Raw genomic sequence first — 977825 nt, 5'->3', positions numbered from 1 at the left:
TATAGTAGACAACATGTTCGGTAAACTTTTTAAGTAACTCGTTTATTAAACACTCGCTCCGCTCGTGTCAAATACACTCGTGATTCACTTGTACTTGTATAATATACTATTTCTACAAGTGACCGCAGAGACTAGATACTTCTTGCACAATTTTTAATGTGGAGTCATGCTATTCCACACATTGTGATTTTTCTTATGTTTTATACTATTTTTTTGGTATTGTATATTGTATTAGAGAGAGGTAGAGCAAATCAGGGAAACGTGAAATAATATTTTCGCCTATTTAAAAAAAAAAAGCTTACCTGAACTGCCGTACCCGTCGAACAGGGAAACAACTTTGAGCAAAAGAAAACTATTTTTTCAAATTTATTATAAAATAATAGCATTTATTTACAAAGCTTTCTTAATTGGTTTCGGTGCAACGCTAACTTTTACAGGTTTACAAAGATCTAATAACGTAGGGTTAGCGTCGATACTCGACTTTCTTCTTCCTATATCAGCCTCTGGAACGCAAATGGCTACATTTATATCCACGTTACAAGCTTCCGACCACACCTGGTGCGAAATTAGCACAGATGTTAGTAGACGAATATTATGACCAATGCCAGATTCTAAAAATGTAGTGTTATTAGGAAAGACCCTGGTTCTAACTTTGTATTAAGTTACCTGAATTGCTGGTGTCATAATAGAGTGGTTTTAAATGAGCGGGTCTAGGTAAAATAATTTGTGTCCGCTGATCAGGGTATTTAATCTTTAATCTGATCCTATTGGGATCAATCAGGTACCTCAACTCAGCTTCAAAAGGAACTGACATGATCAACCCAGCAGTAAACTTTAAAGAAGTATCTGTTTGTCCGCTTGGTTCAAGTATGGTTACAGAACTCATTCGAATCTAGAAAAATCAAGTAATATAGCAACTGCTCCAATAAGCCAATTATTATTTGGTACATTAATGTTGGGTCTAGGTATTTTCCCTAATTTGGACTCCTGAAGAATTGGCGTTAAAATCCTAGCTACAGCACCAGGTTTTGGCTCCTCTAATTGTGACAGTTCTTTGAACACCATTGATGTGAAAGCATCAGGCTGCAAGTTTGCCTGGTTTAAATCTTTCTGCATCTCCTCCACTGCGATTAAAAAATGGTGGCAAGGAGCCAAAGCAGAGGCATTACTCCCTAAAAAATAAATACGAATTACGCTTAGTTCGCAATTACTCAGACAGCTAAGCTAACAAATCAAAATTTTAGAAATCTTCCAGTTGCTTAGTGAAGGGATTTTAGAGACCGGCAATAGCTACATTGTATGCAATTTCTTTCATATAACAAGCAATAATAACTACCCATATTTAATTTTTTTAATATTAATTAAAATTATTTGTTATAGGAATAATTTTTAATTACTTTTCCCTATCTTTTTAGGTGCTTTTGAAACCATATTGTAAATAATATAGCAATAATGCCAAACTATTAGGATTTCTTAAAACTTTTTGGCATATTGTAACTATTCTTGAATTCAACAGACCCCATTGATCTAACTGTTTCCGATATTTCCATGTTATTCGCCCTTTGCAAATATTCAATCGCTACTGAAATATGACACAATCTTTTGGGGTAAAAGCACTGATATAACTGTGCAATTTTGTACCATGCTTGGCCACTGAAAAAGACAGCCTTACCGGGAAAATTTCAGATAATTGAAGTCCTATTGCACTAGCGGGGAGTATATTATTTCTTTTCAAAAATATTGACACGTTGAGTATCCAGATCAATGCTTTTTGCATATTATAAATAAAGCAGTTAAATCTCTTGGCTTTTTTTGTCTAGTACAATTAAGTTCAGATGAGATCCATACTCGAATAAACCCCATAAATTTGGATCCACTAAGAGCCATACATATTGATCAAATTGAAAAAGCCCTATTAAAAAAGGGAAAAAACAAGCTATTATAGAATAAACAGTATAAAATATGTAAAAATTCAAAATAATCAAAAATTATATAGTACTGATTAGGTGCCTCCATCAGGTGCTTAGTGAGGTTCAGGTAGACCTTTTTAGCGTTAACAGTTAAAGGTTCTGCGTACTTTTTGACTTTGCATGTAATTACTTTTTTTTGTTTTGTAACATTTTTCTAAAGAATTAAAGAAGAAATACCCAATAATAAAATACAAAGAAACAGACCAGGAAACTAAATCTGCAGATGAAATAGAAAGATTTTTTTTAATTCAGACAGCTATAGTTACTTACCCTTAACTATAAACACCAAATTCAAAGCCAATACCCTGAGTCTAAACTGTTTAACAGCACACTGCTCCATATGACTTAGCCCAACAAAGAAGAACTGCAATTTTAGACAATACTCCAAGAGATTCTGTATGTTTGTTTTTAGGGTATTAAGCTGTTGTGTCGCCAGGGTTGCGGGGTTCACCCAGAATCCCCGGTCAAGTATCTGGGATATTTGTAGCTGTGCGCCGATATATAGGGCGGTAAACTGCGCGGTTCCGGAAACGCTTGAGTCCATGTCGCTCAAACGATTTAAATGTTCCATAGCGTTCTGGAGTAATGAGGAATGAACCCTGAAAGAATTTTGTCATACATAAGGAATGCCGAATATATCCCAATATATATATATATATATATATATATATATATATATATATATATATATATATATATATATATATATATATATATATATATATATATATATATATATATATATATATATATATATATATATATATATATATATATATATATATATATATATATATATATATATATATATATATATATATATATATATATATATAGGGCGTTTCATTAGTAATTCAGTCGCTCCTTACTCAGGTACAGTGTCTACATTGTTACAGCGTTTTGTTTTAAATAAAAATAACATGATTTTGATATCAAAATCCAAATAAACATAGAAAATAGATGTGCTAGGGATATATGTGTTTGTAGTTGTTTAAAAATATTTTACGTATATTCATTTTAATGGTTTGACTACTGAGTGATTAGCAATTTAGATTCATTGACAACGTCGAAACTAGGTTAAAAAACTGACCAAAACTCTGCAACTTTACATTTATTCAAATAAAATAAACTTTGGCCATCACAAAATTAAACACGCATCAAGTTTCACTATATAAATTGCTTAATAAAATCATTGATTATTGGATATATCTACAAAAATATACTCCCTGTAGTCTTTACTAACCCCAATGATTATTGCAATTTCAAAAAGCACAGGCCTTCAATTGCAAGTGTATAGAGATGAGGAATTTATTCAACAAATTATAATTCAAAGTGCCATTAAGTATAACCCCAATTTTGTGAAATATCAATTTAAAAGGAATGTTATTCAATTCACAACAATGAAAGGATGAAACATATGAAAAGTTTTTGAAATTCGTTATGGTCAAAATATTTTAAAGCCCACAACATTTTTTGAACATTTTTAACGTTTCTATATCTGAAGTTTCAAAAATTGCAATGGCCATTTTGCACACACTGCATATTGGATACTTTTTATCTAGTGGTTTTATTTGCATTCAGCTAATTAATACCACTAATTTGAAAGCTCTTACATATCTAATTGCAACTGCACTCATATTTAGCAATCAATTTTTTACGCCATACCTGGAGATATTTTCAGCCATGTCCAAATTGCTAATAATATTATTTAAAAAAGCAAGACTTTCAGGCACAGACAGCTGCTTAGCAATAACAGTGCCACTTGAGTCTGGCAAACTCAACTGTGGAACAAATTGAGGCATTGTATCCCTTAGATATGCGTAATGTCTTAGTGTGTGTGGCTCCAACAATGGAATTATTGTTAGAGAATGTTTTGCGGCATTGAGAATCAAAATAAGTAAACAAATATCTAAAAAAAAATATCACGCAATTTGAATCACTCAAAGAAAAGAATATTAGAAACTCACAGTGTGGATTTTCAACGTCGGGTTCTGCCATATCAAAAAACGGATGGATGTTTAAAAACTGTGGGACAAGTGGCAACACAAGGGCGGGATGTTTGGCTCCAATGCATTGTAAACATTTGTATGTAGATTTTCTGTCTTGGGGATACTTTTTGAGGTTATCTAATAATTTTTCGACACACATTTTCAAACCAGCTGTAGTTGACATTCGACACGCTGCCAACATTCTGTGCAGACCCTCCCGAACATCCTGAGAAAAGTCTTCCAAAGCCCCTAGAAGAAAATAGTTTCAATAGCTTTGGATTAAATTATTATTTGAAAATTTTACCCAAAATAGTCTCGAGCTGATCATCTCTCAAAATAATATGCTCAGAAATCATTCTTAAGCTATCGATAGCCTTCAACCTAACATCTTCTATTTCATCATTAAACATATCCACCATAAAATCGAGTGAGAGGTTTGCAAACTGGGGATTTACAATTGAAAGCTGACATAATGATTCTACTGCTGCGGATCTCACCTCTAAAATTCTAAATAAAGCAGTCAAAGTAACATAAGCTAGAATAAATAAGAACCTAAAAATTCATCTTCAAGTCCATGCACAAAAGCTCCACAAGATCCACTTGTAATTAAACTGATGCTCTCGGCATCTAGAACTTCTTTAGGAGCATCATCCGCCCATTTTTTTCCGCTTGCCCACTCACCACTTGTTACATTTTCCCAAGCTAATTCGTGTGCTGTTCTCTGAAACATTTTATTTAAAATATTTTAAGATTTTACACAAAAATACAGCAAATAAAAATTTCCATTTTCCAACATTTTCCCTTAAGGGAAGGGAGTTGACTGACTTAGACTATATTTATGCTTTACTTACTACACAGACTGCAATAATTAACATATTATAAAATCTATTGTTTTTGTTATTTCATTATTGATAGTAATAACTGACAATATTTATTAGTAGTTACTTGATAAATAAATGATCAAATGGTTAGTTCACATACAATTAGTTATAAAATACTCTATTCATAAAACTCACCTTCCTCCTCATATTAGACATTAATTTTTTGTCAAGGGTTTGCACCAAGAACTTGTCACTGACGAGTTTCATTGAACCAAGGAGTTTGGCTGCTAAAATTCGGACATGTATTGATAAATCAGTAACACCGTTACAAATTTTTCCAAACGCATCATCAATTAGTCTAATTTCATGATCGCTACCTTCTACCAAAATTTCACTAAAAAATAAAAAACAAAATTACTCTGCTACTTTTACATGGTTGGCTATTTACTTTTCCGGATAAATATTGCCCAAAATCCAAATTAGCTTGATCGCCATGCGCCTGACAATTTCATAATCATCTTTAAGAGCATCAGACACAAAACCATAAATTATTGGATTAATTTTGAAACCTCTATCATGTAGACATATTACTGTTCCAAAAGCTTGACTTCTGACCCGCGCATCATCATTATCGAAGTAAGAACTAATGAGATGCAACAAACCCTCAGAGTCTGACAATGAACATAAAGGAGTATGAACTCCTATTATTTCTAAACATCTGCACTTCACTGCATGATTTGCATCCTGCAAACAAAAATAAGTCAACTGTGTCGAAAGACTAAAATGTCAATTCTGTACCTTTAAATAATTTTTGGCAATATCAACCAGTTTCTGATGAAACACTATTGCTTGATCTGATACTAATTTACCCAGTTTTAATATTGCCGTCATCCCTTGAGCAATTACTTTATGTGAGTGATCATTTTTCAACAATAAAATTATTTCATCAATAATGGTTACACTTTCTGAAGGATTTTCATGTCCAATGTCACATAACAACATCAATATCTTTACCCTTACTACAGATTCCGGTTCATTCTTAAAGTATTCACTTAGTTTTTTAGTAATTTCAGGTATATCAGTCACTTCAAATTGATAGCCGTCACTAGCGCTGAGTAATAGCTTTAAAGCATCAATACTTTCTTTACATTCTTCCAAATGGCTTATAAGAGATAAAAGTGAATTTCCAAAACCCTGCAATGGTTTCTTAACAAGTTTTAGTTTCTTGATCGGTACAGGGGTTGACGAGTCCTACAAAATTAGCACCTACAAGTTACGGCCTTAGATAATATTTGAAAAAAGATACCTGGATGATAGTCTGACTGTATTCGGCTAGTGCTCTTTTTTTAAGAACGGCTGCCATTTTGGAAATATGCTGTTATTTCAACCATCAACTTTTCTGTTTAATAATACAGCAGTTTATTCAAGCTAATATTTTCGTCTAGGGTGTTCGTTTATTCATTTAGAATGTGGAGTATTGGTCAAGTGTTCTTCTTCTTGTGATTGTTTAGAGCCCTGTTCTCCTTCTCTATTTCTAGAAATCAACATCGCTGGGATGATTCGGCCAAGTTCCCTGGATACGTCTTCTCTAATGAGTCGATCTTTAACTTTGTGTTAATGGTTGTCTACAAAAAACCATTACAATATTGACAATGATTTATAAATAAACTATAACTTATGGGAACGAATGGGCAAGGTAGCGTCATTTACACCAAGATTTTTTCAAATAAACTAAAAGTTTAAAAAATATTATTTGTTAAAAAAAATGGAATTATTATCCGAAAGAATATGAAAAGCTACATTCTATGACCACATTGATTTAAAATCAATTGAAAGCATAAATAACGCGTTCATAATATCTTGACAGCAGCTGGTCATTTCACTTTTGATATCCTGTAATACCATGATTGAGATTTATCAAAAATTGTAAAATGACAGTACGTGCCATTTCTGTAGTTTGATTTTTTTTCTGCCTTGTTTTTTTGTCATCTAGGCAATCAGTTTTTAACTTTCTTTTATGGTAAACACGATAAATTAAATGTTACCGTTCGAAAAAAAGAATTTTTAGGTATTTTTTCATTTAAATTTTTAATGTTATTTTTTGATCACCCTATATTTATTTATGTTTAAAATATCAACATAGATCAATAAATTTCATTTACTTTGATGAATAAATCAAACCCGAATATATAGCAAATGCTTTCATTCGGAGAAATCGTTAAATACAGAGTGTTATTTTACTAACATAATGTAACGTAACTAGTGAATCCAGACCCCACCCTTATGTCGAAACGATATTTCGTTTGGTCCAAATCAGATAAAAAAAGGCTATTTGTCCCAACTTTATTCGGCCCAACAAGAAGACTGTGATCGCAAGCGGACATTTGACTGTCAGATGATCGGAACCTATTTTATAATACCACTGACCAACACTAACGGTTATGTATGTTGTTATTTTCCTTGGGTTATGTATCCATCTCAAACATCGCCAACATCGACGTCAGTAGTTTTTCATTCTACCCTTATTAACACATTACACCATACACAATGTAATGGTGTAAACTGTGTAAACTACCACTATAACAAAAGAACTATTAAGTAAGAGTGGGGAACATACTAAATTACAAGAATAATAGTATATTATGCAACAAGTCCGGTAAACGGCATTTGATAACCGAGTGAGTTAAAAAGTTTACCGAACGTATTGCATACTATTTCTACGACCGTTAGTTTTTGGGTACATTTTCGCAAAACCACACGAATACAATTATTTGCATGACCGTCAGAATTGACAAACGTCAAGATTCAAGGCGTGGGAAATATCTCCGAAAACATCCGATTGCTTCCAAATCCGTCCCGGAAATGTCCGAAGTGGCTCAGATTCGTGGGAAACGAAACTGACGTGTAAAGTGACGATTGCCGTACGCTAGGTCGGTGTGTAATTAGGTATTTTACAGACGGGAGTAGAAAATTAGTATATTAAGAAATACACCTGACCTAAGCTTCTGTTTAAAACTATTGTTAGGTAGCTAGTGGAGAAGTATAGTTTAATTTTATTTCTTGGAACGATAATTTAGCGCCATCTATCTCCAAAAGGGCGAATCATCGGGTTAAGGGAAAACAGTGACCTGCAGCAAGACAGCGCCATCTGACAGCATTAAGTTTAGTCCATGGTTTAAATTATGGTTTGTGGCCGTAGGTCTGTAAAAGACACGAACCAGGGATAGATAGACATTCTGTGCTCGACGTTAAGAACATGGACGTTGTAATATTGGTTATTAACAATTAAAAAATAATAACATGATAGTTGCCTGTTGTGTTATATCTGAATACACCCAATATTCTGATTCCAATCGAAATTTCAGACAATGTAATGTAATTAGTGCAATATAAAATCATGAACTGGAAGTTTTCGTAGCTGGTAAATTACGATTACATGTTGAACTGGAGTGCGGAATGATTAACTAATGAAACTGTGACTTACTGAAAGAGTTTATAGAAGATGTATCCTTTTTTGAAAAAAGTGAATTCTCATTAGTTAGTGAGGAAGTAAGGACCTTTTGCGCTGTTGAAAAAAATGGTTGCACAGATGAGCCACTTTCTTTTGTAATTTCTATTGATGAAGCTATTGGCGAATAATTGGACCGTTGATTGGTTTCATATTTCAAGGGTTAATACGACTTTGAGATACATTCATAAATTATATGATGCTATTTCAATAAAATCTTGTATATTTCAACCGGCAAACATAATTATTGACATAAAATTGAAAACATCTTAGAAACGGTAAGAGCAATATGTGAAATTACTAAAAAGTTCGATGTTCTGTTTCAAATAAGTAAGTTGTCGCTTATCGACGAAAACATTGTACATATATAACAACATATTAATTTTAATTTTGAGGAATTGAATTCACCTTTTGAGTTTGCACTTTTCACATTACAAAATTAATTTCCAAGTTGCAGCTACAAATTTTAGTGAACGAATGTGCGATATTTTTAAAAACTTTATTGGTCACAAAACATAATAGGTATAATAAAAAATGTTATAAAATGTAAATATTATATGAATCTAGTATAAAGATATTCGGATAAAATCAATAATACAATAATAAAGAAAATTATAAAATCTGATAAAACTATACATAACGCAAAAAGTTGACAATCTATGGCGGTATATGGAGTACAATACGGAAGGTGTAAAGTCGTTTGTTGTAATTGCGTACACGTATTATTCAGAGGATGTAATAAGATGTATACGTGTAATAGCAACAATAGCAACACACATCTATCGAAGAACACATTTAGAAAACTTGGCAGTTACCGCAGTCACATGCGAGACGAATCAAATATTTGAATGAGATCCAGAGATAAAATAAAAAATCCCTATACCATGGCAATTTGTCATTACTATAATCCGTTACAGAAGTAAACAAATGCTGCTTTTAATCTAGTGGTATTAGTAAAAAGTAGTATTTTAAATGTATCGGGGAAACAACAACTTGTGAAGAGCTAGGTCCTTATAAATATTTATAAAAATAAACAACAAATCGGCATGCGGTATAAAAGTACAAAAATACAAAATTTCAACAAGCTCGCAACTCAACAACAAGGTTTTATATATATAGCATAATACACAGTTTTATAAATATAAATATAAATTTACATGTAGTGAGTATTCGAAGGTAAAAAGGTCATTTAATGCCTATAATATTATGGTAAACTGAAACTACACTAATTTAAGAAGAAATTAAAATATCCATTTAATTATAAATAAGAGTTAAAGATTAGGTACTTAAATTTAATGTAAAAGACGGTACGGTACTAAATACATTAATTGTAATATCATCCGAATTCGTTGTCTCTTCTCTGCTTCCTATACAAAAAACTTATTCATAAATCCAGGGTAGAATAATACTTTTAATATTAGGAAATAAACTTAAAATACATTAACATTACTGTTAGTCCACCCTGTTTGCATAACAAAACTACGAAAAACCTTTTAAATCGCTACAAAAAAATAAATAAACTTACTAATATTACGATGTAAATAATAATACAGAAATGGCAAGAAAAAAATTTAGGCAGATTTTCAACTTACTTATCCTTTTATCATAATTTCATATTCAAAAATCACAGCACATTATTATACAAAAAAAAAACTACGAAATAAGAGAAAACATTTGAGTAGGAACAAAACATCGTTTTGATTACATTTGAGTATTGTTTATCTCTTATTGCTCGAACTATGTATATCAATTTTTCTAATAAGATTTGCTGGAATGTTAGGTGTTTTTGTCATATAGAGAATATCACGTTATAAGAAATTCACAACCGTTTAAATGTAGCTAAATCTGCAGCATTCGAGAGCGTCCCACATATTATTTTCACAAAAGAACCACATTTCCCAATTGCAAGTTCAAAGTTATAATTAGATGTCTTTTTAGTGAAATAAATGTTTACAGAATTTCTACGGCAATATTTTCTCATTCGCAGATACAAATAGTGTTAAAAAACAGCCCTCGTTTCGAAGTAAACATTATGAAATTAACTTTTTTTGTCATTGAGTACCATTGTGCTAATTAGAAGTTAAAGACTACAAATTTAGGTTTGCATAAGGATGAAAACTATCTGACATAGCGAAATTTTACCATTTATATCGTCATTGGGAAAAGTGTTTTCTAAAATTCGTACTATTTAAAAAACACATACATAGAAATGCTTGATAAAGCGGTTGACATAAGACGTATTGGTCTCACATTTATTAACATACATTAGTGTACCGCAAAATGAACCTTGTTAATGGTCTATGACAACTTTGTTCTGTTCATTTCTTTCTAACTTAAAGTTAAACGATATAAACAAATACCCATTAAGTTTCCTTTAGAAATTCGAATTTAAGGCAAAGTGCAATCGTGTTGATTGTGAATTTCTGATTTTGGTTAGTAATGTATTCTTCGAATAAAGACTGCAATTTTTGATGTACGTTAATCATTTGCTACACGTTTACTAATTATCACAGATTCCTCTTCTTCCTTTAAAACACATTTCTGTTTGTAATTTTGAGCAGAAGACGTATTTCTACATGGTTCACAAAATGCCTGACCGTAAAAAATTACCTTTTGTTCTTGTCTAGCACTAAATACTGCTAAAACGTTCCTAAATTTCGTGTATTATTATCCTTGTCCATAGGACAAAACAAACCTCTAATACCTATACAGATAGGTACACTTCATTTTTGAAAAAAATTTTGACCACGCGCCAAAATAAACCCAAAACATGGTCCCTAACATTCCACCAACAGCCCGAAAACGAGCTACCTCGATTTTGTCTTTGATGTGGAAACATTACCAGCTGCAGCAGCGTTCTTTTGCGCGATATGCGTCTGATAATGCTTAGCTAAATGCGCTTTCTGCCTAAATGTTTTCCCACATAAGCTGCACGCAAATGGTTTTTCTCCCGTGTGCGTTCGTATGTGTACATTCACTGAGTACTTGTCTTTAAACCCTTTCGAACATATGCTACAGTAGTGCAGTGATCTCTCCTTCCTCACTCCGTTGCTGGTTGAAGTGGCGTTTTGGATCGTAGTTTGGGACTTGTTTCCGCTGTTCGATCTTTTGTACTTTTTGGTAGGCTTCGTACTAGTCACGACCGGCGTTGTTATTTGGATCGGCGATGCTATATTGTACAGAATACCGATCTGTTCTGTATTTATGCTGGCCTGGACCGTACTCTCCGTCGAGCTGGTGTCTAAACAATATTGATTTACGGATTCCGCTACTTCGTTGGCTATCCGTTTTAATTTTTCGAAGTCTTCTGGGAACGGATGATCCAGCTGACTCAGAATAATGTCGTCCATGTTATGCGTGCTCGACGGGTTTTCTGGTGTCGACTCTATCGTTCTACCGCTGATTTGTTCCTCGAACACGACTTTCCCATTGGCATCGATACCCGCCACAATCGTAGGTATGTGCTCCGGTTCATCCTTGTTAATGTACACGGCTTCAGTTTTGGTAGGCGATGACAAAACTCTGCGCAACTCGACATTCGTTTCGACGACTTTGTTGGTTTTGGCGCCGCCATTGTAACGCACGAACGCTTTACCCTGTAAAGCGCTGCGTAGTAGAGAATCGGCGGAACCGTTTTGAGTGTTATTATTAGTCAGCTTCCAGTCGTTATTGTTGTTGTTGAAACTATCGTGCGCTTCTAAAAGCGGTGTATCGATGATGAGCGAATTCGCCAGTTCTTCTTTGTTGTCGGCAAATCCACTGTCCTCGTAGGTGTAAGTTTCCGATTTTATCAGGCCGTCAGTATTCGGACTCATCGTTGCATCACTATAGTTTCCGCTAAAGTTGCTAATCTGTCCCGGAATTATATTCAGTATCGAATCTATGTCTAGACCTCCTTGCAAATGTTCCATTGAACTCGGACTCGATATCGATACCTCTTCTTCCTTAATAGAAAGAGGCTGCCGATACCACGTGGCGCTTTGGTCCAAACCGTTCAGCACCGTGAGCGTATATATTTGACCATCAGTGTTGTTATTGTTGTTATTGCTACTGCTTTGCTGTTTAATCTGCACCACACCGTTTATTTCATCGTTGGACCAACAGTATTTGTTCAAGTCTTCTAAAATGGCAGTTTCCAATCGAACGGTGTCCTTTTCGCTCCAAAGGTTGGCGTCGAAGTTCGTGATGGTATTGTCTGAGGTAGTGGTGGGTATTTCAGAGATCAACATGCTGTTGTTATTGGTCTCTTTGTTCTCCTCCGAGGTGCCGTTTCCTAGGAACGCGTTGACGTTTCGCATTTGCTTCGAGTACTGTTGTATCGATTGGACGTCGTCGGAGTCGGGAGTTACGACGAAATCGAAGAAATCCGTTTTGGAAATGTCTTGCTCGTTGCTAGCAAATGATTCTGTTACATCCATTATCACAGGTTCTTTAAGCTCCATAAATTTGATTTATTGCTTTTGGATCGTACGGTTCTATTCCATCCCAATTTCTTTGTTGCATTAATCTGAAAGAAAAAGGCATGTATTAGTTCATTGTTCTAATGAATGAAGAAAAATATAGTTATGATCTTACTTTTCCGTAAGACGTGATATCAAATATAATGTAAGATTCAGAATACAGTGATCCTAAAGCGGAAATTCTATTTACCAGTGTTCAAGCAGTCACACTGAACACTCGACCTTACCAAACAAAACAAAAATATGTATCGTTCTTAAATTAATTAGTTCATAGTTCACAAGAACGAAATTAGGATCCGAAAACCGAAGCAGCTTTTCAAACTACTACGTATGCCTATTATGCTAACAAAATTGGAAATTATTTTCTAGCAACACAAGAAAGACTTTTTGACAATGAATTTTATTTTAGGGATTTTCCTTTGTTTTGTTTGTCCCTGTTGTTTTCTTTGTAACAGGTTAGTAGATCTAGTGTCTGTGAGCTGGTCTGGACTTATTCCAGTCTATACGTTTGCAGTACTCTGGACCTCTCCGTATATTATAAAATTAAATGAAAAAAACATTGTCTACAATATATGTTATATGTTGCGTATTGTCTGTTTTCCCTACCTGGTGCTATTTTTATTTTAATTGATTGAATCGTCACTAGTTATCTATTATTTGATAAGCGCCGTCAATCATTTTCAATGCCTACTTATTTAGAGAAGCTGGTCTCGTGATAATATTGATCCAATTGACGATTTTTACGATATGTTAAACGTTTTTTTTTTCGTTTTTTTTTTAATTTGGCAACGTCATTTGTAATGATAATTTTGCTTCAGCTAGATTTAGATTGTGAAGTTCAGTGCCGTGCCTAATGAATATTTTGCAGTTTTTGTTATTCGTTTGAATGAGCCGATAAAAGTTTTTTTTTTTTTTTGAGTTGTTTTCATTGTTGTTTTCGAACAAAAAATATAAAAATATAAATGATGATACCCTAAAAATGTATTGAAATGAAAATGAAAATGTATTGATAATGTAAGTAATATATATATATATAAGTTTTCTGCTAATTTATTATATGGTCGCTTATTAATTTGTTAGGTTCTTATTCCGTTATTCGTCAAACATGGAGTTGATAATTTTAAAAGAAAAAAAAACTTTCGAATAAATTTTATGTCTTCAAAAATTACTATCTATATCAAATAAATATACTAGACTATTAAATAAGAATCATTTGCCCTATCATAAAAGAATAGATTATTGATAACCAGTAAAATAATAGTGTTAAAAATATAAATTGAAACCATTAAACTCTGCATAAAATATTGCTTGGCAAATGTTTCCATATCAACAAAGTTTTCCATAACATAAATTTTTTAAAAAAATGCACATTTTCGGCAACAGGTTTTAACCCCCAAAAAGTTGCAAGAATACATTGTTTATTAACATCTCGATTAAGATTTTGAAACATATTTAATACATATTTCTTATATTTGATATTATTATTTTTTTTATTCCAAAAAAATATAAAACTGCAGCATCCCAAGATTTACAATTTAAGAAATATTATTTGTTAGTGACTAGAAAGAAATTAATTCAAATGGAACTTTCAAAACCCCGTACAATTAATATGTAAATGGTTCATCTAAAATTCGGATCAAACGCATTGCGAAAAATGTATTAAAATGCCGTTCTATATATTCAAGCGCGTATTTTTAAAAAATTAAATTAACATTCCTTGTCCAATTAAATTGTTTTCTGGGTCATATCAACTAAAAAAAAACTAATTCATCTTCTTAAATCAAACAACGGGCGAGCGATACATGATGATGGAGTAAATCGATTCGAGGCACTTAACTAAAACAGAAAACTCTCTTCTAAATTGAAAGTTAATAATGTTATTTCTGTAAAATAACATCGGCCGGTCAAAAAAGTGACATACATTCCTGTTAGAACTGATCGCTTAATGGATGTTAGCCAGTGGCGGCGGCTAATTTGATAACCTGACTATGGATGGCAATTTTCATTTCAATTCTTTTTCTCAATAGTTTTGTGCTCTTCGTACAAAAATAAAAACCAATAAAATAGTGTTAGCAGATTGGAAGTAAAAAATTAAATAAGCAAATAATAACAAAGTATAATTTCGAACACGAATTTTTGTGAGTAAACTTTTAAGAAAACTGGAAATGAAAGGTCAAGACCAAAAATTCTTGAAGCCAATTATTATCAGTGTTATGTCGTTATCTCAATCTCAAACTACGCACTAGATTGCTTAGGGGTTTCGACTTTCCTATACTTCTGCATCGCGTAGAGGCGTTGAGTCTTTGACTGAGGCTGCACTGAAAGATTTAGGAGCATCTGACATTTGCTCATATACAGAGATCCGTAGAATATATAAAAGAAAAGAATTGGTTAAGACTAAAAAATAATATGCGACATCTAGAAAAGTGTGCGATTCTACATCTCATAATAGAGGGAAAGTTTTAAGGAGCGACTGGATAGTATTTTTACGTTCGTTAGTCTGGCGGTCACCTTTCACGCATTTAAATTTTTTTTCGATGTTGTTTTGTTAACAATTTAACATTAGACGTTTTGCATATAAGATTTGGCAAACGGAAGTACAGAAAATTGTATAACGTCTTGATTAATTGCGATGTAAAATCTCCCTACATAATATGTACAAAATTAGTGTTTTATATAATGTACGGTCTTAGAGCTATAGAGAGAACTTTAAATATTGTTAGTCTACAAGATCTAGTTTATTACAAGCTTGGAGTATCACAAATATCAAGATTAATGCTAACCATCTGGATTGTAAAATAAGGATCTAACGACTACGGCACTGATTCTGGTGCATGTCAGAGAGTATGTTCTGTTATGTTCTCCGTACTTTACATCTCACAACTTAACATAGCGGACCACGCACAACTTGTACTATACAAAGGAAAAGTGAAATCACTATTAATCATGATCTGGAGATAATAATTAGCTTGCGTAACTCTGATCTTGATAAATCAGTAATTACGAATTATTTTTTTCTCTATCGGATACGGCGGCCTCATTTTTTAACTAACAGATTTTGTGTTTCAATTACTTACGCCTGAACGATACGAATTCCACCCAGTATGTAATTATGTCGCGTACTTACAGGGTTGAAACCCTTTTAAAATTCAATATAGTATTTGTTTACTGTGGTATCATGTGAAATTTGTTGTTGTTTTTAAAAAATAGAAAAGAAAATGTTGGGGATTCATCTTTGCCACTGACTTTTGCAGTTTATAAACTAGTCAAGTAAGAGGGGGCACAATAACCGTAATCGTGTTAAGGAAAACATGTCGGTATTTAAAGGGGGTTGTTGAGTTATTCTTGAGGCCATTTTAGATAAGATTTAAGTTGATCCAGAAACGCTTCCTTGTAATATTATTAATTTTCTAGTGTTCTGGTAGTTTTTAATATATCGATTTAAAATTTGTTTGTCTTATAGCAAAGTTTTATATCTATGAGAAATTCGGGGTTTTTAAAAAATAGATATGAAAAACTAATCAACATGTAACATAAAAATATAGGGCAAAGCAAGCGACAGAATTGGTAGAATTCTTTAGGAAAAATGAAGGCAATAACAAAACAAACACCCTGTATTGTTTAAACAACGCAACACTTCAGATTCCATATCTATACACACTTTTTTTTCTTAGAATATCGTCAACAATCACCCTCTTTCAATTATGACTTGTTTTTTTTTTAAACATCCCGTATAATATCTCCAATATTCCATCGCTTAGAACATGCCTATTATTGTTGTTCATGGAATAATTGAAATTTAAACATTCCACGTTAGATTTTCTGTTATGAAACCATTAAATTATCAATTTTTACGAATAAGTCAAAACACGCCGCTTCCATATAAGTTAATTTGTCTAATCGGCGCAGTTGCATTTATTTCAATTTTAATTGCTCGATACTTATCGCCATACATGATAAGAATCTCGATCGGGTTACATCTATTTATCCGTAAATCGTCTATCTAATTCGCTTTAATTAGGTGTGTGGCTCGTAAGTATTGCGAACAGCACGACTCTTCACAAATATCAGTCGGACATTTTTGTTGCGCCGTGTAATCGACATTCTTTTCTGTGTCAACAATGTATTTGCTTTAAATATTTAAATAGGCATCAGTGACGGCAGATGCTTTTGACTTCTTCGGTAGGACAAACACTACGACAAGTTAAATTTGTACAGTGAATCGAAGCAAACATAATATTGGGAGATATTATTTTGTTTATCTTTCTTGCAATATTTTTTGTCTCGCAATACGCATGTTACCATATTTTTTGGGCAACATGACAGCATGAAGGCCTCTTAAATCGCCTTTGGAAAGAGTAAAAGTATTTACACCTCTTCCCGAAAATACTCTATCTGCCATAGAAATTGCCGGGTATTTGCTTGGTTATATATTTACATTTTGTCGTTGGATTGCCTGCATCAAGTGTAGTAAATGATAACATTTTTGACCCAGTTTACAATTATCCAATTTTTATTTAATATTTCAAAAAAATCTCTCTCTCTCTCTCTCTCTCTCTCTCTCTATATATATATATATATATATATATATATATATATATATATATATATATATATATATATATATATTCTCACGTATTGATTCACGGATGGAAAAATGATGATGACACTATATTCCGGGATATCATCCGTTCGCTCGTTGAACTCCGACTGGAATCCTGCATCCGACTGGAATCCTGCAAATCTTGCATCCGACTGGAATCCTGCAGACGTTTCGCCAAAATCTCACTTGGCATCTTCAATGCTCGCGCTCCGAAAACACTTCGAACACTGTGTGTGTTCGAAGTGTTTTCGGAGCGCGAGCATTGAAGATGCCAAGTGAGATTTTGGCGAAACGTCTGCAGGATTCCAGTCGGATGCAAGATTTGCAGGATTCCAGTCGGATGCAGGATTCCAGTCGGAGTTCAACGAGCGAACGGATGATATCCCGGAATATAGTGTCATCATATATATATATATATATATATATATATATATATATATATATATATATATATATTCACAAATAAATTCACTAAAGACAAAACACCAAAATTTAATGCCCCTAAACCCGTGACTAAAGTACCTAAAACACACTTGTGTGTGAAAGGTAAATTTAAGAATATTAGTGGCAAGAAGAATTTCTAACAGTGACTTCTTTTTAGCCCTCTATGTGCGTGACTGATATTGTTGATTTATATGGATCGTGGGTAATAGACGCCGCTGTGTATTCTTAAGACGTAATCAGAATTTTTTAGGCTTCACCTAAATATGGAGGGAAACTTAATTGACGTAAAACGCCCACCTTGGGCTTGTTCATATTGCAACTTAGCAACAAGTCGAATCGAGTCAGCCTCGGACCCTGTTTTAAAAACATCTGAGTATTGATTAGACATTAAAATTGCACCTTGCATTTTCGTTTGTAAATGTTGTTTAACTTCCGATGTTTTTACTTGTGTTTACTTGGAGTTTCAGTTAAATTATTTAAAGAAAATTAATAAATAAATCGAGCCAGTTATATTTAGATAGTGCTGCTGTTAGTGTAACTGTGGCACTATTTCGTTGCAAAAATAAAACCAAAAAGTGACTACCTCTGGCCATACTGAAGGATTCGGAACAGTTCACATTGTAGAACTGAAATATAATTTATGAGCTGGGTTTGTCAGTTTATTTTTTTTTTTGTAAATCAAACTTACTGTTTACATAAAACATTACATTACATTTCAATAAATCTAGTTATCTCAAAATGCACGTTTTTCAACCTCATTTACAAATACATTTAAATTTTCACTTAAGTGGTCAAGCTTATTTTTCTTTAGTTAAAGCCAATATTAGACACTAACAAGAGTTAAATTTTTGATTATTTGAGTAAAGCAACATTTTATGTAAATCGTAATTAATATATTCTTACAGGCTTGATTAATATGGTCAATATTAAATACATTGTAGTGTGTATCATTTGAACCCCCTCTACCAGGAATTCAATCACCGAACTATCAAAATTTAGCTTCACAAACCTCAAATTACTTAGAGGGAAAGGAAACGAAAATTCTAACCTACAAAAGCCCATAAAAATATATCGTCTACTCTTCAAATAACTCACACATATCTTTGATACATAAGAAGGTCCTGTTTTCAACGTTGTAGTTGGATCGCACTATTTTAAATATTATAACGCGCTGATTGGTTCTGTTTTTATGATGAGGAGCGGCTGTCTATGCTGGAGGTAATTAAATGTTCTATCTAGCTAGGGTCAATTTCATTACACTTTCTTTTTTTTTTCGATTCAGCTTTAGCACAATGATAAATTAACTGTGAAATTTTAAGAAGATCCTTCCAAATTACTTTTGCGATAACCATCTTGAATTCGGGTGAGAATTGCCGCTATTGTTTCCCATTTTTTTCGTGGTACATTGCGTTGATAAGTAAGGAAAAAATATTGGCTTTTGAAATTGTAGAGGCGATTGTGTTCCGGCACACGAAATGTAAGTAACGTTAGATTCGATTAATTTTTTATATCCACACATTGCAACTTAGTAGAACATGTACCTGTGAAAGATTTAATTAGTAATTAAGTCAGTAAAAAAAGATGCATATTTAATTTTTATTCACCGCGATAGAAGGAATCCATGATATATCACTATTGTACGTGGTATTATTAAACCTGTAGTCTAACTTGGGGACTGATTCGGGCGCTGCACAATGAAATAAATTTCAATAAAGCCATCCAATGCTAAGTTTAACCGCAACTACCTATTAATAGATGATCTTGTAGTGATACTAACTTAATGATACTAATTGTGGTGTAGTTGTGGTTGTTTATTATTCTCTCAAAGTTAAAAATACTATTCAATCTCTCTCGCGATCTTCGATCACATGTTGCAGTTTTCCGATGCAATAACACCGGAAAAAACGGAGGCGGAATCTACATTACTTGTCCTTTAGTTACCTAAATTTAATTACTTGTAAGTCCTTCCGAGTTATTGCTCCTAACAAGTAACTATATATCTTGCGTTACAAATTTTTAAAAGCTTTTAACTGGTGGAAAATATAAATTGAGGGAGTGTTAAGTAAATAACACTATAACCGCGGGGAATGTAATTTTAATTAACAAGTTAATTTCGTTATTTTGGTTAGTTATTTTAGTTAATACAACCTATTTTCACTGACCATATCAGATAATCATATTGTTAGCGTTGTCATTAATTTGAGGATATTTATCTGCTGTTGTAATTAAGTTATGATAAACATGGATAAAAAACACAACAAACATAGCCTTAAATATAGTTTATTGACCTTTTAAACCACAAACATTAATGTTTGTTTGAATTTATAACAAATATTAATATAATTTTAATAATACTATCAATAAATAAAATTCGGATAACCGGGTTATTCATAATGTATTCAACTACAGGAGACTTGAATGGGCGTAAAGTTCACAAATGTTTCCGTTTCCGCAACTTCTTGTAAAGGAACTGTATCAAGGTAGCATGTAGAAATGTACACAGAAAAAAAAACGAAGAAAACGGGTTTACTTAACGAGGAGGTTAGTCGGGAAGGTGAAATTGGATATTGCCCTGCTATTGAAGAAAGTTAAATTAGAAGTTACAAGCGAAAAATACGAAATAGCATTTTACCAATAAAAAAATAACTGTTCTACGCAGTTTCACAGATCATTAAAAGCACAGGAGACATAAGACAATATTGCTATTTTTCTCTATATAAAAAAATAAAATATTTTCCTATTTTTTCCTAGTTTATATCTGCCATGCACGCCATCTTAAAAATCAGGCATTTAAGGGTTAACAACATACAGTAAATGAAGCAAAACAAGTCAATGACTATATTTTACTATATAAAACGTTTGAAATATCTATATCTATTTTGTTTTCTATTTTCTGGTGGTTGGTTAAACGACATGTCAATTATTAATGGTAAGCTGACCTAGCTAAAGGGTCAGTAGGTCAGGTAAAAAAGCATGGAAATTCCAATTGACAATTTTGAGAGATCATTTTCACAGTGATATTGATGAGGAGTCATGGCCGTTTTGAAACTTGCAAACCGCACTTCAAATCAATTGTTGTAGTATCTATTTGTTCAGTTTCGATTCAAGGAGTTTCTCACGATTTTGTACTTGAAAGCAAATTACATGTAGCATTAAGTAGATTTAGGTGTGTGTATAAGTAAACAATTTTTACTTTTGAAACATACGATTTGCGTATTTTACTGTAACAATTAAAATTTCAAAATGCGTCGTGATCCAGTAAACATTATGTTTCCGACGCAATTATGTCCGTTTTTGTAATTTTTCTTTTTTACTAGGAAATATGCGTTGCGTTCATACTAATTGAAACGGTATTTAAATTGTAATAAGTTCTTTGAAAAATTTTGATTATACCGTGTAAAGTTTTTGTTAACTTGCGTTTGTTATTGACATTGCATTTATTATCCGTAGGATTAGTTACCTTGAATAAAACCATTTTCTAATTAGTCGTGCTTTGGTGGAATTTATAATATCATGATCAAGGTCGGTTGACTCGCACACTGTTTTATAATTTATTGGGTAAAAATATTGCATTATCGTTCCGGTCTATTGTAATAAAAGGAAATATAATAAATCTCTTGCGCCATCCAATTATTATTGAACTCGTGCTTATGTAAACAAAAATTGCCACAAATGATCAATATTTAAAACTGTAAATCACAAATTTTCTTTTTTTTATTATGTATTTGCATATTGCCTTGTGCAGCTTACTTCAGGTTGATTACCTCGGATACTATTCAATTATTTCAGTTCTCAGCATTTTTTTATATAATTTTTAGCTGTCATATACATAGTCTATAGCATAATTAATGGTTGCTTTTTCTTAAAAATGCGTTATTATTAGAGCTCGAATTTTTTTAAGTTAGCGATTTGCTGTGTTTGTAACTTAAACAGTTTTTAATTGATAATCAGAAGAATATCTAACAGGCACTATAGCAAAAATTAAATAAGGAAATTATCTATTAATATTTTATTTATATTTGTTCGGGTTGATTTTGATGAAGTTCCTTATAGTTGAATAATACACAGTAAGTTATTAGATAAGTTATTAATCATAATCAAACCGTCCAAAGCAGAAAGATACTTGCCGGTAATATTATTTCTAATGGCATTCGTCAAAAACTGGTGGTATTTCTTAAATGCCCGGATTATTACTTTTAAATCACCGGACCACAACCGGCTGCACTAGTTTCGGTCCTATTTTTAGGCAAGCTATTCCTAACGGTTTTAAACACCAATTAACATTTCATTTTCGTTACGTTTGGTCAGTTTTCGGTCGTCATGGAAAAACCGGTTTCTACAAATTCGGCATTTTCGTCATGATGGAAGTTGGGGCGCGTCGCTTCAAAACAACTTATGAATGCAGCAAATTTTCAATTTGAATAATTCATGTAGTCATTTACATTTGATCGTTATCGTTCTGTCCTTAAAATTAGATTTTTGTAATTCTCCATGGGCGAACGTCACAAATCAAATTAATTGGGAATTCAAGTCAACTCTGCGGCATTGTGGAGCGTTAAATGATTGGTATACGATTGACGGTGGGTTGTTTCACAGTTTGCTCGCAGACCAATTCGGTTTGATTACGTTAACGGTTAAAACTTCTTAAAAATCATTATTAGTAACTTTTTGTCCCATTTGTCTCATGCGTAAAATAAAATGGATAAAAATCGTAAAGATAACGCTGCATCTTTTATTACATATTGAGATCCTATGCAAAATTGTAATTAACTTTGGTACATATCTTTTTAAAAAATGTTATGCCAGAAAATCAGAACGTAAATTAAATTTAATACTGTCGGCCTAGATCATTTCTGACTATCTCAAAAATATGCATTTTTAATGATAGTTAACAACGAAAAATTAAAAAAATTGAAAACTGTAATTAAATAAAAAAAGTGAAACAATAAAGTTATTTCCGCCCAAGTTTCTGGCTCACTTGCCTACATAAGTATTAATAAAAATAAAAAAGGAAAGGACACGAGCTAAAAGACCACAACTGGTTATTTAGAAAGATTTTTAATAGTTTTCAAGATTAGTGGATATATTACCTGGAATTCAATTTTTAAACAAATGAGGTTTTCGCCAGATTTTTATAGAAGTTTTATAGAATACTTCGGATATCAAAATTTAATTGGAAAGAAACTTAAAAACAGAAAAAGTAAAATAATTAATTGAACAAAAACCGTTTAAGATTGGTAGATTTAGAGGGATGTATTATTCAAAAATAACAAGAGAATAATAGCGGATCGAAAAATGTATTCAAAACGTCGAAGATAATGCCATATGTTTGAACAATCATTGCTAAAATTTTTGTTTTGTCAATTTGCTTAATAAGTGTTGAAAGGTTTCTAAAGCAATTGAATTAATTTCAAAGTGATGTACACTGTTTAAATTTGATCTCAAAATCCCCAACTTTTTACAGCGTTAAACGATTTAAGCGATTTTTTTAGTATTAAATTTTCTTATAGAAACAAGGAATTTAATTTTGGTTTATGAAATGAATCGCAAGTTCAAGGCAAGTTAAAAAATGAAAATATCAGATATGTAGTGTAGCTTTTGAACTTCGAGTGATTTTTTTAAAAGTTTTCAACTTAGGGGTTTCTAACCTTTTTATGTGAGAATATTGTTATCGCGTACAAAGCTACCAGATAGATATTTTTTGAAGATTTGTTCGTAGAGATAGTTTTTCTTAATTTCGAGATTTCGCTCAAAGTTGCCTTTTGACATGACCTTCAGAATCGACAAGCGTCAAAATTCAAGCCGTGGGTGGAAAATGTCCGAACTGGTTCAGATCCGTGGGAAACTGACGTGGTAAAATGACACTTTCCGCACGCTAGATCAGTGTATAAATGGGCATTTTAGACAAAGGGGTAGACAAATATTATTATTCTCCATCTATTATCTATTAAAATTCCTAACCTGGCCGATTGAGAAAGCGATATCCTCGATTGAGTTCGTTCTTCAACTAAATTGTTCGGTTAATCACACCTAACTAATCTTTTTATTAACAATATTATTGTAGATTATCATTTACCTATACAGTTACACGGAGGAACAACAACTCATGCATATAAGACTAAAAAGTATCTACCTATACGAAGACGCGTTGTATGGTGCAGTGTTCATTTATCTTCGATCATTTATAATATATATCATCAATAGAAATTAATCGCGAAATCTTCTTATTTAATCTTTTCTAAACGCACATACTATGAAATTGTCAGTCACTGAAAGATACTGTTCCAATTTCTTAAAACAATACGTAATTCGCAAGATGAAAATGAATCGATAGCATACGGCGAAGCTGAACTGTTATTACTTCGCACAGCAACAAAGAAGTGTTTATATATATAAAAATATTTAAACTGTAGCAATAGACTCAAATAACAGGTTGACCTTTTTATGTTGGGAGAAAGTTAAATTGGTTGTATTAAATCAAATATGATCGAGTTTTAGTGAATATCTGATCTAAAAAGTACTTTTTCTACTCTCGTCTGTAAGATACCCAATTACACACCGATCTAGAGTGCGAGAGGCGTCACTTTACCACGTCAGTTTCGTTTTTCACGGATCCGAGCGACTTCGGATATTTCCTGGATTTTACACAGGTTTGGGAGCAATCGGATGTTTTCCGAGATATTTCCCACGCTTTGAATTTTGAAGTTTGTCAATTCTGACGGTCATGTCAGTGAATGTATTTTTGTTGTTTTGCGAAAGCTTACCCAAAAACTAACGGTCGTTTGCCTTTGCACTTAAAGGGATCCTTTGATAGAGTCAGCATAATGAATATGTTTTTGCAAATCGGTTTCAGGTTAATTCGGTCTCCACCAGAATTTCTTATTAAATTAGGTTTCTTTACAAGAAATCAGTGCAACAAATTAAAACAAATAATTTGAATATTAATGAACAGTAATTAACTAACCAAAAATGAACAAGGTCAATATTTAAAATAAATAAATAGAACTTTAACGTGTTATTATTATTATTACTTTTTTTCAATAAGTCGCAACTTGCTTCGGTACGTTCCGTATAAAACGGGAGTAAGCTAACTGTGGTAGACGTTGATAGAATGACAGTTTTTTCAGTCAGTTTCTATTCAGGAAAATCTTCATATGTCAGGAATTTATTGAATTATTTGTCCTTCGCTGTCTATTATAGATCCTTACATTTTCGTTTTCTATTATAGCGCTAGGTGAGTAGTTATATTACGGTTTTGTAGTGTTGATTATGTACATATTTTCAGATTTTTCTCGTGAAATATTCCAGCACACGACAGGGACTGAATAGATTTCTATGTTGTTCCGCACATCTGACACTTTTTTGTAATATATGTTACACAATTTTCTGCTGCCATTACTCGATTCTGGCTTGCCTTATCCATGAAGCGACCATCCGACAGCGTCTGATCTCCATGTAAGGAAGCAGAAAAACCTCTGACAGCAACGGGAAAATACCGAGGCTACTAAAACCTTCCCCAGGACATCATAATGGCTGAGAATCAAATATCTACGGTCCTCAGTCCCGGGGCACCCCTTCAGTTTGGAGTGGGTGCTAAGAATACCCCTGTCAGCCACTGTCCTAAATATAAAACAACATAAGAGAATCGGTACTTGGAACGTACGAAGTATGTATATATAATCAACAGCTAATAGATATCCAAAATATGAAAGACCCCAACAGCGAGGAAGCGAAAACGGAAGGAGAGCAGGGCATTGAGGAAAGCTGGGAGCTGTAAAACCTGCCGCGAAAAATATTTAACTACAACAGAAGGAAAGAACAGCAAAGAATCGATCACTAACGACATACTGAAATTAATGGAAGAACGCCAAAAATTAAAAAACAAAAACCAACAGGAGTTTAAACAAATACATAAAATTATATTGGAAAAGATGAAGCAGGCAAAGGAAGCATCGCTAACAGAAAAATAGAGGAGCAACATACATGTCGCAACGCAAAAAATCAAATATCATCACTGCTCAAAACGGCAAAGCAATTTGGGAAACGGATGAAAAAATTAAAAGTTGAGAAGAATATATGTCTGAGCTGTTTCATGGAGAAAATTATGAGGATCATAACACATAGAAGTCAAAGTCACAACTACTACTACAAACCAATAAAGCGCCAGGAGCTGATTAAATCAGAGCTGGACTTCTTAAAGAACTGGAAGAAGGCCACATAGACACCCTAACAAAGTTAATCAATAAAATATATAAAACAGGCAACATACTAAGAGAATTTCTTCTATCAATCTTCACCGCAATTGCTAAGTCCAGCAACGCCAAAAAACCTTAAGAACACGACTCATCAAGCTAATCGCGTGACGTTCTTCGCATTATTTGGCGTTGCTGGACTTAGCAATTGCGGTGAAGGTTGATAGAAGAAATTCTCTTAGTATGTTGCCTGTTTTATATATTTTATTGATTAACTTTGTTAGGGTGTCTATGTGGCCTTCTTCCAGTTCTTTAAGAAGTCCAGCTCTGATTTAATCAGCTCCTGGCGCTTTATTGGTTTGTAGTAGTAGTTGTGACTTTGACTTCTATGTGTTATGATCCTCATAATTTTCTCCATGAAACAGCTCAGACATATATTCTTCTCAACTTTTAATTTTTTCATCCGTTTCCCAAATTGCTTTGCCGTTTTGAGCAGTGATGATATTTGATTTTTTGCTTTGCGACATGTATGTTGCTGCTCTATTTTTCTGTTAGCGATGCTTCCTTTGCCTGCTTCATCTTTTCCAATATAATTTTATGTATTTGTTTAAACTCCTGTTGGTTTTTGTTTTTTAATTTTTGGCGTTCTTCCATTAATTTCAGTATGTCGTTAGTGATCGATTCTTTGCTGTTCTTTCCTTCTGTTGTAGTTAAATATTTTTCGCGGCAGGTTTTACAGCTCCCAGCTTTCCTCAATGCCCTGCTCTCCTTCCGTTTTCGCTTCCTCGCTGTTGGGGTCTTTCATATTTTGGATATCTATTAGCTGTTGATTATATATACATACTTCGTACGTTCCAAGTACCGATTCTCTTATGTTGTTTTATATTGAGGACAGTGGCTGACAGGGGTATTCTTAGCACCCACTCCAAACTGAAGGGGTGCCCCGGGACTGAGGACCGTAGATATTTGATTCTCAGCTGGGGAAGGTTTTAGTAGCCTCGGTATTTTCCCGTTGCTGTCCGAGGTTTTTCTGCTTCCTTACATGGAGATCAGACGCTGTCGGATGGTCGCTTCATGGATAAGGCAAGCCAGAATCGAGTAATGGCAGCAGAAAATTGTGTAACATATATTACAAAAAAGTGTCAGATGTGCGGAACAACATAGAAATCTATTCAGTCCCTGTCGTTTGCTGGAATATTTCACGAGAAAAATCTGATAATATGTACATAATCAACACTACAATACCGTAATATAACTACTCACCTAGCGCTATAATAGAAAACGAAAATGTAAGGATCTATAATAGACAGCGAAGGACAAATAATTCAATAAATTCCTGACATATGAAGATTTTCCTGAATAGAAACTGACTGAAAAAACTGTCATTCTATCAACGTCTACCACAGTTAGCTTACTCCCGTTTTATACGGAACGTACCGAAGCAAGTTGCGACTTATTAAAAAAAAGTAATAATAATAATAACAAGTTAAAGTTCTATTTATTTATTTTAAATATTGACCTTGTTCATTTTTGGTTAGTTAATTACTGTTCATTAATATTCAAATTATTTGTTTTAATTTGTTGCACTGATTTCTTGTAAAGAAACCTAATTTAATAAGAAATTCTGGTGGAGACTGAATTAACCTGAAACCGATTTGCAAAAACATATTCATTATGCTGACTCCATCAAAGGATCCCTTTAAGTGCAAAGGTAAAGGTACTAAGAGAATTTCTTCTATCAACCTTCACCGCAATTGCTAAGTCCAGCAACGCCAAAAAATGCGAAGAACATCACGCGATTAGCTTGATGATTCGTGTTCTTAAGGTTTTTTGTATCAACTGGAAAAATATATCGGAGAAACACAAATGGGGTTCAGAAATGGCCTAGGTACCAAAGAAGCATTATTTGGAATTCAAGTTTTTATCCAAAGAGCTCGCGCCAATATCTACGACGTGCTTCTTGCTTCAATGATTTTGAATAGGCGTTTGATAAAGTTCGACATAAAAAGCTCCTCGAAATACTACAGTCATCAGGAATAAAAGATGCAGATATACGTATACGATATACGTATTCAACAAAAAGCCATACTCCGAGTAGCAGTCTACTGAAATAAATATGCATCTCTTCAATGAAGCTTTGACTGAATGTAAAGATGGAATACTGGTCAACGGAGAGAGGCTAAATAATCTCAGATATGCGGGTGATACAGTCCTAATATCCAACAGCGCAGAAATATATGCGAAGAATATGGCATGAGCTTAAACCCAAAGAAGACCTATATTATGATTATAAGCAAAAATCCAAACACCAAAGCTAATTTGCAAGTGAAAAACACTAATACTTTTTATAAAACTTCTGGATCCCTCCTGCGTCGGTTTTTGTTGACTCGAAATAGCTAACGTTTCGCCAATCATCATGTTGGCCTCTTCAGAGCTTGACTGAAACTGGCTCGCATTTTATTGTGTACCTACTTTTATATTGTTTGAGAGGGGCGGAGCGAAATGAGGGGCATAAACACCGTCTCGGATGACTGATTCCCATATTGGTGACAGGTAGAGACCTGAGTCACGGTTAAGATTATTAGGTTGCCTATAGATTTCTATAGACTCTCGGATTTTCTGTTGGTAGAAGAATTGATCACATGCAAGAATTTTAGTTTTATCGAATAAAATTTCTTAGAAAATTCTTAGATATTCTTATCAATAGAAAATAAGACCTAACATTGGATCATTGTGTTTACAGAAAACCTACAGAAAACCTGCTCTTCTCTCTAATAATTTCTACATTTCCATCACAAAATATACTTCATCACAACCTTCCAATAGCATCTTCGATCCGTCAAGGATAAAATTCGATTTGAGATGCCAGGAGTTTACAACATTCCATGCATATGCGGCAAAGAATACATTGGAGAGACCGGCCTAAAATATCAACTAGGATCAAAGAACCTGAAAGAGCCATAAGACTAAGACAAATAAACTCATCAGCAGTTGCACAATACAATCACGAAACATAAAACATATAATTTTATTCGATAAAACTAAAATTCTTGCACGTAATCAATTCTTCTACCAACGGAAAATCCGGGGGTCTATAGAAATCTATAATCTTAATAGTAATAATATTATAATATTATTAATAATAATCTTATTATTAATAATAATCTTAACCGTGACTCAAATCTCTACCCGTCACCAATATGGGAATCAGTCATTCGAGACGGTGTTTATGTAGCTCCGCCCCTCTCAAACAATATAGAAGCAGGTACAGAGTTAAGTGCGAGCCAGTTTCAGTCAAGCTCTGAAGAAGCCAACAGGATGATAGGCGAAACGTTAACTAGTTCGAGTCAACAAAAACCGACGCAGGAGGAATCAGAATTTTTATAAAAGGTATCACAGTAGTCTGTTGAAGTTTCTTTGAAAAAAAAAGAAAAACACTAAGCTCAAAAAAGTAGAAACATTTCCGTAACTTGATTGCACCTTGAACGAAGGATGGGATCATACTTGGGAAATTATTACTCAAATAGAAAAAGCGCGCTTAGCATTTAACCGCTTCAGAAATATTCTCTGTATGCTAAACCTTAATCTCCAAATACTACTGCGATTGTTCAAATGTTACATGTTTTCTGTAATCCTCTCTGGTCTGCAGACCTGGACTGTTACAGCAACTGCAGAAAAGCGAGGGGGGGCATTTGAGATGCGGTACTATCGTAGAATGATGCACGTCTCATGGACACACCATATAACTAACGACAGTATCTTGCAAAAAATGAATAAAAAATAAAGAATTCTTATAGACAATCAAGGAGATGAAACTTGCATACTTCGGGCACATTGTGACTAATGAAAAGTATAGAATACTCCAACTTATAATTATAAGGCAAAAGAGGTCCTGGTTCAGAGCGGCAGTAGACAAAGTTAGATGGGCCAATGTAGTCGCCAAGATGATAAGGTACTAGAAGAAGAAGAAGAAGAAAGATAGATATACGGTGGACCAATTCACCATCAGTCTTATTGGTGTATAGCGTACCTGCATATCTTCCGTGTAGTCTGCTTATTATTTTTATTATTAACAACAAAAAAGTGGTAGAAAATCATCAAATGGTAGAATGTGCATTTTACGACCCCCCGATAGGAAAACGAACTGCTGAAAAAGTAGGCAAGAGATGAAACGCTCAGATCGGCAACGTATGCGATAAATTAACTAAAGAGTGATTCGAAAAAGACAACAATAATGGCGGGAAAAACATGCGGCAAATGTCGGTTACGCCCGTCACGACTGCATGTTTTTTTTGCGCTTTCGAATCCTGCCGCGTCCAAGAAAAGCACGAGACACACTAGCGAATTTTTTCGGTGGCGGTTCTAAACTTTGACGCACGCTTTAGGCGTGCTTAAAAACAGAAAGCCATAATTGTAATTCAATTGTGCGCACGACCGCAACCTATATTTTTGCGACGGTTCCAAGAAGGCACGGATATTTTTTCACTTTACGCTGGATGAATGCGCGTATTATATTGCAATTAACGGATTCGAAGAATCGAAGGAATTCGATTAGATAGTTGAAACTTAAAGTTTCATTATGCCCTTTTTTTGGAAAAAAAAATGAACGTAAATTCCTTCGTATCTGGATTCAATTATTTATGAATGGTGCTTCGTGTGGTGGCCCTGAGGAATATTCAATTATTTTTATATGCTAGGACAGTGGACCAAAACGAGGAGCCTCAAATTATCATCATGGCTGCAAATATAAACATCGCGTTTTAGAATGAAATGAAACGGAACATAGGAAGTTCAAATAAAAAGTTAATATGTGGCTAAAATGGTGTTTATCCAACTTTTTGCATAATAGACTATTTTCATATCAGCCCAAGTAGTAGGCACATCGGATGATATTAGGGTTGTTCAGCGTTAATTTAGAAATATAAATTTTTCAATATAAATCAAAATTTCGGATCGAACACCCAATATTTTTTGGTGGGAACAAGTAGATAATAAAAAGCTATAAAGGAAGATATTCTGAAGAATTGATTAAGTCAAAATGACTACATTGCCATTTATTAACCAATGCCAACCTACAAAATAATTACAAACAAAAATAATAAATCATATGGCCAACGTTGGTAGACATTAAACGGAGGGATAATTTTGTACAATATTTTCATATTAGAATTTACCCCTTTCATTTTGCGGACGATTATTTTAAATCATTTTCCAGTCGTGGTTAAATGGATACTGTTCATTATCTAGCAAATATTAGTTAGTTCAAATTATTAGACACAATTCTGATGGAAAGTTTTATTCATGTTAGTCGTAAATGCATTTAGAAAAAATTGAGAAAAAATCCCGGCAATCTTCATAATATTAATGTTTTAAAGAGAAATCCAGATTTGTTGCAATTACATGTAGTTCGTTTAAGTGATTCATTGCTAAAGAATTCTTACCATTTTCAGTTGTAGTAAGATTTTTACCAGTACTTTACCTATTGTTCGTTAAAGGTAAAGGTTACGTTAAACGTAAACAGACACAAGTTTCTCAAGAGAGACACAAATTAAAAGTTTATAGTTCAAGGTCACACAGATTACAAGACACGGTAAATGCCAAGATCGATTAATTATTTTGAAGATACGCCGGCCTCGAAAATATGTGCGCGGGCATGAAACAAAGTCAACTAAATTTTACAATAAATAAATATGATATAAAAAATATATCAAATCTCAAGTCATGCTGGTGTGACCGATGCAGTTCTGGGTAACTTTTTTCCTCTCTCTTTTAATATTAACTATCTTTTCAAATATAAAGTTATATGTATATGGAGTCGCCAAAATAATGTTTTTCTTACAATATCTGAAATTCCTGCATAAATTTGGATTCAAAACAGGTTCGACTATCGGGTACTGCTATATTTACGACGGTATTTCGTAGGTAGACTATTAATTTGAGTAATTTGCATAAAAAATAGAAAGTTGAAATGAAAACAAACACCAAATGACACCAGTTAAACTTCAATTAATCTTATCGAGTTAAATAAAATTATATTCGCCGTCGATTTACTTTAAGGGGGTAGTTGTAATCTAAAATGTCAACATACAAGACAATAACGGCTTGAAGAGATAAAAAGTTCTGAAAAGTCAATTTTATTTTACTTAAAAATGCTGTCAAATTTATTATTCGTTTTTAACTTGTTGACCTTAAAACAAATACAATTTGCATATCTGCAGTACTTGTACATGTGGGGCATATAATCTATTTTTTAAAATATTCTCGAAGGTCAACAGTAACTCTCTCGCGAAATTATTTAAAAAACAAAACAAGGTCTATCAAATTCACGTAGAATAAATATTTGCAAAATATTTATCTTCCTGACGTCTCGGTTAAATTTTGATTCTAAAACTACCAAACCGTACTCTTTCAAAAGCCTAGGCTTCATTAAAATAATAACTGACAAAAATGGAAGGTATAGATATTAATATATTGGTACGTCCTTGCTTGTGAGGGCAAGGAAACCAATGCAAAAGATGATGGATATTGGTCAAACAATTCAATATAGTCATTTAGTTTGTAAACAGGGTCTATGTCATCCCAAAATGTTTGGAGAGTTGAAGGCAATAATTCGGACAGAGATACTTTTAATTCAGATAGAAATTTTGCAGTATTCCCACATTTACTCCAAAATTTATATCTTTTTAGTTTTAGTATCGATGTGTTTGTGCCAAAAGCGCATTTTGTAAAACTAGCACAAATTGTAATTTAAAAGAATTATTTATTTAAAAAAAAATGTACGATTATTTTTTGAAAGTGATTGAGGTCACTGGAACGAGTGTGCTTTATCTTCAACTCCGGTTTTTACAATATATCACTAAGCAAAATTTTTATACAAACAAAGTAAACTTTACAAATAAAAATAACGTTTATACATCTGACATGCATCCTCGATTTAAGAGTAACTGAATGAGTTGAATTAACTAGCCATATCATAAAAAATTGTCCCCTGAATTAGTTGGGCATGGGCTTCATTGGATTTAAGCAGATTTTTCCATTAAATGTGTAGTTTGACAATAACAGAGAACTCCAGGAATTTGGAGTAAATCTGTTACCTACTTTATTAAATTGAACACCTTGTATTTATTGTTAATTAATAATATTATATAAAGAATTTTCCTAAAGATTAGCGATTATATCATAAACATTCAATTATATTTCATTCATATATTTTTAAATAGTTGGCTTTGGAAATAACGTACTAACTTACAGATTTTATTTTGACTAGTAACAGCTTTATAAAAGGACAACAAGATGTTATTACACTTTACATATTAAATTATTTTTTTATTGAGCTGGAAATCCACTTTGCAAAATAACATCAGAAATAACCAGTGCCAATTCAGCACAGGGACATTTTCGCCCATCAGACAATAACTCAAACCACTCCAGAGCAATATAATAAATTAAAACTTATTAAATCTTGTTCAAACAGTTAATTAACATTTATTATTTACTTTCAACTCTTGGTTCCTAGCACAAGATTATGTAAAATTTTATGCATTTTTAATCCTTTGCTGTTTTGCTGTTTTTATATTACAAATATGTTTAGCAAAATCAAATAGCTCTTTGGCTTCTTCGCCAAACTGATGAGACCCAAAATGGTCGCAAGCTACCGTTACGTAATGGGGAATCACAAAACAACACTAGGTATTGGTGAATCCTTAGTTAGAACCCAGTCTCACTAGCGCAAAATCGAATGCAAAGGCTAAAAGCAAAAGACATAGCCAAAAGCAAAAGGCACCTCATAAAGTGAAACGTTTCCATGACTAGAAAATAGTCAAGTTTGGATGGCTTTCAACTTCAATTAGTCTCTTCAATCAGGGAGAGAACACTGAGACAAGGCATTGAGTTTCTAGTTAAATTAATCAAATTTGAATTAAAAAATCAGAAATTTTCCACGAAATTTGTTGTTTGAACGAGATTTCTCTAATGAGACTCTGCAAATGCTCGAACCCGGTACAACTGCCCTGGAATTGGCTACTTTGTCAAACCGATGGGACTCAGCAAAGTTGAAAGCTACCGTTTTGCAATGGTTTAGGTTTAAGTTTAACCTTTAGGAATTCGGTTCATCGCTCGGCTTGGCACTCCAAATATGTTATTTTAGGCGTTAGTTGAAGATGAGCACTTGAGTTCTCGAAACATGTACTGACGTCTTAATGCGATTTCTATAAAAAAAATTGGCTTTGAGAAGGACAAGGTGGTTTCTTTTCACTTTTGAGTTTACTACTACTTTCAACCCAGTATAAACTGCCTTCACTGCTTTCAAATATAAATCCTTACCATTCCTAACGATATCCTTAATATCCTCCTAGCCTCGACTCTCAGATGTTATATACTATTCCTAAAACTCAAACGAAAATGAAAAACAAATATATATTTCACTATTAGTATGCAGTTGGGATCCATTACTTAAATAATATTGTCAAGGTGTTTATAAAATTACATATGAAAGCACTGATTTTTTAAATTCTTTATACAATTCCGTAAAAAAAGATATAGTTCAAGAAACACAAAAAATATAATCAATAACTCTGAGCTCTGACCCTAATTTTTATCATGAATGCAGCACTAACCCTACAACCGGGCTGTACGTAAACGCGTCTAAATCAATATTACTACCTCCTATGCCAGCTACATTTAAGACCAAAAATACCCAATATACTCTCGCATAATAATAATAAAATCTATAACGTAGCAGTGATTTCATTTCGTTTGTTTTGAATAATAACGCAAGATCAATCAAATTTTTACCTCCAAACGTCGTATACAGTTAACGTTGGAGTACTTCAAGGTTTTAAGAATAGCTCTGGGCATGGTCGAAATAGATATATATTGTGTCTTGGGCAAGGTTTTCGCCTACTTTTGGGGCCACGTAAAAATCAATTTTATAATCATAATTTGTTTTCAATTTTTGGTGTTACGATACAACTACCTGCCAAGCAATAGCTATGGCTTACAAGGAAAATATCGGAATATAAATATAACACAAAGATAAACAGATAAAGTTGGTGTTATCTAAAAATTTTAAGTATAAAATTTGTTTGTTTGCATCTCTCTGTTTGTCTTTCAGCTTTGAATATGTAATTGGTCGGTAAATTTTGAACACATCAGCGATAAATAATTTTTCTCTGCATTTATCATACAGGTGATTTGTAAGTGGTTATAAAAGCGATTGAAATCGCAAGAAACCGGATAGTACGATGTTAGCCATTTTCTATTGTTCTCGTGATGATATGTAAGTATTCTGCATGCTGAATTAATTATTTCGTTGTATATAACAAAGACGATCGTCAAATGAATATTAAAAAAATATTAAAGGTGCTGGTTATTTGGCAAACTGCCCTGGAATTGTCAATCCTCAAAACTATTCTCGAAACTGACGGAACAATAACTTTAACTGAGTGGTAAAAAAACAATTATTTTCTTGTAAGTACTTGTAACAATATTTTTGTGTTGTTGAGTGAGTTCATAAGCGGACTTTAAAGTTATTAGACTAAATACACAATTTTAAACGATTTATCTTTTGTTGGCAATAAGCAATTTCCTGAATTGTAAACCGTTTGACATTGAGTGGTTTTATTTTCTTTCTAAATATCCCATAACAAGGAAGAAATAAAATAATAGAGACGAGTTGTTGAAGTACTAAATGCCAGTACATACATTTAACTCGAGTTAAAGCAGTAATTATTAAGATCTACTCGATTCTAAAATAGAAATATCTGCCTTACCTTTCGGGAAATTTGTTGACGGGCGACACGGATGGGGTAACGACGGGTCTGAAAAGAACAAATTTTGGTTATTCAATTGTGAGCATCATACGTTCTCTTAGGTGTTGATTATTTTTTTGATACAATTTTCAAAAGCAATTGGATGAGCCTTATATCGTAAATTTCTAATAATTCCTCAGGGAACTGCAGTATATAATGTATTCTAACGGTTATCTAAACGCAGCGCTAAAATCAAATTAACGACGTGATTTTAAGCAGCAAGCAAACATATCACTTGCATGTCAACTAAAACGATCGAAACAGGTATTAAAACAAAAATAGTTAAACGGCGGTTGGCTATGTCTATAATTTCATTTCCCCGCCTCATACGCCGGTTGGTAATTTAGGAAATTAAACCGACTTCAAAACTTAAATCAAAATAACAAGCTCGAGTGGTTCTAATATGGAGACAGATGTCTGAATTTTCTACAACGAACGGCGATTTATGTTTCGATGTGTAATTTGTTACAATTTATATGTCGTTTGTCATGTTTTAGACAAAAACGCGCATACCAGCCGAAGTCAGGTTACGGAAACTTGATCCATATCCTATCCTGATCGTCATAAAATTTTATTTTGAAAATTAAATTGAATTGAAAATTGAATCTTTTAGGGATCACATATGGGATTCACTATTTTCTTTTCTGAAATTTTAACAGTTTATTTGACAATGAGAAGAAACTGTGTTTTTATTTACTACGTACGTACGTAGTACGTACATCATTCGGTTTTTAATCTGACTCTCATAAATGAATGATTTTTCGAAACTCCCGGAAAAGTAAAATTTGCCATGATACATGAGCCAGTAGAAAAGCTAAATTAAAATCTGTTGTTTATAGTAGTAGATGACGTTAGTAATACGACTAAATGAATTATACGCAGTTATAATAAAATGTTTGCTTGAAATGATCTTCAAACATTAAGTTAGTTTGTGTTAAAAAAATAAATGAATAAGAACTAAAAGTTCAGATTTTCACGAAATTATATATTTTCACATGACAATTGTTTCGACAACACCGTTTCTTTATCAAATGTTTGTTTGTGTTACAAACTTATATATTTCCTGTATTGTTATTTTGTCCAATCGCGGTAAAGAATAACATACATAAATAATAATAAAATGATCACCCAATGCTTGTTCCTAGGTTTAAAATTACTCATTTATTAATTTTGAAAAAAGAAAAATTATCTTGAATTTTTTAATTGCTTCCGAAACATCACCAATTACTCCAAGATCAGTTTTGAAATGTAGCTATTTATAGTTCATTTTTCTATTTTTAGGATGCTCGTTTTATTTGTGACAATCTAGTTGTAGTTGTAAATGATCTAAGAATAATGCTAACAGAAAAATAGAAATTGAAATTTGGCAATTGGCAAATGATGTTGAAAATGGTGAATTATCAGACCAGTTTAAGCCATTGAGACGACAAGCAACGATCGAAACAGAATCTTGATTGTCAAACAATGACAAAAAATATTTAGTCTAATATTGCAAAATTTCCTTTTAATTTAAAAATAAACATAGAGGCTATTTCTTAACTGATGGAAGGAAGATTTAATAAGCAATTAGGTACTCCGTCTTCATCTCGCAATTTTTAGTTAATAGGCAAATTGTACAGGTGTTGCGAATTGCGGGGCACATGCGAAGGAAATTTTTTAAAGATGTCCTGCTTTTACTAGGCGCGAATTGGTTCGCTGTGAAGTTTTAAAATCATTTTATGTATTACTTAAATTACCTACAATAAAAATTCAAACGAATTCAATATAAAATAAACATTATAGCAAACAAAAATCGCATAACACGACCACATCAAAAGGTTTTTATCGCAGCGGAGCCCTTTTGCAATTAGATGGCAGCATCTCCGGGGATGAAAGAAAATCATTTTATTTTATAAGCAACGGAAGCAAATGTAATAAGATCTTTTAAACTGTTCCTTTCGGTGCCGCAACGTAAGCAGCACCTTATGTGTGTCGGATAGTTTGCTATATAGATATCTTTTCTTAAAGATTCAGATGCCCAGTGTAACTCAGATCTGCCGTTGAAACACTCCCCATAAATTCACCTTCTTATCTAGTGAGTCGAAGTCAAAGACAGCACAGCAATGATTTGACAGAGATAATGCTCAGGAGTTCCAGAGGACATCTAAATACTGGTGCAATCTGTTACACCAATGGGAAAATTGCAATGGCAACTCATTAATTACGAATCATCGCAAGGTTGCTCGCGGTTTAATCTCTGGTTTAATTGCCCTGATCGAAAAGTTATCAAGTTATTACTAAATTAATAATTAATTAAAATAATTATTCAAATTGCTAATGACCATTTTTCGTCTCCAAACCAAATGACTAGGTGCAATTTGATGAGCGATGATCGCGATCGGCCATTCGTAGTCATTTATCCACAGCACGCTACGATCACACGCGCTATTAAGTAATTCTTAATATTAATAATGAGGAACGTATTGCATGTTCCAGTCGAGCTCTGTGACTGGCGTGATAATGGTCACGAACACGACAATGTCATTACGTCGATTTTTGCAAACGCAAGCGCTTAGCTTTGTTTGTTTATTCTACGCAGCCTGTTATTGTCGGAACGGAATTCCGCCATTTTGTGATTGCGCTGTTTATTCTACTAAGAAGTACCGGTTACCAATTAGAAGATTTTTTTTTATTGTCTATGCCAAAGTTAAGTTTTGCACTATAGGCTGAAGTGCACTGGCCAGATGTTTTTCCAGCTTGCATAATGGTGAGTTAAAGGCGCTTACGATTGGACGCAGGGGAACCCCGTCCTTATGGATCTTTGCAGCAATAGAGAAGGCAAATCTGAAGCCAAAACTATGGACAAGATACGTTGATGACGTATTTGTTGTATGGCCTTTTGGCAAGGAGGAGCTTTTGAAATTCCTAGATCATCTGAATTCCATTCACCCAAGGATTCAATTTACAATAGAACTTGAAGAGGATAACAGTCTGCCCTTTTTAGATGTGCACATCACAAGGACCGAAGATGGACACTTGGAACACACTGTCTATAGAAAACCAACACACACTAATAGATATCTGAACGCTAAATCTCATCACCACCCATCACAGATACAGGCAGTGGCAAATACATTAATTGCTCGGTCCTTCAGGCTCACAAACGAGAGGAACAGAGATAAAGAACTGAAGAAAATTAGTACCTGTCTTCAACAAAACGGATACCAAAGGCGCACCATCAGCAAGGCAATCGGTAAACAACAACAGCCGCAGCAGAGAGTGCAGGACGAGACCCAACGAAGATCGATCGCTGTCCTGCCATACATCAAGGGGGTTACTGACAAAATCGGCCGAATATTACGGAAACACGACATATCAACGGCATACAAACCTGACCATACCATCGGAGCAATACTAAGAAACCCAAAACAAAAAATTACTCTGGAAAACCAAGGAGTATACAGTGTAGCATGCGGATCGTGCAGCCTGACGTATGTGGGACAGACCAACAGAAGGATTTCAGCCAGGCTCGAGGAACATCGTTTAGCCATAAGAAACAAACAAACAACATCTGCTTTGTTTCAGCACCAACATCAGACAGGCCATAAAATTGATTTCGGCACTTGCAAACAAATAGCTAATATTCCTGATTTTAGGACTAGGATTATACGAGAGGCCATCGAAATAGAAAAGTCCGGACACCTCAATACGAGAGACGACGCTCTGCATTTATCCAACACGTGGAGAACGATAATCAAACAGCAGAGTGATGCGCAGCAGCCAACGGGAACATCGCAACTACGATCGGGCGAAATTAACAACGCGACAATTCAGGGGGCGGAGCCACCTCCCCCCACGCACAAGCAGCACCGTTACCATCTCCGGCGCAGAGTATAAATACCGCACGCACCGCCGATAACCTCCCAGTGTTCGAAGTGTTTTCGGAGCGCGAGCATTGAAGATGCCAAGTGAGATTTTGGCGAAACGTCTGCAGGATTCCAGTCGGATGCAAGATTTGCAGGATTCCAGTCGGATGCAAGATTTGCAGGATTCCAGTCGGATGCAGGATTCCAGTCGGAGTTCAACGAGCGAACCGATGATATCCCGGAATATAGTGTCATCACATTTTTCCATCCGTGAATCAATACGTGAGAATATATATATATATATATATATATATATATATATATATATATATATATATATATATATATATATATATATATATATATATATATATATATATATATATATATATATATATATATATATATAGAGGGAGCAATAAAAGATGTAAATGCTCATTGAATAGTGGCTTTTTATTGTTAAGTCAAGCTTTCACCCAAGTGTTCAGGATTCCTCAGGACACTGAAATGTAAAAGGGAAACACTCTAAAACAAAAACAAGAAAAACACACGTCAATACATACAACAATTTGCCATCAATTAAACTCTAACAAATAGAGAACCACGTGTTAGCCATTAGTAAAGGCTGCACAGATTAAAATAGTAAAACAAAGGAAACTTATGCCTAGGCAACTAACAAATTAATATGTAAAATAACCGGAAATGACAAAGACACAACAATAATGCAACTCAATTGGATTCTGCCGGAGATAATCCGCTCAACGGCATTTAAAAAGAAAAAAAAGACATCTTGACAGTTGGGAAAATGGTCACACACATATAAAGAAAACTTGACAGACCAAAGAATCACCACTTTACAAAACCAAGGCAAAAAAAACCCACCAGCGACTATTAACATCGAACTTACGTGAAAAACCACCACGGTGCAAAAAGTATTCGACTAGATCACAGACCCACAAAATTTCACACCTAAACCAACACTACAGGACTTTTCTTCAATAGCAGTCTGGGAGTTTCAGTTTTTTTAATAAATGTTTGATGTAATAAATAAGGATAAATACTGCTCAATACATCTCTTTTATGGTTAATACAGTTGGTACACTGATGAATATAGCACATTTCTAGGAACCTACGTTTATAGGCATTTTTTTCCGTATCTAGGAATTGTTGTATGTCACTTGGTGGTCATGGTCATTCACATGACAACTGAGGCTAGTAATCTTGGGCTTATGTTTACAGTCACTTTTATGTGCTGTAATTCTTTTTTTTAAATTTGAGATGTTTGCCCTATGTAAAGAATAGAATGATCTGAGCGTCCTAACATTATAATTTGCGATCTTAATATTTGAAGCTTGAAAGAGCCGGATCAGTGATGGCGTCAATTTGTTAATATACATGAGTTTGCCAAATTTAACTTCTAAATTGGTCGGCCGATACTCCTGCACATGACGTGGGGGGCGAGGGTCCTTTAGTGTAGGCCTCACAGAATAAAAGTTTATTAATTAACCTGATAGGATATTTATTGTCTACAAGAAGATTTCTCAATAATAGTAAGTTAGGGTTGTATTCTCTGACAGTAGGAACTACCTAGCTTGCCAATTTCAGAGACTGATTTTGCATTCTTATAAAAATTAGTCAATTTTTTCAGAAAAATTACGGCAATGTGGCAACTCAGTCAGTTGGAGGGTGACGCATGCGCAAAAGGTCCACACCTCAACGAAAAATATCACCTGCGGCGCATCACTTTTTACCGTAGTAGGGCCACTATCTTATCGTTTAGCTACATGGGTTTTTTACCAATTTGAAACCTGTGCAAACTGCAAATTAATAGGTGGAGACATGTCATATTACTCGTCTGTTAGCTTTTTTTGTTAATTCGGATTCGCGTTCATTTTGTTCATATGTGAATGAGAAATATCGTTTACTTTGAAGAATCGAATAGTAAAGAATTCATTTTATTGAACATCAAGTACTAAGTTCTTTTATTTAGAATAGTGTTTTTTAATTGGTCGTTATTTGAGGGGGACAAAGGAATTCAATTGCTTTTAAATGTTTATGGTGAAAACTGACCCCAATTCAGCAAATTTCGTTCATCAAAATATTGCTATAGAAATCAAGTTTTCCAGAAACGAATGACTGAGAGCCACAAATCAAATCTTCCTTTCACTAACATTTTATGCTACTATTAGTTATTTGGCGGAGTATAAAGTAAGTGAAATGTAAAACTACAAGGTAGGGTTTTGGTTAATTTGAAGTTTAACTTTATATTGAAGAGTAACTCCAATTAAATCCTTGAATGAGAGTTCCGGGTTCGAAATGAAAAGCTACTTGTGTAATGTTTATTACTTGATAATTGGATCTTTGAATAACTGATGTTTTTTGTATTTTTTGTAATTTTATTGTATGTTAATTACTTTAATATTTTTTTTAAATAAATAAAACATATCAATGATTCACTGGGCTTATTTATTAAAGCTAATATTTACTTACGAACTCGCAGTATGTTTAGAACGAATTGCCTAACCATGAAATCGAACGCAATAATTATACAAATTTTTACTAAATAGAAATAATAATCCGAAATTACAGTAAATTAAGCGATTACGAAATGTTTTCCAATAAACGGTAAAACGAGGAGTGATATAAAGTCGTCACGTTGCGGCAGTTAATAAATTAAATCGGTTTAGTTTTTATTGTGGCAGCCCATTATACAGTAGATACATTCAATTTAAATGTACTCTGATACTCGGTACCTGTTTCAAATGCACAACTCCGAATCGTTTTCTATTTTCTCGCGCGAACAGCCTTCTAAATGTACCCTAGCACGTTTCTAGCATAACATCATTTTTAATGCGTGAATCCGGTACTTGTGTACAGTGGCGTGTCGATTATCTTTTGTGATTTCCGCAATAACTAAAAACTTTGATTCAATTCAATTTTTTGGGTTTTATCACGTGCAAAACATTTTTCATTTGGTTGTTTCTAGTAAACGTAAAATCTACAGTAAGGATTAACTCGAGGATAATAAAAAATCTAGAGCAGTGTTATATTAATCTTCCCGGATTTATTAAAATATTGGCACATTGCAAATTCTAAATTATATACAAAAAATACGATGTGTATATTGCCACTAACTTGTGGAAATATTCAATCAAAAATTGGTAAAAAAAATTGCAGTAATTGAAAGTAAAAAACTAACAATTACGTTGCACAGATTTGTTTGAATCTCAAAAATTGGAAATTTCTGACATTCTCTGTTGAAAACTTGAGTCTGATAGACCAATAGAACCAAAATACAGTATTCATCGAATCGAATTTAAGAAACTGCAAATCAATATACACAGAGAGCGCTCAAAAAAAGTAAATGATATAGGCTGATATGAGCACAATAATTCACTATAAAATGATCCAATACAGACAGTAATCGGTGGAAGAGGCAATGCTAAATTATTATTTTATTAGACCACTACTTATTATTAATTATACTAAAAAAAATAGAATATAACAATTAATAATGTAAAATGTTAAAACTACGATGTGATACCAGTATACCCTGTTCGGTCACGCAAATGAGTAAACAAAAATTATTGTATAATCGGTTGTAATGAATTCTAATATTAATTAACAATATGTAGAGAGAAACATTTGAACGTTTGTCGGAACCCCTGATAGAGTCAGAAATTCGTTTTCTTACTAGAGATTTCTAAAATTACCACTATAGGCGCCGTCTTCTAGCTGAAGCTCACATAATTTCGACTGGCACCGCATCTAGATCGAGGATAGTGGTATAGTTGTAATGCATTCCCCTGAGGTGTACTTCAAATAACCAAAATACGGTGCCAGTAGAAAAATAGTTATTTACTCAAGAATGTCTTATAAAGTCATTAAAAACAAAAAGTAAAAACCAGATTAGGGAACCTCCCGTTTCCGTAACCGAGTATACATTAACAAAGAATCTGTAATTGGAATGAATTGCATACCCTAAAAGCCCACCGATAACTATAATGTGGTTCTCACATAGTAAGTAAAACCTTTAATTTTCTATAATTTGTCAATATTTGGAGACAACCGTTTATGACGTACTTTCCTATCGGACAACACCCCACTGTAGATTAACGCAGCCGAAGTTTTCCTTAAATTTTCAATTCCTTTCCCTTCACCCAAACCATACGGTAAAATTTTCACACGTCAAATGGCTATGAGAGTTTTTCACAGGCTGGAATGATAATCTGCCCATTCGCATAACATTCACACACATTCCTTCTGAAACGTAATGCGCGTACTTTGAAAATGTGCAGAAAAAATGCGACAGCAAAAGTGAAAACGGTTAGATGAACTGACAACCAGTGTTGTTGGCATTCATATTAAACGGCAAAAAGACTTTTTGATATTTATTACGAAAGTACTTCAATGGTCAGGTATAAATTAGAATTCAGGCTCAATCATAATTACGTAGTTTGCGACGCATTTGTTTAGCCATGGTCATTCTCGTATCACCTCTCGACGAGGCTGTATAAATTAGGTGCTAATTGCACCTTTGATAAACAAACGTATCACAGGGGCAACGCCACTGTGTATCAGTCTCGACGGTGACTGATACGACTTAGATAAAGCTAAAAGCGGGAATTGGAGCATATTTTATTGACGGCTTACACCTGTATCGCTTGATGGGTCGCAGTCGATTGAATTACCCTTGCGTAATTTAAGAAGTTAAGTAGTAGCACCTGATTGTGGTACGGTGCCGCTTTTCGTGTAGGATTGCTGATGAAATAAAGTCCTAACGAGTCCTTTGTTGCATGTTCTACTTAAGCGAAATCGAGAGATCCTATCGTAGCCCGCTTGTTTAGCCTATATGCTTTTAGGCATATACATATTGTTAGTGGATACTTTAAAAGGTTAAGTCATGTGGCTTCGATATTGACCGATGAATTCAGTGAGGTTTCAGAATAGAATGCGCGATGAATCATTTGGATTGAAAGAATAATATATAATGAAAAGAACGATTTGGCTTCACAATTAGATATGGCATACTTTGATCACCGAAAGTTAAGATCATTAACATACGTCGTGTTTCACGATGGGTTTATTGCATACGTACCAACAACTGAATAGCTTTGAATTAAAAAAACAAGTTGTCTGACCTTTATCTATAAAGTGACCCCATACGTCGCACGAAAATGTCTTCTCTATGACTGACGATCAACGGACAGAATTACAAATAAGTTCATTGTGTAAGTGACGACTGAGTATGTGAAATCTTTTTAATACTGCTGTACTTGTTTTTCAGTTGCCAAGCTGACCAAAGATTGCAAATTACAAGGAAAAACCCGGTTATTCCTTAATTTGGCTATACCAAGTTGAAAAATATCAATATTTGATTTTGTTGAAATTTTCTCCACCCAAAAACTTCACAAATTGCGAAAAAAACAGTCATTTATACTTGTTGTTTTTTTTTTTGGAAAAATGGGAAAAACATGAAGACTCTTAAATTTTAAATGATTAATAATCTAGTTCGGGCTAGTTACGCGACAACTGTAGATTTTACATCAAAAAGAACACATTTGGGTTTGGCTTCCATTCAAATGTTACCAGGGCAGTGGGTAGCACTTTTTACACGGTTACTTAATGTACTGTTTTTCAGAATTGTTAAAACATCCTATTTTCCATTAAAAATTAAAGATTATGATAGACATTTAGAATAGAGTTTTCATGATGCAATTATTGCACGTTAGGTGTTGGAGACGTTTACTAAGCCTGTGATAGGAAACAGTGTTCTGACTTCATTGTTGCAAACGTTCCCCGTTTTCTAGACCGTAGATCGGCATATTCACCCGGAATGTATACTGTGAGCATTTTATTTTCGAGAAAATCGTATTACAACCTACATACAACCCTATTATTACACAAGCCCAGATCATTTGACTAAAGCACAAATAACCACGCAAAATGTTCAAATTTATGACAAAAAAGTATGACTTCACTTATCCTAACAGACTTTCTCAGATGAAAGACTTTTTCTTTAATTGTTTGGTATAATGCTTATCAAAAAGAATTTTGCACCAGATGCTGTAATGCTCGTTTCGCGACCATTTGACAACAAATAATTAACGGCAATTGCGGCTTCAACGTTTATTTCACTGTTGTTTCTTGACTATCCGGCTTTGAAATATAGTTCTTGAAAAACGATTTAATTTCGAATCCGGTGCAATGCAGAACTGAGATTTGTGCGCGTAGCACTCCCACTCGGTCAGATTTTTTTCTAAATATAGCTCAACCGGTGACTATGAAAAGGCAACGTTATACGCGGATTGGATTTGCAAAATAACCTTCAGGTTCGTTGTAAATTTGCATAACTGTTTCGATGATGTAAAATCCATCGATCCTGTTTAGCCGTCGAGAAAATTGTCCGCCATGAATATGCATTTACGAATGGCAGACCTTTTGAAATATGGACATTATGCCTTGTAATGGTAAGATTTAGAAATGAATCCGCAGTTAAGACGATTATCTGTAGCAACCTTATTTACCGGAAAGAAAAATAACAGCAAGTCACGCAACAACACTTTTCCTCGATTTTCCGCTCCAAGTTAAAACTTTGATAGAGTTAGAGATATTATATTCTATAAATTTTTACATTATTACAGTGATTTGGACACGATAGACTGCTATCTATCAAGAATCCCATATTTGTCAATATGCGATTGGATTAAGTATTCCATACCCAATAAATTACTTATCCCGTAGATTATTACGTGTAGGAGTGTGCGTCTGTCCGCAGAATTATGCAATTACCAGTAACGAGGCATTTCACTTAATTAAACACGTATCTACGTTTCCGCGTATGTATCCAATATTTTAATTAACCACAAAAAACCGTTTTATTAAATTCTATGTTCTGAGCTACACCAGATCGCTTTGAAATATTCCTTATTAAAATTCCATCTAAAAAGTTAAAGTTCAAGAAACATTACAGTCATAGGCGAAACTTTTGCTTTAAACTTTACGACTAAAATGCAATCACATATACTTATAATCTGTTCAACTAAAATAACCATTTCGATTTTCCGGCCACAGGTCAAGTATGTAATAAATTTCAACGTTCTGTCTTTCATAAGCTCGGGGTTCAAGTTTATCGCCACTCGTTTTATAATGAGCCGAAGCTCTAGCCAAATAGAAGCTACGTATCACGATTATCTAAGTGAAATGACACAAAAAATTGACTTAATAGGTCCAAGGAACACCTGCACCATCTAATTGTTATTCCAGTCGCCAGAATGCACACGGGAACTCTTCTCAATAGGATATTCGAACGTTTACTTATGTTCCGAAATCAATTAATATTCATAAGGCGAATCGCACGACAACTCACTTGCCTCCGTTGTCTACTGTCATAGGAAGTTAAAATACGTTTACAACGGAAAACGTTACAAGAAACTGTCAGCCGAGGCGGCTATTTGAAAGTAGCCCGACTTTATCTTGATTGGCTATCGAGGAATACAGAATATTCGTTGCGAGAGAGCTTACCAAAAAGCTTTGCGTTTTTAATTACAATGACCTTACAAATAATTGACTATTACCATACATTATTTGTCTCAAAGTCGTGTCCATAATCCACCCGCAATAATATTAGTATAATAAGTGGACTTTCATACATAAATCTGTAGAATTATTTATAATTTTATTGCGTCATTTTATTGTTGGTTGTTATTGTTGGTATTGAAACATTTGTTACAACGAACTTTTCTTAAATCTCTAGTTAAAAAGTGGACATTTCAGATGGTATTGGTCAAAACTGATAATGTATATGTATGAAATACAACGCGAGGAAATGATAGTAACTGCTGTTTAAGTACATTAAATTTTAAGTACATTGAGGAAATAATTCCAAAATGTGGGCGTCGAGTTTTTCGGTTATATTGTTGTTTGCATGATAAAAACATTTTAAAAATTATGGAATAATTAAACTGTTACGTCCCAACTTAACTGCAATATAACTTTGTAAGTGCGCAAAAATATATATATAATGTTAAAACAGGACCTCAAATTAGATTATTACGACACTATTATTGCTTTTTACAAAACTTCTGGATTCCTCCTGCCTTGGTTTTTGCTTAGTCGAAATTGCTGACGATGTTAGGGTGTATCGAGTTTAAATGTCTAAGAAAATCTACTAGGGTTTCTCGACCATGAGGCCAAATAACAAATGTATGGCCCCATGGTCAAGAAACCCTAGTAGATTTTCTTAGATATTTAAACTCGATACACCCTAACATACGTTTTGAGTTGGAAGCTAATAATAACTTGCCATTCTTAGATATTCTTATCAATAGAAAATCAGACCTAACATTGGGTCATTGTGCTTACAGAAAACATGGTCACATCACCATCCGGCCCAAAAATCATCGGTTATCAATTGTCTTGTTTACAGAACCGCAAAACTATCTCAGTCCGAGTCACTGAAAACAGGTTTAAAACAACGTTCCATGAAAAAATACACTTCACCACAACCTTCCAATAGCAATGAGACCGAAAGCAATCCTACACTTGCCACTGTGGTCCTTCCTTACATTCAAAACATCACTATATATATATATATATATATATATATATATATATATATATATATATATATATATATATATATATATATATATATATATATATATATATATATACATATATATATATATATATATATATATATATATATATATATATATATATATATATATATATCAAAAGTTCTAAAGAAGTATAACGTCAAAACCAGATTTACCACTTGTCCAAAAATCTCTCAACATCTCTGTCAAAGACAAAATTCCATTTGAGACGCCAGGAGTTTACAGCATTCCTCCATGCCATGCATATGCGGCAAAGAATACATTGGAGAGACCGGACGAAAAATATCAACTAGGCTCAAAGAACACGAAAGAGCCTTACGACTAAGACATCATCAGTTGTTGCCGAACACACTCATGAAACCGGGCATAAAATTTTATTTGATAAAACTAAAATTCTTGCATGTAATTAGTTCTTCTACCAACGAAAAATTCTAGAGTCTATAGAAATCTATAAACAACCTAACAATCTTAATCGCGACTCAGGTCTCTACCTGTCAACAATTTGGGATTCAGTCAGGATGATTGGCGAAACGTCAGCAATTTCGACTAAGCAAAAACCGACGCAGGTGGAATCCAGAAGTTTTGTAAAAAGCATTACAGTAGCCTGTGGAAGTTTCTTTGACAAATTGACATTATTATTGTTTCAAATTGGTTAAAAATATCTGAATATGGTAAGCTGCTGCTTCCTCCTATTCGATTAACAGTGAAAGCTGAAGGCCTGACACGACACTGACTTGTAAGAAGACACCTCTATATTATGAGAACTGACGACGACAGCGCATGTAGGTTTTGCTTAGAAGAGAAGGAACTTATTCAAACATCACATAAAAAAGGAAAGACATGCACAATTAAATTAACAAATAAGTTAATTACCTTAAGTTTCGCATTGTCTTTCATCTGGGTCTTTGGTGCTGTATTTCCTTGCGCAGGACGCATATTATATAGGATTCACTACGCGAGAACATTGACGGTTGGATATAGTTATATACTGGGAGCCTTTAATTTTCTTTGATCGGTGACGTTAATTACAGAGTATTACTCCCTGGGGGATGATATAAGAGTAACGGCTATATTAAGTATTTTGCGGGAATTTTGCCGTTTAATTGCAAGGTCAGAATAAATCTCAAAACTAACATTATTAGGGAATTGAAAAAAGCGTATTTTATGTATTAAAATAGGTATTCGTATATTTTGATATCTCCCTTATTTGAATCATTCCTTGTGATGTTTATATTGTGGTGTTTAATGTGAACGGTTCAAACTTATATTGACGCAAATTTGAGAGCTTTAAAAAAGTTTGCAGAGGAAACAGACAGAACAGAGAAAAACGTGGATTAGACTCTAAGGAAACTTTGTGTTGCAGACTTTTACAAAGTTGTCAGTTAAGATTATTTAAGTTATGTGAGGGAGCTGACCATTTACCATTTAAATGACGATATTTTAAGTCCGACAGAATTCGTATATTATACTATGTTTCATAGTTTATAGTTTCATAGAATATTATTCTAAGTAGATATGTAATATTAAATTAAATTATATGTCTACTGCAATTTTTGAAATAGTACAAATATTTCTTGATCTGAAAATCCTTGTTTAATTGCTTTAAATTATGGAACTCGATTAGGCAAGTTGTGGATATTTTGATTTTGTTATAATTTAATTTATAGTATTTAATTTAATATAATAATTTATAATATGTTTATATTACAAAAATTCAGCCTCACGGCTCTTGTATTTTTCTGGATGATTTGGTTAGTAGTTTTAAACTTCATTTTTTCATTCAACGTCTTTCATTCGTTAAATTTCTTTTTCTATAAACCTTCTATAAACACCTGTGCTCCTATCTTACCATATTAGGTATTTGGTAGTTATTTTCTGTAACAAAATCTTTGCGTTGCTATTTAGTAATATTCACTATTTTATGGTAATCTTAAAGTTACTTTCTGGTTTTTTCATCCAATTTTTACTGTTTTAAAAAAAACTTTTAAACGTACAATCATAATCGACTGTTCTGCTTCCAGATGCCTTTTTTAGCACTTAAAACTGCAGTCTGCCATAGTTTGTTGCGAAAAAATTCTTGCCATAAACCACTTAGTCACAGGCAATAAATTAACGCCTGCAAAAAGTAAATAAATTGAGTAAAACGACGGAAAAACATGAGAATAATAAAATCAATTTTATCGGTTTAAAGGTATTTTACACCGTTTAATTTGGAACGTGTACTTTCTAGTATTCCTGAGACTTTTTTGTCAGATCTTCTGAGAAATATTAGCTGCACTACCACGAAATTTATAATGGATTCTTGTTGTATAGCAAAACGATATAATACGATTATATTGGTAAAAAAGTATTCTTAGATTTCATGTGTTTCCCATGGTACAAGAAATTTATATATACTTGTATATATGTGTTCAAGTAATTGCAAACGAGTTGTGACAATTTTTCGTTTGCCTCGAAAGCAAATACATTCTATTTCTGTTTAATCAGTTTGTTTATAACTGTAGGCACATTAAACCGGATACGATCGACATTTCACTAATACTTTTTGGTAATTATATCTAATCCGTCACCCGATGACATAAAAAAGTATGTCAGAATATTAAGATACAAAGAAAGATAAGTACGCTCGCTTAATTTATCGAATGACGTCGTATACATGATGACCCCTAATAGTGTGAGATGCGGACTGGTAAAATTTTCAGGAATAACTTTTTTTTATTATCTAAGAAACGACTCCACATATTTTTGAGAAAATTGTCAACTGCGTTCTGCATTTTTTGTGGTTTTTTCGATTTTTCGAAAAAATACGTCACATTTTGTCGGCCGAAAGCATATAGCTACAAGATACTATAGTTTTTCGCACATTGGCTAATATTGTTCAGTGTACAAGAATTACAGGAAATATAAAAAGACAATTAAGATGCAAGTTGAATTTTTACTAGAATAAGCACAGAAATACCCCAAACTACCAACTACAAATCCTAGTAAAAATCAGTATGGGGACGTTTTCGTTTGTCATCACGCTTAGCGAAAACGATATTGCATTTTTATTGGTCAAAAAGTTACAAAAATTATTACCTCAAAAAGTGGAAAATTATCATAATCAAGTTGAGTCGCAACTAGTGTTGGGACTAATAATTGACCGTGGCCAATTGACCGATCAATCGTCCGTCAATTGACAACTTCTTAATTGGCTAGTTAAAAAATGTTTTGAATAAGATCTTGCAATTTTAGAGTGTCATTTGTCATTATTTAATAATATTCTAGGCCTTCTAGGAAATTTGGGGTATTTCATTATCATTCATTCATCTACCTCCTCAGGGAAGTAACTAAATACACACACAATTTATTGTGTGTATATTTAGTTACATTCCTCATCAAAAATGGAGCTACAGGAGCGGTAGCAAACGCTTAAAAAATAGGCAGTGCAGAGTCTTAGGTAGATATTGTTATCAATTGTATTGGACCGTCGATATTTTCAGTGTCAAAAATTTTTTTTGGGTGATTTAACTGTTTCATTTCTATTGTATATATAGCCAGACTGATAGAAATTTATCAAATAATTTCACATGCCTAACGTCTCAAATATATTATTTTTTTTGGTAATAATTGATTTTTTGTGGAACATTTTCGTAGTTTTAAAAATTCTACACTTAATTTGTGAATGTGAAGATTTTCATTTCATTTCATTTCATAATAAGGATTTGTTTTCTAGGTAAAACTGGATCAGACACCAGCAAATTTTTAATTTTCTGTGGCAGTCAAAACCAGATGACAAGTTAGAGAGAGGCCCCGCGCAAAAAACCATCAGACATCAGTGCACACACAGTCACATAACATAACAGTAACATATCGTCAATAAGCAAAGTGCAGCTGATTTAAATCTTGTAAATATCGTAAAATATTTTAATGCTATTAAATGTATGTATGTGGTAATTGGGACATAAACCACAATCATGTGTACAAAACCGCAGTCCTGAGTGTGCACCTGGAAAAAATATTTTCAGGGCATCTTCCTATTAGAATGCTCCATGTGAGTTAACACTTTCAAAACATTTGCTCTTAAAAATGTTTTTTAACAGGCAATTTTTTATGGTAGACACCATGCAGTTTTTTCGAGCAAAATGCTCTTGCTTATTTTGATGGAATTTTGTTTATAAAAATTGTTTTTTTTTTAAATTTTGATACAGTAAACAATACTTTTTAGCGTAAGTGTTAAATATATGTTTTGTGGGTGTATAAAGAAAATCCATAATTCCATTACTAAGAACGAGACCTGACTTGCGATGAGGAATGAGCGTTCTGTCTGCTTGTTGAATATTTTTTCTACGTATACGTTTCCTGTTGCGATATCTAGTATCTCGAAGTTATATTTAGACTTTTAAGAACCACCTTTTACATTTTACATTTTCAAGTTCATGAAAACTAACGTTTTTTACCGATTTACATACAAGAATGCATGTAGACATGAATCGTATCTACAGGACTTAAAGAACAAAAACGTCAAATTCCTAGTAGTATTAATTACTGATGCGGATGCGGGTGCTGTAGTTCCGCATACTATAAACCCCGCACTTGTCGCTATTTTTTTAAACAACTTATTTAGTAGGATTTCGACATATTTGTTGAAAATATTGCCGTAAAAACGCCGTATCCAAACATTGACGATCTATCAGGGGCCATATTGTTTGTTGAAAGCCGCAAGGTCTTATCGATCAAAAGTCAGAATTTGCAATTAGAGCTGCCATTGAATGGACGTTTTAAAAAAATGACATAGTTGTTTTATGAGTTCCTGTACTGTCAGCATAGACAGAGCCTCGTAGCAATATAGGTGAAAGCCTAGTCAGTTCATCATAAAAGTCGCCGCTTAGGTTTTTTTATTAGCTGCGCCGTCTTTTATTACAATAATTAAATTGAAAGCGCTAAATGTCGCAGCGCTGTCAGTGGCATGCCGTTTTTTTTTTCTTAAAAAATTGGCCATACAAATTGCTGACGGGTGCCACTGGTAGAAAAAAAAACAAATTACATGGGTTCGTAGCGTCGAAGTATTAAAACTGTTTAGCTACTCTTTCTAAAAATCTAAAAATTATGTTGAATTGAAAAACCAAATGTACAGTGCACAGTGTACTCAAAGCAGTGAACTAATATGAAAACGCAATTTATTCCCAGAGAGCGTCGGATTTTGATATTTTCCTTAGGAAACCACTTTTTAATAAAACTCTCTGCATATTATTTTTTCATGCTGAAATTGAAGCAATTTAGAAAATAAGAACAAAATAAATATCGTATTTTCTTTTCCATAGTTTATGACAAAATTCATGATTTCCTTAATCATTATAACAATGTTTTCTATTGAACTGAAGTGGCTTTTACTTAATATATATAATTAACAAAATAAATAAGAATTGAAAGTTCAGATTTTCACGAAATTATATATTTTCACATGACAATTGTTTCGACATCACCGTATCTTTGTCGAATGATAGATCTTATTTATTTATTGTTTTACAATGTCTTCTTCTGTTTGTAACGTTTAAATTGTTTTCAGTATTGGTAGGTACTTAATGATCAAGTGCAACATAGGCAAGAAGTTCACAAATATCTAGCGTATCTTCACAAAGCAAGTTCTTACTAAATTTTAGTGTCACCATTACACTGGAACAAAATACATGTAACGGTGAGGAGATGGAAACAGCATTTTAATATGAAATTTCGTAGTAGCGAACCAAAATGTTCTGCTGATTTGATCTTTAACTAGGTAAAGCAAAATTTTTGCGGAATCCATAGTCGTTACGACATTAATATTAATTTTTTATTTTAATTTGACACCGAATGTTTACCTACTTAATCGGTAATTCCGTATATGGTTTTCACTTCGTAGCAGAACCGCCATTTAACACTGAACGGATAAACGTTTACTGAGATTCTTACCTACAAAACAAATATTAAAGTTAACGGAGTTAATTTTGACACGAAAGACATTGACTGATGCTAATGATCTCGAAGTGAGTACCCGCGACGATCAAAATAAATAAAATTTTCTAATGATAGTTAGAACCTATGGATGGCTGCATATAGCTAGCAAATCAGCGGTCGCGCGCGTGTTTTAACGTTTTTCTATGGATTTTATTTTCAAACAAAATGCATTAGGAGGGCATCAATTAAAATGCGTTTATGATGCGATATTAACGGAATTTGCTTGCTTTTACCTACTTCGAGAAACCGTCATGGGACGATTAATAAAAAGCACAGCTAGGAATAACGACTAGCAATTAAACAAATTTTAATCGAATAAGTATATACATAATGTATTTGTTATATCCTTTTAAATTGAAGCGAACTTCAAATAGAAAGCAGCGGTTTTGTGACTTTAGAATCCGTTGAGGTCACATATTTTACCATTTTAAGGAAGAAAACATTATTACTAACACATTTAAAAGTTAGGAATTTGTGTTAATTATTTTACTACTGGCTTTTTTGTTAATTGATAAAAGGAAACACAAACAAGATACTTGTAAATATAAGGGTCATCAAAGTTGATATGTCTGCGTAAGCTTCAAAATGGTGGTATTTGCAGGTAACTGCTACCCCGAAAAAATTAATTTACACACAAAAATTTGTTAGTTGTTATTGTTGGTTACGTATTTTCCGTATTATATTATATTTTTATATGATTTGTATTATAATTTGTTTTTATGTCGCTTGCGCCTGTTTTCTATAGACGTCTTAAATTATGATACTGTCTTCACGCGGAAACAAAACTAAACATTTATTTCTTAAATCTCGTAATAAAGGGATCGAAAACAATCTGAGCAATATTAAAAATAGTAAAGTACTAACGCAGATTGTGAAGGGAAATAGCTAGACAAGAAACCTCTATCCAAAAAGTTATTAAAAATGTGCTTAATTGTAACACAGTGACAAAAAATTCTATAAACAGAAAAAGATACAAATGGCGCTTATTTCCTTTTATCGTGACATAGTCCATGTTATTTGTTACCATAGAATCTCCAGCTTTATTTACTACTTACTATATGTTGAGCAAACTCATGATCAATGTTGTCATGCAAAAGATAACAAAAACTTCAATGAAATTTGGAATACATTTTATTTATAATATTAATGTTAGAGCAAATTTTGCATCAAAAGAAGTTAATTAAGTAATCTAACTAAACAAAACTATTTTGGCAAGCAAATTTGTGAAAATTATGCAATATATCTATTTGGACATTAAGATATGTGTTTAGGAAATAGAGATTTCGTATCATGGTGTTCTTAAAGTGAAACCTTAACTGTGCGGATCTTTGTGCTTGCCGATTATAACATCTATCGTAGATATTAGTTACGTCTACTAATTTAAGACACCAGCATCAATATTAAAAAACAACGCCAACACAACTTCTTCAAATCTTCGAGAAACCTACTTACGAATTGTGCGAATGAATAACTGATGTTTCCTCGATTAATAGCTACTAACCGGTTCAAAATTTCGACAGGTCGCTGCAATGTTAAGTGCCGATTTGCTAAATGTCAATTAAATTACAAAGGATATAAGCTGCAGACAACCTTACTTTATTCGATTAACGTTGATTGGATTTGCCTACACTTTAGATTAAAATCCTGTAACATTGTATCCGGTAGACAAATTAGCAAGCTTATAAAATTGGCTTCATCCTGCATTTTACCAAACGGGTATCAACGTGGTAATGATTTTTAAGCTATTAATCGACCCAAACGATGTGCGTTTTATGTCGAAATACGCGCATATTATTTTGCAAAGGAAAGAAACGATTGCATTCCTTGTAGCTTAACCTACTTTAATTCATCTTAGCTGATTAATCTGCGAATTCCCTTAGTCACATCTCATTTAATTTTCATAAAGGCAACCTTGCGGACATCTTCTAACTACTGCACGTATTTCGCTTCGGCTTAGAACTTTGTACAGAAAACTTTTAATGCAGGTGTCTGCCTCGGGCGTTGAGAGGTTTCACTAATATTGCAAACTCACTTAATGACCTATTTAGTAGCCTGCCCCTATAATTATTTCTATTAACTATTGTAGTTAATGATAACTTTGGACCAGTAAGAAAATCAGATGAAAAAATCAGTTCAATACCAACGATTTAAGAAATTGCTATGCCCCAGGGAATGATAAAATAATAAATAAAGGTCTACTGAGAATTAATAATATAGGAACTGGCATACGTGCTGCAAAAGGGAGAGTTTCCCCAGAAGCTGAACGTAGCAAGAATTACCCCTGTAGGTATACAGATAAGTAGAACATATGATAAAATGGATAATATAGACCTAGCTCGTTGCTAAGTATATTTGCCAAAATGTTAATATTAATAAATTTTGTTAAGAATACGTTCAAGTGCGACTTTCATTAACAATTAATGAAAAAATTGGTACAAAAGGAGCAACAGTTTGGATTGGATTTGGATCATGTTCCAAGTAAATTTTTATGGATCTTCAAAAGCATTCATTATTTTGGAAGAGTGTCTCTGTAATCTACTCAGATCATGTTCTACCACAAAAAAAAAACATGGTGCAAAAATAATCAAACTAGTGAATAAGATGTTGCAGCACCAAGGATTGGTGTTGGTTTCAAGTTACACATTACGTACTTTTATTGAAAATGACTATGAACTCTAAAACAAAAAATTGTTAATTGGGAAAAGACTTCTTAATTTCTTTAAAAAAAGTAGTAATACAAAACGAACCTTACTTTGAAACTTTATTTTACTTGTTGGGTTAATATAAATATTGAACAAATAAACCGATTTCAAAGAAAACAACATTGAAAATAAAGTGCTATATGCGCAACAAGGAAAACAAAATTTTTCTAAGAATACAAGGCATCATAATCTTGAAACAAGAAAAATTAATATACGAGGTGTGTTCAAAAAGTAAGGTGGGCTACGTACATATCTTCGATTTTTTTTATGTTCGTACACATGTTCCTAACATATGTTCAGCCAGTTTGCAGATTTACTTTTTTTGTCAGACAGAAGCGTTAGACGTGTTCTGTGGGCTCGGCGATTTTCTGCTGTAAAAAAAACTAGAACAAAGCACGTCATTGATGATCCTGAAATGCTCAAAAAGATTGTAATTATAGGTCTATGGTTATGATGTCGACACCAGTCGTCCCAATTGAAGAACCCAGAATCACCAAGACCGAAAATAGCACGTCAAATTCGATCAAATATTAAGGTTTTGCTTACTGTTTTCTTTGATTATCATGGCGTAGTACATCAAGAGTTCTTACCACAAGATCGTAGGGTTGATAAAGTTCAATTTATGCGCCGTTTGGGAGAAGCAATACGAAGAAAACGTCCGGAATTGTGGGAAAACAATTCATGGATTTTGCATCACGATAATGCACCTGCTCACTCACCGTTGCTTGTGTCTAACTTTTTGGCCAAAAACAAAACCACAATCATGCCTCAGTTACCACATTCACTGGATATGGCCCACTGCGACTTTTTTCTGTTCCCAAAACTCAAGAAACCCATGAAAGGAAGGAAGTTTGGAACGATTGCGGAAAGAAAGAAAAAAATCACAGGAAGGACTCAAGGCTATACCAAAAAGTGTTTACCAGAAGTGCTACATTAAGTTTGAAAAATAAATAAATACATTTTCATAAAACTTAAAATTCAGCGTACTTTTAGAACATACATCTTATAATATACAACATAACAATAAAGTGGGCGAAATCAAATGAAAAAAGAATTTTGGTAGTTCTATAAAGATAGTTGGAAAAACGTATCAGGGGAAGCAAAAGACTAATCTAAGCGAGAGAACTGAAGATCATCTGACTGTAAAAGCGATCCATTTTGTTTCTTCGCGAATTTGTATCTTGTTCTGTGATTAAAACGAAAATATTCGCAGGAACTAACTTTAAACTTTTTAACTGTTTTCACAATATTTATTTTTATATGTATCACACAAATCGCTGAAACTTTAAAACAAACAAGAACTCTTGGACAGAATGTTGGTACAAAGACAATTTATTTTAATTTGAAAACTCTACAGGAATAACAAAATTCCATAGTGTTGTATACGCTAAATAGTATGTCAAAACAACTGTTTCTTAAAATTGCATCTCGACCTATGTGGATCAAAAATCAATCCTAAAAATATTTATTAGTTTTTTAATGTTTTTCATTTAAGCTACACTGCGAGTAATGTGGCTTCATTTTTAGTTATGACTGCGAGAAACAAAATCAATAAATTGAGGGTTTTGCTGGCAGCGATACTTTGGTACGGAAGTATTAAATTTTCATTAGCAGTGCAATTCTCCAAATTGTCCTCTAAATGGAATTTAGCATCAGCCGTAAAATCCCCCGTTGAGTATGTATTAACGACGACTGATAGAGTCGTTAATGTCATAGCTGCCTATTTATTCATTGTTGATTTTCCACTTAGCTACATTTTAACGTATCAAGTCATCTATAAAAATGAGCTCCGCCCTCTTGTGGTTTATGTGTCATTTAGCGTATTTAGATGAGCCAGAAATATTTTCTTGCAAAGTCCTGTCGAGAGGATATTTTGTTTTTTATTTCTACGATATGTTTGAGAATTTAATTTTTAAATTTGTAGTATCTATAATAAAAATTAGCGTTTATCAAACTGGTTGCCTAATATAATATTATACTACCAAATTACATTTGGAAAATTGGGTGTTCGTCAACTATGCCTGATATGCATGACAATGAAACATAGGTGAAATAGTTCTTCAAACAACATTTGTTTGCAAAATTTTCTGTTGTTTTTATTTAAATTTTCTGCTTAGCATAAGTTATAACTTTCGAAAAAACTATTCTGTACACTTTTCTTCTTTTGAAGTAAGAGAATGTCTTTTCGTAACCCCTTTCTTTATTTTAATTCAATTTTCCTAATAGATAAAATCACTATCCTCAGAAATTATATTCTATGACAAGCATTTGTGACACTGTTTTTATTTAGATTCAACTTCAATATTCTCGTAAAGTGAATAAAATTACAGTCCACGTAGGTAGTTCAAATGTGTTAAAATCGTGACGTTGCCTGATAATTTATGCGATAAAAAGTACAACAAATTTGATCTCGCTGAACAACTGAAATTTCCTTAAGTCAAGAAGATGAAATAATAAGAAAGTGACAAAGTTGGCATATTTGGAGGAGGACAACCTTATTTTGTATAGGAGATGTGATTGAAATGATTCCGGGCACACAAAATTCAGAGAGAGAGGAGATTGTACAGAACATATATTTTTATTTGTCTCTTTGTCTACTGCACACGCAAGATATCTCTCTCGCAGTTCTTTGTGACTTCGGAGAGGAAGATTTTGACCTCGTGAGGTGGCTCCTTTGAAAATTGTTCGAACTCAAAGGCGGTGAAGGTCTTTAATAACTTTAGTTTAATTTAAGCGCCTGTTCTGAACTAAGTTTGGAGATCTGTACACCTGGGTTCTTACGATTTTGTGAAGTGGTGATAAGATGAGAAACTGAGATATTGTTGCCGTATGCTGAAGTCAGAAGGCCTTTGTGGACTAAACTATCCAGGAAACAGGAAGATAATATATGAAAAAAAGAATCAAAATTATGCGAGTTTGTTAACTAATAAAATAATTACCCTCTGATTGGTAGTTCTAGACGCCTATCGACCAGTTTGCAGACATTCTCGGAGGAGTAACACTATCAAATGAATATATATCTTAAACTGACAAACCGTACAAACACAATTGCGCTTTATGAGGGCAATCTAATAAAAAACACCAGTTTAGATCCAGGCAGTTCACAAAAGCCTAGCCATTTGTGCTCCACTATTAAATTATTTCCCTCGCTATACGGTTTTCTATTATTACCACTTATTAATTCCGATCTGCTCTTTGTAAAAAGCGTATTATTAAGAAACACACGGAATGGCTACCATAAAAAGAACTCGAATAGTTTTCCTGCCAGCTTAAATGTCAGCAATAACTACGACTGGCAATCAATAACAGTCAAAATGCATTACCGTGTCCATCACCTAAAACCCACATAGCTAGTATTAAATCGGCAGAAAAAAATACATTAATTTACTTACAAGATGCTCGCACCGTATAAAAAGACCGCATCTATAAATCTCGGATTTTCTATGATTAATGGCGGTTTCGTTTTTTAATTGACATGAATATTCTCATTTGCGTTGTTTGGTTAATGGCCCGTGTTTATTTGTTTATCCAGGTCAATATGCAAGCAAATTAATTATTTTTGTAAAATCGTTTCGATAACTGAAACCCTGTCGACTAGCTTACATGTTTTTTATATTCGGAATTTTGGTTTCCTTGAGTGTTAGGCAACCATGCTAATAGCTATTGAGAAGTGGAACAAGAACAATTATCCAAAAATCTTGTTGATGTTAACATTTTAAAACAAATCAATTTAAGAAAAAATTTATTGTAATTGATTATACCGCATATACCATTTGTAAAAAAGCACTAATAACGAGTTAAAAGATTATTATTATTTAAAAAATATCTTATAACTATTTACACTGTTTCCTCAAAAAACATTTTAAAAGCTATAACATTAAAAATTAACTTATCTTCAGTAGCGTACTAATAGTGCGCGACCTTAAGATTTTTCCAACAAAATGCAAAAATCGATCATAAGGCTAAAAAGTTTGTAGAAAAGTACGGCACAATAAAATCTTTTAAAAGAATCTAAAAGAAAAGCTTAATATAAGGAAATTAAAACAACCCGAGACTGTCTTATACAGCAACTTAAAGAATATTTTAAACTTAAAAACTAAGTCATAAATCGAAAAACTGTAACACGAAACCCTTAATTTTTGATATAACATAACAAGGAAGAAGAAAGTCTTCATAATGTGCCCAGATTGAAACCATGTGTCAGTGTTTCGTTTATACAGATAACTAGTGAAACTATGATTTTTTAGGTTTAGTTTTTAGGTTACTTGGAGCAACTTCAGTGACGCATTTTTGTGAAAAACTGTTTTTCTTATTAGGAATAGCCGCCATCCCTGCATCATTCTTTATCCAGCTATATTTACGAGAACACCTAGAGGTTTTATTAAGTTACGGTTATAAGTGAAATAGAATTTTGTAATAACCACTTCCAATTCTGTTTCAGTTAGGCCAATAAGTTTTGAAAGTTTTTCAGTTACATCTGTTTGCTTCATGTACCCAAATTATTGTCTAAATGTCCGTCCATATACACAAAATACTTTTGAAATATATTTTATAATTCTGTAAATAGTTAAATATTGTTAAATTTAATAAACGTACACTTTTAATTTAAAGCTTAAGTTATAAGTAAATTTCAGTTGTTTGAATCAAAACATTTATCAAGAAAACGTGCCAAATAGGCTAGTAACCAACCCATAAGATAAAAAATTCCTGAAATAAAATTCCTTAAGGTATATGAATCTCGAAACTTTGGATTTTCAACCACTGTAGGCACCGTTAAACGCAAATTTTATTGTTGTTATGCCTACAGTTATAGAAATTGAAAATTCCAAAGCCATTAATAAAATGAATTTTGCTTCGATTAATTTACAGGGTGAAACAAAATGAATGCGCAAAAAATAACCCTAGATTTATCTCTTGAAAATATTACATTTCTCTCATAGCGTGTTAAAGTTTAGTTTCCGGTATTGTTTTTTCTGTAGAGCTCCAACTGGTTTTGAAATATCGATACCAAAGTGCGGCATCAGATATTACGGAATTCTAATGTATTTTATTTTTTGTTACTTAATATATAACATAATCTGTCAGGTATAATGACAAAAATCATATTTACTTGATAGCATTATTTTAACTAGTTTCATTTAGAGTTTGCCTTTGATGCATTCATTGCGGACCACCCTGTGTATAATATTAATTGTTGCGTCAACAGCAGGGTGTGGATAGGACATTTTGTTATTCTGGACGGTGCATAAAATTTAAATTAGATTACGGCACCTGGTGGACAACGTAGAGAAAATATTAAAGTTCAAGTTCAATTTCACTACTGTGATTTTTGAATCCCTTATTTTAGTATTCCTCAAAAAGGTAGAAATAATTATACTTTTCATCTTAAATTCCTATAATAATAATAATTGTTATTTCATTTCATATCGATTGTACAAAATACAAATGAATAGTTAATAAGGATGCGACGCTTGTTCAAATAAACATTTAGTCAGCAGATATTCGGCTAGGACGGCGACTTCAAAAGGTAGGCAGATCATTGGCTCTCGACATTCCTTTGCTTTACAAATCCGGTTGCGGGACGACCTCTGGTGCTGACTTGACTGATGATTTATCTTAGGACTGCCGCTTGCTAGTGCTAAAGATTACTGCCGTCTCGTCACTTGACCGACTGGATCTACTTGGTCGATTTGCTATTCTGATATTCGGTTCCCCCTTTGCCCTCTTTTAAGTGACAGTCATGTGGGCAAAGTTGACATGTCTAAGTGTCATTGTGGAATGTCGTGTCGATAAAATTGAACCTTTTTATTAGTGTGTTAATCGAGAACCTTCTTTAAATAAGTAAAATACCTTAATTTCAAAACACTTTTTAGCACAGTTGAGCGAATTACTAACAAACAACAAAAGAAGTTAGGAATTATGATTTTAAACCACGACCGTTGGTTGGTTAAATAGAATTTTTCTCCAAAAGCAAAATATGTGTATGGTACGAAGGAATGGCTTGTTATACTTCTTACAAAGCTTCTGAGTCGAACTGAAGAAGCCAACAGGATGATTGGCGAAATGTTAGCAAGTTAGACTCAGTAAAAACCGACGCAGGAGGAATCCAAAAGTTTTGTAAAAAGTATCCTGTGGAAGTTTCTTTGAAGATTTAACGGCTTACACACTAGTGCTGCTGTAAATTGTTAAGTTCAGTTAGTTAAGTTAGATGGATTGAATGATTTAATTTGCTGAATTGAGTTGAATCAAATTTATCAACAAGCAAATTATAACTCCAATATTTCTTGGCCGAAATTCAGTTAGAAAAACATCGACCGCAATCTAAAAGTTTATACGTAATTTTCAATCATTTACATTATCCAAAGTAATTTGTGGCATAGTTTTTCAAATCGCTTCGATTATATTGGATAGATTTGAATTTCTGATAAAATTCACCTGCGATTTGAGTTATAGAGGATTCTTTTTTAATTTAATAATATTGAAAATTATGCACTGATTACGCGTGTGCAAAGTGTCACATCAACACGTCAGTTTTGGTTAGTTGGACGCTAGTTGCCAGCTTTTAAATTATTTCGATGTTTTAAGCTGGTTCTAGAAATTATAACTACGAAAGATATTACTTGCTGCTACTACATCATTAATTTTTTAAATCTACTTTCCGTCATCAGTGGTGTTAGTTACATGGACTTAAAGAAGCTGGTCAAGGTCAATTCTATTTTAATACCATTTCTGGGATGGCTGCCATCCAGTACATCAATCGCAAATGAAATTTCTTATGCTAACTTGTATTCATTGCTACAATAAATTAATTTTTCAAGACGTTAATACAATAATCACAAACAACTTTAAAATAAAAATTCCTGTCAATTTCTTACAAACTTGTGGTTTTAAATAAATTTATAGAAAACTCACTTAAAATTGTCATTTAAATACACTAAAAGTTATGAATAAATAAAAAAAATAAATTACCTTTACTTGTTTTATTAAAAAAAAAAAAATTTTTGTAGGTCCAGAAATGCTTAATTCCCAATATAGGTATTAGATAATTAAAAAAATAGTTAAAAAATGATTTTATTGAAATTTGGCAAGGCCGTTTATAATGATGAAGGGTTAATTATGCAATAACGATATTGAAATTGTGAAGTCGAGTGCCGTCCCAGCAACTGTCTTAAGAAATAGAATTGTCAAAAAGATTTTTGCCCATTACTTATTTTAAAAATTATAACTCCAATATTTCTTGGCCGAAATTCAATTAGAAAAACATCAACCGCAATCTATATTTATGTTCTCCAAAGTAATTTGTGGCATAGGTTTTCAAATCGCTTGAATTATATTGGATAGGTTTGAATTTCTGATAAAGTTCACGTGCGATTTGAGTTATAGAGGATTCTTTTTTAATTCGATAATCTATAATATTGAAAATTATGCACCTCATTATACGTGTGCAAAGTGTCACTTCAGCACGTCAGTTTTTCTGGTGGATTAGTTAGCACCTCTGGCATTCATACGTCACTCACAAATGCGTCAAAATGCCTCCAAAACTAAAAGTCGTAAGGAAAGTGTGACATGGACAGTGACTCAAGTATCGTTTGTATTTCGACCTTTTTTTACACACATTTGAAGTTTGAGAAATAGGAAAAATTCATTAAAAACTTGCAACGATGGGTGCGGGACACGAACTCGGCAAGCGCTTTCGTTTCTTTCAGTGCGCATTTAAAATATTCTTGTTTTATTAAAACAACAACTTAATTTGTCTAGTTAACTAGTAAGGTATAGACGGGACAGGAAGTGCCGCTCGTATATTTCCATCATCAAACGAATCGGTAGACATTCTAAACAATTAAATATTCATCAAATCATTCCGATGACAGCTCGATCACAATGAAATACCATCGGATAGTATATCTTGACCCATATCCGCGTTCTGCTCCACACTTAACGGAATAGCGGTCCGTGGTCGTCAACAAGAGCGGAGACATTAGTAAAAGCAACAACAAAAAGAAAACGCATTAAGTTAAAACGCGCAATGCCGAGGAAGCAAAAAACGTTAATTCATTCGTTATAGAAAACTTTCAATGAACATGAACACGAGCTGCCCACGCACGACGTCGGTAATCTTATGGGAAAGGCTATTAAAAATATATATATGGGATTGGAAAAAGTTATTTTGGCCTATTTACAAGTCCGTGACTGTATTCGCCGCGAGAATTTGAGGAATTTGTTCAGCGCGGGCGTATACAACAGATTTAATTTGTTCTGTCCTTATGGCGCTAATGCTACGTAAATCATGATTTGCGAACCGGTAATCCAAATAAATTGGTCAATTTTCTGTTTTCAGCATGGATCAAACGAATATATTTCGCAGGCAGTTAGGCGACCTAGAAGATTTGTCAATAAAAAATGCCTACAACTCTTTGCAACAATTTAGGGAATTAATTAATGACAATGACAATTGAAAACAACTTTCTATATATAATCAACGTGTTTTTATGGCTTTTTCCGAGTTTACAGATTTGCCCTACTCATTCCTATTAGAGTGTCGCTTAATATTTCATCGTGAATCAATGTCGAATGAGCCTATTCCTAGTTAGGATATGCGCCATTTCGTAGCGTTACCTAATGTCGGCTTCTTAGGACCTCTTCGCAACCCATTGCATTCTTAGAGGTACACCCAATTTTCTTCAAAAGTTTCTCGATATTTTTGCTGTAATTACCCATCTTTTTGAATAACAGTAAGTTTTGTAATAAAAATAGGGGAACAATACAATTTTTAAGTAATCAACGAGGTTATCACTAAGACTTTTTACAGGATGTGGATAGCGGACATCTAAAAAGTCCGTTAAACTGCAATAAGCTCCCATAATTTCCAAAATTTCGGGTTTCAGTAAATTTAAAGGTTTAAGGTTTAAATTTAATTACGAGTTACAATCAATATGTGTTATAAATGTATTCCAATAGGCGGCACTACTTGTTCAGTGAAATGTTCTTAATCAGTCTACGCCTCTTCTGCACTTTGTGTGCTTATTATTATAATAATAAATTACTCAAGTTTAATACTAGGAACTGTTATTGCTGTTATTGTTGATATAGTTATAAGTTTAAGAAGAAAAGTGAAAAAAATATCTGCTTCCATTATGTCACGATCTCTGTCTATTTTATACAAGTTATACAAGTGTAGCAACAACCTAGAAATACCGTTATCTTAGCTCCTGATTCTCTTGGCTAGAGTAAGTACGCTAGTTGGCAGCTTTTAAATACTTGCTGCTGCTAGATCATTATTTTTTTTAAATCCACCTTCCGTCATCAGTGGTATTAGTTACATAGACTTAAAGAAGCTGGTCAAGGTCAATTCTATTTTAATACCATTTCTGGAATGGCGTCGTTGATTTAACCGATAGTCGACATTAAGCTGCCATTCAGTAGATCAATCGCAAATGAAATTTCTTGTGCTAACTTAAGAATCTATTTACTGTTTTCATTTCTACAATAAATTAATTTTTCAAGACATTAATACAATAATCACAAACAACTTTACTCACTTAAAATTGTCATTTAAATACACTAAAAGTTATGAATAAATAATAAAAAAAGATAAATTACCTTTACTTGTTTTATTTAAAAAAAATTAAGTGTAGATCCAGAAATGCTTAATTCCCAATATAGGTATTAGATAACTAAAAAACGACTACTTGCAATCAGTTAAAAAATGTTTACACGATTTTGTTGAAATTTGGCAAGGCCGTTTATAATGATAAAGGGTTAATTATGCATTGAAATTGTGAAGTCCTGTGCCGTCACAGCAAGTGTCTTAACAAATAAAATTGTCAAAAAGGTTTTCCCCCATTACTTATTTTAAAAATTTTCATTTTAAACTCCAGAAGTACAATTTTTTAACTCCTTGTTTTTTACCGAAAACATAAAGATTGTGAAAATTGACAATTAACAGTTTTATGAATATTAATTTTTTGCACCCTTAGGCACAATAAATTTAGTTCTTGAAACTTAACACCACACCAAATAAAATGATGAAAATATCCATCAGCTTTATTGCAGGCATGTAGCCCAGTGATGTATGACTTTAATGAAAAACGAAAAGCGGAAAAAAAATGGCAACTATATAGGCCAAGCTATTAACGCGCATAGATTTTTAAATTGGAAGCTTCCTTTTGCTAGACATTCGCTTTGTTAGGTATTGCGATATTTCAAAATTTCTGCTTCAAGTGTTGTGGAAAAAATGTGTTTTTCTCATTTTTATTTATTCCGCTGCACTTGAAAAGAGGATTGTCCATATCAAAGGTGAATGTCAAACATAATATAAGGAAACGAAAACCAACCGTACTTTATTATTAATTTATTTCTCCTTGTTTGTTAAGAGTAATAAGAAACATACATATTTATACCCATAAACTGTAAAAGAAGACTATAACAAGCCGCCGGATTTGTTCATGTGGCACAATGTTTTCCCTGGAGTATTTACAAATATGTAGGTATGCTAAGCGCTAAAAAAACTTTACATTTACCATAATTTCTATCTAAAAGCGGTGAATTTATAATGTTCCTATTCGTGTTTAATCTTCATAAATCGCTTGATGCACATAACATATCGGACATGCGTACGGCAATAAAACGTATGCAAGTACGGTACTTTCACGCGGCTATAATGGATTTCTGGAAATAAACAAAAACACTTATAAGGGATGTATAAATATACAGGGTGATGGCGACACGTTTATAGGAGACAAGGCCCAAGGTCGTTCTGAAAATGATATAGTTAACATAAGCGATGGTCTATCGATATAAAATATTTTCAGTCGCGTAACATTGCCGTTATTTTTAAAACTTTGATGTTTTAAATAAAACGCCCGGTATATCACTGCATTTTTAGTGGTCCGTAATTTAAAAAAATATATATATCACGTTAAAATCACAAACTATGAACCCTACTCGGAACCCGACGTTATAACGCTAGACCTCTCTCTTATGCATAGACTAGGTCGAAATTTTAGTTTTCCATGATTTCAAAAATGACAGTAATATACATTTTATTGGAGCTAAAGGAAAACAACTTATTTTTCAAAGAACGCTGACGATATATATATAGGGATATATTATAAATTAATGATCACAACGTCCAATTTCAAAGACCGTTTATTTTTAAACAATATCTTTCACAAAAAAGTGCCTTTTGGTGCTTACCGTGATCGTGTTCAGGGTTTAAGTAATATAAAAATATGTTAAAAAAAACATATTTATAACGGTTTCATGATAGTTTCCTATGAACTATTTGGATTTGAAATAAACGTGATATTACTATCAATCGAGGCGCATTATCTTCTCTACAAAACGTCACGTCGAACCTAGCGAATTAATGAAGTTAATTTCTGAAAATAATTAACTCGAAACCATGGGTACGTTTGGTGAAACACATTTAATGAACTCAACATCGGATCTCTTGTGAAATCTCGTAAATTATACTACAACGTTTAATTGATAATAATTGTTGAGAGCATTAAGTTGATTCACCAATGTGGTTTTGTTAGCAAAATATATTCCGCCAAACAATTAATCTATTCATTCGCGGGAGAAATTGATATGAGAGAGAAATCGTCTGGCTTTCGATATTTGGCTAAACGATTATATTTTATGAATGAAATAATCGTCCGGAGATTATTTTTGTTTGGTGTTCATTTCCAGGATTAGGTTTATATTGATTGATTGATGACTCAAATACACCCAATATTAATGAAAAAGCAAAAACATTTTATTTATCGTTACTTTTTTTTATGTGAACTAAAACGCTTGTAATTATAGAGTTTTTGGCAGTAATAGTTTCTGGATATCCATCCTAAAATCATTCGGCAGTATTACACAGAAAAGGTTCAACTTTACGGTATTATAAAACTTGTAAGCCTGTGGAGACTTCGATTAGCAATCAGATGACGCACCTTGACCAAGTTCAATATGAAATGTTAAAGTGATATATAATAACGTATGAAAATACTATATTTACACTATAATTTACAAGGGTCAGGGGACAATATTATATTTACACTATACTTTACACCAGATAGGTGACGGATTTAGAGGGCCTTCTAATTACCACGTAACTGCGCGTACTTAATTCCTGCTTAATCAGCTTATTATATTAGAAATGTTTCTATAACCAATAATTATGAATTATGATACAGGGTTCTACTACCCGGTATCATAAAACTAGTAAACTTGGGGAGACTTCGATTAACAATCAGGCGACGAACCCGGCTAGATTTAAAATGACATTAAAAATTCAATAAGAAAATAGAATTGTTGAAGTGGACCACAATCCGTTCACCACATTCTTACAAAGTTCTAATAAAAATCGGCCATCCTTTCGTTTTGATTAGGCCCCTTTCTATAACGAATCACATAACATTAATTACACACCCAGAATCGTATAAGCTCGAACTACCTGTCGTTATACCGTCTCGTCTTTCTGTAGCACAGTTGCCGCGGAATTAATGATTTTGCACGAAGAAAATTAGGTTAGCTTTTGTCTCGCAAAGCGATCGGTATATTTTTAACAACGTCAAGTTTTAAATATGCAAACGCCCTGAGCGTAGGGACTTTCAATCCTCCCGATGAATGTAGGCCGATCGAGACGGATGTGTAATTTAAGATTCGTATTTTTGCCTTTAAATATATCGGAATCCGATTACAGTAAGGCAGTAAACGTGGTAATCTGCGCATACACTGTGTGAATATTTAAAATTTGAAAATAGTCGTTTTATACGAGAAGTGGAACGAATTTGTTGCGAAATAAATCTAGTAGTGTCCAATGACTTGCTCATTTCCTACGAAAATATTCTTAAATTGTATTTTCACATTGGGAAATATTTGGAAGACAACAATGGTGGATTAAAATTCATTCATTCATTCATTTGTTGTCTAGCAAGGCTAGAAAACTTTTGCGCCAAATTTTTGCCAAAAATAAATTACAGGGAGTTTTCAATTCTTAGGACAGGTTAGCAACATTACATTTTTGTATCAAACTGTTTTTTCTTTTTGGACAAGCACTTTCCAAAAAGACAACATAACATTGTCTTTAGTCTTCAGTGTTCGCAGCATAATTATCATCATATCATTTTCCTTTTGCCTAATTTGAAAATGTTCTTCATTTTTTGACTGCACGGATGTTTCATCTTTAGAATATTTGATACAAAACTAAACCAAAATATACCCAAAGAATGCACTTAGTGTTTTAATGATAAAGCAAAACCAGATCTCCCTCAGATATATAGTTTATTGTGGGACAACTTGAAAACCATAACCAAACCTCATCTTTACCAAAAACTATTACTCCACGCAGTGTTTGGACCAAATGGGTTAGAGCCAGATTTGAAAAATAAAAAGAACGCTTACTTAATTATTTTCAAGTATTTTTACAAAGTTTTCCAATGGTAGGACTTACTTAGTTGTAACCAATCTACACACGTTTCTGCGGATAAAGGAAATATGGGTTAATTAGTATGTTAAGACAATTCATGAATTTAAAAACGAAGAATATCGCCTACTCAAAAATTAGTGAGTTGTTTCAAAAAATAATAATAACTTATTAATTGAACCATTCAATAATTTTGAGCTTCAAAGGAAATTTCATAAAAATAGCAAAGGCAAGCATACAGAAATTATTTGGTAGGCTACCTAACTAGTGTCAAAAAAGAGCAAAAACTTGTTGGAAAATAGTCTGATACACCAGATTTGTGTCCTCTCGAGCAGGCAAATACTACTTTGCCCTTTAATGCAACAAAAACATGAACCAGGTCAAAGCGATTTTGTTAATTAAGCAGGAACACGGTCCCGGATTTCTCCTTAACCAGATAAATATTTTTATTATTTCGTTAAAAAAACCTGTACTGTTATTGTAATTTAATAGAGGATGAGCAATTTTAAAGTAAAGCTTGGCCGAATTACTGTACTAATTGCTATATTTTTGGCGTTTTTTCACACCGCAATAGGCTCAATTAAGTGTTGTTGACTTTGTTTCGCAGACGTTTCCACTGAATTGTTTCTTTATTTTTAATTAACTACTTTCGGGAAGTAGCGTTAATGAAAACCGAACAGACGAAAAAACTTCCGTTACGTTCTTAATGGCTTCGTTTTTGAATGTCGCGGAGCATGTCTTTATCTCTTGTTGACAATCAATAAAGAAATGGTTTAAATACTAAGTATATTTTGTTGTGATATTATTACAAAAATTAACACTAGACTGATAAAACAGACACCAAATAAAGAAAAGTAGAGTATTATTATTTATTATTAAATTTAAAAAAATATGTATTTATATTTCAGTCTCAATAATTTCATCAATTCGGGGCACTGGCATTTTTTTCTGACGATTTTTCTTTAGATCTTTTACTGGTCTATTTATTGATATTGTTGTTTACTGGCGACAAGTTGATACTTAACGCAGCTAATACCTTCCAAAAATATTCCGAAAATTGTTCGCTCTTCATTGACAAAATATAAAACTAACAATTTTTTGCGGTTTAGTCAATAACAGAACTAACAGATTTAGAAACTTACTCCCAAGAAGTCTATTTTCTGTAATCTTTAATTACTGTTTAAATAATACAATGTAGGTAATTGAAATTTGTAATGCAATCTAGTATAATAATAATGGTAATAATAATAATAATAATAATAATAATAATAATAATAATAATAATGGTAATAATAATAATAAAGAGTCTTTATTTGTTCATACTTCAAAGAAAAGATTACATTTAAGTAAATGAAGAAAGGGCGATATCCAACCCAGTTGGTTAAAGACAATCTCAAATTATTTTCCTTTTTGAAAGCTGTTTTTTTGTGTTTATATGTTAAAATGTGAAATAAAGTTGATTATTAGTATTATTATTTATGAAGCCCATTATCTCGCAAAAAAATGAGATACTAATTAATAGTATGTTTCTCATGTATAAAGGAATACCCCTTTGTAAATCGTTGCCTTTTTACAGGAGGGCAAAGATACTGTCGAAAATGTTAGTACCTACACTGATTCCAAAATTAATAATCTTTACTCATTTTAAAATGCTTGTAATTCAACGCCATTTATCTTTTTAACGAACAACATTTGCATTCATATTTACCGACCAAATCCAATTTTCATTAATAAGTTATGGCGACACCCAGTATATAAACTTTATATAACCGGTAGACAATTCGAGCTTGTTGTTAAATGTTTTACATTTTTACGTTAAAGAGAATAAATAAAAACGCGGAATGAAAAAAATAAAGTTAGACTACGAAGCACAAAAATAATATTACGCTAATAAAAGAGCAAAAATAACTTCGATGTTCCTGTGGATCCAACCTCTCGATTGGTTACAGTTCTCGCAACGCTAACGGATTTTGATATTAAAATGGTTATTTTAAAAAGTCGGATTTCACCTCTGTCAGTCACCGAATAAAAATAGTCATGCTTTCTTCTTATGAATGTTAAAGCTTATCAGCCTTCATGCTTTAATTATTCACGTTTAATTACGGTAATATGAAAGAATATAGATTTCATTTCGCAAAACTGCTCAAACCAGTTTTTATAAAAATTAGGCGATTAAAACTTACTTATTATGTGAGTGTTTTTCCATAGCGCGGCGCCAACTGGTCCTCTTAATAGCTGTATTAAATGTTGAGAATGTCCCTGACATAGCGGTGATCAAATTTTGTTATAACTAATAGCCCTAAGTGCATTTGACAGTCTGTAAAGCAATGCTGTACAATTTCACCAAAAAAGGTAAAATATTCAATATGCGATTTTAGCTGACTTGCCTCAAGCAAAGTCTACTATGCTCCGCTAAATTAGATTCTCCTTGTGAGTTGACACTGAAATATATTCTTGTACTAAGTAGTTTTCGCTCGCTTCAGAAAAAATATTTTGCTTTAACCAAATCGAAATTACCCATTTTATAGTTCGAAGAGAGACAATCATTAATTGTAGGATAGACGCTCAACAAAAACAAAAAATTTTATTATTATCGTCCAATTTCGTTTTATTTCCGGAAAACTTCGGAGTAAAAGGGATTTAAATTAAGTTTGCCGCCGTATCTCTTCAAACATATGGGACATTGCAGGGTTCCCATATGTTATCGTTCCCATTGTTATGTTATATATGTTATTGAACTATTTTTGATATGAAAATTACTTCTTACAAATTATCTATCGTGAAAATAATTAACTATTTTTCAACTGTTATCGCATACAGGGTGTTTACAAAATTATGATGAATATGATGTAAAATATGAGAACTTAAATTACGCGCGAATGTTGCTTGATCTAAAAATGTTATAACAACATACCCTATCTAGTTTGAAGAATTTGGGAGTCAAAAGCTGAAAACCAGAATATTGAATGCGCTACGAGGAAATATAACTGATTTAGTAGTAAGCTATGGAAATATATTTCGACAGTTCAATTATTCAAAAAATTGTCGGTGGGCATCAAGGTAAACGTTCAAACTAAAATAGTAACCCACCCGGTAGAGATATAAAGTTTACAGCATGGTTTATGAGCAACTGACAATGGAACTAACAATGTTAAGTCATAAATTCGGGATCAGGAAACCCTTCGTTGTCACGAAAATAAAAATATGATTTTTATAAGTTTGTTTTGAAAAATTTTTTTTCTTAAATTTGTTAATGACATTTGATTGACATTACATCGTACTCCTGTAAGAGAGTTGATATTTATATCTCACGTCGGAAACAGATAGAAAATAATGATTAAAACTTTAATAACCAACCTTATTTTCTAAATTCGGTATTCCTTTCCAAGTGCATTCCTAAAAAGGCACAGACACTTAACACATAACACTTAAACACCAGCAATCTAGTGGTAACGAATGTAACCGAAACTAGTGCTACATGCTCGAGAGGGTCTCGGCAAATATTACGTTACCATTTTTCGTTGAAACTTAACCCATGCAGCGAACCGACGGCCCGAGTACTCAAGCAAAATTTTGTGGTACACCTCAGAGGAACTACGAAAGACTGACTAAGTAGTTAGTAGCCGAATAGTACCGCTAAAGTGGGGAGACACCTGTGTAGGTATCTAAATCTCCGCAGCCGAACCAACGAATTTTCAAATGAGTGTCTGGGTTCTTAACACGAGTACCACCGTTCGCGGCGGGTTCCTGGTACCAGTATTTCCTTGGTCGTACTTCAAGGTTGGCGTTTGTCTTACGTTTCAGTTACGATGAAGGAAGTCTGTTACGGTTTACTAATTTCGTTGTTACAATGTGCGTAAAATTATTAGTATATTACTTTGGTCGGTTTTGTCCTTTTGTTTTTAATTTAACGGTTTACTTTCTTCGTGAGCGTCGCCGGTTTCGATTTTTATATTAGGTTGCGTGTTCCGAGATTATAATTCGTTCTTGGAAAAAGGATGCAATTTGTCACACTAAAATGATAAAATTAATGACTATTCCGACATAAATCGTAAAAAGCTAAATCATAAAAATGTAGCGGCGAAATATTTCCAAGCAATGCTCTTGGAACGGATGATGAGTTACAAAAAATATTTAGAAGCGAAATTTTTGCCAAAATGCCAACCTAATGTGTAAATTTGTTCGTGAACAGTTTTTTATTTTATTTATTTTTTTTTAAATAATTATTTATATTTAATAAATTAATATAAATCTTATACACTACTGATTAGGGGTTAAATGTGTTTTACTGTTGTCAAACTGGTTACAAACCTTATTATTAACTCCCGTCCTCAACCACACTTTCCTCCTTAATGATATAGATACACATATACAGGATGTCGCATAGCTTAACCGCCTAGCGATGATATAAACCAAAATAAGAAAATTTGTCCAATTTATTAAACGTTGTTAAGTTTTAATATTTCTGAAAAACCATCGACCAAGGAGATGCATCCATTTGGGTTAGTTTTTGAGCAGTATATGTATTTTCGAGGGTATTCAAAACAAAGCGATAGTCAAAGTTCAAAAACAATTATTCGCGAACAAATGGTAATTTTTCATTTTTTACTTAACTTTTTGGGTGTTTCTTAAGTTGCAACACCAAAAAAAAAAGATGCCAATTATTTTGTTTGATGATAAAAAAAACGAAGTTAAATGATACCAATTCTCAAGTAACGTGGTATTTTATGCAAATGCTTCTTGTATTAAACGGAAAACTTGTAGAAAAGTTTAAAAATGAACTTTTATGGGAATATGAAACAGTCAGCTTCAATTAAAAAAAAGTCTGCTGAATGTTCCACTGTTATTCTCGAAGCTATTACTGCTTCCGTATGGTCGAAGCACTTTTTACAGTCTGTTAAGTACCTGGTATTAGAATCATGTTTAAAAGTGGTTTAGGCGACGCAAATTTAGGTTTTAATAATTTTTTGATCGATAGGTTTTTTTCCCGAACGCGGAACTGATCAAAGTTGATTGATAACTTTTTTCAACTTTTGTCTCCACGGGGACCTGCGTACCGCTCCAAGGTTAGCCCATATAAAATTAAGATTCTTGAAAATGCTAAAACGACAATTTTATAAATCTTGATTAGGAGCGTGGTTGAATGTTTATCGGGAAAACGTATAAAAACTTTGAACACTTCGAACGGACTTGTTATTTTTTGGGTTGCGACATACTGAATGCATTAATATCACATTGTGTCGTTAATTGATTAAATTGTAGGCAGTCACGTTACTTTAATTATCTTACTTTATGCAAAAACAAATTCAATAAAAATTTATATAGCGTATGTTTCATGTTTTTCTACATTAGCGAACTGAATACATATTCAACATAAAGATGAATACGGACATGAAAAAGGTATTTCGAACACACAGTCTATCGTCCAAATACATAATGAAGATTGTCAAACAAAAATATGGTGGGTTTTAAACTCACTGCACAAAACCACAAGTTGTGAACGTAAATAAAAAAATCCATTAGCAACAGTGTTGAAAGATTAAATTTATTATCTCACGTTAATGTGTGCACGTAATAGTAGAAAACGTATTAGGTATTAAATAGCTGATTTTTATGCAAAATTCTATGCTAATAAACAAGTGTATATTTGCTGAAAATGTCATTTGACCACTTAAATCTAGTGATATTTCCTTTATTAATTAAAAGGTTATACACACGAAGTTATAATTTTAATAACAATATCAGGAAATGTCAGGCCTACTAGTATAGTATTTTTTACGAGGGATCGTAAAAACAACTCAAGGCAATAATGCGCTACTTGTGATCAACTTCGCAAATAAATATTGAATTTCAGGAACTATTCGTCATCCAGACTTGCGGTAAAAAATTTATCACTTAAGTGGTCAATGTGAGAAAGTGGAAAATATTTTCTGATTTCCAAGGTGGACGTCAGGGAGTACAACCGTCATCTTGAACTTTTAAAGTGATTTTTATGTGAAACCCATCTACTAGATAAACTACAAATATCTATGCTTTTTAAAACTAAGCTCTATTCTAGGGTTTTTAATTCAGCAGTTTGTCACCCATCTATAGTGGAGGATGATTCAATGTTTCTTAAATAAACTGCCATAACTCCGAACGATTGAACTAATTTATTTCTTTTTTTCAATTTTGAATTTCCAATTCCCGACTGTCTTTTGTGGATCCATTAATGTTAATTTTTTTAGGCTTCTTCGGCACCTTCCCTTAGAAGCAAACTGCTTAAGGGGTCATTATTCCTTTCGAGTAATATTGTATTTGCTCTAGCATGTAAGGGGTGTTTGTTTTCGATGTATAGAACTTTAAGTTGCAATAAAACAGCGATGGATTATTCGATTGACATGAATTTTATTTATCCGAACGATAATCTTGTGGCATTACATTTTAAATATGATTTCTGGCATATGACCGCCACAGCTGGCGCGGATGTAGTCCAATCTGGACGTCCAATTTTCGATGACTTTTCCCAACATTTGTGGCCGTATACCGGCAATAACACGGCGAATGTTGTTTCCAAATGGTCAAGCCTTTGTGGCTTATCCGCATAGACCAATGACTTTACATAGCCACACAGAAAGTAGTCTAGCGGTGTTAAATCACAAGATCTTGGAGGCCAATTCACAGGTCCAAAACGTGAAATTAGGCGGTCACCAAACGTGTCTTTCAATAAATCGATTGTGGCACGAGCTGTGTGACATGTTGCGCCGTCTTGTTGAAACCACGTCTCCTGGATATCATCATTCGCTTATGAAAATCGGGAACAACGGCAATCTCGTTTAGGGCCCATTCGACGAATCTACGCCTTACTTGATGATCGTTTGGCTTCAATTCTTGCACGAGTTGGATTTTGTAAGCACGTAAACCAAGATCCTTCCGCAAAATCTTCCATAAAGTGGATGAACACAGATCCAATTCCTGTGCTCGATGGCGGATGGACTCATTCGGGTCTTCCTCAATGCTACGCTCTACAGCAGCAATAGCTTCTTCTGTACGCACCGTACGGCGTCTCTGGGGATGCGAGTTATCAATAAGAGTAAATGTGGTGCGAAAACGTTCCATGGTTAATCATCGAATTAACTGCTCTGATGGACGATTTTGTCGACGATAAAATGGAAGTAGTGCGCGATACGTATTCCGCACAGAACCATTATTTTCGAAATAAAATTGCACTGGTTGCAAGCGTTGCTCAGGCGTGAGTCTATTGATGATGAATTGCCAAACCAAACTGAGAATAAATCACTTGGCAGCTGTTAAATCGGTCGCCATCTTGAACAGTAATGCCAACTTAAAGTTCTATACATAAAAAAAAGACCCCGTATAATTTTTAGTTTGGAATAAGAAACTCTATATTTATTTATATATTTTAAATATATTTTTAATTTATTAATAAATTAATCCAGCTGTAATAGCGTCCTTCTTGCGTGTTCATATTGTTCGATTAAACTCTTTAGTTTTTTTTAATAGATTGTTGTAAATTTTTGTTATTATATCAGTTCCAGCAATAAATGTTTTTTTCCAACAAGACCAAATTTGTTCAATCGGTTAGGAGCTACGGCTGTTTATTTAAACAAACAACCAATCTTAATAGTAGCCAAAAACAAAAAATACTACAATAAAGCTTAATTTTAATAAACATGTTATATTTATAGTATATTTACTAGGCGGATTTCAGAAATAAATCAATATAAGAATTTAAGCTGGCGGTTACGCCATCTGGCTTCCACCTTGGAACTCTGAAGATATTTCTCACTATCTTCTTTTGACCACTTTGGTATGAAATTTTTTAACGCGATAACAAATAGTGCTTTAGCTTAGTTGGCCACCCTGCCAGTGTAGGAAGAGAGAACTTATATTCGTTTATTTATGTTGCCGAACAAAAAAATTATTGTAAGGCTTAAGATTTTCCCATTGTGTGTTTGAAATCACTTACTATTATTAATAATGTGCAGAAGGATGAGTTTTATAAAATTACTGTTAAAATAAAATGACAGAACTTCATTAGTTTCCAAAATGTTCAACTTTTTATAAAATATAAAATACATGCATGTTACTTTGAACTACATGAAAAGCTGTCGAATGGATGGATAACCATTTCAACTTCAAACTTATTTTTTCCTAGAACTATATTTTGCAGCTGCAGCTTGTGAGCATCTGTTATCTAAAGCACTAAGTTTCATAATATCAGATAAAATGGGAGAAGCCTTTATTAAAAATGTTTGTACTAAATGAAAATTTCGTTGTGGTAAATCCCAAAGGATAGATAAAATACCCGCCAGGTTTAATGCCAAAGAGATTTCGGTCAGTTAGGAACTGTACCGCGTTTGTCAGTTTTTGTCCGTGTCTGTTACGTGAGGCAACAGCGCGCTTAAAAAGAATCGAAATAGACCAGTTGAAGTCACGATCCACGAATTGTATCAAAATATAAAATCGAAAAATTATAATTTGGTCGTCACGCTCGGTAAAATCATATACAGGATCGGAATCGGTAATTATTTCGTACAACTCTAATATAAAAAATGCATAATCCTCATATCAAATTCGATTTCTCAACTAGGATCTACCACGAAGCTGTACAAGTAACTAAAAACCAATTTGTATGCACCGCAGAAACCAGAACAAAAAAAGGGTGCCAGCGGTACCGCCACACTAATAGTTATGCAATTTACTAAAGTCATATTGTTGGTACCTCCGCACTAAATTATCAATAAAATGGCACAAAAGATTTATGTTGTTTGGATAATAAATTGGTCAACACAAATATCGTGCGCCAGGTCTTGTTTTGCCACCAGCGGCGGGTGCCTGTGTCGTAAATTAGGTTTGAAATTAACACTTAAATTTTTTTTGTAAATACGAGCTGTGCGCTTTGTCTAACAAAAACGGACATTACTTTCAGGTACAGATTCTTTTCAAAATGCTAATTACACTATTAGAGTGGAAATGACAAAATATGTAGATAGACTGATAATGAAAGGTAATTATAAAAGTAGTAAATAATAAAATATTTGCAGCCCAATGCCGTAAGGCTTGAATTTATGGTACTGTAAAAAAGGAGAACAAGTCATTTTTGTTACGGAGCACTATAATATGAAAACATAAATAGTTTCTTTATTATAATAAACAGGAAGATTTCCGAAGCATTGGGGATAAGACATTAACAACATTTATACAATGACATTTTAAATACCCGAAAGGGTAGCGCGCTAATTTTTTTGCATCGTGGTGGAACTAATAAGAAATAACGCAAGAATTTGCAGTTTTATGAGTTGAACAATTTTACCATTAGCTGCAAACTATTAAAGAGGAATGCAAACCAAACAAAATGATTACTTTTACTTATTATTCTGAAATTACTTTTTTCATATCTATCAGGAATTTATATTGACTGTATTTTTATTAATCCACCAATATTTTTTCGAACTTTTAGTCGAAATAAACACAAGCACAATCTACCTGCTGCTGGGTTCATGAAGGTTGGGATATGGCTATTTTGTTACACCAATGCTTCCTAAATAGGGCAAGGTTTTCTATTTTTATGTGCCCCGGTCGTCATTTTCTTTCGTTTGGAATATCAAATAAGTTTTTTTCATATTTATCCATCTAACCCCACTTTCAGGTCGAAATTCGGAACTTGCCGCTTTAACATTGGTTATGTGACTGATGTCAAAATGTACTTTTAGATAATCGGACATGCATCCCATTCCTTACAAACAATTTTTTTCCATCTGTGGGGAATATTATGGGGAACATTGTATATTGCAAAAGTATCCGAGTTCGTTAAAAAACTGTTTTCTTCCCGTAGGAAATACTGTATTTCCTGAAAATTGAACTTTTATCCCTGATTTGACAAAAATTTCGGCACCTACTTTGTTTTTTTTTAAAAAATCGTATATGTAAATGACGATTTTTTCTCGTTGAAAACCAGAAAAAATCCAAAAATATTTACTTTCCCTTTTTCTTTTGATTTATTCTCTACAATTTATATGAACTGTCCATTGTTCAGGTTATTGATGGTATTTTGACGTTAGTTCTGATGATCACGTCACACGTCACATAGTGAATGTATTATTTGTACTGTTTTGCAAAAAATGTACCCAATAATAGTAGAATAACTAAAAAGTAAAGAAAAAGTATATTACGCAACATGTTCATCAACTTGTTCAGACAAGCCAAAGCACAACAAACTCGTGACTAAAGTGGGGTTTATCAAGTTGTTGCATAATATACTATTTAAAACCCTTTTTTTTTGTAAAACTTTGAATTGTCAAGGAATTTTCCCATGAGTCATCTGAAAACTCTGTGATATGTTGCTTGAGGAGAAAATTTACTTAGAAATTTTGAGGGTATTTTCAGCTGAATGTTTATGTGAAAATTACATACTGGCTAAATAACGCCTCGGAAGTCAAGTTTCTGGACTCATCCAATGGCAAAATTCTCATCGGAAACTGGTGCCGATTTCGTTTTTGATACATTTCAAAAGGACGTCAAAATAGAATCAACTATTCTGATTTAATAATATTTGAACTTTCGCTTTGGTCTGGTTGTTTCTTTACTAACGAGATAAAACAAATAGAATTTATAAAATAAAAAATTAAATTATATGTTACTTATATTTTGGCGTAGCATCAAATTAGTCCTAAAGGACCAGAAATCTAAATCGAGAATAATTTAAATACCCAGTTGATTTGATCATTTTACCGGAATTTAGTGGGATGCAGGCGGACGGACACAAATCCTCGTTACGGTTCTGTCCATCATGGCGTGGTCATAGGTGGAAAATTTTCGAGTTTCAAATGTTGGTTTTTGAATATTTACTTAACATTATTATGAAGTAAATATATATATGGAGAAAGGAGAAAGTTTAAAGCTTTAATCTCGTAGTTATTAGTGTACTTTTTACGTGGGGCTACTGCGCTAGAAATATTTCCTTCTTATTTATTATTTTAGTGTAGTGGCTCGCATATAACCATAACGTTCATATTGCTTATTTTCCATTCAACCATGATAAATAAAGATAGTCGATAATCCTTTTAATTAGTTCGATTAGGAAATGTCTTTAATTTCGCCGACAACGAAACTATAGTTAGTTGCCTTGATCCGATTTTGGTACAAAAGCAACAAATTAAGACTAACCTATCAAAATAATTTTTCTGGCGGCGTATGTATATTCTAGTGCGGGCACTTAAAAATCCATTAAGGTAGCACCAACGGTCTATATTTATACATTAATATTGCGAAAGTTACTGTAATAACATACCGATAAATGGTAGTTGCGATTTATATTTGATTTTTTCCCCTCTGGTTGAAATTATAATTCGCGGTGTCGAGTTCGGAGCATACTCTGTTTTGTACTTTTATTTGGCTACTTAATTTGCAATTAGATTTAAGTTTTGTTACAGTTGAGAGTAACTAATAATAATGGGAGTACGTTTTGTAATTTAGCGCACAGCGAATTAATACAGCCGAATTACAGGTGTATAGAGACATACTAACTGTATATAATCGGATAAGTGATTAATTAGGAAGTAGTAAGCGTACAAATAATTATCGGAGGTTCGAAGCATTTAAATGAAATACGACGTAACTTAATTTTTACGGTGGGTACGGAGACCACGCTTGGGAGTTTGAGATAAAATTTAAACATTTAAATTGTTCTCACGGTATGCTGAGTGTTTCGAATGAAATAACACTCTAAGTACATAATGGCTGTATGAGGCTTTGAAACAAACTGCGATATTAAGGAACTGCTCTGCAAAAACCAATTGTAATTTGAGTTAAAATATTATCAAATATTATTAAACAAATAGGTAATATTTATTTAACGTAAAAATAATTAATGCTTAAATTATTTTTACGTTTCACACTTTAGGTCGAGAATTACATCCCTAGATTAATAAATTAATTTTGTTTCAACAAGGAGAGGTAAAGATTATTCCACAACATCCAAGTTTTTTTCCAATACTAAGGTAAGGTGGGCTAAGAGCATTTTTGGGACAAGTGCAGCATTTTCAATTTTTTTCAAGTTTCGTAACGAATAGTGCTGCCATCTATGAAGACTGTCTCTAAATAATTCGCCCCACGTAACCCAATCACTACTGGCCATTTGTGTCTTGCGTTGTGTTAGTGACACATTGCTCAATTTGATTGCCCATTTGAAATTTATACTCGAGTTGGGAATTTTTTTGAAATTTATAAACATTAGTTCGTAATTTTTGGTGAGTATGTATGTTAATTAAGTGGTTTGTCTAGTGTAAGAGATATTTTCGCAGTTTAAGCTTCATAAGTCAGTTGCCTCCTGAACGTCCAGTATTAGTTATATATGATGGGCACGCCACACATTTAAGTGTTTGTTTAGGGGCAGAAGTAATAACAAACAAAGATGTTTTAGAATTCCGAGAGAAAACAGATATCAAAACTAAGGGCAGATCCAGTTAAAAAAAATACAAAGCCGCCGATAAAAGTGACTCGGAAGAAAGCAATCTTAAAAATTTATTAAGTTACTTACCCATGTTTTGTTACACTTTCGTATGTTGATTTTCCCAAGATTTTCTTAAGGTGGTGAGTTTTGAAACATTTTTCTGTTAATTTCTTGAGTTCGATTGTTTTCTAATAAAATTTAAAAAGTATATAGCTCCAGTATTTTTTGGGTCAGTTTTGTGTTAATTTTATTTGAAAGAAGAAGATGATTGCTCTTGCCTCGTTTATAGTTCGGCACTTTTACGCTCAAATATAGAAGAAAACGCACTCGCCCCGAAATCATGGGGCAAATGCGTACTTGGCACAAAAAAATTAAAAATTTTGGTATTTAGAAAATGCTTAACTTTTTCAAATTTTTATTGAGATTGGTCAACAAACTATACTATAGCTGCTTTACTTTCATAAGCAGACAATCCTATGACAATGATATCAAACACTTAATGAATTTACAAATTCACCTATTCATTTTTTGGTGCGCTCTAACACCCACCTTACCTTATGGACTGTTCAGGTTATTGGTGGTATTTTGACGTTAGTTCTGATGATCACGTGACACGTCACATGATGAATGTATTATTTGTACTGTTTTGCAAAAAATTTACCCAAACATTAATAATAGTAGAAAAAGTAAAAAGTAAAGAAAAAAAATATTACGCAATAAGTTCATTAACTTGTTGCATAATATACTATTTAAATTTTTTTTTTAAATAATAATCAATTAATCACTATAAGGTTAAAAAGGTTTAAACTTTAAATTGTCAAGGAATTTTCTCATGAGTCATCCGAAAACTCTGTGCATGTTGCTTGTGGAGAAAACGTAATTTACTTACAAATTGTGGAGGTTTTTGCAGCAGAATATAATTTTTTTTTATGTGAAAATTACGAACTGCCTAAATAACGCATCGAGCGCTCTACATACATATTATCTCATACTCTCCCTATTAAAACAAAATGAGGAATCGATTGAATGCTTTAAAACTGAAATGAAGCCGAGCAAACCGGATTTGATGTTTTGTTCGAAGTCTATTAGCACAATGATCAATGAATCGGGCTCTCGGAGTGCCCGACTGTGTTGGAAAAGTACATATTGTGTAGTTTTCAAAAAACATATGAAAATATATCGACAAAATTAAAGACTGTCTAAAGAGATTGACTGCCAAAATGACTGATGCATTGATTAATTGTATTTCTGATTCTTTGATAACTATGAATATATTTCTAGCTTGTTGCATTATTTGTCTAGAACAATCGTGTTTTTGTAAACATTTTTTTTGTCATTAGGCGCAGACTAAATAGAGGGTATAGTTATAACTTCTTCCAAAGTTACCTTGCTATTTTCGTTGCTCGCTGTTTTTCCGCATATCAACTATAAATAAGTTATTTTCTGTAGGTGGTAGATATTTATTATGTTACACAGTAGCAAATTCTATACAAACCGCGGCATACAACACACACCATTAAGAGAATTATTTATATTTATTACGTAACTCAACGCTTTTGATACGTTTGATTTCACCGGATATCATCTATTTAGTCGCCGTGCTACGTTGCCATTTTAAACAGAAAGCTGATAAATTTTATCTTTCGATCAAATGGCGCGTAAGTATTCTTAACCGTTCGCTTCCTGTATAAATTAAGCAAAATTTACAAATATGATTAGGTTAATAACACGGTATAGGACACGAACCACAACTATTTTCACTAAAATTACAAGGGCGCTCAGAAAATATCGACACAAAAACTGATTTATCGCCAGAAAAGACCGCGAAGATAATTCGAAAATTAGCTGCGTACCGGCCACACTCGCGGCCTACCGTTCTCAAGCTTTTCTGTAAATGTGTAATTAAATTCGGCTCAATCTCTAAGACTAGCAAAAATTTATTTCGACATGGCCCTAATTGCTTTTTTTATCGGTGGCAATTGTATCTTTACTATTCTGTAACAATGTTTTTGGATTAGATCCAAATAGTTAAGCACTTTCTGTCCAAAATCATAAAAAGCGTGTACCTATGACATATATTTCTGCATTCTGTATTTATTTATGCTATAGATTGACCAAACTTCCAATATCAAAACCATTAAACCGAGGCAAACGAGTTATTACCTTTTTTCTTTCTATCTTTAGTCGCACTAGGATGAAACCGGAAATTGTTGTCCAGCCGGGAGGTTAGTGAGCCGCGTAAAAGAAACAAGAGCCAAAAATACAAATAATCAGGAACCAGTTATGCCCATACGCACATCAAAGTACATACACAAAGTCAGGTAACAACAGGTACAATTTAGGTGGAACAAACAATAAAGGTTTTTCTACACACTAATCTACGTGCTTCTTATGGGCAACCTGTACTCTCCACAATAGCCAATACTACCCATTCTTACAGAAACGTCGGAATTATTGTGCAAGAATGTCACGCGAATGGTGGCATCACCTAATAATATTAAAAACAAAATACGTTGATACTGAAGTACATAGCTGCTAGAGAACAGTTTAGTTCTGGTACTACTAGTCGATGAGGCTTGCAATTTTTTAATTACAACACACAAACAGAAATCTTTTAAATTACTTTAAAAACTGCTCAGCATCAGATATAATACTGTTTAGTGCAAGGCTCTTCAAAAACAGAAAATGGACTAAATACCAAATATTGGAAATTAAGCTGTTACAACACAATATAATATCTACATTCGCTCAGAACTTTATCCTTTTTATTTTATTATCCACCACAACGAGTTGCAAAAAAAAATCACTTTCGTAGTGATAAACTGTTGGGGGCATAAACTTTCTTAAATTATATCAAATCCCACTGGGGTAACCCTAGGTAACCCTAGATAGCACCTATTGTCGCTAAGTGAACTTCTAAATTAGGGCTGTTAAATTCCATTCTAATTTATTCATTCTTGGCGACTTAATTCGTCATTCGTTCATGAACTGACAATCATATCAATCTAACCAAAACTGGCACCGTTGTCGCATTTGACTATTTGAATTCTTCCATTTTTGTTATTGCTGATGTATTATTTTATTTAGTTTTATAAAGAATATGTATTTGAAAAATAAGTTACAATTTGATTTAAGTTTCCGTTTTTGTTTCATGAAAAAATTTCCAGGAACTGACATTTGAGCCCCTTCAGTGTACATTATACAGACATGAACCTCAAGATAGTGCGCATTTGGTTGTAAACTTAAAATTGACTAGTATTAACAGAAGTTGATAGTACATAAAATATTCCGTTTATCCCGTAAATTCATCTTTAGGGCCGCGCGTATTATTATAGAAATTCCCTGTTAGAGTTGTGATAAGTTTGAAGATTTGAAGGTTCGAGAAGACCTGAAATTTTGAAAATGTAAGCTGTTAGATTTTGACAGAAGTAAATGTCAAATTTGTGCTGCATAATGTGTAGGCGATCCAAAAATGACTGTTTGCTTATAGCAAAATGGTAACTTAAATGGCTACTAATTTCCTTTCTCCTGATGCTTCTAATAGGCCATCGAGTTTGAATAACTCTGTAAATTAAATTGCTGTATACAGTAAGCTGTTACAATAATTCTATAAATTATAATATATTTCGGCATTTATTGGATCATTTAAATACTTATTTGGCCAAACTAATTAATAAATACCTCCACTAAATTGAGTCTTGTTACAGTATTATACAATATTTAACAACAAATGATGGCTAACTTTTTTCTAGTTTTACATTTTCATTTGTTTTACCTTTACGTAATCTTCAAATTTCTTAAAAAAATTCTTTTAATCCAATTTTGTAGACTTTCAATGGCAGTTTATTTCTGTCCGCAGCGGCCGTTGTAACACAACCTGTAAATAAGTATCAAAAATTCTTTAAGACAAAAGTTGTTTGTGTATCAACTTTTTTATTTTAAATAGAACGTCATCATATGTGTTTAAGAAAAGTATGACTTTGTGGAAGATTTCCTATTTTTTAAGTACTCGAAATATTAGTAATATAACGTTTTTCAATTATAGAAATGCTATTAATTGACGAAGAAGATAGCGAAACATGACAGGAAAAACAATGGAGCATTACAGAAATGGCATCATACTATATACTGTGGTTTGACAGATTTTTATACTCCTTAAAAATTATGATAGGTAATTAACACAAACAATATTTAAATCTAATATACACTATTTAAAAAAAAAAGGCAGCTGTTACTCGTGCAGGACAAAAACGCCCTGGATTTATAACATTATTTTATTTGCCCTACTTTCATTTTTAATGCATTTAATACAACTCTTAGTATAGCAGTCAGGAAAAAAAAAACATTTAATACAACCTTAACTCAAAAGCATTTAAAAACAAAAACAATATTATTTTTATTTTCGATAAAGACTAATTACGCCTACTGACAGGCAGTACTGACTCTTACCATAGGTAAGTACTAATATGTTTTGAATACCCTAATAATAGCACCCACGAATTTAGGTTTAATTTAATCAAAAATTTACTAGGAATAAATACTTTTAACTAGAATTTGGTAAGAGTTGGCAAAGTATCCAGCATCGTATCTGTAACGATTGATAAATTTTTGGTAGCGTAGTTTGTTTTGTAACTACAAACAATTTCAAAATACCACCCGGCGTTGCAATCGCTTCGTATAATACGAAGTTCTCTAGTTAATTTTAATAACTGCTGAGTATTACTTAATTAATTTTTTATGCCAAATAATGTTGCCCGCATGTTATTTCAGCGGGAAATGATTTTTCAAATGTTTCGTCTGATTAAATTGCTTTCTTTTCAACGATATTGACCTACAGATTTGTAGGTTAACATTTTAGGGAGTGTATGGCTTTGGAGAATGTTTTGTTGTTGTTATTTGTGGGATTTCCCGTCAAATGTGCCTTAGATTAGAAGGTACCATCAATCTTGCGCATTTCACTTTTCCGTGATATATTTCAAACGAGCTTTTCAGCTATCTTTAAATAGACTGAATATTGATGAGGTTTTTTATATTTTATAGTCATGATATAAAAATACTTAGCGATAAATTCAATGTTTGAAAATTGTTTTGGAGACGTTTGTATAGCTCAATATCTCAACACGAAAGTCCAAAATGTTTTACTGTTTGAGCAAATTTCTGGATATGTGAAACCTGATAAATAAGTTTCAACAACAAACCGGTGACTGAACCATAAAAAAACCGGATCTAACACCTAACGATCATTTCTTTTAACGTAGCGGTCAGGTATTTTTATTTGAGCGCCAATTAGCCAAAAGTAGTTGTTTGTTTATATTTTATGAATGTTAATTTGACACTAAAAGATTTTGGCATACCCTAAGAACAGATAATTTTTAACTATTTATTTTGAACGAAAACTTTTACCGGTTCTTGGACAGTATTTTGTGTTGACTAGGTCAGTGTGCTTCGAATACAATGGCCACTTTTCGAGTATCTAATAAAAGTCGTAACCGCCAATTTGTGTTAATTTTTAGTCGAAGAAGATTTATAATTAATTTTTCCTGAAATTGAATATAGTTTTGTGAATTATAGAGAAAATGTTTTATTGCTCTTTTCCGGGGAACTGTATAATTGATGTCCCACCATTTCGTTTATTAAAATTTTATTTGAAAATTTATTAAAATGGCAAAATGGAATCCTTATTTTTTTGTTACATGTTGGGTTTATTGTGTCCCTCTTGCCTTCCGCTGCGACACATTTCCATGCAGTATAAAACTCGTCAGATTTTCAAGTTCCAGGATACTGTGAAAAGAGAATCCGATATAGATTTTTTATGTAGAATTCAGTGGCGTAGTCAGTTTGATGACCTCACAAAAATGATATTTTTTTAATTTTCATCATTTTCATTTCATCTAAAATAATTAACTTATTTATTCTCGACAATACGTACACGACAACTTTTATAATTTGCATGAAGCCAACTTAGTTTAATATTAACATTTATAATTTAACAAAGATAAACCAAAACGAGAAACTGTGTCAGTCGATATACATTTTTGAGAAGCTCATATCAAGCGGAATCACATTGACATATAAGATATAGGGTATTCCATTCAAAAAAACCAAACTTTATTGTTTTTCAAAAAGACGAAACCATTTAGGAAAAAACTGACTACGCCACTGAATTCTACGTAAAATCCTATAACGGATGCGCTTTTCAGCTTTTCTACATTTCATAGGATATCCGCGATACGAAGGATGTCCCAAAACTTCAAATGTTCAAAATCACCCTGTATTTTAAAAACTAAGCAAGTAATAAAAAAATTGTTTACGCCATCTTTTGTTTCACAAGAAAGTAACAAAGGTTTGGGAAAACGCAAGGTTCTATCTTCACTAACACGGGACATACCCCTCAGTCGCGACCAAAATGGGACACAGTGTATATCCTTATCAGACTTTTCAGGTTTGCCCTGTTCATGTCTAACAAGGTGCCAGTTTTGTGTTTCTTCGTGGGATATTCTTCATTATCCACGAGCAAGTGTCCTTGCCTTAGTTTATACCAGTACAACATTACAACAGGGGTACAGCCTTTAGTAAGCTTGTTACAGTTTTTAAAGGAGCGTGCTGTATAACTATCCTTAAGTATATTGACGTTTCTTTATTTCTGCGGTATATGTATCAAAGCAGATCTTTATCTGTTGATGTTCCTCATAAAAGCAACGTTTCTAAGTTTTTTTTTCAAATTCATAAAAAAATGGATGATGCGATGTCTGGTTAAAAAAAAAGAGCATCATTTTTTTTGTCAGAATTTCCAATTTTTCTGACAGTGAACGGGATTTCTAAATAAATAATAATTGTAGTAACATGTTATTGGAAACTGTCAAAAACAATTTCACATTTTGGAAACTCCCAACTCCAACTAATTAATAATAGTTAATAATTGTTGTATGTCATTTTATTGCATGTGGGAATCGCGATGAAAACTATGATTGCTAATTGGGCCGCGAATACTGAAAGGTTGAGAAACGCCTAGCCGTAAATAACATGATATTATATTAAAATTTAATAACAACTGCGTATACATGAAGCTGTGTTAACACAATGTGTCAGAATCCCTGGAGATTTCCCCGCTAGGTAGCGCTACATGCTGTGAATCGACCGCCACTATTGCAGCAGTAAAAATAACTGTGCGTCAGCGTATTCGCAGCAAGATTAGTTTGACATAATTAAAGTAATAAATTACCTGGGATATCTTGAAAACCCATTTGACTTTTATTAATAATTATGTCGGGCCTTTATGTAAAGAAATATTCTAGAAAAACAAATAAACAAAAATGTGCTGTATATAATTAATTCCAAAAAAATAAACTTTTATGATATAAGAGAAATTTTTATGAATCAAAAATGGTAATTTTTAAAATTCCTAGATTTCAGATAATAGGAAAACGTGTTATATTACAGCCGGGAAGTAAAATATTTTGAGGCAAATGTGAATAACAAAATGCCAACGGAGACTTTCCAAATATGCAGCGTTCAATTTGTCTTTTTTATTTGACGTTCGTAATGAGATCATTTGGTTTTTTTAATGCTGGATTTTTTTAACGTAGTTTTTTTAAGTCAATACGATTTTAAAATAGATTCAGGCAGATTGTATATCAAAATGAGATATTAAGGACTATAAGAGAGGCATGCGGCTCAGCACAAATGAAGCGTAAATCATAAAGGTTATGAAGAAAAGACAAGTTGTACAGGTTACAGAAAGGCATTGACCATGATCGTGTGTTTGAACTAAACATAAAACTAGACCTACCACCAAAGTGACAAAAGAAATATTTGCTAATACTATCCTATTTGGCAAATGCCGAGTGGTTTTGCGCATCCAAAAATATTATAATTAATTGCAAACTAGCTATAATCAGCATGCAAACTGAGTATTTTTTCAACTATTAAATTGTTAAAAATGTCAACAAAATGGCGTAAACAAAAATAGAATATCAAATAGTATTTTAAAAGTTTTGGTGGTTAGTTAACTTAACTCCGAACCCTCTTTTGGGTCATTTTAAATGCAATTTGAAGATTTCTTTTTGAGTGTGTGAAAATCGTCTTCATAATTATATTATCTATATTTTTTTTTCATAGCTTTGGTTAGTATTTTAGAGATCGATTTTCGTATGTTTGCAAATAGAGTTGAGAATGTCCTCCGTAGATAAATAGTAGAAGCAATAGTCCTAAGTCCTAAGCAAAGTTGTCCTAAGATCGATTGTTTCAGGTAGTGCCGAAAATGATTATACATCTCGGAGCTATCACTAATCACTATTTATTAGACAAAAAAAATGCAATTTCTAAATCAGAGCATCACAATTATCGTTTCAAATATATCAGATACCGATCGAGGATTGCTTGACTTGGCACTCGTTGCAGATTGGGAGAGAGCAAATGGATACAGTTTTAGTAAAATCGGTGGCAAATAACCGCAGTGGAGACGCAGTGAGACTTAATGGAACCAGCCCAATTATCAAAATCGACGATGTAACGGTGCTTTGCGAAGTTGCTCTATATTAACCGTACTTTGTTCAGAGTAATTTGCCTGAAATTCCAGATCGAAATTTAAACCTATAATTAGAAATTTTTTCTCTCCGACCATCAAAGACTTAGGTAGGTAATAAAAGTGCCGGTTAGTTATTTCCATCGATTATATTATATTAGAAGGTTTGGTTAGTGGAATCATTAGGATGAGACCTAATTCAGTATAAATTTTTGTGATTTTAAAGCCGATAAAGTTTGAAAATAAATAATATTCCAAAAAAATGTCTATCATAAAATGTATGGTTTGGATTTGGACGAAACTGACAAAAAGTTATATCAAACCGCTAACTCATTGATTTACGATTAACCGCCAAGTGTAAATATTAAAATTGTTAAGTAGCTAATATCTGCGAGGTTATAACCGGAATTCTACAAATCTAATGGAGGAAAAACAAACACTTATAATATTGTTAAAAATTGCTTTTGAAATGTATGTACAAAAACTGCAACCAATGTGCCTCTGCAAATAACTTTAATATATCGCTTTTTACAAAACTTCTGGATTCCTCCTGCGTCAGTTTTTACTTGCTGACGTTTCGCTAATCATCCTGTTGGCTTCTTCAGAGCTTGACTGAAACTGGCTCGTATTTTACTTTGTACCTGCTTATATATTGCTTGAGGGGCGAGGGGGCGCTAATGAGTGGTGTAAACACCGTTTCGGATGACTGATTCCCCGATTGGGGACAGATAGAGACCTGAGTCGCGATTAAGATTGTTAGGTTGTTTATAGATTTCTCAGGTCTCTACCTATCCCCAATCTGGGAATCAGTCATCCGAGACGGTGTTTACACCACTCATTAGCGCCCCCTCCCCCCTCAAGCAATATATAGGCAGGTACAGAGCAAAATTCGAGCCAGTTTCAGTCAAGCTCTGAAGAAGCCAACAGGATGATTGGCGAAACGTCAGCAATTTCGACCAAGCAAAAACCGACGCAGAAGATATCCAGAAGTTTTTTTTACTTCTTTTTCATAATTTTTAGAAATCTGTTCCATCATTTTCCTGTATGTAAAATGATTTTATGAAGTTTGGAAATTACAGTGTTAAAAATAACTGCCACTACTGGTTTTAAAAAACACAACAAATGAATACATTCCTAGAGTGACATATTAATGCAAATTCGAGAATATAAAATTTATTTCATGTTAGTAATGGCTTAATCTATGCCCAACCCTCGGACCAAATTAGTTAATCAGAAGTGGCGCAGTCAGTTTGACGAAAACGTACAGGAACGATGGAACTCATGTAAATTAACCCGGTATTCTAATAAGACAAGGACGATGGGAGTTAATGTCAATGTAATCTTTGTTGTAATGTTCCTAAACGGCAATCAGAAACTGCCAGTACGTTTACATCCATTTACACCGTATTTATATTCCGGTTTGTTAATAATTTTATAGCAGCGTTGTCGTAGGATGATTATTCTTCTTACCTTAAGTGAGCTTAAATGTAAGGTGAACGAATCTCAACTGAAGTAGAAAATTATTGACTCGCAGCTAATTGAATTGAGAATGATCTTGTTTTCGACGTTTACTTTCACAGCTTCATTTTAGACACTCCGAACAGGATAACGAGATCTTTTACATCTCTTTCCCTCTTTTTGTTACCCATAACAACATGGATTAAAAATGTATATTTGATTTCCTAGTTAGTCGAGACCTTATCAAATTTTTCAAAATGACCAAGATATCTTAAAAAATTATTGGAAATAAGCATAGAAAATGCAGAAGGCACCTACCGTCACAATAATATAATAATAAACCAGAAAATAAAGTAATATACTGGGTATTCCACCTAAAATATCAGGGATGTGAGGGATTTATAAGATACTCTATAATGGTAACTTCTTGGACAAGCAATTTATGTATTTAAATTTTTTCAATGAAACAAACACTTGTGGAGATATAAATGCGTAAAGAAACCGTTTTTTGAACACCAGGCGTCACATTCCGATTTACGGTGCATATCAAATTCGTTCCTCAATTTTCTCAAGCAAACAGTTTAGGCATTATAAGAAACCGAATCTTAATACGATATTGCAAGCTTGACGGGTGCGATAATAACATACGTTTCAGAATATATATTAATAAAACCATAATAAAGTGGAAGTTCTATTGTGTGAAATATAAACGAGACGGCATCGTATATTCCTCATCTTTCCGAAGTTATCAACGATCGAACCAGTTTACCTTGGCTTATGACTTTTTTTATTTTATGCATCACCAAGCGAATCAGAATTTACTATGTTTCAGTGATTGTCAGTGGCGTATCGCCGAGAGTTCGAGAGGAACCGAATTTGAAGTTTATATCCAAGAATTGGACAATCTATGGTACTATTTATTAGAAAAAAGTACAATACCGTCATCGCTTTCTGGTCAAAAACATTGTTTATATCTTTTAAACCCCATTTTGTTCAAACATTTACTTTTACGTGAACATACTAGTTCAATATTCGCTACTGTATACAATCGATCTAAGAAAGAGAAATAAATAAGGGGGGAGAGAAGACAATAAAATTTAGAAATAGTGTAAAACATGATCCTTACTGTTTCAAATAAGCGAAGGAACATTTAACCTATGCTTTAAAGTGGGACTTAAAATAGAGTACTAGTAATAGTATAGTACTAGTAATAGTATATTATGCAACAAGTGCGGTAAACGACATTTGGCCCACGAGTTTATTTGACACGAGCGGAGCGAGTGTTTAATAAACGAGTTACCGTTTACCGAATGTGTTGCATACTATTACGACCGTTAGTTTTTAGTACATTTTCTCAAAACAACACGAATACATTCACTGACATGACCGTCAGAATTGACAAACGTCAAAATTCCAAGCGTGGGAAATATCTCCGAAAACATCCGATGTAGTGAAATCCCGGAAATGTACGAAGGGGCTCGGATCCGTGGGAAACGAAACTGACGCGGTAAAGTGACGCTTTCCTTACGCCAGATCGGTGTGTAATTAGGTATTTTACTGACAGGAGTAGAAAAATGCTATTATTTATTTATCTAAAAACGGTGTAATCTTTAAATACACCATGAGAATATGTGGCGTCTAAGCCAAACTCCTAGTATCTTACAAAATTATCGTAATTTCTATAATATGCTACAATATGAGTGGCATGTTACACACACAACAGAAATGTACGGAAAAACGAAGTTGATGCTATAGAAATATTCTTATATCTTTCAAATAGTTAACTACAAAAAAAATGTTGAAGAAAGGCAATTGGTAAAACGCAGTTCTGAAACTGGAGCTTGAAAACTGGAACCTGTGGAGGTACATGAGTTTTCAGCCAAACCTAAATACGATCTTATGGACGTAGGTTTGTCTAACCATCTGGATTTACTTGGCTGCTTTTGTTAGCCTTGTAGTCCTCATCCATTAGAGCCCTGAGCTCTTTTCTTCATTAGAAAAGTACATTTTTAAAGACATACTAATTTATTATTTCAGATTGTTTAACTTACTTGTAATAAATTATTGAAGCGGCTACTTGAAACTAAAATTCAATTATTCGGATTCATTCATATCTAATTAATTAACATAAACTACTAAGGAAGATCAGTTTATTTGTTATTCATTATTGTGCAATATTTTCTCAATTAAACTTCTATTAAATTTGCTGCTGATGAGTGAGTTTTCATTTTATATCTTGTGAAAAACAAAACTTTGATTCAGTGTTTTTAGGGATGGATTGATGTTTGCCAATCTATAATTAAGAGAGTCTATGAAACAATATTGGACAATTGTCTAGGTCAAAGGTAATAACTCATCTTTTTCCCGCAATTCGCATGCTGAGGAATGAAGCGCGTCGACACTGACTTGCTTGCGAGTAATAGCTAATTAAACTCTAAGCTAATTAAAACGTAATGTGGGATTATGTAACCTTAAGACGTTGTCGCACTCTTTGCGGATAATTATTACTACAACCAATACGTAATTACTCGGAAATCGGCGTAATCATTGGGTGGCTGTCGTATAAATACAAATTAGATGGAAAAAATAAGACATTCTCTGGAAAATTATTCAAAGGCTTTGAAGATTTTATAGTACAAAAAAATCGACGGGAGATTTCCATTCCTCAAAAGTTTATATTCTATGATAATTTAATGTCATTCAAATTATTGAAATTTAAACTTTACAATGTTCAGAGAAATCTGAAATTGAAGTCTAAATAAGGGAACGTTTTCTTGTAACCGTTTAACTGTAATCAAATAAAAGATTTAGGTACAAATTGTGTGGATCAAATAAAACGATTTTTTACATTGGCCCGCAACTGTACATGTTATGTTAATATTTTTGAGATGTAATAAAGCCAACCTTTAATAAATAGCCAACAAATGATGCAATCAGGGCTTAATTGATGATTGGTGAGGAGGTGCCATTATTTTTAACATCTAAATTTCCTCTTATATACAACTCATTTCCTTGAATATCATAAATGATTATTACATCCTGGAAACGCAGCCTACACTGTCAATCTCCTTATCGATGATTTATAGAAGCTCTATAGACTAGTAACAATTTAATAAATCTTACTTTTAAAAGTGGAATGTATTAAACTTACACCGATGTCTTAATTTTTAAGGTAATCTTACACCTTATTCTATTAATATGTTATTGATCAATATAAATCGTAAACTATCAATATATATACGGTGTATGTCTACTGTGATTCTTGGATGACTGAATGGGGAGCAAGGACTTTTCTAATGTTGTGCTTTACATAAGGGGTAATGTTCTCTCTAAAATATTTGAGCATATTTTTTTCCGCTATTGCTTAATTACCTTTTTTGTATAATATGATCCTTCATTTTGGTCGATTTTTAAAAATGGAAGAAGTTTAAAAAAAAATAAAACCGTTTAAAATATTAGAATGGTTTTTGGTTCCAGTTCTAAAGCGACAACAGATTGCTTTATCGATTTGAATTATGATGTACGGTTCCCACTGATTTTTATAAATTCTAGTGATAAAGGCGACACACCTGTGTTTTAAATATATGTTTTTCGCAGTATTAAATGGCAATTTTCCGAAGGTATGGATCGTTAGGATTGCAAAAAAAATATTATTTATTTTTTTTAATGGTCTCCATGGTCTTCCGATATCCTATCTCTGATTTTTTTCATATATAGAGCTGTACAAAGTTCTCCTGAGTGTTGAAAAATATTTGAACAAATATAACACGAAGGGCCATCGTCCAGATAATTAAAATTTTTAAAATCGTTACAATTATTTTACCTTTGATACTTTTTAGTGGATTTTTTTCATTTAAAACAAATGTAATTTACTCGTCTGCAAAATATATAGTTTGTGTTCTAGCCTGTGCAAATCAACTATGACTTAACCCCGCCAATATATAGAAATAGTGTAGTAGTAGATAATTTAGAGTTAACCACTGCAAGAAACTAGAAAGAAGAGTGTGAAGAGTAACTATTGTTTCGGAGACAGGAAATATGGGAAAAAATTGCAATGAAAAACATAAACAAAGGAAAAGATCACTTTTATGTTATATTGCACTGAACTAAAGCAAAAAGAAGTTTCTAACGCGATAGGTTTCTGAAGAAGGTCAAGGAGAATTACCCCTAAATTAAAGACAATCAGACATGCAAGTGCACACCACCAAAATGTTTCCAATACTAAAATAATTTACTTTCTACGACAAACTACAAACGGTTAACGTATATGTATAGTCAACTTAGATTTATGAATTACATGTCTTAATGTCCAGCTTGTCGCTAAAGCTTTCCAAGTACTACTCAAGTAACCGAGAAAAAGCGCCAATCGCTTGCATTCTAGATGCCTGCCCGTCAATTAAAAAATACCAGCTACATGTAATTTATACTTCGCGTCGAGTAATTGACAATGCTTTTCGATTTCAGAGTTTGATCTATTAAGTTGTTAAGTACATTTTCCAAATAGTAATTCGAGAATCTTAAAAGCGTTGCAAAAAAATGATATCCCGCAACGATTCATCTTATGCACAACAATAAATAAATCCATTCGTTCCTATCTACCGACACTTATATAGTTAAACAAACATCACTTTTAATTCCAAACATAACAAATGAATTATTATCTGTAAGAGAAACACTGAGCCAACTACTGGGCCATAAGTCAAAATTCGTTAACAATATGACAGGCTATCGGGAGTAAAAATATTTGTTCCTAACTGTTCAGTTTGTACTTTTTATTTGTCCAAGATTAAAATCTCTGAAGTGTTGCCTACTTTTTACAATGTTCAAGTTGTAACACATTGAAGTAAATTTTTAAGTATTTTCGTATTATAATTGATAGCTTTGAGGCGTTTCGATTTAGTATTCTTATTTTGTTTGTTTTGTGTGATTGCTGGATATGTTTTCCATTATGGCTTTGAAGGTTTAGCGTTGTCGCAATTAAGTATAATGTTGCTATTATTTTATTAACGATGTATGCGTGAGAAAATTTATCCCGATGAACGAATCATTATTGAAACCATGATACTTTTTTAGTCCTTTTTATTTGAAACACTCCTTAGCGTATTTTTTAATGTAATGTCTATATCCGCGTCGTACGTAATTAAATCCATTGTACCCAAGGTATAGTTTTAGTTCCTGTTATCATTTATTTGCTCTGATGAGGTGTGAAACCGTACTTTACGGAACAATGTGTTGTCCTCGAGAAACGGTAGTAAAATGACGCATTTATGGGTGTGTCATATTGCTAAATACCTGTTTTTGCTGGTGTCATTTCTGTGATGGTTGGATCTATTTCAACGTGTTGCTTAAATTCAATAAAAGAAATACGTTTTTGTTTCGATTAGTAATTTTTATACAATGACGTGTGTGATTTTTTAAGTCACCACTACAATATAAAATTAGCACAATTAAAGGCATCCATATTAATTAATATTATTATTGTTCATTGAACACCAAAACATGAGTTTTGCCGTCATTGTCGGAACACTATTAAACAGTGGCTCTACAAAACACAAACTAGTGTAATTTTCTTATTTAGTTAAACTTTAGATAATTTACATAAGACAAGAATAATAGTAATCCCATTTTTATAACCCAGATGTAATAAACTTTCTTACTGAAATGGGTTGATAGTGACAAATGTATAAAACCTGTTACTTTAGTCCGCAGTCTGATTTTAGTGTAATAATTGATTATTTGCATTTACAATTTCCACATTGTAAGCAGCGATATTTAGATCATTTTTTAGATTGGTAATAGAATCCGAAATCGGTAGGTATATATAGCCTTCAGCTAAAAAAAACTGCTTTGATGGTTTGTCGACAGTCGACATAACCTGCACCCAATCAAAATAATCTATTTTAGAAATTTGGGGAATATTTTATAAATAAAATTTTCCATGCGGAAAACGGAATAAAAAAATTCGATAATAATGGAAAAGAATTTAATTATTATAGTACATATCATAAGCAAATCGACTCGCATTTGTTTACTAGCTTTAATTTTGAATTTTCCATAAAATTATTTTATTTTAGTGGTTAACTATTAAATGCTATTAATAAGAAATTTGTTTGATGTAGATTACTCACAGAGTCAGTTTGCCTTTGGCGGAATAAGGAGTTATACGAAGAAGGTTAATTGGTAGTGCGATTTATGTCAAGTCGAAAATTTGAATCGCGGCGCATCTACCAACCGGTGATTAAAATTAATATGTTGAAGCTTAAGAAGTTCTACAAATTACCAATTTTCTATCTGCGTATTCTGATGATATCAATCCATCAATTAACCTGTTTGTTATTTTTTTAAAGAACGAAAAATGCTTGCAAGGTTTTCGTTGATATGTAAATACGAGATGAACAAACAAACACTAAACCCATAAAATGAAGTTATGGCATTAAGTGTAAAAAGAACAATTAACAATAATCAATTACTTTTTGGGGCAGACCGAAAAGAGATGGAAGAAATCTATGTCCTACATCATCAAAGTTAATCTCCAATATATGCAGATTCGATCACTTTAATTTTTATATCGTAATATTTATCCTACATTTTAAACACTATATAAACCTTCCTAGTGTTTGAAAAGTTTCCGAAAACATATCATAAGGTTTCAAATGTGTAAATAATGTCAGTTTAGGACATTTGTGTATAACATTTTGAAAATACTCCTTTAGTAAGTGTGTAGATAGTTTCGTAGAATACGGTCGTCATACATTCTTTAATCAGTCAAATCAATCACCGTTGCGAGTAAGCGAAAGAGACACGCAAAACTGCTTTCCACGAACTTGTGGAATTTTTTTAAAAACAAAATCTCGCAACGGCATTTTTCTGGCGGTAAACTTTAAAGACATCGTCCTTGCATGCTAAAATGTCGGGTCTAAAAAACGACTCGGCCATTAAAAATCCATCGGAATTCTTGTTCCGAATACGAAAAAACAATAACTTTACAGGTTTGTGATTAAAAGCATGACTAAAACAAATCATTTGGAGTTTTTATTCGTAGCTACCGTTGACTTCTAGTATAACAGTTCTTTGATAAATGATTTCGAGATTAAACGTAACACACATTTTATTATAAGCTTCAGTTTGCGAACGCCTAAGCGATTCGATATTGGACCGCAGGCCCACCGATGGCGATATTAAGTTTAGTTTTGGTTATTATTGATTTACGAAAAGTTGTCGTTTCAAATTTAGAATGTATTGTTAATCTTAAGCAGTTTGAAATAGGTTTTTGAGGTTAGCAATACATTTAAAAAAATATGTATAAATTTTATTTTAATAATTACGCTTGTTTGTGCTTAATTTTTCCTCAAGGAAAAACCAAGAAGACCTCTTCTATTTATCCTTTTCTGACTCATCACTCCAACCATTTATGTCTTCCACCAAAATCACCTGGGACCGTACATCGCACCGGCAAGTCCATTGACTGATAGTTCACGCTGAATTACGCGTACGCAGACCTTGTAGAATACAATATATGACCAGCATAATAAGTTTAAATAATATTCTTCAAAATTTTAGGTCCATCTTTGGCAATTATGAGGAATTACTATGTTTTACAACTACCACTGTTAGCGATTATAAGGATGTCTCAAAAAAGTTTAAAACTTTCATATCGGTCGCTTACCCATTTGTTGGTTTTGAGAAATGAAGTTTTAGTGTATTGGAAGCAAAATGCATTCAAATACATATAAGGATTGCTAATATGATTGGATAGAGGATTAAATTTTCTGTTGTGGTTTCTTAAAAAACTCCTTTATTAATATTAAAATCATGAATGGTTGACTCTATTTTTAAGACACCCATTCTTATCAGCTTCTATGGTAGATCTGCAAATATATATATATATATATATATATATATATATATATATATATATATATATATATATATTTCGCAATACTGCGTGTCGAATATATATGGGCAAATGAAAACTAATAGTGAGATATTTTCTAATAAAGTACTTAATCATTTAGTACCACACTGTATGCAGGCTAGTATAATACGCTTACGTTGGGACCACTAATTTAAAAATCTATTCCGGGCATTTTGTCCTTTGATTTCAAACTGACACCTATTCTGCGCATCAGCCTTTGTTCAAAATCGATTATGTTCGGTTTTTAAAAGACCAATTTTTATTTTGAAAAAAACACAAAAGAAATTATATTACATTATATGGACTTCACAGGTTGCACATATAATCGAGACAACCGACTCTTCGGGACACCTTTGATACACTTCTCTTGAAAAGCTTTTTAATCGCTTTTTGTCGGTCAGATTACAATGAGACTCACATTAATTCCTCTTGTATTCAATTATCTATTGAAGTCGCAACACAAAAGAAATAATAGACAAATAAGACTATGTGCGTTCAATTCTTGCCTTCGAATCGCAGAAGAAGGTAACATACTGCAAAAACTGTCTGTCCGTTCTTTGCCGGGTTTAAGATTGACGCTCGTCGTAAATTACTCTGTGTAATAAATTTAAATTGAACCAGAAAAACGTTTATAATAAAAACAACTTTCGTCGTACTGTACAATTTATACCAGTGGGTTATTGCAATTTGGCACGTGCCTGGAAGTGATGTTAGTGGAGTGGTATCTAAAGTGTTTAGATTTGCCAATTTGTATGCATTTCTGAAAAAAGTGGCAAAGCAAAGTGCAATAGCTTCACTTATACAAAATATTATTTTTTGAAAACGTGTAAGATGTGGCCGAGCAATATTTGTTTTGTTTCTATACTTCAATAGAGTTTCTTCAGTGTAATTATTTGCATATATATACGTATACTTTGGTAAAAAAACGCATTCAGACCTAACAGAGCCACCTCTGACTCTCTGATTTGATTTTTATCCTTAGAGAACGCCAGTCAAAGAACAACAGAGCCAATTCTACATAACTTTCATAGATTCGTTTAAGGCCTTTGACTTAATCGCTTTGGCATACCTACTAAATTCTTGAAAGTATGTAAAAGTCTTTATGAAGGAAACTGCGCAAGAGTCCTGATCAACGGAGAGCTCATTGATCCCATTGATTCAAATAGGGGTACGACAAGGTTGCGTGTCCAATCTTGTTCAACATATTTGCCACCGTTTGAGCCAGAAGTTCACACTAGACTAGAGCAGCGAGTTATAGCGCGATTAAACATCGCTTTGACGGAGGGCTGTTCAACCTCTAAAGACTCAGAGTTAAGATCAGAAGAAGATACATCTGTAATCCACTGCTACTGCTATTACTCCTGAATCTCCAGCTCGTATGCTTCGGGCTACGAAACGCTTGGCCTCAAGATTAATATCGGCAAAACAAAAATAATGTCAAAAACTGCTTCACAAAATATAGTTCTATCTATTCAGGACTGAACTTTCGAGGACGTTGAACACCACCCTTCGACAACCTTTCAGCAACTACTAAAACCGTTCCTTACAGAGCAAAAGTTACGCCAGCATTCACATACAGCTATGATTCCTGAGTGCCATATAGACGTTACATTAAAATTCTAAAACGCTTCCCACAAATACAGCAACGTAAAATTTTGCAGATCAAATGGTTTCATAAAATATCAAGCTTAAAAGTGCTTCAGAGTATTTTAGATGTCATCACATTCAGATGGGCAACCCACGTGGCGAAAGAAAATCGCTTTCCAAAGTCCGTGCTCTATGGCTCTATGAACAGACCGGAAAGCACAGGGCGGAATGTAGAAAGAGGAGAGTACGAATGCCCGGAATGTGGCAGAGTTATCTCCTCTAGAACTGACTTGGTTAGTCACACAATAATACACAAAAGGTAACCAATTTATTGTCAAAGAATAAAAACTGTGATAATATAGAAAATTTACTACCTTTTTGTTTTTAATAAATCCGGTAATTGAATAACAGCTATATATAATTTGCAACTAAAGTAAAACCATGGCTGAACAATATTTGCTTACTTAAAAAAGGTATGTCACCAATACTCAAAATTACCAGTTCTATTCTACGGAGACTCTAATATTTGACAAATATAAAAATAAATTCAAAAAGTTAAGTTCTAGTTCAGTATTTTTTTTTTCATTTTTAACGAATTCGAAATTTGTTTCAACATCTATAACCCCTATATTGGGGAAACAAGGAAAATTGCTGTTTCAGCAGCACCTGTACTGGAGACATCAATTATGGATTAGACAATGAACCTATGTAGTTCAACTCCAAATTGGAGCAATCAATGGCGGATGAGGCAACGAACCTCTTTACTGCATTTAATTTCTCATACTTTACTGTGTTCCGACAGAATTTTACATTTTGTTTTGCTTTGCGACACTCTTACTTCTTAGTTATCGTTTCATAGTGCTCGTTTACTACAACAATTTGAAGTTTTAACTGCGCAGGTGTAAATTAAGCAACTAACTTAATCCCTTGCTTAATTTCAACAATAACAAATATATTTGGATGCAAATTTGTATTTGATATGACTCTTAACTTAAAGAGCGCACCTTACATTGTGTCTCTCTATTCCGTTGAAGTCATGACTTTTTGTAGGCACTAGTATAAGAATTGCATTTTGAACATATTTTTGTTGCAATTTTCCGCTTATTTTTGACTTACTCAAGATTTTGAATCCAATTACATATATAATTATTATTATGTATTATTTTCAAAAAATAAAATTTAAATAATCTCTATCTAAATTTCGAGAAGATATGGACGTGAGAGTCAAAAATAATGGGGTCTAATGTTGACGGTACACTCTTATTTATTTCTAGCATTTATTTAACATGCAATAAGTTTTATAAAGTTCTATAAACAATACTTTAGTTACGAGTTCGTTAGGGCACGGACTGGGTAGCACGAATACAACTGACAAAAATAGTGCCAGTGTTTAAAACACCTTTCAAAAACCTGTAACTAAAGTACTGGAAACGCTTGAATAGACCCTACCGTATTTAGGATCTTTAAAGTGGCAATATATGATTCATTTGTGTCACACTTAGTAAAAAGAAAATTGAATTTAATTGCTTTTAGGTGGCCATTGAATCCTCCACGGGAAGCACCATGCCAAACTCCAATTAAAAAATGCGAAAATAAACTATCGAAAAATTCCGGTTCGAGTTACACGAAATCGAAGTCCTCGTTAAAGAAATCAACACCGCCAGAGTAACATTACTCGCGGTAACTTTATGGTTAAACTTTTGAACCTGAAATGCAATTTTAAGGACAATGCCACTTGAAATTCAATCTTGCACGGAAAAAATCTTGTTATTTTGCCAGTACCGTTACCAAAATGATCCCGATTTATCTCGCACTAGTCAGATGCGTCCACAGGGGGCAACAATTCTATTTTCTCTGAATCTGATCCAATCACGCCAAAGTTGTTATGGTGCAAAGATATACGGAAATATTAGCGGCGGCGATTGAAATAATAAACGTGTTTGGCTTATTTTGATTACAAACACTTCGCGCAATAAAACGTTCGGATTTAATTTGACGAATCGTGATTGTTGGTAGTTGGCGTTAATAAATAATTGCCGATGAGCAAATGAGATTATTAGAATAAAGTTAAGCAGCGGATAAAGAGGGTAATTCAAATTCAACGTCTGTGATAAATTTTCATTTTCACATTGAAACATAATATTCCAAATTTTAAATAAATTAGTCGATATCATATTCAGAATATTACGTGTGTTAAAAACTACGAACCCAGTTGTAATGTTTTGCACTTACGGTAAAGATAACTATAAGAATTTAATAATTATTTGTGTTGTTTAATAATTTAAAGGAATTTCCAAAGCGTGCCTAGAGCATAAAAATGTGTGTTTGTATTAAGTAGTGTCGACTAAATATGTTGGATAGATGCACCGAAACTTAGCTGAGTTTGCCGAATTCTCTAAGGCACTTCAACTTCAATAATGTCTATTACATCCATTACATTGTCGAAAGAAATAATGATTCTGATTCCGCATGAACAGTTTATTTCTCACATTCAAACTTTCACCGGTACTATAATTATATTCTTCTGGTTTCGATTAGTTGATTTTGATCGTTCCGGCTATGAACTTGAATTATTTTTTCCCCATTTAGGCATTTACATAATTACACTTATAGGATTCCAGTAAATTATTTTAGAATATTTATAGCATATAATACAACAAGAGTATCGGTAGAAACGTTAATTTATAACCAGAGACAATTTTTAACCTTATAACAAAAAAAAACAAATAATAAAATAAATGCACTATAAAATTAAGCAGACTTACTTGTTAAGTATGGTCCTTTTCGTCTTGGATTTCAGGTACCGTTGGCAAATATGTTTCTGAAAAAAAAAAGGTATTGCAAAGTTAGCACATTTTTTGCACCTATCTAAACACTGCTTATTTCAAAAGACACATAAAATAATAGAAAGCGAAGAAAAACAATTCCAATTAAATTTTATAAACGACCATTAGTTACGAGTTTGAATAGGAACGAGCGGAGCTAGTATTTAATAATCGAGTGACGGAAGAAGTCTAACAAATTATAGAATACTAGACTTTTTGTACAACCATTGATTTTTGGATACATTTTTGAAAAATAACACGCATACATTCACTGAGTGACGTGTGACTTGACAATTACAATACCGTTCGTGTCTAAAATTTACCGAACATATCCGATGATTCCCAAACCCACTCATGTACGTGCTTGATCGGCGCAAAATTAAGTATTTTAGAGAAAGCGTTAGAAAAATATTAATAACAGTAATCGCTTAGTAACATAACTTTTAAAATGATAAACTTTAACTACTTCTTTTTTGGTTTCGTTAGTTGGAGCGTTGAGTTTGGTTCAAATTTGTTTTGGTCGTTTCTTCTTTTGTGCAGAGTGGTTTCCCGTATTTCGTACAACCCCGACGGCATTATATTTTACGAGTCCATAAAAACTTAAAATATTCATAGGTTTCGTCAACATTCCCACGATTCCGCGCACTCGCGACAATAAATGACGTTGTTTTTATAAAGCCGGCAACATAGCCGACCCCATTCGCGAGAGACCACGAGAAGTTTTGCAAGAAACTATTATGGTTAATACACTTTGTCTAGTAAAGACCCTCTTTGTTGTAAGTGTGTCTAATTATTGTCTGCGTGATTCTTTTCAGTACCACGGCGAATGATTAATATTTCGTAGGGTGTAACGAGGTCAAACGTATATCAAAATGGCAACCATTATACACATTAAAGGTCGTTGCCGGTTTGTTATTAAGTGTCGTTTTTAGTTCCCGCAAATTTCGCCTTAGATTTTGTTAACTATTTAAAAGCTTACGGTGTGGAATCTTAAAAGTTAAAAGTTCAACCTAAGAAGGTTGATTGATTAATTAAATAAATTGATTAAATCCCAAGTTTAAACCGATTTATCACACGACAACAGAACCCGAATTCGCGAGGTTTATAAACCTATTCAAAACAAATTCAGAATGCTTGAAAAAGGGTAGGTCCTACAACTTGGAATATTGGAAGATATTGGAAGACAAGAGAAGCCAACGTTAAGTTTTTTGTCAATGTCATATAAACTGAACTCAAGATATTTGAAGAACATCGCCATATATCCGTTTTCATATCTTTACCACGAATTAAGGAAAAATCAGTGTCCCAAGCTATTACTCGTTATGGAAATAGTAGAAGGTAGCTCGTAGATTTTTGGACTTCACGGAGAAATTTAAGGACAGAGATTTAGAACAAACCAAAATGCAACCCAACTTCCAAACCTTAAGGCATAGCTCGTGGCAAAATGTAAAACCACATTCATAAATGCACGTTATGCCTTTTAAGAATATTATAGGCTTTCTCTTTCCGGAATTATTTTTACAACGAAGATAGGGTCTGTAAATTTTTTAAATAGAGCATTGAAGTTGGGTAATAATTTTTGGTAAGCAATGATAATACATAATACAATTTTTATTAAAAACATGTTTTTTGTAAATCACATTTATATGATTTTTATTATCTTTTTCAGTTTTTTTAATTTTCCGATAATAAGAAGCAGTGTTTAAAAAAATATATATTTTTTTAAGATTTTTATTACCTGACATCAATGCATGTTCAATTTTTTTCAACTCGAAAGGACGGTGAAAGTAATTCTGCTTTTGCGAACGGTTTTGTAGCTGAAAACTGTGTCAAAACAATATTTAAAAACCGTTTTTACATCGCGTCCACTTATTAGAAACTCGGGAATCCCTCTATTGTTGGTGCGAAAATAATGATGACTCCTAATATTTTAAATATAAATAAGTTATTAGTATGTTGAATACACTGCGCCATAGAGTGCGAATACAACAAAAAAAGTTCTATTTCTCTCTTTATTTTATAGTCATTATTTTAAAATTAAAATTTATCCCGGATAACATTTTGACGAATCTTATAGCGCTACTGACCAAGTTAAAAATATACGTAGTCGCTAACGGAAAACAAACAAAAAACTGGGAAATCAACGTCGTTAGGTGTGCGTTATTTTGCACGAATTTATACTGCGGCTCATTAGAATTATCTGTGTTAACTTTCTTCGCATTTCTCGTTAATGAATTGCTTCAATTGTTACATAACTAGTTTAACGGCCAACCCGATAATTAGCGTGGACGTGTTTCAAACAACGAATTGTTTTTTAACCGTATTTGGTGGTATCGGTCAACTTTAATTTATTGCCTATTTATTGCAGTTTAGTGTTTGTTGACAGCGACGGAGCAAAAAACATACTCCTGCAATTTAGAACACGTCTTTCGTTAGCGGCATAGGTGCGCCTTCGTCTTGAATACCAATCGATGCGTTTGATTCTTTCTTAAACTCACAAAATTTTCGGTCCCATCTCTGGCGCTGGCTATAAATAACAGCGGAAAACCTAATAATTTCTGGAAGACTTAAGACGCCTTAAGAGAAGTGTCTCAGACACTAACTTCTCATGAGACTTTTGTATCATAAGAAATTTATTTCAGAAGTGTTTCTATAGCATATGGATATATTCCTGTGAAACACAGAAGTCACGGAATTTTTTTCTCTATTGACAAGGCGTCTCTCAATGCAACGAATATGCTCCACAGATATTGAAAATAGATGGGATTAAAGGAGAGAAAAAGAGATACAAAGTTCTTATGGTTATCTTTTGGTGTTATGGTATTTCAGAACTTCGTCATATCACTGATTCTATTCCGAGAGTTTGGTGCTCCGAATTTTGGTCAGAAAACATTTCCGTGTCTTACGTGATTTAAACAACAGAGGTGAGTTCTACCTTAAATATATTTCTACCATTCCCATTTCGATCCGGCAGTAATATATAGTCATCTTTTTATCTTTAGGCATTTTTTTTGTCTCTCTCTTTAGGAGAGTACTCCGACTGATATTGTTGCGGCTTAAGAAGCATCTTGCTTTGTTCACTGTGATTCCCAACGTCATACTGTATCCGGTTAGCGACGATTCGCCACAAATTCCCTCAGCGAGCCTGTAGTTTCAGTTTGCAGAGTTTGCAGAGCCAGTTTGCGAATCCTTCTTGTACTTACTATGCACTCAGTGTATTTATTACCTACGTATATTCCATTTTGTTTGATCGAAGATTATATATATAGTAAATTCTATAAACATCATACTTATATTGTCCCTGTAGGTTCCTGTGTGGTTCATCCGGATACAATTTCAATTTCAACAGTTAAGGTGTGATCCAGGTTTAGTTGAATATTATTGGCCAATCGTGGCTCTTGTTCATTTCATTTTGTTCAACAGGTTCATTTTATTGCGCAATTTTTCGGAAACTCTGTAGGGTGTCACATTGTAAAGTGTTGTAATTTCGTCCCGATTGTATAATATTATCTACATTATTGTACTAAACTTTAACTGAACCTCATCCACAGTTTTATTGCCCACTGCATAGCATAATTTTCTAGTTTTGGCCGAGATTTTTAGTGTTTTTTATAATCTCAGCATCTTATTTAAAGAGAAGTGTGTGTGAGTGATAAAACACTTGGCGTCCAATTAAAAACTGTACCGAAATATAAACAGATGACCCACCCCGAGTCCACTGGCTAGGTCGGGGCATACGTAACAAAATGCCTTCTTCTTTTCGTTTTTAGAACCCATTTTTGGGTAAATCACAAATGCTTATCTAACGACGCAAATAACCGAACTCCCGTGCGGCGCGTGAAATAAATGTTTCACTAGTAACTAAACGTGTTGGCAAAATGAAAAACTAGTGACACACTTTTTCGCGTAAAGTGTAAAGTCTAAAGTGTGAATTCACGCCATGCTACGAACTTCGTAATTCTGGAATTATTTGCAAACCGTCTTCGAATTCAATTCGAATTCAAAGGAGTAACTGGTATTTTCCACTGGAATGTTATTTTCGATCTTCCCTTTTTACATCACAGCCGACATTTAAATGCAAAAACTGGAAGTTTTCAACATCGGTATTAAACCAGCTATGCAAATACCGGGAAGTTTACTATAACTGGATATAAGATATTCAACATTGCACAATTTAATCATGTACACAGTAAACAGTAACAGTAGAAATAGGTGAAATTTTGATGAAATTTTGTTTGTCAGGTTCAGAATTAAAATTATTATTATTATTGTGTGTCAAATCCCAGCATTAACTAATTTTACAAATCTACAATAATTCAATCTTAATTAAAATCAGAAAAGTTATTTTGTTTTATTTTTCCTCACACGCATAGGAAGTAGATTATAAAATTTTGACCCTTAATAAATTATTGTCTGCTGATTAATAGCTCGATTACTTTTAAGGACGATAACATTTCTGGGAATATTTGCTCTAGTTTCACAATCATGATTGATTAGTGCCTGCCTGGAAGAATGTTTATGAATGTATATACATACTAAAGATAAAAAAGTGTCGTAAACGGCATTTGAGTCACTAGTTTATTTGGCACGAGCGAAACGCAGCGGATCGAATGTTTAACACGCGAGTGATTTAAAAAGTTTAAAACATCCGATCGCTCCCAAACCCGTACGGTAATATCCCGCAAATGTCCGAAATGGCTCGGATCCGTGGGACAAGAAACTCACGTGGTAAGGTGACGCTTTCCGCACGCTAGATAGGTGTATATTAAGGCATTTTTTCTACTCTCGTCTGTAAAATTACCCACCGATCTAGTGTGCGGGAAGCGTCACTTTACCACGTCAGTTTCGTTTCCCACGAATCCGAGCCACTTTGGGCATTTCCGGGATTTTACCGCACGGATCTGGGAGCAATCAGATGTTTTCGGAGATATTTCCCACGCTTTGAATTTTGACGTTTGTCAATTCTGACAGTCATGTCAGTTGATTTATTCGTGTTGTTTTGCGAAAATGTACTCAAAAACTAACGGTCGTAGAAAAACTATAGTATGCAACACGTTCGGTAAACTTTTTAACTCACCCGTTTATTAAACACTCGCTCCGCTCGTGTCAAATAAACTCGTAAGTCAAATGCCGTTTACCGCACTTGTTACATAATATACTATTTTCTACTCCCGTCTGTAAAATAACTAATTACACACCGATCTAGCGTGCGGGAAGCGTCACTTTGCTACGTCAGTTTCGTTTCCCACGGATCCGAGCCACTTCGGACATTTCCGGGATTTTACCGCAAGGATTTGGGAGCACTCGGATGTTTTCGGAGATATTTCCTACGCTTTGAATTTTGACGTTTGTCAATTCTAACAGTACAATTCCTTGCGGTATACCTTGACAAAGTCACTCAAAAGGTGTCCTATTTTTATAAATTGAGGCCTATCTCTTGAAAAATTTCTAAACAAATGGCCGCGGATTCCACACTTTTCAAGTATGTCAACTAATAGCGCATGTGACACTGCATCAAACGCCTTTTATCGGTCGAGAAATATGGTCCAGATGCTCCAGATGATCAATATTTTTTTAAATAATGACATTTGGGTAGTTTTGCAAGAAACTTCATTATTTAGTTACAGTTAATAATAATCATTATAAGAATAAGATTTAATACATTTAATCCATTTTATGTTTAGGTTCCCTTTTCGAGTATCCGGCGGTTAAGTTACATGATCGTGTTGAAATAAACGGTACCGATTCATTGTCTTTCGAATTACGTTTCGCCGTTAAATTTTATCGTTTCATAATTTTCAGTTTTCAGCGATAGCCTTCGATCCGTGATGCCAATTTTGACTTTGATTTATTAGCTCGTTAGAACCGTTTGAAAAATCGTATTGTTGTGGGCAAAATTTCTACATTACCACATCTCGCTGAGTTTAGCCACTCTTAAACAATAAGACACGAACCATGATTTATATTTTCCATTACGTTTTTTGTTTGTTTTAAACGCGAATCCAATGCAGTGAAGGTGTAAGCATTTCAAGTCGTGCATGATATTTACGCAACATTTGCCAATAAAAACTATCGGTTTCTATTATTTGAAGTCTGAGTATGATGAATACGTTACGATAGCTATGAAATTACTTTTTTTTATCAGGTAGCTGATCGCTGCTGTTACTCGTGAGTTACTTTTTTGTTCGTGAGCTCAAGAACGGTCTAGAAGAGTCCGCAAGGAGCGTAACAGAGTAACTATTGTTTTGGCGTGCCATAACAATAGTATGGCAGCAATAATTTTGTCGACGGAAACATGACCACTATATCCAACATTAATAACATGTTTCAACCTATTGCGTTGCTCTTCATCAACTGCACAGTTCAATTTTTCGTTATACAATATACGTCGGAAATCTACCACCAGCAGATATCGATCAGCATATCAATATCAAATATCAATACTTCCGTGGAGTCGCAACTCACTATTGAATTGTTAAGAAATCCTTTCAATAAATTTTATTTTATCAACTGTTCATTTTTATCAGACCTGTGTCTAAATTTTCGTTCTGTATTTGGGGTTTTGATGGGCAACCTTACCGTCCACATTGTAAAACCTATTCTATCGCCACGAGAGTGGATTTTTATTCCTAAGGTGCATTCTACGCATTGACTTAATTGATTTATATTACTGAAAAATTTCGCAGAATTCTATCACAACTGATTTTCCTGTAACTTGGAAGTACTTTTGAAATTTTTGAAAGTATCTATTAGTATATTACCATATTACCATACCGGAAAAGGTTTTAAAACAATGACTTTTTCGGTTTCCCATTTTAGGTAAGGCGACTTTTTAAAAAAAAAGCGGTATAGCAAATATAAATACAAAATAAAATAAAATTACAAACATACTGAAAGCAAAAAAATTCTTAACTTAGTTTTAATAAATTACCCAGAAATGCAAAAATGGAACACACGGCAGGCAAACCCAAATTGATATACCTTTTTTTGGTATCTATATATTCAACTTCCAAAATAGAAAGCAATTATGAAAAAACTAATTGGACTTAAAATTGAATCAATAATTTTCAGTACCAATATTTCTAATTCTAATTTTAAGCAGGTACGTATGTGAAGCGAGTTTTGCAGGAACAATTTTTGAAGTATTTATTGCTCAATGTCATAAATTATTGACCAAGACGCTGGTAAAAGTTACCAACAAATTCATATTTTTTAGTTTTGCATTTGGTACTGGTGATGACACCTACGACTTGTTATTGTTGTTATATTTGTACGAAAAGGCTTTCTTCCCCCTACCGGAGTACTGGTTTGGAAAGATTCTAGGAACCGATACTAAGTGGTTGTCAGTTCTGGTTATCGTTCGATACATCATACATCACAAATTTTTGCAAAACTGTATCCAGAATGATAATAGAAAAAAGTATACAAAACGTTAGTAACACGTTTATAAACTTCTTCAGTCAGTCAACACTACCTCCGGTCGTACCAAATCAACCTCGTGATTGTAGTGGTGTTCCTCAAACTTGTTGCACAAACTAAACCACATAACTTCTAAAGTCCGGTATCGCAGAAAGACAATAAAATTATACTAAATATAACTAAATTGAAACGATAAAATTTTTGTAAAGAATTAGAAGAACTTAGAATTTATTGTACAGGAAAATCAAGAACATTTTTGCTTTGCGCTGGGGTAGAGGGGCTTTACAATAATTGTACAACTTTGTGCGATTGTTATCCATATTTATCAGAACTAAGTCTAAATTTTAGTTCAAAAATTGCCTTTTTGTGTAAAAATTTCAATCCTTAATTGGAATTCTGATGGCGCAATTTACTTGACGCACAATTCCCAATAACATTTAAACTTCAACGACCTATGAATGAAAAAAAATATATTGCGTTAATTTAAATGAAAATATTTTTGGGATTTAAAGAATGATATGAAGTGATTTGGCTAGCTTAATGAAAATGAAGGTCACAATCCGAAAACACGAACTTTGTAGAAAAATAGCGCTGCTGAGATACCGAAAAAGAAGTAACGATTTTGTTAAAAATACTAGTCAATTTAAATTCTTGCGACCATAGTCGGCAAAGGTAAAACTCATCGCATTTCGACATCGCAAAGACCGCTACTACTTTTATGCAATGAAATGCCATATATTGGAAGATATATTGATTAGGTGAAAACACATTTTTTTTAAATATCACGTAAACTACGTTTTTCTGCATATATTTCTACGACGACAATGTCCAAAATAAAAATAATAAATAAGATATACTTAAGAAAATACTGAATATTAACATAACATTATAAAAGCACGTTTTATTGTTTCACTTAATACGATTGCCGAATTCCAGGGCTCGCCTTACGGGAACTCGTCTACTGGTTCCGGAATTGTTACGTAAATAACCATTCCTGAGGAGCATCTAAAACATTTTGAAAGATCATCAATTACTGGCACATAAACAGACACGGTTTATTTCTAGAAACTACTGGACATTCAATATCTCTGAGATATCGCTAATATAATTTGATTTTAGTGCCAGCAATAAAATACCGCAAAAATATCGTAATATATACTGCCTGATATCAAGTTACCCAACAGTGAAAGCTATAACTGCGTTATTTTTATGTAATGACAATTATTATTATAGAACTATATGGTTCGCTCTTTATCCTTCAAGCGTAGGCGTACGATGAATGTTATGTTATCGAGCATCCTGGTGCATTCCGAAAATATTTCATACCCTTAAGATCCTTTCCTGGGCCGCGATAAATCAATAATACTAAGTTATAGTTAGTTTTGAAGATAACCAGTAAGATAAATGTGTTTTTCCATCATTCACAATTTAAACAACCCGTCCTTTCTTCCCATAGAGAGACCGTTGATCATCAGGTTATATGAAAACATTACACTCATATTACTGCAAACATCGATCTGATATAAATAAATGTGTTAGATATACGCAAAGGAGATGCGACCGAGGAAATAAATCAGGCGTTTTGTAATAATAGTTATCTAATTCGAATATCGCAGTGACTTAAAAATCTGCACACCTCTGCCATCAATGTTCTTACAAGCGCTGCCCTTTTTTCATTAATACTAGATACTTGTGTTAAGATTAAAAAAACCTTGCGATGTGATGTGATGAGCATATTATTAATGACACCAGGTTCCCGATTATGGAAGAAGAAAACGACACTCTGTGGGTGACAAATACATAATAATATTATTTCTTGGCCATTTTTGTCTTTCGTCTTTTCTTACGCAAAAAATTCTCTTCTTTTCTCTTTTCTGAACATCGTGGTCTATAGATCGTCTAACGTGTCGGTTTCGGTAGCCATAAAGTTCTTGCGCAAATTAATTCGAACGTAAATTTCAGTCAAACGAAGTTGTCGTTTTCTTAGTGGGCTATTTATTATTCGTGAAATGGTGTTTGATACTGTCTAGACTGTCTACAGAGAACCTCCTATATTAATAAAAACGTTGCATCTTTACACATTTTAGCTGCTCTTGATGTGTTAAGATAAACTAGAAGTGAATTGAGAAGATTTTATTTATTTTCAATGATAATTGCGAATCTCATAATACACCAAAAATTATTGCAAAAAGTGGGTGTTATCTCTCCGCGCAGTTCACCAAGAGTATTTCTTGTTAAGTTGAATAATAAAATGGCTCATCCCCACCGTATGACAGGAAGGCACTCTTGAAAAGAAAGGTTGATGAATAATTATAATTTTTGCCATGGGTTTTGACTAATTAATAAAACTTTATGAACTGCAGTATTAATATTTTGGTTGAGGAAAATAAAGAAAGCTTGCGCAATAAATATTAACATAGGCCAAGCACAATGAAATGTGTTTTCGATTATTCATGTACATTTAATCTATTTCCTCGCAAATGTTTTAAGAAACTTGCCCCATTTTAAAATTTGAAAATAATATTTTATGTCTTAATAATATTTATTATACAGAGGGATCTTTCGTGAATAAGAAAGATGTTCTAAAAATATGTTCTTAAAATTACATACACATACAACGTAAGGAAAACATAATTTTTGTTAAGCGATTTAGGAGACGCAAAACTGAATAATGGTTTTAAATGTATCATGTACCGAGTAAACCGTTTATTATGGAATAATAACTTATCTCAGAATCTGCAAAAACTATAGGCAAAGGTAAAAATGAAATTGATAAGCTTTTTAAGTATTCTATTGTTATGAATGTGTGTGTTATCTTGGACAATTAACAATTTAGGCACTTTATAATTCCAGAAACTTTAGACATATTTCGAAGATTTTTTGTATATATTTGGGGTTGGTTTCGTTATAGAAGGGGATCTAGTTTATATATCTGTTTTGTTAGAATAAACAAATATAATAGGGTTGTCAAAAACTAACATTAAAATTTAAAATGAAATAACTGTTAAAAGTCTCCAAAACACTTGATAATTTTATCGCATTTATTAAAAAAAAAGGTTTTTTTATTTCAAATAGTTACATAGAATTGGCAATCAATATTTTTCTAGGTAAAGATACTAAACCGCTGTAAATTACCAAATAAGATGACGAAGAAACATCGCCCAAAAGAAAACTAAATCTAGGACTACAGAAATGGTAAGTATAAGTTCTAAAAATGGATCAAATTTTATCAAAACATCTTGACATTTGCTGAAAAATATCCAGATGGACAAAGACCTACAAGAAACAGTGTAAAACGATTAGTACAACGTTTTAAAAATTTTGGGCTCGCTACGTTTATGCAATGTTATATATGTTTTTATATTTTTATATATTCTGTACCATCTTTTTCATTTGTTTTTTTTACAGGTTTTAATTTTCTTAGGTGCATAATGCTATCAAAAATTGATTTCCAAACTTATACCAAGGAGATCAAAATAATGGCGTTTGTGCAGTGCTCGATTGTTTGTGTCGCTGTTATCGTCGTAGTCAACTAATAACAAGCATTTTTACAATGAAAAAACCTTCTGTTACTTATATTTAGAAATACTAAAATAGGCAACTTTACAAAAAATAACCGTATTTTTGAAAATAACTTAATAGTTTTTTCATTTGAGCTTCGCAAATGCTTTCATATCCAGGATGTTCTATTTGAAATAAGAAAGTTGTAAGAGCACAAATAACAACAACTATTTCCGGTTCTTTATTCATTATCCAATGGTCCACTATCTGAAAAACTCAAACAGTTGTGAACGCGTATCAAAATAAGGATACTAGTTCATTCTCCAGTTTCTGCAAAAGAAAGTGATCTCGCTTTTAAACGACTTTGGCCATACGGTACATCTAGATAACGCGGACTGTCTAGCAACTTAGCCAGACGTAAAGGCGAGGTGAGAAAACGCAATTATTATTAATGCTCGTGGTAAGTTTCAGATCCTTGGGCAAATCACGATTTCGAGAATGACCTTCTGAACAATTAGATAATAATGCGAAAATATGTATCGTTACTACTTTACATGAATTAAACTTGTGCAAGTCGTATCCTATTACTTACTTACCTCAGCCCAGTGTACGAAACTATCACGACGGTCATTATTTTAAGTGTAATTGTGTTTCTGTCACCGCGTAGGCGGTTTGAATATTTTGATTAAATATTACAATTCTGTTGGGTTATTAACAGAGCAAACAAAAATTGAAAACACAGGCATTAGTGTCATTTAAAATCTAACACCCAAACAAAGAGAAGATCGGAAAATATTGTACAAACGTTTGAAAATTGCAAAAGAGAAACAATAGGGTAAACTTGCCTAAATCGTACCACCTAAATTACTCAGAATTTATAAAACATACAGCGGCATCTCTCGGTAATTACTTGAGTTAGTGCTAAGCTAACCAGCTGTGATGCTCCGAAGCAGTGATTCCTGTGCGAGATGTAATTTTACTGATAAAAGTAAGTTTTTTTCAGTTTTCTTGTAAAATTTTAGCGTTTTTTGTAAGCGTTTTTTAAGAATTCTATAAACATAAAATTATGAATTATACGGTTTTCAAAAATTGCATTTCTTTACAATTCATTTGGTGGTAGAATTAGCGCGCAGCGTTTTCTCATAACCTAAAAGCGTTAAGTGTATTTTGAAGAGGACTTTGAGCGTAAATCGTACTTTATTATACATCCTAATTCGTACCGGTACAAATTAGGAATACGAAATAAAATTGTTTTCATTTTGGTTTTAACCAATCAATTTCTGTTTACACATATTTGTTAAGTTTTTAATTTTATCATTTTATGAGAGGAAAAAATAAAAATAATTTTTTTTAGCACACAATGGCAAAACGACAATATAATAAATGGTCTATGCAATATATGAATGCAGCAATACAAGATTTTAAGAATGGGAAATTACGATTCAATGAAGTATGCAGGACATATGGTATTCCAAAACCGACCTTTCGACGTCATTTAAAAGGTCTAAATTCTCAGAAAAAAATAGGAAGACCAAGCGATTTGACGGAGCAAATGGAGACCGAATTCATCACATTCTGGATTTGGAGTCTAGATTCTTTGGGTTAACTATCACAGATTTAAGACATCTAGCATTTCAGTTGGCAGAAAAATACAAACTTCCGCACCGATTTAATAAGGTGCAAGAGTTAGCCGGTTGGAAATGGTATTACAAATTTATGAAAAACCACCCAGAAATTGCCTTAAGAATGCCTGAACCAACATCAATGGCACGATGTAAAGGATTTAACAAAAACATTGTATCAGAATTTTTCGACAAATACGAAAAGATTCTAGATGATTTCCAATTTGGACCTAACGAAATTTTTAACATGGATGAGACAGGTCTTAATACCGTTCATAAGCCTGCTAAAATATTAGCGTTAAAAGGAAAACATCAAGTCGGAGCAGTCACTAGCGGAGAACGCGGAATTAACACTGGATGCGTTTGTTCCATGAATGCTAGTGGAGACTTTATTCCTCCAATGTTGATCTTCAAACGCAAAAGAATGACGGACATCTTTAAACGTGGTGGCCCGCCTAAAACGCTGTACACTTGTTCTGAGAGTGGGTGGATTGTCGCTTCAATCTTTGTCGAATGGTTACAACATTTCATAAATCATTTAAAATTGGAAAAACAATTGAATCATAAAATTCTATTAATATTGGATGGACATACCACACATACTAAGAATCTAGAAGCCATAAACCTTGCTAGAGAATAAGGTATCGTAATGTTTGCTTTGCCGGCGCACACAACACACAAACTACAGCCTTTGGATAGATCATTCTTTAAGTCATTAAAAACTAATTTTAACAAAGAATGTGCAGTTTGGATGAGAAATCACCCTGGTGAAACAATCAAACATATCTGAAATTTTGGGAGTGGCATATCCTAGATCGGTTTGTATGGACATCGCTATGAAAGGTTTTGAAACTTGTGGATTGTGGCCTTGCAACAGGCATCGAATACCAGATGAAGAATATGTCGTGCTCTATGAAAATGAAATGACCCAAACTGATATGCAACTTTCGGATCCTGGTCCTTCCACAGCGAATGTTACTACAAATGCACACGATCAAACTGACGCATCCATCCGCACGGTTATTGAGAATTTGTCACCAATATATCGACTTCCACCGCAAACATCTAAGAAAACAAGCAAGGCCGTAGTCCTTACTGCGAGTCCATATAAAAATATGTTGGAAAATAAATTAAATGGACCAACAAAACCAAAGAAACGCTCTTTAATAGAAAAGACTTCTAATACTTGGTATTGCATTTTATGCCGCAAAGATGAAGAAAAATCAATGATTCAATGCATCAAATGCAACTGTGCAGGTGTAGGAAAAGCCACATATTCTTACACTTGCCAACATTGCAGCAGAAGTACGATTTAGGAATAGTGCGGTACGAGTTAAGACATATGGTCTTAAATCGTATTTTTTTCATTATTTTTTAAATATTTTATTTAGAGTAGTAAAACAGGGTTTCTTTAAGTATTAACACATGTCTAATGTTTCTTCTATTAATAAAGTTTTAACAACCAAAACTTCATAGTGTTTGATGCATTTTTGAGAAATCTACAACAAGTTGTTCAAAACTGGTACGATTTGGGCAAGTTTACCCTATTTGCATAAAATTTATAAAAACGAATTAATAGTGAATGGTGAACACTTCAGCGTGGATACCTTAAGAAGTTCCGATGAATCTGAATTTCCAGAGTTTCCATAAGTAGACAAACAACAACTGTAAACAAAAAAATTCAAGCCAACGACGCCTACGAACATATAGAAACCAAGACAGAGAAAGAAACCAAACAATCGACATCATCCTCTATCAGCCAAGGTGAAACTTTTAAACATACGCCTAGAGCTAGAAGCACATGATAAGGCACTAGATATAATCAAAATTTAAGAAAAAATAATTAAGGAGCATGTTAGAAAGCAATGATTACTAAAAAACAGTAAATTTCATTATAGTTTTCATTATTATTACCCAAAAAAGCAAATTTTAAACAAGACCACTTTATAATAACTAAAAACGAGACTACATTAAAAATAGTTCCTTTAAATATTTCAGGTTTAAATAAAAATTTTGATAATTTCAGTCTTTTTTTTTTGGGAGAATAACTATAGAGTTTGATATAATTGTCCTTACAAAGGCCGGTTTAAACAAAATACCATTTTGCATTTTAACCTTGACTGGTCTTACCAAGGTCGCTGAAAATTATAACTATTGCATTACCTGTTATATTATGTTATGATGTGTGCGTGTCACAATTTTGTTATTACGTTTTACGAAATAATCGATTATTATTATTATATTATCATATTATCTCGCAACATACATCAGCTTAAAAAAATATTTTAAATTGAAAAGTCAAGATTTAGAAGAACTTTTATATAAGCTTTAAATAAATATTACATTTAACTTAAAAGTTTGTTAAGTTATTTTATATTACTTGTGGCAGAACGTAGATATGTTCTTGCAGTTAAAGACCTATTCGCATTTTTCTACTTCCATTAGAATCCTGTAAAAGTATATTACTTTTATAAGTGTACTGTAAAATAGAATTTAAGTTTTTATTTATTACAACATAATATACCACTGCAGCAACAACTGCTGTAGTAAATTTCTAAATAAAAAATTTATGCCATGGAGTGCATATAAGGCCGTCTTTTAATATTTTTATTATATTAAGCAAAATTTTTTTTTCAAGACTTTTTTGAATTTTCTGATGTTTTCTCATTTTTTTGAATTCTCGATTCATTATCGGTATTGACAGACGATCAGTAAAGGAACCAAGTAAAATTTGATGGGCCGAACGGATCGCATCGTATTCTGAAGCAACTTTTTCCCATCCAACCAGTTTGTAAGCATCATTCAGCAGACTAAAAACACCATTAAGTTGAAAGTAATGCAAGTGTATTTTTAAATTTCCAGTTATTTGTTTACTGCAAATTAATTTATAAGTAACAATTTTTTGAAAAAAAAAAAAAACTATTTTTTGACAGATATATCCTATACGTAGCTTTCTAACTACTCATTTAACTCATTCCATTTGATTTGACTACTTCAAGTCATTTGAAACATCTCGTGTTCTAAGCGGTATGTTTTAGGAATCTGTTCAATTACATTTTGCATAGTTTTTTAATTTTCCTGCGAAAGATAATTAACAAAATCTTATCGAAATGTACGCATTCTTATTGGAGGTTCTTGAAGTTCTGGATGAAACTTCTCAAATTTATGTTATTAACGCAACTGCATCTCTATGAAATGTCTCAATAATTATCTTAGTAACATCCATTAAAAAATTAAGAAATTAGCTCGCTAAGCGCGTTTTATCGCTAAGCTTAATTATGATGAAATTATTGATTCACTTCATGAATTAAACAAATCTGGGAAATACATTTTTTCTTAAGTAATCAGAAGCAGAGAGCGGTGTCGGTTTCTAATGCGCATTACATTACTATGCACATTATAAATTTGAAACACTACTCTAAGCAATTATAACTTCTATCAATTTTAAGTAATTATCGAATTAAATCATTAAAACCGTCTTACTTGGTTGTTTTATATTCTAATTTATTTTTAAACAAAATAAGTGATGTTTGATTTGATTGAGAGAATAAGACTTCACGGTTCTGCAAAGTAAAACAGGGCAATAAATATATTTTTTTAATTTTCACCCTTGGTTCTCAATTGAGCAATCCTGAATAAAACGAAAAAAGAAGAAGAAGAGAAACTATTAAATTAAATTGGTTTCGAAGTTCCAATTCAATTTCTCATCATTTTCGAGTATGAAAATAAAAATTATTTTATACATTAAAAAAGTGTGTGCTCTGAAATTACAATGTGACATGGAGCCTCTGAAAATGGCAGATTAAACTCTGGCGAAACGTTGCAAAAAGGTTGGAGTATTCGGCAACGAAACAGTGGTCCGAATCGCGTTGATTGTGGAATAAACGTACGTCAAAATACCTAAATATCCGGAAAGCGAATATAGACATAAATCAATATTCATATAAATACATGCGTGGGAAATTATTTGTTGCTGTTGTTGGAATTTTGATTAAATGTATCGAGGTGCACGATCACCGAATTGAGTTTGATTGTTCTAATTCTGTCATTCTGTCTTTTTTATATTAATTATACTACGTAACTAGAACACACATAATTGTGACTTGCACCGAAGCATTCCTAAACGAAATTTGTTCAATGTTCAATGTTCAATTTTTACTCGGACAAATAGCACATCACGGACTAAAAAACAATTTGAGGAAATGTAAACTATCTTGGCTAAAACTAGTCTCGCCAAAACCGTCTCGCAATGCAATGCTAAATTACCCGTAACAAATTACTTTTCAGTAATTTTAAGTGCACGTAACAGAGCATATCAGAGAAACAGGTGGTACCGATTTTTGACTAAAATTAAGCTGTTTTGCTATACATTTCCTTTTTCTCTGCTTGTTCGTGATTAATTTTTAGCCCAATCCAATTTTAAGATAATACAGACAACCATCCTAATTCTAACTTTGGGATTCTGAAAAATAACTTTAACTGCCACCAATAAGAATAGGATATTTTATGATTTAAAAATTTAAAATGGAGTATTAATATCAAAAATGCTGTTGATTAAACTAAGGATATATTTTTGACATTTTTATTAAATAATTTTTTATAGTACAATTGCTACAGCATACCTGATTGATTGCTGAAAACATTTAACTTCTTTGTTTGGCCCTGCAATTGCAGTAGCGAGATATGGAATTTTGAATTAAGCTCTCGAAAACGATCACTGCCAATAAAACGATAAGTCATCAAATCATTAGAATGAAATATATTCAAAAACAAAGTATTTTTTTATAAAAAATACTAGTGCACTAATCGTAAAATTGGATGAGTTTCCCACCAAAGGTTAGAAAGGGAGAACATTGGCTATAAATCCAATTCGGAGACAGCAAATTTCGTAAAACTCGATAACAAGCAAGTCAATCAGTGAAAACTGACCGGGAAGTGAATTTTTCTAAAAGTCTGGTGATAATCATTCCAAATAACTTCCTCCTGATTTCCAAGCATTCAAGTCAAACTTGAGCAAACGAACTCCAGTTCATTACTCAAATTTTTCAATACTTGCATGCACCGACTGAGTTGCCTCTTTCTTCGATTTTCTTGCTCTATTTGTTATAACATGAAAGGTTTCAATTAGGCAAGGTCACGTTAAGCTTGCATTTAATACAAAAAATTCTATAGTTCCAATAGTTAGTATTATCTATCTATATTTCTCGAATGCGTAGGGGATAAATAGTTATCTCCATATTAACAAAATTTTTCGATTTGTATCTGTATTTCGTGTATACAATAATATCGCGATTTCCTTGCAAATAGGCCCAATGATTATAATTAGAACAAATACGTGCAACCGCGCTGCGTGTACTACCACCATGACCGAAACCGGTATTACAATTCTGATAATAACTTACGATATAATTTCACCTGTTGACTTTTACGGAAATTGCTATTGTCTGTAATTAATACCGGGTACCTATATAGCACGGTCAACGATATAAGGTGTAGCGCAAATATCGTGGGGTCACCGTTTTTAACAAGATAAAATTATAATTCATATTTTTTCGATTCGCCAGCTGGTTTTGTAGTTTATGGAAGGTAGATCAGACAATGACCAGGAGGTATATCGAACCGGAGAATTTATGTGATTTGCCAATCACTTTGCTTAGAGATATTCGTTGTCTGCTGCACCGAATTTTGCGCGGGTATACCTGGGATGACTTGTTCCCATTTCGAAAAGTTAAATGCACACACACATGGTTGGTTACCCCAAGGAAACTAACCAAAGCTGGGGTGTGTCTGTGTTATTTGTTGTAAATGAATAGTTAGCAAAAGATTTTTTTTAATATTTCGTTTCTGTTAATATACTACCTTAGAATTTGAAGGAAAAGAAAGTATAGCAAAAAATCGGACTGAAGACGTTATCTTATAAAGGAAATATTGAAATTTTGCGAGATTTTTGAAAAATGAATAGTACAGTGTTCTGCATCTACTTAAGCATTTTACCGCACTTATTATTAATTAAGTACTTTTCTATATAATTTATTATTAAATAAGAAGCCTAAGAATTCATTCACTGTTTTTAATTCTGGTATCGTTTTTTTTTCATGAAAGATTCGAGGGGTAGCTTTCTACATGTCAAACTAGAGCCACGAAAACGAATCGTCGTTTCCCAGTTTTAGCTCCTTTTTCATTTTCATTTCGTGTGTATGTGTATGAGCATTTTAAACATCTGTTGTTTATAAAATTTTTCAACTTAATTAGCCAAGTGCTTTGATTGATTGGTATAAATTTTTATCTCCTTTTAACTTCATTAACACATCATTAGCTCACATGCTCCATCACATATAGTAATTATACTTAAATTGGTGAGTCAATCGTCATATTGATAGCTCTAAGGTATTTTACAGTACATCCCAAATAAAGAACCTGCCCCATTTTTACTATTTACCAATAGCGCATTTAAATCAGTCTATTCACACACAAGTTTTGAAAATCGATCATAAGCGTAATCGATTAAATAAAAACGAAAACTCGATCCAATAAGCAAGCAAACTGTAGGCACGTTTTTCGCGAAATAGTTGCTTTGAAGAGAAAAGTCAAATGCGCGAACGGTGCCCTCATAATATTCATCACTCCTTCTGACAGATTCATTTTACGAGATTTCCATTGTTCAAAGTCGATCAATCAATTGGCGATGGTAATTTATCTTAAAGCGATTTGAAAATGTAATGCAGCAAGTGGGAAGCAGGAAAAGAAAGTCAATTATTCTCTATTTGTTCGCTGGACTTACTGTGTAGTCTTTCGGTAACGATACTACGTAGAGAACATATGTTTAGTTTGTAATCTTTAACACCATTTCTAGTTCGGTTGGAATCTAGTTTGCTTAAAGTTGAAATAATTAGCGAAGAACTAAATTTTAGATACCAACGTCTCGTAGTTTGGAGAGATCTCAGCTCCAGTATGGTACGGTATTTTCGAAATTTTCTTGAGAGGCAAAAGAACATCGCGAATCGAATAATCTTAATGATGATATACCAGATTTTAGTCTGTGGACTATTCTCAGATTGCCGCCAGAAAAATTGTTGAATTGAATTGTTGTTTTTGAATTGTTGAAACTTGGGAGTTAACACAATAAAAACAGAACATTTGGAATATTGAAATTAAAATGTGTTTTGTCGTTTGCACAATTTATTATCTTTTGCTTAAAGGTTTTATATATGTATAAATTAAATAAAAGAAGCGAATAAATTTGCCTCAGTTGTTAGCTGTAGGCCCGGTCTTTCCATTTTTTAGCGATTTACATTCTTAAAATATATATCGCTCATCCGAATGATACTAAGCAATTTTCATTATCGAGTTACGAATCATGGAAAGAAATTGCTACATTCAGGTTCATTTTTAATATATAATGAGAATGGATATCCTTTGTGCAGTACTTCTTCGACACTCATAAAATTCTAAAAGTTCCTCAACAGAATCAACATGGCAAAATTCAAACAAGATCATGGGTGTTTATATTATAATAAATCAATGTTCTATGATTTTCTATTTACATTCCCTCGATCCCAAATGATCATTTACTGAGTATTTAATATAATAGCAAAGAAAAGTTTCCTCTAGTATAAGTTTAGGTGTCACGTAGCATTAGATGGCCCTCAAAAATGTTGGTAGAAACGTCCGTATAGATAGTGTATGCCGTGATTGAAAATAACGCCGTACTGCCCATTACTCTTTGAAATTGAACGAAATATTAACGTGCCGTAATGGTTTTTGCATTTCAAATGAATTTTCTAACGATGCGAAGAGGATGCATAACTCTGTGAGAAATAATCACCAACAGTACCCATTTTTCGCGATTCAGAGAAGGAAGTGCGAGACGCCACTGGCATTTCCTGTGAACTATAAAAGACGATAATTACCTGATTTCGAGACAATGTTATTCGTTCGACGAACAAAAGAGGCTAAGAAACATTCAATCAAACAGCAACGGACTGGCACATCACTTACGAAGAAAATGTTTAATGTTACTAGGGAAACTTTAATTTTCTTGAGGTGTGACATCCTCCTGGGACACTGTCGTTGTCATTTGACATATGGGACAGATCACGTGAGGTTATGTGCAAGCAGCTGGGCTCACGTGAGGTTCAATAAATGTGGGTCAATATTTTATCATAACATAATAAAATCCGCCGGACTCTCGCACTACATCAATGCTTTTCTGAGGTATTTGAAACATATAATTGAATCAGAATAAATAAGAACTAAAAGTTCAGATTGTCACGGAATTATATGTTTTTGCATGGCAATTGTTTCGACAACACCGTGTCTTTATCACATTATATCACATATTCACACTCTTAGTTCTGATTTATTTTGATAAATGGATTTTCATCAAGTAAAAGCCACCGCAGTTCAATATAATTGAATATTGAACTTCATCTTTTAAACATTAATTGAATTCATGTGGCGTCAGATGTCGGCTTAAAAAGGCGTGACTCAACATTATTACGTACTTTTTTATATATGACATAATATTGAACTATATCTTTTGAGCATCACCTAAGTCCATGTGATAGCATTTGAGCTCAAGTGACGCGACAATAATGTGGAATTTGCACTTGACAGACAAAGAAAAATATTTTGAACTCGGATCTTGGAATGATTTTGCAACACATTTAATGGCATGTGGGCAGTCTTTTATCGTGTCAAGCGATTATTAGAACATTTCTTGTAGATAACCGAGACATGTATTATTTCCTGGGATGTAAATTCTCAATCTTGTAATAGCATATTAGGGGTGTTAAGTAAATTGCTCGGGGGTAAAATAAACGATAGGAGCATATCTAAAAAATCAGTAATTTGTTGGATCTTTATTGCATCGTATAAAAATATTTGTGCTACATGAGCAAAAATATATTTTTAAAATGAATAATACTTGGGACGACCCAGTCCGGACCTGCGGTTAAGTGAACAAGGCGCTAAAGATACTTCGAAGTTAGCCGCAAGCTGAAGGTGGAAATACACGATCTGATTTTTACTTGTCATGATGCAAAGCCCTGACATAAATTCTAACCTATATGATGATTACCAAACAACGATCAATGTTGCCAATTCAGAGTCAGCTCTTTAATTTTCATGGAAATTTCGCGTTACATGCAAAATTGAAAAACGTATTAGCAAAATCAATTATTTAGACTGGGAACCATCAATAAAAAGAACATATCCTGATTAGATTCCTTTTTTAAATCGAAAGAAAATATGATTGTAATCTTTAGCAAACCATGGCGAAAAAATGGAAATTGTCAAAGCATTATCCTGCAGACACAAAGAAGTGGCAAACAGTTCAAGATAACGAAATTTGGCAGGTACCGTAAAAACTAAAGTTGCAATTTGTTTTTTAATTTTATTTAATTTCGAAAATTGGACGCAGGCGGGCTTGACCTGCATAAACATTTTCCATAAGACCTTGTGGATTTAAAAAAAAGCGCTTTACTTATCTGACATATGCCTAGATGAAATTTTTAAAATAGAAGCCGTTTAGAAGTTGTAGAGTGTGATCATTTTTATAGAGGAAATGGACTTTCCACAAAGGGAGGTCACAAACATATTATGTCATATGAAAAAAATAAAATCAATTCAAAAAATATTCACTGGATTTTTTTAAAGCATATTTCGGAATATAGAGTGTTTCCAGGATAAACATCTACATTGATATGGGAAATGCGTTAGCTGTTAGCTTAGTTCAAGTTATATTTTCTTATATAATATACAGTTAAGTTTTTTCAAATTGGTTTACTTGATACTTGATATTTACGTCGCAACTTGACGAAATAAGAAAATGAAAAGGAAACGCTGACATAATAATTTATTAAACAACAGTTTTACTTTCTATATCGGGATTAATACCTATATTAGTGGGCTATATCGGCCAGTGAAAACACGGTCAGGATGTATACAATGTATACGCTTGCGAATTTTTTCTCTCTTTGCTCACTTGTATATAGAATGTTATAAAATTTGGTTAATGATTGTACCTTTCTTTTAATGAATATTGTAAGTTTATTCTAAAATATAAAAAAATAATATAATAATAGAAATATAATATTTTGTCAGTGGGTAATGCTGGGGAAAAAGTGCTGGAGAAAAGTGCAGTGCACCAACAAAGTTAGGAAAAAATTAAACGGTTTCAAAATTTAGTTTTTCTTTAATTACGTGATTTCTTTTTGGTAACTATCGTTTAGCTAAATGTATGCATTCTTATCTAGGACTCAATGTCGCAGATTATTATTTCTATTCGCCTGGCGTAGTAAGTTAGTAACCTTCAGAAAAGCTTTAGTAAATATTTAGCAGCATTATCAATGGATTACCATTTTCAAAGGAAGCATGGCATCGTTGGGCATTACTTGCTAAATGTCCAAGTACTGTTCGCTTTATCTTTCCCGATTAAAAGAGTACAAATCGTATAATCAATTGAAATAACAGCGGTATTGCTTTCTTTGCGATCGAACTTGTTATTGTCGGTTCGTTTTTCTTAATGAGAGTGCAAATTGGATTAACTAGGAGTCACCGTTATTTCCTGATTATGCCATTGTAATATTATTGAACTCGGACTAAAAAAAATGCTGTTTAATTCTGTTCCCGAATTCGTCAACTAGTTACGGGAAATGTGAAACACTACGTAAGATTTTCTTGCGACATCAAAATTATTATACGCACCATTACCCTAAGTTAACATCAGCAGAACATAAAATCTCATATGCGTTTATGTGTATGTATTACTTCATAAACAATGCGGTCTTATTCGTAAATTGTAGGTAAAAAGTCCGCAACTGCGCATTGAAATCGGTCGCATTCAGTCCTAGGCAGCGATTTACCGAGTTGTATAATCCCGGATAGTTGCGTAACTTTTTCTGCATTTCCAACAGCAGTTTTACGAGGAAAATAGAAAATAAATTTTAGCGGAGCGTGTATGCCTGTCTGCTGCACTAAATGTAAATTGGAACCTAGATCTACTTACGAGATTGTCGCGGCTTGGAAGACATCCATTATTTGTCGGAGAGTTTTTAAGGATTCACAAATATCATCCAGCTTTAAATAAGGAAACGCCGAACCATTACATATTCATAAAAAACCTAAACCTCTGTTGAAGTAGTAACGTTACCGTTACCCTACTAAAATTACTTCCTTTGTCTGAAATTATCGTCCCCCTTTCAATATTTTGGCTTCAAAAAACGGCCAGCAACCATGAAAATAGTAAAATTCAAATCGACAGACTTTCTAGGAATTCAAACCGCACTTTTCTTTTTTATTATAGATACGTGCTAATGTGATTTCTACCCACTATAATCAATCCAACGGCGTGAAAATCATAATGATATTATCCGAGCCTTGTAATATGAAAGTGATGAAGTCGTCTAATTAAACAGAGACTTAATTTTAAGCTGAAAAACATAAATATAAATTTAAATATTAAACAATTCGATAGGGATGAAATTTTCAGCGGATCCGCCCCCGACCTTCGGAGGCGGAGTTACTGCCCCCGAAAGACGTTTTTTCCAGAAAATGGGAAAACTAATATCGGATGCGGGTAAAGGGGGTGGAAAACCATCCCTTTTGGGACAAAAATCGGCTCGGTTTTTTGAAAAAACGAGCCGTTGTGGAGACACGGCGATTTCACCATCCAAAAATGATTTTCGAAAAAGGACCGTATAAGCGAATTTTCGTACCGGTCTTATTAATAATAATATACGGACCGGCACCCTTTGCGTGGGGAATCGATTGTGAAAGTTTGAACCCCCTACTCCCTCCAAATTTTACCCCATCCTTTGATAACTTTCCTTTCAAAAAATGCGGAAAAAAGGCTTTTAAGGGTAATCGGGAGTGAAAAGCGACCCCTTTGGAGTGAAAATTTTGTGACATTTAGGTAAAGGCCGTTTCCAAACATTTGATTTTCTGCCCTAAGCATGCAGATGGGCTGACAAGATGACCGATATTTCGTAATCGACGTGGAACCACATATGCATTAATTGTTTAAGTAATGGAAAAAATAAATCGAGTCTTGCAGTTACAAACAGATCATACGACCACGCATTGAGTCAAAATTATGCTTTGATATAATACCTACTTCCGCGGGCACGGTGAAAACAAAATACGGTATCGAATAAGTGTTTCGAAATAGGCGGATAATTGCATATCTCCTATACGACAGTCTAATTTAGACTTTGGCTATTAAATCAAAGCGAAGAAAATGTCAAAATGCAACATTTCCGAGTTATCAGTTTCGATCTTTGTTTGAATTCTACGCAAAATTAATACAGGTTGATTATTTGTGCATTTTGCCTATACCATTTTATATTTTCACCCTCTACCTATCCTCGTTGCACTTCCTCTTTCAATGCTTCTTTGCTATGTTAATAATAGAAATATTACATTTGTTGAGAAAGACGATATGGTCGTAATTTAAATGCAGAATGAGCCCGATCTAAGCTGAAACAATATAATAAAACTGCAAATCTTGATTATGAAATATTCAATCTACTTTTGTCAAAACTGATCTTCAGTATTGTATTTCGATATATACGTAGAATATATGTTCGTTTAGAGTAATCCGAGCTGTCCTTTACTTCACTATGTTGATTGCAATATCCGTACCCATACTGGTCTTCGCTGAGATCTGGAAGTATTCTGGCATGTATTATACATATAGGTTGCACCTGCTTGAAATATCTTGACCTTTTGCAACTCATAAGCATAAGGGTTTATTTTTCATAATTCATTTTATTTTTTATATGATATTCAATATTACAATATCTTTAAATATGGAGCTTTAACATAGCAAGGTTAACTCAAACAAACAAACTCTTGACAAAAGTGTCGTTTATAAAGCTTGTAGCGGTGCCACTTTGATATATTGCATATTTTTAAACTTTTTGAGGAGGTAAATTTGACGCGAAAGCTCGAAGTTTAAAGCTTCCATAATCTTTTATTGCTTACTCTAACATTTGATTATAGGTACTCTGGCACTGTACGTTTTCGTTATGTTTTTTTTACAGGATTTGTTAAATGTTATGTAATCAATTTGTTTTTCTCTTGATGTTTTTTTAATCTGCTTTACATATTCTACCACAATCACTTATCTAGTCAAGCTATGCTCTGGTGCTTTTTGAGTAAGTAGCACACATTCGCATTTATATTATAACAATTTCGGAATTTCTAGAACGGGGCCCCGCAACTTTTATGTAAAATCCTTAACACTTAGTTTCGTTGTTACTTCTGGCAACGTGAGTCGCGTGCCTTACTAGCGAAGGCTAAATTGCAGGGATTCGAGACGTGAGCTCAGAGGCGCAAACGAAAAAAGGGTGTAACAATTCCCGAGAACCATGTTTAGCCGATTGTAAACTTTATACGGCAATATATTAAATCCAACGACAACAAAACGTATCGGATAGCGCGGTCAGTTACGGCTTAAAGAAGCTATATATTTCGATTTCGAACACCCGATAGTTCCTGTTTCCTTGATGATAAATCGGTTAGGCGTGGTGTAGATGTTCGCAAACAGTATGAATTATCTATTGACAGGAGTAGGTCGAATACTACTAGTGGGTAAAATTGTGCGCGCACCTGCCATTCGACGGAGTTTTAAAGGAACTTGTCCGGCCGATTCCACGCATGACTGAACCGCGCGCGATATCGTTCGAAGTCACTTTTATTATTCGGTTTGGTTGCGTACGCCGCTTCTAATCGCTTTATTCTAACGAAACTGGCATTAGAATGCTAGTGCCGTCGATAAGTAAGTTCGCGATGTAGCTGTTTGTTCTTTCAGGTCGTAAATACTGTTCCATTTATTCCGTTAGTGTTAGTGACGTTGCAAATACATTTTTTTTTCTTTTGGTTGGGTCTTTTCCTCAAGAGCCGTCATGAAAATTGAATTTTGTGAAACTGTTTGATTACATATATAATCCCACGTTAATACTAATAAAATGTGTGCACGTTTTTGGTTTAACGCATTTTATTGCAGGACGTTATAAGATTGCAAGAAAAGTTTCCCCATTTAACAATTAAATTACATATAAACTCTCCTCGTTTAGCAAACTACATCTCACGTAACAGAATTTGAACCACAGCTCATCCTAAACATCTTTGTTAAAAGATAACGTCCGATTCGGAATTGTCAGCAAATTCCAAAAACTAGATAATTTAATAGCACTACCAATGATATTAATAAAAAAATAAAATGTATGTGGCCGCGGTACAAAACCAGGAATACCAGAACAAACTTCTATTTTATTGGACCTCAAATTATTTATTCTGATAACCTGATATTGATATTTAAATAAGAGTTTATTACTACGCTTCAATGAAAGCACAATCCAACAGAAAAGTGTTTGTAAAATTCCTCGTTCCAAGTTTATGTAGACTCGACACTCTCCTGGTTCGAACAGGTGGATCACATTCTCAAAAAACTTTCTGTCTCTTACAAAAAATAGTCCTTTTGTTTTGACTTTAAAAATTTATAATAAATTGGCTATCGAACTGAAGGAGAGAGCTGGTCAAACAAAATTCAAATGCACCCTTAAAAACAAATTGCTAGGCCTCGCCTATTACAATATTAAGAATTTTCTTTCTTGTGATACCTTTTAATACGTATTCCGTTGTTTGTTATTGTTTATATATTTGTTATTTGTTTAATATTATTAAGTAGTATTATTAATTAATTAAGATTAATTAAGCTAATTTTATATTTTTATATTCGTATTATACGGACAATATCCAAGTCAAGTCGTAGCCGGTGTCAAAGATTACGACCAAAATTTTTACTCCATTAAGCAATGTTTAAATTGGCTTTGATATATGAATCATTATTTTTGTTGCAGGATTGACTTTTAAATTGTGATTGAAGGCATAAACGTGTATTTTATTTAAATATGAATTAAAATTATTTTGTTACACATGTAATGCATTCACCCATATCTGCGATGTAAATTGAAAATAATAAGGGGCCTGGAATAGAACCTTGACGTACACCCGCCCACACTCTAACGTAATTTGACGTCTCAATTTTATTAGCCGTGTTAATTGTGACGCAATACATTCTATTGTTCAAATAATTCTCAAAAGTTACCCTAGATGTAAATCCAAACTAGCAGTAAAGGATGGCTAATAATATCAAAGTGTATTGTCATTTTTATCGCTGTTATGCCTGGTTTTATTTAAAATGTCTTCAATCACTGTAGATGTGCTATGACCTCGACGAAAGCCAGATTGATTTTTGTTTTTCAACAATTTTGGAATGGATAAGGAAAATACTAATTGATCTGATATCCTTGAGCTCTTTTCGATATGAAAGGTTGGCCAGTAGCTTAATTATAGACTTTTTCCTAATATTGGGGAACGTATTCTCCAAAAGGCCGCTATGTACTATATTTAACAAAAGATCTATACAAAATGGCAAGCATAACCTCAAATCCCGTATAGAAAGAATTTCTTTAACAAGCTTTATTAACTTCTTTTAACTGGTTACTAATATTGTTTAAACAATTTTTATAGTGAAATATTTGAAATATGTGTCTGTACTTTATATTCGTTTTTTTAAAACTAATTAGCAACCATTTTCATACGATTGTTATTTGACTTGGTATGGGACACAAGTTGTGGTAGTAGGATGAGATATCTTCACCAGAAGAAAGTACGACTTTAAGACCGGTTTTACAAAAGATAGGTAGTAAAAATAAGAGTTTATCTTGAAACAGCCGAATCTAAAAACTTCTTTGTTTCATTTCTTTACTCTACACAAGCAAATTTACTAAAATTTAAATATTGGTTAGCAAATTTCAATGAAAGTATATTTGAAGTCTTGTATGTGATATGGAATAACTAATAGGAAAACGATCACAAGGATGTATAAAAAAATAACTATTTTGAAATATAAATAACAAATAGTTTTATATACGAAAAAACCTTTATCTTAAAGATTACGCCTAATAAAGTTTATCAAGCTGACCCACGAAGCACACTAAATTTTTTGCTCTCACTAATATCTAACTGCATAAACCGATGGAGGAAAAATACAAGCCGCCATGTACGGATTCCGCTTCTTAACTGTAGCAACAGTGGTTAGGCGAGGGAGGTAGGGATCGCACGCGTGGCATCGAATGAGGCAACATATATAATTTTTTTTGATATCGCTATCTCTACCGAACTGGGCGGTAGCTTCGCAATATTTTTCAAATTAAAAACATTCAAAGCATAGTTATCTACGTATGACAAAATAAAATCAAACACGCGCTTGCTTTCAATCAGAGAACAGTAAATTGCTTGATTGGAGATTTCCACCAAAACTTTCCCGTTTGGTTGCACGTAATATGTAAATTTGCACTTGGCGTCGATTTTTAAGCGTTAACACATCGTGTTATTGTGGCTATTGATAATTACGCAATTGAATTGTGACATTTGTTATTAAAATTTAGGCCAAACGTAATCCGAACGCAATAGCTACACCGAAAACGATTAATCTGACCGCAACTATAATTACAGCCTCCGTTTGTTTCAAACAAAACTTTGTTTTAATTAAATAATAACCAATTCATAGCGTATGCGATATTAACTATCACCCAGAAAATCACTTTCGAACAATAAATTGCCCGTTATACTTTTGTGATATTATTCCGTTGCGGGTGAAGTAATTAGCAAAAAGCTAAAAGAGTTGAAAAATTTCGGCGTATGTTACACTAATAACACAGTGAATAAATAGCTGATTTCCGTGCCAGTAATCGATTTTGATTTTTTTAAATTCGGTGCCAGGTGTTGCTCGTATTAGCAATTACCCAGTAATTTTTGGTTTTGAAACCAAAAAACGGTCAAACAATTAAAGCTTGAGGGAAGTAAAACTGCAAAACGAATATTTCTCAACAATTACTTTCATCCTCCTTTAAAATTTTAAAAGGAATATGAGGCTGAATGGCACTTCATTTTCGGCACTCCATCAATGTTTCGGGATTGCTTCAGCACAACCAGCGCAATCGGATGAAGAATTAGAATTTTTGGTTAGTTTTGGTTAGTAGTGATGTGATGTCTAGGAATGAGGCGTTTTCAGTGATAAGTCATGTTTTTTATTGTGATCCAAAGACGTTCAAAAACTCGTCATGAGAGTTGAAACCAGGACATCACTAGTTTTTCCGGAGAGAAACATGAACTGTTAATACTACATCAATAACTTGTTAAATCTTGTCAAGTTGCCCTACATTCGGCAGCTGCAAGAACCATTTTTAAGTCGATGCCTGACCACATACTGGTCTCTGACTCTGACAAGTAACCCTTCCTCCATGGCTCACAAGCTCACCAGGCCTAGCGAACATGTAGGCGGTTCAATAATGTTCTATCCGACTTTCGTCATTCCAAACACGTTCAATGTCGATAAATATGTGCTTTGGAGAACAAAATAATAAAAATTATAATGGTCGTGTTTAAATGTCAGGCAATACTAAGATTGCAGCTGTGCGTGATGATTTTTGGTGGCGTTACTAAATGCAAGACATCATACAATAAGAGTGTATGACAAATGTGTTCAGGAAACCGGTGGTCACATACAGCAGTATTTAGAATGGTTAAAGAATTTTTTATTTTAATATGTATTGTCAATATAAAATGTTACATCATTGTAATCGGGATAAGATATTTTATTAAACACATATATAATATACAGGGTGTTCAATTTAAAAATATATTATGTAGGCTTATATGTCAGAAAATGTATAGTGCTTTGTTTTATACGTCACAAAAATTTGGCTCCTAACCCTACATTTTGTTTTTTTTTGTTTACCTTGATATCTCTAAAACCAAAAATGTTAGAGCCAATTAAAATATTATCAAGATAAATTGAACACACGAAGTTTATGTGCGTCCCGTGAGGGATATGGATAAATTCATCCAATTAATTCAGGAACGGCCAAGATGGTGGGATAAGAGGGTGGACGAATATAGAACGAGGAAAAAAGTGCTGGTGAAAAATTATTGGGATGATGGAACAAGAAAATTGGGAACCTTGGATCAACAAGGAAAATACAAGATGCGGCTACGTTACTAAACCTATTGAAGTTTACTTCAAGTTTTAAAAATACTTTCTATATGGTGACGTTTTATATTTACGATGGCAGTGAACAATATGGTCTAAAACTGACATAAGTAAAACCAAGTTCTTGATAATACGTAAACAGTTCTTCCGAAATAGTCAGCTGTTTATCACAGGGAATCTAGTAGAGAGAGTGTCCTGATTCACTTATTTGTGAGACATAATTAATGAGCAAATCCTTCGATGTTACGTTACGGAGTAGAGTCATTGACATTGGCACAGGCAACTAAAAAAAGAATTCAAGCATTCGAGACAGGAGAATTTTGGGGATCTTGAGGACGTCTAATGAATCAGTACTGGAAAGAATGAGCGAACGAAGGGACTATAAAAAAAATGATTATCCAGACTATAAATGCGAAATGAAAACAAATACACCCTCTTATAGATATTCCTCCAGGGATAAATCTGTGAGAAGGGAAACCCAGGAGTCGTAGGATATCATGATTGAGGAACCTAAGAACATGGTTTTCCAAAACAAACACTGCATTATTCAGAGCAGCCGTGAACAAGTTTATAGACATGGCAATCGCCAATATTTGCATAAGTAATATACTGGTATTTGTTTCTTAGGGAGGAGGGAAACTGACAAAAGCGGAAACGTAATAGGATTTATTCGTAATTTTAACAGTCTTTATACGGCATGCGGCATGAGGTATTGCAATTCTGGTATTCTGGGATCTCCTTATAAAATCCGAGGTCCCAATAATGGGGGTCGAATTTAAATTATCCCGTATGTGTGATTATATAACTTTGCACATAATTTCCAAACATTTTTACTTAAATTAAATGCCACTTTCAATATTCGTTTCGTCAATTTTCAACGCATTCTGCAGTGGTTGAAGCGGTAGTGAGTTTGGCATGCCTAATGTCTGTACCTACTGGCGCACGAAGATATTTATTTGCGGATTATCAACGCTTATGAGAAAATTGTTTTAAAGTACCTACCGAAATAAACGGCGATTTGAAAGTTGGCAATTTGCATTTTATATGCCAGGCATAATCTATAATTTTCAATTTTAAAGGAAACCAATGTTAATAAATTTGCCGCGCTCACAATTTGCATTTGCCTCAAACACGAATCGCTCCGGATGTTATTGCTCAACTTCACAATTTCATTTTCATTAACAAGATAACAAAGAGAAACCCTGTCTTATTGCTGAATAATTAAGCGCCATAAATCGCGACAAAGTCTAATAAATTGCACGTACCAGTGGCAAGGCAGGTTTTAAAAATTGCGCATTTCGTACCACTTGGAATAAACATTTTTTTCCCTTTCCGACATATGTCTAACTATTTATTATCTTGATTATGAGTGTGTTAGAACATATTGAAATAATAGCGATTAAAAATAAGCACTGACGCACCAGCTGTCTGTCAACCTTTGGCTCTTAAAGCCAGTTGTGGTTGGTGTTTTGATTCATCTATACCATACCAAAAAAGAAAAAAAATGAAATAGTCCCAAATAAAAACGACAATTGCTTGTTGTTTTCGAAAAATCGACGAAATCGAATTTTTCGAAAATATACGGGATCCTGGCCAAATTCGAGATCTCGGTAACGATAGGTCCTAGAGGACCGCCATTGCTACAGAAATGATTAGCGTCAAAAAAATGTTTTTTTTGTGTGCCCGTTCTCCGTTTTCCGATCTGTTCTAGGGTTTTTCGACGATGACTTCCGAACGGTTTATGCTACACGCTCCAAATTTTGCTTTTTTTTTTCAATTTTCGACTGTTTTTTGGACATTCCTATGAAATAAGATAAGTGACCGAAATTTGAAGCTATCGACTTCAAATTTAGCAGAGAGGTAAAACAGTTGAACATTACAAATTGGAGGCAATCAAATTTTTGAATTTTTTTTAGGTTATTTTTGGCTTCCAGAAAAATATGCTTTTCTTCATAACCGATCACTCGATCCATAAAATTCTTTAACCAGCAGTCGCAGAAGATCAAGTGCTATAACACTTATTTCAAGCATTTTTTCTATTATATATACATGGTTTTCCAATAATAGACAAAAATCTAAAATACCCAGAAAATTGTTCTTTTCCAGAGTAAATTATTAACTGCAAATCAAAAATCGTAAAAAATATGACTTAGCGGTTCAAATAGTGTCATATGCCGCAACAAGAGCTACGCTATTGGCGGTTTTCGTCTGCCATACAAGCTGCTCGAGATATTTGAAAAAATCCACATCGGGTTCAGGCAAGACGCGATGGCGTCATTGATTATTATTTATTAAAACTTATTTTCTCGAAAACCCTTTACTATTCTCAAAAAATTCTTGGACCAGGAAACGTGGAAGATCCAGGGCTATAACCTCCACTTCCGAATTTTTTTCAATTATGTACAGGGTGTGTCGATAATGGGTAAAAATATCTAAAACACCATGAAAATTGCCGTTTTCGTGGATAAATTGGGATAATTTGGTTTAAACGGTGTTGTAAGCTGTATCGAGAGAGTTTTAGGTTTCGTCTATCATACAGGGTGCGCGAGATACTTGGAATAATATCATTGGAAATCGTTATTCCTTTTACAATGTGTGTCGTGTTTTTGAAATTCGGCGATACGTGAAGGACGCTTGATACAGGGTGTATGCACATATAATTACATCCATTTGCGAAAGTTCCATAGTGATCCGCAGGAGCACGATAGAAAATCAATGCGCCCCTCTAGCACAAGAAACCGCGAAGCGGCTTTTTTTAAAAATAGCTGCTTCGCGCTACGCGCTACGAACTTGCCCCGCCTAGTAACGATTTCTCGAAAGCAATCTTGTTAATATTTATGTAATATATAATATGAATGTTCAAGATAAGGATGTTTATCATGGGAATATTGAAACCCTAAGGTATATGAAGATGGTGAATAACGTGCTGTGGAGAAAAATAAAAAAAATCCAAAAAAAAAACGAAATTGGTCGATTTCATTTTTGTTTTTGTTCTGGTGGTATTTAAAGAGATATAACAAAATAAAGGTCACTTTTTGGTCGCCACTTTTTCAAAAATTACAAGATAAAGTTGAGAGATTTTAAGTACAATGTTTCGTTTTGGAGAAATCATCATCAAGTTTTTGTTTTCATATTATCCTAGAAAAAACTACAACATGTATTAAATACCATTTTTTTATACGAATACAACGATGTACTACAATGTTTATATCACAGAAAAGGGATAAATAAAAAAATAGAGATTATAGATGACGACATATATCAATTTATTAAAAAAATTACGTAATCAGAATTTACTACAAAAAAAATTGTGAAGAATGTTCAAACAAGTGACCGTTATTTAATTATAAAATTTTAATATAATACTTTTATTTACAGGAATTTATAGGAAACTCTCATTGCATTTATCTGAACTTCACGACAAAACCTTTAAGTTGTACAACCTGTTTAATGATGCCTGTCATTGCAGATTTATATTTTATTATTCTTACGCATTAAGGAACAATATATATTAGTAATAGTTTTCTCTACATTCTCTCTACATTCAGAAAGCACTGGTTTTAGAAAACAAAGCACAAAAATTTGTATGTATGAAGATTAAATATGGAACGCATTAGCAAAATATCTTTGACGACTCGAATTCTTGTATCTAAGTGATGATCTGCTATAAGTTATAGCCTGCGAGTAATTATATACTACTTCAAATAATACTTGAATTCGATAATCAATCAATGTGTCAGTAAAATAGCTTGCCACAGTTACTCACGCCAAATATAAATAACGGATTGTCGAGATTTATATTTTTGCAGTATATTTGAGATCTGTATAGCCCTAAAAATCGAAGCCAAAAGCGTTATATATCATATTTCCAATCCCGCCAATTAAGTTGTCGGTGTACAGGGATTAACTGTTACTTCCATTTCATCGACTAAGCGAACCGCTCCTCATTCTGTTTGTTATTGTGTCGAAGGAATTCCAACTTCTAACAAATATTTCATCGCTGGTACACGCTACTCCTGCTCGATCAATCACCAGAGTCTATTGACAAGTAAAGACCTATATTAGGATTAAACTAACAGCGTTACGTTCACTGCTCACGTATTGTCGGCAATGTAAAAATGATGTTCGAATTATATTTGGAACGCTGATTTATCAGATCCCGATTAATTGTGGATATTATTCCTTGTCATGCCTTGAACTCAACCGAAATTGGAATGGCACTGGAGTGAAAGAAAAGTGAGAAAAATGCTGCAATATAAAAAGACGGCTAGTAATGAGGATTCTTGTCCTTGTCTTGCTCATGTATATAAATGGGAGAATGTGGTTTTCTCATCTTTCACTTGCCTTATTTATCGATATAATGCTTAGCTCCAAAAAATTTGTAATACCTTTTTAAAAATTATTGGTAAGTATGATTTCAAATAAGACCAGATATACAAACGTATACGATACGATACGATACGATTCGATACGTCCCTTGCTAAAGAAGTCGACGAGAACTACCGTGGGGGTTTGTGTTTCTATAAAAACATTTACACAGAAGAATTTAATGGCAACACAAAAGTAGATCTGTAATATGGGTTATCTGTATATTTGTGTTTTATTGAAATTAAAATAAATGTATCTTTTCATAAATATAGCATATTTTATTTTATGTACGAAATATTTTTTTTAAAATTTAATTAATTTTTTGAACACTGCCACGTTATAAATAATAAATAAATAAATAAATAAACGAGAGATTTTAGTTTAAACCTTTCAAATAAATTTGAAAGAATCAACAGGTAGAGCCTATTTACATTTTTCTATGAACTACGACGGACACCATTGCCCTTTTCGGACACTATGTATGTAGCTTAAACCTTCACGTGGAAGGTATAAAATTATTCTTAACCGCTGCTAAAACCATTATGTTTTATAACTCATCAGAGTTGACGTAAAGTTTTTTGGCTACTTTTCCTTAAACTGACTACTTTTAATTAAGTTGTCTCTCAATTTTCCGAAAATGTCTTTAAGAGGGTGTTTCGTCTCATATTGGAAGTAACACAACTTGCTTACTGTCTCTGCATTGTTCTCTTCTTTCATTATTATTCCATTTCTTTGGCGACTAATCCAAATTACCATTAGGCAGTTTTTTTCCGGTATTATGGCCGCTCCGTCTAAAGCCTACTATATATATATATATATATATATATATATATATATATATATATATATATATATATATATATATATATATATATATATATATATATATATATATATATATATATATATATATATATATATATATATATATATATGTGTGTAATTCATTGATTTAGAAATAAGATTTCCCATTCAAATTTTTTTGGTTAATAAATAATTAAGTAATACTTCTAAAAATATTATATTGAAATCTTTTCATTAAAGGAAAGTTAGAGACATTTTTAAAAATGCACATTTTCCAAATACTCTCCATCACCCTGAAACGATACTTGATACCCATACCCATACCCATGTGCGGCTTTTATCATTAAGTGTTCTATGGAAATTGAGCTCCAGATGCTAACATTAGTTTTCGTCTATCTACTATACAAAGAGAAGTTTACCTCTAAAAGCGTCCAATTTCCAAAAGACATGTTTCAAATTGTCCTATTAAATTTCTGTAACAGGAATTTTCGTTATTGCATGAACATATTTTGTTTATATAATCATATTTATACATTCCGCTTATATCATAACTCGATGTATTTACAAAAAATTAAATCAGATAATAAACCAACATTATATTATTGTAGGTATTCTACGTAAACAAAATTATTACCGTTAAAATATACCACAAACACATCATTCATATTAAAATGATTTCACAAACAAGTAGAAAAAATATATGTAGAATACGTTTCTTGAATTGTTTTTACTACTAATATATACTATAATAATAGTCTGTCTTCCTCTAAAAAAAATTATGTTCACAAACTCCATATCGGCTGCTTTACCGGACAATCCCTATTTTAGATAAAGTTCACTGTGTGAACGTGCATCGATTGACACTTTAATTGCCTATTTTGCGTCGCCTTTCGCATTTTTCGATTTTTCATGGTTGGTCAACTAGACACACATCAATAATCATAGAAGAGAGCCCCATGCTGTTCTAGGTCGTGACTTAGAAAGCACCGTGCCACACGTCTAATATGTGTTTAAAGAAGAAACAGATATTCTTTCACCGAGTCATGCAAAGAAGCATCGCTTTAGGGGAATTAAATGCAGAGGTCGTTCCGTATCATAAATATCGTTTTCTTATGGATTAATTTATGCGCCTGAAATGTAGTGTAAAATTAATTGCCGCACACGCTATAATTAGCGGGATAATAAATTAATCTGGGTTGAAAGTATTTGCTTCTCCTTAGCCGTTTCTTTCTAATGGAAGTCAGATTTGTCTGACTACTTTATAGTGTGAACGAGCTGTACTATTTTTTCAAAAAATTGGAGCGTTTTAAAATGGCATGCCCGGAAGAAAATAAATGTATAGAAAAATGTTAGAAACTTATAAAATGTCAAATATTGCATTACTGCAAAAAAAAAAATGCAATCGCTCCCTTAAAATGGCGTTTTCCGCAGATGATCCATGCATAGTTGGATGTTTTAGAGCAGGGAGTAGAAAATTATTATTATAATTCTGTCATCGATCTAATCTTAGGAATATATTATATCGGTTTCCATCAATCAGATTGGCACTTGCAGCTCTATATACAACATTATTTTCGACGCTTTACTGAACTAATACTTACCATTGAAGAATCTAGTTATGTTAATCAAATTAAATCATCCATCGTAATGTGTGTATCTAATCAGGAACTCTAAGCCCGAGGCCAACTTCGTAGTTGTTATTCACCATTCTTAATCGCAACTCTAAATGTTAATGTAAAAGCAATTTTAAAACACCTTTATCCTTATTTCTTTGTCAACCAATTAATAATCAGTTGTTGAGTCTAGCTCAATCTCATTTGTTGGCCTTACGGGAAATGCAGGAAAAAGAATAACCCAGAAATTCCTCAAAACGGGTTATTTTTAACATTCTTGAAATATCGAAACATGCTGCAATTATCGAGTACAGTACTGGTCTGTATCTACTACCCAATTCAGTAAGCAGAGCATAGTGCAGCATTTTACTAGCTTCAGAGCGGATATGTTTCGATTCTTTTATTATCAATAAATCAATAATCTCAAAAGTTCTGAACATTTTGAATCCAAAATCAATTGACACCAACTAGCTACTAGACGTATAGTTATGCTTTTAAATCTCATCCAGTCTAATATGCGCATTAGTATATAAGATCATTCCAAAAACGCTTTGCACACCCACTGCCATTCGTAACTTCGATTGTTTTCAGTTGGGCTGTGGCGTTTTCTCAAAAAGTGCCCAAATCCAATTAAATGTTTAGATGAATAACGAGTTAAGTGTGTGAAGAAAGAAAATTTCCTTTCTGCACGGAATTGTGGCCGTCCAAGTTGTATCATTTTTACCGCATTTATGGAATTAACAGATATTTTTGTATTATAATTTTGATGTTTCCAATTTCATTGTCTCCCAATTTCAGCATTATTTAATATGATTATAAAGTAATATTAATAGTTATTATATAATTATAATTGAAACAAATTTGGTTCAGTGTTAAACAATACATATTATTTGAAAAGACAAAACACAAATAATAGTATATATAGTAAAATCGATATCATTTTGTAATAATGGTATAAGTTTGATGATAGCATTGCTAAATACGTCACTATAATTTACCCTAGCAACATTTTAAAAACGTTAGTTTAGGTTTGCGATTATAAATTATATACATATTATTTTGGTCTTTTTTAAATACCACGGCTTGCACTTCAGTAGCTCTGTATCGTTAACAAAATCAAATTGGATTTGGAATTTTATTAGATAGAAGCTGGCTACTACTCAATACAACCTCTCTATTCCGCAGAAGACGTTCACACATCTCAATTGAAATCTTGACGCTTCACAGATTCCATAATACAATATCGTCAAGCTTCATATAATCCGAAACATATGGGCATGATAAACGTAATCGGCGTTATCTCAACCATCGTGGAACAAACTGTAACACAGTTAAGACAAAGATCTGCACTTATTACCAGCAACCCGACCCTACCTTCTTGATTTATTATTTGTGCATGCTTATGGCTAGCTCACGTACTCGTATAATGCGCTTAACAAATTCGACCCCTTTAATGTATAGCAAATACCATAATAGACAGTTGCAGTCGCTTGACCATGATCGGTGATTGATAAAACCGAAAGGGGCGGAGCCACATCGAACACAGATCCTTTTATCTGGTTTAAATGGTCGGTTGCACCCGGAGAATAACTTTGTTGAATGGCTCCGGCTCGGTATCCTTGCGTACCGTTTCGGATTCTAGTTGCTCTTTTCAAGAACAATTAATCACTACATATTTTCCCTTCTGCCTTGTAAACCCAAAAAGTGACAGGATATCTATGAGCCGTTATTACCATTGGTTCATAACCTACTCATAGATTTTCACATTTCGCAACAGTATTAGACAATTTACTGAGTGAAATATGCACTATTATCCTTATCACACTAATGCATAATCTGGAAGTAGTGATATTGGCTACAACCCGATGACATAAAACCCATTCTATCGCCACAAGCAACTGATTCCCATTTACACATTTATATTGCTCGTATTTTATAGGTGGTAAAATTAAATGAAAAAGTTCCAAATGTTGTCCTCATTAATATTTTAAACATGATCGCTCCATAACACACCGAACACGTGTCTATTTTCTTTTCTTGCAGAGTAAAGACCAAGGACTTTTATCTCTATCACTATATTGGTCACGAATCAAAACCAAGAGATACATCATACCGTAATTCGACCAGTTTCAAATTCTAATATGTTAAAAAAAATATTCGACGTAGATTAAAACTAAAAAGAAGAAAATTAAAATTGAAAAATAAGAAAAAAAAAACAACACTTCCTTGGATATTCGTTTGTTTTCTTGTCGCTTTCCTGGGAAATTGATTTATTAGAAATTTGCCAATAAAGCCACCCGTTTGAAGACAAATGCCAAGTTGTGATATCCGGTCACCTATATGGGCATCTTTTTCAGCCATACACTCAAATACCCAAAAAAACCTATTGGCTTATCTAAGTGACTTATTGCATGATCTCGTTAACACCTGGTAAGAATAGAGCAAACACTGGAAAGTGGGTTCATATTCATAAGTCCCACCGACTTTTTCAGGCAAAATAAGTTTTTTAACTGCTTTTAAACTACTTCTAAAACGGTCTAGGATAATAATATCTACTACTTAAAAAGCAGCTTGTTCCAAGTTAATCATGGCACATGTAAATTATGAAGTCGCGACGTGTTATTACTTAAATACTAATTTTAATCATGTATAGTGGCGTCTCATTAGTAAGGTAGGAGTTTTTAAACAATAAATTCACACCCATCTGAGTACAGCGAGATTAATCATCGGCAATATATTTTTACACCGTATCTGGGATTTGGCGTTTAACAATTCCACTTAATAGCAATATAAACAATTCAACAGCAAGACGATTTGCACACACCGGCATCTATTAATAAGGTGGTTTAATCGTTTGCGATAAATCTTTGCTTGCAAATTCAGTGGTACCCGGCGAACTTTGACCTATAGTCGAAGCGCATCAGGAACCTATTCATCATACATGTTAATGAGGTATACTGTCGAACTGCTGGTACTGTTTTCAACCACAGCAACGCGACGAAGCAGACAATCTCCAAAATCTAGTCAAGAGTCTGACAAATCTATATGTTTCTCCTTGTACCTGTGATTATTACCTATGCATGTTGGCTATTATTGTCCAAAACTATTTTGTTCGCTGTGGTGGTTCTGATCATTCCAATCCATTGTTCTTCGTTATTAAATTAATTCCACGTTCCGAGTCTTATTTCTTGTCTCTCACATGGCGATAGTACTTCGTTTTCTAATTATAACAATATATCAATTTTGTCTACATGATATCTACCATCGTAGTGTTTGTAGCATTGCATCAGTTTAATAATAAATCTTTATTCCGAACAGGAACAAAATTAAATTATATGTACAGGACGCTTAAAATACAAAAAGAAGTATAAAGGCGAAAACTAAAACTAATGTTACCAAAACCAAAATGAAAACTAAAACTAAAGTAATAGGGGTTAAACTAACCGAGATGGAAGACTGCCACAAAATATATTGAAGAGATGCAAGATGCCATTGCAATTGGAGAAAATTTTGTGGATGAAACTCTGAAGAAAAAGTTGGACAACGCAAATGCGAAGGAGAATAAGGTTGACGTCTAGCACCTGTATGGGCAACGTGAAACGATAGTTGCTGCAGAAGAAATGGCCGGTCAATGTTAGATGTGTTGATGAGTGGAGAAACCATAGTGATTGTAAATCACTAAGAAATTGCCTTTGGACGGACTCAGGTATAAATCGCGGACCATATGATTGCAATTGAATTGAAATCCATCTTAGACCTCACATAGAAGGAATACAACATTTTAATATAGATATTAAGAAAATATTTACAATTTCGCGAAACAAAACCCAAAGTCCCGAAGCGCTGGAAACCAACTGATCAACGTGAGGGATAAACGTGAACTTCTCATCGAAGAAAACTCCATGACCCCTTGGTATAGTAAGTCTGTTCAAGGTGGAACCATAATTGAAATAAAGTGGATCAATGCCGTATTAGAAGGATTTACAATCAGGGACGGTGGTTAAATATTTTTATATATATCCTGACTTAATTTTATTTTTATATTATTTATTTAATTTTAGTATGATCAATTTGCCGATAAAACATCAATTATCAATGCTGTTAAAATTGGATATTGGAATTTCTGTTATCCTCTTTTCACAATGATGAGATACGAATTTAAAACATCTGGCCAAATTGTAAACCGTTAAACCAGAATCTACCTTAGTTCATAATTCAGTTTCATTGTTTTAATCTGTTTGCTTGTACCTGTGCAGAATTAGAAATTGTTTAAACAAATGTAATGGGAAAAAGTTACGATATTAATTTCAAAATTTGACTTATTTAATTTTTTTTGCAACTGAACTCTGAACTGAACTGAAGTTTTGATTTTTTTAATATTTAAAGTGTTTGAAATATTACCTCTCTACGGATGATATCGTATAAATTGTGGATAAACTATAGCTTCTATACTAAGCAGTTCTTTTGATAGTTGCATATGGCGATATATAATAATAATGTATATTGATAGAAACAAAATAAATACTGCCATATTTATGAATGAATAATAATAAATGTTTATTTTCCTAGCAATTTTGAAAACAATTCAAATGACCGATCGATGTACTTCCATCCGTAGAATTCAAAAACTTCATCAGATATTAATAAAATAAAACAAAAAACTTTCAAAAATTAACATTTTGAGTATTTGCGCGTTTTCTGACAGTATCTTCCTATTCAATGATTGCTGTAACTAAAGTTAAAAGTTGTCGATAAGTTTCCTCGTTCATCTGCAGCTGCGAAAATCTTCGGGTTCATTCCTTGATACCTGTATTAAATTAGTATAGCCCAATAACAGCCAGGATTTCGTTGCTCTTTTTTTTATTTCTGTAACATACATTTTTTCTTAAGAACACAAACAGCAATAATTCTAAGCAGTTTTGTTGTCTGGCTCTTTGTCTAATTTGTATTGAAATTTTTGATCATTAAAAGAAAAGGCGTCAACTCCAACAAGTTTGGACTTACAGTTTGAACAAACTAGCATAATTATTTTACTTTTTTTTTTGTTTGTTAATAAAGATTAAATACGGAATCACGTTTCATTTGCGTAATAGATACAGCCCTATGACGTACAAATTCGGATATAGTAAGTACCTACCCATATTTTAAACAATAATTAGGAAGAACGAATATGTTATTTAACTATAAAACGTTAGAGAATCAAAATTTTGTAGCACAATGAAAATAGCGTAAAATTTGGGCAGTCAATCAGTCACTCGCCAAGTATCACAAGGATACATCAAACAATTTTTAAGTAACCTACAATACGTCAGTGAAAAGGCACATTATCTAAGTCTTAACATTGTAAAATATTCTCAGTTATTAATAAAGCATCTTGTAAAACTATCAAATTGGAACAAACAGAAATTTTCCATAAAATTTGACTTATCATATATTATTAAGTACGAAAATTGAAACGAAATTTCCCGAGGCAGTTTAACGATATTTCTATTTTCGATGCAAATAATTTTCTACGCATGGTGCAGACCACCCACCAAAGTAGCTCGGCAAAGATGATCGTTAGCAAACGATTTGCATATTATTCGCAGCGGCGTTACCAAAAAAATCTAACAAAGGAATACTAAAGCGTTTACACCCACAACCAAATTAAGCCAACTAACAATTCCGAAATGGAAAATAAAAAATTATGAATCCATAAAGATGTCTATGGGATATTAGAAAGCGAAATTATTTGTCACAAAAGATATTTACAGCGGGTTATTTAAATAGAAAGTTTTATTTCATTTTTCACGGGTATTAACAAATGTCAATTAGGGCCACGGAGTCGGTAAACCCCGAACATTAAAAAAATCTTACATTGCAATTGCTTTTAGTTCTATTTGCAAACTTCTTAAATACCTATGACAATACAAGAAATTGCCATCCATAATATTCTTTTATTTGAAGGAAGTTTTAAATAAAAATTCCATAATTCCATAATTTGTCTCAGAAAGTGGACGCCACAAGGCACATTTACGCAATTCTTTGGTAACGTGCGAAGTTACGATCAAAAGGACCAAGTTGTGAACATGTCTGCCTTGTATCTGCGTGCCATAGAAAAATGTAGGATTCCAATTTTTTTCATTCATTTTTCAACACTTATCATTGGATATCGAATATATACTTTGGCAATATTTATAAATCCAATAACCATTTTACACAATTCAAGAAAATATATGGAAAATAGATTCAGAGAGAACAGATATCAATTTGATAGATTTGCTAGTGTCTGAATTTTATATAATTCTTGGCTAGACTCGCCTTTTAAGTGATCGATGCCTAAACGTTTGTTTGTGGTGTTGTGAACGATATCTGCTTCCTATTCATAGATAATCTAGTTTATAACTGGCCTGGACAATGATTAACATCCGCGAGTATTATTAACAAAGTTGTTCTTCTTTCTTTAAAATCCTCATCATCTAAAATTTGTCTAGTACAGTCAGAGGTGGAAGGAAACTACTTCACTTGGTCAATATAATTCTTCTCCTATTTCTTTTCATAGCTAGGACAATTGCATCCCCTGGTTGTTTTACTCACTGTTTTGGAGGTCCCGTATGTGAAACACAAAAGAATCGACGTTGCAAGGTAAAGAAAGAAAGATATTGTCAGACTATTATATTGTAATATTTATACAGAATGAACAAACGTAAATTGTCTCTGTGTCTCTAACTTGATGATACTCCATGCAATGTTACCAAAGCATATCCAGAAATAATGAAGATTCCAAAACAAATGCACCTAATGTAGCTCCTCAGCTTGGTCTGCTCGAACATACCGCAAATGGGTTAACAAATTAAGGAAACACTATTACACTCTCTCTTTATGGAAAATTTGGCTCATTTCTCATGAATATAGATTTTGAAAATTGACATCGTAATTGTTGATTTAAATTAGAAATTTTAATATCTAATAATGCAATACCATTTTTCTAGAAAATTGTTTCCAAAATTTAGCAAAAAAGTGGTACCACTCACACTTGTTTCACTGTTCCATGTAAAATTACTCAAATTTCACAAATCTAATAGGCTAATGATATACGTCTATGCTATTTTTCTAACCATCAACTATCATAATCAAAAAATATATTTTCAAATCTTTTTCATATCTCTTACGCTCTTTACAATATTTTAAAATTTTAGATATTTCAGATCATTTTAATTAAATTAGTATTTTGTAAAAAATAGCGGGAAAGTGGTACAACCCATTGACCATCCATTGACGCATCTCTTCATAAGTATTAATTAAAAAAATAACGTTAGAAGCCTATCCTATAAATTGGGCTTACATAAATTATTTACTGAATAAATTATACCAATATTAGCCAAAATATTGGTATAACTCAAAATACAAATTGCTTCAAATATATATTATAAATCAAACTGTATAAGTAAAAATTTACGAGACATATTTTGCTAATTTTAGTAAAATTAAGATAGAAAAATACGTTTCCACCATATTGGATTCAAAGAGAAGATTCGACCTATCCCAAACTCGTCGAGATAAAGTCGTTACACATATGCACACAATAACATGTTGTACATGAATATGTAGATAGCACGAGGAAATCGCCTGCAATAGTAGTTATTTATTGCAATCCGCCGAAAAAAAAAGTCTAAGGACTCTCAACCGAGGCAATTTAAAAATCACCGATTGCTTTCTACAGGTGCAGCATGGTATTCAAAATCGGACTCTCTTATCTTCACGACATGAAGTTATCGTCGTATTCCATATTAAGACCTGGAAACTTATCTTTGCGCAATCGCCTTTGAAACCTGGCGAAATTAATAGTCTCTTAGGTGCAGCTTGTCTTATTCAAAACATCCGACACAATCTTTGTGATATGTAAACTTTTATTTGTAATTCAAAGAAATATTGAAATATTTTTCTAATAGGTACCAACGTTTCTTATTTTAGTGTATTTGTTAATACAAAATAAAAACCTAATTCCGTTAAGCTGCTTGAAGCGATAGAAGTATAATAGCTATATGAAAACTATAATCTTCGATGGTCTTCGATGGCATTAAATGTCCAATTCAATAAAATTTTAAATTACATTTTTGTCTCTCTTTAGTTATTAATCAATTTGATTATTACTTTAAACATCATTGAATACTTTACTTTAATCACAGGTTGTGTTGTCCGACTTTTACGGTAGACATTTAAAACACTGATGCTATTTTGACGTTTGTTAGTTCTCATGGTTCTCCTTGTGTTTTGCGATCCTCACTTCACTCAATGAATGTATGTGATGTAATTTTGCTGTGATGTAACACTTGCTCCGTTTGTGACTAAAGTATCAAGTGTCAAATTGACCAAAACTTATTGTATTACGTGCTATTTCTGGCTTCTCCTAGGTGTGCCCACTTTCATAAGCACACAAAACCAAAAAGCAGATACTAATTGTAAGACGCATATATTTTTTAAGCTTCCCTCTAAAATTTTAGTACGTACGACGCAATTAGATGCGAGCCAGATGTTTTCTTCAAAAACCGCATTCTCGCCCCTCGCTCTGGCAGAATATCGATTAGTAGAAGGGCTTCATTTAAAATAAACATAGTTTTGGGTTGCAGTAACATTTAAAACAATATCTTTTCGGTATTTCTCGGTTAACCGTGCATTCGACTGTTGCGGGTTGTGTTTGCGTTACGTGAAATTGCGAAGAAGATGTTTTCATCTTATCGACCAAAATACCAAAGTGCCAAATGATTTATTTATTGATCGGTTTCATTTTTAATGTATAAAATATACCCAAGGAATTTGGTTAAATATTAGAGTGTTCTCTCTTTGAACTAGTTCAAACGTTGTTCCTTTGCTTGTTGAAAGTCGGTGCTACTGTCGAGTGTCTCGGCCCTTCAGAATATTGTTGTTTATTGCACTGTCGCGTGTCTTTGCCCTTCAGTGCCGGTGTGATTATTTGCGACAGGATACTTCGCGTATCTCTGCCCTTAGTATCCATTGCACGATCGGAATAATCAGCACTAGTGATTGAAAAAGATACTATGCGTGTCTCTGCCCTTAGTACCAATATACTGATGCGTGTCTCTGCCCTTCAGTATATTATGACCTGTTGTTTATTGCACTGTCGCATGTCTCCGCCCTTCAGTGCCGGTGTGATTATTTGCGACCGGATACTTCGCGTGTCTCTGCCCTTAGTACCAATATACTGATGCGTGTCTCTGCCCTTCAGTATATTATGACCTGTTGTTTATTGCACTGTCGCGTGTCTCCGCCATTCAGTGCCGGTGTGATTATTTGCGACAGGATACTTCGCGTGTCTCTGCCCTTAGTACCAATATACTGATGCGTGTCTCTGCCCTTCAGTATATTATGACCTGTTGTTTATTGCACTGTCGCATGTCTCCGCCCTTCAGTGCCGGTGTGATTATTTGCGACCGGATACTTCGCGTGTCTCTGCCCTTAGTACCAATATACTGATGCGTGTCTCTGCCCTTCAGTATATTATGACCTGTTGTTTATTGCACTGTCGCATGTCTCCGCCCGTCAGTGCCGGTGTGATTATTTGCGACAGGATACTTCGCGTGTCTCTGCCCTTAGTATTCATTGCACGATCGGAATAATCAGCACTAGTGATTGAAAAAGATACTATGCGTGTCTCTGCCCTTAGTACCAATATACTGATGCGTGTCTCTGCCCTTCAGTATATTATGACCTGTTGTTTATTGCACTGTCGCATGTCTCCGCCCTTCAGTGCCGGTGTGATTATTTGCGACAGGATACTTCGCGTGTCTCTGCCCTTAGTATTCATTGCACGATCGGAATAATCAGCACTAGTGATTGAAAAAGATACTATGCGTGTCTCTGCCCTTAGTACCAATATACTGATGCGTGTCTCTGCCCTTCAGTATATTATGACCTGTTGTTTATTGCACTGTCGCATGTCTCCGCCCTTCAGTACCGGTGTGATTATTTGCGACCGGATACTTCGCGTGTCTCTGCCCTTAGTACCAATATACTGATGCGTGTCTCTGCCCTTCAGTATATTATGACCTGTTGTTTATTGCACTGTCGCATGTCTCCGCCCTTCAGTGCCGGTGTGATTATTTGCGACCGGATACTTCGCGTGTCTCTGCCCTTAGTACCAATATACTGATGCGTGTCTCTGCCCTTCAGTATATTATGACCTGTTGTTTATTGCACTGTCGCATGTCTCCGCCCGTCAGTGCCGGTGTGATTATTTGCGACAGGATACTTCGCGTGTCTCTGCCCTTAGTATTCATTGCACGATCGGAATAATCAGCACTAGTGATTGAAAAAGATACTATGCGTGTCTCTGCCCTTAGTACCAATATACTGATGCGTGTCTCTGCCCTTCAGTATATTATGACCTGTTGTTTATTGCACTGTCGCATGTCTCCGCCCTTCAGTGCCGGTGTGATTATTTGCGACAGGATACTTCGCGTGTCTCTGCCCTTAGTATTCATTGCACGATCGGAATAATCAGCACTAGTGATTGAAAAAGATACTATGCGTGTCTCTGCCCTTAGTACCAATATACTGATGCGTGTCTCTGCCCTTCAGTATATTATGACCTGTTGTTTATTGCACTGTCGCATGTCTCCGCCCTTCAGTACCGGTGTGATTATTTGCGACCGGATACTTCGCGTGTCTCTGCCCTTAGTACCAATATACTGATGCGTGTCTCTGCCCTTCAGTATATTATGACCTGTTGTTTATTGCACTGTCGCATGTCTCCGCCCTTCAGTGCCGGTGTGATTATTTGCGACAGGATACTTCGCGTGTCTCTGCCCTTAGTATCCATTGCATGATCGGAATAATCAGCACTAGTGATTGAAAAAGATACTATGCGTGTCTCTGCCCTTAATACCAATATACTGATGCGTGTCTCTGCCCTTCAGTATATTATGACCTGTTGTTTATTGCACTGTCGCATGTCTCCGCCCTTCAGTGCCGGTGTGATTATTTGCGACAGGATACTTCGCGTGTCTCTGCCCTTAGTATCCATTGCATGATCGGAATAATCAGCACTAGTGATTGAAAAAGGCACTATGCGTGTCTCTGCCCTTAGTACCAATATACTGTCGCGAGTCTCTGTCCTTCAATGCCGGTGTGGCAATTTGCGACAGGATACTTCGCGTGTCTCTGCCCTTAGTATACATTGCACGATCGGAATAACCAGCACTAGTGGTTGAAATAGGTACTATGTGTGTCCTGCCCTTAGTACCAATCTAAACTCAGTTCCAGATTTTATGCAAGATATATCTGCTATCTGTGATGTTTGGTGATGTTAAGTAATATTAAGTTTGCTTCATGAATCTTAATAATCTTTGGTACTCAGGATATTTTTTTAGTTTCAGATGCGAACCATGTCACCTCGCTGATGGCCTGATCACCGTTCGTTTAGACCAAAAAAAAAACTTAGAAATTACTTATTAAAATAAATAAATATATGTATTATACATTTTCAACTTCAAATTTTATTATTATTTATTACCTCATCCTACATAATAGATTTAGGTATGAATACAAGGTGTTAAATTATGCACTAAACTGAAGCTCGTGCTCCCAGAGCAGTTTTAAGGAGAAAAGTAAATATTTGAAAAAAGTTTACCTACAGGCATATTAGAAGGGTGTAGTCCAGTGGCTTTCTCACCAAACGCAAACAAAATTGTGCCCGTAGATTTTTTTGAGACTGGAGTGGGTTCACACTGTATATCAAAACTTCAAAACAACCACCTCCGAAAAAATTGCATCTTTTTTTATAAACCTAACGGGCTGTATAGCTTAGTAGCTATGTACACCATAGTTAGATAAGATATAGAGATAAGGGTAAGGGCAATTTCTCTCAAGATGCCGAAATATTTTTTACCTAATAAAAGCAAAATGGTTAAAACTGAATTATTATATCACACCGTAAAGCCCGTAATGTGTTTTTCACATTCTAATTAAATTGTCTAAACCAGCACATTGTAATATGGCCATAAAATTTAAATCGGGCGATAGATACAAAGGCGGCAAAATTAAAGTTGTTTTTTCTTTGTAGCTCATGACAATAAAGCTAAAGGTTAAACGCGGTAAACAATCTTGTTGCGGCTTTATTCTCGGATAGAAACGGCATGACAACAATTATTTAAGTAATGCCTTACGTGAAATTGTGTCAAGAATTATATAAGCACATTTTGCAACGTTTTGGAAGTAAGTTATAAAATTTTAATATATTAAAAACCGCCCAAAGTATGACGCCGTACATATAACAATTTGTTATGGGCAAATGCGGTCATCTAATAGCCTACAGCCAATAATTTTAGGGTAATAGTTACGGGTAGTAATAGCAACATGCAAATAAAATAGTATAAACAGAACTTGCACATAGCATATGGAAAATTTTATGAATTTTCGAAAATGGTTTCGGAAAGGCCGACCATGTTTCTATGAATACAACTTGATTTTCTAAAATTCATTGGAAAATTTTCCATCCAGATAAGCTTCAGCGTAATATTCAAATGTTTAAAATGGCGCAATATATTAAACATTAACTTTTTTTTGAATTTATTATAAAAAAAATTCGTCAAAAAGTAGCACAGAACTGCGCAAACGCTAATGCTAAGCATGTTTCGAAAAATATATTGTAAAATCCGCAGATTCCGTTGAATGTTCCTGTCAGTATTTTATGTTTTGCTGCTATTTTTTAACAATGTTTTTTTTTAATAACTGCGCTTGCAACTTCAGTAATAACTTCCAGTTGCTGTTGTCTCTAAACAAAATCTTTAATTTATTGTTAAACACAATTTTTATTGGAAGGATTATAAAAACAGTAATTTTTTTTATTAATGTTTGTCTCAAATAACTCAAAATTATATTAGTGCTAAATAAAATACTGACAAGTATCAAAAAATATCAAATATATAATATTTTTTGTATCTAGTTGGCGTATTTCTTGTTATTCTTCTTAGATTATAAAATATATGCAATATTACAATTAGATGTGAGTAGCTTTTAAACGTCTTTCCTCACTTCATGGTAGTTCTGGGGCGATCCTAAGTTATTATGCTGAAAGATTGGGTGACACAAGAAAGCGGGAACACTACAACCTTTAAAACGGCTTAAGATTGTGATTGTTAAGAAGTGATTTGAAATTTGGAAGGGTTAATATAGGCGGAATGTCCATTTTTTTGACAATATGTAGTCAATGGTTGCACTTCCGGTTTGAGCGGAAACGACAGTTCTTTCGAATTTTAAATGGCATGGATTAAGGAGGTAGGACGGGTTTTCTCTTTTTTTTCTTTTTTTAATTTTTTATTTATTTTTTGAAAATTGTGTCTCGGAGGCTGTGACCATCATAAATACTATTTACCGGGGCACCCGATCATGGGAAAAATTATAAATGAAACTTTTTTACTTGTCTAAAGGCAAATAGCATTTAATGTAATGAATTATTAATTTTTTAGGGTAACTCAATTTTCTCAAATAGCACCCAAGTGGGAATGAAAACTTTTTAAAACCGGTACTTTTTGTGCAACAGTTGGACACAAAAATAAGCTCACAGGAAGGAAAAAACAGATAAGAAAATAAATTTTTATAAAAACACGATATTACTTAGGTGGCTTGGCTTCCGCCTTCTCCGTATATCAGAAATATATCAACTTTTTCACCATTTGTAAATTGATTGTTTTCCATGCTTATCCAAATCGATAACACGGCAAAATCGATAACCATGCCGACTTGAAGATGAAAGCCACCAAGTAATATTTTGGACTTTGAAAATTTTGGTATCAAAATGTATCAAAATGTTCCAAAAAAAGTACTAGTTTAAAAAAAAATTGTTCCCACTAGGGTGCTATTTGAAAAAACATTATGATGATGACGACGGTCACAGCCTCCTAGACACAATTTTCACAAATTAAATAAAAAAATATATAAAAACCGTCCTATCCTACATAGAATGATCTCCTGAATCCAAAAATGCAAAAAAATTAGGTTGTGTAATTTAAAATTCGAAAGTTACTGTCGTTTCCGCAAAACTACATATTGTCAAAAAATTGGACGTTCAGCCTACATTAACCCTCCCAAATTTCAAATCGCTATCTCAAGCCGTTTTAAAGTTATAGTGTTTTCACTTTCTTGTGTCACCCGGTATATTATAAATATACACTATGTGGTTCCACTTCATGAACTCTACAACGGGAACTTGAAATTAAAAGTAACCACAAATTTTTATGACAAATACAACTTATATTTGCTTTAAAATGTGACCCAAATCGTGAAAAAATAGCTGACCCAGCAGAACAGCCGCACTTTACTCGACATAATAAATTCCTTGCAACTAACCAAAGCTATTTATGTTTGCGTGGATAGAGATATTATTTAAAAAAGCCAGACTTCAAGTTAATAAACTTAAAGATATTATTTGGATCTTTGTACTAATTAAGGGATTTTTCAAAATTTCGACATTTTAAATTTAATATTGCAATATATACGTACATATACTTACAATGTATGATATTAACTGCTACATGTAAACCCATTTTATTACTAAAGCGAAATAGATAAATTCAGGAATTTAACACGCAGATGCAGGAGAAACCTTACGGGCGCAAAAATTATTTAGGCCATCTAAGTACATTTGAAATATATTCTAACGGAAGCCTTCTAAGGTGAAATATCTTCCGCAGTTAAAACCATGATGATTACGAGATCCAAAACAAACCGCTTCGAGTATAAATCATAAAACATATGCATTTTTGCAACGCTCCACTTACAGAATGTAAATAAAATAACGCGCGTATCGCAACCAAGCAACAATTAAACAAATTAGGAGGCTTCGTGTAATTCATTTGTTACGAACTTTTCTCTTTTGCGGTGAAATAAATCATTCTATAGTGATGGTTTTAATAATTATTATCATTAGAAGCAGCGGCGTACCATAATTTTTATGGGCACTTGCTTTACCTGATTCTTGGGTTGTTATATACTTATGCATAATATTTTATATTTTTGTCCAGCCAGTTGTCAAGATTTATAAATTTAAAATAAATGTAACTGATTAATCTTTTGATTTAAAAAAATTGTCTTTAAATCAAAACATTTGCGCTTTATATTTTATGGAAAACTACTGCAGGAGAAATATCAATTTAAAAAGGGAGACGCCTCTCATCATAGAACTTGGAGACAGGCATTATTAAGCGTAAACTAAGAGCAAGCAGTTAATCCGATTTTATTTAGAAAAAAAATCTTCTAGGAACTAAAAGAAAATATAATGAAAACCCACATTTAATAAGTTTACAGTCGCAGCTTATACCAAGTTAGCATTATGTCATGAGTGGACAATATTGACAAGTCTGAATATGTTTCAAGCTCCACCATAGCAAATTTTAAATACAATAAATTTTGAATTACTAGAAACAGTTAGCAACAATAGTAATCATTTTACTACATCTTTCGTGCGAATTCTGAAGCACCTGAAGAATCTACATATTCTAAATAAGTGTTATTTTAATTTATTATTATTATTATTATTATTATTAATTTAAAATAACTACCACACTAAGTAATTGCACATAAATTAAAGCTATGCGCTTCACAGTGGGTCAGGATAACCCAAAAAGTATGACAAATTATTTAAAGGTTATTTTTTGTCGGAAATCATGTGATACAGCAAGTATCACATGCTACTAAATTTGTAAAATTAGAGGACTTGCGATATAAGGATTTTTGGAGTTTGCCAAAAGGAGAAATACCTTAATGTTTCATTGTATTTATGAGGCATTTATTTAGAGAATAGAAGATGCGGCACCTAAAATTCGTTCTGTGATAAATATTTGCACAAGAAATTAGAGTATCTGCCATTGAATGAGTTAATAATGCAGACAAATATCACCTTGTATTCTTTATTCTGAGATAATGACGCAAATTTGCGATGTTTCGATCCGAATAACAAATTATGAAATACATCCAAATTTGGTGCATTTTCTCGCATTATGTTCCCTGTATCTTCGGTACTCTTTACTGCGGGCCTCTTGGGCCTCTTCGGAAAGTTGTCCTATTGCCACTGGACTGGACTTCACTCACTTATTTTATGGATAGATACTGGCATCAATGATACAGGGAAACATAATCGAATAGTTTCTGTCAAATAGATTTTAAAATCATCATGTCTGATAAAATAATATGAAAACTGAAAATGAGTTTTTTATCTAATTTGGTAATTTCGGCGGAAACTGTATAATTTTTGAAAAATGAGCCTGCGCCTTGCTTTGTCTGGTCTGCAATCTCCTAACGACATCGAAATTCATTCTGAATTCTTTTTTTTTCTTCTTGAACAAGTAACTTGTCCGTTCCACGTGCTTGCCATTTTCTCAATTGTAAGCGATAACTAATTTTTGGAAAACATTCTAAGCACCTAATCCACGCATGAAGTGGCCTCATCAAAATATTTTAATAAACGTATTTTCAAATTTCGCTTGAGGACAATGCCTAAATATATATTTTTTTAACATATCTTTTTTTATAAATTTTGCAATATGGGGAAATCTGTAAATCCAAAACTCGCTATGAAACTGAGAGCAGACGAATAAAAAACCTATAATGTTGCTATTATATAGGTACCTTAATATATTTTTATAAAATAGCGAGGCAGCGATGCGCAGAATTTTATTTTTTAGGGAGGTTTATGACACAATGAGCAATCATATAAAAAAAACTGCGATATCGTTTTGCTCGATTCTTGAGAATTTACTTTAGGTGACAGAAGAAGAACACATATTCAACTAAATAACAGTCACGTGGAAACCAAAAAATTAAATTAATATAATCTTATTGATATAAGTAGCCTAAACTTAAATCTATGAAGTTCATCCATTGAAAAATAGTATATTATGCAAGAAGTGCGGTGAACGGCATTTGACTCACGAGTTTATTTGACACTAGCAGAGCGCAGCGGAGCAAGTATTTAATAAAACTATTATTAAAAATTTGAATGCAAAAATCGTTTTTTTTTCAAATCGAAACACTCTCTTTTTATAATTTCATCATGTTTGGTAACAAAAAGGTGATTGTGTAAAGGGTATATTATTTCAAAAGGTTGTAGATTCTCAATGATCACAAACCTACAAAAGGCACTGTTTAAATGATTAATTTAATGGTAATAAAATACTAATAAAAATCTCATGTATCCATCTTTTTTTTGAAAGCTGTAAATAATATATTTTACCATTAGTATTTTCTCCATTATTTTTTTGAAAAATGTAGATTTGAGTTTTTTTGTATTAAAATGAACATAACATTACAAAATGGCTAAGTTAGGGGCATAAAACTGTCAAACATTGATTTCCAAACCCACAGCTAACCAAAATAGTGACGTTTCTGTATTATTAGACTGTTTTTTTCGCCATATTTCGTCGTCACCGCATTTTCACAATGAAAATAGTATATTATGCAACAAATGTGGTAAACGGAATTTAAGTCATGAGTTTATTTGACACGAGCGGAGCGCAGCAGAGCGAGTTTTTAATAAACGAGTGAGTTAAAAAATTTACCGAACGTGTTGCATACTATACTTTTTCTACGACCGTTAGTTTTTGGGTCCATTTTCGCAAAACAACACGAATACATTCACTGACATGACCGTCATAATTGACAAACGTCAAAATTCAAAGCGTGGGAAATATCTTCGAAAACATCCGATTGCTCCCAAATCCGTGCGGTAAAATCCCGGAAATGTCCGAAGTGGCTCGGATTCATGGGAAAGGAAACTGACGTGGTAAAGTGACGCTTCCTGCACGCTAGATCGGTGGGTAATTAGGTATTTTACAGACGGGAGTAGAAAAAGGTATTTACTTATCGTGGTCACAAAACAGGAAGCAGAACTCGGACAGTTTTTTCAATACTTCGGCAAGAAAGCGGAGGCGTAACTCATAATATTCGGACGCTATTATAGTGCATAATTTAGTTTTTTAGACTATGGAGTATAGAGTACATTAATACGTCATAATTCAAAGTAAGAATAATCAACTTTTTAGTAATTTTTATAACGAACGCTACATAGAGTGTTATTAGCCAGCAATAGCTTGTACCTGCGGTTCATTTCGTAGGCGTACGCGCGGGTACAATCAAAATAACGTCCAGCAAACGTGTTACTAGAAAGTTTTTTTCATCAAACGTCGGTTGGTTGTTACAAGGTGCATCGGGAATTGAATTCGCAGCTGGGCGTCAGAAATTACGAACAATTGTTCACAGAAAACAATATAAAAAAGCAACGCGCTTCTCGCGGTTTAGTAGATAATTTTAATTAAAAAGCAGTAAGTCTCTCATTATTGTAGCCGTGTAATGGTAATCATGTTTGCCGAATGCCTACGGATAAATAATGGTTTTGGGTTTGCTACATCCAGTGACCGCAACTGAATTGAAGAAAATGCCCACTGTTAACATTTTTCGGGTCAAATGTTATCAAATTATATAGAAAGTCGGAGTATTAGAGTCCAGCATCATTCTTCTAGTTTTAAAAGTTAAATAAATTTGATTAATTAATCAAATTAAATTCGATCAATAATTCCCAAAATTTAATATATTCGGATTCTCCATATGTCTCAAAATGTTTCAAAGTTTTGAAAAATTTAAGCAGATTGATGACATAGGTGTCCCATTTAGTTGCAAAAATACCGTTCATGCTTACAAAGAATTCGCCTGCGAAGAAGACTAGAGAGAGAGATTCCTAAACCGGAATACTTTCTTTTTTCTTTCTTGCGTTGACGGATGAATGGATGAACTAGTGGTCAGTTACGCTCTTCACTTTTCTAATTAGCAATGTCATGCATTGCGCAATATTCGGCTAATTGTAGGTCTCTTAAGTTTACCGCTCGCAGAAACAACTGTTATCAAAAAATAGCTTTTGTCAGAACAAAAGAGTGAATAGAATGTACATATGAGTGAAAGTACCTCAATTCGTAGGCGTAGGTTTTAATGGCATTTAGATTTTTTCTTTCAGATCAGTAAACTGGGATTGGAACAGTATTTATCTCAAATTTGACAAATTATGCTAGGAAAAATATACAAGCTTATACTTTGTTACACATAGTCGAAATTATACCCATTTGTAAGAACGTCATGCTGGTTGCCAAAAACGCATTTTCGTATAAATATTAGAAATTACAGGTGGCTTATTGGTGACATTTTCATTATATGGCGTTGGGCAAAAATATCACGTTTCCTTGATAAAATTAAGGCATCAGTGTTCTTTATACATGTTGAATTTTCTTTTTGGCCTTACCTAAAAATTTAGAGGCAACTTTCGACAAGTTAATAAACTGTTTGACCGACAGTATAAAAATGAATAAATATCTGACAGCCATGTTTTTCTTTATTGTCACCGCTGTTTGGAATATATATTAAATAAAGATAAACAAATGGTTGTAATTCCAACTTTACTTTACTTTAAGTACCGTGTTTTCACTGATTCGTAGGGTCCAAATGGTAATGGTTAAACCGTTGCTTTATGCTATTTTGCAAAAAGCACATAGGAGAAAAAGTATGTTTCAAAACCCAGCAACCTAAAGAAACGCACAACACGTGACTCGGCCTGTCGTTATGTTTGTATGGTGTGCCGCTCTTTAGAAGCTTAAAGTATTTCATTCATTTATATTATTAAACTCACAAAACTATACAGTGTTCTTTAAAGAACATGCGGCGAAGTTCAACTAGAGATTCGTTATCTAAACGAGAAGAAAAAAGTCCATATAAAGGTTTAGTTTCCATGATATTGGCTGTCGAATATAAAAAGGTCTGTTTTCAATATTTATTTATTTTAATTAATTTTAATTTCACGGACAGAGTCCATTTCTACATAAAACTTAGAAAAAATGTTCAATTAAATTACAGGTTGATACAAAAGAAAAAACTAAAAGTAAAAGGCTAGGCTACAATCTCACAAGCTGAAAAGAGAAAAATAAATAACTAATGTGTATCTTATGTTATGCTTGCTTGAATCGGATTCCCCAACCTACCCTCAGTAGTGAAAAAGTCCAAATGCTCTTTCTCATTGGCCAGCCGGTCCGCCCTTGCGATGAATGTATTACGTCCATAGGTGGTACGGTACAAAAAATGTGCTATTTAGATGAGTTATTCGTATTGGTACCAAAAACCCAATTTTTGACAGAATGGAGGGACAATAAATTTGAACAGCAACATCAGGTCGGTTTCGTCGTGACAGGTAGCTATATCATTGATAAATATGAGACAGAATAGCGACCCTAAGTGAGAGCCTTGAAGCACCCCCGAAGTAACTGGAAAAGGTTCCGATAAGCAATTTCCAAGTCTAACAACCTGACGCCGACCTTTTATACTTTAGCTACACATTTTACCAAGGACCATGATTCACCCTATCAAACGTTTTGCAAAAATCCGTGTAAACAGCGTCAACCTGGTTTCTTGCCGCCAAAGCACCAGCGATTGAATATGATAAATATTTTCTCGACTTTGTTGAAAGTTTGCTATAAGAGATTAACATTGTCCAGTACCGCCACCCGAGATTTCTTTGAATATGCCACTAAAAACATTTTCCATAAAATTAGCAGCAAAGAAAATTATGAAAATGATTACAGCTTCATTGCACGCACGTAGCCTACGATTTTCTAACACTGTTACAAACTAAGTGTCACCTGACTTACGTTTCTTTAAAGTTTTTTTGTGAAACTCTATATGCAGTTTACAATTAAAAGAATAAGGATGGTACTCACAGTTTCTGACTTATGTTAGGTCACCGGGTCACCCTGTAGAATGCTATTTTTTATCAAAAAAGGGAGAAACTTAATCTCCGACAAATATAACAATTATCCAGCTATATCTCTGCAAAATTACTCTCTTAAGTTAAAATACTTGTATAAATTGTATCTGCTTAGGATTATTCAAAATTCAACAACGAACATTGTGGACCAAAATTAAAATTTTGGGTTTTTGGTATTAGCTTTTCGAGTCATATTGATGTGTTTTTTAGTAATTATTCATTTGGGTTTTTGATACCTTAATACCTTCTGAACTAATCAATCGGCAAATACCGACGACTATAATTGCAGCTTAACAATTAATAATATCGTTAAACATATTATAACAAAAATTCTAATTTTCGCTTCTTGTAATAAACTTAATAGTTTTTTTTTTAATTTTTAATTTAAAGCGCATCATGAAAAAAAAAAGAATTCTGCCAATATCATCAACAAAAAAGCAACGGACAACTTTTTCCCAGAAAAATTATTTTTTATTACACACACTTAAAGCCTGGAATAATGTAATGACGTTTATTTTATAAAAATACTTCACAACTTTTGTAATCTGTAATGAGCGTGATATAGGTATGGTATGGTAGAGACCAGAATGACTTATTACGAGGCCTTAAAACCTTAATTTTTGTAATGTATTTCTTCCAAATGTTTAATAATCTCATCATAATATTTTTGCTGTATACCATTATTTTATACTCGTATAAGTTTATTTTAGTAAATCACCGCTACGTATTATTAAGCAGGAAAGGGCAATTCACTCGAAAATGGCAAAATAACGCCAAAGGTGTTCCGAGAATTAACAACACACTTGTTTAAATAAATTAAGCCTGCGATGAAAAAGACAACCAGGCACCGTATTATTTGGTGCGTAAATAATTAAGTTATTACTTTATTTCAGACTTTATTGCTCTGTTAGTTTTTATGACAAAATTATTACAACGGGATATTGTTTTTGCGATAACCACATTATGAATGGGAAAACGACAATTAAAATTAATTACTTATTTTGTTGTGTAACACCGATTTATGCATTTTTGAGTTTGCCACAAAGGAAGTGAAATATAAAATGGATTTTGCGTTATGACGGCTTACTTACGTTTACGGGGAGAGATTTTCAGCCAGTCAGCCCATCGCGGAACCTGGAATAATAAAATAAATATAAGATTTTATCAAAAACACAGATTTGATTTAGAACGTTGCAAAATGGTCCATAATACAGGTGCATTAAGTAATTTAAAATTTAATTTAATTTTAGCTTATTTATCAAAGTTTACAGAATACTGCTATCGCAGCTTTATCGGCTATTAAAATCTTGGCGCCGAAACATTAATAAAAATAATATATGTTATACACAGTATTCCAAAAAACTTTCTAGGACAAATACAATATTGTAAAAGTACGTTCATAAATATGTAGCCTTCAGGTTAAACGGTTCAAAATACCAAACCTTATTTTTCCATAAAAACGGTATTCTTGTTTAAAGTAATAAAATACTTTTGGATTTATTTGAGCTTAATAAATTATTTTAAGTAATTTTTATATCTGAGAACAAACAACCTATATAATAATGATTGTTTCCGAAACAGTCATAAAGTACGAATACTTTAAATTACTTGGAACTTATCAACATTTTATCGTTCAGCTTTTTAAACAGTACTCTGTGAAAAAATGACCGAATTCCAATCCTCTGGTGTTATTTGCACATCTGTTAAATGTTGTCGGTATCAATGAGTTGAAATGGTTGCTAAAATTTCCAGATTGGAATAACTTAAAACTTGGGAAAAGAGCTAATAAAATAGAATGTTTTTCGACAATACAGCCACAAACAGCTTCAAATCGCTAAGAAAATATATTAGTGCATCTATCTTGAGAGGACGAAAATCAGGCTGGAGCGACGGAAAGTCAATCTACGGTAAATTCTAGATCACGATGCTATCATTCCAATAGAACCAAACATAGAAAATATAAAAATGTGCGTACCAAATGCAACAAATAAGTATCTCCAGAAGACTTTTTTATTCAAATTTGCCAAAATGATAGAAGTTTTTTGGGAAATAAATGTAAATAAATGTAAGATTACTTAATTTAACAAAAAAAAATACGATTAAAAACAGGGATGTCAGTCCTATGTGATATTTTTAAAGTCTGTCTATTAAACGGTATGTAAATTAACGTTATTTCTTAATATTCTACTTATGTTAGCAATTAACGGAGCGTTTTTTGAAACATCCGTTAAGAATTTTCATTTATGTGTTTATGGTTCCAGCTCTTAGTGACGTCAATTGTTAATTTGGATGAAATAAATGTTTAGTTTAGTATAACTTTGACCCTGTGTTCCCTGATCAAAGAAACCAATTATGTCCTATCTCTTTTACGAAAGCCGTTTGGTACTGGTTGACGGGGCTTATACCTCATACTTTAATTTGCAAATTATTGCGTATTTTGTAATTCTTAAAATGACACATCTGCAGATACATTTTGAATAATTTGCGCTTTTTGGATTTAGTTTTAATTTAATTACTTTTAGACATTTACTTTTAAACCCCATATATCATATTTTCAATGCACCTGTGTTCGCGGTGCTTTTACTTCCAGTACGCGTTGACTTTCACATAAACATAAATTATTTAGCTATCTATATGAGTTTGTCATATTGTCAGGAACGTATAAACTGCGAAATTAAAGTCAGCGTAAACTCGCGAATTTATTCGGATGAAACATCTGCGCGGTGCACTATGGAGAACGATTCTTCTTTCTTCCGCATTTGATATGGTTCAATTCGCTTGGAAAAAATTATTAGTCATAATCTTTGCCTTTCTCAAATTTTTCGTAGCTAAAATCAGTTATATTTAGGCAGTTTAAGCTGAATATCTCTGGTGCTATATGTTCAAGTCCAGGTACCCCAATTATTAAAAACATTTGGCCGCGTCAATAGTCAAAACTGTTAAGCGATGGTTGTCTGACCACAAGGTCAAACATTAAAAAATAATCACAATAATAATAATTCACAGTACTTTTCTTAATTGTTTGATCTTATGGCTGTGTTTTAATTAATTAATTAATTAATTAATTTATTGATTCGTTATTTTTTTACAAGAAAACTTACACAAAAGCTGTTCCATGCCAATACGATTTAACAAGAAATAAAAAAGAATTTTGAATTTTGTGTTCCCTCTTGCAAAAAGATAAATAGGAAAAAATTATCCGTTTAACAAAAGAAGATTAAAAATTAGGTAACAAAAAAAAAATAATAAAGTTCCTAAATCCTAAATATTCGCTTGGTATTGGAATATTCTAGTTGCTCATTGCGATTCATCAGTCAGCCGCCCCTGAAATGCCAAATTTTGATGGTGTCATAGAAGAATAGAGCACTTTTTTGTCTAAAGTACCAATCACCATTATTTATCTCATGTTATTTGTTAAATTTACGTTTTGATATATTTGGTTAGTCTTGGGGTTAGTGTGACTGACATTTTTTCTGTTCTGTTCTCCCGTTGCAGACATCTTCCAGTCTTCGTTAGGTGTAAAACACACCTGAATTTCTCGTATTTAGTTGTACTGAATTTCGGTTTTTGTGAGTTTATGAAACAAGAATTGCTTTTTGTGAATAATGCAGGTACTTTTGGCGCCAATATCGAAAAATATTGGAAAAGGACATTCAATCTGCGTATAATAATAATAAGACCCATTCGCAAAATTTGACAGTTTTCAATTTGCATTTGATTTTTTTTCTAGCAGAATATTGTCCAAATATGCTCAGATCCAAAGTCTAGGTGAATTTGTGAAATAATCGCAACTGTTATTGTTTTTATAATAGATACTTTTTTTATTAATTTGAATGGTATAACTATAATATTGAGTACTGAAGATAGTTTACTAACTCAATAAACCATTCGATTGCAATATTTATTTCGATATCTACTTCCCACTATTTTGATGATGAAATGTTCCACTGGCGGACAGCTTAGCCAGTCAAGATTTGGGTATTTCGTGCCAGATTATTCTGTCAAAATTCGTAACTGTCAAAGAGAAGGCAAGAATAACAATAGTAGTGTACTCCACACATTAAGCAGTGTAGAACCTTTCTAGCGTTTCAAGTATTTGTTTATTTAATAATTTAGAACACAAATCAGTTCTGAGAAAAATCACAAACATCCTAAAATGCCACTATAAATTGAGAAAACTTCGAAAATAAAAGCTACATTGACAGATTAATATTGGTCTGATTATTAAGAATATAAGAGTGTTAGGACATTAACCAAGCAGTAAGATAATGATTCATATTTTTTGTTTACCCGTTTCTGTTTCTAGGCGTAATTAATTGTGTGATTTGACAAAAAAAATTGTCAATAGTATGTAAGTTTAGATATCACTACTTCTGTAGTTAACTAAGAACGTTTGTTGGATTCTTACTTGAGAGCTTTCCATGTCCCAAAGTGACTATCGCAGAGGTCCGTTAGTAGGCAAAACTGTGTTTGCTAAGCATATAACTGAATATTTCGTCACTAAATATTTATTAAATTGTTTAAAGTGTCAGCATTAATTTAAATTGATATATGGCTACCTAAAGCAGTTAAATATGGGTAAAGTAATAACTTACAATGTCTAGTAACGAATCGCGCCTTCGCAAAAATACCGATAAGAGATGCCAATTTGAATAATGTTTCCACTAAGTGAGAACGTCTTGCGATGCACTTCCCAATGATATACGCGTCGGGCTTTATGTATTGCGATTTTTTGCGCAGTTATACGTTACTGGAAAAAAATGCCTACGGAATATTAATAACGGTACCGGTGAAAATAAGGTTTCATTTCTTTTAAACCACTATCCAAAATGTAGCGAACAGCTGAAATAGGCACACTTTTCGAAAATTTCAAAGATCAGTAAACACTGACAGACAGACATGACAAGTAAAGGCGCATTTTATGCCAGCGCAAAACTTGAAGCTTTTATATCTTTTTTTCATGTTCCCTCTGCTTTTCGGCTATTGAAGGTGACTTCAGTTATTGATTAGTATAGCATAGCATATATAATAAAAAATATTAAATTCAAGAAACGGGGCGACAGCCTTTACTTGGCCTGAAAACAGGCTACAATTCATGCTTCATATGTCTATAAGTAAAATATAGGGTGAGAATTTGAAAAATCATCATCTATAACAAAGATCTAAGTAAAACCCACAAAACTGTTTTGACTGACGCTGCTTGCGAAACGATTCGGCGACATTAAAGGAACAATAATCAGAGGTGAGCACAACCTTTGTAGATATGTCAAATACCGGGCATTGTATGCTAAACACGAATCAGAAAAGTTAATAATCTATTATATGGCACGTTAAATTGCACAACAGAAAAAGCGTTGGTATAAGTAAGTGGAAGTAAACATTTCTCTGTGTCTTAGTAACAACAGAACAATTACACAATTAATAACAACGGAGAATTCGCTACTCTTGGTTAGTTACACCAAATTGATACTCCTTCAAATTATTTTCTAAATTAAATGAAAATCACGAAGAAATGTGTTACCTTTGTTTGCAATAAATATGACGAATAGACACACACGAACGTAGTTGTTTTCCTAAAAACGAACTTTATTCATGTGACAAAGCACACTAGGCTCACACTGACATTTAGAACTAGGTGTACATGTTATTGTAATTAATCTTTTTGATGATCATTTGGGCAATTTGACATTTTTTTAGTTAAGCAGACTGCTTTGAGCTGTTACATAAGCGGCATAATAATAATTTTATATGTTCTCTCTCCAATTATTTAGCTATTGCAACAAAATAAGTGAATGAAGTTATAAAAATAATTCAGATTTCATCCAATGGACTGGCAATTCATAAGTGAAACTATGAATCATATTAAATAAATTAATACAAGAGTTAAATGCTTTTTTCTATTCCCGTCTGTAGAATAGTAGAAAAAGTATGGTATGCAACATGTTCGATAATAGTATATTATGCAGCAAGTGCGGTACACGGCATTTAAGTCACGAGCCGAGCGCAGCGTTGCGAGTGTTTAATAAATGAGTGACTTAAAAAGTTTACCGAACGTATTGCATACTATACTTTTTCAACGACCGTTAGTTTTTGGGTCTATTTGCGCAAAACAACAAAAATACATTCACTGACATGCCCGTCAGAATTGACAAACGTCAAAATTCAAATCGTGGGAAATATCTCCGAAAACACTCGATTGCTCCCAAATCGGTTGCGGTAAAATCCCGGAAATGGCCGAAGCGGCTCAGATTCATGGGAAACGAAACTGACGTGGTAAAGTGATGCTTCCCACCTGCTAGATCGGTGTGTAATTAGGTATTTTACAGACGAGAGTAGAAAAACTTTTTGGGTCACTCGTTTATTATACCCTTGCTCCGCTGCACTTCGCTTGTGTCAAATAAACTCGTGAGTCAAATGCAGTTTACCGCACTTGTTCCATAATATACTATTTTATACCCTCTGTAAAATACCTAATTTTACACCAATCCAGAGTGCGAGAAGCGTCACTTTACCACTTTCTTTATTCCAAGGATCCGAGTCACTTCGGTTAGTTCTGGGGGTTTGGCAGCAATCGGATGATTTCAGAGATGTATCTCGCGGCTATAATTTTGACGTTTGTCATTTCTGACGGACATTTTAGTGAATGTATTCATGTTGTTTTGCATAAATATACTCTAAAACTAATGGTCGTAGAAAAAGTATAGTATGCAACACGTTTGGTAATAGTATCTTATGAAACAAGTGTGTTAAACAGCATTTGAGTCATGAATTTATATGTCACGAGCGGAGCGAGTTTTTAAATAACGAGTGATTTGAACATTTGTTGCACAATATACGATTAAAAATATAAAAATAGTTTTGGTTAGGTTGCACTCTTAGAATGTGCATTTCGATGTTCGCTTAATTGGTAGTAATACTTTTGGAGTCACCTTTGGGTCTAATTAAAATCATTGATTTTATCCATGTCTTGTATTTTGCGTTTATCATTACACTATCAAAATTGTAACCATAATTGACGAATTAAACAAAATTTGCATGCTATGTATCTATGTTTTGCAAGAAGCGAGTCCAAAGCGGAAACAACATAATTAATTTGACTACTTTTCTCCATTAATCAGACATTGTAAATCCCTTTTATAGACATAACGTGAGTTATTGACGATCCATTATAATTTTCTTAAAAAAAAAACTTGATTTGTCCGTTGAACGTTTTGCACATAAAGCAAACCTTGTAAGAAGTCCTTATAAGGAACTTAAGTTTTTGATGATCCATTATAGTTTTTCTTTAATAAAATGGGATTTATGAATTGAACGTTTTGCCGAGCAAACACACTACCATTAATTTACACGACACTGTGGCGCATAAATCAATGTGATTTAAATGAAGTCATTAAAACAAGACACCCAACAAACAACGTGCGTGGTGTAACTTAGTTTCCGGCCGCTACTAGACAGTACATTAGAAAAACTAAGTGAAATCCTACGTGAAAACCCGCAGGTCCACTATTAATTGGATTGTTTCAGTAGTATTATAAACATTAAGAAAGACGAGTACCTCTTTTAATTAAGTCTCAAATGCACTGCCCATTCCACAATAATAAAATAAATAAATAAATAAAAATCCTTTAATTGGGGGACCATTCAATTGTTTGGTGAATACTATTAGTTCCACTGGAAATTGAAAAGCCAATATGTGCTTCTTGTTAGTAAAATGTCAATACACCCAATATATTATTATTATTAACATTATTTATTTCTTAAATATTTTGTTTTAAAATTATGAAATAGCTACTTCGAAATTTTTCGTTTCTGGGGCTCAAATGTTATGAGAAACTCACTACGTGGCTCCAACGAACATTGACCACCTGCAACCCTTTGGCGGCCTGAGGGTGTTTGCAAACCCGTTGCAATTTAAATTGTATTGAATTTTTTATTTTTAAAAATAAGTTAAATTTGAAAAAATATATTTTCCAAGAAACTTTTCATACGAAATAGGAACATTTCAAAAGTTTTTAAGCAGAGTTTATCGTTTACGAGTTACTGATATTAATTTTTTTTATGAAGCCCAGTGTTTAAATTTAAATTCTTAAAAAAACGGTTTATTCTCAATTTTTAAAATGGCTTAATTTTTCTAGGTTAGCTTGCAGAAGCAGAGGATGAGTCGATTGGCAATTAATTGCAACAAACGAGGCTTGCTGGAGGTCGTGGGATCGTTTCCCACATTGGGTCTTGTGACGTCACGAAAAAGTGATACCAAAGTGAATTACAGTAGCCAAATAAAAAGTATAGGAAAAAGCAAAATATTTCTTTGACATTTCTGATTTAGTGCAGCGCTCCCTACCGTATGAAAGCTGCGTACAAACTGCCAGTTTTTCGAATTGTCTGTGCGGTCCCCATACATAATTTCCATGACTTTTATCAATTCTGACGGTCGGGTCATACGTCAGTTTGTTGTATAATATATTAACGCGAGTAGGGTTTTACAGTTTAATGAGGACGTATTACTCTCTTGTATCAATCTTAAGAGTTTAGGAATAGTATATTACGCAAAAGTATGGTAATAGTATATTGTGCAGCAAGTGCGGTAAACGGCATTTGACTCACGAGTTTATTTGACACGTGTTGCATACGACCGTTAGTTTTTGGGCACATTTTCGCAAAACAACACGAATACATTCACTAACATGACCTTCAGAATTGGCAAACGTCAAAATTCAAGGCGTGGAAAAGTCCGAAGTGGCTCGGATAGGTCGGAAACACAACTCAAGTGGTAAAGTGACGCTTCCCGCACTCTAGATCGGTGTATAATTTGGTATTTTACAGAGGGGAGTAGAAAATAGTAAATTATTCAACAAGTGCGGTAAACGCCATTTGGCCCACGAGTTTATTTGACACGAGTGGAGCGAGTGTTTAATAAGCTAGTGACTTAAAAAGTTTACCGAGGATATTGCATACTATACTTTTTGGGTCCATTTTTGCAAAATAACACAAATATATTAACTGACATGACCGTCAGAATTGACAAACGTCAAAATTCAAGCCGTGCGGTAATATCTCTGAAAATATCAGATTGCTCCCAAACCCGTGCGGTAATATCCCGGAAATGTACGAAGTGGCTCGGATCCGTGAGAAACGAAACTGACATGCTAAAATGACACTTTGCGCACGCTAGATCGGTATGTAATTGTGCATTTTAGAGAAGGGAGTAGATAAATGGTGGATATGAAACTGTTGATAATTTATTTATTTAAATTGTAATCAACACAATTAAAAAACACAAATTTCTTGCCGAAAGTCAAAAATTACTTCACACGGTATAATTAAAGAAACATCGGTACATAAATTTTAAACCTATATTTATACAGCATCGACGACTCCTAAAAATGTAACGGCCGGTATAATTCGCAGTTTACCATATTATGCTCGCACTAATTAAATTTTTATTAGCCCTCGATTGCCATCTATGCACACTTGAGAAGAAATCCTGCCTCTGTCAGGCATAATGATAGTAACTAAGTGTTCTGTGAAGCCACTAATAGAGAAATTTAATATGGTAAGTTTTTGTAAGTCGAGTATTTTCCTTTACCTCTAATAAACGCATAAATTAAATTGAAAAGTACCAATATGTTATTTAAAGTAGATTAGCCGAACGATTTCCGCGGTCTGAGTGTATTTTTCTAATGAACGCTTAGTTAAACCTGAAAATTGCGCTGTAATTTTTCAAGGCGATTTATGTTATCTAATTGCTTGGAATCCGAATATAATTTATATTCTACTTGAGCAGAAAACACCCTGAAAATTATTCTTGGTGACAAGTGAGTGACGCGCAGTGTTTTGCAGCTTATAAATTACAAAATCAAAACGTTAGCTGACCAACTTTTCGTCACCATTTTCTATGTTACCACGGAAACCTGAGCAAGTTTTTTATACTGTGGTGTACTTTTGTTTCCAACCTCAAGATGTTAATTGGCTCAAACTTTATTTTCAAAAGCATTTAATTTTCAAAGATAAACGGAATCAAGCATTTTACTTAAATGTTATTAAAGATAAAGATACATACTATTCATGACCTTCTCAAACAAATTTATTGACAACAACTCTTAAAAATTCAATATTGAGTTCCACTTCTACATAAGTTGCCTGTGGTAAGATTTCCCAGTATAATCTCACCTTATAACGTATCTGTTGTACACCCAGATGTAGCAACCCGTTCAGCCTTCTGCCTATCATTTTCCATACAAGTTAAATGGCGACAGTCTGATGACTTAAGGGCCACGCAAAAAGAGTTACACTAGCTTGCTCTCCTAAATCATAACGTTCCTAGTAAGCCAGTCCACTCTCATGCTTGATGCAGAATTAAAGTTGGCATCTTTTTACACTATGGCGCAGTCTCCTAAGGCCATCATTAGCCTACAAACAAAACCAATCACTGGAAACGACCCTATGCAGTTCTTAATTTCTGAGAACCCGTTCTTAACACCGTGTTAGCGGTAGCTGTCCATGTCTATTGGATAATGACGGTAGGATCCAGGATGATATGACTGTAACCCATAAGCGTTAATTCGTGAATATCCGTAGCTACTTACCATTAATATCGGTGGTGCTGAAACGATCTCTAAAGGCACTAATCAATGCTAGTTGAATTTAAATTCATCGCGAAAAGATACATTTACCATTTGCATATAAAAATCACTATAATTTCAGCAATCCGTTAATCATTATCCCACTGCATGGAGTGTTGAAGTCTGGTTCTGATTTTTTGAATTACGCGCTGTATAATAGACTGCTATATTGCATGTGTTATTTTAAATTGAGATTCCTATGAGATGCTAGAGTGTATCTTCTACAAAAATAGTCAATACAGTTGTTTCTATTGATTTGTATTGTATTATATTATATTCTAGACTTTTTCAAATTGCCAGTGCTTTCACGACGTTGTCCAACATCTGGTAATATACGTGAATGTATTTTGGGAAAATCTTTTTATCACCTGTCTCTGTAATACTTCCCAAATTCTGAACAAACCATCTATGTGGCGCAACTGATGGCACCTAATTTCTATTTGTATTAGACGAATCTATTCTGGTATTCCAAGATAACAAGAAACAATGACATTTGGTGCAACTATTTTGGTGTCTAAGGAGAAAGTTTGAAGCCCACACAAACCATGCGTTTTTCTGGAAGACAACAGCTATGGTGTTATATTCTTCTTTTGGTTAGTCACCTTATGGTACGTAGTTGCTAAAAATACTCCATTTTAAATACATAACTTTAACATTGTTTAAGTGCTAAAATCTTCGGTAGAAATTAAATAGTTTTTTTTGTCACCCTGTTTATACATTCTAATACATTTTAAATTCATAACTTTAATATTGTTTAAGTGCTAAAATCTTCGGTTTAAATTAAATAATTTTTGTTGACACCCTGTTCATACATTCGTGTATATTAATTAGGAATCTATAACGCGCAATTTACTTCGACTCGTTATTTTACACCTGCAAAATTAACTCGCCGAAAAAAAGCACTTCGGTTTAATTTGAAATAGTCTGCGGCAGTTAACCTAGAAATATTTTGGGATTTCCAAACAAGAAACGTCCGCGGGTATCAATAACACCGAAAACAACTCGTCCGATTTGGTGCTATCTCGTTTCTTTTTCTCGGCTATTGTCACGCTCCAATTATCATGTACAATGTGTAACAGACTTTTCGGCTCGCATCAGCGATTTTTAGACAAAACGCGATTTATATCGCCCAACTTATCTGCATATTCATATCTTCCGCATTTTTATGGTTCACAAGAGCCTATATTATAGCCTATTCTATCCCTAAAAAAGATAATTATATAAGATTGCATTTCATTTTGTCGTTTCAAATTATATCATTGTATTTTCTTTCTAAGCCGATTCTACGCCATTAAAATATCGAGCAATATTCCGACTGACCCACACATCGGCGACTTTTTCACATTAGTTTTATTAAAATTAGATTATATGTAATTGTAGTAGTTATTCTGGTATTATTTAGAACTACCGCTATGTTCTTGTATTTGTATAGTTTTGCATAAAAAAGGAAACATTGAATTACGATTTCACCAATTTGACTAAGCGGTTTACAAATTTGTGATATTTAATATTCATTTTCGGTCAAGTTACTGAGAATTATTAATATTGTCTGTATAGGAGAGTGTATTGCTGAAAACTTTTTAGATTTTTTTTTAACTGCATTAGTTAAAATAAAAATATGTACTCTTGTTTGCTTTTTCTAGAGAAAAAGTACATTTCTTCGCATTTTAGTCCATGCTGAAATCAATTTAATTTTTTTGTTTAATATTCGTTCACAAGGTCGAACTTTTGTGAAACATAATTATTGAGATTTTAAATTTTAGAAATGGTTTCCTTAGAGAATCGTATCTCTATAATTATGTGATATTTTCACATTGGTATAAAATCACTCCATTTTTAATATAAGCAGCTAAGTATCCTTTAAGTATGGTACGAAGCTCAACTGGTTAGTTATAAATAAAAATTATGGATAGTTGTTGTTCCGTAATAATTTAAAAAAACACGTTTTTTATTGAAACGTACAAATTGAAAAAAGGAATTATTTATTTAATGATATCTTAAGCAAGTGTCCCTTTTTTCAATTAAAGGCTCAACAACCGCAAAAATATTTTTGTTTGTTTTTTATCATACAGGATGTTCAAAAATAATGGGTTTAGGTGCCAACTTAGTCCACCCCTGATAAACTAAACGAACTGTATATGTTTCAATTTTATGTCAAGCTGTACAAAATTTGTCATGGTACTTTTTCTCGTTGCTTCAAAAACCTATAGAATGCAAATACTATTATGAATATATTATTTTAAGAAAGAAAATAAAAATCACATTTTAAAACCCTCTATGCATTATAACGCATTTACAATCAAAACACAAACAAAATTTCTAGACTTGATGAACCATTTTGTCTGTATAAGGAAATGTACTTGCAAACTTGCATATGTTGAATGAATGAATTAATATTGTGTAAATAAAGTAAAAAAAGGACTTCATATAAACGTACAGTGCGGTAAACAGTATTTGACTTTTCAAGTCACTCGTTTGTTAAACACTCGCTCTCCTCGTGTCAAATAAACTCATAAGTCAAATGCCGTTTAACACACTTGTCTCGCAACATACTATTACCAAACGTATTGCATACTATGCTTTATCTACCACCATTAGTTTTATGCAAAACAACACGAATACATTCACTAATATGTCCGTCAGATATGACAAACGTCAAAATTCAAGCCGTGGGATATATCTTCGAAATCATCCGATTGCTCCCAAACCCATGTGGTAATAACCCCAAAATGTCCGAAGTGACTCGGATCCATGGGATAAGAAACTCACGTGGCAAAGTGACACTTCCCGGACTCTAGATCGGTGTATAATTAGGTATTTTACAGAGCGGAGTAGAAAATAGTATATTATGCAACAAGTGCGGTAAACGACATTTGACTCACGAGTTTATTTGACACGAGCGAAGCGCAGCAGAGCCAGGGTTTAACAAACGAGTGACTTAAAAAGTTTACCGAAGGTGTTGCATACTATAATTTTTTACGAAGGTCGTTTTTCGGTATATTCACATACATTCACTGGCATGACCGTCAGAATTGACAAACGTCAAAATTCAAGGCGAAAATCGAAAACATCCGATTGCTCCCAAACCCATGCGGTAAAATGTCGGAAATGTCCGAAGTGGCTTGGATCCGTGGGAAAACGAAACTGAAGTGGTAATGTGGCGCTCCCGCACGTAGATCGGTGTGTGACGGGAATAGAAAAAATATTTTTTTAGAAGATTTTTTTATAATATGGTGTTTGCTCGATTTTGTTGAAATTTGGCAAACTCATTTGCTTTGCTTTAACTAGGTTAAAATTTTCAAGTCCAGAGCCGAATACCTTAAATATTTTGCTAAAAGTACGCCTTTTATAAGACTTGATTGGTTTTCGTATCTTGACTAATTTTCGTTCTCATTTCGAAAAATAAAATCTTGAAGTGGCAAAACATAATTTTAAAAACACAATAAACTTGGTTCTAAAAAAGAAGAAAGTTATGAAAATGACAACCATCATCTTCACTATAGTCAGCCCTGTTTATATGAACTTTTTCTCTTTTTCTGAAACATTTTTCAATTTTAATCAATTATCAATCTATTTCTATGAAAACATCGACAAACATCAAATTATTATCAAGTATTAAAGAATATATCAGACATTATTGTTAAAATGATATCATCAAACTGAATATCTTGAAACGCCAGAGCTACGCCCATGTCCTCGAAGAAATAAAAAGTCACTTTGCAGTGATTTATAATGCAGATGTTGGATGTGGAAGCTACAAGAAATGAACTTTTCACTCGTGACAGGTTCAATAAAGCAATATTAAGTAGTCCTTCTGTCGGACGCAAGCTGGTTAAGAAGGAACCGTGATTTTAAACTTCCTTTTTTATTTTGTTTCCCTTATAAATGGAATACAAATTGTTTAATTTTATTATAATTGTTATTACGTGGCTCATTAGGTTTTTTACCGTCTTCTGGGATCCGATGTGAGAAGCCATCGCTTTTTTTCGGCCGAAAACTTTCCAAATACTTTGTTTATATAAAATTTTTAGTTGTATTAGTAAGTATATTTGTTTTCCTGTGTTACTATAATATCTGCGCATATTGTAAATCTACGACTCAGAAAACAAACTCTCAAATGTGAAAAATACTTTATTGTTGGATGCGTTATTATTATTGTATAATAGACCTTACTCGTATGAGGTAAAATTTTTCTCCACAGTAGACCTTTCCTGAAACGAAAGATTAATTAAAAGTTCCCTATATTAGGAAGCGGAAATGTGGAGAATCTCAGAAAACAAAAAGAGGCTAAATAAATGAATACATTCAGATAACGATTGGAAATATCCCAGAATCGAAAACATACGTATCAATTCAGAGCGAGAAGATCACTAATATTAGATAAGAAGATTATCAGATGGAATGTGAATCAAATCTCAAAAAGCGTGAAGGACCCAGAAACCGTTGGAAAGAAAGGGTTGTGAGAAAAATGCGCTCAGGAGACTTGAGAGAAGGATAATTGAACGATTGTCGTGGAATATTTTACTATGACAAAAATATTTATATGAAAATAACAAAAAACAACAAGGTATTTTAAAATATTTGATTTGATTTATTGATTTGAAGACTTGCTAAATCGACTTAAAAGTTAATTCTGAAATGAAAATATTGATACAAGTAATAAAGCTGGTCATCAAATTTTTTTGTTAAGATATAAACAAATATTTTCTACTACTAACATCATAATTTAATAATAATAAATTTATTGAATGATTTGTAAATTGCTTTTTCAACTGTACTTTTTCTAGTGGTTGGTAGTTCTGTGCAAGTGAACAAATTAAAATTTTTCAACATCGTTAAGTGAAATCCGAGCAAGTTTTAATGTGGAGTTTCCCACGAAATCAAAATAAGATAATAAATTTCGTGATTAAAAACAAGCCTGTAGTAAAAAAATCTTTAATCCATTTTTAATACAGGGGAACGCCAATAATCGCAAACGATATGATCTTAAACAGGATCTTGTGCCGAAATTTCGTTTTGGGTTCCGATATATTTCATTAATTCAAGAAAAATATCGTCCTTATCAATTTTGAATTTCAGACACGCTACGTTAAAGTAACTTTGCTTGTCTCGCGTCTAAAGAAATATTTTATGGTAATACAATGGGACTAAGGCAGTGGTAGCGTATGATAGATATTTTCGGTGAAACAAGCACCGGTCCAAGGTTGAGGTATACGTCTAGCTATACAACTAAGCATAGTTGGTTTGTAGTCGACAAAATTATGAATAAAATATGTCTATATAATATGTCTACTATAACAAAAGTACACCAAAATAGAGATTTGTTTTTTTTATTTATTAATAAAGATACAGTATAGTATAGTATAGTATAGTAGTATAGAGAAAACCGTTTTGGTAGAAATTATCAACGGCAACAAATTGGTTTTATTATGTGCTCATTTACGCAGTTTAGGGCTCCAATATTATTCCCAATTTTCCTCTCCAAACTACAATTTTTTTTTACATTTCTGTGTTTATTGCTTAGGAACATTAGATTAGAAAATTTTTTAGATAATATATATTAGAAGTCACTAGCCGCCGACAGTTGTGTGGAGTAGATTTATATTTCAAACAATGTTGGAATTTCGAATTGGGTTTACAAGGGCTGTGTCTACAGTAAAACCGATATCAGTGAGAAGCAAATTCAATTTAAATCGTTTGATCTCGCAGACGGGATAGTAATGTTTGCGAACTAAACACGATTATGAAATGAAGTGCTAAAAAAGATTATTTTGTAGAGCAGTTGTTTAATAGGGTAGAATAATGCCAACTGTTCTTATCTAATTAATATGGAGTTATTTTTTATAGGTTAAACGAACGGGTATGTTGCAGAATTTGTAAAATATTTACGTTTGAATTATTGTCTAAAATTTAATTTTGAAACTTTTTTTAACCAATAGAAACAAGTTTTATAAAATTATCAGTCGAATTTGCTCTTCCGAGGTTAGGCGCAGCAAATAAAACTTTCGCATTTTTAATTTTTTTTTTTATTTAAATTTGACTGATTTTAATTTCGCTGGATATTATAATGTGTCATTCAATAGAGCAAATATTTTCGATGATATTAAAAATGCTGTTAATATTTTTTCTAAACTAAAATGTTATAAACCAATAACGCTTAATTCGGATGTATATACATCATGCAAATGCTAAGTACTTTTAAGACAGAAAGTTCGATTCTGTTGTTATAACTCAACTTCAACATTTATGTTTTTACGAAATACTTATACAACAGTAATTGTTATTATTCCGCCGTCGCTGCAGTGTAAGTTACGAGCATAAAATTAAGCCTTTCTTTGTGTTGCAAATTCACCGACTGCACTGACTGCGCTACCGAGCAGATAAATAAACAATAGGTGGCGATTTAACCCGGAACGATTATTTTCAACGCTATCAAAATGATTTATACGAAATGGTGTTCAATTTATTTACATAATTTTATAACAAGTTGATTAATAGTATGCAAAGAAATCGAAAAAGCCGTGGGAGTGTTCAATAAATTTTAATAAATCGTCTTCGTTCGCCTCTTATTGAAATAACAGTGGTGTTAACAGTTGGGTATCGATTATGAGGAAATAAAATGCATAATGCAAATCCTACTTTCTTCTTCAAATCACCGATATTAGGTTAACGATCATGATCCAAACATCATCGTTCGTAACTCCAAAATCATAGTATGAAAAGCCACAAGTTGTGCAGGTGTTTTCTTAAAGTTAATCTTTACTCGATTAGATTTTGTCTTGACGTATATAAATAAAGGGGAGATTCGATTATTATTTTTACTTAACTATTGAATGGACTTTTACCAAACTTGCTCCAATTTGTTGCTGCATTTTACCTGCGAAATACTTATTTCTTAGTGATGTTTTTTGTAATAACAAAAAATTGCTAAATTCTTTAGACAAAAATGAAAAAAATGCTATTATATCGGTATTTTTTCTTTTTTCGAGATACAGTGATAGAATTTCGATTAAATATAATTTGTAAATCATAAGTATTCTTTGTTCAAACAATCAAGGAAAAAACATACATGTATGCATGCATGCCATGGAGAAAACAAGATATGGGTAAAATCAACTTGTCAATCATGATTAAAATAATGATTATTCAAGCACTGTAATTTGTGTTTGTTGCACACGCAAGTGAGGTGTTAAAACTATTAAAAGGTCTTTTTCAAAGCGGATAAAACTGTTGATATGATTGCGAATTATTCTTGAAAATGCGTAACTAGCTTTTCAGCTTTTAGCGAGAAATTTGCGTTATAGTGACTCGACTAGAACGGAAGGCAATTTCAGTCGAATGTTTTTGCAACAAAGGTCTAAAGTAGCAAATTTCTCACTGGCTGTCGAGCTTTCTTGAACCAATGCCGCATTTTAAAGATATTCCAAATATACCGCAATGATATAGTTTTAAAATTTTACTTGTTCGGAATAATTATAAATTACAGTGCCTGTTCAATTTTTTTGTTGATAGGTTGATATAAAGTTTTCCCTTCATGTTGCACCAACATATTATTTGTATTGATTATTATGTTTCTTCATGTTTTTCGAATGAAGAATATTTACAAATTGTACAATTATGAAATGTTCGTCATTAATTCTTGATTACACTTTCTTCGATGTTTTAGGCTATAGGAATAAGATATCGAGATATGGTTTGCACTGAACTCTTTAGGTATTATGTCACAACATTCTTAGGAGAAAAAGTCATATTATTTTATTTTTTTAGGTAATTTTGCAATTTTCTTCTATTATATCAATTAGCGCGCTCTAGCGGCCTCCTTTCAAAATTATAGGTGGCTACCACAGATAAAATGAGTTTCATAGTACAATTGAAAAAATATACAATTCGTTCAAAAACGTTTACGAAAAGTGCATTAAATTAAACTTTTACTTTTATCTTTTTTTATTATTAATACAATACAACAGGTATTTTACTTTTATACCTGACTAAATAATTTATTTTATTTATTATTATTTAATATTATTTGTTTTCTCTGTAATTTACTAACTACGCGTAGACTGGGACTAACCTCAAATCTATATCTAACTGGATGTGTTTTATATAGTCACTTGTGGAAATATTTTCTCCCAGTGGCTCCAGATTGCACCGCATCTCCTAGATCCTACTTGCCTTAGATAAGGCCGTATCAGTATAGATAAAAATCTATAAGCAAGGCAAAAAGTACTCTGTCGGCGAGTCAAACATTGCCGATCTTCATCCCCACTCTTCCATTGTCCTCGCTGATTCCCGGCGTTTGGATTTATGTCGTCTCGAACTGTTATTCTAGTCGCAGCAATGGGAAAACGAATGGTGTTTTTTTGTTTTATGTTCTGATTTTTTTATCGTCAATAACTGTAGCACCCCGTCGTAGTGTTTTAGCACCCGTTGGTCGTGAGTAGCAGTAGGTTCTTAACGGTTTCAAGAGTCGATTCATAAGAAGATTATGAACACGATCTTTACTTTAATAAATAATTAAAGTAAAATATTTTGAAAAAATTAGTTGCATAGTGGGCCCCATAGATATTGCTGCGATGAACCTCCGCGACTCACTAAAGCCTATGGGCCTGGAGGGGTTTAGAATATTACCGACTTTGAAAGCTTAATTTCGTTGTGGGTCGTTTGTGCAATTAAATTATTTTTGATCGCTTTTGCAAATCCGATACTAATAAATCGATTTTGTTATCATTTCTTACCACTTACCATCTTACCTGACATATTTCCCCTCATTCTAAATCCTATGGGACGGAAAAGCAGTACAGCATGTCGTTAAATAATAGGAAACAATGAGGGATCTTGACTGATTGATTGATCGGACCGTCGATTTGTTACTCTTGTCAACAACAGAACATGACAGTTCTTCTGATGACAAAGAATATTATGATATTTTATAATTTAATAATGCGCATTAAGAAAAGGTTCCTATATACATAATGCGTAAGTTTTAGTCCATTGAAATAGAATTGTTTTCACTAATTTACCCAAAACTCGATTTGCATAACCCGCGCTCGATGAAAACAATTGCAAACACAATGAAAGTGGTTTAAATATTCCTTGGTTCACTCTATAGACCGGTTGAGATTTTATTACTCTACACCACACAGACTTTTATATAGACCACCCATCGTGGTCTATATAAAAAAATGTTAGTCGTGTAATCTTCACTCTGTTCTAAATAAATCAGTGCTTAATAAACCATTGACAGCTTTATGAGACACGCTGTCCAAAGTACAATTATCAGATTTGTGCAGAATAATGCAATTGTTTACGATAAATCAGGTATTACATCACACTGTGACTAATCCGAACATCTCAGAGGCAATCGCAGGACTAATTAATGAAGGTATTAAAAAGAGTCCGAGTTTATCAAATTAATCGTAAAGATCTGGTTTATATTAACTCTAACTGCAATTTATCTCGTTTACTGGTTAGAATAATTTGCCCCCTGGAGCTTATAAAACAATTTGTTCTGCTTGTGGATCAATTTAATGATTGTTTTGAGATGAAGGTGGTCATTGAAAATGCTTTCGTTTTGTTTACGAATAACAATCGGTTTGGCGAAATGAAATGAACTGAATAATTTTAATTTCACATCAGTTTTAGAAGAATAGGAAAATTAAACTTTGATTTTTTTTGTTTAATTGTATAATTTAATGGCAAGAACAATATAGTGAAGACATGGTTGAAAATGTTCAGGTTCGAGTTTAAGAAAGGGGACAAAGTCCAAAATAATAGTAATGAAAAATTTTTCGTCTAGTATTTTGTCAACCCTCTCCTTTAGTAACAACTATTTTCACGAGGGTTGGTACGTATGTATATTTTTGACAAAAATAAAAAATATTCTAGTTTTAAAAAAACTGTTCGACGACAAAAAAAAAGCTGTTGGATGTGAGCCACATTTTGAATAAGACTAGGGTTTATAAGAACATAATATTGTTGCAGTTCCAAATGAACTGTATCATGTCATGGAAATAGCAAACCATTATGCAAACCAAAATTGGATTAAAACGCTTCGGTTAGTTTTGATTAATACCCATAAAACTGATTTCTTATAAATTATTGACCTTTACTCTCCAAATCTGAATTGGGTCTTCATTTTTTTTTTTAAATGAACATATTTTTTAAGTAAAGAATAATATTACTTATAATTTTCTAAAGTAAACGTGAACCAATACGGTAGATTTTATCACGAAGCATCTGCCTTCGGCATATTAGTTTCAAACTTATTAAGTTGACTTCAAATACATCGGTACGTGTGATACTGATACAACACACGCCGCCATTGATTCGCATTGTAACATTTCTAAGATTCATCCAATTGGACAACGATCGCTTCAACTATATAATAATTGCGAGATATCGTCATACCTGAAACATTTATCGACTAAAGGTTGGGTCGCGTATTCATCAAACTATTGCAACCTAAATATCTAGAAATTTCTTTAGATAGTTCAAGAATGCTTTCTTACAATTTGAATGCTAAGGCCGACGTTCCTACGGCTGTACGGTGTGAAGTTGTTAATAAATACCATTATCGATTTTGTTCGCCTTTTTAATCTTAGAGGTGTGAACTTATTCGTCACGAACGCATTGATGTACTAATTAGAATTGTAAGTGCTGCTTGCCATTGAATTCTTGACTGAATGAAATAACGGCGTACCAGACATCTTTCGCATCCCCAATAAAATTTTTTAATATCACGAAAGGGGTCACGAAAATATAGATTCAGCTGAAACTGTGTCAGATTTTATAGAATGATGGAACAATCAACATTTACGACCACCATATTTGAATTGCCCTTGAACTAACACATGCATTTGGAAAAACAGGCGAGCAGTATCAATCTTCAAATATTTTAAACATTATTGCACAAAATTTTACATATTTCTTATTGTAGAAAGCTGTAGGAAATACGCACAGCTCCTTTTAGAATTTTTAATGTATTTGTCGGCATACAGGAACGATTGCAGAAAAGGTTTCATAAATCTTGGGATGGCTTATATTTTCATCTTTATATTTTATGTAATTATTATGTTATATAATGACACCTAATAAGCTACCACAGGCTTGAAAAGACTGGTCCAAAACTTTCAAAATCTACAGTTTTAACAATCAGAACTCTGGTTGATACAAAATAATTGTATATTATGCAACAAGTGCGGTAAACGGCATTTGACACACGAGTTTAACAATCGACTGACTTAAAAAGTTTACCGAACATGTTGCATACTATACTTTTTCTACGACCGTTAGTTTTTGGGTCCATTTTCTTAAAACAACACGAATACATGACCGTTAGAATTGACAAACGTCAAAATTCAAAGCGTGGGCAATATCTCCGAAAAGATCCGATTGCTCCCAAACCCGTGCGGTAAAATCCCGGAAGTGCCCGAAGTGGCTCGAATCCGTGGGAATACGAAACTGACGTGGTAAAGTGACGCTTTCCGCACTCTAGATCGGTATGTAATTAGGCATTTTACAGAGACAGGTAGAACAAGTGATTTTACAGCTTATTGCTAATTTTTAGTGTTCCAGTGTGCAATCTGGTTTAAAAAATTTTGAAAGATCATTACAATAGAGGCTCCACTCTGGAATAAATTGAGAAAATTAAATAAATAAAATTAGTAGATATGAACGGATATAATATAACAATTTCTTTTTGTTGTTTTGCAAAAATGTACCCAAAAACTGATGGAAAAAACATAGTATGCAATACATTTGATAAACTTTTGAATTCACTAGTTTATTAAGCACACGCTCCTCTGCGCACGTGCCAGAAAAAACTAACTAAAACTAACTGTTGCATAATATACTAATAAAGAGCAAAACAAGGTACACTTTCTTGCTATATTTTTATTACTCATTCCTCATCTAGAGTGTTCACAAATAGAATTGAAATATCGAAACCTGGAGAATTGCATAATTTATTCCTTTCCTTCCTATTCCTAAAAATTTCACTTTTTTGTTTGTTTGTGGCTGTTTAATTTAGAAATCATGTAATTTTTTTTTAGAATTAAAAACTGGTGATGCTGAACAAAATACGTCAATTGTTACCAGAATCGAATTCTCCGTAACGAAGGGGAAAATGTCTTATTTGAAAATTTTGTCGAAAATGGATTTTGAAAAGAACTTATAACTTATAACCAATAAACCCGATTTAAACTGGCATATAGAAAAAGACGGCTCTCTCTAATTTATCAATATATTTTTAGTGAAATTATTTTTACAAATTATTTGTTACACAAATGATAAATTAATCATTTTCCTTATTACGTGGAAATACTGTATTTATATAATAGTATTACCCAAAAAACGAAACTTTCTTTTGCCGCTATAATAGTGAAAATAGGTTCAAAGCAGCGTAGAGGAGAGAATTAAATAAAACCAGACATTTAGAAAAATTTAGAAATAATAATATTAACAACCTCTTATTATAGTGTGTAATATGATGTAAACGTGTATGACAAAAAGAAAATAATCTCCATTACAGCAGCAAGATGGGTATTGCTCTAAAATAAAATAGAAATTTGCCTCACAAAGTCGATATTGACTGAATCATTCCTATTCGATTCATTGCCTATAACTCTAATGGTAGCCGAAATATCCGGCAATGGTATAGAAAAGTGGACAGTCCGTAGATAGTTAAACTTCAGCCTAGAATTTTCGCGGTCGAATTGATTGCCGCCGTCGCTTTGGGTGTCTATGAAACATGGACGACCTTCGCACGGCAACGTTAGTCATCGAATTTATTGTTTTTGTTTGTCAAAAAGTAAATCTATTCCGGAAATTCTCGAGAATATCAGATCAAGCGGAACCATTTACAAAATAAGGTTAGGCTCCCGGCTTTTTCTTTATTAACCATTGTGCTCGCCGCCTTTGCGCAATATTTTAGCCTCATGTACTTAACCTTGCGGTACGCTAATTAAAAATTTAATTACATAAGATCTGTTATATGAAGCGCGTTTTATCAGCTTAATTTGGTAATTAGCTTTGTTGCAATCAAAACTGCCCAAGATACTTATACTTAATAGGATGACTACTTCCTGCGCAGAAGCGAAGTTTATTGTTTTGCGAACTTCGGTAGGAGCATCCATTATTATTCGTTTTTTTTTTCAACGAAACTTCCAGAGGCCACTGTAATCCTTTTTATAAAACTTCTGGATTGCTCCTGCGTCGGCTTTTGTTGAGTCGAACCAACTCGACTCAACAAAAATTATTATTCGTCTGTGAATGCATATAAATATTTTGCTATTTACTATTGTGATGTAAAGGGAACAAGGCTGAAAAACGAGTTTAGAAAAGGGATAATTGAAAAATATTTATAAACATATTTTCAATTTTTGGATCATCAATTACGCATATTCAAAAACTAGGATTGTCCATTTTTCTTGCAGTATCTACTGAATTTTATTGGTTATTTTTCGGTTTATTTCCAAGCATTTGAGTAACAATCTTGAATGGATTTTCTGTTTTGAGTTTTGGGCAAAAGTATTTTAGACAAATGTTCAATTTTTTCTTCCGTTCGAGTTATTGCTGTTTAAAACTATTTTTGATAAATTTCTAGGATGAGTAGGATAGTTTTTCGACACATATTTGAAAACTGACGTCGATAATTTTGGAAAAACTTATTTAGTTTTTTCTAATGAACGCTATAGAATATTTAAAAATGTATGTCTATTTAAAAAAAAAAGAAGTTGACCAGATAGTTTTGATTAGAAGAGGTAAAAACTTTAATGTATATTATTTTATGAGGTTTACGAAGTCAGGAATAAACGGAGTACGTCGTTAGCGGTTCTGGACTAAAAACTGATACACCCTATATATGTGATTCAGAGTGTATGACTAAAATATGGTTCTTTAATAATAGAGAAACTCGCGATCAAACAGTTACTATCAGATGTAGAGTTTGGAGATATTTTTCCGAGTATTGACTCTAGTAAAATTTTTGCCTGTTTTATTTGCTGATTATGTTATGCTTTCCGTCTTGAATCATATTTATTGCAATATCATCAACATCAAAATCAGTTACACATTCAAATTAGAAAATTATGATCTGCCTACAGAAATCTTTCATACGTATAAATACTTATCAGTTTTAGGGCATTACTTCATTTCCTATTGCGAACCATTTCCAGTACCAAGACATCATAAGCTCACTGTGGTGAATATATTGAAGAAACAAGTCGAAAAATATTAATACGAAACCAATTTTATTTTCACAAAACTAATAAATCCTTATATAAAAGACAAATGAAGCACATCCATTAATATAAATTGCAATACGGGCACACATTTGGAATTCGCTCTTCTATAAAATTAGTAAGTTAATAAATAAGTATTTAAGATTGGTCTCTCAATTTCCGATACCGCCCCGAAGAAGCCAGTAGCATGTTTGGTGAAACATCACATCCAGTCAAAACTCGAAGCATGTGAAATTCAGAAGATGTGTATCTAGAGTATTTGCATTTTTCTGCACACTAATTCAGTAATGTCAACACTTCGAGATCACTATTTTATTATACCGGTATGAATACGGTTTAAAGTTCTTACCGCCACTAAATCTGCGCAAATATATATATTCTAGGTGCTATGCAGCACACACTGAAAAGGAAATTTTCGATAAGATCTTCGGGTAATGAGAGTTTTTCAGTCGCTCGTGGCTGGTTAAACCAGGAAATCCGCCGCTCAGTCGATCCACGCTCAAAATGTCATTAAAAGGCGATATTACATACTCCACATATAATTGAACGACCAAAAAAAACCTTAATACACATTTTATTACCCCGATCCTAATGCAATTCTGCGGAAATATAAGGAATTTTATGTTTGAATTTAACGGCCGCCGGTAGATGGACGTTTTTGTTTGTATCTCGTTAAAGGCTTGTTAAATTCAACTATAAAAATTTATTCAACGGCGGACGGCAAGTTTAAAGGTAACCTGGCATGATTAACCGGCATGCCTACAGACCTATTTCTACTTCGGTCAATTTTGATTAACTCCTCTAAATTACTTAAATCGTAGCAAAGATAGCGCCGGGGTCATACAATTTTAGTTGCAGTTATCCCCTTTCCTCTTTTTTTGCTTGACACCCAGAGATGATTGAGGCTGAATAGAAGAAATACTTCATAGCAATTGTTCGTGTTTGGGTTAGACCGTTTTTGTTCTTATCACATACTACGCTTTCATCTGTAATTTACTGTAATTCTTTTTGTCACTCTTATTGGTTATGATGTCATGATAATTTAGACAATATGGAAAAAGTTTATCAATCACACTTAACCACATTTTGCAAAGTTAGATAATATACTGCATTTTGAGCATTTCCCTCTTCTGCCAAGTGATATTTCACTTACTCAATCATCTTTGAAACTCCCAACCACCTTCCCAATTTTGGTAAGGACACACCAAATCGTCCTTTAAAACTTACTCTCAATCCACCTGGTCCGACATCTACCAACACCTGAGGCCTTCCGCTTTTTGGCAAGTTCAAGCAGGGTACTGTTTCTCATATCCACTTGTCGTTCGGTGAATAACGAAACAAGTTTTTTCGAACTTTCATTTTGAACGCAATAGCGTAAAACTTTTTGAATATAAATCGCAAGGATTTATATTGACAAAGCTCAGAATGCTTTCCAAACTATGAAAATTAAATTTAAAATTTAAGTCAAAACTTTTGTGACATAAGTTATGTGCAGGCTAAGTACTTATTTTAATAGAAATGAACTTCATATATTATAGAAATAGGTAAACGGGACTCATTTGTATTATACAAAATGTAACACCGCGCACATAGCAAAATCTATATTTATTCAACTTATTGATGGTAATAAATTACTCCCGAGTAAGAAGTATATGCACCTAAGGCTGCACAAAAGTTTACTTATTGGTTGGACGATAATAGACTCAATATACACGTCACGCCCAAGAATATAAATAAATTATTCTGAGGTAGTGCCGTTATATATCTGACACGACAATATAACGTTAATACCAATTAATTAACAAGCTTTCTGGTAAAAGTGGAAGATTTAAATTATTATTCGGCGCCAGCCTATTCAGGATTTTATTTAATTTTAGCGATTCATTCTACTGACGGACATTTACTGTTAGATCTATTAGAGCTGATTTTGATAAAATATCTTGCGAGACACTAATCATAAAATGCAAATAAATAACCATATAAAGCCCTGCGCTCCAGTTAACCTAAGGTCCGCATATTAATAATAATATTGCGATACTAGTAAACACTTGCAAAAGTAACAAAATTCTGTATATAGAGTGGTTCTTTCATGTACAAGAGAAAAAAAAGCAATCATTTAATTGATTAATTAATTAATTGTTAAGGCGTATAGTCTGTCTCAATCTTCATCGTGGTGGCTTTCGATTGATCCTGCTCAATGAAGCTTTAACGCTGTTTTTTAAGCTGTTGTTAACCAGGTACATTTCTTTATTTCTGGTATATTTCCTGAGTGTTGACCATTTGTGGCAGTGCTGAATAATCGTTTTTACTGTGCGTTTCGAAAAAGTTATTTTACGAGAATATAACAATGTCCTGTCGAAATCATTTCTCGCTTGATGCCAAATAGGTTGTGAAAAATGTGTATCAAACTTTAATCGGTAGAGGACTTATTCAACAAGAAGCTTTAAAAGAAACCTGTCTACTTACAAAAACGCCAATATTGCCGATAAGGGATATTATTAATAGTGTAGAATCGAAGAAAAAAAATAAACGTAGTGATTTAAAAACTCACATTATAGACAATAGTGATCAGAATCTAATATGAAGGAAAATATATTGTCTTTAACAAAGCGAAGTAGTTCCTGCCTTGGATAAACTGAGAAAGAAGCTAGAAAACGACAAATCAATATAAGTGCCACCCTCCAAAGAGTTGTTTGTAAAATTGGATTTAAGTACCGCAAAACAGACAAAAGCAATGGAATCACACAGATTACGTACTTGGGAGACTCAATTACCTGCAAAAAATTAAAAGATATAGATTAGACAACAGATACATAATTTGCCTTGATGAAACATGGTTCGATACACACGACACTGTATCCAAAGGATGGGCTCATTCCACCCAAAACTGAACTCAGACGAAAGCACCTCCATATAAAGGAAAGCGCATCACTATAATACACGCTGGATCAGAAGACGGATCTGTCCCAAACTGCTTGGTGTTATTTGCAAAGAATATTAAGGATTCCATTTGGAATTATCATGAGGATACAAGTGCCGAACTTTTTGAAAATTGGTTTCAAAACAATCTTTTAAAAAATATTCCCAATAACAGCCGTCGGCTACGCAAAGCACCAGCCTCATCAAAAACCGAAAGCTAGAAAGATCACAGTCAGTCACAAAAAAGGGCAACTTTTGGAAGTCGTAAATTCATATGCAATTACAACGATATGTATGCGATATTTTTTCCAAACAGGCTGGACATACTGTTTTACGTATTCGTCTATATCATTGCATGTTTAACTCAATAGATCATGTCTGTGGAACCAAGTAAAATCAAAGGTCGGAACAGAAAATGTTACTCCTACTTTAAATCCCAATGTTAAAAAATTTGATACCAATTGAGAGCTGGAAACTTTCACTATAGCGCATTATAAACATTGAGGACTCTTACATTTCTATACAAAACAACATAAATCCTATTATAATTAATCTCCATGACGACTCTGATAGTGAAACAGAATTAGATTTAGTCATTTAGAATAAAAATGTAATCTTGTATAGATATTCCGAGCTATGAATTCATTGTACATATTTAATGCTATTGTTTTTTCTTAGTTTCATTTAATAGGATTATACACACCTCAATAAACAACAAAATTATATAATTATCAATACCTTTGGGAGTCCGTTCCTAATACATACCGGACCCCAGTTGTATTGCCGTCGGCAGATAACTTCCATAATTGCTGGAAAAAGTCAGCAGGATGAAGATTGAGATGGACTATACCAAATTTCAGTTCATTATTATCGAAATTGTGATAGGAAACTAGGAGAAACACAAAAAGTACTCCCATATCTTAGGACTAACCAGTGGAAAATTCCGTATTTTAGAGTCGTGAGTAGGAAAAGGAGGTTTGAATGTATCAGAATTGTATATTATTCAAGAATTTCGGTAAACGGCATTTGAGTCACTAGCTTATTTGGAACGAGCGGAGCGAGTGTTTAATAAGCCAACCAACCGTGTTGGATACTATACCTTTTCTACGACCGTTAGTTTTTGGGTACATTTTTGCAAAACAACACCTATACATTCACTAACATGACCGTCAGAAGTGACAAACGTCAAAATTCACGCCGTGCAGTAAAATCTCCGAAAACATTCGGTTGCTCCCAAACCCGTGCGGTAAAATCCTGGAAATGTCCGAATTGCTCGGATCCGTGGGAAATAAAACTGACGTGGTAAAGTGACGCTTCCCGTACGCTGGATCGGTGTGTAATTAGGAATTTTACAGACGGGAGTAGAAAAACTTATATTATTTTTTTATTATTATAATTAATTTTTTAAATTATTGTTGGCCTTTTGATATTTCAATTTCACATGCTAGAAAAGTCCTTATTAATTTTAATGTTTCATTAAATTTAAATGTGAAATTAATGTTCAGGGGGTTTAAAGGTAATGCAATGTGGTAAGCGATTTCTAAATTTGGCGCTAAACTATGTTAAATTTTTAAATAAATTCGTTAACAAATAAAACCAAAAAAAAAAATTTACAAATCATTGTCATAAATTTTGTAAAATGCATTCCAGTAACCCGTGGTAGTTTCTTTGAAAGATTATGAAAATTTTATTTTATTTCCAGACCTCAGTGCTGAGAGTCGAATTTCAAACACCTGGTCAAGTTTTGGAGGCGATTGTTATATTTTAGTATTAACCACCTACCGAGTTTAAAAAAATTATTGACCTTTAAGCTGAAAGAAACATTAAGTATTTCCATCTATTTAGGGAGGATTAATATCCTACGCCATGGGATTACATCTGTTACCTCGATGTCAAGCCATGTGTATATAAAACTTAGGATTCCAAGGCCGTATTTGGACTCGTCCGTGTTAATTTTCCGTATATTAACTTGGTTGTTTTTAAAATAAGTAGTGAAAAGAAAGTGAAACAAATGTCGCCTTTTTTCGTCTTTAAATGGCTTAAATTTTCAAATCGATGGAATTATTTTATGTCCTTAAATAAGTTTAAACCTATATTTTTAAAGCGCAAAGGAACAAGGGGTTTTAAAACGCACGCATCAAGAACGGACCTTATAACCACTAACACACATTAGAAGTATTTGATCGGGTCGATAAAAGAGAAAACAACAATAACACTAAATATGGAAAACGAAAAGTATATGGTTGTCGCTGAAAAGGCTCGCGTTATATTTAAGATGTCAAAAGATATGCAAAATATGCGTGGCAGTCTCGTGCTTGACCGCGAGACATTCCGCCGTGAAATCTTGGTCCCATCGTTTGCAGTATGTTTGACATTCGGTCGGCGTTAAATTTTCCTTTATTTAGCCATTTTCGAAACACCGACGAATATCTTAGAGTTTCGACGCAAATGGCGTTTCTGATGCAAATACACATTTTTAACAGGGAGCTTACTAAGAACCCTTGCCATTCGGGTAATGTTGTTTCACGCCGCAAGTTCTATTTCCCTTATTTCTAAAACGCTTACTTGCATCCAATTAAGACACAAAATACTGTATTTGAATGTTTTTTTTTTTTGATAAGTCAAATAAGTCACTTTCTGTGAAACTACTATTTATACCCGCTGGCCACTAGAACCAAGTAAACAAAATTGTGGAATTTTTCTATATCTGTTAGTTTATCTACAAACAACAATTTCGTGTGACTTTTGATATATTTACAATTTTTTCTTTTTTTTTCAAATTAAATTTACCCACCTATTAACTACATTTATTCATGATTGGATAAAAATTGGATTCAAATAATGAAAATAATTTTCTATTGAATAGGATGGTCTACAGTGATTTTAATGTTTGAAAGCTGTTATTTATATATTCTTGAATGCCCTTTTTTCAAAAAAACGCCATACTTTTGTTAAATCACATCAATTTTTTTATAGCGCTCTACATCTTAAAAATATTATTTTTATTTATTTATTAATATATATATATACCTATGACATGAATATGTTTGTTCCGCGTGAGACATGATTTTTAAATGAATTGATTTTTATGAAATTAAATGTGATTTGGCAACACCAGATAAAATTAGATTTCTCTGCAAAGCAACAGAGTTGGAGCAAAAGCCTCAATACAACGTTTTAACCTGCTTATGCGCAGTTTGGCTGTATTGATTGTCGTGCTACTGTGTTCGCGGCTCCTGTCTCCGTTGTTGCGTATTTCTAATGTTCTAGAACGTATAAATATGGGAAGAAGATATTGTGTGGATAATCCAAATAACTTTTGTTATATCTGTGGTAGTTATTTCGTAGTCAAGCAAAGGTAAACTATAATTTCTTTCGTGAAAAATTTATTGTTATGTAAAAAATTGGCGACCAAGATCGGGGTCCTAGTTCTATTTGTTTCGTTTGCGTTGAAGCATTAAGAAAGGCAAAAAGGCAGAAAGAAATGTTTAAGCTTTGGTGTTCCTGTGGTATGGCGAGAGCTTAGGAATCACAGTGATGATCGTTATTTTTGATCATGTAATGTTCAAGGATTCAACATATTTACTCTGCTGTTCGACCAGTTCCTCATGGGTCAGATGTACCGATACCTACCCGTCAGAATCAGAAAAATCTAATTCCGACCCAGATGACTCAAATTTCACACTATAATTTCAGAGAGAGCTCGAAGTGTTTAACCAGAGCGAATTAAATGATTGTTAGCGTCCACACTTCTTGACAAGCATTTACTGGCACCTGGTGTCACATCAAGCTTTTACCGGGGGACTGCTAGTGTATTGCAACAATATTACTGACTTAGTTTCAAAATCAGGAAATGTCCGTATAAAAAAGAAGAATGGCGCCTGCTTATTGACTCAAGTAAGCGTAGCTTAAAAGGCGTTTTATTCGGTACATTTAAACTTGATGCTTTGTGATGACATTCAAGTGCTGAAGTGCAATAGGGGGTTATACAAAATTTCCATGGTTTATTTGTGAGTAGGACAGTAGGGTAAAAGATAGACATTAGAGTAAAATAGAATGTTCCTCAAGAGCCTTACACCTGGTAACAAAAATGTATTAAGAGATAGCTTAGTTCACCCCAAAAAAGTTTTACTGCCTCCTCTGAATATCAAACTTGGTTTGATGAAGCAGTTTTTTAAAGCCCTAGAAAGAAATGGACAGTGCTTCAAATATTTGTGCGAGAATTTTCCAGCCATATCTAATGTCAAGATAAAAGAAGGGATTTTTGTTGGGTCGCAGATAAGAACATTATGCAAAGGCAAGGATTTTCAAAACACAATGACCAATGTCAAGAAAAACGCCTGGGATTCATTTAAAGAAGTAACTGATAAGTTTCTTGGGAACTTGCCTGTTTTCACACTTGAACTATTTTCCTTAGAGCAGTTTTCCAAAAACAGGGAGAGAGGTTTCCAAGGCAGGTAGAGCATAATGATTATGGCGGACCACTGCTGGATGATAAAACGGGATTATCCCTCAAAAACACACAGCCAAATGTGCGACAAAAAATAAATTATTTTAGAAATATAGTTTTTTTTTCATTAATATTTACAAAAAAGCTTACGTGAGACCAATAAATGCATAGAATTTTTGAAATCAGCCTGCCAAAATTATGTAAAATCAGTTTTCAAAATAAAAATATCTGTCAAAAAGTTTAGTTTTGTAGACCTGTGTTATAGCTTTATATGGGACTACCCACAATAAATGAATTAAATGAACCAACGTTTAGTTTACGCTGTTACTAATCAAGCGGTATTTCAATATATTCCTTTATGTGAGCAAAAAGTTTTCTAACTAACTATTACAAATATTCTATAATTAGCATAAACACATGCCATTGGTAAATTGCCACATCATGTGACAATTTACCAATGGCATAAGCATGGGTGCTGAATTCACGTTTGATAAGCAAAAAAAAATCTATCCTGGCATTTATGTTTGGGATAAAACATTTAAAATTGACTTCTAAGGTATAGACCTACAGTTATAGTTAACTGTTTAATTCGGTTCGTTTTTGACAGCGGTTTTCGGAATAATTTTTAAATAAAAAGTGCTCGTGATGGACGGTTTAAAACGTTGGGCGGAATACTTACGGCTGTCATTCACAAAAAGCTATTTTAATAAACTCTTATGGGTACAGTTTTGCTATGGATTTTAGGAATTCGAAGGCGCTATTAAGCGTCTAGTACACACGTACGTTGCGTCTGTCTCGGTCACGAAAATAATTAAGTTGTTCCCCGTATCAAGTTTCTGTTGATAGTAATTACCGGTGTGCTGAACGAAGCGTTATAGTGTGGGAAACGAATTAAATATTTTTTTATGAAACTTGTTAATGATATTCACTTGTTTTAATTCAATTTTATTATAGGCTTTAAACTTTGAGCTCTTAATATCGAAGATTGCACCGTAGAAATTTTTTTGGGTCTTAATTGCTATAATAGCGACCTACAAAATCAATGAAACCACTACTAGAAGCTCCTACCACATGAGAGTTGTGCGCAAACTCTTGAATAGTTTTCTATTACGTAATGAGATGGCACTACGGACAACACGTTAAACGAATATAATATCGAGAGGTGTTACAGAAGTTACTTAGGATAACAAACATTTTTTTTACAACACATTTTTTACTAGACTTACTAGATTTAGATGGAGAGTTAATTAATTTAGTTTTAATAATTTAGTTTTAGGCAGTTTCTATTCAAATACGCTTCCCTAAAGTTGACTAATTAAATCAGAGACCATTTACAGCAAGAGAAACCAAATTTCAATCGTCCAGGAAGCATTTATGAAAAATTTGAAAATAAGGGTACATAAGAGAGATCCAGTACATAAGATCCTAAGACGTTAAGTACGAATATTATATTTTAGGGAGTTGTATTTTAATATTTATTCACTTTGACGCTATACGTTATCCTTCAAAACCTACAGAACTGAAAAGCGCACATAACTCAAAATGATGAGTTTTTAAATAATTCTGTAACAAAAATCACTAAAATGTGACAATTTCGTGACAACAACAAACTTGGCATCTGCCATTCCTGTGAATGGCAATATGCTCTAAAATCTTTTGTTTAATGCGTGCATTGAATCCCACTTAGACTATAAAATTGAGGGTTTCATTCTAATATATGCATGCGATGATGACGTAGTCGTCATCTCTCGTGATTTCGACTGTATGCAAAGAGTATTAATTAATGCATCTCCAAAATTTTGTGACTAAATGCCTTGAGCCACATGTAAATAAGTGAGAAAACAGCCAATATTTTCGAAAGTTAAACGAAATTAAATAATAAATTAGACAATATTCACGTGCATGTGAACGTAAAATTTCTCGGTCTTTGACACGCCAAAACATGACATTAATAACCTCATCCCAACAAGTTCCGCAGGTTTCACCGCAGCGAGTCATAAAAAATCCAATTTAATAATGCGAAAACCAATACCTCGGCGTCAAAGACGTCAGGACCAATTATAATCATCTTTTCGAGAACATTTTGTCCAAATTAACTCAAAATATATACAATTACAACGCCGTAATTGTGCCGCTTAAAAATTTTAATTAGATATTCCTTGCGAAGGTAGAGGTACTCGTAGTAAGAAGTAATTCAAGAAGCCAATAGCTTGTTATAAACACCGCGTTTTACTTTGGTGAAGTTCGGTAGTGGACCAATTGCACTATCGGTATATATTTACACTTGAAAACTGAAATGGAGTTCGCAGTTTGCATTACTGCTAATTTTCCATAGTATCTTAATGTATGACGGTTAAAAATGATTATTTCGAATTTAAATTTATTACTGGAACTGGAAAGACTTGCAGATTTTTTATTTGATTGACTGGATGTTTTAGATTTAATTTCCTATTTTCCTCATGATGCTCTTGACAAGTTCTTGAAACATGTCGGTCTAATCACTTTTGAACTCCATTTTTCACTCCTTACTTTATTAATTTATTCCGATGGCTATAAAACAATTTAAAATTTGAAATACTCGGAAATTCCTCTCTGGTAAAGGCTAGAGCATTAGAAGAGAACAGAAAGTTGAAAAAGATAACAAGAACTGGATAACGCGACTTATAACAGACAAGCTTAATGACAAGAGTTCAGTAAAACGTAGAAAGATGTTTTGGATGGTAAGTCATTCATGTATTATCAAATCTGCATGCAATGGATGCAAGGAACCAATAATTGCATAAATTTACAATCTTGTTCAAGCCAAAAGAATATTCGTTCTTAAAATAAAATTATTATTATATGTATAATTAAAATAATATATTATATATATTATTAAGAAAGAATCTCTACAGTGTTATTAACAAATAACAAAAAAGTAAGAGCTCGTTAAAAGGATTAGGACAAGTGATACTATCTGGTGAACTTTGCAGCAAATATTATTTTTTAATTTGGATTTTTAAATATTTGGTACAAAAATCTATGCCAACTAACCTAAAACTAAACCAAAAAATCTAAGATTTGAAAAGTATATACTATATATTTACAATGAAAAATAAAAAAGAAATGTAAAAGCTTATATTAAATTTTTTTTAAAATTTAAGACGTAAATCATAGTTCCGCAAATATTGCAATTAATATTTGTAACTTTTAAATTATAAACAGAATTCCTTAACTCTTTAATACTTATTGTTTTTCTGAAACCACTTAATCATATTTGACGTTTTCTCTTTCTTTTTTTTTATTCAAATTTAAATATTTATTTCGTTTGAAATATTTTACTGCACGCAAAGTAATTGACGGTGACTATATCGCATTTGGTCTACTGATTTTTCCTAAGTTAGGCAAATGGACAAGTTGTCTATTAAAACCATCCGAATTGTTCCAGGTTCAATTGAATGTACAATAATAACTCAAACATTTTTAGTGGAAACTAAAAATAGTAGCAAATAACTACATTGTTGAGGACTTAAGAAAATTAGAAGCGAAACAAAAATTACACTTTTGCAATTGCCAAGCGAAACCAAATATCCGGTCTTTAACTTTTAAGAGGATATATACGAGGTATATTCAAAAAGTAAGGTAAGTTTTAAGTTTTATCAAAAGCACTTTCTGGTAAAGCGTTGAGTTCTTCCAGCGATTTTTTCTCCTTCCTTTCATGAATTTCTTGAGTTTTGGGAACAGGAAAAAGTCGCAGTGGGCTATATCCGATGAATATGGTGGCTGAGGCAGGATTCTGGTTTTGTTTTTTTCCAAAAAGTTAGATACAAGCAACGATGAGTGAGCAGGTGCATGATCGTGATGCAAAATCCATGAATTCCGGAAGTTTTCTTCGTATTGCTTTAATTTGAGGTGATTTTTTCGGTCTTGGCGATTCTGGGTTCTTCCATTATACCCACGATTTGTCACCAGTTATGAGGACCATCATTGACGTCGTTTAACAGCGATGCTCCTTCGACCGTCCTTTTGTTCGAAATTAAGCAGTTTGAACACCATTTGTTTTACTTTTTCAACGCTTTCATTTGTTTTTTATCAGCAGAAAATCGGCGAGCACATAATAACCAAAACACGTCTCACAAAATTAGTAAATGTGCAAACATAACAACAATAACAAAATATTGAAGATCGAATGTACGTAGCCCGCCCAATTACAAAAGTCACCTTACTTTTTGAACACACCTCGTATAGAATAGTGCACTGATAATTACAACAACTTGTTTGGTCATGTTGGGAAGATTCATGGCACCCATTGAGAGGTGGAGGCAAATTTGCACATTACTATGCATAATTCGATGATTCGATGATTCGATGATTCTATTTAGACATTTTGAAGGAATATTGTAATTTTGTAAGTAAACGATGCTAAATCTTGATGATTTTAAAACTTTATGTGCGTCCTGTTTTCGCGATAATTTGACGATTCTCAGATGGCTTTCACCTATTTTAGGAACATCTGCGTTGTTATTAGGCATCCAAACATCTCAAATTTTTTTCATATTATTATTATGTATTATTATGTATTATTTGACTTAGCGTTTTTATGTTGACAGCCACACCAATAGGTTGTCAATGACAGAAACCCCGCTGTCTCTTCGGGTCGTAATTAATTAGAACGTTGAACTTATCGACCACCTGCGAGCACCATTGTTCGCGCTTAAGTGAGACGAACGAACGAAGAAAGTATAAAAACATCGCACCAGGAAAAATCGTGCAGGTTGACCACGCCAATTTCTTAAAAGAAATCGGGTCAGTTATCTCGATTTTAATAACAGTCAATCAGCTACTTAATTAACGGCAACGTTTTGTTTGAAGATCGTAGGAATCGATGGCAAAGTTATTTAATAATAGTACAATTAAAACCTTTTTAACGATTTAATTATTTCGTTCGATAGAAAAAGTCGTACGTGCATTGTGTTATGTGCTTATCAAAATTAGTTCTTAGAAGAGATATGCGATATAATACATGTTTTAACAGAAGTATCTTTATATCGGCCACGTGGTGACTTGTGCTTTTCATGTTTTAGTACAAAACGACTCAAAAAGTTATGGACGAAATTAGAGCCTAACTTGATATTTTTGGAGTATGAGTCATTTTCAAAATATTCAAAAAAAAATCGGTTACGAACTAACAAAACAAAAATCACACAATATTAAAAAATCACACAATATTAAAATAAATCAAAGTAATTTTGTTCGTTGGTAGGATGAGTATGGATGTTATGGGCAAATGTATGTTTGTTTTAAAAAAGAAACTTGGAAATCTTGAAAGCCATATTTTTTAGGCTAGGTTTATAAAGCTTTTTTACTTTATCCACGAATAAGCTCTTAAATTTAGTATATGTCTTTCAAGTATATATTTTTATCTAATATTGAGACGGAATTGCAAAAATATAAAATGAAGCAAAAAAATACAAAATAAATGGAACGGAAACTTCAGTGCAATATTCGTTATAATACTAAATATTTTTAATATATGTGCAATTATAAAGGGTGTTTAATAAATGCCTAGCTTTCATCTTTTATTTTGATAGAATGGAATACATAGATACATAATTAAAGTCCTTCGAATTCCATCAACTATTACTATAACTATTACTACTACTACCAACTACTAATTTATATTTTATGTGCTTGTAAAACATGCAACTGAACTGTCAAATAAAGCACGGCATTCTAGTAAGCAACTGATGCTGGACATAATCAGTAAGATTATTATAACATTATTTTTTTCTTGAAAAAAAATCCAGGTCTATCGAAAAACATAAATCTAGAAATACTGCCAAAAAACCAATACAAATTTCAACTAAACATTTAAATTTCTGGACTCCAGAACTTCCTCTCGTTAAAACCTCGTTGCTGAAAAGTGGGTTGACCTCTCAGACTGCAACTTTCACATTCCAACTTCTACTGAAGATCATTCTTCGCAAGTAGCCATGAAAATAATTTTCATAATAATAATAATAGTTAATTTCTTTGACATACCCAACAAATATATATACAAAAATAACGTATAAGTAGCGCAATTTTTGGAACCACTTCTAATTCTTTGCGGTATTTTTTATACATCATTTTCCATTTAAGTAAATAAAAAAACGAAGGAGGCAATCTTCTCGAAATTCATTCATTTGGGTTACCATAAGCATTAAACCTTACATCCGCCATAAAACGTAGATGTGAGCAAGGTACAAAGGAAGCTACAAAATAGTCTTTAATTTTAAAACCATTTATCATCCGGCAAAGTGAAGCTTGTTTGTAGCGTTACGTTAGAAATGTGCATGCAAAGCCTAATTTTGATTTTTTTTAATATTCGCCAGCGGGATTTTGATAATTATATTTTACGAGTGTCCTAAAATCAACATCTGGTCTCTAACTGTTTAATTGAGTATCATAAAATATCTTCTGAGATTATTTTTATGGCACCTGCAACGGAAATGTCAAATAAATTAATTGCGTTTTGTGGTAATAACAGAATATTTCTAATATAATTAAATCTTCTTTCTAATATAAAATTGTGTAAATTACGATTTGTTATCTCTCACTTCAGCACTTACGACTTTAGCAATATTTAATAAAAGTATCGCTTAGAAATATCCAGACTTAAATTGAATATGGCTTGAACTGCCTGGCCCACATTGCACGGCTTAAACCAAAAATGAGTAAAAATAGCAAATTTGTGATATTTTGAAGTTTCATATTAAGTTACTGGTAAGTAAATAGGCAAATAAATAAGTAAAGGCAATTAATTTATTCGATACTTATCGCGTGACTAAAGAAATAACAGAATAGTTGAGTCCGACTCCCTCTGTAGTATAGACGAGCTGAAACTCGCTATTTGTCCACTACCGATACACCGACACCTTTTCTGCTTTTTACATAAAAGGTAGCGGTGATTTCTGACTGCGCACGAAGACTGTAATTTGTTCGGCTGTAAAAAAGCGCGGCCGCTAACTAATGACACGTAACCACGCGACAGGCACACTTATCAAACGCAGAAAGAAGAGGCATTTTTGAAACGGATCACAAAGCATTACCCAAATACATAATGAAGCTGTAGGTGGTCTACATCATTTTGCATTTCTCGTTGAGACTTTATTTTGTCGAAACATTGACTTTAAAAATCATTAATTTTTTGTCGAAGGTTATCGCAAGGTATACGCGACATCAACCACTTAAGCACCCACATTTCATTGGTTTATCAGATGGCTTACTTTCGTAATGAGCGTCACTGAAGAAAAACCTGAAGTTTCTTTGTGACGATAAGGCGTCAGTGGGAATACTGAATTTTTGAAAGCAAAAGGCGGTCACAGTGACGTGTTTGAAAGGGTTACTGTATATCACCGTTAAGCGAGATGGGAAATGTTAAATTGTTGAAATAATGGACGTCCTCCACCAACTTTAACCAAACATTCACACATCTACCAAATTGAACTAGAATTTACATACTTCGAAATCCTAATGGTGGGAGCTCGGAAATAGATTATTTTCGTAGGTTAGAGAGACAACAGAGAACTTAAAAAATATCTGATAATCTTTTTCTTCAGTTGGTAAAGGAAACAACTCTCCACAAACATTTAACTTGAGCGATAAAAATGGCTCAGTCACAGTGGATGGCAGGATAGACATTTCTGAAAAATATTATATTAAAGTATTATCATCGATATCATCATGTATATTGGTCCATCTGTACAATAATAATAATAATAATAATGTTTTTTTACTTCCTACTCTAAAATACCCAAGTATGCAAGCTTGCGAAACTGTCGTTATCCAGGGTCTCCAACCGCAAAGCAATTTATTACAAAATATTTTTTCTACTGCCGTCTGTAAAATACCTAATTAAACACCGATCTAGCGCGCGGGAAGCGTCACTTTACCATGTCAGTTTCGTTTCCCATGAATCCGAGCCACTTCGGACATTTCCGGGATTTTATCGTGCGGATTTGGAAGCAATCGGATGATTTCGGAGATATTTCCCACGCTTTGAATTTTGACGTTTGTCAATTCTGGCGGTCATGTCAGTAAATGTATTTGTGTTGTTTTGCGAAAATGTATCCAAAAACTGACGGTGGTAGAAAAAGTATAATATGCAACACAGCTTTTTAACTCACTGGTTTATTAAAAACTCGCTCCGCTCGTGTCAAATAAACTAGTGAGTCAAATATACATGCATAATATACTATAAGTCACTCGTTTATTAAACACTGGATCCGCTGCGCTCCGCTCGTGTCAAGAAACTCCTGAGTCAAATGCCGTTTACCGCACTTGTTGCATAATATACTATAACGGACTATATGCATGTATAAATGTGTTTGTTGGATTGTCATAGGCAATTGAAAATGTTGATTAAACTAGGTATTTTGAAGTTTCGACTGGTCAAATGTTTAGAGTCGTCTTAAGGTGAATACTGTATTCTTACATCTTGAAGTAAATAATCAAGGCAATGGAAGTCCAAGACATTTATTTGCACTTGCAATTTACATAAACATTGTTTAGGAAAGACATAAGACTATGGTCTGTAAAGGTGACATTTACAAGGTAGTCTGGAAAACTTTTCTAGACTTATTAAAGGAAATGAAAGCAAATCATAGAGATACACAAAGTCAAAATTAGTTCTGTGTCCCAAAGCATTTGACCAGTGAGAATATCTTAAGGCTTTTGTGTTTGCGTAATTTTACGGCAAATAATGATATGATCACTGACCTGAACTGAACATTGTAGGTCATCCGATAGGCCAGGTCCTAATTACAAGCACTCTCTTTACCTTCGAACTTTGGATTGGGTCTGACCACTTACCGCCTGAAAAAAAAAACACGATAATTTAATAATTCCATTACATAAAAGCCAGATTTGCTAAATTAGACAATTAACTGGATTTAGTTATACTATGTCAATTTAGCATTGCTAACATGGCTTACTATTTGGTGAATGAATTCTCGTAAAACTAGACAATATACAGTGTCATTACATTTTCAACATTTTAAACATTTTCAACCCTAAGCGTTGAGATTGCATGTATAACATTTTTATCAAAAATTCCGTTGACACTCCGTAAACACTTTATAGCTGTAAAATAATGTTCATTCACACGCCTATAAGACCGACGTCTTTTTTTTTTCGGATAGCTTAACCTTTTTTAGACTAACCAAAACTAACTAATAGTTTTGATGCATTACAATCAGTACAGAGAATCATTCTTAAATGTTTAATTAACAATTAATCAATGTCATTAATTCCGACCATTGCCGAATCACAACTGCCTAACGGCATCTACGTATATTGGTCTAGTTCGTATCAACGAATTTGTTTCTGCCTGACCACTTCCTGGCCCAGCCCTGCCTAATGACTCCTTGATGGGTTCAATGCGTATGGCGCTAGGGTCCAGCATAAGATACCAGGGATGTTTGGTTTTGATACTAGAACAGAAACTCACTCGATCTGATACTTGTCGTCAATAACCACTGACGAAACGCGGATTCCTTATTTCAATCGTGAGACCAAAAGTCAATCTAAGAAATGACGCAAACGTGCAAAAAGGACGCCCATTAAAAGCGCTTGAAAGGGTAATGCTTAGTGCCTTCTGGAATTGCGAACGAAATATTTGTGTGAATTATCTGGACAATTAACGCAACATATTATTGGAATTTATATCTCGTTTATTTCCAATAACGAATTTATATAATCAATCCATTTAGCAAACTTTTAAAACCTACAGCATTTTGAACCACAACTACTAGCAGGTCAGTTTGTACATATTGTAAAAACCAAAAAATTGATCCATAACACTTAAGCTTAATTTTTAGAAGAACGTTTCAGCTTGAGTCGTTTCGAAATCTATTTAAATTTAGTTCAGCACGTACGTCTAGCAGTGCATTTTATTCAAGTCGAATCCAAGGACGACTGGATCTGTCTAACTGTAAATAGCTGTCCCTCTGCGTGCACTTCCTGAATCATGAATAACTGCGGTGGCAACGTTGCCAATGTGCATCTGTTTCCTAAAAAAAGGGGGAATTGCATTAATTTACGGACACCACAATACATTTTATGAGTTTATTTTTCAATGTTATTTTTCATAGCCAGATAATATTATAGCAATAGTCTTAGGCGGAAGGACGAAAGGAAAGGAAAAGTAGAAATAAATCGCAAAGCATTAAAAATGGGTATAGGAAATACTCAATAAGAGGTGTAGATTTTTGCAAGATCTTTCATAATGCAAATAATATATAGGGTGTGCCATTTAAGAAATTGAGATTTTTAAAATTTAAAATGATCCAAATATATTCGTTTATTTTGAACACCCTCTAGCATCTTTGAATAATGCTAATATCGAAAAAATAATGGCGCTATCGTAATATAAGTATGAAAACAAGTTTTTATTATTATTTTATTATTATTTAGTATTATTTAGCATTTTCTCATTACTTTTGAAACTAATCAGATAATTAACTTGCATGCTTATAGTCACCGAGTGGAAAAAACTGTGATTAAAGAGGGTGAAGTACCTCCTCTTATCTTTAAGAAAGACCAATTCGGTGTCAGTAAATGGCCTGTACTTTGTGAGTGCCAACACACCATAGCGGTTTTGACGATGGGATGGCAAATTAGATATTAAAACAAATAAAATTAAATGGCTAATACTCTCACTACTTTAATTCTAGCGTAATGACAATATGTTAGTTTCAACCAGCCGAAAAACCGTCATCGAACGATCACGCTTATACCTGGCCAGTAATTAAAATACGTTCCAATCGAGACTTGACAATAATTTCAATACATGGTCAAAGTACAAAAATATTTTGACTGACATTAGCACATTGGGAGTGGATTATTGATTTTTAATAACACACCCTTGCCTGTTAACTATTTCAAATATTAATTATAACTTATCGTACTATTATTATTGGTTTCAATTACCTCTGAAGGATGAGTGACGATCGTATAAATTACCGGTTGGTGTTTGCTTTATCCCAACTCAGAGATGCTAGCTGAGGCAGACATAGACAAATTAATGAGGGTTAGGACGAGAAATGATTATTTCAAACTTAGTCCTAGCGATTAAATCAATCAAACCGATTATTTGTGGTTTTGATAATCCGCAAACTGATCCAACGTTTGTTACTTTTAGGTCCGCCATGAAACTATTTGCTTCCCACTATTGATGGCAGAGCGTGTTGACTGTTTGAAGTGAGTAATTAGTAAGCATTTTAAATAGTAACGTAGGAATTAATTTCAGGAGGGGTTGAAGTTAGATACCACGAGGCCATCTTGTGACAGACAATTTTCAAACTAAACGTGGCAACGTCACAATCGGCGATCTTCAACTGCTTCGAAGAATCGACCTACTGCAGAGGATCAGCTGTGACGGTAGGCGATCTAATTAGTTCTGTACCACATAATGAAGTTTGATAGAAACGCGCTTTATTGAAGTCACTTCCTTCATTTTGCTCAACTGTGACGTTCTCGGAAAACCTAACTGCGTTGACATTTTTGTGCAGTACTTGTTAACAATTGTGTTTCCGAGATGAAATTTTTCTTAGAAGTTACCTGAAACCGTTAAAATATTATTCTTAGTCTATTGTTTCCTGCAAAAAAGACTTTCACGTGCATTTTAACTAAAGTAAATTTCGCCGAAATATTCGTGGATTTATATATTTAGCAAAGTTTGGCAGAAGCGATGATAATGGCAGATTGATCTTTGAAGAGTTCTACACAAAAAAGAATTCCAGAAAATATACATATAGCAATGAACATCTTTAAGTATAGCTTAGTTTTTGTTAGTGGTCACTTTAGTTCCGTAAGATTTTTTTTGTTAAAACACCATTTGGAATTGAATCAATAAATGAATTCGGCACGAGTTGTAGGAAAACATTTTTAGGATATTCATCCAAGAGTTCCATAAAGCAAGCAAAAATAACATAGGAATAGCGAAATGATTGTTTGGTTGAAACATGATCCTATAAATCCTAAAAATACTTCCAAAAATGCTGCCATCGTTGAGTAAACAAAAGGCGTACCTTGTTTTTTGTCTCTAGGTTTCAACAATTTGACAATCTACTAAGGATATCCGGTACAGGTGCTTCGTCATTTAGGAGGAAGTGGGTGAAAGTATAAGGTTAAAACTTTAAATTGGTGGTCTCTGTATAAATCTTAAAGCTAATTTCAATATCAAGATCGAAATATTAAAAACCCAATACATTAGTACTGGGCATTGTGCTGTGAATATGGGTTTGTTTTATGCAATTATTTGTGATTAGTTATGTATTTTTTATTCAAATTTGGTTGGAAGCTTTGGTTTTTCCAAGAAATAATTATCCGTTCCCAATCTGTAGTTAACGACACGGTTCAGTAAACAACTTCATCCAGTATTTGACAAAGCAAATGTACAATATATAAATTTTGATCAAAAGCTTTTCCACTACGGTATGGTCAAAAAGTATCAAATCTAAAGCCAACGGCTCTGAGCATGATGTCAATAATTTACCAACAAGCGCTGAAATGTGGTTTAGTCGTTTAATGTCGTCGATTAGCCAGCCATTCGCGAATACAGCGCCACAGTCAACAAACAAAAAAAACATACGGCGATCAAGAGGATTTTATGAGGCAGACACCGTTACCTTTAACTACCCTTTTTCAGTTTATGGCTATAAATCAGATGAGAGTATAATTTAAAATTAAACGAAAATGGGCGGCTGAGCAACAACTCAGAGGTATCGATCTTTGCCTTAGATCTTAATGTTGTCAGTGGTTGATTTATTACGTTAGATATGGTTCGTTTATGGGGAATTATGTAACTAACGGTATCGGTCGCCTTTAAATATGGGTCATATTCAAAACGTACCAATATGCGGCAACAGGTTTTGTATGTGGTTCAGTTTTCATAGGAAACGCTCCGTTTTATGGGATCTACAAGAAAACAATAGTATAATACGACCAAAAATATAGTGCATTTATTGCTTTGACGTTTTAAGTATTTTACAGTACCTTAACTGCAAAACTTCGCAGGACCGTGGCAAAACCCATCCCAACAGAAATTTATTCTGCATTAAGTAGGTCTTGCCTGATATGGACCGTAACGAATATTTGTAGAAACTTGAAATTTTTATTTGAAACGTAAATCAACCGTTTTAAATTTAATTAAGCATTGATGCTCCGGGGTATTTTCAAATAATTGTTTATTTTAACATCAGGCGATATGTATGTATAACACTGCACCAAAATTTAGTGATAGTACCATAAACGTAATTTGGCAAGAGGTAGCTAAAATATCAGTACAAAGCTGGTCTAACTATGAAAAACGAGTACTAAAATAAGAAAATATTTATTCTAAATTATTAGTGGCTGAGTTGATCGGGAACTAGGTGACGACAGTAGCGATAGTGACGATTCTTTATTATATTATTATTATTAAATTTAATATTATGTATATTAATAATTATACTATGTAGAAATCTATTGAAATAGAACGTAGTAAATTGTTACTTTGTACTAATAAATTCCTAGGACGGTCCTGGAATGGTCATGGGTAGGGGTCTGCTGGGCAGGGTGTTCTATAAGGGGCTGCGGAAACAGTAGGCAAAGTTAATCACTGGATCGGTTGTGAAAACACTATATTTCTGGTCGAAGTATACTAAACTAAATTTTACATTGATATCTTAGGCTGTTTAAATGATTTCCTATTTAACTAACTAATCTAGTTAAAAAAATGGTTAAAAAAAATCAATTGAGCTCTAAGTACTCTTGTAGAAAAATTTCTTTTAAAACTATGATGTACTGAAATAGTTTTTTTCCTATATATAATTATGAAAGTAATTCCGAACATATAAAATAGTACTAGCCACCTTAATTTAACAGTAGAATATACCTAGCAAAAACATATGTTAAACTGTTATTGGGAATTGTGTGAAAATTCAGCAAAACCTACGTATCTATTGAATAAGAAAAAAAAATTCTGGGGTTTTATAATTTTTTTGAGTTATTAACAATTGATTGTTAATTTAGTGTTAGTTAAATTATGCTATTATTCTAGTTAGTAAAACCTATATTAGAAATATTTATTTACAAAAAGGATTTTGAAAAAGATTCCTTAGAATGTCTTTACATTAACAAAAAAATATATTCATAAAAAATAATAATCAAGCTCATAAAATTGAGGTTAGTTTTGTCTTTCGCCTGTGGAAATGACTTCTCTTATCAACGATGACCATTTTAAACCAACTTACATATTGATGATTCCATCATTCGATTCTAAAATACGTTTCGTTACTATAAATAAACGTCTGGAAATGTGTCGAATCGAGATCCGATATTTTTCCAATTAAACCAGTATCTCCGGTACTTTCATCGCATTGTCACTACCAGCAATTTCCGCGGCAGTCATTTAAAATCAATTTACAGTAAACATCGTTTGCAGTTGCTCGTGACGTTACAAGAATTCAATAATTATACAGGTGCAAAACACTGTATACGAATATAATTTTATTCCATTTAGTGTGGTCCGTTATCTAAAATTGTAAGACTCCAAAGTACTTATATATTTCCTTCGCGCTTCCTAAAACACCTGCAACTTGGCGCTATTCTGTAATTTTCGATTATATAATAATATAAAAACACTTCCATAAGCGACGGGCGAATGCTGAAACAGACGGGCAATAGAATGCGTGGAGATATCTAAAATTTTTATGACGTTTTCATAATGAGGCATCGGTCTAACGAGGATTATTCCATTGTTATGTCCCGGTCAGTTCGAAAGCTTTCCCGGCTTATAGGCTGCATTTTTTTTAATTAAGTACACGGTTAAGTTGGTACAAAATTTTACTTTAGGGTGGCAAAATTACAGCCAAAAATAGTTTCTATCAAAAGTTTGTGCTAACTTGTAACTTGCAAACTGTGCATACTACCGGACGCTCTAAAATGTTATGACCCTTGATCTAACCACAGCACGAAAACTGCCTAATCATATTCGATGTTCTGTTTTGGTTAGTTTGGATAGGTTTAGTTATTTTTGAATTGCTGATTAAGTGAGTGGGAGAATCTGGCCCTTGAACCCACAATAACCAGATGACGCTGGATTGGATCAGTTTTCGCGCTGTGGCTAGATTAGGGTCATAATCGGTTAATGCCTACTGGTCAAGAAGGGTAAATAATCTTATCGTGATAGATCATACCTAATTATTTGTCCCACACAACTATACAAAACTAGTATCAAAACTATACCATTTTAAAAATGAATACCTCACAGTATTAATGCAACCCAAAGAAAATTAAGAGTGATTTAAATATTATAAGGTCAAATTGAAATTCAACAAGTTGGTATATATATAAAAATGTGGAAATCTAATTAAAGTTTTCCAAAGCTATCACGAGGGAAACTTCGGCAATTTAAAGATCAGCAGCCATAGCATATAATATGAACCCCTACATATAGCGAAATCTCTGTCCAAAAATAGCGAACAGTTTTGCAACCGCGTTTCGAAATTTCAACAGTTCATGTTCATAAATTTGTTTCATAGATATTTTTCGACTTTATGAAATTTGTACTGACTGTGTCGATCGAACAGAACAGTATCCGAATTATATTTCACTCACTCTGTTTTTAAGTTTTTGTAAAAGGCATTATTTTTCCATCAGCCGGATTTTTAAAACTTAAGGCAGTTTTTAGTATCTGAACGAATATGTTCGTATTACTAACAAAAAGTTGATCTGAACCCCAAGAAGTGAAAACACTTCCTGCCACTAATGATTGCAAAATTCATTAAAACCAACCTATTTCGTTTAATAATTTGTTTTTAATGGAAAAAGGATAACATGACTTAAGAATCAAGAACGATAATAGAATCGCACTGAACCAGTTGCGCATACGCTTAAGAAATTAATCGATTTGAAATTAGTTTAAACCATAAAAATCCAAAACCAGTTTAAAGCCCACACGTTTTGCATTCAAACTTTTTTAAAACTGAAAGGGATATTACAGTTGAAAACGTTCTGTTTCAAACAAGAGTGGTAATTGCATTTCAAACTGTTTCATGGCGGGTGACAAAAGTGCTCAAAAAACCACAAATCAATAATTCAATTACTTAATTTTCTATTTCTCTCAATCCAAACCTAATTTGAATGTCAATACCACTTGATGTGACTTTTTTTTAAGGCAATACACGCCTTGGGCCTTTCCTGCGGAATCGACAAACTGAAAGTTACTCCTTTTTCCTATTCCACAATTGTCAGTTAATATCACGTCGTCAAGAAACTAATGACTTCTAGCTTTTCGTGAAAATTGTTGGAAAGAATCTGTAGGTTATACTAAATAAAACTTTTAACTTATTTAAACAGCACAGCATAGTGCCTATAAATTAGTCAGGTATGATACTACATTAATCAACATTCTACTAAGGATGTGCGCTTAGAACTCATGGTTGACTTGCCTACCGAGTGGGAATGAATGAATCGTTGTCAATAACTAAGCTTCAGACCTAACTGGTTGATGTGATATTACACATCTAAACTTTTCCTTTCGGATTTCATACTTTTTTCTAATAATATTGTCACAGCCTACTGTCCATAACCGGATTGGTGGTTCGCGATAAAAACGTTGGTTTTATTTAGTGGACTCGACTAGAGAACAGTAATACTCTCCGGGGCACACTTTAGAGGCACTTTAAAAGATGGGGGATGCCTAGTTAATTAGGATCCAATCGCTTCAATTATAGTACACCAAACATAAATTTAAAACCTGTTTGAATATATGCAGCCAACTGTACGTTTTTGGCAATGTATCAGGATACTCTACAACCTTTCCATTTTTCTGTTCTTCTACATGATATTTAGATGGCGCCATCTACATGTGCTAATTGGGCGCTATAAGGTTCTATTTCATAATATACGTTTTTAGTTAGTACGGCTCCATTTTTTAAATAAAAAGTTAATGCAGATTTACGTTTTTTAAAAAAACAAAGAGTAATAATACATATATTTCGATTAAAAAACTGTTGAGCTGATATCCATATTTTCCGAGTTTTAATCTATGATAAGCGCATTCTTTACGGATCAGCCTGTATATTATATGTGAAGCAACCTGGAGCAAACATATTTCTCCCGTCCTGGCAAAACATTGTCTGGCAGGAAATTAACGCTATGTTTATTGACACAAACCAACAGCATGACGTACTTTGAGATATAATTAATTTATTTGTCCCCACTGCCTTCGTATCGTATCCGTCATAAAGTCTTTTGCGTGTTCCGTAGAATTTTTTGTCACCGAAGGCTGACACAATCACGACTTCTTATCAGATGTGTTTCGTGATACGAATCGGTACGAACCGTCGACGTCTTAAATCTTACCAATGCAATGTACGAGAAAATGACATGATTGCTTTTAGCGATTTAAAAATAAATGTATTTATCGATGCGGGGTATTACATAAACAATTTCGACGAATCTAACGTTCCAATTTCTGCGGGGTGCTCACAAAGGTTTAAGATTCAAGGTTTCATAATTTGTCTACTAAGTTTGTTTAATCATTATTTCAAATCAGACATTCATCGATTTTCCCTTGAGAATTTCTGTTATCAAATAAAGTTCAAATTCAAAAGATGTATGAAGATATGTAGTTGCATTAAAGAATATTAATAAATTTCTTCCTAAAGTTAGAAAACGTCAATTACATTTAGGGAATTCTATTTAAAATAATAAAGTGCCCTGCACATCGAAGGCCGAGCGCATAGAACCAAAGAATATTTTCGAATTTCGATTAGATTTTTTTTCACTTTAATGATAACCGAATGACATTAAAAAGCCAAGAGATTAAAATGTTCGTCAATAATTGCGTCATAATTTCACGGTATTCACGGAAATATTACTAAAATAAAGATTTCTTTTAATAATAGGATTAAGCGTGTATTCTTTCTTTAATGACGAGGAGCTCTTTACTCTTCAAATTGCTAAGTTTGCAATTACTGTGCATAAAAGACTTAGTAATAAGTCCTTGTTCTAGAGAGAGAGGCAATGGACATGGACCAATTTTTTATGCCACCAAAAGAGAAGTTTAACAAATAACAACATTTTAAGACCAACACTAATACCTTTATATAAGCTATTAATTATACTTACTTATTTACAAAAATAAGAAGAGCTTTGGGAAATCATCTCAGTTTAAAATTTCATGGCAAGGACATTTTTAATATTTATTTAATTACTTTTTATTATTTGGTATTTATTAAATTATCAACGTATGTGAAGATTGGAAAAATAATTATAGGTTTTAGTTACCACATATGAAATGGTGCTACTGCCTAAGCACAAGTTAGTTAACTAACTTGAGGCTTGGTTAGAATGTTGACGGTTATTTTTTTTCTTTGATTTCTACTCGAGTGTAAGTTAAAATTTATCAATCTAAATTATTTGCGAAAACATTACCAACCCAGATTGGTCATTACGTTTTGAATGTTTTTTTGTGTTTGAGTTATAGATTATTCTCAAACCGCTATAGTTCCGTGGGACTTTATAACAATTCCACAAGCAGAACGATAAAAATGAGTTGAAGGCGCCTACGTAAAAATGATTCTTGTCAACGCTGTTGGTTGCATGATCTTGCACTCGAGATAACTCCTTGGTAAGTTTAGGTCACTTGGTCACACAAGTGGAGCAAATATTATCTGCAAGCAGTCCAGTTAGGCGACTCGGTACACACTCAAATATATCACCGTCGCCGTGCATCCAAATACAGCAATCGATCTCGAAATTTCAATATGACCATGGGGCACCATTGAAACCCCATTAAAAACAAATCCTCGGCATAGAAAACTTAGCGAAGTATGAAATCCCTATATATGTCCATAATAAACCAATAGTAACGGCATAAAGGTTAGATGAAACAAGTTCGGACAATTTCCGAACCATTCCACAATGACTTAACAAGTAAGTAGCTTGCAGGCACTATTAAATAAGGGAATTTTAAAATCCTGTATTGATTTATCTAACCGGATTGGTAGGAGTAAGAAAGCAGGGGCGTCGACTTTTACGAGATGATTGAACCAAGCACGATTCTCGAATTGTTATGCCGTCACACAGCCAACCTTTATGCACATGTTAACAAAAAGTTGCGAAGTCCTTAAAGTCATTAGAATTCATTCACCCATAAGTCATCAAACCTGAAATTTATTGCTAAAGGCTAATTCACCGAAAAGAGCTCTTTTTTGCACAGTTTGTACATTATGAGTTTATGTAAAAAATCTTCAATACGATGCGCAAACAGCTGTAAATGAAAATAGTTACCCAAGCAGCATAAATTTTATTTTTTTTTACAATTTCCTATACACTATATTTGTTGATTTGGAAAAAAAACATGCACACGTCAGGTCAGTTTGTTGACACGAAAAATATTCTGATTCAAATTAATTACAGTTTAGTCATTAACATAATCTTTTTTGAAAATATGACCTTAGAAAGATTTTTACTCTTATTTTATATTCTAGAACTTTATTTAATTATTTTTTAAGACATAATGGCTTGTAAATTTTGCAAATCCCTTAAAAATATCAATATTGTTTTTGAATTACAATAATTTAAATACCCTTTTAAAGCGCTAAGAACAACAAATTTTACGCTGCGTGATATATTCGAACAAAATGCTAAAACAATTTGTCTAATCATAAGATGATAAAAGTCATTTTATTTTGGTTACTCTAATTTGTTTCAATTTAACTAATGATTACAAAAATTATCTCGAGAGATTTAAACTCAAAATTGAGAAAATTAAATAAATAAATAAATTCTAATTATAAAATTAGTTTCTTTTTTTTTAATTAAGAATTTAAAAATACAGTGTGGTGGTACTTCAAAATTACGACATTCTATAAGTAGATCAAATAAGTAAATTCAATTGAATTCAGTTTCAGGCCTACAAATTTTGCCTGACTATTTTTTCCAAAACTTTGTTTGGTCCACCTCCGATAATTTAATTTTGGTAGTTGGAGGAGATTATGCATTTAAATACCAAACGGTTATCACACCTATTTGATCTCGGTTGGTGGGGTTGGTTCAAATGTTACCCATACAATTATAATTTAAACATACATTTCTATATAATTCGGATTTTGAGTTCTCCGAGATTCAAAACGTAATGCTTGTGCGGTCAATCACTACATTACTAACTTATTCTGTTGTAATTCTTATTTTAATTTTTTTGTAAGTTTTAACACCCACATCCTTTAGGTATAGGTAGGTTAACATATTTAATAGAATTTCTTAGCTATATAAAAAATGCCTATGTGACTTCGTTGGTAGTTTCAAAACTGCTTCGGATTCCGCCTGAATGTGGAATTCTTATCCGCTGCTATATTAGGCGATCGTTATGCTGACACTTGACTTAGTTTAACATGATTTAAAACATCCTTTTCTTCCATTGTTTGGCACAACTTTAATTTTAACGATGCCTTAATTTACATATATTTACAAGTGAATACAAGCGAAACTGTGTTAGCCTAGGCGTCGCAGACGTTGCTAGAAGGCGTTTTCTTTGGGTGTGGATTACTTAAATTCAGTTCGCGCTTTTTGATGGAGAATTTGACTAACCGCTTTTATTTTGAACTATATTTTTCAATTTTTCATGGCGAATAACAGTTTCATGCTTTATTTTAAATAGTAAACAGCAACGCTATTATTAAATCCAAGCGTTTGTTTGGTAACATTTCTGGAGGCGTTAAGAGACGTATTCAAATGGTGCAAAAACAAAAACGTAAACATTTTCATTGCGGGAGCTATTACTCGGAAGTTATGGTCAACAGTGCTTCTGGTAAAACCGGGAGCTACACTACACTAACGGTTCAAGTTGTAATTATATGGCATTACTTTAATACATTGATACTTGTGTGGGTTTGTAAGTTACGCAACTAAAATGGTTTCAGGCACATACGAACATCTTGGGCACACAGAAGTCGTTTGCTTTACCTACATAATGGAACAGAAACGATCGGGCAAAAAAATATTGAGAAGACACCAAAGAAAGGTTCGTTGGAACGAAGACCGGCTGAAAATCGTACGAATATTTATTGTGCTCGGTTGATTGCTAAATTCTGAGATAATTTAATTTCATGCTATACTTTGATTTATGACGATCACGGTGTCTATTTTTTAACGAGCTTGTAGCCAAAATTTCGTCACGAATTTTGCATAAAGTACGACGAGAACGTGACGCATTTCAAAACGCCATATTCTCATAAACTTGACCTTTTCGTTAAGAGCACCAAGATCAAGGATATCGGAATATATTATTTTTCCACATAAATTTGTTTCGGATTATAAATGTTATATAAAAGACCGAGTTTTAGCAAAAGGTCAAATGGCTTAATGGTTTTCGAGTATACACGTACTTACAGTGTTTGTATAATTTCGTTTTAATTGCATATTTATAACGGAGTTTTCGCTTTGTGTCAGTCCCAAGGTAAAATTAAAGTTATATGTTCAAATTGATTTTAAAGCCGATATAGTGGCTCGTTTGAAAAGATTTGATTTGTCTTGAGAACAACTTTATTTAAAAAAAGTATAAGCGAAAAATTGCTGACATAAATTGAGTAAGGAAAAAACATTCTAACTAATTTAGAAAAAAAGATACTGAGAATGTTCCTGCAAAAAAACTATAGTCCAAATGCTATCTCAACAAATAATGTTTTTCATCATTTAATTAACGAGCAATAATAAGTCCCTGGATCGTCTTGCGCGAACACTTTTGATTGCAATAAATCCGGACAGACCAACCCGAAAAAAGTTAACATTAAAAATAAATATGAGGAAAATAAAATAGTGCCAAGCGTTAGCACTCCTTTTTTGTAGTAGGTAGTTTTAACTTGATCTCTGTAAATATAATTTTTAAAATATGGATAAATTTGCTATACAAATCGGTAGAAGGGCAATATATATCAATTTTATCAAATTCAGTTTCATCCTAAAGCAATCGTTGAAAATCAGGAAGCATTAAGTATTTTTCTAGGTTGCCTGTTTAAGTGAAAGAAAACTAAATATGGTTTTCACTTTTTTGTTTAAACCAGTCTGGAAAAGGTGGAGACACTTAATGTTCATGCCAATTTTAGCATACAATTTTAATATTGTGTGCTAGGCAAATCAAAATTCACTTTGGATAAGAGCCGGTAGTAAGAAACCCGTAAAAATATTAAAAGTCAATTCAAGGCTCGGTAAATTCAACGACTATAGGTTGGTCATTGTTTGGTTCCGCCCACTCCATTTATCTCAAATTTAAAGTATGGACATTCCTGGGATCTTTTTATTGTTAACCTTAATGTATTATTCATAACCGAAATTACGCGACTACCGACAGGTGCATTTAAATGAATTTTCAGTAATTTACAATGACAGCACCTTGATTTATAAAACGAACGAGTACTACATGTATAAAATTTTGGAGGTCGATATCTTTGGTATTTGTGGATTCTTATGATTTTATTTGTTAGACTTTCGCGATAAAATTTATGCAGATATAATTATAAATTTTCATTGGCTGGGAATAGTATCTATACTAATTAACAAATTTGACTAAAAAGGAAGTTTTCATTCATTTTCTATTACTCTATTACTCTATTATTATAATATAATATAAGTAAAACATGGATGGATATTACTATTCATGATTACAAAAATCAAACTTTGTGCATACAACAAAAGAAATAAAAACGTTACGAAAAAATTAATTCCAAGAATAAAATTACCTTCACAGTAAATATGACAAAATTGATTATATTTTTGTACTTTAATTGTCTTAACTAAAATATTTAATTCAAAAATCCACAATTTTGTAAATTATATGTTAATTGTGCCAATAAATTTTTGCTGAATTTTTCTAAATACCGACATTAACAAAATATATATTATATAATTTATTCCCTGAATTAAACAATTCTTAACATCACATACGTTTAGTATTCACTGGAATACAAAATTTATTGCTCGGAATAAAGCGGATGTTAAATTAATGGTATGTTACCATATTTCCTCAAATTAAAATTTATTTGTTGCAGTAAATCTCTAATTCCCGGAAGCATAATCTTTTTGACGCCAGTAAGCGATTTTTTTGGTTATTCCGACGGAAACAGGAGCTGACATGCTGTCTGGCGCACATCGTCATTTGTATCGCCGCTATATCATAAGGTGATTGTGAACGTGGATAATAGATATATTATTAGTTAATATGTAATGTAACCTTAAAAAGTGGAAAAATAATATTGCTGAGTCTAGGGACCTATTGATCTTCAAGTAAAAGTAGATACATTGTTTCTATTGAAGAAAATAAATGTAAAGTATGGGTTATTAGCTCAGATAGAAGAAGCTGTAAGTGGAAAAAGAGAAAGTAAGAAAATATGACATAACATTACAACCCTTTATGATTCTAGAAGCTGCCACAGTTACTAAGGTTGCACCTACATTGCTCTTGCAAATTAATATCTCTAGATACCGTAGGTCATTAGGTCATCGTCATGCACCACAACTTTTGATAAAGAATATTTTGGTGATCTATCCAGTTGAGTCGAGTACGCTGCATGTCGTTCAATTAAATATTATTGTTTCCAAGTTGCTCCTTCCTTATAATGCAAATTAATTTTACATTGCTTGAAATAAATATTTCGCTTTTGTTACTACACCGAAAATTTCTGGAAAATAGATAATAATTGTACCTAATATACTTCTTTTCTTGTAATAAATAAAACATAATTGTAATAACACATATGAACTACAAAAAATAATTCCCCGAATTCGATATTTAATTGCTCGATGCGAATTAAATTATTTAATTAGAACAAATGTGCTTTATATTCAGGAATTAATTTTATTTTCTCTGTGTAGAGGTCCATATAGTTCTAATTGGCCATCGAGTTTGTGGAACCCTGTATGTTGTTTTCTGAACACTTTTGTTACCAAATGTCTGGTCTGACAAGTTATATCTCCATATTATATTTATTTTGTATTATTATAGATTACCCCGCAGTTAAACTCCCGTTTCATAAACGCGTGTACAATAAACCAACAAACTGGGTTTAGTGAACAGTGAAACGCGAACATCGTCGGTTTATCGATTATTTTACGAACGTGTAAATGAAAGACGCCTCGACAGTTCCTCAAATAAATTTGCAATTAGAAATTTGAAATTATCCACGTTCCACGCTATTGGAGACGCGAGTCATTTTGACCGGCGCATTAGCGACTCGATTTATGCTTGATATAACGACATTTAGATTTTATATTTTATGGATCCTTATTAAGGCGATAAGGAAAATTCAATCAGTAACGTATAGTATGTACCGCTTTTACGTTTTACGTAATGCTATTCACTTATTTGGGTTTTGGTTAGTTTATGAGGCTATGGAGTTTATCGTTTTCAAATAGGTGTATAAAATGATATTTGTTCATGAATATTAGGATTTAGAATAATACGGATTTAAAATAACAGAATGCGCTGCTGTATATCCGCTGAAATATCAATATTTTAACAGTTTTAACAGTTTTCACATTATTGTAGTTGAGCCAACGTTTTCAGAAACTTCCACAGGCTACTGTAATACGTTTTACAAAAATTCTGGATTCCTCCTGCGTCGATTTTTGCTGAAGCGAACTTGCTGACGTTTCCCGAGCATAACTGAAACTGGCTCGCATTTTACTGTTCCTGCTTATATAGTGTTTAAGGGGGGCGGAGCTAAATGAGGGCATAAACACCGTCTCGGATGCCTGATTCCCATATTAGTGAAAGGTAGAGACTTGAGTCGCGGTTAAGATTGTTAGGTTGTTTATAGATTTCTATAGACTCTCGGATTTTTGCTTTGTAGAAGAATTGATTGCATGCAAGAATTTTAGTTTTATCGAATAGAATTTTATGTCCGGTTTCGTGATTGTATTCGGCAACAGCTGATGAGTTTATTTGTCTTAGCCGTAAGACTCTTTCGTGTTTTTTGCGCCTAGTTGATATTTTTCGTTTCTCCAATGGATTTTTTGCCGCATATGCATGGAATGCTATAAACTCCTGGCATCTCAAATGGAATTTTGTCAGTGATGTTTTGAACGTAAGGATACCTTAATCCATGGTCACATCACAAAAATACACTTCACCACAACCTTCCAATAGCAATGAGACCGAAAGCAATCCTACACTTGCCACTGTGATCCTTCCTTATATTCAAAACATCACTGACCACATATCAAAATTTCTAAAGACGTATAACGTTAAAACCAGATTTACCATTATTATTAGTTTAGATTAGTTCTCTCAACATCTTCGTTAGGTGAAAAACAAAATTCCAATTGAGATGGCAGGAGTTTACAGCATTCCATGCATTTGCGTCACAGAATACATTGCAGAGACCGGACGAAAAACTATCAACTAGGCTCAAGGAACACGAAAGAGCTCTACGGCTAAGACAAATAAACTCATCAGATGTTGCCGAACACAATCACGAAACCGGAGCGTCATAAAAAAAATTGCCGGCATAGCTGTGCGCACATTTTACCATTACTAACGCAGACCTACATTCTTACTGTGAGTCTTACATTATTTCCGATTTTTTTTCGGGTAAACAAGTTTTTGAAAAGAAAAAAAATCATGTAAAAGTATACATTTTCGGAGAATAATTTGTACACGAAAGAGATTCGGTACAAAAATTTTATACCATAACTGTTTCAAAATAGAAACGTGACTACTTTTATTATAGCTGTCAAGCCAGGGAAATTTCTATTTATTGATCTTACTTGCCAGACCTTTTGACTACTACCGATGTGAAATTTTCCAAAGAAAATGCATTTTTACAAAACCTTTTCAAATACGCCGCATAGCAGTAGACTGCGATTATTAGTTCCCGCGATATAATACCAAGCCAGCCCTTACATAAAATTTCTAGAATGTGATAATAATCTAATCTAGGTAGGTAGAAAATAGAATGCAATGAAAAAATTCTCTACTTCAGTCCCATCCTGGGTGCCTCGAATAAAATACGATAATGTTAGAAGAATTTTAGTGTAAAACGGAAAAATTCCACTTGCTCTGAATTCAAATGTTAGTGAGTAAATACCTATTAAGAAGACAACGTAAAATTTTGATGTTCGGTGCAATTACCATCGCTTAGATATTTACAATGTATCAGAATTGAGTGTGCATTCCAGCCGTCAATATCGAGTTCATTCCGCTTGCAATTTTTTGCCGATGTTAATGGTCGTCGGCCTTAATCTGCAATAAACATGATTATTTTTGTTATAAAATGCTTTTATATTTTAGAACGTTTAATAATTAGTGGCGTCAGTTTTTGCATTGCTAATAAATAGAACAGCCGACCAACACGGATGAAATCTTGCGTCCAACAAGAAAAAATATTCAGATTTGCGGATATGTATAAATACTGTACAGGGTGGTCGTAATTGGAGAGACTTAACAGGAAAAATCATTATTAAGCCACTTAATTGAATGCAGTGGCGTACCCAGATCATACACCATAGGTAATGACAAAGAACTATTTATGTGAATACTCATCACGCCATATTCATTCATTCATAAAGGAAAGAGCTGTCGCCAATTTTTAAAATGTGAGATACTTGGAATACCTCTGTAGGTAGTGAAAATACCGTGTTGCGTATTTTACGATTAAATATAACTCAAAAATCTGAAGACATATATATATATATATATATATATATATATATATATATATATATATATATATATATATATATATATATATATATATATATATATATATATATATATATATATAGAGAGAGAGAGAGAGAGAGAGAGAGAGAGGGGGGGGGGGGGAGAGAGAGAGAAAGAGAGAGAGAGAGAATTGTGCATTTTAACAATTTAATAAAATCAAAATTTGAAACTGTAAAAATTCGGTGTATAATCATTTTTGTACTTTAGTTATCAAAACGTCATCAAAATTTAAAAACAACATAAAACAATCATCATCTGCTTCTCCCATGAATTGACTAACTTGCTCTCGAGTTAAAACCTTAGATTTCTTTGGATGGTTTCCAACTTGCAATTAAGTATTGATTTCAACCTCGAATGAATTGTTCATAGCCTGCAAAATTTATTGAAAACGCCAAATCCACCGGTCATACATACAAATATCTATACTTCAGAGAAAAGTACTGTTACGCCTCTGTATCCAGAGCGTAACATCGTATTTTAATGCGAGTTTCTTAAGATGGTGCAAAGTGTTCGATTGAAATGTTGCGGAACTGATTAAATTCCTCAATTGACTCTTTCATTTGTTGATGTTGTCAGTTAAGATTGATGCGATCAAACAAAAAACGACAAAAGAATCGATTCCCACCTAAAGGCGACGCCCAGTTGGCAACAGTTTACACAAGGTCGAAACTATACTGGTTTATTCATTCAAACCGTTAATATCATATTATGCAACAAGTCTGATGAACGCTACTTTAGTGGGGAGTTTGATTTGAAACGAGCGAAGCGCAGCAAAGCCAGGGCTTAATAATCGAGTATAGCATATTAGACAACAAGTTGTATAAATGCCACTTGAGTCATGAGTTTAACTGAATAAGTTAATGCACCATATATATACTATACTTTTCTACGATCATTAGTTTTTGAGTAAATTTCCAATCGAAATTACACAAACGAACACATGATATCAAGGAATTATTTTTTATCATAGGTCTTTTGATCTTATATGGCCTTTGTGAAAATATTTCATTAAAATTGTTGTTGTAAAAAATAAATCTGTCACTTTTTTAACTACATATTGCGAATTGTCATCTACTACCATTTTATAGTTTATAAAAGTGTGTTCCAATTTTATAAAATCTTTCCTATTCATGTAAACTTTTGATGAGTTCTATCTATTTTGTAAATTTTTCGATAGGTAACCGTAATAGAGCAGGCCGAACAAGTGAAAGAATGGCCGTGCCGTTACGTACGTGACGAATTTGATGTCAGGCATTTCTCCATTAATGAAGAATAAGGCGTTGTTGATTTTTTAAAATTGGCCGAACCGTATACAAATTACAATACGTTGTGAGACGCACTGAGAAGGTATTTGTTACGGGCAATTGCGATTATCCATGGGATGAATCCCGGAAATCCAAAGTGCGACCTCTAGAGGTGTTTTAATTTTATAATATTTATGGCCCATTGAGCGGCATTAACATTGCTTTGAAAGTTTAGTAAATAAATTATACCACCGAGGTGGACTTATTGTAGTTCGGCAAGACTAAACTCGAAATTTTCACATTCATTGCTTTCCCAATACGGAAGTTTACTAGCGATTAATTAATATCATCTGTCCCAAAATCATCCATACCAAAAGTGCATTCATAACTTATCCAATGTTATTCTATATATAAAAGATATCAACTAGTAGTCTCAATAGTTAGTAGTTGATTTGTGATATCATGACGGGTATTTCTGAGATTAAAAACTTCCAATGAATGCGTTACGGGTAAATGAAATTGTTTTAAGAGAAGGAAAATGAAGGGTTGAATACGCTGTTGTTTGAAATCAAAAGTATGCCTTGCTGATAATATGTAGTTAGCAAACGCTTCCGCAGTCATTTTTCTTTGAATTTTAAATTGTATGTTTAATACATCTGTCCTGATTCATATGTAGCTTCTTAAATTGAAATAAATATTAAAATTAATTAAATGTAGTATTCAATAGTAAAAACTAGTTCTCCACAGGTAACTCAATTACTAATTCGTCATAAACATAAAAGTATGTCACGTGTGATTGAAAAAAAAAACAAATTGCAGCCCCATAAAAATAATGCTATTTCCATATGTCGATGTCGATCGCTCTCGAGTCTGCAGAAATTTTCGAGGGTACTAGCAATTTCAGTTTTTTTAAATAATATAAGCAACACAGAAATGAATTCGGATAGTCCGCCGACTTGACACAGAACGAAGTGTTTCTCTGTTTTAATTATGGACCGGTTTAACATTTTTTGAAAAAATATTCCTTTGGCAGCTTTTGTGTGCGATGTTTTCGTGTCTTCCTGTAATTTATTTATATATGAAACCTAGATATCTGGAACCTAAACCTGAGCTTTAACACCAGTCAAATTATTGAAGTCAGTGAAGAATACAAATATTTTTATTAATACAGCTCTCGTCATATTTGTATTTCTGTATTGCTTTATTAAGTCGTTTTAGTATTTTCTTAATTAGCTAGCAATATAACGACTAATTTTAAAGATGCATTTTCTTGTAGTGCAAATTACTATGAGCTATTTTCATTTCTTCTAGCTCTTGTTTATTAGTATGTAGATATGTTGTTGTTGGCTCAACGCAACCTAACGTATATATTTTGGTTAGGCATACATATACCTACCTAGGCAATTCAACAATTTTTTCCTGAGTTTGCCTCAGAATCTGTCTAGATTCCCTTAAATGTTCAGGAAAAACCCAATTATGTGGGTGAAGAGCGCTATTTAGGAAATTTGGAGACATGCGCAGAAGACCCCCTACGGAAATATCATTGCTGGAGTATGCGCATTAATTTTTTCTCCCTTCTAGACACTCTGACCATCATCTAATAGCTATTTGGTGATTAGTACAAAATAAGCGCTATATGCCGAATTGTTGCTTCCAGCTTACGAGAACTCTCTGCGTAACATTAAACAAGATAATCACAGATGTACCAAAGAATATCGTAAATTCTACCCATTCCAATCAAAATTGTAACATTTTCTATGAACCAGTCATGAAAATATAATTAATGGTAGACCGGAATAGCTCTGTTCACGGTCTGTGCGCGAGATTTTCTATACCGTCACGACATCTTTAAATAAAATCCCCCACTTCAAAAAAAAAGTTAACGCAGACTTAACGATAACGTTATTATTGCGTCTGGTTAATTTCCTTTTAATTGCATTCCGGTTTCACAAACCGTTCGTCAATAATAGATGAACGAAACAAATTGAAAAGCTAAAGTATGTGTGAAAATGCTTTTCTAACGCCCATCGTATATTTAATTATCAATTAGTTGGACTTCAAGTCGAGTTCATCTCTCCAACGTCGTGCTTGGGCTAAAGGAAATTACGTTGTGGTTAAAAATACATTAAAATTGACCTCCATGTGTGGGGCAGTAATAATAATTAAGATGTGTAATTTTTTATGCTTAAAAATATCACGTATAATGTGATATCAGGAGCTTCCAAAAAAGACGACGCTTCGACATAAATACATCAGAAACGGATTTTTTTTTGTACGTACTGACAGCAACTGACATATTACGCCATATTAAAAAGAAATTAAAAAGCTTCCACGCTTTTTACATGAATGATTCTAGCCCATTTTCTGGGTTCTGTTGATTTTAATATTAATAATATATCATGCAACAGTTTTATGAACAACACTTTAGTCAGGAATTTCTTTAACCACGAGCAAAGCAAGTGTATAATAAATGAGTGTGTGAAGAAGTTTATAAATATTTTAGGTACATTTCTGCACCTAATCAAAAATAGATTTAAATCTATCGAAAACATCCGAACGTTCCCAACCCATGACTAAAGTACCGGATACGCCCGAAGTAAAGTTATACTTTACGCATGCTTTATCACTGCATAATTGGGTAGGGAATACAATTTTTTTTTAAGCTTAGAAATTTAGGAACAATTTCGTAAAGATTTTTGAATATGGTTTGAAAAAAATGTATTAACATAATGATTACACCTAAAAAGGATGCTATAGTCTACCCTTTGTAGTAAATTCCCGATATCTCATTAAAAATCAAAATAAATGGTCGCTTATCGATCGTTAATTCCAAGTTAAGTTAGAATATCTCGCCTGTACCTACTTGATGGTACCGAGGGGGCAACTGATCCACGATATTTTTCGAAATGTGTTCGAAATGAGCGGTTCTCAAACAAAATAATTTATTCTTATGTAAAATTTATTTACCTTTACAAAATGAAGAGCTTTGTATGTCCTGATATAAAATTATATAAATATGGAACTGTCCCCGTTTGTAATCATTGTTTACTAAGAAATACAATTTGCTCTGAGTGAACTCTTATTATCAATATATTTTTAATTTAGCTTATTAGAAATTGCAAGTTCTAAAACTAAGTAGTAAAATAATGTATTGTTTGAGAATCACTGATCACTGGAACTTTGATTATTGGTTTCATATATATTATATTAGTAATATGATTAAATTCTTCGTGAAGTTATAAAAAAACTGCTGTTTTGTTAAGGGATTTTAAATAAGAGGATGCCATCAAACTTGATACGCACATTCTTTTTTCTGTATGAAATAGTCTACTCCCTACTCTAGAATGCATTATTATGCACTTAAGAAATCACCTTCCTTGCTCATAGTCGCGAGCCATTTCGGATTTTTACGGTACTTTAGCCACGAATTTGGGAGCTTCCGGATGTTTTCGGTAGATTTCAGCAGCGGCATATTTTGACGTTTCCAATTCTGACGGTGAGGTTATACGTCACTTGGGGAATGTATTACTGCTATTTTTTTTAAATCTAGCCAAAAACAAATTGTCGTAGAAAAAGTATAGTAGGCAACACAAATATTTGTTTTAGGTCGCTTGCCCTGGATTATTGGCGTAAATTCACCACTAAACAATTCGAAAGTACTTAGTTCCGTTAAACCTACGTTTACCAAAATTGCTTACTTTCGATAGCTGCAAATTTCTTCGTAACCTCGAATCGTGAAATGGAAAGATAAGTGTATAATTTCGAACTTGGCCACCGTTTCCTAGAAACAAACACTTCTTTGTTTAACCTATAATCAATGCAATGCTAACATACATTACATTGCCGTGCTCAGGTTTTTTTTTTTCAAATACAATTTTGAAATATTTTTGCAAAAATCTATCTGTATATAAAACAACTTACAGGTTGTTGACCGTTCATGCGGTGTTTGAAATTCAACTTTTCCCGTTGGAATCTCGGTAGCTGACATGGGTCAAAGATGCATTCTTGAGCCGGATAATATTCCATTAAAAAATGAAAGTTACTTTTGGCACAAAAACTGGAAATTTTTGTTTTTTTTTGCTATATTTCCGGAATTTGCAAAAATTATTTAAATTTTTCAACTGAATCTTATCGATCTCATAGATTTGCAAATCAATTAAGATAACCTGTATCTCTTGGCGTGTCCGAAAATGCAATGGCGAGAATCAAATTTAAAGCCTCCGGTACACTTAAGCTTAATTTCTTCTGCCACTTGTTTTTTATCAAACTTTATTAAACACGCTCGGAGTGTTTTGCACCCTGTATAAAGCGTATTTCACGTATCACCGAATTCCATAGTCTCGACAAACTTTGATAAATATAAAAAAATTTACAAGTAATAACGATTTCCAGTGATATTATTAAAAGTATCTCGCCCACCCTGTATGATAGACGAAACCTGAAACTTTCTCGATACAGTTTACGACACTGTTGAAACCAAATTATCCCATGTTATATAGTTTTTCATTTACGGCTAATAAATAATCCACGAAAACGGCATTCATTATCAGGGTCTTTTAGATTTTTTTACCCATAATTGACCCACCCTGTACATATTTCGACGTTTCCTGATCCAAGAATTTTTCTAAAATGGTTTTCGAGAAAATATTTTTTTTCTGAAACCATGCAGTGCACCGTAATAATCAATGACGTCATCGTATCTGGACTGCCCCAGAATAGTGATTTTTATATGGATTTTTTTCAAATATCTCTAGCAGCGTGTGTGATGGACGAAAACTGCAAATACAAAAACTCTAGCTCTTGAAGAGACGGATTGAACCGATTTGCCATATTTTTTACGATTTTTGATTTGCGTTTATTAATTTACTCTGAAAAAGAACAATTTTCTTGTCCTTTTAGATTTTTGACTATAATTTAAAAATCCTGTATATAATCGAAAAAATGCCTGAAATAAATGTCAAAGCAGTGCACGCGTCTGCTGGTTAAAGAATTTTGCCGATCGGGTGAATGGTTTTAGAGAAAAGCATATTTTTCTGGAAGCCAAAATAACCAAAAAAAAAATCATTTTTTTTTAAATACTTGGTGAAATTTGATTGCACCCAATTTCTACTGTTTAAATCTGAGCGTGGACTTTTACTTGAATTTGAAGTTGATATCTGCAAATTTAGGACACATAACAGATTTCTTATTTGGCACGGAATATCGCGAACACCCTTTACAACTGGTGAAAACCTTAAATACAAAAGTTTTAGCTATCTATTCGAACTATATTTTCATGTAAAAAAAACTGACATCCGAAACAAAGTCTTTTGGTTATAGCCAATTTTCAGTTTTTCTTTAATATGCGGCCCATCCAGTACATTCTTAAAAAAATATCAAGAATCAAAGTTTAATACAAAGGAAAGACAAAAAAACATTTGTGTTTCGACGCTGATCATTTCTGTACCAACGGCGGTCGTCTAGGTCCATTAATGAAGATTGGCTCGGAAAAATTTTCGAACAACTTAACGATTTGAATTTGAGTTTGCAGGGTGACTGAGCAGTAAAATCGAAGCTTTTAAGAATAAGCTGATACTTTGGCAAGAATAATTAAACAAAAACAACACAGATGTGCTTTTCAGAATTTACTAATGAAAATAATATAGATTTCATGTTACTTAAAAATATCATTTCCCATCATTTGATAAAATTGGGAGAAAACTTTACGAAAAGCTTCGAAAAATTTCTAGATAAAGAATTGGGTTGGACCGTGATCCATTTTTGTTTGATATTATTAATTCCAATATCCCTTTAAATGAAAAACTGCGTTTTCAATTTAGGTCTCTGACTTGCCAAAATTTTTGGGTATTAGCTGAAAACAAATATGCCGATTTGAAAAAAAGGGCAATCAATATTTTGATTCAATTCGCATCGACCTACTCATGTGAATCCGGCTTTTCTAAATTAGTTGCCATTAAAACAAAATATTGATCTCGATTAGATCCAGAGGATGACTTACTTATTGTTATTTTGTATTACGATATTGAGACTTGCTCTATTTATTGAAATATTGAAACTGCATTCTTTGTAGTCATTAATTAATAAATAATTTAATTGATTAGTGTTTCGGTAGTTGCATGATGAACAGCAACAGCGCACTGTCTGGCAAACATTTACTCAGTCAATAAATGCGATTACTGCCAATATTTATAACTTGACTGAGAGATTCTACAATCATGATTTTATGTTCCGTATAAAACAATATAGAGTGCTCTCAGTAATTGTTTTGTAATGTATCAATTTTTGCATTATCCTTTCAAACAAGTAAAATGGAAAACAGTCCTAAATAAGGCCCAGATCAAGTACCACCTCTCTTTGAGTAGCATCTCTGCTGTATTTGGATTTGTAAATGGAAGGCTTTTCCTTAAGTGTAGGAGAGTAGGATGAATACATGACGACACACCTCTTAGGAAACCAACGAAGCATTGTTAGGTAACAGGAAACCTATACGAAGCCAACGCAATAGTTGCTATTATTACCTATAAAGGAGTGCGAACATTTTTTCTTTTGCCAGAGATCTGATTTATAGAATAGCGAATATCTTATATTGTAAATAAGCGCTCGTCCTGGATTCGCATATTAAAAAACCTTTCCCGTATGACCACGCCACTGCATAGTTCCATGACAAGGAAACCTACAGAAATAAATAGTGGTATATTTACACCTTGGCGGTTACAGTTTCCCACATGAACGGTCCGAGGCGAGATGCTCTTGAATTATTGCCTATGCAGAACAAATCTCTCGGCATGACTCCGAAATTAAAACTGATACACACAACGTTTTCTGATTTACTCCGTGCCATAATGCACAAAACACGCTGCCGATTCTGCCGGGGTTTTTGATTCAAAATTACGAGCCGTAGGTGAAAATTGATTTATAAAGTTAGGTGTGGGCGATTCCTGCCAAAGAATCTTTTCCTGAAAGTTATTTACATTTAACAAGTTACACTTCCAGGTTGTACTATTTTTAGGTGATTCGAAGGCTTCGCGTCCCACCCAGCGTCTTATAAGCTGCTGCTATACGGTGTAATATGAAAGATATTCCAAGCAGCGTCTAGGTGAATGCATCTCATATAGAGGATGATCTAATCTGAGGCTCGTATGTTGTTACCAGTGATGTCAATGAGCACTTTGTTTCAACGACACATTTACAAAATGCAAATTGTGCAATTATTTAGTTTACTATAGAGTGCCGTAAAGTTTCTGATGAGGCGAATGTTTATGTCTTAATAAGCGAAATAGACTGCATAAGATTCACGAGATAACTGGGAAGACAATCAGAGTAGATGGTAAGCAATATAATCGAATATCCAGGCAACGCATGAATATAGCAGAAACACACAGGTCCTATAAAAATGGTCTAAAAGTGCTTCTTTTATTTGGTATCATTTTTTGGAAACTGAAGTTGGCGCACCCTTTACGAATGCAAATGAGCTCATATTCTTATGCTTATGAAAACGCTGGTTGTTAATAAAGGTTGCTGCAAAACACAATGAGGTCAAAGTAGACCCAAAAATATCCATCCTGATTAGGGTACAGCGGTCCAAATGGATTATGGCCTTTGAATATCACATTTATATTAAGAATAATGAATAATAACTACCCCTAACATAGACATATATCCTTATTCAAGAATGATCATGTAATTTTTTAATCAATTCTTCGTTTATCGCCTTGTATTTTACATTTTACATTTTATTAATTTGGGAATTGACAATCCAATTCAACGTAATTTAACGGATCTTCACTACAATCTGTTACAGCGGAAAAATTTTCTGGAAAAACAAATGGAAAAAAGGAACTAAATTTTTCTAAATCTTTAGTCCTCCTGTCAGCATTTATCCTGTTACGCAAGTATCTGATCATTAGTTATTAGTGTGATTTCCAAAACATTCTTCAAATTTTATTTTTATAATAAGCAAGATAATATTACAAAAAATATATTGTCGAACTCAATTAGAAAAGCTAACTTCACTGTGCTCAAATTCTAACTTATCTATGATTATCCAGCATTTAGCAATTTAATCTATTTGGGCATTTTAATGAGTTATTTAAATCATAGTTCGGTTTTCGTGTGCAATTTGATTTTATTTTAAAACCAGTCGTAGCTCTCACCAGCTGCTTAGGATTATTTTAGTAAGTTTTTTAAACTCGAAGCATTCTTTTCCAAAGCTAGAAATAACCAGGATTCTGTATTTTATTAAAATACCACAAATACAGTCAGGCATTTAAACAATCAAATTTTCATCCTCGTAGCTCATACAAAGATGCTCGCACTCTACATTCTAACCTAGGACACACTGTATACTGGTGTGTTTAATTGTGGTTGATCGGTAACCGTTAGTTACAGTGACGCTAATTGTATAGTATTACCATAGCGCGGTGCTTTGAACATAACAGCTATATTAAGAACAAGTAAGAGAAAATACAAAAAAATTATAAAAAATATATTAAAATATTAAAAAATGTATTCGTTGCCGGATTTACTTTTACTCATTAGTCTTTCTAATTTAATTTATTAATTAAACAATTTGTTGTACTTTAAGAAAGTTTGCTAAAATGTAATTGACTTAACACAATTTTACTTTATTTTGATTAGATTATTATCTATATTTAAATAATTAGTAACATGTACTGATACAACAACAAAAAATAAAAATATATATTTTACCAAATTCGACGGCGTTGATACTGGATTGCTTCCGTCGATGGGACTTGAAAAGATTGCCTTTAAAAGCAATTGTTTAAGTCGCTGAAACAGCAACGTGCAAAAATGCTAGTGTTTTTACAAGTGGTTGTTGTGTCTTTCGAGAGGGGCTAACATAAACTTTACTGTTTATTGTTAAATAAACTACACACTTTTGGAGTGAGCAGTTAGGCTTTTAATTTGGTAAGTTGATAATACGTAGTTATTGAATATTGTAAACTCTCAAACTATAATTTTTAATTAATTTCGGTATGCCTCGTGGATCCATAATCGGGCTATTACTTTTTGTTCTTTACAAGGATGTGAGCAAGTATTGAAGTAATGTTCTTTTTGCAGAATTTTGCGCAACAAATTTCGACTAATGTCAGTATCATTGCGAAGAGTGTGATTCCTACAAAGTATCACTCTCCAAAGAAGAAAAGAAAAACTAGCATTTTGTAGGCTCAGCTGCAACAGTTTTCTTTGTGAAACGGAAAAGTTTTTGTTTTTACAGATTTTTATACCATCTGAACATAGCGTATGCAGTATGGGGGACACCTGAAGTTGCAGCCAAAGCAGTTGATCGATTTCAGTGAATTTTTACCATATGGAATCTGTTAGCAAAATATGAACCAATTAACCCACTTTAATGAAGCCCATTACATGACATAAGGATAAAATACCGAATAATTTACGAATTTTGAGGCAATAAAGTTTGTCAAGCAGATCATACCTACAGTTTTTTTAAATATCACTTTATGTTTAATATCTCCAATAATATTTCGATATTCAATATTTAAACATATATCCGTTGTCAATCAAGTTGTATATGATCAACCCTCACGACTGTAACAGCCCTCTGTGCATAACTACAAAATTAGACAAAATGGAAATAAATTATAGTGTTATATTATTATATAATTAAGTTATTTATAATAATCTACCAAATAAACCGAATAATTTCTGAGTCTTTTTGCCATATTTACGTAAACCGTTTCGGAAGGAAAACATCTTCATTATTGTTTTAATGTTACCCTCACCTGAAATTTAATGACGTTCTCATCAAAAACGTCGTTTAACACGGCGGCAATTTAAAAATTAGGGTCATGCATCATCTTCACACATTTTCGGTTATTTTCATCCACTTATTCTTATTTTCTCGCTGGGCGTAATTCATTAAACCGGAACCGGGCTGGCCGAGTCGGTGTGAAATTCATGATCGATGCTTCCTTTTTTGTGGGCCAGCTTTAAGATTGCCAATCAAGTCGTGGAAAATGGGTAATCAATTTTACACGGTTTTACAATCGCCCATTTGGATATTGACACAACGCTATGACAACGAAAACCTTAAATCGGTGTTTTGAAAACGGTAGTTCTAGAATAGTATAAAATCTACTACGATTATTCAACTTGATATGGACCATTAATCAACATGAGATTTATCCGTTGTAAACAAGTATTAGCTTTTCAACTACTGTTTTAATTTATAAAATTAAAAATATGATTTACGTTACCAATTTTAATCTGGATTTCAATTTAGATTCGTAAACTACTACTCTTACTTTTTTATGGAGCTGGGCGTTCGAAATTCCAGATAAATATGGTAAATAGACTAGAAGCATTTAAAATGTTTTCTGTCTATCGGATACAGTCAAAATAACAAGCGAAGAATTTTTAAGAATGTTACATGTTGACACCATCAAGAAGAGGAAATCAGCCTACCTCAGTCACATTATGCAAGACGAAAAACATAACTTGGAATTGGAGGAATGAAGATGTTATGGTTTCTGAGAATAAGACAAAGCATACAGGTACTCATAGTCACGGTTAAAGACAGAGAAGTAAGTTGAATCTTTTTAATCCGTTGATATAAGATGGGGTTTCAAACAATAAATACACTTTTTAAGGACTTACTCCTAATTTTATTAAGTGGCTTTATTTATTTTTAATTTCCATTTCTGCATGTTTTTTTTCGACAGCATTATTGTTTGTGCATCATGTCATGTTTATGCTATATGAAATAAAAGTAAAATGTGTGTCCATATCTGCTAAGGTAAGTATCTACAAAATGGCCGGCATAGTATCACAGAGATTATCTCTTTATAATATAAATAATAAAAATAAATGTAAATACGAAATTGGCATTACTGACCCTTACTACTTGCACACTGCCCATAACGCTACTTAGCAACAATATGCAATAAGCAATTGCTTTCGATCAGTGGACTGTATATGTCATACTTTTCGAAGAACTACTGACAAAAACTATCCAAAAATGTGAGCCCATCAACGTGTGAAATAGTGGCGCAATTTAATTTTAAGAATTAGAAATTACGATTATTTGGAGTGATAATGATATAAATATGCAAGTGAGACTATGTGTCCTTTGGTGGAAGTGTCGCTATTATATATTTTTTATTTATTTATTTTTATTTTTAAACTAACCAAAACTACCCATTTCATTGTAGCCACAAACTACAGAATAAGTCACTTTGCCCTATTCTGAATCTCGGACCTAGCCTTCTTTAAAAAAATCAAAACTAAGTTTAGAAAATACATATTTTCAAATTTTCAGTTTTTCTACCTCTAAATGCTTTAAATAATTTTGCTGCAATGTTGTGTAATTTCTCTGCCTATAACTTCTGAACCGCGCTGTTCAAGATAAGTTTATTCATTAATTTTCAAAGGAAAAAATTTGTTTGTTGTTTGTCAATAGAAATATTATGCTATAACAGTACCATACCGTACTACTACCTATCTATCCCCAATTCTTCTTTGGATCAACTTGTAACACAATTTGGCATGCTAAAATCATACCCTCGACGACACATTTAATATTTTCCCATATTCTATCCGATAGGTCCAGTCTTCGGAATTGCTAATTACTTATCTAATAACACATAACATATGAAAGCGCGATGCAAAAACTTGAGTGCGAATGTGGGGCCCATAATACCAAATTAAAAATAAATCAAAGGTAGCACACAACTCTGCTGATTGCGTGCAAGCATGCCGTGGGGACAGGCAACGGATGAAAAAACTTCTAAATTATTTATTGAGATTAACGGTTTTATTTGAAATTAATTAAGCACGAATTGCTAACAACATTAAAGTGACTTATTATGCAAGCAATAAAATTAAACGGTAAAAATGGGAGTAGTGCGGAGCAAACGAAGCAACGACAAGATGACATTTCCGTGAGTGGGCGGCCTTCAGACGAGGGCGCGAATAAGTTAAGGCGAGCGCATCATGGCGACCTATGAGGCAACAAGACAACCTGGTATGCCAGTTCGTGGAATCTGTTCATATCCAATTATTCAATTGAATGTAACATTTCTGCTTTTTTGGATTAGATTTTAATTATATGTCTTCGATGGGATAGATATATACTCGTTGTTAGCGCACGTGAAAAAAGTAAAAGAAATTGTTGATATCTATATTTAAAACACCGGGGCCCCAGAAGCAGAACACAAGCAGCTACCGGTGAGTACCCTGTCTCGGTTATCGCCGTTGTGTGCGCAATTTAACCTATGGATTAACCCTTCCGGGCATAATATTTTACACAGGGAATCTTACAGTAAGAGTACAGTCCTCTTGCGTAACACGAGTTTTGGAACTGGATATATGTGAAGCCAAGTAAATATCTGTGAACTTTTTAGGGCGTCGATTTCCACAAATTCTCTTCATATTATTATTTCGTATTACACAAATCGCTACCATTCCAAAAATAACATTTGTGAGGCTACTACTAGTAGTATACTACTACTTTAATATTAGTATTTTAAGAACGCGGTCCGTTTCGGTACCAATCACATTCAGAAAGAAGTTTTTGGAAATATCACCTGGTTGTGCCATTCTGTATGTATCATTTTTCTACTCCATACTCTAAAATACCTAATTGTGCACGACTTCAGATAAATAAGCAGTTCTTCTTCCGTTTACCGATTGGTAACTAAGCCATCAATGAAATAAATAAAGTATGCGAAATGTTTAATGATAGCTCGAGGTACAGGTGACTCAATGAAAGGTTTAATACGTAATTTAATGAAAACAAACACTTGCTTTAAGATTACCACACACATGTTTATTGCTTTGACAATTGTTTCGGTACACTGTACCTTCTTCAGAAAGAATCTCTAACAGTAGGTAGGATCTTTATCTAATTGTTTAAGAGGAGAGAATTATTTAAGTCGGTTTGATCGTTTAGTAACAAACTTGTATATTTCAGTTGATTAATTTCTATTGCTTCTAATAAGTTAAGTTTTTTGCTTTTGCCTTGACTATGTAATATTTTAGCATCATTATTGAAGGATGTCCTGTTTGTATTAAATGATTACCATAATTAGAGTCATTTTTAGAATTCAAGAATGAACTTTTCTGTTCTCGAATCTGTCTCTTGACACTTCTGCCTGTCCGACCTATCTTTGGATAAGATCCACATGTTAATTTGTATACTCCCGACTTACATAACTTATGTATTTTCGTTTTATTATTTTTAATTACAGATCCTAATGTCCTATTTCATTTAAAAGCAATATTCCGATTTAGCCTTCTAAGTTTTTTATCTATTATTTCAATTGGTTGTCCAAAATAAGTTAACGTGTTAAAATTTTTGTTTGTTTTATTAGAGTATTGTTTAGGAAAGACTAGATTCAAGGCCTTGTTATAAAGTTTAACCTTCTGCTTAAACCTAATAGACTAGAGGAATAGACAATACTTTGTCTTCAGTTAAGGATTTAAAAATGTCTGTGCTAGGATGTAAGGACATTTGTGGAATTTTGAAGTAAGAATAAATATGAACCAGTTTTCATGAAACTGTGGAAGTAGCAAGTTAAAAACTCCTAGTTGCAAATACTAGCACCGAGCTGAAAAACTTATTTACCTATTTTTAATTTGAGTATCCAAATTTCTAAAATTTCTAGAAATAATTTCACCAAATTACTAATACTGTATGCACTGGGCATAGATTCGAATTTTAGAAAATCCGAGCACAAACCAATCCATACTAAACTCATACATTATTTTTAAGGCAAGTTTCATTTACAGCACTAATAAAATAGCAAGTTCGTACAATCACACCCAGGTACCACTAAAGAAGTAGATCACAAACCTATAAAACCAGATCAGCAAAAATATGTACGTAGGTACCATTAATCATTTGAATGCCTCGCGATTTATGATGGTATTGACCTCACGACTCGATATAATTCTAAAACATACTTCGGGACAAATATTCGAAAGGTTAAAAACATTCATTTTATTAACAATGGATAAGTATTTAGAAGAACGAGAAAATCTGCTTCGCGGAAACCGCTGATGTCTTAAGGTTAAAAGGTTAAACAAAGCATAAATAAAAAACAAAAAAACACGGAATGGTTGCATAAAACAGTTTGCGTAAGACGGCATTTTAAGATTATTATTGTATATAAAATAGCAAGGTCTATGCCACATTGTTTGTTTTGTTTAAATAATAGTTCGCCTCTTCTAGCACCATTTAACTAAATATGTGATACAATATTCTAAACTCTGCATATCTTACGTAACTTAGAGTGTGACTCAAGACTTCATAATTCCGGTGAATAAATAAAAAGGAAAAGTGCAAAATGAAATCAAAATAACTGTCTTAAATATTTATAATGTGCACAGTAAATATTGGCAGCTCTCGAGCATTGAGGATCGGAAAAGAAAAATTACCAGCCCGAGAAAAAATATTTTTAATTTATACATTTCGAACACTTTATAGGTACGTAACCTTTTTCCAAAATCGCCCAGTTCATGATATGGAATAAAAACAAAATTAATTTACCTAATAGTATTTTATATTATTCTTTTACTTTTTTATATTTGCCAAAATATTTAATGAAATAATATTCAAATTTCACTCAGTTTCATATAAAATTACCCTCAAAATGTCTATAATCAAAACCTTAAAAAATTAATCAAGATTCTTTTTCTCGATTGATTTTGAAAAGAGAATTTAAGATTTTTCCCTTTTCCAATAAATGAAACATTTTGAGCAAATGTAGGTTTAAGAATTTTAATATAATACTCCAGAAAAAAAAGTACTTAAAGAAGATAGATAATTATAAATATTTTTTATACAAAATTATTGATCACCAAATAAAAATGGACGAATATCATTTAATATATAATACATACTATAGGAACATTTAAAATAAGCTACTTGAATGTAACACGACTTTCTTATATGTTTAGTAATGACCTTTGTTTCCTGCATGAAACAACAATAGTTCATCAAACTTCATGAAGCTTAATGCAGATTCATGGATAGTATAACATATGTATATTAAAGAATTTAACTTACAAACGATATTCTCAAATATAACTCAAGGCCGTTAGTTAAACTGCAAATTTATAAAATTATAAATATTTACACTGTTCAATATTTAATATTTCACCCATCCGTGGGACGCCATAACTCTCTCTATAAGACCTTGGTATGTATCAGTGTATCATATACAAATATATTTGGTTTTGTAATTATTTTTAACAAAAACAAAAGCGTGATAAACCCCATTTTAGTCAAGAGTCTGAGTTGACAGGAGCAGAGCGAGTGCCTAATAGAATTATTTATTTGTGTGAATAGTGAATTGAGCTTTATTTTGATAGTCAATATGTAATCACTATAAACCCGTCCTCCGCAGCATTAGTTGGGATATAGTTATGAAAAAATAAATAGAATTCCGGAATAAATGATTTTCATTTCAAACTGCCTCTAGCGTCACAAGCTACATTTTCGAATATTCATTAACTTCATGCTAATAAGCTTGATGTATTACATTTTATGTAGTAGAAAATTAAGACCAAGAGCCGCCGGCCGCACTCAGGAAATTGTTTTTGATGAAAATGTCTGCTTATTGGGATCGACAATTGATTGCCTTATTACCTGTCGGTTGTAGTACATTTGTTATATTACTCTCTTTCCTAGAAACAAATTGCAACGTCGCAAAAACAGGATAGTTTATAAATTTGCTGTTAGTTGGGTTCACATCCGAGCATTTTTACTATTTTCCATTACGATTTACATAATTTTATCAACTCGGCAATAAAACGAACAAGAAAGTAACTGGATTGATACGCAAGGCCACTTAATTTCTCCAGGTCGTCTAAAAGAAGCCATGTCTTTAGCAGATCCTAATCAGCCTTGCGCCTGAAATAGTCTTGTGTAATTTAGATCTGTCAGATAGTTCCATAGTAAATAAGATGTGTACACAAATTACTCTTGTGTTTTGTTTTTAACCAGCTGAAATTTTGAATCTGATAAGTCAGTGTGCATTCCTTAACGTTGCTTAAGGACATGGGTCAGTCGGTTCGCTTTTACTTTTGCTAGATCGGTGTCAAAAACGCATTGAACAACCCAGAGATGTATTTCTATTTATGTTCTGTGCATCGGAAAAGTTTTAAAACAATTTATGCACGTCAGTCTCGTTTCCCACGAATCCGGGTTTGCACGGGTTTGGGAGCAATCGGATGTTTTTGGAGATATTTTCCACGCTTTGAATTTTGACGTTTGTCAATTCTGATAGTAATGTCGGTGAATGTATTCGTATTTTGCGAAAATGTATGTAACACGTTCGGTAAACTGTTTGACTCACCCATCTATTAAACACTCGCTCCGCTCGTGTCAAATAAACTCGTGAGTCAAATGCCGTTTACGGCACTTGTTGCATAATATACTATTCCCATTCTCTTGTTCTTTTATTAGAGTTAATATTTATGTTAGGCTAGACTTTAGGTTAAGATTCGTCGTATCATCATTATTTGCAATGCCTCTGTAACTAAAAAATAAATAAGAACTAACAGTTCAGATTTTCACGAAATTATATATTTTGACATGACAATTGTTTCAATCAAACAAACATTTGATAAAGATTTAGTTAGATTTAGATTTAGTTCTTATTTATTTTGATAAATGGATTTTCATCAAGTAAAAGCCACCTCAGTTCAACCTCTGTAACTATTTAATATTTTGTACTACAACCTACCCGTTAGTTGGGCTTCATTCCTGTTAAATAAATAAATAAATTCTGAAACTTTTTGTATAACATAATCTGTTGTATTATTTTATATTCAGGAAAAAAATATTTTTAGAAAATTTTTCAAAATCCATGTAATTAGAAGAATGAAATTTTCGCTACGGCTTGCCATTAGACTGTTCCATTATGGTGCGTCATCAGATTTTTAGTAACAATGTACGCACAAATGGTGAATTTTTAATTTAACTCATTGCATGTTTTTGTTATAACAATAACAAATTAATTCTTGACCTATAAGTATTATATCTAATTATCTAAAAGCATGTCGGAAATTGAGAGAAAAAAAAAACAAAAATAATACACATCAATCAAATCAAACTAATATTAATGTAAAACAAAATCAAAGGGTTAGAAATCAACATGTTTTAACTATAATGTATGTTTATCAGTTAACGGAAGACATTTTAAAGAATTTTTTTGTTAAAGTTGTGTTTCCGGGTCTTCATTTTTTTGCTTTTACAGTTTTCAATTGACCATATAATTGTAACATGCCATAGACTTTGGAGAACCCTGTATAACTATGAGCAAATTAAATAAAGGCACGGAAGAATGCAGCAAGGATTGCTAATAACAATAAGATGTTAAGGTGCGTGTTGCACAACTTCGTGACATTGTTGTTAGTTAATTTCCCTTCGTGGCAGCCGGCTCGAAAAGATTTAATGTTACTTTAATAGGTGCAGTAAATCTATAACATAAAATGTCCAAGAAAAAATCTTATAATGCCGGTTTACTAAAGCAAAAAAGTCAGAAGTTGTAAATTTCAACAACCGATGCAATTAAAATCGCTATAATATTTAATAGAACTTGTATCGTTATTGCTGTGATCGGCATTTATAATACTGAACTGCCTACTGTAGACATGATTCATTACAGTGTCGTATGGTTCGATAAAGGGGATTGAGAAATGCCAAAAAACATTCGGTTCGTGAACTTCAATCACCCTGGATATCGAAAAACGCTTAGGAGACCAAATTATCTAAATCTGTGTCAATCTGAATTCATTTCAATAATTCATTATTTTTATGTAAAGAAGTTGAAAAAGAACAAACAAATTGTCATTTACATTTCGAAACTGTGATTAAAATTATATTTTTCTTTGTTTTATTATTTCAGTGTGGTGCTACTATGGACATAAATATGTATTTTTTGCTATTTTCAATGCCACTCCCAGTAATTTTTACTGATATTCGGCACAAAGCTAGTGCTTTTTACAAAAGGAAACTATTTTCTCAAAACTGGCGACGCTGTTTTGGAAAAACCGTTTAAAAGCTCCCATTCTACCGATTTTGATATTTACCTTATGCCAAACCGCGCTTTTAATTCTATAAGACACCTTCATATATCAAATTTTAATAGCTGATACGTAATTTTTTAAACAGCAGGAATAATTGAGAAGCACTTTGATTTTTATGTGCGACTGAATAAGTTTTTTAGTTGCGCAGTTACCTCTAAAGGTCGGGGTCGCAATTTTAAACAACTATTGAAGAATAAAGAATAGATTTAAAATTGATTCCTCGAATTTATACGAGGTTTACAATTAACAAATAATATGTTCGCAAACGAAAACTTTTTTTAGCGCATTGGAAAGCTCAAGAAATTAAAATTAAAAAAATGTTTTTTCTATTCAATATTGTTGAGTTTGATCGCCCCTAAACCCGTGGCCAAAGTATTTTAGAGTAGAGAGTAGAAAAAATAAGTTTCATTATATTCTGGTTCCGGGGTCAAAGAGTGAAACGTAAATTAGTTTTTACTTTTTGGAAGCGCTGCCATTTTTTTCGAAACAGGGAGCGGTAGGGGGTAAGCTCTCAGGTGCCGTACTTTATATGTTGCCATGGATTTGGAGAATTCAATCCAGAGTTTGCCCTCCAACCAAGATTGTTAATCAGAGAAACGTCAAGCTGCTCATTTGCATGCCGCATTCTTAATTAGCCTAATATTTGCCGAATTGACATTTGTACTGAAGAGCATGACATAGTTAACTGAGTGACGCTCATTCGCATTCTATTACATCAAATATGAACCCAATTTTAAATCCAACATACACAATACCAACGTCGAAATTTCACCACATTTATTGAACAAATCTTCTAAAAGAGAAACATTCTGAAGAGAGTAAATAGAAGTCTCCAACTGCTGGTGAGTTTATTTGTCATAGTCTTAAAACTTTTTCATGATCTTTGAGTCTAGTTGATATTTTTCGTCCTTCATTTTTAGAACCCCAATCATAGCAGAAATACTTATTTTAATTTAAATTTAATTTAAAACACTGCGCAAAAGAGTAATCACAAGATGTGGCGACCAAGCATCTCTCGATGCCGAATTGAATAATATTAAAAAGGATTTGCTTCAGAACGGTTACTCCGAAAAATCTATAAACAAAATAATAACAAACTGTATGCGGGAAACAATACCGGAACCATGTGAGGTAGATACTATTTCTCTCTTGACGATCCCATACGTAAAAGGAATACCAGAAAAAATTAGGTGAATAGCTAAACAATATCAAGTTAAAACTGTATTTAAATCTGGATCAACATTAAGAAGTGTACTCACAAAAACAAAGCCTGAAACGTCGACTCTAGAGAAAGAGTGTATCTACCAGATACCCTGTGAATGCGGAGAGTCATATATTGGCGAAACCAAACGACCTCTAAAAATAAGAGTTGAAGAACATACCAAACATACAATCAAGGTTGAAACGCAAAAATCAAACAACACAACATACAATGGTCCACAGCGAGGGTTGTTCACCGAGAGTAGCATTGGAGAAAGCGCAAATTTAAAGAAGCAGTTTTCATTAGAAACAATGAAAACATCTTCAGCAATCCGTGGATGTACCAACAATTTGGCAACCTCTGAAAAGGCGCACCAATGCTGGCGTTCTAGCTGAACAACTTCACACCCGACTCCGTACTGGATGAGCGCCGTCGCCTAGTATATAAACCTTGTAGCCTTAGAATTAAGTTTAGTTTACATTTGATAACGGGTAGTGATACAACTCTCCGAAACGTTGTGTAAGTTAAAAATAAAGACAATTGAAGTTCGACATACTTTTAGTATTTCTACTGAATCAGTGTCTACCACCTTCAAGCAAACCCAATCATAGCATTAAAATTGCTTTTATCAATGTTTAGTTCTGGCAATAAAATACACTTTTTTTTTTAATATAATAGAAAATATTTGAATGAGACGTTTTGTCGTATCAGAAATTAAAAGATTGCCATTTAACCTAACGTGTTTAGGGTTGTTGAAGTTGTTACCGAAGCTCTAAAACACTCGCGTTTTTAGACGCGTTTCACTCAAAATAAACAAAATACGGTACCAATAAGAAAAATTAGGTCAAGGCTGACCTATAGCAAGCCCGAGACGACGAAAAAACCGTACGCAATGCAGCCAAAAAATTACTTTACTTACAATTACATTTTCGTCGGCAGTTTTATTGCTCGTAATAATCATTTGTGCGCAATTTTATTGAATCACACTGCGCCTCTTTACGACCGAAAATTGTATATTACTACGAGACCGGCCAAAAATCGAGTGTAAAATTAAGTTTTATTACTGGTAGGATTTCTACGTGCCTTGTAATCTGACTTTTTATCGAAGCTTCGGTTTTATAGGTCATGCGCGAACCCAAAAGGACGATTGCCGTTTCATGAATAAACTCAGAATGGTATCTGTTGGCTTTTCAGGACTGTAGAATACAGGATCTAGGAAATCAGACAGTTAATAAAATCTGCACAGACAAAAGAAAACAACTGAATGGTGAACCAAGCGCCAGTTGCATTCCGATCCTTCTGGCACCAAAATGTGTTTTACATTACATTACTTCATTCAAGTAATTATAGGTAAACTTTACTTCATGCAGCATATGTCGTAAAATCTTTGTTGAAATCACAAAATCATCAACACCGATTCAATATGTTTAAAAAGTCTAGGCGCCCTTTAATAGTATATTATGCAACAAGTGCGGTAAACGGCATTTGACTCACGAGTTTATTTGACACGAGCGGAGCGAGTGTTTAATAGACGGGTGAGTTAAAAAGTTTACCGAACGTGTTACATACATCTTCGCAAAACAGGAATACATTCACTGACATGACTGTCAGATTTGACAAACGTCAAATTTCAAAGCGTGGGAAATATCTCCGAAAACATCCGATTGCTCCCAAACCCGTGCGGTAAAATCCCGGAAATGTCCGAAGTGACGGATTCGTGGGAAACGAAACTGACGTGGTAAAGCGACGCTTCCCGCACGCTAGATCGGTGCGTAATTAGGTATTTTACAGACGGGAGTAGAAAAAATAAATTAATACTTATAGGTAATGCGGCAATAACGTTTTGTTTTGTTTTTGTAAAATACCTAATTACACACCGATCTATAGCGTGCGGGAAGCGTCACTTTACCACGTCAGTTTCATTTCCCACGAATCCGAGCAACTTCAGACATATCCGGGATTTTACCGCCACGGATTTGGGAGCAATCGGATGCTTCCAGAAATATTTCCCACGCTTTGAATTTTGACGTTTGTCAATTCTGACGGTCATGTCAGTGAATGGTTTTTTTCCCAAAAATGTACCCAAAAACTAATGGGCGTAGAAAAAGTATAGTATGCAACACGTTCGGTAAACTTTTAAACTCACTCGTTTATTAAAAACTCATTCCGCTGCGCTCCGCTCGTGTCAAATAAACTCGTGCTTGTTACATAATATACTTTTTTACTTTAGTATTGATTGCAAAAAAGTCTAAATCGCATTGTACTTAGACACATTGAGATAATAGACGAAAATTTTCAAATATTTTAGAGGGGGATACTCCAACATACTTCAAAAACTTAAGTTGATTTTTTTCCATGCTATTAGTATGACAATTGTACCTAAGAGACCAAACTACTGATGCATACTCCAACTGAGACCTGACGTATGTTACCGAACCGTTTACCGAACGTGTCGCATACTATACTTTTTCTACTACCGTTAGTTTTTGGGTATATTTTCGCAAAACAAACCGAATACAACTCACATGACTGAGAATTGACAAACGTCAAATCCGTGCAGTAAAATCCCGGAAATGTCCGAAGTGGTTCGAATTCGTGGGAAACGAAACTGACGTGGTAAGGTGATGCTTCCCGCATGTTAGATCGGTTTGTAATTAGGTATTTTACAGACGGGAGTAGAAAAATATTATTAAATTTATGCAATTTAAAAACTATTTTGGAACTTAAGGTTATTAGAAATCAGTTAAATTAAATAATCGGAGACTATTCAGGAAGAAGTATGAGGTTCCTGTGTTGCCATCGGTTTCGCATAGAGCCCGCAATGCCCCATTTGTCACATTATTTTGGCAAGATCTATTAATATATATTAAAATCTGCCGAAAAAATGTAATCCCAATTGCTGGTCGTAGAATATGATGTAACCAGTTCGTTACAATATTAGGCTACCGGTAAGAGGGTAAACACCCAATGGATGAAAATTAAAATGTGCCTTCAACTAAAATTTCTTCACTAAACTTAATTTATTTATATAAATTCTTATTCTCCAGTGTCATTTACTTAAAAAGAGTGTACTCCAATTTATTTGTTTATTTTGGTAGCCGTTTATGATAAGTATCTAGTTTCTAACCAGTACTCGCCAAAGTTGAAAAAATTACACCCGTAAAGAATTTTTATACTTATTTATATTTTCAAATTAATGCCCTGTAAAAAACCGACAACGCAAACCAAATTATATAAACAAAAATCGAGTAGGGAGCAAGGGCGGTTGATAAATGGGAAATAAAATGTTTTGGTGGGAGAGACGCAAATAAGAATTTCAACCGAACATAACCTAAATTGAGGCTGGCGAGAAGCATCGCACAAAGAAGTACGAGAAATTGTTGCCACTATTGTTTGTTTTCTACCCTTCGAGAGCTTTGTAGCTGCCGAAGGATTTGTGCTAAGTGTACTACTGTTGAAGCGAGTCCTCCACGCCGGATCCAGGTCCGATGCACCAGTGTCGTTATGTTGTCGCCTTCGGTTGAAGCGTCCCTCCATTGGAACATGGTGGAACGTTCCAGGTCCTTACGATCAAGGAAGCATTCATCATGTTCTGCATGTTGCATGTTATCGTAGGCTGGCTGAATTCCCTATTACAGCGAGTTTAAATTTAACTTGAAAACCTTCAGTAATATTTAATGCATGAGCATATAACATCCCTGGCAATCTTTGTAGAAGTGTAATAAAAAAATGTAATAGATAAAAATAAAACATAAACAAATGTAATAAATCTTCTGAAAAGTTGTAGCTCTGCGTTTTTAAAATTTCATTTTGGTTAAAAAGATTCGCCCTATTAAATTAAAAAATACGAAATTTTTTATTCGTTACGTTAAAAAATATTTGAAATACAATTATTTTATTACTACGAAAATGCAGGATTTTCCATTAAAAAAAAACAAGTTTGGTTTATAACTAAGAAAGGTAAGTATGCTGACAAAAAAATTACTGAAAAAGGGCAGCAGTAATGTTTTTCCTACATATTAAAAAACAACTGAAATTCGAGTTTCGAATTTAATTTTATCGAGAAAACATGGAAAATCACCTTCAAAAATTAGGTATTCGATCTCTTAAAATTATTATTATTTTTTAACATTATAATGTAAAAATAAATTAATTGTTAAGTAGCGTTTGGGTTTCCGATAAGTGACCCGTGCGCTCGTTGTTACACTCGATAAATCACTACCCAAATTTCTTGATAGACGATTTTTAATTATGATAGTAAATAACTTTTTTTGAAAGAAAATATAAGACGTAAGAGTAAGGGAAAATGTGTGAACAACACAAACAGGTTGATTCATAAGACGTTGTTTTTGTAAAGTATACTAACTTTAGGCGTTTTAAATTAATTAATTCATGTACAGGCTTTCCCAAAGTCGATGGCCTATGCGAACTATATGGAAGATGGAAAAAGAATGGCATTCAAAAAAGTTGCAGCCATACGACACAATGGCTATCTTTAAAATATCTATTCACACCAAACACCAACTTTCTTTTTTAATGGAATGTCCTGCTCAGTTCAATATTATTATGAATGAAAAGAATTTCAGAATAGAAAACACCCTGTATGCGATAACTTAAATGTCATGTTATAATATTGTATGATTAACAAGCTGTAAATAAAATTTTAGATTTCAATCTCAATCGGTAGAAAGATAGATAATTATTTCCATGATGGATGTTCTTCGCCAAATGTTCAAAAAATAATTTTTATCTCTAAAATTGTTCTAGAGAGCTGTAATGTACATTATATACGTTTCAGTACTTTTCAATCTTTAAATGCAATAATACATAAGCCGTTCCATTAAAAAAAATTAATTTGGCGTGCGGTTCCAGTAGTGTCAACGCTGTAATGTCCCTAATATTTCCAGAATAAGTAATATCGCCTGTTATGGCTGCAATTCAATTTTTAATCTCTATTTACTTATAATAGCCAACGAGTTTTGAGAACCCTGTGTTCTATCTTATAGTAATATATATCAGTATAAAAATTAAGTAAAGCAACATTTTTCTTAAATTAAATAATGAAGATATATTATAACTGTAAGGAAACCTGGCTTTATCATTGGATCGCTTGAGATTTAAGATACATTGGATTAAAATTAAAGATGCACTATCTATATCAGGGGACAAAAAATACTATGTGAATCTCGCCACTTTATCGGAACCTATACGGACCACTCATTATTGATAGGTCGGATTATAGACTATAGAGAACAGCCAAAACTTGATCTGAGGTTTAGTCTTACTATAACCAAACATCTTTTTGAAGAAACTTCTGGTTTGGAAACTGATGTTGCGACTACAGCTTACTTTGTAAAGTGCCAAATGGAATAAAGACGATTTTCTAACAATCTGTTGTGAAGATCATATTTTAAAAGCAGTTTATTTATTAGTGTCCCAAATCTGTTTTGAACTGGCGTCGTTTTGTAAGCTTTTACATTATATTGTCTCAATTTGAAAAGGCTTGATTTTGTTAGAACATATTTTAAATAATTTTAAATATTTTGTACTACACTTGACAGACACTTATTTTAAAAATCGATGTTTTGACACTATTATGTAAGTCTCTCTTTTGAAAACAATGTTTAGGAAACTGTTAATCTTATAGTGTCTCAATTTGAACAGACATGGTACACTATGTTTTCAACAGTTTTATGCATTTTGTTCTATTTTGCACAAATTTAATTTTGTAAGACATGGTTTTGAAAAAAACATATATTTTCAAAAACCGAAGTTTTAAGTATAAATAAATATAATATATAAATATTTTTTAAGGGCCTAAATGGAATAGATCCGATTTTGTAAGACTCCGTTTTAAACATGCGTCGTGTTGTAAGAGCACGTTGCGAAATTTAAAGAATTCCAATTTGATCAGTCATGATTTTCTTAGTCTTGGTTAATTGTAGTTGTAGTATTTTGCAGGAACTTCATTTTCTAACACGCGGTTTTGAACAGAGTTTCGCTTATTTTACAATCGCCCAATTGAAATAGGCCAAATTTTGTAAGAGTCTGTTTTAAACAGACCGTTTTGTAAAACCATGTTTTGAGAACTGTTTATTTTATAGGGTTCCAATCTGAGCAGATGTGATTGTGTTTTGAACAATTTTAAATATATTTTTTTATTATTATTTTTCACACTGACTTTAACAAGCGATATTTTGAATACTTTTCATTTTATAAGTAAAAAATTCTTTTGTAAGACTCGAATTCGATACATTTTATTTTCGAAAAATCTATAAAATCGACTTTTTCGAAATAAAACAGCGCAACAAAAACATTTTTTTTTGTTTGTTTCCCCGTTCTCTGCAATCTCTGGAAACGGATTATAAGGCGATCGAACCGAAGTTCGAATTTTGCTCCTTTTTCAAAGTCTGCGGGTTGTACTTAAAAATAATTTTTTTAAATTTTCATCTGTTTTTGGAAGTCTGTATGGAACAAAGTGCGTTTCAGTGATTTGAACATACTTATATGAAATTTGCCAAGCAAATAGCGTTTGATCCCTTGACGGAACCTATTGAAATTAGGGGGAGTGAGGGATTTTTTAAAATTAAAAACCACATTTGTAAGGGTTTAAGAAAAAATTATTTGTTGGAAACGGTTAGTGATGTCGAAAAAATTCTTGAACCAGAGACACAATCTTTGTGTTGATCATTTTTTGAAAACGTAAAGGGTGAGTCGTTCATGCAAATGGTTCCTCTTTTAACTAATATATAACTGAAAGGTTATGTTATAATTGGTAATTTCCTCCACATGGCGTAGGTATTACACGGAAAGTAAAACTTTTTGTGAATTGTAGAAGTTCGATATAATCGAAATCGATTTTTTTTGAAGTTTTTAAAAAATGTTTTTAGGAGATTTGGGCTTACAGTATCGTAAACAGTGGCGAGAGCTACAATTTTCGTATAAATAGTTTTTGTCTATAAAACATAATGCACGACATATTTGAAAAAATTGAGCTGGAAATCGCTATTACTGATGCTGGTTTTATTCTGGCACGACTTTTAAGTTCGGCGAGCACTTATTTGAAAGAGACTTTATACAGGGTGCATGCACAATACTATTTCACTCATTTTATGAAAGCTCCATAGTGCTTCACAGGAGCACGATAGAAAAACAATGAGCTCATCAAAGACATGAAATACAAAGCAGCGAAGTGCGAAGCAGTTTTGTAGGCGCGTAGTTGCCTCGCGCACCAACAATTTTTACTTAATTAGTTAATTTTCCAAAGAAACTTTCACGATGTAATACCATTTACAAATCTTCTGGATCCCTCCTACGTCAGTTGTCGATGAAACAACTTCTGTTCATCAACAATAAATAGTAATTTTGTTACTTATTTAAATTGGAAATCAGAATTTGGAGGTTCATTCAGATTCAGAGTACTAAACCTACGTGGACATCAGGGACCGTTTTCGAAGCTAATTCTAAATAAAGGATCTAGTAACCATCTGATTATTAATAATAATAAAGAGAAAGTATGATCTGCAACGCCAATTTTTAATATCTCTAGAAATAGCTGCTCAACGGACGTACATAAAAATATATTCTGGTCTCTAATTTTCGATACTCAACCCATTCGAACTGACGAACTAAGAAAACGAAGCATAGGCTCGTACCTATGTGAATCATCATAAAAATCAAATTGTGAACTCGCCCGCAAAGATATTAAAACGTTGGGAGTGAAATAATGTTAGTGCTACGACATTCCGGTTTAGCCTTGTTGATCGTAAATTCTTTAAAGTAATGGGTACGTTTTTATCTTAAACTTCTAATAAGTGCTATCGGAAATAGATTTAGGGAAAAATTGTCCGTGCGATTCCCGATTAGATGTTCCTATCCATTTTCAAGTATTTAGTGTTATCAATAATTTTTTGGTTAAAAGTTAGGTTTCACTAATCAATTGTGCGACACTAACCAATTTTATTAACTATTGACGTATTTAATTAGGAAAATGTGGAAAACAAATTAATAACAAAATTTAATATCTCCTTTGAGAAATTTGTGTTATCAAGATTCGAATTATCAAGCTTGGTTGGCGAAACGCGCGTCGAGTACGTAAAATTGAGTTTCGGTTTGTGGTAAAACGCGTTATTGTGTGTTAGTGCAGTGCCGAAGGTTCCAGCCAAGAGTTTAAAGGCAAATTTAGTTTTTATCTGAAAAAACATTGTTCATCTTTCATGTTATTACTTGACGCTTGTTAGAGTATATTGATTATCCTACCGCTTCAAATCACCAGTTTAAATGATTTAACGCATCCTTTGAATCGTCCTACTGTGATTGTGTTTATTCTATTAAAAAATTTCCAATAAAAATCACTTAAGCAAAGCGAGTTATCGTACTCCAGTCTCCACAGAAAATCAACTACATACTTAGTTTTGAAAACTAACAATTTATTAGTTTTGGTTAGTTGAATAAACTTGATTTTTTGAAAATAATTTAGTAAAAATAGATAATTGAAAACGGACATCTAATATCAGCTAGTGAACAATTTGATACACTTGAAAGGTATTATAAAAAATCAACAAAAATAAATAACGAAAGCATTTGGCATCTTAAATAATATTCTAGGATTTTATTTGGTGAATTTGGGAAAAGACATTTTTTTATTTTTTTTAGCTTTGAGTTATTGTATTAGTACCCTAGATTTCGCTGGGTTGTGGGAGCCTCATTAGATATTCCAGAGGCCTATCGTTGCATTTATTTATTTTTTCAGGAGATTAATTTTCTTGCGATTATATCAGGAAACGTCATCTGGTGGCAATCACAATCGCAACTTTTCATCATAGCCTAAGAAAAGCCCTTTTTTAAAGACCTCCAATATTATTAAAATACGTTAAGCCTTTTTCGATTATGAATATTTGTTTTCAAAAATGTTCGATCACACCCACTACTTTCCTTTCGGAGATAGGGACAGCCATTAAACAAAAAAGGTTGAATTTTCCTCTGTTTTAAAACAGCACTACTGTAACTATGATTTATAAGAAAATTTTACAGAAACCGAGTTTTCAAAATCAAGATGAAAATTATGCCCCCTGGTGACCAGTCACCAAGTCACCAAGTTGTACTTTTCTACAAGAGGCCCATTTTCATTTTGAAATATAACGAACAGAAGCGTGAACATGAATAGAACGTAAATATTACTCACTTTGCGACAAGTGTTCTCCAAATAAACGGAACCGTATAAGTAAACGTAATAAATCACGAGAGAAACACGTGGAGAACATCGTGTAGGACATTATTCACCAGATATCTTAGTTCAGATATAAAGCATTGAAAAGTCAAAGTAATCGCCAGAAAAGTCACCAACGTACATTCTGCGACCATAAATTAAATAATTCTCCCAAGAAATACAAAAACCACAACTGCCTACTTACATGCGATGACACTAGATAAATTTAGAGCGGCGTTGCTGTACCGAGATGGTTATCTAAATAGATTTTTACACCGTTAACGTTACCGATAGATGGTATCTTGTGTGGACTGTTCCGCTTAGACGCACGATATACTAAATATATGTTATTCATCAAAGTGCTAAAAACATTAAACCACTTGTGCATATATAGGCTCTTTTATTACGGATGGCCACTGGCCATATCTTGAAGGCTACTGCACCTAAAGCATATGAAAAACAAATTGTGAATATATTAGGAAATTCTTTTATTTCACATTCCCTATTCCAAAATACACAATTATGCAGTGTCAGCAGTGCGCAAAGTAACACTTTCAGGCGTCTTCTGCACAATAAACGACATAAGAATCCCACTTCAATCCAAGAGGAATTAATCGGTATACCAATATTAATAATGGTGGCAGATACTGAATCTGAATGAAGAATTTTTTAAACTTCATTAATTAAACCGCGTAAACCCAAGTTTTTGTTTATTTTTAAGGACAGGAAAGTAAATCACACTTTTTTATTTGACTTAAAATTTTGTAAAATGGACTTAAGCTGTTACTAATATATTTACAATACCATATCCATAACAGTTCTTATGACTTTGTCACCAAACTTTAAATTATACGTAATCGGACCGTGGATTAAATTTGCAATTTGTTAATTGCAAATTTAATTTAATGTCAAAATCAAATTTTGTGCAATATGGAACTTAAAATTTTTATTCAGTTTCCCTACGTCCAATTTAGTTATGTTTTTTTCTTTCATCTCTAGTCCAGCGCTCTTCGAGATATATCCGTTGACATCACTTAATAAAACAGACTTTATTTTGTAACATTGCCAGATTGTGTTACTAATATATTTATAATACCATATCCATAACAGTGCTTATGACTTTGTCCCCAAACTATAAATTATACGTAATCGGACAATGGATTAAATTTGCAATTTGTTAATTACAAATTTAATTCAATGTCAAAATCAAATTTTGTGCAATATGGAGCTTAAAATTTTTATTCAGTTTTCCTACGTCCAGTTTAGTTATGTTTTTTTCTTTCATCTCTAGTCCAGCGCTCTTCGAGACATATCCGTTGACATCACTTAATAAAACAGCCTTTATTTTGTAACATTGCCAGATTGTGTTTTCTGTTAATGTTAAATGCTATTTTTAGGTTTAATACTCCGAAAATTTTCTACTTGCCTATAATAATAATCAGTCAGTCATAATTAGAGTAAATTCGTAGGCAAAGTAGCATCGACCTATTTTTTGTGCCATTACAAAGAAATAGAAATACAATGGTTCCTACATATTTTAAGACCGTAGAAATCGACACTTAATTGAATGATGAACTATTAACCGGTACTACTCTATCCTTCAACTCAGTCAAAAACATAACCGCATGAAAATACATCAAACTTAAAAGATGGATTGCTAATCGATTTTTAAAGTATACCGTGCCTTCCCATCTGCTGATGTAATTAAAGGCTTGGCGTTGGTCAAGGGGCCTCCAAGATGGCAATCACTGTCAAACGGCAGCTTAACTTTATAGCGCTGTTCCAGTCTCTCAAATGAAGCTTGAAGTTCCGCTTGTTAAGGTCATAGGTTGTGTACGTCTTAAACAATAATATACGGTTTCAAACGTACCGTAATGGTAAATTATTGGATTCTCGGCAGATATTGTGAAAGTAATAACAAAATATATAGTATACTTGGCCGCGCTAACTTAGAAATTAGAAATATACAATATCAAATAATTACATGTCTACAAACTGTAACATGAGCAGGATCTTCGAAAAATAGTAATAACTACCACAAAAAAACAATCACGGGTTTGCAGTGAATAGATTTTTGCTTGAGATTCATTTTACAACTTCTATTTAAGCAATGCTTAATCCGAGGTGTGCTCCTTTTTCCGTATTGGCCTTCAGAGAATTTAATCTATCAAAAATTTAGATATAAATTAAAGTGATACAGCTGCAAATGTTCTCAAATATTTTAAATTACACAAGATGTTGTAAAATCGTAGAAGTGCTCATCCAGCCTGTTAAAAAAAAAGCAATCCTTAAAAATTTAAAAAGAAATTAGATTTTATTTCCATCCATGGATTCATGCATAAAATTCAAAGACTGACCTTGCCTTGTGCCAGTCTGAATGTGTCACACTTTGATATTTAAACCGTCAATTTAAATATTTCTTTGATATTATATAGATGAAAGAAATATCTGTGATTTTTGTCCCTAGCGTTCATCAACAACACATCGGGATGGTGAATAACTTGTGCGCTGTATTCACACAAGGGAGTACATTGATTGCCAGAATAGTAATTTTATCAACAACGTTGAAAACAAATCAATACTAGTCGAGCTTCAAAGTTCAAAACTTACTGCTTCAAAACCGCTCTATACACTGATGGTCACGCAAGGATGTTACTTCTTCGAACAACCTGTATTTTTTTGAGGGTAAAGTCTCATATCAAACATCGCAGCGGGTACTGTCATTTGCGAGGAGTATGAATCGGTGATAGAGATGATCTAGTAGACCGAGAGCTTAACCTTATTTGGTGTCAATAGTTGTAATTTGTAATATTAACTTAACCTTTATCTACCTATCCTACATTTAACAAAACCGACCATATAATTAACGAATTGCTCTATTATCAACCAATCAAGTACGGAGACGGCTCAAAAATTTCTTCGCCGATATTGTCAATTTGACAAGTTAATATAAGAAATATTGCAAATAATTACACCCTTCCGGCGTGTAGGATTGTCTTTTGCGTATTTGTGACGATACACGATATCATCTTACACTTTGCAGAAAATTAATAGCAGGTGTGGGAATAATAAAACATCAGCATTCAGCAATTCGTTTACCGCTAATTTCAAATGCCTTGATTAGCATTGTTTTATCCGCGAAGAAGATTATTTTTTGCCACGTTGCCGTTATAAGTTTTACCTATTCGCTGTCGGCATTCCGTTTCGGCATTTAATGGTCTCGCGTCCTTTGCCTGTTTAAACGTTGCGCTGTGAAATAACACGCACTAATAAGAAGCGGATTGATAGATTTATTTACTTTACCGCCATTGTATATTCACGATCATTTATTCATTTCACACAGCATGGGAGTGTTAGCAGTTGGACAATGAGCCATTTTTTGGCAGAAATCACCATAAAATAACCGTTGCCGTTAGTAACAGAGAAATTTGATTGAAAGGCTGTAAGTCAGTTAGAGAATAACCTAAGATAATATAAGATTTCGTGCCAATTAACTGTCAAGCAACAGTTTTGTAATATGTCATGTTTTTCGTAGTTTGCGTGCTCCGACGATGAAGTAGAACTTTGTGAAGAACAAATCACTCTTAATCTCAAAAACTTACCGTACGCAAGACTGTTTGGGTCAGGGAGTTAATTCCTAACGCAAATATAAAAGATATATAAACGCTCTCAGCGCAACCTTGATCAAAAATAAGGAACGCAACATATTGCGAATGTCTCGAATCACCATGGTATGTAAGTGCCTAGGAAAAAGAAACTAATACAAAAGATCTGCCCATTTACCAAGTGAAAAACAACGAAATGAGAAGATAAGATGAACCTAACAAACTAAGATATTTTATGATACTTGAAAACATTTTTTAGACCATTCTCTAAACACCTTCATTATTGCGCTTGGATGATAATCTATAACCTGGGGCAAACAGGAGTATATACCGGCTGACACAAGAAAACGGGAACACTGTACAACTTTTAAACGGCTTGAGACAGCGATTCGAAATTTGGAAGAGTTAATATAGTCTGAATGTCCAATTTTTTGATAATATGTAGTCAATGCACTTTCGGTTTGCGTGGAAACGACAGTAACTTTCGAATTTTAAATGGCATAACCTACATTTTTTGTGCATTTTTGGGTTCAGGAGATCATTCTACGTAGGATATTATTTTCTTTGTGTTTTTAAATTTTTAGTTAGCTTTTGAAAATTGTGTCTAGGAGGCTGTGACCATCATAAATGCTATTTACCGGATCACTTGATCATGAGAAAAATTGTAAATGAAACTTTTTTTTTCTTTTTTTTACTTGTCTGATGGCAAATAGCATCTAAAGTAATGAACTATTAATTTTTTAGGATAACCTAGTTTTTTCAAGTAGCACCCAACAAACAAAAACTTTTTAAAACCGGTACTTTTTTTGCAACATTTTGACACCAAAATTTTCAAAATCCGTTAACAAAGAAGATAAGATTTTTATAAAAACAAAAGATTACTCAGGTGGCTTTGCTTCTATTAATTATTAATCGTCAAGTCGGTAAGATTAAATATGTAGAAGAAACTCTTGACAAGCTTATGCAGTATTTAAAAAACAATAAAATTCAATGGAGAGTTTCTTCTGAGATTCAGTGATTAAAATTTTTTGTTGAAAGTGTTTTGTTATGGTAAAAAATTGATATTCTTTTACAGTACGGGGACGCAGTCAAAATGTAACGTAAGTATTGTGTATATACGTATGTCATAAGTTACAAGCACTTTTTACCAGAAACTCAGAATAATAATAATAATAATAATAATAATAATAATAATAATAATAATAATAATAATAATAATAAGTATAATCTGTCACTTTTTGGGATAATTCAACACAATATTTGGAAAATCTGTTAGAAAATAAAACCTTAACAGAATCGAATTGAAGGTGGCCTATCAACGTGTGTTACTGTAAGACAAGTTTTATATTGATACAAAACAGCACATTCATTTATTTTGGAACTGGAGTTTTGTTTTTATTTAATTAAAGAAGTGGGATAGATATTTACTTAATAACCAATTGATTTTAAGATGAAACTTTCGTAGAATGTTTTGAAAATATAAGCCTTCTTGTATACAACACTCTTTGGCTCTAGAAATTACATTCGCTGTAACCCTTCCTAACATTTCTGGAGTTATACCACTAAATGCAGCCTATATTCTCCGCTGTAATTCTTGTAGGTCGAACACTGGAGTTACATAAACACCGTCTTTCACGTATCCACAAACAAAAAAATCTAACGGTGTCAAGTACGGTTACCGTGGGGGCCAATTGACTGGACCGTGTGCTGAGATAAGTCTATCCCCATAAACATCACGTAGGTGTTCAGTGACATCTCTAAAATTATGGTTAGGCGCGCCATCCTGCGGAAAATACATATTTAATGTCACTGTAAGAGGTAAATCATCTAACGAGTCTTCAATTTCATTTCTTAGGAAATGTAAATATCGTGCACCAGTTAAGGCACCATGAAAAAAAAAGCAGGTACAATAATTCGCTTTCCTATCACTCCTGCCCAAACATTGATTCTTGATTACTTAAAGACCAGTATCTTTTGTTCTGTCGGTTAAACATAGTATTATTTGAGAATCGTGACTCATCAGTGAACAAAATTAAGTTAACGAAATTATTATTCTCGTCATGTTTATCTAACAGCCAATTACAATATCGAAGTCTTCTTACAAAGTCAGCTCCATAAAGACGTTGATGACGGTTATACTTAAAAGAATGATAGCCGTGTATTTTTTAAATTTCGCTAACAGATTCTCTGGAGATGTTTAATTCTAATGCCACTTCTCTTAGCGACGCAGTTGGATTTACGTTGACGTATCCCACAACATTGATTTCCAGGGTGCTATTTGAAAAACTAGGTTATTCTAAAAAATTAATAGTTCATTACATTGAATGCTGTTTGCCATCAGACAAGTAAAGAAAAGTTTCATTTACAGTGTTTCCCATGATCAGGTGACCCGGTAAATAGTATTTGTGATGGTCACAGCCCCCTAGACACAATTTTCAAAAATTAAATAAAAATAAAAAAAAGAGATCTACATCGACAAGATGATGGAAGAATTGGATGTTGCCTTTTAATATTTCTTCAAATTACATTGCAAGATGTTCATTTGTGAACCAGCCCATTTAGTTTGGTTTCTTTGTCGAATGTTACCCTTGCTAATCCAGATTAAGTGTCCATTAAATAAATCCAAAGAAATAAGATTTGACTAAATAAAATACCTCTAATTTTAATTATTGTTTCTTCAAGAATGAAGAAATTAACAAAAACAAAATATAAACGTAGTTTTAATATCAACAAAAATTTGACAAACCAAAGAAAACTGTGTAAAATTTGTGTGATAAGCTATTATCTTGATTCGGGTTTAAAGGCCGTCGTCGGTTGGAATTACTTCCTAACGTTTCGCTAGCACGAGTGGCGAGCTTCTTCAGAGGTCCTTCCATCTCCGATGTTGGACGTAGACTGACGATTTCTCCTGCGCAGGTTGTATTTATGCCTATTGGTGGTGGGCGGGGCATCCCAGCATCCAGTTTACTATGGAGACTGAAAATGACCAACAACTTGCATTCTTAGACGTACTAGTGAGGAAGCGAGGTAACAAGCTGGGCCACACAGTATACAGTATACAGAAAACCAACCCATACGGACCTGCATGCTCTATCCAACCATCACCCAAGTCAAAAGTATGGGGTTATCAGAACCCTGACAGAATGAGCCCGAAGGATTTGCGAACCGGAGAACCTCCAGATGGAACTTGAACACCTGAAAACTGCGTTCGAAGCAAATGGCTACAGCAAGAGGGAGATCGAGAGATCAATGAACTCAAGATCATCAAGATCACGGGATACCGAATAACGACCCTCCACCTCCCACGCATATCTGCCGTATATTCCGAGTGTCACCGACAGGATTGGCAAAGTATTGAAAAGACACGACATAAAAACAATCTTTAAGCCTACAAAGAAGATCCAGCAGACCATCAGGTCAGCGAAGGACAAGAGGGACTCACTTTCAGCTGCAGGAGTCTACCGCATTCCGTGTTCATGCGGAAAGGTCTACATCGGAACTACCAAGAGATCAATGGGAACGAAACTTAAGGAGCATAAAGCAAGCTGCAGGCTAGGACAGACAGAGAAGTCTGCAGTAGCTGAACACGCACTGGGCAGCGGGGAACACAGGATACATTTTGAGAGCTGTAAGTTACTAGCATCGGTCAACGGCTATCACAACAGACCAGTCAGGGAAGCCATTGAGATACAAAAACACCCACACAATTTCAACAGAAAGGAGGAGACCCCTAGACTCAACCAAATCTGGAACCCGATCCTTAGGAACGCCCGACCAGTACCGATCGATATCCCGAGACCAACCGAAGCGGAACAAGCCCCGCCCATCACCAATCGGCATAAATACAACCTGCGCAGGAGAAATCGTCAGCCTACGTCCAACATCGGAGATGGAAGGACCTCTGAAGAAGCTCGCCACTCGTGCTAGCGAAACGTTAGGAAGTAATTCCAACCGACGACGGCCTTAAAACCCGAATCAAGATAATAGCTTGTGTAAAATTTGTTAAAATTTTTTTTTATTTTTTTTTTATTATTACTGGAATCTGATTTAATATTAGAAAATTAAGCGTGATTCATTTTTGCTCTCTTGCATGTTAAGTATAAAGTACAGCTTTACTAAACAACACGTATTGTTCTTCCAACAAGTTTAGAAAATAGATTCGCACTGTGAAGTCAAGTTAGAAATTTTGGATCATATAAAAAGCTTTAAGTGTTAACGCCGTTGTCAATACGTAAAAGATATTCTGATAACGGAGGACTATTATGCAGTTTAAGCACTACTTAACCAAACTAACACGCTTATCACTCGAGACTCACCTTTCGATAACCATAAAACCGCATAAAACTTACAGTTGGGTCGTTTCCTGGTAACGACAAGCAAACGTACGATTACTCACAAAGAGTTTAATAACAATTTTGAGGAAGTTCCAGCCGAACGAAAACTACAAAATTCCGAGAAGTAAAAAATGCATTACATAAAACAATAAAGTTGAGGTTTGCCGTAATCCAAAAAGAAACAGATCCCTGCCGGGATCGGTCGTTTACTGTATTGTTTTCTCTATGGCTCATGCCATGATGATGTGTATTGACTACGATTTAAATCAGAAATAGTTTGAAATCAGATAATATATTAAGGAAGGAAACTGGTCACGAGCGGTTTAACAGTGCGTGACCGTTATAGAAGTTGGCAAATAAATTGTAATCGTTCCGTGGTCTACGGGATATATGCCAAAAGTGTGCAAGAATATTTTATAAAAGCTAATTCGTAAAAATTAGTCAGTTGTCTAAACCGTAATGGACGTAAAATATCCAAAAGATAAATTAATAAAATATTAACAATTTAAAGTCCATAGGAAGTCATTTGGAAAAGCATAGACACAGTTACGTGTCTCGATTAAGCGAAGTGCGAAGTAATTATTTGCATTGCAATGAAATAATTTTGCAAGCTATTAAGAGGGTTAACGCAGGGAAGTATTTCAATTTGACTTTATTCCCGATAATTGCATAACAACTACGCGGGCGCATATTGGCGATGAAACTGCTAAATCCTAGAATTGATTATTAAAATACTAATTTATCACTTATGCCACAGTACTGTTATAGTTCGGACAAAATGAAGTTCAAATCAGTGTCGACGAAATTTGTCATTCGTGAATAACTACAAAGATAAGGTTTGTCAAGAGCTCGATTCAAGTAACTTTCAAAACCAAGAGATTCTTGACATATTGGACTCTAGTACGCGCTAATAACTTTTCAAAAAATGATTACAGATGTCTTTTAGAATGGAAGAAAGGAAAAAAATATGGAAACATCGAAAGGTTGTTGAGGGTAATGTTATTATATTGTCTCTAAATATTTAATTGGTTGATATATATAAGGAAATGTTAAACAGAAATTTAATTCAACCAGAAATGTGATGATGTACTGAGTAATGTGGCAAATATATCGTTGAATATTATCCGTGAATTGCAAGTCTATTATAAGACAATCGTAACAACGTCTTCAAACAAATATTTTTATAATGTTTCGGAATTTTTTGAACGCAGCATATCATATGTCAATACAGTTTTGTGATATGATGAAAAAAAGTTTGTATTACTGAACCAAAAATATTCTATTGTCAAATGCGAGCGAATAACAAAATGTAAAAAATTCAAGTAACAAGAGCCCATTAAACAGAGTCGACAACTTTAATATTCATCTGATTTCACTGCTAGTTAGATACAGTAAATAAGGACAAGGGTTTCTATTTAGTAACTTCTAGTTTTGTATATTGACTGCAAAACATTATTCAATTTTATGAAAGAAAAGTCAATATATTAAACTTTAGAATACAATTCAAAGCGAGAATGGAAAATTCAAAGAATTTTGAAATTTTATTCATTAATGCTACACAATTTTTTAGGCGGGAAATCCATATATGTTCATAGTTTACCAATAATAGAGCGAATTCGTCCTGTAATTGTTAATCTTAAATTTCTGTTCCGAATCTGACACGAATGGTCTCACACAGAATCCGTTCAGTCTTCAACCAAATTAATCCCAAAAATCCAAACCCAAAACCCTGCCGCCTTCGTTATAATAATCAATAATTGCCGTCTTGATTTATTGGGCCATCTCGGTATATTTTGTAAATTTCAAGCGACCGGAGGTCTGATGAAAAAATATTACAGCACTTTAAATTCAATAAGCGGAAATTTGCATGTAACTAGCTATTAAATTTTCGTACTGTCCTGCTTATCTCACTATTTACAATTAGCATGCGTGTAGCAGTGAGAAATTAAAGGTAATAACATTAACTGAAACTACAAAAACGTAAGTTATAGCGCTATTTTCCGGGCGGTATTTTTTAAAAAAGGCAGAATTATTTTAATGTATGGGCATAAATAAGAACGCGATTTTTTCTAAAAGAACTCGCGCGTGATCTTTGATCGTTACTTTGGAAATGGAAAAATTTTATACTGATATAAATGTTTAGTAATTTAAATAATATTTTAAAGAGAAAACACCAAGGTTCTCTCACGTAATGTAGATGGGAGTTGGTGTTTACTTTAGCCACAAACGGGAATTAGTAGTATTATGAGACTATATCACATTATGATTTATAAAAAACTTCATAACATAATTATATATACAGCATAATAATTGTGCAATGTGTGCAATGTGCAACGGGTTCAATTTGTCATTGGCTAGTTCAACTTATGTTTCTCACATGTAGGTTAATAATGCTCGGAGACTACCTAACGAATGTTTTATTCTCTCATTCTGTTCGAACACACTGTAACTGCTTGGTGTGGTTTGCCTGCCCTAAAATAAATGTAAATAAGTGTAAACCCTTGCATTTTTGCTGCAATTTAGGAAGTTACTGCGGAATGCGGTTGGATTGCACGAGACGATCGTCCTGTATTTCTTCTTATTTCCGAACTAATGCCAGTTCCTATTCTTGTCCCTTGTTTTCATTTATTTACACTTGTTGCTTTTTGGAGAGCTTATATTTCAATCCTCTATCAACGCGAATGCATCCGGCCATTAGTACAGTTAAGCACTCGACCTTTAGCTCACGTTTGTCTTCGATTTCCTAAGACGTTACTATGTAATCTCGTTCAAGTGATAATTGGTTTTTATTGATAATAGCAGGTAGTAGTTAGGTAATATTTGATCTCCTTGCGTTAATTAACTCCTGTCATTATTGGCCCATTTACCCTAGTGATGTCGGAACCGTACATCGTATTATTAAAAAATCGACTTTATATTTTATAACCTTGTATTTTGATTATAATAACTTTTGAATTTTAAATTTGGATAAAAAATAAACCCTGGAACCCCTAGGCACACGTTTAGACCTCTTATTGTTACGAGTGTGTTTTGAGTTAAAGTAAGTATTTTTATGCAGTTTTTGCTAGTTGATTATGAATTCGTTTTGTGCAAAACATTTTTAAAAAATAGTAAAAATTTCGATGAACTAATCGCATGAATATGGACCATTCGCATATTCGCAGCTAGCTCACTCCTGATATTTCAGAAAACCCCAGATCGTTCTTGTAAATTACACGAACAAGAAGACCTAACGCAACACAACAGAATTCTCGAATTTATCATGCAATGACGTCACTGCATCTTAAGCAATATGGTGTTTCTCAGATCCATATATAATACCCACACAGGTGACAAGAATCTTGTCATAGCTCTAGAGCGCTCCTTCCTCAGGACCGATTATTTTGTCGAAACGTAGTGTACATTAACAGGATTGCTTGTTGCTTGTTGCCGAATCACTAAAGATTATTTTTGTTTCAAAACGGGGGTCTGTATGTGACCATTGGACCAAAACTCCAAATTTGTCGAAATAAACTGTGGTGAAGTCGTAGTTATCCTAACGGAAGAACAGCCTGATATATCAAACGCTAACAGGCAAACATAAATTTTGCATAAGTACGTAGCCCAACTCGACAACTTTTTCTCTCTCTCTAACTCTTGTACCCCCCAAAACATATTAAATTGACAATTTATGAGCCACTGTTTAGTCCGATGTAGATGCGGTAATTTTCTGTAAATCAATGCAAACGGCTTCAGTTTTCCATCACATTAGCGCCCGATCTAAATATATACATTTAACTAATTTGTTGCTCAAATTTAATTAACTTAATATTATAACCGCTATTTACGTTAGTTATCGTGTCAATATATCCTATTCGTTCTGATTGGATTCGACGTAGCCGCACATAATTTCTCCGTCAGCTTTGCTGTAGCGTAAAAAAATTATGTAACAATCGAAATATGCGTGCTAATAAACCTAAAACGCGTGACGCATAATCTTTTAGATGTCAATGTTTTAATTAATTGTCGATACGTATGCGCGTATTTGATTCAATTGGTTCATGGTCCTCCCACCCATTAGGTGCGGTTGTGTTACACTTTTTTTTCGTTGATTTATATCGCATATTTTTTGGTTTTGCAACGTCCGAGCGTATCTCGCGGGTAATTGTTACACAGTTATGGAGCAATCTATCCTATTATTGGTACTCTTGACGTCAATTATATTTGCCCGTAGGACCAACTCTATAATGTGTCTGTTATTATTAATGGTATAAGTTACTTTGTGCTCCTTTGTTTGATGGATAAAGAAATTAGTGATCTTTTAGATTCGGTTTATTATTAAAATGTTTTGGAACATAAGTATAGCCCATTTTAGGTTATATTATCTTATATTATAAAATGAGTGTATGAAACTTATAAACGTGTTGCATACTAGACTTTTTCAACGATTGCCACAATTACCGCACATCATTCACATAGTGACATTATCAATGCAGAACCATCAAAACTGGAACCGTCATCCTAATTTTGATTCCCTATCGAAAACATCTTATGGTGACTCAATAACTTTCCGGTATAGGATTTCCTTGTTTTTTTCTGTCAAATAAACATTGTCATTCGTATATACACTTTTATTTTATATAAGGGAAAAAACAGAATACTTGCATAAATAAAAAATAGCAAAAATTAATTATAATATTATATGGTTAAAGGGACTGGTCTTGTACACGGATGGGTACAAAACTCGAACACGAGCTGAAATTTATCGTAGCTACGGTACCTCAGGGATCTTCCGAGTATATTCCAAGCGGAGATCTATGCCATTTGGTGTCTGCTGGCGAGAACCTCAACAGAGGGTACTCGGACAAGCACATCGTTACTTGCAGCGACATTGGAGCGGCTCTCCAGGCTCTTACGTCTGTGAAGGTAAAGTAGAGGTTACTACTCGACTGCCGAAAAACATTGACAAGACTGGTAGAATGCCCTTTTGTCACTTTGGTCTGGGTAGCCGATCGTGTGAGTATGGAGGGCAACGAAATGTCAGACAGACTGGGTGCTGAAGAGCTATCTGAATAAATTACACGGAAGGCAGTTCGCTCTGCACTCTCAGTCGTGCGAGGCTGCAAACGATGGGAGGAATCCTAATAGGAGGCACCTCCATATCTTGAGGATGGGCGATGGCAAGACATGCAGGCTGTATTTAGAAAAGAAGGAAACTCCAATTCATCGTCAAGTGGTGCGCAGCCGTTTAAGAGTGCTAGGAGTGCAATGGCTTAACAACGAGGAATTATCCAACTCCCAGTGAAAGAGGAACTGTACTTTCTCGAGAGGAAAGAAAGTATGAATGCAACGCTCTATCCATAAAAGGCAAGGCTGCACTGCAGATACCATAGGATTAGGATTTAGTTTATTGAGTTGAGTATAAATTTTGGGATCTTTACCATTATTGATGCAACAAGGTTTTGTTTTTAACGTGTAGCATCTCGCCTTACTTGTCAAAATTAAATTGGTGAATTTTTTCTAAAAAATGTTTAGCCGGAGCGGAACATTTGAATTAGTTATACATTTTACAAAACTTCTGGATTCTTCATGCGTCGATTTTTGCTGAGTCGAAACTGGTTCGCATTTTACTCTGTACCTGCTTATATATTGTTTGAGGGGGCGGAGCTAAATGAGGGGCATAAACACCGTGTCGGCTGACTGATTCCCATATTGGTGACAGATCTTTCGTCGGTAGAAGAATTGATTACATGCAAGAATTTTAGTTTTATCGAATAAAATTTTATGTCCGGTTTCTTGATTGCGTTCGGCAACAGCTGATGAATTTATTTGTTTTACTCGTAAGGCTCTTTCGTGTTCTTTGAGTCTAGTTGATATTTTTCGTCCGGTCTCTCCAATGTATTCTTTGCAGCATATGCATGGAACGCTGTAAACTCCTGGCATCTTCAATGGAATTTTGTCTTTGACGGACCTAAGATATTGAAAGATATTTGGACAAGTGGTAAATCTGGTTTTGATGTTATACTTCTTTAGAACTTTGGATATGTGGTCAGTGATGTTGTGAATGTAATGAAGGACCACAGTGCTATTGGAAGCTTGTGCTGAAGTGTATTTTCTGATGGAACGCTTAATATCTTTAATGTGGAAATTATTAGAGAGAAGAGCAGAAGTAAGTTGTTTTAATTCTGGGTTCAGTGACTCGGACTGAGATAGTTTTACGGCTCTGTAAACAAGAGAGTTGATAACCGAAGGTTTTTGGGGCCGAATAATGGTGTGACCATGCATTAATGTATGTATAAGAACATCTAACAATGGAAGGTTATTATTAGTTTCTAACTCAATGGTCAACCGTGTGTTAGGGTGTATAGAGTTTAAATGTCTAAGTAGGGTTTCTTAACCATGAGGCCAAATAACCAAGGTATCATAGACATAGCGTTTCTATAATTTTGGTTTTAGGTGAAAGTGTCTAGAGCTTTTTTCTCAAAGGGTTCCATAAATATATTCGCTATGATTGGTGATAGTGAAGAATCCATAGCTGTTCCCGACGTTTGTTCAAAAATTTGACCGTTATAAGAAAAATATGTTCCAGACAAGCATTTATCCATTAAGGTTAGAAGGTTTGGTTGCAGATTCTCGGATTTTAATATATCTGAACTGATGTTGAAAGTTTCAGGCATAGGGACTGTGGTAAATTGGGATTCTACCTTAAAACCAACTAGAATATCTTATGTATTTAATGTAATGCTTTTTAATTATTCAATGAAGTGAAAGGAATGAAGTATGACACTGTCAGTTTTTCCTGAAAGGGGTTTTAATAATATGATGATACTTTTGTTATTTGGCCTCGTAGCCTAGAAACCCTAGTAGATTTTCTTAGACAATTATTCAATAAAACTAAAATTCTTGCATGTAATCAATTCTTTTACTAATGAAAAATCCGAGAGTCTATAGAAATATATAAACAACAACAACAATCTAAACCGCGACTTCTTTATTTTTAACAGATATTGTCTGGCCGCTATATCGAGTCTATGCAGTACACTTTCTAGACCACATTGAAGCATTTTTTGTTGCCATTACTTGATTTATGAGGAACTTTGGATAGTTTCCAAGAAACCATTGATATAGGGAATAGAAACGTAATTGATATTTTCATTGAGTACGTTTTTATTTGTGGTGTTGCATAGTTGATATGTGCGTTTTTTAATGAATACTTTGGCGAATATTGGTGCGTAATTAATTGAACTTCTTTAATAATTTTGAGTTCTCTCCTTCTGTTCTTTTCGTGGCCCAATCCTATGGCTCTATCGGTATGGTTTATCACCATGCTTTTTTTAAATTGATTATTAGATTATTTAAATCATAATGTAGGTAGAGAGAAACTCAAGGAAATCCTACATATTTATGAGTTTTACGGTCAGGAAACAACTATAAAATATGACCTTTTGCCTTTCTGGCATCCATATGACTACTTGTCGAGCCGGTGTTAGTTATATCACCCGTTTGTTCACCGTTATCACTAGATACCATTTCTAATGCAAAACATGACATTTATTAAAGTCAAGCGCCAATAACGAGCGATTCGTAAGGTGTGTAAATGTTTATCCTAGAATTTAATGAAATCATCTGTCGTTTGTTATCGCAATCGCCGTGCAAAAGTTCATTAAAATTTTCCAGTTAAAATAGTTGAAAAGCATTCGATTATGTAGCGTGATTTTCCCACCCACTACACACACAACGAGCGATTTAACAATTTTTGAATTGTCTCAAAGTTATATTCGTACACGGTTTTGTGTTCGCTGCACGGAGAGGCAGGCAGCATTTAAGCGCTGCACCCACGTTGATAGAATGCGTTTTTAATGCGCCACGTTGTGTCGATCGTCGGATTGATAAAAAAAATGTTCCCACAAACTGCTGTTTAAAAGGTTAAGCCGACGTGTATCGGTCGCTCTGCACGTTCGGTTTCGTCATTGAACCTAACCAAAATTAGTTACTATACCAGTGAACTCGATCTAAACGCGGATGATTCCGGTAATGCAGCTTATATCGATTTTGGCAATACCTATTTAGATGGAAACAATTAATAATGCAGAATCCTTTTTTTGTCATACATGTTAACCCGAATAGCAGATAACTGTAATAATAATAAGAGATTGTTTTATATTATTTTTCGATTTTCCTACCTGTTTGGGGGATTTGAGGGTAAATGGTTTGCTAAAGGGTACTTTTATGATATATTTTGACTATTTTTGACGATCACAATCTTTTTTATGTAGAATAGGTACTAATTATTTCATGCTGGTAATAATTAATGAACATTTTCGAAAATTGTAAATTCTTATGTTTCCTATAGTTGCAGCAAAGGGGCAGCCGACATGAGGTGTCCCAGTAAGTCTTGGACAAAGATATTGAGATGCGGTTTTCAGTAGTAAAGTAACTGAAATAAAGTTGGGCCAAGAGAAAATGCTAAAAATTATTTTCGAGTTTCTCGTTTTTTAAACTTAGTTCCTGCGAAATATTCTTTTTTTAACAGCAGTTGAATGAATACTGTTTAAAAACAGACGAATTCATTTTTGTTATATAAAGCATTTCCTTCTATCTCTGAAAGGAAAGTGGTGGGGCTTTTCCCAAACTTTCAATTATGCTGTGAGTAAAGTGACTGGTATTGGGCACGCTGTCGCGGAATCGCATTTTGTCTAACTAAAGTAAACTCAACGTTATTACGAACAATAATTATATGAATTTTAAAAATTTGTTCCCTAATTTTATTATTTGTTTAAAATTTCACTTTTTTTAGTTCCCTCTAAAAAGAGAAAGTAATTTTCGGAAAAATGTAAAATAAATAAATAAATGTCGATTAATGAACCAACATGTGCACAAATTATGATGATAGACGAAAAAATTGAGTAGAGTATATATATACTATTACTAGTAAAAACAACATAATAAAAAATTTCACATTTGTTCTGAGAATGTTAAAATCAAATAAGCCAGAATGGAACATAGTTTCAATTCATCCCCAAAAAGTCGCTAATACAGTGGAAATCTCCACAATTTTCAGATTCAGATTCGAGTGGTTTTAATAGGCCAATTTTCCACGCTATTCTAATATGAATAATTTTAAGGGGGAACCGTTGAACCCACTATGGGAATAAACACTGAGTAAAAATAAAAAATATCAAAATTAAAAAAAATATATATCAAATTTCAAATTTAGCCTCAATCTCAAATCGTTGATTGCTGGTACTTTCTTACGTCACTTGGTATTTATTTAAATTCGCAGAACAGTAAAATATATATTTAATTGAAATATAACCGTTTTTTTTATAGTGTTATAGTAATAAATGAACTTGTTGAATGAACCTTAACGAAAAAAAGATATCAAAATGTTGCTAAATGATCAATATATGGACAATAAGTATAAACCATCGTCAACGTGTTCCACTTTTAGTTTCAAACAGAAATTTTCAACTATAATATCAACAGATTTCGAGCAGAACGCGTTTCGCTATGCAGACGTCACGTTCGTTCCAACTGTTCAGAAAGCAAAATCTAAATTTACATGCTTTCGATTTTACTTTATTCGCGTGAAAAATCAGTTCAGAAAATCGTGTTTGACATAAATAATATAAAACGGTTTCAATGCTGTTAAGCTGCTCTACTTAACCGAAGCGTGTGTTAACCGTGCATCTAAGGAGTCATGAGAAAGAATTTAACAAAGTCTAAATAACCTTTTACATTAAAAATTATACGTCGATAGAATTCGAGTTTTTTTGTTTACCATTTTCTTTCAATAATTTTCCTTGTGTCGATGATAATGATATTTTTTTTTTCTTTAATTATTTGCTTCTTCTTTTAAAACGATTAATTATCTACCCTTCTCGTTTGACTTTTCTTTGAATCTCAACTGATTTTTATATAAAAACAAAGCAATTTGCGTAGTTACACGTGTTTAATTTTTTCCTCATTAGTCGTTTATTTGTGGACCACAAGACGTTCTAGATTTAGGGTGGTAAAGTATTTTAAGATTTCAGTAATCATTTCAATATAAAACTCATTTTTTACAATCTAGCAATTTCAGTTAACAGTAAGTAATATTTTATATGATGTCATGCTTGTGATAAAAATAGATAAAAAGAGGACATATCCGTGAAATAAATTTGCATGGAATATTAATGTGACGCCATAAAACCACCCTTCAACGTCATCATTATACAAAAGGACTGGTAAGGTAAAAGCTGTGTGAATTATCAATATTAACCGATTGCGAAATTGACAGACAATAATTAAAGACTATTTTGTAGTAGATACCATTCAGTGGCTTGAAATTTGTATACTTAAAGTTTCTCAAATTGTGGACGTTGTCAAAGTAACTTTAAAAGCTAAAATGAAATACGCTGAAACGTAATATTGATTAGTCTATGCAACAATCAAACCTTAGTCATGAGTTTGTTTAGGAACGAGCGGTACAGTTAAACATTAAAGATGACTGCGAAAGTGACACGATCGAGGAGGAATTGGAAGATGATTCTCAGCAACCACCTTCAAATGAATTGGTTGAAAATTAGTTGATTGTCTTGCGTTCCTATTTGAAAACCAGTGAATACACAACAATAAAATTGAAGCTTTTGTTGAAAACCAAAATAAGAAATCCGGTCGTCAGTCACAAATAACTGACTTTTTTCCAGTGAAAGATTAAACTTTAATATGTACGTACATATGTATGTATATGTGCATACATACTATGTTTATATATACTGGGTACATATATTATGTAAATACATACATACATATGTACTACTATTTCAAAATCAAAATCATATATTAGGTCATTTATGTAATGTAAAAATGAATGAATAAACGTTCATTGACAAAAAAGTACATGCATTTGTAGTTCTTATTGATAACTCGAAGTCTTGATAACTCAAATCACAGTTCGACTTATCGAAGTTCGTATTTTCGTCACTGCGTGTACTATACATTGGATTAAACCATTGGGAATATTTCTATATGCCTATTTAAATTTTATAATTTGATTATTTGCCACAATATAAAAACCTTTGGCCGTAAAATTTACATGTGAATGCAATGGAATTTACCAAACTGACGGCTTTATTAAATCATTATTCTGGCAATTTTATAATTTTTCGTAACGGTCTTTAAGAACGATGCTGACAACTATTTAAATGTGACTGCAAAAGGCGATTTGACATTACCGATGGACCACTGTTGGCATGACTGCTTACCTGAAACAAAAACACGAATGTTAAAGTCAACTCAACTCCATAAATCCTTCTTGCGCAACCCACGAGTAAAGCCTAAGCAATTTAATTCAGCAAAAACACATAAAAACGAATGCAGAGTAAAAACCAAACAATACTCGACACAATAATTGTCGATAATTTTTCGCTACACCCTTATGCTTTGCCATTGCGTGTTCGCGTACAATTATGCAGTTTGAAGGCCAATTTCTCCGTATTAAATAAAGCAAGAAGGTCACCGAGAACCGTTAAAACGTTTAATTCGTCTCGAACGAATTCGATGACTTTTTAAACATTATTGCTTGAAAATTTGCCAGTCTAATTGGGAATAGCATTATAAAACAACTACGTGGAGTGGTTTCGATCTCATATGAATCACAAAATAGAACACACCTCGTGTTTGCTTAATAATAAACACTTTTATTAAAATTCCACGCTCACGTTGTTTAAAAAGGTCGGTGGCGAACATTTTAAAAATCACTAATCCCCTTAAAAATAAAGCAACGAACAAAACAACTTGTAAAACTTAAAGAAAAAATTTATTCGAGTAACTTATAACTTTTAAAATATTATATATTTCTGTATATAGGATGTTGGTTTTTTTTTTGACAAACAACAACTTTATTATTTTAAATAGAAATTCCTTTTTAATTTTTTTTTAAATATCAATAAAATAGATCATATTTGACAAGGAAGTCAACTCCAAATATGTAACAAAACGTTTCAATCTATAATCTGCGAACGTCACTTTGACGTAACGTTCAAAAATGCAGAAGCTTGTTATTCGTTCACGAAAACTCAAACATCGTGAATATACAAAAATATAATTTTTAAAAAGTATAAAAAAACCCAAAAAATTCTAAGAGAAGGGGCCATAATAATAATAAACTGGTTTGTGCAGAAGTTCTATAAATTGTACAATTTTACCAATAGATTACAATACCTGGCAAATTCGTTGACTGATTGACAATCGTTATTAGTTACTAAGGACTGACGTCTTGGAAAACTAATAATGAAAGGCTGTTTTAATCAAAATGCCTCTTACGTCACTCATGAATACAGGAACCACTTATGCATACAGCTCTGGAAAGACCTGTTGTACTCTGTGTCATAGAAAAAGTATTTAATTTTTTGTTATTGGCTTGCACTGGATTTTATTCTATTTAGTGTACTCGCTAATTATATTTATATTATAGATATAAAAGCTTTAGTTTTTGCTCCACGTTATTGTATCTATGTTTTTAAAAATTTTGACAGGTTGAAACGCAAGTTTCAGTTTTTCTGATATTATATCAGGAATATTTGTTGCAATTTTTAGTGCAATATATACTCCACAAAATGTCGTTTTGTTATTGTATATGTAAATATAACCATTATTTTCCTCCAATAATAGTATTTCATGCAAGTTTATTTGGCACGAGCGAAGCGAGTGTTTCATAAACAAGTGACTTAAAAACTTCACTAAACGTGTTGCATACTATACGTTTTCCCTTAGTTTTATGGTACATTTTTGTAAACCAACACGAATACATTCACTGACATAACTGTCAGAATTGACAAAGGTCAAAATTCAAGATGTGAAGTAAAATCTTCGAAAACATCCGATTTATCCCAAACCTGTGAGGAAATATCCCGGAAATGTATGAGATGACGTAGAACACGAAACTGACGTGGTAAAGTGACGCTTCCCGTGATCTGGATCGGTGTATAAGTACTTTACAGAAGGGAGTAGAAAAATAGGTTTAATGTTGGCGATCTACCGGATAAACTAAGAATTCAGTATTAGACTTGTGTTTCTTATCTTCTAACACATAATATAATATAATAATATAATCTAGTCCCTTTATACCCATGGATGTAAGGGTGACATTTCTACATGCAATTTAGCTAACTATCTATAAAAAGTTTCCAGTCTTTTATATTTAGTCCAAATTTTTAGCTTCTACCCTGCCCCACGTTTCTTTGGGTCTTCCTCTTTTCCGCTTTCCCCGCACTTTACTCTGCCAAACTCTTTTGATGGGTACAGTGCTGCTCAATCCCTGTAAATGGCCCCACCAGCCAAGTTGTTTCTTTTCTATGAATCCTTCTATGGATGTCACCTTTAACTCTTCTCTCTTATATGTGCATCTCTAATTTTGTCCCTTCTGGTTATTCCTTTCACTCCCCTCAAGTATTTCATCTCTGCTGCTCCAATTTTGCTCTTGTTCCTATCTGACAATATCCAAGACTTGGAGCCATATGTAAGGATTGGTCTGTAAATTGTTTTGTGATCTTTCATTTTAGTTTCCTTGGAAATTTCCTTTTTATTTATGAGCCCCTTACTCAATGCATAGTATCCTGTCCTCCTGTTTCTTCGAACATAATTCCCAACAAATGGAAGCTACTAACTCGTTCTATTAGTGTCCCACGTATTCTCACCTTTAATTTCTCTTTTCCGTTTGACACTGCCATAACTTTGGTTTTATTTATGTTCATTTTAATTCCGTTTTTTGTTAGTATCTGATCTCAATTATTTAGATTTTCCTCTCCAGATCGGTGAAGGCACATTCCCGTATGTTGATACGATCTAGTTGTCGGTATCCAACGTAAGAGTCCTTTGATCGCTCTTCTGCCATTCTAATTAGATCGTCCATATAAGTTATGAATAGTAAAGGGCTCAAACTACCCCCCTGTCTCACTCCTTGTTTTATAAATGCCTTTGATTTCATATTCTTACTTGTTACGCAATTTCTTGTTTCGTTGTATACACATTTGATAACTCTTATTAGTTTATTGTCAACGTTTCTGGCTTGTAGGCTTTTCCAGATTTTTATTCGCGGTACTTTATCGAACGCTTATTCCATATCTAAGAATGCCACGTATACTGTTTTAGATCTTGCAAATTTTCTCGAAATTAGTTCTTTTAAAGTGAACAGGTTATCCTGGGTACTTCTGCCTTTCCGGAACACACTTGGCGTTTCTGTTAGAGTTGGTTCTACTTTTGATCGTAGTCTCTTTTCAACTAGTTTATCACAGAGTTTCAATATTGTACATAGCAGTGATATTCCTCTATAATTGTTGCAGTTCTTGTTATCTCCTTTTTTGTGCAATGGTAGTATAAACCCATTTTCCAATCTTCTGGTATCTTTTCTTCTACCCATACCATATTGGAAATTTTTAACAATAAAATGGTCCCTTTTTTTCCCATATTTTTTATCAGCTCTAAGCTTATTTTCACCTGGTGAGCTGCCGTTTTTTAGCGGTTAATTATATATATATATATATATATATATATATATATATATATATATATATATATATATATATATATATTCTCACGTATTGATTCACGGATGGAAAAATGTGATGACACTATATTCCGGGATATCATCCGTTCGCTCGTTGAACTCCGACTGGAATCCTGCATCCGACTGGAATCCTGCAAATCTTGCATCCGACTGGAATCCTGCAGACGTTTCGCCAAAATCTCACTTGGCATCTTCGATGCTCGCGCTCCGAAAACCGAGTGTTCGAAGTGTTTTCGGAGCGCGAGCATCGAAGATATATATATATATATATATATATATATATATATATATATATATATATATATATATATATATATATATATATATATATATATATATATATATATATATATATATATATATATATATGCTTCCGTTGTTAGTATTCCATCTGCTTCGTTTTTAATTGCCCCACTCCCTACTTTTTTCCCCTTTTTCTTTTCCCCTCGTCCGTTGCATTACCGTGGCTGTCCATATTTACTCAGTAATCATTATCTTTCTATGTTTTACACAATTATTTGCAATTTGCATTGTTTGCCTTATCATTATTCACCGTGCAAAAAGTCGTCGGCCAGTCTACCCGGCGAACCTTGAGCTTTATGGGCGAATCCGGATTTTATAAATTTAATATTATTGCTTGCTCAGTTATATACTTAAAAAGCTAATCTTACATGGATTGTCTTCACGATGCTTTGTCGTACACCCTATGTTTGCACTATAATCACTTAGTCAATATATTTGTTCCCAATTCTCCCCAAACCCTAACACATTCAGTCATTTAATTGCAGAAATATTAAACTAAGTGAGAATAAATTTTCAACAGAATCTGTAAAATTTTTGAGCATCCGTACGAGCTGTTCAGAGGAAAAGTGGTATAAATCATTTCCTTGAGGTACACCAGGATTTTGGTTACTATTGGTATAACTGATTCAGTAAATAAACTGATTAAATGATAGGAATCAAATATTAAGAAGAGGTGAATTTTGTATGGAATTCAAATTCTTAAAATAGGGTGCCCCTAGGTAACCCCTAACTATCAGTTTCAGCCACACCGGAATTGGCTTTAAAGGTTTATTTATAGAAAAAAAGTGTCCGTAGTGGCCTGATGTACTATACAATATACAATAAAATCTATAATTAAAATGGCAGTCCATAAACAGCGGCATCGGGGCAAGACGTAAACTTAAAGAGAATTTTTAGTAAATTTTAACGACTAATCTCGACTTTATAAAGACATTAAAATTTAAACTGCAGCTGAAATGTCATAAAAGTCACAGGGATCTAAAATAGATGATAATAAGGAAACATCAGTACCGCACTTTCTAAACAAAACTAATTTAGTCCGCGTATGATCTCTAATTAAGTTACGCAAAAAATAAATAAATTCAATTAAATTATTAACGCTGATACAACGTGTTGCATCCGATGCGAACTTAAACGAGACGATGTCTTTAATGGAATTGCAGCGCTGTAATTTGTTGTGTAAGGAACGAACGTATCCCGATTAATAATAAATTTCTCTTTAATTTGCTTGCCACGTTGATGACGTGTCCTTTCTCTTCTTTCCTATTTTCTGTTTCGCCGATACGTATCGATCGAAGAAGAATTTAACCACGTATCTACAAGACAAAACTACATATGTAGCGGGTCACAAAACAAAACAAAAAGTGTACTAATAATATACATTAAAGGGACAAATATTTAGTAAACAATGTAAAACGTGAGAAAGAGATTCACAACTTAAAATCTGATCTTAAATGTTCTTTTACCCTGTAGAAGCAACGGCCCACAAGATACAGATTAAAGGGTTCCTAGAAGTTTCGACAATCATTTTATCCCTGAGGAAAAGGTCTACGTGGGCGTCGAAAGACCGATAAGACTCGTGGCGGCCTGCATCAATCGAAGAGCATTTCAAAAGCCCTTTTTCAAGCAGTGGCCTTTCCCCAGACTACAACATCGTAAGACAGTCGAAAGACAATTTTCAGTAAGTACTGTGAATTGGTACGAAAGTTGTAAAATGGTAATTTGAGCATTTTTTGTTAAAAAAACATTGCAAAACTAATATTCGAACTCAGATGAAGAAATTATTTCATATTTGACAACAATGGTGAAGAAGTTGAAACTAATTATAGGTTCTGCAGTAAAGACTATATTTTAAAATATTTTCAATTTGTTTTCATTCACTTGATGGGAGTTAATTCGACACTATTTCATTTTTGAAAATTGAAAAAAAAATGATATGAAGAATTTTATTCAAAAAATAATACGAGACAATATATTAGATTTGATTTGATTTTTGTTATCTTAGAACATTTCGCGTTAGTGATGAAATTTAGTGAGCGATAGAGGAATGAAATGAGAAGCCGGTAAGTCCAGATCTTTTAAAAATGGGAACATGAAAATGACTGCATATAAAATAAAGTCAAATTAATCAAACACTTGTATGTATGTATTTTTCTATTAAAAGTTTATGATAACATATCAATAAAATGTTGGACTTATTTGCTATGCTCTTTTAAGCTTTTAAAAACATTTTTACATAAGATAAAACGCTTTAATTTTACCATCTAGATGAGTACGAAAAAAGAATACCTAATTTGAACAAACTCATGAAATAATAAATAAGAGCGACATGGTAATCGGAGATGCGTGTTAACTTATTCTTAGGGATGATGGACTTGAACCTTCATTTTTTTTGCTTATATTCTGTTTATGAAGATAATGTCAAAAGGGACTTAAAAAGCGATTTTTGGACTAATAACTGATTAAGGCAGCTCCTTAGTTTATGAAAGCTCTGATTTTTATAACTGATTTCTATCGAAATAAAAGAAATCACTTTGTAATGAAATTTTCAAATTTATTTTTCTCTAAAATAGTGAATTTTGGCGAGGTAGAATAAAGGTACACTTTATTTTTGTAGCAAACTTAAAATTTTGAAATTTCTAGTCAAACTTACCCACTGACGAATCCGATACTAAATAAATAAATAGAGCACGTGTATCAAATTCTCAAAAATATTTATATATAACTGTCATCACCCTTAACACGCTATATCTTAAAGAGCTTGTGTATGTAGAAATTTGTACGTCTATTTTAATAAGAGAATCAGAATTTGATGAATCTAGTAAATATAGCAAACTAATTATCGTTCATAATTACCATCCTGAATCTCACATTGATTGACAATTTTTTAAAAATAATATAAAAAACATTGAAAGTAGCCACAATGATAATGATTAACGTTTAAGCATTTCAAAGATTAATGTTTGGTTTCTGGTCGCGGATCCATACGTATATTTACACTGTCTGAGGAAACAATAAATATTGTTATTATAGGTATTATTATTGATAACTAACAGTTCTACGTCGGCAGATAATGATTTACCCATTCGGTACATTCAAGTTATGTTTAGATTGGCAGCTGTCAATAGCGGCAACTTGGGAGACCCGGCAATGAATATCACGACATATTCGTGGTAGACTAAACAGAAGAGATACGATTAGATTGCAGTTTCTGCTTTAAAGTGAATTCGTGTTACGGCAATTGACACCCCAAAAAGCTGCAGAAGATTTTGATGGACAGAGGTTTGAATGAATTTGAATAACTTAATCGAAATTAGAAATCATTCTCTTTAAACACAAAAATATCTGGCACGTTTCCTTTGTTAAATATTCATTGCGGATGGCAATTAAAAACAAAAACGGGTGCATTGTTTTATATCACAGGAAAATACAGTTCTCAGCAGTTAAACGATTATATGAGTCGCCTTGTTTCAAATAAATTCGCTACGCTAATTACCCCGTTTGTAATTGTTAATTGTCGCCGCATCCGCGCGTTGTGAACAAAATGTGTTCTCACAAATACTTGATCTTCAGCGGGTGACTTAAAGAATAAAAGCCCCAATTGTTGGATTTTCAAAGAATTAAGTCAATGTCTTGTTAATATCTACAAAAATTTGATGCCAATATTGTGTTTCTTCTGGCAATAACTAGTTCTATAAGACTTAATTAAATTAGAATCACCTCACCAGTTTCTTTGCAAAAAAAAATTCGTCGCTGAATTTTTACATATCGATCGGATTGATTAACTTAAAAATAGAACTTTTATGTCTTTGTCGATGTCTATGTCTTTATGTCTATGACTTTTATTGCTTTTTCACCCGAAAAATTTGAAAAGTATTTGAACAGCAACAATAAAGAGATCAGATTAAAATCGTGTAATAAGGCACACTTTATTCAAATATGGACGTTTCTCACGCTATCCATTAGAAGGCTGCTTTTTGCAGGTTGGTTTTTACTGCCTCGTAAACCCTTTGGCACTCTATGTACTTTATGTAACAGATTATCTCTAATTCGTTTTCGATTTTCATTAATAACGATAAAATTGACTTGGTGTCCATTGCAGAAATGCGGTAATTAATCGAAATATTCAAAAATTCAATTTATTAAAACCAACTACGCCAATCGATGTCGATAAAACATTTCTCAAAATTTAAATTAATTTTTCGCAATTAGAGAACTGTACAGAACTGTGCAGGGTAGGAAAAATTACATAATTTTAACGGGAAACTCCCATTTCTAAAAAAGATGAACTTAATGTTGGTGCCAAAATATTAGTAAAAAATGTTCCTCATATTTACTTCAGAATGTTATCAACTTTTTGAGTTGAGTGGGGTGCCTAATAATGACCAACGAAGAAGTTTTTAGAGTACTGCATATTCTTAAGCTGCATACCCACTTGTTATACTGACTGCCATCCTCAGAGTTCTCATCTAAATTGATATATCCAAAATTGAATGGATAATGTAAATTAACTGTTAGCATTGTATGCACCTCTTTTCGCAATATTTATAAATAGAAGCAGTAAGATTTAAATTTTAAAAAATGAAAAAACATTAATTTTGGACATGTGTTACTTCAATTTAGATTTGACATGGATGAAAGAAAAAATGAACCGGCAATACCTAAAGAACGAAGTAGTAACAAAAACAATCATTAAATTCTTTGAAATAAATTACCCGCTAAATGTGTAACGCTTTAAAATGTGACACGAACCGTAGACATTAAACCGTATTTCACACTCCAAATTGGCTGAAAGGGTACCTGTATCAAAACAGGTTACCGACTAAAATTTAAATCGATAACTGCGAGCATTCCTTATTGCAGGTTTTGATCGAGCTATCTCTTAAAAGGTTTGGAAAAAAATTAAATGCTCTCAACAATTTAATTTAACTACTTGTTTTACGTTCACGGTGTGGTTAGGAGAGTGGAATATTTTTTACACTTACAACTCGTCACAATAATGTTCATTTAAAACTTTTTTTTTTTAATAGTTTTGTCTGTATTTTGAACTAGCCCTTTGGTAGATTATTGTCATATCTAAGAAAGCACCACATCACTGGGTCCCTATATTATTCAGTGCACTCGGTGTGACTGCAGTTGAATCGTATTGGCAGCGACCTTCGCTATACGAACGCACTGTCCCAAAGGTAAGTAGCCAGGGGCCAAAGGCAATCCAGGATCTTGTATTGTTCAAGGCGGGAGTCTGGAAACAAAATGAGCATAAAAGGTTGGTAATGGGAGCTCCAAAGGCAAGTCGTCTTTTAAAAAAACCGGAATCCTAAAGCAAGCCGTTAGTCGAGTGAAACAAGAAGTGAGTATCTGAGCTGCTTTGCTGAGTTTGTTAATCAGATGAAGGTCTGTTTAAGCTCATCCCGTAAATATTCAATCGGATTGAGGTCGGGACTGCATGCTGGCCACTCCATAACTCGAAAACCGACCTCTGTAGTGTAATCTTGCACGATCCTTGAGGTGTGCGGCCTAGCATTGTCATGCAAAAAAATAAATTCTTCTGATCTGATAAAATATCCTTGATGTACCTAGCACCTGTCCAGGGTCGGTTCGTGCGCCCATATAAATTGCACCCCATGTCATGCAGGAACCACATCCATAAGGGCTCCGCTCTTCATTGCAGCATTCGGCAAATCTCTCTCATGGTCTTCGGTCATTACCAAAAAGACATATTTTGGGTCTCATCTGAGAACGGAACAGAGCCCTTTTGATCCAATGTCCAATTCAGATGATCTCGTGTCGTTGAGCTGGACTAAGTTTTGTTTAGTTTTGGTTAGTTATAGCGACTCTTCGAACTTCATGGAGGCTGTTGTTGCACTTGAACCGCATTAAGATGACGATTTCTTATTATGTTTGACACAATAAAGCGGTTATTACAAGCCGTTGTAATTCGCCTTCTGCCTGTTCCACAGCGACTAGGAAAAGATCCTCATACCGTTGGAATACTCTTCGAACTGCTACGCGTGTCGTATCCAGTTGTCGAGCAACAGCTCGCTGGCGAAGTCCACTTCCGATTAAAGCAATAACTTGAGCGGCTTTTTGCGGTATAGTATGCATCAAGCTAATACAATTAAATGCTATCCAAATGTGAAAATTCCAGTTGCAAAGGCGATTAATTTAAGTCTATAAAAAGTTTGTTACTTTCACTATAACTACTGCATTATTACGTTTCAATTGTTTAACCGTAGATACGCATACAAAAGATCAGCACTCTTGACAAATTTAAACTCATACTAAAGCGTATTATATTGTCTTCCAAATGGCACATTCATTTTTTGGGTCAGATGAATAGTTTCTAGAACAAAATACACTAAAATCAAAAATTGACAGTGGGTCGATGTCTGTGCACGCAAGTTTATTTTTGTAGTTTTGTCTTTTTCAATTACTTATATTCTCATTAATGTGACAAAGAGAGACCGTCGGTCACTAGTTTCAAGAATCGGCCCCCTGGTCGATAACGCGGATTAATTAGCCGACTCGTCCGGTATTTAATTTAAATCAACAACTTTTGTAATGATAATTTCGGCACCATTTTTTTACAAAAGAATAATATAAAGTCCTCATTTGTATAGTTACACGGCCAATTAAAAAATATTTTATAAATAGCCATCGCGTTTCGGACTGGTTTTAGATGAAACCAAATCATTAAAAGAAATTTATGTTAAATACTGCGATACATCCGATATTAATTAACCATCTGAAGTGCAAGGAATCGATGGTATTAATAATGTAACACTGGGAAACGTCCATCGATGATTATACACACACAATTAAGCCTACCGACGTGGGGCAGGTGTGGAAGCTTTCAGGATTATTCGTGTAACAGGTCAGGAAGGACTATATGCATTTTAAATGAGACGACACACCAATGTCAGTCAAATTATCGTAGTATAGGTCACTACCCTCGAAATAGGTTAAGAATTTGTTGGCCGTAACGAATCGTGAACATGTGTTTGTCCATCCCGATCGACAACTCTACCGTCACACAAAAAAGCACCATTACAATAATCATAAAACCATTACGCCTTCAAAAAACGCCCAGCTTCCAATTTTAACAAGACGTGGCTAATTAATTTTTAATCGGCAAAAACTTTTAGAAACTATAAATCATTTTAACTGTTTCGGCCGGCAAAACAATCGTTAATTGGCTCTTAAACACATTTATAGCCGACGAGAATTTGAAGTACGAAAGAAATGGGGGCCAGTTCGGTTTTTGTTGCGTTCTCAGAGTTTGTTTTAAAGCGGTTTTCTTCAGGTGGTATACGCGTGACGTCATTGCGGCTTTAATGAAACGCTTGGCACAGTCCAAAGGGACAAAGACCGGATTGCATTGTTGCATTATTACAAACAAACCATCTGCTCTTACTGGGCAAAAGATAAATGTGTCGTTTCCATTTCCGACTGTTTCTCTTTAAATTAATCTTAGTGGCCTTCCAAAAATGTGGTTTAAGGCTTAAGTTTTGATAGATGCACCTACAATATGTCTATTCGTTTGCGCGATCAAATAAATTTAATAGCAAAACTAAACCAAGTCAACAGCCTAAATAAATCTGCCATTTCATTTTTTGGAACTAAGCAACCTAATTCCATTTGGTATGTAAATAAAAAGTATATTCCTTTCTTCTTTTTATGTGTTATCTTTGTTTTGTTATTTCTTAGGAATTTGAAAATTAAAACTTGGTTACATTTTGACATAATACAAATTATTTAAAAATCTTTATTAAAACAGATATTTATTTTGACTAAGCGTGGCTTCTATATAAAAAAATACAAGTTTGATATTTTTAGCACTTTTAGGTCAATGTATATAATATGAAATCCGCATATGTTAAATTGAAATCTTTGATATTATTAGATTCTAATAATAACGCCATGTATGATGTGCAGGTCAACCGGTGGCAGATATATACAGTAGACCAGACCATTATTTTCTTTTCTACGAAATCTCATTTGACCATCTGGAATTTGTTTCAATAAATAGTTAACTTCAAGTTTGGGTACAAATGAAAAAAAGTTTTGCGATATTAAAAAGGAAAAGAAAAAAATTTTGGAATAAAACTCATTAATATGCAGGAATCTAGTCAATTTTATTTATCAATAAACGTTTTAAATAGAACGCTCCGTATATTATTTCATTCCTTATAAGCTCCACAAAAATACATAAATTAATTGGTATGTAAATTTAAAAATGAGTTTAAATTACTCTGAGCTCCAATTTCGTATAAGTAGGCTTAATTTATAGTATGGTAAACTCGGATAAGACAAACTGATATCCGTAAACACTATAAATATTAATATTTGACATGTTATTTTCGATTTTTATGATTCTGGGTTGGGTATTTGGTTAAATATTAACTGTTTATAAGGCTTATACCTGTAACTTGGCGCTTCTTACAAAAACTCAGTCAAGCCTACGTATTTATATTACAAATTATTTATATAATGCAAAATAAAATTCAGAGTATCTCACAAATGCAGGATTCCTTTTTATTTTCATAAGAATTCATTTTATCTGCGCATATCTGTGCAATTACTCCGATTTTGTTTACGTTCTTACCGAAATATTGTTAACAAAAATAGACAACCCATAGCCTTTACACACTGTATAAGAGAGACTGCATTAAACTGTAATCCTTAATCGAGGGTCATAAAAAGGAAATGTTCTAAACATAATTAAAGGCGAAATTTAATATCAACTATTTGTCAGAGCTAGTGCTGTTTTCTCTTTATGGGGAATACGGAGTTGCTGACGGTAACAAAGTTTATGCCCATGAGGTAATTGATACTACCACAGCACACTTCGCTAGACGCAAAATTTACGATGCCTTGTTCAATATTTTTAGCGTTTTAAACCCTTAAACAAATTGAAAGTTAACGTCGCGAGGCAGTGTGTGTTTTTACGACTCCTCACACGATAAAAGCTATAAACTCTAGCGGATGTGCCATGGGAGAAAAAAAATATTTACTCATCGTAGTCGTAACTAAATGTAGGTTCTTTGATGACTATACAACTGGTTTCAGTAAATTTATTTTGAACAAAATTTGGATTAAATATATATTACGGATTTATTAAATTTGCTCAAGAAGGGCAAAAATACGGTTTCATTAAAGATCATTTTAGGATGGTTGTGGATTCCACTTAAAAAAGCACATTGTTTTATTTGACTTTGATGGTAAATTTTTGTATTTTTGGCAACCTATTTTCAAGCAAATGTGAAAAACTTTCTAGATTGTTCCGCTTGCCTCCCGGCTTCCCTTCTTTTCTATACTATATTTTTGCCGTATCAGCAGTTTCATTTCCAAATATCATCTTAACTATCTTCCTAATTATAGTGGAGTTTCAGTTAAGCTCTGAAGAAGTCAACAGGATGGTTGGCGAAAGGTCAGTATGTTCGATTTATCAAAAACCGACACAGCAGGAATCCAGAACATTGGTAAATAGTATTACAGTTTTCTATGGGAGTATCTTTGGAAAATGCCATCTCAACTAATATAATTTTTTCAATACGCTTCAGAAGCCTCTCCTGTTATTATAAGAATATAAAAATATAATATAATAATAAAAATAGCTGTAAGATAAAATATAAGGTCATCTATGTCTGGACTAAATTATTTATAACCGGTAATTGTAAACATTTTTAGACACAAAATAGAATAAATTGCAATCCCAAATAATCTTGTTTTATTAAATCAGCTGCCTTATCAGATTAGCGATAAATTTTGCATAAACCTGAGGCTGGCGCCTATTTAAATATAATTCCTAGCCATAACGAACAATTTTTACTGTTATAGCGGCATAAATATTTTACCTGTCTTATTTTTTCACACATGGCATATTCTAGCCCGTAATTTTGAATATTTCAGTATTTTTATTAGCGCACCTTAGTACGCATAACTTTATTTATTTTATTTTTTGCTGTAACTATATTAACAATAATTATTGACTATACATGAGTGATCTACAAAACACTTTCATTTCCTCCTCTTGGAGAATTATTCTTTCGCAAGTGCAGCTAACAGAAAGAAAATGATGCCGCTACCACCAAAAAACTATCAAATAACCGTTAGATACCGACGGCCATACTTTACGTCGCATCAATAGAAAACAATTTTAATAAATTAATGATCCGTTCTGACATCACTAATTAAATCAAAAGTCTCGCGTATATGCTGGAAGTACAGTTACGAATTTGTCACGAACTTCTAAAGAAATTTTTTTATATGATGGTATTAGATAATTTTTCCTAATTGATTTCGTGTACGAAATATCATGCACATTCAAAATAGAGATAGAGAGATATGATTATAAACCGTTCCCCTACAAAGCCTGGAGAGAGCATTATTTTTTTAGGACCGAAAAGTCCTTTTTGCACTTACAGGCTTTCGAATGGTATTTAACACACCTACCGTTCGTATTAAAGCATTATGACGCTAAACCTAGCCGCAGCGCAAAAACAGACCAACCAAATTCGATGTTTTATTTCCGGGTCATAATGTTACGTCACAGCGAGGGCCACGTACTTGACCAGCATCCAAGCGACACGTGTAAAATAATAACAAAATAAAACTTCAAACCAATAACTAAAATTTGGGAGCATCTTTATCTATTTAAACTGTTGCCTTCAAATATTCCAAATAAAATATGATGCCGTTATATTCCGTGCTGTGAATTCTAACCCTCGCCTTGCCGCACAGCAACATTAAAAATGTTCCGGGTATTAGATCAATGCTATTAATACTATTTCCGGGAAAGAGTCAGACTACATTTTGCTTCCCTAATGTCATTTTGTCTGTCTATGCTCAGTGTAGTGCATCTTGTTTTCCGTCAAGAATATTCTATTAATATTGCATTTCGGGCAGAGCGGAAAAGGCTTACGTCAGCAGTTTCATGAATTATTAAACCACACCGTAAACGAGGACAGCAATGAGTTTTAAGTACACCGATAAAACTACCACGTTTTTGTTTTCTAATCTGTTCAAATTACTCCTTAGAGGCGTTAAAAATTTATAGATAATTAGGTTTTGGTAATTTTTTATGTTGATTGCCGTGTTACGAGTTAAATCAAAACATTAATGGCTCAATAAAATTTTTCTGGGCGGCTGTTATACTTAATACCCGTAAATAATAAATATTAATATAGTCGTTTGATGCTTTGACGTGAAAATGGCGATGATATATGGCGATTTTAGGCTTACGATCCGATTCGTTTAAGAAACTAGCTGTTAACAAATGCGGCAAATTAAATAGGTCCGCGTTCGATTAATTTGGTAAAATCTATAATTAAGTTTCGTCTTTGATTGACGTACGAAATTTTTAATAATAGCTATCACACGGGCAAAGAAAATTTGATTAATAAAATGAATATTGTGGTTTAATAATATAATAAAAAATAGTTTCTACAAACACCTTTTTGAACCTTTGATGAAGTAATTTCAATATTTCCTATATAACTAGAACTTACATTTTTTGCACAGCTGGCAGAAAAAAAAAATTCTGTTGCCAAAATATTAATTGCTATCTTGAATTGATTCGTAAAGATCCCAGTACACGATCGGCCATTTTGATGGGTCAGTGACAAAATACGATCATATTATGTTATCCAGATTCCACACCTTGGTCCTAATATTGTGGCCATCGTCGGCTGACATTGGAAAATACTGACGCATTTGCACCCATTTGACCAAAATTTGCATACCTATTCCGAAATTTTGCACACTCTATACGAGAACTCAGAGAGATTTTTTAATGAATCACAACTTGCACTATTTTTAAATGTTACAAATCTTGCCCCTAGTGAGATATTCAACTCTCCAGAAATCAAGTTAGCTCCACACTATCAATTTTTTTTTCAAATTTTGGGTAAGTGCTGAATGGTAATTATTTAGTATTCATTCATTTTAAAAGACGACAAACAAAAAGCAACGATTCCATCCATACATTTAGAGTCCATAAACAAACCACTAATTCATTCTCTACTTTTATGTTGAATTGGTTTCATTTTAACTAGTTATTAGTGACATATCATATTTTATTGAAATTGGTTTTTGTAATGAGGTATTTGTTAAATTTTATTTTTTAACATTGAAATCAAAAGTGAATCATAAATCTCAAAGCTTTAATTCTTCGTAGATCAATACAGGCTAAAAAATTATTGTTTTAATTTCAAAAGCATGTCTCCAAAATGTTAAAACCAAATTTTGAACCACACCTAAAATAAAGTGATACTTACAAAAGGCAAGTATGAGTTATCGGAATGTCTTTAAACCGCCTTCATTTCATTTAACATATCATTACTATACGCTATAGTGATACTCGCTGTATATCTACTAATAGTAAACAAGGACATTCGACAAATTTGTTCTCCTTTGAAAAATTCATTATGCGAAAAATATTAGCTCTAACATCTATTTTTTTTCTGAGTAGATTATTATTATGACGAATCACTCACCAATTGGCTATTAATTACATTGTAGACAAATTGGATAACTGTAAATTTCCGTAAAAAAGTATAAATCGTACGATAAGGAAGCAAGCAAGTGGTACTCGGGAAAACTAGACCGAATTTACGAATGTCACTGAAAAATGATTTGTCCTGTCCTGTATCGTATCAATCATCCTGTTGGCGCGTTGTTTGCTTAAAGTATACTTGTATATATTTTCTGGCTCAATATTAGGTATATCGATCAACTTGGTCGCATGTAATTCTGGTACTATAAAGTTTAGTGCCAAACAACCGCACTAGAGGATATTATGATTGTTGAAGTTTTCATCACATGCATCAGGTAGTTCTGAATTGCGATACGCCATTATGTGCCAAAAATGTGTAGACGTCCAAATATGAACTATTTGCAGCATTGAATGTTTTGAACTTGACATAAGCAGCGCTATTGCTTCAAGAAAAAATTCACTTACATTAAAAAAAAAATCAATAGAAAATGTCGCTTTTGAAAGTAAATTTATGACCGGGTGTGATCATTCGCCTCTCAACCAACGTCGGTAAGCTCATACCTGTTTTATGTCTGCATGCCGAACTGGAGCAATCAAAGGCTAATTATTGTGCCATTCTACCGACTCGTCACGAAACAAAAAGGGACTAAAGTACTACGTTGTAAATATGTCTACGTAAGAAAAGAAGACAGAAGCATTAAGCCATAAATAAAGTTGCGGAAGACTGATCGACATTTACAAGAAGCGAGACGATACTTTTGGTTCTACGGACGGTATTGTATCGAGAAGAGACGTGCACTGTACACCATCTGATTCAGTCAAATCTCATTAGATCGGCCTTGAAAGCTCGGGATATTTGAAAGAAAATTTTTAAAAATTCAGTTGTTCTGAAATGTAATTGCCACGCTTAGTTCGATTTAATGGACCTAGGTTCATTTACTTTCTTACAGATGTATCGAATATAGAAATAAAAAATCAAAATCATCATGAAAATAGTGTTATTCGGATCCAGAAAACTGTCTGTTCCTATATGGAATATGAAGGAATGAACGCATTGCCTATGCATTAAAAGGTCCCTACATATGTCAAGAGACTTTTTCTACTCTCTTCTGTAAAATACCTAATTATACACCGATCTAGAGTTTGGTAAGTGTCATTTTACTACGTCAGTTTCGCTTCCCACCTAGCCACTTCGGACATTTCCGGGATATGACCGCACGGGTTAGGGAGCAATCGGATATTTTCGGAGATATTTCCCACGGCCACGTTTGTCAATTCTGACGGTCATGTCAGTGAATGTATTCGTGTTGTTTTGCAAAAATGTACCTAAAAACTAACGGTCGTACAAAAAGTATAGTAGGCAACACGTTTGGTAAAATGTTTAAGTCTCGTTTATTAAATACTTGCTCCGCTCGTACCAAATAAACTCGTGACTCAAATACTGTTTACTGCACTTGTTGCATAATAATAATATACTATAAACTATATTCACAAAGTTATTTCTAGAAAGAATAAACTTTACCTTTGCAAAGCAATCACAACAATATAGCACTGGTACACACCTTGTGTCATAATTATGCACAATTATGAGTCTCTAAATATTAAAACTCTAAGTGGTTATCGGTTTTAAAAATCTCTAATTTTATTATAAAATACGCCAATTTCTAATTATTTATTTTCAATTATATTTTTGTTTTAAGTAGGGTCTTATAAGTACAGCCAAGTTATCGGTAAAATTCAGTATCAAACTAGATCAATTTTTATGGTTTTTGACTACTTCTTCTACTTCACCAAAAAATGAAATATATTTTTTCCTATTATTATAATCTGCAATGAATGCAAATGCTTTATTAATTAGTTTCAAAAATGGCCATTTAAAACATTCGGCAATAAATCAACAAATAATCTAACTAATTAGCTAACTAAAAATTACATTAACAAGTAACTATAATATTGCAAAGTAAGACTTAAAGACTATTTAAAATATTTCCAACTGCGTAGATTTAAATCAATTTTTAATGCTTTTGAATAGAATAGAGTAGAATAAAATGTGTTGACAGAAATCATTTAATAACTCAAGTTACGCACATATACGACAAACAATACTTGCGGTACTCCATATTTTAGTTCTCTCAAGTTTGAAAGTTCATTATTAAAAGACGTCAGTTGACGTCTATTTTTCATATAACTCCCGAGAAGTTTCCAGAGGCCCGTCCCTTATGCAATAGTGCTTTCAATGAAACATCGTGGAATACTACGCAGTCGAAGGCCTTTTATTGTTTGCAATAGCACACTTAAATGCTGCGACTCATCTGGAGGGCACAATACGATGATTTGTCTTTTACCAGCTTGAATACGAAGTGATTCGAAATATACTACTATCACTATCACTTAGTGAAACAGAAAGATTGTTTGCAAAAAACGTAAAAAGAATCTCTCCGGATAGATATTAGGTATAGGTATTTGTTGAATAAGATTTCTACTAGGTGCAAAAAAACAACGGGCAGAAGGACAGGAGGTCGATAATACAAAGGGATAATCATTTCTATTAATCAAGAAATTGCAAGAAACCCCATCAAGTCCAGTAATAACTAGAGATTTTTTTAAATGTCTTTTGGGCATCCTTGACACAACAATGACGACAACGACAACGAATATTGCGAACTGAGAAGGTTGTTTTCTAGAACCGAAATTTGCCTTGCTTTGGGGAAAAGCTGTTTAAATCTATTAATTCAATTCAAGTGGAATTAAAAAATTTGCTAGGTCACTTCTTCTTCCTACGATGCCATGCTGATTCTTGCATAGGCGCCCATTCTTTCTTCCATCAAATCGTCCTATTGATTGTATCCCTCTGTAATTGTCATCTATTTCTGGCCAGTGAAGAATATTTCTCAGCCAGGATAGTACTTTTCTGTGAATTCAGCTTCTATTTCTTTTCATTCTGTCTCGAAGAATGAGTCACAGGAGCTGATAAAATTCTCCATATGTCCTAGGTCAGCTATTTGCTTCTTCTTTACATCGAAAAGTTGTCGTTCTGTTAAACCCGCTAGTTCACTAACCCTTCGAAAATGTCTTACAGTAATTTTGCAATTCAATATGGCGTTCCACAAGGCTCTCAGACTCCTTTTAGTTTTTTTATATGTTAACAGCCTTATGAAATTAAATATTTTTGTAAATGTAGTCAGTTGCACAGATGACACGACAATATTTTCTACTTCTGCTTCTTGGTTAACACAGGTTGAAAGGGATTTCGAAAACATAATTAGTTGGTTTCAACAAAATAAACTCTCACTGAAAGGCTACCAAAAAACAACAAAAAAGACAAATATAGTTTTTAAACTATAGCCTGAAGATTTACAACATCCTACTAAAGAGAATAAAATTTAAGAAAATGATCAAAAATTAAAAATGGATTCAGGGGACAGAAACATAAATTAAAAAAAATGTTTTTCATGAAGAAAATGTTTTAATTTCTACCGATTGTGACAAAACATCTTAGCTATGCGAATAGACACCGAAATTTACATAAAATAACCCAACTGGTGACCATAATATTTACGGACTGGACTCTTATCATGTACAAGCAGAATATGTTCTGCTTCCGTCATTGTTTTTTGTTTATTTACTGTTTTAAAATTATTATTTGTAAACTTTTACTTATTTGCTGTGAGGTAGTAAATAAATAAAATAAAAGTAGAGTATTTCAGAAACTCGAAGTTAACATCTCTGATACCCAGTTCGATATTAGAAACGGACCTTGTCTCGATGTCAATCAGGAAGTTTCCGCTTTCTTCATACATTACAACAACGCGTTTGATAAAGTGAGGCATAAAAAGTTAGTAGAAGTTCTAAATCACAAAAACCTGGACTCGCGAGACTTCAGGATCATTGTCAACCTTTACTTTAATCAAAAGGCAACAGTACGAGTGCAATAAACAATGACTGACCCTATAGAAGTCAAACGGGGCGTAAGGCAAGGCTGTGTGTTCTCGCGGCTTTTATTCAACATCTACTCTGAAGAAACATTCACCAGAGCCCTTGTATCGATTCGGGAGGTATCAGAGTAAATCGCAAGATAATTAATAACTTGCGCTACGTGGACGACACTGTACTTCTTGCTGAAAATATGCATGACCGTCACTGCCAGTCGATAATTTGGTTTGACGCTCAACGCAAAGAAGACGAAGTACATGATCATAACAAAAAACAACGCCCAGCAAGAATACCTTTATGTAGACGGAGAACAAATAGAGCGGGTTACAAAATATAATTATCTGGTTACAAATATTATGGACCCTTAATAGAGTGTACGAACGAAAAATAGAGACCCTTGAGATATCGACCTATAGAAGAATGCACAGAATATCGTGGATGGAGCACATGACCAACGCAGAAGTGCTTATCAGGATGAACAAAGGCTTAGAGGTGTTGAAAGAAGTAAAAAGGAGAAAGATCGTCTATCTGGGTCACTTAATGCGTGGTCCAGTATGAGCTGATTCACTTGATAATCCCGGGAGATATTGTGGGCAGAAGATCAATTGGACGAAGAAGAATATCCTGGCTGCGAAATCTGCGATAATTTTTTAACATGCTTTCTGCAGTTCTTTTCAGAGCAGCGGTTTCCAAGGTCAGGATTGCCATGATGTAGCAAACCTCCTGAATGAAGAAGCGACATGAAGAAGAAGAAGTACATAAACATATACTTATTGATCAATTGAGAAATGTCTGATTCATTTACTCAATAAAAATAGTCGGCATTTCTATTATATTGTTAATTGTAATAAGTAGTTTTTAATAAATCGTAATCATTTTTGGATTCCATCACAATATTTGAAAAAAAATCTACCAAGAAACTATTTTAAACAAGATACGCAATTCAATATGCCAAAACGCAAATTTCAACAGAAACCCATTCCAGGCATAAATCTCCTAATTATATTTCTTTCTCCTGTGAATAGTTAATCGAATTCGGACCATAACTCTAATTATTTTTATTACTACTTTTATTAATATGGCGCATCAGGGACTTATTAAAACGATACACGGAATATACGTTCACCATTAAAGTCGTGCTATTAATAGAAACACATAAAACAAATTTCCAATTATTGACGTTCCCAAATTCTAATTATAAGGAAATTCTTTCTCGGTTACTAATGAAACGTTGACGCTAAAGACACGCCAACGCTATCCGAAATCAAAAGTAGATTTTAGTAAAATAATAGAAAATTAAGCACGTGGCGATTTATATTTACAATATTTGAAAGAAATCGGATATTTTTTACAACCAAAGCAATATTAAAATTTATTTTTATGGAAAATTTTAGAGAGGAATACTATGCAGGAATAACCTTTGTAATTAATTCCAATTTTTTGTTCTTTATCTAATAAAATAAATATGCATAGAAGATTTGTTTTGGTTATTTTGTTGTATCCTTTTCTTAAAGGAATCACTATTGTAAGTTTCTATAAAAAGGGAAGGTTACACTTTCAAATTAGTCTTAGGTTTTGAAATAACTTCGCAATTTGCATGTTAACATCTTTTCCTGTTTTTAAGTTATGAACTATTATAATGTGATACGTTATACGTGGACACCTTGTAGTTTACTGCAAATATATAAAGACTAGACCCGGCTATTAACGTTCCTTTCTATTGGACTGAGGTGTCTTTTACTTGATGAAAATCCATTTATCAAAATAAATAAGAACTAAAAGTACAGATTTTCACTAAATTATATATTTTGACAAGACAATTGTTTCGAACACACCGTGTCTTTATCAAATGTAATATTTACAAATTACCTGCTGCTATATATACCGAAAAATGACCATTAATTAATATTGTTCTTTAAATCTAATTGATCGTTAAGCAATTGCTTCCAATATATTTAATTTTCTACTTTTTGTGGCTGTATGTAAAATAACAAAATTGCCGTCAAAAGTGTGTTTTTCTGTGTTTAAGTGTGTAGCATAATTAGAATCCAGACTATTGTTTCTAAACGTTCTTTTATGTTCGTTAATGCGTTTCCTGAAGGATCTACCTGTTTGTCCAATATAAATTTTAGGACAAGATCCGCATTTCAACCTGTAGACACCTGATTTTTGAGATTTTGGATATTTCGTTTTATTAGTTAGTTCTGAAAGCTATTTTTAAACCACATTTTGACAAATGTTTTGAGACTTTTTCACTAGGTTCTCCTATGTATGTAATTATTTAAAACAATGTACGTATCTTTCAAATGCGTCGCACAAACAATTCTAAAGACGAAACGCATGCGATCGCAATAAATTATGTTATTCATCATTCAGTTGACCACATGTTCCGATTTCATTCTCACACTAATATGCATATAATTTAAGCAAATGGTTTTAACAATATGTTTACTGCCAATTAAAATAGCGCCTAAGACAAATTACATAAAAATAATTTATGTTATTATAAATTAAATTTTTAATTGCAAATTGGTATCCTTGACATTCAACGTCTTGCATTTTATGTTTAAACTTTTAGAAACATGTAGAACAACTAATTATGCTGCTACGTGCGGTGATACTGTCAGAATATAAAGTGCCGGTATTTTTCATTTTGCTTAGCAATTGTGGCGAGCTGAGATGTTCTTGGCGTAGAATAATAATTTCATTTCATTTAAAGTACTAACTTATTTGTGTAAAAAATCGAAATGAAGAAAAGTTCTGCTTCAGATTTTCTAAAATCTATGATAAATAGACAATTACATGTATTTAAAACAGTTATACTTGCTAATAACATAATCTTGTCTTTGTTTCGATATACACCCAGTACGTAAACCACAAACACGTTAATCTACTTTCGTCGAACAGAAGCCATACGCGCATGTTCTATCAATTATTCGAACATTATGGCCATTTTAAAACGCCTTAGAGCGAACGATTTTCGTATATATCATTCTAGAATCGTTAAAAATACCGAAGAATGTTCGTGTCGGCTTTCGATATAACCTTAATGAGCTACAAAAACGGCTTTAACAGCTCCAAAGGGGTACCGAGCGTAAGTCTATTAGATTTCAATAAAAGTAAATTAGCTCCTTTTGTGGTTATCAGGGCCGGTCTCTTAAATTTGTTGGGATTTGTCCAACCACTGAATTTGAGCCCTTAAAACGATAATTTTTTAATCAACCAAATGGGCATTGAATTCTTGCTTGCCCAATTTCGTTAATCCATATTGGCGATCATCGATTACAATGACGTAATTACATTTTTGTTTTCTATCTGACTCGAAACTAAAACTTTATACCTTCTTGCAGTTGGGCTTGATTAAATAAAATTTCGAAGATTTTTTAAATTTACGCATATAATCGTGTTTCTCATTTGTAACCTAAATACAACTCTGACGATGCAGCATAGAAAAAGAGATATTTCGAGTCATCACTCAACATCCTGTGGAGTCAGTGCGTGGAACCGGACTACATGTTCTGCTTCATAGAGAAAACATGTTTGACTGGCATCAAGACACACGTGGTTTTACACACATAAAGTTTTACTGAACGTGTTTTTATTACTTTGGTGTTAAATGATGGTCGAGCTGCATTAAGGAAGTAAAAAGAAGAGGTGATAACTTTGCTCATTAACAGCTTTTATTGCGAAAGCAGTTTTGCGGGAGTGTTTCTAAGTCAAGGGTCGGCTGCTTCCCAGAAAATATTAGCTCACTAATTCGCGAAAAAGGTCATATTTTTTTGCTTAAGTTGATAGTTTTGGTTAGTTTGATTTCGAACCGCAAGAAATCTTATTTGCATGAACTTTTTTAATATAATCATTACTTTAAAGCGTCTCTCAAAGAGTGATCAAGAAAATTATTATTAAAACGCAGTATTTTTATATATAATAGTTTTAGTTAGACACAAATTAGGTCTCTACCGTGCTTCCTGCGTACTTTAGCTACTACCCGAAGTATGCGAAGTAACCCAGAGGACTAATTCACATTTTAAGTTGTGTTCAAACCCGCATACCTCTGTAATAAAAACAAATACGTAAACAGTTTCAAAACAATGACGGATATATATAGAACCTATACATGATAAACTTGCAAATGTTGATAATTCAGACACACATTTGAAGTCAATGTTAAAAAATATTGTCACAGGATTAATATGCCCATGTCGAAGAATTAATAAAAAAAAATTAAAAAAGTCCAATAAACGTACACATTTGTAATATTCTGTATAGGGCTGACAAATTGTATTAATTCCGAAAGTTTTGTGGCAGTTTCTTCGCCAAAATGTACAGTTCCTAATCAGAGACGAAGGACCTTACAATTTATAAATTTATTAAAAAATGGTAGACACCAAAAAATCTATTGGGTTGGCTATAGGATAATGTGATAAAAAAATCTCTTTAGAATTAAGGGTAAAAGGTTGAGAAATTCAGAATGCTCCTTAAAAAAACGTCACGTTACTTTCTTTGCCATTTATGGGTTCTCCTGTATATATGCACCTATGCAACTTTCTAATATTCAAAATATGAAACTCCCATATATTTTGGAATTCCATAAATTAGCATATCGGTAAACAAGTTTGAAAAACGCCATTTTATTCAGGAGTTCAATTTGACATAAGCAGAGCAAGTGCCGAATGAACAGAAGAAGTTTATCAACGTCGGAATGACATCCGTGGCTAAAATGTAACGAAAATATCCGCGCGCTCCCTAACCCGTGACTAATGTTTCGGAAATATTCGAAATTCCTCGTGACTGTGTACTCGTTTATCCACTAGTCGCTCAAATCAATATCATAGTTGTCTTATAATAAACATTTTTTTGCATGTCTAGACTATACATAAATGAAACCCAACAATGCCAACATCTTTGGTTATACAAAGTATAATGGAAGTATGCCGTCGCAACCGATATTTATCTTTGATTTTGGTACAGTAGAGCCAAATGGAAGCACAAAATCGTATGAGATAGACAGCGATAGTCGATGTGGCTAACACTAACCCAGAGAAGAAGACAATTTCGCCGCGTTATACTTCGCGGAGCCAATGCAGTATCTATTTAAAGTCAAGTAGAAAATTTCCTTCTCGACATTAAAACGCATAAACCCCCGAGTGCGGCGCGGAAGCTTTATCATTAGAAATTAGTAGTATAAAAATACTAAAACAAGAAACGCTCTTTTCGGTTGGTGAAACTCCAATTCCTTAAGTAGTACGGCTTACGTTAAATAAGCGATTTACATAAAAAGATATGTCAAGAACCGAAGAAAATTACAAAGGTATTTATTCTTTTTACGGCGCGATATTTTAACTCCAAATAAGTCACCGGTTTTCACCATTCACGACACTGACGGATGAATTTTATTACTATAATTTGTGCATTATTTATGCCGTTTTATATTTGCCGATCTTTTTAATAAAATTTGAACGTTATTATTGGATTTTATACAATCCATTGTTTTATTTTCAACAAGATTAACTTTCTTTCCTTACATGTTATTATGTACCAATTACCGTTGAAAAAATGCGGCGAACACAACCGCCAAGGAGAAATTTGTTTTATTTATTACGTTGCATTAACAGATTATCAAGAAACAACCGAACAAGCTCAATTTAACATTTAACAATATAATGTGTAATTATAATTTTTGTTTTCACTGATTTCGTACCGAACGCGAATTTTCCCTTTAATTGTGTTTCATGACGGGCTTAATTACCCCGTATGGAACGAACACATTGTTCCACGCGGTTATTGTATTAATTGGAAAATGATCATCTTTTATTAAAACGGTTGAGCGTGAAACTGATCCGATGATTTAGGTTTTGACAATTCAATGTTTAATTATGGAAATATCGTAACGGGTGGCCCATTTATTAGGGGATGATAAATTTTCTCAGAATCTGTTAAAATTTTCGAAAAAACTTAAAGACAAAATTTGTCTGGATTTATTTATACACTTTTAAAATAATTGTATATTATTATATGTAAGGGGTGTTTTTTTCGATGTATAGAACTTTAAGTTGCAATAAAACAACTACGGATTATTCGATTGACTTATTTATCCGAAAGATAATCTTGTGGCATTACGTTTTAAATATGATTTCTGGAATATGACCTCCACGTCTGGCGCGGATGTAGTCCAATCTGGACGTCCAATTTTCGATGACTTTTTCCAACATTTGTGGCCGTATATCGGCAATAACACAGCGAATGTTGTCTTCCAAATGGTGAAGCATTTGTGGCTTAACCGCATAGACCAATGACTTTACATAGCCTCACAGAAAGTAGTCTAGCGGTGTTAAATCACAAAATTTTGGAGGCCAATTCACAGGCCCAAAACGTGAAATTAAGCGGTGACCAAACGTGTCTTTCAATAAATCAATTGATTTGGCACGAGCTGTGTGACATGTTGCGCCGTCTTGTGGAAACCACATCTCCTGGACATCATGGTTATTCAATTCAGGAATGAAAGACTTAGTAATCATAGCTCTATACCGATCACCATTGACTGTAACGTTCTGGCCATCATCGTTTTTGAAGAAGTACGGACCAATGATTCCACCAGCCCATAAAGCGCACCAAACAGTTAGGATTAGGATGAGGATTAGCTTCGCTCCAAATGCGGCAGTTTTGTTTGTTGACGTAGCCATTCAACCAGAAGTGAGCTTCATCGCTAAACAAAATTCGCTTATGAAAATTGGGAACAACGGCAATCTCGTTTTGGGCCCATTCGACGAATCTACGCCTTACTTGATGATCGTTTGGGTTCAATTCTTGCACGAGTTGGATTTTGTAAGCACGTAAACCAAGATCCTTACGCAAAATCTTCCATAAAGTGGATGGATACAGATCCAATCCCTGTGCTCGATGGCGGATGGACTCATTCGGCTCTTCCTCAATGCTACACTCTACAGCAGCAATAGCTTCTTCTGTACGCACCGTACGGCGTCTCTGGGGATGCGAGTTATCAATAAGAGTAAACGTGGTGCGAAAACGTTCCATGATTAATCGAATTAACTGCTCTGATGGACGATTTTGTCGACGATAAAAATGGACGTAGTGCGTGATACATAATCCGCACAGAACCATTATTTTCGAAATAAAATTGCACTATTTGCAAGCGTTGTTCAGGCGTGAGTCTATTCATGATGAATTGCCAAACCAAACTGAGAATAAATCACTTGACAGCTGTTAAATCGGTCGTCATCTTGAACAGTAATGCTAATTTAAAGTTCTATACATCGAAAATAAACACCCATTACAAGCCTTTGGTTTTTTTTCGGAAAATTATAGACATATTGTATAAATAATGTCTTAATACCGTTGTCTGACTGTTTCTGACACATTTTAAATGTAATGTTAAAAGTGGCTATTGCAAATATTAAATATATCAATCTCCGCATTTAAAGATAGGTTGACTTTGTATGTTGTGTTACCTATTTGAAAAAGTTACCGGTTTCGAAATATTAGCAGTAAAACATTTTTTCTATTCCCTTCTGTATAATATCTAATTATACTCCAATCTAGCATGCGGAAAGTGTTATTCTACTTCGTCAGTTTCGTTTCCTACGGATCTGAGTCACTTTGGATATTTCCGGGATATTACCACACGGGTTTGGGAGCAAACGGATGATTTTGGAGATATTACCGCAAGCCTTGCGGTAATATCTTCGTGTTGTTTTACAAAAATTTATCCAAAAACTAACGGTCTTAGAAAAAATATTGTATGTGCCGCGCCCCGCTCGTGCGAAATAAACTCGTGACTTAAATGCCGTTTCCCACATTTGTTGCATAATATACTATTTTCATTGTGAAAATGCTGTGACGACGAAACATGGCGAAAAAAACAGTCTAATAATACAGAAACGTCACTATTTAGGTTTGGAAATCAATGTTTGACAGTTTTATGCCCCTAACTTAGCCATGTTGTAATGTTATGTTGATTTTAATACAAAAAAACTCAAGTCAATATTTTTCAAAAAAATAGTGGGGAAAACACTAATGGTAAAAAACATTTTTTAACAGCTTTCAGAAAAAAGATAGATACATGATATTTTTTATTAATATTTTATTACCATTAAATTAATCTTTTAAACAGTGCAAAATTATAAAAATAGAGTGTTTCGATTTGAAAAAAATGACTTTTTTTGCATTGACATTTTTAATGATAGTTTTTGACCAACCTGAATTTATTAACTTTGAAATATCAACAAATATAAGGAAATCAACCCCAAACAAATAACAAAATCCATAGATATATTGACACCTGCAAATATGTCGGAATCGGTCGGGACTTAGGTACTTATACGTCATTTAATATAAAATATGTATAGCAAGTTCGGAAAAATGCTGTAATATACAGAGAGTGTTTTTTATAGTATTTAAAGATTCTATGAAAAAGTATCATCGCATGATAACGGACCACCCAGTACTTATATCGAGACCGCATTGACAAGCGGAAAATCCGACGCAATCTTCTTGTTGTGTTATTTGGTCCTGAGTAAATTACAGAAGAGGTGATAACGCGCCATAGCCAAGTACCGCGTAACAGTATCCACAATGAAAATTTAAAACGTAAACAGTGGTAGCCGGTGCTTTTCCGATGTTAAGATAGAGATAAACAGGAAACTAATTTCCACGAGCGTCGGTAATTTTCCCTACAAAATGCTTACACGTTCGGAGATTATGTAAGTGCCGTAATGATGAACCATCTTGCCTGTATAATTTTCCTCGTTCTGATTGGTTTCTCGTTTAAAAATTGGAAATATTTCAATATTTAATTTCTTACAACGGTGATGAACTTAATTAGTTATTTATTTTCGGGAAATAGAAAACCAATGCATACGAAATTTCTAATTAGGTTGATCGCTATTCTGAAATCATTGCGTTGATATTGTTTCACCGCAAATATTTTAAATTCTTTTAAATATTTTAAAAATTTGATATGGTGTTGTTTTCAATTCATTTTTTAAATCAATATAATTTCTTCAAAATGTTGGGGCGAAAAGGTTATTTGAAAGAAATTTAAACAGGCTCTTTCAAGTCCGACACTTATGTGTTTGGTCATAATATATGATGGTCTAACTTTTATAAGGATTTCAACAAGCGCAGCATTGCTAAGTCTACTCAAAACCAATGGCAATATTGAAATTTCAAGTGGCCATTTTCTTAAAAAAATTAGAATCGTACAATTCTAAGATAATTTGTTAACGCCGAGAATGGCGAGAAGCACCTAGAATTTTATAGTACAAGATTATAAAATTTCTCCAAAATTATTTAAAACTATCATCATTTTTTAGAGCTTTCTCGAATTCATGAAACTCTCCTAGAATTTAATGGTGCAAGAGAATAAAGTCATTGGTTTTCCTATTGATTTTGCAACTCCACTTTTGGAATTCAAATAGAATTTTTCTTCTATTGGGCATGCGCTTATCTATCATATGAGCGTTTTTCCCCCACTGTCTTATTCGAGAATTTCATTGTCTAATGCGATCGGTGTATTGTGTCTTACTTTATTTTATAATGCACTAAGAGTAATAATTAAAAACCTCGATTGGATTAATGAAAAATATTACAAAGATTTCTTGACACAGTGAGAGACTTGCTGCAAAATAAAACCAAAAAATGGAAAATATCAAGTGAAGTTCGTAAAGACTTAATATGGGGGAATTCTGACCACATTTCTGAAGTGCATGAGAATAACAAGTGTGGCGCACGATTTGCAAAAGGTTCTCGCAAAAAACTAATTAGAAAATCACTAATTCAAATAATTACTGTAGCTAAACCAAAAACAAAATTTTTATGTTGGATTAGACAATGCTTGTACCTATGCAAAAGGATATTATTTTGATCTGTTATAATGGACGTAATTTTTACCACTGTCCTAGCAGTTCTTTCTTCTTTACTTATCATAAGTAACTAGTTATGAAAGCCAATCTTTTAAATAAGGAAAATTTTTAAAATTAGCATGTTTTCTAAAGAATATTACAATCAGAGGCACATATCTATAATATATCTCGCCATAACAACATATCTGTTAAAAACTACAAATTTTAGTGGATCGAATATAATCTGTTATCAACTCTCTTGTTTACAGAAACGTAAAACTATCTCAGCCAGAGTCACTGAACTTAGAATTAAAACACCTTACCTCTGCTCTTCTCTCTAGTAATTTCCACATTAAAGATATTAACTTTTCCATCACAAGATACACTTCACCGCACCCTTCCAATAGCAATGAGTCCGAAAGCAATCCCACACTTGCCACTGTTGTGCGTCCATAAATTCAAAATATCACTGATCACATATCAAAAGTTCTACAGAAACATAACGTTAAGACCAGATTTACCACTTATCCGAAAATCTCTCAACATCTTCGATCCGTCAAAGACAAAATTCCATTTGAGATGCCAGGAGTTTACAACTCTCCATACATATGCGGCAAAGTATACATTGGAGAAACATGAAAGAGCCTTAAGGCTAAGACAAATAAACACAATCACGAAACCTTTCTCCTACCAACGAAAAATCGGACAATCTAATGAGGGACCTAACCTAACCTAATATCGGAATGAATCATCCGAGACGGTGTTTATGCGCCTCATTTAGCTCCGCCCCCTCAAACAGTATATAAGCAGGTATAGAGTAAAATGCGAGCCAGTGTCAGTTAAGCTCTGAAAAGCCAACAGGATGATTGGCGAAACGTTAGCAAGTTCGACTCAACAATAACCGACGCAAGAGGAATCCAGAAGTTTTATAAATAATAATTCATAGTTTAGTTGTTAAAACTTTAGTCTTTCGTTTAATAAGTATTGTCTTTCTATGAAACTGAGTTCAACTGACTAAAGCTTAACCTAACACTACATACAAAACTGCATTCATAAAAGAAACATCACAAAAGTCAACATAAATTTTAAGAAGTTTAGAATAATGCAGGTTAAACTAAGATAACAAAACTTAACAATAGCTTCTTATTCTTTCAGATGGCAGTAAAAATGTAGATACTTTTCTAGGCGGTTCCAAAAAAATTAGGTTCTAGATATATTTTGAAAAAATGCTCCAACTTTAAATATCTCCAAATATAGGATTTTCGAAGGTCGCGGTTTTTCCGAGGATGTTGTTTATTGTAACTCTTCAGATTTTATTCCCCTGAATGTAAAAATTTGGTTTAGTGTGTTGCAATGTTTCGGTCAATATAACGTATACAACAGATTTCAAATACCCTGGTTCTTTAAAGCCAAATTTTTTGAGGCTCCTAAAACTTATTAATAACACTATTTCTTTCAGGGAGTTGCTCTTGAAATGCCAGTCAGTTTGCAATCAGGAAGTGCGATAAGCGTTAGTCGCGCGCCTACACGGAAGGCGCACAAACTACCGTGACTGATAAAACTGCCAAGCGAATCCAATCCGAATTAATTAAAATATGATTTATTCAGTTTTGCGTGTATATTAAAATCGAATTGGCCTAAGACGACGCAGAAACGTCACCTCTGTAACGTTTTTTAAAATTAAGAACATTTTTCCCAAAAGTACACGAGACTTCAACACAACTGCAATACGCTGTTACGCCCCTGTGGGAAGGCCCGGCCCCTAAAACTATTATGGCATGATTATCAAACGAAACATGCTAATTTTGACCTAAAAACTTTCCTTGTTTGTGCTAGAGAACAATGTAATATGACGGTTTTTAATTATGAAAATGCATCGTTGTGTACGGATGAGCACATAGTGTTTCGCAGTGCGATATTTTCCACGCTTATTCCTCTAATAAGCGCTGAATATCTCTTGGATTATACAAAGAAAAATTTATGGGAAAATTTTATCCAAGTTCAGACAGAATTCGAATATTGTCGCAGGCGAGAAATTATATTTGGCAACAAATGTTGCTCTCTATTTCATTATCAGGAACGTTTTAGAAATATTTTTCAAGGTCACGGTCGACATGTCACACGACTTTGAAAGTTTAAAACTATATATTAAAGACGATTTATTGTGCTTTTCAACATCTAATGCGAAACTAAGGGTTTTTGTTAACTTTTACTTAAAAATCAGACCTTTTTCGAAGAATATACCACAGTAGTAATTTGTAGCGATAAAATAAACCAGTGGGGTTCTGTTTAAAAAATATATAACATCAATACTCTGCATCTCCGTCACAGTAGCATCTGACTTCTGGACAAGTGTTTCAGGTTATGGACAAAGTTTTTCTGTAATAACTGTCTGTATTATTTATTCGTGTAGACAACTCACATATCTAAAACTTTCTGGAATTTTTTTAATTTATCACTCACAAAAAGAATTACTTTATCTTGATGTTTTTTGCAAAAAAAACATTTTGTTTTATCACTGGTCATTACAGTGCAACTGACAAACATAAAAATACAAATATGTGACTTTATACGGTTGCCATGTTGTACACTGTCGCTGCGCAACCCTGACTATCTATTTCTGTTACACTTTTAACTCCCCCCCCCCCCCCCTCACTCACTCTTTGATTCTTGATCTTTAAATCCCAATATATTAATAACGAGAAAGACATATAGTCTCATTTTCCATACAGTTTTTTAAAGAGATTGTATGAAAAATTTTCAAACCATGTAAGATACAGGGTAGATTAAATTGCATAAAAGTGTTGTATTTAGGATGCATAACACCCTGAAGCTCAAGCTCACTTTAATTTGGGTTCAAATCTCTCTAAAAAATTTGAGATTAGAGAATACCGGTTTGCACCCCATAGTTGTTCAAAGGGTCTGCTATTATATTCAATGGACAGTCTGGTTCATAAGGACATCTGGTCAGCAGATTTTGTACCTTTTGCAACTAACGAAAACCTCCACCACTGCATGTCCGTTTTACGCAAAACTGCATCAAACAGGAAGTTTTTTAGACATATTTCCATAGTCCGCTTATCTCTAGACTCAAATCTCTTAACCACTTGAAGAGGTTTTAACTTAAAAATGAGAAAATTCCGACATTTAACTGTAACAAGTAATAATAGACGTGATGTACTAATTCGAAAATTGAACAAGCAAGTGAATTCTCAAGAATCTCAATTTGAAATCTAAAACTTTTGTAAGGAAATTTGTCATGGTTTAAAAGTTACCAGTTACCATTAAAAAAGTGGTTACTTTTTTGATGGCACTCTTTACCTCTTTATATCTTACAATCTAGTCACAGGTATCATAGCAGCTTTCAGAAAATCGAAAACATGCTGGATTTTCAGGCAGATCGCGTTTTTGTTTCTGTTAGTTTTCTACATACTTTTTTCCGATACAATTGTGAGTTATACTGCAAACATTCAGATATTGCCCATATCAAGCTAACCGTCTAATAAGTAAGGCGAAATCGCCATAATTACTCATAAATTAATATCTCTGATGTATTTATGAAGTCAATTGACCGTAACTGGCAAAAAGTACAATAAAAGCGTAGTAATATACATATCTCAATACGCGCATATATTTCTATGAAGTTTGCTTTAGATTATTTAAATTAGTTTCTCCTTCGATCTCTCTCTTGCTCATCTTACAAATAATAATTTAAAATATAAAATTGTACGCTTCATTAAATAGAAATTTTACATCATATTAATCCCATTTCCTAAAAATTGAATCTCCCTTTCGTTTTTGTAATAGGGACAAAATAAGCAAATCGAAAATTTGCACTAACTACGTAGGTGGGCAATGAATTAAATCACAAAGCACCGCCGACAATCGGACTACCAGATGCAGACAAAATATTTAATTACAAATATATTTTTCTACTCCCGTCCGTAAAATAGCTAATTACCCACCGATCTAGCGTGCGGGAAGCGTCACTTTACCACGTCAGTCTCTTCGGATCTTTCCGAGATTTTACTGCACGGATTTGGGAGCAATTGGATGTTTTCGGAGATATTTCCCACGCTTTGAATTTTGACGTTTGTCAGTTCTGACGATCATGTCAGTGAATGTATTCGTGTTGTTTTGCGAAAATGTACCCAAAAACTAACGGTCGTAGAAAAAGTATAGTATGCAACATGTTCGGTATACTTTTTAACTCACTCGTTTACTAAAAACTCGTGAGTTAAATGACATTTACTGCACTTGTTGCATAATATACTATTGTCGGTGTATATTCCTTGTACGTAGCATATTAACATTTTATTTTAATTGGTAATTACTTGTGCACAATTCAGTGGGTGAAATGAATCAACTAATATCATAAATAATGGGTGTTTTTTTTCGATGTATAGAAATTTAAGTTGGCATTACTGTTCAAGATGGCGACAGATGACAGCTGTCAAGTGATTTATTCTCAGTTTAGTTTATAGACTCACGCCTGAACCTGAAAATAATGGTTCTGTGCGGAACACGTATCGCGCCCTACGTCCATTTTATTCGACAAAATCGTCCATCAGAGCAGTTAGTTCGATTAACCATGGAACGTTTTCGCACCACGTTTACTCTTATTGATAACTCGCATCCCCAGAGACGCCGTACGGTGCGTAAAGAAGAAGCTATTGCTGCTGTAGAGCGAAGCATTGAGGAAGACCCGAATAAGTCCATCCGCCATCGAGCACAAGAATTTGATCTGTGTCCATCCACTTTATGGAAGATTTTGCGTGCTTACAAAATCCAACTCGTGCAAAAATTGAAGTCAAACGATCATCAAGTAAGGCGTAGATTCGTCGAATGGGCCCAAAACGAGATTGCCGTTGTTCCCGATTTTCATAAGCGAATTTTGTTTAGCGATGAAGCGCACTTCTGATTGAATGGCTACGTCAACAAACAAAACTGACTGTTTGGTGCGCTTTATGGGCTGGTGGAATCATTGGTCCGTACTTCTTCAAAAACGATGATGGCCAAAAGGTTACAGTCAATGGTGATCGGTATAGAGCTATGATTATCAACTCTTTCATTCTTGAATAACGATGATGTCCAGGAGATGTGGGTTCAACAAGACGGCGCAACATGTCACACAGCTCGTGCCACAATCGATTTATTGAAAGACACGTTTGGTGACCGCCTAATTTCACGTTTCGGACCTGTGAATTGGCCTCCGCGATCTCGTGATTTAACACCGTTAGACTACTTTCTGTGGGGCTATGTAAAGTGATTGGTCTATGCGGATAAGCCACAAACGCTTGACCATTTGGAAGACAACATTCGCCGTATTATTGTCGATATACCGCCACAAATGTTGGAAAAAGTCATCGAAAATTGGACGTCCAGATTGGACTACATCCGCGCCAGACGTGGCGGTCATATTCCAGAAATCATATTTAAAATGTAATGCCACAAGATTATCTTTCGGATAAATAAAATTCATGTCAATCGAATAATCCATCGTTGTTTTATTGCAACTTAAAGTTCTATACATCGAAAAAACATCCCTGATTTGATTTATAGAAAAATTTTAAATTCCGAAGTTTCAGACATTTGCTGGGTAAAATTCAATATCTATTATTTTATGCAGGGCATATCTTTCATACCATCCAGCTAGTTACATTATAATATTTCAAATTTAGAAAGACTAACTACAACGTTTCGGGCAGATGTATCACTATCCGTTTTCAAGTGCAGAGTAATTTTAATTCTAAGGCTACGAGGATTATATACTAGGCTACAGCGTTCAACCGTAACGGAGTCGGGTGCAGAGAATGGTGAGGTTGTTCCGCTAGGACGCCAATATTGGTGCGTTCTATTAAGGGTTGCCAGTAGTATTTCCACGCTTGGATTGTTAAAGATGTTTCTATTGCTTTGCCCTGTAGACAACCCAACCTTCGAACCATTTGATATGGTGTTGTTTGGTCCATACGTGTTCCGCGAGATTTCACCTCTCAATATGTGTTTCCTATGATCTTCAACTCCAAAGGCCCTTTTGATTTTCCAATATTTGGTGGATTTATTTTTCCTAAGCTGAGATTCCTTTCACGAATGCGACGTCAAGAGAAAGAGGGAGAGTATCTACCTCACATCGTTCTGCTGTTGCTTTGTGATTCATTTTCCACCATCTGGATATCATTCAGCCATTCAAATATGCCTTTAAACAATCATCCTATCCAACCACATTCATTGAATAATTTCAATAAATCAATCGAGTAAGGTGGAAAAATCCATATCCATTTCTATATTCACATCCATGTCCTGTATTTCTATTCCATAAGCATCCAAAAAAGCTTCAATTCGAAGTAAAAAGACGATTGAGTATTAGTAAATATTTGCTTTCTTAAAAAATCATTTTAGTAAATCAAATAGATAGATTCCTGAACGAAATATTTGCTGACATAAAGTATCTGAAACATACTGGTAACCCTACAAATCATTGTCTACTAAAAAAGTCCTCGGGAAAAAAAGTATATAGGTATGTTCTAAACTTATCAATTTTTGAGTTGCGTAGGTGATAAACTTTCGGTACTGTACAGATACCTGCTTAGTTTTGGTTAGCTTTTAACAAACTTAAGAATTTCACATCTCGTACCTCAAAAGCTAGGAAGTTTATGAGATAGATTTATTTTATTTTCCTCTTAAAAATCACATCTGATTTTGTAAATATAGGGGAAAACAACGTCCTATTAAAGAGGCTCCTGGTCTATCTGATTGATTCAGGTTTCACACTACATATATGCTTGCCGTCACCAAGTGCTGGCAAATGGTAAAGTAGGGAAGAATAGTGAGGACGATGGGCAATGTTCCGAGCACTGAAAAAGAGTGTGTGCGAGTGTTTCATGATGCTACTTATACTTATAAAGGACTAATTCTTTACTTGTAGGTGACAACTTGTTTAAGTTGTCTCTCAACACTAGACAAGTCCCTCTTAACTGTGTCAATCACTCGACATCGATATTGGCAATATGCGTTAATGTTTTTTTGCAAGAAAATAAGCAAAAAGATATGTATAGGAAAACTTATTAAAAGTTAACTTCACATGAAACTTTGATATTAAAAATGATATAACATTCGTGTTATTTCCAATTTTCCAGTACACTATTTATAAACGTTTTTCCTCGAAACCCGAATAGAAACACCATACCTGAAAGTGTTAGTGAAAATTTGAATTTGAAATTACAAAATGTGCTGAATTTTCCTTTTTGTGCCATTTAAAAATTATTACAAAATTAAAATAGACAATTAACTTAACAGTGTAAGTCAAATTAACAAGCCACTGACTTTGCAATTCAGATGTAGTTTTAATTAAAAAAATATTAATGCCATCCCGCTCGCTGCACTTTAAAAAAATAGTGAATATTTCAATAGAAATAATGGAGACTTTTAAGGGTCAAACTCTAAAATACCAAATTATGCACCGTTCAAGCGTGAGTGTTTTCGGAAAATTTTGCAGATGATATTTGTCAATTCTAACGGTCACGTCACATGTCACTCAGTGAATGTATTAGTGTTGTTTTACAAAAATGTACCCAAAAACTAATGGTAGCTGAAAAAGTATACATACCTAGTGCACCAAGACGTTGATAAATGTCTTCAGTCTTTCGTTTTTTAAACACTCGATCCACTGCCCTCCGCTGTGTCAAAACAAAACTCGTGACTAAAGCGACGTTTATCAAACTTATTGTATGATATACATTTTGTTGCAGATTCACAGGAAGTGGTTCTCCTCGTAGTGGAAGATAATGCGGCAGGACTCGAGTTCGAGAAAAAGAGTGGCACTCCTGCTTGATAGCATTTGGTCTTGACATAATGGACTCAAATACATAAAATTCAAGTTGCAGAAACAGAATAACAAAATTCTATATTAAGGGAAAGAGGGAGATTATCCAGTAATGGAAATATAGATTTTCGTTAGTAGGTCAACAAGACAAATAAACTCTGTACAAGGTGTCACATGAAAGCAAATCAAATCTAAAAAATTGTGTTGTATATCCAATGTCCCATTACCTACAATACCAGATAAAACTAAATTATAAAATTAATAATGATTTCCTCAGCTAAAAATATATTTGTACTGCTTATGTAGTATGATTATGTTATGCATAAGCATTCGTAAAATTGTTATTTCTCAAAATTAAGTAATTTCAAATATTTCAATATTGATAGCAAGAAGCGAAAGTTTTGGCTACGCGTTGATCTCTGAGATCGAACAAATTTACTCTTAAATTGATGCATGAAATTTGAGAGATGAGACGGGTTGTAGGTCAATTTTAATTAAATGTAATACACTTCCTCGTGGAGAAAAGCACGTATAATATCGTCGTATTTTTTGGAAAACGTAAAATTTAATTTAAAAGTTTCTAAAATTTATATATTACGTTGTGCTTTCTCTCCAGAAATACAATTTGCAAACAAACGTTGTGCATAACGGCGCGTTTCCTATGCAATAAAATTCCTGTGCAAACGAAATCCACCGATATCGCGGTGATGTATGCTTAAACAGTTTTCTTTTCAAAGCGGCTACAGCAAGCATTGTAGCTCCCCTTACCCCTATGTAAAAAATGTTAAACTTTGGATTCTAATTTCGAAAATTACAAAAATTGTACAGGGTATTTCAGGATTCAGTACGAAGTTTTCACGGGCATTTTTATTAAGCAGGGATAAAGTTCCCTATGACTACAAATAAGCGTGTTTTTAAGTAATTAATAAAAAAACGTTTTCCTTAAAAACTTTGACACCCTGTACTTCGAAAACACTGTTACTATTACAACCATTACTTTAGATTTGAACTACCGATTCAAAATAAGGAATGAAGGAAAAGTGTTGGCAGCAATTTGTTTGATTCATTTTTTTTATTCTAGCTTTCACCTTAGCCTATCGGTTTTTAAAGTAATTTGGCACGGGGTCAGACCATCTCACTAAGCCGTGGGCTAACATTTTTAATTAAAAAAAATAATTAAGAAGTTATTTAATTAAATCTATCTAATTTTGCGATTGTAAACTCGGTAGTCTTAGTTTGGTTAATTTCTGTATTAATTAATGCTTCAAAACCAGCGAAAATCTACACGTTACTAGCTGACATATGGTAATGAAACATCAGAAATGAAACGAGGGAAAACTAGTAAAATATATTTAAGCAGTTTGTGTGGTTATCGGGTGACCAATTTTTTTGTTCTGACGATCGAAAAGGTTATTTGAATACAATCCTTCTATTGAGAAACTTTTAGAATATTACATGCCTGGACCATGGCCATTTTTAGTAGCAACATGCTAACTGTGTCCATCAAATTTTTCTAGCAGAATAAAGTTTTAAAACTTTAACCAGATTTAACCACATAACTCATAATAATTTCAATTTATCTTTCCCGTTGTTTCCGAAGCTAATTCAATTTGTCAAGAACTTCGAGGGTCTTTAAATTTTTTAATCTCAATGTGAATTTTTTTCTTTTTTTAAATTAACCGATGTTTTTTAAATTTTATCAACATGAGAAAAAATGAGCGAATTTGTTGAATAAATTGAATATATATATATATATATATATATATATATATATATATATATATATATATATATATATATATATATATATATATATATATATATATATATATATATATATATATATATATATATATATATATATATATATATATATATATAATTATTTATTTGTCACTCAAAGTATTCGATACATTTGCCATTTGGCGCAAACTTTGCGGCATCAACAAAACCGAGAACTCGCGCTAAATTGTGACCCCATTTCCAAACCACGCGTGATCGTAAAACACATGGGAAGTGTTTTAGCAACGCAGCGCATGCATTACGTAATTTACCAATTATCTCGAAATTAATTAACTAATTAAAAGAATGTTTACGTACGAGCAAGACGAAATTTCTAGTTAGTATTTTAAATAACTTATTAGCAAAAACACCTTAAGGCCTCATTTTCATTTTCAGCTTATAGTCGTGTAGGACGAAAAAAACCGAAAAAAATTATTCAGGAGATGACAGGTTGTGTTAATTAAGTGAAACGCTGCCCTGCAACATTTAGAAATCGTGCTGTTTGCGACAAATTCATCTCAATCTGTTCCAAGTTGTTTGGTCCATTTCGCAATATGTTATATTTAAGGTAAAACCATTCAGAATACAAGACAATGTATAACCACGACTTAGAACTAATAGAATAGTTCATTTAATAGGCCTCGTTTACTGTTAGAGATGTTAAGATTAACATGATAACATTATCATCATAACATCATTAACATGATGACGCACAGCGCAAGCGTAAATTTTACCAAACCCATAGATCAACGTTTTCTTAACGTTTCAGATTATGTTGGATTGTATTGGCTTAATTTAGCTAAGGCTGGGAAAATACTATCAATTCTCTTAACGTTTACTCTCCCTTAGCTTCTATTTAGATCAAACAGCCATGTGAAAAGAATGATATAATCTCGAATATACGCTATATTTGTGCAATTGACCGACTACGCTGCATAGTCAGTATTCTTGTTAGTTGGATCAAAAAAAACATTCCAATATTCTTGTTAGTTGGATCATAAAAATATTCCAGTATTCTTGTTAGTTGGATCAAAAAAATATTCCAGCTTTACGAATATTAGATTTAAAATATAAAATTTAAATATTTAAAAATCTATCAAATATGGCGAAAAATATTAAAAATCAAAAAAATGCTAAACTAAACACAGAATGTAACTTATTGTTTATTAAAAAGCAAAGGCGGTGCCCAAAAAAAGTTTGAGATAAATGAAATAAAATAAATCCCTCAAAAATATATCACCCTGCAAATATTGAAACCCTTTAAATGCCTGAAATACATTTTTTAAAAAGTATGCTGGGTGTATCAAATTTTTATTCAATATTGTCCAAATTTTAAGTGAAAAATTCACCAATTGCATTTGAATTTAAGTGAAACCTGCAAATAGAACATCATGTCTATCCAATACTCAGATCAAGTAGTAGTTACCTTAGTAAAAACGTAAAAAATCGTCAAAGCTAAAGATGTTGATAAGCTATTAGCGATAACTAAAATTGAGATAAATTATTTCTCTAATGGCCACGTCCAGTGTGTCAGTGTCCAAATGTCGAAAAATGTACAAAAGAAGACGCGTAGATACTATAATTTTCAGTCTTTACTAGAGAGGTATTAGGAAAAGAAAAACTCTAGAGACTAAATCGTATTCCGAAATGAAGACACCATCATGGTAATCGTGGAAGCGAGTGAAAATCTGTACGTTAGGAAAGCAGGGACAGTCCTGCATTTGCACCATCAATAGAACAATTTGTCTCAAACTTTGAAATCTATGGTGATCTAAAATGGGTAAATATACAAAATCGATTAAAGCTCTATTTGCTTTATGGCATAATATTTAGAAGCGGAACTCCACAATATTTACACGTAAAGCTTATTTCTAAGTCTGCTACTCATAGTTGTGAAACTCAACACAATAGGTAACTCAGCGTACAACGTACCACGTACCAGCGTACGTCAACAAGATTGTCCTTTTCTCATGTGGCTCCCAAACTGTTTTTGCACCTTCAAATAGAGAGTAAAAGATCATATAATGAATAAAAGCTAAGTTTTGGGTTTCTTGATTATTATACTGATCTATTGTATTACACAGTGTTAGCTATGATAGTATTAACTAATTAAATTACTTTTTCAAAGTAACTACATGCTACTGTAATACTTTTTACAGAACTTCTGGATTCATCCTGTGTCGGTTTTAGTTTCAGTCAAGCTGTGAAGAAGCCAACAAGATTGGCGAAACGTCAGCAAGTTCGACTTAGCAAAAACCGACGCAGGAGGAATCCAGAAATTTTATAAAAAGTAAAACTAATTAAATTATTTATTATTATTCTATTTTAGGTAGTAAGTTGTTTTTTTGTAACTTGTAAGAAAATATTATTGATTCTTAATTCTTGGAATGTTGGTTATTTATTTAATTTATATTCATAAAGTTATGTTTTGCAAGTCTTGGAAAAATAAACATCCACTCTTTTATTTTTTTTTTATTCGCAAGTATCCAAGTTATGGTTATGCCCACCACCCTAGTTACTATTGACGTGTTTAAGATTATCCCGGCAAACATTTTTTTCGAGGTAGTAATAGGCACACAACAAACGAATTCTGATTTCTAACAGAAGGAAACATATCAAATTTTAATAAAAGTTATACTCTTCTGTTCTTGATTTTTATTTGTTTTTGCGTTTTAAATATATTCCAAGCATCATTACAAATCAATTTGGAATAGGCTCGAAGCTTGTAAGTATTTTACATACGCACAAGGAAAACATTTGAGACGGAATTAATTTATGTAAGCAATGCAAGGTCAGTGTCTTTGTTGCTTAAAAATTAGGTAACGCGCCTTGCTTGAATATTGTAAATATCAATGGCCCTCCCTTTACGAATCGAATAAACAACTGTAAGTCACGTCAATGACTTCACACGGAATGCCAATTAGCGTGAAAATTTAATGAAATATAAATTCTATCGGCGTGCACGGCGGCTTATAGCTGCCGGTCTGACATACAAATATTTAATTTAATACATTTTTATAGACGAAATATAATAAATTTGATTTAATGCGTAATATGGAATCAGATACTGAGAAATAACATTTGACGATACATCATCACGCGATAATAGAAACGTGTAATTTATAGCAAAACAAGTAAAATTATCAACTTTTTAACACGTTATTAGCCTGTTTAGCAAGGAAATAGATTACACCGATAGTAGTGAATAAGTACAATATAGGCTTCCCCCACTCCTCTCCCTTTTGTGGGCGTGTCCTCCTTCCCCACGACTCTCTAGCTCCTCCCCCTTTACCCATAATCCCTTGAAACTGGCTCCCATTGGATAAGCAAGCACCAATGGGGTTTAATCAATCTCCCCACCTCTAGTTTGCGATGGCGGCGAAGCCAATCAGAGCCCAGATATTTTCCCACCCTTAAGAAAAGCAATGCCGTCAATGAGACTTGATCATATTGTTCGCGTGACCATCTGCACCCTCTAGCGGTTCGAATGTAAACTAGTGTCCCCTCTTGGAATAAGATTTTCTTTAATAAGGTAACCCCACCTAGTGAATATTGACCAAAACATTTATTTTAAAAACATATACTTCTGCGAATGTGTACCCTCGCGGGTACAAACTGTACTTTTATTGCGCACAAAGGACAGGGGAAATAAAGACGAAAAGTGTTGGATTTCTTTTCTCGGAACTGGAAGCTGGCAGGCACCAGCAATAATATCTGCAAAACAAAAACCTGGTTAAAATTTTCATTAATAAAGTAGGATATTAGAAACCATATACCTTTTTAATTAATAAGCCATCTACCGTGCGTTAACTTCATACATATTTCCGCATGCTTCTGTTTTAAGGTATCGTGAAATATTTGACTATTTATCTGGGAAAAGTTCATATGTCGAAAATATTATGTGTATGTGGCCGTGGTAGGCTTTCTTTGCTATTATAATTTTATTTTTATTATTTAATATTTACAAAATTAATTTATCTATCTTATTGATGATTTTGATTTTCTTTGCTATTTTATTATTTGTTTTTATTATTTAATATTTTCAAAATTAATTTATCTATCTTATTGATGATTTTCAGATATCGCAGTCAACTTTACTATTTCATCAATTTCTTTTATTTATTGCTGATCTTTGAGAATAGTGTACATACTTTTTTTCGTAACTTATCTGTATCTACCCTTTAATTTCCTATCAAGCCATAAAGCAAACTCGAAAGGCATCTTAACTAAAAACTCATATACTTTAAAGCTGCTGCTACTACTACATAAAAGTGTGTTTCTATGCCAATCTCAACAACAATGAAATCTGGACGCTTATACTAATTACTGTAATACTCTTCTCTGCTAACGCTCTAGGAGACGCTATTTGAACCCTGTTCAAAGAAAAACTTCTACAGCCCAAATAACCTCTCTGAACCACACTTAAGCGCATCACTCTTTCACTGTCTTGAAGCCTTCAGATTAATATTCCGTACTAACTACGTATGCCATACACGAAACGTTCTCTTTTCTAATTTTTTTCTATGCGCTACATTAACGAACAGGATCTAAACTTTTCTGTCTGTGTATTTTGTTAGCCACCTTAAAAAAATTAAAAAAAGGTATGCGAACCTAGAGGATATTTTCCATATTTTTCACAAATGGTGACAACAATTAATGCAAGTATTATTTTTAATAATAACCCATCTTTCGCTATGACACGAAAACATCGACTTTTTAATTCTAACTTTTCTCATAGAGCTTCCCTTTAGTCTCTATCTGTTCTCTAACTAAATCCCCACCTTTTTGAAAAACCAACCTCTAAAAATAGTTAATTTTCTCTAATTTAAATTTGTACGTTTTCCGCAATATGTGTGAATATTTTCGCTAGAACATTTAGTTACTTAGTACATGTCCTAATCAATATTTTAAAAATATAATTCTAATGATACGTGTTTACGATTTGAAGATAACGAAACATTCCCCAGTTTCATAAATGAGAGCTCACTGCCAAACTACCAAACATCACAGTACAAACTACCGTACTACGCCCCCCTGGACAAAATCAGGTCAGTTAGCGTCATTAATTCTACCTGCGTTAACGAATAACGTATTGTTAATTAAGGTTTAATACGTAGAAAATTTAAGTAACAAATAATTGCAATGAAACTCACTAACATCATAAATTATTTAAAAAAAATTAGAACAGTTGGAATTTACTGGAGTAACCAATTTGGCACTAAAAATGGAAATTTTCGATACTCTACTAGGTGCCTACAATAAATTTTACTATTATTTTTAATGCAGAGACACAACGATTTTCTAGTTCTGAATTTGATCAGGGGTATATGACCATAGTTTACGCCGACTCTAAAAGGCATGCAGTCTATTGTTTTTGAACGCCCCATTTTGTGTATTATGTTCAAAACAGAGACTCTCTGGGCTTATGACTACAGCTACCAGCTACTACTTTCAATAATATTAACACAAAAAAAAGTAGGTGGGATTTCTATAATACGTGCAAAGTTTATGTGAAACTGACTGGAAGACAGAGTAATGCACCAATATGTTACTAAACATATTTCGATAGAATTCCGTAAGAGCTTACCTCCAAGTTTCCTCATTTAGTCAGTCAAAGCATCAAATGGGAAATTCCAATCCAACATATGTAGTGGTGGAAATATATCAATCGCCTACGTTACCGACGGTACCCGAGTGAAGCTTCTGCGTCTTCTTTACCCCACATGCCTACTTAAAAGATACTGGTCTAAGTCTCAATATTCCTGTTAAAAAAAGAGAGGTTCTATATTGCCATAACTATGTGTTTTCAAAATTTTACCTGAATGGTTCGTGATTCCTTATATATGCAGTGTTGGCAGCAATGTGGCGACGACTACGCTGAAACTTTCCATATCTCGTGTCCCCATGACTGGTCTGTTTCATATATCAAACCTCACCTCGCACGGGTTTGAACCTCCTTTAAAAAAAAAAAACAGGCAAGACTTATACTTATATCAAAGTAATACGAGGAACTTATATTTTATGCCAAAACTTATTTCATCACCTCCAAAGGGGAGTAGGGGTTTCTAAAGTATGGTAGGTACATCTCTTTCATTTTTTAATTAAAAAAGTGACACAATTACGCGACGTAACTCGATCCGGATCGTTAACGCGTCTCAAGATGGGGGTTTAGAGATGCTGAGGTCATTAAATTGATTCACTATTACCAGTACACACTGAAACCCCTTATTTCCAAAATAAAAAAATTGTTAACTGTTAACACAACAAAAAAAACTATTTTCTCACCAATTATATTTCTGGGTCGTTTTCAGAATTTGTCCAACGTAGAATCCCAAGAGGATAGGGCCGCATTTTCGAAAAATGTTCATGTCTCCCCACTATGCATTTGTACAAGAAGCAGGGCCGGATTAACAGCAATTATATTCTTGTCAGTCAACATACAGCCGCCGATTGAATTCTCGGATTCTGCTTTACTAGTTGCCATGGTCTGTCAAATATGTTACTTAAAAATTGTATATTTTTTTTTTACAAATAATATACCTTTCCTAAAATAATTCCGCCTTTGTCAAGTGGGACACGGGCACGTCTGTCCGCTTTGAAAAGCGCAGGCGTATGTATCTTCCAAAATGATCCAAGCAGGCCCGGATTGCCAGCAAATACACAACTCCCCGATTCAATTCTGAGATGTTGCTTCACGAGTTACCATGATCTGTCAAATATTTTAATTAAAAAAAAATCTATTATTTAGCAACAATATACCTTTTTAAAATAATTTCGTCTTTTTTCAAGTTCAACAGGACACGTGTGTTCGTTTCAGTTGGACAAGGGCACGTCTGTCCGCTTTGAAAAGCGCGGCGTATGTATCTTCCAAAATGATCCAAGCAGGCCCGGATTGCCAGCAAATACACAACTCCCCGATTCAATTCTGAGATGTTGCTTCACGAGTTACCATGATCTGTCAAATATTTTAATTAAAAAAAAATCTATTATTTAGCAACAATATACCTTTTTAAAATAATTTCGTCTTTTTTCAAGTTCAACAGGACACGTGTGTTCGTTTCAGTTGGACAAGGGCACGTCTGTCCGCTTTGAAAAGCGCGGCGTATGTATCTTCCAAAATGATCCAAATTGTTAACCTTTTTTTGATTCCTCGTTCCCCGATTCAATTCTGAGATGTTGCTTCACGAGTTACCATGATCTGTCAAATATTTTAATTAAAAAAAAATCTATTATTTAGCAACAATATACCTTTTTAAAAATAATTTCGTCTTTTTTCAAGTTCAACAGGACACGTGTGTTCGTTTCGAAAGGTTTCGTAATCTGTAGCTCTGTCGAATTCTCCAAAATTCGTTAAACCTTCAGATATTTTCAAAATTTGTCCAACGCAGACTTCCACTCACGCAGTTTCGAAAACTTTCTGGTCTCCCCGCCATGCATTTGTACACGAAGCCGTTCTGGACTATCAGCAAACAGCACATCCGTCATTTTTCTTCTCGGATTCCGCTTGACAAGTTACATCGATCTGTCAAATATTTAATGTAAAACAATCTTATCTATTACTTTTACCCAATATTAAGTACCTATTCAAAATTAGTAGCGCCTTTTCGAGTTCGAAAGGTTTCGTAGCCTATAGCCCTGCCGAAATGGCATTGCATTTGTACACGAAGCAGGGTCGGATTGTAAGCAAACAGCACCCCGGTCACTTTTCTTCTCGGATTCTGCTTGACGAGTTACATCGATCTGTGGAATATTTAGCGTAAAAAAAATTATCTATTACTTTTACCAAAAATGAAGTACCTATTCAAAATTAGTAGCGCCTTTTCGAGTTCGAAAGGTTTCGTAGCCTATAGCCCTGCCGAAATGGCATTGCATTTGTACACGAAGCAGGGTCGGATTGTAAGCAAACAGCACCCCCGGTCACTTTTCTTCTCGGATTCTGCTTGACGAGTTACATCGATCTGTGGAATATTTAGCGAAAAAAAAAAATTATCTATTACTTTTACCAAAAATGAAGTACCTTTTTTCTTTAAAACAGTTCGTCCTTTTCGAGTTTGAAAGGTTTCGTAGCCTATAGCCCTGCCGAAATGTCATTGCATTTGTACACGAAGCAGGGTCGGATTGTCAGCAAACACCACAAGCGTCACTTTTCTTCTCGGTTTCTGCTTGACGAATTACATTGATCGGTCAAATATTTAATATAAAAAATATCTATTTTACCAAAAATACGTACTCTTCTAAGATAAATTAGCTCTTTTCGAGTTTAAGAGGACACGTATGTCAACTGTAGGATGTTTTATTTTTATATTTTCCAGTGTCTATAAATTAATAAACAACAGAAGCTTCCGAATACAAAAATTTCAACATGAGTTTTTTTTTCTTGAAACTTAAAAGTTCTAACCCCTAAAACCATATTTTTAATACGCTGGCGGACGTATAACAATCCCCAAAAATTACCATATTTAAATTGTTACTATTGACATATTTCTATTCCGAACTGAACTCAATACATGCAAAAAAAAAACTAGCGAATGTTATTTATTATCTCCGATGGGTGGATGATTGAGAAACGTTTAAATAAATCTACCTTTCTGTCTCTGTTTTTCTATATAGGTCACTCATTCTCTCTATCTGTTACTTTCCACAATCCGAATTTACACTAGGCCCCCCAAAAATCTTGTAAAATTTTATCTGCTTAACTTCTTCGCGTTGTTCATATGGCTGAATTTTTTGGGAGATATATCGTGCGTTATTTGTATTAAAATTCTGTTTCCTTTTTACCTACTTCAAAAACGTAAGCGAGCATTTTTGGTTGTTTTATTAAACAAAAATTGATACTAAACAAGATCCGTCTCTCCGACCTCAGCCTCCTTTGATCACTCCCCAATTTTTTTTAATTAAGTATAGAAACCTCGTCGAACATATACATAATACTAGGTCAAAATGTTACGCGGTTACTCATTAAAGTCGCAATTCCGAAAGCTTCTTACCTATCTTTTTCCAGTCTTTTTTGTTTTATTTATCCGTATATGAAACACACATTGAACACAAAACTTAAACTCGTTGACGATATTGCATTAAGCAACAAACGCGTATAACAGAAACGAACCCTTAACACAAACGCTTCTTTAAACTTCGACTGACACGTGAAACAACCCGCATTCCTACGAAAGGCAGGTAAACCAAGCAGGTCAAATTTTAAGCTACCCTCCAGTGTCGTCATAGGTTGGGGCATAGTAAATAGCGAATACAACAAAGCGGTAATTTATAATAATTTAATGTGCATTTTATTTAACTTAAGTTGTTTTGTAGAAAATGAGATATTTCTACAATTAATCAATATACTACGAGTACTTTTCCGCTTAATTACTATTTTTGAGAAACAAAAGGAAACGTTAGATTCCATTCAAACTTTTTCGGTTTTCATGATATCTCGCGTTTATTTAGAAGCTAATGGCCTGTGGCCTTAACCAGACGTTTCCAAAGCCTGGTTCTTAACAAACACGAAAAATAGAGTTATATTGCCACCGAAAATCTGAATTTATGTTTAAAAATGTAACTTCCCGTATTTAAACTATTGCCTGCATTGGCGCCTATATTTTATAGTTTTTTTTTATCCTATTTTTTTTGTTTTGCTTGCAAATGTGTGTCCATTTTTCGGGTACTGGATTTTTTTTTCTCAAATTATTACAAATTACTCAAAACGGAGTTAAAAAGAGACGAGGAGAAAAGGGAAGAAGAACCCTTATTTCTCCGACACTGACCTCCGATGTTTATAAAAATTGACGCCTTGACACCCCCCCCGTGAATATTTTACAAAGGATTTTTAAAATTTAACTTCCAAATAACGCATACTCTCGCCTAGTGTCACAGTTTTGGGCCCCATTTTGCTATGGTTAGACAGGTTTATTCTTGTACATTGTCGGGACAAAAGAAGCATCTCCTTCATCCAAATTGACTTTTTCATACCTAATACAACAGCTGCCGGGCATCATCTCGCCTTAATTGTTTCTATTGAATTAATTTTAGTTACAAAAAATTAGATGATCGTCAAAATTGGCATAAAAAGATAATCAAGATTTAATTAAAACAAGAATATGCACAAAAGAAAAGAGATAAACTCCGACACGGGAAACAAGGAAATATCGCTGAAACGGCAACTGATCTAGCGCGCGCCTTTTTTAAAAATAATAATTTTTTCAAAAGAATTCTAGGCTAAGCTAAATACCTGGTGCAACAAAATATTGAAGGATCTTCATGATCCTACCTGTGAGCGAGTAGAAAATTATTTGCAAAGAGGATAAAGGTATATCTTAATATAAATAGTTTCACTATTGTTAATATGTCCCCTTTTAAAATGGCGCATTATTTGATACGTACTTTTTTTTCTTGTCAGAGCTTGTCTAAAACAAAAGCGGGATGGATGGAGGTTCTCCGTCAGGTTTTTTTCCTGTCGAAACAAGTTTGTGCGGCGTTCGCTTTGGATCTGGGGAATGGGTGGGGTTATACATATATAAGCTATAAGAAATTTTAATTTTTTATTCAGTTTCCACTCATACAATTTCGTGATAAGTGCAGAGTGAGAAAAATGTCCGAAGTCGAAAATTATCCAACGCAAGCATTGGATTCGTGGGGAAGATTTGTGGTCAATGCGGAAATAATCCGCGAACAAAAATACATTTACGAGGTAGCAATTACGCTGCCGGAATTCGGACTAGAAATTACCTCAGGTCTTAGCCCCGCAAGAATCTTCGCTCCGGCAGTGAAAGTGAGCTTTCTCCCCTACGTTTTGTCGGAGAAAAGAAGCATTTCGTTCGACGAGATAGACTTCACAGAATTAATACAACAGCTTCCACTGTTATTGTTAGCAGGTCCGACTGGTAAAGTTATGTATTTAACCTGCTTCAAACTCAGCTGTCTACAATGTGATGGTGAAGTCTTGGTCAAGATTGAAAATAACGAGGGTATACTCTATATTTCGAAAGACTGGGTACAGGAATTAATTACCATAAGCAAATTGGTATTTAAAAGAATACGAGTACTGTCTCGTTTGAACTTTTACGAGTACTACGATAGAATATTGTATTTGACTATACATGAAAATTTGCTGGAAGACGCCAAAATCTTTCCGCATATAGAATATTTATGTTCTACAGAAGAGAGTGAGCAGAGCTACTGCATGGAGGACTACATGCGTTTTGGAAAAATGCAGATAAAACAAGATATCAACAAAAGGATAGCATGGGACATACCTGTGTTTTAATAGAAATTTACCTGTAAACTAATAATAATAAATGTTTTTTTAAAATTCAGTGTGTGTGTATGTTTTATCCTTACCCCCATAATAAATAGTAAAAAAAAATAACTTTATTAAAGAAAAAAAAAATAACAACAAAATATAATCAAACAAAACATAGTACCACTGGAATGAAACCTTCAGAAATTACCCCCAACAACGGAGATTCTCGCACATAATTTACCAAAAAAAAAAAATTTGCAGTGGAAAAGTCAAAGTTCAAAGCTGGCGATGCAGTGAGCATAATTCGCACAAAATCGGTTTTTGACAAAAGCTATGAAATTAATTGGACACCCCCGAAAATTTCAAGATTGTTAAAGTAAGTGGTTCCTTCCCTCTTACGTATATTTTGGAAGATATGGAGGGGCGTTAAATCAAAGCTTCGTTTTATGAAGTCGATTTACAAAAACCGATTTTGTGCGAATTATGCTCACTGCATCGCCAGCTTTGAACTTTGACTTTTCCACTGCAAATTTTTTTTTTTTGGTAAATTATGTGCGAGAATCTCCGTTGTTGGGGTAATTTCTGAAGGTTTCATTCCAGTGGTACTATGTTTTGTTTGATTATATTTTGTTGTTATTTTTTTTTCTTTAATAAAGTTATTTTTTTTTACTATTTATTATGGGGGTAAGGATAAAACATACACACACACTGAATTTTAAAAAAACATTTATTATTATTAGTTTACAGGTAAATTTCTATTAAAACACAGGTATGTCCCATGCTATCCTTTTGTTGATATCTTGTTTTATCTGCATTTTTCCAAAACGCATGTAGTCCTCCATGCAGTAGCTCTGCTCACTCTCTTCTGTAGAACATAAATATTCTATATGCGGAAAGATTTTGGCGTCTTCCAGCAAATTTTCATGTATAGTCAAATACAATATTCTATCGTAGTACTCGTAAAAGTTCAAACGAGACAGTACTCGTATTCTTTTAAATACCAATTTGCTTATGGTAATTAATTCCTGTACCCAGTCTTTCGAAATATAGAGTATACCCTCGTTATTTTCAATCTTGACCAAGACTTCACCATCACATTGTAGACAGCTGAGTTTGAAGCAGGTTAAATACATAACTTTACCAGTCGGACCTGCTAACAATAACAGTGGAAGCTGTTGTATTAATTCTGTGAAGTCTATCTCGTCGAACGAAATGCTTCTTTTCTCCGACAAAACGTAGGGGAGAAAGCTCACTTTCACTGCCGGAGCGAAGATTCTTGCGGGGCTAAGACCTGAGGTAATTTCTAGTCCGAATTCCGGCAGCGTAATTGCTACCTCGTAAATGTATTTTTGTTCGCGGATTATTTCCGCATTGACCACAAATCTTCCCCACGAATCCAATGCTTGCGTTGGATAATTTTCGACTTCGGACATTTTTCTCACTCTGCACTTATCACGAAATTGTATGAGTGGAAACTGAATAAAAAATTAAAATTTCTTATAGCTTATATATGTATAACCCCACCCATTCCCCAGATCCAAAGCGAACGCCGCACAAACTTGTTTCGACAGGAAAAAAACCTGACGGAGAACCTCCATCCATCCCGCTTTTGTTTTAGACAAGCTCTGACAAGAAAAAAAAGTACGTATCAAATAATGCGCCATTTTAAAAGGGGACATATTAACAATAGTGAAACTATTTATATTAAGATATACCTTTATCCTCTTTGCAAATAATTTTCTACTCGCTCACAGGTAGGATCATGAAGATCCTTCAATATTTTGTTGCACCAGGTATTTAGCTTAGCCTAGAATTCTTTTGAAAAAATTATTATTTTTAAAAAAGGCGCGCGCTAGATCAGTTGCCGTTTCAGCGATATTTCCTTGTTTCCCGTGTCGGAGTTTATCTCTTTTCTTTTGTGCATATTCTTGTTTTAATTAAATCTTGATTATCTTTTTATGCCAATTTTGACGATCATCTAATTTTTTGTAACTAAAATTAATTCAATAGAAACAATTAAGGCGAGATGATGCCCGGCAGCTGTTGTATTAGGTATGAAAAAGTCAATTTGGATGAAGGAGATGCTTCTTTTGTCCCGACAATGTACAAGAATAAACCTGTCTAACCATAGCAAAATGGGGCCCAAAACTGTGACACTAGGCGAGAGTATGCGTTATTTGGAAGTTAAATTTTAAAAATCCTTTGTAAAATATTCACGGGGGGGGTGTCAAGGCGTCAATTTTTATAAACATCGGAGGTCAGTGTCGGAGAAATAAGGGTTCTTCTTCCCTTTTCTCCTCGTCTCTTTTTAACTCCGTTTTGAGTAATTTGTAATAATTTGAGAAAAAAAAATCCAGTACCCGAAAAATGGACACACATTTGCAAGCAAAACAAAAAAAATAGGATAAAAAAAAACTATAAAATATAGGCGCCAATGCAGGCAATAGTTTAAATACGGGAAGTTACATTTTTAAACATAAATTCAGATTTTCGGTGGCAATATAACTCTATTTTTCGTGTTTGTTAAGAACCAGGCTTTGGAAACGTCTGGTTAAGGCCACAGGCCATTAGCTTCTAAATAAACGCGAGATATCATGAAAACCGAAAAAGTTTGAATGGAATCTAACGTTTCCTTTTGTTTCTCAAAAATAGTAATTAAGCGGAAAAGTACTCGTAGTATATTGATTAATTGTAGAAATATCTCATTTTCTACAAAACAACTTAAGTTAAATAAAATGCACATTAAATTATTATAAATTACCGCTTTGTTGTATTCGCTATTTACTATGCCCCAACCTATGACGACACTGGAGGGTAGCTTAAAATTTGACCTGCTTGGTTTACCTGCCTTTCGTAGGAATGCGGGTTGTTTCACGTGTCAGTCGAAGTTTAAAGAAGCGTTTGTGTTAAGGGTTCGTTTCTGTTATACGCGTTTGTTGCTTAATGCAATATCGTCAACGAGTTTAAGTTTTGTGTTCAATGTGTGTTTCATATACGGATAAATAAAACAAAAAAGACTGGAAAAAGATAGGTAAGAAGCTTTCGGAATTGCGACTTTAATGAGTAACCGCGTAACATTTTGACCTAGTATTATGTATATGTTCGACGAGGTTTCTATACTTAATTAAAAAAAATTGGGGAGTGATCAAAGGAGGCTGAGGTCGGAGAGACGGATCTTGTTTAGTATCAATTTTTGTTTAATAAAACAACCAAAAATGCTCGCTTACGTTTTTGAAGTAGGTAAAAAGGAAACAGAATTTTAATACAAATAACGCACGATATATCTCCCAAAAAATTCAGCCATATGAACAACGCGAAGAAGTTAAGCAGATAAAATTTTACAAGATTTTTGGGGGGCCTAGTGTAAATTCGGATTGTGGAAAGTAACAGATAGAGAGAATGAGTGACCTATATAGAAAAACAGAGACAGAAAGGTAGATTTATTTAAACGTTTCTCAATCATCCACCCATCGGAGATAATAAATAACATTCGCTAGTTTTTTTTTTGCATGTATTGAGTTCAGTTCGGAATAGAAATATGTCAATAGTAACAATTTAAATATGGTAATTTTTGGGGATTGTTATACGTCCGCCAGCGTATTAAAAATATGGTTTTAGGGGTTAGAACTTTTAAGTTTCAAGAAAAAAAAACTCATGTTGAAATTTTTGTATTCGGAAGCTTCTGTTGTTTATTAATTTATAGACACTGGAAAATATAAAAATAAAACATCCTACAGTTGACATACGTGTCCTCTTAAACTCGAAAAGAGCTAATTTATCTTAGAAGAGTACGTATTTTTGGTAAAATAGATATTTTTTATATTAAATATTTGACCGATCAATGTAATTCGTCAAGCAGAAACCGAGAAGAAAAGTGACGCTTGTGGTGTTTGCTGACAATCCGACCCTGCTTCGTGTACAAATGCAATGACATTTCGGCAGGGCTATAGGCTACGAAACCTTTCAAACTCGAAAAGGACGAACTGTTTTAAAGAAAAAAGGTACTTCATTTTTGGTAAAAGTAATAGATAATTTTTTTTTTTCGCTAAATATTCCACAGATCGATGTAACTCGTCAAGCAGAATCCGAGAAGAAAAGTGACCGGGGGTGCTGTTTGCTTACAATCCGACCCTGCTTCGTGTACAAATGCAATGCCATTTCGGCAGGGCTATAGGCTACGAAACCTTTCGAACTCGAAAAGGCGCTACTAATTTTGAATAGGTACTTCATTTTTGGTAAAAGTAATAGATAATTTTTTTTACGCTAAATATTCCACAGATCGATGTAACTCGTCAAGCAGAATCCGAGAAGAAAAGTGACCGGGGTGCTGTTTGCTTACAATCCGACCCTGCTTCGTGTACAAATGCAATGCCATTTCGGCAGGGCTATAGGCTACGAAACCTTTCGAACTCGAAAAGGCGCTACTAATTTTGAATAGGTACTTAATATTGGGTAAAAGTAATAGATAAGATTGTTTTACATTAAATATTTGACAGATCGATGTAACTCGTCAAGCGGAATCCGAGAAGAAAAATGACGGATGTGCTGTTTGCTGATAGTCCAGAACGGCTTCGTGTACAAATGCATGGCGGGGAGACCAGAAAGTTTTCGAAACTGCGTGAGTGGAAGTCTGCGTTGGACAAATTTTGAAAATATCTGAAGGTTTAACGAATTTTGGAGAATTCGACAGAGCTACAGATTACGAAACCTTTCGAAACGAACACACGTGTCCTGTTGAACTTGAAAAAAGACGAAATTATTTTTAAAAAGGTATATTGTTGCTAAATAATAGATTTTTTTTTAATTAAAATATTTGACAGATCATGGTAACTCGTGAAGCAACATCTCAGAATTGAATCGGGGAACGAGGAATCAAAAAAAGGTTAACAATTTGGATCATTTTGGAAGATACATACGCCGCGCTTTTCAAAGCGGACAGACGTGCCCTTGTCCAACTGAAACGAACACACGTGTCCTGTTGAACTTGAAAAAAGACGAAATTATTTTAAAAAGGTATATTGTTGCTAAATAATAGATTTTTTTTTAATTAAAATATTTGACAGATCATGGTAACTCGTGAAGCAACATCTCAGAATTGAATCGGGGAGTTGTGTATTTGCTGGCAATCCGGGCCTGCTTGGATCATTTTGGAAGATACATACGCCGCGCTTTTCAAAGCGGACAGACGTGCCCTTGTCCAACTGAAACGAACACACGTGTCCTGTTGAACTTGAAAAAAGACGAAATTATTTTAAAAAGGTATATTGTTGCTAAATAATAGATTTTTTTTTAATTAAAATATTTGACAGATCATGGTAACTCGTGAAGCAACATCTCAGAATTGAATCGGGGAGTTGTGTATTTGCTGGCAATCCGGGCCTGCTTGGATCATTTTGGAAGATACATACGCCTGCGCTTTTCAAAGCGGACAGACGTGCCCGTGTCCCACTTGACAAAGGCGGAATTATTTTAGGAAAGGTATATTATTTGTAAAAAAAAAATATACAATTTTTAAGTAACATATTTGACAGACCATGGCAACTAGTAAAGCAGAATCCGAGAATTCAATCGGCGGCTGTATGTTGACTGACAAGAATATAATTGCTGTTAATCCGGCCCTGCTTCTTGTACAAATGCATAGTGGGGAGACATGAACATTTTTCGAAAATGCGGCCCTATCCTCTTGGGATTCTACGTTGGACAAATTCTGAAAACGACCCAGAAATATAATTGGTGAGAAAATAGTTTTTTTTGTTGTGTTAACAGTTAACAATTTTTTTATTTTGGAAATAAGGGGTTTCAGTGTGTACTGGTAATAGTGAATCAATTTAATGACCTCAGCATCTCTAAACCCCCATCTTGAGACGCGTTAACGATCCGGATCGAGTTACGTCGCGTAATTGTGTCACTTTTTTAATTAAAAAATGAAAGAGATGTACCTACCATACTTTAGAAACCCCTACTCCCCTTTGGAGGTGATGAAATAAGTTTTGGCATAAAATATAAGTTCCTCGTATTACTTTGATATAAGTATAAGTCTTGCCTGTTTTTTTTTTTTAAAGGAGGTTCAAACCCGTGCGAGGTGAGGTTTGATATATGAAACAGACCAGTCATGGGGACACGAGATATGGAAAGTTTCAGCGTAGTCGTCGCCACATTGCTGCCAACACTGCATATATAAGGAATCACGAACCATTCAGGTAAAATTTTGAAAACACATAGTTATGGCAATATAGAACCTCTCTTTTTTTAACAGGAATATTGAGACTTAGACCAGTATCTTTTAAGTAGGCATGTGGGGTAAAGAAGACGCAGAAGCTTCACTCGGGTACCGTCGGTAACGTAGGCGATTGATATATTTCCACCACTACATATGTTGGATTGGAATTTCCCATTTGATGCTTTGACTGACTAAATGAGGAAACTTGGAGGTAAGCTCTTACGGAATTCTATCGAAATATGTTTAGTAACATATTGGTGCATTACTCTGTCTTCCAGTCAGTTTCACATAAACTTTGCACGTATTATAGAAATCCCACCTACTTTTTTTTGTGTTAATATTATTGAAAGTAGTAGCTGGTAGCTGTAGTCATAAGCCCAGAGAGTCTCTGTTTTGAACATAATACACAAAATGGGGCGTTCAAAAACAATAGACTGCATGCCTTTTAGAGTCGGCGTAAACTATGGTCATATACCCCTGATCAAATTCAGAACTAGAAAATCGTTGTGTCTCTGCATTAAAAATAATAGTAAAATTTATTGTAGGCACCTAGTAGAGTATCGAAAATTTCCATTTTTAGTGCCAAATTGGTTACTCCAGTAAATTCCAACTGTTCTAATTTTTTTTTAATAATTTATGATGTTAGTGAGTTTCATTGCAATTATTTGTTACTTAAATTTTCTACGTATTAAACCTTAATTAACAATACGTTATTCGTTAACGCAGGTAGAATTAATGACGCTAACTGACCTGATTTTGTCCAGGGGGGCGTAGTACGGTAGTTTGTACTGTGATGTTTGGTAGTTTGGCAGTGAGCTCTCATTTATGAAACTGGGGAATGTTTCGTTATCTTCAAATCGTAAACACGTATCATTAGAATTATATTTTTAAAATATTGATTAGGACATGTACTAAGTAACTAAATGTTCTAGCGAAAATATTCACACATATTGCGGAAAACGTACAAATTTAAATTAGAGAAAATTAACTATTTTTAGAGGTTGGTTTTTCAAAAAGGTGGGGATTTAGTTAGAGAACAGATAGAGACTAAAGGGAAGCTCTATGAGAAAAGTTAGAATTAAAAAGTCGATGTTTTCGTGTCATAGCGAAAGATGGGTTATTATTAAAAATAATACTTGCATTAATTGTTGTCACCATTTGTGAAAAATATGGAAAATATCCTCTAGGTTCGCATACCTTTTTTTAATTTTTTTAAGGTGGCTAACAAAATACACAGACAGAAAAGTTTAGATCCTGTTCGTTAATGTAGCGCATAGAAAAAAATTAGAAAAGAGAACGTTTCGTGTATGGCATACGTAGTTAGTACGGAATATTAATCTGAAGGCTTCAAGACAGTGAAAGAGTGATGCGCTTAAGTGTGGTTCAGAGAGGTTATTTGGGCTGTAGAAGTTTTTCTTTGAACAGGGTTCAAATAGCGTCTCCTAGAGCGTTAGCAGAGAAGAGTATTACAGTAATTAGTATAAGCGTCCAGATTTCATTGTTGTTGAGATTGGCATAGAAACACACTTTTATGTAGTAGTAGCAGCAGCTTTAAAGTATATGAGTTTTTAGTTAAGATGCCTTTCGAGTTTGCTTTATGGCTTGATAGGAAATTAAAGGGTAGATACAGATAAGTTACGAAAAAAAGTATGTACACTATTCTCAAAGATCAGCAATAAATAAAAGAAATTGATGAAATAGTAAAGTTGACTGCGATATCTGAAAATCATCAATAAGATAGATAAATTAATTTTGAAAATATTAAATAATAAAAACAAATAATAAAATAGCAAAGAAAATCAAAATCATCAATAAGATAGATAAATTAATTTTGTAAATATTAAATAATAAAAATAAAATTATAATAGCAAAGAAAGCCTACCACGGCCACATACACATAATATTTTCGACATATGAACTTTTCCCAGATAAATAGTCAAATATTTCACGATACCTTAAAACAGAAGCATGCGGAAATATGTATGAAGTTAACGCACGGTAGATGGCTTATTAATTAAAAAGGTATATGGTTTCTAATATCCTACTTTATTAATGAAAATTTTAACCAGGTTTTTGTTTTGCAGATATTATTGCTGGTGCCTGCCAGCTTCCAGTTCCGAGAAAAGAAATCCAACACTTTTCGTCTTTATTTCCCCTGTCCTTTGTGCGCAATAAAAGTACAGTTTGTACCCGCGAGGGTACACATTCGCAGAAGTATATGTTTTTAAAATAAATGTTTTGGTCAATATTCACTAGGTGGGGTTACCTTATTAAAGAAAATCTTATTCCAAGAGGGGACACTAGTTTACATTCGAACCGCTAGAGGGTGCAGATGGTCACGCGAACAATATGATCAAGTCTCATTGACGGCATTGCTTTTCTTAAGGGTGGGAAAATATCTGGGCTCTGATTGGCTTCGCCGCCATCGCAAACTAGAGGTGGGGAGATTGATTAAACCCCATTGGTGCTTGCTTATCCAATGGGAGCCAGTTTCAAGGGATTATGGGTAAAGGGGGAGGAGCTAGAGAGTCGTGGGGAAGGAGGACACGCCCACAAAAGGGAGAGGAGTGGGGGAAGCCTATATTGTACTTATTCACTACTACCGATATATTTTGAACATGAACTGTGAAATAGCATCGCATATCCCGAGGGACTAACATTTTGGATTTATTTGTTTATAGACACTTTTTATACAAAATGATGGTGATAAGTGTAAACTGGACGCCGACGACAAAAATGCGCAATTTTGCCGCACCGTTGAATAAGTAAAGCATGTCATATGCATACGACAACGCGAGCCATAAATTGTTAATTGTATTGAATTATTCAGGGTTAACCTTGAGGCTTTTTTCATTTTCATTTTCGTTTTTCTTTTATCGGAATTGAGCAAAGATAAGCGACAACGAAATTTTGTGGAGCAAATTTTCGAAAACTTCTTAAATAAATGCCTGCTATATGAAGTCAAAGGAAACGAAATTCACTAATTTATTCTTAATAAATACAATAACAGTTTTCCGATGACCACTGTAAGATATACATTTTGTATAGTCCTTAATGAAAATTTAAAACTTGTCAAATCATATTTTGAAAAAGCAAATTAAATTTAAAAATTATCACTTAAAATGACCATGATAAAAGAAATATTAAAAATATATTAGTTTTTATTTCCTGCAATCGTGAAAAAACATTGTGGGCAAACGTTTAAAACTGATCCTTGGGACACTGACGTTGAGGCTTTTAGTACTCGTAGTATATTATGCAACAAGTGAGGTAAACGGCATTTGAGTCCGGAGTTTGGCACGAACGGAGCGACTTAAAAAGTTTCCCAAACGTGTTGCATAATATACTTTTTCTACTCCCGTCTGTAAATTGCCGAATTACGATGATCTAGCGTACCGGAAGTGCCACTTTATCACGTCAGTTTCCTTTCCCACGGTTCCGATCCACTTCGAACATTTCCGGGATTTTACCGCATGGATTTGGGAGCAATCGAATGTTTTCGGAGATATTTCCCACACCTTGAATTTTGATATTTGTCAGTTCTGACGGTCATGTCAGTGAATGTATTTGTGCTTGTGCATTCAAGCTGTGCGGTAAACGCTCCGAAAACATCTGATTGCTTCCAAACCCGTGCAGTAATATCCCGAAAATGCACGAAGCGGCTTGGATCCGTGATATAAAAACCTCACTTGGTAAAGTAATGCTTCCCGCACGCTAGATCTGTGCATAATTAGGTAATTTACAGAGATGCGTAGTAAAATTATTTTTCAAATATACAATATACACAATTTTCTACCATTATATTCAATATATATATTGTTGGACTTTGTGAAAGACTCGGCAACAAGGCTAACAGTGCGAACCTAGCGCGACTGCGGGGCGGCACGACGAGAGCCAAAAAGAGCTTTGCAAGACGTCGACAGAGACGGTCGGAAGAAAGAAGCGAGACGGAGCGAGGGTGAGAAGTCGGGAAGAGCAAAGCGAGCCGTCACAGAATTTGTTATTAAGTTTTCTTCGTTTCTAAGTGTTTCTTAAAAATAAAACAGTAATTATAATCCACTCAAATTGTCGTCAATCTCGTCCCTGGAAACAGGGTGGTCCTTCGTCAGCAACCCCAACATATATATATATATATATATATATATATATATATATATATATATATATATATATATATATATATATATATATATATATATATATATATATATGTGATGACACTATATTCCGGGATATCATCCGTTCGCTCGTTGAACTCCGACTGGAATCTTGCATCCGACTGGAATCCTGCAGACGTTTCGCCAAAATCTCACTTGGCATCTTCAATGCTCGCGCTCCGAAAACACTTCGAAGTGTTTTGGGAGCGCGAGCATTGAAGATGCCAAGTGAGATTTTGGCGAAACGTCTGCAGGATTCCAGTCGGATGCAAGATTCCAGTCGGAGTTCAACGAGCGAACGGATGATATCCCGGAATATAGTGTCATCACATTTTTCCATCCGTGAATCAATACGTGAAAATATATATATATATATATATATATATATATATATATATATATATATATATATATATATATATATATATATATATATATATATATATATATATATATATATATATATATATATATATATATATATATATATATATATATATATATATATATATATATATATATATGTATATATATATATATATATATATATATATATATATATATATATATATATATATATATATATATATATATATATATATATATATATATATATATATATATATATATATATATATATATATATATATATATATATATATATATATATATATATATTCTTATTATTATCAAAAACCACAAGTTATATTAATATTAAATATGCTGTTCGTTGTATTTTCTAAATTGATTGTGATTCAACATTTGAAGGTAAAAATGTAGTGCCAAATATTTACTTTACGTTCCAAGAATAATTTCTGTACCTGTCATCCCGGAAATCTCATTCTTCCGGGAACATTAATATAAAAGTGGCACCAAGTATAGTAAACTAGACTTAAGAAGAGGATTGATAAAAACAAATTGATGTGTGGTACCGCTGTGCAAAGTTTGACATTTTGCAACACTTCGAGGTATCCTATAACTTGGTGAAGAAGCCTTTGCACATCGAGTGTAATGCTTGGCCTTCGGCTTTTCGCTTCCCACCCATACTCAATTGGTGATAAATGAAATGGCGTTGCTCATCATGCTTGAACGGTTGGATTAGTTTGTCGAAGACAGCCTGCAGTAGCTTCAACTTTACTAGATATTTAATCATTGTACTAGAAAACGGTATTCTTGAGGGTTTCGGCATGGAATACCGCAGCAATTTAGAGAACTACAGTAATATGTTTATTATTCATCTTTCGTTTCCATCTGAAGACGTCAGTTGTGTCTCATTTTAATTTGTATTGACAGATCATACGTCATGTTGCTATTAACATATTAAAAAATGTTTGTTTTTTTTTTTCAACGATTTGGAACTGCGTGTTGAAGAATAATGAAAAGTTATTTTTTTAAATAAACTGATTTTATCAAAGCTTTCTAAGACATTATTTCTCTAGTCGAAGTGAATGTAATTTAAAATTGTGGAAAAATTATCTTTTACAAAGTAATAACAATTTTGATCGTAATTTTAGCTGATATTGGGAGAAAGAAATCCCTAAAATTTCTATTTTATAATCCGCAACTTCATGTTTTGTTGTAGTGGTGCGCTGTCATATAGAAATTGTAATTCAGTTCAGTTCAATTACTATTTTAATTAGAAACAAGGTTAGATTTTAATAGTTTATTGTTACATAATATATATTTTTCGCATTTTTTTAAAATTGCGAAAACTATTATAAACGAAGTATTCAATTTTTCGCTGTCTAACTCGAAACATGTTAGCTAACAGCGGCAGTGATTGTCGGGGTCTATTTTAAATGACGTTTACTTCTAGAAGACAAATATTTTAAAAAAATAGCAAATGTTAAATTTTTAAAAATGTAAATTTATGTAACTTATCTGAAACATCGATCCAACAACAAATCATATATATCGTTAAAAAGACAAAATTAATGAGTACATAAATAAAAAATTAATTTAGAATAAAACAAAATACGATTTTTTAATAATTTCATTTTGCTCACAAAAGTGCATTCGTTGCTCACAGTCGGGAGCCACATCGGACATTTACGTACTTCGTAAAGGGTTTGGGAACAATCGGATATTTTCGGTAGATTTTAACAATCACGTTTTGATGTTTGTCAGTTCTGACGACCACACCACACGTCACTCAATGAACGATTCATGCTATTTTGCAAAAATATCCCCAACATTTCTTCAGTCATCAATTAAGCTCTCGCTCCGCTCGTGTCAAAACAAACCTGTTACTAAAATGGTGTTTATAAAATTAAGAAATTCAAAATGCATTAAAAATAAGTACGATATTTTCAACATATATTTTTCATTGTAGTAAATAGTCTTGTTTTAAAATGTTTCAAGATTTTATTCCTAAATTGAAAATCCAAATTATGAGATTACATCCTCTCTTTATTTGGAAAGTATTGCCTTAAAATGATGACTTATAATTTTAGAAGGAGAAAAAATGTACCTCTTTTGAAAATGTACTACATTCTTTCTGTTTTATATTCAAATGTTCAAATGAAAACGACAAAATGTAACACGGTTTCGAATTAAGAATATGGCTGTGCCGTATTTTCAATGGGAGAAAATATAAGTCTATAAAATAATTGTCTCAAAATTATGATATCATTGAGTAATAAGTTTGATATCGTCAATTTGAAAATCCTTTTAAATTATACTTTCCATTATAGTATATAATTGTACAGTGTAGTTTTAGGTTTTACCGGTGTAAGGAGTATGGGTTGTCAATACAACAATAATTATAGAAGACTCGTTGAAAGGTTGGGGACTTCCAAAGTACGTTCTAAAAGTATTGAGAGGTATGTATTTAGAACACTATTTATTAATACTGCATTCATTACCTACGTCTTGTATGTAATATATCCGGGCTCTTGGACAAAGTACCAAAATTTGGTGTGTAGTAGATGGATCCTTCTATTTTTACAAAACTAGATACAGACCAAAAAATGTCATGAGACGGTGTTGAAGTAGTTATACTTTTAATGTATGTAAGGCTAGAAAAGCATATGTGCCATAATTTTGTTTAGATTAAGTGTTTATTTTAGGCAGCAACAATTAACATGTTCATGCACTTCATAAGCTGAAGAAATTTTTAAGAATTTTGTCATTTCTTTATAAAAAATGGTTAAACTGTTGTATGATTTGCTATAAAGAAAAGCAGACAACCGCACACCAAAATCTAAAATACGAAAAATTTCCTATACAAATTACAAATTAAATTAAGTTGGTAATGAATTTTCTTCGTCTAGAATTAGCTTTAAAGTAACTAAAGTAACTTAATCTAATTTAAATTTGCATTCTTGATCACTTCTATGTATATAATAATAAAAATACTAGTTTTGGATAGATAAAATTAACGCAAATAATGGAAATATCAGCTTCTTAATAAAATTTGTTATTTATGACTGATCTTTAACAATGGTAAAAATTTACATATTTATATTTAATTTAACTTTAGTAACACCTCCGAAAAAGGAAATTATCAAAAATTACTGGTCAATGTTTTAGTCAAAATATAAATATATAAATAATAAATATTTTTTGCATGTATTTTCCTGCTCTCAAAAATTAAAGTTTTCAATTGGTAGAATGGTCTAAACAAAATTATACAAATATTTAATTTAAAAATATCTCCATTTTTATGGTAAAATTACCACCGTATCAATACAAAACTGGGATAAAATCAAACAAAATAGCTATAACTTAACGTAAGTAAATAAGTAGTAAATTTTATTTTTTAGTATTTATCTAAGTATATATCTAAATAATTTATACGAGCAAAAGGTCAATTTAAAATTATATAGAAGAACTTTATATTTTTAAAACTAGTCGGTGTATGCTAAATTCAAGTTGTTACATAAATTTCTAAAATTTATAAATGAAGTGATGAATATTTAATCTGAATAACCGACACTTATGTTTAAAAACTTTGAAAAACTTAAGCGAAAGATTTCATATTGTTAAAAAAAAATAATATATTGACAAAGCCAACTTAAGCTCAAATTGAGCTTCACCTATTAGAACCAAGTATTTTGTTATTTTCGTGTATATCTATAACATATTGATATTGTCCGACATCAAAAGATGGTAGCGAGTTCTTGCTTTCTTTAAAAAAAAAAACGCCCCAACTCCCTTCTCAGGAGCGCTCCACCATATCATGATAATCTAACACAAATTCACTTAACTGACTAAGATCGTCACGTCTTTTAAAACCATGAACGCAGCAAACTGCATAAAAAAACAATTTTAATAAACGCAATATTTCAAATGATTAAAAAAAGGTAGGGTTTCCATAAACTTTCGCGGTTTAGTTATAATAAATTTACATCACTACGCACAATTCACGGCGTTAAACGTGTGGACATAAAAAAGATGGTTGTCTTTGTGCGTTACTAAACCTCTTGGGTATGGGAACTCATTCACTAAATGTCATTGCCACCAGACTGTGCGCGTGCATGCAGCAAATTAAATCTACTACAAATATGGAATCCAATTAGCAGTCAGAAACCAAACGAATGATTTGTTTGTGAATAGGTGTATTTTTATCAGATTCCTTAATAAATTATTCGTTAACACACATGTAACATTATTTTGTTTTTCCGATCTCGACATTTACACCAACAATTTTGAATTACGAGTTTAATCTAAACAATGGATCGCATTCGACATTGTGAAATATGTCTGCTTAAGTAATAAAAACTGGAAAATCAGCTTAAAATGTGTTACTGGTACAATTAAAAAAATGAACTTTCGACTGATTTGAAATGTATAATTTCTTATTTTAAAGAATGTTATATAACATTATAATATTGCAAACTGTTCGTTGAATAATGATGTCACAAATGGCATAAATATTTCTTGTCTTGAACAGGCCAAAATCGAGATTGGATGACTAAGTACTTGGTGGTACATAGAAATTATTCTATATTTCTATTCTATTCAAAATTTTAAAGTCCAGTAACTAAAAAATCCGCAACAGATTCTTCAAAAAAGTATATATCACTCACATGCCGGCAATCACTTGCAAAATATCATTTCGTGAAAACCTTCTATTGTTGATCGGATTTTTATTCACCAAAAAGAATTGCTTTCATGTACCAAGTGAAACAGATCCTTAAGTTTTTTTAAACTATACCTACAATTCTAATTTGACAAGCCAGAAATTGTATATATATATATATATATATATATATATATATATATATATATATATATATATATATATATATATATGAATTTTTGTTGGATGTAGTTTCTTGGACCGTCGCGTGTATATTTTCTTCAATTTCTCTTGGGTATTCGGTCTCTCGAAAACAATTAATGTGATTCTTCTAAATATTTATTAACGTTTCGATTGTAATTTCGATCTTTTTCAAAATATTCTTTTTTTGTATAGGTGACATATATAACAATTAATGACATTTGACGTTGTGTTAATATATAAAAAATAAAAATAATTTGTCAGCGAATATTTTATACGGCAGAACAGGTACGGATGTTTTTTATTATTTTTTATTATATTGGATAATTTAATTTTGTTAGTTTAAAATTGAATGATATATATTGTTAAGGTTTTTAGAATCGGTTTTGTAATTAATTAAATTTTTGTTTTTTTTGGATTTCTATACTTTCATAAAGTTCTCTTTTTTTGGTGTTAGGTTCTGTTAGTAGGACTTTAACTTTTTGAAAATTAAATGTGTGTTTGGTGTTTTCGCAATGGGTAAGAAGAGCTGTTTTGTTTTTTTTTTTTGTCATACTTATGTCCGTTGATTCTATTTTTTAAATATTGGATTGTTTGTCCTATATATTATACACTGTCGCAATTAGAGCATGGAATTTCATATATTATATTGCTGTCAGGCCTGATCCTAATCCAGAAATTATTGTTATAGTTCATATAAGTTTGTTATTTTTCAACAAAAAAACTAAAGCCACGTGACCCCACTTTGGTTTGCACAATAATAAACGATATCAGTACGTTAAAAAATTTAGGAAACAAATTTTACTCACTTATTTGACACGTGGTTAAAGATAGTCTAGTAATATTGTTTTATATCATTAAAATCATATAAAAATTCGGACTCACCAAAAAGAACACCTGATCAAAGTCAAATTTCAAGTTGATACTGTTATAAAATATAACGATTGCATCAATTGTAGCTATACTGTGTACTATTTTTTATGCATAGATCGAACTAGTTTGCTTCTTTCTAAAACAGATAATTTAGTGCTCTAGTTCTTTATGCATGTTAATTTTTCAGGAAGCGAAATGGCCTGAAGTTTGAAGACGTAACTTTGACTGTTGAACTAGTATTGTTTCTTGGCTGATTTGTTGGCTCTGAAAATATGTATGTTCCACATTCTGAGATGTTGATTTCATAACTCTATATTTAAAATTAATTTCTGTAAAACGAACATCTCGAGTAAAATGTGTTTATTATTTTCCTTTTAACTATTCTTTGGCAATAACGCTTTAGTTTGGTAGATATTTTTAAACCGTTTGACAATAGAAAATTGTCCGTAACTCTAAAATAGAAAACTAGAGCAATAAAGGAAAGTCATCTTGGGACAAAATAATAAGCCCACTCTGCCAGCTCAGCTAATAGTAATGCGGACCTTTTGCTATCATTGTAATGCACGTCCGGATATAGAAACCTATGTTGGACGTATGGTAATGGATGTACACGAATACATTTATTGTAGTTTGATTTATAGGTCATGCATGCATTCCGTTTATTCGGTTCAACAAGTTACTTGGATTTGTATTGGTTAGGTTTCGTTACAGTCATTTGCCAATAGTTGCCACTTTGATCGAAGCATTATAACGACGACAAGAAACGTTGTGTGTTCCGCTTTTATCCGTTAATTTGGAGGCAAATGTTGACAAAATAGTGTGAAATATTACTATTCACAAAACTTCTGGATTCCTCCAGCGTTGGTTGGCCCATCATCCTGTTGACTTCTTCAGAGCTTAACTCAAGCTGCAACACTAACATCCGGAAGTTTTGTAAGTAGTATTACAGTAGCCTGTGGAAGATTTTGCTAATAATCAATCTCAACGTATAGACCTGGACGATTTCGGCAAGAATGTTCTACAGCAGTCCATATATTTTGCATTTTCCATGCACTTTGCCACCCGCCTAGGGGGCACCCACATAAATATTGGAAATCATTACGCAGCGGCATTTAAACATGCTGCTAAGATTTGCAAGATTTGTGTGTTATGTAACACAACAAAATCATTTAATTGAGGCATAGCTAGAACTAGTGTCCTGTGACTACTTAATTATTCTTTGAGGTTACAAAAAATCATTGACCAGTAAAATTGGACCTTTATTTTTTTAGTCAATTTTTTATGTTCCTAGTTCGGAAGACTTAGGAACATTTTCTACTGATTTTTCTTTCCGGATATCGCTTCGACTCTAAATATGGTTGAATTTATTTTAATAAGTTGTTTTTTTATTGTCGGAATCATACATCAATTGATTTCGTTGAACATAGGCAATGCTCAACAGGACCAAAGTTGTCGAAGCCAGTGGCGTATTTGGAAATTATATATTTCAATATTTTCGTGTTTTGCTTTGTTCTCGCAAGAAAAAATAATCAATGAATGATTAGAAACGAAATTAAAGTAATTATTATAAGATAACAGATCTACATAAGAAACAGGTAAATGTTGTAATGCATCGTTATAGGAATTATATTTTCCTATTACATATCGAAAGCATATTTAATACAATTTAGGTGAAAATAAGTAAATGTAAATTGTTGCAAGCATGCTCCATGAGTTAGAAAACATCCATCAACCAGAAGCGTTGAATTAACAAATAGATTTATTTTTACTGTGGTCCATTAATTGTCTACATCTGGTAGTGCTTCAAACCAGTTTTGACTGACTAAAATAATACGCACAAAGGGATAGAGAAAACATAGAGAAGAACAAAAATACATCGCGATTGTAGAGACGTTGAAAATCAGTGTTATTACAGTAACGGTCAAATAATAGAAAATGATATTTTAGGATAATTTTCATTACTGCTACAAAGGAATTAGCTACATTTCCACTATATCATTATTGTTATAATTAAGGTGTGTTATTTCATTTGAAAATAAAATTAAGTGATAAAAATATAATTTTATCCTCTAATTTATTAAACAAAAATTTCATTTGTAAGCTGCAAACGAATTGGAAAAGTTGTTATGTAATAATTCTTAGGTTTTTGTTTGGGTGGAATAACTTATATTTAGTTGGATATCCGTTTTCCTCAATTACACTCCTATGTACGCAATTTCTAAAACGTCTCAAAGTTTCTAGTGAAATAATGCTACAAGCTTATAATCTCGAATAATCAAGATTTTCAATTATTTTTGAATATATTCCTTTTAAGTATCACTAAAAAAATTGTATTGGATTGAGCTCTGGATTTCTACAGCTAGCTAGGCATGCAGTATCTCTCAGAGCAGAATGCTATGGATCCGATCACAGAATTTTCACAATATTGATAAATTTTACCCCGCATATGGTTGACGATTTCCAATATGTTAATATATTCACACTGAACCATGTTTTTATAATATAACGAGGGTCAAATTCTTCATTTTTCATTTTCATTCAAGTTCTCTTGGATTTTATACGAAAACGCGAACAATTTGACGAGAAATATTTTAAAATTAAGGGATTAAGGAAGTATTGCCACCGATGTTAATAATGATCTGTATGTTGTTTTTGTTGCCACTTGTCTTTTCTTTTACTGAATAAATGGTGTGCAAAACGTTTCGTAAACGCCATTTTCATCCGGAGTTTATTTCAAAACTGGTGGGGAAAATTTTTACTAAATGTCTGAAGTTACGTGACAAATACCTATAAAAACATCATGTTCAAAATCTTCCAAAAACATCTGACTAAAATATTAAATATAAAACTTGGGTATTTTAGAGTAAGAAGTAGAAAAAGGGCATTTCATATAAGAAGAAAAGTATTTAACAAAATATGTATAAAGCCTAGTATTTTGAAAATCGTCTTTTTCACTCTACGAATGAGGTTCGAAAGTACACCGCATATTGTCAAATGTTCCGAACGGCTGCTGATTTGTCATAAATGATTGATATAAAATCAAGATTGTAAAATTTTATTTGCGGCGGTCGCGCACGCATAAGCCAACGCGCCTCAATTAATTTCGTGTTTTTATCACCGACTACGTACGCATTTGACATGTGGGTGAATAAATGCTGAGTGGTGATTTATAAATCGGTTCATTAATAAAACCAATCGATTGCGTATGCACGCCATATAGTCGGTGAGAAATTGCAGGAATTTCCCGTCAAAGATATACCGAGCGGGACAAAATAATTTACCGAAAACTTAGGTTTTTTTGATCTTTTATTTGAGTTGACACTGCGAGTGTGATGGCACTACTGTTAAAGAAATAGGATATGCCAAAATTAAAGACGTCTTCTCATAATCTACATTGACATTCGGTGTAGTATAGCTTTGATAGCGATCTTCAAGAGCTTTGTTGTGTACACTGATTCCTTGCTTTTGCATCTGTCAACACCGTTAGTAATCATGTTCCTAAACGTACACCGTGTGTCAAATAAAACGATCCACTATACGATCTGGAAACCTATAGAAGATACGAAAAAAAGTTTCGTACAAAAGTTTCTTGAACTCTCCTGAAGATTTAAAAAATGTTGATACAGCATGTCCCAGAAGTGTCCCCCCGACATTATTTTAAACGGAACACCTTGTATATTTCGACATTTTTTGAATCCTTGGTTAAAATAAAAGTCACCTTCTTAAGAAATTCCTATTCAAATTTTGCATAGTTTAGGCAGAACTTGAGATTATGTGTGTTTTTTTTTCATATTTTGACTGCGCCATATAAAATTGTGTTGTGGCGCTACTGATCCAGGTATTGCAACGAAAATTGAACCACAGACTAAGGAGACACTACTCAATCAGTTTGACAGATGCGCTTCAGCTTATATAGGGTGTCCCAAATAGTTATTAGAGTTTTGGAACACAGTATATTTTCATTCAGATATCAATTCTAGGACAAAAAAATATGATAAGTTGGTAATTTATCTTATATTTAAGTTTTACTTACTTTTTGAGGTTTGAGATAACACCCGTATAAATTCTTGTTGAATTTAAAGTTGCCTACATTAGGTCACTTGTTGCCAATATTAGTCATTTTTAAAGATATAATAATTCAGATATACGAATAAAACCTATTGCTAACAATACAGGGTTTTTTAACACTTTAACAGATTTAATAATACTTCAGAATACATATTTAAAGAAACATTAAATAGTTAATTATCTAGCTTGATTGAAAATACCTAATAACAAAAATAAATATTTAAAGTTTATAGGCTAACCAAACAATTTAGTAAATTTGAATAAATAAATCCTTAAAACAAAAAGTTAACTAAAAAGAGTTCGTTAATTCGGTTTAGTTAAACGTGTTCCTCTCAGCATCTGGCATTAAAAGAACACAGAAATATCAAAATATTTAAAAATGTAGTTGGCTACGACATCACAATCTTTTTTTTTGACGCATTAAGGTATAAACAAACTTTGACATTTCTGTTTGTTTTATTTTTGTTCACAGTTGTCAAGTTTTTTGTTAGTATATACTTTATTTTTATTTTATGTAAGTTATAGTTTTTTGGTTACAATGCCGCAATAACTGCTAAAATGTTGTAAATGCTGCCTGACCAATAGCAAAAGTGCAGCCTTACCATTAAGGGAGTATCAGAGAAAGTTTCCGTGGGTTAAAATACTAACCAAAACAATATTTAATCCATTTATCCATCACCTGTGTTCTAAAATATAGAAAAAGGGAGAAACCGAGCACTCTTTTATCACAAAACCTGAGTTGAACGTAATATTATACTTCACTGAATATCCCAAAAATTCTTTGCGAAATATTTCAGCTGTATGACGTATTTTAAAATGCAACAAAATAAACCCTTATAAATTTCTACCAATTCAATTTTTGTTTCACCATGATTTTGATGCCAAACGAAACTTCTGCATGGTCATGATGGACGAACATTTTGAGAGGGACATTTTTAACAAAACATTATGCACCGATGAGGCGATTTTTACGACGTTTGGCGTGCACAATAAAAAATTGCCACTATTATTCAACAGAGAATGATTTTTTCATTTAAAAGAATTAACCAGGACCATCGGAGTGTTAAACACAGAATTGTTGGCCCCATTTTTTTAAAGCTATTTAAACGGACAAAAGTTTTTAATTTTGCCAGAAGTAAACAACCTGCCCGACAACTTGCGGGAGAACATTATATTTAAGCAAGATAGCGCGCCTTATCATTGTCGTCATCAAGTTATAAATTTTTTAAGAGTAAATTTCCAAAATATAATTGGTAAAAATGGTGACATCGCGTGGCCACCGCGAAGTCCTGATACTACACCCATGGACTTTTTTTGTGGGGCACTTTAAAGGATCGTGTGTGTAAATCGCGAAATAACTATACAGTTGATGATGACCTTAAGGAAAAAATTAGGCAAGTGATTCTTACATTAAATAATAGTGATGTGGTTAAAAATGTGGTCTTCATCATTATGAAGCCCTATACAATCTCTACAGAGGATGCACAATATAATGAAAATTTATTACAGTATCCCATATTTAAGTTCTTTTTACTTATTTGATTCTTTTTTTTTGTTTTATAGGTCTGTTTATTCAAATTTGTTACGTTGTTTAGTTTGCCTTTAAACTTTATTTATTTATTTTTTTTATTAGGTATTTTCAATCAAGCTAGATAAATTAACTATCTAAGTCGAGTTTTTTCAAAATTTCCACGTATTAATGGACACCCTGTTTTGTTGGCAATAGGTTTTATTCGTAAATCTTCAGTATTATATCTTTAAGGGAAGTGGTATCACGTCTTTGCTATTTAAAAAATACTTAATATTGCCAACAAGTGACCTAATGTGGGTAGCTTTAAATTCAACAAGAAATTAAGAACTAACACCTATGCAACTAGCATACCAGTATATATTCAAAATTTAAAGTACATATAATGCATACGACATAAATTGAATAAAATTAAAAATCTTAATTATTCAGTTCAATCGCATAGTAAATTCATTCATAATTTGCAACTAGTACAATCTGGTTTTTCCTCTTCAAAATAAGCTGATAACAAGTTTTAATCACGCTGTGTTTTGTATTTCGATTACTTATATTGTGTCTGTCAGATATCCGTAGAGTAATTATTTCATGAGAATCGCGACAATTAGTTGTTACAATTCAGGAAAAGCAACAATGTTGTCATATAGGACAGCCATAATACGAGTATAATTTAATAACTCGAATAAGGAGTTAGAATCTGCTTTTCTACAAAGAATGTCACAATAAACGGACTGTTTTTCAACTCACCTATTTATATTTCATTGAATAAAATGCCAATCCAAAGTGAATTATAAAAAACACACGTATTTCATAATATCGTGCCTGGATCATTAATGAAATTAAATGATTGCATACGAATTTCGGATATCTTATGCAGATTTGTTTTGTCAAATGGTTATAGAACCAACAATTTGTATAAAAATTCATTATGCTGCCTTCAGCAACTCTTCATTAAACTGAATTAAATTCCCAAATTTACCGAGAAAAAAATAGAATTTAGACTTTTCCCAGGAAAATTATATTGTACGGGACTCATACGATTTTCAACTAGGAAATCGCCGCTTATGATAAATGTTGCCATTACGAAGACGAAAACGTATGATTGCCTTTTGATATCCGGGACATTAATCTTACGTGGCAAATGGTGTTCTAATGGTTCAAATGATGTCAGGCATGTGCACGTCCAAAAAAATTCGCAAATGAAAAATTCTATTGCTAATTATTATGCATACGATTCACACCTCCGTATTCATGAGACATTAAAAGTGCGTTTTATTTAATAAACACGCCTTTGACATTTGACATAAAAATACAATAATTATAGCTGTGTGGTCTTTGTTCTAGTCCGCCCGAGAACGCAGCGAGCAGCGGCGTACTCGTCAGAGTCATGAATATATTGTTCAGTATGAATTCTGCATTAAAAAATAAAAACCAAAGTCCGCCATTTGCTTCATCATTTAAGTGGTTTTATTTGTATTTTGTTAAAACGAAAGCGCGATTATAAAAATCCATGCAGTCGAATAACGTACGTTGTATGATCTGTTCATAGATATAAAAAAGTGACCAATTGCTTTTGAATGGTCATTAACATACAATGCAACAAGATTATTACCTAAAGTTTAGAAATTTAAATTCAGGTAAAATTGTGGACCCTAATAGAAAATAATTTTATACCTACCTGTGTTTCATATTCTTTGGTTTGGTATACTACTTAGTTTGAGTTTATTAGTAATCATTCTTATTTCATGTGTGATACAACGTGTGTTGAATCGTGTGCGAATTATGCAAAATATGTGCGAATCTAGTGTATCTCAGGAGATGCTCCCGCCCAAATGTAGAAAACACTATTCTATTGAGAGTAAGGAAGTTATAAGCAATATTTATTTGACTCTCATTTCAGCGAGGAAAAAAAGAAGCGATGCTGACATTTTCTCGAATGTAGATGAAAGTGATCTAGATATAATACGGCGTAAAATTTACCAGTTATACGAGGAACAAAGCGTGCCTACATTAGATATCTTAATTAGGAGGCTTGAAAAAGATGAAACCGGTGTTAAATGTGGCAGAACTACCTCATGGACGTGTATAGTGGATTTACAGAGAACAACAAAGGCCAATTATTTACTTGGATGAAACCTGGTTCGACTCTTATGATACCCCGAATATGGGTTGGGTTGGCTCAACTGATAAGTATAAAACAAACGCGCCAAAAGAGGTAAAAGAATAACTATTTTGCATGCTGCCTCTAAAGATGGTTGGATTCCATATGGACTTTCTCTCTCTGCGAAAAATATTAAAGATTCTTCTCTGGATTACCATGAAGACGCCACCGCTGATTTATTTTAAAGTTGATTTAAAAGCAAACAAGTTTCAAACATTCCTATTAATAGCGTCATTGTAATGGACAATGCAAGTTATCACAGTAGACAGTTGACTAAAACCCCTTCTCCATGTGACATAAAAGCAACAATCCAAAACTACATGTATAATAACGACATTTATTTTCACGAAGATTATACCAAAAAGCAATTAATTGAGGTTCTACAAAGCTTGAACCTACAAAAGGAATACGTCTGTGATAATTATGCAAAAAATCTAGGGCATACAGTTTTAAGGCTTCCACTTTACCACTGTATATTTAATCTCATTGAACATGTTTGGCACCAACAGAAATCTGAAATTCGTCGTAACAATGTTTTTCCCCGTGTTAACTCCAATATCTTCAAACTTATAGAAACCGTTTTTAACATCCCTCCACAAAGTTGGTCAAATTCTGTTAAACATATAGAAAAAGCAGAACAATCGTATATCCATTCTGCAAATAATATAGAACAAATGATAATTAGAACAGGTAATGATAGCGTTAGTGACACTGATATATTATGTGAATAATTTTAAGTAATTTAAGTAGGTTATGAAAATAATTTGTAGTTTTATTTTAGATTTAAACATAAATACATAAATAAATAAATATTGTTTAGTATCTTTCATAACAAAAACCCTAAATAATTAAATTTTAAGCAAAGTACGGACCTGTTCGGCCATATTTCATTCTTATAGCTTGCCCGGGTCTTTCCTTAATTCATATCAGTTAGTCACTTTCTTATATCTATGAACAGACTTTACCTAGAAATTCATGATCAACATTCCATATTGATTGACGTAGATTCAAAAATCAAGTGACAAACATCGATTTGTTGATTAAAGAAAAGCGCGTTCTGTTTAAATTCGATCAAATTTAACGCGACTAGATCAAAATCAACCTATTCGTTTTTGACATAAACGGCCAAATAGAGATCAGCTTTCCGCATAAGGTAATGGAAAAGTAAACAGTTCATCGAGACTAGTTTGATGAGCTCCACAAATAATATTGACATAGATGGTAAAGAGTACGTAATTTCACGCGAAAAATTTATGAACAGAAATGTATGAAATTGCTAATATAAGTGTAATGGGCAAAATATGTAATTAAAGTGAAAATCGCAAATAACAAATATTAATCCGGTTACCAGTTTATTACTTTTTAACTTGATGGATGATTGTTGTTTACAATAATGGTGGTTAGTGGTTATGGCTAATTCAACCATTCTTACCTAATAACGACTGTAAGCAATCAGTATTCTGTTCCTCCAGTTTTAACCACATAAAATGTCAAATTGATATTCTATTGTTAAATCATATTATTAACTAGCAACCACATTTTAATAGTAAATACGCAACGGAAAGAGAGATGAAACAATTTTGTCGTCTAGCTAGGATGCTATTATGTTACCCAACCGAAACAGCAGCCGAACGAGACCTCCCAAGGCTTGATGGAGTGTAAGTGTAAGTATTCTGTTAAGGATAAAGCACCATGGGTCTGCTAAACCTTACACGGTGTGATAAAAAACACTCTCCTTCATGTTGACAGTCTGACGCACCAAAAAAGCATCCGCTATGTAAGATAAAAGCTGAAGGCAAGTCAGAAAGAAACTTAAGAACGAAAACAAACTTATACAATAATTGATTATCTAATTAGTGTAAATAAATTACTAATTTATAAAACTGTTATACAACAGATTTTTTACAGCATTGGCAATTTAGCAGCTGGTATTAGATTATTATTATTTAGTTTTCAATGTTTAGGATACAAGATACCAATATCTAATCCATTCATATTAGAAATCAATTTTTCGTTCAAAATTACCCGAAAAGCATCAACAAAGTCAATAATGACTCGTGATAAATATATATAATAACAGTACCGTTTTCGCGTTTCCAAACCGTTGTCAAAGCAATCTTCGCAGATCCTCGGTTAATGTAAATGAATAAAACAGAAATAACTGTGCGTGTGCGTCATGATTCACTCAGAGCACCACGTGACCCGCTCATTTATAATTACATTTTAACATTCAATGCATTCTTTTAAAGGTAAATGCGTTTCCTTTGCGATAGACGTCCGTTGGTTTTCTTATTTCTTGAATGCAAATATGTATATGGCTAAGGCAGTGCGGATCTGGCTTCCGCAGATTTATATAACTTTCTTGACTATCAGGAAATCATCAATTAATAGTTAAATGAAATATTCTGTGATTTAGTAGATTAATAAATGTTAATTCTGTTTAATATTACCTTGCGCGTACATCATTTTATTTTTTAACGATTAAATTATTTTTACTCATTAATAAGCACATTGTGGTCGAAGATAAATATAGTTGTAAGAAGAAAAATGCTATCGACCTAATGATTGAAAATTTGAAATTATAATGTAGATTTTATCAGCGAAAAACAAAAATATATACCTAATATTGAAAATCTCCTCCATATAACAGGTTAAGGACTTCTCCAAGTTTTATAAACGACACTTTAGTTAGGAGTTTGTTTGGGTGTCCGGAGAATTTTATTACTTTGTTGCGTACTTTTGTCGTACAGAATGACGTGTGGCGTTTTGAATCAATTGAAACCATTAGAGCACTGCCCACTCGTAACTAAAGTGCTGGGCACGCAAGAGTGTTTATTAAAGCTGACATTATAAAGTGACACTGCGCAAGGGCATAATTGGGTATTCTAGATCAAGGGGTACAAAACAAAAATTTAAGTCTTATAAGTGATCTTGAATTAACTATATTAACTATATTCCTTAGAAAGTAATATTTCGACAAAGCAAAGAGTAATTTTTAATTTGTTCTTTTTCGTAAATAGGTAGGACAAAAAGAAAAAAATCCATTGTCCGGACCAGAAACATTTAAAAAAGTTGCATCTAGATATAATGTTTCATAACTAACTTAAGTACACGCATATTACTTTCCAACAATAAAGAAACAATCAAATTTTATTTAGACGCAGAAAATATTATAATATATAATGTGATATATAATCAAAATATTAAATATCTCAAAAACGGGAAGAGCCATACATGAAATATGTCTAGAATTGAGGAGCACGAGGTGTTCAAAAGTCACTAATAGATATGGCATTCATACCAATTATATATTATATACCAATTTTCGTATAATACTACGATAAATTTAAGCATTGACTAAATTTTAGTATTTGTAACTTGGAAGACACACATAAGGCGTCATACTACATGGACGGAAATTAAATTTGATGTTTATAAAACAAAAGGTCATGATGTATCAGGCATATTGCTTTATTTAGTCAAGTGACCAATAAATCATGATTTGAGATTTACATTCTACTTGCCAACATAGGTAGAAATGTAATTGTTTAAAGTCAATAACTAATTATCAATTTCTAGGAAAAACTCTCTTGTTTTTTCTCACAACAAAATTTAAGTATTAATACATAAATCGTTTTTCATTTTTCTGCATGAAAAATGAAGTAATCATAATGAGCAGTGTAAACTTGTTGCCGACATCTTGAAGGAAAGAAAATTGGAAATTAACCAGTGTCAATTGCTTAACTTTTAAATTGAATTTTACAAAAAAATGCATTTTTTTGGATTTCCGATTTTTTGCAAATTTTAATTACATGTGAGCATTTTGTTGTAAAAATGACTTATAGAAATCTAATTGAAGCTTAAGAACTTCATTTTAGTGCTGTATTTGGCGAATGTGTGTCTTTTTGATAGAAAGTTAGGAAGAGTAGGAAAAAAACGGGTTTTTTTATATGAGATCTTTGTGTTTCCTTATGTATCTGTTAAAGAATTTTTTACTCCCGTCTGTGAAATACCTAATTGCACACCGATCTAACGTGCGGGAAGCGTCACTTTACCACGTCAGTTTCGTTTCCCACGGATCCGAGCTACTTCGGACATTTCCGGGATTTTACCGCACGGGTTTGAGAGTAATCGGATGTTTTCGGAGATATTTCCCACGCCTTGACTTTTGACGATGATCAATTCTGACGGTCATACCAGTGAATGTATTCGTGTTGTTTGGCAAAAATGTACCCAAAAACTAACGGTCGTAGAAAAAGTATAGTATGCAACACGTTCGGTAAACTTTTTAAATCACTCGTTTATTAAGCATATTCAGCATGCCCAGAAATGATGAGCAAAAATTTTAAGAGCTGAATCTACTAGGACATTTAATAATAAAGTTCATATAGTATTTTTTCGAAAACTCAAATTTCACGTAAAACCCTTAATGCCTTAGCAGTCCTTAAGATCTTCGTTTTTTTCTGTGGTACCGTCAATAATTATTGAGTATAGTGGAGCTGTTTTTGTACCATCTTATAGATGGTACAAAAACAGATAATAAGATAATTTTTTTTTTGGATTTTGAAATAGCAGTTAAAGATTAAGGAAACTAATAATTTTCGTATTTCATTTCGAAACAAGTGTTTTTCCACAACTAATTTCACTGTCAAAATTCACTAATATTTGGTTCATAGCATGCTTGGATAGTTACTAAAACTAACCAATAATTGATCGGTTTATTTTATTGTGTTTTAACAATAGAGTGGTATGTTTTAAAGCTTTTTCAATGGTCTTCTAGTGTTAGCTTTCAAAAATGGCAAAAAAACTATTTAAATAAGTCTAATGACATTTTCACTGAAATGGTGGGCAACCCCTTTGACATTATAGCTTTTGCGTCAAAAAAGAAAAGAAAAAAAATACATTATTCATACGGGTGCAAAATATAAAATTAATGGGCTAACTGGGAAAATAGTTCATTAAAAAAAAATTTCCATGTACTGTAATTATAATAACTGTAGTAATAATATAAAAACTTTAATATTAATTTCTTGAATCCTTTTCATATAAACGCTGTGCTAATGTTTTAGGTGGTCTACTTTTCACCTAAAATGTTCACCGCATTACCATTTTACGATTCATAATATTATCGCTAAGCCCGAAAGAAACTCGCACTATGTCCAATTTGGTGATTTAATCAGTCAAATTGAAGGTTTATGCTGATTTATCTGCGCAAAGTAATTTATATTCGTTACTTATGAGGTTCGCTACACAACCACTCTCTATTAGGCTGACTTCGAGCAATAGTAAGATATGCATCAACCAAAAAAGAAGAAAAATAACAGCCTTGGGTTATAGATATATCTCTTCGTTTATTTTCACCTCATTTGAAGAAATTAATCGCTACCGACGGCCGGGAACTTTCCCGATACGCTTGTCTATAATTGGTTCGGCATTTGCGAAAAGGAACACCGCAAATAAAATGAATTCAGTTGGAACCAAATTACTTAGGCTAGGTTGTGCCGAAACCTGCGCACGCCTTACTAAATTATTTACTTACATAATTAAGACATTTAATCCTACTATTGTGAGATTTAAGCAGTCCCGGCGTCAAAGTTTTTCCAAAAGAGAAATTATGCGGATGCCAAGAACAATCGTCATGTATTGTCACTTCACTAAGCACAATGTATTCTTAGAAGGCACTGTACAATTTGAATAAACAAATCTTTTCCACTGTCAATATTTGCTTTGAACTCGTATAACTTCTGTTGTTTGAGGACTGTTTTATGTTCCTCTTTTCACTAAATAAATTGCTTGGGTAGCTTTTGACGGCATGCGCTCAAATTAATGGCTGGCTTTTGCGTACCGATCGAACACATAAAAAATCCAAGGTAGTCAAAAACCGGGCTTTGCAAAAGTCAACGCAAATGCTATACGGACGCAACTGATAAAGGCATTTAATTTATGAGCCAATCTTAGTAAAGGCTAAGGCCCGGCAAGTTTTTAACTACACAAAAACCGTTTTTATTCAGTTTACGATCTCGAAGATTGCCGGTTGCTGCGGCATAAAAATAAATTCCCCAATGACAAATTTTTATGGTCATTAAACTCTCACGTCACTGAAAACTGAACTCGCGGTGCACACGGCGTGCAGTTCATTGAACATTCCAAGGATGACCAGATCGAAATATACGTGTGCTGCAGGAAAAGAATCGACCTTCCTGAGCCGGATGTCCTTAGTAAACTACACGCTACCTGTTGGTGCAGAGCGCGCAGTCTGACTAAAAACCACCCACCTAGCTTAAGACCCAAAGACCTACATTTGAGGTGCCCCACCATCTCCCACCTGGGTAGCCACGGCGATGGCTTCGGCTTCCCCACTTGTGATGCAGACTCCGTTCTCAGGTGTTAAATTGTTGATATCGCGACGGTTCCTGATCTTCATGTTTATATCCTGAATCGAAGAACGGTACGCTATGTAAAAATGTGTTGAGTTGACTGATATTTCCTGTCTTTATTGAGTACAAGTTATTTGCGAAAAAAAAAACGTATTTTTAGGATCATTGAATTGACATTGAGTCTGCCCGATTTGTCTTCATATTAGTACTCAGGTGATTTCCAAATGATTAAGTAAATTATAATTCGCATACATGATGGCGTTTTTGGCAAACTGCTGTTAAAAACAATTCTCCGCCTTCACAAAAATCATGTCGATTATCCCCCGTATATGTTCCAAATGGCCGCCGTAAACTATGTTGATGGTATTCAGCAGGCTTATAAGGCACATTAATATAAATTACTAACCAAAAATAAGGATTTATTTTTAATATATTAAAGAATGTATGCAAGTAGTAGACCAAATGACACGATCTACTCTAGTATGACAAAAAAGTGTGCTACCATACATACTCTAAAGAAATATTGAAATATTTAAAAAGATAATAAAGATAAGAATTTATCTAAAGTTTCAAATGAGAGAAACTTCAGTAGACTTCAATGAGCACGTAGACCAGTAACTTCGTACCATCTACATCAAAAGGAGCATATTTCAATATACAGGGTGTCCGGAAATAATTAGTATAAAATGCAAGTGCTGATTTTACTTGGGAAATTAATATAGCATTTTTTCAAAATCCTAAAATAAACGAAATAAAAGGGTGGCAAATTTTTCTTTTTAATGAATATTCCTTAATAACTTTTTTATAGATTGCCGATTAAATTTATCACACTTACTAATAATTATCCACGCAAATGTCCTCATATGTTTACATTTCTTTACAAATTCGTGTCTAAAATTCCCGTTTTTGATAGGTAGACGAGGATATGTTCTTTAATCCTCTAAATATTCTATGAGATTTTAGTTACTGACTAATAGATGGTACCCCTTCTGCGGTTAAACTGACTATTTTAACGATTTGCCGACGATCAGGTGCGACTCTAAAACATTGTAGGTTGGCATCTCACCCAATTGCGTTGGTCTTTCCATTTATCGGGAAAATTTTCGTTTTTGTAGGCATGTTTGTGGTTGAGGCCATTTATTGTTATATTGACATATTTTGTCTTTTTTTGTAGTAGTAAAAATATTTTCGTCTTCCGGGCTCACGATAGAAAATAAAGTTTTCCAACTATGAGACTTTTTTGTCGACGGACAACTCACCTAATCCTACAGAAAGCGGCCAACACCGTCGGTTGCTCTGCAATATGAACTATCTATCTATATCTTAAGTAGAATCACCACTTAAATTTTTGCTCATCATTTCCGGATCTAGGGTATAGGAAGCGCGATGACTTAAGACCTAAAGACAAGTAAACATTGTTTACATTCTAGAATGTTAAACCGTAAGGGGTTTTCCAGATCGGATTTTTATTGGGCTGTGTTAACAATTAATTATCTTGTCTCTCCTTTTTTTTCAATGCTGTCGGCAATTTAACAATTAAACTTAGCTTTTATGTATATACAATTAATAATATAGTTAAATAAATAATTAATAATATAGTGTATTCGTGTATAGTGGTTCGAGTATGAGCCCATTTTTTTTCTACAAAATTTTGGGATCTTAGGAATAAATATCCACTAAATGATACACTTCAAGCTCAACGGTATATTAAAGATACGTTATGAAGAAAGTTAAATTTAGGTGCGATTTATGTAAAAAAATCAACAAAGCAACTTCTGGATCAAACTGTATGAAATCTGGGCTCCCTAATAAAATAATTGGATAGTAACTAACAAATTGAAATAACTCATGTCTTTAAACCAAAAACTTAAAATTAATAAAACTAAACTAACTCGCTTTATGAGGCGAAGAGGTGATCACTTGAGGTTTAGTTAATTGTCTTCCCCGAGTAGGATTTGTTTGGGGCAGGTGAGACAAATTTAACTGTCTTTCCTGGAACAGATGGTTCTGAGGTACCATACGTTCGGCTGTAACAGGCTGCGCTTGGGGCATAATGTTGCTGTTCTCTCAGCCAGAATTTGTTCATATATAAAATCGAAGAAAATGTGACGATTGAAATGGTAAATTCCCATCGGCTTAAAACCACCAGCAGCTATTTCGGCACACAATCATTTGAAAAATTTTTCACCTAAAAGTTCTGCCAAGTCAAAATGTGTGAGGGGACGTTGGTCAACACGATCCCAATTTCTATTTTCCTCACTGTTATACTCCTTGAAACTTAGTTAGAAGAAGTTTTTATTTTGTAATATAGTGTCTATTATAACATACTACCACACCAACTATCCACATTTAAACATAAACGATTATAAAAATCGCAAAAACACTTACCGTAAAACAATTATGTAAATACGCAAATATCCATCTGTTTCTATACATCAGACTACCCGCAAAAACGGAAATGTCTGGGACTGGGACTGATAGGAGAGTTAAGGATGGAATTCATAGATGTCGGAAAGTGCTCTTGTGGAAATATATTGGGGCTCATGTTAAGTGCAAGGCTCATATTCGGACCACTTTCTCTAATAATACAGGCATACAATACATTAAATAGTATTTTAATAATACAGGCGTACACTATATTAAATAATATTTTTTACGAATTAAAAAATTATCAAAGACTATCATAGACCAGGGCTTCTTGAACTTTTTTATATAGCGACCCCCTTCAAGCTTAGGAAATTTTAAACGACCCCCTCCTCCATATAATGAAATATATATTAACCGTAGATGTAGATGTAATATCGCACTATTTTACAATGTAAATAAAATAAGGATTAAAGAATACGTACCCATTCATTTCACATATATATAATTGGAAACGTTGACGGGATATCGGTCGTAATAAAACACAATAAATAGAATGACATAAAACTATATATATATATATATATATATATATATATATATATATATATATATATATATATATATATATATATATATATATATATATATATATATATATATATATATATATATATATATATATATATATATATATATATATATATATATATATATATATATATATATATATATATATATATATATATATATATATATATATATATATATATATATATTTATTCAATAGAAAAAATAAACTTTTGTAACAATTTTTTTAATAAAAACATATTATTAACATCAAACAATATTAACATGACGGATGTGATTGTTTATTTTTACACAAATAATTAAATCTAGGCTCAATTTGAGTTAGTGCAGATCGTAATAAATTTTCAACGTTTATTAAAGTTGAACGGTATTTTGATTTTATGTAAATTAATGTGGAAAAGGCTGATTCACATAAATATGTTGTACAAAATGGCAGTAATTTGTTCATTGCCATTTCCGATAGTAGGGATATTCTGATTTGATTTCTATCCAAAATTCATGCACAGGCACTTGAGAAAATCTTAGTCGCAAGGTAGTATCACTTGTTAATTCGGAAAATTCTTCTTGTGCTTTTAAGTTTAAAAAATTAATTTCTTTCATTTCAATTGAAAATGGATTGCAAACCCATTGTGTATCGATATCATTGGGAAAATACCTATGCATGTAAACTTCCATATCCTTCAAATGATTAACTATAATTTTAGTTATAGGAGCATCTTTTTTTGAAATATTGTTACTATTTATATACTCGTCAGTAAATGGAAACATTTCGAGCGATCCACTTTCCACTGTGTTCTTCCATATAAGAATTTTTTTAACAAAGGCCTCCAGTTTATTTTTTAACATAAACATATTAACGCAGACTCCCTGCATTGATAAATTCATATCATTGATTTTATCAAAAATATCTGCCAAATAGCATAGCTTGAGAAGCCATAAATTATCGTGAACATAATCGGCCAAATTAGAATTTTGCTCTGCTAGAAATATAAGAACTTCATCTTTTAAAGTTAATAATCCTTTCAAACTTCGACCTCTTGATAGCCACCTAACTTCAGCATGTAGCAATAAACTTGTATAATATGCTACTTCCATTTTTTCATTTATAGGCCCTACATAACAGTTTTGCATTTCCACTTTTTTCAAAAAATAGTTATAATGAAACTACAATAGTATTTTGTATGATTTTTATTTGCATTTATATTTGTACGTAGTGTGTATACTAATTTTCAATTTTTTTTTATAATGATTGAAAAGTATCAGATTTTGCGACCCCCTTTCAGTAGTCTCGCGTAGACCCACAGTTTAAGAAGCCCTGTATAGACTAATATCCACTGAAAAGTGCACTAGAAATTTAATGAAACTCTAATATACAACCCTACTTAAGATACAACTGGTTCTAGTAAACTTAACAAACATTATTGTCGAAAATGTTATGTAAAGTTTGTCCATTTGGACATGTCTACTAATATTAACGAAGGCTTCTTTGTTTTTTGTCACCTATGATACGAATATCTTGTTGGAACAATCATATTTATGAATTAAATTATTTTTTAAAAAGGCCGAAGAAAATTCTAACAATGCAACGATTTCTTAAAAAAATGCATTTCAATCACTGGAATATACGACCGGCGGTGGAGACTTCAACGTCGGATTAAGCGCGAAACCCACTCGCTCAGATTTCACAAATTTTGTGAACGATAAACCTCGGGCTCATATTATCTATATGTTCCGCAGCCGCCGCTTGAAAAGTTCCGTACCAATCGCTTCGTTGAGGCAGTTCTCGGAAAGCCCGTAATTGTAATTGTAATAATTAATTTTTACTTTAAAATGCAAAACAAATGCAACAGAAACCGACAAGCATATTATAAGCTATACGAAGTCAAACAAATATTGCGGAAACCGAACGTTTAGAATAATGTTTCAGCCGCCTACAGAGCCACGCCCTAAGTAATAACAAATGGTTATTCAATTTTTTTAACAATCCCACAGTCTCAATGATCTATTATTTATTACTAGGGTGCCAGAGGACATTTTTACGTTAAATCTAATTGATCCGCTTCAATTAGCTTTTAAAAAACTAACCCTAAAAAACAGCTCCGCGTGGCGCAATTGTAACGATCGACACATAAAAACAAATAATAATTTTATTGTGTTGCCATTTTTGCGGTTCAATACTTCATAGTTATTAATTGCCAGAGATTAATTTATTATACGAATTATACAGCATCAACCTTCATTCAGAAAACTCTTTGATGTGATTGCATAAACTCGCCGCTGGTATACAAAAAAATTGTATTTTTCCCGGAATGCGATTTCAACTTGCTGGCATAATATATTTTGTTACACAAAACCAATCGTTGATGCTTTTGCCCCATGATCAATTCTTTTCCTAAAAATGAAACGAATATAAATAACCCCTAATAAGTTGGAAAAAGTAATTGATTATTTCACAATCGTAAACTTCAATTTTATTAAAGTGAAAATCTTAAACTAGTTACACAACCGATAATTTTAAATTTAATTTCATAAATTAAATAAAGCTAAAATTAAAATTTAAGTAAAATTTAATTAATTTAAATTCGAAATACGTTCTTTTCAACATTTACAATAAATTGTTGGAAAAGAAGGAGGGAAATCAAATAGAAAAAATAAAACTGGCGAAAGGGAGGGAAAATAGAAAAGTCGTGAACTGTTTTTGACTTAAAAAGAGACCTAAAAGGTTTCATTGACCATGTATTTTCAAGTTTCCTTTTTTAAAACAATTTATTAAAAATTAAATTAAAAATCGTACCAAGTAACAAACAAAAACTACAAATGGTCTTTGGCGATTCAACGTTCCTTTTAAGAGTTTCACCAATTTGTCGTCTACTCTCTTCATTTTTGAGCGTCATCCTTTGTAGAACTAGCAAATCCTTTCTGGCAATGCGCTTTTATTCTTATTATTAGTATTAAACGGACTATTATCGGTCATGAATTTATCTCGAAATTTTCGACGTTTCAATTATGAATTCAAAGCCATCGGCGTACAGTAAACTTATCTAATACTTATATCTAATTGTACCGGACTATTTAGTAAACCTATACTTATAGCTGCTGAGTGGTAGCGGCATTTCTTCTAAACGTACCTGCAGTTAAACAGAAAAAAAAGTCATAAAACTATAATGTTTTTTTATTTATTTAAAATGCAGAACGTTAATATCAGTGTTTTTTTTTAATCTGCTATAAATTTCCACTTCATTATTACCACCGTCGTATTATAGAGCGGTAATTTGTTTTCTAGATACTTGTACTTCAAAGCGTTGGAGATTGGTAATGCATTTGTTTTTTTATATACAACAGTCTTGTTCTGACGTAGTGCTGGAAACCAAAATGACATTTTTTATGATCAATCACTTGAAAATGTATTTTTTGCTACGGCTTAAAAATCTTCAATGTTGCATTGATTAAGTAAAAGGACCATAAAAACAATTAAAGTACTTTTTTCTACTCCCATCATGCCTAAGTACAAACCGATCTAGCGTGCGGGAAGAATCACTTTACCACGTCAGTTTCGTTTGCCACGGATTCGAGCCACTTCGAACATTTCCGAGATTTTAGCTCATGGGTTTGGGAGTAATCGGATGTTTTCGGAGATATTTCCCACGCTTTGAATTTTGGCGTTTGTCAATTCTGATGGTCATGTCCGTTAATGTATTCGCGTTGTTTTGCCAAAATGTATTATGCAACACATTCGGTAAACTTTTTAAGTCACCCGTTTATTAAACGCTCGCTCCGCTCGTGTCAAACAAACTCGTGAATCAAATGCCGTTTACCGCACTTATTGCATAAAATACTATTTTCCGAGTATTTTGCGGATATCGGCTAAAAAAGGCTTTAGTATAGACAGGTATTACACAGGTTATTATATTATTGTATTTTATTACGACCACCTACATTACATTCTATCCAAAATGCTAAAACTATTAATGTTATATTAAAATAAAAAAAAAAACAATAATTCATTGCTCAAAATATAAATATAAAAAACATATTTAAAGTTGTCAATATGAGTTAGCGAAGTAAAAATACAATGTATAAAACAAACAGTTTCCACACACACAATTTAAAATTTAGAAGTCATGTAGCATTCAAAGTTGCATTCAAAAATGTATTTAGAGTTATAATGCTAAAATTTATTTAATAATTTTTTTTAATTCAATCGGGGGACAGTTATTTTTGAGAGTGACTGCTATTTTATTATACAATTTAATACCAATGAAGTCAATGGAAGATTGAATTTTGTTTACAAGATGATAGCGAACACACGGATCCTTTTTGTGTCTTGTATCTTACATGTGAAGGTCGGAATTCATTACTTTTTTATTTTCAGGCCCACACATTTTGCACTGATAGATAAAAATCCCTTTATTTTAACATTGCAGTTTTTGGATTCCCTCATTAAAATAAGCGTTTCATTATTTTTAATTTTCTTGTTGAAAATAGTATACAAGATTGTCCTTTATATCCCACTTAAATGTAGGGCGTACAGGGTAACGGTATAGGTAGTAAAGGGTAAAATTAAATCTAATCTAATAAGGACTTCAAGTAGCTATAAACACTGTAAGATTAACAAAAGAATTCAACGAACAAATCCGGGATCATTTGTCATCACAATCTAAATGCTTAACATTTTATGCAACAAATAAAGTTTCTCTTCAAAATATGAAATGGAAAATCTAATGGTGCATTATGAAAATAGCAAATTGATAGCAGAAGCGAGAACATCACTCCCCAGATATTTTCATACGTCATAGTCAAAACACAAAAAGTTGAGAATTTTTGAAATATTGAACGAAAATACGACAACACCCAAAACTCAAAGATAGTTCGCTGTCTTTGATCTGTAATTTGTTATATAAAGAACAATATTTGTATTTCATTGCAAATTTCATAGAGGAAGACGAAAATTGCCATAATGATATTTGAAACTTATCATGAAAGATAACAACCGACATCAATCAAAATTTTAATGAACCGAAACAGCCAGGAAGCACTACGTTTGATTAAAAAATCTGTTCAAATAAGGAATCACTCGTCTGATTGTTCATGTGTGTTTCGTTTAAATTTAATATGGATTTTAAATTTTGATTAAAAAAATGTTTAGTTTATTTATTTTCTGCAATATCGGTGCTACTGCATTCAATACGAACAATGTACTAACAAAGCTCTATTTAAAAATTGAGATCTCCTTTATCTTTACCTGGTATACAATAAATTTTTATGCTAGTTCGTATTCTGACACTGCAGAAAGGATTGTTCCCTTTTTTTCACACTGAGACAGATCGAAACTATCTTTCCCGAGATCCTTTTAATCTCTATGTCTTCTGTATATGTTGCAATTCCGTCACACATCAAAACGGTTGGTTGGTATTATGATAACATTAATCATACATTTTGAAACATTTAAATCGCTTCGGTGTTGACAACGTAATTGCGGAGTAATTATTATTAAAGAATATAATTTCGTTTGACAGTTAATTTGTTCATGCTATCGCATTATTCAATCATATAAGCGCTGGGCACATGTGGTGTACCTGCCCGAAAAAATAGGTCCTATTTGTATTCGGCGATTATGTAAATGTTCAATTAATTGAAATTCAAAATGTCTGAGTGGGTGGAAGTTGTAAACGTGTTGAGTAGACGTCAACACGACATTTGGATCAAACTCTTGATACACAGAAACACATTATTGCCAAAGAAAAAGTGGGCTTAAAATTTGTAACAAAATCTTGCCGACTTAAGCCGCCGTTGGCTACTTTCGAGTATCAATGTTTGCTTTCAAAAATTGGTAGATCTCTAATATTTAAAAAAATCTTTCAAGTGCGTACCGTGCGAACAAAAATTTTTAATGAATATTTTAATAATTTTTGTTTTAAAGGTATAATTATAGAATAAATAAATATAAAAATTGACTACATCTATTTGAAAGTGTTTCGAAGCTTTTCCTGACCTATATAAAGAGAGAATTAATTACTTGTAGAAAAGACGAAAACTTATGAGATAAATGAACAAGCACTAAATGGATACCTGATACTATATCTGTGTGAAAGACGTCAAACGGTAGGCGTCAGACAAAATGGCCAACATTGTAATGAGTATCGAATAGCGCATCATCTACCTCGGAGCGTCATATTTATAAATAACCACTGGCTGCTGGTGTTATTACAAGAGAAAATGCATTATCATGCAAATAACACAAATTTATTAATAGAAAGCGAAATTTTTCTAACACGTTTTTCAGAAAACAAATTATTAGGAAACCCATAAAAAAATTTGGGTTTCCGGTAATCATGTTCCATTGCACGCATAACATTTATATCATTTAGCTTTAGTATAGTGTGGAGGGTATACAAATTATATATATATATATATATATATATATATATATATATATATATATATATATATATATATATATATATATATATATATATATATATATATATATATATATATATATATATATATATATATATATATATATATATATATATATATATATATATATATATATACATTTTTTTTTCCACGTATTGATTCACGGATGGAAAAATGTGATGACACTATATTCCGGGATATCATCCGTTCGCTTGAGTGATATTTTGGCGATTCCAGTCGGAGTTCAACAAGCGAACGGATGAAATCCCGGAATATAGTGTCATCATATATATATATATATATATATATATATATATATATATATATATATATATATATATATATATATATATATATATATATATATATATATATATGTATATATATATATATATATATATATATATATATATATATATATATATATATATATATATATATATATATATATATATATATATATATATATATATATATATATATATATATATATATATGATGACACTATATTCCGGGATTTCATTTCATCTGTTATGTTTGCATTTTAACATGATGAGTTGACACGTTATCGCGGTATTTAGCCGAAGATTTTTAACGAACTTGGTATGTATGCTCAAAATATTTTTATGTCTGAAAAAGTATAGACAAAATATAGATAAAAACTGTATTTTTGCTTATACTTTATTTTTGTAGATTTTCTAAGAACGCTCGAGGGTGCGGGATAGGGTTTGGATTTGGAAAAAATAAATTGTACTAAAAGATACAATTGAGAACACCATTGCGACAACCTTACTGCGATAGTAAATGAGACAACCTGCAGACTTGAAGTGAAGACACAGCGAGTTTAATGAGTGCTACTGAAATATAAGGGGTAATATATAATATACAGATAAAATACAATAGATGCTGCAATTCTAGTTTATGTGCATTTAGCTTTAAAAGAGATTTAAAATGATATGAATAATCATTTATTTAAAATTTCAATAATGTTTTTCAAATCATTGTTTAATAGTTAGTGTGAGTAGTAACATTCAACATCGCTAAAACCACCTAATATATATTAAATATAAAATATATTAAAACTTTATATTTATTCATAAAAGAACAGTATTTTTTTTTTAAATTGAGAAACTTTCCGAGATAAACAAACAGGCATTTTTTTTGTTTTATATCTTGGTGTACCTACAAAGGTTGTTTTAGAAAGCTCATGCAAGACGTGATCAGACAATTTTTACTTTTAATCGCTAAATTTCATTAGATTAAAATTTAAGTTAAAGGGAAAGGGGAAAGTGTTAATGCGTCCCCTAATTACAGTTACCTACACAATACTTCGTGGTCCAATTATTTCGAAGAAATGAGCTTAGCAATCGTTGTCAAGATCCTAAAGCGCGCCTGCAAATCTGATTAAACTGTCGATTCTGGAGCTAAGATAAAGTCCGAGATATAATTGGAGCAAAAGTCTAACAAAAACGAAGCGAAAGTTATCCCCTCGCCAGATACTTGTAAAATGTAGACGAACCACCATTTTGTCGTTTTGGTTGTATTTTCTTCGACTTCGCTGAAAGTAGTGCCTACTTCACCTCACTAATGGAAAACCTCAAACCAAACACTATATTCCCTTCGAACGTGTATTGAAATTTTGTGTGCCAACTAAGCTTAAAATGACTCACCAAATAGGAAAATGTCAATAACATATGCCGCGATACAGTAAAGCATGCGCTCATGCTATGATACGCAGGAACTATAGACAAATAAATCAGATTTGTAGTACTGTATTTAAAAATGATTAAGTATGATGCGCTGAGAAATTTTGCCTACCTACATAGCCTTTTATCCTCCACATCAAACCAAAATCTCCGAAATACCTGCCGGAGAATAATACGTGGTTATGCATGGTACATGGTTCGGGCGAGTCGGACAACTAAATAAAAAACAACTTTTATTTACTATTTCCATGTATAAACCAGCGTTTCACTGTCAGTCACTTTTATCATATTCTGCATTTAATTTAAAAAGCAAAAAATTTTGAAAACAAATTGTTATTAATCGATTTTGCGTTGTCGTGAAATCGACGACTTTGAAACATCAGAGACGACGTGAAAAGTTGTTTTTGTAGTTTTTATTATTTCGAGAAAATCAGTTAGTTTTTCATTTTCTTAGAGTCGTTTTTTCTACCATTTCGAGGTGACGGACACAGCTGAACTATTGCGGTGTCTACCAATTTTTATTTACTGAAGCAAAGACGTGTTTCCTGCAGTATATATATATATACATATATATATATATATATATATATATATATATATATATATATATATATATATATATATATATATATATATATATATATATATATATATTTGAATTCAAAGGATATCGGGTAGCGGTCCGTGGTAAAAAAAAACAAAGAAAATAGAAAGCTGCTTTTTTCTTTAACACTCAATATTTCGTCAATTTATTTGTTGACTTCTTCAGGAATGAACTAAAATTTAATGAAAACAACAGGTCAAACTATATAACAGACAATTAAAACAATGGCGAGAAATACTTACAAAATTAGAGTCTACCACATAGTTCCTCAAAAACCATACTTTACAGTTAAGGTAAATGAACGAAGCGACATAATGAAACAAACGGATAAACACTTAGTATACAATTCTTAATAATGGTAGGCAAAAGTTGCGCTAACGGGGGTAGCGAAAAAAAAAACAAAAAAACAATCAAAAAAAAAAAACAATCGATCTAAATAATGACAAAAAAAAGGCATCAAAATAACCTACTCCGTGGATCAACAACGCAACGCGAATACGCTACTAGGTGGCCGAACATTACATTATCTGTGGTTTAACTGAAAAATGTTACAGTATATATTGCTTATTTGTTGTGTATCAGACTTGTAATTAATTGAATCTTTGTTTTTGTTAATATGGCACATTTCAAGAAACAATCGGGCTTTATAATTATTGACACATTGCAAAATTTTTGGATTGCTGTAGTCAAATTCATGTCCTGTTTTTGTGTAATGCTCAACCACTGCACAAGTATTCTTATGAATACGGCAATCACTTTTGTGCTGTGTTAAACGTTGTTTTAACCACTGTGAGGTCTGTCCAATATAACAGCCTTGACAACCCAAACACGACAATCGATATATGACATTACAGTTATATAGTAGCGGAGTTGGATCTTTCACTCTAGAAAAAAGTTTAGAGACTCTTTCAGTATTATATTTAGCAATTTTTATTTCCTTGAATTCCTTGAAAATATTTATGATAGTTTCTGTGAGGTTTTTAATATAAGGTATCTTTCTGTAACACATCCGAGCGTCTGGTTCCTCTGTTGGACCGTCAAATGTGTTGGAGTTATAGATTAATCTCTTAAGTATATGTTTTGGATATCCGTTATTGACAAAAACGTTGAAAATTTTTTTTCAGGTTATTTTGAACAAAACTGTCATGGCCAACACAATTTACGGTCCAACAGAAGAACCAGACGCTCGGATGTGTTATAGAAAGATACCTTATATTAAAAACCTCACAGAATCTATCATAAATATTTTCAAGGAATTCAAGGAAATAAAAATTGCTAAATATAATACTGAAAAAGTCTCTAAACTTTTTTCTAGAGTGAAAGATCCAACTCCGCTACTATATAACTGTAATGTCATATATCGATTGTCGTGTTTGGGTTGTCAAGGCTGTTATATTAGACAGACCTCACAGTGGTTAAAACAACGTTTAACATAGCACAAAAGTGATTGCCGTATTCATAAGAATACTTGTGCAGTGGTTGACTACAGCAATCCAAAAATTTTGCAATGTGTCAATAATTATAAAGCCCGATTGTTTCTTGAAATGTGCCATATTAACAAAAACAAAGATTCAATTAATTACAAGTCTGATATACAACAAATGAGCAATATATACTGTAACATTTTTCAGTTAAACCACAGATAATGTAATGTTCGGCCACCTAGTAGCGTATTCGCGTTGCATTGTTGATCCACGGAGTAGGTTATTTTGATGCCTTTTTTTTGTCATTATTTAGATCGATTGTTTTTTTTTTTTAATTGGTTTTTTGTTTTTTTTTTCGCTACCCCCGTTAGCGCAACTTTTGCCTACCATTATTAAGAATTGTATACTAAGTGTTTATCCGTTTGTTTCATTATGTCGCTTCGTTCATTTACCTTAACTGTAAAGTATGGTTTTTGAGGAACTATGTGGTAGACTCTAATTTTGTAAGTATTTCTCACGATTGTTTTAATTGTCTGTTATATAGTTTGACCTGTCGTTTTCATTAAATTTTAGTTCACTCCTGAAGAAGTCAACAAATAAATTGACGAAATATTGAGTGTTAAAGAAAAAAGGAGCTTTCTATTTTCTTTGTTTTTTTTTTACCACGGACCGCTACCCGATATCCTTTGAATTCAAATAAGTTTAGTACGGTCGATATAAGAAGAAATTCCAAGTGTTATATATATATATATATATATATATATATATATATATATATATATATATATATATATATATATATATATATATATATATATATATATATATATATATATATATATTCACGTATTGATTCACGGATGGAAAAATGTGATGACACTATATTCCGGGATTTCATTCGTTCGCTTGTTGAACTCCGACTGGAATCCTGCAAGTCCACGTGTTTCGGAAGATTACATGGAAAAGTTTCCCGAATCACAGAAAGAGTAAAATGGTGTCAAACTCAATATACGCAAGTAGCTGTCTATACATGATATGATAAACATCAAATGGAAAGAAAAACCTAACCAATTCTAGATCCTAAAAAAAGTTTTCAAATTTGCTGCTAATATATGTACCTGCTCAATACTATAAAATAGCCTGGAAAATGCCCAATTATGCACGGATCAAGAGTGCAGACAGTATCACTTTAAGATGCGTCCCGGTACTTTAGTCGCCAGATCCGGAACGATCGGATGTTTTCGGAAGACTTTAGTATTGGTATTTTGCAGTATCTCAATTGTGACGATCACATCACACGCCACTCATTGAATTTATTTGTTGTTTTTTTTGAAAAATTCACCCAAAAACTAAGAGCAGTAGAAAAAGTTTAGTATGGAAGTCGTGGAAGTAGTCGTTCATTAAATACTCGCTCCGCTCGTGCCAAATAAACTCGTTACTCAAATACTCTTAATCATACTTTCGGAGATTTTACAGCAAGGCTTGAATTTTGACGTTTGTCACTTCTGACCTTCATGTCAGTGAATGTATTCTTGTTGTTTTGCAAAAATATACCCAAAAACTAACGATCATAGAAAAAGTATAATATGCAACACATTTGGTAAACTATTTAAGTTACTCAATTATTAAGCATTCGCTTTGCTGCGCTCTGCTAGTGCCAAAACTAACCTGTAAGAAAATGTCGTTTATTGAATTTTTGGCATAATATATCATTTTAGGAAAAAAAAAATACAAACCACCAAAAATTTAAAATAAATCGCTACAGGTGGTCAATTATTAAAGGTTTTAATGGCAGAATCCCAAACCTAAAGAAACTATGCAGTAATTCTAATATAGGCATTTCACAAATAGGCGAGTGGGGTACAGTGTGTTGCCTAAATGTGAATGGTTGATTGCCTATCAACAATATTAAAATTGTCATACTTATATTATATTATAAATAATGAAATCTAAAATGAACTACAGTAACTTAACTGGGAATGGGTAATGTGTTTAACTTGTATGAAAATACTGTTTCAATTTTTATTTTAACATAACATACACAAAGGTCTTTGATAAAACTGAAACACATTTCAAAGCACGTGGTACATTTGCACAACTTGTTACAAATCTTCAATTTGATTTTATTTTTTTATATTTTAGTGTATTGCTCCTAGCTGAACATTAATAAATATTTTGCTGATCTAGACCGACAATAGGTTATCAATCCTCACTCTGCAGGAATATGTAAACTAGCTAGTTTATCTTCAGTAGGACTTCGAAGGTGTTTTAAAAATACTTAACCGACGATGCATACATTTATATTTTAGTCATATATTTAATAATTAATGTAGTTAAGTCATCGGTTCATACCATGGGAAATTGCATATTAACACTTAGAATTACCATTTTAAATAGACCATAAATGAGCGCATAAATTTCGTGCCTCTCGCTGAATAAAATTAAATTTGGTCGTAAGTATTTCATAATAAATTATTCCTTAATGCAACAAAATTAGCACGCGCATGCCTACTATGATATCCATTTATTCTTAGCCGGGTTGTCGCAAAGTAGTGCAAACAAATAATAATCGCGGAAAGCATGAAATGAATTCCTCCCCACTACCATGTACAAAAATTACCAAGATACCTTTAATAAGCAATAAATCAATCACTGCATTTTATTGTAAATTTCATCTAGTCGGATACTAAACAAATTCCAGCGACTTTTGACATCCATGAATGCTGATACAATATTTAAAATAAAAAATTAATGTGTCATTTTATATTTTACTTTTTTGCTAAATATTGAAAATTATGCATTGAAAAACTCTAGGAAAAATTTTATGTCATCATCTTTCTTTTTTGAAATACGATCATGAGGTTTCTACGATTTTTTAATTTGTTATCAGAAATATATACCATTATTTTTTGACGAGACAATGAAGTTATTTTTAAAGGTTCCAATAGAAGGACGATTTGAGGGTCAATTACGATGTTACAAAATAAAATTTTAGCACTTTTTATATAAAGAAAGGTTTTACGATTATTAAAAGGCAACTCTGTATGGCGCTTTTAAACATAAAACACGTGCATTGTTGCAGTGCCAGTAGGAAGACGATTTATAAATTTAAGTTTCTCTCATAAATGACCACCTCGAAGTCCCAACTATTTCCTTTAAGGAGTATCAAAGAGTCGACTTGATGAGAGTGAAAGTTCAATTCAGGAAGAGCTCGCAGATTAATATTTATAATAATTGTTTTTGTTTTAAATTTAAAATCGCAACAAATATATTGCTCCTTACGTAATCGCGATATGGGTCAATCGGTCCGAGTGCCCTGCATATTTTTCTAAACAAGTACTGGATTTATGCCAATTTTAAACAAGAATAGTGGTTCGAAAGCAGTTGATATACGCGTAATATATACAAGGAAAGACGTGTCGGCCAAGGAAAAGGCAATTTCTCTACGCTACAGAGACAGGTGTTTATTAAAATAGGAAGATATATATCAACATTTAACTTATTTACCTTCACAAATTCTTTAAATGTTCTGGGGATAAAAGGTGTTTACATTGCCGGTAAATATCCCATAATTTTTAAGCTACTCGCGAACATTTGTCAGTGCCGTGCTATCGAAAAATGTAAAAATATTTGGGATTCTTACGTTAGAAATTGATATGCTCAGGTTGTTTCCATGCCTGGTATGTATATCAATAGCACTCTAAATTTTAGACCAGCGCCATTTCGTCACGAAGAATATAGAGTCGGGCTGGTTAAAACCGACGGGTAAACTGCAACCCAAATAAAGTTTCCATATAACATTCGCAATAATTGCAGAATTATCCAAATATCTTTAAATGTTTTCGAGAGTCGCCAGATACATTCCGCAACTTATTTAATGCAAACCAAAAATTTGTCCAACATTTGATGTTATACATTTTCGTTTTTTTTTACTGATTTTTTGTACAAATTGGCGCTACACTATTGGTCTTGGCAAAAATTTAATTAAATACACCGTTTGGAAACACTACGAGCTTTGAATACCTGAAATTCATTTATAGAACTCCTATAAGATTAGGAGACTATGGAAAATAAAGTGACATATATGTCTCCGGTTTCTAGTTGACATTTCAGCAATATCGCAGCATTACCGCACAGGGGGAAGCCTGTCTTTGTGTAAGGAAAATGAAGGAGTTCGTAAATTCTTTAATTAATACTAAAGTGATAGGATTGGTTATCTCAAAATCCATTAAATCTCAGTAAAACAAATTCGTCCGATTTTGGAGACGTTTACTAGTTTTTAAAATATAATTATTCTTTAGATTTGCATAGGTTTATTGTTTTTTATTTGTTAATAAATTTTTAATAATTTAATAACAAATAAAATATTGTTCAAGAATATTTAGGTAATTTTGTGATATAAACGAAAAAGTCTTCTTAAAAACATGCATATAACATATAAGTTAGTTAATGTATTATTAATTATTAATGCTATGTACATTTTCTACCTTACCATTAATAATTATATCAAGAGTAAATATATTTGTTATTTTGGAGTCCCATTTCCAAAATATACATTTTATTTTGACAAATATCAACATCAAAATTCCTTTCATAGAAGAAAAACGTGATAACTGATAACAATAAAAGGTAAAAATATTATGATCTCAATATTTTTTAACAATGTCTAAATATACAGGGCGTTCCTAAAAATATATAACATTGTTTTAACAGACTGTGTGGGGTTCTCCAGAACAATATTTTTGAAACTTCTGGATTCCTCCTGCGTCGGTTTTTGCTGAGTCGAAATTCCTGATGTTTCGCCAATCATCCTGTTGGCTTCTTCAGAGCTTGACTGAAACTGACAGTTAAATTAATTGAAAGCGGTCCTCAGTGATGAGGCTCCGTTTCAAAAAAAGTTAAAACCATTGAAACAAATCATATTAACACACAAAATATTATAGTTTTTTTTATAATAAATGTAGTAAAAATTATTAAAAACCTCGCTTTTTACCTTAGCTATACAGACATAAGACATGATTGAAATTTTCTGAAAAAAAAAGCGTTACGATAACATAAAAACAATTATTAAAACGGTTTCAGAACCGAATGCCCGTATTCGGAAATCTATATCGGCGTCGTATAGTTATTTTCAACCGATTACGTCGCTGAAAAACGCTCATTAATTTTAAAATTTTTAACGACTGAGCACGCCATTGGTCAAGAAACGCAACAAATAAATCATATTAAGTGTGCCTAATAAACGCGTTCAAAAGTCGCGCGTGCAAACACAAGCAGGCACTCGCGGAATCTTAAAATCTCTCTGGCCGCTTAAGTCTTTGTCGGGTTTTGAAATTTGCATGAATAAGCGAATTCTAACAACTACTGGTCAGCTTGGGTATTACGTAAAAATGTAATTTTATTATTGTACGCATTGCGTGAACAGCTGTTCTCTATTGTGAGAAAACTGTGTGTCCGACACGTTAATCTCTAAGAATATTATTGGATTTTCATACCAAAATGGAAATGTTTTGAGGTAGCGCAAGATAATTTAAAATTTAAGCTTAAATAATGTATTTATAATATATATATATATATATATATATATATATATATATATATATATATATATATATATATATATATATATATATATATATATATATATATATATTTCACGTATTGATTCACGGATGGAAAAATGTGATGACACTATATTCCGGGATATCATCCGTTCGCTTGTTGAACTCCGACTGGAATCCTGCAGACGTTTCGCCAAAATCTCACTTGGCAAATTCAATGCTCGCGCTCCGAAAACGTGTTCGACAGATTCTATTAATTTAATGCAAGAATTTGCTTAGAACCATAAAACATTCGTTTAACAATGCTTACTGAAAGAAGACTATCCAGAAGTGCATGGTAGCTACCGACAGACCCATCTGCATGAGATCGGTGGGTAAAGTCCATTGGCTTGTCAAAACAGTTGGAAGCAAGTGAACTCTAGTTTTTTTTTTTGGACAAAAACGTGAACGCTCAATTCCGTATTAATAACGTGTTACAACCAATTGATTTACTTTACTTTCAGCTGCTATGAGGCAATGCCAGACCACATAACCTTGCAGTTTCTAGAAACGTCCTCCGACAAGCTGTGTGAATATGCCAGGTAAAATGCTGATTTAATTGCAACATCCTACAGTAGACGCAATAAGGTAAAATTTTCCTGGAAGAACATACCACAGCAGATCGATCATCTGTTGATTTTTTATCCTTTTAATAAATTAATTTAAAAATGTCATGGATTGTTAAGCATAGTTAATAATAACTTTCCAAAATATTAATAATATAATATTATGCAAGAAGTCTGATAAATCACTTTAGTCACGAGTTTGATGTGGCACGAGCGGCGCGCAGGCTAACGAGTGTCTAATAAACGAGCTTATGAACGTGTTGCATACAATGCTGTTCCTACTACCATTAGTCGCAGAGTAGATGGTATGGACCAAAAATACGTTTAATTATGGCAGACGAAGCTTGTCGGATTCTAATAATTTTTGTTTTTGTTTTTTTGTAATACAGGCGGTACAAACTAAGAATTTTATCCAAATTTAGTATATAAATTGCCATGCCTTACGTCTCATGCCTCTCACAAGTCGTGACTTTTAGACGCCCTTAAGAAAATCAAAAGTAAACCATCTGTAAATCTTCTTGAATTCTGCTTGTATTGAAAATATTAGTAAAACCTTCAACTGTGTGTTTTATTTAAAATTTTCATATTATTTAATAATTTTGATAACTAGCCGTTCTAGTTGTGCTGGTTTAGCCTAGTTTTATGAAAATATTTTTTTTTATGTTCCTCATAATCGTTTTTTTTGCGAAACTATTAGAGGCAGTTTGAATTTGGTGTTCTCCGCGAATTCCTTTAGTGATATTTTCACAATTATCTCACCTAACAGAGTATAAATTGCAACAGCAATTACTACGCCGTCCAAGTCAAACTAAATTGCTTTATTTCTATCCAGGTCCGTAACATATTATTTGAAATCTTTGTTTCCTGTTCATTTTTTTTGTTTCCCTTACTTACTTACTTACCTGCAGAAGTAGAGTCAAATCTTTTTAGTTGACTTTATTGTATCTGAATTTTTCATAAACTAAAATGGGATCAAATATCGAAATGTCATAAATTTTGTTGCAGAAAATAAATTCGAATGTCATTTTGCATTTTTTCTGACAATTCCTTACTTTATAGCTACGTTCAGCTATTTTAATTATTATTAATCAAATTTATCCGTTAAATATAAGTTCGTTCTTTCGTAAAAATAAATTAAACAAAACTAGACAAAAGAATAAAAAGAATATACAAATTAGTTAGTTGCGAATCACATGTGCGAATTAAGCGTTTTAGTTAAAATTTAATCAAGGCCATGATTAATTTAAGTCACAAAGGTCACAAATTTTGATAGCTCATTTTGGCCTAGGTAAACGTGTTAAATTAAATTTCAATGCGTTTTTTTAACAAATGTTTGCAGCACGGCAATGACTACTAAAATAAATGATTAAAATTCAACTGAAAAGAAGATTTGATTGACTAACAGGTTGTAAAGGAAAAACCAACACCGAAGTTTGATAAAACTAACAATAATCTTACTACGTAAAAACTAATAGTCATGAAAAAACTATGGTATACAACACGTTGATGAGTTTCTTCGATTCTTCGGTTTATGAAGCACTCTCCGCTGGTGCCAAAGGAAACCTGATGCATGACTAAAAAACCGTTTAAACATTGTCTTAAAATATATCCCGGCGTGGTTAAATATAAACAATAAATAATAAAACGAGTTATATTTGTGACGATCGCTATTAGAGGCACACCATCCATCTATTGTTTTGGTAACAATCTGCAATCAATAACAAGAATATTATTAGTTTCACAGCAAAGAAGCGAACAAAAATTTCTGCGAATTTTACAGCTCACCTCGCAAACACACAATTTCAAATAAATATACATATCAAATTAAAATGAAGCACAGCTCTTATCAAATAAAATGAAAAATCTAATTTTGCCTTTGGGATAAAACGTTTCCCGTTCGTGGTTAATGTATTGATACTTCGTTTGGTTAATAACATTTGTTATTTGTGTAAATGTTACAGGCGTTAACCTCTAAAATAAACGAGAAGGTTTGTGCATACTTGCGATGAGCTAGTGTTATGAAAGTGTTTTTCCTTTAGTGACGGGTAAGCATAGCAATTATTGACGGTATTATGACAAGATCTTCTTTACAGGGGAAAATATTCAAGCCGCTTAGTAAAATGTATTTGTATTTCATCAATGGAGTAGCAAATGTATCTATCCTTATTTTATCTCTAAAATGACAAATTAATAAATATTTCTAAAATGAAGCAAGAAGATAAATTAGTTATCTTTGAGAAATTACTTATAGCAGTTATTGAATATTAAAAAAAAATACTATTCATTTATCTAAACAAATATCAAATATTTTTGAACAACTTTCTGATTTTATGTTGGAAATTAACGAATTGCACTGGGCATATTCCAGGATCAAGGATGATTGGGTGCTGCACTGGTGTCCAGTTGATGGAAGTGACTATGAATGGCGTGGCATTTCTTAATGCACGTTGCTAGTAAGTGGGCATAAACTGCTAAGTTGTTTTGTTTCTGTGTTCCTGTTTTTATTATTATTATGTACATAATTATTGATAATTTCGTAAAACGTCGCGATCAGGATGTAGTCATAAGCGGCCAAAATTTTCAATATTAAGTATTTCACATCATTAGAATAGATTGTTAAAGTGAAGGTCATTGTTATCTAAACATGCCGTGGTCTCATTTGACGGATATACCAAATTCTCTCCATTAATTTTGGTTTATTGTCAATTGATTTCTGTACACCATATTTTTTTGACATGACATGACATGGATTTTTAATCTGGAGAACAAACTAATCCATCCATGTCTGAATTGGTAGTTCAGATATTGAATTACCTATCTATTATAATTATTTGCATTAGCATTCAATATTAAATTGCCCATCTATAATTATATAGTAGTAGTCACCCCTAAAGAAAGATAATACCACACCACATATACAATGAGTATTTATAAACATAAACGTAGCCTCCTCTGTAACTAGTACAACACTTAAGAAATTGGGTTACTCAAAGTGCTCTTGTTGTGATATTGACAGAGACGAATTCTTGCTATTTCAGTACCTGGCTGCAAGTCTTGGACACATCGAAACCGTCATGGACATAACCTTGACTCCTAATATACGAAATTTGAAATTTGTTCTTCTTCTTTCAAGTTTTTTTCTAAACCAGAGTTCGTTCTCTATCCCCGACACCTTGAGAAATCCCAGTAGGCATCATAATATCGAGATAGATAATATTTCACAGGATAGTATCGTATTAGAATCTGTGCAAAAAGGATACATGCTGCATATCACAAAATGTTTATATATTTAAAAAAATTCGGGCAATTTAATTTCGGTTGATTTTAAAAAAATCGTGAAAACCGTATGTTTTATTTATTTATTATATTTTCATTTCCAATTTTAGCCAATTCAGAAACTAGATATAACAAAAATTTGAATTGTATGCGAATATTTAAATAAACAATTCCTAAAGTCTATGACTTTAGGTATTCTTTTATGATACTGGTCATTGTATAGTAAGCACCATATCTATGAATACAAATAAAAATTATTTGCTTTTTAGTGCCAATCATTGCTGTATGTATTGATTTATGTTCGTGTTTTGCTTAAAGAAATTTTCTTTTTTTTTATACAATGAAGTGAAATAAATTGTTAAAAAATAATATCAAATAAAAATAAAAAAATAAATATCAAGCGATGATATGGACTTTAAATCAAGTGTGTCTTGCGTTTGATGTAAATAATCGTGGATGTTAGTTATTTGCTAAGCCTTTAAAAGAAATAATAAAAACTAACATTAAAATAGTAACTGTAATTTGAATGGTTGAAGTGATTTGAAGTGAATTAGTGAACTTTTTGAAATACTAGTGGAAAAATTATCAACACTGGTGAGTTACTTTCTTTTTTAAAGTGGGTATGGCGTTTTTTGCCTAATAGGCTAAATTAGATTAGACTATTTTTCATTGTTTCAATGTACGAAATTAGCAATGTCGTACCAAAAATTAATTCACAATGTGTTTTAGTGTTAGCGGAGAAATTTACACACCAGTTATTTTTTCATATCTGGATGTATTTAATTACTGTTGGCGAAGTCTTGTTAACACTAATGATTCACTAATAATGATAACAATTTTTTTAAGGCCTAAATTTTTCGTGTCAACTTTTGTATTGTTAGCAGGCAAAACAATAAGACCGCGTAATCAGTTTCTTTCAAATTTGGATCTTTCATGATGGCGAAATATCTTTTGCTTTATTTATAAAATTAGCAATGTTCGTGGCCAAAACTAATCCGGAACCTTTTTGGTGAGTTTTTTGATACTTTTGAACTTTTTAAGTAATTGTTAAGATGTCAAATTTGTTTCCATTTGAAATCCGTATTTGGTGGCGCCATCTAACTAAGCTGTAGAATCCAATTTTTGGTTTTTTGTTTTGTTTAGGCAGATGCCGCTAGAGGGTATTTGTTTTTAATTTAATAGATTATGTGGACAAAATAAATAAATTACGATTTTTAACATAGTGTGCATGCGTAAAGAAAATTACGGTTTACGTAATTCCACACGCGAGAGGCATCACTACACCGACTTTTGTCTAAATATAACAAAACTAGGAGAATTACCGATTTCTAGTAGAAATGAATCTCATATCTTTCAAAAAATAATGTCAGAAACGATTCGTGGTTTAGATTTTTTTTGCATTGGTATTAAGCCCTTAAAATATGATACAATGGTCGGAAGTTTAACCAGTTTATTGGTTTATCTTAAGGCAGAATGTCTTCAAAGCCGTCAATATATTTCAGAATATTTTATTTTGATCGTTTGTCTCCACAATTTTTGCGAATATAAATAAATTATCGATGGTTAATACACCCATATAAATTACGGAAAAGAGAAACAGGCAATTTAGAAGACAAAGCGTGCATAGGCAATATTCGGTATCCGTGAGCAATTTGATCATAGTTGTAAGTAAAGGAAAAACACTCGGAAAAAGGTAACGCGGCAAAACTATTTGAATTCTGATATTCTTTGCCATCCTGTCCTAGCATTACTGCATTATCACACCAAATATTTATTTGTAACCACTTCATTCTTAAATATTAGTCATATTCAAATAAGGCTCTGTTGTGACCAAATTAACATTATTCAAAACTTAAGATTTAGAACCAGTAAGAAAATATGAAAAGAATTTAAGTAGAAAAATTGTTTGGATGCCACTTATACTTTTAAAATATGAAACAAATATTTTAATTTTATTTAATTAATTCGTGTGAATTCGATGTGAAGTTTCAATCTTAACCAATTTCGATTAACAGAAGTTGGTAACTACAAAAGTAAAGCAATACAACATTAAACGAGGTTTATGGGTGATACGTTTTATTTAGATTTTTTGGAACATTCACAGAAAATTAATTACAGAAATTACCGAAGTTCCTAACTAAATGTGGGAAAAATACTTTTTTCTATGAAGACAATGGCTTAAAGTTGAAAAAAAAAAAGAAAAAAATTTCAAAAAGAATTTTATTTATTAATTTAAGACTAACACTAACAATACATGCTTCAACTTTTCAGAATGGTTTTTCAATTACGATGGAATACAAAATTTTTCCATATAACAAAAAATTGTTTTCAAAAATCGGTGAAACCTGTAAAATCATTTAGAAATCTTAATAAAATCTGAATCCGGTGAAATATTCTTGAAATTTGTGAAATCATATGGTTATGTGAAATCTGGTGTAATTTTGGCGATGGTGATTTACCGTTCGCCTGAATTTAAACTTTTTTTTTGTTTTATGTTTTTATGTTTTTTTTTTATTTTAATTCTTATCTTAAATAACTTACTTCGGAACCCATAAAAGTGTTTCATTTTGCAAAAACACTGCTTCCTTATATTTTGTGCATTTTGACCATTATATTTAGTACCGCATAGTCATGAAACTTTTCGATTAACAAGTGAAACTTCCGATTTGATCCAAATCAGGAGGTATGCAGTGCGCAATCATCAATTTTTAACGCCGTCCCTGTCTCTTTTTTTCATAAAAAAACCACGCCGCCCGCCAAATTATATCTTACATGGTACGGTAACATATGACAGGCTCATCGTGAGATTCCTTTTTAGTACCAATGTGCGCATACGTCTCTATTATACCATACCGGCCGTCTAATAACACATATCGGTCATATCAGTAATCAAATTATAGCGCATCATCGTCCGCCAAGTTTCTAATAATAAAGTGAAATTGTCGCGTTTTCTCTAAATTCGTCGCTGGTTCGTGATTAGCCTGGTTTTCTTAAGTGTCGGAAGTTTGTTGTTTAACGCCAAATGTTAATATCCTCGGGCCACAATCTCAAACGTTGTCCACTTTTTTTGTGTTTTTCGTTCGGGTTTAAAGAAATTCCACCTCCGGTAATAATTTTGGTCTAAATGTGGGCAAAGCTTGATATTAGCAGCATCGTCATCTTGACAGACAATGCTTGACACCTCCGTGATTTCGCTAATCCAATTATATTGATAGCAGGGATATTGCCAAAATATGGTGGCCAGTATATTATGCAGGGTGATTGATAAAGGTTGGACACCAAAATATGACTGAGCTCAACATGCCTCATAATAATGACATATTTCGAAAATACAGGGCGTTTTCTCATTAATTGATAAAGTTTTTATAGCATAGTAATAATTGATTTTAGGTTGACATGACTATTATGAATTTGAAACGTATTTGGGCATTGCTCCTAGTTTCACCGTGTCATTTACATGTAGTTAACATTATTGTACTGAGGTAGTTGGTGGACAATTTCGTCATTAAGTTTGAATTTTTTTAATTACCACGTACTGCTAAAATTGTTATTGTCAAATATTGATTTGTATTGGTCCCCGTACCTTTCCACATTTTAAGTATTTAAAAAAAAAATCTGAAAAAATGTCTTCAATTTTTTAAATGAAATACCGACAGTCGGCCTATTAGTATTTTTTCTATGAAAACTTGAACGTTCTCTCAGATTTTCATCATGCGTCAACCATACCGCTACAGATAAAAAAATAAATCGCTTTATCTAAATAATACGCTGAAACTACCGCCCTTTAGGAGAAACCTAAAACTTTTTTATTATACTATAAAACTTTCTCGATCAATTCGAAATTTCAGAATAAAATTTAAATTTTGGACACTCCGTATCTCTGAAACCACCGACTTTTATATGAGGCATGTTGAGGTTAGTCATATTTTGATATCCAGTTTAAAGATTGTCCAATCTTTATGAATCACCCTGTTGAAATATTTGTCTGTTTAGAAGATTCCTTTACTTAAACCTTAAGGTTTTTGAGAGTAATTAAAATTTTCTGAAAATGAAGCTTAACTTTGGTCTTATAAATATTTTCAGTACAAATTAGTGATACTTTTATTATCTAATACACGTTGCGCAAACTTAATCAAGTTAGACTTTTGATTAGCAATAAATAGGTTAGTAAACATATGAGGAAAACACCATTTCATTATCCATAAAATGGTGTTAAACACAAAACATGAAAAATAAGAGGTTTACTAGCCCTTTATTCCGACATTTTAAATGTCAGTGTGAAATTTATATTTCAATATATTCTGATAAAAATATGAATATATATCTGATGATTTAATAATCTTGGAAATAGTATAATTTAGATAACTCATAAATGTAAAAATTCAATATAATACAGTGTGACCACTTTTTGCAATATAGGATTGTCTGGGTAAATTTTAAATCATTACAGTTACAGAGTCGGATAAAGAGGTTGACAGTTGGTCATTTGGATGCATAATGACCTAAAGTGACCAACATTATATTGTTTGGAACACCAGATTTCTTCATATTTATTTTTCTTACAATTTTAGAAATAAAAAGTTATGCAAATCATGTTGGGTTCAAAATAATTTTCTTTGGAATGTTTCGTCTACAGAGTCTCTAAGTTTGGAAATTTCACGCCCTGAATTTTTGTGCAATTATAGATTTTTTATAACAAAACTGAGCTAAGTGTATAGATAGTGTTAGTCTGTGTTAGTTTTTTACGAACTATTACAATGGCGAAGATAAACAACTTCCAGTTCGAGAAATTTGATTTTTAATTTTGTGTGTATTGCATTATAAACAAATAATCAAAGGATTTGTTATTTCTAAATTTGGTAACAGGGTATTATGTGTCTAAGTACACATCGTTTATCTCATCCAACACACTCTGTATCCTTAACTTTTCAAAAGTTATCTATAGATTCCCGTTGAAAATGACCACTCGTCATTTTTCAATTTTACCGAATATCTAATGGTCTGTACCCTAGGATTCAAAGTACTAGTCCTTTTTTGTTTTTTAAGACATACTTTTAATATATTTGAAGTGTTATTATCATTTTACACTTAACCATTACAATCTCCGTTGCTCCATCGGATATTGTGTCATTTTCTTCATGTCGTCGTTTTTGTGTGTTCGTTCTCTAATTTGCTTCCAACCCATGCACATCCAAGATAATCTCAAGATAATACTGACCCCATCCGTAGCCGTGCCTACTCGTATGGGATAAAAATCGTGAGAATTGCTCTTGATTACTTTATAAAGTAATAGTATTTTATGCAACAAGTGCGATAAACGACATTTGACTCGAGTTATATACAATGATTTCTACGTAATAAGGATAGGACACCGTGAGATCTACGATTTCAGCATTTGGCCACGATGGTACTATGAAGAGACTGTGAGATTCACATCGTCAGCTTTTCGGATACGAACCTATAAAGTCTTAGTTTTAAGTAATATGATTATTCTTGTTGTAACTGCTGCTGCAGAAAACTCTTAATTTTCGATTTTATTTTGAAAATAAAGTTTTGAAAAAAGTCATCTCGTCTTCGCTTGAACATAATTCTCGCGAGTGAGTTAAAAAGTTTACCGAACGTGTTCCATACTATACTTTTTCTACCACCGTTAATTTTTGGGTACATTTTCGCAAAACAACACGAATACATTCACTGACATGACTGTCAGAATTGACAAACGGCAAAATTCAAAGCGTGGGAAATATCTCCGAAAACATCCGATTGCTCCCAAATCCGTGCGGTAAAATCCCGGAAATATCCGAAGTGGCTCGGATTCGCGGGAAACGAAACTAACGTGGTAAAGTGACGCTTCCCGCACGCTCAATCGGTGCGTAATTAGGTATTTTACAGACGAGAGTAGAAAAATAATATTACTGAGCACGTTGTCCTTTCTTGTAGCATACAAACTACTGCATTTTATGTACATATTTATTTAAATTTGTATTCACATTTTGATATGATGGCCATTAATAGTATATTATGCAACACGTGCGGTAAACGGCATTTGACTCACGTGTTTATTTGACACGAGCAGAGCGAGTGTTCAATAAACGAGTGAGTTAAAAAGTTTGCCGAACGTGTTGCATACTATACTTTTTCTACGACCGTTAGTTTTTGGGGATATTTTCATAAAACAACACGAATATATTCACTGACATGACCGTCAGAATTGACAAACGTCAAAATTCAAAGCGTGGGAAATATCTCAGAAAACATCCCATTGCTCCCAAACCCGTGCGGTAAAATCCCGGAAATGTCCGAAGTGGCCCAGATTCGTTGGAAAGGAAACTGACGTCGTAAAGTGACGCTTCCCGCACGCTAGATCGGTGGGTAATTAGGTATTTTACAGACGGGAGTAGAAAAAATTATTGAAAATTTATCTCTTCCCTTAAGCAATCTTTTCGGGGCTATTTGCAAGTTACGCAACGGTATGTCATATTCATCTATTTCGTTTGCTAATTCCTTTCGTTGCCTTGGTAAAGTTCCAACCGGATCTCTTGTGCGTAGGAACCATATAATTTAGGCAGATGTTGCTTCAACAGTTCACTGAATTTGACCATAACTTTATTTATCATAAAGTTGTCCAAGTCGTGGTTTGATTAGTGACAATTACTATTCTATAAATAAAATAAAAAGTAAAGAAATGATATCTACAAATCAAAGTAATACTGATGACAGATGGTAGGAGTCACAATATAAATTTACATTTTTCGAAATCTAACGGTATACGCTTAAAAATAAACACCGTGGCGTTTTGAAATCGACACCGCAAAACTTGCCCGACGCCTTTGTGAATAAAAATTTTTAACAGGTGAAACTTAATTCAAGGGAAGTAGAACCCGTTTATATTTCCTGTCTACTGCAGACCAAGTAGCACTTTAAAAATTCATTTTGACCCAATTACTTATTTTAAACGATGCATTTTTATCACTTCGAAACTTTAGACTCCGGATTCCGTTTCAGACTGCGGTACGACCGTTAATGCTTACTGTAGTGTTGACGCGTAAGACTCGGTTTGAATTTGATACATTGTCGGAGGGAAATCGAAACAAGTTTTCTTTCGGTCAAATAAGCATTAATAATATCTTTTTTTTTAATGGTTACGTACGTAGGATATTATTTAAATATTTAATGTATACTTAAGGTCCCACTTTTAAGTGGATTTACGACACCCTAAGGGAGGTACCTACTGCTTCATAGTAAAAAAAATAGACAAACTAGGATGCACATACGGGGCGTACCATTTTTGTTAATTTTGACAACGAAAGTTTGGAAGAGTTCTGATTCGTTTTGAAGCTGAGAAATGTATAGATATTATATGGAATTTTAAAAAAATTAATTACACACTGTACTTATTTATTTGATATAGAATTGGGACGATTTTTAAAGGGTGGTGACGTTCCTCTAAGAATTCATATTTTATTTTTTACATCTTCTTTTGCATAACATTTTCATTAAAAAAATTCTAAAGGAAAGGAATATTTTTTCTCCACATTCTGTATTCTGTAAATGCTTTAATGTTTTTAATAGATTACATATTTGTAAGAATTTCTTTCAAAATACAGGAAGGTCTATTTCAAAAATAATTTTTGTCTCCCATTAGGTTCAGTCAACTAGATGCGCTGCATAACACACGACTGCGACCTGAACAGGGTCACCTGATCTCTTCTGTCCGCCCACCTTGCCTTCCCTTGCGTGTTCCATGGTCGCTGTAGAAGTTGTGCTTAACGCACCTGTAATCGCCATACATACCTATTTCTCTAGACTCGCGAGTTTGGCCTGGGCCATAAGTAGTTGGCCCCTTGAGTTATCAGTTGAGATCCATACTCAATCATAGGCTTTATAACCATTTTGCAAGGCCAATACATCTGCCTTGGACCAATTCCCCAGGTCTGAGACTTCCAGTTGCGTGTTCTATCCAGGATGACCCTTTCATTTCGACTGCGATAGGTATGTATTCATCCTGAAAAGAGGGAGGTTTCAATCCATCCAGTTTCCTCTTGCGAGTGAATGGTAGGAAGAAAGGAAGAACATTTGATACTCCTTCTTCACATTTGCCTTTAACTGTGACGACCAGGTCGTCTGCGTATGCCTACAGAACCCCTTCCGCAGCGAAAGGATAGCCAGCAGAATATCCAGCAGCAGCATCCACAGTGAAGGTCGTGGTGGTTTTGGTTTCTAGCAATAGTATTCATTACCAGATATAGTACATTATTGAATGCTCCTCTCGAGTAATACAGTTAGTGTAATTATAGAAACTAGTCTATTCTCTCGACTAAGTTTTGATATGAGTATTTAGTCTAGCTCTGAATAGTTTGAAGAGATGAGAAAGCTGTAGATTCAGTCCTCGTACCTTAAAAAGGCCTTGAATCTCAAAAACGAAAAGGACTAACTAAATTCCGAACAACATTTCTGTATCATAAAAAATAGCCCACACTATTGCAAGAACCGCTTCTTTCTGTCCTAGGATAATTTGAGCTACTTCGCAAAAGTGTCGAAAATGGAAATCCTTATACATACAACAAAATTGTTTTACCATGCGCCGAATCAATTGCATCCTTAATTTATTCAATTGTAAAATAATCAAATAATTTATATATATCACCGCTAAAACATTAAACGGACGTTATGTCCAGAACTATTTTTACCACACGGTTGTTTAAATAGAGTTTTTTATTTCCTTGTCAATTATGCCTGAGCTACACCCACAATAAATAACAAACAACACAGATAAAAGGGACAAGAACAGGTTTTATTTACCATACAGATTTGTGGTCAGGCTGCTTTTGTTGCACGGAACAAATGTCAATTAAAATTGATATCCTTTGATAATTATAAGCGTTATTAATGATTATTGATTACAGGCAAGTATACATATTGACTTTAATTTTAATTCAACAGAAGTGCCTCAATCACTTTGCGGCAGGATATGGAGCAGAGTTTGAGATGTTTATCGACCGTCTACTTACAGTTCTCAAATCATCAGTCGATTAGTGAACCTGACCGAGTTTGTAGTGCTAAAGTTTTTTGTTGATTTAAAGCCTATCAGGAAATATCTTTACCCGTAAGAAAAGTGTAGTAATGAAGCTGCTAAAAATTTTTAAGCTTCAAAAAAATTGCCATGTAGGTTTTATGTGGATTCATTTTATTTTAACATGAAACATGGTATTTTGTTTCTGACATAATAATACATAGGAGGATGTTTAACCACTTTGAATTTTATTATTTGATAAAAAAAAGCGCACCTTAAACTAGGATGAGAACTTTTTGATTCGTTTCTCCTTATCGTAGGGGCTTCTTTATCTACTTTCTTCTTTTCTCAGTTCTGGCGTCCTCTTTTACGCAATGTGCACCAATTGGGGTTTCTGTGCGACGAATGTCAAATTAGTACTTTTCAAAACATCCTTGTGAATGCGTAGGATAAGTCGTAGTCTGCCTGTCTGTGTGGCCGATCAATACATACTCTAATACCCTCTATTCGATTTAAATTTCGTTAGAGCGTCTGGTGTTCCTTTAGCGGTATGGTATACTGAGGCTCTGTACAGTAGCTGTAAGTGAGCATATATCAATCTGATTAGTCATCTGCTTACTTTCTTGCCAAAGCCGCGGTTCACTAGACCACATAATCAATTTTTACGTTCAAGCAATGCATAATTATGAAATTACTAATAATATAATTAAACCACTAGCAAAAACAAAGGAAACAAACAAAAACGCGTTTACTATTGAAATAATAATATCGACATGATATTAAAATGCAGTGGAAATTTTTTCATTTGCATAATCATCGGTCATTAGAACAATTAATTTGGAATTATAACACATATTAAAACAAAGTCACACAGTACACGACTCGATTGCCACGATTGTTGCTGTTTGTGGATTTCAGTGGCGGGGAACTTGAAAATAAAAAAAAAACAATAAATTATTTTGCCATATTCTCCATTTCTAAACTTAAAGACAACGTTTTAAAACAAATAATAATATGACACGAGCATATACGAAATGATTTCCATAAATTTGCCCAGAATGGCCCTCTTTTCATTTTCATAGTAATATTTTTAGGGTTAATTTAATTATTAAGTTCACACTTAATTCAAACACTTTCAACAGGGTACAACCCAAACATTATCTTGTCAGTGGCTTTTACGTCAGTAATATGACTGAAACTTTTTTTCAAATGTATTTCCTGTTCTGAATGGTTATTTCTGCAGAAAATTAGAAAGTTGGGATCAGCAAATGCATTTTTAGAGCAGATTTTGTATAATGCTATAACTGCTGAACGTTAAAATACTATCAGCGTTAGAAATATCTATCGAAACGATAGCACACAAATCATGACTAAAGTACGGAAATACTCTAAGTAACTTGTTACTGTTTAATGAATCTGAAACCTTAATGTCACACTATTCGCACGCCTGTCAGTGCGTAATTGGATATTGTAAAGTAGGGGGTAGAAAACCTATATTTCACAATTTCGAGAAAAGCTTATTATAATAGAAGAGAACGCACGACACTGAAACTGAATATTATATAAAAACTCGTATGCAAACTAAAACAAAACTGGCCAGCCTTGCCAAGGCCGCAGAGGCATTTCATTGAGGTGTGTTTCGTAACCTTCTCAAAGGTTTATATTGTTAACCGCACACCACCAGCTGCGAAATTTGCAGAACTGCGAAATTAATATCGCTAACACAATGTATAAGATGTGGGCGATTGTGCACGTGGTGCGTAAATATTGGGAAACTAGGAAATCCCTCTAAATCGTTAGTTTTTATGTAGGAAAAACTGTCAAAAATTTTCAGTTTCAGAATGTAAGGTGGTAATTAGTTTTTCCTACTCCCGTCTGTAAAATATCTAATTACACACTGATCTAACGTGCGGGAAGCGTTACTTTACCATGTCAGTTCCGTTTCCCCCGGATCCGCGCCACTTCGGACATTTCTGGAATTTTACCGCACGGGTTTGGCGATATTTCCCACGCCTTGAATTTTGACGTTTGTCAATTCTGTCGGTCATGTCAGTGAATGTATTCGTGTTGTTTTGAGAAAATGTACCCAAAAACTAACGGTCGTAGAAAAAGTATAGTACGAAACAGGTTCGCTCCGCTCGGGTCAAATAAACTAGTCAGTCAAATGCTGTTTACCGCACTTGTTGCATAATATACTATTATTTTCCTTTCTTAATGCGAATATACTGCACACTTTTACAATAATTAGTTGTAGTTGAAATAAGTTAATCGTCATACACTTTATTTTCATTTATTATAAATAAATTTGTGGAAAACACTTTGCTCGTTGCCCCTATATTAGGCTATCTTTGAGAACCTTAAAAATACACATTGGGAACTACTTTTGGTAGGAATTTTAATTTTAATTTAAAAAAATTTCATGCATTTACTGCGCAGGACTATTTTTCCCTTTCCTTTTATGTTTACTTACTTTTTCAATGAACATTTGAAAATGTAAATTGGACAATGCCATAAAAACGCCATGCACCAATACTCCTATCAAGGTTATCACAAGACGCAATGATGTCTTAAACGTCGAGGCTATCTTGAGTTCATATTTACAAATATTTACAAACCATTTCTAAAGCGAGACTTAGCAAAGAGTCGAATAAAAGCAAATCGTTGTTTATATTTTTATTTTAAATTTGGTCAATACTCGCCAGCACCTTATTTATAAAAAACAGTTTTACAATGATTTCAAACTCACAAAACAGAGCTGATATATATTATTGAAAATATTTTAAAAAATTGATTAATCAAAATATACCCGTCCTTCTATTTTATAGGTTTCTAATCATTCGTCATCATTCCAATAAGACATTGAATATTATCCGACACAATCGGATAATGCGGCACAGACCTACAATTTTATTTTTGTTGGTTGAAATCAATATCAATCAATTTGAAGAGCGCGAGCACCGCCGAAGCGTCTGATCCATTTCTTTTACAATAAAAGATCTATCTTTATTAAACATACCTATATAAGTATACAAATTACTCAGTCCTATTGTGTTGTGTTACAATATTCGACTTTTTTAGATAAGGATTTTAATGGACGAGATTCTCTTTTTGTTGCTGATAATGATATGATCTCCTTTTTTAGAAAATACTATTCAGCATCGGCACCGTTATTAATTTGGCGTTAGGTTACTTTGATAGCAATTTTAAGAGTCACTGGATAATTATATACAATAGGATTTGATTATATCGGTTTATTGATGCGCTGTTTGATCAGTCTGTCGAAGTTGATGATTGTAATAATCTTGGTTAAATATACGGTCACGTAAATATCGCCGATTTGCGTTTCGACACCCAGGTCTAATTAAGGGTACTTTAGATTTTTGGGACCAATACAAAATAATCACACTAATAATACTGAAATCTCTGGTTGAAAGAGTAAATCGAAATCACTACCCTTAAGCTGTGGTCAACAACTCAAACTCTCAAAGAATTGAATCCAATTCACAAAAGGCTGAAATTTACGTATGTGAACCAAAATAAAATCAGGTAAAGTCTGTTCATAGATATAAGAAAGTGACTAACTGATACGAATTAAGGAAAGACCCGGGCAAGCAGTAAGAATGAAATATGGCCGAACAGGTCCGAACTTTGCTTAGAATTTAATTATTTGGGGTTTTGTTAGGAAAGATACTAAACAATATGTATGTATATATTATTATTAGATTAGATTATTTTTATAACCTACTTAAATTACTTAAAATTATTCGCATAATATATTAGTATCACTATCGCTATCATCGCCTGTTCTAATTATTATTTGTTTTATATTATTTGCAATATGGATATACGATTGTTCTGCTTTTTCTGTATGTTTAACAGAATTTGCTCAACTTTGTGGATGGATGTTAAAAACTTCGGTTTCTATAAGTTTGAGGACATTCTAGTTAACACGGGGAAAAACATTGTTACGACGAATGGCAGATTTCATTTGGTGTCAAACATGTTCAATGTGATTAAATATACAGTGCCAAGGTGGAAGCCTTAAAACTGTATGCCCTAGATTTTTTGCATAATTATCACAGACGTATTGCTTTTGTAGGTTCAAGCTTTGTAGAACCTCAATCAATTACTTTTTGGTATAATCTTTGTGAAAATAAATGTCGTTATTATACATGTAGTTTTAGATTGTTGCTTTTGTGTCCCATAGGGAAGCTGTTTTAGTCAATTGTCTGCTGTGATAACTCGCATTGTCCATTACAATGACGCTATTAGGAGGAATGTTTGGAAGTAGTTTGTTTTTAAACCAACTTTCAAATAAATCAGAGGTGGTGTCTTCATGGTAATCCAGAGAAGAATCTTGGTTTACACTTATCAGTTGAGTCAACCCAACCCTTTTCCGGGGTGTCATAAGTGTCGAACCAGGTTTCATCCAAGTAAATAATTGGCCTTTGTTGTTCTCTGTAAATCCTAATTTTTTCTAGATATTCCAGTCACCATTTCAACACACGAAATAAGAATGATTACTAATAAACTTAAACAAAGTGGTATACCAAACCAAAGAATATTAAACACAGGTAGGTATAAAAATTTTCTATTACGGACCACAATTTTACCTGTTTTTAAATTCCGAAACTTTAGGTAATAATCTTGTTTCACTGTATGTTAATGACCACCCTTAGATAATCACATTCAAAAGCAATTGGTCACTTTCTTATATCTATAAACAGACCATACCTAATTTTCGTACACATTTTTACAATCAGTTTAACCAATTTTATCACCTTAGATTAACTTTTATTAATGTAGGTCAATCACTTATTTTAAAAAGAGCACAAAACGACGTTTTTATTTTGTAAGGTTTACCGAATACTTGTTTTTCTGTGTTTTGTTCTTGTGAACACACCTTTAGAAAATATTAATTCTGGAGCTCAGAAGGATGATAAACTAACCAAATTATTTTCCAGTAAATAATGCATGACTTTTTTCTTTGTTGAATTTGAAAAGTTTGGTATGGGTCACAATGAAATAATTTTAATGACGATACGGGTTTATAAGTTGTTGTCATATAGTTAGTGTTGAGACTGGTTCATTGGCCGTCCATTGACGACTTCTTAATTGACTAGTCAAATTCGATCAATATGTTTTAAATAACATCTTGCAATTGTAGAGGCTTATCTATCATTGGTTAATAGTAATATACATTTTATAACAAAATATTATGCGCTTGTGATATGCAATTTACCTATAACCCTCTTCAAGGAATAATATAGTTGGTAGGTGGTAGCAAAATGCAAATAAATGTAAATAAATAACACAACAAAATTTGACGGGTCAATTCCTCAATACTACATACAAACGAATGGATTAACTAAATAATTATAATATTATAATTCTAACTTTTAGAACTTTTATTTTGAAATTTGGTTAATAATACTTGATGCCAATTTATATACAACTTTGTTTTTTAAAATATTTGTTAAAAATAATAATTAATGGTACTGCTCTCTTGAAGCATTTTCATAGTTTCCTAATTTATTTTTCTCAGCAAGCAGAACTTTTTATGAACAATGACTTTATGATTATAAAGATAATATTACGGCGGACATGGATGTCATTTATTAATTATATTATAATTTTTATGCGAGATAGTACGATCATTGCCGGTAGTCCATAGCATCATTTTACTTTTAGGTACTTGTATACACTGTGAAGCATAGCTCGTCTCTACTTAAAATATCTACAAATAGGTTTTCTACTCGCTACTCTAAATCCTAATTGTGCACAGATCCTTAAGACGCCAGACACTGTAATTCGTTTTATGTGACGAAAGAGAGGTTATTTTGATAATGTAGTATTTTTAAACTCTGTAAGCGCAAAAGATCGTTAAAAACTTCTCTCTAAAAAACGCATCCGTTGCACGTTTTTATATATTTGGTTTGTTTTGAGCGTCGATTATGTTACAAGTTTATTTGAATATGTCAAAATTAAGAAGGACACAATGATTTGTTTTCACATTGAGCTTGAATGAAGGAAACAAATATAATTAAAATATACCTCGAAATACATGGGTTGGCATAAAAATAAAGTAAGTGCTGAAGAGTGGAACTTTTTTATCATATTCATTCAAAAACAATGATTGATAGATCACATACTATACATAGTGAAGAGCAGAAAATTAAAATATATAGCGTAATCAGTTCTTGTTTGCATTGGAATTCTTGAATTCCCATTAATATTTTCCATGTGCGGGAGTGATTCGTTAAATAAATTGAGAACTAGCTCTTTATTTAGCCGAAACAATTGAATGAATCTCCTCTCCTCTAGATTAAATGGATCACTTCTATCTCTCATTAAACTTTATGCAATTTTTAGATTTGGGGTCCGTCGTCGATTCTCCTCCTTGTGCAGTCAATGTCTCAAAACAGGATACATCTGTTGGGATTATGAACACAAATTTTAAACATTTTTATGTCCTAAGAGGTTTCAGGATAGAATACGAAAATAACAAATAGCTACCTGTCGGTTATTCTGTTCTATATGTTCTGCTAATTTTAATTAAATTAAATTAAATGTGCAAAAACGAACTAAGAAACATAAGTCAACCAAAATAAAAAACGATTTTTGGTTAGGTTGGGATTTTCTTCATGATTGTTTCTATGTATGTGACTACGGCTTTCCTCCGGGTCCGCATCTCTTTCGCTTAGGAATATGATACAAGTTATAGAGTCTCAGTCCAGTTTCGCTAAACACTGTCGCGAGTCATTTTGGGCGGTTCCTTTACTGTTAACTCATGTTTCCGGTAGTTTCTTAATGCTGACGCTATTTTCACTTTTATTAATTCTGAGGAAAAAGGTTCACTCACTTGTGACTCACAAATTAAATGATGCAGTCGCTATAACAAAAATTAACTGGTCTGAATGTCTATTTATTTATTTGGCAAAAAACAACTTATTGAAATTAAGTTAGTAAAAAGCCTTCTAAAAACATGTGAATTACTCTTTGTCCTAAACATACCTTACTGAGTTAACAAAAAAGATTTAATTAAAATATATGCAATATTAACGTCAAAGCTTAAATGATGCAAAAATAATTACGTGGGTCAAAATTTATCAGTTTAATTGTTTTTTGTTTACTTTGACATTTTAAAACACGTTTTTGTTCAGTAAAACGATTTTTTTTAAAAGGGTCGTCGGACTACAATTTCTCATCACAGAAATGGATACAACCAAAGGGACATAGCCAAAATGATAAATAAATGTCCGTCAATTATTCCGCATATCATTGAGCGTTACTGTAACGAAAATAGGGTCGAGAATAAGTCAAGGTTAGCTCCAAATAAGATCTTCTTTGAACGTGAGTAAAGATGGATTGGTCGAACTGCCAGAAATAAGCCTTTTCGAATTGGCATTGGCATTCGCTGGCGAGCATATCGATAAAGATTTGAACTTCTGGAATTCGGTAATATTTGCCGATGAGACCGAAATAAACTTACTTGGATCCGACGGAAAAATATCAGTATGGATAAAGCCTAAGGAAGGTTGCAATGTAAAAATTTAAAAGCTACGGGTAAACCACGGTGGAGGTGTAGGTATATGCGTATTTGGATATTAAAACAGCATCTGGTTAAATATTGGTAGCCATTATCGGTTAAACAAAAATGAAAATAAATAGTTCCCCAATATCTAACAAGAATGCATTAAAAGTAAAAATTACTGAGGTATGGAACACAATTTCTGAGGAGTGTACTAGAAAAGCAGTTGAATCAATACCCAAAAGACTACAAGCCGTTATCGATATCGACTAAATATCAGCAGGAGTATTTCAAATTATGCAGTTGTCTTTCTCTATGGATTTCGTTATATTTTGTTTCGTTGTTCGTTTGTTGTTTGTTTTGTTTTGTTTATTGTTAACTAAGTAAGTTAATTTCAATAAGTTGTTTTTGTTCCAAATAAATAAAGAGACATTCAGTTTTGTTATATCGACCGAATCATTTAAGCTGTGAGTCACTGTATTTACGAAAAAATCATTGCTCTCGAACCAAAACAAACTCTTGACCAAAGAATGGTTTATCAAGGTTGTCGCATAATATACTATTTTATTATTTTATTTAACTATATATAGTTCTATTTTGATCCTGTATACTTTGTAAAAAAACTCGTTTTTAGAATTTAAAATGAAAAAAAAAAGGTTATTCCGCTTCCAAAACAAACTAACGCATGCGTACTAAAAGAGCTTTCATCCTAGCCATGCATTTATAAAACAATCGTTGCGCATTGGTTGTAAACTTTGGATGCTATTTTTTAACCCTTACTTTATAAAATTTAAAACATTATAAAAGCATTTTTGTGTTAATTCTATAACCCAAAACAGATAAATCCGAGACCTCTGGGATATTTGTCATCCACGTAGCGGTCTGTACCTTATTGCAAACCCATCGTAGCAGCTTTCGTTTAAAATGTTCAATGTATTATTAATTTAACAAGGTTAAGCTTGTTAGTAAGTAATACTAAGCTTTAAATATATATCATTAGGACAGTATTAGTCGTTAACTATAAAATCTTCACTAAAAACAATTTTTCTAATGTCATCATTTTAAATTAATTTAGTAGTGCGCTTGCCTAATTGACATAAAACAGTCTGTTATAGATGTTTCGATAATTCGACAACACTAATGATAGGGAATAGAAAATTATTTAATAAATGAGCGGTTGAATGACCTTCGCAAAATGGAAAAATATTTTTGCGAAATTAGAAAGGCGACGTACATTTCGCTAAATTGTTTTTTTTTTCTCTACATATCTGTGAATTATAAATCAATATTTCTAAACGATTATAACGTATGTCAAACCCTGTGTAAATTTATTTACATAACACAAAATAATGTCCACCAAATAATGAGTTGGGGATTTAGATGTGTTGTTAATACGCACGAATAATATAAAAATTCTCATCAACGATTCAGTTTAAATGCAAGTTAAAGTAACGTCTCAAGGCCTATTAGCAGTTGGTGATGTTATTCCTTGCATATAGAGGGTCGGAAGGTGGAGAGAGAAAACCCAATCAATGAATCAGTTTCTGTTTTAATCCCATTTGCCAATATTAGCTAAATTTTGAATTTATTTTGGGAAATAAGAATATTTAACGTATGGTAAACAGCTGTAGATATTTGTTGTAGATGTCTAGGAAAATGTTTGCTTTTATGGGGAAATAAATGAGAATCGGTAAATTAAAAATTTTAAAAATTAAGGGGCTATAGAAATTTTATTTAAAGCGTCTTGAAGAGAATGCAGTGTGCTTAAACTTTGCTTTATATAATAACATAATAATAACATATAATAACACCAGCTCCATTGTTTCTTTATTATAAGATGCTCTGAAGTAAGGCTTGATTTGATTTCAATAAAATCACAACGAATTAAAACAAATGTTCTTCCAAAAATAGGAGTTACAAACGTTATATTTTTCCCACGGCTGGACGATCATTTTAGTCGGGTTTTTCTTTTCCCAACCTTTAAACGTATGGATTTAGACGACAAGGAAAACAAGTGTTATTAGTTGACCCTCACATTTTTGAAAATTGATCATAATTGGTTTGCTGAAAATTCCTAAATACCTATTATGGCGCAACGTGCATTTATTTGCCGTACTTAAAAAGTACAAAACAAAGATATAACGTTGCAAAAAACTTTTGTACCTTTCGAGCGTAATTATTTAGTTTCTCCTAGATAAAAGGAACCGTAATTGGCAACCGGGGGTGCCAGGTTTGTTCTTAGGCGATTAGCAAAATGTCGGCTGCTAGCGCTTTTTCATTTTGACGTGTCGCTTCTTTCGACAACCAAATTAAAGTTTGAACCAACCGTTTGTCGGCGGCGGCATCTCGGGACAATAATAAGTCAATGATGCAAAAGAATTTAAGCGCCATGGCACACGTTTCCCTCTCGCTTCGAGAACTTTTATAAACAACAGTTCAACAGTTGACATGAGTACATTTCATAAGCTTTATATATATATATATATATATATATATATATATATATATATATATATATATATATATATATATATATATATATATATATATATATATATATATATATATATATATATATATATATATATATATATATATATATATATATATATATATATATATATATATATATATATATATATATATATATATATATATATATATATATATATATATATATATATATAAGAAGATCCCCAAACTTTTATCTAGAATAGAAAAAAATTGGCAATTAAAAAATTGCTTGCGGCCATATGATCTCGATTTTTAAAATATTTAAGCTATTGCTGCGTCATCACATCTATTCGAACCACATACTAGCATTCATTTTTTGAAATTTTATTTTATTAATTGGCACAGTATTTCGTTTTTAGATTCTATGCAAAAATTCTGAAACTTTCTTTATAATAGATGTTAATATCTCTTTTTCGGAGGTAAAAATTACTTTTCATAAAATTAGAAAATAATTTATGTGGCAACCAGTTCAGGTAAAATTGTACACGGTGTTTAGGATGATTTATGTTTTTGTAATAAGTTGTTATTTTTTGTATTCTATTGTATAATTGTATAATTATCGACATCAAATAAAATTTATCTGTATATCTTAATTTGCCGGAACAAGACTAAAGATCTGAGGGTACCTATAATTACCTATAATAATTGTACAAACTACCGGAACAACGTTCTTTATTTATATATTTTAATTATGTATTTGGCACAAATCAAAAATTGTTTGTAACTATTTCAATCTACGAGCCGATAGGATGAAAAATTTCGGTTGAATGATTTTCTGAATCTCTCCCTCTTGTGATGATAAATATAAAACTTATTGGTAGTAGCATTTTTGGTATTTCCGTAAATATGACTGATGAAGGATGGTGAAAACGGAACGTGGCGTCGTAACAAATGTTATATATGTTATTTCTAAAAAGTAACGGTTAGAATCTACCAAGAACTTGTAGATTTTTTCCTAATTTTCCTAATACGCTGGTAACCAACATCGAAATAGGAAATTAAGATTTCAGTTTTTCCGCAAATTATAACAAAATTTTTTCAGCTGCTGTTGCGTCTAATGGAATATAGGTTACGGAGTTTCAAGAAACAATTAACAAATTATAAAATAACAAAAAGAGAACAGTTATCATGAAAAAAATTATTTTAAAGGCAAGAAAATTACGTGATTTTTGATTATATCATAGCATGAGATACAATAATATCTTGAATATTTAAACACTATTGTTCAGATAATACATATTTAACAAATTCCGTTCATTTCTAGATAACAGTCTTTAATTGGTAGAGTTTCTTCGTAAACGTAGGTTTCAAACTCGTACTTAAAACATAGGTCCGTAAAAATGGATAATAGATATTAATATTATTAGTGAAGATAATTAAACAAATAATGTAGATGTTGCTCGGTATCGTGTAGAATATTGAATATTCCGAGAAACGGAGAAACGAATAAAACATTTAAATCGTCTAATATTTTTATTGCCGTATTTCAACGTTGAAACATTTAGCATACAAAAGGACTGAAGTCTCTCAGCCGACAAGTGCCGGTGGGCAAAGTTAAATCACCCGCAACAATAGCATGCTTCCTATTATCTGGTCAAGAGATTTATTTGCCATCAAAAAACAAACCATAACGGTTTTTTTAACCTGTAAGAAAGGCAAGACAAAGGCTGTGATTTCTGCAATTATTACCACCTCATTATTTTCACCTCAAATGGCTACGAAAACGGTCGATTTTTTAAATTTTCCGAATTCTTTTCGGCCTCTTTTTTTGCATCCGTTGCTAAATTTGCTGATGCGATAAGTTTCCATTTCATCAATTGGGTCAGTACTACGGAAAACGTACAATAATCGCATTATTGCTAGAGGGGGCCTGAAATACATTTTAGTGGCAACTCTTCAAATCCACATTTTTTTATGAGCATTTATTAAATTAATGTTCATATGTTTTGTAGAACTGCAGAGGGTTAAATGATTCCAATAATTGCAAAACACAGTTGAAATATTAAATTTCAAAATTTTGTATCAGCGTTTTCGAACGTTTGAACTTCGGTCCAGCTAGCAGGTGCTTTAACAATGGTTACTTATTTTATATATAATTTTGTACTCTGTGCATCTGAGATGGTTTTGGCTAATACAAATTAATGCTTGAATTAGAAATATGCATCTCAACAACTGTTCCATTCATGGTGACCTAGTCACTATTAATGTTAGTCAGTTTTTTTTTGGCACTGATTCGAATATCTATACCAGTTTTAATATAATAAAATAACAACTAACACGACATTCACTGAGCAAATATTCTGATTTATCTGAATCTGTCGTAGACCCATTGCTCTGGGTCGAATAATTTAAATGAACATATACATGCAGCGGTGAGATTTTTGGCTTTTTTAGTCGGAAAAACCAGCAACAAATTAAATAATTTTATCTTTATTCATTTTTCTAACACTCATTTAATAAATATTATCGATATACGAATATAATACGAAATAAAACACCGAACTAAAACAGTCTTTTTTCCAAATTTTACTGTGTCCCAAACACTTCTGTTTTTGACAGTGTGACAATAATGAAAAAGTATTCGATATGCTTCGTCTATCATACGCTAGAGACGGGGTATATAGGTATTTAAAACTCGACACCTCGAGTCACTTGCTATAAAAAATTCTTATTTTGACAAATAAGTTTCACATTGTTTTCCATAGGTCGCTTGGAAACTGAAAATACTGTTTTTAAATTTTCTTAAAATTTGGACTTGAAAACAATGGCGCAGCTAAGTTTAGGTTAGTTTTACCGTGTTTTTTGAAAAAAAAAAAAACAAAAACGCTAGTTCGATAGAAGTCATCAAAAAATGAGCCTTTACTATATTTATTTTTGTTTGAATAAGTTTATGATGTTTAAGAACACGCGTTTTTCTGTAACCCAAATATCGCACACCGCTAAAATAAGCCAAATTGATAGAAGAATCTATTAAAATATTGCAAAAAAAAAGCGTAATGTAATATATAACAGTATATATTTAATCTTGTGCAATTCTATAAAATTCTGGAACTGCATAAAATCCTGCGTGGATCGCAGCGTTGCCAAATCATTGAAAAATTTACTGATATATTTTATAATGCATTAAAATATTGTTTTTGCTTTTTACAAAACTTCTGGATTCCTCCTGCGTCGGTTTTTGCTTAGTCGAAATTGCTGACGTTTCGCCAATCATCCTGTTGGCTCCTTCAGAGCTTGACTGAAACTGAAGAAGACAACAGGATGATTGGCGAAACGTCAGCAATTTCGACTAAGGAAAAACCGACGCAGGAGGAATCCAGAAGTTTTGTAAAAAGCATTACAGTAGCCTGTGGAAGTTTCTTTGAAAAATTAATATTAACATTACGCATTTTTTTTTGCTTCAACAGAAATAAAAAAATAAATCAAGCCTTTCAGTTTTTTCCAAACATACATGGAAAAGGTAATTGGCGCAGTTACGCTACGTTTTGAAATGCTTCACAAAACTTTAATGCAAATCGAATATAATAATAAACAATTGCTAATGCAATAGTCAGCCTGAATTATTGATAATGTTAGTTTTATAATTTCGCATTTTTTCCTTCGCCACGAGGCAGATTTATTAGATCATAATCTGGTATTTATATGGAACAACCTATCACGTTTTTTTATTCATTAAGCTACGAGGTCCTTTCTACTATTTATTGCACGCTCATGTTTCTCTAAAATATATCGGACCGAACAATAGAAAATCGGGAATTGAAAAGCGTATACACTTTAAATGCACAGATTCGAAGAATAACAATATTTTCCGCAGCATTATGCAAATTCTTACAAGCTAAGTTGGCGCAAAACCCTTTTAATATTTTAAATCATAAATTATCGTTAATTGCAATTTAATAATTCTGTTTGCAAGTTCGCAAACATTTAATATAGGTTTTCTTATTATAATGGACAAGTTCTCATTAAATATGAAGTTATGCTAATACGGAGGCCCCGCGTCGGGTCTTTTTTTAATGAACACTTAACAAAATAATGGTTTAGCAAACTTGAAAAACTGCAGGAAGTAACATATTGCGCAACAAGTTTGGTAAACGTTATTTTAGTCATGAGTTTCATTTGGCACAAGCGGAACGAGTACTTAACAAATGAATGACCGAAGAAGTTTATGAAGGGGTTGCTAACTATACTGCCTCCAGCACCATTACTTTTTGAATAGATTCCTTAAAAATACCACTAATAACTATGTGACAAAAGAAATCGCAATAAAAATTTTGAAAAAGAGCAATTGTTGCAAAGACAAATTTTATGAATGACATTGAGACTTTGCAGATTTATATAAGGCGTGGAATGAATTTGTTACATTAATTAAATTGAAAAAAGTATCAAAAAAAATTACAAGTGAGTTTTATTCTGGTCGAAGTTTGCAAAAAAATGGACTGTCTAGTTTACTACGCATGTTAGAAATTATATCCTATTAAAGTTCACAGATTGCAAACAAAATTGGTCTTCGTCTAACTCAATACATACACATACACATATACATAAACATCACAAATTTTAAAACGTTTCGAGTGTCCAGCAGTTTACATCGAATTCGTTTCGGTTCATGGATAAAACTCTACCGTTCATTTATTTTACTTCTCAATAGTTGGGGGACTATTAACCATTACATAAGAACGTAATTAGGCTTTTATTCTTACGTACGTGACATAATGGTACACGAGAACAGTTAAAATAAACATGGTCGTAGATCTTTGCGCCTAAACCGTTTTAGAGATAATAGTTAATTAAAAGGAACATTATCAAATCGATATTGCATGCGAAAGCGTTTTATCTTAAAATGGAGTTGCACTTAAAGAAAATTGCATATCAAGTTGTCTGTGCGATTGCAGTATAACGAACGGGCTCGGTTCCTTCATGCGATAATGTCGAAAATTTTGTCATTTGAATTCTTATTTCACCTCAAGCGTTTTGATTTTTTATTAATTACTCAAAAAGGTCGTCATAGCCGAATATACTACTTAGCTAACCCTGCGCCGCAATAATAACTTATGAACGGCATAATCGGAGAACAATAGAATTTCTCCATTCTTAGGAACCAAAGTTCACGACTTCCCGATCCCGGTTTTCACCGAATTATCTTCAACAGCTTTATCGTCTTTTTGTGATCACATATGAGTTTAATAAACAATGCCCAATTTAAGGTATAGTATCGCAGCAAGTCTTTACGGTATAATTTATGGGTAAATCGATGTAGCTGTAATTAGTTTTATGAAAATAATGGCATAAATTCGAGTCCTCATATTTGTCTATTTAATTATATTCTATAGTTTTAGTTCACCAATTTGAAACAAAAAATTTTATAGCAAACAGAATTCTTTATTGGATGAAGAAAAATTATATCGATTAAAGGTTGAAAGAACGGAAAAAAATGGTAAAACACAAATGAAAAATTATACAGGGATCAAATTAAGAACTTTAAATATACGAGAGATTACAAATGAGGATTAAATTGATTAATTGATTAATTAAAATTAAAGTGAAAATTTATCGGAAAGACTGAATGTTTACATAGGTTAAGAATAGAGAAAAAAATAAGAAAACAATACAACTGCGGTACAAAATAACGGAATACCTAATAATGATTAACGACGTTTTAAGGTAACCAGTAGGTACCAAACAAAAAAAAATCGTACATGAATTAAAGTAGTTAGTTTAAAAATCTATCAACGAAGAAAATGTCCGAAGTAATAATAGTACAAGAAACGAATACTTAACGGCACAATGAAAGAAAAGAAAAATTTCAGCCAAGTTCTAAATGAAATGATGAAGCAATAAATAAAAGAAAACAAGAGTGAAATGGGATAATAAGAACTCCACGCAGGGTAATTCGAATTCAATTTGGGCAAGATTGCTAATTTCTGTGCTTAACTTAATATTCCAAATTTTGCAGATGCTCCCAAAACAATATTCTTCAAAAGTCGACGCGGACAAAATCTAATTTAACAAGAGTTATAATGTAATGTTAACCAAACGAAACCTTCCAGTGAAGTTAATGCCAGCTAAGGTCATATCCCCTTGTTTCTTGAAATTATTTGTAAAGTCAAGAATTCCAAATATGACAAGTTATACATCAGTGAAACCAGAACAAAAAGAGCTGTTTTTAGGTTTAAGAATTCAATATCGCGATTAGGGTGGCTGAAAGGCTAAACGCCTTGTAGAAAATCCGAAAGCTTCATCGTGTTGCTGAAAATAAGGGGTAATGGCAATGAGGTCTTGGTTTTGAGTTATTTTGTCAAACAATGCCAGTAAAAAATTCAATAATTCTTTAATTTTCTGTTACTTCGCAACTATTCGTAATTTGAAAAGTTTCTAAATATAATGTTGTTAAGCACTTTGGAGCTTTTTCCAAGGAAGGTACAGCAAAGGAAGAACTATTGAAGACATTTGGTCAAGTCAAAAGAACACAAGTTAGTATGGCTTATGAATATTCTAAATGAAATCCCCATTTTCAACTTCGGTAATCTTCTCCATGAATGGTGGATGCGTAGATATTTTGCAATAACTTAAGAAAATTTTGCCGTCAAGCTCTGTATATAAGGCGCATTTTAATTTCAAAATCAAATTTACCAGCTGAGTAATAGTTTTAATTTCATGCTCGAAAATTAACGATCGTTATAAAACAGAACACCGAAGCACATTGTTATCAATTACAAACCTTTATACTTGCTGTGCATTACTATATTTCGCACGCAGATACGAACGCATTAAGTTATAGGTATGCGGTTCTTATTCAGACAAGCGCTATCGTGTTTTAAGATACCGTAACGACTGCACACAGCATGCATTGTCGATACTTTTGTCATTAATCGACGCGAATATGGAATTGTGAAGGCGGAAACTGTCCTTTTCACCATAACTTAGTCAATATAAACGTTTCACATCCAGCAACCTGCTAATGAATAAAATGATTTAACTACTTGAAGCAAGTTTATGGGGCATTTCAGAATTGTTTAAGTTGACAGACGTTCCAGTAAATCATTTGCACATGCTCGATATGAAATTTAGATCAATTTAGGTATTTGAGATAGCATTGCGAAGTTAGAGTCAACGTTTCGCGGAGAACTTTAAAAACAACGATTCTTTTAATTTTTTCTATAATATTTTTCATTAAAATCCCGCTCAAATTTAAAGTAACCCTATTGTTTGAAATTTGGAATACATGATATATACGAATTTTTAACAGAAGTTACGAAAAGTAACAAATTTAAACTTGCACAGTTTAACAAAGAAAAGACCTAACCTATTTGTTAACCTACCTAACCTACTTGTTAACGTACTTTTTAACCATTAATTTTTGAGTATTGTACTCCGTATATCTGATTGCCGATATATACAGGGTGTTACTTGACCGTAATTACTTCTTACACTATAGATAACTCTGTACAATTTTCAAAAATATCTGCAAAACAATTTCTGAAATCTTAGTATTAAATTAAACAAGGTATATTTATACTCTGTATCTTAAAAAACTGGTAAAAATACTTTGATTTTCCGGGCATGCTGCTAAATTTTAGACGATAACCTGCACTTAAAATAAATAAATAAATATGTATATATATATATATATATATATATATATATATATATATATATATATATATATATATATATATATATATATATATATATATATATATATATATATATATATCTCACGTATTGATTCACGGATGGAAAAATGTGATGACACTATATTCCGGGATATCATCCGTTCGCTAGGTGAACTCCGACTGGAATCCTGCATCCGACTGGAATCCTGCAGACGTTTCGCCAAAATCTCACTTGGCATCTTCAATGCTCGCGCTCCGAGTGTTCGAAGTGTTTTCGTATATGTATAAGTTTTGTGACGTTTCGGCCTTCAAGACCTTCTTCAGACATTTAATTTTAACCTTAAGCCAAAAATCAACGGTTCACTATATAGTTGTTTGGTAATTTACAGTTTTACAACATTCACAACAGACATATTGAATATGTAAATCGACAAGCCACATTGATAAGACGACGAACCAAAACAATAATGCTATATATATATATATATATATATATATATATATATATATATATATATATATATATATATATATATATATATATATATATATATATATATATATATATATATATATATATATATATATATATATATATATATATATATATATATATATATATATATATATATATATATATATATATATATATATATATATATATATATATATATATATGTTCAAAGTGTTTTCGGGGCGCGGTCATTGAAGATGCCAAGTGAGATTTTCAGCTCAAGTATAAATATTTCTACATGTTCTGGTTGTTTAATATAAGGTTTTTATGACTTAAGAACAGCAAACTAAACATAAAATGCAAACAAACATGAAGATAAAAATACAAAAAAAATGCAAACTAGTACCATGAACTCCATGAACTTCGAAAATATAACCAAATACTAGTATCAGATTTAAGCAAAAATATATCACCCCGTATTAAAGGTACCCAATGAAAAAACTAAAATTTCTGGAAATTGACTATTTAAAAAAAACATTTATAATAAGCTGAAAAAAGGGATTTGTTGTAAAGTTTACATATCTCATGGTTTTTGTCATGAATCATAATAAATTGGTAACTATTTTTGTCAATTTCGACTTAGTGAACATTTAAAAATGGGTACCATATATTTTAGCGACTTTAAGGCAAGTACACCTTGATAATGGACGTTAGGTTAAAAGTGTTAAAAATCTTCTATTTAATCTTCTACGAGCCAATAGCGATCTTGTTAGCTGGCCATAATGCATTACACTTATAAATTATATTTTCTCATTCGAGCTTGTAATAATCTTATTTGTATTGCATGAGAATGAAGTGTTGAATTTCATAGACGTAGAATTACAGGTATTGATTTGTACAGGCCGTTAGTATCATTTGTGTTTGACTTTAATGGCTTAATGCCTGGGTGATTTACCCCGGCCAAGAAAGTTACGTTTAAAATTTACTGTTTAGGATAGTGACCGTTTAGTTTTAGGCTGGGTGGTATTAAGTGGTATTTATTGTCATTTGAATTGGCACATAACGCAATTTACGAAGGATATAATAAACTATGATTGAAACATTAGAATACTTCTGAAAATTGCAATTTTATAAATTCCTATAATATTAATAACAATAATAATACATGAAATGGGAAATGTCGAGTGTGAAAAACGCTGAAAATTATTTCCGAGTTACTGAAATGCCCGCCAGGGAGCGTAAATGCCATCTTGATTTTCAAAACCTGCTTTCAGCATAATTCTCTTATGTTACTCGTAGTTACAGCGAGTACCGTTTTAAAGCTAACCTAGGATATGCAAGCCTTATTGAAGTTATCGTCATTTGCAATGTTCGAACACCGCTACCACTTTCCTTGCAGAAATAAAACATTAAACAAAAATGAATTAAGTTTGTCTCAGCTTTCAAACGCACTTTAATTATGGTCACTGTATGATCAAATGACGCTCCCTGGTGGGCATTCCACTTGAAAATAATTTCTAGTACTGTCTTTTTTCCGATTTACTTACAAAAAAAAATAAAGATAATTTCTGAGACAGTCTGTTCCCCTAATACCGTACCTCGTCGTCCTTATTGGGACACGCGGTATGTTTGGGGCAGACGATGCATAATAATCGATTTTTACATCCGCAGCGTATACGAAACAAAGGCGACCAAACACTTTTTAAACCCCTCGTAAAAATGATTGGCTCGGAATACGGCTTAGCTATGCATTATAATGTCAATAAAAAAGCAGTAGCGGGTCCTGTAGCGAAATAATTATTATTCAAGGTAAATAAAAGAATAATGAATAAAAGTAATTTACACATTTACTGATCTGGTCGTGCCTGGGTTGACGATGTCTACAATACAGGGCGTCATTCGCAGTTCAATTTTTCCCAGTTTATGTATATATATATATATATATATATATATATATATATATATATATATATATATATATATATATATATATATATATATATATATATATATATATATATATATATATATATATATATATATATTCTCACGTATTGATTCACGGATGGAAAAATGTGATGACACTATATTCCGGGATATCATCCGTTCGCTCGTTGAACTCCGACTGGAATCCTGCAGACGTTTCGCCAAAATCTCACTTGGCATCTTCAATGCTCGCGCTCCGAAAACACTTCGCACACACACACACACATATATATATATATATATATATATATATATATATATATATATATATATATATATATATACATATATATATATATATATATATATATATATATATATATATATATATATATATATATATATATATATATATATATATATATATATATATATATATATATATATATATATATATATATATATATATATATATATATATATATATATATATATATATATACATCTTTCCATTTCATTTTGAAATTCATTCGTAATAGTAATTTTTAAATCGTGGAGAGCATTTTGTTCCCACCGTCTGTTTAAAACAAAAACTTAAAGCAATCATCCACATGCGACGCTGTTTATAATTTAATTTATAAATATTTGCCTTGAAATGTGTTAAATAAGGTTACTACGGACAATAGCTAGAGTGGCAAACTTATGGGGTCGAATTTCGTTTACATCATAAGCATAGAGGGAACGATCAGATGATCTACCGACTTAGATTATCTGATCGATCGGAAGGTAGGAATGACGTTCTGTTTAGATTGCAGTAAAATCCTGAGCTAGCTTCATCTGGTGAAAACTAAATACAGGAAGAAGTGCCTATTCAGATTTATGTTTCGCTTTTATTGCTAACAAGACTTCTGAATTAAATTTAATATTATTTATTGAGGAAACTCAACACCAAAACAGAAACAGGTGTGAATTCAGTAATCATTCCTTAGCGTGTCATTTATAGAGTTCGTTGACAAAATTCTAAAGAAAGTGTATATACTTAGTATATACCGGATTATTAATGGTCGATGGTTAATTTTGATTAGATTTGGCTATGCAAACGTTTACGTAGAAGGGAACATAGATTTTTTGAAAAAGTTGTGTACTTGAATATTGGCATTTTCAAATGCCTTGACTTTTATTGCTGAATATAGGTATGTCCTTTAGAGACACCCGAGAACAACTCTAGCAAATCAAATTTTCTGTTAAACATATTTACATAGAGGCGTGATAGATAGGAATGAGCGATAGAATACTATATACGATTCTGGAGCGCGTATATCGCGCCCTCAAAAACACTGCCAACTACCAAAAGTTTAAATAAGAAAAAGCAATTGCTAAAGCTAAGCGTAATGAAATACCGTTGAGTGTGAACGCTTACATGAGACGTCCTGTACGTTAAATAAATAGCCGCCTGTTTACGTACAGGCCTGGATTCTTAACTGAACGGTTGCAGGAGTTATGCGCGCACGGAGGGAATATGTTTTAAAACATCCTGGTTCTACGGCCGTAGAACATACGCGCTGGCGCTGTTGGTCTCGCCGTCGGTAAGTATGTACGACGTAATTATGAAATATTTAGCGTGAAATTCCCATTTTAAATTAGTTATATGGCGCTGTTTGACTTTTATAATAACCGTACGCTATAAACGATAAAATCTTCATTGAAATTAATTTTAACTACTCATATGTTCGAAAATGTTAGTGGCTAACTTTCCTGGGTAATTATTATAATTTGTCCGCTTTAATTTCCTACCTAAGTACTCAGTCCTGCGCGATGTTTCCATCGATAACCGCGAAAGGGAACTCCTTGCGAAATAATATAATGCATAGTGTAAATTAAATTTCAAAATAAAATCGGAAGGCAGATAATTTTTCGAGGTGCCGATAATCAAGAAAGAAAAACATGATGCTGGTATTTGCCATTTCAAAAAATATTTAGGTGTTTATTGTCCATTGTTATATTGATTGGGATGAAATCCATCTTAATGGAAAAAAATGTCCTACCAATTCTTTTCTGGCAACAGTGTCACTTATTTATTGCCTGTTTTAATAACAAAGTATTTTGTATTGTAAAGTTTACATTAAATGCGTTACAATTTCTTTACTTTTGAAAAACTCGCATTAAGACAACTACTTATCAACTCATTCAATCGTATTAATAATATACGAGAAACATTAATACTAAAATGTCTTAGTTGGCCAAGTTATTTTGATTTACCGCGTTAAAAACAATATTGGGCACAGAAAACGCGACGCATTGTTTGGACAACATTAAAAATAAAATTAAAATAGTGATAAAAATAAGAACGAAACTTACAAGAAGGAAAACGGTTCGTGAAAAAATGAACTGGCCTTGGGCTGTCACGCTTACATTGTGCCCAGTTTAAAAGCATGTTAACGTAAGAGCAAAACAAAACGCTATTGTTTATTGCAGGACATCAGAAAGGCGACAACTATGCATTTTGTGAAATTCAATTTTTGTACTTTCTAGATGACAGGTTTCGCATTAAAATCTGAACGATTTTGTTTTTGTTGCCACTCGACATGGCGAAAAGCAATTATAGATACACTGCTGGTACTGTTAAGATCAATTAATTGCTTGCTTGAGTATCTTTTGAAACACATATTACCGTCAAACATAAAAATTGTAAAACAATATCGTCAGTTCCATTCGTTCCGTTTGCGTGATTGTTTGTGATAGAAATAACGTTGTTTTTTATTCAATTCTTTCCCTCCTATTTATAAATTTGATAATAAAATAGCAATTAACTCCACGAGTTAAATTGAGTTTTCCGTTATATCTTGGTTCTACGCGAGACGCCAGTTTTTAGATAAGAGGTATAATAGAATCGCGTATTTTTATTGAAAATCATTTTGGTTGAAAATTCAAGTTTCCCAAACATTGCATTATATATTAGTTATGTAACCAACCAAATTTAAACCCTTCGCACTAGACAAAAAATAACAGTACTTGGAATCTAAATTTAACTGTTTTTATAAACATGTACGTTAAAATGCCCTAAGGTTGTCATCTATCCGATTATTAGAAAGAATTTTTGTTGTCCAGAAGTACCTTTGCAATATGTGTTCTCTATAAGAAAACAACTATGCAATAAACTGTTTGGGTATACAACTTGTATACCAATACATTAGCTAGTTATTATTGATAATTGCAATTAAGTACGAGGATAACTATTTAAAGTAGCTCGGGTTTCTTAAAAACTAGTATTCGATTCGACAAGGCATTTGAATTTTTGTTCTTTAGCTGCATACCGTTAAATTTTATTTTAGTATAGGTTAGTTTGTTGTTTGCTCATTTTCTTTTACCTTTCGTTCAAAATTTAGTTTTCGATAAATTTTTCGCTTTCAAATAATAATCAATTTAAAATAATAAAAATTAGGGCTATTAATATTTGACATATATCACTTAGATACGAGTTAATTTGCAGCATAAATTATTTCCATTGTCGCATTGTCTCGGAACGAGTCATATTTCTGAAAAATGATATCCTTGAGGATTCAAAGATGCAACTCGTCATACAAAAAAAAATTGTTGGAACAATCAGAAACTACGCTCAAGATTTTGTAAAGGTGCCAAAATTGGGTTGTTTGCCATCTGCCTAAAATGTACACTCATGTTATATAATGATTAGCATCAATTTTAATCTGTAAAAGAAGTTTTATCCAAGTAATGTAGACGCTACTGAAGCATTGTCTCAGATGGTAAGCTTTTGGCTACAGCACAATTTTCAAGGATCTCTGAAATAAGAGAAACTTAGCTCATTAAGGATAACTCAAAAAAGCATCAGTATGGTGGTGGATACTTGCCAAGATCAAAAATCGTAAAATTCAAATGAGTTTTTTGCTGAACTGCAGTATAAGGAAAGTTATAAGTCCAAGAAAAGAATTTTATTTAATATACAGGTGAACTGTTCGAATCTTGTTGCAAATAGAGTGAGTCACGATAAAGCTCAGTTAGTCGATTTAACTAGTTAGGTAGAACATTTAATACATAATTAATATGTTTTGCAAGAAATTCGATAAACGACACTTTAGTTTGTTATGGCACGAGTGAAGCGACTGCTTAATAATAGAGTATTTATGTTATATTGTAACTATGAAAATGGTATTACTATAAATACATAAATAAATAATAATTTAAAATAAAATTGGGTTTGGAACCACCTCATTTATTCATTTCAACGGCCACTATATTTCATTTTAGGTAACTCAAATGTCTTAATATGTAATTTTGGCGGTTTATTGGGTCATCGCCATTTTATAGCATTTAATTTAACCAGAATTTTTCAGATTTTTCAGATCTTTTGCAGGGTCGTTTTCAACGAAAACTTTTTATTAAAATACCGGTAATGTCCCTAAGTACAAGATGTGTTTCATATCTTTTGAAATATTTTAATATGCACACTAAACAGGATGATACCGAAAATTGTCACATAAACATGGACCCGAAAACGCAAGATGACAAAGATTGCTTTTATATCTACCTCGGTCAGTACCTGCTGTGTTCTATTACAGTATTATCCCTTATATATACAGACTAAAGGCTCTCCAGCATTGTCTAATGTGACAGCGACTCAAATGCATACATAAAGCATTTTCATTTCCTTCATGTTCTTGAATACTTCAAACAATCAATATTTCGTCCTTAATAATAAATTTATACTATTATTTATAGTTAACTATGCTTTCGTTTTTCAATTCATGTAAAGTTCTAGCCAATAACATTTAACAAACCTGATAAAAACGTCCCTCAAATTAGATATACGAGATAACTATCACAGAAACTTTTCCATCAAGTAATCACCGATACGTCATCTATCGGATGTCCAAAAAACAATAGCATATAATTTTAAAATCTATAACAGTTGTATAGGCGTGATAAAAATCTAAAACTTTGATACATTCCTGGCCATTTCTCTAATTTAAAACCTTTCATTAATAATTAGTCGTATGTGAGATCATAATTAGTAGATAAAAATTTTAGTACGTGCCACGTTGGGCAGAAGCGTAACACGATCGGGGCAAACAGGAGTGAAAGGAAGTGGGCGTCATATTTTTGATAATAGATCGTAAAAAAAAGTTACAAACATCGATGAAACCGCATTTACCAAACCGATAAACTAAAATACAAGTTCAGCAGCTACTTCACTGGACTATTCCTTTACCAAAATTAGCAGATAAAACTGGCATTGTTAAGAGTTTATTTTTAAAAGGAGTCTTAATTAATTATTCTAGTATAATTGCATTTTTTTTAAATTGAGATTGTTAAAATTGTCAAATAGTATATTATGCAAGTGCGGTAAACGTCATTTGACTCACGAGTTCATTTAACACGAGCGGAGCGTGTTGCATACTATATTTTTTCTACGACCGTTAGTTTTTAGGTACATTTTCAATGAGACTCCATTCACTCACATGACCTTCAGAATTGACAAACGTCAAAAGTCAAAGCGTGGGAAATGTCTCCATCCGATTGCTAGCAAACCCGTGCCGTAAAATCCCGGAACTGTCCGATATGTATCGGATCCGTGGAAACGAAACTGACGTGGTAAAGTGACGCTTCCCGCACGCTAGATCGGTGTGCACCCTACAGTTAAAAACATTAGATCATTTAATATTAATAAAATAAATTCTACTAAAACTTTTGTAGACTTATGATTAATCACTTTCTTGACTGGACCGAAAATATAGTACTACTATATCTACACTTTAGTCATTTAGCTTCCCTTTCGCAAAAAGTAAATAATAATAACCACTCGTTTCATTTAGAAAAGTCACTCTACTTTTGTTGCTAATTCTCACAACCTTTTTAATTATTGGAATTTAGTCATAAAATTTAGATACTTAATTTAGTATCTAATAATAACAAGAGTTTTCCTCAAAATTCCATAGTCGTTGCTTTCGAATAAAAAAATGAAAACTATTCACAAGATACACGGTAATGGTAAGTTTTCAAATTAACTGAAAATATTTCTTCAAAGAAATTGTTTCTGCAACGGGAATGAATACTGTATACTATATTTTAATAATTAGGTTAGTTGATTTGTAAATGCATGTGTGTATATTTTTTTACTTATATGTGTGGGTATTGTATATATGTAAGTATGGATGTGAAATTATTGACATACTGCCAATTGTGCTACTATATAAGCCCAGATGCCATTAAACAATATTTGCAATTTTCAAGGCAAACAGAAGCAAAGGATAAATAAAATCACTAAATAAATCTGTACAATAATATTCTTCGTCGTTTTAAGTCGAAATATGCAAAAGAAAATCAAAAAGTAATGCACGTATAGCAAATGCTGAGAATTTAGCGCTACAAAGCTTAATCTGCACCCAGTAATTAAGCAAGTCAATTATTAGTTGCGCCACTGCTTCAGTGCCTCCACTACGACCACGTGCATGGCAATCTTAAGGACAATGAGATTGATTGTCGGTCATATTATAACGAAAAATATTTTAATTATTTGATTGTTGGGTTTTACCGTTCAGACGGTAGATCAATTGAATTGGACGCAACTCTATTACGGAAAGAGGCCAGTCAGACTGAAACAAATGTGGAGAATTTTAATTTTTTGATTAAGAACGAGGAACGAACCTGGTATTTTAACATCTGTGAACTTTTTTTTAATAAGTGGAACGTTGTAGGACAATTGGTAGTTTTGCAAGACCGACCGAGCATTCTGTGATCTAATACCAAGGGGTCACTTTGGTACTTGTGTGGTCCGTCAACGCAGAATGTATTATGCTAATTGTACAATATAGTTGCTGTAAATATTTATTAATCTTTGTTTAAGGTTTGTGTTTTCCATAGTACTGACTGGAACTTATATAGAATACCCACTTCAGTGGGTTAAAGTGTAGGCGTATGAAATTATCGGTTGTATTCATTATGGTATCTCAGATTTATACCGATAAACATTTACGCACTGAAAATATAGTTCTCATTTTAAATGAATATATTGATTGATGTTGCCTATGTTGGTCTATGAGGCACGATCTCTATATATCTGGTAGCTATATGAAAAACATACATTTGGAGACAGACACACTCAAACACTTTTTGGAAAATTACTAATAAAATCGTTCGGCATTTATCACCGTTTTTAATGGTAATATTATATATTAATATTGTAGTTTCTTTTAGTGTGTTCCATTCTTATAAATTGACAAAAAGAATATATTTGTAATGTTTTGTTATAAAAATTCAATATTAAAATGAAATTTTACAACTTTGTCGCATAGAGCTAAAATTGCTCCATTTTTTCGTTCTAACAAGCAATTTCTGGAAATTTATAAATCGACACACAAATATTTTTATAGAACTAGTTAGGGTTTTACACTAGACGTTATCAATAATGCTGGGCAAGTGTCGTTTTAAAATAGTTCAACGTGCAAGTCAATTGCAATTATTATAAGACTAGTGCTTTCGGAACTAAAAAAATATTAAATTGAACTCAATGATATTTTTGAAGAATCCTGAATTGCGGCCCAACCTTATGGCTCATATTACAATTAGGTTAAATCGACCAGAAATACAAAAAAAATCCTAAATCCGGTTGGCGACAGGAAAATGAATAAGTCAAGTTGAATTCGACGAATGAAAATCCACTTCGTGATGTATCGCCCATATGCCATTAAATCACGCATGTTACGTCTACGAAACCCGTAACAAGATGACAAATTTATTAAATCGCGTTCAACAAAACAATCGATTCAGGTTCCAACGTTGTTAAGTATTTGCATTTTTATTTATGCTTGGTAGAGTAATTTATTTACATTTATCAGATTTATAATAAACTGCAATCCCGTTCTTAATCATAAAACTGAATAATTTAATCATGTGGTAGCTACGCAAAAAGATGTGGCAACTTATAGTACACCTGTTAGATCCGAAAGCGAAATATTTTGATATACTTCGCGGTTTAACCGTAAGTCGAATATTTAGGCTGCCGGGTACATTTTTTATGAAAGATACTTTTTGAATAGACCGTTGATATATTACTAGGCCATATTACTGGTTCATATAACGATCGATACGCACACACTTGTTTCCCAAATAGAAACATTCAAATATGGAGAAAACTCTGTTTGAAAAACAGGCAAACATTCACAAGCGTTATGGAATCTGTATCGGCAACATGAAGTTTAAAATTCGTGTAAAACTATTTGATTCTCTTATATTTATAGTATGTAGGGTACAATACTCACATTGAGTCTCTACAATAATACACAATTAATAACATTGGTACAAGAGGAAATTCAAATAAACAGTCATTCAGGAATCAAGAAGGTATTTAGTAAACAATTAGTTTAACTGTCTATGGAAATCATTACTTCACCAGCGTTCACACCTTATGTACACAGCACTATATTAATTTCTATTATTTCTAAATAAATGCGAAAAACTAAAAGCGGCGATTCGTTGTTTAAAGTAAAGGGCACTTTGTTATACAAACGTTACAGTGATTTTATTTTTCATCTGAAAAACGAAAATATTTCGGAATTATTACTGTTATAAAAACACAGTTGCTGCATTATTTTCTAATGAGTATGAATTGGACTACCCTATCATTCTAAATAAAAGAAAAACGTACATGGAAAATAAATTCTGTTAGAGGGGTTTATTAGAAGCTATTTTGTTTCCTGCAATTTTTTTTATAAACCTTACTGTTTCCAAATAAAAAAATAATATATAAAGCATTGCATTATAAAAATAATTTATTTCTGTTCTGTTGGAGAGTTGTATTTTGCATCAACATTTATCTGTAATCTTCTAAACAATTACATCGTAGAAACTAATTGATCTATTCATGTGTAAACTAATGAATACCTTCCTTAAAAACATTTACATTACATTACAACAATGCAACTCAAATGAAAATACAACAAATAAACAAGCATAAATATATATATATATATATATATATATATATATATATATATATATATATATATATATATATATATATATATATATATATATATATATATATATACTTAAAAAATTGTTCTTGGGTTATTTTTGGTCCTTTTTTAGTGGAATTAAAATAAGTTTCCGTTACTTGTAAACAATTTTATTTTTTGTGACGTTTCGGCCTTCAAGACCTTCTTCAGACATTTAATTTTAACCTACAAAAATGTATTTTTAAATAAAATTATTTATAGCATTGTTTTCCTGGTCATAATTAAAACATAGATAAAAATTTGTATAGGAGTCAGCAAAATAGATTGAAATGATTAGAAATTATTAGTGCGAGTCAATAGAACATACAAAGTGATTAAAAATAGTATAAAAACAGATGCACAACAATAAAACATACATAATAATAATAAGACGACGAACCAAAACAATAATGCGAAGCACGGATGTACGTTTCTTCACGGTAGGGCAAAAAATGTCAGGATACCTGAAAACTATGTTTTGATCTCGTTAGATGTCATTTCTCTATACACAAATATTCCCATCCCTTTAGCTAAAGATATAATAAAGAAAATATGGACAAAAATTAAACATTTCACAGACATTCCGTTAAATCACTTTCTTGAAGCTGTAGAATTAACATTAACATCAACCTATTTCTTATTCAATGACAAATATTACAGGCAGGTCGATGGTTGTGCAATGGGAGCATCGATTTCCAGTGTTAATGCACAGTTAGTAATGGAAGATTTGGAAGAATCCGTACTAAAAAATATAAATCTTCATATCCCCCTATTTTATCGTTATGTCGATGACTGCGTAAGTGCTGTCCCAAAAACTGAAATCGATGATATTCTAGAGAATTTTAATTCATACAACGACAAACTTCAATTTTTAATAGAGATCGAAATAAATAACGTCATTAACTTTCTAGACCTGACACTATACCACAGCAAAGACCAGATCAAAACCAAATGGTACACCAAAGATACTTGGTCATCTGGGTATGTAAGTTTCAACTCCCAACATCCCATCACCCAAAAAACATCCGTAATAATAGGTTTAGCCGACCGAGCTATTAAACTGTCAATATCTCCCACTACCGTACGTTCCAGGGCTATCGGAAAATTTGTGCAATGTGTTCAAACAACACGACATTACTGTGGCACACAAAGGTTATAACCTATTAGAACAAAACTTTAGTAAATTAAAATCAAAAATCCCTGACGAGAGAAAAAGCCACGTGGTGTATCAAATACCGTGCCAAAATTGTAACGGTGTCTACATCGGACAAACTAGACAATACTTATAAAGTCGCTTAAACGACCATAAATATGACAAAAAAAATAACACTGCTCTTTCGAGCCATTCCAGGGAGAATCAGCACTCGTTTGACTTTCAAAGTGTGAAAATTTTACGCTCAGAAAGCCACACAAAAAGACGGGAATTTTATGAAATGATTGAGATCCAAAAAAATCCAAACGCCATAAATTCTAAGACTGACACAAAAAATCTCAGCAAAATTTATCACAACTTAATTAAATAATGAGACAAATTAACCCGTGAATCTCACACAAACCAAAAAATAAAAAATAATAAAAAAAACGCTTTAGAAAAAAAAAACTCCGTTGCCCTACCGTGAAGAAACGTACATCCGTGCTTCGCATTATTGTTTTGGTTCGTCGTCTTATCAATGTGGCTTGTCTATTTACATATTCGATATGTCTGTTGTGAATGTTGTAAAACTGTAAATTACCAAACAACTATATAGTGAACCGTTGATTTTTGGCTTAAGGTATGTATGTAATCGTAATATAAAAAATTATGTATGTTTTATTGTTGTGCATCTGTTTTTATACTATTTTTAATCACTTTGTATGTTCTATTGACTTGCACTAGTAACTTTTAATCATTTCAATCTATTTTGCTGACTTCTATACAAATTTTTATCTATGTTTTAATTATGACCAGGAAAATAATGCTATAAATAATTTTATTTAAAAATACATTTATGTAGGTTAAAATTAAATGTCTGAAGAAGGTCTTGAAGGCCGAAACGTCACAATAAATAAAATGTTTCACAAGTAACGGAAACTTATTTTAATTTCACTAAAAAAGGACCAAAAATAACCCAAGAACCATTTCTTAATAATATATAAAATCAAAAGGATCCAACAACTCACAAACTAGAAAATATATATATATATATATATATATATATATATATATATATATATATATATATATATATACATATATATATATATATATATATATATGGCATTGCACACGTTTTTCCTTAAATTTAGTTAACAATAATTCAATCTACTTTACTCATTTAAAAAAATTGAAAACATATGCACAAAGTTTGTTTTTCTAATAGAAATACGTCGGAAATATTTTATTGTTGATTAAAAATAAAAACATTATTTTTGTAGCGCTAAATCTCCTTACTGTTTTGCTTTTGAACCAATGTTTATTTAAGAAACCACACTTTATTTTAAATAAAAAATCGCCTCTTAAGCTCGTAGTTTTTTAAAATTGTCATGAGGCAGTATACTAGATTTTATTCGATAAGACTTGCATCTAGAAATTTTTTCTATCCAAGAAAAATTCGTGCATTTAACACTGCGATATTATAAACCGGGACACAGATTTGTCATATTCCCTTGACAATAGTTACAGATAACCAGCACCAACTTTAAAATATAATTCAAATGAAGGCAATGGAAATACTAACATAGTACTAATAATAAAGATTTAATTGAACAGAACTAAAATAAATACTTTGAGTTTTGCATATCAAATCATATACTGCGTGCATTAAAAGGTTTTTTGTTTAATACTACTGTGATAACGGTCCTTTTTGTACCGTGAAAAAATTGCTACTTCCTAAGTCCGCTGCTTTCGATTCTATAAATATTAGCAATTGTAAGGGAGGGGCAATACCCACTTGTGACAGGTATATCACACCCACATCTAGCCTTAAAAATCAAAATAAATAAGAACTGAAAGTTCAGATTTTCATGAAGTTATATATTATGACATGATAATTGTTTGGACAACACCTTGTCTTTATCAAATGTAATATTTACAAACTACCTGCTACTATATATACCGAAAAATGACCATAAAACCTTAATGTTGTTGTGAGAATTTAAGTTCAATAAAGGAGAGGTATTTAAAACTAATTGAACGTTAAGCAATACATTTGAATGTCTCATTTTGTTAATCTCAATTGATTCCAATAAATTTAATTTTCTACTTTTTGGCGCTGTATGTAAAATATCGAAATTGTCGTCAAAAATTTGTTTTTCTGTGTTTAAGTGTGTAGCATAATTAGAATCTAAACTATTGTTTTTAAACGCTCTTTTATGTTCGTTAATGCGTTAATTCGTTAATGCGTTTTTGAAGGATCTACCTACCTGTTTGTCCAATATAAATTTTAGGACAAGATCCACATTTCAACCTGTAGACGCCTGATTTTTGGGATTTTGGACATTTCGTTTCATTGTTCTTTAAATATTTTCCTATTGTGTTGTTAGTTCTGAAAGCAATTTTTAAACCACATTTTGACAAATGTTTTGAAACTTTTTCACTAGGTTCTGCTATGTATGTAACTGTTTTAAATTGTTCGTGTTCTGTATTAGATTTCGGATAAATAGAGTTTACTGTTGTCTGTATTTGTTTTTTATTTATAATTTTATCTATAATGAACGGATTGCAGCCGTTGTTCAGTGCAATTTGTTTAATGATATTAAGTTCTTTGTTGTAATTTTCTGTCGAGAGTGGCGTATTAAGAAGTCTGTGTATAAAATAGTTAAATGCAGTCATTTTATGTGTATAAGGGTGATTTGAGCTGTTGTGTATGACTGTGTCCGTGTGTGAAGGTTTATGATATATTGAAAAATCTAATTTGTTTGCGCTTTTGTAATAGTCAAGTCTAAAAAATTAATAGAGTTATCCTGTTCAATCTCGATAGTGAATTTTATACGATTAACCATAAAAAAACTCTTACTTAAAGGATGTTCTAGTATGATATTTTCCAAATTATCCATAAAAATCTCGGCTAACAAAAATCTGAACTTTTAGTTCTTATTAATTTTGATAAATGGATTTTCATCAAGTAAAAGTCACCTCAGTGCAATCCTTAAAAATTATATTAAGCTGCACCCCCACCTACATCGTTACGTTGTTCCATGGTTTTTATGTTTTTTTTTATGGATTATGACATAATTTTTTTTATTTAATTAATTTATTCATAGTTGATCTATAATCAGTTAAATATTCCTTTAGTTCATTCAACAGGCTAGTCAGTTTTAACATGGGGCATGTCGGTATAATATTTGTAGTTCTCTCTAGAACGGGCTTAATAACTTCATGAGAAAGCATATGAAATACCTTATATAGGTCAAAGTGTAGTACATTGCCAGGGTGCACTGTCTGTCAGTCTGCAGAGTTGTACCATTCTCCGTGTGATCCCCTTTGGTGGTCTTGAATCTCCACCTCGGTCAAGATCCAGTCAGGAATCTTATGCATACATAATACATAAAGCCTTACTACCGTTGAAAAGGAATAGAAAAAAGTGGAACACGAGAGAATTAGGAGTCAATGTTCGAAATGGAGTCAAATCAAATCTGAAAGCAACAACGTAGACCTGAGAATAAATGACAATGAAAATGTGCTTTTGCTTTTGGGTTATTTATCAAATAATAACAATAAAAACCAAATACGAAATTGTCAGCTTTTCTTGAACTTACTTTCGCCATTGTTAAGCATTGAAATTAGCAAGTTTGCCCAAATTTGACAGTTCTCGTATCTTCTACGGTAGACTCCTATGGTTGGGGTGGAATTTGAATTACACTGTATAGGTCTGTACATATGTACTTAAGACCACACACAGGAAAAAATAAGAATATTGCTGACGTTATGTTATCATAGAGATGGAAAATTGGGATCCTCTAGTTAGTTCATTTTGTAAATTCAACGTGTTGTTAAAGGTAAGGAACCATTCTGTAGCTTCAATGTAGACACCTGTTTCGATTGCCAAAAATAAAATAATAACCGCCTTATCCTTTAATTACCGGTACTTATCGACGACCCGGCCAAATACATTTTCCGAGACTCTTCAACACAATGAACAGGACTTGCCCGAAGCCATAAAAACACAAAGAAACAAAAAAATAAAGGCAAAGATAAAACCACCGACAATATAAAAAACGAGTCGAGCAAACATTTTTAGGCATTCAGAATTGGGTCATTAAATTCTGTTTTACTGGCCAATAACATGGTCGTTCGCTACACGGAGGTTGTACCTGGCATTATCTTCAATCTGCTTGTTGCTTTTGAAGAAGACGAGACGTCTTATTTGGGACGCGTATACATTTTTTCTTCGTTATTTTTGTTAACGGAAGAGATTAAAATCATTATTGCATTTTTATAACTTAATGTGTAAGTTAAGACTTAATGGCCATCAACCAGTCTTGACATAATTCATATGTACGATTGCCGAAAATGATTCCCAGAACGATTTGAATTCGGAAATCGCTGGTATCGATTTCTCGCTTCCTCGATAAAGTCATTTAGCGTAATTGCAACTGAGAGTAAAAATGATGCATATTGCTGTCTGATGAAAGTTAATAATGGGCCATCGTGTTCGACACATTCATGTGATTATAAATTTACGGTTTACATCGATAAAGTCATTTGGGCAGTAGGCCATCGAAAATCGTATAAAGTAGATAATCGATTTCGTTAGTAAAACTTATTGATATTATTTTATTCATAATGCATTTAAACATCTTTGGTTCTAAACTTTTATATTTAATTTTAGTTTAATATAATTTATTTAATAGTTAAGATTATGGAAATAAATTTAAGGATATCACATTTTAGTCGCATACTATTTTACAACTAAAAAACTTTTTACAAGTTCAAAACAGATGTTAAATCATTTTTTCTACTCCCGTTTGTAAAACACACTGATCTATCGTGCGGAAAGCGTCACATTACCCCGTCAATTTCGTTTCCCACGGATCCGAGCTACTTCTCGCATTTGCGGGATTTTACCGCACGGGATTGGGAGTAATCGAATGTTTTCGGAGATATTTCCCACGCTTTGACTTTTGACGTTTGTCAATTCTGATGGTCATGTCAGTGAATGTATTGGTGTTGTTTTGCGAAAATGTACCCAAAAACTAACGGTCGTAGAACACGTTCGGTAAACTTTTTAACTCACTAGTTTATTAAAAACTCGTTCCGCTGAGCTCCGCTCATGTCAAATAAACTCGTGAGTTTATTTGACACGCCGTTTACCGCAATTGTTGCATAATATACTATTTTCTACTCCCTTCTGTAAAATACCCTAATTATACATCAATGTAGCTTGCGTAAAGTGTAACTTTACTACGTAAGTTACTTGTCCCACGAATCCAAGCCACTTCGGATATTTCCGGGATTTTACCGAAAATATACTCAAAAACTAATCTTTGAAAAAGTAGAGTATGGAACTTTTTAAGTAACTCGTTTATTAAATGCAAATGCCGTTTACCGCCCTTGTTGCATAATATACTATTATATGTCCCAAAATAACTAGATGTCAAATCATGCATCAATTTCGCATTTATAAATTTGTTCTGTGTTGTAAAAAAATCTTTTATTTCTATGTATTTTTTAATTTGTTATTATTGTAATATTATTTAATCTAAGCAAATATAAACACAGATTATTATTGTTATTATTTTGTTATTGTTATATTTTTGACATTAAGGACGCAAAAAGTAAAGATTTTCGTGTTTTTTTTTCAGATATGTTCAATTCGCTACCATCTCGCACTGTCTAAAAAATATTCTCGCTTAAACCGAGTCAATAAAAATCTGTAATCGTTTCAAACGATCAAAAGGGGTCTGCCGACATTTTCGATTTATCGCCAGGTCTATTCTTCTTGACAGGCATATGGCGACATATTTATTACTCGACAAGTTGTGAAACTTATTGCTTAATGCGCGTCTCGCCTTAAGACCGCCGTACCTTAAGATTCTACAGTTTATGATAAAGATATATGTCTCGTTCAAGGATTTTATTTTGACACTAGGAAGTACCTATATTATTTAAAAGGAAATTACATATTGTGAGGTTGCAATCGAACTTTTGCAACATTACATATGACAAAACATTAAAAAATACGAAATTCATTTGGTTGAAAACTTTTTAATCCGTTATAATTTTCCTTTATAAACACCGAAAAGTCTTCGACTTGGCCCTGACAATTGGATATATTGATACAGTTTGCCGCTTGTCTAAATTTGTACTGTCTTTCTAACAACTACAAGTTATTATCAAATAGCGAAAGACGTTTAGAGTATCTATAAAAATTGCTGCTGTACCTAACAACGTGCCAATGTTTTTGAACCGACAACATTAATATATTTTTTCTACTCCCCTCTGTAAAATGCCCAATTACACCTCGATCGAGCGTGCGGGAAGCGTCACTTTACCACGTCAGTTTCGTTTCCACAGATCCGAGCCGCATCGGATGTTTTCGGAGATATTTCCCATGCTTTGACTTTTGACGTTTGTCGTTTCTGACGGTCATATCAGTGAATGTACGGTTTTGAAACTAACGGTCGTAGAAAAAGTATAGTATGCAACACGTTCGCTAAACTTTTTAAGTCACTCGTTTATTAAATACTCACTCCGCTGCGCTCAGATTGTGTCAAATAAACTCTTGAGGCAAATGGCGTTTACCGCACTTATTGCATAATATACTATTACTCTCGAAAGTAACATAAAATATAAACATATTTACTATAATACATTTGTTTAGATGGAGGACGTTGAAGGACAATAAACATCAATAGAAAAAGGGACAGGTAAGTCTGACTACTTTAAGATTTATAGATCTACTTAGAATAGATGGATTATATCTCCTACCTTTATTCTGATAGTTTTATAGTAACTGTAGAATATTCCATTGCAAATGTTTTGAGGAGGGGTCAAAATTAGAAAACAATTCATATGAATATTTTTCCAAGGGCTTACAATAGTTGCAAGAAATATAGAAACTGGAAGATAATTTCTAGCGATAGTTTTAGAAGGCGTGAAAAATAAAATTGAAATTGTCCAAATCTCAAAATGTTTGGAGGTTATTATCGGACAGAATGTAATTTTAATAAAATATTTTTAGGATCAGTCTGTCAGGGTAACAGTTTAGAAATTTTTTTTTCACAAGTTTTTGTCGCTTTTTTGCTATCAAATCTGACGTGTTCTGCACATATTTGCTTCAGTTAAACTTAAGAATCTTGAGTTGTTGTGTCTTGTTTTCAAATTTACCCGATTCCGATAATCCCTTGGTAATTTAAGGCTTTTATTTATAATCCAAATTATTTCGTTACATATACATCTATTGGATAATTTTTAATGTAGAAGTAAAATTGAGGGATCGGAACTTAAACTACCAAACTAACCAAAAGTGAAGCTTTCTTCTAATTAAAACACCAAATATTTATGTTTCCAAAAAAGTAATTAATTTTTGGGAAACAGCAATAATAGACCCGATCAGGAAATAGTATACAGGGGGTTTTACTTATAATATCAAACACAATGCCACGTTTTGATATAAGTCGAACACATTGCATGAAAATGTTTTATATCTTTAGATGCGCGCATAAATATAAATGAATACATTTAAAACATAGTGCTGAACCATGATATACGTACATAAAATAATATAATACTATACTATATAATACTATATAACTACAATTATAAGCATTACCTATAACTATAAAAACAAAATGTACGAAAACAATTTTGTAAAACATTAGTGAGTATCCTTATGCCTAATGAAAACCTAATTATTGTTAAAATTACGATACAATTTGTTCCATATTCTTCCTAGAGACATCCAATATTAAATAGGAGTCAGTCATGAGTGTTTGTGGAATGATTCAAGTAATGTATCCAAAGTTTTATGATACTGATTAATAAAATTGTGTAACCATGAGAGAACAAATTGGTCGTGCTAAAACAAGGAATAATTTTCGCAAAATCCATTCTTGGGATACGTCTCATTTACTTGAATAGTTATATTTCAAACATGGTAGTACTTGATTAATGAGCTTTCTTATTTTAACTGCAATAGATCGACGCTTTTAATATTAAAATTTGCTTTTGACATAAGAAAATATTATGCAAATAATTTATTTTCCTTATTTATTTTGTCTCTCGTCCCTAAGAATAGATTTAATCCTGCGGTTGACCTATCATAGAAATTGTAATTGAACAATATTTAAATGCAAACAAACATCAGGTTCGTTCCATATGGTTTGCTTAAAGCTGTTGAAGATCTTATTTTGGATATCTATTTTAAAATGCTAGACAACACGTGAAATCCAAAATCAATTAATCAAGACTAAATTATTAATATATTGTTTAATTTTGTTTTCGTCAATAGGCTTAACGATGGTCCATTGTCAGTACCTATAGATAGCAACTTAATTGATGATTCCGACATAATTTTGTGGGACTACCCCGGAATAGACGTAGAAGTGGGACACCTGTTTCCATTTCCATTGTTCTCTGCAAATGTTCGGCGCGATTTTGTTAACATCTAACAAAAAAATGTTTTACACTATTTATGATGGCATCCCACTATCTAATCTAACCACGGTCAATTGGTCAAAATTATAAGGTTGTCTTTATGACCGAGTCAATATATCTAACGAGCCATGACGTTCGTATTTATTATTGAGCTTCTCCAGTGGCTAGTTTCCCGAGGGTATATAGTTGACCTTTATTGTATATTGTAATGTGCATCCTTTAACGTCTTGAGAATTCAAGATCGTGACCTTTCCGATCTGCGCAGTCCACATATTATGGTAAGTAGATTGCAATTTATGGAAATTCATAAATTTAATAATTTCTTTGCTCCATTGTCTTTATTTTGTTCATCAAAAAAATTAAAATAACGACTTATACCCACTCTATCTGAGTAGGTTATTTCTGTATTTATAATTTTCGCAGGCAACCAGCTGATGATATTGATATGGTTTGATATTTTAATACACAATTTATTTGAAACACTTTCTTGAATTAGAAGTAAACATTCTTTTCTAGATATTTATTTTCATTTTCAATGATAAAAATATTTATAAAAAAAATAAAACTTCGAAATGTCACCTTTTTTTTTTGCTGGGAATGGAATTGACAATTGGTTTTGAACGATCGAAATTAAAAAAAGTTTCTACTTACGAAAACGTGTAATATTTTCTATACTTAGGCAGCAGCAAAAAATCCGACAGAAAATAACGAAGAATTAAATGACCTAAACAAGAGCTGGACGATGTTATCTTACGCTGTTCCAGGGAATTTTTTGATTGGGTTGGATTTTTTCTTACCTTTAGTGTTGCAATTTCTATTTAACCCCTAACACGCAATTTTGTATATTTGTATTTGTATATTTAATTCGCTTCTGCATTATTGTATCGTATTATTATTTTTCCGATCGCCATTGCCTTATTCACATTTAAAAAAACAATAGTTGTCTTATTCTTCTGTTAATCTCCAGCTGAACCTAAAGGAATTTTCACAAAATTCGTGGAAGTATTTTTAATCTACTCTGTATCATTTATACAAGTTTAACCAACAGTGTCCCATAGGCGCTACCGTTCGGAGAATTTCATTGCATCAATTTTTCGAAAGCAAAACCATGTCTTACAGAATGAAATACTTCAACTAACCAAAACTAACAAAATAATAATTTTAATTGTTCGAAACATGGTCTAAAAAAACTCCTTTTTGTTGAAGTGGAAACCCTATAAACTAAACAGTTTTCAAAACACGGTCTTTCAAAACGTCGCCTGGTCAAAGCAGAGTCTTACAAAATCATGTCTATTTAAATTGGAACCTTATAAAATAAGCCGAATTCAAAACATTGATTTGAAACAGAAATGTATGCAAAACCGTGTTTTTCAAAATGACATTCGTACAAAATATTTAATGCCCATTCAAAACAAAAATTTACTGATCTGTCTTGTTCAAAATAGAGGCTTACGAAATTGTGTTCAACATTTATTTGATGAAAATAATGAATGTTGAAAATATCGGTTTCCAAAATAATATATTTTTCAAATTGTTAAAAATATCTTTTTCAAATTGGTCTGTTCAAAATCGAACCTTAAAAAACTGTTCTTAAAATAATTCACAACATAGTCTGTTGTGTCCTGAAAAAATTCAAACTACGTATTCAAAACTACGTATTTCAAAATCGGCAGTATACTTTTAGTTTTTTACCAAACCAAAATATATGAGAAAATTGTTATACACACACATCTTGTAAAATTGCTCAGACATGCGCGGTCATCTTGTTGAAAAATCTAAAAATGTTAATGATTCGGTTACCTGGAATTTGCGAACCATAGGGGGCGTTCCTTTATTTAAAAAATGCGATTTTCTTATTTATTCGGAAATGTAATATTCTATGGTTTTTCTGCTTTCGTCATCTTTCTTTACATTGAGCTAAACTCCATTAATTTGGTCTTAGCAAGTTGGCCAGTTGTCTCATCCAAAACTATTTAAGTGAACGAAGTCAGAGAGTACCCTTATGGGACTCATTTTCACCATTTTCTAATATTACACGGGGGGTTCCACAGAGGAGTATACTGAACCCCTTATTGTTTCTGTATACGAATCTTGCTGTCGATTTATGCTGATGATATTCTCACTGCTGCCCAACAGCCAAATTAATTCCGATTTGCGAGTTGTTTCAAAAATTTCTTATCCCCATACTCTTCTCATAAATGAAACTTAAACTAAGGTATTATTTTTTGGAAAAAACGCTAGCTCGTTCAAGAATATAGGTTTTAAGGTTGTCGTAAATAATGAGAAGATTAATATTATTGATTCTTTCAAGATTTCGGTTTGTTTTTTAATATCAATCTCTCTTTCGAATCACACATATCTTACTTCACAAAAAACTAAGAACTCCCTATATATTCAAAGATGTTTTAAATACAGATATTAAACTAAGGTTATTCTTTATTCTTATTCTTTTCCTTTAAACTCACTGTAATGTAGTATACTTACCTGCCCTCTTTAACAAAGATCAAATAAGACTACAGAGGCTGCTGTCTAAGGTTTTGTTATAATATCAGGAAATTTTGATGACATGCACCGTATTATCGCGAATCCGGATGGCTTAAATTACACCAAAGGTCCTTTCGCCACTTATGTACATTAATTTTTAAAATTGCGCAGTCCGAACAGCCAAAGTATCTTTTTAAAAGACTTGTCAAGGGATCTGTTGTTCATGAGCTCACCACTCGTCATAATTCCCTGTTTGCTGTCCCGCGGTACCGTACTGCCTTCTATCAGTGTTCTTTTATCTATAACGTCACTAAAGGTTTCAACTCCATTCCGGATGATATCAAGTCTTGTTCGATCGCTTCCGACTTTAGAAAGCATCTTAAAACTAATCTACTGTCCAATTAATAATATTTTTTCCTTTTTATTTTGCTTATTTCTGTAGTTCTTTGCAGCACCTCCGTTCCATTGAAGTGACGATAAAAATGTATTTGAGTTATTTTTTGTCAAAATGTGTATAAATGTATTTTCATAACCTCTCTTTCACAGTGATACAATCAAGTATACCTTTTACCATTAACGGTATACCCCAGGATTACAAGAGAGTATATAAACTGAAACGGTCAAACGTCGTGGGCCCGGCTACATTCTAGGCTTCAGTACAAAGTGATGCTTGTCCCTTATGAATTTAATTATTAAATTAATAATTAATTTATTGATTTATTAATTTAATAATCAATTTATCACTCAGTGCTCGAAAAATGAGTCAAAATGTTCCTTTTTCATGCATTGTTAATAGTATATTATGTAAGTTTGATAAACTTCACTTTAGTAACGAATTTGGTATTGGTATGAGCGGATCGAGTGTTTAATTAGCGAATGACTGAGAAAGTTTATCTAGGTGTTGCATACTTTACTTTTTCTACTAGTTTTGAGTTCACTTTTGCGAAATAGCTTGAATACATATTTAAATGGAACACAATACGGTAAAGTTCCATGCGATGCGTAAGGGTAATTAGAGTAAACAATTTAGGATCTTTAGTTTATAGTGGGCCGATTTGATTGACGCATCTTGTCTCATCTTATCTCATCTTATAATGTGATACAGCAGTCCATTGACGAGCCATAAACAAAATTTCAGATTTTAAGTCTTTTTTTTCAGGTTTTTAAATTTTAAGATTTCAGATTAATAGTCTCCAATAGCAGCAGCCCAATTTTTAAATGCCAATTTCTTACCATTACCCATATACTTCAAATAGGTCATCGACTTTGTGGAATCCTGTATATTAATTATCTTTTAAGTTGGCATGACTTTAGAAAACTCGTGACTAAAGAGCTGTTGCTGCATAATATGCTATTATCAAAATTCGGCATACGACTGTAACGACCAGCAGTCAATTTTGACAAATTCTATATAACTTGGAAATCTGGCAACGCCGAAAATTTTATTTCTTTGAATAAAATTTTTAGAAAGCGTAAAATTTTTATTAGTAACTCATGTAAATAACTTAAAAATTAAAAGTTGAGCATTAGAGAACGAATTCAGGCTCCAATTCCAATGCGGGGCTCTGAAAACGATTTATTTTATTTATAAATGGACTGTATCAAAAAGGTTTAAACGGAGAGGTCCCCAAAATCTAACGATCATAGAAAAAGTATAGTATGCAACACGCTTATTAAACTTTTGTGAGTCATTCGTTTATTAAACACTCGCTCTGCTACGCTCCGCTCGTGCCAAATAATGCCGTTTATCGCATTTGTTGCATAATGTACTAATTTGCTATTCCCTTCTCTAAAATCCACAATTATACATCGATCTAGCGTGCGGAAAGTACCATTTTACCACGGCAGTTTCGTTTCCCAGAGTTTCCAGCTATTTCGGATATTTCCGAGATATCACCTCACGGGTTTGGGAGCAATCGGATGTTTTCGGAGATATAAGCCACGGATTGAATTTTGACGGCCATGTCAGTGAATGTATTCGTGTTTTTTTGCCAAAATGTACCTCTCGGGTCAAAGAACCTCGCGATTAAAATGCCATTTACTACACTTGCTGCTTAATATACTATTAATGCATAATTATTAATTAAAAATATTAATGCTTCCGTCTAGCCGGCCCAAAATAACTGTGCCTTGCTTTTTTTACAAGTTTTCACACATATTTCCAAAAATTATCATATTCTCCTAAGCAGCATAGGCTAAAAATAAAACTAAACTAAAAAACTAAACATATCAAGTTACTTCAAAATATAACACAGCTCTACAAATAAAGATTTTTTTTTTGTTTCCCTGGATATCTGTGAAATATTTTATGTTTTCAAGTGTCCAGATCACGAATATATATATGAAAGCACTGAATGTGCTCTTATTTTTATGATTTTCACAAATCACACATCACAAATTTGAACAATAATCAGCTTTTTATTTATAAAAATCGATTTTATCAGTCATGATTAGGCTTCTGCACAATCTTTTCGCGCATACAAACATCACGTGATCCCTGCTCTTAGCGATCTCCACCCTTTTCTCCGCAGAACAGCAGAGATCTCAGTTATTCGACTATTCGAAGTACCTACACGTGAATCTAAATAAGTTCTTATGAGTTTCAATTACTGAATATATATTTGTTTTGTCTTTTAAAATATGAGTTCGACAAGAAGAAAGTGTAAATATAGCACTGATTTGTTTTGTTATATTTGCGGTGTTTATTTAACAAAAAAAAAAACAACAAAACATTACAGACATTGTTAAGGAGGCTTTAAAATGGACAAACTAGAAAAACCATTTCTGGGATTATCACATGATGGCAGATTACTGCTGGTCTTTAAAAAGAGATTGTCCAAAGAAGAGTTATAAAAGAAAAGTTTTTAACATTTTTTTCTCTATTTACTTCAATGTTTGTTAATCTTTCAAAATAAAACTAATATTTTTAACATTTATGTCATTTTATTTCTTGTTTTCTGATTTTTTAAAATTAAAATGAAAATAAAGATTTTAACAAAATTGAGAGCAATTCTTTCAAAATCATTGATAGTTTCATGAATTGTGAGCATAAATATATCTAAAATTAGTCTCATATCCAGAGCAACAAAACTACTGTATACCAGTGCTTAACGCTAGCTATAACTTGATACAGCAGTTTCAGCTATCAACTATTCGCAAGAATTTTTTGCTAACAAATTTCCTCAATATTCGTCGGCAAAATCTGGATTAATTTTTCGTAGTGCCTTAAATAATTTACTTACATTAACGTGTTGAACTATTTGGAATTTAAATAACCTACGCCTTATTATTTGAAAAAAATACATTCATTTATTTTCAAGGAAATTAGGAGCGTATGCGCTTCACAGTTTAATTTTATAAAATTCTCAAATAATTAATGTAAATCAATTTTAACAAACTTAAGCATATACTTGGTTGACCAAATCGCGTTCTCACGAAGACCCGTTAAGCCGTAATTGACTTTCAGCCATCTTATAACACGTCCAATTTTAAAAATGAAATGTTGCATGAAATCGTGATACGAACGCAAAGGAACGTTAGCCGCCACGCCGACTAGCAAAGCAGAAAAAAATATATTCTGTACTAATTAGTTTGTCCACCTTCGCTTAGTACATAAGTGTAATTTTGCAATAAAACAATTCACAATGGTGCCTTATTAAACCAAATTGCATATCGCACGTATCAATTTCTTCGCGAGCGCATGTTCTAGATAAGAAAATTTGCATTTTTCCGCTTCACCGAGCAAAGTGAAATCGAAGACGAGAAAAATCAAAAAGCTGCGGGCAGGTAGTAATGGGATTTTCAGCCGATGTTGAAATATAACGTATAAAACAGTAGCCGGTGTAGGTATGTTACCGTGCGAAGGTAATATTTCAAATTTGGCACTTTGCGTCCATTAACCACAAACAGATTGTCGTTTTATTAATTATATTACCCATTATAATAACGATAAATTAATGTAAATTGTTTTCAGAGTCCATTTTGTATTCAAATTTTGTGATCTTAGGAAAAAATCATCTATGCACAAAACTAGTTTGATCTTTTCAATTCGATCAAGTATTTACGTTAGCGAGACTTTTCTAGTTTCAACACAATTTTCACTCAATTGGCACTTGCGTCATTAACCGGCTATGTTATGTGAGCGGAAAATTGTCTGGTTTAAAGTTTACCCTTTAACGACCTGTATTGCGAAAAAATATTATTGGAAAACTCTTGTAATTTAACCATAAATTACCGAGACTTAATTAATTACTTCATTCTGCTGTTGCACTTGTTTGGTGTGTGGGGCTATACCTCAAAATTCAGCAGCCAACATTATAACGAGTTAAGTTATACATTTCTTTTATAGGTATGGTGATGTGCGGGTTGACGCAACACTTTAATAATACCAATTTTTGAGCCCTTGACTTGTGGGTGTGTTCGAAGTACCTAAGTACAGTACCTATTTCATGGGGAGTTTACATAGTCCCTCAGGCTCATTGTGCAGCTGGTTAGTAAATAAATTGTAGATTTTTTCTCTTTTAAAAACAGCCAGTACGTTCTGTCGTCACTCACGCCCATGACATGAAGCTAAATTCTTAGATGGCAGTCACCTTTTCATGTTCCTATAAGTGTTCGTAGTCTCGTGATTGAGACTGGAAGCACACTTTTGGTACCGCGGCGTGGAGGTCTATCGAATGCTGAGAACTGACTTCAACTCAGACGAGATTGACACATTTCGAAAGGCTTGGCAATGTTTCCCGGCTGTCAAGTAGCAATTCGGAGCTCATCTTCATGGAGATAGGAGTGCTGGTGGCCCCTAGGCTGACGCAACAAATATAGATGCTTATCTGACTACCTTCCCTTGAGGTTCTCGCGAGGTTCTCTCAGATTTTAGCTTCTCTCAGAATGGACGACATTATGGCAAGCTTAAATGTGAAGTCTCTATATCCGAGCGATCCAGTAGAGGAAATACTCCTGCTTTTAAAAGAAAACGAAGATTTTCGGCCGTATTTAATGCATCTGTTAAAACACTGCCCAAATGCTTACTTTCTGTACAACGGAAAAATGCATCGACAAATAGATGGATCAAAAATTAGATCATCTCTCTCACCTGTGATAGCCAATCTCTTTATGATTCAAAGTAAAAGAGATGGCAAATCTGAAGCTAAATGACGTATTTGTTGTATGGTCTGTTTCAAGGAGGAACTGTTAAAATTCCTAGACCATCTGAATTTCATTCACCCAAAGAATTAAATTCACAATAGAACTTGAAGTAGATAACAGTCTGGCCTTTCTAGAGTTGCACATCACAAGGACTGAACACACACCATTACATTACATCCAATGGAAAATACATTAATACGCTCTGTCATTCAGGCTCATAAACGAGAAGAATATGATGATGAACTGAAGGAAATTAGTATCTGTCTTCGGCAAAACGGATACCAAAAGTGTACCATTAGCAAAACAATAAGCAAACAACAGCAACCACAGCAGAGAGTGTAGGACGAGACTCAACGGAAATCGATCGCTGTCCTGCCCTACACCAAGAGGATTACTGACAAAATCGGTAGAATTTTACGGAAACACGATATATCTACGGCATACAAACCCGATCATATAATTAGAGCCATATTAACAAACCCAAAACAAAATATTACTTTGGAAAATCAAGGAGTATATAGTGTAGCTTGCGGATCGTCCAGCTTGACATACCAACAGATGGATTTCAGCCAGGCTTGAGGAACATCGCTTGGCCATAAGAAATAAACAAACAACATCTACTATATTTCAGCACCAACACTACACACCAGACGAACTTACTTAACTTATTTTCATCAATAATGTTGTGATTTGGTATCAGAAAAAAGGCGGTCAGTCAATTGGTCGCTTAATCGACAAGTAACAATTTTTTGCTTTTCACACCGGCACACCCAAATTCCCTATCGGCGTCCGCATCTTAATAAAAGAAACGTTATAGATCGCATTAACAATGCAAATAACAGCGTATCAGACCATCTACAGAATTGCGGTACAAAAGTGATGGGTGGCACGTTCCGAAAGAGGGATTCCATTCGTCCGACGGATTACCGTAAAGCCAATTAATTGTAATAGCAAATAATTCATTTTAACGAATATCTGTTCGGAGTAGTCGCTCTGTTATTAGCGAGTCGCGGTTCAACGAGTACTTACATTTTCGCGCACTATTTGAATAGTATAGATTCAATAAAAACGAAGAATCCAACAGTGCCAAACTTGATTTATTTTTTGTATTTGAAAACATCGATTTTTCGTAATTGCTGGATGAACCTGTGATTCTTAAAATGAGTTCCTTTTTTTAGTTTTATAGGTTAGTTTTATTGGTATCCTATTTCTTATGATCAATATTGTTTTGCTGATCGGACGACTCTGACAGGATTGTCATTGATAAGCCAACAACTAAAACATTGCTAAGAAAACTTGTAACTAACTAATATACGACTTGTGCTATAATGCAAAAAAAATTGTGAACGACACTTTAATCACGAGTTTGCTAAGGGGTGTCGAGTGTTTTAGATCTACCGAAAAAATCCAATCGGTCCCAACCCGGGGCTCGAAGTCACTTGCGACAGTGTCTAATGAAACTGACATTTCAAAGTGATAATTTTCTCATGCCTGAGTAGAAAAGTATTATTTGTCTGCTTCCTTCGCTGTCCTCTTAATTATTTTTTTTTATTTCCAAACCTTCATTGACCTAATTCTATATGTTATATTCAATCTAGATTCATAAAGATTAATGTTGGGACTGATCTTTGAGCGAAATTAGGTGATACCTGGAAATTAATTTTTGTTTGTTTCGATTTAATATTTGACATTATTAGTTGTTATTTCTTGTTATGTGGGTGTTTCTAGTATTAACATCAGTACGTAGTATTAGTAGTATTATTAGTAGTATTTTTAAGGCCCTGTTATTATTATACCGTTACATTTATGTAATATTTAGGTCATTTAATGAAGCACAGTATTGGAAAACACAGGCGCTTCATTTTAACTTGTGCTGATTGGATTGGTTGATATTGGTATTGGAAATCAACGTCTTCTTCAAGGTTGGAGGAAATATAATGTTAGTTAGTAAGTTAGCAGTAACAACTCATCTATTTAAAGCAAAAACTTGACCACTCTAGTCATATTTGGGAGAAAATTTTGGCAACTGGGAATCTCTACATAAATATTTTTACCTGGTCCAAGAATGGGACACGTACAGCTAATGAAAATTTAAATATTACAGAAACCTTTTATACCCTACAGTGAACTGCTGCAATAACAGTATAAATTATGCATAATTTATTTTAACAATTTTTCCCTTGTTGCCAGTACTTATGCGAGCGGTTCTAGGAGGGCTGTTATTTTTCTTACTACAATAACTAGGCTAATGGCTTAAATACATGTTTTCTGACAGCACTTAAATCTAGCGTTTTAAAAGTTTTCAATCTATAAATTTTTAATTTGTTAAGACTTGTTTTTTCTTAACATTAATATTCACTTTTGCTTTCATTTGTTTGCCATTATTGTACCATATTTTTGTTGCTTAATAGTGTTGTTATTTGGTTGTATAACAATTCTTTCTGCTGTGCGTCCCTGTCCTTTTTGACCAGGGCAACATTCACACATTTCCATCCATTATGCCCGGCACGTCTTCACTCCGTCCCCTAGAAGAGCCCGGTACTCTCGAAAGAATACAGTACCTCTTTCTTGGAGGGTGTGGATAGTTCCTCGAGCTCAATGATCGGCTGTCCCTAGTGGCGCGCAACTGGTTAGGAGATGTATTGGAGTTTCCTCCTCTTCTAAATACAGCCTACATGTGCTATCGTAGTCTAACCCCATGATTTGAAGGTGCCTTCTTAGATGGCAGTGCCCTGTTAGTGTGAGAGGGTCAAACGTGAGTCATTTATTCAGCTAGTTCTTCAGCGCGCTGTCTGCTATTCTAACGGAAGGTTCCGTTTCGAGATAATGGACAAGTTAACACACATTTTTTTTTAGAATGTTCTACTGCCAATGCGGGAAACAAGACAAAATTTTAAAAGTTTTTTAGAAAAACTTTCCAAGATTGACGAAAACGTCAACTGCAAAATAATTTTAGAGGTAATTCAATGCAAAAATGGCAAAGAAAAAAAATTTGTCTGGAACTAAACATGTTTGATTGCTGCGATCCAAGAGTGGCAGGCAGCCGAGAAAACCGCAAATTATCAGTTTTTATGGACGGAAATATCATGGGTGAAGAGTTAAAATATCAGATTAGTAGGTTATTAGAAAATTGGGGTTGATCTGAGTGCTCAATTTGCGTTTTTATTACCAGTAAAATCGTTTTCGTCTTTAGGCCTTCCTTCATATTCATAAGTGCTCCGATTTTTGATGAAATGGGAAATTAAAAAATTTCACAGATTTTGCCTAGCTTAAAATTTTAAAAGTGGTATTAATTGATTATTAATGGACCTATTGTATTTCCATTATTGATTATGTGTATCATGTAAAAGTTGTTAAACTATGCAAAACTATTGGTATGACATATAAATTTAATGCCAATTTTATATCTACCTATATGTACATCAGCTAGTTAAAGGGTTTTCGTTTTTTCCATATACTTTTAGAAAAATGCTGTTTTGATTACAACGATTTATACTGAAAATTGCAAACTTAAATCAATCAATACATAATTTAATTGATACAGATTTCTACCAATGTAGCAGAGAATTGTAGTTAATATATATTTACACTAGTACAGTAGCTTTGCAATAGCTACTCATTAGGACATCAAATATATATCGGTAAAACCCTTTCATGTTGCATTTCTGTCTAGGAAAAATTAATACAATAAATAATTTGATATACCAAATTAATGTATTTTATATTTTTAGCAAATGTCATTACATTGCTCTATTGGATACCCAAAGAATTGAATCGTTTTCAGATACATGTCCTATAGCTATTAGATGATATAAGATACCGTCAAGTTGATCGGCCTCAGAAAGCTATGATGTTTTCTTCACGATGAGTAGCATGTTCATAGGTTCCTTACCCGCTAAACAAAAAACATTTGTAAATTGATTAGCTTTTATTGATATTCGGTAGCTATAAAGCTATAAAACTAGCAACTATTAGATTCTAAGAAATTGTAATCTTTAAGTATTTCTTAATCATAATTATCGTTTCGAATTTTGTGTTTTTTCCTATACTTAGCCTTTTTAAATAATGATAATGTTGTCGATTATAAAAACATTTCAGCAATATTACTAACCATCTAAAATGGTATATGGTAACTTAAGTCAAGAAGATTTAAGTGTATTTCTACAGTGAGTATTATTGTTGGAGGGATTTACATCTTAAAACTAATGTCACTAATTCATGACAATATTATGATTACAATTGCAATTCAATTACGAAAGAAAATTTGGCGACGCTTTTTAATAATCAATGGGTTAAAAGCCATTTTTTAAAAGTTAAGGTACATATTTTATAACCAAAAAGTTGTTAAAAATACTGCTTAGTTATCATAAAAAATAGCGAAATCAATCTACAAAAATAAAAAATATAGATTGATTTTAAACGTCTCATTTCTTTCGTCGTGACGACTTCGGTATATACTTATGAAAATAGTGCACAATTTTTACTTTCTTGTTTGGAGTATGTGTGGTTTAATTTGAAATATCACGCAGAACTCCATCATTAAACTCCTAGTGGAAAAAAAAATTCAACTCGTCTATCGAATGATCAAGCACCATATAAAGTTAGTTGCTTGTGTTTCATCAGTTAAAAAAATATTTAAAAAATACGCAGACGTGCAGAAAAAATATGACGCGGCCCATAATGGATGTCCATCAATTAGACATTTAACGTCCGACCTCATAGGTCGCGGGAACCGTCATTTACCCAAATGTTAGACGATTAAGGTCAGATTCGGTTCACGAGTATAAGGCACGTTGGATGTATACGTTATACTAGAAGACAAATTGAATTAACTCATGAGGATTAAAAAAGATGCGTGTCACAATGCTTCTTTATCGATGATGACAGAAATCAAGCCAATTTAGAGACGCGGGTATTATTCCGAGAATGTTTTTTTAATAAACAGTATCGGATTTTGCGAAACCAAATGAATTCTCGACTCTAACAATGGTTATGTAAGCAGCAGTTTTTGCTGCACGGCCCTTTATATCATCAACCAATATTTGAATTTAACATTCCAATTTAACACTTATTTCAGGTAATTAAAATCCTTGTCTTAAGTTTTGCCTAGAGAATGTGTCATTTCCGCTAGAAATTTGGAGAAATGTTTCGTTTACTTTTGCAAAGCAACGCTTTTAATAATATCATGCATACATACATACATATTTCTACACTGATTTGATAAAAAATGAAAACAGTATCCTACAATATTATTTGAATTCTAAAAAAATCAGCCTAAAATATTAATTAGCAGTAAATCAAAATAGGTAAAAATTTCCAGTGGCATTATAATGTTAGTATCAACAACAGAATTGAAAGAGAATAGAAATGTTTCAAAGCTGAATATGAAAATGCAGTGATTTGCTACTTTGTAAATGTACTACATATTTTTCTTGTATCTGTCGTTTCTTATTATTGTTTTCTTGGATTATAGCTACCAAATAGGTAAAAATTTCAACTGGTATTTTGAAGTGCTTTTTATCAACAAAAATGAAGTGATTTGCTATTGTGTAAATGTACTACATATTTTTCTTTTATCTCTTCTTTCTTACTATTATTTCCCTGGTTTACAATTTATCTATTTTTTATTTGAGCTGATCTTCTCTTAATGTAATTAAACTATTTTAATTAAAGAGTTATACAATTCAGATATTTTAAATAAAAAAGCAATATTATTTTAAGTCAGAAATAACATTGATTTGACAGCTTCTAAAATTATTAACAGCGGAAACACCGACATGGTTAGCACATCATGTTATAATTACTTTTACTTATAATTACTTACTATTTTTTTGTAGACGTTTTTTGTTTAAAACATTAACTGTTGCAATAAAACTCAAAATGGAACCAATAAATACAACCTAATTTCCAAAATTATTTGGCCAGTCTCTGCTTCCCTATTAACACTTCATAGTTGATCGACGGGATAATTCTAGGCAATGCAACACAATTTACAAAATATTATTTGGTAACTACAATGATCAAATTGGGCCCTAATAACGACGTTAAAAACTCTTTTGGTGATGTCATTTTTAAATCGCTCAAAAAAGCAGGTTCATCACCAAAGTCGATTTTATTTATATATATACTTATTTATAATAAGTTGAAAATGTCAATTTTAAATGGAAAATATATAATATACAGTTCACTCATTTAATTAATTTAGTACCTTTTATAATAACAAATTTTGTAGCGGAAGCTACATTTAAATCTAGATAAATTATTATAAATTTTATAAAAAAATATAGAAGGAGCTATAGCATACATTTTTTAGATATTATGTCCAATGGCTTGGATAAGACTAGACCAATGTACTTGTTATCCACGGCGGTGATACTTATTAATATATATATAATAATAATATAATATATAATAAGTGATATATATTAAAATTGAAGTGATTTTGAGGTAGCAAAGTTAATTACAACGTATCTTATCAACGCTCCTAAAGTTCCTAATTATATATAAATTAATCCCAATAATAGCTGCGAAACATAGCATAACGGTTTCAAAAGTTGTTGATTTACCTTCAATCGATGGGTAAGGAGGAGGTGCTTAATATCATAAATTGGAAACAAAAGAATAAGAAGTGGTCAGTGAGTTGTGACGAAGCACCTGTGTATGATAAAGAATATACGACTTGCCGTGCAGACGCTAATACATTTTTGTTTGTGTTGAGAGGAGTAATGCCCTACCGTCATAAAGCAAAAGTTAATCTTGGAATTCTTACTAAACTGCTCTACGAATTATATTATGTAATATCGGTAGTTGGCCAGGGATAGATAGAATGGTAGAATATAATTAATATTAAAGTCATTAATAAAAAACTGTTCTTAACCGCCCCACCGATCAATGGGATGATTTATGAATTTATTTGATTTCCTCCAAGTTTGACAATTCTACACGTCGCGCTTGGGAATTTCAAAACAGTACTAATGAATTACCAACTTTAGATTGTTTAACTAGCTTTTTAAAGGAACGATTCAGGATTCTGGAATCCATAGAATCAAACGATTTAAAACAACAACAATTTTACAAACAACCATTTATCAAATCTTCAAAATCGTTGGTATCTGTGTCAACAAGAAAATGTGCTTTATGTGAAAAAGATCACACAATTTATTATTGTTCTGAATTTACAAAACTTAGTCCAAATGAAAGGTTAAACGCAGCGAAACGTTTACGCCTTTGCATAAATTGTTTAAATACAACACACTCTACAAAGGATTGTAAGTCTACAGGTTGTAGAAAGTGTGGTAAAATTCATCACACGCTTTTGCATTTCCCAAACAAGGATTCCACACAATACACTGTTGCCACAACTACAGTCAACGATAGCGACAGTGCTACTTCTACTAATTGCAGCACTTCTGTTACACTGACCGTCAACACATCAATCAATACTTAGGTTTTACTTTCCACTGCAGTCGTGACTGTTAAATTTAATTCCAAAACAAACAACTTTCGGAGAACACTTTCATGTTTGGTGCTGCCCAGCATAACCGGAGGTATTCCTGCGTTTCCAATCAACAGGGAAACATTAACAATTCCAAATAATCTCACACTTGCTGACCCTGATTTTCACCAACCTGCTCCAGTAGACATACTGATTGGTGCTGACACATTTTGGTACCTCTTGTGCATTGGTCAAATCAAACTAGGGACAAATGCTCCAATATTACAGAAAACTAAGTTGGGGTGGATAATTTTCGGTCCAATAGTTACATCTAAAATGTTCAACACTTCTCAAACACATTTTGGTCACCTTTCAACTGATCAAACTCTAGAAACTGAACTAACGAAATTCTGGGAGTTAGAAGAATATCCAAAAACAACATTTTTTTCCAATGAAGAAATTTATTGTGAAAATCACTTCAAACAAAACACCACTCGAAATGATGACGGTCGTTTCGTAGTCACGTTGTCATTGAAGGACTCCATCTCAAGGCTTGGAGATTCTCGAGCAATAGCAACCAATCGTTTTCTCAATATAGAACGTAAATTAAATAAAAACCTCATTTTGAAAACTCAATAACATGAATTCATCAACGAGTATTTAAAACTCAATCACATGTCACTTGATGAGAACCAACAAGACAGTTCAGGTTTCTTTCTTCCTCATCATTGTGTGTTCAAGGAGAGTTCAACAACGACAACGACCAAGTTACGAGTTGTATTTGATGGTTCTTCCAAGTCCTCATCAGGTATATCACTCAACGATGTTAGTAGGTCCAACCATACAATTTATTTAACATCCTTCTGCGATTCAGACGACACAACATTGTTTTAAGCGCATATATTGCTAAGATGTATAGGCAAGTGCTCATAACACCCAATCAACGCAAATTACAAAGAATTATTTGGCGTTGTAACCCCGATGACGCGTGTCTTGTTTACAATCTTAACACTGTAACCTACGGTACTACTTCTGCCCCATTTCTCGCCATAAGATCATTACACGAGGTTGCTCATCGGCATAAAAATGATTTACCAAAAATTTGCTCCATCATCCTTCATGATTTTTATGTAGATGATCTTCTAACTGGTGGCGACACCAAAAAAGACGTCCAAGAAATAAAGGATAAACTTTCCAAACTCTTGAATGATTATGGTTTTTCACTTCGAAAATGGTCATCAAATGACACATCAATTCAATCAAAGTTCGAATCCAACATTCTTCACATCGGAGAAGAGCAAAACAAAACACTTGGATTATTGTGGGATTCAAAACACGACTTTCTTCAATATGCTATCAATTCACGACACCCTGTCAAAGTAACTAAACGACAAATTCTTTCTATAATTTCAAAAATTTTTGACCCCCTTTGTCTTCTGTCGTCAGTAACGATTTCTGCAAAAATCATACTACAACAACTTTGGAAACTAAAAATTTCCTGGGATGAATCAGTACCCACTGATCTTTACTACACATGGTCAAAATACCATTAGCAGTTGATTCACCTGAATAAGGTAAACATTCCAAGACATGTACTTCTCATCAATACAATTTCTATCCAGTTACATGGCTTTTCGGACTCATCTGAAAAGGCTTATGGAGCCTGTATTTACTTGCGTTGTACAGATACATTTGGAAAAGTAACTTCCAAACTTTACACTGCCAAAACCCGCGTTGTACCATTAAAACAAACTACCATTCCAAGACTGGAACTTTGTGGTGCGTTGTTGCTAGCTGAACTAGCATCAAGGGTAATTTCATCAACCAACATCACTTTCCAACGGGTAACTTATTGGTGTGACTCGACCATTGTTATTTCATGGATATCCACATCTCCTTCTCTAGTAAAAAACTTTGTGGCCAACAGAATATCACAAATCCAGGCTTTAACTGTTCCAGATTCTTGGAAATATGTAAATACATTTGACAATCCTGCTGACCTCTGTTCCAGAGGATTCGAACCGACAAAACTTTCAGAATCAGAAATTTGGTTTCATGGCCCAAAATGGTTAATTCAATCAGAAAATCATTGGCCCACACAAATACCTTGTAAAAAGGCAACTATTTTGCCAGAGCTGCGGCAAAAAACTTTAATTTCCACGACTTATGAAAAAATCATTCTCATTTCTCGATTTTCGTCTTTGTTGAAACTCAAACGAGTATTTGCTTATGTACATAGATCGATTAACAATACTCGTACAGAAAAAAATGCACTGATGATTACCAAAGACTGTTTTCGAGCTCCAAACTTGACAATAAAAGTAAACTTTTAAGTTTAAACCCGTTCTTTGATTCAATCACTCAAACTATACGAGTTGGCGGAAGACTTCATTCTTCACAATTTGACTTTTCCAAAAAACACCCTTTCGTATTACCGTCCAACCATCATTTTTCTACTCTGGTTGCACGTCATGAATATCTAGCCTTATTGCATGCTGGACCCCAAGCTCTTTTAGCTTCAATAAGAGAAACATTTTGGCCACTGTCCGGTCGTAATCTTGTTAAAAAGGTTGTTCATGAATGCATACGATGTTTTCGTTTCAATGCCAAACCCGAACAATACATCATGGGAAATTTGCCTGTTACACGAACAACTCCTTTTCGTCCTTTTTCTATTTCTGGCGTCGATTTTGCTGGACCTTTTCTACTTCGAGATAGAAAGGGAAGAAATTTCAAAACAACCAAGGCATACATTGCACTATTTGTTTGCTTTGCCATAAAGGCAATCCACTTTGAGGTTGTTTCTGACCTAACTTCAGAATGTTTTTTAGCAGCCCTTAGGAGGTTCATGGCAAGACGTGGTAAATGTTCGCAAATATTATCTGACAATGGCACTACTTTTGTATGCGCGAAGAGCGAAATTCGACAATTTTTGAACGCTAACAATAAACAGATTTCTGATTCTCTATCGAATGATGGCATTCTTTGGAAATTCATTCCACCACGCGCGCCCCACTTCGGAGGCATTTGGGAAGCCGGTGTTAAATCGGTGAAATACCACTTAAAGCGAGTAATTGGCGACGCGTCGTTAAATTTTGAAGAATTTTGCACAGTTCTCTATCAAATAGAGGCATGTTTAAATTCCAGACCACTTTATCCTATGACCCAAGATCCTAACGACTTTAACCCTTTAACCCCTGCGCACTTTCTAATTGGCGAAACAATGAACACCATACCAGATTGCGACTTCACCAAATTGAAGGAGAACACTCTCTCAAGATTTCAAAGCATGCAAAAACTTTCTCAACATTTTTGGTCGAGATGGTCAAAAGAATATATATCAGAACTTCAGCAGCGAGTAAAATGGCGAGAGAACAAAACACAACTACTAAAAACTGGATCCCTAATGATCATAAAGGAGGATGGACTTCCACCCTTAAAATGGAGACTGGGAAGAGTCATTCAACTACATCCAGGTGCAGATGGAATCACACGGACTCAAACAACTTCAGGTGTTCTGAAACGACCAGTGATAAAGTGCTGTGTTTTATCCAATCAAGACTAATTTCGTAACAGTGACATTATTTCTTTTGAAACACTGGAGTGTTTCAAGGGGGGCGACTTATGTTAGTGCAAATGTGACTAAATTCATAATTTAAATCACGCACCAAGCGCCCAGACCGACAACTGTGTTGACCGAACTTTCCCGAACGAAAACAAACAGGATAACGGGTCGCTAAGCTCCCGCCAGTGCAATAACAACAGCGATACCTAGAGCTACGATTGTACTCATTTATTGTTTTTCGCAATAAACCCATTAAAAAACGTGAAATTCTCAAAATTTTTACTGGTCCTTCGATACCGCACAACAAAAACAATGCTATTTTTCGAATAAACAAATGATAGTATTTTATGCAAGCATTGTGGTTGCATTTGTTGCAAAATTTACCAAACTTTGCATACTATACTTATTATACTATGGTATACATATACTATACTTGCTATGTTACAACGCGAATACAAAACTTTGAATTAGTACGGTTATATCTCCGAAAACATCTGATTGCTCCCAAACCCGTGCGATAATATCCCGGAAATGTCCGAAGTGGCTCGGAAACGAAACTGACGCGCTAAAATTATACTGCACACCCTAGATTGGTGTATAATTAGGTATTTTAGAGCAGCGACTAGAAATATGTTGTGTTTATTTATCACTTAGGCATAAACGTTTTTAAATTCGAAATTAGTGTCGCTGCTGATTATAACGATTCTAAAAAAATAAGTGATATAAAGACTGCTTTAGTTTGATATAGAACTCTCTCAGTGGATTAATTCAAACCGATCGTTGCACATGTTTTTAGAAACGCTCTGTGGTTAGAACCTTTATTGCAACAAATTTTGTTCTTCCTATTCAATGATTTTTCTCGTCTAGGAATTCATTTTCGAAACCACTAACAGCTGTTTGCCGTTTCTTTTATTTATGGCCATCGCAATTAAGTGAAGCATTTAAGACAATCTCCCTCCACAAAAAAAATGATTGAGATAAATCGCTTTAGCGATAGATTTTCTATATAAAAATTTTGAAACTTGTTTAGCCATTATTTAAAACTAATTAAAATTAAAGTGATTTATTAAGATTTATTCCAGCCATCACAAGGGCCAAGAGAATCAGAAAATTACTAAGTGATACGGGAATGTTGGGAATGTTTCTCATTAGCGTGGGTAAAAAAAATAGTCAACGGTATTTATCCACTTCTTTAAACACTTTTGATAGTTTAGTCAACGAACTTGTTCTGTAAACATTGTTCATTTTGTAGCTGCATCTAATATAACTAAATTATTTTGTTGCTGGCTAATAATTTATTTACCTAATATTTCTTGAATTACTCCGCGTTGCGGTATAGATAACATCGATAATTATAATATAACAAGTGCACTTCCAAATATGGTTTAACAAATTACTCAATTGACCACTATTGAACTCAAAGATTAGACCGAAAATGTTGTTAAACATAAACAACAGCATTATATTTAAAATATACCTATTTGCGACAAGATATATTATTGTGCTGATCCTAACATTGCAGAGAATGCGGCAATTTTGGTTACGTAACGTTGTCGACGCTTTAGAAGAAAGCTTGGTGTATACTCGTTCGTATAAAATTTAGTAACAAAAATTATTTGCTTACTTTTATCTAAACAGCACCACCATAAATTGTTCTAATCTAGCCTTGAACACACACCGCCAACATTTCGCCTCTAACATAATTGAAACATCACACACGAACACAAAGATTCCTGGGACGCCTTAAAAGGTGGATGCATCATCACAAATATATTACTTTGCTTCGCGATAATTTTGATTTACTTCTCACCAACGCAATAATTAAATTAATGTATACGATGTATTTAATATTCCATGAATCTGATGTGTTTTCTTTAGTACAGGCACGACTTTAGATATGGCATGTTTTATTGGATGTATGCCGTTGACAATTTGACATTTGCTAATTAAGATGTGTGGGATTGTACAAGCGTATTCATATGCGCGACCTTTGTTAGGTCGTCCCAGATGATAATTTTAGTGACTTTTTCACGAATTAACGGTTACAACAATGAGAGCTTTTTTCTGTGAAAAGATTTTGCGGTAAAGGGCCTGACAATGACTTTTTTTTAAATTTTCCTGGTGATGATATAAAGGAGGAACGAGGATTCTAACCAGCATAGCCATGAAAAGAAAATAATGTTACCAAAAGAGTAATTGTATTTTGCAGATTATCTTCACAAAATTCAATGCACAAGTTCAAGTGCTGTCTACCACGTTGTAATCGGCAAAATACTGGTTTGTGGCTGAAATGGAATCTTTATCGGACTCATACTTCGTCCTAGTATTAGCTTTGGAAAAAAATTAAGTCCCGCTGACAAAAGTTCCTTGAGCTTTTTTGCAATCCATCGTAATGAATCTTGCAAAGAATCCAATCTAACCTAATCCCACAAATAAACAATTTATGTGTTTTTTAATCCGTTTCCATACTCGGCCAAAAGAAATACCTTTTATTATATTTTCCTCGTTAACCGGACCAACTACTATCCATTAACCAGCTATCTATCCATTAAGTAAATAAAGCATCTATGAAAAAAATCTTGCACATAGTAGCTACACCAAGGAAATACTACCGAAGCTGGGAAACCTAATGAAAGCAACGAATATCAACAATAGCATTTAAGTCAGTGCCTTCCAACTGTGCCCCAGAACTGTAGTACCATGCGCTTCTGCACCTCCAGACTGTCAACAAACTAATGGCGCTATTCATGAATAACATGTAAGGCAACAACAGTTACCAAACGCACCAAATGCACATGCCTTAGTTGTGATAGCCAATCACTATCTTATATCGTGGTGCCAGATTTTTTTTCCTAACTTGTTTATATAATGTTTGCCAAGTTCTTCGTAGGCAGAGTAGTAGGAGAAATGAGTTCCCCTTCGGAAGAAATTGTAACTGGGAACGAGAAAATAATTCGAATATATAAATATTAAATAAGAGCGCTAACAATAGGGTCATCCGGTATACCTGAACATCTTTCAATTACGGTAACAGTTAAAAGTAATACTTGACTACCGGGTGCAGGTAGTACTTGAAGAGTAAAACGGTCTTTATCAGAAATACTCGATACGCTTTATATTATGTTTGCACTGTTATTTTCCTCTTATTGCGCCAGTGCACACTTTGCCTTAGAAAATTGGATTTCAGAATCTAAATGGAAATCTAACTTTTAAAAATAGACGCGTTAACCGTTTGTACATGTTGTTAATGAACTGTTAACTTCGCGACGATTGATGTTCTTTACCATGACCCTGTTGCGAAAAGAGGTGTCATCAATTTATAACAATATAATGGTATATCCCTTTTCCGATAATGTTTCCGTCCGTAAAATCGAATCGTGTATTTTTCAAAAAGAAATCCAATTACCGTGAGATAAAAGTTGCCGGAAAAGTACACGAACAAAATAACAAGTTGTCCCAAATCGCCGTCGGCACCATATAATTAAGCGAGAACATGAAGATTAAAATTTCAAATTGCTGTTGATTCGCGAATTTACTTTTATAAATTATGACCGTAAGCCGCTGCTGCAGTAATGAAGATATTTTTACAATATAATTAATAATGAAACGACGCGATCAGATTCTGCGTTAAACTCCCAACTGCGACCTATATAGAAAAAGCAAGGTTAAAACTACCTCTTGCTTCCGAATATCGGCGAAGGTAATTTACCGAAACGATAACACATATTGCAAAACAATAAATTCATTCTTTATGTCACATGGGACGAGAAATTAACGAGAAAAAGTAATTAAGAGATACGTGATTTTATCGCAGACCTTCGGTTATCTCTTAATAAAAGTTTTTCGAGTTTATGCTTCGATGAATAAATTGTTCCACCGGTTGCCGATTATTTTGCGTTTTGCACAAAAATGTTTAAAATTTCCAATGTTTCCCGCCGCTACTTGGAAATCACAAAAACTGTAAATTAGAGTTTCCTTTTTATGATCAATTTTCTTTTTTAAATCCAGAAACGAAGGCTCTCTTGGTTTTAATACAAATTTTTGTAAAGATTTTCGATTATTTCCACAATAACGTGTAGATCTTTTAATATTCACTATGATTATTGATTAATCGCTAACTCTAACATTGCACATAGGTCCAATTTAGCCCTCATAAAAGTGTACAGATGATCCTAAATATGCCGTGGAACATAGAAATTGCAAGTTCAAGGAAGGACACATTTGATTAATATTTTGAGAATTAGTAATGATAAATATTAATAACAATTTTCAAACACATTGATTTATTTTTAAAAGCTCAATATTGAGTTGCGCCTCAACCCAAGTCTTTACATTCTGCCACTCTTCGTGGCATGTTGGGAGTAAGAAGATCGATATCTACCTGTGGCTGGTTTTCCCTGGATAATTTTACTTCATGACGTAGATGTCGTTCCTTTACTATAAGCTGTGACAACCAACTGGGCATTCTCCCTATCTATTCCATACATGTTCAGTAGGCGATAAGTTCAGTAATTTTGCGGGCCATTGAAGAAGAGTTACATTAGCTTATTGGAGGGAATTTCTACTAACAGCAGCGGTGTGTGGTTTGGCATTGTCTTGCTAAAAAGCAGTTGCTGAAGTACAATTTACAAAACTTCTGTATTCCTTCTGCGTCGGTTTTTGTTGAATCGAACTTGGTAACGTTTGGTCGATCATTCTGTTGGGTTCTTCCGAGCTTCACTGAAACTGAAGAAGCCAACAGGATGATTGGGGAAACGTTAGCAAGTTCGACTCAATAACAACCGCCGTAGGAGAGTTCAAAAAGTTTTGTAAATAGTATTGAAAAATCGATTGCTGAATTTCGCCATATTAACTAACGTAGACATGTGCTTTCATGTTTATGTCCAAAAATTGTGGTGCTTTCAAGGGTTATGGCACCCCAGTCCACCAAAATCAAAAAACATGTCTCGTCACTGAAAACGGTCCCCTTCTGATTCCAGTAAGTCGGTTCTTTCACTCGTGTTTGACAACGATGTACAGGGCGGTCGTAATTGGAGTGTTTTCACCGGAAAAATTTTGTTCTGAAGAAGATGGAGCAAAATTGACTTACATGTCAAGGGCTCGATTTTTGAGAAACATTCAAAACCATATGGCGACATATTCACCACCAACTGAGATATAGAGATAATTTTTTTATGTATGGCAATTTTGGATTCAGATAAAAACATTTTTAGCTCATTTTGGATTTCCTTAAAGGCAAAAACTCTAATTGTTTCTATAGTTCTCCGTTTTCTCATAAATGAATACTACATTCTATTTTATATGGCAAACATTTGTTGGTATTTGTGATGAGTAAAGGCAGAAATATAAGCCATTCTTTTGTATTAATAGCCCTTGAATAATGTGTTGAAAAAGACATCACCTTTAAAATAACTTAATAAGCACTGGAACTTTAAAAAAGATCAGGGCAATGTAAAATAACTTATGTGAAAGACACGATACCTAAGAACCATTTAATTATATAAATTTAGTTGTAGATATTATTTTTAATATTTATTATTAATATTAACACCGCGTCTTTATCAAACATTTGATAAAGACACGGTTTTTGTGGAAACAATTGTCATTTATTGTCATATATAATTTCGTGAAAATCTGAACTTTTAGGTCTTATTTATTTTGAAAATCTATATGGCCTAAAAGAGCTTGACACATATAAAATGAGAAAGTTGTATTCATTTATAAGAAAATTAAGAACTTTGGAAAAACATCTGAGTACGCCACTGCATTTGCCCTTTAAGCGAATCCAAAATTTTCAAACATAAAAATATCTAGTTCAGAATTAGATTTTCCTGTTCCAATTACGATCAGTCTGTAAGGAATACTGTGTCTAGTAAAAATTGTTTTTTTTATCAAAACAAAACATTTATCAAACAGACAGTTCTTAAATTCTATAACATATATAATATATTATATTAATTTTCTATAAATAATTTTTTTAAATTATTTTAATTTATAATTATTATTATTATTATTTTAATTATTTATTTTTTATTTATTTTTTAACTTAATTAATTTTTTTAATTATATATATTCTATAATATATATAATATATCCTAAGATAATATTAAAATTATGTTCTAATAATGTTTTAATTCGATAAAAAGTCTATTTTCCGTTCTCCATAAACCTCTAATCTACCTAAATTTATTATTTTTGTTATTATTTGCCTTTGGCTGTATCTTTATGAGAATAGTATATTATGCAACAAGTGCGGTAATAGCATATTATGCAAAAAGTGTGGTAGACGGCATTTGACTCACGAGTTTATTTGACACGAGCAGAGCGAGTGTTTAATAAACCAGTGAATCAAAAAGCTTACCGAACGTGTTGCATACTATACTTTTTCTACGACCGTTAGTTTTTGGGTACATTTTCGCAAAACACGAATACATTCACTGACATGACTGTCAGAATTGACAAACGTCAAAATTCAAAGCGTGGGAAATATCTCCGAAAACATCCGATTGCTACCAAATCCGTGCGGGAAAATCACGCAAATGTCCGAACTGGCTCGGATTCATGGGAAACAAAACTGACGTGGTAAAGCGACGCTTCCTGCATGCCAGATCGGTGCGTAATTAGGTATTTTACAGACGGGAGTAGAAAAACGGCATTTGACTCACGAGTTTATTTGATTTAATAAACGAGAGAGTTAAAAAGTTTACCGAACGTGTTGCATACTATACTTTTTCTAAGACCGTTAGTTTTTGGGTACATTTTCGCAAAACAACACGAATAAATTCACTGACATGACTGTCAGAATAGACAATCGCCAAAATTCAAAGCGCAGCGAAGCGACTATTTAATAAACGAGTGACCTAAAAAGTTTACCGAACATGTTGCATATTATACTTTCTACTACCGTTAGTTTTTTGGTACATTTTCGCAAAACATGACGTCCAGAATTGACAAATGTCAAAATTGAAGGCATGGGAAATATCTCCGAAAACATCCGATTGCTCCCAAACCCGTGCGGTAAAATCCCCGAAATGTCCGAAGTAAATCGGATTCGTGGGAAACGGAAACTGACGTGGTAAAGTGCCGCTTCCCGCACGCTAGATCGGTGCGTAATTAGGTATTTTACCTGCGTAAAAAAAATATTGTCTATGCCAAATCATGCGACTGTTTTATAATAGTCGAATCACGAGTTTTGAAGCCAAATTTATGTAAAAAACATTTAGCGTCATCAACTGACAATCAAAAGAATTAATTCAAATGTGAATGAACTATTCATCTATACAACGTTAGGGACATTTTTTTCAGGGATAAAAATAATCTGAAATTTGTTGAAATGTGTGCTTTTGAATACGATATTTACAATTGTACCTATTTTTTGAATTGTGTTATAGAAATTAAAGAAAATTAAATTTTTAAAAGCACATTCTAAAATTTAATAAAATACGCCTTTTATGTAATATTTAATATTTTTTCTCTTTATGCCTTCCAACTCTTTCGATGCATATCATTGTTAATAGATATTTTTTATTGTTGTTGTTGTGAACTGGGGCTTATTATTCACCACGGTTTTCTCTAAGTAAAACGATTCCACTATTCTGTAGGTACCAAAAAACGCTCAAAACTAAATGCTGAACAATTTTTTAATTTTTCTTTACACAAAAGTTAACGCTAAAGTTACATTTAAAAAGAAGTCGATTCTACTTTCATACATTATACAGTGTTACACTTTGTTTTTAATCTTCTTTTTTACATCTATTCGTCGATACTACCAGGATCATTAGCCCATAGATATGTCACTATTTAAGAATTGGAAAAGAAAGGACCCAATCTCGGCAGCTACGCAAGAGCTGCCGCTTTTAAAACTCATTTTTAGTAAGACACGCGATATGGATACCTAACATCTTATCATTTAAAAAAATCGGGTACTTATGCTTTAACAACCACATAAACTTAATCGGTACGGCATCTGTTAAGTAAATTTTTATGTACACCGTGTAGAGTCGAATGCTAATGTGAGTGCTTTATGATCAAACCGTGTTATTAAGAGCATTACTGATTACCAATTCCCAACGATTAGTGGGTTGTAACTGACACTGGCCTCACGATTAGATTTATTTTCTTATTGAGATCCGCGACTTTTATAGATTTTTGCGCGATACCGTGTGCCGGATTTGAAAATTTTGCCATTACATTTATGTAAATCAGCGTATCGCAAGTGATAATTTGTTGGATTAAGTAACAAAATTTTGACATAAAGGTTACACTTTTCGCCATTAAACGCGGTGTTATTATTGTTATTATGTGTTCCGTCGGCGTTGATAGCGCGGTAAATGTACCATTTCCATTGTATGCATATCGGTGCCGAAAAATTTCGTATTTTGTTGTGCCATTAAAACCGCCACCGGTGTGTAACACTAAGATACAATAATTAATGCTCCGATTTGGTGTTCGCCTTAATAAATTGTGCTTATATCCAAGGAACATTTTCAAATTAATAGTTTGTACGCAGTTACCATAATTCGAAAATTAAATGTTGTTAAATCGGAGCCAGTGCTAGAATTTACAATTGGTGTAGATATAGCACATTTTACATCAGCTTAAACAATAAACAACACTTATTACGCCTGCAGTTTTGCGAGTAATCTGAAATGGTTAAGTCTATCTCTTTCAGGCCATCCATTTCACCACATAAATGGCAATATCACAATAATACAAACTATACATATACATACATTATTGATATCACAAAAAATATATCAGATAATCATTATATATAACACAATAATCTACAAAGGAATAAAAGTCTTCATTTAAAGCACGCATTTCAAATTTGTTGAAGACCTTTATAAAACATACAAGCATTATAGGGAAAGCTTCTACTATTTACAATTCATCTGGATTCCTCCTGCGTCAGCTGTTTGCAAATCAAATTTGCTGACGTTTCGAGAATTAAATGTTGTTGAATCGGAGCCAGCGCTAGAATTTACAGTTGGTGCTACAAATTAAATTCTGGTAAATATAGCACATTTTACATCATCTTAAAAAATAAACAACTAATAATACGAATACAGTTTTGCGATTCATCTGAAATAGTTAAGTTTTTCTCTTTCAAACCATCCAATCAACCAGGTAAATGGCACTATCACAATAATATACACTACACAATCGGGAATATTTGTAAATAGTATTGCAATAGCCTGTGATACTTTCTTTTAAAAATTGGGGAACGCTTCTTTTAAAAATGGCTGTTCTATGAAAACGAAAGTATTATAGTTCCTTTTCACCTGGCATTGACACTATGAACATGTCTGCGAATTTTTTTCTATAAAATTAGACCTGGACATACCGCAGATAAAACGGGTCATAAATGATTTTTTCTACTCCCGTCTGTAAAATACCTAATTACCCACCGATCTAGCGTGCGGGAAGCGTCGCTTTACCACGTTAGTTTCGTTTCCCATGAATCCGAACCACTTCGGACATTTCCGGGATTTTACCGCACGGGTTTGAGGGCAATCGGATGTTTTCGGAGATATTTCCCACGCTTTGAATTTTGACGTTTGTCAATTCTGACAGTCATGTCATGTTTTGCGAAAATATGCCAAAAACTAACTGTCGTAGAAAAAGTATAGTATGCAACACGTTCGGTAAATTTTTTAACTCACTCGTTTATTAAACACTCGCTCGCCTGCGCTCCGCTCGTGTCAAATAAACTCGTGAGTCAAATGCCGTTTACCGCACTTGTTGCATAATATACTATTCCCAACAAGACCAAGATCTGTTCAGTCGTTTAGGAGTTACAGTTACAGAAACATTGAATCGGCCCCATAACGTTATCTTAATATCATAAAGCTTTTAATAAGACTTGAATCGCTCTGTATGCTACGCGTACTAGTGATCTGAATAGTAAATAAATATTGTATCGTTAACGTTTTGTCAAATGTTACTGTCATAATGCCACAGTAAAGCACTCAACAAAAGTTAAGCAGATTTTAAACCTTATTATGTCTAAGAGAAGCACAGATTTCCTTGCAGATTTGCAATACAATTTATCGGAAGAATTAAACCATTTAAATGTAAAGCTGACTGGTAATGGTAAGCTCTTTAATAATTGCTTCTGTCGATAGCCGGATAACAAATAGCCCGTAAAACAATAAATTAAAGCCGAAAATTTATGGAGAACGATGAGTGGTACGCGTGAACTAAATCTTCTTATTTCGGGACTTACGGTTTCGGGTCGGTCTTATTTGCCTTTGTCTTGTTATCGTTAACAAAACTTTTGGAAATTACAAATGCTTTCGTAGGAAATGGTATATCATTCCATAAGTTTTAACAACGGGTTTATTTCGAGTATTTAATAAACGGCTGTCTGAAGAAATTTATGAACGCGTTGCATACTTTACTTTTTCTAATAACTACTGTAAATTATTGAATATATTTTTGCAAAACTAACCAAAACTGTTAATCGGGTTTCAAATCTACCGATTAATGTTTAGGTTGTTTTCATCATTTTCTTTAGTATTATTTTTTTAAGAATAACTTTATTGTGAATCAAAGGGTTGACTCCATGGGCTGATTGAAACTGAGCATTGGCATTAAACTCAAACAATTTCTGATCTGTGTTATCGAACTTGGTTGCTGCATGATCGAAATCCAAACAATAGTGGTGCATGTTTTGACCATACCATCCATGTTCTACATTACTAAATAAAAATATATACAAATTCCTTATGTTGTGAATGTGCGTAACAGCGAAATTACTGGAATCTTCTTTGGATGATGATTGAAATCGAAAGCGAAACCAAGAAGCTAGACGACATATAATTAGATGACCTAGATGACGATTAAGCCAAATTTGCCATAAAGGGTGTGATTTTTTTTAACAAATTTTAAAAATTACTCAAATTTTGGCGCAACGTGAAATTGGACTTTTTGTCACAATATTGAAATTCTAAGTTGGTCAAAGTGTCCATCATTATATTAAACTTTATTGTTTTTACATTTTCTAAACTTGTCTAGAAATTACACAAAATATTAATCTAAAAAGTATATGTTTAAAACGACGGCCTTTTACCTGTATATTTACCTGTACATACTTTCATTAGTTTTTGCCACAGCTCGCTATTAATTTATTTTATGTGGACTATGAATGTCATTACTGACTATAATAAAAAAATGAAAATGTGTTTGAATTTGGACTATGCAGCTGCCAAAAAAATGCACTTGCCAAGAAGAATAAATTGCAGTAATTTAATTTATACCTAATATTCTTATTTGAAGTTGAATTTACTGAAACCAGGTGAATGAAGCTAATTCAAAGTTTTTGTTGATGTTTTGCGAGTTGTTCACTTGAACCATGTAACGCCGCCTTTATATAAAACAAATCCAAAATCGATCATTAAAATCTCGTTGCGGTTCATCCCAAATAAGGAGAATTTTGCTAAAAAAAAAATTACGATCCAATTTAATACTGGACAATGAAGGTACGAAAAGGAGAATTGGTGCGAAATTGAGTGTCACTAAGTGTTTATTAACTCTCTAAAACGCGTGGTTAACGCAATTATTTGTAATGTGTTGAAACAATTTAATTAGGCAATTTCGATTGATAACCGCTTTCATCGAACCAATCAGTTTGCTTATTACGGTAGTGCCATTTTTCCGTGACGTTGCTTCTTTGTTCGTCGAGTACGATTTGAAAATTAGAAAGTATAATAAGCACACACTGAACTTTTGAATGTTGGACAGTTAAGCGCTGCCCATGTAGACTGTTTTCACGAAAAAAGGGAGCAAACAAAAATTGGGCGAACCATATTTGCCGCACAAAAATTACAGTTCACGTTTGTGCGAAGCGTTCGAAACAAATTAATAGGTTCGTACAAGGAACGTTTTTTTGGACCTCCCTTCGGCGGCTCATTACCATAATCTAAGTCCGCCTCCCACATCTAATCCGTAATGTTACACTTCACTGACCATTAAGTAACGCGCAACCTTACCGTCTTTTTTTTACAAAAATTAAACGCCGTATCGGTCAAATTCGTGAATTTCTTTTTTATTCCTCGCTTCATAAATTTCGATCTATTTTTGTTGGTAGGTTTCCAGGATGATCTTCGAATAACCGCAAGATTAGTGCAAACAAAATTTTGGAAAACTTTTATCGATAATCAAAATCCTCGAAATTTGTGTTCATTATACACGAGACTTTCATAACTTATTGGGAAAATAATAGTTATTTATATTACTATGGCGAGTATGTGAGAATGCTTGCTCATTGATAATTTTTTCATTTGTCAACATTACGACGAATGCGTTATTCGAGCACTACACGTTAACTTTATGACAGTTTTGTAATATAACATGTGTCGTCCTTAATCAAGCAAAAATCCATAATTAACAGTCTTGAAAGTATGACAAATTTACCACTTATTTTTATTTTTTTACACCCTTCTGTAAAATATACCGATCCAGCGTGCGGAAAGTGTAATTTTTCGGCGTCAGTTTCATTTCCCACGGATCTGAGCCACTACGGACATTTCCGGGATATTACCACACTGCTTGAATTTTGATGTTTCTCTGCCGGTCATGTCAGTGAATGTATTCTTCTTGTTTTTCAAAAATTTCCCCCAAAAATTAGAAAAAGTATAGTATGCGACACGTTTGGTAATAGTATATTATGCAACATGTGCGGTAAACGGCATTTCACTTATGACTTTATTTGGGACGAGCGGAGCGGAGCGCAGCGAAGCGAGTGTTTAATAAACGAGTGACTTAAAAAGTTTACCGAATATGTTGCATACTATACTTTCTACTATCGTTAATTTTTTGGTACATTTTCGCAAAAGATGACCGCCAGAATTGACAAACGTCAAAATTGAAGGCATGGGAAATATCTCCGAAAACATCCGATTGCTCCCAAATCCTTGTGTGGCTCGAATTCGTATGACAAGAAATTCGCGTGGTAAAGTAATGCTGAGAGTGTCGTTTATTTGTAGTATCATGGCATTCAGCGAAACATGACTTACTGACTTCTTTTTTATACTCCATGCCGTAAAATACTTAATTTTACACCGATCTAGCGTGCAGTCACTTTACCACGTGTTTCTTGTCATACGGATTCGAGCCACTTGGTTTGGGAGCAATCAGATGTTTTCGGAGATTATATCGCACGGCTTGAATTTTGACATTTGTCAATTCTGACGGTCATGTCAGTGAATGTACTCCTGTTGTTTTGCAAATACGTACCCAAAAACTAACGGTCTTAGAAAAAGTGTTAATTTTAAATTAAGTTAATTTCAAGGTAAGTATGGAACAGGTTTGAGAAACTTTTTAAGTCACTCGTTTATTAAATACTCGCTCCGCTCGTGCCAAATAAACGCGTGCCTCAAATGCCGTTTATCGCACTTGCTGCATAAGATACTTTAACTCACTCGTTTATTAAAAAGTCGCTCCGCTCGTGCCATATAATGTCGCGACTCAAATGCATTTACCACACTTGTTGAATAATAATATTATTATTCTTTACAATGCTAACAATAATATAAAATATAATAAATGATATAGGCGTTTTGAGAATTCGAAGACTAAAATAAAGTATAAGATTTTATTTGAAATTTAATATGTTAATATTGATAGAATCTTCTACGCATATTAACTGACATCTTTATTTTTACTATAAAACCAATACAATTTTATAACGAAAAGCGCACTCGCGGCGGAGCATATTCAAAAGTGATTTGTTAACTTTAACTGCAATGTGAATAAAAGATATCACCACAAGCAATAAATGGTTCCCAAAGCAGCAAAATTGACTCACGTTGCTCGTATGTTTCAGATTAGAGGAATAATAAATATAATTTTCCCTAAAGATATTCTTTCATTGCTTCGCGATGAGGGGACGTTGCTTTTATTTCATGTCTTAATGATACTAAGTTATTTGCTTAGTCAATTTATTTGAATAAAGTCGTTAATTTAGTGTCATTGATAGAGACAACTTATTAAATATAACTAAGCTGATTAATATATAAGTACTTCATAATCCTGTATTCAGCTGTTATTTTTCGTTTAAGTTTCTCCAGTGGCTTTTAATCGGATATCTCGTTAACTTTTTTGGTGCTTAACAGTAAAATCATTTATTGCATTATGGTGTAATTTATACACGGCCTATAACTTGGTACTTGGCAGAATTATTAAAATTACATAATTTTTAAGACAACAAAAATTATTCATATATTTTCGCAGAGTTTGTTATTTATTATTAACACACTGGGTTCTTTATGCGTCGCATCAGTTGTTGATAATTTGAACCGACGTTTCGCCAATCATCCTGTTTTCTTCTTCAGAAAAGCTAAAATGTATGCAGAAGTACGAATGGATAGTACATTCTGATGAGCGCTCACATAAAGCTAAAAACTCGAACACAGTATTTCTGCACTTATCAGCAGCGTAGTGCCGGTTTATTCAGCCACAGATAATAGGCATGCAATAGCAACAGGATCGGTCAAGTAGTCCAACTTGGTTCAATCGCCACAACGGTAAGGACCAAGATGATCTCACCAGGGCTATCAAATAAAAAAAAGTAAGTAAATATATAAACCGAGTGACTTAAAATAAATACTTTTTCTACGACCGTTAGTTTTTGGGTACACATTTGCAAAACAACACGAATACATTTGCTGACATGACCGTCAGAATTGACAAACGTGAAAATTCAAGCTGTGCGGTATAATCTCCGAAAATAACCGATTGCTCCCAAACCCGGTGCGGTAATACCCCGGAAATGTCCGAAGTGGCTCGAATCCGTATGACAAGAAATTCGCGTGGTAAACTAATGCTGAGAGTGTTGTTTATTTGTAGTATCATGGCATTCAGCGAAACATGACTTACTGATAACATCCTGAATGCGGAATTGCAGATACTTCGGAAACGCAGCCGTTTTAATTACTGTTAATAAGAGTATCACCCTCAGAGTTCTGCTACAGAGGTAACAGGGATTGCTATTGACATTTTACAAGCGGTGATTCACAACGACAACTGCACGAACCTTATTTCAGTTAAGAAATAAGAACTTAAAAGATCTGATAAAAAGAAGGAAATCTCTTGAAAACGTCTGGATGCTATTTCATATTTTTGTATTTAAGTGATTGTTCTTAAAATGCAACTAACTGTACGTACATAGTTTCGAATTGAGTAATTTCAAGATTTGACAAAATATGTTTTGTATGTTTCATGAAGATTTTATATAATATCTTGGTTTATCTTGGTTTAATCTTTTTATTACTGCATTTGGACCCGTTTCAATTTTTATCCTTCTTTGATTTTCTTTTCACGTTCTATTATCTTTCTATTTTTATTAACGAACTAATTTTCACACAACTATAGTAATTAGTGATTTCCCTTAGTACCAGTTTTTTGTTTCTGTTTCACTTGTTTAGACGTATATAAAAAATTTGCTGTCATATGAAAGTCAAATCAATTGGAGTTATTAACTTTGTAAACATTGGCCAAGCGGACGAGCACAGTCGGTAGCGACGCGTACTCAAAATACTGCTTTATGAATGCGGAACAGCGATCGACCTTTTAAACCGTAACAGCGTTAGGTTAGTATAAATTACATTTTACTGTCCGGTACTTGACTTAACAATAAGTTGTGGGAAACAATCGCTAATTGTACTCGTATAAGATATGTTTCATCGACATTAAACCAGCTACGATAGTAATTTGTAGTTCACGTTTCTGCATATGTAAAAATGCATACGCGTGCGATAAAGTACGAAAGTTCGATCGCTGCGACATTTCAGTTTAAAAAAAAAATAACACGATTGAACTAAACCATATTTAACCGTAATAAGCCCGACTTCAATGGTGGGAAATTAAACATTCTTATTTAAATCATTAATTGATTTGCAAATTTGGACGTCTCTTTAGCAATAAAGAAAGTCACATTTTTGTTATAATAAAAAATATTAAAAATAATTCATGCAAAAAATATAAAAAAGTTCTTGGGATTCACTTATTTTTTAAAATATTTGTTTCTATTTTCCTTCTCGTTTTAAGTTGTACATATGCATTTTCTAATTCCTCGGACCTTTCTAATAATATATAATATAATATCCTATACCTAAGCCTTAAAATTTCTGACATATTTTATTGCCTGTGTATATTAATTTGCGATTAATTTCCTTATAGAAGGGTCTGTGGATATTTCAAAAATTTTGAACATTGAAAACGTAAATGAAGAAATCTTAAAAAGTTATTTTTTCTCCCACTTTTATTGTATTTAACATTACTTTATAGAAAGTATTTGAAAACGTTAGAGATTTCGAAATATTAGGAATTCAACCTTTCTCTCTCGTAAAAATGCTATAACGGCGGAACCTTTCAAACGTTTGACTAGTTTTATGCCACTTGATTTTTTTGTTACTTAGTACGTTATATATATATATATATATATATATATATATATATATATATATATATATATATATATATATATATATATATATATATATATATATATATTCTCACGTATTGATTCACGGATGGAAAAATGTGATGACACTATATTCCGGGATATCATCCGTTCGCTCGTTGAACTCCGACTGGAATCCTGCATCCGACTGGAATCCTGCAGACGTTTCGCCAAAATCTCACTTGGCATCTTCAATGCTCGCGCTTCGAAAACACTTCGAACGGATGATATCCCGGAATATAGTGTCATCATATATATATGTATATATATATATATATATATATATATATATATATATATATATATATATATATATATATATATATATATATATATATATATATATATATATATTCTTAGAAGTTATATAGATAGATATTATATATACAATATGCCTAAAAGTTCTGAGGAATTAAAAAGTGCCTTAATAGAGAGAGTGTTAAAATAAGAAAGTTGGTACTTTTATATAAATATAAAAATTAATTCCCAACAATTTTATATTTCAAAGTATAAGTGAATCCCTACCACTTTTGTATTTTAAATTTTTTTTTATATATTGTACATCTCTTAAGAAAGGGTCCACCCCGTAAATTCTTATCTAGTATCTACTATTAAAACAATAAACTTGCTTACTTCAATATTTTAAAGCAGCTACAAAAAATGAATTTTTAGTTTAACCTACCTACACGTGCTGACTGACACACACAGAGACACACATAATCTAATTGGTACCAACCTTGGTTCCTTTCCAATTAGAATACCTGTTTTATGTTCCGCACGAATGGTAGCTTAAAATAAAGTAGCATGTAGCGATATAGTTGGCGAATTATTTTTTTAAAAAGATAAGACACAAATTCTAGTATCACGCTCAAACTAGTCATTACCAATTCAGATCTACGAGGTATGCTCAAAAAGTAAGGTGACTTTTAAGTTTTATCAAAAAGTATTTATTTATTCTTCAACTTTTTCAACGTTTTCATCAGTTATTGACGTGCTCGGGCGTCCATAGCGACATTCGTCATCGGCGTTTTCTCGGCCATCTTGGAACAGCTTGTACCACTTATAAATATATTTTTTGCTCATAGTAAATTCGTCATATGCCGTTGTGAACATTTCAAGTCTTTTACAGCACTGAATTCCATTTTTAACAAAAAATTTGATACAAAATCTTTATTCCATTTTTTTGACAGCAGGAAATCACCAAGCACACAGAACACGTCTAACGCTTCTGTCTTAAAAAAATTAAATGTGCAAACTGGCTAAAACTGTGAACTGTGTTAAGGACATGTATATCAACATAACAAAAAAATATATATAAAATTTCGGTTTCACTGGTCACAAAATTATTATAGTAGTACTTAATAATTTTAAGTAAATGTTTTTTTTAATAAACGAATGATTGAAGTAATTAACGTTTTGAATACTATACTTTTGTTTGGTTGTTAGTTTTCGTGTAAATTTTTGCAAAACAGCATAAAACATTTACTGACTGACATGTTACCATGGATAAGAATCTGGGTCTCTTACATTATAATTCATTAATACTTACTTAAATTAACCTTCACATGTAATTCTATATTCAAATACGAAAATATTTCATGTGTTTTTTCTCTATTTAAATTTAAATAAAAAATAATTGTAATGTAAATAGACAATATAAATAATAAATGTTATTCTAAATGTTACTCATTACCACCAAGTCTTACGATCAGTTAATCCACTGTTTCCGTAGCAGCTCTATTGACATTTTTTCTATGCAGTAGTAATGAAAGAAATGTCATTTATGAACAACAAACATAACGTTTGAGCTGGCTTAAACCTATCAATGGATGAACAATGGGAGTACTGCGGGAAATACTATCACTAATCAATCAACCTTGACCTGAATTATTTGCAATAGGCATAATATATGCCACTAAACATAGTGTTTTTTCCAATTGTTTTTCAAATACTCCGGCTGAAACTGCGACATGGACTGCATAATCTGGATGCTTTGCGTCCCCATCGCGTATATAAACAAAATTATTTAATTAATTATTTAATTAAATTAAGATATTCACAGTAATTAGTTTTCATCCTAGTGTTCAACGTTTTGCCTCGGCTTATGTCAGAAAAACTATAAATACCGTGAGTTTCCTCGAGCTCTGCACGAATTCGTTATTAAGTTAATCTCGAATGACTTCATTCACCGCACTAAATAATATTGTAAAATGATTTCCTAGAATATCGTTCTCAAGTAATTAAAATATTGATTCTTAATCAATAGATAATAAATATCGTGCATTTCGAGTTTTTGTTTTAGTTTTCGATCTAAAATTGATTGCAGCCATATTTGGTCGTTATATTTGTACTGTTGTGTCGGCTATCTAGATTAATAAGACAGCGGTTGAATTTCTGAAATATGGCGAAGGTATATATTTAGATTCTAACAATTAGGCTTTGCCTTTGCTTTGTGGCGAGATCGACGCATCTATTCTTGTCATGAAAAGCAGCAAGTTTAATTCGCCTCCGCGAACCATAACTAATTCATTAATTGCACGGACAATTACGTTTCTCATGCCTAGGGACAAATAATATGATTGATTTAAAAGAAAGAAGCATCTTAAAATTCGATTACAAATAAATGAAATATTTAATTATGTATTAGCAAAATGATTGTATCCTTCACCGAAGTTGTGTTGGTAGTATTTTCCATCTAAATGAGCTCTATCAGTTTACGGACCTCAAGCATCCTAAATCAGTTTCTGTCTAGCTAAAACTGGCTAAAATAACCCACCAATAGTTGGCTCGTTCTTCACACATGTCACTTTATTGCAAACACCAGCCTCAGGCCGTCTTAGAAACAGATTAAGTCGTACAGGCCGGATGTCGTCATCACTGACAAGGAGAAATAGTTGGGATGATAATTGATCTGGGAACGAAATTATCGGAGGAATTTCCAATATCTAAAGGCCTACGGCAGGGCTGCTCAATCGCTCCTACCTTGTTTAATATATACCTGAACACCACGTTAAAATATTGGAGACGCAGCTGCCGAAACTTGGGAATTTCTGTTGGTAATGATAAACTCTTCACAATGCACCTTGCCGATGACCAGGTCATTTTTGCCGAGGACGAGGATGATATAAACTATATGGTCAGGAAACTGACCGAGGCGTACAAGTCTTGGGGTCTATCAATTAATATGGAAAAAACAGAATATCTTATCGCAGGAGGTACAAACAGATATTTAATCCTAGATCAGGGAACTATAAAATGTGTCGACTCCTACGAGTACTTGGGAGTAAATATCACAAAATTGGCACTAGTGAAGCTGAAATTAAGAACCGCATCCGACAAGGAAAACATGCAACAAAGCAGTTAAATGGAATACTGTGGAGTACCCAAATTCGAGCAGAAACTAAAATCAGGATTTATAAGACCATTGTAGAGAGTATTACAACCTATGGGGCCTAAGTATGGGAAATGATTATTTACGTAAAAGATTATTGGCAATGGAAATGGACTATTGGAGACGCTGTTGTGGACTAACACTGCTAGACAAAATAAGTAACAATGAGATATATATATATATATATATATATATATATATATATATATATATATATATATATATATATATATATATATATATATATATATATATATATATATATATATATATATATGATGACACTATATTCCGGGATATCATCCGTTCGCTCGTTGAACTCCGACTGGAATCCTGCATCCGACTGGAATCCTGCAAATCCTGCATCCGACTGGAATCCTGCAGACGTTTCGCCAAAATCTCACTTGGCATCTTCAATGCTCGCGCTCCGAAAACACTTCGAACACTGAGCATTGAAGATGCCAAGTGAGATTTTGGCGAAACGTCTGCAGGATTCCAGTCGGATGCAGGATTTGCAGGATTCCAGTCGGATGCAGGATTCCAGTCGGAGTTCAACGAGCGAACGGATGATATCCCGGAATATAGTGTCATCATATTTTTCCATCCGTGAATCAATACGTGAGAATATATATATATATATATATATATATATATATATATATATATATATATATATATATATATATATATATATATATATATATATATATATAATTGATCTACAAAAACTAACGTTAGGACAGTTTAATTGTTGAATTCGGCTGAAGGGATTATTTTGAAGTCTCCCTGTAAATCTTCAGACTGTTGACATCAGCGCAAAAGCTTTACATTTCAGACTTGCCAAAAGTTCCTGAAACTTAATCGAAGTGAAAGGAGCTGAATTGTTTTTTTTTTACCAGATTTCTTTAGCCTGGCATCATCATTTATTAAAATAAGCTCACTTTTATTTTAAGAGTCACAATCTGTCCTTACACATGAAAATCAGACTATTGCGTTGCTACGTCTTCTCGGTCCTTCTGTATGGCGTAGAAATTTGGACACTCACTCAAGAAACCACCAAGAGACTGGAAGCATTCGAACTATGGAGAAAATATCTTGGAGAGAAAAAATTAACAACATAGAAGTATTGCGACGTATAAATAAAGAAACAGCACCGTAAAATGTCGGAAACTTTAGTATCTCGGTCACATAATGAGGAAACCAAATAGATATGGGTTATAACAACAAATCCTCAAAAGCAAAAATTAACATTAAGAGAGCACCAGGTCGAAGGAGGATATCTTGGTTAGCAAACCTTAGAACGTGGTTTAGCAAATCATCAGCAGAACACTACACGTTCTCAGTTCTTTTACAATTGTCGCACTACACAATTAGTTATGAATACTAACAGTATAACAAAAATAAATTATATCAAAAATGTTTATGAAAAATCTAATCAAAATCATTTGAGTGGTAGTGGCATTTTATTTTTTCCATATTAGATGAGCATTTAGCTTTTATTTATTAATACGTGGTTGTTCTTCATTAATAGATACGAGACATTTAATATTCCTTCATATTCATATTTTTTACTTTTTTGCTTTTTTCATGTCCTTTCTCATTGCGAAACCCGATGAACAATCAGACTACTTATTATTCGTGAGCTATTTTTAGATTTAAGTAAAAAATATACCCATATAAGTAATAAATATACTTTACTCTTCTTTTCCTTAATCTCCATATGATTGCTGGCGCTTTACTGCACATATTGAATTCCACTACTTCAATATATATGCATAAATATAATAATGCCTTTCGGCGTAATCGAGCATGTCATTTAAATTAAATTGTACACGGAGATAATGCCACAATTATTTGGAATTATACTTTACATTTATGCGTTTTAGTCCTTATCCACCCACGTAGACGATTCGATATTACATTAAATATTTATGAATTTTCTAAAAATTTTCGTTGCGATGCATACAGTCAATATCATAATTAGTATGTTGACCTGCATTATCTGCTATTCAATTCATCATATTTAAAATCTTAAAGTATAACATTTCAAACTTTACATGACAATCCATTTCAGTACAATAAAATGTCACTTCTTACCCAAAAGCACAAACAAATTATCCATAATATTAAAATAGTTATAATAGCAATGGTTTTTTTAGTGACTAAAACAATTGATGCTGTAAAATTGAGCACTATGTTCAAAATTATGTAGAGTATGTGCCTAAATCTTTCCCTACCAATAGATTGCAACGAAGCACATAAAAATAATTTGCATTGAGAGTTTTTCGGAAATTATGGGTGTGAGTATTGGGTAACAATTATGTACCTTTAAGCTGTTTCAGTTAACTAATTTTTATATATAATATATAAAGAAATTAATTGACAGGATTTGGATTTGGCTACAATATGAACAAAACATTTTGCCTGAAGTTGTTAATAAAATTAACTTACAGTGCAAAATGAGTTAAATAATTGAAAAATTAACAACCAGAGAAAGCAGTCTCATCTCTTATGGGAGGAAAAAAAACAACGAAAATATTACACCGTATGCATGTACTGCTGTAGATCTAGATGGTTTTTTGACCGTCCATTTTATTTATTAAAATTTATTTATTTCTATTTCTTCTTATACTTTTATTATATATAATGGAAAAACCAGCAAACTAACCAAAACTAACCAAAACAATTTACTCATTCAGCAGACTTTACTGGATCTAAAAAACACAAAAAACACGAACATAAAATAACATCAACGTACTTTGTAGTAATTGTTGTAAACCTTTTCACAAGACATGCGAAGTAACAAATGTTTTACCACATAAATCTAACCAAAACACTAGCACAAAAGCTTTAGAATCTAACTGAAGGAAGGAACTTCCGGAAAACTCTCGAATTTCCGAATAGTCTTCACTATACCTGCACTAGTATGATTTTTCAAGCGTCCTATTTCTGTATACATTAAAGATTGAAATAATAGATGACTATTTTTATTTTCCAACATGGCAATAACTGTTTTTTTTTTAAGCCGTTTAAGTGCTGATTAATGGTAAAATGAAAACGATTACCTGAAACCTGCTAATTTATTCAGGAATGAAATATAACCAACAAAATTATTTTAAATATGCTCTTCCCCCCACCCTTTATACTGAGCGTGGTCAAGATAAGAATCAATATCATTCCAGTAAAATATTGCGGCGGCAGCCAAGAAAGCCTTTACCTAAATTACCAATTCATTAACATGTTTTATTATATTATATCAAAATTTACAGTCTATAATTATATATTAAAACAAGTATTTACTACTTCCCTTTATAAGTAACGAACTTATTTTTTATCACATCTTATGGCACGCACGTTTCATAATCGTTATATGGCGAATTAATGTTTTTATAATTCAATGTAGCGATATAATTAGAAAATATTTTAAATGGAATCTAGATTAATCGATGGATGTGCTCAATTTATGAGACCCATAAAATTAATACAGTTACAGGTGCTAATCAGTAATATTAACAGGAAGCGGAAAAAGTGGTCCTAAATGTGATCTTTCGATAAAATTTATTGGGTTATTCTTATAAATAATTAATAACGAGCTGGCATTAAATTGAACCTCATAAATCAATTCGCAGTTACTAAATAAAAGTTTATTATACAGTATAACCAATTTGAATTGAAAACACTCCACTAAAATACTCATTTTTTCTATTATTTGTCTATTTGTTAAATTATTCTTCAGCTTGCCTATCTATTGATAAGCTTAGTGAACTTTTCAACTTTGAGTTGTTCCTTTGTTGATGTTAATATATATTTTTATGGTATTTTGGTATTTATAATTATAATGATAGTGATGCCAGTGGTTTAGCCAAATTTGAAAGCAGAAATACTTGATCAACTTTTTTGATAAGGCAAATGTTTAGGAAGTTCCTTGAGGAGGAAGTGTAAATTTTGAAATTTTTTTGACTGCTCTGGCGTCAAGTATAATAAAAATATTTTCTTTTTAAATGCGCAATCTATGTGGAGGGTCAATTCAATTGGGACACACTTCTAGTGTAAGTAATATTTCATAAAAATCTACACATATAAGGATTTTTGCTTGAGAAGCATTGTTTCATTTAATTTCTGTTAAGTTTTGTATTAGGAAATTTCGGATTTTAAAATATTTCAAAAATAACAAAATATTCGAGCGGCGCGACATCTGTCGGAGTGTGTTAAATAGTGCTCAGCCTGGAATACAAATAAAGTTCTATCCTATTCTCAAGCGCCAACAAGTTCTGTTTTATCGGCTTATACGCTGGTTGCGGCGAAATGTTTGAGTTCGTCTTTCCACTACTAGAAGGGGCCAGCAAGCAATCTAATTTTATTTTTATAAACATTGCATTTGCAGAATATTATTATTATTATTATTATTATTATTATTATTATTATTATTATTATTATTATTATTATTATTACAATATTTTAATATTACAATTACAACTGCTGCCTAACCTAGACTCCTAGGTTTAAAAAACCTGTATGTGTCAAAATCCAACAATAAACTCATTTATCAAATTACAAACCTACTATAATTCAATCTTAATTAAAATCAGAAAAGTTAAACTGACTAAACAATTAAGATTAAGCATATCAGCCAAAACCTGGAAGAGTTTTTTAGAATAACATAATTTTAACTATATCATTTTATATTACTCTTAGCAGTTGAAGATGAGCACATGAACACTATGGTGACATTAACAAGTAATAACATTAGTTTTCTTAATTGGTTCTGCTGAATTGTCAATATATATTTCTGAAAAGTTGGAAAGGTTTTTCCCCGTAATATCTATTTTAAGGGGTAATTAAGTTTTCTTATTTTTCTAAATTGAGGCCTACCGGTTAGATAATTTCTAAACAAGTCGCCAATAATGCCGCGGATATCATACTTTTCAAGTACATCAACTAATTGCGCATGTGACACTGTATCAAACGCCTTCTGTAATAATTCCGTAGTAATTTCGTTAGTGAGCTCCGCCATTTTTTCTTCTATGATGGTAAAATATTCATTGATGATATTAATAACTTCTTTTTTATCAGTTGTTAAAATATCATGTTCTTTTAAGAATATGTTTTCAGTACTAAATATTTTTTTTATTTTCATTTACTTTTTGCATATAATTTTTTTTTTTAAAATTCATTATAAATTTAAAGTTTTATATTCAGTAAGTAATGCAGGTGTGGGGTTTTTATTAAGTTTTTTTTCATTTTGTCTCTAGTTTTTATAGGAGTAACTATTTGTAATCCATTGGTTTATCTTATGGTAGTTATTATTAAAAGTTACTACTCTTCTGAGATCTATCTACAATCTTAGATAACATATTAATGAGAAGATCAACTGCCATTTCTGGGTCATGAATATCTAAAATATCATTCCAGTGGAAATCATCCGCTAACCTACCAAAGTTAACTCTTTTTAGTTTCACTGTTTTGTGAGCTGGAAGAAATAATCTCATCTCAATTTTTCAAAATACATATCTAAACATGTTCCTGCGGTCTAGCAACGTCCTTATATAAAAAACAAAACCATGTGCTACCATGAGATCATACTATTTACAATGCAGTACCATCCGTATCCTGGATCACAAAAACCAGAAATGAAGTTCTTCGAAGAATGGGACACGACAGACTACTTCTGAATATTATCAAGCGACGAAAACATGAAGACCTAGGCCATATAATTAGAGGACCTCGATATGACTTTCTTCGACTTATCCTTAACGGAAAAATAGAAGGAAAAAGTGGATTAGGCTTGCATGCATAAGACACCTGAGACAATGGACAGGCCTTAACGCAGATAAGTTACTCCATGTAGCACAAAATCGGGAAAGATGCAGAGACATCGTGAACATGGCAGCCATCAACATTCAATAATGACATGACACTTGAAGAAGAAGAAGAATATCATGAAGGAAAATCCCCATGTCCCTAGCTGGTTTATTTGCAAAATATAAATCCAAATCCTTTAGAAAGTTTATAGAATTGGAGTTTCGGGATAGATAAACATATGTGTAGGCTTAACTATACATTTTCATCGGGGTTTACAATTAAATTAGGTATATTTATTCCACTAGTTTCTAGATTTGTGGTTGAGAAAACGGAGTGCAATGAAGAAGTAGAAATAAACACGCTATCAAAAGAGTTAAAGCCTCCATAGTCGTAATAGAAAATAAAACCGGGGATATTGAATTCAATATAGGTTATTAACGGTGAGTGTCCTATTAGACATTTATGGAGAATGACTTACGGTAAAAACCTGAAATGTGCGGTGTTGCCAGATATACTCGTAACGTATATGAAATTTAGTTTTTTAAATTTTTGTATTCTGCGTAACATTCTGGAACTTTTTTATCTAACATGTACCACAACTATGCCAAACAGTTTGGGAGATGAAAAATACTTAACAATGCTTAATAATTTGCCATCTAAAAGTACAAAACTGTGGTATATTTATTTTCACTTATTTTCGAGTTATAAGTAAAAAACCAAACTATTGCAATTAAAGCGAATTACAGTAGTCACATTTCATCTGGGTAGTACACTCTGGCCGACCAAGGTGACGTTCCTTGTAAACAAAAACTGACATGTCTAGATGTATTCAGATTTCTCGTTTAATCGCATTTTCATAGTTGAAGGTTCCATTTATTTGAGAAGGGAAGATGAATTTGTTTTACTTTTATGGTGAGTGTCAAAGAATTGTTTGAAGAACGTGCAGAAAATTTAATGAACGATATCTGCATTGCATTTGCCACCAATGTAAGAGAAACAGTTTAAATGAATTGAAGCAAATTTATCTCCGAAAGCATTCAAGATAGGTATGGTACATGTTACATAAAAAAGTTCCAGAATGTTTCGCAGAATCCAAAAATACAATAATATACAGGGTGATCCATTTAAAAAACGGAAGTTAGTATACGTTACGACTATATCTGTCAACACCGCATGCCTAAAAATGTGTTACGTAGTTAACTCCAATTCCTAACCGACATTTCAGGTAAATAACCCTGTATTTTATGACATTATGTTAAAACACACACACACACACACCTGTAATGTTTAGATGTCATATATTATAATTCTTTAACATTTTGATCATCATTATTAATGTTATAAAAAATTTCAATTTCCGTAAGAGGGAAAAATATTCTAACACTACTTTATATAAATTATGGTAATATCATTATTGAATCTCATAGCTAAATAGTTCCTTAATTTTCTGAACATCCACATATCTATAATCTTTACTTCTTAACCCTCTAGCCTCACGAAACAAGTGTCTCGTGTCTCTACTACAAACCTTATTGAAATATTGTTCTATCTAAACGAGTGAATTAAGAATACCTTCAGCTTTCCGCCTTTTTACTATCGCATTTTTAAACATTTGAGAGTTAATAGGTTTGTGACTCTTTTAACTAGGGAGTTTACTAATTTGGTCTGAAAGCAGGCTAACATTCGTGGAAAGTGCGGTTACATCTGCAGAACTTGAAAGTCCCGTCCATAATGATTATGTTATTCGATCGCAGTTCGGCCTGAATTTTCGCAGTGTTGAATTTTTTTATTGATTTCGTTTTGCATATCTGCTCTTCAGCGCCTCAGTTTCTTTTTGATGTTTTTAAGTTGCTCTTATTTCTTCTATTTCCGTATTATTAGAAACTAAGGATTGTATAAACATGTCATTTTTTTTCACATTTCCTTTATTAAGTTCTCCATTTTCAGCCCAAACAAATTTTTATTTATAGCTGCGTTGTCTGCATCTAATCCAGACACTAGTTTTGGAATCTTCGTGGGCGGTAGAATATTAGAACTGCGAGGGATTTGTTGAAATTACGGGTTGCATTTCTTCCTCGGAACTAGTTAGAAAGGCAAATCTCTGTCTTATTTTGGTTTTACTGGTTATAAGACTTCGCGAACACTCTTTACATTTCCAACTCATTTTCCGCTATATAAAGCTATCAACATCCTCTTTTCTAATACCAGCATATGAGACCCATTTACCACAGACTCCAACACATACAACACACGATAATATAATTATTTCTCATTAATATTTGTTCGGTCTGAAATGTTGTTCCGGAAAAATCTGAAAAGGGTTATATTGGAACCGAAATTTGACTATTTCAAACTGTCAAATCAGTGTCATATTTTCCCATATTCTATAAATTGTTAGAACCTGCTAATCTTATAGTAAATAAAATAATTACTCTTATTTTTTACAATAAAAATAAACCTAGTATTTATGATCGTGTCCTATTCGAAAATTCATATTATTTTTCTTTAAAATCGGAATTACGGCGACTTATTTCAAAATCAATATGGACAATTATTTTGCTTTTCCGAATTTTCCATATTTATCAAAATCCCAGATATGTTGACTTCGGTTGGTTGTTCTCATTGCTCATCCAAAAAACAAAAACTTAGGTCTTTTAATTAAGATAAGTGGCCAAGAGCGCGAAGCCAGAAGTAGGTCCATCGGAGCTTATGGTTAATCCTTAAAGTTTCGGAAATATTTGGGATGAGTTTACGTTTCACTCTGAAAGAGAGCCACGACAGGATGACTTAGCATCCAGTAACAGGAAAAATATCAAAAAGGTACGAAACAATAAATGAAAAATTTCAAAATGCTTTTTAGTAAGTTTTTTACTATTTGTAAATTAAGTTCGAAAAACTTCATATTTTCAAAAGGAATTTTCATAATATATACATTAGCCTTTTTATGATTTAAATACAAAAACATTTATAAGAAAAAACATATTTTTAAATTTGAAATGCTTTTTTGAATTTCGCATACTTGAAAATTACAATAATAATGAAAAACTTTAGTAGTAGTTTAGTATTTCTGTCATATGTTAAATTTTATGCCAAAAGCAGCCTTTGCAGTTTCAAATATATTTATCGAATTTTTCGACTGAAAGCGTTTTTTTTTATTGTGGTTGATTTTCTTAAAAATCTACTTTAATTATACAGGGTGATCAAAAACAAAAATTTTTGTTTTGTTAGTTTTGGTTAGTTTTTTAAAAAAATTTATTATATAATATTTCCGAATGTCGCAGACAATAAACTATCTTTTTAATATGTTTTATTTGCTTTTAGTATTTTTTACATTATTTTCTTATTTTTTAGAAAACGTTATGTAGACGTCAAATCTTATTTTAAATCAAAATATTAATATCAATATAAAAAGTTACTAAGTTGACGTATGCTAACATAAAACTCTCAAATATTGCTTTACAAATTTACAGTCAAAATACTGACGTTTTGAGTAGTGCTCGATTGTTTTTTATTTACCCCGTATCGCTATCATAACCTTTTTTGCAGCGAAAAAACGAATATCTACAACTTTTTGAAAAAGGCACATGACTTTTGACATTTTTTTCATTCAAGTTTTTAATGTTATGTTTTTATCATTTTATAATATCTTATATATCACATATAAATATCAACACAGTCCAGTAAATTCGATATCAATTTTTTTGATATTTTTTACAGGTTCTGATGCAAGGTGCCATCCCATAACAGGCCATTCTGTATACGTAATCATTAACCAGCTTAAATTTCTGCTGTGTTGCTTTCCAATGAATTGCATACTTTAATGGGTTAATGATATGGTACAGGTTGTTAAAAGGATACGACTCTTCAATCTTTCAAGTGGCTTCAAGTTTCTCTGATTGCTTAGAGGGGGTAATCTAATTATGTGTGGGTTGTCTATTTCCGTTCTCCGTTTCCCTGGTTTACGCAAAGGAGAAGTAAGCAGATTATATTTTGCGAACCAAGAAATTACTTACGAGACTTCCTGAGGGATCCCTCTTGATGGAGAGAATTTTAAAACATACGTATATTCTTTGAATCCTAATAAGAATCCAGAAGTTGTACGAAACATATGACATTCCTGCAATTTCATTTCGCAATTTCGCTCAAACTAAAAATTGTTTGCATGTTTTCCCGTTTCACCGGTTTTCAAGACCATATAGATTGTCCTGACGAATATATAAATTTTGTTGCAGCAGACGTCGCTATCACTAAGTTTTTATAAATGAAACTGGTTATAGCGGCCATTTTCACAGCTACACTAAGGTATTTGAAGGCAAAACTATAACAATTGTCAATACATTTACTTTCATTGACTTATTTTCTAAACTATTGCACCGAAAAATAACATAAAAAAAATAGTCAGCCACCGTCGATCCCATTTTGATTGTAGCAGTCTGGTTTTATGCTTCAATTCTTTTACTTGAGTCTCAAGAAGCTAAATATGCTATATCTAGCATCGATTTTAGATGTCTATTTCTTTCCTGTTCCCATTTATTTATTTCTTTGAACTTATAAACATAGCAATCCATGTCTAAATTTTTAATATGGTAGGAACATACAATATTGCTTTCGAAAAATCGGGGGCAACGGGTAGCAGGTAGCGCGAAGCAGCTTTTTATTTCAAAAAGCAGCCGCTTTACGGTTTATTGTCAAAAAAGGGAAGCAATGTTTTTTTTATCGTGCTATGGAACTTTTTCCCAAAATCGATGTAATTATATTGTGCAGACACTCTGTATAAAGCGACTCTCACGTCTCGTTTAATTTGAAAGTTACGGTAAGATTTAGTAAATACCCACACCAAAACTTTGGTAAATACAAAACTTTTTTTTCCCAATATCTCGCGCACCCTGTATGACAGACTACACAATTTACAATACTGTTTAGACCAGATTATCAAATGTGTTATAGTTTTTTCTTTTACGGCTAATAATTTATCACGAAGACGGCAATTTTCAGGATCTTTTATATTTTTTGCTCATTACCAACACACCCTGTATATAATTGAAAAACTGCCAGTTGTAGAGGTTATGGTCCTGGATCTCCCATGTTTTCCAGGCGATGAATTTTTCCAATGGAGTAAATGGTTTTCGAGAAAATAATTCTTTTCTGGAACAAATGCACTAGGCCGTCATAGTAAATGACGTTATGGCATCTGGATTGAGTGCGAGAAATAGCGATTTTCATTTAGATTTCAAGCAACGTACGTGATCGACGAAAACCGTAAATACAAAAATTGCAGCTCTCGACGTTGCCTATAATACTGTTTGGATCAATTAGCCATATTTTTTACGAATTTTGATTTAAGGCTAATAATTTACTTTGGAAGAGGACAATTTTCATTGTCTTTTATATTTTTGGCCACAATTGAAAAACCCTTTATTTAATCGAAAAAATGCCTGAATTAACTGTTACAGCACTGAATTTTGTGGTATTTGATTGCGCTCAATTTTAACTATGTAAGTGTGGGTTGAGACATAGCTGCAAATTTGAGATACCTACTACAAGTTTTAATATTGCATCGAATATCCAGAGCACCCTGTACAATATGCTAAAACCTTAAATGTAGAAGTTTTAGCTGTCCATAAGCGCTATATGGTCATGTAAAACAAAGTGACAACTGAAACACAGCCTACTAGTTATAATCAATTACCATTATTAGGGAACACCAACTTTTAGATTTTTGCGAATGCCGGTCACACCATGTAGATTCTTGAAAATTATGAAGAATAAGAATTTTTAGAATACGATCTCTCACATCCTCTCGTTCACAATTTTTTTCGATCGCGCAAAGGGTTTTCGAGAATTGATTTTTTTGTTGAACCCCTGTAAACGCGATTTTTAATTAAAAAAAAAACTCCCCGACCCCCCAGCCCTCACAACCATTTCAATAGGTTCCGTTAGGAAGCCAAGTTCTATGCGATAGATTCAAATTTTGGACACTTATTGCGTTCCATAGCCATGTCCAAAAAACAGTCGAAAATCGAAACGAAAAGATGGCCGCCAATGTTCGACCGGGGCTGTTTGAACTTATTTTGTGCAGCCCGTCGACTGTTAAAACGGAGCCAAATTTGAACCGTCTAGCTCACAACGTTCGAAAGTTATTGTTAGTGCAAATGTGACTAAATTAAAATTTGAAATCACGCGCCAAGCGCCCAGACCGACAACTGTGTTGACCGAACTTTCCCGAACGAAAACGAACAGGATAACGGGTCGTTAAGCTCCCGCCAGTGCAATAACAACATTAAAAAACGTGAAATTCTCAAAATTTTTACTGGTACTTCGATACCGCACAACATTTGGTTCCTCCGAACCGGATTTTGAACCACCAACAAGTGTTAAAAAAAAAAGTGAAAAACCTGTGAATTGCTGCGCTCCTGCAAAAGCGATTGCCGCTACACCGAGTCGCCTTTCTCCCTGTTCCGTCTACCGACTTCACGGCGCCGCTCACGTTTCAGCGACGCACCGCCGACCCGACAATTACGACGTTTTTACGTTAGGCGATTTGGACATCATCTTCAACGGCTTGAGCCAGAAACCACTGCACCAGGTTTGAATACAACCTGCGACGTAAGTGCGTTCCATTTTCACGCTTCCTAGCAATTTATCGCCTTTATTTGACAACTGCTTTGCATTTTATTTTCAACATTTCGTTCTCTTTGCTTGTATTTGACACAATTACACGTGTTAGTGATATTTTAGATCGTTTTAACACCGCATTGCATTTGAAAAAATGGCTGATGTAAACAAAAACAAACGAAAAGCAATTAAAAGCTCTCTTACGCGATTTGTAAACCATTTTGACTCTATAAAAGGCGCTGAAACAAATTTAGATGAGTTACAAACACGTTTGAACAGAGCTGAAAAATTATTAGACGATTTTAATGACGTACAACTGCAGATTGAATCTGCCGATGAAAATTGTGACACCAATTATGACAATTTACACGCTCCTGAACGAGAAAGTTTCGAAAACACGTACTTCAAAATTATTTCGGAGGTTAGGAACTTCATTTCCATTAACAATGAAAGTGTTATGTTTCAATCCCAGTCTCCTAATAGTCAAAATTCGCCACAAATTGCAAATAATGACTTAATGAGCACTAGACTTCCAACGTTAGATTTGCCAACATTCGACGGAGCTGCAGAAAATTGGTTATTCTTTCGAGATACCTTTTTATCAGTGATCCACAAAAGCAGTGCCCTTGCGGATGTTCAAAAATTTAATTATTTGCTGCTTTCACTGAAAGGTACCGCTGCTGATACAATAAAATCTTTGCAAGTTTCGGATGCGAATTATTCCGTCGCATGGAAAATGCTTGAAGAACGTTTTGAAAATATACATTTATTAGTCACCAATTACATTAAAGCAATTTTTAACTTGCCTACCATCACAAAAGAATCTCACCAGGGCTTGAGACAACTTTTAGATGGAATGCAAAAAAACCTACGCTCTTTAAATGTTCTTAACTGCCCCACTGATCAATGGGATGATTTATTAATTTATTTGATTTCCTCCAAGTTTGACAACTCTACCCGTCGCGCTTGGGAATTTCAAAACAGTACTAATAAATTACCAACTTTAGATTGTTTAACTAGCTTTTTAAAGGAACGATGCAGGATTCTAGAATCAATAGAATCAAACGATTTAAAACAACAACAATTTTACAAACAATCATTTATCAAATCTTCAAAATCTTTGGTAGCTGTGTCAACAAGAAAATGTGCTTTATGTGAAAAAGACCACACAATTTATTATTGTTCTGAATTTACAAAACTTAGTCCAAATGAAAGGTTAAACGCAGCGAAACATTTACGCCTTTGCATAAACTGTTTAAATACAACACACTCTACAAAGGATTGTAAGTCTACAGGTTGTAGAAAGTGTGGTAAAATTCATCACACGCTTTTGCATTTCCCAAACAAGGATTCCACACAAAACACTGTTACCACAACCACAGCCAACGATAGCGACAGTGCTACTTCTACTAACAGCAGCACTTCTGTTACACTGACCGTCAACACATCAATCAATACTCAGATTTTACTTTCCACTGCAGTCGTGACAATTTTTGACAGATCTGGAACTCCACACGATTGCCGAGTTTTGCTTGACAACGGCAGTCAATCTAATTTCATTTCACAACGTTGCTGTAACATTTTAAATCTACCCAAAACTAAAGTTGAAATTTCGATTTTTGGAATCAATCAATTGGATTATCCCGTAAATTACATGGTCTCTGTTGAAGTTAATTCCAAAACAAACAACTTTCGGAGAACACTTTCATGCTTGGTGCTGCCCAGCATAACCGGAGATATTCCTGCGTTTCCAATCAACAGGGAAACATTAACAATTCCAAATAATCTCACACTTGCTGACCCTGATTTTCACCAACCTGCTCCAGTAGACATACTGATTGGTGCTGACACATTTTGGGACCTCTTGTGCATTGGTCAAATCAAACTAGGTACAAATGCTCCAATATTACAGAAAACTAAGTTGGGGTGGATAATTTCCGGTCCAATAGTTACAGCTAAAATGTTCAACACTTCTCAAACACATTTTTGTCACCTTTCAACTGATCAAACTCTACAAACTGAACTAACGAAATTCTGGGAGTTAGAAGAATATCCAAAAACAACATTTTTGTCCAATGAAGAAATTTATTGTGAAAATCACTTCAAACAAAACACCACTCGAAATGATGACGGTCGTTTCGTAGTCACGTTGCCATTGAAGGACTCCATCTCAAAACTTGGAGATTCTCGAGCAATAGCAACCAATCGATTTCTCAATTTAGAACGTAAATTAAATAAAAACCTCATTTTGAAAACTCAATATCATGAATTCATCAATGAGTATTTAAAACTCAATCACATGTCACTTGATGAGAACCAACAAGACAGTTCAGGTTTCTTTCTTCCTCATCATGGTGTGTTCAAGGAGAGTTCAACAACGACCAAGTTACGAGTTGTATTTGATGGTTCTGCCAAGTCCTCATCAGGTATATCACTCAACGATCTAATGTTAGTAGGTCCAACCATACAAGACAATTTATTTAACATCCTTCTGCGATTCAGACGACACAACATTGTTTTAAGCGCAGACATTGCTAAGATGTATAGACAAGTGCTCATAGCACCCAATCAACGCAAATTACAAAGAATTATTTGGCGTTTTAACCCCGATGACGAGTGTCTTGTTTACAATCTTAACACTGCAACCTACGGTACTACTTCTGCCCCATTTCTCGCCATAAGATCATTACACGAGGTTGCTCATCGGCATAAAAACGATTTACCAAAAATTTGCTCCATCATCCTTCATGATTTTTATGTAGATGATCTTCTAACTGGTGGCGACACCAAAGAAGAAGTCCAAGAAATAAAGGATAAACTTTCCAAACTCTTGAATGATTATGGTTTTCCACTTCGAAAATGGTCATCAAATGACACATCAATTCAGTCAAAGTTCGAATCCAACATTCTTCACATCGGAGAAGAGCAAAACAAAACACTTGGATTATTGTGGGATTCAAAACACGACAATCTTCAATATGTTATCAATTCACGACACCATGTCAAAGTAACTAAACGACAAATTCTTTCTATAATTTCACAAATTTTTGATCCCCTTGGTCTTCTGTCACCAGTAACGATTTCTGCAAAAATCATACTACAACAACTTTGGAAACTAAAAATTTCCTGGGATGAATCAGTACCCACTGATCTTTATTACACATGGTCAAAATACCATTCGCAGTTGATTCACCTGAATAAGGTAAAAATTCCAAGACATGTACTTTGCATCAATCCAATTTCTATCCAGTTACATGGCTTTTCGGACTCATCTGAAAAGGCTTATGGAGCCTGTATTTACTTGCGTTGTACAGATACATTTGGAAACGTAACTTCCAAACTTTACACTGCCAAAACCCGCGTTGCACCATTAAAACAAACTACCATTCCACGACTGGAACTTTGTGGTGCGTTGTTGCTAGCTGAACTAGCATCAAGGGTAATTTTATCAACCAACATCACTTTCCAACGGGTAACTTATTGGTGTGATTCGACCATTGTTATTTCATGGATATCCACATCTCCTTCTCTACTAAAAACCTTTGTGGCCAACAGAATATCACAAATCCAGGCTTTAACAGTTCCAGATTCTTGGAAATATGTAAATACATTTGACAATCCCGCTGACCTCTGTTCCAGAGGCATCGAACCGACAAAACTTTCAGAATCAGAAATTTGGTTTCATGGCCCAAAATGGTTAATTCAATCAGAAAATCATTGGCCCACACAAATACCTTGTAAAAAGGCAACTATTTTGCCAGAGCTGCGGCAAAAAACTTTAATTTCCACGACTTATGAAAAAATCATTCCCATTTCTCGATTTTCGTCTTTGTTAAAACTCAAACGAGTATTTGCCTATGTACATAGATTCATAAACAATACTCGTAAAGAAAAAAATACACGTACTTTTGGTTCTTTAACGCCTTCCGAATTATGTAATTCTTTAAACCATTTAATTCGACTGTTACAGATTGAAAGCTTCCCTGATGATTACCAAAGACTGTTTTCGAACTCCAAACTTGACAATAAAAGTAAACTTTTAAGTTTAAACCCGTTCTTTGATTCAATCACTCAAACTATATGAGTTGGCGGAAGACTTCACTCTTCACAATTTGACTTTTCCAAAAAACACCCTTTCGTATTACCGTCCAATCATCATTTTTCTACTCTGGTTGCACGTCATGAACATCTAGCCTTATTGCATGGTGGACCCCAAGCTCTTTTAGCTTCAATAAGAGAAACATTTTGGCCATTGTCCGGTCGTAATCTTGTTAAAAAGGTTGTTCATGAATGCATACGATGTTTTCGTTTCAATGCCAAACCCGAACAATACATCATGGGAAATTTGCCTGCTACACGAACAACTCCTTTTCGTCCTTTTTCTATTTCTGGCGTCGATTTTGCTGGACCTTTTTTACTTCGAGATAGAAAGGGAAGAAATTTCAAAACAACCAAAGCATACATTGCACTATTTGTTTGCTTTGCTATAAAGGCAATCCACCTAGAGGTTGTTTCTGACCTAACTTCAGAATGTTTTTTAGCAGCCCTTAGGAGATTCATGGCAAGACGTGGTAAATGTTCGCAAATATTATCTGACAATGGCACTACTTTTGTAGGCGCGAACAGCGAAATTCGACAATTTTTTAACGCTAACAATAAACAGATTTCTGATTCTCTATCGAATGATGGCATTCTTTGGAAATTCATTCCACCACGCGCGCCCCACTTCGGAGGCATTTGGGAAGCCGGTGTTAAATCGGTGAAATACCACTTAAAGCGAGTAATTGGCGACGCGTCGTTAAATTTTGAAGAATTTTGCACAGTTCTCTATCAAATAGAGGCATGTTTAAATTCCAGACCACTTTATCCTATGACCCAAGATCCTAACGACTTTAACCCCTTAACCCCTGCGCACTTTCTAATTGGCGAAACAATGAACACCATACCAGATTGCGACTTCACCAAATTGAAGGAGAACACTCTCTCAAGATTTCAACGCATGCAAAAACTTTCTCAACATTTTTGGTCGAGATGGTCAAAAGAATATATATCAGAACTTCAGCAGCGAGTAAAATCGCGAGAGAACAAAACACAACTACTAAAAGCTGGATCCCTAGTGATCATAAAGGAGGATGGACTTCCACCCTTGAAATGGAGACTGGGAAGAGTCATTCAACTACATCCAGGTACAGATGGAATCACGCGGACTGTTACTGTTCAAACAACTTCAGGTGTTCTGAAACGACCAGTGATAAAGTGCTGTGTTTTACCCAATCAAGACTAATTTCGTAACAGTGACATTATTTCTTTTGAAACACTGGAGTTTTTCAAGGGGGGCGACTTATGTTAGTGCAAATGTGACTAAATTCAAATTTGAAATCACGCGCCAAGCGCCCAGACCGACAACTGTGTTGACCGAACTTTCCCGAACGAAAACGAACAGGATAACGGGTCGTTTAGCTCCCGCCAGTGCAATAACAACAGCGATACTTAAAGCTACGATTGTACTCATTTATTGTTCTTCGCAATAAATCCATTAAAAAACGTGAAATTCTCAAAATTTTTACTGGTCCTTCGATACCGCACAACAGTTATAGTGGAAAAACTTCAAAAACAGAGAACGGAAAACGTACAGACAAAAAAAATTTTTTTCGACGCTGATCATTTCTAGGACCAACCGTTATCAAGATCTCGAGTTTAGTGAGGAGCGCATAAGCGAAAGTAATAAACTGTGTTTATTATTCGGGCTTGCTTCAGATGCGCAAGATAAACATAAAAGAGCTTTTTAAAACTCGCCCATAACAGCAGACTAACCCGCTGTGCGCCCAGTTTCCAATGAATCGTGAAACAAACTAATGGTAAAATTTACCAAGCAATAAATTGAAGCTGGAAACCCTAAATAAGAAACCTCGTGTACATTTCCCTGGCAATAAACCAAAATGCCTCCCCGCATTATGTTGCGTGTTTATAAAGTTGAGCAAATTGATGCGCTCCTTCCGCACCTAATTAAAATTATAAACTGCGAGAGTTTAAAGACTTTGGAAATACACGTTCTTATACAGTCATTGTGCTGCAGAGGTTTAGTTATTCGGTTTGCCAAATGATGCATTTGTGTTTGTATATCATTTGAATAAAACGGTAAACCGGGTTGCCGACTTAAATTATACAGAAACGCGTTTGCCGTATATAATTGCGCAATTAAAATTGTGTTATTGTTTAGATAAATTATTGTGGAAATGTTGGCTTAGCAAATGCTTTACTATCGTGTTGCTTTTATCATTATTTATTTTGTGCGGATAGAGATTTATTGCTAACTAATTTTCGGTTGAATTTTTGTTTAATTGTTATTAATTGTTTTCGGAATCTTACTCACTGGATTCTTGATTGACAAACTATGGCCATTTAATGCTTACTAAGCACATTGTTTATTAATTATTAACAAAATAAAACCAACCAAAGCTAACAAAAACTAATGAAACTTAACCAAAATAAAATCTATCATGCAAATCGCCCCTAATTTCCTAAGTGATTAGAGAACGGGATAAAGTAGTTTTCTCTAAAAACGTCAAATAATGCCAAGGATCGCGAATTGGTGGCATTCATTGGTCTACGTTACTATGACTCGGCGTTGGAAATAGTATGCGAGATGCGAGATACATTTTTCGCGCACTGCATATGATCTATATGAGATTTTGTATTCTAATATTTGTAGTCCTCGATCAAGCAAAAATCCAAGAAATCAAATATTTTCAAATGTTAAACAGTATCAATTATTAACTACCATTTAATTTCCATAGTTACGTTCACCAAATTTGAACATTCTAAGCTAGTTTCATACTATTTTTTATATTAAACTAAGCATATTACTCATTTTAAAGCAACGTTGACAATGGTGAAACAATTTGTGCGAAATAGTTAGGGACACACCAAGGTAGCATTTCGCACACTAGATGCATCAATTCAGTTCCCATGCGAGTTTGACAGCAACTCGTATAGGAAAACCGTAACGTAAAAACGGAAAAAAATTGTACGGTCAGCCTTTCAGGCCAAATACTTTGCCTATAAGTTTTTCTATTCAGTAATGGTTTCACGCCAGGTTTGACCCAACTCTATTGCTGTTTGCTTTGTTTGGGACTTCAAAGGATATATATGAATACAATAATGACTGCTACGGTATGAACCATCCTTCTTTACTTAGATATATTGTCAAAATAATTGCTAACAAATACCTCTAGGCAAGTAACGGTATAAAAAATTTACTCTTTATTTCAAAATATATACATAAATATAAATAAAAATAATAAAAAATAAAATATACATACAAAAGGTAATTCACGTTAAGTGTCCTATTAAAAATTGTAGAGAATAAATAGTTTTTTTTTGCAAATTTGGGAAAGGTCAACAAAGGTTACTCAGAACATGGTGTTCCATTTGAATTTACAAGGTTGCCGTTTAAGTTAAATTGTCAGCAATGAAGGCGTTTTCCAGAACTTCTAATAGAATACTCCCATAAATATCTAATTAAATTAAAAAGCGGTTCTGTTTTGATTAAAGAAATCGAAAACGATTATATAAATTGTTTTTATTTTCTGTGTTAATTGACATTAGAACCAGTTTGTAAAGTTCTGATGCTATATAAGACAAAATGTTCTCCCTGACTATATTGACACATATGGTGCTAGTTCGGTTATTAATATTGTATAAAATTCATGCCTAGCTTGTCAAATTTATCATTAACAAAAGTGCAATCAGTAAGTACATAAATATACTCTCAAAACTAACAGTATAAAATAATTTCGTTGAAAAGAGACGTGGCTTTTTCATAATATTTACTTTCGTACTGTTTTAAGCAATCATAACTAGCGTTTTTATTAATGCGTATTAATTAATAAAAGTTACTATCGGAGTTAAAGAGTATTCAAATATTAATCATTAATAAATTAATCTGTATTCGGGAAATCAAAAACGCGATTTTTATAAAGTCTAGCTAGAGATTTGTTTTTTTTTTTTTAATATTGACACGGACAAAGCAGCTTCATCAAGGTAGATTGTCGAATGAATAATTTTGCTATAAATAGTACGGAAATTTTAATAAAATGACTATAACTAATGAAAATGTCCTATTGTTGATACCATAAAATAATCCGGGACCAAGTAAATTTGTGCTAAAGCTAATGCTTTATAATTTAACCAATGAATTGCGTAATAAATGAAATTTGCGGCGATTTCGTAATTGCCATCAACATGCAATGCTAAATATGGATATAATGTATGCTAATGTAACATTCGCAATATCGCGTGTAATTTTTGTTTTATATTGGCTCAATCCATACGGCCTAAATACCTACACGGAATATAATAGGGAGGGTAGTTTGTTTACATTTCAAATGGCTTTTCCGTGTTGTTTTTAATTTTTTATTCAGAAAATTCCAAGGATAATTCAACCCGCGTACGAAAATACTGCATATTTAATTTTAAGATATTATTTTTATTTGAATTTTTCCCATATATATATATATATATATATATATATATATATATATATATATATATATATATATATATATATATATATATATATATATATATATATATATATATTCAAATAAATTAGTAATGACTAATTACTGTACTATTTGGTGCTATTCGCAAAAACGTACTGGTAGGCCCAAGGTTTTAAGCGTAGGTCCGTGTTTATTTGTTGTTTCACATTGAAAATGCCCTATAAACATCCTAAAATTAATAGGAATCTTCAAATAGCCTGTTACATAAGTTTTATAAAGTGCAATTTAGTCACGAGTTGCTATTCGTACGTGGCACACGGGGAAGGGGGGGGGGAGACCCCAGCACAGCGCAGCAAGTTTATAGTAAACGAGTTTCTCATAAACTTTTACAAAATATGTGACTGATTGACGTATCCATCAAAGCTGACAAATGTGAAAATGTCATTAGTGGCTATCGAAACCACTCTTATTGCTGCCCGTGACTAAAGTACCGGAACCGGCCGAAGAAAACTATGTTCATGTACCTTTAATGAAATGTTCATACGATGCTTCTTCGCAAAATATCGACAGTATCTGTTTTAAAAAAGTATTTGCCATTGCGAGCAAAAGCCCAGCGACTCCTCATAGCAAATATTAGCGAAGTACATTTTAAATGGTATGGACAAACGCTTTTTTGTGTCATATTCGCGGCGCCGTGTAGAGTTTTTAAATTTACCTTCATCCTTTATGCCGGCGATGATAAACTGCATTAATTTAAAGCGGCTTTTGAGATAAATTACCAGGATGCGTTTGTGAAGCTAAAAATTTACGTGTTTAAAGTGGAAAATGAAACGCCGCCACCTATCTATTTAATTATTTATTTGGCTATTAATTTCCATCGGATTTTGATGAAGTTAGAACGGTCGCACAGAAACAGAAAAACGGTTTTGTACTCTCCTGTATATTTTGATATCTTGTTGGTGCTTGTGCCAAACTCATTTGATATTATTTTTTGGTCACTGTCGCGTCTTTGCAGTCTAAGATATTAATGTTGTTTGAATTCAGTGCTACCAATATGTGTCTGTTTTTTCAGTTTCAATCAGTGCCGATTTACTTCGCTTTTAGCACTTGACTTAGTTAGCACACGTTGATATAGCTATTGATAAACGAATTGCATTGCACGTTTGCATCCTCATTCAACTACTCAAAAATTGTATTTTCAGTTTGTAAAATAATTTCTTACTTTTTCGGTGTTTTTTTTCCAAATATAAATATTTTTTGCCTAAATATTATATAAAAATAAAAAATAAATATTATACGTGTAGATAAAATACCATATTCTTTCATTTAGTTTTCGCCAGCACGGTATTTCTTTGTTATTTCTACATGCAATTATGGAAGGCTATGTTTACATTATTTCTTTTAACGGACGCGAGACGAAATCAAAAGGAAGCCGCTTTGCGGAGGTGCCTGAAATTAGGGTCTAGTTTTTGATGCGTACCGACGAAAGGTAAAAGAAGGTCACGACGTTTGAGCACGGGCATTAGGTGTCTACGGTTGGACGAAAAAGACGTAAAAGACGTGGGTAACGCAGGAAGTCGTGCCGTTTACTCTTTTTCTTATTGTCCATATACCAAGTGTCGACGAAGTTGTACGAGGTGCGAGCAGGTAAATAAGAGAAAATATAGTTTTGTTTATTTTGCCAATACGTCGGACTGAATTTATTTCCTCATCCCCTAATGATCAACAAACCTACATAAGCCACCAAAATTTAATAGGAATGCTAGACTTTATGGAAAAGTGTAGTGACATAATCGCTTCTCTCTTCGTATCGTTTGTAAGGAATATAGAGGAAGTTTATGCACTGGGTGGTCTGCTATCAAAAGTATGAAAAGGAACTTTAAGACAAAAGTTGTTTGGTTCCCTGTATTAAGAGTAAACTATCAGGAACTCTCGTAAGTAATTTTCTTTGCGTAAACCAGAGAAACGAATAACGGAAATAGACAATGGGAGAAACTTGAATACACTTCAGGCGTTGAAGAGCCGTTCTTTTTCAAAACCTGTATAAAATCTTCGACCGAGTGACGTATGCAATTTATTAGAAAGCTCTACGATTTTATTTGATAATTGTAATAGGGCTTAATCTCAGAACTTGTCGAAATGTCAAAGAGACAAAGCCACACAAGTTGTTTGGATTTGGATTGTTATAATAACCAGTATGTTTGTATTTTCGTGACCAAGGAACAACTTTTTTTTATATTATTATGCATCTTTGAGTTATTCTGAACTTTTCGGACGTACTTGTTAGACACTGTACGTCAATTTGAGTCAATTTAAAATTAAATTTTCTAGCGAACTGCTGACTCCATTTGCATACATATTTTTTATTGTAGCTTAAATCTTGAGAAACAATGTTACAAACATCTTTCAATTTAAATTTTTTTAGTTTTAGACATTTGCAGATTGTTTAAAGAAAAACCAGTTTTATATTCAATATTTGTCACATTTTGTGGGAATTCCCGTCAGCAGTATTAGGTGTTGGTCTTTTGTCAGCAGTTTGTTTTTTTATTCACGTCTTTATCTCACTTATTAGGCGAAATATGGAATTTAATGTCAAACACAATGTCAATTACAATTTATTACAAAAAAAAAATTAAACAAATAAAATGTCAATATCGCGTATTTTCTCTCCTACTCCTATCGACGACTCAAACTTTGAACCAGCCGTTTTATTTGTGCTTGATCGACATTCTTCTGATTATTTGATTCCATAAGCAAGGCAAATTCTCGATATTCACCTCATGTAAATAATTTTGTAATATTCTTGCAGTAACAGGTAATATGTAATCTGTAATAGTTTTGACGGAAATTTCCACAGATGATTGATTGATTGATTATAAAACTGGGATTTCTTAAAAACTCTGTATATACCTAAAACTTCATGGTGTATGCCAACAGAATTGGAAAACTAGTAGCAAATTCCACTTCCGCCCATTAAACTGTGACTGCTCTAAAGGAGGGATGAGAACGCAAGAAAATTCTGCCCTGTGGCGAACCGGACTGCCGAAGGCTTGGCGCATCCGCATTTGTGAGAAACATGATAAATGGAGAAATGGTGGGACATACAGATTGTCATGCTGATAAAGGGAATGCAGGTGACAATGACATGTCGCGTAATGGAGATCGCGCATGATCGTGTCATTTAATCCCTTGCAATAGACCAACAAAAACGCGCAAAAAAGGCGAAAATAAAAGAACTGTTTTATAGACATGGATCTTCACAAAATTGTGTATGTCTGCACTAACGAAAACTCGAACTATTTGGTGACGGGGTGTATAGAGCTTTAAATGTTGTTCCAAAGCTTGTAGGTCGTGGTTATGTCTATGTTCAATGTCCATGTAACATCTGGTGTTCTACAGGGTGGCCACTGCTCCGCATTCATGTACATTATTTTTTGTCAGTGATATAATAGGCTGCTTTAAAATTAGCAATTTGCCTATGACTGTGGAGAACTTTTGTGACTTAAATGACCTGTAGTACTTAAACATTTTGCGCAAAGCTAGTAACCAAGGTTAGGTACAAAATGTTGACATATCTATAATATGTCAAAACAGGAGAGTAAAAACAATAGCAAAGCCAACAAACTATTCTAAAGATTTATTAAAAATAGCAATATTAAACAATACTACAATATAAACTTGATCATATAAAAATTAGAAAATAAATATGACTTCAGTCACATCTCTGCTACCATTAAGAGGAGGGCATTTGATATTCTATTTGGAATAATTATAATCACACATTCTCGATAGAGACCACACAACAAAAAAGAAGATATTTCAAAAACCTACTATTAATAGAATAACTAAATTCAAACTTAAAAGTTGATACGGTAACACTTAGATCTAACTTATTTGGTTGAGACCAGAGTTGATACGGTAACACTTAGATCTAACTTATTTGGTTGAGACCAGTGGATCAACCTAATCAAGTCCTCTTGTAACAACTTAAACTCCCTACAGTTAATTTATAGGCAAATTGCAAACGTTTAATGTTGTGACATTGACATTGACCCAAAATATTGGACAAGAGAGAACCGGATATGCTTAGGCAACATTTTAAACGGGCTACAATCCTTAAAATAACATTTATCATAGTACTATAATAATAATACAAATATTTTGCATCCACCATTTTGTGAAGAACCAAATCCTCTTATTTTGTTAACAAGGTTTTTAAGGATATGACTTAAATGGTTAAATTTTATACTTATTTTGATGTTTTGTTATTATTAAACTACAATAACTGTAGTAAATCGTAACGCGGAGTATAAATATGTAAATACAATATATTGTATTTTTTTCGCTCGTATCTAATTAGTGTGACAATTTTTCTTATAAATAATTAAATATCAACTCCCAGAATACGAGTTTTAAATTTTGCAGTGACGGTGGACAAGGCGAAATCTCTAATCATCCGTGCAACAAAGAGAATCCATTAAATTCCGGCGTAATCTGTAATGTTCGCGGACATCGTGCTCTTCCTTTCCATTTATTGATTCGAATTAATTTCCCACCCCGAAACCAACTAACCGGAACCTATCGGCCCCAAAAATAATAAAATCCATTCATCAAAAACCCATATAGTGAACATACATCGTCGATTATGATCAATTGGCGTACTCCCGACAAATAAATTTGCAACACCCAACACCAAGATTCCTGCGCACATAGTAACGATTTTTGGTATCGCGGAAGCGCTCCTGGCGGCAACTGGATGAACTTATTAGTGTCCCTTCGGCATCCGTTCTTGGTCCGGGTTAGTTGTATCTGTAAGGCGCGCTGAAGTACGTAAAGATAACGCGCCTTCCCAGTTTTGATCCGCGCGATCGCGAAGTGTTTTTTCCGCCGGATTCGTGTATCGCTAAAATACGTTAATTTTCGTGTACGGAATTTTACGTCACAATTTCGAATGTAAATAGAAATGTGACGATTCTGTGACGGACATGTGAAATTTCAAATAAAATAAATACGAAAATGTTTACATGGAACTGATGGTCCTAAACAGTGCACGCGAGTGGAAAATTGATATTCAAGCTGCCGTCCTTGTCGTCGTGGGACTGGAAGGGAGAACTAACGAAACACTGAGGTAGGTTCTTGAGGAATATCAAGTTACGTTCACTGTTTACTTAAATTAAAGCTGCTATGCAAGTTAATCTCTGTGTACACGTTAGACTTCCGGAAGATCGCCTACGAGTGTTTGACTTTCTCGTTAGTTTTGGAAGGTGTACAAATATATTTTTACTGATCTAGGGAAAATATGGAGGTACACTTATTAAAATGAACGGAAAATTTTGTGATTAACTCAACTTCGAGCAGTTAATTTTGGTTTGTTTATTTAATATTTAAGTATCTCGATTATGACAATTTTCTTTATTTTCTGTCCAACATCCAAAAGTATACGAAGTAAGATGTGGTTGCAACGCTGAAGTTGAACAGCAATTTGCTTTTCGAAAATGTCAAGAACCTGTTTCCAGTGAGGTTTTATAAAGTGTACCCAGAATTAAAGTGGTATGGTCTGTTCATAGATATAAGAAAGTGACCAATTGCTTTTGAATGGGATTATCCAAAGGTGGTCAATAGAAAATAATTTTATACCTACCTGCGTTTAATATTCTTTGGTTTGGTATACTACTTAGTTTAAGTTTATTAGTAATCATGGTTGTTTCGTGTGTAATACAGCCTGTGTTGAATTGTGTGCGAATTATGCAAAATATGTGCGAGTCTAGTGTATCTCGTGAGATGCTCCCGCCAAATGTAGAAAACACTATTCTATCGAGACTAAAGAAGTTATAAACAATGTTTATTTGACTCTCATTGAACGTGGTGCCAGCAAGCAAGCATCTTTAGAAGAAACGCGAGGGAAAAAAGAAGCGATGCTGACATTTTCTCGAGTGAAAGTGAAGTAATACCCCGCAAAAGGGTTGGGTTGACTCAACGGATAAGTGTAAAGCAATCGCGCCATCAAAAAGAGGTAAAAGAATAACTATTTTGCATGCTGGCTGTAAAGATGGTTGGATTCCAAATGGACTTTCTCTGTCTGCGAAAAATATTAAAGATTCTTTTCTGGATTATCATGAAGACACCACCGTTGATTTATTTGAAAGTTGGTTTAAAAACAAACTAGTTCCAAACATTCCTCCTAATAGTGTCATTGTAATGGACAATGTAAGTTATCACAGTAGACAGTTGACCAAAACCCCTTCCTCATGTGACACAATCCAATACTACATGTATAATAATGACATTTATTTTCACGAAGATTATACCAAAAAGCAATTAATTGAGGTTCTACAAAGCTTGAACCTACAAAAGGAATACACGGCTGTGATAATTATGCAAAAAATCTAGGTTTAAGGCTTCCACCTTACCACTGTATATTTAATCCCATTGAACATGTTTGGCACCAACTGAAATCTGCCATTCGTCGTAACAATGTTTTTCCCCGTGTTAACTCCAATGTCCTCAAACTTATAGAAACCGAAGTTTTTAACATCCGTCCACAAAGTTGGGTAAATTCTGTTAAACATATAGAAAAAGCAGAACAATCGTATATTCATATTGCAAATAATATAGAACAAATAATAATTACAACAGGCGATGATATCGATTTGTAATTTTATTTTAGATTTAACCGTAAATACATACATAAATAAATAAATATTGTTTGGTGTCTTTCCTAACAAAACCCCAAATAATTAAATTCTAAGCAAAGTACGGACCTGTTCGGCCATATTTCATGTTTTCAGCTTGCCCGGGTCTTTCCTTAATTCGTATCACTTAGTAACTTTCTCATATCTATGAACAGACTTTATAACTCATTTACTTATAGCACCATTTTTCAAACTAATTAAGAGTTTTATTGAGTAGAATAGCGTTTGACATCTATATAGAATTCATATTCGGCATGTATCACTGATTTTCTAAATTATTTTCCAATATAGAAGATGTTTCGGATAAGCGTGGTAATACCAATATATATATATTTCTTAATGGAACATTCTATATAATTTTTTTTGCATACTATGATTTCTTCAAGTTTATTTGACATCGTAATTGTTTTTGAATTTTAATGCGACGTTGCCAATTTATTAACTTTTTTAGTCCTTCCTCTGAAATTCCCAACTAAGCAGTGATCAAGGGTGCACAAAGTGGCAGTTCAAGACTTAAGATTCGATACCCATATTCGCTAACTACTTTGGACATTTCCGTTATTTTAGCCACGGTTTTGGAACGACGATAAGTTTGTCAAATCTCACTTAAAAACTAGTAATCGTAGAGTTTAGTTTAGCGCCTAAGTAATTAGGTCGTAGAGGGCGTTTTCCAAAATATTGCCAACATGACGAAACTAAAAGTCATTTTGTTGAGATTTGCCTATACCTATTAATTAATGTTTTTCCGTAATAATCATTTTAAATTTAAATATACGATTCAATGCACTTTTTACTCAATTATATATTTCTTTTATTACTAAGTAGCATATTTAAGACGTTTTTGTTTTTATTTGCCATCAATCAATCAATGCGTCAAAATGTGAATTATGATTTCGAAAAACGCGTTGAACTGTGCATTCAAGAAAGTATTAGTACTATTATTGAACAACTAATTATTTAGTCCTATTTTTTAGGTAATCATTGTAAGTTTTCAAGATGTACTTTTACTTGATGTCGAATAATTTGCAAGTGTCGCTCTTCAAGGATTTTTTTTGTAAAATGATATCAAGAATTAGTCGAATTTCCAAAATAATTTATTAGTAAAAAAATGTATTTTTAAAAAGCAGGTTATTAAATCGATTAGCTTTAAAATATAAAGATAACGTGTTGATGTAAATGAATAATAATAAAAAACATAATGGAATAATTTGATACATATAGAAAAACTAAATTTCAATATAAGTTGTAAAGAGACTGTGCTCCTTTGAGAAAACCAGGGAAAAGTTAGTATAAATTTCGTCAAGCTAGGATGACCCCTTTGTATAAAACGATTGTTTGGGCGCCTCTCGTGATAATGCACTTGACTATGTTAAAGTCAACTTTTATTATTAGGAAGGTAGTGTTTTGAAATAAGCATCAGATAATTTGCAAAAATATTTTATAAAAAAAACATAAACTTGGCAACGTCTCTTTAAATTGAAAATCAATAACAATTTCATTCAAATGTTCTGGGAAGAGCCCTAATTTACAAAATTTTCTATGGTGTTCCATTTAAAAAAATATGTTTCTAAGGTGTGTTTCTTTTGATTTTATTGATTAATTATTAAAACATTTACATTCCTATTCCCATAGTTATATACTTTTGTTAACAATCGCGCCTTAACGCTAACTAAGCTAAAATTACTGAAATTTCAAAGCAAATTGCTAGGAATGTGCTAATAGTGACGACGAGGTCTTGTCATGTTTAAAATGGTACAATGATATTATTTCATCTAGCGTAAAATTGAGTATCGTTATATCGAATAGATTTATACTAGTGCCTTCTAATTGTGTTACGTTATAGTTCAGTGGTAAATCCTGTATTGTAATTACTGAATAGACGGCAAGGCCTTAGGGTAATCTGCTTACTAATTGGCCCAACGTCCAATACTAAAGCGCACCTGGAAGCCCGTGCTTTTTCCACCGAATCCGTTCTAGCAATCAAAGTGAACCAAGATACCTACGCTTTACTATACACTTTTTTATCATACTAGTGCGAAGAAAATTCATTCACCACATTTCACAAAAACTTTATTTGCTATATAAGGTCGAAAAATTATACATTATCCTTTTCTTTTGATGTATCTTGTATCAGTATGTGCTGATAATATCCTATATTAAAGAAATCTGACACAACATATACTAAATTCAAATGACGTTCTAACTACACGTTGGAATATTAAACCTACAATATAATGTTTGGACAGTTATTTTGTGCGGAGAAACGAAATGCAGCCCTAGACACGAATAAACGAATCAAAATCAAATACCTCAACGTTTCCTTTGGGTATGCCCGATTCTTGTATTTTCTTTGTTATATCATTTTATTGTTTAGATTTTATTCTTTACATTAATAAACAAAATTGCTTTCGAAAAAATCGCGGCTGTGCGAATCGTCTGCTTTGTCCTATCTGATACGTAGTTTACAAAGTCACTACGCAGCTTTGTATTTCAAAGGCTTTTTGTCCTAAAAGGGCGCACTGTCCAATCCCAACCCACCCCCAATTTCAAAAGGGTTTGTCAGGAGACCAAAAGCTATTTGTTCGTCAAATTTGAAGTCGATAGCTTCGAATTTCGTGTTTTAAAGCAATGTCCAAAAAAAGCTGTAAAATAGGCCTACAATTTAATGCAATTTTGGTACACCAAAAGTTATTATGAAAAACTGCAGTAAATATATTTTAATTTGGGAACTATTTTTGTTGCTTTTCATTTTGTTACAAAATTTCCGCCTATATATTTTAGATTGTGAAGATGTGTTTTGATATTTTGGCGTCACATTTTCGATAAGTTGTAGATATTTTACACCGGATCTCCTAGTATAGAAAAAGAGCTTCAAAAACTGAATATAAACATTGTTATTAGAATGCTATTAAGCAGTTTTTAGCCGCAGTTTCTTTGAGTATCGAAAGGTCACTTTTTAAGTTTTATTAAAAAATCGGGAGAGAACTGAAAGACCAACGACGTTACAATCTCCTAACAATGTTTGTGTAAATTCATATGCCCAAATTTAAATTTTTTGCACATGTCGACAACAGAAACAACTACGAAAACCGCAAATTATGTATTTTTTGTTTTTCCTTCTCTAACATGTCACCAAGGGATACAATTACTCAAACAAGCGAGCAGCTTATTGACGGCAATGATTGGTCTCTAGATGGTAATCTTGTCAGATACAGGAATATCGCTATCGGCCCCGATGGCACGACCATCAGTTACATGTAGAGAATACGAACATCAACTTCAACACACCATTTTTCATGGAAATTCACTGCAACATTGTTTGTTGTTAAAATGTTTTTATAAACCCATCCAGCTCGTGAGAACAGAAGTAGTTCTGGCTCGTATGGTACATTCAGATTTACCCGGAAAATTAGGCCAGCTTGCCGCAGACCATTGTGAAAATCTAGTATTTACGGTCGACCTCAAAATTGGATAAATTTACTTTAAAAATGAATGGATCAGTCATTGCTAAACTATTGCCACTCGTCCTTCTTGTGCTGTATTCCATTACTAGCCAACTTCTAGATGAACTCTTTGGGGTTGCCAAGCATTCAAGTCAAAAGGAGCAGATCACTCAGCCGTCTTTTTTTGACGAACTGTTCTGCTTTTGCTTAAACATAATTCATTTTAGCCACAAACTAATGATTTCACGTGTGTATTATGAACGCAGTTAGTAGAATTCAAGGCAATGTCACGCCAACGCAGTCAAAACAACGAAAGCACAATTTTCCAGCATCACTGCTGCAAAAAAATTTTTGTAAATCATTATCTTTATGTCCAGCATTTGATTCTTATACTTGGTATCATGGAAATGGTAAACGATACAGGGCAGCTCAAGCTAGGGCATAGTTGCCTTTCCAGGATATTCCCAGAAATATCGCGGAAAACGAAGTATGTGCATGTTTTAAAACACTATTTTATAATTTAGTCCACGACTTGCTTTTAAAATCGATCTTTATCTTATGTTTATTTTTTGGTTTATTCTTATTTTCATTTGCTTAATCGCATTGAATAACATTTGTTAAATTGTCTTATCAACAGAAGTTTATATCTATTAAGCTATAAATGATTAGTATTGTTACAATGGCTTTATTTTTTTTTATTTATTATTACTATATTTTATTAAAAAACTTTGTTCTTCTCATATTTAATCAATTTGCCTTATGTTATGTTCTAGATCTCGCTCTTTCCCAAATGTCTGTAAAATTGTGAGACATAGATATATGATATCCAGATTGTAGCCGGTCAGCAATCTTGTATAAGGTTAATAATCGGAATTCGGCGGAGGCAAAGAGTTTCCAATAAGCTTGAAGAGTTTGGATGCCTTTCAATGGTTTGGCGACGTGCTTTGCATTCGGTATGTCTGTATTACAAACTAATTAAGTCCAAATGTCCTCCCTATCTTCACGAAAAACTAACATGTCTTACAGATATTCACAACATAAATATTCGTAGACAATATTTGTTAACTGAACTCGTTCGTAAAAAAGAGTTTTTGAAAAAGTGCTTCTCCTATCAGATTGCATTTATAATTAATAAATATAAAATAAACTATTTTACCCAATCTATTGGCTCATTCAAAATATACATGAAATGCAAATTTTTGGCACGTTGATGATGACGGCATTTTAACGATGGTTCACTAATTAACGTAGCATTTTGCTTCATAAAAGAAATGTCTTAATTTTTCAAAGAAACATCCACAGGATACTGTAATATTTTTCATAAAACTTCTGGATTCCTCCTGCGTCGGTTTTTGTCGAGTCAAACTAGCGAACGTTTCGCCAGTCATCCTGTTGGCTTCTTCAGAGCTTAATTGAAACTGCCTCTAACATTACTCTGTATATTTTTTGAGGGGGCGGAACTAAATTAGGGGCATAAACTCCGTCTCGGGCGACTGATTCCCATATTAGTGACAGGTCTTTACCTGTCACCTGAGTCGCGGATAAGATTGTTAGGTTGCCTATAGATTTCTATAGGCTCTTGGATTTTTCGTTGGAAGGAGAAATGATTACATGCCAGAATTTTAGTTTTATCCATTTTATCCATTTCCATGACATTTAAACTCTATACACCCTAACTTACGTTTTGGTTAGTTGAACTCTAGCTGACCTCCCATTATTAGATATTCTTATCGATGGAAAATCAGAGCTAACAGTGGGTCATTGTGTTTACAGTAAACCTACGCACACAGATCGATACCTTGATGCATTGTTACAACACCATCCAGCCCAAAATTCATCGGTTATCAACTCTTTTGTTTATAGAACGTTAAAACTATCTCAGCCCGAGTCACAAAATCCAGAATTAGAACACCTCTGCTCTTCTCTCTAATAATTTTCACATTAAAGAAATTAAATGTTCCATCACAAAATACACTTCACCACAACCTTCCAATAGCAATGAAGCCGAAAGGAATCCCACACTTGCCATTGTTGTCCTTCCTGACATTCAAAACATCACTGACCACATATCAAAAGTTCTAAAAAAATATAACGTGAAAACCAAATTTGTCACTTGTCCAAAAATCTCTTAATACCCAGTCCATATTACCGGCTTGGCCAACTGTGTACCTTAGCCGTGAATATCGTGAATTGTGAGACACCGGGGCCATATACGCACGAATCTGCAATGACATGAAATGAAACGACATCGTGTCGTAGTTATTAAAATTTTCCACGTAATTATTGAAAGCTAACCCCGTTAAGAGCGCTCCAATTACCGAAAATAGTCGCGTTATTTAGTCAGTCACAAAGTCACTTTTTGCGAAACATCACAAAAAGCGGAAACGGACTCGCTCATGTCGTAGTTCCGCATGTGTGGTAATGGCCTGGCAAAAAACGCAGTTTTGTAATTAGCTAGTTTTGTATCACTAACCTCGGGTGTTTGCCCGTTTTTTTCCCCGTTTCGCAAGAGTATAATCGACTTTTATGCAGCTCCAGTTTAAAAATGCATACAACCATTAGCCTTTTAATTCCGGTCGTTCCCTCTACGCCGGCACTAAGCCTCCATAAACTGAAAAATAAACAGATTACACTTCTTCGGAAATATTAATCCTCCAACGAATGATTAATTCCATTTTCTCTCTTTTCACGTTATCTGCTTTTATATCGGAAGATATAAACGCTACGGAAATAAAATATTAATCTTTTGAGCCAATTCGTCATTTCGCCATAACGATATCGACATTAAAATATTTTGAATTTTGTCGTCTTTTAATTAGTCGAAAAAGAAAGGAACCGAGTTGGGAAAACTTTAGGTCGGGTGTCATCCATTTCCCGATTAATTTACAATTCTTCGTACTTTCTGAAAGCGCCTGCGAAAAAACAGGTCAGGTTTAATCGTAAGTCTTTGTGAATTAAATTCCTTCATTAACGAGAAAACAGATCTTTCAGCAGTAGAGAGCAGACGTTGTTATTTGATTGTCGTTCGTTTCTTTTAATGGCTCGTGGCAGCAATTTAGATCTGTTGTTAGTTACATTAACTTTTTTGCGCTTTTTGTTCCGTATTCAGTTTTATAGATCAGGAGGTAAAATTTAGCACTTTGGTTTTACCATTTCTTAATGAAGGGCAAACAAATAAAAAATACAGAGGTATTATGAAGCTTTTAAGTTTTTTATCATAAATAGAAAATATTTATTTAACAATTTGGGTTTTGTAAGGATGGAGAGTCGATAATTTATATTTTTTTGTCCCTCGATAAAAGAACATCCTATAAAATATCTTCATAATGTTTTTTCTAGTCTCGTCTGTAAAATACCTAATTAAACACCGATCTAGCGTGCGGAAAGCGTCATTTTACCACGTCAGTTTCGTTTTCCACGGACCCAACACACTTCGGACATTTCCGAGATTTTACCGCACGGGTTTGGGAGCAATCGGATGTTTTCGGAGATATTTCCCACCCCTTCAATTTTGACTAACCAAAACTAACGGTCCTAGAAAAAGTATAGTATGCAACACGTTCGGCAAATTCAGTCACTCGTTTATTAAACACTCGCTCCGCTGCGGTCCGCTGGTGTCAAATCAACTCGTAAGCCAAATGCCGTTTACGGTACTTGTTGCATAATATACTATAATGTTATTAAGCGAAGCCCCCACACAATATGTTACATTTGCATTGGCAGCGTGACGCAGCATTTTGGGTATGGTCGGTTCATAGATATAAGAAAGCGACCAAGGGTGGTCATTAACATACAATGCAACAAGATTTTTACCTAAAGTTTCGAAATTTAAATTCAGGTAAAATTGTGAAAATAATTTTATACCTACCTGTGTTTAATATTCTTTGGTTTGGAATACTACTTAGTTTAAGTTTATTAGTAATCATTCTTATTTCGTGTGTAATACAGCGTGTGTTGAATTGTGTGCGAATTATGCAAAATATGTGCGAGTCTAGTGTATCTCAGGAGATGCTGCATGAGCATCTTTAGAAGAAACGGCCACATTGATGAAAATTCCAACATCAACTGTATTGAAAATTGTGAATAAACCCATTTCAGCTACGAAAAAAGGAAGCGATGCTGACATTTTCTCGAGTGTAGATGAAAGTGATCAAGATATAATACGGCGTAAAATTTACCAGTTATACGAGGAACAAAGCGTTGGGTTGCCTCCAGTTATAAGTGTAAAACAAACGCGCCATCAAAAAGAGGTAAAAGAATAACTATCTCGCATGCTGGCTCTAAAGATGGTGGGATTCCAAATGGACTTTCTCTGTCTGCTAAGAATATTAAAGATTCTTCTCTGGATTACTATGAAGACACCACCGCTGATTTATTTGAAAGTTGGTTTAAAAACAAACTGGTTCCAAAACATTCCTCCTAATAGCGTGATTGTAATGGACAATGCAAGTTATCACAGTAGACAGTTGCCTAAAACCCCTTCCTTATGTGACACAAAAGCGACAATCCAAAGTCACGTATATTAACGACACTTATTTTCACGAAGATTATACCAAAAAGCATTAAAATTGAGATTCTACAAAGTTTGAACCTACAAAAGGAATATGTCTGTGATAATTATGCAAAAAATCTAGGGCATACAGTTTTAAGGCTTCCTTCCACCTTACCATTGTATATTTAATCCCATTGCATGTTTGGCACCAACTGAAATCTGCCATTTTTCGTAACAATCTTTTTCCCCGAGTTAACTCTAATGTCCTCAAACTTATAGAAACCGAAGTCTTTAACATCCCTCCCCAAAGTTGGGCAAATTCTGTTAAACATATAGAAAAAGCAGAACAATCGTATATCCGTATTGGAAATAATATAGAACAAATAATAATTAGAACAGGCGATGATAGCGATAGTGATACTGATATATTATGTGAATTATTTTAAGTAAATTTAAGTAGGTAATAAAAATAATTTGTAATTTTATTTTAGGGTTAAACATAAATACATACATAAATAAATAAATGTTGGTTAGTATCTTTCCTAACAAAATCCCAAATAATTAAATTCTATGTAAAGTACGGACCTGTTCGGCCATATTTCATTCTTACAGCTTGCTCGGGTCTTTCCTTAATTCGTATCAGTTAGTCACTTTCTTAAATGTATGAACAGACTTTACCAGAATGGATTTCGAGCCATAAGTACACCAGAACAAATAACGTTCTTTTCATGCATTTCGCTAGGCAATCGTCAGTAGATGTTATCAACATATTTAAAGCTATTATTATTTAACTTGCTAATGTAACAGGGCTTTAGTTGAAACAGCAAACAGTATTGTTCTATCAATAATTGAATTCAGTGTTAATCACCAAATTTCTTGCCTCATATTCAACTCTTCCCTCATATTCAAATTCCGGCCATTTTTTTTGTGGCGGCGATTAAAAAGCAATATCTGCATTATGTGTATATAAAATATCATATCGCTTTAACTGAAAATAAAAAGTTAAAGGTAGTTTCATAATTATTTAACTTAAATCAAAATTTATGTGAAGGGTGGCCAAATAAGTAAATAAATAAATAAACTAAATCAATTTTTCGTAAATAAGGTATGTACCAGAACTTTATATCTTTAAAAAAATCGAGAGAAGAATCATGCATTGTAAGATCACATAGGGGAGAAGAGAAATAATGCCAAGCTCTAAGCAATTAAGTCTAATTTAAACATTTAATCTTTAGCGCCCTAGATGCCTTTTATGGACAAGATAACTTCTAGTTTTTAGTAGATCTATAAAAACGTATCAAGAACTCCGAGATAAAAGAAAGTCTGTTTTTAATGACAACCATTCGGAAAATGTACATCATTCAAAGAGTAATAATTGGAACTAGCCAGAAATGCCAAAATACAATCTGGGTTCCCCGAATAACATAGCATGTAGTCAGCAACGGATATATTTTAATGTTTAACAAAATGTTTTGAACGTGTAGGGTACGCTTCGCAAAATTGGGCGACTTGAAACACCCATTTTTATGATTTTCTTGGAGTTAATGGCCAAAAGATTTATGACTTGTTATAATTACCCTTTAAAGTATTTTACTGGTTATAGCTAATAAAAGAACAAAAAATGGGGGAAGTTTAATTTAGAGGATAATTAATTTAAACATTTGAGGCTCGGGTTTTGAAATGGATAACAGTTGTGTTGGAAAAATTTTTCGTAAGGGGAGTAAGAAAAACCGGGCACATATATGGAATGTCAGATGAAAAAGGTAAGCTGCACAATGACTTCAAATATGGTGGTAGGCACCAATAACCTGCTGCGTAGAGTCTTTCTATTAAATTAAAAGAGTAAACATTTTTTTGTGAATATAAATTTTATACAAAAATGTTATACATATATCAGTATATATATTTTTTCACATGCTAAAGAAAAAGCTTACGAATTCGGCTATTAAAATATAAAACTGTTTTTCTAAAAAAGGAATTAGGACTAGGACTATAACTTTTTGATGTAGAAACATAACAAATTACTCCCATGCTCTGTGCATTGTTTAATCTAGTGTTCTCTTATGATTATAAGCATCATGAAGACTTGAAATAGTTATTGATACAAACAGCTAAGTTATTATTTCATACAACGATCCAGAATCAGTGTCTCAAAGTGACAGTAACGGGGCTACTGGTATCATAATCAAGATAATAACTAGGGCTTTGGGCAAGTCGCTTTTATATATTATCTATTGTTCATTTATTAATACAAAAGATTCTGTGAAATACTCCGTATCGTAATTGGTACAAATGGGGCAAGTTTTATTTTTGTAGTTTCATGCAAATGAGCTTGTGAAATTTTTCATTATGGAACCGAGTCGATATTATTTTGGTTTAGTCCTGAATCATTGTATAAATAGGCATTAATTCAAGAGCTCGAAGCAGTGTGTTCCGAAAGAAAAGTTTATATATACCGAATATACCAATATAACTGCCTATTTAAACAAATACTATAACATCAAAGGTGCAAGAGATTGAAAACAACGAAATTTCGTGTAAAAGTTATTATTTTTTGTCGTAAAAGTTTTCCTAAAATAATTCGCATTAGTGCATTAGTAAAATTGTAAAAAATAGTTTAGAATAATATAATATAATGATCACCTAACAGTGATTTGAATATTTTTATGTATTACTTAAACTTTCTTTCATGCAATATCTTGAGGAATTATAAAGCATTCTTTTGTGGAGCCTTTAACATGAACTTTAATGACAATAACGATAGAAACGCATCTACAGTTGAGAATCTCTTGATGTCCTTTGGATTAAATGAAACCATTTTTGATCCAACAAGGATTCAAAATGAAAGAAATACAACAATTGACAATATTTTCACGAATTTCGACTTATCCGTCTTGGATGCAAAGGTCGTTAATACTGACATTTCTGTCCATCTTACGCAACTAGTCTCCCTCCCAAAAGTTATTATTAATAAAGTAGAGCAAACTTATGAACGACAATTTAGAAAAAAAACTAACATTGAATCGTTTAAAATGCAAATATCCGAAATAGATTCGTCACTTGTTTATAATCAAGCGGAAAAATGTAATAAATTTCATGAACTCTTTGTAAAGACATTTAATTGTTCATTTCCTTTAGTGAAATATAGAGTGAATACCCTTAAGGAAAAGCCGTGGCTGACAAGGGATATTATTCAACAGGGTGTGAGACTGAGAGATTTATATACATACGCCACCCTGAACCTGCCTAAGGAAGACCTGATGTTGCATTATAAACAATTAAAATAAGTTCACAAAAAGCACATATATGCAACTAAAAAATTGTTTAATGATAGTGGCAAAAAATAAACAATGAAATAAAATGTGCGACTAAAACACCGAATTCTTTTATTGATTCAGACCGGGAAAAAGTTACTAATATGACTTCGGCTGCAAATTGTTTTAACATTTTTTTCGTCGATTCAGTCAATAGTTTGAAAAATATATTTTCACCTAATAAAAATGCGATTTCGCCAGATGTACGTCTTACAGAGAGCATGAATTTAAGTCCATATTTATGTACAGAAGTTAGTAATATAATGTTGTCTGTTACTAAGATATTCAGCGGGTTCAGATGGCATTCCCTGCGCGGTGTTAAGGCATGTGGTCGACACTATTGGAGAACCCATGATATATCTCATTAATTATTCCTTTTTGCATGGATTATTTCCCAGCGTTCTAAAAAATGCGGTAATCACACCACTCTATAAAAAAAAGGTGCAACAATTATTTCAAATTATAGAGCTATAGCACTCCTCTCCGTTTTTTCAAAAATCTTCGAAAAAAACTTTGAGTATTTAACACTTTCAAATTTTTTGGAGAGTCGAGATCTTTTTTCGAAAAACGCGATCAACGCAGGATGCCATTCTTTCTTTATATAAGCATATTCTTGGCAAGTTAGAAAAAAGGCAGCAGACAGCATGTGTTTTGTTCGATCTACAAAGAGCATTTGACTTGGTCGAGGTTGATATTTGAGTAGGCAAGCTTGGTTCATATGGTATTAGAGGTAACGCCTTTAATTGGTTATGGCTTTTTCTTGTGGATCGTACGCAATTTAATTCAATTGGTAAGGATTTGAATACGTCTCTGATTCCAGGTCAGTGAATTGCGGTGTACCTCAGGGAAGTTTACTCGGTCCTTTATTGTTTATAGTGTTTATAAATGATGTGTTTTCATCTTTCCCACATACTTACTTTTCCCTTTCTGCAGTATCGTATGAGCAACTTAGCTTTGCAACCAAGACAGCTGTTGAGCAAATGAAACATTGTTCAGAAATTAACAAATTGATATTGCATGAAAGTGAAACTAAGATGATCGCCTTTTCAGCACGGGATTTAAATATAAGAGTTTATTAGTACGCTTCAATGGATGCACAATCCAACAGAAAAGTGTTATAAAATTCCTTGGAATTTATGTAGACTCGAGATTCTCCTGGTTTAAACAGGTGAACCACATTCTCAAAAAACTTTCTGTTTACTGCTTTGTCATATGGAGGCTCCGTCATCAGGTTTCTTTCCCCTTCTTAAAAATGTACTATTTTTCCTAAGTCTGTTCCTGTCTCAGCTACGCCTTGGTTTATCTGGGTGGTTCCCCATGTGCGGAGCAAGTCTTTAGGATGCAGAAACGCATTTTACGGACTATACTGTTTAAGTCATGTCGAGAGTTATTTCCACACTATTTTGTGCCATTTATGAAAAAAGTAACTCTAATTTTTACATGCTCTCAAGAAACTCAGATATTCAGTACAATTAAAGTCCGAATCTTAACATAGAAATACCTAGACAACAGTTCTTTTGTTTTGACTGTAAAAATTTATAATAAATTGCCTATCGAACTGAAGGAGTCGAACAAAATTCAAATGCACTCTTAAAGACAAATTACTACGCCCCGCCTATTACAATATTAAGGATTTGCTTTCTTGTGATACCTTTTAATACGTATGCGTTGTTTGTTATTGTTTATATATTTGTTATTTATCTAACATTTTTACTTATTATTATTATTATTATTATTATTAATTAATTAATTATACTGAGATAATTGTATATTTTTACACTTGTAACTCAAGTCTTATGGAAATAAAGATATCTTTATCTTTACCTATAATGTCTTGTACATCAAACAGGCTTTCGATAGAAGGAAGCTGAGAGCACATCGTGTACAACTGTATGGTATGGGGATTTTATAAAAATGAAAGTTAAGAACAGTAATTAAGAACGAGATGACATACTTCTTACCTTCTATTGTTCGCCAATTTGGTTAAATTTTTACCAAATTTTTATAGTCGAAAATTGAGAGGGGTTTCTTTGTTACGTAATGAAAAATATTTCCATCAACAAATTTCAATTTGATAAAGCCATAAAGAACATTTAAGTAATTTCGTGGATTGAAATGTAACGTACACATTTTCATTGCTCAACATCCGCTTTTCATTGGTTGCACTAGTTGAGAATACGTAACCTAGAAATCGGTTGTTGGAGCTTCCAGGTAATGGATCATGAAGCTCTCGTTGACCGAGTTATTATTTCGAGAGCTGCATCTTAGTTGTCCATAGATTTCTAGATTATGCGCCCGCCACAATAATTACAGACTATGTGATTGGCTCTACCAGCTTATGTAAAGTGCCACTCTCGAGTGGCAACGATCCAATAATTCAAGAGGCCATAAAGTAGGTGAAGCGGTAATCGCATTCGGATTTTGGCATTTCTATACTGTCCAAAGGGCCTCTCCACGTTTAAATTAATTTATTTCAGAGTTTATTCCCAGATGCTAAAAAATTGTGATTGCCATTATAATTTTCGCAAAAATTATTTTAAACGACGCGTTTTGAAGTCGTTAAAACTTTAATAGCAGGCATAATTTACAGCCAAAAGCTGGAAGTTATTATATATTTTTTCTTTTTTTTTCCTAAAGGTTTAAGAAAGGCAAAGGAATGTGCGAAAGCAATATAGTTATTTTAATAGCTATGCTAATAGTTATACTGGTTATGCTGGAAATACGAAATCGTTAAGTAATATTAATTGTGTACTATATGGCATAGTAAAAAAGTAAGTTGGACCAGGTTTTTGGTGTATAGAGGATCATTTTATCAACTATGATTTCACATTATTTCGTAAGTGGCCGATTTTCATAATAATGAACTTGTTCCTTTTATGATTTAGAATTAGATTGATTTATTATTCCAAGTCAATGCAAAAGTTTCATATTAATTGAAAAAATACGCAGCCACTTTCGCTTACTTTTTAGAACAGTATTTACAGGGTGTGCTCAGAAAACAGAAAATTGACTTTGTCTTGGAATGAAAGTGAAAGTTACATACTGTTTATGTTTCAATGGAAAGTTTCTTTCACGTAGCGGTTTAGGAGAATTAAAACTTTTGTCTTTTTCGATTTTTGAATATACAGCGTGCTTGAAATGTTTGTCGATATGTTAAAAATTGAAAGTGTCCGCTATCGATTTGAAATTTGATTAGTTTTGGTTACTTTAAGTAAAGAAACACAAGTGTCCGATATTTCCAGCTATCAACTTGAAATTTGGTACGATGGGTAAGGGGTTTAGGGTGAAAAAAAGGTAAATACTAGAATAACACTCTGCTAATTGTATTGACAACACACTGACGAATTCAGATTTTGTTCATACCAGTGTAATAGAAATTTTTATCGCAGACCATTTGGCACGGAAAATAGAGTTTGAGGTTAATCTGAATAAAGCTGCAAACCTTGAGTATAAAAGAATTTTCTTAAAGGAAACCAAAAACAGTTTTCTGTGTATATTGGGGAGAGAATGTTTTGAAAATCTATATTCGCTAGACATAAATAACCAATGGGATAATTTCATGGATCACAGCCTGTTGATCAGAGGCTCAATCAATCAATCAATCAATATTTTCCTGTAAAGAAACTTTGTAATAATCGAAAAGAAAAGCGTTACCACAGAAATTAGAAATTGCAAGAAACTGCTAGATTTATTACTCACATTGAGTAATCGTGACTACCAATATAAATATACTTATAAAACCACAAAAAAGGAATATGATGAATTATTAATAACGCACATACTGTTAAATATAACAAACGAGTAATTCATACAGAGGTAGGTCATACAAGTAGGTCTCGAGGGGAATGCCAGAAATGTAGTCAATGAATATTCAGTTCTTAGCTTCGGTGATTCCAGAAATGTTAGAAACCTGAAAATGGGAGGCTTATATCTGCAGTATTCCATACAACAACCAATCCATGATACTAAATTCGGTAACATCCGTAGAAATTTGTATAATAGAAGTAGATATCGAAAATAGACATGCCAGTGGGGTGGTTGAGATACCCACAACTATTATTAAAATGTCTACTGTAGAACTAAACTAAAATTAGCCTTCATTAAACCGTTATACAAAAAGGACGACGTCGAAAAAATGGACAGCTCTGTGCCAATAAGTCTGCTGTCGGGATTCTCAACAATCTTTGAACTTGCTATGTACAAAAGATTAACAAATTGTATGAATGAGTGGGACAAATCAACACGGTTTTTTAAAGGAAAAATCGACGCAAACGGCTATAAACTAATTTTTACAAACACTTTTGAATCACTTTGAAAAAGGAGAAGCAGCGGTTGGAATTTGCTTAGACCTATCCAATGTCTAAGATTGCCTAGACAAAGGGATACTAACGAGATATTAACAAAATTATAGAGATGTGACGTAAGAGGTTCGGCAATAAAACGGATAAAGTCTAATGTTTGCTATAATAACCAGTGAAGTATATTAGGCCCCATTATGTTTGTTATATTTATCAATGACATATACAAGGTTAAAGAAAGTTCCAGACAAATAATAATAAATTATGCAGATGACACAAATATCCTAACTGATTTAAAGTCTCTGTATAAGCTGCTAAATGAATCCGAATTGTTCATAATAAAATTATTTTATGGATAAAAATTAATTCTTAACACAGTTGGTCTGTGTCGTATTCTTCAGAACCAAACCGTCTAATATAGAAACAATAGGCAACCTCAGCGTAGACAAAAAAAACCAACGCATGTCAGAAAATACAAAATATTTGGACTTATATCTGAATGAATATCTGAACTGGTCTTCTTATACAACTCAATTAATAACTAAATTAAATTCATTCTGCTATAGTATTAGGGCGGTTAGTAGGTATATGAACGAAAAACAGTATAATATTTTGCTAACTTCGAATGGGTTTAAAAAGGAAATTAAAAATCTCTTAAGGAACTTGAGCCATTTAGCGTAGACAACCATCTAAACATGTAAATAATCCTTATGTAAAATTAAGGTCAGCGAAATGCGTGTCCATAACGTCGTAATATTCGGAGAACTTTAAACCTTGAATTCGGATATTGAAAAGATCAAAAACCTAGCCAATGGCGCCAAACCGAAAAAAATCATTCCTGACTCGACCCCAAATAGTTTCTGTTCGACAATCATTTAATTAAATCCATTCGACCTTGTCAAGCACAGAACACAAAACATTAATTGAACTGTTTTTGGTACATCCACCTTGTTGGTGCTAATTATTATTAATTAATTACTATTATTCATCCCGATTATGCACTGCATTGGAAATTTCCAATAAATTAATTAGCGGTCATAGGTAGGTACAAATCAGTTGTCAGCGCCCATTATGCCTCTGTCGACACGGTTGAGGCGTTTAATTTTTGCGCTTATTGCTGATTGGTAGCGCGTGCTCGACAACAGCGATGGTTTGCGGTTAGACCTTTGTCGAAAAAAAGACGTTCTGAAAATTTTACTATTTACATAAGCGACGATCGTGATCGCATATTGCACGAAAAGCTCATCTCTGACCCTGTGATTGTGTATGCTAAAAAAGTTATTCAAGGTCAAAAATAAAAATTTTCGGTTTCTTGTATTTTTCTCGAAAACGGTAAGTTCTATCAAACAAAATTGTAATTTTTCAAAGAAATTTCCTCAGACTATGGTAATACTAACATTGGGTCATTGGGTCAAATCTTAATGACGGACCTTAATAACAGACCGATACCTTAATGCATTGTCACATGACCATCCGGCCCAAAAATCATCGGTTATCAACTCTCTTGTTTACAAAGCTTTAAAATTATCTCAATCCGAGTCATTGAACCCACAATTAAAACATGTTACCTATGCTCTTCTCTCTAATAATTTCCACATTAAAGATATTAAGCATTCCATCACAAAATACCCTTCACCACAACCTTCCGATGGCAAAGCGAAAGCAATCCCACACTTGCTACTGTTGTTCTTCTTTATATTCAAAACATCACTGACCACATATCAAAAGTTCTAAAGAAATATAACGTTAAAACCAGATTTACCACTTGTCCAAAATCTTCGATCCGTCAAAGACAAAATTCCATTTGAGATGCCAGGAGTTTACAGCATTCCATGCATATGCGGAAAAGAATACATTGGAGAGACAAGGAGAAAAATATTAACTAGGCTCAAAGAACATGAAAGAGCCTTAAAACTAAGACAAATAAACTCATCTGCAGTTGCCGAACACAATCACGAAACCGGACATAAATTTTTTTTCGATAAAACTAAAATTCTTGCATCAATCTACTACCAACAAAAAATCCGAGAATCTATAGAAATCTATCATATCAAAAGTTCTAAAGAAATATAACGTTAAAACCAAATTTACAACATGCATATGCGGCACAGAATACATTGGAGAGATCGGAAGAAAAATATTAACTAGGCTCAAAGAACATGAAAGAGCTTTAAGACTAAGACAAACAAATAAACTCATCTGCATTTGTCGAACACAATCACGAAATCATCATCAATTGCATCAATCTTCTGCCAACGAAAAATCCGAGAGTCTATAAGTAATCTAACAATCTTATCTGCGTCTCAGGTCTGTACCTGTCACTATTATGGGAATCAATCACCCGAGACGGTGTTTATGTCCCTCATTTAGCTCCGCCCCGGTCAAACAAACAAAAGCAGGTACCGAGTAAAATGCGAGCCAGTTTCAGTCAAGCTCTGAAGAAGCCAATAGGATGATGGACGAAACGTTAGCTAGTTCGAGCCAACGAAAACCGACGCAGGAGCAATCCAGAAGTTTTATAAAAAATGGTAACATTGTAATTTATAGAATATAAAATTATTAACAAAAGCTATCGTTTTTTGTTCTCGAATTCCTGAGATATCGGGATTCTAAAGGTTAAAGGCGATATATTCTGCATTATATCCACCAATTTCCACGCCTGTGAGGTGGTGTACTTTGTGCGTTTTTTAACATGGTTTTTACTGTAGGTGTACGCATTGTTATTATTGGTACTGATATAGGTTATTGATTTTAACTGTTGTTTTTTATATCAATTGTTGAAATGAAGTTGAACTGCCTCTGTTGGACTCCATTCTGGACTGGTGAACACGTTATCTATTGCAATTTTTCATCCAGGGTTAAAGGTTTCATCTTCAGTTATTGCCAATAAAGCATAATTGTGATATTTAAAAAATCTATTGATGGTAGTGGTAGGCCCTATTAATAAATCCGTGTATTCACTCGAATGGGACGTTCAACACTATAAGTATTTCATTTAAGCCACTCACAAGTATATGCATTAAGAGACTCCGTTTCTTTTGAGAGTATATTCTGAGAATTATTGTTCACACACGTAAAGGACAGAATAACAAGAAATTTTTTCTTAGCAACTTTTTTTATTCTGATTGAAAATATGTGGTTATATAGAGTAATTTTGAAAAAGGACCTTAAAAGCTTTTAATTTTCAATAATTTATATTATTAATTTATCAGCTATACAAATATTAAGGCAAATACAAAATTTTCGATTTGTTGGATTAAAATATAAATTCTGCAAACAAAAATATGGCAATATTGCATTTAGGAAGACGTAGACTGTTTTTTCTAAATTTTTAATGTTTAGTTTATAACAAAATAGTTTAGTTAAAATTTGTAATTATGTATTGAGTTGGTAGCTGAACTTCAATATTCGATCTCGTTTAATGGTTACTTATTTCATTTACATTAAATATGTTTTCAGTAGATGCTTAGTAGTGATTAGATCGATTAAGCGTTATCCCAAATTTTCAGAACGATCTTATGTCTCGTTTAAAATTAATTCGATTTGTTAGGACTGATTTGCGAGGAATTAAAATAAGCACTCATTTATCCCCTTGAACCCTGAAGTTTGTGCAAATAAAACAAGCGAGGTCGGAACTGTTTATTGCATCTGTTACATATCCGCCCAGTATGTCGTCCAATTATCGTTTTTTTGTGATCCACAAAACTAAATTTAATCAATCGAATATTAATCCGTAATTTATTCAATTGGCCTTTACCAGTTCAATTCGCTCGATTTATTTAAATTGTTCCACTCTCGTTTTAGCGAATATATGAAATAAAATAAATAAAAAGAACTTTAATTGAAACAACTTGTATTAGAATAATTATTGTGACCTGCCAACAGAGCCTGATAAAAATTATGGTTTAAAACATCGGCTGACGGCTTGTTCTAGGACTCCCGTCTCTGTAATCTGGCTTCTGTTTAGACTCCCAGCTTCTCTCTGGCTCTCTACCACCTCATTCCTGGGTCCCGATTCCTCCTTTTTGTCCAGCGCCAGTGATGTCCCTATGGTGTACACTAATATTGGCATGTAAGTGCAGTAGCCAATAAAATTAGTGCGAGAGTTTTTATTGGGAGTTCAAATTCTGAAACCTGGTCATTGTCAATAAATCGGGACACTCTTTTCTTACCAGATATTTAATTTATTTGCATAACTTTTTCATGGAAGTAGGCAAATGCTTATAAAATTTTACAGGCAAGCAAACAATGGCAACAATGGACAATTTACTACTAGGATTTTTTTTATCAAAATGAGGTCTAATTTGTTTACGTAAATAGCAAGTGAAGTGGCTCATAAATGGTTAAAACAGTGATAAGGATTCTCTTTTGATCAGTTACCCCAGAATACCAAACTATAGTTCTGGAATACAGAATATGTAGGTCAGAGGTTTATGGAAATTAATTTTCTTAATCTCCACATTGCGTATTGGTAGGCACAATTTTTTATCAAAATATGATCGATTTGATTCGCCTAGGATAGGTGTTTTTTTATTCTGATTGAAAATATGTGGTTATATAGAGTATTTTTGAAAAAGGACCTTAAAAGCTTTTAATTTTCAATAATTTATATTATTAATTTATCAGCTATACAAATATTAAGGCAAATACAAAATTTTCGATTTGTTGGATTAAAATATAAATTCTGCAAACAAAAATATGGCAATATTGCATTTAGGAAGACGTAGACTGTTTTTTATAAATTTTTAATGTTTAGTTTATATCAAAATAGTTTAGTTAAAATTTGTAATTATGTATTGAGTTGGTAGCTGAACCTCAATATTCGATCTCGTTTAATGGTTACTTATTTCATTTACATTAAATATGTTTTCAGTAGATGCTTAGTAGTGATTAGATCGATTAAGCGTTATCCCAAATTTTCAGAACGATCTTATGTCTCGTTTAAAATTAATTCGATTTGTTAGGACTGATTTGCGAGGAATTAAAATAAGCACTCATTTATCCCCTTGAACCCTGAAGTTTGTGCAAATAAAACAAGCGAGGTCGGAACTGTTTATTGCATCTGTTACATATCCGCCCAGTATGTCGTCCAATTATCGTTTTTTTGTGATCCACAAAACTAAATTTAATCAATCGAATATTAATCCGTAATTTATTCAATTGGCCTTTACCAGTTCAATTCGCTCGATTTATTTAAATTGTTCCACTCTCGTTTTAGCGAATATATGAAATAAAATAAATAAAAAGAACCACTCCCCAATTCTGAAGGACGATTTTATCTCCATTATTATATTTGATTAATATTGATTATACTACTATATCCATTTGACTTCCTGACAACAAACATTTTATAAGAGTTTACTGCGAACTCAACCTACGTTTAAAATGTATTGAAGCTATTAATACAGCATAAACGCAGCTACTTTTGGCAATGCAATTTTTTTATTTCAAATATTCAGGCACTGTATATTAGGCTTTGCTAAATTTTAAAAACAAAACTTGATGATACTGGGTTAGCTTGGTTCGCACGTTGTATTAATTGCGGTTTAGTTGTGATTGTAATCTCACAACCTGGTATCGAATGAAATGAAATAGCATAACCCTTTGGGAATACCGCAGTTATGAACAATTATAAATGGTCGGTACCGAGTTGTAAATCTTAAATATTTTCAATGACTAAAATTCAAACGGGCCGGCCTTTAGAAACCTACAACCGACATTTTGTTTATTAGTTTGAAACTTGTCTACCTCACGAAACCCAAAGTCGAGGTACAGGTTGCATGTTAATTAAAAATAAATTAATTTATTGCAATTTGGGGGTAAACTTTATATTCCTTAGAGGAAGCAGCTGATTAATATTCCGGTCGAGAATATCTTAATTAAATACACGAGAGAAGTGCTGTTTTCTCTAAGTGTTAATTACACTTTAGGTGTTGACTCGTTGCTGCGGTAATGATACGGAATGCTTGTTTCCGATTGGGCTTTGAATTGCGGAACTGGCTGCATAAAGCAAATTTAAAATTAATGCAGTAGGGGTCGATGCATACAAATTAGTAAACTCATAAAATATTTGACGAGACCAAAGGTGGTTCGATACCAGAATTGATTTTGCAACGTTTCCGTAAGTATTCATTTCTATGGACACCATGTGTAGACAGCCAAGTCAATTCACGGTCGGGCTTATAAATACAAATTATTCTACCAGTTTTACGACAAATTTTGACAGATAATGGATTTCAGAATTGTAAATATTTGTTTTTAATGGATTTGAATCGTTTTTGTGTAGAATAAACAAGCGTTTAACTTTTATTTACAATATATATATTAAAAATATTGCAACTCTACAAAAATTGTTCGAAATTTCCATCCATTTTCGGAAATTCGAAGGATGATGTTTGGGTTGGGTATTAGTAAGTTTCAACACAGTTTACCAGAGCAGAACGGAAAATTTTCATTTCGCAAGCTACAACTCGTCTTCTTCTGTGTGGTGCAGCACCTTCGAGTTGATATTACAAATTCTGAATAGTATTAAGTTGTCCTCAAAAAAGCTCGTGTTCTGAGCAACGTTTGCACAGAACAAGAATCACAGTGTATTATTTACTTCGTCCCTAATAAACACGCTTCATCAGACCACGCGACCGGTTAAATCTGCTATTTGTGCATGCTGCTGCAGGTCCATTATGCACTATGCAAAATTCGGTGATACATGAAAGGACAGCATCTATTATATTTTTTTGATCTTGTACACAAAAAGGTATTTGCCTCTTAAAAATGAGGCACTACACATCTTGGGCAGGTTGAATAAATGTATTGGCGAACTGCTTGTCTGATAAAGAAAATATGTTTATCATCGGTCAAAGTTCATCATAGAGCTTGTAGACTAAACAATTATTTCTTCTTATGATATTAGATCTAAAAACTCTTTTGAGAATGAGTCATTTTGAATCACAAGATATAAACTACATGTATTTTCAAAAATATTTCATGACCGATATTATTTACTGTATGCCTTACCCCAACGACACACGTCGTCTTCACTGTTTGTAAAATAATAAATAAATTCGGCATTTCTATTAATTTCTCACTGATGTTAAAATCTTTTAAGGGACTTTGTAAGTTTGATCACCATTTTATCATCGGTCTAACACTTCGGAACAGAGCACCTATCTAATACCCTTTCGTATCACAGGATATCAAAATTCAAAATGCACGAAATCAAAGAAATAAGTACTGAAAGTTCAGATTTTCACGAAATTATATATTTTGACATGACAATTGTTTCGACAACACCGTGTCTTTATCTTTATGTGATAGATTTAGTAGATGTCACCCTAACTCGGAAACAGGTTAACCCATTGGTGAAACAAGATTTATTAGATTGCTTAATGGTATCTTTAGACCAAAATTATTTTGAATTTAATGGACAGATTTAGATCTCTAAGGAAGGTTTGATTATGGGAAACTCACTTAGTCCTTTGTTAGCCGAGATTTTTATGGATAATTTGGAAAATATCATACTAGAAAATCCTTTAAGTAAAAGTTTTCTATGGTGGTATAGATACGTGGATGATGTCTTTGCTTGCTTTGTTGGAACGGACAGACAATTGAATTCTTTTTTAAATTACATTAATTCATTACATAATCGTATAAAATTCACTATCGAGATTGAACAGGATAACTCTATTAATTTTTTAGACTTAACTATTACGAAAACGCAAAACAAATTAGATTTTTCCATTTATCATAATTCTTCACACACTGACACAGTCATACATAACAGCTCAAATCACCCTTATGCACACAAAATTTTACTTTTCACTCTTTTATACACAGACTTCTTAATACACCACTCTCAACAGAAAATTACAACAAAGAACTTAATATCATTAAACAAATTGCATTGACCAACGGCTACAATCCGTCTATTATAGACAAAATTATAAATAAAAAACAAATACAGCCAACAGTAAACTCTATTTATCCGAAACCTAATACAGAACACGAACAATTTAAAACAATTACATACATAGGAGAACCTAGTGAAAAAGTTTCAAAACATTTGTCAAAATGTGGTTTAAAAATAGCTTTCAGAACCAACAAATAGGAAAATATTTAAAAAACAATAAAACGAAATGTCCAAAAACTCAAAAATCGGGTGTCTACAGGTTGAACTGCAGATCTTGTTCTAAAATTTATATAGGACAAACAGGTAGATCCTTTAAGAAACGCATTAACGAACATAAAAGAGCGTTTAAAAACAAAACAAAACACAGAAAAACACATTTTCGACGAAAATTTTGATATTTTACATAGAGCCGCAAAAAGTAGAAAATTCAATTTATTGGAAGCCATGGAGATTAACAAAATCAGAGATTCAAATGTATTGCTTAACGCTCAATTAGATTTAAATACCTCTCCTTTATTGAACTTAAATTCAATTCAATTCAACATTAATTAAGGTTTTATGGTCATTTTTCGGTATATATAGTAGCAGGTAGTTTGTAAATATTACATTTGATAAAGACACGGTATTGTCGAAACAATTGTCATGTCAAACTATATAATTTCGTGAAAATCTGAACTTTTAGTTCTTATTTACATAAATGGATTTTTATCAAGTAAAAGCCACCTCAGTTCAATTTTCGAAATCAAAGAGCCTAAATTGGCCTTACGTTTCTTTAAATACATATGTCCTAAGGTTGATGAAGGTTTACTTGCCGAGTTTTCAATTATACTGTCACATAACTTTTAAATTCGAACTAAAAGCTTGGCAGCATAAAATAATTCTTAAAGTTTAAGAGTTAAATTATCACTATAATAAACAATGACCCTTCCTGTACCTGATTCTAATGACAAGTGATCATGACAAACAATGTAAAAGCTTATTATTATTATTATTATTACTAAGCCTTGGTCATTTAAAATTATAGTATAATTTGGTCCTGTAAAAATTATGTGTAACTGTAATAAGTGAAACATACTATATAATAGTATATATACAGAATACTAATATACAAAAGTTTTTCCTTCAGCCTGGCAAATTTAAAATTGAAGATTTAAAGTTTTCTGTGGGGCTGTGGCAGAAAAATCCTACATGAGGACACAGCTCTGCAATGATTGATGAGGCAAAGAATAAAAAATAAAAACTGCTACGTCGTCGAAAATGGAATTTAATCGAAAAAGGTGAATTTAATCAAGCAAATAATGGATGGCTTTCATCGTTGTTGGCCTCAAAATGAAGTATACAAAGCTTCGAAGGTATCCAAAGATAACAAGATTTTTCTAAGAATATCTTCTCCTGTAAATATCTGTCCCAGATGTGCCATGTGGACCAAATTCCCTGCCTTTGCCCCTGAAACTTTTGATGCCCGTGGGTCTGAATAATAATTTTATGAAAAGGTAGGACGTCGATAAGGACAGTGGCCCGATAAACGTTTCCGAGTCAGTGTTCCAGAAACGCCCCCAGAGAACTACGGAAAAATATTAAGAATCTGATAAACTGGAAAGATTATTTTATTTTTCTTTTATTTATTGCCCATCCGAATTGGCATTCCTATATGTATGTAACGAAATATTATGTTCAAAGAGTCATTTCTAATTATTTTTATTGCATATTAAATGGACCGTAATCGCATATTATGCAACAAGTTTGATAAACAACGCTTTAGTCACGATTTTGTTTTGGCTCGAATTTAGCGCGACGAAGCTAATGTTAATGACGCCAGATCCATTTCACACGAAAATTTCCGCTATTTAGTTACTGATTTAGAAGCTATCCATCCGGTAAATTTTGGGCACGAATTGTATTTCGATGTTTGTCAATTCTGGGAGTGAATAAGAAAACAAAATCCTATTCTATTGCCATTGCATGGTTGTGTTTTCACAGGGATTTACCTTTAATTAAATATTAGTAAATTAACTACCGATAACAAAGTAATAATGTTTTGTACGAAACGTGGACTCATGCAACCTGTGCGAAAGTGCGACAAGTATTGAAAAATAATTAATTAATTATGCTCTTTTATTGAATTAATTTAATGTGTAATGTGGTAGTTTCTCAATTACTAGCTATTTATTAAATTTTCTATCTAGTGTAGAGTATAAGTTCAATCATTGGGATAGCATTACCAAAGGGTTACAAGGGACCATTATGCTGGCAAAGCTTTAACACGCTTTACAAGACTCTTATCGCTGGGCTTTCATTAAGTCATCCATCCTTCAAGTTATCGTTATCCTTGTCTAGGTATACACAGAAGGATCATCGAAGCAGGCATTTCCCTTCGCGTCTTATATATTGTTTATCTTGGAGCGACTTCGCTGTCTTACTATCCGGAGTGTCCTAATTAAATTTGCAACTTTGCTGATCTTAAATACAAATTATATTTTTGAGCCATTATGCTTTTACAAAAGTTCGCCTAATCCGGTGCGAAAATGAACTTTGGCGCAACAGAAAAATTAAATTTTGTTTACTCTGCCTTAAATAACAACGTCCTTAAAAATGCGTACTTGTATAATATACAGTTAATCTGGATTTAAACAACGACTTAAGAGAGTCGCTTCTTTCAAATTGGTTTATTTCCGTCTTCAAAGATGTTAGGTTTAGCTAATGTCAAAATTCGTACGGCAACGTATTACCAAAAAGCTCAAATGGAATCCTATGATTTTTGCATAGTGTGCGCACATAAATATCGATTTTTATTTGGGGCACCATGATATTTTGTTCTAGCAGTTTCCAAAATATTTTAAATATTAGCTTTGTACATCAATGCAGAAAACAAGTGACGACCAGTAGGTGTCAAATTGTCAATTTTTTGGTTGATAGATATGAAAAGTAGTGAAGATCCCATCGCTTTTTTATTTACTTTGTAATGACGAATCTAATTAAAATGAAACGCCTACCTAGTGACAATTAAAGAAGTTTTTCCCATTGGACTCACATCGTAACACGTAAGCTTAAATATTAATGCTAGGCGACAGTACCACGTAATTATAATTAATATAATATACAAGGTCAAAATTTAGGCTGAGAGCAAGAATATATTGTACACTTAGAAAAGAATCGAACACAAAATACTAACTTGCGAAATTGGGGTTTATTGCGTTGTAGTGACAAAAAATTATATCGTCACTTGGAACTTTTATCTGATTAAATATTGGTTTGTTTACTGATTGCACCATTGATGTTCGTATTGTAAATAATAAATAAACCTAGGTAAAGTCTGTTCATAGAGATAAAAAAGTGACCAACTGATACGAATTAAGGAAAGACTCGGGCAAGCTGCAAGAATGAAATATGGCCGAACAGGACCGTACTTTGCTTAGAATTTAATTATTTGGGGTTTTGTTAGGAAAGATACTAAACGATATTTATTTATTTGTGTATGTATTTATGTTTAAATCTAAAATAAAGTTACAAATTATTTTTATTACCTACTTAGATTACTTAAAATTATTCACATGATATATCAGTATCACTATCGCTATCATCCCCTGTTCTATTTATTATTCGTTGTATATTATTTGCAAGGATATACGATTGTTCTGCTTTTTCTATATGTTTAACAGAATTTGCCCAACTTTGTGGAACGATGTTAAAAACTTCGGTTTATATAAGTTTGAGGACATTGGAGTTCACTCGGGCAAAAACATTTTTACGACGAATGGCAGATTTCAGTTGGTGCCAAACATGTTCAATGGGATTAAATATACAGTGGTAAGGTGGAAGCCTTAAAACTGTATGCCCTAGATTTTTTGCATAATTATCACAGACGTATTCCTTTTGTAGGTTCAAGCCTTGTAGAACCTCAATTAATTACTTTTTGGTATAATCTTCGTAAATATAAAGTCGTTATTATATATGTCCTTTTGGATTGTTGCTTTTGTGTCACATGAGGAAGAGGTTTTAGTCAACTGTCTACTGTGATAACTTGCATTGTCCATTACAATGTCGCTATTAGCAGGAATATTTCGAACTAGTTTGTCTTTAAACCAACTTTCAAATAAATCAGAGGTGGTGTATTCATGGCAATCCATTGAAGAATCTTTAATTTTTTTCGCAGACAGAGAAAGTCCATTTGGAAACCAACCATCTTTAGAGCCGGCGTACAAAATAATTACCTCTTTTTGATGGCGCGTTTGTTTTACACTTATCAGTGGAGCCAAACCAACTCTTTTCCGGGGTATCATAAGTGTCAACCAGGTTTCATCCAAGTAAATAATTGGCCTTTGTTATTCTCTGTAAATCCTATTTTTTTCTTGATATTCCAGTCTCCATTTCCGAATTCTAAAAGATTCCATTAAAACTTGCCTTTTGTCAATTTTTTTTAAGCTTAAAACCCATGTGTTTAATACACTTCCATAAGGTAGTTCTGCCACATTTGACACCGGTTTCATCTTTTTCAAGCCTCCTAATTAAGATATCTAACGTAGGCACGCTTTGTTCCTCTTATAACTGGGAAATTTTACGCCGTATTAAATCTTGATCACTTTTATTTACACTCGAGAAAATGTCAACATCGCTTCTTTTTTTTCCTGGCTGAAATGGGATTATTCACAATTTTCCATACAGTTGATGTTGAAATTCTCGTCAATGTGGCCGTTTCTTCTAAAGATGCTTGCTTGCTGGCACCGCGTTCAATGAGAGTCAAATAAACATTGTTTATAACTTCCTCAGTCTCTATAGAATAGTGTTTTCTACATTTGGGCGGAAGCATCTCCTGAGATACACTAGACTCACACATATTTTGCATTATTGGCACACAATTCAACACACGAAATAAGAATGATTACTAATAAACTTAAACTAAGTAGTATACGAAACCAAAGAATATTGAACACAGGTAGGTATAAAATTATTTTGTATTATGAACCTCAATTTTACCTGAATTTAAATTCCGAAACTTTAGGTAATAATCTTGTTGTATTGTATGTTAATGACCACCTTTGGATAATCCCATTCAAAAGCAATTGGTCACTTTCTTATATCTATGAACAGACCATACTGCCAATTTTCCATACGCCAGTGTTAAAAGTGCGTTAATTATTATGAAATATTTAGATTCAGATGATTTTATTGCATCTTTTCCTGATCGACGACCACAGAGGTTAAAACACAAAACTAATCCTACAGATTACATGCGCTTTGCTCATTGTTATCAATATCCCGAACTTCGTCATTTTTTGACCATTGTAATTTTCCTTTTCATTTTCTATAACAGAAATGTTCCTGACTCATATTGTATATAAGATGGAATAATATGACGTAACTGTCTAAAATTCTGTAAGTCGGCTTAAAACTTAAAAAAGCTTAAAACTCCGCTATTCGAAGGCAAAGTTATCTAAACAAACATAAATATTTTCAATTAGGGACCCGGCGCTACTTTAAAATTTAAATTCCCCCGTCTCTTATTTCGCAACTAATTTCTCATCAAAGCTGAAGAGCGTAAATCGTAATTAAAGGAGATGTTTAAATTTTCATAAGAAACTGCTTCAAGTCTAAACAAGACATTTATTTTGCAAAAGTTTCAAAATTCCAGGTTCGGAATCTGAATTTAGATTACGCTTCCGCAATTGAGAAAAAATCGTTAGCCGTGAGCTTAGATAAACTGCGATTAGCGATTTTCTGCTACAGTTTAATAATCCGTTGGAAGATAATGTCGGGGTCCTTATAGAAATGGTGCCGGAGGCAACCCATTATTAAATTATCTTTAAATACGATTAAGTTCTGCAACCCTACCCCGGCAACCGCAGTAATGAACTTCTAAAAGATCCGACCAAAGTGGCTGGATGTTGGAAATGTCAACAAAACATTAAAGTCAAAGTTTGGGTTGCCAAAATTTATATTCTGTAATAAATTCATAAGCGCCTACATCAAACGATTAGAGTTTGCGTTCGTCATTCTATACTAGTTTACATGCCCCGCAGACTATACAGAAATTGATTTCCCAAACTTTTGGACGAGGTTTTGATGCAATACGATACACCCCTAAGGCGTCCTATTTTCGTTTAATTCTCGTATGTTCATAAAAGTTCAACAACTTAGCAAAATTATTCCGTGTGCGTATCAAATATTTATTTACCGACCGGTATTCGCCCTTTGCCAGTGTGTAAATAAAAACTAATTTCTTTAATCTACAAATCGCGCTAAACGTCTCTAATGCGGGGCGGTAAACAGAAAACTGTCAAATTTTCTTTTGTCTCAAAGTTCAGCCCCAATTTCCCTAAAACTGTAATTTCCGACAACTCGGGAACTTCTTGAAAATATTTCCCCCTCGTTATTTCCCTAAACCGGCGCCTTTTGTATGCACTTCCATGAAATTAGTTTCCTCAAAGTTTTCGTAATGTGCATTGTTGGTCTGTGTTACAAGTGTCGTAGTTTCTCCGTTTATTGCAGCTAGTGCGACCAACAAAGTGACAAAAGGTTAAGAGTTTCCTTGCGGGAGAAGAGTAGGATAAATACAGAAAATTAGACTAAACGCACGCTTTTAGCGATGTCAAATACGAACAACATTAACCTCTGTAGTAATTGAAATGTGAGAGTGATTATTGATCTCATACGAAATGCAGTATCCTATTGAGTGTTGAACGTGTTACATAGGCCCAAAAATTTAATGGGAATATATTAGTTAAATAAGAACAAACGTTTGTCAGATTTTCACATAAATATATTTAAATGACAGCTGTTTCGGCAACACCGTATCTTTATCAAATGCGAATATCAAACGGTACCGATGTTTATAAATACAAAATCGGTAGTAATTACTTAATGTGAGGCATTACATTGCAATTTAACAAGGGGGATTCGTTCAAATCCAGTTGGTCATTAAGTAATACATTCGAACCTCTCATCTTATTAATCTCCATAGCTTCTAGTAAATTTTATTTTCTACTTTTTGAAACAGTGTGTAAAATTTCGAAATTGTCGTAAAAATTCTGTTTTTCAAAATTTAAATGTATAGCGTAATTAGAATCTGAACTATTGTTTTTGAAAGATCTACCTGTTTGTCCAGTATTAATCTTAGAACATGATCCGCAATTTAATCTATAGACTCCACAATTCTGGGATCTATTAGATTTAGATTTATTGTTTTTAACAAATTTTGCTAGGGTGTTATTAGTTTTAAAAGCAATTTTGAGAGATGATCTGAAACGTTATTACTAGGTTCTCCTATGTATGTTAATGTTTTAAAACCTTAAGATTCAGTCATATAGCGGGGATATATAGAGTTCAAAGTTTTTTGAAATTGTTTCTTAGTTAAGATTTTATCTATCAGTGAATATTGAATTCTTTTTCAAAGCTTATTGCTGAAAGAGGGATAGTTATCAGCCTATGAATAAAAAAATAAAAGGCAGCCATTTTGTGTGTATGGGGATGGTTTGAACTCTCATGTATTATAGTGTCTGTGTGTGAAGGTTTATGGTATATTGAAAAATCTAATTTGTTTTGTGCTTTAGTTATCGTTAAATCCAAGAAATTTAAAGAGTTATTTTGTTCGATTTCAGTAGTAAATTTTATGCGATTGTGTAATGAGTTGATATAATTTAAAAATGTATCTAATTGTCTCTCAGTCCCTACGAAACACGCAAAAACATCATCCACATATCTGTACCACCAAAGAAAACTTTTAAATAATGGATGTTCAAGTATAATATTTTCCAGATTGTCCATAAAAATTTGGGCAAGTAGAGGACTAAGTGGGTTTCCCATAATTAGTCCTTCTTTAGAAATATAAAACTGACCATTAAATTCAAAGTAATTTTGGTCTAAACAAACTATTATACTATCCAATAAATCTTGTTTAACGATTGGGTTAATTTGTTTTTGGGTGAGCATGCTGTCTATTATGTTTATTACATCAATAGGTGGAATACTAGGAAATAGATTTTGAACATCGAATGAAACTAATAATGTATTAGGAGGGATCTTAATATCTTTGCCCTTGTTGCCATCATGGAAATCATCATTCGGACTAGTTATTTGTTTCGACAAATTGAAGTATAGTCTGTTTCGATCTTCATGGTGTTGACCTTCGACGGACCTTCCCCAATAAAACTTTAACGATGTTATTATCTATTGTTCTTGGGTAAAGTCATTAACAAAACATGTTTTTTTGAGTGTTGACCATTTGTGTCAGTGTTGAATAATCATTTTTACTATGCATTTCGAAAAACAGGTTGTGGAAAAGGCCAATATAGTCGAAAAGGGTATTATTAATAGTGAAGAATTGAAGAAAAAGAATAAACGTCGTGATTTTCAAACTCACCGTATATACAATTGTGATCAGGACCTAATAAGGAGGAAAATGAATTGTCTTTATTAAAGCCAAATGGGATTCAAGTAGCGCAAAATAGACAAAAGGCAAGTTAGTAATGGAATCACACCGATTACCCACTTGGTGATTTAATTACCTTTAAGAAATTAAAAGATATATAAAAAAACCTTTGAGGGTCCGCCCTTAATGTTCTATCTTTTAATACCCACCGGACCCGAGGTTTATTGCAGCTTTATTACCATTGTTGCGGGTAAAAGTCAGCACCATGAAGATGGAGACAGACTATACCAATGATGCATTTATGAACAACTACATAGGACCTGGTATTTCTCCATTTGCCCTGAAGAAGTCAAATAATGTTCCTATAGTTTAAGAAGCTGCTCTGAATTTCGTAAACAGCTAGCTACTTTTTTGCTGTTCCCATGAATTACAAAAATAATTCAATGCCTACTCAAAAATGTACTCGACTGATAGTGCTCAGACTATTAAAATGCGACTGTATTGCGAGGCAGTTGAGAGTAGTAGTATATATCAAACCATTCTGTTTTAAAATACGAAGTTTTTAATGATACAACTGGATAATCCTGTACCTAGTAAAATATTTTTTTTAGAGATCCTTGTTATAGGAGTAATTGTATTTTTCTACTCCCGTCTGTAAAATACCTAATTACGCACCGATCTGGCGTGCGGGAAGCGTCACTTTACCACGTCAGTTTCGTTTCCCATGAATCCGAGCCACTTCGGATATTTCCGGGATTTTACCGCACGGATTTGGAAGCAATCGGATGTTTTCGGAGATATTTCCTACGATTTGAATTTTAACGTTTGTCAATTCTGACAGTCATGTCAGTGAATGTATTCGTGTTGTTTTGCGAAAATGTACCCAAAAACTAATGGTCGTAGAAAAAGTGTAGTATGCAACACGTTCGGTAAAATTTTTAACTCACTCGTTTATTAAACACTCGCTCCGCTCGAGTCAAATAAACTCGTGAGTCAAATGCCGTTTACCGCACTTGTTGCATAATATACTATTTCTTGTGCAGTACATCAGGCTACCTTGGCAGTGTTTAGGAATTTTTCAATGTTTCGTATAAATGCCTTTCTAATGGTTGCATAGTTTGTAAAAAGGAAAAAGGGATATGCTAATCTAGTCTTCGTAAAAAGAACATTAATTTTAAAAAATACGTAAATATCAAAATTATAATATCTCTCAAACGTATTGAATATTTATTCGATTTTCAGCTATCACCTTTATGCCTTGCTGATTTTTTACTTATCCACCAACTTTACATCTTTCAGAACATTTAGTTAATTATGAACAAATTAGTTTAATTTTTACCAAGAATTAAAGCTTTGTTAGCAATTGACGACTACAGCTTTTTACATTGTTAGTAGTTATAAAAGTGCACAAATTCTTTAAGAAAAATCATCGAGCAACTTTCTAAGTTCGTTTCTTTATCCATCTTCTGTTGAAGCAGAACTACAGTAGCATTTTTAATAAATAAGGGAAAAGTGACCCGAAATATTATTGCTTCTTGCAAATTTTAACTTCACTAAGTCCTACTAAGGCTTTTGCTTAGATTCTAAAATCAAAATGAGCCCCTAAGCCCCTGTTTTAGCGGATTACGTTTGAGAGAACTTCAATCAAATTAATATTTCATAAGCCGTTATTCCACATGTTATCACTTTGCCGTTATCCTAACATAACGGATTTATCTTATATTTAACGTTTTTTTTAATTTGGGTTAGTTTTGGTTAGTTTGGTTTGTTGTTTCCAAAGCTTAGAGCGGAATGAGAACGTACGTGAAAATAATTTTAAATTTACAGATATTTAATACAATTCCATTAAAAATCATTAGCCGAATAAAAATAAACCCACTTTAATTTTCAAAATACTGCTTTCGTGTGCAATAACACCATGTGAGTCACGTTGAATGTTCTTCAAATTTGCAAATGCAAGGTCTATCGACCTACAAAATGCTATATTTTACGAGATATTAATATATCTTTTTTTATTGATGTGTGTCCGATTTACGGTTAATTTCCTTAATTTAAAATATGATGGTTCACTTATGACAAACGCCATTGTTCATTGTGTGCAAACAATTTATTCTTAATACGGAAATCACTTTTACTTTTGAGGGGTTCATATCAACACGTTTTAATCTTAATCTTGAAATAAGTTATCTGACTCCTCTCTTGGGCTACCTATTGAAATAGAACTGCAACTTATCTTTCTCAAAACAGCTTTTGAACTTCCAGTTAGTTTTTCCATATAAATAAAGCTTCACTTTCCAGAATTGATTTTATTTTTCTCTTAGCATTTCAAACAAATCGTGAAGTAACTATATGAAATACTTCTTTGGTGCCATTTTTTTTATACTGTCAGCAATTCGCGAATATCGTTGGTCGCCTTGGCAAATAGGCTCAACGGACAAATTTTAACAAATTTAGTTGAAATTTCCAATAAATTTGTTGCTGTTATATGTATTTGTGAACAATAAATAAATATGCAGGAGTCCCTTCGTCACCACAGAAACACAAAACATTCAGTTGGCGACAGTAACAATAATACATTCATTCACTGCATTCATGTCAGATTTAATATGCGCGTTAGGTTATTGTTATAAATGCAATAAAAGCATCTGCATTTATTTAAAATCACCGAAAATTTTAATAAAATAATTGTTACTTTTTCTTTTGTAGAACTCTGGTTAATAATAGTCACTATTGTTCATCGAAGGTCGTTCAATAAGTATTTTTTGGACAATTACTTCCTTGTTCGAGGTCACCCAAGCCATATCTCTCCAATACAAGGAATACAAGAAATACTCACTGGTGGTCAAATCTGCTGAACCCGGCGATTATTGTAATGGTGCTTTAATTGTTTCATTATCTAATCAGAATTGCGACGGAAAAGCGTTGAAACAGCTTCAAAATCGACCATACTTCAAAGGGTGTCCAGATCTGTATTCATATTATGGGTGCACTACTATGTTTAAACTCATTGAATCAATTGTAAACAGTTCCAAACACAGAACCAGAATTTACCATGAACTTCATCTAAATAAGCTTTTTTATTTACTTATTATTAAACTCAACAAAAACCGAGGCAGGAGGAATCCAGAAATTGTATAAAAAGTATTACAGTAGCCTGTGGAAGTTTCTTTGAAAATTTTGCTTTTTCATTTCTTTCGGTATCAACTGTTTCAAATTCTTTTTCCACTTTTATCCACTTTTGTAGACAGATTGAAGTTGTTTACTGCAAAATATGTGATAGATACAGCTGAAACTAGTTCTTGACTAGTTAGTAGTGCTACCTAATGGCACAAATTTATTTTCGATATTATTATCGCCATATATATTATTTTTTCTGCGGACTAATTTTACTAACCTCTTATAATTAAAAAGATTGATCAAAGTTTATAATATGGGGCACTGTAGTCCCAGTAGGATAAATTAACTGTTTTTCTAGAAAGGTATATAGAAACAAAAAAACCAATTTAACATGTCCGTGGGGGGTCTACAAATTGGTTTTAACCGAGCTTACACCAAAACAAATTCGCTTGTAGGCGGAGAAAATAAAACTTTCATCCGTCCGATTTCGAATTTGCGTCAGCACCGCAGAGAAACTAAAATTTTCAGCGCGAGATCGGAAACGAAACGATCCATAAAATCCCGGATTACAGAGCAAATAAAAAAGCTCAAGCTGATCGAACTTCATTTCTCGATTACCAGGGTGGGCTATAGTCAGAGACATCGAGTTATTAATGCAAATGAAAGTAATTAAAAGCGCAAAATTCCGCACAGACCTCGGTGGGGTTTTATTTCATTTTAAACTTGGCGCTGAATACAGCTGACGTGTCACATTTCGGAGATTGGAAAATGAATAATTGTTTGCTAATTAGTCTTAATATTAGGGGCATTGGTGAAGGGGCGGAGGACAAGTGCTAATTAAAATTTGCCAGTTGAAATCTAATTATCTAAGCTAATTTCCAACAAATTGGCTTGTGCCCTACTTTTTAACTTCTGATCATGTGACATCAACGTGATATTTACCACACTGTCGAAGAAAACCGCTATATTTTCATGACCGTCTTTAAAGATAATAATTACATATTATATATTAATCATATAAGTCCAAATCATATCCGCAACATGATACCGAAGACAAATTAAATTTGATCTAAATTAAGCTCCGAAACTACTGTGGCTTGTGATAGATGTGCTGAAAAGAATGGTATTCATTCCGCTTTACAATAGAGGGGTCACAAACTCATTCCGAAGTTAAAACCATAAAAGGTTATATAAACTGTATATCGTTTGGAGAACTCTAGATGATTATTTAAAACATTGGATATATATTTAAAAACTGTTCTGTTGAATGTGCACGCGCCATTTCAAATTATTAATCAATATCCACTACATTAAAGCAGAAATTGTGTAATGAACTATTTCAAATACATTTTGACTTCATTTGAGGAAGCAATTTTTTTTGAACTGCGCTGATTGATTTCATCTGAAAGCGTGTTGCTTTTGTTTATGTTTACATACTTATCTCCTCTTTTGAATTACAATTTTTAATTAAACTAAGAATGTTTTGGTCAGCACAACTCTTGTCGTGTTACATGAGTGTCAAGGAAATATTATTTTGTACTTTCTTCCCATCAATTTTAATAAAAATGATTTAGTGACGTTTCAATATACGCGCCCAATATAACTGACGTGCAATATCCACGGGGAATTTTAAAACTTATTGAAAAGTCCGTTAGCTTGCAGACAGTTTCAATGAAACTTTTATCAATTTTTCGATGCAGGCCATATTTGATTATCTCTTCTCGTTGTTGCCCGATTACTTAAAAGTTATTGCGGTATTATGCGTAATAGACGGAGGAATAAAAACTTAAAACTTAAAGTTGAAGTTTGCAAATTAAAAGTACTAAATTTCATTTGAAACGAAACTCCATGGTCGGCAATTTATGGAGCACTATGCCCATAATAAAAAATCGATTTATTCCACTAGAAAATGTAAACAAAATTTACCCCAAGCTCACGAGCAGCTACGAACACAATGTTTTGCACGGTGGCGAATAAAAATAAACCAAACCCTGTGGCAATGTTTGGTTTTCTCTCCGGAATCCGAATTGAAAATCAGCATTTTTCGTTATGTCAGGAAAATTTACTGCCAAAGAATGTACGATGCTTGAATAATTAGATGGCGTTCTGTACGTGACTCGACTAATCTATGGAGGAATTTAGTTTTTGTCAGTATAATAACACAATACACTCGATTTGAATACAGAAAATCGAATGATCATGGAGATTTTGCAAATCCTTTGCCGAGGGGCAATTTAGAAAACGATGGATAGCCATAAAATCCAGGATTACATTGCAGGCGGTGGAGTTTAAGTAGATTGAAGTTTGGAGTGCGATACGCCCCAAATACGTAAAAGGGACAGAAACAAAAAATAAAATGGCGATTATAGAGAAATAATAATCTGGACCGAATGGATTTCGCTGTTTTATTGGCCACTGAGAAAATAATATATAAAGATTATTGTCGTTTGGCATTATTATGTCTTTGGGTATTATCTTTATCCTCGTATATGAAATGTTGAGATACTATACCATTAATCAAAATAAGAAAATTTTTATTTTGCTTACTATGATATCGCAATATATCCAAAGCATATCCGATAAGCCGTAATAGCCGGTAAAAAAATTGAAGTTATCTTCAGTAGTTCCGGCAATTTTTCTTATTAGCGTAATTGCGCATAATATTTTCAAACAACTAAAAGTTGCTAAGTATATAGACATTATTTCCATATTTTCTGCTTTTACTTCGGCGATTCGTCATTAAGCCAATTGGAAAATTAAACAAAGAAAATGTAGGTCTGGAAGGGTCAGAAGAAATGGGTGGACAGATCTCTGCTCTGAACATGAGTTCAGTTAGGAGTTTTCTCCTTTATTGTACTTTAAACAAATTGCAAAAATTTAAGTACTGGAGAAGTGTTAAAAAAATTATGTAATATAATTTTAAAAAACTGCAGGAAGAGTAGGAAGGAAGGAAGGTAATGTTATTACGTTTAATAGAAAGTAAAGTGCGACAAAAATTAGTATAACGAATACAGTTTAGCAAAACCGTTTCTAGTTGCAAAAAATACTAAGTTTACGTATAGGAATTAATTAATTAAAATTAATTCAAAGTACTGTAGGTGGAGGAGCTGTCTATCAACCAACATTGCCGCTGACAGATAGTCAATAAGTTTGGATTCGAAATTTTACGGCAGTATTTTCTTAAAATAGGTCCCACTGCCATTAATTACCCAGGTCAAAAAAGAGTTAAGTGTGTGAATATCGCTTTTTAGAAAGAAAATGGCCCATCTCAACGAAAATATCATAGTCCCTGAGGTGCATCAATTTTTACCGTTGTAGGGCCACTATGTCATCGATTAGATCTATGGGTTTTCCATTATAAGACACATCTTGTTTAATATTAACAATATTAAATTTAGAACACCATAGTTCATGAATATATACATTTTCAGAAATTGATGTTGATGTTGATGTCCCCTGCCAAGTCTTAAGTCGGTAGTTGTAAATTTCGGACAATGTTTAAGAGAATAACGGGAAAACAGTCTATATGATAGAGGAAAACCATAAATCAATAGGTGAGAGAAATTGTAAGTAAAGTTGATTTTCAAATTTTTACAAGGTCGAAGAAGTGTATAGGTTGTAGAAGCAATAAAAATAGTTCCCCTTGTGTTACCTTGACCATTTTCAAGAGTTCGTGTGGATACTGTGAAAATTTTAGTTCCACATCTTCGAATTTTAGACACTAACAAAGTCCGAAAATGGACGTACTTAAAACAAGTTGCAGTCTCTTGGCTTAAGAGATATTGGTATTATAAGCTTGTTAACATCGTTACAGAGGACAGACGATAATAAGAGAGTAACAGAAACGTAACAACTCCAAGCAACATAGAGCAGAATAATACATTTTTGGGAGAAAATAAAAATATTGAAAATAATAAATAACGATGGAGGAATTAAATTATTGGAAATAATTTTGGATGTGACTACAGAGAAAATTAAGTTTTGAATATTTTACATAAACAAGCACATATTATATTCGTAGCAATTACGCGAAAATAGCTTTTATTTTTGACGTAAAGCATCAAAAATTTTGTATATCTTTTGCGCGATAAACCGCACCGTATAAAATAAACGTAAAAAGAAAATAAAAGCAAACTATTCGTCGCTCTTGTTCCGACGCTGGATGCGACACGCTGCAAACTTTATTTACATTGTACGAGTATAGACGAAATGCTACATACGCTCGTAAAGTCAATAAAACTAGGTGGAATTTGCTACAAGCGCTTTAAAAGTTTTCGTCTTTTTTTCATTTTCAATTTACAGCTAGGTAAAATGCAATAAACGATAACGGGGGTTATTAAGTTTCATGGGCGTTTATTTCTTTGGACGGCGTGTTTGATTTAGTTCTATTACCGTTTTAGCACGACCAACTATTAGTTATCCGCTATCGTTTTTATTACTTGAGATTTTGCTCGAATTTCATACTCAATTGCTTTTAAAAAGTTATTGCACCTTATTTCAGTTTCTGATTGCGGTGCATAAGGACAAGGTTACCGCAGATTTACATCTATTTACATACATTTTGCAAAGACCGGTATGGTGGATAACAGCAGAACAATTTGTTGACGACTCTACGTTATATATAAATTTACTTCGCTTTTCAAGAGGTAACAAGACACAATAGAAATTTTGTTAAATATGTGTAAAATTTTGACCCCACTCATCAGCGTACCAAAGAAAGGTTCGACAGTCATTTCAGTTATCTTTACTTTATATTATCAGTCTCTCAGTTATATTCACTACAATAGTATATTATGCAACAAGTGCGGTAAACGGCATTTGACTCACGAGTTTATTTGACAATCTACAGGTCGTCTCATATAAAAAATAAAATTTGTTGCTACTTTTCAATACAAAAATATTTTATACAGATAGAAGAAAGGCAGAAACCCATTTGAACAATTTTTCAGCAAGTTTGTCCAATAAATCTAATATCCATCAACCATCAGGCATGGTATACTGGTTAAAAAATTATAGTCTCCTATGTTTTTGGTCTATATTTATTCTGAAATTGGGTGGTATCTTAAAATCCGAAGAGGCTGTGAAATGTCGCGTAAAACTGGTGTTTATATATTTTGTTAATTATTTTAATTTATTTTTCAACAAAACTAGAACAGTAATACGTTAATTTAGCTACAACCCTTAGGAAACTGAAATTTGGGCATCAGTGTCAATTTATTAATTCTTACGTAACTCACGTATATTATTTACAACTTGGAATTTAATTAAGTTTGCTGTAAAACGATGTATAATATTGGTATACTGAAGTAGTTACAATTTTAAAATAATTACAATAATTATAACAATCGTGTCTGTAGTTTTTACTTACAGTCATACACATAGATTTTTTTTTAAATTGGTAATGTGTAAAATATATCCGACACCTTCTATAAAAGAAGAAAGCTGCAAATCTCTCTACACGTTTTTGAAGGAGATTGTCCCATTTATATTTTATATTTTATTTTTAGAATATTCAAGATTCGAATCAAGTCGCTCAAATTGATAGTTTGTTGAATTTTTAAAAATTAAGCATATGATGGTGAGCAATAACATTTTTTAATTAGCGATCATTGTGTCTGCATATTTTTAAACATCGTTTTGTAAGAAAAAATTGTGATGGAGGAAATACGTAGCGGCGTGGGTTAAAAGTACTGGACGTGCCCACATATCATAAATGATTTCTATTTGATAAAGTCTGGGAGATTTCGTCAAGATCCGTCCATTGTGTTTTATGTTATAAAAGGGACTAAACGTCAAGCTTAAGAAAATAGGGAATAAAAAATTACCGTGTTGATAAGTCTTTCTTTCCTTTTCGCTTCTGAAAGCCAATGGTTAAGACGTCCTACACGTGACCTGAAGAATAATGTCTCCTCCGCAAAACACAAAATAAAAGGCATAGAAAAGTTAAACTGGTAGATATATTTTATTTAGCCGATGGCACGTATGAAAAAGTTTACGTTTCTGCTCAACAGGAACATGGTCTAATGATCTAGCTGGAATTTTGAAAGCTGTTTGCTGCAGTTATTTAACTGAGATTTCCTGGTTTTGGCTGCTTTTGGTTCAAGTTAATTTTTTTTTTAAACAAAAGCAACTTTCCACACTTCCACAGTTCCTCATACATTTCAAAGTTTAATTTTCGTGATCTTATAAGTATATAAGGAATTTTTCCTATTTTGCAACATAATTATGTCATTTTATGTAATCAACCAACCTGTTGTATTTTTTATTATATTTAAAGTTATATCTTCGCTTATATATAGAGCGTTTAATTATATAATAATTGTTTATTAATTTGAGTTATATTTATTTATTAATATAGATGTAGGAATAGATAAGTGCATTCCATTCTTGGTATATTCCACACCCTGTGGCTAATTCAGAATTATTTGTTGCCAAATAATTGAGATCAATTTAATAAGCATATTATATATACTATATATAATCGAGAATAAAGCTGTTGTGAATCTTTTATATCTATTGAACGGGCTTTCATTAAGTAACAGCGAAATGTAAACAATTAACACAAAATCATTAATAGGCAATAATTATTGCATCGTGTTTGGTCACTTTCGAGATTAATTTCGGAGAAGAATGTAGAAATGTATTTACTTGCTCTTCACTTCACATTGGACTCGAAAAGTTTTAATTGTAATATTTTAATATTTTACATGAATCGACGTCCAAAAAATTTTTTTTGATATTGCAAGTCGAACCCTAGAAGGCCTAATCTGCTTTATTTTTATATATTTCCATTAATTGTTGTACAAAAGTGGAGGGTTAATATCTAGAATTAAAAAAAAATGTTTTCTGAAACCCGCTGAGAATATTGAATAATGCTCTGTACGAAGTGTGTATTTCAGAAAATAAATTTTAAAAGAACATCTTTATCAAGAACTGTGGTGGTCTACATTTTAAAAATATTCTTATTAGAACAATGTAGAACTTCTTCTGGATTCCTCCTGCGTCGGTTTTTGCTTAGTCGAAAATGCTGACCTTTCACCAATCATCCTGTTGGCTTCTTCAGAGCTTCAGAGCTGTTTGAACCAGTTTCAGTGAAGCTCTGAAGAAGCCAACAGGATGATTGGCGAAACGTCAGCATTTTCGACTAAGCAAAAACCGACGCAGGAGGAATCCAGAAGTTTTGTAAAAAGCATTACAGTAGCCTGTGCAAGTTTCTTTGAAAAAAAAAACCGTGCATAAATCTTGTTTTTCGTATGTATATCCGAGGATTATTATAAGTCCAAAATTTGTCCCATATAGGTAGGGGTTTCAAAATATTATCATGAATTTTTTATTACACAAAATTTTTAAATAGAACACAATATTAAAGGCATAGTGAAAAAGAGTGAAAAACAGGATGCGCATTAATTGATTAATTTTGAGTTTAAAATATCGGCGATTGAATAAGTATTCTACATTTCAATGAAATAATTAGTTAACCATATGTTAACAAAAATTTATTCGAAATTAAAGCATATGCAATGATTCAATTTTTGTATTTTCATCTGGATAACATAGCAAAATGTCAGTTTTTAGCTCAAAAAATTATAACGGCTACATAAGCTACACTAAGTGCCTTTTCGTACTCTTGCATACTAGGGTATAATTGAAGGACAATATAGTTATTTCGGAGGAGTTATTAACTTGTGAATATCTCCGAAACTTGTGCAATTAGTTACCGGAACACTGATAAAGCCTTGTATCAGCTAATCATTCACCAAAAGTAACCAAAACTAATCAAAGCATAATATAAATATAGTTACTGGTGCCAAATAACAATAAGTTAATTATAAGTGATATAAATTTTAGGTAGTTCTTGCCTTAAAATGCGGTTGCTATTGAAATCTCCTATAAAACGCACTAAAATTAAATATAGGATTTCTAAAAATAAGCTCCGTTAGTAGTTTTTAAGTAGATACAAAACGAACTGCTGGATTTACAGTAGCAATACAAAAAAATAAAAAAAGGTAAGTCGATTACTCGTAATTAATGAAAAACAAGTCGATCTTATTCGAAAATAACCACTTGATATTGATTGCTGGAGGATAGAGGAAACGTTCATTTATTTTCATTTTCTTTTCTCTCCTCTCGAAGCGTTCAACAGGATAATTTTGCTTGGGAGAATTAAATAAAGCAGAAATCTCCCGACAGGACTTGCCTTTGTACATTTTACACTTTGGTGCTCGACGTCGTATCAGCCCGTTTAATAAGTAATCGGATTAAAGGCAACACCTAGTACGGAATTTTTAGAATGTTTAAGAGAAACTTAATGGTACATCAGCTTTAATGATAGAGCTCCAGTCTGAATATACTTAAATTACGATGTTGCTTACGACGAATAAAACCAACAAATGCCTGTCAACATTACTAATTCTCTATCGTACTTTAGCTATTTTACAGGCTGTGGCACATAAAAGCGTCTCCATCTTCTTTCAGAAGATTCGATTTATAAAAAAATGTTAAAGCAAAAGCGTTTTTATTAGTTCGACATACGGGGTGCTCATTTTCCAATGGAAATTAATATAAGCTAACATATCGCTATATCTTGTGCTTTATTTTATTATATCATTTGCTAAAAGGGTGTATAATAAAGATAGTAGGGAACAATGTAAGTAGTAAATATTGAATAGAATTTTTGCATGGGTTGTTTGTATTTTTATTTATTGGTTAGTTTAATATTATTTGCTTAACCATTGCGCGTAAATCTAAAATATAGTGTAATTAATATATCTTAAAATATTTATATACTTTTGTCATTTAATTTACTTTAAGCTAATTAATTTTTAATGCATAAAAAGTGTTTTACGTTTTTTACAAAATTAATTAGGTAACCTTATTTTTTGGAATAATAATAGAATTTTATTTATTTTATGACATAACCTTGCATTATTTGTAGCCGAACTAATCGCCTAAAATGATAGATATACTACATGTACTGCAAAAATGGCAGTTGCACAGTTAACAGCGCCTTTGCATTTTCTATTGTCTTTATTAGGGAAAGATTACTTTATAGAGTCAACATTATTTTTTATGGTTAGCGAGGTTTCTTAGCCCCAGGCTGCTTTTTTAAATGAGAAAACGAATTTTTAAATTTAAAATTTGTAAAAGACGTAAAATTAAAACTAAATGCATAAAATTTAGAGGGGGGCTCTTGCTATTCAAGGCGACGAGTAAATAGGCAGTTTAGGATGACTTTACACAAATTATTCGGCCAGGAAGAATTTCGTATGCTATAGTATCTACAGGTGCTGGGTAGCTGAAGCCCCAAAGGTCGAAGGATATACCCTTAATGTCAGGTTAATTTCGCCAACATATTTCGCATTTTAAGAAAAAAACTATTCGCCGCGTTTGTCAAATGAAAATAAAAGATATTGGAGCTAGAACAAAAGGAAATAATTTCATATAAGATTCGGGATATTATTGAAACACCATGTAAACTTTCATTAGTAGAATTTGAAAACTGTGACTGATAAGCGCTGCAGAATCTAAATTATGTGTCTAGTAAAATTTTGCACAAACCGTAATCAAAATTTTCATGTACCCGATTTTAAATAATCGACCTTACCTAATTTTATGCTCCCCTACTCAATTAATTTTTCCGGTATAATTTCAAGCCGAATTAAACAACTTAAATTATCTACTACTATCTCTAAACGAAAAATGGCTCAAAAAATATTCCTCGCAAAGTTAAGTAATCTGCTAACAAAATAGAGAATTTCGCTCAACTCGACAATATGCCACTTTCCTTTCCTCTATGTTTTCCACATTTATGAAGCTCATCAGTGTAAATCATGTTTCACAAAAGTTGGAATATACGTAGTATTCGTGTGTTAATATTTGGATTTAAATTTCGTTTAAAAATTTCAATAAATTTGTTCAAATTAGTCCAGAAAAAATATTATTTAAATTTTTCTTTCTCTTTATTTCTTAATTAAAAGATAACTCGGCCGTAAATGACACTCGGGCGATAAAAAATATTTATGACATCTAAGGGGAAGGCTATCTTCAGATTTATGCTTCATGAAGATTTACGCACTGATTCGACAACAAAGACCTGCTTTCCACTTGGAAAGTCGTGTTTCCGTTCGAGTTTGCACAGTGGTCCGATATCGTAGGGCTCTGGAACTAATGCAGATAAAATTTGCACTCTCTCAATATTTCACAGTTCTAAAATAATTCCCGCATTAACTTGTTTAATATCCGTATCAAAATTTAGACGGATGGTTCTAATCTAACACATTTTAAGAAAACACAATTTGCTTTTTAGCTCTAAGGTTGCCGTGATAAAATGCGATTTACCTTTTTAAGTATTCCAGCTTGCGATTTTCTCACCATTAAGCGCTCAATACTTCACTATAGCATATCCGTTTTATTTACGGCATTTAAACTTATACTGCGGTAAGCACGGCTTTTTACGAGGCGAAGTCAAAGGGTTGGGAGTTTCTCACTTTTCGTTGCGGTTAATTCTGCGGAATTGCTGGATAATTACACGGCGTTATATGAACGACAAACCGCCGTTTAGGTTGTCTAGATTTTTGTGGACTGTCACACAACATCGCGTGCGTCTTACCCCGATTTAGATTTAAATCTAACTTGAACGATATGATTCTGAAAACCGAATTAAATTTATTCCCTTCAGTAACGGAAACAATATTACTTAAATAGTTACGTTTCAATACATAAATTTCTTATTCAAAATATTTATATACAATACATATACGATTTTTATGAATATGAAGCAGCTTGGCAAGTTTGACTTAGAATATAAATTTGGATTGTAGAATTCAAGAGCATTTGGTGACGTACCCAGTTAGATTAAGCAGCCGTTTCGTACGAGTTCGGAGAGACAAGCATTCTGGAAGCATAGAAAACGCAATCCCAAATCTAGTTGTCATATGCGCCGATCAATTTGACTTTTAAGCTAAAGTGCAAAATCTATGTCTTTTTAATACCGGACAGGCTGGGTTTAGAAATGGTAAAGGCGATTTTAACAACTTGGCGATACTTTCTTCAGTTAGCTGACTAATTTCTGAGTTAGCTAAAACCAAAGCTGCCAGAGATGTGGCTAAATTAATTGAATTTCTGACAATGAGAGATCCATCTAATAATACCTTTAGTGAAAACCTACTCCCTCACGATTCACCACTTTTTCCCCTATTATATTTAATTTATTGGTGGATTATGTTAAATTCCTCTGTTACAGTTTGCAGATGTCATCTTGTTATTTTCTTGCTGTATCAATATCTAATTAAGAGTAAATAATTTAATAGCATTCTGGCAATATACTTTCATGGAATTGTGAATTAAAAATTTGGATGGAATCTATTCAAATTTGCAGACTAAAAATGTTACGCATCCAGGTATCCTATGTTCCACTCGAAAATAATGTATGGGAATGACTCAAAGAGCATCGAATGGACCGAAATTATTTCCGTTTTACTAGCGGAACTTGTTGGGCTTCCATCGTAGTAAGTTCCAAGTCTCAGGACTATGGGGTTTGTTAGATCCACGCCAACTATAATTCTCTTAGGGGAAGAATGTGACATGGATTTGCAACATAAGAGAATTCTGGAATCTAAACTTCTGTTGAACGCTTCCAGCATAAAGAAAAATGAAGTATAATAATGTTTGTAGAAATTTCATTCCGGAATTTAAATGTAATATTGTAGTCTACATAGGCGGAACACATAAACCATGAGTTAATGCATATCACCAGCCCATTGCAAATTTTCCAGTATTTTTTAAGAAATTTCCTGAGTAATTAAGTAATGAAACTATAAATAATATAGTTAAATCGATTTAAAACTTATGTGTTCTAATTACGTATAAATGTAACGAGTTTTCGAAAACTTATACCGCTTTGCCATTGAAAAATTTCTGTCCGTCTTGTCTATAGAGAGAGAGTGCTTAGTTCGCAGTAATAAAAATTTTCCGAAAATCTTTCCATTCTTCATTCCTGACATTTAAGCGTATTTTATTGCTTACAGAATACGCTTTGTATACTCAAGAACATACAGATGTAAATACAATTTAAATAGGCACAATTTTGCGAAATCTGATTAAAAACTTTCAATGACTTCAACTGGTTTCGTTATTTAACGCGGCCAATTTCGATTCCGTTTTACGTCAAGCCCAAGAATGATATGATGATGACATATCCAATTACATAGCATAAGTCACTCGATTGTAATTTTTTTAACTAAGAAAATGAAAATAATGGTTCATTTCTAGATCAACGTTCTCCGCAACGAGTAATTCTCTGAAACTTTACTATAACAATAAATTGAAAGGACCGAAGCGGGGTTTCAGGATTGTCGTGTTCATTCGTCCATTTATTTTCTTATATCCTGATTTTAGCACCCTCCCCAAACAGAATAAATGGAGTTTCAAAAGAATATACTTTTATAAAGTGCTTAGAACAACTTCGACGTTACTTTGTTGATTTTTGTCCTTCTGTAATATAATACAATATTCTCCAAGTTTTGGGCGAAAGAAAAATATTCGGCAGGTCCAAACTTCAGCAGGATAAACCGACAGAATTTGACAGACTTTATAAATTGTTTTAGTAGGTAAGGAATTACTGTCGCAATACCGGTTACTTAAGTCGATCAGTTTTGTAGTACGCATAGAAAGTATGATTAAATATTATTTCACAGATATTCTGAGAACAGAATATATCATTTACATTAAGCATTTGTTTCATAACTAACTAATATTTAATTGATAATGAAATATAAAAGAAATATTGCGAAATCAGTTTGCAAGTGCCGTAAATAAGGGTATGTGAACACATATTCCATTACCGGACTCAATTTCTATTTAAAAAAAAATTAAAACAAAATCTGAAGAAAATTATTTTTGTTTCAAATTTGAAAAATGTTTTTAAATGTGCAAAACAAGAAATGTCTCAAGGCAAAGTTTTGAAATATGTCAATTTTTAATTTTCCAGTGAAAAAGTCCCAATGCTCGTTCTCACTGGCCAGCCTTTGCGATAAATGCATTACTCCATACCATCACTCCTGTGGTACGGTATGTGCTATTTAGAAGAATTATTCATATTGGTGCCAAAAACCTAATTTTTGAAAGAATTTAGGGTCAAAAACAACTGGAATTAATAGCTTTGAACAGCAACATCAGGTTGGCCTCATCAGGACGACCTCTAAGACTTCTAAACGTTTTCAAACCTAATAAGTTTTAAAGTACCGCATAATCGATGTTAACCAAGTCGACACCCAACTTGTTGGATTGTCGAATATGACATTGATAATCAGAATTCCATTGAGATGAAGCATATTCGAAGTGGAGTCGAACCAGAGCACAATATAGAAGGTTTATGGAATTCACGTTTTGAACACCTATTGATAAATTGATAAATCCCAACATTTTATAAGCCTCTGAAATTATGTTGGACATATGCTTGTTAATAGTAAAGCCGGTTCTGAAGAGCACGCCAAAGTCTTTAACATTTGATACCGTTTTTAGGTTTTTATCCATCCAAGGTTATGCCGTTAATTATTGTTGTCCCGATTGAAAGCCATATTGATAATCTATAATTGTATTGTTGAAAAAGCGAGTTAAAATTGTGTTATTAAGCTTTGGACCAACTTTGGTTTGCCACTTAATATGGGTACAGGTCTTTAATTTGTAACATCAGGACCTTCTAGCGTTTTATAAATGGGAGCAGTGTAACATGTTTTCCAGTAGTCTGGATAATGCCCAAATGAAGTGATTCATTAAAAATGAGATAATGAGACGAAAGCAGAGCACCTAGGAAATCGGGGAGATATTCCGTCAGGGTCAGGTCCATTATTTGGAATGAGTCTCTGTTCGGAGTAGATCTCAGAAGCATATATTCGATGTTCCTTCACGTTTAAATTATTGCAATTTAACTTAAGCTTTTGTTTCCATATGGAGTTTTGAAATAATCCGCAAATAAATTGGCTGGGCAGGAACCTAATTCAATCTCAGTATCAAAAGCGATTGGGCGGAATATTAGTACTGCGCTATGCATTTGTAAAGTTGTAAAATGATTTAATATTTTCTGGAAGACTCGACTCTGTATTCTGGACAAAGTTTGGGTATGCTGAGCAAGCGTTCCTGAGTCTAGAAAATTTCCGATAATCTTCAATAGAGTTAGAATGCTTAAATTTTGTGTGTGCCATTTTTTGCTTCTAAATCTCGTGTAAACCACTTAGGAAAGGCACAAATCTTTGGATTATCGAATAAAGAACATTATAAAATAAAGTAAGCATATCGTCAAGTTTAGCAAAAATTTAAATTATTATTTTTGAAGGACTTAGCGAATGACCATAATACATCAGAATAATCAATAGTAATTCCACCTAAAAGGTGGCTCATCCAATATTGTTAGGTATAATATAGATTTTGGAATCAGCAGTAAACACGTTGCCAAATTTATTTTTTTTTTTTTGGTTTCTGGCGATATAACGGATAAACGCACATTTTTTTTATTTACCACTGCGTTATTTCAACAATTATCGGTCACGTGGTCGTCCATAAGAAGTAGTCCTACATATCGAAAAAAAATCTAATCTAATAATATAATTAGATATAGCTCTCTGGAATGCACGGATTTCACAGGCCGAATCTAATTCTGGGATACCGTTTTAAATTGACTTGAAGTTTCACTTAAAACGCGCATTAACCGCGCCGAGAAAGCATACCCTCCGCGGATAGAATTCTTACCTACTTGAAAATAGGACGAAATTAAATTTGCCTATCTGCAAGCAAATTTATTTTCTGCGTCCCTACATAAGTTGCCTCGGATAAAATGAAACGTCAACACATTTTTCGAAAGCTTTAAGGAACGTAGGCCAATTTATATGTGCTCGGACGTGCTCTCGAAGCAGTAAACTCAAACTTCGGGGTTAACTTTATTTCCGCCATCCGAACAACTTTACTACAGATCGTACTGCATTCTATACGGTAATCCCCTGGCCTTGGTTAGATGAAATTGAGCGCCATTTTTGATGCATTGCTCGGGAGAACTCATGGTCACGTTACGTGAACTTATTGATAAACCACGGGTTTGTGGAACTGCTGAAAACCCTTTAGTGTGCGAGATTACCCAATATCTGTATGGTCTGTTCATAGATATAAGAAAGTGACTAACTGATACGAATTAAGGAAAGACCCGGGCAAGCTGTAAGAATGAATATTGCCGAAAAGGTCCGCACTTTGTTTAGAATTTAATTATTTGGTGTTTTCTTAGGAAAGATACTAAACAATATTTAATTATTTATGTATGTATTTATGTTTAAATCTAAAATAAAATTACAAATTATTTTTATCACCTACTTTAATTACTTAAAATTATTCACATAATATTTCAGTATCACTATCGCTGTCATCGCCTGTTCTAATTATTATTTGTTCTACATTATTTGCAATATGGATATACGATTGTTCTACTTTTTCTATATGTTTAACAGAATTTGCCCAACTTTGTGGAGGGATGTTAAAGACGTCGGTTTCTATAAGTTTGAGGACATTAGAGTTAACTCAGCGGAATGGCGGATTTCAGTTGGTGCCAAACATGCAATGGGATTAAATATACAATGGCAAGGTGGAAGCCTTAAAACTGTATGCCCTAGATTTTTTGCATAATTATCGTAGACGTATTCCTTTTGTAGGTTCAAGCTTTGTAGAACCTATTTTTATATTTTTGCATAATTCGCACATGATTCAACATATGCTGTATTACACACGAAATAAGAATGATTACTAATAAACTTAAACTAAGTACTATACCAAACCAAAGAATATTAAACACAAGTAGGTATAATAGTATATTATGCAACAAGTAGGTACGGTAAACGGCATTTGACTCACGAGTTTATTTGACACGAGCGGAGCGAGTTTTTAGAGTGAGTCAAAAAGTTCGCCGAACGTGTTGCATATTATACTTTTTCTACGACCTTTAGTTTTTGGGTACATTTTCGCAAAACAACACGAATACGTTCACTGACATTACCGTCAGAATTGACAAAGCCAAAAATTGTGGTAAAATCTTAGATTCGTGGGAAACGAAATTGTAGTGGTAAAGTGACGCTTCCCGCACGCTAGATCGCTGGGTAGAGAAAATTATTTTTTATTACGGACCACAATTTTACCTGAATTTAAATTCCGAAACTTTAGGTAATAATCTTGTTGCATTGTATGTTAATGACCACCCTTGGATAATCCCATCCAAAAGCAATTGGTCACTTTCTTATATCTATGAACATACTTTACCCATTCCAGTCAAGTAGTCTTCTGATTATGGTAATCGTAACGGTTATATTTAGAGTTTGAACTGCTTGCAGCAATGCGTTTAATTCTTGAATTTTGATTTAATTAGTTAATGCCTCCATCAGACTATTAACTTTTAATGCATTGACGATTTTAGTGTTCAATCTTGCAGCCAACGTGTAAAGGAAAAGTTACTTAATAGAAACAGTTATATTTAGTTACTGCATTTAACTATTTGCGGACTTATAGTTGCTTTTGTCTAACATTTCGACACTTCTATATCTCCTTCCTTTCTCTCGTAGACTCGTGTCTTCCTTTAAACGTTTGACAAATGTTTTTAAATGATCTAAAATTGTTCAGTTGTCAAATTAGACAAATCAAACGGTTACAAAATTTCAAAGTTATTAACTATTTACTTAATTTAATTTAATCTGTATAATGCCTGTTTTTATACGTTGAATATTAATATTTCTGTGCGGCACGGTTTCATTTTTGGACTGACCAGTTCCACGAGCGGCGCTTCGCTTTTATAGAACGCAATGCCTACTTCTTGAAACGCAGTCAGGGCCGGAGCCAGTTCATTCGACTGACTCGCCACATTATAAATGTTTGCCGATGAAACAATGTGATATGCTAAAAAGATGAAAATATTGGAACTACTATGATCGCGGGAGTTCGCTTCTCGACAAACCTAATTTTTGTAGAAATAATACTACTAGACAATGTCAAGCTATGTACGACATGACTAATGGTTTATTTGGTTCAGACTATACTTATATGTTATAAAAGTTTATTATACAATATGTTTGATAAACCTCACTTAACCCCATAAACGTAGTAAAGTTTATTATTGCTTACTGTACAATACCAACTATAAATTTACAAACCTGCTATTAAAATATCTGGTAAATGTGCTTATAATTCGGATATTTTTTATTTTAAGTCAACATTGTACAGAAAGGTTTTGCAAGCATTAGAGTTAGAAGTACATGGGGTATTCAATTTTTAACAAATGCGTTTTTCTGAAACGCATATTTGGATGCATTCGACATCTGAAAAATTCGGCATGAAAAATACTACTATGCTAATTTAGCGAATTTGATATCCCAATAAACTTAGCAATAATGCGCATTTCATTTGGTCCACCCGGTATCCGCTACCACGTAATATTTTAGTTGAACTGAGGAGGCTTTTACTTGATGAAAATCCATTTATCAAAATAAATAAGAACTAAAAGTTCAGATTTTCACGAAATTATATATTATGACATGACAATTGTTTCGTGTTCGAAACAATTGTCATGTCAAAATATATAATTTCGTGAAAATCTGAACTTTTAGTTCTTATTTATTTTGATAAATGGATTTTCATCAAGTAAAAGCCTCTTCAGTTCAATTTTTGAAAGAAGCCGAAATTGGTTTCTTGGCTATTTGGTATTTTAAAATACTTCTACGTTGCCGAATATATTCCTAAAACATTTTTTTTTAACAAACCAACAATAGACGAACGAATACACGAGTATAGAAAACGGGATTTAGAACATTTGATAAAGGCACGGTGTTGTCGAAACAATTGCCATGTCAAAATATATAATTTCGTGAAAATCTGAACTTTTAGTTCTTATTTATTTTGAATATTTTAGTTTCTGTAATTGGAATTATTCAATTGAGCGGTGGTAAATAAATAAATAGATACTTATTACTTAGTGGAAAACTACTGTTATCAGTGAAAAACTAGAGTCATCAGATAGAGATGATCCAAGATTTGTAAGATAAGGCAATGAGGCTGAGACGTATAAATAATATATAATATAGGTATCAGGATAGGATCTTCAATACTCGAATAAGCAGAACAACAACCGAAATTTTGCCCCCTATCACAACCAACAACCAATATTGGTGAAATGGCAAACCTGCTATATTCGCATCAGCAGTCTAGAATAAAAAGCGGTTTTAAACTAAGCTTATGAATATTTTCAGCCGATTCGGATATCCACACGTATAATGGCGTTACCTGTATACAAACCGCAAACATAAATCCGGCGTTTTGGCGTGGTGTTTTCATGATCTTACTGTTTAATATTGTATATACCGTGTCGGTTGTAACAATAAAGACGGCAAAATACATAGATAAACCCACCGTTCGCATTCTGGACTAAGCTTTATTGCTCATTTTCTTTTGTTCTCCGCGGTTTGTATTCGTATACCTGGAGCAGAACATAACGAATGTAACAATGGAAACATTGCGACTGTAAGAAATCAAGTGAGCGGCATAAATGTTTTATATTACCGGCTCGGATTACGTACATGCACAAAATCGGGTTTTATTCTTTCGCATATCCGCATAGGGGTTGTTGCCGCGAATATAGCGTGAATTTAAATATAAATACGTTGTTGAGAATTGCATTAAAAATTATGATATAACCATTCTCGCCGCTAGCCGTAGAATTAATCTAGAAAGGAGAGAAGCCATCTTATATTTACATTACCGTCGCCCAGTACAATAAAAAAGCCGTGAAATTGTGATTTTAATCGGTTTTGACATTTTGTAGGCTGCGAATCAGAAGATCCATATTGTCGACTAGAGAAGAGAGAAAAATTGCCCCCGCCAATGAGGCCCAAAATAATCTGGTAGAGACAAGAAAGTTGCCGTATCAAAGCGAAAATGCAAACTTTTAATAATTCATTTAACTTTTCTCTAGAGTTCAATTTGTTAGTTGTGTAGCTTAGATTTTCGCCAGAGTTTACAGATAAAACTTTTATTGGGGCTTAACGGTTTTGGAGTTTCAAATTACTGTCTAGAATTTCGGTAGCAGTAGTGGCCACCCTTTCTTCAGAGGTCTACGCTCGTCAGAAATGGTTAATTCCTTTTTTAATAAATCGCATGATTTGATATATTATGATTTTTTAATAAATCTTGTGATATATGAATAGTAACGTAACTTTTAAAACTTTTGAAATTCTTTGTGACTCAAAAGCAGTGTTAGGTCAGTTTATTATACATTATATTCCCCTGAATTTGGCAAAATTATTTGTCATGCACCATTTTCACGTGTAATATAGTCAAATTATCACATAATTATCATAAACATATGTTGCAAATGGTGAAAGTATCTGTGAGTAATTAGAATATGTTTGATAAAATCTGTCAAATAAAGACAATACTTTAAGAAAGAGCAATAAAATCACGCAGTAGAAAACTTTCATAATAAACGAGTAAGTGCGTGAAGTGTGACATGACATCACAATTTACAAATTTCAAAATCAATGTTTTATATTTTCCAATCCGATCTGATCACAAATGGGTATTTTAGAGTAGTGAGTAGAAAAAATGTTTTGCATATATTTCGGTTTCGAACATATCAACTTTAAAAGTTACCACTCTCTATTCTGTGAGAGCAGCTTTTTTGCAAGGCGTTTGCCCGGTCGCTCAAAATTCGCTCATTCCTCTACACAATCTTTGCCCAAACTTTCTACCTGTAAATTTAAATTTTCTTTTCACAATCAATTCCGCTAATTTAGCGGATTCTCAAAACCGCTGGAATGCATAATGAATTCGATATAACGAAACTTCGCAATGAATCTTTAATCGACTTCGTGTTTGTTTAGCTGAATATTTCTGAATCCGGAATGTTCAGTTATACCTTAGCAATAATTACAGGACTATCGGGCTTGCAGTCATGTAAAACCGGACATTACTATGTAAACATCTTTAGAAGCCTTTTGTTTATTATACACGACGCATGCGGCGTGACGCAATAGTGTTCAATTTTGAGAAAAAGTTTTAATAACTAAAATATGCTTTTAAAAATATTATAGTTTTTCCCAATAAGCTATCAACGTCACACTAAAGTTCAAAAATAATTGAAGTCTGTTGTAAACATTTCTTTCAAAAATAGTAATATACCATATTATCTAATTAAATCAGATTAGATACAAAGTTATTGTTTTAGCAATGATTTACAAAGAGAATTAAAATAGTTGATATTGACAATATTTACAAGCGCAGACAAAATAGAATTGATACAGCTGTTCTGTCAGGTAAAGAGAAGGAGTGCAGAAAGATGCTGTGGAGAAACTAAAATCTTAGGAATCCATCAGTTTTCTTATCAACCAAGCGTCATTATTAACGATAAATATGGGATGAGTATTTGTTAGTATCTGGTATGTATTCTTACTGGACGTTTAAAATTTGTTCTGCTTATTCCTAACTGTGTGTGTGTAATCCCAACAAGTATGAGCGTCGAGTACGTTTGTGGTCAACGGAGTCTACAGCCTACTTGCCTATTGCTCACACCCCTACTAGTACCGTTTCTGCTGCCTAGTCTTTTGCTTGCCAGAATGGCTACTATGCGTTAAGATGAGGTTAAAGTAGCTAAGGTTTTACTAACCAAAACTAATATCTTTCAATTATCCATGATTCGAATTAGTCGGGATATTTTTTTTTGTTATGATAAGAATGAGTTACCTTGTCCATTTGTCCATTTCTTAGCAATCAAGTAAGACAGAGCTTTGCCCTGAAGCTTTGTGGATATGTATGTCGACTAATGGAAATTCCGACTTTTTTACTTTTACTTTTATATATATATATATATATATATATATATATATATATATATATATATATATATATATATATATATATATATATATATATATATATATATATATATATATATATATATATATATATATATATATATATATATTCACGTATTGATTCACGGATGGAAAAATGTGATGACACTATATTCCGGGATATCATCCATTCGCTTGTTGAACTCCGACTGGAATCCTGCAGACGTTTCGTCAAAATCTCACTTGGCGTCTTCGATGCTCGCGCTCCGAAAACACTTCGAACAGTCTTTTCGGAGCGCGAGCATTGAAGATGCCAAGTGAGATTTTGGCGAAACGTCTGCAGGATTCCAGTCGGAGTTCAACAAGCGAATGGATGATATCCCGGAATATAGTGTCATCACATTTTTCCATCCGTGAATCAATACGTGAAAAAAAAAAAATAAATAAATATATATATATATATATATATATAAATAAATAAATATATATGTATATATATATATATATATATATATATATATATATATATATATATATATATATATATATATATATATATATATATATATACAGGGTTTTTCACTTAAAACTCCGCACGCCAATAAGTCCAAAACGAAAAGAAATATTAAATTTATGTAAAAAGTAGTCAAAGTGTGGGGTCAAGTAGATATTTCCTAAAGTTTAAAAAATTCGACGCCTGCAAAGAGCTGGGCGTTGCGACGCGTCGAAAAATTATTCGATTGCAGAGACTTTGGAAATACGCGCATACAAAAGTACATATTATTTAAAAACTTTTTTGTTATTTACTCAAACTTATTTACTTTGCCCGTTTCTAAGTTATATCGATTTAAAGTAAACATTTCTTGATTAATAAAAAATGTGATTAACGCTTATTTTTACAAGTATGCCATGAATGTTAGTTACTATGACAACCATTGTTATCGCAGTTGTTTTAAGTGCAATTACAAACAATAGATTTCAACTATTTTAGTATGATTTTATTTATTATTTTTTATTGATTTAGTTCTGATAACATGATAAATAAATGAAAAAACAGTAAAATACCTACAAGTTAATAACCAAAATTATTATTGCAATTAACTACATAATAAGACATTTCAAAAATTTTGTTCAAAATTATGTCCATCTGCTCGAACACAACTATCAAAAACTTTTAACAGATGAGCTTGGGTCACTCGTAGGAGAGTGATAGCGGCACACGCTGCACAAATTTTGTTAATGAGATCAGCCATATCTTCGATAGGTTCTTCATAGATAACGTTTTTAGGTAGCACCAAAGAAAATAATCTGGTGGTGTAATGTCCGGGGACCTCGCCGGCCACCTTACCGGTCCATTAGTACCAAACCATCTGTTGGGATATTCTCGGTTCAAATACCTCGTTACTATTTGGATATTATGTGCAGGCGCTCCATCCTGCTGTAGCCACATATTCATTCTAGTGTCAAGAGGCACTTCTTCTAATAGTTCCGGAAGTGTAGTTTGAAGAAATCTTTACTTTAAATCGGTACAACTTAGAAACGGGTAAAGTAAATAAGTTTGAGTAAATAACAAAAAAGTTTTTAAATAATATGTACTTTTGTATGCGCGTATTTCCAAAGTCTCTGCAATCGAATTATTTTTCGACGCGTCGCGACGCCCAGCTCTTTGCAGGCGTCGAATTTTTTAAACTTTAGGAAATATCTACTTGACCCCACACTTTGACTACTTTTTACATAAATTAAATATTTCTTTTCGTTTTGGACTTATTGGCGTGCGGAGTTTTAAGTGAAAAACCCTGTATATATATATATATATATATATATATATATATATATATATATATATATATATATATATATATATATATATATAATATATATATATATATATATATATATATATATATATATATATATATATATATATATATATATATATATATATATATATATATATATATATATATATATATATATATATATATATATATATATAAGTAAAACTGTATAATTTAAATTAAATCAAATTAATTCAGTAAAACAGCAGTAATTTTTACGAACGCTCCATTTAATCAAAAAACCATCACAGAGCAAAGAAGTAAAACTAATCACCCTCTAGAGTTGTGCTTCGCTTGACTCACTTAATTACAATTATCCTCCTAGGGGTACCATACTTCACGAAATCATGCGGGAATTAAGAAAACTTCGATAGAGCTTCGGCTCGTCTCGAAAGCTCGAACAGAAAAAAGTAAATTGCATTGGTACAAGCGGGAGTGCAATTAAGGCAAACATGTACTGGGAAAATATTTCTCAATTCATTATGTAGGGAAAATAGTAATTTTAATCAAACTTCACTAATGCTGTAAACGGATACTTAAAGTCAAACCCACAAATGTTAGATAATAAAATTTAAATATTTCTACAGCTTTGGAGAACTATTTAAAGCAGTCTAATAAAACACATTTTATTACAATCCATTTATTTTATGCGACTTTTACGATTTACAAGTGAGCTCTTGGCGCTGGTTCTGCTAATTACCGAAAACAGATTCAAGTTAAAAGAGGTACAATAAAAGACGGGATAGAATGAAGCTGCAGGAAGAAGCGGAATATCGGATGTATCCACTTAAAATTAAGTGATTTACACTTTCGGAGGCCATTAGTTTGAAGTCGTGACTTGTATTATGCATATTCTTATTTAAAGCCCTTTTTAAATGTTCCGCGTTCCGTGTGAATTATCCTGTATCTTTTCGACTATAGATAGATAGATTTATTTAGCCATTTTTTACATAAAAGGTCTTTACAACAAATGGCGCGTCAGTAGTGTAAAAGAAAAAAGAAAGATTTACGCTGACAACTTGTGGTTGTGTATAAATAAATCGTATAAACAGAGTCTTAAGATGGAAAAATAGAAAAATTCCATCCCTGAAAGCAATATTACAAAATATACAATAGACATACACTATAAAAGTACAATACATAAATTACAAACTATAAAAACGATGGAATCTAAAATTTAACAGAAATCGTAAATATCGATATGTAGGTAAGATTCGTGTTTGGCTGAAAGGGTATATTCTGTAATTGAGTAAAAAGGATGCTCCAGAAGAAACAGTCTAACTCTTCTGGAAAATTTAGACTGTGATCAGTCTCTGATATGTTGAGGAAGAACATTGTACAAGTCGGTGCGAGGCTTATTCCTTGCCCAGGTCGTCAGTCTGGAATAGTATGGTACGATGAGGTCTGCCTGTCTGGTGTTGTGTTTAGGTCTGGCAGAATGTCTTTCAAAAGCGTATATATTTTCATGGACGTTGGTCAGTGCACGGTAAATGAACAGACTAAGAAGTGTCATGATTTTTAGCCTCTTGAAGATAGGGCGACAATGTGTCAGGTGTTGATCCGTGAATTGTGCGTATAGCTTTCTTTTGCATTCAGAAAGCTTTGGCTGCATGGACAGACCCGGTCCAGTTTAAGACTGCGTATGACATCAAGGAATTAAATAATCCAAAATAAGCCATCCTCAGCATGATCGGTGGGGCAAAGGATTTGATGATGCCTCAGCAGGTAAAGTCTAGTAGACAATCTGTTACAAAGGAGCTCGATATGTGATTCCCATGTCAACGATCTATCCAGTGTGACGTCCAATAGATTAATTGGGACTTGATTCAGATGACTGACTCTACTCATGCGCTGAGTTTTGCTGTGATTAAGAACAAGATTGTTGCAGTTGAACCAAGTCTCCGCGACTTCCTCTACGCGGACACAGATGAATGAAATTCTTTCCCCTTATAAGGAGGGGAGTATCGTCTGCGTAGAGCGTAACATGATGGGGGATGTTTAAGGGGAGATCATTAATGTATATAACGAAAAGTAAGGGCCTAGCGGAACACCATACCTGACGGGAAGTTCGTCGCTCCTAGTTCCGTTGATTTCGACCAACTGAGATCTAATGTTCAGGAAAGACTCATGCAATTCGAGCGGAGTGCCCCTCACACCATACCACTCCAATTTCCGATACAATACATTGTGATCATAGAGTCCAAAGCTTTAGTCAAGTCAAACAATGTGGCTCTTACCACCTTAGTGCCATCAAGACCAAGTGCCACCTCCTCGACAAAGTCCATGATAGTGGTAGTATAAAGTAAATGTAAATAAGATTTGTTTAAGAAATATAGTGCGTTAAAATAAACAGACCGTTAAGAGTGAAACTTAATTTTAAAAAGTATAAATATGTGTGTCTAATGTTTTGGAAGGAAAGTAATCCTTGCTGGACGTTTTCATATTTTCAACCTTCCAGCATCTTAGCCACTAACATACCTATACATGGCAGCTATTCTCCATAGTTTTCGTGGTTAGAAAGAACTTGAAATTCTGGATTTTTGGACTCTAGCACCATTCAAGATTTTGTTATATGTTAAAATATTTTGAATATCGTACCGCTTCCTGATGTGCTGGAAGCGAGTCCTGAGAACAGATTATGGTAGGTTATTCCCTATTTTCTTCTTAATTCTATCAAAAGACATCCAAACCCCAAAGATATTATATAATTAGCACTGATTTTGACATAATTGGAAATACATTTTTGTTTAGTTATGTCACACAGATTAGCCGATTTGTCATCATGAATAAATATGCCAGGAAGTCGTTATTTTGAATATTGATGTAATATTTTATAACACTGTGTTCTTTAACCATTTTTAACAGTTTGAGGTAGAATTGTGCCGAGTCGCTGTTTCGATGAATCGAGTCGACTCGAGTCAATTTATATGGTACTCGAACCATGACTCAATTCCCTGATTCGAGTCCAGTACTCGAATTCTCTGTTTAGTATTCGAATATGACTCGAGTTCGGGCGGACTAGAGAGTAACTCGAGTCTGGAAATTTGAGTCCAGGATTCGAGTCCAAAATTCGAGTCTGGAAATTCTAGCCCAGAGTGTTAAGCATTGACACAATAATAATGGGTAAATCAATATTTTTAATGAAAGATAATTATAAACATTAAATAAAAACAAAGGCAAAAGAATTCTAAGGAGATAATTAGAAAAACATAGAAAATAATTTAAAAAATTCTCAACTTAGAGTTTAGATAATATTCTATTAATTTGAGACAGCTTTAAACAATTCTTTTAATACTAGATATAGTAAGCATTATAATCAAATTTGTTTTTAACTGTACATTAAGTAGGCACACAAACTCAATAGCTTAGAATACAAAGTTTAGGTAGTAAGGTATCCATCTAAACTACCTAAACCGAACGCAGAATACACTCCAAAACTAAATGAATATGAAAAAAAAAATAGATATAAGAAAATGAAAGTTATTTGAAATGACTGTTCAGAAACAGTATTTGGTCAACCTTCTTGGGCTCCAATCTATTGCGGCGTTGGTTGCATAAAAGTCCAGCCTTAGAGAAAAGTCGTTCCGAAGGAACGGAAGTGGCTGGAATGCATAAATACTTTAAAGCAATTTTATAAAGGCCGCTGTTGGTGATTTTGCGAAGTTCCCAAAATGTAAGTGGATTGGCTTTTCTATCCAAATAGGGTAGCTCTACGTACTGTTTCACCTTGATGATTGCTGATGTGGTGGGGTTTTCTATGCTCGAAAATTCCAATACCTTTTTATCTAGATGCTCCCATAAATTCTCGCCAGTCCCCTCTGAAGTTATCTGCTGGGAATTTGAAGATGAAGTTGTACGTGTTTCGAGACGTGAGGTAGATGACAGTAGAGATCTATTAGGTACATGGAATTGAGCTTGATATTCCTGTGTTTCCAACATCATCAACTCGTCAATAACAAATTTTTGAGCATTATCTGCATTTTTCTCGACGCCAAAACCAGCTTTTTTAAATCTTGGATCCATGAATGTTGCTTCAGCAAGGGTTTTGTTGATCTCATGACCGCCAAATCTTCTATCGAAAACATCCAGTAATTTTATGTTTAACCTGCTGGCGACTTCGGAATTGGAACTGCAACTTCTTAGTGACGTTTGTACTCTGCGAATAAGAGGTATGATGCAGGATAACGTTGGATATTGCTCGTCAGATATAATACCCGTCATTTATTCCTCAGGTTTTAAAACACAAAGGCACTCGTGCACCTCGATCCATTCGTCAGCGTTAAGGTTATCCGGACAGCCAGGTAATGAAGAAATTGCAGCAGAAAGAGGTATCTTGACCTTATCCAGACGTTCGAGCATATAATACACTGAATTCCATCTTGTCAGGACATCTTGCTTTAGTTTTAAGGGTTCCAGCTGCATTTGTTCTTGAACCTGTTTTAATTTATATGCAGCATTATTGCTTCTTTTGAAATAGGCTACTATTGCTCGGCACTTTTCAATCAATTGAATTAATAGTTTGTTGTTTTTGATGGTATCCTGAACCACCAAGTTCAATGTATGAGCTACACAACAGTGGTGACATTTTTGCAGAATATCAATAACAGCTTCTTTTATATTAACCGCATTGTCAGTTGTGACGCAAATGATTCATTCGGTTTCCAATATATCTTTCATTTCTCGAGCTAAATTTTCTGACGTATGGGCATCCTTCACTTCCCTGGTGGATAACGTTAAAGTTTTAGACTTGCCATCGTAAATGAAATGAATTGTCAGGGTCATGTAGCTTTTGCTGCTCTCGGAGGTCCACAAGTCTGTTGTCAAAGCAATGTAATCTGTTACTTTAAGCATCTCTTGCGTAACCTTTCTTGCCAAAGAATATTGCTCCGGAATTAATTTTTCCGAAAGAATCTTTCGCGAAGGTAGATCATATTAGGGTTAAGCGCCCGAGTATACTCTTGAAAACCTGTATTCTCAACGACTTGAAGCGGCTGAAAATCAACACACACCATTCTCAATAATGCTTTATCCACATTTTTAAAGTTCAGAGCTTGCTTCGACGGAAACGTCATCTGAAGTTGCCGTTTACGTGGTGGTGGTGCTGGTGGTGTCTCACCGTCTGTCAACTGGGATAGATTGGAGTTCTTGTCCTCGTGGACTGGTGTTCCATCGCCAGAACCAGAAGATACACTTAATAAATCGGAATCACTTTCAGCAGAGGAGATAATTGAAGAATTGTCAATCTCAGTCGAGTAAATAATAGGATGAGATTTTTTTAGGTGCTTTAACAAATTAGTTGTGTTTTTGAAATCTTTAAACACAGAGTCACAGTTTTTGCACTTTATTTTATTGTCGTCCACTTTCTCAAAACACTTCCACACACCTGAGGTTTTTTTCGGCGCCATTCTATAGTAAATTAAATTACAGTCAAATCACAGTTATTATCAATAAACAATTAAATAAAGTCACTCTGAAATACTCAGTACTCACAAAAACTGCTAACACAAATCAAAGAAATCAAAATAAAAAGTTGCAGGTTCAAACTTGCCCGCCGCGCCACTTCATTGCTTAAGTAAACTAGTTACGAGTACGAAGGAGTTGACCGAACTCGAATACTAAACTCTCTAGTCAGTTGGACTCGCATGAATAGAATTGAGTCTGCGAGTACGAATCGATTCTCTCTGATTCGAGTCCGGCGTACTCGAATCAAATTAAAGTGGTATTCGAGTAGGCGAGTACAAAGCAGGAATCGAGTCTGACTCGAGTCAAACCGTACTCGGCACATCGCTGGTTTGAAGCATTTATGCTGCGGACAAAAGCACAAGAATGAGAATTTTATAATCGATTTCAATGAATGCAAAACTTGGTCAATGGTTAACGTTATTTTTAAAGTAGAAAAAGTTTTTTTTACATAATTACACTTTGGAGTGTAATATTCCGCGCTGTATGAGATTAATAAGTGTGTTTAGAGGCATTTCCGTAATAATAAGCGCATGCGCCAGTTATTTGATACGTCTTTTTTAACAAATAAAATGCACTGACATTCCAGATGGCGGCTGGCAGTTCGTGAATTTGACAGATTTCGCTTTTAAAATGACATTTTTCTAACGATATTCTTTCAAAATATCCCTACATGGCAACCAATTTTCGTCGGAAAAACAGGTTGCAGGTGTGCAAATTGTTGCATGAAAAATTTGGCCGATAGTGCAGGTTATGGTATGAAATATGTGCACATGCGAGGAACATCATCCCATCATGGGCAAAAAATATCATAATCGCCTGAAATTTCACAATTTTACCCTACTTTACGCTGTTATCTAGTGGCTTTATGCGTTGATAAGGCCGAAATAATGAATTACTTAGTACGAACACTGAACACTAACGTTTTTGCTTGATGGTTCTGAGTTTAGCTGAACAGTGGAGTCCAGCGATAGAGGGGTTTCATTTGATGACTTTCACTTCTTAATACATAAATTCACTGATCCTGTTGAAACAGTTATTATTTTTTTATTTGAATTATCCGGTTTGATAACATTTCGTAATTTTGCCTCTGTCGGAAGGCGGTTTAAATTCTTCTCAACAAGTTATAATTCTATCAAGAGCCACAAAGGGGGAACAGGGAAACTATCCGCTTAATCGCTTAAAATAAATTCGCAACTAGTTTGTGCAATGGTGTAACTTGGGCAGTGTCTTATTGACGTATGCGCGTTCCAATTACTTGCCTACCGTAAGTGCAAAGTTTACCTCGTAGTCATAAGCAATTTAAACGTGTTTACGGAGTTCGAAATGGAAGCTGCCCTTTATTGCCTTCACCAAAACGTTTTGTGTCAGTTTGGGTCCACCCCCGTCATTTTAATTATTGTACGTTTAGTAGATAAATAAAATTAATGATAACAAATTTTTGTGATTGTTATGTGATAGTCAATGGATTCAATCCTATCGCAATTACCTACTAAAGCATACTATAAAGACAGTTGTCCGGGATCGCAAGGGTCGAGTTTATTGGTGAGATAGAAAGAATTGTTCTGATTCTACTTATTATCTCTCCCTCTCTTTCCAAACTATAATTGGCTTGATTAAATTTATCTAAAATTTTTATTTTGAGGAACTTGATTGAGCGAGATCCATGCAAATATAAAGAAATATTTTTGATGGGTTTTTAGCTACTGGGCGGTAAAGTTCTGAGAAAGTAGTGTTTTGATCATAATATTAGACATTTTTAATGATAACGACAATACCAAAGCTGCATTTTTTCGAAAAAATATTTTTTAAAGCTTTTGTATTACATTAATAATAACAAATTTTTATGAGTGTTATGTGATAGTCAATGGATTCAATGCTATCGCAATTACCTATTAAAGAATACTATAAAGACAGTTTATAAATTGTCCGGGACCGCAAGGGTCGAGTTTGTTGGTGAGATAGAAAGAATTGTTCTGACTGTACTTATTCTCTCTCCCTCTAAAATATAATTGGCTTGATTAAATTTTTCTAAAATTTTTATTTTGAGTAACTTTATTGTGCAAGATCCATGCAAATATAAAGAAATATTTTTGGTGGTTTTCTAGCTACTGGGCGGTAAAGTTCTGAGAAAAAAGTATTTTTATCATAATATTAGACATTTTTAAAGATAACGACCATACCAATATAAAGGTGCATTTTTTCGTAAAAAATATTTTTTAAAGCTGCATGAGTTAAGGGTTTCGCACTGAAGGTTTTCATTCATTCATTTCATTGGGTCATCGGAAACTTAAACCTACTTTCGAATTTGGAGTAAATTTGTTTTCCGTGCAACACGTTTTCGGTTAAAAAAATTACTTACATTCAAAACACTGGTGTTTATTTATGTATTACTGTTATATATACTGTGGTGTTTAGTTATATATTACTGGTCGAAACAATTTCCTATAAAATTTTAAATTGATATATTTTGTGTACTTTAATTAAACTTTCAGTTTAACGTTACTTATTCTAATTAGTTATTTGATTAACAAAAATATTGATAGTAAATGGAAAATATTTGTTAGAATAAAATAGAAAGTAAATACGTCTTCATTCGTCAAAGTTTAGTGTTACGTTTATGACGATTTTGATCAAATATCAAATGTGATTCAACCGCTAAATAATTAATACTAATAAATTGTAGTCCGGATGTCACGCGAACAAACGATTTTTAACTGTTTCTATTGCGAACACGCGACCACATTTTTGTGCTACAAATAGCAAACAAATAATTTCATTGAAATATAACGCATTAACATTACAGCGAAAATGATTTATCAATGTTTTGTCGGGTAATTTGATTATTGTTGTTACGATTTTTGTAATTTTGGTTGGTTTAATTTATTCCGCGATCGGCAAGAGGTTGAGCGATTTGATGAATAGTATGGACTGTTTTATTATTTCAGATCTTGGTTCAACGCTGGGTTTGTAAATGGGTGTCTTAATTATCATTTTTTGGCAAATTTTTTGTCAGTTTCCCTGTTACCAAAATTTCTCCATATTTATTCAATATATTTTTTTTAAATATGTCAGACGATGAGGCCTGACCTCTTGTTTTTTGAACCATGGAAAATATGATTCCAAATCTAAGTGGAGTGGCGTATCAAATGACGCCATTTTTTGAATGAAATATCGCCAGAAAGATAACTTTATTATTTTAAAATATAAAGGTGTGATTTTGTTAGATATTTCGAGGCATCAATTTTTAAAATAAATTTGGTAATTACGAATTCCATCCTTCATTGATTTACCTAAATTACTTTAAATGGTAATAGTTTATAAATAAAAATTTTGTGACTTCAGAACGACATAAACAAGTAGAAAAAAAGGTTTTTAGAGAGGGAGAGTGTCCTAGACATTTTAAAATACCACTAACCAAATCTTTATTCAAAGGCGAAAATTAAAACCTGAAACAATATTCATAATGTTTTATAATTTAGACATTAGGAAAACATTTTATTAAAAGATAATTCGTAATAAAATCGCGAGTTTCTTGGAAATGTACAAATATCTCTCAAGAAACCAGTTTTGATCCAAAAGAAACAAAAATGTACAGGGTATCATTATAAATTTCACAGAAAGAATCTATCTAAGAGTAAGCTATCAGTGTATAGATTCGTAGATATCGCAAAGGCCTTCTGGCACTGCTGAACATACAGAAATCTTGAATGTGTTGGGGGATTCTGGGACAACCACTATACTGTAGAACTAATGACGAACTCTTGCGAATAGGAAACAGCATGTGCATTAAGGCCATCGGAAACTATAAAATATTAATATAAATCTTCACCGGTTTTGATTGCATAATGGTAATAAGAACCATTTAGCTACCTTTACTGCATCCAAAGTTTTCTGTCGATATAATCTATTTAATGAGATTGTAATTGGTGGCGCGCCGAGCAGTTTATGATGAACGACGGACACTCTAAAAACACGTTTTGTTACTGATAATTTCGTATCATCAGGCTCACGTATGAATAAGATGCCTTGCATATCTAGAAAGGAAATATATAATTTAGTATTCGTGAAGCTAGTTAACAAGCGCATAAAAATATTAAAAATTCCAACTGAAATACAAAGGTCAATATTATCTGGATTTCGGAGATTTTAGGAACTTTTCTTAGGTTCACTCCAGTACGCAGAAGATTTATGCGACTGCATGGACACTATTAAATTGGACTTATTCTATTCCTGTGTTTATGCTTTATGCCTGGGTTTGTAGTTGCATGAAACTCTTTGCAGTTCTAATATATTGTGAATAAATTCTTCAAATTTTTGTTGTCGGTTAAGTAAATTGTCAACCAGATCGTAGAAATAAAGAAGAAAAAACCTACCGCTAATGCAGACCCTAGAGTCATAGGTTGGAACGGCCCAATCGTTAATACCAGAGGCCGCTGACATCGAATTATGACGGTTAATAATAATTTTTGAATATATTTGTTTTGATCATACCATGGACTTTCGTACAGGGCGTCCGTAAGCATAATGCTCTAAAAAAAATCTTCCATAATGGAATATATGGCGATATTAACTTACCTGTATTATCACTTCATTGGAAATAAGCCCCATAGTGAACACTTGAACTACCAGCAAACAAAGGTAGAATGCAGGCCTAAACATCAAATTATTGTGTTCTTCCTAAAAAAGATGTACCGTGCGTTCAATTTATCATGACACAATTTAATAGGCTGCAATTTTTTTGTTTTTAGAGATATCGAGGTAAACAAAAAATCAGAATGTAAGGTTAGTAGTCAAGTTTTTTTTGCCGAGTGACGTATAAAACAAAATACTATCAATTTTCTGAGATATAAGCTTACGTCATATATTTTTTTAAATGTAACACCTTTTATATTATGTATGTGTTTTTCTGACGAATCGGCAAAAATAGGAAATTTTTATCTAATTTTAAAGAGTGCTTTGATTGACTGCAACAACAATAAAAAACAAAAAATGACAAGACACACTAAAGTAAAAAATACTGCTGTATGTGACCACCATTTTCCCGAACACATTTCTCATACACTTTAATTGTATGATGTGTTGCATTTAGTAACGTTTCCGGATGTCTCTTAACTGATTGATTGCCTCTGAAATCCTTTGCCGAAGGTCCACGACATTACAAGGAGTTCTGTGCACGTGATTTTTTATGTGTCTCCAAAAGAAAAAATCCATTAAAGTTAAATCGGGATGTTGACTGGCCAATCCATAGTTCCGCTGGTCCCTATCCAACGTCTGGGATATTCCTTGTTATGACAATTTTTAACTTGCACAACATTGTGAGGAGTGGCAGGAGGGTAAATCTTCTATATATTGTTCTATTTGGTGCTCTAAAAGTTGCAATGATCTCCAGTTAACTGGCCCAAAATAAGCCCACCTATGACACCATACGATACATTAATTGATTGGTACCTCTAAGTTTTTGTTTCGTGCATTTGTCTAGGATTATTTGAAGACCAATATCGTGTATTTTGTCTATTCCAACCCTTTCCTGTAGTGAACGAATTTTCATCAGTTCATAACATGTTTTTCAAAAAATTGTTATTCTCATTATGTCTATTTAAAAAATCCAAACAAAACTGCATCCTCCTTTGACATTGTTCTGCACTTAATTTTACGAAATTTCAAAACTGAGTGGACTGATCTCCGCAAAATACCTGTCTCTTTATATACTCTAGAGGAAACTGGATATCGAATCCCAATATGTTTGCCTTATTTTCTTCATTTAAAAGATTATGATTCCGCCATATCCTTTCAGAATTTAATATTTTACCGTTTTCTGCAAATTTCTTTGCAAGCCTTGGCAATATCAGTTTTGAAGCAGCTCGGCGCTCTGGATAAAGTCTAATATACTGACGACGAACTGTGGTTGCACTTTTATTATTCAGAAAGTATACTTAAAGCATATCACTCCTTTCACGGATCCTAAATTAGCGAAAAAGCATTTTAACAATAATGACTTGGACAATAATTCAACCATCAACATTGTTTACTAGCATGTCAAACAGAAACATATTTTTTATATGTCGGTCAGGGCATTCTTTGAAACTATATAAAAATGTCCAATTTTTGCCGATTTGTCAAAAACAAGTGGACTTAAATGTAAAATGTGTTACATCATTGTAATCGAAATAAGGCATTCTAGTAGATACATACATAATATACAGAGTGTTCTATTTAAAAAAATATGATATTTGTATGTCAGAAAATTGATAATGTTTTTATACGTCACACACATATATGAAAAAAACTTGGCTATTAACCATACATTTTTTTTGTTTACCTTGATATCTCTAAAAACAAAAAAGTTACAGCCACTTAAAATGTTATCAACATAAATTGAATGCACGGTACGTGGTGTTTTACAACACTGTATCGGATGTGTAATGGATTTGCTTTTGCTTTCGTCTTAGACGAAAAGATGAGATTTCCGATGATAGAGGGCACCAAAATTAAAATTATTATTTGAGGTGTATTTCGTTTCTTTGACAAACCAAAGCCATGGTATTTCAAGTGGGTTAAGTTTGTGATATATAATATTCATTTATTTTCGGCACGGTTAAGACTGTTTCAAACCGCCATTTTAATAAATGCATATATTTTGTCAGAAATCTGAGATTGAGATGAAATTAAAAAAAACATGTTCACAAGTCATATTTTCTTAAATTGGATCAGAACCTGGTTGCCCAAAATGGACTGTCCAAATTAGGCGACCATTGAAGATTATGTTATTAGTTTTCTATATATCGTTTGGCACTGTTAAACTAAATGAAACCAAAACCATTATTTCAATTTTCTACAATTTTCTACGCAGAAAATATCGGTGTCCAATTTGGGGTACCAACTCTACTCCTTGTTTTCTTTTTTGCAGAATGCCTTCTATTGAAAAGAAAAATAAGTATGGCCAGTGGATTCAGGCTGATATGGCTAAAGTATTAGAAGCCTATAAAGGCAATAATAATTATGACTTAAACGGACTTTGTCGAATGTATAGCATACCGAAGGTAACTTTCAAAAAGCACTTAGAAAATAAAAATAAACCGACTAATGGCAATCGGAAATGTTTTAGGCTAGCTACACTTTTCTTTTAAACAGATTTTTTATCTTGAAAGGTGTGACGCTAAAAAAAACGCAAAGTTGCTTTTAAAATAGCGGATAAAAACATGCAGAAACAACCAGAATCAATTTGTCTCGCCAGATGCAAAGCTTTTAATTTGGAAAATGTAGAAAGTTTCTTCGATCTTCTTGAAAAAATAATAAATAAATAAAAATAAATAAATGGTGATAATAATTTCGACTCAATAAATATATTTAACGTAGACCAATCGAGATTCTGCACAGTGACAAAGCAATGTTAGATCATAGCTTTGCAGTTAAGAACGGTGTGTCAATACGACTGTGGTTGTGCGAGTGCTATAGGACAATTTGTGGAGCCGATGATAATTTTTGAGGGCAAAAGAATGAATCATGACTTAGGCATTGGAGCTCCACCCCGATGTTAAATACAAATATCCGATACAGGACACATTAATGACAAGCTGTTTGTGGAGTGGTTGGGAACATTCATTCATGCTGTGAAACCTACCAAAGAAAACAAAGTTTTGTTAGTTATTGATGGCAACACCACACATTCAAACAATGTTGAGCCGATTGAGCTGGCACGTAATAATACTGTCATCATGTTACAATAGGGCATACAACCCACAGACTACAACCTCTATATTTAGCGGTTTTTAAACCACTGCAGCTTTATTGCAACGTAGCAATTGAGAAATGGCTTAGAACTAATCCTGGTCTTACCGTGTCTCAATATCAAGAAGCATATCCTCGAGCGGCCATAACTATTAATGGCTTCCCAAAAAGCGAAATATCGTTAGTCGATAGAAATGAAAAGTAGACAAGCAGATGAAAATTTGACAATATTCCGTTAATCGAGTTTCTTAAAGACAGGACTTCAAAAGAAAATATGATATTAGAATCAGAACCCCATTCACCCCAAGAAGCAGTTTCAGAAACAGAAACATTAACGTCCAAATGTGGATTCCACTAATCGTCAATAATATTGAAGAAATTCTAGATTCCCACAAATTGATGAGGACAAAATTAAACCGACTCGTACTCGACAGGCTGCTGTTATCACAACTACTCGACCATCGAAAAAAAAAATTAACGCCAGCTAGTGGTATTACAAGTTTTGTTCTGAAGCAGTCGTGAATCATGTGCGAATATGCAATCAAAAAACAAATTTATATGTGAATGTGATATATGCCTAACTAAATACTTTTTACTTTTCGAATTTTTCTTTAATAAAATACGTTTTTAAAATGTCTACCAGATGTATTTTTCTTCGTTATTTGCTTATTTTGGAGAGGTTCAATATAAAAGCACGGTGGTCCACTTTATGATACCGGTTCCCTATATTGTACTTGCACTTGCAAAAGTTTCAAATTTTTAATGTACGCTAAAATTACCCAGTCAAAGAAAAGCATATAAATTACAGTAGCTGTGTAACATATCAAGGTATATCAATATGCAAATAAAATTTTATAATATTGTTGCTTTCAGACCCTAGAATCGTAAAAGTAAAAACCGGTCCAATAGTCCTTAGTCGGCCTAAACCAAATTTATGTATCTCCGTAATTATCAACTTATGGTACTGGCACGAAATAAAGCAAATGAATCTCTTTTCACTTCCATATATGGATACGGTTATATTATAAATAGATCTTTTACCTGCACCTTTTGAAATACCTCACTATCAAAACTTTTTATGCGTAAAGTTTGGGTCGTGTGCAAAAAGCAAACCATTTTATCATGTCTACGTTTTTCTGGTCTACTTTGGAATACCAGAAAGAATTCATAAAACTATTGGGTGAAACAGAAAACTGCTGTCCACGAGGAAAGTATTGAGCTATCCAAACGAAAGTGCGCCTGATGATGTGAGGAATAAGTAGCGTATAGCAGGAAGTAGGTCTAAGCGCTAATCGCACTGCTTTAATTACAGATACAGATTGTCTTAGAAATTACATTACCATTATAACTTCAACCGACACTGCCGCCACGCTCATCGAATTTAAGATGTACTCCAACAATATCGGATATTTTACTGAATCGTTTAAATTTTTGACATATCTGAAACAAGGAGGTACCTGTAGTACAAGCTATTTAAATAATTAGTCAATGGAATTAATTAAATTGTACTTACCTAATGACGCTGCAATGATCTGACACGAGACATTTTAGGTTCATCGGTATATCATCATTGTACACAGCATATTTTCTAAACATGATCTGCAGCTTTTTGAGGACAGACGATGCGAATACTATGCAGGTAAATATTATTATTTTGGTCGAAATTATAATGAAAGTATTCAGGATTATGGTAATTTCGTTAGCTATGAATAACGTGTTTGCATGTTTGTCTTTGTTTATTTTATAATAATACAATTCCACTAGTAGTGGTCTTTCCAAAGTTTGGTTGTTCTTTTTATTCAACTTCGCCACACTCACATTATTCTTGTAATTCTCTAAGAGGAAAAATGAGCCGGTACATAGTGTCAATATCGAGAAGGAGTAGCTGACATGGTTGCTGTATCGGATTTCATTTAAATGAGAGTCGGAAACTTCCTTATCTTCACTTTCGAGCATTGACCGTTCTAGTATTGTCATGTGCGATAATATCTTGTCAAATTTAGCACTTTGAGTGACTAGCATAATATAATGCGCCGTTAAAAGGCTAATTAGGTGGGACAATTGTCTAAAAGTCTCGGTGTTTGAATTCGATGAATTGTTTGCGATTGTTATTATAAATTGAATAAAAATAGAAACCACCACTACTGTGAAATAAAACTTAATGGCCATCGAATAAAATAAATATATGCTTCTAATAACATAGTTTTGCTTTGAGTCCTCAAACTTCCAAAATCCTACGCAACTTAATAAGTATTTTGAAATTCGTAAAATGTTCCCCTTAGGCTTTGGCATTATTGTTGTAGTGATCCCTAGAACAAATCGTTATCATTTTAATTTCTTTTCACATTTTTCGAGCTATATATCTACATCAAAAAATTAGAAAGATGTATAATTTCAAAAGACAATGATGAAGTACAAAGATTTTCGGTCAAATGGACGTAGAATAGAAGACCATTTTAGTAAAACTAGTAAGTTAATAAACCTTGTTCATTGGAAGAGTTGGATATCGAAAATTATTATCACTATAAATCTTGACTAAGTACAAAAAGCGATAATAACACAATCATTGTATTGCTCAGAAAAAATATATTTTTTCTCTTTTCTGTAATTGGACAAAAAGCAGGTGCTTACTGTTAATTGGCCACATATTTTTTTAATTTGAAAGCAAGAGTAAATGTCAAAGTATTATCGGTACTCCTGAATTATTACAGTCTGATGCAAGTAATTAAATTACAAGATCAGATTACAGCAATTATATTTAATAGTTTTAATTTATTTTCCGTAACAAAATTGATCAAAATACTGTCATATTGTACTGTTAAATTTGATATAAAAAAAGTCAAGTGTTTCCAGCGCATGGTGTGATGATGCAATGCAATTTTCTTGGAAATGGATTATTTTGTTGTGTTATTACAAGAGAGAGTTTTAAACTCTATAATTTTTAATTGTGAGATTTTAAAATAATAAGAAAAAGTTTTGCGACATTTTCTTAAGGTAAAGCCTTTTGGCATTAAATGTTTTACGCTGAATTTGGTCTAAAAATACAAAAGAACGTTGGTAACTGTACTTAATTCAAAATTGATCTCAAAACTCAAAACTAGAAAAAACTGTTTGGGGAAAATAAAAACAAAATCAAACAATAATTTATCAACCGCTTGCAAAAAAAAACGAAAAAACACGTTATTCGCCTAGATCGAAAAACAAAATTACAACATTTAACAGTTTCTCAGCCTCCAACCTTATTGATTTTTTTTTTAAATAAACTTTTTTAAAACTATATAAGTTGCCTATATGATCCCCAAAATTGTTTCTCTTATTTCCCTTTTTTCCATTTTGTTAAATCCAACAAAAATTTAAATTTCACATTTAAATACATTTATATATTTTTTTGTTACTCGTACCTACTTTTAGTTCAATTAATAAAATGGTTGCCAGTTTATTAAAGCTTTTTACAAGTGGGTACCTAAAACTAATAACATTTCACACAAATTCGATAATTAATTACCTTAATATATTCTCTCGCTCTCCTGTTAAAACGATCGTCTGCTTTGTTCTGAGCTTTCAAGTTAAATAAAAACTTTCCCATCAGAATTCGAAGTTAAATATTGATGGGCGTAGTTGCGAGTTTTCTTTGAAAACAACGTGTGTTTTATTATAAACGCCGCCTTATAATTATGGAAATAACAGACCGTAATAGTAGTTTAAAGCAGGATTTATAAAGACAGATGTTGAAATAAAACCGGCGGCGCACGCATTGTGATTACGATGTGAAAATTAATTTTTAGTGTAACGTACAATTGGGTTGTTGGCAGCTAGTCTTGGTCTTCCTATATAGGGTTCCAACTAGTAGTATCAGGTAAATGAGTTCCGTTGGTAACAATTTTCGACCAAAAATATTTATAAGCAAGCATAATGTCCATAATAATTGAGTGGTGGATAATGAAACCCATGTGGAACTGAAACCAATGTTCGTTTAATCTGTAGATTTTTTTTCTACATTCTACATCTTCATAATAATGTAACTTATATTAATAGCCATTTATATGAAGTGTGTATGTGTTATTTATTAGTCAGTGCTGACAAGAAAAACGCAAGTGGTGACATTTACACAGAAAAGATTACCGCAAAAATGCCAATGGCTTGCCATTTTTTCCTCATAAATATACGCTACAAACGAACACCGGTGCTACTGGTGGCAAACCTGAAAATGTCTTTTCACATAGAAGACACCAGAATGCAGAATGCAGTTACCAAATTTCTCGAAGCATCGTTTCATAATATAAAACAAAGATTTTTTTTCAGAAATCTTCAACGTTTAGGAATTGCGTTAATATAAAGATTTTTATTTAATGGCTGAAGAATTATCTTTATGACACCATTAAAGAACATCCTGTAAAATCTGGCCGTGCATTATCCTATTTACAATTTATTTTGTCTTTCATTCCTTTGAATGTTTCGGATTTTTATTAGAATTAGCATTTTTAGTTTGAATTTTAGATTTATTGAGTTAGGCATTGAAATAACTACGTTAATAAAAGGACCAAAAATAATCTTTGATTTACACACACACACACACACATACTTCTTCTAGTGATTACTTCAATAAATAATTCAATAAATATTCGTACGGCTATTACTGCAGCTGTGCTTTTCGATGCATAGCTCACTACTGTTGATTTGTTATTATCAATATTCAGTTTGATTAAATATTATTTATAATACAACGTTCGTCGTTTAATGTTAATATGTTATTTTCACGAATAAGAGTATTACGTGAAAACTACTTCAAAAAATGATTTAATTTTTTACTGTTTAGAAAGTATAAAATTAAATGAAAAATGAAATGCACGTCTCCGAAATGTTATATTCACTAAAACGTAATTTTCGTAAAATTCTCTAACCAAAAATGTGATTAGGAAATCAAAAACTTACTTCCCGTATAATCGTGAAATACATAAAAAATAACTATATTGAGTATTGTGAGATACCAGGCGAACAACGGTTAGATTCAAATTAAGACTCCAAAAACTACTATTTTGTTTTAATTTATCCAATTCTCGTTCGGGGAGCACTTTGTAAGTACTTCCAACAAATAAAACCCTTTTAACGCTATAGGATTCTTTTTACAGTAAACTGTGTTGTTCTCACTAAAACGTTGTTTGAAATATTCGAATAATTTCGAATCACAGATTATTGAATTCAATTTGTTTTGTTTTAATTGAAGAAAACAATTTTTTGGAGTTCAACAAATCGCACAAAATTATCCAAATATATTTTAATTTTGTAATAAATATACAAACATTCTAAACCAAGCAAAATAATTTTTTGTGCATGTCATGGGGTGTAAAACTCATGTGTATTAGATTTTGCATAATTTGTGAAATATACAGACACACAGTGCTTCGAAGAACGTTTAATGAACCATAACCCGAGGCAGAAGTTTGTTGTTTCGTAGGATTTAATCCTATACAAACTTGTATCATCTATATGAGCAACGTTCAGAGACACAATCATATTTTGACTTGCTTAATTTTAATAAGCAACGCGACAAATTTTATTTCAAGTTGCTTTTGCACAAAAATTATTTCATTTATTTATCTTTAATTCATTGTGTTTTTGTCACAGTTTAGGAGATTATTCGCCTAAGTAAGTATATTACGAGCAAGTACTCAGTGTGGGCAACTTCTATCCCTTATTAGTAGAGTCAACTTATTTTCATCCCAAATGTAAGCACCAATGGTTCCTTTTATCGCCAAAGTTGACAACTTAGAGTTTAGAGCCACAATATTCGCAGAGTGGTCTGCGACTCGACAAGGGTCTCTCTGTTTACTTATGGAAATAACCTAAATTGGTTTTATGAAAATGCGGGTATGTTTTATATTTTGTGTGCGCTGAATTATTTATAAGATTTTATAATCTATAAAACTTGTTCTTGATGCACAAAGCTTCTTCAATGGGTTTGGGAACTTCCAGACGAATTTAGATTTTTAACTTTCTCTTGTCTTTAAAAAAACGTTAGCAGAATTTTTATAAGATAAAAGCGTCTACAAATTTATGTAATAATTTTTTCTTCTTTACCAAATATAATAAGTCGGCGCAAGTATTCAGGAAAAAAAATAATTGAATTGACATTTCAGTGAAAAAAATAAATAAATAAAGATTTTAACAAATAACAAATCGTTAATTTGTGTCAGCAGACTTTTTAGCAGACCTACGATATAAATTTTAGTTGCCACTAATTGAAGGGATAGCAATGAGATAATAGAGGGACACCGTAAGTATTGTTAAGTTGATGTACTTCAAGTGGCTATGAAGTTTTCGTAGGGAAGGGAATGATGGTATGAGCCTAAATTTTACAAACTAACCTGCATTTTGTACCATTTTCCGTTTAAACATTTGAACTGACGAACATTTATAGAAGTTCCTATATGTATTATCAACAAGACCTCCACATATCTAGCAGCTAATAGTCTGTAAAACGAGGAGGTGCACATGTACGAAGCACAAACCAAGAAAAGAAGAAGAAAAAAAAGTGGATTTTTAAGGAGCCTTGGTAGGAACTATGAAGTGCGAATTTAGTTAAGATGAAAAGCATTTCCTGATTAATGTTACATACCCAGCTGCCTTGTGCTGGAATATTTTCCTCCCATCATCAATAACTAATTATAAGATTTCAACTTGCGATGTACTTCTATTAGTATTATTGAGTAACATCGAAAAGAGTCAGAAAATATTTATGTTATTGATAATTTTGTATCATCAGAGTTACATATGAATACGATGCCTTATATATCTGAAAATAAAAAATATAGTTAAAATATGTTCAGTTGGTACTTATTATGTATTAAACTAACTTAAAATGCGGAAATGTGGCTCAAAAAAAAAAAAACGCGAAGGACTTTGCAAGTATTACTAAAAATTGGTTAGTTCTGAGCAATATTGTGCAAAACAAAGATGTCCCATTACCCCAACAGCAGATGCTATGGTCATAGGGTTGAATGGTCCAATGGTTAATACCAGTGGTTTTTTACTTCGAATTATTATGGCAACATTTTTAGAGTCTCATCATTTTGATCATACCATGGACTTTCATATACGGCATCCGTAAGTATTATGCTCTGAATTTTGTTTTCAGTAACGACAGACAATGAGGGAATAAAACTAAGATTGCTTGTATTATTACGTCATTGACAATAGGTCCCATGGTGAATACTTGAGCTCCCAGCAAAGAAAGGTAAAACACAGTTCTAAATATGGTAGCATTGTATCGGTCCTGGAAATAAGCAAAACTTTATTAAATATTGCTTCATAACACAGTCTCAACAATATTGGTTCATATAGTACGAAAGGGGAATGTTTGTTAAGTGTATAAAAGTACATTTTCACCGTCACGTTACCATTGTTCTAGCAGCAAATTTGAAAAATTGCACTTGAAAGTGGGGTATCCAATAATTTCCTTTTGTAGCAACTTTTATGGGAGACCGAAACATTTATACAATGGATAACAATAAATAGCTACATCATATTGTATTTTTCCTTTATGTTTCCGATTGGGGCAGTCCCAGACTGATTTTTTGTGTGATCGATTCACGAGTAGCACCATTACTGTCCGTTGATAAGAGGAAAAATTCATGAAACGCGTTTTCAAGTATATATTTTCCGGGTATAAAGAGTAAACATTATCAAGAAGTAAATACGTGAATAATATAACATCGAAAGACACTGCCGCCACATTTATCGAAATTAATATGTATTCCAAGATCGGATGCTTTACAGAATCGTTTAGGTTTTTCACATATCTAAAATAAGAAGTCAAAAGGCATGCCTTGAAGCCTGGAAGGCAGTTTAATTAAATTTTACTAACCTGATAATGCTGCAGTGAACTGACACGAGTCTTTCAAATTTTCAACTTTTCTTTACATAATTTGCAGTTACTTTAGGACAGAAGATGCGAAAAATTATGCATGTAAATATTAACATTTTTCCATGTTTGTCTTTATTTATTCCATAATAATACATAGCAAAAAGCAATGTCCTATCTAAACTTTGGTTGTTGGCCTTATAGAGCTTCACCAAGTCACAACTAATGTGAAATAGATCTTTATCGCTGCGGAATAAAATAAATCCGCGATCCTGAGCAAATTAGTAAATACTTAAAGTAATTAATGATTTTAATTGCTCTTTTAGTCGACCATTTTAAAATAAATAAGAACTAAAAGTTCAGATTTTCACGAAATTATATATTATGACATGACAATTGTTTCGACAACACCGTGTTTTTATCAAATGTATTTTTTATTTTATTTTATATATATTATTTATTTTATTATTTATTTTTTATTTTATTTTTTTATTATTTATATATATTATTTATTTTAATATGCATTTTAAATGTATATTCAGTAGGCATAAGTTGAATACTCAAAAAGGTTATAAAACATATTTATAAAAAACAAAGAAAAATACGAGTGTGGCATGTAGACCTTTCTTACAGTCAGTTAAGGAAAAATGTATTCAAAAATGTATGCAAATTCTACGTGGTTCTCTGTCCAATGAAGAGCTTATTCTTTCCTAGTTAAGATTTTTGCGGACTTAGTTTTCCGCTTGATTTTTTTTCAAAATCTGATTCGAATTCTTCTCACTTATTTAAGTACTACACCAGTATAAGTTGCATGTATACTGAACAAATGAATTTTTACTGTTGTCTTTCACGCAATTTGATTTTGATGAATAATATAGATATAGAACGGATTATCTTAATTTAGAATACAGTTATAAAAATTATAAAATTTAAATTGACTACCGGTAAAATTATCAAATAAATGATCCATATTTTTTTGTTTCGTTCATATGACATGGATTTTGTTTTTAAGTTCATTATGAGAGTTTAATTATTAATTATTTTGACACAAAGAAAAATATTCGATCTAAACCAAACAAATTTTCATTTAAAAGTTAGTTATGGGACACTTTCATAATTTTATTTCTATAAAGCATTAAACAATCTTTCCGAGTTGTTTGCCTATACAAAACAAAAACCAATTTCTTTTGCGTACTTATTCGATAATTATCAATTTAGATTAATTAAGTTTATGTTGCTTTCAATATCACAATTCGCTCGCCGTTACGAACTGTCGTACTCTCACTGCTGAGCTTACTAGTGAAATAAAAACGCTTCCATCTGAATTTGAAGCGAAATATGGATGGCTACTGTTGCGAATTTTCCGTGAAAACCCCACATGTTTTCCTATAAACTCCGCCCTATAATTATAAAAATAACGGAAAAACAGATAAAATAAATAAGAACTAAAAGTTCAGATTTTCACGAAATTATATATTATGACATGACAATTGTTTCGACAACACCGTGTCTTTATCAAATTTGATAAAGACACGGTGTTGTCGAAACAATTGTTATGTCATAATATATAATTTCGTGAAAATCTGAACTTTTAGTTCTTATTGATTTTGATAAATGGATTTTCATCAAGTAAAAGCCACCTCAGTTCAAGAATAACAGACCCAGGGGTTTAAAAAGGGGTTTATAAAGATTGCTGTGGAACTAAGGCTGGTGATGCATTCTCTATATAATTATAAGGTGTGAACACCAGAAATAATGTTTTATGGGGAAACAGAAAGCACAAGCTTTTTCTCTTAAATCTTTTTAGAAATCTATAGGGATGTCAATACAATAAGTGCAGAAAATTTATTTTTCCCACTCCTTCTAAAATACCCAATTATGCACCGAATAAGCGTGCGGAAAAAATCATCTCGCGATACCATGTTTTCGATGTTTGTCACGATATGGTATAGTATTTAGTAGAAAAAGTACTCGTTTACTAAGCATTCACACCGTTGAGCTCCTCTAGTGCCAAAACATACTACTGACTACAAAGTCATTTATAGATCTTGTTATATTAAGGACATATTTAAAACATACCAAGTGATAAGTGCTTTGATAAAACTTATGATGTTTTGAAATCACTATCAATAGAACTGAAGATCTTTCAAAGAAACTTCCACAGGCTGCTGTAATACTATTTACAAATCATCTGGATTCCTCCAGCGTTGGTTGTTTATAAATCAAATTTGGTGACGTATCGTCAATTATCCTGTTGGCTTTTTCAGAGCCTAACTGACACTGGCTTGCACCTGCTTGCACATTACAATCTGAAATATTTTTGAAAGGCCACTGTATTTGTTTATTATCATATGAGATTTGTAACCTCAAAACATAAACAAAATTAGTCATGGATACGACTGAACAACGTATGAAAATTGTGCAAGCCTATTATGAAAATGGTCGATCAAGAAAAAATCCATTTCGGGCTCTACCTGAATTTTTCTGCGCCCAAAATCGTCCTTCTGAGAGGACAATTTGGAATGTGGTTCAAAAAATTGAACAAACTGGATTTGTAGCTAACCTCAAAGTCCCTCAACGTGCTCGTGCAAGTCGGTCAGATCAAAATATTGCTATTGTTCGCGAAAGTGTAGCCAAAGGTCCAAACACATTAATTCGTCATCGATCGCAGCAAGTGGGCCTTACTTATTCAACCACACAGCGAATTTTAACAAAAGACTTGCATCTACACTCATATAAAGTCCAAATGACTCAAGATTTGAAACCTCAAGATCATCAACAGTTCCGCGTGTTTGCAGAATTTTTCAACGAAAATCGTCTTTTGCGATGAGGCACATTTTCACGTTGGTGGCTTTGTAAACAAACATAATGCTCGTATTTGGGGATTAGAAAATCCAAGAGAGATTGTTCAAAAAGCAATACATCCTCAAAAAGTGACTGTTTGGTGCGGAGGAATAATTGGCCCTTTTTTTGAGGATAATGCGGGAACGCTGTTACGGTTAATGGTGTTCGCTATCGAAACATGATATATGTTTTTTTCTTTGAGCAGTTGGAAGGTATGGACATTGAAGATTTGTGATTCCAACAGGACGGAACCACTGGTCACACATCCAGAGAAACGATGCAATTGCTGCGGGGCAAGTTTCCTGGTCGGATTATTCCATGTAAAGGCGATATCAATTCGCTGCCGCGATCATGTGATCTCACTCCCCTAGATTTTTTTTTTGGGGTATCTAAAAAGCAGAGTGTATAGAAATAAACCAAACACTATTCCAGAGCAGAAACAGGAGATTAGACGCGAAATAGCCGGCATGGAACCTGAATTGTGTCAAAAACTGATAGGAAATTTCAATAAACGAATTACGTCATGCCACATGAGTCGCGGGGGTCATTTGAATGACATCATCTTTCATACATAATTGTAACACTAATCTAAAATGGCAAATAAAAATGTTTGTATATTTTTATACTCTTCCGAGTTTTTTTTATTATTTTAATGTGGAAACCCTTATTGAATCACCCTTTATATTGTTTGAGGAAGGCGGAGCTAAATGAGGGACATAAACATTGTCATCGGCTGAATGAAGATTGTTTTGTTGTTGACAATGTTCGTACCCCTCCTTCAGCTCCCCCCAAACAATATACAGGGTGTCCACACAGTGTGTCAAAGTAATATACATACCTCGTTTATTATTTGTTTAGAGAAAAATGTTAAATATAAAAGTGATAGGTGAGACTAAAAGGAACAATTTGGAATTATTTTCAAATATACGGGGTAACTCATAAAATGGTTAAATTTTTTACTATTAACATTGATTCTCTAGTTTGATATCAAGTAATTTCTATTCTTATTTGCCCCCAAATGTTAAGTGTTAAAGTGTAGAATATTGCTTACAAAACTTTCTGGAGAATTATCATAATCGTGTACCTTGCCCGTAGTAGTAAATTTAAGAAGATCTAAAGTGTATACATACAATAAAAAAATGGAGAACAGTCTTGAGCATTAAATAAAGCGTAATTATTTTAAACAATAAGTAAATTAAATTGAATTGAACTTAAAAAACGCGAATTCCATAGTCGACACGCCAAATACTGAAAATTCGTCAACACGAACGACAACAAAAGCATTGCATCAAACAATAATTCTAGTCTCGAAATCTTGTAGAAACAGTAACTGTATTTAGATGAGCCAGTTAATTTGAACATCGATGTTGCCGGTACCGGCGAAGTTGAACGCCATGGTTGTATAGGCTTAATCTTGTAACAGCATTTCCAGGTGCACGCGGGAACTGAGATAATGTAGGCTCCAATTATATTTGCCTCATTAATTATTGCGCAGTCAGCGTGTGCGTTTTGAAACAGAGTTTATGTATCGTCGCTTTTTGTGAAAATTCCTACCTCCAGGCCAATCGTAGTATGGGTAAATATTAACGAGTACGTGACTTTTAATCTGTTAACCGCCGTTTCGGATAGTCGACCTATCTGTTTTGAAGCCTTTTGATATCAACGGTTGGTAATTTCGTTTTTTTTTTTTTGAAAATGATAAAAGCGAGTCAAAAACAGATCCATTGAACACTGCAACAACAAAGGCTAGAAGAGAAATAATTTAATAAAGGATCTTCCTTAATCTGAATATTGTGCAGTTTCTTCGCGCACATTTTGCAACTAGCCTTGTATTATTTAACTCTCTAAGCATCCCGGCCTGTGCGTGTTGTTGTTTGATCCGTAATGTTACTTGAAAAGTGTCATAAAGGCTGTCAACTAAATATTACGAGTACAACACTAGGGTGGTCAAAATGTCATGGTTACAAAATTCTAAACAATTCAGGGATGTTGGATATCGACGCACACGTTTACACCTTGGTCAGTTTTACTTTCACTGTTTCTATTATAAAAGTAGTATACAGCGGTATAAAAGCAAGTTTAAAACGTCTATGTATAACACAGGACAAGTTACGACCAAAATTTCAATTTATTAGGAATTCAAGCGTCACAATAATAGTAATAGTAAAAAAACAGAAAATAATTAATTTTTCGAAAACGCTAATAATTAGTTATAAAAAAGTATGCTGTACTGTTCAATGAACAAAGTGAAACTAGGACTAGAATGTTGATGCTGCATATGTGGGATTTTTAGATTTCAAAGTCAAAGGCGAATCATTCATTTTTTCTTAATTACGCGGATACCAGAGAAAACAACACAATCACGACTATGTTACAACATCAGCGGTCATAACAGATACTGTAAAGATAACAAAACTTTTTTAATAAATTAGCCAAAGAGGAATGGATTTGTTTATATCTGGTGTTATTGAAGTGACATTATATATTCTTATATGTGAATCTGGACACTACCCTTGATGCCGAATCGATATTTTGTTTCGTCTAAATCAGAGATAGAAAGGAATTTGTTTGTGATTCTGTCCGAACATCTGTGAGCGTAACCACCGCTAAAGCTGTCAAGCCAATATTGCTAAATTAATTTTGATAAATAAGATGCAAAGCTTATTTGGTATATTTACTTATTAGATGTTTATGACTAACAACACTGATTATATATGTTACTACAATAATCTGGGTTATGCTTTGTTTACAATCATCAATTAATTAGTCACAAGAGGGCAATATTATAAGTTAGTTGTGCGATAAAGATTTGCTGGTTCAAAATTAAGATACATTATACATTACACCATAAACAATCTAGCGAATAAACAGTTCATGAACAGTTCTCGCAAGTTGAAGTTTGAAAGAAAATTTCTTTGCCTACAAGGATAACAAGTGAAACTGTTTATGAATTAGAATTTATTGGGATATTATCAACTGGAAGTTAAATATTGGATGGTAGTAAATGTATGCTAATCAATTCGATTGTGGAATTATAATGGTACCTAACTGAGCAGCGAAATTACGACTTACAATGTACAGGGTGGGCCGTTTATCATGGGAAACTATAGGGAATGGAGAGGAAAGTTAAATGCAAAAGTTAATTGATGTATTACAAGCCTTTAATTTATTTTAATTTTGTATATACAGGGTGTTTAATTCCTCGTGGACGAGTATCAACTTTTTTATTTTAAATGGCATATTACTTAATTAATGAATTATGTATAAAATTATGGACATATTTTGTGTATAATAAATATCCTATACCTAAGCCTAACCGTTTTCGACATGTTTAATTTTTTATGCGAAAAATGATGTTTGCAAGACGTAAAATGTCTGCCAATTCCTTCATTTGGAAGCATTTATTGTTTCACTTGAGTAAGGTTTGTTGAAGACCAAGGACTCGAATAACGGATTTCATAAGAAATTTCGATACATTTTAATACAGGGTAAGCGCAAAAATAAGATTAGAAATGAAATTAAAAAAACTGCCAAAAAACTTAAATGGAAACTACCTATTTTTATAATCTTGTCATATTTAGCATTAAAAACTAAAACAATTTTATATAAGGTCGTATATGCCTAATATTTTTACTTTTTGAAATATTTCCTTTTAAACATCTGTCACAAATAATTTTCTTTTGAAATATAAGTTCAGTTAGTGTAAGATAGCTATGGCGGCATTTGAATAAAACAAGTGCTAAAGTGTTACCACTATGATTTATCATTTCATAGTTGGCCATAATCTTCCAGAATCCAAAGATAATGTAAATGTATATAGGCATTATTTATACGGAAAAAGACCAAGGATACGCGATAAAGTTGGTGAATATTTTATTAACTTAGAGCAATACAAGAAGTATAGAGGGTTTTTAAATACATAATGGTATTTGTTACAGATTCAGTACCATTTAAATATTGGATACCTTCTTTTATCCGATGTTTAAGATCCTCGATAGTTGACTGTTTGTGTTTGTAAACTAAATCTTTAAGTGTACCCGATAGAAAAAAATCTAGGGGAATTAACTCGAAGCTCCTTGGAGGCCAGACGTAACTACAATTCTGCCCAACAGTGTGCATTTAAGTAGGTGCAAATTTCTTGACTTGTGTGAGCGCCATCCTGCAGCGAAATTAAGTTTCGTCGTTCCCTTTTAGGCACTTCATTTTCAATAAAGGGATGGATAACATTCAAAAGCTCCATTAAAAAAAAAGTTTTTTGGCGGTTTCTTCAATTTCATACCCTGTCATAATATATATGGAAATTTCTTTTAACAAACTTATAGTAAAATTTACTGAAGTGAAACAATGAATGCTTTCGACTGAAGAAATTAGCCGATATTTTACGTCATTTTTCGCATAAAAAAAATGAAGTAATATATCAAGTGCTCTATTTAAAATAAGAGAATTGAAACACCCCGTATATACAACATTAAAATAAATTGAAGTTTTGTAATAGCTCAATTAACTTTTGTATTTAACTTTTGACTCCATCCCCTCTAGTTTCTGAGATAAGGTGGTGTCCCAAAATAAACCGCCCACCCTATACAGTGAAGTTTTAAAATAGTGAATTCTCGAGTGAGTTATACATTTTGTTAGAAGTAAGAATCTTTTGCAATACTTTGTAGGGTTAATAAGTGAAATAATAGTACTGTTTAATCGAATTAATTTTTATATTTCATGATATGAAAAAAACGAAGGGAAAATGGAGTAACTTGCTCATTTTTTATTGCAATAGAACCTCATATACCGAAGAACGAGTTATTTTATCTATCAATACAAGAATGTTTACAATTTTTTATTATCATTTTATAATCTGTGCAAATATATTCCGAACTTGTTGTTCTGCTATTAAATTAAATTTAGACATCATTATTAACAGAACGTCTGCCTTTTGTGTTTTTTTTTATAATGGTTCGTAATTTATGTAAACAATTTAACACCGCCGATCCAACAAATACAATCTGCCCTTATTACAAACAAGAGGCGGTCAGCGCTACGCGGCTTTTAAAGTTTAATTTGTTGTAATTAAAATGTACGGCGTGGCGTATTAAAAGCGAATTACTCTCTCGGGTGAAGTCATAAAGACAAAGTTACTCCATTCTTTTATGTGCTTAAAAAGCTTCAAACAACAAATGTCGTAGTTTAACTTTATGCAAATATATACCAGGTAGTCTTCACATCAATTTGTGTGTAGCATTATTGAAGATGGTTGAATTAAATCCAACGCAATTTCATTTTTTTTACCTTAGTTGTGAATTAAATTATATATAGCGTAACAAAGGTTTTATTCCGTTCAGTGTGTGGAATAAACAGGTTTGCTGTCCATAAATGTCTGTCTCGGTCACTTGAAAGTTTCTAGGCATTTTACAAATGACATTGTGAGGTATTTTTTATAATGTCATTGACATGACCTTCTTACAATCAATCATTTTTGAAGATACCCCTATTTTATATTAGACCACGTTTACCAAAGGGTGTGCTTCTTCAGTAAGGCGTTTCAGCGTGGTCCGGATATGAACTGTATCAAATAGGATATGTATGTATGTATATATATATATATATATATATATATATATATATATATATATATATATATATATATATATATATATATATATATATATATATATATATATATATATATATTTTTTTTTTTTTTTCACGTATTGATTCACGGATGGAAAAATGTGATGACACTATATTCCGGGATATCAACCGTTCGCTTGTTGAACTCGGACTTTAATCCTGCAGACGTTTCGCCAAAATCTCACTTAGCATCTTCAATGCGCGCGCTTCGAAAACACTTCAAACACTGTGTTCGGAGTGTTTTCGGAGCGCGAGCATTGAAGATGCCAAGTGAGATTTTGGCGAAACGTCTGCAGGATTCCAGTCCGAGTTCAACAAGCGAACGGATGATATCCCGGAATATAGTGTCATCATATATATATTGTTTATTAAAGCAAATAGGTACTATATATACATATGTATATATATATATATATATATATATATATATATATATATATATATATATATATATATATATATATATATATATATATATATATATATATATATATATATATATATATATATATATATATATATATATATACATATGTATATATAGTACCTATTTGCTTTAATAAACAATAAAACCATTGAACACCAGTGTTTCTCCATTTTGCTGTTTAGAAAGGCTTTCTAGCCGAGCCTAATAAGTCGTTGAAGTGCAAGCCAGGAGAACGAAAGGAAAAGCTGAGAAAATAGAGATTTCGTTCAACGTTCTTGGAAGTAGTGGAAGTAGCGCGATGAAAGTGAAATAGTAGCGGCGATCTAAGCACAGTTTTTATAATCACTGTGTGAGTCAATTACAATCAACGGAACGTAGAGTGAAATTTATACGAATAGGCTTGGGTGACGCTTCTTGAACTAGAAATCGATAAATCGTCAAAGACCATTTTCCTTCGGTCGACTAGAAAGGTCATTAAAGCCACTTGGGGCTTTATTTTTACGAGCTTTCCGACAAATAAAAAGAAAAGGTTAAGAAATTAATTGCTCCTGAAACAACTTTAATTGTATTTAAAAATGGTTAACAGACAACGATATCAACAGAACGGTAGAGATAAGGACCTGCACATTCGAAAAAAAATAAACACACAACAATGCTTAAATGGGGTATCTGATAAATCGCAACTTTCATCGGTTCGTCCACAAAAAGATAATCGAACTATTATATCTCGGATTAATCTTCTCGAACAATAGCCAACCAAGGTAACCAATTCCTATACGGGCCTTGCCACGCGAATCGAGCATGCACCTACGCTCGTTTTTAATTTGGATTTTAAAGGAATTTTTGTCAATAATAAAAACTGGAAAACGCAGACCGCTTGCGCTTGATTGAACCTTCTGCCATATATTACTTTGTCGATGAAGAAAATTATGATAATAAATTCAGTTAAATGCTACACTAATGACACACCTAAAATGCGAGAATTGTTAGGAAAATTAGATAGTTTCGAAACTTTCAACATTCTGACATTTGTATACGTAATTATTCGAATAAAAGTTAGTCATCGATAAAGTTCGCTAAAGTTCTCGGTTGGAAAATATTTTGCCCATAATAGAGTAAAACATCCCACCAAAAATTATTAAAAAATTAAATTTATATTCGGTTATTGCCATAAAGTGTCAATTATGAATAAAAAAAATCCACGGCTTGCTGGTTATTATACCTAGTTGGTCTTTTTTTAATGCAATTCGATTATAGTGAACAATTCGTAAAGCAGCTTTCGAAAATGTTTATACTAAACCTATTTTTTTTTAGTCCCTACCTTAGAATACTCAATTATCAATCGATTAAGCGTGTAGAAAGTGTCACTTTCATTTCGACATTTCGGATACATTTGTTAGTGAAATTTAGCCATGGGTGTTTTAACATTTTTCAATTCTGATGGTCACGTCACATACCACTAAGTGAATGCCATTCGTGCCATTTTGCAAAAATATATCCAAAAAGTAATGGTCTTAGAAAAATTATAGTTACAGTATTGTATGACAACCTTGTATGGTATATTATTAAACCCTTATTTCATGGAATAATATTTTATAATGGCTATGATGTTTTAACGAACCAAACCAACGTGAGTGTTCAAACAAAACAATTTTACATCAAAGTGCACTTTCGAAGAGAAATAATTTGTTTTTACCGAGCGAGTTTTATTTTGGTATCGGCGAATATTTAACGAGGAAACTTCTAGAAGCAAACTACCTCGAGAACTCGACAACATCATTTAGGTTTCTGAAAGTGTAACATGTTTTGCTATTATATTTTTAAGTTTACGAAACTCTCTGGAATGTTGTTGGCGTGGTTCGTGTTACAAACTTCACACAGGTTACAATATAAAATGCATTTAGTCGGGTTTTGTGATGTTATTTATTTTGAGCTAAAATCGAAAGCTGAAGTAAGTTTAGTAAGCTTGTAGTTTTCTGCGCGGACCCGGTAGAATTGTAATTTTCATTTTACGCTCCTATAAATTAGGTTTTTCAAACGGTCTTAATATGTATACCTACGTCTGCTCTTCCAAGTTCAATAATTCGTTTAACTTGATTAATTTCTAATCGAGAAACAGGAAGCGTTTAACTGGAAATGCTAGAATATCGGGATTGAACCAGGAATGCACTCGGTGTGCCTATCTTTCATATACCGTGAGAATTTGAAAGGCGAGAGGCGGTAGCGTCTCGTAAGGGAAATGACGAAGTCGAGGATGAAATCTAATTCTGCTTTAGCAATTAGGGCTCCTGTGTATCTTAAATTGTCGGGCTTAACGTTTGAGTTAATAAAGTTGATAATTCACTATTTATGTTGAGCATTATACGCGGGAAAATTGAAATTTCTGCTTAGATTGGCAAAATTACTGTCTCGCAGTCGATTACCCTTTCGCATTTTCACAGGATTTAGGGTTTCTAAGGAACCAGCAAGCTTACTACTTTATACTGCCATTTTTTTCATAATATTAAATATCTAATGTGATCATCTAACGACATTTTTAGAAATTCTAGGTGAAATTACGATGAGTATTGTTATTTTGGAAATGACATATTCAAAGTTACCTATAATAGAAAATAAATCTAGCATTGGGCCATTCTGCTTACTCGTACATCATCCATCCAGCCCAAAAATCATCGGTTATCAACTCTGTTAAACTATATCAACCTGAGTCACTGAACCTAGAGTTAAAACACCTTATCTCCAATAATTTCTACATTAGAGATATTAAAAGTTCCATTAAAAATCACACTTCACCACCACCTTCCAGATATAATGAGTCCGAAATCAACTATTCACTTGCCACTGTTTTCTTTCCTTACATTCAAAACATCACGGACCACATATGAAAAATCTTAAGAAATATAACTTTAAAACCACTCTCTCAACAAATTGAATTCGTCAAAGCCAAAATTCCGTTTGAGATACCAGGAGTTTACACCATTCCGTGAACATGTAAAAGCCTTAAGACTACGTTGAATAAACCCATCAACAGTTCCCCAATAAAACTACGAATCTAAACATCAGATTTTATTCGATAAAACCAAAATTCTTGTATATAATCAATTCTTCTGCCAACGAAAAATCCGAGAATCTATAGAAATCTATAAGCAACCAAACAACCTTAACTGCGACTCTGATCTTTACCTTTATGCCCCTCCTTTAGCTCCGCTGCGTCCAAAAAATATATAAGCAGGTAGAGAGTAGAATGCGAGCCAGTTTCAGTTCAGCTATGAAAAAGTCAACAGAACGTCACCAAGTTCGATTTATCAACAATGGACGCAGGAGGAATCCAAAAGATTTGCAAATACTATTACAGTAGACTGCGTAAATTATAACGAAGTCTATTGGAATGAAATCAATCAATCATCTTAGGAAGAAAAAATCAGATTTGCCACTTCCAAAATACGTCAATATCTTCGGTCCGTGAAAGACAATATTCAATTTGAGACACAATGCATATGTAGCACATTGTTGTAGATTTTTTATTACTAATTTTGTACAATTGGCAATTTTATTTTGCATGCTTGTGTATCTATTCAAAACATAACATTAGACTTAAATTCCCTACTTTAATTTGACAATTAGTCCTAAAATGAGTAAATGAAGATTTTAGACATCGAAAGTACATTAGCGATTATCAATTAACAAGTATACTTCTAACAGTTCATATTTGAAAGATACGAGTACAGGCATGAAGACGGCGACTGAATCAATATCGACCAAACCGATAAAGTTCGCGAAGAGGTGGGGTAGGAAACATGTGGTTGAAATTCACCCCAATATTTGCACGGAACCGGGATCGTCTTCGCAATATGTCAGAACGCAGAATGTGAATAATATGTACGTCAAATCAAGCGCAAAGTTAGTTTACTTTTCCAATTAAATTTGGGGCGAACTGTTCAGCAGAGGTGTCTGGATCGCGAACCCGTAAAATGTGGGATCAAAGCGAACGCAGTGAAAATTAAAATACAATGAAAAGAAAAAAATCGCGGTTTTGCTCCATAAATATTCATAATAAGTTTCCAAAATTTTAATCTCGAATCTTAAGCTGGGTTAACCAGCGGAAAGCAGTACAACAACAAACCAACTATTTAGATTAGTATCTCCATATTAGTTGTAGAAATATTATTCCAATATTTTTTGTCTGCCACAGCACGTGCATAAATGTGTTTTTGTACGCAGCTGCAATCATGACCACTTAACCCATTGTTTCCCTACTAACCGTTTGATTATTATAAGTATATGTTTTAATAAATAATTGAATATATTCTAGTAATGTTTGTTATTGCAATTGAGAAATAGTATTTTATGCAACAAGTGAGGTAAACGGCAGTTGACTTACGAGTTCATTTAACACGAGCGGAGCGCAGCGGAACGAGTCTTTAATAAACGAGTGAGTTAAAAAGTTTACCGAACTTGTTGCATACTATACTTTTTCTACGAGCGTGAGTTTTTGGGTGCATCTTCGAAAAACAACACCAATACGTTCACTGACATGATCGTCAGAATTGACAAACGTCACAATTCAAGGCGTGGGAAATATCTCCGAAAACATCCGATTGCTCCCAAACCCGTGCGCTAAAATCCCGGAAATGTCCGAATTGGCTAGGTATGACAAGGTAAAGTGACGTTTTCCGCACGCTAGACCGGTGTGTAAATAGGCATTTTACAGAGGGGGGTAGAAAAAAAAAGTTTTTACTTTTTCGTCCATCACAATTTGAAAATGGCAATGAAGTTATTAAACACACTAACTAGTGCGCTCATTTACATTCATTATTGACTCTAAATGAGGTTTTAAATTGACCATATTACACATATATCAACCCAACAGCCACATCAATTGAACATGTCCGAAATTATTTTAATCAAATACATTTTTTGTCCAAAATTACTATACAATATTTAAGTATTAAAACAGATGACAGGTTATTGGCTTTAACGTTATTGTTATTATTATTATTATAGCATTTTCGAAGGCTTTGACGCTGGTGAAATAGCAGAGGCCACCTTTTGCGATCTCACGAAGGCTTTTGATTGTGTGGATCATGGAGTGCTGATGCAGAAGCTCGAGTGGTATGTGGTATGGCATCAGGGGAATACCTCACAAATTATTGCGGTCTTACCTTAGCGGCAGACTTCAGTGGGTTGAAGTGAATGGAAGATTCAATAGTTCTAGCTTGTCGGTATCGTTTAGAGTGCCGCAGGGCTCAGTGCTCGGGCCCCTGCTGTTCATAGTTTACATCAATGATTTACCTTCGCTTATACCGTGTAAAAGTACGCTCTACGCGGATGATACAATTCTTTTATCGTGAGCTAGGAACCCATATTACCTAAGTATTGATAGAGCGCGTGGATGGTTCGGGTCGAATTCCTTACAGTTAAACGAAAATAAGACGAACCATCTTATTTTCTCCTGTAGCAAGGTGCACAATTTAAACAATGCTCCGGTTAAGGTACTTGGAGTCTGGATCGATCGTACTCTTTCTTGGAAAGATCACATTGAACACCTTTGCCACAAACTGTCAAGTCAATTGTTTCTAATTAGATACTTAAACAAGTCATTCATTCCTATCATGTCCAGACTTGCTTATTTCGGATTGTTCCATTCTCACTTAACGTGCGCTATTCTTTTGTGGGGTGGTTTCGTGCATGGTCGCAAGGCTTTTCTTATGCAAAAAAGAGTGATACGTGTGATTGCGAATACAAAATCTCGTGATCACTGCCGCCCGCTCTTCTCAAAGCTTAATATTTTGACCTTACCATCATTATTTATTTACCATACAGTCACTCGCATACATGAGCTAAAGAACGATATGCCTAAGCACTGTGCTCGCCGCAATCACTACACCAGGAGATCTGAATTAATTGTCCAGGGCCATTCTAGGCTGCGCTTATTCGAGTTAAATAAATTGTACATTAATTACTACAATGTTCTACCAACCGTTGTCAAGGATCTGCCATTCACTAAATTTTGTAAGATAATAAAACAATTTTTCTACTCCCGTCTGTAAAATACCTAATTACCCAACAATCTACCGTGCGGGAAGCGTCACTTTACCACGTCAGTTTCCTTTCCCATGAATGCGAGCCACTTCGACCATTTCCGGGATTTTACCGCACGGATTTGGGAGCAATCGGATGTTTTCAGAGATATTCCCCACGCTTCGAATTTTGACGTTTGTCGTGTTGTTTTGCGAAAATGGACCCAAAAACTAAAGGTCGTAAAAAAAGTATAGTATGCAACACGTTCGGTAAACTTTTTAACTCACTCGTTTATTAAAAACTCGCTCCGCTGCGCTCCACTCGTGTCAAATAAACTCGTGAGTCTAATGCCGTTTACCGCACTTGTTGCATAATATACTATTCTATTGGAGAATGCATTCTATACTGCAAAGGAGTACATCCGTGTTGCGTCAGGAGTGTCTCCATAATACTAACTGGGAATAATTTTTTTTTAGCTAATTCTTATTTCAATGGTGAGCGGTTGTTGTCTATCTGACAATTATGTTGCTCTCTATGAATATTATTAGAATGTGTTTGGTATTGTGTTAATTCGTATTCATTCAAAGATGTGAGTTGCCATTTGTTGTTCATGTAATGTATTTAATGGCCAATAAGTCTAAAGTCAAAAGTATTATTATTATCATTATTATTATTATAATTAATATTATTATTATTATTATTGTCATCTTTTAACTTCGTAAAATTATTTACAGTGACAAACTTTAATGTTTCTGTTTACAGAACTCAAAAGCTACTATCTTTTTATCAAAATAGTCCTTAAGCTCCTATCGCAACTGATGTAATGTGTGGACTAGCTAATAACAATGAAAATGCATTTTACGTTTTTAATATAACTTTTTGCGAACTGAGAAACGTTAAAATTATCCCCGTGTGTTAAACATGTTCATTACAAACTGAAAAACATAACAGAGGTCTCAAAAAGAATTTTTATTTTTTGTATATTTACACGTATCGTGATTAAGCAGGGTGCGCCTAGAAACCTGACTCAATAGGTAGGTTTTATTGTACCTGTGGAGTTCATAAACAAATAAATAATTCGGAGCATTAAATGATGAATCAAACTTAATCGGTGTATTTAAACCGTGAAGTTGCGTGTTTACGACTCTTCGAGTATATCACATCGTTTAATTGCCTTAGAATAAATGAAAGTTATCTTGCACAGCAGGCACATAGAAGGCACCATAGAAGTTGCGCAGCTTTGCGAACTTATTTAAACATTTAAATTTGAATCAGCGCAGCAAAGTTTTGCTCTACATTACATTGTTTGCCGCATAAACTGAATTGTAAAACATAATCCCGTATAAAGTTGCTAAATGAAGTATTAATTGCAGCTCACGCCACCTCTAATACGATAAGAAACTAACTTTTCCAAACGAAATTTACTGTTTGTTTACAGCTGCTGCTGCTGATGTTAGCTCCGGAGCCTTAACATCCAGTAACTTGATAATGTTTTCAGCGCCGAAGTTTTTGCAGGAACTTAATTTTCAGTTGAAGATTGATGTCTCTGCGTTGCTGTTCTACGTTTTTAGTCTCACGCCGTGTAAGGGGTATTACGGAAAATAATTCCAAAAGTGGGACCCGCAGTTTCGTTTGAAAATTTTATTTAATTATTTTACACAAAATTTCAGGTAACGTTGCCGCCTCTACCTACTTACCTATCATTCACGGTTTTAGAAAAAATAATACGTAAAAATAGTATGTTGATTTTTAAGAACACAAATATATAAATAAAGTTTAACAATTAATTCCGCAACTGATACCCTCTTTCTTATTCTTATAACTAATTAGTTCAAGTTTTTGGATAGAGCAGTAGTGTCAGTGGGTTTTTATTGCATCTGGTTTGACTATTGTGTTGAAGCTCTGGGAACTCTAGACGCTGTGTGGTGTGATATATTTCGTGCTGTTACGCGACTCTTACGTAAAAATAAAAGAAAAGTTGCATCTAAGCGCAATCGGTGAACTTAGTTCTGCTTTATCTTTGTATCAAAATCTCGATTATAATTTTTTTTTCACAGGTTCCATTTAAAACGTGTTTTTTTCCAAACTAATATCCAGCTTTCCATGTAATCTTCTAATGTTTGGAATATTGGCAAAGACATAAAATAATTTTAACATAATTTTTGAACTTTAAAATATCCAATTTTGCACTGCGCGATTGCGAAGTAAGACTTTAAGGCCCTAGCATCGTTAAGACAGTGTTTAACGCAAGGCATTTCGGACGTTTTCCGGTTCTTTTTTTTTTAAATTAAACTGAGGTGGCTTTTACTTGATGAAAATCCATTTATCAAAATAAATAAGAACTAAAAGTTCAGATTTTCACGAAATTATATATTATGACATGACAATTGTTTCGACAACACCGTGTCTTTATCAAATGATTTGAAAAAGCCACGGTGTTGTCGAAGCAATTGTCATATCAAAATATATAATTTCGTGAAAATCTGAACTTTTAGTTCTTATATATATATATTTTATTTATTTAGTTTCGACATGTAAAACATAGTTTATCCCAACCACAAAAAATCAGCACAAGTCTCTACGGGACAACATCAAACACCATTAAAAAATTAAGATAAATGTTTAAAATTTTATATTACTTTATGGCAGCATATTAAATTAATATTGAAGATACTTTATATTTGATATAAAACCCACAATAAGTTAAAAGTTCGTGGGAATTGTTTTATTCTTGAAAAATATTAATAACTAGTAGAAAATAGAGAGTAATCTAATTGGAACTCATTCATTCTATATGACGGTTCAGTTAGAACTACTAGAGAAATTGTTCTCTTTTATCAATACTGAGATTTGTGCCCTTCTTAGTCGTCCGTAGGGAGTAATAACAAAAGACATGAACAACTTAAAATTAAGTGAACATCCAAATTAAGTTAAAAATCAAATGATTCCGGAACGAAGGAGTTAACAGAGCGAATAAATTGGGATATATTTCATTGTTTATAGATTACGTGAGTTTGGCTATTTTTGAATACATGAAATTGGGTTCTGTGGTAAAAGCGGCCATCTTGTGCCAGTGTAACATCCTTTAATTTAGTTCTACTTTTCCCATTACTTTGCGACGTGAACATTTAAGTCATACTAGGTTGTAAGCCAGGGCAGAGTCAAAATTTTAATAAAACTTAAATTTAGATAAGAAAATGTTGAAACTAAACTGTTAACTTTATATAAAAACGGAAGCCCTGAAGTTTGGTGCGGAGGAGGTCGTCGTCCGTCCTACTTAACAAATGACCCCCGATTTTAATTACTTTGCAGAATCCACTGACGCTGAATTCTCATTAACTTTTTAATTTCCCTGTAAAATTAGCCGTCTTTTGTGAGTTAAATAACTTGAGCTGTGCTTTAATAATTTCGTCAAATAATCAGGAATATTTCGAATAAATCATCCCTTAATGAAGTAATCCTTTCTACTTTGATACGGCTCCTGCCTGCCCTTTGTTACTTTGTTTAATTTTGGCTCGGATATTATAATTAGATTTTTAATAATCTCACTTTTCTGTACTTACTTCATGAAACTTTTCAACTTTTTAGAAAGTTAGATTCCACTTACCTACCACATAATAAGTAGCCACTGTATTGTTGGGTTGTTATTGTAGTCATATTGTTTTTCCCACTAGTGGAATTATCACACAGGCAACGCAACAGAAAAAAATAAATAAATCAGTAATTAATAATAATTAAATAACAAATTCTTTATTGAATTCATGATTTCATAATTTGATTGCGTTCAGTTCAGATCAATAATGTCATAAATTAGTTAAATTTAATTCAAGCAAAATAAGAAAAAACTATCATTTAGCGCGTCGCAGTGCAAAGCAAAAGTAACCAAACACTTTTATAATATACAAAATAAATGTTCGAATTATAAAATGACGAAAATATAAAAATAATTAACTATAAATTTTAGCATAATTACAGCACAGAAATACAGATATATACAGGGTGCTTCACAAATGGCGATTAAATTAAATTTAAATTTAAATAGTACGCCATTGTTTTATTACAGTCACTATATTTTTGAATTTGTTTTTCAAGTTTTTGTTACTCCTTTATGTTCTTCAAAAATGGTATAATTTTTTAGAAGAACATAAAAAATGCTCCAATCATATCTCGCCTATCAAATAAAGTGCCCTTTACAATTTTATAGCATGCTTCGGATACAAATTTTGACATTATGCTATCTTATTTTCTAATAGAAATAATCAGAAACATAACTCGAATGGCAGAATATCAAAAATAATTCAAAGTATGTTTGTGCATATACCTTTACCTGATCGAATAAATAACATAATAATACACCTTTAGCAAGTTGCTAATTTAATGTTGTTATCATATCGGGGCGACTGTAGTACACTATTTAGAGATTTATTTACATTAGAAATAATTCAGAGTCAAAATCAATAAAGTTTATAAAAAAAAACATTCACTGAGTGACCTGTGACGTCACTATCAGAACAATAACTAACAGTGGCTAAAGTACCTAAAAAACTGAAAGCGGCTCACGATGGTCTTTACTGAAGCTAACGTCTTAAAAAAAAGAAGAGATATTGTTATGTCCTGTTATGTAATTATTTTATTCATGCTACGAACATAGAAATGTTCTATATACGAAGTTTGCAACATGCATGGCGGCATCAATAAGATAAAACATCCATTTAAAGTCTATTTCGAGTGACTATTAGTTTTAGTTTTGTACATTATAAAATTTCTTTGTTGACTCAATCACGCAATTTGGTAGCTTAATCAAAACGATTTCTAGACAGTTTTCTACACATCCACACCGAGAATGTAGAAATCGTTTTCGAATTTCCCGGATGTATTGTTGGGGAACGATATTATGGTGGCTAATATGAGCACATGCCGAGTATTACGTTTTACGCTTCCGTTGAGATTCGATTCAGCCATGTTAAATACATTTGGATTGTTCGTTTTTTCTCTCGAATCGTAACCCAGTTGCATTGTGAAAAATATTGCAGCTCCCATTTCTTCGATGGTAGTTATTATAGGTTAGGTTATAGGTATTGTTTAATAAGGAGAAAATTGTTATCACTGATGAAGTAAAAATGTGCTATATGTTTTTATTGTATTTACTCAGACAGTGCTGCGCTGCGCTGTCCGGACATTCGTCTATGTGTTGTTAAGGGCATATCCCGTTTTAACATCCAACAGTAGTCCGCCGTTATCGTCATGGTCTATCTGCTTTGGTATCGCCGTTCCATTTCCTTAATGTCTTGGTGAAACATCTCTTCCTGTTCTGCGCTAACTGCTCCAAGATTTTCAGGAATACAGTTCAAGTTTGAAAACAGGAAATGCACTTTGAAACTCATATTACCACCTAGACGATGAATTTGCCAGTTTCTTAATGCTTCAACGCAAACGGAACAAATGGTATGAGGAGAGCAGAACTTATCTCGGTCGCTAATTTTTACACCAAAATAAGTGTGGCTTACATTTTTTACATAAGAAATTATAGTTTGCCTTTCCTTTACTACGACACAATTACCACAGATATAACAAAAGTTAATTGGATTGTTCACATAATCTCTTCTTTCCATATTTAGACATTTTAGATAGAACACTATAAATACGCAACAACGAAGAAAACAGCCTCGAAGACAGTAGCACCAATACAACTGCGCATAAGCAGGTACTGACGCTTCACCGCCAATTCTGTTGCTTTGCAGAGAAATCTAATATTATTCAGTGTTGCCAAACCACCTTTAATTTATTAAAAATCATTTTCTTTAAGAATCATGCCTGACATGGAACCAACGTATATTAATAAAGTGGTATTTTTAAAATGTAGAGCGTTATAAAAAAATAACGTGATAGAGCAATAATATGGAGTTTTTTCGAACATCAAAATCACTGTAGACCTGTATAATTAACAGATACAAAATTATGATTTGAAAGTGGAAAAATATTCAATCATATAATATTATGCAACAAGTAAACCGTTTTTGCAAAACGACACGAATACATTCAGAATACATGCGGTAATATCACGTGTCACTCCATGAATGTGTTCATCCAATTTTTTCAAAATGTATCTAAAAACTAATGTTCTCAGAAAAAGTATAGTAGGTAAAACGTTTATAAACTTGTAGCGTAATATTCTATTCCTGGTATACCCAAGCATTATATCCAGAGAATACGAGTTATCAATATACAGAAAGACTTTGCTCTAAAAAATACAAGTTAGCACTGGTGTTGTCCTAGATATACCTCAGATTGACATTGTAGTCATATAATCGTCTAAATCTGACAGTTACTATTCTTTCTTCGAAACTGCAAAATTTTAGTGAGTTTAATTCGTAAAAATGTCTACTTGCCGCAGCCAAATATGCAATCCCAAGTTGGGATTAGATGACTGGATCGACCCAAAAGTGACTCTTAGTATTCGCCAAGAAATGCAGAAAATGATATTGGACAACGAGACCCTTAAAGTAATTTCTGCCCTGCTTTTGGATAATATCGAACGGGGCTTGAAAAAGGATACTCATCCGAAATCTATTGTGAAATGTTTCCCTACATACGTGCAGGATTTACCCGATGGAACGGAAAAGGGAAAGTTCCTCGCGCTTGACCTGGGTGGCACAAATTTTCGGGTACTATTGGTCGAATTGGACGGAACCAACTGCAACATAGAGTCGAAGATATTTGCAGTTCCTTTGGATATTATGACGGGACCAGGAGAGAGGTTATTTGACCACATTGCCGAGTGTCTAGCACAATTTGCCTTTGAACAAGGTGTCATGGATATTCGCCTGCCACTTGGATTCACTTGGAGCTTCCCACTTATTCAAAAGGGACTGACTGTTGGCATCGCGGAGAGATGGACAAAGGGCTTTAGTTGCTCTGGAGTCATTGGAAATGACGTTGTTCAGCTACTCAACGAAGCGATTGCTAGACGAGGAGACATCAAAATTGATGTCTGCGCTATTCTCAATGATACTACTGGTACTTTAATGTCATGCGCGTACAGAAACCCAGATACCAGAGTCGGGTTGATTTTGGGAACGGGTACCAATGGTTGCTACGTTGAGAAGCAGAAAAATGCTGAAATGTTCGATGAACCTGATATGGGTTCAGGCAATGTTATCATAAACATGGAAATGGGTGCATTTGGGGATGACGGATGTTTAGATTTTATAAGAACCGACATAGATCTGGCGGTAGACGCGCAATGCATAAATGCTGGCAGACAATTGCACGAGAAATTGATATCGGGGATGTACCTTGGAGAAATGGTCAGATACTACATATTAAAGTTCATAAACAGAGGACTTTTATTCGGCGGCAAGGGTGCCGATCTATTCTCGAAACAGTGAGTGAAGGTGTATGGTTGTAGGTAGTTTTAGTATTTCACTGCTTTCAGGGAGTCTTTTTCTACTAAGGAAATGACGCAAGTCGAAATGGATTCTCCTGGTAGTTACAAAATCATTAGGGAAATTCTAACAAAGATAGGTAATATTGGTTGATGGTTTTTATGGAACTCGTTCCCTTTGGTCGTAATTTTAACCATTTTTTTGGTTATTTAGGTTTGACCGATGTTTCTGATGAAGACTGTATCAATGTAAGATTTATTTGCGAATGTGTCTCCAGAAGGGCAGCGCATCTGGCAGCAGTTGTGCTGGTGACTGTTATGCACAAAATGGGCGAAAAAAGAGTAGTCGTAGGTATAGATGGATCGGTGTACAAGTACCATCCCCATGTCAGACGATACATGATTCAAAAAATTAGAGAATTACTTGATCCGAGTATAAAGTTTGACCTAATGTTGTCGGAGGATGGAAGCGGCATTGGCGCTGCTTTGGTTGCAGCGGTCGCAGCAAGAAAAAGACGAGAAATGCAATAGGATCTTTGAGCCGTTCTATTTGAATAAATAAATTCATATATTCATATGAATATGGCCCACTTTCTAATACATTCATTTAACTAAATCAGAGTACATTCTCTTAATGTTGCCTTTAATTTTGAAACAAGTTATTGCATCCAAATTGCTAAAAATAAATAAGATCTTTCCATATTTTATAAAACTGCATACCGTGTGCATCAATAAGATCTTCGATTAAAATAGCTCATATACGCTAAGAGATAAGAAAAAGCTTCGTAGCAAAGTTGATGCTAAAAATATTTACCAAGATGAAAAATGGTTATTTTGATTTATTAATATATATTTTAAAAAGTCTATACTAAAGATGTCGGTATTTTACATGCTAGTTATATATTATATAGTATATTTTTTACTCTAATGTTTGCAAATCTTCCATAGTAGTTAAAAGATTTTGTACCCCAATATTGACATAAAAATAAAAATAATATCTACTTAATAAGTTGGTCACGACTTTATAAAATAAAATACCTTACAACACTAAATAACTAAAACAACTAACCAAATCTACATTAAATGTTCAGAGAGATCCAGGTTTTCGCTCAATATCTTTATGGATATTTTTCAGTGCACACTTTGTATCCTGTTCTGACGTACATCGCCAATTTTTAAAAAAATAAATAAATAAGTAACATTTAATAGTACTCCCCTCGCATAACGAACCTAATAAGCCTATATTTCGTCTGCCTGTAAGATCCTGAAGTATTTGACATTCAGATTATTGTTTTTTTCTCTATCAATGATTGTTTTCTAATTAAATTATAATTATACCACGAAAATTACGCATACCAATTTAGAAAACAGTTTGCAGATATTTCAGTCACTTAAAACTTAAATAATTCTCTACTCTTAAATACTTATTTCCGATACTTTAGTAACAGGTTTGGGGTTTCGAGCGATCAGATGTTTTCGGTAGATTTTAGGCCACGAATGGTTAGTCGCAAGTAATCCCAGCGAATTTTCAAATTTTATTATTTCCGCAATATTTGGAAATATTAGTTTTGAAATTTATAAAATTATAATATATGTGAATAGATGTATGCATTTCTACATGACCTTTGCAAATGTTGTTGTTTTATTGATTTTTTTTAATTTTAAATATTAAATTTCAAAACTAAAAAGTATAGCATCTTTCATATCTTTCACAGTCAGCATACATGTATAGAGTGGGCCCTTTATTTTGGGGCACCACCTTATCTCAGAAACTATAGGGGATGGAGCCAAAAGTTAAATACAAAAGTTAATTGGGGCATTACAAACCTTCATTTTATTTTAATGTTTCATTTTTCGTGGGCGAGTATCACCTTTTTTATTTTAAAAGGGACACCTAGAATATTACTTCATTTTTGAATTCTATTCAAAATTCTAGACATTACATACAATATGTCTAGAATTTTGAATAGAATTCTAAAATGTCCTCTACCTATTGTACGTATAACAGTTTTAATATTTTATTCGATATAGGGTACGCGAAAAATAAGATTTAAAATGAAATTAAAAACACTGCCAAAAAACTTTTTTTTTTATTTTTATAATCTTGTCATAATTAGCATTAAAAATTGAGGCAATTTTATATAAGGTTGTATATGTCTAATATTTTTACTCTTTGAAATATTTCCATTTAAACATTTGTCTATCACAAATAATATGATGTTGCCATATAAGTTCAGTTAGTGTAAGGTGGCTATGACGCCGTTAGAACGCTGCTTCATGGGATGCGTGTTTTGTTGTTGATTACTGTCATACTTCAAATATTTTTTGACCAATTATTCATTTATTTATTCATGGTTTATAAATTTTATTTATTCGCTTGGTTGCTTATCATGTTTGCCAAAAAGGAAAAGATTGATATGTTACAAAGTTGCATATCGAACAATAAAAACCTGACTCTTGCTCTTAGATATTATATAACAAAAGTTCCATCAAGAAGGCACCCAGAAAAAAAGATCTTCGATAGGTATTTACCAATACTTAAGAATCTATGGAACCTTGAAGAAATAGAGCAACTAAATATTTTGTTGTATTTTGCAGAGACCCCTGAAGATTAAACCCTAAATGAGTCTTTAGATCTCGATTTCAAAAGAACAATGCTTTGAACGTGCCTTTAAATAAACAACTGGAAGTCCTATAAATTCTGTCCAGTGCAGAAATTAGAGCAACGAGATTACAACATCAAGTTAGATTTTTGCAACTATATTATGGAGAGACACATTGCAGAAAATATATTTGCTAAAAATATTTGGACAGATGAGTCCATATTTAAATTTTTAACAAAAGCTTTTTATCGGAAATTACCCAGCAATAAGAACAATAAAAACCATATGGAAGCTACAAGATCAGGTAGAACATTTGTCAAAGTATGCTGAGCCATTGGGAGGCTCAGAATAATAGGTCCCGGATTTTTTTTTATCAGAATTTAATTTACCAACTCTACTTAGAGCTTTTAAATAGCATCCAGCCCTTTGTTGACTTAACTCCACTAGATTTATTTTCTATGGGGTACACTTAAAGATTTACTTTACAAACACAAACCCATAACTGCCGAGGAAACGTCGGTTAAGAGAAGGTATCGGATATTTAAATGGGATTGAATCTGTTAGAAATGCCATTATGTATTTATTATTTTGTATAAATAATGCATTTACGTTATCTTTGGATCTTCTTAAGCGCATCGCACTTGTTTTATTCAAACGCCGTAATATCCATCTTATACTAACAGAACTTATATGGCAACAGCATATTATTTGTGATAGAATGTGAAAATGTGAAAAAAAAATTATGTCGAAATAGTTTTCAAATTTTTTGTTATTAAGATATAAATAAAATGCTGTCATCCGTTACAATTCTAGTATTTTCAGTGTGACGCATTCCTTTAAACCGCCATGACAGTACTTTACAAATAATACATGGCATTCGTAATACTATACGCGACCTTCCCCTCTATCTTATACTCTTTGGCCCACCCTATACATATTCAAGAACCAAACACGTATTTCGAATCATCATTATCGATATTCGATAATACGATGTTGGGCATCGAATACGAGAATATTCTGCATCAAACCGCCATATTTAGGTTGTCCTCAAAACGATGACCGCTTAATGTTATATTAAATACCACCCGCATTCCGTCCTTTGGCCTTTGCCTAACAAAGTGTCATAGATCAACGTCTCACTGCTAATGTAAGCGGGGAAGTTTTCACGGTAAAATTCCTGCCGCGACGACGGTCCTTGTAATGTCAACAAATATTTAAATAACGTGTGAAACAGTTACTTTTAACGGCGCATTTACGTTCCCGCCCCTCTGTTACACTTTAATTGTGCTATTACCAGCCCCAGGGAGGATTAAATTAACACCTTTTGTTTTCGACCAATAAAACCCGGTCAATATGGGGGTTTTAACAGACAATTTAATGCTCAATTAATAAAAAGGTGATTGGAGATTAACACCGAACGCGTTTCGTTCCCGGGTTCGATCTCCGAGCTTCTAAACAACAGAGGCAAATAGCTTTGGAAAGCGTTTTTTTAATCAATTTCGCGATGTATTAATTTGTGGAATATAAAACTCAAATAAATAACAATCCCAATAGAAATTGCTGACCAATTGCTTGTTTATAGCAAAATGTACAACTTTAAATATTTTATATTATAAATATTATATTATGTATACAGAAGTGGTCATTTAACGATATGATTATTTATATTTTCTTAGAATAAAAGCTGAAACATGTTGCCTAAAACATAGTATATTTTGTATAAAGTGCAATAATTAGCATATTAGCAAGTTATTTATGGAAAATACATTCAAAATTTATTTTCTTTTTATGCATACTGTTCCTCTATCTTTTTCCTTATTTGTTTCTATTCGGAGATTAGTTACTATAGTTAATATATAGATATATAATAATTATATTATTGAACATAATTATAAAAGGTCATTGTTTCTGTTATTATGGTCATCATTCGGAATCAAGGCATTGTATTTTTTTAGACTAAACTAATTAACAATTCAAAAATATTTATAAACTTATACCTAGATTTACAATAAATAAAAATGATAGTATATTATACCAAAAGGTTTATAAACGCCATCACCAGTTTGTTTTGACACGAGCGAAGCAGATGCTCAATAAACGAGTACAATGTATCATCAGTTTATTGAAAATCAGTATTTTGGACGAAATCCTACCTATTTTAAACTGCTATCTGTCTAAAAAAAAATCTATCTAAAAATATGTTATTAATAAATAATCTGCAAAACAAAGAAACGGAAACTATTTAGGACCACAAAGATGGAATGGTTTTCATGAGACATTAAGTTCTATTTTGGAGTCGAGCAAAGATGCATGTTTATTAAGAAGAAACACTGTATGTGTCGAATATTAAGTATGACTTTGTGACACACCAAAACATAATAACCTACGTAGCACAAACGTGCTGAAAAATGTCATATACCCTACCATATAACAACTTTTAATATAACTCTTTTATTTTAAAAATAACTGGTAATCTTTGATATGGCGTTTTAAGCATGGACAAGGCGCAAGTTGTTTATAAAACAAATTGTATCCAATAGATGTTATATAATGATCACTCATAATAACTATAATACAATATTTATCACTTTATAAAAACGTTAATAACAGCCATAAGTGTGGTCCGGGGTGATCCTAAACAACATTTCTGTGCTCTTTGACAATAATTATAACATAATTTTACAGCAACATTGAAAACCTTTCGTTTAAAAACAATCTTCAACAACTTAGCAATGACATTTCCATTTTGTAGGAATCACGAAAGGAATTATTCTTATTTTTATGCGATAATAATGCCGATAAAAATGATTTGTTAAATGCCTTTATGATGCAAATGGGAATTATTTGCTTGATGGCGGGCTTCTTGAAGTTCACAAGCTTTCGCTTAAATTGGATAGGTGTATAATAACTGTGTCTGAAATATTACGGCTCTGATTCTGAAATACTCTTACAAGGTCAACAGTACTGACGTTATACATATATAATTGTAGCTTAAATTTTATAGCCCTTCCAATTTTGCCCATATTTACAAAATTTGTTTTTAATAAAATTAATAGATTTTGTTGATATTTATGTGATTTTTCGTATTTAGAACAAGATGGTTGCCTCAAATATGTAGTTCATTTCGATTTGAACAATGGATAACATGGAGATTTGAATAAAATCATGTTTGTGCCTTACGACCTAGCTATAAAATTAAATTGTGTTTGAAATTATTTTTATAACCCAATTATTTGACAAATTCTTGTTGAAAATGAAGAATTCTGTCATTCCAAATACTAAAAAGCTCCCTTAGGACAAAATGACTAGAATTACAGGAAATAGCCCATAGTCGGATGCGTTGATTCACCTTAATATTTTTACTGCTTTTGGACAGCTCTGTCCTGTCTGCTTCTTTACTTAAATCGACATATTGGCACTTTGTTTATCATAAGTTCCAAGCACTAGTTGGCTTTCAGACGAACTAAAATTTATATTTTGATGTTCTAACTCTGTGATGATCGATTCCAACTTATCAGTGGAAGATGATGACTTGATTGATAATTTGATTTACAATATCTTGAGATGAATTTAAAATTCGTTGATACCTGTGTTTCACTTTCTATCTGAAATTTGACCACACAACACTTTACAGCTTTGTTGCAGACTGGCTGCAAATTGTTTTAAAGGTAAATCTCTAGAATAACGTAAAAATCTTGTTATAAACTTCTTACAAAAAATAAAATTTTATTTTCATTATAGTATCTTGCACCCCCAATAAAACCATTTTTATTCTAAGAACATATAAATAATATTTAATATATCCTGTTAAAAATGAATGAAAAGTTGTAGATTTTGCAATAAATAAGTAATTGGTCAGCAGTCTCTATTGGGATGGTTATTTATTTGAGTTTTATATTCCACAAATTAATACATCGCGAAACTGATGACCTGGGCGAGCTTTACTCGACTGTTTACTCTTAAAGGAAGTAACAACATAACAAGCATAATCGAGTAACAAAATTTATGTGCTACTTGGGAAGTGTGATCAAAAATATAAAGACTTGTCTGAATAGAATGTTTTACCCATTTCACAATTCAGGGTCGCTTTTAGCAAAATAAATCTTACTTGCAAGAGGCATTCATTATTGCCGCATTAAACATAATGAAAACTATTTTCCGTTGTAATATATTCACAGCAATTTCGATTGAACGTTTCAGAATCGATGATATAAAAGACTATTGTGACGCTCATCAATAACCCAAGTAAGGGTAAGTACTCCATATAACTTGCTCTATACTTACTTACTCTAGTTCGCAAAAATTAAAAACACATTTTTGTTTTAAAGCGTCTGAAAAGTTTTCCTTCCTGAATTCCGTGTTTTTATCATCCCACATTTATGAAGCAGAAAATTTATCGTTATTTGTAAAATCTGCTCTCCGAGAATCATTTTTTATGGAAATATTTCCTAGATAAATCTGTCAATACACCCCAAGTTTTTTTCAAACCAGCGTATGTGACACGACATTAAAATTAATCGGAATTCGTCGAAAACTTTTTTCGACGCAGCTGGCGTTTTTACAAGTTTGTTGGAATATTTTCGTTATTTTCCTGAATATTGGTGCCCGATTTGATTGCTCCGAAATATGCAAATAATCGCACAATGCGGCGCGGAATTTTGTTTCTCAAAAGCGTGAAAAAAGATTTAAATTGAAGCAGAAATTTGTTACGTGCTGTTCCATTTACCTAGGCTTTGAATCGGAGATTTAAATGTTAAACCGTCAATAGCATGACAGGCACCTTGACATCAACTATGTGTTAAGGTGGGCGGCCGATATTTTAGAATAGTAATGCGGGGGAAAAGAATTGACAAAGTCAGCGCCGAAGCAGTTACTGATCAATTTTATTACTTCTTAGTCTAGGTTGTAAGGATTAATTCTTACTCTCGCTGCGGATGAAGAATTTTACCTTAACTTTGTCTTTGGGCTGCTCCTGACTGGGGATTTTAAATTTGTTAGGCGCCAGTCCTTTTATAACAATAATGAAAGTTGGAAAAAGGGCAAACCCACCCTCCCGTTGTTTTAACCGCGGTGGTTAATGAAGGCAAATTAGAGAAAAACAAGAAAATGAATATAACAAGATTTAATAACAAAAGAAATCACCCGCAATTGCTCAAATTTTCTCTTAAGCAAAGCCCTCTCTATTGCGGTCCCAAGTACTCCTGGTAACTGGCTGTTGACCTGACTGACCTTGTCATTCGACTCTACTCGACTGATTATGTCGCGTCAGTTTTCATCAGATTGTTGCCACAGATGATTGCCTCCAGGTCCACTTTATTGAGTGCGATTATGCAACTTGGACTGTAGCTTTTGGGATATCCAACCTCGGAGAAAGGCAAAACAGCAGCAACTAATACCAGGGTGAAGTTTTGAGATGAGTGGGGAGACTTTGGATTGTCAATATAAAAAAACTATGCACTAATTCTTGCTTACACATTGCAATCTTAAACGCTAATTTTGAATTTGGCCAAATGTACAAATTATCAATAGAAAACTGATTTCATTAAATTCGTTAAATTATTAAATTAAAGATATTAAAGATATCCAAAGGTATCAATGAAAAGATAAAAGGGAAGAAGAGAAAATAATAATGATAATTACAACAAAGGTGATAATAGCAAAATATCAAATTTCAAAGGTCAAAAACAGGGATTAATTACACCAAGGTGGCGTGACATCGACAAATAATATCAGTACTCGCAATGTAAAAAAACGGACGGACCGTAAAAAGTGATTATGGTATATAATAGATGACAATGGTTGTCGAAAACTGCACCAGAGCAGAGGGATGTTTCCGCCCATAAATTAAAACGAAAACGATACTTGGAGGTATTTTAAAAGTGGTCATTTACCAATTAATATCAAGTAAAGATAAAAATAACCACTTACCTGCAGGTATTCTCGCTGAAGATCCTGACAGAAACGTGAAACTTGTCTGGTTTTCATTTAACCAAGGGGGTCCAACAATAATTCTAGTAATGTACTCAGAAATTCGCCTCGTGGTAATTTGAAAGAAAAATGAATCGAGAAGATAATAACAGATTTCGGTACCAAAAACGATACTGTGACGCAGCAGGAAGGCAATACGACACAAAAGATATGTACCGAGATTGACAACGGAATACAAAACTGCAACCGATATGTCAATAATGGCTACCTCAAAATTGCAACGCAAAAAGGGATTATTTATCAAATTCTAAAAACTATTAAACAATCTATAGTTTACAACAAAAATCAAAAATAGATATTAAATCAGATATTAATCTCGTCACCTTGTATAAAATTCCATGCAGCTTTATCCTCTATAAAGATACCAAATTGCTAGTTGAACCTTCCTCGAAGAGAGCAGGAAAGGAAAGAGAACTAGCGAAAAACTTCATCCGGTCTCATCGCAACGATCATTCATTCCGTAGATTAGGTTAATTCAGGGAGAGCGGAATAAAAACAATGCCTCGCGCTTAAAAGGTTTGACTACGTACTTGATTTTGATGTCCGGATTAAGTGTGTTACAAGGAATTTTACCAACGCAATCTGTTGCGGAATTTGAATATCGATGAACCGAAAATTTAATAAATGACTTACCGTGTGGCAAAAATTTATTTCGTTACAAGGTAGGGCAAAAGTTTTGTTCAAAATGCAACCGTAAACGCCTTACCTCCACTCTGTCAATGCTTCCTTGGCTTTGAGGGACATCGTTTTATCCTCATCGTTTAGATCACAAGTCATAAAACTCAAACTACAAAAAAACCTCAAAAATTCAAAAGACTGTTTTTTGAGGCCAATTTATTTTATACATGTTTTGGTAATAGATGGTAGTACATATATATGATTATTTCTATTACTATACGTTCTAAAAGATGATCAATGAAATATTGCTACCATTGTTATGTACATTAAGGAGCCCTAGATTTTCTTTAACAGCATTGTTTGATTAAGAATATGTTTGACTCAACTAAAATTCGAGAGAAAGAGAACTATGATTAATGGCTCATCAGTTGAAGCAATTAACATTGGGTGGACAAACTGGCCTAAATAACTAGGACCGCATCTAAGAGTAATATTTTTTCCCTCTCCATTGAGATTGATAAACCAATATGTTGTTGCCCCTTTGCTGACCGCTAGACCTCTGAATCTGTATTCTCGTTTCGTCGATATAAAACATTTGGCATCTCGGTAATTTAATTTGTTACAAAACTGTATAAAAGAACAAATGCTACTACCGATGGCGCAGTGCACTAAACGATCAGAGCATAAATAAGAATTTTTAAGGATTGTTTTAAATTTCTTGACTACTTAACGCGAGGTTAACGACCAATATGGCAAAATCTTCCCTATTTTGGGCTTGATGAAGTAATGCGTTACCATTGGTGTGTGACCAGTCTTTGATATTTCTCAGCCACGATTTCTTCTTTCTGTCTATACTTCTCTTCCCTCAATTTTGCTTTCCAGGATTAGCTGCAACTGTTCATACTGTTCATGACGCATTATGTGTCCAAGGTAGGAAGTTTTTCTAATATTAATGGGACCACTCAAAAACGGGCGGGTGTTCACTCTTGTTAGTAGAGTTGTCCTAGAGGGCCAGCTGATTCTAAACATTGAAACATCCAAAGTTCTAATGCGTTAAGTTTTTCCATGTCTTCTTATTTAATGTCCATGTTTCGTGCGTGCAGAAACATGTAGGGCCACATGTAGCATTTCAGGGTTCTCAGTCGAACTGGTGTATACAGCTTGTATACAGCTGGCGTAACAGGTTACGCATGTTCAGGAATCCGGCTCTTGCGATCTTATTTCTTTTTCTGATCTCTTTTGAATGATTTTTTGAAGTATTTCTTTGTTATCTCTAAACCCCATTTTGGGCAGTCTGTTCACCAATATTTGTAGGTGTTCTCCCCATTCGGCCATAATGACAGTGTAGCGTGCCTAATGTTAGGTACTTACGATTATGGCGTTAACCTTTGCGCCTTCTAGTCGGTCTTGGAGGGATGATCTAATTCTGGATTCTGCGTATACGTCAAACAACAAAGGAGATCAAAGACAGCCGTGGCGAACTCTATATTGTACTGTATTGGTTTGATTTATCAAACCTAGTGATAGTCAAAAACTAGAATTTAAAAAAAGCGATGAGTACGACAACTTTTTTAGTCGCACTCGCACATATATTGAAAAATTGCACATCATCTTCCGGCTACCATAAATTTGTATGCAGCGACGAGCCTTATCTTTACAAAAAGTTTGTGTGCGGCGTTGCTTTCCAGATTAAAGAAATTGCCCAAATTAATTTCACTTTAACTTTATTTTTCTAAGGGAAACTTTCCGCGAAGTGCTTCAGCATTCGGTCGACGGAAACCAAATCGTTAAAAAGAAATTCATGATTATTCATGAAATTTCCGAAAACGAATTCCTGCTGGCTTTATTAAATTAAGCAAAGAGGCGCTGTAGAAAACCAAAGGGAACAATAGTTCGTCTTTTTATTGCTTTATATTTTTATGTAAATTGTCATCAAGGACCTAGGCTGACCTAATTCAAACCCCCAAAACGCTGCTGCTCGTGGCGATAACGAGCAGATTATAAGTTCGCATTTCCCAGCACCGTTTTGCAGTAAAATTCTAGTGCCTAGATTTTATTTGGAAAATTTAATTCCGATAGCTTTCTCGGGTTTCCCGATTAAAAGTTTGTTAATTGTTAATTTTTAAAGATTAACTTTATTAACAAGAGCGGCTTGCTTTATTTCCTCATTTCCAGCTTTAAGCTTGATATCATATAAAGATGACCTGAAAGTTTGCAAACTGTAGCCCATCGGGCCCAAATTGTACTGGTTAGACAAATACGACTAAAAAAATAGTTTATCACTTGGCTTTGTGCGTATATTCATTTTTTTTAATCTTTTGATATTACCGAAATCACCAAAAAATAAACAGTTTGAGATCGATTCAAATTATTCTCTATGTGTGTTGGTCGTTACTTTTCTTTAGATGGAGGCAGTAAAAGCACCATTTATTAAATCATAAACTTAATTTAATTACAGTATTTGTTGCTGCAGGTTGTAATTTACAAGTTTTCAAAGAAGCTGGACAAGGTGACCAATAATATACAAAAACGACTGATATCATTAAAACTGATTCCATTGTGTTCACTTTGACTCTCCACAAGATCAGATAGAATGCTTCACCGCTTTTCCGGCTTGTTTAGCACAATTACATATAACAAATCAAAACTTTATGACTAAATCGGTTCTTATCGAATAAAGATCGCGAAATTTATTGTCACTGTTTTTTTACATAATCGCCTCGATTTGCATGTATAAGGCGAGACCGTAAAAGTCAAATTCGCAGAGACGACATTGCTTGAAGCTTCAGTTTCTCTAACAAGTTAAAGCGTTTCCGACTTAAATCGCAATCTTGGAAAGTCAAATGGAAGTTCGAGGCCCTAATGGAACAATTTTAATACATTATATCCTAATCTCGCATCATGCCACAAAGTTCGGTTCTTTCGTAACAATACCTTAAACTTACTCATTAAAATAACCATTCTGCAAATTATTTTTTGCCTGACTTCTCAATCTGAACTTGGTAGCAGAAATGTGGCCATGATATTCACGAATTTATAAACAGACAGACCCAAACAATATTCTGACATCAACTTGTTATAATAATAATCATTTATTGTCTAACCGATTCTACATCCATTTACAAGACAATCTGACAAGCATGTGATACATCATTTAAATACAATATAGCAAAATGTATAAACAAATTAAAGAGCTCACACTTGTACTCGTAGCTTAGTGCCTATGCGTGACACAATATCAATTGATCAACTGATTATAGGAGAGGTTGAAAATGTCAATATCACTACAACAATACATAGCATTGTATAAGGGGGTTTTTATAAGGAAATTTGTAGATGTTGTAGGCAGGTGGAAAATCGGCGAACTGCGGACAGATCTTTGAGGAACATGGAGGGGTAATTGCATTAAGAGCTCCGAGCAGTCAGTCCTGGACAGAACAATTTTGCAGAGGAAAATAACCGCTAGATAGTTTCTTCGCCATTTTAAAAACGGGAGTTCAAATCTTTCCAAAAGTAATGACTGTTCAGTACCCCGCGCCGGAAACACTCCGTCAATTTTAAATGCCAGGAATTTCACGAACTTTCTCTGTATACCCTCCAATTGGTCTATATATTTAGCGTGAATGGGGAACCAGATTGTCGCACAGTACTCAAGCTTGGATCTGACATAGCTAAAAAACAATGCTTTGAGAGCCTGAATGTTCCGAAACTCTTTAGCGTTACGAAATATAAAGCCCATCGATCTTGTTGCATTTTTGCAAATGGTTTCAATATGAGAGGCAAAGGATAGCTTAGTGTCATACAAAATGCCAAGGTCTTTGAAACAGGTGCATCTGGTAATTGGAGTAGTTTCCAAGCTGTAGTTAAAAACTATTGGGCGCTGTCTGTTACAAAACGTCATTACAGAACACTTATCCGGATTCAGATGAAGATTGTTTGCCACACACCAGTTATTCAACGACTCCAGGTCGCTCAACAATTCTGTACAGTCGGCAATGTCCACCACAATCCTAAACAGCTTCAGGTCACCGGCAAACAATAAGGCGCAGCTAGTTATGTAGTCGGCTATGTCGTTAACGAATAATAGGAAGATCAGTGGAACCAGATTACTGCCCTGAGGTGCCCCGCTTGTGGCTATAAACCTCGAAGAGTGGTGTCCACGAATATCTACATACTGATATCTATCCTGTAGATATGAATCAAAAAAGTCTACCAGTTTATTGCTAAATCCCATTGTCTCAATCTTCTTCACGAAGATAGCGTCGTCAACTCGGTCGAATGCTTTAGAAAAATCTGTCTAGGGCCTCTCCAATATACTGAGTAAGACATGTTCTATTGGTAAAGAATTCGTCTTGTTTTTGGGTAATAACATGTCCATAGATGCACTCGTATACAGAAGACTCAAAAATCTTAGCGAATACGGATAGGATGGAAATGGGTCTGTAATTAGTAATATCGTTTACACAGCCCCTCTTGAATACAGGAGTTATTCTCATCAAGAAGAATTTTTTATACAGCACCTTTAAATAATTATTGACGTCTCTGATTTAAATCCACGACAATGAACTTTGATAAAAAATGAATTGCATAGTGCCCAGTGGAGCATCAACCGACGTGATCACACTCAATTATTAGAACCGACTCCTAAGGAGATTTTGACTAAAATTGAAAATTAATTGTGTTAATTAGAAAACTATTTTTGAGAATTTAAAATCTGTCCAAAATGTGCACACGTTGGCAGATGAATGGCTCACTCGCAAATAGAAATTAAAATATATGTACACTAAGGTTGATTTTTAAAATATTTTTTGCGAGATCTTTTTCTGTCCGTTCATCACACTGGAAAAACTCAAATATATATTTTTAGAATTTCCGGTCCCCTTTCATTTACATTACTGGGTTTTTATTCACGTTTTTAATTTGAGCTAACGTGTGTGTGGGTTCGAAATTTAAAACTCGCCCTTATCTCTCGTTTTGCGTAGAGCATGATGAATCGCACACTCGTTGCATAATAAAATTCTCGCATTTATCTTTTGAAAAGCACATATTTAGCGCAAAACCGGCAAAACTAGGAGAAATGCTCGAATACTCTACTGTGCAATGTGGACGATATATACTTGCAGCTCACTAGCCGGATAAATTGCCTTAATTAAGATTTTGTGTTTGCGGCGAGAGCGCTTTATAAAAAGATCGTTGGGGTTGAAAGTAAAAAAGTAATCTACAACAATTTGCCTTGCACATGCGATATATATCTCTCTATCTCAAAACGTTCCCCATGTTCCTAGCAGCGAAATTGAAGTGACGCGCCCTTAAATTTAGCATTTTACTTTCTCCATACATATAAATTAGATTTAAAAAAATGTGTCAGTTGGAATAAAAGAAGCAAACATGGAAGGTGACTGACGCCATGAAAGACGAAGAAGTGTAGATGACTTTACTTGTCATGAAAAAGCTCCCCCTTTCCGACAGACGCTAAATGATTCCGCCTTTTAACCGAAAGCCCTCATTTAAAGATTACACCCCCCCCCCCCTTCAAGCCTTTCTTAAATGGAGTACTATTTCACTGGAAATTTCTTTAAATTATACAATATATTGACAAATAGTTAATGCGCAGTGATTGTGCGGATACATTATTTTGACTGATGTCAAAGTTTCTAGAAGTTGGCCATTTGCGATCACCACCAACTTCTACAAAACTCATAGTTCTGTGAAATTACTATTTCATTCTTAATTTATGTCTCGAGGATTTGCCTTGGAACGAGATTTGGTGTAAAATTCAATTACCAAGAATTTAGAGATCTATTTTACGTTTATAATAACACCACCAGAAGTTATATTCGGTTATATTGCGGAGTTTAAAAATGTCGCAGTTCATAATTCTTTAAAAATATTGGAGAAACGAGAAGAAATTTCTAAATATAACTGATAATTTATAAAACTTTTAATATTTATATCAATCTATTAGTTAGGTTTCGGCGCTCTGTTTTACTTTACTGAATACTCTCGAAGTCATATGGCGAGCACAATATTGAATCGCCTGAATCTCACAGATAACGGCGATTCCGTAATAGGTATCCCCAAAAAATTTTATTATTATACTGAAATAACTTGAATAAATTTAGATTAGAAAACTAATCACCCGAAATAAAATTTGCTTTGATTGATATTGAAAATAAAATCGCAAGACCAGACACGCCCAATGTACAAGTTTTTAAATATAATACATAATATTGTTGAATTGCACTGCTATACCATGACCAGAAATATTGTGTTTTTCCAACATGACACCGGGATTAATTTTGCCTACTATTTATTACTCCAAAACCGTAACGCCTTATAGAACACCCTACCGAGCTGACCCTTACCTGTCCTAGAAATTTATCTACCTACACTAACAAGCGGGATATAGGTATGTTTTCAATCTTTTTCGCCGAGCAATTCTTGAAACATGTATATAGAAAAAATACTACAAAGTAACAATTTATTACGTCCTATTTAATTGCATAATTATTAATATACAAAATATTAAATATAGTAATAATAAAGTATCAGCCACTTAAAAAATAATCACTATCGCGACTGCCACGTAGTTCAATGACCAACTCCGCCCCTAATCGTTCTCGATAAATATTTTCTTCTTTTATAACTCATTTTTCACAATTAGACCAGCTTTGTACAGATATTTTAGCTACCTCTTGCCGAATTACGTTTGTGGTAGTATCACCAAATTTTGGCGCAGTGTTATTTCTTCTTATATGCGCTTTCAACTATCATCTCAATCGGGTTAAATATACAATGATGCGCGGGTAATTTTGTTGTGCTATCGAACCGCGAATATAATCTATGGTCTTAAAAAAGATTGTTGTCGAAGAACTATGTAGAAGAAAAAAAATAGAAGGAGCGTCAAGTTTGAGAGTCAGGTACATAAATACGTACTTACTGGAAGGATAACATTCAAATATATACGAACATATTGTAATTTAGATTAAACACTTCTACTCTATCTATCACCTGATGTTAAAATAAACGCTTTTACTTATTCTAAAATACCCCACAGCATCAATGCTTAATTAAAGCAATAAATGCACAATATTTTTGGTAGTCCAATAGCACTGTTGACAATTGACAATTAAAAAATAATAACTATTTAATTTTTCACTTGGTTCAATAATTACACTATATTTCTTGTTGCATTCCTTCTCTTTTCACGTCGAATTCCTTTTTTTTACCTAAACCTAGTCCCAGATACGTTCATCGAGTAATGTATGTGGAACATTTTTCCTTTTTAAACAATGGCTACCATTCTAAAGGTTATTAGGATTTATTTCGATCAATATTATTTTATATTCCCCAGTACCAGGAAATATAATTGTTCAAACTCTTGTGACTTCGCTTAGCAATTATGCATAACATCAACTGCACTTCAGATGAAAGAGCTTATTTAGTTTATCATGATTGATGATTTTTCAGGTTTAACTGTTTGTTTTATGTCTTCATAAATCAATTGCAATTCATGTGTTTCTGCCTGCTACGTAAACTTTTATCAGTAGTTAAAAATTATTAAGGGCTCAGTATTGAAAATATTGTTACATCATCCAAAATTTACTGCTCCAGAGCTAGAGAGCTCGAAAAGATCTTGAGATTGGAAAACATTATAAATAGGAGACGGGGGGCAAAGCGTCCCCTTGGGGCACCTCAAAAATTAACCAATTTTTTTTTCTTCTAATAATTATAAATTCTTGTTATTTAAAAGTGTGCTTAAAATAACAAATTTCCTGCGAAGGTCTGCGGTATAGGTACTGTAAAATACTTAAACGTTATAGCAATACATGCACAATATTTTTGGTGGTACAGTACCTAACTTTGACTTGAATTTTGATACACAACAATTTACCTCCAATAACACATTTGTCCTATATTTTTAAAAGTACCTGTCACATATGGAGTAGTATATTCCACAGGTTTACTCACTATTGAACCTGCCCTACACTGATCGTAGCTTGGGTTAGTCATTATAGGTAATAAATTACTTTTATTTATTTATTTGTTTATTATAATTTTAAACTCGAGCAAAACAAATATTTGAGTTACAGAGTTCACTGTGCAAGTAAAAAAAACAAAAGTTAGAAGGGATCATGGCAAAATTGAAGTTTAGGTTTACAAATTGAATAGAAAAAATAATAAAAAAAGAAAGCTAAAAGACTAAACAACCTTATATGTATACGTGTGTTGGCCATATTACGGCTGCCTGGAGCTGATTCCTCGGCAGTAAAATAGTTTATGTGTTGGTTTTTATTCGCCAGCCGGGTAGCCAGGGTACAAAATATGTGCTATTTAAACGAATTACTCGTAATGGTACCAAAACGCCAAATTTTACTATAATAAAAGAGCTAGCACAGTGGTCGGCGTGATCACGACGAGTTCAAGCGTCTTGCAATGCAATAAATTTTTAAGTGTTCTATAATAAATGTTACCCAAGTCGAGACTCAGCTTAAAATCTATACACCAAAAAAATCGATGCTGAACCTGCTTGATTACGAATATGATAGATAATCTGGATTTCAAGGTCATTGAAAATTGGGTTGAACCAAGACACAAGATAGGAGTTTCATGGAGTTCATGTTTTGAAAATCTAATGGCGATTATAAAGGGTGATTCAACAAGGGTTTCCACATTAAAATAATAAAAAAAACTCGGAAGAATATAACAATATACAAACATTTTTATTCGCCATTTTAGATTAGTGTGTTACAATTAGGTATGAAAGATGATGTCATTCAAATGACCCCCGCGACTCATGTGGCATGACGTAATTCGTTTATTGAAATTTCCTATCACTTTTTGACACAATTCAGGTTATGCCGGCTATTTTGCGTCTAATCTCCTGTTTCAGCTCTGGAATAGTGTTTGGTTTATTTCTATACACTCTGCTTTTTAGATAGCATAAAAAAAAATCTAGGGGAGTAAGATCACATGATCGCGGCGGCCAATTGATATCGCCGTTACGTGAGATAATCCGACCGGGAAACGTGCCCCGCAGCAATTGTATCGTTTCTATGGATGTGTGACAAGTGGCTCCATCATGTTGGAACCACAAATCTTCAATATACACCTTCCAACTGCTCCCAGAAAAAATCATTACCGTAACAGCGTTCACCGCATTATCCTCGAAAAAAGGGCCAATTATTCCTCCGCAGCAAAATGCGCACCAAACAGTCATTTTTTGAGGATGCATTGCTTTTTGACCAATCTCTCTTGGATTTTCTAATTCCCAAATACGAGCATTGTGTTTGTTTACAAGGCCACCAATGTGAAAATGTGCCTCATCGCTAAAGATGAATTTCATTGAAAAATGAACCCCTTGTTCTCGTATCCATTCTGCAAACACGCGGCGCTGATGATGATGATCTCGAGGTTTCAACTCCTAAGTTATTTGGACTTTATATGAATGTACATGCAAGTCTTCTGTTAAAATTCGTTGTGTGGTTGAATACGTAAGGCCCCCTTGCTGCGATCGATGACGAATCGATGTGTTTGGTTCTTCGGCTACACTTTCGCGAACTGCACGAGCACGTTGAGGGACTTTAAGGTTAGTTACAGATCCAGTTTGCTCAAATTTTTGAACCACATTCCAAATTGTCCTCGCGCCGAAAAATTCACGTAGAGCCCGAAATGCATTTTTTCTTGCTCGACCATTTTCATAATAGGCTTGCACAATTTTTACACGTGGTTCAGTCGTATATTGCTCCATGACTAATTTTGTTTATGTTTTGAGGTAAGAAATCTCATATGATAATAAACAAATACAGTGGTGTTACAAAAATATTTGTCTTATATATATATATATATATATATATATATATATATATATATATATATATATATATATATATATATATATATATATATATATATATATATATATATATATATATATATATATATATATATATATAAATATATATAAATATATATATATATATAAATATATATATATATATATATATATATATATATATATATATATATATATATATATATATATATATAACTCTTATTGAGTCACCCATTATCTATTCATACACTGAGTGCTCGAAAAGGGATTGACACGACACGCTTAGACATTCTGAATGTGATCTTCAAGAGTCCGAATCATCAACACTTTAATATAATCTGCGAAAAAGGTAAGTAGCATTATAGAAATAAGCAACTATCTCATTGATTGAGTAGACAACCATTAACGGCAGGCGGATGAATACAAATCATTGGTTACATTTAAATTTGCACAGGAATCTCCACCCGAAATTTAAATACATCGTTTTCTACAGCAACCTGGTCTTGGCAAACCTCCCTAATTTCAGCGACACATTTTTTTTTCGTCGAAAGCTTTAAGATTTTCCTTTTCTCCTCGTCCTTCGATTTACACCCTAAGCCCACAGGCAATCAATATACGACCTACGAATACAGAAGTTTATTGATGAGAGCAAAACCAACCGGTATTGTATCAGGAAATTTACTCGTTTCCCGCGAAAACGAAAGGGAAATCCTTCACGCATTATGAATTTAAAATATATTGTTTCATTTTTTGAAATTGGATCTACTTGAGCGCGAAACATTGATGAAAAGAAGGAGCGAGTCGGGAATTGCGATTGAGTGAAAAATGGGTACTTATGAATAAATAAATAATTTCAATCGGCTTTCGATGTCTAGACTCTGCGTTGCTTTTGTTTTGCCGCAAACTAAATTCCGACTGCCACTTAAGTAATGAATGAGTACGTGAATTTAAGAATCTTGGGTTGATTTTTTTTCTCTGCCAAAAAATCTAAAAATTGATAAAAAAGTCATTTGAAAGGACGTGAATATGATCGGTGCCGCCTTCTGCAAAATACCTAATTATATATACACCGATCTAGCGTGCGGGAAGCGTCACTTTACCACGTGAGTCTCTTGTCCCACGGATCCGAGCCACTTCGGACATTTCCGGGATTTTACCGCCTGGGTTGGGAAGCAATCGGATGTTTTCGGAGATTTAACCGCAAGGCTTGAATTTTGACGTTTGTCAACTCTGACGGTCATTTGAGTAAATGTATTCTTGTTGTTTTGCAAAAATGTACACAAAAACTAACGGTCGTCGAAAAAGTATAGTATGCAACACGTTTGGTAAAATTTTTAAATGCCGTTTACCACACTTGTTACATAATACACTATTTCATGTATGTAGGAGGTCCCATAAATGCCTAAGGAAGAATTGTTTTGTTTTCTCTTATGGAAACCCCTCTATATTTCTCTTTATTTGAATTCTGCGGCTAATTAGACAGTACTATGTAGTTACGCATATTATGCACAAAATATGCTATGACTGTACTTAATAGTTGTTTTTAAACTTGTGACATTTCGCAAAACATAAGAATAGAACGGTATTTGGAAAAATGTTGTATTGTTTAACTGCTTAAAACAGTTATTCATCGCTGTACATGGTGTCTGAAATATTGGGGAGAAGATAGTAATATCAATCTTTTAACTGGAACGTTCATTTTTTTATTGCAAGCTGTTGGCAAATATTTACAAAACTATTAACTTCAGCAACATAGGGGGTTTCATAAAAATGCCATAATAGTACTTTATTACACATTTGTGCGACATCCAGTATACACAGAAATAATTTCATGTTATCAACTATCTGAGCAACTATCTAATTTAAAGTTTTGAGACTATGTATAACTTACTACCATATGAAGTTGGCAACTTAATGTAAAAACAAACTATTGAAAAAAGTAATAGAAAAAGTCTACAAAGGTTGGGACAAACAATGATAGCGCTTTCAAATAGGAAAATGTTTGGATTCTCATATCTACTGGTTCTTGAAATTATATCTATCTTCTTCTTCTTCTTCTTCTTCATGTACCGTCTCCACTTCGGAGGTTGGCTATCATCATTGCTATTTTGATTTTGGAAGGTGCGGCTTTAAATAGGTCAGATGATGTAACATTAAACCATTTTCCTAGGTTTCTAAGCCAGGATATTCTTCTTCTTCCAATAGATCTTCTTACCACAATTTTTCACTGGATTATGAGTTGTAAAATTTGATACTTTGGTCCTCTCATGATGTGGCCGAGATAATGCAATTTCCTTTCTTTCACTTCCTGTAGGATCTCTACACCTTTCTTCATTCTTCTCAGAAACTCCACGTTGGTCACATGTCCATGGTATTCTCAGTATTCTACGATATGCCCACATGTCGAAGGCTTCCACTTTCCGCTCACAAAACAGGTTGAGGGTCCAAGCTTCCACACCATACAAGAGTACCGGGAATACATAACACTTGAGCATTCGAGTTCTCAAATCTAGGCTCAAATGCCGACTACAGAGCAGCTTCTTTATCTTCACAAAGGCTGCACGGGCTTTCTCAATGCGGATCTTTATTCCGAAGAATAATCCACATTGCAGTCGACACTCGTACCCAGGTAATCATATCTCTCGACTCTGTCCAGCTCTTGGTTTTCAACATACATATGTTCATGGAGCACTTTGGTTTTGGTGACAATCATGTACTTGGTCTTCTTAACATTGAGTATCAGACCATATTCTCGAATAGTCTTGACGACATTTTTTAACATATTCTGCAGGTCTTGCATGTTTTCGGCGAGAAGTACTGTATCATCCGCGTAACCCAGATTGTTCAGTGGAATGCCATTAATTCGTAAATCATTTGCGAGGACTTTGGTGAAGATTTCCTCTGAGTAGACGTTGAAGAGGAGTGGTGAAAGAACACACCCTTGTCTAACTCCTCGCTTGATTTCCACTGCTTTCGTCATTTCAGATTGGACGCGAATCGACGCACTTTGGTTTAAATATAGTTTTACTATTATTTGTATATCTCTTATGTCGAGGTTTTTTCGTTCTAGTGCTTCTATTAGCTGCTTGTGTCTCACCCTATCAAATGCTTTATTATAATCAATAAAACAGGCATATATGTTTTGGTTGACATCAAGACACCCTTGCATCAAGACATTATAGGCAAACAAAGCCTCCCTTGTGCCGAAACCATTTCTAAAACCAAACTGAGTATCTGCTATATCTTCTTCCAGCTTCTTATAAATCCTGCGGTGGATGACTTTGAGAAAGACCTTCATAAGTCTGATCGTGCGGTGATCCTCACGTTTTTTGGCATTAGGCTTCTTAGGAATTGTAACAAAAGTTTATTATTCCTGTTTCATAGATCTTATTAAACAGGGAAGTTACAGCAAGTGTTGTTCTTCAATCAACTTGAGCGCTTCTGCAGGTAGGTTGTCAGGGCCAGGTGCTTTCCCATTTTGGCTGATTTTATTGCTGCTTGTACTTCTTCCTTTAGAATAGATGGTCCAGATTCATTATTAGTGTTGTTAGTTATTTCCTCTCTTTGATCGTTGAAGAAAGTTTTAATGTAGTCTTCCCATAGAATCAGTTGATCTTTAATATTCAACACAATGTTTCCCTCTTCATTTGTAAGAGTATATGATTTTTGCTTCCAAGCAGTTCCAGTAAACGCTCTTATTTTTTTATTCACACTGTGAGAGTCGTGGAGTCTTTGCAAATTTTCTATTTCAGTACATTTCACTTTTATCCACTCCTCCCTAGCTTGGCGACATTTATATTTGATGTCCTTATGCACTTCCTTATATTTCTTTTTGTCCATATTTTTCAGGTTTCTTCCTTTTTCCTTTCGATTTGTTCTTTTCTCCGGTTTCAGATGCTTCTTGCAAGGTTCTATGATATTCGATTTTAAACTTTGCCACATTTCTTCAGGTTGGTTCCGAGTTGCCGAACGGGTATTTTTCAACTTAGGTTCTCATTGATGTCTTGGTACAGCTTCACTTTCACGTCATTCCTTTTTAGTAGGCTAGTATCAATAGGTCTTTGGTTCGATGATATTTTCAGCTTTTCTATCACACTTACATAATTCAGTGTGTTATTTTATTTCAATATTTACCAGCAAGTTATCCCCGACGGAATATTTATGCATGGGTTGCTGAAATTGCGTGTTTCCATTTTTAAAAGCGAATTTGGGAACGGCAATGTAATTATTAAAATTATTAGCAACAAACAACGGTAAAACCAAACGAAAAATCCACCGACTACCGCACAAAATATCAATTAGTTTAACTACGGCAATTTATCCAATGAATTGGCCAATTAGGCTTTAATTAAATCTAGTGATAATTTCCAATTTTGAGCAAGGTCTCTTTCCATGCCTTCCATCGCCGCCACCGCCGCGCCCGAAACAATGAGGTTCCTAAATAACGCTTAGCTGTGCGGAATAAAGCCGACCACTTACTTTACAATCTAAAATGGCGAGAAACAATTGGAAAACGTCACCGACAGCAGAGGCGCGAAGAAAATTATTAATATCTGTTGAAAGGTTTTGTGAATGTGCCCTTCGTTTGATTTGGGTAAGGGAGATCGTTTTTTTTTTGTTAAATCTCGTCGCCGATTTGCTTTTGACATTCTTTTTTCGGCGTCATCGTTACGATTCCGTACATGCGGATATTCGAGAGATTCGTATCGAAGAAAATCTGGTATTATTTAAGATGCGAGCGAGAAAAAAGATGCATCAAGGAAAGTAGCAGATATTTTTGCAATTTTATTTATTAAGGGTATTACTCTCAACAAATTAGTTCCAACCACCAACCAAATTGATTTAAATATAATTGTGAAATAATATATGCAATAATAATAATCATAATACAATAATAAAAATAGTTTGACTTGAGTTTTCAATATTTTAGGTAATTAGGTATTCTAAATACTAAAGCGCATCATAAAGCGTATTGTGGGTCACTCGATAACTAGTTAATAAATGAAGTTTTACTAAAGCCTTTGATTGTGTGGACCACGGCGTACTCTTAAACAAATCTGTGGTATAAAACGAATTCCGTTAAAATGAGTAGAATCCTATCTTGCCAACAGATTTTAGTACTTTGAATGTAAAGGTGTTTCCAGTGCCAGCGAACTCGGCGTTTTCCAGCTACAGTTCTAGCAATATCAGACAAGTTGATACGATTGCCTAACATATTCCAGCCGTGCGCCTTCGCAAACTAATAAGATTTATCTACCATTTATTTATTTTTTTATTTAATGCCTTTTCAGACACTAATAAACTCTTTGGAACTACTTGATTATACAACTTTGGAATGACCTACTGTGGTTCCTACTATGTCTCTACTATAAAAACGTTAGTTAGTTTATATTATGGTCTTAATATTTATTTGCATTTGCTGTTGTGTAACTTATTTGAATGGTAGGTAAAGTGATCTTCTGTTCTATTCTATTGTTTAATGTATATGTAATGTTCGTTTGCACTTTCTGTATGCTATGATCAGCGTTATTGCAATGCCCAAAATTAATATCCATCGATATTTTCATTTAACCACAATAAGATATTATCGATACACTCAAACAGACTTCAAATACAATGTACGAAACATTGGCGCCAATATATCGGGTCTCCCGGGTCATGAGATATTTTTGGAAATTATTTAAATAAAATTTTATTCGTCAATTTCTAGGCCATTGCCCTCCAAGATACAGTCGAGAACCACTCTTCACTCGGTGGAACTTTAAATTTGTTTTACTCCCGTCTGTAAAATACCTAATTATAAACCGATCTAGCATGCGAAAAGTGTCACTTTATCACATCAGTTTCGTTTCCCACGGATCCGAGCCACTTCGGACATTTCCGGGATTTTACCGTACGGGTTTGCGAGCAATCCGATGTTTTCGGAAAGTTTACCGGGTGGTTTGAATTTTGACGTTTGTCAATTCTGACGGTCATGTCAGTGAATGTATTCGTGTTGTTTTGCAAAGATGTACCCAAAAACTAAAACTAATATTAATATCTTGCCATCACCGATTTTCAAATATCCATGTACAAACAAAACAAAATTGAAGGTTATGACCTGCTTTTTCTTACTTATACGTTCTAAAAAATTTAAGCCTCCTAAAAGCTCTATCGTTTGATGATTTTTCTTCCAATTACAGTCCTTTTCTTTAAATAAACTACTTAATGATCAATTGTAAAAGTTAAATAAACAACATAACGTTTTAAAATTGTGTTTATTCCATTGTTTATATGATATATCCAATTATACATCTTTCTCTGTCTAACGTACATAGTTAAACAGAGACAACAATAGCAGAACCGTGCAGAACGATAAACGTGTGGGTTAATTGACAACTAGTAATTATTTTGTTTGAACGATCCGAAATTTAGTAATCCGATACTCTGTTATTATTTTTAATTTGTCAAATCGTGATTTTTTTGTGACGGTCGTAGGAAAAGTATAGTATGCAACATGTTTGGTAAACTCTTTATCTTACTCGTTTATTATTATTAAACTAGCGAATCAAATGCCGTTTACCCCACTTGTTGCATAATATACTATTTTAGGCGTGCAAATATGTCGATTTAGAGTACATATTTAAACTCCAAATATACATTTGGAGAAATTTTCCATTTGCTTTTGGCATACGTGAAGGAATATATGTTTTTCTAGCCGGCTCTCTAAAATATCCAATTATACACTGATCTAGCTCGCGTAAAGTGTCATTTTACCTCGCCAGGTTCGTTTCCTATTTCTGCGAACCACTTTGGACATTTGCAGGATATTACCGCACGGGTTTGGGAACATTCCAATTTTTTCGGAGATATTTGCCACTGATTGGATATTGACGTTTGTCAATTCTGATGGTCATGGCAGTGAATGTATTCGTTTGGTTTTGCGGAAATGTAACCAAAAACTAATGGTCTTAGAGAAAGTGTAGTATACAACATGTTTGTAAACTTTTTAAGTCACTCGTTAATTAAGCACTCGCTCCGCTGCGCTGCATAATATACTATTGGTGCTTCGAATTTTTCAATTATTTACTATAGCAGTTTGATTTATTTTATCATTTTCTTGTCCACTCACGAGTTTATTTCACACGAGTGTTTAATAAACAAATGAGTGAGTTATAAAGTTTACCGAACGTGTTGCATACTATACTTTTTCTACGACCGTGAGTTTTTGGGTACATTTTCGCAAAACAACATTGTTCCTCGAATTGAGAACGCCAAAAGTAATGACAGTATATTATGCAACAAGTGTGGTAAACGGCATTCGACTCACGAGTTAGAGTAATAAACGAGGGAGTTATAAAGTTTTTCTACTTCCGTCTGTAAAATATCAATCTACCGTGCGGGAAGCGTCACTGGACCACCTCAGTTTCGTTTCCCACGGATCCAAGCCACTTCGTACATTTGCGGAATTTTACCGCACGAATTTGGCAGCAATCGGATGTTTTCGGAGATATTTCCCACGCCTTGCATTTTGACGTTTGTAAATTCTAACGGTGATATATTCGTGTTGTTGTGCGAAAATGTACCCAGAAACTAACGGTCGTAGAAAAAGTATAGTATGCAACACGTTCGGTAAACATTTTAAGTCACTCGTTTATTAAACACTCGTTGCGCTCGCGCAAATGAACTCATGCGTCAAATGCCGTTTACAGCACTTGTTGCTTAATATACTATTACCGAACGTTTTGCATAGAATACTTTTTCTATAATTGTTAGATTTCGGGTACATTTTCGCAAAACAACACGAATACATTCACTGATATGACCGTCAGAATTGACAACTGTCAAAATTCAAGGCGTGGAAAGTATCTTAGAAAACATCCGTGCAGTAAAATTCCGGAATTGTCCGAAGTGGCTCGGAATCGTGGGAAACGAAACTGATGTGGTAAAGTGACGCTTCCCGCTCGCTAGATAGGTGCGTAATTCGGTATTTTTCAGACGGGAGTAGAAAAACATATTTTCCGTTAAAACACAATCTAAAAAAAACACATTGTTAATTAACCGGGGAGTTTCAAGCGGACTTCTGAAAATTATTATTTACCTGGAAACTGCACATTTTCTGAGTGTAAGAAAACTCATTCATGTTTGCCATTTATAATTTCAGAGTTTCTATATGCTTTATTTACTAATATCCCTTTTTAAGAACTTACCGTTTCAGGGTTGATACCTACTTTTTTACTTGTTTTTTATATATCGTTAAGGAAGAAGCTCCAGCAAATAAATATAAACACAAACACAGCAAAAAACACCGTCGCCTTCCTTAAGACATATCATTAAATTTGAAAAATTTCAAACGCCAACTTCAATGCATACTATAAACATTGATTAAGTGTCTCCGGAAATTACAGTCTATATTAACTTGTCTTTCTCTGTGATTCCATAACGCAGAAATTTAATTACTCTGGAAACGTAATACTGCATAAATCAGTCTGAGCGGATAATTAAATTTAAATAATGAATTCTTACACTTGAGCACAAAATCTTCTATGTTCCAGGAACAGTTACGTAAGACAAATGTGAATTCTGATACCTAAAGAGTAGTTTATTAACTTAATGAGAATATAGTACAGAATTATTCAATCGAATCGACGAAGCAATTACTTATTACATTTCTTAGTAATGTTCATTTTACGTAAAATTTGACATATCTAAGCAATTCATTTGGAGCAGATGGTGCTTAATCAAGTTCATTGTGTTGCATAATTTGCATATATAACCTGAAAAAATATTACTTAAAAATTGCAGGAAACGGACATCTAACTTTTTCTCCTTTCAGGTAAACAAGGCGCACACTGACGTATTGGAAAAAAAACAATCCTGACCTTATTTAATGCAGGTAAGTTTATGGGAAACTTGTTAAAGTTTCATCTGAAGAAAAGGAATTTTCGAGATAAAATTGTTTTCTGTGGTTTTTCTAGCCCCCCTGCTCGTGAAATATATTTTTTCAGATCGCCTGTTATAAATAAACGTCTGATTTGGGGTTAACGATCATTGCATGCTTTTTGTTTATATTATTAAATTACAGCTTTTAATGCCATTTTTTTTATTATATGTGTTACCGGTAAATTATAAAATGAAGGAATTCTATACAAAACTTTGCTATTCTATGGAATAACTTGCTTTTGCCAGTTCTATCCCAAGAGAAGGAGATGAGTAAAAACTAACCCAGTCTATCACTATATCGGTCTTAATGGTCCAGGAACTATGCCGAAAGGCTAGCTGGGTCGTTCGAGAATTTGAACATTATTGCTTTAGAAATACGTTGATGTTGAATAAGTCTAAAACATTCTGTGTCTATTTTTATAGAGCTTCTAGACCGAAAATTAAAAATTTCGCAATAAAGATAGATAAGCAACAGGTTTTGTTATCCGAAAAGACTGTGAAGTTTTTGGGAGTCATTCTGAATAGCAATTTAAACTGCGTTGATCACATTGAGACAGTTTGTAAGAAACTAAACATTCTGTTGATGAACAAAGTCTTTTAAGTGCGTATTATTCACTCCGTTATTCATTACATATTTATCTTGCAAAAGAGAATCATTAGATTAATGTTTGCTTTAAATAAATCCTCCAGAATCCTGCAAACCGATGTTTAAAAAACATAATCTACCCACCTTTAGTAGTATATACTTATGTGAGCGTAGATATTGATATCACAGAGTAGAGGACACACATAAATACCGGACTAGAACTAGAGAAAAATTAAAATTGAATGGATACAATTACTGCAGTTATAAAAAATCATCTAAATATGCAGGACGTCTTTAAAATACATTACCTCCAGAGTTGCGAGAGACTACCAATCTTTCTGCTTTTAAAAGAAAATTGAAAGCGAATCTGATAACAATGGCTAATTTAGGACCTAAATGAATTTAAAGAGTATTTTTTGGAGACGTAGAGTGTGCAAGCGTTTCACATACAATTAATGTACGTTTTATCTTATGTATCTGTGTTTATTTTATACCTATGCTTTATATTTTTGTAGAATTGTGCTGGATTTTATACAGTTCTTGTTGATTATTTTTTTCTTTGTTTCTTTTTATGGATCAATAACACATCATTTTCATTATCATTATCATCATGGTTAATTGTTACGTTGTATAAACGCATTTTCTTAATTAAACTCCACATATCTTATTGAATAGTTCTATTCTTATTTTTAACATTCGAATATTCGCTCTCAACTAGTGACTAGAGTTTACAAAACCATTATCAGGGGTGTGGTGAATAATAGTATATTATGCAACAAGTGTGGAGCGGTGCATTTGAGTCACGAGTTTATTTGACACGAGCGAAGTGCAGCGGTGCGAGTGCTTAACAAACGAGTGACTTAAAACATGTTGCATACTATACTCTTTCTAAGACCCTTACTTTTTGGATACATTTTCGCAAAACAACACGACATGTCTGTCAGAATTGACTAACGTCAAAATTCAATTCGTAGGAAATATATCCGAAAACATCAGGGCAATAAAATCACGAAAATGTCGGAAGGGCCTCGGACCCGTGGGACTAGAACCTGCCTTATTAAAGTGACGCTTCTCGCATTCTTGATCGGTGTATAATTAGCTATTTTTCAAAAGGGAGAAGAAAAAATATTTGTCAAGCACATTGAAATTAAAAAAACAAGATTAAGCCAATTTAAAATCAAACGATTTTTTGAAAATTTGAAATTTATTTACATAATTTTTGTAATTTTGTTTCCATCACTCGAAGAAAAACCGCAGACACAAGAGTCAGAGTCAATTCATTATTTTCCAGTATTAGGTGGAATTATTGAAGCAAAATTAATTTTGTCTAATCGACGAAGCTGGTGAATCTACAGCCGCTACTCCAACACAACCTACCAATACAAAACCTACAAAACAAAACAATGTTAAAAAATACGTTTTCGGTATCGGTACATCTTTTGAATCCACCAAGAGAGTCTCTTTATTGCATAAATTTTAAAAGCTGTTAAATTTTCCATTAGTAAACCTTTTAAACTGGATTCGGTGTTTCTGTATTAATTACTTTACCGTCATGTAAACAAAGGGCAATTTTTGGTTGTTTTACGAATAATTAATCCGAAGACAATACCCTTTTTATTACCGAAATATCGACGATGACTAAAGTTGTTTACATGCTCGCCCTTAAAAGCTCAAGGCCTTGAACTTGTGTACCGCTTGATATTGTTGCGAAATTTATTTTTGAATCTGATCGAGAATATAGATTTCAGTAAATATTTTTTGATGGGTTGTGATTAATAATATTTTTTTGTTTTTCTAATTAACTAAAGGATATTTTTATTGCGCATTGGTCCCATTGTCCCATGCAACATGTTTTCTCGTATCTAAGTAGCTTAGATGGGAACAAAGTCAAAATTGCACATATTGTTTTTTTTTGCGATCTATCCTCTATACCTTAGTTAGGTCGATACGAGCAGAATGCATTTAGTTATATTGAAACGAATATGCATTGCATTAAAAGCCGATGATTGTTGATATTTTTGTGTGGTTTATGAGCCGAAGAGTAAAAACTATGCAAAGCATATCTACCATCTATAAATTTCTTATGAAAAATGCGAGTTGTACTCATAAACTCAAAATACATAAGGCTTAGAAGAGCTTAGCGGATGAACCAGTATTTGTAGGATTTAGCTAAGGTTTCCTCATTTCATAAAAACACTCCATCAAAAGTATAGACTCCAAATCACTCCAAAAATTTTATCTGTCTTTTTTGACACGCTCACTTCAGTTTTCTTATTCATTGGAATTAATAAACGTACTTCTTCTTTTTTAAAGCAAAATAACATTCTCAAACTCGGAGGAAATATTTATAGAAACAATTGTCAAAAATTGGACCACCAAGTTATTGTGCTTAATAATTCGATCAAATCAAGTATGCCTCAAATGTAATGCTACACCTTATTTGATTTCATCATCTTCAAAAAGTTATTCGAAGTTAGAGACTCACACTGTATAACAGAATTACTTTGTTAAAAAAATAACAATAACGGTATACACCAATTACAGGACAATATACCAAAAAACAATACGATATTAACAAAATATTAGTTGAAACACAATATAAATGCAGTAAAAAAATTAAAAGCAATAACAGCTAAAATATATTATCAAGTAGACGTAGTGCCAGTGATAAAAGTTATTCGACACTTCCGTAACGGTAATTCGATAGAGCGAGGGTCTAGGGACAAATTGGTTTGGAAAATCCTTAAACTGAATGTCAGAGTGTGTCTTGCATTACCTCTAGGATTCCGAAATCTGATTTAGGCAAAGAATAATCGAGTCAACACTATCATGGAACCTATGTAAAAACATTAGACCGACTGGGAGCACAGCATCAGCACCCATCTCTGGGTATACACAATCTACTTTAAAATCAGTAAATTCAACAAATTATATTTGAAAATATTTCAAAGATTGGATATCAATTAAGAAAAGTGTTGTTCAGTGTATGACGTAGACCTAACCAACGAATTATACACCGTCTTTAAAGCAGCAATAATAGAAAATCATTGTCACAGGTTATTTGAAAAAGAGTTTTTTTTTGTGTCTTTTTCTCAATGCAAATAGTTCCAACTTATCGCGCAATCGAGGCTGCCCTACACGAGTCGTGATTAATCGTTTAGCTAGTTTGATAAGCGCTACTGCAAGTAGCGAGCTTAATTAAAATACTATCCGTAAAGTCTGCATTAGAAAACTTTGCGCAAACGAAAACAATAGCCCTTGATTAGACAATAAAGCATTATCCAGTTTTGTTCCCTACCGATAAAGTACTACTCCAACTTCCTGTTACACTTTGCAGCAAAACCGCAAAAGTTCAATTCTGGAACAAGCGTGTTGAAACAAAAGGCGCGCAGCCTGCAGCAGCGACGTTCCAACAAGAGAGAATGGGCCTTTTGGAATCTTTGTCACGTCTGCGTTACCCTCCCGTTACCTCAAACTATGCACTTTAATCTACGGGGAAACCAATTCCCGTAATCTGATTTATTCGTGGCTTGGACAGGCCAATATAACTGTCATTTGAATGTTGAAGCGTGAATTATAATTACTTTGGCGACTTTATGATTGTTTGCCGCTACCAAGGCCACGGCAGATTTACTTTACAATTTCTGTACGTACCTAATTCAAGTCACTGGTTCTAAACACCAAAGTAAATATTGGTTGATAGTCTGAGTTACTGATAGTCATACTTTCTCCGTGGGAATCGAACCCACAACCTCCGGCAAGTTCGAGTTGGCAGGTCAACGCCTTATCAACCGATCCATCGTCTGTCCATATGTACATGGTTTTTATTAACACTTTAAAACCTTCATTTCATTAAAAGGGCTAAATGAAAAAAGTTGTATGATTTTTTCTCTATTACCGCCTGAATATTAACATAAACTAACGTTTTTATTTTAGTAGAACACAGTTTGTTCAGCAGTTTTAATGAGTTTGTTATTCAAGAGTAGAATTTTATAATCAGAATTTCCTTGGAAAAGTAAATTTCTACTCCCGTCTGTAAAATACCTGATTCCCGCACGTTAGATTGATATTTTACAGACGGGAGTAGAAAAACTTTATAACTCCCTCGTTTATTACTCTAACTCGTGAGTCGAATGCCTTTTACCACACTTTTTGCATAATATACTGTTATTACTTTTGGCCTTCTCAATTCGAGGAACAATGTTCTTTATCTTGTTCCTTGAAGGTTTTCTGGAAAAGCGTTGGCAAATTATGTCACGTGTTTCACTTTCCGAATAACCTATATTATAAACAAATAGTGCTTCCAAAAATTACAATTAGTTGTCTTGATGCTATTAACTAATATATGTCAGGGTGCTATCAAAAGTTGTAAACTAAACAATGTTTTGTTTTTCAAGGCCATAATGATGTTGATTACTACGTTCTGTATTTGAATAATAAACTCCAGTTATTTCAAAACCAAATCGGGTTGAAGAGGCCTTTCATCTTATGCAATTCATTTGATCTTATTGTAATGTTTAGGAAAAAATAGAGGAAAAACAACATGAATTGGATGGATAATAAGTAATAATAATAGGATTATTTACCAACGTACTTGAAAGATTGTCTAGTGTTTCGTTATGAAATTCACAATGCTCCTCTAAGGACAAAAAACATTCTGGATATCTCCAGCATAATTCTTGTACATCTGAACGCTGCTTTTAGCTAGAGCTTTATAATAATTATAATAAATATTTTGAATCCAGTTCAGTTCTGGTATTTAGAAAAAATGTTAAGGTCTATTTATTACAATTACAAAAGTCTCTGTCCTAAACAAATTAGTATTTTACCAATAATTAATTTTTGAACTCTTCACATCCTAAAGAGTGGCATACCAAATTGCATATCGATATTTCAAAAAATGTGGGAATATTTTAATAAAAACTAATAAAATAATTTAATTTAAGATTTATTACACTTAAGGTACAGGTTTCAATCACAGCAATTTAGACTTTACCAATTTACCTAATATCGACCTGATTTACATGCAACATTTCTATAAATAATGTGGAATATTCCCCGTCTAATTTAGAAGTCAAGCAGCTTAATGCTGATACCTCTTGCGTCGTGCTGTTCAGGTAACGCCTCTAGATAATTTACCAACCGATCGTAAAATACACACGCAACATTCCTTTGTCATGTTCGATTATGTTTACACTGAACACTTCGTTAAATTTGTGAAGACATAATGAGACGCGTTAAACAATCGCATTTGATTATTTATGTTTCAATATTAATTAATAAAACATGGAGTTATTTTAAAGTACACCTGGTGTTTCAACGTCGGTTCGCATTCTAATAGTGGTGGAATTTGGTTTAAGATACAGGATAGCTCAAATTCGGGAAAAGTTTCCCAAAAATTGAAATTTAGGTTTTTTTTTATAACCTTGTTTTCAGTACCGTGCTTCGCTTTTCTTGCCCATCAATCGACAAGCGTTATGGATTTTCATAATTTTGAATAGCCTCTTTTATTGTAGTATGACCATATGACTATCGAACTAATTAAAAGTGCGAGTCTCTTACCCTCGACCACCGCTAATGTTCAAGATATGAAATTCCACTACCACATTCACTGTAATATATTCTGGATAACTCACTTACTTGGTGGTAATTATATCAGTAATTTGGGTAAACTCAATATAACTAAATATAAGTAATAACTCAATATAAAAACTAGTTAAAACACGACGATGCATCTGCTGAGAACAACAAATGAAGGAAGCTGCTTTGATACGTAGGCCAGTAAGTATAGTGTATGATATTATGCTTAAACCTATATCAGTGACTTATATCCATAAATCTATCTACTTCGACATAGGTGATGCTGACATAATTCGTATGCTTTGATATGAATAAAGTGTGGTCGTGCGACCCTGCTTAAATTGTAGATATGGACATACGACGTTCCAAATAAGGGTTGGATTAACTCATATAGTTAGCTATCAAGTATAGCAATGTATATGTCTATTGACTATCTATCTATCTATTTGGACGTGCACTGGTCAATTTCAATTTTACTCAGTAATTAGGGGTTAGTTTTCTGCCGCCTGATTCTCGTTAGTGTAGGTCATATCGTTAATGATTAAGCGTCTAGTGTTAAAATATTCTCCATAGTTTTATTTAAACTACTTTCATTTATTTTTTGCCTTGTGAAATTAACGTGGTCATTCACTTGAATTAGTTTCGATGACAAATATTAACAACCTAAATTTAGAGAGAAAAGTCATTCCTCATTTATAAAGCCCTCCGACTGCGTGGGCCGTAAAAACATTCTACTGCCTTGAGGAAAATTTCGTCTAATAAGAAACGAAATTACGATTACTTAGGGTTGTGTTTTAGCTTCGTGTTCGAAAATTGTATAAATTTGAGTCGGATATTGTACGCCCACCGATGGCTACAGCGATATCAACTGGAAGCATATATTTTTAATATTATACCATCTCTTAACTGTAGGTATCTACGCACGTTCGGCAGTTTGTTTGGTGGGACCAAGAACTATATAAAGAGCAATCGTAACAATTTCCATCGTGCACCTACTTAATTAAGATGCAATCTTGTCATTTTCAAAATCATCTCCTATACAGTATGTCCCACTTGAGAACTGTACACCCTTGTGAAAGCATTGTTTATGGATCGATTTTGATTTTTTTTTGTTGGATAGATTTCTGAAAAATGCACTAAAATCTTGTTTTGCTTATTACTTCAACTTAAAGTCAACGCCAACTGGGACTATTTAACAAAAGAGAGAGAGTACCATTAGGGATTTAAAAAAAAATGGCAACGAATTCTTCTTCAGGGGTAGATATGGATCTACGACGTTTCAAATAAGGGTTGGATTAACTCATATAGTTAGCTATCAAGTCTAGTAAGGTATATGTCTATCGACTATCTATAGATCCTGTTATTTGGACGTGCACTGGTCTATTTCGATTTTACTCAGTAATTAGGGGTTAGTTTTCTGCCGCCTGATTCTCGTTAGTGTAGGTCATATCGTTAATGATTAAGCGTCTAGTGTTAAAATATTCTCCATAGTTTTATTTAAACTACTTTCTTTTATTTTTATTGCCTTGTGAAATTAACGAGGTCATTCACTTGAATTAGTTCCGATGAAAAATGTTAACAACCTAAATTTTTAGAGAGAAAAGTCATTCCTCATTTATAAAGCCTTCCGACTGCGTGGGCCGTAAAAACATTCTACTGCCTTGAGGAAAATTTCGTCTAATAAGAAACGAAATTACGATTACTTAGGGCTGTGTTTTAGCTTCGTGTTAGAAAATTGTATTAATTTTAGTCGGATATTGTACGCCCACCGATGGCTACAGCGATATCAACTGGAAGCATATATTTTTAATATTATACCATCTCTTAACTGTACGCACGTCCGGCAGTTTGTTTGGTGGGACCAAGACCTATATAAAAAGCAACCGTAACAATTTACATCATGCACCTACTTAATTAATATGCAAACTTGTCATTTTCAAAATCATCTCCTATACAGTATGTCCCACTTGAGAACCGTACCCCTTGTGAAATCTTTGTTTATGGATCGATTTTAATTTTTTTTTTGTTGGATAGATTTCTGAAAAATGCACTAAAATCTTGTTTTGCTTATTACTTCAACTTAAAGTCAAGGCCAACTGGGACTATTTAACAAAAGAGATCTACCATTAGGGGTAGATATGGATCTACGACGTTCCAAATAAGGGTTGGATTAACTCATATAGTTAGCTATCAAGTATAGCAATGTCTATCGACTATCTATAGGTTATTTGGACGTGCACTGGTCTATTTGTATAATAGTAAAATAATCAATGCAACTCATCACAAAAACCATTTTTCACTTTTTTTAGCATCTATGTAAAAACAGGTACATACCTAGTAACGCAATATTTCACTAATTAATTAATAATACAATTAATGACGTTTTTCAAGATACCGTTGTAGTTATAATAATCTGTATTATTAAAGAAAATATTATACCGTAGCATACTTTGATTTCTTCATTGTAGATATTTATATTTCTAATTTTTGATCTACAACCGTACCTTGTAACTTTGTCACAATTTGACCTTGTATACGCGTCTCGTGGAATTCGAATTTGTAACATCCGGTAGGCCTTACGTTTGCAACAATGTTCCACCGGGTTAGGTCGGATCAGTTTTCATCGAATTGGATTTCATTATCAAGGGACGACGCGAATACGCAACGGCCAATACGGTGGCGCATAAAACTAATCTCAAATGTATTACTCTTTTAAATGCGTTAATTTTGCAGCATTTTCATTGAGCCAACAAATTACGGAAACATTAAATACCAAATTTTGCCGGCGTATTGGGAATGCGAGATTTTGAACACGCCGATTAAAATTTGGTGTTATCGTTTCATGAACATTCGGTTTTTGTTCCATTTTCGTTGTTGAATGTTAAGTAATTTAGGCTGTCGATTTCCATTCAGACTTTACAATACAACTATTAATAACTAATTAGTGAGATATGGACATATCGAATACGTGACAATAACGTTCAATATTAGTATGTTATGCAACAAGTTTGATAAACGCCACTATTTTGATTTGGCACGACCGAAGCGAGTGCTTAATAAACCTTGTACTGAAGTCGCTTTTACTTGATGAAAATCCATTTAAAATAGTTAAATAAGAACAAACGTTGTTCAGATTTTCACATAAATATATTTAAATGCCAGAGCATTTGATAAAGGCACGGTGTTGCCGAAAAAGCTGTCAATTAAATATATTTATGTGAAAATCTGAACGTTTGTTCTTATTTAGCTAGCTTAGTAAACCAGTGAAGACGTTTATCAACACGTTGCATATTTTTTCCACGACCGATCTCTCCTAGGGAAATAAAAAATATCCATATTTTTTTATTTTTTTTATTTATTCCACATTTCTCGGCTCATTTTTAAAGAAAGAGCAAAGTAATAACTTCTAATAACTAATAATATACGTATCCTCATCGTGATGGCTTTCGACGGACCCTCCTCAATAAAACTTTAACGAAGTAATTACCTATTGTTCATGGGTAAAACCATAAACAAACAATTTATTTTTACTTGAGGGACAAAGTAGGCGTGGGCCAGGTATATTTCTATCTTTTAGATATATTTGTTGAGTGTTGACTATTTGTGGCAATGTTGAATAATCGTTTTTACTGTGTGTGTCGAAAAAGTTATGTTACGAGAATATAGCAATGTCGCGTCGAAATCATATGTCGCTTGATGTAAAACGGGTTGTAAAGAATTCCAGCAGTGCACATTGGTTAGATTTTTCCTGCGCTCTGTAACTTTTCAAGGTTTTTTTCATTTTTTTTGTCTTTAAATTCTAGAACATAACCACGTTTTTAGTTTATTTGGAAAAGAATTTATTGTCGTATTCTGAACGGAATGGGGCAGGTCATTATATAGTTTAGCCAAGTCGTAACTGAAGGATCTTTCAAATATACCAGATCGGTGACGAGGAACTATGACCCCTTTAAATCTTAGATTTAAGTTATTCGCGGCTGTTCCAAAAGTTATTTTTTCGGAGAGATATTCGGGATATTTTGTCTTAATTATTTTGAAATAAAGACAACAGCGATAGGCCTTCCGCGGCGGATGCCGTAAATAAACCTAAAGCAGCATTTTTGAATTTTTTCTATACATTGTGACGAATTAGGCGTCATACGTCATATACGACATCACAGTGGTTAAACACGGAGAGAACAAGAGCATTGCATAAGGTTTTTTTTTAAGATTTCGAGTTAGAATATGCCTTGAGCTATGCAACCCTTTTAAAGGAACAATAGCCCTTTGCGTACAAGTCGAGATATGCTTTTCAAAGCGAAGTTTTGTATCTAAAAGTGACCCCAGATTTTTGGCCGTTTTGAAATGGAAGAGTACTATTGTTTACTTACTTTATTACTTCAGAAGCAAGACGCTTAACATCCACCGTGATCTCTGAAAATTCTGTCAATTCGTTCAAGGTCACTGTTGATATTTTGGCACTCAAGCTGCAACCTAGAGGGGTCAAAAAGATGGTAGAGCTGCTTGTCATCAGTATATGATTGTCCTTTGCAATGTTTGAGAAAAAAAAAATTTGTTGTGAAAATAATAAACAGAACAGGAGCTGAAATTGATCACCTTTTTCTTCCTCCCTGTTAAGTAGTTTTTAATTAAATTTACGGATGCCTCCCCAAAAGCTATGTATTTAAGAATAGTGAGCAGAATACTGGGACTAATGGTATCAAAACCCTTAGAATAATCGAGTAGAACCAACATACTGCACTTACCTTCATCTATTCCTCTAATGATGTCACCTGTCAGATTAAGAAGCGCTGTAGCACAACTGTGCCCCCTCCTAAAACCGGCTTGTGTTTTGTCAATTAGTTTCTCCTTTTCAACATAATTTGTTATTTGGCTTTTCAGGAGACGTTCTATAACCTTGGATAATATTGGCAGAATGGAAATGAGTCTTAAGTCGCTAAACGACTACGGGTTGTCAATCTTAGGAAGAGGGACAATATTAGCTACTTTCCAAAGAGAGGGAAAAACAGAATGGGTGATGCAAAAATTTACAAGGTGACATATGTACTTTAATTTAAAAGAGCAACAAAAAATTATAAAGTTGATATGGATTCCGTCATGACCAACCGCTCTAGTTTTAATTTGAATGAGAAAGTGTGCAATTTGCGATTCTGAAACTATAGAAAACTGAAATTTATATTGCGGATAAGGAGAGTTATCATAGTAGTCGATCATTAGCGACGTTGAATTTGAAATTCGAATGGAGTTAATGAAAGATTTGTTTATTAAATCTGGATCTGATAGTTGGTCAGGAATCTTTTTTCCAGTGTTTTTTGTACTTTTTATCACATTCAAATTTTTTAGAGATTTCCAAAATACTTTTTTGTCTTTATTGTTTAAAGAATGGGGGGGAAATATGTTGTCTTTATCAAAACGAAGTTGTTCCTACCTTAGATAAACTGAAACCAATGTAAATATAAGTCGTGCCACCCTCCATAGAATTATTTGTAAAATGGGATTTCAATTGCGCAAAATAGATCAAAAGCAATTAGTAATGGAATCACACACACACAGATTTAATTACAAGTGCCGAACTTTTTGAAAATTGGTTTCAAAACAATATTTTTAAAAATAATCCTAATAACATTGTTATGGTCATGGATAATGCAAGCTACCATAGCCGTCTGCTACGCTAAGCACCAGTCTCTTCTAGTTCAAAAACCGAAATCCAGGAATATTTGTTGGAAAATTATGTTTATTATCAATTCAGTTACAAAAAAGCACAACAAGTCCTAAATTCATATGCAATTAAAAAAGAGTATGTAATCTGTCTGAACAAGCTGGGCATGCTGTTTTACATCTTCCTCCATATCATTGCATGTTTAACCCTATAGAGCATTTAAGGAAATAAGCAAAATCAAAGATCAGAGCATAAAATGTTACTCCTACTTTAATTCCCAGTGTCATACAACTGCAATTTTAGTCAAGCTCTGAAGAAGCCAACAGGATGATTGACGAAACGTTAGATAGTTCAACTCGACAAAAACAGACGCAGGAGGAATACAGAAGTTTTAAAAAAAGTACCAATTGAGAGCTGGAAACATTGAGCACATTATAAACATAATCAATCTCAATGACGACTCTGATAGTGAAACAGTATTAGATTTAGTCATTCAGAATAAAAATATAATTATGTATAGCTAGGAATTAATTGTATATATTTAATATTTAATGTATTATTACCAAAACCTTGAGAGTCGGTCCCTAATGCCCTTAATACCTACCGGACCCGAGTTTTATTACCGTCGGCAGATAACTTCCATAACCCAGCACGATGAAACTTAAGACAGACCATATTTGAATATTTTCAACTTGTGAATAATATTCATGTCCAATTATAAAAACCGCACATTTACCTATATCATTATGAAAAAGTAGAAGTCAATTTCAAATTATATCTGCAGTGTTGCATTTATCAACTAATATACGAGCGAAAATAGAAAAAATATAGGCACATAAAAAATCCGGGAAAACAGCAGCGGAAAATCGACGTTCAAATCATCGGTTATGTGACAATAAAACATCGTTAGGCATTAAAATTGCTGCAATTGGGTAATTAGCTTTTTTTGAAATATTGCCAGTACCTCTTTTTCGGATTTGATTAGTAGAAGGGTTAAAATTATTAATGCGCTCTGCAGCAATCGATTTTACTCAGTAATTAGAGGTTAGTTTTCTGCCGCCTGATTCTCGTTAGTGTATCGTAGTGTTTATTTAAACTAATTTCTTTTATTTTTTTGCCTTGTGAAATTAACGAGGCCATTCATTTGAATTAGTTCCGATGAAAAATATTAACAACCTAAATTTGGAGAGAAAAGTCATTCCTCATTTATAAAGCCCTCCGAATGCGTGGGCCGTAAAAACATTCTACTGCCTTGAGGAAAATTTCGTCTAATAAGAAACGAAATTACGATTACTTAGGGTTGTGTTTTAGCTTCGTGTTCGAAAATTGTGTAAATTTGAGTAGGAAATTATACGCCCATCGATGGCTACAACGATATTAACTGGAAGCATATATTTTTAATATTATACCATCTCTTAACTGTAGGTATCTGCGCACGTTCGGCAGTTTGTTTGGTGGGACCAAGAACTATATAAAGAGCAATCGTAACAACTTCCATCATGCACCTACTTAATAAATATGCAATCTGGGCATTTTCAAGATCATCTCCTATACAGTATGTCCCATTTGAGAACTGTACACCCTTGTGAAATCTTTGTTTATGGATCGATTTTGATAAATTTCTTTTGTTGGATAGATTTCTGAAAAATCCACGAAAATCTTCTTTTGCTTATTGCTTCAACTTAAAGGCAAGGCCAATTGGGACTAATTTGTGTTTTTTTTTTGTTGGATGTATCCCCCAAAAATGCACTAAAACCTTTGTTTCTTTTTACATCAACCTAAAGTCATTGCCAACTGGGACTAATTTTTATTAGGGATTTCTTTAAGAATAAAGTGTCAACGAAATCCTATTCAGGACTACATAAAACCTAACTATACTAATTTCCATAAAGTTCGCTTAAGCACTGCTCCTGTAGAATGTTTATTTATAGGTTAATTTTGACAATTCTTTTTTGCTGGATGGATCTTACTAAAGATAAATAAAACTGTTTTTTAATATAGCATCGACTAAAGTAATGACTATCTGACACAGTTTTTTGAAGCTTAAATTCGAGAAGTACTTTTTTTCGAGATTTTTTCAAATTGAAAATGACAATAGATTCGTATTCAGGACTACCTAAAAGTAACTAGACCAGCGACCAAAGTTTTTAATGTTTTAAAAAAATAAATATTATAGACCTTTTTAATAACGATTATTTTGTATGTGATTTTAAGATCTTACAAATTTTAATTATACATATTCCAAAAATAATGATAAAAAGAGGCATTCATTTTGAGTATCATCTTAAAACAACAACATTAATAAATCTTAGTATTCGAAAGGTATAATATAAACAAAATTAAAACATAAATTAGCAGTGAATTTAACCGTAATCGTAATCAAAGATTTTAAAACAATATAGCTTTAAGTGGGGATTAAAACGATATTTCAAACACACTATAAAAATTGTTACAGTACTCCTGAATAAAAATTCGTTGCCAATTTATTTTTTCTTAATCCCTAATAGTTAAATAGGCTCAGTTGGCTATAACTTTAAGTTGAAGCACTAAGCGAAACAAGGTTTTAGTGCATTTTTCAGAAACCTATCCAACAAGAAAAAATTATCAAAATCGAACGATAAACAAAGATTTTTCAAGGGTGCACAATCCTTAAGTGGGACACACTGTATGTAATATATATAATAATAAATATAATATCCAAAAAAATTACCAAAAAACTTACCAATATCCAGTCATAAACCGCTATACTTTAATTAAACAGTCCTTTAACATGTACCTATGATTCGAATCAAAATGGCAATATTTTCATTGAAATAGCTTCAGCAGGTTTCCTTCTGTCCAGGATTTAAATGACACACCACTGCCTCCAGAGCGATTAGCAATGGGAATAGTACATAACTATAAGTTTGATAAACGCCACTTTAGTCACAAGTTTGTTTTCACTCAAGCGTAGCACAGCATAGGGAGTGATTAATTAACGAGTGACTGAGGAAGTTTATCAACGTGTGGCATACTATTAGTTTTTAGGTACATTCAGGTGACTAAAGAGGTTTGTTCAGTTGCGTCTAAATTCAATTATACCTCTATAATTTGGTCCCCCAATTATAGGATCCAGGAAAGATCCAGGTACAGTATTCAAGTTCGACGATCAATTTCTACCTCAGTCCTGCTGAACTGCTCAAGTGGAGTTCTGTTGCAAAATCTTTCAAGTTAATTTAATAATAATTTTAAAAATGATCTTCCAGTTTAGTGGTATTACAGAAAATGAAATTGTGCTTACCCAGTTTTAAGTGGATTGGTGTCATATGATATACACACACAATACAAGTACGCATGTTTTATTACTTCAGCTGTTTTATTTCTAAATGAGTTCTTAATTTTTCTAATAAATAATTATGCAAATAATCCAACCAATTTATTTAAAAGATCGCCACCCTTTGGAGCGAATAAGACTAAATTATATCATATTTGACGACTACTTTTCTTTAATGGCCTCTCTATTAACGCTTTCATAGTCTCAACTTATAGGCCTACGCATGCAATGTCGTTTTATTAGCTGAATCAGAGAAAAAATTACAGAAAATGTTGATTTGCCTGGCCACGTACGCAAACAAAAAGTCTCTTACAATCAATGCTCATAAAAGTAAAGTTATGTGCTTTAGTAAACTCCTCTTCGACAACCCAGCTGTACTTGGACGATTCAAGGCTAGATGTGGTTAAAAAGTTTAATTACCTCGGTGTAATATCCTCTTCTACCTCCTTGTTTAGAGAAATGACAGACGCAACAGTTTCTAAAGAGAGTCAGGCAGCGAAGTTTTCCTATTGGGGTGCAATTCAAAAACTATACCAAACAACCATACCAAATATTGTTTGCGGATCTCTTCCAGTTTGGGCATACGTCATACTGACATACTTGAGCGAATAAAGACCAACTTTTTAAAAAAATAATTGTTACTTCCTAAATCAACTTCAAGTGCTTTGCTTAGCCTTGAAACAGGTTCCACACACTTAATCTTGAAATCTTGAGTGGTGAGTGGTGAGTGGTGAGTGGTGGAGCAATCCATCATATATCGCGACAAAAGAATGACATCTTACAATGTTTTAAAACAACATTTTTTAAAACGAATTTTTACTCAAACTTTGCACCCTTTGATCTACCACCCAGCTATTTAAATTTCCATTTGCCCATTTCCATTTTTAAAATAACAAACTAAGGACAAAATTTGAGTAATAACATTTTTCCGAAATTCTCCTATAAAGGCTGCGCTTACTTCAGATATTCTTCGAATGTAAAACTAAACAACTTGACAATTTACCACCTTCTATTCTATATTTTCCAATAACAATGCCTTTATTATGGCTTTAAAAAATTTGCACTCACGTGCGTGAAAACGTCATGCTTATCTTATTATAAAGATCTGTACGTTTCGAAGAAAGGAGAAAAAATAAAACTATAACTATTAGTTTCCAATTTTTCCTGTTTCCTTTGAGCTTATGTAAAGTCTGATGCATATTTCTTGTAGAAATGTTAATTTTTATAAATAACAAATAATAATAATAAATAATACTTGAGCTGTTGTATTTGTAATAATTTTTCTAATAAAGATTTATGCTAATACTCCCTCTTATTTATTTAAAGGATCCGCCCTTTGGAGCGAATACGACTGAATTATATGTACAGATTAATGTTCGCGGGTTTAACAAACTAAATTTATAGCCTAGAAGCGCTGAGTTTTTATAAATCAACTTAAACAACAAATTTTAAAAAGTTTCCATTTCGCGACTAATTGTAAAAAATATTTCATAAGCAAATATATTTCTTGAGAAAAAATATTTCAACAGATTAGTAAAAACGAATAATTCAATTAAACAATTTGTTAATAAAGGAGAAAATGTACTGCGATTGGTATACTATTTATAGTAAATATTTAACTAGTAGCCTTTCCCGATGTCTTCTAATGCCGGTGCTTCTCATTTAAACGTAATGAGTTTAAATTTTCGCCCGTTCCAAGTTTGCATTCGAATTTATTGTTTATGCGCAGTCAATTATTATAACAGCGTCGCAGTTCGGTTTATTTACTGATAAATTTCCGCAAATCTTGTTTACCGTTAATGGCGAGGTAGCATGTAGCACGTCGCGATTCAGCCAAACGGGATAAACTAAATAGACGTTAATTAATAATATTCCGAGCTCCAGTTTTCGAGATACTTTAAGATTAATTACATCGAAATGGCGCCGGAATATAACTAATGACTAAAAGTAATGCACTATGCACACGTGCCTCTGTGGTAATCTATTTTGCTTTGGACGTTGCATTTCACGTTAAATTGATTTGATAACCTCTCAAGGTTCCCACCGAAATACAGATTTTCTTCAGAATCGAAGGACTAAAAAATTACCTAGCTGCAAGAGTTACGATTCATGTTATCCTCCCTCGTTTAGCAATTCGATAGATTAATTTGTATACATACGAAGCAATTAATTGATTATTATTATAACTAAAATACAATTTTCCAAAATATTTTCTTGTTTTTCACTTTAAGCAAAATGTATTTGCATTTCGTTTCCAGCGAGATTCGTACGTTCTCAAAAACTTTTGCATAAAGTTTTTCAAAGACACTAAATTTAAAATGCAGTATAAGCTTCCTCCTTTATACGCATCTTAATGAAATTTCAGCAACTTTGATATTTCAATTCTCAACTTTCGTTTTTCAAATAACCGGGATATCAAATATGCAAGATGGTTTTTCATTAATAATCTTATTAAAACTTAAAATCTCGCCAAAAACTGAAGACATTTTTTATATTGATTTTAACTCTTTGATCTTCTGCGCTGCTTTACTAGTCGTCCTCAAATCAACAGTATTGTACTGTTCCTATAAAATAGCGTGCAGAAAGCGTCACTTTACCACGTCAGTTTCGTTTCCCACGGATTCGAGCCACTTCGGGCACTTCCGGGATTTTACCGCACGGGTTTCGGAGCAATCGGATGTTTTCGGAGATATTTTCCACGCCTTGACTTTTGACGTTTGTCAGTTCTGAGGGTCATGTCAGTGAATGTATTCGATTTGTTCTGCGAAAATGTACCCAAAAACTAACGGTCGTAGAAAAAGTATAGTATGCAACACGTTCGGTAAACTTTTTAAGTCACTTGTTTATTAAATACTCTGCCGCGTTCCGTTCGTGCATAATATACTATTAACACATCTAATTTATCTTTTCCAAGTTTTCCAGTGAAATCATGTCGACGTAAGATGATTTTCTTGTTTTCTTTTAAATTTGTGAAACAAAACGCGATATGTTTGGATTTAAAAATCCATAATTTGAAGCAAACGAAGAAAAAAATAAGTTGGTGACTGTAATGAAAATGTGCTATTGGTATTGCTTATTTATATTATCTATATTATATGTTTATTTATATCAAATAAAACAATAAAAAATGAAAACCTTAAATTTTAAGGATTCCTTGAATATCTATGAACTACTACTCCGAATTTTAAAAGTTTTTGAAATGTTTAAATTGTTAAGCACTTAAACTAGCACCTTTGTCACCATTTTGTATCTCTTATAGCTGAAGGCACTTTTGCGACGTTTTGCTTCTTCCTTCATTTTTCCTAAGATCCATAACAAAACTGTTTTTCATCCTACTGAATGACTCGAAAAATGTTGTGGTCAGTCCGACAATATTTTCAGAACAAAAACGTTTTTCAAAACAATTAGTTACAATAAAGAATCTGCAAAAAAGCTCTTCAGGGGAGACTGAATGTATGATTAGCCATTTCATTTTTAGACTGTGAAAAGGTACCTACATTTAAATTTTCAATCATGAACTCAATTATGTTTAATGAAAACTCGTCAGGAGCAAAATGTATTGCGAACTGAAATTCACTTGCTCCTTTCATTCGTTTTGATACCTGGATGGTAGATAATTAATTAAACAGTTTTCGATGGGCGTGCTTTTTCGAATTCAAAATATTGGATCCAATTAGCTAATTTAAATAACCCAAGTTCAATCGTTAAGTGAAATTTAAAGCGAACTTCAGAAAAAGTTCCTCTGGAAGATGTCATTATATTTTAGGACATCTGTTTTAAATGAAAGTAGAATTTTATTTGTATAATATGTATAGGACATTCGCTTACGATATTTCTATTTAGATTTTTCCTTGCTTCTTATTCTTCGTAATTACTTTTAGGATACAAATCTACAATTTGCGTATCAGGGGTTAAGATTAAGTAAATGCGTACACAAAACATACTTTACTCACATAGATCACGATTTATATCACACGTCCTGATAATAATTTTAAGGATTAAAATTTTAAAACATATGCGAGTTGTCTGTATTTGAAAGTAGTTCAGAAGTGTATCTTTGAAGTTGAAAATAATGTTTTAGTCTTTAAAGCCTTTTGCTTCTTTTCTTTCTAAATCCCCTTATTAACATTCTAAACAACATATAAGGAGGACGTGAAAAAGAATTGAATATTTTATTATGACTACTAATGTAATTGCAATCCAATAGCTTACTACTATTTTAAATTAGTATTAAGTGTTTACAATAAAATACGTGTTTTTCAAAAGTTTCAATTATTCTCGACAAAACGCAATTCCAAAACCAACCAAAATTTTTATTGAATATATTGTAAGATTAAATTGATTGCCTTACAACGTTCTGTCGCTGATTCGCTGACCCCTTGTTACGTTGAAATTTCCAAAATAATCAAAAATTCACTGCTTAAGTTTCGATATTTGCTTTAAATTTACTTTACTAATAATTTTTGTGAAAATATTTTGCTATACCTGTATATCGATCAGTTTAAGAGATTTTGATGAATTTCCTTATTTTTCGGATAAAACAAGCATCAATTTAAAATCCTACACCTTCCGCATCTGAAAATTTAGAGAGGTGAAGATCTGGCTTCACTTTCAGTGGTTGGTATACTTGGTGAATGTGCGATGCGCACTACAGCCTGTGTATGCTTGTTCTCATCACACAAAGTGCGATTAAGGAATACGGAATAAAGACAGACAGTGAGAGTCAATTGTTAATGTTTTGATAATTAATTTCAATATATCCTCCATCAAAAACTTGATTCGCGGACAAGTAAACAGGGAAAAAATGTCATTTAGGTGCCCAAAAAATATTGCATATACCCTTACAATCTTTGGCGCAATTAAAGGATTCCATATAATCAACATCATGTGAATTTCCGAACGAATCACAAATAACTTCAAGAAATGTTTATTTTTAATATATCAATAAAGCGTTGGAAAACTTCGAAAAAAATTTTGGAAGGACGGTTTAAAAACTCATTAAACATTTTAGATGATAAAAATTTCGAGCGTGGGATGAAGGTTTCCTTAAAGTTGGGAGATGAAATATGATAATAAACATTCTTTTTCAAATTTTCCGAGTTCTTAGTTTTTGCAGAATATTTCAAGCATGTATAATTTCGCGAAAATATTTTTGCTTTGATCTTATGAAATGGACCCTACGGTTCTCCCGTATTAGATTCCTTAATAGCACGCTTTTTGTATTAACGTTGGCTAAAATAATTAAAGTAAACGCTTTTACATATCTTATTAATAATGCTTACCTGCTATTCACTACCTAATATTTTCAAGGCATGGAAAGAGAAAACTATTAATAACTTTGTGTAATTAATTAAAAGAATAGTTTTCAGGAATTCGTACTCGGCTTACCGTAATATTTTACAGAGTTTTCGGAACAGATATTTTCCGAAAGTTCCGTATCCGCGTGCACATTTTAAATTTAAATCCGACTTATAAACTTTCCGATATTTTGGCTAAAAGCTATATCCTCCGAGGAAATTAATTTGAATATTGACTTTGATGTTACGGAGTAGTTTGAGAACCGACACAAAAGAGTGTTCGAAGTTGTTCAAATTACGTTTCGCCTGTGATATTTTTGCACGAAATTTTTACAAATGAAATTTTTAATAAATTATAGGAAACCATCAGGAATGAGTTTTAAATACAATTTGATTTCACTCAAACAATTAACAATCAGCGATAACATTTTCAAATAATCCGTATAAGACTAAAATGGACTACAGAAATCGAGAAATCAATGGGGATTGGTGATAGATAAAGATCTAGATATTTTTTGTTCTATTATTAACTGCTGGCACGTAAAATAATGTTAAATATAAGTAGTCACCGAATAAGTTTATGGGTTTAAAAAGAATGCCATGGTATGCATATCTTTGTTCAGATGGGTTGAATTTTTGATGATAGTAAAAATTGCATGTGCCAAATGTTTCTGAAAAAACTATGAGAAAAACAATTATTTGAAAATCCGCTTAAGGCGGCGACTATCTGAAACTTTGGCACAGAGGTATCTATTTCAGGATCTTATACAGAGTTTACTCTTGACAGAGGTGAACGTCCAGGAAACGCTTTGTTTCTTTTTAGTAAAAAATTTACATAAATAATAAGTCAATAATATGGACGGATTCCACCCTAATAAAATCTAACCCAACCGTAACACACAAAATGTATTTCTGCCAGCTGACGGGAAGATCTCGATACGATTTTTGATCAATTTATAATAATATATAAGATAGCGAGCTAAGATTTAAAGAACATTTAAAAAGCATTTTCAAAGAGCTTATACGGCATTAAAAATATTATATAGTAGTAAACAAATTTTAGGTCAAAAGTTAAGGAAAAAGTTGTGCGAGTCCCTTGTCTTATCAAATTTTAATTATAATAATTTTGTATATGGTTTTTGTTTAAATAATAAAAGTAGTGTAGAGTGTATGGAATCTCGTAGAAGACTACATTTCTGTAGTTTTTTGATAAAAACTATAAACGATCCTGATAAAGGAGACTGTGCGTAATTTTGGCTTAGTATTTGATGGTTCTTTTAGATTTACCCCTCATATGAATAGTTGTTGTCGAAGAGCTTACGTCAGAATAAAATGTACATATTGTTATGGTCACTTTATATAAAAAAAGGTAAAGACTTATTTAGACTTACTGTGATGTTGTTTACACAAATTGTTTAAACAGTTCTGATAAAAGAAACATTCAGTACCACCCAATTTCACACAAACTCTTTGAAACATTGTGGCTTAGCATGGAGAGGATTAGAGGAATTGTAAACTTCAAATGCCTTACGACGCAATGTATTCAGAACACATGTGCATGATTTAAATATCAGGTTTAGGGGAAATATCACTCCACCATTTCATAGGACGGCAATGTTTGAGCGTAGTTTTATCTTTAACATTGCCGACTTTTTAACTCACTCCCAGACGCATTCCAGGCATTGTCTGTTTCCAATCTTAAACCAAAATCTGCAATATATAGAGCTTTTTATTTATTTATTTTATTTATAAAAGTTTTTCTAAATTACTTGCTTATATCACTTTTAGTTTTTTCATTTTTTTATATATTATAGGTACATTTCTTGACCTTGGATAAGTTTATAAATTAATTAACTCCCTACTTGGTTAAGTGGATCAGGGAGTTACTCCTGTGAGTTTCTCATCTAAACTTTTACTCACTTCTCGCTATTGATTTGTAAAATTTATGTTCGAAAATAAAGACATTATTATTATTATTATTATACTTTTCGTATAATGCCGTAAAATATTATAATTCAATACCTACTAACCTAGTAAATTTAAATCGTATTACGTTTAAAATTAAATATAAGAAAGACTTACTGCCTCTACAGAATTTGCTGCAGAAAGTTTTTGTTTTTTTTTTTAATTTTTTCTCATTCATTTGTCATAACCATGCTTTAAAAATTCGTAGCTGGGGTAGGACGTCATCATCAATTTCTTTTTATAATTTTGTTGTGTACTGTTGTTGTATTGGTTCAATAGGGTAGCTAATTCTCAGCTAGACTGCGCCAGTCGACGGTACTACTAATTGCTCTCTGTATTGTATGTTTGTTATGCTATTATCTGAAATAAAAGTCGTTTATTATTATTATTATTATTAAATCTTTGGAGCCGTTTGTTCCCATCGGGTTTGTTTTTTAAGTTAAAAAAATTATTTGTTATACAACATTGTAAATTCGTATCACAACGCGCCATTTGTCTTCGTGTTATTGTTAAGGTACAACAAAACGGTGTACCTCGATAAACGGTTCAAAGCGCACGAAATCGAATTTAAATTTGAACCAATATCACCGACAGCCGTTACAAAATTTAGCGACCATTAAAATAATAAATTCGCCTAATCTCGTCGGTGTAACAAAACGGGTGGCCAAAAATGGCGTGCGGTAAAATCGGGGCGGTCTCGGGGTGGAAAAGTTAGGCAGCGAAAAAGCCGATTCCGCGTTACACAGACGTTAATTTAGCCGGTAATTGCGCTGCTCTCGACGTGGAAAACGTTTTCGATTGTGCAACTTTTGTGAATTATGCTAAAAACTTTAATACTTTACCATACGAAGTGGGTTTAAATCTAACTTTCAAACTTTTTGTCCCTCCGACTTATAACAACGTAATTAAAGGGGGAAATTGATTTAAATATCGGCTTTGAGGCGTTATTCATGGTTCTGTCCCTGGGGAATAACTGAGGGGGCAAATTTGACGCGAACACCACCAAAGGCATACGCCATCCCCGTCTTTTAGTAAAACGATTGAAGAAATTGATAAATGGATGCGTCGGTTGTTGTTGAGTCGAACTTGCTAATGTTTCACCGATCATCCCGTTGGCTGCTTTAGAACTTAACTGAAACTAGCTCGTTGAGGGGGGCGGAGCTAAATGGGGGGGCGGAGCTAAATGAGGGACATAAACATCGTCTCGGATCACTGATTCTCATATTGGAGACATGTAAAGACCTGAGTCTTTATTCATGTTGACAGAATATTTACAAAAACTTATAAAGTAGGTGGCGGTATTCAACAGAGTTGCTCATACAACCACCAGATTAACCAAATAACATATAAAATATCCAAAACACAGACTAAGCGAATAACAAGATAACCAAAGTATGTCATTATAACGAGAGTAATGTACTATTGTCACAGATTACTGTAGTATAAGATTACTCATGTTTAATAGAACGGTAGAAAGTAAATAACCTTTCATTGAAAATTGAGATCGTGGGGGCACATCTGATACTGGAAGGTAATTTATTAAAACATTTTGAGGCCTGGTACGTAAAAGAACATTGAAATAAGGTTGTACGATGCTTAGGTACCCTAAGGAGTTCACGACTACGAGTTAGCCTGTTATGGGTAGGACACCTCTAACCAACTTTTCATATAAATAGATAGTTTCGCGATGGAGTAGAATTTTATATAAAAAACGGCAAAAATTAATTTCAAACCTTTCTTGCATAGTAAACCATCCCGAGTTAATGAAACTTTGACTGATATGATCGAATTTCCGCAAACCATATGCAAACCTCAAACAAGCATTCTGCAATGTTTGTAGCGAATCTCTTTCCCTCTGAAATAAGGCCGGCCAATAAACTGAAATACAATAATTAATATGTGACAAAACCAGAGTATCACAGAGTCTCAATCTTATGCTCAATTGTGTTTTTGATTCATTAAGTTTCAATCCATGGGCGGCGGAGACTCGACTGACGATTTCAAGATCTTCATTGAGCCTTGCAGCGACTCGATCCAGATCATTCGATTGGAAAGAATGATAAAGCTGAGTATCGTTCGCATATTGATGTGTCTTGCAGTGTTTGAGAAAACTAGGAAAGTCGGACGTGTATAAAGAAAAGAGTATAGGTCCCAAGATACTCCCTTGGGCTACGCCCTCTGATACAACACAAAACTTGGACGATTTGCAAAGTACTTTTTAAAAAAATTTAAAGTTACATCACCCAGACCAAAATATTTAAGCTTAGCAATTAAAACTTTATGAACAACGGTGTCGAAAGCCTCGCTATAGTCCAGTAGAATTAAACAAGTGTTTTCGAAGTTATCGTGAGCTCTATAGACTCTCGGATTTTTCGTTGGGAGAAGAATTGAACTGAGGTGAAAATCCATTTATCAAAATAAATAAGAACTAAAAGTTCAGGTTTTCACCAAAATAATTATTGTTTCGACAACACCAAATCAAATGTCATGTAAAAATATATAATTTCTTGGAAATCTGAACTTTTAGTTCTTATTTATTTTGGTAGAAGAATTGATTACATGCAAGAATTTTAGTTTTATCGAATAAAATTTTATGTCCGGTTTCGTGATTGTGTTCGGCAATTGCTGATGAGTTTATTTGTTGTAGTCTTAAGGATGTTCTTCGCCGCATATGCATGGAATGCTGTAAACTCCTGGCATCTCAAATGGAATTTTGTCTTTGACGGATCGAAGATGTTGAGGTATATGGTCACTGATGTTTTGAATGTAAGGAAGAGCAACAGTGGCAAGTGTGGGATTGCTTTCAGGCTCATTACTATTGGAGGGTTCTGTTTGGTGAAGTGTATTTTTGTGTTGGAACGCTTTCAGTGGACGAGTTCAGTGACTCGGGCAGAGATAGTTTTACCGATTTGTAAACAGAAGAGTTTATAACCGATGATTTCTGGACTGGATGGTGATGTAACGGTCTGTGTGCGTAGGTTTTTAGTAAACACAATGATTTTCTATTGATGGGAATATTTAAGATTGTGAGGTTATTATTAGCTTCTAATACAATGGTAAATAGTATGTCAACACTAGTAAAACCATCAAAATCTTCTCAACTACCAAACACTGTGATAAATGTATCATCACAAAGTTCTGATACGGAAAAATCAGTTCTTGCAAAGGGTTGCAACTTTGTCCTTGCTCCACGTATTCTCAAATGTCGAGTTTGTCCTAAACAAACTGCCATCTCAAACAGCTAGTGAAATTTGATTTGAAACCGCAAAAATCCTCCCCTCATTTAGGTCCGCCCCCATCAAACATTATATAAACAGAAACAAAGTAAAATGCGAGCCAGTCTTAGTTGAGCTCTGAAGAAGTCAACAGGATGATTGGCGAAACGTTAGCAAGTTGAATTCAACGACAACCGACACAGGGGGAATCCAGTATTTTTGTAAATAGTATTACAGTAGCCTGTGGAAGTTTCTTTGAAAAATTAACAAGCCTTTATGAAGAGGACATCAAGAGCAAAAACAGAAAGTTAGAAGATCACTGACTGAAACTGGTAAGATTGCTCTGTACACTGAGCTTTTTGTTACATTGCAGAGACCATAACGTTATCCCAAATTTTCTTAAAATATCCCATCATGTGAAAACCTGATCGGCTGATAAAATTCTTTCAAAATCTAGTTTCGCTTTACTTCGAGAAAGAATTTATCATACTCGTTGGCCAAATCACGAAGACTATTCTGTCTCTACATCTTGAAATTGCTTCCATCTTGTCCCCATCAGAGTTCGATACCCATTCAAACAAAGCTTTAAATCTTCGTTTATCGTCTACCCGAAATCATATTCAGAAATTTGAAAAACTAACAGTATTACAGTAGCTTGTGGAAGTTTCTTTGAAAAATTCGAATCATATTTGTCAATTTATTGATATTTACAGAGTGGAGCTAGACAATAGACTGGCTTGGCAATGACATATAGGGTAAGCAATATCAGTAACATATTGAATTGACGGTCGGTGGCAGGATAGACGTTTACTGAGAATCCAAAATTATTTTTTTGTGAAAATTTGGGTAGTTGGGAAGTTTCCAGCCAGCTTCTTCGATATGTTATATATATATATATATATATATATATATATATATATATATATATATATATATATATATATATATATATATATATATATATATATATATATATATATATATATATATATTATTACAGTTTTAGGTTTGTACCTTGCTTAATACTTTCCTATGCCTATCTAGTTCGGGTATATAAATATTAATTATTGTTCGTTTTTTTTTCCCAAAACGGGATATCATTAAACTTTAACTCTGCTGCCATTTTTTCTCGCAAAAGGCTGCCAATTTGGTTGCAGTTTACGAAAGTTCCATATATTACGTGTACGTGTGCTGGGGGCTGTATCAATGATATATTTATTATACAAGAAAAGCAATTAGAAAAAAGAAAAGAAAATATGTACATAACCACAATACACCGGCAAAAAGTGATCTTACATAGCCAACAGCGTCCTACATACGTCGGAATTAGATGTTATAACAAAATTGCAAATATCGACAAGAGCTTACAGGATGAAAAAGTTAAATTACCACTGTTTAAAAAATACTAAAATCAGCTCTGTACTAAATATGTTTTTTAAATGTTAAAATTTGTTTGGTAAATGCCTATATTTGTTATGCATATATTTGTTGGTTTACATTTTTTTTATACTTAAAATCTATCACATAATATATATGTATTGAATGTACAATCTATGTATCATCATTGACTGTAACATTCAACTGCGAAATAAAGAAAAGTTGAAAAATTGAAACATTAGTTACATAATGGTATTAACTTAAGAGACAAAATAAATTAAAATTTAAAAAAATGTTATGTAAGGATCATAGAAACTTAAAAAAAAAGAACCAAATGTAATTACTTTTTTTCAAAATGATGTAGAATATTGGTATAACTAGCTTGTAGTAAATAATTGCAATAATCCAAAAAATCGGCTATCTTCATATATTTCTATTAATTAGCTAAAGTCACCATATATTATTGTTGGAAGCGGTGGCGTTGCGTCATCCAAAATGTCTGTTCTGGTTCTCTGTAAACATCTAACCTACCATCGGCTATGAATCACCCTGTATAATGACAATATCTCTTTATTATTTAAGGCAGTACCTTGGATCCAATGTTGTTTACTATTTATACTTCGGATTTCTGGAAAATGGAAACATTGTTCTTTTCATCGGTACGCAAAAGACACGCAAATTTATTACCACACTGAAATTAATACAACCATTACCAAGATCAGTAATATATTCAATAATATTTTTGATAAGCAAAGATAAAGCAAAACCAATTGTCCAAGATATGGCTCAAATTTATTTAAATAGTAATAATAATAATAATAATAATTTATTTTAGTTTATTTGTACTTGCAGCCAGTTTCTTTAAAGTTTCGCTGCACATGGAAACATCCTAACTGGCTTTAGGCGAAGAGTGCGTTATTGTGTCAAAGTTTTAGACATTCTTTCAGTTAGTAATTGTAGGATGAATGGTGAACTTATTAACAATCTACGCTACGCCGACGACACTCTACTTATAGCCTACAACTTAAACGGTCTACAATTCTTAGATTGAGTCAGTAAAGCGTGTCTAGAATTTGACCTTGGATTAAACCCTAAAGAGAAGAAGTACATGTTGATTCTCAGCAAATGACCTCCTCATGCGACACCAGAAATCCTACAAACAAAGGAACAGAACATCGAAAATTTCAAAAATTTACTTGCCTGGGTTGTACGTTACCTTTTGGGTAGCAGAGATCGTAGCCTAAGATTTGTCGGAGAGTGCTTAGAATTTCTTGGACTGATCCCATAACAAATACGAAAATATTCCACAGAATACAAAGCGCGCCCGACCTCTTCCAAACAATTAAACGTCTACCACAAAATATTATTTAGGGAAAGGTTGACGGAAACAGAGGACCAGAAAGACCAAGTGTTTCCGGTAGAAAAAAGAGTTATATAAAAAATTAGTGCGTTTTTGATGGTGAGAATGTGTTCATACGCAAGGCTTATGAACCCTGTAAAGCAAAGATTGTGTTTAGTTTTTTTTTTTTTAAATCGGGCGTTTTCCTGGTAATTTTTGCGTCTTTAAACACCAATTTTCTAAATATTGCCAGCAATGTCATTTTTTGTTTTTTAACAACCAATATTTGCCACTATAAGCCGTAGCTTTCCAACTTATTTTTATGGGAGGGACAAGTTTTTGACGCATCATACATTTTTAAGACTCCTTTCGGTGTGTATTTTATGGCGAATTTTACTTTCAAACTGTTTTATTCGGTTTAGAAACCGCCATTGAAAATCGATTTGCGCAATATTGTATGTTAATTTTCCAGTCGGTCGACTCTTCCAGTTACGTCGTTAGACGCGTTTCAAATTGTCTTTTTATCTCTTTCCGCTGAACCTTTTTTTGTATTATGGATGGAAATTTCTCGTCACCGCGAAACTAAGCCTAAATGATTTAAAATTTTATTATGCTGATAGAACTTTTCATTCATTTTGTTTTTCGGAATCGATGCACCCATGCTATTATGTCCCAAGGTTGGGCAAGAGCAAAGCAAAGAAAGTGTATTCAGTTTTAGGTGATCACGAGCAAAATGATGCAAATGCTTTTTTTCTTATCTAGTCTGTAAAATACATAATTACACACCGATCTAGCGTGCGAGAAGCGTCACTTTACTACGTCAGTTTTGTTTCCCACGAATCCGAGCCAGTTCGGACATTTCCGGGATTTTACCGCACGGATTTGGGAGCAATCGGATGTTTTTGGAGATATTTCCCGCGCCTTGAATTTTGACGTTTGTCAATTCTGACAGTTATGTTAGTGAATGTATTCGTGTTGTTTTGCGAAAATGCACCCAAAAACTAACGGTCGTAGAAAAAGTATAGTATGCAGCACGTTCGGTAATCTTTTTAACTCACTCGTTTATTAAACACTCGCTCCGCTCATGTCAAATAGACTCGTGAGTCAAATGCCGTTTACCGCACTTGTTGCATAATATACTATAGCGGTTCTGAAAAATGTTGGCAGCAAAGTTTCGAAGTATTATGGCATGTTTCAAAGTTTTTTTCAATTTATTATCAATAGTTTATTTTTCAGTTCGTAGATGGCGCTCTCGATAAAATAAAATGTGACCTCCGCAGCCATTTTTATTGGCTGTTACTAACTGCTCTGCAATTTTTGTTTTTTTTTTGGATCGTCAAATTTTAATTTTTTCGAAAATGGTTTGTCCGATGCAATAAGTTCCCATGCCAAAAGTTGTAAAAGATTCGGACAACAACCTTCTCCTAATATTTTTTTGCAAAAATTTTCAGGATGCTGGAAAATAACTAAAAACGCCTAAAAATTATATTCATTAAAAGAAAACTGGACATTTGAACATTTTAAGACGTTATGATAAGGAGGAAGCGACAAAACTAGTTTTTTTTTTCAAATTTTACAAACATTCATTAACTTCTAAAATGTTTCGATTAAAATATAGCATGACGAACAAGTGTTTGAAATTTCTTGTGCGAAATAATACAGTGCAAAAAAATCACAAGTTATTTGTTGTAAGAGGGGAGTATTAAGTTAAAGCGTTATATTGCAATGCTGAAATATTTGGCAAACTAATAAAATTTTTACAGTATTGAGAAGGAACACAACTTTTGTTGAAGGAACAATAGGTATTGATGCATCAGATAAAAGGGGTTTTTAATTATTAGTAATATTAGCAAGATTTATTTGCAAATTTGAAAGAGGAATACAAAGCAGAACACATTAACAATATCATAAAAAAATATATACAAAAAATAAAAATATCAAAATGGACAAAATCAGAATAGGCACTTCCGAGTTAGTAATTATTTGCTTAAATACAATATCAAAAAATTTTTATTTTACAAAACAATTAAGAAGTGCCATTTCCATTTTGGTGTTATTCACATATGGCCAATTAAAACGAGTCACTCCTCGTCAACTGGGACATTAAGCAAATTTTGTTATGTTCCACTGAGCTGTATTTCGTCCTTTGACCCTCTGTAATTTGATTTACGCCAAAGACGCTAGAAATTATGAAGTTATTTTCTTATGCTCACAAAGCTATAAATTTTGGGACATTCCGGAAATTCCGGAAACTTTCCTTATAACCAGCATCGCGCTATAGAACGCCGTATCCCGTAATGCGTTATTACACAGTTAATCTTCATAAGCGATGGCTTTAAATAAATTTTTTGGACGTCAAATTCTTGGAAAATTGTTTTGGTGTTTTATGTATCCCATGTGGGGTCTAATAAAAGCCAACGTTTGAAAATCTGTCGCATTTTTATAAAATGCGACCACTTTTTTAAGGGTTGTAAATCAGATTGGGGGACTAAAATTTATAGGATTTTATTCACAGGCAGCAGTTGTTTAAATAACCAAAATTATTTACTAGATTTTACACAAGATTTAAAATCTTTACAAGATGTACTGTTCTATTGAACAATAAATGTTTGCAAAAATCCTCCGTATAAAACCGGTTCAGCTATTTCCGTAAAAAGAATAAGTTACTGCTAAACTTACGGAAAAAATATTAACCGCTGAGATCGCTTACTCCGCCAGCGTCACTCTATAAACCATTTACTTGGAATCGTCTTCTTTAAAAATAAAATTCAAGCAAAAGTTTCTTCAAGATCTTGGCTTAATTTTAACTTGATTAAGCAAACCATATTTATTAATTAGAGCGGTCTAACCTGCTCAAATATTTCTAGTTTATTACCCGATTATAAGAAAACTTCTTACTAATTTTATGTAAAGTGAATTGTTTGAGTGTTCAAGTTTTAGTTTAATAAGCCAACGATGATGTAGCCAGCCCGCTGTATTGTCAAGTTCGCGTTGGTTTAATTTTGCGTTGTTATTAAAGCCATATAATAGCTTTGTCAAATTTGAAAAAGTCTTCCTATCTTAATTAGATCGCCGATTAATGGGTAGAGTTTTGGGATGATGCGTAGGTTGTTTCGTTGGGCAATTAATCAATAAACGGCAGCTTCACCGTTCTGCAGTTATATAGAACAACTGTAGCTAATTTAACAACGGTTTTGGTTAAACGTTTCTGATCTTGGTGTTAAATATGACGATGGGAATCATTACAGTTTCGTAACGCGGTTTCTTTTTTTGCAACCCTCGGGTTGTTCAAACGTCTGGTAAAAAAAATAAATACCAAAACAGGGTTGTTCCAAAAAAGTCAAATAACCGTTTAGTAATGATATTATAAGTTATTTGCACATTATAAATAACTTGCAATTCAGTTGGATCCTTATCAGCTGATTTAGCACATCGAGAGTTTCTTTTTTCAACTTAAAAATGCTTAAAAAGTGCAAAATTCGTGCTGGAGCTTCAAATAAATACTGTGAATTTTAAAACCATTGAACCGAACTTGATACATTTTTATAGCCTTTATCAATTTCATGTCTTTACTACTGCGGTCCTCAGTGCATTGAAAAAGATTTGGATCTGTAGCAAAGACCAATGATACAAGATATTAGGGTTGCGGCAACGAATTCGATAGTAATTTTGCTCAATAAATATAGAGTTTTCTATACATTGGTTACTAATAATATACACTAGGTGCCATTTGGATAATAATAATAATAATAATAAATTGCCTTTACTGTTCTATATTGTTTATACAAACCTACAGTAGAGAAGAGGCGAAGTCTAGCAAAAGTTACTCCACTTAACCTGTTAAATGTTTAAATCGAAAACTAAATGGGAAGTTATAATTACATTGATAAATTAAATATAGTATAATAGATAAATATAATAGTAATATGGAACAATAGCAAGTTACTAAAAGTAAAGATAAAAAGAATAACATTGAAAATCAAATTATTTGAGAAGTTAGCAGTTTCAACCTGGAATATTTTTTAAAGAATTTAATTGAATGTTAAATGTTAAACAAAATGATCTGCGGAACCAAGATAAACGATATCGTGGCAGTGAGAGTCTGTAGGGGTGCCTTAAAGCCACTGATTGAACATTACGAAACCGTAATTTAGCTGGTAAGTAGGACGGATTGGATGTGCTAATAATTTGGAAAACCATAGACCCTAAAAAGTACTTGAAAGTATTGTCAATTTTTAGCCAGTTAAGGTCCTGGAGTTGGTGAGAAGTCCTATCAAATTTACGCAAGCCGAAAATAAAGCTGCAACAGCCGTTTTGAATTTTTTGCAATCTATATTTATTATTACTCTCAAGACATGGGTAATAGAGGACTAATCGACATATCGACATAATCGAAAGGTGACTGAGCTAAAAGTTTCCGTAAACTGAAATTAAGGACAGTTCTATGCCTGTATAAATGGCGCAAAACCAAATAAGATTTTTTGACCAACACGGATCTAAGTCTACAATCAAATATAACACCAAGGTTTTTATTACAATTCACAATTTTTAAACGTTCACGGTTAATTAACAAATACATTTGGGATACTTGTTCAATGTTAGGTTTAGGAGTAAAGAACATTACACAGTATTTTTTGCCATTAAGTTGAAGATTATGCCTAGAAGAACATAGAAATAAGTTACGCAAATCCAAATTGATATAAATTGAAGCAATGTCAAATAATTTTGGATCGAAGGAGTAAAATAGTGGAGTGTCATCAGCAAATGAGTGCAAATTCAAATATTCCATGAATGTATAAATATCGGAAATATAAATTAAGAATAATATAGGTCCAAGGACGGAACCTTGCGGTACACTTGATGAGACAGAGAGAAATTCAGAACTTACGTTGTCAAGGGTAACTCTCTGATATCTGTTTATCAATAGGTTTAGTGAATTTTTCGCACTTCAATAATAACATCTTGGCTTTAAAACTATGCACATTAGACCGAGATAGATATGATAATATAGGACACGCCACATAAATGACTGAGTATACATTTTAGAGCATTTTAGTTCATCATATTTGTTTTGCAACGCAATATGGATTAACATTTAATGCATTTTTATAATTAATGACTTATTGAACACACTAACACAAGCAGTTTAAAAAAAAAGGACCGATATTAATATATTCGTCAAAACATGACAAGGGGGACAAATTTGTGTTGGTTCAAGTGGAATGGATTTTGTTATGAAGCATATGTAATAGATGCTGTATGAATGTAGATTTAGCGACCTCTATATGAGGAAAAATTTGTAAAAGTGAGTATTTCAAGTATTCAAGTAGTATACCATATTCCTTATTTAAGGCTTGGATTTCAAAAGAATGGATTTTATTGTTTATTATATATTAATTACTATAATAATTTTTAATAAATGACTAGAACATTGACAATGGCAAAGAAATAAGCTGTTATGTCCAAATATTAACAATTCAGGGTTAGTTGCTGAGTGAAAATAATCCGCAGGGTTAAATGTTGGCAATATATCTTACCTATCCCATGCTCTGTGAGATCTAAATTGCCGGTGGAAATTGCTAGTGTCGAGGGGTAATAACTTTTCCGCTAACGAATGCCGAAAAATTCTTTCCTCTAAGGCCCAATTGTTCTTTTCATTTCTTTATTGCTTTATATCTTTCTGTAACAAAGTGTATTAACTTAATAAAAGTAAATAGGTCTAAGGCATTATGGACGAAACGAAAGCAAACTTTTAAAATAAGGTTATTGGTATTTATAAGGGTAACCATTTTTAATCTAGCGCGATGTCGACACCCTTCCTAAATAGATTAGTGTCTTTTTTCGCGACCCTCCCAGCACTGAACAAGTTTTCACTGTAAACATTATGGAAATGGCGAAATGCAAAGTAAGTAATACGAATAGGAATCGAGAAGTCGATAAAATTTCGTAAACTTTGTTTCAAACTTCTTTGGAATATTGTTTGGAGCGAACTTTATGCGAAATGTTGTCAAGCGTAGAAGCGTTTATGTTAAAAACGTGAGAATAATATATTCGTGTCCATTGCAAAATTTTCGCACTGTAGTCCAGAATAGGACGCTCGGCAAACCCGCATTTGTTTAGTAAAAAAAAAAAAGATAACTCAAATGAAATTTCGGTAACTCTTTTGATTTTTAAGCTACAGAACATTTTGAAAATAATTTTTAAAGTATTTCCTTTTTATTTGATCTGAGCCGATCGAGATAGTTATATATAATATATATAATACAAACAATTTGGGAGGCTGGGTCACCTATTGCACTTTCCTTTAAGTTGGTGCGGCCTAATGTATAATTCTTTTAAAAAATTTAATTATTGGTTCTTTATTTGTGAAAAAACCATTTAGTTTCAGCACAAGCGGTGATAGTATTTATGGCAGTGATTTGTTCATCTGGTACTGAGAAAAGTAGTAGTATTCATCACATATTATACGAATCGTAGACGATACTTTTCTTACGACCACATACTATATGTTACTCAATATATAAGTTAACATATTTTGCTTTACAGAAAATCCAATCCAATCCAAATTGTGAAAAGGCCAAGTTAAAATGTTATTCGGTAGACACCCTTGAGGACAAAATAATTATATCCCGACGGGCAATAGTAAACATATGTTATTGTATATTACTTACTACTTACTAATAAGTGAAACAGTAGTCAACTAAAATCACATTTCTAGCAGCTATACTTTTTTGTTTCTCTTTGTTCTTTAGGGGCGCTAGCAGAATATTTTGGATTTCAATCAGCCTCAGTTATTTTTATTATTACTTTTTCGCCATTTAGGTTTACTTACTTATGTATTACTAAGTAACGCATTCATTCAATCTAATAGTCAGCCTAAACAACCCTATAAACTGTCGTCGTTTCGCAGGTAGAGAAAGTAATCAAAACTTAACAACGTTATGAAAATGTACGGTAACAGGTAAAGTCTGTTCATAGATATAAGAAAGTGACTAACTGGTACGAATTAATGAAAGACCCGGGCAAGCTGTAAGAATGAAATATGGCCGAACAGGTACGTACTTTGCTTAGAATTTAATTATTTGGGGTTTTGTTAGGAAAGATACTAAACAATATTTATTTATTTATGTATGTATTTATGTTTAGATATAAAATAAAATTACAAATTATTTTTATTACCTACTTAAATTACTTAAAATTATTCACATAATATATCAGTACCACTATCGCTATCATCGCCTGTTCTAATTATTATTTGTTCTATATTATTTGCATTATGGATATACGATTGTTCTGTTTCCTAGATATTCCAGTCGCCATTTCCGAATTCTAAAAGATTCCATTAAAACTTGCCTTTTGTCAATTTTTTAAAATCTAAAACCCATGTGTTAAATACACTTCCATAAGGTAGTTCTGCCACATTTAACATCGGTTTCATCTTTTTCAAGCCTCCTAATTAAGATTTCTAATGTAGGCACGCTTTGTTCCTCATATTACTCTTACGTTTTACGCCGTATTATATTTTGATCACTTTCATCTACACTCGAGAAAATGTCAGCATCGCTTCTTTTTTTTTTCTCGCTGAAATGGGATTATTCACAATTTTCCATGCAGTTGATGTTGGAATTTTTGTCAATGTGGTCGTTTCTTCTAAAGATACATACAGTTGATGTTGGAATTTTCGTCAATGTGGCCGTTTCTTCTAAAGATGCTTGCTTGCGGACACCTCTTAGTCTCAATAGAATAGTGTTTTCTACAATTGGGCGGGAGCATCTCCTGAGATACACTAGACTCCCACATATTTTGCACAATTCGCACACGATTCAACACACGCTGTATTACACACGAAATAAGAACGATTACTAATAAACTTAAAGTAAGTAGTGTACCAAACCACAGAATATTAAAAACAGGTAGGTGTAAAATAATTTTCTATTATGGACCACAATTTTAATTACCACCCTTGGATAATCCCATTCAAAAGCAATTGGTCACTTTCTTATATCTATTAACAGAACATACCTCTTAATATTGTACTGATTTTGGCGACAGAAAATAGTAATCCAAACAAAGCGCGTGAAATAAACGAACCTTACAACGATTTGCCAAATTCGCTTCATTATCCTCTATTCTATTTGCCATCGCAAACTAAATTTCGAGGTAATTAAAAACATTTATTCCACAACACGACAGGGATATTGCGTAATTATCCTCCCAGCTGTACCGAGCTGCTGCGGTGTAGTTTCCCCAATATTATACCCCAGTCTTCGTGAGAAAGTTCACGAACGCACGGTAACTTTCTCCCTATGCTATGCGTAACAACCACGAAATAAATTCTTTACCCTCGATAAGCTGAATTTTGGATATTGTTTCCTTCTAGTGTTTCGCATTAAAGAGGCTTTAAAATTAAAATAATCTAAAAACGGGTTTTAGTCTCTGCGTCGGTTCAATTTCGTTTATTTGTATTATGCAGTGTTTTTTCGATATGGTTACAGTACTTTTCAAGATTTATATTAATAAAATCACAACAAAACTGTTTGGCAATGGGAATACTTTTAACGGTTAGAACAATATTTAGCCTACAATTTGCAGACGGCTAAGCAGTATTCCCAGGAGATAAAAAAAATGCTAAAAGAAATGGCACAAATGTTAAGAATCCTAGGAGAAGAAAAAGTTGTACGCTGCAGTTGTAAATTGAAAAAATAAAAGCTTTTGAAGAATACAAATACCTAGAGGCTAGCATGGATAAAATGAAGTTTGACGATAATGAAACAATAACAAGAGTGATTCACACTTTAGAACAAACTTATAACATAATTTAAATAAAAGTAGCAATTTATTATACAAAAGTATATTAGATGAAACTGATCTTAGACTTAGAAATCAAGAACAGAGGAAATTAGTAATGAGAACATTTAGGACTCCAGGTTACAATCATTATAACTCGAAAGGAAACAACTTATTTGGTACGCCTATGTTCACCGTGTGCCAAATAAAACGATCCATTATACGTAAGTTTCGTATAAAAATTTCTTGGACTCTCTTGAGGACTGAAATTATTATAATTTTGTTAATACGGGGTGTCCCAAAAGCCCCCCCCCCCTTCCCTGCCAGCATCGTGTTATTTTAAATGGAACCTCTGTATATTTCGACATTTTTGAAATCAAGTGGTTAAAATAAATATCACTTTCTTGAGAAATTCCTACTCGACTTTTGCATAGTTTAGGCAGAAATTGAAGTCATGTGCTTTTTTTTATGTTTTGATTGCCCCAAATAAAATTGTGTTGTGACGCTACTGATACAGATATGGTAACAAAAATTTAACCACAGACTAAGAAAAAGATACACTACTCAATCTGTATGACAGATATGGCTCAGCTTATGCAGGGTGTCCCAAACAGTTGACAAAATCTCAAGATTTTCAAATGGTTGACACTATATTTTTATTCAGATATCAATTCTAGGACCAAAAATAAGGTAGGTTTGTAATTTATCTTATATTTAAATTTTCCTTACTTTTTGAGATATTCGAGGTTAAAGATAAAAGTATAAAATATAAATTCTTGTTGGATTTAAAGTTGCACACATCAGGTCACTTGTTGGCAATATTAGTTATTTTTTAGATTTAAAGATATAATACTCCAGATATACGAATAAAACCTATTGCTAACAATAGATCGTGCCCATTAATACGCGGAATTTTTGAAAAGAAAGATTTTTATAATTAATTATCTACCTTGATTGAAAATACCTAGTAATAAAAGTAAATCATTAAAGTTTATAGGCTAACTAAATAAGGTAAGAAATTTGAATAATTAAATCTATAAAACAAAAAAGAGTTGGTTAGGTCGACCCATAAAGTTTCGTTAAAAATGTTCCTCTTAAAATGCTCGTTTCATTTGGCATCAAAACAACAAAGAAATATCAGAATATTTGAAAATGTAGTTCCTGTTTCTTCTTTAAAAAGTATGGAGTATTACGTCTTTAAGAAGGAGTATCATGTCTTTGCTATTTAAAAAATACTTAATATTGTCAACAAGTGATCTAATACGGGCAGTTTTAAATTCAACAAGAATTTATACGGGTGTTATTTTAAACCTCGAATATCTCAAAAAATAAGTAAAATTTATATTTAATATAAATCACAAACTTACCTAATTTTTTGTCCTAGAATTGATATGTGAATAAGAATATAATGTGTTCCATCTGAAAATTGTCAAACTTAGATAGTAGTGCATCATCTCCTTCGTCTCCTTAGTCTGTGGTTAAATTTTGGTTGCAATACCTGGATCTTTTGCACGTATTTCGTATCTCCTATGGGTTACCAGATCGTATAGTGTGTCATTTTATTTGGCACACGGTGTACGTTATTTTTAGAAATAAACATTTGCTGTCTTAACAACAGCGCGCTTCTTTTTCGGGAGGATGCCATTAGAATTTCTGTAACCCCCTTAGACTTTAAAATACAAGGCATTTTTTTCGGAAAATTTCAACATATTGAAGATCCACTTTTTTTACACGGATTACTTCCCGTCGGTTTGAGCCAATCACAAAGACGAATTTTAATGACAATCATTGTTTTCAAGTGGATGCTAATGTCAGCAAAATCTGTGGTGTTAAAGTACCATCTAGTTAGTTATTCCTAAGAATATGTTATTTTTCTGCAAAAATTGTAGTTATGTTGCTGTTTTTATATACGCTCAGAAAAATTAAACCAATTCGTTCGGAACTACTATTCGCTAGTAAATAAGGTATTTATTTATATTTAGGACAATATGATAATGTTATTAAATTAATAGATTAGTAAGACTGATCGCAACAAAAAAAAATGAATGATACTCTTAACCAATTGAATTTCATATAATTATAATAACATATACGTTGACAATGTTGCATTAAGATTTTTGAGGGAGGTGACGTTTGAGATTAGCTGTAAAGCACACCTGGTTACAATTTAGTTTTTTAAAATCTCTTAGCACAATTACTTACAATATCGATATAGTTTCAATGGTCATTGATAAAGATTTATTGTGTAGGTGAGTCATTAATGGATAAGAAATATTTATCTCCAGGAAGTTATCACTTTGAACTAATTTATGTTAAATGAGGACGTCCATTGTTTAGCCGGTAATATTTAAGGTTATGCAGCAAAAATTTTATATTTTTCGATAATTATTATTCTATAACTATTATTTTATTATTCTATTATGATTTACTATTATTTTATTATAAATATTTATTATTATTTTATTATCTTTATCAATTATCATAATTTTCGATAATATGGTTTGATGAAGCCCTTGAAAATTTTTGCAATCATATGGCTAAATTGAAACGTTTATCTTTTGCATCATGCTAGCAAAATACGCCAAGTGCTGAAATAATAGCTTTTTAACCCTTCTCAAATACATCTGACGAATCTCGGCCGTTTCGTAGTAACTGAACTAGCCTTACCCTTTCGAAAGGTAACTCCCAATTAATCCTCAAATAGAGGACGTGATTGACCCTTTAGGGGTCTGTTCGAATCGCGATGGAGTATTTGGGTTTTCGGACGTCGATATTCTATTCCCCCGTTGGATTTAATATCGCCAAGAAAATTTAATTAAAATTATTAATTTGAATTGAATCTGTGACACGAATGGTTTTATTAATTCGCATTTGCAAGTCAGTTTGGATTATCATTTAAATTATTTCATTTGATGATTTTTTTAGCCGAATCTTAATGGCAATATAAACATGTGTTTTCCGAAATATGGAAAGATTCTACGTCGCATCGGCAACAAAGAGCGATGCGAGGCGACAAAATAAAACGACATCCCTTTAATCCTAGATACAGTAAGTCAAATTCCCTGGGGTATCAATTTGTCTGGATCCCTATAACCCTTGTCCTAGACGCCGTCTGGGGATTTTCGGCATGCTCCGTCAATGTTATAGCACGTTATTGACCTTTATCTTACATAAAAGCATTAGTTTCCAAAAATGTGTTTTGATGGAAAAACGTAAACTTTATCGAACACCATTTGGTGTTGAAATTAATAAATAAATGAGTATTACATTAAGACGATCAAAGGACCAAGTTTTGCTTCATCCTTTTAAATAAATCACTAAATGCTATCTTTCCAACAAACTTCGTCAAGAATAAAAAATAATACACAAATTTAAAAAATCAAAAGAGGTGATTTATTATAATTAATTATAATTAATTATAATTATGGTTGGCAATGAAATCCTCCTTTAAAAATTTTTATGATAAATATAATGATTCAAACGTTTTGAATCTATTCCCGTTGGCCGATTTTTTCTATCACGTCTAGATTTTTCGATATGATTTTTTTTATATTTCAAAATTTTGTTTTTTTTTTCAATTTTTCCATTCATCAACGTTACAAAAAGTAAATATACATACAAAATGAGTTTCAGAGAGTTGTAAGAGAAAGGAGGGAAGTGCCGAAGATGATTTTTATGGTAGTAAATACGTGCATGCGCAGTATTCATTGTGACACTACAACGGTTCAGTGAAAACTTATCGTTTAATTGTTTACCTATTATATCAAATATTTTGGTAAGTTTTGCATAAAGTTCATGTTCTCTACATTGTATTTAAGTATTTGATGTGTAGTTTGAGTATATTTTTTTAAGTAGAGCCAATAAATATATAATATAAGTTTGAAAATTTTATGTCATTTTAGGTTACAAAATGCCACGGACTTGTAAAAATTTCTCCGATTGTTTTTATTACATTTGTGGGGAATACATACTAAAACCACTGCGACATGTCATGACCGATTTGGTTAAAACAGCTTATAAGCTATATTTTGGATTTTCTATCGATGAGCGAGATAAAAGTTGGTTGCCAAAAGTATGCTGCAATAGCTGCTCAAGAACGTTGAGAGGTTGGCTTGAAGAAAGTCACAAATCCATGCCGTTTTCAATGCCAATGATTTGGAGTGAGCCTCAAAATCTTGAGAATGATTGTTATTTCTGCATGACATTTACACAAGGATTCTCGAAAAAAAATAGAGATAAGATTGTTTATCCGAACGTCCTATCTGCAAAGAGACCAATTCCTCGTGATAAAAACACTCCACCTCCAGTTCCACCAGTTAATGAGAAGGCTGAAAATAAAAATATTTCAGGTCTACAATCTCAATCAAGTTTTCTTTCTGATCTTGATCTTCATACACTTTATCTGGATCTTCATGTCCATCTACAGAACCTCATTTACTTGAACAAGGCGACTTAAATGATCTTGTTAGAGACTTGAGACTTTCAAAATCTAAAGCACAGTTACTCGGATCAAGGTTAAAACAGTGGAATCTATTGGCTAAAAGTACCAGAGTTTCATATTTTCGTATGAGGCAAGAAAGTTTTACAAGTTAATTCTCCAAAGAAGATGATTTGGTATATTGTAATGATGCTGCAGGGCTTCTTCAAGAACTAAGTTTTCCAGAAGATTCTAGTGAATGGAGACTTTTTATTGATGCTTCAAAAATAAGCTTGAAAGCCGTTTTACTTCATAATGGTAATAAATACCCATCTGTCCCCATTGCACATGTTACAAGCATGAAAGAAAATTATGCAAACCTTGAGGTATTACTTGAGAAAATTAAATATTCTCAATACCTATGGAATATTTGTGCTGATTTAAAAGTTGTCGCTATACTAACTGGACTACAAGGAGGATACACAAAATTTTGCTGTTTTCTTTGTGAGTGGGATCGCCGCGCAAGAGATAAACATTACAAAGTAAAAACTTGGCCATCAAGAAAAAGTTTAACTCCTGGACTTAAAAATGTTTCTCATAAACCATGCGAGAAAATTTTTCTGCCACCCCTTCACATAAAGTTGGGACTCTTAAAAAACTTTGTGAAAGCTATGAATAAAGATGGTGCAGGTTTTCAACACTTAAAAACAAAATTTCCTCGAATCAGTGATGCGAAATTGAAGGATGGAATTTTTGTAGGTCCGCAGATACGTGAGGTCATGAAGGATAAGGTTTTTGATTCGAAGTTGAGCAAAGCAGAAAAAAGAGCTTGGGTAGCGTTTGTGGAGATGTGTCATAATTTTCTTGGCAACGCAAAAAGTGACAACTATCAACAAATCATTCGGGAGCTACTTTCTGCTTATAAAGCTTTAGGATGCCATATGTCACTCAAGATCCATTTTTCAGACTCGCATTTAGATTTCTTTCCTGAAAATCTTGGAGCTGTATCAGATGAGCATGGTGAAAGCTTTCATCAGGATATAATGCAAATTGAAAAACGCTACAATGGAAAATGGTCAGCAGCAATGCTTGCTGATTTCTGTTGGTCAATTCACCGAGAAACTCCAATGGAATCTATGAGAGGAAGAAAACTACTAAATAATTTGAATTCTATAACTCCATAATGAAATAGCTGACCATATTTATTAGTTTTGTTAATATAATTTAGGATTTTTATAACAATTTATACTTTAATAATATTGTTTTTTGATGAAATAAATATTAAATTAAAAACCTACGTGTGGTACTTATTTGTATATCAGATACAGCAAATTTGTATTTTTTACTAGCTCTAGTAAAGTAGTAAGAACATATTACAACCACTTAAATCCAATAAGGGTCAACGATTAAAATTATTTCACAAAGTATATGGTATCAAACGAAAATATTACTCATTACTATCCGTCCACCCCTAATAAAATTTTCCTCACAAAATCGAAATTGATTGTCTTCTAAAAAAATTCTGGAATATCGAGAATGCGTTTGTAAATGTTATTTTATAAATTACTCAGAGTCAAAAAAGTTTTTATAATTATTATAATTATTTGAACGATTTTTTTCGACAGTGTCTTTTATTTAAAAAATAACGTGTTATTCAAAATTCCACGACGCCAAAGGTTTCAAAAATTATTCACCTTACGCTTTGTTTTTTAATACGAAAGAGTTATTGAACTGTTTAACGTGATCTGGGCTATATTCCATAGGCGTAGTATTGTACTGTCCGACCAAAAATATAGTGCATTTTTTGCTTTGACGTTTTAAGTGTTTTACAGTACCTTAACCGCAGACTTTTACAGGAAAACAGGAATATATATTATCTGGACAAAACTTGTTTAAAATAAGGATATACCGTTAGTAAAACACGGCAGGATAAAATTTTCAAAAACGCGAGGCATGCTTTCGTAGGACAGTCCACGGGAATAAAATCGACCTTGGGAAAACAAAAGGTTAATAACAGGATAAAAATGGATTTGTCGGTGGTGGCTTACTACCATTCCAATCAAAACGTTCTGGAGACTATCATGAAGACATAAATGCTACTCTTTTTGAAGACTACCTCCAGCAAATGAATCTTTTTCTTCTTGGGTCCTATTGAATCCGCAAAAACATATTCGCCTTCTTGGAAAAAAGTTACATCATTCATTGACTTACTTTAAAAAAGAAGCAATATCAGAAAGACGTACTTGAAAAGGAGCTACTGGGGATTGAATTTGAATAACCTTGCTTTTACATTTGTTGTCGACGATCCCTATATAATTCTGAATTAAAGCCAATAGATATGTACTTTTACAACCGACTCTGTGATTAACTTTGCCTACTGTTTATTACTCCAAAACCGCAGCCTCCTATAGAACGGCAGATCCTTACCCTTACCCGTAAGCATTCCAGGACCGTCCTAGGAATTTATCTATCTATATAATATAAGTATGTTTTCAATCTTTTTCGCCAAGCCATTAGTAAGTAAATTAGTATAAAGTAACAATTTATTACGTTCTATTTCATTACATTTCTACATAGTATCATTATTAATATACAAAATATTAAATATAATTATAATAGAGTATAGGTCATTTAAAAAATCGCCACTGTCGCTACTGTGGTCACCTAGTTCAATGATCAACTCCGCCACTAATAATTCTCGATAAATATTTTCTTCTTTTATTACTCGTTTTTAGTAGTTAGACCAGCTTTGTGCTTCTATTTTAGCTACCTCTTGCCGAATTACTTTTATGGTTCTATCACTAAATTTTGGTGCAGTGTTATTTCTTCTTGAATGCGCTTTTCAAATCAGACCAAATCATCTCAATCGGGTTAAATATACAATGATGCGGGGGCAATCTCAAGATTTTAGGTCCGTTTTGGTTGTGCTGCGGAATCGATTTTGTAGTCTGTATTAAAATGTTTTATTTTTAATAATTCCAGAAGTTGTTTTTTCGTGTAGCTATCTTCAAAATATAAGTCATTTTCTTAAAGAAATTCTTTAAATTCTTCTTTCTTTGAATAACTATTTGTAATGTTTCTAATTTGGTCTGAATGATACGGGGCATTATCCAACACAATAACAGTATTTGTCGATAGTTTGGGCAACAGTTTATTTTCAAACTATTCCTCAAATATTTCCGAGGTCATGTTTTCATGGTAATCCACACTTGAATCTTTGACGTTTTTGGCAGACAAAAATAATCTATCTTTCACCCAACCATTTTTGGACCAGCATTAAGAATTATTATTATTATTTTCCATGTGATGGCAGCACGTCTAGTACACACTTGTTACTGTTATCATACCATCCTTTTTTTACTGTGTCGTGAGTGTCGAACCATGTTTCGTCTAAACACACTATTGGAGTATTTTGCTCTCGAAATATTTCAATTGCATTTAAATAATCCATCCTGCATTGCGAAACTCTTTGAAATTCAATTTCTTCAAAAAAGTACGCAACGAATATTTGGCACAACTAATGTTTGTCTGTCAGTACTTTTTTATGCAGTTCTTCTAGGGTTAAAACACTATAAGCGTCTTAGATTGTTCGCCTAATTAGATCTGCGTGTTGCTCTTTAAAAACTCGCGAAGTACCAACATCTTCTCTCACTTTCCCCGTGACTATCCCATTTGCAACAATTTTTCTTACAGTTGATTTCGAAACTTTGGCATGTCACTTGTTTTTATTGGGGCCCCTACTTCCGCTTCTGAATTTCCTATAAAATTGTAAACATTCAAAACAATTTGTTGAGCATCCGAAGACCAATGGATCCGTTTTTTATTTGCTGAGGTAGTTTGTCTTCTAAATTGTCATTAGGTTCGACTACCATCTCCACTTCGTCTTCAGATTCTGCGTTGTTTTCCATGTCTACTTCTAACAGGGGAACATCTATCTAAGATTCTAATAAATATTTATCTGTATTCTTATGACGTACCTTTATCTATCGCGAATATAATCTATAGTCTTAAAAAACACTGTTGTTTACAAATCGAAGAATTGCGTAGATGACACAAAAATAAAAGAAGAAGAATGTTGGGTCAGGGCAGGGTCAAAGCTCGAGAATCAGGTACATGAATACGTACTTAGTGGAAGGATCACAGTCAAATACCTCCGTAATATATATGAACACATATCAATTTATATTAAAATGGTAAGCAGAATACATATCACCTGATGTTAAAATAAACGCTTCTACTTATTCGACAATACCCTGCAGCATCAATGCTTAATCAAATTTAAAACGGAAATATTTACGTTTTAAATAAAAATGTCATGTTTCTACAAATATTCGTTACGGTCCACCTCAGGCAAGACCTACTTAATGCAAAATAAATAACTGTTGGGAGGGGTTTTACCATAGTCCTGCGAAGGTTAAGGTAATGCAAAATACATAAAACGTCGATGTTTGGATGGGTTTTACCACAGTCCTGCGAAGGTCTGCGGTTGAGGTACTGTAATAGTATATTATTTAACGAGCGTATTATGAAGGCCATAATAAACGAGGATGATTTATAAAACGAGCCGCTTGCGGCGAGTGTTATAATCATCTGAGTTTATTATGGTCCATAATACTCTACAACCATCCACTTATATAGGGTACCTCACCGGAATTGAAATGTGTCATTTTATTGTGAAAAAAAACTATACATGGGAGAAACCTGAAAATTCGGTAGGAAGCTAATGCTGATGGCAGAGCAATTCAGCTAGAATATTCTCAAGATGGTGGCACTTCCGGTTAGGCCGGAAGTGGATGTTAACTTGCTTTATATGAAATGGAACATAATATCATACATTTTTAGATTCTACCATTCACTCAATATCAACACTGGTTACTGTTTATGTATGCTGTTTATGTTATATGTTTATGTGTTATGAGTTGTGATGTAATAAGGAATAAATTCAATGAAAGTCCTGGATTGAACATTTAATAAGTTTAATAATATTTATTTCCTGTCCGGTAAATGCCTTAGATTTTTTGGGTTGATAGCCTTCTGATTGTCTTTTTAATAAAGCATGTAGCTTCGCGTAGTGGTCGATCTTGACATTGTGTTTAATATAAAGTGTGCTTTTCAGCATGGAATAAAACGTCCACAAGGAGGACGACTTATACTTTTTAGCCAATTCTTTGAAATACACTAATAATGTATCTTCAGAGAAGGAGGTGGCCTTGTTTCTTGATCGCCAATCCATGAAATTGTTGTAGGCAATTTCATAATTGTTTCTTGATTTCTTGGGAAGTAAATCCAGAGACGCAGCTTCCGCTGCCGCTCGAATTTCCGGGGGTGTTAGTACTTCGTTTTCAGAATCCATTTTTATTAAATCTTATGTTTTAATTGCAAGGCGAAATTTTAAAGCTTCTCTATATGAATATTATTTACTTTACAATTATTATTTCATGAAAGAAAATGTTTGTATTCACGATGAGCGTCGCGTCGGGTAAGCTGTCGCTATGGATACCCGCTGCGCGCTGTCAGATTTAGCCTGCACGGCCTACTAATTCTTTTTAATTATTGTCATATTGGTTTGTATTTTTTGAACTGTTTTTGAATAATAGAATTGAATTGGTAACGTGTGTATGACTTTAATATGGGTAACTTTATAGTAAATTTTCATAAAAATAATAAATGAAATGTGTGAATTCTGCGCCGATTAATTGAAGCCCGGATTATTAAGAATTCCAGAATATTTTATTACACTTGTTGTTTTATGATATAATTACACTTGTTTTTTTATGATATAATTACACTTGTTGTATTATGCGTAGCATAATACTCTCACTGTCAGAAGTATTATGCGTCTATTATTAAATGGTTGTAGATAAAATGCTTAAAACGTTAAAGCAATAAATGCACTATATTTTTGGTCGAATTATAACAGGTTTTGTAGTAAAACAAATGAGGGAAACAGGGAATAAGATAGAGGATTGTTATGTTATGTAATGATTAAAATTAAGAAATAAGATTGTATTGTAAATACTAGCTTTTTTTAAATAATGATATTAAAATCTACAATATATTCAAACTTCTCAGCAGTATCTCAGTTAACTGCCCAATTTCTATGTTGAGTCCGTCCACACAATATGTGTGTGTCGTCCAAAGTGTAAATTTTATTTTGCTATTATTTCTTTAATAATTTTAACTTTATCTGAATTTATAAATTACTCTAAACTAATTGAACTAAGTTCAATAGCTCAGATCTGTTTCAATTTAAAACCACGCGAGTATGTTCTCCTTTAAATTGACGTCGTACGTTGTTCTAATAAATATAATAATAAAATAATAATAATAATAATATAATAATAATAATAATAATAATAATAATAAATAATAAATAATAAATAATAATAATAAAATAAAGTAAGAAACAAGTAATTGAACAAGAAGGGAACGCTCCCCTCGTTTCACCCGAAGACCATCAAGGTAAGCGTTTTAAAGAAAGCGTTTTCTTCCTTCTTAAATTTTCGAAGAAAGTTACAACAGTATTTATATTCTAAGAAACCTGTAGTAACACTACACATTATTATCATTCATCTAAAAACCTTTTTTAATGTATGTAAATATGTGTGACCTTAACTTAGGAACGATTCGAGATATGTAAGTCTTAAAAACTGAAATAAGTAAAACCCTTATTGCAATTTACTGAACTTTACAATATAAATTTTAAATTGTCCACCCAAATTAATGATCCCCCTCATTACAAATTTACATTTTATACCAAGGGGAATTCTACAGGAAACAGCTACAGGATAAACTAACATCTTAAATAATATCGAGCGGCCAGAATAATAAAAAAGGGCAAAATGTTCCACATTCTAATGCTAAACTCATACGGAGCAGTTATAGTTTTGAAGTAGTGCCATTTCCTGCCTAGTCAATCATGGCGTTTCATGCGGAGCGACAAAATTACAATAAACCGGATTCCGAGCTGAAGTTCCGCCCGGGCACTTCCTGTTCAGATAGCGGTTATGACTCCCCGCTATGTGTGCAGAAAATTCTAGTTCATTTAACCGAAAATCCATACTTTAATAAAGCAAAGTTAATGCCCCCCAACCGGCATATATAGGCAACGCGAAATGAACAGTTAGGTAATAACCTATGTCCAATAAATTTTATAATTGATGGTCAACCGATTTAGCTGACGGTTTTATATTTTCGAAGCGTTATCGGATTAATGTGAAAGATGGTTGATTGATTGAAGTAATAATGCCGGTGATTATCCCTTTTATTTACGTGGCCGTGAACTTGATTGTCCTTCAAACTTACCATGACTTGTAATAAGATCAATGCGTGAATTTCATGTCTCAAATCCACCCAATGCATGGTGAAATATGCGTTGCCTCAGAAATAACTAAAGTCAGTTTCATTAATTTGTTCTTCCTACTGCATATAGGCATGATTGCCTGTTTTTCTTCACATCTTTGCCATTATTCAGGCATTTGGGAGGCTGTCGCTCCACTTTTTCCTAGGTCTTCCAAGGCTTCTTCGTCCTGCTGGTGATTTGTGCCTCGATGTTTTCACTACTCGTTCTTCTGCCATACGATCAATGTGTTCATTCCATTTTATCTTTCGATGCAACGCCCAGTCAGTGATATTACCTACCCCGCACACTGGCCTAATATCTTCACTTCTTTCCCTATCTATGAGTGTTATTCTTCGAAGTATTTTCATTTCCTAATATTCTTTTTGTTTTCGAAGTCTTAGGTCGGGTTTCTGCTGCATAGTTCGAATGTATTTATTTCGCCACATACTGTATGCGGTATGCTGCTGCTCTAGACGCACTTGTAGATTGGTTCCTTACTTCTGTCACAACGTCTCCGTATCCAGATCCAGATAGAAGATCATCTGTTTTGTCACTTCCCTATTTCCCATTTTGTATCCTGTTAGTTGACGAACTTGTTTTATTATTTTTTCCATTACGATGTTGCCGAATGCCATTACTTGCAGATATCGTTTTGATGATGTTGAATGAAATTTATGGTATTTTTTGTCTCACTTTTCTTATATGCAGTGAATTCGATTAATTTGATTGATTTAATTTAATTTATATTTATATTAACTTATATTAATTTAATTAATAAAAAAATCAACTTGAACATGTGAAACAGAGTTCGGACTGTACGCGAATGTCATTTGCACAGAAAGATTGAGATCAATTTCTATTTCAAACTTATCAATTATTACATGTATTCGTGCGTATAACAACTGCTTTCCTGAATATTTAAGTGGGTGACTTATTTTAAAGAGTTTTACTAAAATTAATATATAATTAATAATATGATTATAATACAATAATAAAATAACAATTTGTTGTAATTTTGTATGTTTAGGATATACTATCCCGTAATTGGGCTGTGTTCTCTGTCTGTTGAAGGTTCACTGCATTTGTAAAATAAATTAAAATAAATATTATTTATTTGCTCATTACGATTATTATTATTAATATCGTTTAGTCTTCTTATGTTTGTAGTTTTTATTTTCGGATCGGCGTTCATCCAAAATGGCCATATCGTCTGCGAAGTGCGCTAGCTCCGTGTTAGTTGCTTTTGTGATATCATTTATTAAGATATTATTTGCTATTTGGCATAAAATTAGCGTTTATATGTAGGGCAACACGTACGTGCGGGCAATAGACTCCGCTTAACTATATTATTGTTAAATATTTTTTATCCCATCAATTTGGTAAGAATGAATTTATTTATTTAAAAAAATAATAAATGTCAATTTTTTGACATGGAACAATGGAAACTAATATGCTGTTCTTTCAAGGTGCTTAGAAAATTTTTGTTGCAGCTAAAATGTTTCGGTGTCACTCCGATTCATTACTTATAGATTCAGGTGCTGCTAAGCCATTCGAAAAATCCAAAAATATTATCTTTTTAAAAGTGTGATTTGGTTTATGGCAAGGATCGATTTAAGATTAAACATCCTTTTTTTTAGGATTATTTTCACAATAAAATTTGGTTGGTCATTCCTAACGTCATATTTCCAAATTTGAGATCTGCGTATATATAAGAAGTAACTTTCAAATAAACATAGACGTCCACGAGTACCTAGTTTACCGTTTAATGTTACGGTTATATTTCTAATTACCCCCACTGGATCGCTTCGATCAAATGTCAAATATTCTTATTTTACTTGCAAAATCGCACACTCTCGTTTATTGCTTGCTCTATTACTGCCACAGTAAACTGGTCTCTGTGAGTTGAACTTCGTTGTTCGAATCTTATAATTATCTGTCACTTATAAAATCCTTTTTCATGTAAGATTAAAGGAACGTACGACTGTGTTGAAACTGGACGTTAATTGAAGCAATAAAAAGGCAATAGCAGTTGACCAGAAAGGGAGCCCTATATAAATTGTAATTCCATTACTGGGCGAGTTGCGAAATAATAGACTCTTAAAAGAATTAATCTAGAAAATTGGCGTTGAGGCTAGGAACACTCGGTCGGAATAAAGCATGTTATTAGCGGTGATCGTGCCATTTAGGCACCCACCTCGTTATTTCTACGAGACCTTTTCTAAAAAAAAAGTCGCCGGAAATAATGGCTCCGCTCTCGCTTTGGACGTTTTTACGCCAGAGTTTTACTGCGGTTTGTAGGCGAAATGACACAATGTTGACCCTGTTATAACTATGGACGAAAAGACTTGCATTTGGAGTTAATCTCATTTTGCTTTTAGAGTACCGGAAGCCGCAAGACTACGGAACGAAAATTTTAAATCCGTAACGCTTTGTGAATTCACCTCTCGGTCGCGTCAGTGTAAAGGGGACAATTCTTTTTAGACCTCAATCCCATACGCTTTCAAATCATCCTTAATGTTAACACAGTTCTCATAATACCTTTTTCCTTTAAATAGAAATTACTTATTTTCTTTTCTGACGAGTTTTTTAAAGTACGTTGCTAAGTTGGTTAGCTAAAGCTTCAAAAATTTTGCAGTCCACAACACCAGCAAACAACGTAAAATAATATAAATATAATAATCGGGTAACAATGCCACGTGATTCTTGAACTTAGTTCCTCATTTGAAATCAAAGCAGAAATTTAAATAAGAATAAGAATTAAGAAATGACTCAATGTAGATCCAATTTATATTTAAATTAAGTCTAAACGTGTTTACGTTAATGTGGTTCAACGTATACTAGTCTGGCCGCTTTTATCTAGACGATGTATTGTCGCAAATCTTACACAAGTTCAGCCATTTCATGAATTATATCAACATGTGGGAAGTCTTATTCCCCAGGTGTTCTGGTTCTCAACGTGATACCATAGAGACAACAAATAAATTTTATCTACTACAAAATGTGACTATGAAATACGGATTAACGGCAACATCGGCACACCCGACAATGACTGATATTTTTATTAAAGACAATTTAATATTATTAAATAGAGACACTTTAACAGACCTCAAATTTTAGATAATACTGGAAATTACTTTAAAACTATTTAAAACTTTTGAATTGTGTAAAAGTCAAAGCCATTAAAAATATTATCCTATCTTGCAGAGTTTGGCTCGTACTTTTGGTCAACGCTTAATGCGGGTGTCCAATTTTATAGCTGCTGGTGTACATACTGACTTCATTCATGCGTGTGTTTCTCTGATCACTACCATTACGTGTGTTTCTCGTTATTTTGTGGAACATTTCATCGTGACCTTGAAGTATCTAACTCATGATAACCTGGTACAGATACTTTTACTAGTAGCATTTTTTTACACATGGAACCTAGACTTTCAAACTTTTACAAATATGCACCGCACCACTCATTTGCATACTAAAGCGCAGCTCTTTCAATCAAGGGTATTACATCCTGTGACTTGCAAGTGGAAATACTAGAGAATTAGATCCAAGTATTGACTTAGCGAAGGCCTACAATCGATTCAATCAGATAACATACACACATACATCAGATCATTTTCATTTATAGAGACCTGAATAGCACTACCACAATCGGGCAGACGGATTTCACATGGGTCATCAACATCATCATTTTCCGTTTATTTTCTACGTTCCTCATACTTTTTGTCGAAGACCTTTAACTGTATACTGCAACACTTTTGTTGCTTAATATATTATTATGCAACTAAGTTTTTTTAAATTTGTAAGCTGAGCTATAGAATTCGTTCTGCCATATTTCAGTCCAATATATGGACGTTATCTAATAATAGTTCCATGCAAAGTACTGAAGAACACTATGTTCTTGTGAATGTCACTACAATACTTGGTCTGGCTACCATATTATTTGGTAGCAGGACTTACAATTATGCTTTATATATAACATCTATCCTGACATAATTTGTTCATTTTCAGCGCCTTCAAAACAATCTTTTAAAGGCAATATTTATCCAATAACTTTTAATCTAAAACCGATCAATTGGATTTTTTTAAAATTAAACAGTCAATAAAAAATGAGATTTGGAGTACTATTGCTTCGAATTGCTGGGCGGTAACAATTGAAAAAGTTTTCTCGCTCGACTTTTGGAAGCCGGAGATATATTTCACTAGTACAAAATGAAATTCAAAACTCATTAAAATTGCAAACCCCAGTTTGCAAAAAATAAGTTACTTTAAATGCATACACTTTTTTAATCGCTTTCGACTGCAATTCGGGTCAAAGTTATTAAACTTTTCCTCCTTTAGAAAATACCGCGAAATAATGATTTTTCCTATGGTCTGAAAACACATATATCATTTCTTTCCAATTTAACATTTTTATTAGAAAGTTCCCGGTTTCAGAACTTTTCCGTTTTATTGTCGGAAGCCAACTTTCAGATAATGCACTTTCTCACTGCGGGCTTCTAAACTAGAATTTATTTTACTGGCTCGAGTGTCGAAAATTTTCAAAACAAACCGGGTGTTCTGTTTGCGATATTTGTTTCAAACATTGTTGTACGAATATTATGACTTTGACTTTGAAAATGCGTTCTCTTGCGTGATCTTTTCACGCGCATGCACTCTATTTTGTACTGGATTAATTGGTAATATTTAATAATAATTTTAATTGTTACAATTTTAAGTGAAAGCTAGTACCACTTTTGATCGCAGCAGCTAGATCGTCATATTCTCAGTAATACTAGTCATTTATTTAATTGTTATATTTTTTTACTAAGTGGTAAGGTCTGTTCATAAATATAAGAAAGTGACCAATTGCTTTTGAACGGATTATCCAAGAGTGGTCATTAACATACAATAAAACAAGATTATTATTATTAATTAAGGTAATTATTAATTAATTAAGTTTTATTTAATAATTATTAATTATTAATTATTTATAATTTTAGTCACTGGTTTGAAAGGTTTTAGCCACGGATGGTTTTTTTTGTCAATTTTGACGGTCAGGTCGCACGTCACTCAGTAAATTTATTCGTGCTGTATAGTATAGTATGCATCATGTTGATAAAATTCCTAACTATGAAGAAATAACCAAATCTAAAATAGCTTTATGAAACTTGTATAATATACTATCTTGTTCCAGCACGCTTGATACTGAAATTGACTCAGATCTAATTTAAACTAAGGTCGTCCTACATTGTCTACTAAAAAACATTAAATTTATTCGATATAGACAGCACAGAGCAAAAGGAACAACTCCGAAGAGCCAGTATATTCGAATGTTTCGAAGTTTATGGTGTTTCAACAAAGAGCGAAACTTTTCATTAAACAATCAAAGAACGGAATTGGTTCATATATGACTGACATTTAACAAAGTAAATGAAATATTCATCGAATCGTGTTGACAAGTATGCGATTCAATTTAACAAAGAAACATCAAAGGGTTGGTTTTCAATATATTATAAAAGGAAGCGCGCATCGCGTTAAGAGAAGCCTGAGTTAATAATGCTTGTGGTATTTGTACTGAAACTAAGTTTTCATGGAAAACGCGAATGGGAGAGTTGTACAAGTTTGATTGGCAAAGAATTTTCATTGATGAAATGAAATATATTTCCTGCTCAATGAACGGGTCAAAAACGAATAATGAGATAAGTAGTAGTAAATTTTAAGTATTTTTTAAAGAATTTTATTAGCGTTGAAAAATCTGCGTGCCCGAACATTGCCAGTATATTTTGCGCGCAGTTTGCCAAAATTCCCATGCATAAGAAGTAAGACCTGACCTGAGTCAGAAGATATAATTTAACTTTTGCTAAAAAAAAATAAAATTTAAAAAGTAAAAGTGACAAATTTATAATTCTCCGAAATCACGTAAATACCACACGCGGTGCCTTTAAAATCAATAAAACCACATTTAATTGAGTTTCGGTTACGGCTTCGTCAGAAATATCAACTCAAAAAAGTTGATCTTTTTATTATTTATGAGTGATTTTATTTTTCCTGCAAAAAATATTTAACTTATATTTAGTTTGAGAAGTGGAAAAACTGGCAACGAAAGTGATGATACAAAAACTTTTCAATGAAATAATAGGAATCATTATACAACAAACAAGGATCATATCAATAACTTCTACAACCTAGACTATCCAATGCTGCGCTACTACTCCTCAACAATGCAACCCAGGGTGAGTCCTACCTACCTGCGTTAACCTCTCATGGTCTTTGGTCAGCTTCTTCTGTTCCTCCTCCTTCGGAATTGCAGATGCGACTATCGCTGTCAAGATTCGGTAGAAGCTATTTATTCTATCTAGCTAGCTATTTATTCTAAGCTATTATTATTCTTAATGGCTCCGTACAACTGGTAACTGGCAGGGTCCAAGTTTCAATGGCGCAGATTGCCTCGTTGTATTATTTATTGGTAAATTTATTTTTCGTTTCTTTGATTGTAATGAAGTATTTGACTTCTGTGAGGTTATAGTTTGAGATGCTAAACATTTCTCACACTGCATAAGTCAAATTATAAAACTAGCAATTAAAACATGGCGCAATATAAGATTGCGAGTGTTGAGATAAAATTTGGTGTTCACTGCACCTTGACGATCTTTACTGCACTTGACCGTCTCTAATATGCTAGAAATTCAAGTCGTATGCGCTGCGCTGCCTGCTTGTCCAATGATGACCTGTATGGAGTGTTTGTATGGCTGTGCAATAATAATCTTAGTATTAATGTCATGAAGTCGAAGTTTTGTTTGCATGGCAATGAACATAGATTAAGTGGTTTGGATCAGAAGAGTGTTAATATTAATATGAATGGCGTTAATTTGCAGTATGAGAAACATATGAAATATTTGGGAATTATATTAAATCCACAATTAAATTTTGATGCACATTGTGATTATAATGGGTGTTTTGTTTCGATGTGTATTGAACTTTAAGTTGGCATTACTGTTCAAGATGGCGACCGATTTAACAGCTGTCAAGTGATTATTCTCAGTTTGGTTTGGCAATTAATCATGAATAGACTCACGCCTGAACAACACTTGCAAATAGTGCAATTTAATTTTGAAAATAATGATTCTGTGCGGAATACGTATCGCGCACTACGTCCATTTTATCGTCGACAAAATCGTCCACCAGAGCCGTTAATTCGATTAACCATGGAACGTTTTCGCAGCACGTTTACTCTTATTGATAACTCGCATCCCCAGAGACGCCGTACGATGCGTATAGAAGAAGCTGTTGCTGCTGTAGAGCGTAGCATTGAGGCAGACCCGAATGAGTCCATCCGCCATCGAGCACAGGAATTGGATCTGTGTCCATCCACTTTATGGAAGATTTTGCGGAAGGATCCTGGTTTACGTGCTTACAAAATCCAACTCGTGCAAGAATTGAAGCCAAACGATCATCAAGTAAGGCGTAGATTCATCGAATGGGCCCAAAACGAGATTGCCGTTGTTCCCGATTTTCATAAGCGAATTTTGTTTAGCGATGAAGCGCACTTCTGGTTGAATGGCTATGCCAACAAACAAAACTGCCGCATTTGGAGCGAAGCTAATCCTCAAGTATATGTCGAAACACCGTTACATCTAGAAAAACTGACTGTTTAGTGCGCTTTATGGGCTGGCGGAATCATTGGTCCGTACTTCTTCAAAACCGATGATGGACAGAACGTTACAGTCAATGGTGATCGGTATAGAGCTATGATTACTAACTCTTTCATTGCTGAATTGAATAACCATGATGTCCAGGAGATGTGGCTTCGACAAGACGGCGCAACATGTCACATAGCTCGTGCCACAATCGATTCATTGAAAGACACGTTTGGTGACCGCCTAATTTCACGTTTTGGACCTGTGAATTGGCCTCCAAGATCTTGTGATTTAACACTGCTAGACTACTTTCTGTGAGGCTATGTAAAGTCATTGGTCTATGCGGATAAGCCACAAACGCTTGACCATTTGGAAGACAACATTCGCCTTGTTATTGCCGATATACGGCCACAAATGTTGGAAAAAGTCATCGAAAATTGGACGTCCAGATTGGACTACATCCTCGCCAGCCGTGGCGGTCATATGCCAGAAATCATATTTAAAATGTAATGCCACGAGATTATCTTTCGGATAAATAAAATTCATATCAATCGAATAATCTATCGTTGTTTTATTGCAACTTAAAGGTCTATACATCGAACAAAAACACCCCTTATAGTGAGAAAGTTCTCACACAAGGTGGGTTTCATATCTAGAGCAGGCAAAAATTTAACACGTTATACAAAATTGTCACTTTACAATAGCTTGGCGGCGCCACATCTGCAATATTGTTCAATTTTATGGTTTAGTATATCTAACTATAGACTAACGGAACTTCAGAAAAAGAAATGTTTGATGGCTTTATATTTACATTTAACACAAAAATAAAATGATGCCGCCATATATTGGTAATAGGGTTAATTACTTTAAGAATGTTCATGACTATAATACTAGAAACCGTACTGATTTCATCCTAGTCAATCGATGTAAAACTACACATATGTTGAATACCATTTTAAATAAAGGTTTGTTACAGTTTAATAGGTTGCCAACAAATATTATGGAGTGTGATAATTTAAATGCTTTTAAAAGATTAATTAAAACTTTGGTATTGTCTGAAATTTTAATCTGATTTTTCATTTATAATTGCTTTTACTGTTATAGACTTTTGTTTTGTGTACTTTTGTACTTTTATACTTATTTAAATTTTCCTATTTTGCTACTGGCTCGTATATTTAAAATGTAAATACGATTGTTTTCTGTTATAGCTTTATGCTAAATAAAAAAAAAGAATGAACGATGCACCAGTCACTTTATCTCTACGGAAAATTTACATTTCAAGTCAAGTCAAGTTTTTTCCATTCCGAAAATCATCCCCACAAAATTCCCCATGTCTGATGTTGGGTCCAATATAGCGTTCGTCAATTATATCGGGCTACATCACTGAAATTGTGAAATTTATCCCCACTAAATCTTACGGAAATTTATGATGTTAATAAAAAAGCGCCACTTTCAGGTACGATAGTCATCAAACTGGAATATACGATGCCTTTAAATAGTCATATAAGTTATATTGCTTGGAAAGCATCCAATAACAGTTCATCTAATATAAATATGGAACACATTCCAGTCGTATATTTCGCGTGTTGTCAATTTTATCGAAATTTGCGCTATAAATTGCTGCTTCGACAGTTTTGAAATTTGATAAACGCTTATTTCCGACCTAAATATACTTGCAGCTTCTTCATGCTTTTAGACATATTATGTTTCCTCTACTGCCAGCGTTGCGACCAAATTCAATAACAGATAGAGAAAAATAATAGGAATGGGAAAGGTAATATGGTGGATTTTCAAGTTTGCCGGAGTTTCGTGATACAGGGAAAAGTAGAGGAGGTAACAAATTTTCAATTAGTGCCCTTAAATCAGCGGTTAAAATTCTGTTTAGTAGAAGCGTCTGGAAGTACGCGGGAGGTATAGTTCCAAAACTATGTTACAGTTACCGTGTTTCGTGTTACGATGACAAAAAACGAATATGTTTTAAGAGGTTTATTCTATTTCAAGAGAAGCGCGTATGGTAAAGCAGCAAAATCCAGATAAGCTTCTCGTACTAAATCAGAAAAAGCTCACCAATCCATTAGGAAAAAAGAGCAGACCAAGCGCATCTGAGGAACCATCCAAATTAGAAGAATGGACCGATAAATAAAAAATATAAGTAGCATGTTCAAAAAGTAAGGTGACTTTTTGTCTATGGGTGGGGTACCTATATTCGATATACCTATATCGTCATGAAACGTGTAGCAACTAAATTTGGTCTGAAACTGCTTAAAAGGAGATTTTGGGTTCGTGGTTTTCGATATCCAGGTTGCTTGATCCTGGATTGAACTCCACGACTATTTCAGATGAAACATTAATATTTCAGAGCGTTTGATAGGGAAAAGTGAAGGAACATCAACACCTCAAACCTGTCATCGGCATTCGCATGAGTTCCTAAATCGATAGATATCGATCTGGTTATCACGATCTGTCACGTCGATGCAGTGTGCTTGTTTTTAGCCTAGTCAGTGCAACATAAGCGCTAGTTTGCACCAATGATATTAAATGCATAATAGAATATTAAATTTATGGGAGGCTGGTTAGATCTTCTGGTAAAGCTCCATTGTTACTGACGTCATGGAGTGTGCCTACTTTTACTCTGCACCCCTAGTCGGGCACAGTAGTATCAAAATGGACTCTTTAAAATTCCAGTTGAAGTGCCTACACTCACAAGTCACATTTTCTGGATACTTTTCTAAATTTTGTTTCCACTTGTCATTTAAAACCCAGCAAGGGCTGTGAAAGCCACTAAGCCCACCTTTAAGTATATTAATTAGCTTTGAACGTAGCTTATGTTCCTATGGGATACCTGTTCTTCTTTCTGCATTGTCTTGAAATCTTTATCTAATTTGTTTTTCCCCGTATGTGATTCGAACTCGTACTGTCATCGGCTATTCAACGCCTACTATTTAAATAAAAAAAATGGTCCTAATGGAATGTTGTCGATGTATTGAGTAGATTGGTAATTTTGAAGACGAGTATTAGTATTTTAATTGGACCATTGGGCTATACTATATCAATTCCTTTGTTAGATTGCCGGGAATGTTCTACACATTTTTTTTGCTTTAAAGGATATTGATGTTCACTTCAAAGCTACAGTTTGTCTTGGATTTATTAGCGCAAAGTTTTTTCTATACAGTGGAATCTACAGCAGTGCCTGTCGATTAAAATAAACACGCGTGCAAAAATTTTGTGCTGCAGAACTACATTAGCGGAATACTAAATTAAAATTGAACGAGTGGAATGAATAAATAAATGTTTTCGGAGCCAAAATAAATAAGGGTTATCGAATTATTACATAATAGTAGCATCAATGTAAATATTGAATATTTTAATATTTACCAATGAAATGTAAATTTTATGGTAAAATTAAAGGTACGCATCCAAAATGAAGTTCAAATTTCCCTATGAAAAGAATATAAAAACTTTCTCATGTTAAATAATTTTATTTATTCTATAGGTATAGTTTCTTTCGATATTCTATAGGAAGCAAACTAAATAACATTCAAGATCTTAGAAATGCCGCAAATGAAACTGCGAAAGCGTAACAACATATTTTATCCAAATGGGATGTTGAGAACTTCTTTGATTCATTAATCTGTGATTCATTAATCATATCGGTTTATAGTTTTAAAGATGAGTATTTTGGTCGGGACAAATGGCAAGTGGATTAACGTGCTCGTTTATTGATTATGCAAATCAGATATTGCTTATTAGCCGAATTCGAATCGGTTCATCACGCATCGCTAACTAATATCAAATGATTCATTACCGAGATTACTGGAAATTGTTAGTTTATTTGGTTTAATTCCTTTAAAGGAACTTGCGAACATACGGGGGCATAATTCCTTTACAAAATATTCAATAGGTTTCCATTTGATTGTTCATTTTGTTAGATAATATATGGTACACGTGTGTACGAAATTATGACAATTGGAAACTGAAATGACTTACACAGAGCGAGATAATTTTTTGTACTGCCTTCGTATACTTAATCTTTAGCAAATAAAAGAGATATAGGGGTACCTCAAAAGGTCCCTCTAGGTTAACACAGAATCGGGTTAGACAATTTGCGTTGGGTCATTTCACAAAAAATCTATCTACTTATCTTATTAAAATAAGTCAAAAGCCGTTTCGAGATCTGTCGCTCGATAATGCAATCAACATTCGATTGAAGAAGTTTTTCCAATTAATTAAAATGGTTATAATTATTTTGGCATCAATGCCCTATTCTGAATTCTGGATAATGAAACACTTAGAAATATAGACATAAAATCTGACAAATTAAAATTTAGAGTTTTCATAGGGGTTTAGTTCGAACTCTTTTCTTTTAAATAAAATTAAAGTTTTATATCAATATCCGACATTTTTCAGAGAATTTCCAAAAACATTATGCAAGCCACTTGACTTTATTCATCAACAATTTTAGAAGATATATGTTTTAAAATTTCCAAACTTCCAAATTTAAATTATTGCAAACTATTGTCAACCTTTGAGTACCTGAAATATAAAATTTATTCTTTAATTCTTTATTGGCTATTACGATCATTTAAGACACAAAGATCATTAAAAATTTGAACTATATTGAGAAAATGATACGACTACATTCTGATGTACTGTATAGAATTAAGTTTGTAAAAAAATATAGTGTTGGCAGAAGAAATGGGTGCACCATGAATGATTTTGTACAATCAATCCAAGACCCGTCCTATGGTGACTGTGAATGACACAGTGCTTGGACATATTGCTATTTCATTCATGTATATGTGTGACTCGTAAATGGTTAACAAAAAAAAATCTGTTATTAGATACAGTTGACTCGCCTAATCCGAGTAGATTGCCTTACTGCAGAATGAGTGGACCTATTTAGGTTACAAGATATTGATAAATCTGGTTCCTGTAAATGGTAGGGCTTCGGAGCTTGTTTCTCAATTTATCGAAAATTGAACACCTCTGGAAAGCAAATTCTGGTAATTTTTACTTTTCAACATAAGAGAGGAAAAACGGTCAAGCGTGTAATTGGTTAGTTTTATCACTAGTCTATCAGGCCAAATAATAGATATGCGTCTGTGAATAAAAAAACACCAGTTTCGCATAATAAAACATGGAATGACGAGCAAGACGAGTGCTTTTTATGAGTTCTTGAAAGCAACTGTAAAAAATATATTTAATGGGCAACAAGTTGCTAAAAATACTCATTTCATAATTCAATAATTCAAATAAAGGCAATGTATGTCCAAACAAGTAGTCTTTTTCTTCCGCTCCGCTTTTCTGACTTATCACCGTAGGCGTGAGGGAAAAGCTTTTTTTGGTCACTTGCACCAAAATAGCTATTGTTGCATATAATCGGAATTTCAAAAGCTTCAATTGAAGTTATGACTTGAACAGATATTGATGCTGATTAACAAAAACGGTCATGTCGACAATTGAGTTGCAGTGCCCTTTCTGAAACCGAACTAATTACGCTCTATACGGAGTATATCATTTTCTTCTATAGATTTTAACATTTCCACACACAGGACTTTCTTTAGCATGCATAGGTTTTTTGTTTTATGTGTCTATTTTATGTTCTATATAATATATGTTCCTATACAAGGTTAATATCTGGGAAATCTTTTTTGATAGAAAAAACTGTTAAATTAGAAAGTTACACATGCCTATGATGCATACCATCAAATTTTCACTTATACAGGATGTCCCATAAATATATAAGAAAATTATGAATATCAAGGTCGTTTGGAAAACTTTATAGTCAATTTTCTTGTTAAAGCAGAGTTATAGTTTTTGGCAGAAATATTGCTAAAACTACTTGACTGCTTAGGGCAATATAGTTACTCAGCTCTCTACAGGGGTGTCTTAAGAGAAGTAAGGAAATTTCAAAACATGATATCTTGGGTTGTTTTCTTAAATTTTGAAACCTGCGCCAGTTGCCATTTGTAAGGTTAGATCGCAAATCAATGATGGGTTGCAAGCAAGGGTATGTCCAGGAACTCATAATTGAAAAATATAAAATCGGTTACTCCAGATTTCTCATATTATTTTAGAAAAAAAACTAGCATTTTGTACTCGTTAACCATTTTTTGTTAAACATTTTGTACTCGTTAACTATCAACATTCAGATATGACCTAGCGTTGACGTTGTTAATGATGTAATAATCGCAATTATTGCTCAAAAGAATGTTTTTGCTTTTACACAGGCAGTTACGCAGCAAACCGTCAGTTTGGAAATCACGCCCGAACTATAATAACAAAATTGAAATGTGAGACACGAAGTTTATTGGCCGCTCAGACTGCGAAGGACAAAGACGCAAGTCTAAAATAGATTGCCTTCGGTTTGGGACCAGTTGCACCGCAATAAAAGGCGACAGATATTAAAAAGGGTTTATCTTTTGCCGAATACGATCCGCAAAGTTTTAATTCGGTTTGTCGAAGCTGGAGCGGTTTAGGAGGAGAGAAACTATGTCATAAAAATAAAACTTTAACGGTTGGTGTAGAATCTCGTTGGTTGTCGGTAACTAACTTAATTGTTTCTTACGGCGATGAAATTATATATCTAGAATAAAAACACATATTTCACATTTAGTTTTTGCAACGAAAGAATATCCTGATAACTTAGGAATTTATTACAGTCTGGAGTTACCAAATCTTCTGAAATACTGTTAATTAAATATCAGAATGTTTAAAGCAACGCGGGTATAGAAAATTGCATGACGCAAAGTATGGGGATGGAAACGGCAGATACCTTTAATTATTTACGATATTTGAATCAGTAAAATACACAATGTCCTGGTTTTCCCTATCGAGTAACATCAAAATCGATTTATCCCGATGCGGGCAAAAACATGGTTTTGGCATTCGTTTTAATATTCCATTACATGAAAAAACTAAACGCCAGATCTTACTTCCATTAGAAATGATTCTCCTTAAGTTGATTGATGAAAAGTAATTTTTTAAATTTAATTGTAATTACAAATTAAGCATCTTCGAAAAAAAAATTGGGGCAAATTCTTCAAACACTTTAGTTGACGTATTTGTTGGTCATTCGAGATTACCAAGTTCAAAACTAAGCTTTTGTTTTGCACAAAATAAATACATTTATGTTGCATTTTAAATATATGACGAAAAAATATCTAATCGTCATTAATTCCACTATGTTGGCCGCCATATTCCATGGCCAAATACCTCCGGTTCAATGTTAGGCAACAGAATGTCTTGACGAGCCACTTTTAGGCTTGATAGAAGCATCTCCACAAAAGTATTTTCCTGACTTTGCAGACGAATGTGCACAATGCTCATTTAAACTTACTCGAAAATGACTGTCTGATTTATGCAGCGTCCCAGTTATTATTAAAATTATTATTATTATTGTTATTAAAATAAGTTTATTTTCCGATGACTGAAATTATTTACAATTTGTTGTCTTTATGATTAATTACCTCCTCTTTTTTATTTCAGAGCCAAAATCTAAGACGCTTTTGCAAAATTTGGATGGGGTAAGATAAGAACAAGGGATGCAGGCCATTAAATTTATGAAACCTGTACGCTCAGGTTTCTCCATATTATTTATATTTGTAGCAATATCCGTAAAAGTTTGAGGTTTGAGGTTAAGGTTGTAGGTTTAAAAAATCTTAGGAGTTTAACACTTACAATATTACAATATTATTCACTTTTATTATTTAAAATATAAGACAAAAATATCCAGTACATTATATCTCTATAACCTCTCCACAAAACTTTGAAACACCTTGTATTATTTATCTAAACTATATTGCTAGGAGAAAATCCCTTCCACAAACTGCCTGCAAAACTTCGGTGATCCGTTAAATTAAAGAACTGAACTATTAATATTTCCTCCACGGCAAAATTGGCTAAAAGTTTCGGAAATTAATTTTCATTTCAAAGAGGATAAAAGTTGACAGGCGGACTTAAACAAAATCTAGTTTATTTATCTTTAGTTTTTATCATGTTTATGTAGGAAACGCAAGTTCGTAAATATTTCGTTGGAATAAAGCAGCTCTGAAAGCTTCAACCAATACTAATCAACAAAAAATTGGCACTGTAAGTGAGTATATTTCTTATTGAATTGTTGATGGATGGATGGAAATATGATAATTTATACTAATCAATAAGACATTGCTTTCGCCAACATGAACTATGATTTAACTATAAATGTATATTTTGAAGGAACAGAAAAATTTTACTACCATAGTGCTGCCAAGAAGCAAGTATTTTCAAACATTGGTTTTATCTGTAAAAACAAAAGACCTTCTGTATTTTCTTACATGTGTACTTTTAAAAATAACAAAAATTTGGCAGCTTCGTCTTGGATCACCTTTCTTGAATTTATTTAAATAAAGTGCTTAGGGACTTTTAGTTTCGACAGCAAAGAAAACAAAGTTATATGTTGTCCCAGAAGATATATTTTTACAATAGTCTTAACCGAATGGCAATCGGTAGAGGGAAGAGTTTTATAGCTTAATTCTTTTAATATTTATAATTCTTTGCATAACTCCTTACCTTCATACTTCATACTACATTCCTTGCGTTTTCTGGAGTTCCATCCTAGTATAGTACTAAGAATATTTTCTATTTTTATTACAATATTTATAAATTATAACAGTATCTCTTTGCACAACGACGCTTTACTGCAGGGGATTTTAGGACTATTTTTAGGATTATTTCTAGAATATTGCATTGGTAATGGCATGTTACTAGAAAAATAACAGTGCTTTTCGGATATGAACCAACTGATTACAACTACCTTTTCTTACAGCAGCAACAGATCAACAACTGTACGGACTATTTACCATTTTTATAATTTTATTTTCTACTTATAAGATTTTAGACTTAAAAATAATCAAATACGTGGAAAAATATCTGTCAACCAGCAAGTTAGCAAAAACTCTTCAAAAATCAATTTATTATACATTAACTATAAAAGTCAAATGAAACTATCAACACTAACCTGAAGTTTTGATGACGTGCAATGTATTCAGTTTTAGAAGAAGCATATGTTGGCGTATGTAATATAAAATAAATGCGTTTGTCTATCCGCCAGATATGCTAACTACTGTTACAAAAAGGGGCCTGACAAGCTGACGGCAATCATATTCTAAGCGCACAATTTGTGATGCACTCAAAGCATTTAGGAAATAATTTAAGATTTCAATTTTATTTGATTTGTCGATAAACAGAAATTCGCTTTTTAAATTCAGAATGTTGTACATAACTTTTTTCGTTTTACTAAATTCGGTAAATATTTCAACCTATGATATTTGATATTCTAGTTGCAAAATACAAAGATGACTAGCGTGATCAGTTTTCGGCATAGACAAATATTGTTTTTATTAAGTGTGTTTTTGTGAACCATTAGGTTGACAAAGGAGTGAGAATGAGTGGGTTCCTATTCGTAATTTCTGCAGGAGCAGAATCAATAGATTTATATTATATAATTGAAATATTGGTTGGGTTGGATGGATTCTTAATGAACTTTGGTATTAAATAAAAATAATACGTGATTTTAAATTAATATAAAAAAATAAACATAATCCTTTGCTAGGATAAAGTGTAAACAAATCTCCGTCCGTCCATTTTATTCTAATTGTTTTCATTTTAATATATTTATTTAATTATTTAAATATTTTCTCTTGATGTTTATTTAAGGGTCTTTTTAATCTCTTCGCATATTCCATTTTCCATAAATTTCCTCCGAAACTCACTAACGGATGTTTGCACAAAGAAGCGCAAATACGAGATCACGTGGGAAATTAAAAAATATACTAAATTAAAAATAAAATGAAAGCTCGTCCGGGGGTAGTATTTTCGGAGTTATATAAAGACGCAACGGGGGCTAACATTCGATTTATATTGTCCGTGTTCGAAGTTAAGCTTATTTTAGCTTCGCGTCAGCTTAATTGACATTTATTATCTCTTTGTCCGCCGGCGTTAACGTTTTGTGTAGCTACGGCAATTCGAAACGGATACACGGCGTGATTCGACCGCGTTTCGCCATTTATTTGTTATTAGATACAGGCAATTCTCCTATTAAACACCTTTGCGGTTGTCTTCTGTTCAGCTTCCCTTTCTGCTCGCTTTGTTCTCAATATTATACCAGGTTCTCAAACGTGAATCGTCACTGTTGCTGACTTCCTTATACCATGACCAGAACTATTGTGTTATTACAACCAACTCGGTAATTAATAAGAGCCCCTTATAGAACACTCCGCCGAGCAGACCCTTACCCATAACCATTCCATGATCGTCCTACTTACACTTACAAGCGGGATATAAGTATATTTGCAACCTTTTTCGCCGCGCAATTCTTGAAACATGCACATAAAAAAATAGTACAAAGTAACAATTTCTTACGTTCTTCATTACATTTCTAGATAGTATCATTATTAATATACAAAATAATAAATATAATAATAATAAAGTATCAGTCACTTAAAAAATCGTCACTATCGCTACTGTCGTGACCTAGTTCAATGATCAACCCTGCCACTAATCATTCTCGATAAATATTTTCTTCTTTCATTATTCGTTTTTCACAGTTACACCAGCTTTGTACTGATATTTTAGCTACTTCTTGCCGAATTACGTTTTTGGAACTATCACTCAATTTTGGTTCGGTGTTATTTCGTCTTATGTGCGCTTTCAACTAAGACCAAATCATCTCAATCGGGTTAAATATACAATCTGTAGTCTTAGAAAAAAACTGTTGTTTACAAATCGAAGAACTATGTAGAAGACACAAAAATACAAGAAGAACAATATTGGAAACCGACAGGCACACAAGGCAAAAATGATTATTTTCATTATCCTTTGAACTATGCAGTGAAAACAGCCTCGCAGGGCCAAAGTTCGAGAATCAGGTACACGAAGGATCACAACTCTTAAGAACGATACCTATCACCTGATGTTAAAATAAACGCTTTTATTCGAAAACACCCGGCAATGCTTAATCAAAGCGATAATTGCACAATACTTTTGGTTGTACAATAGCACTGTTGACATTTGACAATTAAAAAATAATTACAATAGGTAGCTATGATCCTAATATGGCGCCGGTATTAAAGAGCAAAATTTTTCACTTGGTTCAATAATCAAACTATATGTCTTTTCGAATTCCTTTTTTTTACCTAAACAGATAAGTCCCAGATAAGTACATCGAGTAATGTATATGGAACATTTCTCCTTTTTAACCTAAACGTTATTAGTATTCATTTCAATCAATATTATTTTATATTCCCCAGTAGCAGGAAATGTAATTGTTCAAACTCTTGTGATTTCGCTTAGCAATTATGCAGAACATCAACTGGACTTCAGGTGAAAAAGCTTATTGAGTTTATCATGATTGATGATTTTTAAGGTTTTACTGTTTGTTTTATGTGGCCATAAATCAATTGCAATTCATATGTTTGCGCCTGCTACGTAAACTTTTATCAATAGTTAAAAATTATTAAAGGCTCAGTATTGAAAACATTCATCCAAAATTTACTGCTCCAGAGTAGACAATTTAAGGGAGTCAATGGGGTGACCCTACTTTAGGGAGCTAGAAAATATTTTGAGATTGGAAAACATTATAAATAGGGGAGGGTGGGGCGAGGCAGCGTAGAATTTAATTTAGAATTAAAACACCTTACCTCTGCTCTCCTCTCTAAGAATTTCCACATTAAAAATATTAAACTGTAGTCCTTCCTTACATTCAAAACATCACTGACCATATATCAAAAGTTCTGAGGAGGTATAACGTCAAAACCAGATTTACCACTTGTCCAAAAATCTCTCAACATCTGCGGTCCGTCAAAGACAAAATTCCATTTGATACGCCAGGAGTTTACAGCATTGCATGCATATGCGGCAAAGAATACATTGGAAAGACCGCACGAAAAATATCAACTAGGTTCAAAGAACACAAATCATTTCTTCTACCAACGAAAATCCGAGAGTCTATAAAATCTATAAACAACCTAACAATCTTAATCGCGACTCAAGTCTCTATTGGTCACCAATTTGGGAATCAGTCATCCGAGACGGTGTTTATACCCCTCATTAGAGCCTCCCCCCCAAGCAATATATAAGCAGGTACAGAGTAAAATACGAGTCAGTCAGCAATTTCGACTAAGCAAAAACCGACGTAGGAGGAATCCAGAAGTTTTGTAAAAAGCATTACAGTAGCCTGCGAAAGTTTCTTTGAATAATTAATTATTTTGCCTGTAGTAACTTAATTAATTAAATTGTAGCTTCCATGATAGTTCCATCGAAGACCAGTAAATGATTCAAGAAATGCATAAACCAAACGATGATTTTCCCTGTTGTTGGAATGCCGCTGCAGGAATTTCCCGATTGGCATTTACAAACTCCGTTCGCTCGACAGTTGCAATTATCGAGACTGTAGTTTCTATTCCCAGTTGTTTGCAGACTATTTGCATCGTCGAACTAGCGGCGCATTTTTCTGCTCAGTTGGGAAGTTAATGTTTACGTTCCCATCGAACTTTAACTCATGCGACGCCGGCTTTTCGGTCCAATACCATGATGAACATTTCCGTCAAGCTAGTATATGAAATTTTGTAATTTACGAAATTCTCAGTTGCCTTAATTAAATTAATTATAGGTACTGCACAGGATTCTTGACTGCAGACAGCCATAAGAAGAGAAAAGTCAGGAAAATAAGGAAGCTGTACAAATCCCCGTTCTTCGCTTACTTTAGAAGAACTAACCAAAGAAATGACTTGCATTATATATAACCAGTAAAAACATAATAACTAAATAAGGTTAATTTTTCGAAGAGGCTACTTTAATACTATTTACAAAGCTGTATTCCTCACGCGTGGATTATTGATAAATTAAATTTGCTGACGCTTCGCCAATCGTCCTGTTGGCTTCTTCAGAGCTTAATTGAAACAGCAGAAGCTAACAGGATGATTGGTGAAACGTCAGCAATTTCGATCAACAACCAACGCAGGAGAAATCCAGAAGTTTTGTAAATAGTTCTAAATGTAAAATAAAGTTATCATCCTCTATATTATTTACTTCCACAACTCCAATGGCAAAAGAATTGTAGATGTACGCGGGTCTCACTCTCAAAGTAGAACACCTGGTTAGCTGCAATGTCAGTTAGCCAACACATTTTTTAAGATTTGTTATCAGATGTGCAATACATACGAAACGATTACGTAAGTACGATATAATACATACATACAAAATTTCTGTTTATGGGTTGTCAATTGCAGAGATTAATAATGAACAAATTCAATTTGAACTTATTTTATTTTTGATCTTTGTAATTTTCACCAAACGTGCTACTTCAGATCTTCTAAAACTAGGCATTGGTATAATTTCCAGCTACATAGGGTGAATTCAAAAAGGCGAGCGAAGTCAATATGAAGTCGTGACCAAGGTTCTGATGGTGAATTCCAGGTTTTTTTTTGTTTCGTAGTGTTTTAAATCTTGACATGACCAACAAACTGCGAAAAATTTGATAATATCAGTGTTAAGGTCAGTTGGTGTCAGGTGTTCCTTATAAAGCCTACGTAACATCTGCAGATACATTCTCTCCACGAGCAATTTTAACATCAAACAAAAGGCAAGAGTTATTAAAAACTTGGATCTGGGAGGAAGTTTTAAAGTTGGTTCTCGAAAATTTTTGCAATTATTCCACAGAAAATTTTTAATATTTTTTAGGATCCTTAAAATAAAACTGGCTATGCCGATCATCAAAAACTAATAACTACGTCATTGTACTTACAAGCCTGTTGAAGTGAAACTTACGTAGTATGTTTAACCGGTGCTAACTGCAAGGCACCATTTTTACTAACTGGATGCACTTTTGTTCAGGGCTAGCTGATTGGATTGGGTAGCATCAAGAGTTTAAATGTTAGTCAATAGGCGTAGAGTATAGTGGTCACGCATTAATCATGTATGGAGCCTTGTTTGGGCCACTTTTTGTTGGATGAATACATTGCAATCATACTTCAATAAAAAAACCTATGCTTATGGAAATTTAATACCCGCTAGATTAAGGAGCACAATTAGAACCTGCGCCGGTGCAATATCCATTTTAACGCACACATACAAAATATGGAAATAAAACTAAAGATTATAACGTAATCCTGGTAAACCCGATCGATTTTTTTCGATTGTTCAACCGGTTGCTAGTCTCAGAGTCGACCGTCGAAAATTTTCGGAATTCCATAATTTCGCCAATTTGAGTGTGCAGTGGGAATCTGAATGTGCACCGCAGTGTATTTCATTGATTTAAATTAGAGAAAATGGCTGGGGTTAGAATGTTCGTTAATTAAATTAAACGTTTTGTATGCGTTATTTATTGGGGTGTTTTGCAGGCTATTACCCTTTGCGTTTGACATATAAATCAAATTGTTAACATGTTTCGGCAAATGGGCAGTCAGTGACGTGAAATATGAGCAGGATGAAAAGTATTACAAAACGTTGAAAATTAATTTCAATATGTCATTTGTTTTTAGGGATTATGTGTCACCATAAATACCGATAAACGTGTTTTTTACTAAAGAAATTAGTTAAATATTTATATCTGCAAAAATCGAACTGACAGATGTGAAGGTAAGATATATTGAGCTCCTTAATAATGATAAAAAATATGAAAAATAAGTAAAAATATTTGATTCAAATGTGGGGTTGTTGGGATGTTAGCTTAATTTAAAAAATATAGTTGGAATATTATAGCTGGCAAAATCCTGCAATAATTGACAAACCGTAAGGAAAGGAAGAGGGAAGAACGAGATGCTTAATTGTATTGATCCACTCTAAAAACGATGTTTTGACGTCTTTGTTGAATGTAATAATAGACTGATATCAATCAAAAATTTTATATATATTAGCAAAAAGAGTAGTCAGGTAAAAAATATCTTTTTAAGCAAAAACTATCCTTACATAAATGAATTTTAGTTGCCAAAGTATATTAAAGAATAAAACGTGACAACAGGGTTGCTTAATAGCATAAGCTCTGACGAAGAAAAATTTGATGGCCTTTATCAAGGATAAACATTTTTAACGACTACTTTTCCTGGAAACTGTTTTAGTCAAGCTCTGAAGAAGCCAACAGGATTATTGGCAAAACGTCATCAAGTTCGACTCAGCAAAAACCGACGCAGAAGGAATCCAGAAGTTTTGTAAAAAGTATTACAGAAGCCTGTGAAAGTCTCTTTGAAAAAATTTAACGACTGTTTTGACTAAACCTCTACATTAATACCACAGAGTAACAAAAATTTATATTCAAAAAACGAAAGAAAACAAAATAATTTCCTAACTATCTGTTATCCCAAAATGCATCTACGCAAGACTGTAATCTGTCTAGACACCTGATTGGTAAAGTGAAAAAAAAAAAGTTAAATCATATTGTGTGTTCCACTGGAAGGTACTTTGATCTGGGGAAACCTTGTGGAAAACTATAGTTGGGTTAGGATTTTAATATTGTCTGTCAAAAATGAGTTTTGAAGATAGGCAAGCTAGTTCTATTTGACAACTTATATTTTGTACTCTCGTCTGTAAAATACCTAATTACGCACCGATCTAGCGTGCGGGAAGACTCGCTTTACCACGTCAGTTTCATTTCCCACGAATCCGAGCCATTTCGGAGATTTCCGGGATTTTACCGCACGGGTTTGGGAGCAATCGGATATTTTCGGAGATATTTCCCACGCTTTGAATATTGACGTTTGTCAATTCTGACAGTCATGTCGTTCGGTAAACTTTTTAACTCACTCGTTTATTGAACACTCGCTCCGCTCGTGTCAAAAAAACTCGTGAGTCAAATGCCGTTTACCGCACTTGTTGCAGAATATACTATTTTAAACCATATTTTGAAGATTCAACAACTTCTCGAATGAAGTAAATCATTCTGCTTTTATTTTATGAAAATACTGCTTGTTAATTTTAAATTCGTGATTTCAAATTAACCTCCAAACTGAAAACTGTTCAGTACCGATGGACTTGGTTGAATGTGAAATTTAACATGAAGTTCTTGGTTGAAGACGAGCTTTGCAATAAATAATTATCCTCAAATCGAATATCCCTTCTCGGTATTTTTTTATGTTGGCTTACACAGAGCATGTATTATCAGCATGTGCAAGGCCTCTGTATATCTAGTAGTCATATTATGAATGGTTGATATCGATAATAGTCCTTGTTAAGCAGAACTCATAATGCCAAACCCTACTCAAATAATCTACAATTCAAGTTTTCCGTCAGCTGATTTGGCGTAGATGTTTTTAGTAGAAATTATTACTTTGACATCACTCTATTCGAACTGTTTTGCAAAAATGTGGCAACCACTGATGGCCGTAGAAAAAGTATAGTACGAATTAGGTTGATAAACTCTTCAGCCACCCGTTTATATTAAATATTCGCTCTTCTCGTGCTAAGAAGCGTTCATTAAACTTATTGCATACTATACTATTGTGTCACATAGACCTTTTTCTGAAAAACAAATTGACAAGCAATTACAAATTCCGATGAATTCTAAATAAAATTGTTCGTCGAATGATAGATGATTTTTTAATTTAGTTACCTTTCCGCTACCGCTACTGCTTGAAATTTCAGAATCCGCTTACAGAATAAAAATTTCTCTCCAAATGACACTAAATATCGAAATAGACAGATTGATAAAGTTAATCGATTCACAATTGATATAGCACCGTCACCATTAATTACTTTATCTTAATTCGCGCGCGCTGGCGGCTCCTCTAATTGCGATACAAGTTTCAAACAAACGTTAATTTGTTAGTAAAAGGTGTTGTAATAAATCTAACAGGATTTCGCGCTTTTCATAAACAAGTAGTTTCGTTTATTCTATTAAAATTCCAAGCCGTAGGGAAAAACTACGGCACGAAAAATAAATAAACGAGCCCGCGATATTCTTCCACGGGAAAAATCCCTCTGCGATGGAAAATTCAAATTCTTTCTAACCTACGTTTTGCATAAAATATTCCGAAGTGCAAAGGTAAAAGAAATATAAAAATAAGTTCTGAAGGAAGCGTCCCAATGACGCGAGTGGTGCAAAGTAGGTTGCGATAATTTATAGTCGACACCCTTTGAAAGTTCCAAATTGGAGACATAATCCCATATTCAAATAAGAAAAGCAGCTTTCGAACGCTTTTATAGAGGCAGCAGCATTACACAATGCGATGTCACTGGTTAAGTATCTGTTTTACCTGTTGTTATTTTGTTGCAGCAGAAATTTGCGCACTGCTGAAGATTTGTGAGATTTAATTGAATTGCCTAAATAAAGATGATAGCGTATCAAAAGAGCGTCAAAGAAAACTTTGCAATGCTAGGGATTCGATTTTTATTTGTCGCATTTTTTACTTATTTATTTATTTATTGCAAATTAACATTGCAACCAGTAAAATAGTCAATGTGACCGGATGGAACCCCATGACATGCCAAAATTATCACAAAACTTAGGGGCTAAAAGTTGTTTGGATTCACCTATGTTTTTCAAATAAAATATTTTTATACAGTGTGTTGAATATAAGGATGGGGATATTGGAAACCATACACGGTCGGTTAAATCAGTGAAATTTTAAAGAATTTAATAAAAAACATAAATTTGATTGCAAAATGATTCCGGCGTGAATCGTTTCTGAAAAAAACCATTTTTTTTTTGTCTGGAAAGCCAAAATATTCCAAATATGATCGATAGGTACATTATTAGAACATTTTTTTAAAGAATATAATGACATAAAGGGAAACAGAATTTTTTCACTTGTTTTCGAGACAAACCATAAATTTACAAATTTTCCTACGAGCGCCATATCGAGTATTTTCATTATTTTATCATCAGTATTGATTTCACGAAAGCAGTCAAGCAGTCAATCAAATGATTGATAAAAACACGGTGTTGTCGAAACAATTGTCATGTCATAATATATAATTTCGTGAAAATCTGAACTTTTAGTTCTTATTTATTTTGATTTGTAAATAAGGACAGGGTCAAGGTGGCAACAATGGATCAACTTTTGTTTGACACGCTGTAGCAAAAAAGTTATGAAAGTCATAACTTTACATTTTATTTTCAACAAACTATGGCTCCACTACTTTAATTACCCACGATTACTTTTTGACATAATAGGTTGGTTGCATCATGACGACCATTTTTTTTTTAAGTTTGCAAATGATCCATTGTGTACTAAGGTTAGGTACAATGGCTCACCCCTAAGTAAACAATGGATCACTGGAGTACACAATGGATAATTATTTTTATAAGTATTAAAGAATAGACATACTAAAATGGATATAATTTTTTATTTATATTTATAAAAATAAAACAAATTCAGGTATATAAGTAATTGGTTGACAAATCCCTTATTCGCTAGATTATAATTAGCAACTATATTTTGAGACTAGGTACTAATAAGTCAAGTACGAATAGGTAAATGATAACTCACTCTTTTAGTAATAACTAAACACATATCACTTTGGTAACGACTAAACTTGAACAAAACATAAATGACAGCTTCTTGATTCTCTATATCATAACCAGTAACTAAACTATCTGACCTAAGGACTAGAAAAAAAGAACACAACGAAACTTAAATTAAAATTGAAAATATTGTTGATTTCTTACATCTAGGCGCAATAATAATCGACATAAACATAACTTCTGATATTAGAGATCATAGTAATAAACAAACAAACAGAATTAAAAAATGACTTAATTAACGTTGAGGGCAGATAAATCTAATGGGAAACTATAGAAAGACTGCTGTCTTGAGGTACTGCCACTACAAATTGGCTTTGGTAATATCAATTTGACGTCAACTTCTTTCACGAAAGATATGTCAGGCACATTGGGAACTCGAAATTTATTTTGTTGATTTTGTCTTAAAAAACTTATTTGGTATTCTAGATCCTTGTTTCGAGTTTGCAGTATTTTGCCTACATAGTACAATACTTTCTTTTTAGTCGCAAATTCTACAAGCACATATTCACCCTCTTGTGGCGGTCCTGGTAAAGGTTGTTGCAGATCGTCATGTGTTAATATTGAGACCTCATTTTCTTTGTCGCCAATCCAATCTGAATCATAATCATCGTCATGGATCATGATCCATTGTGTACTTACGAAGACTGAGCCATTGTGTACTTGGACGCCATTAATATTTAAAAATTGTACCCAGCCGTAAATTAAACATACTAATTAAAAGTTTCTGCAGGAAAATAAGCCTAATTAAGTACATTTTAAGGCACGTATACCAGCACTAAGTTATAGATATGAAAATACATGATAGAAAGGTTCAAGTCTTACCTTCTAATTCGTATTTTTGCAACCACGAACCAAAAACAATGATCAGCACAAATCCGCCTGGCCAACGACGCACACCAAATAGTTCGAACGAGTTCCGTTGCCGAATAGAAGTAACGAGTGAGAGAGAAAGCAGATATCTCTGTCCCTTTCGCAGGAATAGCGTGTGATCCATTGTGCACGCCCTAACCATTGTTGCCACCTTGACCCTACTTATTTTTTAGAAACTCACTGAGTTTATAGCAATACTTGGTTTGTCGAAACTATTGTTTTCCGAAATGTCTGCAGAGAGCAGTAATGGCCTACTATAAGAAAATCGACTTTTGATGATGATAAGTGATAACCCCTGATAACCCCATGCTGTCCCCTCCCTATATTGGACAAACGGTATATAGAGGTTTCTATTTTCGTGAGCAAGTAACAACCTTCTTATTTTAAATAAAACACCCTGTATATTAAGAAATTTTTAATTCCTCGGAAAATTCAAAATTCTATGCCTAAGTTGTGCTCTTTCTGACATATTTTGAGGTGGATTAGTACAAATAGTTCTGGCAGAAAAATCTGCTTTGGTTCCATGCAAATCTTTATGAAAGCTTAGATTTGTTAGAAAATAGTTTAATTAAATAATTTTTGGAGGTGACTTTAATGTCGATTCCTTGGACTGTGACAGCCCGGCTTTTAATTTATTTAAAGTATTGTTAAGCAAATATAATCTCTCACAGCATATTAACCTGGCTACCAGAGTGACACAGACCTTTCGCACCTTGATTGGCTTAATTATATCGTCCTCACCTGATGTGGTCTGTAATCCAGGAGTTTTGGATATGACTCCGGTGTCTGATCATAATTTAGTTTTTTGTACTATCAAAATTATCAAATTTATACAAGCTCCGTTTTTCAAAACTTATAGGAATTTCCCTCATTTCGATTATAACATCTTTTTAGCAGACTTGCATCTTATTAATTGGGACTCTATTTATTTGTTTGATGATACCGATCTTATGGTTGATTTCTTTAATGATAAAGTTCTCAAGCTGTTCGAAAAACATGCTCCTTTAAAAACTTCCAAAATTACTAAGGCTTCGGCTCCATGGCTTACCGACAATTTAAATATGATCATGAGACTGAGAAACAAGGCCCTGTCAATGTATAAAAAGAGCAACTCCGAAATCGCAAGAAATGAGTACAAAACGTTAAGAAACTTGGTAAATATGGCAGTTAAAAATGAAAAGAAAGCCTACTTCAAATATTCTTTTCAGCATGATCAAAAGAATTTTTGAAAAACTCTAAAATATCTTAATGTTAGCACTGAGAAAAACCCCCAGTCGGGGGCGGGTGATTTTGGAAACGCTCAAAATTTTTGTAGTCTCTTTTTCAATGCTTCCCAACTTAATGGTAATCGCTATGATTCGCTTATTGAACACACTTATGCTAATACATTTTTGGGAGATCATGGTGTGCGTTTAGATTTTGAACCGGTTACCTCAGAGGAAGTCGAGAAAATAATCTTGAGCTTTAGGAGCAATGCTGTTGGCGCTGATGGTGTGTGTTTGAAAATGCTTCTCTATCTAATTCCATATTTGAGCCTTCACATTACATATATTATGAACAAATGTATCTTTACCGGTAACTTTCCGACAGCCTGGAAAGTAGGGCGTGTGGTGCCCGTTCCCAAACGCACTTCTCCTAGCCACATATCACACTTTCGTCCTATTACTACACTGCCTACAATGTCGAAAGTATTGGAGTCTATAGTCTGTAGACAGAGGGCTTCTATCCTGCACTCAGTCAGGCTTTCGTGCTAACCACAGTACTGCCTCCGCTCTGCTGACAATTGTGAATGATTTGTTTAGAGCTCACGACAACTTTGAAAACACTTGTTTAATTCTACTGGACTATAGCAAGGCTTTCGACATACTATAGTAATTTGTGACAATCGTACATTACTCTCGTTATAATGATATACTTTGGTTATCTTGTTATTCTTTTAGTCTGTGTTTTGGATATTTTATATGTTATTTGGTTAATCTGGTGCTTGTATGAGCAACTCTGTTGAATACCGCCACCTACTTTATAAGTTTTTGTAAATATTATAACTGCATAGAAGTTGACTTGAATAGTTTATATTGATAATTAATTTAATAAAACCCAATGTAACTAATTGATCGCAATTAACTGAGTCACTTTGCAAGGGCCATTTAAATTCTGCAACTAAAAAATCATTCTTTGTGCGAAATAAACAAATAGACATGAACATGGACTTAAGTGCTGTCCATCATGAAATAAGCAAGATTATTATATTTTAAACTTGAGAAGAATCTCGGTATAACAGAATTTGACATTAAGAATCACATATTGCAAAGTATAACTTGAAAAATCAAATTACTTTTCTAAATAGAGCTTAATAGAAACTCCGCCCTATTTCGCCGAAGAAACTTTATATAAAGGCACTCCCTCGTTTGACAATACATTTTCATTATCGAACGAGTGTGGCATTTTGCGACAATGGTAGGTGTATTATAAAAGGCCGTTCCCGGCGGAAAATGGCCAACTGGCAGACAGATCAAAATTAATGGAGTATATTTTTCTTCCTTACCGTAATACTAAGATGTGGCTACCACTGAATACGGAAACTTCGCTATACGGAATTAAATTTGGTCTCTTTGTGCTCTACGTACTGGGATTGTTTTTATTTTCCCTTTAGTGTGACAGGATGTGTGCGCTGCGACTTTTAATACTTTTACGCCGAGTGACTAATGTAAAAGTGTTATAGGTGTACTGGATGGCTCACAATGGAAACATCTGCTTAGTTGGGTTACGTGTGACATGACCAGCAAAACTGAGACCGTAGGTGACAACGCTAACGTTTTAAGGTGACAATTTGCGCATGCTTCATCTGTGTATACACATGTACACCATTTTCTATCATTTCACAAAGCGTTGATAAGAAATTTCGAAAAAACAACTAATATTCAGTGTATGCTGCCAGGAAGAAAGTTAACCTTAGTTAAATTGAATAGAAATAAGATGTGTCCAAAAATTCTTTTGGAACGGACATTTTGCTTTATCTAATATGTAATGCAGGTGTAAAGTGCTCGGACCTAGTATATACAATGACACTTTTGCTTGGTCTCTTGCCGTTACATTTTAACTTATTAAAAATTAAAAGGAGTTTCTTTTCGTAGAATCAAGTACCGTAGATCGCCAAATATATGGTTCTTTAATTGAACACCCCGTATATTTTTAACTGTTTAAATTATGCGATTTTTTGTGCTTTACACTTATTTTTTAAATTATCGACAAATAACATAACAGTTTTGTACAGTAGGGTACAGTTCATTATTTTCACGATATGCAACCCTTATCTGAAGGCTTTCTAGCTTAGTTTTGATCAAGAGTCAACCACCATAATGTTCATTCCTTAATTTTCGGGAAACAAACGAGAGGTTGGAATGCGATTAGAATGTTCTATTATGGACAAATTTGAAAAATCAACGAATCAGAGAACAAGATTTGAATGGAAAAAAAAATGATTCACTTGGTTATGATTATATTTAAATGCGCAGTTATTCATTCAATAAAGTGTCTTCTAGTACCCCCTAGCACTTTACATGAGGTAGGGCTGAACAAACGGGATACTATAATCATCCAGAATATTTTCTGGAATTACCAAGGAAACACCAACTACATCCATATAGAGAGAGGAGTTCGCCAAGGCTGTCTTGTATCTCCTTTGTTATTTATCGTATACGCAGAATCTATCATTAGAGCATCCCTGCGAGATCGAGTAGAAGGCGCAAAGTTTAACGGCATAATCGTCAATAACATTAGGTACGCGGACGACACGGAAGAACACCTACAAGTATTGATGAACACACTGACCAAAGATAGTGCTAGATATGGTTTAGAGATAAACACCACAAAAACAAAATAGATCAGAAGAAGAATTGAGAGCGCAATAGCCGGATTCCTGAACATGACTAATTTGTTATGCCACCGCAAGCTGTCCATACCAGTTCGACTGAGAACCGTGAAATGCTACATATGGTCCTTGCTTCTGTACGCATGCGAAACATGGACACAAACACCACAAAAACAAAATAGATCAGAAGAAGAATTGAGATCGCAATAGCCGGATTCCTGAACATGCCTAATTTGTTATGGCACTGCAAGCTGTCCACACCAGTTCGACTGAGAACCCTGAAATGCTACATATTGTCCTTGCTTCTGTACGCATGCGAAACATTGACATTAAAACAAGAAGACATGAAAAAACTTAACACATTTGAACTTTGGATGTTCAGAGGAATGCTTCGAATCAGCTGGACCTCTAAGATAACCAATGAAGAAGTTCTAACAAGAGTGAACACCCGCCCGCTTTTGACTGGTCTCACTAAAATTAGTTCGCTCGTTGAACTCCGACTGGAATCCTGCAAATCCTGCATCCGACTGGAATCCTGCAGACGTTTCGCCAAAATCTCACTTGGCATCTTCAATGCTCGCGCTCCGAAAAGAGTGTTCGAAGTTCGAAGTGTATATATATATATATATATATATATATATATATATATATATATATATATATATATATATATATATATATATATATATATATATATATATATATATATATATATATATATATATATATATATATATATATATATATTTAAACTTATCAGTACCAAGTCAATGATAAATTCAATGGTCTTCAATATATTATTTGATGCCATTTCATTTTTTTGTTTAGGTTTTATTTAGACATTATTCTTACGACTAACAGATGTTTAAGCCTTTTAACCGCCAACCAAATTTTAATCAATGTTTATTTGGGAAATTCCAAAGTTTTCAATTGCGGATATAAACCAACTTGTTTTGTCTAAATCTCTTACCCAAATTTTTTATTGTTATCCAGATACAAAAATCTGAGTATGTCTCCTGTTTATTGAATGGTAAACACAAATTAAAAAGCTATTTCTGTACTTGCAACCCTCAATTCGTTTGCTAAAAACGACTGAACATTTGCGTAATGTAGTTTGAAAAGTAATTAAACGTGCGTTAATCGTTCACTATTTTTTTTTATGGAACTAGTAAAGATCTTACTCGAAATGTCAGGGTTAAATTTATGAATCGGACTAAGCCAATTATATTTGTAGATTCTGCGATAACTTGATGCTCAATTATTACTTGATCTGTCGTCCTATTCGGACACAACCACACACAAACGACCTCCAACGACTTGCCCGAGTGCTGGTTTGGCGAATTTAATTTCCATAGGAATGGTATTAGCATTGGGATATTCATCCAATTACACTTAATTTAAATCGATACAAACTCCTAGATGGCATCGACGCCACAAATTAAAATGAAACGAATGAAAGGAGACTATTTACTAACAAAATACATAATTTTTTATTTTATTTTATTTTCATGGTTGCTTAAGAGTTTTTAGAAAATCTGACATATTAAAATTGCTTCTTAATTTTATCAAAATCTTATCTAATGAGAAAGGATCTTATGGATGCAAATAATAATAACGATAATAACAAATAAAATTTAAAAAATGTTTGCAGTATAAAATGTTTGTTCGCCCACAACATTCGGATTTGGATTTTGGCTATTTTCTTTGACATTTTGGTTTCATTATAAGTGGCCATTAGTATCATTTCGTATGTTCGTATAGAAATTAGAAAATGAATATAAATCTTGAATCTTTAACGTTCCGAATGAAACAAAGAGGTTGGTAATGGAAACGTTAAATAATCTCAGTCGTGACCTGTCGGTAACATTCCGCAAAGCCGGAGTCAATTTTGGAAGCTATCAAAACTTCCTCACCAACTTTGCGAACAGTTAAAGAAAGGGAACTGACTTCTTTATCGTTACTTCCTAATATTTGGAATTTTTACAACAGTATAAGTTGTGATACCGGCAGGAGAAGTAACGATAAATGATTATATTTTTGTATATCTAATTTAAATATCGTAATATTCTAAATATAATTATAGTCCTATTACAATAGAACTACAATAAAAAATATAATTTTCCTCGCCTCTTCCTCTACCAAAATTGTGAAGTGTGTAGATTGTGAAAATATGTTTACATCGGATTAGCGATAGCCAATGTTAGTTAACGCTATCAAAATATAAGCCAGCGCGTTGCAGCAATAACGAAGCTGATGGGCAGTTTGAACACAAGACAGGTTTTTGTTCGGTAGTAACTGCATCCCTTCATTGTTTGTTTTCATTAATGCGCAAATCGGTTAACTAACCGCACTTTGTATAGTTACTGACTGTTTCAAATTGTACTCTAACCGTTAGGATCCAGGCGATAAGCTCAAATTAGATCCTAGTTGCGTATAGGCGGTGCTGTTAATATTGCTTCCAAAAATTGGACCATCTCGAATATATGCGGATGATACTGAAATATCAGGTTTAATCTTCGCGCTGTTTTTGCCTATTTGCAAAGGGATCAGGTAGATGAATGGTTTATGTCGAATTTCTGTAAAATATTTTTTCAGATTAAAACACAATATTTAAAATGTGATAGCTTCCATATGAGTTTGATCCTAGTAAATGTGCCTACAAGTCTCAATATATTAAAATCTTCAAAACGTCAAGATAACTTAATTCCAAATATGAACATTTTATGAAAATGACCCTTCCTTGTTAAACGCAAGAAAGCGTAAAGTGTTCTCCAGTGAACCATGAAGGGCTTTTACGGGCTGAGGGACCATGATATTGCTTTTGAGGAACCCTAGTATTTTAAGAGACTTGCTAATAATATTGCTTAAGCGACCCATGCCGGACAGTTCACAAATTGACTCCCAAACCTCTATACAGGCTGGAAAAACTATATTCATAGAGTAGCTGAAACTTTAGTGGCAATACATTTAGACATATAGAACATATTGTCAGCCTAAAGTTGGCAGAACATTAGCATGTAGTATTTTAAGTCATTAGCAACTGAACGGACGTTGCAGAAGATGAAATATAAATGTAGATCAATAACAAATAAACTAAAGAGAAGTGCTCCGATGTTGGACCGTTCAGGGACTCCTAACGACAATTAACTTCTGGATACAAAAAGTTGTGGACACATGCGGTCTGAGTTTTATCTGTAATGTAACTCAGCATCTATTATGGGACCGTTTAAGACCACAATTGAAAGCTTACTAAGATTGCTTTGCGGTGACCACATAACGTCTTATATTATTACTACAATTGAACCAGACGTGGTTAATAATAATTCTGCATATCTAACTATGTGATAATCGAAATACAAATATATATGTGCATCTTTATCTCAGATACTAATGGCTTAGTAATACTAGGTAATACCAACACCTAATATTTCAAAGTAGGGAGCTAGGTTAAAATAGAGAACATGTCGAACATCTATACGATTGTCGAGATGAAATGTCTTTTTGGCACAAAACTCTATAGACCCAATGTAAAAGAACACATTTTTTCTTACAGACGCCATATTTAGTGTTACAATAGCTTAACCTAGCTAAACGGTGGCCTGTAATAAATGTTTTATATTTCCTAATTTGAAAATTACAAATTTTTTAAAGAATTTTTTCTAGAAAATGTGCAATTTTATCTTAATCCAATAATTCAATATTTCCAAGAATGAATGTCGTTTGTCACTATTCTAACCTTTGCGTTAACAGTGCTGATCAATAATTATTAGTCGGATTGACGTAAAATTCATTCGTTTAAATTTAATGAAACGTGAAATAGTTTCGAGCGTGTGCTTTGTTTCATAATAAAATTTTTCATGTTTTGTGTAAGGGTTGTCTGCCCGTTTCAAAATTAAAAACAAAACGTGTATGTAATTTTTTTTATTGTATATGTCTGTGAATATTTTAATTTTTTCAATTGGAGTGCTTTCGATCTGACAAAATAGTATTCTAAGTTAAATTGAATTTATATAGTGATTTTCGTTACATTTTTTGAAATGACCAGATGCAAACATTCAGATACAGGGATTATCGTAAGATTTGTTATTTCCAAGACCGTTCTCCTAACAAAAATACCCCACAAAGGAAACTTAGGGAGATTTTTTGTGATCTGGCCAGAACAATGGGTTACTATTGAGTCAGGTTGTTTGATATGGGCATAGGAGGTAATGCTATAGTTTGAGTATTTGTAGGATGTAGTGTTAGAGTTATACATTTTCTGAAATCATTTTTTACCTCGCTACGAATTTATTTCTACCACGCAATGTATAATAGAAATAATTAAAAGCTAACACAAATAACAAAGAATAAATTAAAGGAGGAGAAAAGAAATCAAAGTCCAGTTCTCTGCATAAAGTAGTCGATACAAAGACAATACAAAATAAATTTATTTGCAAATTTTTATTAGTTCTGATTAGCTCAGTTCAATTAACTTAAACTTATTATGCAAAATTGTATAATAAACCTATGACGATACCATTCGCTATTAGCGTCCAATCTAACACATTGAAATAATAAAATTTTAAAAATGTAAACTATATCGATCAAAATTTTAATTCGAGAAGATTCCTTCTCTAAACTGAACAAACCCTGTTACTTGTTTCATACATTTAGAAAACTTTGAACACGAACGTGGCAGTTTTATTTTTATATTCCCATTTTCACTCCATGATACGATATTGTTAAATTTTTGGGATCATCGCTTAGAGGAGATAATATTTGTGTCAAAAAAACATCGATTGCTGGTGCAAATTCCAGAACATCGTTTAGGTCATTGTTCTAAAATATTCCTTAGTCACTCAATCTGCAACAATTAGAAGGAACATTATAAAGCTGGGTGGTATCTATTGACATGGAAGTCGATAGAGAAACGATCTATATCTGGGTTTGAGGAAACTGAAGATCAATCCAAATACTCCGAATATTGGGAAGCAAAAATCTTTACTTGGATCTTTATTTAAATGTGATTGACAAAATGTTCTGAAATTTATTCAGCTAGAATAGTCATCTATTTTATATTTTGATGATTTTTTTGAAGTTTTCCCTTGCTTCCTTTATTTTGGTTATATTTTAGTGTAAAAGTTAAATTTGTATCTTTTTAAAATGTCTTTTAATTATGATGTGCAGAATATCTAAACTCGTATTTAAGTATTCGGAAAACACATCGGGGTCGATCTCGATACGAGTCAAAATATCGAAATAAAACCGACGGGGGACAACAATAAAAAAGAGATATATGGCAAAACTGTTATGAACGTCACGTTATTTAAAATATTCAGCGTCTGTTTTTGTATCATTTGTTTTGTTGCACATAAGCGGTAGGGTGGAAGCACATATTTTGGCGTGGAATTATTGCCTTTTTTGTATAAGATTTTTCGGTCCACGCGTGTTATTAATGCCCTATATATCCGGATATGGAAATCACTATTCTATCTGTATGAAGACTCAAAAATGCCATTTATTTAAAATATTTGAACATTAACCTGTAAAGATTAAAACCAATTAAATTACAAAACTAAAAAGGAAACAAGCAAATAAAAATTATCCAGTCTTCTTGTGCCGATAAAACAAACAAAATTTTAAACAATAATGTTAATGAGAACACAACTATAACGATACAAAGCCATTAAATATAAAAAATACAACTCATCATATAAATAATAATCATCAAATAATAAATTTTGTTGGTCATGGATACTCTACGGAAGTAAAATATTATAACCACTTTGATGAGGTAGATTAAATAATTAAATCTTGTCCAGTTTTTAATTAATGAGCTCCTCCTACCAGGTAGCGTAGACTCTCAGTTGTGACCCATACAAAGCAGAATACCTCTAGGCTTAATACTGGCGGCTTTATTGGTTAATGTTTTATCTTATTATGTGTATAATTTGATTTCTATTTAACATTCGTTAATATGTAAAATAATGTCTAAACTACAGAATCCCAATAATGGCAGTAGGTACTGGTAACATAGAAATGTCCCTTCTTATAATAGAGACTGAGCAAAGTGGTGTGTTTCCGACTATTTTTCTTCTAGATAATAACAAACCAATAATAAACAACCAAATTTCAGATATCCTACTAACGTCTACAAAAAAAGTTAAAATAATTTCACTATTTAAAGATAATATTTTAAAAGAAATATTCGAAATTAACTTACAGGACAAGATCATCACGACCAGTGTCCAAATTCTTGATGGTCCGCTATTATCAGATGCAACATCTTGCTAAAAAAATAATACCCTAAATGACAACAACTTGACAATATTGACTGAGAAGGCAATAGCGTTGAGAATGCGTCCTCTTTCTATATTGCAAGAAAAAGATGTTCATGTTGCAAATTTTCTGAGCGAGTTACCCCTCTCGTTGTTTCAGTTTAAACCAGGCAATATATGTACTACTAACATATATATCGCACATTTAAAGGAAATACTAATTTTTGATTTTCTAAATGGGAAACTTTGGATATCGCACCTCCACAGCTATTTTGATAGTGAAATTACATTTAATTATAAACTAGGACTCCTTCAAACAAATGTTGTACCTAAAACTCAACTATGTTCGTCTTGGGTTCTGTGTATTTTAATCAACATCGAACAGCAGATTGGAGATTAAAAGCTGGAAGATAAATATCCCTTCCCAGCGCGACAAACTAATTCCGGTTTGCGTCCAAAAATGCCCGACCACAGTTTGATATAAACCGTATTTAATCCCAACAAACTCGTTTAAACACCAGCATTTCCGGTCCTTTCTACATAAATTTACTGTTTTGTCACGTTTAGACTCAGTTAAATATTCCAAACTAACTTGTAGTTTAATCGCAAAGGGTTACTTTCTGTATTTCGGTCCTCCAGAACGCACGGTTTATAATGATTTACGCATACCTTACGCTTTACGTGATTAGAATTCGAGAAGCGAAAAGCCCTATATATTACGCAGCGTTAAAACACCCGTTTTGTTTTCAGAATATGTCGCCACGGATATAAATAACGTTCTGAAGGGGGTGAAATTAACTACATTTTCGTTCGTTACTCATAATCAAACAGACATAGGAGAAAAGGACAAAAAATATAATTTCATGTTGACTAGATAATTGACTAGTCATTTGCTGAGCATTGCAGGAATGTATCGATTTATGGCCTGCTTCAGTTTTAGAATTATATTTCTTAAAAAATAAATATTTCAATTAAAGATAACAAAATAAATGCATTTGTTTTCATTATGGCTAACCATGCACCAGGATTTTAATAACATTTTAAAGAATTTGTAGCCATGTTTAAACCTGGTGAATATATTTTACATATTTTATATCAAAACGGGATCCCGCACTCTAATATTAGACTGCTGCTATGATTAGTTTCGGCCCTAGAGGGCTTTAAAATTGTGTGGCCGTTAAAGGTTCTCTTAAAAATTATTTTTATAATTTATTATTTAAATATTTTTCAAATTAATCAATTACCCAAACCTTTTAGTTTTTTAAAATTTTGCTTTATTTTGCTTGAAAATGTGAAAAGGGTTATGTTTTATATTTGATTGTTCAATCTTTATTCGTAAATTCAATTTCGACAAAGCAAATGCAATTTTTATTTTATTGTCTTAACTTAGCTAATGATTTCTATTTAGATGTGTGCATCAATGAAAAATTCTTATATACATATGCCTACTTTTCGACGTACTTTCGCTATACTTCAAAAAGGTGTTTACGCTAATTTTTTGAAAGAAACTTCCCCAGGCTATTGTAATGCTTTTTACAAAACTTCTGGATTCCTCTTGCGTCGGTTTTTGCTTAGTCGAAATTGCTGACGTTTCGCCAATCACCCTGCTGGTTTCAGTCAAGCTCTGAAGAAGCCAACAGGATGATTGGCGAAACGTCAGCAATTTCGACTAAGCAAAAACCGATGCAGGAGGAATCCAGAAGTTTTGTAAAAAGCAGGTGTAACCGTTATTCTTAAATGTATTTTTATCATTTTAAAACAGTACTAAATTTTTGATAAGGATACTTTTTCCACATAAATAATTACGTGTTAAGATGGTAGCTTTTAAAATTTTAATTATTTTTCTTGAAACATAAATTAAATTGGGAAATTGTTAAAATTATGCAGTCTGTATATATGTATGTAGATATTTATTCACCAAAATTATGAAAATACATATAGGGTTTGTCAGTTTTAATAATAATAATAATAATAACGCTTTATTGTGTAACAGATAGATTCTCTCCAATTACAAGAAAATATTTTCGACACACTAGTTTTGCATAAAACTAAACATGATAAATGATAACACTAAAAACTATTTAACATGGACAAGAGACAGCGTCAGACTAGAATATCACAGACTCTTCAGGTATTCATTAACAGTCTCTTTAAATAATGAAAGACTGGTGTTAAACACATCTACGTTAGTCTCGCTCTCAAGCTCATTGAAATTCCTTGTCGCCTAAGAAAGTGGGGCCCTCGTTCCAGCATTGGTAGAGGTAGTTGGTTGAAGACAGTGGATATTATGTGGCGCATTGAAAGAAGGCATACGAAAATTAACTTTTTGCAGATGAGGCCATTACATAATACGAAAACTTGAAAGTCAAAGTTTTGAAAACATGAAAAAAGTACAGTACATATAAAATATAGCGTTGCAATACACAACAACACGCAGAAATTAATAACACTTGGAAATTAATTTTACAAAGTAAAGTGAAACTCGTGGAATGGAAACAAATAAAACAAAATTAATACAGCTAGTGACTGATACTTGTAAGCTTGTTATTCCCCATGCATGTTTAGTTTTGATAGTTCAGTTACTGATTAGTTTAGAAAAAAGAGTATTTTGCAGTGTGCATATTTCATTTGCATGTGGTACATTAAGGAAAGAAATATAGAAAAGCTATCGTATTATGAGAATGGCAGAATAGCAGGAAAAAGTTATTATTGTTTAAAAAACACACTTGACTTGTACAAGCCACAAGTATATATTTCAAAATCCCGACATTAAAGTGTCTTGCTTTCATTTCACTAATTTTTATTACTAAAATAGGGAAAATGAAAATAAAATATATCGCATTTTGGTAGATGCTTTTTTATTGTTGCTAATTTTTATGTTGCTAGTTTTACTTTTTTATACGCAAAAAATTTAAAATATTTACTAAAGCGATTTTGGTCAAACTAAAGTTTAGTGCTAGGTCTATATCATTGAGTCGTTGAATTAGGTACATTGATGCACCCTGTAATATTGTTCACTGGTTACAGTACCGAGACGAAATTAATGTAAATACGAGAGTCGCTTGTAAACTTTCCGACCTCACCCTGAAGATGACGGCACCAGTTACAGTTTCAGCCATTTTGGAACCGTGGTTCATTTGAGTCAGTCGATGTGAGTGTTTTCGTGCAAATGAAAAAAATTGGATATTGAGCTGTTATAAAATATTTGTTTTCAAAAGGCAATACGCCAACGCAAATTAAAGTTGAGTTGGACTCTGTGTATGGGGACTGGTCATTGAATCGGTTGTCTACTGCACAAGGGTCCTTAAGCAAAAGACGTCCCTTCTAATTCTCATAGCACAGCCGAAAATGTTCAGGCAAGGCCGAATAATGGAAGATCCGAAATCAAACAGCGCATAAAGTACAAAATTTGCACGCTGTCTCCAACAGTTTGAAGCGATCGATTTGTCGAAAAACGAATAAAATTCTCTCGGATCGTGGATGTTTGTGCAATAGGAAGGAAAATATCATGTACGTTAAAAAGCGAGCACCGAGACAACTGCAGCGGAATAACACGCTTTTCTTGTAGAATTTAGGTCGAAAAATTGTGTTTCAGCATTTTGTCGTCAAAAAGAGATTCTTTATTATCTGTAACGTGCAAGAGACAATCTTTATTCGGCTGTCGTGTGTTTGAAATTGAAACTATTGCGTTTTACCAGCGATCACATAGCGTGGCAACATTATTTGTTGGAAGATTTCATTTAGAGTGTGTTCAAGATAAACATTTAAAACCATCACAATTTATTTCAATTGAAGAGACATAGTCCAACAAAACAAGCGCTGTTCGGTAACACAGTGAACGAGTGAAGATGCTTTCGGGACTTGTTGCAGCTGCGGTTGCAGCTTTCTAACCGTTCTTTTCTTCTTGAGATTAGTTGACAATGTAAATAAGAAAGTCCGAGCTAATATCGCTAGTAGAATTATGTACGAAAAGCATCAAACAAACATCATCAAGTTCTATCTTAGTCCTAAACTTGCTTTATAGCGGATAAATCTAATAAAAATATCCTAATAGTATGTAATTACACATTAGATGCTCCTACTATAACGCTGCTTAGTTGTAGTGGCATTGCATAATATATTATAAGTAGTTGTTCAGGCGAAAGACTAAATATCAATTCCAAGCTTTGACGCAACCCGGCAACACCGCACTAGGACAAAGATGAAAAAGACGGGTCCCGATGGGATTCACGGGTGGAACGGGCGTGGGTCGAGACGCTCCGCGAATACCTCTTAATTTTAATTAATTTTTATATGCAGCTGTCAATACAGTTTGTTTCTTTCTGTTTGACTTGCAGAGTACAGTATATTTATTAAAGTAGTTAAAAACAAAGTTAAGTGGTTATTACTCTGCTGAACCTATCGAGAATCCAAAAGATTCCTAATTGGTCCTTCGAACTCTGAAAACAGCGTTAGCCCGACCAGTAGTGTTGGAACTGGTCAATTGACAATTTTTTATTTGATTAATCAAGAAATGTTATATATCTTGCAATTTATATTGATTATGCGTTTGTGATATCCAATTGACCTAATAATAATATCAACTCCATTCGGTTTTCAGAAAGACGCGACAGCGACGTAATGCACAATATAAATAAATAAATATAAATTTCATTATATTTTTAAAATTATTTCTGCCAATTGACCAGACAATTAATACAAAAAAAAATTGACTGATTAATTAAACAACTCTAATTATAGGCTTAATTGATTGCTGATTATGACAAACTTGATTGTTAAAGAGGTAGTGAGGTGTGCTCTCATTAGTCACCAGTAATGGGATCCCTTAGGGTCATCCTTCGCCTCTTTTTATTTAATATTTATTTCAATTTTCTTGAAATCCTGATTCCACCCCAGGTTTCTATTGTCCAGCATGCAGATGTTATTGGTATTTTTTAGGGTCATTCGTTGTTCTTTCGGCTACGGGAACCTTCGAGGCTATTGGAAATTGAATGAATTTTACTTTTTACAAAACTTCTGTATTCCTCGTGCGTCAGTTTTTGCTTAATCGAACTTGCTGACGTTTCGCCAATCATCCTAAAAGACTAATAATAACCTTCCATTCGTAAATATTCTTATCAACAGAAAATCAGATCATACATTGGGTCATTATGTTTACAGAAAACATACGCACACAGACCGATACCTTCATGCATGGTCACATCACCATCCGGTCCAAAAATCATCGGTTATCAACTCTCTTGTTTACAGAGCCGTAAAGCTATCTCAGCCCGAGTCACTATAAACAGAATTAAAACACCTTACCTCTGCTCTTCTCTCTAATTATTTCCACATTAAAGATATTAAGCGTTCCATCAAAAAACACTTCACCACAACTTTCCAATAGCAATGAGACCGACAGCAATCCTACACTTGCCACTGTGGTCCTTCCTTACATTCAAAACATCACTGACCATATATCAAAAGTTCTAATGAAGTATAATGTCAAAACCAGATTTACCACCTGTCCAAAAATTTGATTTGAGATGCCAAGAGTTTACAGCATTCCATGCATATGTGGCAAAGAATATATTGGCGAGACAGGTCGAAAAATATCAACTAGCCTCAAAGAACACGAAAGAGCCTTACGACTAAGACAAATAAACCCATCAGCTGTTGCCGTTCACAATCACGAAACCGGACATAAAATTTTATTGGATAAAACTAAAATTCTTGCATGTAATCAATTCTCCTACCAACGAAAAATCCGAGAGTGTATAGAAATCAATCAATCAACAATCTTACCAATATGGGAATCAGTCATCCGAGACGGTGTTTATGCCCCTCATTAGCGAAAGGTCAGCAAGACTCAATAGGAATCCACAAGTTTTTTAAAAAGTAGTACCTGTGGAACTTTCTTTGAAAAATTGAATGAATTTTATTTTCCAAAAGACCGTTGTTATTTCCTAACTTAATGACAGCAGTCCTTGGAAAAATGAACTCGTTTACTTTGATATTATACTTCAACTGGGTAGGATGATTCGTCAAGCTCAAAAATACGTATTTGCATGTTTTGCTTATTTCTAGAATTAAGGAGTCTGTTTGGCAGTTTTTTTTTATTTGGAAAAAAAATGATATTTTATTAATTAATTAAAAAGGCGATCATTATTTCAATCCGGGTTCGTCGACCGGGCTGTTCAACTCCCCTTATTTTTAACGAATCAATCTTTATTACCTTGTAGCCTGTAGCCAAGGGGAATTAGTGGGTAAGTTTTCCGTCGTTTTTGACAAAGATGTGATTGATATTTTGTGTTAGCCTATTTTTTAAAACAGAACATTATTCAAAAAACCTGTACTAAAACTTAATAAAGTATTTCATTCACACAATATTTATATAGGGTGTTTTTTTTCGATGTATAGAATTTTAAATTGCAATAAAACAACGATGGATTATTCAATTGACATGAATTTTATTTATCCGAAAGATAATCTTGTGGCATTACATTTTAAATATGATTTCTGGCATATGACCGCCACGGCTGGCGCGGATGTAGTCCAATCTGGACGTCCAATTTTCGATGACTTTTTCCAACATTTGTGGCCGTATATCGGCAATAACACGGCGAATGTTGTCTTCAGAAAGTAGTCTAGCGGTGTTAAATCACAAAATCTTGGAGGCCAATTCACAGGTCCAAAACGTGAAATTAGGCGGTCACCAAACGTATCTTTCAATAAATCGATTGTGGCACGAGCTGTATGACATGTTGCGCCGTCTTGTTGAAACCACATTTCCTGGACATCATGGTTATTCAATGCAGGAATGAAACAGTTAGTAATCATAGCTCTATACCGATCACCATTGACTGTAACGTTATGGGCATCATCGTTTTTGAAGAAGTACGGATCAATGATTCCACCAGCCCATAAAGCGCACCAAACAGTCAGTTTTTCTGGATGTAACGGTGTTTCAACATATACTTGAGGATTAGCTTCGCTCCAAATTGAACCAGAAGTGCGCTTCATCGCTAAACAAAATTCGCTTATGAAAATCGGGAACAGCGGCAATCTCGTTTTGGGCCCATTCGACGAATCTACGCAAGCGTTGGTCAGGCGTGAGTCTATTCATGATGAATTGCCAAACCAAACTGAGAATAAATCATTTGAAAGCAAATCGGTCGCCATCTTGAACAGTAATGCCAACTTAAAGTTCTATACATCGAGAAAAAAACACCCATTACAAGCAAATCAACACAGTATTGATATTAACAAGCAAACGAGCACCAAATTGTTTCGAAAAACAGCAAGAAACAATTGGCTGAAAATTTGAGTCCGTACTGGTACAATGATTGTATTCGGATATTTTTGTTATTAATTTTGGTTTTACGTACAAAATAAATGCTTCACTGCAAAATAGTTGAGTAGTAAATGGACATAAATGACCAGCAAAGAGGTACGACAAAACAAGTTTTCGAATTACCACAAAAAAATATTTAAAACACTTACCATAATTTTCATTTTGGAGAGGAGATAAAGTGTTTCCTGAATAAAATGTGTTCTGCAAAGGTATCTTTTTATTAATAAAAAAGAAACAATTTTGTCACTTCTCATCTAATGGTAGTTTTTTCTCTAGCACGACTGATTCTTCAGAACTTCCGAACCTCCTTCATCCTTTTTACCTTACTTATAGGTAATCAGTGGGATTATCACTTTAATTTGGTCTAATTTATATAGTTATTATTACGTTTAACAATCTGATATATATTTTATATATATTTTCGTAACTTATAATGGACATTTTTTAATAAAAATATATTTTTATACGACAAATTGAGCCCACTAGCGGTAGGATATAATAAAATTTATTTACTGAACTTCCTTGCCTTTAACGGGACGTGCAACAAATGTAGACGCAAAGGGCTTATATTTCCCTTAAAACGTACTAAACATAATGAAATGAAAACCAGAAGTTATGTTATTCTAGAAAAATTATTCCTTAATTTTCTATATATATTAAATTTAAAAGGTTTTTTTAAATCCATTAAATTAATTATAAATCATTTATGCTTATCTCCGGAAAAATTCAAATGACTACCGGATAAACGGACTTTACTTCGCAGATTACTGAGAAAAAAATATTTGCTAACTAAGCACATCGAAAAACTTAGTCCCATTTTCCCAGTTAACGCCCTTCGAGATTAAAGCTTACTCGGCGTAAACTCGATTTATAAGAGTTTATTGAATTAAAAACGCCGTTGTGTGGGTTTAAAAACCATTGAAATAAAGTTATGGCCGCCCGGGAGAATAACACTGTTGCAAATTTGGAATAACATGGAGATACCGAGATGAAAATTAGCTAAAATGTTTTTGAACGTCGAAAAGCCATTTTACTTTGTATCTTTCGAATATTATTGCAGGCGTTAGATATGGTCCGCTTACTTTTAAAAGTGTAACAGGAATAGCAGTGAGTTTGAAAACTGCCGGCAAGAAATCATAAAAATGCCTCGCGGATAAAATTTACGACCTGGGCTTCTACTTTGTGAATTTATTTAAAAATTTAGTGAAGTTCATCTTCCTATATTTTAGGAAACTCATGAAGCTTTTCCTTTATAGCGTAAGTAATCTGATAACCGAAGGTCTAGTTACATTTTTAGACTCAAGTCACTAATATTTGACATGCTATTTTATGGTGTATCATATGTATAGGGTGTCGCGTCGAGAAATCACTCGATCTATTTTGGCTTACTCGTCGTGAGGTTATCCTGCCAAAAAAAACTTTCATATCTTTCAGATTTCAGATTTCAAAGCTGGCAATGTTATTGATTTTTTAAGATCATTATGAATTCTATAAAATTTCCGGGAATATTTGAGTACCTTACCATATGCGTTCTATAGGTCATTATATTTAATATATTAATTTATATTTAATTCTACTAAATTCAACTACGTTTCTTCTTTTATAGAAAATGTCCTGTTTAACAAATTTAGTTTAGTTTTAAACGCTGACTAATACAGGTTGTTAAAAAAAAGGCAAATGTTTAGGTGACAATATTTCGAACAGTATAAATATTTTACCAACTCATTTGTATTTATAAATAAGATAATAATTAAAAATAGACGGTTTACGTTTGCGTTTACATTATTCTGCACTTGGGAAAGTATTTATTTCTTGCATATTTTAAAATTGATAACGTTTCATCAATCTTTTCTCTACAAGGAAATTAAGTGAAATTTAAAAAAGAGTCTTTGCAGGGGCATTTTTAACCGAAAATAATGAACAGGTATCGCAATAACGGCAAGGTTCACCCATGGAATTTTATTAATATATCAAATTTGCTTAAAAGTCTTCGAAGACATCCAAGAATATATAAAATCAGCAATGGCTTGAAGCGTTAGTTTAGTTCAATCCCAATTTTCGCTAGTTTTCGTCCAGGTCACCATCTTGAAAATTCTTAAGCTTGATAACCAGACTGGTTCCCATAATACAGAATTTTCACATTTTTGTTAATTCGTGGGTTCCCATAGTTGATCACTGTTGAATTGTGTTTTTCCAGTTTACTAGATGGTATAGTTTGATTTAAATTTTCTAATATAATATCAAGTATTCTTTATCTATTCAACTACAGAATGCATTTTTTTCAAAGAAACTTCCAATACTATTTACAAAACTTCTGGACTCTCTGGACAAGTTGAACTTGCTAACGTTTCACCAATCATCCTGTTGTATTCTTCAGAGCTTTACTGAAACTGTCTCGCATTTTACTCTGTACCTGCTGTATTGTTTGAGGGGAGCGGAGTTAATTGAGAGGCATAAACATCGTCTCGGATGACTGATATTGGTGACAGGTAAAGACCTGGGTCGCGGTTAATATTGTTTGGTTGCTTATAGATTTCTATAGATTCTCCGATTTTTCGTTGGTAGATGAATTGATTACATTGATGAGTTTATTTGTCTTAGTCTTAAGGCTTTTTCATGTTCTTTGAGCCTAGTTGATATTTTTCGTCCTGTATTCTTTGCCGCATATGCATGTAATGCTGTAAACTCCTGGCATCTCAACTGGAATTTTGTCTTTGACTGTTCGATTTTTGGACAAGTGGTAAATCTGGTTTTGATGTTATATTTCTTAAGAACTTTTAATATGTGGTAGTGATGTTTTGAATGTAAGTGCCAAGTGTGGGATTACATTCGGACTCATTGGAAGGTTACGGTGAAGTGTATTTTGTGATGGAACGCTTAATATCTTCAATGTGGAAATTATTCAGTTCAGTTCAGTTCAGTGACTCGGGCTCAGATAGTTTTACCTCTCTGTAAACAAGAGAGTTAATAAGCTATGATTTTTGGGCCGGACGGTGATGTGACAATGCGTTAAGGTTTGCGCAGGTTGTCTGTTAGATTTGATTTTCTATTGATAAGAATATCTAAAAATGGTAGGTTATTATTAGTTTCTATTTCAATCGTGAAACGTAACTTAGGGTACATAGAGTTTAAAACCATGAGACCAAATAACAAAAGTATCAACGACGTAGCGTTTCCATAATTTTGGTTTTAGATGGAAGGTGTCTAGAGCTTTCTTCTCAAATACTTCCATAAATATATTCGCGATGACTGGTCCTAATGGAGAACTCATAGCTATTCCCGACGTTTGTTCTCGGATTTTGATATATCTGAAATTATGTTGAGAGTTTCAAGAATGCGGACTTTGGTAAAGAGTCGGAACTAACCAGAACAACTTGTGGATCTAATATAATGCTTTTTATTTGTTCAATTAAGTACGAAACTATCAGTTTTTCCTGTAGAGTATTTTAATATAGAAGCTTGATATTTTGCAGGAGAATATGTTGACTGCTGACAACAGGTGAATTTTAGGTAGTCTGTAAGAAACTATCAGAATATCTTGAATCTTTTCCTGATATTCATTTGTGTTCATGGGTACCGCGGCATTTCCTTTATTATTATTAGATATTAAGCATTCCATAATACACTTCAACACCACAACCTTCCAGGGACTCCGAATGCAATCCCACACTTGCCACTGTTATCCTTCATTACATTCAAAACATAAAAAAAACATATCAAAATTTATTAACAAATATAACTCCAAAATCAGATTTACTTGTCCAAAAATTTCACATCTCCGATCTGTCAAAGACAAAATTCCATTTGAGATGCCAGGAGTTTAAAGCATTCCATACATACGCGACAAAGGGAGAAACAGGACGAAAAATATTAAGATTAAGGAAAATAAACTCATCAGCACTTGCCGAACACAATCACGAAACCGAACATAAAATTTTATTTATTTATTAAAACTAAAATTCTTGCATATAATCAATTCTTCTACTAACAAAAAATCTGAAAATCTATAGAAATCTATAAGCAACCAAACAATTGTAACCACGACTCATGTCTTTTTTTGTCACCAAATATGGGAATCAGCCATCCGAGACGGTGTTTACGCTTCTCATTTAGCTACGCCCCCTCGAACAATAGGTATATAAGCAGGTACAGAGTAAAATGCGAGCTCTGAAGAAGCCAACCGACGCATGAATAATCCAGAAGTTTTGTGAATAGCATTACTGAATGTCATAGTCGATTTCTGGTACTTAAATACGCCCAATTAGGCAAAATTTCCAATCAAAAAGTCACGATTCAACTACGGTAGCGTTCAAACTGTAATTTTGCTCCAAATCTGGGTCGCCATGAACAATGGCTGTCATTACCCTATCTTGAAACGCGATTGGCGGTCAAAAATTTCTACAAGAAACTTTGTATACACGATAACAATATCTAAAAGTTCGGTGAGGAAGGGCATTATTAAAATTCTGCAACTTTCCCGCAAGAGGTTTATATAATGTTAAAAGTTTAAAAAGCAGCATTTTTAGGGTCGCGAAGCCAAAATTCGGCTTAAAAATAAAGACTCCATTTTGCGAAAAATAAAACTTATTTACACAACGAATTTTTGATTGCGAAGTCGACAAAAAAGTGTTTAATAGAAATGCTCGGAAAATGTCTAGTGTTGAGGATAAAAAACTCAAATGCGGAATTTTTGGGTTGTCCGCTACAATCAAAGTTTAATAAAATCGCCGCTAGAGTTGCGGACCTTTTCCCGTGAAAACAACCGAATTGCCTTTATTTGCTTGGACATCCCTTTGTTTTTAAATGACACAAAAACTCGTATAAAAAGCGAAATAATCTTTTTTTTATTTTGCCCCAAGCAATTTTTTTAACGTTCGATCAGGAGGAAAATTCTTTTTAACTAACGTGTAACTTTTTAGTATATATCCATGTTATCTACCGTTTTGATTTTGAAAAACCATTTATTCAACGTATTAAAACAAAGTATTGAGTGGCCGTTCTGACGCTGTGACCTTTTTATCTCCTCAATATTTCGACAATTAAATTATTTATGATCTTCGTTAAGAGAGAATTACAAGTTGCAGGAAGATCAATAAGTAAGAACAAATAAGATTTCGTGCTTGTGTCATAACCATTTTTAAAGATGTTAATAAGAAGAAAATAACGAGATGGGGTTCTGAAAAAGATCTAAACCGATCTTTTGGAAATTGCCTATTACTGTAACTTTCTTACGATAATTACTAGTTCGGATAAACAAATTATAAACGACACCTTCTCCAGTCAATTTTCATTCTGTAGTTTTCCGTTATTCTAAAAATTCATACAAATTTCTTATTTCATATAGCTAAGATATCATGTGGAAATTAATAACAGGTGATCTGTGTCAATAAATATTAAAATTGTGGTGCTTCAAGTTATGTTCCTTTAATGAAATAAATTGTACTGTATTGTTTTATTTGAAATCCTTGATACAACTGTATCCTAACCCTCTTTCATGTCATGCTATAGTAGAGTTAAGTCAAGTGTCTTTTGTCTTTAATAAAGGAAGTTCATTTTATGTCACTAAAAGTTTTCTATTTGATTATTGAAAATACATATTTGGTGTCGGGATTGTTTAAAATTAATGGAGTAAAATTGAAAATGCTATGAATAATCTAAGAAACCAATTGATTCTAATAATGGTAAATGTAGACTGAAATGAATATTAAAATTGTGCCTTGTGTGTATTGTGTTCCATGTGAATTGTCGAGGCTACAAAAGAGATAACTTTTTGGTGAAAATGATTAGAAATTAGAAAAATTAGTAATTTTTTTTTGGCTATTTGAATTGATAGTGTCTAAAATTTGCTTTATTTGAATGTATAAACTTAACAATGTTCGTAGCCAAAATCATTTCCCCAACTATTATAAGAAGACACAGAAATTATCTTTTTTTTTATTTGGCGTCTTAAACTAGTGGTGGGGAAACTTCGCTTGAAACAATGAAAAAGCAAGGTTTTTTCAGATTGACTACATCCTAGACGCAATACGATTACTTCGAATATTCCGTTTCTACTCAATTACAATTACTCAAGAATTTTGCAATGACTTCTTCATTATGGTGTTTTCCTTACCATTTTTCCATTAATTTAAAACCTAATGTCTCTATGCCTAAAGAAAACTCATATGCCCCTTCTTCTGGACCACGTCTTCGCTGGGACGAGTCTGGAGCTATTCCATTTACAACAGCAATGCAATTTTCAAAACGTAGAACTAAGTATTGAAAACCTTAATGCAGCGATCATTGAATCTACATGAAACAATCCAATCGCTATTTATATAGGTTACGTCTTGCGTCAATGAAGCGTTTGAATTTTGATCTAAAAAAATGTAGGAAATCAAACTTTAATCGTGTCAAGAAAAACCTTTATATAAAAAGCAAAAAAAAAATTTCGCACCTTAATTTCAACTAAAAAGCGCTTACATGAAAACTCTCTTATCAAATACAAAAAATCAACGCGAATTCTGTCGATGTTTCAAACAAATAATCATAATAACAAAACAATGAACCGTTTACGAGTGGGAGGTCTTTGTGATATATTACACACATTTCTTTGACGCTTCATATCCTTCACGTGATTCTAGTATAACCGTCGATGACATCAAAACCATTTTAAAACAATGTAAGCACAATAAGACCTCTATATACCAGACAACTGGTTATCGTATCTATGTACGCTATTCAATAATATATTTCACTCTCGAGCGGTCCCCTCATCTTGGGGGTCAAGTGCTATTCTCCATGATCTACAAAAAAGGCAGCTTTGATGCCAGAAATTAACGACCTACCGAGCTCGTTAGTTGCACCGCAAACCTTGTACGAAAATTTTCTCAAAAAGGCTGTTGGACTAGGCAGAAAGAATACAAGTAATTCCCAAATCTCAATCTGGTTTTAGATCTGGGCACGGCTGTATCGACATCGTTTATATATTTTTATATCCTGGGTGATTCAACTCCAACTAAGGCTGAAAAAAAATGTTTTTGTAGATTTCGTTGATTTTAAACGCGCTTTTGATTCGCTCCCTCGATCTCCTTTGGAACAAGTTGTATTGGGTGGGTGTTAGTTCTAGGAATATTTCAATAATCAAAGGCCCTTATGAAGTGGCCACAAGACAAGGTTTAATAATCTTGACATTCCTTAATTCCTCTTTGCTTCGAGAAATGGCCGAAACAACAGTTTCAAAAGCGAATCATGCAGCATGGGGAGCATTGTTGATACTGAGAAATAGTAAGCTTTCCGCTTGGAACGCAATCAACAAAATATACCAAACAACCATAGTAATAGTATATTATGCAACAAGTGCGGTAAACGGCATTTGACTCACGAGTTTATTTGACACGAGCGGTCCGAGTGTTTAATAAACGAGTGAGTTTACCGAACGTGTTGCATATTATACTTTTTCTACGACCGTTAGTTTTTGGATACATTTTCGCAAAACACGACTAACTGTCAGAATTGACAAAATTCAAAGCGTGGGAAATATCTCCGAAAACATCCGATTGCTCCCAAACCCGTGCGGTAAAATCCCGGAAATATCCGAAGTGGCTCGGATTCGCGGGAAACGAAACTGACGTGGTAAAGCGACGCTTTCCGCACGCTAGATCGGTGCGTAATTAGCTATTTTACAGACGCGAGTAGAAAAATATTTTTTCCGCCTCCTCTGATCTACCATCTATTTAAATTACCAATTGCCAATGTCCCTTTTAAGGGCTATCGCACAATGAAGATTAAGTAATAACATTTTTCTGAAATTCTCCCATAAAGGTTGCGCCCTATTTATTAAACCTGATCAAATTTGCTCCGTACGTAACACTAACAATTTGAAAAAATTTATCACTTTCTCTTCGGTTGAACGATATATATAAAATTACCTTTATTACAGCGTTAAAAAATTTGGACTCACCTGTGTCAAAACGTCTTGGTTATGTTATTGTAAAAATATTTTCTAGACATGAGTAAAAATAATATTATAATTTTCATCTGTGTATTTATGTTGACAGAACCCTATAAGTTTACTATTTTCTTTTTTTAGGCTTATGTAATGTCTGCGGATGTTTTGTTGTAAAAATGTAATTTCTGATAAACAATAAGTAATAATAATAAAAATTATAAAAATCGTTATGGTGTTTTTCTACTCCCGTCTGTAAAATGCCTAATTACACACCGATCTAACGTGCGAGAAGCGTCAGTTTACCACGTCAGTTTCGTTTCCCACAAATAAGAGTCACTTCGGACATTTCCGATATTACCGCACGAGAGCAATCGGATGTTTTCGGAGATTTTACCGCACGGCATTCGTGCTGTTTTGCAAAAATGTATCCAAAAACTAATATACAGAAAAATGTCACGCAATATATCAGACAATTTAAATACTACCTGCTATAAACTACAATTAAAATCTAATGGGGCAGTCGGTACGTAAAGTGACATTTATAATTTAAGTTTCCCACCAAAATTTTACATAGCGTTCACATGAACTTTAGTGGTATTTACAGTTTTCATATTAATATCTTGCCAAGACTAATTGTACGATTTTCAAATATCCATGTCTCATCAGTACAAACAAAACAAAATTGAAGGTTAGGATCTGCTTCTTCTTGCTTATACGATATTAAAATTTAATCCTCTTAAAAGCTCTATCCTTGGATGATTTTTCTTCCAATTACAGTCTTTTTCTTTTAATAAACTACTTAATGATCAATTGTAAAAGTTAAATAAACAACATAAGTTTTAAATTTGTGTCTATGGCACGAAATTTACTATAATATGCAACACGTTTGGTAAACTTTTTATCTCATTCGTTTATTAAGCACTCCTTATATACTATACTATATACTATATGATAATATGCAATTAAAAAAAAATAGAGAGTCTAAAGTTTATACTTTGAAAACACAGGCGTTATTTAAAAACATTCATCACAGTAACTATTTAAGGTCCATTAAGGTTGTTTTTTTGAATTAGGTTTTAGAACCGTGAATCACGCCGCCATTACCATAAAGAATGTGGGTTTTTGTGTGTGTTCCCCACTTGGATATTGATTACTAATGTAAATAGAGGACATAAATTTTAAAGGTCTATCTCCTAAAATGCCGAAAGAACAAATAAATTAGATCGTCCCGGAAAGATTTACTTTTAGTAGGAAGAACTCTCCAACGACCGATTAAAGCAGAGACGAATTAAATTAAAAGTTGATGTAGGAAAATACAATTATAAGAGTTGGCAAATAGACCACTTTATAAGATTAAGATAGATGCGAAAAGTTTTCCCACCCTCACCTTCCCGGTTCAAAACAATGTTCTACAATTCGGAGAAGACATTTTTTTCCATTCATCTGATAATAATTATTCACTACTGGTTTAGGTCAACAAAGTGAGGGACGCACATTGTTTATTAAGTCGCTTTGATATTTTGATAAATTCGTGCGCTACGCTCAAGTACAATCGTGGCGTGAAAAAATAATTTCGCATTAGCGTTGGGGAAAGAGTTTCTTGAATAACTAGTGAAAATATTGTCCATCCTGGAGGCTGCGATGTACACCGTAATAGTTTTGACTAGTTTTGTAAAAATTGTAAAAAATCGCGTTCGCTGTTAGGCTTCAAGAAAGAACCAAAAAGGATTTTGATTACAAACGTGAGTCATAATCGTCCTAGAATTTTAGTACTTTCCAGGGCAGGGGAGGTTTTCATTTGTGTGTCTTGAACTATGCGCGGAGTCATATACGCAAAAAATTTAAAATTTTTCTACCAGCAAGAAAACGTTTTAGATTTAGATGCGATCGTTCTATCGGCTTTCCGCTGCTGTCCATATAGTGGGAACGCTTAGATCAAGTTATTTTGTGCGGGACGTATCAAGTTTCAAGATGTCAACAACTAGTTTTAGTTTCCGGTCCTTCCCACCGCAGGATATCGCCACAATATATACTCCGGAAGTTCCTCATCCTCCGTGGACATCCTGCCATGCTCACCGCCCCTGACTTTGTGTATGTTTCAGGTTACAGCGTCCGCTATATTACCCCTATTTCAGGTTCAGTTAACATATAAAAAGCATAACTTAACTTAAACTTAAACATATGTCAATACGAAGTTCATTTTTGCTTTGACTAAATCAATTCTATTATGGTGTCAGCTTGCGACAACACGACACAGATGTGAAAACTTGAAAATATTAATTATACGACTCTCTTTCTCTTCCTGACCCTGGTGTTTTTTTTCTCGCGTTGCAAAGTCGAACCAATTTTGCCCGAATCAGCTTTGTACTTTATATATGTTAACGGTAAAGTCCATGTTGCCTGCCACTTTAGGCAAAGTTCGAAATTATTAAATATTTCGGACATTGCCTACACTGTGGTACAACAATCTTATGTTTGCCAAATGTGTAGCAGGCAAATCCCAAACTTCACGGGGTGCGACTTCACTTAATTATGTATGTCTTTTTAGTTGTAATTAGGTGGCTGCTGAAGTTACTGAGGTGGAATACTTTGAAGTGAAGAATTGTTTGAAGTGCTAGATAATCCTCACACGGAATGTGGTCATCCTAGAAGATTTATTATGATTAAAGCACTAAGCAACAAATATGCTAACATAACTCGAGAATTACTTAAAGCTATGTGAAGCCTGTCACAAGAAGAAAAAGCATAAAAAAAAGGAATAGCAGTAAAACCGCTGTTATTCCGAGAAGTAAATTCGAGCGGACAATTCAGTCTTATTACCAGGATTTTTTTTTTCAAAGAAACTTCAACAGGCTACTGTAATACTTTTTACAAAACTTCTGGATTCTTCCTGCGTCGGTTTTTGCTGAGTCGAACTTGCTGACGTTTCGCCAATCATCCAGTTGGCTTCTTCCGAGCTTGACTGGAATTGGCTCGCATTTTACTCTGTAAAGTCTGTTCATAGATATAAGAAAGTGAGTGAAACTGATTCGAATTACAGAAAGACCCGAGCAAGCTGTAAGAATGAAATAGGGCCGAACAGGTCCGTACTTTGCTTAGAATTTAATTATTTGTGGTTTTGTTAGGAAAGATACTAAACAATATTTATTTATTTATGTTCAAATCTAAAATAAAATTACAAATTATTACCTACTTAAATTACTTAAAAATATTCACATAATATATCAGTATCACTATCGCTATCATCGCCTGTTGTTCTATTATTTATTATTATTATTTGTTCTATATTATTTGCAATATGGATAGTCGATTTTTCTGCTTTTTCTATATGCCTGCTTATATATTATTTGGGGATCATCTTTCGAAATATCTAGTTTTATGGCCACTAAAAACGAAAACAGCAGAAGGGGTCGCTTATTGTTTAATAGACATTCTTTGAATTTTGGGAACTCCTATGTTGCAGTCCGACAACGACAACGATAAGAAAGTTTCCAGAAATTCAAGTAGGGGAATCAGTCACAGTGCCATTTTCGAATTTAGACAGAGACAAAGCAGATGCGGGTAATATACTAGGTGTCGTAATAGAAAAATCTGCAGATAGTTTTTACAAAATTGGTACTATGGTGTAAATAGGTCTCTATATGCAAAGAAACAAATCAAAAGTTCCAGGGAACAGTTTTTTAAAATCGAAGACATGATGAAAATTTCATTTGGAGGGCAAGGGTTTCAAAGATGTAACTGTACCACAAAATGTACCACTAACTCTCGTAAATGTAAAAAAATAAAATTGTTATGCAATTCTAAGTTCAAAATTCGACATCTTGTAACTAATAAGTGACATAATTAACACTAAATATATTTTATAATATGTATAATATGTTCCCTGTAAAAAGCGTATAATGCAGGAGCCCTAATTCTACCCGAAGAAACTTCTCTTCTATTTTTAAGCAAATACCTATTTTTTGGTAGAGAATGACATACATAAACAATACAAGGTGTATTTGTGTATCGCAAACTGTGCCTTACACTTGTACAACAAAGAATATTGACAGTATGATAGTAATGCGGCAGGTTATATCGGAGGTTGCCTGCTACACATTTGGCAATCCTAAGATTGTCGTGCCACAGTGTAGGCAATGTCCCAAATAACTAATAATTTCGGACTTTGCCTCAAGTGGCCCGGCAATGCGGACTAGGCAAATCTAGGTATGACTGCATAACGAACTTTGCCGGTAACATATATACGCAAGTCAATTTCAATACCCAGAAAATAATCAGTAGTAGTAAAAGAGCCTTTTAAATTTGCAATTAAAAGCTATATTGTTAATTAATTTATGCGGTTATAAGTTGAATATTTATAGGAACTTAAGAAAATCTCCAAACTTGTTTTAAAACAGTGGAGATTGAGAGCGTATATGAGCGTATTGAGACCGCCTGCAGCAAAGTCAACATGGTAGCTATTAATTACTAGGCGTACCTACATACATTAGTTGAGTCGGAGGAAGTAAAAATTTATCCAATTAACTCAATTGTTTGTACTTTGCCTCTATTTCGAATTGTTATTCTAATAACAGTTTGTGGAACATGGTGAATGAAGTAGTTTCCGAAGAACTAGATAAAGTGCCGACAAGCGGAGAAAAGATGATTGTTAGACGAATAAGTTTGCTTTTCGAGTTTTCTCGAATTGCGGAATTAATTTCTTTTAATTAAAGCAATATGAAAATACAAAGGCAAATATAATTATGAGCTGAATTCCTCGAAAATTATTTATGTTCATATAAAATAACAATACGCTTTGACGAAAATGAAAACCGAATCCATCATTCTATATGTGTCAAACATTTTTAAAGATCGAATCTCGAACATAAATTCAACAGTCATTTCATGTATATCAGCACTGCAGCTGACAGTGAACGCATAACCCCACTTTAATTTATGGTCAACAAAACTTATTTAACCAATATCTAATGGAGTATACGCATCAAAGAGGTAAATGTAATCAACATCTACTATGATGATTCAAAATATAAAAAAGGATCGGGATGGCGACTACTGGAAAGATGCTGCCACGCACCTCCTGGTCTAAACAATATATGAAAGCAACGCGAAATACTTGTTAGAAAAGGAAAAAAAAATGGTAAGAAAGAGAAAAAAAAGTTAAATAAATAAATAGACAACAAAAAAGGATTGAATTTCTTGCAAAACTGGGTCGCTGGGTGCTTGAAAATTAGTTACCCGTAGTGCTCAGAGTTCTGTAGCGAAAGGGTGGAGGGGGGTCCACGAATAATAAAGAAAATATAGCACTAACCCGATGTTTTACGATAAAAAAAGAATATTAACGATGAAATCTACTATAAAATTGGCACAATCGATAAAAGTTGGTCATCAAGGTTAAGGGGAGTAAAAAAAATAAAAGGTGAAAATTGGTCTACGTTATTTAATACGCGGTGAAAATAAGAAATTACAAATCCGCGACGTACAGACCTGAACTCCGCAAGATTCAGTCGTCGTCCTCACAACAAATTGACCTCCCGTTTAATACGAAATTTCCAAAATAATAAAAATACACAAAAAAAAAACAAATTCCCTTAGGTGATCACCACAGGCTAACAAGGGCAATATAGATAACTATTAACTATTAACTCGACAAAGATCGTACTCAGTATTAACAGTACGTCAACTTCCCGCAAATAATTATATATAAATTTTCAAAGTATTTGTACACGATTTTTACAGAGTAAAACTACATGATTATTGAATTTCCGTTTCGGTACAGCAAACAACTATCGACTAAATGACAGAGCGTAACAAAACAGAAAAGGAAAAAAAAAAGAATGATATGCCTAATAATATCTCGCGAAGCGATTACATCAAATTGCACGTCACCGCGTTTTCAATGATTCAAATGTGCTCCAATATCCCGAGAAAACAGGAACTTTGCAGTTTGGATCATCCCAGAATACATCAATACGGAAGCCAACGAAACACGAGCCCTCCTAAAGGGGCTACGAGTGCTCCAAGGCAAGTACGGGTGCTCCAAGGAGAGTACGAGTGCTCCAAGGAACTCTCCTATAAAGTTTCCGTTTCCGCGCATAAGCCGACAGCGGAAAATTCCGAATACAAGCCGAAAAATGTATTGTCACTTTAAGGAGTGAATAGAATGGTAAAGGTAAAGGTGGAATGTTAACAGGTAACAAGGGTGAAAGCTTGGTCTGCAGCAGGTAGCCGACAAATCCTCTTACAGAGCTTACCCTGGTAGCACTGCCGCAGACGTCAACGGAAATTAGGTGTTTGCCGGAGAGGCAGGAAAAAAGGAATCGCTTAGAATTTAAAGTTTAGACGCGGAACTACCGGATTGTATTCCACTATAATAACGATTCTAAAGTGTTACAATACCAATTGCACTATTCGGGAAAAACTGTATGCATTTATACAGAAACAGGTAGGCAGTTCTAACCCTGCATAGACCACGGTCAGACGAAGAAACAACTAAATAAAAATAAGAAATTCACCACACCAATTCAGGTAGGATGTATCAAGCATGATTTTTTGTTATAAGGATAGGTACTGGACAATATTTTCACTTCTGACATCACAAGTCATAAGAAAATCATCTAATGAAAAATAAACGACTCTCAAAGTCCCGTGTTCGTGCAGGTCGATCACATCAAAACATTGCCATTGTTCGCGAAAGTGTAGCCGAAGATCCAAACACATCGATCCGTCATCGATCACGGCAAGTGGGGCTTACGTGTTCAACCACACAGCGAATTTTAACAAAAGACTCGCATCTACACCCATATAAAATCCAAATAACTCAGGAGTTGAAACCTCGAGATCATCAACAGCGCCGCGTGTTTGCAAAATGGATACGAGAACAAGGGGTTCATTTTTCAACGAAAATCATCTTTAGCGATGAGGCACATTTTCACGATGGTGGCTTTGTAAACACATACAATGCTCGTATTTGGGGATTAGAAAATCCAAGAGAGATTGTTCAAAAAGCAATGCATCCTCAAAAAGTGACTGTTTGGTGCGGAGGAATAATTACCCCTTTTTCTTCGAGGATAATACGGAGAACGCTGTTATGGTTAATGATGTTCGCTATCGAAACATGATATCTGATTTTTTGAAGATTTCTGGTTTCAACAGGGTGGAGCCACTTTTCACACATCCAGCGAAACAATGCAATTGCTGCGAGGCAAGTTTCCTGGTCGGATTATTCCATGTAAAGGCGATATCAATTGGCTGCCGCGATCATGTGATCTTACTCCCCTAGTTTTTTTTTGGAGGTATCTAAAAAGCAGAGTGTATAGAAATAAACCAAACACTATTCCAGAGCTGAAACAGGAGATTAGACGCGAAATAGCCTGCATAGAACCTGAATTGTGTCAAAAAATGATAGGAAATTTGAATAGACGAATTACGTCACATGAGTCGCGGAGGTCATTTTCATACCTAATTGTAATACACTAATCTAAATTGGCAAATAAAAGTTTTTGTATATTTTTATATTCTTCCGAGTTTTTTTTTTATTATTTTACATAGATATTCTCAATGACAACTGCAAAACATTCGAACCGCCTTTTCGAACACCGATGGTAACAATTTATACAAAATGTACCTAAGTGGAATATATATTATCCCACAATTTATCGAGTTCCAAACATCTTGAACGCAATTCACAATACGAAAAGTCACGCTCGGATAAAGATTGCAACCGAGCGAAGACATATATTTAAAGTTTGCAGTAGTTCTGTAACTGTGACGAGCTAAACTTTTCAGAGGGTAAAATTCAATTTAACACGACGGCATTGAGCCATTGCTACAAATTGCTATGCGATCAAAATGTGTGCCGTCATAGCGTTTAAATTTTGCAAAACTGTTACACCGCTTGTGGCTGCAATTTCGACAAGGTGCAATACACGTGTTTTAAGCAATAGGTATAAATTTTTACAAGCATATACTTCAAGACGGAATAAATTTCATTCTTGGACCATAAGAAATTATTGTTATTATAGAATAATTGTTCCCATTGACTTGAGAGTTGCTACATATAGAAATGTTTGTACATTTTCTCAATATGAATTCATCTAGTTTTTTAGTTAGTTAATTATCTTTTTCTACTCCCGTCTGTAAGGTACCCAATTACACACCGACCTAGTGTACGGCAAGCGTCACTTTACCACGTCAGGATCCGAACCATTTTGGACATTTCCAGGAATTTACCGCACGGGTTTGGGAGCAATCGGTTTTCGGAGATATTTCCCACGCCTCGAATTTTGACGTTTGTCAATTCTGACGGTAGTATTAGTGAATGCATTTGTGTTGTTTTGAGAAAATGTACCCAAAAACTAACGGTCGCAGAAAAAATATAGTATGCAACACATGCGGTAAACTTTTTAAGTCACTGGTGTCAAATAAACTCGTGAGTCAAATGCCGTTTACCGCACTTGTTGCATAATATATTATTTTCTACTCCCTTCTGTAAAATACCTAATTATACACCGATCTGGCGTGCGGAAAGCATCACTTTACGACGTGAGTTTCTTGTTCCATGGATCCGAGCCCCTTCGGATATTTCGGGGATATTACTATACGGGATTGGGAGCAATCCGATGTTTTCGGAGATTTTGCGGTACGGCTTGAATTCTGACTTTTCTTAATTCTGAAGATCATTTCAGTGAATGTATTCGTGCTGTTTTGCAAAAATTTACCCAAAATCTAACTGTCGTAGAAAAAGTATAGTATGCAACACGTTTGGTAATAGTATATTATGCAACAAGTGCGGTAAACGGCATTTGACTCACGAGTTGAGCGGAGCTAGTATTTAATAAACGAGTGAGTTAAAAAGTTTACTTTACTATGCTTTTTCTATTACTGTTACTTTTTTGGTACATTTTTGCAAAACAATACGACAAACGTTAAAATTGAAGGCGTGGAAAATATCTCCGAAAACATTCGATTGCTGTTATACCCGTGCGGTTAGGCATTTTACGGACGGGACTAGAAACACTTTTTTTTAATCAATTGTTTATTAAGCACTCGCTCCGCTCGCGCCTAATAAGCTCGTGACTCAAATGCCGTTTACAGCACTTGTTGCATAATATACTATTAGTTACGAAAGTGAGTTGAAATGCTTCGATATCCGAAAGTGAAGGTAAGAAATTAATCCACAAATTCATGGGTTCCAATTTGCAATCAAAACATAATATAATAAGTATAATAATATAATAAGAAACACAACTGAGAACGCGTTGCTCCAAAAAAAAAAAAAACTAGACAATTTTCACAATTCCCTGAAGATAAGTTAAGCGCTTCATTTTTAATTAAAAACTGCAGTTTCTTCTTCAGCAGAGAGTACTATACTGGGCGTCCCAATGGGGCGCCGGCGATTAATATCCGTTGGCAATAGAAAAAACAAAGAGAAAGTGGCATATGCATAACCTAAAAATGTTTTGAGCGATTTGTATTGTGATATAGGATTATGATGTTTTGAGGGAGGTATTGCCAAGTCTTGCAACCTATGAGTGAACTCTTTAAGTTATTACAGTTAATCAGTGCAAAATATCGCATACAAATAATAGTCCATGTTTTTCAACATCAAATACTTCCGTCCGCTCAATATAAACAAATCCTATACTTACGCTTTCCACCATATTTACATTTTCTTTTTAGTATGCACATAGATTCGATTAACTAAAATAAAATACTTGCAAAACTTCTAATTAGTTATTCTCGCGCATAAATATAGTACTTTATATACAGTGGCTGTTGCTAAAGCAGAAAGAAGAAAGTAATTATTGTTACTGGAACTTGAATTGTTCTAGAGAAAATTTGAGCAACATGAACTATTTTTTTAATAATAAACATTGTACTTGCACAAGACACAAATGTGCGTTGAAAAAAAATGGTTGCTATATTAAACATTTAATTGCATCAAATCAAGCATTGTATTGAGTTAAGCGGTTCGTCGTTTCGGCAACATTTTTGCCAACTTTTCTTTATGGGAAATCCTGTATGAAAATGAAAATATTTTTGGATAGTGCGCCTGAGGCAACTTTCAAATTCAATACCCTCTATATTTTCATTGATTTTAAATATTTTCAATTAGTTCTCTTACTGTTTAATCTAATTGTATATAATGTATAAGCTACATTTTATCAATTTTTATTTTAATGCTCTTTTAAAAACAAAGTTTATATCATCTGCCGATGATGCCAACTTGGTTGGCGAAACACGTGTCCAGTGTACTAAATAAACTTGTGGTGCAGTAGTGGTTATAAACGTAAGTTTGTTAATAACTAGTCATATTAATCCTTTAGAAACATTTTAGACAACTATCTTACCCCTAGAAGTATGCACTAACATGCAGTAGTTGAGTTTGAGTTTGAGATTGTCAGAATTGTAAATTTGAATATTTTTTTGCAATGAACTTTAATGCGAATACTACTGAATAAATTTAGTGACTGTGCGAGTTTTCTTTATTTTTAAATCAGTTTTAATATTATTAAATTGTTTCTATCCAAATGAGAGAGTTGTTACAACTGGATAGGAATTACTGGACGTTAGGTTTCGTAAACATGGATACGTTTGGGATTACCTTTAATTACGAAAGTTGTGATGGAATGGATCGATGTCAGTAATATTGTCCCGAAAGTGAAAGTAATTAAAAAGTTTTAATTATTTGGTTAAAGCGGACGCAACCTCGATTAACCAAATTAGTAGAAAGCAACCGTGTGATATATCGGTTTACCGATGTTTACATGTATTTTTTCCCTCGAAAATAATAACCAAATATTTCAATTTGCCGATATCCTTTGTTTCTTTGTTTTGATGTACATTTGTTGTTTCTATCAATCGAACAAATTCTGATTCGGAATTCATCTGATTTCATTTTTCATCAGATACAAAATTATTAAACAAAACATTCCATGAAGTGGATCACGAATTGATTTCAACATGGGTGAGTAATATTGTCCACAAATAGACTCATCACATAGTATTAATCAAAAAACGAAAATATGTTTTTGAATAAAATAATATTTACCTACTAAATTCATCAAAATATTGAAGTGATTGATTACCGCTAAATATATACAGAAAAAATATAGTTAATAAAAATAATATTGATATCAATGCAAAATTTTCATATTTGCGTTGTACAATTGCCGTAGGAAATCCTTAGTGCTAGGGCAAAACAATTTTTTTCATCCATTTTTTAAATTTGTTATATAGGAAATACAAAATTTTATTTTTAAAGGGCATGCTCGTGTTAATGGCAGCCGCAGATATATGTGCATTTAAAAAAAAGTTTTCTTTTATTCGTGGCAGTGCAGCAAAGAGTTTCAGTTAGGAATAGACATGTACGTAAAGCTATTCAAATGCGACCGGAAAAAATGGACGCTTACGTTTTATCTTTTTTTAGTTGAAGACGCCACAGTGTATTTGTTTTTCTAGAAATTAGCTAGTGCGTGTACGAAAACGGTATTTTGTTTTAGTTTTACTTAGTTTTATTATATGCAAAGTACCTCAGCTCTCTCGATTTTACCATGAAGATAACAAATACACCCATTATAATATATTTTACTCTCAATTGTTTGTTGCGGCATTCTTTTCACACCCTGCATACTTTTTCAGTGTGTTGATTTGCTATTGCTATCAGTGTTGGCTCTAAGCAACCTTTATTACTTTTTACAAAGCTTCTGGATTCCTCCTGCGTCGGTTTTTGTTGGGTCGAACTTACTAACGTTTCGCCAATCATCAGGAAACTAATTATTGATTTCGCTTAACATGTCGATATATTTCCAATGATTTTTATAATAATATACGGTTAATTATATATAATGCAATATTCCCTTGCAGGCAATCTAGTCTTTTTTGCGATCTTCGGATATATTTGTAAATATCTACTTTCATATTTTCATTTCAGTATTGGTCCACAGAACTTCAGATTACATCTTGATTTTGTGGATATTGCCTGAGAATATATAGAATATATTTGTATACAGAAAATAATAATTCTGACACCTGAAACGATATTACGTTTGTGGCGACGGAAACTCAACTCGCGCGATAAATAATTTCCTATCTCGCAAAGAGCTGTACTATGTCACGTCCGAAAAACCAATAAAACGCTGGCCACTACAGCCGGGACACGACGATAAATAAAACTTTATAAAAGCCTTGTACAAGACAATCATTACAGCCTTTCCAAACAACGGGCAATAATTTCGCAATTTTACTGCCAAACAGCGTAAATTTTCCTCTCCTGCTGCGCTGTACGCTGTGTCAGGAGTTGTGATGGATGATCACAATTATTCCACAGGTTGTCAGATTTATTCATTTAATAATGCGCAGAATCGAAGTGAAATTAAATTCGACCAGATAGGACAACCGACTCACGGGTGTGCTACTCGATTTTGTCGCCAGATTTTAGAGGAAAATTTCTCTCTCTGCTTGTGTCTGAATTCGGAGGATTGCCTCTTTATACTATGATATACAGAAATGAAACCTAGAGATGCGGGTGGCGGCGGTCGTTGCAAGTTTTCCATTCAATTACGCTAAATTTAAAGCAAATTGCGGCGTATGTTATGCACAGAACACGATTATGTAAATTATTTCGAAAGTTGGCAAAATTTGCCTTTTTGGTTCTTAGTAGAAGCTTAGCGAATTTTGAGTTCCAATATTTGCAAATATTCAACGGCGCATATCAACTTTTCGTATTTCTTTCAAAAACTAGATAACCTCACACAAGCAAACTTATTTTCAGATAAAAAAAGCATATACAAAAATTGTGATCCGCCTTGTTTTTCCAAATTTACGCAAGTTCAAAAATTTTTCTATTCACGGCTGTTCTTGTTTAAAATTTCCAAGAAGAGGTATTAATTAGTTTTTATGACCTTCATCTGCAAAAGAATATTTAGGATATTTTATTGAAATTAGATCAGTAATTTTCGCTCAGGCATTGTATATTACCTGTGAAATGTCGTTTGACTGTTTTTCCTTTAAAAATAATAAATGAATAAAAGAATATTTTTAGGGGCCATTTAGTTGATAGAATGAAGGAAAGGAACGCATAAGATGAAATCTATTTTGTTGCTTATTTTTGTATGCTCCTACTTGCTCAGGGGGCACGTCTTCAGGATGATAATCAGTATTACTTATTTTTTAGCCAACTTATTATGTAGTTATTTATTTGATATTATTATTTTGGAACGGCAGACAAAGAAAAATACCAAAGGGGCGAGAAACATATTCAAATTTTAAGTAAAAGTTAGGCAATTAGCCATACAAATAATAAATAGTACATAAAATCATATAACACAAATGTGAACTAAACCTTCAGTCTTAGACAAAAATTGGATTTTAAAATGATGAAATAATTGCAATTTACTGAAATGATATTACAGTTAAAGCTGTCATGCATACCAAATCACATTTATGTAAGACTCACAGTCACTAAAGTGACATACATACTGGACGTTTTGCTAGTAAAATTGTCTTCTGTCTGTAATGCCATTTAAAAATATAAAATAGCTTTGACAATTTAAGAAAGGCTAATTATATGTATGTATCCCTAGTTTGGTGCTTTACCTAGCTTTTCATAATAAGTACACTGTGTGTTCAGTAGCTACCGATTATAATTTATCACCTCTCAAATCAATGCGGGTGTTTTTGAGACAAAGTTTGTTATGGATGTAATAATATGGAGAATCATTGGAGGAATATTAATTTCTTGAAATAGTTTCGGTTACGGAATTTACTCAAAAAAAAATAGGTTTTAAGGCAAACAGAAAATTCCGAAATTTTGTGTTCGTGCGAAACGCATGACTCAATTGCGTTTACCATACGAGTTGCATAATATACTATTATTCTTTACAATGCTAACAATAATAATACATCTCTTGATATTGGAGTTTTAGGAATTGGAAGACTATCCATTTTTCAAAAGCGTTCTTCAACGTTTTTGATTTTTGACTGCTATTGGAGTACCTCAAGGTTGTAACGGGGCACCATTTTTTTTAAATTTAATTCTTCTCTGCCTGCTAGTTGTAGTGGGCACGAGCGAGTGTATGAAGTCATAATTGGTCTGCGGACGGTTAGTAAATAGTTTGTAGCTAATAACCTGCCTTTAAATCAAGAAAAGTTCACTTACATACAATATGCTTTACACTATTTAATTATAAGTTGGAGAGGAGGATGTAGAATTAGTAGCTCGAATTACAAGTTAATATAAATAGTTTTAGCCTTAATATTGTGGCCAAAGAAGACACGAAACCCTTATTGAAATAGGTAAAAATACTACCTGGGATAACCAAACAACTGCAAAACAAAATAATCCAGTACAATTCAATTATAGTTACTACTATAAACAATAGCTATAATACAATGAAATATATAATTTTAACTGCACAATCACAGATATTTTTCTAAAGTTCCTATTACGTGGTCCGCATCTTTCGAACACTTTGGTATTTTCTACCACCAGAAGTTTTCAGGTCTTAATGAGCTGTTTATTAACTTAAAATACTGTAAAAACAAAAAGCACGGTCAACCAACAATTACATCAAATTAGTCAACTTGCCCTTCTTTTAGCTCTCTGATGAGGCGGGTTCACAAATGCTGTTGGGTCATGCATTACTATCATATTGTTGAAAATGTTTGGATCTACGAAAATATAACAAATAAGAATTTTTAATTTCGTGCTCTCAGTAATAATAACCCGATGTACCTCGCTACAAAAAGAACTGCTACCTCTTTCGAATCGTTAATTCATACTTAATGGTACATTGCTATGCGAGGAAGTGTTTCAAAGTCCTCATTCCAAAGAGCACATTCTGGCCAATTGTTTATGATCTGCGAAAATATGGCTAGTACATATGGCTGTGAAGTACATACTGCGAAAAGGAGAAGAGCCTGAATGCTTCCCTGTGGAACACCAGCAACCACATCACAAGCATCTGACAGTCTCTTGTCAAGATGAACATACTGTTGGCAATGAGTTAAGTATCAAACTCACATCCAATATTGACAAAATGAAATTATGATTTACTGAATCAAACGGCTTAGCAAAGTTGACTGTTCTCAAGGGAGTGAGTAATGTCAATTGTAACTTTAGGTTGCGCTGCGAAATTCGGATTGGTTTGGGGGAAATATTCATTAGTACCCATATAAATATGAATTTGTCTTTTCATTATTTTTCCCATATTCTGTGATAAAAACTGAAAATGGTTGAATTTGACAGTAGGATGGGCCATTTTGTGTCTTGGAAAAAGGTTCAATCCGAATGCTTTGGTTTTTATGTTATATTTATATAATATAGTTTTACCTAAAAATGCCCCAGCTTTCCTATTCGACTTTTCTGTTTCAAAGTACACATATATACAATACGATAGGGAAAATCCACTATAAAACTAAATAACCCTTGACGCGTGGATGCTTTTTTTTATATTTAAAGTTACGGTTCCCGTCGTAGCTACCCTGCGGTAATGAAACAGATTAAAGCGTAACTCACAAAGAAACTTCATTCTAGACATAATTTAACACACATTTTGTTTGTTTCAGGTTGAACTTCGTGGGATCTCGAACAACCTCGAAATGCGTTGCAACTATGTCTGCTTGAGAGGGATGGAAGCTTCATTTCGCCCGTGAAAACTTTAAGGAACAATTATTAACTTTAGGCATCTAAAACTTCGGCTCCGTTTAGTGTATTCCTATGTTGCGCGATTTTTTACTTTCGCCGCTCGCGTCGTCTCCGGAAACCGCCGCGGTTTTTCATTAAAACTTCCGCCGTTATCGCGAAAACAAATTTAAATTCAAATTAATACCGAGCAATATTTCTTTCTTTTTTCCGGCATGTTTCCCACTTAACGAAGATGGGCATGAAAAGCAGAGGTGTACTGAGGCTTTTTGTTCTTATTTTTGGGATGATCGGTTTTCGTGTGCCTTCGTGTGTCGCGGATAATGGTTTTATGAAAAACGCGAAAATCAGTACGAGGATCGTCCAGACGCGGTACGGCAGACTGCAAGGGTTGTTGCTTCCCCTGGATTCGCATCGATACCTAAAACCTATAGAGGTAAAGTATAACCTAATTTTTGCACTAGAATGATCGCCTTTCAAGGAGTTCGATCGGCAAATTTTTTAGTTGAGTTTATGCTTCACTTTCAGCTAAGCATCAGGCAGACTCGTTGGGTAAAATTACGCCTGTCAAAAATTGACGATTCCTTTTTCAAAAATATTTCAAAAACTTTTATGTTAAGGTTTTTGTCAAATAAAAGAAGTCGTCTACTTTTAATTAAATCTAACTAAATCTAAATCTTAAATTAATGCTTTCCGTAACGTGTGCTACAAAGCGTCCTTTGAAACTTTTGCCTCATTTAAAATTAAATTTAGTTTTAATTTTTGAGTAATAAAAACTGCTCAAGGATTATTTGTTTGGTTAATATGGCAAAATTAATTATGTCACCAATCAAGTCTTTGTCCTCAATTCCCTCAAATTTTGTATTTGATTTTTAACAACCATTTTAATATGACAAAATTTTTCTTGTATTCAAAATCCTCGAAAAAATATTAGCGACCAGGTAATTACAAATGTGTGGAAAGTGTCAGTTTTAGACGTCAAATTAATTTGTGATGTGTGTGATCAGATATTTGTGGTACTAATTCAGCCGAAAATATTCCTACAATGTACCACGAAGAAACGCCGAACATTTTCTGAAATTAATGAAATGAAATGAAATAACTTCAGAATACCTAAGCACTTTGTCAAACTTGAAATGATCAATAGTGTTTGGAAAAAACACCTCTAGATCACAAAATGATTTCTTTTACAACCTATAAACTATAACTGATTTTTTGCGATTAATGGTCAGCTCGCCGGCAAACCCCATTTTGTCTCTCTTCAGTATCGAACTAAATAATCCACCTTTATTGAAATCTTTGTACTACTCAAAATAAAATGATACGAAACTATGATGTTGTAATATAGTATGTTATAGAATGTAGATAGTTCTGACTATAATGGACGTGATGCAAAATTAAACGGAAAGCATCGAGATAAGGTACGGTAAGGTAAGGTGTGGGAGGAGACATTATAACTCTACTTACAATTTAATTAAAACAGAATTCGCACAAAATTCTTCATGCAGATAATTGGACGTCATTACCCTTGCTAGTAAATAAAAATTAGGCAGTGGCATGCATCGGGAGACAAAAATAGTATGTAATAGCATGGAGATAGTTCTGACTATAATGGACGTGATGCAAAATTAAAAGGAAAGCAACAAGATAAGGGAACAGTGTGGTTAGAGACATTAGAACCCTACTTACAATTTAATTAAAGCAGAGTTCGTACAAAATTCTTCATGCAGATAATTGGACGTCATTACCCTGGCGTGTAAATAAAAATAGGGCAGTGGCATGGGTCGAGGTATTCACAGCTTGGGAGCTTTCATATGTTCTTTCTGCCCATTTGAATGTTGATTCGCATATTCGTTTATAGTCGTTGCAATAGCTTATATATATTTATTATGATTAATATTATTCACCATAGGTATCTAAATTATATAACTAGTCAACGCCATTTCTATTACCGTGCAGGGAAGCAAAGAAAAGTTATATTTACAAAATAGTTTTTGTTGGATATAAGGAAATAATTCCTTAATTCTCTTGGTTGGAACGCGGTTTTGCTAGATGCTCATTGGAATAGAAATTTTTATTTATGTGACGGGTTCCTGGGTTTTTAAGTGTCTGTGTACCAGATCATTTCTGCCCTTATTGGTAGGTCACTTTTCCAGACTGTGGTGTTTGGATGTAGTGCTGCCCATAGAGAGTCCTAAGAATTCTGGCTTCATCGCCCTGTAGAGCGTGCCATGTTTGTTTGTTCACTGTAATCTATATACGTGCCTTGTGCACATGATGATAGGGAAATTTTATTTTATAAAACCACACCCATATGTCAATATAACTAAAAATCGGACCACTCAATTACAAAAACCTTATATAACAATTTTTCATATATCAAAATTGTATTCACATTTGCTAAAGGAAGCAGTTATTTTCATTTTTTTTATAATCGAGTGAGGGTTCAAAAAATGCAGAAGGATTCACTAAACTATTTCAAACAAAATACAGGAAAGAAATAACTATAAAAACTTCATTTTTTTTGACATTGTTCTAAAAGTCCTTCACTCTATTCTGCTCCGCCTACTTTGTAAATAGGGAGTAAAACAAGTTTAGTATTAGTTATTTAAGAAATTCCCCAAAATACTTGTATGTGTTAATGAAATTCCAAACTAGATCATTTTTCCAGAATATTCATTAATTTTGATTTTATTGCATGATAAATAAAATTTTCTTTATGAGTAGATGAGTATATACCCAGCTTATTTGGTCCTATGCTCCATGTCATTTCACCACTATTATTATTACACGAATTTATATCTATCTCTATTTATATTTGGAGAGAGTGCTAGTATGAATCGGATGCTATCCTATTTCAATATATATTTTTTTATGTTTCTTTTGCATTACATTGAAGTTTTGATGTTGACACATCTTCAATGATCTTATTTGGTTGTCTGAACTGCTGTACTATGATGAAGTACCGGATTTACCTGACAAGTCAAACGATGGTAAAGCTTCTGCAAAAAAAAAAAATAAGAACTAAAAGTTCTGATTTTCACGAAATTATATATTATGACATGACAATTGTTTCGACAACACCGTGTCTTTATCAAGATCTCAAGATTTTATATAATAAAATATATAATTTCGTAAAAATCTGAACTTTTAGTTCTTATTTATTTTGATAAATGGATTTTCATCAAGTAAAAGCCACCTCAGTTCAAGTTTCTGCTAGTTGAGAATTAGATACTTGTTACTGTTTTTTGTTGCATTTGAGGATTTGTTCTAATATTTCAGAGCTCTTGCTGTCAGTAATTATTACTGATATGTTTCTGAAAACTTTCTATTGTTGTCCCAACCTCTTAACCTCTTTATAGTAGCATCATGGACTTAGTGATGATGTAATTTCACTTTATACTAACACTAAAAAATACTCATTAATTTTTGTGTCAACTTAGCAACAAGTTTTTATCTTTATAAGCAGGGTTGGCAAATGAATTAATAATTCCAGGTATGCACACAATTTTACTATATTTACTTTCCCCTCTCTTTAAGAAAATCTCCCAAAAAAAAAAGTAAAAGGGAAACAAGCAATTTAATTTATCGTCGAAAAATCTGGAGAATGCCTTGGAATGAACGCTTAAAATTTTGCGTGCTCGTTTGGTGCTACGTAAAAAACCTTAATTAAAAAAAGAACGTATCAAAAGAAATTAAGGTCCTCGATTTTTCATTTGCCTGTTGTTTATTCATCAAAACCCTCATTTAAATCTAACATGTTTATAAAACGAGAAGTATGGGTCTTCACTCTGGAAAGTTTCTAATTATAGGTGTTCCTGGGGGTGCCATACGCAACGCCGCCGGTCCAGTCGAATCGTTTCAGTCCCACCAGGACTCCTTCCCCTTGGGACGGCGTTCGAGTTTCGGATAAAATGGGGCCCGTCTGCCCCCAAAAGCTGCCCGACATTTCGAACGAAACCGCCGCTCTAGAGAGAATGCCCCGGGGACGTTTAGAATACCTGAAAAGGTTGTTGCCCTATTTAAGGAATCAAAGTGAAGACTGCCTCTATTTGAATATTTATTCACCCGCTCAAGGTAAGTGCGTCGCCACTGTAATTATGCTGTTTTATCGGATAGAGGGAAGAAATTCAGTGATATTAACTAGGTAAATAGTTATACTGCAGTGTTTATAATCTGCAATTGTATTCGACGTTTATAGGAGAAAATGCGGGCCATATATCTAACAATGATGATGATGAAAGAATTGCTATTTTATTAAGAAAAGAACACACTGAAGGGACCATTTTAACCGCACTAATAAAAGGTCGGGGGTGCTCCCTCGAAAGGCGCCTTTGAGCTTTCAGCCTGAAAGACGGAATGGTACACCGTGTGGGCAATAAAATGATCCACTATACGATCTGGAAACCCACAGGAGATACGAAAAAAAGTTTCGTACAAAAGTGTCTCAAAAGTGACCCCCCTCCACCGACATCAACTTTGTTATCTTAAATGGAACACCCTATATATTTCGGAATTTTGGAATCCTTGGTTAAAATAAAAGTCACTTTCTTAAGTCAAAACTATTCAAATTTTGCATAGTTTAGCCAGAAATTGAGGTTATGTGTTTTTTTTTTCATATTTTGATTGCCCCATATAAAATTGTGACGCTACTGATCCAGATATAGGAACGAAAATTTAACCACAGACTAAGGAGATGATGCACTACTCAATCAGTTTGACAGATGCGCGGCAGCTTATACAGGGTGTCCCAAATGGGTGGTGCCGTTTTGGCGAAGCCAATTAACAAAATCTAAAGATTTTCAAATAGAACACACTATATTTTTATTCAAATATCAATTCTAAGACAAAAAATAAGGTAAGTAAGTGTAATTTATCTTATATTTTTAATTTTACTTACTTTTTGATATATTCGATGTTTAAATATTTCGAGGTTCGAAAATTAGACAAGAGTCTTGCATTAAATAATATTGTGACGCGCTATACAATGTCTATTGTAGCGGATAGACAATATATTGAAAATATAATACAATATCGCCATATTTAAGTTTTTTTTTTAGTTATTTGTTTCTGTTTTTTTTGTTTTATAGATTTATTTATTCAAATTTGTTACCTTGTTTAGTTAGCCTATAAACTTTAATTATTCATTTTTCTTTTTTTTTTTTAATTTTCATGTATTAATGGACACCCTGTATTGTTAGCAGTAGGTTTTATTCGTATATCTGGAGTATTATACCTTTAATCTTCAGGAGAGTTCAAGAAACTTTTGAACGAAACTTATTTTCTTATCTCCTATGGGTTTTCAGATTATATAGTGGATGGTTTTATTTGGCACACAGTGTACATTTCTTGAAACTAATTCACACACCTTAGGACTCTGCTTCAAAACCGGTATTTCTGGCAGGCGTCTGAATTGAAAAACACAGTATTGAGGTATAACTAATTTAGAGTGGTACTATTTGATTCGTCATTTTTTTTTTGGATGGAGGTTTAGTTAAAATTACAAAACCCTAAATTGCACAATTTGAAATTTTGTTCTCCTATGTTATGAAAATATATTCGCATTGTTATATCTGTAATAGAGTCAGAGCGATTTTAATAATAAAAATATTTTTTTACAATCGTGTAGTCCCCACCAAATAATTAATTTATAAATTCCTGTTATGTATTCATTTAACGCGAAATGAAACTCGACCACGACAATGCAACCGTTTACTCACAACTCGTACAATGCGCGGCCCGGCAAGTAACTGCCGTGGATAGCCCTAGGAAAACGTACCGCATCACGGTTTACAAAAAAAACCTAAACTAAACTGCGATATAAAAAACTCGCATATAGAACACCTTCCCCTATAATAAACTGAAACTAACTTAACTCTAGTGGTGTTTATGTATACTTGCATTTAGATATGAGTGTCACGTTTACTGGGCGACTTGTAAACGATCTGGAGGGTAAATCTTACTACGTCTACGAAGCACACGAGCACCGTGGTCACTTGGGACTTCATTGACGCTGGGGTTGTTTTCACTGTTTGAGATAACGTCTTCACTTTTTGAGTCCGATGTTTCGCTATCGCTAGACCTAACTGACGTTACAGTATTACTTGATCTGTTTCTTGTTACGTTGGAAGGTGGAGTCATCGAGGAGTTTTTTTATTTGGGGCTGTTATGGAGTTTTCCTTGCTGGGGCAAAACTTGTCGTTACAATGATACTTTTTTAACTGACTTGAATGTCTTTTCCATGTGACTCCACCGACCAACTCAACCACGTAAGTTCTTCGGCCAAGTATATCTCGAACTACCCCTTGACACCACCTGCTTTTATCCTTGTTTGGACGGTAGTCCCGGGTCCATACTTTCTCCCCAATTGAAAATGACAGTTCCCCTTTCTTTTTGCGCTTAAGTTCTATTTTGTTTTGTTTTTCTTTTACAATATTTTCGGTCGAAGGTAAAATTAAATCAAATCTAGTGCGTAAAAAGCGACCAAAAAGCATTTTTGCTGGACATTCTTGGGTCGTAGTGTGCGGTGTATTGCGGTATTGAAAAAGAAAAGTATCTAAAATAAGTTGTAAATCGGTCACCCCATCCGCATATCCTTTGCGTAATGCTCTTTTTGCAATTTTGACGCCTGATTCGGCCAGCCCATTCGTTTCCGGATGATATGGAACACCCGCTTTGTGAATGATCCCCTAACTTGCCAAAAAATTTTGGAATTCCTCGGACATAAAAATCTGACCATTATCGGTGGAAACTTCTTTTGGGAGACCATAGAAAGGCAATCTTTAATAAGAAAACAACCCCTTACGTGTGGAGATGGTAACCAACTCTTTGGACCGATCGTCGAGCAAAATTTGCTGATACGCTTCTGAAAGGTCGATTTTTGAAAATATCATTCCCCCCTCTAGTTGGGGGTTCAAGGTCACCTTAAAATCGCCGCAGATCCTTATACCGCCGTTTTTTTTATATCAACTTTTTTCAGGTTTCCACTATACTATTTTTAGACAATATGTTCTGTCTATAATTCTGAACGACAAATTATTATTATTGCAGAAAACTATGTCCAATCTTATGCAACTAATCTCAACTCGTTGCAAGCCTATTTAAGAACAATAATCCTTCTAGATAAAATTTTTGTGATACTATAAGACCTTACGTTTTTATCTGTATAATTTTTTTTTTATAAAATAATACTTGATTTTTTTGATTGCAAATCAAAATCGATAATCAATAAAACAGTGGACCAATTATTATTATTATGGGTGATTTAAACCTTTTAAGACAAAGTTTAGGGGATACAATCGGAATACAATATAAGCCTCAAATACACTACTACCAAAGTATTGGTAATTTGTTAAGTTGCTTCTTTGGTTTTACCCTTGCCGGTTTCTCTTTAAACCATCAGTTTTCATCAAACAAGATTAAAATGCAGCAATCTTTACAATGTTCGAAATGATTTTCACAAGAAACTTATTTGTTTATTTTTTTGAATGTTAACAACTTAAACGCATGAAACCAGGCGTCCCATTTTTTTGTATTGTATTGTTTACATGGTCCCTTGACAACGTTCGCTTTGCTTTGCTTGGCTCCGTCTCTAACTTGTGGAACTCTACCGTCTAGGAAAAATCATGTTTGGCATATGTAAGCGAACAATGTCGTTTTATTACTTCTATGTTGCAAAGACACTTATTTCGCGATTTGTGTTAAGGTCTGGTTTATGCCGTTCCTCCTAGCTTTTTTTATGATCACTCGGACATAACCTAAATGGTTAGTAAACGAGTAGCAAAGGCTTTTATGCGGAAAATTTGTCAGAAACGGTTCTAGATTCTAGATGTACCAAGGAATTAAAAAATGCTGATTTAAAGGAAGAAATTTATTAACAATAATGAAAGTCAAATTCGTTTTTGGTATTTTTTACAGGTTCGAAGAAAACGTGTTAATTCCGAAATTCCAGACGCTATGTTTATTCCTACTTCCATCCGACGCAATTCTTTCACGCTTCACGGTGAATAATTAACATAGGTTAAGTGCCCCTCATTCATAATATCCACAAAAAGGTTTTATAAGCATTCTTTACACGTTCGTGCAACTGAACAATTTATCAGACCTCAGATATGGAAAAGAATAAAGCTCGAGGGACCAAAACCCACAAGATCCGTCATCATCAATTACGCCGCTCATTTCCATGCTATACGTCTTATTTTGGGCTAAGCTATCCTTAAACGGGCCTCGTTTACGACAAATTATATTTCTCTACATCAATACATTTTGGGCAACACGATATTAGTTATAATTTTTCTGGGAAGGCAACCATGAGTTGGATTTCCTACAAGATTAATTAGAACGGAAATATTCCCAGTTTCTGCAGTTGACAGTCGATTAGACTCAACTTTGCTTGACACGTGGATACTGCAGCAGAACGACAAGGGATGCCTCGATATCAATGAAAATTAAAAAACTGACATAGATTTTATTGATTTCTATTCTGTAATTAAATTTAAATGCCTACTATGGACATTAACTTATAAATTACGTACCTGACTTAACCTTAATTTTGTAGCCCGGACATTGTTTGGTCCACTCGCAAATGCAAAATCGTAAAGGTCGACCCACTCAGCAATCTATTTCTAAAATCAAGATAAAATAAGCGGCAGGGCTTTTGAACCCAAGGACTTCGTGAGTGTAAGATCACTGTTTCCTCTTGATGTCGGATATTTAAATGTTATTACGCCCTACTCGACATTAAAAGCAAAATAAACGTACAATGTTGGCCACCTGAATGACACCTTAACAGATTAAAATTTTTGTCTGCCACTGCAACCCAAATGACCTATATCACCGTCTTAAGTAAACTTTAACGAAGACGTAAGTTTTTAACTTAAATATGTTGCAGAATTTTCCCAACTATTTTACAACTTGCAAATAAATAAACATTTTAGAATAATACTTAGTGTCAAATTGAAAAAGCAGCAATTGAGCAAAGACGCAATATTATATGCTTTTATAAATCATTGGAAACATGAAGCTTCTTCAAAATACAAATCACTTTCATTACATATTTCTTACTTTTTTTTGAATATTTTAATTCGACAATTAATTAATTAGGTAGTTGTGCTATACTACAACTTTTCCCTTCAGTATCTCGATTCTTCTTGCGTTGGTGCGTAATTTTTAGAGGAGAGCTCTCCATAAGTTATACTCGTTTTATACTAACACAACACTTAATCCTCAACTCAACTCCTCAACACTTACATAACGGTACTCGGACCTGTGAACCCTTATTCCGTGACTAGGAAAGTGGCCGAATGCCAGAGATAAGACGAATGTACAGTCCCACCGAGGTTGTATACCAGTGAGAGGCAATACCACAGACATCACGTGATTTGACGTGTAATACACCAAATATAATATAAATCCGCCAAGTAATGTAAAAACGAAATAAGCGAACTTATGGAATTGCAAACCAGCAAGTGAATAGTTTACTAAGATCTCAAATTAGTCCATCCCGAACAGAAATACAAATGACGAATAGCTGCATGCTCCAATCTGAAAGAAAACTACTAAGCATAATTAAGAAAAGGAACACAGGGGCCATAGTCTGAGGAATCACAAATACTACAACTGACTATTGAAGGTAGTACAATAGAGAATCAAGGTCCATATAAGAGACGGATGTTTTGGATGAATAACGACCGAGAATTCACTGAACATTCAAACACTCGTTAGAACAGCAGAAAGATGGGAAGAATTTGCTGTAGTTAAAGAAATAAAGATGCAAGCAAATAAGCAAACGAGACAAGTTCTTTCAATAAAAGAAAATCTTTCCTTACAATTTGCGTTGGTCCAGTCACTTTTACTATACAGCATTATCGGCTGGGCGGATCATATAAAAATAATTTGAAAGTTATATTTCAACTTGATGTACACTCAGATCAGCTTTTTAAGTATTGCAGGGTATTAACTATTCGACAACTATATTATAAAGTAACTATGATTCATATGCGGAAAAACTCATTATTCAACAAGCACATATCTCATGATCACTTTACTAGAGAAAAAAGAAAGAAAACTTAACACGCAAATTTGGCAATAAATAATATAACATAATTGCTGCTGAAATGAAAAATATTATAACATCTAAATTTAATAATTATCTAATTGGCTAATTTGTCTATTTGTAAAATAAATAACACTTAAGGTAACAGACGAGACTCAAGCTTAATTAAGTGTTATGAATTCTATCACAAATGTTATTATGACGTCTTATTTTTTTGTTTATCCCAAATTCAAATTTAAATTTAATATGCTATTAAAATAAAGGGTCTTGTACTCACTAGAATCTAGCGTTATGTTAAGATAAAATCGGATTAAAGGTCACCAAAATAGCTTTCAAATCGATAAAATTGTTCGAAGTGAATTTAAATTTTCTGTAGTAGTTCCCGCTAGATAGCTCTATATTTTACTTGGCGATATCGATGCTTAAAATTCTATATGGCAACTGCACCGTTAATCCTCTAAAACTGGCGATTTTGTGCAACCCTCATGCGTTATATCAATAATAAAATGTCCTTCGATGAAAATTTGGATTCGGTCCAGCATAGTAATATATTGCAACAACGTAATCAAGGTGCTTTAGGAAACGATCCAACATTTTAATAAAACGACGGTTGCTTAACCTTGCATAAACGTTGCAACTAATACAGCAATTTCGACCAAAGAATTCCGGAGAGCAATCTGTTTAAAATTCACGCCACCAACAAAATCGTTAAAAATGAAAATCTACACATTTCGTGCATTTGTATGGCACAGCGTTCCACGGCCAAGTTGAAAATCCGATTTAATTATAACTTGGAATAAATCCAAGCTGCGGAAACGCTGCAAACTGAAAAATCCATTTAAAAAAATCCTTTAGCTTTAATTGATATATGGCTCTCATGTAATCCCAAAAACTGTGCATTTTGCTAACAAATTTTTTCAATGCGTATTACTAAATTATTTTTTTTTATTTAAATTAATATAATATGATAGATATGCATTCATGTATGTATGTATGCTACAGGGTGACCTCAAAAAATATAAACTGTGACGTGCTACTTAGTGCTTGTCAATCAAAGCAAAGTACAATTTTTAAAAGTTGTTCATTAGGGTTTTGTAATGCTTTCGAAAGTTTATTTTAAATTATTCTTGCAGAAGGTCGCCCTTCTGATCTTGATAACTTTTACAGTTTGTTGACATACTGTAGATTTCATTTGAAATCAATTTATACACTGGGCGATTATTGGAATGCGCGTCTTCATTATATGTTTTGAAAAAACAGTAATGGAGATGGCAAATCAATAGCTAAAGCTATGAACAAAATTCGTTGACGATGTGTTTGTGGTGCAGTCCCATGTTAAAGGGAAGCTTTTGAAATTCTTAAATGATTTTAATTCTATATCCGGTTGCCTTTTATACTGGATCCTGAAGCTTGACGTTGATGATGTTTGATGGACAGTCAGGTTCAAAGAGCATAAAATAATAGTAGTTCGAAGTAAACACACAACATCTGCCCTATTTGAGCATCAACACCAAATAGGTCTCAAAATTGATTTTGGACGTTTCACACAAACATCTAGCATTCAAAATTTTAGAACCAGGTTTGTACGAGATTGAGCCCGGACAACCAACGACTTTCTGCACTTAACCAGTACATGGAAAATAATAATTAAAATCTAATATAATGTGCGGCTGTCAACTTTGCAACTAATGTCTGACACACAATGCAGGATATTAATACAACATGCACACCGATAAACGCTCTGTGCTTAAATTGATTTCGAAAATAAGAAAGAATTTAAAACTTCGAGAAATAATCCGATGATATACTGGGAAAATTTTCGGTTCTTGAATCACTATGGTGAATCGATTCATGTATATTTTTATTTTTTTTAGTTAACCTTTCACTTATTCTTTTATTACTTTATAATATTTTGTTTATTTATTTTAAAATGTTTTATAATCATTGTTTGACATGAGCTAGAATGAAATTATATAAGATTTGAAAGATTTTTTTCCACATCGTATAATATTCTTGTGATTTTTTGACAGAATATTCTCTTAAGCTAAAATTCCTATTTTTTTTTTATAAGATGTTTATAATATTTTGCTTGTCAAAAAGACATATCATACCTATTGCGTACCTTAGGAATTAACACTAAATAACAAACTTATGCAACAAAACGCTTTTGTTACTGAATCTGTTGTTTCTTTTCCTTATTTGTAATATGCAAATGTATATGTAATAAAAATGATTTACTAAAATCGCATTTTTCATTTCATATTTTTTGTGGCGACATATTTTTTGAAAAAATAAAAGTTTCGTAGAACGACTTGTTAAAACACTGTTCATCTCCGTTTCAAAAATATGATCGAAACAATATTTATAAGAATTTCACGGCATTTTTAATCAGTTTGAAATGCGCTCCACTCTCGGTCTACCTGCGTAATATTATTCTGCTGTTATATAAATTTTAAACTCTTCATTTGCCGGGAATCATCTAACAGCAGACAATAGAGAACACTTAAGCGGGACGGACCGGCACTCGACGATAAAGCGAATAATAAAAGCAGAGCTGATATTCTCCTTCCTCCATTTTTCCTTCTCGTCCACAACATAAAACGAGGTTTCCGTACCCACCGAAATAAATTACAAATACCTTAAAATAAAGAACGAAGACCCACTACGAACTCTATGCATTCTGAACAATCGTTGTCGATAGTTGTTTGCAAATACGTTTAACATACTTAAAATTCCGTACAGAAACAATGCCGTTAATCCCAAAGTCCAGCAATTTTCTGCATCCCATGCTACTACGTAACATAGGGAATTAAATGAGTTTAGATTGCGACTTGGGTCCGGGCCAATATGCATTAGTATTCAATCCAAAACAGGAAAAATTTATGGACGTTTTAAGGTTTGAGAGCGATCTTCGATTTATCTGCGAGCATATGGCAAAATACTTATATCAAGCATTCTACGTACTTTAGAGTTTACTCAGGATAATTTAATGTCCTCATTTGGAATATGGGGTACAAAATAAGAGGCGTTTGCAAAAGTTCGGGGATAGGGAAGAATTCTGAATATTTTAATTTGATTATTGCGCTAGTAATAATTTTAAATTCCGCAGAAGATATTGAGATTAAATAAAATTCACAGAATTACACAAAATTACCCTGGCGCTATCAAAATTCTTCGTTCCTTTGATAAGTGGGTAAAGAAAATGGACAATTTTAAAATATTTGAACCTTCACGTTGTACCACATTGTTTCAGTTTTTTAATTTATTACAAAACTATAATATATAATTTGTTCGATATATAGAAGAAATAATAGATATCGGAGAAAATAAACTGTTTTAAAGTTTTGAATTGAAGATTCGCGTGACGCGATTATGATCTGCTACTTTCTGAGAAAGAAAATAATTTTACGAAATATGCAAACAACTAGACCCATTTGTAGAGTTCTACCACGGAAAGCGCAGTTATGTAAAACTCTTTAAAGATTTTAGGCTGTTAAATTTGTGAAAAAAAAAACTGTTACGATCATTTCTTACTTAAGATGTTACTTGGAAGTACTCACTTATTACGCTTTTAGTAAAATCAATTTTCTCACTACTAGAGCGTGAACTCAAACGGTTCACCATTCATAATTTTTTGTATGTGGACTGCAGGTTTCTATGACTTTTGACTTTTATTCTGGATTACATTCTATAAAGTCAATGTGTCCGCCGCAGGTTCCAATTCTCCCAGTCTGCATCGCAAGTAATCGATAACCGAACCATAATTAATGCAATTGAAATGGAATTGGGACTAGTGTTATTCTTGGCCGAATTCTTTTTCGGCACCGTACACATTGGTGTTTTCTCTGTATAATTGTTCGATTTATTATTTGCTAGTCACTGTGTTTCCATTGACTTAATCTGCAGCCCGCTTCCAGACTCCATATTTTTATTGTTTTAATTTGCGAACCGTCGAAAATTTATTGAAAATTTTTATTCCATGAAACGTCCATGCGAATCACGGCAACCCAACCTCAATTGGTCTCCTTAAATTTTTGATTAATTTAAAAGTGGGTATTTCGAAACATAGTTCTTAATTTTATTCATTGAGACTAATTCTATTACGTAAGTCTTACTCTATAGTTTCACTTTTAGACGTCAGCGTCGCACAGGCGTCGTTTGAACCATAAAATTTTAATAATTTACAGTTCAGTGACTTTCCTTGAAACCCCAACATTAGGCTCGTACTTATTTCTCTCTTTTATTGACATATATTTTCCGAAATAATGGTTCCAAATTGTTCGACTATACACTCAACGCCGCGCACTTAGAGAGGTGTGATGCATTCAGAGATCCAGAAAAGAGTGTCCAACGTCTGTACCCCTACTAGTATACTATGTAACAAGTGTGGTAAACGCCATTTGACTCGCAAGTGACTTAAAAAGTTTACCGAATGTGTTGCATACTATACTTTTTCTTCGACCGTTAGTTTTTAGGTACATGTACAACACGAATACATTCATTAACACGACCGTCAGAATTGACAAACGTCCAAATTCAAGGCGTGTGAAATATCTCCGAAAACATCGGATTGCTCTCAAACCCGTGCGGTAAAATCCCTGAAATATCCGAAGCGGCTCGGATCCGTGGGAAACGAAACTGAAGTGGTAGAGTGACGCTTCCCCACGCTAGATTGGTGTATAATTACGCATTTTACAGACGGTAGTAGAACAACCTTTAGTACTCAACTGTTTGATATGAAGTTTAAACGGATTTGCTCATCTGTGACCACGCTGTATAAACTCTTTAATGATTCTATAGATTATCCGTCCCTAATGGAAGTAATAATTCACGCAGTGCTAATGTTTTTTAGGGTAGGACCATGATTAACAGATTACCAACATACCAAATGTGTCTAAAGCTAAATCAAATTGCTGTATGTAATATTAACTTCGACTCAACACTGTAGGAGGTTGTTTATAAACGTTATTAATAAAAATTATAGTTTATTTAGAAATAGCACATTCAAAAGAACATCAAATAAGAAGAGATACATAAATTGTAAATAAACAGGGGAAAAGCTCGCGAAATATTAGCAAATGAACATTTGTTTGTGAGCTGAACAACATACGTAAATGAAAATATAAAGACATACTTAGGTTTTAGGTTTTAAGTGTGTGGTGTATAACAGACTTGCAAAAATTATAACAAACTATATGGATCTTAACTAAAAACTTAATGGGTTGTAATAATAGAATAAATATTTTTTAAATCTACGTGTTGGTCATTTATATTCATTGTATGGTCAATTTTAAATCACATGAGGTACCACGGCAATAATTTTTGTTACTACATAAGAAAAGTATCTCTGACCTATAGTCTTTTTGTCGCCTTGTTACTTGCAGTTTTTACCTTCGAGATCGTGTCAAATAATCGGGTTCGCTAAGCTGTTCTTGCGTTTGTACTCATAATTCGTAATTTTTACAAAAATAATTGTCTAAGGTCTAAGATCTTTGCCGTTTTAACACATGAGTGGTTGTGACTACCGGGGCTGTCCTTGTGTTCCTTAAGATGGGGTTCCAAATTTGTTTGAGCTGCAGTGTCTCTTCTTTTCTATTGAAATTATTTGTATGTTTATGGATATCTATTGCTTCTCGTACGAGGCGGGCATAATAGCCCGAAGTAGGCACAAGAAGCCTGGCTTCCCCAAAAAGAATATTGTGATCCCCTCACTGAGCACGTGTTCCGCTACTGCCGATTTGTCCGTTTGTCCCAGTCTGCAGTTTCTTCGATGTTCCTTTATCCTGGTTGCGACAGATCTTTTTGTCGTTCCAACGTACACCTTTCCACACGTGCATGGTATGCGGTAGCCTCCGGCGGCTGACAGTGGATCTCTCTTGTCCTTTTCTGATCTTAGCGTTTATTGTATTTTCCTTGTTGGTTTAAATATTGTGTTAATATTATGCTTATTCAATATTTTCCCGATCCTGTATCCATTTGATTGGAAGGCTTCTTTGAGGTGATCTAGTTCTGCTTCCAAGTGCTGTGGATCACAGATCCTCGGGGCACGTTCTGTTAAGGTTGTAATGATCATGCCTTCTTCGCACGAGAAACAATAGAAATCCATAAACATACAAATAATTTCAATAGAAAAGAAGAGACCCTGCAGCTAAAACAAATTTGGAACCCCATCTTAAGGAACACAAGGACAGCCCCGGTAGTCACAACCACTCATGCGTTAAAATGCCCCGCCCCATCCCCTCCACGACTCCCCAGGCATAAATACAACTTACGACCGGGAGCGCGTCAGTCTGCATCCAACATCGGAGATGGGAGCACCTCAGAAGAAGCTAGCCTCTCGTGCCAGCGAAACATCAGGAAGAAATTCCACTCAACGACGGCCATTAGGCCCGAACAAAAACACTCACAGTTCAAACGCTGGCCGTGAAAGCCTTAATCACTTTATAGATATAAAATTATTAATTATTAGTGTACCGTCATTAATGGTTCTGTGGTTTTGATTTGTTTTAGTTTTTTTTTTATTTTGCATATTTTTGATGGAGTAATAAAACAGCATCATAAAGCCAATTCCAATTCAAAGACTAGACTTTAATATTTTGAAGCAGTGGTAAGAAACTTGGGTGTACTGTTGGATCTTACATTTTCAAATGTGCTCATGAATCTTGTAATATATATAGTTAAAACATATATTTTGGTATGTACTAAATAATAATAGTAATTCGGAAATAGTGTATAGAGATTCGGTCTAAATTCAAGATTCACCACGTACAAAAATTTCAAAATTCGTGTTTATGATCAATATACTTGAAAATATAATAGTATACGGCAATTATTGTTCGAATGATATTACAACTTCATCAAATTCAGCGGTAGCATTTTATTACCATATTGAAGTTGCTGTGACCAGATTTTATTTTATGCCTGCGGAAACTTATTTAGAAGTTTATTAAACGTGCAAAGGTTAAAATTCTCGGAAAGGAGCAATAAAGAATATTTATGAATTGTCGGAGCATTTAATCATTTATTTGGAAAGATGTTTTTCGAACAAAACGCGGCGTCGTCGACTTCTAAAGATTACTTTACTCCTTTTTTTACGATTTCCACGTCAGCCGTCCGCGTTGCGATCGCATTTTAGGGCGAATATTTCCTGAAATTTATACCTCGACCTCTAAGCGGTTTATTTTGTTTCTTCGCATTCATAAAAGTTCCGGAGATAAAATTCGTAAATCATTTTCTTTAAAACGTCTCTAAATGCCAAAAGTCAATACCTGGACTTTACGGTTATAGATATTGAAAAACGATGTACGAGGCACCGTAAATATATAAAATCTTTACCATCTCACTTTATGTCGGGCTATATAAAATGTATTTGGAATCTTGCAGATCTTACATCTTGTACCAATGGTTTCTGACGCTAGCAGAACAGAAAACCTTTTGTTTTATCTAAGAGTAAAAGCTAAATTAATGACTCTGAAAAGCAGCTGTGGTAACTGTATTACACTTACCACAGCTGCTAAAAAAGGTTAGACTTAAAGTCAGTTTATAAAATGTTTCGATTATTACCAATTAATTTAAGGGTCGTTTTCATAACCATAGATAGAAAGTTATCCCATAAAACCATAGAAATTGGGCAATGTAGGTAGTGAATACTGATAAATAGTTCTATAATTACAACATTAATAGCGATATTAGTAATGATGATCAAAAAGCTATAATTAATTGTAAATGAACTAAAAATTGTTATAAATATATAGATATTATAATCCTAGTTTCACGTTACAATAAAACTTTGGTTAGTTTTGTTTAGTTTGGGAGTGGCTGGAATTGCGCAGTATCTAAATAGTACACGAAAATAATGAAAGTTAACACAGCATATTACTTTTATTAATCTAGCTGTAGTCGCTGTGTTTCGCCAGTACAGCATTTGTTTGTTATTTCTATATGCAATTAGAGAGTCTACCTCAATAGAGAAGAGCCAGGGACGTCATTATTCGATGCGCGATATAAGCGTCCTATCTCCTTCTCGCGTTATTGCGTTCTTTATCGTGTACCTAACAGTGGCGACACTTATTTCAATTATGTGTATTTTATTGTTCAATACCTGGCGCTTTCACCAAATTTTTTATGCTCATAATGTTTATAATTCTAGTACATTGTGTTAAGTTTTAGTTCGTTGTAAATTGTTGAAAATTTTGGGTAAATGTGTATAGCTAATAGTTTGCATATTGTTCTTTTCAATTTGTTAATGATGCGAAGATTACTGGAAATTTTTATGAGAACCTAAAACAATTAAATGAACTAAACACAATACAAAGGTAAATATTCCATTTTACCGGTCACCCATTTTGATCAATTACCAACATTTTTCTTGAAACATACCTACATTGTGAAAAATAAAACAAATCGTCAATTTCTCCCAAACTTTCCAAAAGTCGTATAGTCCAGCTTAGCAGGGCAGTATATCACTTACCAAAGACAGGAAAAATATTAAATTGTTTAATGAAATGGGAAAATAAGTTAGGTACTCAATTAAGAGGTATAAACAATAAATAGAACACATTCTGAAAAACAAATAATACAAATAATTATGAAGCTGAAGTAGTAAACTAGTACTCTACGTTACAAGTCCCGGAAGTTTAATTTGACTGCCCAGTAAGCAAATTTCAAGCTGAAAAAAATATAAATTAGGAATATTTTTTCTACGCAGTGTTTATCTATTAGTATACGATTAGTGCTGATTTTTGGTTTTAGGAAAAAAAGACATGGTATTAACTTGGAACGAAGTATGGAGGAATTTCATTCATTAATTGAAAAACGCTTTTATTATTTATTTATTTATTATTTTAGAATGACAAGTGAGTGTTTTGATGAAATTTTGAGCCTTGTCACAAATTATCGTGAAGCTGTTTCACCTGAAGACCGACTTGCCATTACATTGAGGTAAAAAAAGAACAAAATAAGAAAAATTGGGTAATATATTTTTAAACGAGTCCAGTAGGAATTATTATTAATACATGTTATTGACACTGAGTGGATTACCAAAGTTGACGATTCCTGAGACACATTTGTCAATGAAGTATAAGAATTATCATCTTGTGAAAATCCAGAAGAAGAACTGGGATCATCTCTTTTAGGTCTCAGCACTGGTGCAACATTAGAGTTATCATCATGTAAAAATCCAGATAAAGTGCTGTAAGAAGAACTATTTTCACTTTCAAATTTCGTTTACGATTTCTTGCCACTGGCGATATTTTCTACACAATAGGCCACAGTTCTAGAGTTGGACTTTCAAGAGTAAGTGCAATCCTGACAGCAGTTTGTGAAGCTATTTGTACAAAATTAGAAAATTTTTATTTACACGAACCAACATCAAAAGTTTTAAACAGTCTGGGGATAGATTTCACGATATATGGAGATTCCCAAACTGCATTGGCAGTTTGGACGGAAGCATGTTATCTTAAAATGTCCTGATAAAACTGGTGCTATTTACACAAATTTTCAATAGTATTAATGGCTATAGTGAGACCTGATTATAAATTTTTATATGTAACTATCGGTGGATTTGGTAAAAACCGCGACAGTGCAATTTTTGGGAAAGCGGTTTGAAGAATATTTAATGAATGTTAATGTTCCCAAAAACCTGCTTGGATAAAATGAACCCAGCGCTTATGTTTTAATTGGTGATGAAGCTTTCGCGCTCAAGCCATATTTAATGAGACCCTTTCCATATAGACAATCTAGGACAGAAATTTAGAAAAAGAAATATAATAAAAGACTCTGTACTGCAAGAAGGGTGGTAGAAAATGCCTTTTGCATATTAACTTAAAAATTTCGAATATTTTATCGACCAATGGAAACAGAGGTGGAAACTACAATTTTAATTGTAGAAACAAACATCAAATCAATCATATTTTAAATTGTACAACATTGGATATTTTTTAATAATTTTTATTAAAGCTTTCGTGGTGCACAATCGCCGTTACAACGGCAAACTGACGCGCATGTCTGTGTGTTTCCATAAGCCGCCATAAAATTACAAGGAAAACAATTTTTCGACGCGAAAAACTTGCTGCCGCTGCGAATAATTCGCGTCGGTTTGGGAGTGACTTAAAAAGGCGAAAGACGGGTAATATAATTATTGTCCATATGCCAAGTGTCGACAAAATTGTTGTGTTTAATTTGCCACAACATCGGACTGTATTTATTCCCTCATCCCCTTATCATGAACAATACTACATTTTTATAAATTGCTTAGGTTTGTTATGTTAATTTTTCGAATAAACTTCCACAGGCTACTGTAATACTATAATACTCCGTCAATTGTTGATGAATCAAACTTTTGTAAGTATTACGTTATTTATTTAATTTAAATTTGCGTAATGCGATCGCAGTTACGCAGAAAATTAGCTAGAACAGTGGAGGACAATATTTCATTTGGGCTAAGACGTTCACAATATTCCGCGCAACTGCCAGTGTTACGCGAATTTCTTACTAAAACACAACTTAGGTCTAACATGAGTTTAGTCGTCACCTCCCAGCAATTTATTTAATCGATAGGTGACCAAAAAACACTATATATATATATATATATATATATATATATATATATATATATATATATATATATATATATATATATATATATATATATATATATATATATATATATATATATATGATGACACTATATTCCGGGATATCATCCGTTCGCTCGTTGAACTCCGACTGGAATCCTGCAGACGTTTCGCCAAAATCTCACCTGGCATCTTCAATGCTCGCGCTCCGAAAACACTTCGAATATATATATATATATATATATATATATATATATATATATATATATATATATATATATTACGAGGTGGATTTCAGAGGAAATTCATTCTAAATATTTTACGATGGCTGGTATGCCCCTGAAAATAAGAAAATATATAACATACAGTACTCTGCATTGGAAAAATCATTTCACTTTAAAGAAACAATTTTTTCGAAGCGGCATTTTTTTTGTGCGTCAAATTTAAGTGCTTTTTTTCCAAGAGCATGCGTGTGTTCGGAAAGCAAAACGGGGCCCAGCAAATTGTTCAGGATTAGGTGGGTAAATGATTTAAGGTTTGGAAACTAAGCGGCGTTTCAGGAGGGACTAAAAGTTGTACCTTACGATGACACGCCTCGAAATTTAATTTTGCCCTTGCCGAGAAGAATGGGGAAAACGAAAACTTCTTTTTCCGGATTCTCTTTGCAAATTGTTCCATTTTCCTTTCTAACGTGAGGGTTGGTTTTTAATAGTACATATCCATTCCGTTTAAATTCACATCCATGAGCTCTGTTGAGGTAAATCGAATTTCATTATTACATGATAATTTCAAATTGTCCAAACAACGCCGATTTTAGTTATTTTATTTTTCATTTGCATGGTAAAAACTGTGTTATCTAAGCTTACCTAGATAATAGGGTTTGGCAATCTATACCTGCCTTTATTTGCTATAAATAATAATGATAAAATTAATACTTTATTGAATTTAATCGCGGGTTTTGATACTTACCTAGCCGACACGAGAGAACTCCGCTAAGATTTGAAATAAATGAGATAATAATAAGATAAAAATAATAAATAAGAAATATACAGGGTATTTTCAAATCGAATGTCAATAGTCAAGGGGGCGATCTTTGAGTCCATTTTAAAAAGAAAACTTCATATGAACATATGTCCTAAACGTCTTAACTTTTGAGATACAAGGTGGTAACATTTTCAAAAATAAAATATATTTTTTAATATCTGTAATACCACTTTAGATATTTTAATGAAAGAGGCCTCATGGCCACTACACTGGCTAAATCATGAGCTTTTTTGTGAAAAATAAAATATCTATCTAAAACAAAATATCTAGTTTTTAGTAACCAACTAGTGTCCTTCAGAAAAAAGAACAGCATACTGTTCTTTTTCGTTTTACAGTTTTAATGAAGTAATATAACATCCTAACAACAAGATAAATAATAAAAGATTCTTAATTAAATTTATTTCATTTATTGAAGTTTTCGTATTCGTACTTCGATTTCATTAAGTATTTTAGTAAAACAGATAGACAATTACTTGAGTAAGAAATAATAATCTTAATTTTCTGCGTGCGCGCATATCATATTAAAGATATTTTTATGACCAAGAGATTTTTTTTTAAGAGAAATCAGTGGCGTACCATCAATGTCTGCCAAAATATACATATAACATTCCGTACTCCCGCTACTGGTGTATTTAAAAAAAAAGTGTATATAGTGTGTGCCAAATTTCATTAAAATATCTAAAGTGGTATTACAGACGTTAATTTATTTTTGACAAATTTACCACCCTGTATCTCAAAACTTAAGACGTTTAGGACTCTTAATTCAACATTCCTAGCAATTAGAAAACACTCTGTATATAGAGATGCCTAGATAATCTGAAATGTGTTAATGTGTTATCTCTGCAACCTACAAGACTCTTTATTTTCCAGAGTTCTTTAATAATTAGTACAATCCAATCATCATCTGAGCTAACATAATTCTTGCAACGAATGTCTGCTTTTCATAGAAGAAGGAAGGTGAATTACTGAAAATCAAAATAAGAAAATAAATGAAGGTGTACTCTATGACCGATGGTTATTTAACAAAAACTTTAGTTTTGGGATGCATCAATAACATAGTTCATTTTGTTTTTAAGAAAGGATATGATTTATTATCCATACTGGGTTATTTCAATGAACTGGCTCCGAAAGAGATTGTAGTACATTTTATTTTTAATTTCAGGAAAACCACTTAGTAAATGCTTTTTTACTGAGATCTCTCCAGATTCGTAAAATTCCACGACACGGGGAATTGGACAGCAGAATTTAGAGAATCACAATCCTTATTTCAAAATAATTGGCGTGTTGATTGAAATTTAAAGACGGCGGATCTCTAACCGGACCCTTCTTGTTAATGAAATTGTAACTGCGGGCAATTTTAATGCCTTTTGTTAACGAATTACATGGCAATGTACCAGGGCAAGGATATTTCCAACAAAATTGTCCTTGTGTGCACTCCTGAAAATTTCCAGCTTTTACCAAAATTCATTGAAAACCACATCTTTAAACACTGATTGTAAATATCGTATACGGTCGTGTCACTTAGCATATGATATTGCAGTTGTTATATCAAACACTCCATTTTTGAGCCCCGGATTGTGTCGAATTGGAAAGCATAATCCAATTGTCGTAAAAAATCTTCCGCTTGAAATGCTCCAGAATTTCCTATTTTTATCGAAAGACACCTATATCCCACACTTTTATCGTATTAAGCCTTTTTCCGGAGATACAGTAAATTTCCCGCAGTGCGCATCTATCATGTCGTAAAAACACGCACGTCGAACATCCGGGGAAGATAGAAGTGTCACGTTGAGATCAAGTTATCCCCGTACACTGCGACCTCCATATTATCTGTATCGGCAGTGCTAACGGCTTGCAAAAACTATATTGGCTTTGCCTTGGGCGCAGTTAAACCGAGACCTACTATATTACCGTCTCCTAATACAATATCTTCGTCGTCTGAATAAGTTAACAGGAATTACATTCACTACTGCGGATTGTACGTGACTTCTATTGACTACGAATATTATCTAAGAACATTTTTTGCAGAATTCATTTCTATGTTATAAGTATCAGTAGAGTCGATTCTTTGGTGATTAGTATTAGATAGTTGCCATAACAACCGTTAAAGTCCGTCAAAGATAAGGGACAAGAAAAATAAATAAGATGAATATAACAATTAATTAATAACTAACTTACTTACACACTGACTCTTAACTTATAATTTTAACCATTGCACTCCCGCTCAAACTTGCCTAGCTGTGAGAACGGGAGTCTTATCTGACACTTTAAAAGAGAGACAGAGACAAGCCCAGGTCTTTTATGGTCCGAGTCGACAGCCCTGAATACAAACCGATTATACAGAGTTGGTGCTGGGAGATAGTTATTATGAAATGGCGGTCCTAAACCGCTACTAAGTTAACATCGGTAGAAGGCAATCGCTGCTGGTCTTTTGAATAGGCCATGTTTAATATTTCTAAATTCCTTATCATCATATCACATAATATCATGTCACATGATTGTGATTTTGTCGCTAAAAATGTCTACAAACACTTACCTCCCTATCAAGTTGAAATTAAAAGTATAATATTTATCTGTTTCACCGTTTTTGTATATTTTAATCTGTAAAGAGTGAATTGAATTGAATTGCTTCTCTGTCTTAATGCCTATACATATAAAAGGTTACGTGCTGGGTACAGATATCCCCATAAACACAGGAAATGTTCATTTTTTCTTATACATTTATTATTATAACTATGCGTAAAACAATATCTATCTGCGTACATACGTTCGCTTTAGAATAACAGGAACTAACGGCGCGTTAACATTTATGTTAATTTATTTATTGTTTATATTATTCGTCGAGTTCTGAGGCTTATTTAGTAAAACAAGATCAAGTTAATTAGGTCCCGTGCATGTGAAATCTATTACCCCAAATATAATTTTTCTACTCCCGTCTGTAAAATACCTAATGTGGGTAATGTACATTTTCTACATTCTCAATGACCTATTTTAACTTAAATTCCAATTTTCAGAAATTTGCAAAGCTAAAAAAGACTTTTTTCTACCCCCGTCTGTAAAATACCTAATTACACACCGATCTAGCGTGCGGGAAGCGAGACTTTACCACGTCAGTTTCATTTCCCATGAATCCAAGCCACTTCGGACATTTCCGGGATTTTACCGCACGGATTTGGGAGCAATCGGACGTTTTCGGAGATATTTCCCACACTTTGATTTTTGACGTTTGTCGATTCTGACGGTCATGTCTGTGAATGTATTCGTGTTGTTTTGCGAAAATGTACCCAAAAACTAACGGTCGTAGAAAAAGTATAGTATGCAACACATTCGGTAAACTTTTTAACTCACTCGTTTATTAAAAACTCGCTCCGCTCGTGTCAAATAAACTCGTAAGTCAAATACCGTTTACCGCACTTGTTGCAGAATATACTCTTTTAAACCATATTTTGAAGATTCAACAACTTCTCGAATGAAGTAAATCATTCTGCTTTTATTTTTTGAAAATACTGCTTGTTATTTTTAAATTCGTGATTTCAAATTAATTAATATTAATCTGTTTCTTAATAAGTTCAGAGAGTTTGATTTGTGTTTTACTAAACACTTAATACTGCCGAAAAAATGCCACCTCTAAACTGAAAACTGTTCAGTACCGATGGACTTGGTTGAATGTGAAATTTAACATGACGTTCTTGGTTGAAGGCGAGCTCAAATCGAATATCCCTTCTCGGTATTTTTTGATGTTGGTTCCACAGAGCATGTATTACCAGTATGTGCAAGCCCTCTGTATATCTAGTAGTCATATAGTGAATGGTACTATAACTTTTGATATCGATAATAGTCCTTGTTAAGCAAAACTCATAATGGTATGTTACCTACCAACCTACAAAACTTTCCTACCTACCAAAAATAAAAATAAAAAACTCCGTCTATGCCTTTGTTAAGCCGAGTAAAGCGGCGATTGGCTTGACTGTGCAGTGTTCGAGGGTTGTGAGTAATGAACGTTATAAATTCTTTTTCTTTTTTAGGAACTCCAAAGTAACAATTTGGTTGGCCGGCAAAGTTGAACAACCGGCCAGAATTGTCGTATAATAGGCCGCTATTCGCACAATTCGTTTTCCGCATCAGGTTTTATATTTTTTTATTTCTTTTATGTCGATGCTGCACAGATTGTTGGCTACAAATTTCATTTCTCCGTAGCCGCACGGATCGTCTTTGCAAGAGTAACTTAATTTGAGACAATGGAATGAATGCCGTTCTTTAAGTTTATTTTAACGAGAAAATGTCAAATTGAATGCTTTTTCTTTTTTCTCCATTCGCCGCTTTGTCCAGCAGTTTGCGCAATTCTCGTTCTAGTTTAATGAAGATGGAGAAAATTTCTTTTTGATGAGATTATATAAGTGCTCGAAATTCCAAGTTCAATCTTTCGCTCCCTATTACGCCAATTAATAATTATGACAACACAATAATTTTGGTTAGTTAGCTGAGATTTTGTAAAACTGTACATTTAAATGAGAAATCTTACAACGCCTTACCTATGCGCATTGAATAATTAAATTTGAGGGTACAGGGAGAAACACCATGTCATTAATTGTATTGTAATGATGGTTTTTGAAGCAAAAAAATATTTTTTCTTCTCCCGTCTGCAAAATACCTATTTACACACCGACCTAGCGTGCGGGAAGCGTCACCTTACCACGGCATTTTATTTCCCACGGATCCGAGCCGGGATTTTACCGCACGGGTTTGGGGGCAATCGAATGATTTCGGAGATATTTCCCGGGCCTTGAATTTGACGTTTGTCAACTCTGACGGTGATGTCAGTGAATGTACCCGTGCTGTTTCGCACCCAAAAACTAACGGTCGTAGAAAAAGTATAATATGCAACACGTTCGGTAAACTTTATAAGTCACTCGTTTTATAAACACTCGCTCTGCTCGTGTCAAATAAACTCGTGAGTCATTTGCCGTATACCGCACTTGTTGCATAATATACTATTATATTCCCTTCTGTGAAATGCCTATCCAATAAGATGGAAAATTTGATGATAAATTCTATAGTAATGTGGGTGAGGGTCTCACATAGATAATTCCATCAAATGCGGGCCCAAGCCGCTTCGGACATTTCCGGGATATTGGCGCACGGGTTTGAGTCAATTTTGACCGTCATGTCAGTGAATGTTTTTGTGTTGTTTTGCAAAAATCTGTCCAAAAACTAACGGTCTAAAGTATAATATGCAACATATTTGGTAAACCTTTTAAAATGCACCTTACAACATTTGTTGCATAATATACTAGTTTTTAGGACCATGGCTGGAAGGTCAATACTTTGAACATTGAAAAACCTTTTGATATTTCGTTGACGATATTACGATATTTTTGTTTTCGAATGGGATATGGATTGCATTTTCTAAGATTAGGTTTGGCATATAGTTAGATAACAAAATTCAGGAAATTGAGAACGTGATTGCAAATGCAACAAAAATTTTGCGAGTACTGTGTCTATAAAATAAAATGCGAAAATTGGTAATTCCCTTGTTAGAAAAATCCTGCCTAAAAAATTGCCTTTAAAATTAAAAAATGATATAAAAAAAACTTTATTCTCTAAAAACCTTTGTTTTGTAAACTGTGAAACCTATTTCCATGACACATGATCAGCATTAGTTACACACTCACTATCTAATGCCTTTTTTCTCGACATTGCTTTTGAAATTTTTCCGTATTCTTCTAATTAATTATTGGAGCACCGTTCTAACCACTTGTACTGAGAAATTTGTTTTGACCCATTCACGAATTTGTACGATTATATTTGACAGAAAACAACAACAGACAAAATGATGTATCAAAAATTTCCCAATTTCTGTTTGAATTGTATGTGTATAAAAATTTCTTAACAGTAACTATATTATAATTATTATTATTATTGATTAATTATAATTATTATAGGTGATATTTATATTTAATCCTGTCTTAACCCCTAAATTTGTTACATGTATAATATATTATATGTGATATAAAATCTCCATTTCAATTGTTGTTGTAATTTTAATAAAGACCACTTTCCCCAACAAGCACTAAACCATCTTGTAACTATAGGCAAGTTAAATTTATTTTTATTGCTATTGTGAATTTCCGATAAATTTTTGCCCGAAACAAATTGTATAGCACGGTCGATTGGACGAGTTTTAGGGTTTTCGTAAGCAAAATCATCCAACTATATCAGAATATTTTGCAAATCTTCTTACCTCATCTAAATCTCCTTTTCAATGCGTTGATTTTGACGTTGTCGGATAAAAAGAAAAATACAAGGGCTGTCCAAACCACTGCACGGAAAGCGAATAGATATAGATATTCAAATTACTGTTTGCTTTTCCCGACGGATGATGTATCGGGAAAAAGTTTTGTATTTCTATGGGCATAAATTCCGATCCCGCTAACCATTTTTATCAATTGAAAATTCGTATAAATTGTTTTGAGTTACTCGCATGATGTGGATAATTAGGAACATTTTAGTTGTTTGTCAAAAGAATTTAAATTTAAGATGTGACGAGAAGGCATTGCTAAAAAAACTTGACAGATATTTTTCACCCTCTTTTTCGTTTACTTAAAATTCATTAAAATGACTACACACCGTTTCCGTTATTTCCGCCAGATATTAAAAGTGACAAGGGTAGGTGGGGTACGCAAATGTCTTTCGTTTTACTCATTTTGGTGATGAACTTTGCCGTTGTGACCTTTGTTTCGGCTTTATTATAGCATTTAGAAAATCATATTTCTGAAGTGTATCTAACTCTCAAAACTCCAATTTTCTTATAAATGTAACCTCGGTTGATGGGACCAGATCTTGAAAATCATCGTATTGATTTAAAGAATGCTAGTATAGCTGCTAAGTATACATATGTCCCGTGACTAATCCGAAACAAAACGACCAGCAGTAAAATTAAAATTATGAAGAAAAATGTGCAAGAAACAGAATATGTTAAAAATTGGCGTTTTTTGATTTATTTTAACTTACTTGTTTCAATAAAAATAACACCAGTGCACGGAATAGTAACAGTTACGCATACAAGTGATACGTATGCAACGAATTCTCTTGCAATGACGAGTTTGTAAATAGAGTCCAAAATGTAATTTATTTTTCTTAAAATTCTGCTTATACTGAGGAATATTATCTGGCTGGAGAGAAAATGTTCATATATTTAGAGAACTGCGAGTCACTCAGCTTCGCATACATACTAAATTCAAGTCAAGCTTTCGAACGCGCTAATTGGCAACTGGATAACGCTGGAATAGAACCAACTAGCAAGAGGAAATGTTATATTATTTTAGTGTTATATATTCATAATTTACTTGTTTTTGGCAAAACGGGAACGCAAGAGTGTTTCGTAACACAATTAAGAAACTTAAAGCAACGGGAAGCTCAGATAACATTAATGTGTAATGGAGGAAAGCCTATTCGGTTACAAATTAGTGCCGACGGGTCAAAGATCTGAAATATATCGCCTCAACAAAATTCATACGTATTATTATGTAAACTTCTTGTTATGTAAATTTATCATACTTCGCAGATAAGGCAGGAATTAATTTATCAAAGGAATATTACGAAGTTTTGCGTTTAAAGTCACCGTGTAGTTTGCCTCTGTTAATGGCATTATCGTAAATTCCGAGCTTAAAGCTATCGATTCAGCAGTGATACTAGTACATTATGAATACTTGAAATAGCTGTTAAGTACATTTAACCCATATTTTTTTATTTGTTTGTTGCTGGCTAAATCCGAGGCGATTTCTATCCACTATTTTACCAACTAATTTATCTAATGGTTGAGACATGCATTCGCCCAATACTCAAACGCCAATAAGGCAATCTCAGCGGGTTAATATTCAAGTACTTAAACTAAGAAAATGGCCATTTGCACCCCCACACTAGAGTCTCTAATGAAGCACCTGATAAACCCGACTATCTCAACTCCGAAGTGGTTTGTCGCTTGGATTCTTATCACTTCAATCCTCCAATGTGGCCAACGTTTGAAATTCCAGACAGTCATCTGACCCTCGGCCCCGGAAATTAATTAAATACCCGTTATCTGGAACTTCTTGGCTCGACTTTATGTTGTTGATTCATCCGCTTAACTCTCGTTCGAGTTTAGCATAATAATTTTATCCATTTTAAGCATTCAAATTGTTTTTCTTTTGATATCATTATTGTGGTAGGTTAATAACTCCTACTGTAAGATTAACAGTTTATTTTATAAATTTAATTGAAGTTGTATATAGGACTTCACCTCTTTTTTCTCACTATTGGGATCTCAGTAATATCTCTTACAAAATCAGTTAAATAGAAAGTTCTCCAGTTGCAGTTGCATGCATAGCGTTGACCCATATGTAAACTACAAAATTTCCAGAGTGATTGAATTCTCCATAAACTGGTACGTTCGCCGTCCACTATGAATCTCTCTGTATATAAATGTTCCTAACTTAGTGTCCCGTTTCTGAATACGAATTTTAATATAGACTATTGAATATATTATGCCATATTTAGTTAACTTAATCTACTGATTAATAGCTTTCCTGATAGTATATGTGTAAGAGTTTTCAAAACCATTACGCGAGTGAAGGAAAAGAATTGATTGTTTTTCATCAACAGCAGAAAAAGAAACGGGGGAAGGAAATGTAGAGCTTGAAACATATAGTTAAAAGAAGTAGGGTGCATTTGTTCAGATATTATAAAGTTTGCAGCACTAATTTTAGCGATTTCAATGTTATTACCGCTAAATTTTATCCTGCAAACTGTTATATTATTGCGTCTTTGGAAACTACTACAAATCCATTGCTATTGCCAGCACTGTGAATCAAATCCATTTGCTTTTATGAAGAACTCAAATGCAAATGTAATGAAAAGGAGAAAATACTGAAACTGCTTCATAAAGGAGAAAACACTAACTTTGGGCAGGTTCTATAATCATCTCTCGCAATCTCACTTAATAATACATGGCTGAGCGATACAGTGGTGACAGAATTCCTTGTACCATAAAGTCAAGTGGTTTCTACATTACTATTAAATACCTACTTTTTGTTTTTATTTCTAGAGGATACTCTCTATGCCGTGCTTGCATAAAGTTAAAAAATGCCTTGATAACAATTCTCTGTTACTTATTGTCATAAAAATGAAAATATTAACTTTTCATTTATCTGCTTTGTAGCCTTTTTATTATTAAAGAATTTCGTGTAAATATTTAAAAGCTCATAGTGGAACATTTACTTATATAAAATATTTTGGTAATGTAAGAAAGTTGATTAACCAAATAATAGTAGTAAAATCTTTTTAAATTATTATAAAATTAATTACAACCTCTGGCATAAATTTCTGGGGGAATGCGTATTTCTCAAAATTGTCCAATTTTGCATTTCCGTCGCTAGAATTAATCAATAGAATTAAGAGGTTTAATCACAAATCTTTAATTGTGTTACTGTTACGGTGGCATATTTTAAAATTTATTCAAGTTTAATTGACTTGGTTGGTACAACATAACATAACAAACAGCAGTTGATTTTGTTTGTTCGACTTTTTTTGTAAAAATATTACTAGTGGCTACAATTTCCAAAACATCACACAAATTAAACCAGAAATTGTATGTAAAGTAGATAACCAAAATATAGAGTTCATTAGAATTTCAATAAAGCATTAAAAACATAGCTAAAAAATTAAATTTCTGTGAGATTTGATTTTATTTTTCTTACGCCGATTATTGGATCCGTTATAAATTTTGTTTGTAAAAGGGACTCGTCGTTTTCAAGCGCAAACCCGATAAATTAATTAGAGTTCGGCTGTGAGATATACGCTAACAAGGCCATTAATCCATGAAATGGCTTATAAAACATAAACGAAAACAGACCGGAATTTAATTGCATCGCCGACGTATTTTATTTATTATTTCCTCGTTAACAAGAGATTATTAGATGGGTATCGATTTCAGATTCATCTCTCCACTGCCCTTTTTAAAGCTGCCTGAATAGAGAACTTATATTTATGCGGCACTGAATAATAAAAGGGTAGTTTAAAAGCGTTGAATATCGATTTGCTTTTTTCTCCTATTATGGCGGAATTGTTAGAAAACTGAATATTGACAAACCATTTTGAGATCGATGACACATTTGATGATGAAATTGACAGAAACAAACATATTTTTCGAATAAACTTTACAGTATTTTCAATGTAAAATGATCTCGCTAAGTGAGAGGAAAATAATCGAAGAGTTTGATTGAGTTTGTTCTGTTCTTTAATGCTCTAAATAGAATTCTCAAAATATCGACGGATAAATTAAAATATTTTAATACAGAATTAAATATGATACAAATTTTGCAAAAATTGTCCAAGAGTACGGTTTTTGATGTTGAATCTAATTGTATTCTGTCGAAAAATGCACATTTCATAGATTTGCAACAATATGCTGAGTGTTTCTGAAATGATATCCTATAATTAAACAAAGAAGATAATGTCATAAATACTCGTTACAAAGGTTGTGGGCTGCATTTCCGAAAAAGTGTTTCCCATATTGGTCAAGATAAATACCTGAGTCGCGGTTAAGATTGTATGGTTGCTTACAGATTTCTACAGATTCTCGGATTTTTCGTTAATAGTAGAATTCATCCCATGGAAGAATTTTAGTTTTATATAGTTTTGGTCAGTTCATTTTATGTCCGTTCCAGTTCCGTGATTGTATTCGGCTACTGCCGATGAGTTTATGTGTCTTAGTCTTAAGGTTCTTTCATGTTCTTTGGGCCTAGTAGATATTTTTCATCCGGTCTCAGCAATGTATTTTTCTGCCGCATGCATGGCCTGGCATGTCAAATGGAATTTTGTCTTTGAATTTTTGGTAAATCTGGTTTTGGCGTTATATTTCTTAAGAACTTTAGATATGTGGCCAGTGATGTTTTGAATATAAATTCAAAAATCCCAGAATCTATAAAAATCTGTAAGCAACCATACAATCTTAACTGCGACTCAGGTCCTTACCTTTTACCAATGTGGGAATCAGTCATCCGAGAAGATGTTTATCGCCCTCATTTAGCTCCACCTCCCTCAAACAATATATAAACAGTTACAGAGTAAAATGCGAGCCAGTTTCAGTTAAGCTCAGAAGAAGCCAACGGGATGATTAGCGAAACAAGCGATCCAGGAGGAATCCAGAAGTATCGTAAATAGTATTACAGTACCCTGTGGAAGTTTTTTGAAAAATTTTTCATATTCTTCAAATTATTCACCAAGTCACAATTTCATTATAAAGCCATCCCGCACTCAACATCAGCTACTAAAACTTCCAATTCATTCTAGATTGGACTGCATTCCTTACATTACATTGTTAGAAATATCGATCACAATGGTAGAACAAAGTCATTGATAATCCCAAATACACTTTGATTGATTCACAAACACTTGTTCATCCGCAATCAAATTCTAATTTAATCTAAATCTAAATAATTATTTACCAATAGATGTCGTTCTGGATATGAGCAAAAACTTACTGCAATGATAAGTAATGACGGCGTTTTTTGGCTCATCTCTGTTTTAGCTTAACCCAATGATGATTCGCTCTTTAGATGGTGAGTATCGCTTGGAATGGGTCCGTTAAAAAGCTTGCGTGCTTCCTCAGTGTCTGACTCACGGTTAATAAGTTATCCACTGCTGCTTGATAGCACACAGCACCATAAAGAAAACTACAAATAAATGAGCTGCATTTTCTGATCTTTGACAATCTTTGTCTGACTGAATAGAATAAAATTTTATCAATTCACTGTTGGTTTGATGATTAGGTTCTTGTCCATTAATACCCGCAAGAGGTGAAGAAAATTTTCACTGAACCAACAGAACAAATCGAAATTTCCCTAGAGTGTATTTTGGCCTATAAAAGAAGACCAGGAAATAAAAACAAAATGTGTCAGCTGTATAATTTTCTCATTTGCACAAATCATGCATATCAAGCGTATTGTGGCCTAAATAATAAGTCCGTAATTGACATTATAAAGAGTAACAAGATTCTTAATATCAATGAGGACCAAATTCTCTCGAAGTATCTCAAAAACTAACAGCAGTCGTATTGCGCTTTGAATATTTTAGTTCGAGCACACTGCCTATCAGCATGAATCTCAGATGTGTGCAATAAAAGAAATGGGGCGTCGTTGCGCCCAGCACCTTCACAAATAAAGCCGAATACACCTATAGAGTCTATATCACACGTCTACCAACCTAAAACTTTCACAGAATCGTAAAGCATCGTTGTTAATTTTTGAATGTGTTCTCGTTGCCCCGTATCAGTATTTTCTCATTTTCTGAGAGGATAGTTTATTGTTGAATGTGCTATTAACGCTTTTCGAGAATGAAAAGGCAAGCTTTTCAGGATTTGACATGTTGTTTTGGCTCCATATTTTAATAATTGATCATAAAATTATAGGTAAATCAACATTGTAGAATTCTGCTAAAGCTTCTGCAAGTAAATTAGTTATAATTCTTTTTTAAATTTATTATTATTAATTTATTAATCAAAAACCATCAAAAAGCACCAGCTTATATAAATGAGCATCCATTAACTCTTCTAATTCCAGATGTGCAAGACCACTTTCTAAAGCCAAAGTCTCGATTTAGTGTTTGTTACAGAGGCGGGCGTAGTACTGCAAATATATCGTTGCCTTCAATAATTGACTCCAGTCTCCCTTAATGAAATATACGTTATTGTTAAAAAATTATATAACTGTTGTCACTATTATTACATTTCGAAAATAATGCTCATTATTTACTATTAAAAAAAATTGGGTAATTAAAGACATTTCTTTTGGTATTGATTATCTCATAAAATAATGTTGTTTTTTTCCAAATTCATACAAGATTGGTCATTTTTGCATAAAAACTTCTTACAACACTTGATCAATCACTGCAAGAATATAATCTTACAATATCAAAGTTGTTAAAAAGAGGATTTAAAGAGATTACAATAAAGAAATTAAAGATTGAATGGTGTTAATATACAGTTTTAAATTCCAATAATATCCATATCATCCTGTATTACGATCGTTACAATTATAGTACTACAAACGAATTATAAAATTTAATCATTAAGAAATTCCACCCTCGACGTTATTCTGGTTAAATGCCATTTAACGTGAATCCGAGCACCGTATGCCTGTAACGATAGCAATTCCAGCTACATTTAAACCAAGAAATAAAAGGCATTAAAGGCGCATCCACTAAACTTCAAAAGGCACCACCCGTACTCAACTTGTGTTTACAAATCTCCTTTAAAACAACCCCCACGTAATATCTCGACATCATTTAAGCCTTCAGTTACTCTATACCCTAAGTATAAACGCAGTTGGAAATGCTCTTTAATATCCTGTATGTTTCACATAACTCCCGCGAGCAATAATAATCTCAACTCACGAACGTCACGCACAGATAATGATCATAAAATGACATCAGCGTTGCCACATCTTCGCTCCGCTATATATTCCTCGCCATACACGCTATTAGAATAAATTTCTCAGATGCGACGGTGACAATGAGAAGGTTTCGTATGATGTGAAAAAGTTATTATATTTCTCGTCATTAGGTTGGTGTTTGAAAACGAAAAACTTTTAATCAAAATTTTTTAAGTTTGTTTTTAGCTATTGTTCTAACTTCTGAATGAATATTCTGTGGTGCCTAAAGATCCTATCTTTCCTTCTTTTGTCATCAACTCATTGAATCGATAGGCTTAGATTAGGTTTATTAAGCTTAGTTGGATGACCATGTTGGTGATTCGCTCGCTACTGAGGTAAAACTCTCTTCTACAGTTGGTATTACATTTCTTCAATTTTGTTACCCACTTGTAATACTAGAGATGACATATTAATTTTATTAATATTATCATATTATTAAAGGTAATACTACTCATTTAAGTTTTTCTCCATTCGGCGACTAACGTTTATATTTACCTGTTTTATAAAATATAAAGGTTGCCATAATTGCTTAGATTCTGGACAAGAACTGCATTAATTTTTCCCTTGTCAATTTTTTCTTAAGGGGCGTGAAGAAACGTGGCAACATTTCGTAAAAACAAGATTCCGGATCCTTAATCTTCGCAAATGGAGAAGGCGGCAGATGTATTAATAATGAACATCGGTAGCAGAATAATGGCCCGATCATCAATGAATAAACATCATCGAACTGAGAAATTTATCCTGCAATAAAGCACGTCGTCGCTAATGATAAATTGGTGAAGATTAACGCAAGCATTAACTATCAAATAAATATCTGCTCGGCAAACGTAATTAGGATTGTCGAATTTGTTTTGAGGGCGACATGTTTTGCCGCAGGGAATGTTGTGCCATTATCGACCAGTTCAACTTCGACAACTTTTAAAAAAGATTACTGAATTTTGAAAGCATGCCATTGTTTCTGAAATCTGTAAGTTTCTGAGAAGATTCAACCATGCTACCGCCTATTTAATTATTATCAATCAGATCTCTTTGCTTACAATATTGAATATGAATCTAAAATAAACTAGAAGGAACCAAACCCCACTTAATTTGTAACTGGATGAAATTCCAAAATAGTTACTTTTCTACAAACCTAAAGTGTTGGGACTGGTCAATTGAGCACTTCTTAATCGACTAATCAAAATCTTGAAATTGTAGTGTTATCTATTATTACTTAATAATAATCTGTATTTAAGAATAAATTATTAAAAATCTCGACTCCATTTAGTTCTCAAAACAACACGACAGTCAAAAAATTGTTCCAAAATAAGTAATTTGCTTAGTAGGTTTTTTTTCTTCAAGTCAGATCTTCACTGTAACTGCGGAAATAAAATGTTTAACTCTAAAATAATTAAAATTTCAAACGTCGGTTAACTAAGCAGCACCCCAACTAATTTATGCAGCTAGTTAGGTGATTTCAAATCTTGTAAGGCAAATAAAGCAGTCTAAGAAACTATTTTCACTGCCCACAGAATGTGATTTTCACAGTACGATCCCAATTTTTCAAGTAACAAACTCTGAACATTTTTTACGACGGCTTAACTTTATTTGCCACGAAAAATTTGTGGAACGGTTTTATATTTTAGCCTTCTTAAAATTGAGGCGCCCTCGATTTGTGCAATTTAAACCGTAATTTTGGTAAAAATCTTAAAGTTAAAATTATGTTTCGTCAATTTTTTTTCGCTATTAAATTACAGAATATTTTTTGATAGCATATTTTGTAGAAATATGTCTCCAAGCTTCAGGATTATTGCTTAAAATGCGATATATTTCCTTTTCGTAAATGCATTTATCTCAATTCGAAAAAAAACAATGACCACAATATAAAAGGAGTGTTCACGCGAACTTACAGTTTTATATGGGCTTTCAAGTAACACAAAGCCTCTTGGAACCTTTTATAAATTTTATTTAGGTGTCTTATAGTACTCTTGCAATAAAACCTAGGTGATTTTTGGAATTTTACCTATTGTTTTATAAGTTGCCAAAAAGGTATTTCGTAAGCTATTAAACTAAAAGTAGTCGGAAAACCAATTGAAAACTATTGGTGCGCAAATATCAAATTTTAATTATGCCATAATCACATCAATCATGAATTTGTTTCTTGAAAGAGGTGTGTTAAGTTTTTTATAAATAGCTAGGTAAAATTGATGGGTTAATTCAAAAATGCACTGGTTTTCCCTTTGTGTTGACAGTGTGATTAATGTCGTGGATGCGGTAGTATTTATTTTAACTACGTTCCAAGTTTCGCAGTGGTAGAGCTTTACAGTCTTGTGGGTGGGGACATCAGTTGCAAACGCATCTCGTTTAAAGCATCAGTTTCTTGCGCTCCGATAAGCGGATCCATGCGAAAGTAGTATTCCCAGCAGATATTAAACGTTTCATCCTGAAAGATTCAAGTCTTTTAGCCCTCCGGCGTGCTCGATATTCGTATAATCAATCACGGGGAGACACTCTGAGCCATTTACAATTGCCCGGATTGCAACTCCTCGCTCGGAACCAGGAAGGGATTCCCTAATTTTTTCGTTCTTGAAACATTAATTATGTGCGCAGCTTTACAATTGAAACTTGGGCATTTAAAAAATCCTTTGTCTTTATAGCGAAGTGGAAGGCCCGTTTCCCGCTGGGGTTTGAAAATAAGAAAAATGAAGGTATTTGGAATTTACTTTCGTACAGAGTGTCTTACGTTAGACGTTTAAAAAAAACGGATCTAGGAACTTGCTGAATACTCAAATATTGGTTTATGCTTCCCTATTTAATTTTATTAATTAGGATTAACAAATTTAAAAATTACATTTGGGTTCCAGGAGTACGTAAAAAATATATTTTTCTATTCCCTTCTGTAAAATACCGAATTATACACCGATCTAGTGTGCGGAAACTGTCATTTTGATTTCCCACGGATCCCACTTCGGTCATTTCCGGGATATTACCGCACGGGTTTGGGAGCAATCGGATGTTTTCGGAGATATTTCCCACGCCTTGAATTTTTACGTTTGTCAATTCTGACGGTCATGTCAGTGAATGTATTCGTGCGGTTTTGCGAAAATGTACCCAAAAACTAACGGTCGTAGACAAAGTATAGTATGCAACACGTTTGGTAAACTTTTTAACTCACTCGTTTAAACACTCGTTCCGCTCGTGTCAAATAAACTGGTGTCAAATGCCATTTGCCGCACTTGTTGCATAATATACTATTATAATTAACTAAAAAATGAAAGACGCTATAAACTTTATAAATAACAAATACATTTATTTATTGCTTCGTTATTGATTTTCCAGGAATAGTAAACACAACTGAATTTTTAAATCAAAATTACAACTTTGGATAAGACAAAATGGAAACATCTGGTGGCCACCTCGAAGTCCAGATCTTACCCCGGTGGGGGATAATTAAAGATATGTCATATAAGGAAAGACGCACTACGGTAAATGAACTACAAAGGTGTATTAGTCGAACTAAATAACACTGATTTTGTTCGTAATGCTATAAAGCATATAAAGGTTGTTTAGATTTTCTATTTTGTGTTACCTTAGGTTTTACTTTAATTGTTACAGTTACTGTTGTTTGTTGCTTTTACCTGTTACTGCTACTTGTATCAATTTTTTAAACTTCCATCATAATTATACATATTATTTTATATCGTTGACGTATAAAAATGATGACGTTTAATTTCCTAAATTCTATATTACTTTACCTACAAAAAAAAAGTACATCACCCAATGCAAAAATCTTAAAATTAATTAAAAAATAAGAATGATATGCGTTCTCAAAATTTTTTTAAATCATTAGGTATCACTATTTCGAAAACCATAAAAACATAGGTGTTTTAAAATTATACAGGGTGTCTTAAATTAAAGGACATTTTTTTAAAATTTCGACTTGCTGTATTCATTTTTTTTTTAATGAGTTTCCCATGATTTTGATATTTTTTCGCAAAGCGGGTCAATATATATAGAAAATGAGAAAAAATATCAAAAACATGGGAAACTCATTTAAAAAAATGAATACGGCAAGTTGAAATTTTAAAAAATGACCTTTAATTTAAGACATCGTGTATAATTTCAAAATACCTATGATTTTATGGTTTTCGAGATAGTGAACATAATTTCGCGTAAAAAATATAAAATCTCAATTTCTTTCTAAACTACTCAACATTCGAATAATTAGTTTCTAGAAAAGTTACCTTTATTTTTGGCAACGATTCTAAAAATATTAAAATATTCTGTTTCCATTTCAAATTGTAAAAGAAATGTCAGTCCAGCACTAATCGGACACCCTGGTAATTAAAAAAAAATTAAAACCATAAAACTTTTGTCTACACTTTTTTTTCAAAAATCAGTAGTTCCTGAGAAAAGGCACGGGTCCGTAATAAAGTGCCCACCCTGTACATTATAATATTAATTTTGGTAACGAGTTTGGTTTAAATAAAGGAATGATTCATTTTACCAACGTGTTACCTACGACCATTAGTTTTTGGGTATATTCTTGCGAAACAGCACGAACGCGTTTACTACGTGACGTGAATGACGTGCGACTTGACCGTCAGAAGTGACAAACCTCAAAGTACGATTGCTAAAATCTGCGGAAAACATCAAATTCCAAATACAGTTCAATAATCAAATCCTCATTTCCTTTAGGCATTGTTATGGTTATTTAAATCGCTACTTTTTTAATGTTACATTCTTTTGCTGGTCGTCCAATCTTTTCTCCTGTATCTTTCACATATATAATCCTGAAGAAAGAGGAGGAAAATGAGGGAGGGAGAGGGAGAAGGAGAGCGGAAGAGAGAGAGAGAGAGAGAGAGAGAGAGAATGTGTGTGACCATTCCGTAACAAATCTGTTCGCTTGGTCACTGCATATTGTCATTGTTCGTCTACATAATCGTTTACCTCTTTCAACTTTCATTGCTCCATAGTTGTCTTGCTGGATCCACTAGTTTTACTCACAAAGACATCCAGAAAAATTTGTCAACATCATTTGCGTAACACTGCACTTAAATGACTCTATCATGTTAGCGATTCCTACATTTATATATGAATTAAATAAATTTGTTCACATTGATGGTGCCACGATGCTTTAAAAATGTCTATCGAATTTTGGACATTATTCAACGTCACTATCCGATTCTTCCGCTACAACCTCGATCGAAAACCAACCCAATCGGAACAAGATTAACCGAATAAATTGCATTTCTACTTACTTATTCCTGTTCTAAATTTCTCTCCATGTGAACGATTCGCTAAAGCCACGTTCTCTAGATTTCAGTTATTTGTTTTGTTCGCTTATTGGATTTAAAACGTCTAGTACGGGTTAGGAATATCATTCGGCACAATTTATTTTCACTTCTTCCTCGAGGGGGGTATAAATCAGATTATTTGTTGGGAATGTGTAAAGAGCAGAGTTCTACTGACGCCACATGCAGTTTTCTTTAAATTTTTAACCCGACTTTTAAGTACTCTTATTTGTTTGTTGCAAGGTGGCAAATCACTCAATTATTAGCTGGGTAGAGATTTCTAGATAATGGATAATGTTTTAGTAACTAGCACCAATTTGAGTAGCTTTTGGTAATATTTTCAAGGCAGTCCAGCTAGGCTACTAGAAACTTCCCATTGGGGAATCAGCTTTCACGATCGTTTGATCGACTGCTGTATGGCCTTAATATTTTTTTTTAAATCGTAAAAATTATTATTTTGAACAATAAACAAAATAACATAGACCTAACACAAACTCCAAATCTTACATCATATATTAATACTTTACTAAAAATGTCCCTTATGTTGTTAACTTAATCTAATTCGAAATTCAATGATTTTCACGATTTACAAAGCGACTGTAACCATGAAATAAAATCAATAATTAATTGACATGAAACACACTAGCCAAATTAACAATATTTTTTCGTAATTTAAGTCCTTTTTCTAACACATCAAATTCTGCCGCTTGTTTAAGAAAAATTGAAAAAATATGTAGAATTTAGTTCTTCAAATGGCCTGTAGAAGCTGACAACTGTAAATTAATATGTGCCCTCATATATTCCCGTATTATTGCTCGATTTTCAATTATGCAATGAAAACTAATTTGTGACATAAAACAATATTAATGATCTTTGTTTGCAGTTTTAGTTTTAAATTTTGACCCATATAGTTATAAAGTGGCAATACTAGAGGGGGTAATGATCATTTAGTATAAACCTCTACATTTCACCCTCTAATTTGCATTTTGCGCCATTTTCTTTCTAAATAGCAATTTTCACGCATTCAACTCGTTTTCCCAGGAGATTTCACTGGATCTAGATACATTTCGAGAAAAATACTGCAATAAAAATTCCTCATCCAAATTTATCGATGCCCTGTCAGCTGTCATTTTGGTTGTTGCATTGCATTGTACTGCACGTTGGTTAGTTGATTTTTAATATCGCGCTGCGCATCTTGAATGGAACTTCTCAACATTTTCTCCTAGTTACTTCATAATATCTCTAGTAGTCATATGTTTTCGCCCCATCAAGACCTGCTGGTAATTTATCAAGCATCGAAATTCTCTATAAATTACGCAGTTGTTTTTACTGACTTAACGAACCTTGCAGAATTGTAACTGTAAATGAGTAATGAGCAAGTTAATTCCTAATATTTTGTTATTTAAAGGTGTCATATATAATAAATTTTTCCAGCTATAGGGAACAAAAGCTTTTAGTTTTGAAATCGGCACGGGAAGCCTTAAATCTTTACATCTATTGCTTCTAATACAGGAAGGAGCAAGTGTGAGTAATCAGTGAACCTGCAGTGATCAAAGTCGTTAATATTATTAGACATACTTATTTAATTAATGCGTACAGTAGGGAAATAAAACAACAGAAATGTAGAGCAGTTTGAAAAAATTTCCAAACCTTCAAAAGATTAGAGGTCTGTTCATGATCTAGCTATTCACTATCATCTATTGAAGCTACCATTATTACCTAACCTTTGTAGTTCATTTAGCAAATTTGAACATTTATCGATGTCTAGTGACATTCTCTCTCGAATGAGAATAATGATAAGACGAAATTCTTTTCCAATTTTTTGCCAAAAAGGTATCTTTTTTGCTGGCCTCCATTTATACCCTGTGTAATGAGAAGAGATATTAAACAGAATCTGTACACCATGCATATACCAAGCTTAGTGCTTGGCTAAAAATCTAACTTCGCCAAAGAAATGTCGAAGTTATAGCTAGCCAAAATTAGGCAAGTTATTGGGTGTCCCACATCAACGAACTTCTGGTTTTCACGAATAAACGAAAAATAACAATATCGTTTCACATATGCGAATACTTATATATAAATTTAACTATCAACATATTCATTTCCGAACAGGAGGCACAGCGTAATGTCATTGTGAATTTTCTAAAATTGAACTGAGGTCGCTTTTACTTGATGAAAATCCATTTATCAAAATAAATAAGAACTAAAAGTTCAGATTTTCACGAAATCATATATTTTTAAATGACAATTTAGATCTTATTTATTTTGATAAATTTTCTATTCGCGTGGTTTGCTGTTTTAGCACAAGAAACAAAAGGCATAGAAATTTTTAAAAAATGTTGCAACTGAATTTTATTTTGTAGCCAATGGATTCGTATAATCAAATTGTGTTGTTTAAAATCTCAAATTAGCATATACAATTTTTCAACCAAGTGCTATAGCGATTTGAATTAATATTTACTTTTATTTGCTAATGAATATTTTGTAAATATGAAATAAATATTACTAAATATATTGTTCTAGGAAGGGCAAAAAGCAAAAATCCACATGCTTCGGAAAATGCCATGATAATTCACAAATTTTGAGTTGTATTTAGTAAAAACCTACATAAATTGCATAGCATAATGTGCAGTACAATGCAATGCAACAAGTTTGATAAACGCAATTTTCTTAACAAGTTTTGCAAGAGGGCTTAATACACAAATGAATAAAGAAATTTATCAAATTGTCACATTCTACACTTTTTCTACGACTATTACATTTTGGGTACATTTTTGCAAAGTACCACGAATACATTCACTAAGTGATTTGACCCATAGAATTGACATACGTCAAAATCACATTCGTGCCTAAAATCTACCGAAAATGTCTGACAAAAGTTTCGGAAATATTTGAAGTGAGTCGCTACTGTATTTTAGAGTACGAAGTGGGAAAAATACATTTGACAAATTTCGATGAACTAGCTCCAGCGCCTAGCAGTACCGGCCATTGACTAAGAGATAAATTCAAAAATTTATAAATTCATCTTCACTGCAACTAGGTGCCGGAGCGACTCAAAAACATCTTCTAAGCACATCAGCTCTGCCTAAAACGCCACGTAATAATTAGATTATACCATAAATTTGGCAGATTCTTCGGCTCTACTGTACTGAGCACACAAATATTTTCGTAGTGACATCCCCAAGATCAGAAATGCAGCTCTAGTCCGTTGGTAGATGGGAATTTTTGGATTTATTTATAAATTATACATAAAGAATTGGTGTAACGCTTGCCAAACTGTCTGAGTGTTTGGAAGATCCATGAAATAAAATGGTAACAACAAAGAAACTAACAAACTAGTAACTACAACTTGCAATTAATTCATGAATTTAGGTCTCTGAATTAAAAATAAATGAGTTTATGAGTAAGAAATTTGACGAGGAGAGGAAAAATACTGAGTGACATGATTACAGAAGCGTCTAATGTTAATAAAATACTTAAGGAGGAAGTTAGAAAGCTAGATCTACAATAATATAGTGTGGTATTATTAATTTAGCGTAGCCTAATGTTTTTGCAATGGCGTCGCAAGAGAAAACTTTTTTTAATAACTTAAAGCTTGGTCACATCAACTTTAGGTGTTTATTGCCAAGTTTGGATGAAGTAAGAATTTTATTATCAATTAGGGCTTGACATTTTGGGAGTTTGCGAGTCCTGGCTGTCTGCGGGTGTCGGCGATTTTGAGGTTCAAATTAAATGTTATAATTTATTTAGAGTAGGTAGATGTGTTCTCGGGGCGGCTGTCTGATATGCACTGTCACGAAGTTCAAGTTGGAGATTCCTCGAATGATTTGGTGTAGTATAATGTTTTTGTAATGGCGTCTCAAAATACAACTTTTTTAATAACTTAAAGCTTGGTCGCATCTATAGAGAACGCTTTAATGCTCGATTTGGACTGGGTTGGTTTTTATGAAACTTACATTGAGGTGAATGTGGCGAGGGTAACTAAATTTGGCGAACTATCGATCATATAAATGTTTACAAAATAACAAAGAACTCCAATGCGACACCGCTTAATTAACAAGCATTTTATAGACCGTGTGAGCCTAACTTCTCATCCTCCAAGCACTGAAACTTTTAGAAGTTATTTAATTTCAAAGCATTCAAATAAAGAATTCGCGTTGCTGCTTCAACAAATGATGAAATACTGAGATGCTTAGACTGAGCTTTTTAGTATTTCTTGCGTTATGGAAAGTTTCAATAGTTTTGCGTTTAGCAAAAGTTAGTGCTCCAAAGAATTTATCTGATTTTAGACCCAATATCTGATTGTCAAAGCTTTTAAAAGTGAAAAGTTAATTTACAGACAAATAATTCATTATTTGGATACAAATGCACTTTGGCAAAACGTGAATCTGATTTTCGATCAGCACCGCAACAACGCTGTTGAAAGTTCTCGATTATGTTCTGTTGGCTGCCGATAAGGGAGAATCGACAGCTTTAGTATTACTAAGCTATATTAAGGCTTTTGACGCCCTTAGTCACTTCCCTTTTCTGTGCGAAACTCTTTTATTATGGATTTAAACAAAAAAAAATCAAATTAATTCGTAGTTATTTAGAAAAAGGATCCCAGATAATAGAAATGGACACTAGGAAGTCGGGGGCATTAGTGTTGGACAGAGGTGTACCTCAATGGTCTGTTCTGCGACCTTTTTTCTTTGTTATCTTCACTTCGGATATCATTGAAACTAACCTATATCAGTACGCTGATGGCACCCAAAAGAAAAGATTTCAATATACGCACATAGTAAAAAGATTGGATTAGTGAGCTGCTTCACATTACAATCAATAATGTTAAAATGTCGGTAGTTTCCGAATGCAAAAACTTATTTTTGATAATAAATTAAGGTTCCAGACTCATGTTTCTAAAATTATACAAAAATGTTATTGTAACTTTTATTAACTTATACAGAAACAAACGCATTCTTAACAGAAAATTTTAAAAATCATTGGCCACAGGCCGTGTAAGTGAACTGCTGAAGGAATTATGCTGGCCTAACATCGATAGACAAAAACGTCACCTAGCTTCTTATTTACATAAGATGCTCAAAACTGGAGGACTGTTCATAATCGTTGTACACATTTGAACAATCTTTGTGCGCAAAGCCATGTCTCAGCATTTATTTCCTAATGTGTTTCTTGTTATTGTGAGCCTATTGCGTTGTTACTCATTTACTTATTTATTTATGATATTTGTTGTAAAATTGGCTTTGTTGTAAGTTGATTTATGGATTTTTTTTACATGCTCGGTTAAGTTAACAGCTCAGCTGCCCTTCCCAGAGTGAAAAATACATGCGTTTTTATTTATTTATTATTTACTTATCTGTCTGTTTAGACTTATTTTTGATTTTTAATACTACATTGATAGCGAATTAGATTCATTGGATATATGGTTTTTTACATTCGGTACCATAACATTAACAACTACTTCCTTTCAATCAAAATTATTTACTTGACAGTTTGACGAAACTCAAACCGGAATTTTTATAGAGTACTTTAAAACGCCCCTTATTATTGATTAAAATTCTACACCCCGATTTTTTGCCGCCCTCACTAAAATATTTAAATTTGTTAGCGAACCACAGGATGGGGACTTTACAGAATCCATTAACTGGTGAAAAATATTCCCCGAAGTTCCAATAACGTTTCAGATGGAATTACGTGCAAACGGAAGAAGCATATTTCTTACGGCTTGTCGATAATTCCTTCGCATTCGTTGTATGCTGTTGCCGTTTGAGGCTCCGCTCCAGTGGCGTGTGTTTGGAATTTTCTTTCGAGGAAAAATTTGTACGATATTTCTTCAAGCGATGCGAAATAGCATGGCTAACATCTGTGATAGAATGCCTAATAAAGTCTATCGAATCGTTTTCATATTTTTCCCGAATAGGGTAATTTTGCGCGCCGCTGACAAGTTTCAATCGATAACAAGCGCCTCGAGGGTCGCAGCAAGACGTTCGTCACCTTCTTTGTTTACAAATGAAATGCTTCACTAAATGTTTCGCAAATAACATCTCGAGGATAATCCGATTGGAACAACTGCCCCGTCGCTGGCAGTCTGTTTGTCGTAGCCTTGCCTGCGTTAGTTGCCGTAGTCGTTCAATTATTTGTCACCTGAGAGAACGCCATTTGTTTTATTTGATTTCCTGCGACGTAATATATTGCGGCGTTTACAAGGGTAGATCGAGTATCGGAGGTGCGAAAGGAACAGAGCACGAAAGGCACTACCCATACACGAAACTTTAGAATTATTGGGTCTCTTTGGATAGAGGTGTTTGTATTGGAATACAAATAACTCCAGTTTGATCTAAGAGCATTTTAGAACAAAGGCGGTGGCTGTAGACTTACTGGAATTACACATGAACGGGCAAATTTTACAAAGAAGGAACACATATTTTTTGCACTAGTAATATTATGTGTGTTATTTGTCTGTCTGTATTTTCGCCACTCAATTGATAGCACAACGAACTTGCCACCCATATTTTTGAGAAATATTTAATGCTACCTAACCACGTATAATCTTTCGACAAAATAATAAAGATACAATTTTATAATTTCTTTTTTACACAGCGTCACTGTATTTGTTATTGTTTTGCTTCTCGTATAATTGCTTGTAAAATTTTGTTCTTATTAAAATTTCTCCTAAAAATAGACCTAGAGTAAGGATTTTCTATTTCTGCGGTGCAGATTAATCAAATTTCGTTACAAATACGTTCGTTGTCTATCTGAAATATTGCCCAATTTACTAGCCAATTTATATGGTTTTATGAGTAATTTTCTAGCTATCCCAATGGACGATGCTTAAATTTAGTCATTCTGCACAAATTCTCAGTTTGTGTTACTTCACACCATTTAGAAACAGACTTTAAACTTTATCAAGTAATTGACTAAAACGATTTTTATAGAATACTATAAGTTGTCTGACTCTCGCAAATTTTACTTCTGTATTTTTTGCAGCTAACTGTGAAATTTGATTTTTATCGCCAGTTGCGTTAGAGGTTATGAAAAGTTAGATGTTTCATATATCCAACGAGTTTCGCAAAGTATCACTTTAAATGTGAAAATTAGAAATAGCTAATTTTTAACAAAACCTTTGACAAAAGGGCCCGATTTAACTAAACTTTTAATTCTAATAGTAGAGTAAAATTGTAAAGCAATCATTTTACCTCTACGAGCATTATATAACTGCAATCAAATTGAAATGCAGGGATATTTTTAACGAACGAACATTTAATGAAAAAAATTACCCTGCAGCATCATATCAAATCATCACCATCATCATACATCAAATGTACATAAAATTTCATGTTGCAATTCTTATAATTATTACAGGTATACTTTTGGGGATCTTTAACAAAACGGTTGTAAATTTGGGGCTTGGATATTTTAACATGTTTTTCAAATTGGGAATTATATGGGAATATCATAAGAAGGTGAAACAGCAAACTTGCAAGAATGTGACATTTATTTTTTGAAAATACTACAAAATATTTACTTTTGTTTCAGTCATTGACGCAGTAAATTTTAATACCTTTCGTAAACCGACCCACACAAAACCGAACCGCAGCAACCTCTCAACCATTGTGTTAAATTTAAATTGTCCAGCGTATATAAATGTATTTTATCAATTTACTATATACAATTTCTGTAACTCTCGGTGGCTTGCTTCGAATTAGTTTATCGATCATATGTAACAACTGACTAAGCCTAAGCCTTTTAGCTATTATATCACATACATGTTCATGACCATGTACCATGAGCTCACCAGCCCCTGGATGAAACGACCAGATTCTAGGCCCGTTACAGTGAGCCCCGTTCTTGACACCAAGCCGATGTCTATGGCAATACTAAATGGATCCCATTTATATCTATAATTGCCCTGGTTAGACTGAACGGTCCTTAAGTGCACTGAGCCTTCGGAGCCGTGAAAGGATCAGTGCCTACACAATGTGTTGGCAAGGATGCCCAATGTAGCAATACTGTTTATAATTTCTCGAAAGGATATACCAGCCTAGCGTAGGCCTACCTGTTTTCAATTCAGTTTCAAATTGACTTAATTGACAATTGCTAAACTATAAACAGAATAACTCTAAGAACATTCTTAAGAAAATAAACAATAAAACCAGGTTATTTAGGTTTGAAACATAAAGTTTGGTTATTTCTAAGAAGATGTGAATAAAAATATGCTACGTATTTCGAAACATGTGTACCTACTTTGGGTCCAAGTCTCTAGAAAAATTTAATGCACAACGCAAAAGGAAAGTACAGTTATTTACAGATACCCATTCAAAATTATTTTTCAACAATTACCGTAAGACAATTTTTGACCAGGATTGTTGCTATCAACCTCCAAGAGAACCTAAAATTTATCAGCTAGAGCAGGAGCTCAAGAGATTTCCGAAAATAGCTTCACTCTTCATTATTTCATTTCACTAAGTTTATAAGTAAAAGCTGTAATCTTTTATCCTCCAGTGGGTACACCACCGTCATTATTTTATTTACAGCACCTGATGTACAATTACTAAATCCACTAAACAAACTTTAAACAAAAGTTTTAAGGGTTACTTACCGCTATTTTACACCGATGACCATTAACATTTTGGCCGCAAACATAAAAATTGCATAAACAACTTCAGTAAAATTGAATGTAATATATTGGTATTAAGCTGGAATTTAACGGCTTATTACCAATATCTTGATACAATCAGTGTTCCGACAAAAACTAACCACGGCCTGAATTGGCAAGCTTGCGCTCTGGCCTTCTTACACACCATTTGTTAGGCAAAGTTAAATGTACCCTTATGTAGACATGTCATTAGAGTAACTATTGTCCGCAACGCGTGCTGCTTTAACTGTCCATTTTTTATTTTGTAGGAAGGTTTTTTTTTTATTACGATTGTATTATGTTCTTCTCTCGTACACCTTGTACTTCAAAATTATTTAGTCCATAAACTTGTTCCAATTTTGCATTTATTATTTTCATTAAGTTGAAAATCAAAATATTACATACATACGTTATATTCCTCGTAGTAACTTATTGCCCCTAATAGAAAGAACACAAGCAAGAACATGCCGGAAATATTTTTTTGATTAAGTTAAGGCAAGAACTAATTTCAGTGAGCGTGCGCAATTTTAAATATACCCTTAGGGTTTGCTATAAATGCGTAATAGTTGCTAGATTATTTTTCCCCTGGCGCATTCCCATGCTTTCTGTATACTATTGTTAAATTTTTACATATATCCAGCGTAAAGAAACGAATTATTATCCACTAATTTGGTATTATTTTGTAAGAGAGCTATAAATGAGATATGGGCCTATTTCTCTTTTGTCTAGCTTCCTCTGAAATTTAAGACAAAAACAAAATAAATGAAATTGGTGGCACTAATTATTGTTTAAATCAATGTTACAGTTTTCAGTGAATCTTCGAATATGATATATGATATGAAAACGAACCATACGTCTCTTCCATAGATGTTAACTTGGTTAGTTAGAAATGCTCGTCGAGTGTTTTCCTTACAAAAAATCAAAATGTACCGTTCTGTTCCCTTTTATTTTTGGCATATAATTTTAAAAGTGCATGGTGCCAATGGTTGATAGAAGTAAATACAAAAGCCTGTTTTAAACTGCTTGAAAAATACAAAATAATACAAAAACTTGTACGTTTTTTTTTTTAATTAATAGAACTGATGAATGGATGGTGAATAGTAATTCTAAGTCATTTAATTGTATTTCCACTGCAACGGAGAGTTTTCGAGAAAAACGTCTTTCCAAATTTAAAATTAGTAAATAAGGAAACTTCCAATTCAAGTGTCACACTTAAAATGATGTTACCGAGAGGAACACATTTTCTCCTCAGAAGGTACATATCCCGAAAGCTGCTTAAATATACGTCTCCTTTAATTGGCAATCGTAATAAATAAACCGGTGACGTTTTACTGGAGTTGCGTTTTTCTTTTATTCCTTAATTGCGCCAATTTAAATTTTAATTTGGTTTCGAACATTTCGGCAGTTAAACATGTCCTCAATTTTACGGAATTTTGAAGCGGCTCTTGATTGCACAAAAAAACGAAACGAGGGTGTCCTCGAATAGAAGGAAATGGGAGAGCAAAGTCAATGAATTTATAGGTAGGTACCTACCGACGGCAAGAATTATACAATTTAATTTAAGTTCACTTTTGTACACCTTTACTAGCATTTCGCATTGTAAGTGTGCTTTTTGGTTGTGAAAATATAAATTATCGCTTCGATATTCGCCAACTTTCGAATTTTGCACACTCAATGCGTAAGCCGAACGCACAAATATAGCAATTTTTACATATAAATAATGAAATTGTTTGAAACAACATTACTAATTAGAAATAATTTTATATTTTAATTAAAGTACGCCGTGAAAATGAATCGTTCGTTATTTATGTTCCGGATAAATTTGCTAGGCCCCATAGCATTTGAGATAAAGTGAATTGCATTAAACAAAATAAATTTATGTTATGTAAGTAATTAAGGTAATAATTTCCAATTTTAAACCCGTTTTGCACGCATTTATTTGCCTTTTATTAATTACTGCCACGCCGTTTTGTTCCATCGCTCAGTGAATTATATATAGTTGATGGAGATATCTCTGATTGAATTATTAATAATTTTAGCAACAATGAATGTTTATCGAAAAATTCGATACAACGAAACAACAAAAATAATATACCTCAATCCATCGCAAAATATTTAATTAATCTTAACCCCAACAAAACTAAGAATATGCCACAGCGGTTTTCAACTTCTCAATTTTGAAATGTCGTACAAAATGTGGGATAGGCTAATAAAATAAGGATGAAGACAAGATACCAGACAAACAAATCTAAGAAATGCAAAAATCTCTCCTATGTTCCGGCCTTGCTCATCATGGGAATGGTAGTCATGGCTGTTCTATTCCTGATTTTGAGTTGTTATGGTAAGGTCAATTTGGTTTTAAAATTTTTGGGCACCAGTCAACTTTAGAATACTATCATCTGATTAAACTGAGTTAGGTATCCCGGAAGAATAATTTCAATTAATTTAAGAGACGAGAATATTTGACCGGATTCTGTCGACAGTAATGACGGAATACTAGAAGGTTTGAAAGTAATTAGGCTATATCATTAACCACACTGACTAGTACTTGCGTCTCATGAGTTGCACACAACATATAAATGTCACTGATTAACTAGATTGCTGTATCATACTGAAACTTAAATTTAAGTTACTCATACCCAATAGTTTCTTTTTTGAATTACTCAGACTTTGATGATCCAAACGAAATCTACTTCCATGGGTGTTGGTTGGTCTTTCCTACTCTGCTAGATTCGCTACAAGGAAATGATCAGGTGCTACGGGACTTAAAATGAGGGTGGTGCTCTTAAGGATTCACATTGCAAAGAGCCGACGGACAAAACAGATAATATGTTAAAATGTTTTTGCTTATGTTGTGATCAAAATCATCTAACTTGTGAGTTATTTGACTAGAGAAAACTTAATCAACAGATGCTTGCAGAAAACGAAACTTATGTGGCAATCGTCACTTTATCATGTTCGCATGTACCTACATATAAGCAGAAATGCCCAAACTAAATCGACATAAATAAATACTAGGAGAAAAGAAGGGACGCTTTTTAATAGAAATAATGCTTAAATGCTAAAAATTGAACAAGTGACAAGACTTGCAACTGCAATGCACTTGGGCAGTTCAAATGTTACAGTACCCAAAAAAATGTACTAAGTAAGTAATATAAAAGTTGAAGAATGGGATGAGTCGGAAATTGGATAAAATCACTCAAGATTTGTTAAGATTAAAAAAGCATAAATGAGTACTCTTCACAACGTATGGAAGATTGCATGACCTCGCAGTATATTACTCTTCAAACTAACACATCCCATTTTTCAGAAGAAGTCGCTATTAATAAATAAAATAATTTGGAATTTACTACAACTTCTGTAAAATTAACGAATTGATTTCGCCGGATCGGATATATGTTAAGCAACATGCCACGAAAAGGAAACCTGTACTATGCTAAAAACAGGTCCAATTAACCAAATAGTAAACTCGAAACGAGTTCCTGACATGTCCGCTTGAAACCGCTGGAGGGCATTGCATAGATTTATCGCAAAGCGAATTGTTGCCGACGTAATCTATTCTATGCCAAGACATTTAAGCAAAGTTTAAAATTACTTCGAGTGCTCAAATTTTCACGCAAAAGACGCAGTTTTGATTTAACACAAAGCTTTCAAATTAAGCGGAAATTCATATTGAAAATGGCTTCATTGTACCTTGGGAAAAGCAGGATTGCAGTCAGTTTTAGCTAAAGTTGAAGTTGTAGTAAATTTGACGACATTTCAAAACACCTTTTTTGTTATCGGTCATGCATCTTTTTAAACCCTCGACAAGGCCTTCACTATTCCTCAGTACTCAGATAAAGGATGATATACAAGCAGTAACTTGTTCTTTTCGGACTGCGGCTCCACATGTCTATTGCTGCAATTAAAAACAAGGTTTAAGCCCGGGCCTCTATTATATAGATATATATATTAAAATATATTTTTTTCTCCAAAAATGCATTAAACTGTAATTCAGTAATAGTAGCCATTAACTTTAAATAAATTCTAGTTTTGCAAACAATTTTTACAGAAATTATTAATATTATAAATATATAAATTATATGCCGGTTAGTTGTTAGTGATCCTCCACCACGTTTTTCAGACACCGTATAAAATTAATAAGTGCTATACCTTTAAATTGGTTTCATTTATGTAAAACACCCTTTACTAATTAATACATATCCTTTAAGTTTACGTTCAAAATGGCAGCGATGCCAAACAGGAAGAAACCAAACAAGATCGCGTGAAATCTAGGTCGCGTCTGATTGTCTGACCTGTGTTGTACGCCACCTGAATGGATAGATCGAATTTATTTGTTTAGGAACGACGCAATATACGATGGCGACACTCGAGAATAGATCAAATATTGAATGTGAATAAAAGACGACAGGACAATGCGGTGAACGCAAGCAAGCGTGAAATCCAAGGAGGTCTTGTTGAAGGTGATGCTTTATATTTTCAAGTGGAAAGGGATCTGGGAGAGAAACCTCAACGTTAATAAAGGCCCGATCAATTGTTAAAGTGCCCTTCAGTGGTAGAAACTGGATTTAAAATAAAATGTTCTCGGGTTGCATGTGGAGTAATTCGTTCGTTGTGTAACAAAGGTTCCATTTTAGTTGATATATATTCTCGTCACGTTAATGAGAAAAAATATATATTTCAAAGAATTCCGTATCAATTGTGATAAGATGCGATGAATTTTATATATTCACACTATATGCATAAATGTCGCCGCGAAATTTAACAACAAATAGGTAGATTGCAGGCATCAAATTAATAAATACCAAGCAATTACTAGTAAACTCCAGTCAAAAAGTTTTTCCTTTTGTGCTACATAAATTCCTCATATTAATTAGATAGAAATTACGCATATTGTCCAAATTAACGTAAATATTTTTTCCAGATACTTCACTTTATTTGCACAGTATTACCCTTTCATTGAAGTAGGCAAATGACTGTAAAGTTTTAAGCATGACAGAAAATTAACTTCAGTAATCATTAAACGAATACATCAAGCAAACATACATGTTTCCCGCATCAGATAGGTAAGAGATTTTGTATTACACTGTCACCTTTAGAATTCAGAGAGTATATTCTCTGAAATAAAGGGTGTTTTTTTTGGATGTATAGAATTTTAAGTTGGCATTACTCTTCAAGATGGCGAGCGATTTAACAGCTGTCAAGTGATTTATTCTCAATTTGGTTTGGCAATTCATCATGAATAGACTCACGCCTGAACAACGCTCGCATATAGTGCTCAATTGGGCCCAAGACGAGATTGCCCTTGTTCCCGATTTTCATAAACGAATTTGGTTTAGCGGTGAAGCGCTCTTCTGGTTGAATGGCTACGTCAACAAAGAAAACTGCCGCATTTGGAGCGAAGCACACCACCGTTACATCCAGAAAAACTGACTGTTTGGTGCACTTTATGGGCTGGTGGAATCATTGGTCCGTCCTTCTTCAAAACCGATGATGGCCAGAACGTTACAGTCAATGGTGGTCGGTATAGAGCTATGATTACTAACTCTTTCATTCATGAATTGAATAACCATGATGTCCAGGAGATGTGGTTTCAACAAGACGGCGCAACATGTCACACAGCTCGTGCCACAATCGATTTATTGAAAGACACGTTTGGTGACCGCCTAATTTCACGTTTTGGACCTGTGAATTGGCCTCCAAGATCTCGTGATCTAACACCGCTAGACTACTTTCTGTGGGACAATGTTAAGTCATTGATCTATGCGGATAAGCCACAAACGCTTGACCATTTGGAAGACAACATTAGCTGTGTTATTGCCGATATACGGCCACAAATGTTGGAAAAAGTCATCAAAAATTGGACTTCCAGATTGGACTACATCCGCGCCAGCCGTGGCGGTCATATGCCAGAAATCATATTTAAAATGTAATGCCACAAGATTATCTTTCGGATAAATAAAGTTCATGTCAATCGAATAATCCATCGTTGTTTTATTGCAACTTAAAGTTCTATACATCTAAAAAAAAACACCCCTTATATTCATCGGAATATACGTAGATGATAAAGTAACTGAACTAATTGTCTCCTCGAAACTTTTAGTTTCGCTCTTCTAAATACGTGAGAAAAGTGACTTAACGTTTTTAACGACGGTTTTTTAAGTTTAAAAAATACTCGAACAACGAATAAAAAAAAACTCTGGCATTTTATTACTTCACCCATGGTAGTGGTTAATAAACGAATGGCTTAAACAGTTTATTAAACCTATTGCATGCAATAGTTTTTTTACAACCACTAGTTTATAGGTGTATTTTTCCAAAATAATATGAATACATTCACTCACTGACGCCTGACATGACCGCCAGAATTGAGAGACTCCAAAATTCAAAATAATGTTTCCCATTTCGCCAGTCACCAATGTCATGTGAACTTCTGAAAATGTTAATAATAAGTTTATATCAATCTCTTGTAGAGAAAGCAAAAAGTAACTATTTTTTTCCAAATTTGATTATATTAAATAATTCGTTGTGATCATACTTTTCCGGAAAGAAAATATCTAATATTTAATACCAAACCTTTGGGCACCTTTGCTTGAAAATGTATAACGTTTAGCATATTCTTGTTCAACTACAATATTTATTTCAAAAGGAAATACTAGATAATGAATTTTTCAGAAATAAATTAATAAACTTAGGATAAAATATTCTATTTGTATTTGTATACTATATTATAGACTCCAATCTTGTAACAGATATATTGTGTATATTTCCATATAACTTGATTACTCCCATTTTCATTATACATAAGAGATCTACTCAAATTCGCAAATTTACTAATGATAAATTATATTGTTACAAATTAAAAAGTTGTGGGAATTATATATATATTTCATTTTTTAAGCATTCTGTGATAATTAACTTGATATTTTTCTTTGTGATTTGTTCCTAACCTAAGTCTACATCTGTTTACTTATTAGTACGGTTAAATAAATTTCATTTAATTTCATGATTTTAGTGTGCCCATCAAAAGCGTCGCTTTGTTGCTGTACATTTTCACGTAATAATATCGATAAACAAACCTTACAATTTTCATCAAAAGCTGACATGTACACTGTTGTATACTGTACATCAAAGCTGGGAAAACTTTTTTTTTGTAATTAGCAATTTTGATATTCAACCCAACGTACGCCACTTTTATTTTCAATAGTACTTTTTTTGGCACATATCCGCTTAAATCATTAAAATAGCTTCGAACATAAACGAAATATATTCCTTTGTTTTATGTTTGAAGAGTAAAAATATTTTACCTTTTCATTTTTATTTAAATTACTAAAAAATTTCGTTTATTTTGCTCTTTGTAGGCCGGTCGGATACAGGTCCATTCGTCAGTTTGATTTAACTATTTTTTTTTTATTTGTAATTTTGTTAGAAAATTTGAAACAAACTCTAACAATATCTACTGGACAGCAATGACCTACTCTTCCCTAAATCAATTCTTCTAACTCAATCTCCTCCTATGATGATAAGTTTCAGCATTGTGAAAATTTCATACATCTTCGAGGCGGCAGAAGTTTAGTACATGGAAAAATTAAAATTATTCGAAGGTTTAGATATTTATTTAGATTTTGATGTCCTTTACGGGCTTGATAATTGAAAATTTACAAGACTAGATCATTTCTAAAAATATACTAATAAAATACTAAAATACTAATTTCAATAAACACACCTTAATTTGTATTGCTAAAGGAACATTTTTTTTTGCAAATAAAATTGACAACTTTATTTTTAGTTCTATTTTTCACCAAAATATTGAAAAAAAACTTCTTAAATAGAATCTTCTTAGATTGATATCCCAGCTCCAGGCCTGTTCCAGACAAAATAGTATATCTAGCATAGCATTCCTCCATGCCTGAAGCCAATAAAAAAAGAAGAAAACTTCATTAAGCTATAAGAAGAGATGTTCCACCAAATTTATAAAGTAATACAGACAGAATTGCATTGAATAACTTCCATTAATTTTGAAAGGAATGTGAGAGAATTCAATGTGACTATACCGGATTTTTTTCCCTAAAGAGATGTTAAATCCAACATATTTATATATGCAGCACAAATATGTCTTAGGAATATCATCGCTATCAAATGAATCATAGTTATCTTAAGGCTGCTAGAAAAAGTGCCTAAAAGCGTTTTAGTTAAGTAAATTATAGGTTTTAGCTGAAAAAAGTCTTGTCAAAATATTAAATTAGGCTTTAAAGTTGGCTCGAACCAAGTCGCATCATTTACTAACTAAATATTTCATAATTTATAAACAACAGATTCGGTAATGCTCCCAAATTCCTGCCGGAAGTTAAAGTTATTAGTACCTTGTAGCATTTGCTTGATTATTCAAAAGCAGAGATATTTAACAAAATTATTTGAAAGGTAGTAGTATTCTACGAAATATAGCTTGAGTGAACAAATAGCAATCGCAATTGCTTATCAAGTGTACCTCCTAACTGATGACTTTTCTTTTATAGAGCTCTACCACTGATAACGTACACACTAAACTGAAAAAAATCAATTACTTTCTTTTATAGATATTACGCATGTTGTAGTGATATTAACCTTTCTGAGAACTCCGCTGATCGTTAAAGTTACCTATGCGTATTACTATTCTAACGCGAAAATTAGCGTATTTGTTTATAAAAATACGCAAAAAAGGGATATGTACAATTAAGATGGGTATTGGTATACTGTCAGTTAAAATTGAACCTAATTATTAGGCATTTTCACCAATTTACTGTTTAAAAGTTTAAAACCCTATCTGTCAATATCTACTTCTGTAAATTCCAACTCGTCAAGTTTCGCTTCGTTCCGAAACTTGAATCGCTGCATCGTTGGTTACCTTATATGAAGGCCTACGGTCACGCATTGAAATTTTGCGTTGCGGAGCGCACATTTAAAGCATAACATATTGTGTTTCAAATGCGAAATTGGCGCTATTAAAAGTCCGCAACAACTACCACCGCAACAAATTGTATCAAAATACACACCACAAAATAAACCTTTATCAAACAGTGCAAACACACCCGGCAATAATTAATATTAACTTGCAAAACAGACACCCAAATTAGAGAACAAAAGCGCCAGTGCGAGCGTTAATGTGGTATTAATTGATTTAGAATTTACCTAGGTTTTGAAATGACCGCGTTTTGTCATTAAAACGGTCACGATTAATAATGCCAATTCATTTGACGGTTTGTTGGGTATCATTCTCTCGCATTTTAACCGATTTTCAGCTACTATTAAATGTGCTAAATTTAAAGCAAGGACTGAATTAAAAAATGTTAATTGGAAAATGAGAAAAATGTTTATGTTCTATGTTACTGTGATCTCTTTGATTTTATTAACACCCTCTTGAGATTGTTTAGATATAGCGATAAGTTACAATACACTGGTGAGTTTCTAACCTAACACTGAACTTTAGAATTCGACCCAAAACATAATTTTTCTACTCCCGTCTGTAAAATACTTAATTACACACCGATCTAGCGTGCGAGAAGCGTTAATTTCCACGTCAAGTTTCCCACGTATCCGAGCCACTTCGGACATTTCAGAGATTTTTTTTTACTCCAGTCTGTAAAATGCATAATTACACACCAATCTAGCGCGCGGACTTCGGACATTTCCGGGATTTGTCAATTGTTTGTCCATTGTGACAGTCGTGTCAGTGAAACTGTCGTAGAAAAAGTATAGAATGCAACACGTTCGTAAACCTTTTAAGTCACTCGTTTATTAAACACTCGCTCCGCTGCGCTCTGCTCGTGTCAAATAAACTCGTAAGTCAAATACCGTTGACCGCACTTGTTGCATATTGGTATTGGTATTAAAGGGGGGCGTCCCCGCGGGCGACCAAGCACTTAGGATACAAGATGGGCCCGTTGTGCCCCCAGATCGCTCTAGAGGGCGTCCAGAATGCTGCCCTCCTATAGAAGGTCAGCAACTCCTTTAGCCTAATACCGTACACTGAGTCCGGATCGATCAGGGCCGTTCCGAAGACTCCAAATCTTGCCCATGTCAAAGCAGGGCACTCGGTGAGCAGATGATAGGGGGTCTCCTCCCCTTCCATGCACCACCTGCACTCCGGGTGGTCTCCAATGCCTAGCAAGCAAATATCTCTCCTAAGCTTGCAATGTCCTGTGTAGGCCCCTGTTAGTGCTCTACACTCCCTTCTGATCAATCTAAGCAGCCCCCTGGTCCGAGGGAGGGCGGGACCATCATAAGCCTCGCCTGTCTCATTCCCGGAACAACTCTCCAGCCCACCGCGGCACGTTCTCTCACCCAAACTTCGAGAGCTCCCTGCCTCACACACGGGGCGATCCCCAAGCGGGGCTCTGGTCCCATATGCCTATGCGAAAAGCCCTCCCTGGCTAAGGCGCCCGCTGCCTCATTGCCCCGAATCCTGGTGTGACCCAGGACCCAGACCAACGTGACATTCCTCTCCTCGGTCACTTTCCTTAGTACCCCTTTTGCACTCCTTTATCAACAAGGAGCGCGTGCGCACTGACTTCAGCGCCATAAGTGCAGCCCTACTATTCGAGCAGAAGAATACCCTCCTGCTTTCGTGGTTGAGCCAAAGCACCTCTCTGGCTGCCATCAATATAGCGAAAATTTCCGCCTGAAATACAGTGCAGTATTGGGACCTTCAAGCTCGATCCCGTTGTTTCGCAGTACGCTTCACTTCCGGCCAAATCTCCCATTCTGGACCCGTCCGTGTACCAGACAAGTCCATCCCAGGAACCAACTCTGCCCTTGATGGGAAGAGAAAGGTCCATTTGTCAAAGAAGCTAATCTCGGGGAGACAACACGAAATTTTATAATATGATAATCAGTTATTATTTTTCATTTGTTAAATTCAGATTTTTTGGTGACGGTCGTAGAAAAAGTATAGTATGCAACACGTTTGGTAAACTGTTTATCTCAGTGGTTTATTAAGCATTCGCTCCGCTCGTGCAAAATAAACTCGTGAGTAATTTGTTTTAAATTTCAGGACCTCCAAATTTCATGATTACGATTTAATCTGGCCACTCTCGAGGGCTTCATTTATCTATCGATCATATGAAAATTACTACAATTTTTACTTTTTAAATCAAAGAGCTGGCGGAGATTGCATCACTTCTGAAGAGAAATCCAAAGAGCGCAGCCAAAAGAACGAGTCTTTAGTGCATGAATATACTTTTTCTACCATCATCAGGAAAAATTTACGAATTTAAAAAAATGTATATACCCTTATATAAAAGGCCACGAATACATACCGAATGACGTGATGAAAGCAAAATGCATACAGGACCATCAGAAGCGACAAATGTATCTACGAAAATATCCAATCGCCCAAACCTATGACCAAAGCACCGGAAAGGAGTAAGCGTGGTCTGCTTAGTGGGTATTTTAGAATAGGGAGTAAAAAAAATATATTTAAACAAGTGTGTAATAATGAATGTTTCCTAATTCCGCTTATTTTAAATTAATAACAGCTTCGAGATAAGTTTATTGGCAAAATTTGCTTTCCCTTTAATAACAATTTCAAAATTTTAAATATTTCCTGAGGTATGCAATAGATGGGGATATATGTAAAAAAATTTGCCTCGAAGATCATATCATCATATTTTAAATTATGTTGAAAATTGGAGGACTACCGGTTATACTACAAAGCTGTCCATATATTGCATTTTGGAGTTCTTCTAAATGTTCGAAATTATATTTGCAAAGGAATCCCTATGTGAAAATTGGGATTTTTTAAAAGTTTTATTTAAAAAATGGCAGGTGCATAGTACCGTAACGTTTGATAATTTATTTGAGAAGCTTTCTTGAAGTAATTTCGAGGATATGTAGAAGAATGTTAAGTTACACAGAAAACCACATTTTTTTTACTGAAATCAGAAAAACAAATATTGCAAATAATACAAGTAAAACTCAAACATTTCAAATGAAATGTCCACACAACTATAGAGGACTCCGAAAATATTATACAAATAGTTAAGTTGTGAAAGTGAAATTGTTCATTTTAATTTAATTATTTTACTCTTTTTTGATTTGTTGGGTTCGTTATGTTTCAAAATCTATCAATATTTTTTATCAAGAAATTTTTAGTTTAACTTTTTTTTTCAATTCAGAAATTGAACATTAAAAAAACTTTAATTGTCTAAGAAAATACTTTTTATTACGGGAATCCCCGAAATATAAATAATTGAAACAATTTGAAAATATTTGCCATTACCCTATATATAACCGTCTGGTTTTAGACAGAACTAAACTCACGTCCCACTGAGAGTAAGGAGAAATTACAGTAGTAAGGTTTGTCGTTTAAAATTTAAATGAATATCAATACTTCACTTGCACATGGTCGTCATTAAAACGAGTTCTTTCAAAACCTTCAGATCTAAAACGAGAATAATTACTGCAAAACCGAAACAAAATCTGGGTTTTCAACAGTAAAATCGATCTCGGCTGGAACGACAATAGCGTATTAGGAAAATGGAATTTCTGTATTTCGCTTGAAAAACTTCGATCAAAGCGTGCAATTGGTGCACATATTCAAATATTCAAAATATTTAAGTTCTTCTAACGTTGTCATCAAATTTTCCTCACAAAATTCATTGCAATTCAACAGGACAGATTATTGTTTCCACTTCTGCAAAACGTAAAATGAAAATAACAATTCCTTGAAACGTAGCGTCAAAGCATTTTTCGTATTGGCACAATCGAAAGCAATAGAAATTTTGACACGGTAATGCAAACATGATGCTTCTCCGTATTGAAGGTAATAACTCAAGCATACATCAGAAGGACTGCGAGAGAATTTAAATTCCTGTTCGTTTTTGCAAAACTCGAAGAAGAATGCACAATCCGCTGAGTTATAAATTCTATTTGCTGAATGTAGATTGCCGCGTGCTCGTCGGATACGAAATAAGTGAGTTAACGGAATTTGCTTAATAAACATTTTCTAGAGACAAATTCGCAAAGCTAAACTAAACAGCTCACGGTTGACGAAAATTTGCATTTGCAAATTGAGATTCGCAAATTTACATAAATTTCATATGAGATTTCGCGCACTCTTAACGTTTTTAATTTGTGAAAGTAATAGCCAGACGAACCTTTACAAGATTGACGTGCTCCGCTGTTGCTTTAGCTTACGTTAAATTGCTCTTGTGCCTTCTCCCTCAGAACCTGAACGAAATGGATTCGCGCAGAACTGACTTTCGTGCATAGAGCGTAATTGATGACCGCTTTTTATCCACATCAAAACGACTCCCATTTCAACAAAATTGCGAGGCTGGCCGCAAATGTGATTAACAGACTTGTTTAGGATTCTGGCCGTGACACCACAGGCGAACTCCCACGAAAAATGGTTGATATATAAGATCGCCCGAGGCGTTGCGCCTCTCGTAATGGAAATACTCTAGCATGGTTTATTAGAAACTACAATTCAGGCTTTGAAAATCGACACTACTAAAAAATCTGATTTAAAATAAAACACTTCGAACACAGTGTTCGAAGTGTTTTCGGAGCGCGAGCATTGAAAATGCCAAGTGAGATTTTGGCGAAACGTCTGCAGGATTCCAGTCGGATGCAGGATTTGCAGGATTCCAGTCGGATGCAGGATTCCAGTCGGAGTTCAACGAGCGAACGGATGATATCCCGTAATATAGTGTCATCACAATTTTCCATCCGTGAATCAATACGTGAGAATATATATATATATATATATATATATATATATATATATATATATATATATATATATATATATATATATATATATATATATATATATATATATATATATATATATATATATATATATATATATATATATATATATATATATATATATATATATATATATATATATATATATATATATATATATTCCGTGTGTCCCACTTAAGAACTGTACACCCATGTAAAATCTTTGTTTTGTGGTTCGATATTGATCATTTTTTTTGTTAATGCATTAAAATCTTGTTTTGCTTAATGTTTCAACTTAAAGACATGGCAAATTGGAACTATTTAACAAAAGAGACACAAAAGAGAAGTACTATTATGGGTTTTTAAAAGAATAAATTGGCAACGAATAATTATTCGGGAGTACTTAGAACCCAACTATACCAATTTCTATAATGTTCTAATGCAGGGTATTTGAAATATCGCTTACTCTTTGAAAATAATAAAAATATCAAAAATGATTGACGTCGCCATACTGTTTCTTTTATAAAACAAAGATTGCCATGGAGAAGCGAACATTCGACAGTCAAATTCACTGGCTAATTTATATTTTAATTTTGTTTACATCTTTCGAATACTAAGATTTATTAATGCTCTTGTTTTAAGGTGATGCTAAAAAAATATATACCTCTCTTAAAAAAAGAGTTTTTTTATCAATATTTTTGAAATTTGTATAATTAAAATTTGTAAGATCTTAAAATCACATACAAAATAACCGTTATTTACAAGGTTAACAATGCTTTTTTTAAAACATTTAAAACTTGAGTCATTAATCTAGTAACTAGTAGGTAGTCCTCAACACGAATCTATTGTCATTTTCAATTTGAAAAAATCTCTAAAAGTACTTCTCGATTTTCCGCTAGTCGATGCTATTCGAAACCCCCGTTTTATTTCTCTCTATTATTCTTTTTTATTTCGTTTTATTATTCTTTATTCTTAGAGAAATCCCTAATAGCCCTTCTCGATATTTGACATCAAAAATTAGTCCCAGTTAGCGATGACTTCAGGTTGATATAATAAGAAACATAAGGTTTTAGTGCATTTTTTAGTGATCTATCCAACAAAAATTAAACCGTAATCAAAGATTTTACAACGATTTACAGCCTTAAACGATGTTTCAAACACATTGTATTGAAAAATTATAAAAATTGATACGGTCTTTTAAAAAATCCCTAATAATCTCTCTTGTCTGTCTTTTGTTAAATAGTCTCAGTTGGCCATGTCTTTAAGTTGAAACAATAAGTATCTTTCGGAAACCTATCCAACAAAAAAATATATCAAAATTGAATCATAAATAAAGATTTTACAAGAGTATACAGTTGTTAAGTGGGAAGCACTGTACATGACCGACGCAACTTCCGATAACTATCTGACTTTCTTGCCAAGAGCTATGCGGCAAACGTTTTTCAAATTGAAAAAAACCTACCTTTTTTCAAATCTAAAAATATCACATAGTCGAGATTCTATTTGGAGTGAATATATCCAAAGTTGCACTTTCAATGCGGCTAGAATATATTTTTGAATTTGACATGGAAATATCAGATTAAAAAGTTAAAAATATAAAGGAATTTCTTTACATCAAACGCCAAGGTAACGTCTTTGACATTTGCATATGTCATTCTAAGCTGATTCGTCATCTTCGTTATATAGAAAACGTCCATTCAAATTAGAAAATTGCCCATAACATTGCTATTTCAAGTGAAATACCATAAAAAATATCTGTGTACCTACATTATTTATAATAATAATAATATTAATAATGTATATGCTAGATAAGATACAATTTATTTTTTGACTTTTAATAAATTTTTATGTTCTTTTTGCTTAAAAGTTATGAAAAATTTTAAAAAATTAAATTTTTATTCATATTTTGATGTGATTCTTGAAAACAAGCGTTAGATTCCGGAAGCCCGGAAATTTTCCCAACGGAGGAGACCAAGTAACTTAAATTAAGCTTTCGTTAATAAACTTCAATGCATAGTCTCCGAATAATAAGTCAAATATAATTGACATATTTGCACATTGGTGGATAGGCGACAAAATTTATGTATCACTTCAAAACTACTCAGTCTGTACAATGTAAATGGAGGTATATACATTTTTTGGTTAGTTTTTGATTGTTCCTAGTATCTCAGAAACAGAGTTCGAATAAGACAAATAAGTTAGTTTGGTCTGAAATCGGGATTTCCCACAGGGAATGCGGTTAAAGTGTATTTTTTAAGGAAATAAAGAGTCTCGCTAAAAATATCTACATTACCACAGTGTTCGTTAATACCAATTGCATTCTTGTTCGGTCCCAGAATTACCCCACGGACGGAATGCTTAACAACTCAGGAACTGTAAAATGCCAAGGAAACAGAGATAATACGCAGGTTGTATATTTATGAAGCAGAGGCAATATTCTGAGTTCTCGAGTAACTATATCGGACGAAGGTATGTCTTCAAAGCCAATATTTTCAATAATTTGATTGAAACATACTGGATTCTATTTACGGGAGTGTTACTTTTTGGGTTTTGTACAGAAGAGGCAAAAGATAGTTTGCTGTAAACATATTTATATAAACTAATGAGATATTTCGGATTCGGAAATTATTTGCAAACGCTATTACTAAATCGCTTAGCATTTTGGTTTGCCTCTACAATAATTTTGTCAAAATGCAGTCGAAATGTCCAATGGCTGTCAAGAATGACCCCAAAACCATTGACTTCTCTAATTTGTTTCAATAGTGATTTATCCATCATAATAGGCATAATTTTTCTAGGTAAGGTTAGATAATTGCACTTATCTGGAGTTAGGAAGGGATCCGTACCATTGCAATAGTCCTGTACACCTGGCAAATCTAGAAATCGATTGAATCCCACAACTAATCACCCGTGTCCCATCTACGGGGTTCTGCTCACACTAGCAAGCCTGTCGACAAGGCAGATATGGCAAACTTTATCAAAAGCCTTACTAGTAACTGTACACGCAATCCACTTGTTTGGAGTCAATAAATCAATAAAAAATATGTAATAGAAATATCTAACGATAGAGTGAAAATAGCAGAGCAAATTAGTCTCCAGAGATTTACGGATACAGAAACCGCGTTGTTATTCAGTATTGACATTTTTAACTTTTTTAAGAGCAGAGAGAAAATAAACTATTTTTTCGAAAATTTTATTAAAAATTTACATTTTGCTTATGGTTGTGTGATATTGCTTAGCGCCGATTCGCTAACGCTTAAATTAAGTTGCGAAAAACATCTAAAAAAATCGGAAATTTCAGAAGCCCGATTTTTTGAGTTTCTATATTCGGTTTCGCTCATTCTTGCTTAAAGCACATTTGAAGTGTCGTCTAAATCCCCCTTCTTCGCAATTTTTGCGAACGAAATAATGAACGTAATTTTCTACAGTCTTACCCTACCTGTCGTTGGTGCTTTAAGATTCTGTGTTTTTTAATGAAACTTATTTGATGGTTGATGCCCTTTTTCCAGAGAATTTTTGCCGCTGTTTCGTACCCTGGAGACCGAAAAAATTGATGAGTAATATACTGCGTTCTTCATCACGGCGCGAACTTATATAGCTCGAGAAAAATTAGAGCTATTTTTTTACGTTACATAATCCCGGATTTCGGGCTTACGCCGGTTGGATACTTAATTGTTTCTGCGGCTTTAGTTAATGGACCCACAAACACTTAAATGTTCTGAAAATTTTACAGTAATACAATAATGTTGCTAAAACTCTCTGTAATATTCTAGGAGTGTTACTTTAAATTTATTTCATTTGGAATATTCTGAAAATATGAAGTTGTTAATATTTTATTACAATTCACTTTGGATGTCGCTGGTATATTCTATCATCTTATTACATACGGGTTACGTAGGGAAGTAGAGTATAAAACGGAGTTTTGTGATAATAGAAACTAATATATATTTTCTAAATAATTCCTGTTTTTTAGAGTCGATGAGTAACTTAGTTACAACATGTCTAAGTTTGAGATTCTATATGCAATTTCCTCTCTAGAAATGTTGAAGAAACATAATCATACAATAACATTTATTCGGCTAACACATTCAACACTTCGGTGATTAAACTGTTGAGGAAATGTATGCCAGTCATCTGAAGAGTTCCTTATAAAAGTATCCATTAACAAACAAATTAAACAAAGAATTAAAATCATGGTGATAATTATTGAATGTAGAATGTAGAATTAGTGGTTGTATGAAATGTAAAGTAATTGTAATTGCGAAGCTACTGAGCTCATACATTAAGCTATGGCGCTCACCTCTGACTGAGTGGTATGTCGGTAACCGCGCTTCCTTAAACTTGTGCTTCTTCCAATGCGGTTCCTTGCGGTAATGAGCTTTCTATCGCACTTAGTTGTGCATTTTTTATGTTTTTTAACTCTTAAAAATGAATGTGGGGTCATTTTTCTGATACATGACTCTCCGCATTCTAGATGACACACTGTTCCTTTTGAGTCGATGTTTCGGGTTTTGTCTGTATAAGCATTATATCCAGATACTTTTGGATTATTCAGTCTTTTGCCTTTCTAATCTTTCAAAATGTTTTAGAACTAGTACTAAAAAGTAATTTCAATACATAACTTGTTGAGAACGAATTTCACCTTAGAATTTTTAAGTGAATAAATATTCTTTCTCAAAAATTGACGTAAATAAGTGACCGGATGATTTTCGTTACCGATTTTCGCATCTGCCGTTTTCCTTATGCGAATAAACAATTTTTCTTGGCAATGCTCAATTCCAGATCTAGCTTTATACTGTCGAGGGAATCGTAAACATGATTTCAATTTTATGCATAAATATTTACCGAATTCGTTTGAAGCCTCTTTCGTACCGAGATTGCCTAAGCGGGATATTTGCGTGGCAAATTATTACCCATTTTGAAATTTCAGTCAATCAACAGACTTTCATTGGACTTTCTTTCCATCTCACGATCTGTTTCTGAATAGAATGTGAGTAGAATATTGTACAATATTCTCTGAAAATTAATAACGCTTAATAATCCTAAACCGCTACTACCCACTCAATATCAAAATTGTTGAGGACTAATAGAGACCGCTTTTAAATTAAAATTAGGCGGCTCGCGTGTGTATAAGCAAGTTAGCACTTCCAGCGGCTTCATGATTAATTTCAGTGCCTCGCTACGGTCATATCTTAATTAAAGGCCCACCTGGACGAACAAAATCCCCATTCCTATAGATCCACAACCGAACGCGACGTTGCCACGGTTTCGTTTATCTCTCCTAGTAACGCGACAGGATCATTGTAATTCAACATATTTTACGTTTTAAGCAACTGTTTCTATATGTGTGTAAACAAATTATTAACTTACATGTTGCGTTAACGTTTATTGTCTGGTTCCTTTTTTGTAAACAATTCTGCGAGGAATTCTTAGAGGATGCTCTATTCCGCAGAATATGGATTTTAACGAGTTTGTCACTCTTACGTATAAATTATAATTATTATAATTATGAATCAGTATTACATATTGTTTTAAAATTTCAAAAACCCGAAACTATATCTCAAAAAATGAAAACTGGGCCTTCATCTATATTTGACTGTAATGTCACTACTTAGTAAAAATTATTTTTAAGAATATTGTTGCGGTTTAGTAGTTATCGAATTTGAAATCAGTTTGTTTTCAGATTCCAGAATTCATTGACTTGTGCTTAACCCCAAAAATTCAGTGGTTACATGGATAACATTAAAAAATAAAAACGTCACAGTGAGGATTAGGGGTATTACATTTAGTGCTTAGTTTACCATAGAGCAATGGAGCATAGGAGCAATCGGATGTTTTCGGCGATATTTCCCACGGTTTGAATTTTGACGTTAGTCAATTCTGAAGGTCATGTCAGTGAATGTATTCGTATTATTTTGCAAAAATGTACCCAAAAACTAACGGTCGTAGAAAAAGTATAGTATACAACACGTTCGGTAAACTTTTTAACTCATTCGTTTATTAAAAACTCGCTCCGCTCGTGTCAAATAAACTGGTGAGTCAAATGCCGTTTACCTTACTTGTCGCATAATATACTATTTTCTACTCCCTTACTACACTACTACTACACACCAATCTAGCGTGCGGGAAGCGTCACTTTACCACGTCAGTTTCGTTTCACATTGATTCGATTGGGAGCAATAGGATGTTTTCGGAGATATTTTCCACGCTTTTAATTTTGAATCTTGTTTATTCTTAAGGTCATGTCAGTGAATGTATTTGTGTTGTTTTGCAAAATTGTACCCAAAAACTAAAGGTCGTAGAAAAAGTATAGTATGCAACACATTAGGCAAACTTTTTAACTCACTGGTTTATTAAAAACTCGCTGCCTCGTGCCGTTTACCGCACTAGTTGCATAATATACTATTGCAGCAATATCTGCCCTAATGTCCGTGTTTAGATAGATAATGATTTTAAATCCAAAGAAGACCCGACCCAATCTCATGGAACTACATCTTTTCTAAACGCTTTACTTTCGACGCAGTTCTATTCATTTCCTGCCTAGAAACCCACACCTGTTACATGCTTTTACGTTGATATGTTGCTGGTAATTTTGTGGTTGCTATGGTTTCGGGATTTAATCTTATTAAATAGACGACATTCGGACTGATTAGGTCTATGGACTGGGTTATTAATTTCACGACTACACAACTACTAACATAACTAGCACTTAAGAGGGAGCAAATGGGGAGCTAGAAGGGCCAGCTGACTATATAGGACGACCGAAGTGTCGAATGGCCGAAGGCTAGATACAAGCCTTTCAGCGTTAGAGTCCGGGGACCCAAAAAGATGTAACTATGCAGGGGTAACGCCGGGAGTCCAAACATAAGAGGCCTAGCACAAGCCATCAGCAAAAAGTTTAAAATGTTAAATTTAAATTCAAATCAATTCTTCTTCTACACCAGAGAACGAAAAAACAAAAGAAAATCGAACATGCGAAGCGACTATTATTTAACTACCGGCAACATTGTACATAAATCTATGCCACTTTGCTGACCATGGCAACGTATAGAATGCCGGAAATATGCAATTTGTGCTATCGGCTGGAACTTAATGCGATTAGTTTAAAATCTAATTGATTTAGCTCACAGGAACGCTCGCTAGTTTGTCGTTGTATCGTTTATAGCACTGCCGGTTGGTTTGGGCATTCGGAAATCGGTAAAATCAACGGTCATATAGGTACAAATGAGTAATAGGTTTTCAGCATTCGAAGCCCTAATTTATCCGGCCACATTGAAGAAAGAAGCAACATGCTGTTTATGTTCTGCTACGCAGCCTTCCTTGTGTACAAGCTGAAATTTTGACAAATTTTTGTACAACTTTTGATGTACAAATACTGCCGAATATAAGTTTTTATTTTTAACTTTAACTTTTATTTTTACCACCGAATAGTAACTGGGACTGGTTACGGCAGCAATGGTAGCTAAATCGAGAAAACTATATTGACATTAGAAAGAGATGAGTTTGTCACAGAGCTAGTGGACCTATTTTCCTATAGAAATAGAAATATGTGTGATAATATTTATATGACAAGGCTTTTTGTTTACAACAAACATAATTACATTTATGCACTTATACTTAGTTTTGGTTAGTTCCGTCCGCAGAGCAATAAAATTACATGACCAGAAGCTTGAATAGCGCAATGAAAATTGCATTAGCTGATTGAAACACGCTCTATGCGCATGCCTGAAATAAAAATTGAGCAATTTCATGAAAAGTTGCCAAGTGAGCCATGCTGTTTAGAAATGTTTAAAAATAACCTTTGCACTAAGTAGTCACCTATAATGTTGATATGCTGCATAGTTTATTGATCATTTTACTCCGGTAAGTACATTATTTATCGTTTTGTTTATCTTGGTAACCAGAAAAAACAAATTCCTGAAAACAGAACAGTTTTCTACATATCCCAACATTTTTTTATCAAAAACTGAGATATTTTGGCATAGATTTCCTCTCTCTTGTTTACCGGTGGACCATTCAAAATTCAATTAGCAAAAATGGGCAATTAAATACCATCAGACTTTAATTAATTAACAAGCCGACCTAGCTTAATAAAGAATCCTTTAGAGATAGCGTAATGCTTAATTAAATTGGGTTTGGATATATAGCACCAATTGGCACGGGCCAGTTGTCCGGAGAGGAATTAACTTCAAAGAATGTGAAAATGCCGTCTAGACACGGTCGGTCCCTTCGGGGGCATTTAACTCCACTCACGATTTTATTATGCTCCAGTATTTCAACACGCTACGGGAACAATAGGGTTTAATTTTGCTATTTGCAGTTATAGTTCTTCTTGTAGTCAATGACTACTAAACCATATCAGAAATTCTATAATTACGGTCAACTCCATTAATCAATCATTTATTTTATTTACTTCTTTTTTATGTAGTTCAGAATTGTACGACATATTTCAGCATTTGGATATGAAAATGAATTGTAATGATGAATATTTTGTATTCAATTGAATTGGGTATTACAGTACAATAAATTCAATCTGTTATTTTAATTGCTTTTATTTATTCTATGGAAATCCATTAAGTCATTCAACAGTTACGATTAATTATTGATAAAACCATCAATACCCATTACCTTAATATCACTGGGACATATGGAAATAGTAGGGCAGCTAATGTGCCGAGCGTATCTCCGATGATGACGATTTCTTTTCAAATAACTTTGGAAGAATTTTAGTATATCACTTCCAAAGCCATTATTTCCTAAATTTTTTAGGAAATGTCTATGACAAACCGCATTAAATTCTTCTGGAAGGTCAAGAAAATATCTCATATGGTTTACTTTTATCCAGGGTAGACAATTGTGGAAAATTTAGTATAAATTATTCTAAAACCGCACCGTTAGTTTTGGTTAGTCTTATCTAAGAACAAAGTTTTTTCAAGGAAATAGTTACAGTTGCAGTACGCACAAATATGATTACATTAGCATTCATTTTATATTTAATACTTCAATAGATACACCGTGATAAGTTCATCACCTCAGAATGGTAAAGTTTTGTTTGGGTGCGATATATTTTGGTTCTGCTAATTTAAAACAGCAATTATGCTACGGATGCGTTGGAATTAAATCAAGAAAATACTGTACTTCTTTAGTTATTGGTTATAAAGGAAAGTGTTATGGAACTTAGCAAACTAGATTGGATCAGAAACGCCGGTTTCAATTTTTTTAAGCCTACGACACATTAATTACCAGCAGTCCAATGATTCGATTAAATTGATTTTTATATTAGGTATTTTCTACCTATATTAAACAATAGACGTGTTGCACACAGATGCCCAAAAAATATTACCGGGTTTGTAATGTTTATCGCTTCAAGGAGTACTAGCCAACTAACCAAAACTATTTTCTTCCTATACGCAACACAACAATTAATAGAGTCAATATTGCCTATAACTTGACTTTCCGTTTTCATAATTTTCTTAGGTTTGCGACCAATTTTGCCAAATACACTTAAGTACGTACATATATTATCCCCCCGAAATTACTGTCTGAATGATTTGAGGCTATCAGCTCGTGAAAATGCCGTTCTTTTTTTTCTGTGTCCGCAAAAATCAACACAATTTTCATATTGTTCGAACAATTATAAAGGTCGTTTGATATCGGTATGGGGTATTAGAAAATAAAACAACTTTTTCACTTATTAGTCTGACAAATCGCAGGTCAAGCAAAAATTACATAAATGTGCTGCTGGAGTGTCTCTTCTTGTAATCCTATTATCCCTTTATTTACATTCATTATCGCCGAATATATTATTTTTAATATTATAATACAATATATAATAATCAAACGTGAAAATTCTAATTACTGACAACCTCATCTCGACCACATCGTTTGTTAAAGAGATCTATTTATTCAGGTCCGCTTTAGCTGTTATCTAAATTTGAAGCTTAGGCTCCGAGAGCGAAGATTATGAATTTGATCGTGGTCTGTGCTCTCGGCAACGCATTATGTCCCGCCGCCACCGCAAAACAAATCCGACCCTGGTGGAGGTTATTTTTGGGAATGTACATCGACGAGGCGCCTAAAATACAGCAGTAAATGCGGCTTAGCTTAATCCGATTCAAAGCAGGGAAAATCTTAAATCAGAAGTTACGGCGTCGCTTTCTGTGTTTCCCTGCTGTTATTGTCGGCCATCTTGTTTATTCCTCGTTGATTTATGAGGACATACGATATCCGTTTGGCAATTTTTGGTACAGAAGCAGGAACGGTTTTGCGAATTTTCTTAAAATTTCTGTCGTTTGGCTGCATCGCTTTTATTACTGCAGTAATAAATAATTACAATGCGGCATGTGCTCAGATTAGAGGCTTGTAAAATCGAGAAATACAGGATGTCCTGTAAAAGGATAAAGGAACTGCGCCAGGTCAAGACCGGCAAACAAAAAACTTTAATCATTAATCAAAACCTGAATCACATCCCTCAATCTAAATATTTGATATAAATTATATTGCAGTACTACCAGTGATGCAGCTAAAGCACATAGATTTAAAAAAAAATCCCAAAATCGTTTTTCGCGCATTGAATCGCGACTATGGGTCATGAATCTGAGGATCTTCATATGTGTATTTTGGGGTAGAGAGTAGAAAAAATTTAACTTTGAAAAAGAAAAAGCTATGTCATCCGCCTATTGTTCATCAACACTTGTTTCCAATACTAGATCTGGTATTTTGTTGATTGATTATATGTCTGAAGTAGCATTGATGGCTCGCAGTTGAAAACCACTAAAGGGGGAAACACGTTCGTCGAGTGTACTTTTTTGTTGGAAAAGTTTCTGTGTGATACATTTATTTATTAACAATTTTCATTGTTTGTAAAAGCCTCTACTTTTAATTGCGCTTCATAAGGAAGAAATAAAATAAACTACTCCCTGAAAATATTTTTGGTTATATTCGAAATATGCCCATAACTTCCTGGTTAAAAATATTTTTTTTCAACTTGTCAAGAAGTGTTACAAAACTGCTACTGTAAAAATATCTAAAGAGAGGCTGATAAATCATTAAGGTTGTTCCTGACTTCTTTATTTTATTTTATTTATTAATTATGTACAATTGATTTCGTAATGGGTCATTCAAATCTATGTTTCACTTTCTCATATTGTAACTGATCTGGGAGGATTTATTATCCAGGGACTTTAGAGATCCTAGTCCTATAAAGCTCACTCAATACATCTTCGCTTAGTAATCTGACTTTCAATTCGCAACGATTCTCGATAGAACAACGTTTGAATGTCATTTTTCTTTTACGTTGTTTTCATCATTGCCGCTTGAGAGCGTTTTTGCGGATTGGGGTTTTTGTATCCGTCGATCTTGGCCCGGTTTTGTACAGAAAGCGATATTTCATCGATTTTTTGTTATAGCTCTGGGGGATATAATTTCCGCAGCACATTCCGCGTCGTTGCTCAAGTGTTTCTGCCCAAACTTTATTTTAATTTGTAAATATGAACATCAAAGTGCCTTGCGTGCTTGAATGCGACTTATATTAACCGACAGGGACTCAGGGATCTACGAGCAACTGCCCAATATTGAGTTGTAGTAAAAAATGTTATTAATAAAGTTAAAGACCGCGGACAATACTTTCAAATTTACAAGACACTCGCCACAGGATGTAACCGCTAACCTAATAAATATTGCATATTAAAGCTAAGCTTCATTGAAGCAATTTTCACCTATCTATTAAAATAAATTGGCGGGGATGATTAATTACTTCTTTTAAACAAACAGCTGTAATTAATCGATATACTAACAGAAAACTGTCAAATTCTCAAAAAAAAAATTACTTTTTACAAAAACTTCTGGATTTCTCCTACGTCAGTTTTTGCTTAGTTGAACTTGCTGACGTTTCGCCAATCATCCTGTTGGCTTCTTCAGAGGTTGACTGAAACTGGCTCGCATTTTACTCTGTACCTGTTTATATATTATTTGAGTGGGGCGGAGCGGGGCATAAACACAGTCTCCGATGACTGATATTGGTGACAGATAAAGATTGTGACGTTGTTTATAAATTTCTATAGACTCTGAGATTTTTTGTTGGTAGAAGAATTGATTAAATGCAAGAATTTTAGTTTTATCGAATTAAATTTTATGCCCGGTTTCGTGATTGTGTTCTGCAATAGCTGATGAGGTTATTTGTCTTAATCGTAAGGCTCTTTCGTCTTCTGGTCCTCCAATGTATCCATTGCCGCATATGCATAGAATGCTGTAAACTCCTGGCATCTCAAATGGAATTTTATTTTTGACCGACCAAAGATGTCGAGATACTTTTGGGCAAGTGGTAAATCTGGTTTTAACGTTATATTTCATTAAAACTTTTAATATGTACTCAGTGATGTTTTAAATGTAAGGAAGGACCACAGTGGCAAGTGTAGGATTGCTTTCGGCCTCATTGCTATTGGAAGGTTGTGTGTTTTTGATGGAACGCTTAATACCTTTAATGCGGAAATTATTAGACAGAAGAGCAGAAGTAAGGTGTTTTGATTCTGGGTTCAGTGACTCGGGCTGAAATAGTTTTATGGCGCTGTAAACAAGAGAGTTGATAGCCCATGATTTCTGGGCCGGATGGTGAACATGCATTAAGGTATCGGTCTGTGTGCGTAGGTTTTCTGTAAACACAATAACCTAATGGCAGCTCTGATTTTCTATTGGTAAGAATATCTAAGAATGGAAGGTTATTATTAGCTTCTAACTGAATGGTAAAATGTATGTTAGGGTGTATATAATTTAAATGTCTTAGAAAATCTACTAGGGTTTCTTGACGATGAGGTCAAATAACAAAAGTATCATCGACGTAGCGTTTCCAAAATTTTGGTTTTAGATGAAAGGCGGCGAGAGCTTTCTTTTCCAGAACCCTCAGCTGTTCCCGATATTTGTTCAAACATTTGACCGTTATAAGACAAATATGTTCCAGATAAGCATTTTTCGATTAAGGTGAGAAGCTTTGGTTCCAGATTCTCGGATTTTTATATATCTGAAATGATATTGAGAGTTTCAGGAATAGGAACTTTGTTTAAGAGGGATTCTACGTCTAACTATAGAATATCTTGTATATTTAATTTAATGCTTTTTAAATGTTCAGTGAACTGAGAGGAATTAATTACTAAACTATAAGGGGTTTCAATAAGGAAGCTAGATATTTTGCTAGAGAATATGTTGGAGAACTAATGGTGCTGACAATAGGTCGAAGAGGTAATCCTGGTTTGTGAATTTTTGTAAGTCCGCAGAGACGAGGAATTTTAGAGTCGTGAGGGGTAACAGATTTTTTCACGGAGTCTGACAGAGAAGAAGCCTTAATAAGAGATTTAAGGTTGCGATCCATAGATGACATAAGATCTTTTTTAAGTTGACGATATGATCCATTTTTAAGAATATCTTCAATCTTTTTCTGATATTCATTTGTGTTCATGGCCACCGTAGCATTTCTTCTATTTTGAGTTGGAAACTAATAATAACCTTCCATTCTTAGATATTCATGTCAATAAAAAATCAGACCTAACATTGGGCCATTGTGTTTACAGAAAACCTACGCACACAGACTGATACCATCCGGTCCAAAAGTCATCGGTTATCCGACCAACTCTCTTGTTTACAGAGCCGTAAAACTATCTCAGCCCGAGTCACCGAACCCATAATTAAAACACCATACCTCTGCTCTTCGGTCTAATAATTTCCACATTAAAAATATCAAAAATATCAACTAGTCATCATCAGCTGTTGCGGAACACAATCATGAAACCGGACAGAAAATTTTATTCGATAAAACAAAAATTCTTCCATGTAATCAATTTTTTTAGCAACGGAAAATCCTAGACTCTATAGGAATCAATAAACAACCTAACAATCTTAACCGCGACTCAGCAATATGTCAGCAATATCGGAATCAGTCATTCTAGACGGTTTTTAAGCCCTTCATTTAGCTCCGCCCCCTCAAACAATATATATACAGATACAGACTAAAATGCGAGCCAGATTCAGTCAAGCTCTGAAGAAGTCAACAAAATGATTGGCGAAACGCCAGAAGTTTTGTAAAAAGTATTACGATAGCCTGTGGAAGTTTCTTTAAAAAAAAAAGAAATTTTAATAAGTCCTATTACACCGATCTATCTTTATTGTTATGGTAATTGCATTGTTTAAAGATTCTATTATAATATTTAATAATTTTATCCTAGTGGTTTGTGAAAGTGTTTAATAAAGATTTTTGGCGCACAGCAGATCAATAAATAATAATTGGTAGAGTAGGCAGTGGAAAAAGGATATTATTTGTCGGCTGCAAAAAAAAAACAATAAAGTTACGGGTATAGAATTTTTCCTCTTTTCACAGTCATCGAGCCCCTTGAAATTAGTGAGTTGGGGGAGGAGTCAGGACTATACTTTTTTAGTGTAGTTTAGTTTCATCTATCTATGGTTACTTTTGAAATAATTACTCATTTGCGCTTCTTTTGTTAGCAAACAAATATCGTCTCTTTTCTGCCCAGATGCGACATTTTCAGAGGACGTTTCTGAAGTAACGATATTAAGTGAAGATGTGTTACTTTTCTACACAGTATCAAAAATCTCGAAAAATGGCCTTTGATCCACTATCCTAATTTCCAATACAATATAATATAAAAAAACAAGAAATGGAAAGTCAATTACATTACAATTATGAAGCTTATTTTTGCATAAACGTCGCACATTAATGGGATTTATGGGATTTACTGTTGAGTAACCTATTAATATTTGTTTATAAATCAAAAAAAGGAACTCTTCTAAATTTACTTTAATAGGTTACGATATCCAAGATCATTTACGCTCTACAACGTACCTGATTTTCGAAAAGTTTTCCTTTTAAGCCGTTGTAGGTACTTTACAATTGTATAATTTATTTATGCGTGTGTTGTGTGCACATGTAGGCACTTTAGAGCTATATTTCTCCTACAAAATTTGGCATATTATTTAAATTACTATCTATATGTCAGATTTTCCATAAACGTCTTGCCTATCATATACAACTACGTGAGCATTCCAAATAAAGCTTAAAAAATTGACTGTCGGGCTATTTTTTGTCTTACTGATTTTTTTTTGTTCTCAATCTCGCTTACATCTATGAAACTTACTAACAACTCGACATAAACCAAAAGTTGGAACCTTCGAGTGTCCTTCGAATTAATTTCCTAGCTCAAACAACAATGTGTCTATATTTTTAGCGTTAACATAAAAAGGGCGCAAGCGGAGCTTTTATAACCGACTTGAAACGATTTTAATTAAAAATTAATTAAAACTTGCACACATTGTTAGTCAAAGGTTTTTAAATAATGCTTTGGCGCACTTTAATAGCGACCTTAATTAAAAATCTAAAGGAAGTGGATAAACCATTAGCAGCGTAACTCAATCTGTATCAAAAATTTGCTAAATATTTGGGGGGCGTCGATTGGATTTTAGTTTATCAAATTTAATAGTATCGGGACCAAGAAACCGGATATCTTATTAAAAAATACGTATCCCAATTTATTTACGAAACAACCATCTCAAAAAATCTAGTTGTATTTAAGAAATAACCTTAAAATTCCGTACAACTTTACAGTTTTTATTTTTATATTTTCTACACCACTGGCAGGTATACTTGTATAAAACTTTGCAGTGTTGTTTCAATAAGAGCAGCACCAACAACCCCTGCAGAAAACAGAAATATTTTTGCCAAGGCTATTTTGGACGTCAATCAATATTCACCACATGTAGCACAATAGTTATTGTGTTCGACATTTATATATTGATGTAATCCATAATTTGCTGGCTGGCTATCACTATTTTTTTTCGTGCTTATAGGACACGTTTAAGGCGTTTTGCTTTAGCAAACGCATAAAAATAATCAAGAGTGGCGTACGTTATATGGTGCTACAAAAATATTTTATGTGAAGGTAACGGTTATCAGTAGCGCTATAATTTAAAAATGCAATGAAAACTATTACCTGATATCTTAACTTTAGAACTAATTAAATGATATTATCACAGCGAAGAAACAATGGAAAACAGTTTTCAGATAAAGGTCGTATCTCTAAAATATAATAAAATTATGTATCACGCAATGGGAGCGTGTCTGGGATACAACAGCCTAACTTAAAGGGATGTAACGTTAATGTACAGGAACTTCCCCTGTGAACACAACACCATTAGTTTACGAACGTTTTTGAGACTCGCATAATGTGCCGACTTCCCAACGGGTTCATTAGACCGCCGCGAGAAGTTTGCAGGTAACTTGCTTTAAATAGTGTATGAAGCTTGCTAATTTTTTATTACAACATTTATTATCATCTGCTCTTGTTAGACGACAAAAACGATCCGCTAACCAATCGCTGCAATTTGTAACGAACTCTTGAATTTCTGTTCCAGTCACGAGTCGCCTATTTCTGTTCTCCTTTTTCCTTATTCTGAGATCGAAATGTTTAAATACCAAGTCAAACTTCAAAACACATTTCTAGAATACATTCCAATTAAGTGAAATCACTTAAAGGCTCCGTTTTTCAACTCGATGTTTCGAAGCCTCACAATTTTCTACGTCGCTTGAACGGCACTTTGTTCAGTTTCTCCAACCGGAAAATCTAATCTTGAACTTAATTTCCGCACCGAATCGTTAATTACAGAGTAGCGGTAACTGTTAAAATACTTCTGTGAAACAAAATTCTTCACTGCACCAAATTAGAGCTTCATCTCAATATTAGACTAATGCGAACACTTTAGGAATAACATCAAGACGGAAAAAGCGATTTACGAATTATAAATATGTAAGTTTGCCTTTTTAATTTTGCTTATTCTATTTCTGTGCACTGCTGAATTTTTAAATCTTAAAATATTTGGCAAAAAAACAATCAAAATTTGCCATTCAATCCCAAATCCCGTGAATCGAATTGACTTGTAAAGGGACGTTGTTAAATCCTTAGGTCGTCTGAGGTAAAGTTGTGGTTTATAATACAGGAGCAAAATGATAGGTACTATTTGGGATGTTAATAAAAACCAAACTATATAAAGCAAACATTTTTTTAAAATTATTTTTGAAATGTACATTTTATGCCATTTAGGAACGTTATTTTTTAAAAATGATGTGTTTTAAATGACGGCCATTATTGTCGATGCACTCTTGTAGGTTCTCGCGGATCATTACCCGATGGATCATTTCTTGAGGAATTGAGGTAATTTCTTGTCTTATGGCTGCCTTTAATTCTTGCAAAGTCAACGAAAGATGTGTGAAAACTCTCGCTTTCAGGTAACCCCAAAGAAAAAAGTCGCAAGGCGACAAATAAGGCGAACGTGGCGGCCAGCCAAGATGACCCCGTAAAGACACCACTTTGTTTAGGAACATTTCTTGAAGAAGATTTAGTGAACGCGTTGTGTGCGATGTAGCACCATCCTGCTGGAACCAAAGACGCTCTTTTTGATCGTTGTTCAACTCGTTCAGTTTTGGACGCACGAAATTGTTAAGCATATCAAAATATCGACCTCCGTTGACTGTTACCGTTATTCCATCTTCTTCGAAAAAGTAAGAACGCCACACTCCGAGCTCTGAGATTGCACACCAGACGGTGACTTTTGGACTGTGAAGAGGTCGCTCATCAAGTTCCTGTGGACTATTTGCTGACCAATAACGGAAATTTTGCTTATTTACGATACCCGAGAGGTGAAAGTGAGCTTCATCGCTAGACATGAATACAGCGCCTCTGGGAATGTTTTGAAGAATATCCCGGCATAAATTTGTACGGGTTTCAAAACCTCTTGCGCTTAAAATTCTTCGAACACTTCTATCGGGAATTCCCAAAGCAGCTGCATGCTTACGAGCTGAACGCCTTGGAGATTGTTGTACGGAAACCCTTACTGCATTCACATTTTTTCCGGTGTTCTTACTGTCCTTGGTCAGCCAGTAGATTTTCGGTAAAGCGCAGAACCTGTTTCCTTGAAGTGTAAAACCCACCGACGAATTGTTCTTCCATCCGGAACCGCGCCATGCCGACCAACATCAAACTGATTACGAAAGGGGCGCTGCGTCGCTATTACAGATTCCCCATTTCTAATAAACTCCTCGAAAGCACGATGCACTCCGCTCCAAGCCATGTTGACAACTGAAATTTTACATACTTTTGTCTGCCTAACGCGAGTGCGTACACAGTGTTGCCGGTTTTACAAACCGAACAACCACTATTTGAAATCCTGCCTACCTTTTTGCTGCAGCCTGTACAATGCAATCTTCTTTCCTAAACTGGTGATTATTGACGTGGGCTGTGGCATCTTGGAGAGACTAAGACTAAGACAAAACAAATGACTAACAAAAAAAGTCTAGGTAGATACCATACGAAAATTATTCAGTATATTGAAACCTCTTCAGTTGCAAATATACTTTCAAACCAAGAACGTTGAAGGTAATTTCAATTCAAGATATTTAAATGTATTGGTACATGTTGTACGGTTTCGCCAGATTCTGACATGGTTGATGTTTTTGTTCAGCATGAGGTTGAAATGAACGATGGCCTTTTTTTTAATTGAGGGGGTTAAACTTGTGCACAATTCCTAGGAGTGTCAGCAGAAGATTTTTATTGCATGATTTTCATTTCATGCATTATTGTGGTTTTACTACAAAAAATTAATAGCAAGGCCGCATTTTTTGATTGTTACTGCTGCATGAATTGTTTCCGAAATTGTTTGTCACTAATGGAAGATATTGCGATTTCAAACATCCCGATCAAGTCCAATTTCAGCTCAAACTCTTCGAAAGTTGCTATTGTATCAAATGATTCATCACTAATCAGAGAGAAGAAAATAAAATTTAGTAAGGACGCTTTTATCTCGGCAGAAATTAATTTCATTCAAAGTGATTAAATCAACAACTTGTATATAAAACCACGCGCCCATTGCACACATCGACATAAACGTGTGTATATGTATATATAACCCGTGTCTCAAATATTAACGATTTCTGAAATAATAGATTAGATGTTTTTCACAAAGTGGATATCAATTCTCTGGGACAAAGAACAAACCTCCTGTATACATATCTTGAAATAATAGTTGGCCGAGAAAGATCAATGGACTATAAATTTTGATAAAATTGTTAGAAATAACTCGGCGATTTAAATAATGATATATTGATGTAACGAGACGAAAAATGACAATCTCTTTTCTTTTCGACCAACCTTGATGCAACTCTGGCTGTTGACACAATTTCGCAGTACTTGACGGCATTCGAGATTTTAATTCTAGCACGCGGAAAATACTCTCACTCTCTCTCATATGAGTCGTACTAGTACAAATCACAGCGCAGTACGACATACGAGTTTGTTCTGACCATATACCCAGTGAGATTGTAATAAAAATACGCGCAGAATATAACCGTAGCAATTAATTAAATGAAAACCAATTTCAATTTGCTTGACATAAAAAATCCGATTGGACGGAACAATGGTGCAATGTGAGTCTTTCTTATAATGGGTGTTTATTTTCGATGTCTAGAACTTTAAGTTGGCATTACTGTTCAAGATGGCGACCGAGTCAGTTTGGTTTGGCAATTCATCATGAATAGGCTCACGCCTGAACAACGCTTGCAAATAGTGCAATTTTATTTCGAAAATAATGGTTCTGGCGTGCGCACCACGTTTACTCTTATTGATAACTCGCATTCCCAGAGACGCCGTAGGGTGCGTACAGAAGAAGCTATTGCTGCTGTAGAACGTAGCATTGAGGACGACCCGAATGCCTCCATCCGCCATCGAGCACAGGAATTGGATCTGTGTCCATCCACTTTATGGAAGATTTTGCGAAAGGATCTTGGTTTACGTGCTTACAAAATCCAACTCGTGCAAGATTTGAAGCCAAACGATCACCAAGTAAGGCGTAGATTTGTCGAATGAACCCAAAACGAGATTGCCGGTGTTCCCGATTTTCATAAGCGAATTTTGTTTGCGATGAAGCGCAATTCTGGTTGAATGGCTACGTCAACAAACAAAACTGCCGCATTTGGAACGAAGCTAATCCTCAAGTGTGTGTCGAAACACCGTTACATCCAGAACAACTGACTGTTTAGTGCGCTTTATGGGCTGGTTGAATTATTGGTCCGTACTTCTTCAAAAACGATGATGGCCAGAACGTTACAGTCATGGGTGAGCTATGATTACTAACTCTTTCATTTCTGAATTGAATAACCATGATGTCCAGGAGATGTGGTTTCAACAAGACGGCGCAACAGCTTGTGCTACAATCGATTTATTGAAAGACACGTTTGGTGACCGCCTAATTTCACGTTCGGACCTGTGAATTGGCCTCCAAGATGTTGTGATTTAACACCGATAGACTACTTTCTGTGGGGCTATGTAAAGTCATTTGTCTATGCGGATAAGCCACAAACGCTTGACCATTTGGAAGACAACATTCGCCGTGTTATGGCCGACATACGGCCACAAAAGTCATCGAAAATTGGACATCCAGATTGGACTACATCCACGCCAGCCGTGGCGGTCATATGCCAGAAATCATATTTAAAATGTAATGCCACAAAATTATCTTTCGGATAAATAAAATTCATGTCAATCGAATAATCCACCGTTGCTTTATTGCAACTTAAAGTTCTATACATCGAAAAAAAACACCCCTTATTTATCCAGAATCCAAATGTTGCAATAGAGTAGGTGGAAACATTAGATTTACGAATTCTTATCTTCTCGGAATATTGCTTAAAAAATTATTACATTAGCACTAATTAATTTAGTAAGTTCTCGAGTTCGAGCTATCAAAGCCCTCAGAATAGCAACCCTGATTTTTTGTTTACTACTTTTGAAGAGTAAATCGAATTTCAAGGAACAACCCTCTTGTTTAAAAAATATTTAACAAACATTATCTAATTAGAAGAATAAATATATCAAATTTCAGCTTAAATCAATTTTTCTGTAAAAGTGGAATGCCAAATATTAGTTCATCAAGATTGACATTTTAATTATGATTGGCTATGAAAAACACAAAATGAAATTAGTCATTTACCTATATGACAGAAATACCATTTTTTGAAAATATTTAATATTATTGATAATATTTAATTAATTAATCATGTACACTAAGCATTTCCGGAGCTAAATTTCTCTGCCGAGTCGTCTGTGTCATTAGTCTTATATATACACATTTTAAAAATTTTCCTAGGTATTAAAAGGTTTCCTTGCATCTTGACTCCTAAATTTAATCAAAATTGTACATCACTGCGCCCCTCCCTCAAAAATGTCTTAAAGTAAAATCACGCCAAAGTAACTTTAGAAAACGGGTAATCTGAAACGAACGATTGTCTTATTTGAATCGAGATCGACGCTCTCGAGATTCATTGAATTTGTCCCCCCATTTCCCCATTTCAACGGTGCCCTTTGAAACGGGGACAAAATTAATGCTCACCGTCAAGGGGCTACTTACAATTCAACCCCGGTTTCTTGTGAAAGAACCGACAAATAATTACCCTCCTGTCTGTCTACAGAAACAATGACCATGCCGCGCATTTTAGAATGCTGATTGCTCGAAAATGTAAATGTTGTTTGCACGAATTAGTCTTTTCGAATGCAAAAAATCCCCCAAACGTTGCGGTGTTCCGTTTGTTTAATTTTAATATACGGCCGACTACGATTGTAATTTTGTTTCGAGAAATCGTGGCATAATTCTCGCTATTGGACTGCAAATACTGGGGCATAATGGTTGATTAAGAATGTGTGATTCAATAGGTAAAATTGAAAAGTTAACGTGTTAAAGTGTACGTACGGTGTAGTAATTTCGATTATTGTTATCCACAAGAAGTTTTTTAAATAATTACGAATTAATTAAAATAGACACGGTATCATCCGAGACAAGTACTTCTCGCATGCGAGGCACCTATGTACAAGGTGGCCCGTTTATTTTGGGACATTGCTTTGGCTTCGGACTACTTCCTTAGAAAATATTGCACACTTAAATAATGTTTTCCATTATACAGAGAATACTTTAAGTTATTGTTATTACACATTTCGATTATATGCTAGATTTTAGACATATTTCGTGTATAATCTGTAACTATGATAAATGTAGGTTCTAAACTAACTGTAATTTTTCGTTTTGTCTTAGTTTGGGTTTAATTTCTTATTAAGAAGCTGTATATTAAAGGTGGAGAAAATAGAATTTCGTATCGAATAGAATTCTTCTATAAATAAATTAATTTACGAAAGTTTTTAGACATTTGCCTTTACGCCTGAAAATTAATATTTTTCAAATTGTTTCTTTCTCAGTTTTCTACAAATATAAATACTCAATTCAAAGACAATCTTCAAATGAAAAATGCAAATAAATAAACATTTTTAAAATTTTAAAACCAAATAAAGTTAAGTTGATTTTATTACAATCCAGAAAGGTAACTTAGAGGTAAATTATATTAAATTGATTAATTAATTAATAAAAAATGTTCGAATGTGCTACAAACTTCACAGGTGGCACTGTATATAAGATGATGTAAATTAATTCTTTTTAAAGAAGCACCATTACAACTTCTGTGTTAAACTTGTGTTTTATCTCCCAAGCATGAAGAAACCCTGTAAATGGTCGTAACCGTAGTTGTCAATTTATCAGTTAAGGGCTAAATGATGCGTAGAATAAGGGCATGTATTAGACAGGTCAGTAATTTTCAACAAAATTGTGTTTTTGTTTTGCCTTAGTTTTGGATATTTTTTGTATTTTTATTTGAGTTTTTTTTAGTTTAGTTTACGCATATATAGATCAATTAGGTTCAGAAATGCTTATTAATAAATTATTTTTAAAATATCATTGTTTAAAAGATAATTGATAAATGTTGGTAAAAATGTAACTCCGCCAAATTATTTTTTCTTCAATTTTCTTTTTCGTTATGCAATGTTTTATTTTATTTTTTTTTATTGGGATACGGATAGGATTACGACAAAATTATAAGAAACAAAAAAGTTTCTAAATAAAACATAAAATAAAATAATAATAATAATAATATAATAGTCTTTATTGACAATTAAGATACATTTAGAAATATGTGTGATGTATATATTAGACAGGGCAGTCATTTTCAACAAAATTGTGTTTTCGTTTTGCCTTAGTTTTGGTTAGTTATGGATATTTGTTTTATTTTTATTTGAGTTTTTTTTTTAGTTTAGTTTACGCATAAATAGATCAATTAGTTTCAGAAATGCTTATTAATAAATTATTTTTAAAATATCATTGTTTAAAAGATAATTGATAAATGTTGGTAAAAATGTAACTCAGCCAAATTATTTTTTCTTCAATTTTTTTTTCAATATGCAATGTTTTATTATATTTTTTTAATTTGGATACGGATAGGATTATGACAAAATTGTAGGAGACGAAAAAGTTTCTAAATAAAACATGAAACAAAATAATAATAGTAATAATATTAGTTATAATAATAATAATAGTCTTGATTGATAATTAAGATACATTTAGAAATATGTATGATGCATGGGATACAGTACAATATTCTCAAGGGAGAAGCCTAGCTGACTACGTCAGCTACCCAACAGTAACCCAATTCGATAAAACTATCTATTAGACACCTTTTTGTAATACAAAATAAATACATTTTAGTCTAATCAGATTTATAACAAACTACTTAGTACTACAAGAAAACCCGTACTAAACAGAAATAAAATAAAAAAAGAAAAAGTATTTAGGTATTTAGAGAAATTATGATTTGACTATTAAAAGTTAAACGGAAAACCCAAGCCGCAGTTTATTTATGTAACACAATATCTTTAACGTTGTTTGCGAATAAATTGATTGATCATAGCGCAGAGATATATCTTTGATTATTAAACGTTTTTTTTTTCGCATTGCAGATAAATGCTTGCTCATAATTTATACGTATGTTTTAAATAGGTTGGGACAGAAGGTTTTAAGACTTATATAAAATACATACACAAATCTACAGCAGTTGTTTTGTATTTTTGAAGGCATTGACGGTCAAAGAATATTTAACATGGGTAAAACAGTACAAGGCAATATGACAATGCGGATATAATATATGACTCACAGAGTTTTTTTCCCAACTTTAAAATTCAACACATGCACATGGGCCTACAGAGTCTTAAGCATAAAGTGAGTGTTATAACTTATTTTAATGTCATTCCGTAAATGTTTTTATAAATTTAATTAAAAAGAATGATAGCAGTAGGAAGTAATACTTCCGCAATATTTTATTGTAGCGTGATTATTGTCCCTAATGTTGGATTTTGTTTATATCAGAAACTACCTACATTTTAACAAAGAATCAAATTTTTCGCATTTGTTTTGGGACACCTTGTATAGATACATTCTCAACATTGTTGATTGTTGTGTTGGATTATTATGAATCAAATTATTTAACTAAAGAAAACCATAACGCATTTAGATAATTTTCTCGTCAAATGATAACCAAATTTCAAAAATAACATGCAATTAGACGGAGAATTGGTTTCACTTAAGATAATAAAAAAGAAAGTCTAGAAAGCTAGACATCCTCTAACGATGAAAGTTTCAGAGGTAGAAATTAAAACAAACATTGACAAATTTAATTACTCCTAATGGGGATGTTTCGCCGTATATGAAGAAAATAATTTTTCCTTTTTTTTCAGGTATGTCCAAAACATTCTAGTCATTAACTATATCGGTAAGTTTTCTGTGGTATTTTATTGATGTGGCAACTGCTTTTCTCGGTAACGAAAAAAATATTAATATAAAAAAAAACAATTTAATTCGAAGATTATTAAAAATAATTGCTAGCGCGATTCGTATCAATTAGAGAATAGGATTTCCTAAATATGGCAGCCCTCCATCCTGCAGAAACCGCACGCTGTAATTATAATTCTCAGCATGTCGTAATTCACGTGCTCATTTGAAATTCCTCATAACCGAATTAATGGTTGCGATGCATATATTCGCTCTAATAGGTTAGACTTTAACTGTCATTAATCAAATCAATACGTAACCACGTCTCAGTATCCAAGCCGAAAATCGGATAACGCGTGATGAACTTAGTTTGAAAATGATTATTCTTTACGTGAATCCAAATTCCAGATGCTCATGGGCAGAACTTGTAGTACAACATACTTGCTCGATCGCTACTTGCCGAATACTTTGACTTAAGAGAAATACTACGGGACCTTTTATCACCTAAAGTCATTTCGAGTTCTCCGGGATTTGATCTAAATCCTGCCCTGGATTTAGGGATTTCCTTTAATAATACGACTTAGCTTTTATAAAGATTTATCGAATGACACCAAACCACTAAAAATGTCGCATCTTTACTAAGTTGAGCCCGAAAAGAGAAATGCCACGAGAAATTTCTGTTTCTCGTTGCAATATTGCCAGACTTTTCTGCCTTTAACTTGAAAGTTTTTTAATAGTTTTACCTGTGCTGCGAGTTTGGAATTGTGGCCGCCTGGGGGCACATTTTGAAGAAAATATTTTTATGAAATATGCCGTAGAAAGGTTTTATGTTCTCGTTATTATTTGCACATAAATGTTAACCCTGGTTGAATATTTTTATAAGAATTAGACAAATAAGTAATTGTTGTAATATGTGGTTTAATGTTTTCAAGTTGATGCCGGCTTCCTTTATTCCGTGTTACACATTTTTTGATCTCCAAAACCGGTGAAATGTTTAACCATAAACAATCGGCAGATAATAGTATCTTATGCAACAAGTGCGGTAAACGGCATTTTACTCACGAGTTTATTTAATACGAGCGAAGCGAGTGTTTAATAAACGAGTTAAAAAGTTTACCGAACGTGTTTCATACTATACTATTTCTAAGACCGTTACTTTTCGGGTACATTTTCTCAAAACAACACAGATACATTCACTGACATGACTGTGAGAATTGACAAACGTCAAAATCGGTAAAATCCCGCAAATGTCCGAAGTGGCTCGGATTCATGGGAAACGAAACTGACGTGGTAAAGTGACGCTTCCCGCACGCTAGATCGGTGGGTAATTAGCTATTTTACAGACGGGAGTAGAAAAAATAATTTTTCCGTTAGGGAATGAGGAAAACAGTACTTATTTAGACCAGAACGTCAGGTGTGTCGCATTGAGGTGCTCTCATATTTCGTTCGTTTTCAAATATCTTTCTTTAGTGGCGACGAGCAGGTATATTATTCATATAAGATTTTTAACTTCATTCGTTGATTTTAACAAAACAGCATTTGGTCCTTGTGAAACTTAGCAGTTCTTCTAGAATAAAAAGAAATCCACCTTTGTTTTAATTTCCAGCTCCTTTCTTGTGATTTTCATATCTACCACATTTGGTGCAAATTGGTATTTAAAACATCTTTAGTTCTGTAGGGTGGATATTACATCGACGCACCCACAATAGAAACCCTATCAGATGCTTCTATTAATTTTGTATTAAGATGCGGTTTACTTTGACGTAAAATCTTTAATTCCTTGGTTCACTATTTACAGTTTTGTGAGGTTCAACTGATCGCTTGAATTTTGGCGCTTAAAACATGTTTTACGATCTATTATTTTATTATTTATTATTTTAATCTTTAACGATTTTCTGTTATTTTACCTAATTACTTGCCGTCAATTATTTAATTACCTATGTAAGGGCTTAACAGCTCCGAGAATATCTCATTCAACTAACAGATGGCGAAGACTTTGTTGAAGCAGTAAGACAAGAAACTTGAGAAGACAACAAAAGAAGCAATGAATCACATATCTGGGCAATTTGGGTAGTGGAAAAGAAGCTTATATATAACACCGCTAAACTCCTAACTAAAGCAGTTCCTCCAAATAATGATGAGGAATATTTTTATTTTCTGTAATGCAACGTGCTTTTCTAGTAATAAAATTTTCTTTCTCTCCTTCCTCTCTCATAGGTTCACATTCTGTGTCACAATTTTGTTGTATTAATTTAATTTTTCTTTTGTGGTAAATTTGCTTTAGGGACAGCTGACCTAACTGCACATATACGTTCCATTTTCTTTTACTGTTTGTTATTATTTGTTATAACTCATTACCTAAATCTAGAAGCTTGGATGTGGGTGTTGGTACTATATTCTTTGATCAATCTGGTGCTATTTTATTTTCTGTAAAAATAAAAGGCACTTGAAAAACTAAAAATCGAAAAATCTGATTTTTGACAGAACAGAACAACTACGCATGCGCAACGTTACCAACTTTTTTTTTTTCGAACTGAGTGTAGTGAATTTGGGCTTATATATGGCATCACTGAGTATAGTTTAGTAGAACTGTACCTTGAACCGAAACTGTACAACCGAGTCTAACTTGTCAATATCCAGAATCATTAGGAAAAGGTTTTAATACATTTTTCACCAGTTACGTCGAGTGTTTATAAGATTCCAAAAAAATTTCGTGTCCCAATCTAAATTAATAAATTAAATTAAAAAAGTGAATGGTTGTCTGTCTTCATTTAATATTCTTTTAGGTGAGTAACTCTCTCAGGCTGACGTCTTAGATCTTGCTGGCAATATTCTCATTGCATGAATAATTTGGTAATAATATGCTTCTAACATTATTCCGGACGAATAAATTTTCAATGTTTTCGTACTGAAGAACCGCTTCTATTATTTTTACTTGCTGTAGTGGCAGCGGAGAAGATTTTGACAAACACTTCGTCTTTTAGCCCCTTATTGGCGTAACAAAATAAAATTATTAACCGCTTCGGTAGGATTTCCAATATTAAGCCGCTTCTATAAAAATTTATAACTGAAGTACTTCATGAATTTCAAATATCGACTGTAACATATTCACCCCAGGCCAAGATTAGCATTAAGCCTCCGAGTATTTACAAAAGTTGATTTGTTATACAAGAACTTGTAAAACAACAAATTTAAATGTTAAATGTAAAGAAATGTACCTACAGAATCTTTTAAATCATTTTATATATTTGTTATCCGTTTATAGTATTCTTTCTTCTTTTGTAATCTTATTAGTCATGTGTGGCTCAACCTTATTTTTTATAGATACAAAAATAAATTGGAAGCTTTTCGGCTTAGCCAGACAAAAGAATATCGGGTAAAGTTCAATGCACTTGGTCCAATAAGTACTCTTATTTTATCTCTACGAGCTTTTTGATTTCACCATTAAAAATATTCATTGGAGATAATATTGTAATCTCCCTCGGACTCGCAATTATTTTTCTTCTTTTAGATTGCAAATAAAGCAAACCCAGTCTAGTATGGCGCATGGGCTATAAAAATTTGTGCCAGAGTGTATAATGAAAATTTGGCCTTTATTAAATTGGGTTGCATAGTATTCTCCAAAACTCCAACACTTCTGTTGATATGTCTTATGCCAGCTTTGTTGAAATGACGTCACTTCATGTGCTATCTTCCCAGCAATTTTTGTCGCAGTGATGGCTTTTGATCTTCCTCGACGCATTGGCATGTTCTTGCGACCCATATTCGAAGTCAGAAACCAAATTACCCAGCCTAACTAAGTTTTGCAGTTCTCTCAGAGATAAAATCTTAATATTAAACTATTTATTATTAGCACAAATTTCAACTGGGTATTTTTGGCCACTGCGAGATGTTAACAATATTGGATATCTTCAAATCGGACGATTTGGAGGTGATCCTTCTTAAATTGCGATTTTGTCGTTGTTGCCAGTGGCGATTTTCTCCATATCATATTTGATATTGTCAGTTTCGGGTTACATCGATATAGGTTTAGTGCGGTTGAGATTGTTTTTTTGTATAAGGATTTCTATGGATTATCGAATTTTTCTTTGGTAAATTGATTACATTCGAGAATTTTCGATTGGTCGAAGAGTTGTTGATGCCTGATGAGTTTTATTTCTTGTAGCCTTAACGGTCTTTCATGTTCTTTTAGCCTAGTTGATATTTGTCGTCCGGTGTCTCCAATATATTTTCTTGGTTGAGATACTCTGGCTATCCAGAAAATCTTTTGTTTCTTTTCATAAATTTGACCGCTGTAGCTAAGCATTTTCCAATTAAATTGAGAAGATTTTATTTCAGATTTTTATCAACAACCCAAATAAAAAGAATCCAAAAGATTTGTAAATAGTATTGTGCCTGTGGAAGCTTTTTTGAATAAGAAATATATATTTTCAAACGGACCCAGTATATTGATTTTATTTTGAATAGACTTAATTCCGTCGACATTGGGATTCAATAAGTCTTCCACAGCGGCCGTACAAAAAGTTGTACGTGTCAAAAAATGCATACAAAATCCTAACAAATGTAGCCGAGTCAGAATCGGAAATTCAACGACGTAGGAAATAAAGCGTCGCCGAATCAAATTAAAATCTGCACGAACAAGCCCTAAAGAAAACTATTTCACGTCTTCGGTGGCACTAAATTGCCATTTTACACGGTCGCTCGGAATTTCACACCGATACGACATACTAAAACGTTTTGTTGATTACTATTCGAGAGTCGAGAGTATATATTGGCTTTCAATTTGGGAATACTACCCATTTTATACGTTTAATAAAATAAGTCGGCGGATTTGTTTTCGCCGCGTTACCTACTTCTCAGTGATTGAATTTGAGTATTACAATAGGAAGAATTATTAATAAAATTGGTGTCTTCAGATCGTTTCGGATATGAAATTTGAAAAGAAATATTTTGCATCACCTCAATTAGCTCTTTATATAATAATCAGAAATCTTTTATTTGCTTTATTTTACGCCGGCATATGAGGGCAGCTTGAAAGTCAGCGACTTTATAAACGAAACGCATATTTTTGTCATGCCCTTCATAGTAAGCATTTGTTTCAGTGATGACTTTTTGGAAAGAGGCAATAGTCGCAGGAATAGATAATGGGACAAATATGGTAGATGGGGGGGTGGGGGGGGGGGGCTCAGCTTGCTCAAAATTTGATATTGACCTATTCAGTGAGCGCACTTGATTTTGTAGTTAAGATAACAGCGTAAAGTCTCTCTATGTGATTGTTTATCGCAGAAAATTTTCCTTTACAAATAAGTGGTGCCACAATCAAAATATTAGAGGCATAATTTATGTCCATCAAACACATGATTGTAATTTTTCAGGTACAGGTGGCGTAATATTCAAGAGGGCACTTTGCATGTGAATCAGACACCTTACATAAAAGTCAGAATGGTGAGATATAGTGTCTGTGATTAACAAATAAAAATATATTCTACAATTAACTCTAATCGACAGTATATGCTGCTCGGTAGGATCGTGCTCCGTTTCGTTATTGTAACGATCAAATAAAATATTATGCACTTCTAATGTGTTGCCATGATTTGTAACAACTTTCAGATGGCCTTAAGAGAGTTGTTAAAACTGCAGAAAATCTTCTCTCACAGAATCTCGTCGGAACAACTACTACCTTTATGACATATACCAAAACTGGTGAAAGGCCATTTAAATCTCGCATAGAATTAGTCAAGTTTCCAGTTGAGTAAGTAAGCTTCTTCATGTGTAAAGCGAAGAGGGTTGAGATAGCAATGGGAGGCAGTGGGATTTTCGCCACTACATTTAAATTACAATCTTCAACGTCGGGGAAAAATAAATATAAAATATAATTAATATTGCTTAAAATTGGTCATAGAATCCATAACCGGAGTAATTATCGGTATGTATTATATTATATTCTTGAGATTTAATTGAAATACTGTTTTTTGATATATTGAGGGACACCTTTTCTCCAATTTGTACTTTGTCTTTGAAAAGTGTCACAAGTTTTTGATATAGACTTCTTTTAACAGAAATTGACATTGGAGGATTGAAATTTTGTTTAAGATTACTTAATTTTATATTGGTCAATTTAATTATTGAAGTTCTAAAGTTCAACGCGTATAAAACCAAAAAAAAAATCATAGATTTTTTCTTTTTATGATAATTTACTAGCCATATATTTTTGAAGTTTTCTAACTAATTTTTCTAGTATGCTACTGACAATTTAGTTGGCTTTATCGGCACATTTAACAATTTCCAGCCCTCTCCACTAGAGTTTCAACTTTACACAGTGACAAGGATATAAGATTTTCTACCGTGCCTGAGGGTCCATTATAATGACATGGATATTCCAAGGGTCACATCCGGAACAATGAAGGAACCGACGTTGCGTCTTCAAAGAATGTCATGTATTGTTCCTGCAAGTGAATCCTTTTATAGAGTTTGACTATTTTTAGATACATGTTTTTTTTTTGTGACCCTTACCACCTCTATAGTAATTAAGCAATTCCACCATAGAAAATATTAATTTATTTAACTCAAATTTATAATATATTTTCCTTTCTATGGCAACACTAATATTTTAACCAAAAAAATACCACCACTGTTACCTTCCATCATAAGTCCAAACTTCGTTCTCGTTCTCGTCATTTATTTTAGGATTACTCTACAATATATGTCATGCCGCTTAGAAATCGCTCTTATAGCGACGCGAGATTCGTATTTTCATTTCCGGTTGTATCGTATTATCCTGTCTACCGAGGATTTTGGCAGTCAAGCAGGCAATAGTTATTGTTTAAAAATGCAAATATAAATATATGTGTCTTGAAATATTCACTTTTTAAAACTAATATTTCAATCATTTTTACAAAATAAACCAACATTCAATTCTAAAAGTATCCATTACTGTGGCAATCAAGTTATTTTTAACTATAAAATTTAAATTAGTAGCAAACGGTTTTAGTTAACTTGTTTCCCTTTTAAATTATTCATTCCACAATATTATTAGCAGTCAAGTAATTCTTTCTTCCTCATACTGCCGTGAGTAGCCTCTAACTCTGGTTGATGGGCTCTTTATCAAATTCTTGAAGGCTTTCTATCGATTTTGACGTTCGTCAATTCCGACGGTCATGTCAGTGAATATATTTGTCTTGTTTTGCAAAATTGTACCCAAAAATTAACGGTCGTAGTATGCAACACGTTTGGTATACTTTTTAAGTCACTCGTTTATAAAAAACCCGTGAGTCAAATGCCGTGTACTGCACTTGTTGCATAATATGCTATTATTACACTTGTTGTTGTTGTTGTTTATGTTATTCCTATTGTACATTTATTGTTTGTGGAATCTTTTATTTTCGTTTTTTGTTCATATTATTTTGTATGTTATAATAATATACATTCCTAATACAACATTGTCACAAAAATGATAAACTATTTGAAGCATTTCTTGCGCCGACTGAATCATTTTGCTAACTGAATGTTGCTGAAAGTTTTGCCGAAACAAAATTGTCAAAAGCCTCGAAACCTCTTCCGCGATGACAAATTTTATACTCAGTCAATAACACAACTGTCTTTGATAATTTGTGCTAGTTTTTTTGACGCAAATGCGCAAATACATCAAAACATACTAGTCCTTTCAATAAAATTGCACAGCAAGAATATTTGAAAAACGGTTAGTTTATTGGACGTCTTTTTACTAGAAAATCATTACTCTGACATAATTTTCGATCTTGAATAATAAAACAATAATATCAAGAAAGTTCTGAAATGAAATAGAAACAGTGCAGAGTAGAACTAGTCACCTTGACATATTAAGTGAAGAAATAGAATGCAATCTTATTCGCCAACTGTTTTGTAAATTCAACTTTTTTCTTCTTCTTCTTATTTTCAGACAATGTCTTGTGTTTCAAACACAAGACATTGTCTGAAAATAAGTCTAAACTTAGACTGTGACTCCGAGGTCCAGCTCTCATACCTGCACCTTGGTGGTCTTCCGGGCGGTCTACTTGTATTGGGTCTCTCTTCCTTTGCTATTTTCGCCAGTCGATCGTCTTCCATTCTATTGACATGTTCTCTCCATGCTCTTCTTCTAGTTCTGGAACATCTCACTATATCCGGAATGTCACACATTCTTCTAATTTCATTGTTCCCTATTCTGTTTCTTAGCGTTTTCCCTGTGATCGAGTGTAATGTCTTCATCTCGGTCGTTCTTGATATTTAAGAGACATAACCTGCTCCACACTTTTATTATAAATTGCCAGTTTTCATCTTCTGGGTCCTCTCGCTATTGTCAAGGTTTGTGTCTTCTGTGTCGATATGATCATATTGAATTTTCCTGCAGCTGTTTCGAATCTGTGTAGTAGTTTTTGCAGATTATCCTCATCTTCCGATATCACAACCGCATCATCAGCGTAGCAAATTATCTTTAACTCATGTTTTCCCATTCTGTATCCTGTGCCTACAGTTTTGACTTCTTTTATTATTTCGTCCATTATAATGTTGAAGAGTATTGGACTGAGGCTATCTCCTTGTCTGATCCCTGTTGATACTGGTATTTTACTGAAGAGTTCGTTGTTTACCCTTACATACGTGCTATTTCCTCTGTTCATGTCCCGAATGATGTCTATTGTCCTTTGGTTTACGTCTCGTTCTTTTAGCAGCTCAATGACGTCATGTAATCTCACTCTATCAAATGCTTTTGTTAAATCTATGAAGCACATAAACGCGGTTTTATTGTACTCTATGGCCTTTTGAGCAATCTGTCTTAAAATGAATATAGAGTCTATGGTCGATCTATTTTGTCTGAATCCCTGCTGTTCTTCGCTCATATCACTAATTGAGACTTCTTATGTAATAATTTTTGTTAATAATTTTGAAGTCGTGTTTAGGTCGCTGATCCCTCTATAATTATTTGGTTCTTTCTTTTCCCCTTTTTTGAAAACAGGGATCGTTATGCTTACTTTCCATTCCTCTGGTACTTTTCTCTGGTCGTATATCTCATTTGATCTATTAATTCATTGCCACCATATTTAAGAAGCTCGTTATTAATATTATCCAGCCCTGATGATTTTCTGTTTTTCAGCTTGCGTATTGTTGCTTCAATTTTGTCTTATTAATTGTTGTTGGGTGTTTTCTCTTTCCCCAGATATATTTTCCTGTTCCTGTTCTGGAGCTTGGCTTGTTATTGTGTCACCGTAGAGTTCGTGGAAATAACTTTCCCATTCTTTTAACGTCATTGTTTGCATGTGAATGTATTCCTTGATTGGCCTTTTAAGGTTCCTTATCATATTCCATATCTGTTTTGTCCTCCATGTAAGTCGTGTTCCATGTCTGATGAATATTTCTTCCAGAATTGTCTCTTTAAAGTTTGGATTTTCATATTTGTCCTATTCCTCGTGACTTTGTAGTTAGAATATGTGATTGTTAGACTTCTAATATATGCTTTCCTTTTTTCGTTCACCTTTCGCTTGCCTAATGTCTCTTCTGCAGCTGTCATTATATTAGTGCTTAATCTTTTCCATGCTAGCTCTACGGTGTCATATTTCAAGATCTTGTTTTCAGTTATTGACTTCCTTAATCTTTGCTGGTAGAGGTATTTTGTGGTGTCATCGCTAAGGCTTTCTATGTTCAGTTTTTCTATCACTCTCGGTTTGTTCTGAGTTTTCCTTTGTAAGCAGTTCCGCATTTTGGCTAGCACCATATGGTGATTAGTCCCTGTGTTTGCTGAGTTTAATTTCAATTTAATTTTTATCAAACTTTAGGGCTCATTATTGAACAACATAAAGGCATATTTATTTGGAAAATATCATTATTTTGACTAAGGAAATCTGAAAGAGAATATTTAAAAAGTAACGTTAAACGTTAAAATTAATAAAGTTAATTACTGAAAAGATTTCCGATAACTTACAATTTAATGCAAAGTGAAAATTTTTGATCTCGAATTTCGAACACCCCATTGGATACGAAACAATAGTTTATTTGACCGTATCAATTGGTTTAGTCACTAAAATTCTGGTCCATGCTAATAAATTATGTTCGCCAGCATTGATTTATCCTTGTGTGCTTGTCTTTCCTCATCTAAGCGCGTTTGCAAAGAAATCCGAGGAAACACTTTCTAGATAGTATATGCTGCATCTTATTGTTATTTACGCCATCATAAATACTAATAAAAGCGGCCATTTTCACTTATATTAAGCAGTTGTTCCATTTCCATCAGCAAACGAGAAAAAACTTTGGCCATCTAAAAGTTTCCATTTTGTGTGCAGCTTTGGTAATGCCTATTTATCTTACCGCGCCACATATATTTATAACACTTTTCATTCAACCGAGTTGTTGCGATGCTTTTCTATTAAAATTATTATTCCAGTAGGGACAATAGTTACAACTGATTGCGTGTGTCTAAGAATTATTTTACCCCTTTAATTTAGGCATAGCGAACATTTAGAATTTTGTTAAACAAATTGCATGTAATAATGACGTTTCCAAAAAATTTACCAAGAATAAAAACAGGTCTCATTCCAAACGATAAAGCAATTTTAATTCAAAAAACTAAAACTCTTTTCTACGAAAAGCGTTTCGTATTGCTCAAGGCACAAAAAGAATATTAAAAGAAAGTGACGTTGGAGACAAAGCTTTAGGCAAAGCCTTTTCCTGCTTTAAATAATGTACAAAGCAACGCCGAGACAAATTCCGTCTTTTTAGAAACACGTTCAAAAACATCTCCCACCGGTCTGCCCTAATTTGTTGGCAGTGAAAAAGGTCCTGCCATAGGCATTACAATTACCTTTTAACGTTTTTAATTTTCCGAGAACAGATCCTTCAAATTGTAGTTAATCTATGGCATCCTTAGAAAATCACACGACGAGGAGTCAAATAGATACTTAATTCTATTCAATTCCAGCTATTAAGAAAAATTACCTATCATAGAAAAAATTCAATGGCCCAAAAACCCAGGCAAACTCTACTTAAACTACTGGGTATTCAAATTCAAATTCATATAAGAATTCAATCAAGAATATTTTTTTGATTTGCGGTACAAAAATAAGCAGAATATTTAATTATTAATTAATTTAATTAGAATAATTAATTTAAGTTAATTTAAACAACTGTTCAATGAGATCTAACGCTTGCCCAACATCCAACAACCCAAGTAAAGTGTAGCTTGTCTCTCCGAGGTTGCTGTCTCTGCTACTGCTCCTCTCACGTTTTATATCAGATTATCGCAGCAAAACGGCACCACTAAGTCCGATAGCGAATTGGCTTACATCGAATCGTAAATTCAGGACATCTAACTTCAAAGAGAAACGATAGTGCCAACTAATACCAGAGAAGTTTTTAAGTGCCAGTGCAATAAAAAATAAACCAGTAAAATGAAATTTAGCGTTAAGAATAAGGTAATAATCAAGAACCAAACAAATTGCAAATGAAATCGGCAAATGTTTACAATATCGTTTATTTATTACAACTAATAACCTTCAATGCTCACACTTCGTTGTTGTTTTTGGCCAAACACAACTATTATAAAGAAAATCCAATTGCAAAATATCAATTTTCCGTGCTCTCTCAACTGTGTGGAATTCCTCAGATTATTTTCCTGATTGTAATCTTGGAGTCTAATCTACATTATTAAGCCGAATCACCCGACTTACAGGTACTACTTTTATCTTGTTGCCTGTCAAGAAATACGTACTGTACTATTTGTTTCTTCCGATCTTGAAAGGAAAATAACTTTTACAAGTAATAATTTACTTATAGCTTGGAGTTTTGCTATAGCCAAAGAAAAATCAGATACGTTCCTCCTTTTTGCCAGCCATAAGTAATCTGAAGTGTAGAAGTAGTACGTGTACTCTTAATAATTTTTTGTGTTTGAAACTTACTTATTTGAAGAGTTACCTACTTATGCGCAGAAAAACATTATTTTTTCTTAGAAAAGCGTGGGTTTACTTAACATTAAAAAGATCATACTAAAGATGTGTCTTACGTCGCCAATTGAGACCAGCTAACCATCAGCTGACATACTTACCAAGGTTTCTCAATCCATCCTTATGCCGTATTTTTAGTGTCGCAACTGACTGAATGAGTAACACCAATGTTTTAGATAACATCTTGCAATTGTAGGGTGTTATCTATCATTATTTGATAATATGTAGTTTATAGTAAATTATAACGCGTTTGTGATGTCTAATTTACCTAGAACCCTCTTCATTCGGGGAATACCAATAGTAATGTCGATCCCATTTGTTCCTAGAACGACGTGACAGCCACGTAACTGTCACTTATTCTCCTATGAAAGATTAAATATGTCTTTGATAACTATTTTTATATGAATAAACAAAATCTCTATTCATTTCATTCATTCAAAAGATATCGTGGTTTCCAATTGTGGCCAGATCACAATCATATTCTATTCTATCTATCTATTTATTCTATCATATTCTATACAATCAAACTACTCCTTTACTATTCTCCGTTGGCTACAATTGCTCCTTACGATTTGTTTCAGCTGTGCCCAATTTCTCATTGACCATTATTCAACCATGTAATATGAATCCTGCATTCGGATCCATACGGATTGGGAGAATAGTGGAGCCTGTTAGTGCTGGCTAATAATGTAATTAATCGCCGGTCAGTCAATCAACAATGATATCAAGAAATGTCGTGGGAGTGGGAGGTAAAACGTGCTTGCTGATCTGCTATATTTACACAGACAAATTAACACATAAAAGCCATGATCTATTTACCATAATTCTACGTCAGACTGTTTATAGTTATGAGAAAACAAACAGCTAGTCTGCTTTCTCATTCATATCTCTCGGCGAGGCTTTATATTTTTCTATCCTGGCTTCTACGGACTACGATGTAATTTTCGCAAATGAATGATTATAAGTGCAATAAGCATTCCATCATGACACTGAAAAATATAATGAGTTAGTCCAGATATGACGAAATATTGTTTTTCAAATAACTCGTGCCTTATAAACGATACTCGTAAAAATACCAAAGTCCGCCACTCTCGAAACTGCGTATTTCGCTATATTTAACAAAAACGATTTATTTAGTAATTTGGTTACACGGGTTTTCTTACAATAGAAAAACACTTTTAAAGGGAAACCCCCTACTGTAGGAAAATTAATGAATCTCGAGCTCAATTTTTTTTTGTTAAAAAAAATTTTGTGCTTCGAAATTTCCAAAGAATTTAATGATCTCAATATAATATTTTAAAAACTAATGGTTTTGGTTAGTTGATATTTTATATGCGACATACTGTATATTTTTAAATCATTGAAAACTACTTGAAAATTGAGCATTTTTGATGTTTTGGTAGAGAGTTTACAATACAGGAAACAACTGGGTACTGATAATTTTCGTTATTGTTCAAATAAATGGAATATTATAGTTTTTATGAAAGCCGAAAAGAATACAGGGACACCAAATCATTTGTATTACCTAATTAATCTAATTAATAGTAATCGGTGTGAGAAATGACCAAAAAGCTATACATAAACTTCCTATGAGTTGCAAGAAATAATGGTTTTAGGAGCCGTTAAAAATGATTTTGCAACGTTGATATGAAAGCTAAAGACACCAACAGAGACTAGCAAGAACGATTAGTTAGATTAACTTAAAAAAAAACAAATACATGAAACACCAGAAAAGTGCAAGTAATTCCTAGAAAAATGCAACCAATTTTTTGAAATTAATTTTCAGGTCTTCTGTACTATGGTGACACAGTCCAAAGACTTCAGTGTGCAAAATTTTTATTTTTCTCAAAAAAACTCCAGCAAAAGAAAGCATAGTCCAAAAATCGATTTTTCGGTTGATAACCAATGAAATATTAGTATTAAAAAAATTGCGTCTCATTAAATTCATTTTAAAAAGTGCTCTGTAAATGTTTTAATCGAAACAAAAATGTTATACTTTTAAAATGGCACGTTTTCCACAAAACCGTATAACTCTGGAACGAAAACACAAATCCATGTGGGTTTTTGGCATTATACTTTTTATGAACATCGAGCTAAAGGCACCTAAATAAGTTGTTGTGTTGTTTAAAAGTGTCCTATTTCGCCCACCCTGCACAATATAGAAAAAATCTTTATTATTTCAATTATTTTTCCTTTTTTTGAACTCTAGAAAATAATAGGTGGACCATTGTGCAAATTTCAGGCACTTAAAGTGTTTCCTAGAGACGTGGAGAGTGGAAAATTGATAGAAATTCACCGAAAAGCAAAGTTTCCGCGGTCGAATAGAATTGCCGCAGCAAGAAATGGCTTACTGAGAAATTAAGGGGAAATTTCAATCTACTAGATCAAACGGATGAGGCGTCATTGAGGTTTTACTAAATTGACAGGCAGTGAGTAACACACAATATTTTTTTCATCGATGATTCGATTTGTGCCAATGACAGTGCGCTATTAAATTTAGCAGAGTTATTAAATCTTTTATTTTTAATTTATTTAATTGCTAGTTTAGCCGCTTTTTATAACACCTATATTACAGTTATAATGTTTAAATATTTTCAGTACGTTATGTAGTTCAAAAATTCCATTTTGCTTGAAAAATTATTAATAAACCTAAAGAAAGTCAAAATAGGCTCTAGATTAAATTTCTATCCTAGATATCGTAAATTCTTCTATAATATAGGCTTTACTATATCTATAGTTCAATTTCAATGAGCAAAATTTTGATAAACATTTAAGAACTTTTTAACCTCTGCGATTTAACATGAACTTGCTCTTTGCTTTGTCATATAAATCAATTTTGTTTACACCGTAATTTATAACGGAGCTGAACGTTCTAAATTTAAATGTTCGCCGAATTTTCAAGATGGCATCCTATTTTCGCCCTATACGAGATACGAGCTTATAAATTACCTCCCATTTCGTCAAGTTCAAAAAAAAAGATTATACCAAGTTTCCTCTAAACCTTCGCAAAAAGCTCTGTTTTTAGAGCAGAATTGCCAGATAAATCTTCCGCTACAAAGAAAATCTCCAATCTTCAACCTGCAGTCTATTATACTAGGCCTGTACCTTTACCTTCTCTAATTTCGATCTATAAATTACAGTAATTTATTCCAGACTCACTCGTTTTTTCGTCAATTTATTTGCGAATATAAACAAGCTCATGTGGCGGCAACAAATCAATCAGTGCCAAGTTTTGCTCCCCCCGAGGGAAGACAAACTTTCCAATTAAATTTTAAACTTGAAGTAAACTCCTATGTTTAACATTATAAAGTTTGGGTATGGACTTCAGTTAGGAATAACATTAATTTTAGGAGATGATGCGGATTTTATTTTTGCCGGATAATAAAAATCAATGATACTTTATGAAAAAGTAGCAATGCTTGCTTTACATGCGAGCGGAGTTTCCACAGAGTGGTGACAATTTATCTACTGCCTCACTTAAAAAGCATCCTGGACTGGTGATAATTCTGCAAAATCCGTATAATATGACTAGTTTTATTATAAAGTTTTCATCACATTATTAAAAAAAATGCTATTAACATATGGAAATGACAGAACCCGCAGTACATGCTTAGGGATAAAGTTTTAAAAATAGTCTAAGTTGTCAAGCGAAGGAAACTCGAATATTTTGGACACAAGAGACGACCGGGTACAACATATGGTCAAATAAGAGCTGCTGAAGCTGATGGTGGCAGCGTAGAATGTGGGACAGTTAAAAAAAATCATTTCATATGAAAGCCAACAATAACCTAATGGGGAAGTAACCAAGAACTTTTCCACCAATGTCTGATATTCCTATTATAGCCATTCCAAACGTTGTCTACTACCAAATTTAAGCTCTTAAGAAGCCAGCAGGATGATTTTCGACACGCCAGCAAATTTGATTTATAAACAACACTGAAATAGCATTACAGCAGCCTGTAGGAGTATCTTCGGAAAGTTAAATATAATTTGTCGCCTGTCTCATCTTTATATCTATACTTATTTTTCTATACTTGTTCACTTTTCGTTCTAAATTATTTTTAATTTTAGGTGCAGGTTATATTATGTTTGTTTGTATATTGTCTACCTATGTTTCTAACATCTTTTGTCAGTTGTAAATTGAAAAGTTAATAACAAAAGGCTTATTTTTTATATTATTATTATAATTATTATTATAATAATTATTATTATTATTACTGTTATTATTATTATTATTATTATTATTATTATTATTATTATTATTATTATTATTATTACCGCTGGCGTAAGCGGACCACAAGCTACTGAGTGCTCTCTCCACGTGTCTTCCTTAAAATCGTAGTTAAAGTTCAAATTAAATCTTCAAAAGTGTTTTACTAATAACATAAGTGTGGTGTGAACTACAGTACTTATTGGTGTCATTGAAATCATTCTTTATTACGCGTATAAACCGATCGGTTTATTTCCTTAGGATCACCCACCTTTTTTTGCCTTTCGGAGAGCGCGTGAAAAGGTTGTTTCCGCCCACGGTTCGTAGAAAACTTATTGTACAGTTCGGATCCGATTGTTTTCGGTTTTGTGCTAAATAACTTAAACTGACGTATAGCAATGGTGCAAAAAGCCTGTTAGCGCTGTGACGGTGTTGCTGGCACGGGTCTGAAGTGCATCGTCTGTGGTGTTCTAATGCACAAGTCTTGTGCCAAAATATGTAAATTCGTTAAAATTCTGCAGGATGATAAAATAGACTGCTGCACATATGACCCTCGTGTCGTCGACAAGACCGCTGGGCCCTCCACCGCCTCCACTGAATCCGCCACTGTGGACGCAGGGAATACCAGCGACCAGTCGTTGGCTGATCACGTATCCAGTAACCATCTCACTGAAATACGGTATCTGAAAGAGCTGCTCAAACAAAAAGATGAAACAATACGTTACCAGTTAATGGTTATTAATTCCCTTCAAGATCAGATGGCTATGTTAAAGAGAGAGTCCGCATCCCATGTCTGCCCGGTTCTTCCCGTTGTTGTCGGCGGGGCACGTAATCCAGGCACTAAACTTGATGTGCCGGCTGACGGGTGGAGGAGAACTACAGCCCCACAACAAAGATTAACCGAATCGACTGTTGGTGGTGCTCTACACGAGGCTACAGTGCGGAATAAGTGCAGCGAGATCATCAGCTTGACCTCCAGCGACAACCTTGTTCCTGGTTCCGGTCCTGCCAGTGATCTCCGTCCACCCCAAACAAAAGTGGAGAGACCACCTCGTCCCAAGCTCACTTCCAGACCTCAGCCGATAGTGGGCAGTCTTAAAGACCCTGCGTCCTGTAAGTTACAGGTAGCAACCAGAAGGACACAGTTCCACATCTCCAAGATGCATCCGACGACTAGAGCCTGTGACATTGAAGAATATCTGAAGCCTATGGTTGCGGAGGTTCAAGTGGAGCAAATTCGATCCATGTTCCCTGAAAGTTATGCATCTTTCAAGTGCACGGTGTTGGACGCTGACTCAGAGAAGATTCTTAATCCTTCCATTTGGCCCACTGGAGTGCTCGTGAATCGTTTTTTCGGTCGGCGTGCTTCGGGGCAGCAACCCAAGTAGTAAAGGTACTCTAAGTATTCTTAGCTTAAATATTCATGGTCTCTCTAGTAAAATTGACTTACTCAACGGTTATTTGCTGGATAAAAATGTAGATATTCTCTGTCTATCTGAACACTTTGTCTGTGATGAAGAACTTTTAAAATCAATATGTGTAAATAATTTTCTATTGAAAAGCTTTCGATGCCGTCAGACTGCGGTCAGAGGGGGCGTATCAATTTATAGCAAACACAAAGTCAACTGTAGAACTTTAGATTTAGATAAATACTCACTAGACATCCATGCCGAATTTTGCGGCATTGAATTAACCCACAAAAATACTGTAGTTATCAATGTATATAGATCGGGGAGCCACGGCGACCCTTATCTATTTATGTCCAGGCTAGAACTTCTTTTAAATGACCTCTACTCTAAGAAGAGAAAACTTATTATTACTGGTGACTTTAATATCAAATTCAACCTGACTTCAAATGCTCTAACGATGGATTTTGTCAACTTACTTGCCACCTTTGGAATCTCCCCTAGTGTCGCTGACCATACCCGTATAACTGAAACTACGTCAAGTTGCATTGATAATTTCCTTGTCAATATATCCCCCACTCTGTTCACTGCGGGCAGTGAGGATCCAGCACTCTCTGATCATTCCGCTGTTTTTATGGAATTACACTTTGATGTTTCCTCTGTGCACGATGACCATATTCAATTCAGACCAATTCCCCAGGCGGGTCTGAATAACCTCTGCACAAGTTTTGAGAGCACCGATTGGGAACCTTTTATTAATACTAACGCCGATCCGACCAACTCAACAAAAGAACTGCTTCATATCTTCACCGCCAATATCCAGAATCACTTTAAAGTCGTAAAGCGCAGTAATTCCTTCCGTCCCCCCGTGGTCTGGTTCAATCGTGACCTCAAACTTATGAGGGATCACGTGATGCTTTTAAAAGCCAAGTGTCGAATATTTTCCCCACGCGACAGTTGGGCTGAGTATAGACTGGCTAATGCTAACTACAAAAGAATGATCAAAGAAACAAAATCCAAGGCATATGCCAATTTTATAACTAGAGCCAGCAACATGAGCAAAAGTTGTTGGACCTTGATTAACCATGAAACTAACCGAGCCTCAAAGGCTATACCCAACTCAATCACACCCAACGAATTTAACTCTTACTTCTCCAATGTAGTAAATGACCTAGTATCATCCATTGGGAAATCCAGTGACCCATATGTGTACCTTACGAAAACACCCTCTCCGTGTAAATCTTTCTTCTTAAGCCCGGTCTATGAGAGTGAGATGTATGGCATTATTATGGGTCTAAACAACTCAAGTTCTACCGATTGCTTCGGCTTAAATTCAAAAATATTGAAACACACCATTGAGTACATCGTGGGTCCCCTGGCAGCCATAACAAACGCAGTGTTTTCGAGTGGCGTATTTCCTTCGGATCTAAAACTTTCAAAAATAATTCCCATTCACAAAAAAGACGATCAACATACACCAAATAACTTTAGGCCCATTGCAATTACCCCTATATTCGGTAAAGTCATTGAGAAAGCCCTGAAGGCTCGCCTGTCACTGTTTTTTGAGGAAAATAAACTTCTGTGTGAATCGCAGTTTGGCTTTCGTGAGGGGAAATCCACGACCCATGCACTTATGCACTTTGTGAACAGTGTGGTGCGGGGTTTCGATGCTGGCGACGTATCAAAGGCACTTCTGTACGACCTTACGAAAGCGTTTGACTGCGTCGATCACGATGTGCTCTTAAACAAATTAAAATTTTATGGCGTCAGAGGTATCCCTCTAAAGTTAATAAAATCGTATCTTAGTAACAGGTTTCAGTATGTTGAGTTTGGTGGAGTGTCGAGTGATGATGCTCTTCCAGTGAGCTGCGGTGTCCCACAGGGCTCGGTTCTTGGGCCGTTGCTCTTCATCATTTATATAAATGATCTGCCATTGTCCGTGCCAGATGCGAATGTCACCTTGTTTGCTGACGACACTGCCATTCTGTTAACAGCTAAGCATCAACGAATGCTTAGTGAAGATGTCAGCGTAGCAACAAATGTTCTCCAGCAATGGTTTTCTGCAAATAACTTAGTCCTCAATAAACAAAAAACTCAAGAACTTACCTTCTCCTGCAGTAAAGTCGACTATCTGTATCAAAATAATATAACCCTCTTGGGATTCGTAATTGACAGGACTCTGTCATGGTCAGGCCAGATTCATGAGGTCTGTGCAACGTTGTCTCGGCGACTGTTCCTACTGAGACATCTCAGCCATTGTCTAACCCCGGCGGCCCTTAGGATAGCCTATTTTGGGCTTTTTCATAGTGTGCTGTCTTATGGCATTGTGCTTTGGGGTGGGGTTGGATATACGGAAAGAGCTTTTCGTTTGCAAAAGAAGGCTGTGCGGGTCCTCTGCGGTGCCGACCCGATTGCCCACTGCAAGCCCATTTTCTCTGACTTCCAGGTTATGACGCTGCCTTCTACTTATATATACCGATCCATCCTGTATATTCACGAAAACGCGGATGTCTATGGGACACTTGGCAATAGACATGAGTATAATACTAGGTATGTTGACATGATCACCCCACCTCACTCCAGACTGACGTCCTCACAAAACAATAAGATTAATGTTAAACTGTATAATGTTCTCCCAAATAATATAAAAAATCTACCATACAGACAATTTAAAAAGAGAATGAAAAGTTTTTTTACTGATAATCCTTTCTATGATATTAATGAATACTTGGAGTTGATCAAACATACTACACTTGAATAGACCACTGCGTTAGTGTGTTAGTTCTCAAAAATTGTACAACCTTTTATATTATATATATATAAATTCTTTTGTATTGTTAACCTTTGACGTACCATTTGTTGTTTTTGTGACGTATCTGAATGGCCAATAAATTCTATTCTATTCTATTCTATTATTACTGTTATTATTATTATTATTATTATTATTATTATTACTGTTATTATTATTATTATTATTATTATTATTATTATTATTATTATTATTATTATTATTATTATTGTTATTGCTATTATTACTACATCACATAATAGAATATGCGTGATGGTTTAAAGCGTATTTCGAGTTTGGGTGAATTAAGTTGGTCCAGGTTTTATGTCGGCTTTTATGGATATACAAGGGACATGCAAAATCAGATATTCTAATTTTAGGACGCGCCCTTCCGTGTATTTATAAAATATCTGTGCTCTTTAAAAAACAAAACACAGATTATTTTGAAAGCTTCAGCGTCATCTGTTCCTGATATTGCGCCCCTTTTCGAATATTCTGGGTACTTTGCCGGAGCCAATAAATACAGTTTTTCACTAACCAATACTAACCTATGAAGGAAATAAAAAACACAAGTAACTGATAAGAACTAGTTTGCTCTCAACAATTTTAATATACGGCGGTAGTTATTTTAATTTCTCAATTTATGATAGGGCATGGACATTTGGAAATGCAACCTATATTTGTTAAATATTATTAGTACAGTAGAATAATCATCTATATTGTTTATCGCTACTCTTGGTGTTATTGTATCTAAATTTGTAAACACTAATGTAATAAAGATTTTCCCTAATCAGCACACTAAATTAAAAAAAAATTAAAACGCCATTTTTACACTAAATGATAGTCCAAAATATCTTAGAAATTACAATGTGCCCTCAGAAGTATATCGAGATAAGTCTTATCGCTCTAGTTAAAACGTTATACTGTTTTAACGAGTTATCTTTTTATGCCCTTTTCGCAATTACTATTATAACATTTTTTCCCAATTTTGGGATTAATTTCTGCTCATACGGACGAGATTAAATAAGGGACTTTTTAATTTTAATACGCACTGATAGACGCCTGCCTGAATCAAGCCCATTCGTATAATCCGAACAGAAAGGAATTGAAACTAATTTAATTTTCCCTATCAGCTTAGAAAATCGTAGAATATTATTTAAATCCAAATTTTTTAACTATATTGTCGATGAAGTTATTTCACCCACATGTACTCTGTGCGCCTTTTTTATTTAGCTTTTTTCCACATCAAATATTTTCTGACATAAAAGAGCGGGACAATAAGTCTCTGAACTGGAAAACTGGGGTCTATTTACTTTACCACTGCTCTGGCTATAACTTCGTTATACTTTATCAAATGAAATCAGTTAGTTATACAAGTCCGTTGAATGAGTGTCTATTTGTATATTTTACAATAATTTGGAATACATAAACTGTGTAACAAACTAAAATTATGAAAGTTCTTTATTGGAGAAATTGGTGGCAGCATTCGTTCTAATTCCTTAATCCTTAAGGATAAGTTAGAACCACTGGGAAGTAAAGAATGGTCATGATAAAATATCTGCCTCTAGAAGGTCTATTTACATAACAATAATATTGGCAGCATTTGGTCTTCTTCTTGACGAGCAGCTAAAAATAATTGCTATAGTCATGGTTTAGCACGACCAAAATTAATAAGAAATGGAATCAAACGTGGCCATTAGGGTGGTATAATGTGATGTGATATTATAATTGAAACTTTTTTAACGTAAAACGTAAACGTGAAAAGAGAATGTCATGATGTCTACGATTGCTGTTTCTAGATATTCTCATTGACAGACTAGCCGTTCACTTACTTACTTTTATCTTCTAAATTCCACCACTTCCATCGAATAAATACTCGGTGGATTTCTAACTATTAACAATCTGCATTATCTTATATTTTAACATCTAGCACCTATCTTTACAATACCGGCTATGTTGGTAAAATATTCATTATTTTACATATCGATTCTTAACTAATCATAAAATACAAGGTGACCCACCTCACTTACACTGTAAGGTGGTCTCTTCATATCACAATTAAAAATTTCATTATGAATGATCGTACTCAAAGTTGGCATTTAACAAATACCCGAGGATTACGCTATTAACGTACTTTGGCACGCAGCAAAGTAATAAAAAATGGCGAAGTTAATTTATATGGTGTCAATTATATCGCCTTCTCAATATTTCGTTGATAACCTTCCATGACACGTATAGATTAGTTCATAAAGAGACGTCGGATACGATCGCTGTGCCGTCGGAAATATTATACACACGCACCATGAGAAGAAATTAATTTCTGCGGAGCATGTGGCTGAAGTTCTCGTTTATCTTATGTACTAAATTTCGTTTTTGCCGGTGAGCACGATTGCCCCAAGTTAGTGTGCGAACTGTTAAACACGTATTAATTAAAGCATATTGACATTCAGTTCTGAAATTGGAAGGGCGATTTCATCAGGTTTTTTGGGAAATCGAAAGATGCTGTTAAGTTCTCAATATTATTTTCTCTATATTGTTACATATGTTGATATCTTTTAAATATGGCAATATCTGATAATCTGTTCCTTCTTCATGTTGTCTTCAAAAATCGGTTTTATTTTAGTTTGTTATCTTTGCAAACCATACACGCTGATTATGAACCACGGTAAAATTTATCTCACACATACCACACTTAGGAGCAGGTTCACCATTAAGGAGATGTTTCTGGGTAAGGGTTGTGTGTCCTGTAGATACTCTAAAAGCAATCACTGCTTCCAGTCTGGGTAGATCTGTGCTCATAATCTGCCGTTACTTCTGCTATTGATTTTCGATGCTTTGCTAGTCCTGACCAACTTTTTTCGTTAACCAATTGTCTGAATTGTTTTCTTCTTAGTAACAAGTTGTTTGCAGTTGTCACCTCAGCTTAAGGACTTGTAATACTTCTTCAACTGGAGTACGCATTTATATCGTAGAATATGAATTTATTGTTCAGGTTTTTTGGTTTTACAGTCGCTATATATGTCATTACTATTTTTCTTCGCAGGTTTAGTGGCATCAATCTAGAACCATAGTAGAGGCTCTGGACTGCTGTTGTTGGAAAAGCACCCAAGCAATATCTAATTCCCAAATTTTGAATACGATCAATTAATATTTTATTATATTAATAATAATACATACTAATATAATTATTATATAATATTAATATACGATACAACAATACAACAAGGCTTTGTAGATTTTAAGTAAACTTCAAAATCGGCTAGCCATTTTATGATGATAAAAAAACAAGCCCTAAAAATTTTTTTGTATCTACCCACTCGACTGTCTTTTCTTCAAAGTAGAGTACTCGGTCATAATCAGGTGTTCTCCAACTTTTTATCACTCCAGAAGACTGCTATATCATCTATATATAAACACATTTATATTTTTGGACTAATAATTTATTTAGTAATTTATTTATGATTTATCATTTATTGCAACTGCAAATAACGTACAGCTAAGTGTTGATCCTGGTGGGATGGCTTCTCTAGTACTCTAGATGTAGAGTAAGTATCACCAACTCTGACCTTGAAACTAGTTTTGCAGCTTCCTTTGACAAAATATATAAATTCAATATGACGTCGTAGGTCGAACAATATAATTAAATTTCCAACTGCACTTGATAAATTTTAAACATTTTTATTCCCTGTGAGATGGCCACGAAGCGTATGAGCACGTTTGTGGTCTCATTTCAACGCGAAAAATATGTCCTTTAAATTTTTAAAACCCCGTTAAATGACAATCAATTCAAGTTTTAAACCCGTCAAATCGGCGTAAAAACTGTAGAAATGCAATTTGATTAAACGTTTTCGCGACATTTAAGCTCGCAAATCCGACCGAAACACGGTCGGGGGTTCTGAGATTTGAGCGTTAAAGTCGGACAATAATTCAGGCAGAAGATTTGCTTATAACAGCTTTAATTTGTCACCATCCAATTTATTCGTCAGGTTGGCTTCAGTCCAAGCAATTTGGCAAACCCGGTTAACAATGTTACAAGAAGTGTGTGTGAGAGGTAATAGATTTCTTCGTGTACGCGAATTTTGATTTTAAGTACCGTTACGTACAGCGATGGCGTTACGGTGGGCGGAAGATTACCTACTATGCCATCCAAGAACTTCGAAATTTCCTATGTTGAATCACGCCCTTGTGAAAACTCGATCTTAAAAGTTTGCTACTAATTTTAGGTTTGTCAAACACTCAGGCGGTTTGCAAAATTTCCAAAACAGTATATCACAACGTCTGATGGACACTGGAGGCACGGAAAAACCGTTCAAAAACGGAATCGGAATAATACTCTTTGCCACATATGAAAGTGTTTAAACATGAGACAGAGAGGCAAATATAATTCCACTCGTAGTTAGATGCAGTAAATAATAAATGTTTCTGTCTCAGAATACTAAGATTGTATATTTCGTAACTTTCTAGTTTGCATATTGAGTGTGGAATTTAACACAAGAATCAATGCATTCAGAGTTTGGTTGCTCCAAACTGTGATGTATGGGGACAACATTCATAAAATTAACTTATTGATGAATGATTATGAATGGAGTATATTTAATTATGTTTATGTTACGTTTAAATGTTTTTATATGCAGGTTATGTGGTTTGTGACAGCTGTCAAAGCATGCCCACTACATTCCACTTAAAAAACATATTGTGTTAAATTTCTACGTGATCCATTACGATAATGTAAATAGTTTTATATCATAGATCTTATCATCTAGCAATTTTACAAAACGAATATGAGAAAAGCAAAAAATTGTTCAAATCACCAAAACTTCAATTGCGTTTTTAATAAAAGTATCAATTTAGAGTTGTAATAGTTTTTCACTTAGATAACAAGTTTTGTTTATTTTTTATTCTCACGATTCTCTTTTATTTTCTTAAAGTTATGCAAGTATACACTGGTTATTTTACAAAAATTAATATATGCCTTGCGTCTTAGCGAACCGTAGCTTTGAAAGTAAAAACTATGATGAATGGAAAGCCAGTCATCCTTTGCTCAAGCTTAATAAACAAACAATTGCCTTTTATCTGACTCTGAACCTGCAGAATCCTTATCGAACATGGAAACTTCCAGAGATCGAGCAATAAACAGCGTTCCACTTGTCAGGCACATTCATTAAATTATCATGGTAAAGTAGTTGAGACAGAAAATAGCATAGATAGTACAATGCAATTCAAAGATTAAAAAGTGTAGTAGGTTTGATAGTATGGTTAATCTAATACTGATTGGAGTGAACTAATGAAAAATAAGAAAAATGCCTGTAAAAATATTCCTAAAGAAAATCTTGATTTTGTGGCCTTATTGAGGAAAACATTTGTAAATATGTAAAAACGACTTATCCGGAATGACCTTATTAATTTTTCGGAATTTCTTAAAGAACTTCTTACTAAACTTGTTTCATTGCTAGTTTGAACCCTAGGCAGACAGACATGGAGGAAAGTTGATATTATAAAGTTCGGAATTACTATATGAATGAAAGAAATTACACTGTAATTACTGTATCCTATAGAAAAAAAATGTCGTAAAGATTTGCTGGGCGAAGGATAATAATTAACATAGTTAACATTGAAGGAGAACAAGTACAAATAGAAGAAGAAACGGTTACCAAACTGAAAAATGAAAAGTCATGTGGACAAGAGGGATTATACTCAGAATTATTAAAAAGCGGCACTGTGAAACTAACGACAGCGTTAGCACAGATCTTTAACAAGTGCCTGAATCTTCAGGAAGTACATAATCAAAGGAAAGTGGCATACATATCGTCCATCTACAAAAAATGCTACAAAGCGGAGTGTCAAAATTACAGGGGGATGTTAGTTACAAATTCAAGTAGCAGGTTATATCAAGAGATCTAATAGAGGCAGAGTTCATAAAAGAAGAAGAGCAGGGTGGATTTAGAGCCGGAAGATCTTGCGCGTAGAACATATTCTGTTTGAAGCAGATAATAGAGAAAAGGTCCGCAGTTAATTTAGAAACACATATCTATATATGCCCACTAGCAGGATCTGGGAAGTATTGCAGGCACCTCCATTAATCAAACTCTAATAAATGCTATCAAAAACCTTTATAATAACTCCACTTCAAAAAAACAGGAAATAAACTGAGATTTCTACGTAACAACAGGGGGGCTGTATATCACCGACGCTTTTTAAAATTTATGTTAAAGAAGACTTACTAAAATGGAAACAAAAATTTTCGGGAATGGGGATACCCCTAACAGATAGAACAGTATTTAGCATACAGTTTGCAGACGATCAGAAGATCTAGAAAATATGACACGCAAACTAAAACAAACCTATGTAGATTGAGGACTGACTATGAATGTTGCATATATGCCTAGGAAGGAAAAGTGGTAACCTACAATTGTCAAAAAAGAAGCCTGTGAAGAGTACAAATGCATAGAGGTTACAGTTGACAAAGCGGGTTAAGATGACAAAGAAATAAGAACAAGAGTGATACAGGCACGAAAAGCAATTAATATATTTATATATATATCGAAAAAGAGAGGGCATCCAAAAAGAACATGGCACGAGGGAGTTCGCAAAGCTATGAGCTCGAGACGCTGACCAATGAGAGGACAGAAGACAATGGAGCCGAGATATCCTAGAACCTAGAAATGGGGATAGCTTAACTTTAAAGCTTCTAACGGGTATTCTTTCAGAGGCCATATACAGACTGGATCTGACTAGATCTGACTGCAAACCAGCTCTACCCGGCCGAACAAAAAGAAAATCTCCCAGCTGTTGATCGACAAAATGGTCATGAAAAACTGTAAAAAGAGGCAGGTAGGCTTCATAAGGGCTGGGTTGACTACAAGAAAGCTTTCGACTCATTGTCACATAGCTGGATAAAAAAATTGCCCGGAAATGTACAAGATCAGCGAAAACATCATAAAGTTTATAGTGAGCCGCATGACGAACAACCCTATTTATTTTAAGAGAGGCATCTTTCAAGGCGACTTACTCTCACCACTTTTGTTTACTATAGCACTTATCCCACTAACAACTATCCTAAACGAAACAAAAATTTTATACCAGATCAGCCGAAAAGGAGGAAGAGTTAGTCATTTGTTATACATGGATGACCTAAAGCTTTATGGAAAAAACGGAAGGGAAATCGAAGCTCTAATAAAAATAACCAGAAAATTTAGTTAAGAAATTTCCATAGAGCTCACTATACGCAGAGGAAAAATCCACGGACGCGGAAGGACTCGAATTTGAGGATGGAAATACAATCAAATGCATCATGAAAAACGATAGTTCTGCTGGAAGGGGGCGACATCTTGCATGAAGAAATAAAGAACAAATCCGAAAAGGAATGCTATAAGAGAATAGAAAAAATAATGCAATCAAAACTCAAATGTGAAATGTTCTACCACCTGGGCAATACCGGTTATAAGATACACAGCGGGAATTATCAACTGGACACAAAAGGAGCTCAAAAAAATGTCGACAGACTTTGCTTATCTAGATGTGTTGGGGGCAGAGAAATCATACAGATTCAACATATGGTAGAGAAAGAAGCTGCTACAACGGGTAATAGAGGAAAAAGTGCACTTAGACAAAGAAACAATATAAAGAGAAAGTAATAGCAGAGGGAAAAGAAAGATGGAGGAGCAAATATCTAAACCACCGAGCCAATAGCCAAACACTATCAGTGCTAGGACCCATGGCAGAATCGACCATCTTATGCCCGGATGCTCAAAAATAGCACAAACAGAATACAAATTGAGACATGACAACGTCGCAAAAATTGGTGTAAACACAGCCCAACAAAAGTACTAGAAAATGGAAATGGAAATATTCTGTGGTACTTTCGGATACAGACGGATAAAAGAATTGAATATAACACATGTATATAATAGATATCGCGATTCCGGGAGACGCTAGAATAGCAGTGAAAAATTTCAATAGTACCAGGAGTCGGGACGTGAGATGAATAGATTGTGGCACAAAATATCTCTTTGGAACAACTCGAATAATCAAGAAATACCCGAAATTCATGGGTTTGTTGAACTCCGACTGGAATCCTGCAGACGTTTCGCCAAGATCTCGCTTGGCATCTTCAATGCTCGCGCCCCGAATTTTCGAAGTGTTTTCGATGATAATTTTACAATAATGTGAAGAAACCTTTTTTTGTGGAAACCTCTATTGATTTTGTCGCGAGAACGCAACTTGCATTGTTCTCGTTTTGAATTGAGTTTTTTGTGAACATCGAACTTTGAGCAAATATTGATGATGTTAAAAGTCAAAGCGTTCTTTAGAAAAGTTAGAGCGCCCCGATAGCGTCTCTAAAACTACTTCAAAACGAATATTCCAAAGTTATCCCGATAAAACAACATTTCGAAAACGCGCGGACATTTAGGAAAATCGAGGAATGACGACGTAAACCACCTGAATATAAACCCGTCATTTATGTGAACTTTATACACAAAACGCCAAAATAGCTTTAAAAATCCTTATTCCGATTGGTAAGTTTCAGAATTTCATTCAGTTTGAATGGAGGATAAGAACAGAATATATATTGGATGAAAAACAATTCATATTTCATTCTCTTTCGTGCCCCACGTTCGCGTTGAATGGGTAGATGCGTAAATTCGATAGGCGGAAGGGCATATATCCAATCAGAATTTGATGCGAGAGGATCACTTTTCCACATATTTTTTGGTGGGTCGATTTCTTCGGAAGAGGTCGAATTATTTTATAAGGCCTTTTACAAGTTGTTTTACCATGCGTATCCGTTGCGCTGAGGCAATCATGTGCTAACTAACTCAATAACTCAGTGAGCACCGTTTCGACCTTCGGTCAGGATAGAGTACAACCAGTCAGTCTGCTAGATTGGGACCCGGAATTGAACAAATCACATTCTTATCACATTCGCGTTTTAATAGTAATAAAAAAATGAAAACAAAGCTAATAAAACGATATTTGTTGCAAAATATTTTGTAAATTTAGCATAGAGTAATATTGGTTAGTTTGAGAATTGAATTTATATTGAGTGATTTCAAAATTTTAATATCTTAACTAAGTATAGATCAATAACTTATGTTGATTACGCTTTTTTGCAAATATGATCTTGATCTTCGTTGCTGGTTAATAATCCATCGGCACCGCGTTGATAAAAACTCACTGGTGAATTTTTTTAGTTTTAACATCAATTTTTAGAAATCAATTTTGGTGTTCCTTGTTGCAAAAATAAAGCTTTTGCCTATTTGTACTAATACTCGCAAGACAAAATAAGAAACGTAAAATTTTCACTAATTGAAACAAATAATGAATTATTTCATATAGGGATTCACTTCAATTGAATATTCTTTTCTGAACTTTGCTCATCATATTAGGAACTATATGTTATTCTCATCTAAAAAGCTTGCTTGAGATGTCCTGTCCTTACTCTTTTTCTTGTACAAACAAACAAAACCTCTCACTAGACATATTGTACAGGAGTCTTTAGATAGGAAAGAAGATTCGATAAATTCCCGCTTTCAGAGATGTGATACAACTTGCTTAGTTTTTTTTTATGCACCTATTTTTCCATATCTCTCTTTACCTGATTCTAAGGAAATAACTTAGTCTTGGAACACATTCAAAAGGCAATAAATTACTTTCGAATTCCTAAATAAGACGTAATTAATTGTTTATGAAGTCCGTTATTAATTTTACAATAAAAATAGGATTAGTTACTCTGATAAAGTGCAACTATTATTGTTATTAAAATTAAATTTGTTATAATTATTCTAGCTCTCAAGACAGCCATTTTTATTTTTTGGATTCGACAATCACTTATGAGCTCATAATTGTGTTTTATTCTATGAATTTTTGCATTTGTTGATGACGTAAGTTTAGACTTGTAAGTATAGATTTTTGAGGGACTATTTATTTGTTTAATTTATCCGTAGTACATTCATAATTTAGCCAATGTCAGCCCGTTATCGTTTATTCTACCTACCACTCCTTTGATCGACCCCATTGATAATTGAATCTATTGGTGCATCTTTTGCTGCTCGACAATAAGAAGACCAGGAATTAAGAATGCATAAGAGGAAAAGGGGTCAAAGTGCACTCTCGTATTTTCCGTGATTGCCACCTAGAAACGTTTTTAGAAGCCCCCATTGTGTTTACTGAGAGCCTGATGGAATGAGATTTAAACTTTTCCAAAAGCTTGGGTGATATAATAAAGGCGTTTCTATGCACTTAACTGCACTTCATTATTCTTTAAAATTTTACTCCCATTTTCGTGTCGTAAATCAATTGTAAAGTTCTAAGAGCTTGAGTTTATGTGCGGTCTCCAGTATAAGGCAGGCAAACTTTCGGGTCAGATTCTTGTTCATATACGCAACTTCATGAGTTAACTTTTTCGTATTGGCAGAATGAAATGAGATTACTTTTAAATTGATGCGGAGCATATTATAATATCATTAGCAGGTCTTATGTTTGTATATTTCAATTTCAACATATTACAACATGGTAAATTTGTTTGTAGGAAGAAAGATTCGCTAGCGTAGCTCATGGTACCACAGGACAAAAATTCTGAACTAAACCATCACCAAATTACTGAAAATTTTGCTACAAAAGTAATACAGATTTTAAGTGTCCAAACATTTATAGCGCCATTACAGATTAATGTGGAATTATACTAGAATTCTTATAACTCAAGACTATGCCTCTTATATATTAATAAATAACATTGTAAATGTTTTTTGTCCAACTTTTTTAATTTTGCAAAAGACCGTACTTGTCTAGGTTCGTGGAAGAGAGAGAGAATATTTTACTTCAGTTGCATATAGTTTGGTAAAATGTATCCAAGTTTGCTTCAAATATACGGTTTAATGATCGAATTCAATTAGCCACAGGTAAGTAGTTATATTAGATATATTGTTGTAATAACAAACCTTGCATATTCATTTATTCTTGAATTATGTATTTGTTCCTCTAAACATATAATAACTATTTGAGACTGAACCGAAGGACCGTATGATCTTGATAGCTTTTTAGACATTAAATGAAATATTATAAATACTTATAAATTAATAAGTATACGGCTTAATGACCGAATTCTATTAAACACGGGTAAATAACTTAGACATATTTTTTTAATAACAAACCTTGAATATTAATTTATTCTGGAATTATGTATTTGCTTCCCTATAACAGATCGTGTCGAATTTGAGACCGAATCGAGGGACCGTAAGATATTATTCTTGATAGCTTGTTAAACATTAATCGAAACGCAGATTAAATTGAACGGAAGACTCACTCACCTTATGCCCTAGTTTGTAGCATTTCGCAGATCTCCCCCTTTTCCTTGCGTTCTAGGTTTCTCCCTTTTGAACACCTCTTTTTTGAAAGGTATTCGTTGTTATTGGCCGATTGGGTGTTATGGCGGGGATTTTTTTTTTCGTAATCGTACTTCCAAAGAACAATGTGCGCTATATCAGGTAATAAACAATACAAGCTGTCTTCCAGTTAATGGAACATTAGACGTTTATTGAAAACGGGACTATCGATCGAAAATATTTTCTTCTGCTTCTTTCTGCTTGTAACCAAAAAGCAGCGAAAACTTTGGTTTCGGTTGAGACCACTTGTATGGCATACGTTATTTTACGACTGTAAATTTTAAAGTCTTATTGCTGAATTAGTTGAACATTCAGAAAGCTGAAACTTTGGCTGTTGCTTGCCAGTATCCTGGACACCAGTTTCCTTTAGAGTATTATCTATATATAATGTACGGGATGTTTACAAAATTACGATTTTTTGGTCTTAGCAAAAAATCTTTTTATTCAATTGGAATACCCTGCTTACTATTAAATATGTCAGTAAATTTTAATCCGTGTACACTCTCTATATAAGGGGTGTTTTTTTTCGATGTATACAACTTTAAGTTGTAATAAAACAAAGATTGATTATTCGATTGACATGAATTTTATTTATCCGATTTCTGGCATATGACCGCCACGGCTGGCGCGGATGTAGTCCAATCTGGACGTCCAATTTTCGATGACTTTTCCAACATTTGTGGCGGTATATCGGCAATAACACAGCGAATGTCCGCATAGACCAATGACTTTACATAGCCCCACAGAAGGTAGTCTAGCGGTGTTAAATCATCGGAGGCCAATTCACAGGTCCAAAACGTGAAATTAGGCGGTCACCAAACGTGTCTTTCAATAAATCGATTGTGGCACGAGCTGTGTGACATGTTGCGCCGTCTTGTTGAAACCACATCTCTTGGGCATCATGCTTATTCAATTCAGGAATGAAAAAGTTACTAATCATAGCTCTATACCGATCACCATTGACTGTAACGTTCTGGCCATCATCGTTTTTGAAGAAGTACGGACCAATGATTCCACCAGCCCATAAAGTGCACCAAACCGTCAGTTTTTCTGGATATAACGGTGTTTCGACATACACTTGAGGATTAGCTTCGCTCCAAATGCGGCAGTTTTGTTTGTTGACGTAGCCATTCAACCAGAAGTGCGCTTCATCGCTAAACAAAATTCGCTTATGAAAATCGGGTACAACGGCAATCTCGTTTTGGGCCCATTCGACGAATCTACGCCTTACTTGATGATCGTTTGCTTCAATTCTTGCACGAGTTGGATTTTGTAAGCACGTAAGCCAAGATCCTTCCGCAAAATCTTCCATAAAGTGGATGGACACAGATCCAATTCCTGTGCTCGACGGCGGATGGACTCATTCGGGTCTTTTTCAATGCTATGTTCTACAGCAGTAATAGTAGTTTCTTCTGTACGCACCATACCGCGTCTCCGGTGATGCGAGTTATCAATAAGAGTAAACGTGGTGCGAAAACCTTCCATGGTTAATCGAATTAACTGCTCTGATGGACGATTTTGTCGACGATAAAATGGACGTAGTGCGCGATACGTATTCTGCACAGGCGTGAGTCTATTCATGATGAATTGTCAAACCAAACTGAGAATAAATCACTTGACAGCTGTTAAATCGGTCTCCATCTTGAACAGTGATGCCAGCTTAAAGTTCTATACATCGAAAAAAAACACCCATTATAATAAAAAGTTTGTTCAGAGTTTTATTTGAATATCTTCACCCATTTTAGTTGTTTTTTCATACAAATATATCAAAGTAATTAGAATTGGTCAGAGAACTTCTTTAATTGCGAAAAACGAACAAAAAATGACTATTTGCCAATTTTGTGTAAGAATGTAAAATCATGATTTTGTAAACACCTTTAGTCGCAGACTTTTTTAGTTTACAGTGAACTAGTATCCAGGATACTTGCGGTCAGAACTTTGTCTTTCTAAATATTGAACTAACCAGCAATGACAATTCAAATTAGATCCAAAAATGATCATAAAGTGATAGCGAAGAAACAAATGGAAGAACGTAATTTAAAAACGCATATTTGTAGCTACTTTTTGATACAAGCACCAACACTACGGCACTGAATATATTTTAAATCAATAGAGGAGATTCAAAAATTTAAATGACCAAATTTTCAGGAAGTTACTACGTCCTATTTTCCCATGTCTAATGCCTCACCAACATTTCCCCTGCATAAATAAAGTTAGGAAATTAAGTCTTTTTCAGTCAGGTTTCCGACATATCTTTTGCCTTACTCATTTGAAATGGAAAACATTTTAATAATTTCAAAATATTTGTATGTTCAGTATAAAAATGTTATTAATCCTTAAATAAAACTGCTAAATTTAAAAGGTGTATCTGCAAATTACAGATGTCTTAGTATAATAGTTTTAAATGTTTTAAATAATTTAGATTTCTTCCATCGGAGTATCAGCAGGCTTTTGTAGCTTTGTTTGTAAGCTATGGTGAGCAAAAGAAAACAAATTCGTGGCAGTAAACATTTTTGAAAGTACCAAATCTAAAATTCAATAAATAACATTTTGATAGATCAAGCTATAAAGTTGCCCATGTTAAGTCGAATGTTTAATTTTTAATATGTAGAATCTAATATATATATATATATATATATATATATATATATATATATATATATATATATATATATATATATATATATATATATATATATATATATATATATATATATATATATATATATATATATATATATATATATATATATATATATATATATATATATATATATATATATATATATATATATATATATATATATATATATATATATATATATATATATATATATATATATATATATATATATATATATATTCTCACGTATTGATTCACGGATGGAAAAATGTGATGACACTATATTCCGGGATATCATCCGTTCGCTCGTTGAACTCCGACTGCAATCCTGCAAATCCTGCATCCGACTGGAATCCTGCAGACGTTTCGCCAAAATCTCACGTGGCATCTTCAATGCTCGCGCTCCGAAAACACTTCGAGTGTTCGAAGTTAGGTGTTAAATCAGGATTATGTTGTGGATGGCTTATCAAATCAACATTTTTAATGTTCAAAAAGTTCTTTGATTGCACTGATCGGTGAGAGCTAGCATTGTCGTCGTGGAGAGTGATTCGTCTTCGGTGGTTGGTTTATCTAATTTCTTCGACGACTTTCAGCAAACAAATGGTTGTGTACCGTTCAGAATTGACTGTTTTACCTTTCACCAAAGAAACGGTGGAAACGTGGCCAGTTTTCCTGAAAAAACAGGCTACCATTTGTTTCCAGGTGCCTCGCGGACGAACAACTTTTGTGGGCTTTGTCTCATTCTGAAAGACCCACTTCGACTGCTGCCTACTTTCAGGTTTATATAGATAGATCCATGATTCATCACCTGTCACGATATCATAGACGTGTTTGGAAGCACCGCGATCGTATTTTTTTAGCATTTCCTACAACCAATCAACACGAGCCTTTTTTTGAGCTGATGTCAAATTATGTGGAATCCAACGCGAACAATTTTTTTTAGCTGACAAATGTTCAGGCAAAATTTTATGTATGCTGGTCCTACTAATGCCCAAAGATACCTCAATCTCATGGTAAGTCACATGACCATCCTGCAAAATCAGTTTCCGCACTGCATCAATGTTTTCTTGGACAACCACCGATTTTGGACGATCTTCATGAAATTCATCCTTAAGAAAACTACAACCAGCGATAAACAGTAGCTCTAGATGGTGCTTTAACTACAAAAGTCGAATTAAGTTCATCAATGCATTGTTGTTGAGTTAGTCCACGCCTAAAGTAAAAAATTATTGTATAAAAATGCTCCCGATTAAGTTCCATTTCTAACCATCACATTTTTAAAAAATTATCACAAAAAATACAAACAACATTCTCTCGCCAAAACTTAACTGAGTAAATCTCGCGAACTCGTTGCTGCACTTCCAGAACTGTTGACGGTTTATCTTTGTAAACCATATCTTTCAATGTGTCCGACAAAAAAAAAATTAATCAGGGTCAAATCTGTACTCCTCGCTGGCCAGGAGATGCTTCCGTTTTGTCCAATACACTCTCTGAAATTTTCGTTTTAAAAACGAATGATTGCAGCACTTCGATGGTAAGGAGCGCCATCTTGCCGCCAAATTAAATTTTTATGCTCTCTTCGGGGAATAATTAAATATCGAACGATAGTTAAATTTTGTTGGTAAAATATGGGTCCTAAAATTGTAGATCTCCAGATTGGCCACCATGCTTTCACGAATCTTCAAAAACACATTTTTTATTTTATGAACTCGTTGTAAATGTTGATTCATTGGTCCAAATTATATTTTTAAATATGTTATCTAAAAAATGCCTATCCATCATTATATTGTAAAATTCCAGTCTAAAGTAAATAGTATATTATGCAACAAGTGCGGTAAACGGCATTTGACTCACGAGTTTATTTGACACGAGCGGAGCGTAGCGGAGCGAGTGTTTAATAAACAAGCGACTTAAAAGTTTGCCGATCGTGTTGCATACTATACTTTTTCTACGACCGTTAGTTTTTGGGTACATTTTCGCTAAGCACGAATACATTCACTGACATGCCCGTCAGAATTGATAAACGTCAAAATTCAAGGCGTGGGAAATATCCCCGAAAACACCCGATTGCTTCCAAACCCGTGCGGTAAAATCCCGGAAATGTCCGAAGTGCCTCGGATTCATGGGAAATAAAACTGACGTGGTAAAGTGACGCTTCCTGCACGTTAGATCGGTGAGTAATTAGGTATTTTACAGACGGAAGTAGAAAAAATCTGTTTCTTGTAATTTTTGTACTGGTGTGAATTTAAATGGCTTATAACTGTTAATTTTTAAACATGTTTGAAGTGTGGTTCGTCTTACGTCTACATCTGGAGCGGCAAGGCGGGTGGAGATCACTGGAGTATTTTCAAAATGCAGAAGAATAACTAGCTGCATATTTTAATCCGAAAACGTTCGGCTCCTACCTTTTTTCACTAAAGTACTGCTGCACTGTTCGAAACTGATGGTATATTGTTGCAAATATTTTTTTTCTGGCCTTTGGGGAAATTTGGCTTTATATAGCCTGAGAGCAAGAGCCGGGTTTTTGATATTGGCGATGTAGCATTCTAATAAGTCAACTTTTTCTTCCTTCGTATGTCAGTAATATTACCACAACATAGAACTACTATTGTCTTCAAAGCTACTGCGATGATTATGTCAAAAACCTCAAAATTAATATCATCAATTTAGTGTTTGTCTTTCAACCGGCAGGTTTGTATATATTTTTTAAAGGGATGTGGTCTATAATATTTCTAATATTACGAATAATTTTTTAAAGTTTTTTCCATTTCAGGACAATTATTTACAAGATTTATAAATTATGAATGTAAAAGAATTTATGTATTATTGGAAAATAATTGCCAATTAAGCCAAAACGGTAAGTCAGAGACCCGTACTATGCTATATAATTGAGATTGCTATTAGAGTGGCTATTCGAAAATCAAATAATAAACACGATGCCTCATTTAAGAAAATTGTGAAAAGTATCATTTTGTGAACTATGGCAACACCGCGTATTTTAAGAAATATTTTGAAATTTATCATTGCTAACGAAAAGTATTATTTTCGTAAAAATAATAGATGGCAATAAGTTAATAAGCAACCCAACAATGATGGTTTAAACATAACCCGAATTCTGAAGATGATCGCTAATAACTTCAAAACGGTGCACCACAGACCCATACTCATATATATCGTTGAATTTGTCTTTGAAAGACTCTTCAAAAATGCAATAAAATGTAGGGTGTTCTATTTTAAAAAATGTAACTTTGTTTTACCGCAATGTATACGTGACGATTGCGTAAATAAAAAATAAAGGCATTTTATTAGAAACAACTTTTGCATTTAAATTTTTTTGTGAGCCCCGTCGGTTTCGAGATAAAGTATAGGCCACTCTTAAATGGACCACCCTGTACATATTGTAGTTTTAGTTTGTCAACATTTAACTTAATTTTAATGTTTAGTATTTGATAATTGTTAACTAATTTGTTTAGGCATATTTTAGTGTGGTGATTCTGCAATTTCACTTAAATAGATAGTTTCATGGATCACTCTCTTCAACGACTTGAGACTTGTTTAAATTCTATTAATGAGTTTTAAAAGTTGAAGCATGTTTAAAAGACAACTATATCATTATCATATCAGGTATCATCAGAAATAAGTCTTCTTAAATAATAGAATATTATCTTGAACTGAAAGCAGTCTCATCGCCATTTGTTAAGATCACTGACGTCACTGAAGAAACATGACATCAGGAAATCGGATTTAGTTTCGCCACTCATCGCGCCACAGAGTTTAAATTTTACGTTATACAAGTTAATTTATATACAGCATATACTACCCCCCGCTATAAATATGGTGTCAAGACAGTACTAGTTTTTAGAAAATAAGTTTCAGGAAATATTTGGTTGCATATCGTCATATTTGTGGCTTGTGGTTAATAAATTATTCCCATACATTATATACTATTGCAATAGTCATTATTTGTTTATAATATCCATTTTCAGGTTTTCATGCACGCTTCAACTTGTGAATAGTATAATTTGAAACACTTTTGGGTATCGGAAAAGTGTTCAATATTTAAAAAATATATAAAATATTTTATATACTGTCTAATAAATATGCCTTACACAAAAGGCAAACCTAAATAGATTCAATATCTGGTTAGCAGCCATAATAGACTCCGTATCTCAAAATGAAAACTTTTTGAGAGCGTCAACGCCAACGTATAGTGTATATTTAACGTTCAGAACAAAGTTGATAAACAGTTTTTTTCTAATATGTATTATTCATCGGAGACGGTCTTATTATTGCAGTATATATATGTATACGCGCTTGCATCAACGCGGACCTCCAAATGACAGATGATGCGTAACTCCAAAGTTTACACAGTGAAAACTAAATACCGGCGATCAACTCTACCGTTGTATATTATTATCAGGTGTTCGGCATGAATTTGCTGCGACATTTGCAACGTCCAATTACCGGGTAATTATATTATAATGAGAACAGGTACCACAATGCAATACATACCCCGGTATCACATCCTCGTTTTGCGGTGCACGTGATCTATTTGCTGTGCATTCGTAAGTAAACACTAGTTGCCATAGACATATTGCGACATAATACCCCTACTGTACAGCTGCTAGCCGTTAACGTATTCCGGGAGATGGCGCGCTTTGAGTAACGACGATTATTCAAAGGGATTGTAATATTGGTTACGGAATTGATTGATGCCGTCGATAGGCGTCATAATAATTCAGAACTTCTGATGGAGGTGTTTTGATTCATGAACCTAGTTGCCTGAATAATTTTCGCTTATCAAAACATGCACAACATCAAGCACGTCACTGAAGTATCGGAAACATTCTAAGCTAATAACGAACTTCATGTCTTAAAGTCTAAAGTAAAAAACATAAATCCAGTCTCAAATACCGATTAGTATAATGGTAACAACCATAGAAAACAATTGTTTGTTCGTTTGCTAAGATATACCCAAAAACTAACAGTAGTAAACGTTTTAAGTCACTCGTTTATTAAATATTCGCTCGTGCCAAATAAATTCGTGACTTAAATGCCGTTTACCAAACTTGTTGTATAATATACTTACATGTATTTAAGCTACTATTACATTACAGTAAACAAATAGGTATGCTCTATTCAAAATTAAAGTCGATGCGTGTCATCGTACATCAAGTTACTAAATTTCCTACCACTCTATTCTTAAAATATAGCGGCGCGAGTGGCAAAGTCAACATTCGGAGAAAGCAGACTGGACAGTGTAAAATTGATACACATACTTGTACCACAGATGTCGTGCGGTATTTTTTCAAACAAAGGTACCTTAAATTTATTAGAGACACAGTTTGATAACGTGAAATGCGAAACTCTTGTCAGATGAGATTGTTTTTAGTGTTTTTTTTTTGCTATCGGAATTTCGTTTGTCATTTGCTCTTGCGTGCATCAAAACGAACCTACCGAAAGAGCTGCCAATTTCAATTGACAGCGAACATGAAAACCACTCGATTCGTGTGTACATCGAAAAAGCGAAAAACTTTGTGCTTCTCTACTGCACCACCAGGAATTTTTGGAATTATATTTATTGGCCCCCGGGAAACTTGCGCATCCATTCACGTGAAATATCGTAGCTGTGTATCGGCAAATGTCAACGCAATGCATCGCAATTTTTCATATTTGGCACTGCACAAATCTTCTGTACCGTCGTCGTAAGGCCGCTATAAATTTTGGCTATTATAGTGGTAGAAATAGTTCGTGTCGTATATGTACCTTTCAACAAAATATGTCGTCTAAATCTCGCAGGATGCGTTTGATACGCAAACGACATTGCTTTACATATAAAACGCTTGAAATTTGTTAAATTTGCAGTAAATTTAAGTTCATTTTTCCGAAATGAGAATATTTTTGAATTTTTCATACAATTTTTTGTAGATCAGAAATAAAAGTATACTTTGTATATCTTTATTTTTTATTATATTCACATTAATCAATATTATGGAAAGTGTAAAATTAAATTGTTTTAAAAGCAGCAAGTGTCTACCGTTGTTGTCGAAGCACTGTTGTGCTCGTGTGCTCTATCCAGAATATCATGACAAATGTCGTTTTTTAATTCTCCTAAACTTGCAAGACGGTTGTTATAGACTTTAGATTTGAGATAGCCCTATAGAAACTAATCACATTGTTTGCAGGTATGGTATGTTCATAGATATAAGAAAGTAACCAATTGCTTTTGAATGGGATTATCCAAGGGTGGTCATTAACAATGCAACAAGATTATTACCTAAAGTTTCGGAATTTAAATTCAGGTAAAATTTTGGTCCGTAATAGAAAATAATTTTATACCTACCTGTGTTTAATATTCTTTGGTTTGGTATACTACTTAGATTAAGTTTATTAGTAATCATTCTTATTTCGTGTGTAATACAGCGTGTGTTGAATCGTGTGCGAATTATGCAAGATATGTGCGAGTCTAGTGTATCTCAGGAGATGCTCCCGCCCAAATGTAGAAAACACTATTCTATTGACACTAGGGAAGTAAACAATGTTTATTTGACTCTCATTGAACGTGGTGCCAGCAAGCAAGCATCTTTAGAAGAAACGGCCACATTGACGAAAATTTTAACATCAACTGTATGGGAAATTGTGAATAATCCCATTTCAGAGAGGAAAAAAAGAAGCGATGCTGACATTTTTTCGAGTGTAAATGAAAGTGATCAAGATATAATACGGCGTAAAATTTACCAGTTATACGAGGAACAAAGCTTGACTACATTAGATATCTTAATTAGGAGACTTAAAAAAGATGAAACCGGTGTTAAATGTGGCAGAACTTCCTATAAAAGGCAAGATTCCATTACCTTTTTCCCATTGAATATGTTTGGCACCAACTGAAATCTGCCATTTGTCGTAACAATGTTTTTCCCCGTGTTAACTCCAATGTCCTCAAACTTATAGAAACCGAAGTTTTTAACATCCCTCCAAAAAGTTGGGCAAATTCTGTTAAACGTATAGAAAAAGCAGAACCATCGTATATCCATATTGCAAATAATATAAAACAAATAATAATTAGAACAGGCGTTGATAGCGATAGTGATGCTGATATATTATGTGAATAATTTTATGTAATTTAAGTGGGTAATAAAAATAATGCGTAGTTTTATTTTAGATTTAAACATAAATACATAAATAAATAAATATTGTTTAGTATCTTTCCTAACAAACGGTTCTAATATTGCTAACTATCCCAAAAGCCTATACCGAGAATATGACTAGCAATATTGTACGGTCTGTTCAAGATATAAGAAAGTGACCTATTTCTTTTGAACGGATTATCCAAGGGTGTCATTAACATACAATGCAACAAGATTATTATTATTAATCAAAGTAATTATTAATTAATTCATTATTAATTAAGGTGATAATCTTGTTGCATTGTATGTTATGACCACTCTTGGATAATCCGTTCAAAAACAATTGGTCACTTCCTTATATCTATGAAAAGACCATACCCTAAACGGTATGCACGCTGAACCGCGACGTGAAAGGTAGATCTATACTGCAAACGTGCGTGGCTTTCCCTGATGCAAATCATTTTTTCGACTATCATCGGATAATAAACAAATCTCTAAGTCGAACGAAACAAAAAGGTTTCAATGTCAGACCTTGTAGTTTATTCGACTAAGTTTAAGTAATAACGGTTCATCGATTACGTTTGACATATTTCCTAACCTAATAAAAAAACGTGTTGTAGCAACAGCGATGTTTTCGATGTTTTTGTTGAATTTTCAATTTGGACTCTGTGAAGTACGTACATTTTATATTTTGTTTCCCTTAGTAGAAAACGTTATACCGTTCAGGCTCTTCGTGGATTGAAGTAACGGAAAATATAAAGAATTATTTTTTCATATTTATTTTTAAATTTAAATATTAAATAAATAAATATTCATGAAATGGAAACACCTAGCAAAGTAGACCGAAAACGTGTTTTCAATAAATAATTAACAATTTATTAAAGATGAGAGGACAAATGCATGGATAAGACAAAGAACAAGGGTAGCCGAATGGGAATGCGCAGGGCATGTTGCCAGAGGAGAAAGTAACAAGAATCAGTCCTGGTTTGAAGACCATCTCAAAACCCCACGAGAAGACCACCAATGATGCTTTCAAACTAATCGCCGGATGAAATTCGATAAAAAGAGTCTATAGCAGAAGATAATGAAGGTGCTTGAAGAGGCGTATGTTCAAAAGTGGACTTAGAAAACGCTAAAAAAGAAGAAGAAGAACAATTTGTTAATTATAACTCCTGTTTTTTTGTTTTTTTTACTGATTTGCTTGATTTCAACCGGTATATTCATCGTGAATGTGGATTCACCTTGAAAAAACGCATTTCCGTCACCAGCTAGGTCCTTAGATCTGATCTCTGCTGGTTATTTACGTACGTACTAAATATACTAAACATATGTGTATATACGTCCGTTAAAGCGGCTGTGCGGGCGAAAGTCAACATCAATTTTTATAAGCTGAATCAGTTCATTTCCAATATTGTGACACACCACTACTTTCAATAAAACACAAATTTCTCTCAGGAGCCCATCTTATCGGCAGAGCGATGCTGCAGTATCCTGAAATAGCTTTATTTTTTCTGACTAGCCGTTTGGTGGACAAAGCGTGACGTAATGAATTGAGATAAGTTCGTTTCAATGCTGTAACACCAATTATAAATATAGAACCTGTTCAAAACTGTTTGTTCAATTTTATGGGGTTTGCAATATTTTTTGATTAACGACGAAATTTGTTTGTAAAGTAATAAGGTAATTTTAAAGTGCAGTAATTTTACAATACTTTAGCTCTTATCCAGAGTGCCAAGCTCTTTCAAAACAAATATTGGCAGGGTTGGTAAAAATATTCTGCAAAAGGAAAACATATTAAATACTAAATAGTCACTCCCGAATCATTGCGTTTTAAATGCAAAAAAAAATAGTGTGAACATAGCAGGATTCTATGAAACACATCCACTGTTTTAACTTATTCGGGGTTCAAATTTACTCAATTTACAAAAAAAGAAAAAACTAAGTGCAGTAAGTGACTGTTAGAAGATTTTGTAGGGAAATTGTGCGAAACCGGAAAAAAATTTTAATTTATAGGGTGGTGCTACAGACAGACATATTTTTTGTAGAGAATATTTACCACTAAATACATTAATTGATTGATTGATTGATTATGAGGTAGCGATGCCCTCCTGATAATGTAGTGCAAGTCAAAAATTTTATAGAATTTCCCAGGACTTAGATAAGGAGTATTGATTGAAGACTTTACTTAATTTTTTCTCAACTCACTTGATAAATGGATAAAACAGTAAAATTGAATTAATACATGTAAGTAGTTTTAAAGTTTAATAACAAGCATTCTGCATAGGTATTTTCGAACCAAATTAATCAAAATTACAATAACTCAATATTATTGCTACAGCTAGAGTATAAATTAACTTTCGTAAACCGGCTGTCTCTCAGACAATTCGTCCTGGATGCCTCCGGTCACATTTAGTAACTAATGTTGTAAAGTTTGTTCTGGATTGCCAGCCATATTAAAATAAACCGAACTGATTGTCGAACAATTATCATACAAGCTGCGACTCGAGACAAGTTGGAGTCGACAACTTTTGGACCCAAAAGTGTGAAATTCGATCGGGGTAAATAATAACTTAACTTTCAAATTAAACGGCAATAAACTGGATAGAAAAACTTTCAATGTTTTTCTAAGTTTGCTTTGATAATATAGTTCAGTTATACAGTGTGTCCCACTTAAGAACTGTACACCCCTATGAAATATTTGTTTATGGATCAAAAAACACAGCGTTATAAAGTCTGTTTAGATCATATCTAATCCTCTGTAATCATATTTAATATTAAGAAAATCGTCCTTCAGTGAAATCTATCCAACAAAATAGAATTACCAAAATGGGCCATAAATAAACATTCTGCAGGAGTAATCCTTAGCCAGGTGCCTGCGATATTTCGAGCACCCTGTATTCAAACTTCATGAAAATTAGTATAGTTAGGTTTTATGTATGTAGTCCTGAATAAGAATTCGTTGACACCTTATTCTTAAAGAAATCCCTAATAGTGACTAATAATGACTTCCGGAAAGATGTAATAAGAAACATAAAGTTTTAGTGCGTTTTTGAAAGAGCAATCCCACAAAAAAATTATCAAAAATAAATGTAATCAAAGATTTTACAACGATTTACAGCCTTAATCGGGGCGCAAAGGATATTTCATCAAACACAAAATTGGTAAAATTGTGTTCTAAACACTGCTGAGTAAGAATTTGTTTTGTTTGTTTTTAATCCCTAATAGTCTCTTTTGTTAAATAGTCTCAGCTGGCCATGACAAGCAAGACAAGATTATAGTACATTTTTTTATCTAACCAACAAAAAAAATTATCGCAAGAGAACCATAAACAAAGATTTTACAAAACTGTACAGTTATTAAGTGGGACACTCTGTATATAATATGCTATAAAATCGTTAAAGCTTTCTATCCAATTATTTTAATGGTTTATACTTAATAACGAATAGTCCGTGGTGTAATTAAATAAAATAAAGACAATGGAAGTCCGAAGTCTCTTTTGATTCCAACACCTAATTATAACATTTATAAAACAACTTTATACACAAAGCTTGTGGTGTGTCAAAATATTCACAATTAAGCAATGTCTCGTAAAAGTACTTAGAATTATTTTTAACTTTATTACCTAATTTAAAACATCCAAACGTTTAGTATTTTTGCGTTTTGTAATAAAAGTGAAGCGATGATTTCCGGGGTTTTACTTAGATACCACTTACATAACTAGTGGTATTCCACCAAAAATTGTAATGACTTATAAAACTTAGTGTAAATGTGATCATTATTTGATGCACTGTAACCAAAGATTTATTTTTTGCTGCAACGTTCTAATTTTTTCCTTATCACCAAGACATGCAAATTACTTGAAAATCTTATATCATTAATAAACTCTTTGAATGTGAATTTCATTGAAACATATTCCTTAATTTTTAGGGGGAAAAAGTGCGTTTAACGCTACTACATTTTCCGTTTCCCATATAACACAATCGCTTACATCAAAATCTGTAAAAAAAACTGCTCTAAAAATTGTTACAAGCGCCAGTGAATTTCATAGAGCAACCATTTCTACAATACTAATATCATAAACACTCCTAATCAATTGCAAATCATTGAAGGAAAGGAAATATGAGATGCTAGATTAAATTTCTCATAAACAAAGTTAACGCACTAGTGCAAAACTTGAGATAATCAATTTCCTTGAAATGAAATGCCAAAATCTTGCAGCTCATATTTTCTCAGCGGTTTGTAGGCATTGCAGGCCATTGGTTGGATAAATAACTCGATCGGATTATTCTGACCTCACGACATCCGATACTACGCATTAAATTGAATTTTAACATCAAGCCGGGAGCACATTTAAATCTGAGAGTCATGTGGAATATTTGGAGGGACATTACTGGCACGAATCACTTGATGTTTAATAACAAAATAGAAAAGAATTATTGGCTTGAATTTTGTTCTCTGCTGAAGGCTACAATAGATTGGCAGAAGTATAACCTATCAATTTTGCAGATTCCACTTTAATGTCAAATCTGCTTAAGATAATATCAGTTTGATGCAACGATTGGTATAACATATATATATATATATATATATATATATATATATATATATATATATATATATATATATATATATATATATATATATATATATATATATATATATATATATATATATATATATATATATATATATATATATATATATATATATATATATATATATATATATATATATATATATATATATATATATATATATATATATATATATATATATATATATATATATATACCCTTCTGTGTGGTGCTCCAAGGCTCTGTTTCCTCCGTTTCCAGATGTACTGATTTCCCCATCTTCTATAAGTTGAATGAATGGTTTTAAAAAAGTACATTAACGGATTAACAAATTTTACTAAAGACCTTGTGTTGCATCTGTATGTTTTCTGGGATAAGGTGTTAAGGGTCTCAAAATGAACATACCGCCATATTGCATTTCCTTACGGAAAAATATTGGTGGCTTAACTGCGTTTTTTCTTAAACCATTGGTAACAAGAATTTTATTGGCTTTCCTACAAACACACAAACGGATCAAATTTCGCAGCGTAATCTAATATCAATTAAGATTTCCGAAATCAACTTCAAGGAAGTCGAGCGAGTTCGTTCATTAATCAAGGAGCATTAAACGGCATTCCATAGATTGTTCTAAATATATTTATAGAGATATACCTCCGGTCGTTAATTACACCGAATTGTTGCTAACCATTCTAACTGGAACAATTAGTGTCTTTAGTAACTACCAAACAAATTATCAAACAATGCTTAACATGAACAACACAAGCCCCGAAGACATTTGCTAATCAAATATTTTAATTATGTAGATATATTCAATCATTCATTCTGGGAGTACATAAATGTACCTCAAGGCTTGGTTTTAATTTTCAAAAACTTATTAGTTATGGCTTATGTCTTTTATAGTCGGGAAGCGAAGGAAACCGAACTACCCAATTTCGATTCTCAATTACAACATGCTCATAATCATGCAAACTACTGTAGTACAATTTCAGTTTCCCTAATTGGGAAATGGAAGGCTCTGTTACTGTGAAGCTTTCATTTTTTATATCAATTGCATAATTTTATTTTGTGGTAGATTCTGTCATTTCTTTTGCAGTTATTTTATCAGTCAATAAAAGCGACGAAATTCTCTGCATTCATTTCACATTGAGGGACCATTTAGGATTTCTTGATACTAAAAGCTTTTGCTTAATTAACTATAAAGTTGGTCGTCCTTACCTACTCAGCACTGGCGCCCTTTTTTAGTGGATGCCATATTTTTGTTTGTATTTAACATTGGGTAAAAAATACAAAAAATATAGATCTTATTAAAAATTGGCCTAAATTTGAAATCTAATTAGTTTCATTCCTTCACCTAACATTCATTTGGGTGGGTCAATAAATTAATTAGCTATTTTGACTTGAAGTTTCCATGAACTCACATTTAATTGCCCATCACTGTTCTCAAAAATGAGTACAAAAATTAAGAGGCATCCACCCCATAACCTGCTTGAAAGAGATTTTGTAATATTTCATTTTTTACAAATATTCTGATTCCCTTCCATAAAATGTTTCCAGACCCTACCCAAATGTATATATTGCGGTGGATGAGCCGGCAATTTTCTGGCCCTTATAAAATGCCATTATTCAAGGAAAAGAAAAGTGGATTCAAACGTCAGTATCACAGTAAAATACAAAACCATTCTCGGAGGCAGAAAATTCGAATGTGTCTATGCGTCTGGACATGATGGTTAAACACTTGACCACTACGTAGATTAATGGGCCTGTTGTTGCGGTCTGGGCCATTTTTTCTCTTCCTTTACGCTCGGGATTCGAACAAATGTTTGGGGTAATAAATACTTCGTCATTTTTACGAAAAAAAAATGAAAGGGAAGGATGACGTAATTTTTGCCATATATTAACTTCATATATACATTTATTTTATCTTATAATTAATTTTTTATAATGGTCGATTTCATTCAATGAGAAGGTAGTGCAAGTAATCGATGTGACGCATTACATTTATTACTTCCTAAACACCAGCACTCATCAGACACCAACAGTTTATGAAATAAATGAGTACTTAATGAATTTACATCATTTACGCGTAAAAGTATATAGAGCTTAAGAATTTGTGAAATCATACATCCGGAACTCCCCAAAAATTTGGACTAAAATAACATGGATGGAAATTCTTAAAATTTTTGAATTTTTAGTCTTGGATTCAAATAAGAAATATTTCTTCCAAAGCGCACAGATGAAAAAATTCAGAAACAGTGGAAAAACCCAAAAGATCACCCAAAACCAAAAAATATGGCGAGGAGAAAGAGTACTAGTTTTCAGGAACTACGTGGCTTCGATATGATTTCATGTACCGAGTGTATTTTACTAAGGAGACAAACTTTGGATTTCTCTCTAAATGAGGGTAGACATTCCTTTAAGAAATGGAGGACTCCGCCTGTGACATTTATGTAAATTTGTTCTTTTATATTATGAAGATTTATCGATGATTGACGATTACTTGTTATCTTTGTTTCAGGATGTAAAACATTTTGGCTTAACGTCAAGGTATACAAAGTTTTTGCCAGTTGGTAACTCTTCATCTGGTCTTTTCAGAGTTACCAACTGCCAAAAACTTTGTATACGCTGCATTTCTTTGCCAATTATCATATCAGCTTATTGCCAATAATCCAATATAATTTCACTTTCGCTAAGCGAATAATGCCTCTTAAGGATTGTAGTATATATGAAATATATCCGTAAGATTATGGCGAGCAATGTACAGGGTGGTTCACGACAGATGAGGTTTATGGGCGACTAGACATAGAATAGTTCTGAAAATTTAGTTCGTTCCATTTTCAGATATGCGTCATCGCCTTCGAAAACGTAGAAGCGTCTTTGATATTATTGGATGTCCTATACATTATTTCAATTTTCAGTCCGCGATTGTTTTCTGATAAAACTGAAAAGTGGAAAGGAGGGGTATAGGGAAATGTTATACAAAAATAATAGGAAGACCACTGAGGAGAATGCAATTACTACCATGCAATTACTACCCAATTCTCAGAACACACTTGTTATCGAACGTAAATCACCCTATTAAAGCCGAAGGAGTTTGAAACTGACTTATTGAAAATTAGTGACTGAAAAAGATTGCCGGTTAAGTATGCTACATATTAAAATTACAATCGAACAAATGTTACAAGAGTAAACATGTACCTCTATTTGAAAAAAATCAAAAGGAAAACACGATTACTTGTTTGTAATTATTAGTTATGCTCAAATACCAATGGCAAACCTAGGCAACTTTTTTTTAAATAACGTTAACGATTTCTTTTTTTTATTAGATTTTTGGTATCTTAGACAATCACGGACCTCATGTTTCTTGGACCAATATGAAGCACAACTTTTATATTCCATAACTTAGTAATTACTATCGGCGCACTAAAAACTCAATTGTATGAAAACAATTGTTTACGAAGTGATACTGTTTGTTTGTGCAGGACTTTTAGTTTTATACAATTTTTTCCAATAACGTTTTACTGAATTTTTTGGAATATTTTTTACGATGTTCTTGAAACTATGCAGTTTGCCATAAACGCAGGGTGATTTTGTGATTGTCACAAAGCAGATTCTATTTGAAGTGCTGTAGATGGATTAATATAAATCAAAATCCCTCGAAAAAGCCGCTCTTTTTAATATTTAACACCTCCATCGTCTGTCAGCGACTTACTGCGGTTCTTTAATTTTTGCGACAGTTGTTGATAATGCCGGCAAACTATTTCAGATCGTGTAATTTAAATTCCTATCTCGAAGAGCTTCAACAGTGGCGTTTTTGTGTAGGTCAACCCGTTTGGCAGTTTCCTGAAAGACGAAGGCGACGTTTGTCTGTCTGACATCCGCATTCTCCGGTTGTAAAATTATATTGTACCTTTTTTTTGCTAAAGGACTTGAATACAAACCGTCCAATTCTCTAGCATTGGATTTTTGGTCTATACATAATTCTTAAATTTAAAGCATATGGTATTACAGGGGAGGTTTTCAAAGTTCTGAGAATCTTTGTCAATATTACATTGTAAATTTCTAAATGAATAAATTTATCCTAATGAAAAACTAATTTTTGTAAGTCGTCCTCGAACTGTTCCAGTATCTCGTCAGTTTTACGTCAGTTGAACTTTAAAATCGAATACCCCGTAAAGTTTTTTTAAATATGGAAACAGATGATAATCACTAGGTACAAGATCCGGGAAATAAGGTGAGTGTGGTAGCAATTCCCATAAGTTTTGCTATATTAAAATTCGCAATTGTTTTTGATTATACAGGAATTTGGACATTTTCAAGGCAGAAACATATTATGTTAAGACATTTTGTTATTATAACCAGTTTCTAACTGTTGTCACGTTTCTAATTATAATAATTGCGAATGAACTCCCTACGACTCGTATATACTTGTTTTTCCTTAAAGATACGTCTTAATATGGTCAAAACAAATTAAAACAATGGATACTTGTTTACGAAACAACGGCAAATAATCGAAAACCTTCTTGGGAAACAACCGACACTTGCAACAGTGGAAATGCGTCTTTAAAGTGACATTTTGCACCCTGAGTGGAAGAATTTTATTTATTTTCGTTATTTAGCTATTCATAACTTTGACCCTTACTTTCATTTTCAGGGTGCCCATACCGGTGATAATTGACCTTCCAGCAAATTATTTGTTTTCATTCTTATCTTATTTCTACCGAGAAAGACGGTGCATATGTGAAAGATACAACCATAGGTCACTGCTCCCCATGCCTTTATAAAGTTATTCAGATAAATTTGTAGGACTATTTTTAATTCCAATTCGACGGCAGCCACTGAAACGGCTGATTTACCTCATTTTAAATCGAATTGCTGTCTAGAAGATCCAAATGAACTAATCGATCGATGATATATAATACAACAATTCAATCCCATATGGCAATTTTTTGCCTCTCTAATGTCCAATAGCCAAAAAATTGTTTCCTAAGATTCTATGACCTGCTAATTTTTTCTGCTTTCCTTGGAATATTTAAAATGACGAGTTATTTCATACAGAGGATTTTCCGAAGTCATGCTAGCTAACGTAGGTTAAAACAATTTTTGTCCTCTTTATTCAGAACTCCAGAATTCCAGTTTTTGGTGATATTCGTTTTTGTTTAAAATTTACAAAAATACGGTACTTATCGCTATCTAGTGAGTCATGATTTGGAAATAAAAATTCGAAAATATCAGCCTATGGCGAAAGAATATAAAGGAGGACATAAAATTAAAAAAAAAACTGCACACTCAAGAATATGAATAGGATTATTGGTAATTATTTAGGTATATTTTTTAAGTCGTCATTTTGAGTCTATTTACTGTTTACTAAACTCGATAAACGCTTAGTAATGCATTTGACTAATCATTAGTTTGCTGCCTTACAAATACCAGCAAATTTTTGAATACCAGAGAATTCCGATCAAATTTTACATTTTTTCTTACAGCTCCTCCAAAATATCACAATCACCAAGATTTTATTTTCCATTGGCGATATCCCCAAGTAGGTATATATTTTAATGGTTACTTTATTCTTCTTCTTTTTTATATGCCTATTCATTTACTGGATGTTGGCGACCACATGTGGGAATCTGTCTTTGTCTCTTGCGGTGTTTATGAGCTCTCCTATAGTCTTCAGACCCTTCCATTATCTGATGTTTCTCGCCCATGACAGCTGCTTCTTACCCATTGCCCTCCTGCCTTGTATCTTTTCTTCGAGTATGAGCTGTAGGATGATATATATTTTTCATTTCGAATCATGTGTCCGAAGTAGGAACTATCTACTATTGAGTACTTCTTCATTTCTTACTCTATCGATCCAGGGTATTTTTAAGAGACGTATGCATGTCCACATTTAAAAGGCTTCTATTCTATTTATGCTGCTAGTTTTTATGGTCCATGCTTCTACGCTATAGATCAAAACAGACCACACATAACATCTTGCGTGACGCAAACATATTTGGATATCTCTGCATCTCAGTACGTTTCTAAACTTAATAAACGTTGCACTTGCTTTCTTTATTCTTGTCATTATTTCCCTTTCAGAGTTCTAGTCTGCATGCAGCCAACAGCCAATATATTGATAATTTTCGACATGTTCTATGAGTTGGTTTTCTAAGCTGCTGAGTGTTGCGTTGGCATATATTTATTTGTCTCGACTAATGATTATGCATTTAGTTTTCTTGGAATTGAAGTTTAGGCCGGTTTCATTCAGTCGGGTGTACATGTCCTGCAACTTATTCATGTTGTTTCGAAAAAGGAGTCATCCGTGTGTCTCAGGTTTGATATTGGGATATTGGGAGTTCATATCGAACGTCTAGACAGTTTTGTGTTAATACTTGTATGCTGAACGGTGCTTCTCTGGTGCCCATTCCAGCTTTATATATACTACGCTAGCATATTTTATACATTCTGCTATGTAATATTTGGAAGAATATCTTTAGCCACGAATATTGCGAGAATTTGACAGGCGACAAATCAAAATTTTTTAAGGCAAATCTGGCTAACTAGGTGATGGCCGAAAAAACAGGACAACATATTATTTTATGACAATTGGGGGCCACATATTTCATCCGAAAAATAAAAACAGTGCGAGCAATGGAAACACAATCCCGAACATTATTTCATCCCCAACCGCACCGTGCTGGTCCGACCAAAACCCTCCGCGTTTTTTACAACAAAGAATACTGTGCCGTTTTGCTCTTTGCGTTTTCGCGAAGTGGCGGTGCAGTGACAAGGGTTGTCGGGACTCTCAGAACGACGCCTTAGCCGGGGATAAAACATTAGCACTTTCCGCGGCGTGGAGATAAAAGCATCACAAATTAGCGGTGATGCTTTCCATGGGCGGACGTGTGTCCTGATTTATCTCGCTCCTACGACTATCTCGCTGCACCGCAAACGAAATGCCCTGGGACGAAACTGTAAATCTGAGCGATACACTCTGCTTGTTCTTATGCGCTCGTTGTTCCTCTGTTGCAATATGATTTATAGAAAAATTTGATGAATAACAGTAAACGGGGTGTCTGAAGTTCATATAGTAATAGTATTTTTTCAGACTCCTTAATAACTTAATAACCAGTTTGCCGATCGACGTATTAAAGTTCGCCCAACGATATACCGTTTTCACAACCTCTTATGGCCGTCAAGAACTGTGCCGTGCGGACTGTCTCGCTTTTAAGTTGAATTTGTCTATTAGATAGGTTGATCTCCTATATTAAAAACACATTAGAGAGCTGAAACTGATTTTCAATTTAAGGTTTTAATGACTCTAAAATATTTTCCTAGGAAAGCAATACAATTAATTTATAATGGATGTTTTCCCAGTTTTCTTGTGAGGGTTGGTGAAATCGGAGTATACTGTCGGTTTTATGTTTATGTTTTTGGAGTTATTTCTATTCCGTCTTGTGTTTTTTATTAGTAATTACCAACTTACTGTTATTCAAGACTTAGTGTGCCATTTTAATCTAGGTACCATATATAATTTATTACATTTTATTTGTTTGATAAGAAGTAGATTCAAAGTTGCCCGTTTTCCACCATATCACAGCAATTCTAATTTGATAGGACTGATATGGGGAGAGCTGAAACCCAGATTAAGAAGAAACAACACTCCTCCGAAATTTAAAATTATTAATATGACGATAGTGATTATTTTGATGTAGTATAACTTTTTTTAATAAACATTCTAACATTTTTTTATAGCAAAATTTACTCCTTCATTTCTATTTATGATAAACATTTTAAGGTAAGATTTTTCATCGCATGAACTAATAATTATCGAGAAATCTCACCCAGAAAAAACAACTCCGTCAGCTTTCAGCATTTGTATGCACGAAGTACCGAAGTACGATTCTGGAACGTTAATGTAGAATTGCGAATCTTTTTATTGAGGGTTACAAAGAGGAACTCAAGCGAGGTATTCCTGCGGTTAGACTTTCATAAAAATTTAACAAAGTTAAATACCGGATTATGTCGTAAAAACGGTATATGTCGAGGCGAACTCTACTAACGCTCTTTTGTATTTTATGTTTGAAAACATTTTTAAACCTAGCTTCTACTCCATACCCTAGTTATACCACAAAACCAAGAAACTAAAACTACATACTTAGACATAAGCGAAAATTGAAAATGGTTCATTTTGTTGTAGATGTTACAAAGGAATATGTTTTAAAACTTTTTTCATTCTGAGCTTTTCAAATTTGCAAAAAACTTTAACGAAAAGATTTTAGGGCATTGTCTTAACCCTTTGGCATTAACGGATTTGCATAAAATTTGGTCTATAAATATAGCATTAGCTTTGCCAATTTTTTTTTGTCAAAATAGACAAAAAACTCAATAAGGAAAATTTATTTTCAAAAATTGACAATCTAAAGTAAAATGAACCCTTCATTTTTTTGTTCTTAATTTCCTGACGGCCTGTATAAATACAAACATGGGACCCTGGCTGAAGTATCAACGATATTTTTGTCTTGGCTGTGAAAACCACGTAAGTTCTAAAAGTTCATCAGAAATGAAAAACCGGCATTAATTTTTCTCAAATGCAACTCAGAAGTTCTATTTCCAGTATCAAATAAAATATAAATAATAAACTAATAATTTTCGACACGTAAAATGCAAAATGCATCCACAGAAGTACACAAAATATTAAGAAAAATCTATTGTAAACAACAAAATCAAGGATTACCTCAAAATAACCAAAACGAAAATAACAAAGTCAAAAAATTTTTAATTCTATATTCCATTATAATTTAGAAAATGGTTTTGAACGTTTGTTTTCTTTAAATTCCTCAATTTTCAGTTTTATATCGGGTTTCCTAGTAATAAACAAACAAACAAACAAAAAAAATAAACAAACTAACAAACTCAGTGGAACTGAGTATGCGCATTCCCTCTACGATGATTCGTCCTTTGGAACGTAGATGCATGACAAGCATCGCTCCGGTAATAAAATTCAAATTGACTTTTTCACGGATGCCATAACCGTAGCTCTAAGCCTCTAAGCCCCCTCGGGTTATTAACTGAGATTTAATTAAACTATTTATTTTTAATACGTGGACAAAGATCGCTTAATTTAGATCATTCAAAAAAATTAACCAGACAAAAGTCTTGTTTGTTTCGAGGACTCTGTAATTAAGATCAATGTCCTCAATTAACACACAAATATTGTCTATTTGCTTACAATTTGAAGTTTTTCTTTCTGGCTCTTATTTGATAGTTTTGTGGTAATTTAATCAACTATATTACAATAGTTAACGAATGAAATTTGATGTTTTTTACGGATTGCCATGGCAACGCATGTATTTTATCGGAAATATCTCTACCCCACCTGAGATTGATATGTGGAAATTTTCCTGGCTTGTTAGATATAATTGGCGCATTTTCGCACTCAAACTTGTTTGTGCTTAAATTAATCTCCAAACATTTTTCTTCGCACCTAATTGTTCCTACAAAATTGCGCTCTACGCTTTACGTCTTAGTATAATTTATCAGTATAATTAATTCTTACACACCCAGCCTACTGCAATGATAAGAAATAATTATATATTCGTACTTCGGTTTTTTGAATTATTTTAATAAAACAGATAGACCGCCACTGGTTTATTTGTATTGGGTTCACTAAATAATGACAATTTAAAGCGCGTTTGTGCTACTTGGAAATTTTACTCATACATAAAAAAATATTTTCCATAAAAAATATTCAATACAGAATTTTGGTGAATTTGTTACAATGTAAACAGCAAATTCCAAATATTATTCTTAAAAGAAAGAGTTCCATGATTGATTAAAAGTAGTTTAGAGATTCCATTTTGAATTTTCATCCAGTAAAGAGAAGAAACAGTTTTTTACTGGGTTACGTTGTTTCGAACGGTTATTTAACTAATTAAGAAAAGTTGCAAAAACTGTCAACTCGTCGCTTACAGGCAAATACAATTAACGTCCGCACTGACAAGGGGACTTTTATCGACTCTCATTACAAACAGAAAAGGGAATCTTGAAAAATCTGTATAATTAATTAAATGGAGAGCAAGAATTTTACACGAAAATAGTAGCTTTCGAAAAAACGAACTTTTTGACACAAGTATTTGCTCAGTTTCGCTGTAACACCTGGTAATTAAAATTTTGCCTTGGTAACTCTACACTTAGATTTTAAAGATGGTTTGCACTGCGTGTAGTGTATCAAAAATTTGCAAAGATTGTTCTGAAAGGGAAATTAATATAGTTGTCAATTAAGTTTTTTTGGAAGTATTTGACGTTTCTATTTGGTGAAGCAGTTTTCGCCTACGCTTTTTTTTCCTCGTTCTTTCCAGTAGTATTTCTTTGGCGGCTATATCTGCCCAGGCTCCTCGTTCTAATTTGGTATTGGTATTGGTATTAAAGGGGGGCGCCCTCGCGGGCGTCCAAGCACTTAGGCCACCAGATGGGCCCGTTGTGCCCCCAGGCCGCTCTAGAGGGCGTCCAGAATGTCGTCCCTCCTATAGAAGGTCAGCAACTCCTTTAGTCCAATACCGTGCCCATGTCAAGGCAGGGCACTCGGTGAGCAGATGATACGGGGTCTCCTCCCCTTCCATGCACCACCTACACTCCGGGTCGTCTCCAATGCCTAGCAAGCAAAGATGCCTCCTAAGCCTGCAATGTCCTGTGTAGGCCCCTGTTAGTGCTCTACACTCCCTTCTGGTCAGTCTAAGCAGCTCCCTGGTCCGAGGAAGGGCGGGCCCATCATAAGCCTCGCCTGCCTCATTCCCGGAACAACTCTCCAGCCCAACGCGGCACGTTTTCGCACCCAGACTTCGAGAGCTCCCTGCCTCACACACGGGGCGATCCCCAAGCGGGGCTCTGGTCCCATATGCCTATGCGAAAAGCCCTCCCTGGCTAAGGCGTCCGCTGCCTCATTGCCCCGGATCCCGGTGTGACCCAGGACCCAGACCAACGTGACATTCCTCCCTCGGTCATTTTCCTTAGTACCCCTTTGCACTAATTTATCAACAAGGAGCGCGTGCGCACTGACTTCAGCGCCATAAGTGCAGCCCAACTATTCGAGCAGAAGAATACCCTCCTGCTTTCGTGGTTGAGCCAAAGCACCTCTCTGGCTGCCATCAATATAGCGAAAATTTCCGCCTGAAATACAGTGCAGTACTGGGACCTTCAAGCTCGATCCCGTTGTCTCGCAGTACGCTCCAGCTCCGGCCAGATCTCCCATTCTGGACCCGTCCTTGTACCAGACAAGTCCATCCCAGGAGCCGACTCTGTCCTCTCTCCAATCTTCCCTTGATGGAAAGAGAAAGGTCAATTTATCAAAGAAGGTCATCTCGGGGATCATGACGTCACTCGGCTCTAATTTGGTATGTAGTTCTTTGAGAACTTACATATTTTAGTATCAATGGGTTACGCAATAGCAAATAGAACCGTAGTAATTTATCAACATGTAAAGTTACATATTTGTTAAAAATTCACTCCGGTTTCTGGTTGGGATCTGTCAGAAAATGTGTATTTGCTAACAAGTAAATAAATAATCACTTTTGAATTGAATTTAAACTACCTACTTCGAAATGAAACAAAAAATTCATATCCAGTTGGAAAATATAAAACGTTCAGCAGCCGCATTTTGTTTTTATTAATGGTTTTATACGAACATATTCACATTAATTAATTTCCCATTGTTCCGTCTGGAAATAAACATTTTTATTCTGCACTGCTCGGTACCTTTATTTCTTGTATGACTCCGGATTAAGTAGAATTTACTCTAAAATATTCAATAGGTTTGATATTGCCTCATTGATTTTAATTTATCGAATTTCCTGGAATAATTTAAATTGTAACTAGGAGAGCTAATTAATTAAGTTCATCATTTAAATATATAATATTAACATTTCATTTTGTTCCGCTTGTTTCATTAAATAGTCATTATTCGAAATTCGCAATAATGTGAAATGCGAGTTAATTACAAGTTAGATAATTGGAATCTAAGTTTATATTTTTGCATTTTAGTGTGAATCAGCTAGAATTTATCTCAAAACGAGTTAGTGAATTCAACAAAGCCATTCTTTAAAAAATATTTATATAAAAATTAATTAATTCATTGACTTGGTATACGAGCCCTGTTAAAGTCAGATAAAACTAATCAAAATTGAGGCGCACAGATCTGATATTAATGTCAGCCTTTGTCCCCATTTTACAAATTAAGATGGGTTTATACACAATTTAATATTAATTGAATTTTGGTTTTGTTTTTACCTTAACTTTATCATGGTTTTCTACTCTTTTCTACTTTTCTCAAATTTGGGGACACTTAAATCCATGTATCACAGTGATACAACTTTTTAATCTCCTTCATCTTTGATTAACAATATTAACATCCAGCATTATCAATTATTCTGCGAACATGGGACGATCTAATATTGAAGCATCTTAAGGTAGGCATACTAATTGCGTACTTAATCCATAATTGCTCTCATGCAATTACTGAAAATTTGACAGAAGAGTGCTTGGGGTCCGAGAGAAATTATTATTTCTTAGTTAAAACTTTTTATGGATTCAACAAACAACTTTGCACAGAGAGCGACACTATGCTTATTGTGATGGTTGTGGTCTGATTAACTCGATTAGAAATTCATTTAATCTCTTTCGAATGAAAAATACTCAATATTACATTGCCATGGGCACCTCCAGGCACTTAAAATTATGACTAAGACTTTCATCTATATATTACTACAATCGTTGTTTCATTCCCTGAAAATTCACCATTTGGGTGTTCTTCAGTTCTCAAAAGTGGTCCAAGTGGATCCCCGGAGGAATTTGAAAAGTGGTCTATGAGAAAAAAATCTTGAAATCACTGGTCAAGAATATGATAGACATAAGATTAAGTCAATCACCACCCAATATATTCGATTTACTAAAAAGATTATAGATAAATAGATAGGTAATTTATTGATAATTTCTCCCTAAAAATAACAAATAATACGTAAATACACAAGTTGCAAATGGAATGACAATTTGGCATAAAACGTGCGTAAGTAATCTTAAACATTATTGAAACTCAGAAGTTAACCATATTGCAACACTACAAAATTCGCGACATAATAGTATCCTTTTTATGTCTTTGCAAAACCGTCACATAATGAAGTTTTTAATTGTAGCAGTCACAGCATGATAGAGTCTGATCTATAAATTACTATTTGCTGTAATTCATTAGGATTCTAAATAAAAGTTATGACGACAAGTCATGTTATGATATGAATTGGATCTGAGATAATTTTTCTGAAATTCTTGGCGGAATTCATTTAAACTGTATGCTGATTAAGGATTAAGTTTTAGTAGACATATCAACATGCAAGAAATGTCATTGGGCCGCATTTGTTAAAGAAAGTACAATAATGAACTTTTTGTTGACCCGAATGTTTTTTTCAGCATAAAAATGAGGGCATTTGATAGGGAGAGGAGAGACTTTATAATTTGACAGTTGATACTAGTTAGGTATAATCCGAATACGAATTAGCAAAATGTTGCTTGTTTTATAGATACAGAACGTGCATCGGATGCTAAATCCGCACAGAACACATGAATTCCCATGCATACGATCAATTATTGTTTTCAAAAAAAATAAGTTAATTTTATTGAAGGGTACTGCAATCCGCATTCAAAAGAATATTTTTACTAATTCGTGATTATCTTCTTGATAATTTTTTCGTCGCCCCCTATTTAGTTCAGCCAGCAGCTAAGATAAAAGTTGACGTCCACAAAATCAAATTTATTTTTATTTATAATTTACTTGGAGGGATAACGTTGACCAATTCATTTTTTAATCAAACACCTATTTTTGGCCTTTTTCCATATAGAATATAAAAATTACTTACGCTATGGACCACTCTGTATAGAATTTTTCAAAAAAACTCTCACAGGTTATTGTAATACTGTTTACAAACTTTCTGGATATATATATATATATATATATATATATATATATATATATATATATATATATATATATATATATATATATATATATATATATATATATATATATATATATATATATATATATATATATACAAACTTTCTGGATATGTATATATATATATATATATATATATATATATATATATATATATATATATATATATATATATATATATATATATATATATATATATATATATATATGTGATGACACTATACTCCGGGATATCATCCGTTCGCTCGTTGAACTCCGACTGGAATCCTGCATCCGGGGGTTACTGACAAAATCGGCCGAATATTACGGAAACACGACATATCAACGGCATACAAACCTGACCATACCATCGGAGCAATACTAAGAAACCCAAAACAAAAAATTACTCTGGAAAACCAAGGAGTATACAGTGTAGCATGCGGATCGTGCAGCCTGACGTATGTGGGACAGACCAACAGAAGGATTTCAGCCAGGCTCGAGGAACATCGTTTAGCCATAAGAAACAAACAAACAACATCTGCTTTGTTTCAGCACCAACATCAGACAGGCCATAAAATTGATTTCGGCACTTGCAAACAAATAGCTAATATTCCTGATTTTAGGACTAGGATTATACGAGAGGCCATCGAAATAGAAAAGTCCGGACACCTCAATACGAGAGACGACGCTCTGCATTTATCCAACACGTGGAGAACGATAATCAAACAGCAGAGCGATGCGCAGCAGCCAACGGGGACATCGCAACTACGATCGGGCGAAATTAACAACGCGACAATTCAGGGGGCGGAGCCACCTCCCCCCACGCACAAGCAGCACCGTTACCATCTCCGGCGTAGAGTATAAATACCGCACGCACCGCCGATAACCTCCCAGTGTTCGAAGTGTTTTCGGAGCGCGAGATGCCAAGTGAGATTTTGGCGAAACGTCTGCAGGATTCCAGTCGGATGCAGGATTTGCAGGATTCCAGTCGGATGCAGGATTCCAGTCGGAGTTTAATCAATACGTGAGAATATATACATATATATATATATATATATATATATATATATATATATATATATATATATATATATATATATATATATCTATATATATCTACAAAGGGTTAAATAATGTTGTAAAATACTACGTTTTTGCAATAAGCATGCAAAACCCCTTTTTCGTAAGCTACTATAAAAACAAGACACGGTGTTGTCGAAACAATTGTCATGTCGTAATATATAATTTCGTGAAAATCTGAACTTTTAGTTCTTATTTATTTTGATAAATGGATTTTCATCAAGTAAAAGCCACCTCAGTTCAACTACTAGAAAACATTAAATCAATTTTACCTCGTTCCGTCGCACATTTAGCTGAATTCGTGTTTATATTTAGTATTAAATTTGATTTCCGTATAAAAATCGCTGATTTTAGACTAAACATTCAGTTTATTTATCTATCATTGTATAAAGTATAATTTTCGCTGTACGTCACGTCTCAGCTGTTGGTGGGTCCGCTGTTCGAAACCCCCCCCCCCCCCCCCCCAACCGAACCAGAACCCGTTCTGAATTTTCGACACTTTGAACATTCAGCACTTTGCTACCATCTCTAGTATCCTTGCATTTGTGTGTCGCAGGGTACAATCCTTCGTTTTACAGAGACTACATCGTTCATTATCAAACGCACGACCCGGAAAACGAGTGAACGTATCTCTTTACCCTTTTTTTGCAACCTACAGATAAAAATAAAACAGGGTAATTAGATTACGTTCTGTCCGCTGAATCGTTTGCAATTTGGTAGTCTGCAGCGTTCGAAATCGAAATTACTTTCTGAATAACCTTTTAATCGACACGATGTTGCCGACCTGCATCGTTGCGAATTTAAATGCACCGGAGGGTAGTTGCATTAAAGGATTTAAATTTTAAAAGTTAAAGACGAACGATTTCGGTTTATTTATTTATGACTCGTGGTGTTGCGTATATGCGGCCGAGTTCGTGTCGGTAATTTTTAAACACACTCGGTGGTTGCGGTTAGGATAAATTTCTAAAGGGGTTCACTAAATATTATAAATAACCCAATAAATTAACTCGAACGGTTTCACGGAAAAAAGAAGAGGTAGCGCGAACGCGACAATAATTCAGGCTGAGGCACAACTTTTGACTTGCTAAATGTTAGAGAAGGACAAAATGTATATTAATGGAAATTTGATATTTCTCCTTTGTTAAGTAATAACGTATTTGTTCGCTCGTCTCCTGGTCCTTTGTTTTTCCCGAAAATATTTCTCTCTGCTTGGTATTGGATATCGAATGATCCTTGTAAACGTTTTGGTCGTCGTGATTTATGGGGTTGGGTTACGCAAAATCCCTATGTCCTCTTTATTTTCAATCAGCTTGCGTTTCTCGGAAGAAAAAATGTCTTTAAATGGAAATTCTATAAACGAGAACAGAGGCGGTGGATTTATAAATGTGCCCGTTATGGTAATCTTCGCTGAAAGCAAAAATATGGTAAACGTCTCATCTAGCTCAAAATTTCAATTTTTATTTTTAAAAGGACATTGTAACTAATTAAGTACATAGTACACTATGTATCAGTAAATGCGTTCTTCAACGCTGCCGTCTACTAAGGATTTTATGCGCGCCTAAAGTTCTGTAAGGTTGAATTAAATCATCCTTTTGCCGGTTAGTATTAAAAATTACAATTACAGAGTATGTTTCTCATTTTGTTAAATGTGCTTCTTGCTTTTTCGATTCGGCACTTTGTTTCTCGAGAGTGGTCCCAATCTTTGTTCAAAGTACAGCCCAGGTATGTAACTGTCTCTGCTGTTTTGATGGCTTCGTTGTTTGCAGTAAACTGTAGGTTTCCAATATCGTTTTTACTGATAATTAATATTTGTGTTTTTTTACAGTTTACCATGCAAATCATTAGTTTTGAACAATTGTAGAACCAATTGCGATATTAAGAAATGCAGTCCGATAATTTGTGCGCACCTAGTTCGATGAGATAAGCACTTTTTGAAATGTCCTCAATGTTCAAACTAATATTAGATTTTTTTAGATGTAATTTTGAACGGTTACCTTAAAAAATTATTTTTAATATTTTTCCTTAAGTGTCCGGTAGGTAAGATAAGTCCACGGGCCAAATGACCAAACTCAACCAAATACTGACTTATTTGTACACAAAGCCATAACCCACGGTCTACCGCATTTTGGGTGCTTTGGTTACGTTAGATACCAAGAGATAAGTAATGGTTTTGGTTTTATACCATTATAGCCCTTTATTATAAGATTCATATTTACTTGACCTACAAATATTCAATTTAATCAAACTATTGTCTTATATCTCTTATTAATTATTAAATTAAAAAATATTCGAATTCCCAATGACATTCATTTAATAAAACTACTGAATAGTCTGGTTTGCATTCGGAAATATGTCTGCTTGAGTATAATTGATATTGTATTTCTCTAATTATTTTATTATTTTTTAATTTTCAGTTAAAAGTATTTTGAGTATTTTGGGTAAAAAAATCGGTAATATCACATAGGGCCGGAAAAAGACGAAACTATACTATTGTAGCCCAGTTTCATAAAAACTTGAAACAATTAGCATTTAGATATTTATATTCTAAAGTATCGTTAATATAGAAACGATCATCGGTTTCAAATCGGCATCCGGGTGGCAGGTGGATTAGATAATTTCCTTTTATAGTTGTGAAGTCCGTTTTTTGGCAAATTGTTTTTATTTTAGTATGGTTTAAGAGTATCAATATATAATTCGCCTCATCGATTTGCTGAATAATGCGTTCCGTAATTTCGATAGACGTTTGTTTACAATTGATGTAAGTCGATTTTAATCTTAGGATTTGATGAATGCAGTCTTCTGGGTTGTTTCCATTTATCAATTCTACTTTGGAACAGTAGAAGTTGGGGTGCAGCTTTCTGCATGTCGTGGACATATATTGGTAGATGTATTCGTTCATTATCAGATAGGTATTACTTGGAATAATCGTTGTGGAATTTTTGGTAGGGATGGAATATAGGTGATAGTAGTCGAAATCTTGGGGGTGAATAATTGGGAAGTGCAAAACAAAAACGATTTTGTTATCTGAAAAATACACTTCCACTTCTAAAATTTCATAGTATTTATAAAGGTTTTTCGTATAGTCTGCAAAAAGTAAGTTATCTGGTGGATAATACTTTAATATAGTTTTAATTATTGATTCGAGCTCTTCGATCTTTAAGCTACTACTGTGAACAGTTTTTAATCGAGCAAATCTTATAGCGTTTTCTATAGAAGAAAGCAGTTGCAAAACGGTGTTTAATGTAAAGTTAATTTGATCAAAAACATTTCGAGCTTTTAGGAAATCGCTAAAATTAACAATAGTCGCATTGAGTGTTTGAATCACTAAATTCATTTCCTTATATATTACTTCTTGATTATGTTTTATCAATGAAACAGTTCGATTATAATTTTGAATTACTTTTGTGGTGATAGAGATTTCCTTGTTTAACTTACTAATAACTTCAATTTGTCCATTTTGCAGGTCAGATATTGCTTTATTGTAGAAAATTGCGTCGTTTGCGTCTAGGTTTCCCGTAATACTTTTTATTATCGTACCTAAGCGGTTAATTATACCACGTTTTTCTTTATATTGTAAGCGGAGAGAGTTTAGTTTTTGTTCTGCCAAAATTAATTGAAAGTTTACTGTTTGATCGAAGTTTGAAAGTTCGAAAAGGTATTCATGTTTTTGCATGCTGATAGAAATATTGTCATAAATATTTCTTATTTTTTCAATTTCTAATTTAACTGGGTCAAGATCGTAATAGTGAATAAAGGAATGTTGTTTTACTTTTATTATTGCGGTTCCTATCTTATAGGGAAGAATTCCCGGGTTTTTGTCTAGGTTCGTTATCGTCAGTTCCTTGGCTATCATTGTTCCTATCAGGTTGCACCTGTAACAATTTTTTCTGATTAGCCTTTGTCTCTTTAGGGATTGCTTATGAAATACTTTCTTACTAGTTTTAATTTTTATTTTTCGGTCCTGGAGGACTTTGTCTTTAACGAATTTTGGTGTTAACTTGTTACGAATATTGGAGGTTAGTTTTTTGTAAACGTCCGCGTCCGGTTTGTACGGAAGGGGGTCTTGTCTATTTTCGTTCTGTTTTTCGATTACGCTTTCTTTATGATTAATTAATTGTTCATTTAGTTTTTTGAAAATTTCTTTAGTCAACTCGCGATGTTCCTGTACATAATTATTAACTAGTTTTTCGTTTAGATTTATATTGAAGGGGTCTTTGGAATTTAAATGACCGTTTATTACGTCAATTGGTTTTTGTTTTGTCACGGAGTGTATAGAATTATTGTATCCTAATATTGCATAGGGCATCTGGTTTAAAATGTCGGCTTTGCCTTTATTTTTGGTTATAATTATTCTTAAGTGTTCGATGATAGTAGAATGAAATCTTTCGATTGGTCCATTTGATTGAGGGTTACTAGGTGTTACATAATGGACATTAATATCAGTCGAAAAGAGGCGTGGTATCGAGCATTTGCATCAAAATAGCGTTCGCGAAAATCATAACTCACCGTAATTTATGTTTTCCTTCATTGGAGTTGAAATTTATTAGTCAGCGGCCAGTTCGTGGTGGCGAGTCTTGAGATCGATCAATATTTAAGTAAATTGTAATTGTTCCCTGGGATGTATCAGCTTTCGTTGAGTTTACTGTTAAAGAATTTTAATTATATTATATTACACGGTGGCTGGCTGCAAATGCTTTTCAAGCTTTACGGTTGGGCAGAGAAATTAAAATTATATCAACTAACCCACGATGTTTTAAGAACATCAAGCATTTGCCGGTCACTTACAAGGCAAACAAGTCTGCATGGATGGCATCGCAAATTTTTGAGGGGGAGATACGAAAATGGGGTGCAGAATTAAAGGGGAGGAAAATATTACTTCTCTAAGATAACTGCCCTGCACATCCCCATATTCCAAATCGAAACAACAAGTGTATTCCAGCCGATGGACCAGAGCGTAATCAAAAGGTTTAAAGAGTCGATACTGGAAATACATTTTAATGGAAATGATCGAGTCCGAAGACAAATTTTCCATTAATACGCTAGATTCAGTCAACTTTATTAGTAAAGCTTGGAAACAGGTGACAGCAGAAACAATTCAAAACTCCTATCGTCATGCAGGACTTATTACCGAGACAGAATGCGCACAGGACTTGGAAGATGATCAGCCACTAAGCCAGTGGATAAAGCAGTTTCAAACAATAATTACGTTTACAAGTGAGGAGTTGCTAGATTTTATGCTGATAGATCAGGATTTGCCTACAACAACAGACTTGACAGAGGAACCCATATTACAACAAGCAAAAATGGCGAGGAAGAGCACCAAGAGGAAGAAGTTGATCTGGGATCCCTACCAACCATTCAGTTAAGCTGTTAGAGAAATTTTTCTGTATCATGGGGAAGATGTCCATGTCGAAGAAATGGTTAAAATACAAGCCAAAGTATGAGATGCATATTGGCATACTAAAAAAATTCGAAAGAAAATGACCGATTATTTGAAACATTAAATGTAGTTCTTAAATATGTATATAAAATGTTCCTAGGTAGATGTTAAAATATGTATATAAAATAATTAAATATTACAGAACACATATGCGTATTGTTATACACTTCGTTAAAACAAGAAAAATGAAATAACCTTGTGCTCTTTCATACTAATTTCATGTAAAATTCTTATTTTTTTTATTTGTTTCTTTTCTTTTGAATTTAGTACTTTCCCCATGACCATGAAAGTGTATTAAATGCACTCCAGAAATATATAACACTTGGGTTCACAATATATTTAAGAGAAATAGGCGTGGCTTGAGTAAAATTGTGTTACCATCGACCTATTTCAGAAAAAACAAAACGAAGAGAAATAAGTAATATTTTGAAACGAAAACTATTTATTGTTGACTCTTCATTCATTCATTTTGGATATTGAGAACATTTTATTTCCACATTACGTTCAAATAAAGCTGCTTATGGTTTAGTCTGAACATATTAATATGATGGAATGGTCCAATGTTGTGGATTAGTTTTAAAATTAGGTAATATTAAATTTATTTGTTTGAAATTTTAATAAGGTTTCTATCAATATTTGGCTAAAATTGAAATTATTCTGTATTCTAATTATTCAAGCCGTAATTTGAAATAATATCCTTTCCGCTTGACTTTCACAAATGCAGGCCTGGAAGTTCAATTTCATTTTATTTCTGCTTTTGTTCCTTCGTTCTAAAAACAACTACGGTATAACAGTTCAGTTAAAGTGTGAGTTAAATTGTATGTGTATGAACTTAGAAACATGCCGTTTTATCGTTTTATTTAAATTAGGCAGTTTCGTATCAAGAACAAAAATCAACAAAAACCTGGAGTTCTGTTTAAATAACTATTAAAAATTCGTAACTTTCACTTACTAATATAGAAGAAGGTACTTTCGAAATAATTTTCTTTTAGTTAATAACTATTTTGTATCAGCAGCTAATTGACTTATTTGTAGCAAATCGTTTCTATAAAACTAAATTTTTCAATATATTTAAAATGTAGTTACCACTACATGTGTGAATATGTATTTCAATTCTCCCTCTTCCTATTCATTCACTCGTTCTTTTTATTGCACGAAATGCTGTGGTTACAATGTGGCTTGAGGCAAATTTTTGCAAAATGGGAACATCCAATATCTATGATATAAAATAAAAAACTACGCCACTGTGTCCCCTTTTGCGTTTGTCTAAAATTGGTGTTCTGCATCTTACAAGAATGGTTTGGCTTAATTTTTCAAAGAAACTTCCACAGGCTACTGTTATGCTTAATTAATTAATTAAGCACTTTCTTCTTTGCTCTGCGTTAGTGTCTAATTAAACCCGTGACTTATTGCATAGGACACCTGATTACGTTGCATTCTTTATTGTGGAGTGAATGCATACGATTTGTCAACATATTTTCGTTTAGTTTGCTGTTATAAAAATTCAGTTATATTGCTAACTCCGGCATAAAGGTAGCTATATACTTTAAAACTGTTTTTATTATTATAGTTGGTATATTATTGTTCAAACTATTTAACCGATCAACAGCCCTTGGCTCTGGACTTTTTCCTGCTTAACAACCTCGGAAGTCGGAAGGATACCCTCTGATCTGAGCTAACAGTGTCTTAAAGTGTTGATATGGTCTATTCATAGATATAAGAAAGTGACCAATTGCTTTCGAATGGGGTTATCCAAGTGTGGTCATTAACATACAATGCTACAAGATTATTACCTAAAGTTTCGGAATTTAAATTCAGGTAAAATTGTGGTCCGTAATAGAAAATAATTTTATACCTACCTGTGTTTAATATTCTTTGTTTTGGTATACTACTTAGTATAAGTTTATTAGTAATCATTCTTATTTCGTGTGTATACAGCGTGTGTTGAATCGTGTGCGAATTATGCAAAACATGTGCGAGTCTAGTGTATCTCGGGAGATGCTAACGCCCAAATGTAGATAACACTATTCTATTGATACTAAGAAAGTAATAAACAATGTTTATTTGACTCTCATTGAATTTGGTGCCAGCAAGCAAGCATCTTTAGAAAAAACGGCCACATTGACGAAAATTCCAACATTAACTCTATGGAAAATTGTGAATAGTCCCATTTCAGCGAGGAAAAAAAGAAGCGATGCTGATATTTTCTCGAGTGTATATGAAAGTGGTTAAGATATAATACGGGGTAAAATTTACCAGTTATACGAGCAACAAAGCGTGCCTGCATTAGATATCTTAATTAGGAGGCTTGAAAAAGATGAAATTATACCTTATGGAAGTGTATTCAACACATGAGTTTTAGATTTAAGAAAATTGACAAAAGGCAAGTTTTAATGGAATCTTTTAGAATTCGGAAATGGCGACTGGAATATCTAGAAAAAATTAAGATTTACAGAGAACAACAAATGCCAATTATTTACATGGATGAAACTTGGTTCGACATTTATGATACGCCTGAAAAGGGTTGGTTGGTGTGACTCAACTGATAAGTGTAAAACAACCGCGCCATCAAAAAGAGGTAAAAGAATAACTATTTTGCATGCTGGCTCTAAAGTTGATTGGATTCCAAATGGACTTTCTCTATCTGAGAAATATATTAAATATTTTTCTATGGATTACCATGAAAACACCACCGCTGATTCATTTGAAAGTTGGTTTAAAAGCAAACTAGTTCTAAACATTCCTCCTAATAGCGTCATTGTAATGGGCAATGCAATCACAGTAGACAGATGACTAAAACCCCTTCCTCATGTGACACAAAAGCAACAATCCAAAACTACATGTATCATAACATTTATTTTCACGAAGATTATACCAATAAGCAATTAATTGAGGTTCTACAAAGTTTGAATCTACAAAAGGAATACGTCTGTGATAATTATGCAAAAAATCTAGGGCATACAGTTTCAAGTTAAGTTATACCTTACCACTGTATATTTTATCCCATTGAACATATTTGGCACTAACTGAAATCTGCCATTCGTCGTAACAATGTTGCTACACACATAAATAAATAAATATTGTTTAGTATATTTCCTAACCAAACCCCAAATAATTAAATTCTGAGCAAAGTACGGACCTGTTCGGCCATATTTCATTCTTACAGTTTGTCCGGCTCTTTCCTTAATTATTATTAGTTAGTCACTTTCTTATATCTATAAACAGACCTTACCTACGTGTATTACTGTGTACCCAATAAAGAGTGTATTATAAAAGCGAGTGTTTTTATTGAGATCTCTACCCCTACTACGCACCAGCCGTTAGCAATAAGCCGTGACAATATCTTTTTTACAATGTTAATAATTACTTAACGTGCGATTAAACTGATGTAAAAATAAGGATCAACTGTCGCAGGCAAAAGATTTTGCTGCACAAAAGAAAAAGCCATGTTTTTTTGTCGGCGAAACGAAAATTTCCGATACGAAGTACAATTTCCCAATAATTTTCGTTCTACTTCACTCTGCGGAGACGGAATTGAAACGCACTGGAAATCGACACCATATGCTGTGTCAATTTTCTAATAATCCTCGCTGAAAGAAAGAGAGCCAAGCGTTATTTCATCATCTGCAAAAAGTGTTCGCACGGCGTGCAACCTACACCGCTGTCGCCACGGGAAAATCTGCCATATCCACCCCATGAGTTCAAAGAAAGTTCGTTTTATGTTGTATTTTATATGGAAGGGCGGGTTTATCTTTCCGCGTGAATTGAAATTTGATTTTCAACTAGATGCAGGTAGACTCCCGGAAATTTTACATGCTGATATTGAAAATGGTTGTTCCTTTTATTGTGTTCATTTTAAATATTTTGGGAAGTGAAATTTTCCAATTTTAAATATTTTATTGCAGTCAAGGAAAGTTAATTTGGGAATTGAATAAATAGCAAGTAGCCAGATAGTCCAATTTATAAGCTAGTTTCCTATTCCACGTACTGGTCAGTTCGTGCTTACACAAATAGCGGAAGATATTGGAATATACAGACGGTAAAAGATTTGAACATATACCTTCAAGTAGTCTAGAAATATTGAGGATCTGCGTAGTTAGCCTAGTTGGATGTCCCATGGTCTAAGGCTTCTGCTATGAAACCAACACGGACAATCGCAATTGCTAATTATGTTGGGCATGTCTGTTTTTATCGTCGATGTGAATTCTTTGATTTTTTTCACTTGTTTATTAATTTCTCTACCAGAGTTATTTACAGTTTAAGGCACAAAATAATGTGGCTAATGTGGTTTTTCCGGTCAAAATAAGTGTCTTTTGTTCAAAATAAAAATGTTTGTAGGCGTTTCACATAAGATCATCTATCCCCTTATTCCGAATATTAAATTTAAGGAAATTTGTTGAATATATAGTGTTTTCATTTCAAATAGTATATTATGCAACAAGTGAGTTAAAATGTTTACCGAACGTGTTGCATACTATACTTTTTCTACGACTTGAGTTTTTGAGTACATTTTCGCAAAACAGGATTACATTCACTGACATGACCGTCAGAATTGACAAACGTCAAAATTCAAAGCGTGGGTAATATCTCCCAAAACATCCGATTGCTCCCAAATCCATGCGGTAAAATGCCGGAAATGTCCGAATTGGCTCGGATCCGTGGGAAACGAAAATGACGTGGTTAAGTGGCGCTTCCCGCTTGCTAGATCGGTGTGTATTTTACAGACGGGAGTAGAAAAAGTAAATTTTATATTATATAAATTTCAAAGCGATCATATTTTCATAGACATATCGTAAGTATAAAATAATTTAAATATGTATTAATATTTTGTTAAACTACCATTTTTATTTATGAGATAATACCATAATATATGTGACATTCATCCTGTAAAATTTATGACTTTACTGAATAATATACCTATGCTCTGTCTCTTAATGTGAGAGAGTTATAAATCATTATTGAACTGTAAAAGATTCGGAGTTGGAAAAATAGTTCAAACGTGTTCGAATATGACTGAAGTAGGAGGGTCAACAGTATACTGACTTGTACACAAGGATAGACTGTCCCCATCAGCTTACCCAAGGGAAGTATATTAGTAAAAGGAACTTAAAAAAGTAACACCTACTTTGGGGAAAATAATGTCTGAAATTTTGGAAAAACCTTAAAACTTTTAATAGAGAAATCATCTGCTGTTGATGGCGTTATTGAAAGCACTTAAACATTTTCGAAGGAAAACAGGGATATTTATTATCTGGACGACACGACGCATTCGAAGGATACCACATTGGATTTATTGGTGGTGGCTTGCAATCAAAACGTACTGGAGACTGCCATGAAACCATACATGTTAAGTTTTTGAAGACTAAACCACATGCTAGATGTTATTCCTGCAGGGTCTAATATGGCTGATATAGTAATGGATAATGCCACCTATCACTCAAGAAAATCCGAAAGAATACCCACGCCTCCTTAAAAAAAATGACATCATCCATTTAGACAAACTGTAGTCTAATTTTAATGCTTGAAATACTTAAAAAGTGTTTTAAAATGTGTAAACTTGCTGTCAATCAATTCCAAATCACAGCAAATGTTGATGGGCGTTCCACATAAGCTCATCTATCCCCTTATTCCGAATATTAAATTTAAGGAAATATATAGTTTTTTCATTTCAAAAGTAAATTTTATATTATATCATATTTTCCTAGACATATCGTTCCCTTATGAAGTTTAAAAGATTTCGCATACCGAACCAAAAGCCTCAGGGGTAGAAGCCCCAACACACTCTACTAGTTTAATTTGCAAATGCTTGTCTCGGTCCACTAAAGGCACAAAATACAAAAGTTCATTTAAATACTCAAACGCTCTGTGTTTTTTCGCAAATTGAATGGGAATAGAGGATGTTACATGGGGACCACTTTCATATAAATCCGTTACGCCCGTGTCCTTTTGAAAAGATTTGGAAAGCTTCAACGGAATCTAAAAGGGGACTCCTTGAAACTTGTCATGCCTTTACGTTGTTAACAACCTGCGGCAAGTGCAATTAATTATCGATTATCGTTTTTGCCAGACCTGATATAGGACATAATTAGCGAAGTTTAATTGATCTTGAAGCAAGTCAAAGTTTGTCGAATCCCCGTTCTGCACTTGAGACGAGCATGCAACTCCCATGCAACGTGCGGCCTATAAATTTAAGACGATGTCCTCAGCAAGTTTGTAACGACCGTCTTGCCGCTGGTGTGGTGTTGACATAACAAGTTAAATTATGGAATTTATTGAAGGTGCTTAATGATTCGCCGCCGTCGTCATTTCACTGCTATTTTAAGTATTTTTATTCCTTATATCGATCACGTATATACAGGGTGGGAGAATTTCGAAGTTTCTATAGGAGATGGATCTTCGTAACTACAAGAGAGATGGATGTGTTTCTTTTGTTTTCTAGCTGTATCAAACAATTCAACACAACAACAACAGAAAGTATAAGGTTAGATTCCACGTCAGAATTCTAAAACAATCTAATATTTGTTTAATATATGTCATACATATTTTCAGAACAGGTTATAAGCATTTTTAATAAATACGTCCATTTTCATTTGCTTACATGCAGAATCACGGCATTAGCTGAAAAAATAGCTGGACGCTTGTTTTAGCAGTTGCGCTGCACAGAGCCCATCAGTTAACCTTTCCATATAAAAAAGAATATGAGTTAGATCGGCCGTCTGTAAGCCCTTATCATTTTTTTTATTATCAGCCTCCTTTTCGTCGGGATTTTCCGATACCTCCATTCACTCTTTTAATTTTTCAATTGAGAGTGCATGGCGTCACAAACAAACAACAAAACAAAAATTTACCTGTAATATACTATTTGGATTAACGTCAATATATTTTTTGTTTATCATACAAAATAGTACATTCTGCAATAATGTGATGAGTACAGGATGCAAGATCGGCAGAACTGACAAACATCCGATAACATCTTAAAGTGACACTTTGCAAGCTTAATCCGTGTATTTGATTAGTAATTTTTAATAAAAAAAAATTTATTAGGAAGGGATAGGAGTATATTTGAAGCACAATTTATCTTCATAACTTATGTTTATAAAAGCAATTTGCATTTGCAAGTTCTGTAATTTGTTAAAGTTGTTAACAAAATGTAAGAAGGCACAGAGACCTAAAATTTCTCAAATTCGTACATTTGTAGTAACTGCAGGACGCAGTATCTGCAGATCTTACAAACATCCAAAAACATCCTATTGCTGACATAAAATGACACTTCGCAAGCTTGATTCGTGCATAATTGGATATTTGAGAGTGGGCAGAAGAAAAATGAAAGTTGCACATGTTTAAGGCACTTTTTAGAGAAATAACATTAACAAATATCCACTATTTTTGTTCTTGTTAACAAGCCTTGCATTTCAAAAATATTTTCATACATTTTTTATTAGGAAAAGATGGGGAATCAAAATATTTCATATTGGATGTCATATATCGAGTAGTAAAAAAGTTTATCTTGACACCTTATGTTTATAACAACAATTTGCATTAATTGTAAAAGTTCTATAATATGGGAAACTTATGAGAAAAAAAACGAAAAACTCTGCATAATAACAATACATTTTTTTGCTTAAACAGAATTGAATAAAATAAACAAAATGTAAAATAAATATAACTCACGCACAGATTCATACATTTTTTGAATTTCAAACGATGTAAATGAATTTAACTTTGGATTTAAAAAAATATCTATTTACTATAATTTAATTGTGTTATTTTATGTAGATGGGACTAGCTCTTGCTCTGTATCAAAAAAACATATAAACGGGAGATGATTGTAAACAGCAAAACAAATATAACCTGTAAAATTGGTTGATAGGAATTTGAAATAGTATATTATGCAACAAGTGCGGTAAAAGGTATTTGACTCACGAATTTATTTGGCACGAGCGGAGCGAGTTTTTTAAAAAGTTTACCGAACGTGTTGCATACTATACTTTTTCTACGAGCGTTAGTTTTTGGGTACATTTTCGCAAAGCACGAATACATTCACTGACATGACTGTCAGAATTGACAAACGTCAAAATTGAAAGGGATATATCTCCGGAAACATCCGATCGCTCCCAAATCTGTGCGGTAAGATCCCGGAAATGTCCGAAGGGGCTCGGATTCATGGGAAACGAAACTGACGTGGTAAAGTGACACTTCCCGTGCGCTAGATCGGTGTGTAATTAGGTATTTTACAGAGGGGGGTAGAAAAAATTCTTTTTTAGCTTTGCAGATTTCTGAAAATTGGAATTTAAGTTAAAATAGGTCATTGAGAATGCAGAAAATGTTTATTGTATGTTTTATCGATGTGTGTTGTTTGTAACATTAGCGTCATCACTAAATTTTTACCGAGATTTGTCACAGGTACGAAATTATATTGCTTTCGAACCACAGTTTCTCACCGAATGGGCATATTCCCGATTTATCCTGCTGATTTATACGATACGATATCGCCCCACCAATCAAAATATGGGAGCGGACAAATCTAGATTACTATTTGATTTAAACGACTGACCAAGCCCGTATATTCATTTGGGGTTTTGTAAATCAGGTTACGGATGTTTTTTACGGCAGGGTTCGAACGGTCTCGCACGTGAATAAGCAAAAACTGTTTAATTAATCAATTGCGGTCATTCATTTGTCTGGTCTTGTTTGTGCTTGTTAAGGTTAATTGTGTAGCGTTGGAGGAAGAACCGACTGATTTTTTGGTGCGTCACGGAGTTTGGTGTTTTTATCAAGGATTAGATATAGAGACAATACACGGAGCATCAATTTCAAAAGCAGCAATCAAACTTATTGAAAATTGGCCCTTGGTTTACACAAATATTTACGTTATCATGTAACTATGACCCACTTCTTGATAGTTAGGTCTTGCCGTTCTCACAAACCCGTTGACATGTTATAATGGAACGTTAATATATAATTCATGAAATCTTTACTTCTTCTTCTCCTTCAAGTATCTATCTTTCAGGGAGGTCAATATAGCCTTATTCACTGAAACTCATGCTAGCAGATTTTGCAGGCGTTGGATTTGGGTGCGTAACACGCAGTACTCTTGATATGCAGCAAAACCATTTCATAAGCATGGGAATTCCAGTATTTTTGTTTCCAAAAAACTGGTGCGTATTTGGCTTAGGATTTTTGGAAGTAAAATTTTCTGAAAATTCATGTCTCTTTCAGTGTTCTTTCAGTTTAACCTGAAGTCGTATCTGCCGTATATGTTCTCCAAATGGTGTATAAACCTTTGCAGTCCTTCAGGAGTGTCAACTTTAAGAACGTTATCATTGCCTGTAACATTACAACTTACCCGACTGTCGAGTGTTCTCCAATATGACCTTTGACGAAAATAGTTCGTCCTAGAGAGACCAATGCAGTACACATACTTGGAAACAACCATAAACTAGAACTGGGACAATTCTCAATAAATCCGATGTGGCATCGAGAAGGCCCGCTCAGTATTTATTAAAATGAGCTCGATTTTTAAGAGTCACAATCTGTCCTTACACAGGAAACTCAGACTATTGCGTTACTACGTTTTCTCGATCCTTCTGTATGGCGTAGAAACTTGGACACTCACTAAAGAAACGACCAAGAGACTGGAAGTATTCGAACTATGGCTCTACAGGAGAATATTGAATATATTTTGTACACAAAAAATTACCAACATAGAAGTATTGCGACGTATGATTAAAGAAATAGAATTGCTTGATACCGTAAAATGTTGGAAATTTCAGTATCTCGGGCACATAATGATGAACCCAGATAGATATGGGTTATTACAACAAATCCTCCAAGGCAAAATTAAGAGCAAGAAAGCACCGGCTCGTAGGAGAATATCTTGGTTAGCAAACCTTAGAACGTGGTTTAACAAATCATCAGCAGAACTTTTCCGAATCGCCATCAACAAAGTATAAATTGCTATGCTAATCGCTAACATCCGAAACGGATAGGCACTTGGAGAAGAAGAAGAGAAACCAATGCCAGTGAGTAGACTTAACCGTCCCACCTCCGGCTGCCGAACCAGCTTCCTCACTCCCCTTCCCTAACGATCCTACATTACAGCACCACACCATGAAATTTCGCTTAAAAGTAGACTGCAGACTACATTATCTGGGGTAGATTACAGGTTGGTACAAGTTCTTTATTATCTTTCTTAATTGTCTTCTAGTGCTTCTCTAATAGGTGTTCTAAATACAGGTTAAATAGGAGATGGACAGTATACACCACTCATGTATCCATCGCTTTACATTAAACTCTACTGACGTTGTTTTATATACTCGATCCGCGACCTCTTGCTGTAAGTACAACTTTGATATTACTATCGGTGCCTAAATAGCGTAGCAGTTAAACAAATTCACTATGTTTGGACGTTTGCACACAGCGTTGTTAAAATGGTAACAATTACGATGCTTTGTTGTGTGTTAAAAAAAATCCTAAAATATTTTTCATTTTATTTTTTAAATCTCTAAAAGTCAATTCTAATTATTAATTTGTAGCTACATAAGCAATTCTTAATCTATCGTCGCATTAATCTAATTTCCAAACGAATAAACGCACCATTTAGTTTGCATTCTTGGTTTGATGAAAAGCAGTTAATGAATAAATATAAATATTAATATAATAAATAATAAATATTAATAAATGAATAAAACGTATTAAAAATAGATTCTAAAACTTAAAAAACCGTTATTAAAATTGGTTATTGAGAAATTTGGTACTTTTAATGTCCAACTTTTGTCTATAAAGTTGACGTATTTTCACAAATGGGAGTTTTTGATTGCAGGTGCTCCCAACTTTCGTTTAGTTTTGTTTTATTGAAAAGTTTTGCCCCGTGAAAAGCAACTTTTCTAGCGTTTTCGCGTAAGAGGATTTAGGATTTAACGTTTGGTCGGATTTTTGACCGGTCCTCCTGGGGTTAAAATGTAAGAAAAGAACTTTTTTTATCGAGAAATGTTTGCAGAAAGTAACTCTCCGTCCCGACCGTTGGACACAATGGGGCTTACTGCATTTTTCCCGGAAGCCCAAAGTTTAAATGTTGTGATATTCTCGCGAATAAAACTGGATATGTCAAAAAACATTAGATACTTTCTGTTTTAATCACATTCCAAACGCATTCGTCGAAAAAACATTTCACTGGTCATCTCCACATTCACAATTCGCAACCATTTGTACCGACGAAAACCGCCAAAGTAGAAGAGATTGTTCCGGGCATTTAAACCCGTTATTTCCGGCCGTGTTGCGATGCGGCTCCCCTGAGGGTTATTTCAGTTCGCTTATGATTTATGGGGCGAATTTCCGAAGAATGGAAATTTTTGTCTACTGGAAAAATATTCTGCTGGTTATCTATTTGTCAAAATAACCGATCGTATATATTCTCGGCGGTGTACTTGTCTCATCGTAGGAATCAATATGTTTAAATACTGAAAAGTAAAATATTTTTTAGGAGAGAAGGTTCAATGATTTTAATGGATTTATGTTTCTCGTTTACGTCATAACCGTTGTGTTGAAATCTGTGGGTAACTAAACGAACTTGCAAATAGCCTAATAATCAGTCTATGCTAGAGCTTTTCGCAACCTAAACCTAAAATGTCTGACGTCTTAAACTGATGCTCTCCGTACTCTTGATCTTTACGTAATTTTAGATTAGGGAGTAGAAAATACTATATAATGCACCAAGTTTGTTAACCTGCTGCATACTACACTTTTTATAGGAATAGGAAGTAGAAAAAACAAATAAAATCTCTTAAAAGTTTTAGATGTTCTTAATATTGATGATGTTTGCATTTCAAGATGACCGAAGCATGCTTTGTTTGGTATTTCACCATTTGAAAACAGCAAGTATTAATTTTGACATTTATTCTAAAATACTCAGAGATAATATTTAGATATTTTGCCAGGTTATCGAAAAGAAAATCAACTATGCGTCGTAGGCAGACTCTGATCAGACCATGATGATTAGAATCACCTTTCTCAAATTGACTTAATTAATCTATCTAAAGTGGTCCATGCTCTATCTGTGTTACTGACAGTATTTTGAAAAACGGTCAGTAATATTTCAAAATCTGCGGACCGTTCATAAAAGTCAATTAAAGTAAGGCCAAGTGTACCTTTATAGGCTATTCTAATCATCGTGGCACAGATCGTAACACTCTCGTAGGTAGAACCGACTTAGGGAAATATTAATTATCATTGAGGTTGTATTTAATTTTTTTTTTATTTTGCACCCTTAATATATTTGTTAAAAAATAATTGTTTTTGTTGTCAATATGTTGTATAATATGAATATATTTTCACAAGAGAATTACAAATAGAAGTATTTTCAGTTTCTCAAACATGTTATCAGCAATAAATGAATGTATGGCGGAATTATAATTCTAGTGGCACGATAACAACAAGTTGTGAGATTGTGGCATAAATTGCTGCTGCTAATAAATGGATGTGATTTGCCTGCTGGGAATACCTGTAGGAGATCCTAAGCAGATCAAGTCCCGAGCAAAGATTTAAAAGTGTTTTGAAACTTAGTTAGAAGTTCGTCAGTGCGAGTTTAGCGCAATTGCATTCGTTACGGTAAATTAATTCTCATGTTCCTTTGGGAAGTTATTGAAAATATTATTCAAAGATTCATTTTTCGCAAGTTTTACATTACTGAATGATGCCAAAATGTTACGGACATTACATTGATCTTTGTGCTTGCTTCATCAATATTAAAACTCGCAGCACTTGATTTATTTTGTTAATTCTGTTCGGTTTAAATTATTTAATTAGTTTACTTCGTTCAATAGTTTAGTTAAATTTTAGAATATATTATCTAAAAGTCTCCCTTCAGTAAAATATTACAATTTACTTCTAAAAGTTTTATTAGTATATGTTTATTTATAATGTTTTATTAATATATATATAGAAAAAGTGTGCGTAGTCTACTAAAGCAACTCATGAATTGATATTTTGATTGAATCCAGAGAATAGATTTTCTTTCTATAACAATCCTTGAAACATTCTCTTTTGTTTCTAAAGAACAGCGTGCCTTCTTTGCCTTCATATTCCGTTTGCATATATTCTGTTATACTTTTTTTTTTTTAATGAAAAGAATGATGGTAGAAATTTCATTTTCGTCTTCTTTGAAATTTATCTTTCTCTATTTCTAATTCCCGGTCATCACAGTTGTGTACGAATATGCCATTCTGACACGCTAAAAATAATCAAATTGGTAACAGATAAGGGCTTCAAATCGGCATTAATTATTAGTTTCAAGATAATTACGAAATTATTATATTTACCGACATAGCAGCATCAGCTGTTAAGGATCCAAATGGACCTATAGACATACTTAAAGGTTTTTGGCTTCTCATGAGCATGATTTGCAGGAGAACTTGCGTATGGTAACATTGTTCGTACCATTTACTTTCGTAAAGGGCTGTGGCAAGAGCGCCGCTCTAAAGTGAAAGAACAATATTGAAATCATAATGATATTACCATTTGTCAAAGATGCCATGCCTGAACTATAACTTCATCACAATTCCACGCCAAAAGTAATAACTGACTAATCATCATTGCAGCAAATGCTCCATTAAATGCTAGATTTTGTCCCTAGATGAGTTTACATTTACTAATATTTCTATTCGATACTAAGTAAATATACCTTACTGCAATCACTTGACAGACTGCTGTTGCAAGCATTACTGACGAAACGCTATATTCCAAAAACATGACGTGGGTGAAGCATTTATTTACGGCCATAACGTACCTAAAAGTAAAAACAAATACAAAATTAAGGAAATTTAGTAAAGTTTTTGCTGAGTTAACCGCCGTGACATATAAGTTCAACGTTCAACGGCAGAATTGTGTAGCTTCGTGAACGCCACAGTCACTATAATTGTATATGTCTTAAAATATTACAGCTCCGTATGGGTCTACGGTTAATATAGAAATCTAATTTTCCAAATTTTTTAAGTCCGTATCTGTCACGTTGGATGGTAGATTATTGCCATTCTCGGAATTTGCGTTTGCTCATGCTAAGACTAGAGAAAGATGTTTATGACTCGCATTATCGTTCTAAAAGTTACCTTTTTCATGTGCGGACTTGTATTATATGCAATGATATTTGAAAATCCAAGACGTTTTGCTAGAATAAGTTTTACGCTAGTATAACAATATAATATATTTTATCTCAGGTTAGATTTTTTTTAATTGTTGAATATTTAGAAATTTATTTAGAAAAAATTGTTCAGCCAAATATCTGACCAAAAAGATTCTGTATTTGAATAAGTAAATTTATCAGAAAGCGGAAGTGAAAAAATATTTTTTGAAAAAGAATTAATTAATAAATTTATTGGTCACCGAATCTACTCGATAGGCAGAATCACAAACACGAATATCGTCTTCTCTTTTATTGTCTATAAAAACAGAGGAAATATTTTTATGTATAAACATAATTCAAGGAATATTAAAAAAGTCAGAAGAAATAATGTACTGGACAACTAAAAACAATTTTACTACTTCAATATTTCCAAAACTAATGTCTTTACGTCGATATTCATACATAAAAAACATACATTTTTCTGATAATGAATCATATGATGATGATGATGTTCCTAATCCTAAACTAAACAAAATTTGGCCTATTTATGAAGCTCCAAATAGAAAATTTAGTACATTTTATATACCTGAACGAGACATAAGTGTAGATGAAAGTTTGTTACTATACAAAGGACGATTGGGTTGGATCCAGTAAAACATGGTATTTGTATTCGTTTATTATTTATACTGGAAAAGGAATTATAATATAATAAAAATATAACACATGCCTATAACTTCACAGGTTTAGCAGATTCTCTACTAGATATGGGACATTGTGTAACGATCAAAAATTATTACACATCCCCACAACTAGCAGATTTCCTTGTATCCAAAAAGACCGATTTATATTGCCTTTTACTTGATGAAAATCCATTTATCAAAATAAATAAGAACTAAAAGTTCAGATTTTCACGAAATTATATATTATGACATGACAATTGTTTCGACAACAATATTGATGCAAAACAAAACTGATAGAAGAAATGACTGAAAAATATCACTTTAGTACAAACGTTAAGAAAAGAGGGCAACAAAGACATGGGACTATTACGACTAAAGGAAAAACATTTTCCTGACTTTATTCCTCCAACTGAAAAAAAGGCTTTACCTTATAGAAATTGTGCAGTAGTTCAAGATAATGGTGCAGAAAGTATGATGTGGGACTCTGCGTAGTACCTTGGTTTAAAATGTACCATACACAATTATTTTTTTTGTGTAAATTAGAAGATAATAAGCATGACTAATAATTATTTAAAAAAAAATAAATGATTTTTTTTGTACCTAAATTGATAAAAAGTGCATTAAGGGGTTAATCATCAAACAATTAGATGAATTACTAAAATCGTTAACCAAAGCGCCCCAAAAGCCAATACATCAAATTGTTTTATTGCATACAAAAAATACCGCAGAACCTTAGTCAAATCCTTGCATTTTTTGAGTTATCGGTATTTTGGTAATTTTCCCTTTTTTTATGATGTTTTTGTTAAGTTAAAATTCAAGTAAACTCGGACAAATTAATTTATCATTAGAATTGACCTTTAAGTGACATTTAAAGGGTATCATTTTAATTAATTTTTATTTTGTACAGTTAATCCATATTAGTTAATAGTAAAATAAACAAATAAATGACAAATTTTTTAAAATTAATTGCGGTGCGAAAATAATCCTAAAATAAAATATTTATAAGTAATTCAGCGTTTTTTGTACTAATAATTCATACATTCATTCACAATAATAATTAAATTTTTTTTATGTGAGATGCTTGAAATATCGGCCTAGGTCCTGGAAACATACTTTAAAATTAGGACAAAATTATCTAAATTGTCCTATTTCTATTCGAATCTACACAAAGTTCTTGTAAGTGTCCTTCCTACATAATATTCTTAATTTGAAATTTTCAACATTTACAAAAATCTTTCCCGAATTTACGAGTGCTATTTATCTGTTGCCAATGGTGTTCTTTAGGGATCACACATTATGAGTAAGTATTCCATTCCAGTTATTTATTAATGATGTTTATTATTATTATTATCATTATTATTATTATTATTATTATTATTATTATTATTATTATTATTATTGTTTTTTGTTAACTGACAATTGTTCAAAAGAATTGCATCACGATTCTCTTACTCTTAGTATGATCCAGGATCACTGATATGGGGCCTTATCAACAGCATTCGACAAACCGCATTAGACAATGGTCGTATACAAATATGTATTTTTCTTTGAAAATTCCTAATAGATGGGAAAAACATTTCATCCACGTAAATACTGTGGAAATTTAGTATCCTCATGATATAACGATTTTGCGAATTTGCAAGAAAAAATTTTTAAAAAAGCATTTAATAAGGTCGTAATAAAAGCTATTATGCTATTTATGAACAACAATTCTATTGTGAATCTGGTTAAATAGATGAATTTGACCAACCTCCCTCGGTCGTATAGCTAATATGGCAAAAACCCTCTTGAATGATGAGCTAACTAGGATGTTTGCACTTAGGATTATCTCGATGTAAATACGTCATTTTGAAAACTTTGATGATAACCGTTTAAAGAATATCTTATTCCGTTTTGACTCACCTTATCACAATAAACATTTAACAATTTTATTACCTATTTTTATTGAGTAGACCCACTAACAAATAAACTATATACCTTCTATCAAATCTGATCAAATGGAAAACATGACCATTATTTGTCAAAAATCGTTACAATTCTCAGCAGAGAGCTGCTTTGGGAGCTTTTAAATTTACCGATAAGCAGCATAACCTCTGTAAATATAATCAATCAACTAGAAATATAACTCTAGAAATCTGCTAGTATAAATTGATAGTCTTTTTCCGTATAGTGTAATGTGATTTTCTCATTTAAATATTTAGAAATGTTATCGAAACTCTGTGGCTGTTAAAAACTTTTGCATCGGAAAATTACTTACTTAATCAACTTTTGATGCTTCCTGCACAGTAACTTTAAATTTCTAGCGACATCATAACTGATGGTATTTAGGTTTGTACTATCCAAGCAGCCTAGATTCCGGAAGTGATATTGTAGTATTTCAAGTTCGGCCTGAATAAATATCAGCAATGTTGTAGCAAAAATTTGAAGCGTGGGGGCACAAGTAGATGTTAAGACTATATCCACAATTTGTTCTAATAAAAGCCAATTGTAGTATTTGTTCACGTCTACTGGATACCATAATGTAAGAGGAAGATAGATTTCAAGGGATTGATTACTGTGTTTCTGATTCCCGGTGTATTTGTATGTGCTGACCAATCCTACGGAAATAAATTATTTGGTCAATTAAAACTATGAAAATTGTTAATATTCTTAGATTCACTTATACTTTTAAAAAAGTAAATTGTTATATATGGAGGATGAATTTTCGTTGACAAAGTAACCAAATAAACAAAAGCTTGCAGTCTAAAAAATCCTTAGGTATTTTTGGATCTACAAACAACACTGTTGACATAAAGTTGAAAATATGTCAAGAGGTGTAAGACTAGATGATAAGGATATTATGATATAAGATATGTCTATATTTTCCGAAGAGTCCAAAAATATATATAAATAATTTATAATAAGAAAGTTGTTACTTATCCACTCAAAGACAAACATCCTGTTTATATAACAATATAATATTAAGTATAAAAAACTTTTGTCTCGAAGTTTCTTTTTTGGTATTTTTTAAAGGTGTTGGGTCCATCAAATGGTTATTAAAGGGGTCGCCAACAGTTCAATTTATTTTTGACAATTTTTTTAAAAATACAATTAACGGACAAATAATAAATGGAGTGTTACATTTGTAAACAAAATAACCGAAATAGAAACAAACCAATAAGTTACGGATCGTCTACAAAGAGGATAAATTATCAGTTTTGCTTTTTATGTGAAAATTACAAATCAAGCTTCGAACAAATCAAGCAGTCGAACAAAAAAGCAAATGAAGAAGCAAAAGACGCTCCAACTATTTTGAAAGCTTCGAAGAAAACTGCATCAGCTGCCAAAAGTGATGGGCATGCTTCGGCTGTCAGTGTTATTGCCCAAGAGGCATGGGTTGCGTTTCTTCACTCAGCTAGCAGTTGGGAGTAGCATGGTACTAGTTCAATATACTGCACCACTTCCCTTATACCTAATGAATATGGAATGAAAACAAATTGCTGAATTAAATGAGAACGAATATATATGATTTTTCTTATCTGGAAGCTTACTGTAAACATAGTAGTTATAATTCTCACATACAGGCACTTACCCATCTCAATTAATAGAGAACCTCCGAAAATTGCAGAAAAAAACAGAAATTTTGACAGCTTGCTGCAAAATAGTACATGCCTCTTGTAAATTTTGCATCCCACTACATCGTTTTCATCAAATAGAATTGACTCTTCGTGAATTGCGTTGGAAAGGAGTTGCCTAATCGATTCAGACTGATACACAAATACTTTAGTTATTATCAGAACGGCGTAAAAAAATTTTGAAAGAGCTTCGATACCTAAAGATAAAAACAAACATAATGTTTTTGGAGGATCTTTGCTCGAAAAATAAATACTCCATTGACATAAATAATTGCCTTACACAAATTATTTACTATATTAACTAAGCACACAGTTAATATAGGTAATGGTATTAACTTAAATACTATAAGTGACTCAAGGAGTGACTTTATTGAAAGAGGATTTCACAATTAAATTAGAACAAAAAATATAATTTAGTAATAGATTCTTCATAGCTTCTAAGAAATTTAGTTTTTTATTTTTTGATTCATTGTGTAAAATATTTTAATTATCGTCAGAAGTGAGCATTTTTGATTTTTTCTGAAAGTTAAAATCCGAATTTTTATTTTTATGCGCTGTTTTATGTTCGTTGATGACATTGTTAAATGTTTGACCGATATACATTTTTTGATGTGATCTACATTTCAACTTGTAGATTCCAGAGTATTTAGTTTTTCGTTATTTAGTTTTATTGTTTTTGAAAATATTTCTATGGTGTTTTCAGTTTTAAAAGCAATCTTAAGACCAGATTTAAATAAATGTTTCTAAATATTTCTGCTAGATTCTCGTATGTATTTTATTGTTTTATAAATTTTGGATTCGGTGTTTAATACGAGATTAATCTGTTCAGAATTATTTGAAACAGTTTTTTACTTATAATCTTATCTATCAAAGAGGGGTTGTAACCATTCTTAGAAGCTTATTGTTTAATGATATTTTATTCTTTTTCAAAATTTTCTGTGGAAAGTGGTATATTTAATTATAATATATTACTGCGTGAGGGTTTATGGTAAATTTAAAAATCTAATTTGTTCTGTAATTTAGTTATAGTTAAGTCCAGAAAGTTTAAAGAGTTATTTAGTTCCGTCTCTAATGTAAATTTTATACGCTTATATGATGACGTAATATGATTCAAAAAGGACTGCAGTTGTCTTTCCGTTCAAGTGAAACAAGCAAAAACATTATCTTCGTATCTACACCACCAAAGAAATCTTGTATTTAGAGGATGTTTATGTATGATATTATCTACATTGCCCATGAAAATTTCGCTACGTAGAGGACCTAGAGGACCCATAATTTATCCTTCTGTGACCATTATGTTTAAAATTTCTTTTAGAAAGGTGTTGGTAAATGTTGATTATAATGGAGAGTGGGTGCTTTGTATCCGAATTTGATTTATGGTGTAATTCATGAGATCGTATTGTCTTTTATTTTGACACATAAAGAATATATTATATTATTATATTATTCGGTGGAATGCTTGATATATAAGATTATATCTAAAAAACAATTTCAAATAAATCTATCTATCCCATATTATACACCGAACCCAAAATTAATAAAACAATAAAATACATTGGAAAACCTAGCAGCAAAACACATCAATCTAAATTTGGTCTTAAGATTGCTTTTAAAACTGAAAGTCTATCTACAAGTTAAAATGTGGATCATGTCCCAAAATTTATATTCGACAAACAGGTAGAACATTTATCAAACGCATTAACGAACATAAAAGAGCATATCCAGCGTTTTACAATAATTCTAAATCTAAATCTAAAAAATCTAAATTTGTCCGAAGTTATGGAGATTAACAAAATGAGATATTTGATTCTGTTACTTAATGACCAATTGGATTTAAATGCGTCTCCGTTGTTAAATTTAAATTTATAACCATACAAGGGCAATTAAGAATCTATTACTATATATTGTTGTAATTTAATTATGTTAAACGGATTTTGGTCAAGCAAAAGCCACCTCAATTCAATCCTTGTAAAATTTGTTTTCAAAAAAGTAGTAATTGACTTTTTTATTGGAAAAAAATGCATTAAAGGAACGATTCACAGTGTGATTGAAGGGAACTATGAAGAGTGTTAATATTGAATTTTTCATTACATAGAAACATTTCATCCTTTGTAGCTAAGTAAGCTGTAATAATGAAAGGAAGTTACTAGGGAAATTGTGCTGTTGTCATTATTTTCAATTGGAATTAACTTTCCTTCCTATTTGAATTGCTTTTTCTCTTGGCATATTGCCGCTGTGATGGTACTTCTAATCTACTTTTAATATTCATAGTTAACCATGCAGTTTTGAAAGTTTAAACTTTCTAAGGTGTATGCAATATTTTGATATTATCCGCCATCCACTGAATATATCAGTAAATCTTATTTTTCTTGCACTCTTTCAAAGGCGCATCTTTGTCTTATGAAATTAAGATACACTCATTACAAAAGTTTCTTTATCGTCAAGGTTATTAATATGAAGTAACTTATGGCAAGGCATGTTTTCTGAATCTTGCTGAAAATCTATGTTAGAGAGTTCTCTAAAAACCAAATAATACTAAAAATGTCAAAGGTATTATTCAAGTCTTTTAATCCTGATTAATATAACTTGAAAATATTAGTCTTAAAGATATTATCAGAAATATAGTACTCACTAATCTGAGGTCTACCGGAACATCAATATTTTTTGCATATTAACTTTTGCAGTTTCATGAGTCTGCATCTGTGCTACTAGTTAAAACAAAGCCGCGAAATTATAAACGATATGCAAATCTATTCTTACGAGCACAATAGGCATAACTTGATTGAAACTTTTCATAATGAAATGCTACTTTTTTACCACAAAGAAATTGACTAGTAAGGATTTCCTACAACGACTGGTCATTACATTTTACTTGTAATAAACTATCATTGTTTTGAAATAAATAAAGCTCGAGTACACTAAGCAAGCAAATCTTACTATCTATTATTTACTGCAAGACAAATTCATTAAATTAAAAATTGGGTACCTGCAGTGACATCAGTACGAAACAATTTGGGAAAATTAGCAGCTAGTAGAACTGGCGTTGACACGTACACGATTTGCGCAAATATCGAGTACAAAATATATAGTTTCTTCTGCGAAGTCGACAAATTATCTGTTCCTAGTCTCCATAAACCATTGAATATCATTGTGGAGCGGACCAGTTTAAATAGCCCCATCTTTGAGGCCATCCTGAAAGTGGAGACGGTTTCCATCGCAGTCACATTTTAAGGACGCGTCGAGCACTTTAGAATGCATACTTAATTAATATCGGCTTCGGAATAAACATACAACACAAGGAAAGTTTGATTTTGAGGCGGGGTCAGTTGTATGAAATAAAGACAGGTGCAAATTTCAAATGGCATTCCCTAAGACATAGCCGTACATATGCGCAAAAAAAAAGGTTCTCTCTGTTCCCAACTCATTTTTATACATTGTCAATTTAGATGACGATTTCTATAAATTTTACTAATATACATTATTTTTTGAGTAGATAAGTGGCAATTTTAATTGTAGTTTTAAATTTTATCACATTCACTTCAGGTGCCCGCACATTTAGATTCAAGAGTTATTCACTAGACAGATATTCATACAAGAAAAACGCTTAACAATAAAAGTTTAATTATATTTTCATTTGTTCATTTAATTAATTTTCATTTTATTATAATTCCTTTGTATTTTGAAATTTTATGTTTTCTTTTTCTCTTGACAGGATGCTTTACAACACTGGGTTGGATATCGCTATAGAGACATGGAGACTTATTTTTATTATTATCATATCAACATATTGCCATTTACCTACGCCTCTGTATACTTCCTGGATATTTTTTTAATTTTATCCACGTATTTTAACGTTTCGTCGTCTGTGAGTAAGTAGACACGCGTTCATATAGTATGCCAGACCGCAATATCAATTCTCCGTAAACGCGAATGGTAATAAGAGAGCGCTACTCTGCTGAATTATTTATTGCCCAGCAAATGCCTCCTGCAAATTAGTGGCTTTTTGTTCCCTTATGGCGAATAAGGTGCATAGACCCATATTGTTACATCACTGGTAATAAATCGGTTTCTTCTATCCACGAACGGAAGCATTCCAAAATCTGCATATGCAAACAATAACATTGACAATTATCTTCTTTCAGTTTCAGGTGAAGTTCGCCATCCTGTGATAGTCTATGTACATGGCGAATCATTTGAATGGAACTCCGGGAATCCGTACGATGGAAGCGTTTTGGCATCCTACGCAGATCTAGTTGTAGTTACATTAAACTATAGGTTAGGTATACTAGGTAAGTCACACTTCTTTACATTACCTGCTCAAACTTCTGTGCTAATTTGACAATAGCTAGCTCTATTTTTGAAAAAGTTTATTTTGGAGCAAGTGAGCAAACATTTCTTAACTTGTGATGGAGATAGTGATCCTTTATGTCGGACTGCACACAATTGACAATATAATGAAACTCAGCAGAAAGTGTACGAGTGTGTGTAACTTATTTTGTTAGACTGAATTTGCAATTTTATGAACTACAAAAATTGTAAATATGGTCTATAAAGAAAAATTCAAGGTCTTCTATTGAAACTTCAAAGTCTAACCTAGTTGTTAGTTAGATTTTAAAAATCATTACTAAAAGGTAGTTGACACCGTTCGAAATGTAAAAGGAATAAATGAAGTGATCAGAAAAATCTGGAAGGAGGGAGGGGAGATATACAATTGCTAAAGTAACGACGAAGGTTGATTCTTGATTGCTCTGTTTCAAAAAAACAACGACTAAATAAAAGTAAGCAAGATGAGCTAAATGGTATCCCTCAGAAAAAAAAGAAAAATTTGATGGAATATTCACTAAGGAGTCAGTTCCAAGTAAATGGACGAATACCCTATTTACTGCGAGGGAGAGGATAGCAAGAAGAATACTATTAGTATAAAATCGCCAAAAAAGCTGTTTTTAAAATGCAGAACCAAAGATATAAAATAAAATGGTTCAGAATCACAATGAGAAACCTAGAATTGCCAAAAAGTCGCTGAAATTGGCATCTAAGTATAGTTAAAGCACTATAAATAAATTTTAAGAAGAGCAATGGTACGTTAAGAGGGATTGACTTTGATATTTGGGAATGGAGGAAACTTTACTATCCTATATGGATAAATTAATGCAGGGTCACTAAATATTTGCTAGTTGGTTACGTTATTGGTGACGTGACTGAGGTTAATGCATGATATTATAAATATTCACAACACTACGGCTACAAAATTTATCACAGTAATATTAAAACTAGTAACGAGTTACATAACGTAGTGTTGTAAGCATTTGAAGCGTACAATATTTCAAAGGTTTAAAGATAGTATGCGTTGTTTAAGTGTATAAAACAAGTGTTAAAACAAGACATTTTCAATATAAAATGCTCATAAAATTTGTTGGAAAACATTTAGAACTATCGCAATATCTTCTTATATGCATTTTCAGGTTTTTTAAATGCCAATCCGGCCCCTCACCTCAAGGCCCGCGTTGCAAACTACGGCTTGATGGACCAAATAGCAGCCCTCCATTGGATACAACAAAATATAGCCTTATTTGGAGGTGACGCTAACAACGTCACCCTGGTGGGTCATGGTTCCGGTGCCGCTTGTATCAATTTCCTTATGATCTCACCGACTGTGATGCCGGGTCTATTTCACAGGGCGATACTTTTATCAGGGTCCGCATTATCGTCTTGGGCATTGGTAAGCAAAATATATATCGGCGCCCATAGTTTTAAGGGATTGATATTTTGCCATATTTCGTTTTGGTGTTTGGAATGTTTATTTTGGACTCGTGTTACTTATCGGCCTAACGTAAACAGTTATAATTATATCATTCATAATACTGTGGACCCACTTTGGTATTTTCCGAAGTGAACGGAACGTGAACCGGTGAAGACAGTCTGGCTTTATAAAAGCACTGGTTAGGTCGGATTTTAAGTAGCTCTTTGGATTGGCCATTTTGTACTTGATTTAGCGGGTCGCGGATCGTCGGATTCCCTTTAATAATCAATTAAGCGATTAAGCGAAACACTATGTTGTGCATTCTTTTAATATGTCCCAGAAGTGTAACCCTATGTCGCCTCGCTCGCCATCAGAACCCGCCCACCGGGTTTCTATTTCTATTTCATTTATTTTATTATATTATTTCGATTATTTCTTACGATCTCCGACATCAGCAGTGGGCTTAGAACTTTTCGGTAACATTCGGACAATGAAAGTGACTATAATGACCACGATTAGTGTAGTGCTAAATAAATGCGTTACTGTTTGATGCATGAACTGCAATTGAAGAAAGAAGAAAAGAAAATGAGATACAGTTCTTGCAGACTTTGCAAACACCGTATATTTATGGGAGTCACGAGGAATATTTTGTCACTTAAGACTTTTTGCTGTTTTGTTGCTATGCTGTGTTGTAAGGCTGATTAGGCAAACGGTTGGCTGTATTTCCCTCTGGTCGTCATACTGGATCGAAGCGCTAATCTTTGTCGTTGCCCTATAGTACTGAAATTTCCTATAAACGGCATTCGAAACGCATAAGTGGTGGGCATAAGGCAGTTTGATATGAAAATAGTTTAAAATATGGCATATTTCGCTCCATCTTCGGGCGAAAAGCTGGTCCGAGAAGTCTAATCCTATGTTGCCTCGCTCGCCATCAGGGTTTCTATTTCTATTTTATTATTTTTATTATATTATTATTATTATTATTATTATTATTATTATTTCTTACGATGTCCGACATATATACTATAATAAACTTAATACAAGCGACAGTGGTTTAGCCAATTGTTTGTTAACCGTGTTTTATTGGATACACATTTTTATACATTTCACACAATTCAAGAGGGACGCCATTTGGGAAAAGCCAAAGCGAATGATAAGCATTTAAAAGATATTTCCGATTAAACAGGGTGTTTCATACATGGTTAAAAATACAAAACTATATTTTTCGTGAATGTAAAACAAGAAATGATTAAGTTATAGAGTGATTGTCTTTGACTTTAATACAATGTTGCTAAATTGGAACACAATAGGAAATTTTTTTTATTTTATATACATTCTTCGATAAATTGAACAAAATGTTAGTCCTCGAAAGGCTTTAAAGGAACAGAAACAAAGCTTGAATGAAACGCCAAGTGAATATCGTTGAGTCAAAGTGATCCGAAAAAATGGAAAGAAATATTGAAATGTGTACTTTTGTTAATTTTAACTTTATCTTGGTAACTATATTTTTTTTTTACTAAAGTTGTTAAAAGAAGACAGTAGAAAATATTTTCATATATCCAAGAAGATCGCCAAGGCGATATTGGCAATTGAATTCAGTCGAAAAATTTTGATTTGATCAGGATGCAATAAAGCCGAAGCCCTAATAGTATACACATATGCATATTTGCATTACATAATGTTGCATAGACGTAATCCGCTACATAAACCGGCTTCTGTTGCTAAATCTGCAAACATATTCCAATATTTACTTCTAATTAAACGAAGTGAATTGAGTTCGAAAGGTGAAACTGGGAGATATTTTATTGGAAATATAATGTATTTAATAAAATCATTATAAAAAAATGTACAAAAGGCTCCACTTAGTTGATCGGTGAATTTATAATTAATTAGAGACGATTATAACAAATATGTTTTCCACGTTACTTATAAATTAAATCTTTTTCTACAAATATTAAACAAAATATTACCAGTAATTAAAAATAAAATTACCAGTTTGGTTTTGATGTCGAACAAGAAAAAATGCTGCAAATCATTAAGTTCCATATCTTCTTTGAAAGAGAGTAATTGCTACCTGATGTTCTATGGATTTGTTATCATTTATTACAGGTTGCAAAATATGAATAGCATTTCAGGAAATATCGGAAATTCATTTATTAATTTTAATTAAAATAACCTAAGTATGTTATAGGTTCCCACTATCATCCCTAGAAGAAATATGAAATATTTTTTACAGAATAGCGGTTTTGGATTACATGACTGACTGACATTATAAAAAATAAGTAGCAATAGAAACCCAGTCCACAATAATTGTATTTAGTTAACCATTTGTCGTGTTTATTATCAAGGTAGAAAATTGCCTTAAAGATATTTCCAATTTTTAAAGACTCCTGAATTTCAGAAAGTCATGCAAGTTTTAAATTCTAGTATCAGGTGCGATTCAGTTGCGTAAGATGAAATGATTTTTTCAAATTACTTACGTTAGCAATGACAGAACAATGATTGACGATATGTTTACAAGATACACTACTACTTTTTACAATAAAATAATTGTAGCACAAACAAAGTACAATATAAAATAAACAAGTAGATGGGTACATCTAAAACAGAGATAAAGATAAAAAACAAAAAAAAACAAACAAATAAAAATACAAACGACGCAAGAAAAGACAAAAAAATAATGAATAAATGAAAGACTATTGTCTATCGATATTTTTAATTTTAGTTGTGGTAGAATATTACCAAATCTACTAGAATTATTATTATTGTCTGCATTTCTAGGAATGTTTTCATGATTTTTGTGAATATCGGCTAGCTGTTGATACATCCAAATTCAGGACAATGGCATGATACGGATACCTCTTCAACCATGATTGACAATGATCCCGATAGCCGATTCTTGCCATAAATCGAATTGCCTGTTTCTGCAAAGTTAAAATAGCAGAAAACAACGAAACGGTATTATATATTTATTTATTTTATATATTTTACATGAATCAATTTCTCAAGCTGTCGTGAGACAAAAAACTTCAACTAAGTTTGCTTTTGACTGGAAAGCTGTTGGTACAAGTAGCTATACGATCGAATGGCATGGCGAATTTTCCTCGAATTTCTGAAAAATCTCGTGATTTGCGTTAGTAGCAATAATAAACTTCTATTTGAAAATGCATTAAAGTACGATTTGGGTGGTATACGCTATTTTCATAACAGGTTTTTGAACGTAGTCAATAGCGCCTTTCTATTTGATAAATTGCGAAATTCAAAGAGACTATGTAAATCCAAAATCAAACAGATCATTTAAAAGTTACCATGAAAATAGTGTAATCTCGGTAAGAGAAAATTACATTGGCCAAAAAAGTGTCGTCTTAATATGTACTTCGTGAATGTTTTCTTAATCCGGTTGCTGAAAAAATCTCTAACAAATCAGCAACTACTGAACAGTCGAATTTTTTGAATTTTCTGTTGACGAAATACTCGACATAATCTTATCGGTTTCAGAGAGAAATAGTTGTGGTTACAGTTTAAGTTAGTCTTTCTACTGCAATGTTATTCCCGCTATACAAAAAGGGCGATAGTAGGCTATGTATCTATGTATTGCTTTGCTATGGGTGTTTACTAAAATTTTGATTTGATAGGTTTAGTTTTTGCTTAAATTTGCTATCTGAATTTTATCTATTACTACTCCTCATCGTAACTTCATCCTCTAGTATATTGTTGAGGCTGATCAACTGATCGTCAATTGACAACCTTTTAATTGACTAGTCAAATTCGATCAAAACGTTTTAAAAACATCTGCAATTGCAGAGAGTTATCTATCTTTATTAAAAAATAATATGTATGTTATAATAAATTATTATGCTTTTGGTATGTCCAATTTACCTATAACACTCTTCAAGGAATATCCGAATACGATATTCGCGGAATCCCAATAAAGCTATCCACTCCATTTAGTCCTCAAAACGACGTCACGGCTACGTAACGCACGATATAAACAAATATAAAATTCATTGTGTTTTAAAAAATATTTTGGCCAATTGATTGGGCAAACATTTTGCCCGGTCAATTCCACAACACTAATCTAGTAGAGTTCTCCGGACAGTATACCGTTTCCACAACCTTTTATGATTTTGAATGAGTTTTTGCTGTAAAAGTGGAAGGGATCATTCTTTTCAGAACGTGTACCACAAGCCAGGGCCGTATTTAAGATGTTAGCCGACAAGAACTGTGCCTTGCGGACTGTTGTATTATAAGAGTAGGGAAATTTTCTTTGATTAAGTTGTTATATTAATTCATATTAGTGTGCTTTTTATAAATCTTCCTAAAACAAACCCTATTTGAGTTAGCTCGATTTCAAGTTGAATTTGCCCATTCCCATTCCCCATTTCCTATATGAAAAATCTAAACTGATTTGTATTTTGAAAATTCCTAGACAAAGAAGCAGTTATTGGAAGTTCTTAATACGGGAACGTTTGATAACAAGTATAAGTTGTCCGTCTTCCACCATATGTGATAAAACTGATATGGGGACAGCTGAAACCCAGTTTAAGAAGAAACAACAACAACAACGCCCAAAATTTAGTTCTCGGTAATAGAATTAATTAGAAGTGAAGTAGAAGAACTGTCTGCTTCTACCCGGAAAAAAATGTGTAGAAGAAAATGTTTACAGAAGTGCCACAGTTAATGACGGTGACGGTAGTGATTCTTTTCATGCAGAATAACTTTTTTTTGATAAACATTCTAACATTGTTTTATAGCTAAATTTACTCCTTCATTTATATTTATAATAAACATTTTAACCATGAAACTCTACACATATCCGTGTTCGTCAGCTTTCAGCATTTGTATGCGCGAAGTACCGAAGTACGATTCTGGAACGTTAATGTAGAATTGCGAATCTATTTATTGAGGGTTATAAAGAGAAACTCAAGCGAGGTCGGCCTGCGGTTAGACTTTCATAAAAATTTACCAAAGTTAATTAGCGGATTATGTCGTAAAAACGGTATATCATTTGGAGAACTCTACCAGCGTTGTTGTATCTTATCGCCTTTTGTCCATTATTCTTCTAATGGGTTTAAAATATATCGAACTCCCATAACTGACGTCTCAAATTCAGTGCAAGTTACGGCATATTTAACAACCTCAGATTGCAGCAACGTGTTGTGCAAAATTTAATACCGGATTGAAACCTAACGAAATTATGCCATGTGCTTCACCATACGGCTGGCGCGGCGCGCCGTTACAAACTCTCATTATTTAAAACTTCTATACTGGCCGATAGAGCATGCCCGCGGCGATATCGTTGCAAAGCCCGCATAACAAATTATTTTTCTATTTATTGCCCAAATGTAGCGGAAACTTTCGAAATTTATTATTTCACGTAGACAGTTTAAGCGGAAACTGTTACGGTACAGGCAACGGGAAACTTTCCGTGGGCTAAATATTTATTTGATTTAGCTGAAACGTTTTTCTTGTTTGCATTTGGGAATAAGTAACTTCTACCCTCGGGGATTAGTCTTTGATCTACTGCGTTCCCGCACTTTGCGGCGGTGTTTGTTTAAAAAGTTTGCGCCTTGTATTTATTCGACGTGGCTGGCGTCGAATTTCTCTGGTCCGTTTTCGTACAGTTCACGCACCCGAGTGTTTTGCTCTTTTCGACGAATGAGCCGTCAATTGACTAAAACCGTTTTATACTAATTGCAAAATTTAACATTTTTTACTTTTGGCGTATTGTTAAATTAACATTACATTAACCAAAGATCAGAAGCTAGCGCGTGGGACGTCAAATGTTGTGTGCTCATGTGCTCAAAGATCGTCGCCACCAAAATTTAAGAATCGCAGTAGCAAAAAGAGTGGAAATTTGTTCAAATATGACTGGACGCTACCCTATCAGGTCGACATCAAGTATAGAAAAAAAGAACCTAATAAATTACGTTGAAAAGACTACGAGAAGAATAATGCACACGTCTTACTTAAAAAAAGAAAAACATACCTTCGACATAATGTTTAACAATTGTGGAAAACTTTGAAGGAAATAAATTTTCGTTACGAAAATACAAAAAAAAACAAAACAGCTTTAAATAGAGAAATACGAAATTATCTGCCGGCGTCGACGATATTTGAGAACAGCTAGGTAGTTTCGAAAGCAATATCTATTATCTGGACGAATCTTGGATAAATGAAGAATATATCGTTGGCAAAACATGGCAAATCCACATAAATAAAAGCAACCTTGGCAAAAGGTAAAAGATTAGAAAAAATGGAGACTAGACACATGCTAAATTCTATTCCTTATAATCTCTTATAGTCAGTGGATAATACCAACTAGCAGCCAAAAAAATCAGAAAAAATACCCACGTTTCTATGATAAAAACGGAGCTACTGGAGATTGTAAATTTGAATAAACCTCTTTGCACGAAATGGCTTCAAAACGACTTATAACGGTACTTCGCCTTCCGCCATGCAACTGTGAATTAAAGAACATAGAATTAGTATAGGCGCAAGTAAAAAGGTTTGAGCAAGGCATAACAGCATTTTGAAAATAAGGGGCGTTGAAATCCCCTTATAAGAGGGAATAAAGAAATTTTTCTCTGGGACCTTTTTCATATTTTTGCTTATTTTATCTTATTTACATGATCTTAGAATAATTAAAATCCCAATTATCAGCCCATCTCTATAATTATAATCGTGTGTAGTTAATGTTATATTAATTTTTCAAATAAACTACCTGTTAAGGGTTCCAATAGGGTCGAACGGTTCACGGTTGGCTTAACCCTTTTGGGATGCGAAATGGTAAAAAAAACGAACACGATAGGCAACGACCCACTGTGAAGACTTACCGCAGGCTATCGTGTCGTCGGTTCCGGACGGGGCCCCGTTTATTGCACTCGCGCTTGAAACTCGCGGACTTGTTGGAAATGTTTATAAAAAAAACTAAATGTAACAAATAAGAAGAAACTAAACGATATTCTCTTTGCACGGTTTTGCAGCAAAAGCTCCTGTATCCCAAGCGGAGCTAACAAGTGACAATTGGTTCCATGCAATCAATTGTCTCTTTTGAAAACAAGCATGTAGGACGAAACACGGTTGGGAAGTTGGCTAGTTGGCTGGTAAAGAGTACACTTTGACCAGTGGTCTGTCGAGCAGGCCCTTTGCGGTTTTGACTTGGACTATTCGCGGCATTTTATTTGGACTACTCGACCGAGGGTCCATCTCAATGGGGGCACGTTTTCGTCTCTCAGAACCACTAACGTGCCAATCTTCGGGGGGTTATCGGGGGTGTTCCACTTCTCCCTCTGTTGTAGCGAGTGCAGATATTCTACGTGCCAGCGGCGCCAAAAGTGCTGATGCATTTGTTGCACTAGTTGCCAACGGGTGAGGCGGATAATTTTTTGGTCTGTGAGACTTTGGTCGGGTGGGGCTGTCAAGGGTTCAAGAGTAAGGAAATGGCCTGGCGTTAGAGGTAGAAGTTCGTTAGGGTCTGGGCTGACACAACACAATGTCGCGAGTTAAGAATTGCCTCGATTTGGATTAAGAGTGTCGCCAGCTCTTCGAAGGTCATAGTTTGGTTTCCCACTATCCTACGGAGGTGGGTTTTGGTGGACTTCACCCCAGATTCATGGAGACCGCCAAAGTGTGGCCCAGCTGGGGGGTTGAAATACCATTTGATGGCGAGTTGTTCCGCTGCCTGGCGGCAGTAGGAAGAGAGAAGGTTGTTAGCACCGGTCAAGTTTGTTCGCTGTAGAAGGCAGAGCACCGACCTCTTCGGCCTACGAATCTACGAAGGGCCGCTAGAAAAGCTTCGACAGATAGGTCAGATACGGCTTCTAAGTGGATCGCCTTGGTGGGGAAACAAACGAAGATACATGCGTATACTTTCTGGCTTTTAGCGCCTCTGCGCTTCGCCAAGGTAATTTGAAAAGGCCCCATGAAGTCCACACTGACGTGGGAAAAAGGTTTCAGCTGCGAGACCCTGGCCTTGGGCAGGTCGCCCATGTATGGACTGTAAGGTTTGGGGTTGGTTCTGGAACAAATGACGCAATGTGCTATCTCACCGCGGATGGCACGCTTAACGGACAATATCCGGAACTGCTGGGCTAGCAAATGTTCTAGTAGGTGAGGACCTGGGTGTCCGTGAGTTTTATGGAATTTCTCTATTATTAATGTGGTGATTCTATGATCTCGGGGTAACAATATAGGATGCTTGACTTGACGTATTCAAGGTCCGTGTGACGCAGCCTTCCCGCAACTCTGATAACGCCCAGAGTGTCTAAGAATGGGCCCAGTTTACGAAGGGGTTTGGAACAAGGTTCGTTCTTCAGAATCCTCCTCAATTCTTCAGAGAAAACCTCTTGTTGCACCACTCTAACGATGACACAAAGAGAAAAATTTAACTCTTCGAAACAGGGGGATTTGGACAAATATGAAAAGGCAGGGTCGCGCTTTCTACGATAAAACCTTAGGTAGTAGGCGATGATTCTCTGGATTTTGTCTAACGAAGAAACCCTGTTGAGTAAGACTTGTACGTCGTTTAAAGGCGGTAGGTTGGTGACAAACGCTAATCGGTTCTCTTCTGTAGGGGTATCGATTTCATCTGGATGCAAATTGTTAAAAACGGGCCACAGCTCTGAGGGACAGGATAACTAGGGTGGACCTTTGAACCACAAGGGGTGATCAAATGAATTGGTTGGGAAGCAAACTTCTGGACAAACAATTTGCAGGATTTTCAAAACCATTAATGTGGTACCAACAATCTGGTGGTATATTTTCTTGAATATTTGTAACACGATTGGCTACGAATACCTTTCTCTTGGAAGGACACAATTTTATCCAGGCAAGAGCTACTTTGGAATCGGATCAAGCAAAAATGCTATGGACTTTTATCGTTTTCAAGTTGTCGGAAACAAAACACATGAGTTTTGCTAACAAAAAGGCCGCACACAGTTCCAGACGAGGTATGGATAGCGTTTTTAGAGGGCAGACCTTGCTTTTAGCGCACAAGAGAGATACAGCAATGTCACCGTCGTCGTGAACTTGGCGGACGTATACTGCACCGCCGTAAGCTGTCGATGAAGCGTCGAAGAACCCATGCAGTTCCGTTGTAACAGCGGAGTGTTTTACAACTTAACGGGGTATGGAAATGGTAGACAACATAGGAAGTTGCGAAACGTATTGTTGCCACAGTGTAACGATGTCGCTAGAAGGTGTGTCGTCCCAAGAAATACCCTGCAACCACAGACGTTGGATCAAACACTTGGCAACCGCAATTACTGGTGCCAGGAAGCCCAAAGGATCGTAAATCAGAGCGATCTCAGACAAGATAATTCTCTTTGTACAATCACGGGACAATGGTTTAACGGAGTACGAGAAAACGTCTAATACTATGTTCCATTGCAGTCCCAATACTTTAAGGACTGTGGTGTCCTTATCTGAAAAAGAAATACTTTGTTGATGTCTCTCTGGGATGTTCGCAAGAAGCTCTTGGCAGTTGGAGGTCCATTTTCGCAGTTCGAAACCTCCACAATTTAACAACCCAATCAGTTGTCTTTAAAGTTCCAATCCCTGCTCTATGGATAGCGAAAAACCCATCAGTTCATCTACATAGGACGAGTCTAAGATACTGGAAGATGCGAGGGGGTAGTCTTTTCCGTGGTCGTTTACCAATTGGTGCAGTGTTCTGATTGCCAAGTAAGGGCTACAATTTAAACCATATGTCACGGTGCGTAAGTGGTATTCACGGATTGGTTCAAGTGGGTTGAATGTCCATAAAATTTTCTGGTATTTGATGTCTTGGTCGTTTACGATAATATTTCATAACATCTGACGAATTCAGTACTAAATACTACAGGGAAAGATCTAAAAGATATTAACACTTTCACGATGTCGTTTTGTAGTTTAGGTCCGACTAATAAAACATCGTTCAAGCTTAAACCATTGGAAGTTTTAGATGAACCGTCAAACACAACTCTAATTTTTGTGGAACCACTGTCGTCTTTCATCACACAGTGGTGCGGGAAATAATACGATGGGTAATCGGATGAACTGATGGTCATGTGACCCTGGTCGGCATAATCTTGCATGACCTCGTTATACGAGGCACGAAGGCGTGGATTTTTGTTGAGTCTTGCCTCTAACAGATTAAACCTGTGCAGCGCCTGGTTTCTAGAATCACCGAGGTTGGGGGAGGTCTCTCGAAACGAGAGCCAAACGATATACTTGCCAAAGGGATCTCTAGCATGGGTAGACGAGAAAATCTCTTCACATGTTTGTTCCTCGTCGGTGAGAGGGACTTTGGTAGGGACACATTCAATTTCCCAAGATTTTCTCAAGGTCTGGTTCAAAGAATTAACGGGAGAGTCTAAGGTAGTCAGCAAGGTAAGGGTTTTAGGACTAGGTTTATTGGTACCACCCAATAGTACCCAACCGAATATGGTGTTTACGGCCGATGGGCCGTTTTGTCCTTTCACGAAACCTGAAACGAGCATTTGGCTAAATAAGTCAACGCCGAGTAGGATGTCCACTTCACTTGGATGGCTGAAATCTGTGTCGGCTAAGTCTAAACCATCTAGGTAGGGCCACTGGGAAGGAACGTTGTTCACCTTGGTAGGAGAGAAAGTCCACAGATGTTCGTAGTAATGATAGCTTCACACTTAAATATACTATTGCTATAATACTGGGAGGAAATTTGGAGGTTGATGTTTCCATGGGGGACGTTACAAGTCATGTTATTCAAACCTTGGATTGGTGTGCTATTTGGAACAATGGGCAAATCTAATTTTTTGGCACATGACAGAGTAACAAAATTGGCTTCACTTGCGGTGTCGAATAAGGCTCGGCAGGGTACAAACTCCTTATTTGAATTCAATATCAACACTTGGGCGGTAGCAAACAAAACAGACTTGGTATCGGAACGTTCAATGTTTGTGGAGGTGCACATGGTACTTTTGGGGGTAGAGTTGCTTCGTGGGTTGGTTTTGGGAGGCTTTTTCGAGAAACAAAGTAGTGTGTTGTGGCGTCCAGAACAAAGATGGCATACGTCTTGGTGTGTACAGGATGACACCGAATGAGCCCTAAAACAATTAAAACAAAGGCGTTCCTTCTTAACGAAGGCATGGCGTTGTGGTACTTCCATCTCTAAAAACTTGTCGCGCTTAATTAGGGGGTGGAAACTTTGCTGCTTGCAACAACTACAACTATTATCGATTCGGGTGGACAAACTGTAAGGGGGTTTACCTCCTCTTTTCCCACCACTAGAACGAAAAGGGACTATTGGATCAGGAGGGTTGTCTGACAAATTACAGTTTTCCAAGGCACGACAGTTTTTTTCCAGAAACGTAAACAGGTTGGTGTTGGTTGGGATGACTATTCCGCTGTAATCTACCTCGAACTTTTGTTTGAGAGAAGGATCCACTTTCTGGAGGAGGATACTCATTTTAACAAAGTCTAGAAGGTTGAGGTCGTTGTAGTGTGAGAGGGCTTCGAAATTTTCCCGAAAAGTCGAGAGCAATTTTCTCAATCCCCGAGCGTTGTTGGCTTTAGCGGATGGTGCTGAATAAATGTTAGTCCAGTAGTTGGTAATAAGGCGCCTCTTATTATTGTATATACGCATGACGGAATCATAAGCTACCCTGTAATTTGCAGCGACAAATGGAATATTGCGGATAGATGATTGGGCGTCACCGACAAGGGCTGCGCTCAGTGCTTGAAACTTGGCAATATCACTGAGCTCGGTTCTGTCATGGATTAAACTGTTGAATAAATCGATGAAGGTGGGCCACGCTTTTAAATCCCCGTTGAAGGTTGGTACGCTTACTTTTTGAATTTCCAAACCGGTGGTATGGCCTTGTCTGATCATCGGCGATAATGAAGGATTTTGTGGGAATGTATCAAGAAGAAGATCGCGAGCAATGGATTTTACAGAATATTTTATCTCGTCAAATGAAGCTACCAGTGCTTCCTGTTCGCTTTCCTGCTGCTCGTTTAAATCTAACCTGCATACTTGACAGTGCAAATCATCAAATTGAGTAATGAGAGAGTCCAAGTCCGATAGACGCAGTTGAAAAACTTTCAAGTCTTTCGTGTCAGCTTGTGTATCTTGCGCCGTTTGCACTTTTGTGAGCGTATTCTCACAACGGGTTAGGATGGACTTCTACTGTCTAGTAAGGCCTGTGTATTCACTCATTTTTAAGTGTAAAGTAAACGCTCCTGCAAAGGTAAACAAACAAATTCGTATTTTCAAAAGGTTCGTGAATTCGACGCGGCGGCAATTTCCAATCCAAAAATGGTAAAACAAATGGTTAGGCAATAAATCCAAATGGAGGTGATTCAATTTATTCGAACGCGAAACTTGGAATACAAGACGCGAATACGTAAACAAACAAATTCGTGCTTTACGAGTGCCAAACGTGTGGTTAGGTTCAATAATCCCGTGGCCAACGAGCCAAATTTCAAATGCGATCTTGCAAGGTGCGAAGTGCGTGATACACTGAGCAAAAAACGATGTCCGGAGAGTGCAAAAAAACGGTTAGCAACAGAGATAAAAAACGTGACTGCTAGAAAACAAGGTACAAATACGTGCAAAATGGTCACAAAATCTAAATAGACTGCATTTTCCACGCGCTTTTTCAGATAATCCGGCTCGAAGGACCATAATGTTAAGGGTTCCAATAGGGTCGAACGGTTCACGGTTGGCTTAACCCTTTTGGGATGCGAAATGGTAAAAAAAGCGAACACGATAGGCAATGACCCACTGTGAAGACTTACCGCAGGCTATCGTGTCGTCGGTTCCGGACGGGGCCCCGTTTATTGCACTCGCGCTTGAAACTCGCGGACTTGCGGAATCGGCTCTGTTTCTGGCTCCGGACCATGTGGAAGTGTCTTTTTGAATCTCAATGTCAAAAATTTCCTCTTTTTCCTGTGCGATTGCGCACAAGCCGTCACAGGGGTTACGCGGGTTTGAGAAACTGGGTGAACGCGCAAACTTAAATTACCGATCCCAAAAGGTCTCTAACCCGACTTTTGAAAATAGAAACAATGGATTCTGAACACTACCTATAGTAACGCCGCTTTCACATCAGTTTCATTTACCAAATGTAATTGACAGTCTATTATACCCTTTTTAATAAAAGATTATTTAGATACATAGTGTCTCTTGGAATGTGTGGTTTCAATTTAAAGTCGTTTAGCCGATTGAAATTAAACTAAAAAATAAAGAATTAAAGAAAAAGTGGTCCCAGGTCCTAAAATATCTGACGTGTCAGTGTTTTATTGCTGTAAGGATCATAAAATATCTCTCTCTTCTAAATATTATCTTAATTAATATTTAATGTATATAGTAATCATGGAATTTCACGACAAAAGGTTTTCGTTGGTGGAGGTTTATTCATCTCTATGATAATGTCTCAAAAAAATTATCAATTGTATTATATAATGCAAAATTTTATAAATGACAGTTTAGTCACGGGTTTGTATAGGCACGAGCGTAGGGAGAGTTTAATAAACGACTATTTGAAGAGTTTATAAACCTTACGTTTTTGGGTCACCAATACACCACGAATAAATTCACTGAGAAACACCAACCTAACATAGCTGCACAATTCGGTATTTTAAAGTAGAGAGTAGAACAATTAAATTTTTGGCACTACCCGGAGTAATAAAACAATCCACCTTATCAACATCATGCCATTTTTATTTACAACATTTACATACCAAGTTTTAACATGATGTCCTGCGAGATTTATAAATAAAAATATTTTGTTTTAAATTAATTTTAACGCCATGTATTATAAGGATATGAAAAAATGAAAAATCGCCTATCAAAATTATTTCATTAGGTCGACACTTATTTTCGAGCCACCATGTATATAGCTATTTTGCCAAATTTCTAGCACCGTCACTAATTCCGTACTTAATTGCCCAAATTCGGTAATAACAAAAAGTGATTGATCTATGTGCTTTACGAAAAAAAAGAGCCAAGCAGCGGATGCGAAAACCTTTAATAATAGCTTATCTCCAAATTTAATTCAATCTTAAATTCGCTTAAAAGAAGACTCGAGCGAGTTTACTACTTTATTAAGTTTACTTTATCGTCGTGTATACTCTTTAAATTGAAAATAGACATAAATCGAAAAATACTTCTAAACTTTCTAGAGTTTATAAATTAAAAAAAACCGAAATAAAATAGTTTTACACGAAACCACGACTTTTTCGATTATCTCGGTAATAATTAAGGTAATTTTAAAGAACAAAATGGAGAAGTTTACCCTGTTAAAAGCGAATCGGACGTCGAGGTGACGGCCCTTAAGTGAATGGAGTTTGCAGAACTAGTGGATGAAATATGAATAAATATTTTGTTGCCTACGAGTTGGTGTCTGACGGTAACAGTCAAATTACTTATCCTGGTTGTTAAGCTGTTAAATAAATTCGATCGTTAAAAAACATAATTATTTTCTTTAAAAAATGTTGCACGAAGTATGAAGTTCGCACTATGGGTCGTGCAAAGTGTAACAAGGATTATTTTTTTGTGCTATCAAATTAAATTTAACGGATTCACAACAATAGCGTGAAATGTTCTGATGAAGATGAAGCTGGAATGTCAAACATTTTTTCAATAACGCCAAGTGTAAAGTATTTCTTGTATGATTGTATAGTGGAAACATTTGTTTTTTTAACAACTAACTAGCACTCACACCCAAAAAAATACAAAAAGATCTACTTAGCTACGTGCTGATAAATTGAATTTGTCACTGTTATCGCTCCGGTTTTCGTACGCCCCCGCCCTAATCCGAAAATCCCTTAAATCCGATAAGACATTTACGTAGGCCTTATATTAATCAAAATTAGCCTGGCTCACAGTCTGGACTGTAACGTTGGGTACAAAACGAAAGAAATTTCGCCACTGATAATAAAGTCGTATTTGATAATAAAATGGCACTTTCAGATATGGGATTGGGTATTTTAACTTTTCTTGAAAATAAACGGAAACCTAATCTCTTAAAGTTATTATCTTCAGTAATAAAAAAGTGTAATTCAAAGATGAAGGTTTAAATAGATTAATAATGGGAAAGTAAGTGGTCGTTCAAATCAAGGTAAACGATTTGGTCATGAGTTTGGAATATTTCAAATGCAAAATGGTGTCTCCAGTTATGAGCTGTCTCAACTTATACCACTTCTTAGTCTACCCCATAGTCAAAATACATCTACTACTTATTTAACACTGCACAGATAGGCCCCTTTATCCAACAAGTTCTGAGAAACAGTTTCGTAAATTCGCAACCCCCTACTTCTGGCTTAGCGTAGATTTCCACGTGACTTTGTGAGTGCTTCAGGCTAAATAGTAGAACAATTAATTAATTTTAATGTCACTAAAACTAGCTGACATAACCTTTGGCGAATAAACTTTCACGTATGGGTTGCTTTGCTTTTAGAGAATCAAAGACATCTCCGTAACATACAATTAGCAAAGCGTATTTTTCAGTAATCTGAAGTGACTTTGACTTTTAGAAAGAAAGTAGAGACCCCTGGAACGAAGAGGGGTGGGGGGTATAAATTTTATTTTGAAAATCGCCATCAAGTTCACGTATTCAGGTGTCTAGTGTTGTTCGCGTAAACATTTCTAAAATTTTTATTTAGAAATTTGATTTTTGAAGTAAAAACATCGAAACAGTCAATTGTTGTAAGCCACCACAACGTCCAAGTGGCAGTTAAATAAATAATAAATGATAATTAACTTACTTTCCAATTTCGTCGTGCAGACAGAGCTATGTATTTTTCAGTTAGATTTTACATTTTCAATAGATAAGTACCCTCTTCTCCTAGAAACGTGTGATAGAGAATCTCTATATCTTTATTGTTTCAGGTTGAAGACCCAGTAAATTATGCCGTAAAGTTGGCAAAAGAAGTAAACTGCACGATTCCCGATGACGTTGGAAAAGATCATGAGCAAATAGTCGACTGCCTTAGGGAGACGTCATTGGAAGAACTCCTGCAGGCTGACGTGATACCACCTGCCTATTTAAGCGCTTTCGGTCCAAGCGTCGATGGTAAGCCCTTTTAAGGCACTATCGAACATATATTGCCTACATCGCCGTCGTTTTTATAGGTGTTGTAATAAAAGCGGATTTTGCTAAAGAGCTAGTGACGTACTTCAAGCCACAAGACCTTCAAAGTTTTGTCGGTCCAGTGAACGCCAACATGAAACGGAGCGAAGCTACATTGGTACCTAGGGGAAGTAATCCCTACGATCTGCTCTTCGGAGTAGTCACAAGCGAAGCTTTGTGGAGATTTTCATCGAACGATATCCAGGCGGGTTTCGAAGGTGAACGCAGGGACAAAATTATAAGAACTTACGTGAGAAACGCGTATACGTATCATTTGAGTGAGATTTTTTTTACGGTGGTTAACGAGTATACGGATTGGGAACGAACCGTGCAGCATCCAATAAATACTCGAGACGCGTGTGTTTCGGCTCTTAGTGATGCGCAATTTGTAGCGCCGTTAGTGCAAACTGGTGACTTGTTGAGTGCAAAACCTTCGCAGCCCGGACAGGAACCTGCGGGACCGAAAACTTTCTTTTATGTGTTTGATTACCAAACTAAAGATGGGGATTATCCTCAGGTAAATGAAATAGAAATATTTTTTAAAGAAACTACTATAATACTATTTATGAATCTTCTGGATTCCTCCTGCGTAGGTTGTGAACTAATTATCTTGTTGGCTTCTTCAGAGCTTAATTGAAACTGGATCGCATTCTACTCTGTTTCTGCTTATATATTGTTTCAAGGGAGTGGAGCTAAAGGAACGAACGAACGAACGAACGAACATTGTCTCGTGTGACCGGTTCCCATATTGGTGAACGGTATAGGCCTGAGTTGCGGTTAAGATTATTTGGTTGCTTATAGATTTCTATAGATTCTCGGATTTTTCGTTGGTTTCGTTTTCGTTTATCGAATAAAATTTGGTGTTATATTTATTCAGTTATATTTCAAAGCCTGAACGCATTTCTGTAAAATCCAATCCCGAATCCTAATTCTAAAAGCAGATAAAAGAAATTATATGGTGGTAATAAACAGTAGGGAACACCAGGGACAATTTTTTTTTAATCCAGAAATTCTTGCAGACCGATCCTATCATCAACTTAAAAAAGATCCTGCGTCACATGTGGAACGCAAACTTAAATCTGTTATTAAGGCTTCTTATCTATCAGAATCCTTGAAAAAATCATGACTCTAAGATTCCTTGTCTCTACGGACTCCCTAAGATTCACAAACCAGGAGTGCCCCTCCGACCTATTGTCAGCACCATTGGTTCTCCAACATATTCTCTAGCAAAATATCTAGCTTCTATATTAAAACACTTTACGCGGGAAACTGATATATTCCTACTTATTCCCTTCATTTCATTGCACAATTAAAACTCTCAAAATTATTTGAATATTGAAACATATTCTCTTGCAACATATCTAGCTTCCTTATTAAAACCCCTGACAGTTTCGTCCTTAATTCATTTCACTTCATTGAACAATTAAAAAGCATTACATTAGATACACAAGATATTCTAGTTAGTTTCGACGTAGAATCCTTCTTTATCGAAGTTCCTATTCCTGAAACTCTCACATCATTTCAGATATATTAAAATCCGAGAATCTGGAACCAAACCATCTCACCTTAATTGAAAAACGTTTATCGGGAACATATTTTTCTTATAACGGTCAAATTTTCGAATAAACGTCGGGAACAGCTATGGGTTCTCCACTATCACCAATCATGTCGAATATATTTATGGAAGCCATTGAGAATAAAGCTCTCGACACCTTTCATCTAAAACCGAAATTATGGGAATGCTACGTCGATGATACTTTTGTTATTTGGCCTCATGGTCAAGAAACCCTAGTAGATTTTCTTAGACATTTAAACTCTTTACACCCTAACATACGTTTTACCATTGAGTTGGAAACTAATAAGACCTTCTATTCTTAGATATTCTTATCAATAGAAAATCAGACCTAACATTGCTAACATTGGGTCATAGTATGGTCTCATCACCATCCGACCCAAAAATCATCGGTTATCAACTCTTTTGTTTACAGAGCCGTAAAACTATCTCAGCCCGAGTCACTGAACCCAGAATTAAAACAACTTACCTCTGCTTTTCTCTGTAAAAATTCCCACATTTGAGATATTAAACCTTCAAACACAAAATACATTTCACAACAATCTTCCAAAGACAATGGTTTGAAAGCAACTCCACACTTGCCACTGTAGTCCTTCTTAACATTCAAAATATCACTGACCACATATATGAAAGGTTGTTAAGAAATATAACGTTAAAACCACTTGCCCAAAAATCTCTCAATATCTTCGTCCTCCAAAGACAAAATTCCGTTTGATATTACCGTATAATATCAAACTAGGCTCAAAGAGCCAAAAAGATTACGACAAGTAAAGTCATCAGTAGTTGCCGAACATAATCACGAAACCCAACATGCATGTAATCAGTTCTTCTACGAAAAATCCGAAAATCTATAGAAATCTTTCAGCAACCAAATAATCTTAACCGCGACTCAGGTCATTATCTTTCACCAATATGGCAATCAGTCATCTGAGATAATGTTCATGCGTCCCTTTAGCTCTGCCCCTTCAAACAATATATAAGCAGGTACAGAGTAGAATGCGAGCCAGCTTCATTTAAGCTCTGAACAAGCTGACAGGGTGATTGACGAAACGTCAGCAAGTTCGATTCATCAACAGCCGACGCAGGACAAATCCAGAATATTTGTAAATAATGAAATGATAATGCTCGCTAGTATTTCATTTTTTGAAACGGTAAACGAGATTCTTGTACTTAATATAAGAAAGTCATTCGTTATTAAAAATATAACGTTATAGCGAGTTGGTTTCAGCTGTCACAGCTTTTCGCTTTCAACCTTCATTTCCCTCGCCTCATGTATTGATCTATAATTTTCATTATGTCTTTTACTTCTGATATTAAGAATTTTATAACAGTGTCACTACCAACTTGACTACGTCTCGATGTTCGGCAGCTCATTCAATAATCAATCAATCAATCAATCTCACCTTATAATTCTGTCTAAGTGTGAAGTTAATTAAATCTTACTATTTCGCTTTCTTGGCCCAATTTATTTTTCAGTTCTGCTAATATTCTTTTGTCCCAACGAAATGGTATAGGTTGAATTCTACGTAGATAATTCAGTGACGTAAGTGACGCTTTCTAAGTCGATAAGATTGTTAGGCCCCCGTTTAAGCTTTTGAATTCAAATATAACACTTTTCACCTACGAAGTGCCATTGCTGTACTACTGAGGATTATAATATTTATAACTCGTCACTGATTGACATACGACTATTAGATTTTTCCCCTGTTGCCAAATATACCAATTTAACGGCGTTTAATTATAACTGAAAAAGATGAAAAACTCAAATGGGTAGAAAACTTTAACTTAAAATCTCATATTTTTTAGTAACCACTTAACTCTCCACTGAAGAAAAACAAGGAAACAAGTTTAGTAGTGAAAAGTAGCCCAAAGCGTCTTACCAATTGTTAGAAGAGATACCAATATCGAATACGAACTTTCGGTGGATTTTCGAACAGACTAATCTCAATGAGATAGGAAATGCAAAATTGCACGCCAACTGACCGGTCCAAGTTGACAAATAAGGGTTAACTAAATTGTTACAATAAAACATACTGTGTTATATATGGTTGAACTAGAACGAAACAAATCCTACTAATCAAGAAAACAAGAAACAATATAAAAAACCTTTACTCAGAATTATTTTTTCAGGGTCCTCCAAGTAGGTACTTAAAATCAGTTTAAAATCATCGTCACTGAATGAAACTATGAAAACGCAAAACGCAAATAACTTAGGACGAAAAAACTACCTTGTGGCAAATCTGCAAATTTAAGAAATAAGAACATCGAATACTTCGATGCATACACTACCGAGGAAATCTGAAACAGTGACTTTTTAAATACTCGGCCCGACAAAGAATAGAATGATCAACAAGAGGCACTGAAATTCCTTTTTAGTTGATACATGTAAACTGTTCTAGAGTCAGTCTATTATTTGTCAGAGACATTAAAATCTTATTAGAAGGAGTTGTTCATTTTAGCGGGTCCTAAATGGTTTAAAAAAAGATAACTCTTTTCAAGATAATATGTGATAAGATTCGGAACTCCCAGTCGTGCCGGTAAGTTTTGCAATTGTGACTGCTGTGAGTAATCAATTTCGCTTTATAAAATATATATAACTTGTCTCACTTGATGCCACGCCCGACTGCACCGCTGTTGCTATTTTTGAAAAGCGGAATCCTTATATGGCGCTTTAAATTGATTGTGAGAAAAATTAAATTTAGTGTGTTTTATGTATTGGTCTGAGAAGCTTCAAATATGCCATCGTTTCACTGCAGCCTTGATGGATGTATTTAAAAACAATATAGTGGTTTCTCGTTTTTTTCAGTACCTTCAGAAGACTATGAAAAACTTAAATTCCCGGAAGGTAATGTCTTTATAACTGGATACATTTTAAAAATATGTTATTCCAGCATACTTGTGAATTAGTGGTAGTCAAGTTATGTTGTAGAGCATTAATTTAAAAACACCGAATCTTAAACATAGTCACATATTTCAAATATTCGATTTAATCATGTAAACTATTTGTAAAGCCCTCGTATTCGAGCGGAACGATGTTCCAACAAAAACAGCTGCCCAAATAGCACAAGGACGTCCGTTAAATATTCTCGGGATATCTGACGTATATCCTAGGGACATACTGTTTCAGCGAAGGGACATCCTTAAGACATCTTAAGGATGTTACTAATCGGAACGTCCACAGTTTATCAGAAATATTGTTAAAATTGCTTGTACGACTACAAAAATTCTATCCCAGTATTTGGTACTCACGTGTTATGGAATTAACCCATTGGGTAAGGTTGGTGAAGTCGTCACTGGAATAGCAGGCGATATTTGAAATGCACAAATTTTCTCTAATTAATATTTAATCTTTAATTTTGTTTTTGATTATAAAAGTGAAAGACTGCCGATTGATACAATTAATAAAACACATTTAATGCACTTTTTTATTATTGTAGATATGAAAAAATTGTAGGTATATAATGTAGCAAAAATATACAACAACGTAGCCTAAAGCATCTTAAATATAGAGTAAAATACTATCTTGAACTAAACTTTAAAGGAATAACTAATATTTGACAGGTTTTCTGTCATTCTTTAATGAAAGTAGCTCTTTTCAACGAAGCAGGTATACAATTGAATGATGTTTGTGATGTGTTTGTCTTCTTATCCGCATCTGAAAATATTTTAGTTTTGGGAAAGACAGGTTTTATATATCCGTACTTTATAAAAAAAAAAGAACGAGACTGGTATCTTATATGTTTAAAAAAACAGATTTAAAAAATCCCTACATCCGCCTTTTATGTAAAGACTTTATTTCACCCTGGTAGTACTCTCATGAAAGTGATCTTAGATGCTAATTTCCACAATGATGTAGGTATACATTTATGTATTTCATTTTATTAAATACAAACCTTATTAAACTCTTATCGGTAAGATCACTTTCATGAGAGTAGGTACTATCGGCAGCAAAAAAAACTAGAACAAATACGACTTTTCAGTTTGACAGTAATGGCCTATTTTCATGCAATATTTTTGGTCAACTTAAAAATTTTCCTAGTTTTTTTTTGCTCATGATGGTATTATCGCTACTATCGCTATGAAAACAAACCTTATAAAATAGAAAAACGTTTTCATGATTTAACAGAACAATAATTTTAATGTGAAAATTGTGCTTTATGCAGGGTAATTACTAAAATTAATACTTTGTTTTTCGGGGCCAATTCTTGCATCCATTTTAATAAAAAAAATATACTAATAAATAATATAATTTTGTTCTGGTGGATTTTCTCTAACATTATTTGCTTAAATAGAAACATAGTTTAGTTTTGTATGCCTAAATTTGACTGCTCAAAAACATGAAGAGAAAGTGAATTTTACTTTTATTTTTTAAAAAACTAAGCAATAAAATATGAAAAGAAGTCTATAATCAAAAATCATATGTAAACTAACACGTATATTATAGCTAATATAGGTTACGAAAAGGTCAGTTTTCTCTTAACTCGGTCCAGTAATCACTTAAAAAAAGTATCTAAACTACGCAATCAGCATAATACCTATTTTATTAAATTATATTTATTTACTTTATTTATATTACATTTACGTTATATTTATTTTTAAAAAACATAATACCTACTTACCAAATATTAATTTGGCCAATTTTAATTTTGAAAATTTCTCCTTTTCCTTCATGCCCAACCAAGTAAATTTCATTGCAAGTTCATTTGAAATCAGCGGGGTCAGAGCTTGCTATCTCATTGACCTAGCAAAATAATAAAAAAACAAGGCATGATATTGGTACACTACACAACAATGGTTCGTTCAGCTTAGAATTTTATTATTCGTTCTGCAGTAATAATAATACCACAAAAAATTAACTGAAATGAAAGCACTGAAAACAGTAAACACAGCACACAAAATACTCAAAATACACGTCAAGTTGCCGTATACCCTACACCGCCAACAAAAACAAGGCTGAAAAGATGGCGGACGACGAGACGGAGCAGAGCCGACGAGACTCGAGCGAGTCCGGCACGGCACGACCACGACTAGTTGCGTCATCGGCTGCAGCCGAACAGTATTATCAAATAGGATCTTATGAACAAATATATTATTTTTACGTTTTTGTAATTTTTTTACTTTGATAAATCCTTATTTTCTGTGCTATTTTAATTCAAAAGCATTTCTTGTTTAGTTCGTGTTCAAAAATAATAAAAGCAAGTTGATTTTAACGGTTCGATTCCGTCTTTTTTTAGGACTTGCCAACACTGACGTCGATGTAGATGTGCACAAAAACGTTGCCAATAAAATGTCTCCCAAAACACCAAAAATCTAAAAAAACTAAGTATTTTCCTTCTCAGTTGTTCAAAATTTAACTTTTTAGATTTCATTTTGTTTTACGGTTTTACACTTTTTTTGCCATTATGACGCAAGGGTGTTTCCTCAGGCCATCTATTTAGAGGATATCCGTGGTATATCGTGTATCCGCAAGCTATAAATTCAGAGGATATCCCTGGAATGTATTTTACAGTATATCCTTAGTAAAAGCATTCTAACGTATATCCTAAGAATATCCTCCACATGTCCCGGGACATGCGACTTAAATGGGACATTGACCGGATATACTGGGGATATTGTGTGCTATCTGAGTAAGGATCCTCATTTACAATATTCTAATCTTTTTGCAATATTACAACATCTGATCAACACAAACGAATTACTAGATGATTTAAAAAAGGTCTCAGAAATCTCTTAAAATCGCAAAAGAAATCCAAAAACTAGAATCGATCTTCATTGCTAAAAACATAGAATCGGAAAGGATGCGGATCTGTTTCGTCGCATGTTTAGAGAAAGATGACACGAGCTGAACAAAGATAAGGAGAAATGGAAATGTCTAACGGTTAGACTTAGAGACGAATATAATGAAAATCTGAACTTTTAGTTCTTATTTATTTTGATAAATGGATTTTGATCAAGTAAAAGCCACCTAAATTCAACGAATATAAAAGTTTAAATGCATATTGGCTGCATATTATTTAACGCAAGACGGTTATAATGTTTTAAAACTTTAGTTGTTCCAAACCAGATATTTCACAAACTTTGCCATAACAGCGCGCAAATAAATGAAATAGACCCCTTACAAATCCCAAGGATTAATGCCGTCCATTAAATAAATATGCAAAACATTGGGTCCGCTATTGAGGCGCTACACGTTTAAATCTGGTTATCATATATAAAATTCATTGTGGCAACAGCGCTTACATGTAGCGAATAAAATAGTGAGGTTGCTGACGGAAAGCGTAAGAACCCCTTTGACGTCAACGGGTTGTGCATAATTTATGCATTTTTGTTTGGTGAAATGATAAATACGACGGGAAAAATGGCGCTTTGACGTGGTTAGACCTGGTCTTTTTCGCTTACAGTCTAATGATGTAGACGCAAGAGATTTATACATCTTTTATGTTCTGTGGAAATAAGATTGATCGTATTCTGGCTAGTGCGATGCATTTTTTGGGTTCAAAATACTTCGTGCTATACTAAACGACTTAGTTCATTTACCTTTTTACCCCAGGCATTAATACAACCTTATGTCGTAAGTAAGGAGTTTGTTTATTCTCATCATTCTAGCCCGTGAGGAAAGTTTATAAACTGTTAATGGATTCTCAACCGCTGAGGAAAGTGTCTCTAAAAATAAATTCGTTAAATGTCGTGCTCTTAACAAGGCTTAACCGAGTTGTTTTTGGCAAATTACTGCTGCCACTTAAATGAAGTACGTAAATTTTTGGATCTTGTTTTGATATTTATGTAAAATTCTTGAGAATTTTTAAATAAAATAAAAACCATCGCTGCCTTCACTTTATTGATGTTTGCTGAAGAAAAAAGCGACCCTCGTAGATATATTTTAAGAGTTTAAGAGACAAAAGCAAATTTCATAAAATCCGAAATTTTGATAGGAAGTTTAATTACCCAACGTTTTTTAACTTGTTTTAGAGAATGGGTACCGTCCATGGAGAAGAGTTGCCATACATATTCGGAGCACCTCTCGTCGAGGGATTCAATCATTTTCCAAAAAACTACACTAGATCTGAACTGGCACTGTCCGAAGCATTCATTATCTACTTGGCAAATTTTGCTAAAACTGGGTGAGTATAGTTTAAATATGTGAAACAATATACTTTCAGACAAAAGGCAAGTTTAAGAGATCATTGATTAATTACAAAAAACTAGTGCACTGAAGTATATAGTATATCAAATTAACATTCGGTGAGTACATTTCAAAGTTAACGACAATGGAATCCCAAAATGCATTTTTTACGAAGCATTTTAAGCTTTTAATAAATATGGAACAATGCCAATAAATTAATTGGAGTATTCTAGTAATCTGCCCTTGCTTAGTTCAGTGGTAGCATTGATATTCGTAGGATATTTTTTAATAGAACCTGAGAGACTATAATTTTGTAAAGCATTAAGGATTTGTACTCGCAATATCTGTTTTGAACTCAAGATATCTTCAAAATCTATTTTGTACTTGTTCGAAGCCTGTTACATGAATTTTGGAAATCTGTCCTTTTTTTTTAATTTTTGCATTTTATTTGAAACGTCTATCTATTATAAACCCGGATGGTCATTTTGAGAGTAGCGCTCCAATTGCAAAGTGTCTTCTCGGCGTTCAATGTTAATTAATGAATTGTTTTTGTTTCCTTGTTTTTATGCATCAACATTTTTCATGGCTTTTACTTCTTTCATATTTCACAAGAAAGCAGTAGTCCGTAGCTTCAATTTCACTCTATTATGTGGTATATCGTTACATTTGGTGTCTTGAATTCCATAAAAGTGTCACGTTCCGGACGTGAAGCGCGTGATATTTAATGGGATACTGAAAATATGAAAACGTGTCTATATTTGCAGTTCCGAGGTCATTTACTTCGTCCTGACCTATACTCAAGAGGCCGCATTTGTACAACCTTTCCCATCCACGTAATGTATGAGCTCGTTCCACAAAGTTCGTATATGTATTTCGCAGATTCGTCTAGAGGATTTTTAGAATTCAACCCATTCCTTAGATAAGACGTTATGGTGGTAATTGACGGCACTAATGCAAAAATCGCCCAGTCGCATTTTTTTTGAAATTTACTCTGCTAACGAATATTTAATTTTTTAACTAATTTCTAGGTTCGATATATTGACTGCCAGTTTTAAGAAACGAAATTGTTTCTGAAAAATTACCTTGTAAATCGTGCTTCAAATCGTTCAAGGTTTTGAGATAGCAACTGACAGTGACGTGTAATTATGCAGTCGGTCAAAAAAGTCCCCGTACACATAGCATTTTTTCAGTTTTCTTTTTGTTTCTTCTTTCACTTACATTTATTGAGAAATATATTTAAAGTAAATATCGACAATCTCGTTAAGATTAATAAAAATAAAATGAAAATCATTTGAGACACTTCATTTGAACTATAAAAGTTTTAGAAGCAAGAAATTATCTCAAATAAGTCTTTGACGCCACTTTTAAGTCAGTGGTTTTGAACTAAAAGCAAAATGAGCGCTAAAAATTGCGAAATTCCAATTCCGCTTCGAAAAATCATAGTAGATTTATGGAAAGAGAAAAAATCCTTTAGAGATATTGGTAAAATAATACAAAAATACATTCAACTGTACAGTATGGTCAGGGGGTCGGGATAAAGTTTGGGAAAAAAAGCGACAGCTCTGGAAATCGGTGAAGCATGGTGGAGGTAATGTTTTATTGTGGGAGTGCTGGTCAGCTAACGGGACAGGCAATTTAGCTTTTATTGGCGGAATCATGGACCAACATGACTATTTGAACATCCTAAAGATTAATTTAAATAAAAGTGTTGAAAAACTTAACCTTGAGGTGCGTTATTTATTCCAACAGGATAACGATCCTAAACACACTCCTACGCTTGTACGTCACTAGATGATTCATAATGTCCGCCAATAACTTCATACACCACCACAATCTCCAAATGTTAACCCCATAGAGCACATGTGGAAAAATTAAGTGACAAAACATCAACATAAATAAGAAATAAAAGTTCAAATTTTCACGAAATTATATATGTTCACATGACAATTGTTTCGACAACTTTATCAAATATGATTTTGATAAAAACACAACAAGTTGTCGAAACAATTGTCATGTGAAAATATATAAATTAGGAAAAATCTGAACTTCTAGTTCTTATTTATTTTGTTAAATGGATTTTCATATATTAAAAACCACCTCAGTACAATTTTTGAAAAACATCAAGTTAAGTAAAGAAGACCTCAAAAATAGGATAACAGAAGAGTGGAAAAACATATCACCAGAAGTTACAAGAAAGCTTGTTTTAAGTCTTCCAAAAAGACTTAATGCCATTATTAAAGCAATTGTACAAAATATTAGAGTGTAAGAAACTTTTCTATTTATCATAAGAAGTAATAGTGTACTGAGACTTATTTAACATAGTTTTGGTTAGTTTATTTTTATTTATTTGTTTATTTATTATTATTTTACTCTTATTTATATTTATTTGACATAGTTTCTTGCTTCTAAAACTGCCTTATTTTTCGTCGTTTAAATAAAGTGTTTCAAACGATTTTTATTTTATTTTCATTACTCTTAATGAGATTGCCGATATTTACTTGAAAAATATTTCTCGTTAAATGTAAGTGAAAGGAGAGACTAGAAGAAAACTGAAAAAATAGTATGTGTGCGGAGACTTTTTTGACCGACTGCAATTCGCAAATTAGCTCCGCGAAAATCTTTTTTTTTTTCAAGGACCCGCTACATTGGATTTTTGCATTATTTTATTACCTTTTTAATGACTTGTTAAAAGTCACCCTTGTTTCCAATCTCTCTTAATGCAAGTTTTAATATCTTATAAGTCTCTCTATTGTTAAAAATTTATTTTACAAATGGAGCAGAAAACCTCAGTCTTTTTGACACCTTTTAAATTATAAGCGAATAAGGGAAAGCAATGCAGAGGATTTAGAAGCGTAGCTATAGCATTTAGAGATAAATTTGTTTTGTATTGCGAGTCAGCCACTTTTTTAGCATCTCAGTGAGTCAATGTCCAAGTGCAGATGTATGCACGAGTTAAATTAAAATAATTATTTTGCAATATATTAGATTGTATGAAAGAAATAGCCCTCTATTATAAACTCTAAGTTAAAATCTTAAAAGCATGACTTGTGATAATACGTTTTCCAAAAGGCAGGGAAAGAGTTTATTCGAAACTAAAAATGTTTAATACGGCCTTCAGAAGTAAAAATAAAGTTGATGGTTATATAGATTTTTGACTTCGATAAAAGACCAGCCTAAAAAGTTGCACTATAGATCGTAGTCTTTTACCGTTTCGGAGATCGCAATAGTACGTATTAGGTATAGGATAAAAAACAAGTTTATTGAATGATCAACTGATGGATAGATAACAGTGTGTTACTCAATATTGTCACGCTTTTCATTGCGTTAAACAAGATATCGTGGTTGTCGTGGGGTGTCATTTCCGATCGCAGTTCTGTTCAAAAGTTTGATTATACTGGTAATAACACAGACCGTAAACAATAAATGAAGTATGAGTTAAGGCTATGTAAATATTTGTATTAAAAAAAGCTTATAAAAGTATTACCAGATGGCACTGATAAATATTGACACCACCGGAAAAGTGTGTTTAAAATTTTGATTTTTTCCCTGAAATTAGTTTTTTACTCAGTTCTTTTACATCCAGAACCGTAAAGATAATACTGTTGAATTGTACAGCGGAATAGTTGACAAACGTTGCGTTATTCAACTAGGATGCTCGAATTCCCTTTAAAACATAAGTGTTAAAATTGTTTATTTTCGTGCTTGCTAACAGAAAGTGGCTGAGAATTTTAGCAGTATAGGGTTGCCTGACGGAAAAGTCTGAGCAAACAATAGTGGCCGACATGACAAACATCGGATCCCCATTTTTTGGACAAACACATTTTTGCGTGAGGTTTTCAATTTCATATAAAATATGACGACGCGATGGTATCAAATCGTTTCGAATTCAGGCATTAAGGTTGTACTCGAGTTGATATGCTGAGGAATTGTAAATTCGACTGTTAGAACGTTTTGCCAAAAACAATTTTGCATTTTGCAATAATTTGAGCAGATGATAGATCCTAACAGAGATTCTACAATTACTAATGAATAGGGATAAACCGGCCACAACCGTCAATCTAAGCAAGCACCTAGTTGACGCCCTCAAATTAAAACAAAAAATTCTAGCATGCCAATTCACCCCACTGGATTTTTTTAACGGCGTACACTTGATCACTAAACACTGAAACACTAATTTGTTTCATCTTCTATAAAATTCACTTAACTTAAGTGAGGCGACCTTATACAAAAATACATTGTTCTATCACAATCTACTGTGCCGTGCATAGAAAATAAAGTAGTATGTTTTTAACAACTTATAAAATGCTGTCCACAAAAAAAAATGAGGAATGGCTTCTGCTCATTATAAGTTACTGTTATTATCTATTTTGGACATAGTAGACGCTCGGTCACTGTCAGATGACAGTCTTCTATTTCGTTTAATTGACATTTTGCTTTGCGTAGTTATATTCAATGATAGCATTAGTACTTCTGAAGGATATTAAAACGTTTAATATGTTTCTTGGTAAACACTGCCTGGATTATTTCTGTACTAAAAGCAGCCTCTTGTTGGTGCGAAACGTTAACCTCTCTATAGTGAGATGTTTCTGAGAGGTTGAAAATAGAAAGACTTGCTAGGAACCTTTAATTGTTTTACTATGTATCAATTTGCATATTTTACATTTACTGCTGCAGCAAATTCAATTGGAATAAAAGAGGGACTAGACACATATTCAGGCGGGTCTCGTATAAAATAACATAGGCTTTAAATTTCATTATTCCCTATGAACGAGACAGAAATTTACTTGAGGCAGCAGTAAGCTGTGTAGACTTTATTTTTTATAAAAGCATTTGCCGAAAAAGAGAAATATTGTACCGTGACTTGTAACTAGGTGTGTATAAATTCTCAAGTTATGAAGCTTATTGTAACACAGTAAAAATAATGATGAAAAGCGTTCAATGCACAAACACACAAGAGAAGTCAAAAATAAGCTCAACCAAAGTGTTTAAAGTAATTAATTTATTGATTGCTAAGTATTGTCCGAAAATACAGTTAGTGTTTTTATAGTATATTATCAGTTTAAGGTTTCTTCTTGCAAGTTGCTAACTCGATTGTAGTATATGCTCGTAGCTTCAAAATTTTCTTTTATCTAGCGTGTTTGGTCAAAACACTTGGAGGGAAGAAGAACAGCTTTAAGCACATGCTTTCGGTTATTAAGGAAAATAGTCTGGGCATAGCACAAGGCACATTTTTATGAGTGACCTGTATTTTGTAACAAAGTCAGATGAAGCGAAATGCTATGCAGATGATACCAACCTGCTTGTAGGTGGAAACAATCTTACCGAGGTTAGTGATATTTTTGCAAGGACTCGTGACTGGTTTTTAGGAAATAGATTGATATTAAACAAAGAAAAAATACATTTAATCATGTTTATCATCCATCAAAATTGTTGTGTTCTATACTGTACTGGGCACATACTACTGTTGCTCTAAATGATTCGAAAAATACGAACAAGTCACAACTTAAATATTAGTATTATAGGGTATTTCTATTTTGTGCAGTAATCCAAACGAGCATCACAAGCAGGAGCCCGTCCTTGCTGCCTCCAGAGAGCGAAATAGGTTTCGGTCGATAGTGTGGGATGAATACGACGCAGTTCATCAAAAATATTTAGAAATAGGTAAGTCTCGTACAAATATTTTTGTGTTTTCTTATAGAAAGTTAATGAAGCATTGAAACTGCAACGGTAATAGAATAAATGTATTAATAAAATATATTAAAAAATGAAATAATATTGTGTTAATGGTAATGCAAATTGCATTCCTTACATAGTCCATTATAATGAAGTTTAATGCGCTTGTGAAAATTTTACCAACGTATACAGAATATCTGAAAATTACAGTTATATAGTCTTAAAGCTTGTTTAATTTAAATGAAATGCCCCATACTTTATGTCAAAAACTATGAAATGCTATTATACCATCCTAATAATTAATTAATTAATAATTATTAATATTTCATCAGTTATGTTAATAATATATACAATATATTTCCTATGAAGGCAAGTGTAAAATGGATAGCTTTACTATGTTCAGTTTTCTTTATCGACAACAAACTCTCAAACTTTTCTTTTATTACACGTAAACTTATCGCCCGAATGAAATCTGATGATAAATCTGACAGACATACACGATATTTACATGAAAAAAGAGGATGAACATAAACATCCATGACCGGTTAGTTTCGATTTTGATGCGGAAAAAGTTTAACAGATGAAAACGAAGAAAAGAAAATATAGTGTTTTCTGTGGGACACGAATATTATCAAAGGGGCATTGTTCGAAATATTTTTTTGGTTCTAGTATATATTCTAATATATATTTCCACCTCATACTGGTAGTTTCCCGTCTATTAGATTGATGTCATTAGTGAACTGTGATCTCGCATAATAAGAATGTATCTGGTTACAGTTTCCTATTTCAATCAAACGTGTGCCAACAAGATATTATGTTGAAATGAACTGATTGTATGTACGGTTAAAGAAGATATTCTTTTACATGAAACGAAAAATGAATGTCACTTCCGATTCGGTCGAGAAAATAAAACAATATTGACATAAATGTTCTTATAAAAAGGATGTTTCTACTTGGTTGCATAAAAAAGTCTGATTCAATTGCTTTTCTAAAAACTAATTGAATAAAGAAATATTTTAGGGTCCGCCTCAAAAATATAACGTTTTTTAGAAGATGCGTCTACTTCTAATATGTTATTTTAAAGTTAATTGAACTTAGAATAAGGTGTAAAGGGATGTTCTCGATTTTTCAGTTATTTTGTTATTCTTTTGTTTCCTTGCCAATTAAATATCAATTGAAGTAAAAATGGAAATGTTACTTAATTTTTATCCACGTAAATGGGCATCTTCTCGGACTACACATGTAAGGCAAATTAAGACAAAAGTAGCTAATTACACACCGATCTAGCGTGCGGGAAGCGTCACTTTACCACATCAGTTTCGTTTCACACGGAGCCGAGCCACTTCGGACATTTCCGGGATTTTACCGCACGGGTTTGGAAGCAATCGAATGTTTTCGGAGATATTTCCCACGCTTTGAATTTTGACGTTTGTCAATTCTGAAGGTCGTGTCAGTGAATGTATTCTTGTTGTTTTGGGAAAATGTATGCAACAATTGCGGTAAATGGCATTTGACTGACGAGTTTATTTGATACTATTGATGTAAAGATGTCACGCTTTGGTCAACAACACCCTTCACACCCAGTATACCACTAAAACTCTAACTGTACAAAATTTGAAATCACTAAAATATTATTGCATTTACTTTCATTGTTAATTTTCAACAGAAAGGGGAAAAAAGTTATTTCCCAATCCACATCCTGTTTGTGACAAGGACTCAACCCGAACCCGAAAATGCTTCCGTTAAAATTCCGTTAATACTTCGTTTAGCGGTATTTAGCTGAAATTAATCTCGTTTCCACTTGAATAATTTAATAATGACGCATAGAAACAAATCACGCATCGATAAAACTTTCAACAGACGTTGAAAGCGCTTTCGCTATGCAGATTCGGGAACAACAAAATTCAAATTATTCGGGACCTTTTCAATTCGTTCCGATCGAAATTTACAATCGGCGAGTTTATGGGAAATGCACTGGAAAGTTTAAAGTTTAAACAAGGATTTAGATTGGTAGTTACGCCCGAAGTCGCAGGTCCTTTATGGTCTGTAAAACTGAAAAGGATTTACGGGGAAGGATGAGTAAATGCTCCTCGCACTTTCGACAAACGAGTGGTCGTGGAATCATAAAAAATTTACTGCTTGCATGCGAGCTTATTAATTTTTTCTCGTTTATATCTAAAAGGTCTCAAATGTACTAAAAATATTTGAACCTATCTTTCATTAAATTGAGGCCATATTTATATTAAAATTGATTTTGTTAAATATAAAAGAAAGAGACTGAGGAACGGACAATCAAATTCTTTTTAGCTTTTAGAAGTAGACATGGATGCACAAAATATACTTTTATATTATGGGGGCCCAATGAAAATTGATAATAGATAATATTTCAACTTGCTATACTTTGAATAAATATAGTCAATAGATGTATTATATTCTATTCTATTATACGAAGAATGCAACGCTGGCTAAATTCAATAATACATATTTTAATCTTTCTCGTGTATTCAATGAATTTGTGTTATCAATTATAAGAGTAATGTAGTGCTAAATTAAAAAAATCTAACACTACAAACAGGTAAATGGATTGTGCATTTGATACTATTTTTTTTGACTAGACAACATTTTATAAGAATTTAAAAAATGTTCTACAAGCAAGTCTAAAAAAATTTAGCAAACCAATCATTTTTTTAAAGGGTGCATAATTAAAATTTAGAAGCAAAAAAAAATATCTGCAAGAAACACTTTTAATGCAGCAAGCCATAATTTTAAATATTCCATTATTAACCATTAACTTAATTAATTAATTAATACACAAATTTTTTCGTTTTAGTAAAGTGTAACATTGGTTTGCCACTATTTAAGATACACCCTGTAATTCTTATCAAAGAACACTATATTCTGAACAATTTATAAAGAAATTTGGCTTGGAATTAAAAAATAGAAAGTTACATGGGTGTTCAAGGGCTAATCAATAAAGCAATACATTAGATTGAAAAGTATTCATTCGGAGTCAATGTACTAACGGTATCAGATCGTTGGGTTTTGTAAGAACTAGTTTCTGAAACTTTAACACTACTCAACTATTAGAACTCTCCACCATTCTTACGTGAGATTTAAATTAGAATATAGATCACTGATGTTGCATCCAATATATCAATGTCATATTGATAGCTCGGAGTTGATCCATAAATACTCAGTTTTTAATGAAGATAATATATATCCCCATAAAGGATTTGACCATCATGTACTATTAGGCAGGTTCAGAGAATTAATTCTTTAAAATTTCTGTATTGGCTTTTGCATGGTACGGTGAACTCTGAGTGACTTTTAAACAAAGTAAAATACGACTCCAGTATTGCAGCCTGACGTAGACCTATATACTTCGTCTCCCTACACCTAGGACAAATGTTTTATATTAGTCTCAAATTTTGTTTATGTGTGGTAACTTTCATATTTTTTCAGACATATGCGATATTAATGCGGATACACTTCGTTAGAATGTTGACTGTTTTTTGCTTCATGCGCAGAGCATATAACTGCTTAGAGTACGTGTGTGAATAATTAGCTTCCTTAGACTACGTGTGCTAGTAATTGTACTATACTGTATTTTCATTGTTTTTCTCTTATTTATATAGTTTCTGTAATTAGGTGTTAACCTGTTGAAATAAATTATTATTATTATTATTAAAGGACAGTGACCTCCTGTCATTGTTTTTACTATTACTGAAAATTTTCTCGAAACCATTGGACAGCATCCAAATGATCCACCTCTTTCTGCGGCTAATCTCAAAGCCTTTATGGTTCGTTCTCTGTATCATTTGCGAAGATATTCTGTTTAAATTAGGATCCTTAATCCTTAATTTGGTCAGAAAACAATAGAGATCCAAAAATGAACTTCTGAGGCAAGCCAAAATTTAAATGACTCCCAGAGGCGAAAGAAACTTCCGCCGTATATGGAACGTTCAGAGCTGTGAAGAAATCATCAAAGGCAGTCGAAGTTACATTTTTACAAAGGGCAATGTCAAAAATGGCATCCACGAAGTCTAATATAAAAAGTACTGGAACTCTTACTATCTGCACATATATGTTTTGAATATTTTTGACGGCGTTTCGTAATATGGTCTTCTGCACGCTCTTTTGCTTTTAAATGCCTTTGCGTGAATTAAAAAAAATGTTTTTAATATGTTGTTTATCTAAAAACTACTCATAGTAAATTCTGTCCACATCAAGCCATTTTAATTTTTTGTTAAAATGTTAAAATAACAGTCAAAAAATAAGTCGATTGAAATTAAACGACCGATACAATAATAAATTCCGTAGTATCGAAATAATCTCAAATCGACCGAACCAAAGTGATCAAACTTTGGAATTCGATTTCGTGCCGCTTAAACATACATTTTCACGCACATCTCGGGACGAGCCTGTTTTCTTAAATTGAAATTAGTTGCCGGAGTTTACGGGGCTGACATGAATTTAAAATTAAATCACGCACGGAAACTTCGCACCGGAACTAAACTTCGAACAATAATTCGTGTTGATAGAGAAATTGACTTGGCAAGATTTCGTCCCATCCGCGCGTTTCGACTGCATTGTTCGCGGTATGGGGATTGGGGTGGTAATTTTCAGAAGATTTTCTACAAAAAAAGTTGTTGGGAAAGTCATAAAAGGCAATTGACGAAACACTAGGCGGGGAACATATACGACCAATAACGTTGGAGCTTAACATAACAAAAGTATCATTGACGTAGTGTTTCTATAATTTTCTTCTCAAAGGTTTCCATAAATATATTCGTGATGACTGGTAATAGTGGAGAACCCATAGCTGTTCCCGACGTTTTTTTTTTTCAAAAATTTTACCGGTATATGAAAAATATGTTCCAAACAAGCATTTTTTAATTAAGGTGAGAAGGTTTGGTTCCAGATTCTCGGATTTTAGTAAATCTGAAATGATGGTGAGAGTTTCAGGAATAGGAACAGTATATCGTGTGCACCTAATGTAATGCTTTTTATTGGTCCAATGATGTGAAAGGAATTAAGTACGAAACTGTCAGTTTTACCTGTGAAGGATTTCAATAAGGAAGCTAGATATTTTGCTAGAGAATATGTTGGAGAACCAATGGTGCTGAGATTATGTCGAAGGGGTAATCCTGGTGTGTGGATTTTTGGAAGTCCGTAGAAATGAGGGATTTTTGGTTCTCCAACATATTCTCTAGCAAAATGACTAGCTTCCTTATTGAAATCCTTTACATGGAAAACTGACACTTCATTGAAGAAATAAAATTTTTTATATTAGATGCACAAGATATTCTGGTTAGTTTCGAAGTAGAATCCCTCTTTACTAAAGTTCCTATTCCTGAAACCCTCACCATCATTTCAGATTTATTCAAACACGAGAATCTGGAACCAAACCTTCCCGCGTTAATTGAAAAATGCTTGCCTGGAACATATATTTCTTTCTTCTTTCTTTCTGAACGTCCGGAACAACTATGCGTTCTCCACTATCACCAGTCATCGCGAATATATTTAAGGAAGCCTTTGAGAGGTAAGCTCTCGACGCCTTCCATCTAAAACCAAAATTATGGAAACGCTACGTCGATGATACTTTTGTTATTTGGCCTTATCATCAGGAATCCCTAGTATATTTTCTTAGACGTTTAAACTCTATACACTCTAACATACGTTTTACCATTAAAATAGAAACTAATAACAACCTCCTAACAATCAGACCTAACATTGAGTGATTGTGTTTATAGAAAACCTACGCACACAGACCGATACCTTAATGCATTGTCACATCACCATGCGGCCCAAAAATCATCGGTTATCAACTCTCTTGTTTACAGAGCCGTTCGCTCTTCTCTCTAGTAATTTCCACACTAATGATATTAAACGTTCCATCTCAAAATGCACTTCACCACAACCTCCCAATAGCAATGAAACCGAAAGCAATCCCACACTTGCGACTATTGTCCTTCCTTATATTCAAAACATCACTGACCTCATATCAAAACTTCTGAAAAAATATAACGTCAAAACCAGATATACCACTTGTCCAAAAATCTCTCAACATATTCGATACATCAAAGACAAAATTCGATTTAAGATACCAGGAGTTTACAGCGTTCCATGCATATGCGGCAAAGCATACATTGGAGAGACCGGACGAAAAATATCAATTGGCTCAAACAACATCAAAAGCGCCTTAAGACTAAGACAAATTAGCAGTTGCCGAACACAATCACGAAACAGGACATAAAATTTTATTCGATAAAACTAAAATTCTTGCATGTAATCAATTCTTCTACCAACAGAAAATGCGAGAGTCTGTAGAAATAATCTTAACCGCGACTCAGGTCTCTACCTGTCACCAATATGGGAATCATCCGAGACGGTATTACTGCCTCTCATTTAGTTCCGCCCCCCTCAAACAATATAAAAGCAGGTACAGAGTAAAATACGAGCCAGTTTGATTGGCGAGTCAACAAAAACCGACGCAGGCGGAATCCACAAGTTTTATAAAAAGTATTATAGTAACCTGTGGCAGTTTCTTTGAAAAAAAATTGCAATTTAACATTTTCTGTAACTGTAACTGTAAAGGGTACCGTATAATTGAAGACTTTAGAAATTTAATTCTTTTGATCTTTCTGTTTTACCGTTTTATTATAAAGTGTTTTGCAAGATAAGGTAAAACAATGTATACGATTTTGCCAGCAACTTCGTAAAACGATCAATTTGACTTTTTAAACACTTATGATGAAGATGTGCCAATATTTAATTCAAGCAAATGTAATGGGATGTAATGTATAATTTTATATAATGGAGAAAATCTTAAACCGATTAAATGCAAAGGTAACTTTTTTTTTCTCCCGTCTGTAAAATGCCTAATTACACACCGATCTAGAGCGAGGGAAGCGTCACTTTACCACGTCAGTTTCGTTTCTCACGGTTCCGAGCCACTTCGGATATTTCCGATATATTACCGCACGGGTTTGGGAGCAATCGGATGTTTTCGGAGATATGTCATGTCCGTGAATGTATTCTTGTTGTTTTGCGAAAATATACCAAAAACTAACGGTGGTAGAAAAAGTTAATATGCAACACATGTGGTAAACTTTTTGAATCACTCGTTTATTAAACACTCGCTCCGCTTGTGTCAAATAAAAGTCAAATGCCGTTTACCGCACTAGTTGCATAATATACTATTATAACCAAGTTTACTTAAAATCTATAGTTTTTGTAGATGAATGGAATTTTAACGTATTGAGCGGCCCACAATGATTTCGTATTTAATACACCCTAAATGTGTTTTCAGAAGACAAGCCAGCCTTATTATTGTTATGTTAAATAAAATAATACTAATTCCTTTAGTAATTTATATGATATTCAGTTTATTTATTTATTAGTTTTTATATAAAACCCTAAAATCTAAAAAGATCATCAAAAGAAGAAATATTATACAGTCTAAACTAATCAAAACTACAAAATTTGGTAATTTTTCAAAAACGTTAAGAGCATCTTTAATGTTTTGCGCTTTTTTTTTTGGCCAAACTGTCAATACATTTTTATTGTTTGAAGATGGCTGCAACTATAATAAAAACTAAGTAAATGTTCAACGGTTATAATTTTCTTTTCACCAGAAAAAGTAAGCTTGCAAATTCCTCAAGAACCAGAAAAAATCAGTTCAATTATCGCGCCAATCTTATATAGAAATAGATCAATAACTTCCTAACGCGGAGGTATATTCTGAATTGGCCAGGAACAGATTTGCAATTTTCTTGGCTATTAGTATTAGTAAAAGGTTTTCCAACTGAAAATCTTTGCAATGCAATGCAATACGTTGCTCGTGATGAGCACATTTATATGCTGTCAGATAACCAGGTAGCCCTTAAAATTAAGATGCACAAATTTAACTTAAAAACTACTATGGTCTAATTAATTAGAATTAGAATAGAATTAGAAAATAACCGCAAGGAGCCATTATGTATGGAAACAATCGACTATTATACAAAAGATTTAGCTATAAATGAATGAATGAATAAATGAGGGTGACTGGATTCCAAAGGCACCGAATTATTTATGTTAAATTAATTGTATAGTAAAGTCATTTAAGCCTGTGTGCGAATGATTCCATTTACAATCGAATGTTCTGATTGTTTGATGATGCTACTACGTCCAAAATTGATTGCGGGAATTTTTTAAAGGACGGCACTATTGAATTAAAGAAATAATCACCAACACAATTAGGATTAGAATGTATAAAATAATTGAAATTTTTTCTTGATATTCTGGCATATCTAAACATAAGTACAATACATAAGTGGTATTCCGAACACCCAGCATTACCACAACATGAAAATTGGTTTGGTCAGATTTTAGCCCCGAATTACAATCTGTTGCCTCGTCATTTTTGAAAACTACCAAATATTTTTCGATTTAAGATGCATCTAACGCACTATAGAACACTTAAATTTAAAACAAAATTAAAATGGATTTAAAAATAGTTTTCTAGGTTTCATTACCTAATTAAGAAGAAAGTTTGGTTCTCTGGGATAAGGCAAAAATAATCCACATCTGTATAATAAAAGGTATATTATAATTCTAGTGCCATACCGACATCTGCGTCGACAGCCTCCGATTACGTACATTTACAACGTGAAAATTCTGGCGAAAGCTTTCTTCTGTTCGTTGCCTTAATTTTGGTTGAACAGGTTCTCGTTGTTATTCCTCCCGTTGTGGCAGCAATTAGCGTTTCCGCAGTCCCTCCCCGACAATGTTGTAAACCACAGGGTCTCTGACTCTGTCATCGTAACCAACACACGGGAGCAAGATGAATGTCATTAAGAAACCGCGCGACATGTACCCGTGATGCAGCATTTTGCGATTCCCTTATATTTTCACAGCATGCCTACAGGATCGCCCATAAGAGGCAGATTAAACATGTGGGAATCCGAATGTTTTTTGATAGATGCTACCAACGTTTAACTGGATGACAACATTGTTTAAACTAAACACACTGTATATTATTGCACATATGGGAAACACTTTTTTTGTCTGATAGCTAAATTGCCTAAAATGCTAAATAATGTCGACCGTTCCCAGCCAACACGAATTCTGTCTCCATGAAGATGAGCTTACTATAAAAGCTACGTTTTTTGTAAAAAATGCAGTATTAAAATTGAAAACTAATGTTCTAAATATTTCTAATAAAATCTAAGCTTTTCCTTTTCAACTTTTCAAAAGTAGAGATATTCTAAAGTACTAATGCTCAATACTTTCTTGATAGGGGCAATGGAACGGTTCTTGTCAAACTGATTTCATGTTAAAGACACTTATTTAACTAACGTAAGCATGAGAAATTTATTTTGAAATAAATACACAAATTTCATATCTTTCACTGAAACAGAGTTCCTGGTTATAACAGCCCCTTAAAGAATAAAGGCTTGAATCTTCTACCCACCACCCTTACAGCATGCCCAGTTTTTAATTAGCCATCAAATTTTGAATGGTTGAAACCGTAAATCAATATAAAAAAATGAAAATTTAAACAAATGATCTATTTTAAGTATTTTTTTCATAATAATGAAACAAAACCTATTTAGAAAATAATAATAATTTTTAAAGGTTTTTGAGATATACTTTCTTTATCTTACTTAAAGAACCCAGACTTAGCGTAGTGGTGAATCTGAAAAAACCTTTGTATATATCTCAGAGCATTTTTGAGGTATTTGAACATTCAAAAAACAATATACTTAATTTTCGTTGCCATTGTAATAGTTAAAGAGTTAACCAGTTAGTTATAATAGGATTCCAAGGAAACTTGACAGAAAATTGACACAAAAATGTTTTGGTTAGTTTTTTATAGGTGGGGTATGAAAATATTTATGAAACCCCTGTACAATTATAGTCTTACTTATTTAGCAGCGGGTTCTCCTTTATATTTGTTGCGTGTTTTTAATGTAAGTGAGAAATAATTTGCGGGCATTTCGCTTTTCACTATATTAGCCTGCTGTGCAGCAAAAGAAAAAAAACATACGACAAAGACGTCACCGACTTTATTGCAGTTCGAAAATAGAAAACTTTCCAAGAAGTGCGAACTTGGAGCAATAATCAATTCGGGCATTGAAATTAGTTTGCTCAGTTTCACGAGAAACTTTTCGCGTTTTGGTCCATTTTAATCAAGCTTTGAAAGCTTTCGAATAAGAAGTAAGCTACTCGAGATTCACCGGACGCGCAAGAGTTTTCATCCAAAGTAAGTAAAACATTAAGTGAACCGCACTTATAGTATCTACCTAAAAGTAATACATCTATAGACAAGCTCTGCCATTAACCCAAATTATCCCAAGCATAAAAAAAACACGTTTTTGCTATGAACGTATTTATTTTGTTGCACTTAAGAATATATTACATGTGTCAAAAAAAAACTTAAATCTCGAAACATACAAAAAAATACTGGTGCGTAAACGAACCACTGAGAAAAAACATTCAATAATGTTTTGAGGCACATAAGATGTAACATATAATTTACACATAGATATACAAAAGAAAGTTCAAATTCGGCCGAAAACAACTAAAAGTAGATTGTTTTCCAACTAGAACCTGATTTGATACAAAAAAATGCATAATATTTTATGGTGCGTGAGCGCACCACTGGTAATACCCGGTTTCATTTTTGGTGATATTTTATAAAGCATGAAGTATATAAATGCACATTACACTTATTACAAACGTAAATTGTATTGCTGTGGCAGAGTCTACATCTCCTTCGCGCTTTATTAGCATGAACAATCATGAGGTGACCTTGATTATCTTAACGCACTTCATCTATGGCAGGTGCAAGATTTCTATGAGTAACTGTTTGATTGGTTTTTAAGAGTCGCAAAGCAATGTAAGATTTAAAATCAAATCAATCACTTCGTCATCAAAAAACATAAAAAATATTTCAAGCGGAGTTTTTCCAGAAAGCCTATTTTTTAATTCCTCACATGATCTAAATTCATCAGATCTAGATCTAGATCTCAATTTTACCTTTCTTCCTTTTGACTGCAGAAGCAAGCCTGTCGTTTGCAGAAAGCATACGTCTTCTTTTGAATTCCAGGGTTTCATAATCTCATTAGTCCCATTCAGGTTCAGTAGTTGATAAACTACAGGCACTGTTGTGTATGTAACTCGAAAGTTCCAACTATATCCGTTGGTTCCCCAAACTCTTGTAGATTTATGTTATGGTTCATATCTTCTTCGTCAGTCCGGGTATCAACGTCGATTGGAATGCAGACTGCGTCAATATGTTCTGCAAATATTTTTTCAAGTTATTTTTGCATACATTTACAAGGAATGGAATACTACAATACATAAGAATACGTAAATCCAAATAATACTTACGACTTTCATTGTTATTGTCCTCATCCATCACGATCTTCTCCATAGCCGCCTCTAATTCCTTTTTAGTGAAATACATCGGAACTGCCACATTTTACGAACTGTAACGTTCACTGCACAAGGCACAAACTAATACTAAAGAACACACTATTTGTTGGATATATATTCTACATGCCCTGACACAGATAAAACCAGTGGTGCATTCACGCACCAGTAAATATTTTCAAAAAATAAAGCATAATCAATATAGTAATTTACGTGATATAGACTTAACAAAAACAACAATACAAATCCAAAATATTTTTTTTTTACTATTCTGGATTTACTTGTACCGCTTTTGTTAACTTTTGAAGCCATATATAGGATCTTTCCTTTACACATAAATTAGCGATTTCTACGGTTTTAGGTCGTTTAGCCTAAAACCGTAAATTTCTAAATGGATGTGACAAAAAAATCATAGAATAGGTGGTGCATTGACGCACCACTGGGACAAAATGGGTTAAAGGAATTCAACCATAAGCAAGTGAGTAAGTAAATACACACACAAGTTAAGCACTTAATTTAATAACAACATTTAAACGGCAGCATACTAATGAAATTAACATATTGATAATAATAGATGTAAAATTTAGAGCTTTTTATTTCCAACAGTTACCCACTTACTGTAAATACAAAAACTGACTTAAACCATCTTAAGTAATTAAATAATATCAATTAATTAAAAGAAGAAAGTTCATATATACGTTGGTCCCCAAATGTTTAGTTTCCAAAATACGGGTGTTAAATTTTAAGAAAGAAACGGCTTTTGTAAGAGAGTTGTAGGCTCAATGCTTGCAATGAAGCGGATAGTAGAAAGATATTTTCCATACTAATCACAATAAACTTCCAATTTTATTCAGAATATATAATATGTTTTTATATGAAAAATATTTAACGTGCTACCCCGTGAATTTAAGTATAAACCATTTCATAAAATGAAAAATAAAGTCAAGCAGTTTCAAACAAATAATAAAATATCTTGATTAGTTGACTATTATTTTTACACGTTCTTTAAAACTCATTATTTTTTTATATTCTAGAGTTAATTATTCTTGAATGTTTTAATATTTAAAATAGGATATATCCGTTTTCGCCAAGAATTGTATTATATTGTTTTGTAACCTGTAGGAATCAGCAAAAATATTTTTCATACTCTGGTGAGAAGTCCATAGTACACGATATTATTGTTGGGGAATGTTATGTTGTAATTAGTATTGGTTCCTATACCCAATAGCCAATTGTTTCTATCTTTCCATAAATTATTTTCCATTTCTTTTTCAGTCATCTCTGATTTTATTCCTTCCATCAATCTTCGCCTGGGTCTTCCTCTCTGCCGTGAGAAGCCCATCTTAGAATTTGTTTTGGTAGTGTTTCATTACCCATCATTTGTACGTGGCCATGCCATCTGAGTTGTTTCGTTTTTATATCATCTCTTATGGTGTGTGTGACTCTCATTATTTCTCGTATTCTTTCATTTCTGATTTTATCCGTTTATCCGTTTTGATTTTCCAGCAGCCCTTCTCCAGGAGTCCATCTTTGTAAACTTTAGCATTCTCTCATTCCTCCTTTTAGCGTCGAAACGTAACCATTATATGTTACAATCGAGTTGTAAATTTATTGTTTGTTCTGTTTTGAGATAGTCTAATCTTATGCCTTGGATACATCTTTAGTCGATTGTTTTATCCATGTTTCCGTCTTCTGCAACTTTTAAACCCAAAACTTATATTCTTTAGTCTGTATCATACGTTGTCCTTTTCCAAGAATTACGTCTTGTTGTGTGCCTCCTATACACATGTATTTTGTTTTATTAATGTTGACTTCCAACCCCCATTCAATAATCTTTCTTATCATGTACTCTATATCATCGTAGTGTTGGGCCAAGATTTCTTGATCGTCCGCAAAACACAGGGCGAAAAGGTAATCCCAATGGTAGTCCCATATTCTAACATTTTTTCTTCCACCTCTTCAGGGCTTGTTCCAAATATATTTTAAATAATTTTGGCGAAATACTACACCCTGGCCCCAGTCTTTTATTTACGGGGAATGCTTTAGAAGTGTTTTCCATACTTTCACTATCGGTTCGTTCTTGTTATAAAAATTTTTAATGGCTTTAATAAGATCTACGCTGATGTTGGTATGTTCGAGAGCCTCCCATAATTTCCTCTGCGGGCCAGTACCGTATGCTTTCTTAAAGTCTATAAATACCAAATGTAGTTGTTGATTAAAAGCTGTATTTTTTCCTCTATTTGGCTGAGACAATATAGATGTCTATCGAAGATGTCCCTACTCGGAAGCAAGTCTGTTCTTCCGCTTCCATATCTCTGTACTCTCGCTCTACTTTGCTATTGATTATTTTTCCATACATTCTACTGATGGTACATGTGACTGAGATTCATCGGTAGTTACCACATTCCGTTTTATTACCGTTTTATTTATTGTTGAAATTAGATAGAGAGAAAGAGACCATTCTTTCGGCATTTCTTCGGCATTAAGACACCTTTTGAAGGGTTGAGTTAATAAAGCATACAACCATATTATAATAGTTCCGATGCAATGTTTCCTGGTCCCGACGCCTTCTTATGTTTCAGGCCTCTACATGCTTCCTTCCCTTCTTTATATTCTAGTTTTAACGGGGAACCAATTGTAATGATGTTTTGTGTCCGGTAAAAGTACTTTGCCCAGTGATCCATTTTTATGGGTGTTATAATATACTGTGTTGCATTTCGTCTTCATGCTTTATTCATGTATTTCTCGAGCCTCCAAGGTAAGTATTTAGATGATTACATTTTTGCTTCCATGTCTCGTTTTTCCTTTTTATAATGTACTTCCGAACTTTTGCCTGCGCTTCCTTGTAAACCATTTTGTCTGTTTTTGCTTTGGTGTTAACATATTTTTGACATTTTCTTTTATTCTCTATTGCCAACTCGACCTCCGTATCCCATCAATAGGGTTTTTTCCGCTTTGACCTTCATAGGGTCCTAATGCGACTGCAGCTGCGTCATGCATGCATGCTGTTTTATATGTGTGGAGCTCTGCATATTGAGTCTGTCGTGTAATTTTCTCTGAGACAGTATTCTAATGCTTTCATGTCCCAGGCTATTGAGGTTATATCTACGTCGATCTATGTTGGTTCGCATTCAAGTCTTCTCTGTCGGTTGTTTCCTTGGAGCTTTATTTTTGATCTAAGCAGATAATGATCGCTTCCACATGCGGCTCCTCTACAATCTTTAACAACTCTTAAATCTATTACTGGTTTAAGATTTATATTGCGCTGCGTCTAAGTATTACATACCCTTAATTTGTTCGTAAACATTTTTAAAATCACATATTTTGCATCTCTATTCGCTTGCAGCAAAGGTTCGACTTTGCTGAGTTAATTATTTTCCCATTTAATTAACCAGTAGTTTTCAATAAAAATTCTCGGACTCGAGCTCTTTTTTTGAAATAAAATACCACCGTTCATAATTTACATCGAACTGTTCAATTAATTTAAAAATCTATTTTCACCGACGTTATTTTCCCTCGTTTCCTCATCATCAGTATTCACAATGCGTTTCCACTAAACCATTTATTATACGATCGAAAATGTTCTCGATCTACCTTTCCTGGAATGCGCCCAATTTAGAAAAGGTTCCTCATTAAAATAACGGTAAATTTCTAGTGGTGGTCCTAAAAATGTTTTAATAAAAAAAATATTATTTTTCCACCGAGAATATGTGAGCCCCCTATTTGACAAAGTTCTGTAAAAAGTTGTGCTTATTTATTTTATTAGATGTCAACGGAAATATGAGGACCAGTCTTCTCCCCAGAACGTTTCGAGTAGGCAAATCTTCAGAAGTTGATAAAAAAAAGCTTTCTATATTTATAAACTTGGTCTGTTTAAAACAATGAGGCTTGTGAAAAACGAGCACTCCTTTTTCCATCGAATATCAAATAAAATCCAAAGGTGTGTTGGCTTTACAAATTGGATATAAAAATGATTAAAATTTTGTAGCGAAATTTGATTTTGCTTTGCCTTATTAATTGTGACTTACCCTTGCTTTGTATTTTCTTGCAGTGTGCTTATCTTTTTTCCGATTTTTAATAAATCCCTGCAAACCCGGGGGATATAACTTTACAGCGCAAATTAATGATAGTGTCAAAATTCACTTCACTTTCATTGTTACAGCAAAATTTATTGGACCTTAAAACAGACCCTTTAAATAGTACTTCTCAAGAAAAAAAATGCGTATTATTCATCTTTGTTTAATATATATGAAAATACAATGCCACATACTCCAAACAATCATTTTGCTTAACATTGCCACATCGATGTCACACGTATCTATATCTATATTCGATGATTTTTACTGCTATCACCGTTTCTCGTTTCTCCATTTTCCTTCACCACCTTTCCACTAACCTGTATCGTTAAAGTTTCTTGCTAACAAGACGTCCTGGCTATTCGGTTCTTTGATTTTCTCTTTTATTTATTCGTTTCTAATATGCTCTATCCATCAGTTCAATTTCTTCTTTTCCAATAATAGATTTCTGGAGCCGACAATCGTTAACTGCAATGTGCTGACTGGAGCTTATTGAAGGAACTATTCTCTTTTTTTGGATTTCTTTTTTTTTTTTTGGACAGGATATTACTTTACAGCCCAAATTAATGAATGTCATAAGTGACTTCGTCGGTCTGATGGTTTTAGGTCTGTCGCACTGCAGCCGGATTTTCCAGCTAGAGACAGCTAGGTGGCGCATGCCATATGACTTTCCACGCTAATTCATAACCGTAGCTAAATTGTTAATGTTTAGCTAGAGAGGAATAAAAATCCCAACACGATTTTAAAAAAGTTATTGTTTTAGTCCGTCGCACGGTAAGCGGCGCCATGCTTCATTCAAATCAGAAATTAAAAAATGATACGAAACAAAAAAAACATGTTATTCGGATTTCAGTGGAATTGCTCCTGTATTAAACACGGCAGGATCCAAACGAAGCCAAAGTGTGATTTCGCGGTTGATTTGTTATGCCGTTAAGGCTGAAATGAAATCCCCAATTCGCTTTTGTAGGCCGTTACCAACCAATCTATCTCCCCTGCCTATCGGTGGAGGAATCGCGATGGGCTGGTTGGCTTCAAGCCAAACAAATAAACAAACGTTCAGGGGAAAAGTTTCGATGAGTATAATTCCAAGAGTGTTTGTGTTTATGGTTTCGAGGAGACCGAGGGTTCTTGTTCAACAAACCGTTTAACGAACATAATCGTAGGCCGCTTCTTCAATAACTTGACTTGACTACTCTATGCACTTTTTTAAACATAATAGCAGCAACCGAAATCTAGAACATGTGATGCAAAATAGTACTCAATTTACAAATACAACTTACAACTACAATACTACATTCTCGAAGTACATGTTGGTCAACCACAGCCATTATCAGCACATTATATAAACTGAAAATAAAAATCAATAAAAAAATGAATTTTTTTAAGTCACACTTCTCATTGGACCTATCAAAAACTACTGATCGTTTTTGTTTCTCGATTAGTTTATAGGTGCTAAATCTAAATCCATATTTTCCTAATTTTCTCGACACATTTTTTACCCTGTATGGCTCACATTAATAAAAAAATGCATAAGAAAAAAAACTGTTTTTAATAATGCCTCACTATTATCCTACGTTCTACGTCTTATTTGAAAAGGTTTTAGGAATGACGTTAAAGGTTTAGTCGAAAAGTTCGTTCATAGCATCTAATGGCTTACGGTATGGTTCTATGAGCCACCCGGTATTTAGCAACACAGCATTTTTTACCGCAGGGTGATCGTAGAGCTAGAAAACTATCTAGAGGGAACTATTTAATGGTTAAAACGCTTTGGCTGCCGCTACATTAATGTTCAATAATTTTGAAAATCGCCAATATCTATTTTATTTATGAAAATTTCTGGTTCTGATAAAAACATTTCTTATTTTACATAGCTGACTATCGTCAACATATAGTGTAATTCCCGAACTCGTAAGTTACAATCAAAATTAAGAAAAATTTTAATTAATTTTATATCTCACATAAACTAATCCAAACCTAACCTAACCTAATATTTATTTAGATCAATATATATTAGAAGAAATTCAATTTTCAATTTATAAAATCAAATCTGAGAAAAACACCTAAGTTTTTAAAATATAATTCCTGAAATCGTAAGTTACAATGGCTGCCTTTTTGGTATTTCTTCAAGGCAATTTAAAACTCGTTAGTGCAGTTCCTGTGATCATTTATGCTTGTATTTCTAAATTACACTTTAGAAAATTTGTTGGCATTTGTCATTAAAAATGGCGGAAATATAAGATATTTGTATTAGTGGGGTTGTTAGTGTGTTAGTCCCTGTCATTTTAGACATTCACTAATAAATAGACGGCTTAATAAACAAGTAACTGAAGAAGTGTATCAAAGTGTTGCATAGTATACTCTTTCTACAACCAATAGTTTTTTGTTACATTTTTGCCAAACAGCATGAATACGTCTACTTAGAGACCTACGGCGTGAGTGTCAGAATCGACGTCAAAATACGATATTTGGCTAAAATATACCGAAAACTGAAAATATCCTATCACTCTTGAATAAAATATCTCAAATGGCTTGTGACCGGTCGATTAGGAAGCTTGTGGTCGGGTATTTTAATTTTAATTTAATTTAATACAAAAACCTACACCTATTAGTTTACAATAAAACACATTGCCACTGAAGTTACCAATATTGCACACACAAAAGTTTTAATGATGATGTTTCTATAACTATTTAAACTAACTAAAAAGTCTCTTTCAATTTTGCATTTTTAGTTATCCTTATTTTATTCTAAAAATTCAATTCTGAAAACTGTCTTACGTGTGCCGTCGTCCTTTAAGTATCTATGTATTAATGACAAATTAATGAAAGAAAAGTTTAAAGTACACCCGGATTACTATTAATTTGCATCTATAAAACATCCTGTTAAAGAATTTTCGAAAAGTTTCTTTTAATAGCCCAAAAACATTTAGGGTATCAATTTTTAATCATTGCAAAGGATATTTTACTTCACTCCTTTAATGGACCTAGTAGTTTCAATAGTTTCAATAGTAAAGGAGTTACTATTCTTAATTCATCTATTAATTTAGCTATGGAAGTTTAAAAAGTATACAAGTAACATTTGCGTTGGAAGAGGTGGCATAAATTAGAGTGTACGGATTATAAACCCGCATAGATATTCGAAAAACGTTGAAAATAAATTAATTCAAAAGTTCAGAGAGCGGGAACCATTTGGATTTCACCGACGTCATTAGTATTCCGAAATTCGCTCCAGAACCGGCCGCAACACCGAACTTCGTGTCTGCAGGTTTCCCATAGAACCGGGAACAACACCGTTCAAAATAGATAAACACTCCCCAATATGTCACTGTCTTGTTTCGGCGTTATTTATTCAGACGTCATCTCTTCGGCTTACAAAGCGAAACGAACGTATTCGTCTGTTGTTGTCTCTTGATCGGACAATCGTTCGGGGTAAATTGTTGATCCCCGGTAGCCGGTTTGTGGTATATTGTCGAGTTATCAGATGAGGACAAATTCGATAAACGTACCTGCTAGCGTTATTGCTCAGACCGTGGCACGTTGTTCTGCCCAATTTGAGACGTAATGCTGATTTACCGCTTCCGAGTTTATTGAGATAAACGCTGTGACGTAGTTTGGATTAAATCGTACGTACATTCGTTGGTGTGGCGTTTATGTTGGAAAAGGGGTGATAAGAATGGTCCAACGGTGACCAGGCACCAAACTTAATATTATAAACTGTATCATTTGATGAAGTACAATCCGTAGACACGATTTTTAAACAAGAAAGTACCTTAAAATAGTTTCTTTAAATAGCATTTTCAAAAAAATAAATTATGAATTGTTCAGAATTTTTTTAGAGATAACTTAGAATGCATATTGGTCTTACGATGTCCTGCAAATGAAACTATTCATACTGCCCAACGTTGTCACACATATCTTAAATTCTTTATCCCTGAATAAAATATAAGACCACTGTGGGCAATAAGGCCCATGAAACAATAAAAAAGAATTTATAATTATTATGGCGCCATATATGTGTTGGTCTGTTACCCAAATTAAATACGCAAACCGGCATACCCGATTAAGTTCTGTAGTTTTCCACAGGTAGCATTCAGTGTTTTTCGATGTGCATTATCCAGTCGAAATTATAAAAATTTATGATTGAACGACTAAATTTTTTTGACAAAAAAAGAGTCAGTTCAAGAATTCTAAGAAAAATAAGTTTTAGTTTACACATTCATGCAGTTACGAAGCCAGTGTTCAAGAGTAAATTTCTTTTTTTTTATTTAAAATATCTTCAACATGAATTCGTAGCAATGTGGGTAGTAAGGCCCAGACAGATATCAGTTGCTTCTTATTACCCACATTGCTACGAATTCATGTTGAGAATATGTTAAATAAAAAAAATGAAATTTACTCTTGAATATTGGCTTCGTAACTGTGTCAATGTGTAACATAAAACTTATTTTGTTTTTAATTTTTGAACTGACTCTTTTTTTTTCGAAAAAACCTAGCCGGTCAATCATAAATTTTTATAATTTCGAACGGATAATGCACATGGAAAAACACTGAATGCTACCTATCGAAAACTACAGAACTTAATCGAGTGTGTCCACCATATGAATTTAATGGGCCTTATTACCTTATACATTTTTTAACCAAATCGCACCCTTAGAAACTATTTGGAAACCGAAACTGTAAAAAGAATTCTGGAGGCAAGTACAAGAAACTGATTTAGTTCGGACAATCATTAAATTTTCTGATATAGGATTTCCCTTGACGCCAAAAAGACTACTACGAAGTGTATTCAAGTATATTGACAATCAAGGCATTTCTAGTCGTTTCAGCATTGCTGCATTGCATTGTTGTTTCAAAATTGCTGGATGTGATTGGCATAAAGCAGGCGATGAATTCTGCTAGGACGCTAAAGCCTAATCCCTTCAATGTTGACAACTGTAACGTCAACCGGTAAAGGTTTACAACATGGATGAAAAGGGATGCAGACTAACCCTGTATCAACAGATAGTCATTGCCAAAAAAAGGAACTTCTAGTTACTCCAGAACACGCTGAAAATTGTACGATTGTGACCTGCGCAAACGCATTAGGAAATGGTATCCCATCCATGATATTGTTTAAAGGACAGAGGCTGAAACCAACTTTTGGCGATGGATTACCACCGTCTCCAAAAGGTAGCATGACCACTTGATATATTGAATGGCTCAGTCATTTTTGCTTGCAAGTTTATTCAACCGCCAGTTCTATTAATACTTAACGGTGCTGCGTCACATCTTCACGTTTCAATTGTTGATGGTGCCGACCAATACCACAAATACCACACATGAACTTCAACTTCTCGACAAAAACGTGTTCTGTTCGCACATAGGAAAATGAACAAAGAAAGATTTTCAGAAGTTTTTACGCCATTTTGAGGGAAATGTGTGACCATCAATAATATAACACATGGATTCAGAGCCACAGGGATTTACCCATTGTAATTCTTGGATGCATGACGATTGTATGGGTCTCACCGAAGATAATCCGGAAGCTGTTACATGTCTGTAGTGCAATGGGTTGGATATAAGACCCAATAACAAACTAACCAAAACTGTTTTATATTTTGTTGCATTTTAATTTTCTATGCGTTCTTACAAGATAACTGTTTTAAATAAACAGTTTGATGTTTTCATTTAAAAAAAAAACATTTTTTGTAACATTTTTTATGGTGGGCCTTAATACCCCCTAAGACCTTATTTCGAGTGTGTTCGCTTAACAATACAATGGAAGTAAGAACTAAGGCTTCGCAAGAGCATTTGCATCAAAAATCAACATTTTATATTGTAAGTCAAATCTGAAAAAAATACTCAACAACTACTACATCAAAATTAAGAAAAATTTTAATTAATGTTATATCCCACATTTACTAATCCAAACCTAACCTAACCTAATATTTAATTAGATCAGGACGCACGTCTTATGTATATATCAGAAGAAATTCAATTTTCAATTCATAAAGTCAACATCAATTTTTGTAGGTCAAATCTGAAAAAAAAAACAACTCAGATTTTAAAATATATTTCCTAAACTAACTAATTCTTCAAAGCAATTAAATACTCGTTAGTATAGTTCCAGTGGTCATGTATGCTTGTATTTTTAAATTACACTTGAAGTAATTATCAACTCACCCTATAGTCAAAGATTTGGAACAATCGTTTGTTCTAAATTTCCGATGTGTTAAACTCGGGCTAGAATCAATTCTAAAGTAACGGATAATATACCTTTCGAATGGCCGAAAAATATTGAATGTATTTTCAGAATTGTTTGCAAAGTTTGTAGTTACCTACTGAAAACATCTCAAAATGGATAAATTGATAAATAATCAAAAAGCGATGACGGAGCGAAAACTGCAAAAATGTACAGAATTTCCCGTTTAGAATGTCCAGCATGCTGCTACTTTTTCGAATAAACGGCATCATCGCTGTCAATAACACATACATCGTTGGCACATACCACATATTTTGAATGGTAAATCAACATTTCGCAGATTTCCACACTTTTTCTTTACTATGCATAGCTACTAATACATTCACAGTGTATTATCGATATATATCTCTGAAATTCATGTCAACAAATTGCAGTTGTAATTTGTAAATATCATAAAATTGATGATATAAATTGTCTTTTGTCAGATTTTTAAGGAGACCGATATAACCATACTTACTAATATTTCCATCGTCGAAGAGAATTCTTGTATTTGAAGAGAATCAAGAAAATAATATGGGGATATCGTGATTCGTTGGAATAAAATTTAGACCGCTAGTTTCCGATATTAGGGTTCAGTCCTTAATTTCGGTCCTATTCGAGAACTTTTGCGTAATGCGTTCGACACGAACACCAGCTAATATAATTTATGACTCAGTTCACCCTATATAAAGATCGACTTTTAGCGAGGCCATAACTCGGTTCGTGACGTCGGTGTCGACAGTGATAAAGAGAGATTGCACGCTGAGATCCTGCGGGACGGCAGATTTATAACTAGCTCGCGATCATTTTACTCGCATACATCTCGGATATCCTTAGACGTTTTCAGAAGTCACGTCAAGAAGGACGGTAATTACCAACCCAGCAAGATGACGCCGGAATCACAAAATCCCGTATATCATATCCGTGTGGTTCGGATAAACAGTTTCTGCGAGATCTGCCTTTATAGCATTTTTAAAATTTGAAGTCAGTTATTTGAATTTGTATCCGAAGTTGCACAAAAAATCTCATCCCCGATTCAATCTTGCAGTAAATTAGCGTTCTTTTGGTTCAAAATTTTAATTGGTAACGTATTCGTCATCTTCCACCATAAAATGTTATAAAAAAATTTATACCTCCTCGAATGAATCATATAACTTTCTCTCATAATAATTATTCATCATTGCTCACTTTCGGAGCAGTCAGATATGAAAAGCACTTTTTATATTATCAAAACTAAATATTTGAAAACTTAAAAAGAGCAACATTTGTAAAATTTGCAATAATTCCATTAGAATTTTATGTTAGTCAAAATATAATTGAAAATTATTGTTTTACAGGGTTCTCTAGGACTGTTATTCTGATTACTACCGTAATGGTATATAATGATTTATGTTTATTATGTACCATCCGAAGTTAAAGTTTGAGATTTGAAAAACAGACAAACAGTGCAATTTTGAAAACCGTGATCAAATTTATTAATGCACCGGTCATATACACAGTTACAATGTTTTTAACTTGCAAATCAGTATTCTGGACTTTAAGACCTAAAATGATGCAAATTTTGACTTTGCAGTAAAACGCTTCTTTTATGCTCAGTGCCATACGAGTTTTTTCTTTCGTTCAAAAACAAAAAATTTTAAGACGTAGCTGCGAGGGTAAGGGTTTGTTTTACGACAACATTCCGATTTCATTTGCCTTTATATTGTTCTCCGGTAGGATAAATCTAGGATCCTTACGAAGGAAAGTATATATGCACGAGGACTACTTAAGATAAACTGTTACCCGGAAAACTCACGAAAAGACATCCTGTTTTATTAGGGTCTTTTTATGTTTACCTAGATAAACAAAACACCTTCTTTTTACCGACTGATTTTGATGTAGTTTTTCTGCGGAAGATTGCCTTTATTAATACATGGAGTATATGGCCTTGGTGTTCCATAAGGCATTTTAAAGCGACATTATTCCAACGAAAATTGTGTAGAATAAAAATAAGAGTTTCCATTTTTTATTGCCGCGATAGACTAATTCATTATCTGCAAGTTAATGAAATGAAAGTAAATCATAGACATGAGAAATAAGTATGCAAAACTTACTTTCGGATGTGTAAGATTTTAAAGATATTTGACATATGGTTTTAAAAATTGTGTTTGGTATTGTATAAAAGGGAGCGTTCGTCAGTTGTTTACCCAATTTGCGATTTACTTAAGTCGGGTCGTTTTTCAATGATCTCTAAAACCCCAACCATTACTCTTTTACTACAAAACCTGAAGAATTTTAGAAATATAAAGTTCGACATGGAATAACTAAAATATGGCCCATTCACCAAAGGATTTTCCATTATGTGACTTGGTGGAGAAATGTTAATCTGATTAAGTCTTTTGCGGCCAGCGTTTGAACTGTAAGTGTTTTTGTTCGGACTTAATGGCCGTCGTTGAGTGGAATTTCTTCCTGACGTTTCGCTAGCACGAGCGGCTAACTTCTTCTGAGGTGCTTCCATCTCCGATATTGGATGCAGACTGACACGCCGTTCTGGCCGTAAGTTGTATTTATGCCTGGGGAGTCGTGGAGGGGAGGGGGTGGGGCATTTTAACGCATGAGTGGTTGTGTCTACTGGGGCTGTAATTGTGTTCCTTAAGATGGGGTTCCAAATTTGTTTGAGCTGCAGTGTCTCTTCTTTTCTATTGAAATTATTTGTATGTTTATGGATTTCTATTGCTTCTTGTACGAGGCGGGCATGATAGCCCGAAGTGGGCGCAAGAAGCCTGTGATCCCCTTCATTGAGCGCGTGTTCCGCTACTGCCGATTTGTCCGTTTGTCCTAGTTTGCAGTTTCTCTGATGTTCCTTTGTCCTGGTTGCGACAGATCTTTTTGTTGTTCCAACGTACACCTTTCCACACGTGCATAGTATGCGTTAGACTCCGGCGGCTGACAGTGGATCTCTCTTGTCCTTGGCTGATCTTAGCGTTTGTTGTATTTTCCTTGTTGGTTTAAATATTGTGTTAATATTATGCTTTTTCAATATTTTTCCGATCCTGTCTGTCACTCGAGGAATAAAAGGTAGTTAATTGTTCACCCGGGTCTTGTCGTGAGGCAGTTCTGGGCCTCATAGCCTTATCGATATCAGATATCCTGTATCCATTTGATTGGAAGGCTTCTTTGAGGTGATCTAGTTCTGCTTCCAGGTGTTGTGGATCACAGATCCTCCGGGCACGTTCTGTTAAGGTTGTAATGATTCCTGATGATGATGATGATGATGATTATGAAACGTCAGGAAGAAATTCCACTCAACGACGGCCATTAAGCCCCAAGAAAAACACTTAGAGTTCAAATGTTAATCTATTAATTTTTTCAAAAATTTCAAATGATCCTGAGATATATCAGTAGATCTTGCGCCCCTAAATTATAAATATCACTCAATTCTGAATATTAATTTAAAATGTGTGTCTGGTAGACTCAGTACCTTGTCTAAAGTTAACCCCAAGGTCTTAACTGATTTTTAGTAATCAAAATTGTTAGTTTTGGTCTTTTGAAAAAATGGTTTAAAAATCATGATTTTTAAAATATTTTTTTTCAATAATTTAGTACATTTGGTTTAATTATTGTGCAGCTAGAAGAATATTTTCTCTCTTGTCTCTGTGCTTTCCTAACAGCATGCAAACTTTCAAAAAAATTTTTCTTTCAATTTTCAGATAAAATTAAATAGCAATAAATGGAAATTGCAAATCAATTTCGTATTAATAAAACCATTTGTGTAGAACAGTAAAAATAAACATTTAGGTGTAAGCTCCTTAGTGCTACCTAAGTTATTAGAACCAAGATTTTCTGCCATGCTCACATTTGAGTAGATATGAGTAAATCATGTAACTTGGTAAAAATTTTCTTTTTCTACTTCTAAAGCCCGGTTAGTTAAAAAATAGCCTTTTAGACTATTTCAGCTGTGTTTCGAACAGATCAACTCAGCCTTTAATATTTTCCCCTGCAATTGTTCAGAAGCAAAGTTCATGCTAATAATTTATTTGCATCGCATTTTTTTTGGAGTTAATAATTTGGGTGAAAACTACAGAAATAGAACCAGGTCTAGTAGCAACACTGCAATTCAGATTGTTTTCATAATATTTCTTGCTTGATTATTTATCATTCTTCTTGGTCTGATGGCCATATAACAGCCATTGATTGGTATGTTAAGTTATGATTACAGTGTTATATTTTGAACAGTTTGAATAACAAGTGCGAAAAGAGTAAACATCAACTTGTGTGTCAACATATTTTATATGTTTTGTTAAAGCCGTGCCCGTATATTGAAAACTGGGAAAATAAATAAAAGTCACATACTTTCTACCTTTTTAGCTATTGCAGGATACACAAACTGTCGAATTAAAATTACATGTTTCCTCCATGATACTATTGTTATGTATTTCCATCATTCATTTTCCTTATAAAACTCGCAAATATTAACATGTAATTAAAATATTTTTGAAGTTAATATGTTGAAAAAGTGTATAAAAGACATATTATTCGTTACACACATGCAGCCGTGGCGCGGGAATTATTTTTAATTGATGTTCTGCCGTAGAAAATAGCAGTCGGGGGAACGCGAAGAAAACGAACAACGAGCAATGATTTATGAGGATCCCTTTTGTTTCATTTATTTGCCCCTCAAAATCCGTTTTGATTACCGCTTAAAAAAACATAATTTATTGCCTGTAAACAACAATTTTTTGATCGATGTTTCAGCTCGAAACCGCTATCGACAGAGGTTTCACAGCGCGGCGGATTATTTTGGGAAAATGATTTCTTAAAACCATCGTTAATTTTGTCTGGCAGAGTATACATCAACAATAGAAGATAGATGCACATATTTGGTAAACAAAATTTGTAATGGGGAAACGAATGCGAACAAAAAAGTACAATGATGGTGGACATGAACAATATTATACAATATTAAAACAAATAAATAAATATTAAATTTCACTACATTATCACAAAATGATAATACTATTGTTCTGAATAATAAAAAAAAAATTTAAAGCTTCAGTTTTAGCAAAGAAATCAAATGTGAATCGGTTGAAATTCTCGTTGATCATGTCATCAGCTCTTACTATATATTAATTATTAGAATTAAGTAATCGGCGTCAGAAAAGATTTTATTTATGAATTACAATACAATTACGACCATCACTATTACAAGCACTTATGTTTATATCTGCTTATAGATCTGCACTATCGACCTCAACACATTATTAGTCTTTATTAAGTTGCCTCTAAAATATGATGTTGAAAGATTTTCGTATTTTTCTTAATTTAAACTGATTTTAAGCACTTGCCTAAATATATTTTTCTACTCCTGACTGACGTGGTAAAGTGGCGCTTCCCGCACGCTAGATCGGTGGGTTATTAGGTATTTTACAGACGGGAGTAGAAAAATATATTTATATAGTCCTGTTGCAGTCATCTTTGCTTTACCTTAGCAATTCATTCTCTTAGCAAACAGTCTGAAAAATCTCTTGACTTACCTGCTACCGTTATGCATGTAATACAAACCGAATAAGTGATGGATTTTAACAATGCGGATGCTCGTCACTGAAATAAAAAATAGAAATAGAAAAATAAATATCATCTCATATTAATAGCCCGATTAATTAATTAGCCTATCTTGCTTTATTATTATCTAATAAAATGAGTTGAGAATAATTTAGAAAAAGAATAATTTTTAACATTGCCTTTAACCTCCTAGTTAATTAAACAGAAACAGAGTGTTAATACAGCTCGCAAGTTTCTCGATTTATATAAAAAACAGTTTTTTATGCCATCATCTAAAAATATCTGAAATTTGATATATTTTTGATTCCCGAAACAAAGCAATTTTACATCATACTTTTCTTTAACAATTATTCTTGTTTCGCGTAAAGATTCAAAAACTTGATTCTTTGACTTTTTATTTTAAACGTAATTTTAATTTTCTGGTGATGATCGTCAAATTTAAACTTTGAGTTGTCAGATTTATGCGACAAAACCGCGAAAGTCCGCATATAGGTATTGCAACGTTTTAGTGCAAGAAAAAAATTGGGCATATACAAATGTACTTCAATTTGAAAAATGCTATTATTTAATGTTATATAAAATGATGTAGTTAAATAAATAACAACACGCTACAGACGAATAAAACAATCCTCAAAATTAAATCATAAAATTGACTTTATTGTGATGCCCATATAATTGAAGGTAAAACAAGGAACGATCGAGATGAAGGATGCTGCTTATTTACGAACGGTTGTTATGGCAACCGGTGGGAGGCAATAATTTCGGAATGGGGCCAATGCTCAGAAAGAATCATTGGCATACGAATAATATACATACATATTATAACATAACATATACATATTGGGACAGTTGATAATAAATAATTTGGAATGCTAAAGTAATTTGCTCTTATTGTGAATTGATCACTTTTAAATTGAAATTTAATTGCTGTTATTTTTGCTGTTCCTGTTGTCATTTCTACTGATTTTTTTGCGAAGGACAAAGCACCAAGGAAAATGTTGGATTTCATCACATCATTATGATTTGAAGGTTTCAATAAGATACAATTATAGGATCGTTAGTTTAATATCTATTAAGGTAAATAGTGCCTACTGTTTTTTTGAAAGTAAATTGAGAAACTTGCATATTGTTTTCCAAAAATTAACTAACTGAAACTACTTTCTAAAAAATGTAAATAACCTTAATCTCATAAAAGTGAGGAAAATAGTCACATCAAAACCCACAATTTTATTTTGAATTCAGTGCCTGACCTAAAGAAGTTTTAATCTCTATGCGTCAAAGAAAGTCTTTTATCAAGACAATAATGTAATATAATACATAGAAAAAATAAAAACTAAAATGTTCTTTATAGTGATCTTTAAATGAATTTAGTTTGAAGTATTATCATCATTATTATTTTGCTTGCTTAAAACGTGTAGTTTTTAGCTGCGCCTGAAGTGATGTTGATACTACGAAACAGTCTGCTACTTTACTTGAGGGAATATGAGGGAATATTTTTAAATAGATTGCCTTGATTGATTGAATGTATTTAATAACACCTTATAAATGAATTTAATGATCAGTCTTTCATGATTTAGTCGAACCACACTTTCCATCTGCCTTCGTAATTGTACCTAATTGTATTGCTATATTTAACAGAAATTTAGGGAATGTTTTGGTATCTCAAGCAAGAATTATAGCAGCTCAAATATTTCCTTTAATTAGTTCGGAAGTTAAGTGAGCTGATGCGGTCTAATTATTTCAAATGATTAAAATATAGTTATTCCATCCAAGTCTCTTGCAGGTTCCGAAGTCGGTTAATTCAATTCTATATTAGCTATATTAATTTATCTGCTTTAATTCGATAATGGTCATTCCACGTAATAATATATATTAAAAATATTGGGTTCGCCCACCTATATTAACTTTTGAACAAGAAATAATATTAACGTGCCCAAAAAGTTCGTATACCAACTTATGCTGTAATTGAAAGGTATACGTTTCTGATTTTGTTTTTCCAAATTAATTACATTGATCTCCGAACCGGCTAACCAATCAATAAAGGCCATTGTGTAAATGATACCATATATGGGAATAAATAATCAACATCACTGGGTCAGACTGTAACAGATGATCGCAAGCTTCAAATAAATTATATAAATACAGTCAAATTTAATTTAATGTCAGATTATGAAATGATTCCGCATAGCAAAAATTTGCAAAATACCAAATGTTAGAAAAATGCCCACTCAAGTACACTTGAAATATGACTAGAATTTTTCATTTAAAATTAGCAAATTTCCATCTACTTCTATTCTTGTGAAAATTAGTATATATAAGAAGTAGTACATTGTATTGTTATTGTTACGATTCAGGAGTATTGTATTGCCTAATACTTTTCCTCGTAGTGAATAATGTTTTATTTTCAATTAACTTATATTTTCACTACTTGTTACAGGTATGAAGCCGCGCATGAAAAACCACTTTCGTGCACACCAACTCAGCGTTTGGTTGCGTCTTATTCCTGAACTTCATCGTGCCGGCATGGAAGACGTGGTAGCTAGACACAATCTCTTCAGAAATCACAACAACGCTGATCTCTATGACGGTCCAGTACGGCCGGACCCATTATCGAGAGTTAGTTACTACGATCCGACCATGGAACTCGTTAGAAAACGTCCAAATTCTACGATAAACACTCTAGAAACACCCACAACTATGGACACGATTGTTACCACTTGTGTTAATGTAGTTTCCTCCGGTAACTACAATCCCCAAATTTTCCAAAATCAAAACAACCAAACCGACACGCTCGCTTCATTGGAGGCTGCCGGATACGCGGCCTACAGCACTGCCTTGAGCGTTACTATAGCTATAGGGTGTTCTTTGTTGATCCTAAACGTGTTAATTTTCGCCGGAGTATATTACCAGCGCGACAAGACCAGGATGGAAGTGAAAAATTTGCAGCAACAGCAAAACAGAAATCAAGCCACTTTCGAGACCATTTCCAAGCATCAACATTATCATATCGGGCATTCGCAGAGTTCAAACGTTATAGTGGACGTTGAACAAGACACTTCGGCAATGATTTTAGCGGCCAATGCACACCAAGACCTCCATGCCATGAACAAAGTCCAGCAGCATTTGTGTCCTAGTAATATTTCCAATACTTTAAAGGCGCCTCCCCCAAGTCCCAACGTTATGCAAAATTGCATGACGTTGCCCAAAAATTCATCGATGCAAAATTACTACAGTCAGGGTTGCATGACGCTTCCAAAAAACGCATCGCTAATGAACAACACAGCCTGTGTGATTGCAGAAATGAAACAGCAGATGACGCAGCCTCCAAATGGAAATGCGGTATTGCCCTTGGCTGTCCCGAAACCTCCGCCCCCTCCCCGCACCAAGAGTCCAGAAAGTCAGCCGTTGCTGATTCCGGCGCAAAATAGTGGCGCCAAAGGTAATATAAGACTGCCCCAAGCAGCAATGAGTGAGATGCGCGTGTGATAGTGTTGTTGCACAGTGACGGATTTGGAATGTTGCACCGTTGTACGCGAAACACGGTAACGTGTCAGTGGTTCGTCGAATATACCACTGAAAATTATCATTTTAAAGTAATTTTTTGATTCCATGTAAGTGTATATAGCAAATCTCCGACTTCAACTTCTATTTTATATAACTAAATTAATTTGGGATTATACGATTTATTGCTGTTGAAACTCGATACATTCTTTTGGGATTTTTTGCCCGTATTGCGGCAAAATGTAAATTTAAGTTTTAAACAGCTATGCCGAAACCACCAAATATTTTGAGCGAACATCGTAACCACATATCGGCTATTTTACTTAAGAAAGTGATGGAGGTATATTCTTAATAAAACAAATCATACAATATATGCAGGGTATTTCAGAATAGGCTGCTGGCCCTAAAGCGAGCGATCGAAGCAGAGAAGTTCAAATAAACCTACTTAACCAACTTTTACTACTACTACGACTACTGAAACAACTTCTAACATATTTTTATAGTATTTATTATAACACAAATTTCATATTTAAATCCTTATATCACAGATCACAGACTCTGTGAGAAATTTCCAATAAGGAAAAAATACGAGTTTTTTTTTAGACACTTTAACATTAAAAATTTTAAAGCGGAAATTGACTATTGACGTTAAGACGGCGAGTGCTAAATTTATAGAAAATATTTAGAAATTTATTAAAGTTTTGCTAAAATAGTGTCATTGTTAAAAATTTAAGGCCCTAAAATTCAAGAGTTTAAGTTTAAATAGACCTAATTGAACTGTTCAATATTATCAATAGGATCAATATTATCTTCTTATCCTGAAACACCCTGTATAATTAGATAACCGATAAATTTGGTTGAATTTTCGTGGAAATTATTTTTCTGTTATACCAGCGAAAAATTTACTTTCTATTTTTCAAGTTGGTTTTTCCAGTTTAAGTTTTAACACAAATTTCCCATTTTTTCCCATTTTATCAAAAGGTCTTTATCCGAATTTTTAGCAAAAGTCTCCAAACCAAAATTTTTACTGTTTCGATTACTACTCTACCAAAAATCAGTAGGTCTAGAGAGAAAATCGTTTGATATGCTTCTGTCCTATTTTACAGTTCCAACAACCCGATTCTGATTCCAGTTTATTCGTTTCTCTGTTTTAGCAACTTTGCAGATTTTTAGCATTTTAATTAAGTGGGTTTACAAAAATTAACTTTTCCGTATTTTTACGTGTTCTTTTTTGTTATTTTGCATGTCACAATTTATTGGCAAAATTTAACTATGGTGTTCACCGGTCCAAATTAGAATGAATTTTTGATACATTTTTATTCGTTATCATCAAAGCAAACAGCCAAGTTAGTGTTTATAAATTTAATTTGTAGGAATAATTAGAAACAGGAGCACCTCATCTGAAGTTTCTCTATCGGCCAGCGTACACATGCAATGATTAGAAAGGAAATTGACTTTTAAACAGTGACGATCTTCTCTTAAAAATGTATTCGACTAAAAATGCAGTATTTAATAAATTATTCTCTTAAATCTTTACTAGAGATATTCAACCATGAAACAAAGTCCAGTCCTTGTTTCGGAAGCGATGCAAAATTATCATCAGAACCATTCCTTCTAATTTTTGTATCAAATGTTTTAAATTTGTAATAATAATAATACAGTTGTTTTTAAATGCATTGTTGAGTCCTGTTATCGTAATTAATAAATTTTATGAGGACAAAAAGTGGTTGAATTGTTGCTTTACCTTCATTTCAAATATACCCTAATCGGCTTTTCAACAAATGTTTGTTTTGGTGTAATAAAAAATCATTTCTTCCGAAAGAATCCTTTTTATAGATAAATCTATCGAAATTTGGGTTATTAATATAATACTAATAATAAAAAATGTTTTTGCTATTCGGCGTCTCAGCTAAAGAACTGAAATTCAGTTGAACCGGAAATGAACATGTTTCAACAGCGGTTAACCTATATTGAGTCTTCCAAAATTCAAATATCTCTCCTTATGTCACTTCCAACCTATTGGTGTAATGATCCGCAATAACCAAAACGGCCCATATCGTGGTATTTTTGAAGTGGAGGTATCGATTAAAATAATTTGTTTTTAACCGCAATTAGTGTTTATGTTTTGTTATATGCATTTTTGTTCTTAAATGAATTCCTGAATGGATTCTATCCCGCGGAGTATTTTGTATTATTTTGCCGTAATATTTTCAACATAAACTACATCCCATAATTTTTGCGTATTAGATCTAGGAAGGAAAAGCCCGTTCTTACTTGCCTTTCTACTAACCTTCTGATTCTACATTGACTGGAACTCCTGAATCTAGCGGTGCTACCCCCCTATGTAATTATCTCACATAATTCGGTTACTGTAATTCGTTTTGTTTCCCTCTTTATTCCGCTAAAATCGGAATTGTATAGAAACTTTTATACTGCTTTAAGTGAACACGTAACGGTGTGCCAAAAACTTTGACGCGGTTCAGCATTTGTTTCAGGCACGTGGACAATCTTGTGTATAAAGCGAATGCAAAATGTGTGCTATTTCAAATTTCAACGAAAAATGAATAAGAATTTATTAATAGTAAAACTATATCTATGTAATTTAAAGCAGCGATTATTAGAAAATTGTACATAACACAAAGTTTTTTCGGTGAATTTTGGTACACGTTTTGTGTGTCTGACATGCAGGGCGATGTCACGAAATTCTGTATGAGTTTTGTATATCGAACAGTGTATTATAAATTAATATTCAAAATAATGTGACACATTAAATTATTAATAAAAAATCATCATGTACTGAGCAGTTTCCTTACCTTGCATTTAGAAATTATTCAGTTTTATAAAAAAATTAACACAATTTTAAAATATATAAAGTAAATATTTTTCAAAAAAAGGCATTGGGATTAAGAAAATATTTCTGTGTGAACAGCATGGCAGGTAGCAGCGTGGGCGTCATTCATTTCGGAACAACTGAGTCAAAGAACGTTTAAACATCCAACCTTATAAGGTGATCTTCCAGATCGCCCGGCATTTCAGTTCTAGAATTTTTTTGCCGTATTACATGAAAAATAAAGTTTGTAGTAAGTGTTATACGAACTCTCAAGAATTGCATTGCGTTCCGCAACTGGCAAAAGGGCCCAATAATAATTTTAAATTCATTAAAACGCATAATCAAAATATTCCAAATTTGTTTTAGGGAAAATGGTAACCGTTTTGGTTAATTTTTGTGGTTATGTTAATATACGAGGCATAACGGTATCCTATAAAAAATGTATTTCATTGTCGGACACATTTTATTGATGTTGTATTTAAAAAATATATAGAGTATTACATATTTTTGAAAAGCGTACAAAATCGGTATCTTAACCAGTTTAAAATTTAACACTGCGCCGATAAAAAAACATTATTGTATCTTAGAATCCAGGAGGGCTATAAAAATGTTGATGCTGATTCTCTAAGGTTCACAAAAAGGTAGTCTAGTGTTGTGAAAACCACGTTCAGAAATAAGCGAAGCACAGTGCTTTGTAATAGTGTAAATATTTAGTGACTTTATTGTTTTAGACGAAATCACTTGTCGAATTTCACAGTCGCCTTTGAAATTGTCAATTTATGAATATAACAAGTTGGTGTCAGGTGTGGGGTTGCATGACGTCAAGCATTTTTTAAAAGAATTTACACCCGCAGTCTGAGGAAATAATTAAACGATCGGTAGATGGCGCAGTATAATCATCCAAATATTCCCTGTGTGCGAGCCGGAGGGGATGACCCATATGCTCAAAACCTTGTAAACTTCTAAAAAAAATTAAAGTCAAAATCCT

At 33.4% G+C, this 977825-nt stretch overlaps 7 protein-coding genes and 2 long non-coding RNA genes across 25 annotated transcripts; 4 read left to right on the top strand and 5 right to left on the bottom strand.

Annotated features, from left to right (window-relative positions):
- Positions 1 to 390: 390 nt before the first annotated feature.
- On the bottom strand, positions 391 to 7530 carry LOC132697246 (integrator complex subunit 4). Of its 4 annotated transcripts, none has more exons than XM_060662583.1 (13): positions 7025 to 7530; positions 6086 to 6404; positions 5578 to 6030; positions 5228 to 5523; positions 4975 to 5173; positions 4511 to 4679; positions 4263 to 4457; positions 3938 to 4207; positions 3636 to 3879; positions 2241 to 2569; positions 949 to 1172; positions 667 to 892; positions 391 to 611 (listed from the first exon to the last, which is right to left on the bottom strand). In XM_060662583.1, exons 2-13 carry the CDS (start codon positions 6140 to 6142, stop codon positions 391 to 393), a joined length of 2883 nt encoding a protein of 960 aa, XP_060518566.1. In that variant the 5' UTR covers positions 6143 to 6404; positions 7025 to 7530. The 4 variants fall into 4 exon arrangements, with proteins under 4 accessions (XP_060518566.1, XP_060518568.1, XP_060518567.1 ...); XM_060662585.1 differs by having other exon boundaries at positions 7207 to 7530; XM_060662584.1 differs by having other exon boundaries at positions 7217 to 7530.
- Positions 7531 to 8774: 1244 nt separating this feature from the next.
- On the bottom strand, positions 8775 to 352341 carry LOC132697375 (gastrula zinc finger protein XlCGF53.1). 5 transcript variants are annotated; one of them, XM_060662825.1, is made up of 6 exons: positions 351657 to 352341; positions 204275 to 204370; positions 164396 to 164438; positions 105063 to 105118; positions 35757 to 35804; positions 8775 to 12794 (listed from the first exon to the last, which is right to left on the bottom strand). In XM_060662825.1, exon 6 carries the CDS (start codon positions 12727 to 12729, stop codon positions 11095 to 11097), a length of 1635 nt encoding a protein of 544 aa, XP_060518808.1. In that variant the 5' UTR covers positions 12730 to 12794; positions 35757 to 35804; positions 105063 to 105118; positions 164396 to 164438; positions 204275 to 204370; positions 351657 to 352341; the 3' UTR covers positions 8775 to 11094. The 5 variants fall into 5 exon arrangements, with proteins under 5 accessions (XP_060518808.1, XP_060518809.1, XP_060518811.1 ...); XM_060662826.1 differs by lacking the exon at positions 204275 to 204370; XM_060662828.1 differs by lacking the exons at positions 204275 to 204370; positions 351657 to 352341 and adding an exon at positions 173475 to 173604.
- LOC132696764 (uncharacterized) lies at positions 315956 to 317837 on the bottom strand. 3 transcript variants are annotated; one of them, XR_009618080.1, is made up of 5 exons: positions 317659 to 317837; positions 317194 to 317608; positions 316939 to 317140; positions 316472 to 316609; positions 315956 to 316415 (listed from the first exon to the last, which is right to left on the bottom strand). It is a non-coding gene; the product is annotated as an uncharacterized LOC132696764 (long non-coding RNA). The 3 variants fall into 3 exon arrangements; XR_009618081.1 differs by having other exon boundaries at positions 315956 to 316609; positions 317194 to 317362; positions 317413 to 317608; XR_009618079.1 differs by having other exon boundaries at positions 315956 to 316609.
- Positions 326724 to 330600, top strand: LOC132696747 (uncharacterized). 4 transcript variants are annotated; one of them, XR_009618074.1, is made up of 5 exons: positions 326724 to 326902; positions 326953 to 327148; positions 327199 to 327367; positions 327421 to 327622; positions 327952 to 330600. It is a non-coding gene; the product is annotated as an uncharacterized LOC132696747 (long non-coding RNA). The 4 variants fall into 4 exon arrangements; XR_009618073.1 differs by having other exon boundaries at positions 326953 to 327367; positions 327952 to 328089; positions 328146 to 330600; XR_009618075.1 differs by having other exon boundaries at positions 326953 to 327367; positions 327952 to 328320; positions 330194 to 330600.
- Positions 352342 to 473740: 121399 nt separating the features above from the next.
- On the top strand, positions 473741 to 477670 carry LOC132697105 (uncharacterized). Its single transcript, XM_060662397.1, has one exon. The coding sequence runs from the start codon at positions 473741 to 473743 to the stop codon at positions 477668 to 477670; it is 3930 nt and encodes a 1309-aa protein (XP_060518380.1).
- Positions 477671 to 487001: 9331 nt separating this feature from the next.
- Positions 487002 to 976754, top strand: LOC132697070 (neuroligin-4, Y-linked-like). Of its 2 annotated transcripts, XM_060662335.1 has the most exons (11): positions 487002 to 487218; positions 681723 to 681760; positions 734559 to 735070; positions 738447 to 738711; positions 911191 to 911337; positions 912511 to 912767; positions 928642 to 928825; positions 928885 to 929399; positions 937425 to 937576; positions 943121 to 943239; positions 972944 to 976754. In XM_060662335.1, exons 3-11 carry the CDS (start codon positions 734870 to 734872, stop codon positions 973990 to 973992), a joined length of 2889 nt encoding a protein of 962 aa, XP_060518318.1. In that variant the 5' UTR covers positions 487002 to 487218; positions 681723 to 681760; positions 734559 to 734869; the 3' UTR covers positions 973993 to 976754. The 2 variants fall into 2 exon arrangements, with proteins under 2 accessions (XP_060518318.1, XP_060518317.1); XM_060662334.1 differs by lacking the exon at positions 681723 to 681760.
- Positions 554827 to 563228, bottom strand: LOC132697277 (odorant receptor Or2-like). Of its 3 annotated transcripts, none has more exons than XM_060662635.1 (7): positions 563119 to 563228; positions 561127 to 561922; positions 560954 to 561053; positions 556461 to 556562; positions 556259 to 556414; positions 555745 to 555919; positions 554827 to 555687 (listed from the first exon to the last, which is right to left on the bottom strand). In XM_060662635.1, exons 2-6 carry the CDS (start codon positions 561903 to 561905, stop codon positions 555866 to 555868), a joined length of 1191 nt encoding a protein of 396 aa, XP_060518618.1. In that variant the 5' UTR covers positions 561906 to 561922; positions 563119 to 563228; the 3' UTR covers positions 554827 to 555687; positions 555745 to 555865. The 3 variants fall into 3 exon arrangements, with proteins under 3 accessions (XP_060518618.1, XP_060518617.1, XP_060518619.1); XM_060662634.1 differs by having other exon boundaries at positions 554829 to 555687; positions 555756 to 555919; XM_060662636.1 differs by having other exon boundaries at positions 554829 to 555687; positions 555756 to 555919; positions 561127 to 561244; positions 563119 to 563214.
- On the top strand, positions 588707 to 590360 carry LOC132696528 (hexokinase type 2-like). The gene is made up of 3 exons (XM_060661400.1): positions 588707 to 589775; positions 589827 to 589915; positions 589990 to 590360. Exons 1-3 carry the CDS (start codon positions 588769 to 588771, stop codon positions 590304 to 590306), a joined length of 1413 nt encoding a protein of 470 aa, XP_060517383.1. The 5' UTR covers positions 588707 to 588768; the 3' UTR covers positions 590307 to 590360.
- LOC132697080 (odorant receptor 67c-like) lies at positions 901594 to 910228 on the bottom strand. Of its 2 annotated transcripts, XM_060662350.1 has the most exons (7): positions 910035 to 910228; positions 907006 to 907245; positions 905692 to 906031; positions 902322 to 902421; positions 902172 to 902264; positions 901955 to 902110; positions 901594 to 901866 (listed from the first exon to the last, which is right to left on the bottom strand). In XM_060662350.1, exons 1-7 carry the CDS (start codon positions 910225 to 910227, stop codon positions 901819 to 901821), a joined length of 1170 nt encoding a protein of 389 aa, XP_060518333.1. In that variant the 5' UTR covers position 910228; the 3' UTR covers positions 901594 to 901818. The 2 variants fall into 2 exon arrangements, with proteins under 2 accessions (XP_060518333.1, XP_060518334.1); XM_060662351.1 differs by lacking the exon at positions 902172 to 902264.
- Positions 976755 to 977825: the final 1071 nt, after the last annotated feature.

Source organism: Cylas formicarius, unplaced genomic scaffold, assembly GCF_029955315.1.
Source record: "Cylas formicarius isolate icCylForm1 unplaced genomic scaffold, icCylForm1.1 PGA_scaffold_1__22_contigs__length_36826433, whole genome shotgun sequence".
NCBI lineage: Eukaryota > Metazoa > Arthropoda > Insecta > Coleoptera > Brentidae > Cylas > Cylas formicarius.
Note: the sequence above shows the minus strand (reverse complement) of the source record. Positions and strands in the feature narration are given on the sequence as shown.

What these genes read in the sequence shown, in the direction of transcription:
- LOC132697246 (XM_060662583.1), bottom strand. Translation starts at nt 6,142, where the DNA reads ATGGCAGCCGTTCTTAAAAAAAGAGCACTAGCCGAATACAGTCAGACT. An exon ending in TTGCCAAAAATTATTTAAAG is followed by an intron (nt 5,524 to 5,577) that starts GTACAGAATTGA and finishes TTTTGTTTGCAG; the next exon opens with GATGCAAATCATGCAGTGAA. An exon ending in TCAGCTCGAGACTATTTTGG is followed by an intron (nt 4,208 to 4,262) that starts GTAAAATTTTCA and finishes ATTTTCTTCTAG; the next exon opens with GGGCTTTGGAAGACTTTTCT.
- LOC132697375 (XM_060662825.1), bottom strand. Translation starts at nt 12,729, where the DNA reads ATGGAGCTTAAAGAACCTGTGATAATGGATGTAACAGAATCATTTGCT.
- LOC132697105 (XM_060662397.1), top strand. Translation starts at nt 473,741, where the DNA reads ATGGCTGATGTAAACAAAAACAAACGAAAAGCAATTAAAAGCTCTCTT.
- LOC132697277 (XM_060662635.1), bottom strand. Translation starts at nt 561,905, where the DNA reads ATGCCAAAGCCTAAGGGGAACATTTTACGAATTTCAAAATACTTATTA. An exon ending in TGTCGGTTGAAGTTATAATG is followed by an intron (nt 556,563 to 560,953) that starts GTAATGTAATTT and finishes CATCTTTTTTAG; the next exon opens with GAAGAACACAATAATTTGAT. An exon ending in CCAATGAAGTGATAATACAG is followed by an intron (nt 556,415 to 556,460) that starts GTAAGTTAATAT and finishes GATTTTTTTTAG; the next exon opens with AGCATTATGCTTACGGACGC.
- LOC132696528 (XM_060661400.1), top strand. Translation starts at nt 588,769, where the DNA reads ATGTCTACTTGCCGCAGCCAAATATGCAATCCCAAGTTGGGATTAGAT. An exon ending in GCCGATCTATTCTCGAAACA is followed by an intron (nt 589,776 to 589,826) that starts GTGAGTGAAGGT and finishes CACTGCTTTCAG; the next exon opens with GGAGTCTTTTTCTACTAAGG. An exon ending in GGAAATTCTAACAAAGATAG is followed by an intron (nt 589,916 to 589,989) that starts GTAATATTGGTT and finishes TTGGTTATTTAG; the next exon opens with GTTTGACCGATGTTTCTGAT.
- LOC132697070 (XM_060662334.1), top strand. Translation starts at nt 734,870, where the DNA reads ATGGGCATGAAAAGCAGAGGTGTACTGAGGCTTTTTGTTCTTATTTTT. An exon ending in TATTTATTCACCCGCTCAAG is followed by an intron (nt 738,712 to 911,190) that starts GTAAGTGCGTCG and finishes ATCTTCTTTCAG; the next exon opens with TTTCAGGTGAAGTTCGCCAT. An exon ending in TTTCGGTCCAAGCGTCGATG is followed by an intron (nt 928,826 to 928,884) that starts GTAAGCCCTTTT and finishes TCGTTTTTATAG; the next exon opens with GTGTTGTAATAAAAGCGGAT.
- LOC132697080 (XM_060662350.1), bottom strand. Translation starts at nt 910,227, where the DNA reads ATGGGGCTATTTAAACTGGTCCGCTCCACAATGATATTCAATGGTTTA. An exon ending in TTCTCTATTAATTGAGATGG is followed by an intron (nt 906,032 to 907,005) that starts GTAAGTGCCTGT and finishes TTATTTCCGTAG; the next exon opens with GATTGGTCAGCACATACAAA. An exon ending in CAGCTGATGCTGCTATGTCG is followed by an intron (nt 901,867 to 901,954) that starts GTAAATATAATA and finishes GATTATTTTTAG; the next exon opens with CGTGTCAGAATGGCATATTC.